General features: G+C 31.3%; 12 protein-coding genes and 8 long non-coding RNA genes across 43 annotated transcripts; 13 read left to right on the forward strand and 7 right to left on the reverse strand.

The window, feature by feature from the left end:
• Positions 1 to 114796: 114796 nt before the first annotated feature.
• LOC129001443 (hemicentin-2-like) lies at positions 114797 to 682865 on the reverse strand. 13 transcript variants are annotated; one of them, XM_054428717.1, is made up of 27 exons: positions 682770 to 682865; positions 542724 to 542750; positions 191428 to 191605; positions 176475 to 176629; positions 167595 to 167771; positions 163812 to 163970; positions 160951 to 161114; positions 156601 to 156633; positions 154937 to 155087; positions 153123 to 153234; positions 140367 to 140572; positions 139591 to 139673; positions 137742 to 137973; positions 135455 to 135721; positions 134022 to 134238; positions 133173 to 133312; positions 132233 to 132490; positions 131271 to 131528; positions 130587 to 130622; positions 128295 to 128435; positions 127424 to 127457; positions 122703 to 122983; positions 121839 to 121910; positions 120916 to 121052; positions 119057 to 119563; positions 117470 to 117779; positions 115891 to 116028 (listed from the first exon to the last, which is right to left on the reverse strand). In XM_054428717.1, exons 1-26 carry the CDS (start codon positions 682825 to 682827, stop codon positions 117471 to 117473), a joined length of 4392 nt encoding a protein of 1463 aa, XP_054284692.1. In that variant the 5' UTR covers positions 682828 to 682865; the 3' UTR covers positions 115891 to 116028; position 117470. The 13 variants fall into 13 exon arrangements, 9 of the variants coding, with proteins under 9 accessions (XP_054284695.1, XP_054284692.1, XP_054284688.1 ...); XM_054428713.1 differs by lacking the exons at positions 542724 to 542750; positions 682770 to 682865 and adding exons at positions 245517 to 245540; positions 525374 to 525613; XM_054428714.1 differs by lacking the exons at positions 542724 to 542750; positions 682770 to 682865 and adding an exon at positions 525374 to 525613.
• A 61963-nt stretch (positions 682866 to 744828) lies between these two features.
• Positions 744829 to 940839, forward strand: LOC129001848 (uncharacterized). Of its 3 annotated transcripts, none has more exons than XM_054429302.1 (8): positions 744829 to 745040; positions 926494 to 926755; positions 927488 to 927594; positions 934272 to 934389; positions 935676 to 935857; positions 937141 to 937206; positions 938740 to 938829; positions 939247 to 940838. In XM_054429302.1, exons 1-7 carry the CDS (start codon positions 744965 to 744967, stop codon positions 938820 to 938822), a joined length of 894 nt encoding a protein of 297 aa, XP_054285277.1. In that variant the 5' UTR covers positions 744829 to 744964; the 3' UTR covers positions 938823 to 938829; positions 939247 to 940838. The 3 variants fall into 3 exon arrangements, with proteins under 3 accessions (XP_054285277.1, XP_054285279.1, XP_054285278.1); XM_054429303.1 differs by lacking the exon at positions 744829 to 745040 and adding an exon at positions 835456 to 835587; XM_054429304.1 differs by lacking the exon at positions 937141 to 937206 and having other exon boundaries at positions 939247 to 940839.
• A 24349-nt stretch (positions 940840 to 965188) lies between these two features.
• Positions 965189 to 969332, reverse strand: LOC129000665 (uncharacterized). The gene is made up of 5 exons (XM_054427627.1): positions 969156 to 969332; positions 968694 to 968766; positions 967138 to 967211; positions 966032 to 966224; positions 965189 to 965298 (listed from the first exon to the last, which is right to left on the reverse strand). Exons 1-5 carry the CDS (start codon positions 969276 to 969278, stop codon positions 965189 to 965191), a joined length of 573 nt encoding a protein of 190 aa, XP_054283602.1. The 5' UTR covers positions 969279 to 969332.
• Positions 969333 to 970935: 1603 nt separating this feature from the next.
• Positions 970936 to 972199, forward strand: LOC128999675 (uncharacterized). Its single transcript, XR_008491317.1, has 3 exons — positions 970936 to 970992; positions 971650 to 971718; positions 972100 to 972199. It is a non-coding gene; the product is annotated as an uncharacterized LOC128999675 (long non-coding RNA).
• A 247-nt stretch (positions 972200 to 972446) lies between these two features.
• On the forward strand, positions 972447 to 973661 carry LOC128999796 (uncharacterized). The gene is made up of 3 exons (XR_008491321.1): positions 972447 to 972540; positions 972925 to 973021; positions 973588 to 973661. It is a non-coding gene; the product is annotated as an uncharacterized LOC128999796 (long non-coding RNA).
• Positions 973662 to 977354: 3693 nt separating this feature from the next.
• LOC128999372 (uncharacterized) lies at positions 977355 to 982434 on the forward strand. Of its 2 annotated transcripts, none has more exons than XR_008491284.1 (5): positions 977355 to 977454; positions 978455 to 978545; positions 979764 to 979834; positions 981712 to 981844; positions 982323 to 982434. It is a non-coding gene; the product is annotated as an uncharacterized LOC128999372 (long non-coding RNA). The 2 variants fall into 2 exon arrangements; XR_008491285.1 differs by having other exon boundaries at positions 977355 to 977450.
• Positions 982435 to 985337: 2903 nt separating this feature from the next.
• LOC128999619 (uncharacterized) lies at positions 985338 to 988044 on the forward strand. The gene is made up of 3 exons (XR_008491310.1): positions 985338 to 985410; positions 987309 to 987444; positions 987898 to 988044. It is a non-coding gene; the product is annotated as an uncharacterized LOC128999619 (long non-coding RNA).
• Positions 988045 to 996236: 8192 nt separating this feature from the next.
• Positions 996237 to 997648, forward strand: LOC128999744 (uncharacterized). The gene is made up of 3 exons (XR_008491319.1): positions 996237 to 996325; positions 996886 to 996988; positions 997575 to 997648. It is a non-coding gene; the product is annotated as an uncharacterized LOC128999744 (long non-coding RNA).
• Positions 997649 to 999544: 1896 nt separating this feature from the next.
• On the forward strand, positions 999545 to 1005702 carry LOC129001880 (uncharacterized). The gene is made up of 6 exons (XM_054429336.1): positions 999545 to 999626; positions 1000339 to 1000433; positions 1001925 to 1002033; positions 1002981 to 1003054; positions 1003560 to 1003686; positions 1005450 to 1005702. The coding sequence occupies exons 2-6, from the start codon at positions 1000359 to 1000361 to the stop codon at positions 1005683 to 1005685; spliced, it is 621 nt and encodes a 206-aa protein (XP_054285311.1). The 5' UTR covers positions 999545 to 999626; positions 1000339 to 1000358; the 3' UTR covers positions 1005686 to 1005702.
• Positions 1005703 to 1009493: 3791 nt separating this feature from the next.
• On the reverse strand, positions 1009494 to 1016529 carry LOC129000666 (uncharacterized). Its single transcript, XM_054427628.1, has 6 exons — positions 1016444 to 1016529; positions 1016010 to 1016107; positions 1013367 to 1013454; positions 1012496 to 1012569; positions 1011381 to 1011510; positions 1009494 to 1009747 (listed from the first exon to the last, which is right to left on the reverse strand). Exons 2-6 carry the CDS (start codon positions 1016085 to 1016087, stop codon positions 1009494 to 1009496), a joined length of 624 nt encoding a protein of 207 aa, XP_054283603.1. The 5' UTR covers positions 1016088 to 1016107; positions 1016444 to 1016529.
• Positions 1016530 to 1024984: 8455 nt separating this feature from the next.
• On the reverse strand, positions 1024985 to 1027711 carry LOC129001289 (uncharacterized). Its single transcript, XM_054428539.1, has 2 exons — positions 1027589 to 1027711; positions 1024985 to 1025364 (listed from the first exon to the last, which is right to left on the reverse strand). The coding sequence occupies exons 1-2, from the start codon at positions 1027677 to 1027679 to the stop codon at positions 1024985 to 1024987; spliced, it is 471 nt and encodes a 156-aa protein (XP_054284514.1). The 5' UTR covers positions 1027680 to 1027711.
• Positions 1027712 to 1028217: 506 nt separating this feature from the next.
• Positions 1028218 to 1032300, reverse strand: LOC129001291 (uncharacterized). Its single transcript, XR_008491407.1, has 4 exons — positions 1032219 to 1032300; positions 1031321 to 1031401; positions 1029719 to 1029827; positions 1028218 to 1028291 (listed from the first exon to the last, which is right to left on the reverse strand). It is a non-coding gene; the product is annotated as an uncharacterized LOC129001291 (long non-coding RNA).
• Positions 1032301 to 1035110: 2810 nt separating this feature from the next.
• LOC129001292 (uncharacterized) lies at positions 1035111 to 1037613 on the forward strand. Its single transcript, XR_008491408.1, has 3 exons — positions 1035111 to 1035192; positions 1036007 to 1036087; positions 1037516 to 1037613. It is a non-coding gene; the product is annotated as an uncharacterized LOC129001292 (long non-coding RNA).
• Positions 1037614 to 1039311: 1698 nt separating this feature from the next.
• LOC129001290 (uncharacterized) lies at positions 1039312 to 1041100 on the forward strand. The gene is made up of 2 exons (XM_054428540.1): positions 1039312 to 1039434; positions 1040745 to 1041100. The coding sequence occupies exons 1-2, from the start codon at positions 1039344 to 1039346 to the stop codon at positions 1041020 to 1041022; spliced, it is 369 nt and encodes a 122-aa protein (XP_054284515.1). The 5' UTR covers positions 1039312 to 1039343; the 3' UTR covers positions 1041023 to 1041100.
• A 2016-nt stretch (positions 1041101 to 1043116) lies between these two features.
• LOC129001288 (uncharacterized) lies at positions 1043117 to 1047238 on the reverse strand. Its single transcript, XM_054428538.1, has 6 exons — positions 1047151 to 1047238; positions 1046721 to 1046818; positions 1045565 to 1045652; positions 1044590 to 1044663; positions 1043780 to 1043909; positions 1043117 to 1043455 (listed from the first exon to the last, which is right to left on the reverse strand). Exons 2-6 carry the CDS (start codon positions 1046796 to 1046798, stop codon positions 1043202 to 1043204), a joined length of 624 nt encoding a protein of 207 aa, XP_054284513.1. The 5' UTR covers positions 1046799 to 1046818; positions 1047151 to 1047238; the 3' UTR covers positions 1043117 to 1043201.
• A 394-nt stretch (positions 1047239 to 1047632) lies between these two features.
• On the forward strand, positions 1047633 to 1050139 carry LOC128999612 (uncharacterized). Its single transcript, XR_008491308.1, has 4 exons — positions 1047633 to 1047699; positions 1048398 to 1048485; positions 1049322 to 1049395; positions 1050078 to 1050139. It is a non-coding gene; the product is annotated as an uncharacterized LOC128999612 (long non-coding RNA).
• Positions 1050140 to 1051979: 1840 nt separating this feature from the next.
• Positions 1051980 to 1062005, forward strand: LOC129001440 (uncharacterized). 3 transcript variants are annotated; one of them, XM_054428708.1, is made up of 6 exons: positions 1051980 to 1052088; positions 1053912 to 1054001; positions 1058505 to 1058574; positions 1059087 to 1059172; positions 1060448 to 1060589; positions 1061362 to 1062005. In XM_054428708.1, exons 2-6 carry the CDS (start codon positions 1053927 to 1053929, stop codon positions 1061424 to 1061426), a joined length of 438 nt encoding a protein of 145 aa, XP_054284683.1. In that variant the 5' UTR covers positions 1051980 to 1052088; positions 1053912 to 1053926; the 3' UTR covers positions 1061427 to 1062005. The 3 variants fall into 3 exon arrangements, with proteins under 3 accessions (XP_054284683.1, XP_054284684.1, XP_054284685.1); XM_054428709.1 differs by having other exon boundaries at positions 1052048 to 1052092; XM_054428710.1 differs by having other exon boundaries at positions 1052084 to 1052111.
• Positions 1062006 to 1065437: 3432 nt separating this feature from the next.
• On the forward strand, positions 1065438 to 1071177 carry LOC129001856 (uncharacterized). 2 transcript variants are annotated; one of them, XM_054429312.1, is made up of 6 exons: positions 1065438 to 1065469; positions 1066959 to 1067050; positions 1067868 to 1067937; positions 1069504 to 1069589; positions 1070492 to 1070639; positions 1071047 to 1071177. In XM_054429312.1, exons 2-6 carry the CDS (start codon positions 1066973 to 1066975, stop codon positions 1071103 to 1071105), a joined length of 441 nt encoding a protein of 146 aa, XP_054285287.1. In that variant the 5' UTR covers positions 1065438 to 1065469; positions 1066959 to 1066972; the 3' UTR covers positions 1071106 to 1071177. The 2 variants fall into 2 exon arrangements, with proteins under 2 accessions (XP_054285287.1, XP_054285288.1); XM_054429313.1 differs by lacking the exon at positions 1065438 to 1065469 and adding an exon at positions 1066471 to 1066509.
• A 13646-nt stretch (positions 1071178 to 1084823) lies between these two features.
• LOC129001826 (uncharacterized) lies at positions 1084824 to 1112187 on the reverse strand. Of its 6 annotated transcripts, none has more exons than XM_054429269.1 (7): positions 1107057 to 1107267; positions 1097448 to 1097528; positions 1093066 to 1093233; positions 1091407 to 1091543; positions 1090296 to 1090387; positions 1086663 to 1086764; positions 1084824 to 1085405 (listed from the first exon to the last, which is right to left on the reverse strand). In XM_054429269.1, exons 3-7 carry the CDS (start codon positions 1093213 to 1093215, stop codon positions 1085248 to 1085250), a joined length of 639 nt encoding a protein of 212 aa, XP_054285244.1. In that variant the 5' UTR covers positions 1093216 to 1093233; positions 1097448 to 1097528; positions 1107057 to 1107267; the 3' UTR covers positions 1084824 to 1085247. The 6 variants fall into 6 exon arrangements, with proteins under 6 accessions (XP_054285244.1, XP_054285246.1, XP_054285247.1 ...); XM_054429271.1 differs by having other exon boundaries at positions 1097400 to 1097528; XM_054429272.1 differs by lacking the exon at positions 1107057 to 1107267 and adding an exon at positions 1106141 to 1106172.
• Positions 1087263 to 1089412, forward strand: LOC129001827 (uncharacterized). Its single transcript, XM_054429276.1, has 2 exons — positions 1087263 to 1087365; positions 1089006 to 1089412. The coding sequence occupies exons 1-2, from the start codon at positions 1087336 to 1087338 to the stop codon at positions 1089327 to 1089329; spliced, it is 354 nt and encodes a 117-aa protein (XP_054285251.1). The 5' UTR covers positions 1087263 to 1087335; the 3' UTR covers positions 1089330 to 1089412.
• Positions 1112188 to 1153433: the final 41246 nt, after the last annotated feature.

Below are 1153433 nucleotides of genomic sequence, written 5' to 3' on the forward strand. Positions count from 1 at the left end.
ACAAATATGGGGAGTACAGAAAAAATTATTTTCTCAATTTAATTTTAGCTCAAAAGTTCAGCATGTCGAAAGAAGAAATCGCCAGGCAATTATATGTGAAAGGTCTAATTCTAAACACTGGTAAACACAATAGTCCAATCCACCAAATGTACCCAGACAATGAGGGGGTGAAGGTATTTCAACCGTCACCTCCCAGGATGCCAATCAACAAATGCGTGAGGGCTTCTAGATGGAATCTTTTGTGAATGGCACACAACAATGGTTGTCGCGCCCGCTGAGTAAAGGTGGGGTGAAAATCTTATAATTATCCTGCCCCGGTGTAAGAATGAAATCATTAAATTGAACTAAAAACATGATTCATGCGTAACCCAGGAAAATTAGCACAAAAAAGAGCTGTAGCTCCTGAAAAATCAAAGAAAGCTGGCAATCGTTTAAATCTTCTCTGAAGATCCTAAATAATTAAAATTGCGACGGATTCTGAAGTGAGCTAAGCGTTTGGCAGGCACAAAATTAGGCTGATTTTGCCCATCTTTTTTTTTTAGTTTTTTGCTTATAACTAAAAAAACAGTGCATTCCACAAAAAGGTGTTTAATACTTTTCTAAAGAACATTAAATTCCACATCAAATGACGTTAAAATCATAAAAATCGGTGTAGTCGTTCTGCTACAACAGTTCGTAAAATTTTAGTAATTTTAACATTCTCCTTGTCATCATATTCTTAATGATTACAACGTATTCTGCCAGAAGGCAGCGTATGCTATAGGTTTCGGTTAAAATTACTGACATTTTACGACCTGTTGTAGCAGAATGTCTGAACCGATTTTATTCATTTTAACGACATTTGATGCGGAATTCAATGTTCTTTAGAAAAGTATGCAATCACTTTTTTGTGGGATGTACTGTTTTTGAGTTAGCGAAAAAATAAAAGATGATCAAAATTAGCCTTGTTTTTGCCTCCCATACACTTAGCTCACTTCAGAATCCACCACAAACTCATTTTTAACTTATTTAGGATCTCAAGAGCAGATTAAAACGATTTTCAGCTTTCCCTATATTTTTAGGAGCTACAAGTCTAATTTGCCTGGGCTAATAGGAGTTTTAATAGAGTTACATATTTTTACCGGAAATGTTTCCAAAAAGACAATTATTGTCATAGTAAAAAATACCTCTTGAAAAATACCCTGAAGTGCTCAGGTTTGGCCTGGCTCAATTAATTTAAATATTAAAGGATTTTAAAAATCATTATAATAATAGAATTTGTTTATAACATGGCGTTTATAATTATTAATTACAAAAAAATATAGCCTGCACTTTATCCATCTCGTTTAATGTACTGTGGCTCATTATCATCTTACACATATTAGTATGGGGTACATATAATTTCACAATAAAATCTAGTATGATTAAATAGTATGCATTTTACACCCTAATTTCCTTTTGTCCTTCCAGTTTCTTTCAGTTGTGTTCATGCTCAATATTCCTGTTAAAGAAAATTATCCCAAAATACATTATTGATCCCTTAGAAATACATGGTACAATTAATTAACTAATTAATATAAGTTGTAATCATGAACTTACTCATCAACTTAACTCATGACACGCTGTAATCATCAAGAATAGGATGACTAGGAGAATGATAAAATTACTGAACTTTTAAGAAAATTAAATTAAATTAATTTACTACTATTTAAGATTTAATGTAATATTTGTATAGCTAGAGTCAATTCTCAGTAGAATTTTTGAATCCACACAAGACAAGTAGGCTAGTATACAAAACATTTCCAACAAACACAACATACAATACAACTACACTGAATAAATATGCATACAACACAATAAGTTGGCTAATCTTTTTGCTTTACAAGTTTGAAATTGTAAACAATTTAACAAACGCATAAAGCAAGCTTTAAAGACATTGCAAAATACGTGAGCGCTCGAAAACTTATAAAAACATTGATTGTTGGGATTCTATTGTCGTTCCTTCAACTCAAATGGTATAAACTGCCGGCAATTGTTAACCGATTGTTCGGCTTTTCCCAAACTTTAATCTGCTTCCTTGAAAGTCCACAAAGAACAAGTTTGACTCCTACAATTCAATTGTTGTTTCCGCACTTTTTAACACTTTACCTCAATCTAGGGGACCGTTTAACGTGTATGAATGGTATTCTTAATTTTAATATAATATAAAATATTGTACCTATGAAATTAATTTTTATTTAAACCTAATTTATAAACCTGTATTTAACTTGCATCTTCAAAACATTCACTCTATTAAATACACTTCAGCCTTCATAAATAACAACCAAAGGACTTTCAATTTTTAAAGTAAATAAAAGGACAAACGCTTTAGATGGTAAAAACACGTATTAAGGCGTAATATACAAATTAAGGTGTAACGGGTGATATTTTACTTTTATGGCCATTTTGTAATTCGTTCTGGCTTAAAAATACTTCTCTTCGACTATTTAATATATTTATAGTTAGGTAATACTAAAGGTGACCCAAAAATCGGGTTACTTTTACCACAGGAGAATACTAAATGCAATGAATGCATATAGAACTTTAAATTCCATTCCCATTTAAAGAAACTAACGGCCTGGAGTGTGCTAATGGAAATTACTGATTTTTGTCGAACAAACCTGATTTTAATGACGAATAAATAAAAGGACAAATAATTGTAGAGGGTAACATATTTTATGTTACATAAAATATAACAATGAAAGAGGGTTTAAATACGATGTCACACTTTCGCACACTCTATGCTTAAAAGAATAGGTTAATAAACAAAGTTTTTCACTTGCTTAAGCTGTTTCATACATATAAATATGATGTCTACTTTATAATTAAAAGGTCAATGGTACCTTATTATCCATTATAATCTACAGGACGGGTAAAGGTCTGCAGAGAACCTGCGATATATTACCGGGTTATACATCGATGTATAGCGATTATAATTCGATTTGATATATCGCTTCTAAATCGTATCCCGCTGTAAACATCGAATTGAGTTATGGCCTTATAGTAGTTTACGCAACGACTGCGTAAAGATAGTGTTAACGACACGAGTAGAAAATTTAAGGTACGAGCCTTGGCAAGTGCTTTAAAATTCTACGAGAGTCGTTAACACTATTTACGCGGATTGCGTACACTATTTTACCTACGATAGTGTTTTAATTACTAAAAATCACTACTTATAACTTCTAAGAGAGGCTATGTTTTCGTTTATAACCTCTCATTGCCACTGAGCTTGATGAAACGAATTATTGTGATTGTAACAAACACTAATTGCACCGCTCACCAATTAAATTGGCCTGAACAGCTGATTATTTGAAGTTTTAATCATTACAATTTTAATTCTTCTCTCTCAATCCTTGAACCTCCTTGGTCCGTTACCCGTGTTGTTATGAGTAAAACTATGCTGTTATGTAAGCTTTTCAATTCAAAAAAACTGAACTGAAACGGTCGTTAAAAAAAACGGTCGTTCGTAAAAGTTTTTATTGGAGTTTAATCAATTTAACATTGAATTAAATAGGTTTACGGTCTATTTAAACTTGTATTGATGTTTAATAAGTGAAACAAGCTCATAAATTAGTTATTCAATAAAAAAAGTTTATTTTATGTACGTTAAGAAAAAGAAACAATAACCAAATGTTATTGATAGGCCTATGATTACCACAAAGGGTTTGGAAATGTAAAGTTTAAGCCGTACTGTACAAATTTAGAATAAAACCAAGGATAAGAAAAAGAAACTACTTTATTAATGTTATTTTTTTTATTTGTATCATATGATAAAATTGAATTCTATCTTTGACTATCCAATAGTCAATGATTCGATGCAGTTTTAATATAGAACCGAATTATAATCTATATCTACAGGCTTTATTAACGTTTGGCTTTTCCTCACAGATATTCCTATTGGCTATTCCAGCCTATCAACCACACAACTGAGGGTATTTAGGTTTACGCTGCCTTAACTAGACTTTACCATTAAAGCCTTCAAAGGATTACAACTTCGCAAATCATCTTAACAGATTAGCAATATTGATGCAAGTGATTAACATTGTTATTGAAAGCTGTAAGTAGATTACTGTAGTAGATGTTGATTAAATATTTGACACGAAATAATTCCTGTTCTAAGAATTGGTACCTGAGCTCGAGTAGTTTTGATGAGTAAAATTTTATTGAAGGCTTGGAATTTGAGCATTAAAGGCCGTGTTTTAGTAAAAACTATAGTGGGTATAGATATCGGTAATTGATCAAAGATAAGATATACTTTTAAATTTACCATTTCTTCTTTAACTTTATTTTGTGATGTGAAATAAGTTAATTATTTCTTGTCCAAAGAGTTTGAGTTATTGTTACAAACAAAAACATGCCGTGATGTATACTGTTGCGTTTCATTCCATATCAAAAACTGTTTCTGAACTTTCAAATAATATTAAACGTAACCATAATCATGATTTGACCCATTGTACAGCTTCCGTTTCACGGCAATCTTAAGGAATTTTAGTCTTAAAATTTATTTGCTGACTTAAAAAAATGTCCTTTTCTTTAAACTCAAGTAATCGAAAGGAAACGGCAATGTAGTACATGAATATGTGTAAATATATTACATAAAAAATAAATATTCTGTAATGATTGGTTTTTACCAGCTTCGAAATATTTATTTTACTATCACTTCCTCCTTTAAAATACTATATAAAATAATAAACAATATATGATTATTAAATATACGTTCATAGCTCTAAATGTTTCAACAAATTTTAAGATTATATGGCAATGTGTGATATATACTATTACAAAGATAATGATGACGATTTAGTTGGCTGCCTTCTCTAACATCAACAGACAATCAGCTGTTGAGACCAAACAGGTTGTTAAGAGTTTAAGTGATGAGTCGAACCTCCGATTAGTGGAGCAACTTAAGTGTATCTCAAGTTTACCAATTTAAACTTTGACAAATAAGTGATTTGTCAGTGATTCAATATAGCCTACTGTAACCTATGGATTTGTTATCAGTTTAACACAACTAAGTTTGCTTGTATGCTTAGATACTAGGATTACCAAACCTTAACCTCTTTAACCTGACAGTTGTAGCGTAGTCATCAGAACTATTGTTTTACAAAAAAAGATGGTAATTGCTTTTTTCCACTTTATTTTAACCCTAGTCTTTCAAAACTGGCATATTTATGTCAATTTTATCTGCCTCAAACGGGTTGTAGAATAAAGTTAACACCTTGTAAATAAACGTAAATAAAAGTTATTACTAAATTACTCATTACCACAAAGAATATCAATTACATGGCTCACGGAAGGCTCTGCATAGAATTCAAATAGGGTAAGCAAACATAAAAAAGACTAAAGCACACCTCATTGAAATACTAGTCATTTCACAATTTTCTTCGGAGCCCTTCAATAGTTGTGTTAGAATGTATGTTTGTATATACAGGGAGTCGCTACTGAAAAACTACCAATTTTGTAAAAAACTTGATTTTTTTTATTATTTTTTTATCTTGTTCTATGGATTGTAAGGTTTCAGAAAAACATAACATTTGGTATAATATATATTTTTGTCACTGTGAAAAAAATATTTGAAGTGAAGCCCGCACACCTCTTTTGGGGCATCAACTAGGCCTAGTATAAACCAACGTATAAACTTCAACCGCTGTTTTCCGCGACTTTAAAATTTTGTTTTTTTTATATATAAGCTCTTATAACTTTTTAACTATTACAGCTATATGAATGACATTTTTACCACACATTGTTTATACTATAAATCAACTTTCTGTGCATGGATATTGTTATTGGGTAAATAAAAGTACATGAAAAAAAATTTATAAAAATTTATAACCTATAAATTTTTCAAAAACTTATTTTTGAAGCCATAACTTATAAACTAATTGAGAAAATAACATGAGTATGCACAGAAAGTATGTGCTTTCCTTGCTCTTTAAAATAAGATATCGAACAATAAAATTGGTTCAGTAGTTAAATAGTTATAAGAGATTTAAAAAACCCCATTTTTTTCGCCAAAAAACTTCAAAAACTCCAAAAAGTATGTAAAATTTTTTTTTTACTTTAACGGCAGTAAATCTTTTTCTAAGACTAAATGAACTTAAAAAAAGTATAAATGATAATTTTTAAAAGGATTTTATTAAAAATCACTAGTTTCAGTAGCGACTCCCCTTTATATGCATCTATATATCTCTCTTCCCCAATATGAAACTCAACTTATGACAAATTAGGAATTCTTTTGATCATTCTAATCGGACTAAGTGTGAAAACAGTTTAAGGTACAATTATCGTGTATGTTACTGCTAAAACATTTAAATTAGTATAATTAAAGGAATCGTGGTTAATTTATCGTGCATGTTACAGCTAAAACATTAAAATTTCTATAATTAAAGGAATCGTAGCTAATCACGTTTTCAATAAAATAACAAGAATATGTTGTAGCATTAGCCTCTAATTTCACTATCATCTTATCAAATTCTTAATTCCATTCAATATACCTTTCATTTACATACAGGTATTTGAGGTTTACCAACAAGATGCGACAACAAAATGGCCAGACCCCTAGGAAAGTTTTCTCTCTCCCGTTTTCCAGTCGAACGGTCAAGTCGCTTTGTAACATAAACGACACTCTTAACTTAAATGGAAACTCATTTGTTGTGATCTCAAGTAAAACCGACGTAGTTTAAATTCCGAGCGTTTAGCTAAAGCCTGCAAATAAAATATTGCAACTTTACATTTCGTTGGTTTGAACAGTTACTTGTGCTTGTATAGTTAGTTTGTTTCTATTGTTTGTAACTAATAACATACCCTTCTTGAGAGTTTTCAAGTAGATTATGCTGAAAGATTTTCAATTTCTAATCTCACAACACTTTCATTATCTGGAAAGTGCTATTTTTAGTTGATTTTGTTCTTGTTATGCAGAAGATTATGTTTAGTTATAAGTTAATATGTATTTATGCAGTTTATTTTTGTGTTAATAAAGCACTTTTTCTTTCATTCATTTTATTATCTGGAAGATTGTTGTTGCTCAGTTGTGTATTGTTATGGTAAGTTTAGTCTTAGACTGACACAGTATTCGATTTTATATCCACTTAAAATACATATTGTGTTTTTATAACTATTCAATATGCCATAATTTATTCCATTGAATGACCTACTGCGTGACTAAATACACTACTAAAGTTTTACCTTGAAAAATATGATAAAAAATGAACTTAGGTTTTAACTCCATCCATACTATGGCCTACAAAAGATGTTGAAATATCAGACGAAAACATAATGCATAAACATGGGAGAGGAGTCTATACAATTTACGATATTATTGTAATCATTTTACGTTGAGATTAGTAAAAAAAGACTCTTATTGGAAATAACCTGTTGGTAAAAAAAATCAACACTAGAATTTTCCTAATTGTGAAGGAAAATTACCGCAATAATTTCATAGAGAATTCCCTCTTTACAGTAATTAAAATAGCGGGGAAAGTAATGTATTTTACACATTGAATTAATAAAGTTAATATTTTCCCGTGATTTTTCACCCCAAGAAATTACTCCTATTGTGAAAGTGATAATCTAAAATAATAAACTGCGCAAGAAAAGACAAACAACTCGGCATCTGGCTTCGACAGGTTGGGGGAGAAGAAATAAGAGAAAGACGCCCTCGACTAATTATATAGAGTGAGGAATTTAAAGCCACATCACACTTTACTTACGCCAATAATAAACTTTTATTTATAAGTTTAATGAATTTTATCCTGCCACACAGCTAACGTTCAATAATACAAAAAATATATTAAGAAATAATCAAGGAGGTGTAGTTGAGTTCTGTTTCAAAATTGACTTTGAGTATTGCTGGTTTAAAATGTTATTTAATTTACAACATTTTTTCTTCACTGTAATTCTGTTACAACCCTACCCTGGTGAAGTAAATAGCAGCACAGCTTAAGCATGTCTTGAAGTATTTCACCATGCCATTGAAAAAATCAATTATTTTACAGTAGTCAAAGTGGAATTTAGTTAACTGGAATAAGTTTGAAAACAGCTGATTTCTCACAAACTACTTTGCCCACTGTGTGATTTATTTTTAAGACTTAGTTTTATTTTTATTGAAACATAATTTACAGGGAGTGGCGTAATTGACATTAAAATGGCATAAGTAGATACAAACAAATAACGCTACAGCAATTCATATAAAACTGATCAAACATTATAAAAGTGGAGGATTTTTCGTTTGCGAGTTTTAAAGTTGGCAATGCCATTGTTTGTCCCATTGCGTAGACAACTCAGTCACAAAACATCCTAATTTCAAATTGCTAAGTATGTTTGTCGCTCATATGACATTTTAAAGTTTTTCCAACACAAAAAAACTTAAAAATATGTTGTGCAATTAGTTTAAAAGTGTCTTTAGAATAACATATTTGAATTCGTTCAACATTTTTCTGGTTTAAAAGCCTTTGATCACGATTTGCACAAAACACTATAACTATTTCCACAATAAACATTTTATTGTTACGAAACATATTTAAACAGGGGTCGAACACGAGGAAACTAATAACTCTAACATTTTTTACATACAAATATTTGTAAGATACTTATTTATTTTAAATGAATAAGACAATTGGAGAAGCAAATGTTGAGGAATGGAAAACAAGTAACATTATGTTATGAGATCTATTGAATGGCATTAAAATTCTTTTGAATTGAAAACATGAGGTTTTTTTCGTATTTAAAATACTTTATAGCCTAAAAGTGTTCATTTCTGGATTTATGCAGATACAACGATTAATTTGAATCTCTCTAAGCCTATACGTAACTTAACTGCAACTTAACTAAGTCTATAAATAGACAGGCATGGTTATTTTGACAGATATAGTTTTTTTTTTTTTTTATTATTTGAGCAAGGAACCAATTAAGATCAGAGAAGAAGCCACCAAACTGTAAAAGATTAAAACATATTATGCACGCAGAAACAATTTAATTCTATTGCTTACTTCTAGGAGATATTTAGCTGTTGTGCTACAAAAACTTTAACATTTTACAGGTTAAGTAATTATGTGTAGTAAACATTAAACACGTAAGGTCAAAATAAGTTATCAAAGTCACGTTCAGGTTGAGCCATTGTAAACAGAGGAAATTGGGTGCTTAAGATACCAGAATGCTATTACCACCACTCAGCTATTTAGCCTAACACGTTATATAAATTATAAAGTGCGGAATAATAATACGTAGATTTAATAACTAACAATGTATGGCTCATGATTTAAGCTGAAGAAATAATAAAACTATTAAGTAAACTTCATTTTGAGAGGTTGGCAAAGACAATTTATCTTATATATTAAAAAAACTTGGTTTTTTCCGACTACCCCGACCGATTTTCAGGACTGAAGTCTCAAATTGAAGGTATGCACGCACAGATTTGCCATCAAGCATCGGCATGAATTTATCTATAATCCCACTCAGGTTATACGTAATCGAAATTTGCTCCTCATGCATTTCTTATAAGAGTTAAATTTGGTTTTTCTTTTCCGAGTTCGTTTGGCTCTTCTACCTGCTCGATTTTCATGATTGAGGTCTCAAATTGAAGTAGCACGCAAAGATTTCACATCAAGCATCGGCATATACTTACTTACCTACTGCATTGCTCGAAAAAAAATAATTTGAATAATTTTCGAATTCTTAGATCAATTTAAGATGTATTTTACCAGTTATATAATTATACTAGCTGACCCGGCGAACTTCGTATCGCCTAAGTTATATGTTTCCCCTAAGACAGACCGATGGAAAGAAAGTACCGTTACGTTTAATTTTCAAGATGATCTCGTTCGCATCGCTCAATCACGTCCTGGTTGAAGTTCGTTTGCTACGCTCACTCACCTTTGGGTTGGAGCTCGTTCGCTACGCTCACTCACCTTTAGGTTGGAGCTCGTTCGCTGCGCTCACTTGCCTTCAGGTTAGCTCGTTCGCTACGCTAACTCGCCTCCAGGTTGAAGTTCGTTCGCTACGCTCACTCACCTTTTGGTTGCAAATTAGCTGTTGTCATAAATGTAAAAGAAATAATAGTGCTGCACCCTGTTGGTAATCCTTGTAACTTCAATGCTATTGAACATCATAGAACAGAACCAACTTGTTTAATTGGAACAGCTGTTAAGATTCATTAATTCCATTTCTCATAAGGTTAACATGGGAAACTCCAGAGCCACTGGGGCGGAGCCCTTTTAAGAATTTCGAAACGGGAAATAGTTTACGTCCGATTCGCATACCTACAGAATTTACACACCAAATTTCATAACGATCGGTGAAGTCGTTCCGGAGGAGTTTGCAGACAAACACTGTGACACGAGAATTTTATATATTAGAAGAAGATAATCCTATATATTTTGGTCTAGGAGCTTTCAGTGAAATATCGGCTTTTATTTAAGCGATTAAGATACTGTATTACTTAATAAAAAATCATAAATTAGATTTTTTTTTCTCGGTCGATATTATATTTATTTTAACGCTGCGGAGCACCATGGGTCCTCTAGTTTCCTTAAATAAAAACACTACAGAAAAATCTCATCTACACATTAAAAACTTTTTAAAATCTTTAAAAACTAATCACGCAAATATATTTCAAAATATATTTTGAAGCAAAATCTCAAAGTATACTTGGTTTTGGTGTAAGGATTAACAGAGAACTTAAAATAATAGTTATATACTAATATAGCAACAATATGCTAAATTTAATTATATTTAGAAGTCTTTTAAAAATACAGGGTATTAGACGGATACGAGAATGATTTTGTAAATACATTTTAAATCTCTACAGGAAAATTTTAAAAAGTTTAAGTTTTCTCCAATAAGAATAACAACATTATTAGTATTTTGGTTTTTTATCGTCTTTATATTTTGTTATCATTCTAGAAAAATATTTTAAAATAAACTACGATACAACGGATACAACATTCCAAATCTGAAGATTTACTGGATAAATCAACTCACCGTAAGTTAAAGCGCTCAGTTTATCTTAAGACAGAGATGTTAATTGATGAGCTTGCAAGGGGAAACAAATAAACGCCTCAGTGTCAAAAACTTTGCCAATTTAAAGTTTTTAGACAGAAACACGAACGCGAGTACTCCGTGTCAAATGTAGGGGAAAACGAACTGAATTAGCAGATAATATCGAGTGTTTGGGGAAACCTTGTGACATGTGATTCTGTTTGCATTTATGGAATCTACGACGAATAATGTGAAACTGTTTTCTTGAGTTCGTATCGACTTTGAATAAAAATGGGTGGGATGCAGATATTTAAAACACTTGTTAAAGTTGGGACCGAATAAAAATGAAGAGTTCACTTTTCGGCAGACAAATGACGAATGACAAATTCTTTATTTAACCTGCCCTGAGTTAGACCAAAGGTCCACTCTTCCCCCAGGACAGGAACAACAAATATACAAACAACATATACATATACAGAGTTGTGGACTATGAAAATCTAAAATTTACTTTTAATAAGTGAAAAAATACAAATTATATAACAATACAGAAGTGTAAAAAAGAAATTAACTTACACTTACAAATCAAAACATATTACATTGATAACTGCAGAGTGAATGGTTGTAAAATAACGTTTTATCAGTTATACACTTACTGTTTGCTATAATTAGGAGCTACTTTAGTAGTTTTACCATAAAACAATGTATGTGAACCTATATTGAGAATTAAAATACACATTTTAAACTGAAGGGTCATTTATATATTTATCCAGTCATTTATTGCAAATAATATTGAACACAAGTTTTGAAAGGCAAAATAAAAATATAAAAAATTGTCGTAAGTAAATAAACCGCAAAAACCGTTAAAAGCAATCTCTTGTATATTCTGGATATTCACGAGCAATTTGAATGTTTTCTTAAAACCGAAACATTATTAAACCAAACGCAACCGAAGAATTGGAAAGTAATCTTTATTTGAGTTAGTTTTTTTTTGCCAAATAATACTAAATTATAGTTTACTATTGTGTGGGGATTATGTAAATGATTAATCATAAAAAAACTATTAAATTGTTTGCTTAAATAACTTTTATTTATAATTTATCAATAAATATTTATAAACTTACTACGTAAGTCTAGAGTATTTTATTTAGTCTCCAAAATGACCAAACGTGATTGACTAAGGTAAAAAAGAAATTACCCATGTTTAAGCACACTGATGCTTGGGAGAGTATAAATCAGTTATTCTATTTGAAATTGACTTAATATAGCCTAATATATTATCCGTCATAGAAAAACTACTAATCCACCAACTAAATATTTCTAAAATAATATTACTAAATTTACAAACTTTCAAATAAAATTTTTCAAATTATTTTAAAAACAAATTATATTTATTTATTTATTATTAAGAGCCAGAGAGTTGTTCAGTAGGCATTTTAATCGTACGAATGTGAACATTATAAAGAAAAACGCGTTATACATATATATATGGAAGTTTTGTGAAAATTGTTAAGGTAAAATGTATAGATTCAAAGATAAAATGAAAGGCAATTCAAATAGTAACAACAGTTCCTGAGCACTTTTAGAGATTATACTCACAAAAAACCTTTCTCTGTTGTTTATGGAGCGAGAATTAACTGCTTTAGCTCAGGTTTGATCCAATCAAAGCCGGGAGTTATGAATGAAGGGTACACGATTTTTGCATTATGTCCTCCCATTTGAAATATTTAAAATCAGATTACGTTGATAAGAATGGTGTGAAGTATGCGTATATTTTTTCCACTCTTCCAAAAGGCAAAAATAATAAAATATTTCAAAAAAGTTTATCTTATTTATTTATTACACTGATTATCTACTTGTTATATATTTATTGCACTGTTTTAAACCATAATATCCAAATTTATATAGGTTTTACATACTTCTTGTCCCTCAACCATTTGATGTGCCAAAAATGTTTTTAAGGTCAAACAAATTTAAAATTTAGATATGCTATTTTAACGTGCATCTATTTATAACGTGTAATAAAACATTAGGGCAGTTTTTAAGAAGACAAATATTTTTAAGGGCAGCAAGGAAGCTATTTAGTGGGACACGTACTTTGTAGTTTTGTATTAGAGCAATATTAGAAGTTACAGAAATAAACTTATATGTAAAATAACCAGTATTTTAACATTTACTCTGAAATAAAGCTTATTTCTAGACAAGATTTAAGATTTTTTTCGTCGAGGGGAAACTAGTTCTTGTATATTAAAACACTTTATTAGATGCAGTGACGGTTCTAGGACCCTAGGACCTTGTCATAGGGGAGGGGGCCAGCAGGGGTGTTTTTACATCAACACACAAGAAGGGGGTACGGGTGTCTTCCCTTGAAAAAATCATTATTTTCAAAGCCGTTTGGTGACATTTAAAAGCAACTTTTAATGTCTAGAATTGCGTCCTAAAACCTCCGATACTTTTTATGACGATATGTAAGTTAGCTTTAATTGAATAGTACGTACAGCATGCATCTTAGTGAAATCTTAAACTAGGTTTAAAATGTTTCGATTTAGTTTCTTTTACCTAATTATAAAATACTAAATATTTGTAGCTAAAACAAATGCATATTCTGTTTTTGTAAACTATTTTTTTCAGTTAGTTCTTTTATGGAAACGTTGTACGGTTTATGAATACATCTAATCAATGTTCTATTGACAAACTAAATGGAATGCATCAAGTGTGTTATCAACTTTCGACTCTGCATCTACTTTCATAACCCATTTAACGAAAAAACTAAAAGCTTTCACAATATAGGTTTAAAGTCGTAAACATATAATAATATGAAAAAAATAGCCGTCATGGAAATACCTTGACATACATCGGTAGCTAAACAATTTTTTTTTTCAGTTGGTTGCTTGTGTCTTTTTAAATGTTATTTTCAGACTTCAATTAGTCACTGATATAGTTTTAAATAACATACTTACGATATCCTATTATGATTTTTTCCTAGGACGCTAGGAACGAGCCCGGAATTGTTTTTCACATTACTTTAGGCCTAGGGGTTAAGGCATTATCACTTGGATAAAATACTTTGGTGATTTGGCGGGATTTGAACCCGGGCCCCAGGAACCGGAGTCCCGCGCTCTAAGCACTAGACCAGCTTGCTCCCCACTTTATCAGGACTAATAATAATGTAAGATTGATTTATGGGAAATATTGGAGCTATTTTCAAGTAATTCAACGAAGGAACTGTAACGAGGAGCAGAACACAGTGTCACTTTGATTTACACGTTTGGCAAACTCTTTGGCGAATCCCGCCAACAGCTTCTTCTGACTGACTATTCGTCTGCGTTAAATCGTGTATGAAAGTATTTGTATCAATACATTAGAACGGCAAGCATTAAATCTATTATATTTATGTTTATTATAAACATACATCATTGTATCTAAAAGCTCCCAGTCTCTACAATATCAAATCTCGCAATCGAACAAGAATTTTTAATTACCTCCATATACAGCTTCCTAACACATTAACTAGCGTTTCACATAGTTATTTTTACTTTGAAAGTGAACTTAGACTGTCTAAATAGAATAACAATTTAGTAAAAAAAAATATTATGGTAATATTTTAGTTCCAACGCCAGTTTTTTTCAGGTACTCTTTTTTAGAAAATGCTCAAAACCCTAATATTTATGAGGCTATGTAGGGTACTAAACATGTCTCTTTCAAACTGACGTTAACCCCTGTTTTACTATCACAAGTAGTCTTACTGTAAACAGTAAATTAATTCCTACTTCAACATAATAGAGTTTAACTCTATAGTTATCAATAACAGTAATGAATAAGATAACAAAATATACCCCATTGAGTTCATGCTTTCAAGTTTAACGTATATGAAACAGCCTGTTTTACATCGACTCACATATGATTTCCTCGTTTGCTCACTAGCAGCTGATTGGTTGCCTTGTAGAGTTGCCCTCGTGAGGCCAATTAAAGCAGCCTCTGAATGAACGAGCCTCAATAGCCATGATATTTCCACCTCTCGCATGAACAGTTCTAGAGTGGATCCGATGAAAAGACGAGTTGAAAGCTGTCTAATTAACGCACTGATATACGTTCACTAGTTACAGGTTTTGCATTTATGCGACCGAGAATCGCTAGTTTGCTCGTTGTAGGATTAAAATTTCATTTGTATATTTTATTTTACTTTGCAAATTAGAATTCATTATTTATTAATAGAATTCAATGTATTTAATTTGTTTGATTTCTTACACCAAAGATTACATATGCCTCAGATTTGCTATGAAATGTTATCGTGATCCTAGTATGAAGTGGAACAAAAGAAAGCATTCCAAATACTGCTCTTGGAAATTATATTTAAACAAAAATGACTAATACTTAAAATATATCCAAATTTTATTCAAATGGTCTTAAACTTTGCCAGTTTCATTTGCATAACGAGTTAAAAAGCAGAAAATTCTGCCTAGAGTTTGTCCTGGCGGAGAAAATATTAAAAGATGGTGGTTTTTCAACAGAGGTTTATCAATTTAACTGTTTTTGTAGACTTAAGTTATACGCGCAAATAAATTTTCCATAAAAGCGATAAAGTAATTATTTATGATATTTAACGGAAAGAAATTCCTTGAGAGTACACCGCTGACAGGAAAGGTGCCACATCATATTGAGTGTTTAACATCCTATCTAATTCCTGAAAACTTAATACCTGACTATTAAAAATACTAGAAACCTGGTTTATCATTATGAAGAAATACAATTTGTATTGTCTCGCCCTATGCTTTGCCCGATACAGTCTGGAAACATACGGGAAAATATAGGTAAGATATAAAAGTGACACTATCCACTTTTACACGTAGATCATACCAATAGATGTAGGTCAATACCTCACCTACTTAGTAGGAAAGCTATTTAGTGTTCCTTGCCTGTTGCTTGCCTAGATGGTTAATTTCACCAACCACCGATGTTGGATGGGTAATCTTACAGCTATATTATGCTTAAAAAATCTGAATACACATTTATGAACACGATTCCATATACATACTGTAAGTATTTTGCAAGGCTTAAAAATGTATAGGCCTAATGTGTTACAATCAAATACCTACAACAAATTTTACTGAACAATACGTAATAATAAGCAAGAGACTCTTCAATATTGATATATTTGTGAGTTATCACTCATATTTCTGTAAGCAGCTACTGTCAGAAACAAATAAACCGGGAACGACTCGAGTTGTCCAATTAGGAACTTGTAACAAGGGAGAGAATCCTGATATTGTTGGTTCAGTACAGTTTTATACTTTTACTCATACCAGACAAGCTAAGTAAGAAAAACAAAGTATTCCGCCAAGCATAACAGGCTAAATAGCAGATATGAATTTGTCTATGTAAAGCCAATTATATTGTGCAGGAAGAAGGCATTAATGTTTTATTTTGTTTTATCTATGCAAGAGCCTAGTCCTGAGAACTTAGATGGAGTATGATAAAACATATCAAAGTAATTTTGCTAAATAGTTAAATTATTATTACTATTTTTAGTTGTAAATAGAACTACGTAATCCTAATTAACATGGTAAAAATGTAGAATATACACAGCACCTCATAACTAAGGCATTGTGTTAGTGATTTATTAATTTTCACATTATCCCTAGACCTAGAAGCATATAAATAAAAAGGACAAAAGCAAATATTATCAAATATATAATATGGTTTATAATATAAGAGAAGACAAATTATGGTTAGGGTTGGAAGACATTTTTGCTAGGATGAACTTTTTTGGTTCGGGTTTATGACACTTTGTCACTTACACTTTACTAATCGAGATGATTAAATTCAAATACTACTAGAACTCATTTAAGATTTCCTTTTACTCCTTGTATCCCGACCATAGTCAAATCCAAAAGTTGAGTGTGCCTAAAAATAAATTTATAGGTATAGTACTTATGTGCAAAGCCTTTTTATAATATCATTCTGCAATTTTCAAACAAACAAAATGCCGTGCCCGGATCTTTTGGTGGTCTTTTATTTTCGGTATTTTACATGTTTTATTTGGAAATCCCACAAAAAATCCTTAACAGCAAAAAATATAACATCTCTAAATTATTATCCTATGGTGTAAATGAAAAACATAACATATTAATGACCCAGTGCTCTCTTTTTATTTACGTGCAAGATGAAGCTTTCAAAGAAGTACAAGTAGAATAACTTTAGTATATACAATTTTTCATATGAATATTCGCTCAAATATTTCAACCAAACTTGTCTGTATACTAGATAAGTTAAAGAAACACTTTTAACAAATATAAAAAATACCCCCGCCGTAGCAAACCTGCAGGCTAGGCAAATTTCCATTTACCCGATTCTAACAGTATTTAAATAACAGTATGTTTATCAAGTACCTAGGTTTGATGCTACAGGGAGAGTAATTTAGTAGGATATCAATAGCTTAGTATAAAATAAGTTACAGTATATTGCCAAGTTTGTTCAAAGTATATCCGTAAACAAGCAAACTACAACAGTTTACTTATTCTCCATAAAAATAGCATGGTAATTTTAAATTTAAGATTTTTGAATTTTTTCCATGACCAATAACCGTAAAAAAAACTCTTTAACATACGAAATTATTTGTTTTTTAAGCTCTAAAAATGGTAATAAGAGAAATTGGGAATTTATTTGTTTTGAGGGTCAAAAATACCAATATTTACCCCATAAAACCCCTCGTAAAACCCCGTTCACATAGTCCGATCATGCTGGTTCGCGAACTTATTAAAGTTTCCCTACAAAGACAAATTGCATAAAAGATTACTCAAGTTATCGCGTTCACGGACACAAACAATTGGATTATGAAACTAGATTCAAACGTGTATTTTCATCAATAGTAAAACTAAAATACGACTTATCTGGTGAAATTGTTTTCGCTGTATTAAAAAAAATAATACCCATGGCCCAATAATATATATTCCGAAGAAAATTGGCTTGAACTATTACCATTAATTGCCTGCATGTGGCACAATTATTTGACTAACTCAACATGTATAATGTGGGCCATACTCAGTTCACAAAATTTACAGTAAGTGGTTTTAGTAAAAAAGATGATCGACTTAACTTGAACCTAGTTTTAAAACAGATCGAAAGCTGAGGTTTAGGAAGTCAAAAGTTGTCCGCTGAATAACAAAAATAACATAGGGTTTGAGTGATCAACTATCAACGCTGTTGAGCTGCTCAAAATATGGGTTTTATCTTGTGTTTTGAAGACTTTTTTGCTTTTCACGACTAAGTTTGATTGAAAAGCAAAAGTCTCTGACTGAGCAAAAACGGATAATGTGTAGTTTGGGTCGGGAAATGTCTGTCTAATGAATAATTATTATTGAAAAAGATCTCTAAGTGAAGTAGAACAAAGAAAATTTAAGAGTTTGTATGATGGAAACATTTCACAGAAGTTTAAAATTTGTATATTAGACCTCTCGGCAGATGGCTGCAATTAGTTTTTAGCGAATTTCCCTATAGGGAAGTAGCTATTACCGTAGGTCTCATGGTAAGACTTAGGCCCGGGACCGATTTACTTTTTCATTTTGATGTCCCCAGAGGCCAAAAACACCATTCGTTCAAATTTTTATATATATATATATATATATATGTGTGTGTGTCCGTGAACACGATAACTTGAGTAATTTTTATCCGATTTTGATGAAATTTGGTTTGAAGGTGTAAGGCGGGATAAACTTGAATGAGTTCGCGATCCAGCATGATCGGACCATGGGAACAGGGTTTTATGGGGGGTTTTATGGGGTAAAAATTGGTTTTTCTCACTTTTGACTCTCAAAACACAAAATTTCCCAATTTTTCTCTAAACCTTCTTAAAGAGCTTAAAAAAACAAACAATTCAGTATATCAAAGCGTTTTTGTACGGTTATTGGTTACGGAGAAAACTAAAAAAAATGGTAAATTTAAAATTCCCATGTTATTCTTATGGAGAATATTGTAAAATGTTGTAGTTTGCTTGTTTATGGATATATTTTGATCAGTAAGCTATCAATATTTTACTAAAAACACACTTTATTAGTTTCCTTGTAGCAGCAAACCTAGGTACTCGTTAAACCTAATGTTATTTAAATAGATCAATTGAAAATCAATTCAGCCAAATGGAAATTCGCTTAGACGGCAGGTTTGCTGCGGCGGGGGTATTATACATTTGTTTTGTAAACTGGTTTGCTAAGTGAAAGTATATTTTAATTACTATGAAAATTCACAAAAAATATGTTTTTTTAATCAACCTTAAAAACATTTATTATTAATCAACCTTAAAAACATTTATTATTGAGGTAGGCCTAATATTTTTTCTGTAAATCAATCTACTAAACTTTTAGTACTAGTTCTAAACTACCAAAAGTTTAATCGTTAACCACTTGTACTAACAAACCATATACAAACGTTATCAACTATACGACACATTTTATACGAAAGTTTAGTATTACCATTAATAGTCAAAGGTATTACCACAATCGTGGGTATTACATATTCGTATTGCAATTAAAATGTGACAAGCGTAACTCTTGCACAAACATATGTTCTTAACTGTAATCAGCTGGTGATGTTCACAGACTATCGGCTCGTGTTGTATTTACCGTTCAATTGCAACAGTTAACCACATGAGGTGACAATATGAAAATGTAGATTTTTAAAAGCTGAGATGTAATAGATATCGTTAATTGTAAAATTGTGGTGGACATTATTAAGAGACTATCAACAAAAATCCTTTAAGAAAAATTTCTAAATATAGAGGGTAAACTATTGTAGATCTCATGGTAAGACCTAGTCCCGGGACAGAATTCTTTTTTTTTAGGACCCCAGAGCCCAAGAACACTAGCTGTTCAAATTCACACACACACACACGCACGCACCTATATATTTTTACGAACCTATAAAATTTGAACAAATTATGTTTTTGGCCTCTGAGGACATTAAAACAAAACGTAAATCGGTCCCGCGCCCAGGTCTTATCATGAGACCTACGGTAATAGCTCCTTCCATATAGGGAAATTCCCTAAAAAAAATAAAGTAGTGGTACATTTTGAGTACTTTGAAATATCAAAAGGACATAATACATTTTTAAATTAGGCAATAACCCATTTAATTCATATTTTAAAGTTTACTGACTATGGAATAATATGTACAAAACAACCGTTGTAAATACTTGATAAATATTGTATGTAGATAAAAATACCTACAATAAAACAATACATGCGATGCTTTAAAATAAAAAAAATTACACAACATAATATTTTGTATTAAGATTATCTTATTCTAAATGTAATTCTAAACTCTAAACATAAACACAGAATCGGTCTCGGACTAATCTAGAAACTAAAGATTTGAACCAAAGAATTTACTCACAATCAGGACAAATGAGTCTCCGCTTAGCTAAAGAGAGTCGTTTAGGTTACAAAGAGTCTTGACCTTCCAACTGGAAAACTGGGAAGAAAACCCATCCCGAGAGAAAGGACATCGCTCTAGTCCCTTAGTCTTTAAAATGTTTGTTTCCCTAGGTACAAGCAATTGGTTATAAGCTTTTAAAGACTTAAGCGTACTTTGAACAAAAAGGGGGAGTTTACTTAAAACTTGTGTTAAAATCTTAGAGTAGTTGTGTTGTAAAAGAAAATGGTTTTAAAATAACAGTATAAAGTTATTAATTGTCATTTATAATTTCTCTTTATAAATTCTTGGTCAGCATCGTACGTGCTAATAACGTGAAAAAAAAAACAAAAAAGATATAGTCTTATAACTCTTGTAGTAATATATTTACTCATACTGTTGTTTCACAAGACGGTATATTTACACATTTATAAGATGGTAAGTTGTGGTTGATTTCGATTGGACTCATCATCATGAATCATAATCAGACCCAATGGGCGGGGAAAATAATATTTTTTTTCAATAATAAAAATACTCTTTTATAATTTTTTTTCTTGTTGTGGGCAACATAAAGAAGTAGGGTATGGTATAGGGTTAATGTTGTATGTATTAGATAAAAATGACTGGTAGAATCATCATGGCTAAGCCAATGATGATAATTGATGAGCTTGCAAAGGGAACGCAAATAAACGCTTCAGTTCCAAGAACTTTGCCAATTTAAAGTTGCTCGACAGAAACACCTGCATTGAAACTGTGTGTCAAATGTGGAGGAAAATAAATTGTAACTAAACAGTACAAAGAAGTAGTAAAATGAACTGTAACTGATGAATACAAATCAGGAAAATATACGATAATGAAAGCACGTTTTAAGGAAAATTAACTATACATAGTAGGTAAAAAATTTAGAAAAATGATGTTAGTGATTAATTGAGTTGTGGTAAAAGATAAACTATAACCAATCAGTAAGAAATTTCAAAGAAAATATACTATTTTGAATAAAAACGTAAACACGGGTGTATCAATATACATAACGGTGGCGTCTTTATTTTTTGAGGATTTTTATGAGCACTGTGGTGTTTGTGTGACACCGTTACATAAAGGTATAGTGATGTTATATCTACATAAAATAAAATAAATATGAAAGAAAATCTACAAACCAAACGCTTTAATGGCTAAAGAACAATGCACTCTGTTACCACAACTTTCTCCAAAAATATATTGATAGTGATTCTGGAAGGTCAGAATCATAAATAGTCTGTAATATGTAAAAATAGGAGAATTAATAGCTAAAAGATTACAATATCCAACTAGTCTTTCTGGTTTCTACTTATAATTGATCTAATGATATGTTAATCAATATTAGTGTTGTATATTTACTGCAACTCTTCAGTATGACCATGGAATTCAGAGACAATAATTTTTTTCCAAGCCATAATTGTAATCAATTACTTTCCATATTTTTTACATTGTACAGTCAAGTAAGATAATGAATTTAAAACTGAAAAACATTGGGGGTAATCTAACTTGGAATAAAATTACCAGCATTGATAAATTTGAACGTTCTATTTATAGTGAATACTATGTCAAACCACTTTTATCTTCGTTGTACAACGATGTTATTTACAAATACAAGTTGAATAGTGACGTGGTACAAAGATAGGTAATTTGAGGTTATTTGTACCTTTTGAATGGTCAAGGCTCAATAGCCGTTATCAACGCAGTACACACGAATAGGATTAAATACATCTGTTGCAAAGAGCTGCTGAAAGCTCCATGATAACTGAGCTGTAGCGCTTACTAATCAGCTAAGTAGGGCCTACATTAGCTAGCTGTTAGTATTGGTTTTCTGTAAATAAACACATTGGCTTCTACATATGTAGCCGTAAGGGAATGCTAAAGTAGGTCTGTAGCGCGACAAATACTTAACCATGGCAGTGATGTTGTGGGTTCAATTCCTGGTGATCACAAAATAGTTTTGTTCAATTAAATCTTGTACTGTACCAGCTTACTTATTACTATTTTGAATACGTTCCACGGAGATGCTCGAGACCTATGCGGTTTGGTGAATACAGGAATTAAAAATGTACTATCCTCTTAAAAATAATATATATTTTAAGATATATACACTGTAAATATTGTAAGAAGAGCTTTATTATAGCTAAGTATATAGATTATAGGAATTATCCTTTTGGTTTACAAATTCCTATTTGCAACAAGCAAGACAAACTCTGTAACAGGACGACCATAAACAAATCACAATAAAATAACAATAAAATATTATACTTTAATTACATTTTAAGTTATAGCAAAATATTGTTGTTTGTTGTTATACAATTGTCCTTTACCAAATGATTAAGGCATCAAAATATTCCTTTATATTAACAATCCTGTAAAATGCATTTAGGTTTTAAGTAAGCAGAAAAGGGGATCAAGTGTTTGGTTTTTGTACTCTAAAGGATTCTAGTAAATGGATAAAGAGGATTCAAGCATCAAAACGCTTTTACTGTTCGTTTGAGGATTTACAATCTGTCAGTTTCAATATACATGCTATTATCCAGTCACTATTCTTTACTTTGTTTTGTCACAGAGTTATATTTGTTCCAACCGTGTTTATGTCGTTTAATGGACACTATTACTGAGAATATGTTTTGTTAGCGATGCCATTGGCAGCGAATGAATCATAAACATGTGACAGCGTGTCTTGTAGTCTTCAATAAATACTAGGTCTCAGGACACTATGGCATAACCAAGACACATGCTTGTTTTATTATATCAAAAGACAAAATGTAATATGTTAAAATGAACATGTAAAAAAATATATGTTATACAACAAACATGCAAATGAAATAAATCACCGATGCATTGCAGAATTCTTTAAATGTAGTTACATTCAAAATTTTAATTTAAATAGCACGCATACATTCCGCGTAGGATAAAACATTAGGTAAACACAACTCATGTTAACAATAGATTCATATGGAAATTCGTTTAGTTATAATATATTAGTTAACTATTATTAATATTAGAATATAAAACTTGGTTTGATTCATAGATTTACGTCACAATATGAACCACTGCTGAATGGTTTCATGGAAGTAGTAACATGCAATTATTCCCCCCTTTTAACCCATAATATAAAATTTATAAACATAAAGGTGTTGAATCCTACAGGGAAGGACACAAACGAATAATAAATATTATCTTGAAATGTAAAGTTATAGTTAAACTATAGTTGTAGTTGAAAGATTAAGTATAAACTCAATCTCTTATTTTTAAACACTTTAATTAGTATCACATTAGTTCGTAACTCACCACACAATATACATGAAGAAAAGGTGTAAGATTTCTTAGGTTAAGTTATATCAAAGTTGTCAAGTAAGTTAATACAATAGATTCACAACCTGGCAAGAGCTGAATGTGTGCAACGCTTGGTTGAACATCTGAGAGTGAATTGTACAACAGATTGATGAAATTATTAAACTAACAACTTATTAACTACAAGTTTAGAGTTCAAGTACAAGTAGCACTGTAGTATTACACTTAATATTGCACCAGAAGTGTTTTGGGTGTTGATGTTAGCTTATTAGATGTGCCTTGAGTTTGGGAAGTAGGTCATTGACAGTGGGATTTTATATTTTGGTATTTTACCTGTGAAATGAGAGTGGAAGTACTACATCTCCATATTAAAAGCCTAGACCAATTTTGTATTAACTGTTAGGCGTACAAACAGACGTGCAGGATGCAGATTACAAGGTTAAATTTAGAATCATCACTTTGAAATTATTAAGATAATATGTTACAAGCAAAGTATAAAATGAGGCATAAGTTTCATAAACAGCAATGAATATGAATAGTTTCATATTTTTTTCCCTATATTTAATCACTAGGCATTCTATACAACACCTAAAATGAGCCAGTAAAATTATTAAATACAGCTGATTATAAACTTTGACCAGTAAACTCTATACATACCTGTGGACACTGCAGGCAAAGTAAAATCCGCTTTAAAAAAGTAAAATAAAATACTCTGTTGTAGGACTTTTTTAGACTTTTGTACCATTTTTGCATTATTGTATCTAATATAAAACGAACTAACATCAACTAGCCTAATCTAACTATGTACAAAATATTTCATAATTCTAAAGGACTTTCTTAAACTTTAGATTCTTTTTTTTTAATATAATCTAAAATCAATTAACCAGAACCAAGCATACAATAAATGTATATCGTTAAAATGTTTTTTTAACAAATATCTCCATTTTATACTTAATCTGACACTATACAAGGAATTATACACTACGTTTAATCAAAGTGCATAAAATCCTATCGTAGTTATTTTACTTCATACTTAGCCTAAAATCTTAAAGAATGCCAGCATTATATGCTTTGCTTATGACATGTATATATAGGGCAGTTTTATATAGCTGAATTACTTCCTTTGTATAGATATTACACATTCCATATAATATTTCTGAATAATTACTGCATACCAAACAAAATAAATCAGAAAACAACACTGTCATCCTCTTAACCCTTTAGGGTCCAATGAACGAACCATTGATTTTCAACGCATTCAGAGATCTTTCTTTTCCATTAGCCAAGTGGCAATTAGTAAATGACAAGGGTTGGGTGAACCCAGTATTATCTGTAAGTAGCGTCTGTTATTCTGGTGTATTGTCACACTTTTCAGAATGGATTGGAGTGGGTTTGCAGACAATAGTACATTTTTCAATGTAACCATAATGTTTTCTGAACATAGCATTTATAAACTAAGAATAGTTATGTTGTATGAAGCCAGTAATATTCTCTCACAGGTTGATCAAAATGACAAAATTTGTATTCCAGCTTATAAACGTTATGGACATTTTGAGAATAATCAAATTATCCTCGTTCCTACCTGATAAATACACAGTAGGAAGATCAGAAGGACTATGAGATATATAGGTGTGCATAGGCCTATGGAAAATGATGAAAATATATTTGAATATCAATACCAAGAAACTTGGTTTTAAACAATATGAAAAAAAACATTTAAACTATACAGTAACACACAGAAAAAAATCTTCCATCCTAAAACACGACTGATGTAAAGAGTTGTCTAAACGAAATGTCATTGTGTTCTAAATTCAATCAACGTCAAATCTGTGAGGAAATATTTCCGAGGTAAACGTGGTGTGAACCTTATGTTAAAAGAGGTAAGGAAAATTTGCAACGCCTATTTAATTCAGTGTGATATTTATAGGTACTGTACCTGAAATTGCACTATCGTTATATTGCCTTCACATTTATTACTTATTAAAACTTCTTGTAGACTTAACATCCATTTAAACACTTACCTGATGAGGCCTTAGATTAAAAAATAATTGCTGGTGTAAAAAGAAAATACAAAAAATTGTACTTGGTGTTAACAAATTTATTTGACGAATATAACTTGTTTATTTGATAGGTCTTTGATACAATTTGAAAGTTTTATGAAATTTCCTCAGTATATTTAACCAGTTTAGAAAGTCTCACTCATTTTGGACTAAATTATTAGTATATCGGCTTTTGTGAAAGGCAGAAATAAAATAGGCTAATAAACTTTTCTTGAAATGTGTGCATACATTAGGTAAAATTAAACGAAAATAATACCATCACATGAACTCTAACCATGTTAAAGATTTTGTTAATACAAAACTAGTTAATATTTTATCCTGTGTATTTATAAAGTGATTTACATGATTCTATTCATTTTGAAAAATGTATAGAGCTGCAAAATAATAAAATACGTTTTCGAGTGATTTAACAAAGAAACTGTAACGAGTTACAGACCGTAGTGTCAGTTTGATATACAGGTTTGGCAAAAACGCTGGTGAATCCTGCCAACAGTTCCTTCTTATCGAGTATTCGTCTGAATCAACGTTTGTATAAAAAGACTTATCTCAACGCAACGGCTGTTATCAGATGATTGGCGAAGAGTAATCAATATAGGTGTTATTTTCATTGTAGCGTTGTTGATTAAAAGGAACTTACGATTTCGAAAACTACATTTATGTATTGCAACAAAATGCAATATGTCTTTTGTAATATATTCTTTGAAGTAATATCATAATTACATATCAGCCATTCTGCTTCAAACTTTTGTAAATTACGTATAACCCTCAACAGAATATATTATTGTCATTGTATTTGTTACTGTTGTTGCTTGTTGTTGTTGTTATTATTTTTGTTATCTTTTTTGGCTACAAAATTGTATTCAATGCTAATTATTAAAAAAATGTATCATTGTTAGTCTACATTTGCTCAGGTTTTAGTTTGTTGTTCTTGTTGTCAAGATTTTTCTGTTAAGTAATAATCATACGTCCCATTGCATGTTTGGCTTGACCCTTAGATATTAGTTACATTGAATATTTATTGTAAACATAATTGTAAATTGGTTTGTTTGGACCGTTGGAAGCAAAATAAAATAAAACAACTAAATTGATCATATTGTTCCGACATCATGTAGTCCGATATGCTAAACTTTGCTGTGAATGAACATTGAAAAACAATTAAGGACCTTGAAATATGATTAGTGAAACATTGAGTAAGAAACAAATGACTTTGTATGCTAGACAATGTATGTATGTATTGTATGTATCACTATGGGCCAGCTCAATGTTTGTTCCAAGAAGTAGTAGGCCTATCTATCAAAGATTGTACTAATATTACATTTTTATTTTGCATTGTAATTTTCCACACCAATATGTTAACACGTTATGTAAACAATTATCTAGTTTTAAACAATGTACAAGTACGTTTTCAACCAGTGTTGTATTACTAGAACTTTGGAAAATGAGAAGAAAACAGTAGTAAAAACTGCATATTTTGACAATGAAATTGAAAATTTTAATCTGTATACAGATATGCAGAAACCTAATCTAGGAACGTAATTTAATGCTTTATAATTTGTTTCTTTAAATTTCAATTCAATCTATTTACTGCTTATTTAAACATTAGCGGCATGTTTCAAAATCAAAGGTAACAGTTACAAATAAGTTTTTAATCTGTGACCAGCCATCTAAATTTTTTATGATACTGAAACTAAAATCAAACCTTCCACCAGTTGGGCATTGATTTATTTTTATCTCCCGTCAAAAATACATTCAAAAGACTATATACATTTTCATCAACCATTGATACACATTGGATCTCTTAATTTGCTCGCTGGCAGCTGATTGGGTGCCTTGTAGAGTTGCCCTCGTGAGGCCACTTAAATCAGCCTCTGAATGAACGAGCCTCAATAGTCATGATATTTCCACCTCTCGCATGAACAGCTGATTGTAAATTTATTGAAAACACGTGTTGAAAGCTGTCTAATTATCGCTCTCACATGTTGACTAGTTTCAGGATTTTTAGTTTTTTTTCAGATTAGTGAGCTCTGGTGTGATATAATATTTTTTGTGTGTATTTGTGAATTATAAAAACAATCAATTAAAATAAATCATTTTTGTTGTTTATTTGCATATACAGTATGTATTAATGCTTAGCTTAGTAACCTTGCCACAAATAGTAGGATATTCACGAAATATGTCGTTGTACAATGGTTATTCTTAAAATATATACTCTTTAAAACAGCTTCACACTATAGGTATGGTTGAGATTATTGTAATACAGTTTTTTTTTTTATTCTAACAGACTAACGAAACCTTTATTGATGTAATGAATGTACCTTTTTGAACACAGATCTAAAATAATAAACACTATTTAAAAAGCATCTTTTGTGAAAGTTTATTTCTCGTCATAGACAGTTTTCAAATTTATAAACCATTTTAACGAATTTCCCATATAGGGAATAAGCTATTACAGTAGTACTCATGGTAAGACCATCCTGGGACCGCTTTTTCGTGTTGAGGTCCCTAGAGGCCAAAATCACCAACCGTTCAAATTCATATATATTATATATGTATATATATGTGTGTGTGTACGTTAACACGATAACTGGACCAAAAATGATCTGATTTTGATGAAATTTGGTATAGCTTATAAACCTACGTATTTATTCGAACGAGTTCACGAATTGGCATAATCGGACCATAGAACGGGGGTTTATGGCGGGTTTTATGGGGTTAAAATTGGGTCTTCTCATTTTTGACCCTAAAAACATAAAATTTAGCAATTCCTCTCCAAACCATTTTGTAGAGCTTAAAAACCAAATGATTTAGTATTTTATTGAAGTGTTATTATGCGCCTAATTGTTACGGAGGGAAAAAATTAGTTTAAAATACCCATGTTATTCTTATGGAGAAAAGTAAACTACTGTTGTTTGCTAGTTTATAAGCATATTTTGATCACATTTTGAAAATGCATTTATTTCATACATTTATTAACGCTTCAACAAAAAAACTTACCCTCCCTGTTGCAGTAAACCTAGAGAACTCGTTATAATAATGCTATTTAAATATTGAATAAATGTGATAGTTTAAAGGAGACATTTTAGTGTAGGCCTAAATCCAATTAGGCAAATGGAAATTAGCTTAGTCTGCAGATTTGCTGCCGCGGGGGTATTATAAACCATCAGTATGATTATGAAAAGGTAGCATTTTATGTTTAGCAGTATACCGACATTTTAAATACATTTCTTACATCCAGGTATATCATTTCACTTTCCGTTCATTTCACTAACCATTAAATTACTAAGCCATTATACCTTGCACCACTTCTCAGCTCCAAAACAAACATGAGTTTCTTATTAATAAGCACGTCGAAGGAGAAAGACGCAAGATTTAAACACTGAGTGTTGCTAATGGAATCTTTTGTCCCTTCCCATTCGACGAGTCGCAGGAGCGTAGCAGAAACTTTCAATGGAAGACTTAGCTCAACACCTTGCTCTTAGAGCTTTTCAAACCTGAAATAAATCTGAAGGTCTCTGAAACTACATTTTCCTGTAAGTTAATTGAATGAAAGTAAATAGATATAAAAAACAAATTCCTAATTTTATTTAATACCATTAAGAGAATCAAGGGGTTTAACCGTACATTTATTGTACTATCTTAATTTGGAGTTTATTCACTCGTATTCTAAAGTTTTTACCAAAAATATAATAATCAGTTCCGTCTGTTTAACTTAAAATATGAGATATTACGGTTGACTCATAAATTCAACTTATGGATTTTGTGGCTGACTACGCCACATAGTTTATGGAAAATGAAAATATACCAAATACTTGTGTGGTTGGATTACAAACACTACCTTCCAATTGGAAAACTGGAGGAAAAACTCGTCCTGAGGAAAATAGCAACGTTATCAGAGAGGCGGTTAAGGATTTCTCTGGCGTATTTATGATCTCTAACCGTAAAGATTATAAAAACCATTACCAAGTTTTTGAATAAATAGACTACATCAATTACTTGACAGGTGATAACATCAATATCATCCAATAAAATTAGGTATTACCCCTTGTCTAGAGTAGCTAAAAACTATTGTTACCATCGAAATTCGTTGTTAAACAGATTATTATTAAAATATTACTATTAAAATTCCTAACATTTTTCCGGCTAATATTTACTTTTATGTTGCTTACTATACTGCAATACACGCTTGAAATTATTTTCATGGTATAACAGTAGTCTTCAGTTTATGTTAAGCTTTCATTTAGACTTAAAATTAACGTAGTTACTATTAAGGAATCATTAACTAGGAATTCAATGTAACCCAATGTAACACTGAATCAACAACAAACAATCACTTCTTAAAACTTTTAATTGGTAATCTTGAGGCACACTTGAGATTCCCTAATGCTAGATTAAACTTGCCGAATTCAGATATAACAACTTTAAGGCTTAACATGCCAATTATTGTGTGTTGATCCCTAAAAATGTCACAGTGTAAATTTCAAAACTGCACGTATTGTATGAATAAAATAATGTCACCGAAGGAAGTATGAATAGCTGCTGTATATGTTGGTATTTGGATTGACTATTTACAATATAAAATTAACTGGTTGATTAGTTATAATCATTCAAAATATATACATTTGCTTTGAGTATGAAGTATTTGTGGTATACGTTTTTTTAAATTCACTATTCTCTAATTAATCTAAAATGTCTAAGTTGTTATTTATAAATTAGAGTTTTATTCTTAAATTAATCTTTATAGATTATTTTACGAAAGAAGATTTTAAATACTATAAAGTATATTGGATTTAAAATCTTCATATTTCATGCAAAATCCTATTTAAGATTTTAAACTAAATTCTATAAATAGTAATCTCATTTATTACAAAACTGTTACCAAATTAAGTTTTCGTAAGAATATAGCGTGATTTCAACAAGTTTTTAACAAAATATTTTTTTAATAATTATTAGTTTGTGAGTTGCAGGATCTTTTAATAAATATGTTTAAATATTGAGAATATTTTACTTTGAATAATGATCAGAGTTTTTAATTTTTTAAAATAATAATCATTTCACTATTTGTAAACGCAGGAATAAAAAAAAAACTAAAGATGGCTGAATGCATAGTTTTTCAACGTGAAAAGGGTGCTTTGAAAGAAACAATACAGAGTTTTTAGAAATAAAAACGGTAAAGATTGTCATCTCCAATAAATGAAACAACGAAACAAATCAAAGAGAACCTTTAAAAGCAAACTCTTGTAGCTTTTCAATATTCTCTCGCAATCGGATATTTCTTTATTGATTAAAGAGTAAAATAGGGTTGGCATAGTTAGGCATGAAATTCTTCAAAACAATTAATTGTTTAATTAAGCCCACTGAATTGTTTTTGACGTGATTTCTAATCAATTTTATTGATATTTATAAATATGGTAATACTATATTATATCTTATATCTCATATCTTATATCTTATATCTCATATCGTATATCTCATATCTCATATCTGTTATCTGATATCTGATATCTGATATCTGATATCTCATATCTCATATCTCATATCTCATATCTCATATCTCATATCTCATATCTGATATCTGATATCTGATATCTGATATCTTATATCTTATATCTTATATCTTATATCTTATATCTTATATCTTATATCTTATATCTTATATCTTATATCTTATATCTTATATCTTATATCTTATATCTTATATCTTATAACTTATATCTTATATCTTATATCTTATATCTTATATCTTATATTTTATATCTTATATCTTATATCTTATATCTTAGTGTTCATTCTCACACTTAATTGACTTATCGTTATGAGATAAATTGCTTATTCTCTAAATATTTAATAAATTGAAAGCACATTCAAAATAAAGAGTATCATAAATCTTACATCTAATCTTGTACACATCCCTAATCGGTCAGCTTTAAGATGCAGTACTATTAGATTTGTTTTGAACATCAGGGCTTCATTCCCGAGAGATTGTTGAACAAAACTTAATAGGCAATGCAATTAACCGCACGATAAACATTAAATACTAAATTATTATAGAAATTTTGTACTTTCCCTTCTTGCTGGTTATAGTAACAGTATTTGAAAATACGTATTAAGATAAAAGCTATCCAGTTAAAGAAAGAATAATTCACTCAACCCACAAAAAATTATCAGAATATGAGTTTATTCTGGTGTAAAAACTTATGACAATTCACCTTAAGGTGTTCAACGAAGCGTTGCACACATTCAGCTCTTGCCGAGTTGTGAATCTATTGTATTAACTTACTTGACAACTTTCTTATATCTCAACTTGGCAAATCTTACACTTGTGTCTTCATCACTATTGTTCACTTTACTTAATTGAATTGATAAGACGTATGTATTTTTTATATGTGATATAAATGTTAGATCTAGTTTGTAATTTGGCTGTTAGTGGAAGTGATATAAATATTTATAGTCTTCTTTCATCAAAGAAACGCATTCCCTTAGAGATTTTGACCGATGTAAGATAAAGGCCTTGCCATTGAGTTATTACATAGCATATTGCTATTTGTGACAGTTATGCTATTGCCCGAGGTGGCGGGTTCAAATTTGGCCAATCACCAATGGATTTTATACATGTGATAATGCCACACAACTCTACACTATCCTGAAGTAATGTGTAAAACAGTTTCGGTATTTAACTTAGCGTCCTAGGATATGAAGGTGGGACTTAATAAAATCAAAAATAATTAATAGGAACTGTTATGTTTAGAAAACTTCAATGGGCAGCATTAAACAGGAAACATCTTTTATAACACACTAGACCAGAGATTGCTACAAACCAACTATCTCTTAAAACATTTTTACATCAAAGTCAGTGTATTACCCACTTAATCTTTTGTATTCTTTGAAAAAACAAGTTATACTATGGTTATACTATACTAAAGAAGATGTATATTATCTCTTTAGAACTGAAGACATTTATGAACAAAATTTATCTTTTAATAGAAAAAGAGAAATCTATAACGCCTCAGCAAATTATCAATGGTTCATTAACAATACATAAAATAAAATAAAAACTATCAAATGTTTCACCCAGACCATATATTTTGACAAGACTCTACCAGGAATGCAATAACGTTTTATTGAACTCTCTGTCATTAATCATTTTGTTGTCTGTTTCTTTAAGCCTTATATTGTGAGTTTTCTGGTAATATGCGAATTTTATAAATTCAACTTAAGTTATAAACACTTGGTTGAACTCAGTTGTTAAATAGATCATCTTTGTGCTTACATTTTAAATAGAAATGTTTGATGAAAGTGTTTTGATAACTTTTAAGTAAAAAAAGAACAACTTGAAGTACTTATCAAGTTAAGAAAAAACCCCTTCAGCTTTCAATAACGATTCAAACGGATTTGAATGTTAGAGAAATGCTGAACTTGAGAAATTTGAAAAAATATATTTCCTCATTACTTTTTAGGCTATTTTTCCGTTAAACCGCTTTATACAAAAGCAATACTTTTATAATAATTTTTTTTTCGAATGTATATAATTATTTGAAATATAGGTTTTATTTTAGGGCGCCTAAAATGAGATTTAGTTTTTCCAGATTAGTTTCTTACTTTAAAGATTAAATTGAGAGCTAGCTCCCTATAGAAAAACTGTTTTAGTATTTATTGAGTTAGTGAAAATTTTATGGCAAATAGAACTTGTATGGCTAAAACCGCTTCGTTGTTTCTTATTTGCAGTAAAATTGTGTACGTTCTACAAGTGCATCCAACAAATGCAAAATGTTCTTGCTGAAATAAGTGCATAATCCTTAAGTGTTGTGGGAATATTTGGATTTCTTACAAAACTGTACTTTATTGTTAACAATGGAATAACCCATACAGCTTGTATGCACTTTAACATCTACATATACAGCAAATAAATAAAAAAATATCTAATCAAAATGTTTATATAAGTATAATGATAAGTAAAATAATAATATAATGATATAGACGTAAGTAAAATGTGGCCGATATTTCATAAGTCGTTTTAGTTGTAGTAAGATAAACGAATTATATGGTACTTTGGAGCATGTGAATAAAATGCATGGTTAATAGAATGAGTATAATGTTTCAATAACTTTCAACGATTACTAAAGAAGAACTTCTCATGAAGCACTCATCATGAATTCTAACCGGATTCGTGTAAATAATAATCTTCCACTACTTCGTATAATTCTAGTAGGCGAATGGAACAATAAAAGGGAGGTGGGTAAAAGCAGTGATGTCTTTTTTAAGCCAAATTCCTATCATTAGTTTTCCTCTTAGAAGGTTAGAATCTCTTTGTAACCCAAACGATTCTCTTGAGCTAAAGGGAGACTCGTTTTTCCTAATTAAAAATACTTGAAATCTCTGGTTAAAACAAGTTAACAAGTGTTTAGTTTGTTTCTAGACCCGTTAAAATCCCATAACTTAAACATATTCTCACAAGAGATTTAATGTCTTCCAATCGTTTTAGCTCCAAATTGCTTCTATATCTTAAATTACTAACAGTTAAAGTATAAGATTATGTTATGTAGTTCATAGTAAAATGCATAACAAGAAAAACACTGTTGCTTTAATTAAATCTATTCATTAATAAAAACATAAATACTTACAGAGTGTACTTCAAATTTTCATATAACTAGTGTTGTTTAAAAACTATTTTTTGTTTTTTTAGATTTTATTTATTTTGGCACGGTTTTGATTCTGTACCAAAGAGGAGATAACTGTCCCATAGGGAAAACCCCTTTTGATCAGAAAATATCTGTGAGTTACTTTATATTTGGTCTAATTCAGCTGTTTTTCTGTTTATTTGCAACAGTTACTGATCCGTAGAATATTGAATGATAAGACACAATCGTTAATTACTGAAACGTTGATTATATTATAATTCCTATGAAAAAGTAATTGACATGACTTGTCCGTTGATATAGCAATAAGAATAAACTGTAAAATTTGCAATTCTGTTCGCACATTTTTTTTGCAATTTATACATACAACCAACAAGATCTTAACTATGATTATATTATAAACAAATAGGCTAACAATTCTAATATTTTATAATGATATATTAGGATTAGTAGGCTTTAAGTTTACGTAATCTGTTATGTTACTTGTTCATATTTTACATGATAGGAAATAGTTTATGCACTTAACTTTATAAGCTACTTTAAATGTAGATAAAGCTTTTTCTTTAAACGTCCTATTTCAAATATGACATTTAATTTCCAACTTTTTTAATCTACAAGTAAGCGTGTTGTATTAAAACTGCATTTTACTTTGGTTCAAATAAGTGGAGTTGGTCTCTAAAAGTCCTTGACAATGTCGTATGTGCCCCTGTTAATTTCTGGTTGAGCACTTTGTGTATGATGTTCAGCCTCATTTCCTAATTTTAAGTGAACATCAGCGAACAGATAAGGATTTGGAACTCTTTAAATTCGATAGTTATAAACTGATATCATTTTTCTGCCGAAAGAATCACAAGGGTGGGGGTATAGTTCTCTATGCACATTCTGACATATCTAGCCTTGTTTCTACCATTCCCTGGACTAATGAATACTGTGCCGACCTAGACTGCGAGTTAGTCATGGGTAAACTTGTTATCTTAAATTTTGTGATCCTAATTTTAGGTATCTACAGATCTGGTAACGGGAACTTTGACAACTTCTTTCAGAGATTTGATGCTGTTCTCAATAGAGTTAATGGGCCAAACAAAGGTAACCGTGCAAACATTGTAATTTTGGGTGACTTGAACATTAATTCTCTATGTACAAATAGGCTTTATATGGATTTCAGCGATTTGGTAAAAGTGTATGATTTAGATGATGTTCTTGCAACTGTTCCAACTAGATTAGCACATAACTCGGTTGGTAGTTCAATTGACCATGTTATTACGAATGACAAAAACTTTAAAGCCTATGTTGTTGATGGTGGTATTTCTGACCATTTTGGTCAGGTAATTGATGTATTTGATGACAGCCTATCTCATGTAAATATTAAAAGTAGCATAAGAAGAACTTCTAAAAGAAGTTTCTCTGATAAAAATGTAAATAGCCTAAAAATGTGTCTAGATACCGAAAGTTGGGAAAATGTTTATTCCTCTAATGATGTAAATGTTAAATGGGAAAATTTTGCTGGTACACTGCAGTGGTACCTTGATTGGAACTGTCCAAAAAAATCGGTCAAAGTAAATGTTAAAAATAGTGACAGCAATGGTAACAAGTTGTCCAATAAGGTTAGGTTAAGCAATGAAACTTTGAAATTAAAGGAAGATATGTTATACCAATCATACCTTTTCAAACAAACAGGCAATCTAGCTTTTAAGGATTCTTATAAGCAACTCAAAAACAAGTTTAGACTTGAGGTAAGAAATGAGAAGGCTAGCTTAATAAAATCTAAGATAGACTCCTCTCAGAATGTTTCAAAAAGTGCTTGGGCTCTGGTCAATAATCTCAGGTTGACAAATGTAAGTAAAATGAGTTTGTAAATATTTCTCTGAAAGATGAGGAAAATGTTGTTGTAAATAGCCCTGTATGTGTAAGTAACTTGTTCAATGATTTTTTTGTAAACCCATTTGAGGGTTGTTCTAAAGGCCAAATCACATCTCTGTTGAAACCAAATAGTAGGGATGAGACTCCTATGTGCCCTGTGGTAACCTTGGATGAAACATTGCAGCTGATCAACGGCCTTACTAACAAACTATCTTGTGGATGGGATGACTTTTCTCCAAAGCTTTTGAAAGATTGTAAATATGAACTTGCTCCTATTTTGTGTCATTTGTTACAATATACAGTTGCTAGTGGTATTTTCCCCGATGTTTTAAAACTAACCGTTGTAAAACCATTGCACAAGAAGGGTCCGAAAGATAATGTTTCCAATTATCGGCCCATCTCTTTGACATCCACTTTCAGTAAGGTTGTGGAGAAACTTATGCTTAAGCACCTAAAAAAGTTCACTATTGAACATGACATAATACCTGAATACCAACACGGCTTTAGAGAGAGTAGGAGTACTACCTCGGCTGCTGCAGAATTTGTCCACACTGCCTTGAACAAGTTGGATAGTGGTTGTAAAGTGGCTGGGGTGTGTTTGGATCTCTCTAAAGCCTTTGACAGGGTCAACCATGCAATCCTGGTCAATAGGTTAGTTGAGATTGGCCTCCCTTCTTGGCTGACATTGTTGATTAGCAGCTTTTTAACCAATCGTATTCAGTATACAGAGATTTTTTATGACAATGGTTGGTCATTGGACAATGTCGTGTCAGAACAAAAACATGTTGTTTCAGGAGTCCCACAAGGGTCCATTTTGGGCCCTTATCTGTATAATATCTATGTTAGTAATTTTCCTGCTATCAATAAGGTTGAAATTAGTATGTATGCTGACGACACGTCAGGTGTATGCTGGGCTCAGTCCTTTGATGAACTCAAGCAGGGCATGGCAGAATTTGTACATAAAGCCAGCTCATATTTTGAAAATATTAATTTCAAAGTCAACCTAGATAAGACAGAAATTGTAGTTTTCGGATTGAGTAGTACGGGCATTCCTCTGATAGATTTAGTTAAGGATGATGTGATCTTTGAAAGTAAAGAGTGCTGTAAGTTTTTGGGACTATATATAGATCAGACCTTAACTTTTAAGAATCATATATCTCATGTGAGATCTAGACTTTTAAGTGGAATCAGCCTCCTCAGAAGAATATCTTTTTATTTAGATACGGATACGTTAAAAAGAATTTATTTTGGTGTCATATTTCCTTTCTTGTCTTATGGCCTTATTTTCTGGGGAAGTTCTCCCGACTGTAATTTACATACAATTTTTGTTCTCCAGAAAAGAGCAATCAGACTGATAGCCAAAGTATGGTACAAAAGGTCTTGTAAAGATATTTTTGTTAATTTAAATCTCCTCACTTTGTATGGACTATACATTTATCAATTAATTATGCTTGTGAAAAATGATGTAAATCACACAAATAAAAATAGTCAAATCCACAGGTACGACACGAGACGAAAGGATGATTTTCACCGTGTGAGGAGGAATTTCAACAAAACTGGCCGAAGTCCTTTTGTGATGGGGTCAATTTATTTCAACCTCCTACCAAACAATATAAAGGAATTAGAAGGCACTAAATTCAAAATTGCTCTGAAGAATTGGCTAGTTAAAAAAAGACCGTACTCATCAAAAATTTCAGATCTAACCGATTCGGCATAACAATTTGGAAAACTACATTTTGAGTGATCTAAGTTGAGCCCAGGTTTGTACACTAAGAGGTAATATTGTTTTATATACATTGAAATTGTATTCTTTTTTCTTTTATTTTGACATTGGTGACTTTTGTCTATGCATTGTATATATATGTTTATGGACAATAAATGATTTGATTTGATTTGATTTGATTTGATTTGGTACGATTATGTTCCGATTAAAATATACATAATAAGAGAATTTCTTGTTTCTTAAGCTAATTTTCTAAGGTTCATAAGGTTTTAAAAATTACAAAAGTGAATTTATCGTAGCAAAGTATATATATGTTTGTTCAGTGATACTGCTTGAAAACTGTAGTTTCAGTTAATTATTGCTGAACCTGTGTTGAAAACCGTCACAGCATATTTTACCTCAGCTTCGGACTATAAGTTAAAATATTTTTACCCACCGAGCACATTATGGAAATGAAACTGGCAAAGTTGAAGACTATTTGAATAAGAAATAGCTGTTTTCTAGCACTCTATTTTTCTTTATTAAAAATTATGATTTCCGATGTGACAAAAGATCTTAAACGATTTGGTTCAATAGCCTAATCATTTACTTAGCAATAAATAAGTGTTATTTATTATTGTATTAGTATTCTTTAAGTAAAAAAGCTTTACCTGAAATCCAAACAAAAAAGTGTTAGAAAGAATCGGACGATGGCGTTCAGTATCAAAGTTGTTATCGCTATATAAATCTAAATCCAAACAACTAGCTAAGGTTTGATAGAATACCTTCAGATATCGTTCAACCTATTTACGCTTGAACCAAGAACACATTAACAATAAAACTCTAAAACTAAACGTATATCAGTGCGTTAATTAGACAGCTTTCAACTCGTCTTTTCATCGGATCCACTCTAGAACTGTTCATGCGAGAGGTGGAATTATCATGGCTATTGAGGCTCGTTCATTCCGAGGCTGCTTTAATTGGCCTCACGAGGGCAACTCTACAAGGCAACCAATCAGCTGCTAGTGAGCAAATGAGGCAATCATATGTGAGTCGATGAATAGGGTTGGAAAATACCAAATGTTTCAAATATTTATTGTGACCAATATATGAAGTCTCACGGCATTAGCAGTTAAAATTATAGCAACCTGAAAAAGATGGTCTTAAATAAAAAAATCTAAATCTGAAAAAAAAACAATGAAATCATATTTTAGGGGCAATGCTTTGTCTACCTTCCAATCTAAAATGCCATATAATGTGATGAGGCCCAAACAATGAATTTGCTCATCGTATTTGATGTGTACTGGTTAATAGAGAAAACAGCAATCTGGAAAGCAAAGTTAGGTCATCTGCTATAAGATGATGCTCTAAGAGTTATGAAAATTAGGTCCATTTTTAGTTGGAGCACCTTTAAAAAACGTATCTTTGTTTGTTTTCAAAATCGGCTCAAATGAAGTTCGAGCGAATTTATTTAAATGCAAATAAAATAATTTCCTAGTACAATGCAATATATCTAATTAAAAATGGTTGGTTTAAAAAGAGGCAGAGTCCTTAAACAACAATGTGTAAAGGAAAATGTACTACGGTTCAACCAGGAGAATCCAGAGTTGAAAACACCGAATGAAGTGAACACTCATAAGAGTTGGACATTTATTCATTAAAACTATTATGTGCCGTTAAGTTGAGACCTGCCAAAAAATTCAATAAATCTTTTTTTAGCTTCTTGGTCCAGTTTGTAAAATGTGTATGAGCTAATATCATATTTTTATTGTTTTTAATTGCAACAATAGAGAGATTAACTCAGTCGTGGAAAATAATGGTTCAAATAGTTGAAACATTACTATAGTACAGAAAATAAAACTTTTATAAATGGTCAATTCAGAATTCACTTTATATTTATGTAAAATCAGGGTTTAACAAGTAGAATCTTTTAAAGATACAGAGAAAGGTTGCCTTTTCTGGAAATATTGTTTCGCAAATATGACAGTGATCGAATTGCGAAAAATCCAATTTCCAACTCGAAGATGAAATTTAAAGACCACTCTTTTCTTATCCTGTAATCTTAAAAATGACTATTTTTGACTGTGGTAAAACTATGTTATGTTAAATTAACGATTTCAGTTATGATTAGTGAATTTAAACCATATTAAATATGCAGGATATAAAAATTGTAATTAGGTGAAAATAATATAAATTTAAAACTCGATACTTTTTGATATAATATCTTTTGGACGCTATGATAATTAACCTTGTTTTGTAATTTATGTTTTTATTAAAATACGTAATGCGCGTATTAAACACCATCGTTGTTTCCGAGTCTTTAAATCATTAAATAAATTTCCTATAGCGAATCTTTGAATAAACAAATTTATTAACACGTCAATCCCTCTAAGTTTTTATAGTTATAAATTAATATTCCAACGATGTTTCGTGTGCAATATCAAGATGAACCTCTCAGCAAGAAAAATTATGATGGAAAAGGGTAGAAGGTAAACTACCTTTGTATAACAGAAATTATTGGAATAATATTTGTGACGTTGAAGACATGCCAATTTAAAACGACCCGGTGTATATAATATGGCAAACTAAAAAAAATCATATTTGTTTTTTTTCTTTCCACTCCTACTCAGTACACAGCATTCATTTTAACATAAAAAACCAAAAGTACGAATGGTAAAAATGGTCTGTTTCCTTGTATGGTTGCTCAGCTGATCTAGATCACAACAAATATCGACACTCACCCTATCGCTAAGAATGTGCAATAACCTTTTATCACTCCTTCCATTAATCACATGATGGGTAGAAGCTACCTTGGAATGCTGAAAATAAATCATTGATTTTAGACTGGTAGAATTTCTATACATTCAAGCTGTTTTACAACCTGATTACTCCGTTACATAAAAGACACCCTTGTAATATACCCTACGTTAGTTTTGGAAAGTATACAGTTGATTTTAGGTAAAATAACTCAGACTAATTGAGCCACCAAATACTACCTTTCCTGTTTGATAAATTTTCATTCAATTCAAACTGAAATCACTTATTATAAACTACAGTGTTTTAAAATTCAAAATATACCATCATATTACCATCAACTACAAACAACTGTAAACGTAACTTTAATGGTAGTACTATATTACTAAACGATGTTCTTTTTAAGTTAACGAAGTTGCAACTAGTCCAGATATAGAAAATCTAATTTACTAGCCACATGTAATATGATACTGTACTGTTAAAATGTATACATTTTGTTCTCAAAATATTACAGTGTATACATTTTAGAACTACTACTCCATAAGTTTGCAAGGTCCTGTAGACTATTCATAAAAGTATATGTAATTAATTACATTTAAAACTGATGTATTCTTGGTCATTTAATTGCAATCTATAAAGTATTCTGCTGGTTGGTTTTGCAAACAGGATTGTCATTATATTCACCATCGTTTTTTCAAACTATAAGTAGTTAGAAATTTAGTAGAGATGAAGACACAAGTGTAAGATTTGCCAAGTTGAGTTATATGAAAGTTGTCAAGTAAGTTAATACAATAGATTCACAACTCGGCAAGAGCTGAATGTGTGCAACGCTTGGTTGAACATGTGAAGTTTCATTGAACAACAGAATAAAGAAAATACCACCCTTAGTTTCAAAATACATGTAAGAGAGGATGCGGTATTTTCATCTCAGTTAACTAGTTTATGAAGTGTGCTTTAGGATATAAATATTGAATGTACGTTTTGCGTCATTTAACTGTTTAGTCCCATTTCAGCAATCATAAACTCAAGCACATATTTCTCCATAACTAAAAACACAATATGTCGAGAACATGAACAGGAGAGGATTTTGAAAGTAAAATGATTCGTAAAAAAAATTGGTCATTCACATGATCCTTATCCTGAACATTTGAAAACCAACTATTACTAAACAAATTCAATTTAATGGTAATTTACTAGTCAGATACATTTCAGTGTTGGGTTTGCGTTGAACAAGATTAGGTTTATTAAACATACATAAAAAGAGACCACTTCATTATTTAATTTTTAAATATAACTGACTGATTACAACTTATTGCTTCATGCATGTACTGACCCTTTTGCTATATTAAAATAATTTCCGTTTCCTGACATACTTAAGATATACAGAAAAAATAAAAAAATAAAAATAAAAAATAAGAAAAACTACAAATTAATTTCCTTACGTTCGGTAAAAAAGCAGAACTAGTTTTCTTTTATTACTACTGTATTGCATCCACGTTTTCATTTGTTCTGAAAAACAATTGAACAATTATAAATAAAACAAATTCGTGATGCATTCTCCTTAGCATACATCTATGCATAAACGAAATGATAAACAAGTTTAATTTTAATACTTAGGGAAAATCAAACTAAAATGGTAAATTAAATTAAATGAAAATTCAGGGAAAATTGTGACCTCTTGGTCCTTTTTTACAGTTAACGTCTAAAATAAAATAGCTAATGGAAAAGTTTTAAAGACAAAACCCCTTCTTCAGTTTTTGCTTAACTAAAACAACACAGTATTTTACTTGAATTTCTAAGAAAACATTTGAATTGCACACAAATATTGGAAAGCTACAAGAGTTTGCTTTTAAAGGTTCTCTTTGATTTGTTTCGTTGTGTAATTTATTTGAGATGTCGATCTCAACGAGAACTGTCCTCAACAAAACTCATTTCTAAATTGAAATGTTTTTATGTTGTACTTTTAACCAATTGTCGATCGCTACTTACTAATCTACAAAAGCACTTTGGAAAAAGCTGCGGATTACAACACGTTTACAAAAAAGGCCTAACATTATGTGCATTTAGTTACGTTTGAGGTTAAACATTACATGTTGAAGTTTAGCTTCTTTTGTCAAGTAAAACTGTTTCCTCACTTTTGATGTTATTCCTTTATAAACTTAGTAGTTTTAGTACTTAGTAGAAACTTAGTAGGAGTAGGTTTTAAAGAAAAGTGTAATTTAATTTCTGTTGGAATAATTAATCTACACACACACAGCAACAAGTTCAAGCTTGATAGGGCTTGTGTGGATGTTAAGGAATATGTAAATATGAATAATAACGGTAATGACTTACTCTCCTTGAGACCAGCAGACCCCGAACGGACTAAATTACGCCAAATGATGGATGTGAAAGACTTGTCACAGCCAGATTAATGTATAAAATGTATTTCCTACAAAAGTAAGTTCTTTTTGGTTAAGAGTTATTGCTTTACATAATTATTCCTAAACGAGCACCGAAATTGAAAGAAAATATTCCTAGAGCAACAACGATTCATAATTGTACTGTGTTAAACTACACTGACTTCAGAACAATATGCTTCATTTGTGTACATTCTAAAGCTATTTTTATGTCATGTTATGTTATGTTACCGTTATGATTCAATATGTACAAAATTGATTAAAAAAGTCCCATTAAATCCCATTCTATCATAATTAAAAGGGTCTATATTTATTGTACAAAGCTTTGCAACGTCTAATAAAAGGTTAAATGTTGTCAGATTGTTATTTGTCACGATACACGCTTGTTGAATTAATAAAAAATCTGTTTTTGATTTTGGGAACGTCATTGGAGGATAATTTATTGTTCTCTCCATAGTAGGCCTACATGTATTGGTAAACTTCGAGTTATTCTTTTTTTTAAAGGTTGGTAAATAAAACTTGTGATAGGAAAAATGTTGCTAGCAGTATTACTAAACTTTATTCAAAGAAAACCCTTTATTCGGAAGACATTGTGTAATATACTGCATCCCTATACAGAAGATTATAACAAATTTGACTCTTCAGGCATCTACAAAATAAATTGTAACGATTGTGATCATGTTTACATTGGACAAACTGTAAACTTTATTAAACGTTTCAAAAACCATTTCTCTGCATGGAGAAACAACAAGCCGGAAAGATCAAATGTCGCACAGCACGTTTTACAAAATGGCCACTCATTAGGAGAATGGCAGACAATGTATGTATTTTAAAGAATTGTATGAAAGGAAATGTGATGAACGCTTGGGAATAATTGTTTATTTACAAGGAAAAATTTAAAAATGGAAATAAGCTCATGAACAAGTAAATTTTGACTCCAGTTGTACTTATAGAAACTTACTGGACGGTTCTTCCGCTAACATATATAAGGGACACCATTTTGATTCTTGTCATTAGCATATTCGGTCTGATGATGATTGGAGTGTCCAATCGAAATCGATCACCAGTTACCATCTTTCATATGTATTTGCCGTCTATGAGTCAACAGTATAAGTTTGAAATATTAATCATTGGTTGTAAATGTACCTTTTCATCGATCCAATGTTCGTGTTAGTGTGTACATGTACAATATGACCCTCTATTCCAAACAAAGTATTGGACCTGACAACATTTCGCCTCTAGTGCTAAACATTGTGCACCTGTACTTGCACCTCACTTGGCAGTTTTTTTTCAACAACGTCATGTTTAGAAAGGGAATCTTCCCTGATTCTCTTAAAAAAGACTTTGTTGTCCCCATCTTTAAGTCGGGTGACAGATCTGATGTAAAAAAAAACCTACAGACCTTATTTATTACTTTATTTATTTATTTAATAAATAAATAAAAAAATAAGACCTATTGTCAAACTAACTACACTAGCAAAGGTTTTTGAGAGCGTTCTTCTGGATTTCCTGTACTTCCACATGAAGAAATACATTATCGATGAGCAGCATGGACGTTCTAAAGTTTCCAACCTCCTGGTCTTTCATGAGTTTACTATGTCTTTATATGGTGGCGAGCCACATCAAATCAGGTTGATTGTGCCTACCTGGACTTTTCTAAAGCGTTCGATAAAGTCAACCATCGTCTTCTTGTCACCAAGCTCGCTGGTTATGGAGTCAAGGGGACCCTTCTGAGACTGCTGGAAAGTTACTTCACTGATCGACAGCTAATGGTTAAATGTGATGACAACATATCTCTGCCTTTTCCTGTTTTTCAGGTGTTCCTCAAGGTTCACATTTGCCACCTATTCTCTTCAATATATTTGTTAACGATGTTGGAAAGATTATTCAATGCAATATCCTCATGTTTGCTGACGACTTGAAAATCTATGTGGAGGTTTGATCTGTGCTTGATCAATATATTCTTCAGAGCTCCCTAAATAACACCGGCGACTGGTGCTTGAGTAATGGCATGCTTCTGAATACAGTAAAGTGTCAAATTATGTTGTTCAAACGTGGGACCAGGGTACTTAACTTCGACTACTGTTTAAATCGTATCTCACTACCAAGAGTTGAAAAAGTGAAATATTTGGGCATTATTATGACGCCTAGTCTCAGCCCGTTCCAGCATATAGCCCATATAACGGCTAGGGCTAACTCGCTCTCAGGTTTCATGTACAGATCCACGAGAAACTTCAGGTCACCATATACACAAGTGATTCTATACAAATCATTGGTTCGCCCCATCTTGTAATACGGATCTGTCATATGGTCTCCGTATCAGATTGGTTTCATCCAGATGCTTTCAGAAACACATGATCGCTTCATAAAGATGCTCGGACATAAAGATTTTCGGCTTGGCTTCAGATATTGGGACACACCAATCCGTGAGCTTGAGGCACAGCTACAGATCCAGCCACTACAAATTAGACGTGTGATCGTTGATGCAGTCTTCCTATTCAATCTGATCAATTTCCTCATCGACTGCCCTGAACTTCTATCGAATATTGATCTTGCTTTACCTAGAGGAACACGCCCCAGAAACCCTTTCCAGCGAAGCTCCCAGACGACACTTTTTGCCCACAGCGGCCTGTCCAGATTGCAACGAATGGGGAGTCAAATTGCTGCGCACATGATTTTCTTCGCTGGTACAACTGCTTCTTTCAGAAGACGGGTCGGCGCTGAACTGAGTGGAGTTATGTGAAGGCTTGGTTTGCTTGTTGGTGCCATTAACGGGCCTCAAAAAAAAAAAAAAAAAAAGTTAAAGGAGGGGTTGGTAGGGGAAACGGAGAATGGAAACTTACTGAATATTTTATATGCCCTGCATATGTTCCATTTATTATTTCTGTTATTATTGCCCTGTTATCGTTATTCAACATCTCTTGCTGTTTATTAGCTTTTAGATTTATATTCACTTTTATTCATTATTGTTGTTATTTCATATTTCTTGTTGGTTGTTAATTTACATTTGTATTATCTCTGTTATTCACTGTCTCAAAGTTCCTACTGTCGATTATACAATTATAGTTTTTGGTATCACTAGGTTGACTAAATTCCTTCACCCTTATTATTCATTACCTTTGACTACGTTCCATTTTTCACACCCATTGTTAAGCTTTCTTCTAACTTTTAATTGTCTATTCTTGTTATACATCGCGATTGTCTTGTTTCTCGTAGAACTGTTTTGTTTTCAATTTAAGTTTTATCTGCTTATGTGTTGTTTGCTTATAAGACTGACTTGTCTGTATTATAAATTTATGTAATATTGTAAAAATGGTGTTTACCGTTGAAAATAAATTAAATGAAATGAAATATGTGTATCAAGGACCTTCTTATGAAGTAATCATGACATCCTTTGACGCCTGAGAATGACTTCTCGATGGTTGTACTGTAACTAGTTGTGGCATTGGCAATTTGGATTACTACGAAACAGGTATTTACACCAATTTATATATTTAACGTAATCCAAGGCTTTAATTTACGAGTTTTATTATTTATACTACATTAAATTTTCAATGAAAAACAACAACTGCTTTTCAGAACAACTCTCCTCATCAAGTAATAATAACTTAACTAACAAACAAATATATAGAAACAATAACAAAACAGAAACGAGAAAATCTAAATAACAAATAATCATAAGAGTACAATTAATTAATTTTGGTTCTAAAAGATGGCAAGGCATGTTTGTTGAGGCCAGAGGGGAGGTCGTTGTACAGCTTTGGGCCGAAGTAAGAGAAGCTCCTCCTTCCAAACTCAAGCCTCGCTCTTGGAAAGTGAAGCTGGAGACCTCCATGGCAGGTACTGCGCTGAGAGACCTCCTCCCGGGAAGAGAGCCTCTCAAGAAGGTACTGTGGCTCCTGTACGACAAGAGCCTTGTGCACCATGCAGCACGTCATGATCCTGCAAACAGTGTCTACTGTTGACATTCCTGCTATAGTTCTAAATGGAGAGACATGTTCAAATCTTTTGAGCCCAAAAATGAAACGAATTGCAGAATTTTTAAGTTTTTGCATTAAAATAACAGCATTATCCTCGGGGTTCAATAGATCTATATAAATGCCCCATATTTTAACTAATTCGTTCGTATGTGTTTTACATTCATTAAATCTAAAATGTGTTAGAAAAGTCTCGGGACGTTTGAACAATATAAGCAGTATAAATTGGTATATCATTTATACTCATAAAAGTCAACTTTTGTAATGAAATGTTGTTTAATTTTAATGTTGTCTTTAATAGTGTTTTTCCACAAAACCCCACAAAACAACGGGGAATCTGATAATTGGTTATGACGATTTTAATAAAAATTTAGTATCCTAGTAGTCCTTGGAAATCTAAAAATAATTGTTACAAATCTAATTGCCATAAATATTATTGTTAAAACATTATTACAGATGATGTGATCCCCCATGAAAAGCTATAAAATAATGGAAAATCTAGTCAAAAAAATGTTTGACCTATTTGAAACTTTGTATTTTATTGTTCATTTACCTCTAAAATAAATATTCAAACCACCATTGCTGTAACATTACGGTTCAAAAGTTATAGCTACTTTCATTATTTTCCCCATAAAATACCATAGTTAATTCCACGGCTCATCAATGATAGAGATTTTTGACAAGCTAATGAAGGAAAGCACGTGTAAGATTTTTCATACTATTTATGCTATTTGTATTCATAACCATTGAACTTAAAAATAGGGGGTTCCCCAATTAACTTTGAATTTTCCAGTAAAAATGAAAGCCAGTCTTGCTCATTACGATATGATATAATTCGTTTCTTATCAAACTATTCATAGTTATGTTTCGTCAAGTAACGAAAAATTTATTAACCAAACAACACTATTTAGCCTTACACATATTTGCATAATTGACTATTGTTTAGCTTTAAGTTTATTGTGTGTTAGTAGTTAATAAAAAATATATTATATACTTTTTTATCTACTAGAAATTGTTGAATAGTTTTGACAACTGTTTTCCTCATGCTCCCTCCGTCATGCCAAATTCCGTACCGTAACTATAATGACTAGTGTAATTATCATCCATAACGACGATTAAAAAACCATTAGTTTGCCATCGTATGATCTGTCTTTTACGCAATTTATCAAGTGGCTTTTACGTCATAACCATTATTTTTCAACAATTATCGCAACGTTGAGTGCCTAGTCAGCAGCTTCACAGTCTTTTACCATGATGGCACCAGCTTTGTACACGATTGTCCTACTGGTAAGTAACTATTGGTTATGTCATTTAAATATTTTATTTATTAGCATTTTGTCTGTCATTCTGTCATCTGTCATCTGTCATCTGTCATTCTGTCATCTGTCATAATAATATTAATATTATTAATATTATTGGAGTCACCAATGGATTTTATCTAAGTGATAATGCCGCAACCCCTAGGTCTAGCCTGAAGTAATGTGAAAAACAATCCCAGGCTCGTGCCTAGCGTCCTAGGAAAAAAAATATTATTGGAGTAGGATGGAACATGCCTAACGAAATGTATTGATACTAAACCAATTAACTAGAAGGTTTAAAATTTAAATTTAGAAGTTCAAAATTAGTTAGTTTTTATCCATTTTGACTTGTGAAAGTCGATCGTTACTGTAACAATGTTTATAAATAAACTGAACGTCTTGTACATGTTAAAAGTATCTTGTAAACAGTAAGTGATATGATTATGAGTATTAATTCATTTGTCGTAGTGCATCCTAGCAGCTTAAGTCACTATTGTGACGTACACAGTAACAATGATATTAATTATCTGAAAGTACAAAAACACGTCAAATAACACTTGTAACATAGTATACGCAACGATTGCGTAAAGAAATTTAATTTACGAGCCTTGGCGAGTGCCTTAAAAACTTCTACGAATGTAGTTTAGAATATTTACGCGAGTTGCGTACATTTCATTACCTACGACAGTTCTTTATTTACTAACAATCACTAGCCTACTCATAACTTCTAGTAAAGGCTATGTTTTCGTTTATAACCTCTCATTGCCACTGACAGTGACGCAACGACTACTTAACAATCACTAATTGCACTACTCACTCTTTAACAATTAAATTGGTCTAATCAGCTGATTAGTTAAATTTCGAAGCATTACAATTTTAATTCTTTTCTCTAAATCTATGAACCTCATTGGTCCGTTATCCTTGTTGTTAAGTAAAACAATACTGTAATGTAAGTCAATAAATCAATGATAAGAATGAAACGAGTGCTTTAAGGGAATCTTTTCAATTTTAAGAACTAAACTGAAACGGCTAGTTAAAAAAGTGGTCATATTTACACCTATACTATTTACTCACAAGACACATGGTATACACATAAAATGGCAATTATATTAATACCACCATTCCCATTGTATAATTATTATTATTATATTTGCCATATACCACTTCTATACCGTAGAATGATGCCTTATACAACAGTAGCGTTGTAGAAATTCAGGCTGTTGGACGATTGTATTGTTCAAAGATATTAAAAAAACACCTTGTATGAACAACAGAGTGTAATTAAGCGTTTAATAAAATTAATTATATTAGGCTACATAAAAGGGAAAATAGTTTAAACCTTTAGCTAAAATACATTGTAGAAAAAGAGTAGTCATATTCTCCATCTTCTAGAAATCTAGAACTACATTAGTTTTTACTTGTTAGCCTCTTAAGAGTGTTTCCACACTTTCCATTTTACTATTTTTCCAAATAATTTCTGCATCTTTTTATTTAGAGAGGCATGAACTTAGAAGTGAGGCAAGAACGGTATCAAGTTCTTGCTTTTCATTTTATTAATCTTATCTTCGGTAGTCTACATTGGTTCATATTTTATCCTTAAAACATTTGTATTTTCTATTTGTGTCGATTTTAGATCGTTTGGCATACTGCACAACACTTTATTACAGTAGTTGCTAATTCTTTATCTAGATTACAAAATCACTCTTGGCAAGCTATTTTATAACTCTATCCATCAGATTCTGTGCTTATGCTTCTGATAGGCTACTTCCAACGTCGTCCATGTAATGGTCTGTTATTATGGCTTGACAAGATTCTGGTAGGTACACTTCCGCAGTGAACCTTCGATGTATTATCGGATGAATAACGATAGGTATCGAAACCTGTTCGGTTTTATAATATATCGATTATACAATTTATTTTCTATTAGAATCATCAGTTTAAAAGTTGGTTTGTTTACGTTTTCATTAATATTTAATAAATGTAAGTAACTATAAATAAAACAAAAAAACTTAATTTATTACTCATTGTTGTGGCTTGCCCCTGAACTGGTAAGACAAATATAAAATAATAGTGGTTTAGTTACCTTTACTTTCGTCCCAGTTCAATAAAAAGTTGTAATATCTACAACCATGGTTTCGATGCTAGTTGCGTCATGGTCACGTAGTTAGCAAGTCGAGAAGTATCTTGTCATAGTCGGTCGCTTGGACGTCGTCATATTTACACAAACACGGACACGGACATAAACACACACGTACATTGATTCACTCACTTGAACACATTGATTGATTGATTGAACTCATTGAACACTCACTTTTGAGTGTTCTCCTGCCGGCTCCCGCGACGGTACAAATTAACTGTTCACCACAGGCCTGTGTTCCGTCCATGAGAACATTTTATTTTAATCAATGTACGTGTGTGTTTATGTCCGTGTCCGTGTTTGTGTAAATATGACGACGTCCAAGCGACCGACTATGACAAGATACTTCTCGACTTGCTAACTACGTGACCATGACGCAACTAGCGTCGAAACCATGGTTGTAGATATTACAACTTTTTATTGAACTGGGACGAAAGTAAAGGTAACTAAACCACTTTTATTTTATATTAATTTATTATATGAAAGAAAAAAACAATAACCATAACGTAACAAAGTCAATGCAATTTTCAAAAGTGTTGATATTGTAAGCTCATAGATATCTAAAATAAATTTTTTTTCAATTTTTAATATTAAATATTTAAGGGGTATCGAGGATAAATTTCATAAAAAAATTCGTAATTGTTATTGTTGTTGTTTTAATTTATATCATACAGTACAATTGTATAAAATCATTACGATACTATCGAACCGGATTAAAATCAAACATTTCGATATCGTTATTCGTTCGATATATCGTAGGTTCTCTAGCGTAGTATTTACCAACCATGTTTTTAAGTTTTTTGCAGTATCATCATTATCCTTTAATCTCATCTAACTCATTGTCTCCAATTAAATTTAAATACTTTACTACTTACTCTGGCTGTGATGCTGCAATTAATATAATCTTGTTTTGTTTTGCACTTTTGTATTCAGAGGGTGTAATATTCTAATATTCTAATGTTCTAATAGATGGTTAAATGGAATTCAATTATTTTATTCTATTTAGTTAAATACAATTTTGTGTTGTTGCAGATATTTCCAATTGCTTGCGATCCTGGTGGTAAGTACTTAAACTCAACATTTATTATGTTGTGGTTATACAAATATCAAACGATATACTAAGCAATGGTAAATTGCTTACACATATTCAGCCTTAAATTAAATATTTTAAGTTTTAGCTTTTATCAATACATTATACAAGGTGTCCCGGAACTCTCTACCAATATTTTAGGGCATTGTTCCTGGGTAGTTAACATACCTAAATATCATATTCAAATTGTCCGGAAGTTCTTAATTAAGGTTTCAATGTTTCAATCGATTTGTAATAAAATTGCCATTAAAAAGTCATCCTTGTAAACTCTTTGTTAAATCAACGGTTTTCGAGTTATTTAAGGAACAAAATTTAAAATGGCCACTATTTTGTTTTATGAATTTTAAAATCGTCATATTTTTTGGTAGCTTTGTCTAGTTGTCATAAATGTTTGTGCAAAGTTTCAATTTCGTATGTTTAACCATTCCTTAGAAAAATATTAATAACTTAAAAAAAAATGGCGGCTGTATGAGTAACTAAGGACTTCCGGACAATTTAAATATGTTATTTAGGTATGTTAACTACCCAGGAACAATGCCCTAAAATATTGGTAGAGAGTTCTGGGACACCCTGTATATAAAAAGAACTGTATTTTTCCTAACAAGTATTAGATGTGTGACTGGAAGTTAAAAATACACCACCTTACTTAAACATGTAATACAGCTGCTAGAAGAATGATACAATCTTTTAAATACATACATACATATTATACAAACACACACCCGAAATATGTTGTACAGTAGAAAGAAACATTATAAGTAAAAAAAATATGATGTAGTATTGATACTAAATATTCATATATTAACAATAGCCACATATCTTAATACTGTTTAAAATTTATGTTATATTTCTTTCAGATTATCCAGGCACATTTTTGGTAAAAAACCGCCCGATCACTGTGAGCAGTAATGTGGTATCCATAGACGAGTATACTACCTCAACCAACAAGCTAATATGTTCGCGTTTCGGAGTGACTTTTCATCTACCCATCAATGGAGAATCAGAGGAATTCAAATATGTTTCTTACTTATACAAGTTAGTAAATGGAAAAGAAATTGAATTGGAGGTCTTCGTAAGCAATGACTGTGACGAAACGTCGCGTAACCTGTGTGCAGATGGCGACGATATCAAATTAAAAGTATCTTCTGAGAAGGTGATGCAAATAAGAAACCACAATATGGAGCACAAGAAGGGTCTTTCCTGTGACCCATCGTGGCAGAAAGTGAGGTACGCATACAGAAATAATTCAGACATCGCTTTTACTCATATTTGACAATCTAAACATTCCACTGATTTAACAAATGAATAATGGCTGATATTTAAATACAAATTGTTGAGGATTGAGAAGCAGTTTATGTCAGTTTCGGATACAGTTCAGTATTATGAATGTAGACTGACATTTATATTTAATAACATTATCATGAGTAAGACATATTCATTAAAATGTTAATTATTTCTTCTCAATATCAAATCAAAATTCACCTGTAACAACATGTAGGCAGCAATCTGAACAGGGTGTCCCCGCATGACATTTTAAGTGTTTTATTATAATTTACTAGTATATTTATGCACAAAAGTTTGTTTCTCTAACATACACATCAAATGGATATTGAAGTAGTTGTGTATAAAAATCATTTCCTAAAATTTGTGGAAGACAAATGGCATCATATTGAAATGTTTACCTCTTTTCTTCCTCCAAAAATTATTTGTACCTAAAAATACCAAAATGCCCTTCTCTTGGGCGGCATGTTTAGCCTCGAAACTAACTCTTTTAGGAGCTACAGGATGTAGAATGGACACCGCAAGCAATTTTTACATTTACATTCCTAAACAATCATAAAATACAGGAAGTTTCATAAGAAATATTAAGGTTGGCTGACACATTGGAAAATGGTGGTAATATTATTGAAATTTGAAACCATCCTACAATACATCTTAAAAGGGGGAATGTCCCATAAAAGGCCAACTGTCCTCAAAAAAAAGTTAGCTATTGGCTCACTTTAGGTGAGACACCCTATACATATTCATTAATCTTCCCTCCTATTATCATTCAATCTATTGTTGTTTTACTCAATTAATTGATACTCTACCCAATGTGTTATATGTACTGTTGACGAATGTTTTATTTCTACCATTTATCCTATTATTATATTTCCAACATATTGCAGAAAGATTCCAAAAAATGATACAGACCGTCCCGGAACATCTAAGAAGCGGGGAGGTTCTTCAGCACAAATCATTCCGGGACCAATTCTGGGACCATCTCAGCCCACTGAGCGTAGTAGACCTTTACCAGCAAGAAGTGCAGATCCGCCCGCCACTTCTCAGCCCACTAGGACAAGCAACGTCAAGGCAGTTTTGAACGTTATGGCCTCGAAACGGCAACGAGTAAATCTTAATCCACAGTCGTGAAGGTGCATTTAGTAGCATTAGAAAACATATTAAAAAGGTCATATATACCAAATGATAGCACGAATAAAAATATGTTTCATATAACAGACCTCGTTTGTTTCTCTGCTATGAATGTATAATAACTTTCATGTGATTGTGACTGTTATGACTCAAGTTAAATTACAAGAAATTTTACAATAATTAATAAATGGATTCAGTCCTGATAGTGAAATTATAAAAACACATTCTCTCTAACAAAATGAATTTAGAGTAATAACTCAAAGTGGTTCTTTTCATCGTTCAAATGAAATAGACAAATTAAAGATAAGTTAAAAAAGATAAACAAATTATGAGTTATATCGAAAATGAGTACTGAACGTACCGCCAAAAACTCAATCTACAAAAGAAGAAAGAATTTCAACAAGATTGTTAGGAAATTGAACATTCATAATTAAATGTGGAGATTAGCTCTAAATGTAAAAAAAAAAAAACTAAACCCTGATAACAAGTTGTCTTATAATTAAAATTAGAATGCGGAATCTTATCTTTAAACAATTGAAGAGAAAATAACTCAATCTTAATTTTCAAAATAAATCCACCTCGTATCGTAATAGATTACATTCAAGAATAATCTAATCAAGAATACTGTTTAATGTTTAATAATAGGCCTACTAAAATAGAAACTTACATTGAAAATCGATACAAAACTCTTGTGAACCTTGTCAACGTTTCAAGTCTTTGTATAATGTCAACTTCTAGGTAGCGTTTCTCATACTCGTCGTTGTTAAACTTGTGTAAACTTTCCCATACAAAACATTGACTATTATTATGTATGTAATATAGTTCATACGATGCCGTACTGGTGTCTCTAAGAAATATTCAGACTGGTGTTGCATCAGCACCGCCATTTATGATTTATGATTTTATGACCAAAGGTTAAAGTACTAGCTTAACAATCAAAAGGTCGCTGGTTCGATTCTGTGAAAAGTTAGCTTTTTGCTTGTTTGAAACCTGGCCCAGCTGTTTCTGATCATTGGGCTTTAAATGAATTATCATTACTGATGAAACTCCATTCTACATTCAAATCTGGGAAAATACGCACCTTGGTGGCGATCCATATGTAAAATGATTGATAAGTGATCAAATTTCTTATTACGTTACACTTTTATAAACTGTTATCAAATTAGTTTCCTTGACGCGTATTAATCGGATATGGTATTATATATACGTGGATCTTCAGCGAAAATCATACAAATAAAGCAAATATAACATTTATGAATTGATTCCTGCATGGATTAAAACAATTAAATACGTACCTTTCAATCAATCTTTTTCAAACAAACTGGATGATTGTGACATGGTTGTAATGAACCTTGTCATAAATAGTTTCATTGTTTATATTGCATAATTTATTGAATGTTAAACCTTATTGACTTCTACTTTTATTTAGGGTAAACATTCTTTTGTGAAGCCTTACGCGGAAGCTGCGTTCCTAAAGTGTACTTTCATTAGTTTTCTCTTCATCCTTCTCTACATCTGACATGCAACATTAGTACGTCGGCTTGGCTGTCAAACAACTTTAAATTGGCAAAGTTTTTGACAGTGGCGCGTTTATTTGTTTCCCCTTAAGCCTCGTTCACACGGGGCGAGTTTACACGCTACTCGCCGGCGTGTAAGAAGCCGGCGAGTTGGCGAGTGTGCTTGTATTCGTTCACACGGAGCTTGTCCACTAGCCAACTCGCCGGCGTGTAGAAAGACGCCGGCGAGTCGGCGAGTGCGCTTGTAGTCGTTCACACGATGCTTTTTCCACTCGCTCAGTAGCTGGCTTGAACCAAATCCTCCACCATCTTTGAATAACATGCGCACAAGCACAAGCAACTGTGTTCACACTGGGCTACTTTACACGCCTACTCGCTCAAAAGCTGGCGAGTTGGAGTGTAAAGCCCCGTTCACACGGGGCGAGTTTACAAGCTACACGCCGGCTTTTTTACACACAGCTAGTAAAATAGCTCAGTGTGAACGACGTACTCGCTCAAAAGCTGCTTGTAAAAAAGCTCTGGAAAAAGTTGACGCTGCCGCTACTTTACACGCCAACTCTCCAGCTTTTGAGCGAGTAGGCGTGTAAAGTAGCCCAGTGTGAACACAGTTGCTTGTGCTTGTGCGCTTGTTACTCAAAGATGTTGGAGGATTTGGTTCAAGCCAGCTACTGAGCGAGTGGAAAAAGCATCGTGTGAACGGCTACAAGCGCACTCGCCAACTCGCCGGCGTCTTTCTACACGCCGGCGAGTTGGCTAGTGGACAAGCTCCGTGTGAACGAATACAAGCACACTCGCCAACTCGCCGGCTTCTTACACGCTGGCGAGTAGCTTGTAAACTCGCCCCGTGTGAACGGGGCTTAAAGTAGCGGCAGCGTCAACTTTTTCCAGAGCTTTTTTACAAGCAGCTTTTGAGCGAGTACGTCGTTCACACTGAGCTATTTTACTAGCTGCGTGTAAAAAAGCCGGCGTGTAGCTTGTAAACTCGCCCCGTGTGAACGGGGCTTTACAGAGTCATCAACTAACAGTTGTAGCTGTCAACAGCCTTAAACACACGTAGCTTAAAACACAGCAAACAATCAGTTGATAACTGTACAACAATGAGGTCCTCCCAAAACAATGTGTTTTTACTATTGATTGACATGGATGGGTATTTATTTACTAGCTGTTTAAAGTTGTTTATAAAATTTACACAATCACTGATTATTTTGCAAGAGGTCACTTCAGTTTCGTTTTAACATGCTTAAACTGTAATTAATTGTATTATTATCATGAAACCACATGTAAAACAATGTCAACTAAAATGTAAATGTATTGTGACAGCGAGGATTACTTAGAATCATATTATATTTGATTACAAATACTAAAAGTGGAATTTCCCGGCAAAGTTTCATACGTGCTTTACACATTTGAATGACCATGCCTTCTAGTACACGTACGTAATAATAAAACATTTCAAGACTCAACATTACTTAAATATTATTGCGGTATATGAGTTTATTTTTCACGTAAAATTAATCTGATAATAAACGTTTAATCATCGCAAAAGTTATTAAATAGACACTTTGAAGAAATGTTTTAAGGTTTTGTTTTGAAACATAAATGAATTGAAACAAATTATACTTCCATTAAGTTATAGTGCCATTTAGATACATCATAGCTACTAATTTCCTAGGCAGTAGTTAGTTGCAATACATATTCAACACGTAAGGTCAAAATAAGTTATCAAAGTCACGTTCAGGGTAAGCCATTGTAAAGAGAGGAAATTGGGTGCTTAAGATACCAGAATGCAATGGAGCGAGCTGCAATCAGTGTAAACGTTACCTTGATATGATAAGAAGGAAAATTTCTACCTTGAAATCAGCAGGGTTAATGGTATACGGATACAAAACATTACAAAATACATTTCATAATAATAACCAAAAGTGGCATATTCCGATGTATGTTCAAGTGTTATATACGGGAGGCGAAGCCAAACACAGAAACACCAAATTTCACTTGTATAAGGTGAAGCCAAGGTTAAAATAATTGGAGCAAGTGCCAAAAATCACTTTCAGTAAAATATCTTACATATCTGACATTAAATACAATAAAGCTGACAATAGGTTTTTATACTTTATCACGATGCAAATTTCAAATATGCAACATAACAGGCTTCAATCAAATTGATATATTAAATTGCTCAGTTAAGATCTGTTTAAATAACAAAAATCATACAACTGGGTTATAGCAAACATTCATCTCCTTGGACATACAATTATTTGTAGATATTAAAATCACAGTTGAGCTATTTAATACACATGCATGTTTACATTTCGTTCTGTTTTTTATTTCTAAACAGTAAACGTATCTGATTTACATTACAAAACTAAATTCTTAAGAAACAGTAGTGTGCCCAAATGGAGAACTGATTGAACTGACTGAAAGAGGAGGGAAAACCAGTTGATTGTTTTCCTTTCTCTAGGTTAGAGCGCGGGTAGCAATAATTTCTTTGCTGTCATCAAAAATAGCTACTTTTCTCACGGAGTCTTAGCACAAACAAGACACATAGAATTTATTATTAAGCTATATTTTATACTAGTTAAAACTAAATTACCAAATGGAATTAAAATATTTGAGGACTAGATAAGATTTATTTTTAAAGTTCAACGAGATGTATAGGTCCAGTCCCCGAACCAGATAATTCAAAGCAATTTTTTTCAGATATGAAGATAGATATGAAGCTTCTCCACACAGAAAACCGTCTTGTGTATGCATTAGAAGTAATTATCATTGGATGTAATGTTTACGGGTAACATGAGGAAAATTACAGTACAGTAATTATATTGTGAAATTTTATCAGGGAAACTATAAGAAAACCCATCAATAAAACTATAGATCATCCTGTAGACCTACTAAAGAGGAAACACTAATAGACTAAGTTTGATGGACAATTTTCATCAATTCTCTTGGTCATTGAAAAAATCTGTTTAAAAGCAAAGCTTTTACAATGAGAGGGTGAAGGTATTTCAACCGTCACCTCCCAGGATGCCAATCAACAAATGCGTGAGGGCTTCTAGATGGAATCTTTTGTGAATGGCACACAACAATGGTTGTCACCTCCGCTGGGAAAAAGTGGGGTTAAAATTGTTAATCATTTCCCTAAGGTAATTCTTTAAAAGTGTTTACGAATTGTTCATAGTATTTAAGTCTTCGTAAGATTAAGTTTTCATCGTTAGGTTTTGTCAACAGTGCAGACTAGATACGTAACTCTTGATTTACTTTGCAATACATGTTACAACTATTCTCATTCGTTGAAGGTTAATTATATAACATTTTCCAAACAAAGTAATATGATACTTTACGTTTTCGTAAATAGTTATTTGTGTAACTAGTGAGCAAAGTGGTACTGTACTTTGCTGCACACGAGAGCGGCTCGTGCGGAATGATCTCGAGTGCAGCAAAGGCCATTTGCACTCGTGTTACACATTATATTTTTCCTACAGTCACTATAGAGCATATCAATAATTAATCTTTCAAACACTATACAACACGTTTTTAGGTTCAGCTGGCAACACAATTAGGTGCCCTAGAGAAAGTAGTCACTGGTCCGTATCACTCCGCTATTTTTTCCTCGGCAAGCAATGTGCTCCGCGACTAGAGAAAATAGTTCCGTATGTTTTTGTAATTATCAGTGGTTTCCGCCCCTAAAAAAAATGCTTTAAAGGTATTTTCTTGTTTATTAAGATAGTAGGAACGTTTTAAAAACGTTTAAAAGAAAAGTCCAGAAAGTTCATAACAGAGAACATAAACTATAAACACGAAATGACAGGTTAAATCATAGTTATAATAGTCAATCAGCTCCTCATAGTATTATTTTTCTTTAAGTGTTGCCAACCTATTTCCAAGCGTACACCGGTTACGTGCATAATAGAACCACGCTGTTTTGTGTTGTTTCGTTGGAATCCTGATGTGCGCCAAAGTAAAAAACCGTACGACAAAATATAAATATGCAGCAATTAGCAGCTTTCTGTACTATAAACAGTACAAGGAAGCCAACTTTGTCGGGTGACTAAAGGAAAAATGATGTTAAAGAATAAAATTATGAAAAATATGAAATGTTAACAATACTTTATGGATATTTTGTAAGAATTAAATACATCAATTAAGTGTCATTATTCTTGAGTTAAATATATAGAACCCTAAAGCTATTGCAAACAATGCCTAGTAGGCCCAATACCAGCAATTAAAAGATGTATAACCTTTTTTATAATCAAAACAAAATAAAAATTCATACCTTGATTTAAAACAGTAAAAAAATCTACTAAACTTTTTAAATATTTCTTTAATAACCTTTTTGGTAGTCCAAAACCAAAACAAAAGCATATTAAACTATCAAACATATTTTTAAATATTTTATTTTCTCTGCTCATTTCATAGTAAATGCAAATATTTTTGGATATAGAGCTAGGCAGATTGAGAGAAAACACAAAAAAAATGAAACAATAAAAGTCAATATATTTTATATCAGGTATTTTAAAACAATCAATAAATTGACGTTTTAATAGCAGGAAAGTTTAATTCAAAATTGAGGAAACAGTGAAACATTTTGTTTTACACTTAAATTTTACTGGTTGATCAAAAATATTCATAAGGAACATAAAGGGGATTTGACATATATATCCCCTTTACCGACTGAAAACTAGCAAAACTATCAGCATAGACAAATATGAACACTTTAAGATTTAAATTATTGTATTTTATAGTAAAATGTGATATAAAATATACTTGTAGTAGATAGAATCGGTGCAAGTTTAGCCTTTGGATGTCAACGTGCCAAGATCCTGCATATGATGCAAATATCAGCCTTTACCCTGGGGTAAGGGTTTCAACAAAGGATTTATGGCTTTTTAAAACATGAAGTTGGTTTTCTTTGAGAGTCGATTATAAAGGCAAACCTAGTTTTTCCGTTACTTTTATCCCTTTCTGTTTTCAGATGCATTTTATTTATACTGAGGGTGCAGAAGTAGATAGTGATTATTATATGTATACACGCTATTGCAGAGTGAAACATTTCTGTTGCAATCTTTCTTAGTTCAACAACAACAGAAAATACTCAGGTAATGAAAATCACTTGCATGAAAAATAAATAAAACTTAATGGAACTAATTCTAAGAATGCATAGTAAAAATTAAACTATAAAAAAAGAGATGCCTAGTGTTCGCAAATTTATATTTTAAAAGTTTATTCGTCCATAAAGACGATTCCATATCTCCAAAGTAGTGCAGGTGAATATTTCTTATGAATCATATTGGTTGCTCTTGAAGATATATTTTCAGTTTATTTTAATTTCCAGACATGTTCTCAGTAGTTATTTGACGGAGGTAATGCAATGTAGTAATTTTACGATTTTGTACCATTAATCTAATTTTTATGCCAGATAATTACGTTTTAATACGCCATCAATACTAGGACTTGAACATTTCTAAGTGTTCATCATTCGCAGAGCTCCCGAATCATAAAACCCCAAGGACACGATCAATGAATACTAGAGATTGCCATATTTACATCACATATTCATCGACTCACATATGATTGCCTCATTTGCTCACTAGCAGCTGATTGGTTGCCTTGTAGAGTTGCCCTCGTGAGGCCAATAAAAGCAGCCACTGAATGAACGAGCCTCAATAGTCATGATATTTTCACCTCTCGCATGAACCGTTCTGGACTGAAAAAGAATTTTCTGATTAACACACTCATACGCGATTCTCAGCGTTAGAATTTGCTGGATTTGTAATGTGTGGTTCAACTATGACTATATCTTTATTTACATCATTAATTTAATCTTTTATGAATATCACTTATGAAACCATTTTTTGTCTAGGCTTTTAATGTTAGTTAAACAACAAAAGCCTATTGAGTTTTTATATTTTCAATCATCCACGTTTGAAGTATCGGTGGTTAGCTTTTAGAAATAAAGAAAGTAAGCAAGCCATATGTTTTCAATCATTTGTTTGTTTAAAAATATTTTTTCACTTGTTTCTTTGACAAACGTAACTTATTTCACTTATTGTTTAAATTTTGGTTGATATTGGCTTTAAATGTAAACAGAAACTTTCTTTTTAATTCATAGCCTACGATATTTAAGTTTATCATCGAGTTTCCGTGTCGTATATTTGATTATTTTAAGATAATATTGTCATACAACAGAAGAATTTGACTTCTTCAAATTTTTTTGGTAGGGTTACTCAATTACACCTCGTTTACAGATACATAAGCAATTATGTTACTTTTTCCCTCCTTGAAATATTATAATAAGACAGTATTTATTTACGATAAGTAAAATAATTTTTTTATAAATTGTATCTGGTTGCATTAGGCAACAGACTTGCCCTAGTACATTTTGCCAAGGTGGCCTCACTCGAGAACATGTTAAGAAGTATCATTGTTGGGCTTACCATGACGAACGAGGCCATTAAGGGCATTAGGTAACCCTAGAGGCCGTTTTACTTGTCAATTTTCCAAGTTTTGGCCTCCCACGGGAAGTTGTAGGCCTAAATATTAATAAGGTTCAGAGTCAATGGTGGTATGTTGTAGTTTTACGAAACAGAAGTGATAGACACTAGTTGAAACAATACCTTTAATCAGCAATTTGGCACATTATACATTAAAGAACATATTAATCAGCATCCTAAGCGTTATTAAACTTACTGAAGGTACATGAAATATGACTGGTAACATTTGTTTTAATATATTTACCCTTATACTGTTGACTCATAAGACAGTAGATATATAGAAAAGATGAGGTGGTGATCGATTTCATATGGAAACTATAATCATTATCAGATATGCAAATGCCATCTTTAATATCTATTTACTGTCTTGTGAGTCAACAATATAACGTAAATACATTATTACAAGTTTTATTAGACGTTTTTTTTCTATGTACTTTCAGCATACATTATCAAGGTTTAGTGTATTTAGCACTTTAGGATGGATCGGTTAAGCTCATACACTTTTAATATACTTATAAAACTTAGATCGCTTATATACTTTAAATAAACTCACAAAACTTAAATAAAGTTATAAATAAATATACTTTGATAAAGTTTAAAAAGTGTATGAATTGATTCGGTTGCATAAAAATCAAGGAATTTACATTCACAGTAATTAGAGGCATTTAAATATAAGCTTACCCAAAATATCACAAACATTTATTTTATTATTAGTTTAACCACACAATAGAAATATAAATCAACAATGCTTCTAAGTAAAACGCACAGTACAGCTGGATCTATTGTAATATTCAATAGCCTGGGAACAACAGTGAGTGTAGATGAAATCAACAACGACAAGCAGGTTTTGTTTGAAAATACGCTTTTTGTCGTCCCAATATCATCGATGCAAAACAAAGAGATTACGATTTCAAGTGCTCTACTATGCTGCAGTCATAATTTAGATACATGAACTATCCTGAGAGGGTTTTGTGCAGAGTTGTACAGTGTAATTTTGTAATCTCAAATAGCAATCTATAAAATATGTTTTACTAACACTTTAAATGTTCAAAAGGTTCGAAATTCTTATTGATTCGAATATTCTTATAATAATTTAGGTAAGAATCAATGGTGCGAGAGTTTAGTGGTGGAGAAACTTTTGACACTACTGAGGAAAATTGACAAGCATCTTTGCCGAAGAGGTAGGAACAACAATGAGATTTGCAGAAGCAAAGTAACAATTTGACATCTGCCAAAGACAGTTATGGAGAGAGAAAGCACTTGTTTGATTTTACTGGTGACAATTGGTCCTACTGAATTGAAGAGATTTTCGGCTACTTTACACGTGTCACAAAACTTTCCTCTAAGCTGTTTTTATAATGACTAATTGAACAACTCTGGAATACTATTTAATTATAAATTAATGTATAAATATACGAAGGATTTCAACTTAATAAAACTCAATAAAAATTGACAATGGTATAATCTGGTATGTTACTTTTCTTTACATTTTTGTTTTAGTTTTGTATTAGAGTGATTGAAAAAGTTTAAAGCCCTTTGAATGGCTTAAAATATATCGACATTTTATGTTTAAATATTCTAAACATTTAGGTTCTTTAACTAAGAAGCAATGGCTTTAGTTTCTGAGAAAAATATACGATAAAAGTATGGTCTTAATTGCCAACAGAAAGCTGGTTATACTGTCTTACAATAAAAATAGGTAAGTTAAGGAAGAGAAGTATCAAGAAATGCATAAGGAAGAAGCTATTAAAAGTATTTCTTTGGCCGAGATACTAGAGCTGTTCCGCATCTAACTCACCGCATAGTTATCTCAACTTGTTCAAGTTAGTCAATCTGAGTAAATAGTTCTTGCAGTAGTTTCTTGATGAAGTTTTAACAATACGAATACAAGTTAATAAACTAATGTTAACTAATTTGGCTTTCTTAAGTATTGGTTTGAGGATTTATCCGTAATTTTTGCATGCTAGTTACAAATATTCTACGTGAGATACAAATATGATTTTTAAACTCAAAAATAACAAATATTGAAAAAGTGCAATCGTATGTTTATAAATAAAAGACCATTACAAAATACTTATGGGAAACGACTCTTATTGGAACTGTGATACGAAATATAACAATTGAAAATAATTTTAAATTCTAGTTTACTCAATGACGTCGGGATAGAAAAACGGTGATTTGGACATGAAATAAACATAAGAATTATTAGATTTTTTATTCTACCATAATAATATACTTCGTCATAAAACAAATGTAATATTTGTAATTAAGTGTAATTTCATAAGTGTCATTGTAATTAACGTAACTAAAGTCCTTTATCAGCAAATACCTTTGTAATAAATGCGTACATAAAAGGGATATTAAATACATATTTGAATTGAATTAAAAAATAAACAACCATTAAAGCAACGTATTTGAGGAAAAAGGTGTATTATTTCGTCCCTGTGTTGGGTATTTATTGACTTTTTATTTCTCTCTAAGTTTAATTTCGTAATAAATTAAATTTTAATCTGTTGCAAATACAAATACATTTCAACACTGTTTAAAAATCTGATACTACAAAACAAATAATTGCACTGTTTTTTATGGTATAAGTTTTAAAATATGGATTTTAATTATGTATAACTTTTCATACTCTATAATACAATTTAGAAATATTGAGTCTTTGCAATGTAACCATGTATAAACCCATTTAAAATGCGTTTAATTTTAAATTAACAAGTATTAAGTACGGTGCAGTAAGACGTAAACAACAACATTCAAATAGAAAACTAAAATTTGAACTCAAACTTTATTTAACCGATACATATGTATAAATAATGTACATAATAAATCCTGTATATTACTTTGATTAACATTTTTTTGTGTTCCAAAAAGATTTCGATCGATTGTTGTTTATATGTATATGTTATTATTATTGCAACTCTATTGATAATATCTTGGTACACCATCTTGTCTTTTTTTAAAGAGTTGTACAGTGTTTCATTTGTGGGAATTTTAATGAATACCTTCTCCACGGATACAGAAGAGAATCTGTTAAAAAAAAAAATATTATTATAACGATCTTGCAATATCTAACTGATTACTTTTGCTTCTATAATTTTATATAAATAATTTGTATACATATTAGTGTAAATACACATTAAGTAAAGATGTAACTAGCCATCACATTAAGGCATTTCAAAACATTAGTAGCCATTTTCACCTTCTTAATAAGTAATAAAGAAAATCTGAACAAAAGGTTTGTAGGAACATCGTTTATATTTTCACAAATCCCATTTATCCAAGTAAGCGATGTTTATTTAAGTCTGTGATTTTGAGCTAACCCAATGTCCGACGATAATTGGCAATAGTGGGAAAAGCTGTGCTTTTTGAGGATTTAACTTTTTATAAGTTTTAACTCCACTGATACATGGCTGATCCAAAGCATGTGACCCATTAAATTACCAGGCACTAAACCTTCCGCATTAGTATGACACTAAAATATAACCAGGTAAAGTTCACGCCTTACGGAATATCAGTACCTCACCCAATGAAATCGTTGGACCGTATATTAAATACATTTGTAAACTTTTACCTCACTTTCGACGGACCAGAAAATTAACAATAAGATATAATATTAATATTAATTATTAATATTAGTTGATAGAAAACCATTACAAGCCTCTGAATAAAAGGTTGGGATAGATGTAGAAACATTTATTTAACAATTACCACGTTTTGTTTAACAGAGAACAATATAAATCTGTAATATTGCTTGACTTATATAAAAAAAAACAAGATATTAATGGAAACAGTTTTTTAAAAACATGTATACTTGTAAATTTGTAATAATAAGTGGATAACAACATAAAATAAAATTAATTTTTCACAACAAAACAGTAAATAGTAGTATTTTTTTTTGTTTGAGTTTTTGAAAGATTGCTTACTTAGTTCATATTTCAAATCTCATTTTTCAACTCTGCATTGTGGACGACAGATTGTAAACATTTGCGTCCTCTACAAACCTCTTTGTTGGCTGGGAAACCATTATCTTAATAAGCTTGAGGTAAGGTGGTTGTCTCTAAAGGTGCGTTGTTACGCTTGATATTTGAGAACAATGTCTTACAAAGTGGATTCAGTATTAGAGTACGTTTTATCTATCCAATATCAATTTTCTTTTAATTATAGATTTTTAACTTACCCAAGCGACTGTTCTAGTGGTAGACTGCGTGACTTACTAATCTATGGACTCCAGTCTTAAATCCCACCAAATCACCAATGGATTTTATCCAACTGATAATTTCACAAACCTTAGGTGTTGCCTTAAGTAATGCGAAAAAACGATCCCGGGCTAAAGCCTTACGTCTTTGGACAAACAATTCAACAGTGAGTTTAGAATTTTTAAAATGTTTATTTTAATTAGTAAAAAATACTTCGGTTGTATACATTTTCAAACTAAAAAAAAGCCATACAACTTATTCGCAGTAAAAAATTATAATCTGACGAACTGTGTTTGATAACTAGATACCAGCTGATACGATACACCAGATCAACTAATAAAGATTTTTCACAGTCATGGATTTTATATTTTAAATATATTAAATTACTTAATAAATAAGGTTTCGGTGCTATAAATATAGAGTTATAAATCTTCAAATTATTTTCTACTTTTATAATATTCTTATATAATATCCTATGTGTGTGTTCTTATATAATGTCTAATACATTCTTTTATAATGTGTCTTATATAATGTTATACGTTTATATAACGAGTTTATGGAAATTGCTATTCTAAATTCTTCTATTTGATGAATAAGAAGATTTATGCATTATTATGTTAGGCTTTTTAAAATATTTTTGTATTCATTATTAGCCTTCCTTACTTTGGTAGCTCTATTAACGGTTTTGCTTACTTTGGTAGCTATTAAGGGTTTTGCTTACTTTGGTAGCTGTATTAAGGGTTTTGCATAGTTTTAATAAAATAATCTTTGCTGTTATACCATATTTAACTGCTAGTAAACAGTATAAACACATTAAGCTCAAGTACAGTAAACATTACATCAACGCATTACCCCCAATGTTCATATAACTTTTTAGAGATATGTTACAAAATCCTAACCAAGATTCATTAAACTTTCGTATATTTTTATATCCGTCTTCTGTGAAAAAATAAAAAAAAAAACTTATTACCAATCAAGAGTTTTCTCTAACTAAAAACTAACACAAAGCACACACAGATGTTTATAAGTAGAAACTACCACTTACCTAATTCAAGCAAATTCAGAAAATAACATAATGTTTTACTATTTGTGTACATAGGAAATAGGTCAGTTTGGAAATCGCCGAGGTTGTTACAACTCAATATAGTTTGTGTTATAAACACTTGATCAAGTTACCGTAACATAAACATAAACTTTAGGCAATCTAAAGTTATCAAGGTTCTAGTGATAGTTTAATCTGGCTTATTAGACTATGAAGTCTTAATATTAGTTTAGACTTTGGTCCCTGAGGCCACGGGTTCAAATCCCACTAAATCACCGACAGATTTTATCTAAGTGATAATGTTGCAACCCCTAAATCAAGCCAGAAGAGAAAAACAATCCCGGTCTAGAGAAAAACGTCTTAGTTAAAAACAATTTAATTACAAAAACACTTGCACAGCACCTGTAAATCATAAAAATGCATTAAATATATAAACAACATAATATGTATTAAAATTAAACAGTTGCCTCCTATGTCCCTGTAAAAAAGTTAATAAATAAAGAAAAGTTGCCCAAATAAATAATCATTTCATAAATGGTCTTCGAATCGAGTTTAAACACACTCCAACAATGTACTAAACAAAACTAAGCTCTACTAATAACTACTGTTTAAACATAATCAGATCTCTTGTTTCACAGGATAGAGCTTTTTAATTAAACTACATGAAGGATAAAGGGATCATTCTCCTAGTCTAATAAGAAGCTAGAAAAGAAAACACGACCTTTCACGAACTGGCATTCTAAAGGTCCAATTTAAGTCAAAATTTTAAACATTTTGTTTTTTTAATTTGAAATACCTTGTAAAAATGTGTACATTCGGTGTATTATAGTCATGGTCCCCATTAGTAATAACGTTAAATTAAGGTAATTGATTATTTACCATAGTTATAAAATGGTTTTATAAACACTTACAATTTATTTCAGAATTCAATCTTTTAGGAAGTTATCATGTAACCAAAAACCTCTTATGACCATGTCAATGGTCCTATAAGATTCACTTTAGGTCGCTACTAAAAGTTAATCAATTTGGAGATTTATGGTTTTATACTATATTATACCGTTTAATTTTTTTATGACAAACAATTTGAGTAAGGGTATAACAAATATATTTTAGTTCTAACCTTACAGAACAAAAAAATATATTGAGTGTGGAAAATTAAATAACTCTTTGCAAATATAGCAATTGTTTACACGTGAGAAGCATATTATTTACACATTGTATGAAAATATTTAGGAAAAGAATTTTATTTTCATTAGATTTATTTAAATGTGAACGACTATTACATAGTCTAACAGATTTATAAGGATGACACCGTTATAGAACTAACAACCATTTCATTCTGTATTATTGGTCATAGTTTTGTAAAATTCCAAATGGATTTACAGGCTATATTTAAATTAATAACAGGCATTATTAACAGGCTATATAAACATTTGAAGTTAATATTAAACATATAATAATCAAAATAAGAAAAGAGAAAATGGTAGTCGAAATTTAAGAAATAGTTGTTAGGAAGAGTCACTACATTGATTCTATAGGAGTTATGCTTCGTATGATGCATAAATTGAATTTTATTCTAAGCTTTTTTTATATAAAAATATTAACTTTGTTAGTGTGGCTTTTCCAATGTTGTTGAATACAAATAAAATTTCACGTTTGTTTGAAGCAATTTCCCTGTTATATCTGAATGTATTAGCAATTCAATCTGTTACTGTAATTTAATTATGTATACAAAGATTATTAGCTTGTTAGAAGTTTATTAACTACAGTACTTTAATACAATTTCACAAAACTGGAAGGCGATCTACAAATAGTTTAGTTACAAATACGTATTATTAAACTGTATTATCATTTACAGAGTGCTCTGGATGTTAGTTAATTATCTAACATCACAGAAAGTTAATTCAACACCTGAGGTGTAAAATACAGGTTTATTAGTTTGTAGGTAGGAGGACGTGATTCCTCTCTGACGCGTTAATTAGGCTGTTGAATGATTGAATTCAATCTACTGGTAAATTAATTAAATTTACACTTTTAATTAATCAGGGATGGCCATATGGCTTTTCATAAGTGTTTTTAAACATGTCATTTTCGTTTGAAACGTGAGTTTGGTTTTGTTTTAGTTGGATTACAAAACAATTTTTTCGCAGAAATAAGGGAGTTCTATGATTAGTTAAACATGAAAATATTCCAAATGTTTAAAGTGTTAAATTGCTATTAAAAAATATTGACCTGGTGTAGCAAAAACAATTATTATTTTAATATCTTTTTATATATTATTACCATTTCGTTAATAATTACGGTTTTCGTTTAAATATAAGATCGAACTTATACAACCGCATAACGACACTAATACGTAAAATTCTAACGAAAGTGTTCTTCAATGTACACAATTTCAATAGATATGTTTTAAACCGTTTTACGAATTCCGAGAATTAACTTCTGTAACATTTTTAACAGAAATTAAGTTTATTCTCCAAAGGATAAACCCTACCATTAAAGTATTTGTAAGACCCTAATTAACCTCTTTACTCAAAAGGCATTGACAAAAGATTGACTCATCAAGTGAACTGATCGCTAATTGGGGGTTTCTGTGTCGCTTCCAATTGATTGGAGTTGAAAGTGTCAATTGCGGCCAGAAAATATACCTTAATTATTGGAGTAGCGCTTAGTGGCCCCCTGTGATGAGGTGGATAAAGGTAGATTTTCATTTGATTGCTTATGTCATATTTTTAAGGGACACATAAAAGTGTTTATATTCTAACGGTAATATTTTTATTTATAGGCCTAATATAAGTGTAGACAAAATAATTAAATTATAAGCGATTGAGAAGTTTCCTAACGAAATGACTAATCACATTCTCATATGCTATTGTTTTTCACATTTGCAATCACAAAAGTTACCATTTATTGTTTATCATCATAGTGATTGCCAAACGAATAAGAATGTAACTAATGTGTTGAAGGAATTAAAAGAAATAAATACAGGTTTACCTAATTGAGTTTTACTTGGGCATGGAATTAGGTCTCATTACGTAGTTACGCTATCTTATTGTAAATTAACTTCTACAGTATAGTAGTCTCTACATATCCGCTTTGACAGTTAGAGAATAACTCCAGCAATAGGTAGCGTTAAAACGAATTGGCCTTAGCCATTAGTAACTATTCAAAGAAATACAACTTTTATAGCTACTGTTTTGTATTAACTCTAAAACCTCTCTTAATTCCAATCCTTAATAGGTAAATTAAATTAAAAATACTGTTTTTAAACTAGTTAGCTATAATATTGTATTTGTCTGCATTACTCACCAATTACAAATTTAAATTACAATACAATTAATGAATTAATGAATTATTTTATAAATAGTAATTTGTACAGTAAAAAGCTAAACACTAGGGTAAAGAAATTATTGTTTTTCAAATCGTGATAAGGTAACCCTACCTTTTAGCTTTTATACGATTGGTAAACCTTGTTTACCATTCAAACGAGGTTCAATTAACTTTAAATTGAGAAACCCTATCACCTGTATTTAACAGAGTTTAAAAAAAATCAAAAGTAATGGATATTTCCTTATAATTGCTAAATATATTTAATTTTACTTATAACACAACGGAGTATATTTTTGAGAAACTATTGATTTCAAAAAATATAGTAGGTTATGATACTCGTAGTAATCAATTTTGATTGCTTCAAGTAATGTAATAAAATTACATTCTGTTAAATGAAAAGGACCAATAAAGGCCTTTAAACATTTGTTTTTATTTAAATTGCAGTTATAATGTATGCCTTAGTAATACAGTTAATAAGACTCAATTGAAACTGCCTAACAATTATGAATTAAAAAAATACTTTATTTTAAATTCATAACAGTTAATTAATACAACAGCTGTGAGGATTAGACATATCACGTTATTCAGTCAAAATTAATAGTAAGGAGTATCATAGGCTATAGTTAAATAAACTTAGTTTGGGGTCCAACTCAATTCTAATGATGTTTCCCTGCAAAAGGGTTTACTGAAAACCTAGGACCTTTGAAACGGCTTGGAGACCAATGCTAAAGACCTTTAAATATTAAAAAAAAAATTAAATTAAGATAAAAAAACGTTTTAAAAGTTTAGAGTGGTTTCTAAAATAATTCTTTTTTATAGCCTATAAATAAAATTACTTAAAGACATATTATATTTGTTTGTGTTATTTGAACCTGTATTATCTGTATAGCACTGTGATAAACTTTGCAAATCCTGACTATATGAGGTTTTTATTTCCCTTAATTAAAGCAGAAATTACTTGATAAATTAATTAAATTAGCAAAACTAGATTACTATATATCATAGACTATAACGTAAATATAAATTATCATCAATATGTAGTAATTAAAACGTAAACAAAATCAAAGTATATCGTATATTTAAAAAAAAATATCACTTTTCAATAAAACAAATTATTTTTTGGATATTAATTTTAAAATACAACAATTCTGTGCTTTACTTAGAAACACGTGACGAAAAAGATAATTTCTTCAAGATACTAGCGCGTTATGAGAGATGTAATAATCTTAAACTGTGCTAGTAAAATTTGCATAATGAACTTCTTGAACGGAAAATGTGAACACTTACCAACAGACCTGTCATAGGCTTAGCACATTTTGGGATGATAATAATTAAGGCTACATGGCGTGCTTGTAATAGACTTTTATTTCATTTTTTATGATCCGCACATTACAGTTTTGTTCAAATAAATTTATGTTTTGCGCGGACTAAATAAATGAACTGATGTATAATAAAATCAACGTTTGATCTTGCATACTAGTTTTTTTTAAATCTGAACATACGATTGAAAAGTAGGCCACTCAAAATAGTTGTTAAAGTAATACAATTTCATACTAGTTATATTAAACATTACAAAAGTTTACTGTACCTGTATCTGTGTAGGTAACCTAAATAGATTATTGATATACTCACAAACCATGATATGTACGCATTTTATATGATTTTTTATATGATTACTGCCAAACAATTATTAGAAAATAATTAGATAGAAAACACTGCTGTAAAAACTCGATATGCTCCTGATGTATTGGCTGTACTTTGTTACCTATTTTATCAGAACAATGACCCTGTATCGTACGCAGGATACGGAAATAAACCATAACTTTGACTGTTGTTGGTGCGAAACCAAACAATAAAAGTTTCGGCCTGGCTTCATCTGGTCGTTAGCATAGTTTGAGTAAAAAATCATGAACACTGGCAATGATAGGGTTTTAGTTTATGTTGCACATATAAAACATGATTATACATTCTAAGACTTTATTAAAGAACAAAATTTAAAATTCTAAAATATTATTTTTTTCTGTAAAATTAGAATTTATTTACAATAGAATTACATATTATTTAAGGCCAAGAAATAACCTTTTTTGACCAAGCGCGACTCTTCGTTATCATTATAAAATATATTTAGCCAAACCACTAATGAGAATGATTATTCATTAATTGATTTATTATTACATACAAATTCATTGTATGTATAACAAATTAAAAGGAATTATAATTATTTACATATGGTTCCATAATACAGCTTGAAACATATATGAACTATTTATGTCCAGCATAAACTATGTAGGATCATACAAAAAGTATCGTATTCTTAATGTAGTAATAAAGTGATAATTGAAAACATGTAAAACTAATATACTTAAGTGTATTCTTAATGTAATTCCTGATATTCTAATCCAATTGTTGACATAATAAGTGTATCTATAATTAAAATAAACTAAGACTCAGATATTTTAAAGTACGAACAGCATGGCGTAAATAAAGTGGGTCCCTAATTAGCAAAAGTATAATTAATACTATACATTGAAACATATAGTGAATATTAGAAGCTATAAGCTAAGCTTTATTAAATTGGAACCTTACATTTGGAACTAATCACTTACAGACTTTTTCTAGCTTTTGAGGGGCATGATATTCAGTGTTTATATTTTCCATTACAAAAGTAAAATATGCCAAAGTATTGATACAACACATTAAGGCCTAAAATTGATAGCTAGAGATTATTCATTTCATCTTTCATTAGGGGGGCAAAACAGATTAAAGAATTAAGTTGTTTAAAATAATGTTTGTACAAAAAGGTAAGTACAGAATCTCCGTACTTGAAACTTAAAATCTATATTATAATTATTATTACATACAAATTCATTGTATGTATAACAAATTAAAAGGAATTATAATTATTTACATATGGTTCCATAATACAGCTTGAAACATATATGAACTATTTATGTCCAGCATAAACTATGTAGGATCATACAAAAAGTATCGTATTCTTAATGTAGTAATAAAGTGATAATTGAAAACATGTAAAACTAATATACTTAAGTGTATTCTTAATGTAATTCCTGATATTCTAATCCAATTGTTGACATAATAAGTGTATCTATAATTAAAATAAACTAAGACTCAGATATTTTAAAGTACGAACAGCATGGCGTAAATAAAGTGGGTCCCTAATTAGCAAAAGTATAATTAATACTATACATTGAAACATATAGTGAATATTAGAAGCTATAAGCTAAGCTTTATTAAATTGGAACCTTACATTTGGAACTAATCACTTACAGACTTTTTCTAGCTTTTGAGGGGCATGATATTCAGTGTTTATATTTTCCATTACAAAAGTAAAATATGCCAAAGTATTGATACAACACATTAAGGCCTAAAATTGATAGCTAGAGATTATTCATTTCATCTTTCATTAGGGGGGCAAAACAGATTAAAGAATTAAGTTGTTTAAAATAATGTTTGTACAAAAAGGTAAGTACAGAATCTCCGTACTTGAAACTTAAAATCTATATTATAAACCACAATGCGTCAGTCATTCAATATGCTTCTATTTTTTATGTATTACTTTATTACATATATACAAGCAATTTACGAATGCGTTTTATAATTTTATTTGCCTGTGAGTTTAAATCGAACAATTAATGAGAGTTCATGTTTTATGTATGCCTTATTTGTTTAACGTGTTATTTGTTACCTATTTCTTAGTAAAATGCCTGTATTTTTTATTAGCTACTAGCTGGCCCGACAGACGTCGTCCTGTCCTATTGTGGTTTTATGTCACATGCTCGTTCATTTTCAAGATGAGCTCGTTCGCATGGCTCAATAACGTCCTGGATGAAGTTCGTTCGCTACGCTCACTCACCTTTAGGTTGGAGCTCGTTCGCTGCGCTCACTTGCCTTCAGGTTAGCTCGTTCGCTACGCTAACTTGCCTCCAGGTTGAAGTTCGTTCGCTACGCTCACTCTTCTTTTGGTTGCAAATTAGCTGTTCTCATAATTTAAAAAATATAGTGCTGCACCCTGTTGGTAAACCTATTAACTTTTTAATGCTGTTGAACATCACAGACTCAGATAGTTTAGTTAAACCAGCTGTTAAGATTCTATAATTCCATTTAAATATGAGTACTCATAAGGTTAACTTGGGAAACTCCAGAGCCACTGGGGCGGAGCCCTTTTGACGGATCTGCACCAAACTTCACACAAACCATCCTTGAATAATGCTTAATAATGCCTGAAAGTTTCATTACAATCTGTCGAGCGGTTTTGGAGTCCATAAAGGACAAACATACAAACAAACATGCATTGGATTTTATATATATAGATGGAAACCAGCTATAATCTTTTAATTTTATCTTACAATTATCATTGTAGCTTGCGTAACAAATCATAAACACTAAGTGTGGCAGATGCTTTGTTTGTAACCCTATTACTCCATGATTACACTAAAGTGAACAAACTTTTAAACATGTAAAGAAATGTTTTAAACTTTCATTTTTACTTCGTCTGTAAGTAATACAGCTTTATCTACGACTCCTATGACCATACTATTCTAATTCTCCTTATAACTGTTTCCAGTGATATATGACAACTAAGAAAAATACTACTTTTTTAATGTCAGTAACAACACTTTAACAAAAAACGTCAATACAACACAACGATTTTAACGCGTGAATACAAGTAGAAAATGTTGACGACATAAACTAGTGATTCTTACTTTACTGTGTACTTTACAGTGTAATGATTTGAATACACTTAATGTTAGGTGAAAGTTGTAAGAAAAAGTAAGGAGAGGAGTTTATATTTAACGTTTACCCAGTGGGGTCAAAAGATAACGGTTTAGCAGCGATTTGGTTGATCGTTAAACCTTGTCTTGCCAAATAATACAAAGTACTTTCGCAGTAGTATGCCCAAATGGGTAGTTGAACATATGAATTTGTTTTAAAATATAAATACAGTACTTACATATTCTTTTTGGTATCCTTGAAAAAAAAAAATACAATTAATATGATTCAAAAGACATCCGAGCAATGCATACTATAACATTGTATCGATGAATTAAAGGTCTAAACACAACATTTACAAAATGGTCGATCACGTGACCCATGTTGTTATGGGTAAACTTTTAATGAGGACCGACAAAGACCATTAAAGGTTAACTAGGTGATAAAATCTAGATAACGATTCAATCAAACTTGCCACTTTGAAAGTGCAACTTTCTGAACTGACTATGATAGAGATTTGTTGTCAATAGTGAATTGTTAGTTAAATATTTTTCCAACCTCTTGCGATTAGTTACTCATAATAAAGATACTCAGTCTAATTATTAAAAATATTTTATTAAAAAAGGTAAACAAGGCAAGTCCTAATTTTAATTTATGGTTTTACATTTAATCTTTAGTAGTTCAGTCGTATATTTGAAACACTAAACGAATATTAAATACGAATTATTTTATCTCTCAATTCAGAGGGAGGGCAGTGCTATCGACACATGAATATTCCACTTTAAACAATTATTTTCTCACCATAATTAAAGAAATCAGTTTCCAATTGGTCACAGTGGATAGTGTGAACAAATACCAACAAGTGCTTAATTTTTAGTTCAATAATTTGCAATACATAAAATTTATTACTACACTAACTGTTTATTCCTGCTCTTCAACTCAACTTCATCTTACAATTTCAGAGTGTTTAATTTCTCGAGACACAACTTTTCTCGTTTTAACACGTTGAGCATTGCTGAAATACCAAACGGTTTTCCAATGCCTGAATCGATGACTGGTCTATACTAGTACTTATTTGAAAAGAAGACTTTCAGGGAGTGTTTTTATCAGGTACTTAACCCAACAAAGAATATAAGTTACGTATTGAGTTCAAAACATTTAATATACTTCGTCAGGCAGTGGTTGTTCACCAAATTCAAAGAAACTGTAAGAGTTTTAAAGAACACCCCCTCCTCTTTTATACTGTGTCAAACATAAATTATTGTGGTAAACCCGACTATACGGTAATACATTTCCTTCTATTTGGTAATTCCCTATTTAGGAATCTTTATGGGCCTACCGTTCGGTGCCAAGACTTCCATAGCCAAATTATCAAATCCGTGCGGAATCGTGTTATGCATTAAAACAATCAAATAAGAACCTTTTTAACTAGTTAAACGATGCTCGTAGAAAACGTTTATTGCCAGAGTAGCGTGAACTCCATGAAGTTATGAACTACGCAGAGAAAGTTTTATCGTTAGAAGTGTGATTATAAGTTGTGAGTTTCAAAGTTCATATTTCTTGTACTTACTAATGTACTTCAAACCATTAGAAGCAATAGTATAGTAAATGAGTATATTTTCCAAAACTCTGTACTACAAGTAGTGAAACTTTGCTTGCCCATTCCAGCGTTACTTCTGATATCTATTAATTTCAGGCAAATATTTTCTATAGCAAAACTATCGATCTTTAACATTACAAACCAGTTAAAAAATTCCGTACTGAATGAAGTAGAAAAGGTAATGTTAACAGCCCAGTGGCTACTCCAGTTTCAGATTCCACTCGAGTGTTTTACTAACAATTACATTGATTCCAAGCACATTTGACTAATGCCATTTCATCTGTACGAAGCTATTTCAATAAACAGGTCCAAGACTATTTGCATTTGTTAAATTAACCCCATACATATAGCGTTTTAGACAGCATTGACGTTTATATTGAAAAATACTGTTTCATCTTCCGCGGGAGGTAATTGATTAGGCTAAATATAGAAAATACTCAAAAAATAATGCAAAAGCATAAATAGAAAGACATCTTCTTTTATGAAAATCATTTTGGTAGGAGTCTTACTTAATTTTAAATGTATGCGTTTTAAAAGTTTATTAATTCACTTTCATAAAAATCAGCTTGGTAATATTTTTACATACATGAGGTTAATCCTGTTTAGAATATTATACTAAAATGAAGATTATGAGTCACGTTAATTGTATAGTATTGGAATTCGTAGTATTTTTTTGTATACCTTAGAGACCTAGTATTATAGTTAATAATGTATTAGAATATATTTCAGGTCAAAAAACAGATTAGGTCTAATGGATTTGAAAAAAAATATTACTTTTTATAATCAGGCTAACATATATAGAAATTGATTGCAATTTACTCTAAATAGGGTAACCCAAGTTGCATAATTCTATAAGTTAGTTTGATGAGCCCCTTATCGGTTGATTTGAATAATTTAGTTTCTTAAAGTTGATGGTGATCATATTATGAAAACAGATCAAGGGCCAACAGTAATGCCATTGCCAAGCAGGAATCATATTTGAGATTTTGTATTTAGGTCGGTGGCTAGTTGGTAGCGTCACGGACTTTGGGCCCAAGGCAGCGATGTCGTGGGTTCGGATCCTTGTCACTGCCACTAAAATTTATCAGTACAGTCCACCTTCGTACTGTACCGGCTCACCTCTTGCTTTGCTGGATACGTTCCACGCACAGATCTGTAGTTGGACGGGCAAGTATGCAAGATTAAAAGAGATCGCCAACCTCTTAAAAAAATAAAATAATAATAATTTGCAATTAAAATATTAATCTAATTTAATCTTAAGATTACCCTTCCTGTTAATCACCTTATCAGTTTACCTACAAATAAGTATTTAAACAGTTCCCACTTGATGATGTTGATATAGTAAGCATTGAGTATGTTTGTAACCAGAAGTTTCATAATAACTGTTATACAATAACGATGTGTTATAATAAGCTGACTGCATTTGTTTATCTTTGTTCTCCTCCCTATCAACCACTTAGTAGTTAGATTGTCTTGGACAAACAGTCTTAGAGTAGATTGAGAGCTTAGGTTGGGATTGGGAATGTTTGAAGGGAGAGAAGGAAGAAGATTTAAGTTATCGAGAAAGATGAGGATAAGGCAATCATTTTAAATAGTACGAAAAGCTTGGTCTACCATGCTGTAACAATGAAAAGTATGCATAACTCCTTTTTCACATGTTCGAAAACAGTAAGTGCAACCACAAATTCAGAGATAAAATTGTACAGCATTTATAAATTGTATTGTGTTATTCGGAAACCATATTTTGGGGTTTTTTACAGTCACATCATGGTTTGAAATACTTATGTACGCGTTTGATGTTTTTGTATGTTTAAACACCATACAGTGTTAGTTAAATATTCAATAAAATATAACCATCAAATTAACAATAAATTATTAGTCTTCAAAATAATTTATTTGATAAAGATGAATAATTAATTTACAATATGTCTATAGAAATTTTAATCAAGTATGATTTAGTCTTATTCGACAGTCCAAAGATGACTTCCAAGTATAATTATAATATGTATACATCAAAGTTTCTTGAAGGGTTTGTAGGGAGCCCCTTATAAACTTTTTTGATGCAATAGTTTTGATTTTTTGGGGTTTTATTGTATTGAAATAATATTTGTAATTATATTCTACCATAGTTTTGACGATGCCGTATGGATAATCTTAAACGAAACCCCCTATAATGATACCATTGGCGATATAAAGGGTATAAACCAATACTGCAGAACAGTTCTCCAGGGTCTGGTTACGAAATGTAGCGATTGCCCTGGAACATCTCTCGTATAATATTATCGTTTATGCCCTACATAATACTTTAGGGAAAGAAAGCGTTTATGAAAAGCATAATATTTTTACCACTGTCGTCAATTGAACTTGGTAAATAATAGTTTTTTACCTAGCTTCAAAAGAGTGACTATCTTAATAAGAATGACATGACGTATAATAGTGGTAACCGTTTTCTGTGTTGATAGAGAAGAATTTTGGATGTAAAAATAATTGATACATATTGTAGTATAGCTCTTTATTTTAAGGACAGAATCGTCATAAAATAGATAGTTACAACTATACTTAACACATTTTTTGGGTTCTTTGTAAAATCCAATCACTCACTAGTTTTCTGTTAGAGTCCATTTTGATGTCAAGTGTCATTATCGTTAAATTCAGGTATTAGTAGGTATTATCATAAGTTTAAGATTATACCTTATAGTGACCAGTGATTGCTTATAAATTATCACAATTTTAACATACCCTACAAATACTTTGTTTCATGTTGTAGTACATAAAATAATACAAATTATAGTTTAATGTCTAAATAAGCTAAAAAGATTTTTGGTTATATCCATCTGATAATTTTCACAAACACGTTCAAAGCTCATAAATAACATCAGACTCAATGGCTCATTTTAGTATATCACGGGAATGGAGACTCGAACTTATACAACATATTTTTCTATAGTCTAGTTTAATCAACAACTAATAAGTAACTTCCGTGAACAAAATAAATGTTTTCTCAACAGTTTTGGTAATCTATATGATTACAGGTTAGCCAGTTTCCTCCCTCCGATACACACTTCAGCCCCTACATTGCTGGACCCTGTAATCTGGTTTGTGATTGTTTGACTTGGGGATTTAAATTACCTTCAAAGGGCTTAGGTAGTTCAATTTAGTCGATTATAAGTTCAATATTACGTAGATTTGGTTGTATTTTCCTTATTACGTAGATTTGGTTGTATCTTCCTTAGTAATCATTTCCATTATTGTAATCAATATCAAATTAAAAACTGTAAAATTTGGACTATAATGTACCCATAAACGAATAATTACATATTTTGAAAAGCCAAACCTGAATTCGAATGCAAACTAAGGATGTCCAATTTTATGGCTGTTTTATGTTTGAGAGTTTTCAGTTGGACTTAGTTTTTACTTAGTTATCCTACATTTTTGTATCAATATATGATTTATGTCTTTTATACTAATATTATTTGTTGTTTTTTATTTATACTTTATATTTACATATTTATTTGAGAGAGACGTGACCAGTCTTATGCAAGTTGGAAGTTGTTCAAAGGTGGGTTAAGGCCTGCCTGAGAAGGCCTTGAGAAGGCCTCACTTCTAATATTTTTCAACAACAAAGAACTGCCAAACCCTTAAACCTGCCGACGCCAGATGTCTTAAGGTTTTTTTGGTTTTAATTAAATTTTAATTTTTGTTTCCTTTCATATAAATTTTATTCTAACTTGTTATTTGTTTGAGGTTTTGGTCTTATTTTTATTACACAAGTTTTTACAGGTTTAAGTAGATGTACTATATTTACACTTTCTAGGCCTATACATATTATATAAATGTATGTATGTAGACACATGAAGAAATGAAACTATTATATTATGAAACAACATAATGTTTCTGTGGTAGAATGGAAGTTGGACACTTTTTAGAATCTTCAACTTCTGGCTAAACTGTATGGTTCCAAAACTACTAACGTTTTGTAAATTAATCATACTTTTAGAACTATAAAATCTGATTGAAATTAAACGTAAACTTAACCTAAGACAACATATCTATAATTAACATAGGATTAATCTATTTTAAAGTATAAAATTTATCTTAATCCGTACAAAAATTTAATTTCTTGTTAAACGAATAACAAAAAGGGGGCCCAAGGGGGCCAAGGTGCCCAATTTGTACCTTAGTGATTCTGTTCATAAATTGTAACATGTTGAAAAAAACAAAGAGTATGGAATCATAAAGTAAATCGTTTGGTAATATTTTCCGTTGTTAATAACACCTAATATTTTTTAATACAAAGTTATTTTATAGTTATCATTAACTAACAGCTTATAAAACTAAGATTTTTTAAATTAAAATATTTTATGTATCTGTGCACTATAATGTATAATTTTTGTTTTATACCCTAAGTAAGTGATTATGAAATAATAAAAAGAATCAGTTTTAAATTTAATAAATCGTTTAATGTAATCCTTATTAAAAATTATTCACTACAACAATGGTGGATATGTATTGTTGCATTGGTTGTATTGTTAGTAAAAAATACACGGAACAATCCAGGCTGTAATTGAAGAGTCATTAAAATATGTCTCGGGTGTCAAAAATAACTATGTGGTCCTTAGCGACTTTACAATTTGTTATGCAATATTTTTATTACAACTGTAATTTGCAACGTACGTCAATTTCTTATTCTCGGCCCATTGAAGATATTGAAAACTTAAAAATAGTTACTTAATCAATATTTAAGTTTACATTTATATTCTAGAATAGCTATACGATATAATAAAAAAAATAGCCACATCAGTTTTTCTCTAGGGTATTAATGCAAGTGAATGTGTAATTTAAAATGGACCCAGGTGGTGTCTTCAAAACAATACTTTATCATGCCAAAACCTCTTTCGTAAAAGTAACATATGATGAAGTTATTGATACTAAATAATCATAATATATAAAATATGGATTAAGAATATAATTTTTCTCAAAGCAGAGTCAAACAAGCGTTAAATAACGACTCTTTAAGTGGTCAGATGCAAAGTTAATGTAAAACTATAAACATAAACTACGCCGTTCCAACAATACAGTCTATTATAAGCTGTAGCAGGGAGTTGTAAGTTTCTGTCGTATATAACAGTAGAGTTTAGGCTGGTAACTTAGCACACTAATTACTGTGTACCCTACTGTATAGCCCAATTAAGATATTCTGAGTTAACTATAGACTATTTACCAAGGAGTTTCGTGGTATCCACGTAAAACGTATAGATAATTCCTAATGTATTAACAAACATGAGAAAACGTTTAGCCAATTATATGATATTTATTGTTTGAATTTAAAGCTGTGCTTGTAACTGAAATTACAATAATGTGATTTTAATTAAAATCTTAACTAGAGAAAGAATGTGCTTTTTCTGTTGTAGCTCTTTTAATTCATAGTAAGAAAGTAAATAGTAAAAGTAAAAAAGTTATTCTTATTATTTTGTACATCCTAAATAAGTAAGGCTTCTATACAAGATTTATTACTTTAAGTAATATTACTTTAATATGGTAAACTTAAGAATGTTTTAGTTCATGTATTTTTTTTACTAGGCTCCAACCCGTGATAGTTTTTAACAGTAGCCTACTCCAGGCTAGGCTTAGAAGCTGCTGTGTAATCTCTGAAATAAAAATCTATTAGTGATTTCAACCCGGTGCCTTTGGGTCAGAAGTTTCACACTCTACCACTGGAACAGCTTGCTTCTCGGTGTTTTAATATTTAGAAAAACAATTTTTTTTCAGTGTGGCACATTATCAGTACAAATTATAAATTCTACTTATAGAGTAGAGAAAAACTGGAATCACAAACGTCTTAAAAAGAATTAATTTTTGCCTATAACATCCAATTGATGGCCATTTTTAAGATTTTGTATAACAATTGCCCTGCCGTTACAAAGCCAAATTAATTTGACATGAAATATCGGCGGGTTATTTTCATACCTATGTAAATGGTGGGTGTGATTTTAACGGAACTATTTTAATAAATTCAAGGACTACCAACTCAGTGTTGAACTGATTAGATTAGGGACGCGGGATTCAATTTAGCGATACGCTGAGTCCACTGAACTCTCAACTGACCTTCCTTGACTAACACTGTTTAGTTACTTGGACAAGCCACTCTTAATCTTTTTACATGTTAATTTGGCCTCTCTAAATCAACAATCTCTTATACATTCCTAAACTACAGTCTCCTTAATATGTTTTAAAAAAATTAACAGAGTTATATATTACTTTTTTCACGATATATCATCTATGATCACTGTATGGGTTTTGTTTACCTCTTTAAATAACTTAAACAGAAATATTTAGTACTAGTATGTACATAAAGTGTTGATAATATTGATGAATAGAGAAATTTTCATGATTGTTGTTACTGTTAATGTGTATTGAAACATTTAACATTTTACGGTTGGGTCTCATAGCTCATTGCTCTAAATCCTAATAACAAAAGTTAAGTTCCCTAATAACAATAACAACGTATATAATCCATATACGTATCTAATCTAAAAGATATCCAAATATATCGTATGTATGGTACCCAGAGTTTTTGTATATGTTAATGATTTTATTTTTATAATAGCCTACTGTCTGCAACACCTTCACATGCTATTTAGTTTGTTTATTTTTCCATCTCTTGAGCTATAACTTAAATGTCGTAGATAAAGTTTCAAACCACCACAAACCTCAAGAAAAGGGCAAACGTTTATGGATAACTCTCTATAATTTGGGGTTATGAAGTTTAATGTCGGTTAAGGTTGGGTCTGAAATTAGTAGAATTGATTTTGAGTTAAAATTGTGAAACTGTTCATCTAATCATTACGTTTGTTTCGATCATTTCCTTATGCATAAATACTATTGATATTTAATATTTTTGATGTAATGTATGTTTGCAAGGTATGTTTGATGTTTTTTAATTTTAAATTAATAAATAATATGTATTTAAAAATGTAAGCAAACATATTTTGACGGAATTGAGACATAGATTTGTCAACTAGTGAGACAATTAGTGTTAACAAATTTTGTGAACCGAGAAACATTTTTCGGGCCTCTTTGCAACAATAAATTTAGCCAAGCATACCATAGAGTCCTTGAATAATCTCATACTAATCCAAAAATAGACTATAGTTATACCATGGTCCAGTAAAATATTGATCCCTTCAAGCAATACCGATGTAAAGAGCGGATTTTGTTTCACTAAATATTTTCTAATAATAAAATCTGTTGAGGACTATTTAATTTTTTATACATATGAGTATCCTAGTACCATATTTTATTTATTTTGTGAGAGAAATGTGTTATGCGATTTTTTTAAATTACTGCAGGGGTATAGAATTACTAAGTAAACCTAGGGAGAGAATCAAGATTTAATATTTCAGAGTAGACAGTCTTGTAAATATTGGTTTTCCCCGTGGTTTGTTTTGACAACAAAACCAACATTGCACATTTCAATTGTAACTGATACGTGTGCTTCTGATGACGGTGGGTCAAATGTAGTCAGAATAGTGTGAGAGTAGTCTGTAGCATGAAATTTGCCTTTCTATTTATGAAGAATAAACGAACAATAAAACATTTATATAAATTTAACTTATGCGATCTTTATATTATAGACTAGTTTGTGATTAGGGCCACCATATTTATGTCTGAACACTTAACTATAAACTAAGTACTCAATAAAATAACATTGATAAACGTAGTGACCTCTCATAGTGATGAAATTAGTATGATTATGATTTAAGTGTTAAAACTGTTAAAGCAAATGGCTTGAAGCTATGTGTGATTTTATAATGGAAAATAACTCATTTATCATATTGGGTATGGTTGTAAGATAACTACCAATGTTTTCAGTATTTTGTATTTTAGTATGGTTGTTTGACCCACAATATTAAATGTCATATTAGGTTTTGGATCATACGAATAGGAGGATGCCACGAAAATGTGGATTATTATTTTTCGCTTGGTTTTGTTTGATGAATTATTATTTTAGATGGTCTTAAGTAGGTAAATTTACCATAAAAATATAATACTTCACTTAAGTCAGCACTAACAGAGATAAATTAGGTCTGAAAGTCTGACTAGACCAGTTCACTAATTATTTTACAGGAAACCCTCTTAGTAGGAAATCCAAAGTTTGTTGATTCTACAAGTTAGTTTGGTGTTTGAAGCTGGAGGCCGTCACCCATTGGCCGGTGGATTTACATAATCTAGCAACAAGTTGGTAACAAAAATTAGGAAACGTTTTTCCACGTATTTTTGGGCTATTGATGATTTATTTTGTCCCCAGTTTCTCTATTATGTATTTTTGAGAACAATAACGTATTTATGTTTTCACTTTGAATTTGCCTTCAATGGATGCTTGGAGTTAACAAACTAGAATTAGCCTCAACATGTACTATACTGAATCACTCCTGCTCCATATATTTTGCACACTTTTTAATTTTGTTATTAATATTCCTAGGTTTAACCTATTTTAATCCTTATCAATTTAGAGCAAAACATATCCCATTATCAGCCAGAAAATTGTTTTACGTTTGCTTTTTACGTTGAGCTTAGTTGTGATATCAAAGTTATTTTATTTAAGTTCATGAAGTCCAGTATTATTATAAATTGCTAAGTTATGCTGTATAATTAATAATAACCAGTTCTGAACTAGTTACTTAGTTGATTCTTTAACAGTCTTGTCCACGTTCATAAACTAAAAGGTTTTAAATAAGCTAAACAAATATTTTATAGTCAGAACTAATTGTTTCATATTCAGAATCCACTTTGTTTTACACAGCTTTTGATGTAACATTAAATCACTTATATTATGACAATCTAAAATATATATAAACACATACAATATTTTAGTTGTTGTATTGGCACATGCTGTAAGAGTTTATTAAAAAATTAAAATACTATTTTTATAAAAGTATACATTTACAAAAATATATAAAGATTATCAACACAAATCAATAAAACAAAATTAATTATTGTTTTCAATTTAAAACGCCTTGTAATATTATTTTGTTATCGCTGTACAATACATTACATATATGTACATATCAATATTATTAACCACTGTTCTTCACAAAACTTCCTGAATTTACATTTTAGAAGATCGCTACATGTCAATGAAGGCTGTAGTCAGAAACAACTCTTAAGATCCTTTGTGAGTTATCTGCATTTTGTAAACATATTAAGATAGTGTCTTGAACAGCAGTGTACGAGATATAGTGATGGGAAATATGAAAATTGCCCACTTTACCAGAGCTTTCTTGGGGCTTAAAAATTTTCGACTTTTGGGATTACACAATCCTTCCTTATAATACAGTTTTGTGTTTAGGATTTATAAATGCACTATGATTGAGTAAAACATTTTTTATTAATGTAACATACAACGTAGTGCGTTTAAGAGACTTTTAATCAAGCTGTTCAATGCTTTTTTTATATTACCAATATTTAAAATAAACATATTCGTTCGTGCGTTTGGGTACTAAGCCAATATCATAAACTATGTTTTAAAATTATTGTGTTTTTATTTTTATTCTTTGCATTTACTTTAGGAAGTATTTTCTGTTATTGCAGCCAGATATATTTTAGATGGAGTTTTTACGTTACATAAGTTGAACTTTTGAATAAAATAAAAGCATGACCTATTAGCCAAAACTGTTATTTATTAGTAAGTTCTGGTGCTCGCTCTAAAGAAAAAAAACTATTGAGCTTTCTGTTGTCTTACATTAGGAATAGTGTTAAGTCTAAAAAGTTAAACATTTATACTTATTCCAAGATTAATCCTACGGTAAAAGTTAGTCTTGAAAAACAAAGTAGGCTAAATAGTTGCCGAAAAAAACAAATGCGATTAAAGTAGTAAAAATAATATCATCTTGCTTTATTACCTTACCTCCTTGACCACTCAAAGCTAAGAAGGTTTTTCGCTGCACCAACAAATCACCATTGATACTATCTGATACTACTCATTTTCATACTATTTCTTTGTGTCTCCACTAGTTTAGAGATTTATTATGATGCAAAAAATTAAGCTATGATTTAAATTGCATTAATAAGTTAGTACTGATATTTTTAACCTGAATATTCAAACAAGTTCTTTTACATATGACACATCTTTTGAGTGTGAAACCTATTAGAGTTTTAACGAGGAAAAACATGTAATTGATTACAGTGGTAAGTTAACTGCAACCAACTGAAAATAAGAAAAAAATATATACGAAGTTCTTCCAGTTAGGACCTGAGACGAAACATATTTACTGCTTTCGTCAAATCAATATCTTTACTGTTCTCAAAGAGGACTCAATTTGAAGGAGACTATTTTGACCAAATATCTTGCTTGACTAAACCTTTACAATGTGACCTTTGCATTCAATTTATTGGGTAACAAGACTTTGTTATATAAAGTAGAACCGTAACAAGATTCTTTGAAGAGAATATATCATATACAAAGGGGTTTCAAGAAATTACATTTTTGTATGAGTGGGTTTTAGAGTAACAAAAACACAATGAAAAGCTAAATCTTAACGAGGTTTTTTTCATAATAGAGTTTTTAATTTAAATTTGTTTTCAGTATGACAACATGACATATGTTTGATAATTCTTCATTCATACTAATTTTGAAATAATTATGTCAAATAAGACTTATACTAAAGATATTCACGTTTAATTCATTATAACAACTTAAACAATAATACTAATGAATTTACTATCGTAGTACATTCTTAAAGTTGAAAATATATTTCACCTTGAAAAGATAAGTTTCAAAGAACATTAAATCAGAAAGAGATACTACTACAGCCAGACTTTGTGGCTTGGAAGTTGGTGTATAACTTTCCAAAATACAACCTAAACTTTGGTTTTTAAAATAAATGAATGTGTTAGTCACAGTTGGAATGACTTGAGTTAATAATTTTAAATGTCGACATAGGAAATATTATATCAATGTTAGGTTATAATATTCTAAACCTAAAGATTAATGTTGTCGATAGTTACATACGTATACTGCTTTAAAGTTGATGTTCAAGTTATTTTCTTTGGTTTAGTTCGAATGAAACTGAATCCACCAGACTGATTTATTGGAGCTTTAAAATTTGGTTCTTGAGCGGATCTAGATATTTCACGCATTTAGTTAGCTTCACCTGCATTGTAGCATGTAAACCCAGTGGTGGAACCGGATGTAACTTGAACTGAAAGAAAACATTTATTAATTTATTTTAAAAAAGTAAAAAAAAACTAGTTGCCTTTGATGTTCTCAATGGTAGCCTATGCTGGAGAACAGAAATATATTGATGAATTTATCAAGATTAATTATACACGTCACATACTCTTAAAGGGCGGACTTTTATCCTGTAAGTGCCCGTTAAATGCAACCATTAGCTTTGTGAAAAATTCCATAACTTTGTTTTTCAAACCCAACTTTAAGTTGTAAATGAGTAATAATGAAACTAAATTAAAATAATATTTCTTCATAAATTCATATGATTCTTAAATAAAATGTAACTGTTGCTTTCAAATAACTTCTATTAAAAGTTAGGTAATAACAAACAGTGCATAATTTAAATTTGCGGTTCAAAATTCGGCACTTCAAAGGAAAACCGAGCCTCTTCACCAAAAAGACCGAAACAACAATGAGATTTGCAGACGCAAAGTAACAGTTAGTTTGACATCTGGCAAAGACAGTTGTGGTGAAAGAGAGCACTTGCTGCCTTCTGGTGACAATAGGTAATAAAAATTGAGTTTTTGAATAGTATTATTAGTCAGGCATATCAAACAGCTTTGAAATTGTTGTGTTCTGTCTCAGTTGTGTACTGTTGTAGTACCCAAATATTGCGTAGTAAAAAATGAAATAAAAACCCCTATGAAAAATATTAATAATGAGTAGTGTTGCTTCAACAGAGCTTGTGTTTTCTGTGGACAACGAGTCATATAATAATCATATAGAAATTACAGTATTAGAATGTGTTGATAAACGCTCTTAACCAAATAATATCCAAACTTATTTTAATATTATACTATGTTGTTTTCACGTTTACATCTCTTTTTTATTTCTTGAAATATTTAGGTAAACAATATTTTTAAGGGTTTTTATGTTTTTAAGGTTGTTTTGGTTTAAACATTTACTTAAAAATGAGAAAACCAAAAGCCAAAATTAAAGGGTGAGAAATTCAGACTTGGCAGAATAACTACAAAACTTGGCTAGCGTTACTTTTCTTGACAACAACCCGTATTGCTTTTTGGTTGGTTCTCTAACATCTTTTCGAATTCAAATGTCATATAAATGCTGATCATAAATCATGATATTCATCCTTTACGATACGCGTAGATATTCAATGGGTATGTTCTTGAAAATTCCCCTAAATGCTATAACTGCATTATAGATTTTTGGTTTAACCCCAAAAATATGGTATTACAATCTCGTATTGTGTAGTTTATTATTATCTTTAAGTTTGACGACAGCCATTTTTCAATACGTACAATACAAGGTAGCTGAAAAGTAACTTGAACCTCTAATTACTTTTTGACTTGTGATATTTGAAAACGGTTCGTGGCTACAATAACGTTTGAATAATTTTTAAAGGTAGTGGGGTTATGGGTTGGATCAAAGTTTTTAAATAGGAAGTATAGTAGACTTTGGTATCATCTTAGGTCATAATGAAACAAACAATTGAAATAAAAAATAAAAATAAAATCATACTACTAATTACAATATGGAGCCTGAAAATTCCTTAATAACCCGCCTTAAAATCATATTATTGTGGTCGTATACAAATTATTAGTAGCCTATAAGCAACATCCCTAATAAAATCTGGGAGTTTAAAAAGCAGCACACTTGAGAACCCTAACCCTCTATAATTGCTGTTCAAAAATGAAAATACAAATAGCTGTATCAATTTTTTGTGGAACTTTCTGAGATTTCTCTATTTTATAACTACGTCACCATTTGTGGCACATACCTAGGCACTAGCATTGGACTTGTCGATAGAACGTTTACTATTCACATAATTATAATAAATATTTACTTATTTTAAAATTCTTTTTATGGTTCTAAGAGAATAAAACCCATTACAGAAGTAGTGGTTTTTCCTGTCAGTATTATTGGTCAGAGTTTCTATTCAATGTGCTGTTACATTCACAGGCCATATGCGTCCAGTTAGTAAATCTTAAAAGGAAAGTAGTGTTTGAATTTTATTGAGTTGGAAAAAAATGGAAAACATATTCACTTTTATATCAATAACGTTTAATGCTCATTCTTGGTCAATAATATTAAAAAAATGGTCCTGTATAATTTATTGATTTACATGCAGTAAATTCCGCACCCTGTGGCTGTTCAGGTAATTTAAAGTGATACACATATACAAGTTAAAAACATTTGTTTCTGATCAATGAATTATTTATATTATTATCTCCTCACAGTTGTATTGGTATTTATTTTTATTTTTTTGGTACTTTGTGATCCTAAAATCTTGGTTAGCGTTTAACAAATTGTTAGGTTACATACTAATTAGCATCCTCTTAAAATACTGACACGAATGTAAGGTTTCTCACACTCAGATTGAAAATATAATTATACTCGTGAAATGTAAAATTTAAGTTTATTAGTTGGTAGAATGAAACGTGTTCCCACGCTGATGCTCTAATTAGGCTGGGGAATGTTTTACTTCATTCTACCGGTAAATTAATTTAAACTCTGACTTTTGATTAATCAGGAATGCATATTGTGCTTTGCTACATATATACACATAATTAAACAAAATTTGCAAGTCTGTACACCGTCAAAAACGTGTACAAGATGAGGAAATTTGAGAAATAATTTGTAAAGTTTTGTTAATTAGTAAATACGGATATCATAAAAATAACATGGTTTGTAACAGAAACACATTAGGTAAGAAAAGTTAAAAGCAATTGTTATTAAATCTGGATTTGGAAACCCTACCTCCAGCTTTTATGGGATTAAAACCTGGTTTACCATTCAAGCGAGTTGGGAAAAGCTATCGCCAGTTGTCGAATGAGTTTTACTTATGAACCAATAGGCCTTTTACTTTATATTGTCAAATATTTTGATTCTTGTTAAGCAAATAAATAACAGTTTTAGAAAGCTTCGTTTCAGCAATTATTTATTGAAATTGAATAAATATTTTTAATAACAACTTTACCTTCAGTTTGTAAGTAACTGACGTAGAAATAATCCAGGCCTTAAAATATTGTTTGTATTCTTTTTACATTTACCATTTGCAATTTTTTAAGTATCAATTATAGATAAGAGCAAATAGATTCAACCTGTCCAACAATTTGATATTTTACAATTGTTTTTTAAATTGTATTTACACTAATAATTTATCTATCAAATAACTTGCCTTATCCAAACTAAATCTAAATTTAGTAAGACCTTACATTATAGTTACTTCGTTTTAGGTAAATAAATTTTAAATGATACTCTTCTGATTGCCTGAGGTGATCTAAATACCCTTAGCTTGCTTAGAACTTGCTGAGCAGCTTCTATAGATTTCCAAATTTCTTATTTTGTACATGTATATGATACACTATTTATTCTTATTGAAAACAATTTACAAATATTTTTTACACTATAGTCTTACTCCATGCACTTCAGAGATTCCAACCAGCTTTATAATATTATCTTAAAACAAAACTTTCTTGCTATACTTATGACAAGTTTAAACAACCTATTGCATATTGCTGTTGCCTCTTATCAAGCCAACTGATGGTTGGTATGGAATCACCAATTATAATAAAATTATATTATTTTGTACCATGTTGTTTTTAAAGGCTGATTCTTACACTAAAGAACAAATTCGCCCGAACTAAAGAACACAATCAATAATGTTTTAAATTGTAGAATACTAATTAAATTACAGTTTTTAACAAAATTAAAAAATATTAAACCGTTGGTTTTGGATTTAAACTACAATAATTTACGTGTTGGAAAAAATGCACTTCTTTAGGATGGTAGGTCATTCATGAAAGATATGGTGAATAATCTCCAACTGTGCCGGTAAAATTTGCATAATGAACTTTTGGAGCAGAAAATGTAGACACTTCCCGACAGGCCTCTCATGGGCTAGAAAAAATGTGTGTCATTGTATAATAAAAACATTCACTTTGTGTATTCGTTAGTAGATTTATGATTTGCACAATATTGCAAATAATGTAAGTTAGTTTTAAGAATTGTAGATTTCTGTAGCCTAAGTTATACAAATTAACGATACCATAAATAATTCTATTAGTAAGGAATAATGGATCTACGGAACTTTGAACTATTACAATTCTTTTATTTGTACAGTATTACAAATGCGAATATTATCTCTTAACAAGTAAAGTTTTGTTAACTCTTATCTCTTATATCGTAGAACATTGTATAATACTTATTTACACTAGGGAATTCCCTACAAATATTTGAATCACATTGTTTAGGACAAAGTACTTGTACTTTAAACTAAACATGAATGTAGGATAAATTTATAAAGAAAAGGTAACAACTCGATATGCTCCTGATGTATTATGTCCTTCTACTTTCTATGTCTATGTCTATATATTTTCCACTTTCGTACTCTAAAACTAAAGTTTAACAATTTGTTATCTAAAAATTGCAGACATTTTATTTATAGCTGTAATACACAGTTTTACACAGTTATGGCGTTACAAACTAAACAGAGGCGACTTATAATGAAAACAGCTGATTGTAATAATCAGCAATGTAATATTGCTTCTTTTTATACAATTGTTATAAACACATGATACAATCCTGGATTGTTTACCAACGCCAAAGTTGCAGAATCCTAATAGATTTAATGATATACATACAACACATTACGAAAGGAAAGTAATGGGTTTTTGTACTACTAATTTTGCCTTTACGCATTACAATTTAAAATTGGTTAATAACATACAATGAGCATTAATATTTTAAATTGACTCTTTTATTGCTCCAAAAACGTAAAGAACAAGATTAAACAAATGGCGAGACATTTATTTACTTTATTGGCTATCATAAATGTTTTATGATTCTGAAACTAGATAGGTCTAGTAACACTCGACATATTGTATTGTAAATAACAATACTTTATCAATGATTTATTACTAATATACAACTTGTTTATCAATATGGATCAAATAAGTTTTGGATACGTACGTTTAACGAATAGGTCTTGTAACAACTGGATAATTAACATATACGAGTTTAGACAAACAAACGACTTTGTACTTCCAAACTTGGCCAATTTAAAGATTCTTGAAACTAAGCACAACACTGAAACTGGAATCGTTTGTGATTCAGTCAAGACATCTGTGATCCTTAAATTAGTCCTTAGGTATTTGAGTCTGGCTGTACTCTAATGCTAGCAATTAAAAGGCGATAATCATTTAAAGGAATAAAAAAGGAGCTGAAAACAATTACTGTGAATTTTGACTGCTTTGAAAAGATATTTTTAAGCAATCTTAAAGAATAATTTATTACGGTTCCCAATTTTATTGAAGTAGTATACTCTCTTTTGAAAAAAAAACCTTAACAGTCACAATATAAATCACAAAAAAGAACATGACAATTTTTATAGAAATAAATATTAAAATTTGAAAACTTGTTTTTCTTTCTAAAAATTTAATGTCTCAGCTGCCTAATAAGCTTGAATTAAACTTAAGTAGGGGTAAGCACTGAATCGCCTCTAAGCCAAAACTTGGAGGAAAAGCAAATTTTATAAGTTATATTTTTTCGTTTGTAATCTATTGACTGTAATTTAATAGTTTGATACTATCACTTATCACGTTATATAAGGTAAATTACACAATTTGGGAACAACTTTAACGTAAAATTGAAACATATGTGTTTTATTATGAATTTAAATCATAGATATACAAAATCTTATGATATAATCATTATAACCATTAATTTCATATTTTGATTAAAGGCTGTATAAAAAAATACGGTTGCTAAATTTATAATTTTATTGTACGGATAATATGAAGTCCATTAGTTTATATGAAGTTAATCCGAATAATAAACCGTAGTTAACAAACTAAATACCTCAAACGTACATAGAGCTGCTTTGTTAGTTTCCTCTTATGCTACTTTGATGTCTATAAGAAGCTGGCTTTACTGTGCAAATATAAGGGGATTGTGGACTGTTGATTATATTAGCATTGTCATTCTCAACTTTGTAATTTTAATTGAAAAGCCATTTTAATTTAGATGTCTTATTTTTTCTTTTAAAAGGAACATAAAAGAGAGAAAAATTATCGCATTACTGTGAAAAAGTTTCAATTTGCAGCAACAAACGATACTCTCTAACGTTGCTGCTAAAATTATTTTCAAAATCCAAACAAAAGCATTTAAATTCCTAACATCCTATTTACAGTTTTAAAATGATAACTATATTGCTTAAAAAACAGTTTAACGTAATAACAGTATATCTCATCACTAGGGCCTACAGTGACTCTTTCTGACCCGAGGTCAAGTTTTAGGATCAAGGTGAAGCCGAGGTCATAAAATGAGCGAGGGTTAAAAAGATACTTTTTGCCCGTGTGGCGAACTATATTTTTCGTCATAATGCATTATCAATTAACAAATTATGATTAATGTTTATGTAAAGATACTCTCAAAACCACTACCGCACCTTTTTTCAATTCTGCTAATGCAAATAAGCAGCTGTTTAGAAAATGATTAAATCATTTCTTCTATTAGGATTGTGTTACAGTACACTACACCATCGATATGTCGAGCGATTGACAACAATACGCTAACACCTTACCTTTATATTAATAAAATGTAAATCAATCGATAAATAATTTCGATCGATATGATTGCCACAATTGAAATTTTCAACAACTGATTTTTACTCCCTAGGGACTAAAAATTCTACTTCAGACCCGCAATGCATGCATTAAAACGGCTGTTTTTGCTTTAGTATAACGAAAAATTATTTTATTACAAATAAGAGGGAAAGTTCAATAGCTTCAAATAGAAATAATGAAACATTTAAATACCTATCAATTATGGTGAAAATTTACATATATTGAAATAATATAGAAAAACATTCTTAGTAACATTGGAAACATTATAAAATAGGAACTTAAAATTTTTTAATATTCTGTAGTATATAGATATTTAAAAATGATATTTGTTTTTGTACATCGTTTATGCAAAAACAAAATTTGTGGGTTCAAGTTGCTTAGGTCAAGTAAGCAAATTATTAACTGAGTATAACACTGGAACAAAATCGATTACTATAAACATATTTGCCAACCTAATTATTCACCCAATCAAATAAGTTTGTAGTAAAGGTAAGATACATATTTTGAAAACATGACTCAAACGTTAGGTTAAAAAATAATAGAAGGTATCAACACCGCTATTAAAAAAGTTCAAATATTCTCAGATATGATTTACCTTACTATTCCTAATGGTTTACTATAGAAACAATTTATCTTAATGCATAATTTAGCCATAGTCAATATTTTTACTGAATTTTAAAGTATAAATTACCGGTGTAATTCCTTATACAGGGAATAAAATACCTAAATAGGCTTATATTATTTTGAATTGGTAGATTAACTGTTTTTATTTAACAGCATATACTGTCTTAGACATTGACTACTTTTCTCCTTCTACTACAAGATATTCCCGCCAAATGCGATGTCTCAGGTTCGGCAGGCGAGGGTGGGAAAGTATCAGCTGACTAATCTTTGGAGGGAGATTTAACAGATGGCTGATGTACTTACCTTGTTATCAGCTGTAATACTTATACTGTTGGGGAGCTCAATTATACGTCGAATAACTTGATGTGCCACTGTGTAAGTAACGTGCTTCTGTAATGTTAAATACAATGTATTTCCTTAACGTGTAATTTTAAATGTATACTGTTTAAAATATGCTGTAATTTCTAAAATAAATAAACATACAATCACGAGCAGATGTTATATATCGATCTTATTGCATGTGAAACAGTATTGCAGGGTATTTTGATGTTACAAGGCCACCCTGTAAACATTGTTACTACCTCCCTTATAACAAGGACTGTTAACAATTCTCAAGGGGTGAAGGCTTACCCACTTAAAGTATCTTGTTTTAAGCCAATTACTTAGGCCTCGGGTACGATACGAGCGGCAAGCCGCGAGCGGTAGCCTGAGCGGCACGTAAGCGGCCTGGGTGGCTACGATACAAGCGGCACGTCTATCGTATAAACGTTTATCTTATGACACTTTAAGGAAAATAGCACCTAATATGCTCGAATACAAGTATTATGAAAAGTTATCCTCTTTCTAATTTACTAGTAGTATACTAGAGAATTACGATAAACTTTTTCATACAACATATTTATTGAAGCTAACCATAAGCTAATCACGTCCGGAAAAATGTAAAACGTTAGACGCAGGTTTATTACGTCGTTGTACGGGCAATCAGGCCTGCGATCTGGTAAAATTTTTATGCACTGGACTGATATAACCTTGGAACATTAGGTAATATTTTTTAAGTTCATGTATCTTTAACCTCAATAGAATTTTGTCCGATAAATGTTTTATTAACTTGTTAATGTATAAAACTTGTTGGTGATATGTATATTGTTTAATAAAAAAATATGTTTCTCGAAAATATAATTTTAATCCAAAAGACAGATTAAATGGTTTCTTATGTGCCTTAATTTGATATATACTGCAAAAATTGGACTATTAACATTTTGATGAATATTATTGTAACACACCATAACCATTGGTCCTAAAATCAAAGCTAAAACACATTTTAAAAGACGATACTCAAAATTAATTTAACTACTTATCATTTGAGTTTTAAATTATCTTATTGCCCGCTAGTAAAATAAAAATAAAATATACAATGTATCATGTACATTGTCACATATTGAATTAATATTAAATCGATTATATTGACTGCACAAAATAAAACATAAAACTGTAATTAGCATGTAACTAATCTGATATATTGAATTACCTTACAAAAAGGATTAATAAATAATTGTTTATACCAGTCAGGTCGTAGTGAGCTTAACTAGAATTTCCTAAATGATAAAAGACACAAAGGGAAGTTTTTTCAGGATATTGCTGGATGTGCAGAGGAGTATTAGGCTATTGAGATCTCCCATGAGACATGTAACTACCAAGTAGGTATAACAAGAGGTCTACAGGGCTCTCACAGGACTGTTTAGTGCCTACGTGCCCAATTATACGTCTCTAATAATAGGACTGTAATAATGGTTCATAGAGTCAGTAGAGGTGATCTGTAGGATTATAAACAAATAGTTACTAGAAGCTGTGACGTGCTTTTAATTAATAAGAGAATGCCTAGAAGGCAGCAGATTCTATATTTTTATTTGAAACATAGCCTAATATTCTATCAGATTTTTAGTCTAAGTGATATGATTTCAAAGTTAGTATGATCAGGTAGCTCTTTTGCAATTTCTAACTATCAATAATGGTTAGTTAGCTTTTTTACACAAGTATCTGAGATAATTAAGTTTGAAAAAACCTTTAAAAATAATACTAATGTTATGATATAAAAATATTAAGTTACTTTTTTAATTTTTTACCTTTTTATATTAAATAGCAAAACGTGAGTTGCAAGTCTACCTAAAGAGGGCCAATAAACCTTTTTTCATATATTCTACAAACTCCAAAGACCAGCTGTTGTTCATTCATATTGACCTTCTGAATACAGGAAAATACAGTATATCCTATGAACTAAAGTTTATAAACACACCATTTAAAAATTACAATCACGTGACCCTTGTTGTTATGAGAAAACTTTTAATAAGGACCGACAAAGACCATTAAAGGTTAACTAGGTGATAAAATCGTGATAGCGGTTCAATCAAACTTGGCACTTTAAAGTGCAGATACTGACTACGATAGAGATTTGTAGATAAATGTGAAATTGTAATGTCTGATTATCAAATTAGGTTTCGCCGCATTTGGCAAGTATTTTTTTTTCCAAATATATCGACCATTTTGGGACATTATTTTCTAATTTAGTACTAATGGGATGAGTTCCCTTTAATATAACATGTCCCATTTGCAATGATTGTAGGGATAATAAGCAGAATAGGCAACAATAATCCTATAAAAGCCTTTATAGATATAGTTCTATTTTTCGTGTCAATTGATTTTACAGAAATTATAAGCAAATGGTGTGTAGCGTTAAATATAGCGAATTGACGCAATGATTTCTTTTGAGAGCAATTTGAATAATACACAGATAAAACAAATGTCATTAAACATCAATAAAAAGTAACAAATATAGTCCAAATACATTTAAAAAAATAATTTTTCAGATTTTTTTATTTTATTGTTGGGCATTAGTAATTATACAAAAATAGGTTCATTAAGATGGATTAAAACGTATTTCTACGAGAAATAAAATGTGTATTTATACTTTTAATCGTGCTCATTTATTTATATAATTAATACGTTCAAAATATGAGTACGTACTTCTTATAAATAGACCTTACATTGCAGTAGGTTCAAGCTAATAACCACCAACATAAACTACACAGTTCCAACAATACGGCCTATTATAAGCTGTAGCAAGAAGTTGTAAGTCTCTGTAGTATATAACGGTGTAGACTTTAGGTAAGTTACTTGGTTAACTTATTATTAGATGTTGTAAGGCCATAACTGAGAACTATAACTTATGACGTTTACTACCGATACAGTTATTAGTACGACACAAGTTTCCTTGTTAAATTTCTTGTTTCTAATTGTGTTTTAAAAGGTGTCATAATCATTCGCTAAATTGTGTTGTTTAAATAAATAATTCTATTACTTAGTTTATAAAAGTATTAGGACTATAAGTTTATTACCAACATGTACAGTAAGTGTTGAATAGTTAACAAAAATTGGATGACAAGTATATATTTTACATCCATCTATTGTTATTACTGAATTAAATTAATTATTTAATTAAACGTTGGTATTTTAAAATGAGTAATACACATAGACCAAATGTGTAAAATTAGTAATTATGTAACCCCGATGCAAAAATTTTAGTTTTTCTAGACCTAATGATTTTAATTCCAATCAATAAATGAATTTATAAAAACAATGGATTCGTTTATGATTGGGCTTAAAAGCAACAATTAAAACAATTAAACAATTAAAACAATTAAAAGCGTTTTATGATTAGAACTTAAAGGCGTTTTATTATTTTGTATATTGTAACTAACATCCCGTTTTTATTTGTTATTGAACAGAACTGTAAACCTCATGGCATACTTGAGAGCAGTTGAGTTTACATTATAATAAAAATAACACTTATTATTAATTAAATAATTATAACTAACTGCAACATTTACGGAGTACGCCCAAAGATTACAATAATGCAAGAACACTTGAGACTGGCATTACAAATACCTCCATATTCCAGCTATTGTTGTATTGGATTTAACGACAGAACCTAATATCTAAAAGTGGACAGCCTTGTAAATATTGGGTCTCATCCCTTACCTGGTTTGTTTGAACTACAAAACAAACTTTGCTGACACTTTTGAATAGATTAATTTTCACCTTCAATATTTTGTTGAAATAATTACATTGAATTACAAATATTTTTGAAAAATAATGTGTAGTTTCAACCCTATCTACACACGCTAGAATTTCCATAGACAAATTTGTTTATTTTAGAATAAATATTAGTTGATAAAAGTGTAAAGAAATCAAGAACTAATTTAGTGAGCTGTATAAAGTTGCACCATCTGATCGGAGTCGTACTATCTTTAAGTGTTGCCAAATCATTTTCAAGCGTACACGTATTCCGTGCATTTTAAAAGCACACTGCTTTGTATTGTTTGGTTCGAATACTAGAGTGCAGCAAAGTAAAATTATTGCGGCAAAGTAAGTAAATGCAGCAATTAGCTACTTTGTGTGGTATAATCAGTTAAGGAAGCCTACTTTGTCAGATAACTATGGAATAATTCATGATTAACGAATTTCACTCTCATGTAAAATGTAAATAACTAAAAATTGTCAAAATTTTTCTGTATGTGTTGAGCGTTGTGTCATTATTGTGTACATCTTTCTATTAGGTGAAGATTTTCCAGATTGAAATAGTTCTCTTTGAAATAGTGATATTTTATGAATTTTGTGATAGTTGCACCTTGAACTTAAAGTAGCCCAATCGCCAAGTCATGAAAATATTATATTACTTATAACTATTAGTTATTGCCGGAATTAATCTGCTAGATCATCTCCACCCAGAGATTGAAAAGCTTAAAGCTCATTTATATTGTTGTGAGGTATCTTTGAAATGACCTTCCAATGTTATAACTAATCTAGTTAGTAAATAAGTAACGATTGCAATCATCTTAAGTTAATTATGATAATAAGTGATTTTTTATATCGAATGTTCACAGGTTCCACCATTTAACCTAATTGGACCCTCCGTGAGATTGCCATTTCAGATTGAATCTGATAAAGCACCAAGGTGGTTAACGCTGCGAAAGGTAGAACCGTAGAAAGGTAGATTTTAATTTTAAAAGAGTATAAGCAAAAATATCACTATATTATTATTTTAATTCATAACTAAATATTTCATATGTGACTTTTATATAATTTATATTAATTTTTTAGGTGTTGGCTTCTGGATTACTTAACAATATTGTTCTAGAGGTTAAATACCTTACCGACACCCTGAACCCGCAGCCTAACAGCGTGAGAATAAGTGTTCTTGTATGGCCATACTGTATTATTTATTTGTAAATATGTTTGTGCGTGTCTCGAGTATTTATTTTCAAGACTTTATGACGACCTAGGAGTGACAACACGTCTTTAAGGCTTGACAATGACACCTTGAGTGTCGAAACCGGTCACCATCCAGACGACAGTGGCAACAATAAGGTATTTAACCTCTAGAATAATATAATTATGATTGTTATTTGTTTAATTCCTTCGTATAGTGGAAAGATAGTTTGTTTTTTAAATAGTATAATTAATAAATTTTCTTTTGAACTGTAAAAAAATATAATGGTAGTTTAAATAAATTTTAATGCTGGAGTGATTCTTGTAGTCTTTCTAGGTTTAAGTTAACTCTCTTAGGGAATAACCAGTTATTTTGAGACTAACACAATGAAAAAAATAGAGCACTTCTATATTTTATTAACACCGTTGTTAAAACAGCACAATGTTGTCAAATTCCTACTCAAGTATACTCAAGTATAAAACTAAGGAAAGCTAACCTAGTATATTTATAGTGCTGTAAGCGTTCGGGCTTAAATTGAAGTAATAAAAACAGAAGCTCACCCTCTTGGCACAGATTCTAATTACCACTTTCTCCTCTGCACTTTAGGGTAAGCACTTTTAAAAAACTGAATTAACTGCCTATTGCTTTACGTGTTAATTACTTATCTATAGAGACAGTAATTTATTATTGTTTCTTAAACCGAAAAGATTGTTCTTAGACCAGATTGCCACCCCAACAGAACTGCCTTGCCCTTGGGGATTGTTGTACGAAATTCGATGGGTTATAATAAGCTGACTGCATTTGTTTATCTTTGTTCTCCTTCCTATCGACCACTTAGTAGTTAGATTGTCTTGGACAAACAGTCTTAGAGTAGATTGAGAGCTTAGGTTGGGATTGGGAATGTTTAGAGGGAGAGAGGGAAGAAGATTAAAGTTATCAAGAAAATGATTTGATAATTCTTTGAGAAAATTTGAAAATCTTCTACGACTCATACTGTATGCGTATTGGAAATCTTTATTACATATAGATTACATTTATGTATAACTATGTCTATAAAACATATAATAAATTAGGAGTAACACAAATGTCCCTCATATATTGTTTTAGATAAAAACATATTAATTATATATATCCAAATACATGTTTCAGGTAGTTAAAAAACACTTACAGTTTTTTTTTTTATCCAGAGAGCGTAAATACGAATATGAAATATGAATGGTTTTCAATACTACTACTTGAGTAGATTTATTAATTACCAACTAGTGAATGCGCAAAATAAGTGATCTACTAACAAAACAATAAAAAGTCTAATGTATCGTTTTTCTCTATGTCCTTTATACGTAGTACGCTGAGAACGTATTGTTTTTGTCAAAACTATTGAATTTAAATTAGAGTAGATATAATAGTTTTTGGATAATCCAAAAAAACTAAACTTTTGGTCCAACTTTGATGACATTTAGTATTTTGGTGATAATTAATGGTGGCATTGTTTTATACCAATGCTCAACTGAGTTTTATATATTACTTTAATGTACATAAATAGTATTATGTACTATTGTTCTTTTAACTTTTGTCAGAACTGTACAATTCCAAATGTTGTAAAAATTACGGTTTAAACGTTATTGTAGGTTATGTGATTTTCCCATATAACCTATCAAATAACGGGGAAGTAGGATGTTTATAGTAATAGCTGGACCAATTTTGATTAGAATTTAGTATGGTGCAGTAATTTTAATTCTAAATAAAATGATATAACCCATAGTGTTATAGAAAATTTGGCTCAAAAGCCATCTTTTGTGATTTTTCCCCATCACTCGTATCATAGTCACTCCCACTGCTTACCCATGGTAAGGGTTGTTGACAATCCAATTGAAGCAAAAGTGTTTGAGATGACCGATACTGTTTATTTAAATCTAGTAAAATCTTATTTCACAGACCATAAATAGTAGACATTACTTTAATCATAATTAACCCGTCACAAAGCTGGTATTATGGACTATAACATTGTTTTTCTCAACTAGTAAACAAACTAAGTTGCTATAGGGTTTCCAGATTTTTCTTCCTAGGACGCTTAGAAGGAGTTAAGATTGTTTTCTTCAGGGGTTGCTGCTTTATGTGATTTGCAGAATTTGAAGGCGGGAGCCTAGGGATCCAAGTACCACTAGACCAACTAGTTTTTCGAGATTTCCAATGCCTAAATTAGTTTTGGAGTGCAATAGTTTTTCAATCTTATAGTTATCCTTTATTTCAAGAAATAAAATATAAGAACTATAATATGGTATTGATGATGCATTATAGATAACCTTGAATGAAACCCCCTGTAATGTTACCATTGGCGATATAAAGGGTATAAACCAATACTGCAGAACAGTTCTCCAGGGTCTGGTTACGAAATGTAGCGATTGCCATGGAACATCTCTCGTATAATATTATCGTTTATGTCCTAGTCTACATAATACTTTAGAGTAAGGAAAGCGTTTATGAAAATCTTATTTGAACTCATATTATTAATGAAACTGTGCTGTTGCAGTGTGATTGAAAAGTCCCGGAACGGTGAAATGTTTTTGTTACTATTATAAATATAAACAAAATTGAAATTTGGTATATAAACTACAGCCATAAATGTCTACTCTTGTAAGCTATGATTATTTTCTTATCCCTTAAGGGGGCGGCCCTAGAAAAGTCAAATAAAAATCTTAAATAGCAGTATAGGTCTTAAAGGAACTAATAGTTTTCAACTGTTTTGGTAATCTATATGATTACAGGTTAGCCAGTTTCCTTCCTCCAACACACTTCAGCCTCTACATTGCTGGACCCTGTAATCTGGTTTGTGATTGTTTGACTTGGGGATGTAAATTACCTCCAAAGGGTTTCAAGGCAGCGGTTAGCTTAATTTGGTTGATAATCTATATTGGTAATCCTTTGAGTTAGTTGAATCTGCTTCTTTACTAAATATTATTTTTTTTATTATTTGATGTGATTAATATTTACTCAATATTTTTTTTTTGTAATGTTTAATGTAAACATAAACACAAAGCAAGCATAGGCGTACACCTATACGAACTTTGATGTGTTCAATTTTCAAGTATTTTCATCTCTTGTAGTTTTTTCAAGCTTAATTAGTAGTAAAATCAGAAACCACTTTTTAGTCATTAACAATATAGTCTTGGTCAATGTTGTATTATATTATAGTGTTATAATAAAATATTTTTTCGTTCGATGTGTCTTTGGAACGACACTAGTTAGCACAAAGCATTGTGATGACAAACATACACAACGGAATTGGCTAAAAGGAGCGAATGTCGTCACAAAGGAATTCATGGGCTTTATAGTGGATTGTTTTTATCTAGAATATGAAAGTAATGGATATCAATATGGAAAAACTTATTAGTGGAGAAACTACCTACAGGAAATCAGGAGAGGGCGTCACTGCTAATATTTCCCAACAACAAAGAACTGCCAAACCCTTAGACCTGCCGACGCCAGATGTCGTAAGGTTTGTTTGGTTCTTATTAGATTTGACTTTTTGTTTCTTTTCATTATAATTTCAATCAAACTTGTATTGGTCAGATTAAAAATATTAAAATTCGTATACATTTAAGCTGACGTGTGTAGGATAGAGCTTTTTGACGTTTTCTGATGATTGATAAACTCACTTTAGAAAAGTTGACGTATGACACCACACTTAAACATTGGCTTATCTGTTTGTACGTTGGGTAAAGAAACGGACTTACTTACTTCAATAGTTAATTGCATGTTCTAACAAATAGAATAGTTAATTGTAATCATGAAAACGTTCATTTGGCTACTTAGTCCACAGATTTACTGTAATAAGGGGAAAATATTTTATTACTTGTCAATTGTTTTTATGTTGACTGATTTTAACTAATTGTATCCTTTAGGACACATTTAAACTTTTTTTTTTAATTCGAGAAAACATTCACCCAATTTTACCTAATATATAATATATATTTCTTAAACAAAATACCAACATATTAAAATTAAATAAATATTAAAATAAGTTTTGTCAATCATATACCGTATATTTATAGATTTTTGTACGGATTTGAAAGAGAAAAGCAAATTGACTAACTTTGATTTTAATATTACAAATCATTAAACTATCTAAGAGTATGTATTAAATGTAATTGTAATAACCATATGAGAAATAGTTTTTAAAGAACTAAATAATTGGAATCTGGTGGTAAAAGATTGTTCTCAATATGCAGAATAATCCTTCATTAAAGTTCATAAACAGAACAATGAGGTGTCTCTATGCTATTGTCAGTAAACAATACATGAACAATCCAGGAGGTACATGAACAGTCATTAGGTTATGTGTCAACAATGCATTTCAGTAACTCCCAGCAACATTGCAGTTAGTTTTGTAAAGTTTTGCATTGCAACTGTAGTTTATAATAAACATCCGTTAGTTATTATTTGACCTATTATTAAAATGATTCTATATAAATATACTTAAATAAACATCCACCCTTACAATATATTTTACCTACTATTTTAAAACTACTTTAAAGTAGGTGTTGTAAAATAAAATAGTTTGTAAATAGATAGATTTCTTCAAGTATAGTCAATACAAGTAGTCAAATACTGTACCATTAAGCCACAACATCAACAGCAAAGGTAAGACTAGAAATGTAAACTACACCGTCCATACAGCACATTATCAGTTGTAGTGAGCAGTTCAGAGTTTCTGTCGTAGTAGAGACTAGTAACCTAGCAAAGTAACTATTCCGTATTATATAGCCCTATTAAGATATTCTATGTTTACTATAGAACACGATAGCCAAGAATTATTATTGTCATACTATCCAAAGAGAAATCTACCTCTAAAATCTGAGCACGTTACAAAGCTGAATTCAGCTCATATAGTTTTGAAATTTTCATTAAGATTTAAATATTGAAGGTTTTAGTTGTGTAAAATTTAGGTATCCACAGGCAATTCCAAGGCCAACTAACTGAGTGTTGAACTGATTAGATTAGGGACGCGGGATTGAATTTAGAGATACGCTGAGTCCACTGAACTCTCAACTGGCCTTCCTTGACTAACACTGTTTAGTTACGTGGACAAGCCACTCTTAATCTATTTACATGTAAATCCGTCCTTTAAATTGACAACCCCTTCTACATTCCACAACTACACTCTTCTTCACATGTTTAAACAAATTGACAGAATTGTATAATTTACAATACTATGTTTTATATTTGACACAGTATTTAACTTGTGCATACATTTTAATGGTTTGAGGTATTTACTACCAAATGCTAGTTATTTAACATGTGGGGGAATTTAAGGTGAATTTGATTTTCTTCAAATATATTCGAACCCATATGTCCCTATGGTCATTATGTCATTTTCCAATTTTAGTTTAATTTTTATTTACTGTTTTTCTTGGGACATTTTCCATATGGACCCAATGTCATTATGTCATTTTCTAACTTTAATAACCACACTGTCTGCGTAATCTTTAAAGGCTATTTAATTTTATCCCGCCATATATTTCGATATAAATATGTTCCTTTGGTTGAAAGGAGATTACAGTTTTAAACCACATCAAACCCCAAGAAACGGTCAAACGTTTAGAGAAAAATTCATCTATAAAAGTTGGTTTTCAGGTTTGATATTTAAGTCGGTTGCGCTTTAGTCTGAAATTAGTAAAATTGAGTGAAATAAAAAAAATATCTACTCCAATACTCATGTTAATCTACTTTACATATTAGATACTTAGCACATTTAACGTGATATTCATACATGACTCATACATATTATAAATGTGCTCATATTGTTTTATACATATGTAATAATGATTCCAGTGATCTTTCTTCTAGTGGATCTTTTACTAGATACTGAGTTAGTCATGTGTTGTGTACCCCTTAGAGTTGGTGAAAAATATAGCGGCTTTCGACAGTTTGTATAAAGCTAGGTTATGGTAGTATGACCTACGTAGTATTGGTGCGAAATGTTTTCACCGACTCGTATGGTGAATACTTATTTTTCAGACTTTTGGTATAGTAATATTGTTTTATAAAAGTTGATTCTCTGCAAATTAGGAAAAATCTGGGGTTTCTTCAATAAAATGCTGCGTACACATGCTTTTCAAATGTTACGTACCCGGTAGGATAAAATAATAATTTGTATTAACATTTCATCATGAACTTACGATATAGTCTATGAGCCAATGTACAACTTTAAAGAAAAAATATCACGCAAGCCTACGGAGTTAGTCTTAATATTTCTGAGTGGACGGTCTTGTAAATATTGGGGTTCTCTTCAAGTTTGTTTTGACGACAAAACCAACATTGCTGACACATTTCTATTATCTAATACTAGCTGTTGTACCCGAGCTTTGATATGGGAAGAAAAATCAGTTTCATAATCATTGAAATAGATTTAGAATAAATAGGCCAAATCTATAATCAATAATTAATGCTAAAACATAGTTGTAAAATATATTTCATTTATTTTGATCAGCTGTCTGAAATCGTGAAATAGGCCTTTGGCAGTTCTGATGTGTACATTTAAATATCAACGCTAAAGGAAAACATTGTGATTATTCTCAAGCTTTCTTGGAGACCAATTAATATTTACTCTTGAAAACATCACCTCAAAACTTTGAACATCCAAGGGGCGTAGACCCAGAGGAACTCAGGCCTAAGACATTCCTAGATATGTGGACTATCTTTGTGCTTAATTTTGGCCGTATTGGTTTAGTCTTTAGATGTGACAGCTGCCTAGATAGACAGGCAGACACCACCTTAATTTTATAATAGTATAGAAGTGTGCTCCTGACTACGGTGGGTCAAATTTAGAATAGCTGCAATACATTAATAAGACCAGTCAAATACAGGGGAAAATAGCTTATTTTCTCAACTTGATTAGATTGTTATCATTGATAGTGTGGATTAAAAATACAATATTATTTATAAATACCCAACTATATTAAATAGATTATAATATAATTGCCCAAAAAGAAATCTAAGAAATAAATTCTTTCCACTCAATTCAGTAGTTAAAAATCTTTTTACTTAATCAATTTTGTTACTATACTATGAAAAAAAAAATTAAAATGGTACGCAAATTTTCTTTAATCTTAATTTGATATACTTTTAGACATTTGTTTTTAAATAATTTGACCTGGATAAATCGGGTTATTTGTAATATACATTAGTATACAAAATGAATACACTTTTTTGTGATTTTCCTATATTTAAGCATAAAATAGATATTGAATATGGAAAGTGGCTGCTTCATTGCCCCATTATATATACGAGGGAGATGTTCCAATATCTATATTATTACGAGGGTATTCTCATGAGGGCTGTAGAAACCTTCCTATATAACAAGCAGTCGGAATGTTAGTGTTCTCAGGGGGTACCGGCCTACCTGCTTAAATTGGTCTAGGGGTACCATACATAAAATGACCTTTACATGAATTATGTAATAGGAAACTTTCCTGAAATTGTATTAAAAAAGTTTAAATTGTTAAAAATATGAAATTCTAACTTTTGTTCATTGATTTCATTGTTTGCCGTTGATTTTTTCGTTAAGTGTTATAATTCATATTAAAACGTTTTTGGTAATAAAATGATTTGGAGTCAGCTACTACAAAATAAAATATTAATTAATTGCTACACTAGTTGAAAATATAGTGGATATTGTGTTATGGGATTATATGAAATTTACTTAACAATAATATCTAATACATAATATTTCCTTCTTCCCTTCTGGAAGACGCATTAAAGATTTTGATAAATAAATATATAAACCTGTAAATAAATACAGGGTCTCCATAAAATAATGGCGGGGTTTTAACTGCTTGTAAAATGATTATAAGAAAAAAATAACATTTCATATTGATACCCCCGCATCCGGTAACTCAAACAGTTTTGTTTATATTAATTAAACAGCTGTGTTGATTGTTGTGCTAACCGACCATCTACTAACTCTTCTAAATAAACTTCAAGTTGTATTTTCTTATAAAAATGTTTTCCGGCAAGGAAAGGCTACATGTGTAACTAAGTGAACTAAAGTCGATGACACTAGTATAACGGCCATTTAGGATGTCAAAAACATAGTTTGTAAAAAAACTCGAAATTTAGCTCATCTACAAGAATGAACCAGGGATGCAGTCCCCATAGTAAAAAGATAAATATTGCACGTGTGGGCTGAAATAGATCATCGTCTAAACGTCGGTAGAGCAAGAAATAGTTGTTATGTTTAAGCCTATTAGCTATGTTTACAATCATTTTGATGTCAGGAATTCAATAAAATAACTAGGTTTTTGGTATTTTTCTCATTTTCTTGTAATTTCAAATAATTACGCATACTATTACAAATAATTATCATATTTTAATTTACTAAACAAAATTTACTCAGGAGCTAAATAATATTTGAAGCATTTTGGTTTTGCACTACTACATCGACTAAACTAAAGGTAAGTATAATAACAATTTCGAAGTAAACATAACTAAACCGCACCATTATTTTATGAAAACCCTGTATATAGAATAAATAAGACCTCAAATAATTATCATGGTTTCATATTGGAAAAATATAAAAAGGATAAATGTATTTAAGCTAGATAATGATGAAAAATAACATCTTTAACTAAATAAATAGCTTTATTTAATTGAAATGTTTTGCATGATATCGTAAACTAAAATAATGTGGCTCTCGACAAATCATGTTCGGCAAACACATAAAACGTTGGACACAGGTTTATTGCCACAGTGAACGGCTGAACATGTTCACGATCCGATTCCATTTGTATTCTGGTTTGACATTACTTTGGAACAACAGGCAAAGCTTTGGCATGTGTTCACATGATCGTAAATTAACTAAGCTAAATAAACTCGTATTTGTTATTATTTTAAACTAAATGTTGATGGAAACAAATCGAATATTTCAATAGGTATTACTCGTCGAAGAGCATACCTTATTTTAAACTGGAACTAAAAGAGGTGTGGTCAAAAGTAAATAGTTCAAGAGACGAAAGATAGTTTGAAGAATTTTTTTACGTGATAAGTGAAATGCCTTAGTGAGTTGAGGTTTAATAGAATTACGAATAGGCTAATCTTTAAACCAAATATTTATACATATATATATTTATCTAATTCAATGTGACATTAGTGATAGAAGTTTCAAGCTGAAATATTTTAAAATTATTGGTTTTAAAAACTGCGATGTGCGAGACAATAATTTAAATCCAAAGGTTAGATGTAAAAATCTATTGAAATAAGGATACCAAATTCAAACACAAAATTTGTTACATTAAAATGTCCTACTTAGGTTTAACATACGTTCCTATACTTAGTTTATTAGAAAAAAATCCATCTAAATAATTATTAAATGTTCCAACGTTACACAAAAAAACAAAGTTCGGCTATAATTTTTGTAATTTTACAATGGAGAAAGGGGTTGATGGTTTAATTGACCTTTCTTCTTAGCTTGTGGAGGGACGTTTGGAAGAAGGTCAGACCATAAACTGTATGGGGGAGTTGTGGTGTGACATTTTACTTCAAGATAGTCGTGGTCTCTATTCCCTCAAAGGGGTTAGGCATGGCTTTTTTTAAGTAATACCTTAGCTAGGAATAAAATCAATCCACAGAAAAGTGGTTTTAATTTTTTAACGGTCCAATCACCATCGTTTGGAATTTGGATACCAAAATCCATAAAATATCAAATTAAAATAATAATCTATTACAAATAATTATTATATTTTAATTTACTAAACAAAATTTACTCAGGAGCTAAATAATCTTATTTGAAGCATTTTAGTTTTGCACTACTAAATCGAACAAAATAAAGGTAAGTATAATAACAATTTCGAAGTAGAGACAAAAAATATACTATTTAGATTATAAATTATTTGATATTTTCTCCCTCTCTATTTAAATGAAATACAAATATATAAAATAATAAATAAATGTTGTTCAAAATAAACAGTTATTTTATTAAGATTATAACAGGTTTTATAATTGGTTTTGAAGAGGAAAATTCTACATATTACCCATAAATATTAAAACCCAATACTTTTGGCAGACCGATACGAATAAAAACAAAGAAACATGATAGGTTCACAAATCATGCAATAAAAAAATGGAAAATCGTGTTTTACCAACAAGTATAGGTTATTTCGTATAAAATTACTTCTACGACTTAAAACGTCAGGTAAGAAAGTTATCTTAGAAGTGAGATTAAAGAAAGAAGGAAGTGAACATTTAGGCGTAAGATATTCAAGAAACCTGACTTCCCTGTTTTTATCTCCGTCGTATTTTTTACAGGACATATTTCTTGGCTCTCTTCACATAAAATAAGACCCTATAAATTGTTTTAAGAGGCACGCCTCTAACCCTACTTGACTTATTCAAACAGATTCAAACAAGATAAATTCCTTGAATAATTTAAGCCTGAAAACGATTAGCCGATCTAAATTTCACCCACTATTCTGGAATAGTGAATGTAATGTGGCCATTTTCACAAAATGAGGTTCGCTTAATATTTTATAATTCAACAATACACTACTCAATTTTAATGAAAACTAATTCTGCTAAGTAAATTTGAAGGAATATTAAAAATCCATACGGCGACATTGGCATTTAAACACAAACAGAACTTAGCTAGAAATAATTCCTTTTAAATGTTGAGTATTAAAATAATTATTCTAAAAAACATACTTGCTAGACAGCCAAGGGCAAATTAGTTGATTGATGGATTTTTATCTAGTGAGTTTTAAATACATCGTAAACAGCTAATCAAAAATATTTTTGAAATCCTATGATTTAACAACTTAGTTCTAATACCCCCAAAGATTAATCAACCAGTAATAAATCGTGGAAGTTAATTATTCGCTCGATTTGTATATTACACTCTCTCATAAATTTAAACTATGCACTCCTCGTTCGATACTAATTTTGCATGTGAATACTCAACATACTTGTGGTTGAACAGTGTTCATGTTCCTGTGATTTACAACGAGATAATGGGGGCATGAGAGAACGATAAGTGGAATCATATAGCAACCCCGCTCCCTTCACTTCCTGTTCTCTGCTATAAAGGATCACCTGAAGCAAGACTCAAATAGGTTCTATTCCGCACTATAGTTTACTTTTAGTTGTTATCTTCCTAAAGCGTTCACTCAGTAATTTCCTACCTTTTACTTACTTAACTTGGAAGAATGTGAGCTAGACTAGTGATGGAGCGCAGAACTTCAGTCCCCAATATTTCTGGTAGCTAATCACCACTGTATCTAATCATTGATTATGCTACGACAATCTAGGCATTGTCTGTAAAATGTGGAAAACGGTTCTAGGCAAGAGCTAAGCGTACCAATGTGTGAAGTTAAAAAATATACATTACTTCCTGATATGTATGGGTATTTGGTTATATTACCCACCTGGTGATAAAAAAGGTTGCTGTTTCCACCATAGAAGATTTCAGTGTTGCTTTATAATAGTCGGAAAACGGTGTCAGCTGTCCATCATGACCGTTCTTTCATAAATGGACCTGGATTACGGATCAGCTGATCAGAGTCCAAAACCACAAAAAGCAAAAAATACTCCATTCTAAACTCCTCATTCAATCATATTTGGATGTATTAAATACGCCCAGCTGCATCCTGACCTTAAGTGGTATTAATAGTATATCCATTTTATTTTTTATTTGGTGTGTAGGTTTCTAAGAAAACAGTAATGCACAGGGTTCTTAAACTGTTACTATGAATAACTACGCCTACAGCTACTTTCCACTCGGGAAAGTTTAATAGATTTAATTAATTTAGTATTGGAACCTTTCTTATAGCCATTGGAGGCTATAAGAAATTTTAGTGAAATAAAATATAAATAGACTAACATTTCCAAATTTTTGTTTTATTCTTTCCCAACCTTAAATGTATAAATGTACTTATTCAAATTTACATAGCTTGCAGTAAGTTAGGATTAATATTTATGCTATATTAAATTACACGTTCAATCAGCCACACTAGTATAAACTCTTGAGTATAAACACATTATTTATATCATAAATTTAAGTTTTTTTTATGTTACTGTGTCTAATAGGCAAAGTTTATTATAATAAACTCAGTTTTCAAAATAAATAACACCCAAAGACCTAACCCTATCTCATATTTTTTTTACTGTAGTTCAGCTTTAGATATCAAGCTAGTCAATGTTAACAGTAAAGAATTATTCAATTTGGTTTAATTTTTATTTGAATTGATTAGGGATGTTATAGTTTGATACATTTTAATTAATAGTGTTCGTAAACATCAAACACAAAACTTTTTAAAATTATCTTTCTAAAGCCCTAGTCAATTTTAATCATTATGTTACCACAAAAGGTTATTTTTCTAAAAAAAAAAATAATAACAATGTTGCAAATGTTTGACTTACGATATATGTTTTACCAACGTATTTCTATAAGAATTAAAGAATGCCCTAATGGTCGGATACGTCCTCCTAATGTCTGTGTTGGCAGGACCATTGATGAATCGGTGCAATAATCCGTTGAAGGCGGGGAAACCGTTAATCTGTCTGAAGTGATCTCCCCCCTTCCTCCCGCACAAGTCGTTTGGCCTGGTTGTTATATACAGAGAATGTCTCCTTATCTATGGAACCGGTCTTTTTAAGAAATAGTTAAGTAGACATTAACGTAATATACCAGAACAACAAGTCCTTGGAGCCTAGCTGTGCTAACTAATAAAAACATTACAAAACTAAAAATTAAATCTCGAATCCCACATGACATTAAATATTTTAATTACAATCACTTGTGTATTTAAAAAAAACACACACATTTTGGCATGCTAATAACTCTTCAAATAACTTCTTGATCAGCTTTCCGTTATTAAATTTACGGAAAGTAAATAAAATATATATAAATAAAAGAATGTATTCGCCTATTGGGCCTGATGATGATTGGAGTGTCCAATCGAAATCAATCACCACTTACCATCTTTTTTGTATATTTACCGTCTTGTGAGTAACAGTATAAGCGTAAATATATGTTTTAAGTGTTATAAGACGTATCTTTTATTTACGTAAGAACTCTTCAGTGGCTATTTGAAATTAACACTGCTCTTATGGTGGACTAATCCAATATGGCCGTAAGCTTCCAAGGACCCATTTGGGGAGAATACAGAAACACAAGCAATCTCACAGTACTCTAGATATTTAAATTATAACCACTGGTATTTAAAAAGCTATTTTGGCATTATAAACACTTCAGCAGTTGTTTTAAACTAACCCAAAATGGCCACTAGCCTACAGGGATTTTTAAAAACACGTAGCATGTAGACATTTCCTTAAACCTTCTTTCATCCTTTGACACTTACATTATGACATGGGATGACAGGGTCCTCTGTCGATATATCCTTTCTTTTTGCCATTAAAACTAACCGTCGACACCTGGACAAAATTTTTTTTTAATTTTAAATGGAAAACCCATGTATCGCCTTGTTGTAACTGGAAGACTATAACATAGTAGGCCACCATTCACAATTTTCTACGATAAATTTAGGTAAATTTATTAACTTAAATTTGTTTAAATATTTTTATATTGTTGTAATGCTTTCATATTTTTCGGGGATTAAAGATCAACCTTGATTGCATAACACGTCTAATATTGTTGTTTATAATTTAATGATAATCTGTTACTTATATTACATTAATGAATCTTATATCTGAAACCTAAAGTTGTTTATAGCATATGTATACTTAAAAAATGTATCACAACCCTATTACTAAATTGAAAAACAAACTCATTCCACGTTTACAAATTCGGACTTATGCAAAATCCTTTTCATATAGTTTTCCATTGTAACATGAATAATTATGAAAAGGACTTATGCAAAATCCTTTTCATATAGTTTTCCATTGTAACATGAATAATTATGAAAAAAAAGTGTATGTAACTTTAAAAACTGTTGGTCCAGAAGAGAATTTGTAAGCTTAGAAACTTGTAATGGTTGAAGTATTTACCAAACTAATAATACGATTAAGATCAACAATTTGATGAGTAATCGCACGATGCGTGTGGACTTTGGAATACACATATGTATTTAAAAGTATCCAATACAATGCATACAAGACAGTAAATTTAGTAAACAGGGAAAATAAATAAATAATTTGTTTTCATTATTTTATTCCAACAGTGAAAACGTTCTCTAGCACGTATCCACACTATATCCACTTGGACACGAACTTTTTTACAGCCATCTCATTCAAATATACACATCCAAGTTAACAATGTTTGACCGAGAAAATATCTACCATCTTCGGTCCTAACAATCCCCTCTTTATGTACAAAATACATCACTATATGTTGCTTTTTAAAAAACATTATTTTCATTATATAACACACTGTACATGTATACACACCGATGGACATTAGTACGAACTAGTTACAAAACAGTGTTATTTGTTTTGGGGCGATAGAAAACGAGTTTTTGAATTCGCACTAGTACAACGAAGCACCTCCCCTCTTATCTTACAAGGGTTGTAGTCTTTGGCCACAGTATTTACAAATAGTTAGAGAAGGCTTAGCCCCGAACACTGAGAAAACGTTCCACGAAGAGAGACGAGTCGTGAAGAGCACAAACATTTGAGTACAGCAAACAATCAGATATACATTTCTTCGAGTAGTGGAAAATATGTAATTTTAAAATAAATCTACCACTGTTGAAACTCCTATCAGTAAAAATCACATTGAGAGGATTTATTGTGAATTAAAACTGTAGAACCATTATGCAATTCTTAAAACTAATAAAATATGTTTATACAATAAATATTGGATCATTATTAACGTTCACAGACCTTGGACCTGTCGGAACCTATTTTGAATAAATGACAGTATTAATTCACAGCAAACATTAACCCTAGCAAACATAAACTAATTATTAGTTCGTTAATATTGAGTTTTAAAATTTAAAATGACTAGAAATAAGTTACAAAATGCACTTAATTATCCCTTCCTTAAGCTACTGGAATTTGGAACCCACGACTTTACAAGCTACACCGAAACACTAACACAGACTAACGGTGTAAATTATCGTAAAAAGGCACATTACATGATTCATACAACTAACGAAATGCTTAACGAAACGTAGTGCCTCGATCAAAACGTAAGTTGGCAACGTCGCGCGGGATGTGGCAACGTCGCACGAGATGTGGCAACGTCGCACGAGATGTGGCAACGTCGGAGGGCGTAGTAAATGCGTGGGGGATCACAGTAGTTCCTCGTCGTCGGGCGCCGGCGTATTGCGGCCCTGAACAGCGTATATGCTGGCAGCCTTGTAGTTGATGGGCCCGTAGGACCTGTAGTCCACGTCAGCGTAGTCCAGATCCGAAAACTGGGGACGGAATGGCTGCAACAATAGATGACAATAAGTAGATGTTAATGAGTAGCAAATTCTGTTTCATTTTTAAATAAGAGATATGAGATTTTAGATTATTTTTGAAATCTCTTTTGAACTTAAGAAATCTATACGATGGACGATCATCGTATACAATGCAAGAGGGATTTTCAAAAATAAAAAGATGACAATGAAAGTAGGCCAAAAAAAACGTTAAATAACACTTTTAACAATATATTTACACTTAAACTGTTTACTCACAAGACGGTAATTACATATCAAATACGGTAAGTGGAGATAGATTTCATTCGCCTGTTGGGTCTGATGATGATTGGAATGTCCAATCGAAATCGATTACCACTTAGAATCCTTTATCTGTATTTACCTTCTTGTGAGTAAACACTAACCAGTATCAGGGTAAATTATTATTCCTCATTCAAGACAATTAATATGCAAAGAAAATCAATTAATGTACAAAATAGAAGACACACTAACACACACTTTAGGTTAGATAAAAAACAATCAAATTTAAATTCGACACTCTGCAACTTGAAGACATTTATTTGTTAATAGGATGCAAAATACTATTCTAGTGTATATTTACTTACATGTATATATTTACCTGGTAGTTAAATTTTTATTATCAACCCATTTCACAGATAAATTATGTCACGTGAAATTCAAAGAAGGTTTGTCAATCGCCTTTACATCATATTGCGGGAAGTAAGTGACACATTAACAGCTATTAGTTGCTTCTTTTTACATTAGATATTTTTTTTTCAGAAAATATGTCTTGATAAAACATATTAATAAAATGTCCTGCTAACTAACTGTCCTAAAATGCATAACCAAACATTCTCTTACTTTGCACAACATTGGTTATTCACAATTTACTAACCTAAAAATCAAAAGCTGCGTTGTTTCACAACTCTTCTTAAACTTTATTTACGTGTTTTTCAAACAGTTGAGGGTTAGGATGCTTTGCAGTTATGGTAAATATAACTTATTCACCTGGTAAACCGCTTTCAAAAAATGTAGGTGCAGCTGCTGTGGTTGTCTTCCTGTCAAAGTTTGAATTCAAATAAATACATTTAAAAATTTAAATACTATTAGGAGTCAGTAGCTTTAGCGAATTTCCCTATAGGGAAATATTTTGTTTAAATATCCGTGGTATGTTTTTGTAAATTTTTTAAAGCCAGTAATTGTTTTAGTCTGTGTACCATATACAATTTAGAGATAACCTGAGTTTTATCTAAACTAACTATTGAACAGACAACATCTAAACTATTTAGTAGTAGCCTCTTCATTGTCAATACGTATCTTTATAACTTCATCAGTCATCGCGTCTAGACATCAATTCTGCCCTAGCCTTACATACCACTTAGAGGCGTCGTTTATGAAAAATTTCCACCTTCGTGAAAACTTTAATCAAATTTCCGCGACTAAAACCCACCTCAGACGTCTATCTCCTGACCGACGTCGTGGAACTTGATGACCGCGTACTCAGTGTGAGGTCTTGAGTGGTGGTACACCGGTAGAGGCACATGCTGAGGCAGGTATTGTCGCGGCCGCTGGTGGTTCAGCGCCAGATCTGCGTACACGACCGTACCGTTGTTCAGCATGTACCCCTGGTGGTGGTAATACTCATCGCCAGGGGGTGGCGGCTGCCGCGACCGTTGTTTCTTCAGTGATTGTCTGCCATTTATGGGGTTTAGTAGCCTCTGCCGGTCCATGGGTGAGTTGGTTAGTTGCAGGTGGGGGTTCTACACGGACACAGACTCGTTAGTGTACAAGTAAACACACAAACACACTGCTAGCATTAGTCAAATGTTTCATAAGGGTTTATCAAACTCTGAAGTTTGATAGCATGCAAACTTATCAATTACAATTACTTGTCAATTATAATAATTATTATAATTGTTGCTGTTATGTAATGAAACAAAATGTTTTAGATGTCATGACACTGAAATTATTTACATTGTATTATTTGAAATAAAGCAAAAACAAAACGAAAAATATGGTAGCTATATATACAAGAGAAACATTATTTATGCATCAATGGAAATAAAAAGCATTCAGATTATTTAATTTATGTTCTTTAGTAAAATATGTTTACTACTATGTTTTGTGTACAGGTGTCATAAAACTGTCCTGTTTACTTCTAACACACATACTGCTAATTAGCAATACAGGGTGCCAGGGTCCTAATTAACAAATAGGACATATAACGTGTATTTGAGGAAGTATATGACTTTTATAATATCATTAAAGTTTACTGGTTTTCGTAACACTGAAGTTCTTTGCATGCCATTATATTATGTACAACTTAACTGAGATATCTTAACATTAATTTAATGGTAATTTTTTATTCAATCGGTTTTGAAACTACCATGCTTTTGAGTGTTAAAGGCCCATTGTGTCTACCAATGTATACACTTTAAAGAACTGTCTGTATTTCCACTTAAAGAATTGACGTAACTAGCTGGTAAACCCGTTAAATAACGCTCATATGTAGTAATGATATTTTTAAAATTTTCATCTTAATTTTATCATATAAATATTGAAATAATAGATGTGATAAATCAAACTACAACTAATAATAGTATAAAATAAAGAAATGAGGAAAATAAATAAAATAATAAAAGAAAGTAAAAATCTCAAAACGGGAAAGGGTTAGTTAAGGTCACTCACGTGGCATAAAAACAAGAACTGTGGCTACGAATGTCTGTCAAGCAGCAATTAACATAAAAAAGAAGTTACAAAAGGGCAAAGCACCTACATTGCCACAAGCATTATGTTAAAACAAAAATGTTGAAAATTACAATTAAGTCAAATCAACACGTTTACTTTGTTGAATGTGTAATTATTTAATCTAAAAATAACTTTGTTGGGAAAAAAAGCTTTAGTAGCAGAAAACCCATTCAATAATCCTGATTTAGAGATTTAGTTTTCGAGTTTGATACGACTCGTCAATTTATATATTGTGTATTTCGTCTATTTCCCACGTCCTGCTATTTTTAAGCCCATCACCAAAACTAACCTCTTCGTTGGTGCTGTTTACAGAATCCGTGTTTGAACTGTTGTTCGGCGTAATTGGAATGGGCACATTTTGATAGGTGTGTTTTGGGGTTGAAGATTGTTTTGAAGTGGGACTTGTGGTTTTTCGGGGTGCCGGTGTGGGAGGTACTGGAGTAGAAGTTGCCCGGACAGGGGTGGCAGGGGGTTTGACTCCCTTGGAGTTCGTTTCTCTCTTTTTTGGACTTTCTTTTGCTTCTTTGGCTTCGATGGATTTTGCCTCCGGGGAGCCTTCTTTTATAGGCAGCATTTTCTTCCTATTAGGAGTTCTTAGGGATCGGAATTGTGGCCAGTCTGAGCGGCACCTCTTACAACTCCGAAGTGACCCAAATTTCTTTTCGTCGTTTTCTTTAGCGTTCAAATGGGGCCCGACATGACTCCTTGTCGAGCCATACCCTGATGAACCCCCAAATTGGCTCATAGCACTAGGGGGCCTAGGAGGTGGGTTAGCTTCTGAGCTATCCATATCAGGCTGGGGAAAACAAGGAAATTATAAAAACAAAACACACAAACAAACACAAAATAAACAAAATAAAAAGCTAACAAAACCCAAATCAAAAAATCGCACATAAAACTCATTCAAACGTATATTATTGTGAAGTAAACCTTTAAGTGTGCAAAATAAAAATATTGTTAGGTGTAGTAGGCCCTATGTTACAGTATCGAAAAATTTGTGTTACATAAAATATATACATTTCAGTTCCTATTAATAACAACTAAACTTGTTAAAATACGTAACAGATTGTAATAATATACGTTATGGATAATTGTCCATTAGTTTTTGACCCAAAATGTTTAGGTTTATATATATATTTTTTAGTTACACATTATAGCGTAAAATCTTAAACCAATTAAAGCTTATAAATAAGAAAAAAACTTGTATTAATCATACTAAAAGCAGGCAACTTTTAGTATCGTCAGTTCATGGACGCTTTTTGTTAGTAATTAATTTTGCCACTCAGAAACTTACAGCGAATGACAGACAGCTGTTAGATATATGTTTCATATACAACTTTCGAACGAACCTAAAACGAGGACAAAAGTTAAACAATGGCATGCAGACGACATGGATCTATTATTACGTTACAGAAAGTTAAGAAACTAGTTGTTAAAAAATGTTTACTTATTGTTAGCAATGGTCATTGTTTTGATGTTTTGTGATGATAGTTGTGATTGATGATTCTATTTAAAGCCGAATTTAAATATACTTCTATTATAAATTAATAAATATATATACATATTGTTTATTTATTGATGAAATAAGGAACCTAGAACTAAGGTTATTTGATATTTTAAATTGTGTTTCAACATGAAGATTTTATATAACGAGACCTAATCATTAACAATTGTTATATTTATGGTAATTACATTTATAATCACAGAGTCGATTTTGTAAAACACCTCACAATGAGGTTTGTATAATATTGTTGTACCCTTAACATATTTCATTAACAATATTTCATTAAATTTACCACAACACGTATTTTTATTACTTTTTCTTTCATACAAACGCTTACTTATTTTGTAAAAACGTTAAGGGAAATCATAGTAAATAACTCATGCCTTACATTTATGAAAACAATACCTGTAAAAATTTAAGTTAACGTTTTGTTTCCAAGAACTTTAATGTTTCAGTGTATTTAAAGATGTATATATGTTCAACACTTACATGGATATTCTAATTACTCCACTCGCCTTAAGTTGAAAGTCTTTATTTTCAAACTACTATGTTTAACATGACAAGTATTGTGAAATCTGATAGTTAAGAACAATACGAGGTACAGGGACAATTTGAAATATATTCAAGCTTTTGTAGACAAGTACCTTGTTTGGGGGGTTCTGCATGCCATGGAAGGGAAGGTTTTCATAGAAAGCTTTGTTGTCAGGGTCTGTCTGAAGGAGAGCATCGCTTGGAGACGAGTTGAGATCTGACTTATCTTTGGTAGTTGATGGGTTTGGGCCTGTAACAAACATAGAATAAATCAACAAACTTGACTTTGAGGTATAGTCTGATTATAAAATACATGTCACTTTGATCAAATATGGATTGTAACATAATTAGATAACCATGTTAAGGTTTCAAATCCAAATGGGTATATTAAGGATACATTTTCTATAGTAAACCCAATATTACAAAGAAGCAAAACTCGTATTTTAAGAGAATTGTCTTAACTAGTCGAAAGGTCAGTTCTTGTAGGTACTTGAATTGGTCACTTTCACATACAAAGTCAGAAACCACCAAAAACCATCTTTAAATTTGGTTAAAAGTCCTATGAATAGGGATGCGATTTTTGACATCCTAAATTCAAAAATGTTGTTTATTTTTAAAATCTTTAGAGGTTCCAATCAGTATTTATTAAAAGTACCAATTACGAAACGCATTATTGTTCATTAACTGGTGGTAATTTATGTTTAGCTTTATTTACTCTGAATGAATGAATTTACTATATCATTTTTACAAAAACTGGTTTACTTTGTGTGTAATTCATTCATCTATTTAAACTTTATTGCATTATAAGTCAAAATGGTTTCTAGCCGTACTATTTTGTGATACTATTCGAAAAATTGTCTGTAAAGTTCATTTAGAGAAGAATTCTATTAAGTTTTTAACAAGGTTTAACACTTAACATAAGTGGATCTGTGAAAGATATATACTATAAAGCTTCCGATACAAATGGACTCTTTCAGTAATGGACAAACACTAGAAACCAAGTAAATTTTGCTCAGAAAAGGAAGACAAAAGTTACCTTTGCCCGGTTTTTTTCGTTTTCTGGACGTTCCATGGGTTGCAGTGGGGTCTATCTTCTTAAAGGTGATCACTATTAAATAAAGCACACACACATGCAGGTTACACAAAGTAGAAAACAAATGCAAACGTATTAAATAACAATCCAAGCCAAAAATATGAGGGTTCTAAAAGGTAAAATGGCTACTCACGTACAATGGTGACAAAAATAATGTTAATGTTTATGAATGATGTAGAAACCATTAAAATTACTTCTGACGTAATTACAATATTTCTTTTCACGATTTGTACAACAATGGTGTTAAATTTAAGCTATTGTCCCACAAAATAGGATATTATATATTTCTTTAAATTGTTTTGTCTAGTTGATTTTTTAAACTATTTCATCGTATATTTTTTAAATATTTTCACTATGTGTAAGAATTGTAATTGTATAAAGAGTCAAAGTAATAATAAGCCTACTGTAAAACGGTCAGATTTTATTCTGTAACAAGGTACATATTATTAAATTAAAAGGAATCAACTTAATGCTTTCACTGTATGCTTAATTTATATTATAATTCGATTTCATCATAATTTTTCTCAACAGTTTACTAATCTTTTTCTTATTGTTTTAACGAAAATAAAACTTAAATTTGAAAGAAACTGTAAAATTAATAATTTACTGCATTTTATATCCTTTAAGCAGTTTATTAAAGTAAAGAAAGAGTATCTAATATTCAATTTTAACATTCCAAATGGTAGATCATTTATCGTTGAAATAACCTAAAAATTGATTCAATGTAACCCTAACCTTTAATTTATTACCCTAACCGAGTTCCTTAAAAATGTGAACAGTCGTCCCTTCCTGTTTCCTCTCTCTTACCTCCAGATTCACCGTGGTATATCCCAGGCATTGTATCAGACAGTTTGTTGCGATGATCGCTGAACATGTTTTTGATTCGCTGAGCTCTAGTGTGCTGGTTCTCGCTGACTACGCTAGCCAGACTGGTAGTCCGTCTTTGTCGCTCTCGGTCTTCGCCCCCACCAGCAGGCAGCCGGCCCAGGCTCAGGCTGTGGTTCGTGTTTACATGCACCAACACGCCAGGTCTTAGGGGCCACTTGGGCGGAGTAACTGGGGGAACTGGAGACGTAGTCCCGTCAGGACTGCTCCAGGAGGTGCGAATTTAGTTATTTGGATTTTATAACTCTTTAGAAAATTTAAAAGTGTGAAAAATGAAAAATCTCTCTTATACGGCTTCTCGTATGGTGGTGCGTGCTTGTGCAACGAAAGACAAAAGGACATGCTTATGTACAGACACAGCTAGGAAGGAGACAACTAACGTGCTTCATGCGGCATGGGATTGAGGTATGTACAATTTAATGTGGAAGTTATTCTGTACAGTGGTTAGGTCGGGACTTTTAACATAAGAAGATTATATTATCCACTTCTTGAGATTTGATGGTTTTATTTGCCAATAAGCTTGCTATAAGTTTATGACTGTAAACTGAAGAATATATTTGAAATTCTAGAATAAGATGAAAAAGATTATACCTTAACAGATTAAGATATATGTTTATTTATGTTTACTGTAAAACATCTAGTGTAATCCATATAAAAATTTACTTGGTTTTCTATCACAGACAGCTAAATATATTTTAAGCCATATTTTTGTTACTAAAATATAGTTTTACGTATGCTATTTGTGGATGTTGTTGAAAATTGTAAAATTATCTGCAAATCTTTCAGTATTAATATCATAGATTGTTTACTAATTCCAATTTTTTTATAGTACTTATTTTATTCAACAAAATTTTAATTTATGAATCAGCACCATTCTTATTTAATAATCAATAAGAATTTAATAATTTTATTTCTTAGAGTATACAATTATTTCTTCATGATAACAGTAATTTAACTCTTAACTTTATAATTGTTTAATTAAGTGGTGATCATCACATTACTATTAAATATAGAATAAATACGTTTAGTGGTGTCAAAATATCTATATTTTCTTCCAATAAAATTGTTACAAACTCAAATTCTCAATGAAGGAATAGATAGGACTTCATGCGTTTAGTAAAACTCTACGGGTTAGTCAGCTACTTACTCGAATTCGTAGAGGTTCATAACGAACCTGCCTTGTCTGCTGCAACAATTCACCAATCAACACTAGCTTCTAGCCTAGCCGTAGGCCTAGCCTAGCTGTAGGCCTAGCCTACCTGTAGGCCTAGCCTACCTGTAGGCCTAGCCTAGCCGAAGGCCTAGCCTACCTGTAGGCCTAGCCTAGCTGTAGACTCAGCCTAGCTGTAGGCTCAGTCTAGCTGTAGGCTCAGCCTAGCTGTAGGCTCAGCCTAGCTGTAGGCCTAGCCTAGCTGTAGGCTCAGCCTAGCTGTAGGCTCAGCCTAGCTGTAGGCTCAGCCTAGCTGTAGGCTCAGCCTAGCTGTAGGCTCAGCCTAGCTGTAGGCTCAGCCTAGCTGTAGGCTCAGCCTAGCTGTAGGCTCAGCCTAGCTGTAGGCTCAGCCTAGCTGTAGGCTCAGCCTAGCTGTAGGCTCAGCCTAGCTGTAGGCTCAGCCTAGCTGTAGGCTCAGCCTAGCTGTAGGCCTAGCCTACCTGTAGGCCCAGCCTAGCTGTAGACTCAGCCTAGCTGTAGGCTCAGCCTAGCTGTAGGCTCAGCCTAACTGTAGGCCTAGCCTAGCTGTAGGCTCAGCCAAGCTACTACAAGTGCTTATAAGCGTAACTATGAACCTAGCTTAGAGTCACTACGAGTTAGCCCTATGGAAATGGCGAAGTGTAACTACAGGCACGGCTAAAGCTTACACCGGGATTATAGGCTAGCCTATACAGCTAATACACTATCCTAGCCTAGAGTACTATGAGGCTAACAGAAAAGGTGTGTGTCATTTGTTAAAAAAATATAACGACGCTGTATTGGTTTAGTGGGCTTTTAGTTCAGCACAAAATAAAATAAATTATATAACATGATCGTATAAAGTTGTATTGATTTAAAAATGGTTCAAACATCTAATTGCCCGAACCTAGTACACATTTTAAATTTAGATGTTACGGCTTCTTTCAAATTAAACCTTCTTAAACTTTTAACTGTACTTGAACCCAATTTTACAGTAAGTGTCAGTATTAGTATTATTAGTATATTAGTATTAGTATGTTGTTGGTACATAGCGGCAAAGTGGTATGTGTAATTATTTATCTATTCACAGAAACAGTGAAAGATTTTTTAGTTTTTTTATGTCCGGATTAATTAAATTCTACATAGAAATCATTAACTACAGTATTAACAAGCACTTTGATAACATTTTTATTTTTTATTTGCTTATATCAACATGCATTTTATTTGTACAAGAGTTATGCGTTTTCGATCATTTGTTCTTGTTAGCCAAATGTACGAAAATGCATCACAGTTACCCTATTAATTTTGTAAAAACAATATTTTTTAGTCTTTCCGTTTTCTTTTTATATCATTAGGCCTAATATACATTTTTTTAAGCAACACAAACAAACATATAATTTTCAGGCTGTAAACAATACTAAGAAAACCTATTATATTTTTATATACACCCCTCACAATATTACATATAGAATTAAATATAGTGGCAAAATAAATATGAATAATTTATTGGTGAAAAAACATATTTTTTTCTTTCATAAAAACCATAATAAATTTAAATAAATGGTTTAAGAAACAAGTGCATTAATTTTCTTAAACATAAACATCCTTTGACACACTTAAGCATATTTATAATTGAGTATACATATTTTATCTACATACTATTTACACACAACTTGGAAGGTGATTAGATTTAAGAGTATATTTGACTATTTAGATGTTGTTTATATGATTGAGAATTTCCAGTTTTAATTCATAAAACAATAAGAAAAATAAACTCGTGTTTAGTTTACAATTTTTCTGTGTAAGACGTATGTAGAGATAATCATAGTTGGTATCCAAAATATTAACCTTGTCAGAAGTAGTTTTAATATAAGAAAAATCTTGGCATTTCAAATTAAAATTGTGTTTATATATTTAGTAATGGGACAAATTATTGTATACAACATTTCCGTGTATTATACGTAGTTGCATATTTAAATTCTTACTACAAATTCATTATTAATTATTTAGAATTATAAAAATGCTAAGGTTGTTGATTTTTTTTTTCTATTATAAGTCCCATCTCTATATCTAGACCTTTGTTAATTATATGTTTATATAAATTAGTTTAGTTGTAAACTAATAGTTACAAAACAAAAAAAGCTATAACGGTGCAGCTTAAGAGATTTTTGTCTCAAAACTTTATTTTTGTAAAATGTTTTGCCTAAAAATACAGCTTTAATGAAATCTTTGTTATGGTAAAATAGTAATTAATGATAGTAAACTATCAAATTGTATACTCATAAATATTCTAAGTATCAATTATAAAGGGCCAGGTTGACGAGAAGTTACTGAAAAAAAATGTATTCAGTTTAATAACAGTAAACATAATACAACATTTATATACAATTATATTACATTATACTCCAGTATTCCAAGTTAAAAAAGCTTATTTATGCTTTTATCAGTTACGTGAATTTTCATTTGAAATTATAAACGTGGGATGATGATTCCATAGAAATACTATTATTATTTTTCAGCAGAATCCTTAGCTCTGAAAATGGGGAAGTTATATTTAACTTATCTATATAAATGAATCCAGGTGAAAATTTTTACCTTTATTATTTTGTCGTAATGAAAATAATTACGGTTATATACGTATGGTACAGTTTACAAAAATGATAAATCAGAAGAAAAACCATCAATTTTGTAAAACATTTTCAGGTTCCCCATTAGTTTCCCATGAGGTTTGGAAAAAAAGAACAACACAATTGATCCTAAAAATATTAATATTATTGAAGCTTAAAATATTAATATGAATAATACATTACAAATTTTAAAACATGAACATGTTCGGTGGTAATCATTTACGCACTATAACGGATTATTTTTAATTGGACTAAACTAGTGTGTAATTTGATATTTTATTACATTGTTCCCGATTCTTAGATGATAAAATTGCAAGATTTTATCATAATACTGAATCATTTTACTGACGGTAATTTAACTCATAGTGACGTATTGTTTAAACTTCGTCTTTTTTATTTTTTACCCTGCTTGGAGATGAAAGCAAATAAAAAATGAAAACAGAGGAAAATGAAGATATAGAAAAGTGTGTTCATGCTGTAGGAAAGTTGGTTCATGCGTTGGAGCTGGAAACCTAAGACATAGCCGTTTTACTTCTTAAATAATCCCATTATGGGATATAAATAAGTAACATTGTTGCCAGAATTGAAATTACAATACAATGTTCAAAATATATTGCCTTAGACTATTTTGTACACTTTAAATATGATGAAATTATATTTTAAAAGGAATTTAAAATCTATTCAAAATGAATTATTAAAGATGATGTTACTATTTATTGCATTCAAATTGAATGTGAATTTTCCAATCTAAAAACCTTTACAAAACTTTCATAGCTTGTAAAATTATTTTATCATTTTCACCCACCACCTTTAATTGGGGCTACTCAATAAAACAGATTTACACTTACTTTTGTCTATCTTCCAACTCCACTGGGTTATTATCTATAAATGGGAGGGAAAACGAAACAATTATGTTAGTACCTTTAGTGAGAACGTAGCAGCAAATAAATATAGTGAAAAAGCCATTAGTATGTCTATATGTTATTGTGTAACTAAATGACGTTACATGGAAACAGACAAAAAATATAGGAGGAACTGAAAAATATAAAAATGAATGAAAAGCGTAGTAGTAACCTTCAATTTTACCTCCTGTAACCAAAATTTGCCGAACATATTGTCTTTTCTTCAAGACAGTCAATGTGGTTTGCATAACAGAAACTACACACTCTTAAGAGTCAATTTTATGTTTTATAACAGCACACGGTAAAAGCTAGTATAAGCAACCATGCTTTAAACACAATGAAAATTAGAGTCAAATTAATTGCAATTTAACTACATAAGTACTCAAATGGGGCAAAGCTAACAATTCTAATTCAACGAGGTACACATTTATACTTTTACCTTAAAAACAATACACAAATCTATTGGTAAAAACCACACTTGGAATAAATCAAACCTGTTTGTCCGGCATGTGTATGTTCTTTGGTCCTGGTGAAAGGTATTTCTCGTTCAATTGTGTGTTATCACTGCAATTGTTTGTGGCTCTCTTAAAAATAAACATTTACTAATTTGTAAAGATTTTACTTAAAATTTAGCCTAAACACAAACGTACAGATTTTCAAACTTTTTAAAGAAACTTAAAAAAAAATTTACTACTTAAAAAAATAAACCCACCGTCCTATTTATATTTACGTTTATTCTTTCACAATTAGGTAAATTATTGCTTATCATAAAAAAATTCGACGAGTGATATTTCCGTGCAAGCTTCACTGAACTTACATTTGTCTGCGGCTCGCCTGCGTCTGCAGACTATGATGATGATGACACAAATGATGATCACCACCAGTATGATACCAGCAATCACAGCTAGTAGTATCATCAGATTATCGTTCTCTAACCTGTGCCACCAGCTGATGTTACCTGGAAGAGAACACATCATGAAACACATAATCAAAATTATTTATTCGAAGGGAAAAATGTTATACGGAATACACAATAAAAATCTCCAAAATTGGATGGACACATAGACAAATCCTTTGCGACCACCACAAAATTTCAATATACCATAGGTAATAAAATATGGCATCTTTTAGTTTGTTAACAGTGAATTTGATTAGCTTAACGCAATGTGCCGAAGGTTAGTTAATACTAAGGCGGATTACACACATATGCATCTCGTACGGTGCGACCAGCGACCACGTGGTCGCTGGGTGCGACTAGTATTGTTGTTGCCAGTAGCACTGTGCGAGATGCATGCACGCTGCACGGTCGTGGCATGTGCTAGTAGCAAGATGAGAGAGGTGAGGCTTTTTGGCGCTCAGTTCATTGGAAAATGTCAACGACGTCATCGGTTGATGAAATTCTCTAGGGTGAATAAAATATTGGGTACCCCCTTATTGGCACCAAAATGTTAAAAGTAACCAATACTTGATCAGCTCTTGGAACATGCAGAGAAGTTCCATAAGGTTTACCGCATGAATCCAGACACATTTAAATATAAGATGAAAAAAATTATGAAATATATGGTTATTTTAATCGCAAAATTCAATCAAAGTAGTTGGTAACCTAACGAAAACTAGTTAAAAAGTCATTGGCTAGCTTCTATTGCAATGATAAAGCGATAAAAAACTAGGTACTTTGTAAAATATTTGAATATTAAATTTTAAAAAGCTTCACTATTTTTGTAGAGCTAATGGAAAAAGTGGCCTTATTAATTTTTTACAAACGACATTTCATTTCAAAGAATAATTCTTTGATAATTATGACATCCGAAAGGAAAAATACTTGATAAAGCACATTGAGTTAAAAAAATTGTTCAAAATGTTCCATTCTGGCCTTTCTTACCTCTGAGAGTAAATACTATGTGCACTCCAGTCAGCCTACAAATTCCGACTGAGCCAAACATAACTTAAAGTTATCTTTGGCGTCAATGACGTCATTGCACGCCAGCTGTCAGCTGACATTTCTCTACGTTTATTACGTGTTTCCTATACTGTACGTTACATGTTTACTTGTGAAGATCAGTTTTGTGTAAAACTGCCACTGAGATACTGTATGATTTCCTTTTCAATAGTTTATTGTACAATTTTCTTACTTTTTTTAAAAGTAAAATTAATATTTATCTAAATTATGACTTAATTAAACCATACAATATTTCCCTGTTAAATTTATTAGAGTCCAATTCATGTTGTCTATGGTGTTAAAGTGGACAACTTTGTCATTTGCGTCACATTGTAAGATTACTTAATTAGTTGAACAAATTAAAAATGATTTTTAACGTGCAACCTAAGCGAAAAGTGTGCAGTGTTTTCAAAAACCTAAAATATAGTCGAGATATAAATATGTACTTTTAGTGTTTTTTAAATAAAAATGTTTAAAAGTGTTTTAAGATCTGTCCCTTTAACTTGGTAATACAACTTCGAATCTGTATAATTTTTTTTTTTTATAATGCTTTCTTTTATCCTAGTATAAAGTAAGATTTTACATTTTTACAATTAATCTTTAAAATTTACATCTAACAAAATGCCCATAATAAATTAGTAGACAGAAATACATTTAATCGATAATCTATACTATTATTTGAAAAAAGCCATTCATAAAGGCGAACAAATAATATTGTAACATCTATATATTTCAAAGCAATCATGAAATACGCCATGCGCTGATGAATGAAATTTGAAAATCATGCAAAACGCCCACGAAAATGTATAGTGGAAAAACAGTTAAATATAATCAAGAAAACATTATTCATTAAACTTCACGACGAATAAATGTAGAACAATGTAATTAAGTTGTATATTAAAAAACTGTTTTCAATAATTTACTAAGTGCTACAGCCACTTTCGTAGGTACTACCGTACCACGCAAAAAAATGTGTGCTGTGCAAAAATTACAATTTTGTAAAAAATGGAAAAAGCTGTATGCTAATTACATGCAGAAATATAAATATTCCTCTACCCAATTTCTATCTTAAAACATTTATTGAAAGGTTTCTTTTGGAATTGTAAAATAATGGTTATTATGCTTTAAGATAAAAATGAGTGAGGAATAGAAAATTGAAGAAATGCATACCTGTAGCTCTGAACTTACTACTTTTCTCCTGGTATGCTAGAAGCATTAATTTTCGTAAATTTACTGTGTGATAGAAAATTAATTCAATCATTATTTATCATTATTTCTTGTAGTTATGTCATGTTTTTATCTTTTAATGACGTCAATCAAAATTTCATTCATCCACCATGGCATTTATTTAGTTATCAAACTTATAAATAAAAGGCTTGTTAACCATTCAATTATAGTATTTAAAACTGATTTTAGACTTTTAAACTATTTACGACTACCAAGAGAATAAATACCAAACGTCTCCCTTTTAAATCATCGCGATTTTTAAGATAGCCTAATCTTACCTTTTATCTATAGAATGGTCCTAAATGTACGAAAAAACTCGGAAAATGTTTGCAAAACTAATCAAAATAATCCATGTATTATTCAATTAGTTTTTATAGGTTCAAAAACCTACATTTACACCTAAATTCAGCATCTTTTAAGTTTTACGCGCTTTAATTAAAAGTCATTATCTTTATATATTTTATTTCAAAAGTTTTTATATTGACCGATTCATTAACTAACTATATTAATTTACACAGACAACTGTGTTTTACTCATATTTACACTTTTACACGTTACTTACACTATCTTAATGTTAATAGAGATAAAAATATAAAAAGTGATATGTAAAGTAAGAATTTTACTAACCTGTAACATCTCTTTCGCACGGTATTGATGAACCAACAGAATTATTCGCCACGCACAAGTATGTCCTGAAATTTTCCACTCTAGTTTCAAGCGTTAAAAAACTTTGCAGTCCAACTTTCTCGATGTTGTCTTCTATCGTTTCGTTTTCGTTTTTCACTTTCCATGTGAAGTCCACGTCCGCGGGGTTGGCAGTTGCCGTACATATCAGCACCATCTTGCCACTGACTTCGGTCTGGGTGATGCCACATTCAGGCTTGTCTGCGGGGGCAAAAACTTATTTAACACCGTTTTGATAAGCAATATTTCAAAATGTAGCTGTGATTACTTTAAAAATCATGTTTTTAATTATAAATAATATTGTTGCCAGATAATAAACTAAATAATTTAAACATTTAAAATGTGCGCAAAGTTGGAAAGGAATTAATATGGCTGATTTCACAACACTACCACATTAGCGTACCATTTTAATGGTGTGTAGAAAAAAGTACACCCCATTAGCACTTTTTTTTCATTTTTATACAACAAAAAAGTTTAAAATGCCCTGATATAGAAGTCTTCTGCACTCGGTATAATTTGGATCCTTAAACTTAAGGAAATGTTGGGTCTTTCAACGAAGATTTTTACATTTCTTAAAGAATGTTTTAAGTAACATACTAGTAGTACATTTAAAATAAATAACTTGTGTTTAATTAAAATAAACAGTATGTAGCCAAGCGTTTAATTAACGGAACTAAAGAGGCACACTATATAAAAAAAATGACGATGATGCAGCCAGATTATTGATAACTATCGGACACTCCTGTATTTTTGGTAATTCAAACTAGTTAATTTATAAGCAAACAGTACTAATAAACATTTTACCTATTGAATAGGCCACGAATAGTTATTCAAGTATCCCCAGTATGTTCTTCAGTAAGAGACCCAGAATTAAATACCTTTACGAGGTATCTAAACCTACTTACACAGCACATTGAAGAACGTGGTCTGCGTGTTGCTGCCGTGTTTGTTGTACGCCGTACACACGTAGTTTCCACCCTTGTGCCTCTGCATGGGGAAGTTGAGGATGAGAGCGTTCCCCCTGACCACGTCACTGTCCCCCTCCCTCGACCAGTTGTAGGACGCCTCGGGGAACGCCTTGGCGCTGCAGAGCACTCTGGGAGGGATGTTGTTCTCAGTCACGTTCACAATCTTGTTGGTCACCGTCACGTTTTCTGGAGGATCTGCGGGGAAATAGTTTGTCAAGAGCTTGAAAGTTTCTTTACATTTAAGTTTTTTAGTTTTTTTTAGTATATGTGAACTTGCGCAGAATACATATCGGACACCCTTCATGTCTTCTTCTATATTCGTTGGTATTTCCATTCGTTTTTGGGGAAAAATCAATCGTTAAGATTTCACAACAGTGCAACTAAAGCAGTTTTTAACAAGTTTAACTCATACACACCACAAACGTATTTGGGTCTCCAGATACATACCTTTACATGGATTATGCGGATGTACAACAAAATACAACGAGAGTTGGTATTTCAATTACATTAAGTTCCATTGCTCAGTCCAACTTCAAGAAGTAGTTTAAACGTATTTACAAAAGATTTTTTTGGAAAGACTTTCACGTATTCCACTACCAATAGTATTCGCTCTGAAATACATGTTTGGGTGGTGTATTGAAGCTAAGTACTAATAGAGTGTACCGTATGGTCGGGAACGTCTTAAATCGCATTTTCGTTGACTTATGAAACAGATTTTGGTTGACATATTAGCTATGACATATTAGTATCGCTCTGATTCTGATAACTTGGGATATCATCACGCCTGTTTATACTACTGTATTACAGAACACAATATTAATTTTACTAATAAATTGAACCCTCGCAGTGTATACGAAAATAACATTACAACACTCACACTCTACACCAAACGTTGTTGTGCTGTTGACTCCAGCTCCCACAAGGTTGCCTGAACTGTGACAAGAGTAGTTGGCGTTGTCTGACAACCTGTCTAGTTGCGCCCCAGGCCAGGCCGACATGTTCCAGATCAGCGTTGACCTACAACAAAATATTATGGCAAGATTAGTGTACAATGCCCTAAGGTGTTTAAGGGCATTCATAGCTTAATGACTTGTCAATAAAGCAGCTGTTCAAGTTGATAAAATTTTTAATGTTATTGACTTACAATTTTATAAAATGGTATAAAAACATGCAATTTAACATCGGGCTCATTGGTGAACAATCTAAAAGGCTTTGGTTGGTAGACGAATCATAGTAAAAAGTCGAGGAACAAAAAAAAAAACTTATGAAATATAAAGTCACTGAGCTGATTAGCTAAATATTATTTAATACCTTCTCTCCAGCCCACCCATTCTACTCACACCTTGCCTAATTAATTGTAAATTTTTTCTGAAATAAGTTTCATAGCCTCCTCCAACACAAGGTTGTGGCGAGACAAAAGTGGCAAAGCTGCAGACTTAGGTCATGCTGCAGGATCCATGACGTCACACTAGTGAATGGATTAATTGAGTAATTTATTGCCATTGTCATTCAAAGAAGGTTATGGAAATGTAAAAAAGAACACACGTAGGTTCTATATGACATACTTAGATATTCTACTAGACCTTAAGATTCATTGGTAATCTACCCAATAGGCAAATACATGTAACCTTAAGGATCTGGCCACTTAAGTACCGTGATCTAGCACATGACCTTTCAACTACTATTCTATACTACTACCATAGAATAAATACTACAACCACATTACCTGACAGACTCGAAGATGTTGGCCGTCGGGTTGGACCGTTCCACGACCTCCCGTATGTCATACCGGTTGTTCATGGCTTTGTCGATGGGTCGTCCGTTTTTGGTCCAGCTGATCGTACAGAGGGGGCTACACTCCACTCTACAGGTCAGGTTGATATATTGGTCGTTCCATCGAGCGCCGAAGTACGGGTGAGGTCGCTCAATGAAGTTTGGTGGTGCTGGAATATGATAGAATACATAATGAGATATTGGTTTTAGTCATAGAAATACAGGACATTGCAGCATTATATCAACTTTGCATACATAGAATACAGATCCAATAGGTGCATGTTTTATAATAAAGGTATTTGAAACATCTAGAAGATTGGGTTCTGCAGTTTAATTTTATTCCTGATTATTTCTTCGACTTATATTCAAAACTAAATTAGTAAATTGTAAATGTAGGCTACACTAAACAACTACGACGATTTAGAATTCACCCCCATTTGGTATTGTGTTATATATTATCTAATAGAAAAGGTGAAATATAAAATAAAAAGTAATCAAATCTCTTAAAATCATAATTAAAATAACCATGCATAATATTTACTTATTATTCTGACAAACTTATTGTTATGATATTTATTCTTTATAATATTGCCAAACGGCTTAATCATTTTCAAAATAAACTTATCACACACTTTTATAGAAATTTCTATATTTCGGCATTAGCCTTCTTCGAAGTGCATTTTCATTGACATCTGTAATATATGTGCCTTATAGTTTGTTATAGTGAAGAAGGCTAATGCCGAAATATAGAAATTTCTATAAAAGTGTGTGATAAGTTTATTTTGAAAATGTTATGATATTTACTTATTGTTCTGGATCGAAGTTTCTCGCCGCAACAATAGGCTAGTTATATTTGCCTTAATTGTGAAAGATTGGCCACTTGCACTAACTAATCTTTGCACTTGCTTGTCACTAATCTATAATAGTGACTTATACCATAACACTACTTAGCAATCGTTATATTACAGCTGGGACCAGTTTACTATCGTTATAGGCTGTTATTGAAAAAATTTAAGCTGAGTATTTTCAACTATATGTGGGCAAAATATCAAAGAGAAAACTAATAACAACATTTTTGAAGCTATACTATCCTTAAGTAATCCTTTTCAAAAACAAAAATTTTAATAAGTTGAATTAAACTTGATTTCAAGGATTTACGACATAAGAAATTGCAGCTTTTTACTTATATCAGTTTAGTATGTGGTCCGGAAAAGTCGAGGGTTTAAGGTCCAGTGCTGCCTCTTAAAGTGTAACTATTCCTTACTTTGCTTTTTACGTTTCCCGAGCATGCCTCAAAGGCCTATGTTGAGGACGCCCAAATAAAAGGTCCAAAGAGCCTACGAATCCTTAAAAAGTACAAATCAAATCACATCAAACTGGACTCACCCAAAACTTTGAACGCCACCGTGGCCGGCACACTCTGTCCTCCGTCATTCTCCGCGATGCAGGTGAAGTTGGACTCGGTCTCCAGCGTGACCGGGTCAATGGTCCAGTTGGCAGACGTCACGTCGTGTATGAGATGACCTCCACGTAGCCATCGGTAGATCGGCCCGGGGGGACGACCCTCGTCACGTACACTACACATTAGTGTCACACTGCCCTTCTTCTTCACCTGGTTTGGGGTGTAGACGAGCGACGTGTCCCCTGGTGGGTCTGTGACAGAGTTGGAAGTTAGGTTATGTTTAGGAGGTGTGTGATGGGATTAGTAGTAAATATGAAGGGCATCATTTTACAACCTATATTTATAACTGTTTGTGACGATGTTTTAGGGTAAAAGAAGGAACCATTCCGTTCAGTATTTTTACCATAAACTACCTCCCCAAGGATATACAAGGACTTAAAAAATGCAGAGTCTTCTTCGAGATCCTGTCGCATTAAAGCAAGCCAGTTCAATTCTGAGACCAGCGACGTTTTCCCTTTTTCACCTGCTAATATTCTAGAAAGTCTATTTTATCTATGGGACGATTAACTAACTTTGTATACTATTAAAAAACGCTGTGAAAGAATTTACGCTTTTACCAATTTGCGGTACAAGGTACATATTCAGGTTTTTTCTATATATAGCTCAGAATGCAGTAAATTATAGATGGATAGATGGTTCAACCAATTTGTTTAGATAAAATGTACTCATGGTGAGAGTGGTATAAAATAGTATTTCGAGTTTATGTCACATAACAAAAAACCATTGGGCAGTAAATGATTCAAACTAATATTTAAATGTTTGTCCAACATCTCCTGTATCTGGAACCTAATGGAATTCACATGTTATATATTTTTATAAAAATATAAAACGTCGTTGGCTAGTCTAGAAAGTTTAGAAGTAAAATCTTTAAACGATGTTGTAATGTATACAATTTCTTTTATAGCAACACTAACAATTATTGACACTTAAAACCATCTTTACTAAATATGTATACTGACATTAGACAAGGCTCTGAAATAAGAGATGCTTTCATGTTGATGGTTGAACATAGAAGAACTTTATTCTTACGAATTGTGGTAGGGAGCACAGCCCATAGAGTATCCAAGTTATAACAAACTATAAGGCACATATATTACAGATGTCAATGAAAATGCACTTATTTACTAAGTATATTTACATTTTTAAATGTTCTGTTGTAAGCAAATTTTCCTACAACCTTTTTGTATAAGGTATTTAATTTTTTTTGCGGTTCTGAAAAAAAACTATTTCTTTACATTTAACTCGATTTAATCAAATAAAACATAAAACAGAAAGTCTGTTTTGTACTTAAATGTCCCAATTTAAACTTGTTCAAATAATAATTAATGTCAAACAAAAAAATAATAGAGAATAAGGTTTTAATCATAAAATATTCACGGAACTTTAATAACCTTGAGGTTCTGGACCTGCCCCGGAGGTACAATCTGTAATTTAACTTTTAATTGAAAAAAGATTTACTTTAGATTAGCTCTTGAATAGGCTTTTGCGAATAAACATACTAGAGCAACATTTATTAGGACATCAGGTAATTAAATACAACAATTTGCAACTTAATACGGACTTTGTTTGTATTATAGAACGCGTTTTAAATTATTTAGTAGTGTATAATTTTCAAGACGTGTGTATTACAATTTTCTTTATTTAACCGCCTACTAGGGTATTTCATTAAAACACTTCTTGCTAAAATTAGCAAAAAAAAAATAATTAAATTAGGATTTCAATTTTTTCAAAGTTGTTCTATTGTACTAATAATCTATGACTGTATAGGAAATTTCTAACTCAGTCCTACCTTTTTAGGACAAAATCAAACCAGACTCAAACAAGTATATTAATATAAATAATTTTTTGAAATATTAAAGCCTGACTATATCAGTATCAAAAGATGTAAAATTCTTTTTACAAAAGACCTACCCAACAAAGTGCTTAAGGGGACGCATGTTGAATCATCCGTAAATTTCGACTTAAACCTTTATTGTGTAGTCCAAAATACCATATTGTAGTTGAGTTAAGTTATTTAACATAACGTTAAAATGCATGGTTGATTCGAATACATAACCTAATAATCCTAAAACGGAATTTTGCAGCTACGAGTAAAGGATCGGTAGAAATTCTAGGGCTTGAATGAGAAAAGTCCTCCCCATTACACGGGATTTCACACAATTTCACGCAATAAACTCCTATTTTTTTACAAATCCACATAATCACACTTACAATATACGATGACTGGAGTAGCTGCACTGATGGGTCCCCAGCCCGCTTCGTTCATCCCAGCACACGAGTAGTTGCCATGGAACCTCCTCTCGACCTCCTCCAACAGGAGCTTGCTGGGGTCGATGTCGCAGAGGGTGGCGTTGGAGGCACCACATTCCGGCAACTCTTTGAGTAACTCGCCGTCCAGGTACCATCTCACCGCCAACAGTGTGTCTGGGTACCCAGTGTACACCTGGACAAGAGTTGGAGGTGGGAAGGGCCTAATATTTTTTTATCCTAGAATACTCAAAATTCGTTTTCACATTACTTAAGGCTAGACATAGGGGTGGGGCATTGTTACATAGATAAAATTCATTAGTGATTTGGCGAGATTTGAACCCGGGACCTCAGGTACCGAAGCTCCGCACATCACCACTACATCATCTCGCTCTCTCGGAGGTGAGTATGGAACGTGTGTATAGTTAAATGTCCATTCAAGTGTGAGGAATGAGCGTTAAGGTTTGTGAGACGAAGATACACTATTGTCATTGCTATTAAAACTCTGCTAAAGTATTTAAGAAGCCAATGATTGACAATCAAATAATTTCTTCATAGAATTACTTTTATAGAATTAAAATATTTAAATTGATGGGAAGGTGAAACAATATCTTCTATAAATTATGTAGTTTCCCCATATTGTTGACAAAAAAAACTTAAGTACCCTTAACTTAATCAGGTAGCCAGATTTAAGAAGTATCATAATTTTTGTAGGTTTTTGACATATTCCTTTAAGTCTTAACGTGTTCAACTGTACTAGTCGCTTCCCAAAAATGACATTAATGAAGGCCTAAGAATTTAAATTGAGTAAATACAGTTCATTCATCAGTAATTGTACAAAAAGTCAGGTGAAAAAACGATAAAGCAAAATTAAGGTCTACCCTAGTAAAAACTAAGGGGTTTGAGAGCCATCATTCATAGACACTTTTTTCCCCAAAATCCTTACTTAAAAGTAAACGAATTTTCGTAATTGGGAAACAACAATTCCCTTTGCAAATAAGTCTAGACTTATTTACGAGTCGACCATAATAAACTTCAGTTACAAAGTGTTAAAAACAACTTCATCTTTGTAATCCAACCACTATTCACTATAAACCAAGCGATAAAACCCCCACGTGTATTTACAGCTATAAAGTCTCTCGGCGAAATTAATTGTTCACAATTTTCTCGCGACTAACTAGAAAAGTTCCCGCACAACGAATAAATCCCGACTCGTAATAAAACTAAGCGTGGAAAACTTGCAATTGTTTGTTCAGGAAATAAAGTGAGCATTTAGATAAGGCGGTTAATTAACTCAAGAAAGTATACTTGATCCAACTTGTGTTGCAACTACAATGAGAACAGAAATGTAAACCACCCAACTGGCGTTTTGTGTTTGCTTTTACAGGTGAACTACGACCAAGTATTGAATATTCCCAGGAGTGTGGTTGGATTTAATAAGGAAAGGTTTGGCTCTAGTCTAAAATAATGTATAAAATGATGTTACCGATGTAACAGGTTTACCAGTTGGTAACGTAAAACTCTGTTTTTTTACACTACACATATACTTTTTATGTATAACCGTATGCCTTTTAACAAACCGTTCAAACAGTCTTATGATCCTTAGGCCTTATTCGTCCATCCTTGTAGTCAAAGCTTTGATTCAAATTACTACAATAATTATTTTCTAAATCAGAAAGAAAATGGAAAATGTACCCTACAACAGTAATATGGCACGTGCAGATGTACCTTCACTTTCATGGAGGGTATTTCACAAAGGTGATCCATGAAAGGAGATATATCTAAAAAGGTTTACATTGTAAATAAATCCTACCTGGCATAGTAAGGTGATGTTTTGATGGTCCAGCTCACTTACAGGCGTCGGTGGATTTGTTGTTAGATTTACTATGGGCTTATCTGTAAAACATATATTGTTATTAGAAATTACTCATTTCTCTTATGAAGATCGTGAGTTTATATTACAGCTTTGATCCATCCTCTGACTTTTAAACTGCACGATAGTTAACAATGATTATTGAATACAAAAAAGAGTCAGTTATATTGAGATCAGATTTGATGAATTATAACTAAGAAAAGTTGGCAGTAAACTTATATCACAAACACACTCATACGATGTCTTAGTAACAGTTAACTTGAATAGTAAAAATTATTCGAGTATTGTCTTACGGTTCTAAACAAATTTTAAAAACGTTAACTTTGATTTAATTTATTATTAAGTCTTTTAAATCCTTAACGCATTAAGCTTATAGTTAATGCAGACCTAGTCGCCCAATCTAGGAGAAAGACTCTTTTCAGCCACAAATAGCCTTGTATATTGTAGGAGCTTTTAATGGATTTGGTTTTGGTATATCACGAAGAAAAGGGATCTGCATGAATCAGGGACCCAGTAGGGCTTAGAATTATAAGATTTGAATTGTTTATGTGGTGTGGTGACTATTTTCGCGGATGGTGGAGCTAAAGCGCAACCCAAAAAGTACAACCCAATAAACTGTTGAAACAGTTGGAGACTTAGGAATAATTAAAATATCCAATATTTCTAGGAAGTTTCTTAAATATTTATCTTATAAACACAATTAAAAGTTCACTTACAGTACACTGAGACGTTCGCCTCATTGGAAGATGTCGAAACGCCGACCTCATTCTCCAGCATACAAGTGTAGATACCATGGTGGTTTCTAGTGGCTGTCTTGACCGTCAGCACCGTGCCGTCCAGACCGTCTACGGAGTCTTCGTCAGCACCGGTAGGGGAACGTTCCCCACCCTCCTGGGCTTTGATCACTTCGTTGTTACGTAGCCTGGGAAAGAAATTATTCGTAAAAATCGTGAGTTAAGAAACACTCAATCATCAAGGACGCGATTTAATTGCGCAAACTGACCTAAGTCAGGTAGTCAGGTATTCCTGAATTGCGTCAACTACTCCAGGGAGCCACCCGATACGTTCCTCAACCACGCCAAACAGTGGCCCTCTTTGACTGTATAATTGAGTAGGTTAGATTAGGTTAGGCTAGGCTAGGCAAGGTTAGATTAGGTTAGGATGACACGTAAACAAGGACATTCCTTCTGCCTATAACTCACCCCTACATGGCTTGCTAAGTTTGGCGCAACCAAGGAACATTTTTTAAAACCCTTTCAGGGCTTGGCGTAATTAAGGAGCTCTTTGGCACAATTTATGCACGAAATGATCAATAGTTAAAAAGTTCTTAATACACTACGATGTTAAGATACGAACACGTTTAGGTTTGAAAAATAAAAAACCTGACACTGTATAATTATATTGGTTTTCATAAAAAAAAACTATCTTAGTTTAAATATTAGTTAAATTAATAATGCTTGAATAAATGTGCATTTAATTTAACTAGTGTACATGTTGCTCGAATTCGAGCAATATTAAAGTATTACAGGATTGGCAAACCAATAACAATCATACTTAGCTATCAACATTTAAACAAAAACACACCTATCTTCCCTGTAGCAGCAAACCTAAGTACCAATGTTAAATGTTTACATTCGGGCATAGACAAAAATGATTTGGGCGAGTGACATATTTGATTAATGTTTATGATCCCTACCGTTCCTGTTCTAATAATCATGCAGTATTTAATATGTTTGAACCAGCTGTGTGGAATTGTGAAATCAAAATTAATTTGACAGTAAGTTCTGCTTGTTTACATTTTTAAATTTTGTTGGTTTGTTCTTTGTTACCATGGATACGATCAATAAATATTTCACTCTTAATTTCTGACAACAGCTGGAGTTCCATAACAAAATTTGTTTTCCATGTTAATCTTATGGATAAATACGAAACTTTAAAGGGCCCCAGGGCCTCACTCTCTAATTATTTCCTTAAAAAGAAAGTTTCCTGCACAACTTCACGTTATGCTCTTTCCAATGACACCAAAAACATGTTAATTGGTTCAGTAGTTTCGGAGGAGTAATTGTCACAAAAAACCTGCTTGCGTATTAAATAAGTACTAGTGGTCGTCCTGTGGTCGAAACTCGACCAAAAATAATTAATGTACAGACTTCTCTATTTTCTCCCCACACTGTAAATAACACATGTGATTTGAATTTCTTCCATTTGTTTTGATTTTCTGTTTACATTTTGTTGTTATTTCGTCACCATCATGGCAACCCATATGCTCCATGTTAATTTTTTGAAGTTTTCAAATTAATTTTTTGTGCTTATTTGTTAGCCTATTTTAATATTTAGAGGCATTCTGCACATCTACAGGAAAATATCTTTCCAACAGTATGCGTAGATTTTTTCTGCGATGCACACGACCTGAGAAAAAAGGTTTTAAAGAAACATGCTTGCCTATTAATATATAGATAGATAGATAAACATGTGATCTATGTTCCCTAAACTTTCGGTAACCGCATTATAGTGTTTTACCTAGTGGTAATTTCCGCTCAGATATTACATCCTGAAAAATCGTAATAATTTTTTATTGAAACTAATTCGATTTTTTAATTCCTATGAAGAATCAAAAAATGTTATTTAACACAACAGAAACAGCTCACAGGAATCATAAATTCACTATAGAAAATAGTTCACTCTATTGAGAAAACAGGTGTATATTATAAGAACGCATAGAACCAAGATTATTTATCAATGTATTATATTTTTTGTATTATTATTAAATAATAATTTTTCCACTAATAAACAACAGCCAAAACAATAACACAACAATCTGTGAAACAAATCATCCCACTAATCCAACTAAGATATACAATGCGCACATAGTTTCCCGCCAAAGTTACACCTCCCGCCAAAATCCGATGAGATACCTCGGGGGCGATCAGAAGTGGTCATTAGGCGAGCGGAGTGAACAGGCAGTTCCCGCCCATTGTGGCCACCAATTGATAAAGGGCTGATAAAGCCCTCGCGCCGCCAAATTAGATCTGTAAATTTATACGGCTGCTCCCTTAACTGCGAGAGCACCTGAAAATACGACTCCAATCTCAGCTGAATCACGGCAGAGCCGAACCAACCCTTTGTTCCCTTGTAATTAGGTTTTCTTGGAACAGATTTGTGCTGAGTGAAGAGTGAAGAGTCGGTAAATAGGTTAGGGAGGTGCGGAAAATTGGCGATCGATTGTTTTTATTGCTAATAGTTTATGGCAATGCGTTGGTAGTTTTTTTATGGACGTAAAAAATGTATTGTTGTTTTTAATATTGTAATATAAATTTACAAAAGTCAAAAACAATTGTGAACGGGATAAATCATTGTTTGAGTTGTTCAGTGTATTAAATCACTTTATTTTTAAGATTTAAATGTTCTCTTTTAGTTTCTGCAATGGTAGAGAAAACATTTTGATAGTTTTAGGAGAAAAAATAAAAAGGATACGTCGAAAAATATTTGAAAATAGAAAACTCACAAAAAAATCTACTGATAATGCATTGCTAAAGATTCACTGCTTCATTAAATCCATAAATATTTATAATATTTATGAATAATAAGTTATATGATTATTTTAGTTTTTGCAGTGCTTCCAAAACCTTCAAGTCCAAAATAAATACTATTTGCTTTACGTATAGTAATATAAATAGTTATAAACAAATTATAAATAAAAGTGATATTTTGATATTCAAACTTCGTTCATGATAACAACATGTTATAGTTAACTATCAAATTATTTATTAGCTCTATAATAATATTCACTAGGGTAGTTAGAGTCTTTTACTTTTTACATTACCAACTAAAGATTCTTAAAAAAAAACACAAAAAAACTAAAGCAACTCTCAAGAATAGCAAGCCATTGTATAAGACTCAAGGCCTAATGCATTCCTAACAGTTTCCAATTACCATTAACATTTGATTCGATGTATTTGCCACTCCGTGGAGGTGTCAAATAAATAAAAGAGGGTTTCTATTCCTGACACGTGGGACAAATAACATTCAACAGAAGACTGTCAATGGAAGGATATGTTACAACAATCAAGTTGGTCGTATTACTCATTGAATATTTACCTGTAAATAATATGACATACTGTGTTAAAAGTGTTGTTCGACATGATTTTACTTAATTTTACTGAATTTTATGTCGCAGTAGGTTTTACGTATCAAATTCACTATCGTGTTATAAGGTGTATTTTTCATATGAATGATTTGCTCGTTCATCCAGATGCAAAACAACATTCAGTTGGTTTTAGCTCATATTATGGAATGAAATATGTTTAAAACTTTATAATTCGTATTATATCCGCAGATCAAATGAAAAAAAAGCTCACCAAAAATCACCAGATGTGGCTAAGATAAACAGTTTTTACCATGCTAAAGATAAACATAATATTTAGGTTTATTTTTTAACAGTTATTATATATTTCAACAAATTTGCTAGTATGAAATACAACATTTATAAACACAAATACTGTAATAAATAAGGTTGTTAGTATACGTAAAGCTATTATTATTTTTACTTTTACAGCCTATAGCTGAAACTATTGATTGTCTATTGATTATGTGATATGTGGCTGACCACAATATTTTTTACGAAACATTAGATTATTAATCTTAACACTATTTATTTATAAAAACAAACTTTAGTCATCATAGAGGTTTTTTATGTCACACTACTACATCAAAAAATATATCGATATTTTAAATTGGCATTGAATGGTTTATTCTGGAATGTGCTGTTATTTTATTTGTTATGTTGTTTGGAACTTTTTTGAAACCACCTCCTAAATTGTAAAGTGGCAAATCGATAGTTTTGATAAAGATTTTTTTGTGTGTACAGTATACGTCTGTGCAACATCAGTCTTACAAATGTGCTTTAATAGTGTGTGCTGCAAGGACTTCAACAAAAATAATATACAATGATCTAGTTTAGACTTAAAGCTTGAGTTATTACTGTACATTAAGACAATAATGTTTTGGGTTTTATTAGTTTCAGATTTGAGTTTTTATTCTAATATATTAACAAAGATACTTTGTTTAAAATACGTGTGAATTATAAAAATATAACACTCAATGTATTAACTTACAGTAAACCATATTTAAACCGTAAAACTACAACATACAATATTGCACATAGTTCAAATTAAAACATCAATCAAGTATAAGATTCTTTCACTAACTTCATTACTCCACCCTAAAGGCTCTAATCCCTAAGGCAGTATTCACATTGAAATTATTTACCCAAAAGCAGATTCAAAACACGACCTTTACAAACGTTACATTAAGAGGTTTAAGTATTCAACGAAATAAATTAGGAAGTTCGTTTGGTAAGGAGCTGCTGCAACCCCCCACTTTCCACCCCCAAACTTGTTAAGGGCAGAGCGGTTCCGTAACCTTGTAATTTACAGCACAAGTATTGCCCCTGCCCTAATACCTCCTCATAAATTGTCCTCTCAGCTCGGTACAAGTGCCCGATTCTCCTCTGGTTTATTATAATTTATAATGTTACCAGCCTGCTTTTACAGGTTGTTACTTTTCCTGGACATATTAAACATCATTGGACAAAATTACAAATTTTATTGTGTTCTGTTTGCGATTTTTTTATTAGGTAGAGATTTTTAAATTGTGGTGTAAGGTTGACCCTTGTAAATTAGCGAACCGTAAAACATTAAGATAGATAATGGATCTTGAATCTAGGAAACAGTATTATTTTAAATTTTATGAAAAATGTGTCTTGCATGGTAGCAAAATTATTCAATAATTTATTTAGACTAGAGGTAAAGACGATTTAATGAAAAAAATCTATAAAAATATTTATAAATTCCAAGTTTAAAAATTTATTATTTACACGCTTTATATTTAGTTTCAGTACTAAAATAGATACAGTAGCTATATTTTATTACTGATGTAAATTTACACGCTAGTTATTTAGCTTTGTACTTAGTTGTCAATAAATTTGAAGCTATGGCCTATAAAAACATTACATGTTATCCTACCAGGTATATTGTTTTATATTAACTAAAAGCAGTTGGTAAATGTCTACTTTTATTTAGTTTACCATAAATTAGATTTATAGTTAACTCTGGTTTAACTTTGGATGTTAGAATCAACAAAAACATTTTTTGAATGGATATTCAATATTTTACAAATTACATTGGGTTCTGTAACACAAATGGGTAATTTTAAATATAAAAATATAGACCTGTATTAAAATTATTCGTGTTTTATCCATTAAATGTTTGAGAATACAACGTTCTCCTACAACACACTCACTACGTAGTTCCGACAGTTTTCGCTAGAATGTGTGCCATGCTCTGGGCTAGTGTTACCCCAGGATCTATAATCCCACAGTGCTTCAACCCGATTCTGTGTTTCCAACGCCGAAAGAAACGTTTCTGTTTGTGAGATGAAACTTTGCATTCAGCGCACTCTTGCCAATGTTGTTGTGACATGTGTGCTGACCTCAATCCGGTTGGAAATCAGGTACTTTAGAAAATTAAGGTCACCGCTGATTTTGAGAGCTTTATTTTATAATTGAAGCTTGAAGAATCTACAGCCACTTCTATAAAGTCATATTTATGATTTAAATGTCAGCAATAGTAAAATCATAAAAAGGAAAGGTCATAATCGGTTGAAAAGTATTAAATAATTGTTGAACAGCTGTTTGACTTTTGTAAGAATCGTTTACCAATAGTTATTTGTGTAACTAGTGGTGAAAGTGGCACTTTGCTGCACACGAGAGCAATGTTTACCCACGAGCCGCAGGCGAGTGCGGAATGATCTCGAGTGCAGCAAAGGCCTTTTTCACTCGTGTTACACATTATATTTTTCCTACAGTCACTATAAAGCATATAAATAATTAGTCTTTCAAACACTCTTACAACACGTTTTTAGGTTCAGCTGGCAACACAAATAGGTGCCCTAGAGAAAGTAGTACCCGGTCCGTATCACTCCGCTATTTTTCCTTGGCAAGAAATGTGCTCCGCGTCTTGAGAATATAGTACCGTATGCTTTTGTAATTTGAAGGGGTTTCCGCGCCTAAAAAAAATGCTTTAAAGGTATTTTCTTGTTTATTAAGATCGTAGGAATGTTTTAAAAACGTTTAAAAGAAAAGTCCAGAAAGTTCAGAAATACCGAAACTATAAACACGAAATGACAGGTTAAATCGTAGTTATAATAGTCAATCAGCTGCTCATAGTATTATTATCTTTAAGTGTTGCCAACCTATTTCCAAGCGTACACGGATTACATGCATAATAGAACCACGCTGTTTTGTGTTGTTTCGTTGGAATCCTGATGTGCGGCAAAGTATAAACCGTACGGCAAAGTATAAACCGTACGGCACAGTATAAACCGTACGGCAAAGTATAAACCGTACGGCAAAGTATAAATATGCAGCAATTAGCAGCTTTCTGTACTATAAACAGTACATGGAAGCCAACTTTGTCGGGTGACTGTAGGAAAAAATAGTTTTTTTCACACTATTGTGTTTTACTCCTGTCTTAAGTAGTGATTCTAACAGAATGAAGTATCGGTGGGAGTGACGTATTCAATTTTTTCGTCAATTACGATTGCCTTGGTGTGCATTATATGAGTATAAATATCGATATGTCGAACTATTGACGATAATGCATCAATAAGATACAACCGAATGAAACAATCGATACAAACTTTCAATAGGTGGGAATCGAAGTTTTAAACAGCTGTTTACTGGATAGGGAGTTAAAAAAAACTGTTAACTTCCTAGGAAGAAAAATGGCTACTTTGGGCTCTCAAAACATTTATTAATAACGTTTGTTTTTGCTACAGTATGTCGACAAATTAAATGACAGAAAATACATAATGGACTCGCTAAATTTAATAGTGAAAAATTTATGAAACAATCATTTTCCTGATTCGTAAACAAATGTAATAACAAAACATAAACAATATAAATTTATACACCCACATATGAGATATTCAAACGACGAATGTAAAGTGCAAAATCATGGTTGCGATAAACCTATTGTGTGATTTATGTTCAGGAGAGTGTGGTAAAAGTTGGCAGTTTTGCTATATACGTGACTATGTACACCCTGCCATTCCCCTTTTCCTTCGCTCTCTCTCGCCGGGTCTATTCTTTTCGTCTCATTCCCCAAAGACAATTCTCCTTCTACCCCCTCGACCGCTCTTGGTAACCGAGCCACGCGCTAACTTCTTAAACTTTTGATACATCTGTTTTCTTTTATTCGATTTGTTCCGTAGTTACAAATCATTCTCACCCCAGTTCCAGAGTTTGAAATCCATGTACTTGTTGTCAGCTCAATCCTGGATCCGTTGAGTAGAAAAATATTTCCATTTGAGTATGTGAAGCATATTTGATTTTATGGAAAGATGTGTGTAAAAGATTTCACGTACAATTCAATATTCAGGAATGTCGGTCTGTGATACTTGTTTCTACAACGTAGCTGTCCTAAGCTGTCATACACTTACTAACTACTTACAATTACAACAATGTAAAAAAGACTAAAGACACCTATTGGATCATGACTAGTGGTGAAAGATTGCCCAATAACTGTATAAACACACGAAATGCACAATACAACAAACTAAACAGTAAACTTGGATATGTTTTTGTACTATTTTCTAAATATCACGAACCGGTCCTTATAAATGGTTGATTACTAACAGTACCCAATTTTCAACCCTAATGTATTTTCTATACCTTATTTTGGTGTTTACTTAACCTTATTTTTTAATGAATATGAAAAATTTAAACATAAGTATCCCGTTCCTGATTTTTATAAAAGGCTAACCTGTCTCTAGAAACTATACCTATTATTTTATTGGATTAATTGGGCGTTTTACTATTATTCCGTAGTTTAAAAAGTGTTTACAAAGTTTTTTGTTTACAAAAACTTAGTGAATGTGTGTAATTAATTATATACAGTAAGAATAAACAACCTAATTATTATCTAACAAATCCAGAGGCAGACAAAATCCAGAGCCTTTCATTCCCTCATGTGTAGATCAAATAACTCACAGCCGTTGCGAGATAATGTCAGCTGACCAAACTATTTAGTTTTGCATCTTCAAGATGGCGTCGCAGTTAAGCCTGAAAGCCACTGGTTAGTGATTCCCTTTCCCCCTTTGATTCTCTCACCTCCGCAGTGACTGTGACGCGAATGATAACGTGATTCTGCTCATTGCGAGTTAACGTTTGTGGCGGTCGGAATACGTAATGTGATTGTATATGTGCCATCCTGAAAGTTTGGCTCACAGCTGACGAAATGTTGTTTTATAATCAGTATAAGAAACAAGTATTAAAAGGTGAAAAATAGTATTGTATTTTATTGCAGAAAAACGCATGTTTTTTTTATTTAAAAAATCCATTTTGTTTTGGAATAGTTAAACAGAACGATGTTCAAAGATTGAAAATTTTGTTTCAATGAGACATACAATGAAAGTATATATTTTTTTAATCAGCATGATTTTATTTAAATACATTAGTGATAAGGGAAGTCGAGGTAGGAGGTAAGTACCTGTTAACTCCTTACAGTATTGTATAATATAATTGATGAACATCTCACTATTTGTAAATTAAGATTTAAATAAAATCATACGGCACTTTGTTGAATAGGAACAAAATATTCTTTCTTAAAATTTAGGATAAAAAATAGGATGTTACAAAAAAGGAACTGAAAACCCTGTTTTGTTTTCCGAACACAAACAATAGTTATTTGTGCAACTAGTGAGAAAAGTGAGCAATTGACTCACTCGAGAGAAATCCTTACTCACGAGCCGTAGGCGAGTGAGGAATGGTTTCTCGAGTGAGGCAATTGTACTTTGAACTCTAGTTGCACATTATACTTTTCCTACAGTTACCATAAAACAAATAAATTGGTGAAGAAACATAACCTATTTTTACACAGAAGTGAACTTTTAATATAACATTTAATGTGAAGTGACAAATACAACAGTACAACAGCTGACCAGCTGATTTACAGCCAGTGCTGCCAACGTATTTCGCGCGCTTACGACGTTGCCTGCATGTTACGCGCTCACTATTTCGTGCCTTCACGTTGCAAATCTGGAGTGAGACAAAGTAATTAGAGTGAGACAATGTTAACATTGTCTCACTGATGAGCGAATTGGCCACTTTGCTTTCTCAAATCAGTGAGAGAACATGTACATTGTTAGGTAACTGTAGGAAAAACTATTTGCTCCTTACGTCATTCATTAAATTTAGTACATTCAATATAATATTTCGATCCAATGTCATCTTTTGCCGTAAACAATAATAACAGCCTTGTTTATTCATTACTTTTACTACTATAAATAAATGAAACTTGACTGCTGGCTCCGAAAGTAGCAAAGTAAATGTCCAGTTCTTGCAGTGGAGGAAATGTGCTGAATTAAGGCTCAAACACTCAAGTCTAGGTAGCCCTTAACCCCTCTCATGTAAATAAGGCCTAAAGGAGACAATTTCCTATACCGTCCCCTTGTAACTCTAACACCGTCTTGATAAATCTGACGCTATTTAATAATTTTGGGTTTTAAGAAACACGAACTTAAACAGTGTTGTCTATTATAGCGTTTGTTCGCAGTAAACGTATTTCGAAATTTAATATCGAACTAAACGTTTATCCTTCCTTTCGCTTAAAAACTTTTCATTTATTGTGTCTGTACTTCCTACTGCTTAGGAAAATGTTTCATGGTCCATTTATATGTGCAGAAGCGGTTTTGGACCTTGTGGGGGGACTACTGGGGGGGGGAGTCTACCACACCCCTTAACATAGGAGGAAGGTACGGACTTTTTACCCAGAAAATCTTGTACTTTTAAAACAGTTGATTATCTTTCTAAGACCATTTTCAATGTCTAGAACAGTATCCGAAAATCTCTGTTAGGTTTTTAGGACGAAATGTGTGTTTAAATATATTTATTGCGTCCAATGGGAGGGGGGCGATAGGCCCTGTAGTCCCCCCCCTCTTGGAATTTTCACGTGTGTGTAGTCACTCATGTCCAAGCATAGAACATTATAATAACGCTAGTCTTGTTTATATTTGAAATAAAAATAGGACGTTCGTAAATTGTTCAAAATCACGTTAACATGTCAAGAACTTTGTATATATTGAATATTCAATACTGCTAGATTACTTTAAGCAATTAATAAACACATTATAAATAAGTCTGCCTACTAAAATCTTTCACCTCATCATACCATCTTAAGCTTCCGAAAACTTGAGAAATATCCCAAAATTTATGGAAATGCTTTTTATTTTTATATGTGTAACGAATTTATTTGTCATAGTAATTTATTCCTGAAGCTTGATTCCGTTTTAAGGGTTTAAACTAAAAAATCTGAGATATATTTACCACTGCATTAGTTACTTATAGAAACGTTAAAAGCACCAGTATCTTACACCGCCAACAAATCACTGAAGCTAGGTTAGAACTCATCGCCATCCAGACCACGCCCTCAACTTTTGATACATCTGTTTTCTTTTATTCGATTTCTCCTTACCCGCCATAAATCTAGCTTTCCCGCCAAGGGCGGCGGGATGTGGAAACAACCCCTGTGACAAAACTTAGCCTTTAGGGCAGGGGAGAAATGTTTTAGAAAGGTCGTATTTTTAAATTGCTCAGTTAAACAAATTGAGTTGTTTATAGGCACATAATTTTGAATATCAGTCCAGTCATAGTCCTAAACTGTGTGTCAATATTTAGATTTTGAATTTAATGTGGTACATTGGAGTACTATTTTGGTTCTAGTTTACACAATTAATTGTAACTATTGGCGTGGTAGAATATACCATAACGTTTAGAAATAGGATTCGATTTAAGAATTGGTATGATGAATATTTTTCTTTGCTGTTTTAACTAGTTAATTTGGATGTTGATAACATTCAAAATAATCTATAACTTACAAATTTAAACTAAAATTAAACAAAAAATCTAAAATTGATACTTCTGTTTGTTTCAGACAATCGCATTTAGTTTATAAGTAATAATGGTAGCTAAATGATTGTCATGAAAGAATAGAAAACTTGAACATTCAAATAAACACACATAAACATTCCACTAACATTGGAAACATTCCAATAAAGCACGTATTAAATAAACTGAGCTCGATTATTTTATACTGAAAATTTCTCCCAAAAGTTAAGTTTTTTGGATAGGTTAACGACTCATGTTTATTCGTACATCTAAAATATAATACTTATTTCCCCCCTCCTAAGACTTAATTGGAAATATAAAACCTGGAATAAAAGCTTCAAAAAAGATTTTACAGTGAACACTTTAATAGCAGAAAACACTCTCGGACACCGAACCTTTTACACCGATAGACGAAAACATTTCTGCGTCGCAAACAGCATTAACCCACACTTCCTACGTGGTCGGAACCCAAATGGCCTTTCTTTTTGTAAAATCGCATCCCTGCACGTGACTTTGAGTCCAGTCTAGATAAGTGACTGAACACCCTCGAGTCTATAAAACCTCGTGAACCGACATCTGCGCGTTTTGTTTTGATAAAAATCAAACAGCCTTATCTGACGCCGAGCAATATCAGGCGTTGCGAGCCTTTTACATGCAAATGCGCGGGTATTGAAGTGGTTGCGCCGTTTATCGGGCTTGGGACACGCATAAGGGCGCAATCTTCCCTCCAAAACTCGCGCTCGATGAAAACTCCCGCCGGATGATAACTGAACTGGGCTATAATGCTGTGTGGGGGTTATACGGTGTTAGTGACTTGACATCACGCTTGGATGGTTTGTAACTTTAGTTTGGTTTATGGCAACACAGGTGGATTTTTATAAAATCAAACAGCTGTACTAAATGGATATTTGCTATATAGTTTGGTGCATGTGTTTAATAATTGGTTTAACATTTTTAATTGCTGTTGTTTGGTTGGCGTTAAGTTAAAATATCTGTAATAAATTATCAGAACTTCTACAAATGGCATTGTATTCATGTTTTTTTTTAATTGGGCCTGATTTTTCAACTATAGATTTATTGAACGTTTGCATTACATCCACACAATGGATTAATGTATAACTTACCAATAACTTGATAAAGATTGTGTTGTAACACAATAGAAGGTTGTGTTGCTAGCCTAGTAGTTAGCGTCTCGGACTTCAGTGCGGGAGGGACGGGTTCAATTCCCGGCACATCCACTAATCATTTATTCTCTCGTGACGCTCTCGTGAAAAGCCACTGTCGTAAAAAAAAGATGTCGTTCCGTAGTCCTCAAATACGATAGACGATCGATGTGTAACTAGAAAAAATCTAACTAGAAACTAACTAGAATTTAAATCTCCGTTGAGGACATGTCTATTTCAAATACCACCCAACCCTAAACCCAAGCTAGACTAAACCAAAGCTACAAACTAGACGACTACAACATTGGGTAAAATGGAATTGTGAAAAACATAGGAAACGGGAGAATAATTGGCGATGCACTTACCACTTGATTGAACGAAGTGTGGAGGGGTTGGCTTCATAGTGGCACAGTATGGTTATGTTCATTGACTCGTTCACCGTTATGTTCTCGGGGTATACTGTCACAATGGGGGGATCTGAAACGGGGAACGGGGTATAAATATGAGATATTAAAACACATATCAAGCAGCAAAACTATCTTACTGCCAACGAATTCGAAAATGAATAGCAATGCGATTTAGATGGAAGTTACTTGGAACCACAACTCTACATTCTTCAGTCCTTAAAACAAATACAATTTACCGTGAAGATTTTATATGTCTGGTGTACAGCTTATATTTTATGTTTTCTTACAAAACTAAGTTGTAAAATGTTAAGACATATATATTTTTTTGTAGTATTTCCCAATTAAGTGTATATTTTCCATCATTCATGTTTATTTCCATTATGAATGACGATTTTGGGAAGTTTTAAATACAATATAGTTATGTATCACAAGGAAATTAATAATTCTATTCAATAATTTGCATATTGCAATAATGTTTGTTTCTTGGAATATACACAGTACAAACAAAAGATATCCACCCTTTAATACACATTACATTTTCGGTATAAATGCAAATACAAAACAATATTGCAAAACAGGAATGTAATTATGAAATGGCGCCAGCATTTCACATTGGAAACAGCGAAACAAAAGTAATTATATCCGTATGTTTTCATCAGGCCATATTAAAACAGTATATAAATGTCAACAAATATAAACTACTACCAGTAATTATTCGATATTATATCCCATCGGGCTTAATTGCAAATGTTAATTCATTTGTGATTGTGTAAACGAATTATTGTTAATAAAACAGTAATCGATTATTACTTAGAATATGCTAATAATTTCAGATGTTCCTTGAAACGGAGGGTTTAAAAAATAAATTATCTTAAATGCGGCCTTTACATTTTCTGTTATTTTTAGTACTTCATTAAATTTAATTAAATTTGATTCAAATTAACCTTAAAAGACTTAGAGTAACTGAGCGTATTAGCGTACATTTATTATATTTTAAAATAATGTAATTTAATTTGCGAGTTAAGTTGTGACGAAAACAGTTTCACCAATCAGTATTAGGTATGTTAAATATTTTATACACAATATATTTAACAATTTAAAGGCGTCAAGAATAATTCTTTAAAAAGCTTGAACAAACTGTCACAAACAATGAACTAGAAACAAAGAGCTGTGTCTAAAATCAATTTGAACAATATGCAGTTTTTTTTTTAAGTTTTTATTGAACTAGCAGTATTAGTTTTTCTAAACCACATTGCAGTCGATAGCTTTTCCAACAGCTTTCATCACAATTAGACATAAAATAATACAACGTATTCTCAAAGGCAATTGGAGCCGGGACATGAAGATCTCAAATTGTATCTCGGTGCAATATGCAAGCTGGGAGGATAGTCAGCAATAGCCAATTCTCCGAGTGTTTGTTCGAATATAGGTTGAGTCAGAGAGCTTGCAGGATCAAATCCTAATAGGGGTTTTATCGTTTATGATAATAATAAATGCAACGGCAGATGAGAATATTCTACGTTCGACTTTATTAGAACTCCGTTTGCCCTATTTTAAAAGATGGGATTTAGTTTTATACAGAATTATATTTTATACCACCCGTTTGAAGCAGTGTCATATAATATCTTTTGAATGGGTGTCAAATGGTTTAATCGTTTTGCACCCGTTCGGTTACAAACGTAGAAATAAAACGAAACAAAAATCTTTTGGCCGTAATTCTTACACTACATGTTTACTACAATTAATGAATTTGTTCTTTCTCCAACACTTACACATGACTTCCAGCTTGATGTTGTCCCTCATTGGGACCTCGTTTCTGCTCTCCATAACGTCATTGGTGGCCTCACACGTCAAGGATCCTCCGTTCTCAAACCTCGTGGCTGTGAACGACAAAGAACTCACCGTGTCGAACGTTCCGTCAGTCTGGAGCAAACATGATGAAGTTATGATTAAGTTGGTATGATAGGTAACGGTTGTTATGAAAACATACTCCAGAGCACCAGAGTATGTGTCTTAGTATGAAACTTGCCGCATATTTTTTTGATTAAACATAATTTTTGTCTAGGATTCACCTTTGAGGACCAACTGGCGATGACTTAAGTAGGTTTCTAAGTTTTTATATTACATTTTTTATTTCGCCAAACTTAGCATTTTTATATGTGGAAATATGGTATTTCAACCATTGCTTATTTCTATAGTGTAATAACCTATTAAAAAAATAATGGTTTTTCGGTCAAATCATTTTATGAAATATTCAAACATGTATTTGACATCAACCTGATCTAACGTAACCGGACTTGAAAATTAATTAAAAAAATAACATAATTTGCATTTGGTACAATATATTCGCTAAATTAACAGTCAAATATCAGACCAATGAATTAGAAACTTTTTTGACTTACTGTAGATATATCTAGCTTCAAATATATAGACGTTGAGGTTTTGTTAATGTAGAGTGTTATTTAACATGGTTCAATGAAACAGTTTAAAAAGTTCAATGAGTAAAACCTTTGTGTTTTTAGAGGTTTGTGGGTTGTGAAAAGTAAACTAGCAAATTTAGAGTTTCATTTGTTATGACCTTTTTTATTGAACTAGAATGATGTACTTAAATGAAATGAGATATACGTGTGTGAGCTCAAAAACGAGAAACTCAAAACTAACATAACATGAAGTATGATCAAACTTGTGTTGATCACATCGAAGGAAGTTTTAACTGGAATTGTCCTAGTTTTATTTACATGTGTGTTTGTAGAGTAAACGTGTTTCGTAAAAGAGTCTTAAAACTATGACACTAACATCTTAAATATTAAGTTAATAGTAGTTATATTTTAAATTAAAATTTCTACCTTATGGGCATACAGTTCTGTCCAATAATCAATACCATCGTAGGAACTTTAAGGTTTTGTTATTTTTAACCTAAAAAGCTCTAAATTAGTGATTCATCACCCTTTTCATAAACAAAATATACAGGTGAAGCAATGCTCACTACCGTTCTCAAAATCATTTATTGAGCTTGCATGCGGGTGGCTACATGATTAATTTCCTTTCATGGAAGTTTAATGTGAATAATGTAAAAATAACTCTTTAATACAACCACATTCAGAAGACAACACAGATTTTATTTTATTCAAAGTTTTTTTTATAAATTTGGTTACAATCACTTTTAAAATTCTGTTTTGAAATTAATTTACTGTCTTAGGTAGCGAAGTGGGAAAACCTTTTAATGATTTAAAGGATCATAAAGTACTTTAAGATTTGCAAGAGATTTAGATTGTGTGTGTAGATTAAGATATAAGATAATTCCAGCCTATTCAAAGCTTGTCAACATGGAATTAATGAATCCAAAACAAGATTCGTTTTCCACTTAGGATCAGCCACGTATCGCTCATGTACAACACCAATCAGAAGAACAGCAAACATGTTGAAAGTTACTTACCGTGTTAAAAACTTTGGTTTTAGGCAGTCTCCTCTGTTCCAAAGCAAGCACAAACAACAAAGAAGATGTTAAACAAACAACCTGTTTGTTACCGTAGTTCTAAGAGTAATTATTGATAAGCAGGTGAGACTGTAATTGAATCTAAAACTTTGCAGGCAAATGTGGGACGATGCTGGTTTAAACTAGTTACACTTTTTACATGCGAGGTTTGGATTTTGTTTTCACATGAAGAAAGTTTATCGGTTTGAAATTGTATGGTAACTAAAAGTACTTTAGTTTGCCAAATTGTAGGGTCTTTTAATAAGTTTTGTAAGTACTACATGCATATTCTTCAAAAATCTACATGGTCATTGTAGTTTAAAATACTGTTACATACTTATTTCATTTTTACAATCAATCAAACCATTTATATTATTCATCCAGTGCTTTGCTAAACAACATATTTACACATAAATAGTATGCTTTTATCCTCTAGCTTTCTTTCTATTTAGTACGAATTTGACGAACACATCGTACGTCGTACAGACCGGAGTTTCAATTAAAGTTATGTGGTGAAGAAAATAAGGCTAATAATCTTACAAACATTTCAACATGACGTCTGTTGTTTGAAAAATCCAATAGGCGTTACTCTGCAGCTGGATTGGATCTGTGAAATAAATTACCGTTGCTGCGAGTGGCCTGTGACAATAACGAGTTGCCTGAGGCAATGCGACGCCGGCGCCCCTAGCGGAAATGAGACAAAACGACTTACAGGGTTTTCTCCCCCACTCTTCACCTACGGGGTAGCACTGCAGAGACGTAGATGGGACAATTTACGTATACATGTTTGCAATGTTAGTTTACAAAGACAAATTTGTAAAACAGCGTTTACAAAAGTGCTAAGCTAACTTTTGATTGTTGATGGTTCATTTTTAAATTATTGTTGTAGTTACATTTGTCCTTTTGATGGATGGTTGGGTAGTAAGTGGAATCCCAAATATGTCCACCATAAATTTAATGAAACTGTGTAAAAACTAAATTACTATCTCCTAAATAGTAACTCACTTGTTCGATAGTTGAACTCACTCGCCAATCTAGTTGAAGTTAATTATTCAATATGTATACGTTGTAACGACTAAAATGTTATTGATTCTTTTAATTCAAATCACTACGCAATGAACAAAATCAAAAGTAAAACAAACAGAAAGCAGAATATAAAACGACAACGCGTCACTACTGCAAAGATACTGCACGGTTGACTGAAATAATTCAATTTGCAAGTGTAACAGGAATATCTGGAGCGTTATGCGTTAAGGACTGTTCACACCGGCGTAGCCAGACGTATTAATACTTTTTCGAAATACGTAGCTGACGTAGCTCTTAATGTAATTCATAGAGAGTGTTCACACCGGCGTATTAATACGTGAGCTACGGAAGCTACGGCGCTGCCGCTACGCCGGCTAGCTACGCGTAGCTCGCATAGCCGAATACGCGCATGCGCACAAGCACACCGGGCTGTCACCGCCACCCTCCCTCCACCTTATAATTAATTTATTATTGGTAAATGTTGGACTATAACACAAAAATTCATTATAACTTTTAAAAATCATTAAATCGCATTAATCTATCACATTCAAATTAGACTATAACCATTCTATAATATAACAATCTTATGACAACTGTATATGATCAATATAATAATACTTCATTATACGAGTACCTAATGTCCACAATTTTTTTTTTGTTTATGCTTGCAAATCTCCTTATCAAAAACAATGACTATCTTAATATGGTATAGTATTCACTATTGCTCATATAGTGGGTTGACATTATGAAACATTATAATGAATTATTTCTAGACATAGGCCTACGTCTTACTTACACAATATACTATTTTATTATGAAATTCTTATAGATGAGCAAAATTATTGCATGTTCTCTGGTAATATTTTTTTGTATATTATAATATAGCGCAAATCTTATAGTCTACTATATACGGCCAAAAATTACAGTGAAATATTTTTGTCAACACATAAATCAACCGACTTTTCAGGGTACTACAAAAGCTGCAAGTAAACCGTAGCAATCTTAACAGAAATTCATGAAACAGTAATAAAAATAAACAATAAATTAGCAAATATCAACGAATATAAAATAATATAATAAAATAAACAAACAACTGCCGGCTACGTAGGCGTCAGACGTAGCTGCGGTGTGAACAGTGCACTGGCGACGTATTAATACACCGAATACGTCTGCAGACGTCTGGCTACGCCGGTGTGAACAGGCCTTTACCTTCCAGTCCGTTAGGACGCCGTTCCATTCGCATCCAATGTGGCGGCCAAAATGGCGGGGTGGGGGGCCGTCACTTCCCGCGTAATTGGCCGCGTGCTGTTTTGGCGGCAATATTCGGCAACACGCCAGTGTTTAGGGCCAATTAGCTGCGATTTTGTTTAGGGGTGTGTTAAAGGGTAGTTAACCGGGCGAAAGTTAAATGTGACATACTAACAGCGCTTTTTGTCAAAGCTGGGTATAAACGGTTACAGTCCCGGCGATCGTCAATTAATTAGTAAGGGATTGCCGACATTAACGCTGCCAACCCATTACACAGGGTGTCGCTTAATGAACATCTAAAGTGAGGTGTAGGCTATGGGGTGTGTGGGTTGGCTTGGTGTTTTGTCATTTTACCGCCTAATGTTTTACAAAAACGTGAAAAAGGATCCACCCAAACTTAATTATTCCAACAGATGCTGTAAGATGTTAAGGTACACGGGAACTACAATAAAAGTAAGAGTTTTTTTTTGTAGTTGCATATTTAAAATTAAATGATGCCTCATCAAACATTTTTAAATTATTCTTTAAATGTATTTCGCTCAAAGTGGCCTTTAGTCAAGGTTTATTCATAGTATAGCATAAAAAGTATGCAATACTATTGGAAATTTACAAGTATAAAGTCTTGACGTTGACTAAACCAGTACTTTTGACATGGCAGTGGTTACAAGTAGCCGTAAAATTAGGCCTACTGTATTATTATCTCTGCATGATATTTGTTAGTGTATGTCAATGATCGTATGGTAATTATATGTGATAATTCAAACCATCTTACATCACCAAAACTGAAAGTATTTGTATTGTACAGTTAGGTAGATTAAACATGTTTGGCGATTTAAACACAAACTTCCATAGCCGAAGTTATATATTTAACTTAATAAATACATAATTTCCAGAAAATAACATGTAACCTTACGTCTCTTATTTAGACTTTAGAACCACACAACCCCCGCCTAACAACCAACACCTAATCGTAGAATCAATTTCACATTGTAGATGTGCAAAGCACAAAGACAAGCCCGCAGCAACGTCTCTGTATCTGCGAGAGCGTGTCTCGTTGTAATTGGGCCTATTGAACCTGAATTGAGCTGTATCAAGACTGTCTCAAACTGGTCCAATTCCGACTCCAGTCGCACATCTGAGTTTGCAAACGATATCGTTATTTGTTGCACAATCGCGATCCACTCACTCCACCTCACGTCGTCAAGTCGCTAAACATCGCAATCTCTCGTGATTAATTGTTTAAGCAGACGACGTTTGTCGTTCAAACATTATGTGGTTGGTTCCTTTGGAAATACGAAATAGGGTTTTAATTCGTTTTTAATTTTATAAAAGTATACGTATAATGGTTTGTGCTGATGTCAAGGGTTCAAATCCCTCCAATTATCATAGTTTTTTTATGCGTTCGATACCACCACAGTCAATAGTTCGGAACCCTCCTTTATCCGTCCTTTAACTACTAAGTATAATAGAGAAGCTGGCTACTACTTCGTTTTGATAGTGGTTGGACTGACTAGTTTACGAATGCTCATTTTTGTCAAAGGTAATATATATTTATTTGTATATTGCAAAAAAACATTTGATTTATAATGGTTTCAATATATTAATTCGTACTTTACTTTGATAGCCTTTGGACGTAATGAAACAAAATAACGGATTTCTAAACCGATTAAAAATAAATTAATATGTATAAACCTCGTGACAGAAGGGTTTTTTTGGAATTTTATTTTTGGCAGGAGGCACTCATAGTAGTTAAACAAGTTACATCAGGATAGGCCTGGGTGCGGCATTATCACTTAGACAAAATCTATAGGAGATTTTGATACAATTCGATCCTGGGACTTCAGGGACCAAAGTCCCACGCTCTAATGTTTTGTTGTATTGAAGCGAACTGGTCTAGTACCAGTTTGCTTTAATGCAATAAAACATTATAAACAAAATAAATTTCATTCAAAGCCACAAAAAGCCTCAGTAGGCTTGTCCGCAGCTATTTTCTAATCATATGTATCGCCTCATATTCTATGTATATGTTGTATTTACCTGCATCTGTCGCTCAGTAGAGTTGGCAGGTATTGGGTTCGTGCCGTTGTACCACGTGATGGTAGCCGCTGGTCTCGCCCCCACCACTAGACACTGCAGAAGTACGTTGGTCCCTTGCACCACGTGGTGCTCCACTCCTGACAGGTTCAGTGATAGAGGTCGCACTGCAATATGAATAATCTATAAGTTATATGATTACATTTTGTTATGTTCAAAATCGTCTTCCTAAGTAATAAACTAGGGTACTTTTAAGAAACACTAAGAAACTATTTAAAAAAAGTCTGTATTTGAAAGATTGATCTATGAGGGAAAATTTAAAGGAGGAATTTCTATATAACCACACTATTTTTTATAAAAATTGCATCAAACATCTATAAAAAAAAACTTGCATAACTTGGCAGTAGCCAAGAGGGAAAGAAAATCAAACCTTACATACAACAACCTTACAACCTTACACAACCTTACAATACATAACGAGCTTTTCAATAATGGACCCCAATTAGTTTGTAAAATGATTTTTTTAAATATCTAATGTAAGTATTTGTAAACAACATACATTACGTTAAAAATAAGCCTTCTATACGTTAAAATGGTTCAAATAAATATACCAAGTCTCAATTTTATTATCCGTAATATTTCTACTTGTGTGCTTGAAAATCCTATATTTAGATGAAAGTGACAACAAATCCAATGTTAAAAATGTTTTAATAAGAGTTTATAAATGTAAAATCCACAATGAGTTCCTAGATTGAATTCAATATCTTACAACATGATGTTATTAGCGGGATATTGACACGTTTGGAATATTAGACAGTAAGACATCTTCTCGAAGAACCAAAAGAAACAATTTGGTATGATTTAACTCTAATTCGATAGTAAGTGTAACCTTTTTGAATACTATTTTTGTTGGTAAACTTTTTTAAAAGTATAATTAAATTCCAATCCTAAGGAGTCTACACTTTACTAACTAAAATGCACTGAGGTATAACCAAGGTGATTGCGAGGAAAGTTCGCACTTCTACTTCGCACTTACGCTTGCACTTGTCAATTACGAGGATGTGATTACGGACCGCAAGAACTTGTTCATTACGAACGGTTTAGTTTGTAATCAATTATTCACCGCCGGGTCTCCCTCGCAAAACACACCAGTTTCCCGGGTTTCTTGCAGCCTCCAATTGGAGAACGTACGAGCTGAAGAGTCCTCCAGTGTAATCTGTCGTTAACGAGTCCTAACGACACTGAGATCTTCACATTTACAGAACAAGTCAAATAGAGCGTAATTTTTCATACGCGACCCCAGCGAAAAGTGAAAGCGATTTGTAAAGGATTAATTTTCTGTTGAGAGTTGTTGAAAATGTAATTTGTGTCTAATTTGTGAAAGGATCGCGCAAGGGAGCTGTGTTAATTGGGAGTATTTGTGTAGACATGTGTACTGTTAGAAATTTCGCGTTTGAAACGATAAAGGTTTTGTGTCAAACTCACAGACGTGCTCAAAGGACGTCTTATACGTGGAACGTTACTAATTAATTGTTGACGATACGATAGTATTTGTATTGTTCGATTCTAGGAAATTCATTTGCGTAGTGTGTCAAAGTTGTTAGTTTAGCTAGAACTCGAAACATTTTCATGTGTTCACGTCTGTTGATATTTATTATCTTTCGACACTTTGTCCAGAACCATGGAATGCATAAACAGTAAAATAAATGTGTATAATTGTTTAACCAATTTCAACAATTTAAATATACGAGTAACATGAGGTGGTTAAACATTGACAATAATTTACTGCCCCGAGCATATTTTCAACACTAAAAACATACTCAGCTTTCCCTCCGTTCAGAGCCATGTTAAATTACAACGCACATACATTACATGATGAACTATGACTTGTCATGTAATCTGTTGACATGGAAAACTAATGGACAGAGCTAAACAACATCCCATTTCACAAACCGGAGATTAGGATTCAGCCATTCAATCAAAATTCTATTCAGGTTCAACAGATATGACGAACTAATAGACAAACTTATAGACTATTCACATTTTTATTTTATAAATTACTAATGTCCATTCAAATTTTTACTACCTAATTTAAATTTTAACCCGAAATATTCTGTACGCAAATTGTAACAGTTGGTTAAACTGATACAATATTTTTGGATATGAGTTGGAATTGGTGTTGTTCTTAAATATCCAACTTCTAATATATTGGTCTGTTTACTTAAATTTATCTTTACTTTGTTTACTTTTTTAGTTTATTATTATGTCATGTTAAACTTGAAACATGACATACTATTTTTTACTCCCAATGGTTGAGGATAAAAAAAAATCTATTGCCAATTTTAAAATAAAATATGTTTATAATACACCCATTGGCTACGCATATTTCAATTAATTGACTATCAGTGTTTTGATGACTACTTTAGTCTAAAACCTTTGATTTAGACGGTTATTATTTATTCATTTGTTTGTAAACGCATTCACAATTTTACATGAAAAAAACTTGTGTGTGGCAACTAACTAGTTGAGTACATAAGTAGTGAAAAAATCTAAGAAAGGAAAACAAGTACAGTAGCATGAAAAAAATGAACTTTTAAAAATAATTATTGTTATCACCTAGACGAAAAACACTATTGTGCACCAAATAATAAATTAACTTGCTATGCAGTTTTTATGTTAGATATTTACTAGCTTTTAGAGACGTGTATTAGCATAATTTTTTGTTAAAAAAATATATCTCCTCACTCAAGTCTTGAATTAGAGTTACGAGAGAATAAAGAAGGGACCTAACATTTTTGTGTTGTGTAACTAACATATCTTGTGTGAAAAACTTTAAAATATGATATTTAGCATGTTTAACCTACCGTAGACATCTAGATCCACGTAGGCAACCAAAGGAGATTCTAGTGCGTCGTTCTGGACGCGACACTCGTACCTCGCACCAAGGTCTCCCCTACTAATGGTGATCTTGATCTTCTTACGAGCTACAGTCTGTCCGTTCTGCAGCTCAACCTCTGTGTCCCCTGAAAATAACAAGTTTTATGTAAAAAAGAGTAAGTAATAATTTTTCCACAAAGTAATATTCCACTAAGAGTTGGAAAAATATTAATCAAACACAAACAAAAAGTTCAAACTACAAAAGATTTGTTGTAAGTTTGCCCGTCCACCCCTAGTAGCACAAATATATATTAAATACATATCAATAAATATATTTAAAATCTATTTTATATATCTCAAGTGTGTATTAATGTCAATTTTATATAATATTTAAAATATATTATATACATATAAAATATGTTTTTGAATCTATTAAATATTAAAAAAATATGTTCCAATAATATATTTTAGTGAATAATATTTAAATAAAAAATGTATTTAATATCTCTTCCAAACATCCCATGAGGCCTAAACATAAAAACATAAAATAATGAAGATTTAGTATGAAAAACACAATTATCAGTTGAGTAAATTGATTAAATAGTTAATAAAAACAAATTTTGAAAAAATTACTGGATACAATTTTTTTGACCCGGGTGGGTCTCGAACCTGGGTCCCTCGACTTGTGAGCCTCTTACCTTACCTCTGAGCTACTTGTGACTGTTGATATAATTTGTTTTCAAATGGTGAAAGAGCGGCCGTCAGTTGCAATGGTTGCAATACTTGAAATTTTTTTGATACAACAGTATAATATGATTCTGTTAATCTGTTTTTCCGTAATTCGTTTCTTAAACGGTCGCCAGTTGCTAGCACCCTTTTCTAGCCAATCATTAGAGATTTCTATGATCACATTCATTGTCACATATTGCAATTTAAAAAATAAAACCCATCAACACTTTTTTCTCTTTTGACCCAAATGTAGCTGCCGAACATGTATACTGCCTCTTAACCATATGCGTAATTTTTTCTTTACGTGCATGATAGAGTGACACCATTCAGAGTACGTATTATTATTAACTTAATTTTAACGCTTTCATAAGAGCAATTATCATATAAAAATGCATGTATAAATTGATAGACACTATAAAAAACAAAAAGATGCAAATTATTTATTTGCTAATTATAAAAGATTATAGGCTATAGCCTATATTCTACAAATATATTATTATTTTATTAATAAAAATAAATGACGTGTTTCAAAATGTATTTGTAAATACTTTAAATATATAATATAGTTTCAAAAATATTTTATATATATATTTAAAATATTCTCAACACATAATTTTTTTAAATATTTAATAGGAAAAATATACATATCTAATATTTATATTATAGATTCTATACTTATTTGATCAATATATATTATGAATCTATTTTATATATTCAAAACTTATATTTAATTTATATTTTGCATTGCTTTTTGGTAATATTTTAAATATATATTTGAATATATCCAACTGTTATTAAAGATATATTATTTATATATTCTATTCGAGGTTCTATCAAATACAATTTTAAATATATAAAATATTTATAAAATACATATTTGTGCTACTAGGGATGGGCTCGGGAAATGTGCGAGGAATGTATGCAAAAGCAAGTGGTGAACTGTACTGATAAAAAGTAGTTGTAGGTACATTGCTTCTTGGGCTTAATTCTGTGTCATTAGCGACTGAGCGACCGACTCACCAAAAACTCAAGTAGGCCTAAATATTTCATGTGTGGACCCGATAATGCTGGTTAAGTATCAATCAATCAATTTTAGTATTTTAATTTAGCCTGGTGTACCAATAAAAAGGTTTCTCTCTATTATACTATGATGCTTGAATACGAAGTTTTTGAGTTATTTTACTGTTTTTGTTTGTTGTTCGTTAACAAACTAAACGCGAGGCAAAACAAGGACAGGAATAACAATGGCTGCAGTATTTGATCTTAATCAATTCTGAACTGCCTTTTAAAATTAAATATAAACTTAACAAAACATGATGGATGCTATACACGCGAAACATAAATATATTTTAACTACTTTAAAGAGCTAATGTAGACTTTGAGATAGTTACAGCATCATTATGATGTGTATATAGTTTTAAATTTGATATTTAAGTTCAAAGAAATTATTTAAAGAAATATTTTTTTATATAAAAGGGAGAACCCTTATTTCAGGATAATCTTACAAATTACATCTAACGATTAACTAACTTATTAATTATATATTTTATGCATGTCCTTATCTGAAGACATGTTAGTAAAATAATTTAAAATAAATGTACCAAATTCCAAACCACAACTCATGAACCACACCATTTTTGCGATATCTTTATCCAAACAAATCATGAAGGTATGAAAACTTCTCAAGCACATCAAATAGTAAAATTATGTTTACTCTAAACTCGAAAACTCTTATATCCAGGGTAAAGTGCAGTAAAGCGAGTACTATGATAACTTCACTACACCCCCAGGGTACTATAAACAGTTCGATTCTTCTGCACATTTCTATTGAAAACACCGTAAAGTTGGAGAAGAAGGTCAATCGCAGCTAAGTGTGCCAATTCGCACGGGATATCCGGCGACTCCGCCACTCTTGGGAATCAGCTTTTCCACCAATAACAAACGGCAAAGTCCTGTAATGTTTTTATCTAATTTTGTTTCATCGGCCGAGCGCCGAGGGGCGCATCTCTTTGATGCGCGTTTTGTTTGACCGCGGGATTGGTTTTTTCAAACGACAAAGGAGATTTCGCCGGCATTTTCATCCACCAAAGGTCAGACTGTAACCGCTTTTATCTTAAATACGATGGACTTATGAGAGCGTTTTTAATATTTTCAGGAAACACTTCCCAGTGGACCAGCCCAGGGTCTTTGATCCAATGTTGTCCTAAATTAGGATCAAATTGAGTTAAGGGCTTGACCAGTCAGTTAAACACAAAACAAGTTGTTGTAAGTTTGAATATTGTAAGTATATTATTTAATTTATGTTAGAAACTATAATCTAGTGCATTATACCTAGTTTTCTAATAATATGTTATGTTGTATTAGTTTACATGTTTCAGACAGTTGGTACAAATTTATAACAATGTGTGTTATTTGTATAGTTTTGACTATTTAACCTACATCGGCTAAATTACAGATTTTTTTATGTTCTTTTACCACCAGAAGGTGTAACGTTCTACTAAATAACAACCTTTGATACTCAACAAAATAACAATACAAAAATGAAAATAGGAATTGTGATAATTTGGCAATCGTTTACTTTGATTTCGATTACACATTAGAAGTAATTTTGTTTGAAAAGATCTGCTAGTACAGTAAGTAATAACATAACATAATTGCATCCCACTTTTGTTATTTAAAATGTCCCATACCAAGACTAAAATTAAAATTCGGACCCAATGGTACTGTTATGGAACGATGCAATGAACAGAATATAGTTACACCTTCCTTGTCGATATGATTAATAGAAAATGTGAAATGAAGATTCGGGCCTGGCTGTATGGTATAATTTTTAAACACGACAATATCAGGTCAGTACATAGTAAAATCTGATGAATATATATTTTTTTGAAAATACAGAAGGCAGTTTTCACACTAAGTTTCCAAAGAACATGGTCGTATACGAAACATGTTAAACCCAGTTACGAATCTACAACACAATTATTGTGCATGTGTATGTATGGTATAACCACAACACTATGTATATATCAGTGAATACTCACCATGTATTTGTGATGAGCCATTCCACCACTGGACGCTAGGGGTGGGTTTACCACCCTCCGTTTCACAGATCAGTAGAAGCTCATCGTCCTCACTAAGAGGCCCTACTTTCGTGGCGTTCTTCAGTTCGTTGTCCTTCGCCAACGACGTTCGGAACAGCGTCACCGAGTTGGGTTTGACTAGAAAAGTGTTAAAAAATTATTATCAGGATGGATAATAAGTGATATTTTACGTTGCAATTAGAAACATAATCAACCACATTTGTAGCTATTCAAACACTGTTCCATGCTTCATAAAAAAAACTCATTAGAAAAGAAAAAATTGCAGACTTGAAAATCAACAAATTTGTTTAGAACTATACGTAACTATGTACCTGTGATTAAAACGATCGTTTCAATTTTGCCACTGATTTTGTATGATTTTTTTCGGACATTAGATCCAGTGGATCCAATTCAATGACACTGATTAAGACGGGGCTGGTTTTGTAAAAAGAATAAGAAGAAGTTGTAAGGAGCTTTCGAAAAATATATTTGCAAATAAAATGGGAAAGCGTTGTAATCTCCAGAACAAGTAGGGAAATTAAACATCTTTGATCTAAGCAATACAAAAATTTTTAAATTTCCAGATGGTGAAGATATTAAATAAAACCTTCAAGCAAATAAGATTTAATTTGCTGTATCTAAAATAAACTGTAACATTTTTATATTTTAGATTTATACTTCGATATCTATAAACAGAACAAACTAACGCTGCCGCTAAGTGTTTGACGCTACGTTTGCAGTGTCCGTGTTTGCTGAACGTGATCGTAGCGCTGTAGAGACGCTGCCAGAACGTGCAGCATTTAGTGTCATATCTTCGACATGTCTATAAATATTATATTTCACGTTTTGTTTCCTTCACAGCTCGTTCGTTCAGTAAACCATAAAAGTCGTTTCGTGATTTATCTGTTACGTAGTTATGTACTATGAACGAAATATCATAAACGATTATGTATTTTACGTACAAAGGTAATGTACGTAATTGATAAATGTCGGTTACTAAAAGTTATGAATAAGCCAAAGAAACGCATAGAGTGGTTATTTTTATTTTAAATAATTTCAAAACATCAACAACTCCAATTTACACAATTCCTGTAACAAAGACTCTCTCTCTTAAATTTGGAATTTTTTTCGTGCATTTTGTAATATTTAAAGTTAACAGTATGATAATAATGGGCACATACCGCTTGACGTTTAAGAGTTTCAACTAATTTCTAAGACAGGTTTTGTGATGAGTATAAAATTGTGGATATCATTATTTGTTACCAATTGAGATGGGGACGCCACCTAGTTGCGTATTTAAACCTAAATATTGGTGAAGGTTGAGTTTAGAACATCGATGTCTATTATAGAGATCGATGGTGTAGAATGGTGTGTTATGTTATGACTTGCTTTAGCAATGACTAAGATACATCATCAGGAACATTTATATTATTTAAAGCCCAATTGCGCACATAATCAGGGAGAGTTGGGTATAATTTTTCTTTTTTTACCTTCAAAAAGCTAGGTACTGGCTTTCATCATGGATGGGACCAGCTACCCACCCGTTTGATTGCTATGCGAGCACTATAATAACTCGGCTACCCAGCCAGCTAATAAAAATATTAATTAAATTATAATATTTTATAATTTGTAATAGGCAATGTTGGTTTATGAAAGCTAAATAATATCGCTAAGAGACACCTATTAACGGTTAAGCGTAATATAATAAATTTTTGAATATTATAAATGAGAAAGTTTGGATGGATGGATGTATGGATGTATGGATGTATGTTTGTGACAAGTGAACGCGAAAAATACTGGTCGGATTGGGCTGAAATTTGGCATGATGATAGCTCACATTCCCGATTAACATATAGGCATATTCTTATTTCAAAAATCCTTTCGGGCTCCGCCCCAGTGGCTCTGGAGTTTCCCATGTTAACCTTATGAGAAATGAAATTATTGAATCTTAACAGCTGTTTCAATTAAACAAGTTGGTTCTGTTCTGTGATGTTCAATAGCATTAAAGTTACAAAAATTACCAACAGGGTGCAGCACTATTATTTCTTTTACATTTATGACAACAGCTAATTTGCAACCAAAAGGTGAGTGAGCGTAGCGAACGAACTTCAACCTGGAGGCGAGTTAGCGTAGCGAACGAGCTATCCTGAAGGCAAGTGAGCGCAGCGAACGAGCTCCAACCTAAAGGTGAGTGAGCGTAGCGAACAAATTTCAACCAGGACGTGATTGAGCCATGCGAACGAGATAATCTTGAAAATTAAGAAGTTAAACGGGGCAAAGCCCGCGGGTTACAGCTAGTATTACAATATATGAACAAATGTATTTGGAAAGTGCTGCTGCTGCAGGGGCTCTAGGGACCGTAGGGTGTAAAGTCCCTGAAGCCGTTCTGTCCGCTCAAAATTGATTCACTTCTGATAAATCCCCTGTTTGTTAAATTATCTTTTGATCTTCTGCCCCAACCTGGGGTGTGTTTGGCAAATCCTAACTGAATCATCGAACTGTTTAAAGCCTAAGGGGTGGCTTTTCAATTACTCTAAACGTGTTCGCAATAAAGGACGAAGGCTAAACGGACATCTTAGTTTAATAGTTTAAAGTACATTAAAGGCTAAAACATATTCCGAGAAATATAATGTACTACTGAGGAATGATTACTAACCTAAGCCTAAAGTTCGATTAAATTTGGAACTAGTGACAACAATGAACATATAAAGCAACGTTATCTACAGCGGTCATTCGAATTACTAATATTTCAATAGTCACTTGATGGTCGATTAGTTCTAGGAATAATAACCATATAGCTCAGTTGAATACAACCATTCTGACAGCTACGACTATCAATTGTTTTAACAGACACTAAGGAATACTGCATTTTGTTGATAACTAATAGAGTAAATGCTGATTGTGCATAATGGACAAATATTATTTCTTTGGAAAAATATTTCTGGCGAAACATTCAACAAAAGAATTATATAAACCATAATCTATTTATGCGTGATTGTCTTTTTGGAATCAGTTATTAGGGAGGAACGTAATTTAGATTCGTGTGTTATACATTTGTTTAGTTTGAAAGATATTTTTATTTTATTTTACCAGGCTTTAACGCAGAAATTTGTTTCCACATTACTTCAGGCTATGTCTAGAGTTTGCGGAATTAAAACTTTAATTCCACTAAAACCATCGGTGGTTGGCGGGATTTGAACCCAGGACCCCATGATTAAAAGGACGATGGGTTGACTACGACTTCATTTTTCAACTAATTGTTGTTAGATGGTTGCATACTAGTCGATAAATAATGATTAATAATGTGTTTTTTACAGACATGCGGTAATAATATCTGTGGGTCAACACTTATTGAAGAAAAAGAACATATTGTTATCACTACTCATAAATCTAGTTTACATGTTTAAAATGAACATATAATTAATTAAAGACCCATTTTCACGGTCAAAACAAACCAAATAATTTTCAGCCGTTATTAAAAATAAGTTTTTTACTCAATAGTGTTTTTCAGACGTGAGTTAATTATAATTAATTTTCACATTCAATAGCATTGAATCAATAGTCAAACTTCATTTTAACAATAGTTAACCTGTCATAAACACCTTATTATGTTTACAGTGGTCAGATAGACATCTATTTGTTAACAGTTATTGGATAAATATCTCGATGTTGACAGTCACTAGCTAAACATCTCTTGGGAAAACATTGTCAACAGATAACAAGGCCACAACATCACCGCTGATGCAGCCCCTGTTTCCAAGCAACGTCTCTTGATTTACATTGTATTCTGAATGCGCCCTTTAACACACTTGATCAAATATTCCTACTTTCCTGTATTTACCTGCTAGAGGGCTTGGAAATGTTTGCTCGATCGATTTTTCACTATTGGATTTTCATGTAATGGGATATTTAAACAATGGTAAACTTATAAATAATTAAATTTTGTCTGAAAATTTGCAGCTACAAAAACTACTTATTTAATGAAACACACGTTATTGCTGTCAAATGTTAAAACTTAATTAAGGAGTTGTATATATACGACCGAAAATGCATTTTAACTAACCTCTTATTTGACTTTATGTTGGAGGAATAACATTCTAAATTGGCACATCGAAGAAATGATGGGTACCTTTTTTATGCTTTGTCTGAATCTCAAAATAAAAAAAAAATTCACATCACGCTACGCCATCTTCTGAGTACAGACTGAATTATATTTGCCTTGTTTGAATTTCACTAATTCTAATTAGATTTTTATTATAGTTGAACTTTTACTTTGTGAATATACTAAACTATAAATATTTTGTCGCAAAACACACACCTTAGGACAAAGTCAGTCTACATAGTGTTGAGGTTAAAATTAAAAACTAAAATATTTATTATTTATACTAACACCAATGTATCACGTTCCTTACTCCCCATAACGTTCCCCTTGTTTCCATTACCGTTTGATTTGCGTGGATTTTCTCTCCCCTAGGGTCTACATACCGCTGTACCCATTTAACTTAGTTGTTCCACACGTCGTTCTAGGTATAATTTGACTTTGATTGCACCTCATCCAACGGGAAGGGTGAAGCCCCAGGCTTGGATTACTCAGTTTACAAACAAGACGATCGGACCGAAAGGGGAGTGGAGTGAGCCACTTAAAACAATCTCCCTTAATGTTGTTCCCCGAAAACAATGTTGTGTTTTAATTCCCGCTCCCAAAACAAATGGTTTTGTGATCCGCCTTTATTCGGGAGACGACTCTGATGAAATTGATAATCCCGTAGGGCGTGAAAGTCTTTCTGATGAAGACGACAACGCCTCTTTGATGTTTCTTAAGTAGCGAAATTAATTTAGAGAAATCTTACCCCGCCCTTGTGCAGTGTTTAGTGGGGGAGTTTCTTGTGGATTATGGAACGCTTCGACTAGAGACGGTTGGATTCTCCGATGGCTGCGTAAATATTTTATAACCAATTGTCTCCTCGGGGAAGTTTTCACTAAGAGGATTATTTTTAGAGCCGATACATTCCCTATCAAAAATTGGATTTGACCTAGGATGATAAAATATTTAATGGAGTATATTCACCAAACAAATATATTCACTATGCACCGTGGAATAAGTTATAATTTTCCCTGTTGTGAAATAAAGGGTCCGATTAGTATTATCAAGTGTGTAGGAGTTGTATTCAATATATATCTACAATAACGAGTATATTATGGAGTTATGGTATAATTTTTAATGTAAGTGACATAAAAACAGCTAATTATTGCTGATTCACTCCTTGTCCTAAGGATTGAACAGGGGTTTTCGCTCATGCACAATGTACTAGAAAGCAATAACGAATAATAAAATGTTTGTGCATATTACATTACATTTTGTAGAAACGTAATAGATTACGGTAAAAAAGGATTAAGTTGATAACTATTTAAAAACATAGTAAATACTTATTATTTTAACAATTTGAAAAGCGTCCCTTAGAAATTTATGTTACTGTACATGTTAACTACCTGAAGTGTATAGTAAAAACTGAAAACTCCATTCCAAAAGGGTGGAAGCTCGTGGGCGTTTCCTGAGCCCGAGGGTGAACGGAAAACAAGAAATCATTTTGCGGAGAACCCCGAGATTAGTTTCCGGTAGGAAATAAACGACGGTGTTCTGTTTCGGAAGACATATTTTCTTGACTGTTGGCTGTGAGATTAAAATCATTATCTTCCTAATGCAGTTCCTTCCCAGACCTGGAGGTAAGGATCGTAAACGTAATTCCCAGGCCATCATCACCGCCTGGCAGCGCCTGAGGCAGGCAGTGACAAACCTGATTACCCTCCCCACCAGTAGGAGCGCTAGCTGCTCAGCCAATCAGCGCTGTCTATTACCTCCGTTCTCTAACCGCGTCTTATTTCGATACACACTCTTCTATAAGTTTGCTACCCGTCCTCCATTTTTAGCTTCTTGTAAACCCGAAGGACTTAAAATACCGTTCCCAAATTATCTGTGATAAATTGGGTAAAAATGAATGTAATGTCTTTATTGAAGCAAAAATCACAATATTCTCATTCCCTTGCAAAGCACGAAAAAATCAGCTAGGTCTAGTTTAAAGTATCTTATAGGTCTACATTCTAGGTATTTTGCATTTGAACTAAGTAAAACAATTCAAACAATTATCGAACTACCCCAAAACCTTAAAATTTCTTTTTGTTTTTATAGCATCACAATTTAATGACAACCTCATTTTAGAGATGCATGAAATTATCATGCAATCTAAAATCATGATAGTAACTATAAAACCATCCTCGTTATATGATAAATGTGTCCAACTTTACGCATTCACTTCGTAAATCTAACCAAAATATAAAAAAAAAATATAAGGGTGTCATGTTTATAAAAATAGATATACTTTTTTATCATAGGTCTCCCGTATAAAATTTACAAACAAACTAGGCAAAAATCTAGTAAATGTACACCGTACTTTACGATCAATATATCACTTCGTAAGCCGATTCAAATCCATCATATGAAATGAGACATGCGGCTCTACAGCTGCGATTAAATGTCCGAAGCAGAATTAGTGGTGGCAATAAGAATGCAAATCTGAGTCCCGCCGTCCTGATTTATGCACAGGTAACCCTCTAGATATTACAAACCCAACGCACGGCGATCCTACTTGCTAATATTGTGCACATCTCCCAAATATATCGTCCCCGCCGCCGGTGCATCCCTTCCATTTGGTGATTTGGTAAAATATTTGCAGTGGTCGACCGTAAATAAGTTCGATTCCCAGCCAAGGATTTATTTTCACTGGGGACCCAAGGTGGTTTTCTTCCCAAATATATTGGAATTGGTTTTACGTGGGGAATATATTTGTGCAATTTTCTGTAGAAGATATTCTGTGGTTTTGTCTGGAGAAAAACGATTGGAAGCGTTTTGAAAAGGTTGCAAATAAGGCTTGAAATGTATTTTTTGTGTGTGGAGCTTATTAAATAATTCTCCCAAAGAATTGCCTAAGTCTTATTATTTTCCTCGTTTTGTTATGTTGGGAAGTGGCTGGTATAGTTTTATATAATGGGGATCTGGTTTCCTAGGTTCCAGATTAAAATCTAGCCAATCATCCATAGCCCTTAGAAATGTGGTAATCAGGCGACTTTTTAGGACCTTGCCTGAAGTAATGTGCGAAACGGCCCCGGTTAGTACCTAACGTCCCAAGATGTGAAGGTAAATAATAAAATATCTATAGACTACGTTTGGAATCTATTGAAAAGCCGGATAAAAAGTAAATAAAATATCGTCTTTATAAACGATGAAAGTTCGTTTTAATTTCTCTTATATAAAATGTTTAATTTAGTTTGAATAACAAGACCTCAGAATTCCAAATAATTACTAAGTAGTATTTATAAAACCACGTGCAAAAAACCTACATATATTTTTAGCATATAAAACAGTTATGGGCATCACGAATAAAACTTGTGGAAATATAAATTTTGCATTAAAATGAAATGAAATCAAGTCCAGTTTCATTCAAACACACAAAAATACCACATTTAAAAAGTAAAGTTGACAGGAAAAGTAGGTATAGTCTTTTACAAACAACACACTTAGAATAGTGGTTCACGTCTCGGACCTTGGTGCGGGAGGGACAGGTTCAATTCCTGGCACACCCACATTACGTTCAGTACACACGGTACATTGTCTCGTCGTCAAAAAAATCCCCCTACTGTCATCGTTAGCTGTAGTTATACCTTTTTGACACAGTCGTGAAACAATATAAACAGAACTTGGCACGATTGATACGTTGGCTCTCACAGAAAACACCAGAGGTCAGGAAAATGGAGAATAACCAACCGAGAGTCAAGGGAAGGACAAGTAACAAATCGAGGGCATCAAGCACTATCAGTCAGAAATCCCAGCCCCTACTTCAACAGAATATATTCGCCCATTCCTCACGTCTCTGTATTTGTGAAATAACCGTCTCGCACGAAAGACGTTTTCCTAGAGATTCATTTGATTAGAAAATAATTTCGTCAAATACTGTTCATTTTTGTCGAAGTAAATAAGAAAGGATATGTTTGTGGAAATGTGTAACAATCGTTGTTTTTTTTTTGTCCTAGGACGTTGGCCACGAGTCCGGAATTGTTTTTTCACATTACCTCAGGCTAGACCTACGGGTTGCGGCATTATCACATGGATAACAACCATTGGTGATTGGCAGGATTTGAACCCGGGACCTCTGGAACCGATGTCACACACTCTAACTACTAGACCAGCTCGCTCCCCCATTGTAAATAGTATTGAGATAAGGATAGTAACATTATTGTTATACTAATTAGTTAATACTAGTCTGCATCACCTAGGAACTTAAGTGGACGTGTCTGTAAAATTGGGTCAAACAGATTGATACATGGAATGAATCACTATGCAACAAATAATAAAAAGACAACGATTCCCAGTTTGTAGAACCTGGTATTAAATAACGATGACGTTTCATAAATGAACACTTTACACCTTGTTAAATATGATTACAATACAACTTACAGTATGATAACACAATATAAAATCATATCTAATCCTTTTGTTGGATCATGAAGTTATACAATCTTTTAGGTCTCTAAACCTATCTCTAAACATTTTGAACATAAATTAGTGAAGCAAAAAAATATATTGATAAAAACCAACTTATTATTGAGTTAAATGACGAAACAAAAATATTATTATTTAAACCAGATAAATCAGTTTTACAGAATTACTGAATATGGCATAATTAGGACAAATATTTAATTGTGAATTTAACACTTAAAAGGCGAAAAGTGGATTTTATTCCTTTGAGGAAGTTTTTTACAACTTTACTAAGCTAAACAAGTACTCACTTAGAGTGATGAGGTTGATGAACTGGACGACCTGGCAGCCCTCTCTGACCTCCAGGTAGGTGATCTCGCACTTATAGACAGCCTCGTCTGCGACCTGAAGCTGACGAACCTTCAGGTGACTCACGGTGCTGTTGGGGGTGTACTGGAGCTCCGCCCTGAGGAAAACACACCCGGGTCAGTCGGAGAGTAGAGGTTAAGGTCAGGTCTAAGTCAATTCATTAAGGTCGATGTGGGGTAGGAAAAGGTTAATGTTGTGAAGAGGAGATACGGTTAACAAGTAATACAAAACATTGATAATTTAATGTGCTTCACAGTGTTGACACATTTGAAGGCCTCAAAAAATTTTATACTTCTTAATCACCAAACAGAGTAATCTAAAACAATCAGTTTGAACTACTAGGTGACAGTTCATTATGGTCGATGTGGGGTGGGAGTAAAAGGTTAATGTTGTGAAGAGAAGGTATGCTTAAAAGTAATAAACAACTTTGCTAATTTAATGTGCTTCACCGTGTAGACAGATTCGAATGAAGCCCTCGGAAAATTGTATACTTCTTAATCACCAAACAGGATAATGTAAAACAATCAGTTTGAACTACTAGGTGACCAAATTGTTTTCTGATTGTGACAGACCTTAATTAAGTTTATATAAAAATAAACACAATATAGTAGGCTGATGTCAAATTACTATTACAGAAAGAATTTTAAATGTGGAATATTACCTATGATATACAATATCCGAGAGGAAATAACTAACGTCGAAACCAAAACTAATGTTAATAGTTTTCTAATATTATTTTATATTACTTAATACGAGCATGAATTAAAACAATATAAATAACTGAAAAGGAAAAAATATTGAACTACAATAGAACCAATTACCTTGTTTTAAATACAAAACAGTTGATGGTGTGTATGAAATATGGACCGATAACATATTGTGCATTCATATTGCGTGTTTTGAGATATTATTGCTAAATCCGTAAACGCCTGTTGCTAGTGATATATGTTAAACCCTTTTCCGATAATTCACCTTTACATAAAGCACTTATCAACAATTCATTTCGACAGCTTAACTCTTTTCAAACTTTTTAATATCTTGAATACAGAACATTCTGAGCTTTAATACGTATCTTTAAAATCATCCATAACGTCACAAACAAAGTTTATTCAGCTTATTTCAACATTTAAACACTCCAGAGTAAAAATAAATCGTGTGTCAATAACATCTTACAAAATCTCTCGAACGAAATCCAAAACAACAAAAACCTCACTAAACATTTTCGAATTTTAAATATCCCTAGTATAGAACAGCTGGAGTGTAAGGACCACGCAGTCCCACAGGATAATCCAGGAGGCGGGATCAATCAAGTAGGAAAGCCGGCGCAAGATCTCCCACGGGCCCCTGACACCTTTGATCCAGCATAAACTTCCGTCTGATTTAGCTTCGCACTCAAATATCGCCGTATTTGTGTTTATCTCTGGCGCGAATCGCAGGAAATTCTCCAACCGCTGTTTGGCTTAAGCAAATTTAACCGAGTTGAATACGAATGTACTCCGAATCGTGCTTTACCTCTCCGTTAAATAGTAGGTTTGTGAGTGGTTGTGTTGGGTAATTAAAATATTATTTTAATGGTAATCTATATATAAATCCCAAAGTCTCATTTGAGAAAACTAAAAGTCACACACCCATAAACCATAGACTTAAAATGTTCATCATGACGAGAAAGCTTTCGCAATACCATTATTTCATAAATTGCTCTTTAAGGTCGTAGTTCCTTACTTAAGGGATTTTTTTTATTATGTAACATATCTAGAACTTTTTTTGAACATTATTAGCATTTGAAAGAAACTGCCCACTGCCTAGCCCTCACTATAGTTTTAACTCGACCAATTAAAAAGTTATGGCGCTTTCCCTTCCTTTTTCTTTATATGTCTATGCATCGTCAAACCATAAGACAGATGAACAATAATTAAATCGTAACGTATCATAGCTAACATAGTATTACATTATTATATACATCATCATCGTATATAAATATCATATATATACATACATCATATATATATGTATTATATAAATCATTGTCAGGTGATTCCCTTTTTAAATTCGGATTGCATTGTGAATTACACTGTAGACCTATATTTCCCCCATCAAACACAATATCAAATAAACATGACTATAACTACAGTACCTGCAGTACGATTTTAGTTTAGTATCTCATTCATTACCACTCAACTCAGTCAGCAACGACATTGTAAAGCTAACCGTATCGCTAAATTCGTAAAATTCTAATACGGGGTTAAATGAGGGATGTAATACATTCTCGGTAAAATTACTGACTGCGAGATCTGCAGAAAGAGCGAATTGAGAGTTGAGTGCTCGTTTTAACATATGAATGCGATCCGACCCATTCATGAAAAGCTACTTGTAATAATAATCGGATTTCCGTCCGAGAACTCTCCACTCAAACACTGATTGCGATTCTAAATAACTTCGCTTGTCAGCATTGAACTTGCCTAATGCACGGTGATTTGCTGGGGATGTTCTCAATGGAGTTATATACTGTTGCGTCATAAGGGTCGTTGGGGGCGTTGGAATCGGATGGGTGGATAAAGTCTGTGTTGAGATAAATTTCTTGTTTGACGATAAAAAATCGAATTCATTTTTACCAATCTTATACAAAGTTTAGATATCAAGAAAGCAGCTTCTTAAGTTTTCAATTGTTGATGTTTATATTTTTTGCTAAATTGAGCTCTAAACCAGTTAAGAAAATATTAGGTTAACAATATCAACGATTTCAATTCAATTCTTAACACTTCGATGGTACACGTGTTTACTGCTTGATACGATGTCCATGTAAGTATTTTGTCAACGATTTATTACTCTATAGGCTACTACCTTACTATTTACCAAAGTCCTTGTAAATCTAGGCTACGATCGTGTTCATTTTATCGATATTTGTAGATCAATAAACAAATAAAGCCATTGGCTAATTCCTTGACAAATTAAGTTAGTATAGATATAGATATAGTATAGTTTTAGTTAGTATAGACAACGGAAATTGAAAAAAAAAAAACCTAATACTAGTAGACCTGGAAGTATTTTAGATACGTCTGCACTTGTGTACTCATCACGTTTAAAAGCCCGTTTCAAAGGGTATATATTACATTCATTGTGCCATAGCTTAAACAAACTCCTACCATACTATCGTTACAAAGTAGGAAATACTTGTTAAAAAATATATTGCTCTAGAGTTTATAGTTGAAGATTCCTATTTTAAATTGTTGGAACTAACCTTCATCAATTATACAGTGTGTAAATTAAGTATGGAAACAAATCTGTATTTTTAAAACCGAAATAGATAGAAATATTCTATTTGTGGCAATAATAGTTAACAAAGATTCCGCAATTTTTCACATGAAAAATATTTTTTTACCCCCCTAACAGGGTAGGTGGTAGGGGGTGACTTATTTTTTTCAAATAGCAACCCCTATTGAGTGACCCCTCATTTTGAAGGGTTTGTCAAAAGAAACACAATGACGCAAATCCGAGGTGAATATCTCACTCCTAGCTAACATGGCGGATATTCCAAAATGGGCTTTTTTTTACAAAAATTAAATTTTTCATTACCCACCATTTAGGCTAGGGGTGAAATATCTACCTCGGGTTTGCGTCATTCTTTTTCTTTTAACAAACCCTTCAAAATGAGGGGTCACTCAATAGGGGTTGTTGTTGAAAAAAATAAGTCACTCCCACCCCCTACCCTGTTAAAGGGGTTGAAAAAATATTGTTGATTAAAAAAATTGCGGAACCTATGTCAACAATCAATTCCACAAACAGAATATTTCTATCTATTTCGGTTTTAAAAATACAGATTTCTTTCCATTATTTGTGAAATTGGTGCTTTTCACGTACAATAAATCAAATTTTGGAATATCCGCCATTTGGGCTAGGAGTGAGATATTCACCTCGGATTTGCGTCATTGTGTTTCTTTTGACAAACTCTTCAAAATGAGGGGTCACTCAATAGGGGTTGCTGTTTGAAAAAAATAAGTCACCCCCTACCACCTATCCTGTTAGGGGGGTAAAAAAATATTTTTCATGTGAAAAATTGCGGAATCTTTGTTAACTATTATTGCCACAAATAGAATATTTCTATCTATTTCGGTTTTAAAAATACAGATTTGTTTCCATACTTAATTTACACACTATGTTAATTAACTTGTTAAACGGGATGGCTAGAAAGTAACTAACATCCCCCCTTAGCTTTTTAACCATTTGACATATTTGAAATCTGTTTGTGGCAAATTTCTTAGCATAAAAGGGCTACAATAATTATGGTAAATTTTGAAAATGTTGCCCATAGGAGTAGTGAGGGTAGGGGTAGCTCAAAATTTTCAAATGACAAGTATAGTCGAGTTTGGTATCATTTTACAGGTCTTGACGAAACATAACAATTGTCATAAAGAAAATAGTAACCGGACCATAAACAACAAAATTGCAGCTAAAATTATTAAGACAATAGTTTTTAAAAGTAATTTTGAACTGCCATTTTGTTATTAATGGTCCGATTTCCAATTGCTTTATGTTAATTGTTATGTTTTGTCAAGATCTGTAAAATGATACCAAACTCGACCATACTTGTCATTAAAAAACTTTGAGCCACCCCCTACATCCACTACCCCTAAGGGCAAAATTTTCAAAATTGACCATAATTATTGTAGCCCCTCTAATATCTAAGAAGGTTGCTGCAAACTGATTTCAAATATCTCAAATGGTTGAAAAGTTAAGGGGGGGGGGGGTGTAAGTTACTTTTCAACCACCCTGTATATCAGTTGAACTAATATTTGTTCCAAATACGGTAACATACTAAGCACATTACAGTGTTGCATTCTAGTTTATAGTCTAAGGGTTATGTAGGAACACAAGGCTTTAAGTTGAATAGCTTCCGGCGGCTTGAACAACCGAACAACATAAAGTTTACGGTTGCCCGGTCATAATCGAAGCCACGCCAGTCAGGTGAACGACTTCGGTGTATTTTCATTGAAAACCTTAATAATGGTTATTTTTTTTAGATTGATTCTATGAACTTCAATGTAAGCAGTATAAATTTATGAAATTAAATCAGAATACTCCCTTCTTCAGGCGAACTTAGGACCACATGGCCCTTTCTTACAGTTAACGTATTATTGATTCTTGTAAAATACTTATTGCCTTTCTTAAATCTTCGCTTTGTCTGAAAACCGATTTGGTTTTAAAGTAAACACGAGGCCACACAAATTAGTTATTTACAGTCAAACTGTATAAAACCCAGTAAAAATAAATACATATTTTACAGAAAAAATTTCAACAAACCAAAAAGTCTTTTTATTTATTACCACCATGCATTCAATGTATGTATTTTAAAACATTAAACAGTTTTGCTACATTAAACTTAATTGTTTTAACACCATTCACATACAAATATTCTGATGGTAAATAATAGGTATATAACTGCGCATCCAGTAAACTGCATTAGCCATAGGCTCATTTAGATAAAACGATATATGTGCAGAGGTTTCTAAAATTACTTAATTGGTTTGTTTTAGTTAACAGACTTGTAAACACTACAGCAACACTACAATTATTATTCCACGGAATCTAATGCAGTTGTACTTAACACTGTCAATAACGAAAACTATTTGCACTTCAATAGCTTAGAGGTCTGTAATGCACCTGTATTAATAGGGTAGCTTCCCACAGGAAAACACGTTTTGCACTATCAGAAAATAACACTTGATGGTTCTTGGAAACGTTCAAAACGGCATCGTATACTTTTATTTATTGAAAATTGTTATTCATTGGAAAGTACCTGTTTTTTTTGTTTAGTTTATTAACTGAGTTCTTTTATAATTTGTACCTAAGCCCACTCTCAAATAAATGGTTTGGTTATTATGGATCCTATATTCTTAAAGTGTATACAAATATTTTTTCCTACCAAACAATACCCAAACCATAAGTTTATGAATGGATCGTCTATTTATTTTAAAAGAAACTATATCAAACAACGGTTTACATTACCTTCAAGTTTCTTAAAATCATATTTGTAGCGAATAAAACATACGAGTTTGGTTCTAACCTATCGGTAGTTTATCAGATTAAAGACCTAAAGCTATCTTGAAAGACGAGTCCTCGTTTTAACATATGAATACAGTCGAACTGAATGCGTGAAAGCCCATAGTCAATATTTCCTGAATCGGATTTCCCCAGCCTGGCCCCACCCCTTGAATCAAGTGTATAATACCTGCCTCGTCTGTATAAGTTAAAGTAGCTTTATTCGTGAAAACAAAATTTTAGGTGATTTAAGGATTAAATTGTGTTCTCTACATTGCTCTTTATCGAATTAATACTTAATTCGTTTGTTTATGTACCACGATCAGATTTTCAATGTAACTCATTGGCTAAAAAATGTTCCAAAGAACAAGTTATCCACTGGCAAAATATGTTTGGGTAAAATTAACATTCTCTTCGTGTTACAGGCAGTAAATTATTTACTAAAATTAACGTTGTTTATTAAATTTTTATTAACTTGTAGGTTTTTAGATTACTAACTCCAACATCCATTTGTTTCGTATGGATTGTTAATAAAAAATATTATGAATTTTATTTGGCTTTAAAGAAATTTTGAAGAGAGTTGCTTTAATGCAACAATAATGGTCCTGGACTAAATCAATAAATTAATTAAAATTTTTTCTTCGTTTTACTTTCAATTATTACATAGGATATAATACATTGCAGTAACTCAGGCCGCATACTTTCAAAATGAGTACTTATATATTCCAAACGATGTGCACATTTTCTTAACAAAACAATTTTTGGTTAGAATAAGTCATGTTCTAAATATGTTCATGTTACAAAAGTGTACCGGTAACATTAAATTATTCGTTGTTATTAAACAGTTTGAAAAAAAAACGTTATAAGTTTTAACTACTACTTAATGTTTTAAGCGCAAAAATCTAAAAAATGCTTTCTTTCCAAATCATATGCTACTTGAACCGTCTAACCTTTGCATGAAATAAAAATTAAACCGTGCAAAGTTAAGCCGAATGAAAAAAAGCTTTTGTTAATCTGCATGAACAAGTGCGTATGAATAGCTTGAGTTTGAGCAGAAATTCATTGTTCTTCTCCATTACACATGTTAAAAGCTTTTGCGAACAGCACTTCAGTATGTAAGCTCTTAATCGGCTCAACCCCGTGCAACGTGGGTCAGTAGTGTTCAGTGTTTTCATAGTTCACACAATTCCATAACTGTAGTAAGATTTACTTAAGTATTTCAAAGGTCTAAACAACAACGTTTGGAGAGAGGATACTCTTGGAATATATTTGAGCAAGAACATCTACAAGACGACGTTATTGTTTTTTCCACTTGTTTTACGAGTATATTTGTATTTTTATTGAGTTGTAGTAGTTTACTCAACAATTGCGTAAAGATGGTGTTAACGACACGAGTACAAAATTGAAGGTACGAGCCTTGGCGAATCCCTTAAAAAATTCTACGAGTGACTATTTACGCGAGTTGCATACGCTACTTTTCCTATGACACATACTAAACATTTTTTACTAAAAATTACGTTTCATTTACTTCTAATAGAGGTTTTTTCCATTTCAACTGACAGTGATGCAACGAAACATTGTACCAAACACTAATTGCACAACTCAACAAATAAATTGGCCTGAACAGCTGATTAGTTGAAGTTTACGTCTTCTCTCTCAATTCTTGAACCTCATTGGTCCGTTACCCGTGTTGCTATGAGTAAAACTATGCTGTTATGAAATGCTCAAATCAATGGAGTTAAGGTAACTGAGAGCTAAGACCGTCATATCAATTGGAAGACAACTTTGTGTTTGAATCTTTACGATTTCTTGGAATGGTGGACCTGAAAGACGACAAACATGATTTGTATTTACACCATAATCGACCATATCTTTAATTCGCGAAGCGAAAACACATACTGGGACGCCAACGTGTGTTCCATCATTCCGATTTCTTTCGCCTCTGCAATCGACAGGTAATTAAGTGAGGTGTTGCTTATTTCAACCCCTAATGGAAACCCACCGCAAAACCACCCTTCCGTTATTTTCACGTAATATAACAAACTCCCTCGACTTAATTAAAATTTCAATCCGCATTGTTTGTGTTTTGCCGGTTTTGTAATTAAATCTGGCCAGGGTTTAACACCGCAGATTTTTATTAAATAAATATCGGATACTTGATCGATGGTTTGATTAATGTCTGCTCTCCAGCAGAAGATTAGCTTTTTTAATGAATCGTTGATAATTGAAAAATAATTCTCTTCGAAAAAATGTTTGTGAAGAAAACTTTTTCATCTATACTATAATATGAGTATCGTTTGCTCACAATGATTTCAAAATCGGCTTCCATGATTTACTCCTAATTGTTAGAAATATCTTAGCTTTAGTCTAAAACAAAATCCATGCTAGGCTCTGGTCTGGGAAAATTCGTGTTTTGTTAAAAACGTAAAATTAATATTTTAATATTTTAACATTAGTTTTATGGGCTGTCAAGTAGCTATGGCAGTTTAACTAAAATGTTAAGAATTTTAACATATGCTTGTAACAAATCATCTACAGTATTGTAGAAAATTACAAAATACAGTACAAAGGAAAATGACATTCCTAAGAATAGTACTGAGCAAGAGGATTGATTATATAATTTATTTAAGGAGTATGATTTATTACTACCCAAAGGGATAGTTACTACTGTTTTAAAATTTAAAGTCTTTTCCAGCTAAGCATTATACACTAATATTGAAATAAAAGTCGAGAGGAAAGGCCAAGGACGTTTTGTAGTTTTTTGACGATGCGCCGCCGGAATTGATGCGTTTTTCCACGATCCCGTAATTAGTTGCGATGTTCCCCGATCCCAGTGACTAACACTATAATGGTAAAAATATGTTATGTGTCATGAGTTTTTTTATTGCAGTTTAATGATTGTAGACATTTTCATTATCGATAGCTCGTTTAAATGAACAGGTATGTTAGGTAAATTAAGAATGAGTGAATGTCTACCGAAAACAAATTGACTTTAAAATATTTGTAGGCTTATAGGTTTAATTTTTTAAGCCACTTTAACGAATCAAACATCACGAACAATGCTCGGTCCCCTGGTACGAGCATAAAGTGCTAAATAATATATTGAGATAAAAAAATCACATATTCACATTTACTTACACAAATAACACTAACCTTTCTCACAGCAAGTTAAGAATTTGTATACTGTAATCCAGATTTTTCATTGCATTTGACAAATTTGATTTGTAAAGTTGTTCTCGTACAAATATAGACGTTACATATATTTAAATCGAATTCGTTAAGCAAACATCTTAGAAATTGGGATTCTAATGTTCTTTAGAATTCACAACCAAGTGAAATGTTGGATGAAAATGTTCTTGTTAAAATGAGAGGAATAGCATCAAGACAATTAATTTTAGATGCTATATGAAACTGTGAAATTCTAACAATATTCAAATCTACTATTGAGCAGTTTCAATTTGTACATGCACACACATATCTTATACAAAAACAACACATATTATCTTCTTTCACTGATAAGCGGAGAGTTTTTAAGTGCATAGCTTACTATCAAGAATCTACCTAGTACTTAGACGTGTTCATCTTTGGCCAGACAACGCTACGCATCCAAATATTCAAAATGATACAAGGAATATCAAAATGTACGTAGCACTAAGCAATACAGGTTTAATTTTCCGCCGATATGCAAAATGAATATTTAAGACTGTACCACGTTTTAAGTATACCTTTTCTCTTCCAAAACAAATTTCACTTTGTGATGCACAACAATAACACGACCAAAAATAGCTTCTGTTGAAGAAATTCGAAAACTATTGTTTTGAAAAACAGAAGTGGCGTATATTTAGTCGCAGCGAGTCTGTGATCCGGTGCAGCGCTCGCGTTGAAACTTTTAATAAACACTGTGAGGGTGCAATCAGACTGAAGCGTAGGCACTCAAAATAAAAATGCGAGTTCAACTCCACTCTAGATGGAATTAGTATATGCAATCCGACAAGAGTGGCGAAGTTGGCAAGCACGCTTGTTTAAAACACGTTATTGCGAATGTGCTTCAACTTCTGATCGTATACACGCACTCGATCAACAACATTGTAAAATTCGCGTAACAAAAGTAGGTCATCAAAAATAGTAATTTGTAAAGATTTTAAAATTCATAGTTATAAAACTTGTGTACACTAAAAATCCAAATATTTTTTTGCACGTTTTGTTAAAATATATTTGTACTTAATTGGTGCACTCTTTACATATTTTGTACCCGTTCCAATAATTTTGTATAGCTAAAATACTAGCTTATTTAATGTGCATTCCTATTTTTTCACTATTTTGAACAACCTTGTGGCAATTAAAAGTTGCTGACAATTGAACCTTGTGACAGACAAAAAAAATTCTAAACTGATTTTTATTTTATATAAAACGTATAAGGCGTATAATTGATGATATACTAATTTATGACTTAATCTCTTGTTTCTTATCAATAAAACCTTATATTTATACTAAGTTACCTCCACCATAAAATAGTTTTGATAATTACTTGAGCCTAGTATGATTTGTCAGTTTTGTTAGCTCGCAGGCTTTGGCTACCATTGAACTCTTGAGCCGATTAAAAGCTTACCACTGCAGAGGTAGAGTGACCCTAACATGTGTAATTGTGAAGAACACAACAATCCAGCTTTTTTGGCAAAGCCGCTTTTCTGTTTTCAATTTCAACGTAAACTGTACTTAAGACTTGAAGATCCAAAAGTTGGGCTTTGTTTGTTTGAATGATCTATATTATATTACATTACAATTATCAAGATTTAATTTTTTTTTCAGCAAAGCAAGTAGTGAGCCGGTACAGTACAAAGGTAAACTGTACTGATAAATTTCAGTGGCAGTGACCAAGATCTGAACCCACGACCCGAAGTCCGTGACGCTACCGACTGACCCACCGACTCACCAAATTTAGGCCTATGTGCTTTTTAGGGATTGAACTTTCGTATAAGCTGTCCCCAGGTGTAATATACGTCTTGTTTAAGATGTTATTCATACGAGTATTACAATTTTCTCACCCTTTCTGTAAGAAATATGAAGACATCTGTTTTGTTCATTGGATTGGACTGTATTAAAATAATTGACAGGGTGCTTTCTTCGTCAGATACAGGTTTTGTTTCAGATTTGAAAGCGCAGTACATAAGATTTAAGTTTTGTTGTGATGGAATGTTTTAGTACATTTTTATCTTACATTGTTAATTATTGTTAGTTTAATCAATCTATTCTTGTAAATACTTTTAAGGATAACATAAAAGTTGTTTAAACTATTTGCTTTTTCATTTTTGTTATACACAACTAACAAATGTATCACTGACAATTTTCTCAATTCTATTTTGATTTCTTAGAAAATGTATTTCCTGGAAAGGAAATTAAAAATATCCCATTGCAATATAATTTTGTAAAACCTGCAACACAAAATAAGATTTTGGTTTGAAATATATTCGTCCTGTATACTATGAATAAAACAAACATATTGGAAAATGATATCCTCACTATTACTTACGTAATTGAAAACTGCAAGACTTTTTACAACAAATAAAACCCCCAACCACTTGACTTAATGGGCTGACCATTTATGGTACCATAACACCTGAGCCAATGCAATAAAAGTGACTTGGCGAAGGCTATTGTTTTGCTGTTACATTTTGCAGAGCATTGTCACTTTGTTAATCCATTACGTTGAGTCAAAACCGCAAAGAAACACCTGATTACAGGGTAGTAACAGCTGTTAACCAACACAAGCTATTAAATCAGCTGTTTTAATTGTTTGGTGTGATGTGATAGTCATTGATTTACGCCTCTAAATAATTTATGTAATTTTATATACACTTTATGTTGTATCATTATGGAAAGCATTAATGACAGATGAATTTAGTATTCCTAAATAGAGGAGAATAGAATTTTCACAGCTGGAATAATTTTCCACAATAAAAATTAAATCTTTAAATAGGCAATTTTTTACACATGGACGTAGAATGTACTAAATATGAGTTTTGTAATGTGTTTTACTATTACTTTTGTTCATATTAAATAATCACTAAGTTTGGTTACACTTATTTTATTGGACAATCTGAATTTAGTATAATATTGTTTTTGACCTCAAATATTCATGTTGATAAAAATTTTACTGTGTTCGGTAATATCAGTGACTGTTTGGAAACTTCATATAATATTAAATGTTCTGTATTAATTATGAGTTACGGAGCATGACCATAACAGTCATTTAAACCATGTAAACTGAACATCAACGACAATGGATTACAAATTAATTGTAGTAGTAAGAAATCTTAATGATAGATTATTATTTGACGTCAATTGAAATACGTAAAAGTAATAACAAAATGTCTGTGAATATTTAGTTTTAAGCAATTCCCCCTGTAGTTGGATACTGTAAAACCTCTGTATCCATATTACAGGGGAAAAGGCGACTTCATTTTTTCCCTCGATAAACAAAAACTCTATAAGATTTTTCTTCTGGGGCTTTTAAGGTTATGTCTTTAGAGGTCATGTTTCGTTTCCTAATCTTAAAAGTTGATAGAAAATATAGTAACATAAAAATATGTTATTCAAACACAAGTAGAAATTGTATGCAAAACACCCAAAACAGTATGGGCCTTTTTTGACGCCTTAAAACACCCTTAAACACAATTAACATATTTATATAGGTAAATCTACAAAGGAAAATATTAAAGATAGATTTAATATTACTCGGAGTGTATGACGCAATAATGGTGGCCAGGTGTGCTCCGCCATAACCGCCTTACCATCAACCGGACTGCAGAGCGTTTACAGCAATAGGGGGCTTCCTGCAGGGCTTGTAAAAACGTCTGTTTCAACCCTTTTTATTGCTTCTATAAAGATTTTATATTTTAATGCTACCAAACAACCCCCGTAAATGGAAAATTAGTGTTGCAACTAATAGCCCGATGTATGATTTCGGTTATATGATTTTTCAGTTTTTACGGTTTTAGATAACGGTTGGTGTATTTGGGTTGAAACGACTGTCGTTCACTTTTTGCACTAAAGTTTGGTGTATAAAAAATATGATTTCTGCTTAACAGTTTAATATATACACTATACCTATAACAAAGGTAATCTATTTTAGCGACCTATGTTGCCATCTGTACGTCCGACTTGGTCAGACATAGATTGCCTAAATGTATTAATACATATTGATTACATTTAATGCAATATGTATGAATACTACAGTGTTGTGTGGTACGATTAATGTTTTTATAAAGTGTGAACGAACTACACGTTGTGTAAAATGATTATCATTGAGTTAGTTTTTTTATATACGACATAAGCTTTTAAAAGTATCCATGAACTACAATGAACTAACCAGTTAAGTAATAAAATGCTTAATCTATGAAATTTAACGATTACATTCTTTTGGATAACCTCACACACTGTGGTGATAGTTTTTGGCTGGATCTGAATGAAGAGAGATAAAAAAATTGAGTTAGATAACTTCTTTGCCTTTGTTTTCTTGCTAGTTAATAGTAGCCATTTTTTTTTAGGAAGGACCATTTTAAGAAATTTTTTTAGCCATCCATAATAATTATAAACATCTTGGTTGTGGGTTGATTCTCAAAAACATACTAGATTTTCCCGGATCGAGCTTAGATTACAAGGCAAGTAATATTTATACTACGCACATATTTGTACCATAACATACTATATTTAAAGGTCACCGATTTGGTTATACAAAAATGAAGTCAAGTCGATTTGAACAAATGAAACGTAATGAGTTTTAGTAGGAGGCTCGTTTTAGCCAGCACGAAGCACTTCAAATCCGTGGTAGCGATGTCGTGGGTTAGCGTTCAAGTGATTAATTAATTTTATCAGTGCAATTTACGCTTGTATTCTACCTGATCACCCCTTAATTTACTGTATGCCACGCACAGGTCTGATACTTGTGGATGGTCAATAGCATGTTAAAATAGGGTAGAACCTCAAAGAAATTAACCACGCTATCCTAGAATATTACGCCTTAAGTTGTATTAACCACTAGTAATTTAGGGTAGTCAAAGCTATGTACACTGTACAGTATTGTAAAATCATGCTTGGCCTAGTATCTAAAGTATTGGAATAAACTGTATCAGCAATCTGACTCATACCTTCTCCCATTAGCATGTCAATAACCTTAATCATTGCTAAGTAGTGGGAGTATTAATGATACTTTATAGGGAACAACACAAAAGCTGTAATAACTTTTTAAACGTAATTTTTACAGCAATGAGGACTTGCACTGTTTTGTTTAGAAATATAACCTTAACATAATCATTTTAATCGAAAAAGGGTTTTTTTAATTCAATTTTCTGTTTTTTACGTTTTTGTTGGGGAAAACAATAGAAGTTGCAATAACATTGGAACCGTATCTTAAAAAGCAATAGATGTTATGCCATTTTCTTTCAGAATGTTGGCTTATAACATACTAAAGTTTTATCAAGCTCGTTTGGGCACTTAAAGATAAAATTCGATTTTTCCATTATTTTATGGGTTTGTATGAAACGATCACCATTAAAATAAAAATTAAAAAACAAATGGAAAAAAAACCTACAGATACCATGGATTAGTCCTACGTAGCAAATTCCACCAAAAACAGAAAACAGGAGGTGTGGCCTGTAGCTCTGTACACATCCACACACACGGACGGACATAACTTCGAAAATCACATTTTGGGGTTTTGGGGGGGGGGGGGGGGCAAAACGGATATATCCACTCAAACTCGAAAATTCTGACGAAAACAATACTCTCTCTATATACTATGGTTAGGGGAAGAAAGTAAAATGCATGTTTGATCGAAGGATCAATTGAGTTGAAACTGACCTCTCCGAGTACTCGCCCTCCGCGCGGGCGATGCCGGCCATCTCGCTGAACACATATATCCTGGATGACCCTCTATACCACTTGATGCTGTGGAGGTCACCACATGTCTCCGTGTTGACCGAACATGGCAGTTGTATCGTCTCTCCCACCAGACCTTTCATGTCACGCTGCTTTACGCCTGCAACAACAATAACAACATAAGTACTGCGGTACAACACATTCGCGATAGGTATATTGTTGTTGTGAACAACATTGCATCACAGCTGTCGAATACATGATGGAGAATAAGCACAAAATATACAATCATTAGCAACAATGTTTTGCCAACAAATATCTTGTGACTTACAATTTAAGACACGTCCAAAAATACACATTTGGGTGTATTTAGAAGCCTATTGAGTCTCGGACTCAGTGAGAAAGGACTAGTTCTATCTGCACTTCATTAAAAAGACTCCCAGACTCTTCAGACTCTCGGACATATTCTAATAAATAATTTTTGAATTACAAGACTAATTTTTGACCATTGATATAGCAATAGGCAAAAAAAAAAAATGCAAACATATATCATTTCAGACCCAGACCTTTCTATAATTTTCGCAAAGGCTCGTCATAAAATCATTGACAGACATATAACTCTAAAAAGCATTGGCAAAAATCTAAAATATTTTTGCTTCGGTTTGTTTGATACCTTCTTCATTTCCTTAAGAACTTTGAAAACAATCTGTGATGGTAAATACTTATCCGATTGCTGCTATAGTTTTGTTGCTGAAGCTTTGACTGTCCCTCATAGTGAAATGTTGTACTAGCTATTTCATAATCCCATCTCCAACCAAAAGCATACTTACTAGTGTATGGAGGTGAATGGAAATGGGACCCCTAAACTTGGTTATTTGTTTTAATTACGATAGTTCAAGCTTCAGTTTGACGAAGTTGTGTTTTTTAGCTACAGAATGTACTTATTTTCTCAATGAAACGAGAAAGTGGTTTGTGTTTCTCACCACTGTTAGTGTAGTTAATTTTAACATTCAAACTAAAAAAAAGTTTACTTTTAAGTTAAGCTATACTCGAAGACAAAATTATGTAAAAATTTTAGTTTAAATGACATTTCCTAAAAGAAGGAACTACGAAAATTTTTTTTTTTCAAAAGAAGAAAATATTTCCTTCCATAATATTAGTTAACTTTGATTGACACAGCTGTCAAAATGTTGTGTTTTGTAGATCGTAGTATTAGGTTTACAAAATCATAGGACTGCAGTTACATTTCCGACAGCCATAACTCCGAAATCATAACTCAAACGACCGCAACTCCGAGAGCCATAACTCCAGAGTAGTGTTTGCTATTAAATTTCCGACACAATTCTGACAATAACTACGGAAGTAGTCTTACCAACTTTATCCCGTAAAAACACAAGACAATTCTGCTTACGGGTACTTGCTTTCTACTATACTTCTTGCTTGGGTTCCATTTAAACGTCGAAAAAAAGTCTTAAGTACAATAAAACCTGCCGATTGGTGTGTTTAGTTTATATAGTTGAGGATTTATAGCTTTAAAGTTGGGGCTTTGAAAATATTGCATATGCAAAACATAAGACGGCCATCACAATAAAAGTATGTTTGAACAAGGATCATGTAAATATTGCCTTTAAAAGTCTATTTCCAGCAAAAAAGGATTTGTCTTGAGTTATTTTAACGAATGTAGCATCAAGGAAATGTCTAGTGTATGTTCACATGTTTCTTCCATTATGGAATTTGACAGATTTCAGGGTTGTAAGTACTATAAGGACTCCCGTTTGGTTTATAGCCGAATCCATCTCTTACATTTATATTACTGTACTTAGTTATAATTGTAATTCTGTAGGTGAAGACCACAACAAGACAGGTTGGTGAAGACCTAAACATCTTTCAATGTCCTTTAATGTAAGCGGTGTAAGTAATCCTTCTGACACTTACTGTATTTTAAAGCTGACTGTTAGTGTGTTTGTTTGGGGGATAATAACACATTAACTACTGGTCTCATTGGTCCCATTGAGATTTTTGAGATTTATACCTATTCATATCTCAAAACTTATTTTTGGACTCCGCCCTATTATCTTTGTAGTTTCACACGTTTATCTTATGAATATCCATATTTAGAAAATAATCTTCTAAGAACCTTTACAGCTGTGTAAATTAAACAAATAGGCAAGTTCAGTTTCATGACGTTCAATAGCATTAAAAAGTTACATGGTTTAACAACAGAATGCATCACAGTTATTTCTTTGCTTCTACCTGTTGCAAAGCACTAATAGAGTAAATAATCAAAGAAATAAAAGCGGTTTTTTTGGGATTATAACGACCACACCTAAAATGGTTACCCATAGGTTAGGTATGGTTTGATTAGGTTAGGATAGGTTAGGTTATCTTCTGGTTATATTATCCTAACCTAACCTAATCTATTCCCAACCTAACCTAATCTGTTCCCAACCTAACCTATGGGTAACAAGCTTAGGTGTGCTTAGGGTTTCCTAGGTGTGGTAACCTAACCAAAATTAGGTGTGGATGATATATTACTAAATTACCACAAAAACAAAAACCAAGTTATTTCACCTTTCCCACTTCATCCCTCGACCATTTAAGGTTTACCCACAAGACCTTCCCCAGGTGTGTCAAGAGAGAATAACGCGAACATTGCAACGTGCGGAGGGGAGTAAACTTAGGGGTGAGGTAATGTCACCCTCCATTTGTCTCGGACCTTTCGCCGCTTTCATCGGTTGAAATAACCACATCAGGGGAGGGACAGAGGTTGTTTGGGCCATTATTTATACATCACCCCGCACATTAGTAGCCAGCATACTTAAGTTGTATCAACACCCGCGAACGTGTACGTCTTCAATTGACATTGACGTTTAAATGCCTCTTTTGCGTTTGAAATTAATATTTCCCATAAAACATATCCTTTGTATTTGTTTTAATAGACTAAAAACGTGTACATTTGCACAGAAAAATTTTTTATGATAGTTTGCCAAGCAAAAAGACCTCGTTTGAGAAGTGTTAAGGGAATATTTTTAGTTATGAGTTAATAATCTGCCTACTATACAATGGATGCTTTGTATTTTTCCTTTTTTTTATTTAGATTCCTTTTCTTGTATTGTAATTTTAATAAATAAAGAATCAAAATATGTAATAAAATATTTGGTTGTTTTAATAATTGAAACGGTATGCTATATCTACCACATGCTATGCACATCTACCACAGCCATAATGTTCTACCACTAAACCTCAACCATAGAAAAAGAGTAAAGTTCTCAATATGTACTACAGCTGTTTGTTGCTATTTGGTTTACATTAGCTGTTGCCATAAATGCAAAAAATAATAATGCTGTTTTGTAGTTAATTGGAAATGTGAGCTATCATTATACCAAATTTAAACCCTGTCGGCTTAGTATTTTTCGCGTTTACTTGTCATAATTATCCATCCAACCATCCATTCATCCATACATCCAAACTTTCTCACTTTTAATATTAGTACGATAACAACTGCATGTGACTTTTCGTTACTTTATTTAGTTCGTAAATATGGCTTTTTGTCCCATTAGGGTATTTTTATCAATCATGTTCAACATTTAAGTCAACCCTCAATACTACGATGGTTTTTTAATAAATTCCCATTTTTTTATGAAATCACCGTACATACAGATAGATAGTGTGTGAAATATGTGTATGAATATTTTTAGGTATCAATAATTTAAACCAAACAATTAAACAAGATTCATAAGTTTTGTTCCCTACTTAATAATAGATTTATGGAAGAAAATACCAACATAAAAAAAATGGATGGTTACGTGATATTAGCTTACACGATGATTTTCCCTGTTAAAACTGATAGAGTTTGACTTTATGCGTGTAAACTAGCTGTTCTGAATTACATTCAGATTTAAATCGACCACTTAATTTCCACTTTAATTTTTTTAATACAATAGTTGTAAGATCCGATCTAGCTCTTAGATTATTCATGCTACATTTTGGTGTGTTCAGGATGTAATAACTGGCCCAATAAAAAAGACTAATGTTTTGTATACTAAACATTCGTTTACAAATGAATTAAAATAAAAAAAAAACGAGTCTACTACCACGCGAATAATTTACACCCTTGGTAACTTTTCAGACAACAGCGCTGTTGAGTTTGGTTCAGCAAAGCCTAACGACGTCATCAATGTCCTTTGCAACGAATACAAAGGTAGACTATGACGCCAAAACTACGGAACTACTGACCCTATAGGTAACAATGCTTTGTGCTGGGTAACCAAAGTGCTCTACAAACTCTCTATGTTGCACTCAAAAGCAAAAATAACTTGATGTTCGAATATTGTTTTATGGAAATAACCATGCAATATGACGAGGTATCATAGAGAAAAGTCAGATGAGTTATATGCCTCATTACTATTATATCACAAGATAATCTATGTATCCCACGTTTACAATTAAAACCCAGTTTTGTATTTGAATGTAAAAAGTAAAATAAAACCATCAAAAGGTAAGAACATCTATCTATATAAATAAAATTACATTTTTGTCTGTACATTGCTTAGAATCATGCAGTTTTTGGTTATTTTTACGTTTCATGGCCTAAGAAAGCCAGAACGAGTCTTATCTCAATTTCTGTCTGTATGTCTGTTTGTCTGTTTGTCCATTCTGTGATTCCGTCTGTAACGCCAAAATGTCATTTTCCGTGGCCTACTCCTTGAAAACTAGAGTACAGATCAAGATTCCAATTATTTTTCTTTATTCACAGGATTGGCGAAAGTGTCTTTGGCTATTAAAATATGGCCTAACTACTTTTGAAAAAATATAACGAACCATCAAAAACCTGTTTGTTAGATTTTTGTCAAGTTTTCTCCTAATGTTAGCATTAGGTTAAGGGTATTCTGTGATGAGCTTTATGAGGTTCGAAATAGTTTGGGTGCAGTAAAAACGTATGTATGTATTAAGTACTTTAAGGAACTGTTTACCATATTTGTGCCAATTTGATTTTGAAGTACGGATACTAGTACTGGTTACAAATTTAAAAATCCAACGTTTATTCGCATTTTCCACAACAATATCCCAACAATTACACCCATTCCATTCGAACACCTCAAGGTATCATTGTTCGGGTCGCATGTCGTGTCAACAGCGTCCCCTGAGACAATACTCCGGGATGCATACAGTCGATAGCTCAACCCCAGTCGAAACATAAATCCTACCCTTGAGTTGCGACCCTCCGTGATTTAGCCCCAACCCCTGAGGCAGCTCTCATTAAAAGGTCCCCGTTCGTACTAACCTCGTTTCCTCCGGTTATAGTGCTCATGACATTACACGAAACGGCCGAGTGCTTTACGATTTAGAGCCGTTCAAGTGAATTCTGGAGGGAATGACGTAGATGTGTACTTGAGTGTTTGGGGAACTAGAATAGTGATCTGGAGTTCGATGGTTCGTTCTTAAGACATGTTTTCAATTAGCAGTTGGACTTAGCAGTTGGACTTTTAAAGTGATACTCACTGAAAAATTATAAAGGGAACAATATTATGTTGCTAGTGAAATATTGCACAAAACCAATAAACTCAACTTTTTTACAATCAGCATTCTAAAAAGTGGCATTTAGTTAGGCCATTGGCTTTATGTGGTTGTACCTAAGTCATGTGAGGAGAATGGATATTATCTAAAGGTTTTTACAAATGCACTGATAAAAACACTCCAAACTATGGTCAAAACTGAAAAATACTTGAGCTTTTACCTATATAATTTAATTAGTGATCCCAAAATAAACATAGAATTCAGAAAAGTAGGCCTATTTTATTACATTCAGGCAATAGTTTATCAGTATTTGATTATCGTAACGTGTTTACATGTAAACATAACTAGCTAGTATGTACACAAGTTTTAATTTAGTTACATATTTGCAATGCTTCACCGTATTTGCAATTAAAATCTCAATTGATTTACGATGTTACATGAATTCAAGTTAAATTTAATAATAGCTTTTCATTCACTTTTAATTCACAATAAATCACTCGGTGTACTCTGGTGTATCCAGATAATTTACACAAATCGAAAAGTTTCATATATCATGAATAATTGAGTTGTTTAGTAATTGAAATTGTTTTACCTATGTTTGAGCATTTGTCTTTACTTGGAATTATAATAAACTGAAAGTATTACGAAACTATATTGATATAATCAATGAAACGGTAATTCATTTTGTACTCTTTCATAATTTAATTGACCAGCTGATCTTTTAAATATGTGTGTTTATTTTTTTCGCTCTTTGTTATTGTTTTGATTTGAAACTAAATACAACGTTTGTTTAGTGCTTTCAAGTGAAATATCAAATTATGGCCTAGTGATATTAAATTGAGGTGCTGCAGACATGCCACGAAGAAAACAGTGAAAACTTTGAACATATAGACAATGAAGAAAGTAGATGCAATGATGTGAAAAGATTAAATTTCGACCACTTTTATCTAGACGGGGAAGAATGAGAGTTCTACTTTCAGTGATTTGAATCTTAGCTGTCTTTGCACAACATCACAGCTGTGCTAACCCCTATTACTATCAGAAAATGTGGCCAAACCTAGATTTTAGCAGACCACTTTTGACCTGAATAAGTTAGCACCCAAATGCACAAGGGCATTACACAGGTTGTGTTTTCTTTTTACAGCGAAGCATATTGTATAATTGATTAGCGTGCAGCTTTGGAAGGCAGGAAGATGAGACAGTAAGCCAATATGTGACGGCACTCAGAGTACTTGCAGGTCGATGCCAATTTGGAATATGACTAGACGAACAACAAGGACTGGCAGAAAACCCCTTAGACAGAAAACTGATGTTAAATGCAAGTTAAAAGAAGTGGAAACCACGGCCATTGTTCTTGAAAGAACTGAAAAAAACGTATAACAATAGTCAGATGAAAGACAACCTTTTGATGGTTATAGGTAGCAAAAACAGTCTATCATGAGATAGGTCAGATGAATACATTGCTTCCGATGTGGTGGAAATCAACATAAACCTCAAGATTCCAAGCTGATGGGAAAACATTTCATTCATGTTAAGGCAATAACCACAGTGCTAAAGTCTGAATACCATCGCCGCACGAACAATGCGAGATTAGGAAATAGGCCTACTGGAAATTTAATATATATTTCATCAGGGAGTAACCACAGTGAGCCAGTATCCGCACGAGCAACTGTTACAAACTCTGGCACTCAGAGGGTCAGTGGAAACAAGGTACAGTAATGTTGAATGTAATAATCAATAGTGTTGCAGTGGATATGAGTTGAATGTTAGGTGCAGCCAAATTAGTGATTGGCAAGGAAGTTTGTCAACAAATCGGAACATCAACCCTTGGGAGTACTTCAAACTTGGCTGCCTACACCGGAGTACATATAGAGACGTTGGGTAAGACCATTGTTAGTGTTGAAGTGTGTACTTTTTAATCATTTGATTGAACAGCTGATAACATAAAACAACCAAAGCCCATTTATGGATGATTGTCCGGTATTTCTTGGCAGCCTACGAATCTACGACGTGTGAAGAAGTTGTAAATTTTTACAACCGATTAATTGAATAGACCTAGACAAAAGGAATAGTCTATACAAGGTTTAGTCTTATCCAAAATGTAACTATTCAAAGCTAAATGCCATCTAACAGATATAAAATATTTCAGATTTGTTGAAGGGTTCAAGTAAATTCTATTATATCATGTAGCTTACAAAAATATATATCTAGATTTATAAAAATCAACCTAAAGAACACCACACCAACATGTAACTACGGCTGTTCAGCTATACAAACGTATGAACAAAGGGCGTCATAATATTTTCATAACATGTGCTCGCTTTCAATGCTCAGCCTGGGGAGTTAAATCTGTAAAACAAGTGACAAAGACATCATGTGACTAGCAGGGGTGGTTTGGAGGGGGTGGGGGAAGTAGATGGGGGAGGGGGGCACGCGCTATGTCACTGTCACCTAGGACTTAAAGCCCTTGGGGAGCACGGAGGGAATAAAAGGGTTTCTTTCCATCCCACCTTTCAGATTCGTTCACACGGAAATAACAAATCGAATCAACAACTGAATCTATTGTGTCAGTTTTATAATAGCGCCCATCAGCGATGATTGAACATATGTGATTGTGTAGCATTGTGCAATGCTAGTGAAACTAGTAGGGGCTTGAGATATGGAGCTGTAGTTTGTTCGAATAACGGAGGTGGTCGGGTATGAAGCCTACCTGCGCCCAATGAATTCATTCATGAATGAAATGAAAATCATGAATTCATGATTTTCATGAATTCATGATTTTCATGATTCATGCATTCATTGCATTCATTGAATGCATGAATTTATTTGTTTTAATTGGCCACAGGTAGACCCCATAAAGGACCGCCTTCATTATAAATAAAACCTTAAAGAAGAATTAAATATTGATCTCAAAATGAATTGGAAAATTATAAAACATTCTCTATCATAGAATGGAACAGACAGTTAGCAAATATTCCAGAAGCATTTTCTTTCTTCATATTCCTACGCATTTTTAATAGTTTTTCTATCCACGATTGGAAATCTTCAGGGGTTTGGTTACGTAATTGGCCTAACCATATTCTCACTAACATCATATACCAACTAGCCCATAGCTCTATAGTTAATGACATCTGGTTCCAGATCCGGGAAGCACCGGGCTAGCATTAAAAGCACTTAGCTACACGTACACTTAAAAGTAGATGTTGTGGTTTAAATGGATAAAGTATGTGCAAAACTTCAAAGATCAAGTGTTATAGAACAATGGTTTCTGAAAATTCTACTACATTATGAAAACGCCAAAATAAACCTTATCTAGGACATAATCCAACATATTATTTGGAAAGGAAACATATAAGGTAAAAAATCTAATTAATTGAAACTTAACACATCAAGTGTAATGTAAAACATGTATTTTTCTTGAAAAACTATAAAAGTATATGTAAATGTAGTATGGTTTCAAATTTGGACTGAATGAATGCTTGATTTTAAACCCGAAGCACTTTAATCGACCTTCGCACTTGCCGAAAGCGGAACCGTTTACCTTTAACAGGTCATTGAACAATTTGGGCCTATAGGCAATAGCTGGCTGTATCGTTGGGCTTATTGTGCTCTCAAAGACACTGTCGTAAGCCAAAACTTTTCGGCCTAACTTCCCGCATAAAATATATCACAGTTAGCAAAGGGGCTTTCCACTGCGGGATCGTTTATCTTGTTTAATATTGGAATTTTAAATCGCCCTTCCTCAAGTTTGATTTGCGTTTTACAGTAAATTTTCAGAGACAACGTTTATATGTAGCAAATAGAACGTGTTATGATAGTGGTTTATCCTGTTATGTTGTAAGATGCTATTGTGGACTTTGTAATGTTGTTCTTGATGATGTTTTGGATTGTACAAATATTTGGACTCGTTAACTTAATCGTTGTTCAAAAATGTATTCCTTCCCCTAAGCAATGTGTGTTTGAGGGTTTTAAAACAAACAAACACAATTTTATAAATGCCAATAACACAAATGCAATTTACTCGGTTACTGCTAGAAAGCTGCTCGATAGATAAACTGCTTGATAGTAATTTAATCCACTAACCTGAATCATCTCCAGAACAAACACAAACCACCACAAACAAAAACAACACATACACTGTCAATTGAAACATATTTCATCGACTAAACATTTTAAACTGCAGAATAAATCACGATTGAACGGTTATTGAGAAAACTCGCACACCGATGAAATGTAGTTAATTAGGTTAGGGCTAAACTCACTTCATGTTTACAAACATAACAGCTGTAAATTAAACTAAACACGATTATAATTAAGGAGGCAGAATAACATGTGTTAGTGGACAGCCTTTATGATTCAGTCCGTGGTTTCCGCAACAGATGTTATTGTTTTTGCTTTCGATTTGGCTTTTGGATCAACTGGACGTGATATGTAACAAAATGTATTGTAAGATATACTGTAAGAAATAATAGTAGTCATGCGGTTTTATCGGTGTTTCAGTTTAGACGTTTAGTTCCGAATGCAAATTAATGCAAATTCGGCCTACGATATTTTTCATTAAATTATTAATACTATTTAATGTTTGAATATTTTGCGTTACATTAAGTACAAATATTGAATGTAAACTTTCATATATTTATATTCAATTAATACATGCTTAAAATACCTATGACAGTTTATAGTATATTTGAATTGGATACCAAGAAGCAGAAAATTAGAGAATATTGGTCAATGTAATGCTTTAGCCGGATAGTGCTGAAATTGATTTGAGGATAATGCAATGAGGTATTAGGTTAACAGCTGCATATGGTAGGCTATCATAATGCATCGTATACTATTATAATTAACCATACAGGGATTTCAATTAAATCCACCTCGGGTAAATGGGTTATTGTTACAGACTAGTTATTAATATTGATGCTTTCCAATAGATTACCTATGTACTTTACACATTTCCTTATGAGAGTATCTGCACCGTTAGTTTTTTACACTCATGTTTAGCAAACAGGCTTTGTTAAAAAATTAAATTTCTTTTTTAGTAAAATGTGGGCTCTTCAGTTGTTAAATAGTTATAACTATTTATTGTTTAATAAAAAAATAATATTTTAGTTTGTTTCATCGCCGGGACAAGGTAATCTTATGACCTCAAACTTGGCCACTCTCAGAAAACAGTGGTTTGTTTAGTACTCCTATTGTACCATTAATCTGATTAAATTTTATAGAGTAGTTTTCCAAACTAAGTCATAGTTACATTTTGTACAGTTCCTTACTAACCCATGCACTTTTCAAATTAACCATAGGGCATGTGGTCGGTAGCCAAAGGACTTGTGTCTTAGAGACCTGTCTTTAATTCCGATCGTCATAACTAGTTATGACTATGCTATATGCGTTGACTTTGTAGATCGAAGCACAAATCAGGCTTTTGGTCAATCAATGATTAATTCTTAAACTGTGATGGAAGACTAGGTGCGACGTTCAAGTGGCATATGAGTACAAGGGCGATTGGAATTAGGGTGCGTTCACAAAGAACGCTGGTTACAAGTAACTTACTTTCAGCGCATGTTCCAAGCGCTTGAGAATGCTGTTGTATGTTCACAACAAACGCTTGCATTTCAAGCTCATTGTAGTCTCAGCTCTGGTTGAGACAATATCTTCCTCAAGTGATGAAGAGTTATTTTTGATTGAAAAAGTAGAATTAAAAATTCGTAGAAGGAAAGTAGATGTTCATGCAATTAACCGCGAAAGAGGTAGGTCCGGGGAATACCACCATCTATTTAATCAATTGAAATTGGACAATGTGAGGTATTTTTCTTATATGAGAATGGAGTTAACCACGTTTAATTATATCCTCGAGAAAACTGAAAGTGTTTTAGTGAAGTTTTGGAGGAATTGGCATAAGCAACCTATCCATGTACCAGAACGAATTTTTGACCAATAATAAAACCTAAAAATACTCGAAGGGAGTTTTAAGCACCCTATGTAGCAGATTAATTATAATGCAAATAATATTGTGAGATATATTCAAATGATTTAATTTTCTAGGTAAATAAAGTAAAAGTATACAAGTTTCATCTAAAAAAAAAATCCAATACTTAATTAATATTGAATTAAATGTGTTTGCCTATAATCTTAATACATATATGCTATATTTGTCCTATTGGTTACGTTATTGAACATTCTAGGGAAAAAACCACAATATGTGGGTAATATATTTGTTTGGAAATTGGAAGCTCTAAATACTTGAGCTATCAACTCATCGACACCCATACTGCACTGTTACTACTGTTAGTAGTTTGTAACTGACTGGTTCGGTCAACAAGCGCCGGAAAACAAGTATGAAACGTTCTTGCGTGCTTGTCAGAGCTTGTAACAAGCGCTTGCTAGCCGGCACAAGCTTTGTCTGTGAACGCACACGCTTGATACTATGTTGACTTTTCTCACGCCGGTTCGAGCTTGCAAGCGCTTGCCAACAAGCGCTTGTAACCAGCTTTCTTTGTGAATGCACCCAGATGGTTAGACGTTTCAACTAAAATCATCTGTTTGGCAAGGAGCTCAAATGTCACTGCTTCGATCCTATGCAAATTCAGTAGCTTATTGATAGTTTGAAACCGGACTTAGCTGTTCCTGATCATTGGGCTTTAAATAAAATGATCCTGATGAAACAGCTGATCTTTGTCAGTAACAAAACTGAGTCATCTCACACCATTCTACACTCACCCTTCACTCTTATTTGGGTAAAGATAAGTACATAAATGGCATCTCTATATCAAAGAATTGATAATTAAGGTTTCTGTTACGAAAAGCGAAAAAAAGCAATTACAACTGGGTTCAGTTATGAATCATTAAAAAGCTACTGGCATTTTCATGGTTGAACCAACAAAATTCTTGATACTATTTGAGCGATTTAACCACTTAAAAAGCCACATACGGAAAATATTGCTAGTTAAAAAGGAGATCAATATCTGAATTACAACACTTTTACTTAATCGATTATTATGATAGTAGAACTTAATTTATAAAGTGGTTTTTGTGGTACAACCTAACTTGCTTAATTAATTCTTCACCAATTTTAATAATGGTGTGTCATTTTAAATCTTTTTTATTCTAGGGAAGTATAGGCTACAAATCACTCATTTTTAAGTTTTTTTTGTAAAACCACATTATTATTTCATTATGCAAGTAATTCAAACTTGAAATGGTTTTTTTCCTACAGTCACCCGACAAAGTTGGTTTCCTTGTACTGTTTATAGTACAGAAAGCTGCTGATTGCTGCATATTTATACTTTGTCGTACAGTTTATACTTTGTTGTGCGGTTTATACTTTGGCGCACATCAGGATTCCAACGAAACAACACAAAACAGCGTGGTTGTATTATGCACGTAATCCGTGTACGTTTGGAAATAGGTTGGCAGCACTTAAAGATAATAATACTATGAGCAGCTGATTGACTATTATAACTACGATTTAACCTGTCATTTCGTGTTTATAGTTTCGGTATTTCTGAACTTTCTGGACTTTTCTTTTAAACGTTTTTAAAACATTCCTACGATCTTAATAAACAAGAAAATACCTTTAAAGCATTTTTTTAGGCGCGGAAACCACTTCAAATTACAAAAACATATCGAACTATTTTTTCAAATCACGCACATTGCTTGCCGAGGAAAAAATAGCGGAGTGATACGGACCAGTGACTACTTTCTCTAGGTCACCTATTTGTGTTGCAAGCTGAAGCTAAAAATGTGGCGTATAGTGTTTGAAAGACTAATTATTTATATGCTTTATAGTGACTGTAGGAAAAATATAATGTGTAACACGAGTGAAAAAGGCCTTTGCTGCACCCGAGATCATTCGTAAACATTGCTCTCGTGTGCAGCTTTGCCCACTAGTTACACAAATAACTATTTACGCTATTCGATCATCTGAAACATGTGAATTAAATTAAAAAAAAAAAAAAAAACAATAGTTACTTAAATTCAAATGTTTTGTTTTTACTTCATCCATGACAACCAACAAACTTAGTCTGTGCTTTCTACGATAAATATTCCTGGAGATGAACTAAGAGTATAAGAATAAGAAGTAAGATTTTACTTTAAAGAAGTCTAATCAAGAACATCTCAAAAGTAAGTACCTCTTGGATTCCTTAGCTTTTTTTAGTTCTTTATTTACGACATAGCCTTCGTTTTGACATACCTACCAACCATATTTAAGAATTCTAATGTCAAAAATCACCTCTTATCTTTTCGTTAATACATTTTTTAATGAATGGTTTGTTGTGTAGAATTTGTTATCAGTTTTGATACGGTTCTTTAGCAAGGGTCGTAAAACACTGTGTTGTATTCATAAGAGTATATTTAACTCATTAAGCCATGTAGGTACGTCCTCTCATAAATCCATGCTAAATGAACTCTAATCATGTTGATGAGAAACCTAAGCAGGGTCCAAGATTGGTTGTAGCTCACTTGGGCCTACTATCAAAGCGAAGATGGCTGACTCAGGTCAAACTGTCTTACTAGGCAACAGTCTGTATTCCTTTCAAACTGAAGAAGGAATTTCCCGTAAAGTTACCTTTGCCATGAATTTGCATATGTACACACGAAAACGGAATGCACGTGCAAGACCCCGTTTTTTACACAATTTTTGTGGCTTTGTCAAGGGTGCGGGTTTTCAGTGAAAACTATGTCTGTGTAAAAACAAAGCCCTCAACACAAAAATCTAATATGACCATATTATTACTTCAAACATTGCGTTCAAAGATGTCCTGTAAACATGTAAAAACTCAAATGTCTTATCATTATATCTTAAAAAGGTTAGTTATATACAATGTAATGCCACTTCTATTCCTGAAATAAGGACATGTGCTTAAATCAACACTTACTACGCAGTATTAACTGTATGTTGTATACTTGAATAAGTGGGATTTGAGAAGGATTCATTGCGAATGATTCGCACGGGTATGTAGTTTTTAAAATTCTTAGAGTAAATAGTAAAATTTAATTTTAAATACGTTTTAAAATTTATAAACACGTTTTTTTAGTTAACACACGATTCCATTACGTGTTTTAAGCAGGCGTTTAGAAACACATGAATCCGTTGATCGCCGAGACGGCTTTATGTGGAGTGGGTTTTATTTTTATGTGGCCCCAGATCCAAGGGTAATGTGGCGCAAATCCTGGTCGGAATGGAGCAAATGGCCAGACAGAGCTTGAGTCAGCACTAGTGAGTCATACAGGGGTGTGGAGCCGATTGGATTAAGAGGATGTTATCTGCAATCAGTCTGTGGTTAAGTAATTCAAGAGTCCTTAAGAGTTGCAATCATCAATTCGTACTGAAAATACCTACTCTTGCGTTTTGGTATAGGGAGTTTTGGTAATCTAGGTGTCGTGGATTTTACTTATGACGGATACAAGTATAAATTTTATTTGTCTCAAGAATATAAGGAATAATTTTTATTTTGAAATTTTGAAATAGGTATAACCTATGGTCTCATTATTTAATTTGGCCTATCTTTGATAGAATAAATTGTTGTTGGCTGAATGACAAATATAATAAAGACCCAAAACAAATTTAAAAATATATTTTTAAGAAAATACTACATCTAATATCCTATTCATAGAATTCTAAATTATAATTTGCAGGATAGTAAACGCATAAGCTATAACATATTAATTTTTGTATATTCGTAAACAAAGTTTAGATGTAATAATAATAAAAAAAAAAATACACACACTTTGTGTTTACTTTTATCACGAAAAGTGCTTAACAAGTTTGTGTCCATACTTTGATTTCATTTTACTTACCATAAAATTAATAACTAATTCCTGATTAATATCTTTACACCCTGAGTTGGCTACGAAAAAAATCGAAATGATTTGCCCTTGACCTACAAAAAAATCTAAGAAGTCATCCCTTATAAAATTATTGAGTTCAATTTTCATACCACCAAGTTTATAAACCTCGCAGATATCAAAGAGGTGGAAATTGAATTGTTTCAGGTTCCACGGTATCCACCCCAGTCTAGACAAGTGTTCAGGAGGGCGGAGGAATTTCAAGGGCTATAAACAGAGTACGACCAAGGAGAGTTCCCGCACGCTGTCAATCCCATTGCCGGGATTACTTTATGGTAAAGTGCCATTTCACGCGCGACGGACGGGAAATAATAAAATCTTTCGCATCTCCTTCGAGAGCTAGGGTCGAAATTGTCGGATTTGGAGGTACGTGAACTGCATTCGTGGAGGAATTGTTTTGTGTGGTGTTGCGTGAGATGGTGTTTATGGGATTCCGGAAATACGGGGATTGCCGAGCCGGAAGGGCATTGTACAATTGGAGAGTTAATTGTTGGGTTTTTGATGAACTTGTAGGATTGTTTCTTAAACCTTTCTTATTATACGACCGATGCTTCAACAAGTGTGGTGTGGCCAATGGCATAATAAATGGAAAGTTATATAATTATATATATTTGTATACTAAGATAACTAAACGGAGGGGTTGTAATTAAGTTTTGTCTAGATTTACCGTACAACAGATAGAACAAAATTAAATAAATTTAGTAATGGAACTTTAAGAACGATTGTTTTGGCCAAAAAAGGTTTAGCAATTTTAAACGGAAATTGTTCTGTTTTATGTATCTGCGATCCATAAATTTGGCTATGACTAATTACTTAAGGACTTGATGGAGTTTTTATTCATTATTAAATATATTGATGTTTTAGTTTAAAACAGAAAATTTATCGTATTCCAATAATTTGTAACATGTTATGGAAGATCATTATAAAAACCACGAACTAGATTTTTTATTATGGTATTTATGTAGGTATACTACCATATAAATTGGACAGTTACTATTTACATAGTAATTTTCATAATGTTTTGCTGTCAAAATGTGCTGGCTTTGGTCAGCTGTATACCTTGAATGGAAAAAATATTGTTATACACAAAGAAATGTCATATTTAAACGTGTTTATACATAATTTGGTATTTCATAGACCTAGAGCCAATTACCAATAAAATGGTACTAAAAGAATCAAGTAAAAGTAATTTCTAGAAGTTCATACATGTGGCATAAGCCATCGTAAGACACTCAGGATTACGATTGAGTACTACCTAAGGGAGTATGTTTTATCTATGGTACTACGACTATCCGCAGTATCCTGATAATTAGACCAATTCGTATATACCAAAGACAAAAATGTGGTTCGGATTCCACTATAAACTGTAGATTCCTTAGTTGCCATTAGCTGTATGGGCTATTAATTAACAGCTGTGTCTAAGCATAGACAAATAGTCGGCCTTAGTCACTAACATTGCTACAAGATCGCGCCACTCACCCTACACTCATCTCCATTCATACTTGGATTAAAATACCTACTTTGTATGGTCACCATTTCATTGAAAAGTATTAAAGTATTCGTAAAATAAAATCATGAAAAACACACAAACACACGAAACAACTAAATAAATTAAACTTATAAACTAAATCATAATGAAATTAAACATTTTCAAAACACAATATTAATTTATTCCATTGAAACGAGACAAGTGAACCGAACCAATAACAAATTAATAAAATCCCTAATTGCATAAGTAGCGCTGATACAATAAAACAAATCCGTTAGTAATAATGCCGGATTATATTCTATTCATTAAAATCGGTCTCTGTGGAATGAATGGATGACATAACTAAATATGTCATAACACTATGCTCTGATTACCCCGAATTGCGGGGAATGTGCTGGTGTATATCACCAGCAATTAGCGAGAAATAACAACCCCAAATCTCTTCCCACCCCAACCCCACAACCCCTTCAACACATCCCTTCATTATTTAACAGGTCTACCAACCTAGTTGGATTACCACGTAAATTTACTAGTGGCTTAATGATTGACAGGCTCGTTTATTGTGGTTTGATTGTGCAATTAAAATTTACTTAGCTAGTTAAACGGGTTTTTCTACTAGGAGGGAACCTTAGAATAATTATTGCGTAGTGCAGGGTTTAATAATATAAGTATGCGTAATACAGGGGTAGAAGTATAGGGTTATGTTAGCCTAGTAAAGTTATCAATACCGATACCAAAGGGAATGCCATTTTTGAATTAGTCAAAAGTTCAGCACTGCTTACACTGTTTGGCATAGCCTGCAACAATATTGGTGATCGGCCGAATAAAATCATTGTATCATTGTCAACGTGTAGTATTTAAATAAAGTAACCGAATATCCTGAAGGGAACATCTTCTGGTTATTTGGTAAAAACTATACTACCCTAGAAACTCTAGAAAAATGTTAGGTTGACCCAATTCTAAGCTAAATATTCGAGTTTGTCTATACACATAATTAAACCTAAAAGCTAGCTTGATAAGCTTAAGCCACTTTTTGCCTTTATTTTTTGAACTCTAATTACACGGAACTAACCTTAATTAAACAAAACTTAAGTTTTAAGTATACACAGGTTCACACACAAGGGTTTTTATCTTTTAACGTTTGTGTAGTGTCCACTCGGTCACAGAATTCTCGATTGAATAACTGCACTTTTCTGTAGAAGAATAGGCCTACACGAACAATTTGGAAGTAAGCTACATCGCTCTCGAGAAAAAATATATAGACCAATTAATTTAAAAAAATATTTTTATTGACTACTACCGTTCTAAGCTACCCATTCTTAATTCAACAATTAAACGTACTCAATAAAACTAACCTAGAAAAATTAAGGCTTTTAATGTTGTTTTGAAGGCAACGTTTATAACTCCATAGAAATGCAATCTGCACTTGCTGTGTATTAAATTATAAAAGTTATAACCCGTCTGGGAGGCGGAGTTGACTATAAAATGCAGCTCGATAAACATGTCTAGGCTTTATTGTGCCATGCAGCCATGTGTTGTCGTGCGGGCATGTTGCTACATGTTCCAACGTGCCTGATGCAGTTATATATTGCTTACCCCACCCCCTCCAAACCTAAAATGGAGAAGATGCTGTAATTGCTTGAGGCTATAATGTGTTTAACTTTTGTGTCAGTATTTCTCCAGTTTGATTGTGAGATTAAAATAATAAGGTAAGGTATTTTTTTTTTTAACGGGGGTTGGGAATCTCTCCTGCATCAACACTCCTCCTGCAAAATATTATTACTTGAGTGTAAGATCTTAGTCCAAATACTACGAAATATTGATCTTTTTAATGTGTTCAAGTTTTGAGGAATGAAGTTGATTTAAACGAATATAAATTCGTTTTCATTGAGTATGTTTTATTTTCAGTTATATTTGTGCAGAGTTGTATTCAGACAATTTCTTATGGACATATTGTATAAACAAAAATATAGTAGAAGTCATTTGCCGCTATATAAACGATAAAATGTCAATTAATATTTTGCTCACTAAGGATTACTAGAATTTGAGGCACAACGTAAATAGAACATTTCAAACATGGAGTAATATATGTTTAAGACGATTTGTTTCGTGTAAATACTGAATGTTTGAAATTAAAAGTAAATCTAAATGTATACAAAGTAAAAAAAACCACCTTGTATGCATTAACAAACAACCATTTCCAGTAAGAATCTACATAAATACAAACTTTAAACAAAAGTTTCCCAAAGTTGACTGTCACACTAATTATAATGTTAATTAATTCCTTCTACAGATTGAAGGAGAAATCATTTCGCCGAGATAAATGTATTCAAATGAGTGACAATTTTAGCATTTACATTCCTAATTTGCTGTAGCTCGTTATAAAGTTTGTACTTATTAATATTTCTCTTTTGAAGTGGAAATTATTCCAAGAAGATGTAAATATTACCTTTTCTCGTTTGGAGAATTATAATAGCCCAGCTTTTGTAATATTAGATGGTTAATATTTTTCGTGTTTATAATGTACTAGTTAATTGGTTGATATAATCATGCCTATCATTCCAGCTTGCAATATCATCTGACATATATCACTGTGGACATTTGACGTTTAGAGGGGCATAATCTCACACGGCAAATGCCGTAAACATGTCCGAGACTGCATGACTGACTAATGCCGTAATGCTGCGAACACGACAATAGAACAAGCGTGACAAAGAACATGATCACGATACACTCTGAGATTTAAACGTTTGATAACTCTAACTGAATTTATAATGAATTGCTTTCTTTTTTTACCACTTCTGGTTGATTAGGTAGATTAGTGGACTGTTTATTTTGTGGGAAATTATTTAATACGTAGTATGATCAGACTTATAGACCCCAAGGGGAGTCGTTGGAAATTCAAATGTAAAATAATTAAAAAATATGAAATGAACAAAAAATTTGAATTGATCAATTTAAAATTGTTAGACATAATTTTCACAAATCGAATCACTGTCAATCAACGTTTTATTATGTTAGACAAATGTTCTTCATGATTGAGTTCATATTCAACAAAGTTAAGTTTATTCTCAATTTCGAGTCTAAAACGAAATTTGTTATAGCTCAAATGTTTGCTTTCATCCTAGAAGATTGTATGTGAAAGGGTGTATGTAGAGAAAGTTTAGAGTTGTACCAAATACGAAACCCTATTTCCTAAAATTAATAAGTGCCTTTGCCCAACTGGGTGATTATATATGGTTTAAATATGAATGTAGAATTGAGTAAGATGTATTAAGCTTTGTCACTGACTAAGATCAGTTGTCTCTTAAGCAAGAACCATTTATAAATCCCAATACTCAAGGAAAGCAAATGATATTACTCTCTAACATACAGTAATACCAGTCAAAAGCCTTGTTCTATCTGTTGATATGGTCTACTAACTAATAAAAATATTCTGTTTTAAGTATATCGACCAGATAAACCTGACCCGAATATACCCTCTGGTGAAATGGCCTTGAAACTAATTAATTTTCTTGACTTAAAATCTGTACATTGAATAGAAGTGTACTATGTGAATAGTCAATGTTACTGTAATACAACGATTTTTTTAAACACATTAATTATGTAAAAACTACTTATCTTCAAAATGACTAATTGCATCCTTCTCGAAATATCAACTTCAACTCTTGATCATAAAATTGAAATATTGTTATGTAACTGTCAAATATATTACTCAATAAAATAAAGAACAAAGAATTTTTCAACGATGGACATTATTACAAAATTGATATTGGGAAAGCATCGACACCTAGATGATGAAACTTTGAATGCATTGAACGTCCAAAACTCAGTAATGCAGTTCAACCACAGACATGTGTTCAGAGACGAACTCTACTCGTGTTCAATCAATTGTTCATGTTCATATTCAATGGGGAATGATATTCTCTTTTAGCTAAGTGGAACATTTAATAATCAAAGTGCAACTAACATTGAGAATTATCTGTAACCACAATAGACCATAGGTAGGCATTATTTGGATGGATGGTAGTTCCACTTAGAAAGCTTCAATTCTAATCGTTGTTAATTGCCATAAATACAAAAAAATTGCACAAAATATCCCATTCTTTTAGCTAATGATTGATGAAAACTGCCCCTAAATAATACAATCTGATGATTTGAACTAATTAGTTACCTACCAAAATATAGTTGTGCTAGAGAATATAACAACAGGGCTTCTTTTATCTTAAAAATAACAAAAGTTCTCACAAAATGTAAAATTGTTACCTACAAAATGCAATAATGGCGAAGAGTTTAAAATTCTTCATTAACTGATTTTATTACAAATGATTCTCAAATTTCTTTTTGTCTATGACTATCAATATTTGTTTTGTGTGTGAATGAATGTGTGTTCATGGTTTTTTACCATTTGACGTAGGTAAATTTCAAGTAGAGGTGCAATTATATACCTAGATGCAATTATATACCTAGAGACGATTCTAATATTAAGAAAATATTAATTTTGTATGGCAATTTAAAAGTAACTTTTTATATGAAAAATCTGCCAACGCCGCTGAAAGGGGTGTATCAAATCTCGAAACATCCTAAAAGGTTCAAAGTCAACACCAGTGTGTGGTATGTTTATCTACGTGTGTGTAAGTGTGTGTGTGTGTTTACGTCACGATATGCTCATGGGACGGATATTGAAATGATCACGGAAAACCTCCGTAAAATACTCCCAGCTCTTTACTTGTAATTGGACCAATACATGGCATTCGAGCTTTCAACAAAAGCATTTCCATACTGCTGGGGTTAGGAATTATTGTTTACCTACGCTGGCAACATGCACTGTGTGCATAATGGAAATATTTTTGTATAGCGGTTTTTTTTTGTTATATCGTGAATACGATCCTGTGGTATGTTTGTATGTACTTATATTGGATTGGAATGGGAATTAGATTATTAGGGTTTTAATACTTTTTCTTTTTATCTGACTTGACTTTTCGAACAAACTTATAACATATATTTAAGTGATGCTGAGAGTAATGTGGTATTAAATAATAATTACTGGGATTTTACACAGTAACTAAAAGATTACTGCTTAAAAGTTAACGTTTATACAATGGAAATGTAAAGCGTTCACTCACCTAACGCTGTTTTATGGTAGCCTCTAAAACACTTTTCAAAAGTCCCTTGCTCTTAGAAACGGAACAAAATGTTACAGAGCCGATCAAAAGATTTATAGGCCATAAAACAAACCGAGGCAAAAGCAATCAAGTCATTTCTGGTTTGTACTTTTTACGGCGTTTCCTGTAGTAATGACCCTTTTCATTTGCTACTGATCGCCAAAGATATATAAAACTGGTGCAAATGCATTACTGTAGTTTGTGTATTTGATGTGTTTTGCGCGTTCTAACTCTTAAAAGTATATTTTATGTTTTGACCTAAAGGTGTCTTACTTTATATCTTTGAACGTTTGTATGATGAAAGGAGGTAGGATAACCAAATATATGCGAAACTTAATTAAACGTTACATGTTCAAGGATTCACATCCAACGACATTAATCTAGCAACCGGCAGATACACATATTTGTTTGTTTTATTGGCATATTGTACTATCTTGAATATTAACACACCATAATATTAAGAAATTTTTTAGGGGTCTTTAACATTTGAGTATTGATACAACTAGACATTCCATCCCCATGTTGAAGTTTTCACCATATTCAAAACTGTCGTTTTTTATGTGATCTACAGTCTAGTGCTGATCTAAATTACTAATTTTTAGAATTTTAGACACTAACCCATTCTGTGACTTGTTCACAGGAACGATGATATTTATTAATAAAAAAATATTTCCACAGCCGGTCCATATAGATGGGACTTATACTTCGGTACCCAATAGTAAATTAGAAAGTTTACAATTTTCAAAACAGTTGCTATTATTATTATAAATATCATCACCATTACTAATTATTGAGATGCAGATTACAGCTAGGTGCATATTTTAAACCTAAGATGAGTAAACGATGAGTTTGGGTATTCTAACGAATGGTGTGAGATGTTCTATGTAGCTTTGTCACTAACTAATACCTTTCGATTCATCAGCCAGTACAAATATTATTAATATTCACGCGTAGGGTTTCACGACCGATGTGATTGAAATCAACGGTGATAGCTTTCGTCTTCAACCGCGAAGTCATAGTAAGGGCGAAACGTCTAGCAGTGACTGAGTACCAGCCTAGCCCCTGAAGATGCCACTTCATAGTAAAGGCGAAACGTCTGGCAGTGATAAACAACTAAAACGCGGTTGACGCCGAAAACCATCACCACGAATTTCAATTATTATTAATGGCCCGATTATCTAGAAAGGCTGGGTTTGGTTTTTAACCACCAAAATAAACTAATTATTTTCAAGTTAGAATCAGCAACCACTATAAACACTTAGCTACTAATTGATAATATTTTCATATTAACCATACTATTACTGGTTCATTGCTATATGTAATGAATAAATGCACGTATTTTCAGCCAGGGTCCATTAAATATTATATATAAGTTTCAATCACTAGTGGTTATTAACTAACAGTATTTATCTGTAAAATTAAATAATCTTATCAATTAGTTGCTGCATGCGAATTAAAATTACTCGTTTAATCAATATGAAGATGTTTTGTCGCCCTGCAGCCATTAGCTGTACAATCACAAGTATCAGTTACAAGTTGTTGTCAGCTTCATGTCAGCCGGCAACCATTAATCAGGCGCCGTTATTGATATCGTCGGAGGACAATGTCATAAAACGGCCCAGACCCTGCATACAAATGGCTCTACTCCCCCGAATACAAGTCCAATCATGAACTGATATTACAGTTTCGAGTTCGACTTTGTGTCAGAGAAAAAAACTGTGATGATTAGTCCTTGTAAAATGATAAAATGCTGATGGCAACATCAGCTGTTCTTAGCTAGTAAGAATGTTGTTGCGTCACTCTACTCTGATCAATTAATAATCTTATAATTCAAATAATATAAAATTAGCTAAGTAATAGTTTAAAATAAGGCAGGGGTCTAATAGTATTTAATCATGAAGTAATTCAGCTAATTATTTTTTTTTTATTCGTGAGACGTAAAAAACATATGTTTACCTACGACCGTTTTTTAAAGTAGCAATTTCAGTCCAGTTCTTAGAATTGAAAAGTTTCACTTTACAGCTGTTTACTTTCATATCCGCATAGTTTCATTTCATATCCGCATAGTTTTCTCATATCCACACAGGTAACGGACCAATGAGGTTCAAGTATTGAGAGAAAAGAATTAAAATTGTAATGCTTCGAACGTCAACTAATCAGCTGATCAGCTGATCAGTTGACCAATTTAATTGTTGATCCGACTTGTTCATGTTGATACTCGCGTATTCTTAATTAAGTTGGTGGAAGTCCAAAAATAAATGAAATATTTGCCGAATTGTACCTGATACCATATTATTTATGGTAAGAATGCTGCTAGCGAAAGTAATATTTAACGAAGTTTAACAAACACGTAATTACAGGAACTCAGCTGATTATACAACAAGTCGTTGCATCACTTTCAGTGGCAATGACAATACACGAAAACATAACCTCTCTAAAAAGTTATCAGTAGTTATTGTTAGTAATTAAATCCAGATTGATAGTAATTAAAAAACGGTCGTAGGTAAAGTAGTGTACGCAACTCGCGTTAATAGTCTTTACGACACTCGTAGAAGTTTTTAAGGCACTCGCCAAGGCTCGTGCCTTAAATTTTCTACTCGTGTCGTAAAGACTCACTTAACGCAATCGTTGCGTAAACTACTATTATTATCTACTGCGGATTTTATTTCCTTATTATCCTTTCGACAAAGTTTTCTTAGCCTGGACACGCAAATACTTACTTACTTTGTGCATTATAAAACTAAAATAATTCATATGACTGAATTATAACCAATCAAATTCACGATTAACAATTATACTACAATTAACTACGACAAAACCTATAAAGAAGATGATAATTTTTTTGATAATTACACTTTATTCACATATATAAATACAGGAATACATTATCAGGGTAAGAATAGTATTCCCCCGAATGGACTGCAAGTCCGTGCTCGAGGGAAGAGCTCTTACCAGCAGGAAATAAGTTTTGGTTATCGTCCATAGGTCAAAAAAATGTGCACACTGTTTATAAATAATGTGTACATCTGTACTTAATACGTATCAGGAGCTTTTAATAAATGTATATATATGCTATATAAATATATTGTATACTAGAATTAATTAACAATTAACAATTAACAAGCGGCAAGTTGCGATAAAGGATGTGAGCTATGTAAAACACGTTATTTTTCAAGGAACTATATGCTAGTTGTGGAGTGCGGTATCCAAAGTTATGCCTGTGCCTAGTGTGATAACTGTGTTGTAAGTTAGAAAAAATAATTTCCTTGTTGTTCTTAATGAAAAGTAATAGTGTTTTGATAAACAATTGTCTAATATTTAAAACTGGGAATTCGGAAAAAAGTAAACTTGTTGAATAATGTTTTGGCCTTTTAAGAATAATTTTGATTAAGGTTTTCTGGGTTACGTGAAGAGGAGCCAATGTGGCAGCAGATACACCGCCCCACGCCAGTATGCCATACTGCAGCACAGACTGCACGTATGCATAGTAAACGTATCTGCAGTGATCAACCGTTAACACACGGCTTAGTTGATAAAAGGCGTAGACCAGTTTCCTCAATCTTTGCTTTACATAGATAATATGAGGAGACCATGTCATCCTTTGATCAATGATCACCCCAAGGTACTTGTATTGGTCCACACGATCGACTGTGTCACATCCGCAGGTATTAGACCACAGATCGCCACATGAATGAAGATAGAGTTTTCTAGGGCCAGGGTCACGAGTTCGAGATAAGAAAACTGGCATGCACTTGGTTTTTGATACATTCAATGTCAATGTGTTATGATCCAGCCAATTTTTTATTTTAAGTAAGTCAGATGCAGCTTGATGGTAGACATCATCCCACGTATTACCCGAGGACACTACCGCTGTGTCGTCAGCAAAAAGAAACAATTTACCATTGACTCTTAATTTAGTAATGTTATTGATATATATTAAAAAGAGAAGAGGGCCTAGGTTACTTCCTTGGACGACACCATAGTCAATGTTAGTGATATCACTATTTTCGCCATTGATAGTAACGAACTGTGATCGACCAGTCAAATAGCTGCGGAACCAGTCAAGTGATGGGTTGTCAACGCCTATCAACTGCAGTTTTGTGATTAATTTATGCCTATCAATAGAATCGAATGCTTTTGCCAAGTCTAAAAAGGTTACAAGCACACGTTTTTTATCATCAATTTTTTCATAAATATGTTTTGAGATATTAAATAAGGCATGGGTAGTGCTTACGTTAGCTCTGAACCCAAACTGTGCGTTGTCAATGATATTATTTTCCTCGAGGTATCTATACAACTGTTGCTTGACACATTTTTCAATTATCTTGGATACCGCACTAAGTAAAGAAATAGGTCTGAAATTTGATATCACATTCTTTGGGCCTGATTTATAGATCGGGATTACTTTGGCGATTTTGTAAGGATTTGGAAAAGTATTAGTTGATATACTTAAATTTACAATGTGAAATAAGGGTTGGTGTAAGACGTTTAGATTATGCTTTATCAGTTTAGAGGAAATGTCATCATACCCAGGTGCCGAGTTTCCTCTGATTTTGGTGACCACGTCTAGTAAATCTTGATGGGTAATTGGTTGCAGTGAGAACTGGGAGTTCACAGCAAAATCAGCATCCTCTATTTCGACATAACCAACAGGCTGCAAAGCCCCGGCTAGCTGGGATCCGACGGAAGCAAAGTATTTGTTAAATTTATCACAGATGGAGGGGACAGTGTCGCTGTGTGCGCCAAATGCGCCGACTGGAAATTTGCATTTGGGATCTGCGCGGCCCGCTACTTCGTTCACTATATTCCAAAATTTCTTTGGATCTCCTTGAGCGTCATTGATTTTATTTTTGTAAAAATCGTATTTTGCCTTTTTTAGTGTAGATTTTAATATGTTTCTGTATCTAACATAGCGCGCACGCAGTCTAGTATTAAAGGGGTGTTTATTGGTTAGTCTACTTAATTTGTCCCGATGACGTATTGATTTTAAGAGACCGTTAGTTATCCACGGTTTTATCTTGAACGTTTTAGCGGTAGTGGTAACGGTAGATGAATTACGTTCAACAATGGTAATAAGTATATCATTAAAGATTTTTGCGGCAGAATGGACATCTATTGATGTATAGATTAGATCCCAGTTTTGAACGAGGAGATCTTGCCTAACATGTTCCCAGTTGATTGATTTTTGAGAGTGGTTGTTTACTCTCGGATTTGTTTTGGCGGTACTTTTAATTTCGAGACAAATACTGTAGTGGTCTGTGACTGAGGTCTGTAGGACGGCTGAGTTGGCTGTAAAGTTGGGCGGAAGTTTGACAAAGTAATGATCTATACACGTGTTACTTATTGGCCTTGTTACTTTGTCTATACACTGGATGAATCCTAGGTCACTCAGTATGTCTAAGTAACGGTCTTCCAAAGAATTTAATTGGGGGCTCAAAATGTCACAGTTGATGTCACCTGCAATTATTTTCATGCTAGAACAATTTGTTGAATTTGTTATATAATCATGTAAGCTATCAATAAAAATTTGCAAAGACGAAGCAGGACTGCGATATATGGCAGTTAAGTTGCAATTCACGCCTGCCCACGTAAAAGTCAATGAAAGACTCGTAGCGACACCGCCAATCAATAGCTGGTTACAGGAAGTTGATAATGAATTATCTATGTATATTACTATTCCATCGTTCTGATTCAAGTTGTTGTAGCTTCTAAATATGTTATAGCCATCAATAGCCAACAAATCACTATCATCATTTAACCAAGCTTCAGTCAGAATAATACAATGAAATTTGTTTTTTATACCCTGAAGTGTTAATAGTAGGTCATCTATGTTTTTATTGTAGCTCCTGATATTTTGATGAAAGACTCTAAACTTACAAAACGAGTTACTACTATCTAAATTATCATCAAATAATTTGTGATTCGGATTAACAATTTCTTTACAAATAACGAAGGGAGATTCATCGTAATCTATGTTCATTATCGGACAGAACTATCGCTCTGCCAGCCAGAGGCGCAGCGTGCCGTCAACGGTATTCGTCAAGTACAATGGGGAATGTATTGAATGTTTGCGTCAAGTCAACAAGGACGAAATCTATTGTTGCTATCCAACTATTACATAGCTATACTATGGAATAAATTCCAAACTATTTAGCTATTTTAAATATCAAATCGTGCTGGATTTCAGAAAATTGTTTGGCTATTCGAAATAAAATCATGAACTGAATTCCAGAAAATACATAACCTGTAGATGTACAAACATGACGAGTGGATAGAATGTTACTTGAAGTTATAGCGCTAAATAATCACTGGTTCTGTTCCGATTAATAGTAGTGCATTTTTGGTGGTTCGAGACTGGACCCTACTGTCATTGGGCTTACAACGAATAAATTGTTCAGGCTGAGAAACAGCTGTTCATGCTCCGTGAAAAAAAAAAAAACTCAACATATGATCTCCCTTTCACAACCACGTTTCTTTCATGTTCAGCATAAAATCTGTGCGTCGTTGCCACAAAGAATTAAAATAGTTTTTCATAACAACATTCTGTAAAAACTAACCTACTTTTAAACAAATCAATACTACAATCTTGAGATAAAACTTCTTAGTCTGTCGAATAGCCTAAACAACACTATCTACACATAATTTGTTATCGCTATAACCCTTTGAAGCAAACTATGCACTATGCAGCCCTCAATAGCATATACAACTTATACATAGGATCAAGTATGTAATCAGCGATGCTGCAAAATAACGTATTCACCAAGATAACTCTGCATTGCAGTGTGGTATTTCAATGCAATTGCACTCCGTATTAAATTTTCTGACATGTGGAACATTAATACATCATTAGCCTATCCAGTCAATACCAATATTTCTTTATTTCAAAACAAAAAGAAAGTAATTAAAACTAGTTATTTTGTAATTTCTCCACATGGGTTCCTAAAGTATTTTTTTTATTGTGCTACTTCTTATACTTTGTTGTTTAGTATATTAGCTTTAGTACATCTATATCACAGGTTTTTCTTTGCCGTTTCAATTTAAGTAAATATGATTAGGTTATCCAGCCATTTACCATTTTTAAGTATAACGTGTACTTTTTGCATATGTTTAAAACGATCAGTAGTTATAAATAATTTCCTAATAACCTTCATTTGATAATTATTTAAGGTTACAGGTTTTAAGGTACAATGACTTTGTTCCATTAGAAAAAACTATACAACATAGCCTTACATATTAGGATCAGTGAAAGCATTCGGTGTCACTTCTTAGAAAGACATCTGCTTCACAATTTAAAATTACCATGGAAAAGAATCAAAACTGATTCACAATTCTCGCATAATTTCTCGATGAGCAAAAAACTCCCTTGAAAAAAAAAAAAAAAAAAAAAAAAAAAAAAAACACGACTCTGTTAATCACAAAACAGACGACTCAGTAAGGAAGAAGGGACGTAATAAGTTTAGTAATATAATGAACCAAGAACAGCTCCACGTGTTCCACCAAGTTGCAAATTTTCCCAACGAACCCCAGCACTGTTAATAATGAGCTGCACTTGTAAACTTCTCTTGTAACCTAGAAATGAATTACGAACACATGTTTTCCTCCATTCATATTCAAAGGAAAACTTATTTTTGAAACATATTTGCAATTTTCTCGTCTAGTTAGTTGTACAACAAGTTGTCTTTCTTTACTTCACTGAGTACTTCACTTTCCTTAAGTATTTAATATGAGCAAATATTACAAACTACTGTATCTCCTTGTCTTAAAATTTTACTGAATTTAAAAGCACATTAGTTAATTAATGACGATACTTTCTTAGAGCATTTCAAACAGCTTTCATAATTTATCTGGTTATCACACTTTGAAGCGTCTCAAAGTGAATCGTACCACAATAAGAGGATTTCAGTCCCGCAGAAAGCTGATTATCAACCATCAAGTAGATTATTGGGAGAAAAACAGTTTGGTAATTTTCTTTTAAAAAGGTGATGAATAGCATTTATTGAAATGTTATAAAATGTTCATACTTTTGTTTACATCTCTATAATACATATAAAGTGTACCATTTACAATACAAATCTTTAAAAGTTTTGTGTTAGTTGAATTTTATGTAATACAAGATCATAGTATCATTTGAATACAATTATCAATTGTCGAAATATTGTGAAAGTACTTCTGGAAGATTGAGCTCTCATACTGGATAAAGTGCCTTACATATTTTCCCTAAATAAATAATTCGGTAATTTGCTCTACAATTGTATAAACAAACTTAAAACACAATTTGGTTAATATCCCTAATAGAGTCGACTAAACTATAACTGAATTCACTTTAAGTTGCGCATTGACGATTAAGTGAAAATACTGATGTATAAATGTAAGAAGAAAATAAATTAGCTTACATAACACATTATCATTTAAACAACACAAACTACATTGAAAACTAAAATTTGAGTAATCAATATAGACATACTAACACTAGAATCGTTGAAACAGTGAAATATTTCAAATTAAGCTCCATCGGAACCGTTCATAAATAATAGTTTTTTCGTTATTATATTCCTTCGTTAGTGCAATTCATAAATGACGAGACATGTATGGTTTTAGTGGATATTACATGATACCTAATGAAATTTATCACCGCGTCAAATGTGAGGGGTTGGGTCTATGAACCATAACTGATCGAGTAACAGACTCCTGTTGGATTTCCCTTGAGGATTGATATGTACGATTGTAAATTAACACACACACACACATGCAAACACTCGCATGTACCTGTGACAATGTAGAGTTCCAAAAGGTTAACACTTCTACGTTTTTCAGTAAGTAAAATTTTCTTTCGTTAATTAAAAGGAATTAGTCATGTTTGAAATGTAAAATGCAAAAAAAATCTTAATTTAATGTAAAAAATTATCTGTCAAACTAAATGTGTTTTTTTTTAGTTTGACAATGATGTCGCATTACAAGGAAATTTAATTGTTTGTATACATTTAGTTATTTAAAATATTTCTTCAGGGTTTTTATATCACGTTGCATGATTACACAAATGCAAGAGAGATGGAACCATTTATGTAATATTGTATTTTTAAAATTTACATAACTATATAGTGCAACTATATTATTGACGTAAAACAAAGTAATTTTAATCTATATCATATTAGTATTAGCGCTCGTAAACTAACTAATTTTACTACTTTGACATTTTGGCGCGAATCCATCCCCCCCTTGGGTCGGAGTGGACTTGACCGATAAAGAGATTAGACGAGTTTCCTAAAGTCGCAAAAAATTAATAATCTCATTTCGAGCGTTTTGACAATAGTAGAGAACATTTGAGTTGAATTAACTGGAGTTCTTCCCCAGGGTATCATAATGAGCTCGAAACTTTTCAGTCTGTGTAATTCCCACAGTCACTTACACGAGGAATTCAGCCTGAAAGTTGAAAAGTTTAAGTAGGATGTACTCTGGAGGGGAATTACACTGTTATTGTTTTATTGCATTCTTTGAAACAGCAATTTTCACAAATTTACTTCCATTAAGTTAATAATAGATATGCAATTCAACGTTATGATTTGATATATCACTTTCTTTTTCTTTTCTTTTATATGCTAGTGGAATTTCTCAAGAGATAAAATAAAGTATTTGTGGGTGTTTGCCGGGAATTGAACCCGTCCCTCCCGTACCGAAGCCTGAGACGTTAACTACTAGGCTAGCAACACACCGACTTTCAAATTTTATAGGATTGTTCCATAGGTCCATGTTGGTGAATTTTTACTTAAACAATTTATAATTAGTCAAGAGTTATCTGCATTGCTATCCTAAAACTTTTCTGTTCTTGGTGTATATTTTTTCCAACTATAGAAATCCTATGTTGAGAAGTAATTTCTACATATCATTGGGTCTAAATGTAAAATTAGCATAAAATGGCACCCAAATAATGTTCATATTATGATAATATTTTTCTTTAATTTAGACTAACCTATAGCCATATTCATCTATTAATTGTTTAACATCAATTTTTATTTTAACGATAACCCTTCCAATAAGTGTAAAAAGGCATCCAGGTAAAGCAAATTACACTAACATTTAACCATGAAAGTGGGGTAATTACAATATGGAAACAGTCATAATAAAACTAAACCAAAACTAGGATTTAGAACTAAGAACAATAGTATATTATTCTTTCTAACCTAGGTAATGCTATAACCATTTATTTAAGTCTTACTCTGTCCTAATCTAGGTCAGTTACCTGGATAGGCATTAATATTAACTTCTGTTCTATAGTTTAGTGCACTCCCTGGACTGGCAACAAATACTACTCAGACAGTAAGTCATTAAATTGAATGGAATACAGTGTTTTAAAGTAATAATGGACCTTGGCTGAAATTATATTTAAATGTATAAAGAAAACGTCAATATCAGCGTAAGGATAGAGAATACGAGTTTGTGCAACTATATTTACCATCGATAAATATTACACTTTTGAAGCTAAACCTGATAATGGACTCCAGAGGTATAAAACATTAGTGATGTACCACTAACGAACGATCATTTGATCGAGTAAGGTAACTTAAACCATTTGGCTTCGATGTTAAATGACCAATATTAAAATAACTATCATCCTTTTTTACGTTTCAAGCTAAGTAAAAAAAAGGAAAAAAACAGGAATTGAAAATACATCTTACCATCAATGCATTCTGACCGATCAATATAATGCAAATAAATGAATACACATTTCCATACTACAATGATTAACCAAACTTACCAATTCCATTGTTATGTTTATTGTGACGTCACAGTCTAAGTTAAACCCTGTATAATGATCATGGTGTGGTCGGGAGGGCTTAGTGAGATCGTAAGATACAATAATGGCCCATAGCTGAAGTTATTGGCGACATATAACTCATCTGCTGATGTCTAGATAATCTTGCTAATGCATGTTGATTTATGTTTCGAATGAGCCGGGGATGCATATTAAGTGTTTAACAATTTGATGTTAAGTGGGCTTTATGAAAACTTTCAGATAAAAACTTGTAAATTTATTGAAAATTAAAAAAAATTCAAACTCAGATTAACAGGCTAGATTTAATATACAAACACATAGTTTTACAGTATAAAATAAATTTCACAATAAAACACACAAAAAAAAACTAACCAAGATAGGTATAAAGAAATGGACTCATCATTGCCTGTTAATACGTGTAAATACACCTCAGTAATATTATAGATCCCTAAAGTTGGGTATTTTTAACCATATATGTATTTTACATTTATTATTTGTACTTTGAAATCACTAGTAGTGTAATTGATATTTTTTTACAATATCAGTTATAATAGTTTTTGATACTTTTGAGAATTAAATTGTTCATGACGTAGCGACACACAACCTCACTTTATGCCTACTACAAATGGAAAGATGTGGCAGATGTGGAATTTAATGCAGTGTTATTTAATCCATCAGCTGTTTTGTTTGATAGTTGCGTTTATAGACTAAGTGATAGGAAAAGACTATAGGACTAAAAGATAAACTACAAAAGCTAAAAACATAAAGAGTTGAAACTTTTAAAATTTAATCTGGGGCCTCAATCATATTAGACGATCAATGAATATTTACTACTGTTTGATTACTTACATTTGTCTAAAATTGATGTGGAAGATCAACATTTATTTATTTAACAACAAAAACCTTTCAGATATGTTTAAGCACACTTACTCCATGGAATAGGTTAACTTAGATTACTAGGGTTCAGTCCTTAATTGCATGTCAATTTACAGCATTATGAATAAATTTCCTCTGAAATCATCGTCTGTTCTATAACCTTTTCGTTTTTAGAAATGTACAAGCATTGTGTTTTTTTTATTTAAACTCTTACCATTCCTATCAATGTTTCTATCAGTTCTATCAGATTGATTCTGAAAAAATTGATACAAAATTATCAAAACAACAACGAACAACTTAAGGCGAAACTCCCTTCATAGATATACTCCAAATTGACAAAATTTACAACTTGATATTTGATTACAAGTGACGCCTGCAAATAATTCGTCTTTATATCCGGCAATCAAGGAAAGGCTCTGGGGAAATCCTCAACATCTGTTGTCCGACCAATTATGGTTCATAAAACAGCCTGTACCATCAAACGTAACATGGTACTTTATAATATCCAATTACAAACAATTAGTGAGTTTATTACTCACATATTGTATTTGTTGAATACAATTTACAATTTAAGTTATGAGTTTGTTGATTAGTGTTATAAAACATTGTGCTCGTATTCACTTGTTTAACATTAATAACTTTGACAAGTTTAGTTTTGCATTTCTCTGGAAAACAAAATTAATCAATGTATAATGTCAACGATACTAATTTATTTGCCAAGTTTAGTGTTAACAAATTTACCGTTTTTTGCTTATTTGGACAATTACATTAACTATTTACGTAGTATGGGTGTTACTTACCTATTATTGATGGCAAATCTTGTGCCACATAATGTATATAATGTATATAAAAAATATTTAGTCTTGTGCACTTTAATTTAGATAAAGTAGAATGTCTATTCAAAAATACGGACCGTATAAAAAATGGGAAGAAATATATTACAGTTAAATTATTGACTTGAAGATATATTTCTTATTCGCAAATAAAATGTTCAAAATGTAATATTTCCTAACTAGGCCTAATAAGAATACTGTTTAGCCTGAACAAGGCAAACTTATCTTTGAACCAAGAATATATTTATATTTTTTAAACAGTTTGATACGGTAAAACAAGATATTGTTTAAATAAATCCTTACAAATGCTAGATCATTACCAGACCCCTCGGGTGTTAGTGCTTTACGAAGAATGTAGGTTTAAACACGTCCCTTTGTAGATTTCCTCATTATGTTGTTCCACTTTCTCTCAGTAACTTCCTTCTTAATTATTTCTTTAGTTTTGGAAACACTGAATTACAACAAGTGTACATTTAATCTATTATATAATGCTTTTTACATTGGTTCTGATCATGTTCACATGTTGGTAAAACATTTGTACTTTTAATTATGATTTATTAATTCTTATATAAGTAAGTTTATTAGTTCTTATATAATCTGTTACCATTCACTTTATTTTAAAATTTACGAAGAGTGAATCCTTTTTATAAATTATTTTTCATTAGTCTTCTTAGTAAGTGATAAGGTCATTACGTATTATTGAATACTTTGTGTACTGAAAAAACGTACAAAACTAATTGACTTATAGCCTTTGATTTTATAAAATAAATTTTACCAAAACAATAATCACACCTTACTGAAACTAAGCACTTTGCCAGGTAATATATTCACTGTCCCCTATAAACCTTGTGATTTATATTTATGCTTTACCTAAGTTGTTATTTCCATAAAAAAAATAAATAAAAAATAATAATGTTTGCATAGGTAAGTAGGGAAGTATTAGAAATAATTATTTGTGCAACTAGTGAGCAAGTGAGCAATTGCACTTAGCACTCGAGTTGCACATTATATTTTTCCTACAGTTCCCATAAAACAAATAAATTGGTAAAGAAACGTAGCATATTTTTACACAGAAGTGAACTTTTAATAAGACATTTAATGTGATGACAAGTATACAACAGTACAACAGCTGACCATCTGATTTACAGCCAGTGCTGCCAACGTATTTCGCGCGCATACGACCTTGTCTGCATGTTACGCGCTCACTATTTCGTGCCTTCACGTTGCAAATCTGGAGTGAGACAAAGTAATTAGAGTGATACAATGTTAACATTGTCTCACTGATGAGCGAATTGGCTACTTTGCTTTCTTAAATCAGTGAGAGAACATATACATTGTTAGGTAATTGACAAAAACAAAGTGCTAAGTGCAATTGCTCACTTGCTCACTAGTTGCACAAATAATTATTTCTAATACTTCCCTACTTACCTATGCAAACATTAATTGTTTTTTTTTTTATCATATTATTGTGGGAAAAATACATTATTTAAAATAAAATTTAAGTTTGGAAGTTAAAAAAAAAACAAAAAAAAACACAAGTGTGTGCAAGAATTTTAAGTTTTATTTTTTAGATGGTGTAAAGTTTTTTTTTAAGTTTAGCTGGTGGTCCAAAAGTATTCCAACTATTTCTATCTGTCATACACATTTTGTTAGAAAGCATCGTAATTAGAGGATACCGATAAAAGTAATTATTTTTGATAAAACTTCTCATGCGGCTGTATATTTAAGAAGAATGAGTTTTTTGGGGGGTTTTTTATGTGTTTTAGGTATGCATTTTAATTATAAGCACATGCAGGTGTTTTTTTATAGTTTTCCACCTGGATGTGATAGAAATCATTGAAAAAAGGGGAGTTTTATCATGGATAATAAACATATATTCGTGCAGAATGGAAGTTAAAAATAACGACATCCCCATCCAGGCCGGGTATAAATGTAAAGCGTAAGCTAGAAACTACTTGATCGGAGATACGAGTGTCTGTATGTTTTAGGGCCTCTAAAGCTTTATGGATATGACACACGCACGTGCGTGAAAAACTCATCAATGTGAAGTACTGAATATACTGTGATACCAAAGTTCACTAATGCCATTTAGGCTGTTTGTAGCTACGGATGCCAACATTCGAACTTTATTTGGCTACTGAATTCTGATATTTTTAATAATCAGCCCAATAATAATTTGATGTTACCTTTTCCGTAGTATAATATTTTTTTAACTCATTTGGTTGGTTTACGTTTTTCAATCAATTGCTTCTTTCAATCAACATATTATAACGTATTTGATTTCATTTTACGTACTTTCCCACACCAAGTTTATCGAAATGTCATATTCTTAAGTTACCCAACTCAGAAAGGAGTTTGTTTGGAGGTAAATAAATCTTAAAACAAATATTTAAACCTTTTATATTAATTAAAGTACATGGAGTTTGTGCAGAAATATGATCTAGACACATTTTCTTTTTGATTTCGATTCCCCCAAAATACTATAAATAATAAATGAGTCAACGAACCAGCAAGATCAAGTCATGGTTCAGGGTGTTAGAAAATTTAAAAATATATTTTTTTTTAAATGTTGAAAGTTAAAAATTAAGATGCTCTGTTTTCATTTAAACTATCGTGTAGAGCATTCAAAATAAAATGATTTTCTGAATAATCTGTAATTGTACGATACAATTTTACGGAGAAAAATTTTTACAAGAAACTGTTAACGTACAATTCCTATATTACACTAATGGAGAAAAAATAAACTGTGGCAGTTTGATTGTTTATCGATATATTTTATTATTATTTCATATATTACTAATGCCATAAAAAACCTTTTTCCTGGTTGCCGGAAACCTATCTACTCATTAAATAAAATCTTATTCAAATAGGGAATAAATCTGACAAGTTTGAGGAAATATTTTAGTAAAACTCTTATCACACAAATTGAATTTCACTTAGTCAGCAGGTTTGGTGTGGAGGAGAGATTGACAATTAGAAAGAAAAGTTATTTGTAGAATAGCAGTACACAATCTTCTATACACCGTTTTATTTTAGAAACTAAACGTGTGTTCGACTGTCGATACGAGGCTTCGGAAACTACGAATAGAGTTGGTCTACCACGAAACCACTCTTGTTGTTGCCATAAAAACTTCCGATAGCGCTGAAACCACATTTTCCATTATTGTACACAACAAAATTTTGCACAAATGCGTTTGTCAGCTTAGGCATATCTGTTAACGTCATATTTTAATATTAATAAATATAATGAATGAAATATTTATAAATATATGCAATGAAAAAATATGCACTAAAAAAGTATTTATAATATTCCCGCACGCTTTAGGATCCTTGCAGCATAATACCCACTTTTCAAACTAGTTAAACCAATCCTAGAGTTACAAAACATATAATTTCTATCCAAGCTTTTAAAATCAAATAAAAATGTGAGTAGAACAAAAAGGCCACTTAAGAAGTAATGTAACGCAATTCCTCTCATGGGAACATCTTATTCAAACTTCTGGGATTGCTCGAGTTTAAATTCTTTCTGTAATTGTGGAAATTACGTAGTTGGCGGTGAAAAGTTTTACTCTCATTACGACCCTCTTGAGAGTGGCTTGGATTAACGTAACGATACGCCTATCTTTGTCAGTGCGTTCATTATGCGATTGTTGGCGTAACTTATAATGCCAGCAATTCTTGCTCCTTTATAGTGCGTGTGCACGGAGCGTGAGCAAGCGCTCCAAACATACGGTGAGCATTGTTAGTCATTATGCTCTCTCCTGGATTTTCCGTGGGGTGAAAAATTCAAACTTAACAAAAGAGGGGTTTGTTTAAGTTTGTTAAATTAAAAAGTTTGTTTATATTTGTAGCGTTAATAGTCTTTGTTATCGATGGAATTATAATTATTATACAATTTGATTGAACAATGGTTCTAATAATTAGGAAAATAGTTTTATAGTGGAGCTGATATACAGTGTGTAAATTAAGTCTTGAAACAAATCTGTATTTTAAAAATCGAGATAGATAAAAATATTCTGTTTGTGGCGTTAATTGTTAACAAAGGTTCCGTAATTTTTATATCAAAAATATTTGTTAACCCCTATAACAGGGTAGGAAATGACCCTTTTTTTCAAATAGCAACCCCTATTGAGTGACCCCCTCATTTTGAAGGATTTATCGAAACAAACACAATGACGCAAACCCAAGGTGGGTATCTCACGCCTAGGCAAAATGGCAGATATTACAAGATTTCATTTACTGTTTGTGAAAAAGCACAAAAGTCACAAATATGGAAACAATCTGTATTTTTGAAACCGAAATAGACAGAAATATTGTTTTTGTGGAATTGATTGTTAACATAGTCTCCACAATTTTTTACATCAACAATTTAGAACCCCTTTGACAGGGTTGGGGGTGGGGGTGACATATATCTTTTTATAACAACCCCTATTGAGTGACCCCTAGTTTTGAAGGGTTTGTCAAAAGAAAAACAATGACGCAAACCCGTGGTAATAATTTCACCCCTAGCCTAAATGGTGGGTATTCCAAAATTTGATTTAAATGTAAAAAACACCCATTTTGGAATATCCGTTATTTTGGCTAGTGGTGAGATATCCATTTGCATCATTGTGTTTCTTTTGACAAACCCTTCAAAATAAGGTATCACTCATTAGGGGTTGCTATTTAAAAAAAATAAGTCAACCCCTACCAATTACCCTGAAAAATACTCTTGATGTACAAAATTGTGGAATCTTTTTTAACAATTATTTCCACAAACAGAGTATTTATATGTACTTCGGTTTTAAAAATACAGATTCGTTTCAAGACTTACACACTGTTAACTGCCACAGTTAATTTGTAAAAATAGAATATTTGTAAGTTTTGTTAAGAAAAATATTTTATCTCAATAGATTTTAACAAGAAAATGGAAGACTTTGAAATGTTTGTCTGCTGAGTGTATCAAGCTACACCCTTTTTGTTTTACTTAATGTACTTGGAAAATTTATGTAAAATAGAATATATGAGTAAAAGAAAAATAAGATGGTTCAAATTCAACACCAAACTCATTTCTTTTTTGTGTTCATTTTCATTTTTTTACGTTTTTTCACGGCCTACGAAGAAAAATGAATGCTAAGCGGATTTGGATAAAAGCCTACTATTTTTATATCCTTAGAAACAGACGTATATTTCTAACTTGAAATATTTAAAAATGTGTTATCAGTTAGTGTATTATTTGCTGTATTTTTTCATAGAATAGTGTCAATGTTTATTCTGCTTGATATTACCTAAGCAATAGCCTAATAGCACAAATAACTAATCCGTGAGGTAGTAACAATAAATTAGATTTTAAAATAAATTTTGAAAATCGATGAAATTACAATCAATTATATGGAAACTAGTCCACTACAATAATAATTTAAAATGTTTTTTTTTTATAAAGAAAATTTAAAAGAAGAAAACTATAGTATTTTTTAAACGTCAGTCTATAATACCAAAATAATCTATTGCATTTTATCAAGATAGATTGACGTGCCACGTATATTTATTATTGTTTAGTTTATCCTTAGCTAACAACAGAACATACTATTTGCTATTAATGTGATGTAATATTTCCCTTCATATACTCAGTTTAAGCGTAGGGTTAATTTATGTACGAGAATAGCGTAGTGGATTTCTAAGAGTAGTGGTTGTATGAGTACGAGCAACAAAAGACCGTAATACTCCTCCCCCGCGGCTGTGTATCTCATCAGATACTCCTTTAGAATATAAGGCTTAGGGTTTTTGTAAATTAATGATTCAGAAAAGTGTAAGTGGCATGGATATTCTGAAACGCGTAGATAACGACGAATGTTGTTAATATAAGGAATAATATCAGTTTAATTCTAGCAAAACAATATTTAAGTTACTTTTCGGACGGATATTTTAGTAATTAATAAGATTCTGTACAAAAAACCAGAACACAAGTACGTTAGTTACGTGGGTAGTTAGTTAGTACGTTTCATTAGTATTTCGGTTAACCAAGGTTCAATTGGCAGCAGATTTACATACAAAATATCCTAAACCTTATGCATTTGGCTTTAAGAACTAACTACTTGTACTTGTTCCTGAAAGTTCAAACACTAGACATACTGTTGCCAACATACGAGGTACTACTAGTCTTAGTCGATCCAACAATTTATGTTTGGCTGTCCTCATAACACCACAGCAAGCAACCTAGACCTCACTACACTACACTCTACTTGTACTTAGCACACTAGACCTGTATCATCATATAGAGTACAATGTACAACAGTAGGGTAGTGTCAGGTAACACCTCTAGGCTAATGTGTACCACAACAAACAACCTAGACCTCACTAGACAACACTACATGTACTTAGCACACTGGACCTGTATCATCATATAGAGTACAATGTACAACAGTAGAGTAGTGTCAGGTAACACCTCTAGGCTAATGTGTACCACAACAAACAACCTAGACCTCACTAGACAACACTACATGTACTTAGCACACTGGACCTGTATCATCATATAGAGTACAATGTACAACAGTAGAGTAGTGTCAGGTAACACCTCTAGGCTAATGTGTACCACAACAACCAACCTAGACCTCACTACACAACACTCTACTTGTACTTAGCACACTAGACTTGTATCATCATATAGAGTACACTGTACAACAGTAGGGTAGTGTCAGGTAACACCTCTAGGCTAATGTGTACCACAACAAGCAACCTAGACCTCACTAGACAACACTACATGTACTGAGCACACTAGACTTGTATCATCATACAGAGTACAATGTACAACAGTAGGGTAGTGTCAGGTAACACCTCTAGGCTAATGTGTACCACAACAAGCAACCTAGACCTCACTAGACAACACTACATGTACTTAGCACACTGGACCTGTATCATCATATAGAGTACAATGTACAACAGTAGAGTAGTGTCAGGTAACACCTCTAGGCTAATGTGTACCACAGCAAGCAACCTAGACCTCACTAGACAACACTACATGTACTTAGCACACTGGACCTGTATCATCATATAGAGTACAATGTACAACAGTAGGGTAGTGTCAGGTAACACCTCTAGGCTAATGTGTACCACAGCAAGCAACCTAGACCTCACTAGACAACACTACATGTACTTAGCACACTGGACCTGTATCATCATATAGAGTACAATGTACAACAGTAGAGTAGTGTCAGGTAACACCTCTAGGCTAATGTGTACCACAACAAACAACCTAGACCTCACTAGACAACACTACATGTACTTAGCACACTGGACCTGTATCATCATATAGAGTACAATGTACAACAGTAGAGTAGTGTCAGGTAACACCTCTAGGCTAATGTGTACCACAACAACCAACCTAGACCTCACTACACAACACTCTACTTGTACTTAGCACACTAGACTTGTATCATCATATAGAGTACACTGTACAACAGTAGGGTAGTGTCAGGTAACACCTCTAGGCTAATGTGTACCACAACAAGCAACCTAGACCTCACTAGACAACACTACATGTACTGAGCACACTAGACTTGTATCATCATACAGAGTACAATGTACAACAGTAGGGTAGTGTCAGAAGCAACCTAGACCTCACTAGACAACACTACATGTACTGAGCACTCTAGACTTGTATCATCATACAGAGTACACTGTACAACAGTAGGGTAGTGTCAGAAGCAACCTAGACCTCACTAGACAACACTACATGTACTGAGCACTCTAGACTTGTATCATCATACAGAGTACACTGTACAACAGTAGGGTAGTGTCAGAAGCAACCTAGACCTCACTAGACAACACTACATGTACTGAGCACTCTAGACTTGTATCATCATACAGAGTACACTGTACAACAGTAGGGTAGTGTCAGAAGCAACCTAGACCTCACTAGACAACACTACATGTACTGAGCACTCTAGACTTGTATCATCATACAGAGTACACTGTACAACAGTAGGGTAGTGTCAGAAGCAACCTAGACCTCACTAGACAACACTACATGTACTGAGCACTCTAGACTTGTATCATCATACAGAGTACACTGTACAACAGTAGGGTAGTGTCAGAAGCAACCTAGACCTCACTAGACAACACTACATGTACTGAGCACTCTAGACTTGTATCATCATACAGAGTACAATGTACAACAGTAGGGTAGTGTCAGAAGCAACCTAGACCTCACTAGACAACACTACATGTACTGAGCACTCTAGACTTGTATCATCATACAGAGTACAATGTACAACAGTAGGGTAGTGTCAGAAGCAACCTAGACCTCACTAGACAACACTACATGTACTGAGCACTCTAGACTTGTATCATCATACAGAGTACAATGTACAACAGTAGGGTAGTGTCAGAAGCAACCTAGACCTCACTAGACAACACTACATGTACTGAGCACTCTAGACTTGTATCATCATACAGAGTACACTGTACAACAGTAGGGTAGTGTCAGAAGCAACCTAGACCTCACTAGACAACACTACATGTACTGAGCACTCTAGACTTGTATCATCATACAGAGTACACTGTACAACAGTAGGGTAGTGTCAGAAGCAACCTAGACCTCACTAGACAACACTACATGTACTGAGCACTCTAGACTTGTATCATCATACAGAGTACACTGTACAACAGTAGGGTAGTGTCAGAAGCAACCTAGACCTCACTAGACAACACTACATGTACTGAGCACTCTAGACTTGTATCATCATATAGAGTACAATGCACAACAGTAGGGTAGTGTCAGGTAACACCTCTAGGCTAATGTGTACCACAACAAGCAACCTAGACCTCACTACACAACATTACTTGTAGCACACAATAATTTCTTTTCGTCTACAGTATTAATAAACTCTATGTCACAAATTACCAACTATTTCAACTCCTGATCAAGTATTCCACTATGGTTGTTTCCCACTAAGCTCTAGATCAAAATCTGCGGTTTGAACATTGATATGAAATATATTCATCACACAGCACACGACAGGGGATTTACTTTGGTGTTAATTACACCATCGGTAAGCCTTGGCTTGCTGGCTTCCACTTTTATATTTGAAACTTGCCACGCCAACTCAATCGTTTCATATCAATGATATTTAAATTGTTTGATATCATCTTTGTTAGTTTGTTATTTGATCATTAGTTTGTTATTTGATTGCCTTTTTGCTCTAATCTAAATGTTAAGTTAATGATATTGTCATAATTGGCGTTTTTATTTATTTCTAATCTACATATTGTTTAATTTAATCAAAATAATGCAGAAAGTATTTATGGGTTAAAAATAATTGTTCAATTTATGTTGTTAACTGAGAATCTGTCTTATCCTTATTGACTTGGTATGCAGCGTCAAAAGATTTACACTAATGCATCACTTTTATATAACAAAGTCAACTGAAATATTTTTTCATATAATATCCAGATGCTCATTTATATTGGATTTCAACAATCTAGTTCGTTGGGTATAAAAGTTGTTTTCTCTGTAACTGAAACAATTTTGCTTCACGTCTTACTCTGCTTTAACTTCATTAGTAGGTTAATAGAATGCCATGTAATTACGTTGACATACAAATAATTGGTCTGTTCGTTACTGTACTTACGTAGGAATGTTTAGACACGTATTTTGAATGCCAAAATATAATGATATTACAAATAAAATAGGTACAATTGAATTGTTTAGTTTGACAACAAAGTGTGCGCCTTGTAGAAATATACAAAATTTTAATTCAGCTTTGTTCATAATTCTGTGCTTTCGTAGAGAGGTGTGTTGTATCAAAAAAATATTACAATATTATTTTGATTACACATTTTGCATCTTTTAAATATATTCCACCTTTTTCATACACTTAAACATTACCTGTAATATAGTAATCGATTTCTTTGTAAGTGAAACCTAAATCTCAAATATTACTTATTCTGTTGAAACAATGTTTTTCAAAATTACGTTTTGAAATGTTCTTGCTAATGCTACTCGACATTCAAATGGTTTAAATTGAAGAGTTATGCAAGATTGTTTGATAAAAAACGTATTTGTTCTACTTGTAATATCTGGATGGAATTGTAGTTCACCAGACAATAGTCAATATTGGGAAGCTACAGCATTTTCACGATTAACTCTATATTATAAAACACTATATTGCCCTGAATTAGGTAATTTTCGTGCATATAAATTGTCATCAAACAGTTTAAAGTTGACAAACCTTTGAAAAAACTACCGTGTCGCTTATAAAAATGAGATGCAAAAAATGTTGCCTGTAACATGCCTGTAAAACAACCTCGCGATGAGTAAAGTTTGTTTTACGAAACCAAAACGATCAAACTTAACCATGGTACAAGAACTTGTGGGTACACAAGTCAGTAAATGTTAACATTTGGTCGGGAGACCACAATGTTTATGCTTCACCCAGCTTAATATCAATACCACTTCTGTTTGGTTGGAGCAAATTAAAGCCTTTGAATATTTAAATGTAATTTTAGATATTATTAAATTTGAATATAGAAACTTCTCTGAATTACTTTAACCATTTAATCATAGCACTTAGATGTTTGTGGGTTATTAAAAATACATAATAAATCTAATGTTAATGAATATTTTGAAGTTCATTAATTTGAAATACCCCTTTTTATAGTTAGATGTGAAAAATGTGCTTAATGGTTAAACTACTGGATTTGAGTTTTACAAAACTTATTTTTAAAATGCTAGATATCTTGATCTGAATTACTAAACTATTTATTTTTGGTAACGCTTAGGACGTTTTCAAACAAAAAGTAAAACATTATAAAGGTATTTTTACATCATGTCACAGTTGAAGGTATTTCAATTATAAAGATTTCATTACTGAACATGATGTTTCTGCAGTACTCTCTTATCAATCAAATGTTCTTGCGATATTTTGAGGAATATTAATCCTTCAGGCATAGAAAAAATAATTAAATATAGACCGTCAGCTGTGCTGTGGTTACCATAGGTTGTGGTGCACACCGCTGGGAGCGCCACGTAATTACGGCCTACGCGCTACGTAACTACACGGTGCTCCCAGCGGTGTGCACCACAGCCTATGGTAACTACTGCACGGCTAACAGTCTATATTTCATTCTTTTTGTCTATGCTACAGGTCAGTATCAGAAACACTCGTGACGAGGAGTCGAGAGCATACAAACAAACCAAAGGACGCTGTCATTTAAAATTACAGAAAACTAGTTTTTCAAGAACCTTTTCCGATACCAAGAATTAAAAAAAGGTTACCTACAACAATTCACTGTTTATATTTGTACAATAGATTTCGTATACGATTACACTTTGCTTCTTATTGTGTTTCAGAGTAGTTATTTAAGCTTTTTACCACAATATGAAACAAACACAGTCCATTATATGTTTTTTAATAGTGGTTGTACATCCTAAGATATGTTTGTGTATCACTCTTGGTGTTTTTTTAGAATTTTTTCACCTGAGGAAAGATCAGTTTTCAGATCTTAAAACGTAGTGAGAGCTTTAAAATTGTTTATCAAGATGGAAAATGGCCTCAATAGTGTCATAAAATAAAATTAGTTGAGTAGGGCTGGTTAAGATAACGCAAGTTATATTCAGAAGTAATAGAACTATTATATGGGAATTTACAGTGCAAGAAAAATTTTAAACGTAATAATAGCTTTATTAATTCATGACCAATTAAATTAACGTATTGGCCAACTATGTTTTATTTACAAGTCCTGCGTTTTATAAAATCAAGGGTCGACCGATAAACCTGTTGGGAATAAGGTTCTTAATTTTTGTCTACTTTGATCAACTGTAGGAAAGTAATATGAAATAGTTCAATTACTGAATAACAATTACTTGAATCCTTAAAACTATTTTATATGCATTGTTCAAAGATAATTTTTTGAATGAATGAATGAAACAATACTTTATTTACATGATCTTAGTACAAGTTTTACAAAAACATTTCCATAATATAGACAGGTCCATGATTCACACAGCAGGCTCGCATTTTTCCAACTTGGTCTTATAAGACCGTCAGCCGGGTTGGCAAACACATTGTAAGACAATTTTTTATATTCGCCATACGTCTGATTTTCGGACGTTTTTGCCAATATAGTGTTTTTTTGGTTTTTTTACCCAAAACATGTTATCTAATGTAAAAATATAGCAAATAGATCTGTAAAAAAAGCTTATATAGGTTATACTTTATGATGATTTTAAAAATTGATTCGTTTGATAGAAAAAAGATTGATATGTCCGAAGTAAAATTCAGGTAATATTTTTTCTTCAAGGAACTAAATTTCTGCAATATGCCTATGCCTATTCACTAATTGAGAATTAAACTCTTTTAAATCCTCACCTCATTTATGGGTGATGCTATAACACACAGACTAAATAATATTTCTGCTGTCGCTTGACAATATTACCAGTCAGTAGTACGGACCAACCAAAAAGTAAAAAAAAACATACAAATTTCAAAGTAAACAAAAACAAGAGATATTATTTTAAAACGTAACTTCTATGAATATGCTTGGTTTTATTTTGTTAAAATACTGTATTCATTAAAAACGTCCGTTTAGTGTGTACCCCTCTGGCAGAACGTGTATTAATTTTGCGGTTTACCCACAAAATGTAATTCATACTTGTCAGTCTACCCAGTGGTTGACTGATTTACATTAGACTCGCTGGAATATTTTATTGTTTCGGTTGATTTTAAATTTAAATGAAATATGTCGGTTGAGGTCTGAGTTCATTTTTAATTAATAAAAACCACAGTTTAGAATATTTCTAGGAATAAAAGTCAAAATTGTTGACGGTACGTAATTTGTAAATGTTTTTAAACTTGTGGTATACACAATATGAAAACTATGTGGGAAATAAATACTTTTGTTCTTGATTCAAAATATTAAACTATTTTCCATAAAGTCAATTTCGATGTGTACCCGGTTAAAATGCTTCGAGTGAATTTCCATTTGTCAATATTGATATCTTTTGAATATTTGATTATTTGCTCTTACTAAAAGTCTTCATGCATTATTTAATCTTTGAACTGTTCCAATCGTATATCAAACTTTTTTAAATACCAAAAATATTTTAAGTTTGGAAAATTGAATTTAAATCGAACAGTTTAGCACACTTTAAATACAAATTGGCAGTTGAATTTATCAAGGACTTGTCATAAAAAGTAGAGTATTTTATTGATTTTTTTTTAAGTTAATCAGGTAAATAAGCCAGTGTAATCTATGATGTAATTTAAATCATTTTCCTAACGTAAGGTTCTTCTCGTAATTTATTTCAAACAACACCACATCAACAACACAATCCATATTATTAGCCTCTAAACAATAATTTAGACTTTTGAATGCGTTAAATACTTTTTTCCTAGGACGCTAGGCACGAACCTGAAATTGTTTTTCACATTACTTCAACTAGACCTAGGGGTTGTAGCATTATCACATCGATAAAATCCATTGGTGAATAGGCGGGATTTGAACCCAGGACCTCTGGAAGTGGAGTCCCGTGCTCTAACCACTAGACCAGCTCGCTACCCCACGTTAAATACTTTAATTTTAATCAAAATCGCATTACTACTATAGCTAACAATCTTAGTTTGGATCGTGCATCAAGACACAATTGCATTACGAATTACATTACCGAATATAAATCCTAATCCACGAGGAGTAGGCAACCTGCATATTTCAATGCAAGTTGTAAAACAATTAGGACCACAATGGGCTTAGAGATAGTTGGAGATACTTCATCATAGTGTGCACAAATTCACAAACTTTGCCGACTAAGGGCTCGCAGGATGATCGTGCTTAGTGGCGGCTATGGTATTAGTTTTGGATACAATCTCAGTTCTGATTGAGTTTTGGACCTACATAAAATCTACTGCCCTCCTCCCATTGTCCTAACATGATTAGGGTTATGGACCCTCGTATGGGGTCTTGTGTTGTAGTGCTTTCGTAACAAGGGTCGATGAGATCGTTTGAGAGGGTGTTAGGGGTAGTTTATGTTTATTGGTAATGTTTGAGGTCGGTTTAGTGTATTGTTTAGTTGCAATGTTGTATTTTTAACATTTTATTTTGTAATATTTTTTGCATTCTACGTTATGCTCAACATGTATTTTTCCTGAGTAGCAACTTCTAAACTGCTAAAGTAGAAATGCATAGGAAAATCTTTTGGGGTTCCTTCAAAGAACTGAATAAAAATACAAATCTGATAAACATTTAGTATAATGCAGACAATATCTACTTACGTTAGAGTAATGATACAACATATATTGTGTCTATGTATGTCCTTTTAATAATACGCCATGTCAGTGTGTATAAGCCGTTTAGATTTATTTAAACTTATCATTTTAGTATATAAAATAATATTTTATACGAGTTAATTGGTATATTTCTTTAGTATTAATTGGATATCTGCTGTCAGGTTTTATACACTTTGTGAGACTGGCTGCTTGTTGTATAATTAAATGTATATTTAAAAATATAGCCTACACATATTTGTAAAAAAAAACGCAGTAATTGAAGGTAGGTCCAAATAATGGTTTATTTAAAATTATTTAGATAATTTCGCAAATTATTTCGCATAATTAGTTATATCATAAATAAAAAAAAAAAAAAAAATTATTTATACATAATAAAAAGAACGTGTTTAGCCTACAAACATCTTTATAATATTAAGGTTATAAGTTATCTGATTAATGTTACATTTTATTCAACTGGTTTGTAAATAAAAACACTAAACATGACTTTATTTCACAAAAACATGAAGACCCAGCTTATCCTAGTTTGTAGTTTGGTCATAAATTGAGGGGTTTAGGTCTAGTACCCAATGATGTGAAATATTTATGCTTAAGCATCGATTTAGGCAAGGTTTTGATGGATTCGCTCAAATGGTTGCTAACTAAATTGTAGTACTGTTTCAAAAAGTAACCTGTAATAAGTTTTATTTTATTTTATGTATCAAATAGCAAGTACTAAGTACAAACAAAATTTGTTTCATTCTCATTAAAAAGTTATATAAATATTTTTTTCGTGTGACCCTCGCAATGTAAACAAACATTATTTTACACTTTATTATACAATATGTTTTAGTTTATCATTCATACAAACCGTTCAGCTATTAGTTAGGTGGCTCAGTTGAAAATTGAATGGATAGTAAAAAAATCTCAATATTGATATGTTCTTGTATGTACTATTACTAAGATAAAATAAGATTTACCAAGTTTTTATATTGAGCTAGCAGTTAAGAACCGTAGGGAATATTATTATTAATGTAAAAGCCAAGGAAGCATTATCCATGCATCCATCTCGCTATGGTTGCGAGAAACATTAATGTTGAAGACCGTTTGACCTTTGAAAGCATTTTTAGTCGTTTGTCAATGTCACTAATGTCGGTAAACATAAATTTATTCTTAAAAGGGTTCATACAATTTCCTTCCATGACTCACATATAAGCTACCCAAAATATTTCAGTAGTGTTCATTAATTGAATTGAAAACAATAGTTTTGCAATCAAAGTCACGCTAGTTAGGATTTCCAAAAACTACCACATTCCTTAATAAATGTTAACTCTATACCTATAAACACTGCAATAAATTAATAATTCAAATAATATAATAGTAGCATTAATTTATTTTGCTCTTACCTATGTAACTTGTAAAATTTCTATAATGTTTTGAATATAATTTTTTTATATTATATTTAATCTACTAAATGGTAGCATTACTTTATTTTGCTCTTACCTATGTAACTTGTAAAATTTCTATAATGTTTTGAATATAATTTTCTTATATATTTAATCTACTAAGCTACAAACAGAACACCTAGAATGTTTGTGCATAAACATGTCACTTTCCTTTTTTCAGATTATTTATACTTACTTAGGACCTAAAAGACTGAAGTATTATAAAAAAAAAAAATTGAAATACATTTCTACACTTAACTACAGCGTGTATACAATATTTGTTTTTTCTAAATAATTAATTATTCATTGTTTGACTATTTAAACCTTGATCTAATGGTTACTGTAAAGGACATTTTTACTTTTTTGGTACTGATTCACAAATGATTGAATAATCTATTTGTCACAAGAAATAAACTAACATCCCAAATACAGGTTAGAATAAAGAATACAAAACATATTAGGGCCATAGATAGGCTATATTATTAGGGTTATAACATGGTTATATCAGGCCAAGTATTTTCTGTCAAAGATGTAAATGATTATTATATGAAATGAGACTAGAAAACACGAGGGTTAAGCTTGATTCAACTTTTATTTTAGGAAACACGAATCAACTGCTTTTAAATAATTGTTGTAAATGTCTTACCACGAACTGATATAACCCCAATGATGAAACCAGAAACATGTTACCACAGAAAGAACTGGGCTACATGTTTATAACGGGGCCATACAACAATAAATCACCCGAGCACGACCATCAGAGCCAGATTACAACATTAAGCCCTACTACACAATATAATCAGGGTAGGATGTAAATGTTGCAAATTACATAATAAATCCTGGTTTGTGCTGGGCCCAACATGACCGCCTGACTCAAAAACAACTTGAAACTGTTCAATTTGTACCCAACAATGAAAGATGTCACAAGAGTAACAGATTGCTTCATGTACAGAGTTTTGATTGAGTATTGTCGTGATGTAACTAATGTAAATGTGTTTTAAGCATATATTTTTGGTATTCAATGTTATCATAGTGAATTTGGTTAATGAGTTTTGAAAGTGTTTTAATTTATAAATATATGAAATATACATATTGTCATATAAAATAAAAAAAATATATACCTAATCAGGTAAATATAGAGCCGCTTGGTAATTTCTTGTTGTGAATTTTTAAATCCGTAAGCAATACAGTTACCCGTAAAGCAATAATTATGTCTTTGTTAATCAAATGGTCAGTACAGTATTAAATCAACATATGTTAGAGCTGGTTGTTCATAAATTATAAAATGCGCTCCTGTAATTATTGTTAACATCATAATCATATCATTAACATCACTAGACCCATTAACATCACATGAATCATATTTAAATAAAACGCAAACAATCAAATCAAAAGCAATACACATAGTTTTGGGCTGTGGTAAAGTATGGTTAGCTTCAACTTTTAACAGGCAATACTGCAGTTTAAGTATCGCATTTAATGCTCACTAGTGAACCTGTGCGGCTCGATGCCCCGCAAAATTACATACGAATTTAGAAAACAAATCCATCGTGTTATATATTGGCTCAACGTCAAAAATTAAATACAGTAATAATAAATCCTTAGAAGAGAAGCAGTCTAGCCATTTTCTAGCTGTATGTGTGAATTAATAAGTGTTCAATTATGTAATAGGGTAGTTATTTTAAAAAAAAGTTTTAAACACATTTAACAAAGCTTTTTGTCACATCAAACCAATAGGCCTATGTAGCATATTTTGAGGGTAATAAAATGCTGCTTGAAGAAAACACTTTGAAAAATAAACACTAAAAAAAATATTTTAACCACAAAAGCACTTCCATGAATACTACGATTTTAGTCTTGAAGTTACCTTCAGGAAGATTACCCTCGTCAAAATTTCCCATAATGAATATGTGTAACCTATTAAAAGATGTAGCCTAACTTAAAACAGAAATAATATATTGTTGCTCATGACTGAAATTGGTCTGGGTAAGAACAGTGCTGCTCTTTAATTAAAGTGCTTAAGGCTTGGTGCTTTCATAACTGCAAACTCAAAATACACCCACAAGTAAAAAAGAATCAAGTTATTGGTTGTGTAACCTATTTTTGTGTAACAACATTATTCACATGAAGTAGATGATTTGTTTGATTTGTCGATCAGCTGTTCTGTTTCAAATGGATTAATAATGTCAAAGATTTGTGATTTTAAATACATAAATTATTATAGTAAAGTTTTCTAAATCGTGGTAACTTAATCTCAACTAAATTTTACTACTCCCAGAATTAAAATAAAGTAGTAAGATCCATTATGAGTAAACTTTAAGGTATACAATCCTTGATTGAAATGTAGTATACATTAACAGTCATAATACACAGCAATTATTATGTAGTAGACTTTGACTATGTTCAAGTAACAAACATATGTTTCTGTAAATAAAAATTATCTCCTATGTTATCCTTATGGAGAAATACGAAACTTTAAAGGGCGCCAGGGCCTCACTCTCTTATTATTTCCCTAAAAAGAAAGTTTCCTGCAAAACTTCACGTTACGCTCTTTCCAATGACCCCAAAAACATGTCAATCGGTTCAGTAGTTTCGGAGGAGTAATTGTCACAAAAAACCTGCTTGCGTATTAAATAAGTATAGATGTTATGCATATGTATTTTAATTTTGCCACCATCACGTATTCCTACTAAGGTGTAGGTAACGGTCCCATAACTCAGAATAAGCCGTCGTGCTCTCCCAGCTCAGACTCACATTTACATGTAGTAATGTTAGTTATGGTGCAGTAAAGAAGGAGATTTCAATGTACTTCAGGATTTTGGGTCGCTTTACAGCAAAGCAATGAATTCCAAAGAGCACAAGGTTTAAGATGTAACGCCACAGTTTATTTCGCCTCTTACGTGCCTAGCAAATACACAGGGTGTTTTTGTTTAGTTCTATTGGAACTGTGTGGATGGATTAACTATGAAATTTCAAGAGTTGTATTTTTTTCATGTCCGAATTTTTGGACTATTTTTGCGAGGTTTTCAACATTGATACTGAACACTAGTTTCTGAAGCTGATTTGTATAAATTTTGGCTGTTGATACTTTTTGTTACGGTTAGTAATATAAATAGCTATAAACATATTTGTCGTACAATTTCCTGAATGTTACCATGAAACTGTCCTTCCTATTTTCAGTCCCTTTTGAAATCCTTGGAACTTTATACTCTTCTCAGGATTTTGTACACATTGTTTTGGTAAACGTAGTTGTTAAAAAGAGTTTTAAATTCATATTTAATTACTATTTATAATCCATGGTTCTAAATTTAAAACGTCTGAATACACAATACGACATAACTTCGAACAACTTTACATTATAAGCTAATGGAAAAACTGTACTACTTACCAATCTGGAACAATTTGAAACCCTCTTACCTGGAATTAAAGTTAAATAGAACAATACATTAAAATGTAAGAAGTGTGACATGAAATTGATGCGTGAGACTAAACTTGATTAAAATATGTGAATAAATTTGAAAACATGTAGAATATGGAAGAAAATATGAAGCAAAATATTCAACCAGCACACAAAACGAATATTATATTACTACATCGAGAATACCGATTAGAAAATGATAAAAACATCACTTAAAGCGAATTATTAGAAAAAAGTGAATTGAATGCAACATTACGAATACGGTTATATACAAAAAGCGAAAAGCGAATAAAACAACACTAATAACTATTTAAACTTACCAAAATTGTTAAGATTGTAAAAATTTGCATTATTTAGAAAACTTTATGAAACACATGATAAGAGTGAATAAGCCTGGAAGTGGAAGCAACATTAAAAATGTTTGCGGGGATTCCGGCCAAAGAGGTTTAAAAAATTAAGCCGAAACACACTTCTTACCTTCAAAAATCTCAATCTCGTCTCCTGAAAACATAAAAATTAAGTGAATTTTTTCTCTTATTATACTTTTTACATCAAACAAAAGAATAATATTTGATTATTGTTTCTTTTGCATTTTTCGGTTATTATATCCAAAGATGATTCAGATAAATAAATGCTTTACTTCTTAGTATCTTGGCCTTATAAGAAATAAATCACAATTATAAGAGACAATTAATTATCTATAAGTAACTATCTTGATTATTAATTTCTCGACAAATAAAAATATAGATAAATAAATTCAAGTAAACAAATATAAGTTCTCTTTACCCAATATGTAATAAAGGATATATTGTCTAGATTCGTACTTCTCTTGACTAATTTTATTATTAGCATACACAACAATCAATAACAATTTACCAAGCAATGTTTTCTACGTATTAGCCTGCAATAAAAAAATCATTTGTTCTGAAACAGTGGACTTGTATTACTTTGAAGTCGAGAGGCTTATCAGTAAAGAGAAAGGTGACGGTTTTAACACTTCTCTAGCCGGTGTTGTGCCAGAAGCGACCGTGCCAGAAGCGACCCGTGCCGCTAGCGACCCACCAATTTTCTACCGTGCCGCTAGCGACCCAAGAATTTGGTGCGGGAGGCGAGTAATGAATTAACGCCGATTCAACTTATATTCTTAACAAAAACTAAACAGAATTTCACTGTAAAACCATTAAAACGATTTGCTGTCACATTAAATACATAACAAAATACTCCCGCCGCAGCAGTCCTGCAGACTAAATTTATTCCCACTTGGGGAAGAAAAATAGTTTTTTTTATGTAAATTGTATCGTATAATTCATACGAGTATACATTTACCAACACATATCCATAAATAAAATAAGCAAACTATAACAGTTTGTAGACTCCAGCTAGGTGCATTTATTGTAATAGGCCTATTTTTTTTATTCGTTCGTGTATGTGTGTGTAAAAGTTTATGGACATTAGTAAACAATGATAAGTATTTTTTTCCAACTGCAATGTTTTGACAATGGCCGATACAAGCCGAAACATGTAAACAACCTACTATTTGAGCTGTTTGTCGGATTATAAGGTATGTAACCCTATTTATCACATTTAATATAACAGCTCAGGAGCTAGAATGGAAATGAATTATAACCAAATTACTTAAATTACCAATTACATATATTTTTACGAATGGTGTTTTTGCTCTCTAGGGGCATCAAAACGAAAAATGAAATAGGTCCCGGGTCTAGGTCTTTCAATGAGACCTACGGTAATAGCTTATTCCATATATGGAAAAGAGTATTCTAGCACAACTAAATAAAGAAGATTTTGAGGTTTCTAGTCACGGCAGCTTACAACCCCTGATGTTGTCGACCTGCTATCACAAAAAATGACTAAGACGTCTCTACTAACTCAAAAATAATAGGCCAAATATAAGGCAAGAAAAGGGTAGGAATTTATTGTATATACTGTATATATTTATAATGACGAAGCTATCCATCCAGCTGATGATTTAGCTAAAAAATCCCAAAAAAATTTAAAACGCTTAAGTACAAATTGTGGCTTTTGTTAGGCCTATAATCCCGGTTATGTCACAATTATTGTAGCTTTTGCACCTGCTATATGTTGTGGTAAACGTACGATTTGTATATTTGTAAATAATTTCTTTTGTTAATATTTAAACCATATAGCTTATTTTTATTAATTACTTTTATATTTTTGAACTGTTATGTGTAGGCATTGACTAAGGAAACAAAATTTTTTTCCCTTGTCTGTGGTGTAGGTCAATAAATCTATTGCATTGTTATTAATTATCTGTCATAGGCTATATCATCAAACAGTTTATTGCTCTTAATTCATCTTTATACAAATTTTTTTTTAACTCCAACTGTTATTGTCACAAAAATAAAAAAAAAACTTTGTAGCCAGACTGTTGATTTTTTATTAAGAAAGTCCCTATTTGATTGGCTGTGTTTTCTGAACTGAAATGTGTATTTCCTAAAGATCAAATTCAGTATTTCATTTCAGTTTCGAGATTTGGAAATACAATTACTTATCTATTATGCAGTAAATTTGGGGGAAGGGGAGGAATTATTTATAAATATCGGAGGGCCACTTTAAACGCAATGAAAAAAAAAATTAATTAAATGAAAACAAGCTGTTGTAATTATTCGTATGCTTTGCAACGGACAGGACGTTGAAGAAAGAGTCCAAGTATCTATTTCAAATAATAATCCAAACATAATATGTTAACAATTGTTAACACATCAACTTCATTAAATTCTAAGAAGCTATCTCCAAACAGGCTAGTAGTAAAAATCCAAAGTTTGACGATTCGAATGGTTTCTGCTATTTGAATTTTGTCTGGATTTTATTAGTCCAAGTTGCACTAACTATCCAAATAATAAAACTTTATACCCGGTATTTTGTATACCTTTATTTTTTATTGTAGTTATTATTTATTTTTTTTCTTTCAACCAAATTATTACCAATTAACTGTCATGTCATGTTTTATAAATATCTGTTTTTTTTTTTTCAATTTAGAATATTTATTTACTGATAGAGGAAACTTCTCACGCACGGGCCTATGTGAGAGGGATTTCATAATTAACTACTAGGCCTATGTCAGTATGTTATTACATAACTAAGGCATAATTATTAAATTTGTACTGACAAAGTATTGTAACATAGTATTTTACCTACTGAAATAAACATTATTTTGATTATATTTGACAAACTACCTCCATGTGAAGTTTTATTTAGATCTTTTGAGTGGTTCCCGTGCGATTAAGTAGTATACAAACACACATCCACCATCTCATATTTACATATTTAGATAATAAATTGAAAAATAAAGAAAAGATAAGTTAATTGATTATATTGGCTCTTATAAAATGATAAAAATTCTAGATAAATTGATTGATTAAGTTACCACACATAACTTGAGTCTATGCTAGCAGCTGGGAACTAGAGATGCAAAAACACCTCTTTAGGCGAATATTGGGCTCTTCCAGGTGGTACATATTACTATAACAAGAATAGGATTTGTTTATAAGCCATTAACACCGATTTGAACAAAACATTGTAAAATCCTTTATCAAACAATGGGTCGCTAGTGGCACTCACGCTACTACCAGGGTCGCTTCTGGCACGATTTTGGCTGGGTCGTTTCTGGCACGGTCGCTTCCGGCACGTAATCCTCTAGCCTTATCACCTCTCAGGAAGAGAAAGCAATCCCGTGTTTACAAGGGCATCCGCCATGGTGCAGGACAGATGAGACGTTTGTGGACGTGTTATGCAACTCGTACATCTTTGTACTCGCTCATAAATCACTCTATTGACACGTAGTTTGAGAATAAGAAATATAATGTTTGGAACCTCTGAGATGGATTCATAAAACATTTCTAATGTATTGACTTGAACTGGTCAAATGTTTAACTTTTAGGAAACGTTCTTTGTTGGAAAGGCACAAAAAGATAAAAAAGACAACCTGCATAGGCCTTGGACCTTGTACATGGTGCTTGAAACAGCTCCTTCTGAATAGTAAAAAATAATTATAGCAATTTCCATATGCACTATTATATAATGTATCCTAGGGAAGACGTATACGTGAAGCTTAAATCGGACGGTAAAAATTGTGTGAAAAAATACCTAAGTATATTTACAACGCTTTTTAAATGCTTAAAATTCTATTATATTTATAATTAATGCAAGTAAAGTGTTAAAAAACCAATATTACATTAAAACTGCATATTTCTCTCAAACATTAGGTTTTTAAGCGAACTGGGAAAAATACAGTGGTATGTAGATGATTAAGGTAATTCCTTAAAGGATTCAGAGGTGCAAGCAATGTGTAAAATGTACATCAAAACCAATACATCAATATGTCAATCCATGGATTTCCTACGTTTCCAAACGGTTACCACTTACATATGGCGCAGGCAAACAGTATATTTCTCCCAGGAGCTGGAAACATTTCTGAATCAGTTCTAAACTCGAAGGTATGGCTATAAAGTAACTGCTGAACTTGTGCTGTGAGTCAGTAGCTTGTAAAGTAATGGCAGAACTTGGGACAAGAACACTCCAATACAGCCTCGCTTCGGAGGTGAATTCATCCCACATAGTATTGCATTGAATAGTGAGATGCAGCAAGGCTATAGTTATGATACTATTATTTTGGAGAAGCATACGAAGTCAAAACTTTGAAAAAAAAAATTGCGAACTACATTGCATTTTCACAATTAGGGCCTATTCAAAGGGTGGTTTCGTTTCTTTGCACTTACCTTATAAATAATAGCTGTATTTTTTACTACAAAATTTACTGCCAATTTATTTATTATGGTAACCTATAACTACAATTAAATATGGAACCTATGCTAGAGGATTGTGTATATTATATTGATTTAATATTCCTATTACTAAGCTTGTGAGCACAAATTGGATCGCATGAATAAACTTTTTGGATTTGCGTTCTAGTAAATTGTATTATAATACATAGATTTCCCATCAGAAAAATTTTTTATTATTAAATAGTAAGCTTTCAAATACTAAACAATAGTAAATTTTTTTCCAAAATATGCTTATATCAAAATTGGCCAAATGTTGCTCTGCTCCTGCCATAGATTTAAGTTAGTTGTTAAGTTTTCTGTTAAAATGCACGTTGTTACCACATAGGCTTCTTGTATCCACGTTGTAAATTGGTGATATATTGCTGTTAGAATAAATAAATAAAATTATTAAATTTTTTTAAGAGTATACCTGAACTAATAAACTTTGAAAAACTTACTAAGGGAATACTATGATTTGTTAAATGTTATTAATGGATTTAAAATTTTACGTGATTGTATATTCAATAAGCTACTATAATTTGTTTAAATGATGTATTTTCCCCTTACTTCTTTGCTATTTGAGCCAAATTTTACGAATGGCGAAAGCAAGAACAAATATATATTCGACAGTGGTACGTCGCTCAAACCAAAATTTTAGTATCAAACTTCATGGAGTTCTAACTACGAATTTATTTACATTTGTATCATGTACACAAATTACAGATTAAAATTAAATGTTTAACTCAAATAGAAAAGGTTTTCTTTTTACATACGTTTTATCAGCCACTGGAACGCGATGTTTTTGACACATGTGAAGTTATGTACAGTTAGGAAGCAGTTAAAACGTGTTAGTGGCTTGGAAAATTTAGAAAGATAGTAGACCCGACACAACTGACTAGAAAATGTTTCCCTCAGTGATTTATTTTGCAACCTTTCCTATTGATATAATATACGATGATCGCATATTATTATTTCAATTTTTTTTTATTTGAAATAATAAAATGATTATTATTTGAAAAATTATCATATATATGTGCTTATAAGCAACAATTTATGATAACAATATAAAATGATTAAATAAACTCTACTGTGAGACAAACAAAAACTGTGTTTTAGTTTTGCTAAGCATAACTTACCTATTTCCTGAATTTCTTTTGCAACACGCTAATTTTAAGTAATAATATTATCTTTGATTCCCTAAACGCAATTTTAATTTATCTTGTCCAATTGGAATAATGTTTGCTTTATAAAATCAGCGTGATTGATTATTTTACAATGTTCTATTAAAAAATTCATACCCTAAAGAATAAATTATATAATCGGCCAGTAAAAATGTATACTTCTTACTCAGGTTTATTAATTGTATAAATAAATATTATGTAACATAAAAAAACACGACTTTATATTAAGAAGTTCTGACATTGTAGAATTATTTGTGAAATTTCTCTCAGTCTATGTGAGATTTTATGATTTCAAATTAATTATAAATAAGTAAAAAAAAAAAAATTGATAAACACAATAGGAATCTGTGAATCATTGTACTAATGAGTGAAGTTAATTTTACACTATTATTGCTAAAAAAATACCTTAAATAAATAATCGGTACTCGATGTCAGATTCAGACGTAAGGAGTAGTACTAATATTTGCACGTAAAAAAAAATATTTGACCTTAAAAAAAACCGATGAGGGCAGAGGTATATTACGGAGGTAATTTATCGAATTTATCGGTTTTGATTTAGTTGGCCAGAGATCTGAATGCCCCGGAGACCTTAAGTTTCTCTTTGCTCAGATAAGGCGCACAGACGGTCTCTTGTGATACTTCGAAATTACAATTTATACAACTCGGTTGATAAAAAACAAAACCTGAAGTTGCATTTTCCTTCTCGTATATTTTCTTTGTTTTAATGGCATCACGTAAGAACATTATTAGTTAGTTATGATGTTTTTATATGTATAAATATATGGGAAAATACATTTTTCTAATCTTGTGCAATGAGGATAATCAGAACAAAAAATTTTAAAAAGAAAATACATTTACACTAGAATTTTTTGTGAGTATTTAACAGGTAAAATATTGCTAAAAATTTAATATACAGTTTACTATACGCAAATGTTTTGAATTTAATCCATGGCATAATTAAGGTAGCATATTAACTATTGTCTTGTGAACTAAACTATGTTTTTAATAGTTATTGCAACCATATTTTTTATATGTGGACTATTTTCAAACTAAATAGGACATTCTCCGCTTTAATAAAGAACAAGTATGTAAAATAATATCCATCAAAAGTAATAAAAGGAAGGCAAAATAAAAGGAATTGTTAAAGTATTTTAACTTAGACAAACGTGTTATGATATAAAGTCACGGTTGGGTCGTTGCAGCTCGCAGAACATATAAAATATGTCAATGGCTCGGAAATATTGTAACAGTCAATAAAATGGCGACAATGGCTTTATAGCTTCGTGCTGATGGCAAGAACATGTTCACAGATGTGTGACAAAAATTTTAAATCAATTATGATTGTTTAACAGATATTTTAGCTAATAAAATGACACTGACTCGTATAATGTATTTGTGTTGTGATCTACATCATAAAAAAAAAAAAAACAATAGTAGAACCTAATATTGCTGTAAAATGTTTTTACTTGTTCGTCAATAGATGTAGCAAGAACAAAAACATTATGTGTAGATTTAATTTAACAAATTTTAAATATAAATAAATTTTATGTTCCAGGAATTTTACCCCCGGAAATTTACTACAATGAAAAACCGCCAACGTAATTTTGACGTCACGAGAATCAAACGATCAAATGATTTTATAAATATACATTTAAAGTAATATAAACACGAATTCGTTTAGTCATGACGGTTGCATTAATATATTCTATTGTTTTTCAACTTAATTATTCAAAAGGTATAATACAAATTGTACAATTACAATAAAGACACATGCTCTCAAACCATTCATATAGTACAGTGTAATTGTTACAGCATGACTAATTAAACACTTACTATTATTTTAAGACCTGAACAGTGACACAACTCTATAAACAAGTATGAAAGTTTTAGTACCCGAGACAGTGTGCTCTAGAAAGTCTAAACTCGAGTTGTGTTCTCCATTCTACCCCATGCATCTCCTGGGAGAGGAGCAGAAGTGGAACTACTTTATGGAAAGGTTCCAGGAATCAATACACGTCCCAAAGTATCTAAGTTTGAGTTTTTATTTCGTTTTATACCTGAAAAAGTGCAACTCTGTTATAATTTGCAAAAAGGTTTTGGGTAATTTAAAATTTTTCATAATGGAAATAATATCAGTGGTAATAATTTTTTATGTTGAAATTTGAAACTAATATACAATTTTAGCTTTTATTTTAATGTAAAAAGATGGAGGTTACACAAATAACGATAAATATACAATATTAAGTTGTTGTACTAATCAAACTATAGCTGCCCAGGAGTTGCATTTACTATCAAATAACTAATAATAGCATACAATCGATTTTTACAAAAATATTTGTTTTAATCGCAATTTATATGTGTATAACTTCTATTGTCTTTAATCTTGTCTTCTAATCTTGTATTGTCTCAAAACACTACAAACACGTATAGGCCTACAGATTATTTATTGATAGCCATCGATAAACATAAATTTCGGTTAAATTAAAGTTTGCACATAGACGTTAGTTTTTCAAAAGAATAGCTTTTTTCGCTTGAAACACACTAGTTTTTCCAGAAAACATTTCTTTCAGAACGCCGTGGGCTAAGGCACCATTATTACATTACATGGGTTGTTAGGCAGGCGGCACGCTATTTCATCATTATCTGTCCGATGTTATATTATACTGTTTGCAAGCTATATCTGACTATAATTTTCTCTGAGGTCAATATCACGTATATGATGGATTTAAAAGGTTCATTGTTAGTAACTGTAGTTTTGTAAGCAAGCTCTCTTTTGATGAATCAGATGCTAAAAATCACGTTTGAAAGTAGTAGAAAATCTACTTCAGAAAATTCTTCAACCTTTCAAGATTTGTAAAAATCGTATCTAATAGGTAGTGAGTTTTCTCAGTTTAAGATAAATTTAACCTTCTATAGAGACATTAAATACCATAAAACTAATCGCAAATTGTTTACTGGTCTATACAATCACAAGAAATACCAGCTTGGAGTTTAACACAGTTGTTCCCACTACAGTTAAACTGATACAATTAAAAATGTGGCTTGATCAAAAACATAACCGCTTAGTATCCTCATGGTTACGAAAAATATATGAACATTTACTAATTACCTTTTGACAAAACCAAAACCAACTAAAAACTATCAACCTTTACCCAAACTGTAGGCTACGTAAGAACCAGATAGGGTGAAAATCATGGTTTGAAGACGGAATTCAATTTCTTTTAGTTCAAAAATTTGCGATGGAATATGTTAAAACTAGATAAAGAAAATCGAATGTTAAAATGAAAGGAATAAATTGATACTTTAAACTTTTAACGTTGGCTAATTTCACAGACTTATGTTGTACTTACTGCTGCCGCGTCATACCTTCCACTCTTAAGCGGGGTTCATACCTGGAACAATGAAAATATGTGTTATACTAAAATTAAAGTACATTACGCCAGTGTGTAATATACAATTGTGGTATTGATGTTAAATTGTTGCATTGTTCTCGAGAACATTTTCTGTTTTAAATCAAAGAAATAAAATGTTTGTTTGTTTAACTTGAAAGTGTGGAACTCAAGTAAATATCTTTTAGCAATATATTAGTTTGAATCTTAAACATACAAACGAGAGTAAGAGAATACAAGGAAAAATAAAATAAAATAATTTTTAAATTTTTTTTATATAAAAAAATAGCTTCATGTTTCTAGAATTATTTTTCATTGTAATGGTAAGCGTATAATTAATGTTAATGCAGGTTCACTTGTGCAATTTTTAAACTAGCAATAACTAACTGTTGATATTATTTAACATTTTCCTTCATTAAATTGCAAACAAAATTATATTAAAAAACAAACTGTATAACACTCTAGGTATTACGAACTTTAGACAGTGCAGGTCAAACATTTTGCAAACAAAGTTTTTGTATCACAACCGAAATTCCTTGAAATACTACAATCACTAGAAATATAACTACATATCAATTAGTTTAGAGAACTGCACGTGTCTAAAGTTTAACTTAAAATTGCCCAAACAAGTTATCTGGTATTTAAAGTCCCAAAATAATTGTGTCTGATAAAGATTAGTAATCTGTGAATAATATCCAACATGTGAACCTCAACACAATTATTGCTTTGATTAATGCAATCGACATACACACACACACACACACACTGGTGATTAATGGGTACCCAAATGCGGTTAACAGTAAACTGAAGATGACAGCTTTGATGCACGATTACAATTAGTTAAACCTGATGACCTACACTAATCGTCTAGAAAGATTAATTTATCAAAATTTATTCATACTTTTCCTATTAAAATTATGATGGGATAGCTTTCTCGAGTTTATACTACCAATTTTTGATTGGCTGGTGCTATTGGTAATAACCATCCGTTTACTGTAGAGCGCGTTATTTAGATCAACCGTTTACTTGACTGTTCAATGATTTGAAAAATAATTTCTTTTCCCAGCGTTATTTCTATGTTAAAATTAAAAATCTATGATTCATTCGTGCTGGTATTGTCTTACTTTTTAACAACTCTTTACAGTTTTTACCATCTTAAAATAACTTTAACCTACTGAAATACGTTGGAGATATTTTCAAAATATAAAAATAGGTTATTATTCAGAACAAGACTTCAGTACTTTAATCATGCGTCCAAGTGACATAATGTGTACTACTGAACCCATATCATTAGGATACTTTACCTAAATACTCAACCGACGTGACATTTTCTACCGGTTACAGTGGTAGGTTATACAGTTTTATGGCTTGTTCTATTGCAACGTTACAACTGCTTTGTCTGAGTACAATGAAACCAGTTTTCCTTTATCGGCGAGACATCTATATTGCATTTTTGTGATCCAATAAAACATGGCTTTGTGTTTGGACAGAATGTGAGCTAAGTTTACTGAAACAGGCTTGTTGAAAAAACTGTATATTAAATACTTTTACAGGCCTACCTACTCATGAAACATAAAGTCACGTTTTTACATATAGCATTGTTAACACAATTTATTTGCTCGTAAACAAATATATTATATGTTTGGTCAGTAATTCGTAATATTTTCTTCCTAATGTATAACTCTTTTATGCCATAGAAGTTATGGACAATACAATAGTTTGGCTATTTTAAAAGTTTTGATTTCTATTATATATGTGTATTAGCAAACATATAATTTCCCTATGTAATATTAAAAAAAATAAGTTAAAGCGGATAGTGAGATAAAAGTTAATTTCAAACAATACTATTTTATTACATAGGTTAAAAAAAGTTTTTCACAACTGTACGGTAATTATATCATATTCAATTTACGTGTGATTGTAGAGTTACCGAAGTAGTTATCACTGATAAATGACATACTATGGAAAGCCTTCCACTTTAACTCCTAATTCTATTTAAAATAAATTACCCCCACCACAGTCAAACTAGCCGACTAAGCGAATTTCCATTTGTGTGAGTTGATTTTCAATTAAATCTATATAAATAACATTAGCTTTAACGAGTACCTAGGTTTGCTGCTACAAGGAAACTAATAAAGTGTATTTTTTAGTAAAGTACTAATAGCTTAGTATTAAATAAATAAATTTGAAAAATTTGATCGAAATATATCAATAAACAAACAAATTACAACATTTGACAATATTATCGATAGCAATAATGTGTAAATTTTAAATTTAAAATTTTTTGAAATTTTTTCCGTTATCAATAACAAAAACACTTTTATATACTTATTTATTTGTTGTTTTTATAAGCTGTTTATAGGGTCTAGAAATAAATAGGGAAACTTCGTGTTTTGTGGGTCGAAAATGAAAAAAAAACATTTTTACCACGTAAAACAATGTTTTCCATGGCCCGATCATGCTGTTTCGCGAACTCATTCAAGTTTATCTCGTCTTACACATTTTAACCAAATGTAATCAAAATCTGACAAAAATTACTCAAGTTATCGCGTGCACAACTAAAATATAATAAAAATAATAATATATAAAAATAAAAAATAATAATACAAAAACAATAATAATAATAATAATAATAAAACAATAATTATAATAAAAATAAACAAAAAACATAAAAGTACACACAAAAAAATATAAAAATGTGAACGGATGTTGTTTTTGGCCTGTGGAGACATCAAAATGAAAAAGTAAATTGGTCCCGGGCCTAGGTCTTACCGTACCACCTATGGTAATAAATATTTCCCTATATGGAAATTAGCAAAAAGTAAAAACTTGATCAAGTAACAATAATTATTACATTTTATATTGCCACACAAACATAGGATTCACATCCGCACTGAGGCTTGTGACATAAACAAACATGATTTAGGCTGTTTAGTTTACATAGGTTACTGAACGATGTAGGCAACATGTTGCGACAAAACATCGAGTTTCCATTTTACACCACTTCACTATTGTCTCCCCTAACAATGTTTGCTTCATTGTTTACATTTATGGGGACAACGATGTTCATTATACAACTCCGGTTGAATAGAAATTGAACATCAATAATGTTTTGCAGCTGTATTTTATGTATCCACAGGTATTTCCTGAATAAAAATGAACATATAACTCAATCAACAGCTGTAAAATATAATCAGCCGATTTACAGTATAGGTCTATTTTATGAGTTTTAGTTTATTTCATAGATATTAGGGTTTGTTTCCCTAATATGTTTTGTTAAATTGTTTCTGTTCCTATTTCAATTAAAAATTAATTTGTCTGCTTTTGTTAAACTTGTACCAGTGCAGTGCATCTCCATCATTTGTACAGTATAACATAGACCCAACTTATGTAAGCTATTATGGCCGTGTTACTTTTTGTTACAGATCTTGAGCTCATGAATGTAATAGAATTTTGGAGTATGCCTAACCTAAAAAGTTTGAAATTGAATGGCACCCTTTGTAACCCCTAATAATGTGTGTGTGTTTGTAACTGTTAAGTGGTATATAGTGTAAAATATCTATGAGATATAAAAATATTTCACGAAAAATGTTTTATCTTTACTTAAAATACCATGTAAAAATACTATAGACCAGTATGATTATAATTGAAAGGTCTAGCACAATTTTATTTTTTATCGCTTATTCATATACATTTTATAAACTAATCATCCACTTTTAAACTTCGTTACAAAAATAGCATGCGTATAATAAAATTAGTAAGGCGTAATAATTTTAGATTTGCCATCCAACTAAGCGTTTTCACATAAAAATGTTCTTTAGGATAGCTTCTGTATTGGTCGTATGGAATCTTATGTTAATAAGATATTTAATATATTTGACAATTAATGACAATTAATTGAGGCATTCATGTTTTTTGGTCTTTTAATGGTTTTTCTGTTTAGAAATCATCGTCAAAACTTAATCTTCCTATAGCTGCTTAGAGTTGATTTAAAGCATTAAAGTACAACACTGCGTATTACTCTAATTGACAAATTTTTATCCCCTTTAAACGAAAAAAAGGTTAATATTTAGAATAAAATTGCTCAATGACTCATGTACCTAATCAAAGGTTGAAGCCGTTGGAACTTTAAACCTCAACAGTTTTCAATCTTTCATCAACTATTTCTAATTACTAAGTTTAATAAGAACTTAATGTAGCATATTTTGCAATAATTGCATACCACTGTTATAATTTTTAAATTCTCCTGGAGCATTATTTTACATAAGATTATGCAGCGTCTATATATTTTACGAACGTGAATTGTACTTTATATATTTATTCTTTGATCGTTATGTCAACCATTTTGGGTATTAAAAGTAATGCATGGATGTGATACTACCAAAACAAAATAGTTAAATTAATACGTGCCAAAATTTATAATAAAAGGAATGAATAGTATTCGAGTGAAAAGATCATCTTTATTTTGTATCACGATGAGTGAAACATTATTTCTTTATTAGTTGCATTTGTGATATTCGTCAAGTTGTTCTAAATAATGAAAATTGACAGAGTTAAAATTTTAAATTAGAAAAGATTTTTCTGTCGTAACAAATGATTAAATAGTGTGCTCTTTAACATTTAAACAATTGCTAAACACATTTTAACTGTTCTATTAAGTATCTACAATGAATTTTATTCAGCCATCTTTGAAATTAATGTTTTTGTTTCAGAGTAGAAATTAAATATACAATAACACTTACTAGGTATATGGTTGTATCTTTATTTCTCATATTTCTTCACCTCAGCACTTTCATTCCAAAAGAAATTCATTTGGATCTGTTACATGTATTTTAAATTTGTTCAAAATTAATTAAGGTCTAAGAATAAGCTGAATTGGGAATGTTGACTTTTATAATCATATGAATCTGAAGAAGTTGTTTTAAATCTATGTTTTGATATAGTATTGATTTCTTTTATAGCTACAAACGCCCATATTTACTAAATATTTAAGCTCCGGAATAGTCACGATATTTGCTTATTATATTTGTAAATTTAAATTCATGAAACTAATGCAGAGTGGGTATTAAGCTTCGAAAGATAGATCAAATAATGCTTTTCAAATCGGTTAATATGTTGGTACACTAACTTTTTTATGGTGTTACTAAGATAATAATTTCCATAAAGAACTGAAACTAGCGATCTATTTTTATTAAATAAGTTGAATTGTGTTTATAAATAGTATTTATAAGTATGCCTGTGTAACTGATAAACAATAAAAGCTCTACTGACCATTTAGATTAATGTTAATATACAGCTAACAGCAAAGTTTGAAATCTACAGTCAAATGATATATTGCTTAAACAATATTAAGCACAAATATACACGTGACCATGTTCTTGCCATCAGCACAACGCCATTAAGCCATTGTCGCCGTTTTATTGACTGTTACAGTATTTCCGAGCCATTGACATATTTTATACGTTTTCCACGAGCAGAAATGACCCCACAGTGGACCTTACATCATAAATTGTGAATACGAACCAGGAAAATTATCCGCATGTAGATATAGAAAATACGAATGAAAAAATATTTGTTGCTTTGTTTATGATTTTTAGTTCCAACGCTACACATTTACTGGCATTATGTATATATAGGTTTATAGGTACCGTATTGGTATTTAGGTAATGGCGATAAAAGTAAGAAAACAATGTATAATAGATAAATGGGCCTAAAATCTATAAAGAGTTTATGTGTGCATATTTGACTTTGTCACACAAATAAAAATAAGTATAAAGGTCGTACAGTTTAGCAAATAATTTATTTGATTAAATTTTCGTATTGTTTGAGTACGCGTACATGTAGCTTTATTTTACGAATTTCATGTTTGGCACAAGCAAAGCTAGGAAAAACATGTTTATTTTAGTGTCATTATAGTAAATAAAGTTAACAGACCTATAAAACATTATTTTAAGCCTGAAATGTGTATAACGGACAAAATCTCCCTGCACACTCGCTTGTGGTGGACAGGGTAAAGGGGTAGTTCTCAATGTCAAGGGGGGGGGGTAACGATGGGCGTCGTTTGCTTATCTCTCTGTCCAAACCTGGGGCTAATGTAGAGGCAAATCAGTAGATCTGGCCAAAACTGACCCTGCATGTGTCCTAGTGATAACGGTAGAGTGACACTTTAGGGATACTGTGACATTTGGAACAGTTGAAAGTGAGAGAGAAAATTTTCATATCGCTTCTGACAGTATAGAAAGCATGGATACATTAAAATAAACCAAAAGATTAAAAGGATTTGTTAGCTAAATATATCTGGTTTATTATTTTACTTTAGACTGAAATTCGACCGGGTATTTGTTAGAATATTATTTATTAGAATGTTTTTGATTAACATCAGTTTATAAGAACTTATACCTCTTGTGTTAAAATTTAAGTGTATGCGTGTATTTGATGTGTAAGCGACAAGATATGGTTACCGGCCATGAAGAAAGATAATCTAAAATCATCAACAACGTTGATAAACGTACAATATCTTTTTCTCAGTATGCCTACATACTAAGAAAACCTTCAGACACTTTATTCAGTGTCCAAATGCTAGAAGGTTAACCCATAAATAGATGCTTGGTGTAAATAATAATGCATCGATGAGTAAATTGGTTTACTGTAAGAAACAGAAATATATTGGTTTGCAACTTGTACGTTGATTAGCTATGTATTTCAATAAGCAGGTTGAAGCGTAAAAAATGTGATAAATATATTATAGTAGACTAAATTGTAGATTTTTTGCCAATAAAGAAAATACTCATTATTATTTTTGAACACGTGGATAATCTTTCAGGCAAACCCCAACATGTAGGAGGGTGGTGCAACCAGAGAGCTGCACCCATCCTTGAATTAAAATGGTTTTTGAACTCCTTTAGAAAGTACGTCTAGATGTTTATACGGTATTAAAACGAAGTTTCTATAAAGTTTACCATAATAATGTTATTTTATTTTAGTTGCAGTTAATTTTGACTATGACATTAAATTGTTAACATTTAAAATGTGACCTTAAGAGTTTGCATAAAACGTATGTTTTAATTGTGTAGTTTGATCAACCAAAAGCATTTCAATACACTTAACTTGTTAGACAAACAAGTCCCATGCACTGTAATGCTTTTGCAATGTTGATTCAAGGTATGGCAATATTAGGTGGCAATTAAATGTGTGTGTTGTACCTTGTTTGTTGCATTAGTTAACAATTTAATGGTTATTGCTTTATTCTCAGTAATACTTTTACGAATAGTATTTGACTTAAATATAATTTTACCTATTTAAAGTTTTTTTTTTCTTAAGCTCTAAGTTAAGTAATATTTACTTTGAATTTATCCAAAATCATGTTTATTATAATTTTCTGTGTACTGAAAAATCGACGTTTTCCATTTTTGATAAATATTTCAAATCTTTGATGTCAGTTTATTAATAGAAGGTAGCAAGTATCACAGCTGCCGAGCACTCGTGAAAATGTAACGATAAGTTTGACAGTTCTAACCAACTGTTATTCAGAGTTCCATTAGTAAAGTTTATTGATATGATTAATCATTGGGTTGATTAAGGAGTGATAGCAAAGCAAGAGCATTTATCTCTTCATCATTCTAGGTTGTATAATCTTGTTCTTTTTGTCAGTAGAAAAGTTAATATTTAAATCTTAAGATATTGAGCATACGTGCATACTTTACTTATTGCTTCAAGCTAACACATTCAAAATACTCATATATCGAACGTGTCATAATCCTAAAAGTATATACTTTCACTATAAAGATGTTGTTGACTCTTTATAAGTCTCATTAAACCGAATAAAAATTTCGTTTATCATACTTTCAATAAAGTAGCAGTTTTAAAAATGGCATTCAATAATAAAGTGTTATTTTTATTCTACAATTTACAATATTTTTGAAAAATATTATAAACAAATATTCGCTAAATAATTCATTTATTTTTAGAATAAAAATATTTTTCTGACAAGTAAAAATTAAATCCCCCGATTCCTGTTTTGAGAAAGATTATATTTAAGTTCCGTCTCACAGTACATTGGTAAGGTTTACTTTAGTTCAGTGTTATAAATCGAATATTGATCATAATAACAAACTAAGTATGCACGAGAACAATTGTTATATTAAAATCGTCTGTGATTACATATGGGTTATGTTTGGATAGTTTAGCAACTAATATCTTATCATGCGTATACACATGAATTCAACTTAGGAAATCCCCAAAAAACATGTTACTATCAAGGTAAAATTATTTGTAAAAAACTCCAAACCAAACATTAATATGTACGTGAAATGTTTCAAATATGTTTGGCGATATATTCATATATCGTTAGTAGCTTTTAGCTATATCGACCATGGTGTTTATTCGTTTACCAGATCGATAACCTTAATTATTGAATAAATGAATTTAATTTAATCATGTATTAAATTACCCGTTCACTGATTTAGGCGTTTTGGTAAAGTACTGCAAAGACGCATGAAAGAGACAACAAATATAATCATATTTAGTTAAGGCAAGGTCATATTTATTTATGTATAAGACTATCATATTTCTTTATGGAAGAATTACTGGATTAGACGATCTAATAATTCAGAAAGCATTGTCAGTAACGAAACGATCAAGTCTGATAATTCACTAATGACCAGTTCGTGACGGTCAATTACATTTTGTGATAGCCAAATGCACAATGTATTGCGAGGGAGATGAATGCGTTGATGTGTATGTTCCATTACTCTTTGTCAAGTAACAAATAACGCGCCAACATTGCTATTGTTGTCCCAACTGGCACATCATGTGTATGTTTCTTGGACAATATTTTTATATTTCTTTCCATTCGACCTTTTACAACGGGTAAAACATTTCGCCACAAAGGGCTTCTTATGTCTTTACTGTTTACGTCTTAAACGTGTGTGCAAAACCATGATATAATTTTCAACATTACCAACAATAAAAAAAACTGCTTTTTGACAGCTGAACACCAAAAATTTAAAATTTCATTAGTTTATTTTGTAGAGGAATTTGTAACCACTACATGTGTGCACATCATTAACCTACTAAGCCTTTGTTGTGGTATACTTCCGTATTGTTGTGCTCATGAACGTGATTTTAACGACTCTTCACATCACCAGCAATAAAAAAGATATTTTATTGACGAAAATTCTTTTTAAAATCAAAACGATAGTCCCTTACTTGAACAACATAATTACCGAACAGCGGGTATTTTACACGAGGGATTATTATCCCGAAAACGGGATTTTTAGACCGTGAGCGGGATAAAAATGGGATGTGGAATAACAACGAAATTTTCGTATTTGGCGTCTATTTTTATAAAAAAAATTGAGAGAAAAACTAACTCTAATTGTTTAAACCACGGTAGTAAAATATAATAGCAATGTTTAATCAGCTATTTAAATGCACTATGAATAGAACGAAAAAAAATCATGCGATGTACAACGGGATTTTTCATAATTCAAAACGGGATTAAACGGGAATTCTCAACCCAGTTAGCGGGATTTTTTAATTTGGTCGTGTGGCATTATCTATCTTTATGCAAGCGAATCGGTTAAAACACTTTTTAACATGTGTTTCCCTCATCACAGGAAATTGATAAACCATTACAAATAGTACAGTATCTGCAGTAATCTATTAGCCAACGCCTACTATGCGATCTACAGGAAATGAAGCACAGACTGTTACCATAAATCATGGTTGTATTGGGACAGTCAATCATGCAGATGGGCCTACATGACTGGCGGATATAGACGATCATTACATGACGGCTAGTGGTTATAGGGGAAGTTTGTCTATTATGTACAAGTCACCTGTACGATCAGTTGTGATTATTTGGAAAGCTGATGATGTAGGCGACTGTAACTTAAGCATGATATTTATGCAAATATATGTTAGAAGTATGTTGATGATTGATACAAATCACATACACAGTTCAGAATGTCTATTAACTTTGTAAAGAACGTTACAGTATTATATTTTCGTAACTTTTATTTTATACTTGAATGAATATTTAAAGTAAACACAACACAGAAAAAAGACAAATGATTTGCTTATGCCACTGTTTTAAAAATATCACCATTTATTGATAACACCATTTGAATTACCGTATTGGTCGTATTTATTTAAGCATTTTAGTGTTTTTAAAATATGTCTTACAAATATTTCTTTTCATTGTACGTGTCTATAATGAAAAGTTAAAATAAACTAAAGAGATAAACTTGATTTAAAACATTTCATGAATAGTTTTACTTACTTTTTATAGTGTATATTTACGTAAAAAGTGCAAAACGCACAATGAAATTATTCAAATTAGTACATTTCAATTAAATAGTAGTTGCAATAAAAATATCTGTCAGGAAACCAGCTATATGCTATAAAAATAACATTTATTCAATTAGACGCAATAAAGTGAAGATACAAGGAGCGGCCATGTAAGATAAACATATTTTGTTTAAAAAAGGTTAAATTACCTGATGTCAACCAAATTAATTGTGTTTACAGGAGATCCATTATCCCTAAGGACTGACAATAGTTATCTAATCAACAAAATGCATTTCCTAGAACCATAATTTACAGGTAATTTAACCTTTTTTGATTGTCCATATTTATCAGGAACAACAGCAAACAAAAATTATGTTTCGCATCCCAGTCCTAGCACCGTGTCATAGTTTTGGGTAATGTTGTACACAATTCACCACAGGAAATCGCATATAAATAGTTTTAAAATGTCATGCCAAAAAATAGTAAAAAAAAATGTATACCGATAAACAAAATCCGGTTTCTTCCACATCCAACCAGAATCTTGATGGCCAATCAAGTATTGAAAGCTTGCCTTTCGCATATTGGGAATGTACATAAAATGTGATTAAACTCAAATTTGAAAGACAGAGGAGAGTTGTGTTCAACGGGGAATTCGAGTTTCCCAATCAATTCGTGTCAACAACTGCGATGAGACAATGAGAACTGTCTGCACTTCAAACACAAGTGGTGTATTTTTTATTCAACTAAACAAACCGCTTTTTTACTTTCACTGTTTTATTATTGTAAACAAATGTCTTTGAATGATGGAAATTATTAGTGATTTTCTTTTGAAGAAAATGCAACAGTCATGCAACAAACACAATTTTGTATGTTTTCACAATATTATTTTCACGTCTTTGTTTAACGTATGTAAAGTAATTTGTATTGGCATAATGTCGCAAAAATAATAATGCTAACTATTTTTTTTAGGACGCAGTGGCTCTTTTATGTCAACTTCTAAAATATATCTGTTATTGAACAAATACTTTTTGGTTGTTAATAGGATTTACAGTAAATTATTTTGAATTCAGGATTCTTGAAAATAATTCTCTTCTTACACTTAGCTGGTATACTAGGTTTAAGAATATTAAAATAGTTGAAAAAACACATTAGACAGCTATTTAAAAATAAATATACAAAAGAGAAACCTACAATATTTAAGAGTAAACTACGATACCAATGGCACTCCTTCCACCGAACATTTCATACCTGCAACAAATTATTAGGGTTAGTAAAAAAATACATTCTTACAATATGTCATTAAACACTTTATAATCATAACCACTATTTACCTACTCCAAAATAATCAAAATGTAGCCATTATAAGAAAATATGTACCATATGTTGCATATATTTTACAAAAATCTACCTCATATAGTTTTAAACACTTGCACTATTCATGTATTTGTATGTAACAATTTTAGACTGCAGCTGTATGTGTACAAGCCACTAGATATGCTAGGGGTGAGATTGACAATCCATTGTGAACCGGAAATCCGATGCCCGATGCTGGAGTATATTGATGACATGCGTTCCAGTCGATAAAAAAGGGGTTGACATTTTTTTATAAATTTGGTCTTACAACAAGTACAACAAATCATGATAATAACCTTATAATATACAGTGTAATAACTTAATCATGTATTAACTTCCTTATCAAGAATAAATCACATTATAAATCGTAACACTCTCCCTACTTAATTTTTCTTACAATGTAAGCTAAAATATATTATTAGCTTGTTAGTCTATGAACGAATAAAATCAAATCAAATCATTTTATCGGGCCAAATTAACAATGATACAATTTGCATTAGCCAGATCAATACAAATGTACTGTACTATACATCAATTACTAATTCTAATATTTACAATAGTAATTACAAATAAGAGCTTTCAAAACATTTCAGGAATTCTTGGACGCTATAACAGGTTATACTTAGCAATTTATGTTTTAATTGGTTTATTTTTATTTTGAAAGGCTTGCTTCCAACTTAAGGAATAGTTGGAAATTAACAATGGATTGGAAGGCTGCGGGTTAGGTAAATAATCTAATAGTTTATATTGCTAGATTTTATTATTTAGTTACAATAATTATAACTATAATGTAAATAAGTGATAATTATTTGTATAAATAAATGTAAGTTTTGACTGACAATCTTTTAGCATTATTACTAGAAGTAAAATAAATTCATATTAAAAGATTACGTTGAATAAGGGGACGTAAGATATAAGTAGTCACATATAAAATTAAGTTGTAACAATATAATAAAATAAGATTGACATAGTTTTTCAGTACTTTATTGCAATTAAAACCAACCATGTATTTGTTTTCTAAACATGTACGCTAGCGTTGACACTTTAGTCAGCTGACAGTATGATTAATGTATTTGGAAGAGCTAATGTCGCAACAGTAACAACTTGTAAGCAAGAACATGTTTTATAATAAGCTGCTTGCTTGAATATATATTTTCAGAAAAGGTTCAAATATTTAATTCCAACTTATTTCACGTAAAAAGATCATTGTATAAAAATGTATTTACATTAAAATATAATTTCTAACCATTTATTCAACTAAAGATAACGATTTAAAACTAAGTTTTAACATATCGTCAATTGTTTGTTATACAACATTTCAAAATAGTGTCTGTAGCTTTTTGTATGAAAAATTACCGTTTCTAATATGAAGTGCAAAATGCCTTAGGAAAACCTTCTATGCTAAGTAAAATGTGAAAAATGGCCTCGCTTCTCAACAAAAGAGAAGGCATCAATGAGGTATGTTCTTGAAATGATGGCGATAATGTCTTTTAAGATTACAGGCGAATAAATGTTTTCCACGAAGCCAGAATGGGAGTTGAAATGATGCTCTTAGCCTGCACGATTAATATATTTTGAGGGAAATCGTAATATCAAACATGGACTTGAAATATTGGGTGATAAGAAGTGATTTTTTCCTCGAAATCCTTGGACATCCATTCGAGAGTACAATCTTGTATCAGATCCTGTAAAGAATCACTAATTTGTATTTATTTTTGTTTTAAATTATGATGAATTAATAATTAGGAATTAGGTAAATATATTCGCCAAGTTATATTTCAATTCCATATCTGAGTTAAGAACCTCCACATCTGAGTCTTACTATTACACTAAAGTGATTTAACTATTTTTTATTTAAGCCTTATTAATGTCGCTTATGGTAAAACCTAGGAAAAAATTGAAATTACTAGTCGAAGAATATAGGCCTAAAACAGAATGTATTTTGCTACTTTGTAACCCATGAATCAATATTTAAAATGTTGTTAACTGAAATGGAACTTTGTTTAATATTTCAGACTGACAGGAATATTTTAAAGTTATTTACCTTTAAGTTATATTAAACCGTTTCTAATTGGCTATGATTGTACAGCTCTATAGTGTAAGAAACGTATTCATAAGCAAAAACATAATTAACTGAATCAAGTCACATGTTGTATACAACATTGACAACAACAACTATACAAAACAACTAACAAACGACAACATCAGTTGCTTCACTATGATTCAGTATTGATGTAGAGTTCAGTTGCTTCTGATAAATATTTACTATTGCTCTTAAATAAACAGTTGATCAGCGAATGTGGTGTTTGTCAAGCCAGCTCGTTTGTAAAGACCCGTGGCATTTGTTGGTGAATTAACTATATAGGCCACATCGATGCTACATGTGAAGGTCTCATTCATATTTTTATAATTGATTAGTTACAGTCAACGGTTATATGACCATTTATATATTAATTATTGTAAAATGTAAACCTCTTAATAAAACTAATTTCCTTAGTTGGGACATGGTATAAAATAAAATATAAAATTATTAAAACATATATTATTTAAGCTTTTTTTAGATCGTTGCTATTAATTTTTATCACGAAATATTTTTATTGTATAAGTAATTATAAACATTTAAAGACAAATATGAATTATAAATTTTTAAAGGTTTAACATATAAGGAATTAAAAAGTATAGACTTTAAATATACATAATAATATAAACTTAATTTTAAGAATCATCGTAAGATATTTTACTCTATATAAATTAATTATTATTTAATGTTTTAACTAGTTATCAACATCTACAGTACAAACGCCAAAATGTAATTCATATCTCCCGTTGAAGTTATCATTTTGCATTTTTTTTCCAGAATACAAAAACTTGTTTCACAAACCGTAAACAATACATCCGACCAAATTCTTCAAAAACATAGACAGATATACTCAGGGCAAATGTGTTCTGACAACAAAATAGTGTTGTTGACACATTGTTCGTTATCCAAGAGGAATGAAACGTAAACATGAATCCAAATTGCATCCACGTTATCAATTCATTAAAGGGAATTACTAAGATAATGGAGTTTTATGACTAATTGTAATTGTTGTATTCGTTTGAAATTATCCTAATATTAAATTATCCTAAAGTAATTAATACGTCGATAACATTATATGTGGTATAACTATGCATTAATTAATAACTAGGGAAACCCCACAATAGCTTTCTTCAACCTCATATTTTGGTTTTCCCTAAGATTTAAATATGACCCTAATAAACACTTATTGTAATTCAAGCAAATTTTGCTTTTCCCAAATTATATTCATCTTTAAAAATGTCAGTAACATTTATTAAAAGTTTGTAATGACTAGCAAATCCAGTAAATCTGTTATACAACGTTGGATCTTATATTGCTGAATATTTTATATTTCTTGTTGTACTTTTAGAAACCTGGCCTAAGATTGCTTCATTGATTGTAGGTTCGTTGAAGTTTAAATACATCCAGGTTATTGACTTTTAATTTGTAAATCTAAGATTAACAATATCCATACTTATAACGTAAAATATTATTATTAAAATATTATAGAATAACCATACTTAAAGTGCATTCTGTAATCTGACTAAGGTTACTTTAGGGGTTCCATGTTGGCAGTGACATTAAAGTGACATTTTCTAAAGACAATGGGAAACTTGGACGCTTTAAAGTGATAACATACGTTTCACGATATTTTAGGTAAAAGGTTTAATGATTTAGTTTTCAAAAGTATGATTTGCCTTAAAGTTATAAAATATGATAGGCCTGTGATTTGTAAAATTATTTTTTTAGTATGAGATAAATTTTGGTATTCGTACGTCCATAATTTATTTATTTACATTGCAAAGTTGTGTTTAAGTAACGAAACTGCAATAGTAAATAATAATTATACAATCGTCTGCGATCTCTCAAGATTAGACTACTTATTAAAATGGAAATATTTTTAGATATGTGGATTTTTCATTTTTACAGTTAACATGACTACTTTTTAAATGACGTTAAACTTATTATAGATTTTGTTAATAACTAACGGTTACAACTTAAAGGAAAATAACAGTAATACATAATTATAAGTATTGTTGATGATGCTTTAAATTTACAAGTTTTTCCATTTCAAGAAATGTAAAATGTACTATATATAAAACACACATTTTCACAGTCGGTTTAATTTTGTTTAATGTCATCATTAGGGTTAGAAAGACGAGTATGACATTTTATAGAATCCTTTATAAAATAAACTTGTTTTGTTTAATGGTTTGATAATACATGTCTGATGTGTTATTAAAATGTCTAGAACAGTGTGTGAAGTAATAATGAACTACTTTGATTAAAGAAAATCTTAATATTTTACATGTACAGTATTGTTATAATGGACTAGCAGAGTACCCGTCCTTCGTACGGGGTTGGAATATAAGTATAAAATGCTTATTACAGTTATACTCAAGCTTTGCGTTTGCAATAAGGGAGGACACAGTTTTATAAAATTTGCTTTTTTAAATTTACAGTATTCTATAGTATTACACATCTACCATAGCCATAATGTTCTACCGCTTCACCTAAACAATAGAGAAAAATAAATTATCAACAATTCGCAAAATATCACAAATTATTCATGAAATGAAAAACATAAACATAACTTTAAACACTTCTACTTTGACAGTTCTCATTGCGAATCAGTTTTTTGTTGCTGCTTAGTTCAAATTAGCTGTTATCATAAATGCAAAAAAAATATAGTGCTGCACCCTGTTGGTTAATCTTATAACTTTTTAATGCTTTCCATATCATAGAACCAACTTTTTTAGTTGAAACAGCTGACTAAATTCTTTAATTCCCTTTAAATATGAATACTCATAAGGTTAACATGGGGAATTACAGAGCCACTGGGGCGGAGCTCGAAAGGATTTTTGAGATAAGAATATACCTATATGTTAATCGGGAATGTAAGCTATCATCATGCTAAATTTCAGCCCAATCCGTCCAGTGGTTTATGCGTGATTGAACTTCAAACAAACAAACAAACAAACACACAAACTTTCACATTTATAATATTAGTAAGATTCATACGTTACGTTTCGGCAGTAAGAACTTAAATTAAAATATTAAAAACATATTACAGTACTCCTAACTACATATTGTCATTATCTTACTCCAATAACCAAACGTAACTTACAAGGAATATTATATTTTACTTCAATTTTATGTAGGACTGTATTTATTATCGAAAACTCTTGACACAGAGTATTTTTATTCTCCATGAAGAGAAAATAATGAATGAACGCAGCTGTTCAGAGAGACAAAGATAGACTGTATACGATGTAATGGTCTCCTCAGAGTTTTAAAACTCCTGCTTGATGTCTTCCTGAACTTTATACATCTTCAGCTCAGAAATACGGCTCTTCGCGGTCATTAACAAAAAGTCTTCCAGATACTTAGGATAAATTTTTTTTCTCTGAAACATTGGTATATTTGGGGATGTATTTCAATTACAAGTTGTGTGTCTTAAATGTTTACAATTACTTAGTTTGGTAACGTGTCATTGTGGTATTTGAATAACAATTTGAATGTATCCACATATATATATATATATTATATTTTATAAAGGTTATCAAAGCTTCTATATACCAATTTGTTATTTTAAAGATTTACACTAAAGGATTAGGTGTTTTCAACACCGTGTGTCGTTATTAATAATTATTATGATTAATCAGAATGGTTTTTATAAAATTCAGAATTATGTTTAAAATATTGCTATAAAAATATTAGTTCAAACGGTATACTATAAAGTACCGTATTTGGTCAAACATACCACAAAATGATAGAAAATTAATCGTCGTTAAAACTAAACTTGAATAAAACATTCGAACACTAAGTTTTCCGGTAAAAGAAACAAAAAGATAAAATTTATGTTACATAGTTGAGCTTATTTGTAATATATAAATAAGACGATAAGTCGAAAGATTTTGTTAACAGCTGGCAGGGATTAAGTTGACTAAATGAAATAGGAGTTCATCATCTATGTAAAATAAGCTTAGTTTCTCAAATAGGAAATCCTGTATAGCTTCGACAAATAATAAAAATTACATTAAAAATATTGTATGAGCTTATACAGATAATTGTTCAACAATACTAAATTCTCTTACAGGTATACATACATGTTGTACAAGATTTGATCAGAGAAATACACAATTGTCTTTAAAAAAATTACGCGTTCTCTTTATAAAGTTTTTAGCTCAGAGTTATATGATTTTCAATTACTCACTGTTTAAAAACCAAAGTTATTAAATAACCAAGTTTTTATTTCCAAATAATTAACCTTTTTGTTAAGAACGTCTTTTGTCGTGAACGGCAACGCGTCAAGCATGTCTTGGCACAATGATTAATGTTGCTATTAGGGCTAATGTCTTCGGAGGTGCAGCACGCTTAGACTAGAGAAACTTTGAAACTCTTGTCAAATTAATTTTAAACCTGTTTCTAATGACTTGTTTGTTACTTAGCAAACTTTGTGGGTACTTAGCACAAACGGTGCAAAACATGAGAAATTTCCGTGGCATGAGTTTACCACCACGATTTGTAAAGGAAGTTGTTATAGAAAGTCTGTATTGTATGTTAAATTGATGTTGCAGAGTTGTGGTTATTAGTCAATTGCGTAATTTATGCTCGATTATCAAATATGAAAAATTTGTGTGTCTAAGAGTATTTTTCAGTGGTGGCCATATTGGATTTTAGTTCCATGAGAACAATGTTAAATTTGACAGAACATACCATCATTTGAAGCACCATGCAGGTGTTATTTATAAAGATATAGTTTTAGAAATTTATAATTAGGTTTATAACATAAAGTGATAGGGAATGAGGAAATCATATTCTAAATATTTGTTTTTGTTTTTCTTAATAAATTGTTTAATTAAAGGCAAATACAAAACTAAAATCTTCACTCCCTAGAGGACAACTAAACCTTAATTTTAACACCTCAATCATTATTTTATCAAAACAGGTTTTTTAGAAATTCTGTTACAAAGTTAATGTTGCTAAAATGGGACTAAAATCCAATATGGCTACCAATGATGAAGACTCTTAAGTAATTTTACAAAATGATTTTAAGAAAACTTTATAAGTTATATAAGTTTGAAGAATGGGATTCTAGTTACAGTTAATTAACATGCGACTTTGTCATAAGATTTACAAAATAAATATCTCTGAAGAACTTATATTCAGCTGCTTTCAAAAATGATGAATACTTCACATTGATACAAACTCGTGAGAGCTTTATGCAACGAACATGCTTTATGCTAGTCCTGAAGAACAGAGTTTTCTTTATTTACTACTTGTTAACATCATAATTACATCACACTACTCTATTGCGATAGAAAGAGTAAAAAATTAATGAACACCCGTTTTGAAATATATTAACATCAGTGATCCTCCTATATTTAATATTATCCAAAAGTTAAATGATTTTATGGCTAAGCTAAAAAAAACTTTTCCAACTTATAATGTACCATAGTACAAAAGCAGTACGGTAAGTAATAAAACTATACATAACAAGCTAGAAAATTAGTTCATGTTTCAAACAGATACGAGCTTTATACGGAATGTTATATTCTATAAGTAAAACACGAAATGTCGTGTTTGAGGTAAAGGGCAGGTGTTATTTGCATTTTGATTATAGTTCACCTTATATAAGCAAACAAATGGCAATTAGTTTGGTATTTTAGTTTCTTACTTAAATAATTCTATGATATTATCCGATTGTGTTAGGTATTTCGTATAAAGATTTTCTCCAAAGAATAAAAAATAACAACCTATAAAGATGACAAAAATATAAGTGTCTGAATAACAGATCCTAATTATATAAAAAATATTATTGTAGATTTTTATATCGTTATTATTATTATTATTGTACTAGTCACAAACTAATACCAAATATGGACTGATAATGTTCATCTGTAAGATTTAACTCATTTATCATTTATGTTTATTATTCGTTATTTTATGTTATAAATGATACTTTTCAGTATCCAATATTGTTTAAAAATTCGTTATGTTTTATTTTAGCTATATATTAAACATTCAGCCATCATATAGTTGGTTAGTTTTATGGGAATATCAAGCATGCATATTTAATACTTTGATACATGTTTTTTTATTCAACTTTAGTTTGTGTACATTTATTTTACTACTACATATGAATATGTTAATTTAAAAAGTGTCAAGTAAATGTAACTGTGCATAATATACATTTGAGGTTTTACTTTTATTAATAACCGTAAACATGTAAGTGATTACCCTCTTTTAAAAGTGTTTACTAAAGTCCGTCTTAGTGATTGTCACAGCCATAAACTAATATGGTACAGTTACTACAAACCTTGGGACACATAATTAATGACATAATCAACAAGATATGCAGTGACTCTTCAAAAATGTTTTATTTTTTTAAATGTAAGAAAAAGTACATAAATATAGTGTAAGAGAATGTATAGAGTTCAGGAAGACATCAAACAAGAGCTGAAAACTCCTAAGTGGTCCGTTACGTTGTATTCAGTACATCTTTATCTCAATTTCTTGCTTTTCCTCATTTTTAACCCGCTTAAGGACCAGTTAAAAATGTTAGACTTTAATGCATGGAAAATGCAATTTAGAACGAAATGTATTTGTTAAAATATTTATGATTGTAAAGACAAAATATTCTTAAATATCATATTCATAGACATGGATTTTTACTATTACATTTTGTGGTTATTACCAAATTGTTTTAAAATTTTCAATTTTGTGTTTATTTCTAAACAAAAAATATATAATTCACTTTATATGAAGTACAATTTTATTTACTTCATTCTCACCATTTCGTGCGTACTTTTATGAACAAAAAAAAAAAATATTTTTTAAATATAAATTACATTTTTAAATTCTTAATTTACTATACTTTTAAAACCCATTTACTCTTGAGATTTGATATACTTTCTTGAGAGATTTAACAATAAAATTAAAGTAAAATTCAATATTTAATATAAATAAATTGCAGTTGTCATTTGATAGACCCGTGACCTTTGAGCTTAATATTATGGTTTTAAATTCAATTCAATACACATAATATAACCTTTATTGTTAATATTACCTTACCTTAATATTACAGTTTTCACTGTATACTGTAGTTATCAATACGGTATACAGTACAAGCCTAGTCTGCTTCGCTGTAATGTGTTTACATGTTACAGAGCGGAGGCAGCAGCCAATACCATCAATATTTCGGGGAGATGGGTTTCGGACATCCGGGGCAGGAGTAGCTGTCAAACTACACTATGGAATATCCGGACGTTGCCAACTTTGGCGGGAAAAATCATGGAAATGCAACGTAGTTGTACAGTTATATGCTAAAATGGCTTAGTAGTTGAGTGGTTATAGGGTTTGCAAGGTACAAGGTTTTGCCTGGTCAAGTCCATGAAAATGTTACGTAGTAATTAAAACGATAACCTCTACTAAATATAACAAGGAATTAGGTGCAAGTCGCGTTCAATTTTCGGTAAACCTACATAAGTTTTGGAACAAATTATTCCAAAAATCTGTTATTAGTTGACGGACTAAATGAATATAGAGCATACACGTAGGATTGGACATAGTTTTACCTGTAATAATAATATAGCCTACTGGAGCTCGCCCCGTGATCGAAATCTCGACCAAAAGTATGTATTGTGCAAACTCCAGTATTTTAACCCCACGTGGTAAATAAAACATGTGATTGGAATTTATTCCAATTATTTTGATTTTCTGTTTATATTTTGTTGTTATATCATCACCAACCCATAAGGCCCATGTCAATTATTTTAAATTAAAAATTCATTTTTTGTTCTTTTTTTGAGCATATTTTTATTTAAAAAGGGATTCCGCACATCTACAGGTAAATGCATTTTTAACAATATGCGTAGATTTTCCCTGCGATGCACAGGAGTTGAGAAAAATGGTTTTCAATAAACATGCTTGCCTATTACTGATACATAAAATTAGTACCATGTTAAATCTCAATAAAAAAAGTTGAATTTCGATTTTTGACCCAATTAAAATAATACAAAATGCAAATAAAACCTGCACATATAGGAACGATAAACCTTTTTTTTGTACAGCCCGTGTGTAATTCGGTCCAGTAGTATAGTCAGGCTAGCAGTCATAAGTTTTGCAAAAATGTTTTTATTTATAAGAAATCTGTTCAAAAGTAAAAACAATATCCAACAAAATAACAATTTTAAACAAAATTGTTTTTCGCGATGAGCATTTCAGTTATAATCATTTTCTATTAATAAAAAAAATTGAACATATTTAAATAAATTAAAATATATTGTATTTGTTGTGTTGTTTGCACGTCTTTTTTCTAAGGGAACCAATAATAATTATATTTAATTACTACTAATAACACCTAAGCAATTTATCACACGTGTTAATTTTAAAAGATTAATTACTTAGTTCAATAACAGTCGAGTAACAGAATTTTGAAAGTTTGTAAAAACTAAGTTTTACGAGAGTCATTAGCTCTTGAAACTGAAATTCATCATAGTGTCAGCACCACGAACACAACTTCAGCTTGAAATAAACGACTTGAGGTAAAAGTTTCAACGTTTCCCAGCCATATATTCATGTCATCAAAATGTTTTTCTTCTATGTTTGACTGTTGCACTAAAAACCATTAGTTCCATGTTGAATGTATTTATTTTCTTTGTAAATTAGCACTATAAAGAGGTTTATTATATAAACCGGTATATTATTATAACAATATAATGGATGCAGCTGTTCAATTGTATTGCATAGATAAATAGAGTAAAATAAATACAGGGTGTTTTTAAAAGAATGCCGGGATTTTAAACGGTAATTGCTTGGATACTATTCAAGGTAACTAAACGTTTTATACGTCAAATTGAAGCTAAAATAACTAAGTTTTGTAACCCGTGTGGCAAGGGAGAAAACTTTGACTTTGGCATGTGTAAAACAGGTGCGGGGTGATAGGCCGCTATGTGACTTATACGCCTGACGCCAGTCGCCAGTACGACGCTTTTGCGGCGCAACAGAAGGCACAGAATGCAATATGTAATTCGCAGAGTTTGTATCTATTGCTAAATTTAACTAAATATAAATCTACTTGATGATAAAGAAACTTGAAGCTGGTTTAATGAGCTGCCGAAGTGTTTTGAAAGGACATTCACCTGGCCGGCTAAAAACAAGCGATGGCATAGTCAAAGAAATCCGACAATTCTGCTTTAGAAGCCCGAAAAAATCTATTGCCCGACGAAGTCTTCAGTTAAAAAAACCGAGATTGGTCACTTTATGATGTGATATATAAAAGATAGAGTCGTTGTGCAGAAAAAAGATTCAGTTAAGACATCAGACAAACACGCCGATCGCCCTAACCGTACAGACTTAGGCCGGTTTCACGCCAGCCACGAGCCAGTTTTACGCTCATATAAGATTCATGAAAATCTGAATTTTCTTAAATCATTCCGAATTGTATGAAACAATAAGAAAAAACATTATTCTTTTCCGTTTGAAATCCCGGCATTCCTTTAAAAACACCCTGTATTTTCGCAGAAAATATAGTAAGTGTTAAATAAAAAATACTGGGCTGATAATATTGGGCATAAAAAAAATATTCTGACATTCATGAGAGATAAACTAAGCATACATAAAGTAAAGTGCCCCTAAAACTCCAACCGCAAAAAAAAAAAAAAATCTTAAAAACTTTATGTAAAGTCCCATCAAACACATAACGATAAACATTGACAAAGAAGTTCGAAACTCAGATGTTTAGTAGAACAAGTGCTATTTCACTCACAATTACCCAAACAAAGCATCAAGTTTATCCCAAAGCCTGGTTATGAACAGTCCCATCACTCTGGCCTTGAAGTAATCACCCTATATTTCAAGTTCATATTTTGATATTACACTTTCCCGCTAAAACCATTAATCGTGCTGGCTGAAAGCTCGGATCATTTCAACTCCCATTTCAGACTCGTGCAAAACATTTATTCGTCAGTAATCTCCAAAGACATTATCGCCATCGTTACATTGATATATATTCTGTTCCACGATCCACTGTAGCAATTTTGAATGAAAAACATTGTATCAGTAATATTGTTTTGTTGAAATACAATAATTTTGTTGTTGAACAATCAAAATGTTTATGTCAACGACTGAACATGTGAAATTACAATAAACAATTTTTAGGAAAAGGAATCAAAATTTCTCAAACCGTTTCCGGATATAACTATAATTAATTCCCCCCGTTACTTTTTCATCTATTCTAGGTGCTAGCACCTGGCCTGTGCCACACTCAAAATTTTATTTTCATTCCAGTAGAATTTCCTAAAATAAAAATAAAAACTATGTATGCCATCCATTATTTATGACAAAAATGTTTCCTTAACTACTTATCACAAACTATATTTCGTAGTTACTTAGACTTTTCATAGATAGTATCATAGATTAAAAGAAGTAGACAATAGTATTTAGAAACTGAAAATGTTTATGTAAAATACAACAAATCACAAAGCTCCTTGAATAAACTTTAAGGGGTATTTCACTGTCGAACAAGTAAAAAATTGTATATAAAAATACACGCCGTAGGGAGTAAACAAGAATTTTAATCCGAAAACATAACAAACCAAAACAGTTTTTATCATCAGGAAGCTTACGAATATTATGAAGGAAGTGCCTTCCATGTATTACATAAATGGACTTCCGACGACGCACTTCACTGGACGTCAATGTATCTTTTTCTTGAAGAATCTTTTGATATGATGTGACCCTCAATACGTCAGAGTATAAACTAAGCCTCTTAACTATTTTTGAATTCCTTTTAGCTTTCTTACAGATGATTCTAATACTTATTTAAAATAGCGTTTTGTGTAATATTAGTCATTGAATATGAAATGAATGAAATAACTCAACTCGGTGTACTGAAATATTTTTGATTGATTTACTAGACCTTGAGAACTTAGAAAACGACTGAGGAGAAATGGCATAACGTCATACTGATGTATGCGCACAGTACTGACTACAGAGTAGAAAGTAAACCAGTTATTTGGAATTCTTATCATCAGTATCTCAGCAACGTTAACATATTAGTTGGGTAAACAGACGTTTACGGATGTACTTACAGTTCCTTTTATGCTTTTGTTAAAATGAAAAACAAATAGAAACAACTCAAGATGCTACTATCAGTGACTTAAGGATACGGTTATATTAAAGGCCAAAGCTATGTATCATAAATATCAAATATGTAAGAAATAACTAATTTCTAAATCAATTACAATCTACTATTACAAAACCAAAAACAAATCAATCAACTGTAAACAAAAGTATTGAAACACATGAGTTCAACAACATAATAAGAATATATGATTTTAGACAGTAAATATATATTATAGTTCGGCCGCTTAGAAAACGACCTACTAGGAAACGACCTGCGCGCTAATGCTAAACCAATGCTGGAGGAGGTCGCTTTCTAAGCGGCCGAACTATAATACCTATTTTAATTGCTTGTAAACTTACTCTTACATTCCTATGTCAACTATTTGCTCTACCTGTGCTTTGCGACGTTTTCTCGTTGCATTTTCTCATAATTTCCCTATCCTTATTAGCTTTATAAAATGACACTTTGGTACCAGTCTTACAAGGAAATATATGAATGACTTGTCCTATTTTAGCAAAATGTTATACCATTCAACAAATCCTTCCTTCTGAAAGTTGACACAATAATAGTTTATGAAGGTTTACTTTTTTGGTATGGTATTTGAAATAAACTAAATTTATCTTCTTAGTAACTTTAAATCGCGTAGTTTGATGATATCTAAAACTATATCTAGCACACTCATAGACATCTGGGACGTGTGAAACGGCTGGAATAAAACGAGACATAAACCAGAGCTTGACTAAAGTAGCATAAACACAGAGGCATTGCAGCTTTAATGTCTCGCATTCGCTGACATTGCGATGGTAGGACGGATATGACGCATCGCTATGCGCAAATATGCGTATGTTTTATCATCAGCTTATTGTAATGGTTTGTTCGGCAAAGTTCTGTTTTGGCTAATGAAAATAATATTCAAATACACTTTAAACATACGATAAAATAAAGTGTTCAAAAGTAATTATGTGATTTAATATGGAACTACAAATTAAGTGGTTAAAATAATCAGTCATAGGTAAACGTTTTTTATGTGATGTAGTATCTTTGTCCTAAAAACTATAGTTCCTATTAGAAACCGTGTATGACCTTAGTTAGTATGTGTTTATTTTCATTTTAGGTCTAATAATCATTAATAGCATAATAAATGTATATAATGTATATAATAAATAAATTTCCATTACTTAATTTTCAAGCGATTTGAAAACTAGCAATTGAGATTTGTTTGCAATACACTTTTTCAGTATTTTGGTAACAAAATGAAGTTGAAAATTATCGCAAGCTGCCTAACATACATACGTTTTTCAGAAAATATATATTTTTTATAAATCAAGTTAAATGACAATGATTTTCTATAGCTATACTTTAGGCGTATAAGAAAACTACTGTTCCTACAAAACCAAAAAAGTAAGTTTTTCTTACTATGATGTTACACCAACCATTGCAATGCATATTTCACACCAATTCATTAAATCATAAACTAGAAGTTGTCAAATGAATCATCTTGTCAAAAAATAAAGATACCGTATATAATTAATTATTCACTCATATAAATATGGCGGCTGAGTTTTTTACAGAGCACTTGACGAAAGGAAATTGTGCAGCTAGAATGAAGTAATCCCCCCGACTTGTTTATGTTTCATTTCTCTTCGTCAAGCAGAGCCACGTCACGATGTTTTCATCCGGTTGGCATTTTTTTATGAAATTGCCTGCCATAAGGCCACTCAGGAAATAATTATTTTCCTCCAAAAGCATCACCTGGTTTATTTATTATTCCGTTGGTATTTCCAAAGTGTTTATTTTATCACATTGTTTTTCCTTATTTAATAATCATTTATATATATAATATATATTTATATTTTCATATGCCTATGACGTTATTGCATGGTGTTTGAGTGTACGAGTGTCGTTTTATGGTATGCTAGTTTTAAGTTGAACAAGTGGCATTCATTTTAAGTTATTGTTTATGCTATGTATATCAATAATTATACTATATTAAAGGTTTCAAGATGAGTCTCTTTCAGAGATTAAAAAGAGTTTAAAAGGTGAACATTATAAAGCCTCTAGCTATTATTAATGAAGTACATACCTCTCAAATCAATTGATAAAACGAATCCCAACCTACTCATGATAGTTCATCAAGTGTGTCTTTGCTATAAAACGACACGTCATTCAAGCCTTCAAGTAATCACCCCATTTTAGCGAATTTCCCTATAGGGAAGTAGCTATTACCGTAGGTCTCATGGTAACACTTAGGCCCGGGACAGATTTACTTTTTCATTTTGATGTCCCCAGAGGCCAAAAACACCATTCGTTCAAATTTTTATATTAAGTATATATATATATATATATATATGTGTGTGTGTGTGTGTGTCCGTGAACACGATAACTTTAGTAATTTTTATCCGATTTTGATGAAATTTGGTTTAAAGGTGTAAGGCGGGATAAACTTGAATGAGTTCGCGATCCAGCATGATCGGACCATGGCAACAGGGTTTTATGGGGGGTTTTATGGGGTAAAAATTGGTTTTTCTCACTTTTGACCCTCAAAACACAAAATGTCCCAATTTTCCTCTAAACCTTCTTAAAGAGCTTAAAAAAACAAACAATTCAGTGTATCAAAGTGTTTTTGCACGGTTATTGGTTACGGAGAAAACTAAAAAATTGTCAATTTAAAATTCCCATGTTATTCTTATGGAGAATATTGTAAAATGTTGTAGTTTGCTTGTTTATGGATATCTTTTGATCAAACTTGGCAAATATATTCATTTTATACTAAGCAATAATTATTTTACTTAAAACACACACTTTATTAGTTTCCTTGTAGCAGCAAACCTAGGTACTCGTTAAACCTAATGTTATTTAAATGGATCAATTGAAAATCAATTCAGCCAAATGGAAATTCGCTAAGACGGCAGGTTTGCTGCGGCGGGGGTATTTTTATTCGTATTTGATATTACATTTCCCTGATAAAACCATTAATCGCGCACTGGCATGGAGCTCGGATCATTTCAACTCCCATTTCTGACTCGTGCAAAACATTTATTCGTCAGTAATCTCCAAAGACATTATCACTGTCGTTATAAATTTGATGTATCGTCCTTTTGCATTGTATTGAGCTTTAATACATACAAAGGATTTTTTTTTTTAAAAAGGGCAATTACAAGAAAGATATTTTGTGGTTTATCATATTTATTTAAATATTGTTGATCAAATCACATCCTTTATTCAGTTGTATAATTAACTATAATTTATCCTCAACATTGATTTTATATACTCAATGAAATTCCATCTACGTAATATAGCTGGTTTAACCTTAAAATAATTGTTCTTAATTACATACACATTTAAAAAGAAGGAATCCCTTTTATTTGTATGATTTGTAAATATGAATTAAGTGCATTAAAAAAAACAATCTTAAATAAGTTCGTACTAAAAATAACTTTCTTTGTATATCTAAAATAACTAAAAGAATTTTGTAAAACCGGTATCATATACTTAAAATTTTTACAATCAGCTAACAGGAAACACATCGCAGATATGTCTAAGAATATATTTGTCAGGATGATCCGAGACTTCACGATTAATGGTTGTTGTTGGAATCTCTAATATCAAACATGAACATGAAATATTAGCTCGTCACCACTTCAGTCAGCTCATCTCAAAACATATTTTTGTTGCAACACACTTGTTTTCGTGTAAGACTTGTCTATGGCAAGCTGCTTTTATTGATTGAGTTCTTAGTACTGTCTTCCACTTACTTACGTCATATGAATAATGGGATATATAAAGTCCACGTGCTGTATAAAAAGGTTGGTAAAAATAACTGGCAACAGCTAGAACTTTTTAAAGTGCTACTAGTTATTTAGTTTTGGGATATTACCCTATACACCTTATTTTATCCTAAGTGAATCCTTATGTCTATATTTTATACATATTTCCATGATACTGTAACTATGTTTTACTTATCTAAAAAAAATATTACTGTAATCTTTTTATACTGCCCAAAAAACTAAACCCACTCAAACCCGTAGAAAACTGTTTTTCCAACTTGCAGGAAGCTATATCTAATATATCGAAGGAAGCGGGTTACATATATCTCACAAATGGACTCCCACACCGCACTTCACCGAACGTCAATGTATCCTTCCTTTGAATAATCTTTTGACTTGGGGCAACCCCAGGATGTCAATAGCTCTATTGTACCGAATTACAGCGGCTGACCCTCTAAACATACAGTGGGATACATTGGATACAACCACAGACAATCAAGTAACCAATGGAGTAAAGGTGACATATTGTTAAATTACACATGTATTGTATTAAATTTTATTGTGATAAATCCATCGACACATTGGGATATCACCACAGACAATAAAGTGACCCATAGAGTAAAGTTGCCATATTGTAGTATTACACATATATTATATACAATTATGCATTACCACTCACAGAATAGGCTACTTTAGAAATAATTCATCATTGAATCATTATTGTATAAAAACAGATTCATGTTTACAAAATTATCAATCGTTAACTCATACTAAATATTTTGTGACATAAGATCCTAAGAAGCGTTTGTTGACAAAACATTGTTGTAATTTAAAATGTATCTCATCTAGTAGCAGCGAAACATATCTAAGACATTTCCAGGAATTGATTCGTCAAGACGATCCGAGCCTTCACGATTAATGGTTGTTGTTGGAATCCCTAATATCAAACATGAACATGAAATATTAGCTCGTCATCACTTCAGTCAGCTCATCTCACAACATATTTTTGTAGAAAAAACTTGTTTTTAGCTCATATGTGTATTGGAAATCTGGAACTGCTTTTATCGCTCGTTTAATTTACCTAACGACTATTTATGAACAATCCTTTACGAAATTATAACTTAACAATTAGTTTTACTAATAGTGGAACTATAATAAAACAAGATTAATAAATAATACATCAATTAAATGTGTATTACATCAACAACAAAAATATTTTCGAGCTAACATGTTTCTTGGTGAAATGTTGGGAACATTGCAATTCCAGTTATTTTGATAGATTTAATAATCTTTTGTCTTAGTAAATTTTATTTAAAATTTTTTATCTTTATTGTTTTTCGCATACAACGTACATACATAAAGATCCATTTACACAGGACAATTTCCACAAATATTTGAAGATCTCAAAAATGCAATTCCCATTAATTAAGAAGTTGTCACGGATTTATTATCTATGCGAAAAATATAAAAAAGATCGATGTGTGTTTACAAACTCACATAGTAAAATTGTTATTTTAACTCCGTTCTCCATTTTATTTGTAGAAGTTACATCAAATGTATCAAAGGAAGGTTGATCTATAAGAGTATGTTTCACAAACGGACTTCCATCCCCGCACTTTACCGAACGTCAATGTATGCCTCCCTTGAGCAATCTTTGGACTTGTCCGAGATGTCAAGAGTCTATTGAACTGACCAACTTGACCTTCCTATGACATTTATACATGTAAAATACGTTGTTGGTTTGGTACTTACTGACTTATAACATTGGTATGTCTGTTACCATTATTTTATTTATTTTGTGCGTCTTAAACGAAATTGAATGATACCCTTTAGTGTTCAAGATTGTATATTTAAGGTCCCTGTTTATGTTTGTATGTCATAATAAAACGCGTGACAAGAATAATTGTTTTAGAATAATGCAAGACATTTTTATTTACACAGGTAGGACCTTGACCTGGAATGCACCACCACACCACACTTTGTGAAATTGTGATATATTAATAAGCAAATTTTGCAAGTTTTTAACTCATAAATATTTGTATCAGAAGCCAACAGCTTTGCAGTTAAATTAACAGTTTAATGTTCTTGTTATTAGTTTTTACTACAGTATCTTTAAAATAATATCGTATTTGTAATACGATTGTAAATACAACGCGTTCTATATTTCTATTTATTTCTGTTTCAACTATAACGACAGGATTCTTTCTTCTTCTCTAGTTATTATATCCCCCTAAAACTTGGTCAGCACTCTGTTAATTACCACAATTGGGCTTTCAACTTAACTTGATAGTGGGAATCGTCTGTTTTAGCAATACATAATGTATTCGTAAACCTAATAATTTTTCCTATTACAAAAGTAATAACTACTAAACTTAAACTATATAGTTTCTAACATAGATTATCTCTAGCTATATCTCATACGTCCATGGAAATCTGGGACAGGCGAAACGGCTGGAATAAAACGAGACATAAACCAGAGCTTGACTAAAGTAGCATAAACACAGAGGCATTGCAGCTTTAATGTCTCGCATTAGCTGACATTGCGATGGTAGGACGGATATGACGCATCGCTATGCGCAAATATGCGTATGTTTTATCATCGCATTGTTATGGCTTGGCTCTACGGATGTGTATTTGAAAAACGGCATGGAAAAAATGCTCTAAATTGGACATAGTCCCACCTGTATGGAAAAATGGGAAAACATATCTTTATAATGGTTTGTAAATATCGCAACCTTACAGTATCCAGACGATTTTCCAATGTTCATAAGGAGAAAAGCTTAAAAATGGCTTGGTTACTACAATAAATTAGTTATGTACCTGGTTAATAATATTCGGGCACATACAATTGTCGTCTCATACATTGTGGAAAAACACACACTCTTGAAATCGTCAAAACCCTACCTAATCAACAAACGATTTTTAATAGGCTAGTATGATTACGTATGCATCTTATAAAAAATCCACCAAACATTAATGTTATTGATAAGTGGCTTTAATTACGCATCTGTAAAATAAAATTAGGACTAAAGTTCAATCCCAACACTTAATTAAAACCCTATATAAGTGTTGGTTTGTTTACAAAATCTCTTTAAACCTTATATTATATTGCTTACGTCCAAACATTGGTAGTACAACTTTCCTAAACGTAACAATACCTACATATTTTTATAGATTTAACTCATCCACCTTTTCACGTTACCCCTTTTCCACAGGTGCCACCCTTTTCTCTCCCCTAGACAATCAGAGAGATGCATTAGAGGACGAATGCGAATGTGGAGTGCACCATTCGTCAACGTGTTCGTCATTATTCCTGGCCACAATGGAGACAACGAAGGCAATTTTGAAAGTAGGAGCTTACGATTTGAAGAAAAATAATTGACGCTATCCCTATTGTTAGCGGCTAACGTCAGGCCTGAACGGAATGATATATTAAGCGCAATTAAATCGATTTCGCTCGGCGAGAAACAATAAAAGAGTTGATCACGTGGCTCGCGCGTGTTGGGGGAGGTTTAAATGGTGTTTTTAAAGAGGGAGCTCCCCCCCCCTTTCAATTGTACGCCAAGAATTGATAGGGTATTGTATTGTGGATCGCCTCACTCGCACAACACTTGCGCCCTGCTGCTTGGAACCCTTCAGTCTTGGGTGGTGGATGGAAAATTGCCTTTATATTCTAGTAAGAGGTTTACGTGTGGGGTGGGTTGTAGATGATGTTTAATGTAAACTACAGCACTAAACTTTTTTTATATTTTAATTTAATTTAATTTTGTCTGATTTCTATGCTAGTGTCATTTTTACGTTTCGAAAGGGAACGGTCCAAAAAATGATCTTGTTACTATCTAACGTCGACCTTTTTTGTTAGGTAGCATCATTAATTTATAGCTCAATAACAAATGGTATCTGGGTCTGGAAATGACTACACTTGGAATCGAACTAGTAACCTTTAAACACAAAGGTGAGCACCATACCACTCGGCTACCCAAACATACATTAACATTTTATTTAAATCAAGGTTTGTATACCTTAGGTATGGTTGGAAGGGAATAAATACTCAATTCAGCTTTTAATTGTTCAACGTAACCACATAATAGTGCATGTTTTTGTCCTAGGACGCTAGGCACGAGCCTGGGATTGTTTTTGCCCTAGGACGCTAGGAACGAGCCTGGGATTGTTTTTGTTCTAGGACGCTAGGCACGAGCCTGGGATTATTTTTGTCCTAGGACGCTAGGCACGAGCCTGGGATTGTTTTTGTCTTAGGACGCTAGGCACGAGCCTGGGATTGTTTTTGTCCTAGGCCGCTAGGTACTAGCCTGTGATCGTTTTTGTCCTAAGACGCTAGGACGAGCCTGGGATTGTTTTTGTCCTAGGCCGATAGGTACTAGCCTGTGATCGTTTTTGTCCTAGGCCGCTAGGTACTAGCCTATAATCGTTTTTGTCCTAAGACGCTAGGACGAGCCTGGGATTGTTTTTGTCCTAGGCCGCTAGGTACTAGCCTGTGATCGTTTTTGTCCTAAGACGCTAGGATGGGCCTGGGATTGTTTTTTTCATTACTTCAGGCAGGACATAGGGGATGTGGCATTTTCACTAAGATAAAATCCATTGGTGCTTTGGCGGGATTTAACCCGGGACCTCGGGAACCCAAGTAATCCACTCTAACCACTACACCAGCTCGCTCCCAAATGGTACATGATAGGTAATATGATGTTAATACAATCATTAAAACCATGCATCGTGCTTTATTTTTTTTGTCGAACGAATTACGATATATTATATACAAACGCAATGAAACAAACGGTCACCGTCTTGGCAGATCATGACCCAAGTATTTAGTTTATCTTTCAGTAAACAATACAATTCTTCTAAATATTGTTAAAACTTAAACACTGTGGAATCAGTGTTTATACTTACCCGTCTAAATTTACATTTTATACTTGAAATACGCCTAATTACCACACAGGTGATTCAGCACTTGGTTTCTTATAATGGGAAGCAAGAAAGTTGGGAACGACTAAGAACATTAGTCTTGGGGGGAAGATGCAAAATCTTTTACTCTGAAAATAAAATTTTTGAAGAGAATAACTTCGGTTGGAAGTTTATAAGTATCAGGTGGGATATTCAACTTTAAGAGTCTTATAAGTTTAAGAACTTTCATAAAGTGATTTACTTAAGTACGCGAACCTTTTGGGTGGATTTTCTCGCTATGGAAATTAATCATTTTTTTAAGTTACTAGCAAAGATTTTTACTTAAGACACAGCAATTCAATGAAGGGACTGGATATTTTTTGTTACGAAAATAAAATTTTTACTAAGGTGTACTCAAATATTAAGACGCTTTTACGGTTTAATTTAATGTATAGACATTTTGACTTTAAATAAAAAAATGAACCATGAATCATGTTTCTTGACTTTGTATTTCATGCAAAGATCAAATGGCCTTAATGAACAATACTTAATACTTACTTCAATACTTTATTATCATATCTGCGAGGAAAAGTCAAAGGTAACGTTCCAATATTATTATATATAATTATAACTCGTAATATCCTTTTATTGGAAATTCTTTTTGACAATATACCTGTACTCTTTTTCGCGAGAATCCTTTTATTCTTTTGCAAAATATTTAATCAAATGAAACCTTACTCCAAATAAGAAGCCCACCTAAAGGACAAAATACAACGTTCTGTAATAACCCTTGTGAAAATGTCACGTTTATATTGTATAACGAAGTTTTATCAATTGCCATTGTCATTTTAAAAATTGAACTTGATATGTGTAAATTTACTCTAAAGAACTACTACAATTACATGTAAAAATTTTAATTAAATTTGAATGCTAATATTGTGTAATACTTAATAAAATACACAAATCAAATAAATTAAGTATAAAAAACTATATTTAGATTTATTACAGTTTTTAGTTTTGGGAAAAATATTCATGAACCTAGATAACATTTATAAGCACCTAATAAATTTTGATACAGTAAATTTGTAGAATACTTTAGCTAATTAAAATCAACCCACCTTGTTACTTGAAATCTCTGATGCTACATAAAGTTAATTAAAATTAAAAGGAACCACCCAGTTCTAGAGGGGTTAACAAGAGAAACGGGTTTTGTTTAATTAGGTTGTTTACCATGGACAACAGTCTGGCTTCATTTCCAAGTCAAAAGTTACCACAGTGTTAAGATAATTGGAACAACAGTGTGTAACATGTGTGGGATATAATTTTCACGATTTGTAAATAATAACAAGTTGTAAAATTTCTTATGCGTTACCTGAACATATTAGTTATGAAATTGATCGTTCATTACTTTCATAATCTACAGAAGAAAATTCAGCACTTCTTCAATGCTATATTTGAAATACAATTTTCAAATATCAAATAGCTAACAATACATTTTACATAAGCTGTTAGATGTTAGCAAAGTAACAAAATTAAACGTTCGGGGCAAACTCAACTTGCAACACTTTCCTCTTTAGATGTAAAAGAGACGATACAGAAACACTGGAAATTTAAGGAATAAATCTGCATAATGCTGTCCTTTAACAGATTGAAATTTGAACTTAGCCGGAATGAAAATTCAAGGATTAAGTGGATGAAAAGAAGCGAAGAAGTGATGGAATAATCAGAGCGTCACCTTTTCAATGACTTCGTTTCCTTCGTTTGAAATAACATTTATTTTCCTCCCGCCCGGGTGAGCTTATAGATTAAGTATTTTATTGATCTGTATTCGGATAAAAATGTATTTAAGCGTTGTTGTTATTGTCAATTTCAGTTATCGTATTGGTTATAGTATGAAACTAATGTATCGTAGTATAGACAGGCCTCCACAGTTCTATTTTCTAATTTTTGAATCTAAATAAATATCTCCCTGTATGAAACGATGCTTTCTATTATGTATAAGGGTAGTGTGTGAGGCTGTAGTTGCGTATATTTCTTTCAATTTAGAAACATGAACATGGAATTTGTATTCAAACATGAATATAAGATTAAATAATTATTGGTATAACTGATTTCTGAATACCTAAGTAATATTTATCCCGATAAATAAAAATTGTTTCATGCTTTGAGTAACACAAAACAAAAGTGGTTGTTGTACAAACGATAATAAAAAAAATGCATTTGCCACATTAGTTTAGATATACTCATATATTCTAAACATGCTTCGTAAATTTTGTAAACAGCTTATTGAGTTTAAGACCAATGCTCTTATATTATTTGTAAAAAATTTATGGCGTATGACATGATTGTAATATTGATCTTAAACTGTATGTTCCTGTTGCAACCAACCACTCCACCAACTCCACCAACTCTTCCTCTTTAAATAAGGCATGTTATAATTGTATCAAACTCTGATAATGCGTTTTAGTAAATAAACGTGTACGTAAGGTGCCCAAATTAATATGCTAGTTTACTTCAATACACCCGTGAATATTTCTTCTAAATTCAACAGTTCTAAGTTTTAGGGTAAATCTTATTCTTTTTGGGTGTAAACATCCGATTCTAAAAAAAAATACACAGACAAATATAACTCATTAACCGATAAATGAAGACAGATAGCCTTTTCCATTACACTCACAGGTAATATAAAAGTTTAAAGTACTTTGAAATCTTTGGGATGTACGAACTTAGGGCACAACAAGTACTAAAATAAACACACACACCAAACATTAATAAGTTTTAGTGTAACGACACATTTTAGTTGCATGATTGCTGAGCAACGAAGCTGTCTTGAGGGAGGAAACATAGACAGAGGGTAGTATAACAACTACTCCTGATGAAAAATTAAAAATAAATTGAAGTACCCCAAGTATCTAGGAGGCAGTGATGAAGGGGGGGACTGTGGGACAGGGGGAGGGGGGGAGGAAATTCCAGGTGCGAGGATCAATACAGTGGCTACACGTTACAGGCTCTGCACCCTATAACATTAGCTCTACCCTTATTGTCCTGGGAGACTCGTGGTCAAACAAAATATCTTAAACTAATTTTGTTGAAGTAAAATGTAGTTTTGAAAAATTAAGATCATCTTTTAAATTCAAAATATTCGTCTATATCACCGTGGGAGGTGGTGAGATAAGTCTAGCCAAATTGAACCTACAGTTTAAAATTATCTTATTGGGCTCTGTTATTTTTTTTAAGGTCGTTGTCGTAATGTTAATCAATTTTTTTCGATTATCAAATGAGTTTTCTCTTATGAATAATTACCACTCAATGGTGCAAGTATTATGTTTAGTACAAAAATAGTATTACCAAGTATACAGTTGGATCTAACTAAAATTAAATATTAAATAAATAAAAAAATAATAAATGCACAAATTACTGATTATAAATGTTTGCAAAAAATCTTATTTATTAAAAAACCCATATATCAAGCAAAGATACAGAACGACAAATTTTATTAGATCAAAACTTAAATATTTAAATGAGAGTTTATAATTTAATTTGCATATTTTGGTATAAATGTTAGTACTTAAACACAAAATTAAAATTCACTTTTTAACCAACATTTCTTTATTAAATAATTATCTAATAGGATAACGCTAAATCTAAGACAACGTTGAATACGGTAAAACCTTTACACACAAGGCCGATCCTCGACATCGACAGATATGTAAATTTAACCCCACTTTTACACGAAAGAGAGAAATCGTTGATTAAGGCCTTTATTCCTACCACAATCATTCACCCATGGAAATCTCTAAGTAAATGCACAAAGCTCCATTACTTTTAGCAAAGAGAAAAATGACCCACTCAAATACAAAAGACCGGATGTATAATAAATAGGGGCGGTAAATCAGCAATAAATCTCAACGGAGTGAGAGGGCGTTGAATTCAAAGCCAGGGAGAGTTATTATAATTTTATTCACCCCGTTGTCCGCGTCAAGTAGTCGTTGTTTATGCAGCTCCATGCATCAGGAGCTTCCTCAGCATCTAGTGTCTAGGCACAGCTACCCTCGTAGCAAGAGATTCCTCAGCATCTATTGTCTAGACACAGCTACCCCAATGCAAGAGATTCTTCAGTATCTAGTGTCTAGGCAGAGCAAACACTGAAGCAATGGCTTCCTCAGCATTTATTGTCTAGACACAGCTACCCCAATGCAAGAGATTCTTCAGCATCTAGTGTCCAAGCAAAGCAACCCCCGACGCAGGAGAATCTTCAGCATCTATTGTCTGGACACAGCTACCCCAATGCAAGAGATTCTTCAGCATCTAGTGTCTAAGCAAAGCAACCCCCGACGCAGGAGAATCTTCAGCATCTACTGGCTAGGCATATCTACCACCGAAGCAATAGATTTCTCGACATTTAGTCTAGGCAAAGCTACCCCCAAAGCAATTGCTTTCTAAGCATCTGCTATCTAGGGACAGCTACCCCGTAGCAAGAGATTCCTCATCATCTAGTGTCTAAGCAAAGCAACTCCCGACGCAGGAGAATCTTCAGCATCTATTGTCTGGACACAGCTACCCCAATGCAAGAGATTCTTCAGCATCTAGTGTCTAAGCAAAGCAACCCCCGACGCAGGAGAATCTTCAGCATCTATTGACTAGGCATATCTACCACCGAAGAAATAGATTTCTCGACATTTAGTCTGGGCAAAGCTACACCCAAAGCAATTGCTTTCTCAGCATCTGCTACCTAGGGACAGCTACCTCTTAGCAAGAGATTCCTCAACATCTAGGGTCTAGGCATGGATACCCTCATAGCAAGAGATTCCCCAGCATATAGTGTCTAGGCATAGCTATTACCGAAATAATAGCTTCCTTGGTATCTAGTGTCTAGATACAGTTACCCTCGCAGCAAGAGATTCCTCAGCATCTAGAAGCAAGTGTCTAGGCACAGCTACGGATCGGCCAAAACTACTGTTCGCGCGGACAGGTCGCTACTTGCCGAACTAAAACATACGGGCACCGGTTATTGGCAATGCTGGGTGTAGGGGTAATAAGTAGCATGACACAATTTTTTTCACAAAAGTACCCTCGCTAACCCCCTCGCCAATACCCAACCAGATCTTGCCGCGCTCACAGAAACTGTTGCTGAACTTTACCCTCGCAGCAATAGCTTCCCCAGCATCTTGTGTCTAGGCCCAATTACTCCCGTAGCAAGTGATTCCTCAGCATCTATTATAGGCAAAGATACCCTGGAAGTAACAGCTTACTCTGAATCTAGAGATTTCAAGCTGGTCTATTTCAGAGCTTGGGGCTTCGGAGCCCGAGGTCCCAGGTTCAAATCTCGTCAACCAACAATGGATTTTATCTATGTAGTATCTAGACCCTCTAGGACTATAAATTAATGTGTATAACAGTTCCGGGTAGCATGTGAAGGTGGGACAAAAGTATCTGGGCAAATCTAATCTGGTATTAGTAGCTTCCTCTTCATCTAGTATCCAAGCACAACTATCCCATTGCAAGACATTCATTAGCATCTGCTAGGTTAAGCTTGGTAGTAGCAACTTCCCTACATTTGTACTTGTTTAACTCATAGACCAGCAAGTTATCTACATAAATGCATTTATTAGGAAGATAATTATTAACGAAAAAGAACCGGGCTGGGTTTTAATTCGTTGATAGGCTACTAACATTTTACATACATTCAACCTTCCATTAACAACATTTTTTACACCTCATTACCTTTTTCATTATATTTTACATTTTATACGTTATTAAGCTTCAAAATTTATGATAACGCAATGCTATATCAAACATGTGTTTTATTTCCATTTTAAATACTAAGTAGGACACGATTCAAGAAGACTAAAATAACACATATAATTGACCAAATTAAGAGTGTTAGTGAAAAACAAACTATCTAGAAAGGTAAAGTTTAGTCAGGGCATCCGGGTTTCAGCACACATGAACTCTAAAAGCCCAAGAGGTTGTTTGGAGCAAACTAAAAGCCAACACGAACCAATGAATAATAAACTAATTGCTTCGACCAAGCAGCTTCCATCAACACATACTCCTATCAGCCCACTGTCTAACTTTGTATGTTACTATTGCACAAACTATCGTGTTGGCTATTTTTAAAAAGATTATATAATTATACTTATGGTTTTATGTGTTTATAAGCTCTTTAATGCAGCTTAATAATAAATGAGGGGATTTAAAAAGTCGTAAAATTACATGTTCATCACTCTCATTCGAAAATAGCCCATTTCCATACAGATGCGATCATTGAAATCATAAATTTCCATACACCATAAACAAACAGTGATCAGCTGACTTTTCCTGACATAAACATTATTTTAGTTACATTAACATTACTTTCTTTCCACAAACAATACTTTGCCTGACATCAACAAAGTTACCATCAATTTTTTTTAGTTTGAAGAAGTAGTTTTTTTTTTCATGGTGATGAAAAGTATCGTTAAATACTCGTCACGAAAGTTCCATTTCGGGGTGAGATCGTGTTTCACATGCGAGTCGACTAGTAGTGAAATATACTATTACGTTTTTTCATGTCGAGTTAAAAAAAATACCGTCACCTGACAAATCACGTATTAAATTACATTTCAAAGCATCAAGTGACTATTTTCAATAAGAAATCATTCAAGTTTATAATTCATTAGAAAACGAGTGAAGATTTATCATATTGCGCTTTTAGGAAAGAAAAGTTACAAATTTAAAATACTTTCCATGTAAAGATAACCTTTAAAAACGACTTTCAACTTGTCTTTAATTTTGTAACGCAACAAGTAATCGATTCCGTCTATTACGATTTCTATAACCATCGAATGAATCATAAATGATGACCATGAATGATGGTTGAATTATACCATCGATATTTCATATGATGGAAAATAGTGCAACAATAAGCAACAACCGATTAAAACAGTTAATGAAAACTTGAAATACATGTGATTGCTTACAGAGGTGTACAAATGAGTTTACAGCTGGGGTTTACCCCCCGTGGGTAGAAAAATAACTACTTTAGACCTGCAACACACGTATTAAAACGGTAGTTTTATCTGCAGTATGATGAAAATATATCTGTAAGTTGTTAATTTGTCACTAAATGAACATAAGACATAAGAACATGACATAAGACATAAAGGAACAATATATTCTGTATCCCCATCACGACTGGTCCACTTATCCCAGAAAGCATCGAAGCCACAACTGACCTGATGTCAAAGCGACCCAAGAATGCAGTTGTCCTGTTTTCCGGTTTTCTCACAAATTGGACTGAGTCGTCTCGTTTTAACACGGCCAACTAATTGGGTCACCCTCCAATTAACTAGTCTACTAATCTAGGTCTTAAATTAGTTTCCACGATGGCTTTCTTGGTACCTGCAACTCATTAGATATTCTCAGAGGTACTCCAAAAGCGTCTACGAGTTTACAATTATCTCTAGGAGTTCGTACCAAGTTATGTAGAAGAGTATTTTCACAAATAATAAATTGTTGTTTATTATTGTTTTGATGTTTGATTATATGTAACTTTTAATTGTTATTTGAATATGATTGATAGTGTAAAAATGTACAGTGTGTACTTCGTTAAAATATACATTTTTGTTAAATAACACTTCTAAACAAAAATGGATACATAAAATACAAATTTGTTAGGTTTGAAAGTGTACGAGGATAAAAAATTTTAATTGGCGGTATAGTGAAAAAATCTTTGATTTAATAATATTTAAAAGGGTACCGAGTTCAGAAATTTTATTTTTCTAAATCTGAAATTTAGACAGCAAATACGTAATGGTACATTGTTTTGTATACTAATTTAAATATTATAGGCTATTAGACAAAATGTGTATTATATTGGGCAAAATACATATTTTTGTTTTGTGGATGTTTGTGACACCCACATTTATCTTGAAATCATTTATTAGTTTGCATATTTGTAGAATTTTTTTAAGCATAATGATAAATTTAGAAAAAATATTAAAAGGTATTAAATAGTCAAATCATAAAATAAAACTAGCATGATGATCCCAGTCTATCGTTATGGTGAACAATATGATCATAGATAATTAGGAATTGGAAAAGTTCCCAATGTTTTTGCATTTAAACTCTCATTTATGGTTTATAATTCAGCGTTACATTTTAATTTCAGTGTTATCTATATAAAGAAAGAAAAAAAACTTGTTATATTAGCATAGAAAACTGAAGAAAAGCGCAACAGCGTAACATGGTTTCTACGTTCTGTTATAAATCGTCCTAATGAAAATGCTAGCAAAGCTACATGACTCTTTATTATACATAACTGAAATATTTACAACCTTATGTAACACATGCGTTATAGCTTGTAAAGCATCTAAATAGCTAAATAAAATTACATTAATGTCATATTGTTCAAAAGATATTATTGTTTTACCTTTTATTAAAATTAACTTCGTAATTGAATAATTATATTTCAGCAAGTACTTGTCTAAGTATTGGTTTGCCATTATATATTTCTTTCAGATAACATAATCGTAATTGATCTATCTTTTTAGGTTTCACTGATTACTTTTGCTTGAAAATTTATATACTACTAAATAAATCTCCAAAGTAGATATACAAGTTTGCGCAGAGCAGAACCACGGGAGCTGCTTGGGATAATTACACCACTTGGAGGTTTGTTATCTTTGTAACTGAGTTAACTTTACATCTTCTTGAAACTTGGAGCAATTAAGGTGAATTTAATTCTTTGGTAGCGGGTGTGTAGGAATACACTTATATACTTGAAGCAATTAAAACAAGTACGACTGCAGAGGCTCGTAATGATCAATAAGTTCCTCTAGAGAATATAAGTACAAATGTACAATGCAATATTAAAATGTGCGGTTGTTAATAAAACACATTTTAATAAAATATTTGAAAAAAAACCATGCGTTAAATTATATTAAACTATGAGATTTTTATTTTTCATAAGACGTTTAGTTGTAGCCCAGAACAGTTTAACACTTTAATTTAGGCTAGTCCTAACACACAAATTCTGACATAGATGGCTATTAAGGTTGAAAAATTTTTAAGCTAACCCAGTCTTGCCTTAGAATTAAAGTTTTATGCCATGCTCACAATTATTACAAAATGTAATATCCACTTTTTAGTTTTGAACTACTTTATGAACTAGAGACTTTGCACCAAATATCATCTACTTGTATTTTTCCGAGGAACGAGCGCAAGGCTTAATATTTTTTGGGAAAATCTAATAACCCATTAAAAAGTGTAAATATTTGTATCTTAGACTGAGTGGATATAAAACGTAGCCGTTTTGTAAGGATTGTTTGCACTCGTAGGTTGATCCAAAGTCGGGTTCAAGTCATGAATAATAACTCAGTAGGTTGGCTGACGAGTTTTGAATAACACCCTACTAGAAAACTGTATCACGCGAATAGCCTACTTCCTGTATAACATGCATTTATCCCAATATTGTCTTTTTATTTTTTTTTATAGATAAAATGATAACATTTAGCACAGAAAAAATATGCATGTTTTTGTTTATTAAGGTAAATGCTTAACCGTAGTTTTATGGTCATATGATATTTTTTTTTTTTTAAATTGAAGGCTTGTTGAAGAGGTTTGTGGCATGTGTATAGAAAGCTCAAATCTGTGACTTTCTAACACAAAGTAAAATAAAAATTGGTTAAGACCTTATAAAATCTTAATCACTTATGACAGAAAATACAATTGGTCCATGCCAACAACGATTTCCCTATAAAAAATGTAAATTCATTCAAACCAATGTCCAAGAGGTAAATTAAGCAGAAAATATCCGACGATTAATTACAAATCGCACGACATTTCACCTCGCTTGTGATATTTTTCTTTCACCTCAGGTCTGAAACCACAAAAACAACCCCTAGAGTAATGACTGTGTTTAATGATCAAACAATGATTCAGCAAGATTTTCCCTCCAAAGAGTACACAAAAGGTCTAAACAGTCTGAAACAACAATACATTTATCTGGTCTCTGATGTTTGGGGAAAACTTTATTTGTAAACCATTAAAAAGAAATGTAAATGATACAGCCATAATATAGATAATATATCAAATGTATATTTATTTTGTTATAGAAACCTTTCTTCTATCATCAGTGTATACTTCTAATATAAATACTATTAAAATATGTCTAGACTCACCGTAAATAACGATTGCTGTGTCAAACTTTAAAAAAATACCATTTTCATTTTATTTATAGTATAGAACCAAAACATGTGTACATGTGTAGGGAGTAACAATGTTCTATTTTCAAAATATGGCTACAAAAACAGTGTGAAAATACTCAAAATTACAATTAAATGAATATCCTTAACCAACACCTACTACAAACTTGTAATTCCCTACAAAACAGTGTGGAAAAGTTTTAAAAAAAAAGTCTTAAAATCACATCGGTTGGTAAAAGCTCTCTGCATGTATTATTTTCCTAATGGTCTCGTCCTGCCCACTATATTAGTCATACCGTTAATGGAAACTAGTAAAACATTGATTTACCCCTTTGTGCGTCCCTCGTAGACACGGGGCAGAAGGTCATGGTAAGGGGTGCCCCGGGTGTTTGGGAAGGGCTGTTTGAACAGGGGGTGGGTTCCCCTTTCTGTTAAATCACGGTAGGTAACGAGAAAGAAATGATTCAACATTATTTACCCTCGTACACCCCTGGCTAATTTATACCTGTCTTGAACCACCACAGGAGATCAGGGGATACTACCCCGTATGTTTGGGTGACAATCAATGAGGAAAGGGTATGGGAAAGTGTATAGTCATGGTATTTGTAAAGCATTGTTTTACTGATGGTCAAATAAAAATGACCCTGCAAAATACTTCTTCTTATTTAACATCATAATGTTATGAGGGAAACATTAAAATTGATGAAAAATAAGAGTACAAATCTACTAATTGCTTTTTTTTATTTTAGTTTTTAAACAAATATAGAAAATTATTAATTTTATAATAATTTACTATATTATTGGTTTTGTGTGATTTTAATTTGGTTCTTAATGATACATTTCAATGTGTCAAATATTATATGCTAACTTTCCCTGAAAACACAAAAGTACGTCAACAATTACTTTTAATTATATATTTACAGTTATTATGTTTACTCACAAGACCGTAAATATATTTTAAACATGGTAAGTGGTGATTGATTTCGATATGGACACTCCGATCATCATCAGACCCAATAGATGATGCTAACTTTGACATTAGAGCTACAAAATGTAAATATTAATAATTCTTCGGATTTCAAAAGGTACGTAACATTTTAAAAATCAAAATGAATGAGAATTGAGTTTTTGAAAAAAACATTTTTTTTTAATTATATCAATGGTACTAATTACTCTTTTTTATTAGTTTGAAATAAATGAAACTAGTGTACCTGTTGCTCGAATTCGAGCAATTGCAAAGCATTTACAGGCGACTCAAAGATTATGGAAATTTTCACGATCAACACAACAGTTAGATATAATCTTAATCTGTTGTAAATATCTTATCTTTTTTCAAAAAGTTGATCTTGTTTTTTTAGTGTTTTTAGTGTAAAAAAAAACATTATTCTATTTCTTTTACTTGGTTGTGTTCTATGACTTTTTCTATGTTTCCATTGTTTGCGAATCGGTTATTTAAATGATCAAAAAAATGTAGCACAGTGTTAATTCAGTTTTATTTTTAGCCTATATCAAATTGTCCAAGATTTCTCACTTTTTTCCATTGTAATAATACACCAACCCAAGTTTCGTCTACAGATGCAATTTGCCAAAGAATATCACCTACGTACAATCTCCAAGAAGTGGTAAAAAAGGCAGAAACCAACCCATACAATAGATATAAGTTAACTCCATAAGAAATAATTTTAAAAGTTACTGTGATATTAGGATTTTCCACTGATTTGGTAATAGAACATTATATTGCAAAACATGACACGATTCAGAAGAAAATCAATTTTAAAATCAGAAAAATCCATTGCAAATACTGTACTTAATTTTGAAAAATTCAATAAATCACAATTTAAATATTAACAGCTGTTGCATTAAAAAGTAGTGTAGAATTATGCATATTGGTAAACAAACTTGAAGAGGCAACTTTAAAGGCTTCTTGGGCAGAGCCCCAAGAGAATTTACCTCTTTCCTCTTTAGATGGCTCATCTACAGACCAAGACCTTTCTTTAGAGACCCCTACCAAGTTTCTACGCCCAGCCGTTCTCTCAAATTAGCTGTGACAAAAACCCCGTTTTCCTCCATAAGAATAACATGGGATGGGAATTTAAAGGCCACGGGGGCAGAGCCCCAAGGGAATTCACCATGTTTCACTTTTGATGGCTCATCTACAGACCAAAACCTTTCTTTAGACACCTCTACTGAGTTTCTACGCCCAGCCGTTCTCTCAAAATAGCTGTGACAAAGAAAAACTGTTTCAAATTAATATATAGATAAGTAAATAAACTTAATTTATAAATATTAAATCAAATAGTGTTTAAAATAGTCAAATTTATCTTAAGGGACCTTGTTTAGTGAAATAATCATTAACTAGATATAAAGTAGAAAATATAAGACCAATAAAAAAATACAAACAATTTCGTATTCAGTTTTGTTTTTTAACAATGTCACATTCTATTTTTCATGCATTTAAAAAGAGAAATGCAATTCAAATTTATGCTTTCTACTACAAAGATAAAGAAGCGCAAGTCTCTAGCAGCGAGCACCGCTGGTGCTATCTATCGGTTAAATCAACAACCACCAAGCAGTGTAATTAACAACTTGGGGCCCCAGGGAGTAACAAACATGCAAATTCGTGCATAATTGTTGGCGAGAGTTTTAAATTATACAAGAGATTTTCCATATTAAACGTACAATGTGGAGATACTTCTTAAATGGAAGTATTATTTTATACGAATTGTGTACAATTGTGTTGTTTAGCTACACACACTTTTGTTGTGAGTTAAATTATTTTTATGGAAAAATTTTACTATCAAATATTATTTTTAAATGGTTGTGATATAAACCCAAATAAAATATAGCTATGATTTGAGAACTTTTCACAGGGATATAAAAATATTTGTTTTTATTATTACCTCAATGCTATTAGAATTTAGTCTTAATCTCTTAAGTCAGGAATACGAGCCAAGAAGGGATTAAAATTTATTTTTAAACAAGGTAGATCTTTATAGAAACATAACATTCCATTAAAACAAACCTCATCATAAAAATATCATACACTTTCACTAAAATAACGTTAACCACCAATCTTAAAAAATAATAACTTCAATTCAATTTAATAAGATCACTATTATAATCAATTACCATACCAAAATGTATCCTAAAAGTACTCCAACGATCAGTATATAAAAAGAATCGACACATCGATGTCTAAGTTGACTCGAGAAATGTTCGAAAGATGACAACATGAAGCATTGTTTTATTCGGAAACGTCGCTAGTGCACATAAGGGAGCTACTAGGTGGCGGAATGGCAGAGCCATGAATAATAAACTATCGCTGTGAGCCAAGTGGAAACCAAGCCAGGGTCTCACACTGAACCAAGCCACAGAGGTCACGCATAAGACAAAACAAGACGACAGTTTTGTAATCATTGTTCCACTTTTTAAACTTGGTGACATGTACAGGGTGATTGATATAGTGCGCCAGCCGTTTTATTCAAAAACTATAAGAGATATAAAAAAAAGTTAAATGGTAAGTGCCTTGGATTTTTTTTACTTTCTCCCCCTATACCATAGTATATGGAGAAAGTATTGTTTTCGTCAAAATTTTCGAGTTTGAGTTTTGAGTGGATATATTCGTTTTGGGTCCCCCTGGACCCAAAAAAGTGGTTTTCGAAGTGATGTCTGTGTGTGTGTGTGTGTGTGTGTGTGTGTGTGCGTGTGCGTGTGTGTGTGTGTGTGTGTGTGTCTGTGTGTCTGGATGTGTACAGAGCTAGAGACCACACCTGTGGTCCGATTTCGATGAAATTTGGTATGTAGGTTCTAATCCACGGTATCTCCAGGAATTTTTTTTTATTTTTTTGAAATTTTGATTTTTAATGGGGATTTTACCATAAAAACCCATAAAAAAAACGGAAAAATCGAATTTTCGAATGTTGCAGCCCTTTAAACTCTGAACAAAATGGTACAAATCCCATTTCTCTAAAAATTACGGGTCAAAAGTAATGGTAAATTATGTTATTTTCCCATTAAAAACCCATAAAATAACAAAAAAAATGATTTTTGGAAAAAATCCGGTTTTTATTTAACATAGTATGTTATGGTCCTTACAATTTTGATAGTTTTTTCTTTTTTTGAAATTTTGATTTTTTATGGGGATTTTCCCATAAAAACCCATAAAAAAACGGAAAAATCGAATTTTTTCAAAAATGGCCCGAACGATTTTGATAAAAATTTAGTATGTTGCAGCCCTTTAAACTCTGAACAAAATGGTACAAATCCCATTTCTCTAAAAATTACGGGTCAAAAGTAATGGTAAATTATGTTATTTTCCCATTAAAAACCCATAAAATAACAAAAAAAATGATTTTTGGAAAAAATCCGGTTTTTATGTAACATAGTATGTTATGGTCCTTACAATTTTGATAGTTTTTTCTTTTTTTGAAATTTTGATTTTTTATGGGGATTTTCCCATAAAAACCCATAAAAACCCGGAAGAATAGAATTTTCTCCAAAATGGCCTAAACGATTTTGATGAAAATTTAGTATGTTGTAGCCCTTTATATTCTGAACAAAATGGTACAAATCCCATTTCTCTAAAAATTATGGTTCAAAGGTTATGGTAAATTATGTTATTTTCCCAAAAAACCCCATAAAATAACGAAAAATAGGATTTTTGAAAAAAAATCCGGTTTTTATTTAACATAGTATGTTATGGTCCTTAAAAATTTAATAGTTTTTCAATATTTTAGAAATTTTGATTTTTAATGGGGAATTTCCCATAAAACCCCATAAAATAATGGTAAAATAAGATTTTCCCAAAAACGGCCCGAACAATTTTGATAAAAATTTAGTATGTTATAGTCCTTTATATTCTGAACAAAATGGTACAAATCCCATTTCTGTAAAAATTATGGTTCAAAAGTTATTGTAAATTATGTTATTTCCCATAAAAACCCCACAAAATAACGGAAAAATTGGATTTTAACAAAAATGGCCCGAACGATTTTTATAAAATTTAGTATGTTATAGTCCTTTAAATTCTGATCAAAATTGTACTAATCCCATTATTTCCGTATATTTACTCTCACCGCTTACACATGATAAAGGTTGTTGACAAACTTATGGGAGAAAGTATGTGTCAGAATGCTGATACCGTTTATTTTAAATTGTAGTCAAGTTGAAAAAATATTTTAGCCGCCATTTTCCCAATATGGCCGCCAACTTGGATTTTTCTTATGGAACATTCTACGATGTATTCCGGTAGAAAACGTATTTTTAAGACGATTTTATTCTTGCAATTTTTTTCATAAACCTAACAGTTTCAAAGATAATAATAGTTAAATTCTTGACATTTCAGCATGAGAAAGAGTTTCGATAAAGGCCTAAGCAAACAAGCCAGCTGTTTTATTCGAAAACTATTCGAAATTTCACAACTTTAACCATTATTATCCTTAAAACGGTTAGGTTTATGAAAAAAAATCACAAGAATAAAATCGTCTTAAAATTACATTTTCTACCGGAATACATCATAAAATACAGGGTAATCCATAAGAAAAATCAAAGTTGGTGGCCATATTGGAAAAATGGTGGCTAAAATAATTTTTTCGGCTTGACTACAATTTTTGAAATAAAATATCCAAGACAACTTACCATTAAACTATTTTTGATATCTCTTATAGTTTTCGAATAAAACGTCCGGCACACTTATATCAATCACCCTTTATACAGGGTGTTTCCAAAAAGTCTAGAAATATTTGGAGAACTTGTTCCTTGGGGTAAGACAAGTACAAAACACCGTATAAGTATGAGTCAAAAATGCCTAGACTTCTGTATGTCGGTCTGTTTGTGTGTTTTTTGTATTTGTATTTATATCTTGGTCATTTCTTAAGATAGAAATTTCAAAATTGGTTAAAATGTGTGGTTTAAATAGTAAAACAAGATTAAAGAATGTCGTTCCGATATCTCAAGCTGACTCAATATGGCGGCCATTTAAAACCATTAATACAAAATTTAATGAAAACCATAATTATTAAGAATACTTTTATACAATAAAAAAAATTGATAAAAATCAAAAGAGACCTTGTATGTTAAAATCAGATGAGGAGCAACCGAGGTATCAGTTTTTTTTCTACATTTGGTAACGAAATTTAATAATAAACCTAACTTAAGAGTAGTAAGGTAGTCCTAACTTAAGATCAGTATTACGTAACCGAAATGTTGCCACATATAAGTTAATAATATTACTTTAATTTACATTTAGTATACGCGTGGAAATTTTCAAAGGTTTTTACAAGGTTAAGAAATAAATAGTCAAGAAATTCTTGATTGACGCTTTGAGAAGCTGTACATATCAACCTGTGGGGCCAAGGAGACCACGGCTGTTTGAATAATAAAACAGGGTGTTCAAGGTAGGCAGGTCGAGGGTCGAGACAGCCCTAGGGATCTGCTGTGACATACAGCGAGGGAAATACGTGGCTGAGGTGTTTTAGTAGGCACTTAAAGTGCATTGTCAAATATGGAACCTCAGAAAATGTTTATTTATGTTTAATATTGAAAGTATTTAGGAAAATAATCGTAAACAGGTTCTTAACGTACTAGTTCGAATACGTGCGTGGTCGATTCTGCAAAGGCTATCTAAAATAACTTAAAACTTAAGAGTTGTTAGTGTCATGTTTATGGTTCTGGACCTGCAATTCCTTTTTTCAAACTATTCCATCAATGAGGTGACGTTAATTGATAAATAAAGAATCAGGCAACGTTAGACACTAACAACATTAGGATTTAGTGCGTTCCCTCCTAAAGCCCTGAAGGAATGATTTCGATTGGAATAACTATTTATTTGCCAGGGGTGATGTTTAAGGTAAAATAAAAAAAAACATTCTAATTTTTAGAATAGCTGTTGTTAAGTATCAAGGAAAAACTACTGAATGCGTTTGAGAAGGGTCTCTAAAGTTACAGTCATATATTTTTGTTTCAAGAGGAATAAAATAGGTATTCCTCCTGATACCTTATTCATGGAATATATATTGTGTTGCTTCAATTCTAAATCAACAGTCAAAAGGGAAGATAAGGTTTGTAGATAAAATGTCTTGCTTTGAGTAATATTCCAGCGCTACGTTTCCTTATTGAGTGGAATATTTTCCAGTTATGATCTCAAACTGTATGCAACTTCAAATAACTGTTATTATATTAATTTGAAATTGTTTATAAAGTGTATAATTTGAATTCTACCCAATTTTTGCAATATTTATTTTATTTAAATAGTTGCTTATGACAGTTATCAGGAATTTTTCAATCACAGTTGATATACAAGTTAATAAAATATCCTCTAAACACCAATTTAATACAAAGATGTCACACGTATCAAGATATTACCACTCAAGATATCATAATATATGCTTAATAAAATAGTTCGAAAAAAGCTTTATCGATTTTGTAAAACTCACTTACAATACTACAATATACTATTTCTAATCACGAACAAATGATTAAACCACCCTGCAGGTTAAAATCAAACCAAGTATTTTAAGTTCTTAGTGGTAATTTTTTTAAGTCAGGATTTTATACAATATATTTTATAAAAACACTATCTTAAAAACAAAGGTGAAATATGAAATTCTTATTTAATATTGAAAAACGCTAAATATACAGATAGAGATCGATATAGTATAGAGCATGGGTGCTAAGAGGTGTAGACTGCTGGTTAATGGGGTTCGACCCAATTTGATCTAGATCTAATTTATGTCTTATACCTCCTCCACAAGCCGAGAGGTTCAATAGTGTAATTCTGAATCATTGCTAGTTGAACATCTAGGGTTATTACTTAAATAAATTAAAGTCCTAAATAAACTTAATAGTTTAATTTAAAATTGTTAAGGAAGAAGTTGTATGTTTTAGAATCCAAAACTAAATAGATAATAACATGTAAAATATTTATGAAATGTTATTTAATTTCTACTTCCAACGTTAAATTTACAATTCATTTCGTGTCACTGAAGTTAATAATATTGCAGTTAAACATAATAATGTTCAGAAACACTCTCCTAACATAAAACTGAAATTAGTCTAGTGCTGTATAAATGTCACCGTTATTGCACCTAAAGCAATAAACATGAAAAACAATTCTCTTGCAAAATTGAACATAAAGAGCGGAAATTACAAAAAGTAATAAGCGGAATTCTCGTCTTCATATTTCGCAGTCCAGTTTAATAACGGTATAAATTTCACCACTACATTTCCCAACCCAACGATGAGATCATCGTTTAAAGTTATGTGTCCTCTTACAATTACATTATGTTTTAGGCAGTGTTTAAGCCTAAAATTGTAGAGAGTTTCCAAAATGTTTAATTATTTTCTTTTGACAAATTCAATACGATTATAATTTAGTTATAAACCCTTAGTTGCTTGATTTTCTTACTGAAAGTACTAAATAGTTTATACAATTGACTTATTACGAATAGTTTTTACATTTAATGGAAATAATAAGACGGCTTCTTATTTAGAAATTCAAATTGTGCAATAATATAAATAAGTACGTTTAAGACTATATTAAAGATGAAAACCAGTAAAAACATCGAACAAGAACTAGAAGTAATAGTAAGAGTAATTATCCTTTAAAGTAGTAGCTCCATTTGAAACGAAATTTTTTAAGCTGAGTTTTAAAATTTTAATTGCATACTGGATCTAAAAGATGTACAAGCTGCAAGGACCTTTTGAGATACCTCTAAAGTACAAAGTATCGTTGTCCAGGAAACGAAATTAGTAATTTGGTTTGCGGTGCGATTATTGACTTGTTATTTTTGGAGTAAATCATATACAGTAGCTTAATTACTAGGGGTTGTAAGTTATTTACTAATAAATGTTGTATGGTCTACCTCAAATAACTTACCACGTAACTATAAAAGTTACAATAAAGACATAACTATATAAAGTATATAATAAAATAAACGGTTTGTTATTATCTTAATTTTAGTGAGCAAGTTGTGTACCAGGGAACATTATAAAGCGTAAAGTAACAGTGTTTAAATAGTTTTATATTTAAGTTGTTGTTGCCAACATGTTGTAAGCCAACAAGTAAACCATGTAACTTATTACTATATACAATAACACGTCCTCTGGTTAGGATAAAAAATGTTGACCTTTAAGGGGAAAAAACATTTACACTTCTGTTGTTAGCTTATCGTGTTCAGTAAATTAAATGATTTGTAAGTTAAACAGTGAATATATCTTTTCCGAACGGTTGAAATGTAAATATCAACATCGTTCTTGAAAAACATTACTTTTATTCAATTAATTAATTAGTTTGTACAGTATCCCTTTAACGAAAGTATTATTTTGTTTTAAAATTTACCAGTGCTGGTTACGTATTGAAATGTTTACCAATATACCTTTTTATTGACGTAAAAATAAGAAACTTTGTACATATGAGGTCTAATTTCATTCTGGATCCATGATTGTACTTTAAAGGATATATATATATATATATATATATATACATATAATATATATATTATAAACGTATTACCCTGGTCTTGTAAGTAGTAGAGGAATCCAAGTATTTGTTTATTAAAACGTGATTTTAACATTTTATACACATATAATGGCATAGCATTAATAATGTAGCCAACATGTTTACTTTACTTTAGGAAAATGTGTTAAAAAATAATTTCAATTTTGTCTTTATATTTTTACAAGGTAATGTAAAATTCTCCGCGAAATGCTGCAAGCAAATTGCATGTTGGTTGGTTTAGTTTTTAATTTAAAACTAATTGAAGTAAGAGATTTTTTATTTTCTTTGTATGAAGTACAAACACCCGAGGTACATGTAAATTTTATTTGAATTTTTCCGGAATTAAATATTTGGTATTAATGCTTTAATTTAAAGTACAAAGTTATACAAATATTTTATAATAATTATGTTTTACTAATTATAGTTAGTTTTAATGCTAAGTAATATACTGTAAACAGAGAATTTTATGTCCCACATAAATTATTTCCAAACATTTTCAATTTGACATAATTTACACTTTATTTAAGTATGTAAAACACTACATAATAATGGGATACAAAGGGATATGAATAGCCAAAGTGTAATGTTAACGTGTTATTCTTGCTTTTTAAATTGAAACAGATTATCATGGTGTAAACGTAAAAGCGTGTTCTTGGACATTTTCCTTAAACACACTCTATGGCTTGTTTAAAAATGTTCTTGTGGTAAAAATGACTGAGATTTTTTGGTTGTTTTGGCATATTTAAATAACTAATTTGTATTTAAATATTTACTCAATGCTATTACGAAATAGAGGTTTCGGGAACTATTAAAGTAATCCTCTAATTATTATGACATTTTCTAATTAATTTACGGATAAAATAATCCAATACACTTAGTGTTTGAGTAACAAAAAAAAAAAAAAAAAAAAAAACTGGTTAGTGGATACAAAGGTGGGAACACGGGAGTAAGGAAGATGTCTGGTAAGTGTCTATAGAGGATTAGAGGGTACACTATAATAAGTAAGGGTTTTACAAAGGCTAAAATATAAACCATAAATATACTATATTGTGTGTTTCGTCCTTATTTATTTCATTTTTGTAATTCATATATATTTATTACCGTAGTATGTTTTATACAATGAAAAGTCTACACCCAGTTTTTGTGCTATTTATATAAACATTTAATTCTGAAGGGGGTCATACAATGCCCCCCCCCCTGATTTTAGTATGATCATAAGTGTAATTAAAATACAGCAACATCAATTATCTATTTACATTCAGCCAATTGAATGGAAGAGATAACTTCATAACTGTGATATGGATCCTAAAATGTGAGTGATTTAATTAAGGTAAACTATAATTAGGCTCACAAAAACACGTCAAAAGATTTCAATATTTTAATTTCATATTACAGTCATGTGAGTAAGCTTAAAAGGTCAAAGGGTTATACAAATGCGAAAATATTTTCAAATGATTATACTGTTTTAAACAGGTAATATAACAAACTAAATAAACTATTGATTACCTTCACAATATTTAATTGTAGAATATATTTATTTAAAAAATTAAATTTCTATTGCCTTTGATCAAATGTATGTTTTTTTATGGGACAATTTCAATTTATTCCAAGCCATTATACTTTAGTGTTCAATTGTTTGAGTACAATGTGAATTGAATCAGGAGGAACGAAAACATCAAAACATGCTTTGACATTGTTGGTACAAGGTGAAAAATTGACATCCTCTTGGCGGCCACTAAAGGGGTGAATAAAATTACAATAAATTTGAGCGACTGGAACCCCCAGATGTGACGTATTGGAAAACATTCTTGCTCCAGTATTGCCAACGGAAGAAAAAAATAAATAACTTTACCACTACTGTTGTAATGTTAATGTTTTTAGAATATATTATACTGTATACAACATAACACAAATAGATAAGAAATAGTTGTACAACGTTAAACAAACACAAATAAAAGGCCAAAATAAAACCAATTTACAGAGGAAAGTAATATTATTGTTTGTTCAAGTTATCTTTATAAGATTCAAAATTACGTTTTAGGACAAAGTATTCTGAGTAAGTATTTAGTTTTTGGAAAATAGAATTCTTAAGTTTTTTTTGTGATAAATCTTAAATTGGATAATACTGTTTGTTCTACAAAATAGTAATACACTTGATTAAGGTTCTGTAATATTCTTTGACAGTTCACATGCCTTATGGAAAATTCTTTTAAATTACACTGTTTCTGCTAACTCAGTATCTTCAAATGATAACTACCCTTAGGAGAATACCATAATCCCGATCAATTATGATTTCGATATTATAATATCCATTATTGTCATGAAGGTTGTTTACATTATGAATTATTATTCATGGGGCTACTACCAAAACCTACGATTAAACGTAATCCAGTAAACCTCTTTCTTACCATAACATCCACAAAATAGTTACTATTTGCTTCATGAAAAATTATTAAAAAACAAAAAAGAAAGAATTATCTTTTTAAAAGTTGCAATCAAAGAAACGATTGAAAAGCTGTTTACTCTAAAAATGTTTTGACACAAGACCTGTGGCTTAAGCTGTTTTCCCTCTTCAAAGGAGAGCTAATTGACAGTAATGAAGTAGAAGGCTAATAATCCTCAAAGGAGTGTTGAGTCCTGGATGCATCATTGACTTGTCGTTTGATGTCACCGACAATGACGTCGCCTTGACGTTCGGCGTGAGAGGCTCCTTATGACACCCTCTTAATCGTTACAAATAAAAGGTTGTGTTTGATCCAAGAAGATGGAATTTTACAATAACATTCGAAGGAATTATAGTTTTTGTGGAATATATTGATAAAAGAGTTAGGGATAAATTATTGGTTTTCTTAGAACGTGTGGACAGTTCTTTATGCACGTTTTATGATTAATGTTATCAATTATGTAAAATTGACTTTTGTCGTAGTATCAAAGTTTTGTGGATTAATAAATACCGTTATTACTGTGCTGACATAATATTGGGGACTAAAATATCTTCAATACGAATAATCTTGGCCCCAAGGTATGGTATGAAGAGCGTAGAGACTTTTGCAACATAAAATTTCAAAAAATATCCAAAATATTTATTTAAAAGTTATTATTAAATAATAATAAATACACGGATATTCTGTGGCCATTTATATCAAAACTGGAGAGAAAAAAGAGGTTTTATTTTTTTTATAAAAATGAAATTAATTTTCAACAATTTAAGATATTTGTTACACGTAGGTTGTATTATGTTTTAAATATATACCTGTATGACTTTAATTGTTATAATGGCTTCTATAATTTTTGTGAAAAGGGTCAATAACACCCTTAACAGTTAAATGGTAAGATATATTATAAATAATTACCGTTTGTTAAAGAGCATTCAACCTTTAAAAAGTTAAAATGTAGTAGTGTATATGTTAATTTCCTGCAGTTCGTTTCTTAAAGTTGACACATTCGTTCAACGTTAATTAAAAAAATATTATTTTTATTATAAATAAAGTATTTACCAATTAAATAATAAATAATAAAAACTGCTACTCTTCAGGAATAAAAGGAAAAATACTTACTCCCTCTAAAAAAGAATAACATACTTTATACTTTGAAAAACTCCAAAGTAGAAATACTAATTTGTTGCTACACTAGGACTAAAACTAAAATTTCCACCATAACAAATCTTGAATTCAAACTTTACAATTACGGACAAGCCTGGGACCGTTACATGTATCGTGTATAATTAATCAGGGCTTGGATGAGTGTGGGTTGAGTATAGGGGTGGTGGAGGGTTAGGGGGAGGTAAGTGGTACCACACTTGGGGATGATAGGTTGGGGCAGGAGAGGCATGGTTATATCCTCAATGAGCACGAGGCAAGGTGAAACGTCTCTTCGTGGTCTTTTTTTTAATATCCACTCATAAATCTATAGAAAAATATCGTCTTGAATGCTCTAGTGTTAGAAATGTTGAAAATAGTTAACTTTTACTGACTTTCAGTCAACTTCAATTATTTTCGTACAGAGGGATGTAAATCCATACTCATTTGAGTATATTAGTAGTTACAAAAATACGTGCGTGCGTGTTTGAGTAGTGATCTGTATCAGTTTAGCCAATTGTGAAATTTGTTTCTTACTCTACTGGATTGAGTAGAATTAGAAAGAACAGACGATATATAATTTACGATGCACTCAGTAGAGTCTACAAGCGTGCTAACTCCCACTCCTCAATATTACCATTTCGATATTACTATCATTTCAGCATTCTAACTCTTTTTAGTAATACTTCTCAACATTACCATTTCAGCCATTGACATGTTATTACCTATCTATACGATCTATAAATACTCAGGAGGTTTTAAGAACTATATTATTATTTATTGGGAACCAGACCAAAAAGACACAATAAGAACATGTATTGACAAAATGTAATGATCGAAAAATCTATTATAAATCAAGAATAAACTAAAATAATAGGCCTAGTAACAAACTAATTATTCATAAACGTTAGAATGTTTTTCCAGATTAGTGTTTACTAAGTACATTTATATAACTCCTTTCTAGTTATAAAAGTGTAAGTTAAGTTCTTTAAATGATTCTTAAGATTGTTTAAATGTGAGAAGGACAACATCAGTAAACACAGACCCTTACCAATTCAGCTTTGAAGGCTTTTAGCAAAAAACCATTACCTGAAACAGAAAAATATTATTGAAAGCGACATAAAGATTGATTCTGGATACAAATGAAACATGATGCTATTTGAGTTCTACTTCAATTGAGTATAATATGTTCCAGATTGGTCTGCCAGTGGTTCTGTGGGTTTTATTTCGTTCGGGAAATGAAAATGCTTCTCTATTACACAGTATGGATAATTCAACCTGCCGATTAATTTTTAGTTATAATTTAAATGTTTTGCAATTGTTTAGATCTATGGTGTAAATCATGTCTGCAATACTGTACAAACGTATTATTAATTATGAATAAATACTAAACGAACTTTTCAAATCATATTGACTTTCATCGCAAAACAGTTTTGTGTCGTTAAGCAGTTGTGGAAAACTAAAAATGGCAGTTTTCAGGAGAATCTTCATAATTTCCCCATAAGCGAAGTCTTTAAGTGTCACTTAAAAATTTTAAAAAATTTAGGCTATCTTCAAGATATTTAAAAACATAATTATATCAAAAACTTTTTGTTAAATCCTAACTTACTTGAAGAGTCAGAAAAAATGTTCCTTCCAAACAAGACAAAAAAAACACTCTTCACTTTCTATTGTCACACACCCCAAGTGGATGTGCTATAAGCGGAGCAGTTACATACGCCTTGTATAATTAATCATTCCAAAGATGAGAGTTTAGGGTGGTGTGGAGGGTGGGGGGTGACATAAGTGGCTGAACACTTGGGCCTGATGGGATGTTGGCAGCCATATCGAGACAAGATTGTACAGTACAATATACAATATAGTGCAACGGCTGTTATGGAGGGTGATCGTCAAGAAAAGGGTGGTAGAGTTGGGGGTTTTTAAAGGTTGTTAAATTCTGCACTTAACCTTTATTTATTTATTTTTCATTGTGAAAGGTTATCTATGTGCATGTTAATCACACTACCAATGAATCGTATGCATGCGTACTATTAGGGATCTTTAAACAATGTTATTATATTTCTTGTAGGCCGTTAACGTATGTCAAAGAAAAACACTTTGAAATGAACAATTCATGGAAGTTTAGCATTTTACATCCAAATAAAAAGTTATGTTTTATAATAAAAAACCAGTGAGTTTGATTTTTCATCCTTACAAATTTGAAGTTGAACAATATAAGCAATAAAGCTAACATTTTGGTCCCTATGTAAAACATTTTATATCCTTAATGTAGGCTAAAATAGAGAAAATGAATCAACCTTAATCGTACATTTTCTTAACTAAGTATATTGGCATTTATATTTCTATGAGTATTATGTATTGATATAATTAATAATCGTCTATAGTTTATTATTTTCTTTCACTGTCTCAATAAAAGAGTAAATAAATATACTTCAATGAAGACATATTGTACGATTTCCTCAAATGCCAATTCACTACTTAACGGTTTTCCAATTTTTGAGAACTTAACACATGTAAAATTTACGAGAAACTAATTAAAGATTTAGTTTACTTGTGAATCCAACTTAAAGTATTGAAAATGAATGTTTGGCTTTATTAAACTGTCAACAACGTTAATTTGACGAGTTTCTACAAAAATTGTTACTACAATCTTACCTTAGATAGTAATACAAAGTATTTTAAGTAAAAGTATACTAAAAAGTTAACTACATTGCGGAAAAAAATTATACTTAATGAATATAATGTATACTTGTCCATATAGCTCGCATTTCAGTTTACTCAAAATTATAAAATCCAACACATCTATCTATGTACGTTCGAATTATACGAATCAAATGTTATGCAATCCAACCCATGTTCTCGATGCATTGCATCAGTATACATCTGATCCGACTGTATACAGTGCAATACCTGATCAGCTGATATATTGCGGTGCTAAGCTGGATATAACAATTCATGTATTATACCGGCTACCAGCTAAGCAATGCAAACATACTCAGGTGGTTCCATAGTGGTACGTCAGCTTAGGCTCCTGGGTACACACACCCATACAAACACTATTGTAAACTAATGGTGGCAAAGCCTAATGCAATTGATTTATTGTTATGGCTAATATGATGGTGACGTATGCCTAGTAAAAGTTGTAGTTTTATCCGTAGGAACACATATCTTTGACATTTGTGTAAAAAACTAAAAGATGTCTTGAAAGTTTTTGGAACTGCAGTTGGTTTACGTAGTTAAGTGAGTTTACAAAACATTGGAATTGGTAATCTAATGGAATTGGTGTTGCAATACATAGATTTAACATTAATAAATTGGGGGAGCGAGCTGGTCTAGTGGTCAGAGCGTTGCACTTTGGTCCCTGAGATCCCGGGTTCAAATCCCGCCAGTCACCAATGTATTGATCTGAGTGATAATGTGCAATCCCTATGTCTAGCCTGAAGTAATGTGGAAAACAATCCCGGGCCTGTGCCTAACGTCCTAGGACAAAGTGTTCTGAATTATTAAAAAGTTCTTTCTAGCGCAATTGCAATTATTTATTGATATACATAATATAACGTTATGTAACCCTATTGATGACCTTCATTAAGATACAAAGACTCGATGCTTTAGCTTTAAAGCGTTTTACACATTACTTCAGTTTAGGCATAGATTGTCATTGCTTTATCTAGTACAGCTATTGCTGATTAGCAGGATACAAACTCAGGACCTTAAGGAGCGAAGGCCCGTACTCTACCACTAGACAAACACCCCCCCCATTTTGTACCCCTTATCAACACTATAGTTTCCATTAGATCCAGTGTTCAAGAAACGTGTTGGCGTAATGTGTTTAATGAGTTTTTATTTCATCCCTTATGATGATAAAATATTGATTAGAACATACTTATTTCTTTCATAGAACATTTGCAAGCATCTTAATATTTATAAATATTTCTCAAACTTGCAAACGTAATTTTACCATATTTTTGTATTTAAATTAAACGAAAGCTAAAAAAAATATTGGAATAACTTTTATTATTTTAAACATCGCAGGATCAACCAATAGGATTAACTAATCAACATAAAAACCAACATTTAATAATAAATGATCTATTAGAGCCTAAACAGGATATTTTTACTTTTGGCTTTTGTTTTTAACCCTCCAAAAGTTGGTGTAGCATGTTGCAGTGCGTCCTATGAAGGCCTGCGTCATCATGTAATCCCCTATAAGCGGTTTAGCCAAATGGATGCATCCATGATTGGTAATCCCTTTATGATGGAATTCCTGCCTTCAGAACGACGGCAAATGTACACTAATGGACAGGATGCGATGGTGGCCACACACATTAGGTGTATTCCTTTGCCGAAATAATGCGTGGTCTTGAGTCGAACTAGGGAATATATTAGATTTACGTTTAAAAGATAATTTTATTGTTATAAGACAATGTTTTTTCAATTGATTACTTAACGTAAAAAAAACACTTTTTATCGTAGATTGCATTTAATTCTGATTACAAACACCCCTCACTACGTTATTAGAGTAATTGCAGTAGTTTGTGGGAGAGCTGGGCTAAATCTCTACTATCTAACGTCAGACTTTTGTTAGAAAGCATAATTGGTAGTAAAAAAATGATAAATATCGTCTGGGACCCTTAACTAACTCACTTCTTGAAGCAGTAGCAACTACCCGTAGATACACATAACCCATTTACTCTGATTTTGGCTATAGACATTGTCTGTTTTTCCTGAAGCTGGACTTGGTAGCTACCTATAGATTGATGGGATTATTGAACTAAATATTTGCACTATTACACTTATCGCAGCTATAAATATAAGGAAATGTTTCTTCTGGTACTGAAAGTGCTAATATAGTTCGATTGAATCCTTGCAAACATTTAATTTTTTTACTTTTTCTGTAGAAAGAGGTGCAGGAAAACTAATCTAATGATACTAAACTTGTTAAAATGACCTATGAATGTTCATATAAAATTTTAGAAACTTTTTTATATTTTAACTGTACGTTCAAGAAAGTGCGCAAATTACCACTGAACGTTGAATGATTATAATAGAATCTATTTAAAATACATAAGGACTTAGAAATGGGTGAAGTTATCAAGTTTTTTTACCCTATGACTGTATATATTGATGGATTTTTTTCATGTTAAGTCGATTCACAAATTAAGAGAAACAATGTAATGTAACATGATGTGCGTAGGTTTTTCTTGGCAGCGCTCATCAGCCGCTGGTTTTATTAAATCTTGTTGATATATTGCTGCCCATTCGCTGCAGGCGTCTCGTGTCATTTCATGTTTAGCTTCAGATTTGCATATTAATGTCGGAACTTGCTATGAACAAACCGCTGGTACCTTAGGAGGGTGCATATGGAAAATTGAGTTTACTAATTAAGTATTGTTCATAAATTGAGTAAAACATTTAATTTTGCACACAAAGTGTAAACGATACAAAATTATGATAAAGTTTACATAACAAGATAAATATTTTTTGTAAATTTATACAAAAAAACTAAACGTTGGACTTAAAATGTTACCAACCACTCATAATAGTAACTGTTAAACTCGTTATTTTCAGATGCTTAGATTTTATAAGATAAAATGTCGAGTCAATAAAATTAAAGGACAAATATTGCTCATCATTATATTCTCTGAAAATCTAAAATCAAATCCTCTTTTTGTATAAAATATAACAAATCTAACGTTTGAAAACTACATCTGTAAAAAATCCGGAAATGCAAAAACAATGTATATGCGACTTAATTTGACCTGTTACATTATATGCTCTAAAAATGCTTAACACTTTGATATATGTATATTCACTATCATAAAATATGTATACTTTTTTACCTTATCGATGCACGATTAAAAAGTTGTAAAATTTATTCAGTAATAAACAAGAGATCAATCATTATCAGGTAATGATTACAAATATTGTTGACGTGTATGCGCAATATGAAACAGGTCACAATTTGTAACATTCACTGAAATGAATAGGACGAACGTTTCAGTAGTTTTTTTTTATTTGTAGAGGAAAGAAAAGCGAAAATTAAATAAGATTATTTCAAGCCACAAACAAGTTGTGATTTACAACTTTTTCAACTTGTGTAATTTCAAAGAGTAATTCATTTCCTCTCAATAGCCCTTAAAGAGGAGAATAGAACAAGAGGTTAAGAGCCGTTAAATTCTTTGCGAAAGAAAACTCGCTTACAATTAAAGGTTCTGTGGCTTTGGCCATTGTTCGGTTTTTAACTTGAGAAATTCGTCTCACAGTTGAAAACTTTGCCCTTCTATCATTAAAGTGTGTGTGTTATGTTTAGATTTGACTACGGACAATATTTGGAAATAATGTCCCCTTACTTTGAGATAGCCTGCTGCCAAAGGTGACAAATCAGTTGTAAGTTATATCAAATAAGTACCTTAATTATGAAAATAGATTATTGTAGTTGGGTTTTTTAGATTTTATGTAGAAAATATGTAAAACATTATTATGTTCGAGTTAATTAAACAATGTTACAGGCAAACTTAGCACAAACTCTCAGTTAACACTGTTGTAAAACAATAAACTAAATAATAAAGAACCAAATAATTGACTCACACAATATAAAACGACATGAACTAAGTATAAAATTGGGTTTTCAGTTTAGCTTAAAACTATCTGTACTTAAATCTTACTGTATTGGGCTCTATGGCTACATGTATTTGTCTACTGGTATAGAAATTAAGTTATAGAAAAGATTCCAAAGACTTTTAACCTGAAATGTATCAGAGCACGAAATAAATTTATACCAAATTCAAACTTCCTTTTGAGATTATAAACCAGAAAGGTACCATTTGGTTATAGGCAACAATAGTTAGGAAGAAAAAATGGAGTATTCGGTCAAATTACTCTTTCTAAAAAAGGATTTTACTTCTGCTATTAATGCAACACTACCTTCAAATAATTTATCTTAAGTAATTGTTATTAGCCACTAGACGAATAAATTTATCGTTTAATACCGTAAAAACTCCACTGTTGTACTATATTAAGCAATTATAACAATTCCGGACTTTTATCAACGAGGACAGAGCTAATCTAATATAAACAGTCAGCATTAAACAACAAGCTAGATAGTTAAATACCATTAGCACAATTACTTTTATGATCTACGTATCTGCAAGAAACAACACTTTTATGGAATTAAATGTAATTTATAGCCCATGAAACCCTTTGTTAGTGTTATTAGTTTACGTTTTAGAATTTCTTTACAATTACGTTATTATGCTTACCAAAATACTCAGTTTTTGGTCAAATAATTTGAATGAGTATTATTCTCACAAAAATACGAGAATTCGTTTTGAGCTTACATGCGTAAGTTACATACCCAGATGAGGAACAGTGTGAGTTTTACACACACTAAAGCCCCTATAAAGTCCACCAGGTCCAAGTCCTTTTTTTTATATATATTTTTTTAACTGGCACAATCAAACAATACATTGAAGGCTAAATAAACATTTCAATAAATGGGTTGCCGTAATATTTGTTTTGAGAAGCATGTATGGTTGTCCGACTAGATATTCTCACTGTAAAGTAATGAATGTTCATTCATTGTTTGGAGAATGAATTTTACAGATCTCATTACAGCAAAAATATTCGATATATTCTTTATGGAGATTAAGTGAGCATGTTGTTGGATACAGTAGTAATATTTAACTTATAAAACAATTATTTATAGCAAAAAAATACCCACAATTCCCTCATTTCAGACAGAATGATTTGCGTTTTAAGATAAGTTGGATTTAAAATTATATTATTGAAGCGTTTTGTTCAATGACGGACAAAAAACAAATCTATTTTTTCTCTAGCTCCCCGTTAGTGCATGGATAACAAACCCTATGGATACGCGCCATGATTAAACATTCATACAATCAGGTAATGCCTGTGGCGTATAGATCCATATGCAGAGGGTTGTATAATCAAATATGCATCCATTTGGTTCAACTGCTTACGCAGGGATATGTAACGTATATGATTCGCACTGGACGAGTGTTGGGGACTGAATATTTACTTTGCTACGTAACATGCATATTTGCATACAATGGACATATTAGCCATAATGATATTTAAGTATTTGGTTAAGTAAGAAAATTGAATAACATTTTGTTTGTACTTTATATGACAGGGTTTAAAAAAAAAACTATACTATTTTAAAAGAAAATATTCAAAGTTTCTTCTAAAACGTATGTGTCTGGAAGTGATCGAATGCGTTACGCCCACACTGAAATCTGAGACGCTATCTGATGATAGTTTAAGTGTCCATTTTAAATAAATCACCACTTTCCAAATTTATATGTATTTACTGTCTTGTTTCAATAATCCCAGTAAAAATGTAAAAATGTGAATTTTAAGTGTTATTTTTATTATCTTTTCGTAAATTTAATAAAGTTTTACACTGTTTATCAAGAATTTGCTTCGTAAAAAAATTTAAAAGATATTATGTGAGACATAGCTTACTAGTTTAAACCGTTCATGAATTGGAAAGGAATGTATAATTTTTTTCAAAAATAATCTGATATAAACTAAAGTTACTATACTCTGAAACATACAAATTTGATTTAGTATCTACAAAAATCCATAAATGTTGGTAAAGATTACTTGAAACGATTTAAAATGTAATATGCCTCTAGATATGAAGTTGCAACATTAAATATTTTAAATATTAATATTTTATTTGAATTAAAGTAGTTTCATTGAACACTGAACATTTATTGAATACAAAAAATTATAAATTGATAAATAACGAAGTCCAAAAGTAAAAAGTAAAGACAAAGAGAAATCCTTTTAAATTATGTCTCACCAATTCGTTACTGTTTTGTGACCGTTTTGAACGTTTACCACATCCCTTTGAAAGCCTCTAAGTCAATCAATAACATTTTAATTGGCTTATAAAATAGAGGAGGGGTAAGAATCCTTGTTCTTCAAACGATCTACAGGCAGCACAAACAAGGCTTTGTTTCAAGACGTTTGCTTTGTAGAGTATAAATACGGAGATTTTAAATTAACAAAGAAATGCTTTTGATCAATCAATAGGTAGATAGCTTAAGTAAATAAATAAAAATTAGAAATAAAATATTAGTATTTAATATATTGTGAAATATATATATATAAAGATAATTAAACAGATTAACCTTCAGTTAAAGTAATGTGTATCTTTTTTTAAAGGGCTGAATAACCAATATAATAAAAATTTGGATATATATTAGGAGTATTGTACTTTAATTAAACCTTAAGTAAAAATTTTAATATAGTGTCTTAACTTACACGTAGTAGTAACTGCATGCTCTCAATTACATGTCGTAAAAAATAACCAATGCTAACATATATCCAATAAATAAATTTATTATTTTAAATATAACAAATAATTACTAAAGTTAAATCACATCGGAAATCATTTTTAGCCAAAAAATTATCAGTAACAAAACCAATAGTCCAGGACTAATTATTTGTTATAGTATTTACTTTAATATAACCTCTATATGTACACTATCATTGTTATGGCCATACTAAAGCTAAGTATGTGTAATTAAAAATACTTGGTACAATCGACAAATACGAGGATACACAATTTAATTTTTTTATATTTGCTCTTTAAGCACTATTCTTATTTTACTACGTGTTTTTTATCAAGTTGCACTTGGATAAACTCGAAAGCATATATGAAAGCATACATGAAAGCATACATGAAAGCAAACATGAGAGCATACAGAGACTGATCTTAGACAACCAAATGGTAATACTGATGCAAGACAGACATTGGTGCAACTGTATTGTGTGTATTGATATGACTGAGCATTTGTGTCACAAACATAAGCTTTGTGTACAAAGCAAATGATCGACTGACCTATGACACATGGACAACAAATAAATGAAAACCTTATAGGTTATGTTTTGCATTAATTCTGTTTGTTTGTTATTTTTTTATGTCCCACCTTCACATCCTACGACGTTAAGTATGAATCTAAAAAGGTGTTAGGAATGCCCGGAACTGTTTTACAAATTACTTTGGGCTTGTCCCAGAGGGTTGCGGCATTATCACATGGGTAGAAAATATTGGTGATTGGAGGTATTAGAACCCAGGACCTTAGGCTATGAAGCCCCGTGCTCTTCTTCTAGACCAGCTCGCTGCCCATTTATTTTCAGTTTAGCATGATAGTATTTCTTAGTAAGTTATTCATAAGAATCTTAACATGTAAAGTTTGAGATTGTAAACATTATATTGTGATTTATGTTCAGTTTAACTGGTAGTCTGGATTAAGTCCAAAAGTGATTGACTAAAATATATAATAGGGACTCAAATGCAAATGTCACGTATTGACACGTTTCGATAACTGTGATATGTATATATAAGGTTACTTTTAATGTTGATTTAATTCATGTTTACTTAACACTGCTCCTTCAACAACAATGACAAATAAATATTGGTATAGGCTTTCAAGTGACAATATTTGTTGGAAAAACTAAACTTAATGTAAAATGTTTCTACTATACAATACCTATGATTTCTGGGTAGGATTAAATGCCATGATTTAACGGTCGGTGTTCTGACGGAGGAAACTTTCGTCGTATTCTAGTCTCAGGCACAGAGATGTCTCCATCTCATGCATTTGTAATGTGGTTCTACTTCGCTCAGAGATACGTTCAACAACATTACTACGGAAAACATTGCTTTCATTGGTGAACTTTGATATAACGCAATTATTGTCATTTCTCCTTTCTGATGTAGCTACGTCAGAGGCATTTTTAATAAAATAAACAATTTTAATGAGAACCTAAACAGCTTTTTGGCATAAGTCAGAAATTTATGTTTCCGTCGCACTTAAGTCCGGAATACTTACTAAACGCCTAATTTTACAGAAAAACTTTAAATGTAACTTTTACCATATGAATACATTAGATTGGGTAATATCTATCAAATATAGTGGGAAAGTTAAAATAATTTTCACGATGGGTGCAGTTTATTTTAAATAGACATAAACCAAATTCTGAAAAAAAAAACAGCAAGTATATGCTTATAGTTTTAAAACATCAGGCTTTTCGAAACAGGTCAAATAATAGCACAATATAAAATCCATAACCTTAATGAAAATCTATGAATGTAGATAAATATTTATTATAAACATGGGTGATTTCGTTATAAACGAGTTTACAAAAATGTTCATATTTATTGGACAATAAGCTTCAATCATAAAAATCAGTAGTCTTCCTCCATCAATAATAGATCAGATGAAACAGATATGCAATAATCTTTTAACTTTGTAACAATATTTTTTTTACATTGAAAACTAATAATAAACATTTTATCCTTATGATATCGAAGACTAGTCTAAAACATGTAACAAAGGAGGAATTTCCACGAATAAATGTTATTCAATAGTGTTTTGGATCAAACAACAGTGATGAAAAACGGGTTGTGCTATTTTATACAAAAATGTTAACAAGTTATAGTAGAATGGGGGATATTATCCACAGTACCATTAGAACTAAGGTGACTTTAAAAGACCAGCTGAAATATCAAAATAAAAATCTCTAAATTCGTTATTCTATTTCCTGGCATACTTGAGGAGCATGTTTATAACGAAACAATATATATCCAAGTTGGCATTGTTTTGGTAGCAGAAACTGTGATGGTTGAGCCCCAAGTAGCGCGTCGCAGACAACGTCTCATGGGGAGGAAATCCGGAGCGACAGCGGCAAAACACTCCAACTGTGGTTACCCCCCCCCCCTCCAACTCCACAATCCTTCATCTTCGATTCACCCTTACCGTTACGTTATGAACTCTTACAATGAAAGTCGTGCGTATTTGAGTATATTGTGACAATATTTCGCAATGAATAAGTCATAGTTATGTTTTTATTTACAGCATCGGCCTTAATAAGTTGATTTTAAATTAGACAAGGCTTTTGATATTGTAAACCAAAATGTTAAACACTAATATTTATTGAATTATGTTCTTATGTAATATTAAGAAAACTTAACTTTATGCAAAATTATTATAATTACAAAAATGCATTTGATTTTTATATTTCTCATAACTTATCTTTCCTATATGAGAACCATAATAGCCATATGCCAAAGGGATTTGTTCATTTGGTAGGCAAGTTAAATATCAGTACGATCTTTTACATTAGGTCAGTAAATGTGTATAAAAGAGTGTGATCCAAACATAAAATTGTTTATGTGTGATTTGGATCAGGCTCGTACAAAAAATATATACAATTACTAGCTGACCCGGCGAACTTCGTATCGCCAAAGTTATAGGTTTCCCCTAAGACAGACCGATGGAAAGAAAATACCGTTACGTTTAATTTTCAAGATGATCTCGTTCGCATCGCTCAATCACATCCTGGTTGAAGTTCGTTCGCTACGCTCACTCACCTTTGGGTTGGAGCTCGTTCGCTACGCTCACTCACCTTTAGGTTGGAGCTCGTTCGCTGCGCTCACTTGCGTTCAGGTTATCTCGTTCGCTACGCTAACTCGCCTCCAGGTTGAAGTTCGTTCGCTACGCTCACTCACCTTTGGGTTGGAGCTCGTTCGCTACGCTCACTAACCTTTAGGTTGGAGCTCGTTCGCTGCGCTCACTTGCCTTCAGGTTAGCTCGTTCGCTACGCTAACTCGCCTCCAGGTTGAAGTTCGTTCGCTACGCTCACTCACCTTTTGGTTGCAAATTAGCTGTTGTCATAAATGTAAAAGAAATAATAGTGCTGCACCCTGTTGGTAATCCTTGTAACTTTAATGCTATTGAACATCATAGAACAGAACCAACTTGTTTAATTGAAACAGCTGTTAAGATTCATTAATTCCATTTCTCATAAGGTTAACATGGGAAACTCCAGAGCCACTGGGGCGGAGCCCTTTTAAGAATTTCGAAACGGGAAATAGTTTACGTCCGATTCGCATACCTACAGAATTTACACACCAAATTTCATAACGATCGGTGAAGTCGTTCCGGAGGAGTTTGCAGACAAACACTGTGACACGAGAATTTTATATATTAGAAGAGATAACATTTTATTTTTAATGGTAGGATATGCGAATTTTGGTTTTATGTATAAAAAAGGAATTTAATGTAGTTCAGTTCAAGTTGCATTAGTGAATTGGACTATAAATAATTCAAATGGACTCTTTGTATCTAATAGCACATATTATAGGAATTAATCCATGTGTTATAGATTATTTTATTTTAGCAAATATCCTATATACGAAAGACCTAATTAATTTTTGGGTTTGATGTCTTCACCTAAAGCTATTGAAAATGGGAAGCAAATCTGACATGTTTGGAGAAGTAAAAACTTAATAAGGATATAAATTTGTTTAGTCTGAAGATTTGCTGTGTAGGGAGTGGCATGTATTACTTAAAGGTTTTCTAAAACAAACTATATTGGTATGCTAACATGACGAGTTCATTTATATTTCAAGATTGAACATTGGACAACTAAAAAAGAATGTCAATATCAAGAAAAAAACCTCTTTTTTTAAACTGAAATCCAAAAAGTGGCCTAATTTAAACTAAATAAACTAGTGTTTAAGGTTAACAGTAGTTGTAGGGCCTTTATAGTTAAATCATAAAATGTTGTCATTTGTATAATGCAACAAACATGATCAAATCCATTACTTGCTGGCAGAGTATACCAACTGGAATGCAGATTGAAATGCTGTGATACTAATCTCACATTCATACAATCAAGCTATGCCTGCAGCCAATCCCGTATGCAGAAGGGCTAATCAAGAATGATACTTCTAGTTAATTAATTTCAGCTGCATTTTAGACTAGCATATTCTCTTTAGTATTCCACTATCAGCAATAACTAACAGCAATAACATAATCACAATTACAAAGACTAAAAGTATAACTAATTTTAAAACGCTGATTCTATACGTTGAGTGGTTTTTTGTTTGCACCGTTTTATGAACAGTTTTATTTATACCAATGGTGATTCTATTTTTCTTGTCATATAACAAATATTCTTTTCAATACTAATATAAAATAACAGTGTAATGAAAACAACGAAAATTATACTGTAATCATTGTGTTTATTATATACAACAAGTTTGTAGAAGAACACAAAAAAATGGGGTTAAAATTTTCTTACTAATTATATTTTTTAAATTTGTTTTATTTTTAAACCGGAATGAATATTTCGCTTTTTACATTACTTTTCATAATTTTGTTTATGAAAAGTAAAGAATACAAACAACGATCTATGAAGGGTAAAAAAAAAAATATTTAAATATTAGCATTCTTGCACCATAGCATTTATAAAGTTTATATAATACAAAGTTATCATTGTGAAAATGCTAAAAATATATTTGCAGAGCGTCATTGCAAAACTCATTTCTTACCGTAGATGAATAACTATGTATTAGAATTTTAATAAAAATATATATGGCCTTACTGCAATCACCTATGACGCTCTTTCTAGAATATCCTAAAGGGGATTACCTAAAAATAATTATTAGTAATATAACGTTTAGTAGGTATACTAAACAACATTTAACAAGTTACATGTTATCAATAAAATGTATAATAATTCTTAATAATAATGACAGACTCATACATATAGTACACCATATTTTATGTATTGACTTGATATTTTATTAGGTGCCAATAGGGAAAAAATCTACAAAGCCGCCATAAGGTATTTTTTTACAACTCTAAGAAAACAATAACTGTTGGTAAGTAAAACAGGATTAATTATATAATTAGCATTAAGAGTAAAAAAAAGGCATTTTAAAATATTCTGTATGCGTTCACTAAGAGATCAATTTATAGAACAGTACTGTATTAGAATTGGGTATGAATGTCTGAACCGATGTTATGCGTCTTACAGCTACGTACTCAATACAATGGTACGATGTACACCATCCCTAATTGTTGCCATGGACCACAATTGATTGGTCAGTTCCTAACTGGTCCTAATTGAATACCAATTTATACTATTGATACCACAGAACAGTCTAAATAGCATCAGTATAAATATATATTGTGTTTATAACGATCGTGTGTTTTATTCTACATAACAATTATACTAATAGAGAAATAGGATTCAAGCTGTATCCTTAAAACAGGTTTTAATTTTGTTGCCATGACGATTCCTCTCATCCGGCCGAAATAAAGTGTTTTAAAATTATTTAAACAAACTTAAATGTTACACATAACAACTAAGTAGATAGTAAGTTGAACTTTTTAAATGTAGCAACTCTAAATTTGTATTTTCATGTAAAACAAATATAATTAGACAACAAATTGTACATTTTCAATAACCAATAGTACCTTAAAATGTTGCTCAACAAATTATATTATCAATGCATTTATTTTTTACATAGCTAAAATGATGAAACCAGAAAGTAAAAATGACAATTATTAATGCATGTGTTTTAAAAGGGTGATGTAGCCAGGGATTTTTATTGAAACAAAACCTCATTTTTAAAGTGATGCATATGGATAATAAATCCATCAGCAGGAGGTCCCTCGACGTATGGCGGGGATGCGTTGCATTGGCGCAGATAACCGTTTTATCTATTACACTGAAAACATTTCAAACAGTAATGCGTGTTATTGATGACTGGACGATTTTTATTCTAACTCAATCAAAATTTCAAATGCTCTCTGAAAAAGAACAATTCCGATTTTTCCATTTTGTTACCGATTTTACTGTAGTGAAATGCATTTGCATTTGGTGTGGATACATATTTAACAAGTTAAATGAGTGATTGTATATTTATGAGTCGGTAAATAATTTGAATGGATGAATTGTGAAATTATATTTAATCTAAATATATACGTTTAGCTTATAATTTATATTTCTGAATTAACTTCGAAATCACACATTTGAAATAAAAAATTTTAACGACAAACTTAAACGCCTAAAACATTAGCAAGTATTCATCCTAAAAATAACAGTAATGTGAAAGGACCATAACATGATTCGTCTTAAAAATAAACCTTAGGAATTCAAACAGACGTATGTTATAAAAATAAAAAAAATATTAATTCTCAAGTATTAAATATATTTTTTTTAGTATTTTCAATTAGTTTAAATATTCAGATGTCTAAAATAATTACATACATGCATTAATCAATTTTAAAAGATTTGAAATCAGATTATGGCTGACCTACTATGCAACACTATACTTCAGTTGCTTCTATTTTACAACAGAAAATAAAGTTTTCAAGACATTTTTGAGATTAATATATCTCCTTAATCTTAGTACGCCTACTCTTATAGTGGTGTTAAGCAAAACAGATTTTGTACTTTCTGTATTTTATAATTTACTATCATATAAAATAATTAAAAAATATAGTGTTATTTTAAAATCTCACTTAAGACTCCTTAGCTCAATCCGAATAAGCTTGACATTTACAATAACAGATCATTGTCTATTTAACGTCAATTGTAAAGTATCCTATTTATTTTGCTTATTCCTCTTAAGCTTAGTAGCAGCCTTTGACTCTTGCCCTATCATCAATTTTGCTTACCAGTTCAACGTATCTGTTGTTGTCACTGAGTGACAGCAGGTAGTTAAACGTCAGTAATTACATTTGCACCCTCCTTTCTTAATCTGCTAATTATTCAAGATGGCGTAATCTAAATAATTTTCAACGTCAGTTCAACCAATTAAGATGCTTTATTAGATGCTATATTTGGACTTGCGTTTTATGTTTTTTAATCTTCCTAATATTTTCTTGAACATTTACGCCGACAAAAATGTTCTGCATTACTAATAATCTCTTATCAGTTGATACTTTTCTTAACTAATGGTACGTAATCATCTGTATATTTATAATTTTGTTATACGTTTTTTTACAATATGTGAATTTTGATGATACATGATTTTTAAGAAACTTCATTATCAGAATTGTACGTGTTATAAAATTACCAAAGATCTCAAAAAATACGTCAAATAACACTTGTAATAATATATTAACACTTAAACTGTTTACTGGTAATACGGTGAATACATATAAAAGACGGTAATTGGTGATCGATTTCGATTGGAAACTCCAATCATCATCAGACATTCGCCTATCGGGTTTGATGATGATTGGAACGTCCAATTCAAATTTAAAACCAATTGCAGGTATAATTTCGAACAATAGTAGTACTATTCACTATTTAGTCACTTATAAGGTGTGTTGGTGTCAAATTGTTATTTCACCTACCTAACACCACTTAATGTTTATGATAATGGAATTCCACCCAGCGTTCCACCTTTATCGAGTGGCAGGTCTCTTATCAGTACAGTTTGTGAGCTTGCTTTAGTCGAAAGGGTTCACTAAAGTTACATGTAACACTTGCAAGTCCTTTCAATTAGGTATTTTAAAAGGATATTTTCGTGGTTAGGTTAGGTTGGGAAATATCTATAAAGGAGAGTGGGTATCTTATAATGTTATTAGAGGGAGTTATTTGTTTATTTTGTTTACTTTTCCAAGCATTTGAGTTTAATAATTCTTCCAATACTTATACAACCACTTTAATTAATTATAATTAATACATATAATGCAATGTATATGAGTGGACCTTTATGTGTAGGTTTTTAATAACGAATTCATATATTTAACAATATTTCGCAAAGTTATACATTAGCCTATGATGTGGAAATGATTATTCCTAAGGGTTAAAAACAATATAAACCCACTGACAAAAATTGTATGTCCTCTTTACGTCAAAACTAATTCAAGCTTATACATCGCAGAAGGGATGGTTCACCCCTACTAGGGGTAGCAATCTGACATATCAATTAATCATCCTGTAGTCATAACAGAACAGCTGATATTAATACAGACAACCGGATTATGTAAATGCCATACCCAGTACAACTGTGGGAGAATTATGGTCTGCCAACATGCGAACCTGATTGTTCAGGGAGTTATGTATGAAAATAATACGTTACGAACGTAATGTCGTGCCTTGTTGTATTTATAAAACACGACTATCAATGGCAAATACTACGTTGAAATGGAATGTTGAATCAGTATTATTTTTATCTGACTGTGTCCATGTTTTATGTTCACGCTGATGTATCGTTATGGTTTCTATTGTATTTATTTTACGAGTAATGGTTGTCAATGTTTTACTTTCACAATAACGTGGTGCAAGTTTAAAACTTGTTCTGTTAAAATTGTGTTTGATTATTGTATTTTAATTTTGACTATTAATACAACCAGACATACCATTTCCTCGCAAAAGATGTCGCCAGATTTGTAATCAAATTCGTCGTAGTTCATGTTAGCCACCAACAGATTGTGATATGAATGAATGAATAAACTAATTTACTTATTTAATGAGGCTAACAATTACGACCATATGGTCCTTTCTTACAGTTAACATCGTGAATCTAATTATAAACTAAAGAATGATTTTCTTAACAGAACTTTTTGTTTTTAATTCCAAACAAAATTATCACTATAAACTTTATAAAGTAACGGAATATTAATCCCTATACATACGCATTCACTCACACAAATTCACTCACTGCTACACTTAGGCATTGAAACTAATATTAATACTCTGTGCTGATCTTAATTACTTATTGCTGTCGAATACACGATGTTTTTTACCAAGTCAAGCTGTTGGAATAACTTAGTATGAGGTATAGCAAATTTTATGACCCATCAATATGTCAGCAATGAAAAACAAGAGATGAAATATATTTTTAGACACTAGCGCATTCTTTGACTGGCTCACACAACTACATTTGTTTTAAGTGAAAAATTAGCAACTGCTGGTCCATAGATGGAATGTCTACTTCTTTATCCAATAGGCAATGATTTTACACAAATAAATATAAGACTTAAGAGACAGCTATCGTGCATAACCTGCATAACTGCAATTTTTCGTTCCACAATTAAGACTACCAGGTATGTAAGTCCGCCTTTCCACATTTCTTGATAAATTACATGTTTTACTTTGTACATAAATACTTTACGATACCCGTATATATTTCTTAATTATAAATACTACTGTACATGTTTGGTTGAAATGATTTATATTTCACAGGTAAATGCAATCAAAGTTTTTCAATAATCACGAAAGGAAGGGGTAATATGCTAAAGATATTCCAGCAATTTCAGCGACGTAAGAGGAAATGGCCCCATGTGGCACTGCTCCCCTCGTTCATACCAGGGATGTCACAGCGGAAGGGGCTTAGCCTGCAAGTGGGCAAAACATTCCATGAAATTATTGCCGAGAAACAATTATCCCTTCCCCACCGTTGGATCCGGTTATTACAGAATTTAACGTAAACATTATGCACTAGATTGTAGTTTCATACATATTATTGATGATATTATTCAACAAGTATTAAATTTATTCTATATCGGCTACTACGCTCCATTCGAAATCGAAAACCAATTACAGGTATAATTTCGAACAACAGTAAGTAATATTCACTATTTGAAATTTGAATTTTTTACTATAACGTCCACAATTTATACACACTTAGCTAAAGACTGTATAATGTACTAAAGACTGTTTATGTACATAAATAAAACTCTAAATATATTTAATAGTTTTGCTAAACATTTGGTTAACATTTTTGAACGACTGTAAATAATTTTATGCATAGTTAAGTTTAAACAATGATTAGTGTTTATCAATATTAAATATTTTGTAAGCGACCAGAGTATTTAAAATACTTAATTGGTAACGTATCTTGGTTCTCAGATTGAATTTACTGCGAAATATATTTCTAATACAATAATAGTTATAATTAATAGTTAATATATTAGGTTAAGTAAATAAATATATTTGTTATAAGTTTAATCTTTAAATACCTCTAAACAGAATCTTTGAATTCCATATTAAATATTTTAGCGTTTAATATTATTGAAGACTTATGTGGGTGACGCTAATACAGAAGAAACATACCTAAATATCATATTTAAATTGTCCGGAAGTCCTTAGTTACTCAGACAGCCGCCATTTTGTATATAACTCAATCAGAAATATAGTATGTATATAACTCAATCAGAAAAATAGTACGTATGAAATATAAAAAAAGCTAATATAATTCGTATCAGTGATACATTTTAAAACAACAACAGGCAATAGATGAACTATTATCAACTTTATTTTAACATTCAATACTCTTTTATACATATTAGGGTTATATTTTACTGCCTATTTTAAAATGTAAGTGTCGTTGACAAATAGACGGTCCCATATGGGATACCACTGGTGTTAATGTGGGCCTGTCGGTGTCTTGGGGAGGCAGCTTAACTTGATAAGTGAGCAAAACACATTCCTTAAGGGTCCCAACCACAAAAACCTCCCCTTCTCTAACTTCTTTCGAAGACAACGGTGTCTCAGAAAATCCTAGTTTAGTTGATCTTGTGGAAATAAAAATTTTATTTATTCAGATGTATTTACAAGTGTATATTTCAAAAAGACATTTTTAGGTAATTGTTTACCCAGTTTGTACGTTTAGAGATATTTTACTATATTATTTTGTAATGTAAAATACATCGATAATTATTTGAAATGTTTTTTTTTTAGGTGACTCATGGTATATGAGAAAAATATGTACTTCCGAGCGTGCTGCTGATGTATATAATACGCCATATATTATAGCTAAGCTAGGTACTGATCTCAAAGGTTTATGTTTTGTGTATGAAAAATGTATTGTAATCTATTTGGGTATGAAATAAAATGTTATCGTATGATCCTAACATTTTGTTTGAAAATTGTATCCATACGCTATAGTAATGTGCATTATATGAGCCGTATTATGGATTAACGTATTTTGAATTTTAATCTATTATAGAAAGATAAACTCTTTTAGATTATCATTACCATACTTGGATAGTTTGTACAATAATATCGCTTGAGAGAGTGTAAAAGAAATAGTTTTAGGAAGTAGCACAAAAGATACATAAATAATTAGCAAACTTTAAAGGTTTTAACACTTTTTGTGTGTTGTGACATACACAGAAAATTTAGTTTTAGCCTAAAACCTTTATTGCTAAAAAAATAACTACTGCTGAAAATATTTTTAGAAGAATGACTTGTAGTTCTACTCGTATATACAGGTATACTCCCAAACCATTTTCTCAAGTTTAAGTACCAAAAATAAACATACGCCTCAAATCCAGGGAGCTTAAGCCATAAGTACTGTTTCTAGGGATCCAACCGACAAACACCAGTTCCAACATGGGTTTAAGTTCCAATTTCACTAAGTGTTGGATGTTCTGCCGCAGCGTGAAGTCATTTTAGCTTAGTCTGTGTTGTGGTATGAACTTGCCAACCCGACTCAAACTTTGCTGTCAATTAAATTACTATTCTCTAGTTATTAAAAAAATATCAACGTTGGTTCAATGTATAACTGACTAGTTTGACAAAAGTGGCTGAACACGATTCCGTTTTCATGTACAGACGATTAATATTTGTTATATTACTAAGTATTTTAGATTTAAGTTTTACATGTTCATTGTTTATTGCCTCTTACGTGTGTTTCAAAATACTCAAGTGTTGTGAGAATTTTGAAAACTGTCATTAAGTATCTGAAATATGCATATACAATGACTGTAGGACCGGCAAATATATGAATACTAAATCACCATTGAATGGAAATAAAATTATTTATATTACATATCATACATCAAAATAACATTGTGAATATGGAAGTAACACGTGTTGTTTTTGTATAAGCGTTTTTAAGTGTTACCTGTTATAATATTGTGTATTATTATGTGAGGTGTTTATGTCGGGTAGGGCACCTATCGTAAACTTACCTCCGATTTGCTCGGACAGCTCGAGTAGTCCAGGGTCTCGCTGACAATCCTCGTCGCTCGCTTCCCACTTCTGGATCTTCGTAGATGTTAATGTCGCGCCGATCTGCTAGTACACAAGTACACACTGTGTACCTCGGCACGTCGACGCACCGTACACGAGTTGCTATTGAGGAATACACTAACTATAGTTACTCCTATAACTTGGTGTCAGCACAGCGACGCGCTGACAAGGCCAAGTCTAAGCTAACTACTAGGGCTGATAGATAAATAGGCGACGATTAGGAAATAAAATAAATAACCAGCTCCTAGGCTTAACGAAAGATCTCACTTCTCGAAATAAAACTAAAAATAATCTTCTCGGAATTAAAAGAAAACGACGCTAACTCGCGATAAGTAAATAATGAAATAAAACAAAACGTAGAAGGCACCTAGGCCAATTCTTCTTGGCTTTAAGGAAAATAAATAAAAACTCCTGATTACAATAAAACAAAACCACTTTGGATGACTAAAAGTCGGCGTATGTGACTGCGACACTACACTCGCAGCGTCGGTCGATAAACTACGTTATTCTATAATAAACTACGATAAACATCCTAGAATAGCCTAATAAATAACGCAATTTCCCTCGCCAAAGTGGATACGGGGATGAATACAACGTATACGCTAGCTATATACAGTGTACTTACGTAACACGACACTTCCAGATTTGCATCCGGGTTACTCTCGCCTTCGTCCGGATACCTTATTATTTGGTTCGCTCGCACGGCCTAAGGAGGGTTGGTTGGTGTGCGCGAACCTAACGCTCGACGCCGACTAGCGTCTAGATACTCAGAGCAACAGACGTGGTGGGGAGCGGTGAGGAAACGATGACGCCATTACTTAGTGCAAGCATTTACCGTGGGTAGCTCGAACGGTGACGTCATCGCTTACTTCAAGCTTTCACCACTGGTAGCGCTTCAAGTTCGTCTGTCGTCTGCTCCTGCTTTACCTAATAAGTTAACTGCGCATAAAGAAAAGAACGGACCTAAAGAGTGGTTTACTTTTGTAATTGTATTGTCCTTTTATCAATATCATCATTCAAATTCTAACTAAAACTGATGTTAGATCCGTCAAATGGATTTTCCAACGCCAAGGTGAGTTAACGCAACAGATTTTTCATTGAATTCTAGTTTATTGCTTTGCAGCTGGATTTTTAAACTTGTAACTTATCTACCACCGAGGTTGTTTATGTAAAAGATTCCTAAACTAATGATTAGAACACCAATAATAAAGAAACCAAATGCACAGTTAGTTTAGGTAAATGTTGCATATCATTCTGTATTCTGTATTTTGTTTCAGAATTTTCACCGTTACCGTTTGTCCTGGAATATAATAATATTGACCAGCCTAGATGTTACTGTTAATAAATAAAACTCACAAATAAATGACGAAATGACTCAAGCAAAAGTGGTTTATTTTTGTAATTTTACTATTTCATCAATATCATTCAAATTATAACTGAAACTGATGTTAGATGGATTTTCCAATGCCAAGGTAAGTTAAAGCAACCGGGTTTTTCATTAGGCAGAGCATACACGTCCGGTAACCCGACGTGGATTAGACGTCCGGCAATTACTGTCATAACCTAACCTAACCAACCAAACTTGCTGATAATGAAAAAATCGAATTAAGGTTAAATTCTTTCTCTATAAAAAAAATTATAAATGCCAAAAATTCTAATAAAAGATGTACAGTTAAGAAGAAATGGTATTCAATGCAAAATCTTCGACAAATAGTTAAAGTCACTAATGGGATTTGAACCCTGGACCTCTTGCATATCAGCCGAGCACCATATCCACTACACCACGACCACCGATGGCTGATCATTGTATTGTTGTGGTAAAGGCGTTCCAGGCTACCGCAACCCCATGACGTCATTGCCGGACGCCTTATCCACGTCCGGTTACCGGACGCGTATCCTCTATGTTTTCATTATGTTAAGTTTATTGCTTCCAGTTGGACCTTTTAACTTCTAACCAACCAAACTGCAGTATGTGAGTAACTTATGTAGGACGTAAACTAAAGTGCAGCCTATTATTGACTAGCCTAGATTTATTGTTACTAAATTAAATTCATAACTTAAAACTTTATCTTACATTTTATCAGAGCCAAAGATTGTAGGCCTATCAGCTTTTATAACTTAAGTTGAAAACTTTGACAAGAGCCTTCTAACTTAAACGTTAGCATTTCACTAAGTTATTAACATGAATTCTAGAGTCTGAGATAATTTGTAAAATTTAAATACTTAAATATAGATAACTTAGGCCTATTTGGCCTTAAATAGGCCTAACAAGGGATAAGTGTAGGCCTACGAGTCTCATAACTTTACTGATCCTCTGTTGCTGAAGATTAGGTTTATGTTTTTATCCTTCTATCACGTTTCTATAACTTAGCAGAAGATAAACTGTATTTTTTGTCATTTGGTCTTCTTTGTCATAAGTCTATGATGTTGTAATCGTATAGGCCTACAGTACCGTACATGATGAGCGTTAGGAGTAAGATACAATTTCTTAACTGGGCTATGCTAATATTGATTTGGAAACTGTCGTTTAGTAACTTAATCATTATTTTTAACAAGGCCTAAGTTATGAATTATAAAATTAAACTGTCATATAACCTAACCTAAACTTGCTGATAACTTAGGCCTACCCGGTGATGAAAAAAATTTAATGAAGGTTTACTAATCAAATCATTAGTTTCATTCGATATTAGTGTAGCCCAGTTAAGAAACTGTCACGTTTTAAATGTCATTGGAGCCTAGTTATAACAATTGTTAGCCTATGTCAAAAATTAATCAGTAGACACTTTAATGTCTGCCTAACTAAGGGAAACCTAATTAAATGTTGTTAGCCGACTGTCCCTACTGTAATTAATTTTTTAGATTATGAGTTATTGGTAAACTTAGGAATGGTGCTTTTGTATTATACGGAGGCCAATTATTTCACAGTGCAATGTGGCGGTTTTGTTAGGTTGGGTTAACTTATCATATGTCTATAGGACTTTCCTCGTTTTGTTATGTAATCGAACAATACCAGATGAGTAGGCCTAACAAAAATTATAAGTTACACCAACATAACATAACCGCCACAGAGCGCTGTATAAGGGTAGCCTTCGTACAATACAGAAGTACTGTACCTTAAGATTCATACCGACCACTTCTAAGTAGGTAAAATGAAAACTCACTTAATATGCATATTCTGTAGTTACACGAATGGAAATTTAACATTTAAATAACAGACTTACATGACTTTTAGTTAGGTTAGGTTAGGCCTGAAGCATTGCATTACAGTTAAGGTTATAACCGTAAACCTAATATGAAGAGATATCAATAATGAATCAATAGGTTGATTCATTTTCTAGGCTAATATATTAACAAATACAGTAGTGGCTTTATCAAACTGAAATATTAATTGAACCTTGTGTAGAAAACATTAAACATTAGGCTCATGTTATGGCGTGACTAAATCAGTATGATGATACCGGTAGCGCAATGTTTGTGCATTCGTCCTTTTTAGTTTTTTTTAATCACTTAATAACGGAAGCTCGTACTAAAGCTCATACCAAAATGGCCTTGTACATTGACAGTCGATGATTTGTCATTGCGCTGCCGTATGTAATGTTGGCCGTACCCCCATAAAATTTCCCGCCTTACAGTTCACACTGAAGTAGTGTGGCAGTTTGAAGTACAACATTTAAAAGCGCTTCACTATCTTCCATAATTACTCTACTTGATTAAGTATGAACGTTGAAATGCCAGAAAATGTATTTGATCTTTTTCAATTCTAGTAATTGGCCACCACAATTAGATTATCACTATGTATTAAAAAGAAATATTTTTAATAATTCTTACAATTATTTAAAAGCCAATTTTGCACCAATATGCTTCCTGCGCCCTCAGCAGGGGCCTCTGCAAACAATACCTTGCTACGTCTCTGTTTGCAACAAAACATGTAAGCTACTGCAATCCAAGCAATCTTTATCATTGGACTATTTGACGGAGGTACGTAAAAACCTACTAGGCCTATTGTCTAATATAACATTCCAGGGGCTAAAAACATGAAGTTTGACTAAAAATATACATCTCAAGTCATAGCGTGAAAGACATAATTTACTAACTCCGATGTTCAATAAAATATTCCTTTACCTCATATTATATAATTATAAATGCAATAATTTTATGAAATTTGTTTCAGATGAGCGCAGCAACATCCACTTTTAAATGTCAGTTCTGCGATAAAGAATTTAAGACCAAATATAACTGGCAAAGACACTTAAAAACTGTACATAAAAGGAACTCGGCCGGGGACCTTTTACAGGATTTGAAAGAAAAAAGATTTGTTTGTGCAATCTGTGACAAAAGCTATGTTGAGAAAAGAAATTTAGATCATCATATAAACAGTGTACATTTGCTCTCTGAGGTCAAACGACAAAAGAAATTCAAATGCTCCTCATGCACTTTTCAAACTGCTTATCAAATCAATTTAAAGCGCCACTTTTCAAGAAAACACGAAAACCAGTTGATCCAACCTACAACGTCACGGAAGTATGAATGTCAAGAATGTACAGCCAGCTTTTCTCACAAGAAAAATCTTAATTATCATAAAAGAAAGTTCCACAGTAATGACATACCATTTTTTTATATTAAAAGAAAATGCCCTGCATGTCCTTACATTTCCACACAGAAATCAAAAAAAGAGATCCACGAGCATTTTGAAAAAATTCACAATGTCCCGATTCGAACTAGAAGACATAAGTTTAACTCTATTGAAGAGTTCAATATTTGGAAAATTGACCTAGAAAAGGCTTCCACGGCATCATATGTGAAACGTTTTTCTAATGAAACTGTAGCCTATTACCAGTGCCACAGATGTGGCTACCACAGATCACGAGGTCATACAAAACGACACATCAAATTGTCAGGATCGTGCAAAATAAATGGATACTGTCCATCAAATTTGACTGTCAGAATCAAGAAAAATGAAGTCCTCGTACACCATGTCTCATCACATTTTGGACATAGGAATGAGCTGAGACACATCAGACTATCTCGTGAAGAGAGAAGGTCAATAGCCCTTCAATTAGCCAACAAAAAACCACATGAAGAAATCTTAAAATCTATCAGAGGATCAATATCAGATTTTGAACTACAAAGAATTCATCTAACAAACAAAAAAGATATCATAAACATAGAAAGCAGCTTCAATCTGCATTCAGATTCTATAAAACACCCTTTTGATCCTGTTAGCATTGCAGCTTGGGTCCAAGAACTGACCAACTCAAGTTATATTTCAAGAATTAAATATAAAGCTCAGGGTGAAGAAAGCGAAGACTTCCCATATCTCTCAAAAGATGATTTTCTTTTAATATTCATGACAAAAACCCAACATGCAATGCTAAAAAAATTTGGCCAGCACACTGTTTGTATTGATGGCACTCATGGGCTCAATAATTATGACTTTCAATTGTTTACCCTTCTAACTTTGGATGAAACCAGGGAAGGTTTCCCAGTAGCGTTCATGTTTACAAACAAAAGCGATAAAGAAGTGATGAAATTGTTTTTCAACGAAATAAAATCTGAAGTGGGGCAAATTGACACAAATGCTTTTATGTCGGACATGGATGAAACTTTTTACACGGCATGGAGAGAAGTCATGTGTCCCGCAAAACACAGGCTATTTTGTACATGGCATGTGTTAAGAGCCTGGCGTAAGCAGATCGTGCAAAAAGTGAAAAATACGGAAAAGCGAAAATATGTAGAAGGACTTTTACAAACCTTGATTTATGAATTAGATCTTAACACTTTTGAAAAAATCCTTCCAAAAACAATGGAAGTTTTAAAAAGCGATGTCGATCTTTTAGATTTTTCTAATTATTTCGAAAAGGAGTACGTTGCTAATGAAAGATTTAAGTATTGGGCGTACTGCTACAGATTGCATGTTGGAATCAATACCAACATGTCAATTGAGAACTTCAACAAAGTTCTTAAATATTGTTATTTAAGGGGTAAGAAAATACGCAGACTTGATAAAACTCTCTGTGCAATCTTAAATCTGCTGAAAGATAAAGTTTTTGACCTCATAATAAAGCTGAACAGAGGGAAACTAGTAAGGAAATTGCAATTGCTTAGGAAAAACCATAAACGAAGTCTGACGATCCCTAAGGAAAAGATAGTGAATGTTGGATGCAACAAATGGCAAGTTTGTTCTTCAGAACAGACTGAAATGTATTCAGTGACACGTATAAAAATGTGTAATACATGTCAGCTGTTATGTGACCATTGTGATTCTTGTTTTCACGAGTTTGTTTGTTCATGTCCTGACAGTTGTATCAAAAATAATATGTGTAAGCATATCCATGCTGTGGCATGCACATTACCGAAAGAAAGAGAAAACACCAATTATGATTGTGGTAACATGGAAATTAATTTTGATTTTGTCGAAGAGGAGAGCAACTTGTTGGAAGAAGTAAGCCAACCAGTCGAGCCTAACTTATCTCTTGAAAACATCAAGAAGAAAATTGCAGATGAAGTCGAAAATATCACAAGAAGAGTGACAAACATGGATCAAGGGATCTACATTTTGCAAGAGTTGAAGAAAATGTCTACCACAGTTGATGCTATGAATTTACCTTCAACTTCCACATCAACTCTAAAGGTATCTCATAATAGTCCTTAATTTTCTAAAGGCTGCAAATTTTTAAACAAGCTTTGATACATGTTAGTACTGCATATTTATGTAAAGGGTAAGAATTTGAAATGTCCATGATTCAGTTAGGTAAAAATAACAGGTGCACAAATTTTGTTTAAACTTTAAATCTGGGATAAATATTCTGAAATATTAAGTTACCTGAAAAGGTAGGCTACCTTCAAATTGTAAATACTCATACCTCAGAAGATTCTTTACTGCTTAGATTATTAAAGTTTACCTCATGGGTTAATACGTAAAAAGGTATTTATTTACCCTCATAATGCAAATGGATTATTTATGTTGACTTATTCAATTTTCCAAAATGGTATATTGCTTCACTGATCGATACGTTATAGCTAATAATTAATAAACCAACTATTTCAACTGGGCCTAAATGGTAATTCCATTCACTATTCAATGCTTTCAACCCTACACGAAGAACGGGTTTAGCAAATAATTAGTAACGTAACTGACCTAACGAAAGTAATAATCTGATTGTCTTACTTTGCAGATCACCAGCTCTGTGTCACCAGCAAATGCCAATATCATCCAACAAAGGAGATTTACTTCCACTAAGAAAGTGAACAGAAAATCTCAAAAGTTCAATAACAAGAAGATATCCAAGAGGAAGAGAGATGAAATAGCATTTAATCTGCTTCATTAATTCTTCATTTTGCACCGACACTGTTACTATAGAGATTGTTATTTTTTATATACGTTAACTACAAGAGGACGTTTCTCTGGAGGACCAAAACCCCCCACCACTGCGCCCTGTGGGAAAGCGGAATTTAACCCACCAGTAGCACAGACTTTTTCAAATATGTAGGCCTACATCTTTTGTTAGAATTTGAGGCATAGGCTATTTATAATTTTATTTTATGAACAGAACTATTTTTAATTTACTAGTAAACCTTCATTAGATTTTTTTCTTATATCTCTTTTAAATTATCAGCATCTTTTCCGCGTTCCCGCTTCCGCGCCTAGGATAACTCAGCTTAAGGGGACACATTATAAAGCAATTTTTATTAGGGTGGATTATATTGAACTTTAGCCATAAACAATAGCTTACATTACACTAAAATGTTAGTTAGGTGCATTTTAAGACAAAAATTAATCTCTTGACACTTAATAAATCCTCATCTTATGTACACAAAAGGTACTAAAGTATATGTACAATGCTGAATTATATTGATAGATTAGCCTATAAAGCAAGTGTAGGCTTTGGCATTTGTCAATTTGCAACATTTATCGACAGGTGACACGCTACATGCTGATCCAATCTTTAACCAACTTAATTGCAATTCATAACCCTATCAAATGAATTTGCTAAACTTAGCTTAGTTTTAAAGCGTCAGGTTGTATCTATGCCATATAACATTGTAAACAATAACATAATTGGCTTCCTTTGTAAAAGCCATGAATAATTCTAGTATGTTAAAAAATAAGGTTTCCGAGGGAGCCGCAATTGTTTTGAGTTTTATCTTCATTTAAGAGGAAGCCATTAGATTCAAACCAAATAGAGGCTTGTTAAAGATTGTTTAAGGTTGGGATTAATATTAAAACATGTTGTGTCATCTGCATACAAATAAGTTTTACTTGTTAGAAAAACATGTTTTTTTAATTAGAAGTGTATGCATCATATCTGTTGCAGACATGAATCTTAGTTCAATGGGCGGGGCTTAGGCTTTGTACCTGTGACATGCACATTTTCGGTTGGTTGAAAGTTATTAGAGAGTTTTTATTATAACGATATCGTTAATTAATAAGGTTTATGTGGTCACATCAACTTATAGAACCGTACAAATAATTTTTATAATATACTAATTCATTCATATTTCTCAGAAGTGTTCGCATTAACAATTGCAGACATGAATGTTGGTCCAGTGGGCGGGGCTTAATCTTTATAACGGGAATATTCATATTTTGGGTTAGTTTAAAGTAATGAGACAGTTTTTATTGTAATCATTTTGGTAATTACAAAGGGTTATAGGGTCGCTTCCATTTTTAAAAGCGCTCACGGTATGGTATTTCATCACTTTGCACAGCTGTGAGTCTATAACAAACAGTTTGAATCAATACCATGTTAGGCTCATTACATGGGACATTTTTAGAGATATTGGCTTGTTAGAATTGTATTTTGTTATGTTTTTTATTAAGATATATGTGGTCGCATCCATTTTTAGAAGCGCTCACGGCATTACATTTAGCTTCGCATTGCTGCAAATTCACTACAAATGTTTGAATCAGGTCTGAATGAAATGAATCTTAGACCAGAGGGCAGGTCTTAAGTTCAATACATAGGAAATGAACATTTGCAATTAACATAGACCTATTGACCTATTAAAAATGTAATTATTATGTTGTTTATATAAAGGTATATGTGGTCACAACCATTTAGTTAGAAAAACATTACAACTAAAAACAAATTGTACCTTACTTTCAACAATAGGCAGAGGCTAAGTCTTGTACATACATGTAATATAAAACATATAAATAAAATGTTGTTTAAGTATTAACTACATTCATTATTTACCCCTAAAACCTACTTCTTTTGGGTTGTGAAGGGCTGTGTGCGAAAAGATATAGGCCTATTTAAGTTGTTCGTGATCTCGACTTTACTGATTTTTCTATCAGTCTAAAAGAATTGGACTGTAAATATTCTATAATTTAATTATATTCATGGATTAAAACTTTATTTTCTGAAGGAGGTATAAGCTCATCATGGTCAATATAGGATAGCTGTATGTTATAAAAGGTGATATGACAAACACTAAACTTGGCTACGGTTGGTAAACCAGTTGGCCTACAGATATCATAGAATTCATTTCAACATTTAACTAGGACTTATTTACATCAAAATTTGAGCAGTTGCAGATTTAATAGAATCTATTTTGATTATCTAATCTTAAATAGTTTTAAATACATTTTTAATTTTGAATCAACAGCTTGGGCATACCGGTACTGTGAGAGGACAAATCTGTGAAGGGTTGGTTAATCATGAGTTCTTCAACCTAATAACTTCAATTACTAAAAATAGTTAATCGTAAGATAAATCTGAGAATTAAGACGCTAGTAATTATTTAAAAATAGCCTGCCATTAAGTTATTTGACAGCTATAATATGTTATTATTTCTATAATTATGATTCCTTATAAGATAAGACTACTGTACGCATTGAAAACAAGGTTTGACCGAAAAACTGCAATGGTGCTGATTTATTAATGGCAAAATTTAATATCCAACTCCCAAACAAAAATTTGCCTGAGATGACATCAACAATCATTCTTTAGTTTATTCCAACCAATCCTAAAAGTCAATTTGCTATTTTCATTTGGTTTACCAAACTCGGGACTCGCCACATGACAGGGCTAGCAGACAGCCTAGCTTGACAGCTAGAGCTTTCGCTAAGAGCGCTATCCACGGTGAAGGTTTGTATTAAGTAATGACGTCATCGTTTCCCCACCACTCCCCACTCCGACTGTTGCTCCGGTGAGCCGACTCGTTGCTCTGAGTATCTAGACGCTAGTTCGACGCCGACTGTCCTAAGAACTGTCCACTGTCCACCGGTCTCGGCTTCTCCCCACCACGTCTACGGCAGCGCCCCGAAGTCGCGGCGGCCAAGGCACGAACTAGGAGACATGACCAGCAGTGGACATGTCTGACATTGTTGTCAAGCGCGCTCAAGCCTTCGCGGCCTTTAAATAATTAAAACGAACCCCCCAATAAAATGTGACCATTACACCCCCTTTTCACTTTGGCGACAAAAAAAAAACAAACAAAAAAAAAGGTACCTGCCTACAGGTATCTTCGATCGTACAAACACTTCTTCTAGTGGGCGAGGCGACAAACCTTCCCCGCACCCAACGCTCGGCCCTTCTTCTCTGGCGGGGAGAACGCTCTCCTCTCAACCCTACGTAAAAGAGAAGTGTTGGCCTGATCGTCAAAGTTAGATTTCAATCTACGATTTGGCTGAGTTGTATCGCACAACCTCAGGAAACTGTTCCTACGCTTGACATGGATATCACTCGGCGACGGTCGATTATCCTTTCTACTTGCAACGAACATTTGGCGCTCGTTTTTAAGAACACCCATCCTCCTTCTCCAATCGCGAATATCACCGTCCGTATCCTTCCAGCCGTTCAACCGAAATAGCTTGCCGCTACGAATAATGTATTTATCGAAACTCCCGGGACTAACATTCACCTTGGTCCAAAGTTTATCGTACCATCTGTCGGTGCCACCAGATTGTTTATTCAACCTTTCTGGATCACTCCCTGGTGTTTTAGCGTCCGAGTTAACGCATACTTGAAGGGGACACACCGCTGTCTCGATGGAGGTATACTCGGCGACACCTTCGGCCTGTCGCGATAACGCACCAGCCACATTGTTGGCGGTACCTGTCTGGTACTGAGCCTCAACACCGTGCCGTTCGTTCACTCCGTCAGCCGCGTCCGGTCTCGTATTCTCTACCTCCAAGTGGTATGTGACCAAGTTCAGTCGGTCTAAACTATCGATCCCGAGAACTATGTCACTGGTAAGCGTGGGAAGATACAGAGCATGAAACTCTTCCATTCGTCCTTTCAATAGACCTTTGAAGTGATAGTACTTGTCCGACTTCGAATAACTACCGTTGGCGAGTCTCACTACCATAGGAGTCAAAACAGACATAATTCCAGACTGTTCCAAGTGACGTGCCACCGCCGTGCCGATCAACGTGACTACGGCACCTGTATCTATTAGCGCGGCGAACTCTCGCCCTGCTATCGTCACTGATACGTGCGGTCGTCTGTCGTTGGTCTGAATCTGAGCGTTGTCGGTTTCCGGGAATTTCTTAATTTTCTCTAACCAAGCGCACCAGTCCGGGGAGGTCTTCGTAGAAGGCACTACTGAGGATTCAGTTGACCTCATTTGGTAATTTTCTCGACACCGACAATCATGGGTTCGGATACCCACCTTTTTACAATAGAAACACTTTAGAGTTCTTGGCATACGGCAGTCACGAAACATGTGGCCTTTCTTGTCACAGTTCCAACATGTGAGATATGATTTTTCTCTCATGTTATTCGGCCATCGCGGAACTGCATTGTTTTCTCGGGGTGAACCTCCGCGCTCACGCTCCGAGTTACGTCGTGGTTTTGTAGATGACGAAGTCCTCGTAAAATTACCCGTCCGGGGGTTCGGAGAGTGTTCTCGTGACCTACGTGGTCTTGCCTCTGACCGGAAGCCTACGCGCTTCTCGGTTAATCGTCCCGTCACGCCGTTTGATGACTGACACTCGCCAATCGTCGAAACTCCGAAATGATCTCCTGATTTATTATCGCGTCCTCGTCTCGGGTGATAAGCCGTTTCGGGGACCAACGCTGCCGACGGAGGTGGAGGGGGACGGAAAAGAGATTTTCCCTAAAATAGCTCTCAACGTGTTCCGCTTGTCTGAGCATTTCGTCGACCGAGAAAAAATCGTGTCTCCTCATCGTCAACTTATATTCGGGTCTCATATTCGTATACAAAATATTCAATTGTTCGTGGAGACTGAGGGTTCCCTTGCGTCGCATGAGAGTAGTTAAAGCCACAACAAAGTTTCTAAAAGCTTCGTTGTCACCTTGAGTACGACGCCGAATTTCTTCGTCTAGATTTCGCTGGTATCCCGGTGGTAGGAATTGTAGTTCGAAACTCGATCTAAATGACTCATAATTATGCCAGGAGTCTTTATAGTTTCGATACCACAACAGTGCATTACTATGTAGTAGCTCGGGGAGTGCTCGTATAATATCGTTCTTATTTATTTCGTAGGCCTCCATAAGCTCTTCCAGGCGTTCCAAGAAAGAAACGGGGTCTTTAGAGCCGTCAAAACGAACGTTCCACTTTCGAACTAGATTACACAACGCCGAGACGTCAACGCCAAACTTACGAATTACGTTCGAATTTTCGTGACACGAAGGCAAACCACTACTGAATCCGTGATTCACGCTTGCCTGTGTAGCAATACCTAGTTGTTCGCTCGCGAACCCACCGTACGGTCGCTGACCGGTACCGGGCACCGTAGTTCGATGAATCGAATCTGTAGAGTGGGAGGTGTCGAACGCATAGTTGACACATGGTCTGGTTAGTGTACTATACACTAACCCCTCGGAATTTGTAAAACGATCTGATTGTGTTATATTGACTGGATAATTACTAGCCTGATTGTCGGCCTGATTGTTATCAGCGCGCATTGTTAGGCTTGATAACGAGCGACAAACGTCCTCAAAGTTGGTTCCTGGAGGCAAACCAACTATCTCCCGTACTCTGTCAAGTTCCGCACTTCGTATGTCACTGGCACCTGGTCGCGAGTCGACATATCCCGTGTCGTACCGGTGTGGAAGTGCAGTCGCACCGTCCACGCTATCATTCACGTCCTTACCATACACTGCTCGGGGAATGCCATGTTTCCAAAATTTACAAAAAGATTTTCGAAGTTCCTCGACTGTCCCCATATTCGGCAAACCGTATCGACTCATTTCGTAACGAAGTTCATCCTTGGTTAACGTGTGAATCCACCCAATTCGCGGGTCATCCTCTGAGGGACTCTTAGACGTCAACGTACGATCAGTCGTAGTAAGTAAATTTAAAGTCGTTGGTACCATTAACTGTGTCGTCGTTGTACCTACTTGAGGCTGAGTAGCCTCTGCGGTCGTAGCCTCTGCGGTCGTAGCGGGAAAACTTAAAGTCGATGGCACAGTTGGTTGTGAAATAGTTTGCGCTACTTGAGCTTGTAAAGACCCGGCAGTTGTAGTCGTCGTAGTCGAGGTCGATTCAGTCACCGCTCTGACCGTTTTAGGCGTAGTTTTCGCGCTAACACTCGATCCTACCATTTTCGCTTTTTCTTATATTCCAAAGAAAAAACCACTACGATATCGATTTTACCGTTCGGGCGCCAATACGTGAAGCACGTATGAATATTACGATAATAACGAAACTTTCAATGTCCCTGTTCGGGCGCCACTTTGTGAGGTGTTTATGTCGGGTAGGGCACCTATCGTAAACTTACCTCCGATTTGCTCGGACAGCTCGAGTAGTCCAGGGTCTCGCTGACAATCCTCGTCGCTCGCTTCCCACTTCTGGATCTTCGTAGATGTTAATGTCGCGCCGATCTGCTAGTACACAAGTACACACTGTGTACCTCGGCACGTCGACGCACCGTACACGAGTTGCTATTGAGGAATACACTAACTATAGTTACTCCTATAACTTGGTGTCAGCACAGCGACGCGCTGACAAGGCCAAGTCTAAGCTAACTACTAGGGCTGATAGATAAATAGGCGACGATTAGGAAATAAAATAAATAACCAGCTCCTAGGCTTAACGAAAGATCTCACTTCTCGAAATAAAACTAAAAATAATCTTCTCGGAATTAAAAGAAAACGACGCTAACTCGCGATAAGTAAATAATGAAATAAAACAAAACGTAGAAGGCACCTAGGCCAATTCTTCTTGGCTTTAAGGAAAATAAATAAAAACTCCTGATTACAATAAAACAAAACCACTTTGGATGACTAAAAGTCGGCGTATGTGACTGCGACACTACACTCGCAGCGTCGGTCGATAAACTACGTTATTCTATAATAAACTACGATAAACATCCTAGAATAGCCTAATAAATAACGCAATTTCCCTCGCCAAAGTGGATACGGGGATGAATACAACGTATACGCTAGCTATATACAGTGTACTTACGTAACACGACACTTCCAGATTTGCATCCGGGTTACTCTCGCCTTCGTCCGGATACCTTATTATTTGGTTCGCTCGCACGGCCTAAGGAGGGTTGGTTGGTGTGCGCGAACCTAACGCTCGACGCCGACTGTCCTAAGAACTGTCCACTGTCCACCGGTCTCGGCTTCTCCCCACCACGTCTACGGCAGCGCCCCGAAGTCGCGGCGGCCAAGGCACGAACTAGGAGACATGACCAGCAGTGGACATGTCTGACATTGTTGTCAAGCGCGCTCAAGCCTTCGCGGCCTTTAAATAATTAAAACGAACCCCCCAATAAAATGTGACCATTACAAGGCAGAGAGAAAAAACAAACACAAAAAACTGTGAATTCACCCCCAATGAAAATGTAAAATTAATCTATTACACAGAGATATCAGATGTACTATTTTAATGCAGAAGGACTGAATGAGTGATTCTAATGCATGGGGTGTTCATGTTATCAGTACTAAAGCGTTGCTGGATTCAACTGATAAGAAATCTAAGGCGTTGGTACGAATACATTACCATACCTTAACGCAAGTGTACCGGCATGGCAACCTGGCTATGTATAGGCCACTACGAGAGTGATTAGTTTTATCTTAAATGAAGATCCTTACTTTTTAGATAATGTGGATAGAGTAATGTATTTAGACAATAATAATATTTGAAATATATTTGTGAGGTACTGTAAATATTTAATCAAAATAACCAAAAGAAATAAGTGAAAACATTTGGTTTCAGTTTCTTGACAGTTATTTTTAGTTAGTGTGATTGAATGAAATCAGTTTTTTACCAAATGGAATTCTTGACGTCTAATTAAATTTATATTAGAATGAAATAATTTCCAAATTAAGGAAAAGCGTCCAAAATTCATCAAGTTTTAAGGATGCCAAAGATCAAACATGTATTTTTCACAAAACAAGCAAGAATCCAACTCCTTTGCTACTAATTGACACACAATTTAAGATCATGTATGTATTTATACTATCAATGGGTAAATAATAGATATAAACTAATTACGACGCATTTTAAGTTGTAAATAAACAATCGTTTTTATTTAACACAATAGTTAGAGTACTTCATAATGTGGCAACGTAGTTCTAAGAAAGTAAATAGTTTTTATTTATTTGTTTAGAAAGAATAAACTCATTATTTCATATTTATAAATAACTGAAATATTTATGTTAAGTAGCTTTAGGAACAGTCCAAAGGTTGTATATTTTATTAAATTCTTTGACACATCGTCACACTATTGGTTATATAACTCATTGGTTATAGTTACCAGTTATCACATATTCAATAACATCTATTAAGTGTGGTTAGTTCAGATGAAAAAATACCTTAAGATTCACTCTCATATATTACATATTTTATATCTAAGAAACAATGTGACAAAAGGGAAAAATGCGCACAAAACCAATGAAAACAATTTTAAATATGTGTACCGGTTCTTCGATATTCAAGAAACTATTACAACATGTTTAACGGTGATCTAAAAATATTCTACTTGGGGTGCAAGCTGTAGCGTGAAGTACATTATCATGTGCCTGAACTGGAACGGCCCAAATTGACACACTGAAATACTTGAGAATAACATGCGACTTGAGGGGTCACGCCACTTTTATTCTCTTTACGTGTTTTATATACTGAAAATACAAACCTATAAGCCAAGTAGTAATTTTTTTATAATGGAAATAATACATTGTTTCAGAAAATACATTGACCAGGTATATTTACCGGTTGAATATACACTAAGAGGTTTTAGTCTTAAATTTGGGGCATTTAAAATTATTAATGTAATCAGAAATATTTTATATGTGATTAGATTTTTCAAATTCACAAAAGACAGTTTCCAAATATATTATAACCTGCACTGTTCTGGTTTTCAGTCGTAATAAAAAGAATATCCATACTTTGTCGCTCAGCTTATTGTTAAAAGTTATACATTGCGTAATGCAATATAATTTATTTTGGTGATGTAGAGACTCTTCACTATGACTTGAATTACAAAGAATATTACTTTCCTTGATTTTAAATACATTTTAAGATTCATATAAAAACATCAGGGGGATTTTTACATAAGGCATAACATGTGTCTACGTTTTCCCGTGCATGAGGCGCAACACAACAATCTATAGTCAACGTAAAATAATTTATTTACAATTTTATTTTAAGTATTTTTCTCCTTTTTATAAACAATGATTAGTGTTTAAACTTGTTTACCGTCAGAAGAGTTTTTAATATGTAATTTAAATGTTAATTTAAAACATATAAGTAGTTTCAACAACATTTAGCTGCCAGATTTATTATAGTTAAAACTAATGAGATGACCAGTAAAGACAACTTTAAATTGATATATGATGAACAAAAGATAACGAAATGAAAGCTATTATGGTTTAAAAAATATGCTCTATAGGAGACACAGTTACATAATAATGTTTTAAGGAATTTAATACCTCTAAAGAGAGATAGTCTATTATTCGTATAACACTCTAAAACCAATTAGGTAAATCTGGTCTAATGCTAATACAGTAAATTTACGCCCAGTACAGTAATGCAAGCACTTTAGCGACTGAACTAGATATACATATAACATATAGATAATAATAACATATCTGTGTTGTAGTAGTTCTTGTTTTCAAATGAATAAGTTGAAGTATATTGTTGTATAATACACAAATGCTTTAAAATTTTATCTGTCCAAGTAACATTACCTTTAACTGGAAGGTTTTTATTAGTTTTTGACTATAAGTTTGTAAAAACTGTTTTATATAAGTTTGTAAATATAAGTTTACTAAAAACTATCGAACAAACATCGACTTAAGTTGGTCATAATAAACGTATAATGGCCAAATCAATAAAAAAACTCAACCTGAACACACGGTTTTAAATATTAAAAATATTCTAACGAATCTTCAGTAGGGACTGTAAATAAGCATATACAGGCTCTTAGATTTAGAGCTTAAGTTAGTTTTGTGGGTTTAAATATATACTTTTTGATATTCATTATTACATCTTAAACTCTGAATTCAATGCAAATCTTTGATTAAATACCTACGTTTGTCTTAGTATATTTTAATACTTTGACACACGCAAAAAATAATATACTTTATATGCATATTCTAACGATATTTGAAATGAAAAAATAACAAATTTAGTTATTTGTACTAATGAATAAATTTTTTACTAAGCTACAATCGAACCCTTCAAGAGAAAGAAAGAAGAGATAAAATAAGAGTTTTAGGCAAGATAAGAAAAAGCTAAAGGCATACAGATTACCATATCTGAAATGTGCGAAGAGTTCCCCTTCGGCAGGTAACGCACACTTTTACACATGTAAGTGAAGATTTATTTTATGTGAACATTCTTTCTCGCATAGAAAGAGTTGTCGTGTCGTCAGTTGCTTCTAATGACAGGAGTACGTGCATTTACAAAAAGATTAGTTAAAGTTAGTTAAATATTTTGGCCAAGATAACGCTAGTTTTAAGTTTTAAAGGTTAGTTTTTTATCTTCACAGTCAAGTACACGGGTATAAGACTAAATCATACAATAACTATCAAATAAATAGTTAAAATTTAAGAAACCAAACATACTACAAGGTAATACAAAAATAGTATTTCAACAAAATAGTGTTATGTATCTCGTATCTATTAACGTCCTTTGCTTTGTTAGTAGAAAACGTTCCGTTAGTCCCAAAATCCGAAAGATTGTTTTTATTAATACTTTAAAAATACTTTAGGAAAAAAAGCAAAAAAAAAAACAAATTTTTTATTAATGTTAAATATGTTATTTGAAATTTTTGTGGAGACAGAATATTGAAAATTTGTTTTTTACAACTTTTTCATACTAAATAAAAAATTTAAACAAGGCATTAAGTTGTGATGAACAAACATTTTTCACTTGACTACATGCATTAACAAATTGTTTATTTGTTTTATAATAAATCAATAAAGTTAAATAACGCTGAGTATGATAACTGGGTTACCCTTTCCAACGAACATAGTTTTTAAGTTAATTTTACTCTTTACCAACAACGAGCCTAAAACAAAGTGACTTTAAACCACGACAATATGATCTCAATTTGTTTCCAAAATAATAATACCAATATTGTCAAAAATCATTCAAAAGGTATTAGCCTAGGTATACGCCTACTTTAAAATAAAGTTATTTTTAAAGTAGGATGAAATGTTTTATACAAATTTATACAGTGATTTTTTTACCATCACTGATAACTTCTATGGAAAAAACGTGAAACCTGCAACCAGTGGTTAGGGGACGATCTGAGCTTGATAATGGATGCAGCCAGGTTATCAATAATGCATAACAAGCACAATGACTGTATGACTGCTGCGCTCATATTACAGGTATTGTTCGTGTTAGTAAATTAAATACCTGCACACAGCATGAAGCGTCGCTTTGAATATTGTCGGTGGAATATTTATATCAGCGTACGGTAAATAAAAATAAACAATTACGTGGTGCAAAAATAGGTAAATTACATCAGGCTTGCTTACATAGTTGTATAAAATAAGATTGTTATGTATTTTTCACTATCCTAACAACAAATATATTTTTCGTGTATTTCAAAATGCACATGCTCTTTGTTGAAGTAACGCAATCAATGAAAGCCTATTGTAAAAAAACCATACAGTCTTCATGCTATAATTATAATTTAACAATAATGTATGACTAAGGACACTTAATGAAAGAGCTGATTTAACGAGTATTTTATAGTATAGCCTTTTGGGAAATCTGGATACTATTTTAGTCTAAAGGTTTACAACATGAAATAACAACATACAGTGTGATTGACAAGTTTTGGAATGGTGTAGTATTTATTTACCATTATAGATCAAGTCCAGACCTGGCATATCAGCAATAATCATACATGTCTACTCTTTTAAGCTATTACAACTTTTGTATCCCTTAAGGGAGGCAGCGCGAGAGGAGTCAGACGCCATTCTTAAAAAGCAGCAAAGGTCAAGTTTGAAATCAAGTTAAAGGTCTTAGTTAGTAAAACACATTTCCGTAAACCTCAAACAGACAAAAGAGTCAAAAATAGCATGAGTTCAAAAATTCATTGAATTTGCAATGCCATTTACGCTACCTTTTCAGCGGAGCGACAGCTAGAAATCGGAAGAAACGCATATACTCAAGCATGGGTCGATAATGCATATTCAATTAAATGTAATTATTATTATAATACAATGCCACAAATGTGAGCTGATAAGAACTACTAAGTAAAAAATGGCAGTCATTCAAAGATTGAAAATAGCAGATGCAAGAAATACTGAAACGGCTGTCATTTTTTACTTGGATGTCCGTTCGAGTTTGGGTTTGCAGCAATGTGTTTTAGTAACCAAGACTTTTAATTTGATACCAAACTTGACATATCCTGCTCTTTAAGAATTTTGTCTGACTCCTCTTGGGCCCCTATAAGGGATACAAAATTATAATAGCTTAAAACAGTAGACATTTATGCTTATTATTGATATACCAACAATCATTACTTTATCTATAATTGTAAACAATTTATTACACCGTTCCGGAACTTTTCAACCACACTGTATAAAAATAACACTTGTTGACTCGTATATAAGCATATTATGTTAAAACATCACATACGTGTCATACGTTGTTACGTAAACAAAAATTATCATGTTTGTCGAGACTGGCATAATATTGTTATTGGCGAGGCGACTGAAGTATGCTTGTGCATTGTAGACAAGTCGACAAGCAAATTGACACAGCACTGTAAACGTAGCGACACGCTAAGATGGAACACCACGACATCCTGTCTTGGAAACACTTCAACTTGTAGCAAGAGATCAGTTCAATCACTTAAATATTATCCATATACCACCTTAGTATATTACAATATTACAATACAGGGTGTCCCGGAACCTTCCACCCATATCTTATGGCTTTGTTCCTGAGTAAGAAATATATCTGAATATCATATTTAAATTGTCCGAAAGTCCTTAGTTACGTATACGGCCGCCAGTTAGATTTTTTACCTCTTATTTTTTTAAGGACACGAAATTGAAACTTTGCACAAACATTTATAACAACTAAGCAAAGCTAAAGAAAATTATAAAAGTTTTTCAAATTCATAAAAAAATTGTGGCTATTTAAAATTGTGTTATTTAAATAGCTCAAATAGGTACCATTGATTTTACAAAAATTGTAAATGGCCACCATTTTATTTTTCAAGAACTTCCCGAAAATTATAATATGGTATTTAGATTTTTTTCTTACTCAGGAACAATGCCCTAAATGGTAGAGACATATGGGAAACCCTGTACAACTCTTTTGTATTTTTTTTGTGCCAATGAGTCCCACTCTTCCGAATATAATACTATATTACATCAGATCAGATGTTTTAGAAGCCGATGTACCAGAATGCGTATTTTAGAGTAAAAGTATTTTTTCTACTTTTTATATTTGAGAGTTTTCAAAAGTGTGTCCATATAAATAGAGGTTTGTATAACCGAGAGAACCTTTTTAATGACTAAAATAAGTGGGGTTTTCGCTTGTCCATTCATTAAAGAGCTCAAGAATTAAGTACAGCTAGGTTAGTTGGATTTAGTTTTGAGCTATGTCAGCTACTGACTTATGAATAAACTAGACACCTTTTGTTTTCTCGGAGCTATACAAACAACTAGATTGCATAATGACTCATTTTAAAATAATTCTATCTCAACTTTGAACAGAGCAATGTATCATATAGGTACTTAAGAAGATGGGTTTCAATATTTTTTTAGTCTTTGATTGGGACTTATGATGGACTAATGCCACTGGTAATCACAGTAATTACCTAATATATTTGCCATTTTGTAAATCTTCTAGTGCAAGTACTAACATACCAAACAGAAAAGGTTTTGGAAAAAATATTTGTTAAATTATTAGAAAAACACTAGTTGAAAACTATTTTATCTGAGTCAGTTTTTAATTGTTTGCAATGTTGGAACTCGGCTACGTTTGATTCAATTCCGTGACACGGATTATATTTATAGCTGTCGTATAACTTCATAGATGAAAAGTAAGTTATTATTTAATTAGAGAGCATTAATAATATTGAAATAATAATATTATTGAATAATATAATATCATTGAAATAATATGGCTTATCGGAATTTTTTCAATGGTAAATTAATAGTTTATTTAAATGGATCTATTATTATTTCTAGTTATAACAATGGTAATAATGATCATGTTCTCGCTAAGCTGCATAAAATATAATACAGAGAGACGTTTTCCTCAAAGTTTTGATAAAGTAATATGTACAAATATGTACAAGAACATATACATTACGATAAATTAGAAAAAAAGGATTTTTTAAATTATTTTGATGTCTTCAGAAATGGCCTTTAAATGGTTTACGAAAATATTTGTAGTGTTAACAACAAAGTCAAAATTTCATTAGGTTATTGATATGGAATAATCGTTTACACTTTATTAACATGTCTTCATTATAAATTGAAAAGAAAAAATAATAGAAACTTTAAAAATTATTTGAACACCCCGAAAAATTCATTATGTGCTAATTACCTAAAAGTGCATAAATCCTTCCTACTTATACCAGCAGATATTACAGCATGTCTCCAAATTACTCATAAGTTCTGAAAGTCTGAAACAACAATAAAGTCAGCCCTGTCGCCATTTCCTCCAATAAGTCTGCCGTAATGGAAGTTTCAATCTTGCTAAGTGTTGGCCAAATACTTTCCACCCTTGCATTGGCAGTGGAAGTCTTCGTTATTAGTCTCCCACTTCCTGACGGTTAACTTTCCCTGCTTACTCATGATTAATATATCGATTGTTAGATAAAAAAAAAAAAAAAAAACTATACAAAAAGTATCAAGACATATGTTACGATATAGGTACGAATAAACAAGCCTTATGCACCTGTATTTGTCATTAAGTCATAAACTAACTATGATTAAACAATTTTAGGTATTTAAATTGAGCCTTTTATATAAGTATTAGATAATGATTAAACACAAAAGCTTCTTACAAGTATCGATAAGTAACAAGTTAATAAAAAACATTTTAACCACAAAGAACAAACTATATATAGTCTATAACGTTTTATTTCTAAATTATCCTCAACAATTTATGCTTAACCAACTCAAAGGCAAACATTTTATTTTTCAAAGGGTAACAAAATATGTTTTCATTTATCAAATGTTTGCTTGCTTTAATTTGGTATCGTTAAACTTGAGAAAAACATTTATATTGATATGTATGTGGCAATCAAAGGGATTTCCTAGTTATTGCCAATTTCTGTTTTATCGTGTGATTATTCAAATAGACTGTAAATCTTTGAAAGTTTTAAAGAAACAAATTAAGAGAACCTAAGACAGCCAAGAAATTTTCTGAAAACAACGTATAACGTATAACGTAGGTGACCTTAAGCTACCTAGTTGTTAGGTAAACCGTAATAGGCTTATCCTATTCAGTAAAAAAATAAAGTCATTTGTTCCCCTGAGAGATACGAAAAGAACTCAATGTAGTGAATCGGATATTCCAAGCGATGAACTGTATGGCCTGCTCGTCTCAATGGTATAGTATCTGTGGCTTGGTGGTATACATGTGGTTCTAACCAATGTACGAAACCACAGATACGTATTTGGGTTCTAAAACAGGTTATGGCCTTTTTTATCTTACCCACTAGTATTCTAGTAAATATTTAATGCAACCCATCATATTTCATTTGATTCGATCTACCGGAATTACAAGACGATTACAGTTGTTCTTATCATAAGTTGTTCAATTGTTTACAATGAAATAAAAAAAAATAATATTGAATATAAACCGCACTAATATATTATACATACCAATTTAAATTTTAAATGGAATTTACTTCATGTACACTACTTAGGCACCATTATAACATATTTGAATAAATGAACCTAATAAATACAGTAGTATTAACGAAGAGATAAGTAAATTAATAAACAAATCAAGGAAACGATAGTTTCTAGCTACGGAATGACTATAGGTTGAAAATTCTTCATATTTCTTTCTTTTGTAAAAACATGGTCCTGCTTTTAAAAGTTTAAAGTGGTGTATCTATGGTGCTACGACTATATAGTGCTGAATATATTGTTTAGATGGTTTAATGTATAAACTTATTTTCCAAAGGAATTCAGTCCATGCGGCATATAGGTCAACAAGTATACTAAATTAATTGTAATTATGTGAAAATACACGGTTGTATTGATTACATACATAAATTAGCTAAATAAAGCCTTAGGTCAGTACTCGATGGGACAATATTACATTTTAGTAAACTAATTATTCATTTATATTTCCATGTAGAATCGTCAAGCTATCAAACATATTTTCATCGATTTCGGATTGATAATATCGCATTATTGATAAAAGAAAACCAGAACAAATACAGACATCCTTTCTAGTTAAATTATTAATCCCTATGAACCTCGTCTAAAGCCTTGACATTGGTTCCAGTCAACCTATTAAAGTCAAACCTCTATATGACGCAATTTAAGGACAGGAGAAAATTCGTACTATCGAGGTATTCTTAACAAAGGAGCTCGTTTTAGCGAGGTTTATTACTGCCTTTTAACCGTCAACAATACAAGTATATCATCTAATATGTATTTTAAATATCTTATTCAAGATTTAGAGAGTGATAATATCCAAACTTAAACCGTAAAACACCTTTTAGTAAACAATCAATGAAACAAACAATTTAATTACACTCTAAAAATAATAGCAGTCGGTACGTAACAACGTATTCAAAAACCATAACAGTAAACACAGATTCAACAAACGGTTCGTGCGGATTTGAAGTTTGAATTGGGTAAAGTAGTATAAACAAGTGCGTTAGCTCTTCTTCACTTTAAGGGCTAACAAGGGCAAGGAAATTGCGGTGGGTCGGTGGAGTTGGGCAAACAAAACTGAGAACTGCGGGTCACAGCGCAGTCCACTTTCCCTTTGTTTATGAGGAACAATTTCCGTAATGAAACATTCTAGCGACTTAAGCAAATTGTTCTTGCAAAATACCAACATTCACAACCATTTACACTTAGGGAAATAGAGTGATTAGGGTGGAAAAGTAATAAGAGGATTTGTGTTTTTGTTTTAAATGAGCTAAGGTTTTGTAAATGTAACATTTTGAAAAGTTAAGTATTGGAGATGCGATGGTTTCTTAAATATTATTTTTCAATTATCAGTTATTAGGATGGGGAGGCCACTTATTTCAACCCAAAAGGAAGAGTGGTGATAGAGAGTGTAATGATCTATGAAGCTTTGTTACTGACTAAAATCAGCTTTTTAATTAGTCAGGATCATTTTAAAGCCTAATGGAACAGCTGGGTCCAGTTTTGAAACATCGAAAAGGTACTGACTTTTTTTAGAATCGATCTGACAACATTTCGATTGTTAGGTGAGCACTACTTATCTTCCCATTGTTTGCAAGGTAAATTATGTTCTTGAGAAATATATATTGCTGGTATATGATTATAGTATATCTCCAAGTTTCAATCTTGTTCACTTGTATGTTGCTAGTAAATATGTGTGATTAACAATGTCAAATGTTTCATAATATACAAGTCGAATAGCTTTGTACAATTATATAGTCTTCATTTGTTTGCACCATAGTCAATGGGAGCCCAAAGGCTAATATGGATTTGCTTAAAATGTATTTTTGATTTTATTATTATTAATATTTTTTTTCATTATTTTGTAAATATTTAGTTATTCCTTACAACAAATGAATAAAATATATATTACAAATAATAAAAATGCCCAAGGGTATTCAATATAACTTACTCTATTACCCAATGGGTAATCATGTTTACATGGCATGGAATCAAGTAACTGAGGGTATAGTTAACAAAAGTTGGGAAATAGTTAATTGTTTTCAAAATAATACACTTTCTAAGATATTGCGTGTACAACTGCTGCTAAAAAAGTTAAACTAATTACGTAAACACCCCCACATGTTTACGTACAGTAATTGGACTTTTTGCAAACTTCATAATAGTCTTTGTAATTTGTATATTTAAATAAATATCCTAATCCTATACTGAAGAGCAAAATAAATAACTGTCTTAATTAATATTTTGCCTCAACACTGAAAACAAGATGATATTGCTTCCAAGATTATCATGTTTACTTGAAAAATGGGATCTCTTCTCTCTGGAGATGTTTACAGGACAGATTTATTGAGGCTCATGATTCAATTAAAATAAAATACAGCTAATTACTTCTCAGAGACGTTCGTTAATTCCAGCAAGAAACTCTACTTTCAGAGAGGAGATTTAAAACGGGACAAGCGTCTTGCACAACAACACTTCTGCAACTTTTAATTGATCATTTAAATAACAAGCTGTGAATAATCCCCTACACTATGCGATATAATGAAGGAGAATATAGACGAATAATAAGAGTAGAAAAAGTTTAATGATATAGATATTGTATGTTGCATTTTTATTGGTTTCTGATTAGAGGATTTCACACACGATTCTTTTGAATCGAAAAGTGGAGATTTTGTTAGGAGGTAATTTTTATCGTAGTGCACAAACATGTGTTAAGTAAATGGATATGTTTAAAAGCATGTTTAAAAATAAGATATCACTTTAATTCTCCAAAACTCCAATCATAATTTACAAACAAATTTAAACTTAGTTTCGACAGTTATTTGTCATATTATTAGGCTGAAATCCATCAACACTAAATATAGATACAGAAAATCAATCAAATATGAGAGTTTTTATTGTGCCAAATCTGAATTTTCATCATGGATCGGTTAAGAAATTCTAAATTAAATAACCTTGACTAAACTTAAAGTATTTTGGAAAACATAATATTGTCATTCAGTACAGATATGTGATAAACACTCTTCCAGACGTAGCTATTAAAGGCAACAATCTAAACAGCCCTCAAAGAATAATTATAAGTTAATCAATAACACACACTAAAATATCTACAAAGTGTATATGCTTATTCGAATTTGTCGCTGATGTTCTAAGACATAGAAACGCCATAGAAACAAGGAGACACAGTAGGTTCTAGTTGACCGGATTACCGAGGGGATCAACCGCAAACCGGATGTTCTGTAACAGTATCGGATAACGATGTGATCTTATATCCGGTAGCCGAGTCTTTGGAGAAACATTCCTTCAACATACCGGTACTGCATTGTTATAAGTGTCCTTGCTTGGATGGTAAGCATCGTCGAGCTAAAAACTCTTTTAATAGTCCAGTGCAATTAGACAAAAAATGACCTTGACCCGGACAAAATTGATAACAGGCTGAAAATTGGTGGAAACGTTCAGAACAATGTCCTGAGTGGCCCACACAAAGTCCCAAGAAATCCCAGTTGGGGAACGGCTGCCATCTTGAAAAAACTGCCGCCATCTTGGAAAATTAGATTTTTTACTGTATTTTTTGAAGTAATAGTCCGGAAGGCAATATTTATGTCTCAAATTAAGCGTTTTGAACTCATGTATGAGGGTAGTATATAATTAAAGAGTTTAATACGTTCTAAGCATAAATATTATTTATATTAACCTAAAAATATATCTATAAAAATCATATAAATTTACAAAATATTTAAAAAATGAAGCTTTTTCTCTTTTGTTCTTAGTGGACTTGTTAAAGACATTAACCCTTTGATATTTCTTGCAATTCACTATGTTTAGTCTTTGGAATTGGTTAAATAAGGGGTGAATAAAAAGTCATGACCCCCCCCCTCTAATAATTTTCTAAGTAAATATACAGAAATATCCTTTTGGTGTTGTTGAAACCGTAGTAGGAAATTTCATTTGATGGTCTTGAAATTTTTGAGTGTCCCCCCAAAAAAAAGGAGATTTTGAGGACAACTCAAAAATTTTAAAGTATATCCTATTCAAGTGACACCTCATCTTGAAGTGTTTACAAAAACTTAAAGAATGGTAAAAACCAGAGTTCGCTATATCTTCTATATCCAAAATGGTAGCCCGTCAAAAGTTTAATGACGATATTAAATGGGAACTTACTACACATTAATTTTCTTGTGTAGTAAAAAGTAATTCCCCCCCCCCTCTAATTTGTTCCTAAGTAAATATTACAGAGTAATCCTTTTAGTGGTGATGCAACCTTAGCAGGAAGTTTCATTTTATGATTTTAAAATATTTGAGTACTCTCCTCCGTCCAAAATGGTAGCCACTATTACAATTACGAACCAATATTACCATTGATGTTCCATAACGTTTGACGGGCTACCATTTTTAATAAAGATAAATTGGAAACTCTGGTTTTCACTATTCATAAAGTTTTTGTAATCACATTAAAATGAGATGTCACTTGAAGGGGGTTTACGTTTAAATTTTTGAGTTTCCCCCAAAATCCCCCCTTTTTGGGGAATATTTAAAAATTTCAAAATCATAAAATAATACTCCCTGCTAAGATTGGACGACCACCCAAAAGGACATCTCTGTATATTAACTTAGAAAATATTAGAGAGGGGGGTATTGACTTTTTATTCACATAGATGCTTTAATTTGCTATTTATTTATTTATTTATTCCAACAGCAAGATCACTAATTTACAATGTGGATTCAAGAAGCCTAAGTAGTAACAACATGCATTTTAACAGAAAACTTAACTAACTTATATCTATGGCAGGAGCAGAGCAACATCGGTAACAGGAAATATAATCTTGCCTAGAAAAGCAACAATTTAACAATGAAGTTAAAAATAAATTATGAAAAAGCAATTAATAATTTCGTTTGTTCTGATCTGAAAAATAGAATCATCTAGTTGCTATAATTGATTACCATTATATTTTAATATTGCATATAAACTTACAATGTAACTACTCGCTGTTAAATAATATTGACGGTGATGTAATCTTCTTTGTAACTAGCGCGGTTGGCACATCCGTGTCCAGTGCAGTATCCATGTATCGTGGTACAATTAAGACCATAAGGTTCCATAAGTTGTACTGTATCCAAGAATCCATTTCAACATGGACTTGGTTTGTGCGTATTTTAACCAAATATGAGTGAAGGATGAGTGTAGGATGAGTGGCGAGATCTTGTAGTCTTGTCTCAGTTGGTAGTTAATGAACCATATGGTGTCAGCAAGACAAGCATCTACAACTATTTTTTGTTCGGAAAGGGCTGTACTGACATCTCCCAACACTACTAAATATGTCACAGGCTTAGGCGGACGTTGGTAAGGTGTCACTGGCTGAAAGCCATGAGATAGAAGGACACTTTTTGCTTTTGGGATGTATAGGGATTTTGGGATGCTTTTGCTGATCGTGGTACAGGAGCACTTGCATTGACACATTTCGGCTGGTGTTATGCACTCAATGCCACCCATGGCGTGAAGAGTACCATGTCCATAAAGTGTTTTAACGTTGTAATCCACGTTGTCGAAAACATAATGAACGTAAGCTCCGTCATCTATTGAAGGTGATACATTATCAGCTATCGAAGTCTCATAATTGACGACAATCTTGTATGTCGAGCAAACTCCGAGCTACGATAGAATGTCTAACAGCAACTTCGAGCCATACCGTCTGTGAAGGCCGAGCAGCAGGGGTGATATGAAAGATCGTGGTCGAGCTGCAGTAATAATTGCATGAGCTGTATTAATTGTCTCCTTTTCAAAACTTTATCATAGTTAAATGGATATTATATTTACATTTAACCAATTACAAAGACTAAGCATTGTGGGGTGCAAGAAATTGCAATAGGATTAAGGGCTTAAACAAGTACATTACGAAAAAAGAGAAAAAAGCTTATTTTGTATATTTATATCAATTATTTTAGATGGGGACGCCACTATGTGCGTATTTTAACCAAATATGACTGAAGGATGAGTGTAGGATGAGTGGCAAGATCTTGTAGTCTTGTTAGTGTCTAAGGCCGACATGTTCCTTAGACACAGATGTTAATTAGTAGCCCACGCAGCTAATGGCAACTAAGGGGCATACAGTTTATGGAATCCGAACTACATTATAGTACTGCGGCGGATAGTCATAGTACTCACTAGTGCGGACGTTAATCCACACCAGGGAGCATCCCATCCACCTTGCATGCCTATAAATATCCACAATTCGTATAAATAATGGGACATAATCGTATCTAAATCATTATTATAGATATTTTTAGGTTAATATAAATAAAACTAATGCTTAGAACATAATAAACTCTTTAATTATATATTACCCTCATACATGAGCCCAAAACGTTTAATTTGAGACATAAATAATGCCTTTCGGACAATTACTTCAAAAGATACAGCAAGAAATCTAAATTTCCAAGATGGCGGCAGTTTTTTCAAGATGGCGGCCGTTCCCCAACTGGGATTTCTTGGGACTTTGTGTGGGCCACTCAGGACATTGTTTTGAACATTTCCACCAATTTTCAGCCTGTTATCAATTTTGTCCGGGTCATAACCTAATTGCACTGGACTATAAGAGCGCTTTCAACAATGTTAGTGTAGAATTCAATTACAATTCTTTGGAATACACATAATTCAATTAATATCTTATATATCCCAGAGAAATACGATCTTAGTAGGAATTTAATGTTGGAGAAATATAATGTTGTGCAATTCGTATTATTCACATGTTTTGGATGCATCACCTTAAAAAGTATTTAGGAATGTTTATAATTTCCACCAAAACACCAAATTATGTAGCATAATTTGAACACACCTGCTTTCATTTATTGATGAAGAGTATGATAATACGTTACCTATAGATGATATGCAAGACCCATGGTGTTACTCAAACTGACCTGAAACAGAAAGAAAGACAAAGTTAATTACGATTTCAATCTGGAATCATCAGTTACACTTTATGAAACTTAATTTAAATTAATGCGCACTTTAACAACCAAACGTTTATGGAGTTTTGCAGTGGTTTTAGTGTGGATTTAACCTTACCAAAGAGGGAAATAATTACATAGTTTGTTAAACACGATAGCGGCAACATAAAAGTGGAGCAAGAAACTTGGGGAATAACACGCAACCTAAGTGACGAATGTATAAATAAACTGTTATTTTCGTTGTGTATGAATCGGAAACTTAGTTGGTTGCACGATTGATTTGGGATCTATGGAAGTGATGTTGTGTGTTCAAATACTAGTAACTGTGACTAAATTTACGGGCACAGTTAATTTCAAGTACAGTACTAGCTAACCCCTTGCTATGCTAGATACGTTCCACGGACAAAAAAAGAGGCCACCAACCTTATAAAAAACAACAAACGTAAATAATAACGCAATAGTTTTTAAAAGCTTTATTTCACTTACTCATAAACTGTTTGAAATGTGTTCGTAAGCCTGTCTAGTAAAAAGCTGGGTTTCTGAGGTCCCGGGTTGAAATCTCGCCTATCATCAATTGATTATAATATTTTATAATGCCGCAACCCTCAAATCCTAGCCTGGAGTAATTTGTTTATCGGTTACATTTCGTCCAGCATCCTTAGATAAGAAGGTGGATCACAAGAAACCGAATTTCAAAATAATTCAAAACGTTCATAACGTATGTACTTTAAGACTGATTTTCCCTTAACGTGTTATAAAACGTTTTATTTCTAAGCGGTACCTACTACACATTTAGACTACCGATTACTCGTATCCTGGCGTCCTATCCTTGTCAATTACATAACAACACAATCATCCACTTAAAGTGATGAAATCACTACACTACATCGCGGCTCTGCTAAGTCAATCTATTCAAGTGTTACTGTCACAGACATTGTTACAAAAGAGATCTTCATCGAGGAAATGTTTACACTCTAATCTTATTCTGGTTACTTTATGAGGTAACAGCTTAAATTTTGTATTAAAAAAGATATGTCTGCCCCTTAGTTTTGTCCTGTATTACAATGAACATATTTGAGATGAAAATTAATAAAATATAATTTGGTAATGTACGAGAATAAATAGAATGAGGTAAAATAATCGTACAAGATTTAAATGCTAGTTATTCACAACATTTAACCATTTAGTTTCCACTAGTAAAAAAGGATAGTGATGGTTATTTTAGCAGGAGATGAAGGAGCCATCAAAAATATTATATTTTAGTGATTTATATTGATATACCTACCGGTACATCATTTTGTGTTAAATAGTTGATAAAAACCGATATATTATTTTTGTTGTTGATCAAATATCATTTTCAGTTTTTACATAAAGATATAACCGCTTTATATATATTTATAAAATGTGTGAACTTAATCAATGAATTGGTTAATTATTTTAAATCACATACAAAAACTATTTTGAAAACCCTTAACAATATTTATGACAACGTTAATAGGTTTTTGTCGATATAATATATATAATTGTTCTTAATACAGTGTATAAAACTTATTTTCATACTAAATACCAATAACAACAATATAGATAAAAAATATAAAGTCAGATTGGCAACCTAATTTTGTAAAGGCTTGAGTGGGACTACTTTGTGTGAATAGTTTACTGATAGAAAACATTTCGACTCGTCCTGCATCATATTTGACAACAATGAGGTTTTTGCAACAATTTGCTCGGGTCAGACGCTACTATTGCGGTAGCGTGTGTATAATATTCTGTTATTCTGTTTAGCGGTATCTTTCGCCGTTACAAATCACAGTGGTACAAAATGAACCCTACAATTGCTCGTGCATTACACATTTTATATTCCTTCTCTTTCGTCCAGAGCACAAATGTGGTCTATAAATGGGGTTTAAGCAGTTGAAGTACTTTTTTATGCTTCTTGATACTGTAATTGTTCTTAAATATGTTTAGATGATAGCATAAATTAAACTGAAAATCTTAATTTGTCGCCTTATTGGGATGCAATATCTCCTTAATAACATATAAAAATGTAACAAGTTCATTTCCGTAACTACACAGTTAACTGTAGTTTTATAACAGGTTATTCGATTTAAGTTGTGTGTAATAGCTAATTAGCATAACATAACTAAAAGCCCTGAAGTACCCCGAACGTTCTTTACGTACAAAGACTAAAAATAATCATAAAAATTATCGTATTATGAAGGATGTTTAAAAAAAACAATTATTAGGCAGGATATCACTAGATGAATTTAATGAGAAAAAAGTATACAATTATGTATAATAAGTGTTACATGTACAACAAAAAAATTTGTAATAAAGTATTCTTAATTAAATTAAGCTAAAAACTATTTATTTTTTTTACATTATTCATTTTAGCATAAATAAAAGTTATAAAAAAAATGTAAAATGCTTATGTTTATAAGTTAAATGTGTAAAGTTCTAGCTTAGCAACACTATTTCTAACATCTGTCATTATGAATAAGGTTTTTTTCGCGTTTTGAGTAATGACATAGAAAAAGAAATCTTCTGGCTTCCACTGATAAGCAAAGCTATCACTCCAACGCTGGATGTATCGTTGCAATCATTGGCTAATATATTGGCACACTCTGCTGATATATTGGTCAACAAATCATTTGGTTTATCCCGGATCAAATAAGGCAAAAAGTGTCAGCTGGTGTGGAACTTTTAGCTTAGTTTCACAATTTCGTTCTAAAAAATATCTGTGTGTAAAGCCAATGTGTATTTCAATCAATTAGTGTTAGTGATTTTAAAAGTAACCCAAATAAGTAAAACTTTTAAAAATAAATTACTATCGCCTGGTCCTTTAAAAAGGCATTTCATTATGACAAAAACTTACTTTTCACCTGATCTGTTTTTATAGTCCTTAGTAAATTGAATAATGTCACACTGTTGGTTTGTGCAACAAAGATGATAATGAATAGTCAGATATAGGTGAACATAAGTTTAATAATTATAGTTATAAATTGTAAAAAAGCTCCATTAATATATAAAACACGTGACGGTGTGATAGTGAATAATAGCTTTACAGTTCTGGTTTTCTAACGAACAAAAACTTTCAAAGAAAGACATTGTTCAACGAATTTATTAAAGTTCATTGTACTCTACTTAATAAAAAAGCAAACAACAATTAAAAACCCAAAATTCCAATAAAAAAACTTACACAAGACATAAAATAACTCCACCGTAAGTCTAAAAACCCCAATATTAAGTAGCCATATAAACATATATTGCACAATCGCTGACCAAAAGTTTGTTTTACCATAAAATTCTTAACACAAACGTACAGAATTTTATATCTATTGATTTGCAAGTTTATTAGTAAATCCACGAATGAATCACATTTTCTACAAAGATTTTCAAGCACAATTTAGATCAGCCCACCTACAGAGCACTTTGAAAATAAAACGCATATATTTTATCAATCACAAGTCAATTTCACGCACATTTCCAATATCGCAATCGAAAGGGACTTGCACATCCAATAAAAACGGCAATGAAGCTCAATAGAGTGACGGGAACCTCAATCAGCATGAACAAAGGCCAAAGCCGACGTGTAGTGTCTGATTGTAGGTGTCTGTGTGACGTCACATTGGAAAATCAACCGAATTGTACTCTCTGACGAGAAATATAATGATAAATCAACGATACATCAAAGTGCAATTATTTAGAGACTAAATTTATCTTCATACGTTTGCCTAAAGCTTAGTCTTTAATGGTACTTAATTAACTACTTTCTTAATTAGTAATTTATGTTAAGTAGAATTACAACAAATTGGTGTCAGCAAAAATACAAATACTTTCAATCTAACTTGTAAAAAGACCTCATAAAGGGCAAGCAGTTGGAGGAACTATGCTATTTTATAGGTTAAATTCACCAAAAAAGCAATAACTTTTGAAACCTAACTTTTACAGAATTGGGGGATATACTAATAAAGTTTAAAGTACCACATACTATTTTTTTTTAATTATAAATCACCATTATAGCTAACATAAAAAATGAAAAATACGCTAATGAGTAAAGAAATTTAAAATGTTATAATGAAAAACACAAAAAAATTTTACCTAGCATAGATGAAAAATCTTGATTAAATAACGAAGATTGACATTCATATAGCTCTAAGATATTCCATATAGAATATTCCCATGAATTTTTGTTCGAACGATAGCTAATGCTGCATATTCATATATTCTCATTAAGATGACGGACACAGTCTCTTTGACGGGAAATGAAATTCGCTGCGAGGGATGAGGTTATCAAAATTGATGGATCCCAAAGTCATCTAGAAACAAAAATTAGCTCTGACTTTGATTATTTATTGGATATCTAAATTACAGTCCTGATATTTGATTACTAGTAAAATAAAATTGTATTAATTTCTCTTATTATTATGGTACACCTTAGCCTTCATTCCTAAAAACAAAATAATAACAACTTTAATAGAGGTTACGAACATTTTAGATGCTTTATTCCACCCTCATGTATTTGTAAAATACCGCTTAAGATAACGTCCAAAATCTGTTCTGTTTTGTCGTAATATAAATGTTTGGTAGTTTAATAGGTGGAGGTGTTTTACTAACGATGAACGTATTAACAAAGTACAGTAGATGTTTCCTAATTTGAATATGTAAATAAACCTTGCCCGCTATAACTGTTCATGTGCTTCAACATTTATTAAAATTATAAATAAAATAATAACTACTTTGATATTTCTGTTATTGTAAAATTCGTTAGAAATGAACTTTAAAAACATATAATGAATACAAAAAACTGTAAATGTACTCAAATTAACTAATCTAGTAATTAAATAAAAACAAAACATTATCATTCTGAGTGATAGATATAGGAGTCTAAAACCATAGTTAAAAAAATAAATAACAGTTTAGCCCTGCATAGTGCTTATTCAAGAACTACATTATTGATAAAAGCACCTTAGATTTATTTATATTTTATAGAGATATAATAATATTTAGCCATAGTATAAAACATATTTCTTAGGAATTTCTTCCGCTTAAAGCAAACATTAAAACGTCTTGTTTCAGGCTAATTAGCTACATTCTATTCTAATTGGATCACAAGTCAAGCTAAGCGCACTCCTTTGAAAGTAATTCCTCAGAGAATAACGTAGGTCTGAAGAAATAATTACCAAATAACTTTGTGCTAAACAGCTGGGAGATATTACTGAAGATCTGGGGTGTTATTTATTATTACACTTATTATTAAACAAAAGCTTAAAAAGTAGATTAATCTTAACGAATGAAGTACTGCATAATTAGCATTGACTGGCTGAATAGCCGAATTGTTATGTACTTGGGTGACAAAACAAAAGGTAACCGGATCGACCCTGAGATAAGTCAGTAGCTTTTTGATGGTTCGAAACTGGACCCTGCTTTCCTGATCCCTGATCTCCTGGGCTGTAATACATAATCCTGGCTATTGAAACAGCCATCGCAAATAATTAAACATGTATATTAGGTCTTATTTAATAACATTTCCAGTGTATATAATCTTATTATATATTAAGAAAACAATAGACAAAATAGATAAGTCAAAGTTCAATATGTCAAAACGTTTTCAAACGCTGAGAAATCAATATCAAAGTTTCAAATTATCCCATTAGGTATGAAAATAAAATTCAAATAAAACGGTTGAAACTCATATCTACGCAAAATATTACTTAAATGTTAAACAAATACAAATAAATCAAATTTTAACAATGCAATATTAACATAAAAACCAAGCCCAACATTAAAACATGTAAAAAGTGTTACGAAAAAGATTGAATCTTCTGCTAAAAACGTACAATTAAATTCAGTTTTACCATTCACTTCCCAAGTCTTGCAGTTTTGTTTTTGAGTAGTAATAATAAGGAATAATACAAACAATAACGTGATCACAATTTTTTGAAGTGTAAATTTCCATCTCGAGAGAGACCAAGTTAACTGGTGGCAAGTTAACCGTTCCGTTCCTCAGAGACAAGATTATAACCGCTACATCATCCGAGTGACTTATCTGGAACACCGTGGAGCTGTGTTCTAGGAGGGGGGGGGGGTTGAAGGGGGGTACTTGGTGACGTTCTGAGATACTGTTGGTACTTGGCTAAACTACACTAGTAACTCATTAGGCATTACTTGTACTGTTAAACAATTTTGATATTGCTGTTTCTTTTATAACCTAGCATAATAAAATGCATTTCTTATTTAAATAGAGCTATTCATTTTATTCTCTGTGGAAATTATAGAGGTATGAGAAACTATTACAAAGAAAGTATTATTTGAAAAGGAGGAATTAGTACAAAAGGCAAAAGCACTCGCTTTATGATCACGGAATGAGTGAGCTCAAATGATAGCAATACAATATGATTCAACAACTATTCTACCAATTGCTGTACATATTTTTTATCGTCCTAAAATAATTCAATAATGAGTGAATAAATAATTGGAAAAGACAGTAATACAATTCAATTAAAGAATACATATTTTCACAATAGATTTTCAGTTTTTTATACAAAATTTAAATAAACCAAATTTATTTAAACACGTAAATTTTGTAAAAAATGTTTTTGCAAGTTAAAAATTTTACCCTTGGTAGTTACGATAAATTAAAAAAAGTACAACTAAGCAGTATAAAGGTAATTATGGACGTTTATATAGTTAGGGTCCTAAAGGTACTTTTGGACGTTAATATTCTTAGGGACGTAAATCTACTTTTGAATGGAAAGATACTTTTGGACGTAAATGTACTTATGGATGTAAACTCTCCCTTATGACAAATTGTGGCTTTATTTTTTGACCCATTTAAACCCACTTGAAGTGAATGTAAGAGTTATTAAAACATTTATCCTATTAGACATTTCTTCACTTTGAGATTTTCGGCGCAATCATTACCCTAATTCGATATTGGGTATAAATAACTACAACGGGCTAGCTCAAAGTGTGTCTATGGTACTAATAAATACCACCAAAAGCATGATACTGTTAATAAGACTCGAAGCACGTGTTGAGCTAAAATTGGAGTCTATTTCAACAGGACAGTATGCAGATGCTACGGTGAGTGGTTGGCAATATGAAAACTGTCAATATACCTCCTCTCAACATTCCAAACTCCTAACCCCCTCCCCCCCTTGCAACCAATGACCCGGGGGAAATGTACTTAAGTAGAGTCCCTTGCTAAGTCAGAGGGTACATTTGTAAAATAACGTATCCTAAAGTGATATAACTTTGAGTTAGATAGTTTATTAAGCTATCTAAGTAACCCACCACCACATTTCTGTATAGTCAAACTATTTAAGGAAACAATAGAAAATAGTGTTAAGGCAAACACACATTCAAGGTAGAAAAATATTCCAGACAAAAAGTGTTAAACCTAACATACAATTATGTTATTTCTTAAACTCTTCGTGTCAGCAGGTAATTTTAAAATATATTTAGCAACTGATTTGTTCATGTAAGCCTTGAATATGTCTGCTATCACATTTATTGAGTTCGCATTTCATCAAACCACGGACAAAAGACATCAAAAACCATTGTTCCGATTCTGATCCCTTTAGTTCTGATTCTAACTCGATTTCCCTTGAGGGGGATTTCACATTCATCATCCACCTTCTATGACTAAATAACTTCAGAGCCTTTGACAGGTTTTATCCCGTCATTTGAAATAGTTTTACAGAAAATTTTAAATTACTGGTTTCATTACAAAGGGCAATTTAAATTTCAAAACATATTTTTAGGCTGTATTTAAAATACTTTTTCAAAAAGGTTTAGCCTCCGGGTACCTGTAAACTGTATTATACTTATAATGGTTTTCGACACCTGCATATAGTGACCCTTTGATGTTTTGGCGACTAGTTTCGGTTCTTCTAAACAAGCAGGCCTCAAGGTGACAAAACGCATAAAAGGGATTACTATATGCAGTTATTGTAAAGCGTTATAAGTAAAATCTGTATAGTACGTATTTAATAGAAACGCTCAATGACTCAAGACTAATAGGTCATTACAGTTCTAGTAAAATTGAAGTGTCATTAAGTGCCTGTGACACTGCAAATAAAATAATTCCTATGTGCTCTTTCCTATTTAGTTTTGGGTAAAATGTTGGTTGGAAAAAAAGATTTTATGGTTGTTAGTTTTAATAATGATAATGTAGAGCAAGAACTTTTAACCTATCTACATTAAAAGTTCAGCTGTGTATGTTTTGTAAAACAGGGTGTGTAAGATTCAATAGTGCGTAGGCAAAAACAATAAGATGAAGTAATCCAATGTATAAATATATTTATTTTCCCATTAATCTTACTGTTTATTAACCAACAATTGAGTTGAAAACATAAAACACAAAATGTATACAAATTTTGTTTTATAAACTATAAGTGTTGAATGTTCATAAGTGTTAGAAGTACTTTTTATGCTAAAATAAAAAAAAAACAACAACATCTAGTTGTGAATAACATCCGGAAAACAAGTGACTGTGCTAACAAATACAAAAACATTACCCACAAGTTAATATAACGACTAAAAGTAATGTCAAATAAACACCACATTGTTCACATAGATAACCTATACCACAACGCTTATTGACGAATACGTCAATTTGTCTTAACCATGCTGGATTTCAATTAATATACGTGTAATCTATTAAATATTCATATATTCTAATTTCGACGCGGAGCCAGCACAAGGCTGACAGGGGAATCAAATTTGTGGGGTTCTAAAATTGATGGTATTGCATGGTAGTGGACGAGTGGAAAAATAAAATCACTCTTGAGCTTTGTGATAAAACTGGGCCTGTATAAGAGAACATTTTTACAAAAAAGTTATAATAAGTAAAGGTTAACTTATTGGGACAACGGAACTTTTTCGTTAAATTTTTATTGTGTTTATTTACGTCACAAACATCTTTTTACAGTATACACAACTTCATCATTTGAAAGGATAATTGTTAAAATGTGTATTTAAAAAATAAATAAATATAGTATATTATTAATTATGTTTTACTCAGCAAACTACATACAGTATATATTTGTTATACATATATTTTATGTATGATTACTAGAATAATCAATTCTAAAAGAAAAATTGAAAGTTATATTCCATATAGAATGAAAATGAAATGCACAATGAAAAGCAGTAGGCTTACATTCGCCTTCTAGTAAATTAGTACAATTAAATTATAAGTGGTTGAATAGTATTACTAATACAACTTCTTAAAAAAATGACAGCATTTAATATATAAATGAAAAATCATTGTTTAAAAGTTGGGGTAAGCAATTTCTTTAATCTTACATTCCTTCGTATGTCTTTATACATTATAATGTATGTAGTTTAGAGATGGTAAATACAAGATTTTAATTTAGCAACTAAAATCCTTAAATATATTAAAAGATTTTAAATCAAGGCTATACAATTTTATATTGACCATTAATAATTATGTTTTAGTTTGTCAAAAAGATATACACCTAAATAGTGTTTATTTTAACAACTGCTCTTCTTTTGTCTAAAACCATTCAATCCTTGCAAACATATAGGAACAAAAGTGTATTGTTCGTGAAACAGATATCAGAAGTTCAGATTTCAAACTTGATTTCCCTCAGGCAAAAACGTATCGTAAGTTGATTATCTGAATTTCCATGTTACGGGGACACGCGGAAGTTAATAAAAAAATCGTGAGTAGAACAAATCTATATTTAAAACGTTGTGCCATGTTTTCTATTATGTCCTTTTAGACATTTTCATTTATTTTTGTTCAATTTATTTTCATTAATTGTTTTATTATTATTTTCGTTTAGTTAAAACACAATTAGTAAATTATATCACTATCCGTTTTAATACAAATTCAAAACATTTAACTAAAATGACATTTCTAGTTTTGTTTTATGAGAGTTTTTAAGCGAAAATATGTGATGAATATAATAAGTATAGGCTATAACCCGAAAAGTATGACTAAAATAGAAAATATCTTCTTTGATTATTAGCATTGCAAACATACTAAGACAAAAAGCAATTATCCATTATATCGGTAAGAGGTTCCTGAAAATATAAAAAAATATAAGTTGCATTACTTATAGTTTATAATTGAATAACGCATAAGCGAAGATTTTTCATAGCTTCATTACTTTTCAAGAATAATTTTTAACGTTACATTCTTGATATAAAGAAACAAAAAACGTGTTATAACTTCTAACTTGTCAAACCAGTAAATTTGAAAGTGTACTGAAATACCGTCAGATAAAACTCATCCAATATGCATCAATAAATAAACAATCAAGTTTTAATATATGTAAAAGTGGTCAATGCTGATAGCTATGTTTGCATAATATTCAACTTTATCTAATAATTAATATATTGTTTACGGTTGAGATCATATATCTGTTCATCTCCAGAGTAAATATAATTAATCAGTTCTCCATGTCACTAAAACGAGTTAATCAACAATATTTTTATTTCAGCATGGATATTTTGTATACGATTCTTATTGAGAGTATGACTGTAGAATCAAATAATAAGCTAATAAAGTGTATTTATATATAATTAGTTATACATTGTTGTCCAAAATCAATTACGTATACTTTGTTTATTTCTATTGAAGATCTTTACAACTGAATTACTTCACCCAACCGTTTATAAAATATCACTCAAATATATTTTTTAAAGATAATAGAACGGGCCAGAGAACGCAAAAGGGTTACTTTCCCGTAATCAAAGTTGAATGTAAAACTAGGCTTAATAGTGTATTTGGTGTTTAACTCTTTTACATAAACATCCTTCTAAAATCACTTTCTGTATTGTGCAATACAATATCAATTCAGTACCGTTATACACTAAAAATTACCTTAGAAACACATCCACCTTATCCGTAAACACTATATCATTTTCCCTTGGTTACAAAATAGTCAATAAACCGTTTTAAGCTTCCTCTAGATAATAAATAACTTACTTAAGTCAACATGAGGAAAGAATTTACCAATAAATCTTCTTACAATTTAAATTTGAACATGCTTTGGAATTTCTTAAGTGGGTATATGATAAAAATCTTACATTAAATATTTTACTGGATATTCTAAAATAAAACCTATAAAACATCCCTCTTAGTGGTTAGAACCAACATTCTCTGCGTTGTTAATATTTATTAATCATTAGGTAGAGGAATTTTATGTTTGGGTATCGTAAGAATGTTGCATTCTTTATAAGGTGAGGTTCAGTGGTGTATAATTATGTTGATATCGACTTCTTGTTATAATAGGCTACTCTAGATTGAAATACCAAAGTAGTAGTCATTTTGGGGGTTCTAGGACAGAGGAGGGAGGAGTGTAGACCACGTGGGTTGAGGTAGGTAACCTCACTTTGCCTAACCTAACCTAACCTTACAGGCAGAGACTGATCCTCTGATTTGGACGACTTTACAGAAACGACAACAGCTTTTGAATCTCATTTTATATAGGACCACCAATAGGTTCTCAACTGCACAAAAATGGCGCCGATTGCATCATTCGGTGCTCATGTTTTCACTAGAGGATTTGTATGAAGATGCAGTATTTCGATCTCAATGTATACTGACACGCCATTTGAAACTCACGTTCTAGGACAGAGGAGGGAGGAGTGTAGACCACGTGGGTTGAGGTAGGTCGGGAAGGGAGGTGTGTCCATGACGTCACATGTAAACAGAGGATGATCTTACAGACAGAGACTGATCCTCTGATTTGGATGACAATTTTTTTTGTGTAGATATAAAGAATGTTAAATCAGTTCTCATTTGGCATACTTGTCGTACAATAGGATCTCACGGCTGAGATCGAAAACGACAATAGCTTTTGAATCTCATTTTATATAGGACCACCAATAGGTTCTCAACTGCACAAAAATGACGCCGATTGCAACGTTAAATCAGTTCTCATTTGGTATACTTGTCGTATAATAGGATCTCACGGTTGAGATCGAAAACGACAACAGCTTTTGAATCTCATTTTATATAGGACCACCAATAGGTTCTCAACTGTACAAAAATGGCGTCGATTGCATCATTCGGTGCTCATGTTTTCACTAGAGGATTTGCATGAAGATGCAGTATTTCGATCTCAATGTATACTGACACGCCATTTGAAACTCATTGTTTTCATGTTGATTTTTACGTGTCTTCTGAGTTGAGTCGTTCCGTGTTTAGTGACGTCACTTGTCTTGGGATCATGTGATCATGGAATGTTCTAGAAACATTACCATAAAAGGAAATGCCACGTGATAGGTCACGTGATCATCTTGGAACGTTCGAGAACATTACCATATATGGTCATGTGTTTCGACGATTGTGCAACAGCCCGCGCGGTCTTGCGTCAGTCTTCTCTGAGAGGTGGTTGTGAGAGGTGCTATTTTTCGAGTCTTTGAAATGGTGTAGTGCGTGAAAAGTAAGTTTTCAACCATTTATAAGTGTGACGAGGATTTGCGGTGATGGCTAGTGTCAGTGCTACGAAGCGATCGTTTCCTAGTGACAACGAGAGTGATGACGACAGCCTTCCTACACCACCGAAGCGTCGTTGGTTCCAACGTTATAAAGACGATATTGAGGAACAACAAGGTGCTAGGGAAGAACACCGCTTGGATGTTGCCTCGGTCTCTGACGGAGAACATCATGTGTCACCGGTTGTTCAAAGTGCTACCAAGCGGTCGTTTCCTACTGACAACGACAGCGATAACGAGACCCGTCCTACATCACCGAAGCGTCGTCGAGCCCAACATAGTGAGTTGGATATTTCGGAACAACTACAAGGTGCTAGTGAGATGATGGACATTCAAGAGCAGGAAGAAGATGTTTCGGATGTCGTGCAGGTTCTACCTGTCAGGAGAGCCGATACAAAAACATTAAAGTTCTGTGATGTATGTCACCTCAGTATTACTAGGAAAAACTGGGCCCGTCATACTGGGAGTGGAGCTCACCAAGCGGCGTGGATACAAAAACAGCAACTAAACCGACCATCCGTCATAGTTCAGCCATCCATCATAGTTCGGCCATCCATCATAGTGCAAGTCCCACGTAAGCCTCCGCCACCACCTAATCTTGAAATCATCCAATCTAAAACGGCGTTCAGAGGTCGAATGAAGACGTTTGAGATCAATAATGTCAAAGTAAATGGTTACAAAAGTGTTGAAACTTTTATCGAAGATTCCAAAAAACTTATAATTGAAAAGGTTCGTGATGAGGGAACTTCATTGAAAATCCAACTTATCCTTAAGGCAAAGTTCGCTAAAGGGATTACGGAAAAAGTCGAATCTGATTTTGAATTCAAAACGAAAAACATCATCATTTACGAAGATTCTAATCTATCAGATTTGTTAAATGAGGCAAAACAAAAACTATTGACTGAGATGGAAAGTTTTAATCACAAAGGCTCCAATTGGAACATGAAAACGATTGAATGTCTTTTTTTACATATCAACCGACTTAAGCCTTTGAAAGGGTCTAGTTACATAGCCCTGCCAGAAAAAATTCGCTTGAAACGTGCTGTTGTAAACATAAAAAACAATGATCAGCGTTGTTTCATGTGGTGTTGTCTAGCAGCACTCCACCCTTCAAACGTACACCCGGAGCGGATCGACAGCTACACTGCTTACGTAGATGGATTTCTCAAGTTATTTGATGGGATAGATTTTCCAGTCAAACTGACTGATGTAAAAAAAATTGAAAAGCGTGCAGGATTATCGATCAATGTATACGGTCTTGAAGAAAATAGTGATGTTTTTCCCTTGTGTGTAACAGATGAAGAAAAGCCCGTGCATGTAGACCTATTGTTGGTTAAAGATGGAACGAACTCACACTACTGTCTAATCAAAAACCTATCTCGTTTAGTTCGCAGTCAAGCTACAAAACATAAAGGAAAATGCTATATATGCAGACGTTGTCTTCAGCACTTTCATAACGAAGACAATTTGAAGACACATATGGAGGACTGCTCTAGACATGATGCTCTAAAAATAAAGCTCCCTACCGCTGGAAAAAATGACAAAATAAGATTTACAGAACACAATAAATCAATGAAAGTTCCTTATGTCATTTATGCCGATCTGGAGAGCATGCTCCTCCCGATTTCTACTTGTGAACCATCGGGAGTTGATGAAAACGGTGCTAAGAGATCGTACACATACAGCTATCAGAAACACGAAGCTATAAGTTTCTGTTACTATATCTCTGGCAGTGAAAAGCCTCCAACGACATATTTCGGGGAAGATGCTGGACGAAAGTTTGTCGAGGCGTTGAAAAAGGAGGCCGTAGAGATAAAACAAATCTACGAAAAGATCATTCCAATGACACCATTGGAGGAAGAAGAGATACGTAGACATAAAGAAGCGGTAACCTGTCACATCTGTCAGGAACCTCTCAATGAAACCGACAAAGTGAGGGATCACGACCACCTCACCGGTTTGTATCGAGGCCCTGCCCATTCCAAATGTAACTTATTGTTTACTAAACCCAAATTTATTCCTGTTTTCTTGCACAACCTTTCTGGCTACGACATACATCAGTTCATCAAAGAAATAGGACGACAAGGTGAGAAACTCAAAGTGATTCCCCAAAATGATGAGCGATATATATCATTCACCGTTCAAGTTAGGGGAGGGTTGGAACTGAGATTCTTGGACTCTTTTAAGTTTTTAAGTGCAAGTTTAGACCAACTGATTAACAATTTAACTACAGATCAGTTGGAGCATACAAAGAGATTTGTCAGATCATCACAGATAGAGTTGGTAACAAGAAAAGGAGTTTATCCCTATGACTTTATGGATAACATAACAAAATATGATATGACAACTCTGCCGGAACTTCATGATTTCAAAAACAAATTAAATAAGTGTGATGTATCAGAATCAGATTATGAGCATGCTCAAAAGGTTTGGAATGAGTTCAACATCAAAGATATGAGAGAGTACACATTGTTTTACAACAAGATTGACGTCCTCCAGTTGGCAGACGTTATGGACAACTTCAGGCACGTTTGCCTTCAAACATATAGTCTCGATCCAGCGTGGTACTTCACAGCTCCCGGATTAGCCTGGTCGGCGATGCTGAAACTCACTGATGTAGAGCTCCAGTTACTAACCGACCTCGATATGATTCTAATGGTTGAAAAAGGAATTCGTGGAGGTGTTTCGCAGTGTTGCTTGAGACAAGCTCGAGCCAACAACAAGTACACGAGTCAAGGCTTCGATGAGAACAAAGAACCTAGCTACCTGGTGTACTTAGATGCGAATAACCTATATGCTTGGGCTATGTCGCAGGCAATGCCATTCGGTGACTTTAGATGGCGAAAAGATACTGAAATAAATGTTTTAGACATCAGTGATGACGCGGCCACCGGCTACATTCTCGAAGTTGACCTCGAGTATCCTGAAGAAATTCATGACCACCATGCAGACTTTCCACTGGCACCTCACAAAATGATTCCACCTGGGTCAAAAATACCCAAACTAGTCACCACTTTGTACGACCGATCTAGATACGTTGTACACTACAGAAATTTAAAACAGTATCTCAACCTCGGAATGAAACTAAAAAATATACATCGGGTTCTTGAGTTTTCTCAAAAACCGTGGATGAAACCATACATTGATTTAAACACTAACATGAGGACCAAAGCAAAAAATAAATTCGAAATTGACTTCTACAAGCTTATGAATAACGCGGTATTTGGGAAAACTATGGAAAACCTTCGGAATAGAGTGGACGTTCGTCTGGTAACCGACGAACGACAGGCGGATAAATTCATTGCCAAACCTACATTCAAGAGTAGGAAAATATTTACGGACCATCTTGCAGCTGTGCACATGACCAAAACATCACTTCTTTTCAACAAACCGATTTACGTGGGGGCGGCTATTCTAGATGTGTCGAAAACCCTTATATACCGTTTCCACTATCAAGTGATGAAGAGCAGATATGGTGATCGGATCATACTCGCCTATACTGATACCGACTCACTGATTTACATCATATATACAGAAGACTGGTACATGGACATGAAAGAAATGATTGACGAGTTCGACACGAGTGCATATCAAAGCTCCAACCCTTTTGGTATGCCTCGAGTAAACAAAAAGGTTCTCGGAAAAATGAAAGATGAGCTGGAAGGTCTGATCATGGTTGAATACGTTGGTCTGAAGTCAAAAATGTATGCCACTGACGTAGAGGAAGGTTTGAATTGTATAAAAACATCTAAAAAGGCTAAAGGAATCAAGAAATCAGTGGTGGAAAATGAAATCACAATAGATGACTATCGCAGATGTTTGAAGACTCTCGAAGATGTGTACAGACAAATCAACAGCATCCGAAGCCACCTGCACGATGTTTATAGTACGACACAATTCAAGAAATCACTTTCGCCAAAGGACGACAAACGGTGTGTTCTTCGAGACGGAATAAGGACGCTACCCTGGGGCCATAGAAGAATTCCTACTGAATGTACATAAAAATGTAAAAAAACTATTCCTGTAAAATATATTTTTTTCGTGTTTTACACTGTTGTTATTTATTGCCCTGGTGTGCACAAGGTTTTTTGTAGCTCTTTCTCATAAAAAGATCCAATTATTTCTTCACCACTTTTATCTTTGATTCTATAGGTTATTGGAAAGGTGTCTTGCACTTTGGATATGGTAAATATCTCTCTAGTCCAATTGCGACTGTATTTATCGGCACACGTATCTTTTTTTGCCACAATCCTCACTCTGTCTCCTACTTGAAATTTTATTTTTCTAGGTGTATGAGGAATATTGGAGAACCTCTCAAGCAATCTAGGTACGTCCGCCTTAGTAACCTCTGCAGGTTTCATACAAATTGTACGATGGACACTATTGTTGTACTGATGTAACAAGTCTTGAACTATGTCTAACCACCGAAAATAATTTCGAGTCTCGAATATAACCTTCATTTTTTCATTCAACGTACGATTGAACCTCTCAACGATTGCACTCTTTTCCTCATTTTCAGTATGATACATTTTTATGTTGTACGATTGCAAAACTGACTTAAAATCACGGTTAAGAAATTCTTTGCCCTTATCGGTGTGTAACAGTCTGGGAGCGGTGTGACCGTTGACGTCAATTGCTCGCTTCAATATGAGCATAAACGATTCCGCTACTTCTGCACCCCGTTTGGTCATCAACGGCTCTGACCAGGCGAATTTTGAAAAGGTATCAATCACATTCAACATATAATTATAGCCATCATTCTCACTGGCATACTTTCTCATGACAACCAGATCTGCGGCCCACAGATCGTCTATACCTAGGGTAACAATACGTCGTCGAGGAAAGTGCTTGATCACTGGTCTATGTACTTCCTTGGCGGCCATACTGGGCTTAGGAACTTTGACGAAGGCGCCTTTACGCTGACCGCAAATATTGCATGTCGTATTTAAACGCCATTTGTTGTTAACGGTTTTGACATACTCCCCACTGTCTTGAGACGTGGTTTTCCTTTTGCATTTCATACAGTAGATTTCCATTGGCTCTTATATAAGTGGGAAAGACTTAAAAATGAGTGAACTGCACAGACACAGAATTCACTTGTCCGACGGTCAGAAGCGTAAGCTACGCATCGCGTTTAAGAAGCGTAGAACTGCTATAATTGGTTTAACTAATGATAGCCTCTCACGTGGAGCGGATCATATACTGCTTAACGAAGCACAACACAAGGCTATTGAAAAAGCTATCCGGAACAAAACCGGTCTACGTCTGGCTGTGAGCTACGATCAGCTTTTGAAAAACAAAGAGGGTGGTCTTTTGAAAGAGATGTTGGAAATGGTTGAATCAAAGGTGCCATATGGAAAACGTTTCATATCTCCATTGATACGACATCAGGTGGCACCGATTCTCAAGAACCGATTCGTGCCGTGGTTGAAAAACCTGATCGATAACGAGCTAGATTCAATAATTGAAAAAGACCCCAAGGGAGCCGGCCTTAAGCGATGCATCAACAACAAGCTGGACTCTCTTTTAAAAAACCCGTAAGATCGTTTGAACCTATGTCACTGGGAGAAATAGAGCTTTATGCTAACCAATTAGGCATCCGTGGCTTTCGAGGAGTGTTTATGAGACAGATATTACCCGAAGCCCCTATGGAGTTTGAATGTGGAATCTTGAATCTGGGTAATATCGATTCTTCTGGAACCCATTGGACTTGTTATGTTAAAGACAAAAACAAAAAGTTCTATTTCGATTCGTTTGGAAACGCACCCCCACCACTAGAACTAATAGACTATTTAGGTTCAAACGATCTCTTCTATAATGACATTGCTGTTCAAGAGTATAATGATCCACCTATCTGTGGTCATTTGTGTTTGGAGGTTTTACGACGAAACTCTAGTGATGAGCCTTGGGATGATATCATAAGAGCTATACGGGATGATAAATACGTATGGAGTTGGTGGTGGCAGCGGAAGATTCATGTTCAATAGATTCGGGGACGAGGTGGACTACCAAAGCTCAATTCGTCAACAAATCGAATCACAAACAAAGTCTGAAATTAGGGATCTTGTCAAATCAGGTCTTTCGGAAATGAAGAAAATGATGAGAACACCTAACGACGATTCGAGCCATGTAGCATTAAACACTAGACTTGGTAAAATAGAATCTACGATGAACATCAAGGATAATTTCATTGGTTTTAAAAGCAAACGTTTGGTTAGCGTCTCCAATGCAATTGATAAACATGATGTTGTAAACAAATATCAATTAGATACTGTAAAATCAACGGTGGATAGACTAACAAAAACATTCGATGTTTCGAACCCTGAGGTGGTGAATTTAAACGGACATCGAAGAATAGGAAAAGTCAGCAGATCAAAAGATCTTTATGACGTGATCGTAAGGAAAGAACTAAACGAGTTAAATGAAAAACTGATTATATTCCAGACAAACCTTAACACGATATTGGGTAATATACACGATGACATTATAAATTTAAAGAGACCACAAAATGGTAATGATATAAGTGACAAAGATGCCGCTAGTGAAAATCCGGGGCAAAGGATGCCAAATGACATTCCATCCAGAGCACCCTATCCGCCTCAGTGATGGTAGCAAGTGCCGACTAGCTCTAGTTAGCTTTATGTCGGAGAACTACATAAACAACGTGTTAGAACCGGGTAACATATATTTTTGGGACAGCGATATTCATCTGATCCCGACGCCATTTACGATCTCAAAGGGATATTGGACTATTGAAAAACTAAATGAAAAAATCAACGAATATATTACTGCACTGAAACTTAACGTACCTACCAACCAATTTTCAATCAAAAGGGAAAATGATCGTATTGCAATAACAAGTCCATTGAAATTTTATCTCGACGAAAAGGCGGCTTCATTCCTCGGATTCTCAAGTCCTGGAGAGAAACCATTAACCGAGCAGGAATCGTTTTGCGATGCCAATACGCTTCTGGTTGCGCCAAACGCACCCAATTTCAGGGCTGTAGACGCCATAGAGGTACACTGCAACATCGTAGAGCACAGTTACATCAACCACGATGAGAACAGACACAAACATGTGGAAGCAGAACTGTTGTACACGTTCTTCCTGAATGTAGCACATGGCTACAAGATATATGAAGTGCCAACGGAGAAGTTGTACGTTCCTCTGAGGAATGGCTTACAAACGATCAACCGAATCGACATCACTCTCCGAGATCAAAACAATCGCTTGCTTCAAAACGAAAACGTTGAATGTGTAATAGTTTTAGATTTATATAAGTCCTAAAATGGATATCAATGTTTACTGCATCGAAGAAGGATCCATAAATAATCTATTACCACACCCATTAAGATGTCTTATAGTCGGTTCATCAGGGTGTGGAAAAACAAACCTATTGCTCAATTTTATCTATAACGTTAAGGGTGTAAAGTTCAAAAACCTTTATGTGTTCAGCCGATCCATTGATCAGCCAGCATACACACAGCTACGTAAACACTATGAAAAAGTAGAGCACGCACTCGGCACAACTATTGCATACTTTTACTCAAACTGCAGTGACTTGATACCTCTAGACGAATGTAAGTCCAATTCTTTGGTGGTGTTTGACGATTGTCTTTTAGAAGAACAAACAAAAATAAAAGACTATTTCATACGAGGGCGTCATAAACAGATATCTTGCATTTATTTAAGTCAGAGCTACGGACGGGTAGACATGCAAGTAATAAGGAATAACGTTAATCTTTTGTGCATATTCACACAAAACAAACACTATACACAAAAGATATACAACGACTTCGTTGGATCCGATATGATATACCAAGAGTTTGTAGGCATGTGTAAAAAGTGTTGGGCGGAACCTCACGGTTTTATGTCAATAGACACTTCTAAAAAAACGCATCTAGGTAAATATAGATGTATGTTTAAGGAAACGCTACATCCCTAATAAAAACATTTATGCATCAAATACGTGTATTTTGTTACATTAACGATATTTTATACGTAAGAGCGTATTTACACTAAATGATAGTGTTTATGCTAAAAAACGATATTTCAAATTAAAGAGCGTTTCTGTGTTAAATAAACGTTATATTTTTATCGAAAGCGTTTCTACACTAAATAAACGTTATATTTATGTAAAGAGCGTTTCTACAATCAATAAACGTTTCACATGTACATGTTGGAATAACGATGTGAATCTTACGTCGTGTTTATGTGTTACTAAGTGCACAATGGATACAAAAGAAGCTAAGCGACTTGAGACTCTAGAAAAGAATCTCGTCAAAAAATTTCGGACAGCGGAACAGGAGGAAAAGAAAGAACGAGCTAAGAAACTGGAGGAGATTACAAACTCCCATCCCAATACACATGCAATACAAGACATCACAAAACCCCCAACACGAGTAACAAGTAAAACGCGAGATGAACCTCTGACAGTTGAAAAAGCTAGACAGCTGGAGCAACTGCAAACCACTCTGCAAAACCAGTTTGGAGAAATACATGTTAGGGAAATGGAGGAACAACGTGTAAGGGAGAAAAAGTACGAGGCTATCACCAAAGCGATTAAAGAGAAAAAAGAAAAGGATGAGGTACTGGAGAAAAAAACAAAAGAAATGCTGAAAAAACAAAAATACAACCAGCTAATGAAACGCAACTTTAGACCATCAGTCTCTAGTACACCAGACCGAGTTGGTTATATCGGTTCCACTCAATACGATGATGATGAAGATGAAAAAATGGAAGTAGTTGCAGATAAATCAATAAAACAGTTGATGGATACCAAGGTCGTTAATCTTGGAGTGGTCGGGGCTAAATATCTACCACGAGCTAGTGACTCTCAATTCGGTATTTATTTCGATGAGATAGATGAGCAACTAAAAATCGGTTCTGAACCGATTGGGTTTGATTATGATGACATTATTGTAAACAACAAACGATTTAAAGGTACTGAAGGACTTTGGAAACTTTTAACGAAGAAAGGGTTTGTGCAGTCTAATGAATACACATCAAACGATTGGCAGACATATAAAGATATGCTTTTGATGACAAACTCTATCTTCCAGAAAAATGACCCTACTACACGACGTCCAAAATCTAGTTCAGGACAAAAATGGCGGAAAATGATAAAACCTATTTGGGACGAAGTTATCAAACCGACCGATCCGATTGAACAAGATATGGACAGGGATGTATTGACAGGATCCGGTTTAAAACGCTACCATGACGGTCCGGTTGAATATCGCTACATCAAAGACCTCAACGAGCTCATCAACCGTCTGAATTTTATTTACGCAGAGGAGGTTGCAGGCAACAACAACTTTCACAACGAAAAACTATCTGTTGTTAAATTCATATCCGACCGTATGCAAGAACTGATTGACCAACCGAACGGGGTCAAATACGTAGTACGATGTTTGTCAGCCTTGCCTGAACGCGCGATAGAAGGCTCGGGATTGTTGAACGACATCATCAACAAATTACCTGTAGAACTACACGCCCCGCGTAACTGGAAATTCGATACGTACAACTTCTGCGGTCCAGGCACGAAGCTCGCTGAACGATTAGGTCGTGGTGACAAGGGTGTGAACCCTTTAGACGATGCGTGTAAACAGCACATATGGTACAGAGACCACCGGAAGCCCGAAGACAGATGGGTCGCAGATAAAGCGTTACAGAAAGCGGCGTGGGATAGAGTGACGTCTGGCGACGCGGACCTTAACGAGAGGAGCGTAGCCCTCGCGACCACGGGTGCGATGTGGTTGAAACGTAAACTAGGGATGGGTTTAGGTACATCCGCGTGTTCATATCCCTGTAGGAAAAAAATGGGTATATATAAGTGAACAGCATGGACAACGCTTGGCGAATCTTGTCCCGCGAACCGAAGGCACCGAACGGTGTACTCACCGACGAGCTCGTTATGAAGTTCGATAGGTACCTCAACTGGGACCTGTTGTCAGTTCACTATGATTTCTCCATCGATATGCTACGTATTTACTTTCATCGTGTTGACTGGGGTCCTATTCTGAAGAGGCAAAAATTCAGTGAGAGCTTCCTTCGTGAGATGGCACCAAACTTTGAGCATGCGTGGTTTGCTGTCAGCAAGCACCAAATACTTTCCGAGTCGTTCATACACGACTACGCAAACAAAGTCGATTGGGAATACATTAAAAAATTCCAGATCGTTTCGCAACAGTTTTTGGATGATCACAAAGCTTACATGGAAGAGGAGTTCGATGAGTAAGTCTATATATAACATGTAGTTAAAAAAATAAATAAAAATAATTAGCTTATACTTTTTTTTCTTGTGTGTTATTAAGTTATTGTAGACAATGGAAGCACTGTATGAACGTTTCTCCACCGGAGTGGTGAAAAGCGAGTACCGAGCTGTTATGCCGATATCCGAGTTGAATTTCAACACACCAAACAATTACACAATCTTCAAACTCGATCACGGAGACACGTTTTACGACTCGGCAATTCAATATCACATCTGCGGCGAGGTAGTAAAAAAATCCGATGGTAAAGCATATGATGCGACTGCCACTATAGCCCTTATTGACAATTTCATACCATACCTATTTACAAGAATCGAACTGAAAAAACACAACACAACAATCGATGTGGTCGATCATCCGGGAATTACAAGCACTATCAAAAGTATTCTAAACTATCCTCAATCGATGAAACCCGCTTTGCAAAACTGTGGGTTCGCATCAAGATACTCGCTTGGTGGTGGCAAGTTCGAAGCAATTGGAACCTTAGCGCATCTCGGGTTAGGGTTCTTTGACCACATGCGATACCCCATGTACAAAGGTGGATTCGAGATTGTATTCACAAGAGCTGAAGATAACGATGCTCTATACCATTGGAAAGGAACCGGTACCGCAGCTACCGAACCTGAGGATGGCAAAGTGAAAATCACTTCCTTCGTTCTCAGAGTTCCCATAGTGGAATATACGTCAACTAGCAAAATCCAACTAATCGATGGTCTAACAAAACTTAGTGAAAAAGACGAGTTGGTCTACAACTATTATCAGTGGCAATGTATTGACAAAAAGGGTGTGTTCGGATCTACGTACACATTCGACATTACAAACGTTTATAGAAACGTATACAACCCTAGATTCGTAATCATGTGCTTTCAAACTAACCGCACGAATGATCAGAAAAAGAACCCAGCGCAATTTGACAGCGAAAATATAAAAAACTTTGCAGTTAAAATAAATGGTCAACGTTACCCTCAAGAACTACAAAACACTGCAATCCTCGAGGGACGTTGGAGAGTGATTTACGAGCAATTCATGAGATATCGTAAGGTGAATTTCGATGACAGCTCAATGATCATTGACCCAAGCGAGTTTATTTCACACTACCCACTGTGTGTTGTCGACACACATCTTCATCCGATGAATACAGACCGTTCTAGAAGTGACATTCAAATAGAATTCGATTTCACAAACGCAATCGCATCACCATCGGCCGATTCAGGCACTACCGCATATGTCATCGTAGTCTCTGAAAACGCGTTTGCCTACGACATATCAAGGAACATAATCAAGGTAATGTAACTGCGCATTTATATAAGTGAGAGACATGGCACAATTGGTAGATTTACTTAACGCGTGCCAAGCACCCAAATACACTAAAATCGAAGAGCTGCGACATGAGCATCCCTACAGAATAGTGGAGTTGCAGCGAGTCGTGACGAGATACGGTCCCTCGGTAACTGCTACTGTCGAAGAAGACCCTTGTGGCAATCTAAGAAAATTGTATCCTTCATGCAGGTACAACAACGTTTTGACAGACGTCATGATTAGAAACTACAACAACGGTGTCAATGAAAAACTTGCTTTGATACCCAAAAGCCATGGTCAGATCGAGTTTACAACTATAAACTAATATAACAGAAATAAAATACGCAAAATAACTGAAAAACACAAAAAAATATTTTTTCGCCTCCAAAGGATTGGCGTGGTCGGAACCACGTGCTAAGTCACTCAGAAGACACATAAAAATCAACATGAAAACAATGAGTTTCAAATGGCGTGTCAGTATACATTGAGATCGAAATACTACATCTTCATACAAATCCTCTAGTGAAAACATGAGCACCGAATGATGCAATCGACACCATTTTTGTGCAGTTGAGAACCTATTGGTGGTCCTATATAAAATGAGATTCAAAAGCTGTTGTCGTTTTCGATCTCAGCCGTGAGATCCTATTATACGACAAGTATACCAAATGAGAACTGATTTAACGTTGCAATCGGCGTCATTTTTGTGCAGTTGAGAACCTATTGGTGGTCCTATATAAAATGAGATTCAAAAGCTATTGTCGTTTTCGATCTCAGCCGTGAGATCCTATTGTACGACAAGTATACCAAATGAGAACTGATTTAACGTTCTTTATATCTACACACAAAAAAAATTTTCATCCAAATCAGAGGATCAGTCTCTGTCTGTAAGATCATCCTCTGTTTACATGTGACGTCATGGACACACCTCCCTTCCCGACCTACCTCAACCCACGTGGTCTACACTCCTCCCTCCTCTGTCCTAGAACGTGAGTTTCAAATGGCGTGTCAGTATACATTGAGATCGAAATACTGCATCTTCATACAAATCCTCTAGTGAAAACATGAGCACCGAATGATGCAATCGGCGCCATTTTTGTGCAGTTGAGAACCTATTGGTGGTCCTATATAAAATGAGATTCAAAAGCTGTTGTCGTTTCTGTAAAGTCGTCCAAATCAGAGGATCAGTCTCTGCCTGTAAGGTTAGGTTAGGTTAGGCAAAGTGAGGTTACCTACCTCAACCCACGTGGTCTACACTCCTCCCTCCTCTGTCCTAGAACCCCCAAAATGACTACTACTTACCAAAGTCTAAAGGCTGTTAGAAGAATATAAATATTTATAAAATATTTTTAGTATCAAATGCAATTTTAAAATAATTGCTTGAAATAGACATATTATTTATTTTACTATCCATTTATAAGCCGTTTAAACGGATGAGCAGACTGATTATTCCACAATGAAAAGCATTCAGTCGATTATATGAAGATAAAAATAACTCGCTTTATAGTTATTTAATAGTAAATAAAACGCTTTAAGCGATTAATGAAACAATTTACAAACACAAATCAGCGAAATATTTCTATCAATTGCACCTAGGTCAATTCGAAAGGGATTTCTTTACAGTTAAGCTATAACAGACAGTAACAATAACCAGTTGAGGTAGGAAGAAGTCAACATTAGCTTGCTTCTTATAAACGAGGATTTAAGTGATGTATTGGTACAAGAGTCTACAGAGAATTCAGCAGAGTTTTTCCCTTAGTGGTAAATGAACGATAGGTCCAACTGAAGTAGAAATAGCACTCGCTTAAGTTTTCTGGATTTTATCTTTTTTACAACTTTTTTTTTTATTTTAGTAAAAAAACCTCCACAAAAAACAACTGACTGTTTAAAGAAGACAGTCAAGCACCTTGTTGGCGTATGTTTACATTTGTGAGGTTAAGTAAGTTGTTTGCTCAATCGTTAGCGCGACTTAAGCCCTAAGCTGTGATGTCGTGGGTTCGGATTATGGTACTTGCCACTAAATTTTATTAGTACAGTTCACCATTGTAATTTACAGGTTCATCCCTTGATTAGCTGGACACGATAAATAAGGCCTGAGGCCGTTGTGGAAGGGAAAATGCAAGGTTAACATATGCCACCAACAACCTTATAAAATAAATGCCAAATAGGCGAATTAATTATAAAAGATTGTGCAATCGTCCAGGCTCGAACTAGCAATGCCTTGCTTTATATATTCTCATTTATCCATCGATAATAACTATATAAGTAACATGTTACAATAATCTACGTTAAGTTATATGGCATCAACATGTAACATGTAAGATGCCATCTATCAAGATGACATTTTAGAATAATGCACATTTCAACCATACAGCTCTGCAATAAGTCTTTAATACGCGATACTACTCCAAGGATTACATTGTGGATCTAAGGATTATACTGAAGTCATTCCGTTTCAGACGTAGAGTTGAGGATTTTTTAAATTTAGTTTACATGAAATATTGGCAAAATTACTTTAGAAATTTTGTTGTACCATGATAATACACACTTTTACAATTCGTTTATTACATTATTTAGTATATTTTAATTGATTTCTTAAAAGGCACCGTAGTTCAACATTTTTATAGAACAGTTAACTGAAATAAAGTTATTTATTGAGCAGATTCATAAATGTAATTAAAACTCAAGAACAAGAATGACATAAATAGGCTATATTAAAAAAATATTAATGAAGGAATATTTTTAATGGATTGGTAAAATTGCAATACAACAATTTGTTACAGTATGATTATAACGCACTACAGAATAACAAAAAGACATAAACATGATATAATTTTGCAAAGGTCAAAAGAAAATGCATATAGAGGTCTTTTTAAACACTTGTCACTATCGTACGCCGTTGAGTAACTCCAAGGTCATAAATGCTAGCCTATATAAAGACACAAAAAAATCGTTAATGAACAACATGTGTAAAAAACAATCAGCCTATTCGCTCCACTCAGACACATCATATATATTAAATACATTTCCACATCATATCTAAAATCATTTCAATACTTGTAAGTGCGACTATACTGTTACTTTTTTACTTCTTCGATATAATTAAGGACATTTGCAGTTTGTGTTTTGGCACTGAAGTACTTTGGTAATGTATTGGGAGGAGACGACGGCGGTTAATCAACGTAGACACAATGTAGGTTTTGTTGCTAATTGATTAGCTTCCTGCTATCTGCCTGTCTAGCTTTGAATCCTGTAATTATGATTACCCTGATGGATTATAATTGTGAAATGTTTAAGTTAAATTATTTTAAACTTAGTAGATTTAATCATTGGTTTATAACAGACTTTGCTTTATACACAAGGGGAATAAAAATACGGTATGGCAATTTAACATTAATATTTTCCCCAAAATACTTTTATATTTTACAAAAGTACAGTTTTCTATGTAGAGAAGGAAATGTTTGCCTTAAGTCTTTTGTAACCAAAAGTATAATTCCTCCATTCCATGTAAGAGCTCTTGATTTTCCTGACTTCTATCTACATTCAGCCCACGATTGTTGAACGTCATTTTCTTATTCATGTGGAGATTTTACGATTTTCCTCAAATATTCGGTCGTAATTTCTGTTTATTTATGGTTTTGTGTATTCATAACAGCTTTTGGCTAACCCAATTATCATACAAACACTTACAAACCAATTTGACCACAACGTAATGCAATTTGTTTTGAAACATTTTAAAAAGTTTTGCGAAATAAAATAGTTGTAAATAGAAGGGATGAATATTTTATTACTAGTATCACTGGTGTTATACTGCCACAATGGCATAATATAGAGTGTGTATGTAAATAAATGAATCAAGGCCTAATAGATAATTTCAATAAATACATATCAAAACAATAAAATTATATGTTTAATAACCATAAAAAAAATTAATTTATTAATTTTATACGATTATAGAAAAATTACTGTCAGGGAATAGTGTATTGAACAAATTATAAACATTACGACCATCAACTTGTCAATTTAAAATATATTTATTTCATTTTCCATTATTACATTATCATGTTTTTTTTTTCAAAAAATTCCATTCCTGGACGAAATATGAGTCCTCCGTGTTGCGTTTCCAAACATGTATAAAGGTTATGAAAAATAAGAAAAATTTAGATGATTTAGATTTATATTTTAGATGCTTCATTAAATAAAAATATTCAGTTATTTAATTCTGCAATGTCTTAAATTCTAGAGAATGTTTGTAAGAACATAATGGGCTGTATTAAAATTGTTATTTTTTTACGATAACACTCTCAAATTTAATGGCTAAGTATACACAACAGTAATTTATAAAAAGGTTCAAGAAATGCACAGTCATGTTTTGGCACAGCTTTAGTATTAATCTGTAACTCATTAGGCAGGTCACGTGACTCGGAATTTGTTAATTAAACCTCACCTGTGACAAGACTGAGTTAATGAGAACAAGCACGAACATACCGCTTGATCAACATAATACAGAATGGAAATTATGGAATAGTTTATAATACAAAACAAGAGGAGTTTTTTTTTTTTTTTTTTTATTTAAAATAGTTTTTTTACAGTAAGGAAATTAAATAGATAAAAATATAATTTGAAATGTTTATTGAGAGTTACGAGTAGTGACTAATAATATTTAAAGTATGTCGATTGTAGAGTATTCAATATAAAATATTTCACCTAACACAATTAGGTATAAAAGTGGGCTATTTAAAATCCCTCTTCATTGAATGCTTTATGTCTTATTTGTATCAAACACCTTTTTGAAACATAATTTGTCCCTCCTCTGGATTTAGGCTTTCAAAGGTATCGATTTGAATAACAAGTATACAATTATTGTAATGCTTTAATGTGTGTAATGTTCTTGTTATTGGTAAAGGAAATATTTATTTCAATAATACCATTATTTTACCTTCCAAAGCTTATCTGTGAAATTTCATTTTCAATTACAAAACGACTATGGTGATTGTACAAAAGGTTTTAGTACTAAAGTCTGAGCAATAAAGAAACTCATAAACTGACTTAATAATGATTCAAAAAGTATTAATGGTAAAAATCATATTAAAGTTTAGCTTTAATCGTAAATTTATTGGTATATACAAAGCTATTATTATAACTTAAGTATATGACTTTAAATCAATGAATGTAACTACTACAGTGATACTTAAATAAATCATATTGTAGTTTTATCATTTTATTTGGATACGATACCCTAGACGAACCATCTTAAAAAGTATATATGTAAATATTTAATACAAGATTTAATTTTTCCTAATCATAGTTTAATTTATGATAATTTAAAATGTTTAAAATTTGATCAGATTTAGTCTTTAAATCAAGGTTAAGTTAATAATTAAAATAATCTCAAACATTATTATACTCTTAGGATTCGATATTTTATATGTATTGAATGCTATATACTATCTGAAATATGTTTTAAATTGTAAATATACTGTCCACATCTCTTATGAAGAACATATAATGTGTAAGAAAACACAATTACAAATGCCACACAATGGATACTATCAATAGCTATAATCTCCATACAAATGTTAAAATTATACTTTTGGTTAGTAAAACGACATTCTATTCCATGAAGCACCTGCTGGAATGGCTTCCAACTGAATACATGCTTTGTTGTTTTAGGCTCAAATTAAATAAAAAGAAAAGGTAATGCTGGTAATCGTAAATAAAAAAAAAAAACATAAAATACATTAGTGATTTAAAAAAAAAAGAATTGCACTAGCTATCATTATGAATGTCTCAATAGTTTATTGTCACGAAAATTAACACAATAATTTCTATAACATAGAAATAGAAAATAGGTCCTAAAAAAAGAAAGCACATTGGCTGCAGTTAAATGAAATACATTTTGAATATCGTATTTTACAATATTTTATTGTTTTTTATATATTAATAACGTAACCTTCACATAACATGTCTTTCACTTTTTAAAAAGCTTATAGGATAATTTGTAATATAAACGAAGAAACACGGGTATTGTCGAATATACAGGTTACATAACTTTATTCTTACTTTTCAGAATAGCTTGAACCAAATCATGACTTTGTTTCTCAAAATTGAAAGTATTATTTAAAATCTTAAATCTGTCGAATATTCAGTTAATCAAAGTTTCGATTTCCTAGTTAAAAAGTCGCCAGATTAAAGTTTGCTTCCAAAGAGTAAAGTTTTTGCCTCAATAAAACTTGACCTCTTTTCTAAAAACCTTACAAAATATATTTTAATTTGCTTTAGATGACTGTTATTAGAACATATTTTACCCCTTGAATACCTAAAGAGGGATACCTTGAGGAGAATCTTAAGACCTCATATGACTTCCTTAATGAAAAATATTATGAATGAGTATAAGAGTAACAAATTAGTTTACCATCTTATTTAACAATACATCCAAATGTCTTTGTCTGCATAGTAATAAAGCTGTATGACCTTAAAATGTAATAAGAGAAAACTATTGCAACCATGTAAGTGGAAGAACACTTTTCAAATGAAATCCTACATTATTTTAGAAAAAATAAACTGAATTCCTTGTGAAACAAAGAAACAATATGTCTGTATTTATGTCGAGTAACGTACTTACATATATTTTTAGCTATTGGAGACGATAAACCAGTTCCATTTAATTACCTGTAACAAACATAATAGAAGTCAAAAAAATTTCCTCTAGTAATTGATTTCTAAATTATTGGGATGGATGAATAATTTAAAGATAACTAAACTGTTGACACTGTATCATCTTTTCCAAAGCAATAAAATGTACATATTTAAGACATTGCAATTTGAGTTATATATTGATGATAGGAGTTTGTTATGCAATTGTTGTAAAGTTTACCTACAACCATAAACTTTTACAATTAGTATCATAGTAAAAAATCTGGACTTAAATTTTACATACAATAAATTAAACTTCTCATAAATTGCTAGGACTTTGAGAATGATAGGTCTTTGTCACGTTTACGGACGACCAGTTCGATTGGTTGCTGTCACAAGGTCGAAAAATCTGTTTAAGTTTTGTCAACATAAAAAAGCTATTTAAAACACCTTCATCAACTTCCTTCTAAAAATCAAAGGCATTTGTTTTAGCCATCGATGTATATAACACAAGTTGTGTTATATACTTCGAAGGTTTTAGCATATCTGATAGTTTTGGACTTTTTTTATTTTAAAGATTATATTTTCCTATAGTGATGTTCCTATTAATGATTAATTATCTCCCTTTTCGCGTATTTTCAGTTGGTGATTCAACATAAACTCATCGTATTGGCTTACATTGACATGAAGCTAGTGACAGGGAATAATAATGATGCACAAAGATAAATAGTAACAATTTACGAAAATGTCTGATTCATACAGTCGACATAAGTTGGTAATGTATATTATATTATTATTTAAGTATATTATTGGCACAGATAAATTATATATGTTCATATTATAAAAAAATAAATATACATTGTTAAAAATAAATCCTCCAGTGTAAAAAATGCGTGAACATTAAAACGTCTTGTTTCAGGCTAATTAGCTACAATCTATTTTAATTGGATCACAAGCCCGGCTAAGCTCACTTCTTTGAAAGCAATTCCTTCGGGGAAAGGCGCGGAGTTTGTCGAAATCGTCCGTAAATAAATTATTAGTAAGCCCTTGTAATATTTAATATCTTAGATGCTTATTTTTAAATTACCCTAGTAAAAAAAGTTAATTAGAGGATTCAAAATAGATTGAACTTGTAAGTATTTTATACCTCCATGGAGTTATTAATATCATACAGCTTAAAGACGGTATAAATAAATACCCCCGCCGCAGCAAACCTGCCGACTAAGCGAATTTCCATTTGTATGAATTGATTTTCAGTTAAATATATTTTAATAACATTAGGTATAACGAGTACCTAGGTTTGCTGCTACAAGGAAACTAATAAAGTGTGTTTTTGAGTAAAATATTGATAGCTTAGTACAAAATAAATAAATTTGCCAAGTTTGATCAAAATATATCCATAAACAAGCAAACTACAACATTTGACAATATTCTCCATAAGAATAACATGTGAATTTTAAATTTAAAATTTTTTTAATTTTCTCCGTTACTAATAATCGAACAAAAATACTTTTATATACTAAATTATTTGTTTTTTTAAGCTCTTTAAAAAGGTCTAAAGAGAAATCGGGAAATTTTGTGTTTTGAGGGTCAAAAGTGAGAAAAACCAATTTTTACCCCATAAAACCCCCCGTAAAGCCCCGTTCCCATGGTCCGATCGTGCTGGTTCGCGAACTCATTCAAGATTATCCCGCTTTACACCTTTAAACCAAATTTCATCAAAATCGGACAAAAATTACTCAAGTTATCGCGTTCACGGACGTATATATAATATATATATATATATACATATATAAACATTTGAACGAATGGTGTTTTTGGCCTCTGTGGACATCGAAATGAAAAAGTAAATCGGTCCCGGGTCTAGGTCTTACCGTGCCACCTACGGTAATAGCTACTTCCCTATAGGGAAATTCGCTAAAAAATATTAATATACATTCATCATTGATTACTCTGTACGTAATTTTACAAAGTAACATAAATTAGAGCTTGAAGTCGTCACTGTGCGTGATTCAATTAATTTGATATTACGGACGATTAAACATAAAAAAATTACAAAATAAATGTTAGCAAAAACCATCTTCTTTATTCCATTCAACAAAAAACACACTAAACTATTATCTGTTATTGACAAAACAATTTAAAAACATATGACTGTTTATTTATAATAATAAGGAAACAGTCTTTTGGCAAACAATAGGACATATCTATTGAGGGGTTTTCTCTATAGATCATTAATCATCGTACGTCAATCTAAGGTACGACAATGCACACTGGTTAACCTAACTATCTCGCTTCTTATTAGTACATTTCATAATAACTATGTACTATCACCATTCTAAAGAAATAATTTTGTATTTAAGTAGAAACAAGATTTAACAGTGTTGAGTTTCAGAAAACTTCTAACAACATAACATTTACCAAACTTCAAAATAGGAAAACAATATTCACATCGTATTTTTTTTACTAAATGGTCTTGCAATACTCATGACAGAGTTGATGTAACTATTTGTGCGTGTGTTTGCATTTGAGCACTAAAAACAACTGCATACATGTTATGTTTGACCAGTATTAAGCACATAGACACATTGTCAATAGAGATTATTCTAATTACCCGTCACCTGCTCATAGCAGTCCTGTGGCCGAGCTAGTACTGACAGTAACACTATAATTGCAACAGTAATTACATTAACTATTAGATTAAATGGTTGCTTCAATGGATTACAATTATTGTTTTGATTGTATAACTACTTATTGAAAATGTATCAAATCAAATCAAATTATCCTTTATTCATGTTGTACACAATATACATGAATAGTGTCAATTCAATAACTGTGACAAAACAAATATCTTAAAAAATACCTTATAAGAGTCAGTGGAAAAATTATTTACCTTGTAACAGCATTTATTGCATAAAACTTAAATAACTGTTTTTAAACGATTTAAAGGAAGCTGTAGATTTAATCGAATCAGGCAGGCTATTATAAAAATTAACACCAGAATAGTGTGGATAAAATTCTAAAGTTAAAGATTTGGGTTTAGAGTATAAAATGTAGCTTTTGTGTCGGGTATTATAATTATGATTGACCAAATTGACAGAAAATTTAGACATATTTTGTTTCATTAGACATAAATTATAGGTGTACAGACTGGGAAACGTAAGAATATTGTTGCTTTTAAATGTATTTTTACGAAAAATTATAGCTTTAACAGAATAAACTGTTCCAATTATTATTTTTTGCAATTTAAAAACTTTTTTCTTTTTGTCGGAATTTCCCCCAAAAATTATTCCGTAATGAAGAATATGATAAGCATATCCATAGTATACCATCATACAAGTCGATCCTGCAACTGATCTAGAAAGATTGAGTGACTAAATATGCTTTATTTAACTTTTTGATGTCGTCTGTTATAAGTAGGTTTTCCAGGTAAATTGATGATCTACTGTTATTCCTAAATATTTGGTGTAGTCAGCAAGGTTGCAAGAGAGAGGGGTAATTTTTGCGAAAAATTGTTATCAAGATTTTTTTCACTAAAAGTTCACTAAAAGAGACTTGGATTGATTAAGTAAAAGTTCATTAGCTTGTTTTATAAGTTGTGGAAACATGATTTATCTGGATGGGTGAAGATAGTATCGTCAGCAAACAGAATCAATTTTGAATTAGGGTCATGGGCAAGTCATTGACATAAACCAAGAAGAGTAAGGGTCCAAGTATGGACCCTTGAGGTACACCATCTGTGATTAATCTATAATCAGACTTAATCCCCAGTGACTGCAAATTTATACACTGTTTTCTGTTGGATATGTATGTTTTTATTTGATTCTAGATTACATTTAGATTTCTTCTTTGAATATCGAAATTATATTTTCTTTGAACAATGTTTTGTTTACTTGTATAGTAAATCATTATTTAAAAGCGTAAAAGTAAGAACGACTATTTGTACTAATCGTGTCTTTTAATAACCACAACCAACCAATACATGTACGCATAATGAGTAGCGTTATTTGTAAATGTTGGACAATTAGACACATTTTTATGTTTGTATAGTTATGTTATACTATTAATTTGTGTTTGTGCTATAGTTGTCAGTTATTTCAATATCAAGTTTCGGATTGGTATTCTAAAAACATCAGTCCCAGATATTTAAAAATTAATAAATGATGGATTGGAAGTAGGTGGATTAGATGACTAAGTATTTGTGGGGTTAAAAACTTTCTAATTATATATATCATTTTCTCATACATTTTTAACTCTAAACTTACCTCACCCCCCTCCCTTTTACCAATGACTTGAGGGAAACGTACTTAAGTAGAGTCCCTTGCCGAGTCAGCAGATGAATTTGTACAAATATACATACAGGGTGGTCGCGAATAAGCGTTAAACTTTTTATTGGGTATAATAGGAGCATAAATGGAACTCGTAAACGTGGTTTAAAAAAATATATCTCATACACACCCCCAGAGATGACATGTTTTAAGTTTTTTGAAAAAAATTGACATAAATGCAAAAATGTTGCATTTTTCGGGTTAATCTAAAACTTTCAGCAACAATTAACTGTACCATCGCGTTCTCCACAAAATTTTGAATAAAAATACATGTATTTCAACTTGCCAAAATTTGCATAGCTACTTATTAAATTGAATAGAAATAAAATTTTGTGTTTTTCAAAAATTTTAAAAAAATACGTAAACATAAAACTTTTTTTAAAAAAGGTTTTAACGAGCAGCAAACACTTTTAAAAACTGCTCCATGATCTAAGCTTTCAAACAATACCATAAATCGTAATATTTGATCCCGATAAATGTCCGCTTTTCAAGTTTGAATGGCATAAAACACAGGTATAATAATGTTTTTTAGAATAATTAAAATAGCACCATTTAAACGGATTTTGAAATCAATTTTTTGGCAATCTTTTTTCAAGCTGGATGAATTAACTCAGTTATAAGGCTAATCTTATACCAATTCAAGTAAGATATGTACCTATGATATGAAATTAAAAATTAATAATAATTCATTTCGTAGTAGAGAAATTAGTTTTATTATAGCCATGATATGAAAAAAAAAGACTTATTCGTTTTCTCTTATTTACATTACTGCATACTTCACTAAAACGACAAGGCTGTACCCTACAACCTAAAAAAAACACGATACAGATATTTGATAAACTTCAACTTAATAAATAAAAGTAGCCTTAAAATATGTTAAAATGAAAATATTACAGTAGTTGGGGATTAAATTGAACACATGAGACAAATAATTTAGTTTCAGGTAATACAAATGTTCAACATTTTGGATAGATTGTACAGACATTTCATCAAATTTTAATAAAAAACACAACTAGCCCTAAAATATGGTAAAATTAAAAGATTAAATAATGGATTAAAATAAACAGTAAGAGAATAGCTTCACTTCAACTTCCCTACTTGGATCGGACGAGGAGGCACTGTTTCTTGTGCCCCCAGTACACTCTCGCCGAGGCAAGGCGAGCGTTGGCGAGTGCGAGAGTGTACTCGGTGCGCTCGTCTTGTCTTGCCTTGACTCGGGTCGCCTCGCCTCGCCTTGCCTCGTGCTCGCCGGCGCTCCATCTGGAGTCGGTTTTTTGACACGAGTCAAAGGACCCGAGACTGAGCGAGTGGCGAGCGCGAGGCACCCCAGTTCACTCTCGCCTTGTCTCGTGTTTAGTTTAGCTGTGCGTTGTTAGTTTGTGGGTGCATTTTGTGTTAAAGTAAACATGGATTGGTCAAATAACACAGTTCTTGACTTTTTAGAAGCCTACCATGGTGAGTCGTTATTGTGGGACCCAACACACGTACACCACAAGGACAAACGTAAACTAACAGATGCTTGGTGCCGTTAGAGCGTAAAACTCAACCGTCCAGTAACCGAATTGAAGAAAAAGTACGCGTAAACATAATTAAAATAAGCATATACAAAAAACAAGGTTAATGTTGCTACTTCCACATCGAAGTTTGCCTCCATTTCGACTGCGAGACAAAGCGAGAGTGTGCACAGTTACCTCGCATAAGCTCTCGCCCGAATAACTCGGCGAGCGCCTCGGCGAACGTCTCGGCGAGAGTGTACTGGGGGCATTGGCCTGCCAGATCTCCGGATCTTAACCCAATGGATTTTTTGTTTGGGGGTTTATGAAATCGGTCGTCTATGCAACCCCTGTAAAACACTGAAGAAGAACTGATCATGATCATTGGAGCAGCAGAAGTGGTCAGGGGAAAGATGAGCCATAGCGTAACTGTTCAATCTATGAGAAAGAGAGCCAGAGCCTGTATTAGACAGAATGGCCATAATTTCGAAAATGTTCTTAAGTGAATGCCGACCTCTCTTGTTTCAAATGTCCACACAATTTTTCACGTCTCCGAGAGATTTGAACATGAATATTTTCCCCAAAATCAATTGTGTCTTTCATAGCTTTTTGTTTATTTTAATCCATTATTTAACTTTTTAATTTTACCATATTTTAGGGCTAACTGTGTTTTTTATTAAAATTTGATTAAATGTCTGTACAATCTATCCAAAATGTTGAACATTTTGTATTACCTGAAACTAAATTATTTGTCTCATGTGTTAAATTTAATCCCCAACTACTGTAATATTTTCATTTTAACATATTTTAAGGCTACTTTTATTTATTAAGTTGAAGTTTATCAAATATCTGTATCGTGTTTTTTTTTAGGTTGTAGGGTACAGCCTTGTCGTTTTAGTGAAGTATGCAGTAGTTTAAATAAGAGAAAACTACTAATTCTTTTTTGTTTCATATCATGGCTATAATACAACTAATTTCTCTACTACGAAATGAATTATTATTAATTTTTAATTTCATATCATAGGTACATATCTTACTTGAATTGGTATAAGATTAGCCTTATAGCTGAGTTAATTCATCCAGTTTGAAAAAAGATTGCCAAAAAATTGATTTCAAAATCCGTTTAATTGGTGCTATTTTAATTAATCTAAAAAACATTATTACGACGCGACAGTAGTAAAAATGTTTTTGGTTAACTGTGTTTTACGCCATTCAAACTTGAATAGCGGACATTTATCGGGATCAAATATTACGATTTATGGTATTGTTTGAAAGCTTAGATCATGGAGCAGTTTTTAAAAGTGTTTGCTGCTCGTTAAAACCTTTTTTAAAAAATGTTTTATGTTTACGTATTTTTTAAAATTTTTTTGAAAAACACAACATTTTATTTCTATTCAATTTAATAAGTAGCTATGCAGATTTTGGAAAGTTGAAATACATGTATTTTTATTCAAAGTTTTGTGGAGAACGCGATGGTACAGTTAATTGTTGCTGAAAGTTTTAGATTAACCCGAAAAATGCAACATTTTTGCATTTATGTCAATTTTTTTCAAAAAACTTAAAACATGTCGTCTCTGGGGGTGTGTATGAGATATATTTTTTTAAGCCACGTTTACGAGTTCCATTTATGCTCCTATTATACCCAATAAAAAGTTTAACGCTTATTCGCGACCACCCTGTATATAAAAGTGGCATTGGCTTAGAACTCTTGAATATTGTGAATATAAAATATGTTTAAAGGTAACTCAGCAAGACTAGCAACTGGATTTTAGATATACCATTAACAAATAACTGTTCGAAAATGCACTTAGAATTTATAAGGTCGATTTATGGGACAATACATCTCTACGTACTGCTATTATCTTCCAATGGACTTACAATACTGACTCTAGATGTATTCTGATACTTATTTTTTTCGCGGAAATCTTATAAGATGTTTATTTATAAGCTTTGAACGACAAGGTTATTCAACAACGATACAAAAATACCATACGGAACTGTCTATATTAAAATATGTATTTAACAAATAAACCATGTATCATATACAATGTGTTTTGTTTCGTTAATTAGTTTTATTAAATTAAAAGTACTTAAAAAAAACCTTGTTTTGTCATTGTGTATCACAGAACTCTTATTTTGGGTTGCGCGTTGCGTATGTATGCTCATTCTTCATTCTGATTCCAACACAGTTAAAATGATCCGAACTTATTCATTATCTTTGGCATACGACTCGAGATACAGTTTCTTAAACTTAAGAAATCGAGATAACTCTTCTTTGAGATGCAAAACCTTTCACGTATCGTTTTGTCATGTACTCATATTACATTTACTTAAAATATATTTCTCCTTTTTTCTATAAGCTAATTTAATGTTTAACTACTTTAAAGTAGTCTTTATACTGTCTTTCAAGATTACAAAACAAAAAGTCTTACCAGGTGGCAAAAGTAATTTTAATCCTGGTATGTTTTTTACATAATCTATTGTGTGTTTATCACAGGCTGCTACAAGAGTTTAAACTGCAAAAAACAAGATTTATATTTTAACTTTTGATTTTGGTTTACAAATGACGGGGACAGTTAGGCTATTATCAATGGGGTTGACAGCTCCAGTTGAATTTGACAGCTACACCCCAGGGCTTTGGACTACTCATGCATTTGTCTTGTCACCAATCTTACTGTGAAATGTGACTCCGAAACTGAATCATAATATTAAATTGTTTACGACTTTAACCATAAGTATATGTTTGTTTAATCATAAAGAGAATATTTAGCACTAATACTATGTATAACCGTGAAGATAATATACCAGAAGAAGTTAAATTTATGTTCAGTAACATAACAATGAAATGCTCCTTTCGGTAATATACAAACGATACTTAAAAGAACCACAAAGGTATTTAACATTAGTATTATTGTAAATATTAGAGGGTTAATAAATGGAAATTAATTACCGGTGATCAAATTGAAGAAAAAGCATGGCCATTATAAAATAAATGATGTATTGTTTACAATTATGCTCTCATTTCCATTTATCCAAAATTAAATTTATAAATGAACTGTGATTAAATTACGGCAATGATCTATATGCATTGCTTTTCAACTATTATCAATTATTAAATTTAAACTTTTGGTATTAAATTTGTGTTAAAATAAAAATATATCTGCAATTTCCTACAACAACCATTATTTAGGAAAAATAATGTTTTCAAAATACACGCTGAAGAAAGTGAACTTTTTTTTCAAAAGTGATATACTGAAGAAAATTTAATTTTACTGTAGTAAATTTTATACTTCCCAAACAATGAATTTGTGTTTTCGCACGAATGTTGATCTAGCTAGTTATATTAACTTAGTTTTAGTCAAATCAGCATAGGTCATAGTTGCAGACTCTACAACACAGATCACAACTGAGTTCATTACTGAGTGTGTTTCAGTAATGATAAACATTTGAGCAAACGTTTTGATATTTGACCCCATGGAATAACATAGTATAGATTTACGTTAATATATATATATTTTATCAGTACTAATATTGAGTTAACTGTATACAAACTTATGACCAGTGTTTTATGCAATACCAGTCTCTACAGTACTACCAGGTAGTGAGCAGGACTTCAGACCCCAAGTCGCAGCTTAAAATCTTCCCAATCACCAAAGGATCTGAGGGATAATGGCGTGACCCTCTAGACCGAGCCTAAAGCAAATTCGTGTAACGATTCCTAAAACCTAGTGTCTAGAGATGTTAGGACTTTAAAAATATATTTAAAATCCCATAGGGCAGTTTTGACCTTCCTGTTGAAAATCACTTTGTTAACTGTAATTCATTCTGACATTTATTTCGTATTTATAGAATAATTTAAAATTAAATTATAAAATAATTTAAAAGCACTTGACACGACAAAAACAAGGCATAATGTTTTGTTTCGTTTTTGAACTATATAAAATACAAACAATGAAGAGTCTTGGGGAAAAGAAGTAAACTTTAACTTGCTTCCTTGAAACGAGGATTTAAGTGATGTATTGGTGTAAGACAGTCCATGGGGAGTTCTGCAGAGTTTTTCCTTCAGTTGTAAATGAACGATAGGTCCAACTGGAGTAGAAATAGGTTTACCGAACGTGTGCTCCATCTTAGTGGAGTGTCCTTTCAATATCCTTAAATTTATCTTATGGTAACACCTTAGAAATTTTGCAATGAGTGGTAATTTTACTATTTTTTTAGAAATTGTTTCCATTTGTGATTTAAATAACCCTATAAATGAATATATTATTATATCTATAGGTTGATTAAGTATGAATTTGCATCATTGCAGGTAGTACAGTTTTAAAATAGGTTTCTTATTCTTTTACCAATATCCAATATGAATACTAGCAGTCTTGTGAAATCTTATCGTCCCGTTCAATCAAATCAAATTTGTTCTTGAAAGTAAATTTGTGCCATGCCATTATAAAACCGTACTACATATTATTAAACGGGATGTAACATAAAATTCATATTTTCTACTTTACAGTGGGTTTAATCATATTTACATTCCAATTATGTATTAATTCCGTATAAGAAAATTACTATCTATATCTATCTGATGGACATTTTACCTGTGCATAGTTTCTTATTAGATTAAATATTAAATAATTGTACAGAACTCATGAAAGGTATCTTATTAACATATAAACAACTACTGTCCCATAAAACGTAATTTAAAATTTAAATGTTAGTTCTCAGTAAATTATTAAAATAAGTAAAATATCAGCATTTACGTAATGTTGACCTGTCACGATCAAGATAACCAATGATTGGTTTGATATTTGAATTTGGTAGTTATTTTTTCTCAAAATAGAAACTATAATATTTTTCAATCATTAAATATAATTAAGGACATTTACAGTTTGTGTTTTGGCACTGAAGTACTTTGGTAATGTATTGGGAGGAGACGACGGCGGTTAATCAACGTAGACACAATGTAGGTTTTGTTGCTAATTGATTAGCTTCCTGCTATCTGCCTCTCTAGCTTTGAATTCCGTAATTACGATTAGTCTACTGGATTACAAATGTAGTCTGTATTTACTTTTTGGTAATTAGCATTTATTTTACCCATTTTATTATATTAGTTTTATATTAGACATACTAAAGATACTAATTCAGCAAGTGCTGATAAAAACGTATTTGCTTTCCAAATAGATTGGATTCAAACAACTCCAACCATATAACTCTACACGTTATCTCTTAGATTTTCTATACACTAAGAGAATTGTTAGATATTTATTCAATGCATTAAATTCTTTTAACGAATAAACCCAACTATTGACATGAAATTGATATCCGATTCTGGGAAGAACCTAACAAAGACTGTTGATTGTATTGTTCATAACTGTAGCCACTCAACGAATTACCGGGCAAATATGCCTTCGTAACCAGTATTTAGCTCATTGCACCGTTAACGTTTATATCAGCTTGAAACAGACATTGCTTATTTTGTTTTAACATTTTATATTATTTCTCAATTTAATTCAACCCTATAAACAATCATTTCATAGCGTTAAGTAGACTAGTAGCTCCAAATAATTATGCACATACCACTTATACAGAATTGATAATTATTCATATAGATACAGGTTTTTTTAGGGAGGGGGTTCTATATAAACTAAATGGTTCGTATTAAAAACTAGACATAAGGTCAGAACAGCAACACCTTACTGGAAATACTTCTAAATAAAACCATGCCATTATCGAAGAAAGTTTCGGCCACTTTGCAAAGGCCTTCTTCAGAGTAATAACGGACCACTTCTATTCAGTACTTAACACTATCAAGCTACTTAGTCAGTAGTAGTCCTCCATTGGTGCTTTGAAGATGAAAACGATGCCAAATTATGATTCAACGTTATTCCAAGTATTCTATTATTACTAGGTTTATTTCAAAATTCACAACTTTTATCATTAACCTGGCTCGATTTGGAAACAAAATAATGCAATAGGGAAAACAATTTGTATTTAACTAAACAATTACAAAGTACAAATAGTTAATATGTTCCTAATTTGAGGAACAGTTTATTTTTTGCTAATATATGTTCTATAACGGTATAAAATATGAACAAGTATTTTAATGGAAAATCTGTAGGCTTTCTGCGCCACAATAAAGGATGATATATGAGCCGAGAGCTCGCCAGGAAATGAATTTCTGATATATCATTCCCTACATGATAAATAATGGCTTTACGATAAAAAAAAATATTTTCAATAACAATGATGTTGGCAACAACAGTTTCCTATACAGTTTACAGTATAGTGAAGTAATGTAAGCAAGCCTGTGCATCAAAATAAAGCATGCTATTTTAAAATAATTATACAAAACGATAAATTTATATATTTCAAATACACTCTGATTAAGAATGAATTCAAAATGTTTATTAAACTGTTCATTTTGAGAATACGGTATGATGTACCTAAACCAATTATTTCTACCATGTAAATATTTTACAGTATTATAGACAACTATTCACAGATGGACAACTTATATTAACAAAGCAATGCTCTTCATGTAAAAGGAGGGTAAGTTTACTTAAAGACTTTTGTAACCAAAAGTATAATTCCTCCATTCCACGTAAGAGCCCTTGATTTTACTGAGTTTCATCTACATTCAGCCCACGTACGTTGAACGTCATTTTCTTATTCATGTGGGGAATCTGCAATGTTCTGCAAATCTTTGGTCGTAGTTTATGTTTATTTATGCTTTCATATTTATATTGTAAACTTATGTAGTTTCTCGATGTATGTTTTAGTTGATATCCAGAAGTTTATGACAACTACTATTTTCTTGAAAATGAAAGGAAATCTTAGAATTACTTATTATTAATACAAACTAAATTTGGAAAATATTTTTTACGCGTTAGGATTGCGAAGTTAAGTGTTTATTTATGTTTAAAGCCTTTTACTAATATACTAAAAAAATTTAATTTGAAGTTTATAAATTTAGCTTGAACTTGACTCAATGTCAAACATTTTAGTACATTTTATACAAAGTTTTGTTAATATTTTTATTTACAGGTTCAAAAAATATTGCGATGCAAATTATACAGATATTTGTTAAATATTCCAATTTTTACAACTTATGTTTTTCTTATGACGCTAGGTACGAGCCAGGAATTGTTTTTCACATTACTTTAGACTAGACCTAGGGGCTGTGGAATTATCACATGGATAAAATACATTGGTGATTTGGTGGGATTTGAACCCGGGAACCCTGGAACCGAAGTCCCGCGCTCTAATCACTAGACTAAACCAACTTGCTACCCAACAACTCATGTTTTTGAGTTTCACACTCAATTTATCTGGTTATCCAAAGACCAATAAGATGCATTCAGAAAATCAGTTTATGTTCTTAACACGTTTCACATGTTGGAGATGTGTGCCAGATTTTTACGCGTGTTTGAAGTGATTCCAATAAAAACTCTTATGAAATAAAACATGTGTTGAAAAGGAGTCTATATTTGAAACACTTCAAAGACCTGCTTGTGAATGTCTGAAGTTTGTTAGGTATACTTATTTCTTCACCATACAAACGTTCGGTTTATCACTTATAACGTGTAGTGTATTGTATACAGATTTAATTTATTTTATTAGTTTTATTCACATTGTAAATAATATATAAAAATAGTGTTAGCCTATAAGGTTATCGACAAGCATGCATGGGATAGTATTGAAAGAAATGCTATTTGGTATAATAAGTTGGGAAAATTTCAGGGTTCGTAAAAGCAGGTAGTTGAATTTAAGTAACTACAAAAAAAATTAGAAAACAAAATCTAAAGATGTCACATATAAAAAATAATTCAAATATTATATTGTAAAAAGATGCTAAATAAGCAATGAATTATTTCTGGGAAATAAGGCAATTTTGTTTGTTCGTTTGTAACTTTTAAGTAAACAGTCAATAATTTAACTATACCACACTCTTTTACGTAGACCCAATTAGAACTTGGATTCGACGCCACTAAAAACTTTGGGAACAGCGCTGTAAAATAAATTAAGAATTTGCCTTTTGGAATTAATGTACAGTATGGGCCTATTATATCCATGAACAAACGATATCAACATATCTAAACATATCCTTTACGATTTATTGATCGCAATATTTTGAGAACATAATATCATAAACACATCCCTAGTAATTATAGGCTTAAGCGATTGTAATTTATTTATGGAGTTGTACGGTAATGCCATTTATGCACAGAACTATTTACTTGACCTTAAGTTTCATTCCCCTAACTTTGTTATTGTTGAAGTTGCCAAAATGAAGTTTACTTCAGGAGGCTAAAGTTTCTTTCAATAAAACTTTGGGACATCTTATTCAGTAAAGACATTTCAAATAAGCCCAAAGATCAATCGCAGGAAAGTCACTCTTTTTCTATGTGAATCTTTTATTGTCAATTCATTATCATTTTTGATAAACAAAGCTGATTAATAATACAAACCAAAATATTAATAAAAGAATTTAACAGATTGATTTTCGTCTCACAAAGTTACAAAGATAATGGTTGTAAAAAAAGAAGAATATAACATAATAGTCAAAACTCTATACTCTATTTCAAAGCTAACCTTTCAATATAACCTTTCAAACTGCAGTGAATAGACCTATTTCTCATATAGGCGTTTTTTTTTTTTTTAAAGGCAATTTTAAAATCATTATCTAAGAACGAGTATGTTTGGTGCATAAGTCGAGCTTGAATAGTGCTTTTGTGAGAAAGTTATTTTATTCACCTTACAAAATACAAAGTCTATAATTCATAGTTTTGTGATGCTATAAGTAATTGACTAATCTAATAAAATACGTATACATTTAAATTTTTTTTGTTTTTAATGCTTACAGTTTCTCCTGATGCATCTTTTGACTGATTATAAATGCGAATAGAGAAGAAAAACTACTACTATGAATATGCAACAAAAATAATTTAGCGAAAAAAATCTACATCCATCTTATCTGAAATACTTTTATTTCGAAACAGAATTTTATATTAGGAAAAGATTTAAGCCTCACATGATGAAAGTCTTGATACATAATCACGACAAGTCAATTAGGAATGAAGCCTTGGAGTTATTGAGTTAAAGGATCAGCCTTGTTAACAAAGACACATCACAAAGACGTGATATTCTCATGGGATATCAGTTACTAAGAAGCAGTATTAAGAGTCTAGCCTTAAAAGGAATGCCTTTGGCTAATAACTTGCAACGCGATGTACATAGCCTAACATAACTCAAAATCAGAATCAGAAAATCTGTATTGCTTCATATTGATTTAAAAAGCTTGTCCACAGAGTAAACTAAGAATAACTTAGACCAACTAACTTACACACTTGTGAATTATTTAACTATGAAACAATTCATCCCTAGGTCAAAGACCTGTTTGGGATCTTCTATTACGTACATATACATATAAACAGCTCAAAAGATGGGATCACCGACAATAAATGTTACACTCTAAAGCAACTCTAAAAAGAATATTACTATGCTGTTATTATTGCAAATATCTTATCAACACCTTTTAGGTACAAAGTGTTATTTACTCCAAATATTTCGCGATCAAAATGTACATCTACGAAAAAAGCTAACTTGTTTATGTAATATTAACATGTATCCGCTCTTGTGTTATACAGGCATTTAACTACTATTAATAATAACTTTTTCGTAATAGATACATTTATGTAGACAATTGGTACGTATATTAATAATCAGACGGCAATATACAATTTATTTAAAAACATTTTATGAGGATGGGATATTGCTAATAAGTCCTTCCTTTCTCAAGTATAAAATACCCCCGCCGCAGCAAACCTGCCAACTAAGCGAATTTCCATTTGTCTGAATTGATTTTCAGTTAAATATATTTTAATAACATTAGGTTTAACGAGTTGCTACAAGGAAACTAATAAAGTGTGTTTTTGAGTAAAATATTGATAGCTTAGTACAAAATAAATAAATTTGCCAAGTTTGATCAAAATATATTCATAAACAAGCAAACTACAACATTTGACAATATTCTCCATAAGAATAACATGGGAATTTTAAATTTACAATTTTTTAATTTTCTCCGTTACTAATAATCGAACAAAAATACTTTTATATACTAAATTATTTGTTTTTTTAAGCTCTTTAAAAAGGTCTAAAGAGAAATTGGGAAATTTTGTGTTTTGAGGGTCAAAGGTGAGAAAAACCAATTTTTACCCCATAAACCCCCCGTAAAGCCCCGTTCCCATGGTCCGATCGTGCTGGTTCGCGAACTCATTCAAGTTTATCCCGCTTTACACCTTTAAACCAAATGTCATCAAAATCGGACAAAAATTACTCAAGTTATCGCGTTCACGGACGTATATATATATATATAAGTCTATATATATATATATATATATATATATACATATATAAAAATTTAAACGAATAGTGTTTTTGGTCTCTGGGGACATCAAAATGAAAAAGTAAATCGGTCCCGGGTCTAGGTCTTACCGTGCCACCTACGGTAATAGCTACTTCCCTATAGGGAAATTCGCTAAAAACTTGCCTTCTCAATGGTTTCTAATTTGATCTTCAAAAAAAAAAAAAAAAAAAAAAAAAAACATAAAACGATTATGAAAACTACGTCAGTCAAAAGATACTTTGAATGTTAACATTACACATAAAAAACCCATAAATTAACGGAAAAATCGGATTTTCCAAAAATGGCCCGAACGATTTTGATGAAAATTTAGTATGTTATAGTCCTTTAAATTCTTAACAAAATTTTACAAATCCCATTTCCGTATATTTACTCTCACCGCTTACAAATGATAAAGGTTGTTGACAAACTTATGGGAGAAAGTATGTGTCAGAATGCTAATACCGTTTATTTAACTAATGTAAGCTACATGTTCGAGTTATGGGTAGCCTACACATGATTTTTAACAACGTTATTATAATTCCTGGAAGGACGAGAAAGCTGAATACAATTTTTAAAGCTGATAACACTAAATAAAATGTGTTAGTGTACTTACTATTAAATACATATTGGTTGCCATTTATTTATTTTTCATGATGTAGGTAGTTTTATACAGTAAACCGCTAACTGTTCCATAGTAGAATAAGTTATTATTCCAACACTGTACACTCCACCAGATCCGTCATCCCCCTCGATATTGTAAAAGTTTCCAGAATTACTTTCCTAGATTGGGTTTTAATACAGGTTCTTTGACTTTGAGGGGTTTACTTTACTCCAACTTTAGAAAACGAATTATGGAAACTTTCGGAGCAAACAAATAAGTTATCAATTTGGCGTATTTTTCAATGAAATGATTTTTTTCATAGAACGTTTAGTTTACCTGTTACTTATCACAAGTAAACTCAGTAAAAATTATCAAATGTTTTGCTAATTTTGTATTGCGTTTTAGATGTAAACGTTACGCTTAGCACACTAGCATTTTGTATGACCACAAAATTGTTCAAAAATGTTCCTCATAAGTACCATTAGTCGCTAATTTATGTTTTAGTATATATTTTTTAATTCGTTTCTAGCGTAAAGAGAGTTGCATTTAATCTTAATACCTTAAAAAAATCTTCGGAATAAAATAATAAAATAAGAAAAATAAATCTTTAGCGTATTGGCTGCCAAGAAATTTCCTGCCAGGTAATAGAGTAAAAGGAAAAGTTATTTTAGCGATAATAGACTCCAGATTATCGAATTATTACTTTGTAAAAAATTAAGTGTACATAAAGGCCTGGATCTACCATCTAAAAATTTTGAACACTATGCCTGGAATGGCTAGGGAGAATTTTACACGCCTGAAAATCAATTTTTTACCGAATAAATAAATAATGATAACGCGAAATATCCACACCGTAGACATCTTTTTAAAGATTTTTTTTAAACAGCGACATACTGTCCTATCTTGCTTCACATGGAGTGGGTGGAGTTTTAGGAAGGCAAAATGTCAAGTTGACAAAAGACAAGTTCGATTTGTCGCTGTCATGAGGTCGAACCATCCGTTTAAGTTGTGTCACTGGGACAAACTATCTGAAACACAATCATAAACTTTGTTCTGGACCATACTTACATAACCGTTTCTGTCTCTTGGCTGCTGAATTATTTTGCTAGTAAAATTAGTTTAATATGTCGAAATGGTTTAAAATATTTGAATTTCAGATGTATCACTACTAGAACTGTGAAGGGGTAAAAAAATCATCATGTAGCAATAAAAACATGTTGAAAATGGTGCTTTTCTTGAAAATGTATTAATGAGTAAGTTATTGTTTACTAATTTAATGCAGATTGCATATCTGTTACAAGTACAAAGGCATTCTTAACAAACCTCTACTACAAAATTCCACCTCATTAGGCGAGTCACGTGGCTTGGAATTTGTTAATTAAACATTTCCTGGGACAAGATTAAGTTTATAAGAACAAGCACAAACATTCTGGAATAATATGTTAGGTACCAGACATCAATTTGTAGCATAAATAAAGCTTGGTGTTACTTGATTGTAAATTAGTTTAGGCTTTTTTATGATGAAATTTCAATGAGTAATATTATTCGTAATAATATCAACAAGAAAGTAATTATTTTGGAATAACGAAGCCAATTTAAAATGTTTTTATATAAATATAAACTTGTGATGAATTTATCTCATTTATTTTTATGTACATCGTTTTTTCACTACTAATTTTCCATAATAATACAATATTATATGTTTATTGGTATCACAGACTTAATCGACTATTCATATCGAGTATTTATAAACTTCTTATTTTTCTTTATTTCAAATGAAAGTGTTTATACGGTATAGATTTGAGCACGATGGGGTTGTGTAACTTCCAATTTTATACAGTCGTGGTATAAAATAATGAATTAATTTTCTTTACTATGAAATAAATATATTCTTGAGTGTGGCAGATTGCGTGAAAATATTATAATAATATATATGGTTCTTACCGGTCAATCGGTCGTCAGTTGTCAAGCCGTGCACGCGCTCTAAATGTTTTCGCGTTTCGTGTTTTCGTATGTCCGTCCTGTTTTGATATGTGTAATATTTATTCAACCCCTGACGCAATGCAAATGAAGACTTTTCGTGTTAAATGTGACAAGACTATAGTTTAATGTACCCTTACGCACCTGACGATGGAGTTTTCTCCGAAACGGCCGTAGTGGAATATCACTTCTGATTGCGTAGACGTTAAGAACCATACTATTATAATATGAAATAATATATTATAAAAACATTTTCTCAGCCATTTGCCTTCATCTTAGTAAAATTTATCTCAATATCAGCTCTATACAGTAGGTCAAAAAACGATGTATAAATGTTAACATTATTACAGGTCTTATGAACATAGCCTGTAATGCAATTTCCTCACGAATAAAAGACAGATAAACCAAAGTTATTGGGAATTGAAATGTTAGATTGATAAATTTTAAAATAATACTAGAGAATTCCAAAGCGGGTTGTAAGTCACGAATACCTGTGACTTATCACGTAGGTCGTAGCTGGAATTGTAATTACTAAGTTACAAGTCACGTTATTCGCCTAACCAGATGTAGATTGCTGTAAACATTTGTTTCAATGGATTGCGTTTTACGCTTCTGAAATTAAATACGTGAGCGTGTATGGTTATGATTGTTTTACACTCAAGCCTACCACCAAGTAGCCTTAAAAGCCTTTATCAAAGCTGTAGAGTTGTATTTTATATAATATCTAAACAATTGGATAGTTTTCTGCATTTGAAAGTAGACTACATAATAACGGGTTTTCACAAAGAAAATATTTACCTAGGTTATAGTTTATCAAGTATAACTAAATTGTATTTAAAATAAAATCCAAATAGTAATCAACCCTTTTTATTATATTCTGTTTGCGTAACTTTAGTATAACGGAATTTGAAAAGTATATAAAAATATATAGTTTTCATTTCAGCAGACTATCAAATAGTTCTGATTGACACGTTCATGAAGTGGAATAGTTTTAAAACTAAGGTTACAAACACATTATATTTAATAAGTCAAACGCCTCTTTGCTCGTCTATTTATACCATAGTTTGCGAAGTAAATTAGTTTTGTCTTTGAATTTCGCGACTTCCAGAACATTCCATCCAGTTAGTTGTCATATTAATTTTTTTTTTGCCCAAACGTTAGTGAGTGTAAAATATTTTATTGTTGTCAATTTAAAATTTTATTTAGATTTACTCGCATGTAAACTTAGAATTGCTAACTATATATTATTAATTTCATATTCTACACAGCAGCCAAAATGAAAACAGTGCATCAATGCGCACATCTGCACGATCCTCTAGTTCGTGTATATTTGAAGTTTTATTCCCAACAAAAAACGAAACAGTGTATGCAACAAAATAAAAGACTAAAAATACAACAGACAGCATTCACTTAGTTGTTGATACCCAGCAAACAATAGCATACTGCATCAGCTGTTATAACGAGCTGTGTGCAGTTTATACATGCAGTTGCATCGTTTCTCTATTGCTCGTCAGAACATTCGAGCATTGATTGCTCATTAATTCCTGCTGCAAGTGTTCTTTTTTCCTGTAGCTTGGTCTTTCCCTAATGATTTTTTCACGTTTCATAGATACATTACCAAATATACAAGGAAACTGAGATATGAGAAGTTAGTTTTTGTACCGATTTATTTGAAATTTAATTTTTATGTCTAATTATAATATTTGTTAGTCGTAAGATTTTTACTCTGTAAAAGTATATAACATATCGATATTATTACAAGAACCAATTTAAGAATGGACTAGAAAGTTATTTAATTATTTAACAGTATAATTAGAACCAGTTACGTTATACGCCATCGTGAATTTGTTTGTTCTTAAACACTTTTGGATACCAATTGTTGAAGTATTATATAACCTTGAAATGGTACTACATATTACAAAGGGTAATGGTAATGGTATTACATAGGGGTTTATTTATCTTATCAATTATGACAAAAAAGGTGTTAAAACATTGGTCGTAGTAACAATAAATGTTGCACTGGGACGAAATTTAAGGTAAATAGACAACTACATATCAATTCAATTATCAATAATATAAAATAGAGACGCCACTATTTGCGTATTTTAACCCAAATATGATGAAAGGATGAGTGTAGGATGAGTGGCGCGATCTTGTAGTCTTGTTAGTGACTAAGGCCGACATGTTCCTTAGACACAGCTGTTAATTAATAGCCCATACAGCTAATGGCAACTAAGGAACCTACAGTTTATAGTGAAATCCGAACCCCATTTTTTCCTTGTAATTTACGAATTGGTCTAATTATCAGGATAGTAGTGCGGATAGTCGTAGTACTCACTAGTGTGAACGTTAATCTACGCCAGGGAGCATCGCATCCACAGTGCATCCCTATAAATATCCACAATCCGTGACCTCCTAGGAGCTGTATACACATTTTTAACTACTAAAGTAACTAAATATATTAAAAATACCAAAGAAAATACTTTAGATTTATCAATACTGTATACTGTTGTAACCTAAATACCACCCATCCCATTAAAGTCAAAGTGATCAAGTGTCTCATACTTTTTCTCGTACTAAAACGTGCATTTGCAAATAAGCGTAAACTTTTAAAATTTATTAAAACCATTTGGACAATCATTTATCATTTGGGTATTAAGTTAAATTTATATAAATTTAGTTGAAAACATAAAAAGATATAATTGTTACTCCGCAACAAAACAAGTTTTTCTTGAAAGTCTGTAATTATTTGTGAAACTTACTTATCAAATAAAATTGTTTAACCTCTAAACTTAAAAGTGTAATAAGTAAGAACCTAATAAATCAAATAACATTTCATGCCAAAGTTGCGGTTTTATTATAAACTAAAAGTGACTTAAACCACCCTTCATTATTGGGCAGTAAAGTCCTCAAAACATGGCGTGCATCTAGTTCCACCTTGTTATGGAAATTATAGCTTACACTATCACTAACGGTCACGACTCGTTCCTTTTGTGGTTAATTATCAAACGTCCATAAAGTATAACTACGTAACCATCATCAGCATGAAAATCATTTTAAAGCACTAATCGTTTGGTAGTAGTTATACTGTACTAACTAACCACAACACGCTTATGCTACATAATCTTTTGCAGGATAAATACAAGTGTATATTTTACAAAAAAATTGTTGGATCACTGACATATGATGAGGTGAATAGGTTCAACAGAAATCTTAAAAGAAAAACTAAACATTTTTGTTTAATCTTTTAATTGCTTTCAATCTATTTAACACCCATAATCAAAATTTGTATAGACAAATAAAAGTATCTCCTTATATGAGTTAAAAGTCATACAAATCCAGCTTTAAAGCACCTTATAAAGTAAATGCTATACAGTACAAGCCAATTATATCCATAACTTGGCCAACTTAGCTTAATATGGCTAAAAATTTGACGTTATCACGGTAAACCCCTTATTGAGTTCAAGCTTATTACGTATGTCACATGACTTGAGAGCTTAATGGAAGCTTACATGTAAATTTATAAGACGAATCACGAACATACCAATATAATTAACAATGAGATAACCATTAAACAATAAAATAGCTAGTAGTAGGCAAAATGTTGATTTTTAATCGAATACTTTGATAATATGTGAGATTTGTATTCGTTCCCTGCGTGAACATATCATTCCGATACAATCAAGTACATTACCTTCATTGCTGCTGAGTAAACATAGTAAAGAAACAATAAAACATAATTTAGTTGTAAGAATAAAGTATATATTAAACTCGTTCCTAACGCTACGTAGGGAACGTACACCGAATACACGTAGAGTTCCAGATTCTACACATTTCTACCTTGAGAACAACACACTAAGGGTTAAATACATTTGTATACCAATTTATGTTGTAAAGTATATAAAGTAAAAGATTTATGAACTTTCATATTCGAATTTAAATTTTAATTTGACTTCTTAAATACAATAGAAAATATAGTTCATAGTCTTAAGGTGGTGTGTGGTAGGCAGTTATCTTAAAAAGAGTATTATTAGGCATTTTGGACATCACAACCACGGATTAGCACGTAAAGTAGTCTTACTTACATAAAATGTTGCTTTTTCTTTTTAATTTTATTGCTTCTTTACCTGAAACATTTACAAATGATGTCAATTCAATTACAAATCAATCTGTATCTCTTATAAATGCAAAAAAGTAGAAGTGGGAAAGACTGTATTTAGTATTTATTAAACCCATACATATAAGCAGGTAAAACTAATAGTACAGGGTGCGGTAAAAAACCCGATCTATTTTCTTCAGCTAACTGTTCAGCGACAGGCCGTCTGAGCGTGGTGGGAGTAGGCTCGTTGGATAGCCTACACAATGCTATTTCTTTAAGTCATAGAGTAGTGGTTGTATGAGCTATGTGCGGTTGTTATCTAGTAGTTTTTAAAAAGTAGTAAATCAGTCATTGCAACTCAGTGGCAGTTCCGTGCTTTTATTCTATTAGGTCGACATGGAGAGGTTCCGCCGTGATTATCTGTATGGATAGCACATAGCTCAAGGCAACCACTGCTCTATGACTAAAAAAATGGCATTGTGTAGGCTTTCCAACGAGTATACTCCCACCACTCTCAGACGACCTGTTGCTGAACTCAGTGCTCTGCAGAAAATGGATCGGTTTTTTGCCGCACCCTGTATAATAGGCTGAAATTTTCACTACTACCAGTACTGCTACTACTACTACTGTTTGAAGTAAATTATAATTTTACGCTTTGACAATAATTTTCTGTTTCTTTATATGCAAACCAACATATGATAAGATTGTGGTAAAACTTAAAAATACAGTTTTTGACCAAATATTTTAGTGAGAACAAAGAATTTGTATTTTAACACATGAAATTAGTTTTGAGAAAAACATTAAAAAAAGAAATTTACCTAATTTAAAGATAAGAATTATTTTTATAAGTTCAATGCCATGCTTTTGTTGTTTTGTTTTACTCTGTTTTGCATTCTTGTCCTGAAATTACAGCTAGGATTGAAGTAGGTCTATATTTAGCCAAAGTAGTTATATTTGCTTGACAAAACAGATATTTACATTTGGTTGGAAAGGGGCAAATTGAATTCATATAAGATCGATATAGTTTATTTACATAGAAACTCCAAAGTCTTTCTTTACGTTAGGCAAAGAAACGTTATTTCCTCAAGCACCTAACAGAGGTGTTACCAAGAAAGGTTTAATTTTAAGAGATTGCATAAGTAGAAAGTTTCGTTGACAAATAATATTACATCCAAACAAATATTTGCTACTGAGATTTTCATATCAACATTCGTAGACTAGAAACATTATTATCATTAACATATTATCACGTTATATTTATTAAATTCTTAGTTATTTTATTTACATTATATAAATACTTTATTTCTGTTGGGTTTGTTGAGCATATAAAACCAATTAAAATTTTTCACTTTTTGAGAATATAGCTAAATAAAACAGATTTAGGAACAATATGGGCTTGGATAATTGAATTAAAAACCAAACTGAAATTTTCCAAAATCAAAAATAGCTATAATGGAAACTATGCTATAGAACAGTTGTGATAAATATATTGATACCACTGATTTTTTTTTATTGTAGGCTTGTATATATTTTACAGCCAAATAAAACTGAACTAAACTGTATTATTTGTAATTCAATATTTTTTTTTAGTTTTGTTTATGCTTTTAGTTTACATGTGTTAAGTTTATTGTTCCATACGGCATACGAACTGTAACTTTTAGAATTCCTGAAACTCTAATACCGTATCGTCTAGATATAAGATGACATGGAAAATTAAATCCCGTGATATCTGACAGGGCGATAGGTTCTGTATAGCAAAGTACTTCCCTTACATTGGCAAGATAAGATATGTCAAAACATGTCAGAGTCAGGCATCTGTAGATCAAGACGAGAAGATGCAGCTATATAGACATTCATATAAAATCAATTCTGTACCACCAGGATAACTGGAATTACTATTTGGAAAATCGAAAAGTTTAATCAGACTACAATCATAATACAGTTTTAATCTTATGATTTTAACCCCAAAAACCAACTTTCGTCTACAAAATGCCAAGCACATAAGAGTGTATGATATCAGGAAAAAGGAATGTAAAGTGAGAATTTTAACTTTTATCTAGCTAAAGGATCATTGATTTTTTTAACGACTGGTTTAGTCATTTAAAAGCTAAATTTAGTTCCTTACCTCATGTTGACATTTTATCTGCATTCTGGAAACAAATCGCGGGGACCGTTTTGGTTTTTTGTGGGATAGAAGGTAAAGAACTTATTTCTGTCAACAAACGTAGCCTTTGAATAGTTTTCAGTTAGAAATCGAGAGGATTTAATTTTCATATGAGATGATAGGGGTCTATATAATTAGGTAATCATATTTCTTTGTGGTGCATCTGAAGGGAAACTATCTGGTTTTACTATCAGAACAAGAAGCATAATAAGAGTACGCTTTTGGTTGACTTTTATTGTACTTCTTGCCATTTTCTTACCAAGCCCATGCTTGTTGGCTCAGCAAGTGAAATCAGTTAAGTACCGGATTGTATCAACTATGGTGAGCGAATTATGCGACATTCAAACAAATTAAAATGTGTTTAATCGATTGACAATAAGTTCTCAATGTATAAATATAAAAAAAAATAAATCTCAGTGTTATGATTTAAATAAAATCCTGGTTCAACAATAATGGTAAATAATATAATTGTTCTTGAAATTCCGTCAAAGATATACAGCGTAACTAGATATTTCATCATTATTCCTTTAGCGGTTAACCCGATATCATGTTTTCTTTAAAAAAATATGCCTTCAGATTTTTGCTTATAATAGGCTACCTAAAATTTAATCTCCTTTGTTAACCGTTAGTAACCTGTCAGCCATTCATAACTGCTAATTCCTTCATGTAGTACTTATCAACTTGATCATCTTTTAAATATTCGCTTGAGCTAATAGAAACTATATCCCCACACGTTTTTCAGAAACGCAAGATTTGTCCATTATTAAACGCTGGAATTATTTAGGATAATAAGTAAAATATAGTCTGTTAAAGTTTTTAATTATTTTGTTTTGTATTTATTCATGTAACTTATTCCAAGTATTTTTTTTTTAAATTGGTTAATTAGATTAGATAATATTAAATTAAACTGCTGCCTTAATTTTTTTATTTCTTATTATTTTTTTATATTTTTTTTCTTGCTATTACCTTCTGCTGTCTTTAATTTTTGAGGTAGAAAACGTGGCTGTTTCCAGCATACATAGCTCTCTCCAAGTATAACCAAAGAAGAACAACATTGAGTAGAAAGTTTTTACTCTTCGTACATCTAAGTCTCCTCCAATATAATTCATAGGAACCTTAATAAACTATATAAACATTGAGAAATCGCGAGGGTCTTAAACTAACTTGAGGTAGTTAAAACTGTTGTTGTACCAGTCCCGAGAAGGTTTACCTCAACATATCCATCTCCTTCAGACACGATATTGTAAAAGTTCACAGAATTACTTTCCCAGATTGGGTTTCGCACAAGTTGTTTGACTTCGTAAAGATTTTCCTTCGGCTGATTCCAACAGAAGTTTTCGTCACGGTGATTTTATTCTATAAGATTCCATATTTTGGAAATTGAAATATTATTTGTTGTGGATGGAGTTTATTAAGTAGGTAATTGCTTTGTCTTAAGTTAATATGAAATTAACAAGTTTTTTTTTTATTTTTGTTGTTGCCAAAACCAATATATGCATGTGTAAATTACTTTTTATATTAAAACTAGTTTGTACAAAATACATTTCGATAGTCCTTCTTGGTATTCCATTAAAACGTATTTTATTACTAAATTTGTAGTTTTTATTACTTAAAAATATAAAAATCTAAATAGTATTGGAAATACATTAAATAACAACTAATTAAACAACAGTTGTATTATGTTATTATTACAAAAAAAAAAATTATATAAAATCCAGTACAGTAGGGAAAATATATTGAACTCTTTGTTTTAAAATTCAAACGTATGGTTATTTGTATTATTAAAAATCAACAAAGAAGTCTTTTTAAAGTATACCAAAAAATAGTACCGGCTAATAATGGAATCCAAAGGAAAAACTGATTACAACATAGGATTGACCTCTATAAAAGATGTAGAGACCTACTTTTAAACAAACTGTTTATATATATGTTACACTCAATCTCCGAATTCGGACAATGTCCGAAATTTCTACCCACTCCGCGATGTGGATAGTTTGAAATACCCACGTCGCGAAGTGAGCATTTTATTTCGGACATTGACCGAAACGAAATGCCCAGACCGCGTTGTGGGTAAACTGATTTACTCAAACGCCGAAGTCTAAACCTTCTTCGGCGGTTGAGTAAATCCAAAATACCCACAACGCGATGTGAGCAAAAGTGATTGCCCACGTCGGGTTGTGGGTATTTCTATTTTGCGCAAACGCCGAATAGCCTGAATATGACCTGAATATGAACTACCGTGTACAAAAAAATCTACATGAAATCCACAATCACTAGGTAGGCCTAAAATAAATAAAATTTATGTTTGTGATTATTATTTAATGTACAAATATCATTTTAGAAAATACAAGAAAACTGCAAATTACCGAATAAGAAGAAAAAAACTGAAATTATGTTTTTCCGCTTTACAAAAATAGGAGTAACCTTAAATCGCCGATCATAACACAGTTCTTGTTACATATTACTTTTACTTATTGGCACAAGAGGTGCTGCCATGACATTTAGAATGCATTTTACGTTTAACTTAATACATTTACATGATTTACTCAAACAGTTCTTCTTGCAACCACATCTTATAAAAACCTTGTTTTGATCCGGATGACATCATCGCTTCTTTTCGTACGTTAACTTGGTCATCGGGTACATCCTCGGGGCAAGGAAATTTATTTAGCGCCACCTGGAATAGGTTTTTCGCAAACTGTTCGTCCAGAATTCCATGTCTTGTGCCAAGAGTGTAGTAATCATTTGTCTTATTTACAACTGCCATTACATTTCTAGGGGCTAGTCGTCCCCGGTCAACAGTAAAGAAAACACAATGCAGGTACAGGTCCGTCCATCCTAATCGCAAATAGTGCAAATAGTGGGGGTAACATGTCTAAACGTAAATTCGGCATTTGCACAAACTAAGAATACCCACAACCCGACGTGGGCAATCCCTCTTGCTCACATCGCGTTGTGGGTATTTTTGATTCGCTCAATCGCCGAAGAACGTTATGACTTTGGCATTTGAGTATATCAATTTACCCACATCGCGGTCTGGGCATTTCACTTCGGCCAATGACCGAATAAAATGCTCACTCCGCGACGTGGGTATTTCACACTATCCACATCGCGGAGTGGGTAGAAATTTCGGACATTGTCCGAATTCGGGGATTGAGTGTAACATATACATGGTGTCCTGCAACCATATGAACGAACGTTGTCACGTTATTCAGAATGTCAAAAGAAACCAAAAAAGTTTGTACATGTGCCCGATCTCATTTCGTTTTCGGTACGTCTCTATATGACGTTTACAAAAAGCATTCATAACTCCTTACCTGTTAAAGATATAGCGTAGAAATTCTGTAAACATATGTATCTTATTGACAACTTTTCTTGTGCAAAATATTATCAAAAATATCTAGAGTGTAAAATAAATGTTGTTTTTTAAAATATTTGATGCCAAATTCCACGAAAACCGTTAATTTTACAAAATATTTGCATGGCATGTAAAAGGTGGTAAATTTTATGCAGATTACAACGATATCTTATAAAGCTTGTTTCGGAGAAGGAATAACTGATAAATTGATTTTTTTTTTTGCCTTTAGTTTTCTCCATTGAAACAATGGTAAATTGCTAAATAACTACTTTTTAACATTTCTTTGTGGACCAAACTGTAGATATGGTTAAAAAGATAAATTTCTCAGTTATTCTATGTTAAAACTAAGCTTATAAGATATAGTTGTTATCTGCATAAGATTTACAAGCTGTTATATGTCCTGCAAATATTTTCTAAAAACTGTTTTCGTGGAATGTAGAATCAAATAAAAAAAACACAATTTTTAAAGGGTTCAGGAGTTTTTTATTCACACTTTGTGTTGCTTTCTAAGACGAAACTTTTTAAAGAATTTCAACACTAGCTTTAACAGTTAATGAGTTATGAATGTTTTTGTAAAATCTTATACCGATAGACCGAAAACGGAATGGGATAGGACAAATGTTATGGTACATTTTTTGTTTCTTTTCACATGCTAAATAACGTGACACAGTTTGTTCATATGGTTGCAAGCCACCCTGTATACCCGAAAACTAAATTGCAACAAAACCAAGAACACTTTTTATTCAATTAATTGAAAGAAAATGTACACAAATGCATTATTTGATATAGCAACGTTTAGTTAAAACTTTCAGACCCGTTTTAATTTCGGTACATTATATAGAATCCATTAGATATTTTAATTGTGCATAGATTCAGCTGAAAGCATGATATTTTTCTTGCTTTTCCTTGTTATGACGGGACCGAAATCGTTCGTTCAACTTTAATAACCTGCCAGAGATCCAATGATCCAATAACATGGATGATCTCAAGTCAAGTGAAGAACTTTTCAGTATATGACGTTCCACAGACGTACGATAGGATGTTTTGTAGTTCTTGATACCTTACAATATTATATTTTACCTGATAATATGTATTTATGTTACTTGTATTTGTTATGGTATAACTACCAAAATTTTTTTGTTTTGAATATACACTACAGTTCAGAAATACTTTGGATCCATAAGGCCTTGTGTTGTGTCAAATAAGATATAATAGACGATTTATTAACATTTATTTGCAAAATAAACATAAAAGTTATCATAATTAATGCCTTAATTAATCAGGCATTTCTCAGTACATACTGCTTTATAGAAGACGCTTTATGGCCTTAGTACCTGGGGACCGAGCTTTGCTCGGGGATATCATTCCCCACACTCTGCGATGCTAAACTTTATTCTTCCTACGCTACTTCCTACGTCGTGGACCTCTAAAAGTTATATAACAAATATATGATAAACAAAATAATAACCACAGAACCTAATAAGCATCTAAGATGATTATTTTCATTTTCAAACTGAAAACATCAGTTTTAAAATTATTTACGATAATAATTTTTTTTAATTTATCGTACACTGTATACTTTTAGCATATGTTACATGCTACGCATATTTCATCCACGTATTTATTGATTTTTTTTTGTATTTGTTTATGAACTAACACGTTTATCCTTATAAATTATGAGGATTGTTTGTTTACACTTCGTTTGGTTAATTAAACATAATTTCAAATGTGAGTTTTCCTACAGTAAAACAAATTGTCATACAAGTTTTAACAAGCCTTGAACAGTCCTATAACATTATGACATGAATAATTTGACGTCCATACTATATTAATTGAAATTGTGGAATACCCAAAATCATCCAGGTACTCCTGATCTTACCAGATTATCTTGCTAAATGAAAATGTAAATATTAAAATAACTTCAAACGCCACTGTCTGCTGAGACTAGGATATTATGAATTCACAAAAACAAGCTCCATGTTGAACTACAAGGGTAGACATGTCCTTTACACTACACCTTTGCATTAACATTGCTCCAGGCCTGATTTTGTTCAACATGTTACCTTCTGAGCAACAATGTAGTCCCAGGTTTAACCAACACTTGCATAATAAACTTGTTTAAAGTTCAATGTTAAGGATCGAATCACGTGAAGATTATCTTCCAGTTAAGTTTCTCCTGTGGTATATTTTTGCTTTTGGAAGAATCAGAAGAAAATTTATCATTTCAACTGTGTGGTAACACTCAAACATGATCCTTTTTGATTAGGATCAATAATTGATGTTTTTGAGTCATTGGTAGTACAAGAAGATATTTTAGTCAAAAAAGTTCTATTTGAGATAATAATAATTAGTACTAAGGATTTATTTCGTGGTTTCAACTGTACTAACGGTACTAAAATAAGTGCGAGGATCATCATCTTTATGAGGAAAGTATTTTCCTCTTTTAGTTTTTAAGCAGCTGGAGATCAACGAACCATGTCCATAGACAAAAAAAAAATAAATAAAGACCATCAGCCGTGCTGTTGTTACTACGGTTACCATAGGTTCTGGCACACACCGCTGGGAGCACGTGTAGTTACGTAGCGCGTACGCCGTAACTACATGGCGCTCCAAACAGTGTGCGCCAGAACCTATGGTAACCGCAGCACGGATGACGGTCTGTATTTGATTCTTTTTGTCAATGCTATGTCTCACTATTTTTATAGTGCACCTTCATATTACTTTTAAATTGAGGCATAGGAAAACAGTCTAGAGAATATTTTAATGTATTACCAATATGAAATTAAACACACTCCTTGATATCGTCTGAAATTTCAGTTTGGTAAGATCACTGTCAGTCAATCAGAATAAATTGTAGGAATAGAATGAGTGAGGGACTAATGATGTCTCAAACATCCCCTCTCTCTCTCACTCTATCTCTCTCATTTACCCCCCCCCCCCCAACAACCAAACCCCCTCAGTCCTACGAGGTATTGAATTGAATATAAATGAACTGTTTATATTGTCATTGAAAGCGGAATGAATAATTTCACCGACACTAATATTGCGGATGGCAAAATCATCGGTATAATTACCCCACTGGAATTGCACAGAGAATAGTTTGTATTCTATTGTTCTAGGTATCTATGGTATAAAATATTTTGTTATATTAAGCAAATTGTGTAATTGTAAATAATAATAATGTCCTTAATTGTTTCGTGAGATTGGTTACTAATTAAATCGGAATTTTTTATTATTATTGGTTGATAATTACATGCTATGTACATGCTAGTAAATTAAGCGATGGATTATTTCGAACAAATCACATAAAACCTACTAAACCGTTTACAAGGCACAATGAAAAGGCGTTTATGTATTTTGTAATTTTATTCAACAGTGATTAATGCGTAAAAATATATTTTATGTATTATTGTCAAATAAAAATATTAAAACATGTTGAAATGAATGACCTTTTGAATGTTGTGTTGGACGTTTTTTAAAATTGAAATAACTGGTTTTTTGATATTTTTTACTAGTAGGGCAACAAATGTGCAAAGTATACAGTATATGATAAAATATGTATTCTTTAAATTTTTATTTTTGGCTCGACTTTTATGGATATAGTTGGGGTATTGTTTTGTAAAATAACTTAATCAAAATGTTAAATGAAGCGCAGATAATCGAGATAAATAGTCGAGGACCTTAGAGAAATTTAAAAATTAATTATCTAGCCATTTTGTTGTTAGTTTAACAATTAATTATCAAGCCATTTTCTTGTTAGTTTCTAAAATTATCCCATGAAACAAAAAAAAAACTAAACTATTATGAGCTTTGGTTAAGTATGAGAATGTCAATTGTTGGCATTACTGAATTGATCGTGGATATATAAATGTAAAAGGAACCTCTTAAAACGTAATGAAAAAGATTTTAATCAATTCAATACCCAATATGATTTCTAAAATAAAATAGATGTTCAGTAGAATATATATTGTATATATTTCAATATTTCCAAGTGTGATGTGTAATGGAATACTTGAATTGGACGCTGAGGGCGCCAGCAATAACATGGCTGCATTCCAAAAAGTCAATATCCCAAGACATCTTACTCCTCAGTATATTGGTATCCTTTCTACGTTTCAATAAATTTTCTTGTATTGGAAATTTCTATTTGTTAAAACCCCTTCCAACTCAGTAACAGTATTTATTACCAACGTATACAATTATAACATATTTTGATTACATGACGATTAATGCATTTTTTATTTGTAATTTTTTAAATGGGCTTACAATGGTCAGCCCAATCTGCAATAATTTTAAGTCAATCTTTTAGGCAGCTGATTGGTTACAATGTTTTAAATTTAAAGTTTTTGCTGGTTTGATTTTGAGCAAGATTGGTTCTGGACACATATGTAATTTTTGAGTTTGTCAAGTAATTATGGTACGTAACGAAAAGTACACTTAAGAAAAAAGTAGACAAGGCCATAGTTTAAGCCATAACTTCACAAATAAATCTAAAGACGCAGAGAAAAACACTGCACAGGACACTTAGGAAAGCCAATGGCTAATTAGAAATATATTCCTGCAAGCTGAAAAGATCTCAAACGAGTTATGTGTGTTTTATCAGTCCTAGATCACACGTTACCAAGTCAAAGAAAATTATATTGTCCTCTATAAATTCGTATACAAAACGAAACAACGCGTTAGTTAACAACTGAACAAAATTGATCCCGGATCCAGATAACATTGGTAACTGTGCTAAAACCAGAGGATTTATCTAAAAACATGGAGATTCTATTTAAAAACAATTTAATTGTGTAAAAAACATTTGACAAAATCACTTTTTTATATCACTATAAACTAAATAAACTAAATACAACCTATAGTAAAATTAAAATATCACATAACTAAAATATCACTTTGTTAAATATCACATACACCACTGTTAAGTATTAAGATATAACAAAAAGCATAATATAGTAACAAAACCGCTACTAAACAAATAATTCAACAGTTAATGACAATTTCGGTAAATGTTCCATGTTAAAAAATGATTAAACAGTTCACACATATAATTAACACACAAATGAGCTCTATAAGTGAGCTGTCTTGTGTGTCAAGTGAGATGTTCCAAGTATCAGTGCCTTTGATGGTGGTTTCCATACCAGCACCACTTCCCCTCATTTGGGTGTCTGTAGCGGTTACGACCCTTCAAAGTACAGCCTCAAAGCCTATTACTTCTACATTTACGACATATTAAGAGATGTTAATATGTAAATGCATATATTACTGCGTGAAACAATGGGTTTTGTTGATTTTATACAATAACATTTATATTGACTTAATAAAATTTAATAAGTGTTGACAGTTGTAATACATGTGTGAATAATTAAAAACATTGGCAACTCAATTGAGAATCTGAAACTCAAGCTTTGCTTTTTTAACTTTTCTGAAAAATTCATTGGTTAAGTAATCATCTTCTTAAAATTAAAAGTGAAGAGCATTGTACGAACAAAACTAAAAAATACCTCGTCTTGCAGTTCAAATAGTGTAGCAAAACATATGTAGTGGACTAAACACAACATTTGAACTGCAAGACGAGGTATGTTTTAGTTTATTCTATCAAGGATAATGATTCCAAGGTTCAGATATTTCTTCTAGAAATTTTCTAGAACGCACCAGATTTTCTTATAAACCTCTGAAAAGAATGGAATAAGAGTAAATAAATATTTATTGAAACCCTACAGTCATGTGAATTTTGCAAACAGCAAGATTTATAGTAATTCTCTACAGTTTTTTGAAAAAAAAAAAAATAAACATCCATAATGTTTTTTTTTTAGAAATATTTTAAATGCAGATGAGAAAAACTATTGGCTCATACGAAATTTGAGACAATAAAAGATAATAAATATGTTTAAGGGTTTATAATAAATATAAATAAAATTCAAATTATGTTTGTAATAATGCGTCACCAACAGTGTCAGACGTAGAAGTATTTAACTCAAGTGAGAGTCGACGCATATGTGTTGTGTATTGCAAATGTTTTAGAGACAAAGTTTCCTTTTAATTAAATGCCAAGTTGTAAATCCGATTAAATGAAAGCGTTTGTCAGAAATACCTCACCCCAACGCGACATTCAAACACAATTTTGACATTTAAATATTATTTCCTTGAGTAGTTTGATTTTAAATATGTAATGACGACATAATTGTTTTCTATTAACATTTATATACAACACAAAATAGGGAAATTTTATAAACATTATCAATGACTATATTTGATGTTCAATTATTTTTTTGTATACAGTATTTAAGTTTACTGCATTCATTGCAACATTACTATGAATAATATATTTCCAAAATGATACCTGACAACTTATTCATATTATAAAATACAGTTTACGTCAAAAATAGTATTATAAGTTGATTAAAATATAAGAACTGTTATAATAGCCCTTATCGAAAATGAAGTTTCTTAATAAAACGAACCTTTATTTGAGTTTGTAAGTATATGACAAAATGAGCTTGATATTTTCTCGATAAAATATATAATTTTATTTCAACTGTATACATACAAATAGAACTGTGCCATTACGAAAGATTCTATTTGACATCTTAAGGTATAATTTTCATAGGAAAAATTTTAGGGTAAAAAAATTTTTGTTTAATAAACTTCTTTTGTTTAATTTTTTGTGGTTTAGAGGTAAAATTATAAATAAATAAACTGAAACCCAGTTTGAATTATTAATATTCCTTCTAAATCCGACTGACCTATCCACATATGCAATTTTTTTTATTAATTATCGCAATTTTTTGTGATACAAAGGTATAACTAATAATATCAGGTTTATTACAATATAGTTATTTTATAGCATTGTAAGAAATCTAAAAAAAATTTAATACAATTTAAAATTTTTATACCATATGACAATTGTTATATTATATGATGCTTTTGATTAATAAGAAACTATTCTGTTATTTATATGATGGTGTATTCACAGTAAAGATACAATACCTCGGTTCTTTAAAATGTTGGACTAAACGATAATTTTAAAATACTAGGTAATTACTATTGTAAACTTTAAACCTCGATACGACTGCAGCACGAAGGAAAGTCTAAGAGGTCTTTTAACGAACAGAGATCCTGCTTCATCTAAAGCGTTGTTCGGATCTCAATCGTTGACAGAATAACAACTAACTAGCAGATCTTCTGCTGTAAAGACTAGTAAGCTGATCAAAAAAATTATAGGTATTATTTTGTAAAGCTTTAAAATGAGTGATATTAACAAATTTAAAAAGTCATCAAACGCTGGGAGAATCAATACAAATGGTTTCTTTAAGTTACTATTGGCTTGTATTGCCCTGAACTACTTTTAAAAATATAGATACAAGTAGTTTGTTTATTTTAAAACAAAATATTTTTTAATACTTCTATAAAACTTCTTTATCGGTTTAAAGTAACAGAAATGCTAACACATTGAATACGAGTTTTAATGTGAAGTCCATTTGAAAACTTTACAGAAATTTATTTATTATTTAATACAATTTCACTGTAAAAGTCTTATAAAACATAGACTATTTCATAGCTTTTCGGTCTTAAAAGAAAAACTTGAAATTAATTTGTTTTTACAACAAATGGTTAGATCAATCAGTGATTCAATGGTGAATCTAATTCAAAGTACGATTATTAAGGAACGCGGCAGCGTTCCGCCCCGCCAAGTCCCCCAGCGGTACACAGCTGCTGCAGTGTATATATACATGACGTGACAAAGTGGCTTTTTTACTCGTCTATAGCTCTGAAGAAACAAAAGCTATTAAAATAATTGTTCATCCACTGGATAGGGGCAATCATTCTTGGCAAAATAAAAAAAATAATTTAAAAAAAGGTTGTGTTTGAGCCAAGAAAAACTAGTTTGAAAATTCACAAATTTTCCGTGTTCTCCTTCTTCTCCTTAAATGTTGACGGACCTACAGCCCAAACCACTGGCTCAATTTTAATGTTTTTTATGTTGTTTGAAAGCCCTTAGCGTGTAGATGTGCCTTTTGAGGGTCACAAGTCGGTGCGTTGACCCATAAACCCTTGGCAAGCCCTCAAAGTACGATTTTGGCCCATTTAAATAACATGGGATTAAAATCAAAACAAAAGAAGGATCAGCTGCGATTAAATCTCAATTAATTTAAAATGTTAGAGAAATTCATAGGATCAGCTGAAAAATTATTTTAAAACTTTTATAAAGTATTTTTTTCAGGTATACCGAATGATTTGAGCTACTTACTATATAAAATTACTTAGAGCAGTGATATTCCCCGATACTTTCCATTGAAAAATGCAGTGTAGACCTACCGATGGTACACTGGTACAGCAGCTCGTCATTTTTAACAGTTTAATACTACTTATCAAAACATATGAAACCTAGGAACTTGAAACTTAGTACTAGTACTAAGGTTAGTTTTAACATTGTTTCTTCATAATATTGCCAAAATTTATTTAACTAAATAAGGTTAGTTTTATGTTTTGATACACTAAAACAAATAAAACAATCGGGAAAATCCGTCTACGTATGTTAAACAAGCAAAAAAGTGAATGTAAAAAGTGATATGTAAATTTAGGATAAAAATGAGTTTTTCAATATTTGTTTTGCCTTATGCTATTTCTAACAAACCTAATCTGTTTGATTACATTTTTACTTCTCTAATAAGGGCTCAATTTACACTAGTCTTTAGATATACGGGTTTAATTATCGGAACACTTATGTAACACCAATGCATTTTATGTGTAGTTGTGCCCTGGTCTATATATAAGAGAAAAGAGGATTTTTATTTTAACTGTTAATTTTCTACAAAAATAAATACAATCTAACAAAAAACCACTAAGTGGTAACACTTCCCCCGCCAAGTCAGCAACCCAAAAAAGACAATAAATCACCACTTTTCCGCCAAGTAAAACAATGTAATGTATGTAAGTTTGGCCACTTGGCGGCTGACTTTTGCTTGATCACTTTAAAAAATACCATAAAATTAGTTTCATTGAGCAAGTATCTCTCCCAATAGTACATTGCTAGATGAGAGCTTATTTTACAAAATTTGACCTTATTTGTGTCACATTTCATAAAATCATAATAGTGATGGTTTTATATTTACTGATTACCTCGAAATTATTATACTTAGTTGGACTAATTAATTAGAGAAGTTGATTTGTGAAATTATCCACCAACGTAACTTTAATGAAAAAAAAACAAGCAAAAGTCTGCCGCCAAGTTGCCAAACTTACATACATTACATTGTTTTACTTGGCGGAAAAGTGGTGATTTATTGTCTTTTTTGGGTTGCTGACTTGGCGGGGGAAGTGTTACCACTTAGTGGTTTTTTGTTAGATATATTATTTTCACTTGCTGAACTGCTTAGCAACAATTTTTATGTTTATTATTTCGTTAAATTTTATAACTTAATCTTCAACCCAACTTCATGTATTCTTACACAAAAATGCGAATACACTTTACGTTGAATGATAATCAACGTAAAGACGTTGCACTTATAATTCAAAAACAATTATGAAGTATTTTTAGTAGATTGTAAAAAATATTTTATCCCCAAAACTATTTTAAAATACTGGTATATCTTACACAATGTAAAAGCCATGATTTTATTCTGGAAGGTAAAAGATTTTTTAACAAATCTCGCAAGTAAACGAGCAGGAACGACAATGTTCAGGATGGGCTGCGGGTACAGCGGTGCGACAGTTTCTGCGACATGGGTACAGATCTAATCAACTCCAATATCCCATTAACTGATTGTCTTAGATAATTGTCGAACTTACATGACCCAATTAAACAAAATTCTTTTCGTTTGATTCATTTTATTTAGTTTATAACTGGTCGTTTTTGTCAATTAGATTAAAGAAAAATTTATTAGTAAAAAAATAAGTATTATAAATATTTATAAAGCTTATGTGTAGTAATTTATGTTTATTTTTTGTGTTATCAAAGAGAGAATATAAGGGAATAAAGTCGACAAATACTTTAAATTACTGATCAAGATAACGATAACTTTTCCCTAACAAAATATTACCATAGTGATTGTGAAAATATTTTCTGTATTAAGTACATACGTACTGATTTCAAAAAGTCCACAACAGCTAATTTTAATACACAATTTAATGTAAAAATAAATTTTCATTTTAAATACTTAGTAAATATAAAAAACTAACAATACAAATTTTGTGCTAACAGATTTATTTCAAAGCACTACACGACAATTGTTTGATTTTAAAAATACCCAAATCATAACATATTAGATATTGCATCGTAAATATAACATAAGTAATTTTAAACAACTTAAATACACATTTACATCAACTAAATTCTTAGGTATCATGCTTTTCAATACAACTTAACGAAGTACAGTATTGTTTTATCCAGCACCCACCCTTAAATTGTCAAATGCACTAAAGTCCAGCATTATTAACTTATCATACAACTAATTTATACCGGATATATCACCTACTTTTTAACAACTTAAGTAAATCAAATTAAAACTCAGGTTTAGCGGGACATCGTTGACTGGACAGCGGCTTAATTGTAATTGGATTCTATCACTCTAATACCAATTAAGGGAGCTTGATTTAATTTGTCTAGTGATTGGCTTAACACACCTAAATAGTAATATTGCCCATCATGGTTAAATCCAGACTTCACCTTATTCCAATATAATATAACGGATACACATTGTATCATCAACGATTTATTCACCGATCAAAGAGGATCAAGTTTTACTAGAGAAGTAATCAAATTAATTTTTGATTGCCAAAAGTAACTCTACAACACTTTAATAAGGTTAAAATTTATGTTTTTAGGTTAATAGCGAAGGACCAATTTCCACATTTCGTTATAACATTATATTTGTATTATTTTGTTCTAAACGTAATCATCAACAGTCTAATTTATATTGTTACAATAATAATATTTCAACCATACTATATAAAAAAAAAATGTAAAAATCTAGCTGAAAACCTATGTTATACTGCAATCAAGCTAAAAAAAGCTTAATAGGAGTTCAAAAGTTAAAAAAATATAAGCTCAGTAATACCATTTACCATTATCATATAAAAAGTATACAGGGTGGATGAAAAGTAAATTTCACCCCCCTTAACTTTTCAACCATTAGAGATATTTGAAATATGTTTGTGGCAACGTTCTTAACTATGAGGGGCTACAATTATTATGGTCAATTTAGAAAATTTTGCCCTTAGGGGTAGTGGGGGTAGGGGGTAGCGCCATTTTGTTATTAGTGGGCCGAAACTAATACTAATACCAACTAATACCAAACTCGACTATACTTGTCATTTGACAATTTTGAGCTACCCCCTAAAATTGTCAAATGACAAGTATAGTCGAGTTTGGTATTAGTTGGTATTAGTATTAGTTTGGGCCCACTAATAACAAAATGGCGCTACCCCCTACCCCCACTACCCCTAAGGGCAAAATTTTCAAAATTGACCATAAAAATTGCAGCTTCTCATAGTTAAGAAGGTTGCAACAAACAGATTTCAAATATCTCTAATGGTTAAAGAGTTAAGTGGGGTGCAAGTTACTTTTCAGCCACCCTGTATATGTCTTCAACCTTCCATAAAATTAAACTATTTAATGACATATGGTAATGATCTGTATATGAATAATGTTTTATGCGTTTATTATTATTCGATACTACGTTACTTAAAATATTACACTTTTTACAATCAATATTCTTATCAGTAACAATATTATCACAAGACAATGATACAATTTATAATGACTAGTCTGCAAATAATGGCTAGCTTTCATTTTAAAGACAAAATACAGACTAAATGAAAAGGATTTAAATGAAACAGATGTTTATGCAAAAGGAGCAAGTTTAAATATGAGCGCTACAGAAATGGGCTTAAATTAATATCGCTTCGTACACATTTCTCGTCGAGACAACGTTTTGTGCTTAAGTCTTGTAAGTTGAATACATTTCACATGGTAATTTTATTCCATAGTTAAAATTTATGAGTTTCGTGTTTTTTAATACAAACATGCTCAATATTTTGCCCAAACATATTCAATGGAATTTTCGTATCTAGAATTGTAGGTAATGCAAAGCCATACGTTTTACAATTTATATTATCCTACAAACCATTTAATAAAAATCATAGAATTAAAAGTAAAAACGTTCAAATACAGGTTAATTTGTACATAGTGAGACAAATTTGTTTGGTTTAAGTACAAAGTAAATGAAGTGTGATAAGTCATATAAGAGGTTGCAAGTCAAAAATTTGGCTTTCCAAAGAATCATTTTAAGTTTTCCAAAAATTACCATGTTTTTAAACTTAATACAGCAATTTCTCAATTCTTTAAAAGATTTGAGTGGATAATGTCTTTTTTTCTACAAACACTTTTGTATATGAATAATAGGAAACAATAGAGGATCAATAGTAAAAACTACATTGTAAATAGATCTAAAGATAAACATTTAGGTGTTTGATAAAAATAAAAAAAAGTTGGTCTATGTATTTTTCTACACCCTGTATACAAGAAGGTGGCCAAATATTTTAAATACTGCGCCATTTTATAAGCTTTCCAACCATATGCTACACAACTGAAATTTGGGTCTGCTTATGTACGCTTAAGTGGTTTGAAGACTACAAAACATGTTTTTTTTTTACATTTAAAACATAAAAAGTCAGCATGTATAAGCGAAATTTGTATTTTTTTCAGTTTGAACAGTAAAAACAGTAAAAAGGTCCCCTGTCTTGGTCACACTGAGTACCAACCACCCTGTATATGGAATATTATAACAAGTAATAAACCCTATGTAAAGCTCTGCATTTTGATTTCTTAGTCTAGGTAAGTGCTTTGAACCATAGTCAGTGGTTTCTATACCAGCACCTGCTTTACGAGTAGGGTACAACAGTTTGTGGTGGTTTTGACATTACAGAGACGCTACAATCAAACAAGTTTAACTATGAATCAAAGGTGAGAAGTATTCTACGGTAATGAAAGTATCGTCAATACATTTAAATAGAACAGTAAAACTGTAAATATAACTAAAAATGTGTTTGGACTTACTTTATATTACACAAATTAAGAATAAATGAGTCGTTATTGTAAAAGGTAAAAGATACAATTCGAAAAAAAAACTTTAATTATTGCTTGAATATTCTGAGTGCATTTAAAACTGAACACCCACCCTATAAGAGAGTTATAACAATATAATACAATATTTCAATTTTGAGAGCCTTTAAATAATCCGTTGCATTACAATATAATAAATATAAAAACGGTACTGCAAGGTACTCTTCTCTAAGCGTTAATGAGTACTTAACTGTATTGAAACTAAAAAATACATGTTTACTTTGGAAATAATTATGTCCACTTATTTGAACACCCTTTATTGCGTAAAAAATGTAAGTGCTCTTCTAATATTCTGCTGTAATGTGCACTTCTGCTTGAGATATCCGTAATAAAATTCTAATTAAGAGAAACATGGAAGTTGTGTATTATTCCAGCTTCAAGAACGAATGATTAATAAACTAGTTTACCTTGTGGTTGCCAGATTCATGAAATGTGTAGATATCTTGCTCGATGTACATTTCGCTACATGTGTAGCATCGTCAGGAGCACAGTTTGTCACATAAGGCTATTTAGTGTTTGTGTGAAATAGCCTTATGTGACAAACTGTGCTCCTGACGACGCTACACATGTAGCGAAATGTACATCGAGCAAGATATCTACACATTTCAAGAATCTGGCAACCACAAGGTAAACTAGTTTTTAAACTTGGAAGCTTTTCTCAAAATAAATGTTGTTATAAAATTGTATACGATAATAAGTAATGTAAGTAATTATAAAGAAGAGGTGACAAAATTGAAATTGAGGGATCATTCATTTCTGTGTGAGGCACGATAGCTTATGATTAACTTAGTCAAAACAAAGAATACTAACGTATTTAGGAGCCACATAATCTGTTAATAATCAACATGTACATGGAAAATCTAATAACGAAAACATTTTTACCAAACACAAGGTTACCCTAAAACTGTTATGTAAATTACTAAACCAAAACCGTGCTTATATATTCTGGTTCAAGACGAAGCACAATATTTGGATGAAAGTAAGAGTTTTAATGAAATGTCATGCTGAAATCCGTTTAAATGAGAGTGTTTGTCAAAACAATTTCTACAGTTGGAGTTACAGTTTGCAACATTTCAATTTCGCAGATTGCACGATGATGTGAGAATGTGACTGTGATTTGTCATTTAAATATCTCAAGTAGATTTAAGCATCATCATTAATATTACATTATTATTACATGTCGTTTTTTTTACGCAAACCAAATAATTTCAAATTTAGGGAGACACTTTTTAGCAAAAAATCTGCTTATATGTTGTAGCTTTTAGTATTCCAGTTTATTTTTTTACTTCGTTTCTCATCAGCTAATAAGTATTGTTACTTAGATATCTATGAGATTTAGAATGTATTTCAAATAAGACTAAACTTGGTATTTTTGCAAGCTTGGATACGGTATGTATATAGTGTGTGTCTAGATTCTTTTTGTTTCCTACAGACCTGATTTCAATTACACATGTAAAGCTAGTTTCAAACCTATTTTGGCAAACAACAATGTATTTACTTTTAACGTACAACACGAAACCACCATGTTAAATCTTATTAGCAACAAGTGCCCAAAACACTAATACCAATGGCTATTTATGCAACAATGCATATTATCTGACTACGAGTAAAGTAAAGAACACAGAAATACCAATATATGTGATTGTATTGTAGTTACCAACATGGTTTTTTGATCATGTAATTTTGGTAGAGTACAAAATATGAATAATGCTTATATATCCTTAAAAATGTTTCTATTATAAAGTAACATATAATCGCAAATTATTGTTTTCTGAATAACTTAAATTTCAAGGCAATGTTTATACTTTTATCATTCAAAATACATTCTATCTTGTATTTCATTCAATCGTCTGTTGTAAAAAAAAGCTACACCATTTTATTCAAAGCCCTGATTCACAAGTGTTGGACATAAGAGTTGGAGTTGGTATATTTCTATTGTTGACCAAATACAGTATGTCCAAAATTAACAGTGCTGCAACAGACTCAATATGTGTTCAGTAGTGTTTATTTTTGCGCATACTGTATACATCTTTTTCCACATACTAGTGGACGGTTTTATCAGAAAAATAATGTACATTGTTTAATAGAGATCTTTAAGGCAAATCGTTAACTTATTATTAATTTGTCGAATACATCTACATTTGAACTAACCCATTCAAATTAGAACATTTTATGATAACCTTAAATAAATAAATGTTGTTTTTCAGCATTATTAATTATGATCGCTATACTTAAATTCATATTGTGTCCCATAGAGTATTTTTAAACCAGAAGGATTCTACTTACCTCCATCTGTAATAAACATTGCCAACGCTAAAATCGTCTAACTTAACGCCCATTTACCTGAAACATAAGAGTGCTTTAAGTGTGTAAAATATACACGTTAATTTTACAGAGTATCCCACAAAGAGGTTGAAACGTTTATTTTATATTTTTAGCTCGTTCCTAGACCAAACATTTTGAAACCTTACTCAATAATTTATAAAGTAGGTTTTAAAAATATTCTGTAAAAATTTCAGCTCCCCCTCCCTAACCCTTGTAAAAACAAAATAGTGGCATATTGTACATTTTTTATTAGCTAATTATATTAAATTCAGGTATAAAAATATTTTTTGACTTTTTAACTTGCAATGGATCACGGTTTAAATAATTTTGGACTTTATTTTTTGTTTTTAATTAGGCTAGCCTATGTACTAGTTTCCTGATAAAAAAGGCTTATTTCCCTAGAATATGACAATAACAATATTTTGCATAACCAAATAAACCGTTTCAAATGTTTTAAAGGTATAATTTTCAATATGCTACAATTTTGTTTTTATAAGTAGCTGAAATTTTTCCAGAATATGTTCAAAATATATTTTATTAATTGTGTAAAGCTTTAATATATTAGTTGCATTAATGGACAAGTAATGTAAAATCAAACGTTTAACCTCTTCATGGCACACCCTGTATATATCTTTGTTCAATACATAATTTATGAATAATTCAAAATAATCGTTCGTTATTAATCAATTCAATTAATACACTCGAGGACATACATAACCAACTAATGTAGGATTGTAAATATTGTCTAAGTTGAAAGGCCTATTCTTAAATTATATCCATGAAACCATATATTAAAAATTTTAATAAAATGTTTGTTATACCATTTAAGATAACAATATGAATAAGAACATTTATGCGACACCAATCTTTAGTTTAAAAAGCTGAACAACGTAACTTAATTATAATAGAGAAGGCCTTTTGACATTTCAATATCAAAAAGTAATTAAACTGTAACCAATATACATACATATCACATTCTGTATTGAATATTCCAAACAATTAATCCAGTAATGTTAGTTGGATAATTGAATGTCGTGATTTTATAATACCCGCTTAATTAGTTCTAATCCACAACAACCTCGTTGTCAGTGTCAAGCCTTACATATTCCGATGTATTAGTTTCCTTCAATTAGGGTGTTAATATGGATGACAAATTTACGATAATTTAGACACATTTGTGACAGGTGAATTGGAAATCGCTTCGTCAAACTTGTGTTATCAATACGAACTATAACTTTGTACTAAAGACAGAGTTCAGATAACACGTTTTTTTGTGATTATACATTGCGGTGTATCTGAACATTTTAAAGTAATAGATGAATTTTTATATGTTTGCATCTGTCTATAGTATTTCATAATTTTAAAACAAACCTAAGAGTTGTACGGTGTAAAGGATTTATGTGACTGTAATATTGTGTTAATGTAAATGTGCTGTTTCTATCATAAGGATTTCTTTCTGATACACCGATAACACTATTATGACCATAAGGAATGCTAATTCACTGTTTCTATAATTTGAAATAATGTTATAATTTTACTATTGGAATATTCGGGGAGAGAGGTGGTCTAGTGGTTAGAGCGCGGGCCTTTGGTCCTGGGTTCAAATTCCGCCAAATCTCCAATGAATTTTATCTAAGTGATAAACCCTAACCGCTAGTCTAGCCTAAAGTAGTTAATTTGAAAAAAATAATCATGGGCTCGTGCCTAGCGTCCAGGACAAAAAAAAAAAAAAAACTTTAAATATTTAAGGTGAGATAAAATACATACATGGTGTTTCAAAACTCACACCCAAAACTCCATAGGTATGTTCCTTTGGTCAAAACAAACAAATATATCACATAAACGTATGCTCTCTGTCACTTTGTTTTACGTCTGTCAGTGAGTATGTATTTTTTGCATAACTTGCCTCAACGTTGGAACCACTTGAGGTGCCAACTTCAAACTTGGTACGCAATTGAAGACTAATAAGAGCTATTTTCTTATTTTAGAGATATTTTATTGCAAAGCATCAAGTTTCTAATTTGTATAATTTCGAAATGGCTGCCTTTTTAATTTTTCAAAGGCCAATAACTCAAAAAGCATACGATTTATAAAAGAAAGCTACAACTGGCAAAAAGGATAGAAATGTAATTCACTTTACATAAATGTCAAATCTTTTAGGGTCATACCAAAAATAACGGAGCAAATTTCATTTTTATAAAGGCAATACCTGATAATTTATTGAATTTGTCCAAATGTGTAGTTTTACCTTCAGAAAATATTAATTTTTTAATTTTTATTCTAGAGTGTTTGTTCAAAAGGGGTGAAAATTTTCAACAATATTGTTAAACTGAAATGACATTTAAAAACAAATATTTATTCACACATCCATCCATAATTGATTCTTATGATGAACTAATGTAATCCAACTATACAATAAAATTATATTTGGATTATATTTCGAAACACCTGTTGATACGCAGCTAAAAGCTTACTTCAGCGTAAAATTGCGTGTTGGCATACAAGAAGGAAAGATGTGCCAAGACGCTTGCATGATGATCCAAAGCGGCAAAAATATACAACTTATTTATTTGTAAACTTGCATTATTTTCTAGGAAATATTTACATATATATTTTATCACAATGAATCCTCTTCACCATGGAACAATTGGAAGAATAAAACTATGTATAATTTGTTATTAGCTGTGAAAAGTGATGTATGATTTATTTCATTATATATATTAAAAACAATAATAATACGATGATTTAGTTGGTAATATAACTAAGAAAAGAATTTACATAAATATATAGAAACAGATTGTTTTTATGGTTTTATTTTTCCACGATAAGAATAAGGCCTATTACAAATTCATCGATACTATGCTCTAACCATACTTATATTATATATGTATTTAAATGTAAATATTTACAATTTTTAACCACATCCTCTGTCTAATATTAATATGCTGGGTTTCAGACGATAATATTTTACAAATTATTTTCAAGTACCCTTAATCTCATCTAATGATTCTTTAAAGCCAACGAAATTTTTATTGAGCTTAATAATTGAATAAAATGGAGGATTTATTAACTAAAAAAAATTGATAGAATGAAAAAGCGTGGTATGTATTAAAATATTTACACGAATATCTACTTACAAATAACCTGATCCAATTTTAAAATACTTATTACTTAATACGATTAAGTATACAAAAATACTTATAACAATGGGAAAATGGAGTAATTAATGAAAAAGGCACTAAGTAATGAGGTAAAGGTACAAAGTAATGGGAAAATGCACTAAGTAATGAGAGAAACTATTCACGCCAAGAGTCAGTAACCACTCTCCAGCCTGGCTTAGGTCCAGAGGTATTTTTAGCGATACTAAGACCAAAGTACATTGGCACACTACAGCCATAGAGTGTTACAAAATAGCAGACATATAAATCTTCGGTTTGGTCAAATCAAACTGTTTATGTGAGGTTTGTTGCTTTAGTAATGTTAATTTAATGGCGTTAACAGCAAGATGTATACAAGTTCTTAAATTCATATTGAAGATATGTTGTTGACAAATGTTTAAATTTTGTTGTAATTTGTGGTGATGTAGGTCTAGTATTTAAAATCGAATCTTATGTAAAAAAAATCCTTATCATATTAAGCACTTTAAAGATGTAAAAAATCTTGCTAATTATAAGCCAGTAATAAGCCCAATGGTTATACAATTCAGATAATTTTTCTACATCAATTTTAAATTATTCTACACAATTGACAAAGCTTATTGAAATGCATTGCGTGAAATAAAAAAGTACAAAGATAAAATTTTACTGTTAAATATCTACAGATAAGATGTGCTTACCCCCATATCTACTACTTTTACAGGCCAATATCATTCATGTTATTGCTCATTGAGTACAGTAGAAACTAACATTTGCATACCTTAAACATAATTAATTGCCGATTTCGCAGTCACATTAGTTTGTGAGAGGTACACATGTGCTTTTCAGTCTTCAAATTGAAAGCTCCTCTCACCAAATCCTCTTTGATGTGTGGAAATTGGAGCACAACCACGAGAGAACCCTTGAACAATAAACCTGAACGTGACACTTCATTTCCTCTTCTTCTTTTTCATTTTGTTCACACCGAATGTTTGCCCAGCCTAAGTCGTTTTTACATACATTTTGTCTGTGTTAACAGGTGTCAATGCACGTATTTTTAAATTGTTTGTAAAGTTGTTAATATATTTTTAACCCTTGAAAAATAAACCTGAACGTGACACTTCATTTCCTCTTCTTCTTTTTGACTATGGTCCCACTGAATGTTTGCCCAGCCTAAGTCGTGTTTACATACCATTTGTGTTAACAGGTGATAATGCTATAGTGCCTTTACTTTTTTGTTAACTTAAACGTTTTGGCCAAAACAATAAACCTGAAAGTGACATTTTATTTCCTCTATTTCTTTTAAATCACATTTTAGCCCAGCTTAGGTTGTTTGTTGTTGTGTGTTGTGTTAGGTTCTCTGTGTTAACGTAATTCATGCAATAGTTATATTTTGTGTCGAAGTGTTAACAAGGCATTTATTTCCTTTAAAATTTTTTTAGTTGTTAAAAACAAATGATTTTATCCAATCATAAGCCTAAGCTGCTTTTACATACCCTTAATTAACGTTAGATTCATGAAATGATAGCATAATGTTTTTTTTGTGTAGATACTGACCCTGTGATTAAAATAAACTGAATGTGACAATTCATTTCTACTATTTCTTTATTTCATTTTGTTCACAACAAACAATTACCAGCCTAAGTTAATTTGAAGTCACCAACCATACTCTGATTTGTTCACCGTTTTTGTGTCGTTTTATGGGTTTTGTCAATATTATTTAATTATAAATATTTATTGCCACGTAAAAGTTAGAGAATGAAAAATGTAGATTTATTTCTAAAAAACCATCCTTTTTTCAGAGGCTAGGGACCTTTTACCTTAATCTCACTCGACTACACGAGACTTTAAGCCTGTATTAAAAATCAACCTAGGATAGAAATAATTATGAGATGGCAGAGCGAAAGAGTAAACATTAAGTAAACCTAAGAAATTAAAACAGTTACTGTGCCGTGTATATAAATTTTGTCACGGCTTGATTTCTTTGTCACATATCTGTTTAATCTGTCATACGGCTATTTGAAAATTGCAATGTTCACAGCTATGTTTACCTTATATTAAAAAATAAAAATTGAAATCAAAACCGTAAAAGATCCAATTTAAATGCTTAAAACATACTTAAATATGCCATACGTAAAAATACGTCTGTTTTTTTATTCTAAATATTTTAGACTCAGAGAGACAGTTAATTTCAAAATTTCTACTCTATTCAAATATTTGTAAAGGTAGAAACAAGAAAATTGAAGAGCTTAGCGAGTTTGCTGTGTGAAGATAATAAACATCACAAACAACGTGAAATGCTGGAACGTTCCTCATGCTTCTTTACTTCCTTGTTTCCGCCGTGCATCTTGTTTTACGGTTCCATTTCTTAATTACATTTTGCAAGTTGAAGCAGTTGTATGCTGGTAAAATAACTTGACAAAGTACTTTTGGCATAGGATAAATATATTTTTATACAATGAACAAAAGTTATGAAGAAAAACAAGTTTTATTTACCATAAGTTTAATTCTAAATATATATTTTAACGAGTTAAAGTTATCAGACAAATACAACTTGTATGTTAAAAACATTTTAATATAACAAATTTTAAATTAAACGAAAAAACCAGTATAATTTTAGGTACCTAATGCACAATTCCAAAAAATTAATTAATTATTAGATAACCTTTGTATACAATCTAATTAACTATACAGCCCGATGTGTAACTCACTCACTCAATGGGGATACAAATTCTAGACCACTTCTAGATGAGCTAGAGATCTGAAATTTGGCACACTTGTAGGTCTTGGGCCCAAACCCACCGGAAAATCCTAAAAAGTTGCATTTTTTATCATTAACCCCCCCGTAATCTCGAATTTCCCCCCCTTGTTATTCTTATGGGAAATAACATTGAAAATTCCCGACTTTGGTATGGTCATATGAATCGTTTAGAAACGTGCTAGAGACTTCAAATTTGCGTAGTATTGTAGTAAGAGACCTTACATTACCGGTGGAATATGCAAAAGTGCCATTTTCAAATTTTAACCCACCCAAAAATCCAAAATGGCGGACCTCTGAAAACGAAAAAACACTTTTTTTTCAACCGGATGTAGCTCGAAAACGGTAAGAGCTAGAAAAGATTTGAAAGTATATCCAGGAACAGGAATTAAATTTTATACAAAACCCTCTTGAGCGTTTTCCAAAAATCGCACTCCTTCAGCTTCAAAAAACGCCCTACTTTCAAAATTTGGTAAATTTTTATTACATTTTTACCGGTTTTCGCCATGTTTTCATTCTTAAATAATTTATTTTTTCAAAAATTATTATTGCTTTGTATTCTCCTTACTTTACTTTAAATTTTACTCATTACATGTTTTTTCGTAACTTTACTCCTTGACCCCCAAAACTTAATTTTAATCTCAAAATTTGAAGGTTTTTTGCCACTTTTACGAGCCCCGTGTTATTCTTATGGAGAATAACATTGAAAGTGGTCGACTTTGGTGTGCTCATCTGAACCGTTTAGAAACGTGCTAGAGACTTGAAACTTGGTATTATTGTTGTAGGGGATCTTATATTAACGGTGAAATTTGCAAAAGTCCCATTTTCAAATTTTAACCCCGCCAAAAATCCAAAATGGCGGACCTCTGAAAACGATAAAACACGTTTTTTTCAAACGGATTTAGCTCGAAAACAGTAAGAGCTAGAAAAGATTTGAAAGTATATCCAGGAACAGGAATTAAGTTTTATACAAAACCCTATTAGGCGTTTTCCAAAATCTCACTCCTTCAGCTTCAAAAAACGCCCTACTTTCAAAATTTGGTAAATTTTTATTAAATTTTTACCGGTTTTCGCCATGTTTTCATACTTAAATATTTTTTTTTCAAAAATTATTATTGCTTTGTATTCTCCTTACTTTACTTTAAATTTTACTCATTACATGTTTTTTGGTAACTTTACTCCTTGACCCCCAAAACTTAATTTTAATCTCAAAATTTGAAGGTTTTTTGCCACTTTTACAAGCCCCATGTTATTCTTATGGAGAATAACATTGAAAGTGGTCGACTTTGGTGTGCTCATCTGAACCGTTTAGAAACGTGCTAGAGACTTGAAACTTGGTATTATTGTTGTAGGGGATCTTATATTAACGGTGAAATTTGCAAAAGTCCCATTTTCAAATTTTAACCCCGCCAAAAATCCAAAATGGCGGACCTCTGAAAACGATAAAACACGTTTTTTTCAAACGGATTTAGCTCGAAAACACTAAGAGCTAGAAAAGATTTGAAAGAATATTCAGGAACAGGAATTAAATTTTCTACAAAACCCTCCTAAGTGTTTTCCGAAAATCGCACTCTTTCGGGTTCAAAAAACTCCCTACTTTCAAAATTTGGTAAATTTCTTTCAACTTTTTACCGGTTTTCGCTATTTTTTCATACTTAAATCATTCCTTTTTGCAAATATTATTATTGCTTTGTATTCTCCTTACTTTAGTTAAAATTTTACACTGCACGTGTTTTTTCGTAACTTTACTCCTTAACCCCCAAAACTTAGGTTTAATGTCAACATTTGAAAGTTTTTACGAGCCCCATGTTATTCTTATGGAGAAAACATTTACCCCATAAAAACCAAAAAACCACCATAAGTCCCCGTTCCCATGGTCCGTTCATGCTATAGATTTACTCTGGTTTACTTAAGGTTTTATCCCCCTATCGTATTTACAATCCCCCCCCCCCCCAAATATTAAATCTCCCCAATGTTATTCTTACAGGTGCATAAGTCTAAATCACGTTTACACATTTCTAGATTAACTGGATATCTGAAATTTTGCATGATTGTAGATCTTGCGCCCTTTCCGAAAAGTGACATTTTACAAATATAACTCCCTCCACCACGAAATATAGAATCCCCCCCCCAATGTTATTCCTACAAGTGCATCGGTTTAAATTAATTTTACCCACTTCTAGAATAGCTAAAGATCTGAAATTTGGCTCAATTGCAGGTCTTGCGCCATGGCACATTTCTATTTACCCCCTACCAAAAAAGGGGGCCTGGGGGCGGAGCCCCCAGCGAGCCAAAGGCGAGTTACTGGTATACAATGTAAAAAAATCATAGGCCAAACGTATACGATTACTTATCCTAAACTGTCTATAGTTTAGAAACCTTAAGTTTAAAATTAGCATTGTGAAAAAAGGAAAGAATCATCACTTCCAATCATCAACACAATTGAGGACAGAATAAACTCATAAAAATACATATAGAAATCCTAATCCTTTTCTATTTCAATAATTTAACTCAAAATGCTATTGATAGAATGCATCACAAATCAGAAAAATATTTGCAAAGAAGTTTAACGATTCCACATCGAATCCGTATAAGACAGTCCATTACAGACTAAATAATAAAAAAAATTAGATACACAGTCACACAGTACAGAAGAGTCTTTTGCTCTGTCACAAAGACAGACAATCTATGTTTAAAAATGTTTTAAACGGCAAAGAAGCAATAAATAGTGTGTCATGAGCAAGAGCATATATTGTCGAAGGTAGACTCGCGAACGGGGTTTCAATTTCCACACATCAAAGTGAAGGGAGAATAAAGCTTCCAATTTACACTGCACCAACCACAGGCAAGATTAACTTCTGCAAATGCAGCGACGGTTTTAATATGTATTAATGAAGATAGGGCCGTTGTGATGTATTAGTTCTTCGAAAGGGATTATGTTTGACATGTCAAAATACATAATAATTTTATTAGAAACTATTTTACCTCTATTAATTATTGTAAATTGATATCCAAACTTCAGGGTAGTAATACAAGGTTTTTCAAACCAATGTCTCAATATTTGCTTGGTTTCGATAAAAATAATTTTCAATTACAGTTAATAAAAAAAATATATATATATATACATTTGATTGAAAAACTTGTTTAACACTGAGTGACTTATATTTCATATTTTAGTTTATCTTAAAATTTATTTATAGTCTACCTTATTTTAGTGATCTTGCATCAATGAAAATCCGTAATTCCTACCCCTTTGGAGCAAGTTGGAAATGAAACTCCGTACAAGACTGCAGACGATGCGTTTGCGCAACTTTTCTCACTTTTAATTATAAAGTTTCGTACAAGAAAACTACAGCACCTGAGTCCGCTCTTTTTTCTTTTTAACTTAATGACATTTGCAAAGGTTTTGGGAAACTTTCTGTGAACTATATATCGTATTTATAATGCTAATTATTATTACATTTAAATCAATGAAAATTATAAATTTATCGTAGGTACACCCAGTTTGAAAACATTAAAGACATATAAAAGTAGGAAATTATATTGTAAATGCCAAAAATTAAAAATATCGTTAAACGAGATTGGAGCTTGGTAGAGTGTCGTTTGAAGATAGCTTAAGGTTAATCTAAATTATGTAAAGTTGAGTTAAAGCACAGAGAGGTTATAGTAGTATGTTTTCTGTGGTTAAAGCTAAATTGCTTATGAAAACAATACCAAGATATGCTTTACTCTCAAAAAATGCTTTACATTCAATAAAGTTTGTTATATTTGATACTTGCAGTTAATCAATTAGATACGTACAGGAGTGGTACACATAATATTAAATTCGGTACAATGTTCGAAATAACTCACTTACATACTCTTGACGTTTTCTTTTAATCATTGCGAGAACGAGATTTTTCGTTAAGGACCAGAGAACCTCATTAGGAACTAAATAGTTGCAGGAAACATTACAAAGGAGAAACCCCATCCGGAAATAATGAGGTCAAGAATGCAGTAACAAACCTGTACATATTCCCATCCCACAAGACTCGTTCCCAACGTATCAGGTGTCAAGGCTACACTATACGTATCAGTCATTCAGCCTGCAGCCGATAGAAATACGCAGTAAAAGTACAATAGAAAAACCAAACAGTGAGCAATCGTATTACATTACAGAAGGAAAATTAAACTTAACGTAAAATGAAAAAAAGACTTTCAAGAGTTTAGTGGGTGATTATTACGAGAAATATGTAGACGGAGTCTTCTCCTTCAATTGTAGACAGCAACAAAATAATTCCTAACATGGCAGTTAAAGATATACAAAACTACGATGAGTAAAACAATTTGAAGCAGTTAACTAAGCGAAAAAAAGTTTCTGACAACAATATTTTCTTCATAGTACGACTACTATTGCTCCAATAAACGTTCTAAGATTCGTTAATTTGAAATTTTTAAACTGCACAGTTCACATTATCAAGCATTTTTATTTTGTTATACTAATAAAAAAAATAATTTACTACAAATTAAACTGAATAAACATTTATTCTGTTAAAACGGTTGGTCTCTATGAATCTAGGTAAATAAAAAATATATTTTTATTCAACCTTACTAAAACTTCTTAAATTAATTAATTTAAATGTAATTAACAGTAAAGTATCGTTGACACAACATTAAGTGCCTTTGACTGGCCATTGAGACTACTTGAATATTGTTTAAAGGACAAAGTAATTAAATTGCTCTAGATTTTAAATAGATAGCGCTATTCATGACTTTTTGTATAAACAGTATTTCCCTTCCATTAGCACCCTTTCAATGGTGAAATTAGATTTTTCGTTCGATTTAAAATCTTTTATTACTATTTTTTATGTTTTTATCAGAGTGATCATGCTGATTTATCTAAACATTTGAAAACTAATCCATGAAATTGTAGTGGCAACACCCATATTCAAGTCACAAAACATAAATTTTATGAGGAAACTTGTTAATATTAGAATATTTTTTTTAAATACAATTCATAGTAGAGGTATTTAATGTTTGCAAACAGTAGAACACTATACAAATTGCGTTATAATATAGGAGCTGCCATGCCAATAACATTTTTAAATACAAGGTAAGACCTTAACAAAATATAATAACATACAATATATAATAATAAATAACAAAATATAATACAAGTACCTAAACAAAGTAAGTCTTCGTCGTTAATCATCTTGATTTAAGTTATCTAACTTTAAAGTAATATTCTGCATATTTAATATTGTTATACAAACCATCACTAGATCCTACAATAAGACTACATTGAATATACTACCCTCTGATAATCGTCTTTTTACAATGGAAAACCCAAACGAAACTTATCATGAATCATTTATGGATGAAGTGGAATGATATATTTCTTTACAACCAAGGTACTGAAAATGCTATCACAGAAAGAGAGAGAAAAACAAGCCATTAATCCCTTAATGGTCCGTTTCTTGGGAACTAATCCAGGCCCTAAGAGCCTACCTTTCTTTTGCGGAGTAACTACATTTCCGAGAAATTGGAGGAAAGATCCTGTCTTAACTCATCGGTAATACTTTTTTCCTCATTTCTACAATTTTATTGAAGTTTGTTGAAGCGTTTTTGTTAAAATAGTAATCGCTGAGCAAAAGGATAAGTTTTGTCAATATTATTTTTATTTCTTATATACCATTGCATATTAGTGGCCACATAAAGGATTTCAGGGTGTTTTCAGCTATTCACACTTAGCTGCTTAGGAATTGTTTTTCCTTACTCAAATGATGTTAATGATATCTAATTAATTTGTTGTAGTTTATTGTGCAGTATTTTTCATAACTTATCAGTAATACTATTTATTTATTGTCATTTTCTTGAGATTTCAATTTAACTATTAGTGGATTTCAATAATTTTATTTATGCATATTAATTGTCAATGCACGTTAGGACACTCAAAGCACTGTGTTGATTGCTGATTGAACTTATCTTTATATAAATTAACTAAAAATATTTTTCATAATATGTTGGTGCAGACAAGCCTTGTATGGTTTTTGCACCTATTTGATAATATGCATGTATCCATAATAAAGTTACACTTATATTTGTTCAATAAATAAGTTGATTGATTTATCTATAGCATTGACGACAAACAAATACATCCTCACTTGCAAGAAGAGCTGAAACCTATGCACTTGAAAAACATTCCATAGTTAAATACTTTTATAACGTTAAAACATGATTTTCAACTTAACTAAGAAGGGAGCTAAATAGCTACATATTCCATGGTAAAGGCTTGGTAGGCCTATAGTTTTTTTCTCTTCATACTTTTGAAATAATATTTTTAAATTCTAGAAGTGGGCTATCATATGCTTAAAAAAGTAATAGTTTAATCTTCCAGACATATTTGATTTCGACAATGATGGATTTTTCCCTACACACTTTGGGAGCTGAAGGGTTGACTCCGCCGCGCTCTCATTTCATGCGTTGTTGAATTTGATGAAATTTCCACTGGGCGGTATCACAAATTAAATCCTCTTTGCATTAGTTTTATTCAATTGGAAAATAAATATTACAATTTGGTTTACACTTAAATTCAGATTAAGGTAATTTTTTGTTATACAAGAACTGTATAAACCACAATAATTCAACTTTTCAGAAGAATTTTACAAAATATAAAATGCTATCGTAGAAAACCCGTATACAGCTCAGAAAAACGTACACCACAAATATTTCTATAATGATTAATTTTCATTCAATGGTCAGATAGTTCTTTACTAAAAATCCCTAACTGATATGATAATGTTTCATATAGGGCTAGCTTTTTAACCTGGAAACGTTTTTACATATTAATTTAGGCTATACTTAAATGTTAATTGTTACATAGGTAAAATATATGCGATTTGTGATATTTAAACCCGAAACCTCGGGAACCAACACAGTGCGCTCTACCAATACTTGCTCGCTTACTTAATTTTATAGGTCATGGTTAATAAAATACACTTCATTACTATTTGCTAATTGAAAATTTAACCATCATGGTTTTGTAAGTACACTATTTTTAATTTAACAAGAAAAATTGAACAACCACATTTTCTAAAGCAGGACCTTGGCGAAGTGTTGCGAAACTTGGCAACGTTGCTGTAATCGTTACATTTAGCACTAATTACTATGTCTGACAGATAACTTACAGTTTCTTTGCTGTAATTTTTTTATAATTATTCACAATATTGTGGTTTGTAATAAAATAACCTAATTCTTTTAATAATTATATTTTTATTATTTATCCTACACAATTTTTGCACAAATGAGTGATTGTGTAAGTAAATTTATAATGCAAACTAAGCATGGTGCATTTTCCCATACAAGGGATTCTCCATAAAAACAATGTATTACGGGAAATAAAGTGTTCACAGTTGCAGAAAAATGTGTGGACACTATCTATATGGTGTGTTTTTTTTTTCTGAAGAAGTGCATAACCTTAGTGTATAGAGTAGGGTGATTATTAGATGTTTTGAAACAAAATTATAATTATTAAACATCACCACTTTCATTTTACATTTACGGATTAAATTTTTCCCACAAACTACTTGGTAACAATGATAAGTGTTTTCTTTTCATGAAATGTTACATAAATGTTATAATGTATACTGTATGTACTAACAAATTCACGACGATAATCACGTCTAAAAATCTATAGTCTTGATAGAGTACATAGTTTAAAACATTAATGTGACCAAGCACGACGTGGCAACGTCGCATAATAGTGATGGGTCCCATTTATGGCAGATTACACCACTAAAAGCTGGCTTTGCCTACTTGAATGCGACACTTCTTCTGCATTGCTGCCACATGTCCACAGTGACCTTTTAACAATCTTGGAAGGGATTACATTATTCAATTATGAATATTTCTTAAGTTTAACTAGTGAGCAATATTATTATTACAGTATGGCCATTCATATGTAGGTCTACTGTAAATATATAGCTTCATCTAATATAACCTATAATACAGTTTATATTTATCTTTATTTTTTTGTAGATTAAAATACGTCGTGTACTAAATAAGTCATGTAATGTATCGTACTTTTGAAATGATAGCCTATACTTATTTTGTTTTTCGTCTATGTTAGTGGAAATTACGGTTCTCAACAAACGAAGCCCTCAATTGACTCTAAAATTAGTTTTAGTAATAGATGTAAAATTAACCTTACTTGATATTTAAATTAATAGGTAAAATAGACACTTAGGTTAGTTATTGAGTCGGTGGCTCAGTCGGTAGCTCCACCGACTTACGGCCTAGGGTAGATATGTCGTGGGTTTCGATCTTGGTACATAACATTTCTTTTAATACATACAATTCACCAATATGTATTCCACCGTCTCGTCTCTTGCTTAGCTGGAAAAGTTCTACGTATACCTTTGTGGCCCATGTGCAAACACAAGGTAAAAAATGTTGCCAACCTCTATACGGAAAAACAGTATACATCGCATTAGGGACTTAGGTATCGAGATCCAATTTTGCCATTTAATATATCTTATCAAATGCCGCAAAAAAGATTCTTTCGTAAAAAAACATAAATTGATACTTACAAATGTTATTATGTAATAAGTTCCAAACTTACTGTCATAGAACTAGCTCAAGGGATGTTCTTAAAGATAAAAAGTAATAGATGAAAATTTAATGACCTCTTCTACCACCACTACTGAGTAAGGTTCCGTAGTTTCCTCCTTGCTTCATGGAAGGCCTTTGTCATTGCTCAAGTAGCATTTACAAGTATCGTGCAGTACATTGGACTGAGGGTGACGTCATCGCACACCGCTAAGGGTGTTACCCTTATCTTGGGGGGGGGGTAACAATTAGTGAATAGAGAACTACAAGTTCAGGAAAAGTATTTTAAAAAATCAGAGAAATAGGTCTCCAACTGTATTAATATAGCTTCCTATGTTCAGTCGTGCTCCAATTATTCTACCAAATATAGTAATGTTTGAAGTTATTCCCAAGAAAAACTATACTTTTCACGATAGTGTTTCACAACCACTTAGTAATTTTTTACTTAAATACCAGTGATACATGTACATGGAAAGAGATGGATAATACCCAGAATACATTATCTTTGGGATATCATCCCGTAGCTTACTTAACTGTTAACCCTATACTGCATTCACATTAAAGCTATAACATTATGGGTTGTATAATACACTCAAGTTTAAAGATAGATACAATTTCTTACTAAATTTAAAACATTTTTAAATTAATTTACAGATAAATCAGTTATGACATGAATACATATTGTTGGCGCACAATATTACAACAAATTTTGATTTAACATGTACTTATTGCCTTTTAATGTTGTAATAACAAAAACATACTTAGTGTATAATATATGTAATATATACACACTAATGTATGTTTTTACATACATTATATATAATATAGTGCATAGTGTATCATGTAAAAAAATCTCTAGGGTATTTAATATTGTGAGTTTATAAGGAATTGAGCACACCCTTTTAATGCTATTTAGATAATCAAACAAGACCACAAATATAACCTAGTTTTATTTCCATAATTTAAATAAGATGAATGAAGCTTTCAAATAGAAACATTTTCTAATCTGATTAAGTCCAAGCAAAATGAAATAACACTATAACAGCACTTTACTTTATGAAATCATCTCAGTCAATTTGAAGAGTGCAGCTAGCTAGTAATCTCCGTAATGAATATTTTTCTTAGATTTGTTTGAAAATACATCAAAGTTAATTTAATTTAGTTGCAATGCTCGTTTTCTCACAATGAATTTAATTGTATTGTATTGTGAATCGTAATGAATGAAATTAGAATATAGCAATTTTGTTAGAAAAAAAAACTAAATTAAACGAGTGTAACAATGTTATTTTAAGATGTAAACTATATCTTTGTATTTATGTAGCCCCCAGGTTATGGAAATATTGCATGATCGAAAAAGTTTAGTATATAGGTTAAACATTAAACATAATATGTTTTTTCCATAACGAAAGAGTTTTGCTGCCTCTAATATATTGCATATGCATGTCCACATGGACTTTTGTACTGTCACGTACTTATGATGCCAAGCTAGGGTTGAGCCGGTACAGTACAAGGGTAAACTGTACAGAAAAAAGTTGTACCAGAATCTGAACCCACAACATCAATGCCTTGGATCCAAAATCTGTGGCGCTACCGACTGAGCCACCAACCGGCTAAAAAAAATTTGCAGAAACAATATACAGAAGCAAACACATAAAAAAAAACTTTCAAAATCATTTATCATTCGACTGTTGTTACCGTAAAATAAAGAGTAGTGTAAAAAATTCTGAACATCGATTTTGCTAACTTTTTAAACTTAATAAGAAATCTTAAACAAATCTCTACCGAGTTAAAAAAAAAATATGTATACAATCAGAACAAAACTCTCAAAGAATTATTTTGTACATAAAACACAAAATAATTTTACTTTTTAAACAATAAACATGTCAATTTACTTTGTCTACAAATTAAATGCCTTAAGCTTATTTATTCATTTAACTATCAAAATAAGTAAAAAGAAGAGACTGCATTGCGGAAATAAAGCAAACGAAGGCAGTAAGAGAAAGCGTTTATTACAAGATACTCTCTTTATCCTCCTAATGGAAAATTTTTCAGCCTTAAACATAATAACAGTGGTCTTGAAAAGGATTTAGAGCAGTCTGTTTTGTTCTTTTGAGGTTTACTAGCCTTCTAGCTAGTTAAACCCTTGCTAATTGCAACTACAAAATTATGGCTGATCCTTAAAAGATCTAGTCTTTAAACACACATAATCTTCTATATTTCAAGCATCTATTTAAACTCAAATATAATGAAAAGCATTTAGGTAAAAGATGTATCTATGTTTTGATTTTGTTAAAATGTTACTATTGTTGTTTTCATAACACCAAAAATAAATGCTGAAAGTAACTCATGCACGTGCTAAGTTTTACATTATTCATAGAAATGATGTATTAAATACTTTGATGGTAAACCATTTATTGTACCTCGTACAAAACCATATATATATTTAAATCTATCACAGATAAAAAGGTTGAATTTAGATTAAGCAGAGTCTAAAACTACTTATCTTCTTAGTGAGAGTTTTAAAGCAGAATTCCTATTACGTAGTCTATCTACGTCATCTAGTAGAAGCAATTACTTTGCCCCAACCACACATACACTCCCATTACATAGGAGATACGTAGGTATAGTTAGGCTGGAGGGGGCTATATCGTTAGACGGACTTGATTAAGCATTTGCGGTCCGTTGGTTAGGGGAAGATTTAGAAGAGCGGTGATCTCACCATCTCACCAAGCAAATGACGTTGCCCGGAGCTTTCATCCCTTTGCTCTAGGGTAAAAATATTGACTCAACATGCAAATTGTAGGGAAAAGTTAAATAAAGTCAATATTTACTTTAATAGTTACTACTGAGTAAGATATGCAGTAGTGAATAGATTTAAGTATGCAGTTATTGTAGTACAAAATACATTTACATTTACAGTGCAATTGGATTTTGTGTGCTTTGAAATTTCAGTGATTATTTATGTGGGCCATTTTATTCTTGATTAAAACTGCTATAGTTGTGAAAATTTATTTTAAAAATCCAAGTGTCATTAGATTTAGGTTTGAATTGCTTTTAATATCGTGTATAATTTTCATTTAGAAGCTCGTCTCTTTGTAGTTCAACATTGAAAGCAACAAAAGTGGAATTTTAAAGTTTATAAAATACAAAAACTATGTAATTAATAATATTTAATAAAAAAGACTTTAATGTTACGAAGTTTAATATCACTAATACTTAGCCTTCAGTTATTATTTATTTTCAAATATTTACGGAATGAGGAATTACGGCAGGTAATCGAAAATACTTTACTGAATATTAACGACTTATTTAGGTATGTACACTTGTATAGTTGAGTCCGGCATAGACCCTTACGCATTTGTATGACAACCTGTATATTTACATGGAATACTTTGCAGTAAATAAGCTACAATACATAAGCTTACAATATATTTAAAAGATCAATAACTGTTATGAACATAGTTAGTTTTCTAAATAGGATATTTCAAACACAACTAAATGTAAAACCACAATCCACGTTATGCTATTGGTTCTGAATTCGTTGGTAAAATACCTACTAACACAAACAATAAACACACTATCACAACTCTCACCATTGTTTGAGGTTCCTAAGACTTCAGGAATACCCACCTGAAACAAAAGTTCCATTTTAGAACAGTATCGTAATAGTGTGTAGTTTTTTTTTAGGTATTTACAAGAAATGTTCTAATTGAGGTGCAGTTTGTTATTGTTGTATTATCATAATATAAGACAATCAACAAAATACCAAAGAATAATGGGGCCATATTGGGTATAAGACACAGTTTAGTAAAATAATACCTTCTTAAAATCCACAACACAAGTGTAAAAAGAATTTTCCTTGGGTCTGAATTTCAAGTAATAATCACGCTCTGTGATAATTTTAAACTGTCATTTCAAGCAACAAAAAAATATTAAAAGAAACATTGAGTATTATGTCGGACAACAAAGAGTTTTGATTAAAATCTCAAATTGTATGCCTTTCAAACCTTTCTGATTCGATTTTAAACACATCTTTTCAACGCCCTAAACACATTTGAACAAATGAGATGAAAACTGATTGAAGATACGTCTGGAAGTTCTTTAATAAAAATGCATTTGCTGATTATTTCTACTTAAAAGGGAACTCCTCTCGCAGATTGGAATAATCTGCTATTTCAGTGAAAGAATATTAAAACGTTTTTAAAGCAGGTGTTCCCGCTCCGGTCTTAGATTAGAACCAGTAAAGCGGCATTAGAGAATTAAACCCTCTGGATTCGCGATGGTCGACTCGTTGTGTAAAAGTCTCTAGATTATTTTCATCTTTCATGACTACATCAATTGCTCGTTCTTTGAATGAAATTCACTTAAAATGTATTAACTATCTGGAATTATACAAAATAATCCATGCACATGTTTTTGTATGTATTCTGACGTTTATATAGGTTTGCTCAAATTGAAGTTGTTTCAAAACAATTCAATTGCAAGAAAATAAAATTTCCCTTTTTGTTTAAAAAAAGGCTAAACAAAAATTAGTTTACAGTTCTTCCGCTTAAATTAAAATGTTAGTTTACTTTTTAGGTAAAAACAACATTTTTTAAGATTTCAGATCCGTTTCAGTTTGTCTTATAGAACTAGTTAAGTAACGGTGTAAAAATAAGCAATTCGGTTAGGGGTTTAACATTACCTAATGTGTTACAAAAAGCAGGGCAGCAGCCGTGACTAATAGAGAACAGTGTGGAAGCATTGCACGATTTGGCAACAGCGCAGTGCCCATTACATTTACGGCACTAATTATGGCAGTTATGGCTAACTTGCCTACTTTGTTACGGCACCTTACTGACATTGTTGCCAGTTTTATCTCCATGGGCCACTATGGCTTTAAGGAAAAACAAACAAATGTTTAATTGTTGTATATTTTAAGTTATTTTATATGTATTTTGATATAACAAAGGTAAAATCGGGTTAATATATAAACATGGGTTTTGTATATTAAAGGTCTTTTTATAGGTTTAAAAAGTGCAGGATATTAGATATGGATTTAATGCTCAATTACTTTAACAAAGAAAGACACTCCAACGTAAAATAAGTGATAAACGTATTTATGTTAAACTCTACAATTTAGAAGAAAAATCAACGTTGTAGATTGTTAATTTTGATAGATGAAATATAAATTAGGGATTCCTAAGTCAGAAAATATATATATAAACAATTTATTTAACATAGATTGGTCAAAAGTTGTATTAATGTGGTAAATAAATTTTCTGTACTCTAAATACTTGTTAGAAAAATCTTCCTGTGTTTAATATGATACGATGATAAAGTGTTTTTCTATAACATGAAGAAACATTGAAAATGGTCACTGTATAATTTAATATTACCATTAAACATTTAAATGAGTGGCTTGTTTAATTTACTACCACATAAAAGTACCTCTTAGTACCTCTATATTTCCAATAATTTAAGCTATGTTTGATCAACAAACTAAGTTGTACAAAGGTTAATATAGTATTTGTAAATTATTCACGTAAAATATGCTAATGCTCTTTTTATAAGTTTGAAATAAGCCTGTGCAAGGAGTATAAGCGATATGTTATGGCCATAATTGAACTATAATAAAAAACATAGAGTAACTCTCATAGGAAATTATATCGGTTGAGATGACAGATAGATTTAATTACTGAGCCATGTCAGCAGAGCATCAAATATGAGCTCAGTTTATTGGGTTCAGTGTTTTGAAAGATTATGAGATTCAATCCGTATATAAATAGAGGATTATTGTTGTAGTCTATTAATTAATGCAGGGCTGATTCGCCTGCAGGTAGCGCTATACTATTATTATTTAGGTGAAATATAATGCATTTGCCGAGGGAACAGTTAGTTATATTTAAACTACAATGTGTTCATAAGGTAATACGTTTTTTTCAAAAACAATTTTTTGTACTATTGATGTTTGAAATATAATTGTCTATTATGACTTAAGCATCAGCAAAAATTTTTGATAAATTATATCAAAATGTGTATACATGTAATCAATAACCATAATAAACTATTTAAGTACTATAACATCGATAAGAATTTATATATAACACTTTTAACAAGCACATGGAACTAACAAATGAATATATGGAGTTACAAAAGTATACTGTAAGCTAAGCAAATGGCATACAATATAGCACTCTATTTATATCCCAAAACAATAATATACTTTTTATAATGTCCCGAATACGAAATGGCACCCAGTTATTAAATTATAGTACATTATGATAATTGCAATGGATTTTTAACAATAATATTTTTTCAAATTAAAAACCACAGATTTGAGTGCCATAGACACATTATGGCTTTTGAGTAGGGTTTAGTTTCACAATACTGCCTGAACTTCTTTAATATTTTACTACTTCTATAGCGACAGTGACCTTCTTGTCACGCTTTGCCTTTCATAAAAAAAACTTTCGTGTACCTTCCTGAAATCAACCACCTTTTAGCGAATTTCCCATATAGGGAATAAGCTATTACCGTAGTACTCATGGTAAGACCTGGACGCGGGACCGATTTTTTTTTCGTTTTGAGGTCCCTAGAGGCCAAAAACACCATCCGTTCAAATTCATATATATATATATATATATATATATATATATATATATGTGTGTGTGTGTGTGTGTGTGTGTGTGTGTGTGTGTGTGTGTGTGTCCGTCAGCACGATAACTCGAGCAAAAATGATCCGATTTTGATGAAATTTGGTACAAACGTGTAAACGTACGTTTAGTCGAACGAGTTCGCGATCCAGCATGATCGGACCATGGGAACGGGGGTTTCCGGGGGGTTTTATGGGGTAAAAATAGGTTTTTCCCATTTTTGACCCAAAAAACATAAAATTTAGCAATTTCTTTCCAAACCATTTTCTAGAGCTTAAAAAAACAAATCATTTAGTATATTGAAGCGTTATTATGCGCCTAATGGTTACGGAGAAAATTCCAAAAAAAAATTGTAAATTTAAAATTCCCATGTTATTCTTATGGAGAATAATTAAACTGTTGTAGTTTGCTTGTTTGTGAACATATTTTGATCAAATTTGGAAAATGTTTTTATTTCTTACTAAATATTCACATTTTACAAAAAAAAAAAAAAAAAAAAAACAGTTTTACCCTCCCTGATGCAGCAAACCTAAGTACTTGTTAAACTAATTCTATTTAAATCAAGAATAAATGTTATATTTTTAAGTAGACATTTCAGTGTAAATCCAATCAGTCAAATGGAAATTCGCTTAGTCTGCAGGTTTGCTGCGGCGGGGGTATTTTAATTTCATCGTTCTTTTTTTACTAAATCTAGTTTTTTTCTACTACCAGTGTGGATAAAACTCAATTTACTATAGAAACACCATCTAATATTTTTTTTTATTATGAGATTATTTAACATGTTTTAAGTGTACAGGTTTTGGGTAAATGATTTAATGATTAAAACGAGTATCATTAAAACACGCTGATTGCTGTATCTTATTTCAGCAGAACACTTGTAACTGAACTACTCTCAGGGTGTCTGGATCAAGTGGGGAAGTAATTGCAGCATTGAGATTTACTCAGAAGTGGTTGGGGCAAATTTACAACCCCTAAAACTCGTTTTGCCCTCCAAGAAGAAATATAGAGGATTTTAAACTATGCAACACGGTGTTTACAATTTAATAAACAGAAAATAAATATTTAACATCGAATTTTAACGTTTTTACACGACATAACGGTGTGAACGATATTGTTAAGTATTGTCGTGCCATAGTGTGAATAACAATGGGCCCTACATTACAAAAATCTATTTAAAAAATCTATTCAAATTGGGATGTGTGACAATAATCTTCACAAAGAACTTTATAAATGAAATAGAGTGTTTTAAAATTATAATTGGACGACTATTGGAAAAAAAAAACTACCGTGACAACCAATGAGGTATTTTATATAATGCTCCATCACATAGACATTAATAATATCTTCTGTGTTTGTGGCTGTTGACTTGTTTTTAGCTCTATTTTGAGATAGGATATAGGCTACAGTGTGTTCAAAATGTCCCAGGACCGTTAATTTTTAATATTTTTTACCAATTTAAATATAGAACAGAATAAATGGGCATACCTGTGGAAAAAATCCAGTTTTATAATTAACTGTAGTTTTTTACCAATTAAGGGGAATGGTGTATTACGAGTAAGTGGAAAATCTTGATCTTTGGATGGATTTAACTTTTAAAAGTCTAGTTGCGGTATAATATTTTACTAATTTTAAGACCTTTAATTCAACATCCATATAAGCCTTTGCTTGTATTTAAAATTGTCTACTTACTCTTCTGAGGTAGTTTCTTTTATGAGATAGAAATAATAGTTCAGAAAAGTGGTTTTAAAGAAAATAATAGGTATAACAATTTTTGTTTTAGCGAGTAAAATATAGAAAATCATTCAGGGACATTTTAACACAGTGTATATTTGATTGAATCAATTTTTAAACTAATTTAGGAAATCTCAAACTAATAAAATACTACTCTCTGCATCATTACCAAACAAACTCAATAAATTCTTTATTTCAATAAAAATATTATTGCATAGAGTTACTCCAACCAAGTTCAGTAAATTTCTCATTTATTTAAATGGAAGGTAAAATATAAATGATGAGAGTAAACATTGCGCTAGCTCCAACACAGCCTACTTCCTACAATTATCATAAATATGTAAGTAGTACTTGTATATAAATTCTGATGCATATATTGTGCAATACTAAAATAGAATTCATAGACATTATTGTAGATTGATATAGAAGATGGATTTCATTACAGAGCATGTCAGGGCGATGTCAAAAATTAGTTCTGTTTATTGAATCCACTGTTGTAAAATATTATGGATTGAATTTCCATATAAATTGAGGATTATTGTTGCTGCAAGTTAATTAACATGGCACTAATTTAACAACAGGTTGGACGAGATATGTATTGCAATGATGTGATTTATAAGTTCCACACGTAATAAGTTGTATGTTTAGCATTTTTGTAAATATATTATTAACACATTCCTTTTTATACTAGCATTAATAATCATAATGCACGATACGGTACGCCTGAATCATTTGAAGATATTAAAGTAAAAACTTCTTGGTCTCTTTAAATACAGAATGGAGATTAATAGTTCATCCACTGTTGTTCTATCAAGTACTAGTTTTCCAACTTTTAATTTCTTTTGTGAGGCAAAATATTTGTTTAGTCCACTACTCATCCAAATTACACAATGTTAGATTAGGGTTTGCCCGAAGTGTTTTATGTATAAATGTTTATGTGTAAATTTACAATAAGCGTTTTTTGGGAGTTTTGAGATTGTGTCTTTTGATTCTACTGTAAAATGGATACGGAGGTGGTATTCCCGGGGTAGCGGATTTTTATCCCCCTGGAATTTAACCCACTGGGCAAACGTGACGTCACAAACCAGGGGGTAAAATTCCGGCCGCGAACTTTTGAGTTTCGCGACATCAGCTCGATGGATTAAACGCGGAATTAAACATATATTTTCACGGTTGTGAGTTTAATCAGAACACATCAAATTATAAAAACCTAGAATGTACGGCCCGGATTTTTACCCCCGGAATTTTACCCCCCGGATTTTTACCCCCGGAATTTTACCCCCCGGATTTTTACCCCCGGAATTTTACCCCCTGGCCAGATATAAATGAGTGAGGATGATTTATTATCGTCATTCATTTTTAATTTAATGGTAAACATTTTATTATTAAGTAGCCTATCTTAATTTATATGTAACATTAACTAATCGATTTAACTAATCGAACAGGGTTTTAATATTAATTTTGAGATTCGAGTGTCAGGATTCGATCTTTGAAGCCAACTGTTGGTTAATATGATCAAAATAAAACAGCGAATTCTGTTTACTTAGTTGAGATTATAAAATAAATAAATAAAGATAGGCTACTAAATAATGAAATGTTTACAATTAATTAAAAACAGAAATAAGAAAATCAATCATTCAATTTCTAAAATCAGCCAGGGGGTAAAATTCTGGGGGTAAAATTCCGGGGGGTAAAATTCCGGAGGTAAAATTCCGGGGGTAAAAATCCGGCCCGTACATCTTCAGTTGCCTAAACGCTAGTTATATGGACAGAGGGTAAAATTCCGGTTTTTATCGCTAATCTAATTAATCACGCTCTGACTATTTTCATTAGACTTCCAAATCCGCGGGGGTAAAATTCCGGCCGCGAACAAACTTTTGGCCACTCAGGTTACTACGTCATAGTGACGTCAGCTTTGCCCAGTGGGTAAAATTCCAGGGGGATAAAATTCCGGCGACCCGTATTCCCTGTAATTTAGTGTATTTAACATAGAACTACTAGTTTAGTGATTTACGAGTATTAAAACGTACATGTACGGATTTGAAATAAAATATTGTATATTTAATTGTATATGTATATATGTAGATATATATATATATGTATATGTATATGTATTTGTATATTACAAAACAAAGTTAAGTATTGCATATTATATAGTATACTTGTAATAAAATAAACGGTGCAATATAAAAAAGAATAATAATTAAATTGCTTCATCTGAAGTATAAATACCATTGTTATTTTCGCCTCCAATTATTATTTCTCGCGGAAATAACCATAAACAGTACGGTGGCTTAAACCTTGTTATAACTGCTCAAAAGTGCGAGCCAGTGTTGCAATTATTTGAACTCTCGAGCCAGAGTCGTCGAGAGGCACTCTGGAGGCGTCAGTTTCAGTAATCAAGACGTTTTTAATGATAAACAAATCATTAGACTCCACTCTTTCCACCGTGGAAAATATCCAAGTACTTGTATTTGCTGCACACCATGGCAGTGGAAAATAATTGATGATTTTTTATGCGTGTATTTTACTAATGATGGGATAGTTAGTGGAAAGCTGTAAGGTATTATCTAATAAACATACAAATACTCCTAATATCGTGTTATGAAAATTTTTAGCTTTTTGCAAACTTGTTTAATGTACTGGTTTCAGAACTGGTTCTAATAAGTGATCTCTTAAGAGGAATGGTAGAAGTGTAATTTTAATAATTTAACATACTATATTATATTTTATCGTATTAAAGGCACATCTTTTATTATTTGCCTACTAGCAATAAGCTGTGTGGTTTTATTTATCAATAAAACCCTGACATAACTTATCATAATATGTTGGTTTCACCTAATCACGAAACATCATAAATAGAAAACAAACAAGAAGTTTTAATTTATAAGTAGAAATATTTTTGTAAAAAAAAAATTAAAGATTTGGTTCGATCTCACTTGTAGGCTATACCATTTTGTCGATACAGTTTTTCCTCCAAAAAGACTGATTAAGTCCTCATTTAATCTTTGGAAAAATGTTACATAAAAGAAATAATAATAAAACAACAATGAAGTAAGTTATTTGTCCAAGAATAAAAGTAGCCGTACGAACTGTAAACTTTCCATCGTATGGACACTTAATGATTAAAAGTTTAAAGAGATAATGATGTTTCACATGTATTATTAAATACAATTGTATTATGTTCTCTCTACTCCATTTAGTCAGAGTTCACAAGTGCAGTGCTCTGTGACTGGCGTGTGCATATTTGTCTAATGGACAAGGAACTACGGTCGGGTGACGCGCGTGAGAGGCCGTCTGAGAGAATCTAGCTTGGGATACTACTGTCCTTCCATGTTTAGGTGACTAAGAGACCTCCATCCTTCCATGTTTAGGTGGCATAGAGAATCCTGTACTTCCATGTTTAGGTGACTAAGAGACGACTGGCCTTCCATGTTTAGGTGATTAAGAGACTTCCATCCTTTCATGTTAGGTGGCTTAGATAATCCTGCCCTTCCATGTTTAGGTAATTAAGAGACGACTGGCCTTCCATGATTAAGTGACTAATAGAATACTGTACTTCCATGTTAAGGTTACTAAGAGACTACTGTCCTTCCATGTTTAAAGGACTTAGAGACTACTGCACTTCCATATATAGGTGACTATGAGACTAATATCCTTCCATGTTTAGGTGACTTAGAGACTACTGTCCTTCCATGATTAAGTGACTAATAGAATACTGTACTTCCATGTTTAGGTGACTTAGAGACTACTGTCCTTCCATGATTAAGTGACTAATAGAATGCTGTACTTCCATGTTTAGGTGACTTAGAGACTACTGTCCTTCCATGATTAAGTGACTAATAGAATACTGTACTTCCATGTTTAGGTGACTAAGAGACTACTGTCCTTCCATGATTAAGTGACTAATAGAATACTGTACTTCCATGTTTAGGTGACTAAGAGACTACTGTCCTTTCTTGTTTAGGTGGCTAAGAGAATCCTGTCCTTACATGTTTAGGTGACTAAGAGACGACTGTCTTTTCATGTTTAGGTGACTAGGAGACTACTGTCTTTCCATGTATATCTGACTAATAGGCTACTAACTTTCCATTTTTATGCGGCTAAGAGATATCTGTTCTTCCATGTGTAGCCGACTAAGAGAATACTATCTATCCAATTTTAGGTGACTTAAAGACTACCATCCTTCCAAGTTTAGGCAATTAATGGAATACTTTCCTTCCAAGTTTAGATGATGAACACTATCCTTTCAAGTTTTGATGCCGAAAACATGGATTTCAATTCCTCAGCCAGTGTTCATTCTTCTTACTGATTGCGGGTAACTTTCTAATCCCTCCTAGCACTAAAGTCCAGGCTAACATCTCGTGTCAGCCTAATGGAAAGCTTTGTCCTGACTTCCTCCAACGTAACGCTAACTGTTTACTTCCGCTCAAATACAAACTTAGGTGCGAGCTCTAACCTGTGTTATTATATGTTATCTACATACAAACAAAACTTGATGCATATATAACATATGATAGATTGGAGAACATTAAATTGTACATGTTTGCAAGGTTTGTTAGGTAGAACACTTAAAACTAATTGAGCTTAAACTTGGTTTCATAAAAGCAAAACAATAAATTCACGATACGTTCATGAAATATAAATTATTTTCGTTTCAATCTGGAAAAAAATGGGGTGATTCAGTTGGTCAAGCAATAATCACTTATTGAACAGGATTAGGAGATGAAAAGGAGATTTACTCCTGTAAAGAAATAGAATGAAAGTGATAAGACGTAAAAAAAGATTTCCTATTTACGTATTTTAACCTGACTAACTTAATTTTTAAGGTTAAGGTCTTTATCCTCCTTTTTAAAAATGACAAACAAATTGTAAATTTGAGTAACTTAAAATACATATTTTAGTGGTTTTCAAATTGTTTTATGGCTAGATTGATTTAGGTACGTATATTGCAAAATGCAGTATAAAGTTTCACTAAGTTTCACTACGTAATTCAATTTAATGAATATTCGGTCGTTTTACTTAGTTTTCATACTTGACTCAGCATTGTTTTATTTAAAATATTAAGACAAATAGCAAAATCAAAGAGCCTTTATTTACTATTTGCTTTGATTGTATTTTTATTTTTAGTTTATGGTGACAGTCTGAATATATATCAGGATTGTATCCATGACCTAAACTAAAGAATGCTCAAGAAACCCATAAGGAATCAGTACAAAACTATAAATAAAACACTAAAACTTGTTATCCTATCAATACTAATTATTGCAAACTAAAGTAACAATTTGGACACGATAAGCACTGCATATAATATAAGGTATTTACAATTTTGACAGATGACCTAAGCCAAAGAATCCATTATCGGATTAAACCCCTGACATCGAGTTGTTGTAAGCCTTCCCACATTTTCTGCTCCCTCCGCAATGCAGTGTCACATGAGTTGGATTTTGTTTGATCTTGTCGACGAAATTGTAAATCACACTAAGTAATATTCCTCTGAAATTGAAAGCCAGCCAACTCGACATGTACGTCATAAAAATATTATAAAGTACATCATATGGTTGTATATTTATATCTTGAACTTACACAGGTGTAAAATTACTTTTCAAAGATTTGTTCATTAAAAGCACACTTTTTGCAGGACTATTGTTGTGACAGATTTATTGAGAGAGTTAAATATATTATGATAAATAAAAAAGGTAACTCCGATTTTACTGTTCATAATTATGACAGTTACGATAATAATTTCAGTTGGTATGATTTCATTATGAACTGAAGTGTTGCAATATAAAAAATAAACCATCTTTGTTTTAAGCCATAAAAAAATATTACTGCAGAGTTCTTAGCATTCATTTTGAACTTTGTTCTGAAATGTTACTGTAATAATTTGTACTTTTCTACGTCTCTTGTGTTCAAAACTACACATCTTTTCTGAAGGTGAATGAACTTCTTCTGTTTTCAAGACTTAATAATTTAACCTAAAACGGGAGGAGTTTATCCACCTCCAGAAACGTTACAAATCAAGAAATTTTAAAATAGCCCCATTAATAATCGTAAATATTACCGTCTTTGACGGTTTTATAATGATCTGAATTTGCAAAGTTTTAATACCATCTGCTACTCACAAGTCATGTATAATTTCCCAAACTTTTCCACCTTAAACATTTATTGCCACAAACGTAAACAGGGTTAATTATTACATTAAAACAAACATATGACGTAATATAATGAAAATAAGCTTCATCAAAAATTTTCAGTCAAACTATTCACATCAAAGAGTGAATCATACTTTTAAAAGCTACAAGATCATAAAGTCACTGTATTTAATCAGTGATCAAAGGGCTGTTCGAGCGTGTTGAGAGCGATAGACATGTTTTTCCATCAATATTGGTCTATCGTATAACTGGTCTGTATCAAGCTAAATGGTCCAATAAGTGACTGATGTTGGGTTGATAAACATTTGCACACTGTGCATGAAGCTAGCCGGGATATTAGGATCCGATTCGTTTCCTGCACCAGTACCAAAAGTTTACTTTCATATTTTATTTACTTGAAATGGGAAATATGAAAAATAATTACGCTTAAAATAAATTAGTATATATAAAGTGTTATTTCTTATTAGGAAAAAGATTTATCATTTAAAATACATGAAAAAAGCTGCGTAGCAATATGGATAGAAGGTTTTAAATTATCAGAATATTAAAGCCATGTATGGGAAATTGTTAAACAAATAAATAAGAAAGTTTTAAACGATTTAAAATTACAACCACTAATTAGATTAGATTTAAAATAATAATCAGCTTTTACTACGAAAGACAGTTAATATCCGTAGTATGACAGTTTAGAGACATATGTAATGATTTGGTAAACTATTTATTAATGTGGAACTGTAACACAAATTTATTAGTTGAGAGGTTAAAAATAATTTGAAACCAGATACAAGAATATTCATACGGTTTGTTATGATTGTAGGGATTTCATAATTATTTTATGTTTTTTGGCTCCCAGGCTAAAAAAGTATCATAATGTAAATTCGAGGTAGATATTTTAAAATATTAAATTAAAATAAAATGAGGAATGATTGCCACAACAAAGCATTTGTCCAAAACAAACCTTGGGTTAATTTAATTATGAAAATCATACAGTACCACCTTAGTTTAGACAATGGAGTAGAAACTTAAATGTCCCTCATTAAAAATATAGCTTTATCTGTACATTATTACGCCTGATATTTATAAAACATATAACAATAATTTGCTCTTACCTTTATTCAAAATTCTACTTCAACCAAATATAGAGCTGGGTAGTAAAAGATTATAAGAATGTGGATGAGGCAAACCCTCTAAAAATCACATGAAAGTACAAATATTTTGAATCTTCTCTAAAGCAAACAAAGATTCTCCGCTTACGCTGGATATTCGGGCCAACTGGTCCCTTCAAATGTGAACATTTATGCTGACCTAAATGCAAAACTGCTGGTTTCGTCGAATAGGATGAAAAATACAAACACAAGAGGTCTGTGTTAGCGAATTCTCGTTACAGCAGAGTATAACAGTTGATAAGTTATGGAAACAGTATTGGAAAACCTTTTGCGATTTTTGTGATGATGAGAATTAAATAAATTATTACAACATCGTATAGTATTAGACCTTATGGAAGTAGAATTGATATTTTTTCAATTTGATCAGTTAAATGAATTACAACTAAACAAAATTTAGTTTTTATAGCTTTGTAATTCTTTTACCTATAAATAAGAAAGTAATGTCAGTCACATCATGGTCATTTTAAAGTTATTAGTAATTTATCTTATTACCAAGATAAGTACCAGATAAGATAAGCACCAATGCCTTAATGATCTCCAACATAAATATTTACAAGTCAGAATTAACTGTGCAGAGAAATATATAAGTATGTATAAAAAGTTTTGAGTTAGCTTACCGCAAAACTATCAGGTACGCTTTAAGGACCAATATTATTATATACCTCCTTCTTAAAAAAATAATATTAAATTTTTCTACTAAAAACTTGATAAATTAAAAAATTATAATTCCAATAATTTGTGCATGCTTAAGATTAAAAAAAATAAAGGTAACTCATTTTAATTACCATTTTAATTAACATTTCAAATAAAGTTTAAATTTATAAAGTGTATTTCACCTACTTTATTCACACATTTTCACATGACTGCATAATACTGCCCCCACATTTATGTAAGTTTTAGTTTACTGACAAATTATTTGTGTATACCTACAAATATAATACAATATTTAAATTATCCAGTACGATTTACATAGTAGGCGCATCCAGTGAATAAATAAGTACGCCTTTCAAAGGATCCTTTTACTCGCCGTTTTAAGCCAATTTAGCTCGGCTCATCTTCTTCCAACTACGCGTTTTATCGCGGAATAAAACCATCAGAAACGCAGTTAAGAATCTTGAATCAACGCTGATTAAAAACTAATTTCACAGAATTCAATCATACCCTTAGATAATAAATTGGAATAAGTTGGTAGATTAGTGTGATCCAACCAAAATTTGAGTGTTTAATAATTATACATTTGATACTATTTTATTCGTATTTTTTCGTGGTTAATATATCCTTTAATGTTAACTGAAAATATAATTACTTAAGCTTAGGTACTTTAAATAAGTGGATTCAATATTAATTTTTTTCATTACATGACTCAATGATATTTATTCCCATTTGAGCTCTATGAATAGTCAAATATTTCGTGTTTGCAAGAGATAAATGCCACTTCTGGCGTTATTAAAGGTATATAAATAATCCTGTCACTTACCCTAGCTTTAAATTCTAATTAAATATTTTGGCATATATAAACGGGTTTTACGTTCATTACCGAGCAAGAAACGTTTTAAAACTTGTTGTTTATTATTTTAGAAAGAAAAATATTAAATTATCCATACTTTTTTAAAACACTACTTTTCTAAAATCAAGTTAGTGTGTGAACCTCGAGGTACATATGAATACACACATTTAAAATTGTCAATTAAACACGAATAATATAATTTATCATTAATGCAAAAAAAACTTGTATACGGAAATAAAAAATATCATTTTATAAACGTATACGAAGTATGCTATTTAAGTTACAGTTCACTTTGTAAAAGAGTTATAAAACAATGAACTGTTCTGAAATGTATCAAACAAAAGCATAATATCGAGTTAATATAACGCTGTTTCGCAGTATTTGTCAATTAAGCTGTCATCCGATGGACAGTTAAACATTTTATCGTTCATCAAATAACAATGAAGTTTTAATTAAAATATTCGTTTGATTATTATTAACAATTTAAAGCTTGTAATGATATTTTTAAGTATTCATTCTATTGCCGGACATGTATAATAATCAAAGAATTAGAATTTTTGGAAATGATTTGTAACTTTAAAAGTACGTATTTGTAAAACTTTCAATGTGTTACAACAAAATATAAGACAACAAAAGTTAAATAGTAGTGAAAATCAATCAAATAAATACAACTAAAAATTGTTGTGGGTGTATTTTTAAAAATCAAAATGTTACTAATTACATTGAATATTATTTTAGGTTTCACAAAAATAATAACCTGCCAAAATAAGTTACAATTTTTTCGTTTAGAGATCAATTATCACTACTGAAGTTAGAATCTAATATTTTCAGTTAAGCGAAATAAACATGAGGCCAACACTAACTTCACTAGCTTTCACAAATATTTTGAGCAATTGTCCGCGTAAACAACGAAGTTATTTACACACTCATTTAATTAAAAGCAAATGAAACGATATTAGTGTCATATTGTGGGATGACCGGTGAATAATTGGATTGAAATCCATTATATCCACGGAGGCATGTTTATTTCTGAAATGGAATTTACATTTCATTGACCTTAAAAAGGGTTTGATTAGCGAACGTAGTAATAGCTTTATGTTTGCGAATTTAAGTGATAAATATTTGTTACGCTTCGCACATTACTGTTATATTGGTATGCGGTTTTATTCGATTTATTTTTTTATTTCCAAACAATTGGAATATAATGTTTTGTCACTGACCTGTGTTGATTTACCAATTTTGTCAGAGCGTATTTGAACAATAAAACAAATTGAACCTCTATAAAAATAATTTTAGCCAATTAGATTTTTAAAAGCTTATATCATTTCGATCAAAGTCATGGACAATGTTCTTTATGTTATAGTTTGTGACATAATTAAACGAAATAAAGGTTAATAAATGATTGATAGCTCTTTAAATTTTAAATTGTATTTTATTGCAGTAATCATTGATACCACATTTCGAAAATCCTATTTATATAATTATTCAATTATTTCAGGTAATATTTTTCACATACTTTGATTAAGAATTTTGGGGACCTTCAGAAAATGCTGCAATATATTTCAGATAATTTCTCTTTGCAAAGTCGTGCAAAAACGTAAATTATTTCATTTTCTTCTGCTTACAAATGTAATTGACAGTTACACTATTTTAATGACCCACTCATTGCAGTATTGGTCAAAGGGAACTTAAACTTCAATCCTAATAAAGAATAATGTTTTACCACTATGGAAATTTCATTTTAAATTAATTCCAACTACTAACGCGAAGATCCCTTTAGATGCACGATGAGACTATAACCATGGCGGAACTTCATTATTGCTTCACCGGTATAGCGGAAGCTATAAGACTGGAGGTACCAAGGGAGCAAGTCTACGACCTTGTGGAACATCCAAGATTATCCGGTGTTCCCCAGACAATGGCGAGGAACGGTGGAGAGGACCGACTCTACAACACGGTACACTGCAGGTATCCGCCACTAACGGGAACATCCGTGTGAAGCTGGTGCTGTTTGCTCCATGTTTAGCTGTGCAGATAATACTGTTTGGTTCTGGTTTGGTTGCGTAAAATGTTCTTTATTATAGTACTGTTGGGGAGCAAGCTTGTTTAGTGGTAGAGTGGGACTTCGACCCGTAAGGCCCCAGGTACGAATCCTGCACAATCACTAATGGATTTAATCCAAGTGATAAAGTCGCTATCCCTACGTTTAGCCTGAACTGAAGTGATTAAAGATGAATTTTAACCAGGCAATGTTGAAAAGTTCTTGAATATGGATGGTGAACTTCTTTTGTTATGTTAACGTATCAATACATAAGTGTGTAGGCCCTACACTGTACAGGATTATACGAAGTAGACATTTTACTTAGCTTGTTTTGTAAATGACTACCTTAAATGGTTAGTTACGATTATGAAAGTCATACAAATTGTTGAGATGACATAAATATTTTTTAACCACACGTACAAACAACATGATTGATTACACTGTAAAGCTATAAGGCTTCAATAGAAGTTTTATTTCTTGAAAACTGTTAAGTCTATCCTTTGTTAAAATATTATTGAATCTCAAATATATCTTGAGCTCCTTTTTAACGCTTTGAACTGCCAAAATATACAGGATTGGGTGCCGCTGGTACTAAATACAATGCAAATATAACATTAAGAATTTACAAATATTTAAATATAACAATATTTAAGAGGAAACACGGTTATTACTTCGTAGTTTTCCCGTAAGTTCTTCTTCTTATAGTTATCCCACTTTTACAGATTTGCATTTGTACTTTAACTGCCATACAGTTAAACAAGAAAAATATGCATAACACAATAAGAATCAGTTTAGTGAGTCGGTGGCTCAGTCGGTAGCGTCGCGGACTTCGGGCCCAAGGCAGCGATGTCGTGGGTTCGGATCCTGGTCACTGCCGATAACATTTTATCAGTACAGTTCACCTTTGTACTGTACCGGCTCACTCCTTGCTTTGCTGTAAACGATCCACGCACGGGCGCTTAGTCTATGTGGACGGGCAAATGCAAGGTTAAAAGAGGCCGCCAACCTCTTAAAAAAAAAAAAAAAAAAAATCATAGTAATAAGGCATAAAAAAATTAAGTTCTATAGTTGTTAAGTATACTTGTATTTTGGATTAATACAGATAACTGTTAGGTATAAATAATTTCTAAAGTTTATTTCAATGCGAAATTCGTTTCTCAAGTCTTAATGAATTGTGAAACTTTGAGTGTGCGAAATTCCATGATGTGTTGGGTTCTAAGTAACACTAAGCAGACTCGGGAACAACAAAGTGCCTTTGAAGGAACGATTGACGTTACTTTAGTTAAGCCATTCTTTCCTTAACAAGCTTATAACTTTAAATCAAGCCCTGCGGAGCCTAGCAAGGCGATGTTTGGCATTGGAATTGTGTGATATAGGTTCTAATAGCTGCCTAGTGTATTTTCACAGGAGCATTTTGTTTTACGAAACATCGTAATTATTGTCGTAAAAATGATTTATATTGTTTTATGGGTCAGTCTTCGTTGTTCTTTAGGATGTAATATCAAATGTTAGTTACAATATGTTTTCATTATTCGAAAATAATATTCTAGTAATAAAAGTGAAATCTTAAAAAGGATGTATTGATTAACTTTTAAAGGAAATAATATGCTCAATTGGTACTTAAAAAGGGTTAAAGGATTACACTTGTTTACCACTACTTCATAATTTAAAATTACATTTTATAATGTTGATACGAATGAAATAGCCTAGTTATTATTTCAATACACTACACTAACGCATCGTAAATTCCAAAAAAAAACCCTTAATTGAATTATTCTTACTCCCTCCAAACATTGTCTAAGATATAATATTTTGTTATTTTGTTTACAAATAAAAAAATATTAATACCTATGTTTCAATTATTATTAGTATAATAATAATAATTATTATTATTATTAAAGAAGATGGGTCTTACACCTGAAGATAAGTATTTGTGTACCACCTCACCAAAAATAAAATTATGATTTAGTGAGTACAATGAAGATGTCGTACTTTTAATCCTGGTGATTTTAGTAACCTCTATATGAAATGTAATAATTAGAAACACACAATAACTAAATCTTGACTCTTGGTTTTATTAAACCAAGGACAAAAACATGCTATGAGCTTCATTTAATAAAAAAATCAAATAAATATAAAAACTGATAGCAATCTTATGTTCAATCTAAGGTTCAAGAAGGGGTTACTGTAATAAAACTATTTTCTTATACCCGATAGCTGAAATTATCCCATACCCTTTTCCTACAATGCTTACACATTTTTTATTTGGATTTTTGAAATAAATGTGTATTATTTTAATACATTACATAAAGATAAATGCCATCTCTTTCCTGTAAGTATAAATATCAAAGTGTAATTTTCCACGAATGGCTTTGTTTTACAACAAAGTAGCGTTTTGTTTGATACTGTTCTCGGGATACCCGAGGACAATTTAATTATAAAGTTTAGCAGCAAAGTGGGTCCCCTAAGCTGTGGTAAAACAACATTACCTACTAGGTCGCCTTGATGCGATTCATAACCAAGGGACACTGTCATCGTTGAAATAAAATAATAGCATTATTTTTATATTTTAAAAGGTTTGGGATATTGGTTTAGCATTTTATGTCGAACTAGATTGATTCCACACATGAAATTAAATAAAATATAAATATAAGCAAGCTGTTTGCAAAAACCACTAAAAACACTAGTCAATTCGATGTCAAACACTCTTTTCAGCTATACAATATAAAGTATTTTTTTTCCAAATGCAAAACAAATGATTACGTTTATTATTTAAGCTTGAGGGTTAATTTAACGACATAGGGGTATTTTTAAAGACTAGGATTAGCTGGTTATAGCCAGGGAAACCTTGACGATGACCATTTGGTAGAGTCTCAACTCATCTAATGGCCATTAACATTTTTAGTGATTTAAACATTAAGTTTGTATTTACGAGCACTAAAACGACTCTGCATTTATGTCTTCTTGTCGCACAAAGCTAACTACTTAGAATATGTTTGATCATAGTTTTTAATGGAACATGCAAATTCCAGTAAGCACTATAATTATTACTTCAACCTCATGGTGCTGCAAACTACATTATTATCTTGTTGAGGCATAACACAATAAAGATTGTGAGGTTTTATAAAGTAATAAAATTGGCAGGCTCCAGTCCATTAAGTTTTGTCACAATCATTCAGGTTTGGTATAGTGGTTGCGGAATTATGACTTAGATAAAATCCATTTGTGATTGTGGGGATTCGAACCCAAAACCTATGGGACCGAAGTCCCACGCTCAACCCCTAGGTCAGCACGCTCCCACACTCAATGAGGTGTAAGTAGTAAATTTGATTGTGAAACATTTTTCCTATAGGATTCAGTTTTAGCCAAACTTAATAGCCTCAGATGTATGATATGCTCTTAAGCCAGGGGTTACCTGCCCTACCAAATCTGAAGTCTTAGCTTTCTACAAAATATGAAATATTTTACACTTCCAAGGTGAAGAAATCCTGTCCTAGTGGATTATGTGCATTTCGGCACGAACGCCAGCGTCAGATTCGTATAAGAACTAATCTACTTTGAAAAGGTGTGTCGAAGTCTAACAAAAACATAAAACACTAATCGACCACTATTTAACATTGTTTTTCTTTTTTATTTGCGACGCATGCACGGGCAGGATACGGAGGCTCGTAATTTAGTTTTGCGGATCTGACGATGGCTTTCGTGCCAAAATGCACATAATACAAAAGGACAAACTTAGATTTTAAACACATTCGCTTCTACGTTACTTTTTTAAATAACATGTTTTCACAAAGCTATTACCACAGATTTATTTTGTTTAATCGACAGTTAATTGTCACAGAATGATCAAAACAAACACAAATTAAATAAAAAGTGTAAGTTTTGGAAAATCTGAATAAAATTCTAATCGTGGATACTTAATATACTTATTTCATACTTAAATTCGTCCTTTTCGTCAAATACATACATTAATAGGTTTACAGATACCAAATAGTAATGACGGATGTTGAGCAGCAAGGGGCTTATTACCTAATATTGACAGATCAATGTTACGCAGCTCAAGGCAAGCAAACATGGTATATGACCGGAGTTGGACCAATTAGGGTTGTCTCTGACTTTGATCTTTTCTCTGACGTGGCACCAATAATGTATTAAGACACTTTTGTAAGTAATTTAAACGTGGCGTGATTTTATTGGGGAAAGTGTCATGTTTTATTTTAAAGTTTTTTTTTTTTTGAATGTATTGAATTTGAGAATAAGAGTCTTTTTGGATATTGGTCTTGGTTTGGAAATGTATTTTTTTTTTTTTGCTACTGTTACCGGATATTGTAAATTATTGAAAATAAAACACTTTGTAGAAATTGACTTTAAGGATTGATTGATAACAACTATTAAGTGACAGAATGTTTAAAATTAAGTCAAGACAAAACAAAAAACTAAACACTTTCTAAACAGTATGATTTTTATAAAGGGTGCAAATTAAATAGACGGATTATTTCGAGCTTAAAACTTGTGAATGTTCACAAAGAACTAAATATCATTTGCATAATAAAGGTTATTCAAAGCATAAGTAAGTAGACCTGTCAAAGGGTCGGTTTCCACGCTATTTTAAACAAATTCGCTTCTGCTTTACCTCTTCTAAAAAAACACATTTTCACAAAGTAAACACCAAAAACTGTAGACATTTCTTACTAAAAATATCGTAGAGTGTAATTTAGATCAAAACTTTAAAATCTCAATAAAAAAACATTTAATAATTGGTTTATTAATATTGTAGGCCTAGTATGAACACTTTTCATATATATATATATTTCATAAATATTTACGCGTATTTTATCATTAAACATCTTAGTTTTACCATAAAAACTATCCAGTAAACATTGTACACAAAACGTAGGCAAACAATAATGGTTGGGGAGATATGTTTTGCCAGATGGCCCCATGCTGTACAGTCTTTGCTGACTTTGAAAGCAAAACAGTTTCATACCACGCTATTTACAACCAATCACAAATTCAGTTGAACTAGTGTACCTGTTGCTCGAATTCGAGCAATTGCGAAGCATTACAGGCGACTCACGAAGATTATGGAAATACTCACGATCTACACAACAGTTAGATATAATCAAAATCTTTTGTAAATATCTTATCTTTTCTCAAAAAGCTGATCTTGTTTTTTAGTGTTTCTACAAATATTTCCCTCTCATAGCCGCATTAGGTTGTCTATAATAACGATTATAAATGATTATAAGCATAACGATTATAAATTTCTTTTCTTCTACTTTGTTGTGTTCTATGACTTTTTCTATGTTTCCATTGTTTGTAAATCGGTTATTTCAATGATTGCTCAAGAAATGTAGCATATTGTTGATTCAGTTTTATTTTTAGCCTATATCAAATTGTCCAGGATTTCTCGCTTTTTTCCATTGTAATAATTTTACCAACCCAAGTTTCGTCTACAGATGCAATACGCCAATGAATATTACCTACGTACAATCTCCAAGAAGTGGTAAAAAAAGGCAGAAACCAAGCCATACAATAGATATAAGTTAACTCCTTAAGAAATAATTTTAAGAGTTAACTTACTGTGATATTAGGATTTTCCACTGATTTGGTAATAGAACATTATATTGCAAAACATGACACGGTGCAGAATAAAATTGATTTTAAAATCAGAAAAACCCATTGCAAATACTGTACTTCATTTTGACAAATTCAATAGGCTAAATCACAATTTAAATATTAACAGCTGTTTCATTAAAAAGTAGTGAAGAATTATGCATATGGTAAACAAATTTGAAGAGGCAACTTTAAAGGCTTCTGGGGCAGAGCACCAAGGGAATTTACCTCGTTCCTATTTTGATGGCTCATCTATAGACCAAGACCTTTCTTTAGAGACCCCTACCAAGTTTCTACGCCCAGCCGTTCTCTCAAATTAGCTGGGACAAAAACCCAGTTTTTCCTCCACAAGAATAACATGGGATGGGAATTCAAAGGCCACTGGGGCAGAGCCCCAAGGGAATTTACCACGTTTCTCTTTTGATGGCTCATCTACAGACCAAGACCTTTCTTTAGACACCTCTACCGAGTTTCTACGCCCAGCCGTTCTCTCAATTTAGCTATGACAAAGAAAAACAGTTTCAAATTAATATATAGATTATATGAGTCTGCCTAATGCCATGTCCAATTGATAGGCCAGTGATTATAATCTTTTTGTGTAAAGTGTGTTTATTTTTATTCTGATGACACATCAAGTGAATCCTTTTGTTAGCCTGACGATGGTGGAGCTATATATATATAACCGCCAAAACATATGTTGCACTTTCGATACTACATGTCAAGGATTTTCTGATTAGGTACGTTTAGCCATTACTGTATTTGAATATATAACTCTGAAGTTTTATTTATTATTTAAAATATTGTGTGGAAAAATGAAATAATATTGAGTTATAAAAGGAAGCTGTGTCACAATATAAAAACTACTTCACTTAAAATAATCTGTCATCGACCCATTTAGTTAAGTTAAATTTCAACATTAGCTGAATTAGATTATCTTAAATACAAATCAAGTGATGTTCAAAATATGAACAAGCCTAAACTCTCAATAGAAAAAAAAAACATTGTACGGTCTAAAAACTGGAAAAAGTTTTAAATATATTAAATTAGGTAAAATTATATTATATATTGTGCACTTAATTAATGAATAAGTCGGTTAAGCTACACACCTTCAATATATTGCATTGGTTTGTGTTTATTTTGAAGAGAAACATCCCATTAGTTAGGTTCTATAATACGCACGACAGTTAATAAACGGTATCTATGTTATATAAATTGACAAACGTAATACTGAACGATGAATATATAAAAATTGCGAACAAAACCACTCAACGTATAACGTTTTGTATAGATTTAATATTCAATCAGAAACTTGTAGCCTGAAGCACTCTTGGTATTATTAAACATTTTTGCTGAGCTTAAATGAAATCCAACCTTTGAGTAAAATCATTTAAATATATGTCCGTAGGAAAAATGAAAAACAATGCAATATTATACTAAAAAAATACTATAATAATGTTATTTAAATTTATCAACTACATATGAAACCCAACATAATATGGTAAGGCTAACTTGCCCAATAAAAAAAAAAATCTAATTGGGAAAATATATTTATACAGTCAAAGCTGGAATAAGTGACAACTAGATTATAGTTTTAAATGAAACTCTACAATATAATGAAATATCTTTGCGCATATATTGTCTATATTTTTTCTTTTGTAGAAATTGAACTTAACGTCAAAAATTAGATACGGATCAAAACAGTACATAACCATTCGAAGAAATTCTAACTGAAATTAAAAAAAAATATTTAACACGTTTTGATTACACTATACATATAGAAATATGCATTATACACATGTGCAAAATAATATAAATAAAGCACCCTGTATATAATGCATATTTTTATATGTATAATGCTTTGTAATGCTTTGTTTTAATGATATATATATATATATATATATGTATTAAGTCACATAAATAAATACTAGAAATACCGTATATGGCTATTGCACAGTCAGTTTACCTACTGTATTAAATTAAATACAACAAATAATAATGTTAAAACATATCCATTTTCTTATTTGGGAGCGTAATGATGATTTAGTAAAATTTGCTTTAAATCCCGGTAATCGAAGTACACAGGGATATTTATCAATTCAAGCGTTAAATTGAATTCCTGAAGTCGTTTAACAGGTCGCTCAGTACAAACATGGGCTTAGCACCTGCGAACTTTACTCTTGCTCTGATAGTAGTGTAAGTGTATTCTAAAAGTCTTCATTAAACTATGTATCCCTTAAAAGGTATTCGTAGATATGTTGGTAGTTTAATTATACTAAACTGACTTAAGTATAAATTTTTTTATTATTATAGCTGGAAAAATAACAATGCCATTTTTGGCGAAAATAATTTTCTAACTAAACTTTGCATTGATCCGCTGTTTTTATTCAAGAAAAGACTTTCAAAAAGTGGCTAAAATTACCAACAGTATGTGTTAACTTAGTATACAAACCTAAAACCCTGTTTATTGATCAGTATTGTCAGGAATAAATGATCCCCTTTATAATGCTTTTTAAAGGGCATAACAATAAATAATTATTCTTGGACAGAATATTTGCTACGTTTCAAATTTGAGTAAATCACTGTATCGATAGTCAACAGTTGAATGACGAATCATAGTCCTTATTAGCTCAGTAATATAAATGTGGTTTTGTGAATGAATATGTGTTAGTTGTTACACCATTAAACTATTTAGTCAACGTTTCATCCAATTATGATCAGTATTTAGTTCCGTTAGCTAACCTCCATAATTGATATTGTACAAACACAATAATAATGGTACTATATGCAAGAATAAATCATTAGCTGTATTGTTATAAGTACACCATTCGTTCTTCATGTGGCAAGCCCTTCATGATTTAACATTAAATCCATATACGGATAATAGCAATAATAGTGTTACAAAACGATTCCAATATCACGATATATTGCATCGCAACATTTCTATAACAAACTAATTATTTTCCAAACAAAAATGTAGTGGTGAAAAAATACATTTGATCTACTCAAATGTTTTATTGCTTTCAATAGCCACCTAAATATAGAAACAATTAACCTCTAGAGTTCTCAAGCTTTAATTTGCAGTGAATCACAAATGACAATTTCATTACTGACGTGAGCGAATCAAAAAGTAATTTGGATTGAACAACCGGCCACTCATTGTCAAGTATCACATTTGTTGGATTTTATTGGTCCTTTATTGTACTTAATTTAGGACTTTGATGATCCTTTTATTAGACAAAAATTTTAAATGTGTCAAAGTTAAACTATTTTTTTGTAATGAATGTTATACGTTCTGCTCTTTGCTAGACACTATTTCAATGAAGGTAAACAACTAAAAGGTACCAATATATATGTATAATAAGATTGTTAAAAAGCTTTTGAGATAAAATTCAAGCAATACTAAACAGTGAAAAGTAATATATTATTTGGATGAATCAGTTAAATGTGAGTCGTTTTTAAATATTTTTGACAACAGATTTTATTTTGTTTAGTTGATTACGGAGTTACAGATAGATATGTATAATAATCACACAAATACCCTCTGAGGGATGTTATTTTACCATTACCAAAGGTATTATTATTATTCACTAGGTGTTTACGTGTTTGTTTATATGTACTATACAAATAATAATACGAGACAAGAAGTCGTCCAGTGGTCGAAAATTGACAAAAAAATGTGTAATGTAGAGATTTCTCTATTTTCACCCCACGCTGTATATATAACATGTGATTGGAATTTATTCGATTTGTTTTTATTTTCTGATTATTTCGTTGTTATTACGTCACAAGCACGGCAACCCCCATTAGGGCCATGTTATTTTTAATTTTTTTTGCTTATTTTTGAGCATATTTCAATTTATTAAGGGATTCTGTATATCCACAGGAAAATATCTTTCTAATCGTGTGCGTAAATTTTCCCTGCGATGCACACGAGGTGAGAAAACAGATTTTCTAGAAACAAAGACAATATCAATGCAGGTTTAAATAAACATGATTTGAATCAAATTTGTAATTCAATCTTTGCCCAGCTATGTGACAAATTCATTCAGAGGTATCAATAACCTTCTAGACCTACACAAAACAAGATTTACACACAAAATTCAAATCACTCAATACGGTGGCAAAATAAAATGAAATTATCTCACAGTCATACACGAAAACAAATACACTTGTGTTTTACCGATACAATGAAAAAGAACAAATCAAATGTCTGAAAGAAGGCTTTTGATGGCTGTGAAATACGACGCCGTTAGAGAGACGTGTGTAAAAACCGTTTCACAACAAAAGAACCAATTCCACAGTGGCAGTTGTTTGCCAGACACCTGATACTGCTCGACATGAGAACTATAATGTCCGTTACTGATGTCCACCAATGTCTCTCTAATATTTACTCATCTCCAGAGAAAATGGAGGGTAGCTTTTCAATTTTATTTACAATGACTCCCTTAATGAAATTAATCTATAGTTCATCTCTGATTTTTGTGTGTGTTATATTTATGTGTTTTTAACATCATACCATGCATTTGTCCAGTTTTCATGCTGTTATTTTTTACAACACCAAAGTCTTGCAAGTTTGTTTTAACGAATTAAGAGTTAAGATTTTAATTTACCCTTAGAAAATAGTTATTTGTGCAACTAGTGAGAAAAGTGAGCAATTGACTCACTCGAGAGAAATCCTTACTCACGAGCCGTAGACGAGTGAGGAATGGTTTCTCGAGTGAGGCAATTGTACTATGAACTCGAGTTGCACATTATACTTTTCCTACAGTTACCATAAAACAAATAAATTTGTGAAGAAACATAACCTATTTTTACACAGAAGAGAAATTTTAATATAACATTTAATGTGAAGTGACAAATACAACAGTACAACAGCTGACCAGCTGGTTTACAGCCAGTTCTGCCAACGTATTTCGCGCGCATACGACGTTGCCTGCATGTTACGCGCTCACTATTTCGTGCCTTCACGTTGCAAATCTGGAGTGAGACAAAGTAATTAGAGTGAGACAATGTTAACATTGTCTCACTGATGAGCGAATTGGCCACTTTGCTTTCTCAAATCAGTGAGAGAACATGTACATTGTTAGGTAACTGTAGGAAAAATCTATTTTTAAAATACATTGCCGAACATATTTACACTTTTATTGACATCAACGTATTTATAAAATATTTGTAGACACAAAATATATTTAAACTGGTCACATAATATATTTCACTATTATATAACGAACATTTGGTTGTTTATTTTTGTTGAATTTATATTATAAACGTAATAATTCGTTGACATAGTAACGTTTTGTAACGTTCATGATTGTCTGTAGTAAGTAATAATTCGTTGACAGTCCATCAACCGTTCCAGTGACTATTATATTTAAGGACAATTTTGGCGGGAATATAAGTTATAAACAGATAACGTTTTGATAAACATGCCATACTTATACAACATAAAACGCATATTGTTTCTCTATGCTGATGAAAAATAGTTTGGGTAATAAGCTACAACGCACTATTAAATATTTTTTAGGTATAATTTTGTCATGTTGCTTTTTAACCACCCACACAATACAAAAATGTTACCATTTTATGCAATTATAACAGCCCTGTTATGTTTTTTTTTCAAGTGGAGCTTTAAGAATTTAGAATAAAATAAACACTGTTGAGTTTTTATTGATTTTAATTAAATCGACTTTGATTAAAAGTAGCTAGTACTTACTTAGCGATAAGAAAACTCGTTTTAAGAAAAGTCAGTGAATGTTTCTAAATTCTTCAAGAACAATGGGAGAGTACAAAGATACTATCTCGGCAGAATGACGACAGCGCCGGCAACAAAATCTAAAAATAACAAAGACTGTAATCCACTCTACAGTCTAACGGCCTATTTAGTTTCGAGTGAAATGAAATGCGTTTCTTAGTTTCATCAGCTTAAAGCAGTGCATTTTAATTCAACCGGTTGAAATTTATATTAACTCTATTTAACTGGGAAATGCTTTGATTTCCCTTTACATGTGGAATTAATATTATAGAAATAGTAAACTAGTTTGTTCGGGTTTTTGTATTTAAGCTTATATCAAAATTATTTAGGCCTATGAATAATAATATTAATTAACTTTTTATGTGACCATGTTCAAATATATAGCCTATATACTGCTGTATAACAGAATATCAATCAATATTAAATTTTATTTCTCTATGTCCTTACAAACTCCAAAAATCCCACAAAGAAAATCTAACTGTCCTCAAATAAAAAAGTAACAACTGGAAAAATATGTTGTATATTTTCCTGAAATAAGAGATTTAATATTTTCACACGCTATAAAAGTATATTAGAATTCGTTTTGCACAACACTGTACAAAATTGAATGATACAGGCTTATTAAACTGTAATTTTAAGAGTTTTATTTTTATATATGACAGCCATGAATGTATTTTGATAGAATTTAAACAAAACTTCTAAGGTTACCGATCCGTCATCAGGATGTAATTTGTATTTTAAATCAAAAGGTAACTTTACCTAGTTAACTCTTACTGTACAACTTTTTTCCAGACGCTAAGAGATACGATTTAGTATATAAACTATTCTCCTGGAATAGTATGATATATATGTTCGAGACGGTGTATCTACGAGTCTAAAACGAATCAATATCGAGTTTAAACTTCAAATCCCACTGATAGAAAGAGGGAAACCAACAGAGGCGTATGACTACTGTGAAATGACACATTTGAGAGGGTCGACCTTGACCGGAAGAGAGCAGAAGAAGAAGATCAGTTCCGGTGGCGACACAAAGCGGCTGTCAGTGAGGATCTGTGATCGGAAGCTGTGACGAGCAGATCCCTTCGCTTTCTTTTGGTGGGATTCGAGATCTCCTCGTCTTCTCACTGGTAAGAGTAGGCAATTATCCCGAATTGTTGGATTGATGGTTTTCTTGTACTTTCCTCGTGTCAATAAAGGCTCAATTCACTGATTCTTTGTAAATAATTTGAGACGGGTATAAACCTTATCAGATTGAAAGGGTTTGTTATATTTAAACATTTGGAATTATTCTTAATTTATATAAATTTCCAATAATTTTATTCTATATCACTTCACATAAATTATTAAACAAACACCGTTTTATGTTGTAATACAATGAATCCATTTCATTGACTTATAAATTCTGGAGAATTGTCATTAACATAGAAAACTAAAGTGTATACTTGGTTGTGACAACTTAAAAATAATAAAACATTACAGGTCTTCCTCATTTGTGAATTATGTATTAGAAATAGTTACCATTTGGAGTGTTCAATGTGACCCAGTTATAGTTTTTATAGTAAAAAGTCTAGTGGGACAGAAATAATAAAATATCTGAACACTGTGTCGTCTGTTTAAAAGGATTGAATCCTTACTATAATTAAGTATTTTGAGTAGCGTAATGTCATACTGCTAAAAATTGTATTGCGACTGTTACTGTGATATTTGTATGTAAACATTAATATTATATAGTGTAAATGTATTAAAAATATACTGATGATTTGTAAAGAATACGAGACTGGAATAAACCTTATCACCGTGAAAGGTTTTTTTTATATTTACACATTAGGAATTGCTTTTTATTTATTTATATGCATTTATAAATATTTTATTCAATAGCACAACACAGAAATGATAAAAGAAACACAGCTTTATGTTGTTATACAAGTAATATATATCTTGAACTTATCGATTCTATAGAATTGTCATTAATGTAGAAAACTAAATTGTATACTTGGTTTTGACAACTTTAAAATAATAAAATACCCCCGCCGCAGCATACCTGCCGACTAAGCGAATTTCCATTTGTCTGAATTGATTTTCAGTTAAATATATTTTAATAACATTAGGTTTAACGAGTACCTAGGTTTGCTGCTACAAGGAAACTAATAAAGTGTGTTTTGAGTAAGATATTGATAGCTTAGTACAAAATAAATAAATTTGCCAAGTTTTATCAAAATATATTCATAAACAAGCAAACTAAAACATTTGACAATATTCTCCATAAGAATAACATATGAATTTTAAATTTACAGTTTTTTTAATTTTCTCCGTTACTAATAATCAAACAAAAATTCTTTTATATACTAAATTATTTGTGTTTTTTAAGCTCTTTAAAAAGGTCTAAAGATAAATTGGGAAATTTTGTGGGTCAAAAGTGAGAAAAACCAATTTTTACCCCATAAAACCCCCCGTAAAGCCCCGTTCCCATGGTCCGATCGTGCTGGTTCGCGAACTCATTCAAGTTTGTCCCGCTTTACACCTTTAAACCAAATTTCATCAAAATCGGACAAAAATTACTCAAGTTATCGCGTTCACGGACGTATACTGTATATATATATAAGTCTATATATATATAAATATATAAATATATACATATATAGATATATAAAAATTTGAACGAATAGTGTTTTTGGCCTCTGGGGACATCAAAATGAAAAAGTAAATCGGTCCCGGGTCTAGGTCTTACCGTGCCACCTACGGTAATAGCTACTTCCCTATAGGGAAATTCGCTAAAAATGACAAGTCTTCCTCATTTGTGAATCACTTATTGGAAATAGTTACTATTTAATTATGTAGTGTGCAGTTATAATTATAACCAGTCTTGAGAGATTGAAAAAATAAAATATATGAACATTGCGTCATCCATTTAAAAGCAGTGAAATCCTTATTATAATTAGGTATTTTGAGTAGCGTAATCTTATACTGCTAAAAACTGCATTGCAACTGCTATTTTAGTATTTATATGTAAAGAATAATTTTACATAGGTAGTCTAAATGTATTAAAAAAATAAACTTACGTGGGACGTTGATGGATAAAATAAATCTCTTTTAAAACCAGGCGATGTATTACCTGAAAATCACAATAAAAGATATTACCATCTTACACTTCAGAGAAAACATAGCTTTTATTATCAGCTCACATGCATCATAAAATATCAGATTTGTTAAAATATTATGTTTCCTAATATATTTTTTCCACCTTTCAATGGAAAAGATAAATATTATGAAAAGCGACATTCTTAAGCATTTCCTGCATTCTCTAAACATATTCTTAAGCATACTATTGATAGAGAATGTATTTGAAAATTATATCCATCAGCTTTTGAACTTATCGAGCCCCTTCATTTAACTTAAAACCCAAAAATAACAGTAAAATAAAAGAGTAATAATGGTAATATGTAGATTTTTTTTAAGTTCTACATGAAAAACTCGGAATTTACAGTGAGAAACATTTTGTTCAGCTAACATTTTCTCTAATACAATAAGAGGTTAACAGTGCAGTAAAAAGAAGCGATGAAGAAAAGTTTTGGGCGTGCTGTGAATTGATTTGTTACTTTTGTTTTGGGTATTGGCCGCCCGCAAAAAGAAACTTTGAAATAAGTCTTTACCTTAAAAACAAACGTGATTTGTTACCGAGTGTTTCTGACTTTACTGTTAGTAAATCCAATATACAGTATGATTGTTCTTATTACACACTAACATTGTTTGTCGTTGTTATGCGAAAAATAATATTTTTTTTTAGTTAAACGTGTTAGTATTGAGTATAATTTCTGATATACGTTGTAAATGTTCTATTTGCACATCACTTTTATATTTAAAGTAATATTTTTCATTGTTATTAGTGATTATGTAAATATTAATGTTAGGAATAAATATGTTCAAAATCAAATATTCTGAAGACATGTTTCAAATTTATATTTTGTAAATACTGTAGTAATTATTGCACATCCTGTATATATACAACAACATATAACCTTCATCTCTCTCTTTTACCTTAACACTTACACAGCAGTTTGACTTAGAGGGTTTCCCCCCATAAATTACTTTGACAACTTCCTAATATTCTTATACTGCAGTGTCAGTATATAAAACAACCCATGCACGAACATTATATTTTATATTTTCCCCAGTTTTATATATAACTGACCGCGACAGCCAAACATATGTAGAGCTAGACATTCTATTTGTAGAAGACGACAACACCGGCGCGTCACGGTTATTTCCACCGACGCGACTATTCCGAAAAAATCGTGTCTGCTGCAAACCGACTCTTAGCTATGCACATAGAATTCGTTAAAAATTCCATTTTGTCAGCACAAAAAGAAACAATGTGATATTGTTAAGTCAGTTTTGACAGTATATTTTTAAATGTTAAATATTGAGTACTCAGGAAATAATTCGAATAATAACAATGTCGTAACTAACATAGCCTACGTCCGTTTTTTAAACTCGCCTTTTCATTTCAATTCAGGGAATAAAAAAAATCACTTTAAAGTGTTTTTAACTTACTTAACGGCATTGTTTTGTTACTTTACAATGAGGGAAAGAAAAAATTTTATTACTTCCAACATCAACTTATCAGCTTTTAAGGCCAATTGAATTGATTATACAATGAGTGAGTGGCTGGGACAGTGAGTCGCTGCATCAGAATGGAAATGAAAGGCTATGAACGAAAACATGTTATGCATATTATTATTATAAAGTACAGTACCTCTCTTAGACGTTAAGAGTACGAGTAGTGATTGTTAATTTAAAAAACGGTCGTAGTAGGTAAAGTAGTGTAGGAAACTCGCATAATTAACCCTTAAGACATTTGTAGAAGTATTAAAGGCACCCATCAAGGCTCGTAGCTTCCTTAAACTTTCTAATCGGGTCATAAAGACTATTCTGAATTAGTTACTTAATGTTTAAAACCTTGTCAGATTTTCTGAGATTTTTTTACTTAGAGGACATTCAATTGTTAAGTTGTATCGGGTTATAACCTATCGACTTTTAATTTTAGCCAGACAAACCAGTCATAAGCAGGCCCATTCCAAGGATGAGGAAGGATCAAATATATCCAAAGAAGAACTACTTTTCATAATCAGTCGTGGATTGCACCTGATGTCGTTCAGTGCAACAGAGCAAAAAGTCTATGATAAATTCCTCCTAGTATCGTAGCTAAGGATAACTATATTGGAAATACAAATATTGCCTTTTAAGTTATTACAGTGTTCTTTAGTGTAATACGTATTTTTATACTATTACATAATATAAAACTCAACACAGTTAAACACAACGGAGTATTTTTGTAAGCGTTCTAAAAATGCAATACACGTCAGGAGTGGGAGTCATGTTTGTACTGTTGGCAATGCGATGCGATCTCAATGGCGTTGTTTGTAAATAACATGGCTAAACTCTCCGTTAAGACGAAGTAGTTTGCAATACTGTCACTTGAATGTAATCAAATTGTGTTAACTCTCACAAAGACATCGAGCAAGTATACATTGGGTTAATACTGTAGAATGGCTACTTGAACTTTATTTTTGTATTTTAGGTGTGTGGTATTGGTAAAAACTCAGTTTGCTGAAAATTGAATGTAATATTTTAACAATAATCGAAAAATGGATTAATCTGCTTGTGGATTTTTATACAACTTTTATTTACCTGTTACTTTTAAATGCTTTTGGGTTATGTTCCTTTGCACTGTTCTTTTTATTAGTTGATTGGCAAAATGATTTAAACGATATGAAATAATTTATGAAATTGAAATACAAGTAACCATAATGTTTCCTAATGGTACTTAATGATTGAATGTCGACAAAAATTCCAAAACAAACATTTAACAAAATTAAAGTGTTTGCTATCATTAGTAAAATTAATTTCATGCCAAAAATTCAAATTCTCAACAATGCGACGTAGGTACTGAAATAACATTGTTTGAGTGAAAGCACTATAAAATGTACTTATTTTGTATCAGAACGTAAAGAAAAATAAAACTTTCCATTAAAAACCATGTTTTATAAACTAGCTTATAAAAAACCACCTTCTTTACAAAAAAAAACTTATTAAAGGAATTTAAATGAGGGTATGAGTGTTACTTTCTAGGAAAATAGTCGTTATACTTTACAGTGGATTAAACACTTTTGTTGTTTTAGATTTTGTTGCCGGCATTGTCTACTTCTGCATGGATAACATCTTTGTTTTCAGCCATTGTTCCTATGAGAATCATGTTTTTATACTCTTTTGTGTAGACTAGATCTTACAGTTAATAAGCTTTACAAAATATGTTATTTCAAAACCCAATCATAATAAGTCAGATTCTTTGTTAGCTTGTAAACAAAAGGTAATACAATATCCCTTCAAGATCGTATAACATTTTCGATAAAATACTTGTATACAATATAATTTTTTTTTTGTTTATAGAGAATTTTTTTCTTGAATTAAAAGAATAATAAGGAGGTATATAGAGTTTTTTTTCATCCTTAACAAATCGAAAATTGGTTGTAACATAGTTAGTTGTTTTGTTTTAACTTAAAAAATGAAAGCCATGCGTAAAATAAATAAGGTAACGCACTTTATTCAACCACCTAATACAAAATTGGAAGTAAAGATCCTTTATTTAGGATTTAAATCAACTAAAACAGTTTGAGAGTACCTATTCATCAGATAAAATACCCCAATTACATTAGGTAATGCATACTGAACGCTGCTTCGTAGAACAATGCTTGTTTGCTATCGGAATGTAGGCACCAAACAATGACTATGCAGCCTAGTGTATAACAGCCTGTGTATCAGCAGTGTAACATGACCTGTGTTCACTGGGTTAAAATGATTAGTAACCTACCGAGAGTAACTGAATACAGTTAACTGACTGGGTTAAACGAGTCGTGCTTGATTCAAATGTAATTGATTTTTGTTGGTACTTTTTCATCGGGTCTTGTTCAAACAGTTTTTCATCAATTGGATAAAGTAAATGATCAAATTTGAGTAACTTTTACCATAAGACAGGTTTTTGTTATTTTTTCATAAATCTTTTTGATCAATTATTGGTTTATGTTTAGAGTGAACTTAACCTGGGGAACTTAAATACTTCTGAGTCAATCCTACTTAAAAAATAGGTATATTAGGAACGTTTGTTAAAAAATTTTGTTAACATAAAACGAAATTTGTTTGAATATCTTAATGAAATCCTATATACCCTAAGTGGTGTGATTTTTTTATGTATAACTATGAACATCTTCAAATTGCCTTTTAGGTACGATGTTTTAAATTTTTGTTTTTTTTTAAGTATCAACTTATAATTATCAAATGATTTTTAACCATCGTAAGTAATTTTTCTCTGTATCTATGTGTATATCAAATATACAAGCCGATAATTGTCTTTAATTGCAAATTGACACTGGAAATTTAAATACACCTTCACTGTTTCGTAGAATTTCGTTATGTATTTACAATCACATGGTTAAATTAAAGTTAAGGCTCAATTTGCAGAAGCTCAGCTTTCAAACAAATATTAAAACTGATTCCAACATTTATATAATTACAGCATTCTAGATTTATTATTTGAAGTATATATGCACCTCATTTTCTTTACAATGTACCAATGTACCAAATTAAACAATTAAACAATATTTACCAACCATTGTCCAATTTAATACAAATCTTTTTAAAGTAATCTTTACAATGGTTTGATTACTTTTAAACCTCTAACATACATTATCATCTTTTACTGATTTCAAATCCAAAAATATATCTTCCAGAGTGTTTTTTTTTTTGTAAATCTATATGCATTATGCAATACAAGATTTTCTTGGTATTGATTAAAATAGCTTCCAGTCACTTCATAATAAAATATGAATATAAAAGAAACAACAGTAAACTGTTCACAAATATTCTTAAAAACCTGTTAAGATCAGTAAGCAAAATCCTAAAGAAGAAAAATATAACTATTGTTACTAAATATATTTCCATTGAGCCATAAAAAAAATTTACTTGAAATGTTAAGTTTGTTCTATAAACAATAATAGATTTACACTAATGAAGCTTACAAACGTTGCATAAGCCTATAACCAAGTTAATACGAAACGACTAAACTTAGAATATTGTCAAAGATTCCCTAGCAAGCACTTTGTTGTTCCCTAAGTGCGAAACTAAATCTGCTTTGAAGATGTTCATAATGCTTTAGCCTTTACCTTATACAGCTTAAAGTTTTGCATTCCAGAACTAGTTAGTTTAATTTAGATAATATTTAAGCTTAATTTTTAGTAATTTTCAACTTGGTTCCTTCAAAGTAAGAAGAAATGTATTCACATTTCTTACAGGCTGGATAGCTAAGTGATCTTCCATCAACCAAAAGGTCATTAGTTCGACCATGAGAAAAGTCAGTAGCTTTTTGATGGCTCGAAACTGGACCCAGCTCTCCCTGATTGTTAAGCTTTAAAAATTATCCTGGCTGATGAAACAGCTGATCACTGGGTTTTAAGTAGATTATCCCGACGAAACAGCTGATCTTAGTAAGTAACAAAGCTGCATAGATCATCTTACAACATTCTACACTCATACTTTACTCATATTTGGGTTAAAATATGCACTTGGGGCATCCCCATTTCATGAATTACAATGATAATTAGCCATAATTGATATTTATGGTAGGAACAAGAAATTACAACCTTGCCTACACCAGTAAAACATCCAAAAGTAATTAGAATCTTGCATTTCATGTTTACCGTTGTCTAAATACAGCTTACCTTAATGTTAAAATCACACAAAATTAATAAATTGTAATTACTCAAGGTAAATCAACGTTTAATATAAAAAATAAGCATATCAAAAGTAACCATTTTTTATTGAACCCAATATAAAATTTTGATTGAAATCCTTCAACGCTAAAAATAAGCTTAAAATCCAGTTTGATTAATTCTTAACCGTTTAGGACTTGCAGCAACATTGCATACGGAAATGAACATAACATTTTACTTTTATGGTTAAATGTCTAAAAATTTTTTACTAAAAAGCTAGTTTCAAAGAGCGATGTTATAAAGAAGGAAACGTAGAGTGGTCAAAGATAGTTAGATGGATGGACGCGTAAACTCCTGTCACAAGAAATACACGAAGTGACAACAAGAAAGACAACATCATATAGTCTAGCCAGCGAGTTTTCGTCAGCTGTGTTTTGTCTGACAATTTATGTTTAGTAAACCAATTACGAAGCTGGATTCTACTAATCACCATTAGATATTTTTTTATGTAAAAGTGGAATACTTTACATTAAAATTGCAGGAAACCTACTTCAAATTGCATGTCTACATCATAAAATATATCCTATGATAAGGGAAATCTATTTTATTGGGAAGAGTTCGTTCTAATATATAATATAATATTATATAATATAGGTATTATTATATACCGGTAATACAATAAATAAAATATATAATAAATAATAGTTGGCGATGAAGAGTATACTATGTAAGAATGCTTTACGTTTGACTATTTAGCTTTGTGTAGAATATTTTTCTCCATATAGCGTTTTTTCAACTTGTGTAATGCCACTTCATATATTATAAGAGAACACTTTGACTTATAAACTAGCTTGTTATAGCAAGTATTCGGACATGCTATACGTTGAATTTCCTTAAACAATTAACATTCAAATCCATGAATGGATGTATTTTGTACACTACGTTTTGCAGGTAACTATTAAAATAAAATGTTAAAGAAACTTAAAAACAATATTACGAATAAATAACATTTGTATCATGTGACATGTGTAGCATCGTTAACTTATATTTGTCAAATATACCGCTATTATTTTCTGACATATTCCATATCTCTTTTAACTGAATGTGTATGTTTATTTAAGGAAACTCTTTCGTAATATATGATGAAACATCCGTTCCACGTATTTCTAGCCTGTTTATAACACAGAAGAAATAGATGGATGGGTGTTGAACTTCTTTTGGCAAAACTTGCGTTTCGGTTGCAATTGTTTCAAAACACTTTTGTTATCAGTAAACAGTGGCCAACACTTTAAATTTAATTCAATTTTAAGAAATTTCCTACCAAGAGATTTAAGAGATTCACAATTGAAGAAAATTCTTGCAAGGGATTATAGCACGTGTACACTTAGTCAAAAATAGCAAAATAATAATGTCAAAAAATAAAAAAAGTAATAAAGAAATAAGAGATTACGATAAATAGTTTATTAAAATTATATTTAATAATATTTTAAGATAGTAAGTAAAACGGTGCACATCTATACCTATAATACACAACATACAAAGTAAAGGTTTATCAATATTACAAAAATAAATAAGCCGTTTATTCTATGGATAAAAATAAAGATGGTTTGTAACTGTATGATTCATTTTTTTTTTTTAAACAATGTGATGTTTCAACAGTATCTGAACGAGTATTCAATTTGAATGTTTTCCCTTTAACTTTTCCAAACTTAAATAATGAACAAAGTTTCGCGCGGACATCGTCAGGTAAAGTTTTTAGCCTGAAGTTAGTTTTCTGTTTCGCATTGCGTTGTGTTCTTTGTTCCTAAACTGAAAAAAGTTCAAATGACAACAAATAATAAATATAAAATTAAAGTTTATGATGAAAAATTGATTTATTCTAAATATAAAATATAGTTTATATAATTACCTTTCTTTTATTTAACATCCAGCAAACACATTATAAAAATTACCCTATTAACATTTTCTTTTATTACTATTTGCAAGACAAACTTTTAAAATTGACTATTTAAAATACCGAGCTGAGGTATCATGTTATGTCAACCAATTAATAGCCACATGAAATGTAAGATAGCATTAATACATTAACTATGTTTATACATGGATGCACATTTTATGCAATGGTAACAAAAATCAAATTTGGGTACTTTCCTGTTAAAGGGAACATTCATTATTATCGATGATTTTTTCGATATATCGATATTTTTATTTTCCGATCCATTACAAATTGACAACATCTAACTGATCTTGTTTAGGCTAAAATAGTCTATTATATAGATTAAGAAATCAAACTGTTCTAAGCTAACCTAACATAACTAAACAAACTTGCTGGACCATTTGGGTTTGATAATAGAAAAGGCAAGTTAAACACGGAATTTTTAAATGTTATAGCAAGTTTGGTTAGTTATGTTAGGTTATTTTTTTGTACAGTTTCGTTTCATTATTGTTTGTTGATAGTGAACAATATTTATCGCGTAGTTGTCAGCTGATATGTTTCAATTTGTTAATATCGATATATCGAGAAAAAATCATCGATAGTAATGAATGTTCCCTTTAACAGGAAAGTACCCAAATTTGATATGCAATTGTGTAGAGGAAAATCAAGTAAGGGAATCTTCTTTACGTACTCTACCGTAAGGAATACCACGTCTCTTACAAAATACGAAAGGAAATGTTTTAGATTTGATTGTTTACACAATTTCCCTGACTTGATTAAAATATTAGGCCACCTACATTTTAAATAACTATTTCGGGTGGTTTTAGTGGACATAGATGGTAACTCATATACTGATAGCTTGTGTTAGATAATATATCAATACAAAAAAACTTGTTTGAAGTTTAACAAATGTGCAAGTAAATTGTTGTATGACATAGAGAGTTGTAGAAGAGTTGTATTTACATCCAAAGCTACGAACTCCCTTAGACACATGCAATCTACTAATTGTAAAAGTTGATATTGAACCATAATTTTATATAACAGTTTATATAAATATACTTACACACATTTAAAGAGTCTTATACTAACAAAACACTGTACGAACTCTATTAAGAGCATTCCGTATTCATTTATTTGTGCAACAGTGCTGACTCTGTTCAGATTAGCCGTTTCAAAGGACACACGTCTACTCTCGCAGTTACTGTACAAAGGAAGCTTTGATGTAGAGCTTAGAATACTTAGCCGGAGTTGGTCAACTTTCAACAATGAGACCCGGGTTGGATTATGCCTACATGCCAACAACTGTATAATCTCTGTTCTGCCCCATTCCTACGTTATATCCGACAGAATGCTTCGTGATATAGAAGATTATTTGGTTAAACTCGAATCCAATAAACAATATATGTCCAGGAAAGTTGGATTGTATAGGCTAATTTACCGTAGTACTTTCTACAATAATGTATTCTAAATGAACTGCAGAAAGGGTTTCTGAATAATTTCCCTTCATCATTTCTGTAATATTACGGGAATAAAATCTGGGAACATAGGTTTGCATATACATTAACATAAATGTAGGCCTATTGTGAATACATTTTCAAATATTTTCGTAAAATGTATTTGCTTATCTGTTACAGTTCTTAACTGATTTAAGACTCAAGGAAAACTCTTTTTGATATAAGCTCTTTGTTCACCTACGTCATTTTATTAAAATAAAATCAATAAAATATTAAAAAAAAACTTTAAGAAATCTATTTGTGTGTTTTTTGACACAATGTTTGCTATATTACAACTCTAATTATAGTTATGTGTGGAATAATATGCGTCATATATGCAATTACAAAAGAAGATTATGATTATCAATAATCATTTTGTAAAATTTTAGGAATGTAAGTCAATAAGTTTTATGTTTTAACCCAGTCCAAATCGGAAAATATTAAAATAATTATCGTATAAGTAATTTCACTAGGATTATAAAAGGGACTGATGAAGCCTTATTAACGTGCATAACTAATAATTTAATACACAATTATTCTTTCGAAATCTTTTCAAATGTATCAACAATAAATACAAAACTTTAAAATCACAGTATTGCAATGAACAAGCATTTAACGTAGATTTGCTTTAAATTCAAGGAAACTATTGTTGATTGCTACATTCAGAAACTTGGTAGAAATATTTACACTGAAGTTCCACGCAACTTCCGTTGGCCTCAGTTTTAAGTCGTTGGTGGTGGAACATTTCATAATTGTATAGTTTGTAAACAAAGTCGCTTCTAGACGTTTACAAAGTGAAGTTTGTTACTTCAACGGTTGAATGTGTATTTGAAACATAAATACAGTGCTTGTTTGAGCAACTTTATGTAAAGATCAACTGTTGGTCAGACTTACGATAAAGATAGTGCAAAATCAAAATATTTAATTGTAAATACTATGAAAAATATTATTGATTTGATTAACAATAAATTCAATTAAAATAAGGCAGATTGTTATATGGAGAATCTTGGTATTATAAAAATAACATTACTTGGACTTGGAAAAAAAACAAACTGGGTTAAATTTGCTAAACTGTTAACATAATAAAAGCCTCGCATATTGGGTGAAAATCCGGTTTGGACTTTTAGGAATTGCCTATTTGAATGCATGCCAACAAAAGGAAAATCCCTGGTATTTGAATATGATACTTTAATATAATGAAATACTTGAAATATATGTACTGCCATTTCGTTTCATATTATTATCTTAACGATAACCGTTTTATGTACTTGTTAAACAAGAAATTAAGTTTTATTTTTTTTTTCTTAACGATCGGATGCGGGGCCATGGGAAGATCTGTAATACATTGAGCGTGTTTGGAAAAGCAAGAAGAAGTCGAGTTCCATTAGGTTTTATATAAAATATCTATTTCACATTTTTTACTGTGTTTTTAATTTCCATTTCTTATGGTATATTATGTTGAACACAACTAAACTAAAATGAACTTACCTATTCAGAAATAAGATCATAATGGATCTAATATCAACAGAAAGATTGTATGTATCTAATATCAAAGAAACATATAAATCAGTAAACATTGCAACGAGAAACAACACTAATAATTTCAATGCTAAAACAACAAAAGTCAAAAGGAAAATTGAATAAGGTAATTAATTGAATTCAAAGTATACTTTGCAGAAACACTGTTGATATTTACGGTACAACTAGCAGAGAGTTTCATCGCTGTTTAACTTACAAACCATTTTCATTAACTTAAAACCAGCAACTACGAGTTAAAGTTATCTATCATAAGGAAATTATAATTAAAATAATGTAAGGCTTAAATTTTATAATTAATTACCAAACATCGTAACATACCATTAAGATACAGCATGTAGGTGTAAATAGCTAATATTAAATTTACTCCTGATGTTAAATATTGCAAAAAGTGACTTATCCAATTTAATTATGACCTATAGACACATAACTAAGACAACAAGACGAAAATACTTAAAGAACCCCGTATTTATACCTATGGATGTTTCGTATACAATATAAATTATTACCAAATGAAATGGGGTGCCACTTAGGTATGTATTTTAATTAAAATATCAACGAAGGATGAATGTAGAATTAAGTCGCATGCATAATGTAGCTTTGTTACAAACTAGGCAAGCTAATTTATTAACTAAACTAATTTATTAAAAGTCCTCTGAAAAAGAAAATCTTTAACCAGTTTAGAACCATCAAAAGCTTCCAACGTGTTCAGGATCAAACTGGAAAACTTTTGAGTTGCAGGTAAGCACTATAACTAGTCAGCTGACTAGTTTGTACGAAAAAAAAAATTTAAATATAAGATTGTTCCAAATAAGGAACCGTTTTCAGTGTATTTCTGTCAAGCTTTTATCCAAGAGAAATGGCAAGAAAGGCAATAAGTGAAGTACCTATTAGTGCATTATATAGATTGTCTTACCATCATTATAATATTTTCGCTTCTTTTTCAAACAAAACATCATATTAGTTAAATCTTACTCGATAGTAAGGTTTACAGTAGACAAAAGTAAATTACATTGATAAATAATACATTATTGGTTTAATTGGAGAATATTTTTTATCTAGCTTTAATTACACATTCCGTTAAATATATTTAATGCCAACACAGCCCTCATTTATATAATTAATCCTTGAATTTTTATGTTTATGTATTGTTCTCTCTTTATAATAAAGAAAAATAATAATATACTGACTTCTTTATCAATTAATATGTGAAACCAATTGTAACAACACCCAAATAATTTGTTCTGTTTCTTAACTTTTATATTATTTATTTAACACAACAAGCTGGAGATGTAGAGAAATGTCTGCATGAAAACAAATACAATTATTTATGCACGGGTTGTAATCTTCTCAGTAGGGCTGGCCAAAGCCGATTAAGTATTGCACAACCTGTCTACCGCTGTTCGTCAAGATGATAGCGACAAGTTTACCTTAGGATACCTAGAATATATGTATCAAAAATATTTGTTCTGTGTGGCAAGTTGTAGTTAAACACAATGTATTATTTATTTCTTGGTTATCATGATAAAAAAAAATCAAGACAATTTATATTTTTGTATATGTATTTTTTTATATTTTTTTAAGCAAGACAATTTGTATGAAAATAATTTAAATGATAAGCATAACTAATTAATTATTTGTTGAAATGTTATACCATGGAAGAATATTAAACGGTAGAAAATATATGAATGAACCTAATCAATTCATTGAAGAAATGTGCTTTAATTCTTCACTTGTTAAGAAAAACGTATTACAATTGTATAGTTTGATGAATATGGATAACTCATATTATAAAAAAAATCTAAATTAATTCGAAAGTTTATCGGTACAATGGATGTTACAGAGTATGAAGTGACTTTTTACATAATGCTATACAGTATAGAATATTTGTATGGCCAATTATCTAATCAAAATAAACCAAAATATATTAACAATTACACATAATAGTTACCATAATTAACTAATAATGTTACACAATTATTAGGTGTATTATGTAACCATATAATCGAAATCTGTTAACAATTATATGTGTGAGATATTTATAGTACTAAAAATATTAAGAATTTGATCAATAAATTTGTAAGTTATCAAACTTGGCAAGACCGCAAAAGCAAATTGTGTCATTTTTACGTTCAGGGATTTTTTTTTTAAACTATTATGGCATATGGTTATAGGGATAGTAACTATCAGGTTTAAATAATTAGTATGTAGTAACCATATTAGTGTATCATAGCCTACTCAAGCATCACATATGCTGTTATACATACCAGTCTCAAGATTGTGCAATCTGATATTCCTTACCTGAAAAAATAGGTATATTATACTTTAAAATGTACTACAATTCTTTAAATTAACGTTAGTGCTATTGAAATGTGAAACATTGTCAAACTATTTACGGTATTTCAGAAAATATTTCAGTAACCGTGATACAGATTTACGTACTAATGTATGGATTTTTTTCTTGTTTATACAATATATATTGTAAAATTAGTTGCTATTGAAAAGAGTTTATGTTAGTTCAGCAACAATAATACAAAATGTAATCAACACTAAGCGGAATATACAAAACTAAAGGATATTAAAAATATACAATTCAATATATAATACACAGCATACAGTCGTAATATTGCAAAATAATATTGCACAATGAAAACCACATGTTGCTATTATTTTTTTTTTTTAAGAGGTTGGCGGCCTCTTTTAACCTTGCATTTGCCCGTCCACATAGACTAAGCGCCCGTGCGTGGATCGTTTACAGCGAAGCAAGGAGTGAGCCGGTACAGTACAAAGGTGAACTGTAATGATAAAATGTTATCGGCAGTGACCAGGATCTGAACCCACGACATCGCTGCCTTGGGCCTAAAGTCCGCGACGCTACTGACTGAGCCACCGACTCACTAAATGTAAGAATTAAAATTGTAGGATATAATAGCACCCATTCCCTTATCATAAATATCCCTTAAATATATGTGACTTCCAATTTTGGTGGTTAAAAACATACAACATATACTACGTTCTCCTTCATTTCTGTTTCTTAGGCTAAAACACGTTGAAAGGTAAATACTCTGGCGTTTTAATTATTGTAATTTTTGAATTGTATTATGTGGGTATTTTAATAATACAAGGTAAGACTTATATATTACATCAAGAAATATTCCTAAACATTTTAAAATGAGAAGGGTTAAAATATAAACAATCCAGATTTCCGCTGGCCTCCGAAGGGAGAAACGCTGAACACGTTATTCAAAAGAGGGGTGTAATCTGGCAGATTTGACACTTTTATTTGAACTGAGAGAAATGTTTCCATTCAAAACTGAAAATGTCGAGGGTTTATTTGAAAAGGGATTGGTCTGACATTCGTTTTTGTTAACGTAATAATTCATTAGAAATTGCAATATTCAAGATATTACAATTTTACTGTACAAGGGCTCCAGTACTTTTTCGTTAGTACTGATGAGTATGTGTTCAAAGATAGATATACTATACTTTAATACTTTATACTTTAGTACTTTCTTATTAAATGGCGACCATACAAAGTAGGTATTTTAAGCCAAGTATGAATGGAGATGAGTGTGGGATGAGTGGCGTGATCTTGTAGTCTTGTTAGTGACTATCTAAAACTAATATCCGTAATGCACGATCGGTTTATTTTTGCTAATAATCAAGGGACATGTACTAGACAAAATACACATTATCAAAAAGTGTTACATTAAAATTACAATAAAAACTATACACATTTCTTATTTAAGTAACGACACTCATCAATAGGTACATTTTTATCACCGTATTATTAAAAGTTCTAGCAAATCCAACAAAAACATTAACAATGCAGTGTGATTTTTCAAAACCTATCTAATCAAATAATAGTTCAAAAACACTTCAAACATTTAATAAATATTGTAAATATCCATATTGCATGATTGGCGTATTTAATATGTACATTTTTATTAAAGGGAAGGATCAGAATAAAAGTAATAATAATTTATCATTTATCTGTATACAAGTATATTTAATCTGTTTATAAATTTCGTTGCGGTGTTTGTTTCATATTGATTGTTTCGTTAACTATAGCCGTTTCAAAATGGGGGCCATCTAAAATCGTTTACATCAAATTACATGAAAACCACCTGTTAATGATAGATAGTATGATTGATTAGATTTTACAAAATAAAAGAGATTAAAAACAATTGATGGTTTATTAACATGGTTGAGAACAAAACTGATAAAAAGTAAACAAGTAAGTAAATAGATCATAACAATTAATAAAACATATGATTATATCCTCAAATGGAGAGAGCATACAGCAGCAGAGTATACATAGAGTACTTCTAACACCACCAGAGTTACAAAAAAAACACTAGGATAACAAAATTTAGGAAATTTAATGCCAAATCAAATGACACCTAGATCTTAAGGATCGAACAACAAACAGCTGAGTTATTAACATTTTAAATAATTAATCATTTCTTTAATGGCTTTTAATTGTTAATGTTTATTTTTTAAATAATCTGATCCTTTCTAAATTGTTACAGCAAAGTAAAACAGCTGGTTTGCCCTAACAGCAACAGCTGAGTTATTAATTATTTTTTAAATGATTAACAATGATAATTTAGTAACAATTTAGAAAGGATCAGATGATTTAAAAAACAAACATTAACAATTTAAAGCCAGAAATGAAATGTTGTATGCTTGTGTATTACATTGACATTTACAAATATGTCAAATTTAAAGCTTGTACCTCAATTCAAACTCGAGTTATAAGGTTATTTATAAAAAACACATACAGACAGACAGCCAGAAAACGAGGCTCCGGCGACCCATGTTTATAATGTAAAATATTCTTGTATTTACCCAAGGAACAATCCTGTGAATTTTTCGAGAGAGTTCACAAACACCCTGTAGATTCCAAGTTAATATGTTGAGGTATAAAAATGAGTTTGAGAAATTAAATTTTGTTTGCATTATTATATAAATATTAACTTCAATTATGTGTCATACAAAATGTATGAAAGGTGTAGAGTTCCTTTAATGTAGTTTCGGGATAATTTACAACATACACACGAACAGAGAATACCCGGGTAGCCAAAAACAACATAAACTAGGAACAAAGGACTCGATGTACAATGCCACCACTTTCATCCCTGCTCCAGATAAAACATATTTTAATGTTGTTTTAGCTAATAAAACTCGTGTTTTGGCTGTATATGATTGTATCCTGTTTGTTTGGAATTGTGTCTAAGAATATACTAAAAATGAAGCTTATTGATTATATTTTGTATCTCTCCATAGTTGTATACATATATAACATACTGTACAAAGAATTAAGTGTAGCTTAGGTTAAATCTTAGGAAAGGTCTGCTTAAGAACGTACAATTCACACAATTGATTTGAATTTAAAAAAATACGATTCGCATTGGTAATTGTTGTATGCTGTCAATCTTGCCGATTTTTCTTGATGATTTTTTTCTAGGACGCTAGGCACGAGCCTGGGATTGTTTTTCACATTACTTTAGGCTAGAACTAGGGGTTGCGGCATTATCACTTAGATAAAATCCATTGGTGACTTGGCAGGATTTGAACCCGGGACCTCAAGGACTGAAGTCCCGCACTCCAACCACTACACCAGCTCGCTCCCCCGATTATATGATTAATAATAATGCTAATACTAGAATAACCAAAAATTAATATAAAGACAAATTCAAACAACATCTGTGTATGACAGTGTATCCCAGTACGCCTTAGATACACCTCTTATTGGTTTGATTAGTCGTTGATATAAGTATGTATTACTTCATTATTATTAACAGTGTAAGAATAAATACAACATATGGTGCTTATAAATTTAAAAAAGTTAAGTTAAAATATTTTATGAAATTATTTCTGGTTGGCTATCACGTTTCAAGTTTCATATTCAAGTTCTCTTTCTGTTAGGGCATTTTTAGAATAGTTTCAGGTGTTTCTAAAAATAAAATAAAATAACTATGAAGTAAGAACTCTTTAAATGATTTAAAGTTTGTTTATCTATCAAACCCTTGTCTTCAGGAGTTGTTAACGGATAAAAAAGACACAAACGACATTAAGGAAAACCCACTGACTTGATAAAGGCTGTCAGGTGCTTTGATTAGAGACCAAGTATTTTAAACGAACCACCTCAAAGACAAAACAGGGGGAAGCAGATGTTGTTAGTTAATTAAATGACTTTCCAATAAAGCTTTAAAGTTCAAGTACGATGGACTCTTGGATTACTTTGTCTTCAACGAAAAACTTATAAACATAAACTCTTAAATGAGGAATTAACATCTTCATATTGTTAACTTTTTTAAAGGGGGTTAGCACTAATCTCATTTTTTCTCACATCTTATTTTTTATACATATAGATTTTTTGTGTTTCGTGATTGGTTATAGTCTGCATTTTTTATCCTGACTTGAAAGTACAGTGCATATACTTGACTGCTACTTCCTGTAGTGTATTCCAACTTACTTTGTGTATTGTTAGTTGTAATGCGTTAGTTAAGTTTTTTTCACTTGAGGATGGGATCAGATTTCAGATTCCGAAACTTTGTGTATTGTATTTTACCATTGTGATAGACAATGTCCGCAATCAACGCTTGCGAGTCATAAACAATATTAACTAACCATCACCGATAATGAACTTCAAACAAAAAAAGATTAAAGATTTTATTTTACTAGAGGGTAATAATATCGTAAGACAAGCAATCAATAGTTTTAAATAAGCTGTCTCGTTTGTAACAATAGTTGAAATATTCCTTTAAGTACATAAAGCAAATATTTAACTATAAAATTCTTCAACTTAGATATAAAAGGTTAACATTTTCTCCCTAAACTTTAAGAATGATAAACCTATTAGGGGGATGTTTGTTAAATTCGATACTTAAAATCCATCTCATATCACATTACCATTACTGCAGCACTCAGACCCTGACAACCCCGAGGTCTTAAGCTCAGTAAGGGAAGCTAGGACAAGACCCACGGTTTAAGACCTAAGCAGCTTACCCGGGCCTGAAGGGGCGGGAGATTACAACAGCTGGTGCATAAATAATAGCATCTGTGTTCGCACAAAGAACAGCCTGATTGAGTTGTACGACTGTTAATTTTTTATGACCTTGAATTTACAATGCAAGTTGAAAGGACAAGTACCTTAATGGCATTAACTGTTCGTTAGTTATGGTGTATTAATTATGGGGGGTTTCATTGTTGGGGTTAGTCATTGTAATGTGCGGGGAGTTTTTGTTTATGATTTATCAAGTCATTAGTGTTTTCTTATTTTATTTTATTTATTTAATCTAGGATAAAAGGAGTGAGTTAGTAAAATTATTCATATAAATATTTGTGGTAAATATTGGATGGATTCTGTTTTTATTATATTACTGAAAAGATTTGTTTGTATGTGTACTTAAAAAATAGTTGTATTAAAAGAATAATCACTTTAAACGGTAACGGTGGAAGGTCATTGAACTTCATGAGTTAATAAAAGTGGTATTAAACAATATTTTAACAAAAGGTTATCATACAAATTAATTAAAAGAGTAATAATAGCTTAAGAGTACTTATTATATACAGCTAACGATTGTATTTTACCTAATTACTAATTAAAAAAACTAAATCAAAATCAATACAAAGAATAAAGCAATATAGTTTCCTGAGCTCATCCACAATCGTTAAGGGTTTTGAAATACTTCGAGAAATTTTTGCTGAACTCGTTATATTATAAAGGGGAAATAGGTCTTGATTGTTCAAGAGAAGTTAGCCGTAATCAGGGACTTGCCTTTCCCCGCTTGTACGGGTCATCGTAATTTACTTGCTCTTGTCCGACATTTATCCGGCTTTTTATTCGGCAGATTAAATTAAAATACGACTTTTTACTTCGTTAAGTTGGCTCTCCTTTTTGCTGACTCGTATCTTTGTTCAGATTTTAGCAAAAGATTGTTCTCTACTTTTATAATGCATTTTTTTTATAATGTATACTATGTACCTGTTATACGTACTATGTATACTATCGTATTTATATTTTGGCAATTTCACCATAACTGGTATTCATTGTTTGTTGTAAAACGTGGAAAAAAATAGAGTGTAGTCTTTCTTTTAAATTAATTATGATGAATCATATTATACTGTATTTTGACTTTTTATATGTATATTTAAAATAGAGAAAGAAATATTTAACCAGTTTTTGAGTGAAGGGTAGAAATAACTAAGATTTTGTGAAATAATCTGGAACTGTTGTGTAACTTACAAGCTATATTCTCATAGTTTGATAACTCATATTGTGTTTTCCCAAAAGAAACTTTTCTTGAAAAATATTACCTACTATATTTTTCTTTGACGACGGTTAATATTGTGGGAGTATTCGATAATTGGAAGTAGAAAACTCCACATAAAAACCAAAAATTCTGTAAGTAGGTTTATATTGGACTTATTATAAAACCAATGTAAATGATAGTTACCTAATTCTATAAACAAATTAAGCAGTTCTTCAAAATAAAAACGTAAAGGGAATACAGAGCCCACCGTATGTTTATGTAAACATTTTTACTTAGTCTAATCACAATAACGAACAGATTTGACATGTCAATTATCAATTTTATTTCTAAGCTTGTACGTTAGTAGTACCTTATGAGATTCTAAAAAAAAACACATAGCACAATAAGAGATGGAGTTAGTATTTCCTACGGCTCTAGAGTAATACAATTAATGATGCCTCGTTAGGTTCCTTTGTAGCCCAGAGGACGTCGGGAATTTTGAAGTGCTTTTCCTGAGAGCGTCTAAGTTATTTTCCAAAGTAGCGTTTAATCCCGAGGAGGTTTAATAACCTTTTACACTTAAAACGAAGTAATTCTCAGCTTTTTGTGTCAAAAGATAAGTTAAGATTATGTGACTTAAGGCAAAGTTATTCATATACGTGAATGTATTCATTTTCATATGTTAAATAATAGTCCTTAGAAATAATGAATTATGTGCGACCTTGACAGATACTGTGAATCGTTCATATGGAAAAGTTTGTTGTTTCAAATCTTTTCAAAACTGATTTAAAACTAAATACTAGTACGTTATTAGTACAATTTCAAAACTTTGTGATGATTTTATTATTATACACCTATCCTCCTTGATGACTCCCGCATAATTGATTCATCTGTGTCTAAAACAACGTGTTCTAATGTTTTTGTGCGTTGTGTGCAATTAATCTTTATCACATGGGCGAAGGGTTTTTCTTATCACATAGAAGAAGCCGAAATAACTACTAAGATTATAAACGAATTTAAATATGAAGTCAATAGCCACTCATTTAGTCTTGGAAATTGTGGAAGGATATTCTGTAGGTCATGAAAGAAACGCCAAGCTTACTACTTGAAGCAGGTTATATAACTAACACCTCAATATTTGCTTTGACTACACATAAAAAACCTTGACACCCAACATTTCTCCAGTGGGCCATCGCAATTAAGTACAACGACAGCTGGAATTACCTCTTCTGGAACGTCGGATTCCCGTCCCACATAAACACAATGGGAGACACCACGGCGCGGGAGCGTCTGCAGGAAATGAAGGCAATTACTAGTAGGTGATTCTTGAAGCGTTAAAGTCACCTGGTATGACCATCAGACCTCAAACCTCACTAGCTAGCGGATCTGAGCATCTCGTGTAGCGTCGCAACGCTCTACTGTATTGGGAACATTCAGTTTGTAGTAGCATTCCTAAGAGGGCGAATCTTGCAAGAGATTTTCACAGGGAAGATATAATGTAACATACCTTGTGCCTCTCCATTACTTAGTGGATATGAGTATACTGTACAGCTTACAATAGTTGTACTATCTGGGATATTTAGCTTGTGGGCAGACCTATAGAACTGGATCATATGAGAAAATTCCAACTTGTTTATTATTTAGGGCCACGCTCTGGAATTCAAGCAAAATGTATTAGTGATGGTTAAGGAACTTTTTTTGCATCCTGTAAAGGTAAAAAGTTATCTGGTAGACAATGGAGGAACGACAAGATGTTAAATTCATCCAGTACATACAAAATGTATTTCAATAGTAAATATACTACACATTGATAATTTATTATTTTTAAATTTATCATTTTAGTGTCATTGAGTTACTTAATGTTCAAGAGATTCCTAACTGTTTACACGCTAAGCCGAAACAGCTTCATTTTCATCTAGTATCACAAACTAATACATTAGACTACAAAAAAGGAACCATTAAACATGTAATAACTCACATGTATAAATCGGCCCACATATTCCAGGTACAAGCACTTATAACACACCATCCAGAGATTGAGGACATTCAATATTAAACCCAGAATAAAGAGATTCCCACGCCCACAGCTTATACCTGGAAGCCTTCCTGTGCTATTACAATCCACGGTCCTAATTGGCCATCAGATCAAGTGGCGGTGGGAATGCCCGGTCATGACTACAAATGACTAATGCTACAGCAGGTGTTTGGCGGGTGGGAGCTACTTGTACTGGTCAGTTACCCGCCAAACCTTCGTAACAGCTGACGCCAGCAGAACAGCTGGAGCGGTTGTTAAATCAGCTGATTCAGGTCCCAGTATTGATCGAATGTTGCAACAGTGAGGCCTGACAATGTAAGAAGTTTTATTGTTAGAGAATGAAGATTTCTACTTTTTCGTATTGATTGAAATAATAAATTGGTGGTACAAACTAGAACTGAGTTGTGTTATCAGAACAAAGTACACATTACTGTCCTATATAAAAATTACTGATTCTGTACTGGTTGAAAAAACTTAATCATGTATGTATTTAAAAGGTTAAATGAGTTTTTTTTTTTATTTAAAATAAAAATAACTAAAACAGTTTATGCACAATCAAAATACTCTAGTCATAAATATGCTATCTTACAATTACAATAGTTTAATGTTTTCATTAAATTTTTCAATACATTTTAAGCAAGAGCGTGTTACAAAGTTAAATTTAAATAATCCCAGACAAGAATAAAATAACGAAAAATGATCAACAAGGTTTGCTGCTACAACGAACCTTCTAATCTTCCGTGAAGTTTAGCAGGCCTCTTACATAATGAACTAAATGCATTTTATTAGTCTGAGTAAAAAAAATAATCTCCCAAAGAATAACTTCGGGAACAGCTTAGAGCCGGTAGCATTTTCAATATGTTGGTTATGAATACACACTTTAGTTAGTTAAGTTTTGAACATATTTACTTTTGTAACGATTAATATAATTCAATTGAATAGTATTGTGGTTTAAAATTGCTAAAAGAAATCGGTTCGCTTAAATTGCTGCGTAAATTTGTAATTGACATGATGAGCTTCAAATTTATAATAAACTATTGAAAAGACATTTCACAAAATTATAATTAGTTACTTTCTTATGTACAAATATGGAAATCAAAACATATTTTTTATGTTTAATACATAATAAATAATAAAATAATAAATCAAATGTTTTTGTCATACAATTAAACTTCATTACGTTTAATCGTCATTCAATCTTAATACTCTAGTGTCTTAGTCAACATCAATACTGTACCACAGCCCGAATACTCTACATGCCTAACATACACCAGTACAATCCGTGCATCAGTATGTGCAATTAATTAGATGACGTAATCATAATTAGAATCGAGACTATTACAACATCAGCTGACTATAATCAGCTGATTAAGTCATCTGTCTCTATCTTAGGCATTGCAATATTGCATATGTATGCAGGTCGAATTGTATATGTTTTTTGACATATTTTCCGCAAACTATTGCATTCATTGTATGATGTTGATGGGAAAATTAATTGGGAGCCTCCGCTGTTGCTTAGTATGGGATGAGAGAAGGTTCAAATTTCACCGTGGTTACACCTGCATCTAACGTGGTAGGGTGGAAGATGTAATGAATCCTTAGATGGGTATCAAATGCCGTCACATGTTCCATCCATCCTCAATAATGACGTAGACGGGCGTGTTTTTGGCTTGTAGTCTGCTTAGCTTTGTGAGGCAAGGAAGAAGAAGATCAATGGTGATCTTATGGGTATTTGTCTGCTTATAATGTCTAGATAAATAAAATAAATTTACGTAACCATCAAGACAAGAATAAATTACTTTTTAATTGTGGTGATAGTTAAATTTACTCATTGTTGTGGCTTGACTATGTACAATGACATATAAATGACATATATATACAAATACATATAACAATTTCGTGACAATGACAAATATAATATTAGTGGTTAATTTTTCTTTATTTACGTCCCAGTTTAAAAATAGCTGTACTGTCTTCAACTATTTTTGAACTAGTACGAAAATAAAGGTAAATAAACCACTATTTTTATATTAAAATTAAATGGTTTAGTAGAAAACTTAAATCATTAAAAAACATGGAAGATGCTTAAAGAGAGGCAAATTTGTTTAATTGGAAAAACTAGTCACACGCAAAAATGTAGGCTACTAAGATTTTTAGCTCTAAGTACCTAGCACAAATGTTTAATATTGAACCCATTATTTTGGTAACAGAAGAGAAAACTGTAAAACATAAAATCTATTTCTCAAACACACACACTACAATAAATAAAACATGAAACCAATCAACGTATATGTACATGAAACGCATATTTCTAAAGCATTATGTAAACAGTTATAACATATAAATGAGTTTCCCAGATGTGAAGCCTAGGAAATGTTTCTAAACGAGATTATTTGGCCTGTATTAGCATTACAATACTCATTGAGCATTTATAAAAAATCTGGAGTAATAAAACGGCCAACAAAACTATTTATACCAAATATTAATTGAGTAGGCCTAGTAAAATACAAACGTATAATAAATGTGAAATATATATGTTGCTAGCATGGGATAGCGTGGGCGTATGTTGCCTTACATATATTTGTCTACGATAAATGTTCTATTTGCAAAATAACATCGGAAAGACATTAAAATATCAAAAACTCAATGTCTATTTAGTCGTAGGCCTACTCAATGCAGACAATGCCGGCATTCCTAGGGCTTGGCCTGGGGGTCGCGTCAGTACGCAGGGCGAGCCGGGAGCGGTTAGAAGTGATACGGTTCACAGATTTAGGCGGTCCCGCGCCGGAAGGAAGAGCAGGTGTTTAAAACCGCGGACGCCGGGCCAGAGCCGGTTTGTGAACTGGATTAACGCCTTATATACGGGTCGTCACAAATATTGAATGTTTACTGATCACATTGTCGTGTCTCAGGAGTAGTGTAAGAACTTCTAGTGAGTTTTTTGTTGAATCTGTTTTGGAGATTTGTTTCATTTTTCGAAAACTATGCAATTTAAGGATTGATTGCTTACGTTGTTCCGAAAGAGTGCAAATCAACTAGATGTATTTACAAACAACCACTAAACATAAAATATTAATTCAATGGAAACTGAAGTACAACATAGTGTATAGTTTAATCGTACCAAAATTCAGATTTAAGGGCAAAATCTTATTGATTTTAGTATGTGGCATAATTTGAATATGATTTGTATATGGATGGTTGAATATTATTACGAATAACCTCGCCTAGCTTAAATATAGTGTAAACTTAGACAAGACCCCACATGGTACTTTGAAATTACAACTATCACAAGCTGGTATTCATACTATTGTATTACAAAAACTCTGTTTCTTTAACTATGTTTACCTGGAATAACTCAAATCATAAAAACACTTGGAAGAACACCTTGTTAGTTATCATTACCCGAAACATCATAACAATTGCTGTGAATAAATCCCTATGTGAAAAGTGTTGCGATAGAATATTTCTGAAAACACTATGATCGCACACTCTGTAGAGATTAAAATGATAAAAAATATTACCGGTCTTACAATTTAAGACTCTCATCCACCTATCTTCGACCTGATATATTTTGGAGCCCCAAACGCTAGCAAATATGCTTCCAGTTTATATTAAGGGGAACGCAAATATAGAGAGGAATAAAACAAAAGCATTTTCCATGTTTAAACATATTATATATGACCCAATCATTTTATAATGTTCCAAAGTATGCATCCTCTTACACAGGGTTCATTATGAAACACTGTTGACTTTTTATTAATATTTAATTAGATGTTTACAAGCTGCTATACCCGTGCTTTGCAACGGGAAGAAAATGTGACCTAGAGAGCTATTAAAGTGGTGCTGATGTGTGTTTTAAAATACAGCAACTCTAAGATTTAGTTTGAAAATATAAACTGATTTAAAAGCGTAAACCTACTTACTTTCAAACCCCTAATTTTAATGTTAATAGATCCATAAAAATATGACAACATACCTTAGTGTAGCAATAGCATCAATTGCTTCATATTGATGCTTCATAAATGACATGTTTTACCATAATTCTTCAATTTTAGTCAAGCCTCTTTACATGTAGCATACTACATAAATTAAGAAATGAAACTTTGAGCAATACTTAACAAAACACAAAACGTATACAACCTCACTTTAAAACCAAACATTTTACCTCCTTAATCTTTATAAAGCGCCACAAACATCTTTATCGAGTAAATAAACAAACACCAGTTCATTGTACTGACCAGCTGTTTCATTAACTAAATTAAATTAAATCATTTAAACATTGTAAGCATGCCAGGCGTAGCCCTTTGCAAATCATCCTGTGGGGAAGAGCCCTTAGGAAATTCGTCAATATCAATACTTTTCGGCAAATCTACACACTCTAAGCTTCATTTTGATGTGCCATAAGCCTATATTTTTATTTGGTAAATGACCTTAACCGTTTACATAAAACTTGATTGTATCACTTTAATAATATAATAGATTTGTATGCATACTCTCATTCTTAACGTTTATTTTTGTTACTTTACATGTAAATACTCCTAACTTTTTCCGTAATTAATGTATTAATATGAACCGACTGAGTCTGGCACCTTAGAGATTAGACGCAAGTTCACTTTCGCTGCAATTAAAAAATTACTTCAATCCTCCATACCATAAAAAAAAAACTCTATATATAGTAACTCATTTACCTAATAATTAAAATGACCTATAAAAACGCTAAGAAATCTTTACGTAATAGATGTAAATAACGCGAAACCAGCGGGTACTTAACACTAGTTAGAAGGGGAGTTACTCCAAGTGAATATCTCGGTAACGTACGTTGAATTGGTTGATTCCAAATATTTTGAAAGGCTGAACCACGCCGCGTCTGTTCACGGTACGGCTCCCACTGTAATTGAAAGTATAGAAACAGAAACTGGAAATGGTGTAGAAACGCTTTGATGTAAGGCAATCGAAAAATTCCAATACGACAAACAACTTATCATCCACAGGCGTCTGTACAGACCGCGCCTTTGAAGCCTCGTGTTTGGCTCAAGGTTTATAAATATTGAGCTTTTCAATCATTGTAAGTGTAAGCGTTCAGGTATTGTTGAATCTAAAAATGTTATCTGATGTTTCGCGAACTGAAGACTATTATTTTGGTAAGTTTTCAAACAGTGTGTTAAACATTAGTTAGGGGTATGTGTTGTACCGTAATCTGTGAAACATGTTAAGAATTAAATGTCAGAGACCAGCGATAGCAATTTTAGCTATTGCTCAAGGAGAAGATGGTCGGGTGGCCTTGATAACTCTGGATTTATTACACAGTTTGGCTGTGTTTGATTGAAATAAAATAATTTTTTTCAGCTGTCATACTGTTGTCCTGTTCATTTAAATAATTTTAAGCTTCATAGGACGGAATTAATAACATCGTAAAACAAATTTCATTCAAATATAGTTTATCGTGTCATCTGATGTACAATTCTAGTGAAGAGCGTGTTTTAGAGGAGTAGACGAAATAAAGTTGTATTTTATTACGAATAAAAAGCTATCTAATACAAAAATGTTATTCGTAATTTTAAAACTAAGCTCTAAACCCTAAATAATATAAAAAGCTGTAATCCACACGAAGAAAATAATTGGACACTGTTTTATAGGTATTGTATATAACATCCCGAGTGTTCTATCGCGTAATTAGTTTTCATAATTTTTTTGTATTACCTAAACATATTATAAATAAGTGTTTAATTTATTTTTATCAAATAAACTCAACTTGTACCTCTTTTGATAAATTTGCCTCGAACACGTTCGTCTCCACAATCCATATAATAAAATGCATCACTCACATTCACGTAATACGATTTGACGGATAAAAATATTTATCAAAGTTCCACCAAGGTTGAAATGTTGGGACCTGTTGATGTATTGGAAATATCCATAAAAAGCCTTTCTATTGTAAATGATGCAGAAAGCCTTTGAAGTCAACATTCCAATGTTACAGAAAAGCTTTTGCTGAAATTCCTTTCCTTTTAGTTGGTTTGATATAAATACTATGTAGCCTGACTCAAAAGTAAGGAGAAATAGTATACCTATTACTCATGATAGTAATAGCTACCAATGCGACTATAAAGGCCACTATTCTTCAACATGCTTCTTTAGAAGATTAGTACAACTATTGGCATCGATCAAGTACAATTGTTTACGCATTATAAATGATAATACATTCTTACTCACATATTGTGTCAGTTTTGTATTTTAATTGTACAAACATATGACGAACATTTTAATATATTCTTGTCTAAATAATTTTAGTATTGCTGCAACAAAGTGTGTTCACCCCAAGAAGAAAATGCCCCAATAGTCACATAGTTCAGGTAATTGGTGGTTGAGTCCTTTCTAGGGCCGGCATTGTTGTTGGTTGTTGTCTGGACATTCTAAATTTTAATTCACCTAGCCAAAAATGTTGTATGTTATGGATTCTAAGTAGATACTCTTAAGGATAAACATATAAATACATTGCTTTAAGACTGAAAGAAAAACTGACAAGGGTATATTCGTAAATAATAGAGATTACTTCAAAAGGTCCTTAAGTGATATACTTTAACATGTAAACAAATAATAAACGGTACAGAAACGGAGTTGGAAACATCTGGACACGATTGGTCGTGAACATGAACAATTTTAAATCTTTCCTCTCAAATTCAAAGTTACCGAAAACCACTGTCTGAATATTTTAGCCTTAAAGCCTTACCACTGAAAATGCAAATCCGGGATTCGCGAATGAATGCTAATTAAGAAATAAAGCCACTTCCAAGTGAATTCCCGAAGGAATACTGCTTTTACAGGGACCAAATAACAGCGGGCAAAAAATATGGTTGGGAATTTCAACACACGAAGAAGAAATTGAATTTCCACATATTTGCATTCCATTTTACAACCGTCACGGACTAATTTTCTCGATAATAGTATTTCTGGTTTGAGTCTGTTGGTGAATAGGGCAGAGCAAAATTTAGGTTGCTAGATTAAGGCTAATAATCCTCCAGCTACATATCGTAAGTAGTTTACAAGTACTTTATTTATTTTTAATTGTTGTATGACCTCTATTCTTTTTAAATTTCATGCTAGGCTCTGTATTAAAACATGTTGACACATTACTTAAGCTAAACCTACAAGAGCCCTGTATTTTCACTTTGACTAAATAGATGGGTGATCGGGGAGATTTGAACCCAGGACACCAGGGATCAATAGCCTGCACTTTACCAAGAAACTCGCAACGCACAGGTAGGTGATTTATACTTAAAAAACGGATATTTTATTGACACTACATAGTAAGTCCACACGTGTCTACTAGTTCATATTTTATATTAAACAGATTACTCAGGGATTTTTTTTTTAATCAGAGAAATCTAACCTCAATAACTGTTCCCTGCTAAAGTAAAGAGATTATCATAAAACAAATAAAGCCCCTTGAACTACAAGCAGTCTTTTCTCTTTAAAATAATAAAAGCTTCTTAAATATTTTATCTCAAAAAAGTTTAATTGTAACTGTATAAATGTTTAATATTATAACACGACAATACCTTAGATTTTAAAAACCCCTCTATGTGTGTTAGTTTCTAGCGAGACATACGACAAGTAGATAATACTAATAAATTATTTTTTAGTGCATTTAGTGCTTATACACTGAAGGAATCAGCGTGTCTCCCCTGGTTGTTAATGTTACTCTATTGGCATTGTTCTTTTCGTAGATTTTTTTAGGGAACAGTCGATCATAGAAATAGAAATATTGTTTACATTTCCAACAGTCAATTATGAGGTCGAGAGCTTCAAGAGTATCGTCCCGGATACAGGGACAGCCATATGTTATGCGATATGAGGTCGGGTACAAAAATAGTCCGCCTCGCCTTGCGGGAGGGTCTAACACATTGGTGATCCGGCTTGAGTGCTCGTGCCTTGTTAGAAGTAAAATTATAATCAATAATTATTATCTACAATTATTCGTGGTTTAAAGTGTTTTAATATCGTGGCTTTCCATAAAACTCACTAGGTCGAAGCTCCTTACTTTTTGGGATGTTTTTCGTATATGTAAAATATTAATACAACCGAATATACGTATTACACATAACATAAATGAAGCCAGAATAAATAAGGACATATTCCTGTGAAAACATTTTCTACTTAGGGCGTATTATTATGTTTTAAAACTAAGATATTGGGCGTCGGGGTACAACTGTTTACAGGTATTGAGAAGACAAATAAAACTATGTTTACTTCTGTGTTTTTACTTTATCAAACTCCCAATCCCACCAATATAAGTATATACTAAAGTATATTCAAATGCTTTGTTTGATTTTCCTCAACCAAAATACTCACTACGTGAGTTATATAGCATGGCTACAAACACGCAGTTTTATTGGTGGATTTAGTTAATCCATTGATAATGAAAACCACGTCTGTTCTATAATCAGTATTTACAAAGGACTATATTTGTCATAATATTTGACAATTTCTCATTGTAAAGCACGTTTACGGATACTAGATGAATTAATGCGTAAGAATGACAGTCTTGCAACGTACATATTAAAAATCTTAACCCAAAATCCTCAACAGCAAACATATTTTACAAAATTCCTTGACCGAATCATTCTAGTTTATAAAAGAAAAACTAGTAGAGTATCCGTCCTTAGTACGGGGTTGGCGTATAAGTATGACATGCATATTGCAGTTATACTCATGCTCTGCTTTTGCGATGGGGGAGCACGGTTTGAAATGATTTGGTTCTTCAAATTTGCGGTATGCTATAGTATAACACATCTACCATAGCCATAATGTTCTACCACTGAATCTAAACAATAGAAAATTGTAAATTATCAAACATTCGCACTACATCACAAATTATTAATTAAATTAAAAACATAACTGTTCACAATCCTACTTTAATAGTTTTCATTGTGTATCACAGTTTTTTTTGCTGCTTGGTTTAAATTAGCTGTTGTCATAAATTAAAAAAAAGGTTAATAGCGCTACACCCTCTTGGTAAACCTTGCAACTTTAAACGATTTATCAAGTTAGTTTTATCAAAGAAATTCAAAAAATTACTAAAGTTGTCATAAATAAAAAAAAGGTTAAAAGCGCTGCACCCTGTTGGTAAATCTTGTAACTTTAAAAGTTCGTTTTATCAAAAAATTATAACAAATTACCAAAGTTTACAAACTAAAATGTATGCTGATTAATGAAAACGTAATATAGTGTTATGATTTGCAATGATATCAACTTATACATACTACCATTAAGTAGTATTCCAAGAACAGTAATTTGAGATTTATGATTTGACACTGCATATATACCAACACGGAATATTACATATTAATTAAACGATAATACCAATATCTGTCTAGCATACATAACTATGTTAATTTAATGTAAAATCAATATCATAATTATCGAATATTAAATAAATGTTATGTCTAACACATAACATTTATTTCGTATTGAATAACTATGATATTATTTTGTTCGTGTAAATTTTGGGGAAATATGCGATTATTAAAAGATTAACAACGGTGCTTACTTCTTTTATTTTAGTAATGGTATAACACAAAATGTCTCTGTTATTTTAAAAAACCACTTGAGGAATTACATTATTAATACCACAAAAAGTGTGACTATTTTTTTTTTGCAAATAAAATTCAACTACAATTACCACATGTTTGCATACGAATGGAAGCATAAATATTCGCATAATAATACGATTGAAATATTTCTACCTCAGTTCCCAAAAGAGTTTGGCGAACATTTAGTTGATGAAAGGTCTGGTTAACCGAAAAAACGTTTGAGGTTACCGGGATAAACACTGGCATTTCATCCATAATGCTTCTTGAAGCTTACATTTTTATATTCCGACCACTCTGGCGATTAAACATTTTTTACGTACCCTGAGGGACGAAACAGGAAAAGAGAAATATGTTTGGAATATTAGTTGAACAACTAGGTATATAATTTAAAATACCTGATAAGTTGTAATATAAAATTTGAATGATTTAACTGTGGGCCTATTATGTTATCGTGTTTTAATAGATCATATAACTACAACAATAAATTTTCTAAAGAATTGGTTGAAAATAATTGATTTTTTTAAAGATTAATGCGTAAATAATGTACAAATCACGTGAAAAATAAATCATGTTATGAAAAGTGATGCAAGGACTTTGACCATTCACCGAAGTGGTATAAAGGCATGAAATAATATATTTTATGAAGGATATTTTAATTCGGATACCAGGACAGATATTATAGCTTTAACCCCAGTACACAAACTCTATCCTATCTTAGGGATCGCCCCTCCATCAATCCGACGTGATGTCGCTGCCGAACGCAGAAAGGACTAAGCAAGAGACAGACCCTCGTCACCCATTACACGGCCACCAACCTGCAGAGCGACGGCTTCGGTCCAGAAAGAGGTTTTTATCACGGGCACGAGTCCTGGATGGATCACTCTCAAGCAATCGGGTGGCAAGGTGGGAGGCCACGTTGACTAACCCGCTCATACCAGCCAGGGAGGAACTGGCTCCTGGTGGAGGCCTGCATTACTCAGTGTGGAAGACCCTAAATCGAATTAGGGTCGAGGTACCAAAATGCAAGACAAACATGCAGTCTCTTACCAGACGAAGAAAACATCTTGTGTGCGTGTGGTGCTGTTCAGGATCCTAGTCATCTGCTGATCTGCCCACGCCTAGACCAGTCTTGCACATTAGATGATCTTTTACATGCGAATGACAAAGCCATATCCGTAGCTTTTTTTGAAAAGCGAAGTCTGATTTCCGGACACGGAAAGTAAGTAAGTATAGCTTTATGGACGTGATGTAAGTACTTGACAAGCCTCATAAGTAATTAGTACTAAGTAAGTATAAAGTACTATTTGCCATATACTTAGCAAAGTATTAAATAGTATATTCAAATAGAATATGGTCCAAAGTACCTCTTGCAGAGTTTTGGACCTCGAAGACCCTCAAAAACTATTTCAGTTCTTTGTAAAGCTTTATGTGAATTAAAACATGTTATATACCTTGAAGCAATATTACCTTACAATGTCTTGTTAAAAAAATAAGAAAAACTGAAAAGGTTATTAACAACAGTACCTTTTATAAATGACTAAAATATCATCCATATTCCAAGTCCATATTCCAATACTGACAACGGTTTATTTTAATATTTATTTCAACATTGACTGTAAAATTTCACTTATATAACGGCTAAAACGTTTCACGTAAGAAAGTTTGTGCTACAAAACTCCCGGTTGCGTTTCAGAATAATTCCCAACAAAGCTTATCATGTCTAACTATATAGCACAAATCATACGGTTTAGAACCTGCTATAACGATTCAAGTTACAAGGGTGGCGATTGGCACTCTGGCATGGAATACAGAAGAGCACGAGACGAAAACAATTACAACCCCTGTGCATGCAACGCCTGCATGATACACGTAGGGGTTTATCCGGGGATGGCAAGTACATCCAAATATGTTGCAGAAACGAGGGAAATGAGAAAATGAGACATCCCCTGACATTTACATGACAAGGAACATGAGAAATGAAATGTTTCGCTGCATCTACCTAGAGAGGCAGATGTCATATTGCTGCATAACTTGGAGAAGTTGGAAAGATAAAAGATAAATTGGCAGGGGAAAAGTGTAGGGATGGTGTACTATTTATTGTCACAAGAGTAGAATAGACAACTCAATTCGTAATAGGTAATGATTTCATATATAAATGTCACAGATTTTATAAGTAGGCCCTAAACAATTTTAAAATTCGACAACAAGGCTTTTCTGGGGATTATCAATTAAAATTGCAATTTTTATTTTGACTTTTGCCAGGGTCTGCAATAACATACAATTAAGGGTAGTATGAAATCAAAGGTACTTGAACATTACTCTTGTTATCAAGGTCCATATACCTACAATGGCGTAAATATTGGTTAACAAATTTGAAAATAATTATATATTATAACGAAAGTATGTTTTGCTATCAGGTAGAATCTACTTTGTAGTATAGGGACCCTTATAAAGAAACCTAACAATGTCATCCAATTTCTAAGAAATACCCTAACGATGTGCAACAAGGGATGCTTGTATTACAAATTTAACTCAATACAGTTTTCATATAAACATGTTTGAAATGCTTAGTATTACGTTTATATTATGTTAACAATAAAATAAACTGAATCACTTACAGGGTGCACTATAACCTATTTAGTCCTTTAACATTATCTATAAACATTTTCAGTCAAAAAGTGCATTTTACAATATTTCACCTTTTTAAGATTTTATCAAAAAAAAACCAATCCATATTGTTTGAAAGTTCAGCCAGCCCTTGAACTAACTACTAGTGCTTTCTTTGTAATACAAAATGGGGCAACTGATTTACATATTGTTAACACGTTTCCCAGCTTAACCGACCGACAAAAACATGGATTTGACAGACAACAGCGTCTCCCTGTAATCCTATTAGTAGCTCTGGTCAACCGATCGGTTAAAAACACATAGGATTTGCAACTAAATGTTTTACGTGCCATTGGATAAAATGTTTAAAACGTACATTGTATTTAAATATTCATCCGTGAATCGCACAATCGTGAATTTGTTGGTGAACCGTACAAATCGATTGGTTATTGAAGGGTAATAAAAATTGTATTTAGAGTGAAATTTGTAAGTAAATAGTTAAGCGTTGAATATATTTTTAGCTTCTGCATCACTACGTTTTATACTTTGTAGTTTTACTACGAAAAAAATTAAATATTAGTACACAAATTTTCAAATCCCAAAAATATGTAGAATAAACGGTAATGCATAATACAGTCTCTATTTGGAGGTTAATTTTTTTTTAAGTTAGCTTCTAACAACAACAGTTTTGCCTGACAAAGTATTAGAGTTACTAGGACCCTAGGATTAGTAAACATGCGCATTTTGACTAAACAGGGAAATCCTTAAAATATCATATTCAAGATATAAATTGTAGCTAACCGTAAGATATTTGTTAACTTGACGAGGTAGGGTGTTACTAAACCTACTACATTGAACGTATTTTGTACCAAAATCTATACTTATTTAATACGCAAGCAGGGTTTTTGTGACATATACTCCTCGGAAACTACTGAACCGATTGACATGTTTTTGGTGTCATTGGAAAGAGCGTAACGTGAAGTTTTGCAGGAAACTTTATTTTTAGGGAAATAATTAGAGAGTGAGGCCCTGGGGCTCTTTAAAGTTTCATATTTCTCCATAAGATTAACATAGGAAACAAAAATTGTTATGAAACTCCAGCTGTTGTCAGAAATTAAAAGAGGGAAGAAGAACATATGTTAATAGTAAACAGTCAATAAGTTTGCTAATTTAACAGTTTGCTACAAACATTTACTGACTTGGTTAAAATTAAATAATTACTATTTGAATTTGTGTTGGCGTAAATATTACAATGGAAAATACCGAGAGAGCCTGGATAAATTGATATAATCTGTTATCTACATCTTGAGTATTTCCATAATCTTTGAGTCGAATCTTTTAAAGTCATAAGAAATTATGCCTGTTATTCATTTTAAAATAACGCCTGTAATACTCAGCAATTGCTCGAATTCGAGCAACAGGGACACTAGTACCTCAATAATTAGGCGAATACGGTGTAATACAATAACCCACAAATAATACTTAAAACACATATAAAGAAATATATTATTTATGTCCTTTATAAAATGCTAATGGAAGATTTTCAAAAAAATCTTGATTCACCTTACTATTACTTACTAACATTGCCATTAAACATTATCATAAAATCTTTACTATATGAGGCGAATTTAAATATACACAACTCCTAACACACTACAAACTACTCAATAAAAAAAATAAAAACCGGTAATTCGTGTAGAATGAAAACGTATAAATTAGGATTACTGCCAAGCCCGTGTTAACGTCCAGATAAATCAAACACCCTGATACAACAGAATATTACTTCTTTATTTCAGGGTTGAAAATATTACATTGATTCACGGCCGTTTGTTAACCGGATAGCCGCCGGCCCGGTTGGGCAAACAGTTTTATATATTGTTTACATGTTTGTTGGATTATTCCCTCGACAAACTCAAATGTTTGTTCGACGCTGCCCCTGTAATCTGGTTACACGATAATCCAGCTGTCCCATTAGTACCAAACATGTGTGGCAAAAGTCGTATAGAATGCGGATTTGTGTAATTTGTTAGTTAAATATAACATTTAAAGATTGTTTCATATGCATAGAAATTAATTAGTGCATTTTAATTAATTCACTTAAAGTAAAAGTAGTTTGGTACGAGATAATATAATGTTTTATAAATTCTTGGACTTCAAATTTGCTTTGTATATGAATTGTTGTTCATAATTTATGTAAGTATACGTGAAAAAGTATATGTATGAGTAAATGTTATAGTATTTCAATAGGCCTATGCTGTACTTTTGATAATTGAGAACACAAAACGTACCCTACTATGATAATATGAAAAGTGGGCTAGTGCAGTAGCAGAGACTTCAGTCTTTTCGGTCTAGGAGTTAAAAACCAGCCGATTACTCACTTAATTTAGCTATATAATAATGCTGCTGTTCTATGGTTTTAAATATAATTAATGGTCAAGACAGTTACGGGTTTTTTCCTGGTATTCTCATATTTTATAAGGCAAGGAATAATTCTAAAAGAACCTTTTAATATGAAGTGTGGCCTATTTGAAAAAAACCCTACCCTGTAAACAAAACGTCTAAACGCGTAAATGGTGTACCTGTTGAAATAAATAAATAGTTGTGCCAAGTAAAATTGTAAAGCAAAAAATAACAGCTGGTGACTGAACTCCTCGAAGCCTACAAAGTTGACGACCTAGTCACATTTCAACGATGCCTGTCATACAATCCCCACACTAGGGGTGGAGATACCAACCGTGAAACAGTAATTAGATATCCCCCATCTATCGAACAGAAAAGAATCGATCCATCGAATCGGTGAACAATCGACTCCCGCTGCGTTAATAGGCGTTTCCGCAGCCTCCAGTGAACTTACACTTCAAACAATAAAAACTGTGAAGCGAGAAAAATCCAGCTGGAGCTTCTTTGTGTGTGTTTAGTGGAAAAGTTGTGTTAAATAGCTGTGAAGTCGGTGATGGTAAAAAGATAAGAGGACGACGAGGAAGCGGCGTAATATTAGTTAGTAACATTTTTTTTTATCACAACTTCTCAATATTTTTTTGAGAAATTTCCAGTCTTGTCTTATTGTGTGGATTTCCAAAATTTTAGGAATACCAAATTTCACCAGTTAATGTATAAATGAACAATGCGGGAGGGTTCTACGACCAAGAACTCGCTTTTGTTTAACACGATGAAAATGTTACCCTACATTAAAATGGAATGAGTAAGTGTATGTAGTACCAATCTTGTTTAAGCAGAAATTGAGATTTATGTTTTCATTCCTAATGAAGTTTTAAACACACACACCTAGATAAATTATTAATTTAATAGAGTAAACGAACGTCAAGTTGAACGTATTACTCAAATATAATCTCATACTCAAATATAATCACACTATACCTTCAACATTATTATACCTACTAATATTTTAATTAACTATTCCGTTTAGTGTATTGTTATCACATAATTTATTGGATGATAGCTAATAAAACTATTTCTATCTGAACAACATAAAATAAAAAAAAGTTGCAAAAACGTAACGAAATTCCAACAACGTCGGTACTCCTTATAATGGAAACGTTCCTTTATTCACAAACCCTGTGAAAATATTAATATCAATAATTCAACTTTAAACTTAGCAAAGAATTCCCTGGATTCCTAGAAAAGTAATGGGCAGTTTTAACATCAAAGTAAAAACATAAAAAATTTTCTGCCTGCTCATAAACAAAATTAGGCATTCAAAGAACTCTTCCGATTTCAAGTCTTAATTAGCAAAGTTCCTGTTAATTGGCTTATACAAGTTGAAAAGCTTTTCAAATCTTACGTCAAAACGCTTAATTACCAACTTTCATAAGTTGCTAAGGTTAAGTTGCACCTATGAGCTTTCTGTTTGGATTTGACATAAATAGACTTCCCAACGCTGCATGGAAAATCTGCAAATTAGTAGCAAACGTTCTGCTGAGCAGCGCTTGGGAGACTATAAGTTAACTAAATTGGGCTCGTGTTAATAGCGTTAAGCCGATTAACAAGCTCATTACAATGAGTAATGTTAAAAGTAATGAAAAATATACTAGAGAGTCACTATAATGTTTTTTTAAACTTTTTATTATATGCATTTTTTAAAGAATCTTTTCGTAAAAAACGTTAATGTTAAATATACACCAATAATTAGTTTAAGTTTTTATTACTTTGCACACTAAAAAATCAGAAATACATCAAGGGTAGTAGGGAATAAGTATAATATTTGTATACATCAATAAATGTTACTATTTAAGTATAGGCCTAGTGCAAAATGTATGGTTCTAACGATACCAGATGCAAAACATCTTTCATGTTTGATGACATTTGGTTCAACACATATGGCTGAGCGCATGTGGTTATTGACACCAACGATCTAATAACAAAGTCTAAATAAAAAAAAAAAAACTTTTGGATGATGGTACAACATCCGCGTGCTATTAGTAAAATATATACTAAAGCTTCTATTTGGCCAGTTAACTTTCATACTGTACAGATTACACACATTTTACATTTAAATCTCTGGTTCGGTTAGCAATATTTTGGCATCGTTAAGTATACTGCATAGCCTTAGGAATGGGAATATGTTAGAGCATTTAGTCCCAATGTTGAATCAACTCAATGTAACTCTACCTAATTAAAATTGGTTATTTTCGCGATTTTATGAACAATTTTACAACAATTTCCACATCACTCGATTCTTGATCATGGATACCTCATGTCAATGTCAGCATTCCACTCTTTTTGATAAGTTCAAACGACAATAAATCCGACACCTTTTCAATTTCCCTTTTTCAATTGGCTCACAGCTGATAATTAATTATGTTGTATTGTTGTTTCGTGGATTGTTTCTTTAGTGCTTTTATTATTTTACTCTTTTCCAATTAGCAGCTTACGATGAATTTCTTCATATTTTCTTGGCAAAGCCATAACAGGTCAATAGATAACATAATTTTACAATAAAAAACTACTGTGGTCAATTTCAAACAGAGTAAGTTGATCAGACAGTGGTTCTCAATCGGTTTACTGATATTTTAAATTTAGGCGCCGAAACAGCGGGACGTGTCGATGGAACTCGCCCAGAACGAAAATAAATCCGACAACGCTTTCATTATGGACGTTGTGTCACTGGTAAAAACAGAATTTTGAAATCACAGCTCTTTGAAGCTGGAAATTTGTCACGGGCCAGAATCAACTAGGTTCACAGGATGTGACTAGGATTAAACTTGAAACGTATTATGTGTCATTCGTATAGGGTTCTGAATATATCCACATTTTGTTCTTCCACAATCCTATGTACTGGGATACAATTATAAGACCTTTTGAGAAAAACACACTTGTAGTTGAAACCAAATTTTCTACTGCGTTTGGAAATACAAAGGGAAAAATAGTACGATCCTCAAGAAAAAAAAAACGTTTATGTGACTTAAGAGGTGTTATCATCCTTCAAACAGCACAATGCAATAGCATTTATCATAATGTACATCTGCAACAACAAGCACAGAAGTCCGGATAGTATAACAAGTTGCAATAATTTGCATGGTTCATAACCAAGTCTTATAATATAATACGCCCTTCAACGAATTAACGAAACACTATAAACATCTAATGGTGTATTGATCCGAAGTAAACAAACCAAGCGTATGACGTTTACATTGGGACCACTTTGTTTACATATATTTTCTTGTATACGTTTTTTAACAATTCCATGCTTTATGAAATAAATTTGTTTTATCATATTATATATTGCTCTGTAAACGCTCTGAATTTTGTTTTAATCATGTTTCTATTGAATATTTGCCCGTTTATTTTGTTCTCAACTTTGGGAATGTTATATGTTTCGGTTTCAAAATACATAAATAATTAAAAACTCAGTGTCAGTGAAAAACTTCACTACTTATTGATACACGTTAGCTAACTGATTCATTTTTATAAACGATTGGGTGAGTAAATAATAACGTAAATAGTTTTTCTTCAATTATGTTTCATGGCTTGTCCATGTATGAGTTTTATTTAAATGAATTAATTACATTTAAAAATTAAAAACATGGTTTTATGAGCAATAAACAGTAATGAAAAAATTCATCACTTACTAACATGTACCTTTTTCCCCATGACGATATATACCTATATAGATATACTTAGTTTGGTATTGTCCTTTTACTACTTGTGATACATAACAGCCCAATTTAAGTTTATATATAGAGTAAAATGTACTGATACAGAAACATATTCGTACATGATAAATAAAACATTAGTGGTCGTGAATCTTTCTCATTCCAATTGTCATAAGATTTATTTGTATACGTCCATTTGCATTGAAATACAATACCTTGATTTTGATAAGGGAGTAGGTGTTCTGGCGCTATGACATATCTCGTATGGGACAACAGATCGTCCTGGCCTGTCCAACCCGCAGACGCACATAATATCCTGGTTAAACACACAAGCACCACCGAGAGCACACAACTACACATGGTACACATACGAGTATGTCGCCGCAGCACGATAGACACAACCTCTCGCTACGGTGTCGTTCACATGACTGACCGAGTGTTGGCCCGAGCGCGACACTAGCGCTGGCGTGGCCGGTCTTGGAACTACAGCACCTCTAGCGCTCGTGTGGCAGGTAGCGGAACTTGTGACGCAGGCGCGTCTCGACGCTGTGAGGCTGTCGTGTCCCGGACATGCGGCAAGCTCTCAATAATTGTGTCACGTTTTTGAATTGACACTACTTTTGTTGACGCATTAATACAAAAGCTGGTAGTATTTTACTAATCCATCGGTTAGATGTGGTTTTTTTTTAGAATTTTGTTTACGTAAACATAAACGTTTTTAATTATGCTCTATTTAAATTTAGTATAAGTCAATTAATATTGTGACTATATGAATAAAAAGCATGGCTTTAAAAAAAACTAACACAGATAGTTTGAAACCGTCTTTCAAACTACATTTGGTATTTGCTATCAAAAACTTGTCTAACTTTGAAAACCTGCATTTCAACCTTTTCATTTTCAACTAATGGCTTAATCAAACTGTGCACTGAGCTAGACATACAATTGCTGATTGGTTAACTGGATAAGTTATTAATGATCTTGATGTATATCTAGATATGAATTTTGATTGGCAACGAAGGAAGATGGATAGTAAAAACAATGATTGCTGTTCATAGGATGTAACAAAATGCAAGTTTTCAAAACACTAATTACGGTTACAATTACAAAACGGGTAAAATCAAGCCATTCGTATCGTTACTAGTTAATTATGTTATTTATTTAAATAAGTATTTTTATTGCAAATAAAACAGAAATCTAATTAAGCTGAATAGTAGACATATAAAACGACATACAGCAAAAACGTGCACGTTAAAATTGATTTATGATGTACTGGAAAATTTTAAATGCATGTCTTACTGCTTCTAGCTCAGAACATGACCTATAATGTTCGCCAAGAATGAGGATATAGTAAGCCAACGTTATAAATATTAGATTTCCTCGCTGAACTCCAGCGAATCCATAAACATAATAAAAGGTTGAGCATAAACTAGCTTGAGCATTAGCAGGAAAGCACGTATGTTTTTATGTTCAGAAATGGTAGTTAAGATAAAGAATTTTTGTTTATATCTTTGTTAAAAGTTATGTAATCTACAATGTGATGTAGGGTACAAATAACTATAAAACATATCCATTCAACATTCAGTTGATTAAACAAATACCTAAAAGATTTATCCATGATTTATCGAAATTTAAAATATCACATACGTTCCTTAATGTTCTCTCTTAATTATGTTGGATTATTATGAGGTTAGTTAACTATAAGCAACTTGAGTATTGTGGGGAAACATTCAGGACAAAATGAAGGATAGATAAGTTTATTTACAGTATAAACACACTATCATTCTTGTTGGTATTTATAATTGTCTTTACATATCTCAAACTTTCTTCAAAATATTTGGCTCTGGTATTTTATATTTTGCTGGATATTTTTCATGGTAAATTAACAAGATAAAACAAATATTTACCTATAATATATGAATGTGTCGCTGTGACTTAAACAATCAGGTTATTAATCTTTTTCTGTTTGATTCACTAACTGCAGCTTTGGTCATAAATCATGGAGCTACAAATAAGTAGTCTGTTCACATCTATCGACATGGTAAGTATAAAAAAATATATTACTAAGAATTAAACAATTGTATACGTTATTGCGTTTTGAACTTGTTCTTTTGCAACGAGCTAAAGCATGGACATGCGATTGCCTATTCCTACCCTTGGAGTGTTTGTTTTAAATTTACAGGTACAAAGGGCAGACTATTTGTGGACAGTTGATTGAACATGGAAGCCTTTGTACAATGACTGAACCCGTAAACATGCTGATATCTCCTGTTTACATTATCTGAAATTTGTCCACAAAAGCTAACAAGAATCCGTAACCACAAGTTAGGAAATTTGTCTTGTAATATTTCAAAATTGTTTGAAAACATTGTAGGAACAAAAAGTTTATTGTATAAACAGTTCCTTAATTACAAGTTTGTTTTTAGAATAAAGTGTTTTTTTTTTATGTAAGTACCAAAATCCGTTTCATCGCGCGTCGGAATTAAGTTACACATTCAAAACAAAACAGCTGATCTGTAATAAGGAAATACATTTTCTGGGTGAAAAGGATAGTCCTACGTAAAAGTTATATTTTTTAATATATTAAGTAAGTAATATAAAGTATTAAACTTGTAACTGATAAAAATTTAACTGAATTGACCACTGTCAACACTAGCTAACAAAGAGAATTTTGATAACACTCATCCGAATCATAGTGATTGTCCAATAAATTTAGTGCAAGATGATTTGGATGGTTTCCCAATTTAATAATGTATCTTTCATTAGATTTTGTAATTTATTCTTTGACTGTTCGAATTCTAACATTATGTTAGTACCAAACCAAGGTGCGTTGACGAAAATACGTAGCAATTTTGATTGGTAACGTTGAATAATTTCAATGTTTGAGGTACTAAGAATAGAAATAAACATCGAAACTGGGTTGTAATTGTAAATGTCAAGCTATATTAGTCAAAAATGGTGTGGACTTAAGAAAATATAAAGATAAAGCACCCATGTATTACTTGTATGGTTGGGAAATTTAACCACCTGGCTTTACAATAACGATTATTGGTATAAGTGACTATTGTTTTCTATGTGAATCAAATAAGTTTTATACATAGAATAACTGAACAAATGTATACTTTGCTATACATTTTGTCCCATTTAATTGCCCCAAAATAAGCATGTTATAAACTTCCAAAATGATATACTTACTTTTTCACCCACACATTAACTGTCTATAAAGTGAGGCAAGAAAACTAACGAACAAGTTTGTTACTTGTACAAGATGCAGCACGTGGAACAGATTGTATAAAAAAAGAATTAAAGTTTAATCTGATGTTTAGGAACACGAAGGGTGTGACAATCACTTCTGAAACGTTAGATATTTTTTTCAAATTGAAGAACTTCTCTTTTCATAGTACACAGATGAATAGGAAATTGTATTTTTAGAATATTGTTTAAATGATAGGTATGGTTACGATATTTATGTTTACAATGTTGACTATTCTAAATCAAAACTATCTGCATAAAATAATATTGTCAGCTGGGATACGTATCGAAGTAGTCAAACTATACAGTTTTATACAGATGTTAAAAACAAATTAACTATAGGCTAATCAATATTTATTGTACGATTGTTAAAAATTTTATTGTTTCACAGAATAACCAGATGCATGCATTTAATTTCTTCGTTAACGTTTTTCGACTAATAAGCAGATCTCAATACTAAACATAAAGACCACAATCTAGAAAAGTTCAATATATTAGCTTGTTTTTGACTGTCAAAAACAGCTAAATAAATAAATAGTCTTAATATTTATAGAAGACATATTAACTCTAAATGGTATTCATTCTAACATAATTCCATGAATATAAACAAAAAGTTCAATAAATGTGGTGGTCATATTAATAATGAAAATCCTGTAAATTCTTCCATGATAATAACATTTTAAACGCAGTAAATAATATATAAGTTACAAATTAATTATAATTGTAACTAAACTAATAATCAAAACTATTCCATTAATAACAGTAATTTAAATCTTCGTAATTACTGCTATATGATGTGAAATTTGTATCCTGCATTAACAAAAACTTAATAGATGTATTTGCCAAAGACGTAACAATTTATTACGAAATAAACACCAATTTATTATGCACAGTATTTAAAACATTTAACCATGTCCTATAACGGAATTCACTTTGCGATTTGGAAAACACTTTAGAAAACATATCAATATCAAACTTCACCTACAAGCTGCTGCAGTTCATAATGCTCTAGGTTGCATGCTACAAAGTAATTCACGTGTGTAAAAGTTGTACATTGTGGGGAATGGTGTAATGCGTTACAACCATTATATGTACTTTTTCTATTTAGTGTCGAGGGGAGGAAGGAAATATTTTCTTGAGAATATAAACAAACATTCTTTTCCCACAAAATGTATTTAAACATTTTCTTAGTAGCTAGACTCAATTTAATACGTTTACAATGAAATATCAATGTTAAGAAAAGTACATTTTTTTAATAAAATTATTAAATAATCTCTAAATAGTTTTGTACCAATATTTTGATCCAACCAATCAAGGGAAAATCCATCGCCAATAAGGATTATTCATTTTGTGATGGTGATAATGAACTTATAATATTTTGCAATATTCGCGCTCGAAAAAATAATGCAATATGATGTTTTTCATGGATGTAAATATCTATTCGATAAAAATTAGATATGCAGCCTAAAATAGGATCATTTCCAAAACTTGATAGATTACATTTATATATTTTTTTTATTACATATATAATAAAAAGGTGAGAAACTTTATTGTTTAACCTTTAAAAGACATATCATAGGAATGATATAAACAACGAGGAATAGCCTTAAAATAATGTAAAACAGTTTTGAAAACTATTTGGTAAAGCAGTTGGTAAAATTTAAATATACTTTTTCTTGGCAAACTACAGTTTAAATGTAATGTAATACTAAACTTTAGGGTTCAAAAGGCTAATAAATATAAATATAATATATAAATAAAAAAATAATAATATATACAAAACATAATATATAAAAAATAAAAATAAATATTTATATATATAAATATATTAATAAATATAATATTTTATTAAAAAAAAATAATTTTGAACGCTTTACGATTTTACGTGTCATTCTTGCGCAATTAAAAATCCTTGCGTAAGGTAGACACGCAAAATCGTGATACTTTTTATTTTTTTTTTTTATGAAAAATATCATAAATATGGCCTTTTTAAAATTAAAATTTGGCATTACATTAGATTTATTTGCCAATATCTCCAATATAAGTTATTATACAGTTAAAATGTCCAAAAAGCCATTCAAAATCACCTTTTCAATATGTTTTACCATTTTTTAGCAAAGTGGTTTTAATAATTGCCTGAATGTCCAATTGAATATAAATCACGAAAAGTGTTGGTATGTTCCATTTAAGGTTTTCGACAGTAATTCCTCATTATTTTTTTTTATAATAATAATTGTTGTAAGATTACAGTAAGAATAAATTTAGCTAGATATACTGCCTTTCTTAAAATTGTCAAATCAATGTTTATGAAACGAATATTTCCCACCTGCTATAACAGCATTTGTTCATAACCAGATATTGTCCATTAAAGATCCTCACTAACACGAATATTTAAATCAAGTAAATATTAAACACTAAGTACCCCATATTATAGCGTAGCATCTTTGGTCCACAATCCTCCCAAGAATATACGTTACCGCTAAGATTAAATTATTTCCCATTTATTCCCCCTGGTATAAACGCTGTATAAACTGCTGGGCTGAGAAACTCATTAAAATATCTGGCCCTCATCACATTAACGAGACTCTTTATGAGGTGAGGCAAAATATCTTACAACGACAACGGACAACTTTGTAATTATCTTGTAACTCCACGTGGAAGTGTTCTTGTTAAATAATACTAACATTATTAGGTCATATAAAAATAAATATCTCTGATTAAAATACATTATCACGGCAAAACTCTAAGCAAAATCACTCTATAACTAGTATAACTAGAATAACTAGTATTGCATCTATTAAAACCTTCAAGTCGAGTATATTTTGAAAGTGACAAAAATCCTACCACTACCACTTGTCTGAAATAATTTAATTGTATTTATAAGGAGCATTGATTGATTTTTACCAATTACAAGGTGTTTGGCTTAAACTTTTATATTCTACATATTCACGTTCATTCATAAAGTAGAATTTAAATCAACTTATTACAGTCATATCGTACATTTACTAGGAACATAAAAAACAAAACAATATAACTTTTTAATCTTATAGATCTGTTACACCATACTATATTGATGTTACTAGGATAGGAACGGTACAAATATACCTGATAAATAATATATTATAAGATTATACCTGTTTACGTCTCTTGTAGGTAATGGAATTTACGTAAGATTCTTGCTTTCATTTTGTGTCCATGCATAAGAGACTGAATCGCAGCAAATGCCTTAAAAAAAAAATCATAATATACAGTTACGCATTTCAAACAGTTATTGAACTTCAGGAAACAGCTGTTCGATATCCTGTACACAACATCATTTATACATATTCGATATATTCGAGTAAAAATCAATGTTGGCATCGAAACATAAATTCACACCACCATCACCTAGGGTGGAAAGTTTACTTAGGTCTGTGTTTGTGCGAGGTGTGAAAATGAAAGGGTGTCCATTGGAGTGTGTAAAGGGACTCCCATCAGGCTTTCTGCTCTGCATGCGGCACACGTTAAAGACCTGAATAAGCTATGCAGCAAAGAAATAGCAAACTACGCAAATATAGGCCTATCAATTACATCCATACTTTTGAAACATTTTGATTTCAATTTGTTTATTACCAGTTAAAGGGACCAGTTACTCAATTTGGTATAGGATGTTCTTTTCCTGAAAGAATCTAATATTTATATTTATAAATCATACATGTTACGGATATCACTGTACATTTTTGACAAAAAAAAAACTACACTAGCCCCTTGATCGGAATATCTTAAATTTATAGGTGGCTTAAAGATTCCAATTTAAAGTAATGAAAGCTTTGAGAAAATTAAACTCATGATCAATGCTCTAAGTACAAAAATAATATATATATTTCTTATATTTACGAAATAATCCTACAGTAAAACACGTTAGTGTTTTCAATATTTGATGTAGACAAGCAGTGGGAGTGGATAGGACTTAGTCAAAACATATACAGAGTCTAATATAATTATATTGTCATTAATAAACAAACCCTTAATTACGATACTTTCAAACAATCACCAAACTTGTATCTATATTTGGATCGAAGTTCTATCCTCCCCGCAATCAATATTGCAACTCAAGTCAGCTCTCCCCTAGTTTGTCCTTAACTCTGTTGTATAATTCAGTTAGTCAATTAAGTATTGGCATCACCAACTCAGCCTCAGTCCTCAGAATCCGATATATACAGTACTGCGACTAAAACTGTCTTATTACTTAATAAAATTTCAATACAAGCATAACCCTTTTAAGAAGCGGAAGAATTGTTTTTGTAAACACTTTCATGTTTAAGTTTTGAGTGGATGTATCCGTTTTTTGCCCCCTGAACCCAAAAAAAGAGGTTTTCGAAGAGTGGTGTCTGTCCGTTTGTGTGTGTCTGTCTGTATTTGGGGATGTGTACAGAGCTACATACCACACATGTTGTCGAATTTTGATGCAATTGTGTATGTAGGTACTGTTTCATAGTTTCTTCAGGTGTTTATTTAGTTTTAAAACTTTTATTTTCAATAGGTAGTGATTTCCCATAAAAAAAAACAAAAAAATAACGGAAAAATAAGATTTTTTCTAAAATAGCTCCGAACGATTTTAATGAAAATTTAGTATGTCGTAGCCCTTTAAATCCAAAAGGAAGTTGTAAAGATCCATTCCTGTAAAAATTACGGCTCAAAAGTTATTGTAACCTATGTTGTTTTACCATAAAAACCAAATAAAATAAGAGAAAATCTGAGTTTTGAAAAAGTCAGTTTTGATTGAAATTAGTAGGTGGTAGTCCTAAAAACTCTTATCAGCATAGAGCAAACCCCATTGCTGTAAAAATTACGGTTCAAATGTTATTGTAACCTATGTTATAAAAACAAAATTAAAACCCGGTTCTGATTGAAATTTGTCTGTTATTGTTCAAAAAAAAATAAAAATAGTGCTACCCCCCTTTTACCCTAAATGCAATTTAACTTTTGTGACTTTACCTAGTTTTACGTAGTTACCAACTTGAATTTTAAAAGATCAAAAAATATATTCAATTAACATTCAGGCATTTCTTACTACGATGCCGACTTCGCAGTTCAATTCATTTACTTGACCAAGGCAAACGAAGTTTGTATTGAGACGCAATAGAATTTATAGTAACTTTGACTGTAAGAAACTTATACAAACTTTGGACAAATAAATTATGCAAAAGTTAAACCACTTTAAGTTTGTTTTCTATTTTTCAATAGTTTTTATTATTTTATATATTGACAATTATTGTCTTGCAACAGCTGATTATTTTAGCAGTATCTGCGCATCTATTTTGTTTACATTGTTTATTGAAATACTACAAATAATAAAGGGTTTACATATATAATTTATTATTTTGTGCACGTTCCACTTTAACTTTATTCTTGGTTGTAATTTATATGAATATTTTTTAGTATTGTAATTTAAACATACCTAATTTTATAAATGAAAAGATAATAAGATAATAATAGAAGATAATAAAGATGAAGATAATAATATAATGAAAAAATAAAGCAGTTAAGAAGCGTTGCCAACTTGTACAAAATATATTAAATTTAACCAATTAAACAATTTCTTACGATACTATTAAAGTACTGCATGAGAAATATACATATATTTGAGGGTCATCTTAAATCTTCCATCTATTCCAACGTGATTCCTAATCAATTAATATGTTTGTTTATACTCTACATTCATACGAATCCTCTTACATTAAAATGCATAGCATAGCTTATGTTTGCTATGGCACATTTTATAAGAGGACTATTACATGGTTTATAACGTCATAAACAACAAACTTTATAGATCACATAAAGTTACGAGCATGAAGGTGTTCTAGTTGTTATAGAAGATGCTTGCTTCCATTATAATGGTTTTGCATTTAAGTACGTATAATTCTTATACATCAAAGTTTAAGTACAAAAGAAGGAAATCAACGTACGTCTACATTTGTGATTACCGAAAAGAGCTTTCTGAATTATTTAGGAAAATTAATCAAGTCAAATAGACAGTTTCAGTTTAAAAGCTTTAAAAGTAAAAAATTCTGATCAAAAATGGATATGTTTAAACGAAATTTAATACAAAATTCAAGTTTAACTAGTTATGCATTGAGACGTTGTTTGAACTGTTAAAGATTTTTAACTACGTGTTTTTGAGAATGAAAGTAATTTAGAGTTTACTATATGATTATCTTAAAAAAAAAAAAATTACAATAACACACAATACTTATGTGGCACAATTTGTTACAAGCTTTATCGGAATATAGCTGTTGTTATTTTTTTATAATGCATCTATAAAGGTTGGTTGGTCTTGAGTGTTACGAAAATGTTTCTTTCGTAAGTACAAGGTAAATAGAGTGTGATGATGCATATGAGGTTCCAAGTTTAAAATTGGCTTTCCAAAGCATTTTTTACATGCATCATTACACCTTATCTACTTTGTTCTTACACAAAAAAGTTGTTGTGACACTGATGACCAGCCACCCTGTATATTTAATTCAGTGAGTCAACCGGACCCTAAGAAATACAATTTTTATATTACATCTTTAATATACAAGCTGATGTAAACTTTCGTACTTTTACGTTTGAATTTTGTGTTATGTTTTTAGATAGGTATGTCAATGCAGTATTGAAATGTATCGTGCTAGGGGAAGACTATGATTATATGGCTATGTGTGTGTATTAAATTTCGATTTGAATACATACCTAAAAGTGGAAATTCCTTATATGATCTTCTAGTGCACACTGTAAAACAGTAATATGATATACATACACAATGTATTCTAATATGTTGAAGACACTCGAATCGGTTGATTGAGATGTTATAGGAAGAAAAAAACTGAACTATGAAACACAGTATATATCTCCCCTAAAGTACCTTTACCTTTAGTATATACCTTTACCTGTACTTAGCATAAACCTCTAATGTATTTTCACCAGTTACACTGAATTAAGTAGTTACGCCTTTACCATAACGCATGTAAAATACTCAAGAGCGGTCACACATAAGGCAAACATCGTGTATCGCAGACCCCTTCCTCGCATGGACGCACACCCTTTCATTTTCTCACACTTTGTACAAATACAAACCCAAACAGACATTTCATATGACGGCGTCTCAGAAATATTCCGATGCCTTATAAGTGAATACTAACATCATAATTTTAACTGATGATTGAATATGTAATTTTAAAACGAAAAACTAACATTTCACCAAATATATCAAGATTTATTATTTATTTAATTTTTAGTTAGGAGTACATCTAAATAATTAAATTTATGACATTTACTAAATTTTTGTTTCACTGTTTTTCCACAGCTCTACATAAAAATGTAATATACATTGACTTTAGGCCTACTTTATGAGGACTTTTTAACTTAGGTTAATATGAATACTATTGAAATGCCAATTTATGTACTAGATAAACTGTATTAGATTTTCTATTCTGTATTCTTCTGGCGGCCTAAAAGAGTCTTATGGTATCTGCTTGAAAAAAGTAATAACGCATGGTAACGTTAATTCAATATCCACCTTGAAGTATCAGTCCGTTTAATGTAGTTTATTTAATAAGCCTAATATGGCTCATAATTATACTTCTTGATTTTTACAGATTAAATCCTAATGACTATTTAAAAAAATTGTAATATCATAATATCAGCTACCATTTTGTCTTTGGCAAGACTCAAGTAATACAAAAGTAAAAATTTTTGAAAAATAAGATTTAAAATGTTATGTGAATTCCAGCGATGTTATAATTTTTATTTAAATTGAGAATTAGCAATCCTTAAAAATATTTGATTAAATAAACCCTACATCAAATATATGGCATTTATACCTAGGATTAAATATATTAATAGCAGAATGTACGCCTAAGCCCAATGATAAAAAGTGTTGCCAATATTTTTTAGTTCATAGTTTCCTCATGTGTATTGTTTTATAATGATTCATTATCAATATTATTTTTATTATTATTAAGAAAACAAGTTACACGATGAATTTCCAAAACAGAATGGACCCCTCGAAAAAATTCTGTGTTTTATATTTATAAATTACATAAATAATGAATGATTGTATCTGAAATTATTGATGGTTGTTTCATAAAAGTGTATTATCATATTCATCGTACATCATTACCAGGATTAGGCTGTAGGGATTTGGCCAGCTGATGTATATGAACTTTGGTCTGGTGATAAGCTTCTTATCAGTCGGCCAGTAACACATGGTTCTGTTAATGGACTATATACACAACTTGACGATGTATATAGTAAATGTTTTGGTTTATATATTTTTTAACAATAATTAGAACAATGCTATAAGCTAAGAATGTTTTAGCCTATTATTTTTATTAATTTATGGAGATATATTTAATGAATTTCATTTTAGGAATATGAGTATAGAAGTGTGAAAATTATATGTTTTATATCATTTCAGCTTTGTAATTTGTGTTTCTTTCTATAGAAAATCCGTTCTTTTACATTTAATGGCGTTTTACACACAGATACCTTCAACAGGTCTTAATAATCTATATTTATTATATTTATATCTTAACTAAATTTCGTCTATTTTTAAATAATCTCGTTCCTAAGAGTCACTATTAAAAAATATTAAAGTAAAAGAAAAATCACACGATAGCTTTAAAGAGACGATACTTTGTCGATTGCAAATACAAAAAAAATATTAGCATTAATTATAAGATCACTTTATATTACCTTATATTTTTGTGGAACTTTAAAGTAGGACGTAATGAATTTCGAAAGAAATATTTTGCTATAATTTGTGACGTTGGAGATAGTATAAATTAGCCAACAAAAAAAGAAATTTAAAGCTTTTCCTTTATGTTATACTCATTACAAAAACCATTTAAAAAATATATAAAAATTTAAACTCCTACACTATTTATAAAAACAATAAATGTCTTAAAAATAATAAGGTAAACTGCTTAGTCTAAAATATGTCATAGAAATCACCAGGGATTGAATTACTATTTAGTTAATCAATCTTAGATAAATGTTTTGAATAAAGCGTTGAATAATCAATTTCCAGCACTTTTAATTACTATTAAAAACACTGTACTGCGTAAGTTAAAATATCAATCGTAATACTTAATCGTTAACTTATTTGGCACCTATTTGCTTTGAAAATTTAAACAGCCACTGTAATGCACGCATATAACACGTTACACTCAAATGTTTAAAGGGTCAACCACTTTACAAAGGACAGCCTGATCAATCCTCCCACCTCAAATAGTGCTCTTTGTCCCTCGCGTACACAAACTCTGTCTCTTTATTTAGCTGATTCACGTTCAGGTTACGTACCTTAAATAATATACCTTAGGTTTACTTACATTAATTACATACACCGTAGATTTATTAATTGAATATCACTTGTAATTTTATATTGTATGAACTATGTAAATATGTATCTTAAATCTGTAAAAATTCTTATTTTTAATCACGAACATTTATACGGTACATTTTATTGAGCTTCTTAAAACGCTATAGACCATAAAATATTATAGCAATATTTAACGTATTTGTTTTTATTTTCAGTTGTACTATTATCTTTTTAAATTAGGTTTGAAAAACAATTAGTGATGTCAAAATCATTTTAAAGGTTTTTTAAAGGCTATCTTTGAGGTTACATTTTTAAAGATTTCAACAATAGTAATTTTCAATAAAATTTTATCTTTATTTAAATTGAAAATCGTCAGTTTAAGTAAATTTCAATTCAATTCATCCATTTCAACTCTTGATACACTTTTTTAGTGATATGTTCTTAATAATAATTAAATTTAAGTATGCTTTGTTGTAATGATAATAGTTTTTAATCAGTTTCCTTAAATTAAACTAAATAAATAAACAAGTATTGGCGAACTTTTTTCTTTTTCATTATTACTCAGACATAGATTAAAAACTTTTTGAATTGAAATACGACCTAGTATTGGCTTAAACTATTATTTATTTTTGACTGCAAACGCCATTTTTAAAATACTTTTACATTGTGATACTTGCGATAAGGTACATTTTTTTCATTCCGTTAATATATTGTGCAGATACATACAGTTTTTTTTTTTTTTTTTTTTTTTGTCCTAGGACGCTAGGCACGAGCCTGGGATTGTTTTTCACATTACTTCAGGCTAGACCTAGGGGTTGCGGCATTATCACTTAGATAAAATCCATTGGTGACTTGGCGGGGATCGAACCCGGGACCTCTCGGACCGAAGTCCCGCGCTCTAGCCACTACGCCAGCTCGCTCCCCCAGCAGATACATACAGTGAGACATGCAAAAATGAATTTTCAACGAATATAACGTGTGGTTACAATAACAGTGAAGAGCAATAGTTGGTAACTAGGTAAAAAATGGGTTGTTTTACCCTTATTACATTTATTTTAGTATTCTCCATGAATTCATAATGGTAACAAATTGATATGTACAAAAAGAATAAACTAAAAATGGTAAAATTATCTTCTAAAAATAGAAAAAGTACATTAAACTTGTGAGTTGTTCAACAATTTAGTCCCATCAAGCAAGTAATTTTCCTCAATATTACTTCATATTGAGATTCTCTCTCGATTCTTTGTGAAATAATGGAATGCCATAAAGGTAACAGGAAATGTTTCCCGGAAATATTTTCAAGCATAACTTGTTATTTTCAAATAAACAGCTATATTGACTCCAAAGGTATCACTAAATACATATTATGCGATACATTCGCGATTGGGTGAAAACCAAAAAGAAATTTGTAAGATTAGTGAGAGAGTAATTAAATAATTGGCTATTGCTTGGTTATCATAAAAAAAATTATTTCTGTTTCATATTCGATCCAGCAGCCTTTTGATGGTATGTGAGAACTACAACTACGCAGCTATTTGGTATCTGGAAACTTGACCATGTTATCTAGATAGCATTAATGAGCTACACGTAAAAAGTAATCTCCTGTGAATTCTTCTTTGTCCCCAACTTCGTTCCATACAGGCGTGTGTTATCGGGATGAATGAGCTGGAAAGGTATCTCGAATAGCCCACACTCCACAGTTCCATACCGTACGTCATAATAATGACTACGTCAGCTTATCACAAGCTACTAAGGGTGGTGAATGAGTTATCCAGTAATCTTCATCACCAATTCCGCACCATTTAACACTCTCGGATATCTCCCGTGTTGATTCTTCTTTCCAACATGATAAGGGTCGTATATTATGTCTGCGAATGAAATTTAGCATTAAAGGTACTGTATTGTTGTATAACAAATAGCCTTTAGTATCCGTTTGATTATAAAGTCAATAGTCTATTAATGTTCAAAACATAAATTTCTCGTTTTAATTTGATTTTCAAATATAAATTATAAAACATGCTATTTTTAATTGAAAATTGCCTTAGTTTTTTGTTGACTAGAGATTAGTTATATTTCTGATATTCCACTTTAAGGAAGTCTGGGATAAAACTTTATCTATTCATAAAGGCTCTGGATTATGAAGCACTAAAGTTGTTTATGACAATATAAATCTAGGCTGTGTAGAACACAAGAGACCTGAAAAAAAAATGTAAAATAAATTTTGATGCGGTACTGCGTGTGTACATTTCTAAAAGGAAATGTCTTAAATGAAGAATAAAATATGTAATAAATAAAATAATATAATAAAATTAAAGATACGCGTAACTGCATACTAAAAAGCAAAGTGGACTTTTTGCTCTTTAAACAATAAAATACCCTACTTAATAAAACATTTTTTTTTTATCCTGTAAAATAAAACTTTAACAAGAAGTCAAATTATTTTCGCATTATTTTTTGCCAATGAAAAGCAACGAAGAACGAAACGGTTGATTTCTGTGACAGTGTAATTCACCTGATTATTACAGGCATTTTCCTTTACCAGTGAAAAGTATTTTCATTTTGATTTGACACCGGAGATATTCAATACAGTATACATTCCAAATTTTTCGTCCAAACTATCACTAGTCCGCTGCAGTGGATTATTTAGGATCTAGCTTAGGTCAAGTCCCATCCTTAAGGACTTAAAATGATCCATTCACCATTGTTTCTCCAACAGTTAACACGTAAATAGCACATACGACAATACTTAAACACACCATATGATAAAAAACTAGGTATACATTAATAGTAAAAAAAAACTGTTAATGGGATCGTTCCACGACGGACGGTAACCTTGCACTGAAACTCACTTCAAAAAAGGGAACAGATACGAAAGACAACACATAAGGAGGATAATGATTCAGTCCACCATATCGTTTAGTCAAGAAAATACAGATGCATTCGAACTTACGGATTTGTTTGCTAAAGTTCTAAAAAGCAATTAAAACAAATAAATGCTATTTCACATGCACCTCAAATGCAACAATCTTGTCAAATTTTAGTTCCTTGCGTGTAATACCTTTTTCAAACTTGAACGATTATTGTGTAAGCAAGTGGTATTTGGCTTAAAATTTGTATTGACTAGACCAGTCATTTTGATTTATTTGAGTGATGACTACTAAAACCAGAACAAGCAATATAAAAATATACGCGATTATATAGATTAAGAATGAATTGGTGAGGTGGCTAAGTACCGGGGGGATGGGATATTACGATTTAATCCTTTTCAACCTGATGACTCCAGTATGATTTTATTGAAACCTTTTATTGAAATACTGAATATGTGAGCACTACTGTAAGTACTTGTTAAGTATTCTATAATTGATTTTTATTTTAGTCTGTCACCAACATATGTTTTTGAGGTTTAAAATTTTTTACTAGGCCTACATGTGATTATTGTTGTTTTTAATATAATTGTTCAAAATGGTCAAGAAATGCATCTAAGTTTTGTCCTCAGACTTTTTTACTTTTATTTAGTGGTGATTTTCTCTAGATTATGTAAGTATATCTTAAAAGTTATAAAGGAATGTCCCTTCAACACCATTAAACTCAAGACTAGAATCAGGATTAGAAAGATATAACTATTCAAGGTAAATCTCTATCCTTTTCCATTATACATCAAGCCTAAAACTATTCTCTCCTTTTTAAATTTCCCTAATCATTTTTAGCACTTGTTTAACATTTAAATTCCTAGTTAGAATATTTCACAATAAACGTTGGTTTAGTTTCAATATAGATTATATAAAAGTGAAAGTATGAAACAAATTATTACAACAATTCATCTTCCACGTGGAGTTACAAGATAATTACAAAGTTGTCCGTTGTCGTTGTAAGATATTTTGCCTCACCTTATAAAGAGCCTCGTTAATGCGATGGGCCAGAAATTTTAATGAGTTTCTCGGCCCAGCTGTTTATACAGCGTTTATACCAGGGTGATTAAGCCAAACCTTAATTGTGAACTAAACGTTTAAGTTTTTTAATAGGAAATCTCCTTAAATGTTTTATGTAAGATAGTTAATTACAATTAAAAAAATATTGAAATAGATAATAATTAGTCTTGTTCTCAATACTTAAGGGAACCAAATAAGATACTCACTGTACGTGAAAATTAAGACAATGTAAAGTATAAATATATTAATTGAATTTTAACCAAACATAAATAAATAAGTAATTATCATATTGAAATAAGTTTAACAATGCAATAAAATAATATTGAGTTAAATAAATAAAGAAATCAGTATAGTAATAATATCGGCTTTGGATATTAAGCCTTTACACGACGAGATCTAAAATCTGATAAATTACAAAGTATGCGTAGTAAAATTTCACAAATACTCCTTATTCAAATAAAACGGCGTATAATACCTAAATATTTACATTGATAGCTATTAACCTTACTATTTCTGTTGTTTACACTCGATATGCAGCTTCATTTATTTAAGCTAAACATTTTGCTAAATGTATAGTTCAAACAAAGATTATAACTACATTGTATTTATTATAAATATTCATCATAATTTACACTAAATTATTTTTTTAAGTCTTAGATATAGCAATAAATTTACTAATATGGATTACCACAATTGATATGCAGATAAACATTTTATTTTCTCTAAAAAACACATAGTGTACAAACTTATCGTCCCTAGAAGTTACATATGTCCGTACAATACCTCTAAATTTGAAATATATGGACTATAGTTCTAATTTAACTTTAAAAGGTACCGGTATTTTAAAATTAATTTCCTTAAATTTTGAAATAATAGGATACACTTTACACTACATATTTATAATTTTTTTTCAACTTTTTATTATTATTGATGTGTTGTAGTATCTCTATGTACAATGCTCAGAATTAAAAATATACATGGGCTATAAACCTAATTCAACATTTAAAAGGAATTTAAATATTAACTTCTTAACTTTAGAACACTTACCTGGTTTTACAGTGAAGCGCCATAGCCCTGAAACAAAATGACACAGGATTAAAATTATCGAACAATATTTCAATATCATTGATTCCAATATTTAATTCTTAGAACAGTCAAATTCGTTTTCATTCTGAACACAAAAAAACATTTTTACTAAACATAGGTTACAATAACTGTATATAAATGACCAATCATAGTAATACAATAATTGTGTGACCAAAATGATGTTTTTTAAACCATTTTACTTTGTATGAAAAAAAACTAAATATAATAATTAAGTATTGCAAGGGTTTTCAGATAAATATGAAATAACGTAATTCTAAAATAATCCTTATAACCTACACATTCTATGTCAAATAGATTTTTTAAATCTTGTAACTTTAAGCAAATAAAATGAAAAAAAAATAACTAAAGAAATTACAAGTATGTTTTTGAACACACCAATCGATTATTTATGCATTATTTTTTATTGGTCCAGCCAGTCTATTATAAAGCTGCCAAACCTTAAATTTTCTATTCTTAAAGTGGAATTTTATAAACCATATGTGCTTGTAACAGCATTTGGGCTTGTTTTGAATCATATTCTAATTTGACATTCCATCTAAAGATTCTTAAGATAGGTATTTAGTGTCTTATTTAGTGTCTTACATAACTAGAATACGGTATACTAAAAACTAGGCTATCTGTAGTTAAACCAAAGATATTGTTTGTAAAGAAAAAAAATGAATTTCAAGTCGTGTATTTTTATATGTTGTAAGCCTATAACCGTAACATACATGTAACTATATTTTCTATAATTTACATTTTCTTTTTTACCGTTAATAACTTGATTCCCCTACAGCTTGATTTTAATTTAAACACTTACATTTATAATCCGAATTAAAATTGTTATTATTAGTAATATTTCACAAGAGTTTTTTTTTCAAACGATTGAGAATCTGTTAAGGGATTAACAGGAGATTTCCATCAGGCAACATTATAGGAAGGGAACCTGGTGATATTTTATAATCTGTGACGATTTTCCATCCGACTGAGTGATCCGGTTGCTATTGGCAACCAGAGAGATGAACCAAGATATAAGAGAGGTCGCTCATTTTATCTGTCATCAGTAATTCCATCTCTTCTTCCTACTTGAAAATATATCTTGGATTATTAACTATTTTTGAACTGCATTTCGTAATTTTAGAGGCTTAAAAAGGTAAAGGTCAGTAGCGTTAGGCAAACATTAACGTTAATACAGTATAAATTGACTTTTATAAACACTTTAAATATTTATTGATATTACTATAATTGACTAAAGTGCATGCCAGATTTATTTATTAAATATCAATTCGATCAAAATCTATGCTTTGCATAAAGTTTAGTAGTCTGAAACAGATGAACACTGACATATGCAGGATTTAATTGTGGATGTAATAATATGATATACATTGCTATATAACTCAAATTCAAATATACAGTATTTATTTCTGATAATACAGATTGGCCTTGACAAGTTTGTAAAACTTTTCGGCAAGGTAAAATTGGTATACGAAAAGTAACCCACAAACTTGACGTTTTTCTATTTTTGTTTGAAGTACAAAAATTAATTAAACACTACACCAATCAAACAGACAATATAAATAGCTTATTAACCTCTATTATATGGTTCCGAAAAAGTCCAAAAAAAAACAGTATAATTTGTATAGCTACTGCTGATAAATTGATGAATTGCTTACCTTAAATGCTAAACCTAAGTATAATTTTTGAAGCGACAATTAATTTTATTAAACCATAATAGGTATGTGTAGCTTAAAATTACAATTAATCACTTCTAAGCCCTGTTCAACAAATTCTGTGTCATATCTAACAGTAATAGCAAACTGCATAATCGTTGTAAAAGCGTTAAACCATAATGAAAAATTGTGACTAAATATATATTAAAATAACAAAAATTACCAATAAAACGTAAAATTCTGTATTATATATCATTTTAATAACACCTTCAACCATAAAGAATTGAAACCAAACTACACCACTGTTCCCTACTTGAAACAGAAACAGTTGTTGAAATGCTGGAAGGTGTAATAAAAAATGAAGATGTAATGTAAGTTAGTTTAAACAGTGTTGTAGGGGAAAGGTAAATCAGCAGTGATAAGACAATTTACAGTGTTTTCCTGGCGTCTTTCCACGTAGTAGAAAGTTCCTCATGGCTTTATATGAGATAAATTCCTCAGAGTCTAATAAAAGATTCTATTAAAATTACTAGTATTGCATCTTATTCTTATTCTTATTATTATTGCACTTATTCTTCATGTTTTTAACCGTCATATCGAGAAGAAAAACGAAAATCTAGTTCTGGAAAGTTAATATAGTTGACAACAATTACTGTATGTACCACTCATTGTAAAAACCAGTTTCTAACTTCTTGAGTTGAAACGATTGTTTATATACATGGATGGACGCCACCGAATAACCTAAATAAGAAAGTAAATTTACCGACTTACTATTTTTCTTAGAGTAAGTTTAGGACTACAGTTAAAATTTATAATACTATCCCTGAGCTAAATGAGTCATAAACGTTAACCCATCACCAATGGACACAATGAGTCTTCTGCGACGGAAGTTGTTTAATTTATTATTACTGGTTGAGAAACGTGTATAAGTTTGATTTAATTATATCAAATAATCATGTAATTACAAGATTAAACCAAAACTAAATATGATAATTAAATGGACTTGTGGTTTATTCTGTTCAAAAATACAGTATAGGTAATTTATATGTTATAAAAAATAAATAAACTTCAAACAGAACCATGTTGTTTTTGTTTGTTGTCTATAAACAATGATGTTGAAAAAAAAGGGGACTTCATGTCACCTTTGATCATATCATGTTCATTGGAAACGATATTAAAAACGTGAAAGAGATGGAAATGCTGTTATTATCATCAGAAATGACAATGAATTTGCAGTTACGTTTGTATTTTATTCATGTATATGTTATAGCAACAGATTCATTGCCGACGACTATTTTCGGATTCCTCATAGGACCTGTATTTTGAGATACTACAGTACGATATTATTCTTTGTTCGGTCTACATTAATATTGGAATTTAAAGAAAAAAAACAAGCGTCACAAATAATATATCAAGTACTGTATTATAAAATCCGTTTTGGAGAGTAATTTATTTTCAGCCTTACCATTTTTAATATAATTGAACAAAAATATGTCTCACAACCACATGTGTGTGTGTAGCTTTGAATATTTTGAGTTTGTGCGTCCTTGATAGAAAAAATAGTCTAAAACTAACTCTACGGTGATAGAAATGTTAATTAATTATTGTATCCAAAGTTTATACAAAATATTCATACAAAAAACATTTAACAGAAGTAAACGATGAAACATAAAAATTAATACAATTTAATTATATAAACGTTAAGCCTAGAACAGTAACACGCGATAGAAAGAGGTAATTTATAGAGTTTGGACATCACTTGGAAGTCAAAGAACATGTTGACGACACCCCAAGGACACGTTAGAGGATGATTCACTCTTCTCTGAATCTCCAGCTTTCTTATAAGCTATAAACATGTTGGAGTATAATACTATCCTGGCTTATTGCAATAGAATTAGCAGTCTACAATTAGATTTTGGATTTAAATCAGATCCTTTGATGCCCATTTTTTGTAGTAAAGCTGTGTAATCTATGTCATTCTGCAATCGGTTATAAAATATAGTGTGCTTGACAAAATATTTAAGAAGTAATAGATGTTTAAGAAACTCAACTACGAGATACCTTAAAAAATAAATTAACACATCATTATGAATATTTTGAACGAATTAATTTATAAAATTTTGACGATTTAATAATCAGGGACGTAAAATTAATATTTTGATGAAAACATCAATTTTGACACACAAAAAATGTGTTTACGTTAAAGTAATGGCAAAAATTTTTTGAAATTAACAAATTTGCTTTGTAATAGCAGCTCAAGCACTAAGTGGTTGTTACAGTAAAACTTCAACTCCTACATTGAAACAGCTAACTTAACATTGTATTGTGAATACCCATCGCAATACAGCTGCAAATATGGTTACAGAATTGTGAAGGAACAAAATCTGAACGTAATTAATGATTGTAGAATTTTCTAAAACAAAAACAGTTATAGTAATATGTTACAAGGTAGCAAATTGAAAACACAATTATTTATTTTTAGTTAAACGTATATAATATTATAGAATAAACATATCTGTATACATTTAAATCTTTATTGCAATAAAACACTGGTTAATATGTTAAGACAAAAGAGCTTAGAACAGAACTCGTACAAACTTACAGTAATAAATAAAAGCTGTTTAAGAAACTGTATACAATATAATGTTATCAAATGTTTTATTGAATGGCAGTTTTTAGTCATCCTTAAAAACATTACTAATCGTAAACAGCAGTTGAACCACTTGTAACAATTTCACCAAAGTACCTTCATATTAGGTTGAAGGATGTCATGCAAGTTTAAAAGGCCTGGGATACATTCCTTTCTTGTTTCAAAGTGGCAATTTTTCTGTGGGTTGAACCGAACAGGTGGCATAATGCGTTATAAATAATGCAGCATATTGATCAGTCTGTGGCAATGCCATTGCGGGAGCCGACACCTATTCCTGCTATCCAGATGGTTTTAAACTCGTTTTTTTATTTGTATTGTCTGAGATGTTGTTACTATTAAAATTTCGTGAGGTAGTTATTAGAGTAAAAATGAATTTAAAGAGGTAAAATATTCTGTGATGTGGACCAAGAATACTCGTATACTGGCTGAGTCAAACTGTGTGATTTTTATGGTATAGCCTCTGGATCACTGATTTTTACAATAAAAGGTTTAAATTACCTGTAACCGTCAAGTAATCCTGGTTTGTAGATGGTTGACTACAGCTGTTTAATGTTAATATTAACACATCTTCAGGTCAAATCGTTGCATTGAATAAGTGGAATTATTCATTGCTATGGAATAAATCAATGCAACAATTTGACCTGAAGATGTGTTAATATTAACATGAAACAGCTGTAGTCAACCAACTAAAAACCAGGACCACTTGACGGATACAGGTAATTTAAACCTTTTTTTGCAAACTGTGTGGTTTTTTTCAAAATAAAACTCTACCAGGAAACAAAGTAAAATTCCAATAGATTTTTTATTAAAACTAGAATAAAATAATAATATAACCATAAAAAATTATTTGGCACATTTTCATTCTCTGTAAAATTATATCCTATAAGTTACCACCCTAGACATATTATACTATAAGAAATTTTAGGTACTATAGTTTATTTGGGGCTAAAGTAATAAAATATGTATTACTAAAGAGGTTATAGTTCATCTTTCTAATCATACAGTATAATATTTTAAACGATCAGTAATTTTCTTTTTTAACGCTCGAAATGCTTTTAATAGTTTGAAATGCCAAACAAAACTGTCAGATAATAAAAGTAAAACAAATACTAAATATATTTAGATGAATTAAGGGTTGATGGTAAAAAAATCTTTAATCTTTAAATAATATAAATGCATAACCCTGTAACGTTTTCTTGCCTTGGAATTCAACAGGTTCAACGTGTGCGTTATCGTCAATCCGTCAATCTCTCTAATCCATCACTGACAAGGTTCATTTGAAACAGTGATTTTGTGCCCCTATATAGTCATATTTCACCCTTTATAAATGCATAACTATAAAAGCTAACAAGCAATATATAATTTTATGTGCACAATCGTTCATTTAAACGTGTTGCATTTCTCTAGTAGGCTTTAAAGCTTACATTCTCATATAAAAATTATGTTCGCTTAAGAAAAATCAAGTATAAATATAGCAACGTGTAGCAATCTGTTTAAATGATTAAATTATCCAATTTATTCAAGTGATTCGTTTTAGCGCCCCGTTTACTACATCTGCAATATTTTTCATTGTTACTTGTATTTTTCAAATTGGTAACAAATATTAAATAATCAAAAACATGGCGTCGATGTTAATTTGATCAGAGACAACAATTTTTAAAATCCAATTTTATAAAATAAATATTAGTTCAAACACTTAAAAACCTAATCAATTGTTTTATCTAATAAATTTTGAAGTCTAAGACTAAAATCTTTAGGTACTATAAACATTTGCAAAAAAAAAAAAAAAAAAAAAATAGCTGCATTTGTTTTATTGGAGATGTTTCATGTAGAAAGCAGGATTATTTCAGTGTTTATATCCAAGTAATTTATATCGTGTCATCTTAATGCTTAGGAAAGGTTATATAAGATTGTGATAGATTCAAATAATACGGAATTTTGAAAGGGTGTTTAGACTGCAGAGAGGAGCCCTCAGACTCATTGCAAATTGAAGTCGAAATGAAAGAGAGTCGTGTATGCTTGCTTTTAGGCAGCTTGGAATCTTGATCCTACCTTTATATTTTGGAGACTGTTGATTATTGCCGTTTCCGACACTTACAAGTTCAAGGCAATGCTATTCACAACTATGGGACAAGACCAAAGGAAGATTTTCGCACTGTCCAACACCGCACTGCTGCGTTAGCGAAAATTCCTTCTCAAGGAGGTGTCGGGTTCCTTAAAGTTCTTCCTAGGAGCCTAAAAAGCCTGGAGGATTCATATTTGTTTACGAATCTTGTTTTCTACGAGTTGGTTGAGATAAAAAAGCTGAATTAAATAACAATGTTTCTTCCCCAGGAGTTTAGTTAATTTTCACTCATCCTTTTACTAAATTATTGCCGTTATTACTTTTTTATAAGAATTTATCAATTTTTATTAGCTAGTAGGTTATTTTTTTCATTGTTCATAAATACAGGGTGATTGATATAAGTGTGCCAGCCGTGTTATTCGAAAACTATAAGAGGTATCCAAAAGAGTTAAATCGTAAGTGCCTTGGATTTTTTATGTAAAAAAATGTAGTCAAGTCAAAAAAATTATTTTAGCCGCCATTTTTCCAATATGGCCGCCAACTTGGATTTTTCTTAAGGATCACCCTGTATTTTATGATGTATTCTGGTAGAAAATGTAATTTTAAGACGATTTTATTCTTGAGATTGTTTTCATAAACCTAACCGTTTCAAAGATAATAATGGTTAAGGTTTTGAAATTTCTGCATGAGACAGAGTTTCGATAAGGGCCTAAGCAAGCATGCCAGCTGTTTTATTCGAAAACCATTCAAAATTTCACAACTTAAACCATTATTATCTTTGAAACGGTTAGGTTTATGAAAAAGATCACAAGAATAAAATCGTCTTAAAATTACATTTTCTACCAGAATACATCATAAAATACAGGGTGTTCCATAAGGAAAAAAATGGCGGCCATATTGGAAAATTTCGGCTAAAATAATTTTTCCGACTTTACTAAAATTTTTTTAATAAAACGTCCAAGGCACTTACCATTTAACTTTTGTTGATATCTCTTATGGTTTTCGAATAAAACGGCTGGCACACTTATATCAATCACCCTGTATATATTTATAGATTGGCCAAAATTCCTATTTATAAATTGGCTAAAGCTCCGACCACAGTTTCTACAGCGATTATATCGTATTTTATTTATTACAGTATTTTATAATCGTAATACAGACAATATTATTATTATTATATAAAAGTTGAATTTACCAGAAATACACGTAACACTTAATATATAAAACAATTATTTTCTGTAGAAAACAAATAATCATACCATTCTGAGATTGCCTGCGGAAATAAACATTGGCTATAAAACCAATACAGAAAAAAAACATAATTCGTTATTTTAGTTCGATTTCAGTTATTATAACTAACATATTATTCTATTTATTCAATTAAACATACATAGAATTCACTAGACTTTTAAAAATATAACATAATACAAAAGGCAAATATCCCTTAGGGGAACACAGTTTAGTTAAATGCAAACCTTAAATTTGCTACTCTATTTCTATTACATAAAATCTTATCTATATTTCACCACATTGGTAAAATGATGTTGTATTAAGTTATGCTGCCTGAAATTTAATCGCACTAAAATACCAAAATATGTTTAATAAATATTAGTAATAACTCCGAAATTATAGTATCGTAGGTCACGTATACATATTTAAATATTACTTGGATGTTATATTAACATGTATGCAGCCATTATGGCCTACTGCACAGCCATATCTGGAATATACCGTCCTCATCAATATACACGTAGACGATAACGGCTAAGTCCTGTAGAATGATTTATTGTCTTTCTAGATATTATCTTGCATTACATTGCCAGGCAATAAGCTGTAGGCCTACTCAAAGTGTTGGTATGAATAAAAAGTTGTATATTTTTTACCCTCACTTCATTTAAATAAAAAAAATACATTTTCCGTCGCAAACGGCATTTTATACGTTAAAAAATGCATAGACTATATGATTATATTTACAGCTTGTAGTGATTTTGATTAAATTTGTTCCGGTTAAAAGCTGTTATAGTTTTTAGTTACGGTAATAAAGATTGGTTATTTCATGGACAGGAAAGGCATTACGTAATTTATCGTAAACATTGATCTTAATTTGTTAGAATAGAAAATATTTTATAAAGTAAGGAATATTTAAAATATGTATGTAAGTTTATAAGGCCATTTTACTTTTCATAGGTGCAGGTTTTAGTCAGGTTTTACGTTTGAATTAATAATAAATGTTTTAAAATGAATATCAGCTGAATCAATTTATGTTTAAAATAAATATAGAATATATATGTATAGGGATTATATAAATGTGTTGTGCAAGACATAGCATAGATTCTTTTATTAGAAAATAAACATTTAATTTATAAAGATGTAAAAAAATAAAATTATAAATCATACTTAGCCTATATATGCAAATATGGATATCCACAATAAAGAGAAAATGTTTCATTTGCTAGACTTGGTTTTGAGTAAAATAATAATTTAACAAATTTAACATTCTAATGGAAATAGTTTTTAGCTTGAACAATGTTAGGTAGAGGAAAAACCCTGCAAGAAGATAAAACTGAAGATTTACTCGGTCATCTATAACCGTTACATGTGCATATTTATACAGTCAAACATTTTGAACATCACACGCTTCAGTTTTATTTGTCATAATCACAAAGTTTGCATAAAGTAAATTTCACGTTTTCCCAAATTATTCACCGATTCCAAATATGTTTACTTTGAATAGTACCATAAGTATTTCTTATTTAATAACATGTTTAGCAATATTTATTTAAATTATTTATTTTTATATTTTTTTATTTTTTTTAAAGAGGTTGGCGGACTATTTTAACATTGCATTTGCCCGTCCACATAGACTATAGATCTGTGCGTGGAACGTATCCAGCAAAGCAATGGGTGACCCGGTACAGTACAAAGGTGAAATTTACTGATAAAAGTTAGTGGCAGTGACCAGGATCCGAACCCACGACACTAAGGCCTTGGGCCCGAAGTCCGCGACGCTACCAACTGAACCACCGACTTACCAGCATTGATTAATAAGTTTAATACGTCTGTTTTATCTAATTAAAATTGGTTTTTTTTTTCAAACAAAACCTCAAATCCCAGTATTATGCCTACAAAAAAAAAAAACAGTTAATTATTATTATTTTCCATGAAAAATGTCTAACAAACATACAACAACACGCCTACAATGTATAATTGTATAATGTTTACATTATTTGCTATCAAAAACCTAGTAGCCTAGCATTATTTAAGTATTGTGTTGAAGTTAGAAATAACGTAACATATCAAGATAAGAGGACGAACTAAAATGCGTTTAGGTTAAAATTAATATAATCATTATCTCATTGTATTTGTCCATTTGTTAAGTTAAATGTTTTACATTGGACTCAATTTGCTCCTTTAGTAGTTAAAATGCTACATTTCATTACAAACGCTTCATTTTTCAAAACCTCACAAAAATAGTTTAAAATTAAAAAAAAAAATTAATGTTAAGTATTTGGGTAAATACAAATAAGGTCCAGTTTATATATATATAGAAATATATAGTCCTATATATAGAAAAAAAAATAAAAATAAGCTTCCCCCAAGAGTTTAAGATGATTAACGGTTGACAATCATCCCCCAGAGCTACATGAGTCATATACGTCACACCATCATCACTGACCACATGAGTCCTTTGCGATGGGCGTCGGTTATTTAATGGCACTGGTAAAAAGAATGTTGTGTTATAGTTTATTTAAATGTTTCCTTGGTGTAACTGTACACAAAGTTAAGGTCAAAAACCTATATTTAAAATCTACTTTGTGCTGTGACCTGTATGCCATTGAGTTTATAATGTTGCCTTTGAATTCAAAATTATTTAGTTAATAGTTTTTTGTTTTGCGATTACATAGTAGGTGATAGTTTGTATTTCATAATGTATTGAAAGTACGTGAATTCACATTTACTGAAAATAAATTATAGTTCGCAACTAGAGATAATCAATAGATAACATCCTGTTGAAACTTTATAATCTGTGTTATGAGTATAACAAACTATTACTACAATGGGTAGGCGAACTAGTTCAAATCCCACTCTGAGACTATTAATCAAATTCGAGTGAAGACGATCTCCCAGGTTATACCCTACGTGCTCATATTGACAATAATTTCGTGGAGCTCTCAGAGTTTGGATAAAATCCTTGACATAAAAATATCTTACATTTTAAGAAATAAACTGAAATCTTATAAATTAAAACATAGGACAAGGGTTATTCTCAAATTTTTAATCAACAACCAAACACGTTTTCATTATTTTTCTGTTGAGAGATAATGTTAAGAGGAAAGGAATGACAAAGTCATAATTTTTTCCATGGGGTTCTGTTTTACAAAAGTTTAATTTTTGTTGAAAAAGGCCACGCAGCCAACGATAAGATTTTATGTTTGTTTCATGGCATTATAATTTAGAGCAACGAACGGCTGGATTTACTTATTTCTGTTATGCTCAATTTTTTAAGCTTTTCATAAAATATAAATCAGTGGAATATTTTTTTATGATGGTGCCAAACGTAGTGTTTTTCCTAACAGATTTTTGCGTTTAATGGAAATGTGTCATTCCTCAAATTATTTATAACTAATTCACATTTGTTATAAAATTAAGTCATGTGAATATAGGTTTATGCTACGACAATATAAACTCATGTTCTGGAAATGTTTCTCTGTCAGGCTATAGTTAGGTTTTACACGTTATAACTACTTTACATGTTGATAGTTAGTTTTCATTTTTAAATGTGTCAAAACAAAAAAATTAAAAGCTCACCGAACCTTTTAAGTTTGTATTAAATAATTAGTTGTCTTTGTGCACACACTAATAAAATGCATTACCAATCATCGTCAAACAAATTCATATCGCTTTTTCACTAAACAATCATGTTAAACAAAGGCTATCTCTGGGTCACCTTTGATCATTATATGTTCATTCACAAACGATATTGAAACGGTCAACAACTAGAGCACGAATAATAAATCGAGTTTTATAGGATAAATTTATTAAAGATTACATGCTACGCTTATAATGTACCAGTAAATCCAAGTAGTGTAGTGTTAATTTGATCTATAACCTATTTGTACCCTGTTTAAATTGCTATCAAATACACAAATATTACAATAAGCACTAATACTTTTACTAAGCATAGAACACTGTTATTACCAGTAAATTATATATATTTTTTACGGAGTAATTCGTTACATACAGAATTTTGGGTGGGAGATTACAAGATGATGTAAAAATAAATATACAGAAAGCTTTACAAAATTTTATATTAAACTATATCGTTGTTTTTGTAAATAAGGAAATCGTTTGTAAATGTGAGTCGGTGGCTCAGTTGGTAGCTTCACGGACTTCGGGTCCAAAAAATATATACAAATTTTGTTACTAAGCCATCATATTAGCACTGTCAATGTCCTAAATATTGTAAACAATTTCAGACTTTACATGTTTTATCTACTCAATTATAAGAATTTTCAGACAAATTTTATTTGGTAAGACTTAATAAAACTATTGAAAATAGATAACGGCAACCATTGATCAATATTGAAACTGTATAATAAATATTGCTATTGATCATTGCTCATAGTCTAAACAATGGCAGGATTCCTAAACACGGGCAACCGAGCGTTTTCTACTTTCTTTGCCATAACCAATAATATTGAACAAAGAGACGTCTCCATTCCCTTACTTTGATCATGTCGGGCTCGTGCGTCTTCAATATTGAAATGAAACAAAGGACCCACCCTGCGCAAGCCACCGTACAATGATAATTTGGTTGGGAGTTGCACTGACGTTTTTACATTATACCTGGGGATCTCAAAACAGTGATTAAATGCATTGAAACATACTTTGCATTAGATGTAATACGTTTTCAGGATATCAATATTACTATGTTAAGGTTACTATACTACAAACCTTTTATTCGTAAAACTAAAAACATTAAAAAAATAAAATTTAAAAGTAATTTTAGGTGAGGTAAAGGTGCAAATCGATCGTGCATTAGTGCAGTTAGTGCAATTAATTCGTGTTTTGACTTAAGAATTGTTTATAGTTTGTTTGATAAATAAATGTGATATTTCGTTCCATTGCAGACAAATTAAGATCAATCAAAGGGTTCAAAAACACCAGTGCCAATTTTAACTTAAAAATTATGTTTCCCGTGATATATTGTACAATTTTTAGGTATTGTAGTAAGGCAGGAATTTCTAAGCTAATATTTACCAATCCAGTAATAAACAAAGATAACTAAATTCAAACATAAGACATAATGAAGTCAGTTCTATAAAACAACAGTTTTGACATATACAATGAAACTAGGTGATTGACTACCCTTAGAGCTCTTTGAAGTCAAAACTTGTTAGTGACATTACAGTCACTTTAGGGGTAGGTCATGTAATATTTTTTTACAATTTGCCCTTTAACGTATTTAGAAAAAAAAAATTATAGTATATGTGGTTTACAGGATCTTGATTTCATAAAAGTTTTATGTTTAATTAATCATGTTTTTTATGACTAAACATCATTATATGCTTAATGGTTTACTCTAATAATTCACAATATTTAAGAATATAAACCCAATTTCCCAAATAAAAAAGAATAATCAGAAAATGTAATTTAATCAATTTAGAAATTGAAAAAAATTTCACAGACAGATTTTCAACGTGATTGACAATTTCAAGTTGGTGGTAACAGTAGAGAAATGCTATTGTAACCATAATAAGAAATATTAGAGATTTTTTAAAATATATTTTGTTAATTATTTAACACCTAGTGAGTTTATATTTTCTGTGTGATTGACGTGGTATTATAAAACAACCAATTACATAGCTTTGCTTACATTGAGATGGCCATTGTGGTCGGTAAGGCAGACGATATTGAACTATGCGGTTCTACTGGTGCAAGTGGTTAAGTCCATTAATGGATACTAGTGTCCCTGTTGCTCGAATTCGAGCAATTGCTAAGTATTACCATTGACTATACACCTCTACTCAGTACCTCTCAGTATACACCTCTCAGTAGAGGTGTATAGTCAATGGTATTACAGTCGTTGTTTTAAAACAAATTTCAACCCAGTCAGCAAATGTTTGTAGCAAACTGTTGTTTACAATTATTAACATGCTCTTCTTCTCACATTTGATTTCTGACAACAGCTGGAGTTTCATAACAATTTTTGTTTCCAATGTTAATCTTATGGAGAAATACGAAACTTTAAAGGGCTCCAGGGCCTCACTCACTCATTATTTCCCTAAAAAGAAAGTTTCCTGCACAACTTCACGTTACGCTCTTTCCAATGACACCAAAAACATGACAATCGGTTCAGTAGTTTCGGAGGAGTAAATGTCACAAAAAATCTGCTTGCGTATTAAATAAGTATAGATACTAACCTAGATTACAATACAGCTATAAAACTTAATTTTAAAATGAGTTGTATTTTCAAAAATTAAATGGAGAAGTACACTAAATAAACAAATATATTATCCAGCAACAGTACTCCTATATATACTACAATTACAATAAAATTTCTTCAGACGGCTAGAATTAAAACTAGTCTATACTGTAGAAAATTAGTAATGAGTTCAACCAACCAACTTGTTCCTACAGTCCTTCAATATAAAATAAATGGCCATATAGTTATTCCATAATCTCAAGGTTCATATACATTCTCTTTGAATCATCAATGATGTCCGTCTAGAAATTATTAATCTATGTCCAGCTGTGTTAGTTACGATCGGTAAGCATCTGTCTCAATGGGGGATCTTTGTGGCTGCTGAGTATCCTGTCAAAAATGGTCTGTTGTACATTATATTCAAGCTCAAGATAAGGCAATGATATTCGTATTTTAAATTATTGAAATAGGGCGTTATTTATTAAGTAAAATGTACTGTAAGTAATTATACAAACTAAAAACATTAATTTAATAACTAAATAACGATTATTACAGAAGGAAACCAACGCAAACGTGACACTAAAACAAATATTTTGTATTATTTTCTATTAAAATTTACCACTTATTTAAACTCAGTGCAGTAAAAAGAAACTATAGAGATATAAGTCTTTGTAAATATTTTGTCCAATGTTATTACACTACTTACTATTATAATATGCTCTATTAAGTTATCCTAACAGAACCGTTCGATAAGTAAGATCACATAAAATGCTTTAAAACACTGAGAATTTTTTATTATATGAAATATTGTACAAATAACTTGATTATTGATATTTAATGAATGATACTATATTGATATTGATAATGCCTTCAACCTTAAAGAAGGATGCCTTTTTTTAAATATAATTTGACTAAATCATTACAACTTTTGCATCTTTACTCCTTTTTTCAATTACCTTAATTCTAAGTATTGTTTATACAAATAACACTGTCAAAAATATATCCACACAACATGCCAGTTTTCTAAGAAAAAGAACTTAGGTATATCCTTATAAACACGTCTGATCAAGAAATATATCTCACCTGGCAACCATACAACATTTTTAACCATTTCCACCGTTTATAGCAGCAAAGTCGATGATTAAGAGAGCTTGAAATCTCCAAAGGAAGATCTCGACCGGAACAATTTGTTCTTGGTTGTAAAATGATTTATTATTTGAGGCATTGCTAACCAAACTGTTTATTTCCTTTTTTAATTATTGTAAAAGATTAAAGAGATTATTATATTACTTAATACGCCTAATAGTCAAGGACTTCTTGGTTCAGTGTACAGTATTTAAACCGTTAAAGTTATTTAATACCTTTTTAGGATCAAATCTTAAAACTTATGACTACGAAGTGAGTACATCAATTTCTCAACTCCATAGATGATTTGAGATTTGTTCTTAGTAAATTTATTTTAAAACAAATATATTGTTAAAGCTAATCTTAACTTTTAAATTTCTAATTCCGTTATCAGTTGTAAAATCAGCATATATGGTAAACAAAGCCTCATATAGCCAGTTAATATTATAACATAAACCATCATTTACATCATTATTGGATTTAAAATCAAACGTTTAAAATATATGAGGTACTATGAACAAAAATACAATTATTTGCAACGATTTTATTTTCCTAACAATACAGGTATTAAATAATAAAAGTAATAAAGTAAATAATAAAGGTAAAACGGAAGAAGGTTTTTAAATACTTTTGCTTGAAGTCACAAAGTTCTGAAAGTAATTGAAAATCCATGTTTACGTAAGGATACGCAATTCCTTACTTTTTAACACTTCATCACGTTTATCTTTTTTTAATATAAAGATAACAGTATTCTAAATAGATCGAAATTAATAAATAGATGACTTAAATAGTAAAGTTATGTAAAATGAATAAATTTCATAGGGAAATTTACAATCAATTAACTGACGAAAAGAAAAAAATCATATAATGTCATTGTGGATGTTAGTAATAAACAACAACTACATTAATAATAATAATAATGATAATAATTTACAACTCACTCAATTCAAAAGCTCAAATCTTAAGTTAAATGAATCTAGCGAGTGAAAATAACGTACATTTTCTATGCGACTAACAATTTCATTGTCAATGGTAACCGAAAATATCCAAGTTTGTTTTGTAGCCATCACCACGAATATTAAAGACTGATATTGATTCACGATCTCATTTGTCCAATCAATAGTAAGTTGATATATAGTGTGAGTGACGTGGTAATAGAGCTCAACCAATCACACAGGATCGCTTACAATGAGATGGTCATTGTGGTCAGATAAGTGACCAATATTGAACGATGCGGCTCTACTGGGGCAAGTGGTTTATGTCCATTAACGGATTTAATGTGCATTTTAATAGAGAAATTTCTTTGTCAAATTTCAAATAGCAAAGATAAAATACACATTAAAAAGATATTTACACCCCAGTAACAGTAATGATACATTCAATTACAATATAAGTTATAGTGCATCCAAAATAGATTTTTTCGATGAGAAACTTAGTATGGTCGAAAACAATTTTTTTTCAAGGTCTTAAAACCTTTAAGGGGGTTCTACACCCTTGAAGTTCAAAATTTGACAACATTTTTTTTTTACATAATTAAATTCTTTGTTTTTTTCTGAACAAGAAAATATATGGTTTTATGTATTTATTATTTATTTTCACGGCGAAAAAAAAAATTATTCGGACAGTACAACTTTTTTGAGCGTCGCGCTGGGTTCTGGTAAATTTGATATGTATTTTTTAATTTTTATATCATACATTTTTATTTATATACATTTATTGTATTGCTTATTTTAGTAATAATGACAAATCATTATTATTATATTCTATGTACATATATATTATTATATATTATATTCTTATAATATATATATGATATATATAATATATATATATATAATATAGAATATATTATTATATTCTATATCAAATAGAGAATCCATTCCCTGGATGAAAGTAGGCTATAGTAAAGTATTATGATATACTACTGTATTTGCCAAATGTGAAATCAAATGCATTCTAATCTAGCAACGTAGCTTACACTTCGACGGCTGTTTGCCGCAAGTTAGAAATTTCCATGTTTTCAAAGACATAAATTGATAAATCTCAAAAACGAATTCACCTAGGATACTGAAATTTTCAGAGGTTGTTCTGTATACTATTACCTAAAATCTCGTGCAGTTTTAAACAAATACATTTTATATTAATTGTAAAAAATATTTTTTATGTTTTAGAAATTTATGAAATTTTGCTAAAAATTTGTTTTTTTCCTTACATGTTCAAATTTGACCTTAGCCAAATGGGCATGCGTGAATTTTTAGCTAAAGATGTGGCCTACAATTCAAGACTACAATCATTAAAATAGCATAAGTATTTTCAAAGATATATCAGTTTGAAATAAATATTATTTACCACGTACCACAACAGTATGTATGTATTTTTTTTACTATTTTCCTTTAAGTTACATCAAAACAAAACCTAAAATAAAAAAATTAGATTGATAAATCAATAAAATCAAAAAATTAAGGTTAAGGGTGTAGAACCCCCTTAAGAAAAAAATAAATATATATTCTAATTGTCTGACAAGGGTAACGTCTATGTCTACTCTCCTTAAGTTATCAATATTGTAAGTCAAATACAAATTACTAATCTGTATCCAACTGCGCCCATCTCCTTCTCAGTAGGCGATCTTGGTGACTGTTGGATATTCCGTCAAATAGTTTGGTATGTATTCAATATCATGATAAAGCAGTACTCATTGTACTCTTGATTGAAACAATAACCGACTTTGTTTATCGCATATTTGTTGCAAATTCGACCTTTAGAAATCATGGTTATACAAGTCCTAAATTCATCTTAGGCATGGCGTCAATACCAATAATTTTATGTAACTCCATTTTATCATGAGTTTATGAATATACAATACATAAAACTCGTATGTTTTCAATCATTATGTTATCTGGATTCTATTATAGAAGAAACATTGGTCTACTAGATTCCAAATAATGATGAACCTTTGGGCCCGAAATTATTTTCGGATCAAAAAAACAGGATTGCTAAGGTAAAGGCCTTATAATATCAATTAATTCGTATGTTTTATTGGTTAAACGTTGGCCATCTTACGTATATTACTCCCAGCTACAGCATTTCATTTCTAAACGGGACTGGGCCTAGAAGTTGGATGAGGTATTAATATCAAGAATATTAAAAGAAAATCTAGTAATTGGACAACCACCAACCACGTTAAAGTATAAAGCTCTATAATAGAATTGATATATTTTAGTGCTAACGGCTAAGTCCATATCTCTTGTACAAATACTACCAACCAGATGGATAATTCTGTTTAAACTATCTTAAAGCTAAATTAATTTTATGTTACCTAAGTTATACTAGTTTTGCAATTAGTCTTTTATAATTTTAGCAATATTTGAAACATATTTCACCCCCATAACAAGTTTTTCCATTTCTATATGAACCAAAATCATATTACATCAAAGACAAAATATAATCAAAAATACATTATACCTGAAAATGATAAACCTTTAAAATCATTCTTCCGCCGTTTAAACCAACAAAGTTGATGATTAAGAGAGCTTGACATTTTCAAAGGAGGATTTCGACCGGAACAATTTGTTGTGGGTTTTAAAGGATTCATTATTTGAGACATTTCCGAGTGAAAAGTTTATTTTCCTTTTTAATTGTTGTTTTTACAACTTTTACCACAAGCCTACAAACTAAAATGTATTGTTACAATTAATCATTTTTGCTGGTTTTACTTGTGTTTTAAGTAAGTTAATGATGCCCTTCATTGAGGAAAGCAGAGTTAAGCACTAACAAATTATAGAATTACGCGTTTACAAAATGTCTAATCAGCCATACTGAAAATTATAATTTAAAGAATGAGTAAAAAAACTGCAATTATTGAGGTTGTGCCTATAGAAATACTTCGCCTACTGTATTTGTAAGATACTTTTAATATGTCATATAATTTACTTATTTTATATATTCTGGAGAACAAGAAGTTTAGTACCTTTATGCCATACAAGCTTGTGCATAGATTTGACCGTCACATATTTTTAAAGTTAAAATGATTTTTGATCAAAGATAGTGTTTTTAGTAATTGATTAATATTAAATCATTTTTTTTTTATAATCAAGCGCCTAAATAAAGGAAATTGAATATATTTCCGCATCTGTTTGAAAAATAAATTCACAATTTAATATGTAACAATCAAAATAACAGTAACATTAAACACATGCATCTCCAAGAAAATCTAAGGTGAATTCCAAATTGAATGTGACTGAAATTGATATGAGGCTGAATAGGTAGAACACCTGCAGCGAGATTGGCTTATTTCCATATTCTAGTTGAGTGAAAAAATAGCATATACTGTATTTATATATATATATATATATATATATATATATATATATATTAATTTTCACATCATAATTTTCATACAGCAACTGATATAATAAGAATTTGTAATTGAAGTGAAAACTAGCAGGTGTTTAACCTTAGGACCTGAAGTTTATATGAACTTTACAAATCCGTTCCATAGTGTATTAGTATTATATAGTATGCTATAGGATATCCTTATATCCTTAGCTGCCGATCAAATCCTAATTGTATTACAACAAATCTAAATCTACGTTCGATCTAAGTTCGAGACATACACTCTAAAAAATAAAAAGAAGCAAGAAAAAAATTAAAATCACATCAGTCTTTTTACAATTTCAACCTCCATAAGTCTGTATTAAAATACAAAAAAGGAGCTACTTCAGGGAAGATAAATCAAATATAATAAATGAATAATTAAAATAATTTAACCAACAACCTGCTACAAAAATGGTCAGTGAAACCTCATATTTAGTTAAAAGCCCTAAAGTTTTTTAATAGTTTCTTTTCAATGAATATTTTTATAGAATAAAAAAATCAAGTATCGTTCGTCCATCTCCCCCCAACTCCTCATTTTCTTGAGCATAAGCCTTGCCAATGTTCAACTTATGTAGCGGATGACACTTTCTTATAAGCAAACTACTTAAATTATAAAAGTCAAAAATAGACTAATATAACGGGGTTTCACAAATTTGTTTTATTTTAACTAAACATTGGTGGTTTTTATATATGAGAAAGTCTAACGCTGTACTAAACCATAAGTGACAACCGCATTATTTTTATTAAAACGAACTTAAACAGAATTATAACCGACTAAACTTATCTTGATATACAAAATTGAATAACTTGAGTTATAAAGAATATGTATTATTTATAGTAATTCACAAAATACGGGAATACTCTTATAATAAATATTATGCTCTAAACAAAAATATCATTTAGAAAATAAATTATCTCAATGAGCATTAATTATACCGCAAATTACAAATTCACTTGAATATGTTTCACTTGAAACTGATTTTTGAAACTGTTGAAACTGTTTTTGCTTAGCTTACTGTATCATTTTTAGACTTTAGCTCCAATTTTTTTACATCTCTTTAGGCTGAGCCTTATCACTTATACCAAATTAATTTTTAATAAGCAGAATTTAACACAAGGGAGAAAACATCTTTGTACTTTACTGTTTATTTATAACTCATTTAAATACAAATATACGAAGCCAGTCTTCTAAGCTGTCCTTAACAGATTGCAGAGAACGGTTTGACATACAGAGATGAAACAAAACTCTTCCCTACTAAGTCATACCCAAGGAACAACGTAAAAAATGTTTTTACCATTTTTTTAATACAGAGTATTCGAGAAACTAAGGGTGATGGGATCGAATCTCAGAGTTTCCAAATGTAAACATATTTCATGTTATGCATCATTTTAAAGCTCTAGACTAGACGAACAATTTAGTTAAAACGGAACTCATTTATCTTTGTCCGTTTCAAAATGGCGGCCATTTTTACAGAAAATATTTATATTTACAGAATACTCTGTATCTTGAAAACCACTAAATTTATTTTCGTTATTTTTAAACAATTTTAATCCCCGTGCGTTCAGCTTTAATTTGATATACGACACGTCAACATTTTAAAACTTAATATTTTGTCAATAATTTTATTTTTTTTATGTTGTTAGCCTTGTAGATGGAAAATGTTTAATGGTAACATAATATATCAAATTGCGTATCATTTTGAAGGTTTTGCAAAAACAAACAACTTTAATTTTACACCCACCGTCTATATTTTATAGTTTTCTAGAAATTAACCAAATACTCCGATTGTCCATATAAAACCAATGTTAAAAGTGCAGTACACGAGATTAGTTGATACAGATACACTATTCCTATGGTACTGAACGTCATATGGGTTTTATATGGACAATTTGAGTTGTTGGTTAATTACTAAAAAACTTTCTTGGGCTATCATTTTTATGAAAGACATTTACCATTTAAAACACTTCATAGGATTAAATTGTAATTTTGAAATGTAATTGTTTGTAGAAAGCCTATATTTGTGTTATATTTAATATGGATAAGGTTTCAGTTATAAGAGAAATCAGAGCGACCGTGTCAAGATTGTTCTGTAGAGATAATATCATTATAGAGTATTGCAATATCCAAAATTAGGGCACAATCTGAAGATCGTGCTATGTCGTGTTTTGCACAAGAACAAATTTAAGATGAAAATAATCTTAATCATTTCTGAAATGTTTTATGCTAAATAATGTTTTTTTATCATTTTAATTTTTTGCTAATGCTAGAAGTACAGTTACACGTCCACTCTCAACCCTAACCCTAACATTGGATAGGAACTATTACGGTACAGTTTTATCATTTACCACTATGAGTTGTAAGAAAAAAATGTGTATGAGAAATTTGATTATTAATTAAATTGATTTTTACTGAGCATTTTATGCAGGATAATGTGAAATCTAAAATCTTACAAGTATTCAGATTGGATGGTTAACATAATGTTAAACATAATCTTCATTTTGTGTTTTGCCTTCTGGATTAATTCTCAAATAATATTACAAGAGGTTAGATTACCTTATGTTGATGTGCATACGTAAGGATTACTTTAACGTAAATGAGGTTATTTGACCGAAAAAGCTCAGAAAAAATATTATAAGAATAAAGTAGCCAACATTGTAATGTAGTTTATGTACTTCTAATGTTATAATACATTATAAGTACATAAAAAAAATATTTTGCTTGTAATTTTTATTTTTTAGATGCTTATTTCATGTTTTAGTCAACAAACTATACCGCAAATAAATCCACGCAAGTAAATTAACACTGAATCAAACTAGTTACGATTCCGACAAAACACTTCAAGTTGAGTTTTCTTTGTCATCACACATCTATGAGTCATTGCCTTGTGTCTCAATTATATTTTAATTTTTGCAGTAGACAGTGATTAATTACCAAACAATGCACAAATTAAAATAGTAATCGTCAAATACGTACGCAGCATGAAGGGTTTAAAATTATTTCTATTAGTTTTGTACATTTACAGTAAAAACTAAGTAATTTTAAAAGATTTGTTGAGATTTACTTTATTGATCTCACTTGCTCAAACCTCAACATGGAGTTGGTCAAGTCTAGTGGTAGAGTTTAAAAAATAAGAAGTTTAAACGTATAAAATACTCTTTCCCAAGAGGCTAAGATGATTTACAGTTGACAATCCTCCCCCAGAGCTACATGAGTCATATACGTCACACCATCATCACTGACCACATGAGCCCTTTGCGCTGGACGTCGGTTATTTAATGGCACTGGTAAAAAGAATGTTGTGTTATAGTTTATTTAAATGTTTCCTTGGTGTAACTCTACACAAATTTTAGGTTAAAAACTTATATTTGAAATCTACTTAGTGCTGTGACCTGCATGCCATTGAGTTTATAATGTTGCCTTTGAATTCAAAATTATTTAGTAAATAGTTTTATGTTTTGCGATTACATAGTAGGTGATAGTTTGTATTTCACAATGTATTGAAAGTACGAGAATTCATATTTACTGTAGTTCATAACTAGAGATAATCAATAGATAACATCCTGTTGAAACTCTATAATCTGTGTTATGAATATAACAGACAAACTATTACTACAATAGGAAAGGTAAACTAGTTCAAATCCCACTCTGAGACTATTAATCAAGTTCGAGTGAAGACGATCTCCAAGGTTATATCCTACGTGCAGATATTGACAATGAATTCGTGGAGCTCTCTAAGTTTGGATAAAATCTTTGGCATTAATATCTTGCATTTTGTATTGTAGAAATAAACTGAAATCCTATACATTAAAACCTAGGGGTAGGGTTATGCAAAAATTCAGTACCAACAATCTAAAGGATTATTCTTCTATTGAAATAATAGTTATTTGTGTAACTAGTGGTGAAAGTGGCACTTTGCTGCACACGAGAGCAATGTTTACGCACGAGCCGCAGGCGAGTGTGGAATGATCTCGAGTGCAGCAAAGGCCTTTTTCACTCGTGTTACACATTATATTTTTCCTACAGTCACTATAAAGCATATAAATAATTAGTCTTTCAAACACTATACAACGCGTTTTTAGGTTCAGCTGGCAACACAAATGGTGCCCTAGAGAAAGTAGTACCCGCGGTCCGTATCACTCCGCTATTTTTCCTCGGCAAGAAATGTGCTCCGCGTTTTGAGAATATAGTTCCGTATGTTTTTGTAATTTGAAGTGGTTTCCGCGCCTAAAAAAAATGCTTTAAAGGTATTTTCTTGTTTATTAAGATCGTAGGAATGTTTTAAAAACGTTTAAAAGAAAAGTCCAGAAAGTTCAGAAATACCGAAACTATAAACACGAAATGACAGGTTAAATCGTAGTTATAATAGTCAATCAGCTGCTCATAGTATTATTATCTTTAAGTGTTGCCAACCTATTTCTAAGCGTACACGGATTACGTGCATAATAGAACCACGCTGTTTTGTGTTGTTTCGTTGGAATCCTGATGTGCGGCAAAGTATAAACCGTACGGCAAAGTATAAATATGCAGCAATTAGCAGCTTTCTGTACTATAAACAGTACATGGAAGCCAACTTTGTCGGGTGACTGTAGGAAAAGATAATATTGAGAGGAAGAAAATGACAAAGCCATAACATTTATTATGGTGTTCTGTTTTACAAAAATTTAATCTCAGTTTTGAAAAAGCCATTAGGCCAACGCTAAGATTTTCTTTTGGTTTCAGAGCAATATAATTTAAAGTAACGAACAGCTGGTTTTATTTCTGCCAACGACCACTAAACTGGCAATGTGTAAGCTGTTTACAATATTTTTATCGTAAAAATTTTATGATTTTCCTTAAGAGGTTTGTGTTTTTAGAAAATGTGCAATTTTAAAAAAAATACACAAAACTATTAATTTAATTAGGTTTTGTCATAAATTTAATTTGTGTAATATACTCGAAAAAATATGATTTGTGGATTTTTAGTCAGGTTCACGAAATGTTTCTCCGGTAAGCTATCGTTTGATTTTACACGTTATAACTACTTTACATGTTGACAGTTAGTTTTATGTTTAAATGTGTCAAAACAAAAACAATTAAAAGCTCACAGAACCTATTCACTTTGTATAAAATAATTAGTTGTCTTTGTGCATACAGTAATAAAATATATTACCAATCATTGTAAAACAAATTCATATTGCTTTCTCTCTAAACAATCATGTTAAACAAAGGCTAACTCTGGGTCACCTTTGATCATAACATGTTCATTTACAGATGATATTCGGAGGGCCAAAATGAGAGAGCACGAATAACAAATCGAGTTTTACAGGAAAATTTATTAAAGATTCCATGCTACGCTTATAATGTACCAGTAAGTTATATACATTTTTACGGAATAATTCGTTACATACAGTATTTTGAGCGAGACATTACAAGATGATTTACAAATAAATATACAGAAAGCTTTACCAAATCTTTACTTTAACCTATCGTTGTTTTGTAATTAGGGAAATCGTTTGTGAGTGTGAGTCGGTGGCTCAGTTGGTAGCGTCACGGACTTCGGGCCCCAAAAATATATACAAATTTGGTTAATAAGCCATCATGTTAGCACTGTCAATATCCTAAATATTGTAAAAAAATTCAGAATTTACATGTTTTACCTACTCAATAATAAGAATTTTTAGACAAATTTTATTTTGTAAGACCTAATAAAACCACTGGAAATATAAAAACGACAACCATTGTTCAATATTGAAACTGTATAATAAATATTGCTGTTGATCATTGCTCATAGCTTAAACAATGGACGGATTCCTAAACACAGGCAACCGAGCGTTTTCTACTTTCTTTGCCATAACCAATAATATTGAACAAAGAGACGTCTCCATTCCCTTACTTTGATCATGTCGGGCTCGTGCGTCTTCAATATTGAAATGAAACAAAGGACCCACCCTGCGCAAGCCACCGTACAATGATAATTTGGTTGGGAGATGCACTGACGTTTTGATATTACACCTGGGGTTCTCAAAACAACAGTGATGAAATGCATCTAAACATACTTTGCAGTGGGTGCAATACGTTTGCAAGATATCAATATTACTATGTTAAGTTTACTAGACTACAAACCTTTTATTCGTAAAACTAAACAAATACTAAAAATAAAACAATTAAATGTCATATTAGGTGTAAAGGTGTAAATAGATCGTGCATTAGTGCAATTCGTGTTTTGACTTAAGAACTTTTTATAGGTTGTTTGATAAAGAAATTCAGTATTTTGTTTCATTTCAGACGAATTCAGATCAATCAAAGGGGTCAAAAGGACCAATGCCAATATTAACTAAACAATTATGTTGTTTTAAGTATTGTAGTGAAGTAGGAATTTCAAAGCTAATATTTACCAATTGAGTAATAAACGCCAATAACTTAATTTAAACGTATGACATATTGAAGTTAGTTCTATAAAACAACAGTTGTTACCTATACAATGAAAAGAGGTGATTGACTACCCTTAGAGCTCTTTGAAGTCAACGAATTTGTTAGTGACACTACAGTCACTTTAGGGGTGGGTTATGTACTAATTTTTTACTATTGTGCCCTTTAACGTAATTAAAGTTAATTATTTAACACCTAGTGGGTTTATATTTTCTGTGTGATTGACGTGGTATTATAACACAACCAATTACATAGCTTTGCTTACATTGAGATGGCCATTGTGGTCAGTAAAGCAGACGATATTGAACTATGTGGTTCTACTGGTGCAATTGGTTAAGTCCATTAATGGATATACTGGTAACCTAGATTACAATACAGCTATAAAATTTAATTTTAAAATTAGTTATATTTTTCAAAAAGTAAATGAAAAAGTACACTAAATAAACAAAAATATTCTCCAGCAACAGTAGTCCTACAAAGACAACAATAACAATAACATTTCTTGAGTCACAAATCTATAAATTAAACTAGTCTATACTGTAGAAATATAGCAGAGTTCAACCCACCAACTTGTTCTTACCGTCCTTCAATTTTATGTCAATAGTCATCTAGTTATTCCATCATCTCGAGATTCATTCTCTTTGAGTCATCAATGTCGTCCGTCTAGAAATTATTAATCTATGTCCAGCTGTGTTAGCTACGATCAGTAAGCAACTGTCTCAGAGGGTGATCTTTGTGGCTGCTGAGTATGCTGTCAAATGGTCTGTTGTGCAATATATTCAAGCTCAAGATAAGGCAATGATAATTCGTATTCTAAATTATTAAAATAGAGCGTTATTTATTAAGTAAGATGTACTGTAAGTAATTATACAAAGTATAAACATTAATTTAAAAACTAAATAACATTTATTCCAGAAAAAAAATTACGCAAACGCGGCACTAAAACGCATATTTTTTATATTCTTTTTAACTTTACCATTCCTTTAAACTCAGGGCAGTAAGCAGAACTATAGTGATACAAGTTTGTCGAAATTCAGTCCTCTGTAATTACATTAATTACTATTAATGTATGGTCTATTAAATTATCCTAACAGGGTGGTTCGATAGGTAGGATCACATAAAATGCTTTGAAACACTGAGAATTTTATATTTTATGAAACATTGTACAAATAACTTGATTATTGATATTAAATGAATGATACTATATTGATATTGATAATGCCTTCAATCTTAAAGAAGGACGTCTTTAAATATAATTTGACCAAAACATTATAACTTTTTTATTTTTACTCCTTTTTAAAACTACCATTATTCCAAATATCGTTCATACAAATAACACAGTCAAATATATATCCACACACACCGCCAGCTTCTAAAAAAAAAAAAAAAAAACATTCTTATAAACACAGCTGATAAAAAAATATCTCACCTGGTAACCATACAGCATTTTAAACCATTTCCCCCTTGTTTATAGCCGAAAAGTAAACGATTAAGAGAGCTTGAAATCTCCAAAGGAAGATCTCGACCGGAACAATTTGTTCTTGGTTGTAAAATGATTTATTATTTGAGGCATTTCCAACCAAACAGTTTATTTCCCTTTTTAATTGCTGTAAAAAGATTAAAGAGATGATCGCATTATTTATTACGCCTAATATTCAAGGACTTCTTGGTTCAGTGTAGAATATTTGAACTGTTAAACATATTTAATACTTTCTCAGGATCGAATCTTAAAACTTATGACTACGAAGTGAGTACATCAATTTCTCAACTACATAGATGATTTGAGATTCTTTCTTTGTAAATTTATTTTAAAACAAATATATTGTCAAAGCTAATCTTAACTTTTAAATTTCGAGTTCCGTTAATAGTTTTAAAATTAGCATATATGGTAAAACAAAGCCTCATATAACCAGTTAATATCATAACATAAACCATCATTTACATCATTATTGGATTTGAAATCAAACGTTTAAAATAAATGAGGTACTATGAAAAATACAATTATTTGCAACGATTTTAATTTACTAACAATACATATATTAAATAACAAAAGTAATAAAGTTAATAATAAAGGTAAAACGGAAGAAGGTTTTTAAATACTTTTGCTTGAAGTCACAAAGTTCTTGAAAGTAATTGAAAATCCGTGTTTACGTTAGGATACGCAAATCCTTACTTTTTAACACTTCATCACGTTTATATTTTTTTATATAAAGATAATAGTATTCTAAATAGATCTAAATAGATAAACAGATGACTTAAAAAGTTGAGTTATGGTAAAATGAATAAATTTAATTGTAAATGTTACAATTAATTAACTGATGAAAAGAAAATAATCATATAATGTCATTGTATTGTCATTCTGGATGTCAGTAATAAACAACAACTTGATTAATAATAATAATAACAATCATTTACAGCTCTTTCAATTAAAAAGCTCTAATCTTAAGTGAAATAAAATTAAGCTTGTTTTTGTGGCCATCAACAGGACTATTAAATAATGTTGTTGATTCACGATTTTATTTGTCCAATCAATAGTAAGTTAATAGTGTGAGTGACGTGGTAATAGAGCTCAACCAATCACACATGATCGCTTACAATGAGATGGTCATTGTGGTCAGATAAGTGACCAATATTGAGCGATGCGGCTCTACTGGGGCAAGTGGTTTATGTCCATTAACGGATTTAATGTGCATTTGAATAGAGAAATTTCTGTGTCAAATTTAAAATACCAAAGAGTAAAACATATTAAACAACTATTTACACTCCAGCAAAAATAACGATACATAGAATACAATTAAAAATTAGTTATTGTGCATCCAAATTTGATTTTTTTCTCTAAAAAACGTAGTACGGTCAAGAACTAATTAGTTTTTGAAGGTCTTAAAACCTTTAGGAATGAAATAAATATATACTCTAATCGTCTGGCGAAGGTAACGTCTATGTCTATTCTACCTAAGTTAAATATTGTAAGTCAAATACAAATTACTAATCTGTGTCCAGCTGCGTCCATCTCCTTCTCAGTAGGCGATCTTGGAGACTGTTGGATATTCTGTCAAATAGTTTGGTATGTATTCAATATCAAGATAAAGCAGTTGTATAATCGTATTCTTGATTGAAACAATAACAGACCTTGTTTATTGCATATTTGTTGCAAATTCGACCAAGCAAGTAGACAGTTAGAACTCACAGTTATATAAGACGTAAATTTATCATAGGCAAACGTTTTATGTAAATTCATTTTAATATGAGTCAGTATTATGAATATGCAATACACAAAACTCGTATGTTTTGTTGGAGTTGGCCATCTCACGTATAATACCCCCTGATACAGCATTTCCTTTCCAAACGGCTGTCATAGGACTTGGCCTAGAAGTTGGATAAGAGTATTTTTATAAAGAATAGGGGAAAAATCTAAGGCGTAAATGGACAAATGCGTAAAAATATAATGACCTATAAAATTAAAATATATTTTTGTCATCACCCAAATAAAGCCCTAATAATTATACAAATTCTTTAAACAAACCAGGTGAAGAATTCAGTCCTTCTTAATGCTAAAACAATTTTAGGTTATACTAGTTTCGCAATCAGTCTTCCATCATGTAAGCAACACAACAAGCTGTTCCGTTTCGATATAAACCAAAATCATATTACAATTTAGACAAATATAATCGAAAATACATTATACCTGAAAATGATAAACCTTAAAATCATTCTTCCGCCGTTTAAACCAACAAAGTTGATGATTAAGAGAGCTTGACGTTTTCAAAGAAGGATCTCGACCGGAACAATTTGTTGTGGGTTTTAAAGGATTCATTATTTGATACATTTCCAAGTAAAAAATTTATTTTCCTTTTCAATTGTTGTTTTTAAAACTTTTACCACAAGACTACAAACTAAAATGTATTGTTACAATTAATCAGTTTTGCTAGTTTTACTTATGTGTTAAGTAAGTTGGTGATGTCCTTCATTGAGGATAGCAGAGTTAAGCACTAACAAATAATATCATTACTTTTCTATTTTAAAAGTTTGTGTTTACAAAATGTTTAATCAGGCAAAATGAAAATTATAATTTAAAGAATGAGTAAATAAAAAAAAAATTGAGGTTTTGTCTTTAGGATTACTTCGCCTACTGTATTTGTAAGATACTTTTAATATTTCATATACAATTTACATATTTTATATATTCTGGAGAACAACAAGTTTAGTACTTTATGCTATACAAGCACGTACATAGATTAGACCGTCATATATTTTTTAAGTTAAAATGATTTTTTATCAAAGACTCTTTACCCTAAACTATAAATAGCGTTTTTAGTAATTGATTATTATTAAATCTTTTTTTTTATAATCAAGCGCCTAAATAAAGGAAATTGAATATATTTCCGCAGCTGTTCAATCAAAATAACAGTAACATTAAACACATGCATCTCCAAGAAAATCCAAGGTGAATTCTGAATTGAATGTGACTGAAATTGATATGAGGCTGAATAGGTAGAACACCTGCAGCGAGATTGGCTTATTTCCATATTCTAGTTGTGTAAAAGAAAACTACATATACTGTATTTATACATAAAAATGTTCACATCATAATTTTTTCATCACTCCGTAACGAAAGTAACTATTTTCGATAACAGCTGACATCAATGAAAGTAGCCGTTTCCCAAGCTCTAATTTAGGGCGAGGAAAAATCGATCAGCTGATTTTCCCTCGCTCTAAATTTACTTTCGTCGCTCTCAATTAGTTCTCCATTTATTCACTACGCGCGCTAGTGTTTTGTTACAGTTTAATTTAATGATTTGAATCAGCTGTTTTTATTGTTTGACAATCTAAATGTAAACATAAACAGGCATAAGCTTGTTTTGCTGTGTTTTTAGCTTAGTGCGTATTTAAAAGCGGCCAAAATATGTCTATTATTTCGGACGATTTATCGAAGAAAGCTTTAGAGATAACCAAAAACCTCCTTCCAGAGAAATCGAGAGAGAGGTATAATGAGGAGTTCAGGAAGTTTATGGACTGGTGCCAAGGACACAATATTTTACCAAAGAATGTAAGTGACGAAGTTTTATTAGTATATTTATCTGAGAAATCTAAAAGCATGAAACCAACAACGTTGTGGAGTAAATTTTCTATGATAAAGAGTGGTTTGAAATTAAAAGAAAATGTGGATGTATCAAAATTTAACAAATCTCTAGCATTTCTTAAACGTCAATCAGTGGGTTATCAACCTACAAAAGCTAAGGTTTTTACTGAAGACGAAATTCAAAGATTCATGGTTAACGCTCCTGACAATGAATGGCTATTGAGCAAAGTCATCCTAACGCTGGGTATTTATGGAGCTTGTCGAAACCACGATCTTATAAATTTAAAAGTAGAAGATATTACAGACAATGGCAGTTTTTTTGTCGTGTTTCTCAACGATGGCAAAACACACATTAAACGCAGTTTTACCATAACCAATGACAACTGTCCATATAGACCATGTGATTTGATTCGCAAATATTTGTTATTGCGCCCCAGACAAATGAAAAGTAACCGATTTTTAATTGGTTACAGGAAGGGTAAATGCGTGGGACAAAATGTAGGGGGTCACACAATCAGTTCAATCCCAAAAAAGGTAGCAGAATACCTTAAATTAGACGAACCGGAGCGCTATACTGGACACGCCCTCAGGCGTACCTCAGCCACCATGCTAGTTGAGGGAGGAGGGGATTTACTTGCCCTTAAATCACACGGAGGTTGGAAATCCTCTAATGTCGCAGAGAGTTACATAGAAAATTCCATTGGAAGAAAATTACAACTGTCAAGAAAACTGTTTAAAAATCCGCATGCAATGAGTTCAACAGCTGCTGAGAATACAAACAGAAATGTTGTAGAAAAAACACATTCAGGAAGCCAAATAGATTTTTTTGACATTGATCATGTGTTTAACAACTCAGAAGATGAAGAATGTCCTCAGAGAAAAGTAAGAAAAGTTGATGAAACAAACACGACCACTACAAACGTTTCAACGATTCAAGAACTTCAGAAAAAACTTTTAAACGAAGGAGTGAATGTCTCCAACAATGAAAACTGTACAATAAACATAACCATAAACTTCTAATTTTTTGATTGTTAAGTAGGTTCCCTTTAGATTTTTTTATGTTTAAAAAAAGATTAATCGAGAAATATACAAAGGTTTCCTTTTAGAAGATTTTATTTTGATGTTTAAAATAAATAATTTAGAAATAAACTAGTTGTAATATTACTGAGGTCTGTTATTCTGTGTTTGTGTATTTTTGCGTCGTGATGAAAAGTATCGTTCATAACTCGTACCGAAAGTTATTTTCCGGCTCTTGCTCCATTATTCCCGTCCTCGGCTTCGCCTCGTACGTGAAAATAGCTCTCACATACTCGGCTTCGCCTCGCATGTGAAATTGGATTTTCCTGTGTTCGGCTTCGCCTCACACAAAAACTTGAGCGCGCTCCGGAAAATGCCACTTTCGGTCCTAGTAATGAAATATACTATTATACGCCAAATGATATAATTAGAATTAGTAATTGAAGTGAAAACTAGCAGATGTTTAACCTCAGGACCTGAAATTCATTTTTTAACTTTATAAATCCGTTCCATAATTTATATAGTTAACTATAGGATATCCTTATATCCTTAGCTGCCGATTAAATCCTAATTTTTTACTACAACAAAACTAAATCTATTTGATCTAAGTTTGAGACTTACACTCTAAAAAATAATGAGAAGAAAAAAAAAATTAAAATAACATCAGGGCTTTTTACAATTTCAATCCCCATAAGGCAGTATTAAAATACAAAATTTAAAGGAGCTACTTTAGGTAAGATAAATCAAATACAATAAATGTGAATTTAAAATAATTTAACCAACATGCTGCAACTAAAATGTTCAGTGAAACCTCATTTTTAGTTGAAAGCCCTAAAGTTTTTTAATAGTTTTTTTTATATTCTTTTCAAGAGATGTTTTTATAGAATAAAAAAAACTGTAAAGTCTCGTTCATCCATCTCATCCAAACTCCCCATTTTTTTTTTAGCATAAGCCTTGCCAATGTTCAACTTATATAGCGGAAGGCACTTTCTTATAAGCAAACTACTTAAGTTCTAAAAGTCAAAAATAGACTAATGTAACGGGGTTTCACAAATTTGCTTTATTTTAACTAAACATTGGTTGGTTTTATTTATGAGAAAGAGTAACGCCGTACTAAACCATAAGTGACAACCGCATTATTTGTATTAAAACTAACTTGAACAGCATTATAACCAATTAAACTTATCTTGATATACAGAATTGAATAATTTAGTAATAAAGAATACGAATTATTTATAATAATTTACATAGAACGGGAATCCTCGCACATTACAAATATACTACTAAGCTCTTAAAAAATGTCATTTAGGTTATAAATGTTTGTATCGGGATTAAATTGTACCATACTCAGACAAATTCGATTAAAAAATTTTGTATTTGTAAACCGTAGTGTAAATTTTCTCGGGCTTTGCTTAGTATCGTTTTTAGCAAACTCTTTAGGCTAAGCCTTATCACTTAGACAAAACTCATTTTTTGATAAGCAAGATTTTACACCAGGGTGAAAACATTTCCATACTTTCCTGTATATTTGAAACTTATTAAATACAAATATATTTGTCGGGCCATCATTTATAAAGGAACATTTGCCATTTAAAACACTTCATAGGATTTAATTGTGATTTTTAAATGTAATTGTTTTAGTAAGCCTATGTTTGTGTTATATTTAATATAGATAAGGTTTCAGTTAAAAGAGAAATCAGAGCGACCGTGTCAAGATTGTTCTGTAGAGATAATTTCATTATAGAGTATTGCAATATCCAAAAGTAGGGCACAATCTGAAGATCGTGCTATGCCGTGTTTTGCACAAGAACAAATTTAAGATGAAAATAATCTTAATAATTTCTGAAATGTTTTACGCTAAATAATGTTTTTTATCATTTTAATTTTTTGCTAATGCTAGAAGTACAGTTACACGTCCACTCTCAACCCAAACCCTAACATTGGATAGGAACTATTACGGTACAGTTTTATCATTTACCACTATGAGTTGTAAGAAAAAAATGTGTATGAGAAATTTGATTATTAATTAAATTGATTTTTACTGAGCATTTTATGCAGGATAATGTGAAATCTAAAATCTTACAAGTATTCAGATTGGATGGTTAACATAATGTTAAACATAATCTTCATTTTGTGTTTTGCCTTCTGGATTAATTCTCAAATAATATTACAAGAGGTTAGATTACCTTATGATGATGTGCATACGTAAGGACTACTTTAACGTAAATGAGGTTATTTGACCGAAAAAGCTCAGAAAAAATATTATAAGAATAAGTAGCCAACATTGTAATGTAGTTTATGTACTTCTAATGTTATAATACATTATAAGTACATGAAAAAAAATATTTTGCTTGTAATTTTTATTTCTTAGATGCTTATTTAATGTTTTAGTCAACAAACTATGCCGCAAATAAATCCACGCAAGTAAATTAACACTGAATCAAACTAGTTACGATTCCGACAAAACACTTCAAGTTGAGTTTTCTTTGTCATCACACATCTATGAGTTATTGCCTTGTGTCTCAATTATATTTTAATTTTTGCAGTAGACAGTGATTAATTACCAAACAATGCAAAAATTAAAATAGTAATCGTCAAATACGTACGCAGCATGAAGTGTTTAAAAATATTTCTATTAGTTTTGTACATTTACAGTAAAAATCAAGTTAATTTAAAAGATTTGTTGAGATTTACTTTATTGATCTCACTTGCTCAAACCTCAACATGGAGTTGGTCAAGTCTAGTGGTAGAGTTTAAAAAATGAGAAGTTTAAACCTATAAAATACTCTTTCCCAAGAGGCTAAGATGATTTACAGTTGACAATCCTCCCCCAGAGCTACATGAGTCATGTACGTCACACCATCATCACTGACCACATGAGTCCTTTGCGATGGACGTCGGTTGTTTAATGGCACTGGTAAAAATAATGTTGTGTTATAGTTTAATTAAATGTTTCCTTGGTGTAACTGTACACAAATTTTAGGTTAAAAACGTATATTTGAAATCTACTTAGTGCTGTGACCTGCATGCCATTGAGTTTATAATGTTGCCTTTGAATTCAAAATTATTTAGTAAATAGTTTTATGTTTTGCGATTACATAGTAGGTGATAGTTTGTATTTCACAATGTATTGAAAGTACGAGAATTCATATTTACTGTAGTTCATAACTAGAGATAATCAATAGATAACATCCTGTTGAAACTTTTTAATCTGTGTTATGAGTATAACAAACAATCTATCACTACAATAGGAAAGGTAAACTAGTTCAAATCCCACTCTGAGACTATTAATCAAATTCGAGTGAAGACGATCTCCCAGGTTATATCCTATGTGCTGATATTGACAATGAATTCGTGGAGCTCTCTAAGTTTGGATAACATTTTTGGCATTAATATCTTGCATTTTGTATTGTAGAAATAAACTGAAATCCTATACATTAAAACTTAGGGGTAGGGTTATGCAAAAATTCTGTACCAACAACCTAAAGGACTTTTATTATTCTTCTGTTGGAATAAAGATAATATTGAGAGGGACGGAATGTAAAAGTCAAAATACCTAATGTGGGGTTCTGTTTTTACAAAAAATAATTTTAGTTTTGAAAATGCCTTGGAGCCAACTCTTAGATTTTCAGTTTGTTTCATAGCAATAAAATTTAGAGTAACAAACAGCTGGATTTCTTTCTGCCTGTTATAGTCAATGTTTTAAGCTGTTTACATAATAATAATCGGTGGAATTTCTTTTATAATAGTGCCAAACAAAGTGGTTTTCTTAACAGATTTGCGTCAAAAAATTATGTGTAATTTCTACAAAATGATCAATATTTAATGCAGATATGTCGTAAATTTAATTTGTGTTGACATAGATTTATGTTACGAGGATTTTTTACAAATGCTTAGGAAATGTTTCTCCGGTAAGCTATCGTTTGGTTTTACACGTTATAACTACTTTACATGTTGATAGTTTAGTTTTCATATTTAAATGTGTCAAAACAAAAACAATTAAAAGCTCACAGAGCCTATTCACTTTGTATAAAATAATTTGTTGTCTTTGTACATACAGTAATAAAATACATACATAAATAAAATACATACATACATACATACATACATACATAATAAATAAATACATTACCAGTCATCGTCAAACAAATTCATATTGCTTTTTCACTAAACAATCATGTCAAACAAAGACTATCACTGGGTCACTTTTGATCATAACATGTTCATTCCCAAACGATATTGAAACGGTCAACAACTAGAACACGAATAATAAATCGAAATAATAATAATAATAATAATAATAAATCGAGTTTTACAGGATAAATTTATTAAAGATTACATGCTACGCTTATAATGTACCAGTAAATCCAAGTAGTATAGTGTTAATTTGATCTATAACCTATTTGTACCCTGTTTAAATTGCTATCAAATACACAAATATTACAATAAGCACTAATACTTTTACTAAGCATAGAACACTGTTATTACCAGTAAATTATATACATATTTACGAAATAATACGTTACATACAGTATTTTGAGCGAGAGAATACAAGATGATGTACAAATAAATATACAGAAATCTTTACAAAATATTTACCTTAACCTATCGTTGTTTTGTAATTAGGGAAATCGTTTGTGAGTGTGAGTCGGTGGCTCAGTTGGTAGCGTCACGGACTTCGGGCCCAAAAAATATATACAAATTTAGTTAATAAGCCATCATATTAGTACTGTGAATATCCTAAATAATGTAAACAAATTCAGAATTTACAAGTTATATCCACTCAATAATAAGAGTTTTCAGGCAAATTGTATTTGTTAAGACTATATAAAACCATTGAAAATAGAAAAAGGCAACCATTGTTCAATATTGAAACTGCATAATAAATATTGCTATTGACCACTGCTCATAGTTTAAACAATGGACGGAATCCTAAACACAGGCAACCGAGCGTTTTCTACTTTCTTTGCCATAACCAATAATATTGAACAAAGAGACGTCTCCATTCCCTTACTTTGATCATGTCGGGCTCGTGCGTCTTCAATATTGAAATGAAACAAAGGACCCACCCTGCGCAAGCCGCCGTACAATGATAATTTGGTTGGGAGATGCACTGACGTTTTGATATTACACCTGGGGTTCTCAAAACATTAGTGATGGAATGCATCTATACATACTCTGTAGTTGATGCAATACTATTTTAAGATATCAAATTTCAAATTATTATATTAAGGTTACTATACTACACACTTTTTATTCATAAAAACAAAAAAACATACAAAAAAATACAATCTAAAAGTCATACTAGGTGACGTAAAGGTGAAAATATATCGTGCATTAGTGCAATTAATTCCTGTTTTGACTTTTTTATAGGTTTTTTAATAAAGAAATGCTGAATTTCGTTCCCTTTCAGACCAATTCAGATCAATCAAAGGGGACAAAAGAGCCAATGCTAATATTAACTTTAAAATTATTTCCGTAATATATTGCAAATTTTTAAGGTATTGTAGTGAAGAAGGAATTTCAAAGCTAATATTTACCAATTGAGTAAAGAACAACAATAACTCAATTTAAACGTTTGACATATTGAAATCAGTTCTATGAAATATTAGTTTTGACCACACACAACAGTTCTAGGTGTTGAAAAGAGGTAAATTGACTATCCTTAGACTCTGATTTGAAGTCAAAGAACTTGTTAACGACACTCTGTGGTCACTTTAAGGTGGGTTATATACTCCTTTTTAACTCTAATGCCATCTAAAGTATTACAAAATGTCTAAAATGAAATTGATTCTGTAGAGTTTGTGTGGTTTACAGTATCTAGATTTCATACAAGTTCCAGCAAGGTTAGTCATGTAATTTATGACTAAACACTCTTATATGCTTATTGATTTACACGAATTGTTCATCATATTTAAGAATATAAACAATCTCCAAATTAATAAGAATAAAAAGAAAATCTAACTAAAATCAATCTACCAAATGAAGAAAAGATCACTGATTGATTTTCCATACCACTGACAATTTCAAGTTGTTGGGAACAGTAGAGAAAAGCTATTGTAACCATAATAAGGAATATTACAGACGTTTGTAATTCTGGGGGAGAGAGGAGTTACCGTGTCTGGGGGCCAGATATTGGTAATTATTTAGCACCTAGTAAGTTTATATTTACTGTATGATTGACGCGGTATTAAAACACAACCAATTACATAGCCTTGCTTACATTGAGATGGCCATTGTGGTCAGTAAAGCAGACGATATTGAACTCCTACTGGTGCAAGTGGTTAAGTCCATTAATGGATATACTCGTAACCTAGATTTTAATACGGCTATACAATTTAATTTTAAAATTAGTTATTTCCAAAAAGGAAATGGGAAAATCCACTAAATAAACAAATATATTCGCCAGCAACAGTAGTCCTAAAAAGACTACAATAACAATAACATTTCTTGAGTCAAAAATCTAGAAATTAAACTAGTCTATACTGTAGAAAAATAGCAAAGAGTTCAACCAAGCAACTTGTTCTTACCGTCTTTCAATTTTATGCCAATAGTCATCTAGCTATTCCATCATCTCGAAATTCATATATATTCTCTTTCAGTCATCAATGATGTCCGTCTAGAAATTATAATCTATGTCCAGCTGTGTTAGTTACGATCGGTAAGCATCTGTCTCAATGGGGGATCTTTGTGGCTGCTGAGTATGCTGTCAAATGGTCTGTTGTGCAATATATTCAAGCTCAAGATAAGGCAATGATAATTCGTATTCTAAATTATTAAAATAGAGCGTTATTTATTAAGTAAGATGTACTGTAAGTAATTATACAAAGTATAAACATTAATTTAAAAACTAAATAACATTTATTCCAGTAAAGAAATTACGCAAACGCGGCACTAAAACGCATATTTTTTATATTCTTTTTAACTTTACCATTCCTTTAAACTCAGGGCAGTAAGCAGAACTATAGTGATACAAGTTTGTAGAAATTCAGTCCTCTGTAGTTACATTAATTACTATTAATGTATGGTCTATTAAATTATCCTAACAGGGTGGTTCAATAGGTAGAATTACATAAAGGGTTTAAAATGCTGAGAATTGTGTATTATATGAAATATTGTACAAATAACTTGATTATTGATATTTTATGAATAATACTTAGGTACATATTGATGATGCTTACAATCTTAAAGAAGAATGTCTTTTTAAATATAATTTGACTAAAACATAACTTTTTAACTGTTATCCTTTTTTTATCTACCTTAATAACAAATATCGTTTATAAAAATAACACTGTCAAAAATATATCCACACAACATGCCAGTTTTCTAAAAAAAAGGAACTTAGGTTTATCCTTATAAACACAACTGATCAAAAATATATCTCACCTGGTATACAGCATTTTAAACCATTTCCACCGATTATAGCAGTAAAGTCGATGATTAAGAGAGCTTGAAATCTCCAAAGGAAGATCTCGACCGGAACAATTTGTTCTTGGTTGCAAAATGATTTATTATTTGAGACATTTCCAACCAAACAGTTTATTTTCATTTTTAATTGCTGTAAAACGATTAAAGTGGTTATCACATTACTTAATACGCCTAATAGTCAAGGACTGCTCGGTTCAGTGTGTAGTATTTAAACCGTCAAACATATTTACTATTTTCTCATGATCGAATCTTAAAACTTATGACTATGAAGTGAGTACTGTACATTAATTTTTCAGCTACCTAGATAATTTGAGATTCCTTCTTACTAAATATATTTGAAAACAAATATCAAAGCTAATATTAACTTTCAATTTTTGAGTTTTGTTATCAGTTTTTAGATTAGCAAATATGGTAATACAAAAAACTTTTTGTTTACTTAGGATGCGGAATTCCTTATTTTTAACACTTCATCTTATTTATATTTTTTGAATAATAAGATAACAGTATTCTAAATCGATTCTAGAATCATTAAATATATTTTAATACTTTCCAATTGTATTATTGTTGTTGTAATTTATTTTTGTTTTGACTTAAATAGTAGAGATATGTTAAATGAAGAAATTTATTCGTAAATTTTAGAATAACTGATGAAAATAATGATCATATGATATCATTGTATAATCATTATGCATGTTAGTCATAAATAACAACAGAAATCAAACTTTTAAAATATATGAGGTACTATGAACAAAAATACAATTATTTGCAACGATTTTAATTTACTAACAATACAGGTATTAAATAATCAAAGTAAATAATAAAGGTAAAACGGAAGACAGTTTTTAAATACTTTTGCTTGAAGTCACAAAGTTCTTGAAAGTAACTGAAAATCCATGTTTACGTTAGGATACGCAATTCCTTACTTTTTAACACTTCATCACGGTTATCTTTTTTTAATATACGGATAAAAGTATTCTAAATAGATCTAAATAGATAAACAGATGACTTTAATAATTGAGTTATGGTAAAATGGATAAATTTAATTATAAATTTTACAATTAATTAGCTGATGAAAAGAAAATAATCATATAATGTTTTTGTATAGTCATTGTGGATGTTAGTAATAAACAACAACTACATTAATAATAATAATGATAATAATTTACAACTCACTCAATTCAAAAGCTCAAATCTTAAGTGAAATGAATCTAGTGAGTGAAATTAACGTATATTTTCCATGCGACTGACAATGCCATTGTCAATGATAAATACCCCCGCCGCAGCAAACCTGCAGACTAAGCGAATTTCCATTAACCTGATTGGATTTACACTAAAATGCCTCCATAAAAATAGCACATTTATTTCCTATATATAGAATTAGTTTAACGAGTACTTAGGTTTGCTGCAACAGGGAGGGTAAACAAGATTTTTTTTTATAAAATGATAATAGTTTAGTAAGAAATAAAAGTATTTTCCAAAATCGATCAAAATATGTTCATAAAGAAGCAAACTACAACAGTTGACTTATTCTCCATAAGAATAACATGGGAATTTTAAAATAACAATTTTTTTGAATTTTCTCCGTAACAATTAGGCGCATAATAACGCTTCAATATACTAAATTATTTGTTTTTTTAAGCTCTACAAAATTGTTTCAAAATAAATTGTGAAATTTCGTTTTTTATGGTCAAAAATGGGAAAAACCTATTTTTGCCCCATAAAACCCCCCATAAACCCCCGTTCCCATAGTCCGATCATGCTGGTTCGCGAACTCATTCAAGTTTATCCCACCTTACACCTTCAAACCAAATTTTATCAGAATCGGACAAAAATTACTCAAGTTATCGTGCGGATGGACACATATATATATATATATATATATATATATATATATATATATATATATCTATATATAGATATATAAAAATTTGAACGAATGGTGTTTTTGGCCTCTAGGGACATCAAAATGAAAAAGTAAATCGGTCCCGGGCTTAGGTCTTACCATGAGACCTACGGTAATAGCTACTTCCCTATAGGGAAATTCGCTAAAAAAGCAATCTTGATATTGTAGCCATCACCACGAGTATTAAAGAATGATATTGATTCACGATCTCATTTGTCCAATCAATAGTAAGTTGATATATATAGTGTGAGTGACGTGGTAATAGAGCTCAACCAATCACACACGATCGCTTACAATGAGATGGTCATAGTGGTCAGATAAGTGACCAATATTGAGCGATGCGGCTCTACTGGGGCAAGTGGTTTATGTCAATTAACGGATTTAATGTGCATTTGAATAGATAAATTTCTTTGTCAAATTTCAAATAGCAAAGAGTAAAACATATTAAACAACTATTTACACTCCAGAAAAAAATAATGATACATAGAATACAAATACAATATTAGTTATTGTGCATCCAAATTAGATTTTTACTCTAAAAATGTAGTACGGTCAAAAATTAATTATTTTATGAAGGTCTTACAACCTTTAAGAATGAAATAAATATATGTATATTCTAATTGTCTGACAAAGGTAACATCTATGTCCATTCTCCTTAGATTATCAATATTGTAAGTCAAATACAAATTACTAATCCGTGTCCAGCTGCTTCCATCTCCTTCTCAGTAGGCGATCTTGGAGACTGTTGCATATTCTGTTAAATAACTTGTTAGGTATTCAATATCAAGATAAAGCAGTTGTATCATTGTACTCTTCATAGAAACAATAACGGACTTTATTTATTGCATATTTGTTGCTAATTCGACCAAGCAAGTAGACCTTTAGAACTCATGACTAAGATGTAAATTCGTCATTAGCAGGCATGGCATCAAAACTAAAAGTTTTATGTAATTTGATTTTAACATGAGTTTATGAATAAGTAATACACAAAACTCGTATGTTTTGTTGGAGTTGGCCATCTCACGTGTAATACCCCCAGCTACAGCATTTCCTTTCTAAACGGCTCTCATGGAACTAGGCCTTGAAGTTGGATAAGAGTATTTTTATAAAGAATAGGGGAAACATCTAAGGCGTAAATGGACAAATGCATAAAAATAAAATGCCCTATAAAATTAAAATATATTTTTGTCATCACAAAAATAAAGCCCTGATAATTGTACACATTCTTTAAACAAACCAGGTGAAGAATTCAGTCCTTCTTAATGTTAAAACAATTTTAAGTTATACTAGTTTCGCAATCAGTCTTTCATCATTTTAGCAATATTTCAAACATATTTCACTCCCAAAACAAGCGTTCCATTTTGATATGAACCAAAATCATATTACAATTTAGACAAATATAATCGAAAATACATTATACCTGAAAATTATAAACCTTTAAAATCATTCTTCCGCCGTTTAAACCAACGAAGTTGATGATTAAGAGAGCTTGACATTTTCAAAGGAGGATTTCGACCGGAACAATTTGTTGTGGGTTTTAAAGGATTCATTATTTAAGACATTTCCGAGTAAAAATATATTTTCCTTTTCAATTGTTGTTTTTAAAACTTTTACCACAAGACTACAAACTAAAATGTATTGTTACAATTAATCAGTTTTGCTAGTTATACTTATGTGTTAAGTAAGTTGGTGATGCCCTTCATTGAGGAAAGCAGAGTTAATCACTAACAAATTATAGAATGCTATACAAGCACGTACATAGATTTGACCGTCACATATTTTCGAAGTTAAACTTACTCTTTACCCCTATATCGATTAATATAAAATAATATTTTTCTTATGATTACGTAAATAGGTTACTTATAAACATATTTTGTATACAAATGCATGTCTTTTTTAAAAAAAGTCTAAAGTTTACTATACGATTTTAATAAACCATTGTAGATTTGTCATGGTAGCATTAGTGCTACCATGACAAATCTACCTTAATATTTAGATTAGATCATAATCATCAAAATTAGACAATGAGTAGTGCAATATGTTGCATAGATTTTTAGTTATATCACTTTGAAATGTTGTCTAAAAACGTGAAAACCCCAGTTATTATTCACTTTTGCCTGTATGTGACCAATTTTTGGCCGTTTATTAATTTTCTATTTTTTCATAGCCAACAAATAGAAAATTACTACACTCTAGAAAACATTGTTAAGCCATTTTTATTGTATATTTTTAAAAAAGTATTTTTTAGTGTTGAATCCGCTTAATAAAGGGAATTAAAAAAAATCTGCGGTTGTTTGAGAAAAAATAAACTCTGTTAAATATGTAAGAATCAAAATAACATTAACATTAAACACATGCATCTCCAAGAAAATCCAAGGTGAATTCTAAATTGAATGTGACTGAAATTGATATGAGGCTGAATAGGTAGAACACCTGCAGCGAGATTGGCTTATTTCCATATTCTAGTTGTGTAAAAGAAAATTACATATACTGTATTTATATATATATATAAATTTTCACATCATAATTTTCATACACCAAATGATATAATTAGAATTAGTAATTGAAGTGAAAATATCAGGTGTTTAACCTCAGGACCTGAAATTTATATGAACTTTATAAATCCGTTCCATAGTTTATATCCTTAACTATAGCATATCCTTATATCCTTATGTCCTTAGCTGCCGATCAAATCCTAATTGTACTACAACAAAACTAAATCTACGTTCGATCTAAGTTCAAGACTTACACTCTAAAAATAACGACAAGCAACAATAAAATTAAAATCACATCAGGGCTTTTACAATTTCAACTCCCATAAGTCTGTATTAAATTACAAAAAATAAAAGAAGCTAATTTAGGTAAGATAAATCAAATACAATAAATGTGAAATTAAAATAATTTAATCAACATGCTGCAACTAAAATGTTCAGTGAAACCTCATATTTAGTTAAAAGTCCTAATGTTTTTAAATGTTTTTTTTTTATTATTTTCAAGGGATATTTTTATAGAATAAAAATATGTCCAGTCTCATTCATCCATCTCCCTTGAATTCCCCCTTTTCTTGAGCATAAGACTTGCCAATGGTCAACTTTTATAGCGGAAGACACTTTCTTATAAGCAAACTACTTAAATCCTAAATGTCAAAAATAGACTTATGTAATGGGGTTTCACAAATTTGATTTAGTTTACTAAACATTGGTTGTTTTTATATATGAAAAAGAGTACACTGTACTAAACCATAAGTGACATCCGCATTATTTGTATTCAAACTAACTTAATCAGGGTTATAACCAATTAAACTTATCTTGATATACAGAATTAAATAGTTTAGTAATAAAGAATTCGAATTACTTATAATAAATCACATAATGCGGGAATACTCGCACGTTACGAATATTAAGCTCTGAACAAATGTCATGTAGGTCCTAAATGATTGCAATGGGATTAAATTGTACCACACACAGACAAATTCAATTTAAACATTTTGTATTTGTAAACCGTACTGTATATTTTCTCGGGCTTTGCTCAGTATCGTTTTTAGCAAACTCTTTAGGCTAAGCCTTATCACTTAGACAAAGCTTATTTTTAATTAGCAGGATTTGAATTCTGGTGAAACATTTATTCAAGCTTTTCTGTTTATTTAAAACTTATTAAATACAAATATATTTGCTGAGCTATCATTTATTAGGGAAATTTTCCATTTAAAACCCTTCATAGGATGTAATTGTAATTTTAAATGTTATTGATTTTAGTAAGCCTATGTTTGTGTTATATTTAATATAGATAAGGTTTCAGTTATAAGAGAAATCAGAGCGACCGTGTCAAGATTGTTCTGTAGAGATAATATCATTATATAGAGTATTGCAATATCCAAAAGTAGGGCACAAGATCGTGCTATGTCGTGTTTTGCACAAGAGCAAAATTAAGATGAAAATAAATTTCAATCATTTCTGAAATTGTTTATACTAAATAATGTTTTTAAGATTTTATTTATAAAGCAAGAAATGCAATCACACGTCCACTTTCAACCCAAACCCTATGCTTTACCTTTAACTATTACAGTTTTATCATATACCACGATGAGTTAAAAAAAAATAATTTGCAAGAAAAACTGATCATTAATTAAATGGTTATTTACTGAACATTGCATGGAGGATAATGTAAAATCTAAAATATCACAGGTATTCAGATTGGATGGTAAACATAATGTTATCTTCATTTTGTGTTTTGCCTTTCGGATTACTTTTTATATTATATTACAAGAGGTTATAGGAGGGGGGGGGTAATATTACAAGAGGGCCTTATTTCCGTCAAAGAAATTCTTATATGCATACATAAAGAAAATTTTTATGGGAATGGGGTACTTAAAAAAAATCACAAAAACATAATAAGTATAAGTAGCCTGTATTGTAAAGTAATGTAGGCTATGTACTTATAATGTTATAATACATTATAAGTACAAGAAGAACAAAAAAATAGTTTGCTCGTAATGTTTATTTCTTAGATACTTATTTCAAATTTTAGCCCACAAACCATACCACAAATAAAAATCAAGCTAGTAAATTAACACTGAGTCAAACGAGATAAGATTCCGACAAAACGCCTAAAAGTTGAATCTCCGTTGTTATCGAAATCTATGAGTTCTTGTCTTGTCGTCTCAATTTTATTTCAATGTTAGCAGTAGAAATTGATTTATTACAAAATCATGCAAAAATAAAAATAGTTGTTTTTATAAGGTATGTTAACAAGCAAGTTCATTTATAAGGTATTTTGACATTTGCTTCATTGATCCAACTTGCTCAAACCTCAACCTGGAGTTGGTCAAGTCTAGTGGTAGAGTTAAAAATTATGAGAAGTTTAAACCTATAAAATACTCTTTCCCAAGAGCCTAAGATGATTTACAGTTGACTATCATCCCCCAGAGCTACATGAGTCATATACGTCACACGTCATCACTGACCATATGAGTCCTCTGTGGCGGACGTCAGTTAATTACTGTCACTGTTAAAAAAAATTTTTATGTTATAGTTCATTTTAAAGGTGTCCTTTGTGTAACTGTAGACACAATTAAGGTTAAAAATTATATTATTAGTGCTGTGCCCCATATGACATTGAGTTTATAAGGTTGCCTTTGAATTCAAAATTATTTAGATAATAGTGATTTGTTTTGCCATTACATAGTAGGTGATAGTTTGTATTCCAAAATATTTTGAAAGTACTTGAATCCACATTCACAAAAATAAACTATAATTAGTAACTAGAGATAATTAATAGATAACATCCTGTTTAAACTTTATAATCTGTGTTATGAGTATAACAGACAAACTATAAAGGTAAACTAGTTCAAATCCCACTCTGGGACTATTAATCAAATTCGAGTGAAGACGATCTCCCAGGTTATATCCTACGTGCTGATATTGACAATGATTTCGTGGAGCTCTCAGAGTTTGGATAAAATCCTTGACATAAAAATATCTTACATTTTAAGAAATAAACTGAAATCTTATAAATTAAAACATAGGACAAGGGTTATTCTCAAATTTTTAATCAACAACCAAACACGTTTTCATTATTTTTCTGTTGAGAGATAATGTTATGAGGAAAGGAATGACAAAGTCATAATTTTTTCCATGGGGTTCTGTTTTACAAAAGTTTAATTTTTGTTGAAAAAGGCCACGCAGCCAACGATAAGATTTTATGTTTGTTTCATGGCATTATAATTTAGAGCAACGAACGGCTGGATTTACTTATTTCTGTTATGATCAATTTTTTAAGCTTTTCATAAAATATAAATCAGTGGAATATTTTTTTATGATGGTGCCAAACGTAGTGTTTTTCCTAACAAATTTGTGTTTAATGGAAATGTGTCATTCCTCAAAATTATTTATAACTAATTCACATTTGTTATAAAATTAATTCGTGTGAATATAGGTTTATGCTACGACAATATAAACTCATGTTCTGGAAATGTTTCTCTGTCAGGCTATAGTTAGGTTTTACACGTTATAACTACTTTACATGTTGATAGTTAGTTTTCATTTTTAAATGTGTCAAAACAAAAAAATTGAAAGCTCACCGAGCCTTTTAAGTTTGTATTAAATAATTAGTTGTCTTTGTGCACACACTAATAAAATGCATTACCAATCATCGTCAAACAAATTCATATTGCTTTTTCACTAAACAATCATGTTAAACAAAGGCTATCTCTCGGTCACCTTTGATCATTATATGTTCATTCACAAACGATATTGAAACGGTCAACAACTAGAGCACGAATAATAAATCGAGTTTTACAGGATAAATTTACTAATTATTACATGTTACGCTTCTAATGTACCTGTAAATATAAGTAGTGAAGTGTTAATTTTATCTATAGCCTATTTATACCTTGTTTAAATTGCTATCAAATACACAAATATTACAATATGCACTTATACTTTTTTTAAGCATGGAACACTGTTATTACCAGTAAATTATATACATTTTTATGGAATAATTCGTTACATACAGTATTTTGAGCGAGAGAATACAAGATGATGTACAAATAAATATACAGAAAGCTTTACAAAATATTTACCTTGACCTATCGTTGTTTTGTAATTAGGGAAATCGTTTGTGAGTGTGAGTCGGTGGCTCAGTTGGTAGCGTCACGGACTTCGGGCCCAAAAGTTATATTCAAATTTAGTTAATAAGCCATCATATTAGCACTGTCAATATCCTAAATATTGTTAAAAAATTCAGAATTTACATGTTTCACCTACTCAATAATAAGAATTTTCAGACAAATTATATTTGCTAAGACTTAATAAAACCATTGAAAATATAAAACGGCAACCATTGATCAATATTGAAACTATATAATAAATATTGTTATTGACCACTGCTCATAGTTTAAACAATGGACGGAATCCTAAACACAGGCAACCGAGCGTTTTCTACTTTCTTTGCCATAACCAATAATATTGAACAAAGAGACGTCTCCATTCCCTTACTTTGATCATGTCGGGCTCGTGCGTCTTCAATATTGAAATGAAACAAAGGACCCACCCTGCGCAAGCCGCCGTACAATGATAATTTGGTTGGGAGATGCACTGACGTTTTGATATTACACCTGGGGTTCCCAAAACATTAGTGATGTAATGCATCTATACATACTTTGCAGTGGATCCAATAAGTTTGCAAGGTATCAATATTACTATATAAAGGTTACTATACTACACACCGTTTATTCGTAAAAACAAAAAAAAAACATACAAAAAAATGCAATCTAAAAGTCATATTAGGTGAGGTAAAGGTGAAAATAGATCGTGCATTAGTGCAATTAATTCGTGTTTTGACTTTTTTATAGGTTGTTTAATAAAGAAATGCTGAATTTCGTTCCCTTTCAGACCAATTCAGATCAATCAAAGGGGACAAAAGAGCCAATGCTAATATTAACTTTAAAATTATTTCCGTAATATATTGCAAATTTTTTAGGTATTGTAGTGAAGAAGGATTTTCAAAGCTAATATTTACCAATTGAGTAAAGAACAACAATAACTCAATTTAAACGTTTGACATATTGAAATCAGTTCTATGAAATATTAGTTTTGACCACACACAACAGTTCTAGGTGTTGAAAAGAGGTAAATTGACTATCCTTAGACTCTGATTTGAAGTCAAAGAACTTGTTAACGACACTCTGTGGTCACTTTAGGGTGGGTTATATACTCCTTTTTAACTCTAATGCCATCTTAAGTATTACAAAATGTCTAAAAAGAAATTGATTCTGTAGAGTTTGTGTGGTTTACAGTATCTAGATTTCATACAAGTTCCAGCATGGTTAGTCATGTAATTTATGACTAAACACTCTTATATGCTTATTGATTTACACGAATTGTTAATCATATTTAAGAATATAAACAATCTCCAAATTAATAAGAATAAAAAGAAAATCTAACTAAAATCAATCTACCAAATGAAGAAAAGATCACTGATTGATTTTCCATACCACTGACAATTTCAAGTTGTTGGAAACAGTAGAGAAAAGCTATTGTAACCATAATAAGGAATATTACAGATGTTTGTAATATATTGGTAATTATTTAGCACCTAGTAAGTTTATATTAATTTACTGTATGATTGACGCGGTATTAAAACACAACCAATTACATAGCCTTGCTTACATTGAGATGGCCATTGTGGTCAGTAAAGCAGACGATATTGAACTATGTGGTTCTACTGGTGCAATTGGTTAAGTCCATTAATGGATATACTGGTAACCTAGATTACAATACAGCTATAAAATTTAATTTTAAAATTAGTTATATTTTTCAAAAAGTAAATGAAAAAGTACACTAAATAAACAAATATATTCTCCAGCAACAGTAGTCCTACAAAGACAACAATAACAATAACATTTCTTGAGTCACAAATCTATAAATTAAACTAGTATATACTGTAGAAATATAGCAGAGATCAACCCACCAACTTGTTCTTACCGTCCTTCAATTTTATGTCAATAGTCATCTAGTTATTCCATCATCTCGAGATTCATTCTCTTTGAGTCATCAATGTCGTCCGTCTAGAAATTATTAATCTATGTCCAGCTGTGTTAGCTACGATCAGTAAGCAACTGTCTCAGAGGGTGATCTTTGTGGCTGCTGAGTATGCTGTCAAATGGTCTGTTGTGCAATATATTCAAGCTCAAGATAAGGCAATGATAATTCGTATTCTAAATTATTAAAATATAGCGTTATTTATTAAGTAAGATGTACTGTAATTAAGTATACAATTTAAAAACATTAATTTAATAACTAAATAACGTTTATTACAGAAGAAAACCAACGAAAACGTGACACTAAAACAAATGCTTTGTATTATTTTCTATTAAAATTTACCACTTATTAAAACTCAGTGCAGTAAAAAAAAAAACTATAGTGATATAAGTCTTTGTAAATATTTTGTCCAATGTTATTACACTACTTACTATTATAATAGGCTCTATTACATTATCCTAACAGGACGGATCGATAGGTAGGATCACATAAAGGGTTTGAAACACTGAGAATTTTATATAATATGAAATATTGTACAAATAACTTGATTATTGACATTTTATGGATAATACTTAGGTGCATATTGATGATGAATAAAATCTTAAAGAAGAATGTCTTTTTAAATATAATTTGACTAAAACATAAATTTTTCACTTTTATTCTTTTTTTATCTACCTTAATACCAAATATCGTTCATACAAATAACACTGTTAACAATATATCCACACAAAATGACAGTGTATTTTTTTTAAACGAGAAAAACGTATATCATTATAAACACAACTGATCAAAAAATATATCTCACCTAGTAACCATACAACATTTTAAACCATTTCTACCGTTTATAGCAGCAAAGTCGATGATTAAGAGAGCTTGAAATCTCCAAAGGAGGATCTCGACCGAAACAATTTGTTCTTGGTTGTAAAATGATTTTTGATTTGAGACATTTCCAACCAAACAGTTTATTTCAATTTTTAATTGCTGTAAAAAGATTAAAGATATTATTGTATTACTTAATACGTCTAATATTCAAGGACTTCTTGGTTCAGTGTGGAATATTTGAACCGTTAAACATATTTAATACTTTCTCATGATCCAATATTAAAACTTATGACTATGAAGTGAGTACTGTACATTAATTTTTCAGCTACCTAGATAATTTGAGATTCCTTCTTAGTAAATATATTTGAAAACAAATATCAAAGCTAATGTTATCTTTCAATTTTTGAGTTTCGTTATCAGTTTGTAGATTAGCAAATGTGGTAATACAAAAACTTTTTGTTTACTTAGGTTGCGGAATTCCTTATTTTTAACACTTCATCTTATTTGTCTTTTTTTTATAATAAGATAACAGTATTCTAAATCAATTCTAGAATCATAAAATATCTATTAATACTTTACAATTGTATTATTGTTGTTATAATTTATTATTGTTTTTACTTAAAACAGTAGAGATATGTTAAGTGAATAAATTTATTCGTAAATTTTAGAATAACTGATGAAAAAAATTATCGTAAGATATCATTGTATAGTCATTATGCATGTTAGTCATAAATAACAACTACATTAAAAATAATAATAATAAGTTACAGCTCTATAAAATAAACAGCTCAAATCTTAAGTGAAATGAATCTAGCGAGTGAAAATAACTTACATTTTCTATGCGACTAACAGTTTTATTGTCAATGGTAACCGAAAAAATCCAAGCTTGGTTTTGTAGCCATCACCACGAATATTAAAGAATGATATTGATTCACGATCTCATTTGTCCAATCAATAGTAAGTTGATATATAGTGTGAGTGACGTGGTAATAGAGCTCAACCAATCACACAGGATCGCTTACAATGAGATGGTCATTGTGGCCAGATAAGTGACCAATATTGAGCGATGCGGCTCTACTAGGGCAAGTGGTTTATGTCCATTAACGGATTTAATGTGCATTTGAATAGAGAAATGTCTGTGTCAAATTTCAAATAGCAAAGATAAAAAAAAATATTAAAAAACGATTTACAGTAACAGTAACGATACATAGAATACTAATACAATATTAGTGACTGTGCATCCAATTTTAATTTTTACTCTAAAAAATGTAGTACGGTCAAAAACTAATTATTTTTTGAAGGTCTTAAACCTGAATGAAATAAATATATACTCTAATCGTCTGACAAAGGTAACATGTATGTACATTCTCCTTAAGTTATCAATATTGTAAGTCAAATACAAATTACTAATCTGTATCCAACTGCGTCCATCTCCTTCTCAGTAGGCGATCTTGGTGACTGTTGGATATTCCGTAAAATAGTTTGGTATGTATTCAATATCAAAATAAAGCAGTTGTGTCATTGTTTAAATACAACAATAACGTACTTTATTTATTGTATATTTGTTGCAAATTCGACCAAGCAAGTAGACCTTTAGAACTCATGGTTATACAAAACGTAAATTAATCATAGGCATGGCGTCAAAAGAAATAATTTTATTTTAATATGAGCGTATGAATATACAATACATAAAACTCGTATGTTTTCAATCATTATGCCATCTGGATTCTATTATAGAAAAAAAAAACATTTATACTAGATTCCAAATGATGATGGACCTATGGGCCAAAATTATTTTCGGATTAATAAAACAGGATTGATTAGTTTAGGCCTTATAATATAAATTAATTCATATGTGTTAATGGTTAAACGTTGGCCTTCTCACATATAATACTCCCAGCTACAGTATTTCCTTTCTAAACGGGACTGGGCATAGACGTTGGAAAAGGTATTATCATAAACAATAGTAAAAAAATCAAATTAATGGACAACCACCTACCGTGTAGAAATATAAAGCTCTATAGAATTAAAATATTTTAGTGCTATCTGCTAAATAAGGCTCCATAACTTGTACAAATACTACCAATTAAGGTTGAGAATTCTGTTTTAACTAGCTTACAGCTAAAATAATTTTAAGTTATTTAAGTTATACTAGTTTAACAATTAATCTTTTGTCATGTTAGCAACAGTTCAAACATATTTCACCCCCACAACAAGCTGTTCCATTTCGATATAAACCAAAACCATATTACAATTTAGACAAATATAATCAAAAATAGATTATACCCAAACGATAAACCTTTAAAATCATTCTTCCGCCGTTTAAACCAACAAAGTTGATGATTAAGAGAGCTTGACATTTTCAAAGGAGGATTTCGACCGGAACAATTTGTTGTGGGTTTTAAAGGATTCACTATTTGATACATTTCCGAGGAATAAGTTTTTTTTCTTTTTTAATTGTTGTTTTTTAAAACTTTTACCACAAGACTACAAACTGAAATGTATTGTTACAATTAATCAGTTTTGCTAGTTTTACTTATGTGTTAAGTAAGTTGGTGATGTCCTTTATCGAGGAAAGCAGCTTAGAAACACTAATAAATTATAAAGATACTTGTCTACTTTGAATGTTTGCGTTTACAAAATGTTTAATCAGGCATACTGAAAATTATAATTTAAAGAATGATAAACAAACTGCATTTATTGAGGTTGTGCCTTTAGGATTACTTTGCCTACTGTATTTGTAAGATACTTTTAATATTTCATATACACTTTACATATTTTATATATTCTAGAAACAACAAGTTTAGTACTTTATGCTATACAAGCACGTACATAGATTTGACCGTCGCATATTTTTGAAATTAAAATGATTTTTTATCAAAGACTCTTTACCCTAAACTATAAATAGCGTTTTTAGTAACTGATTATTATTAAATACTTTTTTTTTATTATCAAGCGCCTACATAAAGGAAATCGAATATATTTCCGCAGATGTTAAAAAAATAACTACACCATTTAATATGTAACAATCAAAATAACAGTAACATTAAACATTTGCATCTCCAAGAAAATCCAAGGTGAATTCTAAATTGAATGTGACTGAAATTGATATTAGGCTGAATAGGTAGAACACCTGCAGTGAGATTGGCTTATTTCCATATCCTAGTTGTGTAAAAGAAAATTCCATATACTGTATTTATATATATAAATTTTCACATCATAACTTTCATACACAAATGATATAATTAGAATTAGTAATTGAAGTTAAAACTAGCAGGTGTTTAACCTCAGGACCTGAGGTTCATTTGAACTTATAAATCCTTTCTATAGTTCATATCCTTAACTATAGGATATCCTTATATCCTTAGCTGCCGATCAAATCCTAATTGTATTACAACAAAACTAAATCTAAGTTCGATCTAAGTTCGAGACTTACATTCTAAAAAATAACGAGATGCAACAACAAAATTAAAATACCAATTACTTCAAGGCTTTTCAAACTTTCAACCCCCATAAGTGTGTATTAAATTACAAAAAGGAAACGAGCTACTTTAGGGAAGTAAATCAAATATCGAAAATGTGAAATTAAAATAATTTAACCAACAACCTGCTACTAAAATGTTCAGTGAAACCTCATATTTAGTAGCCCTACAGTTTTTAAATAGTTGTTTTTAAATTCTTTTCAATGGCTATTTTTATAGAAAAAAAATGTTTCCAGTCTTGTTCATCCATTTCCCTCAAATTCCCCATTTTCTTGAGCACAAGCCTTGAAATGGTCAACTTATATAGCGGAAGACACTTTCTTATAAGCAAACGTATTAAATTTTAAAAGTAAAAAAATAGACTAATGTAATGGAGTTCCACAAATTTGCTTTATCTTAACTAAACATGTGTGGTTTTTATATATGAAAAAGAGTAACGCTCTAATAAACCGTAAGTGAGAACCACATTATTTGTATTAAAACTAACTTAAATAGCATTATAACCGATTCAACTTATGAACTTGATATACATAATTAAATAATTTAGTAATAAAGATAATACATATCACAAAATACAGGAATACTCGCACATTACGAATATTAAGCTCTGGACAAATGTCATTTCGGTCCTAAATTATTGTAATGGGATTAAATTGTACCACACACAGACAAATTCGATAAAAAACATTTTGTATTTGTAAACCGTACTGTATATTTTCTCGGGCTTTGCTCAGTATCGTTTTTAGCAAACTCTTAGGCTAACCCTTATCACTTAGACAAAGCTTATTTTTAATTAGCAGGATTTGAACTCTGTAAAAAAGTATTTAAGCGTTTCTGTTTATTTAAAACTTATTAAATACAAATATATTTGCTAGGCTATCACTTATTAGGAACATTTTTCATTTTAAACACCTTATAGGATTTAATTGTAATTTTTGAATGTATTTGTTTTTGTAAGCCTATATTTGTGTTATATTTAAAATAGATAAGGTGTCAGTTATAAGAGAAATCAGAGCGACCGTGTAAAGATTGTTCTGTAGAGATGATATCATTATATAGAGTATTGCAATATCCAAAAGTAGGGCACAATCTGAAGATCGTGCTATGTCGTGTTTTGTTTTTTGCACAAAAACAAAATGAAGATGAAAATAAATTTTAATCATTTCTGAAATGTTTTATGCTAAATAATGTTTTTTTTTCATTTTAATTTTTTGCTAATGATAGAAGTACAGTTACACGTCCACTCTCAACCCAAACCCTATGATTTACCTTAAACTATTACAGTTTTATCATTTACCACTATGAGATTTAAAACAAAATTGCACGAAAACTTATTATTAATTAAATTGAATTTTTACTGAACATTGCGTGGAGAATAATGTAAAATCTAAAATCTCACAGGTATTCAGATTAGATGGTAAACATAATGTTATCTTCATTTTGTTTTTTTGTCTTTCGGATTACTTTTCAAATCATATTACAAGAGGTTAATATTACAGACCAGAAGTTAATATTATAATATCATAGAGGGGGGTTAATATTACAAGAGGGCCATATTTCCGTCTAAGAAATTCTTATGTGCATACATAAGTATAATTTTGATGGGAATGGGTAACTTTACCGAAAAAAACTCACAAAAACATTATAAGTATAAGTAGCTTGTATTGTAAGGTAATGTAGGCTATGTACTTATAATGTTATAATACATTATAAGTACAAGAAGAACAAAAAAATATTTTGCTCGTAATTTTTATTTCTTAGACACTTATTTCAAATTATAGACCACAAACTATACCGCAAATACAAATCAGGCTAGTAAATTAACACTGAGTCAAACGAGATAAGATTCCATCAAAACACTTAAAGTTGAGTTTCCTTTTTCATCACACGTCGAGGAATTCTTGTCTTGTCATCTCAATTTTATTTCAATTTTAGCAGTAGAAATTTATTTATTACAAAATCATGCAAAAATAAAAATAGCAGTTTTTTATAAGGTATTTTAACAAGTAATGTAATTTATAAGGTATGTTGAAATTTGCTTCATTGATCCAACTTGCTCAAACCTCAACCTGGAGTTGGTCAAGCGTAGTGGTAGAGTTAAAAATTATGAGAAGTTTAAACCTATAAATTACTCTTTCCCAAGAGCCTAAGATGATTTACAGTTGACAATCATCCCCCAGGGCTACATGAGTCATATACGTCACACGTCATCACTGACCATATTAGTCCTCTGTGGTGGACGTCGGTTAATTACTGTCACTGGTAAAACGAATGTTGTGTTATAATTTATTTTAAGGTGTCCTTGGTTTAACTGTACCCAAAATTAATAAATAAAACTTAAATTAGAAATTTACTTAGTGCTATGCCCCGAATGCAATTGAGTTATATAATGTTGCCTTTGAATTCAAAATTATTTAGTTAATAGTGATTTGTTATGCCATTACATAGTAGGTGATAGTTTGTATTCCAAAATATTTTGAAAGTACTTGAATCCACATTCACAAAAATAAACTATAATTAGTAACTATAGATAATCAATCAATAACATCCTGTTGAAACTTTATAATCTGTGTTATGAGTATAACAAACAAACTATCACTATAATTGGATAGGTGAACTAGTTCAAATCCCACTCTGAGACTATTAATTAAATTCGAGTGAAGACGATCTCCCAGGTTATACCCTACGTGCTCATATTGACAATAATTTCATGGAGCTCTCAGAGTTTGGATAAAATCCTTGACATAAAAATATCTTACATTTTAAGAAATAAACTGAAATCTTATAAATTAAAACATAGGACAAGGGTTATTCTCAAATTTTTAATCAACAACCAAACACGTTTTCATTATTTTTCTGTTGAGAGATAATGTTAAGAGGAAAGGAATGACAAAGTCATAATTTTTTCCATGGGGTTCTGTTTTCCAAAAGTTTAATTTTTGTTGAAAAAGGCCACGCAGCCAACGATAAGATTTTATGTTTGTTTCATGGCATTATAATTTAGAGCAACGAACGGCTGGATTTACTTATTTCTGTTGTGGTCAATTTTTTAAGCTTTTCATAAAATATAAATCAGTGAAAAATTTTTTTATGATGGTGCCAAACGTAGTGTTTTTCCTAACAGATTTGCGTTTAATGGAAATGTGTCATTCCTCAAAATTATTTATAACTAATTCACATTTGTTATAAAATTAATTCGTGTGAATATAGGTTTATGCTACGACAATATAAACTCATGTTCTGGAAATGTTTCTCTGGCAGGCTATAGTTAGGTTTTACACGTTATAACTACTTTACATGTTGATAGTTAGTTTTCATTTTTAAATGTGTCAAAACAAAAAAATTAAAAGCTCACCGAGTCTTTTAAGTTTGTATTAAATAATTAGTTGTCTTTGTGCACACACTAATAAAATGCATTACCAATCATCGTCAAACAAATTCATATCGCTTTTTCACTAAACAATCATGGTAAACAAAGGCTATCTCTGGGTCACCTTTGATCATAACATGTTCATTCCCAAACGATATTGAAACGGTCAACAACTAGAGCACGAATAATAAATCGAGTTTTACAGGATAAATTTATTAAAGATTACATGCTACGCTTATAATGTACCTGTAAATATAAGTAGTGAAGTGTTAATTTTATCTATAGCCTATTTATACCTTGTTTAAATTGCTATCAAATACACAAATATTACAATATGCACTTATACTTTTTTTAAGCATAGAACACTGTAATTACCAGTAAATTATATACATTTTTATGGAATAATACGTTACATACAGTATTTTGAGCGAGAGAATACAAGATGATGTACAAATAAATATACAGAAAGCTTTACAAAATATTTACTTTAACCTATCGTTGTTTTGTAATTAGGGAAATCGTTTGTGAGTGTGAGTCGGTGGCTCAGTTGGTAGCGTCACGGACTTCGGGCCCCAAAAATATATACAAATTTGGTTAATAAGCCATCATGTTAGCACTGTCAATATCCTAAATATTGTTAAAAAATTCAGAATTTACATGTTTCACCTACTCAATAATAAGAATTTTCAGACAAATTATATTTGGTAAGACTTAATAAAACCATTGAAAATATAAAACGGCAACCATTGATCAATATTGAAACTATATAATAAATATTGTTATTTAACATTGTCATAGTTTAAACAATGGACGGACTCCTAAACACAGGCAACCGAGCGTTTTCTACTTTCTTTGCCATAACCAATAATATTGAACAAAGAGACGTCTCCATTCCCTTACTTTGATCATGTCGGGCTCGTGCGTCTTCAATATTGAAATGAAACAAAGGACCCACCCTGCGCAAGCCGCCGTACAATGATAATTTGGTTGGGAGATGCACTGACGTTTTGATATTACACCTGGGGTTCTCCAAACAACAGTGATGAAATGCATCTAAACATACTTTGCAGTGGGTGCAATACGTTTGCAAGATATCAATATTACTATGTTAAGTTTACTAGACTACAAACCTTTTATTCGTAAAACTAAACAAATACAAAAAATAAAACAATTAAATGTCATATTAGGTGTAAAGGTGTAAATAGATCGTGCATTAGTGCAATTCGTGTTTTGACTTTTAATAGGTTGTTTGATAAAGAAATTCAGTATTTTGTTTCATTTCAGACGAATTCAGATCAATCAAAGGGGTCAAAAGGACCAATGCCAATATTAACTAAAAAATTATGTTGTTTTAAGTATTGTAGTGAAGTAGGAATTTCAAAGCTAATATTTACCAATTGAGTAATAAACGCCAATAACTTAATTTAAACGTATGACATATTGAAGTTAGTTCTATAAAACAACAGTTGTTACCTATACAATGAAAAGAGGTGATTGACTACCCTTAGAGCTCTTTGAAGTCAAAGAACTTGTTAGTGACACTACAGTCACTTTAGGGGTGGGTTATGTACTAATTTTTTACTATTGTGCCCTTTAACGTAATTAAAGTTAATAATTTAACACCTAGTGAGTTTATATTTTCTGTGTGATTGACGTGGTATTATAACACAACCAATTACATAGCTTTGCTTACATTGAGATGGCCATTGTGGTCAGTAAAGCAGACGATATTGAACTATGTGGTTCTACTGGTGCAATTGGTTAAGTCCATTAATGGATAAACTGGTAACCTAGATTACAATACAGCTATAAAATTTAATTTTAAAATTAGTTATATTTTTCAAAAAGTAAATGAAAAAGTACACTAAATAAACAAATATATTCTCCAGCAACAGTAGTCCTAAAAAGACTACAATAACAATAACATTTCTTGAGTCAAAAATCTAGAAATTAAACTAGTCTATACTGTAGAAAAATAGCAAAGAGTTCAACCAAGCAACTTGTTCTTACCATCCTTCAATTTTATGCCAATAGTCATCAAGTTATTCCATCATCTCGAGATTCATTCTCTTCGAGTCATCAATGATGTCCGTCTAGAAATTATTAATCTATGTCCAGCTGTGTTAGTTACGATCGGTAAGCATCTGTCTCAGTGGGTGATCTTTGTGGCTGCTGAGTATCCTGTCAAATGGTCTGTTGTGCATTATAATCAAGCTCACGATAAGGCAATGATTTGGTTTTTTTTGCAAAGGTTTTTTAAATTATTAAACTTAAATGGGTGTTATTTGTTAAGTTAGATGTACTGTAAGTAATTCAACAAAGTAAAAACATTAAAGTTATAACTAAATAACATTTATTTCAGGACAAAAATTACGCAAACGTCACAATAAAACAAACATTTTTTATTATTTTCTTTTTAAATTTACCATTCATTTTACCTCTGTGCAGTAAACAGAACGAACTATACAAGTGATATAAGTTTGTAAAAATTCGGTCCACTGTAATTACATTACTTGCTATTAAAATATGGTCAATTAAATTCTCCTAACAGGATGGTTCAATAGGTAGGATCACATAAAGGGTTTGAAACGCTGAGAATTGTGTATTATATGAAATATTGTACAAATAACTTGATTATTGATATTTTATGAATACTTAGGTGCATATTGATGATGAATAAAATCTTAAAGAAGAATGTATTTTTAAATATAATTTGACTAAAACATAACTTTTTAACTTTTATTCTTTTTTATCTACCTTAATACCTAATATCGTTCATACAAATAACACGGTCAACAACATATCCACACAAAATGACAGTGTTTTTTTTTTCAAACGAGAAAAACGTATATCCCTATAAACACAACTGATCAAAAAATATATCTCACCTGGTATACAACATTTTAAACCATTACCACCGTTTATAGCTGCAAAGTCGATGATTAAGAGAGCTTGAAATCTCCAAAGGAAGATCTCGACCGGAACAATTTGTTCTTGGTTGTAAAATAATTTATTATTTGAGACATTTCCAACCGAACAGTTTATTTCCCTTTTTAATTGCTGTAAAAAATTAAAGATATTATTGCATTTCTTAATACGCCTAATATTCAAGGACTTCTTGGTTCAGTGTGGAATATTTGAACCGTTAAACATATTTAATACTTTCTCATGATCGAATATTAAAACTTATGACTATGAAGTGAGTACTGTACATTAGTTTTTCAGCTACCTAGATAATTTGAGATTCCTTCTTAGTAAATATATTTGAAAACAAATATCAAAGCTAATGTTATCTTTCAATTTTTGAGTTTCGTTATCAGTTTGTAGATTAGCAAATGTGGTAATACAAAAAGTTTTTGTTTACTTAGGTTGCGGAATTCCTTATTTTTAACACTTCATCTTATTTATCTTTTTTTGAATAATAAGATAACAGTATTCTAAATCAATTCTAGAATCATAAAATATCTATTAATACTTTACAATTGTATTATTGTTGTTATAATTTATTATTGTTTTTACTTAAAACAGTAGAGATATGTTAAGTGAATAAATTTATTCGTAAATTTTAGAATAACTGATGAAAAAAATTATCGTATGATATCATTGTATAGTCATTATGCATGTTAGTCATAAATAACAACTACATTAAAAATAATAATATTAATTTACAGCTCTATAAAATAAACAGCTCAAATCTTAAGTGAAATGAATCTAACGAGTGAAAATAACTTACATTTTCTATGCGACTAACAATTTCATTGTCAATGGTAACCGAAAAAATCCAAGCTTGGTTTTGTAGCCATCACCACGAATATTAAAGAATGATATTGATTCACGATCTCATTTGTCCAATCAATAGTAAGTTGATATATAGTGTGAGTGACGTGGTAATAGAGCTCAACCAATCACACAGGATCGCTTACAATGAGATGGTCATTGTGGCCAGATAAGTGACCAATATTGAACGATGCGGCTCTACTAGGGCAAGTGGTTTATGTCCATTAACGGATTTAATGTGCATTTGAATAGAGATATCTCTTTGAAAAAATTCAAATAGCAAAGAGTAAAAACATATAAACATTTTTTTACACTCAAGTAACAGTAACGATACATAGAGTACAAATTAAAATAATAGTTATTTGCATCCAAATTAGATTTTTACTCTAAAAAATGTAGTGCGGTAAAAAAATAATTATTTTATGAAGGTCTTAAAACCTTTAAGAATAAAATAAATATATATTCAAATTGTCTAACAAGGGTAACTCCTATGTCTACTCTCCGTTATCAATATTGTAAGTCAAATAAAAATTACTAATCTGTGTCCAGCTGTGTCCATCTCCTTCTCAGTAGGCGATCTTGGAGACTGTTGGATATTCTATCAAATAGTTTAGTATGTATTCAATATCAAAATAAAGCAGTTGTGTCATTGTATATACAACAATAACCTACTTTATTTATTGTATATTTGTTGCAAATTTGACCAAGCAAGTGGACCTTTAGAAATCACGGTTATAAAAAGATGTAAATTCATCATAGGCATGACGTCAACACCAACAATTGTATGTAATTTGAGTTTAACATGAGTTTATAAATATGAAATACACAAAACTCATATGTTTTGTTGGTAAACAGTTGTCCATCTCACCTATAATACTCTCAGCTACAGCATTTCCTTTCTAAACGGCTCTAATGGGACTGGGCCTGGAAGTTGGATAAGAGTATTTTTATAAAGGATATGGGATACATCTAAGGCGTAAATGGACAAATGCGTAAAAATATAATGTCCTATAAAATTAAAATATATTTTTGTCATCACCCAAATAAAGCCCTGATAATGATACAAATTCTTTAAACAAACCAGGTGAAGAATTCAATCCTTCTTAATGCTAACACAATTTTAAGTTATTTAAGTTATACTAGTTTAGCAATTCGTTATTCATCATGTAAGCAATACTTCAAACATATTTCACCCCCACAACAAGCTGGTCCATTTTGAAATAAACCAAAATCATATTTCAATTTAGACAAATATAATCAAAAATACATTATACCTGAAAATGATAAACCTTTAAAATCATTCTTCCGCCGTTTAAACCAACAAAGTTGATGATTAAGAGAGCTTGACATTTTCAAAGGAGGATTTCGACCGGAATAATTTGTTGTGGGTTTTAAAGGATTCATTATTTGAGACATTTCCGAGTAAAAAGTTTATTTTCCTTTTTAATTGTTGTTTTTAAAACTTTAACCACAAGACTACAAACTAAAATGTATTGGTACAATTAATCAGTTTTGCTAGTTTTGCTCAATGGTGATGCCCTTCATTGAGGAAAGCAGAGTTAAGCACTAACAAATTATAGAATTAATTTTCTACTTTGAAGGTTTGCGTTTACAAAATGTTTAATAAGGCATACTAAAAATTATAATTTAAAGAATGATAAACAAACTGCATTTATTGAGATTGTGCCTTTAGGATTACTTTGCCTACTGTATTTATAAGATACTTTTAATATTTCATATACACTTTACATATTTTATACTAGCTGTAACCCGCGGGCTTTGCCCCGTTTAACTTCTTAATTTTCAAGATTATCTCGTTCGCATGGCTCAATCACGTCCTGGTTGAAGTTTGTTTGCTACGCTCACTCACCTTTAGGTTGGAGCTCGTTCGCTACGCTCACTCACCTTTAGGTTGGAGCTCGTTCGCTGCGCTCACTTGCCTTCAGGTTAGCTCGTTAGCTACGCTAACTCGCCTCCAGGTTGAAGTTCGTTCGCTACGCTCACTCACCTTTTGGTTGCAAATTAGCTGTTGTCATAAATGTAAAAGAAATAATAGTGCTGCACCCTGTTGGTAATCCTTGTAACTTTAATGCTATTATGAACATCATAGAACAGAACCAACTTGTTTAATTGAAATAGCTGTTAAGATTCAATAATTCCATTTCTCATAAGGTTAACATGGGAAACTCCAGAGCCACTGGGGCGGAGCCCGAGAGGATTTTTGACATAACAATATGCCTATATGTTAATCGGGAATGTGAGCTATCATCATGCCAAATTTCAGCCCAATCCGACCAGTATTTTTCGCGTTCACTTGTCACAAACATACATCCATACATCCATACATCCATACATCTAAACTTTCTCATTTATAATATTAGTAGGATATTCTGGAGAAAAACAAGTTAAGTACATTTATGCTGTACAAGCACGTACATAGAATTGACCGTCACATATTTTCGAAGTTAAACTTTATTTCTATCATAGACTTTTTACCCCAAACTCATACCTTAAGCTTATATACAATAGCGTTTTCAGTAATTGATTAATATAAAATGATATTTTTCTTATGATTAGGTAAATAGGTTACTTATAAACATAATTTTATATACAAATACATGTCTTTTTTAAAAACAGTCTAAGGTTTACTATAAGATTTTTTATAAACCACTAATGCTATCATGACAAATCTACCTAAATATTTAGATTAGATCATAATCATGAAAATTAGACCATGAGTAGTGCAATATGTTGCATAGTTTCTCAGTTATATCACTTTGAAATGTTGTCTAAAAACGTAAAAACCCCAGTTTTTATTCACTGTTGCCTGTATGTGACAAATTTTTGGCCGTTTATTATTTTTGTATTTTTCTTCGCCTACTACACTCTAGGAAAAATTGTTAAGCCATTTTTATTGTATAATAAACAAAAAGTATTTTTTTATTGTTGAATCCGCTTAATAAAGGAAATTTAAAAAAAATCTGCAGTTGTTTGAAAAAAACTACTTTGTTAAATATGTAAGAATCAAAATAACAGTAACATTAAACACATGCATCTCCAAGAAAATCCAAGGTGAATTCTAAATTGAATGTGACTGAAATTGATATGAGGCTGAATAGGTAGAACACCTGCAGCGAGATTGGCTTATTTCCATATTATAGTTGAGTGAAAGAAAATTACATATACCGTATTTATATATATAAATTTTCACATCATAATTTTCATACACCAAATTATATAATTAGAATTAGTAATTAAAGGGAAAACTAGCAGGTGTTTAACCTCAGGACCTGAGGTTCATTTGAACTTTATAAATCCGTTCCACGGTTTTTATCCTTAACTATAGGATATCCTTATATCCTTAGCTGCCGATCAAATCCTAATTGTATTACAACAAAACTAAATCTACGTTCGATCTAAGTTCGAGACTTACACTCTAAAAAATAACGACAAGCAACAAAAAAATTAAAATCACATCAGGGCTTTTTACAATGTCAACCCCCATAAGTCTGTATTAAAATACAAAAATTAAAGGAGCTACTTCAGGGAAGATAAATCAAATATAATAAATGTGAAATTTAAATAATTTAACCAACAACCTGCTACTAAATGTTTAGTGAAACCTCATATTTAGTTAAAAAAATCCCTAACGTTTTTAAATGATTTTTTAAAATTCTTTTCAAGGGATATTTTTTAGAATAAAAAAATCCAGTCTCGTTCATCCTTCTCCCCCAAACTCCCCATTTTCTTGAGCTTAAGCCTTGCTAATTGTCAACTGATACAGCGGAAGACACTTTCTTATAAGCAAACTACTTAAATTGTAAAAGTCAATAATAGACTAATGTAATGGGGTTTCACAAATTTGCTTTATTTTAACTAAACATTGGTGGTTTTTATATATGAGAAAGTGTAACCCTGTACTAAACCGTAAGTGACAACCGCATTATTTGTATTAAAACTAACTTGAACAGCATTATAACCAACTAAACTTATCTTGATATACAAAATTGAATAACTTGAGTTCTAAAGAATATGTATTATTCATAGTAATTCACAAAATACGTAAATACTCTTATAATAAATATTATGCTCTAAAAAAAAATATCATTTAGAAAATAAATTATCTTAATGAGATTTAATTGTACCGCAAATTACAAATTCACTTGAATCTGTTTCACTTGAAACTGATTTTTGAAACAGTTAAAACTGTTTTTGCTTAGCTTACTGTATCTTTTTTAGGCTTTAGCTCAAATTTTTTTTACATCTCTTTAGGCTGAACCTTATCACTTAGACAAAATTAATTTTTAATAAGCAGGATTTAACACAAGGGAGAAAACATCTTTATACTTTACTGATTATTTATAACTTATTTAAATACAAATATACTAAGTGACTCTTCTAAGCTGTCCTTAACAGATTGCAGAGAACGGCTTGACATACAGAGATGAAACAAAACACCCAAGAAACAACGTAAAAATGTTTTTACCATTTTTTTAAATACAGAGTATTCGAGAAACTAAGGGTCATGGGATCGAATCTCAGAGTTTACAAATGTAAACATATTTCATGTTATGCATCACTTTAAAGCTCTAGACTAGACGAACAATTTATTTAAAACGGAACTCATTTATCTTTGTCCGTTTCAAAATGGCGGCCATTTGTACAGAAAATATTGATATTTACAGAATACTCTGTATCTTGAAAACCACTAAACTTATTTTCGTTATTTTTAAACAATTTTAATCCCTGTGCGTTCAGCTTTAATTTGATATACGACACGTCAACATTTTAAAAATTAATATTTTGTCAATAATTTCATTTTTTTATGTTGTTAGCCTTGTAGATGGAAAATGTTTAATGGTAACATAATATATCAAATTGCGTATCATTTTGAAGGTTTTGCAAAAACAAACAACTTTAATTTTACACCCACCGTCTATATTTTATAGTTTTTTAGAAATTAACCAAATACTCCGATTGTCCATATAAAACCAATGTTAAAAGTGCAGTACACGAGATTAGTTGATACAGATACACTATTCCTATGGTACCGAACGTCATATGGGTTTTATATGGACAATTTGAGTTGTTGGTTAATTACTAAAAAACTTTCTTTGGCTATCATTTTTATGAAAGACATTTACCATTTAAAACACTTCATAGGATTAAATTGTAATTTTTAAATGTAATTGTTTGTAGAAAGCCTATGTTTGTGTTATATTTAATATAGATAAGGTTTCAGTTATAAGAGAAATCAGAGAGACCGTGTCAAGATTGTTCTGTAGAGATAATCTCATTATATAGAGTATTGCAATATCCAAAAGTAGGGCAAAATCTGAAGATCGTGCTATGTCGTGTTTTGCACAAGAACAAAATTAAGATGAAAATAAATTTTAATCATTTCTGAAATTTTTTTACTAAATAAGGCTCATCATTTTGTTTCTAAAGCACACACAGTAGCACTTTAAACCCAACCCCTAACATTTTAATCTAAAAAATTGCAGTTTTATTATTTACGACTACGAGTTTAAAGAAAATAATTTGCAAGAAAAACTGGTTATTAATTAAATAGATTTTACTGAACATTGCATGGAGGATAATGTAAAATTTCAAATCTCACAGGTATTTAGATTGGATGTTAAACATAATGTTATCTTCATTTTGTGTTTTGCCTTTCGGATTACTTTTCAAATCATATTACAAGAGGTTATAGGGAGGGGGGGGGATATATTACAAGAGGGTTGTGTCCTGATTGCGAACAGTCCAGATTGCGAACAAGGGTAAAATCGTCCAGACTGCGAACACCTCAAAAATGCTGTGGACTACCTGAACATGAGTCGTCCAGACTGCGAACAAATTTTTGGGAATCTGTAAAGATGGTTTAGTCGCTGTTGTTGAACGTGAGTTTTAATTGCTCGTTTAGTTGGGAATGTGATTGAATGATTGATGTTGTAATCTGTAATGCATATACATGTTATTTCGGATGTAAGTTGTATGTAAGTATGGTATTTATTTTAGTTGCTATTTAAATTGCTCGTTGACGATGGTTTTTTAGGTAATGATTGAGTTTGGAGGAATGTGATATTGGCAAATGCATGATATTTCGGCTAATTATGTTAAACTATAGTCAGTTTCTCTTATATTAATATGTGAGGCTATTTTTGTGAACAAAACTCCTCCGTTATTTCTAGACCGATTTTAACGTTCGAGGTGTCAAATAATTCGTCTTAATTTGTAGTATTGCATTAAGGTTTTAGGACTTTAAAAAACTCTTACCATTAAGGGCACGAGACGCTATCAAAGGTCGCATCTTCCCCATAAGAATTACATTGAAAACAAATTTTAAAACAAAAACAACTGTATATAAAAAGAAACTCACTAGCTTTTTGGGAGTAAATATTGATGTTTGTAATATTTATGAGGTAATTGACAAATCTAAACTGTCAATCAGTTTTGTTGGAAGAAGAGACAATTTCTTGAGTTTAAAGGAGAAATGTTGAAAACAGGAGGAGAAGAAAATTAATAGGAAATCTTATACGAATAAGAAGAGGAGAGGAGAGGCCTGGTCTCACAGTAAGGAATCCAGGTACACACTCACTTGGGGAGAATCATTTTTGTCAGTTATGCTAAGCAACTTAAAAACATGAAGAATATACAACAGATGTTGTCACAGTGATAAAGTAAACCTACCTAAAGTCCGATCAAATAAATACATGCAAGAAATGTTTACTGGTTAAAAGCTGTAAGTCGGGAAAAATTTGTAGAAAACACTAAAAAATAAGGCCGGGTCCAAAAAATGCTAAAATACAAGAAGCTTTTATTATTTCAAAGAGCTATTAAATAGCGTGAGTATTACAATTAGTCACATAAGCATTTAGTCGGATATTTTAAACTCATCGAAAATTATTACTGTTATTACTGTAGTTTTAAAACAACTTCTGTACCTATAATACCGGCACTTGACAGTTGCTCGATTTCGAGCAACAGGTACCCTAGTTCATATGAAATGATTGTTTTATTTCTTTTACTCTGAGATTGTTTAGTAGTTGCTTGTTCAAGTCAAACATATTATAATTAATTTTAAATAAACAGCCACTTTAAATACCTATTATCAGAACGAATTTGTGAGTCTGGAAGAATCTGTCTGTTAATAAGGGGCTTTACCTATAATTATACTACGTCTCATAAATATATGTGTCTTCAAGAACATTCATCCTTTCCATTATGTATATTACCAGTCTTAAGTTGTGATTTAGGCTAAATAATTCTGTTAAGGGTTTCTATGAAAGGGTTGACAACCCCAACCACTCAAAATGTGTTCACAATCAGGAATCCTCCCCACCACACGGACGGCCCCCTCCACTTCGTAGACCCAAACATGTTCGCAGTCTGGACTGTTCGCTATCAGGAGGACACCCCTTATTTCCGTCGAAGAAATTCTTAAGTGCATGCATAAGGATAATTTTGATGGGAATGGGTAACTTTACCGAAAAAACTCACAAAAACATTATAAGTATAATTAGCTTGTATTTTAAAATAATGTAGGCTATATACTTATAATGTTATAATACATTATAAGTACAAGAAGAACAAAAAATATTTTGCTCGTAATTTTTTTTTCTTAGACACATATTTTAAATTTTTGACCACAAACTATACCGCAAATAAAAATCAGGCTAGTAAATTAACACTGAGTCAAACGAGATAAGATTCCGACCAAACACTCAAAGTTGAGTCTCCGTTGTTATCACACATCTATGAGTTCTTGTCTTGTCGTTTCAATTTAATTTTAATTTTAGCAGTAGAAATTCATTTATTACAAAATCATGCAAAAATAAAAATAGTAGTTTTTTATAAGGTATGTTAACAAGTAAGTTAATTTATAATGTATGTTGAAATTTGCTTCATTGATCCAACTTGCTCAAACCTCAACCTGGAGTTGGTCAAGTCTAGTGGTAGAGTAAAAAAAAAGATAAGTTTAAACCTATAAAATATTCTTTCCCAAGAGCCTAAGATGATTTACAGTTGACAATCATCCCCCAGAGCTACATGAGTCATACACGTCATCACTGACCATATGAGTCCTCTGCGACGGGCGGTGGTTAATTACTGTCACTGGTATAGATTTATGTTATATTCTAACTTAAGGTACCCATATTTTACGGCTGAATTGTCAAAAACTTACTGAGCGTCCAAAGAAAATTTATCTTTTTACCATCAAGTCCCAATCGAAGACTGTATCAAATTTGGCTTGATAGTGTGATAATTTTTGAGTCGGTGGCTCAGTCGGTAGCGTAACGGACTTAAGACCCAAGTCAGCGATGTCGTGTGTTTGGATCTTCGTCACAGCCGTAACACTTTAGCAGTACTGTTCCACCCCATACTTTGTCGGATACGTTCCATACAAGGGCAGTTAGTCTATGTGGGCGGGAAAATGCAAGGTTTCAGGTAGACACCAACCTAAAAAAACCGGTTACAAAAAAAAAAAATCACTATTGAATCATGTTTTATGTGAACCATCTTGAAAATGTTTGCAGCATTATCGTTAACAGATCAGACAGTGTTGTAAGACGAGCTTTATTCATTTTATTCTTATACGGTCATTTATATTAGCCAATTATTATTATGTTTTCGTAAAAAATGTGTGTTTAAATTCGTGTCTCGTTTGTGTGTTTTGAAGACAACCTCCTAAGATGAAAAACCACGTCTAAGGCTAGAAAAATGATTGGAGAACTACGATGGCAACAAGGTATTTACCCTGTAGAATAGAATTGTTAAGTGATCTGGAAGGCAACGCCTCTAAAATTAAATTATGTTGTTATTTGAAAAGAATTAATTATGCTAAAAGATCTGGATCATAAACTTTAATGCAGAACTTGACCATAAATAGTTTTGCAATTTTTCATGAGAATACATGAAAAATATAAAAATTTTGTATCTACAGTATAATTTACATTTACATTTTTTTATGTTTCTTATAATAGCAGCAAAGAAAAATAGGCGACGGTTTGAAATAACCAAAACTCTCTTGCATTATTAAGATGCAATTTTTTGCAATACTGCGTACATTAAAAGAGTTTTACTTTGAAAGGTGCTTGTTATACTCGTTCGAATCCCCTCTGAGACTATTAATCAAATTCTATCGACGACAAACTCCCAGGTTATATGCTACGTGCTGATAGCGACAACGTAGTTCTGGAGCTCTCCTAGTAGAAATTCATAACTACTCCATATTCAATGCCTGCCATAAGTTGGACTATAATTTGTTCATATTCATTCAATAGTTATAAAAAGAAATTAGTGACAGTTCAGATTATGATTTTAGCTAACAATATCAATGCCCAACATTATAAACTGTGCATTCGAAAATAATGAAATTAAATAAGACATTAATTACATTTTATTTTACTTGTATGTAATTTCTTGGGTTTTCTAACAAAAACAATATATAACAATATTCAAAATCGAAACTACTATGGTTATTGAATGGCCGTTTAAAATTTAACGCACTTGGAATTACGTGAAAAGGTTTATTATCTCAACTCATCACAGTAAATAAAACAGTGCTTCTTATATTATAGATATAAGAGCGAAAAAAATACTAATAAAACCAATAAATATTACGTAAGCATGCGAAATAAAAATATTAACTATTTTTCATCGAAAAAATCACTATTATCTCTGTGCTTCTATACACCTTAATGTTTGAACAAAGTTTGACCATAGGTCACCTTTAATCATTATCTTGTTTATTTACAAACTTCTGTATATTGAAAAATATCTATTTATTGAATTATATAACTGCATACTTATTTATTAATTTAAAAATTAAGTATCGTAATCATTTTTTGTCTTTGGCCGTTGGAATGTAAATAAAATAAAATAAAGTAAAGGCAGGATACTTTACTATTTTCAGAGTTAAAACTGATTTATATAAAAAAAACCACAGTCACAATTATTCTGTAATGAAATAACGTTTGTTTTTATCGTAGGCTATCAGGTGGTTGCTAAATTTGTGAGCACTGCTTTATTTCCAAAATAATCATAATAATTGATTTTACTTAGTTTACTTAATCATACAACTGTAAAATTAGTCGGTTAAAGTTTTATTTAAGTTGTATTACTGTATACATAGGCTTACTCCATGTCAACTACTATAGAATAGTGATTTCACTTCATATAAGAAGTATGTTTACCTTGAGAAAGTTAGAACTGAGACAATTAATTTAAACAAATTTTACACGCAATATATAATTTTCATAACCAAAAATCTATTAGAAATAAATTATTTAACACGATTCTTCTATGTTGAACGGTACAACAAATATTAGTATGCCTATCGCTATAATGACTTCAAAAAACAAAGGGATTCATAGAATCGTTTCTGTTTACAATCAAACTTTTCATTTTCATTGCTATAACCAATAATGTAGAACAAAGGGACGTCTCCATACCTTTACTTTGATCATTTAGGTTCATGCGTCTTCGATATCGAGGAAAAACAAAAGATAACCCTTCGCCAGCTCCCTTACAGTGATAATTTACTTGGAAATGCACCCTGTGTTTATTATTTTCCTCCCTGTCCTCACATAAACAATAATGTGTTCAAAAGAATACATATTGCCACGACGAACGAGTTTTATCAATATAAATATGTCGTATTCGATTGAGGTAACAGAACGAATTTTGTTTAACATATAAAATTTCAGTTGAGTATCACATGTTAGGTAAAAGAACCTTAAAAGTTTTGCCCATCATCGTGAATCTCAGTTTTAATTTTTTGAACCATTGAATTCCATACAGTAACTTGATGGAAGTAGTTATGTATAGTATTCCATTTACTTTTTGTGTTAACTTAAATCGTAAATATATCTAATCATATTTTAATAATGTTTTAATAAAAACTCACTTGTAAAAAGTTACAAGTTAACGAGTTTCCTCCCTTGATTTTTTTTTTAATATTAGTCTTGACTGTTAGGCCTTTTCAATTATGAAATAAACTAAAACTTTTTTAACGGCTAAGGATTGTATACAGAAAATATTATTACAATTGCCTGTTTTACTAACACCAAACGCCTTTAATATATTCAAATTCTAATGGTAAGAATTGGTATGAACACATATTAATCAGATACGAAGCAAGATATACCATACAAAATACTTTAGGTACTATTTTTCAACTTTTTAAAACATACGTTACAATAATATTCTTATACAGAGGAAACCCGTCAAAAAAATGTATAAGCATTAAATCTATGGAAAAGTACTTGTAATAATAAATACTGGTTATAAAATAAACTTTCAAATTATGTTTGACTGGTTATTTTTTAATTGGGTCAAATCTGGTGTAACTTATTTTGTAAAATATAGCCTGCTTTACATAGTATCCATTTTGCAATAAGACATATTTAAATTGTATTTTGATCTATGAGAGGGTTGTTTAAACTAACGATGTTCTTGGAAACACAGTTTTGACTTATCCAATCGGAAGAGTTAATTTATAGACCAGAGACTCCCTCTGGAAGTCAAAGAACTTGTTAACGACACTCTAGGGTCACGTTAAAGGTTGCTGATTTACTCTCTTTTACTCTTATGCTCTTATATATATTTCTTTAGCTTTAAATATATGGTCCTAATGATCTTATAAAATATCAATTATGGGAGCATTATTTTAAATGTATGATAAGTAACGCAAATTAATTAATGCTGATTAAAATACGTTTTCAAATAAATTATTACAACAAATAACTCACAAAGTATTTTACAAACAACTAGGACACGTTAAAAAAGAGGGTAAAAACTGTAACTGAAATGAATCTAGCGAGTGAAGATAAGGTCACTGGCCATTTTCCATGCGACTTGACGATTTTGTTGCCAATGGTAACCGGATGAGCAAGCTGTCTTTTGTAGCCGGCAAGACGAATATTAAAGGATTTGGTGGTTTTATCTGTTCTAACTAATGCATGTGGACGGTTGCAACGTTTTAGTACTAAAATGGTCGTGGGAGTAAGGACTTTGCTTTTCAAAACTACCCATGTGTGTAGGAAATTAGTTGGTTTTATTATCTATATAACTATTTGGCAACAAGTTTATGCTTATAAATCCTAAACAGATTTGAACTATATATACAAAAAAAACTAAATCTTTGTAAAGTCAATTTCCAATTTGAACTTAATATTGGCTGTATGTTCATTATGGAAAACATAATCATTAGAAAAAAAACTCTTCAAGTTAAATGTATCTAATATTTGAGACATCAGTAATGTATCATCACATTCCGATTAATGTTGTATTAGAGCTTATGGTCGCTTACAATTAGATGGCCATTGTGGTCAAATAAGTGACTGATATTGATTGGTTACTACTAGCTCTACTACTATTGGACACTACTAGCTCAACTACTATTGGACACTACTAGCTCTACTACTATTGGACACTACTAGCTCAACTACTATTGGACACTACTAGCTCAACTACTATTGGACACTACTAGCTCTACTACTATTGGTCACTACTAGCTCTACTACTATTGGTCACTACTAGCTCTACTACTATTGGTCACTACTAGCTCTACTACTATTGGTCACTACTAGCTCAACTACTATTGGACACTACTAGCTCAACTACTATTGGACACTACTAGCTCTACTACTATTGGTCACTACTAGCTATACTACTATTGGTCACTACTAGCTTAACTACTATTGGACACTACTAGCTCTACTACTATCGGTCACTACTAGCTCAACTACTATTGTACACTACTAGCTCTACTACTATTGGTCACTACTAGCTCAACTACTATTGGTCTCTACCTGCTCAACTACTATTGGTTACTACTAGCTCAACTACTATTGGTCACTACTAGCTCAACTACTATTGATCGCTACTAGCTCCACTACTATTGGACACTACTAGCTCAACTACTAATGGTCACTACTAGCTCCACTACTATTGGACACTACTAGCTTAACTACTATTGCACGCTACTGTTGTAACAGCTTTATATCCATTAATGGATGTAACCAAGATTTTAATGTTGGAAAACATTAATTAGTACGTAAAATAAAAAACAAATTATAAAATGGTGAAACTGCGCTTAAAAACAAGGCGATAAGCCTATTTATATGATTACAAAAGTGTATATATTCGATTTAGTAAAATAATATAAAATAATTATGAAGTTAAACCGACGATTACTCTTAGAATGTTATTGTTCTTTATGGAAATAAGATTCAACACCAACAAACCCTTTCTTATTATCCAACGTTCTTAAAAAGTCTATACATGTAATATATCTTCTATGAAGATTTCCAAACTACCCTTGATTCATTAAATGCAGGCCAGTACACATAAAAAATACAGCCTGCTGGTAAAATAAATCTAAATTGGCAAACCAAATAATAATAGTGTTTTAAAGTGCTTAAATTTACAATTATATAGAAGTTGATTCAACCAATCTGAATTGTAATTTTAATTATTTTAAAACGGTTTCTTTGAAATCGAATATTCTGATTCTAAATGCAACTATAAAACGGGTTCATATTTTTTAATATAACTTTTTGTGCTGGAAAACGTATTTTTCAACAAATCTTGTCATGTTTTCATTTTTCAATAAATCAGAATCAGAATCATAATGTTTTATTGTCATAATATTACAAAAAAATACAGGACAAAAGTCACTACAACAAAACAGGTAAAATCAGACGCATTTAAATTAAGATTCAGAAGGTAGAAACTATTTACATTTTAAAAACGAAGAAACACTGTAAAATTTCTTATCAACTAAATATTCCTTCAGACAATGCCTTTTTAGCGAATTTCCCTATAGGGAAGTAGCTATTACCGTAGGTGGCACGGTAAGACCTAGACCCGGGACCGATTTACTTTTTCATTTTGATGTCCCCAGAGGCCAAAAACACCATTCATTCAAATTTTTATATATGTATATATATATATATATAGACTTATATATATATATAGATATATATATATATACGTCCGTGAACGCGATAACTTGAGTTTTTTTGTCCGATTTTGATGAAACTTGGTTTAAGGGTGTAAAGCGGGATAAACTTGAATGAGTTCGCGAACCAGCACGATCGGACCATGGGAACGGGGCTTTACGGGGGGTTTTATGGGGTAAAAATTGGTTTTTCTCACTTTTGACCCTCAAAACACAAAATTTCCCGATTTATCTTTAGACCTTTTTAAAGAGCTTAAAAAAACAAGTAATTTAGTATATAAAAGTATTTTTGTTCGATTATTAGTAACGGAGAAAATTAAAAAAAATTAAAATTTAAAATTCCCATGTTATTCTTATAGAGAATATTGTCAAATGTTGTAGTTTGCTTGTTTATGGATATATTTTCATCAAACTTGGCAAATTGATTTATTTTGTATAAGCTATCAATATTTTACTCAAAAAAACACTTTATTAATTTCCTTAATAATGTCATAATGCAACAAAGTAAATATGTGGTAAAAGCATACAAGGTAGTATAAAGTAAGTGTACAAAATGTAAATTACTAGAGAAAAATAATGACTAGAACAATATTAAAATCTATGTTCCAACACTAAAAACTAACAGTAACGTTTCCAGCATATATTGAAAAAATCATCAACTTTATAAAGACATTCATCAATGAGTACATTTTTTTTTGTCACAAAGATATGTAAGAAACACTTCAACATCATATGAACATATTCAGTATCATTAATGGTGTTTATCATTTAAAACAACATAAACATTGTCTGTTCGATTGTAACACGAAAAGTAAAAAAGTGTCACAATAAATATGTGCACGAAAAATAAATGAATGCGGTCCAAAAAGTCCGCGAAAAAAAGTTTTTCAACGTTTAAACCAACAAAGTTTATGATTAAGAGAGCTTGAAATCTCCAAAGGAGGACCTCGACCGGAACAATTTGTTGTCAGTTCTAAAAGGATTCATTATTTGAGACATTTTCGAACAAACAAATTACTTATCATAATAAATTTAGTTTTACAATGTTTAACCATCCATGTTTTTAAGTCTAAAGAAGATTACATAGTTCTCATGCCCCCAATAAACACGCACGTTTAAGGCGGTACACGTAAAAATAATTGTCTTCTAAAGATGGTTTTTTATTTACCGTTTACTGTTTGTATTTTTCAGAATTTAGCTTAATATTTTTCACATATTTATCTTTAAAAACACAAGCCTATATTTTTTTTATAGAAACTGATACAAATATATTATTGTGTTAGCTTTTTTCAAAAGTCACGTATGTTTATGTAGTAAATTAAATGAAAACTCGTACCACACTTAACATAGCTGCATTCTAGGAAAAAAAGAAACTTAAAATTGGCATTAAGATATGGACATTTAGATATTTTTTTAAAGTTGGCAACTAGTTTTATAGGAACTTGTTAAATTTTAAAATATCTCTTAAAGAGAATACGTTTTGAGCCTTATTTCATTAGGTCAGAATTGTTATTTTGCTATATAAAAATATTGAATATACATGAAAATTATTTTGAAACATATAAATATTTTTTAATTAATTTGTTTGGTTCTGACTAAAATATTAAGCAAATATTTTGAAAACCATGCATGATATTGTTGACCTTAATGAAAATAAAACGTAAAATATACGCAATAAAAATGTTTTAACTCACGTTTTTATGTCACTTTATGTTCTACACGCATACACCATACCATGTGGTCAATTAAGTAACCGTTATTGAGCGATGCGGCTTCGTTGAGGTAAGTACTCCATGTCCATTAATAGATAGTACTTTACCACAGATAAGAGCTATACATTGGGGTTAGCAGACTTATAGTTCAATGAGGTGAAGTATATTTATTATCACTATAAATCGATCTAAAAAGTATGAGTATAGTGAGTGTATTGAAATTGTAGTGGGTACTTTTACAAATATAAAAATTTGAAAATAAATTTCAAAGCAATCAATTAAAAAATCGATTTAAATTAAGAACGATCATAAAAACGTAAAATAAGTTGCCCACATTTTTTTTTGTTTCGTCTACTAAACTGATATAAACTTCTATTTTACGAATAAGAAACAGTGGTAAATGCTGTTATCAAGATACGACTTGCTTATACAATGGAGAAGAGATAATAATAAATTAGCAGATTTATTTACACTGTTTTGATTTACAGGACCGTAAACAAAATTTATAGAGAAAAGTCATCTTATTAAAAGTTTATTGTTATCTTTTAATTTTCAGTTAACAAACTAAATAATATTGTCAAGATTTCCAATATTATAGCTTAGTACAAAATGGTAGATCTTAAATAGTACTAAACCTTAAGTTGCTGCAACTTATTCTTTTAGTAGTTATCTATAACTGTAATAAGTATGGTCTGTGGAGATAATGGCAGTATATAGACTGGAGTTTTGCAATCACTGGATGTAGGGCACAGTCCGAAGGCTTTGCAATATGTCAGTTCTTGTTCAAACTGCAGGATAAAATAAAATTGAATATTCTTAAGTTTTTTTTTTATTGGATGATTATTATTTAGGCTAGATAATAGCATATTATTTAGGTAATATTCATTCGGAATAAAAAATATATTAACGCGATTTAAGAAATATATGTTAATGTTACAACAACTAATTCATTGTAATTCGATTGTTCATTTATATAAGAATATAGATAATATAATAATATAATCCGGAATATTTTTTATTATTTATTATATTATTATTTATATTATTATATATTATTATATATTATTATTTATTATTTATTATATATATATAATATATAATAATATATTATTATTATATAATAATATAATAATATAGCCGGGTTGTTGGCGGCTTGTGTGAATGGACTTTTTGGGTTTAAATTTAATTTAATTTAATTTAATTTCAACATTTTTATAATATGGTACCTTAGATTATTTAATTTTACTTATAAAGTGGATAGTTAGATTAAAGTGGATTTATGTTTTTAGAGGTTAAGTGGTAGAGAGGACTTGCTAGTCCTAACTTCGCCTCTTAAATAAAGACATTTTTCATTTCATTTCATCTAGACCTCCCATTTAATGTTAAAACAAATGGCCCCTGTATTGACATATAGTTCAAATCCATTAGTTTGAGGGTGATGTTGTTGACGATACGTTCTATTGGTATTTTTGTTATTTCCTTAGTATCGGAGGACAAATAAAAATTAAATATAAATATATGATCCAAATAATGTTAAGGTTAGTAAATTAACTGTAAAAAACGAATCACCCACAACCACTCAGGAAATACCGAACATTTACTGTCCGCAATGAATAATATTTTTACAGGGTGTTGTTAAAAAAAAAAAAATCGTCGAGCGAAACGACTAACCGAACTAATATTGTTGATGAACATCGTAAATAAATAAAATTTATTTTATTTATTCATTTGTTTGCCTGAATGAATAAATAAATAAATAAATAAATACATATTACAATGGATCAGATAATGTACGTAACTACATATATAACACGGTAGTTTTATATTTGATTTATAAACAGCATGTCTATAATACTAATTATAGAACATGCTTGTTTCCTTATAGTGTATTATCATTTCTATTGTTATTCATTACGACCCATCATTAAATTTTATAGAGTGGATCTTCTTGAATGTTCTGAAACGCATATAAACATGAAGCCAACACCAGATCTCGCATGAGGCTTTATCAAGGATAATATATGATTGTCGAGAGCTGGTGATTTCCGACACCTGGTGTGTGTAAACGGTGATTACTCCTACAAATGGATACTGTTGACGATAAGCGAAAATTTTACAAATGTACGTCGTCAGGGATTTAGTGCAGATATAGTGATTTCCTGTTTAAAATGGAGGGTTTTATGTGTTTTCATTTGGTATCTTGTAAACAACTAACATACTGTAATGTTATAGTACTCATAGCCTTACTGTATAACAAATACAAAAGGTATTTAATATCAATTCTAGGTTAGACAAGAAAACTTTCTAAAATGTACTGTAAATATTATAATAATAAAAATAAGTATATACTACATAAGTTGGTAGCAAATATTCTTTCGAAGCCAATGAAGATGTCAACAGCATATTTTTATGGTTAATTCCTAGAATTAATTGTATCAATGAACTATAGGTAGGCATCCTTATAGGATATAAGTTTAATAATTAACCAAGAGATACATGAAACGTAATTACCCCAAACGCTACCAGGTGTTTAGAATCACACGTTCTTAGTAACTATAAATCATACCTTACTGCGTGTGCTCGTGAGTCTAATGTTATAGCTGGTCCTCATAGTTTTACACTGCCTTTTTTGGCATTCCTACTCTATACAGAATGTTTCAAAATGTAGCCCACATAATTATAACTAACATGAGACACGTTTTAACAGAACCAGCTCATTATGATGGTACCCCATTACAATGCATTGTTCACGATTTCTATTGTTGTTGATAATTCATTGTAAATAAGACGTTCGTGTTTTTCACATGCTGAAATAGACTTTTCACCACACTATAATGTTTTTGGCTGTATTACATACGTTAATTGGTGGCTGAAAGTTACTTTTTGCAGGTCATGCCAGCTGTCATCGTAATTTGGGGACCGAGCAGGTTTTTACAGGCCGGGGCCGCAAAATCGGCTGTCCACTTACTTACTTAAAACATGAATGCATTTTAAATACACAATCAAAATCCATAGCATTGCAATAGAATTGTGTTATTGTCACCGTTGCCTAGAAACTATTTATTTTTATTTTTGCTGATTCCTCATTTCTTCACACAACCTTAAAGTTGTAGTTGTGTTGACTATCAGTGTGCATTATTATAGTGGTGAATAGTGGTAATAGGGTAAAGTGTGGTGAAAAATAGGGTTCGTACCACGGACCGAAATGGTTTTGTAGCTCTCGATCGATTTAAGTTCTCGACTTCGTCTCGAACTTAAAAACTATCTCGAGCCGGCAAAACCTCATTTTCGGCCCTAGGTACGAAATATACTATTACGAAAATGCTAAGTATAAAACCCCATAGTACCCTAGTTACAATGTCACTAAAAAATTAGATAAAAATGCAACAATGCATATCAGCTGATTGGCAATCAAACAAAGAACACCAACATGTGAGCTTGTTCGGACAGTAAATAGTGTCGTAATTTGGGTTGCGTAAATAATCTGTAGTAATAAAATATATATATATATATATTATGTAATGCCTTTGATTTTATTCTTTAAGTGTGCATTTCTGTCTAATTGGAGTTTTATTGGTGAGGGTTATAATGCAGGAGTTGCAATTATCTAGGAATTATTTTTGACTAATTTTGTAATTTAATGACATTTTTAACATTTTATACGAATAAACAGCATTACATTGCTCACTATTTTAATTAAAATATATATACTTACACCTAAGAAGCTGTAATTCAAAATATCCTTAAAAAAGACATATGAAAAGAAATGAACTCAGATTACATGTCTTTCATACGAGAAAATTGGTCCACGTGTTTCAACCTCATTTCTCTAACTATTTACAGAAGTATGATGAAGGTGGTTTGGATCGTATTGAGTTCTTTAGAAACATACTTCATCTCTTCGTACAACCTTTCGCATACCCTACGTAACGACTTTCATTAAGTATGCACATACTTTTAAGGGTTATGTTTACTTTGAATCAGGAGTTGAAGTCCTTATTGTTCCATTAAGCAATATAATCGTGAAGTAAATTTTGTATTTTAAGGTGTACCACGTGTTGATGACACTTAAATGTTCTCATTAATAATCTATTAAGTTATCTCAACTTTATAACAAGTACAGGAACTGTCGTGTTTTAACGTGAATTCGTTTTATCATTGCGTTAATAAAATATTATTTAAAAGAGATATTTGCTATGACAGGACCATCATTACACGATTACTGTGGTGGGTATACTACACAGACTGAATGTATTGACATCTATCCACAATCAGATTGTTTTTTTTTCGCGAGTAGTGTTTCTTAAAAAGTAAAAGTAAATGTTATTTTAGTTTTTGAGTTTCAACGATAAATAGAAACAAAAAGGCCTCATAAATTATTTTTCATGAACATGAAAGTCTCACATTCAAAAACCTTTAGTTATATTTAATATAAATCAGAACCTTGATTTAAGTTTGAAATATTACTAATCCTACCAAACGAAGAACACAGGTAGCTTACAAGTCCTTCTGGAACATATCCAGGTCTGTCTCTAAACCTTGATTTACTGGGTACCTTAAACCATGTAGGTTACTATATTCCTGGGACTTCTACATTTAATAAAATGAGAGTTTAGCAGTTTAAATATGTGCAGACCGTTAGAGTTTCCCTGGAATTTCCAGTCATTCCATTGAGGATGAAGAAGTGATTTCTTATTTTTTGTGCTACTTTTTAGAAAAAAATGTTAAAAGAATTAACAAAATGGTTGAAAATGGAAAAAAATTGTTTTATCAGTGTTTTAAAGTGACTCAATTTACGTTACTTTAAGATTTGTTTACTTATACTATTGATTTTCTTGGATATATTATGTATGAGGGCCCCTAGATCCGACATTAATCTGTAAGGGGAAAAGGTAAAGGAAAACTTCAAACATCCGGAGCGAGGGACGTCCAAGGCATGTTTTTGGAAAACTTCAAACATCCGGGACGTCCAAGGCATGTTTTAGCGAATTTCCCTATAGGGAAGTAGCTATTACCGTAGGTCTCATGGTAAGACTTAGGCCCGGGACCGATTTACTTTTTCATTTTGATGTCCCCAGAGGCCAAAAACACCATTCGTTCAAATTTTTATATATGTATATATATATATATATATATATATATATATGTGTGTGTGTGTGTGTCCGTGAACACGATAACTTGAGTAATTTTTATCCGATTTTGATTAAATTTGGTTTGAAGGTGTAAGGCGGGATAAACTTGAATAAGTTCGCGATCCAGCATGATCGGACCATGGGAACAGGGTTTTATGGGGGGTTTTATGGGGTAAAAATTGGTTTTTCTCACTTTTGACCCTCAAAACACAAAATTTCCCAATTTTTCTCTAATTCTTCTTAAAGAGCTTAAAAAAACAAACAATTCAGTATATCAAAGTGTTTTTGTACAGTTATTGGTTACGGAGAAAACTAAAAAAATTGTAAATTTAAAATTCCCATGTTATTCTTATGGAGAATATTGTAAAATGTTGTAGTTTGCTTGTTTATGGATATCTTTTGATCAAACTTGGCAAATATATTCATTTTATACTAAGCAATAATTATTTTACTTAAAACACACACTTTATTAGTTTCCTTGTAGCAGCAAACCTAGGTACTCGTTAAACCTAATTTTATTTAAATAGATCAATTGAAAATCAATTCAGCCAAATGGAAATTCGCTTAGACGGCAGGTTAGCTGTGGCGGGGGTATTTATCGTTTTCGCAGGTGTGAAGAAGATCTTAAGTAATCATGGGGCTTTAAGATGAAAAAATAGTAATTAATTAAATTTAAAATTATAATTAGTTTACTAATGATGCAATTATTTTTCTATTCAACAAATAAAATCAATATAATATTCTTTAAATGACACAGAAACAGCATTAGCACAATTACTTTCTTACCATTAATTGTTACCACTATTTAAAGAACAATTAAAGAAATTTCTCATAAATTATAACTAATTTTAACTGAATTAAACCTAGTGAGTGGTTATAAGGCCACTGGCTATTATCCATGCGAAAGTAAAATTTATTGTTTTAAATATTCATAAATGTATTATTGGTATTAATGAAAATTGATTAAGTAATATTCGTGCCAATGCCATATACAAGTAATGCGATATTTACAAATATTTTCATTTATAAAGGTAGTATGTGAAATGAAATGATTGTACTATATAATGTCTAGATATATATTAATGAAATTGTAATGTTTGTTTGTTTCCTTGTCAGTTAGCCACAAATTGCAGCATATCTAGTTCCGCCACGGGGAGGCCGGGAAACGTTGGAACCAATTACAAGTATTTATATGGTTTATATGATTCTCTCGAGACCTGCTGTCGAGAGAATCATAGGTCATGGTACACTCCAAAGTGGTCGACAAAGATTTGACGGCCACATCTAAGCGATCAACGCAAATAGGGTACAAACCCGTTGCACACATGCTAGATTTCCTCAACGGAAACCTGATTTTCTCCAATATAAAAATTCCTAGACAGTTCCTTGGGGTACAGGTACCTGCCAACAACGCGATACTCACGGCGAGATTTCTTATACAAGCAATCGCCCGGCCGTGAGTATGTTATCGATGGCAGGTGTACTGAAACCACCGCAGAAAATTAGCCAGAAGAGGGTACAGGTAAAACAGACACCAAACACTGCTATTCTCTGACGATGCTATAACGCAAGAATAGTCCATACATAGTTGTTGTATTAATAGTCAAAGATACTATCTAATCGAACAGAGTGATAGCAAAAAAAGTTAAACTTAAACATATGTAGCCAAATTTGGTAACAAAAATTAGAGCGAGAACTAACTGATTATACTGCATTGCCTACTTACGTGTACTGCTAGACCAAAGATCAGCCAATTAATTCTTTTACGGGTCTTAGTTTTTTAAATGTCACTTTAAGTAGTTTCCCATCAATTTTGGGAGTATTAACATAATATGTCCGAAAATCACGTAGAAAATCCAAGAAATTTACCAATTGTTTCAAGTAGGGTGTTTTTTGGGGGTGAAGTGGTTTGATTTTTGGAAAAAAGCCAAGAGAATATTGTAGAAAATTTATTTCCTGACCATGAAAATTCTTTCAAATCTTTGCTAGCTCTAACCGTTTTTGAGTTATAGTCGGAGAAAAAACCTGTTTTTTTATTTTTAGATGTCCACCATTTTGGATTTTTGGTGTGGTTAATATTTTTAAATATTAGTTATACGAATTTTTACGATAATTCAAGACCACTATCTATATCCTTGCCAAACTGAAAGTCTCTATCACGTTTCTAAATGGTTCAGATGAGATTACAAAAATCGGCTACTTTCTAGCTTATTCTCCATAATAATCCCAAAGATGGATCTTTACCGGGACATTATGTTGTTGCTTTTAATGAGATTCATTGTTTGAGACGATAAAAAACAGGAAAAATTGATATCGAATTTAATGGAATTAGCGGAATTACTCTATTTGTCATTGTTTTAAAAATTTAACTGTCTACATTTATAAAATAAAAACTATTAAATATTTCAGTATTTCGTCTCTTTACAGCTGAAATATTTATCATAATAAGTTCTACCTAAGCATCTTAATTTTAAATAGCACTAATTTATAAAAGAAACTTATTGCACATTTTTCTAAAATTTTAAAATCTGAATATTCTAGACTTTTTCGAATCATTAACTTTTGTAAGAAACGGTTATTCATAGAAAAAATTATGATTGTAGTTCTAAAAGGGTACTAAAGCTATTACTTAAAATGTACGCCGATAGCTATGACTAGAATTTTATGCTCGTATCATTTAGTTGTAGGATTATGTATTTAGGGAATTTAAATATCAATTTGCATGCACCTTACAGAATTATGACCACGATTGATGATCCAATACGGGTTTTAACTATTTTGGAACTATTTTAAGATGACTGTCTCCATCTGTTTCATTGAATATATTAAGCAAGTAAGTTAAAATACACCGATATTCGTGTGCAGTAGTTGCAACTTAACAGAGGGGACTGCGATGATATTGCTAGATGTAACTTCATCATCAATATGGACACGTAGACGATAACGGCCAAGTCCTCCTGTTTGATTTATAGTCTTCCTGGATATTACCTTGCATTACATTACAAGGTATTTTGAGTCATAATATCTCCAGGAACATAGGATAAATCTTTAATAACCGTGTTGTCTACTGTAAAATATAATATGTGTTAACATTATTGATGATCCCCTCTAATATTAGAATATTTAGTAAACTAAATTTGTAGTAATCTGTACAAATGAAAATAATCAATATAAAAGTTTAAAAGAAAAGAGAGGGTATAAAAAAAATCTTGAGTAATATAAAAGAGAGGGTTGACAAATTTGATAAGGGTGAAGACAAAGATATGTTTGGTTTAGATATTGCCTTACTTGTGTTATATTTTAGGCGGTTATTTTATTCTGAGATTAAATCTGCTAGAGTCATTTTTACTTACAATTAACTAAAAAAAAAAAAACACACACACACACTTACTTACTCAGATAAAAAATCCAACGAACGCATTCACAATCACTGAATATTGTCGTTGTTTTATGTAAATTAACATTCTATAAAAACAAAAGTTGATTTTAAATAATGCATGTGTTTTTACACACCCTGTACTAGATATAGGAAAATATTTATGGTTTAAGCAAAACAATTACAGAGCTTTAAAATAAAAAAAATCCTTAATTAAACTTCTACCAGGCAAATGATGTTCAAAAAAATAAAAAGGATTTTTTTTTTTAATTACACTAATAAGTGTGTAGTTTAAGAGAAAGGAAATATTATCAATCTAATTTGCAACTTAGGCCATTATTGACACAAACTCTGTTCGATGGAGAATAAACATGTTGAAGTACACTAAGATAACATTAAACGAGTGATTCATACAATCGTATAAAAGTGTTACTCGCACATATTCATGAACACAAGTGTTTGGTAAATAATCTTGTAGTCTAGTTTGTATATTTAAGTTTTAAGGTAGCTTAACTATAATTTGAAACTTTATTACTTCCCTTCTGATTGGGACAAAGGTGTTAAATGGATGATAACATGAATATAAATAACTAATTTTAAGCACACCATCTCGTTGGATTAGGAAGTTAAATATAAACCTTGTTAATTATTCGTAACGATAGTTTATATATTACATTTTACGAATAGCTATTAAGTGACACGTTTTGGTAAACATTTTATATTTCTTTAGCAGAGTAACACATGAGTTAATGTCCAAAGAAAATGCTGCTGATCAAGAGAGCTTGAAATCTGCAAAGGAGGATTTCGACCGGAACGATTGGTTAGTTTTCCTTTAATTCTTCCATCACGACATGTCTGACCAAGCAGAATTAATTCTCAAACAAATAAATTTTATTCCGAATTTCAAGGGACACGCGTTCGAAACAACATTCTGTCTACTCTAAGTGTTGTTAAAGCAATTTCATGGAATATGTTCTATAACTGAACAAATAAAGTCAGTAAAACAACGACATAAACATACTATTTTTCATTCAATATTGTCAGAATCTGAATGTAATGAAAATTAGAAAACTGGTATAATATGAATAATATATATAGTTATTTTGCAATAATTTTGTTAACTAAAAGATCTTTTCTTAGATTTACAAAATTAACTTCAAAAAGTACCACTTGTGCCACTTATCAAGTGGCATCCCCCCTGGAATATACCTAACTCATTATCAATATAGGCACGTAGATGATAAGGGCCAAGTCCTCTGGTTTGATTTACCGTCTTCCTGGATATTGGTCTTCAATGATCGTTTCATATTGGTTTGTAGATTTTCGTAATCAGTTTACTTTTTACATTTCGTGTTTCTTTCGAATGAATGTTTTTATGGTTTGTATTCACAAAGATTTAAATAATTTCACTTACCTTGATCAAACAAAATTACTAACGGTAACGTATAATTTTAGTAAATTACGTACGATAAATGGTTTTTATGATATTAATTACATCTATATTATATTTTAGGAATTTATTAATTTTTACTTACTACTACATGGTTAATTGTGAGGGTTTTAATTTGTAGTTTCCATCTTTGGCTGGGTACGTGTATTAATCTCGTTACGTTCTAGGTACTTTGTCAGCTGACGTCAGAATCAGTACAAAAAAAATCATGTAATTTTATTTAAATATTTTGTCATAAACAAGCAGTGAGATATTTAATTAAAAATTCATATTAAACATGTTATAGTTTAACTTAATAGAAAAATCGATTTACATCACCTTAAGGCTCGGTGTCTTTTCTTTATTCTCGTTTGTTGATTAAAAGATTAAGGCTTTTATTTTAAAATTTATTTATAGTAAAACTTTAGAGAGATACAAACGATAAGCTAGAAAAGGTGTAACCAAAAAATATAAATTATACATACACGGAAATCGGTGGTTAGATCTTACTCAATCGCATTACAAAATAATAATCCCACTTTCCTACATGAGTAATGGTGATAGCGCTAGGAGCATAAGATTTTAGCACCGACATGAAAGTAATTTAATTTGGTGACCAATGCTAAATCCTTCCTAGCTGTCTTGCAAGGCGAAAAGAGCTTAAAGAGTTTTCAAATAACCTACAAATAGTACTCAGTCCCGTTCTTCTTTCGTAGCCAAATCCCTCAATTTTCTTGAGCCCAATGGTCAAGCCCTTTCCTAGCGTCTAAAATATTTATTTAGAAAAATCTATAATTGTATTTATCATTATATTTGAATACAAGAGCTTGGTCGTAATCAAAACGTCGTTTACATTAAAAAACAAATTGTTACATGAGGTCTAGAAATACAGGATTTATAGGCCACTCAATGTTTTACTAGCAATCTACATTACAGTTATGGCCAATTGACCAATATTGAACGATTTGGCTTTGTTGAGGTAAGTATTTTTTGTAGGAAGTAACTCTCCTCAGAAAAGTGTTTTAATAATGATTTTACTAATCATATAAAATTAAGTTCAATAAAACTAATCGTATAAATTAGCATGGAAGTAAATTAGTTATTGTTATTATCATACAACCTATTGGGGTTTTATCTGTTTAGGTCTGATAGTAATGAAATAAAGGGCCAATTAATATCATTCCATAGACATTCCACTTATGTGAACCAAATATGCCATTGGCATTGGATACTGCAAGTATATATCTGATTTAGGAGAAACAGATGTACCATTGACTTTAGAAAAATATTGGATTAATATGCTGGCTCCACTCAATTTTGCAAGCAGACAACTGCATTGTGCACCTAAATTGATGGATAAGAGTTAAATTCAGTTTTATTAAACATTATTTTCTCATTTCTGTGTGTAGTTTTCCTTTCCATTTTTCTCACTTTTATCCTATTCATTTCCATATAATTTTAAACCAATTTTCATCATTAAGTTAACAGAAAGCCACATCAGAGACGATGCTGTAAAAACACTTCTCAAACAATGTAATTTCCGTTCTCTTGACATATCTTCGAAGACTTTTGTGTTTTGTTGTCTAAATCAGATTTAGCAACTAACACGCTATTGGGAATTTAATTAGACATAAATTTACACAAAGGTAATGTGGCAACACAAGACCTGGACAGCTACGTCCATTGATTTAAGTAGACTTTAAACAACTAAAATGGTAAAAATACCACATATTGGTTGTATTTGGAGTAGAACACCTTCAACTGTGGATAAATGAGTCAATCTAAGCACAGGTGTTCTTAGCTGGCTTGAGCTCACTGTATCTTGGATTGCACGTATCCTTGTCTTAAATGTGTATCACTCAACGTCACTCGGGGTTTGGCAAACTCACATCTTTATTAAACCAAATAGTTTTTAATATGACAAAATTTGCATGGAAAATAACCAATACTTAAATATTTATAAAACCTTACTTCAATGATAAAAAACTTTTTACAGTGAAAAAGGTGAGACAAATTTAAAAATACATTTAGTTTTACATTGATAACATTTGAACAGTATTCTTACCTAAAAGTATAAAGGCTTATCCAGTATTTGATTACTATTTTTAATATTTTGAAAAGGGGTGCCTAAATGCGTTGCTGGCTGTAACTAGCCGTAATGCCACCAGGTGTTTAGAATCACACGTTCTTAGTAACTATAAATCATGCCTTACTGCGTGTGCTCGTGAGTCTAATGTTATAGCTCGTGCTCTTATCTCTAGATTGCCTCTTTCCGCCACAAGCTCATAATCACCTTATGTTATCTAGAATGCTTTCACTTTTTAATTTTTATGTGTGGAACTAGGTATTTTGAAATATTTTAATTTTAAACTATTGATAACTGCTAAATATATTTCCTATTATAAGTATTTAATTGCATAATGACTACACCGTGTGTAGTCAAAACTAAAATAATGTTAAAATTTTTGTAATGTCACTAGGTAAGATACAATCAAGCAATATTAATCATTGACCTATACACATATCTATGCTCTGTAAACAAGGAAACATTCAAGATTTTAAAGAGTGTTTCCGTACAGGATATTATATCATTTTTAAGCAAAAAAATTTCTTATTGTGGATTTTTTTTTAATTTTAGTTTTTCTTGTCATTTAGTTGATATGAAATTAGGTGAAGCAAAATGTTTAGTAAAATATTGGGTTTATGTCGTTCCATTTGTGAGAACAGCTTTTCTCAGTAGGTTGCAAAGATAATCTCACTTCAAATTTAGTATCGTCCTGCTTTAAACTAAATTAGTTAGCTTTAAATTAGCATCAAAGAATTGAACTACATCAATTGAATTTATTACTTGTGATGGTCCAAAACTTAACGAAAAAGTAAAGATTACTACCAACCAATGTTCAACTTCCTTTTCCATTTCAATTAAAAAACTTACATTACAATGCAAAACATTGACTAAACAAACATATTGGTATATTTCCTTTTGTTAATCTTAGCATGTACTACTTTTCTTATCAAATATATGGTTTTAGCATTTTGGCCAAACTAAAGTGTTTAACGAACAATTATTAAATGCATTGTACATCACATTATTTATAAAAATATTAATTTTATAAAGTAAAACTGTGTTTAAACATTCTCTTAATATAAGAGTACTGGTAAGGTAAAAGTCCTCCTGGAATATGTCCATAACTGTCTCTGAATCTTGATGTACAACCCATCGTGGTTACTATGTAGGTTAGGGAATTACAAAACCTTATTATATCATTAGTATGAAAAGTAAAATGATAAATCATCCGCAAAAATATTAAATTCAATTAGGAGTATTTTCATTCTTAAAAGGGATAATATTTTTTAAACTTAACCCAAGTATTATGGTGTTGAATAGTGTTAGAATAAAGAGTGTATGTTTTTAAATAATCATAAAATATAATATAACAATTTTAACTCATTTATCCACTATTGGTTCACTTGGATTGGGCGAAGTATATGTGCATAAAAACAAACAAACTATAGTTTACTATAGTATTACTTTCAAAACTAAAATTAGAGTCGAGTAAAATGTAAATAATCCACTGTTTGTTTTACACTCATTAAACCACTATAATTTCACGAAACATATTTACTGAGACGTAATGATTTAACAACTGACAACTTGTGTCATTAGTTAAGAAAATTTGTGAAAATAGTTTTTCCTCACACGGATAAGACTTCTATTCAATTCATTAGTGGAAGGTAGAGATTGTCACGATACATCAGACTTAACTAGACTTAGACTGTCAACCAATAAATCTGGAGGATACATGATGTCACTGAAACAATATTTGTACAGCAGAGAAGACAATATCAAAGTTTTTAAATCGTAAATAGCTATACGCAATTATGTGATAATTTCCTCTTGATTAAACATGTTGCTTATGTTTTAGATTAGAATAATTTGTTATTTAATACGGTTTAAAGGTATTTACTAGGCCTACTGCGGTTTTCTAGTATTATGGATAAATTTATGTAATAATATGGGTACACTTAATCAATCAATTTGAGCATATACTGATTATGCTTTCCCTTCTAATGGGGTTGAAAAAGATTACCAGAAATTCTATTACAGGATTAACAGAAAAAAGAAAGGACATGGATGGGTCTCTCCTCAGCTAGCATTGCCTACTTAGTCGACTTATGAGAAATCATAAGACTTTTTAAAATGAGTGACAAAATTAATTCTTGTGGGCAAATTAAAAACAAAACTATATCATGTCGGATTGCTATAACACTTAAATTCCATCTTGCGTCTTTAGGCCAATTCATTTAAACAACGTCCATCAAATCGATCAGAATCATAATTTTTTTCTGTAACATTAAATTTTTGTTTCTTTATTTGATGATTTTTCTTCATGATATTACCTTTAAACAAAATCTACCTAACCAATTTAAACGAAAAAAAATATTAGCAAAACCCTGAATGAATGAGGAAAAACCGTAGCTTAAATGAACCTAGCGAGTACAGATAAGGTAACTGGTTATTTTATATGTGACTTGACAAAGTTGGTTACCACTGGTGGCCAAATAAACAAACATCCTATTGTAGCCATGAAATACTTGATTTGATTTTATTTTTTCTTATTTTTCTTATTAAAAAGGTATAAAATCCATGTAGCGAATTGTATCACAGTTTATATAGATGGATTAAATATTAAAGCTATATGACAGACCTAATATTTACTGAGGACGATGTTGTACATTATTTTACAAAATGGTTGTGAAATATAAAACTTATAGATGTATATTGAAACATCCTCTTAATGATTTATGTGATTAAAATTGTTTCTCCAAAGTGTGACTATTGTGGCATTAGAGTTCAAAAAATCCCACACGATCACTTACAATGAGATGGTCATTGTGGTCAAATAAGTGACCAATATTGAGCGGCCTACTACTAGAGTGGTTCTCATGGTGCAAGTGGTTTATGTCCAAACAATTTAAGTATTTATTTCTTCGTACTCAATAAAGTGAAACATTTCTTTGTTGAAATACAAAACACAATTTAAGTTTGAATATTATTCATACATTTCCTATTAAATTTGAATTTCATAGGGTTTGATCAGTGGATTAGGCTGGCTGCCACCTGCCGTTTCATTTTTAATAAACCATAAACAAATTACTTTAACTACAATTTTATGTTTTCCCTCAATATATTCGCTTAAACAAAGGTGACTGCAAAGCCATTTCACAAGATGCACCTTCCTCATCATCAATATGGACACGTAGACGATAACGGCCAAGTCCTTTAGTTTGATTTACCGACTTCCTGGATATTACAATGCATTACATTACAAGGTATTTTGAGTCATAAGTCTCCAGGAACATGGAATTAACCTATAATCAACGTATTAGACAATGCTGAAAGAAAAGTTTGGTTAAAATCGTACATCATTGTATATCAAATTTTACAAGTATTTATAGCTATTTACCTTACAAGTGTAGTAAGAGCGTTTTTACATCACGCAGGTGAAGGTTGTGCAACGAGCGGAAGCGAGTGATGTAAACACGCTCTTGCGTAACGAGTAACGTACAAGATTTTACCTGACCCGACAATATACAGGAGGTTACGAACAATATTAATCATTATCCATTTCATTCATCTTCTAACAGTAACGTTCATTTACAAACAAAAGCTAGGTTAGGGAAATTCTTCAAAACATAACAATAAAATTCAAGAGCACAGCTGATTTCTAGCGTTGAACGTCGTTGGCTCCATAGAGGTATATTTTTTAAGTTAATCTCTCAATGTTATTTAAATGGGTTTCATTACATCACCGAGTGAGATTTTGATACTTTACATCACTCGAGAAGTAAGAAAGTTGTATACATCACGCTTGGGATAGGGAAGTTTAACATGGCGGGTTAGGTAAAAGTACTAACTACATGTATTGCATATTGACCTGTAAAATTTTAAAATTATATTTTTCAGAGTCAAAAAGTTGTAAAGAGTATATACACAATATCACAACTTATTTCATGGTAAATTAAACGAGTGTTTCAATATAATGCCTAACAATATACCACTTTTCACTTATATCTCAGTATCACCCTAGGAATATACCTTACTCATTATCAATATAGGCACGTAGACGATAAGGGGCAAGCCCTCTAGTTTGATATATTGTCTTCCCGGTTATTGGTCTTCTTGGGGTTTAAACATACATCCAATATTTAGCTAAAAACTTCATGAATCTTATTTTCCAGTTTATAAATCCAGATAAAGCCTGATAGAAATTTGTAAGTAACCTTTACCTACTAATATCTTTTATTGGAGAATATTTAGATCATTTGTGAACTGTCTATGATATACAAGTAATTTTGCCTAGGTAAGGTAAGAAATAACTAACTAATTTGATATTTTCTGTAAAGTAGGACTGGTATATAAATATGTATTTCTGTTATCCAAACATATACTGTGTTATTTAAGGTCATTGCTTTACTTTCGTCTAACAACATTATACTGTACAGTTCTGTTTGGGATTTATAATCGTGATTTTTCTTCTTTAGATGGATATTCACTTTCTATATGTTTAAGGTACTATAAACCCTAGAGATGGGATCATATTAAAACAATTTCATGGTCAACAAAAAGACTTGGTCTTTAATCCAATCTTCATAGAAAATGTAGTCAATTATCTCTTAATTATGATTAATTCTGAATTCCCAAAAAATAAAACAAGTTAAAAAAGTTGTATAATTTTCAGTTATAAATGTCTTAGTATAACAGTTGTAAAACAATTAGATTTTTAAAGCAAAACTATTTATTGTATACAAAAAAATTTGTTAAAATAATAAAATGCAATATTGTCATGTATTTTTAAATTGTTTTTACAAACATGCAATTTTAGTAAATCCTTGTTTACTTACTCGAATTTCAGTGGGTATTGCTTTACCTGAAATATAAATATACATCAGAACTCAAAGAAATGATATTATAATATCGGGAAAAGAAATGAAAGCTTGCATGGTACTTACAACTCTTATATCCTAATTATTACCTTTGTTGGAACTTATAAAGACATATCTAAAGTAAAAGAAGAAACTGATGGTAAAAATCCATATACAAAACTAATAAAGAAAAATACATACGGGGAAACCAAAGAAAAATCTTTGATCAGCACAACAAAAAGAGCCTATTTACGTGCATTGTAACTAACTTATCTCAAAGACCATAGTGAATAGGATGTGACACAAAATAAGAAGAAACACAGGCGAATTACCTGCAGCAAAATTGGATCATTTATATTTTTAATTTGTATGAAAAATATGCCCTATCTCTCATGTGGAATGCGTTATTTTAGTATAACGGAGGAGGTTTAATATATAAAAACTAGTTTTCCGCGTGGGTAGTAAAAATATAGGTAAATTTAGCACATTTTTCCTTACTACTAAGATCCACCACGATAAATCTAACTATTCAATTTTAATATCTTAACATTTGTTTAATTATTATGTAAGAGCAATTTCTAATTGAAATTCTACCAGTCAAAACCAAAATTTAATTCTAAGTGTCCGCCCAAACAAACTAAGAACATCAATAGTAACCAACCGTAAGAAAATAAATAATTTGAATCACCAGGCTTTTTATATTTTATTTATTATTCTATATACTTTCAAATCTAAACTTTCTCTGTTATTATCCCTGCCTACACAGCTTGTTGCAAATAGTTTTTGTAATGTATGCATTACATTCGTAATAATAATTAATATAGGTCATTATAAAACTAAAATCAATAAATCCATAACTTTTACTTTTTTAGCCGTAATGTTTTTTGTTTTTTTTTAGATAAAAACACATATATATCGCTACACCTAGTTTTTTATTTATTTTAAACTCCTATGTTAAATTCTATGTTAAAGTAATGTATATTTTATTAAGTTTAGCCTTCGGTTTTTATTATGATTTGTAGATTATGTGTTGTTTTTTTTTACCCTAAGCCAATTACTTGACCAATTATCTTGGGATTTCCCCTAATGCATAAAATGTCCAATTGTTATATTGCTATTTAAAAATATAGCTTAAATAAAAACATTATTTTATTTGATGGATAAAGAATTAACTTTCAATAGCGTTTTAAGCATAATACATTTTTAGGCCACTCTATCCAAATAATGTAGTCAATCTAGTGACCGATAATGAGCGGTGTGGCTTCGTTGAGGTAAGTACTCCATGTCCATTAATAGTACTTTACTTTAGAGGAGAGCCATACTGTATATCAGATTCCAATAAAATTATAAATCGGTTACTTAAAGTAGGTAATAAAATAAAACAAATTATCTCATATAGTATTCTATATGAATTTATATACTAATAACATGACCCCTTAGTTATGTTTCTTTTTTAATTTGAATAACAACAGTATAAATAACTCTTGTCAAATAATGACCAACTAAACTACATTTTGATTTTATGTCGATTAAATCTCCTAGTTTTATTATTGTAAACTGGGACGGATGGCGTCGTCCTGTAATCCAGCTACTAGGAGGATACGAATCGTGGATATTTATAGGCATGCACTGTGGATGCGAAACTCCCTGGTGTGGATTAACGCCCGCACGAGTGAGTACTACGACTATCCGCAGTACTATCAAGAAAGTTTGACAAATTCGTATATACCAAGGCAAAAATGTGGTTTGGATTCCACTATAAACTGTAGGTCCCTTAGTTTCCATTAGCTGTATGGGCCATTAGTCAACACTTGTGTCTAATGAATAAGTCGGCCTTAGTCCCTAACAAGAGTAAAAGATCGCACCACTCATCCTACACTCGTATCCATTCAAAAATGGCTTAAAATACCCTCTTTGTATAGTCGCAGGTTCATTGAAAAGTATTAAAGTATTAGCATTTAATATTCATAATTATTCGTACAACCACTTTTGCGACAAAAAATATTCCACTACGATGGTATCGTTAGTTTTTGTGGCCGGGATTTAAAAGGAAATTCTGTAGGCCTCTTTGATCGCCAAATTGACTAATGTGTTCTCGTGACGCTCAGTGGATTGACTGGAATTTGAATTTTTGTTTTAAAGTTGATTCGGTTGTGTATAAAAATGTTCTACTCTTTATGCAAAGCTGAATTTAAAAAATATAAAACATGTGTCGGTTGTATTTAAAGTACAATGTCTACAACTGGGGATAAATGAGTCAATTCAAGCACAGGTGTTCGTAGCCATTCTGAGCTCACTGTACCTTGAATCACACATATCCATGTCTCGTTGTCTCAAATGTGTATCACTCAAGCACAGTCGGGGTGGCTGGAAAACTGGCTTTATGAATTACTTTTGGAAACAGTCTAAATATACCGGTATTATTCTAACATAGTAACACCATCTTTTAAACTGGTATTCTCAAAATCCACCAGCCAATAGTCTGTTCATGATATTTAAAGGATGCATTAACATAAAAAACTGAACAACTGATTGTGATAACTTAAAATGTATATTCAATTACTGTATTTATGTTGAGGTTTATAACCTATAGAAATACATTTTATCTTTATCATACCAAAATGTTTGCTATCAATGAATATTTCAGGTAAATTACAGTATGCGTTGCTAATTTTATTTACAGAAATTAATTTGTGTCAATAAAGAATTAGTGTTAATTTTTAATTTGAATTACTTTTATATAAAAACAATTCAATAATACCTGACTTTAAGACACTTCTCATGAATAATCATAAGTAAATCATTGTGATAAATACTGTAATATATCATAAGACATGTAATATAATGCAATTTATTTTATAGTAGGTTATGATTATATGCAGTGAATAAAATGTGTTTATATATAATAATAAATATATTGTAAAATAAAGATTAAGAACATCAATATTGCAAAATATTTCCACATTCTCCTTGTAACAAAAGAAACCACTTAAATGCATGGACAAATAATATTTTAGTAAAAGGTTGAGTATAAGTGTTTAAATTAAAATATAGTAGTAGTCTGCAGATAGTTTTAGTGACAGCATAGTCTTATACATCCTCCTAAATTTACTGGTTTACAGTTTAATTCAAGTTAAAGTGTGGTACTAGATAATTCTGATGTATTGAGTGATTTAAAACTTAAACCTGTGATTCCACCAAGCTGGAAGTTGTTTTAAAAGTTGTTTGTAGGTTAATTACTTTCTAGCAACATAAAACAGCATAACATAAAATAAAAAAACTAAAAAAAAACATAAAATACAATTTTTTTAGCCAAGGTTCCTCAATACATTGACTTTGAACCCTACAAAATGAACCAACATAACGATGACCTGCGTACTGTTTTCGTTGCATTATATTTTACTTAGGACTACCGTGAAGCAAGTCGTAATACAACTTATTTGTTCGACTAATTTTTAACATTATTTAGTGCTTGATCAAAACCATTATTGATGTAGTGTTTTATTTCTATTTTTAATTCAGTTTGGAAATAATAAAGGTACACCTGCCATTCTTTCTTGCTGTCTAATAACCTATGTTCAAAAAATTTTCACGTAAACAGTATTCTAGGTTATTTACCAAAAGGAATGTACACAAATAAAAGTGCTCCTATCTCCTGTAAAAATCATTCTCCAATTTTACTTACTATCTTTTTTAAATTAAACCATATGTTTCTCAACGGAAAACATGTCAATTTAAGTTGATATCAACCTCTATTACTTTACGGTACATTATATATTAACAATGTGAGCTCGAACTATATCGGCATCACTCGGCTGCAATTGCATGAGGCTTTATCACATAATTTACGACGGTAGGGAGCTGGTGATTTCCTACACCTGGTGTGTGTAATCGGTGATTACACCTACAAATGATACTGATTACGAAAAGTGGGAATCGTTAATTACAAAGTGAAGATACACAGTAAAATTAGAAATATATATAGCATTTTTGGCTAAAGAAGTACCATTGGAAACATTAAAATAAACATTCATACTCAGCCCCCTTGAAATATTTTTCATGTATATGTAATGTTATGTTTATAGCATAACTCAACATTCTTTGCTTAATATTTTCCCTAAATAGTTAACATAAACCTAACGCAAATCGCGAATAGAAATAACTATAAAGTTAAACACGCAATCCATAAAAGAAGTCTCTATGTGTATTTCTGTGTGATTTAATCTACTTTATAACTACAATTCAAAAATACAGTTAAGAGTTGAACTTAACTTATTTTTATTAAATGATTGCATGCATTTTTATACTACTGTTCATTGTTATACTATTCTCATTTTGAGGAGTGAACTGGTCTAGTGGTTAGAGCCCGTGACGTTAGTTCCAGAGGTCCCGGGTTCAAGTCCCGCCAAATCACGAATGGATTTTATCAATGTGATAATGCCGCAACCCCTAGGTCTAGCCTGAAGTAATGTGACAAACAATGTAAGTACCATTTTTAAATTAATTGATTGACTAACCATAACAAGATAGTAACTAATATTTATTAGGACCGTAGATAGTCATAAAATTAGTCTGAAACATTATATAATTAAGGTACATTATCATAAGGTGTATGGGCATTATAATATTAATTATTGATCCATTTATATAATCTTTATTGTATGAAGGGGTATTTCATGAGACGAAAGAACGGATTTTCCTATTTAGTTGTATTCAATGATATTGCAATTCTTAGGGAGATAACTTTATTACTGCGTTTTGTTTATTAATGATTTAACTAAAGCAAGATAAAGGAGTACGATTTATACTTACTCTACTATACCTAGTAGGCTTAATTTATCGAAAAATATTATGGAAATTTAGTTTTGGTTGAAAATATCCATTTTGGCCCCTGATGCAAAAGAGTATTATAGAAACGATATTTTGTAAATTTTTCTGTATGTATGGATGTAGGCTAAGTATGAGCTACAGACTACGGCCTGTGGCTCAAATTTAATAACATTTTGTTGTGTAGGTACTAATTTAAGGTATTTCCCCAGTTTTTATATTCTTCACATATACATTATTTTCATAAAATCCGCTTCAACAATTTTCGTTGCATTTTAGTGTGTTATGGTTCTTTTATTTATGAAAAAACGGCCCAAACCCAAAATACGGGTTCAAACATTATTGCAATTTTGCTAAATATTCAGTAAAACATTATTATGTTGGACAAGGACACAGTTTGTTTTAGCTTTGTTCCCTACACCTTCATAACTCAACGGCCACTAAGTTAAATAAATATACTCATACTAAACATGAAATAAACTCATCATCTCTTTGAATGAGACAAATTAAAAGGAACGAACCCAGATTACATGTCTTTCATACGAGAAAATTGGTCCACGAGTTTCAACCTCATTTCAGTAACTATATAAAGAAGCATGATGAAGGTGGTTTGGAACGAATTATGTTCCATACACTATTTTAAAATATATCTTACTATATTGTATAATATTTAATGGTACGTTTTACCGAAATTCAGTGCATCATAATTTATATATCCAGTATAGTAAGTTGTCACTGATCAACTCTTTTGTAAGAAATAGTGTTTGTGTTGAATTAAGACTTATGTTATATGATGAAAAGAAGGAAAATATAGTTATAAATGTAGCCATAAGAGTTTTATATATATATATATATATATATATATATATATATATTCAGTAAACTTTTCATACTATTATAAGTGTACTGCCACTTTAATGAGTTATAAGATAGAAACTTACAGACTTGGAAATGTCCTTAATGGTTTTATATTTGGAATTTGAATTAACTTAATTTTCTTTTTTATTGAGGCACTACATGTTGCTGTGTGTGTACGTTATCCTAAACTACTAACTGTTTCGCGTACTTTCATTTTGAGGTGTGTATCAATCGAGTAATGTATGAGTATATTTCATCACTAGGAGTTAAAGCGGCTTTTTCACAAAAAAAAATCGAATTCTAATTCAGAACAATCAATTTGTGGTCACATTCCTTAAAATTATTTAACTAACATGCAAGCTCCCCTCAGTGCCTTTTGCTAGCAGACAACTGCATTGTACACTTTGTAAACCTTTTTGACTAGAGTTACAGTGTTTTAAGGTCAACTGTGTTCTTCCACTATTAAAGGGAACACAGGTAGCACACAAGTCCTTCTGGAATATAGCCAGATCTGTCTTTGAACCCTGATATACCGCTTACCTTGAAAACACATAGGTTATTCTGAAACCCTCCACCTAATACAAAATGTGAGATTAAAAGTAAAATACATCCTGCACCTTGAAAACCATTGCATTAGAAGACAAGTTGTGTTTCATAAAGACGTTTTATAGCACGAGTAATAATTATTGTTTATTATTTATAGAATTTAAATATGAATTAAATTTGAACTTTTCTAATCTTAGGTGTAAACTAATATACTTAAAGCTATTTATAATTCATATATACATGTAATCATAGGCAATGAAATATATAATTAGGTATTACAGTCACATGAATAAGTGAGAGTTTTGAAAGTACAAGAAAACAAAAAATTGTCAATGTTGAAATTTTTATTTATGAATATGAAATTTTAGTTTAGGAAACTCAAAAGCAATTTTAAATCAAGTAAGAATTTTAATATTAAGTAATAAAACTACACTACATCTAACGGTTGTATCACTTATTAAAGGAATCGGTGAAAACTTTTCCGTACTATAACAAACTTTGAGTTAATTCATTAGTGGAAGGTAGAGATTGTCACGATGTGTCAGACTTAACTAGACTTAGACTGTCAACCAGTAAATCTGGAGGATACATGATGTCACAGAAACAATATTTGTACAGCAGAGAAAACTTTATCATATCATTTCTACTGCGAATAACTGTTTAACATATTGAGATAGGTTCGGATCAATAAAGTTTTTTTTTAAGTGTTAGTTTTTGTGATATTTTACCTAAATAAAATATATTTAATATAATAAAGTATTAATAGGGGTTCAGAACGTTACTAAACATAGTTTTAAAATTCTAATATTCCTTTATACGTTATAAAAAACTATAATAAAATGGTTATTTTTGGTGGATTATTTTGTTGACTGTTTTCAGGGTTTTTTCAGTTTTTTAGTAGTATTCAGCATCCTTATAATTTCCTTTAAAAAAGTGGTAAACCCTGTCAAAGAAAAGTTGCCAATGCCGGCTTCAAAGTTGACAGGCTTCTTTGAAAGCCACTGGTTTAACTGATATAAAATGTTTATTTAAAAGCCACCATCTCTTTGAAGATACCAAGAATGACTTATTCATTGACCGCTGCACTTTGAGAGTTTCCCAAGTATTTTTAGAGCTGCATTTGGTTTATTTATGTATATTAATTTTTTGTTGTCACAATTTTCAATGAAAGCTCCATTCCCAAATATCAACAAATCTTTGATTGAGCTATTGTAGTTTTGTTAGAGTCCCAATCAAAATAAAGTTAAATAAAATCATCATAGCTAATAAAATTACACTGTAACTGTTTCAAAAAAACTTTGACTTAAAAAAAAATATATAACAGAATACAAATGATTTCCATCAAGTTTCAAATATAAACCTACAAAATATTGTCAAAATACTAACAGGAAAAGAGAACGATTTCATAACACAAGCATAACATCCGTCAAATACAATTTGAGGCTATTAGCCATAGAATCATCACATCGCGATTGGGTGCATTCAAGTCACAAATTGGGTCTGATTCGGTTTTAATTTGCTCCGAGCTCTGTACTACTCTGCTCAGCGGGGAACTGATATAGCTACTTGTGAGAGCAGGCGTTCTTTAATGTTATGGACGTATTTGTGATATGATTCTAGGTATGTGTTGCATTCTAATGTGTACTAGATTTACCACATATTTTTAGAGCTGTTAGTTTAACAAACAACTATTTTACTATGAATATTTTTATTTATGTTACAGGTAGACTTTTTATGAATGATATACATATAAAAAAACTATTAAAAAGTAGTTACGAATTATTATTACCATCATTGATACACAAATCATTAATTTAATTAACTGTTTGCATCTTATAATTTGTTTGATACCTCATAAATACTCATAAATACTTTTTAAAGGAAATAATTACATTCTGCAAATGTTTTTATACATTTTTACCAATGAATCAATATGCATTAATTGATTATTTAATAAAAAAGATTAAATTGAGTAACAATTATTGCGTTGTCCAAGATATTGATAAGACTAACTACTAAAAATATAACAACAAACTTGAAATATTTAAAATTGAAATACTGGTTGAAAACAAATTTACTCTTTAAACACAAGAACTTGGCTTATTCATAACAGTGGGGGGAGAGTTTCAATTTATTTGGGTGCTAAGGCATTGTTTGCAAAATTTATACTTTTAAATATGATAACGTTAAAATTATAAAAGGTTGAAAAGGAGTAAAATCTTTGCAAGACCGTACTCAGTTGAGTTATGATAATTTAAATGTACCATTAGTAAAAAAAAATATTTCTGAAATCTGTCAATGTTCACTCGAAATCCAAGAAAAGGCATTTCTGTATTTAATAATGGAACTTTTACCCTTAAAACTCACAAGAATGTTTATCCACCATAAATGCATTATACATTAAGGATTTACTATTGGTAGGGTAGTTTTGCAGTTTGGGTATTTATTTAACTTTGATTTGGTTGAAAATACAGTACAGTACTACACAATTGGTTTGTAAATTGCATGTGAATAAAAAAAAACTTAATTAATTGATCTGAATCAAAAATAAAGTTGTGGCTTCTTATTAGTATTTTATGTTATTACATACATATAATATATTTCTATAAATTCTTATTGTATAAACAAAAATGACTTATAATTAGCTTTTGCAGCATAGGAAATCCTTTAATGACTTGTATAGAAGTTACAATTTTCATATTACAAAACTAGAAATCGAAACAGTTTGAAGTCATTACCTCTTGTTTCATTTCAACATGATTGGGGGCATTCAACTCACAAATTGCCTCTGATTTGGTTTTAATTTGCTACTCACTCTAGCAATACTGGATACAGTGGAGAGTTGATGTTTATACTAATTAAATATTTTTGTTATCAGGTGTTGAGGGTAAAATCAACCCCAAAAATACATCCTTCTACGAGGACACATGCAATCCAATATAAATTTAAATATTGTTTGGATACCGGGTAAACAAATGTTCAATTGTTATCATATTTTTTGTTTCTTAAACTTTTGTTGTCTTACAAGTCAATTTGTATGCAAGTTTTTCAACAAGTAATTGCAAGTAATTCACAAAAAATTATTAACAACTATATATGCGTAACCGTTATAGTTGCAAACATTAAGCGGACATAATTTGGATTTTTGAAACGACTGAACAATTGCTTTAGACCGTAGAATTTTGTTAGGTCTATAACAAGTTCCAGTAAAAAATTACAAAAAAAAACTACCAATCACGCTTGGCTGCGCCTCACATGTAAAATATGATTGCGTACAAACAAACAGCCACTTTCACCCCGTGGGATGAAATATACTATTTCTGACATGAGATATAGGGTACTATAAGATGGTAATCTTAGCTCTATCTGAAGGAGATTTTGAAGCGCAGTACCTGCCTTGAAAGGCTCCAGCTTTACTTTCCAAGAGACTTGATCTTTGAAGGAGAAGCTTCTCGTACTTCAGCTAAAATCTATTTGAATACATACCATTGGCAGTTTTGTACGTTTTATAGGGAACGGTCAAAACACTGGTCTTGTTAATATCGAACATCAACCTTTTTTTTTTAATAGTATCATAAATTCATATTTCAATGAGAAATGCCTTCTTGGTCTTGACATAGTCGAACCAGTGACATTCAGATTTGATGGCGTGCACTACAAACACTTAACTACCTAGAAAATATATTTTTACTAAAAAGTTTTCACACGATAACGAGAATGGCATATGTTGCAATGTGTGAATAAAGGCAAAGTTTCCAGTGACGTTTCAGATATAATAAGTTTATTTCTTGTGTTGTCTCAATGTGTCAGGATATTGTTATCAACCTGTGCAACATCATATATATTGTAGTGACAAACAGATTGTCTATCTCCCGATGGCGACCATGTTGTCAACGTGATCGACAGTTGACAAGGATTCTCCATTCAGAAAGTGGACATTTAGACAGTCTCTGTCAATTCAAAAATTTGATATATGAAACTATTGAATTATATGCAAAATTTACATTGTTTACTGGCAATAAATGAATCTATATTCTACAATTTTATGTTATAAATAATAGTAATGAATAAATTCAAACATGTATACACTTTTAACTGCAAACCCAATTTAACTAGGATACTGTTTTAAAGTTGTCTTCCATTTTAGTCATGATCCAGGTATAGTAAAATACCCGTTAAAAGTATATTTTGTATGTCATCTCTTAATAAAATGCATGTCAAAAATGCCTTTAAAGGAGTACAATATGTATAGCGCCTGTGTTTGGGGTATATTTTTATTTTCGATCAACTCAAATACCAACAATGCATACAGTTAGGAAAGGATTCGGTCTTTGTGCTTTGTACAAACAATACCAATAGCATAAAATCGTCAAATATATTTATATATTAAATAAAATACATCTCGTATACTTTAAACAACATTTAAAACAGTATAAACGTACATTTCAGGCTATATTTTCTCACATTTGTAGTTTATTTATAGAAAAACAACACAAAGAACTACTGTGAGTTTTATTCAGAATAAATTCGGTTGTAAAATAAAACTAGTTTGATTTGAACAGTTTGGAGAGTCTGCAAGTTGAAAAATCAAATAACATAAACTCCCCTTCACCCAGTCACTGAAACTCCCTGTAAATCAGTTAATCCATCCATCCGATTGGCATATTTAGATCTTGATATGGGCTCAGCGGGAGTGAATGGTATTTCTCCACTGATTAGCCATGTCTCTCGCCCTTCCAATCATCTAATGTTCGCTTACCCTCTAATGTTTCGGAAGAAATAAGATAAATTTGGTTGTAATTTCATCTCTTAATAGCTTACAAAAATGATTAATCAAGAATCGGTCTTAGTACAGGTTATCTAAGTTAGGTTTTTTAATCTGAAATATTTATAACTATACGAAATGTACTTTTTGTATTTGTAAGTATGACCAAATATCATAGAACAATAATATTATTGTTTAACATTGCGACCCCAACTACAAATAAACATAAGGTACTAGATATGGTACAATTAATTTTCAACGCTGCTTGGAATTACTGTTATCATTCTTTGTGACACTTTTCTTACTTTATAAAACCCATTTTTAAACACCTTATCCACTTTGCTCACTGATTGCATGGAAATTAAAGTTTTTTCCCCTGTAGAACATTACTAAAATATAATTTCCATCTAAATATAAGCTCCATACTGTAATTACTGACATTATACACTAATTTGTGTTAAACTGCAAAATCAAAATAACCAAAAGCAATCGTAGTCGCAAAGAAAATGTCAAAAGTGAAAGTTTCTGAATTTGACAGGTGACTTTGAAGGCAACTTGTTTGATGTTAAAGGAAAAGTAATATTTATTCCCCCGTGGTTTACCAAACTCCTTACTCAAAGTGAATCGATATTTCGTATTTATACAAAAATTGCATTTTTACCCTTTCTATGAGGTGTTTGTAACCTCCAACCTTTGTCAATGGAACACATCACGCAGTGATGACTAATATATTCATATATTCTATAATAATTTTAAGAAGCACTAAGCATACAGGGTGATTGATATAAGAGTGCCAGCCGTTTTATTTGAAAACTATATGAGATATCAAAAAAGGTTTAAATGTAAGTGCCTTGGATTTTTTATTTCAAAAATTGGAGTCAAGTCAAAAAAAATATTTTAGCCGTCATTTTTACAATATGGCCGCCAACTTAGATTTTTATTATGGAACACCCTGTACTTTATGATGTATTCTGGTAAAAAAGGTAATTTTAAGACGATTTTATTCTAGTAATTTCTTTTCATATACCTAACCGTTTCAAAGATAATAAATGTTAAAGTTTTGAAATTTCTCCATAAAAGAGTTTAGATAAAGGCCTAAGCAAGCATGCCAACTGTTTTATTCGAAAACCATTCAAAATTTTACAACTTAAAACCATTATTATCTTTGAAACGGTTAGGTTTATGAAAAAATTACAAGAATAAAATCGTCTTAAATTTACATTTTCTACCATAATATATCATAAAATACAGAGTGTTCTATAAGAAAAATCAAAGTTGGCGGCCATATTGGAAAAATGGTGGCTAAAATAATTGTTTAGACTTAACTAAACAATTTTAAATAAAAAGTCCAAGGCACGTACCATTTAACTTTTTTTGATATCTCTTATGGTTTTCGAATAAAACGGCTGGCACACTTATATCAATCACCCTGTATAGTTTAGTAAGTACAATAACCACTTAATATGTTTTGTGATAAACATTTTTAAATCAGCTCCTGCATAAATAAAAACTATAAATACACAAATTTGCTTTGTGTTTAGATTGAGGGCAGGGAACCTCGTTTAGCTATTTGTTTACGAAAAACTAAAAATTATATAGGTACGAATTGCTTTATGAGTTGTACTTAAAAAGTTACCTTCATATTTCCTGTAGACTTAGAGGATAATGTAATTTTTCGCTAATTTAACTATAACTATTGACGTTAACTATCGAATTAAAAAAAAAACTATAGAACTAAGGTAAATTAAAGTAAAAAATTAAACTTGTTTTATTTGAAATGTTTTCAGAAACATAGGTCCACTAGAAATTGATATCAGCTGCAGAATGTGATAAGTTTCCAAAATACATAGGTAATAAAATTTTGATGTAAACATTCTGTAACTGTAAAGTGGATGTACATTGAATTTCGTTTTTCCATTTCCATTCCATTGTTCTTTTATCGTGGCACAATGTTCAATGCATTATTTAACGTAAATGTTAATAATAGTCTTTAATGCTTTACTAGTATCGTGCCTAGAGCCAGGGGGTGTTTTAATATTATTTTCATTTATCAGTTTTGCCATATCAAAACCATATAAAAAAGTTAAGGAACATTCACTACATGATATTTCTAACCTAATGAAAATGTTATGTTCTAAAATAGAGTAACATGTTTTTGTTAAAAGGTTTACACGAATAAATGCACGTAAATAAGACAAGAAAGAGGTTTAACAGAGCAACATATGGACTGTGATGACATGTTACCCTTGGGGAAGCCCAGTGTAGGTTTTATGTAATAGAATTTGTTAACCTCTTTACTCATGTAGTATTCATAATACTTTACTTCGGCTTAGTACGTAGGATCTTTTAGAACCCCCTCCATATTAAAATTAATTATATTATTATTACTATATACCATAAGAAATTCTACTACTTAACATATAATAAACTTGTAATAAAACATAAATTATGATTTATTTGGTTACTGTTTCATAAAAACACCTCATTGAGTGTGTCTTTTCCCAATAAAACCTAATCAGGCCAAAGACGTTATACACCAAATAAATCACTCCAAGACATACGACGTTGGAAGAAGTCCAACTGGAGGTGTTAGTCAGTTCTCGAATCCAGAAAATATAACCCGCGCTGCAAACCACTAATGACATCAAAAGCTTATACAATCCTGGTTACTTCCAAAGTTTTTGTGAACTAAACACTAAACGTTATTGCGTATTAAATTACATTTTTGATAATATTTATTTGTACTTAAATGATTATTTACTTGGAGGTTTATTTAGTCTTTTAGTTCTAAACCTGGTCCTTCCTGTCGTTAATTTCTACTAATTATTAGAAGTTATTCCATAGTTTCATTCTTCACAATACCTGGGGTCAAAGAGGACAATATTTTATGTACCAGTGTTGTTATTGTATTATTTTGCTGTTTAACTTTAAAAGTTTATTTGTTGCTGGTAGTATGATAAAAAGTATCATAGGCGGCTTACCCAGTTAGGCCTAAGTGTTCACATAAAATTGCTCACTGGACAACACTCGTACAGAAACTATAGCGTTTTTTGTAGTATTATTTAAACATTTTGTTTTGGTTAAGAATAATAGTCTTTATATTACACAATGAGATGAACTTTCAAGTTATAAGAGGCCAGGTGATTCTTTCTTTAGTTGAAACTATAGGTTTCTACACATCGTTTTGTTATCAATTATTCTAAGTCTAAAGCTTCAACAATGGTTCACCTTTGGTTTTAAAATATTTTGATTGATCATTATTTAGAAATTCAATGTATTACAAATAATTTAGAATATATTTAGGATAGTGTTGATTGTCAAATTCCCAAGTCTTGGTTAAAAAACATACTTGTATGTAGTAAAAAAAGGGTCTCTATTGTTGTTAGACGTTAAGGCACCATAAACATCAATGTGCTTCTAAATGTAGTGATGTTATCGGTTCTTTCAAATTAATTACTGTTAGTAAAGGGTGTAAAGGAGGAGAAATAACAGGGCAGAGGTGGTGGACGGTGTTATCTTGGTCTAATGTCTTTCGTCACGAACCAGCTTCTTTGTAACGTAGATATTTTGTCATAAATGTTTAAATCTTGTAAACAAATTAGGTTTTTAAAATTATTATCGAAATTCTTTCGAATTTTTATTATTCGTATATTTTATCCCTAGGACAAAGTATTTATCTAATATAAAAAAAATAACAAAAAACTTATAAAATTTACATACTCATTTAATGTGTTTTTCAAAACTGTACCTTGAGGATTATAGCATTTTAAAATTAAAGTGGTTTAAATACCTGTAATGTCAACAATCCCAAGTGGTTGTGTAACAACTAGTTTCGGCTCATAACGGAGCCATCTTTAGGTTTTCAAGGACATTATCACTTCTTCCGAAGGTCGTCAAAGTTCACAAATAATTTACATACTTAAAAACATTAAAAAAACATTGTTCACAGAGGCTAACCGATACAGAGATAAAATTACCTTTTACCATAGATATGTAGATGACACAATAGTTCTCTTTAACGGAAGCAGGCAGTTGACCCTATTAAATACAGATTTGTGCTGCATCCATAAAAAAATCCAATTAACTCTAGAAGAGGAGAAAAACAGCTTTATCAACAAAATTACCACTTTGAATTTAAAATCTATAGAAAACTGACGTGCACTGACCAAACCATTAATTCAGAGTCACACCATCCATATTCTCAAAAGATGGCTTCATACATCAGTTTTGTACACAGATTATTGACAGTACCACTGAACGCAAAATATTATGCAGAGGAATTAAATAAAATCAAATACATAGCTGTAAAAAATGGATTCAAAAGTAATATAGTAGGTAGACTGGTAGCTAACCATCTGAATAAAGATAAAACAAAGCAAAAGAGTCTAACACATTATTATTGGCTGACTTTGGAACTCAACTAAGTTACAAATTTAAAAATATTATGACCAAGAACAACATCACAGTGGCATTTAAATCGGTTAACAAACTTGGCTCTAAGTTAAAGGGACGTCCGCTCATATCTACTTCAAACTACGATAATACAGGTGTTTACCAAATTAATTGCAGCGATTTTGATAGTTATTACATAGGCCAGACATCACGCTATTTTGCAAAACGTTTTAAGGAACACATCTTCAAGAAAACCACGTCCACACGATCTTCAACCTTTGCAGAACATTTAATCACAAACAACCATAGCTATTCCAACATCAATGATAACATGACTGTTCTACATTTTAAATAAAAACAAATTTCAGATCAACACGCTAGAAGAATTCGAAATTTATAAGGCAGTCAAATCAGATAAACAAAACGTGCTAAACGATAAGCTTTCATTTGCTTCTAACTTTATTTACAACACTACAATAGAAATAATGGAAAGGGAGAGGGAGAAGAATGATACCCACAAACAATCTGTTATTGATAAGACGCACCGACCATAGTGCCCGGTAGTCTAGACGTAAACTCCCGCCGGTCACGTCGTTAAAGCTAGGCCTAGGCATGCGTGTTACGCGTTTTTAAATGTTTTTATGTATGTAATTATTTGTGAACTTTGACGACCTTCGTAAGAGAGGTAATGTCCTTGAAAAACCTGAAGATGGCTCCGTTATGAGCCGAAACTAGTTGTTACACAACCACTTGGGATTGTCGACATTACAGGTATTTAAACCACTTTAATTTGTATCTCGATAATCCGGAGGCTATCCATAAGAAAAATGAAAATAGAATTTTAAAGAGTAACAAAAACCCTGATTAGAATATAATGTAAATAACCATTTGAATATCCATTAAAAGAATGAATAGATGGGAATATTCTTTTTACCTAATATATTTTCAGGCTCCATTTTTACTCTTTTTTATACGATATTGTATCGGATTAAGTGATTTTTCGCATTTAAAAAAATAAAGTAAGAGCTCTGAAATTTATTTTAATGAAAACACACAACTTGTAACATCCGCAGGTAATATAATCTCAGGTATAATAAGCTATGACCCATTATCGTACAGTTTTATATGTCTTTCTAAAATACAGATTTTTCACTAAATACGATTTTGTTTACCCGTGAATATATTTTTACAATCATTGGAAATAAAATAATAGAGTTTAAATAATGATACAAACCACCTTAATAAAATTGTACTATTTACAACCAAAATCATTAATATAAAAATACAGGTAACGTTGAAACAAACAAAAAACTATTGTGAAAAATTAAAACAATTACTGATCAAAATGTTGTCACTATCGTAAATGATTGCGTATGCACATGCATAGGCATAATGTATGATTTAAAATGTATTTAGTATTATGAAGTAGCACATAATAGTCTGGTCAAAAAAATCATCGACTTTAAGCGGCGAAATATTTGAAAATCTATTGTATTCAGAACAATGACATATGCAATTTAATAATAAGGCTATCATGTCAATGGATTATTTGAATTGCACAATTCTATCAATATAGTTTGGATATAGATAGATAATCTGTGTAACAAGTTCACTGATGACTTCTTTTAGGAAATTGAAAACCTTAATAACAATAGGGTTCTGTATTGTACGCTTTTTTTTAACACAAACGTATTTATTGTATAAGCCAGCAAAAAGGGCTGTTACAGTATTACAAATGTACATATGATATGGATTTTAATCATCATTTGATCCAACACGTAGTTCATTTAAATGAAAGAGAATTATAGTGAGTTGTTAATTAAAAAATCCGGTGTAAATGTGCAATTAGCAAAATAAATGTTTTAGCGATAAATTGAAAAAAAAACTGTATAATAAAAACTTTATAAATGTAATACCGTTTTTTCATTATATTATTATATTATACTGAAATAGTTATTCTAATGAGAAAAACTGTATAATAAAAACTGTATAAATTTAATACAGTTTTTTCATTATATTATTTATTATATTATACTGATATTCATTATATTATACTGAAATAGTTATTCTAATGAGAATAACTATTTCAGTTGTAAAAGACAATGTATTACAGTGGAAAAACGACGGAGGATCTGATAGTGAAATCACCTCAATTCTAACGAGGCTTTAACTTTAGGTAGCAAATATACAGTGTGTAAATTAAGTATTGAAACAAATTTGTATTTTTAAAACCTAAATAGATAGAAATGTTCTGTTTGTAGCAATAATTGTTAACAAAGGTTCCGCAATTTTTTACATCAAAAATATAGTTTAACCCCCCTAACAGGGTAGTAAGTAGGGGGTTACTCATTTTTTTTTCAAATAGCAACCTCTATTGAGTGACCTCTCATTTTGAAGGATTTGTCAAAAGGAACACAATGAAGCAAACCCGAGGTGGATATCTCACCCCTAGCCAAAACGGCAGGCATTCCAAAATTTTATTACTGGATGTAAAAAAGCATCAATTTCACAAATAATGGAAAGAAATCTGTATTTTTAAAACCGAAATAGATAGAAATATTCTGTTTGTGGAACTGATTGTTAACATTGGTTCCGCAACTTTTTACATCAACAATATTTTTTCAACCCCTTTAACAGGGTAGGGTGTGAGAGTGGCTTATTTTTTTCATTAACAACCCCTATTGAGTGACCCCTCATTTTCAAGGGTTTGTTAAAAGAAAAACAATGACGCAAACCCGAGGTTGATATTTCACCCCTAGCCTAAATGGCGGGTATTCCAACATTTAATTTTGTAAAAAAGCACCCATTTTGGAATATCCGCCATTTTGGCTAGGGTGAGATATTCACCTCGTATTTGCGTCATTGTGTTTCTTTTGACAAACCTTTCAAAATGAGGGGCCACTCAATAGGGGTTGCTGTTTGAAAAAAAAGTCACCCCCTACCCACTACCCCGTTAGGGGGGTTAAAAAATATTTTTGATGTAAAAAATTGCGGAACCTTTATTATCAATTATTGCCACAAACAGAATATTTCTATCTATTTCGGTTTTAAAAGTACAGATTTGTTTCATTACTTACACTGTATTATCTGATACATATGTGAGATATTCTAATGACACTATCAATGAGATTGAATCTGAACGAAATTTAAATGTATATCATTGTTGACCTATACGGGTCAATATTTAGCTATATGATTAGTATGCTTAAAGTCTAAATCCATCATTTGTATGGGTAATGATCAACACTTGAGGATTATATATCAAAGTATTTGATAAATACGGTTCTTTCCAGAATCATCACATGTTCTAAAAACACTCGTGCTTATGTTTCTAAAAATTCAAAGTTTTGTCTAACTAATTTATTTTTTATGCATGGAAGCGGTGAAGTTGAAATTGAGTATGGCTATTATCAAAACTGCAAGGATATTAAGACTATTTAGTGTCAATAATTACGACTGTTTGTTTCCGATTAAATTCCATTATTGATAACGTCTATACACCATCAGCATATCACCTTATGTCATCACTGATACGTTTCTTATCGTTCAGTAGTAACATTTATAATCTGAGAATAGTTCAAACTGTGCGTGAACGTTGGCTGTGTGTCACAATTTGATGTGAGATTATTTCAAAATAAATAATGGACTCGTCCAGAACTGAAATATTGAGTGATGAAGAATAGTCTTGAATTAATATCGTGCCTTATTATAGTTTGCAAAAATCTGTACATTTTAGAATCAGTGACTTTGGGTGTTTCAGGTTTAATAATTGATAAAACAAAGTATACAGGCTATGGAACATATATTGCCAATATGACGGCAAACTCAAAGCTTCCAAAATACGCTAAAGTGGATATAAAAATGAAACAAAGAGTACTAGCTCACTTCTTTCAAGTCGAGGGGGTGAATAAAAGCGAAATAGCCAGAAGACTTAAACTTCGTTTTCACGAGCAAACCATCGATCTAAACGAAAAAGAAACATTAAAACAACTTGAGAAGAGACGAAATTTGCATTATAACGTGGTAGAACGGATAATAATTCAGTTTTTGGACGCAGAAAAAGTTCGACCCGCAGAAATATTTAAACGGCTTAGAAAAGTTAGTGACCACGGACAGCACTGGTGCAACGTCTACAGATGGGTGTACAAATTCCGCAAAGGAAGGACTGATGTGGCAAATATACCGTGTTTAAAGACGATGAAGCCAATTTCAAAGTTGTCAAGAAAAAGTGCCAACCTAACAAACAAGCTTACTCCGTCTAAGTGCGCTAAAATTAGCCCAAGATTGAAATACAGTGTACTAATAGAGTTTCTAAGGTCGCAAAACACTAGTGAGTGTGAAATAGAGGAGAGACTTACTAAATACTTTGGAAATAAAACTTTAGAGTCCGTAAAGGAAAGATATTTAAGTGACAGACATATTGTATGCAACGTACATCCTAGCGTACGAGAAAGGATTATCATACAGTTGTTGAATTTAGAGGGTATGAGACCATCGGATATATTTAGGAAGTTGAAGAAAATTGGAATGATGAAAGGTAGAAATAAGTGTTACGTGTATCGTTGGGTAGCCAGGTTCAAAGAGGGGAGGTCGGATGTGGAAAATAAACATTGGACAATGTTGAGAAAAAATAAATAAACCCAACGGTGACTCTTATTAACTTAATAGTGAATTTTGTATTTAACACAAAAGTAAATCTTCGCATTTATAACTAAAATCTTCCAGACCAACAAGGTGAATGTTGTGTAAGTAAATTTTGAGTTTAACTGAACTAGAAATCTTTTTCGTAACAACTATCTAATATAAGAGAACAGCCCTTCTAGTACCTTTGTTAACTTATTTTCAGCCACTCTTACGAAAATAGATTCTTAAATGAATCACCATGGTATGTAATACACTTCAGTACATAGAATTTTAAAATCATCTATGCTGGTCCTCGTTACATTCGTCCAGTATTGTCCATCAAAATATCAAATTAAAACTAATTTAAAGCCAATTTGTTAGTTGAATGCACACAATCATGTTATTATCCAGCTAGTGGAAGTGACCATCTACTTTTACAAGCTATTTCTGTTTCGTAGACTACAATTTTTATATTGGAAGCAAACGATATTTTATAAGTTTATACTTTCGAATTAATATTAATTGAGATGTTGAAGGTTTATGTTTTTATTAGGTCAATGGCTTGTTTTTATAATTTTCGTAAGAATATAGTTAAATGTTATGATACATAAGCTATGGATAGGTCCATTGGTTATGTGTAGAAACATTTAATTATTTTTTTGGCCCAGTAATATATTATTAAACTTCCTCAAAAATAAACGATGACTGTAAATGTGGGTAAAACCTAGGTTAATTATTTTAAGTATTAATAATACCTAGGTACTATAGATATACCTAGGTGTTATTAATACTTAGGTGTTATTACCTAGGTTCTTAAAGATGTACCAGTATATAATTCCTAAAAATACAAATTTAAGGAATGTTTAAATTATTTTATTTGTATATTGCCAAACACCACATATAGTCCTCTAAAAAAAAAAAACACAGAAGGAACAATTGTGTAGTACAATTTTTGTGTTATTATGCAGCACATTGTTTTCCAGATTACTTCAAACCAACGATTAATACATCAAGATTCGTTCATCTTGCTTTGATAGTTTAAAAGCAAAAAAAAAACTTATGACCATTTACTTTTTCTAGACAGCACCAAGCTCTTGTATTGTTGTTTTTTAATGCGAACGTTGTTAAAATATTCATTGGATTTCAAGGATACAAATTAAATTTAATTTAATGTAATAAATATTTTAAATCTTTGGATGAACATAACTTGAAGCCTTGAAGGTGTATAAAAAGTGTTATTTATTTCAAAACATTTTTTCCTCCATCTTTTTTTTAAACTGACTTCATTCCAGACAATGTCCTTATCCGCCTTATATAACCAAATTATTTTCAATACCAGCTAGGTTAAATGAGTAGACACTATTCCTTTAATGTGTGGAATCAGTTAGTTTAAATATTATTAGTTTTATACAAAACTGTAATTTTCAACCATGAATAAGTTCCACGATACCTAATTTTCTTTCCCAATAAGATCAACTAGCTGGAAATTTTAAAAGTTTTGTTGCATTATGAGTTAGGCTATTATGTAAATATGAGGTAAACAACAAATATTTTTCATTTGTCTTAGAAGTCGCAATACTCAATTCTACAAACTTTTAAGCACACGACATATATGGAGAATACTGTCTGTGTTGGAAGCAAATTATACTGGCCATACCAATTTTCACACTGGGTGTCCTACCCGTGACGACATTAGAGCGTGCTACCCCCCACAGGCGAAATAATTACTGTTGGGCATTGCGTGTAATTTCGAACAAATGGGACCGTAATTCTTAATGTACCCTCTATAAAAAGGCTTACCTATCCAAAATACGAGCATGTAAGCAATACTAAAATAATGCTTTGAGTTCCATTTACTTCCATAAACTTCATATTTATTTAAAAGATGAACTTCAAATCAAGAGGTTTACTTTTTTATGAGTACAAGATTTAATGCTTGTCAAGTCAATTATTGTATAAAATAATCATACTACTGATATTTTTTTATAGTTTCATTGTTCCTTTGCATGGTTTGACACTAGGATGTCGATTATTTGATTTATTTGAAGATGAAAACGGCATTGTAAAAGGTAATGTGCAGCAATATTCTTGCCTTATCAGTAATACGAATTTCAGATAAAACATTATTTTCTTTGAAATATTCAATTTATTACCACAACATGAATATATTTTATAACACCATCGTTCATACGTAATGCTATATATTTGCCTAAAAACTCAATATGGGATTCGCCATAATAATTAAGATGATGATTATCGTTATGTTATATACATTTTTCCCATCCTAATATCATATTCAAAATATCACCTGGATGGCCAATAATAAAAAAAAAACTTCATAGGACAAATCTGCACAGAAAATATTCTATTTCCTTCATTATTATTCTATAATATTTAGTTTTGTTGCGAAAAACTATCACCACTAAACCAATGTCAGTCAAGATGGTTAAATCAAAGAATCATGCGAAGATGATCAAAATAGAACTATATATATTCTGAGGTAACTATCAGCTACTTTTTGTCTGTTTTAATCCCATGACTAAACGTGCAACAATAGACGAACAACGAGTTAATCTAACTACATTGCCGATTGGTAAAGCTTAATTCGTATTTATAGCTTTAATTCTTACTGGAGCTCATACATTTTGAATGTGGAGTTATGGTCCAAAAACATACATAGCTCACAACGAACTGACCGTTTAATCAACGTCGGAGGCCATAAATATGACATGTAAAAGTGATAGACATGTTATGAGCACAAGGTCGATTCTCAACTGTAAACAAATTATAGGCCTAAGGGTGATTTAAAACACGTGATTGTGTTTTCATTTAATGATTAATTCGAAATTGTAATTTTTGTATTGGCATTGAAACCTAAGCTGTAGTGATTTACTTGTTATGTAAAAAATGTGTATAATTTTTTTCCTTTGGTGTATGAAAAATAAATATTATCTTTAATTGAATAGATTTTTCTCCAGGACTGATTCACTCACATCAGCTAAGAAACTAACAGGTCAGTCACATCAGTCGCGTCACAGTCAAAGAATTATTCTCTAATGGTTTTTCTTTTGTTCTATATACACTCATCTACCACAGTCAGTTGCTCTGCCGGCATCCGTCAGTCAATTTCAAATTTCTTTTCACCCATATTTTTGGATTGCTTGGACACTTAACGTTGACGGTCGTAAAATGCATGTGTTTGCCATTTATAAAACAGTAGTTTTGCCATTTGAATAATTGTGTTTATATTTTGATTACTGACAACTTCATAACATTTCACAAAGAGTCATCAAGACGGACGGTAAAAACCCCTGTCCATAACCTCACTGTTAATAATGTGACGGAAGAGAGACTTTATACACTGTCGGACAGTCGACTACTGTACAACGAAGAACTGTAACAGAACGGTGACTGGACTGATGTGTGTGAATCGACCGGGGATTCGGAATGCGGATGCGTGACGTCACGAAATCTGCCAACTAACCAATATGGGAGCCGTTTTCGAGGCTGGAAAACAGCAAGTTCGGTCAGTTATTAGTTAGGTTAGATTAGCTTAGAACTGTTTGACAACAAAACTTGAATGGCCGTGACTGGAAAACTGCCCCCCCCCAATCTCTGACGTCAAAATGACCTATGTACTATAATAATATTCAAGTGCAATAAGCTAATTCAATTTATTTCATTACTCATTTAACAATACCTACATAAACTTAGACGTCCATTCTTACTGGAAATGCTCGTTTTGGAGGTTGTAAAACAAATCAAAAAACCTATTACAAATGAGAAATAAATCTCTAATATTTTACTATCTAGATGTAAATAGTATACGAAGCCAACCAAGGTGTAGACCATAACCAGCGAAGTTGTATCATCCCTTCTGGAATATACCAGGGAAGGACGAATGAACATTAGTTGATTGGAAGGGCGAGAGACATGGCTAATCAGTAGTGAAATACCATTCACTCCCGCTGAGCCCATATCAAGATCTAAATATGCCAATCGGATGGTTGAATTAGCCGATTGGGAATATCAGTAACTGAGTGTAGAGGAGTTTTCAGTTATTGATTTGTACTGTTAGCAGGCATGTCTAAGCTTTAATCTAAACATATCTGTATTCAACCTATTTCTGTCTATCGACTTTTTTTTATTAATAAAAGAGTGAACGGTCACTAGGTAATTCACTATTGTAAAACGTACCACGTGTCTGTAGTTTTAGAGAGTTTCATGATGTTTTCAATCTTTTGCACTAGCAATTAATGAAATGTCCCTGTATCTTTAGTCTTAGGAATGTAAAAAAGTTCCTGCTAAATAAATACATTACATTTTATTGTTTGGGGGTTATAATAACAGAAGAGGGTTGAATTGATAATGTATTGGTATATCAATGGTTAAAAAAAGACTTTTGATAGGTATAACTATTTACACCGAGTTTAATATTTTAAATTGGTAAAATATTTATATTTTATAGTAGATTTTATACACATGTGTATTGTGTATATTGTAAACTAACAATAGAAATTTAATATATAAAGACATAGTATTGGCATCTCAAAAGCATGCTAAAAAAGATTTATATTGTTTTGTGTTGGCACATTGTTTATTATATAAAATCTACTCATAGTAGTCAAACATTTCCCTGTTTCGAACTTAAACATCCTTTGAAATATACCATTGCTTCTTTCAAATTAATTACCGTTAGTAAAGGGTGTAAAGGAGGAGAAATAACAGGGCAGAGGCGGTGGACGGTATTATCTTGGTCTAATGTCTTTCGTCACGAACCAGCTTGTGCTTCTTTGTTCAAAGTGGAGATTAATGGTATTATGCCTCAACGTATTAAAAAATATACAAATATATACTATTCGTGGTCCAAGTTTCACTGATTTTAGAAGCTCGGTTATTACGTTTGAGAGTTAATAGCAAAAATGCAAAAATGATCGAAACAGTCCACCAATTGTTGAAAATACAACTGTAAATCTCAGTTAGTGGAATTTGCAAAATAAACTGTATACAAAAACACTTGTACATACAGAAAATATAGAGGGCCAGGTGCATAAAGAAATATTGAGTCTAAGTCCAATAAACTTTAAATGTTAGAGAAATATATTGGAACATTGTAAGAAGAACAAACACAAAAATAACATTAAACTGTAAAATTGACTCACAACAGAAAAACAATAAATAACTAACCAATCAGCTTATATTAAAATATTGGAAAATAGAATATTATTAATTGACACTAGATTGAATATATATCAACAGGGGAATTGCAGTTTGTTTCTTAACACCACTTAGGTTGTAATGTACAGCTCTTTAATTTCACTTCAACTAGTTGCTAATTGCTACATATCTTCCTCATTAACTAAAGATTTAAGTTTAGATTGAGCATTTTCAAATGTGATTTTCTGTTTATATTTTGTTGTTATTTTCGTCACCAACATGGCAACCCATGAGACCCATGTTATTAAATTTGTCAATTTAAAATTCATTTTTTGTGCTTATTTTTAAGCCTTTTTTAGTTAATAAAGGTATTCTCTTCATCTACAGAATAATATCTTTCATTTGGTACCAACCACGTGTAATTCGGTCCAGTAGTATGGTCCGGCTAACTGTCATAAGTTTTGCAAAAGTTCTGTATATGATTTCGGCTCAATTTGAATTTAGCAGTTTAATTAAAAATGATGCTTACATAAGTTTATTTTACAGCAAAAAGCTTATTGACAACAATGTTTCCTATTGTAAGAGGTAAGGTAAAGTGGGCGAAGGTAACAAACGATGAATCTGATAGGGAAAACACCTCAATTGTAACGAGGCTTCACCTGAAACTGGCAAAGATCCTCCCTGATAGACTAATATATTCTGATAGCAGAATCGATGAGATTCTTTCAGGTGGAAAATTGTGTTAAATTTGTATTGTGTAACAATGATTTTTTAACAACACTTTTACTCGTCATTATATGAATTAATCTGGAAAAATTCTTTAAAAAGTTGTAACTCGTAACTATATACAGAATGTAATGTACTATCTAATAAAAACCCCTTTACATTTTCTTTTTTGGAAAAAATATTAAGATGTAATTTTTAATATTTTACAATATAACCAATATTTTTATTTTGTAACACCTTATAATTTTATTTATTAGTTTATATCCTTCCAATCTGATATTACAGTAGACTTTTACAAACAAACCAGACAACATTTTTAAGTTTTAATATTATTACTATTAACAACTTGTAATAACAACGAGGTGAACATTTCTTCAAATACTATAATGAAAGGTCTATCTAAAAGAACTGCCATCAAAACCAGGGTACTTAAATAAAACATGAAGTGTAAACTTAAAGCTGCTTGCCAAATATACTTGTTATTTAGTTGGTTATTTATGATTTAAATAATTAGGATACAAATTTGATTTATGATTTATTTTAAAAAGGTAAATTTTTTAATCCAATTTTTGGGTTACCAACACAAATTGTTAAAATAAGTGTACAAAATGTATAAAAGGCTTCTAACTCATTATAAAACAAATTAGATGTGTAACATTGGATTATTAACAAAATAATAAATTACTAGATTCGGTTCAAAAACAGTTTAAATGCATGTGATAGCAAAACCTTAAGTCCTACTAAAATGCAAATTTAACAAATAAATTTTGGTTCAATATGGTTGAGGCAAATGGTTTTAAAAGATTTTCATTGATATCTCATATTTTTCACTCATTATCTAATATTTTCATTCGTTCACGAAATTACATTGCTATGGAGCTAATCATACTGACCATACCAATTTTCACACAGGATGTCGTACCCGTGACGACATTAGAGCACGCTTCCCCCTACAGGCAAAATAATTACTGTTGGACATTGCGTGTAATTTGGAACAAATGGGACCTTCATTCTTAATTTCTCCACATTGAAAACATTTATTACATGTATGTTGGTATGGAAAACACAACGCTAAAACTAATTCCACTTACCTATCTGACATCAATACGTTACAATGAATCAACAGATTTTATATAAAATACAATAAATAGATATGTATCAACCTTTATTAATGTAAAATCAATGTAATTGTTGAATTGCGTATTTTTTACATATGCCTTTCATTACGACTAAGCTTCAACAAAATATATATATTGTTTATGTTACTCTAAAGTGCTGTAGGGTGTTAAACTATATTGTATTAACCATTTGTATAAGATTATGTCAACGATTTTAAATGGTATTTTTCATTAATGCCTTGAAGACAAAAAGAAATATTTTCTAACAATTTAATACAAACATTTAAGTCTCTGTACATAAACACTAAAATATGAAACTGACTTAAACACAGTTTGGCATTTTGATAACTTTTGGGTATAAATCAAACTTCAAATAAATCTACTTCAAAGGTCTACAAGTGGGTTTCAAAGAGCATTTCAACTTTATAATGGAAATGTTTGACGTAAAATTTCGCAGGTAAAAACCAACGCCTATTTTCTATTTTATTGCGTAAAATGTTCCTTATGTATTAACTTACAGAATTTAATGCATATATTTAGTTGTTAATTATACTATAAAATTTTTGACGTTAGATAGTAGCACGTTCCCTTAAAAAAAAAAAACAATGCTAATGACATCAATACACAAATTACAAATTTATTCTATAAGAAAAGTCAATAAACGGGCTATTTCTGGCCTTTAAGTACTGCCCTGTGTAAACGCCACTATCTGCCCTGTAATTTACTCTCTTTCTTTACGCTGCTTCTAATCGCACATTCAACTGAACAAAGTAAAAACGTGTGTATTGACAGTATTGACATTTTCAATCGACAGTATTGAGTTTTTAAGCATAATAAAAGTTACAATACGATTTATAGAAGTTACTGAGAAAAAGTCACGTGACTCTATCATTTTTTCTTCTTTTTCTTTCTGTCCCACTAACACACATCCTAGGACACTAGTTCTAGCCCGTACCAGTTGTACACATTATTTCAAGTCCTAGATCGTTGCTACATTATCATGGATTAAATCCAGTGGTCATTATCGGGATTTGATCCCGGGACCTCGGACAATGAAGCCCCGCACTCTACCACTAGTCCATCTCGCTCCCCTCTCGAACCGTATCTAATGATAAGCACAACCCACAAGTAACAATGTGCATAGCCTCCCCATCGATCATTTAAATTTTACATACAACATGTATGAAGAAAAAGTTAATACTACAAAAATTTAACTCATAAACCTTAACATATTCTAACTTTTTAGTAAAAAACGCCATGACTATTAACAATTTGAAGAAACATCAATGAAAAGCCGATATTTCCTCTAACTTAGCAAACATTTCAATTCAAAAAGATAACAATTTTGACGTAATTTAAAAGAGTTCGTTATACTAAAAGATTTTAAATGCCTGTTTGTATCTGTTCTGCAATATTTTCTGTGTCAGTTTTGCATACAAATTTAAACCAACACATTCTTCAGACATTGCGACAAATTAAACACATTTACAATAGACGCATACGCTGAATTTACTGATTGTAAGGAATTCCACAGAATAGTGAGATCTTAACTTGTTTGTCAGTTCTTAATCCATTCAAGACAAGAAAACAATACCTGAATACCTAAAATATCGGCATTTAGCGTATCAAACCTTATCTGACACAATCTCTGGTTGAATTTAAGGCCTTGTTAGGAAACCAGGTGTTGAGCTATCAGATCTTCCGTTTATCTTCCTACTTTGGTTTAAGGATTCTGTCTCTAACTATCTTGTCTACTATTTGCATTGTTAATATTGTTTTAGCGTTTAGTAAGACGTTTTTGCAAACATATCAACTAACACTACAATAATAACTATTAAATTTAATTATAAAATGTAAACCACAATGTCTGCAAGCCTTAATTTTTTACCACTGTAAAGTAGGACTACAGCTGGTTTTATGAAGTATCTGCATGTGAAAATAGTGAGTGTAAGAGGTTTTAAAAGCCAATTCATCTACCATAAAGCTAATAACGATCCGGAACTTTTAAGAAAACCATAAGCCACTCACCTATCAACCACATAATTTAATAACATTTTTTGATGTGGAAATTTCCAAAAATATATGTTCTTCGATACACCCTCTCCTAAGAGCATGTACCTCAATAAAAGGTTTGAATTTGGTTACATTTAAAATTTTAAAGATAGTCAGCTTTTAGATTGTGTTTATTGTTTATGATTTTTCTGTTCGTCTTTTCCCATGGACAATATTAAGTTATTAGTTTTAACTGTACAACAAAGTTCAATGTATATACAAAAGAGATGTTCAATAAATTAAGCAACTAAGCAATTAAGTACTGTGGATGTTTTTTATGTTTAATCCATGGTAATTGTGTGTATACGGATTTTTATAGTAGATTTAAAGACCTACATTTTCTTAAGTACTCTTGCCCAGTGGTGAAGGCCAAACTGCAAAACTGCTGGTGAAAATAATATCAAAAGTACGATCTACAACTAAATATATTTTAAACTTACACCCATACGTCACAGTAACAAATTGTGTTTAGCAACAAATCGTTTGCAAATTTAACACCTGCTCTCTGTGCAATTGCCGTTCGCAGGTAAAGGGGTGACAACTAAACTGTTGTTAATAAAGACAAACAGTTAACAGCACTCGCAGGTGCTGCTGATTGTTGTGATTAGGGCAAATAATCCTTCCACTATTCGTTGTTTATGGTCTTATTTATTACAAACGAAATTTAACAACCTTTTTGCGTAAAAAGAGGAATTGAATTTACAAACATTTAAAAAACTATTAAAAATTTAGTTTAAAAAAATAGAACGCATTAAAGATGATGTTTCAATATTAAATTAAAAGGTTGAAACCTTTCGGATTTTAACTTTCCTACTAATTACACCATATCTATAAGTAACAACTGTGACAGAAATGATATCACTAATACTATATTAAGATGACTTAGATGCATACTATGGCAACTTCTGCAGTATCATGAAACATTTTTAAAATAACATTACTTATGATAATCATAGCAAATATATCGCAAAAAAAACTAAATTAATACAAATAATTTCTTTGGTTTGCCCTCACAGGTGTGTATATTTTATACCTTAACAGGCAAGAAAATTATTACTACATCGTACTAGATTTATGTAAAGAATATTTGTAAATAATGTTATTGTATAGAAATTTCATAATGAGTAACAAGTGCTTTAAGTAAATATACAACTTAATTTATACAGTATAATGTTAATGCGACTTTTAAAGATAAAACAACAATTTTTTTTCTTTTATTTTAAATAAAAAAATAATATTTTTTCTTGGGATAAGCTATTATAAATGATGTCCCCTTTTTATTTGGGAATTCGTAGCCTAAAGACTAGCTATAATCGACAACTAAATAATTAATAAAAAATCTAAGAGTAACATTATAAATAAACGATAAATTAATTAATTTATAGCCAGGCATAATGAATGTTTATAGGTATGTATTTAATAAACACTAAATAAAAAAAAATAATACATTGATGAAATAAGAATGGTATTGTATCTGTAAACGAATTAGTTTTATTATTTTTTATAACTTTACCTGATATTAATAAATTAGGTTATATATTTGTAATATGATGTGATTGATTTTTACTAGGAATTATATTATTTATTTAAGTTTTACCTAGGCTACAAAAAATATTGGTAACGGAATTAACAATATGACCTCAATGGTATAGCCTTGTTTAAAAGAAATAACAATAATATACATATTCTGGAAAAGGTTTGATTTATAATCTATAGGCTTAAATTCTTATATTTGCTTACCCGAAAAACAACTTTATAAATATGATTTTTATGGTAATACAATTAGTCACCATAAAACAATTCAACTACAAATTATTACTTCTGAGGTCTATTTATGTTAAGACAAATTTTTTCTAGGCTTACGAAATATCTTTAAGGAGTTCCCTCAAAGTTATTTCCATATACGACTACAGACACCAGCAATTTTATTAAAAATTGCAATAACCTTTATGATCAATAGTTGTGAAACTTAACTAATAACTCTCTTGGTAATGTGTGGTTTCGGAATCCAAATTGGGCTTTTTTACTTAAAACAAGCTACTGTAACGGTCGTATTCCTATTGGTATACCTACCGCTACTTTGGGTGACGTAGCTCAGGAATGAAACTCAGCACTCGCTTACAAAACCCAACTTTATTAATTACTCAAAACAACACAAAGAACACAAAGCTAAACTAACAAACAAAAAGGTAGAGTAGACTGGAACTGTATAAATTAGTTAGTAGCTTAACCCCCAATTTGGAAAAGACTCTAAACCCCAATTTTGAAAACCTTTTACATTGTCTTACCTGGACCCAAGGCCAAGGGCCTTGGGCTCCAGCTTCCCCCGCAGGACCCCGTCCTCTGGTGCACCACACAAACCACTCCACACAAAACTGACCCCTTGATCAAGTGCACTGGCCTACTTAAAGCAACAGCTTTCAGTAGGTCAGCACAACAAGTTATTGTTTAACAACACTACCAGCCTACTCACACAACATTGCCAAACACTTCCTCTTTACAATATTTGACCCCTTCCATTACACTACTCAAAAGAAAAAAATCCATCTATGTAAGTTCCCATGGTATTGTTGGTTGATGCCCATCGTCAAAACAAGAGATTAAACGGATTTGAAGGTGGGGTGTTGGGTGCCCGCGCAGAGGTCTAATTATTTATGACGCCAATATTCGATCAAATCACTATTAAGATTACATTTTTTCAAATGCTACGACAAACATCCGATGGTAATCCAGTGATTTAATTTTATACTTTGAACTGAATTAAAAACTTGATTCATCTTCTATAATCCTTTAAGGAAAATAGTCATCCACTTAAAAAGATATGTAGCCAGATCAAAGAATTACTGCAAAGTTGTAATTCCTACAAACTCCTACAAAAAAACCGAATGTGAACAGATTAGTATAAAATATATGATGATAGTGAAAGTTTTCCATGATTACGTGATAATTTAATAGTTCATATTTAAAAAAAATAGTTTGTTTTAGTTTTCATTTACGTGTATAATGTTTGAAGGGTTCATCCACACACAAAAACCTAATAATACACAGTTTAAAAATACCATCGTGTAGGGATAATATTCAGTAAATTTTATATTTAAAACCATACCAAGGTGGCTGAAGGACGAAAGTTTTTATCTTCGTCCATTATTGAGGAAAACGATCTATTTTTAAAGGAAGTGCACTTTATTTCAAATAAATTTATTTTGAAATTAGTATATATATTTCCCTACATTACAGTGGCATGGTTTTTTCCCTTAGATGTCCTTCCAATAAAGACATTCTAAATTGGATCCTTTGTGTCACAACAAAGAATCTAAGAACACGATTGCATTACTAAGAATACTTGTTGTAAACATATTTTTCTTATGATTCTTATTGACTGTCACCCTTTTATTATAAAGTAATTTACATTTAATGAAGTAAGGGCAATAGCTATAATCTATAAACAGTGTATATTTATTTAATATATATACTATGAACAATAAGACTCACTACAAACATTTGTTGAAGCCGGTTTGAAAATTGCACGGAAATCGTGTTTTTACGGATATTTAACCATTCTAAATGTCTGCATAATTTAAAAACGTTGTCTAAGAAAAAATATCTGACTCTTAGTAGATTATATTTTACAAAACCTAATTTATTGCGATTAAATTACAATTGCTCTCAATACAGTGGTGACACATATGACATACATCATGCTATATAAACAATGCTGAGGCTAAGACACACAATGCTAGTCATATATTATGATCGGGTAATGGACTTGACTAACAGATTAATCTCACATTAAATATCACTTCTATCAAATATAATGCCAAGGGAATAGTTTAAGATTGGCCGTTACATCTGAATATGAGTCTTTTAAAAACAAATTTACATGGTAGCATCTAAGGGTAAGGATTATCTTATGAATGTATGACAACAGTACAATACAAATTTTCATCTACATACAATACGATTATACTATTGTAAAATTGTATTTAACCCTAATCATATGCTGACAATCGTAGTTTGAAATAGCAAATATAGTATATGATAATTGATGCTATCTACTCTTTTATGGCACAATAATTGCTCTATTTGAGAGTTATAGTAAAGAATCACCTGCATTAGTGTATGTCTATGTTCAAGATTTATGTCAGTAAAGATAATTTACAATCAACACTAAGATAAATGTTAAAAAAACACAATTATAAAAAAAGTTTTATATGATGGCAATTCATTGAAAACACCCTTTACATTTCAAGCACTAAACGAATAGCTCTATATAGATGTCTCCTGGTCTATTTTATTGCTCTACAGCTTTAAGTGGATGATAAACATTATATCTAATTGCTTGTTAATGTTAACATTGAAAGAGTGAGCTATCTAAAAGTGGAGTGTGGTAGTTCGGTCCCTGAGGTCACTGAGTTGAAATCCTGCGCATTCCATGGATTTTAATAAAATGCATAATGCCACGACCTTTCAGGCATAGCATGAAGTTACAGAAATACGGTTCTGGACCGGAGCATATTATACAGGGTGTAAAAAAGAACCAAAAGTTTTATCAGCATGGAATTAAAAGATATGTTAGGCCATTTACAAAGAAATATCTTAAATCTAAGAATATAATTGTTGTTGAACAACACGGTAAATTTCCTGGTAAATCTGCTAGGGAAAAGTATAACAACTGCTTTAAACATCAAACAAGCTTGTATCAAAGCTTTGTAAACTTTTAAATATATCCTTCCTCAGGATTATATTGATATCAAACAGTGAAACAGTGGTGGTTTTCCTCCTACCTCCAATAATATTGTATACGAATAAAGAGTATGATAGTAATTTATTAACACAGTGTTAAAGTCCAATAAAGTCAAGCAAATAAATAATAAACTGCAAATCATACAATCATCAACGGTCTCAAAATACATAGTAGGTAGTTAGTCTAATAGTATACATTTCATGTACAAAAGTAAAAAAATTCTAAAGTCCAGTACAAGTGCCAGTTATAAAAAATCATACTTGAATACAATATTTTTGATCTGTATTTATTATTTTATAGTTTAAATATAATTGATACATGTGTTCCAAATATACAAATCCTAATTAAAGAATTTTTTTGGTATTTAAGTAAATTAGAGCTATATGGTCATTATTTTACATTTGATAAATTATGTTCAGTCATATCTGAATTACTTAACTAATAATTCAGTTAATTTGTGTTTTTACCAGGAAAGTTTTGGGGTAGTTTTGATTTTTTCCATTTCTTATGTATTTTGGGGTGCTGAATCCGAATCTGAGGTTTGCCAACAATAATGCATCGAAACGTTTGCCAGAACCTGCCTCATTACAACCCTCTGAGTGAGGATAATTTAAACGGCAACAGTTCGTGTAACTTTTCTGTACACTAAATAAACTGTCAACGGTTCAGTAACACAAAATTAATCAATTTCAACACTTTGTATTTATATAAGACCTTTGCCTGGGCATATACAATGAATATATGTCATTGACAGAATAATTGGAGAAATTTAAAAACTAACACAAAATGTTCCAATGTTAAAATAGCTCTGGAGCCTAAACGGTTCATCGGAGGTTATCACATTAGGGGTACATTTTGTAGCAAATTTTGTGTACTTTAATTTTTATAATATAGACTAATAACAAAAAGTTGATAGTTTGTGAGTTATAAGCTAAATATTACAAAAAATATCATTTTTTCCATATCTTTCTCATTTTTGTCAATGTTGCGTCAAGAATTTTTGTTGACAAACCTCAGATTCGGATTCAGCACCCCAAAATACATAAGAAATGGAAAAAATCAAAACTACCCCAAAACTTTCTCGCTATGAGTAAATTTAAATACAAATTTACTGGATTATAAGCAAACTTGCTTAGCGAATAAAACCTACATTAGCAACAAAATATTCAACAAGGTAATCAAGCAACGTTGTCTTACTCGTTCAATTACATGGCATAACCATTCGTTGTAGTGAGCTATAAATCGAAAAATTACGTACGATTTTCTCAAAACTTTCTCTTATACAAGAAGCACCCAGCTATCTCGTGACGTAAGACATTAGTCCAAGATGACGCCGTCTACCGCCTCCGTCCTGTAATTTTCCCTCCGTTCCTCTCTTTACTAACGCTAATTAATTAAACACGGTTTTTAAGAACAGTATTTTACGTAGTCATTCAAGCGCAGTAGATATTTATCTTAATATCTGTTAGTACAAGTTCTTTAATGTCAAAGGATTATGAGGGACTACAATTTTATTCTGTCTCTATTAATAATTTTTTGCAAATGGTTTGTATATTTTAATTTACACTATTAACAATTGGAAAGATAAATAGGCAAAACATTTTCCACCCTCTTATTATGGGTAGATTTTTAAATTCAATGCTCACCATCTATCGAGTTCTTTGAATTTCATTTTAATTACAATCTGAAAGAAAGTTGTGAAATTTTACAATGCATAGCAAATGTACATATTACGAACAGTTTGCAAGTACTCTTTTTATAGTGCACAAAAATATTTTGTTATTGTTTATTTTTGATTATTTAAAATATTGCCTACTCTAGTGTTAAAATGGCTCTTTAAACGTATTTATTGCCGGTAAAATTTTCAAGTCACTATGACATTCTACTTCCACCTAACTAACCATAATCTATAATTTCCTGATTTTTCTTTTTTAAGTTTTTATATACTATATTTATTTTTCTAAGACTTGGTTGTTGTTTTTTTGTACGTTTACGGTATTTTGTATCGTATTTAGTCTGCAAAACTTTCCATTGTAGACAAATCTAAATTATCCATTACTTATTTGACAACTAACCTTATTATAATCACCTTAGAAGTTGGGGGAAAAGGAATAAATAATATCTTCAACCACTTTAACTAGAAGAGTTCTGTTTAAACATTTAAAGCCAACGTTCAGCTCAAACAAATTGAGGAAAAAGATACGTTTAACTAAAAAAAGATACGTTTAACTAAAATTATTATAGTAGGATCTATAGTATAGTAAAAATTGAGCTCTTTGTCAACTTTTTGTAAAAATGTTGTTACGATATGACGTTAAAATACGTTAAGCTATTATATAGCACTATGTTTAGAAAACTTTAAAGACAGTAAGACTTTATTCTAGTCAACCCTATTTTATATTTATTATGTGTTATTTATAATGAAATGTTATAAGAAAATAGTTACACACCTCCTTAGTTTAAATTATATTTTTTTTTTACTATTGCGTACATTTTTTAACAAAAATTAAATCTAAGAATTGTAATTCTCATCATAATAATGTTCGATAGCCTAGTGATGATCATTGTAATTTAATGAATTTTATTTAGAATTTTATTGTTATTTGCCAAAACCTTAGGTAAAATGGAAGTAACAATGTAAGAGCTTTATCAGTGTTCCGTCTTGTGCAATTCCTCCTTAAACCTGATAAGAAAATTTATAGCTCTCCTACGCACGAAATGTTAAGTTCGATACCTTTAAATTCGTACACTCTGAATTGCCTAACGTATTTTGTATAGGTAGATAAAGTGCTATAAATTTGTACTACAATAAAAAGTTTTATGAAAGTAACGACTGTCTGATAAATATATAATTGTATTAAATCTGTAATTTAATTAAGATTGCTATGCTAATTAATTATTGAGTGGTTCACGACTTTAGGTATTTAAAGTATGGTTTCGCTACGTAAACAATATAACTTTTTTTTGTAAAAAAACGTATACATTCATTTGTCCTATTTTAAAGACTATACAATACTGATCAGTTATGCGGTACATAATTAGGACCTCAGTTTTTAATAGGGGCGATTTTTAGATAAATTATGTAACAAACGATACAAATGTAATTTTTCGCTTGTTACAATGGTAAAAATGTAGGAACTCAATCGAACAGAAATGTTTCACATGTTTAACTTGATTTAATAAAATAAACTGTTTGGCTTCTGAATATTATTGAACATTTAAACTTTGTAAGCAGATTACAATGTTTTTTGAGTGGTGTTCAATTTTAGTTGACATATATTTTCATTGCTTGTGCTAAGCTATAGCCTGTATAAACTGAATCCTAAATACAGAAAAACCTTAGATAATTTGAAGTCTTTAAATGTCATTCAGTATGGTTATCTTACCTATCTTGTTTTATTTTGAACTTGTGATATTGGTTTGAGCCAGAACATACTGGGAAACAACAAAAATGTGTAACAAATGCTTATTGGTTGAAATAGAAAATAAAAACATAAAATCATCGCTGTTTCTATTTTCTTTATTTTAATAATTTATAAATATACAAACAAAGTTTTACGAATATTTGTAATCATAAATTTGCTAAATTGTAACTATAAATATTACAAGATCCATATTACTTAGTCTGCTTTAAATCAATGTTTCTACAATTACCTTATCGTTAAACCTTTTGAGTTGGAGGTTAATGTATCAGTGCTAATTATCAAGTTTAATCTCATAGCACCACTCGCGGTATTGAGAGATTATCGGGTTGACAATCCGAATAGTTAGGTTATGTTATAAAAGAGTAGCAATCAATAATACTCGTTTACTTGGTTTTATCTATATATATATAAAATCCAATGTATGTTTGGTTGTATGTATGAATGTTTGTTTGTCCTTTATGGACTCCGAAACCGCTCGACAGATTGTAATGAAACTTTCAGGCATCATTAAGCATTATTCAAGGATGGTTTGTGTGAGGTTTGGTGCAGATCCGTCAAAAGGGCTCCGCCCCAGTGGCTCTGGAGTTTCCCATGTTAACCTTATGATTACTCATATTTAAATGGAATTAAAGAAACTTAACAGCTGGTTCAACTAAGCAATTTGATTTTGTGATGTTCAATAGCATTAAAAAGTTACTGAGTTTTCCAACAGGGTGCAGCACGATTATTTTTTTTTTATTTATGACAACAGCTAATTTGCAACCAAAAGGTGAGTGAGCGCAGCTAACGAACTTCAACCAGGATCTTGAAAATGAACAAGCATTTGACATAAAACCACATTAGGACAGGACGACGTCTGTTGGGCCAGCTAGTTGTCTATAAAACAAATTGAAGAAATCGGACAACGGCTTTATACATTTTCTACAAAAGTAGTATTAGATTAGACAAATTTGAAATCGCTTAGAGTTCGTTCTAGATAAAGGTTAATAACTCTAGGTTTCTTAATCAATAATAATACGAAGACTGTTAAACTAATGTATACCTAAATGTAAGTTTATATTTGGAACTTCAACCCAAAAAATGCTCGTTCGGGAACATTTGGCATTATCCTCCAAGACATTTCCTTTTCTCTTTTCTAAATGTCTAACCAACTATTGTTTGAAGAGTAAGGTAAAATAACTAGGGATCTTGAATTTTGCGTGAAGACATTTGTGTAAATTAATACGAGATTTATAATGATAATTTCTACGTGTATGTGAAAGATTTAAACCCTTATTGTACCTAAATATTTAGCGCGAACCCGAGTAAAAGGGTAATTGGGGTTATCAAAACCTTTTTTAATATGCAGACTAATTAGCCTTCTTTGAGACTAACAAAATATTTAAGTCTTAAAAGAGGGAGGAGGGTTAAGTATTCAGAACTAACAGACGGTTAACCTTATAATGTCTTGTACCCGTCTTTGTATAGTTATATTTCAAATCATAATTATTATCTGTTTATATATCTACATCCATGATATATACCTGTTTATACATTTAAATTCTGTTTTTACTTCGTAACATTTCAATGTGTAACACGTTTAGGTCTTTAGTTAAATATGAATAATAATATTACAGCTTTCAAGAAAAAATAAAATACTACTGCGTTTGAAATAGCCATATTTCGTACCTAGGGCCAAAAATGAGGTTTTGCTGTTTCGAGATATTTTTTTAGTCCGAGAACTTAAAATGATCGGGAGCTGCAAAACCATTTCAGTCCCTGGTACGAACGATATTTTTCAACACACTCTATCCTATTATTAATATTCACCACAATAATAATGCACACTGCTAGTCAACACAACTAAAAATTTAAGGTTATGTAAAAAAATAATTTGAGGAATCAGCAAAAATTATAATAGATTGTTGCTAGGCAGTGGTAAAAATAAAACAATTCTATTGAAATGCTATATTACTGATTGTGTATTTAATAAGCATTCATGTTTTAAGAAAGTAAATAGGCAGCTGATTTTGCGGCTCTAGGGACGTAAACACATACTCGGTCGCCAAATGACGACGACAGCTGGCATGGCCAGCAAAACGTAACTTTCATCCACCAATTGACGCATGTAAAACCGCTAAAGACATCATAGTGTGGTGAAAACAAATAAATTGACGTGAAGTTAATTTCAAAGTATTTAAATGTTTTATAATTTAATACGCATATGTGTAATTTAAGTAGCCTATTGTTATTATTTATTCTTTAAAACTATCCTAGTTTTTAATTCATATCCATATTATTAGTAACATAATACTACTTCTAACCATCTAGATATAAAACTCTTCTTATATAGTGAATTCGTTTAAAACGCGTTTTCAATTGGTAACCATGCTGAATCGCAATATGTTTTAATTTTGTGTATTTTAAAATAAATAAATAAATATCCCTAAATTACGAGGAATTATTTAATACTTGTATACGTTAGTAGGATACAATGCCACTAACCGGATCTCCAATATACATTGTACAACCGAGTCAAAGTGGCAACCGTTCGACATTTTCCTTAATCTGCCATTTTGAATCTTAAAAACGGCTGCCATTTTTTACTCAATTGTTCTTTTGAGGTCAAATTTACGGCATTGTATTCTACCAACAAAGACCTTCAATTACATGTACATGTCTACCTAAGCCAACATTTAAGAATCTCTGCTTACTCCTGGTGGACCGGACCCCATTTGAGGTGGAGAGTTAATGAACTCATGAAAAAAAAAACAAGATATTTAGTTTCAACAAGGATGTACGGGGTTTAAAAGTTCTAACTATACCGTTTCAAAAAAGTAGGGAGTAAGGGACATTGAACTCACTTTTTATACGTTGTGGTTGTGTCAATTGTTATTCTAGCTGGTTAAATGAGTAGATTAAAAGAACATTACCAGCAAATGAAGATTCTGAGCTTGACACGCCATATAATCTGTTTCCCACAGGCCCAGACCAGATGCAGTCATTTGTCTTACACGTTTACGCTCAAAACCAAGTATCATTATTGAAGGATCCGTTCTCTTGCCAGTTAAGTCCATCCAAAGCATTCAATTATTTTCTTTTTCTTATAAACATTGTACAACCATGCAAACAATGAAGAAAATTACAAAAGTAATTTAACGTAAATTAAATTCTACGTTGTGTAATGAAAATGAAATAAATTAATTTTACTTACTATTGAGGGGAAACAATGGTGGGATTTTTCCAAGCCCTATTCAATTTATATTTAACCATACAATTTAAAATGGCGTATTATACATGCCTAGCAATACGTAGTTCAAGGGGGTATTTAAAATTACATAAAAATTGTAATCCCAATACCGATGCCCCTATACCTTATAACATACACATTTAGTATCTTAAAAATATTAGTTTTTTGAAAGATACACTACAAAGAAGATAATATAGCAGAATAAGATAGTTTGAATATATTTTAGAATGTGTACACGTTTTGTATGTATTGTCAGTGACAACAGATATTTTCTACTGTTCAGAAAGAGTTTAGTAATATGTTAAAAGAAATTTTATAATTCACTAAAAATCTTAAATAACCTTTTGACGAAAATTGCTGGAGGAAAACATCTTTCGCTGGCTTGTTGGCTAAATCCAAGTAACCTAATATTTATAGCTACTTAAGCGAGGAAAGAGAATACATTATTTTGTCAACTGCTACTTTTTAAGATGAAGGATATTTTATGGCTTGTGTTTAATTTTTAACGAGTTAACTAAAGTGTAATTTGTAAGATATAAAAACATTTTAAATGCTAGACGATACAATTAGTTGTTTGTTTTTTATAAAAAAAAATGACACTACATTACGATATAATGGAATCGGATATTTGTGTATATTTTATATATGTTATACGCCCTAAAATATTATTTAGCCTACATTTTAAATGTATACACTTCTTTTAATAAACCAAACAAACAAATTATTATGATACATATATATAAGGAAATACATTTTTTATGTATACATAATATTTTATAACTTGGAAATGAAGTTTTATTTTAAGCCTTAACATGTGTATGTATTTGCCATCGGATGAAAAAACATGTATGAATAAATTTTTTTTCCTTTTAAGTTATAGCCTAGTAAATCATTTATGATGTTAAATTGACAATTTTACTGACTCTATATATATATATTTACCCAATTTTCTCTATATTCATTTGCAATTGAACTCGTAGTTTCAATTTATAATTTTTTACTGATTCTATTTTCGAAAAACTTTAAGACACTTTTAGCAAAATTTGTTAAAATTATTTACCGTTAGATAAAAAAAAGTTATACTATACCATTACTGATGGTAAAGTATATTTTATTTCGAATGTGTTGTTTAATAAGATATGTATTTCTATTATATGGTATTTTTATACTGAGTAAATCTACATTCTATTTTAAATATGGTTTTACGCTGAGAAAGGTGACATTTTCAATCCAATCCTATCCAGCCTGTATACAGCCAACATCCATCTTATGTAGCTAATGTTTTTCGTTTTGCAGTTATATTGTTTCTGCGGAGAAATTATAACAAACAACGAAGCACTATATATCTCAATCCAGGTAGTTTGCTTCATGTGTAAAGGTTCCATTTGTATGTTATTTTCCATTTGAGTAGTATGATGCCTAATCTGAAATTGTAGGTAGTTTTCATTAGTGTTGAGGTTGAGCAAGAGTACTCGTAGTACTTGGAATATCTCAGATCTCTTGCCCTTAAGATAAACCTCCTTAAGATAAAAGGTTTTTGTGCTCTTAGGAAACAGCGTATTTTTCCTCTCATTGTAGAATCTACATAGTAGAAAACTCCAGTGACCTACATACAACTGCATTGTCCCGTTGTCATAATATTATGATGTTTTTATGTCTCGTATAAAGAGTCTTACTTACAGTTGCTTACAGTTCAGTTTATTGCGTAATAGAAGAAGGTTATAACATTGACTATAACAGAAAATATTCTGTGTATAGTAAATGGTTATAAATAGCACTTGTTTAGTGTTAAAAACCATTTTGTATTTGGGTTTCGTGCAGTATTTATCCATCCAATATAAGACGTAATGGGTATTAGTCCCCACAGTTTTGGAGCTCATATGAGGACCCCGGAGGTTCATGGTATAAGGTCCCGTTTACCATCACTACGAACAAAGTTAACCCATTCCCCTTATAATGTTTAATCCTCATCATTGGATAACATGTTCACAGAAGAAATAGTTTGCAGAAGCTAAAATGAAGTTGTAAACGTTTGAAACTACTGTATCCAATAGTCAGTGGTTGTATACACTTCCTCAATATTTGCTAGAATATTATTGAATCTATCCTATTTTATTCAGTCAATAAATAAATTAGGTACAATAATAATAAGCTACACTAAACAAATCGTTACGTTAATAAACTGCAAATATATAACGATAAAATTGTTTTTGACTATAGTCTTAGATTATCTCTTTGCAGTAGGTACATCCAAAAGTGTTGTGTAATAATATAATAGATGAAACTCAAAAGGTGTTGTCAGTGGTGAAGAACGCCTAAAAAAATAAACAAGGAAATATATAGTGAAAACGTAGATTTCTCTAAGAGATAAAAACTACTACAGAGAAGTACACAGGACAGATTTTTAATGTAGGCTATATTTTTCATTACTATACGGGACATGCAAATTCGAATTGTGACGAATTGACCAGGCAGATCCATCTATCGGGAACTCCGCGAACTTATGTACTGCATTACCGACCTCCGCATGGATCCTAAAACTCACACAATAGAATAAAATAAAATTTGCTGCTATAATATCCATGGTAATGTTAAAAAGGTCGTTTTGAGTAGTTTTAAAACTGTTAATACTTTGTTAGTTATCAACCAATTTTTATTGTTTTTATCGATGTATACCTATTTTATTGTAGTGTACAGTTAACATTAATGCATTTAATATACTTAAACATTTTTGAAAGGGAAAACACAAGTTTTTTACTATGATTTGCTCTGAAATGATACTTACTATAATGCCAGGGCTAACTAAGTTCAAAATGAACATAAGTTATATATTATATAATAAATAGGCCTAATATTTAAATAGAAATAACAGTCAATGCACAATAAAATTAGTTTAGGTTTATCACAATACGAATTATTAAAAAAATTATGAACCGAAAATATAATCATCACGATATATTTTTTCAAAATACTTTTAATTATTATGTATAAACAGGTTTGCCATCAAGTCAATTTATTTTAAAAATTGTAATTACACTTTGTGATGGTAATCGTTAAAACTGCAACAGTTTTAAAAATTTGTCCTATTGTTTTTGAAAGAATAAATCGTATAGAAAATGGGTTTTTACGGTTTTCACTACATTATATTTTCGTAGATTAACTAAAGTTCTTTATAGCCTTTTGCTCATTTTATTGGAAATTACCTTTGAAATACGTTTAACCCGGTAGCTCACAAACTTCTTGGCTTATGTTTAGCATTTTATGACAAGCCACAAACGCTTTTAAGGACAGAAAGTTCAATCTTTACTTCAAAAATATTTTAAAAGTTTTTGGATATGCCGGGAATCGATCATGTCCCTCTCCTGTTGAGGTCTGAGACACTAACCTAATAGGCTAACTACTAAATAGTGGCCATATAATTCAGCCGTATCAGTCAACCATATCCCGTTAAGACTTCAAACTAACTCTTTATAAATGGCAATTTTAAAATATAGAAGCAATGACCTGTAAATTAGATTGTTTACTTAGTAAGTCAAAGGTACACTTCTCATTTCAACACTATATTCTCCTGTTTAGTATTTTTTTGTTCAGGAAAATTATTTCTTTCTTCTTTTTAAAATCATTTGTATAATGTGTTACCGGGGATGTAATCGTTGTAGTGATAATCAAACAACACATAGAGCACATAAATTGATAAAGCACAACAGACCATAGAAAATAATCAACAACCGTTAAAACAGTGACAATGCTGCAATATCGAACATGAATGTAACACAGCTGTGAATGTATTGCTGGCAGTATCGTTCATACAGTATAAACTAATCTGGCAACGTAGATTTAGCACATTACGCTCCAAGCGAGCGCTTAATGTGTTTATAGCTGAATATAATGAACTACCTCATGTCGCGATTGCCTTAAATACTGTATGACACTGGGTAATGCTATTGCATTTAGCATGGAGATTAATTGCAACGGCAACATTTTACAATCAAGTGTGTGCAGATATTTCATACATCAATGTGACCTGTTAACATGGATCGTTTTAACCTGGGTTCTACAACTTTGAGACTCGTGGATTTTAGTGAGTAAATGTTCATATTTGCAAATCTAACTAGAACTTTGTTTAAATTAGTTGGACATTATGTGAAGCTAAGGAACAATATACGAGTATGAATACATTGTACCTAATTCCAAACTAGGTATTTTAAAAAGATATTTCCTTTCCATGTTTGCAACATTATGTCAGCTTAGTTGTCGATTAGACTTTATGTGTGCGCTAACAATGAAAATCCCCAGTTGCAGCAACCCTGGAGCACTTAGTCCATGGTTTCACTGACAGTTCACCAAACAGGTTCAAAATAAAACCAATATTACACCAGCATACCATGTGGAATAAGAGCGCAGGACTTTGGTGCCTGAGGTATTGGGTTAGAATCCCACAAATTCGCCAATGGATTTGATGTAAGTGATAATGCCACAACCCCTAGGTCTGGCCTGAAGTAATATGAAATACAATCCCGGGCTAGTGTATACGTTCTGGGACAAAAAAGCCTAAAATTCAACTTGTGACAGATAGCGAATAGTTCATTATCCATAGGAGATAACGAAGAACTACAATAATTGTTATGGGAGAAAAACGAAGTGCATTAGGAAATTATACCAATTAAAAGCGTTAACTACGTTGAATATATGATGTAAAAAAGTATGAGTAAGAAAACTCAAAAAGGATTCTTCAGGTTCAATTTTACCCTTCTCCCTCCCTTAAGTAAAATGTTCTCATGGTTGTCATGGGCTAATTTATCGATTAATCAAGTATACCCTGCTGAAAAAGGTACCAAATTTAAAAATAGTTAGATCATATAGGCAACAATTTTTGAACAGCATTGGTATACAAACTTTTTTGGGACCCTAAAGCAATGTACAGCTGTAACAAATCTATAAAATAGCAGCAGCTCTTAAGACTAGGAGTCTAAATAGATATATGTATTAGATAAACTTAGTATCTACTTAGTTAGATATTTGTCGGTAAATATTAGTAGGTAGCTACTTTCAAAAAATACGTCTGCTGAATACTAATTTGAACTATTTGCTTGGTTGTTAAAGCATATAAATTGCTACAATTTTACGTTTGTCGAGTAAGGAACTCAAATATTCAATTAATAGTAACGTAAAATAGAACTTTAAGAGCTAGAATGCAGATATATTTACTTATTACAATCATTTTAAGGACCTAAGTAGATGAGATTATAGTAGTACTTTTTCAAGGGGTTTATTTGCAATGTAAGCATTTCCATCACACATGGGGATTAAACGTATATTTTAATGGTTTATAGAAATTCACTATCAAGTAATATTGATTTATTAAATGATGCTGAATTTTCTTACATTTTGCAAACATTAAACACGTATTTATAATTTTTCAAATAAACAGAAGCCTCTACTACTCGATAAGTTGAAGAGCGGCTAAACTGGAATGTCAATATTCAATATTGGAGTGTTTCAAATGGCCACTACAATGAGGTGATACCGAGTACATACCCTGAAGCTTTATTTTATTGAGTGGGGTAAATACGAATAATGAGACATCGAGAAATTAATATAAGGCATATTTTATACACTATTTATTTGTAGTAAAATCTAAGGTATGATAATCGTTATTTTACTTACATTTAACCATAAAATGTATTCTCAGAGTAATATTTTGATTCAAGTTTTTACGTTCGTCCAAATGTTTACTATATTAAATCCATATTAAGTTTATATTTACAGTATCACCATCAATAAAAATAATTCAATTCTTTTGTTGGAAATCAAGAATTTATACATTAAAATTATATGATTTTCAAATTTTACACTTAAAATTACCTTGCGTCCCAAGGATGAGAAGTAATCCGATCAGGATCCTGAAGGTCATTGATAACATCCTTACTGATCCTGCCGATAGGGGAATCGCCGGGATAGATTAACCATGTCCTTGTCACCGAAGGTAGCACGGTAAGTCATTGCGAACTCACGCAATGTGAAGTGATCTTGCAAAGTAGTTAGTGGTCTCACGCAACGCATACACGTAAAGATAATATGGACTGTTGTAGACGATGGAGACTGTACCAACGTCGCGCACAGACTGTCTGCTGAGCGCTAGATGTATCTGCGCGTAGACAACTCTGCTGATTCCGACAATCTCCACAGGATGCGCTGGTATCACCGTGCTGAGCATTATTGTTGGTTACTGACAGTGCTGATGATATTTGTTGTATATTAATTTCATGTTGATATTTTAATGTATTTAAATAAAGGGTTAGCTGTGCTTTTCTTTCGGGTGTTATTATAACAAATATTTATTGGGTTGAAAAAGTAAAAGCTATTTTTGTTAACTGATATAGGTTGTGCTGACCTACATTTAATTAATCTTTTTTAGTGGTAAGTTTCTATTTTGCATGTTGTTCATTTTGATTAGGTCCCTGTTATTTATTTATTTCATTTTCACATATAAATTAGTATGTTTTACAGTATACAGTAACTTTTAAATTTTTTCCTTTAACAGTTTTTGAATGATACATATACTTTTATGAGGGCTAGTCTTTACATATTTGTTTGTAATCTGGATCTCTTGAATTTGAATTGATTTGCAATATTTTGAGTTGTATTCTATTGCACATTTCTTCCGCATGACAATACTTATTGAATTGGTAAGTGGTTAATAATCAAATCTGAATCTGAATATAATTTTTTATCTGATAAAAATAAAGCATATGCCAACAAAAATACATTTTAATAATATTGTATGTTGTTACTTTAAGCAATAAATTCATTATGAATGTAGTAATGTAGTAGTAATGTCAGTTTTATGCTTTAAGTCCTGGAGTTGTAGCTTTTAATTCCTGGAATATTCAGTTAATAATTTCTAATAACCTTAGGACATTCCAATCGCCAAATGAAATTCAGTTGAGTCGGTAGCGTCGTGGACCTCGGGCCCAAGACAGCGATGTCGTGGGTTCGGATCCTACTCACTGCCGCAAACATTTTTACCTACGACCGTTTTTTAAAGTAGCCATTTCAGTCCAGTTCTTAGAATTAAAAAGTTTCACTTTACAGCTGTTTACTTTCATATCCGCATAGTTTCATTTCATATCCGCATAGTTTTCTCATATCCACACAGGTAACGGACCAATGAGGTTCAAGTATTGAGAGAAAAGAATTAAAATTGTAATGCTTCAAACGTCAACTAATCAGCTGATCAGCTGATCAGTTGACCAATTTAATTGTTGATCCGACTTGTTCATGTTGATACTCGCGTATTCTTAATTAAGTTGTTGGAAGTCCAAAAATAAATGAAATATTTGCCGAATTGTACCTGATACAATATTATATATGGTAAGAATGCTGCTAGCAATGTAATATTTAACGAAGTTTAACAAACACGTAATTACAGGAAATCAGCTGATTATACAACAAGTCGTTGCATCACTTTCAGTGGCAATGACAATACACGAAAACATAACCTCTCTAAAAAGTTATCATTAGTGATTGTTAGTAATTAAATCCAGATTGATAGTAATTAAAAAACGGTCGTAGGTAAAGTAGTGTACGCAACTCGCGTTAATAGTCTTTACGACACTCGTAGAAGTTTTTAAGGCACTCGCCAAGGCTCGTGCCTTAAATTTTCTACTCGTGTCGTAAAGACTCACTTAACGCAATCGTTGCGTAAACTACTATATCAGTACAGTTCTTCTTCGTACTGTATCTGTCACCCCTTGCTTTGCTGGATACGTTTTACGCACGTGCAGTTAGTCTATGTGGAAGAGCAAATGCAAGGTTAAAAGAGGCCGTCAACCAAAAATAAAATCAAGCTGTACGTCAATTAAGGTAAACTAAACATCCTATAGTAGAGAATAGTAGATAATAAAATATATACGTAATTTGTCTCAGATTTGAACGGGAGCTCAATGTAGCCTTAACCTATTGACAGTCCTCAAAGTCAAATACAATATAACGTCATTAAACTAATTCTTACCATGTTAAATTATAAATAACAACTATTTTCACCTACAACTCGGGCCTTTGATATTGCTACAAAGAAACTACAACAAACGTGGCCATTATTGATTGACCAGTAGAAAATAGCATGGAATTTTGGGATAGGTCAAATAATACAGGCAGTTTGGTAAAATTTAATAAGCAATGATATTTTCATCAATTTTGTGGAATTTTCACACACAAGATTGGTGAGACAGAACACTGCGTTAGAAGCAATTCCTTTAAACAGTACTTGATAGTGTTAATCATAAATTCTATAATTGCTAAGATACAACTGTTCACTGATTCAGTTGATTCTAGTGGTATTTCAGATTTTAGATAAGTAATACGTCAAAGATCATGTGCTGAAAATATAACAGACGGATTCGTGTATACTAGCATACTTCTGCTGACAAGGATTCGTGACTACCACGCGCCATATTAGGAAGGCACTACAATCATCAATATCGCTATCGACTTCCCCTAACATGCAATCTACTTGAATTATCTGCAAACATCTTCAACTAGTAAGATCCATCATTGTTATAACTGTTTGCACTACATTTGATCTTTTAGCTACTTTTAGTTTGAAAAGGAGGAAGCCTAAATCACTGATGTAGAAATTACACCTCTTATTAATAGGTAGTTCAAAGCTGTATAATCCTATAGGATCGTAATTTTGAAATAGATTTTTACTAGTAACAATCTGTGGATTTTATTATGTAGCAAAATTTCGTAAAATAAGTCTACAGATTGAAATGCATAGAGAAAAACTACTCTTGTGTGAAGTTAAAAAAAGGAAGTTTGTAATCGAAAAAGTTCATTAATGGAAAAATCTCCTAAAATTGGAAGCAGGGAAAAATAGTTTGTACACAGAGCATAACCGTTTTAAAGTATTCGTTGATCATAGTAAGTTTTTGTACTTATCAAAACTCAAGGAATATGTATAATCGTACGGAATTACTATTTAAGGATTCTACTTAATTTGTATTTAACATGTAAAATTCGATAATTAAACGTTTGAGACCTGTAAACAGAAAACAGAGCCATTTAAATTTTCACTAACCATCATATATAAATGTTAAAGTTAACTTGTAAATTAATTAAAATGGAAATATCAAAAACACGTAAATACATACATGATTTTCTTTACAAAAGTATTTACTCGTAATACGGTCAAAACTGGAGGTCTACCTATAGGAATAGGACGTTATTGCCAATGTAAGAAAAGCTTATTTCAGAAATACAAAAATTGACAAGGGTTTTTGTAGCTTATCTGAATTTACGTTTATTCCCTGTGATAACAATGTTTTTGTTTTTTGTTGGCATGGTTTCAAATAGTTTTACAAGTTTTCAGGCTACATGGAGGAAAACATGTTATTATAAAAATATATTAATTTCGTGGGGAACATACATAATAGAATTCTACGAAAATTGCGTGCAGCTAGTTTAAACAATATTAATATACCTGTGCACCATAACCTGAAATAACCTGCGACATAACCTGAGTTTAAGCAGCCCCTGACATAGAAGAATAATGGTAAAATCTAAGACACAAAATATTCTAAATAGTTAAAGAAATGTGTAAATTAGATTAAGTCTGCTTTATGTATAAGCATTCGGTGATCACGAGAGATGGTTATTTCGCACATTCAGTAGAAAACTTACTTTTTAATATTACCAACCGAAACAATGTGTGAGCAGCAAGCTACCATAAAACCACATAGACATCTCTTAACTTTGTCATAACAATGTACTTTGACTGTGTTGGGTACGAAAGGGAATCACTCATGCAACGATGAAAATCACGGATGTGTGAGCTGAGCAGAATTTTTCCTTGTTAAAATGCTATACAGTCTAAGGTTGTAATTTGTAAGTATTTCATTGAAAAAATAAAACAGCATTAACAATTTTGTAGAAATAAAAGAAAACACTTTAAATAATTTCAAATAAGCGTTGGGGACCAATGTTTATTTTATTTCCAATATAGTGTGGTAGACATACATATTAACTACAAAAAGAAATACATTGTTGTAAGATGTTTTAATTTACATAAAATAACTTCAAACAGTTCACAATATAGATTTTGATAATTCACCAGGTATTTTATTGACAATCATCATAACAATTTTAAAAAGCTAAGAAAAAAATTCATAATATGAATTATTAAATTAGGTAACTGATAATTGTATTCCCATTATTTCATAGCATAATACAATATATTCTAAGCAACTTGAGTTAAGTTACATGAAAGCTTGCTAGACAAAATTAATACTAGATGAAAAAGTCATTCCTCGTTGTAATATTATTTGCTGTATAGAACAGTGACATATATAAACAGTTACATGCTATTTTAAGAAAAACTAAACTTTTTATATATTTTACCATGGAATTTTTTTTTCTATTTCAATGCACCAAAACATCAGATTATTTTAGTAAAAACATTATTATATTAATTGGAATATTTATATCTATATTTCATGCACAATATAATTCTATGTACTAAACAATGTATGTACCTGTATATACCTGTGGTAACAATATACATTCGTTTATACCCTTAGGGAAATTGTAAACGTAAATTAACACTTATCACTTTAAATTTGTAAAAATGTAACTTTTTATACAGTTACTCAACAATATACATGTCCTCTCACTGATTTGAGAAAGCAAAGTGGCCAATTCGCTCATCACATGTTAACATTGTCTCACTCTAATAGCTTTGCTCACTCCAGATTTGCAACGTGAAGACACGTTTCTTTACCAATTTATTTGTTTTATGGTTACTGTAGGAAAAATATAATATGCAACTCGAGTGCAAAGTGCAATCGCCTCACTCGAGAAACCATTCCTCACTTGCCTACGGCTCGTGAGTATTTCTCCCGAGTGAGGCAATTGCTCACTTCGCTCACTAGATGCACAAATAACTATTTCCTTAACTTTAACAAACAGTGTTTTGTTTGAAGTAAATTACCTTTCCAGTAGGAAATCCACAATCGTATTCTAGGGTCTGATGTAGTTATCGTATTACAATGACCCCCTTAATAAAGTCCTTTGGTCAGACACTTGCGGAAACGTGAAGATTATTACAGGCACGCTATTCACTCATCTACATAGACCCAGTAATCCATTCTTCGATGAGGGGGATGTATTACTGCCTTGCGTCGTAACAACCCTTACATAACACTTTTGTTCAGTCTGTAATATATTCACCTTAATAGCTTTTATTCTATAAAGATGTAATGTATATTAATCAATTTTCCAAATGTTGTTGAGAATTACTGTACCAATGATAATCAATTTTCCAAATGTTGTTGAGAATTACTGTACCAATGATAATAAGTATACAGATCATCCCGATGTCACTTTCGGTTTAGTAGCACATTTAATATCCCATACATTATTCATGTATAAAATACTAAGAAGGAAATCGTACAGGGTGATTCTAAATTATTGTTACTTTTTTGAAACTCTATAGATTAAAAACTATACGACCTATCATCACAGGGTGAGAGCCAATATTGAAAAAGGAGATTAGGATAAAGAAAAAAGGTGTCAAGTTTTGTTTGACACCTTTTTTTGTTAAATATAGTTGCAAAATTAGCCTCTAGAAACATTTTTAGATTTTAACTACGATTTTAAATTAATTACACACTTTTAACTCTGTGAATCTTAAAACTTCATACTGTATGTTGAATTGTCTAAAGTTAAAATTATACAACTAAGGGTCAATTAGTTCTCTAATTTACCACTCAGTTATTTTTGGTTATCATTATTGTAATCTGCGAGGAACATAACTTCGAAAGAGCAAAGAGCGTTAAGTTTTTTGAATTTCATCGATTTTAGTAGAAGTGTGTAATTAATTTAAAGTCATAGTCAAACTTTAAAATGTCTGTAGAGGCAAATTTTGCAACTATGTTTACCAAAGTGGTGACAAACAATTTTCATCTCATGATGAGAGGTTGTATGTTATTTAATTTTTGTAGTTTCAAAAGTTTAGGATTAATAATAACCCTGTATTTGTTGGCACGAAACCTGAGTATATTTATGAGCTATTTTAGATGTTAATAAAAAGCGTACTAAGGCTGGTATTCATAGACGGGACGTCTATTATAAAATGCAATGTCAACGATTATTCAAATAAGACTACTAAGTAGTCTTAATAAAGAAATCTGAATATCAATTGACTGACAGTCTAAACGTTTTTGGGACAACTTGACAGTTTTCGCCACAACAATAAAGTATAACTTAAGTCTTCCATTATAGACACATTAATCGTATAATGATCATGAGATTTATCTAAACAACCGCTGTAAAATTGGAGAGATTATTTGTTAATAAAAAAATTTCACTCGATGAAGTGGATTTTAACAAGAGGTGTTTTAGCTTTTAGTTTTTTTTCAGATCATAAATGTCTTTTGATCGCATTTTTTATATTTATTCAAAACAAATGATCATTTGCTTGTACATTGAGGATATAAAACTATATTTAGTTATAGTTTATTTTATTCTTTACACATATTAGTGTACATATATAGATACAATCATAGATAAAAGGAGTAGGCATAAGTAAACAAGTCTAATCCTTTTTTTCTATGTTAAAATTTATATAAGGTTATAGGTGACCACAATATATACACAATATTATAATCTAAAATCTAAAATCATTTAAACTAATGAAGTGTAAAGTTATCTTTATGTCGCAGCCTTATTTATATACAGAACTCAGAAGGTGCAAATTTGAATACATTACCTCAATTTACATATGATAAACAGCTTATACCAAGTAGAGTTTGTTACGTGTTGAATTCGCACGCAAAACAACAATAACGCACAACAGCTTGTAATCTTTGCCCCAGCGGGTTGTAATCCTGGCACAAAATTAGGTGTAAATTATGTTTAAACACGAACTAAACATATACGATTTGATATAATGATGATCTCATAAGTACACCAGCAAAAACTCCTAAATACCATATAGATTAGCAGTATGGTGAATGCACTTTTAAATCATACGTTTTACGAAAAACTAACAATTTGTGTAGTACATTTTTTGATTAACAACCCACAAAGCAAAACAATAAAACCTTTCCTGCTATTTTTTTTATGGTTAGTTTGTTAACGTAGCCTTAATAAACAGTCAAATAGAAGGCAAGAAAGCTCAACCAACAATCCCTACATTGACAAGGGTATTGCAGCTTATCAGAACTCATGGTTGGGTTCATGCGATAACACCTACGTGTGTTTTGTTTGTAATGTTATTGAAGCTCACTAGAGTCTCCTCTAGAATTTATATGTAAGTATATTTTTACATAACATTGTACAAAGCTTGTTGCAAATTAAAAAACAATTCTGACCAACAATATCAGTAAGCATATAGAAATTATAGTTAAAACCTGTGATTAAAAAAAAAATCTAGAAGTGTAAAAATATGATGTTTAGGAAGCGATTAAAAAGTTTTGTCAGAAATTAATTTTAATTGCTGCAATACTTGATTAGGTATTCTAGGTTTCTAATAGGCCTTATGTATTTTTACTAATGTTTTTCCATTCTCGATCCATGATATACTTCTGAATATGTTAAATGGATTATGTAAAGGGTTCATCCTACGTGGCTTTGGTCAAGTATCTCAACCAGTAATACTGTACACAATAATTAGGTCATCATAATAATATAATGCTATTGTGAATTCACCAATTAAACTGCATAGTTTGCAATGTGATCTTAACAAGCCAAAAATAACTTGTTTTATACTTAAAAGAAAGTTCACAAATTTTTATTCTGTGTCATACTTTGTAGGCCTAAATTTGGTACGAAAACTTAAGTAAAACTAACTTTCATATAAAAATAGATATGATCATACAAATTATTATCATTATTATCATTATATTATAGTAATGTAAAAATACAAATTAGGTACATACATACTCTTAATTTACAAATAAAAGAACGTGGGGTAGTAACTAATGTGTTTTTTTTCCCTATAAAATCAAAGAGCGACATTAATTATATAAACATTATATAAACATTAAGGGCGATAAGACTTTAACACATTTTAAGTTATCTATCTGGGTCAAATAATTAAAAAGAAATGTTCGGAACACGTTTAAATAGACATTGCGATTTCTAGAACAATTTTTCAGATCTTAATCCAGAGGTTGATTTAATTCCGGCGACATAGTTATTTTGAAATCATCGGAGTAGGTAACCCAATTCTGGTTCTACTTTACTTTGATAAAGATAGAGTGAATCATCATTAGTGGTTTTTATAGAATAAATCTGCTAATTATTCATAAGCCACCTGATTAAAGACTCTGAAAACTAGTTTTAACATTTCGTTTAAGGATTTTTGTGAATATGTTTTTCATGTCAAATATGAGGAAATTTATCTCGTCATGCTATCCAACTTGTTCCAGAGATCAGTTGAATTACCTACATGTTGTTTCTTTAAGGTGATATTGTCAGGTTGACAAAGGAGTTCATTTAGTTGTTAACTAATTGTAATTCTTTTTCTCTGAGGTAACACTTATTTTTTTTTCCTTTATAGAGCATACAGCTTACGGCAGGATTCTATTAAATACAACAGTGTATAGACAATTTCCTATTGCCCTAGTTCACTAGTATTTCACCAAAATAACCATTAGTTTTTGCATACTGACCAGTATAACCAGATTGTATTGAAAAGCAGGAAGGCAAACGTGTAAACAAGGAGGCTTACGTTGTCGTACCTTCTTAGGCTTATCCTTGTTCAAGGATTTGCTAGCCTTTATTTCCTTTATTCAGAATAAGGCTACCTTCAACCATTGTTTCTATTTAAAATTGAGTAAGGCCAACGTTACTGTGCACATTTATATGGGCTTTTTATCGAAAAAAAAATCTTCAAACAAAGGAATTTTTCCATCATATTTAAGTAAAAAATTACAAAGAATCTGAATTTTTTTATGTCACTAAATATAGTACGTTTACAAAATTAACAACATTTTAGAGATATTTAAATTTGTTATTAGATAAAGCAATCCTGCAATAATTAAAATTAAGATACAAGTATCGAAAAGATAATGTGTTTTAAGTTTCCATTTGGATATTTTAAGGTAAAATAAAATGTGAAAATTAACATAATCATACCACCTCTATCAAACAACTGCTAATTTACACACAAACCTCAACCAGGCAATAAGTAAAATAATACAGGCAGTTTGGTAAAATGTAATATAAGCATGATATTTTCATCAATTTTGTGGAATTTTCACACACAAGATTGGTGAGACAGAACACTGCATTAGAAGCAATTCCTTTAAACAGTACTTGATAGTGTTAATCATAAATTCTATAATTGCTAAGATACAACTGTTCACTGATTCAGTTGATTCTAGTGGTATTTCAGATTTTAGATAAGTAATACGTCAAAGAACATGTGCTGAAAATATAACAGACAGATTCGTGTATACTAGCATACTTCTGCTGACAAGGATTCGTGACTACCACGCGCCATATTAGGAAGGCACTACAATCATCAATATCGCTATCGACTTCCCCTAACATGCAATCTACTTGAATTATCTGCAAACATCTTCAACTAGTAAGATCCATCATTGTTATAACTGTTTGCGCTACATTTGATCTTTTAGCTACTTTTAGTTTGAAAAGGAGGAAGCTTAGATCACTGATGTAGAAATTACACCTCTTATTGATAGGTAGTTCAAAGCTGTATAATCCTATAGGATCGTTATTTTGAAATAGATTTTTACTAGTAACATTCTGTGGATTTTATTATGTAGCAAAATTTGGTAAACTAAGTCTACAGATTGAAATGCATAGAGAAAAACTACTCTTGTGCGAAGTTACAAAAAGTAAGTTTTAAATCGAAAAAGAGCATGAATGGAATAATTGCCTAAAAATAGACGCAGGGAAAAATAGTTTTTTATATAAAGCATAAATCGTTTTGAAGTGTTCAATGATCTTACATAAACGCGAGATTTTCGTTTTTATCAAAACTTTAGGAATAGGTCTACGTATAATTGTACAGAATTACTACTAAAGAATTCTACATAATATTTATTCAACATGTAGAATTTAAAAAATAAACTTTTGAGACCTGTAAACAGAAAACGGAGCCATTTAAATTTTCGCTAACTATAATATATACATGTTAAAGTTAGCTTGTAGATTACTTAAAATGAAAAATCAAAAACACTTAAATATATACAAGATTTTCTTTACAAAAGTATTTACTCGTAATTCGGTCAAAACTGAAGGTCTACCTATAGGGATAGGACGTTATTGCCAATGTAAGAAAAGCTTATTTCAGAAATACCAACATTGACAAGGGTTTTTGTAGCTTATCTGAATTTACGTTTATTCCCTGTGATAACACAGTTTTTGTTTTTTGTTGGCATGGTTTCAAAGAGGTTTACAAGTTTACCTTTAGGCTACATGGAGGAACCCATGTTATTATAAAAATATATTGATTTCATGGGGAACATACAAAATAGAATTTTACAAAAATTGCGTGCAGGTAGTTTAAACAATATAACATATATGGTGCACCATAACCTGAAATAACCTGAGTGTGAGCAGCCCCTAACATAGAAGAAGAATGGTTCACTCAAAGACACAAAATATTCTACATAGTTAAAGAAATGTGTAATTTAGATCTACTCTATGTATAAGCAATCGGTGATCACGAGAGATGGTTATTTCGCACATTCAGTAGAAAACTTACTTTAATATTACCAACCGAAACAATGTGTGAGCAGCAGGCTATCATGAAACCACATAGACATCTCTTAACTTTGTCATAACAATGTACTTTGACTGTGTTGGGTACGAAAGGGAATCACTCATGAAACAATGAAAATCACTGGAGCTGAGCAGAAATCTGTTTCCTTGTTGTACACAAAGTTGTAACAAAATGCTATACAAAGTTTGCACTTTGTAAGTATTTTATTGAAAATAGAAAACAAATATTAAGAATTAAGTAGAAATAAAAAAAACCGTTATATAATTTCAAATGAAATTTGGGGACCAAATGTTTATTTGATTTATTTACAATATAGTGCGGTAATATGTATACATATAATTATTCTATATGTACTACTATTATACACTATTATACTATTATATACTAGTACACTATTATAAGTTTTATATTATTTAAAACAGTGCACAATTTATAGATTTTAATTTATCACCAGGTATTTGTTAACAATCATCATACAATTTTAAATCCCTAAGAAAACAAATTAATAATATTAATTATTAAGCTAGGTGACTGATAATTGTATTCCCATGATTTCATAGCATAATATAATATAAGTAGCTTGAGTTATGTTAATAAAGCTTGATAGGTACTATTAATATTAGATAAAAAAGTCATCCCGTGTTGAAATATTCTTTGCCGTATAGAACAATGAAATAAACAGATACAGGATATTTTTAGATACTTTTATTTAAATGAAAATGTTATTAGATTGTACCATGGAATGTTTTTTAATTTAAATTTCAATGTGCCAACATATCAATTTATTTTACTAAATACATTATTATATTAATTGGATATGGGAGCGTTTCATAAACTCCAAATTTCACAAACTCCAACGCTTAAAATATTAAATAAACAGAGCGGTTCATAACCTCCAAATTTCATAAGCTCCAAATTTATAACATTCAAATAATCACTGTTTCACAATGTCCAAATTTCACAAACTCCAACGTTTAAATATTAAATAAACAGAGCGGTTCATAATGTCCAAATTTCATAACCTCCAACGGTACAGTCTGGGCCAGAAGTCTCTCTAGTGGTTGCCACAGTCAGATAGCAGGCACCGTTCGCCAGCGCTCAACTACTGATTATAAGTACATTTTAATGATTGAAGAACACTCAGATGTGTGACTCAAATATGTGTTAGCACACAATGTGCAAATCAAATTTACATTTTAGCGAATTTCCCCTATAGGGAATAAGCTATTACCGTAGTATTCATGGTAAGACCTGGTCCCGGGACCGATTTACTTTTTCGTTTTGAGGTCCCTAGAGACAAAAAACACCATCAGTTATATATATATATTTATATGTGTGTCCTAAAGCGCGATAACTCGAGCAAAAATCATCCGAATTTGATGAAATTTGGTACAAACGTGTAAACCTACGTTTATTCGAACGAGTTCGCGAACCAGCATGATCGGACTATGAGAACTCTTAAGAATATATACTTATACTCTTAAGAAAGCAATTACGGAGCAACAATGATACTTCGTGTTACACCGCTACAACAGTAGAACGTGTAGCGCCTACATACCGAACCACGGCAACCTCTGCAGCGACTTCTGGCAGAGACTGTACCGTTGGAGCTTATGAAACTTGGAGGTTATGAACCGCTCTGTTTATTTGATATTTAAACGTTGGAGTTTGTGAAATTTGGACATTGTGAATCGGTGATTATTTGAAAGTTATAGTTTTGGAGTTTATGAAATTTGGAGGTTATGAAACGCACTGTTTATTTAATATTTTAGACGTTGGAGTTTTTGAAATTTGGACATTATGAACCTCACCCTTGGATATATGTATTTAATCTATGTTGCACACACTATATAACTTCTAAGTACTGACCAATGTATATGTGAATATGGTGAAAAATACAGTAGTTTTGACCTTAAAGGAAATTGAAACTGTAAACGTAAATTAACACTTATCACATAACATTTTTATAAATGTAGTTTTTTTCTTAACTTTATCAAAGTTTTTTTTTGTTGAAGTATATTACCTCTCCAGAAGGAAATCCACAATCGTATTGTAGGGTCTGATGTAGTTATCGTATTACAATGACCCCTTTAATAAAGTCCTTTGGTCAGACACTTGAGGAAACGTGAAGATTATTACAGGCACGCTATTCACTCATCTACATAGACCCAGTAATCCATTCTTCGACGATGGGGATGTACTACTGTCTTGCGTTGTAACAACCCTTACATCAAACTTTTTTTAGTCCGTAATATATTCACCTTAATAGCTTTTATTCTATAAAGATGTAATGTATATTAATCAATTGTCCAAATGTTGTTGAGAATTACTGTACCAATGATAATACTTATTATAAGAATTACTGTATACTTATACAGCTCATCCCGATGTCACTTTCGGTTTAGTAGCACATTTAATATCCCATACATTATTCATGTATAAAATACTAAGAAGGAAATCGTACAGGGTGATTCTAAATTATTGTTACTTTTTTGAAACTCTTTAAATTAAAAACTATACGACCTATCATCACAGGGTGAGAGCCAATATTGAAAGAGGAGATTAGGATAAAGAAAAAAGGTGTCAAGTTTTGTTTGACACCTTTTTTGTTAAATACAGGGTGAGTTTTAATTGTCCCCCCCCTAACTTTTTTCTACATTTTTTCAAATATCAATCCCAGACCACTTCCAAACATTGTTGGGTAGTAAGTACTTCATTTTGACAAGGTGGTCATTTCCGGCCGCCATCTTGGATCCGCCATATTGGATGCAAATTTTTTTTTTCAAATGTAAAGGTGGGGTTGTGACCCATTATTTCGAACTACATTTTTGCCTTGATTACAATGCCGCAAACCGTTTTTAAAAATCTTTATTCATTATAAAGTTATGAGGGCTTTTTAAAACTTTATTTTTAGCCCATTTTAACATTGTGCATGTACAAACAAAGACCGTAATCTCAAAATAGTGCTAGATAAAGATAAGTATACACTACCAGTAATTGTCGACCTATTTTCACTTGGTTATGACTGATGTATTTTTTTCGGCCGCCATCTTGGATCCACCATTTTGAAATGTGATAAATTATTTTAAATATGAAGAGGGTGTTGTGACCTATCATTTTGAACTACTTTTTTAAGCTAAACTCAATGCCGCAATCTATTTTTTGTTATCAAGTTTTATTTATGAAATATTGCAATTTTGTTGTTAAAAATGTCAATATTTCAAAATAAAAAAATGAAAATGAAAAACAGATCATGGAATTAAGTTCTGCTTAAAAAAGTAGTTCGAAATGATGGGTCACAACACCCCCTTCATATTTAAAGTAATTTATCACATTTCAAAATGGCGGATCCAAGATGGCGGCCGAAAAAAATACATCAGTCATAACCAAGTGAAAATAGGTCGACAATGACTGGTAGTGTATACTTATCTTTATCTAGCACTATTTTGAGATTACGGTCTTTGTTTGTACATGCACAATGTTAAAATGGGCTAAAAATAAAGTTTAAAAAAGCCCTCATAACTTTATAATGAATAAAGATTTTTAAAAACGGTTTGCGGCATTGTAATCAGGGTAAAAATGTAGTTCGGAATAATGGGTCACAACCCCACCTTTACATTTGAAAAAAAAAATTTGCATCCAATATGGCGGATCCAAGATGGCGGCCGGAAATGACCACCTTGTCAAAATGAAGTACTTACTACCCAACAATGTTTGGAAGTGGTCTGGGATTGATATTTGAAAAAATGTAGAAAAAAGTTGGGGGGGGGACAATTAAAACTCACCCTGTATAGTTGCAAAATTAGCCTCTAGAAACATTTTTAGATTTTAACGACGATTTTAAATTAATTACACACTTTTAACTCTGTGAATCTTAAAACTTCATACTGTATGTTGAATTGTCTAAAGTTAAAATTATACAACTAAGGGTCAATTAGTTCTCTAATTTACCGCTCAGTTATTTTTGGTTATCATTATTGTAATCTGCGAGGAACATAACTTCGAAAGAGCAAAGAGCGTTAAGTTTTTTGAATTTCATCGATTTTAGTAGAAGTGTGTAATTAATTTAAAGTCATAGTCAAACTTTAAAATGTCTGTAGAGGCAAATTTTGCAACTATGTTTACTAAAGTGGTGACAAACAATTTTCATCTCATGATGAGAGGTTGTATGTTATTTAATTTATGTAGTTTCAAAAGTTTAGGATTAATAATAACCCTGTATTTGTTGGCACGAAACCTGAGTAGATTTATGAGCTATTTTAGATGTTAATAAAAAGCGTACTAAGGCTGGTATTCATAGACGGGACGTCTATTATAAAATGCAATGTCAACGATTATTCAAATAAGACTACTAAGTAGTCTTAATAAAGAAATCTGAATATCAATTGACTGACAGTCTAAACGTTTTTGGGACAACTTGACAGTTTTCGCCACAACAATAAAGTATAACTTAAGTCTTCCATTATAGACACATTAATCGTATAATGATCATGAGATTTATCTAAACAACCGCTGTAAAATTGGAGAGATTATTTGTTAATAAAAAAATTTCACTCGATGAAGTGGATTTTAACAAGAGGTGTTTTAGCTTTTAGTTTGTTTTTTTTTCAGATCATAAATGTCTTTTGATTGCATTTTTTATATTTATTCAAAACAAATGATCATTTGCTTGTACATTGAGGATATAAAACTATATTTAGTTATAGTTTATTTTATTCTTTACACATATTAGTGTACATATATAGATAAAATCATAGATAAAAGGAGTAGGCATAAGTAAACAAGTCTAATCCTTTTTTTCTATGTTAAAATTTATATAAGGTTATAGGTGACCACAATATATACACAATATTATAATCTAAAATCTAAAATCATTTAAACTAATGAAGTGTAAAGTTATCTTTATGTCGCTGCCTTATTTATATACAGAACTCAGAAGGTGCAAATTTGAATACATTACCTCAATTTACATATGATAAACAGCTTATACCAAGTAGAGTATGTTACGTGTTGAATTCGCACGCAAAACAACAATAACGCACAACAGCTTGTAAACTTTTTATTCATGTTGAAGCCTTCCGGAATTGGTAATCAATTATAACAGGTTACGTACCTTGACGTCCACAATTCCTTAGTCGGTATTCGTTGACTATAGTTTCGACTACTGCGTAGTCATTATCAAAACGGAACGTTAAAATATTACATTCGTTGAATGTCGTCAGATCTTAAATACATTGAACACACAAACAAACATAACACGAACACGGTAGACATTTAACATAATTTGCCGGCCGGCACACGTCACTGAACTGGTCGACGACGACTGACTATTTACCCCACTCCATTTCGTTTATCAGCTGTGCCTCCAGGACTCGTGTTGCCAACATAATTGTTACCAAAGTGATCTAAGACTGTGTTGAATAATTTGTTTGAACCATAATTAAGTTTTTCATTGAGCATGTTGTACGGGTCGGATTTAGTGGCTTTGTATATTTCAAACTCTTCGAGGGTGTCTAGCATGAAGCCTTTCTTACAAACATGTAGAATTTCTGCATTATCATTAAAACTACTAACAGTATGGTTTGAATTTAATAAATGTTCAGCGAACTTGGATTTTTGTTCTGTTTGTTTTGGTTTAGGTAAATGTTCAGAAAAGCGTTTCTTAAATGATCTGCCGGTCTGACCTATGTAATAGTTTGGACAGTCAGAACATTTAATTTTATAAGTACCAGTTGCTAATTCCTTAGGTTTACTGTTGTTCGGCAACCTTTTATTTAGTTTCGCCCCAAGTTTGTTAGACGTTCTATAGGCCAGAGTTAAGCCGTGAGGGTTCAATTCTTTCTTTAGTGTGTATTGTAGGCTATTGCTGTATTCCACAGAGACAAAACGTTTATTAACTGTTGTAGTATTACTAGGAGAGGGTTTTCGGTTTTGTTTATTAATTATCCTATCAACGATGGAACTTCTATAACCATTTGCGACAGCGATATATTTGATTATATTTATTTCCTTTTGGTAATCCTCGTCAGATAGTGGCATAGATAGTAGACGATGAACCATACTGTTATAAGCAGCCATTTTGTGGGTTTCAGGGTGGTATGAAGTATAGTGGATAGTATGGTCGGTTGCTGTAGGCTTTCTGTAAATATTGTAGTGGAGTTTGCCAGAGTTTTTGGTAATAGTTGTATCTAAAAAATTAATACTATTGTTTTCTTCAATTTCCAGAGTAAATTTGAGGTTTTTTGTTATGTTGTTCAAATAATTTTTAAGGAGTTCCAACTGTCTTTTGTTTCCAGCGAAGATTAAAAAAGTGCCGTCAACATATCGGAAGTAGGCTTTTATCTTCGGGGCATACTTGTTCTTATCAGAGAAAATGTGGGTGTTCTCGATGTGGTTCAGATAAACCTCTGATAATATGCTTGACAAAGGTGACCCCATAGCTAAGCCATTAGTTTGTTTGTAGTATTTGCCGTCAAAATGGAAATAGTTCTGTTCTAAGACCAGTTCTAGTAGAGAGATTAATTCATTAATTTGGTCAGATGTTAAGTTAGGATTCAGTGACAGATTTTCTTTAATTACATTCAATGTCGTATTTACAGGCACATTAGTAAACAAATTAACGATGTCGAAAGATGCCATCATCATATGGTTGTCAATTTGGAGTTCTTTGGTATTTTCTACAAATTCAATGCTATTTTTAATACTATGGGTATTATTTACAACTAAATGCTGTCTCAATAATTTATCTAGTTTTTTAGCCAATTTATAAGATGGAGCTGGCATAAAATTGACTAGTGGTCTAATTGGCATTCCTTCTTTGTGAACTTTTGGGAGTCCCTTGAGTGAGGGGGCATGTGGGTTCATCATTTTTAATGAATTTGCCTCATTTTTGGTTAAAATATGCTGACACTTATTCAGCCTGGTTTTTAATAAATTGTGAAATTTCATTGTTGGGTCAGTATCGATTTGTTCGATATTATTTTCGGAAATAAAAGTATTTACTTTTTCTTTGTAATCAGTCGATTTTAAAACTACTAGGGACTGACCTTTGTCGGCTTTTGTGATAAGGCAGTCGTTACTAGACAGCTTGTCATTTATGTCATTTAAGATTTTGCTTTCTTTTTTATGCAAATGGCTATACTTATAGTTAGGTTTATGTACAAGATTACTCTTTATTTTTCTATTTACATTATGTCTAATAACAGATCTTTCTTCATGGTTAACGACACATTTTATAGCGGTTTCGGCATTCATAATTTCGGAGAAAACATTGTTTTTACCAAGTTTAGATAGATTGTACTTGGACCCTTTGTTAAGCAAGTTAATTTCATCTTGATTAAAATTAATATCAGTTTGGTTGACAATTCTAGGGAAGAATTTATGAGTGGTTTGAAAGTTTTCTGTAGGATCCTGTTGTTTAAGGAGTAAGCTTAGTTTTTTATCTTGGGTATTCTTTTTAGCGAATGTCTTCTTGTTGATCTGACTTTCTACAACTCCGAATACTTTATCAATTTCTGATGGGTGTAAACAATTTGCTAATTTTAAGTGTTTTTGGAGGACGAGTTTGTTTAACATGTCTTTCTTGGCATATAGGCTTTTAATTTCCTGCTTGATCCACGTTGTTTCGGCGATGGATTTAGCTCGTTTAGCTGCAAAACTTCTATTTTTAATTTTTACTTGTACATAGTTGGGGACGATTTGGTGTTGTAGACATGTCTTATTGAATGTTATGTTATGAATGGTGTTCAATAGTTTCAATTTAACGTTCTTATATTCAAAGGCAGATTTTGCTTGACTAGCGTTCAATTTATTCATGTTGAAGCCTTCCGGAATTGGTAATCAATTATAACAGGTTACGTACCTTGACGTCCACAATTCCTTAGTCGGTATTCGTTGACTATAGTTTCGACTACTGCGTAGTCATTATCAAAACGGAACGTTAAAATATTACATTCGTTGAATGTCGTCAGATCTTAAATACATTGAACACACAAACAAACATAACACGAACACGGTAGACATTTAACATAATTTGCCGGCCGGCACACGTCACTGAACTGGTCGACGACGACTGACTATTTACCCCACTCCATTTCGTTTATCAGCTGTGCCTCCAGGACTCGTGTTGCCAACATAATTGTTACCAAAGTGATCTAAGACTGTGTTGAATAATTTGTTTGAACCATAATTAAGTTTTTCATTGAGCATGTTGTACGGGTCGGATTTAGTGGCTTTGTATATTTCAAACTCTTCGAGGGTGTCTAGCATGAAGCCTTTCTTACAAACATGTAGAATTTCTGCATTATCATTAAAACTACTAACAGTATGGTTTGAATTTAATAAATGTTCAGCGAACTTGGATTTTTGTTCTGTTTGTTTTGGTTTAGGTAAATGTTCAGAAAAGCGTTTCTTAAATGATCTGCCGGTCTGACCTATGTAATAGTTTGGACAGTCAGAACATTTAATTTTATAAGTACCAGTTGCTAATTCCTTAGGTTTACTGTTGTTCTTATGAATGCCGAAACCGCTATAAAATGTGTCGTTAACCATGAAGAAAGATCTGTTATTAGACATAATGTAAATAGAAAAATAAAGAGTAATCTTGTACATAAACCTAACTATAAGTATAGCCATTTGCATAAAAAAGAAAGCAAAATCTTAAATGACATAAATGACAAGCTGTCTAGTAACGACTGCCTTATCACAAAAGCCGACAAAGGTCAGTCCCTAGTAGTTTTAAAATCGACTGATTACAAAGAAAAAGTAAATACTTTTATTTCCGAAAATAATATCGAACAAATCGATACTGACCCAACAATGAAATTTCACAATTTATTAAAAACCAGGCTGAATAAGTGTCAGCATATTTTAACCAAAAATGAGGCAAATTCATTAAAAATGATGAACCCACATGCCCCCTCACTCAAGGGACTCCCAAAAGTTCACAAAGAAGGAATGCCAATTAGACCACTAGTCAATTTTATGCCAGCTCCATCTTATAAATTGGCTAAAAAACTAGATAAATTATTGAGACAGCATTTAGTTGTAAATAATACCCATAGTATTAAAAATAGCATTGAATTTGTAGAAAATACCAAAGAACTCCAAATTGACAACCATATGATGATGGCATCTTTCGACATCGTTAATTTGTTTACTAATGTGCCTGTAAATACGACATTGAATGTAATTAAAGAAAATCTGTCACTGAATCCTAACTTAACATCTGACCAAATTAATGAATTAATCTCTCTACTAGAACTGGTCTTAGAACAGAACTATTTCCATTTTGAGGGCAAATACTACAAACAAACTAATGGCTTAGCTATGGGGTCACCTTTGTCAAGCATATTATCAGAGGTTTATCTGAACCACATCGAGAACACCCACATTTTCTCTGATAAGAACAAGTATGCCCCGAAGATAAAAGCCTACTTCCGATATGTTGACGACACTTTTTTAATCTTCGCTGGAAACAAAAGACAGTTGGAACTCCTTAAAAATTATTTGAACAACATAACAAAAAACCTCAAATTTACTCTGGAAATTGAAGAAAACAATAGTATTAATTTTTTAGATACAACTATTACCAAAAACTCTGGCAAACTCCACTACAATATTTACAGAAAGCCTACAGCAACCGACCATACTATCCACTATACTTCATACCACCCTGAAACCCACAAAATGGCTGCTTATAACAGTATGGTTCATCGTCTACTATCTATGCCACTATCTGACGAGGATTACCAAAAGGAAATAAATATAATCAAATATATCGCTGTCGCAAATGGTTATAGAAGTTCCATCGTTGATAGGATAATTAATAAACAAAACCGAAAACCCTCTCCTAGTAATACTACAACAGTTAATAAACGTTTTGTCTCTGTGGAATACAGCAATAGCCTACAATACACACTAAAGAAAGAATTGAACCCTCACGGCTTAACTCTGGCCTATAGAACGTCTAACAAACTTGGGGCGAAACTAAATAAAAGGTTGCCGAACAACAGTAAACCTAAGGAATTAGCAACTGGTACTTATAAAATTAAATGTTCTGACTGTCCAAACTATTACATAGGTCAGACCGGCAGATCATTTAAGAAACGCTTTTCTGAACATTTACCTAAACCAAAACAAACAGAACAAAAATCCAAGTTCGCTGAACATTTATTAAATTCAAACCATACTGTTAGTAGTTTTAATGATAATGCAGAAATTCTACATGTTTGTAAGAAAGGCTTCATGCTAGACACCCTCGAAGAGTTTGAAATATACAAAGCCACTAAATCCGACCCGTACAACATGCTCAATGAAAAACTTAATTATGGTTCAAACAAATTATTCAACACAGTCTTAGATCACTTTGGTAACAATTATGTTGGCAACACGAGTCCTGGAGGCACAGCTGATAAACGAAATGGAGTGGGGTAAATAGTCAGTCGTCGTCGACCAGTTCAGTGACGTGTGCCGGCCGGCAAATTATGTTAAATGTCTACCATGTTCGTGTTATGTTTGTTTGTGTGTTCAATGTATTTAAGATCTGACGACATTCAACGAATGTAATATTTTAACGTTCCGTTTTGATAATGACTACGCAGTAGTCGAAACTATAGTCAACGAATACCGACTAAGGAATTGTGGACGTCAAGGTACGTAACCTGTTATAATTGTAAACTTTGCCCCAGCGGGTTGTAATCCTGGCACAAAATTAGGTGTAAATTATGTTTAAACACGAACTAAACATATCCGATTTGATATATTGATGATCTCATAAGTACACCAGCAAAAGCTCTGACCAAATAGATTAGCAGTATGGTAAATACATTTTTAAATCATACGTTTTACGAAAAACTAACAATTTGTGTAGTACATTTTTTGATTAACAACCCACAAAGCAAAACAATAAAACCTTTCCTGCTATTTTTTTTATGGTTAGTTTGTTAACGTAGCCTTAATAAACAGTCGAAGAGAAGGCAAGAAAGCTCAACCAACAATCCCTACATTGACAAGGGTATTGCAGCTTATCAGAACTCATGGTTGGGTTCATGCGATAACACCTACGTGTGTTTTGCTTGTAATGTTATTGAAGCTCGCTCGAGTCTCCTCTAGAATTTATATGTAAGTATATTTTTACATAACATTGTACAAAGCTTGTTGCAAATTACAAAACAACTGACCAACAATATGTGTAAGCTTATATAAATTATTGTTAAAATGTAAGATTTTTGTAAAACTACAAGTGTAAAAATATTACATTAGGAAAGTGATTATGAAGTTTTGTCTTTAAAATTAATTTTAATTGCTGCAATATTTGAGTACTTTAGGTTCCTAGTAGGCTTAATGTATTTTTACGAATGTTTATACTTCAGTGCTTGATGCATAATATATTTCTGAATATGTTAAATGGATTATGTATAGAGCTCGTCCTAAATGGCTTTGGTCAAGTATCTCAACCAGTAATACTGCACATACTAATTAGGTCATCATAATAATATAATGCTATTGCGAATGCACCAATTAAACTGCATAGTTTGCAATGTGATCTTAACAAGCCAAAAATAACTTGTTTTATACTTAAAAGAAAGTTCACAAATTTTTATTCCGTATCATACTTTGTAGGCCTAAATTTGGTATGAAAACTTAAGTAAAACTAACTTTCATATAAAAATAGATATGATCATACAAATTATTATCATTATATTATAGTAATGTAAAAATACAAATTAGGTATATACATACTCTTAATTTACAAATAAAAGAACGTGGGGTAGTAACTAATGTGTTTTTTTTTCCTATAAAATCAAAGAGCCTTAAACATTAAGGGCGATAAGACTTTAACACATTTTAAGTTATCTATCTGGGTCAAATAATTTAAAAGAAATGTTCGGAACACGTTTAAATAGACATTGCGATTTCTAGAACAATTTTTCAGATCTTAATCCAGAGGTTGAGTTAATTCCGGCGACATAGTTATTTTGAAATCATCGGAGTAACCCAATTCTGGTTCTACTTTACTTTGATAAAGATAGAGTGAATCGTCATTAGTGGTTTTTATAGAATAAATCTGCTAATTATTCATAAGCCACCTGATTAAAGACTCTAAAAACTAGTTGTAACATTTCGTTTAAGGATTTTTGTGAATATGTTTTCCATGTCAAATATGAGGAAATTTATCTCGTCATGTTATCCAACTTGTTCCAGAGATCAGTTGAATTACCTACATGCTGTTTCTTTAAGGTGACATTTTTAGGTTGACAAAGCAGTTCATTTAGTTGTTAACTAATTGTAATTCTTTTTCTCTGAGGTATCACTTATTTTTTACCTTTATAGAGCATACAGCTTACGACAGGATTCTATTAAATACAACAATGTATAGACAATTTCCCATCGTCTTAGTTCACCAGTATTTCACCAAAATCACCATTTGTTTCTGCATACTGACCAGTATAACCAGATTGTATTGAAAAGCAGGAAGGCAAACGTGTAAACAAGGAGGCTTACGTTGTCGTACCTTCTTAGGCTTATCCTTGTCCAAGGATTTGCTAGCCTACATTTCCTTTATTCAGAATAAGCCTACCTTCAACCATTGTTTCTATTTAACATTGAATAAGGCCAATGTGACTGTGCTCATTTATATGGGCTTTTTTATCGATACAAACAAAGAATTTTTTCCATCAAATTTAGGTAAGATATTACCTACAAAGAATTAAACAAATATTTATTTAAGGTCACTAAATGTAGTAAGTTTACAGCGTGTGCGAACGGAGAATTATAACATTTAAGAAATATTTTAGTTTGATATTGAATAAAGCAATACTGCATTAATTAAAATTGAGATAAAAGTAACGAAAAGCTAATGTGTTATTAGTTTTCAATTATATATTTCAAGGTCAAGTAAAATAAATGATGTGTGTAATTAACATAATCATACCACCTCTATCAAATAACTACTAATTTACTCGCAAACCTCAACCCATTCCCCAAGACCACGTAAAAGTTTAATGAACGGTCCTACCACATTAACAACTTCCATACTGCAATTACAAATCTACCAAAAGTAGGATTATTTTTGTATTGTGAATAGTTTTAATTAATTAAACAGTTATCCTCAGTACATCACAAATATCTCTATGACACTATTTTTTTCAATAGTTAACGATAAACAAGAAAAGATATGAGATACAGGAAAGTTGTATAAGTGTAATGGTGCTAGGTTAGGTTCAAACAAAGTTTTTATCGATACAAAAAGTTAAAAATAGTACTATAATTAAAGTAAAGATGATTTTTTGTGAAATTGTGAACTAATTCTTTTTAACGTTATATTTTGAAAGTATGGATTTAGTAATTAAACAAATTACACAGGTTTGTTGTCAATGAATCTATTTGTGAGTAGGGTACCTATTTCAAATTATAGTAACTGTTTCCAAAAAGAATATGTAAATCAAAACATTTAAAATCTTATACTTATTATATGCTTAAGATGGGGTATTTTAAGCTGCATTACCTAAATATTTACATTAAGTCTTATGTACGAAAAGTGATATAAATGTAACAATATTATAACATATGTATTGAAGCAATATATATGTATTAAATAAAGTCCTGTTAAAATATAATTTGCCTCTTTTTCATAAGTTGGACATTTCGAGGATTGATGAATTAACACTAAAAATGCTACCTATTGCAACGTATGTTTAATTTATACAATGTCTATTATGTAGCTTACAATGCCGCAACCCCTAGGTCTAGTCTGAAGTAATGTGGAAAACAATCCCAGGCTCGTGCCTAGCGTCCTAGAAAAAAAAAAATGTAGCTTATAAATTTCTGTAAAACAATATGAAATCAAAATTATATTGTAAATATTAATAGTGTCACAATATTGCCAACAGTAAATTTCTGTTCAACAGCTTTTTAATCGGGTTTGTAATCTTGGCATTATAATGGCAACAAATTAATATACCTAGCGTGTTGAAATGACCAAACAAACTAATTGAACCAAGTTAAGCATGCCAAGATGTAGTTAGCGTCGTAGGCCCGAATTCTACCTGAAATAAGTCCTAAACATGGTGTGTTTAAAAAAACTTTCCCGTAATTGTGTATACAAATTACTAGTTATTCCAAACAACTACTTCATAAAGTCCACAAAAAATACGTAATGAAAGTATTTACAGACAAGACTGGTTATCCTTTGAATTCTCTATGAAAAATGCAAACAGGCTTAGGGTCTATAAGTAAAAACATCGCTATATTAAGGGTAAATCTTTTCTTGATTTCGAACCTTAGACCAATCTAAACAAAAACAAAAGACAAATATTTAACATACCTTCTAGTTACTAAAATGTATTGAAAATAATATATAATATAAAACATCCATATACAAATGATGATAATGAAAAGTATTATTCACTTATTTTTAAGGAACTATCATCAGGCAGATCCCTTGAGTTTCTTCCTGTTGAATTTAAAAAAGGGGGTTTTCTAATAATCCATAAAATGAATTATATGAAGTGTTCTTTTTGTAACAAAATTACTCAAATAAATCATCATAAAAGTAAAACATACCACAATGTGTGACCTACATCCTGATGTTGGTTTTCAACCGTCTATCATTCACACTCTTATTACATTATTGATTACCATTCTTACCTCACATAAAATCTTTATTGTACAATAGTGATACAATAGCAGTTTTACAATATAGAGATAAAAAATTAATTACCTACTGAGTGATTTAGTTCGCAAACTCATGTACATTGACGAATAAAGTTTCTCTTCTGGTTGTTTGTCTACAGAGTATCTTCGTGATACAAACCCTCTATCAATTTTACAAAGATGTGTCAAAACTTTGTAGTTAGTACTTTTAATCTCTGCCATCACGAATGACTACCAGTAAAGTTGTTAGTTTAACAAGGTAATAGCTGTTAATGATGCATTGTATAAAATAATTAATAAGCAATATGCATTTCAATTCAGAAAAAGTAGTGAAAAGATAGTTGGAGTGGTCAGTAAATATATGCTAAGGACGATAAAACGCTATGAATGTGTATTAGACGTACCTTTATGTAGCTTTTAAAAACTATTTAAAACATTTACAGCTAAAATACTACGATTTGTCATACACATATATAAATTACGCACACAAAACCTAACCTTTTAAAGTATATCATTCAACCGTGGAATTAAAATAACTATTATTTTAACATTATCAAGTTCCAATGATTTTACAAATCTTCTTATTGTCAAAAACAATAATTACTAAGAAGTTCTACTTTAAAGTATTAGTATTAACAGTTTTTACCACATATAATTTACTTTGGTGAAAACTAAATTTGGTTTCGAAAATGCATACCGAGTACTTCATAACAATCTTATTTTCAGAAGAAAATTTAGACTGTGATTTTAACCTGAGGTAACAACTTACAAGATCACTTTAGTGGTATAAAAATAAATATTTTTTGTTCAATAAGAGTTCTTTTGATTTTGTTTACATTGATCTGGATGCTTATAAGCAGTTATTATTTGGTAACATTCGAGTTGAAACACTTAAGACCATGAGCTGTGTCAAATCTTTTAATCAACAAAATTATACATTTTAGTTGTTACTGCAAATGTGTTAATGAATAGACGATTCTTTATCATATAGTAAAAAGAGGTAAATCATAGGTTGTTTTACAACGAAAATAACGACAAACATTAATTAGTATTAAAATGTAACTATTGATTTATTTTTGCCATTAGTATGTAATACAATATATCCAACCATGTGCAAATGCGAATTTTTGATAGTGAAATTGTGACAAAATCGCTTATTTAAAACAGGAAGATAATAATAAATTCCTCCTGTTAACTTTGCACCTATTTTTATTGCCAAACAGGGCATAATTTGAATTGCTAATATCTGGTCGGGGTAAGCCCACCCTTCCATCACTTTATAGACTGTAGATTCTTTCTCCAGTAATCCTCCAGTTACTTAGTAAATATCCTCCTTACTCTCTTTTTATTGAAAATATACCACTAACTAAAAACTACACTTAAAGAGTTGCAAAACGTATTCATTTGAAACTAAGCTGAGTTTACAAGCATCACCTTGCATAGATATTTTCAAGTTGATTTTTTTTTAACTTGGAAATCTTTATTCAAGTGACCTGTAGCCTTGAACTTATAGTTTTATACAATTAAGAAAGAGTATGGGGACGTTCGATGTTTTTCGGAAGTTAGTTTAACTTGTCCTCAATAAATAACTTATTAAGAAAGCGCTCAGCGAATGGTTTCTGTGTTCCCTTTTATAGTTGTATGGCGTTATTTTCCTCCGTTATTCATTCATTAGCTTTCAACATATTGTTTTATTTATATTAATATTTTGATCAGATAAAATACATGTAAGAAATACACGATTGTTTGGTTGAATCTCTACAATTCAGCTATTCAACTTTCCAATGCAGGTGGAATAACGAATAAATAGTGTGTGAAATATATGCAATATATGTCATGCGGGTGTGAAATAATAAATAAATCAAAGCTGTGTAAAAAAACAATTACAGTTTATTAAAACTCAATGAAATAGCTACAAGGTATTTATATGGCTAAACCATTCTTTCTTGTGGAATATGATATTCCTTAATGATGTCCAGTGAAATTCAATCTCTTCTTTTTAGGGGCCCGCCATCACTCGGTTGCAGCCACTAGGTTTCCAGACTTAACGCCTTGTGATATCTGGCTGTAGGGCTACTTAATGTGCAAGGTATTCCCATCGAAACCCTAACCTATTGCAGATCTGAAGAACAACATGTATTATAAAATTGCCGCAATACTAATGTCCATGATACGACGGGTGATGGAGATTCCAAAAAGGATTTAAGACATGCTTGGTAGTCGGTGGACGTCATATGATGGATGTCATTTTCCATAATAAAAAAACGGGTTAGCTAAGTAAATATTTCTTTGAGTTATATTAGAGTGTTAGTGCATACCCACAAAACAAACATTGCACAGATTTCACAAATTATTAATTTTGTATGCCACATCCATTAGACAAGTTGAATAGTTTGAACAACTTATATTTACAAAAGATACTCTAGTATTAATTAAGGAACCATTCAACGAAAAAAAAAACATCTTTATAACCCATATTTATTCCTATAAAACCACCTAGATTTTGTGAACCAAGTATAATATAGTGGACTGCAGTGTTGTATATGCAAACTGTTGTACAGTACACTTCAACCATAGGTCTACTCTATTACTTCAGTAAACATAAACGTCAGCGGTTGCTCAGAATAGCAGTGATTTTCACGCACCAACCCCTCCCCCCCCATTACTCCCTAGAGATGTTGTTCAACTTAACACATCATGGCCGGTTTACAAGAAGTAAATAACGTTCAATTTAAAACAGTATTGTTATATTTAACCTCATGTGTTCATCATGTATTTTTTCTCATAAAAGTCTTTTTGGCTGTTCACCAATACAGAAAAGGTGCTCCCAAAATGTCGGATCATATTTCATTTTCTTATAAAATCAACCTTCATTAAAAAGTAGACTCAAATTTGAGGATTGATTATTATTGATTATTATTGTCAAGTCATAACATTTGATGGGTTACTAGTCCAGGCCTCTAGGACATCTGTAATTTATGGATGAAATATAATTAAAGGTTATATTTACAAAAAAAAATATTTTATGCTTTTGGTATTGATCAAACCAAAGTCGTAAGAATATAGCAGTAGGCTACAAGAAACAAAATGCAAAACTTGACTTAAATATAATATGAACAAAACGTTTGTATACATTGATTACTTAGTTGCAACAATTCAAATTCTTTACCGCCAATATAAGTAAAAGCAGGTACAGCCTGCATCATTCCTTTCACATTATTATAACTGTGTTTTGATTGGACTTAGCCTCAATAGGGCGGGGTTTGCTTACTTTAACCATGGTAATGTGCAAGGTTCATCAATTTTACAACGCACTTGATGCTAATGTACATTGAATTAAATTTACATTGTACTTACAGTTGAGCTTGGTGAAAGTAAAAATTTTCACTTAATTATTTTATGGGTTTCAAATAAATAAAACTGTAAGAACTACCCAATGTTCTAAGGGTGAAAGTACTCTATTTAGGTTAAACAGTGCATATCATGGGATAATAATTGTTATACATTTTAAAACTAGGTCAACACAATAATTTATACTGTGATATCATAATTGTTCATTAATTGGAATGGCACTCTAGTATTGGTATGGAGTTTATTGAAAGAAAACTAAAATTAGGCTTGAGTGTGAATTTTTAAATTTCCACTTACAAAAATCTATTCCACTCAATTAACTTTAGGCAAACATGTAAGCTTTATAATTCATTTTTTGTATACTCATGTATTTGGTGTATTGTCCTATTTTATTTTTGCAAACTTATTTTGAATATAAGATATATGCAGTATTATAAGTTATAGGTTTACGAGTTATAAGTGTGTTATAAGCTTTAACTTGTACACTAATTTATAGCGTTCGGAGTATTGAAATATGAAACCAACTAGTGCTGAAACTACTAGGCTTTTGAAGCTAAATATTTTGACGTATAATTTGTAAACATCACCCTAAGTTTCCAATACGAAGGTGCAGAATATATACCAACACCAGAGCGACTTAATACACCAGAGTCGGTAAATAATATTAGTTACAAGGAATATGTAAATAGTGTAATATATTTATATTATGTAACCATTGATTGTACACCATAACTCATATAGACACGACACGTTTAAATAAATCTAAATAGTAATTTTTGTACCTTAAACTGTCCTATATTATAATAAAGATATAGTATCCGCCTAAAATGATATCAAAAACGGTTTGAACGAATTTAACTTTATTTAAATACCTTATTTTTGGCCTAGATAGCATATTTTATTGCCATCACGAAAGCCTTTATTGTTTTTGGCTAGTTTCCAGATATTGTTTATAAATCAACATAGAATCAATAACTGAACGATTGACTTAGAAATCAATATAGGGGCTGTTTACGTGTTTCATTTTTTTCTTATATCATCCAAGTCATTGAAATTTTTTTAAGATTTTTGACGGGAGTAGCATGAACCCTAACTATTTTAATACCTTACAAAGTCTTTCCAATAAATACTAAATGTGAGTCAAAATAAATTATTTAAATACAAAATGAGTTAGCCTTTTTTACAGAATTTTTCCAATAGCTAGTTTTTGTTAACGTAGCCTTAATAAACAGTCAAATGGGAGGCAAGAAAGCTCAACCAACAATCCCTACATTGACAAGGGTATTGCAGCTTATCAGAACTCATGGTTGGGTTCATGCGATAACACCTACGTGTGTTTTGTTTGTAATGTTATTGAAGCTCGCTCGAGTCTCCTCTTGAATTTAAATCAAACCCTAAATAGTGTTCTATAAATCACTTCCTAGAACAATGTTGTAAATCAGTAACAAAATAAACTGAAAAACAACATATTTTTTAAACTGTTTTGTGAAATCTAGGAATATCAAGATATAGAGAACCATCACACAGATTTGAGTGTTATATTTAATGTAAGCTATGTAATCCCCCAAAAACTTAATGATTCATGAATAACATAAGGAAAAAATCCTTACCGTACACTGTATGGTTCAGCCACATTTTGTGTATCCATGTGTGTAAAATCTAAACATTTTAAAACGGATTATAGAAATCGTTTTATTATGTCAACGGCTTATAAATAATATTTCACTTAATAATGTAGACTAATTAGATCAAGTTATCATTGTGTTGGTCATATGTCTTAGAAATTGTACGTTTTACCAATGCCTGAATTTTTTTTTTTTTTTGAAGCCCACAAGCTGATTAATACAATGCCTGACATCTTGAACTCAACATGTCAAATCCAATATTGTAGACTATTTTAGCAGTTTACTACACATTTACTGTATAATATAACTGGATGCTGTTCCTGTGTGATGATATTCGTGTGTGAAATTATTCTTTGTGTGCAATTACTCCTATAACGTGCAACCTCTTTTATCAAATAACTGATAATTTACACGCAAACCTTTATCAATTCACTAGCAAAGACAACATTCAAGTTTAATGAACTGTCCTTTACAACTTCCTGAAGTGAACTTTACATGAACCATGTCTGGAATTATTTATTACGTTTACATCCTTTTAATGGCTTAAAATAGCCAAAATAATACTAATTTTCCTAGAAAATCTCAAAATAAAAATCATATTACTAGTTTAAAATTTAATTTATATTAAATTATTACGGATATTAATATAAAAACTGCATTTAAATTAAAAAATTTTTTATTTATATAATACTGTATAAGATAAAGCTCATTCTTTTTAAAGTTGCATATAAAATATTTAACAATGAAAGGAAAGTATTACAATCACTGAAAAGTAATTCCTTTTGTGTTATTAAGTAATTAAAGTTTAAAACATGGTTGTAAACAAAAATGTGTTTTACAGCAATATCAGCTTAACACATACATTAGATAACACATTATGTATAACATATATAAATATACTATGCTATAAATACCTATAGCTTTAGTGTGAGTTAAATTCTAACAACTCTAACCAATGCAAAGCAATTTACATACATAATTGTAGTCTATCAATCAGTTTATAGGTAATAGAGCAAGAGCCCATGACTGCCAGACTTTCGTCATTTTATAAAAGCTGAAAGTTTCTCAGCAAATGCTCCCAGTTCAGTTAAGAATGATCGGCAACTATGACATTTGGATTTTAGTTACTTTGGCAACAAAAAGGTAACAAAGGTCTGAAATTTGCAAATAACCATCGTTATAGTATAAAGCTTGGTTCTTTCATATTTTCTTCAGAGGAATGTTAGAAATCATTTCCCCCATTGCCAGACACTTTGTGCGGTTTAAACCCTCTGCCAGACACCCTTAAAAACTAGGTATGACGAAGATTAATTTTCGTCATTTTATAACAGCTGAAATTGATATATGTTATTTGGGGAGCTATCAAAAGACGTTTTCTCAAAAGCCAGACACTTTCGTTGGTAAATTCATCTAGCCAGACACTTTAAAGTCTGCCGTAATAAGCTTAACTGTTACCTGCAAACAGTAAATTCAGTTCCAGTTTGGAACAGGTTTCTGTGCCAAATGTAAACGGTGAAATTATACAACTTATTTCTAATCGTAATTGTTAATTTATATCATAGTATAAAAGCTGAATTTGATGTATGTTACTTGGGAAGAAGAGACATTTTCTCAAGAGCCAGACACTTTCGTTGGTTATTTCATCTGGCCAGACACTTTAAAAGTCTGTTGTAATATAATAGGTGGTTGTGGGCTTAACTGCTACATACGAACAGTGACTTCTGTTACAGTTTGGAATAGTTTTGTGTGCCCAATGGTTTTAGAACATAATTACATATTTTCAAAACACTGCAGGAATAAACAAACATTTAAATGCAAATATAACATATGTTTACATCAAACATATGGTTTTGTATAAAAACAGACTGTAAGGAAGAAAGTAAGTAATTTAACCGTTTACATTTGGCACAGAAACCTGTTCCAAACTGGAACTGAATTCACTGTTTGCAGGTAACAGTTAAGCTTATTACGGCAGACTTTAAAGTGTCTGGCTAGATGAATTTACCAACGAAAGTGTCTGGCTTTTGAGAAAACGTCTTTTGATAGCTCCCCAAATAACATATATCAATCTCAGCTTTTATAAAATGAAGAAAATTAATCTTCGTCATACCTAGTTTTTAAGGGTGTCTGGCAGAGGGTTTAAACCGCACAAAGGGTCTGGCAATGGGGGAAATGATTTCTAACATTCCTCTGAAGAAAATATGAAAGAACCAAGCTTTATACTATAACGATGGTTATTTGCAAATTTCAGACCTTTGTTACCTTTTTGTTGCCAAAGTAACTAAAATCCAAATGTCATAGTTGCCGATCATTCTTAACCGAACTGGGAGCATTTACTGAGAAACTTTCAGCTTTTATAAAATGACGAAGGTCTGGCAGTCATGGGCTCTTGGGCTATAAATTCCCAAACAATTAAAAATTTAAGTATAACGGACTATGAAGAGGATGAAAGATTTCATAATCTTAATCATAATAAAAGTTATATTCAATAACTAGTTTTGTCAACTTTGTTATCTTGACATAATAACGTTCCATAGCGTGTTATAATGTCTAAACAAACTCAATTAACCTGAAGTTAAACATGCCAGGATGTAGTTAGCGATGTAGGCCTGATATTCTACTTTAATAATATTCCGTTGTTGTTTAGAAAAAAAACTGGTTTTTCAGTACAACCCTGTAAGAATGTTTATAAAAAAATATATAAAAATACGTAAATAAATATAAACAGGCAAGACTGTTTATGATTTCAATACCCTATGAAAATGTAAATAGACTAATAAGTAAGAAAATCAGAGTAAAAAGGGTACTGGCATTCTCTCTAAATAGATTTTAATGACATAATGTCGGTAACAAAGAATACAAACCACGTAACTCCTGAAATGCACGTCATTGTGTTCGGATAAGTACTTATGGGGACAAATAACCTTTTCCTACAGTCACCTGACAAAGTGGGCTTCCTTGAACTGATTATAGTACATACAGTTGCTCATTGCTGCATTTACCTACTTTTATCGCAATCTTTTTTTGCCGCACGAGTGCAAAGTGCCCTTTTTGCACTCGAGCACACCAGTTACAACTATAGTTTTGAATGTTATTAACCGTCCAGTTACGATTACTGATGATTTTTCCTTTCTTTTAGGTAGAACAGGATTGAAATACAGTTTGAACGAAAAAAGCCGTATGAAGGGTATTAAAATGAGTTATTAATTTACAAACCTACTATTTAAATTTAACTAAACCGAAGTATTATCAATCATTTAAGGACATAGTAGCGTTTGTAAATAATTTAAGTTGTAAGAAAATGTCCAAAATACGGGAGATGCTTTTGTACCTACGAAAAAATACATCAATATTGTAAACGATGAAAAAGTCCATATAAATTGGTTTACCATCGATGTTTTCTCCGCCGTCCTCGTAGACTCGTAGACTCGTAGGGAATCGTCAATTTCTTGTGAAAGTGTATGTGTGTGAGAGTGTACTTGAGCATTGCTTTCCTATTTCTTGTTTAGGTTATATTTGTGTTCGATAATAATGCCAGTTAATTTATAATATGGTCGTTTAATTAGGTATTGTTTGAGTTGTTTTTTAAAAGTTTTATTTTCACTTATTTCTTTGAGTTGTTTTGGCAAGAGATTAAACATTTTGATCCTTATGTTGTTTGGAGTTTTGCTGGTTTTGTTTAGCCTATGGTACCCTAAGTCTAGGTTTGTTTTGTTACTGATGTTGTAGTTGTGACATTGTATTCTGAGTTGGTGAGAATTTGATTTGATTGAGGTAATAGTTTTAAAAAGGTAAAGGGAGATTACAGTTAGGATTCGGCTTTCGATAAAAAGAGGTTTGCAGTGGGCTTGTGGTTCATCTTGATAGATTTGTTCTATTATTCGAATTGCTTTCTTCTGTAAGGTTTTTATTTTCTCGATGTGGATTTCATTTGCAGAGCCCCAGGCTATAATGCCATATCTGATATGTGATGAAAAAATTGCATGATAAGCAGTTATATTGATTTCTTTGTTTGTTAGGCTTCTAATTCTTCTTAATGCATATACAACTTGTGACAACTTTCCACCTACTTTTAAAAGGTGATCATGCCATGTTAGGTTTTTGTCCAATATTATCCCATACAACTTAGTGTTAGTTTGTGAGTTTTCATCTACAGTTGAAATTTCATTGTTATGGTTTGTAGGTTTGAAGTTGATTACTATTGGTTTCTGTTTATTTATTGTTAAGATTATTTCGTTGCAAGTAGCTGTTTAGATTTGCAGGTTTACAATAAATGTCTTTGGTAAATAGTACTAGTCACTTATTGACCAGGTGATTTAGTTCACAAACTCATGTATATTGATGAACAAAGTTTCTCGTCTAGTTGTGTGTCTACAAAGTCTCTTCGTGACAAATCTTATGTCAATTTTACTAAGTAAATGTCAGAACTTTTAGCTAGTAAGAACTTGTATAGTATCTGGCAACATAAGAGTCTACTAGCTAAGTTCTTGGTTTGTCACGGCAATTCGTGTTGTAAACTTAATATATTTTTTTATTATTAACATGATGCATCTTATTAAAATATTACTCTATAAAATGTGGTGGTTTTTAGTAGTTAATACAAAACGGTTACACAAGAAAGAGGTAAAATACTAAAATATTCCCTAAAATATAGATAAAATATATTGAAGATTTAGATTAGATTATATAATGAGACATATATTTGTTATTCAGCATATCAATATAATTATTTGCTAAAGGTAAACGTAGTCTTTAACCAATTTACTAACTTCCAAAATGCAAAATAACTAATGCTACATTTGTTTCTAAAAAATGTCTAATTATGAATATACAGTACACATTGTATGATAAATAAATATACCTATATAGTTTAATTGTTTGAAAAACGTAGCCTTTGAGATTTTAATAAAGATAATCGGGCGTTGATACAAGTCATTTATCTTAAGACGTTTATCTTAATCTGAATATATATATATATATATATATATATATATATATATATATATATATCCAGATACAAATCACCTACTTTTATAACGCTGTACCGAAATTAAAAACGAAGACCAATTTTAAATTTGAAACTTAATACTACCTATCTAATAGGTAAGATTGGCGAGCTCTTAGTGTGTGTCACAGAAAAGCGAGGAAGCAAAATTTCACATGTAAACTAGGTCTAATAAAGAGGTAGCGTGAAGAAAACGTAGCTTGTTTTCTATTGATAAATCTGATATAAGTTGTCATCTTATATGTTGTCTGTAAAACAACTAAATTGACTTAGTAAATTGCCCTATTTCAAATTGACTACCTTCCACAAGATACTTAACCGAAAATAAAATATTGACCAAGTTTTAGTTGTGATTAAATTAAGTACCGGTAGGCCTATTCTGAACATCTTTATTTTTTATTGTTTTTACTTGGCATGTGGTTGAATTTCTGATGCCATAATAAAGTTAAACAACACTGAATAAGCTTAAACTGGATATTTGTGTGTCATGGTAGCCTAAAAGATTGAAATGACACATTCAATCCCCATTTAGTCCGTAGAATTTTGGAGGGATTTTGATTACCTTGGCTCTAAATACGTAATTTCATATTCTCTGTCACGATTGTGACAGAAATTATATTTTAGTTTCATAGGTTATAAGGAAATATAATTGAATGTGAATACAAATCCTGGAAAACTAGAAGAAACCGGTTTTCTTCGATGCCAGCATTGATAACTGCAAACGCGCAGTCTGGTGGCAAGTGTTCGAGACTAGGCTTAGGGTAGCGATGAATCATAGTTTGGAAGAGAACCACGTTGTTTCAATCTCATTTTGCGTAGTCGTGGCCGACAGTCAACTTGTTCCCTCGATTTGGAGGTATGTAATGCAAATAATTAACCAATTTATGTTTTAAGGTTATTCCAGGAAAAATCAGTACAACTTCAATTTGTAAATATATAGCTAAGTCTTTTGTAAACCAATTAATAATTTTTACTAAAATTTTGATAGACATGAAGATGAAGATTGGCTCAGGTTTCAACGAGTGTTAAAAAATTGTTTTAGCTTTGTATCTTAAAAGGGTTAAATTTAAAGAGCATTCTGTCAATCTAAATGAGTTTTTATAACTATCACTAACCGTTTAGAGAGAATATTACGATTAAATTTGATTTTTTTAAGGTAAAATTAGGTTGGTTTCAGAGTCATGTTCTAGTTGAAACGACAGGATTTTAATATTGTTTAAGTTTGGGGTAGTTATTAAGGATTTGTCTAAACAGTTATTTATTTCGACATGGAAGAAGGATATGTTTAATTGAGGTTAATTTGTGTTTTATTAAAATGTCACAGTAAACTGATTTAGTAATTCGTTAAAGAATAAAGATGTATTAGACACATGTTTGAGACAGCTGATTTAAATTTTTTTTGTGGTCAATTTTATTATTATGTAAATTCAGTAAGAGGTAATATGTTTAGATATTTTATATTTTGTACTTACAAATGATTTTTTTTGGGGTTATTTCAAATGGTTATCAATGAGAACAGAATGAGAATTATTGGTATTCTATGTTTAAATTTATTGTGAAGAAACTAGATTTCAGAAACAATTTGTGGGAAATTAACTTTGCTGGATAGATGTGTGAAAGTATGTGTAACTAGACTAAAATAAAGATAATAAAGAAGAGATCCATAGTACGAATTTGGAACATGTCCTAGGGTTCAAGTCCAGAGTTAAACATCGTCAGAGAGTACAGCATCGCCTCTCTGTTGTCTGGAGGAGTCTGGACCAGTATCACCTTCTTGGAGGCCTAACAACCGTCTGGGGACAATCTGTTTGCAAACCATGGACGTCTTCTCACCAGTAGACTGTCTCCGGCTCAGATCATCTCACTGAAGCTCCACCAAAGATTGAAGACAGCGTTCGTGAAGTGATGAGTACCCTTCACCATGTTACACATCAATATTTTCAAATTTTATGATTAGGCCTATATTTGAGTTGTAAAGTAGGAAAGAATGGACATTGGAGAGGACAAGAAGTTTTTAGGGGATTTTTATATAAGGTTTGATCGATCAAAGAAAGGGGAGGGCAAAATAAAAAGGGGGGGGGTGTTAGTAATGATTGTAATGTTTATTTGGTGAAGCGAAGATATTAATTTTTGTTCATTTTCTAAGGTCAATATCATTCTAAACAATTGTTAGTTTTGAGAGTTTATTTCATTATATTGGATTTTTACTGGAATAATACGACTTCTTATTTCAGCATGCCCTTCTTGCCTCCTTTCACAGCACGCTATACTTGGTTTTCAATTTAAGACACTTAGGTGTGTCAGATGCACCACTCTGCTAATCAAGTTCGTGTTTGTGAGAGGTGGAGAGGGAAGCATGATGAAATAGAGATTTTAAAGTTTTTGAGTTAAGTAAATAAATCATGGGTTTCAATGTTGATCTGCTCCACAAGGATGAGCTGTTGTACGAGTTGCAATGGCGGGGTTTCCCTGTTACTGTAAATAATACTGTAACTGTCTTGAGAAAACAACTCAGGAAGGCTTTGAAGGATAATGTACCGACGAAATGGGAAAATTTAACTGTGTTAAGGGTAACAATAGAACTAGACAATTGTCGAGAGAAGGTTGAAGAATTTCGAGAATTACTCGCGAGTGTTGAAGAGATTAAGGAGGCGGTCGGTATTCATAGGTTGAAAGAGCGAGTCAGTCATTTGAGGCGACGTTTGGGTAATTTGCTCGAAAAACACAAAAAAAAGGAAAACACAATAGTTTGGCTTTAGTGAAAATCTACGTGTTAATTAAATTTTTATCAAATTGTTGGTATTAAAATAAAATGGTTTACACAAAGCTAAAAACTGAACTCTACCCAGCTATTTAAATTCGGTACTTTCCTGTTAAAGGGAACATTCATTATTATCGATGATTTTTCTCGATATATCAATATTATAGAATTGAAACCTATCAGCTGACAACTACGATAAATAAATATTGTTTAATTTCAACAAACAATAAACTTAATTAAAAATATATATATATTAAAATGAGACTGTTCTAAACTAACCTAACAACACTAACCAAACTTGCTGAAACATTTAAAATTCCGTTTAATATTCTCCACTTGCCTTTTCTGTTATCAAACGGAATTTTTAAATGGTACAGCAAGTTTGGTTGGTTATAATAGGTTAGCTTGGAATAGTTTCATTTCTTTATCCATATAATAGTCTATCTTTAGCCTTTGAACAAGAATAGCTGTCAATTTGTAATGGATCGTAAAGAAAAACAAAAATATCGAAACATCGAGAAAAAAATCATCGATAATATTGAATGTTACCTTTAACAGGAAAGTACCTCAAATTCTTTCAATTTCGTCCCTATTTACATTTAAGGTTCTACGTACCATGCACATTCAAAGGCAAAATTTGCGACAACTCTAAAAAATATTCAATAACATTTGACAAATAACCATTTCAAATACAATATGATACATATTATTTTTGGCATTTTTTAAACTAAGACACTGTTAAAAAGAACAAGACAAAAGGTGTGATAGGTATCTTTAACTACCAGTAAGAATACCTTCTTAAACTGAAAAATTGCTTCTGTGATGTACTAAAGCAAAAAAGTTATTAGCTGTACCTTTAAATATATCATACTTTTTTATAATAATGTATTGTATTAAACATATTGTGAATATAATGAGGTACTCGTATTGATTAAAATTTAAGTAACATACTTTATTGTATTTATATTTTTTCAGCATTGTCCCTCAGTGACCGGTAGTGTGTTTTTTTTAGAACCTTAACACTCTTGAATTATCATAAATATTAGATTTATCATCAATTACTACAGACTCCTAATATTTAATTAGTAAGCAATATTAATAAAATCATCAAGTATAGTCAACTTTCAAATCATATCACAGATATTGATGAAACTAAGGAATTGGTATAAATAGAATAGAAATCGGGTCACTATTATCAACATGGCTGCGAAAAAAAAATTAAACACTGGTTATAAAAAATTTTCAGCTGCCATCTTGATAATAGTGTTTGGTTCCATAAAGTATTTGAAAATGATATGAAAGTTGGCTAAATTTCCTATTTGAAAATGTTGAGTTCGTTTTATCTGAAAATGTTTCCACAAACTGATTTAAAATATTTTAAATAGGCCTAGTTAAGGGGGGTGCAAGTTATTTTCTGGCGACTCTCGTGGTTGGAATAATTTTAATCGGTTTAGAGTGCCATCTTGTTGTTAGTGGTCCGATTTTTGTTTTCTTCATACTAAATTTTTAGTTTTGTCAAGACCTCAAAATGATACCAAAGTTGACTATACTTCCCAAAAAATTAGCTAATTCCAATCCCCACTACCCGTTACGAAAAAATTTCCAAAATTGCCTAATTACGCATTTGTATAGCATAAATTTTAGTTACAATTCTCTTTTAATAATTGATTGAGTGAACGGGGACATTCTATGTCTTTCGGAAGCAATTCCGTCGTGGCTTCAATAAAGAATAACTTTGTAAGAACAGCGCTCAGCAAATGGTTTCTGTTTCCCTTTTATCGTTTTATGACGTCATCTTTCCCTTTTGTTCATTTTATGAGTTTCAACATAATGCTTTGTTTATATTGGCAGATTGTTCGGATAAAAAAGTGAAAATGTACATGCTTTGTTTTCTTTCCTAATTTGTTTTTAAGTTTTTTTACGAGTTATGTTGGATATTTCATAAATAATACGTTGGTCTACTTTAACCCCCCCTGTTTCCCGCTTGTCACTATTAATACCCCTTTTCACGGCAAATGAAATCCTTCAGCTCACCTAGAAATAGTAAGCTGTTAAGGGCTTCAACGTGGGGCAACATTAAGATTTTACTTTTGTTGTTATGAAAACTGGCATTAAAAAGGTTATTTTCTGTTCAATGCAGCTGGCACTTTCTGGAAAAATATGTATAATGAACAGGTGTAATTTGCATGCTCTGAGATGTATATAAAAATAAAGAAACCTACTTTGGGCTTAATATTAGCTCATCACGAAACAGTTTGTCTTGTTGTCATGAAGTCTTAGAATAATTTATTTCGTACAGCATTATTCTCATTTCTTTTGCGTTTGTTGTGTCTAGAAAAAATATCATAACTACTAATAATTAAAAAAGTACGGAAAACCAAATTGTTTTGTAAAACGGGTTAAGGGGGGCAGGGGGGCATTTGCCACCCCCCCCCCCTGGATCCTGGGCTAGAGAATGATGAATAAAGTGGTAAAATGTATAATAATTTCATACTTTCCGTTACCATTTCGTGCACTATAAACCGGTGTGGAAATTGAAATGTTAATTATTTAATTATTTTTATTATTTTTTCAATTATTTTAATTATTAAACTTTAATTTAATTTAATTTTAATTATTTTTAATTGCAATTAAAACTCTTTCACCCTTATATACAAATACATTTGGCTTATAAATCAATTTATTAGACGTTTACCTTCTTAATCTCACTCTATTCAGTATTTATATTATATAAACAAACATTTAGTGTTACTATTTATTATGTATTACAAGATTGCAGGTTTCATTAGTTATACTCATGATGAACTTTTATTCTATCTGATCTATGGTGTGTCTCAGTAGCCTGCGGTGGTTAGAAAAACCATCAATCTAATTATTTGATCAATGCGTTCTCATTTATCAAAGCAGGATTTTTAAGCATTATATCACTATTCACTTATATAAGCAAGAAAGTATTAGTGATTGTTATTCAGTAAGCTTTATAGAAAAATATATTTTATTAATATGTAGAGCCTACTGAACAATATTGAATTTAAAATATCTTCTTGTTACATAACTTAGTGAAATAATGTGTTTTAAACTTTGACCGACCTTTCCCATTTCGTTTCATTAAGTTCAATGTTTTATTACATTTTACCATTCTAATTCGCCTATTCTAATTCTGTCTATAATAATTACTTCAATTTCATTCCTGTTAGTCGTATTTTTCATTGTACTGTATTCGTCATTTGCTAAAATACTAATTACATTTATGAACATTTAGTATATTTGATTAGCTAAACAAGGTAAGGTATTTTGTTTAAAAGCAACGACAGTGTAGCTTTAAAGAATAATTCTTTAATTTAATTTAATTAAATAAAGAATAATTCTTATAAGGAAATCGCTCAGTACATAGTCTCTATTTAGCTGTTTATATGTTTTTATTGCCCTTGTTTCTTTTAGGAGTTTTTGTTTAAAGTAGGGAATTTCATTTTTGTTGCCTGCGATCCTAAATATCTTAAAGCCTACAGAAAAGAAAACAAATCACCACCATATTTTACTATCCTTTAATATTCCTATACATAAAATAACAAAAACTTTCATAAAATCACTTCAAAAGCCAAAAAAGATACATTAAAATCAATGTCTATCGTAAGTTTGAAAATAAAACCAAAATAGATGATTTCTATTCATAGTTTTTACAACCAACTCATGTCACACCACGTAAAATATAAAAATTAGGAAAAATCCTAGATTAAAAATGGAGTTAAGTACTTAGATTTTGTGATTCGATTTCGTTATTCCCTAGTTAACCGTTGACTCCATAACTTCTTTCTGTCTGGAGTACCAATTATCATTCAAAAAATTTTTTACAAAACATTCAAGACATGTACGTTAAAAACTAAAGATCACCTATTCTCTGCAAAACAAACTGGTTATCTACACATAGCAAATTAACATACATTTGCAAAAGTTTACAAACAAGTTTTTACACGGATCCTTGTAAATGGAATTTAATGTCCATGAAACATAATGCAATGTATATTCATGCCCAGCTTATTGAAATTGTAAACAAGCTTATTATACCCAACTTAAACACGACAGGATGTATTTAGGTTGTAGACATGTCAGTCAACTTGCAGGGGATACTTGGTAATAAAGGGGTGGATGGGAAGGGTTGTTGCGTGTAAATTACTACCTATTCTGAGCAACCGCTGGCGTTTATGTTTACTGAAGTAATAGTATAGGTCTTGGTGTAAACTATTAATATCCTCACTGTAGTAATTTACGATTAAATTTTTTTTTTTGTATATGTAAGTTTATATCTTTAGTAAAATATATTCAGTGTTGACAGTATGCGTGTACTTACCACTTTATTTTGTACAAATTGTACAACAAATACTGTTAAATGTAATTAAGTATTAATTTTCTTAAGAATCACTTGTGCTTCATTGACCAATTATTAGTTATAGAGAAAAAACTAATAAATGATTTGCCGTGCTATAGCTTAAGATCCCCAATTGTTTTTGTTATGGTTTATTTTAGAAGAGAAAAAACTCTAAATGCATGTTTTATTATTAAATTGATGAGATCCTTTCTTAAATAATACATAACCCTATACGCAAACCTTACTACATAAGCTATCTAAAAACAGATAGTAAAGAAGTACTGAGTCATTTTAACATTTAAATAATTTTGTTTTTACTCAGTGAACTTTTATCAGAATATCCAGTATACTAAAATATCGTTCATAACAGATTTCTTAATTTGTCTTCGAAAAGGACGAACTAATTTAGTATGTGTTTTTGTTTATACATTCTGAAGTAATCTACAACTTTTTGAGATTGCGGGGATAAGCCCTTTGTAAACGTTGTGTATCATTTTTTATCTGACCCCTTGTGTGAACCACTAGTGAAATATATATTTCACACAAGTACAACCAAGCAACTTTTAGTTGATTACCAGTATCAAAAACTAAATTAATTAATTACAAACTGTTTTTTCCTACCCAGCAACGTTTATTCATCATTGTCTATACGTTTCCAGGTGTGTTGTTTGTGTAAAAATCTAATACAATGTTGTTAATATTTCTTGTTAAACAATATGCAGTAAGATAGGTCAAGGCTAATGTTTTTTATCACAGCTAAATAAAGTGCAACAGGGCACAGTATCCCTAAGGTCATACAGTGGCATGATTACCACGTATTACAATAGGGAGGTCTGAAAAGATATCTTTATTGTTGTGTTTGCATCATAAAGCACGCAAGCTTCCAAGCCTCCTACACGGTATAATCTTGCAGTTATTATTAGACGTTGAATTTTAACAATACACAAATTGTATTATGTTGAGATAACGATGACGTATAAGGATTTCTATTTATCACTTGCGCTACTATGTCGTTAGTCAAATATTGGCAAAAAAAAAGGGAATACAGATAAAAGTTGTGAAAGACACTTTACTTTTAGAAGTTACTGTAATGGGTTATCAGTCGATTTCTTAAGAGTTTGCATTGCTTTTGTAGCTCTCTGCCATTGAGGGGCTTATTAAAAACCGATGTTAAATCCTTACATTTGTAGAATAAGATATACTATAGTTATTTTCCTACAGTTACCTAACAATGTACATGTTGTCTCACTGATTTGAGAAAGCAAAGTGGCCAATTCGCTCATCAGTGAGACAATGTTAACATTGTCTCACTTTAATTACTTTGTCTCACTCCAGATTTGCAACGTGGAGGCACGAAATAGTGAGCGCGTAACATGCAGGCAACGTCGTATACGCGCGAAATACGTTGGCAGCACTGGCTGTAAATCAGCTGGTCAGCTGTTGTCACTTCACATTAAATGTTATATTAAAAGTTCACTTCTGTGTAAAAATAGGTTATGTTTCTTCACCAATTTATTTGTTTTATGGTAAGTGTAGGAAAAGTATAATGTGCAACTCGAGTTCAAAGTACAATTGCCTCACTCGAAAAAACCATTCCTCACTCGCCTACGGCTCGTGAGTAAGGATTTCTCTCGAGTGAGTCAATTGCTCACTTTTCTCACTAGTTGCACAAATAACTATTGTGCAACTAGTGAGAAAAGTGAGCAATTGACTATTTCGTGCCTTCACGTTGCAAATCTGGAGTGAGACAAAGTAATTAGAGTGAGACAATGTTAACATTGTCTCACTGATGAGAGAATTGGACACTTTGCTTTCTCAAATCAGTGAGAGAACATGTACATTTTTAGGTAACTGTAGAAAAAGTATTTAATCAAATGTTTGTCACAATATATGTTATGATACATGTATGTGTTCACATTCAAAAGTTTAATATGAAATATGAATGTATGTATAACAAACATATTTTTAGTCGATCCAAACAACGCTGCAAATACAGATTAAAATACATGAAACGTCACTATAACAGCGTGGCTTCATTCAATTAAAAACAAAATAAATGGATGTTTTGTTAAAGTTGTATAACTTTAGTAGTATAAAAATCCATAATTCTTAACAATCTATATAATCCTAAGCGTATGTTTATAGAGATTGTTAAGAATAATGATTTTTAAATACTCGATATGATTAATAGCTTGTTAATTTCATGTATAGAGTCAGACCGAACCATGATCTATGAAAAAGTAAATAAAAAAACAAAGAGAACAATTCCAATAAAATGTACATAAGCAAAATGTGGAAAAGGATATTTTTGAATATGAAGAATATGAGAATATAAGAATGAATATAAGAATATGTGAATATAAGAATATGAATGGCATGTAAAGAAATTCTAATCCAGCTTTACAACCCGATATTTTAACTTTAAACATTTTAAACCCTATTGACAGTCTTTTATGTGGTTGGAGGTTACAATGACTATCGAATGTCCGATTGTTTTAGGGACAGCATGTTTCGTGACAAACCCAAGTAAGGTTAACAAGTCAAACTGAACTCGGTTTCTTGCGTATTTTTTTATATGCATAACACCACAAAAATATATAGTACAGCACCTAAACCTTTTATGAATATTAATGTAAAACAAAAAGAGTTAAAATACTAGAACATTAGCTAAGAACAAAATATTCATAAATGTAAAGCTTTTTACAAATGTAGTGACTGAACTAAAAAAAATTCTTATTAGGTGATGAAAATAACAAAGCTCTAATTCCTGTTAAAACCTAAACAATTTCCTTGTGTACTTTAATTGTCTATAAAACCCGCAACACACAATAAAAAAATGTTTACAGGATGTAGTTGCAAAAATATCGATGTAGTATAAGAAGATGAATTACTAATACATTTATCTAAAGGAATGTATCTTTAAACAAATCGATCGGTTTTATAAACCCAATAAGCTCACTACGAAAATCAAATCTGACATTATTTTAGTCTTCTGGTCTAGATTTGTTACATTTAAAACATCAAATTTTATTGTTTTATAAATATATTAAAACACATACCAAAAACTCTACATTGCGTGACGAAGAGATTACTCCGCTTGCAGTCTCATGTTTTGTCAGAGACTTAAGTCAAGACTTAATTACGCAAATAGTTTGACATCTACTTTGTAAAGCCGACACTGAATTTTCCATTAAGAAGAAAAAGCTACAAAGACGCATAACTAAGTAAAAAAAACGTAATTTCTTTATATACATGATTTTGCACGAATACTAGTATATTACATGGCACAGAAATTTATCCTCTATAAACTATTATAAACATTGCTAATCTGTGTGTGTCTATAAGTATACGTTTTTTTAGAGTTACCTTTCCTTTAAAGCAAATAACGATCATAAGATTATAACTATAATAATTATTATTTTATATTCACGTAACTTCAAATAAAATCATTTCACTAAGAAATTATACACAAATCTATTTTTATATACGAAACTAAAGTTTTGTAAGGAAAATGCCAACATAAATAAGATTGTTAAGCTCTTTATTATCCCATTTATTATCCGCCCTTAAGCACCCTAATATATTATGAGGGTCGGCCAGTTTAACATGATTTAACTACATTCCCAGAGTTTTGTCTTGTTAGAAATCACAAAATATACATCTTTATTTAGGGGTAGTTTTAAATAATCGATATTAACAAAAAGTTTTTTTTTACATAAATCTTCGATACACTCAAATTATTCAAATACTATTTGTTTGAATTGAAACATACATACCTTTGCAGGTGTTTCAACATTATAATTTCTTTAATATTGCCAATAAATCACATAATAGGCATAAACAAATCTTTAATCAGTCTTTGTTTTTTAATAGTTAACCTATTAAAAATTAAGTATTAAAGTATTAAAGTATTAAGTAGTATTATTTAAGTTAAGTAGGTACACAGGCCTATGACTAAAAGTCTATTTAAGAGTTAAACTTAAAATGTTTTGCGTGATTTATTCGGAAAGTTTATCTATACTATTATATAAAAATCTTATGGTGTCTGTCTGTATGTGTATTACTAATAGGTGCAAAAACTACTGAACTAACTGGGCTTAAATTTTACAAAAATATAGTTACCATACCAAGGACCATTATAGGACTATTCACATTTCGATACTGACCGTAGGCTTTGCCCCTTTGGTTTTAAAAGTTCTTAGGTGAACATTTTAAAAGTAAATATTGATTGGTCTACATGGCTGTGATGAGAACACTAACAATGTTTGTTTACATTTGCTTTGACATTTAAATATAAACAAGAAGAACTGCTAAACTGCACATTTCACAATTTTAGACAGCTGATACAAAGAAATAATATTTTCCATAAATATAAGGTAGGTTTATTTTGATCTAACATTTTATCATGGATTATTTATTCTATTATTTATTCTAAAACTAAGTCAATGATTATAGAAAAAAAAGATTTTATAACCGTTGCTGTATCGGCTCTGCTTTGGATTTTTTAAAGCGTCTTAAGGTAATAATCTTAAGTGAAAATAATGTTATTGATATGTTTTCATGGAAACAGTATAAAAATTACAATGTATAGATGTTTTGTATGAATTTGGAGGCTACTTTAAATGAATTCAAACTGCTTCACTATAAGATTAACTATAATTTGCACATCACATTGTTTTTATATGTATATTTAGGTAAATTAAGTTATTGTGTTTTGCTTTTGCTAAACCTATGCTTAAATTAAACTAAAGAATACCATCAATAACTAAATTGTCTTTGATTTTTGTTTTCTAAAATCTGTTGTATATGTGCAATAATACAAAATACTCTTATTTTATCTTAACATAGCTTTCAGTTCAAAATTTACTTTGTTTGATAAATTTATTGTTTGTGTTTTGCCACACCACTGATTAAATTAAACCAAGGAAAATATCATAAAACTAAGCAGTACCAAGGACTAACCAACACAAGGGAGTATGTTTTATCTATGGCAGTACACAGTGTTCTTTTGTTTCTAAAATCAATGAAATATCTGTTACTATGTTTTCCTAATGGTAAGTGTGAAAATGTTAAGGCAATGGACGATGGAACTGATTAAAAGAACTGGTTTGTATATTAAGTTGTTTGTTGATATTTTTGTATAGTAGAATCAGAGATGCAATGAAAAATATTCTGTATTTGCTATTACATTTTTTAGTCCTTGATGCTTTGATAATCATATTAGTTTTGTCTGCTGTCTTTAATGCAAAATTATTTACTTATTAGTATTTAGTATGAGTATTAGTATTATTATTAGTATTAGCATTTATTTATTTATTAGTACCTATGGATATAGTTTCTTTAATATTTCAAAAGACTGTATTGATAAGGCACAGCAATATTTCTAAAGTTTATAACAGCTGACTTAGTTTTGCTAATGATTTATTGTGAGTGAAAAAAACTGAAGATGAAAGGATTTGTGATTTAATATAAAGAAGAGTTTAATATAAAGATATTTAAATTTAATAATTATTATTTTTGCAACTTCAAAATTGAAATTAAAAATGTCAATAATAAATTAAAAGATGTGTAATTAAGGGAGATGAAGGTAAATCTGGTAAATCATGTTCAAGTTTTACTCGAAGATTTGGTCAGTTTTTCTCATATCAGCCTCCACAAGATTTAAAATTAATCAAAACCAAAATGGTGGTATCCACTACTTACCAGATTTAAAAGTCATAACTTAAACGTTTCTATTAAGGCTATAAAAGTTGAATCTTGTTTCTAAAAGCGTTGGCGGATCTGTACCTAACTATTATATGCAAGAGATAATGATTAAAATGTTTCTATTTTGTGTCCCCTTCCCGTTGCAAAGCACGGGTACAACAGCTAGTAACTTCTAAATAGTTTAAGCTAGAAATTTTTAGATGCTTGTAACTAATTACAATACAATAATGTTAATCAAATATAACCATTAAAACAACCATTGGGTACAAAATGTAACGGCATGAAAGGAGATTAAGAAACAACATTTAGAAATATTTTGGGAGTTTTGGGAGTTTTTTTTACAGATTTTCTTTCAAAGCAATGGTTTTCATAGAGGTTTTTTTTTCCTATTGGGTTCTGAGTTTTGTAGGAATACTATAGTACGTTTTATTTACCTCCGATATTTTATAATATTAATTTTATTGAGTTTTATATCTTGGTGTCTATCTACGACAGTGGTATTTTTTTTATCAATGGTCAAAACTAGTAGTTTTTTCCTAAAGTGAACCTTTGTTTGATAGCGTCTTTACTTGATAGCCCAACACATTTAGGTCTAGTAACGATCTAACTTGGATTTGAATCAAAGACCTTCAGATTTAAAGGCAAACACTTCAACCATTCAGTCACCCCAGCAAATATTTAAAAAGTGCAAATATATTATGTTTATAATAGATATCAGATGATTAATAATGTGGCTAAGCAGCCTGCGGTGGTTAGATGAGTCATTAATCTGAATTCTGGTCTATTATACACACCATTTATCATATTAGCCATCGCATGTACAGTCCTGGAGGTAATCTTTAATCAATCAACTCCCAAAAAATGTTATGTAAACAGAAATTGTAGTAGACAATTACTTTTCTCAATCACATACATACACAAGGTTCTTTTATACTCTTACATTGATAAATGTTATAAAATACTTTTTTCCCTCTTACGTATTGTTTAGGGATATTATATAAATCTGTGGAACAAGTAAAAATTTATTACTAGACATACAATTGTGGTTATTTTCTTTGCAATTAGCAAACCACATCCCTGAAATATATATATATATATATTTTTTTTTTTTATATTAAAAACAAAATTATTAATAATCTGTTAGGTAATACGGAAAATAAACTTAAACTAATAATGGATTTTTAAAGGTTTTCTTATTGTATTTTTGGAATCATTGTGGTAATTTAATATACTTCATTATTTAATAAGGACGACCAAATGTTTAAACAGTTTTTAGTTATGGTGCTATTTATATTTATTTTTACTTACCATCAGGAACATATTTATCTTAGGAAAACTAAATATTCAAAATGCTGTAAGCTGTTTGTTTTTTTATCATTTTATTATTTTTTATGACATCTTATATGTTTTGTAAGCTTATAGGTTAGGACGAATCTTAACGTTTTAGTTGCTTTGGCTTGGTTTGAGTGAAAATATTATTATGTTTTAGGTATACACTCAACTGAGATCGGAACCATATCACTTGTACCGATAATATAAAAAAACTGAACAACAGTTAATAAAAAAAATGATCTTAGTAAGCATTAGAATAAATTTGGGATAGCCAAAATAAAGATTGTGTAAAAATGTTTACTACCTTCCATCGTTTAAAATAAATTTTACATTCAACATAGTATGTTGTTTGGTTTTGTGATAAAATAAAAATGGCTTATTCTTTATATTATTTTTTTATAAAAAGTTGTTAAAATTTGCCGTTGTCCTTAAAATAGTATTTTTTGTTTAAGCCATAGTACAAGAAAAAAAATGCAAGAGTATAAATCCAATTTATTTATGGAATATTGTACAATATTTAAGAGGGTGCACGTTTACATGAACATAGGTTGCCGGAAGACTTATAACATAAATGGATATTTTATCACAATTTTATAAAGATCAATTTAATTTCGTTACCCACGCATATATTTTTTTAAATTGAAAGACAAATTTAACAATTGAGTACATTTTTAGTACTTATTCCACTCCACAAGTTTCAACCCTTTTATTGACTAAATATCACAATAATCTATATACAAAAACTGTTATTTTGTGCAGAAGCTAAACTAGCGAGGCCGTAATAAAGAAGAACTTTGCAAGAATGTCGCTCAGAAAATTGCCTCCGGTTTCCCTGTTATAAGTTTATAGCACAATACTTTAATGTTATATTTTTATGATGTTTATAACGCTCTGTTCGTGCTTATTATGAAAACAATTATAACCAAACTTACGTCCTGATGGTTATTTGACAAATGTTGACATAAAAATCTTTTAAGTCTAATAAAATTGTTTTACGAACGGCATATTTCCTTATATTCGTCATGTATAATTCCATTATGTAACAAGAATACTTATTAAATATTGCTAACAATAATTTGAGAAACCAATAATTTCTATATTTAATCTCTACAACTACTGAATTTTAATAATCAAGTGAATTTTACCTATGCAAACATTTAGGTAATTCACTTTCCCAGAGATAATTTAACGTCTTATATCGTACATCACAAAACTATTCAGACTTACTATCAGTGGATGTATTTTCAAATAGTATTGTTTCAATTGAAATGGTGTAAAGAAAACATAGTTTTTATAAAATTGCTAACTGTTTTCAGTAAGGCCCTAGGGGTTAAATCCCATTATTCCCAGATGAAGTTACGCTGTGTGTTAAATGTCTCTACAAAACAACATTTTAAGTAAAGGGAACTTTCTTTGTATTTGAATTTCTGTCATATACATTCCGATACAAATGTAATTACATATTAAATCATGAATCTAGTAATAACAGCCATTTAAAGTCAAATAGTATTTCAATTTAAGAAAAACTACCTGAGAATCCTATATACTGTACACATAAGAGGAGAGAAAAAGGCATTTAAGTTAAGAACCGCTATTAAAAAAAAAAAATGTTTCTCCGTTGATGGAGGTGGATGGTGGAATGTTTGCGTGTAAATTACTATTTATTCTGAGCATCCAATAACATTAATTTTTACTATAAATAAAATAGTACTATAAAGTAATATTTTAGACTTAAAGATAGCGTAAACAACGGGTTTCTGGACACTGTTTCTTAATTTATTATATTATAACGAAATTATTTTATACAATTAGAGTCCAAACGTTAAATCGTTTTTTAACTTTGAAGGATTGATTCTGAAAAGTGCTATAGGCATGGATATGGTACTAATTGCAGTCATGAAATAAAATTAATTATAGGCCTACAATAATTGAGTTGTTATATGTTAAGTGCCGTACAAGGGTATAGCTTGTTAAGACAAATCACTCTTTATTCTATGATGATCCCAAACAGTTTGACATTAAAAGTTGCTTCATTAAAAGTAAAAAGTGACAGTAAATATCACTACATAAATACATACGAGTGTAAGGTAACTCTTCACAATCCTTATAAATAAACTCATATCAGCATTTAATAGACTCTGCAAAACCATAAAGTTAAAAAGTCAAACTACCTTAAATAATGAGATTCACTACTTTTTGGTAGCATGCCTAACGTCAAAAATAAACTAATACAAATTTACCACTTTGTGTGAGGATGGTGACACAATTAGACATAGATTTTTACTTTTGTCAATATTTCTTGCGTTTATCAATATTAATCGTTTATAAAATACGTATAGGTGGTTATAGAAGCTTCCCACAATACTAAAATGTCTACAAGCTATTATTATAAAGCTCATAGTCTCACGGCAAAATCATCAACAAATTGCTTTGATTTCATAGAATTTTAATTTTTGCTTGAAAAAGAGATTAAGATAAACTTATGTTTGTTGTCGTAAAATACAAATATTTTACAAAGGCTATATTTCGCAAACATTTTCTAGATTGTTAATGTTAATAGTATGGTGTCAGAGTCAATATAAGGTATTTTAGAACCAATTAAAACTAATGTTAAAACAATGTCGTGGTTCCCACATATTACATTAGTGGAGTCTACATCGACATCTTCATAGTATTTGCATCATAAAGCACGCAAGCTTCTACGATTTCTTAACCTATTTTGGCTTTCTTTTTGAAATAGGTTTTGTGAATTCAAAATAGCTTTTACTAGATTAATAGATAAATACAACGTCGTTTGGAAGTAACTAATAGCGAATTGATTTATTTTGGCTTAAAACCTTTATGTTATTATTTTTTTTGACTTTTTTACTTTGAGCTTAGTTAGAAAAGGACTTTGCGTTCTATGGGTTTTGGGCTAAAGAAAGCGTTGGTGTTTGGATCCTGGTAACTACCACTACTACTTATCAGTGCATGATAACCTTTTACTGTACCAGCTATCAGTGCATGATAACCTTTTACTGTACCAGCTAACCAAATTCTTTGCTGGATATGTTCCACGCACAGGCTTCTGTGGCCCATGTGGACGGGCAAAAGCGAGTTGAAAGAGGCCGCCAACCTCTTCAGAAAAAAAGTCGAAATCTAAGAAAATATCGATGACTGCAACTGTCCTAATATACAGCAGCAGAAAATATTGAATATTGATAGTTACCTAAGAAATGAACTTTAGGAAGTTGCACTTTTTCTGCAAAGGTACTACAAATGCGCCATCTTATCGCGTGACAAAATACAAACACAACTAGTGTTAGGGAAGACAAAACTTCCCCAACTAAACAGTTTGACATTCAGTTTGTAAAACTGACACCAAGTTTGTATCACGAAGGTGCAGTAGACACACCACCTCCAGAGAAACTTGATTCATTAATATACATGAGTTTGTGTGTTTAATACCGAGTTCAATCAATTAAATATACGTTTTAAACTATGTTGAGAATCCTAATTGAACGTTACTATGGGTTGTTTGAAATATTAATTTTGGATATTATTACAAAAGATATTGGTTGACAACCTTGCCACTGGGCAAGGGATATTATCATAAGCATATATATATATACCGGCGATGTTTTCTGATACGGTGACTAACTATTAGTAATGAAAAACATTTATTGTAAACAAGTTACATTTTACGAATACAATTTTGGACTGGGAATAAAAAACGAACACAAATTATATGCACATTATACCATCTACTTTACTTGAAATTACTTGGTTATCTGATATAAATAGAAAACCTACAAATAAATATAGTCACTCATCCTACACTCATCTCCATTCATAGTTGGCTTAAAATACCTACTTTGTATGGTCGCCATTTCAACGAAAAGTATCAAAGTATTAATATTGTTTACTGTATGTAGATATATATTCAATTGGACATTAACAATATTTCTTTTTGACTTAGTAACCAATGCTTTTTATTTAAGAAACAAATAAGACAAATAATAATAAATTTAAAATACAATTCATACAAATTATGGCTGTATTTTTTTAAATCAAAGGTAACATATTAAAAGAATGAAAAAAGCTATTTATTACCCGAAGCTCTAAGCCAAGGCGGTATATTCCAGAGGCTTCAGTGATCTTAAATTGCCTTATTTAGTACGTCTTGAAACAAAAGCTTTGTATTTATAGTTTTTCAGTGTTATCAATTGATACCACTAATCCATAATATACTTCTTTTTCATCGTGCCTCCTATTATTTTTCAATTCAAAAATAATATTAATGCTTTTTGTGTCTGAAAATGTAATCTCAAAACACTCCTCTAATAACGTCAACAAAATACTAACATACATACTACATACACTATCTACAGATTACCTAAGTTAAGGATGATATAAGGAAGACTCTTATAGCCTTTGTTTGTCATTTTACTCAATCTTAAGGCTAAAAAAGGAAGTATGATGAGACATAAGCAATCGTTAACAGTGGTATAATCCGTATAGTAATTCGACAATTTGCCTATGAAACGTTAGTTTATTTTTTAATTATGGTTGAAGACTGTCCATAATATTGGAAAACACCTCAAATTGTTATATAAGAACACAAAGTCACAAAGTTATAATTAAAAATATTTTTTTTCTTCATACCTCATCATGGGTTACAAATATATGACTGTGGAATATATCTACTACCACAAAAGTAAATTTTACTTCAAAAGAAAACAATCTTGGCTGAACATTACAATATTTACAGTAATTACTACAACTTTCACCGAAAGTATTATGGCATTATTATAGCTTAAACCTTTTGACAACCCATTATACCCAACTTAAACACGACAGGAAGTATTTAGGTTGTAGATATGTCAGTCAACTTGCAGGAGATTACTTTGTAATAAAGGGGTGGTTGTGAGAGGTTGTTGCGTGTAAATTACTACCTATTCTGAGCAACCGCTGGCGTTTATGTTTACTGAAGTAATAGTATAGGTCTGCAGATCATGAGTAAGTGCACATTACCTTAGATCGTTCAGACATTATGAGAGTTATCGTAATTCTAGTAAAACATATCCTACTGATTTTAACTGACTTGATTAATACTGTATATACAGTAAAAGCTTTTCAGACGTTTGGACCATCCTTCAAATAGAAAAAATAACTTTAATTTTATTAGGATCAAAACCATGCAAGACAAACGGTAATAAACTAAGTGAGCGCTTTGGATGTAGGTTAACTAGGCCTAGTTTCTATCAAGTACAACAAATGTTCTTAGCCTTGTTTGTGAAAATAATATGAGGTTATTAGTAGGGTTTCAGGCCCTACGCCTGTAAAAGCCCCACACCAGAGGCTGTCCACCTGTATCTTTATAGTAGTTTACACAACGATTCAGTAAAGATAAAGTTAACGACACGAGTAGAAAATTTAAGGTACGAGCTTTGGCGAGTGACTTAAAAACTTCTACAAGTGTCGTTAACACTATTTACAAGAGTTGCGTACACTACTTTACCTACGACGATGTTTTAATTACTAAAAATTACTACTCATAGCTTCTAAGAGAGGTTATGATTTCGTTTATAACCTCTCATTGCCACTGACAGTGATGCAACGAAACATTGTACCAAACACTAATCGCACCACTCAACAATTAAATTGGCCTGAACAGCTGATTATTTAAAAATTTGAATCGCGTTACAATGTTACTTCTTCTCTCTCAAGCCTTGACCCTCGTTAGTTCGTGACCCATGTTGTTATGAGTAAAACTTTGCTGTTATGAAGTTAAACAATGTTGCAATGTGAAACCTTTCAATTCTATGAACTGAAGTGAAATGGCTACTTTAAAAAAACGGTAGTAGTTAAAACGTATTTTCTTGCCTTACCCTCTTACAAAACCAAGTGATGGTTTGTAAATTCTATATCAAGTAGTATAGGTTGATATATTTTGGGAATGGGGTTATTCTACTAGACTTACTTGGGTCTTTAGTTCCCAGAGTAAGGGGTTTAGATCCTCCCATTCTCTATTTGCATTAGTCATGTACCTAAGTACATAACGCGGGTAGCGATCTGTTGTAGTGGTTAGAGCTCGGGACTTCGGTTAAAATCATACCAAATCACCAAAAGGTTTTATCCAAGTGATAGTACCGCGACCTCTAGAACCTCTAGCTGAAGTAATGTGAAAAAAGTCCCGGGTTCGTCCCTAGCATCCTGTAACAAAAATAACATAATGTGCAAAACCGTTCCATAATAAAGACTAGCATTTTGAATGTAAATAAACAATCACCTGCAATAAACAGTGCACTTAAATAGATTATAGCTATCATATTGATTGTGTCAAAGGCCTCTCAGCCCTTCAATATAGTAAAGTAAAAGCCATGTCGTGAGCTGAACGTATTATGTTAGCGAAGTCCGGAGTGAGATCTTTATAGGAACATTTGCATCATAAAGCACGCAAGCTATTCTCATTTACGCTTTTCAAATGAATATGTATCATTTAAGATTTCTTTAAATCACTTCTCTTAAAATATAATATTTTCTTTAGAATGTTGCCTATACTAGTGTGCAGACAATCATTAAAATTTATTTTTGATTTTTTCTGCAGTCTACGTAGCTATAAAAAGGTTTCTACCGTTTACTGTTATAGTCAGTGTGTTTAAGCTGCCAATTATACCAATGACATTTGAATTACAATACGCTAATGCCTTACTGACATAGAACTTCGTTAATTTATAGACATGAACTTAATATACAACGGAGATTTCAGCGTGTGGTTTTACGATTTCTTCATATCTTCCTTATATTGGTTTTATTATTGGTATTTTATGAGATTGTACATTATACAACATCTTTAACAGAAGTTAGGCTTTTGAATAAATAAAATGTAAAACAAAATAGCATTATTTGAGGTCGTAGAATTCATAATATTTCTAACAATAACCTATATAAATCATAGTTTAAGGCAATGTTTGGGTTATTTTAAAGTAAGATCACACAAGACAACTGTAATTTTCATGAATCGGTGAAAAAATATGATGATCAAAGACTTTTATAATAAAAAATAGTATTCTTTATAAATATAAAATAATATCTATAATTTTTATACACTAAATAATATCCTTTCCATAAACCAAAGGAAATTATATTATTTTACAAATATATCAATTTTACTTATTGCACAAATACACCATAAATACAAATAATAAAGACGAATACAAATACTATCTTTATAAAACTCATATGATTGTATTTTAGAGTAATATTTATTAAGGAAAGCATGTTATGTAAATAAGAATGTTTAGCATTTTATTATGCCATTAACTATCCGACCTTAGCGCCCTAATATATTATAAGGGTCGGACCAGTTTAACATAATTAACTTAACTCTTGCTTCTTTCTGACTATGTGTTTATTTTTTTTACCGTTAAATATAGTTCAATAGATGATATATCCTATAATCCAAAGGCTTTCCTGGGACAAGTTGCGCATTGATTATCAAATACAACTTTTATAAAATAAATATTTACTATATACTGAAATGGGCACATTTAGAGGTTTTATTTAAAAAAATATACTTTCAATAAAACATAGTTATAATTAATTAAGTACTAAGTAGTAAGTTAATTGAAATAAGTGCAAAATTAAATTCAACTAATTTAACTATACAACAGGTTCAACAAGATTTACCATATTTGAGTTTCAACTTATTATTCCGTCTCTGTCTTCGTTCTAAAACAATTAAATTTAAGCTTTGTCGAAACTGTATGATTACAAATATGTAACAAACTATACTGTAGTCACTGAACTAATTGGAATATTATTTGATAAAAAGGTGTTTCCACGTTATTTATCTCACAGATCCCTTGTGTTGTAGGATGAGTACGGCCAACAAGGCCTCAACAAGATTGGTATTTTTAATCTGGTTGGTCAACATTAGGTAATCAATACTCCCTTTATTGGTAAATATTGAGCGTAGTAAATAGAGTTTCGTAAACATTATCTTTGTAAATATATCCTCAATGTTGAAACAGTACATATTTCACACTTTAAACACTAGTTTTGAAATTTTATCAGCTGTGCTTGGAAATATGGAAAACATTTTCATATTGTTATATCTGCCGATAGTAAACGGTTATTTTGTAACACTCTGCAAGTAAAATAATGATAGAAAATATCTATAGGTTTTACCACGTTTTAATACATACATACATACTAACTAAACCCTAAACAGGAAACCTGTACAATTTAAGTTTTTTACTGGAAATTATCACTATATTTTAATTAACTAATTTGAACACTCCATTGCCTAAGCAAAAGAACCTTTTATTATTTTGAACCTTTAGTAAGTATAATATTTTATTCGTTTAAGAACTTTATTTTCGCCATAGATAGAGCAAAGAGAATAGTTGTTATGAAATACCAAACTAATTGAAGTAACTCCTATTAGATGCCAATGATTCAAAACCAAACTTTATAAACAGATACTCTTTACTCTAACTAATAACCCCTGGATTTCTCGTATTTGAGATAAAAAAAAAATGTAATATAAAATACAATTAGTATTGAAACCCCCAATAAGAAAATATAATTATTTATTCTAAATAATTGTTTAACTGCAAAAATATTACCAAAGATAATGACATTTTCAATTCAAAGAAACTGTTTGTAACAAAATGCTATTATTATATAAACCCTTTAAATATAAAAGAGAAAAACACACATAGCTATAAACATAGAAAAAGGGAAAACAGAGGCAATTTCCTAAACTTCCTCCTTGTACACGATATACTTTATTGGGGGCCTTGCAAATATTGCTTCCGGACAAAATACAGAGTTCTAACGTCTTAATAATTTATATTTATAGCTTAAATATTTAACATTGCTATATATTTTATTTTTCCAAACTTAAAGATTAAATAATTATCTTAATAGTAACATCTTATTATTCGATTTGTACAAATATAACTTACTTCATATTTTTATATCTTGCAATTAATTAATAAAATTCAATTTGAGGTCTATGGGTTAGTTGTATCACAATGCCTTGTACCATGATTGCAATATTATAGTGAACAAGTAAACTCCATGTTGTTCAAATACGTTTGATAAAAATAATTATAATGAATTTGAGAATTTTTTAAATGAAATATTTATTTTCATTAACTAGCCAGTTTTTAATGTTGCAATATGCGTTGCTTCATATGCTAATGGAGACCTTTTATAGTTAAAAACTTAAAATCTGGCACTATTTAAAACGAATGATATCATATAGGCCAACACCAATTAGTTGTAATGTTATTTCCGTATAAAGCAACAGCTGGTTGATATATTTTGCAAATGTGTTACTAAATATATATATTTTTTCTGGATATCTGAGTGTTATACTGATCATATTCAAATCTCAACGTAGCTGGATCCATTCTAAGCGTCATCTTATCCAGACCCAAAAGTCTTTTGTCATTAGGCTATTAAGATTATGTTTAATTAAAGGAAAATATTAATGTATAGTTAGGCTATAATCATGCTATATAGCATAAGGTCCAAAGTTAGATAATTCATGAGCAGGTTTTGAATTCCTCTGTAACAACAATTTTATAAATGTCAAAGGCTTAAGGGGTAGTTATGTACAAAATAAAATTAAACAAAGATCAAATACCTTGCAAGACCTAGTAAAAATGTTATTTCGTTAAGTATATGAACCATTGTATATATTTGCCAGTTTTTCATTTGAGAAAACAGTTTCTATACCTAAAATATATTTTTTTACTAGACAAGTTTTTTCTAATTATATTCTGAAATGAAAGTAAACCTTAGATACCTATATTCTTCTAATAATTTTGTAATATATTAAATTCTTTTAATTATTTTGTAGAATGAAAGCAAACCTTTAGAATTCAATAATTTAAATAAATCTATGCTGTATATGGTAAATCAGTAAGTTTCTTTACATCAATACATTTTCCAATTTAAAAACGAATAACGGGAAAACTTGTCTTTTTAGCAACGTTTTAGGGGTTTTCGTCAAATGAACACCCTTTACTAGATAAAATTAGCAATGCTAATATGAGGTCGGTGTTGACCCTACATATCTCACAGAATTAAGTAAGTCATTTATTAGATTATTTACGTTTTATGAAAACTCTTAATCTTTTAGTGTTTTAAATTAAATTTAACTGTAAACTTTCTTTATTTATAATAAATACTTTTATTTGATATGTTGCAAAGCTGTACTCATAAAACAACAAAATTCCAGTACCGGTGAACAAGAAAAAATAAATTTACCATAATATGAGTAAAAATATCAGCCCATAAACAGCCTAATCAAAGGGACTTAGCACATCCTACAATAGCTTTGAAAAATGCAAAACTCTTTTATACGTGCGCACATTGCAGATTCGGTAGAAAAAAGATTTTTCGTAGATTTGTTTACTCAATAATGCTGGAAATTCACTAGCAAACATATTATCCATTATATCTAATTGCAGCCTTACTTACACACATAAAGAATATTACCATCCTATTACAAATAACTATTAAAATCATCGCAATTAATTAGGTCATAGTAAAAATACATTAGGCCTAGTCGAAATTTTTTTTGTTAATTCTGGTGCTATTTTATTTTTAACTGTTATTTTAAATCAGCAAACAAAAGAGGTTAGGCGACATGCAATAAAATAAAATTTTTGAGATTATTGTAGCAGAGTTATTGCAAATATTGCAAGTTCTTATTCAATATTGAAATCGATGTACCAAGGCACAATGCATACATTTCATACCAGAATATATGGAGTGTTTTAAGTCGATACATTTTACTGTTTACTTTGTGTAATATTTAAACTTCTCATCATGTTTGGCTTGATAGGTTGATATTTTTTCAAAGTCTTTATTCGTGCATTGATCTTTAAGGTTTTGTTTGTATAGGTTATAGTTTTCAGTTATTTAAACATTACAACATATAAGTTTGTTTACAAAGTACATAACCCATCACTAGTTCCACTTAGTCTATTATAATTACCTAGACAAATTCAGATCCTAATTTATATATAGTTGTATAATTATGCAATAAACACAGAATTTATACACAACGTTTGTACTATAACATGTTGCAAATATTGATTGAAATATTTTTAAAGTTTAATAATAACAAAAAAAAAAAAGATCATGTAGCGTATCTTACGTAAGATCTACTTTATAGCTAATGTATTTAATCGTACGATCTTATGTAAACATGAGCACCCGAGACTCTCTAAATAAGCCAAGGTTGCATGCGTTGTTATAGTAAAGCAGAGCTTATCTTAATTGTATATTCAATCACCAGCTTTCGCCGACAATCTTATGTTTAGATACGAGAATAATAACCTAGATTTTATTGAAATCTATCAGACCAAACAACGTGCAAATATTAGGGTGGATATTGATTATTATAAGTAATACACTTTATGACTAGTTGTAAAAAAAATTAAATTGGAACAATATATTTACAGATTTTTGTAGAGAGCATTGCAGTATTTTTTTATGTTAACGTAGGGAGTGGTTTATACACAGGTATATTATGAAATGTAAAGAAGTATAGTATACAAGGGGTTTTATATCAGAGCATTTTGGAAATTGTTAAATATTTTTTGGGGGAGGAACGACTCAAACCCTAATCCTAGCAGTGTTTAACGGGAACCATAATTAGAAAACTTATTATAGTTCGGTTAGAAATTTTATCTGGGTTAGGGTTAGTAGACACAGCATCGCTCGCTATTGAACCAGTGCCCATCACGTATAAAGGGCCGCATTATAACCACACGTCTTCCCAAATCCATACTTTGCATTAAAGAAAATATTATTAATTTTAAATGTTTACAAAACAAATTAATGACCGTTCATTGTTTGCAAAAGTTATATAACTACTACACTTATTCAAGCAAAAATTTACATCGGTTCATGAAATTCACAAATATAAGGAACTTTAAATAATTAAATATTGAGATAAAGTTACATTGTAAGAAAAACTGGATTAATATTTTAATCAATATTTTTAATTGGAAGGTACCTAAAATGAAATATGTTTGTATAATATTTTGTGTTAACTGAGCTAGTTTGTCGTACTATTACAAAGTGGAACGTCTTGCGATTAAAGTACGCAGGTTTTGCCTTCGTTTATTTATTTATAAATTGTAAAATACTATTAATAAACAGCCTTCCTCTTGATAAACACATAAACGGTAAACCCTAAACCCACGTCATCTCAAAGGATAACGATAACAAAAGATGAAAAAAGCGAGTTGCACTTGACACCCAAGCTCTGACAATCAATGCTAGTTCCCGGTTTCTCTACCGTGAGCGCCACCGTAGCGCTAGACGACGATATGCTCAGTATGCGTCTGACCGTCGAACAGACCGTATGTTAGAGGTTAGGTGGTCAACGTTCTCTAACACGCGTTTAGGAATTGCGTTTACGTGGTGGTACTGCGTGAAAAAGGATTGTTCGCATATTTAGGATATCCGTGGATTCTTTCAGCGGATCTATTATGGAAGTTTCGAGGAGAACTATTTGGATCGCCCCGAACCTAGTTGCAGCGCTATTTCTGGCCCTCGTTTTAAGTGGTGAGCGACTGTTTTGTTCTGTAAACAGTATTTTGTTTAGGTTATTATGCCTCATTTTGAGGATAAATGTTTGGTGTTAAGGTTGATTTATCAATTTTTAAGCCTTGAGTGTATGACTCAGCAATGGTAAATTGTGGTATTAAAATATTTACTGCAATATCGTTTCAAAGATGTCGATATAAGTGGAAATAATTAGCTTTAATAATGACGTACGTAATACAATAACTTGTGCTCACATGAGATGTATAACTTAAAAAGTATACAACTCTGAGAGAAATTGATATTTACGTTGCAGGTTAAGGTTGTCTTAGAGAAACTTGATGCTCTACTTATGCCAGTTCTTGAAGTATATTAGATAAATACTTTTTATCACAAACATATACATTGATAGCTTACTATTAAATCCATAACATCAAGGAAACATAGTTACAACACTAGCTTACGACACACGATCTTAAAATCTAAATCATGTCTCTACTAAATGAATAAATACTATACTAAATGCATATATTAAAATATTTCAAAATCCGATTGAAATTATTATTTCCAACAAAAAACATTAAAATAAACATGAGTTTAATTCTGCTGTGTTTATATTACAATGAAAAAATCACTATTTAATATATTGATTTTAGGCTTAGCAAATTTTAAAAGCAAGGATAAATCCCATGTTTAAATATTATCCTGATTAACCGGAACGCATTAGCATTTTCATTTTATGTCATACACGACCCCTTAATATAATTAATGAGATTCCCGCATGCCTGAATACTGATACCCTCATTAACAAACCACTTTCATTTTTATAGTATTAATTGCAATTTAGGAAATAATAACAAATATTGGTTATATATTCATTCAACAATTAGTGATAGTGATATTTTCAGTCAAAACCCTTTATTCAAATGAACAATATCACAAAGAATTAATTTTTTAGTATTATTGTTTTGTATCAATGTGTGTTTCTACATACAGCTTTTTCAAATGACACCGACACCGTCAATAACATTTATAATTGTACTACCATATACACAAGTTTTTAAAGAGTAACAAGAAAAACTAGTTCATTAATAAATCCACAAATTAAATTCACAAATAAAACCAGGACACAATAATTTTATAAGTAAACAACGCATATTGCGATCAAATAATATTTAATCCGCTGCTGCTATAATTGCTCAGTGTTTAGAAATAATGTGTCAGATGCACACACTAAGCCCGTGTTCATCCAGGCTTTAATTTTTATTAAAGCTTAAAGCGTATCAGGTGCACGTTTTATCAGCAGCTGAAAGTGGGTCATCGGAAGCGCATGCGCCCCCGACGGTCGCCGCCATTGAATTTATTTTGACTTTGAGGTTAACGGAGAGTGCCCCATTAACAATTCACCACGTGTTAATGTTTACAAGACTTTCAAAGGATTTCATTTGCACCGCATTTCTCAATTTTCCATCTCAAACCTTACTAAAATATTCTCGATTTCGCTTCGATGTGAATTTATGAGATTAGTATTTACAACTTATATACTATTAAGTAGTTTATTTTTTTATTTACAAGTACAAATAAGTTTATTTAGTAAAATATGTTTAATGTACAATTAATTGTGAACATGACATTGTGCATGACATTCTGAGGTCCAGATGAAATATTACCTTGTTCAGGAAACCACCTTTGACAGCGGCAGAGAGGGTAAAATGAAAAGTCCCACTTCCCTTTACCATTCTATGAATTTTGCATCACTTTCCTGGTGAGTTTGTAAACAGTTGACGAGGGAATAGATGCGGCTCTTTCATCTTTTGTAAACATCTGTAGCTTTACAAGGTAAAAAGACTTTCGCATGCTACTTTCAAGCAAGATAATATGATAATATATTACCAGATCGTATTGTGGCATGAGTAAAATATCGTAAATGCGCTCATCATACCTTTAAAACACAAAAGGATCTCCTGAAATTTTCTTATACATACGAAACACGGTAAATTAAATAAAAAAAAAAAAAAATTATTAGGTGTTTAAACTTCGAAAATGACAAACTAAATACAATATACAGTGGCTTAACATATGGCATTAAGAGATACATTTAGCATTTAAACATAAAACCATGCAGTGGAAACATTCTATGTAGGTCACAAGATATACGCAGTAGTAGCCTTAGTTTTGTATTAGTGGCATGAGGTGTTTGTAGATATTAGTGGCCATAATAAAAAAAAATATAATTGTACAATACGTGTTTTGCTCCTAAGGTATAACATCTATTAAAATATGTTAAGTTTAACATGTCTCCATAAAGTAGTTTATACGTAATTCAAGAAATACATAGATTATTATGGACAGATCGAGTTATGTTATGAGGCATAACAGTTCCATAGTGATCAGGTTTCTTTAACGATTAAAATACAATTCAAATCACATCATAGGTTTATATGAAAAACAATAAAATAGTAATCCTGCAAATATTTTTTTAATAGCCTTTTCAATTCAGTTCTTAGAGTTAAAAAAGATTCACTTTACAGCATTGTTTTTTTACTTTGAAGTACAAGTTTGGAACAATGCGATACGATATTTCAATATTTCTTTATTTCTATTCTTCTTCATTTCTTTCTTTATTTCTTTGAGGTTCATAATTGGGAGAAGAGAAGTAGAATTGTAATACTGTACATCAAACCTACACCTTTTCAGTTGTTAAGACCGATTTAATTTTTTAAACAATGATTGAGTGGCTGGCATTATAAGTCCTTGCCTCAAAATCATTGTCAAAGAGAGGTTATAAATGAAAACATAACCTCTCATAGAAGTTATGAGTAGTGAATTTAGTAATTTTGAAATGGTCGTAGGTAAAGTAGTGTACACAACTCACGTAGTTAGCCTTTATGACACTCTTAGGAGGTTTAAAGGCACTCGCCAAGGTTCGTACTAAAATTTTCTGTTCGTGCCTTAAATGCTATCCTAACGCGATTGCTGCTATGGTACGCAAACTATTATTCTTATATTCAAAAATGTTCAGTTTTCTTTTGGCTTTATATTTTAGCTTTAAATTATATTTATGATTGTTTTTGTGGAATACAAGTTTGCATATCAAAAACAGTATGGTTTTATCACACAGCAGTAATAATCATATAACAAAAAGATAATCAATTATTAAAATTATTCTTTGTTAAATTTACTTTTCTATACATAAATTTGTATGTAGTTCAAAATCCGTCACTAGACATATTCATTTTTATCATTCTATGTATCTTGATATGTAAAATTAGTTTATTAACGGCGCATGTATTCGCAACGTTATAGAAACACTGTCTGAACAAAGGGAAACACTACGTTGGCCTTTTTTAAGGACGAAATGACTCATAACGGTATAGGAAAACAATAGCGTCCGGGTTATTTCCAATCATTTTAGACATATATTCCTGACGAAAAAACTTGCTCGGTAAACTTCAAAACTATTTTTGCAGAACGTTTAAAGTAGACGTTCGCTTCTTTACTGGGTCAGTGGCCTGGTTTGTCAGTGGACAGTGGCTGGTAATAGACAGGTATCAATAGATTGTCGCATTAGTTCTGCACCTGCGCACTCTAGTTAGCAGGCTAAGAGACATGCGCGGGACAGCTAGGCAAGTGTCATGCGCACGACCACAGACCAATTCTACGCTCTTTCTTCTCCTTAACGTGTAAAATGAAATCCTATCAGTTTAAATTGAGAACGTGATTTAGATTGATTATTATGTGACGTTTGAAAAAAGTACTTATGAAAAAATATTTTTGTTTTTATTATCAAGGGTGTTGCTTTCTAAACTATATGAACGGTACTTACATAAACTGAACGGCTGCGTAGAGGTTACATTTACCAACATACCAACACATTAAGCGTTGTAACTTTGCTATTGCATAGTTTCTTTAAATTTGAGGATAGTATTACGGAATCTGAAATGTGTTTTTAGCAAAGAAAATGTATAAATATGTTTCTTTAAGAACTACCTTTTAAAATAACCGTCCTTTGTATAATAGCTTTCACAGTTGTTAGACGTGTTAATATGGGTATTATTTTTGCAATACGAATTTCTTGGTGAGAATTTAAAAAAGGTTGAAAACAGCTTAGATGTACTTTAAATTATTCTTTTCAATCTTCCTATTTGATAGGCATTACCTAAAAGAGATGTTGTAAACCTTACTTCAGGTTTAACTGAATTGATTTCACATAAAGTCAGAAATAGATACTGAGCATCAATTATTGGATTTTAGAACCCGGTCCTCAAAGGAAATACAATCAGTAGCGGTTGTTATAACGTATGTACTTGCGGATGTACTTCAAATGAAGCGTGGTTTGATTACCCGCTGAGCTATATGTATATTATTTTTTAATTAAAATAACAACCGTAAAATGTTTAATTTAAATAACAAATCAACTACCACAGGTAAATGTTATCTACAGATTTACAAATCGAATAAATCTTAAAATGTAAAGCCTGAAACCGTTGTATTATGAGAAAGTTTCTTGTAGATCATAGCGTACGAGTTTTGGAAGACGACTTTATCTTTAATTCCGGACAAATTATGCATTGAGATACCGCTAAGGAAATCCCAATAACTATTGTATTTAAACCCTCGTGACCTTTTCAAGTGATACGTTCAGAAATTCAACCCAAAAATTAACCGTATATCTGGAATTTATTTTTAGAACTTTTAACGAAGTGCCCTCATCTTGTCTGATCACTACTAAGCATTTACGTTTCGTAAAAAAAGTAAGAACTGTATTTTTAATCCTATTGTCTTAGAAGAAATACATATTCTGTTTTTGTGCTATCCAGTAATAATTATTATTTTGCCTACATAACCAGAAAGCATGGAGATATAAATAGTTTGGCAATCTAGCAGGGTTTATGCTGTTTATGTGTATCATGTGTCTGCTTATATATAATTCATTTTTAATGTTGAATATATTTTAACAAAAGAAAAAAACTTATTTAGCTCAAATGTAACGTTAAAATGGTTTAATTATATGTTATGATTAAGGATAGTTTGCTCAACACCCTGTCATATTTGCGTTTAATATTTAGCAGCGTTTGATTCACAAATACTAGTGATTTTGTAAAGAAAAATAGTTGGCTGATAAATACTGCCAAGAGTTACGTATATTTTTGTCAGTGGCTATATAACCTACTTTGAGACTTATCGCTATACTTTTCTGCCTTTAAGTATAAAAATACGTTCTACACTTCAATGTATATAGAACCTTATACTAACCTTAAAAAATATTATTTTTTAATATAATTTAAAACAACTGTTATTGACCAAAAACACTACTTTCTTACCTATAAAAGATGTGTGCAGCTAAACAGATTTGAAAAGATATAATGATACTTAAAATATATTGTTTTTAATTAAAATAATTTAGTGACATATTAAACTATTAGTGACATATATAATGCTTTTTTTTACAATATTAGAATATCAATGTATAAACCTCCACCAATTTCTACCCTACAAATTAGGCAGCATAATTTTGTGATTCTAATTGTATGTAATTCTTTGGCTAAAAAAAGTGTATATCAAAATGATAATTTTTAGCGAATGGATTGAAAGGAGAACAAAGAGGTAAATACTTAATATACGTTGTTATAATTTCACAAAAGTTATGACCCATATACCACCAACAATCATATTTATTTTCACAATTCACGTTTACTTTTTTAGCTTATCATATTTTTTACCCTCCGTCTAAAATATTATTTAAATTGTGTCTATTACATACAGACACAACAGTTTAAAGAATAATATAAACATGAACCCCAAATCAATATTCTAAATATTTTTTCTCACAAATATACAATTTCCTAAGAAAAATATTTAGTTACTATTATAACAGCTGTTGTATTAACGGTTGCAACTGTTTTAACAAAGCAGAGTCGTTCAGCGCGGCATCCTCAGTTAGTGAAACCTCTTCTCGATTACAGCATTACGCAGCGGGGGCCAAGCGTTTTTTGGGGCCGTTGGGTGCCAAATCTTACCACCTGGGAGGCCACATGGCAGGAAGTGTCATGGGGGAGGTGGAGGGGGAGTAAATCCGATCTGACAGATTACAAGAGCAATCTGTTCTTGCATCATCTGACACCACGTTATTAGTGGGTTAGATTACTTACGTATGTGGTAATAGAAGGCCTCCTGTTAAACCAACGTCTATATTACAATAGGTGAGGTTATGTTAGGTTGGGCTAGGTTCATTGTTTTTTTACACACAGGTATAGAGTATGATAGTTTTAGATTGTACTTTTGACTATTCACTAAAAAGTTCTACTTATTTCTCACCTTAAATAGAACAGATGCGTTTGACTATTACTTCTACAAGTGCTTAGTACGGAAAGTATAACGAAAAATATTTTAATATGTGCTTTTAACAATATATGTAAAACAAATGCACCAATAAAAAGTACCCCACAATTGTCAAAACCATAAATCGATTATCCTGCTACTATAAAACATATTTAATATTGTTATTCATATGCATGATGCCAAACAATAAAGAATAATATGCCTATAGTTAAGAAACAACATATTTTCCTTGACTATTACATAAACTTCTAAGTTTGCGTTATAGGGTGTAACACATTATTTAGAATACATCCTATCCAATGTTATGAACACTTTTAAAAGATTTTAGGTAAAGTTGTTGGTGAGACTTGATTACTTTAAAAGTGGAAGATAGGATAGGTAAGTTGCATGTAATAAATGCAGATTTTTTTGCGAGAAAAAGGTGTAATTATTTATATACTCATAAATGATATACTTAAAGATAAAAAAAAACATATTATTGATGTTATGTCGACTTACAAATTGGTACATCACCATTCTGTCATCAATTCAATCATTCTGTGGTTTACGTGACAATTGGATTTTTAAATTAAATTATTCTTTTTTTGTTATAACCAACCATTTTGTCTCTCCATTACCTGAATACCGTCCTGAACCATAGTTTTTTATAATCTGCTGCTGAATGGATGAGTAAACCCCGTTTTATTCAAAATAATAAAACTTTTGCAGCTTAATTATTCATGTTATTAAGTGGAAAACTATTTGAATGAACGTTTAAATATCCTAACTAAGTTTAGGAAACAAAATTGCGATGAAATAATATTGCGGGAATTTTCCTTTGTTGTAGGTTAAAATTTAATAATTAAAAACTGACATGGTTTGTAGTAGTATTTACATGGATTCTAGCTAAGTTGAATTACATAACTTTGGGTACAATTTTATTATGCTTCGTTTACACAAGTAGCCGTACATGTTTACTACCAATATTTATTGTACAGATAAATATAACTCTTGTATTATGTATCAATTCATTTCATAACTCTGAAAGCTAGAATGAAAGAAGTCATTATTCCTCAATCAAGCAAGAACGCCTAAGGGAATTCGATTAGGCACAGTGATAGATCCTACTCGGCTCAGGCTAAAGTCATGTTTGTGTTTCAAGCTTTTGACCTAAAGCTTTGATCCATACTTTTAAGGCTTCTACTACTGTTCAAGTTTATGCGATTATTTATAGATATGTCCAAAGAACCGGTATGCAAACTAATAATTTTTGGTGTTCAATTACTATCCTCTACCAAACGCTTTACCTTAACACGGGTTAAATTAAATTATCTGCGTAGAAATAAATTAAGTAGAAATTGTAGAGAGATTCAACAATAATTTACACAAATTCGTTTTACTGTGGAAAATCGTCAATGTCCCCCAGTAATCTGCAAAACTATACATTTGTGTGACTAAAACCTACAATTAAATAGCTCTAACGGTGTAACTAATCCTTTGTAGCCAATAGTAACTTTAGTAATTTTACTTTGCAATATTTCTCAATTAGTTAAACATGTTATAGTAAACTTGCATGATTTATTTAAATCAGTGCCTTAAATTGTTATCTATAAAGTATTATTCTTACATGATTGCAATAAATCGATTTCAAAGATAATATAAAATAAAGCATAAACGAAACAACTATGAAATATTGGGATACTATTCATATTTGGATTACAGTTAGTGCAGTAAATAGTTCTTGATTTGATGGATTAAGTAATCGCAAACGAAAGAAAGCTTAACTGATTGTCTGGTTCTGGTTTCAATTACTGAACAAACTTGATTAAATTGAAACCGACTATTTTGTTAGACTCAATCTGAAGTACACGGGGAAAGGTATTTTTATAGAAAATAAAATAATACATTAATTGTTTTCACAAGTTGAATATAACCACAATGTATTCTTTAAATCGATCTTTTCGAGTTGATAAAATTCGTATTTAATCGAAGTTAAAATATGTATTAACCATCGATCTTTCATTGAAACTTATATAACAAAAATAATTTAATAATTAACAAATTGTAAGTGTGTTTAAAATTTGTTTGATAAAAATATAGGTATGTATAGTTAAACGTATATTTAAAAGTGATAATTTTTGTGTGAAACAAATAAGCTAATGAGTTTTCATTACGCTTTAAGGATGTACAGCCTACAGATATCTTATAAATTTGTTGTTGTTTAAGTGATTTCTCATTTACGCCATTTTTAAATTACGGAATGATATGTAGGTTTTATTTTATAATTTATAACTTATATTTTTATTAAATAACAAAAATAATTGTAATAAGTGTATTGTATTTACGGTAACCTTAAGAAAGCCTGAACAGACACCTAACTAAAATAACAGTCTTTTTAGGAAATGTTCACAGAAAATCGCTTTATGTTAAATCTTATCTTACTAATATTATAAATCTGAAAGTTTGTGAGTTTGTGTGTATGTTTGTGTGTGTGTTTGTGTGTGTGTTGCTCAATCACGCATAAACTACTGGACGGATTGGGCTTAAATTTGGCATGATGATAGCTCACATTCCCGATTAACATTAAAGCATATTCTTATCTCAAAAACCCTTTCGGGCTCCGCCCCAGTGGCTCTGTAGTTCCCCATGTTAATCTTATGATTTTTCATATTTAAAAGGAATTAATGAATCTTAACAGCTGTTTCAATTAAACAAGTTGGTTCTGTTCTATGATGTTCAATAGCATAAAAGTTAAAAGGATTACCAACAGGGTGCAGCACTATTAATTTTTTTAAATATATGACAACAGCTAATTTCCAACCAAAAGATGAGTGAGCGTAGCGAACGAACTTCAACCTGGAGGCGAGTTAGCGTAGCGAACGAGCTAACCTGAAGGCAAGTGAGCGTAGCGAACGAGCTTCAACCTAAAGGTGAGTGAGCGTAGCGAACGAACTTCAACCAGGACGAGAATGAGCCATGCGAATACTTATGAAGTTAAACGGGGCGAAGCCCGCGGGTACAGCTAGTTTATAATAAAAGCCAATTAAATATTGAATAAAACAAGATATGCTCATTTCCATATTTAAAAGGTTTTATTGCTCATTTCAATACAATAAACTATCAACGTTTACTATATATTAATTAGTAATGTTATTAAAGTTCAATTTGAACCACTACATAAATTAATTAAAATATTAAGACATATGAAACGGAAAAATTATAATTACACATTTTAGCAAAGCAAAATAATATCAAGGGGATTGTTACAAAATGGAAAAGCATGCCATCGTATTTGGTGGTCAAATACAATTTATTTGGTGAAGGTGCATAAACTGTTTCTACAAAATCAAATAACTGTCAAATGACAGTGTAATTACAGATATGTTAAATATCCAGTGCAAAGTCAACCATAACGATTAAATTATCACAATTTTCTATCTGATTTAGGATCAAACGCCATACTCTCAGAAATTTCAATTTAATTAGATTTATCATCTATACATCATATACGAGTGGAATGTCCCTAACAACGCTGCTTTGAATAAGCAATGAGTGACCAATGCATCAATTATTTCATCTTCAATATTGTCACCACTGACCAATGATTAAAATCCACTATGTTGAGGGGTCATCTATCTGAACTGATATGAGTTGATCATGTATTTTATTTTTCGTTTGCGTCTGTCCTTGTTGTGTATAAATAATTTAAATTTGTAAAAAAGTTAGAGGTGCAGTATAAGTATTTTAAAACGTTTGTTTATGACTCTCCAAGCAACTTATTTGTATAGGCATTTCAGTAGAGTGACTTTCACTATTTAAGACTGGTTTAATTTAATTACAATTTGAACTTAAAATACATTTGACAAATTTAAATGCGATCAGGAAACGTTTTCCTTATACAAATCCCTTTGTAGCTTTTATTTAAGTATATTTTTAGTTACATGCACATCATTTCTATGACATACGTAAATAAATATATCTCTAGTTTTAATCATTAGTTTTAAATGAAAAAAATATGAAGAGTTAACTATCATAGATATTCACAGTTGTCTGGCTATGGTTGCTATTTTATTAAAGAAATCAAAAATTTTTCTCGTCTGTATATCTGGTTTAAACTGGCAGTTACACGATATTTTACTTTAATAAATAAATATTTCGTGTAAAGCTTTACTTATCATTTGTATGTAGCATATTTACTAAATTACGTGAAACATTGCAACCTTTCATATTCAAAATTGTTTATTTTTTAAATATTTTTTTACAAAATGTTTGATTTTAGAAAATTTGTAAAAAAAAGTGTTACTACCAATCCTTAGTTGGCTCTAAATTGTTTCCGGTTTTATTAAACATCTATTTTGTCTTTTAATTTATGTCATATGTTGTCAATGGTAACTAATTACGTATGGCTAAAGTTAAATTTGATGCCGTCCTACTGATTTAATTACACTAGTTAATAAATGAATCAATCAATAATCGAGATGAGGACACGACCTTGATGTTTATTTTAACCTAAAGAGTGAAGAATTAGTGTAGAATGGTGTGAGAAGATCTGTGTATCTTTGTTACTGAGAAATATCAACTGTTTCATTAGCCAGAATCATTTATTTAAAGCCGACAGCTGGGTCCAGTTTCGAACCATCAAAAATCTGCTGACTTCTCTCAGGAACGAACCGGTAACCTTTTGTTTGTCACTTGACCATCATAACTACTCGGCTACCCAGTGGATTCAATTACATTAAATTCAATTAGTTAAACTGTGCCACGTAAAAACTACCGAGTTGGTGCCACGATAATGGCATATTGCTGGATTAGCATATTGGTGGATTCCGTCGGCAGTTATCGATTCTAAAGGCTACGTTGGTTAATCTATGTGCCTTTTAAAGTGATATACGTATCATATGTTTTCGACAAGGCACTACAATTTAATGTTTGTGCTGTAATTCAGTATATTTTCAGTTTACTTAAAATAGTTATAGGTTTAATAATTATCGGTTGATATTTAGCATGTGTATATCGTTATTAAAATAATGAGTTTTTTCTTGCACTTTCTTTTTCAGAGATTTTTCGGAAAGACTAAAAATTATAACTTTAATTTTATAGATTAAGCTTACACACGAGAGTAGCCTCAACTTGTTGTATGGTTCAGGTTTCAATTACGGAAGAAAATTAATTACATTGAAACCAACTATTTTGCCATTCCCTGAATCAAGTTTACTCTGCAAAAGTATTTTTTATTATGACATATAATTCCCAATAGAGCGTTGTTTATTATGAGTTAAACAAAGTAATTTTTCATCAGCCACCTGTATAAGAAAACTATTACTTGTAGTATTATTAACAAAAAAATATATATTTTATACCAACCACCTGCTATAAAACGACCAAACGTAATGCATATCTATAGTAGTTTTCCTTTATCAGAAAGAATACAAAATAATATTTTTACATCGTTAGTTTTCTACATTCTTACTGTTTCAAAATTAGAACTAATAGTTTAATTTGCCATTTTTACAAACTACTGAAAAATACCTTTAGATATGGGTAACTTAAGGTATAAAAAACGTGGCGACTTTTACTAGCAGGTTTTTTATCAGGCAAAAATAAAAAATGACAAGAACATCCTAGCAATCATTTTGTTTAGCATTCTTTTGGACAATTACATATAGGTTATACTTTTTTAAATGAATTTGGTGGCTTTTTGTTTTTTAATTCAAACTACTTTTTATTCGAATTACTTTTAATTCGTGTTTGGATTATGTGGTATAGTACACGTTCTCGTTACTAAGCACGGGTACAGCAGCTAGTTTCTTATAACTTTTGGTAGTTGCTTTTTAACTATGTAATACAATCAATGATTTCATATTTGTTTTAAATCGTCGGTTACACAATATTTTGAAACTTTTAGAACTATTTATTTGCCTCTTTTCAACGTTTACTGAATTTTTACTCTTAAAAACTATAGTGTTACATTAAAATCATTGTACTCTGTATTTTCATTGTTTTTTATTCAGAGAAGATTTTACTCACATTTGAGACTGATGTTTTTTTGTTTTATAGTCGTTATGCAATACGTAAATTAATCACATACCTATGTTATCTTCTAAAGTTTATATATTGTCCATACCAACTAACTGCGTATGGCTAAAGTTAAATGTAATGCCATCAAACTGATTTTATTACACTAGTAAATTCAGTTACTGTAAACTCAATGAGTTGAACTGTGCCACGGCTAAACTACTATGTTGGTGTCAGGATAATGGCATATTGCTTGATTTGCATATTGGGGAATTCCATCAGCAGTTATCGTTTCTAAAGGCTTTACTGATAATTTATCCTGATTTCAAACTATATAGTTATCACATGTTATCAATTAGGTGCTAAATTGTTTTCGTTTAAATATGGATTTTAAATGTTATGCTTACGTCAAGATTGTACGAGGTTAATATCATTGTAGGTGTTGGAAATAGTTTCAAGCTGCTTTATGATTACAAATAAAATTCTATTCAAAAATATGGACCCAGTATCGGGACTTAGTATCTCAAAATGTATAAATCGGAAAATTTCAAAGTTTTATTTACGCTGATTACAAATGCTCAATGTGTCCCTCCTGTGCTCCACGGCAAACGTCTAAATCTAAGCGATAGCCGAACACGTCCCACATAAAACAGCATCTCTTGTGTCATAAATTTTTTGAAATGTCTAAACCATCGGGTTATGTTTTTCTAGTTGGTGGTTGATTAACGAAATCGAAGCGAAAAACCGGCTGTGCTGTAATGTAGTTTCGGTTTTTGTCAACTCTGTCACACAGAAAATTTTATGTTGCATGGGAAACATTTTTACAATACATTTTTAGACCGTTTACAGAACAATGGTCCAACAACTTTTGGAATTTCCTCTTTTTAATGGTGTAATGTTAATGTCTATCTGACTTATACTTTTTGAAATACAAAGTCATGAATTTGGGTCGATATATCCAGTACAAAATCAACCATAAAAAAAACTATTATAAACTTCTATCCGATTTAGGATCAAACACCATACTCTCAGAACTTTCAATTTAATTAGATTTATCATCTATACATCATGTACGAGTGGAATGTCCCTAACAACGCTGCTTTGAATAAGCAATGAGTGACTAATGCATCAATTATTTCATTTTCAATATTGTCACCACTGACCAATGATTAAAATCCACTATGTTGAGGGGTCATCTATTTGAACTGATATGAGTTGATCATGTATTTTATTTTTCGTTTGCGTCTGTCTTTGTTGTGTATAAATAATTTAAATTTGTAAAAAAGTTTGGTACAGTATACATTTTTTATAACGTTTGTTTACGACTCTTCAGGCGACTTATTTGTAGAGGCATTTCAGTAGAGTGACTTTCATCAATTAAAACTTGCTTAGTTTAATTCCAATTTGAACTTAAAATAGTTTTTGACAAATTTAAATGAGATCAGGAAACATTTTCCTGATAAAAATGATTTTTTGCTTTTATTTGAGATGAATTATCGTTACATACACAATTTTTCAACGGTATAAGTGAATTTAGCACATCCCTAGTTTAAATCATAAGTTGTTAATGAAGACATAGAAAATTTTAAAATGTTTATCAAATAAAATGTTACTAATAATACTCAATTTGCCCTAAAACAATGAGGCCCGGTTTTCTCTTCTTCATTATCTTCTTATGTCATATATTGTCAATGGAAACTAATTAAACATAGCCAAAGTTAAATTTTATTCCGTGCAACTGATTTAATTAAACTAGTAAATCAATTAATCAATCAATAATCGGTATGAGGACACGACCTTGGTTTTTATTTTAACCTAAAGAGTGAAGAATAAGTGTAGAATGGTGTGGGATAATCGTTTAGCTTTGTTACTGAGAATGATCAGCTGTTTCATTAGCTAGGAAAATTTATTTGAAGCCGACAGCTGGGTCCAGTTTCTAACTATAAAAAAAGCTAGGCCTACTGACTTTTCACAGGATCGAACCGGTGACCTTTTGTTTGTCACTTGACCATCATAACCACTCGGCTACCCAGTGGATTCAACTACTGTAAATTCAATTAGTTGAACTGTGTCCCGTCCAAACTACCGAGTTGGTGTCATGATAATGGCATATTGCTTGATTAGCATATTGGCGGATTCCGTCGGCAGTTATCGATTCTAAAGGCTACATTGGTGAATCTATGTACCTTTTAAAGTGTTCTAAGTATTATATGTTTTCAACAAGGCACTACATTGTAGTGTTTGTGTTTTAAATCAGTATATTTACAGTTTACTTTAGATAGTTATAGGTTAAATAATTATCTGTTGATATTTAGTATGTCATATAGTAATTAAAATAAAAGTTTCTTCTTGTGCTTTCTCTCTCAAACATTTTACGGAAAGTTTAAAAATTATAACTTTAAAGCTTTCGTAAAATAACGCACGCCAATAAATGTACTATAATAATTATACTAATGTTAATGTTCATATTATATTTGGAAAAATATTAGATTTCCCAAACAAAAAAATATAGAATATCGCAGAAAAACACAAACTTTGTAACACAATTATAAATAGTATTTTAACGATTAGCTTAGGATGATTAAAGTACTAAAGGTTAATACCGTAGAGACGGATAGTAGACATAGTATAAAGTGGACGTCAAAAAGTTTCATTATTCACCATATTGAGTCAAGTATAATAAGTGCTAGGTAAAATATTTTTCCCTTTTTTGTTTTGCATGAGTAATGTTGAAAACTCATCTTCAGCAATCCCACTTGAATTCATGTAATGATAAAAAAGCTATTTTTTGCTCTCTGTATTTTTCTTTGTCATTTGTTGTTGCATAATTATATTATTATCATTATGCAACGATGCAACGCTTATGCAACGTGTGGTATAAGCGTAACCTCGTAGTATTTTTGTATATTTGTTTATTGGGGATTATGTAGGAGAGAACATTATATTATCCTGTTGGTATTTACTCCATTTGATCTGAAGCTTTGATTTGCACTTTTACAGTTTCCATTTTCAGCTGATGTCACTAATTAAAATGATTAATTAATTACAAATTGTTGTTCATTTTAATAGTTAGACATCCGGTTATGTTTACTTTTTGTATGATAACCATTTGAAATTGTTTTTTATCAATATAAATCCTATGTTTACTAGAGCACGAATAAATGTAAAAGCAACTATTTGGGAAATACGTTAAACTATAAAATAATAATAATTTATTTATCATATAAAATATTTACGCGTAACACTAACAGCTGACTTAACATTTTGCAGTTAGAGCTACAAAGAAATGTTGTTGTTATTTTCTTCAACTGTTTCTTTTAACTTATTGTTAAACACGGTATAAAATATTGTCAATTATTATACAAATAATGTTTTAAAATAATTTTATTCAAAAATATTAGCAATAGTTAAATATCTAAATAGAAAATATTAATGTTTATGACAAAAATATACTATTTATCAAATAGTGTATATGTTTAGTATTATAATAAAATATTGAATTTAAACTACATCTTAAAGATAATATTAAATAAACTAATGCTAAATTATTAAAAGTGAAGATAGTTGCAGCATAGATTAATTGGATTTTTAAAGATTTTATAAAGTAATTACAAACGGAAGTAAGCTTAACTGATTGTAGGCCTATGGTTCTGGTTTCAAATAAGGTAGAACCTTGAGTAAATTGAAACCAACTATTTTGCCATTCCCTGAATCAAGTTTTCGTTGTAAAAGTATTTTTTTATTCTGAAATATAATTCCCAATAGAGCGTTGTTTATTATGAGTTATATAAAGTAATTTTTCAGCAGCCACCTGTATAAAAACTATTACTTGTAGTATTATTAAAAAAATATATATATCTTATACCAACCACCTGCTATAAAACTATCAAACGTAATGCTTATCGATAGTAGTTTTCCTTTATCAGAAAGAATACAAAACTATATTTTACAACGTTAATTTTCCACACTCTTCCTGTTTAGAAACTAGTACAAGTAGTTAAATTTGCCATTTTTACAAACTACTGAAAAATACCTTTACATATAGGTAACTAAAGTTATAAAAAACGTGGTGACTTTTACCAGCAGGTTTATTTATCAGGCAAAAAATAAAAAATGCCAAGAACATCCTAGCAATCATTTGTTTAGCATTCTTTTGGACAATTACATATAGGTTATACTTTTTTTTGAATTTGGTGGCTTTTTTTAGTTCAAACTACTTTTTATTCGAATAACTTTTAATTCGTGTTTGGATTATGTGTTATAGTACACGTTCTCGTTACTAAGCACGGGTACAGCAGCTAGTTTCTTATAACATTTGGTAGTTCCTGTTTTAACAATGCAATAAAATTCTGTCAATAATTTCATATTTGTTTTAAATCGTCGGTTACACAGTATTTTTAAACTTTTAGAACTTTTTATTTGCCTCTGGTCGACGTTTACTGAATTTTTGCTATTAAACTATAGCGTTACATTGAAATCATTTTACTGTGTATTTTCGTCATTTTTTATTCAGTGAAGATTTTACTCACGTTTGAGACTGATGTTTTTTGTTTTATAGTCGTTATGCAATACGTAAATTAATCACGTACCAATGTTATCTTCTAAAGTTTATAATATATTGTCCATACCAACCAACTGCGTATGGCTGAAGTTAAATGTAATGCCATAAAACTGATTTTATTACACATAGTAAATTAGTTACTGTAAACTCAATTAGTTGAACTGTGCCACGGCCAAACTACTAGGTTGGTGTCAGGATAATGGCATATTGCTTGATTTGCATATTGGGGAATTCCATCAGCAGTTATCGTTTCTAAAGGCTTTACTGATAATTTATCTTGATTTAAAAGATATATAGTTATCACATGTTATCAATTAGGTGCTAAATTTTCTTCGTCTAAATATGGATTTTAAATATTATGCTTACGTCAAGATTGTTCGAGGTTAGTATCATGGTATTCCAAAATAAGGACCCAGTTTTGACACTTAGTATCTCAAAAAGTATAAATCAGTAAGTTTCCAACTTTTTTCTACACTGATTATAAATGCCCAATGTGTCCCTCCAAAGCTCCATGGCAAACAACTAAATCTAAGAGATAGCTGAACTCATCCCACACACCAGACAACATCTCTTGTGTCATAAATTTATTGAAATGTCTAAACCAATGAGTTATGTTTTTCTAGTTGGTGGTTGATTAACGAAATTGAAGCGAAAAACCGGCTGTGCTGTAATAGAGACTCAGTTTTTACCAACTCTGCCACACAGAAAATCTTATGTTGTATGGTAGGCATCTTACTAACAGCAGATGGCAAAAGAAAATTCTGACCATTGTTACGGTAACATTTTCGACTGTTAACAGAACGATAGTCAAAAAAGTTTGAAGTTTCGTCTTCAGAATGCTGTATAGTTTATGTCTATCTGATTTATACTTGTACTTTTTCTGATTTAAAAAAAGTCATGAAGTAGGGTCTATATTTTGGAAAAGTCCTGTAGTTTGATAGGATCCCGAAGTTATTCTAAACATTGGAAACAAGTAAAACCTAACTTGTAATTTCATTTAACTACTTTGAAAACCCCGTCTTTATTAAAAGTACATTTCGGCCCACAAAAAAATATAATTCGATTCCCCATAACAAACAACTGAGGGTCTTTCATTTTTCATAAATAAACATTTCATACTTATTTACAAATTATTTATTTTTGCAGGAAAATGCAATAATCTTCATATTTTGCTATCGTAGAATGTTTGAATAATAATGACAAATGTTATAAGAAATAGTTTTTAGCAGTCCGCGAAATGGAAAGGGATATAACAATTAAAGCAAACTTTTTACCAGATTGAGTCAAGTAGAATACGCAGAGAGTGGAATATTTCCACGCTACCTATTTTGTCTGTTTAGTGTTGAAAACTTCTCTTCAGAGATTCCACTTGAAATCTAGTAATGAGATAAACAAATATTGCATTGAACCAGCGTATTTTCTAGATTTGTTGTATTGCAAAATGGCCAAGCTTGTCTAACTAAAACTTATAATTTATCTTTGTAATTTGTATGTTATGTAGACATTTCAAAAGCAGGAATATGACAGTTTTTATGTACAATTGAAAATATTCTTCAATGTAAAACAAAAATACAGCAATTTCATAAACTGTCCACTCTATAAATGTATCACTTAAAGAAATTCTTAAATGTTATCTTAGGACTTATTGTTATACTAAAGCTCATTATATTTTATAAATATAATTGATAAGCAAGGTCTAAAGTTTATATTTTTCCATAATTTTGTAAAGAATAAACTTTGTAATGAGGAGCCTTTCCAATAAACAAGGTTCCCCTTTGGCACAGAAAATTAAAACAGTGTAAGGAATTAATCATACCTGTTTGTTTATATTAACTTGTTCATTCTCGTAATTCATCTAGTAAATTATCCAGTCCTCTTGTCACACATCCTTTTACTGCCACAACAAAATCTTGCATTGTAAATAGCATTAATACTATATAAAAACAGTAGAACGTGTGATGATATGCAAGTTCGTACTAACAAATAATAAAAAAAAGGAAACCTGATATTGAAATCCAATACAGCCACACAACAGTTATAAACACGTAAGCTTTCAAAATTTTAAATAAGTAATAAAAATAAACGTTATAATGGTGAAAATCATAACCTAAACAATTCCAACAATAAGTAAGATGGATGGGAATGCAATACGTGTTTTCAGTATAAATAATATTATGTTATTCTCCTTCATTTTCTGTCAAAGCGTTTGACATGAAATTTTTATATCACGTCAGTTCCGATATTTATTTCCATCGTCTTAGTTATCTACAGTGTGCATTTTACATAATACGTATTCATTACATAACTTTAAACGTAAATAAAATATCCACTCCACGTGGTGGTCAATATTGGTTTTCATCCATCTGTTTACCTGTGGGTTGAAGGAAAAATAACAAGTATTCGGAATTTGCTAGCTTATATGTATACAGGTTAAAAGTAATAATTTCTAAATAGCTCTATTGTAATTCTTTGTGATATAAATTAGTATAGCATGTTAATTTCAAACGTAACATGCAGTTCATTCATCATTAGCTTTAATTGTTTAAAATCAAGTCTATTTGGCGTTACAAACAGAATTTTCCTTATGGCCTTGTATAAGATGTTGTATATCCTTATACTGCTAAAATCTTATGCTAAAAAGGTTAAAAATCATCACTTTTACTAACTCACCCAGAACTACTGGTATTAAAGTAATATTTTCATGGCTTTTTAAAATAGAATAACAAATATATTTAAACCTTTAAAAATATTACTTTAGTTGATTTACGAGATAATAAGGCCTAAAAATATAAAGACTGTCCCAAAAGTCCCGGACCGTTGGAATATTTGTTAAACGAAAACAGATAAATCAATGAGATTTGGTACATCAACACCACACCTAAAAATCTACTTTTTTAAGGAAATATCAATTTTCTGTCACATCATGGGGACGTCCCGCAAGGAGTCAGAAGGAAATCTTAAATAGAAGCATAGGTTGTCATGTACATCAAATTAAAGGTCTTTCCTAGCAGAATATAATGCCGCAAATTTGAACTCAAACGGACAACCAAGTCAAGAATGACAGTGGTTCAAAGATTCATTTAATTTGCATTTGGCACAGCCCTAGGAATCGGAAAAAAATTGTTAACGTAAGCATAGGTCGATATGCACATCAAATTAAAGGTCTTCACTAGTAGATTACAATGCCGTAAATTCAAGCTCAAAAGAACGCGTGAGTAAAAAATGGCAGTCGTTCAAAGATTCGAAATGGCAGGTTCAAGAAATCTTTATACGGCTGCCATTCTTAGCCAGGCGTTCTTTTGAGCTTGAATTTACGGCACTGTAATCTACTAGTAAAGGTCTTTAATTCGATGTGCATGTCAACCTATGCTTCTATTTAAGATTTCCTTCTGACTCCTTGCGGGACGTCCCCATGATATGACAGAAAATTGATAGTTCCTAAAAAAGTAGATTTTAAAGTGTGGCGTTGATGTGCAAAATCTTATTGATTTATCTGTTGTCGTTTAGAAAATATTAAACCGGTCCGGGACTTTTGGGACAGTCTGTATAAGTTTAGTAATTATTTCATATTTGACTAATAGATACCATGATACTCTTAAGGCAAATCTGTGACTTTTATATCAATCAGTATGTGTATATTGCCTATTAAAGAACTTATTCTAAATAACTAACTTTTAGTGTGTAAATAAAAGGCTTACGTTATATGTTCTCGATAAAACTGTAAACTTATCGTAAAACTAAACATTAAAAGAGCTCGGTCGTAGACGAAGTTCAACTTTTAAGGGGTTTCACACTCAGTTATTAGTTTGGTAGATAAATATAGAGGTTATAAAGCCGCAGATCCGAACTTTAAATGCCTCTGAGGATACAGTTTGCCAACAAACCAAGTGCCCCCGGAGGAAATCATAACTTTATACTTTAATATCGGTTATAATCTAGCTTATCTTAAAACTTTAGTTCCCGTTTAATGAAATAGGTAAAACAAACATCGCACGGTTCAAAAAGTTGTTTTAGAAAATGTTATATTAAAACCAAAAGTAATTACTGAGTTTTGTACTTTTCCCAAAGTACAGTATAAGATAAGTAATTAATTTGGTAGCATTTTATTAAATCTTAGCATTAAGGAAATATAGTATGGCCAAAGTAACGCAATTTTTTTGGATTTGTAGAATACATAGATTGTATTATATTTCAGGTATAGTTTAACAGGCTTTGCTCGAAACTTGTTCCACGATAACATAATGGGGATAGGAAATTAAGTACCTGTAGTACAATTTTTATATCTTAAACAAGTAATATCAATTTAGGTTCTATCGTATTACCATACAATTGATGAAAATACATTTAACTAGCTAAAACAAGAAGTTTCAGAAAAAAATAAACATAATATTATAAATAATTCCTCATTGGCTCCTTCGAAGGTAAATAGGCTCTTCCCCGACTATAAGTATTGTGTCAGCAAGTACAAAATGGGGTTAACATGTTTACTACTCGTATCTACGGTAAACAACATGGTACTACTTACTTCTGGTTTCTTAAACATATTTTTACTATTTTGTTTGTTAGGCCTAACATCACGAACAATACATTTCAACTTAGTGCTAATACTTGATAGTAGGTATTTTCCCCCCTCCCATTAAGTAAAGCATACAATTCGACATACTCATTTTTTTGGGATAATGGAATTGTTTATGTATGGTATTTTTGCTACTCCAACGCACTTAAAAAGAGCTTAGAAAATAAAATTCGTTATAATATTATTTTTTACATTTTTAAAAATATTCTATAACCTTGACATTAAACTAACAGTTCTAAATGATAAATAATCCAAATAATACTTTATGTCTAAAAAAAATTTTTGGTAACATATTAGTTACTGACTTATCAGAAAATGATATAACTAAGTACTTTTACTAAGTACACTGTAGGTGTTTACATGGTGCTTCATTAGTCCAGTACATTAACGTAGCCACTAGATTAGTACCTAACAACTCTACTTGCATTAGCCAGATTACTGTATGTTTCCAGGATATGGGATGATTTAAACTGTTATTATCTATTCTCAAACGAATGCCCATGGTGGTCAACACCCTATTGACAATTATCTAGACATTCGACACTGGCATCAAAAACTATCTTGTACTAATATTTTCTCCACAAGGAAACTAATTAAAATTTTTCATTTACATTCATGTGAACCAACATTTTATTTTATTCTTACAGAAAACCCGAATAAAAACGGGTCATCTTTTAGTTGCTTAATGAATTGACGAATTAGAAGAGATAAGATAGGAAGTCAGTAAAACATCATTATTGTTATTATTTTATTTAATAAAAGGGCACATTTTATGATTTAAGTAAGTAAACGAAGGATTTTAATGTATTTCTACGATGGAATTAATTTTTTTTCATACAAAAGATTTTAAATGAACGCCTAAGTGAACATCGCTTTTAAATACATGTAAGTCAAACGAGTTTCAAAATGTACTGTTGTAGAAACAAATTGCTAATTTGATGGATTTTTATAGTTGGATCCAGGTCATTATAATTTTAATAACTATCTTTTGTATCTGAATTTTACATACATATAACTGCAAGAATTGCGGTTATTTAATATAAAAATATCATTAAAGCGTCCATAACAACTTCACATGATCGTTAATGGTAAACAAGTAGTGGAATTTGAAATAACAAAACTCAATAACAACTACATAATGTATGCATACTACTTCATTTCAGTCATTTATAGTTGTTGGATAAAAAATAAACTAAATATCGAAATAAGTACATTTTCTCTTTCACTTAGAATTCTAGGGACCACTTTGCCAATAGCTCATTGAACTGTACAGCTGACGAAAAGACAAAATGTAATAAGCTAGGAGGGATTTTATTGATCAAACCTCAAGTTTATCTACATAAAGTCCTTCCTTTGTGTTATATTTTGCAGATGTATATCTAAAGGGATTTTAAACTTATTTTCTGTAGTCTGCATAAAAAGATATATTAGCTTTAACTGAGGTAACAATTATCAGACAAATATAACTCAACTTTGATCTATGCTTATTGTCCAGATGTTGTCAGATGTTATTGTGATGTTCGTTCAGTAATACAACTATTTATATGTACATTTAAAAATAGAACGACTCTACACAAAATTGTTCACTTATTATTTACATATATTATTCATTACATTGTAAAAAAATCTAGCTTCAGAAACAATATTGCGTCTGAATTTAATCAGCGATGGTTAGATATATTCAAAAGTTTCACCACTAATAGATTAGTTGAATGAACAGTTTTAGTGTTCATCAATTCCTAATGAACATGTGCATGTATGTCAACACTCGATGGTCATTAATTAAAACTGATTACTGAGAATCCATCATGGCAACTGATGAGTTTACTTTGAAGATTTATATATGCAATCACTGAGCTATGAACAATAGCTTTTGTATATTCGGTTTAACATTGCATTTTAATTATATTTATTTGTTGAACGCCTTTTAGCATACTTCTCGATCAAAATCGTTGGTTCAAAAATGTAATCATTATTTCCGTAATGTTACGTAAAATTGATTTAGCAGACATTGAATATTTTATTTTGTTGATTCAGACAAGTCCCATGGAACCTAAACGTTTGTGTCAGGTAACGCTGTGTTTGTGTAATAAATAACACAATAAATAAATAAAAAAAACCTTTTTACTAGCAAATATAGAAAACCCAGAGTCTCAAGTTATCAGTGTTATAATGTGGCATATTTTGAGGTAATCATAATGAGAGAAAATTTAACTTAGTTGGCACTCTCATTTTGAACTATAGTAAACACTTTTCTAACAGTTAATTTAATAATACAAGCGAATTAACAATGTTTATATTGGTTTAAACGTAATTTTTCTGGATGCAACAATAACGCTGCTTTTTTATACACTGTTGATATTAACTGGCTATTCTAAAAATAATCATAATATTATGCATTATATTTTGTAAAAAATCTGTAAGCTGCTCTGTTTCAAATTTTAATATTGGTGTTTTTAAAATAAATTCTGTTGTTACTTGTATAAAAAAAAATGCTTTTTTCAGTGTGTAAAGCAGTTATAAAGTTGAATTTCTTATGACTAAGTTGTCTCAGCTTTATTTTGGAGTTAAAGTTATTAAAACATCAAATTAATTAAAATATAAAAACATTAACGGTTTATATTGCTATTTTATATTAAAATACAAATCTGATATAGTTTTATCTTTTATACAGTATAGATTATATTATAGTAAAAAAGAAATGATAATAATATTAGTTCTAGTTAAAACAGTCTTATTAAAACCGTTATATCAAATAAATATTATTGTTTAAAAACACATCATTTACCTTGTGACTTTAATGTATAGGAAGATATTTTATCATGCCAGCAGAATATTAGTGATAGTCATTATCTCAATGTCCAGCTCAGTCCGTCCATTAGTAGTACTGATGTTATTAGCAGATCTCACCAGGCTTATCTTAATGGAGGCTTGTTGTTTAAGAGAATTATCTATATTGTCAACTGTCCTCTTGAGATTATCTGGCCACTCTTTATCGTTGTAATCTTTAACTTGTTATTTGATATAAATACTTCTTTTATTTATTGTTGGAATAAATAACACATATCATATTTTAAATCTATATGGTAGTTTTAACAAAATCGGTTTCACAAATTTTCTTTAAAAGAGTTTGGATTACATTTCGTTGAATTATATGCTAGCTATATAATAATAATGCAATTGTAATTACTTAAATATTTAGAACTAAATCATTGTTAGTTTAAAGTCATGTGTCCTTGTGCAATTTAAAGTAACACAAAATGTTTAAAGATGCAAAGTTTAACCCGCATATTGAAAACTTAGCTGAGCCTCCTACGTAGCTGTGTTTGAAACTGTTGGGTTAATTAGCCATTTTGAAAATAATTAATTATCTTTCACTTATCAAAAAAATTATTTAATTTTATCACAAAATAAAAATATTATTTAACCTTTGAGCTGCGAGGTAGTCACGCTAAAACGAATGCTTTTGGGTACAAGCAATTGCTCTCCATCCTTAAGAGTAAGATGTTAAATACCTTATCCTAGAACATTATTTTGTTTTTGCAAATTAATTGAATGATTCCGGCTTTCTCACACAGTGACGAGATTCAACTGTTTTCTAAAACGTTTGCAATTTGTTATAAATTGAAAGTAAAATATCTATTAATCGTTTAACTGTATTTTCTTATAAAAAGCTAGCCTAAAATATTACATCATATGAAAATTACTTACACTAAATTATTAACACTTTGTCAACGTTTACGTTCATATGAGTATGTGTAGTCTCAATAGGTAAAAATAGAGTTCACAAAATCACAAGTAGAAAGTATCAAAGATCCGATCGAGGTTACTGCTTTTGGACAAAGTTACCTGAAGATTGCTTTTCCAATGGTGTTTCCAGATTGAAGTTTTATTTTAAGGATAACTCTGATACGTGATAAGAACCTTGAACATATGTAGCACTAGGAAACCTGATCGTTTTGTGAATAGCTTTAAATAAACTGTTCTACGACCCTTCTTCGTTATTAAATGAATATGTTTTTTTATCCCTGACATTTAACTGCAGTTTTATGGGTTTTAATACCACACACATATCTCTTTACTAATGTATGCACTTTAATTGTGAATATGTTACATTTTTGACAAAAGTAACGTAAAAAAGATTGGTTGACGTTTTTAGTTGTGCATTAAGATTAGGTTAAATCTATATTGTAAACCAACTAGCTATTAACAAAAAGGTATATACATTTATATGCATGAAAGAATACATTAGACCTACACTGTTTTATTATGAATAAGTAAAATTAAAAATTGTATAAACACATAACGTTTTAAAGGCTATTTAATGTATGTACATTTTTCACACAAAGCATTATTAATGGATACAAAAATATAGCCCGGTGTTCCATTAGGAGGAATTGAGATAATATTGGGTCAGTTATAATAGTAGATAACACTGTGCTAACAACAAGAGTCCATTAAGATTAGGACGAGATCAGCTAATGACGTTAGTCTAGTAATGGACCAATGTGGAGGTCATTATAGATCTACTGGATATTGGAGAATAGAGTTACTGTAATTTATGCTGAAACGCGTTGTATAAAACTGATTTTAAAAATTTAAAACCTCTCTGTTTGCTTTTTGTAAGGTTTATAAAGTACATTAAAGTACCAATAAAAATTCAGATTAATAAGTTGATTTCAATTCGTTAAAAACATAAAAATAACTTAGATAACTTTTAAATATACTTACATTATATTTAATACATTTGAACATGAAACACACATAAATTATGACATGAAGTGTCTGAAACGTAAATGACAAAACTATATTTCAATATAGTCTTGAAATTGTCAACCTACAGTAAACTATAGTGGTTTCTACACCGTAAAACTTATAAAGCAATAATTCCATAAACGTTATAATTTCTTTAAAAAATAAATAAGGTATTTAATTACTTTCTATTCTAATAAATAAGAAGGTCATGCTAGTTGTTTTAAGTCAAAGAACTTTCTTAAATTAAAGTGTTCATAAATGTTTACCAATATGCCCTTGAAGAATATGGATTTATATTTCATCATACGAACCTTTAACACAACAGGAGTTTACTTAATGAACGAATCCCGTTTTCTTTTTTCACGCATAGACAAGTTAAATGGGGAGTTATTTCTTAGACAATGCGTACAATGTTTCTGTGTTTACTTATTAAATATTATTTTGTATTAGATGCTGTATAATATCGGCTTACAGCATAAGACAATTTGGACAATGTACCTGGCAGTCATAATGGAAAATAAACAATATTTGCGAAGTAGATTTTTCGTAAATACACAGAAATCGAAATTTACTCTTTGTAAATCGTGATTACTTTAAAGTTTTCTGTTGTACATTGAAATTATTATATTTTCGTAATAAGTTAGGAGGCTTGGTTGTCATGAGAAACTACTCTCAACCAGTTTTCATTCCCTAATGACACATTTATATGGCTAGTATGTCTCCGATCGCACAATTTAGTAAGCTACAAGGAAAGCCCATTCTGGTAAACGAACCACGCCTACGCATTCAAGAAAGCTGTTTAGATAGAACGTCACTATCTGATAAAGTTTCGGGTGGCCAAAAAGAATCCCCTTTACAATGAAAGTAAATAGAATAAGAAAGAACATGCCTCGTGTAATATTACTTTGTTAAAATATTCTGTCTTTACCATTAAATTAAAAAAACTATAGTCTTTGCTATATGTGTTTGTATTCTAGTAATTTGCGAACAATTCACATAATACTCGTACTTAAGAATTTTCACGTTTCTTTCCTATTACTACAGTTAAATAGGAAACGTATTTCCAATTAATGGACACTATGCAAATGTATCTTGGCAAAACCTGTTTTACAAATGCACTGTAATAAAAATTACATGTTAATTCTAATTGCTTCAATCATTAACTAACTTAGTGCTGCTTTGCGATGTTCTTCTAATAAATTATTGTGTTCATATATTTATCGTAATCAAATACTTTGTTTTCCGAAATTTTTATTTTTATTTTTAAACAATAATAATGGGTATGATATTTTTGAACTTAAAATTTTAGTTTTAAATTGCATAGACTATTGGAAACATATGCTTGTTTTGTAATGTGATTTGTAAGCTGTTGAGAAAAACTGTATTCTAAATATGTTATTAAAGCAGGATTATTTGATGATAATACAAACCATGAGATACTCCAACCAAGACCTACAATCAGCGTCGAGACTGTCAAGCTGACTTAGCGCGTGAATATCCGCTTACTAATATCTGCAAATCACAAACCACCGCTTGTTAAGATCTGACGTCATCTTGCGATCTACTATTTATTTTAACTGTTTCTTTTGACTGTCCTATTGACATTTGATTGAAATAATAGTATTATATAACCGGTCGAGAGCTATCCATACATGTCCATTAATTTCTTACACACTAACTTGTGTCCCTATAAATATTACTTACATTTAATTTATTTAGTTTTATAAATATTTTAAAACTCAAGTGTTCCTAAATGATAATTTACTAAATTTATTAAAGTGATACTTACTATATACAGAATACGTATTATTAGGAAAACGTACCAAAATAAATATAATTGGCGTTAACATCATTACTGAAAAGTGGAAACCATTAAAACTTGAAAATATTTTTAAAACACTTAAAAATGTATTTTTGTTCCTTTTCAGTAGACATCAATATAGATTGATAAAATAAAAATCAACTTAAAATGTTTTATATAATGTATGTATATCTTAACTCATTTTTTAAATTTGAAATAAAGCTAAAATATAAAAACTACATATATTTCTAGTTTTTTTTTGCCCTTACAATGGCAACATTGGCCTCAACGTATTCAATGTAATATTCAGTACGATACATCACCCGGAATGACCGCCTCTTATCCTTGGGTTGTTACACAGGATCTCTTATATAAATAAATAAATATGTAAATATATATGTTTTATAATACTTTATTTTTAACTTTACATGCAACTTTTTTGTTTTTTAATGAGGTGACTCTGTAAAAAATTAAAATAATCATAATTTTCGATATCTGCCTTTAATTTGAAGTAGCTAATCTTATATATATCGATACAATGTTAGCGTTATGTTAAAGACCTAATAGTTTGGTCTAATTGGGCCAACCTATTAATTACTATAACTTAATCAAATTCTAGGTATAGTTGTTTAAGTACGATTAGATGAGAGGTTGTGCCTATCTGACAATGTTTGGTATAACACGTAACTACAAGTTGTCCCTTCTAGATAAGCTAAATGGACGATCCACATTGAATGTATTACATCAATACTAACATGTTGGTCAGATGAGAACACCTCCACTGGTAAACATTCATGAATCGTGCCCTAAGTAGTTATCATAGGTTTTGATTTTGGATTATCGATTAGGCCTTAAACGTTCTTAATATTTCCAATTCTCACTCAACTGCCAATGAGTAGAGTCCCTTAAGAACACCAAATTAGTTGTTGTATTTTCAACTCTCACTCTCATACAACTTTCACAATAAATGCAAAAGAGCTGTTGCCCATATTATTATTAAAATAAAACCCAATAGAACTATGAATAGGTCTAGTTGAGTAAAATTTGAACTAAGTACAGTTTTGATTACGAAATTCGATAAAAATGTTTAGATAAATATGCTCACTAAAATAGTTGATCAAATTTGAGGAATTTCAATCCAAGTGATTTTTATTTTCTTGTATTGTGGTATTGTAGAATTAATTTACATAAAAATCCCTATCCTTGTGTCGTAAATTTTATATTTAAGACTTAGCCTACAAATTACAAATGGGTCTATACGCATTACCTCGACAAACCTATTTGCGTGAAAGGTTCAGCGGGATCGATATGTTCCAATCATGTTGAGCCTCGATGTAAAAAGGGCCTCTCATTTCACCCTACAAGGCCCTATCATTGTAAAACTGAAAATCGCTAGTATTTGGTTGTTTTAACGTTGGCTTATTACATTTTTTGTGGAAAAAAATCATAGTAAACTGTACGTTTGTACAAGTAAACATTGAGTTATAGTAGTGTTTATCTCTTTTTTCTTATTGGATTATTGTTAAGAGGGTTGAAAATATAATTGTATGAACAACAAAACAAACATACATTATTTTCAAAGCTCCAGGTGTATTTGATTTTTACATTAACAAAAACCGCGTGGACCAAAGTGGATTGATTGTGTATCTTGTTTTAGGATTTTTAAATTTGTTGTGTTTTAGCTAATTTTGAGTCTTGTGTATTGACTAAACATTCAGGAAGATAAATCTATGATATTTGATGATTTGATTAGCTGATGGATATTGGTTACAAATGGACTGAAACCCACCAGACTGGATCAAGAGAATGTGTTTGACACAGTAATAGGCTTTAGACTGGACTAAAATGTAGGACTAGATATTATATAGTAGGTTTAAATCTATTATTATTAAGCAAGCACGTTACTTTAAAACCTTTTTCTCAGCTCGGGTGCATGGCAGGGATTATCTACGCATACTGTTAGACAGATATTTTCCTGTCGATGTGGAGAATCTCTTTATATAATAAAAAAGACTAAAAAATAAGCACAAAAATGAATTTAAAATTTAAAAAAATGTACATTGCCTATCAACATGAAAATCATGAAATAACAACGAAATATAACCAGAAAATCTAAACAAATGAAAATGATTCACTTCACATGTTTTATTTACACCGTGGGGTGAAAATAGAGAAGTCTGCACATTACATTTTTTCGGTCGAGCTTTCGACAACTGGACTAGAGGTCGTATAGATTAAATTACAAATAATAAATTGACAAGTGAAATAATTAATAATGTAAATAGTGTGATGGATAATGAATTTTGGATAATAACATTTTTGAATGGTATTTTGAGGCAAGGTTTGTAGATTGTTGTCACACTTGATAACACATAAAGCTGTGATATATGTATTCGAACTAAAAGCTGTTAATAAATTGAGGTATCCCTAACACGTATTTACAATAAATTTCAATTGTATGTATTTCGTATTTGTTGGTATTCTTTTTAGTATAAATAAAATATGGTATGTTGATATCAAAACAATAGTAATATAAAATGAATCGGGATTAACATAAATTCGCATATGATGAAAACTCACTTAATCCGTAATCCCTTGATTTATTGAATTTAATAATTACAGATAAAAGAAGGCTTAACTGATTGTCTGGTTCTGGTTTCAATTACAGAACAACTTGATTAACTTGAAGCGTAATATTGTGGCTTTGGCTGTAACGGATGAAAGCACTTTTATGAAATAATAAACTTACGATTTAATTGGTAATAATTGGTTTTCTTTATTTAACTCAGGTTTTTGACATAACTCAATAAACACAGTAATACATACAAAATTAACAAATAAATAACCATCCGTAGTAAGTAATTATGATGGATCCAACATTTTACTCTTACTATATTTTCATCCCAGAACTATAATTCGTCGTTATGAATATAAGATAATATTTTTTATTAAATTTAATTATAATATTATACAATATATTCTGAGAACTTGCAGTTTAAATAGGTTCATCGTATAATTAATCATGTACCAGAAGTGGAATGTCCACCTACACGGCTGGTTTGAATAAATGATGAGTAACCAATGCATCAATTATTTCATCATTCATGTTATAACCACGAACATGATCAGAGTCTAATATATTTCTGTGGAAAGTCGAATGTATTTATGTACCCAAATTATATTAAATTGATAAGTTATTTCTAAAGTTTCCACTTTTTATTTACTCATAGTTTTTTTAATAAAATATGATAAACTATAATTCATAAATCTTTTAAGTATGCTATTTTATATCGAAACTAAGACTGGTACTAATGAAAAATTTTTATAAGATATTACAAAATCATTTAAAAATGCTTTAAATACTTAAAAATGTGGGTCTCTAAATTAAATGTTAAAATAATAAAACTTACCTAACATGCAAAATTATAGAGGCAAATCCCAATCTTACTTATTGCTTATTTTAATGAAAATCTCCTGAGTATTTACATTAAACTGAGTGGCAGAATCAAACCTAATAACTTTATCGCACTCTTCAGTATCAAAAATTCAATGATCATAATGTAAGCTATAATGAAAATCAAAGGATTAACTCAGGGAAAAGAAAAAAGAAAACAAACTAAACATAAAAAAAAACAATACTCACAGTTAATGCATCTCAAATATTTTAAATAATATAATTAAATAGATTAACTTAGATTCACCAATTAATTTAATTATTTATCTGTTATACATTATGAAAATTTTTAAAATCAAATTAATGATTATACAAATTATTGTTATGTAGTGCTTTAGGTAACATATAGTTTGTAATTAAAACAAGGTAGCAACACTATTGATTAGTTGTGATCATATTATTGACTGTTACGTGCAAACTAAACACGATTTTTAAATAATTTCCTTGTCATTTATATATTTCACTTTACTTTTAGGATATAGTTAATGAAACAATCTGCATATACATATTTAATTATATGTGTAAGAGAAACACTTTTCAAACATGTTTTTTTTTTTACATTTTTCATACATAAATAAAACTGACTTGATTCAGCAAGAGTGGATCGGTTGAATAGAGTATTTCAGTTGTCTTCAATTTCTAATGAACATGTTCATGTTTGTCAACATTCTATGGCCATTAATCAAAACTGATTAGTGTGCATTCACTACTCCAATTTATGTAGCTGATGTTGTTCTGACTAACATGTAATCACTATTTTAGGAACAATAGCTTTTGAAACTTTAGTTGAAAATTATATTTACTTGGTTTCATTGATGAAGGGTATTAGTTTTTTAAGAAAATATATTGTGTAAATTTAATAAACCATTTTTGGATATCGTTTAAAATTAATTTCATTAGGCTGCAGTTTAAAAAATATTATTTGTAATTTCCTTTTAACATTTTTGATCAAACTATTCAAATAACCTCTTAATTATTTTATTGAATACATTTCATTATAATCTAACATAACCAATATTTTAAGAATTCAATAGTAGTATATTAATCCACATTGTAATTTAGTTGATAAAAACACAAAAACTATTGACGTAATATCACTAGCAAATTATCGAATCAAACCACCCAGCCACTTACATGTTTATATTTGCCAAGAATATTTAATTTAATTTTTATATATTATTTTAAATTTAATCTTTAATAACAATATTACAAATCGTAATACTGCTTTCAAATTACAACATCCAAAAACTGAGTATAAACTATCATAAAATAACATATTTAATTTTTGAATCATTAATATCACTTGACCAAGTGTTTTGGTTTGTTTTGAAAACGTCAGAAGGAATAGATTTCAGATCAAATTTAAATTAACTATACCTTAAAGTAACGTTTAAATGTTTTCCGACCATTAGCGAACAACTAGATTTATTTACCATCCTTTTTTAAATAAATATAATGGCTTACCGTTAGGATGATGGACTGTAGTACTTACCTCTTTGTAATAGTTTGATTACAACATGTAAATATTAAATGAGTGGTTAGTTAGAAATAGATAAATTGAATACTAAAATAAGATACTAGTTTTATCATCGATTAGTAGAAATGTTTTATTATGTGAACGAAAGAAAAAAATAAAATTCGATCGGGTTTATAGGTTTTGAAATGCTAGCATTTAACCGATCTACATATTATCGAAAAATAAATTATTTCCAATGAATTAAATCTCGAATTAGTATTCAAGAAGTCCTTCTAATATGCCTACTTAATAAGAGATTACCAGTTCAAAGGATTTAAACCCTACTTTTACTTTCGCGTTTGACTTAGCCGACACGCAATTTTGTAGAATTGTATAAGGTTTTTTTTTGTAATTTGTTTGAATTGTCAATCAAACACAACCACAACCAACAATAAGGGTGGAAAGTCACTCTTTTCGGCCCAAGCTCAAGATTCTTTGATGAAACCAAGTTTGGAAATAGCGAGCGAGGGTTATAAAACACATTATGCCCGTGTTATAAAATACAGTTTCGTCATATTGCATGATTATTCAACAAACAAAGTGATTAACCACAAATACTTTTCATAAAGAGGTAACCTCACAAAAAAAACCTCCAATTAGTCTTAAATGTTTGCTAATGCAAATAGCAGCTGTTTAGAAAGTAATTCAATCATTTCATCTATTTAAATGTGTTAGTGTACACTATCCTATTGACATGCCCAACTATTGAACAGAATTAACTGTTAATCTAGAGTCAATTAAATAAATCAATACATTATTTCTAAACATAACATTAACTACAATAAAAGTTTATAGCAGCTGAACTTTACTCCCTAAAGAGTAAAAGAGGTACGACGACTATTGACGAAAAACATGGTACTTTATTATACCTTAAAAATAATAAGTCTTAAATGGTTTTTTTTGTTAAAAATAATATTGACATATTTTAATTTGAGTATAGCCTGAGTAACGGTAAGGTAAGGCTACATTAAGTTGTTCTTATAACTAGCAGTATAATATAATCAGTAACAAGTGGTATTATCTCAATGTCCAGCTCAGCCAGTCCATTAGTAGTACAGATGTTATTAGCAGATCTCACCAGGCTTATCTTAATGGAGTCTTGTTGTTTAAGAGAATTATCTATATTGTCAACTGTCCTCTTGAGATTATTTGGCCACTCTTAGACCATCTAAATGACTCATTACATACAATTCTTAAATCCAGACATAACAAACTAACCCTAAAATTATAGCCGTTAGACCAATAGTTTATTTATAAATAAAGGCTTGCAGTTCAAAGGTAATATAGTTATTTTAGTGGTTATTTATAAATAGCTTTAAAACGGGAGTAGACTTTTAACTTAAAGCTATCAAACTCCTACAGTAAAAAAAAAAATATCAATAAAAATATTAATATTATATTAATTATATCTCCTTACCTAAACAACTATTTTGCATTAAATTGAATTAAGTGTTAAAAATCATAGATATCACAAAATCACAAGTAGAAAGTATCAAAGATCCGATCGAGGTTACTGCTTTTGGACAAAGTTACCTGAAGATTGCTTTTCCAACGGTGTTTCCAGATTGAAGTTTTATTTTGAAGATAACTCTGATACGTGATAAGAAACTTGAACATATGTAGCAATAGGTAGGCGATCTTCATGGAATAAACTTAGATAAAATAATGTGTAAAAGGAATTCATTTATTCATATTTTACAACATATGCTAAAACTACCTATTTGTTTTACGCTAAGCTTCCAAAATTACACTATTTACTTAAAACAAATAATAAAAAATATTTAAAAAAACAGTAGTTGTATTATATCCAACCGACACACACACACTTTAAGTTAATATATTTTTTCAACGCTATTCCCTATGATTAAAAAATATTCAGTTGTATTAGTTTAATATGTTTACATTTTGTAAGTAAATTTTTTTATTATTTTGTTCACTTAAGATTTCATCTCTGTCACTATTCCAACGCCTCCGTATAAAGTGATAGAAACAAATTGATAGATTTTTATCTAAAACTGCACTTATGAAATAATTTTTTGTGATAAGAAAATAATGGATTGAGGATATAAGATAAACGAAGACACATCAATTTAGCATTAGGATAAGCCCAAGTATCACAGGGCCAGTTATCATTGTAGATAACACAATGATAGGTCGATAAAGATTAGGCCGAGAAGCTAATGACGTCGGCCCTGCAAATGGACTTCTTTGTAGATCTACTGGATATTTAGATAAAGGCTATTGATAATCGCTTGCACTAGATAAGAAATGGTAGAACCGGGTCGGTAAGTACAGTCATTACTTTGGTTACTATATTTTTTGCAAAAACTAAATCTAAAGGATATCAATTTATCAAAAACAAAAAAAACACTTAAATTAGTGATGAATAGAAATTGATAGTTTTTTTTTATTAACTAAACAACTAGAAATAAATTTAGATACCCACACAAGAAACGTAGTTCAAAAGATTTTTTTGAAAGTAGAGCTTAAAAGCATAGTGACAAAACAGTAAGTTATATAAAAACTAGCTGTAACCCACGGGCTTCACCCCATTTCACTTCATAAGTTAAAACTATTGACTGGTTAAGTTAAGCTGAAATAAACAAAACAGAATACAGTAATGCAAACAGATAATAACACCTGATTTTAATAAAGTACAAATTGAACGAATAACATACAAATAAGTACAGCTGAGGTATTTTTAACATTAAGTATATTGAAAGTTCCCTTTGGAAAGCAATTACGACCTTATAGGGAAATTCATGGAAATAATTTATTTAAATAATGGATAGTTTTTCGCAAGGTTTCTCGTCATGACGAACATTTATGTATATGGTTTATGGGGGTGTGACTTGTAGTTATCTAAAAAGTGCATGGGTACTTTGGGATTTATATATGGATTAATAACGTGCTGTTCTATAACAATAATCCCTGTAAGAACTCTATCTACGACTATAAGCTTTTACCATAAGCGTATTAGGCTTTGATATTTGTCATACTACAGATTGTAAACATATTATTGGGTTATTAACTATATGAAACAATTCCGACTGTACAAAAACTTGAAAGGTCTATAACACCTTAAATAGTCAATAAATCAGATTGTAAAACAAGAAATGTTAAAGGTTATATACAGGTACAAAAGGAGGAGAATATTTATGTTCGAATCATAAGTAAATTTAATTTAACAATATTATGATATAAATATATTTTTTAGTTTTGTAACAAATTATATTTTTTAAGGCTTCAAGAGAAAATAACTTTCCAGGAAAGACTCAATGGGGATAAGTGAGTTTACAGTGTTTAGAGTTTGCCATTAAGGTGGTTAAAGTTGGTGGCTTAGACCATTAGTGACTGATAAATACTATTAGTCTCTCTAAGTGCACTTAGAAGGTGTTATAGAATATGGTGAAATCATATTAGGGTAAATTGCGAACTTATCATGATAATATTCTTAACTAGCTGAGTACCCGTCCTTCGTACGGGGTTGGTATACAATGCTTATTGTAGTAAAATACTCGTGCTTTGCATTTGCAATGAGAAAGAAAATTGTGTTTACTATAATCTACGGTATACTATGGTATATAGAACATCTACCATAGCCATAATGTTCTACCACTTCACCTAAAAAAGTTGTCACACTCAGGTTTTTGTTGCTGCTTGGTTCAAATTAGCTGTTGTCATAAATGTATAAAGAAGTAATGGTGCTGCACCCTGTTGGTAAACCGTATAACCTTTTAATGCTATTAAATATCATAGAAACAAATTGTGTAGTTGAAACAGCTGGCAAAATTATTTAATTCCTTTTAAATATGAATACTCATAAGGTTAACATGCGAAATTCTAAAGCCGCTGGGGCGAAGCCCGAAAGTATTTTTGAGGTAATAATATGTCTATATGTTAATCGGGAATGTGAGCTACCAAATTTTAACACAATCCGACCAGTAGTTAATGCGTGATTGAACTTTAAACAAACAAACAAATAAATAATAAACAAACAAACACACAAACTTTCACATTTATAATATTAGTATGATTACCATATGATAGTACATTAGTTTATTCTACTCCTAATCACGTGTTAATTTCTGCTGGTAAAAAAAACTAGAAAATCACACGTGATGATAATAGTATTTTATTGACTTATTATTTAGGTTTTACAGGTTTTTCATATGTATAAGGTTATCCATCCTTGAATTGTAAATTGAATTATAATTTATTTTCAATTTAATGTCTACTTGATTTAGAATGGACGTCCCTAAGTTAATCACGCTGATGTTTCCAATCGCATCATTTAGGAAAATACAAGGAAAGGCCATTCTAGTAAATGAACCACACCTACGCATTCAGGATAGTATTAAGATAGAAGCTCACTATCCGATAAAATAGAACACTCTCACACTTCCAATTACGAAATGAGAAAAATATTATATCAGTAGTAGCAAATCAGGCTTCTATTACAATTGCAATTAAAGTAACAAAAAAAGGTCATAGTGGTAATATGTTCACTGTATTTTTACAAGTATTTAATTTTACATTATTTTTAATATTTGAACACTGCACAACTTATACAATGAAAACAAAAAAATATGTATAGGTTAACTACTTATTTTAAAATGTTTTAGGGCAATGTTTGCTTTTACTTATACATAACGACAATTAATAGTCTACTAGTATCAAGTATCAATATTAGTTATTTTAAAGTGGATAATGGAATAATTAGATAAATTTAAAATTTTTAAATTTATATACATATTACATATATGTAAAATATAAAACATAAAAAAATGTAGCTAAAAAAATACTAAATGAAAATTTAAACTTTATATGCCATTTTGTAATGGTGTCTTCTTTAATAACGTTTACGTTTGACCTTCGCTCCCTAATTAAATTCTTAGTGTTGGATTTGAAAATATACTTCATACAATACCAAGCAGCAAATTTATTTTTTTCAAACCAACTCTTACTACGAACCATATTTGTTGAGAACACCAACCTAAGATATTATATCCAGCTTACCGTAATCAGCGAGTCGAGATTGTCAAGCTGACTTAAGCGCGTGAATATCCGCTTACTAATATCTGCAAATCACAAACCACCGCTTGTTAAGGATCTGACGTCGTCTTGCTGTACACTGCTTCTCTACACCGATTCCGTTTGTGATTCTTTGGTAATTAATATGAGTTGGATTATAATCTTTTATTTGACAATTTAATTTGTACTAATCAATATCTACTTGCCTACTTAGTCTCTATGAATTCATAAAATTGTTGATAAAAAAAATATTAGTATACTGGTTCTGTGAATGTATGTTTATTTTTTTTTCAGATCCTGTAAACGTTGTCCTTTAAATATTTATTTACCAATAATAAGTTTAATGAATAACATATTTTAAAGACAATGAAACGAATCTGTAGTTAACCCAAGATCAATCTTACTACAAATTCAAACTTAGTGAATAATTTGCTCTGCTTCTAATGTATGCTGAATGAAAAAGTTTCCTGAAAAAAATAGATTTGACATTAGCCTCTTAAAAAAACAAAAGTGTAATGTATACATAACCCAATCCCAATCCATAGCACCACTGGAAACTAAAAAAATTTCTTGTAGATTTACGGAAAGTAAATAAAAGAAACGTCTTATGACACTTAAAACATATATTTACGCTTATACTGTTACTCACAAGACGGTAAATATACAAAAAAGATGGTAAGTGGTTCTTTTAGATGGTCATAATTTTGGAAGAAGAATAGAGAGACATGCCTTCTGTTGTTAGTTAATTTTCATTTCATAAATAACCTAAAATTAAATATCGAGGCAATGATTATTAGTTTTCTGGCAACTAAGACAGTTTTAAATATATATTTTGCGACCCTGAACAAGAATGTTAAAAGTCAAAATCTATGTATTATGTCATAAACAAATGTACAAAGGCAAAGTCATTACATTATAGTAGCTGTTACGTTGTTTTCAGTTTTAATTTAGCTTAATTCACACTTATATCTTTTATTAACATGAAAGATTATCGGCAGGATGTCGAATTGCTTACAGTAAAATTGTGTTTATTTTACAAAAACGTTTGTTACTCGTAAGGGTTTCTGTGCCTAAAATATCCTAATTTATTAGAATAGGCCAGGCTACAGTCTTACTCATTAGTTTAAATCAAGGAATTTTGAAGGTGAGCAGATGTTTAAAGCCCTAAAATGTTGTATGAAAAATGTATAAGTCATCGTTGTTAGTTTATTTCAAAGACTTGATGTCTTTGAGTATTAACATTAGCTTACTAATTACTAGTGCTCCGAAATATTTTTTTAGGAAATATTTTTTACTTATACCTTTGTTAAAAACTACATTTCCACGCAAAAATAAATTAATTATTACTTATTTTTACATTAAGTGTTTTACCACTACAATGGCAACATTGGGCTCAACGTATTCAATGTAATATTCAGTACGATACATCACCCGGAATGACCGCCTCTTATCCTTGGACTGTTACTGGATCTCTCATATTGTTACAGTTGTTTTTTACTTCATTTTTTGGGTATTCCCTCTTATGTGTTTTTCCTTTAAAAAGTCTTGCGTTAAATTGTAAACTAACGTTAAAATATGTGTATAGTTCGAAAGACATATCTTGTAAAAATTTCTAACATGTAGTGTATAATATACCTTAGTATTAAGTTTCATTTATTTATTAGAAATCTATTAACCCTTTATCTGGCATTTGTCAATTTGTTGACGTTAGAAATTGAAGTGTGACCTGGCAGCGTAAAACAATTGACGTTTAGGACATGGTGTGTTTCAACTTAATTTTTCGACCGGTAAACTCTTTTAAATTGCAATAAAACTTATAATTGTAAAGATGAGGTTCTCAGGATTAATTTGCATATTTAAAAACATTATATTTCAATACAGTTCAGTTTTTTTGATATTTCATTATGGAAGTTTAAAACCTTTATCCTTGACAATATTCAGAATGCTTAGAGAAAAATTATCTGGTAATACAATTTTTTTTATTTGTGTTGTCTTAGGACGCTAGGCACGAGCACGGGATTCTTTTTGACGATGATTCAGGCTACACCTAGGGGTTGCGGCATTATCATTTAGATAAAACTTATTGGTAATTTGGCGGGATTTGAACCCGGGACCTCTGGTACCGTAGTCCCGTGCTCTAACCACTAGATCAGCTCGCTCCCCCTGGTTATACCATTAGTGATCTTAAAGATGTAGGATTTCACTTTTAGTTAATATAATCAACGTTATAACCCTATTTAGATATTCTTAATTTTTAAGTAAATTATTAAGTATTTGTAAGCTGTAATTTTCTACAGTATTAAATTTATCGAATGAATTTAACGGGCTTGGGTCGTTTTATTCAAACAACCTTTAGAATCGGGAACTTTCAATTGGTCCAAGAGCAGCTGTAAACACTTTTATGTCGTTCATTAAAGATTTAACGACGCCTTGCTTACGTGAGTTAGGATTTAGGTGACTTTTATGTCGAAAGGAAATAAATTCCGAGTTCGACGCGTAAGGCATATGCTATTGAAAACCATACAATAAACTAGAAATCCAACCCTCTCGTCCCCTCTTTCGTAAACTATTTTATTGTGGTGATTATGGTAGCAGTGTAAACTTTTGTGTCTTAAACATTAAAAAAATTCGATTTTGTATTGAGCTATTTTTTATTGATATAAAACACTACTAATGTACATTACTAATGTTTCTAAATGTACGTTCATAATAGTGACATTAGAATGCCGACTACCTAACAAAACTCAGTTGGAAGAAGCCTGAAGAATTTGCTGGTGTAACATATTTAGGTGTTAAAATTTTAACAATTTGTATACAGAGTTTATTTCAAAAATTATGTTTTGTCAAACTAATATTAGACTGTTAACATATCACTAGGTATTTTCTCAGACTAGTATAGTGGACCAACAAGAGATTACAGGTTACAGCTTGCAGTATTATTTTGAACGACAAGCAGATACAAGCTGTCTATTCCATGATAAGCCATATGGACAATCTCCGTTGATGTATTGCATCAATACCAATTTGTTTGTCATTGGAGATTCTGCCATTTGTATACATCCATGTGTTGTTGCCTTAGTAACTAAATATTTGTCATGTATTTGAACTTTTATTGCTGCAAGCTATTTCAATTTGTATTAAAACTAAAAACACAAAACGCAATACATCCATATTAGTTGCATTTGTCTTTTCACAAAGTCGAAGACTGAATACAAATAGTGAATTTAGATCAAAGCACTGTAATACTCATACAATTTTTCTAACATTTTATTGTAAAAATAACTATTTTACAAAACAATATTTTTTGACAACTGATCAATCAATTTACATTTGCTTAAGGGATTAGTTCGATGGTTTTAAAAGCCCAAACCTATCGAGAATACTTTATGGCTACCCTTTTAAAAAACTATTAAATCATCGGTATTTTTTTGACAAAGTTTGTTTACATCTAAGCACAGTTGGACATTAGAACATTGGAATTTGTATCTAATTCTGATCGTTGCCTTTGAGCTTAATGTAGAATGCCTAAATTGCAGGAAATTCGCACAAAACTAAATAATCAATGTCTCAATAATAAACACCAGGCATATAAAGCTAAACTCTTCAAACCCTCAAATAATATGATAATTTACCCAGATTACAGTACAATAAGATGTTTACGTACTCATTTTTTCTAATTTTGGCTGATTTATAAAGAATACAGAAGACAACCTACAATCATGATAATAAACTAATTTAACTAAGCAGTTTTTAAAAAAAAAAACAGATACTTATACAGTGTCACTGATCTGTACAATTTTAAAATATATATTTCTGTCGCGTAAATACTAGATTTTCTAAACGTGGATATTGTATAAATAATTTTCCAACCAAGAAATTTCAATAGTGAGAAAATAGAGATACCCTGTGGTCGTAATAAGCCTTATTACTTTGAAAGAGATTTTCTTCAGCTTATTTAAGATCGCAGACTCATTAATTATCATTCATGAAAGGAACCTTTAAGTTCAAAGACCACGGTAAGAGATAGAAGTTTGTAAGATTTCAAAGTAACTATTACTTGAAACATGAATACGCTGGTCAAAGTTTTATTAAATATGAAGCTTATGTAGAAACAGTTTCTCGTAACGTTTTATGGAATTAGTGTTTGGTCGGAAACGATTCAAAAAACGCATACGTAAATTAGTAATATCTGTAGTATTTTTAATGACTAAATATAATCTGTTAAAATTATTTTGCTTCCTTTGAATGTATGCTTCATTCTTTAACCATTGGAAGTTTTAAATAGGGACTGACAGATGAATAGTCTTGCGTGTATGGATTAGAGTATGTTACTTTAAAGGACAGAATAAATTCGTGTTTAAATCGCCTCTTTTCAGAAAGGTTGATTTGTCTGCAAAAGAACACATTATATAGCTTACTGATTTATATAATTTGTTTTAACGGAACCATTTTACAGCACTGAATAATAAACTTTTGATATTAATTTTAATGTTATTTCATCAAGCTAATATGGTACACTAATCATTAAGTTGTATTTCTTACCATGGTGACTGAACATAAATTCAGCCGATTTACATGTGTAAAATATGCCAAGATATGTCAAAAGGTCATAAATAAATATATGAAATACAATCAATCATTACAAAATTACAGCTTGAGCAGATGTTTTGATTGATCATGAAAATAATTACCGGTTTACGATTGACTAGCACAAAGATAATATCGGCTTTGCGTGATTCCTAGTCCAGTCAAGTCAGCTTTTTGCTACGAATTACATGTAAAAAAAATACATTATATCTGTTACGTATCAAAAAAAAAAAAAAAAAAAAAAAAAAAAAAAAAAAAAAACTATCTATAACTGTTTACCGTAGAATGGGAAATTACTACAATTGGTTCAACAGTAACCGCTTAAAGTCATCTTAACCTAAGTAATAAAATTATACTTTGTAAGCTAAGTATATAAATATGGTAAAGAAACCCATTATAATTTTTAAAAAATGTGATTTTACAAAGATATTCTCGCAAAGGCCTTGTAGGGTCAAATGAGAAACCCTGTTTTACATCGGGGCTCAACATGATTGGAACATATCGATCCTGTTGAACCTTTCACGCAAATAGGTTTGTCGAGGTAATACGTAGAGACCCTCTTGTAATTTGGACAGTCCACAATATAAATTTTAAAAAAGTAACGGTTTTACGACAATTATTTATTGCGTTACGATTTAAGATATACTTTAATTTGTAGTATTTAATTAGTCTCGTATATTTTTTTAAAGCCCAGCCCGTTTTATCAGAAGTATCCATCAAAAAGTCTAATTTCTTGAAATTTTATCATGAAATTGAATCATAAAATCTATACTGTTGTCTATGTCATGATTTCATATGTTTCATTTTATAAGTGATCGAATAGAAGACATACTATATACCTACGTACTGTTTTTTGCTGTTCCTTTTGCGTAGTTTTAACATACAACTACAATAAAAAACAGTTGTTTCACGTAGTATCACAGTAGTCACTGATTTAGTATTTAAGAATTACGGTTCTTTGCATTACTGCACGCTGTTAAAATTAAAAAAATTTTCTCACTATCTCTATAGGAATTTAACTGGGAAAATCTGCTGTTTATTCAAGGGATTATTTAAAGTAGTTCAACAAATATTTTCTGTTCTGTCCACTTTAAACAAAACCTTCAACACAGCGTTCTGTTACCAATCTGTAGCACTCTGATAACAGGAAATTAGGCTTTCAAAGGATCGATCAACTGACAATGTTTGTCGAACTTTGATGGATGTCTCTGGAATCTGACGTCTTTGCAAAGTCCTGATGGTAAAATCTATGTTACAATTATAACTTAGGATAAGTTAACAAAAGTAGTACCAGCGTAGTACCTTATGGACTTAAAATAGTTTTTTATAGTTGTAATTACTGTAATTACATCAATTAATACTATTAATACCATCCCCTAAATTAAATGGGACCTTAAAGTTAAACCTGGTTAAACTCAAATTACATCTATTTGATATAGGAAAATTAGTTTTTTTTTATTTACACAAAAACTAAAATAGATACGAAGTAAGTGTAAACTACAAAGTTGTTGAGGATTAAAAAATATAAAATTATTTGCCACTTGACATATTTTACTATTTACAAATTTTTAACAATGGGCATTTTCAAATTTTCTAAAATCATTTTATTTTATTTTATTATTTTGGAAAACCGTCACTCTTAGCATATCACAGTAAATCTAATGACATAAAGAGTAAGAAAATTCCACCGGAGAAGGGCCAAGATCATTGGTATAAGAAACACGGAGTACTAAAAAAAATTTAAATACTGCCACCATTTTGAAACGAAAAAGATTATTAATTTCCGTTTTCGGCAAAGTGTTTGTCTATTAAATGCCTTTAAAATAGTGTATATAACATGACATATGTTTACATTTGAAAATTCCGAGATTCGAACTAGTAACCATCAGTTTTTGGCACATCCTGTATCGGAAAAATATTTTTACGTCATTCCTTGAGGTTGATTTAGTTGAAAATAATTTTATTTCATCCTTGGAGGTTAATCCGTTGTTCCGTAATCAATTTGAGACACCTCTCGTGGGACACCCTGTAGTGTATATGGTCAATATGTACAACTAAGCCAATAAAATATTAAATATATGAAAATTATTAAGCCAAAAAAAATACAAATGATTTATAACTTATTTTATATTAAGTACTCCATTATGTAATCCGTATTTGGTTTCAATAAAGGTCTGTTCGTAAATTAAGATGTATATTGAATATATTCTTAGCAATAATTTGACTAACAGGGAATTAAAATAAATTCAACCGTTCTGCAAAGTTGATCGTAGAAAGAAAAGACAATGTTGGTGTACAATAATTTCCTATAAAGCATTTGAACAAGTTCAAGAGATATCCTGTTTGACAATAAAACTTTGGTCCCAGCGGGAGGCAACTGATTAAGCAGCCAAAATCTTTCCCCCTCTTGAATTGTGACAAAATATCCGTACACGTTTATTTTTGTCTTGTATATCTAACTTTAAATTTAAATTATTTAAACTTTTAGTCTATACATTTTTTTTAAAGATTGGCTCGTCTACATAGTGCTCTGGTCCCTTATAATAAATAAACTATCAATAAATAACACCAGTCAATTTTTACACTTATAGATTTCCTCTACTAAAAAGCTTCAGATGTATGACAAAACCTTAAGTCTCTTCGTCTACAGATAAATCTATAACAGCAGATGTTTGAATATATTTTTAGGTTCACTCTTACTTTAGTTGAAAGGTTGCACTGTGTCCATATGACGACGCAATACGTACAAACATTTCAATTTATTTGTACAAACAGTATTCATTCCAGCCTCAATAGCTAAAATGCCACTTCAGACTTTCTAAAATCTCAGGTATGAAAAAAAAACTAATTTCGGAACGGAAAGTTTAGCCACTATAAAGAAATCCTAAAGTCAAACAACAGGTTTACGAAACCAAAAATATATAGGAAAAGTTTCTAAATGCATTCTAGTCCCGATATGCAATGTACTTATTAATCAACTGGATATTTATAAGAATATATAAATTATATTCCATGTCACCCTCACTCTAAACATTCCCAAATTCCTCGCAGTCAACTATCAGCTGATGAAGGACGCATGTCACGTCTTGTCTATATTAGTCCTTCGGTCCTTGGTGTCCTTCCTCAGTCTCTCTGGAGGTAATATTACCAAGTGACATCATTACTTTACTGTATTATAACTTACAACTTTGTACTCCTGCCAATTTCTTTACTAGATAAAATAATTATTTATATTTTCTAATTTAGAATCATAAAAGTTGTTTTTACTGCCCGTGTCGGTGACTATAAAATTTAATTATTTTCTCACCGCGAAGATGGTTTAAAATCGATTGCAAAATTGTGTTTTAATGAGGACCTTTTTCCGTAATTCACTACCACTAGTGGAATGTGGTTAGGTTAGGTCAGGTTTTTCTAACTCTATACTAACCTAACCTAACCTAACCAAAATTTAATTCACTACCACTTCTATTGCTAAAAATCTATTGCTATAAACTATTAGTGGTGAGTTAACGGAAAAAGTCCTAAAATAATTGTAATATTTACTATTTTTTTTTTTTTATTTGTATTGTTATCGATCGTAGAACATCCAATTTAATTTTTTATTATGTGTTAAAATGTGTTTTTGTAGATTACATCGCTGATATACAGTATATATGTTGATATATCGCCAGTTATCACTTATCGTACTCAAAGAAAGTTTTCGGAACCTTTTTTATATATTTACTGCGTAGTATTGTCCAGAAGTAAGAGAAACTTTGACCTCGGAGACACCATAGAAACTATTTTATCGCTACATATCAGCTTGTCGATTGAAACATTTGACACTTCAGGTATGATTTGAGGTATATTTTAGTATCAGAACCGAAAGGTTTTTAAACACTATCACATAATATTTTGTTTATTGAATCGGATATTTAGTGCAGTTAGAAGCGAGACTAGAAAACAAATGTATTCGTGGGAATCATCACATAAATAACACGTATTTCATGTTTTTATACGACTTTGAATTATAGAAAAAATAAAGCCGTTTAAAAATATGTTTGTATTAATAACCTTCATCCATTTTAATAATACACTAACATAAGGTATTAGATGCTTAAACAAATGGCGAACAGTTAGAAAATCTCCGGAAACATAGCATTATTCTACTTGCTTGCAAACACGGAGATAAACATATTTTTATTTCATCTACTAGGACATCATAATAATTTAAATTAATTATATTATATAATTTAAAAATTGAATCATATGTTTTAACTGACCTAAGTTTGAAGGTTAGTTAAATTATCCCTACATCGAAACGCAACTAATAATACTTATTTTTCAGGTACGTATGACAAAACAAGTTCTGAGAAACGTCAGGTAGAAGACGAAGATGGGATCAGAGTAAGACAAATTTTGTTATTTAATCTTAGAACTCTTCGAAATACCTAGTTAACATTTTAACCATATCCATATATCAAGCCCAAAGTACCCATGAACTTTTGAAAAAACTACAAGTCACACCCCCATAAACCATATTCTTAAATGTTCGTCATGACGAGAAACCTTGCGCAAAACTATCCATTATTTCATAATTGCCCTTTAAGGTCATAATTGCTTTCTAAAGGGAACTTTCCATGTACCTAATATTAAAAATAACTCAGCTGTACTTATTTGTATGTTATTTTTTCAATTTATTGCCTTATTCAAATCTGGTGTGATTATTTGTTTGTATAACTGTATTATGTTTTCTTTGTTTTAGCTTAATTCAACCTATCAATAGTTTATTTAACACTTATGAAGTCAAACTGGGTGAAGCCCGGGGGTTGCAGCTAGTTTTTTTATATTTATGGATTCATTGCTTTTGAAGAAATATATGTAAATTAAATATATCTTGTTTTAGCTATCAATAATTGATGGATTACATTTCCATTACTACGTTTGCGAAATAAATTAATTCATTTAGTTAAAATTGTAAGCCAATTACACAACGATTTTAGACTTTTATTAAACTCTGTGAATAAAGTATATTAGAGACTTAGCAAGAATAAAAAAAAACTTTTTAAATCTATACTTATTCCCTCGCAAATATGGCCAAAACACTTGGATATTAGTTTTTTACACAATATTGTAGTATGTACATACTAAATCAATAGGAAAAAATAAATGCTTAAAGAATCAAAACACAATGAATGTTGGCTACATTGTAAATGTATAAGAGTATTTAAATCAACCACAAAACCAACCCTTGAATGGCAGGAAACCCTACAACGCTTTGTCACCACTTCAAAGAAAAGTTAACAGCGATTGTTGTTAATCACAAAACATTGTTAGGCTTTCATTATAAAGCTTGTACCCTTAAACTTTGACTTTACCGACTGACAAAAGCTTAACCAAGAATAAATGTTTCAGGTCAAGCTTTACGTGTACAATAAATTAAAATATATTGCTGTTAGTCTTGATTGCCAGTGTGTATGTAGTTCAAAATGTGATTTAGGTTGTTCATTAGTTTTATATTTATTTCAGTGCATAATAATATTGCTATACATATTAAACTTTGGATTTCTCCAAGCAGGTCCTTAATCCATTTTCTTAGGTCAGGACAAGTACAACCAAGTGCTAATATATGCATGGTGTTAGGGCGTATTACGTGTATATAACATTGTATCCTCCTTGAGGATATATTATGGTAGGCAGCTAAATCCTACGTGAGGCGACAAGATGATTTAATAAACTGATAAAGCGCATTATCAATACATCATTATAGAGATTTTTCCCTACACTAATCAAACATAACCCAACTAGATGATAAAAGATCTTGAAAATGTTCTTCTCGTTCTAAGATATTTTGTCTAGCAACCAGCTATGTTAAGTAAACTCAAAAAATTCTCTCGACACATTCGTTTTAATTAACAAAGGTTGCATATATATTTTTTTGGTTCCTACTATATGTATTTTTTCAATATTTTAAGACGAACAAGACTTAAATAAGTTACAATTACATTAAACGTTTCTTGTTCGGTTGGCGTTACCTATATAATCTAGTGTTATAATAACAAACAAATTTTTATTGCATGATACGAATATTCATGTCAAATGTAAATTATTACCCTACTATGATTCAACATAACGTTTATTAAGAATTAATACTAAACATTCTGGAAAACTTTTAATTTGTGAATGTCAAAAAAAACACATTTTAAGTCACAGTTTTAAACATTCAATATTACTTAAAACCAGCTCTTTAAAATTTTTTATACAGTTTTTTCCAAGAAGTATAACATTTTGTAATAGTTTGTTTATGGAAAATAGAGTCAGAGGCTAATGCAAGAGAAACATTGTCAGCACAGCTGTTAGAAAAAATACAAAACTTTTTCTTTATTTCTGATCTGTACGTATACTAAATATTATTATTATCTAATTTATTTATTGCAAAAACGTTTAGATAGTCGTCGTGATAATCGCCAGATACCCAAGACATTGTTTTACAAACGTCGTCAACATCGCATCAGCAACATCCATCAAAGCCTCTTGACAAAGCAATTTGGGAAGATCAGCGACGGCTCAATATCAAATCTGAGTGTTGGACTCGTACACTTTTTGCTTATAACTTTCTGTGTAGATATATAATATTATATTGTTAAAATCAAATTGTGTAGAGGCTGAGACACCTTGAATGATTACAGAATACCGTGCCCTAGTAGCACAAATATATATTAAATACATATGCATAAATATATTTAAAATCTATTTTATATATCTCAAGTGTGTATTAATGTCAATTTTATATAATATTTAAAATATATTAAATATATAAAAAATATGTTTTTGAATCTATTAAATATTTAAATAATATGTTCCAATAATATATTTTAGTGAATAATATATAAATAAAAAATGTATTTAATATCTCTTCCAAACATCCCATGGGGCCTAAACATAAAAACACAAAATAATAAAGATTTAGTATGAAAAACACAATTATCAGTTGAGTAAATTGATTAAATGGTTCATAAAAACAAGTTTTGAAAAAATTACTGGATAAAATTTTTTTAGCCCCGGTGGGTCTCGAGCCTGGGTCCTTCAACTTATGAGCCTCCTACCTTACCTCTGAGCTACATGTGACTGTTGTATTCCTTAGTTTTCAAATGGTGAAAGAGTGGCCCTCAGTTGCAATGGTTGCAATACTTGAAATATTTTTGATACTACAGTATAATATGATTCTGTTTTGGCATCAAGTAGTTGAGTTGAATAGTGCTGTAGTGAATAGTGAGTAGTCTCCACGAATACAAATACAGTAAACTACAAAAAATTAATTTAAATACTATGACAAATATTATGTAATTTATGGCATATGTAAATCAAATAATTATTTTTAGAACGTCATATACAACCGTAATTAGTCTCTTAAAAGGTCGCCAGTTACTAGCACCCTTTTCTAGCCAATCATTCGAGATTTCTATGATCACATTCATTGTCACATATTGCAATTAAAAAAATAAAACCCATCAACACTTTTTTTCGTTTGACCCAAATGTAGTTGTCGAACATGTATACTGCCTCTTAACTATATGCTATTTTTTTCTTTACGTGTATGATAGAGTGACACCATTCAGAGTACATATTATTATTAACTTAATTTTAACGCTTTCACAATAGCAATTATCAAACAAAAAATGCATGTATAAATTGATAGACACTATAAAAAACAAAAAGATGCAAATTATTTATTTGCTAATTATAAAAGATTATAGGCTATATATTCTACAAATATAATATTATTTTATTAATAAAAATATCTGACGTGTTTCAAAATATATTTATAAATAATCTAAATATATAATATAGTTTCAAAAATATTTTATATATATATTTAAAATATTCTCAACACATAATTTTTTTAAATATTTAATAGGAAAAATATACATATAAAATATGTATATTATAGATTCTATACTTGTTTTATCAATATATATTATGAATCTATTTTATATATTCAAAACTTATATTTAATTTATATTTTGCATTGCTTTTTGGTAATATTTTAAATATATATTTGAATATATCAAACTATTATTAAAGATATATCATATATATTTTTTATTAGAGGTTCTATCAAATACAACTTTAAATATATAAAATATTTATAAAATACATATTTGTGCTACTAGGGTGGGTTAATACGATATCACTGTCTTTACTTAAATAGGCTAAGAATCAAGTGCAATGTTGCTACTTAACCTCAGTTTCCCTATATGATACATTTTAAAATATACTAGAGGTCATACAGTGGTCAAAAACAACACCTAAAATATGCGATGTCCATATTTCTATATTTTCACCCCAGTCTTCAAATAAAACATGTGATTCGAATTTATTCAATTTGTTTAGTTTTTCTGTTTATATTTCGTTGTTATTTCGCAACCAGCATGGCCCCACAGGCCTATTGTATGTTTTTTTTTTGTATTGTAAGTTCTTTTATTGTGCTTATTTTTGAGCCTATTTTAATATATAAAGTAATTCTGCACATCTTCAGGAAAATATATTTCTAACACTATGCTTACATTTTCCCTGCGATGCACATGAACAGAGAAACAAGGTTTTCAATTAACATACTTGCCTATTAATCTATAGATTGTAGTTTCAACTCTAATAAAGACATTACATAATTAAATTATTAACATTAACTGTCCTATTTTGTAGATTTTGATTTATAATAATAAAAGTATTCTCTTACCTTATACAGAATCTTTACCTCACCTTCTCACCAAGTAGCAGAATAATTTTATTAAAAATATTTTATTATTTGTTTATTATAATTGCTTTTATTAAGAGTGGAATCTTTTATTGCCTTGCATTTGATGTCATACGATAACTTATTTTTTCTTATTTTAATCGTCTAAAATAATTATACTCCTCATCAACATGAACCGTTTAAATGTTGTAGCTATACACAATGTGTTACTTCGAAACATAGAAAACTACTTTAAATTTTAAAAGGATACTTTTCCGTAATGTTTTTTATGCAACCAGATGGATTGAACGCCCGAGATGGAATTATTGACTGAGTCTCACAAGTTAAGCATTACTCACACGTCCAAACAGTATTGGCCAAGGGATTTGTGGCCTGCTTCGAGTAGGAGATGGGATTATACTCAAGATACATCAATCTATTAACTTCAACACATGTTTGATTTAAATCTACTTTGTCTTCATGGTGATTATTGCATTGTGATAAAATATTTGTTTTATACTTTTTTTCAAATTGCAAATAGTGTTCTGTAATTCTTTGGGTTTCTTTTACTGTAACTTGTCTGTGTAAAATGCAGAACAAACATCAATAGTAGTTCTAAAACGATAATTTAACAGTTATCAGTATTATGTTCTAAAACAGTGAAGAGTTCAAGGGAATCTGTTAATTAATCAATTGCTCCTAGTAATATAATTAGAAATGGAAATTGTATTAGCTTTAGAAAGAACGTTTATTTTTTAAATACGACGTAACACAAGGTTTTGGGTAGTTTATTTTTCCTAACCTCTTATAGGTTCTAACAGTTTACATATCGATTATTTAATAACAATAATTGCCATTAAATTCCCATTCAAAAGTAATCTAATGGTCTGTGGTTTATTTTTAACGTCATTATATTTTCACTAATAGTTATATGGATATACTGACTGTTTAGAAGCGATGGTATACAGTTGTTTTTTTATTCGTTTATTATAAGAAACGATGTTGGTGTCCTGCTATGGACCTGTGCGTGGAACTTGAAGCAAAGCAAGGGGTGAGCCAAAACAGTAAAGGGTACTGTACTGATAAGAAGTAGTGGCAGTGACCACGATCCAAACCCACGACATCGCTTGGCTTGGGCCCGAAGTCGCCACCGACCCACCTAACTGTTATTAAAGTAACCTTCTTCAACAATGTCCCTATGGAAGTTGAAAATAAAATACAGTAATCATCCTGGTTTCCCACAAACACTAATGTTACCTTAAAGCTCAACAAGAGCCTGGTTTGGCAAAAAACGCGTGTGTAAATATTAGTGTTACATTTAAAACTACATATCCACCCAGCAAAACCCGACTCCTTACCGCTACAATGCCAACATTGGGCTCAACGTATTCAATGTAATATTCAGTACGATACATCACCCGGAATGACCACCTCTTATCCTTGGATTGTAACAGGGGCCTTAGTAAATAAATATTACTTGTAACTATTGGAGCTTATTTTTTAACTTTATTATTCCAATTTCATTTTATGGCTGTTTTCTCGTCCCTCAGCAGAACCTTGTGTATAAATGCCAACCACAACTATTGACTAAACCCAATTTAAAAACATGAACAAATGTTTCTTTCTTACTTTTAGTACCTTAGTATTGTCTTTCAACAGTTTGTAATAAATATACCTTAATAGTTTAGTTAAACCTTAATTAGTTCATACTAAAATGGAATCTAATTTATTTTAAGCATTTTCCTTGGATGAACAATATCGACTTATAAACAATACTTACACACACAGTCTTGCAATACTAATTTAAATGTGCATTTCCTATATTCTATTTTACTCATAAAACTGTCTATTGAATCAACATTCAATGCCTTAGGTCGTTTTGTCAAACCGACTTTTAAAATCCAGAATTTCCAATCGGTCCAGGAGTTGCTTTAAACAATTTCATGTCGTCCATTAAAAGAATAAACGACACCTTCCTTACGTGAGTTTGGGTAAAGAGGACTTTTACGACGGTAGGGTAATAAACACTGAATTCCACGCGAAGCCTAAGTTATTAGCTGGAAAAAAAAACATATGTAAAACTAGACATCCTCTAATTTATAAACCATTTAACTTAGAGTAGATATTATATAAGTGATTTTCATTTGAAATTTTATTTTCAGTTTAGATCTGTGTATAGCTAAATCTTGTTTACAACCATTAAAGATTTGCCTACAGTTAGCATATTAGAATCATGAACGTGCCACGGAGACATTCTAAACTACTGATTCAAAAAAATTCGTACTAGCATTCTAGTAAACTATAAATGATATGCATTAATTAAATAAAAGATTCGTTGGACCATATCCAGTTATTGTTTGCATCTCTTTTATTGTGTCTATTTTATACATAAAACATGTGTTGTTAACTTAGTCTGTAGATATATCCATATCCACAAGAGTGAGTGCACTTCGTATAGTTTAATCTGTCAAACATGACAAATGTAAACACAAAATCATATGCAGAAAAAAAATTAATTACCTTCAAGAGCGACGGAAAAACAATACAGTGGTGATCTAGACGTAATTCGGCGAAACCTCAAAACGCTTTTAAGGTAAAATCTCCCGTGTCCATAAAGTAGGAATTTACCATTCATACAATTCCATTCCCTTCAGACATATAACAAAACTCTTGTCGAACAATCTCGACTGATCGAGCCATTGAACGCCCAATTTCCTGTTATCTGATTGTAACGGATAGGTGACGTATCGTGCCGTTCAACAGTTTGGAAATTATAGGAGTTTCAGTTCAATTTAAAAGGGATTTTCACATGTGTCTTATTTCAATTAATCTGCTAAATTTTGCATTTTATATTCGATTTAACTATTTTGTATATTTCAGAAGCTTGAATGCAGCTTTTAAAAAGCAAAATCACGAAACAAGAAAATACATTTAAACTGTATATATAGAAACTTTTAAAACTGTTTGTAATGTCTATTGCCAACTTGTATCTCAGTGAACCGAAAAAAGTGTTCAATAAAATATGTCTTATTTAAAATATCAAAACAATTTCACTCTTTTAATAATGCTTTGTTAGGAAACGTTCCTAAAAGCATTAGGTGGAAATTCCTTATATGCGTATTGTATTTGAAGAGGGCTGTCCAAATTACAACAGGGTATCTACGTATTACCTCGACAAACCTATTTGCGTGAAAGGTTCAGCTGGATCGATATGTTCCAATCATGTTGAGCCCCGATGTAAAAAGGGCCTCTCATTTTACCCTACAAAGCCTTTGAGAGAATAACGTTGCAAACCACAAAAAAATTTTAAAAAATTGTGTATTATTCGCCGTACTATAGGCCTATACATTTATCATTTATGCATCAATTGTTTTTTTTTTCATTTGTAGTTGAATTTAAGAAAGAATTGCCACACACCTTATTTGTTAAGACGGCTTTAAAATATGCTATATGTTTGAATCCAATTTGAGTAAAACAAGAGTTCTTTAATCTATATTTCACCAGGTTTAGGTATTGTTTCTAAATACAAAAGCCAACTACAGTTAATAAATTAAAATTTAGGTTTATTTCATTCATGTTTAATTGACTTTTATATTCTTTGACAGGTATATAGACTTATAATCGGGCTATGACCTGCATAGTAAGACACCTTATAAATAAATCCACCTGAACACGAATATCGTATGGATAATTTACGATGTAATATTTCAAAAATGGTAAAATAGTCATACCCAGTAGCCATAGGGCTTATTACTTGTGGAGGAGATTTTTCTCGGCTACTCTAAGAAGCAGACTCATTAACTTTCATTTTTGAAAGGAAGCTTTGATCTCAAAGACCACGGTAAAGGAGGAAGCTCGTCTCTTTTTAAGTAACAAACTTTTACAGCATGAACATACAGGTTGAGTCTGAACAGTTTTAGTTTTATTTATTGCATAAACAATAGATACAGTGTAGAGTATACACGCACATAAACAACGTGTAAATAATTAAAGGGATCCTAAAATTTACCGGTTAATGGCAATGACAAATCCTTAATTAGATTTAAATTATTTTAAGGATATATTTTTGGCCTAAAAAGGTGAAGCTGATTCTGAGTCAAACGATGTTGGTCTATTGACATGAAGGTGTGTACCTGGTACTAGACTAATGCCAAATCTAGGTGAACTGTTAACAATTTTGGAAAGTAAGGAAATAATATTTTTTATAACTGTCAAAATAGGATCTAACTAAGACACTTTCTAATAAAGAAGCTAAGGCCCAACAAAATAATGAAAGAAAAATTTTATTTATGCAAACAATATAAGGCATTTTTTAATCATTAAATCTGTCCTGCAAAGACAAATATCCTCTTTAATATGATAGCCAAAAAATATACATATTAAAAAAAAACATTACAATAAAAGACGTTTCTAAAAATCTCAAGATTTTATTGTTTTCTTACACATGTACTTATTTTTCAATAAGGATCTTCTTTTAAACAACTTCATATGCCCTGAGTTCTGTCTTTGGGATACGTTCCTGGATTATGGCTGCAGTTGACTTATGTAATTACAATAATAAATTATTGTACTTACATTAAAAAACGTGCACGCTTTTTGGAGTTCATGAGGTAGTGATACGTGGAAATAGAGCACTTAGAGAAGTATTTATTCTAAGTGGAGAGCAACTGTTGACGGCGTTTGACAACACCATTAACGCCGATCGATGCATTAGCTCATGCTTAAGGACATTAATAGTTTTCAACGTATGTCGTATACCTCTCTAATCCTTGTTCTAGCCAATAATAGAGTAAATACTTCGTCGCTTATTAATTAATTAATTACTAATTAATAATAATTAATCCATATAAATACAATTTGAAATTAATAATTAATTAATTATTTGGTGTAATTATTTCGTCATCAACTTTTGATTTTAAAAATATTTTTTATACTTTTCCACCGAAGGGAACTATTTATTTAGAAAAACTTAGTTTTGTTTGAGATTTTATAAGATTTTTTATATTTTTTTATGGATAGGGTTTGATATAATTTTACTAATTACTATTTAACGGTGAAATAGTGATTGAAGTTCAAACAAGTTAGTGTTTATAGTGATTAATACTTATGGGAAGCGAGCGTTGTTCATGGGTACTTTGGGTTTTATATATGGATATGTTTGCTCGTGTGACTGGATGCGATATTTTTGTAAGTGAATAAACATAATATTCTAAACAAAGCTGGCGTGACCTGTCCAGTAAATATGAAAAGCATTAAAATTGGTGAGAACTATCTTTATTCTGCTAGTTTATCGTATAATTATTTTTATGATCAATTACAACATCTACTAGGAGCTTTTTAACATTGATTTACATTTTAGTTTTATATTAAATTTGTGTTAAACATATCAAATTAGTTCAACAAATATCTCCTGTTCTGTCCACTTTAAACAAAAAAGTACAACACAGCGTTCTGTTACCAATCTGTAGCTCTCTGATAACAGGAAATTAGGCTTTCAAAGGATCGATCAACTGACAATGTTTGTCGAACTTTGATGGATGTCTGTGAAATCTGACGTCTTCGCAAAGTCCTGATGGTAAAATCTATGTTACAATCGTAGTTATCAATAATTTAACACTTTTGTGGGTTAAAATAGTGGATTCAAGTTTTCTCGGTACAATTAAAACATTCAACCGTCTAAAATATTACCAATGCAAATAGATAAAGGTAAATAATGAAGTACAATTAATTGATTGAGCAAATCTCCAGTTTACTGAGATACTGTTTTGGGAAAGAATTTATATTTTATAGTAAAATAATAGCTTCAAGTTAAGAACTGCCGGTTTACTAAAATATAGACACTATGAAATTGATGCTTGACTAGATCCAGTCAATGTGGAGGTATTACATTGTTTTTGTATGTATATTTTTTAAGGTTATTTTCAAGCAGTGTTCTTTTTACGGAAAATAGTACGGCCGCTGGAAAAAAATGTATTCAAAATTGTGTGAACTTGCCAAGAATCGAGCCCTTTCCTTCCGCAACTACGTTTGAGCGGACCAGACCAGGATGGCCACAAATTCACTTTAAATCTCATGTTTATCCTTCGAGTTAACACATTAGAAACATTTCAATTAATATATATTGAAGTAATAATTTATTCCGTAAGGTATTCCTGACGGTTATAACCGTACGTGGGCGTTTTCCTTATTAGACACTCTTTTAGCAATACACAAAAGAAGATCGTATAAAAGATTTTTTATAAATTTACGTCTTACAACAAAATCGTAATATTTTTCTATAGATTATTCGTCGGGAGAGGTTCGTGAAAATCTAATTATTCCAATCAAGCAAGCACCAAAGGACAACATTTATGTTTTTCATGTTTTTACACCGTGACGTTTATTAGCATGCGTTATCTATTTGCCTCAAAGTTCAAACATAGAAAAATAAAAATATAAAAATTATTTTAACATTTAAACAACTTGTGAATATTATATGTATACATAAATATGCAAAAGTTACATTTAACTTGTTCGTAGGATAAATAGCACGATCGAGCGTGCAACAATTTGTTTTAAAGGATTCGTACAAGCTCAAGAGATATCCTGTTTGACAATAAAACTTTGGTCCCAGTGGTAAGAAACTGATTAAACAGCCAAAATCTTTGCCCACTCTTCCTTTGTAACAAAATATTTGTACACGTGTTATGATATAAAAATGTTATGTTGTAAATCAAATAGACGGTGTCAACAATTTGTTTTGTTTCCAATGGACAATTACCAAATAATATAGGAAGTTATTTGTAACAACTAATCAAATTCCATTTAAGGCACTTTTTAAACCGCCTGAAATTTTAGGTCTGAAAACCTGAATTCACTCAAGAATGTTCAGACCGTTGTGGAAAATTCTACTGTCAGGATGAAAACTTCTTTAAAATGTAACATGAAATTTTACAAACAAAATATAATAAAATCAATATAAAGTAATATTTACAGTTTGATAAAAATACAGAATCCTTTAATCAAATAGTTATATATTATTAACAGCTTACGAATGCTCTCCCATGTGACCCTAATCATTCCAAAATTCCTCGCAGTCAACTAACAGCTGATGAAGGACGCATGTCACGTCTTGTCTATATTAGTCCTGCGGTCCTCGGTGTCCTTCCTTAGTCTCTCTGGAGGTAATATTACCAAGTGGCATTATTACTTTACTGTATTATAACTTACGACATTCTACTCCTGCAAATTTCTTTACTACATAAAATAAGTAGCATCTAAAAAGTAATCATACGAGTTGGGCTCGTCGTGCGTGCTAATAATGATAAAATAAAAGGCAATTAATTATTCCATGACGAATATTGACACTGTTAGTTTTTTTTTCAAAAGTATTGATTTTACAATAATTAAAACTATTGGGTATGCATGTAAGTTACTGTACATTGTGGGTAATAGCTATAGAATTTGATTGGTTACATCGGATACTATCACACAAAATCTAAAGCTAAGGTATAAAAACCCTGTTTTTACGATATAATTAAATTAATATATTATTACAAGTTTCATTTAATCCTAAATAATGGCTTTAATATGACGGAACATGTTATTCAATTGTTATTCATATAGCAAAACATGTAGTTCTTTGTACTCCTTATAGAATATAACACAGACCAGAAGGTTTTTATTGTAAGAGAAATATTAGAGTATGAAGTCAATGATTACTCCACTAATCGACCAGATAATAAAAACTATTGGCTTCATAGATGTATGTTGTGGTTTTTTTTTTACTATTCAGAATTAATATTTTAAATTTTATACTATAATTTAAAAAATGGTCCTTCTTCTTGCTATTTAAAAGTAAGATGAATTACAAAACACAGTCCATATACAATAGTTTTTATTTGTTTTATTTTGTGCCTACGTTATCAAAAAAAAACTCAAAGCGTGTAGTCTCTATGTGATAAAATGCAGTCTGCAGGAGTTCTGTTGTTTAGAAATGGTTAAAATCAACGTAAAATCTTCAGAAACCCATTTTTATACAGTAATATTGCAATATATGTGACCACTAGAAAACTATCAAAAAACATTACTTGATTAACAATGTTTATAGGCATGATTTGTGGATGCAATACTTTCTTGTGTGGATTAAAGTCCGCACTAGTGAGTACTACGACTACCAACAATGTTATCCTGATTATTTTACCAATTGGTAATTTCAAGGAAAAACTGGGGTTCGGATTCCACTATAAACTGTAGGTCCCTTAGGTGCCATTGGTTGTATAGGGCTGTAATTGACAGTTCTGTTTAAGGAACATGTCGACCTTAGTCAGTAACAGTACTTTAGATTACGACCATCGTCTCCGTTCATACTTGGGTTTAAGTATCTACACCGTTCATATGGTCGCCATTTCAATTCAAAAGTATAACAATGGGAACTCTCCCATTTTAAGACGTATAAAATTAGGTCTACTTGTTTTTAAGGTGTAAATCATTTGATCTTTTACTATGATAGCGTATTAATTTCAATAAATAATTTGTTTTTGATTATTAAAAGGATAATTTTATATTTTAATAGTAAAATATGTTTGGACAAATTGTCTCACAGTAAAACTAAAATGAATGTTTTTTTCAGGTACGTATAAGAGAAATCAAAATAAGTTCTGATACAACACCAGGAATAAGAAACATGTGGTAAGGCCATCGATCTATATTAAAATAGAAATCCTTGGGTAAGGCATACTTTTTAATAAGACTTTTATAAATACTATTATTTTATGTGTATCAATCATTTTGCAATATTTATACATTAACATAATCATTAATATTGTATTTATTTTATAAATATTAATTTATATCACGTTTATAACTATATTTTCAAGATTAATTTAGTGTACAAATATACACAATAACTAAAAGAATGTCATAAATTGCATACACCTATTTAACACATGAAATTACTACATTGGAATTTTTGCTCTGTGATACATTAAACCCTATTTTTGAAATCATACTACTTTCCATAGTCTAGTAAAGCCGAACTGAAAGGGTTGCTCGCAATACTAAGAACTCATTTAAATAGATTTCAATAATAAAGAGAGTTTTAAATAAAACACCACGAATAAATAACCATTGTGTAGATTTGCAGGAACATTCAAACCAGCCACAAAACCATTCCCCGAAGCAGGAAACCCTACAATACTTTGTCACCACTTCAAAGAAAAGTTGGAAGCGATTGTTGTTAATCACAAAACATTGTTAGGGTTTCATTATAAAGCGGACTTTAAGCTTACACTTTGCCTTTTGACAAAAGATTATTTCAGATTTGATATTTCAATACATGTTCATTTACGTACAATGCCTGTTCACATACAATTAATTTGAAAAAAATATCTCAAATAATATCGTTCTCGTAATGAATATAATTTGGGTTTTCTTGGCTTTTACATTTAATTCAGTTTGTAGTGGTTTTTTACTTATAAACTGTCTTTTGATAATCGTAAAAGTTTTGGCGTACAAATTCGAAGGTTAGCGAGGTAAAATTGTATCTAGGGCTAGTATTAGTAGGAAGTGACACGTTAAAATATAATCTTTAACAATGTATCAAGGCACAAAAGATATGGCTGCTACTACATCGAACATGACCCGACCTGACGTTTTAATAGCGATGTCTAATAGAATGCGTGTTAAACAAATGTGTACAGATCAAATTGCTGCTCTTCACTAGACTAAAAAGGCATTTAAGGTCAAAATTCCTTTTCGTTGTAAATCATTTATTTATTTTCCCTTAAAACCAATTCCACCAAGTAAAGGTAAAGTAAAGCTTCTTAGTGCAATATTAGCTCGCTACAAAATTAACAAAATGTAGGTGTGAATTTTAATAAACAGTAAGTGGGCTTCCTAATTTGTAACCAATAGGCCTATGCATCTAGCACATTTCATTGGTGTAAAAAAAAGTAAAACAAAACACACCCTGTGCTTTTCACCCTGTCGTGTATTATAAAGCAAAAGAGTGGTTAGACCCTTTATTTTCCGCACTTTTCTCACTACACGTAATTAGATGTTTCTCAGTAGGGTTTTAACGAGTAAAAAAAGTTCTGGATAAAAAAAGACCTAGTAGATGAGACGCACTATGGAACTACAAGATTCATAAACTTATAATACCGTTATAAATTGATAAAAATGGAAATGTAATTTTTGCGGATTGCAATGTTCATACTGCTTAATTAAACAAAATGCCTATAACTCGTCCAATATGTGTTACGAAGTAGATTGCCCAATTACAATGCGATTTCAATGTGTAACATTGTTGTTCAACTAGTGTCAATGCGTATAATGGGTTAATGGTAGTGACAAACTAATTTCAACGTTAATAAGCCTAAACATTGTGATAATCAACAAATTCCCAAGACGTTGTTTTTCCCACGTCGTCAACATCGCATCAGCAACATCCATCAAAGTCTCTTGACAAAGCAATTTGGGAAGATCAGCGACGGCTCAATATCAAATCTGAGTGTCGTACTTATACACTTTTGCTTATTACTACTAGTGTTTATATAGTCAATGGTACTTCCTATATAAATTCACTAAATATAATTTAATAATCCATATTATAGATTTCAAATACGATAATAAGTCGAAAATGATAGTAAATTTTTACCTTTGGTTTAGCCATAATCTTTATTTTATTTTTTATTAAAAAAATAATTAATTATATAAATTTTTTTGACGATATTTTAAAAAAGTTTTAGTTCCCTACTTCAAGTTATTAAACATTTATTAAATATATTTATATTGAAATATGGACTGTACCACATATTGATTGATTCCTAACTATTTTTTTTGTTCTATTATATATTTTTTTAAACATTTTACAGACTCTATAACTAAAAAAAATTTTATATAAACCAATTTATGAGATACAACAATATTCAGGGCAACCAGATAGATCGAACGCTAGAGAAGGAATTATTGACTGAGTCTCTGAAGTTAAGCATTAGTCACACGTCAAAACAATATTGGCCGAGGGAAATGAGGTTATACACAATATACAACAAAGCTATGAGCTTCTACACTATTTTTATTAACATTTATTTTGTCTTCAATGGATTCAATGGATTTCCATGATAATAATTCTTTGCACACTCAAGATGATATTTGATTCTGAATACTAACCACTTCTTTAAAAATTTAGGATTTTATTGTATAACTGTTTTTAACGGTGAAACAGTAAGTTAAAATAATCTCATTATAACAAAAAGCACTTACTTGACCGGAGAATTTAGTTCAATTTTCAAAAATAAATTTATATTCAAATAAACTGGCCTACCACAGGTATCATTAATGGGGGATAAATTTTGGGTTGTGATTGTTTATCGTTCGTCGGGCTTGTAACTATTTCTTTTGATTTAGTTTGATTATGTTTTATCAAGAAATCAATTATTTACAATCAAATAAATTATTTATTTAATAACATGTATTTTTAAATTGAAATTAACAAAATTGTACACCAAAAATAAATTGGCAGAAAATTTTCAGTTCTATTTGGTGAATTGCAATCCTAAATATAAAAAGCTAATAAAGAACCCTGTATTAGAAAATTAAAGATTTTTATTATTTGTTTTTAAAGGTTTTAACGATAAACGAAGGACGGGCATTTTATTTTAATGAATCCTAAAGACAGAATCCATCCACCCGTGCCATTATGCCTGAAGGTGTCAAATGGTGTGAATGGTAATGGTGCTGAAATCTCCCCTTCCACCCTCTCATCACAACACTACTCGCCAAAATAATGAGACCAGGACAGGATTGTTTTAAAAATAATGTTCTTTGTAGCTTAGACACACTAACACTGCTTATTTTAGCTTATTTAGCAGTTAATAATATAAAATTTAGTATTTTAGGATTTAATAAACGTGTATTGTTAATGATTTTCCAACTATTATTTACTTTGATACAAAATATTTTAATTCAATTTTGTTAATTCATTGGATTATTTATTACTCTGTGATTTAATTTGTCTTTGTTACGGTAAAATTGTTGACAATTAATAATTCATATTAATCAAGTTTTATAATTTAAATAATATGTAACTTATGTTCACAAAACAACATACCTTAGGTTAGCTTCTTTACTAAAATATATACTTCATGTTCATAGCTCCAAAATCATAAAGAATTACTTCATAGGACCCAAATATGCTCATATAAACTTTTTTTGTAAAAAAAAACTACAGATAAAAATATAAACTTAAAATTCGAAAAATGCGTTACACACAGTAATTGTTCGTATTAACGGTGTAATATTAATCTTCGGATAATATTGATGATTGATAACCAACTGCAATCAATTCTCAGCAAAAGCGTGTAAACAAACAAAGTTTAGGAAAACATCCTCATAAATAATTCAGCAACTTAAAATCTGTCTTCGGTTGAAATGGAAATGTAAACCTTTAGCAGAGTTGTAAGTTCGCACTCTATCTTTGCAGATTCCTTCCTCTGATGTTTTAAAAAGGTCAAGAATAAAATGTACTAGTGGTTAAGTATAAATAATCGTAACGATGTAATAACATAGGTTAATAGTATCCACTTCTATTGGAACGTGGAGATAAAGTTTTTGTTGCTATTTAGACACTTAATTTCTTACCATTCACAGCAATATAATATAGAATAGAATATTTCTAAAGCCATTGTTTCACTTCTCCACCTTTGCGCAATTGTATGTATCTTTAATGCTTTTACAGTTAACAACTTGGGGTAGAAATATATGTTATCTTTACTGTTATTATTATCAAAATAGGGTTCAAATCTATAGCTTTTTAAGAGATTTGATGTTTCATAAAAGAGACTAGAAATTTTTGTTCACATTAACATAGTATACGCTTATTGTTTATTTAATTTAACGATTAAAAATTTTTGTCTGCGTTCCCGTGTAGTGAAAAACAAACGTATTTCATAGATAACTTTTTATTTTCATTGGTGGAACTATCGTCTTAAATACATTTTGATTCTGGATTAAAATATTTTACCCTACGCAATGGAGTACTAAAAGCCGATCAGATGAGATTCGCTTGTTTTTACAAACGTCGTCAACATCGCATCAGCAACATCCATCAAAGTCTCTTGACAAAGCAATTTGGGAAGATCAGCGACGGCTCAATATCAAATCTGAGTGTCGGACTCGCCATCATTTTGTTTTAAAAGACCCTTACTTTTACTACTAAATAATTTATTATTGTATTATCACTACAATGTAGGGCTGGTGTTGAATTAGTTGAAAACCTGTAAAATAAATTACATTATATGTTACTCGAGATTAGTTTATTTTATTTTATCAAGTTTCTAAATGAAAAAAAAAAACAATTTCAATTACAATTCTATTGCAATGTATTTAATATTATTTTATTACGATTTACAGTGTATGATATTTAAAGGAATGATTACCACATCAACACACATGTACAGTTGGATTGTGGCTTATTATTATTCTTTTTAATATTTTAATGACGTATGTCAGGATACTTATCTTTTGTTTGAAAACCAAACATAAAAATAATACCATTAAACGTACCCTACGAGTGATTCAATTAATCACTATATGTTTCCTTTTTTCAGGTAATTTAATAACACGTACGATGCTGATAAGGAGTTATTAATTGATCGCTCTAAACATATCTTCAGCACCTGAATGTGGCTAACGCAACATAAATGCAGGCCTGTGAAAGACAGTATACCAATATTTAAGGCACTCTTCTTACACAACAGAGTCTGTTCAAAGTTGTTTATGGGTGTAAAACAGTATAAATCTTCTGTAATTGATGACATATACAAAATATTTTATGGTATAAAATACAGTAATGGAGTATTCATTTGTTCAATACCTTCACACCGACTAAACCAATAAGGATTACAAAAATGAAGGATATAAGGTAGGATGGAGTGAACACGTTTTTGTGAGATGGAATTATTGAGTTCTGAGGTCAAACATTTCCGTCACGTCTGGACAATATTGGCCTGGGGATTGCCAGCCGACCTCTTAAACAAAAGGTAACAAAACCAGTATTACGTGAAAAAGAAAACTAAAAGTGTATTTATTTATACGTAAACACAATTGATTATGACATTCTGATGGTAAATGTATTCACACGTAAGTTGTCAGCACAATTAAAATTATTTTCCCACATAAATTCATGAATTGTTGTGTTATGGTTATTTGTAGGTTATCATTTGAGTTATTTCATTAGAAGAAGAATAGGTAAGATATGGACATTTATTTTTGAAACAATTCGTATATGTACTTATACATATAAGTGCTCATTACATTTATTTTGAAGATAAATGTAGTTTTTATTCATATTTAAATAATACAAAAATTGTAGCGGACGATCAAAAAACTTAAATCTTTAGAATTTATAATTTTATCATAGTTTTTTGCTGCAGTTTGGAAATCGATTCTTGAATCACAATGAGACTGCATCAGTAAAGAACATGGTTCTAAGGTCAAAGGGTGATTTTTGTTTAATCTTTAAATAGTGCTCATATTATAAATATCACCATTTTGAAGTTAAATTGAAAAATGTATTAAATATTATTTTCATAGTAAAAATTTTATAATATATACTACATAAAAATGTTATCATCATTCAGATGTAAATGTTTTGTGGAAACGTAATAAAAGTTTCAACATGTATCAAGAAATGCGTTCAAGATGTATTGCTTATAAATTTTCCTTTACATTACAAAAATATATATTCCAAATTTTATAAGTAATTTATAATATATCAAAATATCGAAATATACGTATCTTTGTTTATATTACCTTAAAAATAGATAAAGTAATAATCTATAGCTCCACTTTACTCCCTGGATAACGTGCATCGCCCCAGGCTAATATTGGCTAGACGTGATGGAAATATCGGACATCAAATTATATTTAGTAAACATGCTTGGAAATTGAATTTTCGTTTTAATAAATGCGTAAAAGATTAGAAAATAAAATAAGATATCTATGTTGAGCAGACATAGGAAAGTTTTGGTAATATTGTTTGTAAAAAGATTATTCACGTAATTTAACAAGACTTGCAAGAGACTGTTATATGCGAAGCAAACTTTATACTTGACGAGATCTTATGGTTAAAAATTGACTTATATACTGCATATTTTTTAATTTAGGCCTTTATTTATCACTGTTTACCTACATTTCAGCAGATTCTATAGTGGGTGTCAATCCCAAATTTGTTGAGAACGTTCCTCATGAATTGTTTTTCGTCGATTTGTTGTATGATCGGAATGGTATGATCACAAAATGAATCTGTTACTCGTATCAAATCATATTTCTGCTACTAAAACGTATTTATTTTAAATGAAGCATAGGTACTCTAGCACTTAGTTGGTTCCACTCACAGAGCAAAGTCTGTGGTTCCACTAACTAAACGGACTGAGTTCAGATTGTCAGTATGAATGAATATTTTTTTTCTTTCAGTGGCATTTTAATAAAACATTTGCTAATAGTAGATATTATTGTTCTTTCAGCAGTCAGAGGGTATTGCTATCACAACAATAGTCTTGAAGAAAGTAACCATTAATAGTGGTCATTTGCTTAAAAGTTATTGTGGTTTTCTCGTGTTACGCTGATTCAGGCTAAATATTACTAACTATTGAATAATTCAGACATTTGTATTTCCTTCAGACATACAACAAAACTCTTGTCGAACAATCTCGACTGATCGAGCCATTGAACGCCCAATTTCCTGTTATCTGATTGTAACGGATAGGTGACGTATCGTGCCGTTCAACAGTTTGGAAACTATAGGAGTTTCAATTCAATTCAAAGGAATTTTCTCATTTTTACATGTGTCTTATTTCAATTATCCTGCTAGATTATGCATGTATAATTTATTTTCGACTTAACTATCATTAGTAGACATATTGCAGACGCTTAAATGCAGCTTTTAAAGGCAAAATAACAAAAATAAAAGGAAAATAAATTTAAAATGTATATGTACAAATTTGAAAAGTTGTCTGTAATGTATATTGTCAAACTAACACTTGTATCTTGGTTAACCGAAAAAAAGTGTACAAAAAAAAATTTTTGTATTCAAAATAAAAAGAAAATGTTTTTCTTTTAAAAATGTATCTAAAGTTTGGACACTTGATGTTCTAGTATCCTTTGTCAATATACATTCCTAAAAACATGAGTTGCCAATTCCTTAATATATTTGAAGACGACTGTCCAAATTACAAGATGGTCTCTACGTAATACATCGACAAACCTATTTGCGTGAAAGGTTCAGCGGGATCGATATGTTCCAATCATGTTGAGCCTCGATGTAAAAAGGGCCTCTCATTTTACCCTACAAGGCCTTTGAGAGAATAACGTTGCAAACCAAATGTTATAAATAGTTTATCATTTGCCGTACTATATACATTTATGCATCATTTAATTTTTTTTTATTTGTATTTGAATTAAGGTGAACCTTATGTTGTTACAGGATTAGGCCCTATCATAAGCTTTTTGTTATTTTTTAAGATGGTTTTAAAATATTGCATGTGTTTAAATCCAACTAGAGTACAGCATGAGTTCTTTAATCTATATTTCACCAGGTAGGGGTATTTTTTTCTAAATACAAAAGTCAACAACAGTTAATAAAATAAAGTTGAAGTTTTTCTTATTTATGTGTAATTAACTTTTTTACTATTTGACGGGTATATAGACTTAAAATCGGGATATGACCTGCATAGTAAGAAAACATTCGTCTAGATAATTTGCGATGTAATATTTCAAAAGTGGTAAAATAATAGACATACCCAATAGCCGTAATAAGCCTTATTACTTGTGGGGAGATTTTGCTCGGCTACTCTAAGAAGCAGACTCATTAACTTTCATTTTTGAAAGGAAGCTTTGATCTCAAAGACCACGGTGAAGGAGGAAGCTCGTCTATTTTTAAGTAACAAACTTTTACAGCATGAACATGCAAGACAAGTCTGAACAGTTTTAGTTTTATTTATTGCATAAACAATAGATACAGTGTAGAGTATACACGCACATAAACAACGTTTAAATAATTAAAGGGATCCTAAAATTTACCGGTTAATGGCAATGACAAATCCTTTATTAGATTTAAATCATTTTAAGGATATATTTTTGGCCTAAAAAGGTGAAGCTGATTCTGAGTCAAACGATGTTGGTTTATTGACATGAAGGTGAGTACCTGGTACTAGACTAATGCCAAATCTAGGTGAACTGTTAACAATTTTGGAAAGTAAGGAAACAATATTTTTTATAACTGTTAAAATAGGATCTAACTAAGACACTTTCTAATAAAGAAGCTAAGGCCCAACAAAATAATGAAAGAAAAATTTTATTTATGCAAACAATATAAGGCATTTTTCAATCATTAAATCTGGGCCTGCAAAGACAAATATCCTCTTTAATATGATAGCAAAAAAATATACATATTAAAAAAAAACATTACAATAAAAGACGAGTCTAAAATCTCAAGGTGTTATTGTTTTCTTACGCATGTATGCATTTTTCAATAAGGATCTTCTTTTAAACAACCTCATATGCCTGAGTTCTGTCTTTGGAGGGATACGTTCCTGGATTATGGCTGCAGTTGACTTATGTAATTACAATAATAAATTATTGTTCTTACATTAAAAACGTGCACGCTTTTTGGAGTACATGAGGTAGTGATGGGATGAAGTAGATCACTTAGAGAAGTATTTATTCTAAGTGAAGAGCAACTGTTGACGACGTTTGACAACACCATTAACGCTGATCGATGCATTAGCTCATGCTTAAGAAAATAATAGTTTTCAACGTATAACTCTCTAATCCTTGTTCTAGCCAATAATGGTGTAAATATTTCGTCACTTATTAATTAATTAATTACTAATTAATAAAATTATCTATATAAATAAAATTAGTAATTAATAATTAATTAATTATTTGGTGTAATTATTTCGTCATCAACTTTTGATTTTAGAAATATTTTTTATACTTTTCCACCGAAGGAAACTATTTATTTAGAAAAACTTAGTTTTGTTTGAGATTTTATAAGATTTTTTATATTTTTTTATGGATAGGGTTTGATATAATTTTACTAATTAAAATTTAACGGTGAAATAGTGATTGAAGTTAAAACAAGTTAGTGTTTATAGTGATTAATACTTATGGGAAGCGAGCGTTGTTCATGGGTACTTTGGGTTTTATATATGGATATGTTTGCTCGTGTGACTGGATGCGATATTTTTGTAAGTGAATAAACATAATATTCTAAACAAAGCTGGCGTGACCTGTCCAGTAAATATGAAAAACATTAAAATTGGTGAGAACTATCTTTATTCTGCTAGTTTATCGTATAATTATTTTTATGACCAATTACAACTTCTCCTAGAGCTATTTATTCTTGATTTGCATTTTAGTTTTACATTCAATTGGTGGCAAACATATCAAAGTAGTTTAACAAATATTTCCTGTTCTGTCCCTTTTAAACAAAACCTTCAACACAGCGTTCCGTTACCAATCTGTAGCACTCTGATAACAGGAAATTAGGCTTTCAAAGGATCGATCAACTGACAATGTTTGTCGAACTTTGATGGATGTCTCTGGAGTCTGACGTCTTTGCAAAGTCCTGATGGTAAAATCTACGTTACAATCGTAGTTATCAATAATTTAACACTTTTGTGGGTTAAAATAGTGGATTCAAGTTTTCTCGGTACAATTAAAACATTCAACCGTCTAAAATATTACCAATGCAAATAGATAAAGGTAAATAATGAAGTACAATTAATTCATTGAGCAAATCTCCAGTTTACTGAGATACTGTTTTGGGAAAGAATTTATATTTTATAGTAAAATAATAGCTTCAAGTTAAGAACTGCCGGTTTACAAAAATATAGACACTATGAAATTGATGCTTGACTAGATCCAGTCAATGTGGAAGTATTACATTGTTTTTGTATGTATATTTTTTAAGGTTATTTTCAAGCAGTGTTCTTTTTACGGCAAATAGTACGGCCGCTGGGAAAATATGTATTCAAAATTGTGTGAACTTGCCAAGAATCGAGCCCTTTCCTTCCGCAACTAAGTTTGAGCGGACCAGACCAGGATGGCCACAAATTCACTTTAAATCTCATGTTTATCCTTCGAGTTAACACATTAGAAACATTTCAATTGATATATATTGAAGTAATAATTTATTTCGTAAGGTATTCCTGACGGTTATAACCGTACGTGGGCGTTTTCCTTATTAGACACTCTTTTAGCAATACACAAAAGAAGATCGTATAAAAGATTTTTTATAAATTTACGTCTTACAACAAAATCGTAATATTTTTCTATAGATTATTCGTCGGGAGAGGTTCGTGAAAATCTAATTATTCCAATCAAGCAAGCACCAAAGGAAAACATTTATGTTTTTCATGTTTTTATACCGTGACATTTTTTAGCATGCGTAATCTATTGGCCTCAAAGTTCAAACATAGAAAAAAATCTAATATAAAAATTATTTTAACATTTAAACAACTTGTGAATATTATATGTATACATAAATATGCAACAGTTACATTTAATTTGTTCGTAGGATAAATGGGATGATCGAGCGTGCAACAATTTGTCTTAAATGATTCGTACAAGTTCAAGGGATATCCTGTTTGACAATAAAACTTTGGTCCCAGCGGGGGGAAACTGATTAAACAGCCAAAATCTTTGCCCACTCTTCCTTTGTAACAAAATATTTGTACACGTGTTATGATATAAAAATGTTATGTTATACATCAAGTAGAAGGTTTCAACAGTTCTTTTTTTTCAAATAGACAGTTACCAAATAATATAGGAAGTAATTTGTAACAACTAAGCAAATGCCATGACACTTTTCCATTTAAGGCACTTTTTAAACCGCCTGAAATCTCAGGTCTGAAAATCTGAATTCGAACACGAATGTTCAGACCATTGTGGCTACTGTCAGGATAAAAACTTCTTTAAAATGTAACATGAAGTTTTACAAACAAAATATAATAAAATCAATATATAGTCATAATTACAGTTAATATACATAAGAATGCATCAACCAAATACTTATATGTTATTAAGAGTTGACGAATGCTCTTCCATGTGACCCTAAACATTCCCAAATTTCTCGCAGTCAACTAACAGCTGATGAAGGACGCGTGTCACGTCTTGTCTATATTAGTCCTGCGGTCCTCGGTGTCCTGCCTTAGTCTCTCTGGAGGTAATATTACCAAGTGGCATTATTACTTTACTGTATTATAACTTACGACTTTCTACTCCTGCCAATTTCTTTACTAGATAAAATAAGTAGCATCTAAAAAGTAATCATACGAGTTGTGCTCGTCGTGCGTGCTAATAATGATGAAATTAAAGGCAATTACCTATTTTGAAACAAATATTGACACTGAGTGTTTTTTGTAGTATTGATTTGATAATGTTTAAAACTACGTTGTATGATATCAATCAATAGTTATCTTCATCGGTAGTGTAGAGATCCAATCTCTAAGTATCGTATAACATTTATACCGGAGGTGGATTTTAATCCAGAAATAGAACACACCTTTTTGATATAAATTACTAGATTTTTTAATTAAAAATGTGGACATTTTGTATGTACTAGATTCGTTGCTATACTTCCACTATAAACCTATTTTTTACACAATATCAATTCCTTTTCATAGTGTAGTAGGCCAGGCTCCAAAGGTTGGCACAACACTAAGAACTCATTTGAATAGATTTCAATAATAAGGAAAGTTTTAAAAAACACTCCACGAATAAATAACCATTGTGTAGATTTGCAGGAACATTCAAACCAGCCACAAAACCATTCCCCGAAGCAGGAAACCCTACAATACTTTGTCACCACTTCAAAGAAAAGTTGAAAGCGATTGTTGTTAATCACAAAACATTGTTAGGGTTTCATTATAAAGCTGACTTTAAGCTTACACTTTGTTTTTGACAATATATTATTTCAGATTTAATATTTCAATACATGCCTGACTTATTCACATACAATTAATTAGAAAAAAAAACAGTACATCTTAAATAATATCTTTCTCGTAATGAATATAATTTAGATTTTCTGGGGTCTTACATTTAAATCGGTTTGTAGTGATTTTTTTTACTTATAAACAGCCTTTGTGATAGTCGTACATACTCGAAAGTTGGTAATGTAAAATTGTATCTAGGGCTAGTATTAGTAGGGAGTGACACGTTTAAATATAACCTTAAACAATGTGTCAGGGCACATGAAGATATGTCAGCTATTACATCGAACATGACCACACCAGACGTTTTAATAGCTGATGCCTAATAGAATGCGTGTTACATAATTGTGTACCTATCGAATTGCTGCCCTAAATTAGACTAAAAAGGCATTTAATGGCCAAATACCTTGTAGTTCTTGAAATATTTATTTATTTTCATTAAAAACCAACTCCACTTTTTAAAGTCAACAAGGCCTCTTAGTTTAATATTTGCTTGCTACAAAATTAACTAAAATTAGGGGTGATTTTAAATAAACTATTAGTTGGCTTCTTTATTTGTAAACGATGGACCAACGCAACTAACAAATTTAATTTGTGTAACCTCAAGTAAACTAATCACACCCAGTGGTTTTCACCCTTGAGTATTAAAAAGCAAAGGATTGTTAGACCCTTTAAAATCAGCAATTTTCTTACCACACGTAGTTAGAAACGTAGTTTTCAGTGGTATTTTAACGAGTAAAAACAGTTCTAGATTAAAAATAAGACCATTGGACGAAACGCACTGTAAAAACTACAAGATGCATAAACATAAAAATACTATTATAAATTGATAAACATGGAAATGTAATTTTTGCGATTTGCTATGTTCATACTGCTTAATTAAACGAAATGCCTATAACTCGCCCAATATGTGTTACGAAGTAGATTGCCCAATTACAATGCGATTTCAATGTGTAACATTGTTGTTCAACTAGTGTCAATGCGTATAATGGGTTAATGATAGTGTCAAACTAATTGCAACGTTAATAAGCCTAGACATTTGTGATAATCAACAAATTTCCAAGACGTTGTTTTCCCCACGTCGTCAACATCGCATCAGCAACATCCATCAAAGTCTTTTGACAAAGCAATTTGGGAAGATCAGCGACGGCTCAATATCAAATCTAAGTGTTGGACTCATACACTTTTACTTATTACTTCTAGTGTTTATATAGTCAATGGTACTTCCTATGTAAATACACTAAATATAATTTAATAATCTATTTTATAGATATCAAATACGGTAATAAGTCGAAAATGTTAGTAAATTCTAACTTTTGGTGCAGCCATAATCTTTATTTTTTTATTAAAAGAATAATTAATAATATACATTTTTGGCGATATTTTTAAAAACCTTTTAGTTCCCTACTTTAAGTCATTAAACATTTATTATATATATTTATATTGAAATATGGACTGTACCACATATTGATGGATTCCTAACTACTTTTTGTTCCATTATATTTTTATAAAAACCTTTAACGGACTCTATAAATAAAAAAAAGTTATACAAACCAATTTGTGAGATCCAACAATATTCATGGCAACCAGATGGATCGGACGCTATTGACTGAGTCTCTGAAGTTAAGCATTAGTCACACGTCCAAACAATATTGGACAAGGGAAAATGAGGTTATACACAAGATACAACATATCTATAATGAACTTCTACACAATTTTTATTTGAACTTATTTTGTCTTCAATGGATTCAATGAATTTCCATAAAAGATAATTCTTTGCACACTCAAGATGATATTTTATTCTGAATACTAACCACTACTTAAAAAAGTTTGAATTTTGTTGTATAACTGTTTTTAACTGTGAAACAGTAAATTAAAACCAATCTCATTTTAACAACAAAAAAGCCTTACTTGACCAGGGGATTAGGTTGTGATTGTTTATCGTTTGTCGGGCTTGTAACTATTTCTTTTGTTAAGTTTGATCATGTTTTATCAAGAAATCAACTATTTTAATTGTACTCTAAATAAATTCGTTATTTATTTATTTAATAACATGTATTTTTTAAACGAAATTAGGAAAAAAATTACAAACAAAATAAATTGACAGCAAATTTTCCGTCCTATTTGGTGAATTACAATCCTAAATTTAAAAAGCCGATAAAGGACTCCGTGTAAAAAACTAAAAACAATTAATTTGTCTTTAAAGGTTTTAACGATAAACGAGGGACAGCCATTTTCTTTTAATGAATCCTAAAGACTGAATCCATCCACCCGTGCCATTATGGCTGAAGGTGTCAAATGGTGTGAACGGTAATGGTGCTGAAATCACCCCTTCCATCCTCTCGTCACAACACTACTCGCCAAAATAATGAGACCAGGACAGGATTGTTTTAAAAATAATGTACTGTGAAGCTTAGACACACTAACACTGCTTATTTTGGCTCATTGAGCAGTCAATAATAAAGGATTGAGTTTATATTAGGATTTGATAAACATGCATCGTAAAAGGGTTTTCCATATTTGAATACAAAATATTTTGAATTTAATTTAGTTAATTTATTGGATTATTTATCACTCTGTGATTTCATTTGTCTTTGATAGGGTAAAATAGTTGACAATTAATAATTCATATTTATCACGTTTATCTCTTCATAGAAACCCAAATGTGCTCATATAATTTTTTTTTGTAAAAAAAAACACGGATAAAAAATCTAAACTTAAAACTCTAAAAATGCGTTACACACAGTCATTGTTCTTGTTAACGGTGTAATACTAATCTTCGGTTAAAATTGATAATTGATAACTAACCAACTGTAACAAATTCTCGGTGGAAGCGTGAAAACAAACAAAGTTTAGGAAAACATCCTCATAAATAATTCAGCAACTTAAAATCTGTCTTCGGTTGAAATGGAAATGTAAACCTTTGGCAGAGTTGTAAGTTCGCACTCTATCTTTGCAGATTCCTTCTTCTGGTGTTTTTTTTTCTGGTGTTTTAAAAAGGTATAGAATAAAATGTACCATAGGTTAAGTATAAATAATCGTAATGACATGTTATTACAACATGGTTTGTAGTATCAACTTCTATTGGAACTTGGGGATAAATGTTTTGTTGCTATCTAGATACTTTTTATCACTCACAGAAATATTGGGAATAGCATATTTCTAATACCTACTCAAAGCAAATGGTTCACTTCTCCATCGCGCTACTCTAAATATTTTTAATGCTTTTAAAGTTAACACCTTGATGTAGAAATATATTTTATCTTTACTGTTATTATTATCGAAATAGGGTACAAATCTATAGGTTTTGAAGATATATAATGTTTTATAACAGAAACTTTAGTTTTTTTTTTAATTAACATAGTATACGCTTATTGTTTATTTAATTTAACGATTGTTTGTTTGTCTGAGTTCCCATGTAGTGTGTATAAAAACGAACCTATTGAAAAACTTAATTTTCATTAGTGGAACTATCGTATTGCACGCATTTTGATTCTGTATTAAAATATTTTACCCTACGCAATGGAGTACTAAAAGCCGATCAGATGAGATTTGCTTGTTTTTACAAACGTCGTCAACATCGCATCAGCAACATCCATCAAAGCCTCTTGACAAAGCAATTTGGGAAGATCAGCAACGGCTCAATATCAGATCTGAGTGTCGGACTCGCCATCATTTTGCTTTAAAAGACCCTTAAACGTATAACTAAATGTTTGTTTTTACTATTAAAACATGTATTATTATATTATTACTACAAAGTAGGGCTGCTGTTGAATTGGTTAAAATATTTGACTTAAGATTAATTTTGCTTCCTTTAATCAAGTTTCTAAACAGAAAAAAACAATTTCAATCACTATTCTATTGCAATGTATTTAATATTATTTTAATACGATTTACGGTGTATGATATTTAAAGGAATGCTTATCACATCGAAACATATGTACAGTTGGATTGTGGATAATTATTTTTTTTTTATTTTAATGACGTAAGTCAGGATACTTACCTTTTGTTTAAAAACCAAACATTAAAATAATACCATTAAACGTACCCAACGAGTGATTCAATTGATCGCTATATGTTTCCTTTTTTCAGGTAATTTAATAACACGTACGATGCTGATCAAGAAGTTAGGTACTTTCCTGTTAAAGGGAACATTCATTATTATCGATGATTTTCAATCGATAAATCGATATTAACGAATTGAAACATATCAGCTGAGAACTACGATAAATAAATATTGTTCAGAATAAAAAAACAATTGAAATGAAACTGTTCCAAACCAACCTAACAAAACTAACCAAACTTGCTGTAACATTTAAAAATTTCCGTTTAATATTCCCCACATGCCTTTTCTGTAATCAAACGGAATTTTAAAAATGGTACAGCAAGTTTGGTTGGTTATGTTAGGTTACCTTAGAACAGTTCCATAATAGACAAGATTTTAGCCTGAACAAGATCAATTGTCAATTTGTAATGGATCGTAAAGGGAAACAAAAATATCGATATATCGATTAAAAATCATCGATAATAATGAATGTCCCCTTTAACAGGAAAGTACCAGAAGTTATTAATTGATCGCTCTTAATATATCTTCAACACCTGAATGTGGTTTAACGCAACATAAATGCATGAGCGCCAAAGACGGTATACCAATATAGAAGGCGCTCCTTAAGCACAACAAAGTGTGTTCAAAGTTGTTTATGGGTATAAAACAGTATAAATCTTCTGTAGTCGATGTCATATACACATTATTTTATTGTATAAAATACTGTAATGGAGTCTTAATTTGTTCAATACACTTGCATCGAATGAACCAATAAGGATTACAAATATGAAGGATATAAGGCAGGATGGAGTGAACACGTTTTTGTGAGATGGAATTATTGAGTTCTGAGGTCAAACATTTCCGTCACGTCTGGACAATATTGGCCTGGGGATTGCCAGCCGACCTCTTAAACAAAAGGTAACAAAACCAGTAGGGTATTTCGTGAAAGGTAAACTAAAATGTATTTATTTATCCGTAAACGCAGTTCATTCTGACATTCTGATCGCAAATGTATTTAAATGCAAGTTATCAGCACAGTTAAATTATTTTCCCACATAAGCTCATAATTAATTTTCTTATTTGAATTTGGTTTATTTCAGATTATTATTTGAGTTGTTTTATTAGATGGAGAATAGGTAAGGTAAAGACATGTAATTTGTCTATCCATTCGTATATGTATTCATTCAAATAGGTGCTCACTAAATTTGTTTTGAAGATAAAAGTTGGTTTCTTTAGATATTCAAATAATGCAAAAATTGTAGTGGACGATTAACATCCTTTACTTAATTTGGAAGTTTTAATTTCATCTTAGTTTTTTGCAGCAGATTAAAAATGGATTCTTGAATCACAAAGAGATTTCAGAGAACATTTCAAAGTATTGAAATATATGTATCTTTATTTATATTACCTTAAAAATAGATGAAGTAATAATCTATAGCTTAACTTTACTCCCTGGATAACCTGCATCGCCCCAGGCTAATATTGGCTAGACGTGATGGAAATATCGGACATCAAATTCTATTTAGTAAACATGTTTAGAAACTGAATTTTCGTTTTCATAAATGCGTAAAAGATTAGACAATGAAATAATATATAAATGTATGAGCAAATATAGGAAAGCTTTGGCAATATTGTTCGTAAAAACATCAGTGTGTTAGGTAAGAATACTTTTAAATAAAAATAAATGTATTGTCAGACACATTAAACGCTGTAAAGACTCACAATTAAATAATAAAATTACTTTTAAACTCAATTTTTTTCTTGCGATTACTAAAAACGGTCTCAAAGTTTTAGCTTAAACGAAGAAAAACATGTTATTAAATCCATTTTCCCAATATTGTTTTATTTATGATTACTTGTGTTGCATCTAAATGTTTCCTTTTTTATCTACCTAATCATGATGATTCAATATAGTTATATAATCGTGATAAAAGAAAGGAACCCTAGTAAAAGACTGTAACAATATTCCCTACCAATTGTGTTATTAGGTTCGAGGATCAGTTAAGAAGTTGATGATTTTTTAGAAATCCTATTTAAGTAAAAGTTACTTGTAGAAACGAATAAATTTGTGTATGTGTTAAAACCCTCCTCATATTAAATACGTTATATAATTTAAATTTAGCAATGATACACTCAAAAAAGTTAACCCAAAAAAATATAGCATTAACTATACAAGTTATAGATAATCGTTTTATACAAGATTATGTTTTAACGAATTTGTAGAAACCCCTTGTTTTCCAAGGGAGGAATTGAGTCAGTTATAAAGTATAATTCCAAGATTGGTGGCTGTGATCTCATTTCGTTTTATAGAGGTTCCATAAAAGGCGTTCGTTTGGAAATATACTTTAGTCAATTGGAATACTCTTGTTCAATTACATTTTATAACTTGTAGAAGTAATTGTTGTAGAACGTTTGTAAAACTATTCTCTTGTTATTTAGGGTGGACATCATTCGCTTTATTTTGGACATTGGAAAATAACTTTTGATATACGAATGGGAAATTCCGCTGTGCAACTGGGCGACTTAAATATTACTATATTTCATTTTTATTTTTGTATTTTCAAATTTTTTTTCCTAGGACGCTAGGCAGGAGCCTAGGATTGATTTACAAATGACTTCAGGCTAGACCTATAGTTGTTGTGGCATCACTGAGATAAAATACATTGGTGAATTGGCAGGATTTGAACCCGTGACTTTAGTAACCGAATTCCGTTGCTCTACAACTAGTCCAGCTCGCTCCCCCTCTGTAAAATGTTATTCGCTCTCTTACCTGTAATAGTTGATGTGACATGATAAGTGCTATAGTTGATTTATAATTTTAATTTGGCTTAGTTGAACAACGGAATGATAAAAAAAATAGTGCAAATTTATGGAACAAGGATTTAGTATTTTTCAATTTTTGACGTCGAAAACAGAAACTGGGTCAGTTGTAGTTTAACCAATGTCACTCGGTCTGTGGCTCAAATCAACAGCGTTTATTCATACTAAAGCTGACCGAACTGTTAAAAAATTGGATATCTACAAAAAGTAAAAGGTGTATTATTCTGCAAGAGATTATGTTCTAGTCAGGCTGAGGTTCTACAGTTGCGGTCGTATGTTAAGCTCTGGTGGACTTTTACGCTCTGGTTGTGGAATGCTAATATCATGTATCTCAGTAACCGGAACACCTTGGAGGGGCACGTTGGTTTGAATTGCTTCAAAAAGTTAAATAATCTTTATTCGGGCTTGTAATGGGTCCTATATCAAGAAAGCTAGAGCCTTTGTTAAAAAGAAGGTAAAACAAAGTAACAATTATAGTCAATGCTGGCTCTAGTTTTTACAAAGCTATACATAATCTTACACTTTTCTATTCTCAAAATGCATTCATAGTTAGCTCGATGTGGTTGGTGAGAGTTGCGTTGTGATGGTAATAATGATAGTATTACAACAAAAGTATATTACACGATATTAATGTGGCAATTTAACAAACTGTATCAAACCTGGTGTTAGTTTAAATTCTTGTTGGATTAAAAGCTAAAATTCACTTTTAGCTGTTTTAGAAGCGTAAAAACTAGAATACAATACGTAATTCATAAGAGCGTATTAGGCATAACTTCAAACATTATCGAGGTGTACACACTTTAATTACGTCATCAATACTAATATTTAGTCTGGGTGATGAGATTCGAAACCACGGTTTCTTCGTCAAACCAATTGGTTCATAAAATCATTAGAGCACAATGAATATACAAATATTGAACATATATAGCACACACGAATAATATTAAAATAAAATTATGCGCAGCCGGCCGTATAGACTCGATGCAACTACCAAACAATACAAAATTTCTGTATAATTACTTAACACGTCCATTATTTAATTATTACCATCCTGCAGCTACTGTAGATCATATAAAGCCTCCCAATACGATAAAATATACACAATACTTAATAAATATTGCTATAACACCGGTATGACCAAAACTATCTAGTTGTTCTCAAGTACAAAGGAGTTGCCAATCCGATAAACTCGAAACAACCATCATACATTTACGAAATGAAATGTTTTCAATTCGAGAGGAAAGTACTTTTCTAACAAAACACAAACCATGAAAAATCTCCATTCCCACCAAAGACAGATTTAGGTTGGTGAATGATTTATGAGAGTGTTTTACCAGCAATATTTTTCATACTTTTTACACATTCCTGTTTTAAGCATTTAATGTTATTTCTGTTTCATTTATTGCAAACTTAGCAACAATATTATACTAGAATTAAAATTTAACTTTGAAGTCTTTATAAAGCCTACGTATTTTTCATTTGAAGTAAATATCACATGAGATTATAATTTATTACAATTTAAAATTATTGAGTATTTTTTATGAATAAACTGGCAATTTTTACGAATAAGAATAATATTTTTAGTGAGATTAGTTTTGTAAAGAAAAAAATCAGGTACTGATATGCGGTAATGAACAGTGAAAAACATCTATTTTGACCGTTGTGTTATAATATTAATGTCACTAAATCAACAATTTATTTTATATTTTCTTATTATAACTATTATTTTTCAATTTTTAATGAGCAGAAGATAAATATAAATACTAAGGGGCTTGATATATATTGGAACTAGTTATTATTAGTAGTTAACTTAAAAAAATCATGTTTTACCACATTTGAGAAATATTAATTTTGCTTTTATTACAAAGTTCTAATGACTGATCTCCTTTCGCTGCCAAACATCTGAAAATTTCTATTTTTACAAATGATACTATTATTTTAAAACATTAATAACATGTGATTTATTAAGTCAAAACTAATGATTTAACTTTTTTTTCAATTCTTTATTCGTCAAACATATAAACTAAACCTAAATTCTTTATTCGCCAGCAGATAAAAAGATGGGACAAAAGTCGTAGTAGGCTATGCTTATTTTAATAATACTTTATTATGATTAAATTAACAAAGCAAATTCGTACCGTTTTGTTTTAAAGTAAGATATGGAAAGTAACATGATGCGGGATGAAAAAGCTAAAGGAAACTATTCTACACATATAAAATTATTAATTAATATAAATGCTCTATTTTGACAGTTAAAGTGGCACGTTTTCAGGGATGTTCGTATATATTTTTTCTAAGTTAAGATTATTATCGTGAGAGAAAAAGAGAGAAAGAGAGAATAAAAAGGAATTGGAGTTTGAGGGTTGTAAATGATCGAAGGCTGTAACTTGAGAAGATTTCGCGTAGCCTCATAAAAATGTTATCCGAAGTGTTTCACTGGATTGGAGAAATATTTCTTTCTCTTGGGCAGTCCATCTAAGTCTTAATTAAATGTGTTTCTCGACGTGTTGTTACTGTTACAAGTCGTAGTAAACCGTTTTTATGGTTTATTTATGTAGTTTGAATTGTTTTATGAATTAAAATAGATTAGGGGTTCGTGTCATAACTGTATGTACACGTATTTATTCTTACGCATTGTATGTACACTCATGTGTTTTTATTCAGTACATTATTGAAAAAAAATTGCATAAGAGCGAAAAGTGTCATTATCGTAATGCAAAATAATATTTAACTATTTTATCAAATACAACAGTAAAGTTAAAAGGACAAAAAATTACAAGTCATCTCTACTGACTGACTGTAAAGAGACGGTAAAATCAAAAGAACTCCGTAAAAATAAAAACAATTGTTCATAATCACAACCAAACGGATGCATTCACGATACAAAATATGTTTTAAAATAGTAAATTCATCAATCTGTAATTGTGTACTACATGACGATCATATTTGTTTTCAAATACGATTATGCTGAGAATTAACATACAGGACTGTCATTGTAATTTTGTCTATTTGATAGTATGAATGTTGGTGTTCGATATAAAACTGTTATGCTTAGCGTGTAAAATGGTTACGAAACAACCATGTTTTCTCAATACAAATCTTTAATAAAAACTTCTTAATGTATAGAGGTTGGGTGAGTTATCAAATTTAAAATTTTGAAAGCATATAATTTGATTAAGTTATTTACTACTCCGTACATAACTAAACACATTTCGTTGGTATTAGATATACGTGAATGGTTATAGATACAGATTAAATCATTATTCGTATTGAAGTATTATTGCAACCATTGTCGGAGTAAAAACCCAACTCCATACCTTGGGAACAAACTAGTGGGTAAAGCTATAGCACCTATCATGAAACAAACGCCATAAACAATAGGTAAAGGCCGGCACTGGCCAGTTCACCTTTTCTATCGATTGCTTTAGAGACGCCACTCCACTGGCCAACAGAAATACACCATCATTCAATGTTTCTCTGTAACAAACTTACCCTCAAAACTTCACATTTCTGAATGTTTGATGCTGGATGTTTGATTGTGTTATACTTAGCTTAATGTTATACTACACCACTCCTTGTATATTAAGGACAAACAACATTATCGATTTGCATTATATTATTATATTATTAGAAAAAATGTAATATGAGTTTGCATTTACATATCACCAAGCTTTTTCCGAACAAGATTGACTTTCTTTTTTCGTAGTTCACAATAAAAATGCATAAGAAGGCAAAAAGTTCATATGTTTTAGTAAGTGTATTGGTAACCCAATAGTTAATTCAAACAGAGTAACCTAGTTTAGTCCGGACAAATTCGGATCTAAGTCTATCAAAGTTATAAAACCCTTTATTGAATGAAAAAATGTATGTATTGAGAGGCAAGGGAACTAAAAACAGGCAACCAAAACACTTTACAAAAATATTTTCTCGAATAGTGAATTATAAAACTACTACAGTAAACTCTGCGACAAGACTTTTGCATTCACATAGGGGCATTTCTTAATTATATGCACGAATTTTTTCGAAAGACATGAGTTAGAAAGTCCTCAATGATAACTTATTGATTAATAACATTTTGTTGCATGACACTTATAGCTCACCAGATGGTAGATTCCCTTTTGAAACATACCCTTGAGCTTGAAGTATTGATAACTACGTTTACAAAATGGGTTTTAAATCACGTTACGGTCAATTCATAGGGAACGCTAAGTGTTTTGGTATAGTTAAAAATGAGTACAGGTCCAACACCTTTATTCTACAAATCTAAAAAAAATTAATCAATTATTAATACTAGTACTAAATTACAGAACACATTCCATACACTAACGGACGTATTCCTGCTGAGAAGCGATGATCTAATAGGGAAATGAGAGGAACAATGAAACGTGGGAGGGGATGAGAAAGAGGGAGAATGGAGCGTGGGGGGGACCGAGACAAAATAGGATGTTTAGCCATCTTCACGGTCGGTTAGGAAGTACGGTGATTATCACTTGGTTTTTGTCCCTCCGTCACCTTGTCCCTTGTAAAAACCTCAAGTTCGGTGGGTTCATATGGCTCAACACCTGTGCTCCTGTATGGAAAGCTTGCTAAAGAGGTGTATTGGGTTCAGTCTTACAAGATGAAATCAGTAAAATATAGAGTAAATAATAAGTTTAACTGATCACGAATTTGTTGTATAACTGTTGACATACTGTTAGTTATATTCAGTAAAAATTACCACACGATAACTAAATATAAGATAAATTATTCAGAAAAAATATAACACATGTATTTTTTTAAAGACGTGACACATTTTTAAACGTTACTTAGGCAAAGTAATGCTTTTCCTCTATAATTAGAGATATCTGTAGAGAAAAAAGTTATTCATCATAATATTTAATCATATAAATAGTCACTTTCGTGATACATTTGGTGTAAGTACCATTTAAAATACTAACTTTGTAGGTTAAACGTATCAACGTACCGTAGAAATTTTGTATACTGATGTTCTCCATATACATTTAAGAAATTTGAATTTTGTATAGGAATAAGGATATATGGGTATATGTGATCAAGGCTTATGGATGTATTTTTATACCAAGACCTTAATTAAGGATCGGTACTGTATCCGCAAAATTCACTTATTCTCTTAGAACATTAGCAAAATATTTCGCTAATGGTTTAACAATTTGTACAAAATCCTTCCATTAGAATGAACTAATTACAAACTGCAATGCAAATATGATTAATAAACAATAAAAACATCTGGAAAGTCTCTATCTAAAGTACTATTTTACAGTCAATAGTATTATCCTGATAGTGCTAATCCAAATTATAAGTCCAAAGATGTTTTACATAGGTTTTAAAAATCCTACCACATAACACTACTGTAAATAGATAATCGTACATTTTCAACAAACACTTCGATTCACCTGCAAAACAGTCAACCTAATCCTACAACGATTAATAATCCACTTCACCTAGACCAAAAACAGTTACGCAAGACGAAAAACAGCTACGCAAATTGTTTCTACATGCGTATAAAATCGGCGACGGATAGTTTTCCTCATGCATGATTGACCACGCAGCCTCTGCATGCAGACGACACGCTTGTTATGCTTATAACGGAGCCCTGGATTACTACAATACACCACAATGGACGATCGCACTGCCCTGGATATCGGTTATTCAAATATCTTCAGAGCAAAAACACCATAACAGGATTGCGGGACACGATAACCAGCAAGGTTCGGACGAATTTTGCATCTCTACTTTTTACGCTGGATATGAGCTTGATACTTTTAGTTGGGTATGTTTAATATATTGGAATGTTCACGTTGATTCCTGGTCCTAACACTTCTAATAGCAGTTTATTTGTTTGATAACTATTGAAATATAGCTTGTGATTGGTCTTCACACAAAGAGAGCTTAAATGAACTGTGTTTTAAAATCCAAGCTCTTGAAACGAAAAAAAAATTGTTAATCGTTTTCTCTACTCGAAGTGACACACAGAAAAGGTTTTGTACTCTGACTTTGCAATACAACGTTTATGTTATTTCTTAGTGTTTGTTTGAGATTCATACTAAATCTATACCTAACAAACATGGGTCTTGGACACATTATTAGGTACCAAGTACCTACTATAACATAAAGTAATTGATTATAACCAGTCATTACATAAACTAAAAACCTTAACGATTTCCACGCCATTGTTCAAATTAAACTAATAGGATATACAAAGAAACCAAGTTTAACAATAACATTGTATGTGGCAATAACAACTATCTTAATCAACACTAAAAGGTCCGACGATTTTAGTACTTTGTGTGGTACCATTCTCATATTAAAAAATCCTAAATCACAGTGTTCAAAGTCTAAATTTACTACGCAAGAACAAATCTTAAAATAATAAACTTGTACAATGGTTTGCTTAACCTGCTTATCAATACAACAAGGTATCGTATAGTTAGTACAACAACACTGTTGGACATGGCTGCGTATTAATTCATGCTTTGGCTGAATATTTGAAATGTGGCCGGAATAGATTGGCCCATAATCATTGATGAGTTCTGATTTCCATGCTTTGATTATTTCAAACAGTTGGTGTGATACAAAAGTTTGTTAACGTAATTGAGTTGGTATTACTGAACGAATATGCGGTTCCTAACACAAAAATGGAATGTAAGAATCGATATAAAGTGTTCTTACACCAGCTACCAGGGATTTAGTGATTGTATTATATACGTTAAAATACAACTATTTCAAATACACAGATAATTATGTAAAAAATTAATTACAAATATATATTCTAATAAGTAAATCTTTTCCATGTTGAGGGTATAAGCCTTAATTATTAAATATAAGACACTTGAAGGTAATTATGCGTTTAATGGCCTGAATTTTAAATCCGTAATTTATTATTATTCGTTATATTTTAAGGGTGGATTTAAAGGAGTTTTGTGAATACATGCATTTTATAGGGAATAAGATTTATAACGATAAGAATTGTTTTTTTAGTATTACCTAACCTTGTGGCTTATGTGGATGTGGCAGCGTGTTAGGCGAGAGTTTTGTTGTTTTGCATGTCAAGTTATCAGATCTCCTTCTTGCCTTGCGAGTATTACAATAAGCTATACGTTTGGATCATTATTACAAGATTTAAAAACAAATTAATGTTACATCCTCAAACCATCAAAACACAACATGATTGTCCAATAAAGAACCGGGCTTTAAATTTTGTAAAAGAACGTAATAACAACCCAGTTACTTTAAGTATAACATGTTTATTTGGCTAACTTATGCAACGTAAGACTATTTTTCTATTGAACAATTGTCTCTTAATTTGTATTGTACGAATTAAAGTAATCTAATGTATATTGTGAAATACAATCAGATTATTTTACCAATGTTTAAGACTATATCCACAACAAATTAAAGACATGAAGATGGTAGTGTACTCATTATTATAACATTTCATTGGCAACATTTAATCGAGTTTTTTTCAGTGGTTATGATAAATCCTTTGTATCTGATGCTATATTCATAAACGGTATGATTGCAGATATTTAAATGAAAACACAGTTCATATTCTGTATTATTTCGTACAATTAAATTTTTCTTTACTTGACAAATAGACGAAAACAAATAAATATATTTGTTCAGTGACACATAAAAGGTGATTTGCATTGTATATGGTCTGTCATGTTTAAACCTTTAATTGTTTGAAAAAAAAAATTTGTTTGATTTAAAATATAAAAAAAATAATTGGTTGTTTGTTAAATTTTTTACGTTGCTGTACGCAAATGCCTCAAAAGGTTGGCATGGTATGGAATGCAGTGAGGTAAGCCGTGTTGGTACAGTTAAGACAATTGATAGAGTTTAAGATGTGGCACTGATAAGAAAAAACATGATTTAATCCTTGTAGTCCTAAGCTGAACCATCGAGCTATAAAATATATTTATTTCAATCGATTATAAAAGGTAAAATAAAAAAGCGCCACTGTAAAATTAATTACATTTAAGGATTCCGTTTAAAATCTAACTTATATTTTTATTTCATTTCCAATAATAATAGAATACGAATGGAATTTATCATGAAATAGAATACCTTTCGTTAACGGCAGGTTCAGCTTGTAATACGACTAACCGACGCATAATCTATAATCTAAAGATTTCACGCTTACACGCACACCACGACAATCTTATTGTTTTAGTTCCCATAAAGGGACCTTTGTGTGGAACGCATCTCTTAGTGATACCACCCGCATTTGCCTCCTACCTAGGTATTATCCAGCTGTCTGGTATCATTTATAATGCACCTAGTGAGACAAGATAATGGAATTTAATGTGTACAGCTCCCTAAACTCCCCATTGTCTTAGCATGGTAAAAATAGTGTCTAGGTAATTTTATTAATTAGACTGAGGTTTTTATGTTAAAGTATCCCTTAAACTGTTTACAATATGTGAAACTACAAGCCTGACTCTGAAAAAAATAATTTAATTTGGTAAAAAGATTGTGTTTTTCAAGTGCACTAAAATAAGTTGCGTGTCTCTACATACATTACGCAACATTATTTTTTCGTTTCAGTTAAACAAATAAATGAATCTCTGGAGTATCTAGAAGGGTTTAAATAACTAAGTAAAGGCCAGAGAAATCATTTAATGAAATTTAACTCCTATAATGAATAATTAATCAACATAATGATTGAACAACGAACACTTTCTATACATTCGGATTATTTATTAAATTGTCGAATTTATAATGCCGACTATTTTGACACACATAACATTTGATATTTTACCAATCATACAATGGCATTGCATATATTAAAATAATGTTATTGTTGAAAGAGAATTAAAATCAACGTACTACAGTAACTACGGTCAAGATTATTTTTAATGAAAGCTCACTAATCATTTAAGTCTATGAGCACTATGATTTTTTAATACATAAGTAAATAGAACTTAGTAAAACCTAGGGGAATATTTCACGAAATGTTTGCACCTGCAAGTTTAAAAGTTCGCTAGGCATGCTTACCTAAAATACCTTTGATGCTTAAAAAAACTAGAGTAGAAGATTCTAAAAAGTATTGCTGGTGTTAACATGTTGAGATTTTGTAAAAAAAAAAAAATGTAGAATAAAAAATTACTTTATAACAAAGCTGTGTTGTGGTTTGACACAATCTGAACTGTTTATCAGATCTGTTTCCTGCAGACATGTAGGGAAATCCCTACCTTCATGTATGCTCCAAAGATAACATTGTTTAGCACTGAAGAACTTGTATATTTTAAACACATGAAACCATTTTATTTTTTATTAAAATATAACTAAAGAATATTGGAGTGTTTTGTGTAGTTTATAGGTTCAGGATTAGTATTAGGAAAACAATTATTTTCGTCGAATAAGACGAAAATTTGATTACAAATAGTTTCAAATTATTAATCATTATAAAAATATTATTATCAAAAGTTAAGTCTAATGCAGTATAAGGTAATAACATGAATCTGAACACCAATAATTACAGAATCTAAATATCAATTAGGAAGTGAAAGTGATTTCATTGGTCCATTAGTTTGATCGAAATCTGGGACGCGTTTGCTTAAAGTAAGTTCCTACAAACAAAGGCACTTAGGAAGAGAAACAGTTTAACCGTCAGTTTTGTTGTTACAAACTTCCATTTCAAGTTATTACTTTGCCAAATCGATGATTTATATATTGATTTTACCAGGTTTGTATCCAAGTTACATTGATACATGTTAACCAAACTATCGTACTATATTACCATACACCTGTTAATTTTATTTTATTTTTTTATTTTATTTTATTTCAACGGACATTCCATTTTGTTTGGTGTGGTACTAAAGAATACGTTGTACAGTTCAAGATGACTAATATTAAATAACAACTGTAAACTTTTGACACTTAGACACAGGCAACAAAAACAATAATATAGTAATTAACAACAATAACTAATAGCAAAAACAATAACAAAAACGATCGTATTATATATATAATGTCACAAATGTCACATAAGATCATATAGTACATAGTAGATTTGTATTTCCACCTATCAATTTGACCTTTTGGTTGAAAAACACTAATTAATAATTAGAGTACACCCTTTTAATTGTACATTTATAAGAAAAATACAAAGTGCAAATATGTTAAAGTGCATCTGCTAGTTAAAAAATTATTTAACAAAGATTATACTTGAATTTAAAAATTCAAATTTCAATCCAAACCATTTATCTGTTTGAGCTAATCATGAATATTATATATTTCGAATTACAGATTTGAGGTTGTATGAAAATACATAGATTTGTACAATACTTTAACATCAACAAGAACTAAAAGTTGCATTTCTCTGCCATGCGAAATGTATCCACACGTAAAATAATATCACGTTTGATTAACGATTACTCAAAAATCAAATGTTCCATATAAATCGTTAAAACCCCTAATTTATTTTTATTATGACACCCATCTTCTATAAAACCATGATTATTACCATAATTTAGTGTTATTTTAATATTACAATGTCATAAAAGTATAACACTTATTACCTACCTATTTCAGTACATTACAGACTATCAATCAATCAATGTTCTATCAATGATTATATTACGATGATTTTAATCAATCATTGGCCATACAATGACGGAAGAGTCATATTACAAGTTAGGCAATTTGGCTAAAGAGGTACATTTGTATAATTGACGACAGAATGTAACGGGTTCAACAATGTTTGCGGACTGGTTCAACCAAGCTGTCTCGTTGAGTGACAAAGTGACAGTTGCATAAATCCCTCTTGATTATATTGGATGTATATTAACCGTATCATAGTCCAAATGCTAACTGTTTAACTTGTTAACTAAAATATAATAAAAAGCATGGTGGTTTATTCATGCACGCATTAGTGTGCCAGCTAGATGAAAGTTCGCAAATTTAAAAGGCTTATTTGTTTTTAAATACCATTACGACAACCTTATAAGAATGTACACCATTACACACTTTAAATGATATTCCTCTTTCGTTATCGTAGTCAAAAACTCTTTCCTGCCACCAAACATACAAAATGTCCTGTTCTCAAATCTTGACCATTGAAGATGCTACCATCTCATTACTAGACCGGTAACATGGTTGGGCGGCCGGGCGGAACCCCGCAAACGCGTGCCTAAAAAGTGCAGGAAATGTAGACGACATATGGGCAGGTACCGGCCGAGCCAACGGACGCGATCAGCTGTTTTGAATATCATCCGTTCCGGTTCCGCCGTACCTCTAGGTGTCGGTTGTCAGTTGTAGCGCGACAAGCGAAGCGAGCGGACGTGTCTGGCTGTGACGTTTGTGTGCGTGATGGCGAAGTGTTGTGTGTGGTTTTGTGGACTGCTACTTGTCTTTGTGGATCTTATATCAGGTATTGGCAAATGTATTTTTTTTGTAATAATTATAAAAAAATTTTTCCCCAGTATAAAGCTTGTAGGTGTTTTTGAGACTTTTGGGTAGTTTAAAGAACAAGTGTCTTTCTTTTTGTTACTTCATGACAATTTGTATCCAAACAGAGCTTGACAATTAAAAACTGGTGAATAGGGCTGAAATAGTGTTTATGCACTGTGATAACATTTATTTCATTCATGATAATCTGTATCGACAGCATCCACCATTAGGCAAAAAACATCCTTCAGTTACCAACTTGTATAAGGTTGTTTGTGGAGTTTATTTATTTAAAGACGAGAGTTTACTTAAGAGGTACCTGTAGTTTTTTTATTCAGTTTGTAACTGACCTACTGGCCATTAACGAACATCTAAAAATATCTATGAAGTTTCTTAATCGTAGACTCGTACATTTAAACTTACCTTCTTTATTTTTATATTTTATCTAGGTGTGATGAGCATAATTGATTAAGTTTAACATTAGACATCAATTGAAGTAGTTTTTGAAGAACCCCTTCTACTCCTTAGTGTGTTCCTAGTTTTAATTACCTGTCACATTAAGTCTCGGGTAAAGAGGTTTGATTAGTCCATGACGAAATATCCAATTTGAGATTATAGAGCCCACCCTAAATTCAAAATGTAATAAACACTACAACTGACCATTTGAAAATGGAAAACATTGTTCTAACAGATGAAGACAACAAAACATTTCTCCCTTCGCTTGAGGCTCGTGAGAGTTGTCAAGACTTTGGCTATAAAAGTTGGCAAGCTCCTCCAATTACCCAATCTTCAGTTATAAATCTGTCGCTTCTCAACTCCCGACAACCTGACCCGCTGCCAGCCCCAACAAGCTTGTAGTCTTTGTGTCGATCACGACAACCTTGTTTGAATCTTGTGTTTCAACAAAGAACTAATTGTATTCAGCACGGCCGGGTTGTAGCTTTAAACCTTACACTAGCGTATCTGCTATCAATGCTTCCTTTATGCTGATGGGGAATATAAGGTGATCTCCAAACCTAATTAAGTCAAAGAGGACTTCATATATCAAATGTATAAATTTGTTGGTGATTAGTAGGACTATAACCCGGATACCACGTATGGAAAACATACGGTTGTAAAATTGTCTGAACCCAACAACAACAATCCTAAATGAAATGAGTGCAATTTGGTGATTTGTTGCTAAGATAAATAGACAGCTTGCATTAAATTCATAAACTGCCAAAGAAATTAAAAAACGTGGTAATATTTAATAAATACTACATACAATAGTAACTCTACTGGTAGTTGTCAGTTAGCATCACATTATAGACATTGTAGGCTATTGCGAATAGTTGGTTGGTATAGTAACCAAAAGGTAGAGTGGAGATGTAAACACTAAAAAAACTTCTTCAATTTTGGTATACTGAAAAACATGTTTAAATGGTTTACACCAAAGGTGTACAAAGCCTATAGCCAGAACCTACTAATAAAAAAATATAATTTTTACACTTTTGTCAAAGACTTTGAAACATTCTACAATTTGTACCCCTAAAAATTGGACTTTAGGTTAACATAAAACAAGAAGGTTCAGTGGTTCCAGAGCATGGTCATAAAACAAAGGGTTTCTCCCGATATGAGTTTTTTATTTGGCTATTCATTCATCTTTAACTAAATTAATAAAATTTACTCTAATAACAAAATACTTCGCTTTAAGAATTTTAAATGTTCTGAAAATTTTGAACTTGGAGAACATAAGTGCAGCATCGCGGTGCCTTTGTGTTTAGACTGACGATAATTAGCACATACGAGTTGGGGGGACCCCACCCCTCAGCTCTTCACTTACTACAAGACTTTGAAGTTCCGATCTAACAAAGGCCACTTCACAACTTCTTCTTTTCTCAGCACTGACACACTCTCGGCGGCACTTACTTTGTGTTTCCTCCCAGCTTGGTTATAAGTGAAGTATTACCATCACACCACATTAAAGGAAAGGATACTAACTAGTATGTGCCAATGGAAATTAAAAATTTCTCCAAATGTATTGTATCAAGAATTTTAAATAACAACTCTCCCTGTAAAATTGCTGCATGTGTTGTTTTGATCAGAAGGTGTTCCATTCAATAGGCTTTTTCTTGCTTATACGTATACAGTAGGTTTTTTTTCTACAGTAGTGGGGATCGTAACATCGCTACCAAAGGTATAGCAATGAATGACTCTTATCGACTTATAAATTTAAGTAGTAATATCTTTCAAATACTTTAGTTTTATCAGTACCTAAACATAAGTATATTTTCGGAGCACTACCTCCAGGAGGAAAAACCATAGTTGGATCTACAGATTTATCGAGGTAAACTTTTTATAATTATCATACCACACTACTTTGTAATTGAAATACAATAGTGACGGTTGGGATTTGAACTCATTGCCCAAAAAACAAAACAAGTCACGACCATAAAATCCCACCGATCATAAGCACATCGATCTTAAGCATATTGTAATTAATTATTGGTAAAACGCTAGTGTTTGCTAATTATAAACATTGTTATCTGCTCTGGTTTGAACAGAGGGAATAAACTGTGGTCGCCAGATTACCTTAATGAAAAACTAATCGCTCCCAAATCTCTCTGGTTTATGTCACGAATAATTAATAGTAACTAAACAAAGCTTTCATAACGGATCTGCCAACTACTAGTTTCGAGAAAATTGAATTCCAAGTATTGATTGTTATCAACGTGAGTTTGCTATCACTGCTGAATTGTTGTCAATAGTTGGGACGTTTACATAAAGTTTGGTTATACAGTATCGCTTACACTTTTATGCGTCGAATTAGAATTAAGCTTTGTGTCTAGGTCCAGCCTGAATTAAGCAAACTAGAAATACAATACAAAAAAAGAAATAAATCTACATTTTATCTTCTCAATTAAGCTGCAAAATGAAACCAACTGTAGTTAGTTGGATCTTATAAAATAATAGGAAATACCTTACTTATAACAGACGGGAGCTAAGATTAAGATGATTTAATAGAAATATTTCCCAGTAACATAAAACTAAATGTATCAAGGAGCCAGAATCAAAGTCGAACCAATTACCTGAGTTTAGCTCAAAAGAGACTGTAACACACAGAATCAAGTTGAGAAACTCCAATCAGACCAATTAAGTTTTGTCTGCAGCCTTAGCTGTAAATTTCATCATGGCTTTCTGAAATCTTAGAGACAATTAATTCGACGTTTTCTTCAGACAATTAATTTATTTGTAGGCTAAATAATTTTACGACAGACACTTGATAATCGTATATAGTGTGTTTATTTATGGAGATAAGTTTGATGATAACAACAATTTATCTTTAACAGAACAAAACTGAAAAAAAAATGTTACACTCACATGACTGAATACTGTATTAGCAATGTTAAATAATCTTTTCAAGATAAACCTTTTACTGGGCATATTTTTAATTAAACCTTGTCACTATTACTTTCTTGACTATATTTACAACACATTGATAAAACTGCAATTTGACTATAATTGGTTTACTCGCATTCATATCTAGTATGAAACCAAACTACTATCCTTATAGGGCCAATTTATATTTTTTATGTTAATTTTCATGTTAGTATTTATCGATTCAATAAAAGTTAATATTGTAAACTAATGTAAATCCTTATTTTTTGAGGGTGTCTTTAGGCTATACGATCCTTCCTAACGAACCTCTGGTCAAGAAATATTCCCTAAGTAAACATCAAAGGCTAGAATATTGTAATCAAATGGAAAAATTCATCAGGTTTAATTTTCTCCTCTACAAACTTAGAAAGTATTTACGTCTGAGCGAACAAGCCCTCAGATTGCATCAAGTTAAATTTAACTAATTAGCTTCGCAAATACCAGACTTCTCGATGAGTTGATACAATTTTAAACTTTTGCCCCTGAAACGTTTTTAAATGGCTTAGGAAATAGTTGTTGAAAAATATTTTAGCTACGTTTAATATTTACGTTTATTAGCTAACCAAACAATATTCCTAACCTAAGTTTAAAGCCGAAAATGATTATATAAATGCAATACTTGATTTATACATAACCTTAAATATTAGTGCGTTATAAAACGTTTATCATAAACCTATCAATTAAATTTCAAAAAAATACCATGGTGCAAATTTGAAAATAGGAAATTACTGATAATTGAGTGTTCAACATAGCTATTATTAAATATGATTTATTTTTGTAGATGAATAATTTTATTTTTTTACGAATCTTTACTATTTACTATGTTTTAACACTAATACCTAACATTTAACAAAAGTTATTTTCGATAAAATAAATAAATTTCAAAGCCTCGATAAATTTGTCCCAACAGAAAGTTTTTCAATGATTAATTTTATCGCAATTTCTATAGAATTGTTGTATTAAATCTTTGCCCTGGTGAATTGCATCCAGAGCTCCAAATGATATTGGTTAAAGTACTGGAAACTCCAATTATTATAATTATGCTCTGTCTGCAGGATGAACAGGATATTGAAATTGAATCCTGATAGTTTTCCGGGAAAAACTGTTCCTCTGTTAAAATATTCAAAATACCTTACGAATACATGTACAGACTAAAATGTAAAATAATATTGTATTACATGGATAAAGAATAACTTTTTAAAGAACTTTTTTTTAAAGAAACTTTTTTTAAAGAATAACTTTTTTAAGGTAAAGTGAAATGTTGATCCTGGCATTACAATAATATGTTATACAGTTATTATGTTATTTCTAGAACATTTAAATTTTTTTTGTTTTTCTTGTATTTTATCATCTTTTAAAGTCTAATCGTAATGGATATTGCACAGTCCAAATTTGGCTATTATCCATTTCCAATGTGAGTTCAACATTTTATTATGCGTTCTTATTTGTGTGGGGTTTCCTATATGTTTGTAGTTTTGTGATTTTTTTTTTATTCAGGAATATATTTTTTTATTAAATGCATACAAGATTTTGCTTTTAAAATTTTAGTCAAACAGTTTTATCGGGACTAAAACTAAAACTACCATCTTAAACTAACCATAAAACTAACTCATTTGCCTTGGGGTACAACTAAATAACAATTTTACATTGTACAACATGAAAATAGTAATTTCTTAGGTTTTTGTCACCACGGATCTAGATCTAAATATAGATTTACAAAGTTTTCTGTAATTTCTGTAGTAAGTTTGACTATGGTGCAAAGTTTGCTTGAACAACTTTAGACCAGAAGGAATGCAAACTAAGATTGCAGCAAGTTAAATTGGCTCTGATTCAATATGTAAATGTGAAAGACAATAAGATGTGTGGTTAATCAAAGTTCTGTTATTACTTTTAATGTGTAATTAGAATTCTTTAAGGCAAATACTGAGTAAAATATATTTCTTAAGCCACTATCCAAAAATTAAAAAATATATTTTTTTTTTATTATTTTGTTTTATTACTAGGGTAGACAACTCAAAATATCAATGTTGTGTAGACCCCTTACAACAAACTATACAATTAAATATAAGAAAAAATATATCGTTACTTACATACTTATAAACAAATGCAAATTTACTACTAAATCACAAAATGTACTCTTTATAGTAATCACTTAAAACATTAAATTTTACCTTTATTCAATTTCAAAAATATATGACCCTTTCTTTAAAAAGCCTACTCGATTTGTTATACTACTTAAAAAGGCTAATAGAATTTACAGACAATAACAACAGAACTTACGTTAGTCAGAAATAAGCAAAGGGCATAGTAACAAACAGCTGATAGGAGTACTAACCTTTCTCCAAGAACAATCAATTCTGCATGGTAACCGTTTTCTAAAGTCGCGCTAAATAAAAATATGAGATCATAATTTGTCTTTAAGTTATCCTTTTGACTACAAACTAATCTACTACTAATATTGTGTCTATTCATATGTATCCGTCCGCCTAACCAAAAAGCTTGAATCATAAATTATTCCTTCAACCTGAATCAATACCCATAGAGCTCAGCCAGCTTAAGTGTTGTAAGAAACTTGTCTTACCGAAACGCGGTTTTCACTGTCCCATCAAATAATCCTGTGGCTGTGCATATTAAACTAGTGCCTTCCCGAATAACGTGGCACTCCTCCGAAATGCATCACAGAAAAAAATTCTCTAAATAATGTTCCTTCAAAGCACTGAGAAGCCGAATATTGTGACCAGAAAGTACGAAAACTTAAAGAATGGTGAAAACTAGAGGTCGCTATCTCTTCTCTATCCAAAATGGTAGCCCGTCAAATTTTGTAGAAAATCAATGGTAAAACTGGTTCGTAATTGTAATATTGGCTACCATTTTGGATAAAGAAGAGATAGCGAACTCTGGTTTTCACCATTCTTTAAGTTTTTGTAAACTCTTCAAAATGATGTGTCACTTGATGGGGGTTTACTTTGAAAATATTTTAGTTGCCCCCCAAATCCCCCCTTTTCCCGGACACTAAAAAATTTTAAATGTAAACCCCCATTTTTTGATACTTTGTTTTAAAGTGTTTACAAAAACTTAAAGAATGGTGATAACTAGAGGTCGCTATCTCTTTTCTAACCAAAATGGTAGCTAATATTACTATTACGAACCAATTTTACCATTGATTTTCTACAACATTTGACGGGCTACCATTTTGGATAGAGAAGAGATAGCGACCTCCAATTTTCACCATTCTTTAAGTTTTTGTAAACACTTCAAAATGAGGTGTCACTTGAAGGGGGTTTACATTTAAAATATTTGAGTTACCCCCCAAATCCCCCCTTTTGGGGGGGGGGCACTCAAAAATTTCAAAATCATAAAATGAAACTTCCTGCTGCGATTGAACGACCACCAAAAGTATATCTCTGTATATGGGAAAAATATTAAAGAGGGGGGGGTCTTGACTTTCACCCTGTATAGTAAATATATTAAGATTGTTTTAGATTCTTGGTTTGTATAGGTAACATTTATTTACTGTTGTTAATTTATATAACTGGCCTATATAATTGTGGTGAGACGTTGCATTGGAAATCCAAAGTGTCTCATGAAACACTTTTTACTCTTTTAACACACAATTACCTTCTATTATTTGCGTTTGATATTTCAAATTTACTTAAAAAAGTTAACCCGTCATATATTTGATACCTCTGCATGCGGCTAACATAATTGTAGTCTTACCACACCCTTACGTCATAACGGAACACCCGCCAGAGTACTTTACAGCACCATTGTTTCACTCCCTGGTTATCGCGGTCAGGGAGAGGAGACTAGGATCGGACGTCCGACGGTCCGTGAGCCACGGGGTGGTCATGGTACGACGGCCGGGTCGGAAATGCCCGTAGAAATTCATCAGTTACACTCCAAGAGCCAAGCGAGTACTAGCTCATTACTTGGCTTCCTTTATGGATAATCTACAAACTGGATTTAAAGTTTACTCATATTGTGTTATAAAATAGTTTTACCAGTACGGTAGTTTTAATAATTTCATCACGATCATGTATTTTTTTATGTTTTAGTTTGGTTTCTTCAGTACACAAACCTGCTATGGATGTTTCAAATTCTCTTTATTTATACCTTAGTAAAAGAGTAACTTGCTTTACTGGTAGAGCTGTATGTCAAATTCGTTTTATATGGACTCTAGGTTATTGTATTCCTAGTTTATTCGGTTTGCAACCATGATCCAGAAAATAATTAATTAACTTATTTGTGGAACTAATATTTTTTATGTAACTGGAACTAATAATCGCTTACCAGTAATCGTAATACTATAACGTATGGGCCAAGGTTCCTTTAACAAATAGGATTGGCTAGAATAAAAAGTTTGACAATTTTATATAAATATTTCAAGAGACAAATGAATATAATAACTTACACTTTATTTGATTTGTGTATACCTAAAATTGAATTATTTCCCAAATAGGTGCTTCTCATACTTATTCTTGGAATAAAATATTTTGTTTGCTGTATCAGAGTTTCCTGTTATCACTCTGTAGTGCAAAGTCCACTGTCTGCGCAAAAATCAGTGTCAGCTTTTTCGCTACTGCTTATCGTCAGTTGGCGCCAGTCGCGACAGTTGCGACAGCAATATACTAGCAATCGAATGAATCATCATACCTGCTGAAACCAGTCATACTTACACAGGAGTTGTGTTTGTATTGCTTCCAAAAATATCTTTGCTTGCTCTAAAGCTTTGACTTTTTCATGAGAACTCCATGAGAAGATCAGTACTTTCAATTATTAATTCACCAATAAGTAGATAGTAAAGTAAAATCGATCGGATATGTTTTCAAAGCAGTTTTACAAATAAAATATGTTTATATATATAATACAATGAGGGCAACTTTAGGAGGCTACATAGCATTATTGACTAATTCAAATTAATGCCTAAATTACCACTTACAAACAAAAACTGGAAAAAGATAAATAAAAATTAAAAGGTGTAGCTTCTGATGGCACCATGTTAGTGTCGGAGTACTATATTGTAAACATACGGTAGGAAATATGTAGTCAGATTTTGTCTTTAACTTCTTATTATTTTAATTTAAATAGAAGGCAAGTAAAAAAAAAGAAATGTTCACAGTTTTGATATTTACAGCAACCAATCTTTTCGAGTACAAAATTAAAAGTAAGTTTATGATAAGTTTTCTGCAAATAGGGAGTATAGTCAGTTAAAATCTTTAAAGTAGCTATATTAATGCGATAATCAAAAGCGATTTCTGTATGTACATTTTCCTAAAAACACAAAGCAATAATACCTTATTCTGTTTTAGCCTCTACAGATCAGTACATAAAGTTTTGTAAAAAAAAAATAGCAAAATAATATTTTTCGGCGTTAACTAAAGTAAAACCAATATAAGTTTAAAGTAATACGTCCAAACCAAGGATAGTTTACTTATGGACCTTTCAAAAGACGAGGAACTACTGGAGAACTCACATTAAACTTTATAATCTCATAAAGGATTGACAATAAAGTAATTTAAACTTCTACGCCTTACAGCGATTGCAAGAGTTCTATTTGTTTGAAAACAACGGTAAGAAGGAAGTTTGCTAAAATCGTAAGAGCAGGAGCGGCTGTATAAAGTTCCCTCAACTCACAGCTTAACTGGCCTGATTGGTTGACTGAAACTGAAAAAATAACCTTATTATAATTTTATGAAAAAAATTTTTTGCATACAAAATTAAACATTTGTACCATTTTAGTGCAACATTTTACAATATGTTACTGTTATTTATGTTGCTTTGGTTTATTTCTTACCAAGTGTGTTTATTGTGCCTTTGGTGAGTAACGCGTGAGTTCAAAACCAGGAAAATAAAAATGAACTTTGAATTTTAATAGATTTTACCCAAACCCTTATTGACTGATAAAAGAACAAAATACATTTTGACTGAGCAAATGTGATTACATTTTTTTATGTCGTTGATAGTATATTACGGCTCAAGTGTGGTTTGCCTAGTATTTAGCATTCAATGTAATGATTAATAGTTCGGTTATGGTTTTTTATTTAATTGAAATGTTAAATAATAACCTATAAAGCGATGACAATTTGTATATTGGATAAACACATGATTAAAGCCTAAAACTGTTTTGCGCAAGCCATACGAAAACACCTATTCAAAGGTCTGGGGCTTACGTTCCTGACTACATATTATAGACATACTCTTATCTCAAAGATCCTTTTGGGCTCCACCCCAGTGGCTCTGGAGATTCTCATGTTAAGCTTATCATTATTTATATTTAAAATGAAGCATTTTGCCAGCTTTTTTAATTACACAAGATGGTGCTATGATATTCAATATCATTAAAAAGATATAAGATTTACCAACAGGGTGAAGTACTATTAATTATTACTTTCTCCCCCTATATAGTATACGGAGAAAGTATATTTGGAAATGTTTAGTTTTTGTCAAATTTTTGAGTTTGAGCTTTGAGTGGATATGTCCGTTTTGGGTCCTTTTGGACCCAAAAAAGTGATTTTCGAAGTTCTGTGTGTGTGTGTGTGGATGTGTACAGAGCTACAGACTAGAACTGTGGCCCGATATTGATTATTCGTTTTATGCACGTGCTAATATTTAGTATCTCCAAGCTTTTTTTTATGTTTATTTGTAATGGTGACTTTCCCATAAAAACCCATAATACAACGGGAAAATCAGATTTTCTCAAAAATTGCCTGAACGATTTTGATACAAATTTTGTACGTTTTAGCCCCTTTTAATTCTAAAGAAAATTTTACAACTCCCATTCCTGTAAAATATTTTATTTCCTCATAAAAACCCATGAAAGAATAGAAAACAGTTTTTTTATGAAAAAACCTAATCTGATTGAAAATCTTCGTTATTGTCCTTACAATTCTAAGTAAAATTGTACAACCCCTCATTCCTGTAAAATTGAGGTTCAAAAGTTAATGCATCTTTTGTGATATTGCCTTTTAAATATCATAGTTAGCTACATTCATCGCTTACCCATGATAGAGGCTGTTGACAAGCTAATGGGAGAAGGTATGTGTCAGATTGCTGATACCGTTTATTTTGTTTAGGTGAAGTGAAGAGCATAATGGCTATAGTATATGTGTTATACTATAGCATAGCCTGCCGTATATTAAAAGGGCCAAATTTCCTCAAACCGTGTGTTCTCTCGTTGCAAACGCAAAGCACGAGTATAACTTCTACTGTATAAACATTTTACACTTATACGCCAACCCCGTACGAAGGACGCTAGTAATTCTGCTAGTAATTCAAATATTTTAAATTCTCTCCTAATACGTAACATGATGTGAAAAATTTAATATTCCTTGGTTTATAGATATATTTTGTTAACAAAAACGTATACTACAGTGAAATTATTATTTTTGTCATCAAGACTAATAAATGGATAATATGATATATACCTTTTTGTCTGTCTTAAGTTTTTTTTTATTTATCTGAGGTGACCAGCAAGGATCCATATTCAAAGCCACATCAAATTCGTTGGTCAATGAATACGACTAAAGTCTTTGTTGATATATAAACACATGTCGACACATAAAGTTCAAAATTTAACATACAAATTTAAGTTTCGTCTTGTCCACTGTGCATTCTACGTCAGTTTGTCGTTCTATTAAATGTAGCCCGCCTACCTAAATATTTGTTTAAGTTTTCTTGTTAAATTGTGAACTTTATGTGACGAAATAAGTTCATATATCAACAAAAACTTCAATTGGATTCATTGTCCAACGAATTTGGTGTGGGTTTGAAAATGGGTCCTTGTACGCTAAACTAGTCACCCAAGACTAATTGAAAAACTGAAAAGGACAAAAAGGTAAGTAACCTATCATATTATAAAATCAGTAAATTACATCAAACATCGTAGAATGTTTATGCAGAAAAGTCATAAAATAGGTATATCATGTAAATGAAAAGTATTGCTAACAACCTAGAAACCTACGCTAAAGCGACCCGCACGTGAGCAAGTTGCAAAGTTCAGATCCAGTTGTAAGAAGCCATAGACTCAAACTTATGTTGGCTCATATCAAAGTAAGTACAGCTCAGATGATGAGCTCACTAGCAGCACCACTGAGTTGTGAAGAGCTCATTGTCGAATATGGACATCAAAGCACCAGCACTATGGGGGGGGGGGGATACTAGTGGTATTGAGAGAGAGGGGGGGGTTTTCACAAGTCTTTGTTTGATATCCAGCGCATCCCTTTGATTTTTCTTTCGAAACTTTCCTAACCTGCAGAACAAGAACTGTTAACAAGCCAAAACGCTTCTGTAAATTAGTTTCAACGCTGATGTTTTCAATGAAACATCTCAGGACGCTTCATGGTTCACTAACGGACTATTGCTTGAATAAAACTTTGTAAGTATATTTATATAATGTTTGTTCATTATTAATATAAAGTAATTTCATACGATTCCATAAAGTGGGATACGAAAAAACTACAGTGTGCGATTGTAGAAATATAGACTGTGAGATTACTGTAAGATTAAGCGAGGGTATAAGCTGATGTGATGTAAATCACCTTCCGCACCAAAACTTGGCAACCATTCATATCTAATTTGGCAAATCAATGTGAGTCTAGTGAATGCAATTTGTGACGAATGATAAATAGCTTAATTTTTTGGAGGTAGATTAAATAATTTTAAATGTCAAAGCTTGATTTCAAAAGTGTTCAACAGCTATAAGTAAATATAAAAAAGTAACAATAGTTTATTTAATATCGTCTATAAATGAAAGTTTTGTTAATTTGTAAAAAAAAGAATTGTGGCTAATTAAAATGTATTATAATACTGTATTTCGAATGTTTAAAATCCTTAACTATGTCATATAACTTATATCATAAGAACAATATATTTATTATATTCCCACACACTTATATGATTTCTATTAAAAAAATGTACATATGATTTTTATAAATAGCTGTAATCATGTAGCATCCAACTCAGCATCTAAGATTCACAAAGCTGTTGATGGGCAAAAGCAACTGTTAGTCATGGTAAAGTAAACACTATAGTATCCAGGCAGATCACTTAATGTAGGGACTAAGTGCGGCTCCTCTGCTAAGTAAAGAAATCTAACTAACATCCAAACAGAATATCTTCAGTTATAAGTTTGTGTAGTAGGCTAAAGAGTTCAAGACCAACCGGCAAAGTTTTAGTTTTTAGTGTCATTTTCTTGCAAGAAAACGTTGTGTAAACTAGTGAACTGGGGTAGTTAAAAATTGTTAAAAGTTCCAATATATTCTTAAATGAGTTTGTTTGTTAAACTTTATAAACTATTATCAAAACCACTATTAAAAAAGTTACCAACTTAGCAAACGATCAAATAGTTAAATATAAAAGTTGATATATTCTTTTTAGAATATTGCTTTAAGTCACTTGATTAAGTGAGGATAAAAGTTTAGCTAAAACTTATAGGTGCCATAAGTACATTAGCAATATTTTCTATAGCACTCTTAGGAATAGTTTTATTTATTCAATATTAAAATTTCACCTCTTACTAATTTGACATATTCAAACAAATTATAATAGGTTTTTATCATGTTTGATGCTTTCACGCGTATATAATCATTGATACTTTTATTGTACACAACCAAGTTTGATGCAACAATCGAACATGTTGACTACAATAATATGAACAAACTACGTGATCATTGTATAAAATGACTATTGACTCCGTTTAAAAAAAATCAACAATTAAACAAAACAACAGCAAACCTTGCATAAGGTGAGCCGTAAGGCCATATAGATATTTCTACACGATAAAGGTGGTCATATAAGAATCAAATATCTGGCCGACTAGCCAATATTAACCATACCGGTCATGTGCATTTAATTCCTTCAATGGATCAAAGAATCCTTACAACGGGTTTTTAACTAGAAGGTCTATCTAAAACGATTTACAAACATGACATTAATAGTGAATAGATTTCTTTGTACCTAACAAACGATGTAAATTATATTTTATTAACAAAAAAAATCGTGTATAAAGTAGGCTAAATAAAAAATGTACCATATTAATTGAGACATCAGGTTATATTATTAACTGCATGCATAAAACTAATGAAAATTGTATGTCTAAGGATTATTCGTAAAAAGTCAAATTTTATTTTATTCATGTTAGTATAAAGAAAATCATATAAATGTAGGGTTTGAATAATTTTGAGTGCTCCGAAATATTAATGCAAAAACCCAGCTTTAATTTAAAGTTTTGTATTATGCATGCTCAACAGACGTACAGATACTATAAGAAATAAATTATTCATAACCTTGTTGCTTGTTGAATTTAAACCTTATTTCATTTCTCCCAACTCAACCTGGGGGAAGGACCTTGCTTATTTAAAATCTGAAATATATTTAGTCTATAAAACTCTACCTACCTTATGAATATCTCAAATCTTTTAGTCCTTTATTCATAACAAAATATTCTAAAATTACGTTTACAGTAGTACACTAATGTAGGAAATAACGCAAGATCCATTATTTGAATGTAAATCTTGGAAAATAAATAATATTTTTCTTTTAGGTTACTTACACGTAGCGTTATTTTACTAAATGCATATCGTTTGAAATCATCAAATAACGCTTTTTGTTTTTCTGATTTATCACGAACGGTGTGAATAGTTGCTTTAAGCCTGATTGCCTTAATACTGTGAGGGATTTAAAAAGAATAATCAAAAATTACTTTCGCAACACAAAATATTAACATGTTCAACCAGTTCTTGAAGCTTCATCTTTATATCGTCTCGTACAAACAAAGTTTGGTTGTACTGTATTTGTCATGATTAATCAATTACAGAATTGATGGAAACAATATTGAATACAGTAAACATGTTACGTTACAATTCTGTACTAAGATTAATAAAAGAAATCCCAACCACTAATTATAAAAAAAATAGTAAGTTACTGGATCATAACTGCGGGTATCCCCATGGTTACAAAGTGATCATCAAAGTGATCGTTGAAGCACACAAGTAGACTTCCCATCCCATTGTAAATTTTGAAACGTGTTTTTCGTGTCTAGTCTTGTAGACAGTCCGGTGACACTGATCGATAGTGTCGACAAGGTTTTGTTTCTATAATTTTAGGGTTAATTTGATGATTTGTGCCTGACTAATCCAAATATATAAAAGGCAAAGCCCTCACTGACTCACTCACACTTTCACTCACTCACTCACTCATCACTAATTCTCCCACTTCCCATTTACCTAGGAGGTATTAACCAACCTAAAGGTAAGTGAGCGTAGCGTACGAACTCCAACTAGGACGTAATTGAGCCATGCGAATTCTTATGAAGTTAAACGGTACAGCTAGTTGGTTATATAGCTAGGAGACGAGTTATTGTTTACTATTAAATAGTTTTATTTTTTTATCCAAAGTTGTTTATGACTGAAATAACCATAAATTGTTAACAAAACACGACCGCTACAGTATACCGTGCAGAACTGGCGATACAATTGGCTTCAGCTGGTCCATAAGGATGAGAAATCTACTAAGTGAGTATGTTTATCCATGGTAGAAGGTTGGATATAGTAGGTGATACACATCACTCGGGGACCAGGTTATACAGAATGACAGAGTCGGTAGTTAACTAGGTTTTAAAATATTTTCTGATGGATTAAGTGCTTGATAGGAAACACGAAGAAGTATTATAAACAACTAACTCAGATCGAGCACTAATTACTCAGTTGAATGATTTCTTTCGTGAGTAACAGATTGAAAATTCTTGGTTGACTAGACATCATTATAAGACTTTACAAGCATCTTCAAGTATTTATTTTGTAATATTAAAATATATTTTTTACCTTTGTATTGAATTTTTATGTCTAGTAGTGTATTTGTGTAAAATAAATAAAAGGTTTTAAGAGTACTGTACCTAAAAGTTTTTACGTTATTAAAATATGTTTGTAATCACCGAAAATATAGTGATCAATTAACAATGGTACTGTCAAATTTATTATTAAGGTACTTTTAAACTATTTACATGTTAATAGTTGTGATTAATATAGGAAACCAGTGTTCCTAGGTAAAATAACTTGGTTTTTACTTTTCTACCAACGTGAAGGGTCAAAGTACGGACCAGAATTTGTACAAACAAGAGTTGGAACTATAGCGTGTAAGTTCTAAATACTTGAACAACCTACATACTTAATTTAAATAAGCAATCATTATTAGCTTATGGTATAAGCTTTTCACGTTTTGCATGGTCATTATACAGGGTGACCCGGAACTCTCTACCAATATTTTAGGGCGTTGATCCTGGGTATGAAACGTACCTAAATATCATATTTAAATTGTCCGGAAGTCCTTAGTTACTCACACAGCCGCCATTTTGTGTTTTTCAGTCATTAATTTTTTCCGAAAGAATGGTTAAACATACGAAATGGAAACGTTGCACAAACATTTATGACAACTAGACAAAGCTACAAAAAAGTATGACGATTTTTCAAATTAATAAAACAAAATGGCGGTCATTTAAAATTTTCTTTCTTAAGTAACTCAAAAACCATTGGTTTTACAAAAATTTTAAATGGCCGCCATTTTGTTTGAACTGAAAAACACAAAATGGCGGCTGTGTGAGTAACTAAGGACTTCCGGACAGTTTAAATATGATATTTAGTTATGTTTCTTACCCAGGAGCAATGCCCTAAAATATTGGTAGAGAGTTCCGGGACACCCTGTATACATTTTTGAAGAAAAAATGATAATATTTACATCATAGGTCATCCCCCGTAGTTTATTGTGACGTCTTATTAGCTCAGCCGTTGACTGTAGTATTATGTGAAAAAGGCTTATTCTAACAGCATAACTCTCATCGTAAACTGTTGAAGTTTATAAACGAATATTTATTTACAATAGTAGTGCTATAATAGTTAAACACTTCAGTCATTCTGTAAAACTGATAGTGTGCTGTATTTATTTGTGTTGGTAAATTTTAAAATCATCATCAGAGTAGTACAAAATGTATAGAATTGAAATATATATCTCATTGACTTCGCCTACCTTGCCAACATGTCTAAAAGCTCTCAACGTATTTCATTCCTTTGGATGCATTGTGATATTCATATTGCCCAGACCATTAATGGCAACTCAGTAAAGGTTATTGGGTGTAGGGTCGTTTAATAACATGAATGGACAACGTGATTCAATAATGTATTGAATTTTATCATAAATATTATTTTATGGTTCATTTGATCTTATTATGTTGGTTTTAAGCATCAAGTAAAAACAGCTGCTTAGAAATACTAAACGCAAAACAGAGTTTACTTGATCTTGCATAAAAGTATACAAATAATGTCCGTTACATTTATTAAACAAAGATATGTAATAATTTCAAAGAGAAAACATTTAAAATATTTAATTTATAACATTTTGTGTAGACCATATCTTAATCGATTTTGTAGGATGGGTGATTTACTAAAATAAAATATTGAAATATTCACAATGTGTAATTTATATAGACCATTTTATAGGTAAGTACATAAATTGTTGTCCGATGTCCTATTACAGGGAATACAATTTAACCTATACTAGTAGATAAAGTAAGCCAGTAAGCCATCAAAGAGTGTGAAGCACTATATATTTTCCACTTTTTATCTTACAGGAATAAAACCATGAATATTATTAATTTATGACATTGTAAAAATTTCATAAACGTTTCTTCTCTAAATAAAAATGTGTATATAAACGAATCCAGAAATTAAAACTCGTTTCGTCTAAAAAGTATATGTAAATTCACTGCACATCTCATGATACACCATTACTATAGTTTAGATGGATATTTATAATTGTTATAATTTATATGGATATATGGATATTTATAATTTAGAGACGACTTTATAAAATTGTATTTGTGTATATTGTTTCTCTTTCAATAAAAAATATGATTTACATTTTTTAGCCAAATAAAAATTAACCATATAAAGTGGAAAATCTGAAAAATTGTCATAATAAAAAACATTTTACTCAATATAAAATCAATTCCCTGTCAAAGACAGCAGGTACTGGTAGCCGTAGCATTCAAGCCGTAGTTTGCCAAACCCACCCCTACCCTCTACATTGTCACCCTTACATTCTAATCACTGGTGCCACCTGCAGTGGTACAATGGCTAATGTGTTACATGTGTTATGTAACATGTCAACCAACCATTCCCATACAATACACAGTCTAGCTGTCTGGTTTACACTATTAAATCTCTATGCTTGTTAAGATTTTGCAATTTTGATTAATAATATTTAAAACAATTATTTGTTAACAATTATTATCTATATGGACCTAATTTAGGTCGGCAAAAAAGTTAAATTTAATTTTCCCCTGCCGAACCCCTTTATACTGGAAAAAAGGTTGTTGTTGTTAAATTAAAGTTGAATGATTTACATAAGAAATTATGTTATGAATTTACAACAAATAAGTGTATTTTCGTTAAGATCTTTCGGGTCAATTGATTGACCCAATTGACCAATTAGACTAAATAAAGCTGCTTGTATTGGCTTTATCTAAAAATAATTCTCAAGACTGTGAATAAAATATTATAGACATAGATGTCCTATTGAATACAAAGCAACTTTAGTGAATTAGGGATATTCCCTAAATTTATAACCTTTCAGTTTTCAGCCTAAAAACTAAAAAAAAACCATTTCGTCTTTATAAAATATTGTAATAGTGATCTTCTTCAATCCTGGAGATTACTCGGTCCATCTTGAACAACTATATACAGATCACGAATTTCCTTGGACAACCCATAAAGAAGTATAATTTTAGATACAACATTTGATCTTGCATAGAAACGTAGATTGCACTTTGACCTGCTCTTAAAGTATTCAATTGGAGTCAAAACCGTAAACCAAGAACAATAATTACCTAAACAATAACTAAAAAACCGCCAATTGTTAAAAAATCACGTAATTATATTGTTTACCAGATAATTTACAAAGTGTTTTACTAGATATCAAAACACGTCAGATTGAGATAGTATAACGATTAGATGCAATCACAAAATGTAAGTTGATCTATATCTCAAACTTAGTTATGTAGGTTGAAGTGTGATGAAGCACACAATATAATATAACTACGTAATTAAGACGGAGTTGTTGACAACTAAATAGCACTTGATGCAAAGTTTGTCTGTGTAACATGGTTATATGTACCAATGACAGCCTGATTATGCATATAATTAATTTAACAAAGTTCCGCCCGACATAAATTTATAATTTTATCTTTAACAGATGTTTAATTAATGTTTTATTTTCCTACTCATTAAAATTATCTTTAGTAAATATTGACGTCGTAATTTATATTCAGTACAGTATTGATTATAATCCAATATTGATTATAATCCAGTATTTATATTGACAACATCAGTTAAGCCGATGAACATATTGACACAACATTTAATCAACATAACATTATTTAAAAGGTTTAAAAGATTATTTTAATTATTTATTATTTTAAAGTAATACTCTAGCTTAGCTGATGAAAAAAAATTAAAATATTACGAAGCTTACACTTAACTGCTCTGTTACAGGTATGAAACTGTTTTCCTGTTTATAGCACTATGAGTAAGTGTAATAAACTATTCATATATATATTTGTAGTAGCATGCAAATAATTTATTTGTGTTTCGAATACAATATGGGGTTATATTGATATGTTCAATAAATATAACAAACACAACAAAATTCTTTAGTTGATACCATATGGTATCATCTAAAGAATTTTGTTGTGTTTGTGCTCCTTGCAAGAATACCTAGAGGGTAGAATAGTATCAAATAAATAAATAATGAATTTTCCTACATATGTATTTTCGTATGTAATACACTTTTTCAGAATATGTACCTACTCTCCAATTAATATTATGTGTTGCTTTATTATTGTTTTTGTTATTATTGATGTGTATTGTATTACAATTATGTATTATTTAACATACTTATTATATTCTAGAACATTGTTTTAAGATGAACACACTTTGTAGCATCGTATTTTCATGCATACGTCTTTTTACAGATCTAATTTGTTTATTATTTTAATATCATATAGTATAATAAGTGTAACTTACGTTATCATTATTAACGGTTTAGATCATCTTATTCAAGATAAATCGCTAATTATTGTAGTTAAACGTGTATATTTTCGGACAAGTTCAGTTTATGCCCTAATGAAATTATCAGTAAATAATTTTCTTATCTACTCTAGCCTTGAATGTATAGTCATGCATCTCAATTTCATATCTGTTTATTACGTGCAGTCTTAAAGTATAAAGCCCTGTGCAAAGCGAAAAGATAAATATTTATTAAAGTATAATTTGTATTTTAAAGTATGTATTTTAAAAAATCCTTTTATTGTTTTTAAAATATTAAAATTTTATCAGATGTACATATATTCTTTAGTCAAACAATGAGTCAATAATTTTGCCGAGTTGATAACGTAGTAAGACATAAGACAAGACACCTTTATGGTTTCCCATGTCAATAACATACAGACATGATTTAGTATTGTCAGGTTTAGAGGTTATGTAACAGGAACCAACCTTAAGGTGATAAATCATCCCCTACACAACATCTTGGCAAACATTCATATCCAATATGGGACACCAATCGGGTTGCAACGTAATTTATCGATACCAGGAAGATTGTTCTATAATGGTTCTGTAAATAGTTTTTTATATAGTGTCAATACCTTGATTAATGTTACCTTAATAATTGCACTTTTTATTTTATTAGGAAACATATATTTCCAATGGTTAAGTAGTAGAGCACCTCCTATTCCGGGAAAAATCTGTCGGTTACATTTAAAAACTTGTATAGCACATATATTTCCAATATTTTAACCATTCTCCAATACAGTGATTACTAGAATACTAGTTCCATAAACATAATATTTTTCAATAACGTGTAGTACAATTTATAAGAAATGTTATATGTTGTTTGTGTCACATTATTATAAATTTGATAAATGTTTTGTTTGTCTAAAACCTGGCTTAATTGTGGCTAAACTTTTTTTTAATATCCGATGTGCACATTATTTATTTAGTTATATTTTATTTTATGTTTTTAGTTGATTTACATATTATTAAAAATAACTCAATAACAGTAAAACAATACATCTACAGATGTATAGTGTTTTGTACCAAAAGGGCAGTACTTCACTAGCTATACATTTATATCCTAAATCAACAGTACATTCCTAAATAAAAAGTATTGATATCAAGCATAAAACTACCCTTAAAAGCAAATCGCACGTGAGCAAGTTGCAAAGTTCAGTTCCAGTTGTAAGAAGCCATAGACTCAAACTTATGCTGGCTTATCAAAGTAAGTGCAGCTCAGTTGATGAGCTCACTAGTGGCACCACTGAGTTGTGAAGAGCTCATTGTCGAATATGGACATTAAAGCACCAGCACCCAGGGGGGGGGGGTTACTAGTGGTAGTAGGAGGGGTATATTCAGTAGGCTTTGTTTTTGATCTCCATCGCAACCTTTAGATTTTGCTTACAAAACTCAGCACCTGCAGAACTACAACTTCTAACTTGCTTAACGCTTATCTTCTGTAAATTATTTTCGACGCTTAAGAGTTTTTTTTTCTAAGGATAATCACTAGGAAAAACTTTTTACGACAATGTTCATAATTTCTTTTAATTTCTTTTAGAAATGAAATAATTTTTCCAAGTTTTTAAAGTACACTGGAAAAATAATATATTTACAGAGAATATCATTATTAAAATCAAGATTTTGATACAACGTCAAAATAAATATTAAAAGGAACAAGGTGATGTGATGTAAATCACCATCTACACCAAACCTTGGCAACCATTCATATTCAATGTGTTAACCCGATTTCAGCTGGTGTATGCATTTGACCAGAGATTATAAAATAGCTTCATATTAGGGTGTATATAAATTCAATTGAAATGTAAAGCATGATTTAAAAATGTTTTTAAACTCTAAAAAAATATAACACATCATTAGTTACTTTGTTTTTTAACGAACACAGTAACATGAATCATCAACCAAAAACTTAATGCATTGCATTTGGAAAAGTATAATACTTTAATCTTTCAAAAAGCCGGTACATGCTATGTCAGTTATTAGATTAAATATTTACCGTACCATTAAAGACTTTTATTAATCTCTTCAGTAATAGGTGAGTAGGAGATTAACGTAGATGGCTGTGTTTTCGTAGAATCCATCTCAGCATCTAAGATGCATTTTGAAAAGTATGTACTTTAATGTTTTACAAACCTGATTACGACGTGTTAGTTATTGGACTAAATATTTATCTCACCACTAAAGACTTTTAATGATCTCTTCATTAATAGGTGAGTAGAAGGTTAATCTAGAATACTGTTTCTGTGAGATATCCATCTTAGCATCTAAGATTCACAAAGCTGTTCACACTTGATGGACAAAAGCAAACTGTTAGTGATGGCACGGTAGACACTATGCTATCCAGACAGAACACTTAATGTAGGGACTAAGTGCGTCTCCTCTGCCAAGTGTAGAAATCTAACTAACGTCCGATCAAAACGTTTTCGGTGATGAGCTTTTTTGCTAGGGATTTGAGAAGTTTTAAGACCGAATAAGTTTCGTTAATCTGGTAAAAATAATAACAGTACCAGAGAAATATGTGACAATTACTAAACACTATTCGTAAAGTACCGATATTTTTGTGAATTGAGAAAAGGTTTCGTTTATAACAAAATATTGTAAAAAAATTCTTTCAATTCAAAAATTACACCAGAAAAACACTTTTCGTTTTTCTATATTCATTAAAAAAATAAAAATTCTAAAATTTATTAAATAAACTTAAAATTTTTGTATTTTAATAAAGAAATTTCTAAATCAATCCCTTGAATATAGACATTTGAAAATAAGTTTAAATTGAGTTAAATTGTTGAAAGCATATAAATTACTAAAAATATAACAGTTATTTTGACTGTATAAAACAGGAAAGTAATAAAATGACATAGATTGACTAAAATATATTTATAATAGGTATTTTTACTGGAAAATTACAATTAACCCCTAAAACCAAACGACACTATTGAAAACTTTGCAATATAAGATGAACAATAAGGTTTTATGGGCATTGCTCCACCGTAAAGGTGGTCATATAGGAATCAAATGTATGCTCGGGTAGCCAATATTAACCACACTGGTTATACGTATTTTTACTCTACAGGGATCAAAAATACTTACAATATTGTTGTAACTTTTTCTAAATCAGTGTTCAAACGTTACGTATATATGTGCAATTTTTTATTCAGAACATAATTTGACATAGTATAAATTTTTATTTACTTGCAATTATTTTTATAAATTTAACCTGTAAGAAAATCGTTGGATACTAAATTATTTCAGAAATCAGGTTTAAATAAAATAAGTCAAAATCATGAAAAGGTCATGTAAAAATTTGTTTGTATATGATACAAGAATCTTCATTCATATTTCAGTATTTACAAGCATACAAATTTAGGGTTTGAAAGATTTAAAAAGTGTAGTACTTTAAAAAACAAAACCTCAACTTCAGTTTAAAGTTGTACATTATATATTTTAAACAGACGTACAGACTCTAGAGGAAATAAATTATTCATAACCTTGTTGCTTGTTGAATTTAAACATTACTTTATTTTTCCAACGTGAATTGGGAGAAGGACCTTATTTATTTTAGATTCAAAAATACAGTTGGTCTTTGCAACTTATATCTTATATCTCATATATATATCTTTAATATTTCAAATCTGTTATCCTTAACAAAGAACAAAGAACAAATCCTGTTATTATTGATTGACTTCCTTATTGATTTATTTTAAAACTAAATGTAGTTTTTGACTGAAGCTAATTAATTACACTACTCGTTTGGGCACAGCATTCAGTGTTGTTTTTGTTTCCCAAAATATTAAATAATAATGATACAAACGAATCTAAAAATACTTAAATACTCAATATAATTGTAGCCGTTGAAAAGTAACTATTCTGAAACCGTGAACTATTTTAAATACTAGGTAGGTAACAATTAATGCCCAAAAGGTTTTCTGGCAATTTTTAAATCAAATAGTTAAAAAAATCACTGGAGCAGCTTTTGAAATGCTGCATAACCAAACCTAAGGAAAGTGGTATAGAAGGGATAAATTAACGTTGAAATTTGATTCAAGGCTTCAGGCTTAAAAAGGCTTTGGGAACGTCCAGAAAAATATTTTTCTCTTAAAGATCTTAACACGGCATTCATCTTTATGTTTTGGTGATTACTTACTATTTCTAGTATCGTCAATATAAACACACGATTACATACTGCTGTAGGCCTATTACAAAATGGATTCCAGTAGATTTACTTCATTACGCATTTTTATTCATGGAGGAAAAGTTGTATTAGCACGTTAACGTAGAGAAACTAGTTAATGTAAATAGAAATTGTTTTATGTGTCGGTAACATCTCTTATTAATTCATCAGAATAAAATGTTATTTTCAATTTTGCATTGATAATTAGATTTAACTTTAGAAAAGTATTATAAGCAACTCAGTACGAACACTAATTACTCAGTTGAATGGTTTCTTTCATGAGTAACAGATTGTAAACTCTTGGTTGACTAGACATCTTTATAAGACTTTACAGGCATTTTCAAGTATTTTTAAGTAATATTATAAAATGAATTAGCTGTTTTATTAATTAATCTATTATTTAACTATGTAATGTATTGCTGGGAAGTGAGCTGGTCTGATTTTAGAGCTCAGGACTTAGGACCTCGATGTTTCGGGTTTAAATCCCAAGAATCACCAATGGATTTTATCAAAGTAATAATGCCTTGATCCCTTTTTAATCCAGCCTGAAGCAATGTGAAAACAATTCCCGACTAAAACCTAGAGAAAAATCATAAACACTACTTATAAGTTTAGAAACCTTGTTTGTAGGTAAAATAAGTTTATTTTTAATTTTTTACCCGACTGTAATTTCCCAGTAAAAGCCAGAAAATCTACAAAAAAGTAGTTTTTTTCTGTTTAGCTCGTTCAATAGCGTCGGAATTCTAAATCATCTTTTTCGGCAGGTTCTCTTATATTTCACGTTTTAGAAGGTCATTATTTTTATTTTTGATTAAACATTCAAAATATTTTCACAGATTTTATGACGGTGACAGTTTAACATAGGATTAGTCCTAATTATACCTTGTGTCAAACAAAAACGATTTTGCATTACCTTAATAAGTTTTTGATTAGAATTTTATGTAAATACATGTATAATTAATTTTAATTGTACTGTAATGGTGAAGCATAGCAACGTCAGAATTGATAACCAATCCATCCAGCTAAACTCAAAGCCTTAGAAATGAGTGATTGGAGAATTTTCAATTCATCATCATTGCTGCATATTTATATAAAAAGATTTAATTATCTATATATCTTTGCGTGTCCAAAAGTGATCTTTGTATTTATCTTCAATGTGCTATTGTTATTGAGCAAACAATTATTGGCAACTCAATAATGGTTATTAGACGTAGAGTCGTCTAATAACACGATGTTAATTGTTGTAGTTCAATGGAAATGTGATGCAGTCAAGCATTTAATTTGATCACACAATAGTGTATGGTTCATATGATCTTATTGCGTCGTTTGTACCATTCTATAACAGCTTCACATTATACAAACACTTAACCTATACAAACTAAACTTAATCTTGTATAAAAAATGCGTTACGTTTATTAAATCTATAATGAACATTATACGTATCCCTAATAATAATTTAAAACAGATTTTTTTTTCAAACCATATTTTTTTATTATTGTTTTATTTAAAATATCCTAACTATATTTAGGATAGATAATTTACTGAACAAAAGATTATTTTTTAAATGTTGTAAAACTAATCACTTGGAATCTAATATTTCCAAACTATAGCATAATTCACTAATCAGTTGCTTCACCGTTAACAATTTATTGAATTATTTTATAAAATACTACTCATTATTTTAAGTAGTATTTTATAAAGTTAGTTGGCAAAATAGGTTATGCAACATGTTTTCGACTGTTTGTTTTAAAGGAATAATGAAAACCCCTATGCTATTTTTAAAAATATTATCAGTTTTCAAAAAATTTCCATTTCAGTTAAAAACTTTTAATCAACAACAAAGATTTACTTTTTAGTACCTAAAAAATCTACAGCTAAAAAGTTATGATTATAATTATAATATAAATCGTATGATACATCATGAAAAATGCCTATTCAATTGGTATATTTTTAATAATATTTCAATCCTCTTCGATCAGTACAAACTATATTTGCTATGTTAAAAAAAACGTCAAAGAATCGATAATTACAAATTAAAATTGCGTTAAAATACTAAATCAAACCCAAAATAAAATCAATTGACTGTAAAAGACAGCAGGTACTGGTTGCCGTAGCATTCAGCCGTAGTTTGCCAAACCCACCCCTACCCTCTACTACTGTCACCCTTACACTCTAATCACTGGTCACACCTGCAGTGGTACAATGGCTAATGTGTTACAGGTGTTATGTGACATGTCAACCAACCATTCTAATACAATGCATAGACCAGCTGTCTGGTTGAACGCTAACCAAACTCTTTAATTGTTAGAGCTAAATATTTTAGATTAAACCTTACATAATTACATTGAGTAAGTATTATTTACTTTTGTATACTACATCTAGAATGGCAAAATCAATACGTTTTAATTTAGTTATCACAAAACGCCTTTTTTTTGGAGATAACCTATTTTCAAAACGCAATGCACATTTCTTGCAACTATCACTTTGGTAACAAGTTCTGTAATGTTTGTTGAACAGATATTGCCTTCTTAGGCGACAGTACATTTTAAAACGGTATCCTATGCTCTAATACAAGCTATGTCTGCCTGTAATATATATATTATGTCCAATATAAACTAATATTAGGGGATAGTATACATTAAAGGATATCCTATTACTAGCTGTAATTCCAACCGTCTCTAGTTTTTGTTCTTTAAATTAAAATATCACTGGTTCCCATTGTGAAGTAATAGTGTCATCCGATAAAAAGTGTACATCAATGGGCACAAAACTCAGTATTTATATTTGCCTACTCAAAAACAAAAACCTTTTTAATATTATGATTAAATGCTCCACAAATCATAAATAAGACTAAATCTCAAACTTAGATATGTATGTGGAAGTTCAAACCAAGCACACAATCTCATTTAACTACGTAATTAAGGCGGAATTGTCGACAACTAAATAGTACTTGCTGCAAAGTTTGACTGTGTAACAGGGTTGTCTGTCTTAATGACAGCCTGATTATGCACATAAGTAGTTTTCCTCCATCCCAACTTGACATCATCATTTTATCTTTGATAAATATTGAAGATCACCGTTTATTAAAGATAAATAAAAAAAAAATTGGTTGAGACCTGTAAAACCTATAAAATAAATATAGTACAAGGAATCCTGTGCCTTAAACAAACACTATTTTTCAATGGTTTGATGTTTTAACCTTTGGGGAGATTAAATTCATTGAAGCGTATTGGGCTCTGTAGTCTGTAGTATTGGGCAGGTAAAAAAAGACATAGTTCGAGATTTAAGTTCTAATCTCTGATTTAAATAAAGTTACTTTTGGTGCTTATTTATACAACTTACTTGTATTATTTAACTGTAGGCCTACTTCGCCACTCTTATGTAAGTCTCCTCAATTAGGTTGTTGCGACAGGCATTTAGATCTTAAAACATTAGGAAAATTATCAAAGCAAAACACAAAACATAATTTTCAATTTATATTTACAATTTAAAACGTTAATGACTTGTATCATTGCTAGTATAATTAAAGCACTAGAAATCATCAGAATTTGTTAAAAATCTATCTTTTATCGTGATGTCAAAAGGGTCACAAGTAAGGTCAAATAAAGTAAAGGCAGCAAAGGAATTACGGAAAGTTTAAAACTTACAGACTAACAATGATTTACACATAAACAGTAAGACGAAAATGTTATTTAGTACACTACTTATTATAATTTGTAAGACAAACAACATGATGGTTGCTCATACTAATGAAATACAGACAAAACAAGTTTCGTCATGCGTGTGTGTGTGGGGGGGAGGGGGTGAGGTTATGTAACAGGAACTAACCCTTAGGTGATAAATCATCCCCTACACAACATCTTGGCAAACATTCATATCCAATATGGGACACCAATAGGGTTGCAATGTAATTTATCGATACCAGGAAGATTGCTGTATAATGGTTCGTTGAATAATTTGTAGTAGAGCGTCTCCATACCATGATCAGTGTAATTTCGATAGTGCAGTGTTTAACTCTGCATAGCAAATATTTTCTAATGGCTTAGTTCTCTTTTCTGCTACACTTAATTGTTTTAAGGATTTTAGATCAACAAGTAAAAAACCTAATTTTTATTTTTATAGTTTTATTGACAAATAGTTTTTTTCATAAATTAATTGTATTAATTAATTGGTATATGTACTGAACTATATATTCAGTTTTTTTTATTTGGTAAAATAATATAAATACATAACCTTTTTGACATAATTTTTATTATGTAGTGGTTCTGTACTTACACCTTGCTACAATTAAGGTAATGGCTTCATTTCAGGGAATAAAAATAACATGCAAATTGTGTTTCTGTTATATTTTGTCAAACTGTGCTATTGGCTTGGGAAAGGTAATTATTTTGAAATTAAAATGAATAAAAAAATGTATCTACAAGTATTTAACATTTGTAGCCAAAGCAATTTTGTACAGCTCCTCCTAGGTAAAATTTTGTTATAAAATATAAAGGTTTCCGTACTGTTGTAAATAAGAAGAGAATTAGCCTAAGTTATTATTTGAACAATGTAGAGTAGAAGGACAATTAGTGACCTTTGGAACCTGGGTTTGGAGATAAGCCCCCTCCCCTACGAGAGCAAGACGATGCTTCAGTTCGAGCTGAGATCCAGGTATGACAAGACGAGTTATAATCTGTTCCGGTCTAGGCTATGTTAGTTTGTTAAATCAATTAGTAAACTCAAGTATTTAAATATATGTTTTCCGGGGTAAAACAAGTGGCGACGAGGTGTTTTTTCGAAATCCGTTCGCGTTTTTATCAATATTGAAGCTTAAAAGTGCGTTTTTACACTTTGCCAGAAGTTGCAATTTCGTGCAGGAAAAGTGCGTAGCGTGTGTGGGAACAGTTCCAAAGTAACAGTTACCGTTCCGAAATAATAGGTTCTACAGCGTCACCAATTTCGGCAGTCACGGTTCCAAAACCTGTTCCAAACCGAGTGCAACTGTTCCAAATTTAGCAGTTACTAGTAACAGTGACCGCTTGCCCGCTTTCGTTCGTCATCCATCAAGTGATGACTCATCATGAAGACAGTTTTTAACCTGCAAGTTGCAAGAATCTTGTCATTTTCATGTCACGGAAGGAAAGTTTGGGAATTGTGAAGATAAATGATTTTTGAGTTTAAAATCAGTTTAAAGTGTGCAGATAATTGTTTCTACAATGAGTAAACAACTGATAGGTAAAGTCAGTGAGTTTAATGAAGAACTGGAGACCTTTGAAAATTATTCTGAAAGGCTAAGCAATTTTTTCACGATAAATAAAATAAAAGATGAGGAGAAATTGTCATATTTCATATCAATCATGGGGCCAAGGCTCTATACTACGCTTAAAGACCTACTTCATCCAAAGAAGGTAGGTGAGGTAGAGTACAAGGGGGCAATGGAAGTTTTGGAGTCACATTTCCTGCCTAAGATTAACACGACTTATGAGCGATTTCTGTTCAATAAAAGGTCACAAAAGGAGGGAGAGTCAATATCAGACTATTGTATGCAGTTAAAGAAACTTGCTGCTTCTTGTAAGTTTGATAAATTTCTTGATGAGGCACTCAGAGATAGGTTTCTTTGCGGCCTAAAATCGGCAGCTATCCAAAGTAAACTTTTGGCAGAGGGGGATTCCCTAACCTTCTCTAAGGCAATGGATATTGCATTGGTTATTGAAAATGCAGATCGTAATGTTAGATCTCTCCACCCTGAAAGAAATGTAGGTGAAATCAATTTTGTTAAGCCTACCCCGGGCATAAATCGAAAGGGGCAGGGAGCATTTAAGCCTAGGCCTAAGGGTATGTTTCAGCAAAAATGTTACCGTTGCGGTAAGACACATGACTCCAAAAACTGTCCTTATGTTGAATTCACATGTTTCAATTGTCAGAGAAAGGGTCATCTTTCTAATATGTGTCAATCAAGTAAGCATTCTAGGCCTAACAACAAATATGGTAAGCCTAGTAATAAATTTCACAGTAGGCCTATGGGCCGTGTAAATATATGTGAATCTGGCAGCGAGGAAGATGAATCACCCGCTGGCCAGCCAGACTTGGATTATGAATTAGGCCTTCATACAATAACAGGTTACGTACCTTGACGTCCACAATTCCTTAGTCGGTATTCGTTGACTATAGTTTCGACTACTGCGTAGTCATTATCAAAACGGAACGTTAAATATTACATTCGTTGAATGTCGTCAAATCTTAATACATCGAACACATAAAACAAACATAACACGAACACGGTAGACATTTAACATAATTGGCCGGCCGGCACACGAGCCAAATTGAGAAGGAAGCACTGGCTATCATCTTCGCAGTGAAGAAATTCCACAACTTCTTGTATGGTAGAAAATTCACCCTTGTGACTGACCACAGGCCACTCACTTTTCTCTTAGGTCCAACAAAAGGGATACCGACTCTGGCTGCAGCACGGATACAACGATGGGCTCTAACACTTGCGGCTTACGACTACAATATTCGCTACAAAAGAGGGGAAGAAATTTCGAATGCCGATGCACTGTCGCGGCTACCATGTGAGACATCTGAGGAGGAAGGTGAAATTTCATTCTTTTCAGCTTCATACCGACTACCAATCACTTCCAAGGAAATTGCAACAGCAACTAAATTTGACCCAGTTTTGTCGAAAGTATTGGATTTTACTTCTAACGGTTGGCCTAATTTTGTAAATGATGAAACCGTAAAATTATACGCCAATAAAAGTTCTCAGCTGTCTGTGGAAAAAGGTTGCCTATTGTGGGGAAGCAGAGTGGTAATACCACCCACCCATCGTAAAGAAATCTTGATTTTACTTCACTCTGAGCACCCGGGAGAGTCTAGGATGAAATCTTTAGCCCGTAGCTTTGTTTTCTGGCCTGGAATGGACTCGGAGATCGAGAACATGGTCAAGAGTTGTTCAGTTTGTCAAAGCACTCGCAAGTCTGCTCCTCTGGCCCCACTACAACCCTGGGCGTGGCCCAAACACAACTGGCAGAGACTACATCTCGACTTTGCCTCATTCGAAGGAAAGGAGTTCCTAATCTTGGTTGATGGTCACTCCAAATGGATTGAAGTCTTTTACATGCCAACTACAACAGCTAGGCAAACCATAGAAAAACTGAGGCATTGTTTTGCAACGTTTGGCTTACCAACTACTATTGTAACTGATGGTGGTCCCCAATTTACATCCCAAGAATTTAATGAATTTTTAAGTTCTAATGGAATCCATCATGTCTTGTCTCCGCCTTATCACCCAGCCTCAAATGGACTCGCCGAAAGGTTGCCTATTGTGGGGAAGCAGAGTGGTAATACCACCCACCCATCGTAAAGAAATCTTGATTTTACTTCACTCTGAGCACCCGGGAGAGTCTAGGATGAAATCTTTAGCCCGTAGCTTTGTTTTCTGGCCTGGAATGGACTCGGAGATCGAGAACATGGTCAAGAGTTGTTCAGTTTGTCAAAGCACTCGCAAGTCTGCTCCTCTGGCCCCACTACAACCCTGGGCGTGGCCCAAACACAACTGGCAGAGACTACATCTCGACTTTGCCTCATTCGAAGGAAAGGAGTTCCTAATCTTGGTTGATGGTCACTCCAAATGGATTGAAGTCTTTTACATGCCAACTACAACAGCTAGGCAAACCATAGAAAAACTGAGGCATTGTTTTGCAACGTTTGGCTTACCAACTACTTTTGTAACTGATGGTGGTCCCCAATTTACATCCCAAGAATTTAATGAATTTTTAAGTTCTAATGGAATCCATCATGTCTTGTCTCCGCCTTATCACCCAGCCTCAAATGGACTCGCCGAAAGAGCAGTCCAGACAGTGAAACATGCTCTTCACAGGCAATTGCTGCATGATGCGAAATACAACCAATCCCGGTCGCTTCAGCATCGAATAGACTCATTTTTGTTCTCATACAGGAATACCCCACACACCATAACCAATTTGACCCCTTCAGAGGCTGTGTTTAAATTCAAGCCCAGAACTCAACTTAGCTTGCTGAAACCTCATTTAGCAGACCAAATGCTGAACAAGCAAGAAAGTATTGTCAAGAGTGCCAATGCTCATCGTGGAAAGCAACGAACATTCACACTTCAAGACAAGGTTTACGTAAAAACAGTACGTAACGAGAAGATCAATTGGCAGCCTGGCGTTATCACCAAAGTAATAAGTCCAGTAACATATTTGGTCAAAGTCGACAACCGAAGTAGATTTGTACATGCCGACCACCTGAGGGTAAATCTTTCGGAAGGGGAAGATGGTGACAGCGATAGTGATATCTTGGTACAATTTCCGAGAGAACTTTACCAGAGCCCGGCGGAACATCGAATATTGCCAGCCAAACAGCAAGGGTCACCAGCGAAACCAAAATCACCAAATCAAGGAACCCGCACATCACCTATGGCAAAACCAATAGTATCGCCCAACGGCACAAATCAAGGAAGCCCAGCCACACTCCGTCGCTCTAACAGGACCATTAGAGCGCCTCGGAGATTGGAGATGTAAGAAGACGCAAGAAGATGTATCTCCCCCAATGTTGTGTACATAAGTTTTAAAAAGGAATTTTATTTGGTTGGGAGGAGATGTTGTAAATAAGAAGAGAATTAGCCTAAGTTATTATTTGAACAATGTAGAGTAGAAGGACAATTAGTGACCTTTGGAACCTGGGTTTGGAGATAAGCCCCCTCCCCTACGAGAGCAAGACGATGCTTCAGTTCGAGCTGAGATCCAGGTATGACAAGACGAGTTATAATCTGTTCCGGTCTAGGCTATGTTAGTTTGTTAAATCAATTAGTAAACTTAAGTATTTAAATATATGTTTTCCGGGGTAAAACACGTACTTTTAAGTAAAAGGCCCTTTTGGTGTTTTCATAATATAAGTTGATATTTGTAGCTTAAAATCCAACAGAATCTTTAAAATGTGATTTTTTACGGATATTAGTTTAGGTGTCACAAAATAAATAAGGTACTAACGTATTATAACGACCACACTTAATAATTATAACATTATCCATGTTCGTTAGGTTATTTTAGGTTAAGACGATTTTGTTATTTAAACTAATAAAAATCTTATTTGGAAATTGATTAATCGGTGTGGTTGGCATAATACGTAAGTTAAGTACCGTAATCAAATGATAGAGCGGTAATATAAAGTATCTGAAAGATTAAACTAAATTAGTAAATTAATAAGACTGATAAATTAATTAATCCAGTTATAACATTATTCTCTTTTTATCTTTGCTTGAAAAGGAAATTCAATTTTCCACTTGGAGGTTTCCTTTGAATACGTAATCAAAGGTTTCCTTATTTTTTCGTTTTACTGAACACAATATTTTCTTAACAGTGTTTCCATAATGTTTGAATGGTAAAGAAAAAAAATATTATCCTTCTTTTTAAAGGATACATTTAAGCACGTATAGGCCTACCTGATTTAATGTAATTATTTGGTAAATCTCATAACACGAAAAGTATATTTAAAGGTAGACAACTTTTCTTAAAAGAGAACTAAAAACATCACTTAAAAAAATTCTTTTGATAATTTTTTTTTATGGACAGTGAGTATTTATCAATTCAATTCAATAGTAGGCATATACTAACATATCCAATACTTTTACCTAACAAAATTTATTTTGTGTGATTCGACAAGTATATGAGAGTTGCAAGTGCCAATTTTATTCTATAAAGTTCCGATGTAATAAATAATTAAATGGCTCATTGGCCAGTTTTCTGGAAAATATATAATATTCTTTAGCCAGTAGTATTTTTTCTATACTTTTGCCAAAACACGCAGTACACTTAGATTTACTCTAATTTCCTGCATAATCCTGAGTTTATTTTAGTTAAAAATAATATAGAGAATATTTCATACTATTAAGTATAAGATCATTTTATAAATATAAGTAATCGAGTAAAGTTGTTAATGGTGAAATCATACTAAACTTAATTTTAATAAAAACTGGGATTCTAGTAACTCGGTAAATATAATGAAACTTATTTGATTCTCCAAAGTTATTAGTATCTCTTTCACCAATACCTAAAAGGATATCAAGTGTTTTTATAATACATTAAAGAAGTTATAATAAAATTTTAACAGTTAAACGGCCAAAATTTTAAATAAAATTAAAAAGAAAAACTATATATAATATAATTATAGTAATACTGGAGTCTTCAAGTTGGCTTTCCTCTGAACACTAAAATGTAAATTACTTTATTTTGTATACGGCTCGACATTATGCATGACAAACAGAGGACATCGTCTAGAGAAAATAAATAATTCAAAGTCTCCATCTTGTTTGGACTCGGTGTAATAAAACCTTCGTATTTGCCTTTTTATCTTAAACAAAATTTAAAATATCATAAAACCAGTTAATACTTTTAAATAAGTTTTCGTTATTATATGCAAAAAAGTGAGAAAATGACTGTTTTATTTATTTCTTTTTGTGATTTTTAAATGTGTACTAAGTTCTCATTTCAAACTGCAATTGGAACGAATAACTACAATTCTATAGATTACACACGTAGAAAAAAAACAAATGAAGCTACGTAGTACGAGGAAAAATTTATTATACTCTCAAGTAATTTCGTGTCAATAGTTTAAAGTTGGCTTTATCTGTTATACTTTATCCACATCATATAGCATTTATAGGCTAATTGCCGTCTTTGAATAAACTGCAAATATATTAGCGAGAGTATATTTCCCACCAAATATACAAACCTATTACGAAAAGTAAATAAAGATACGTCTTATAACACTTAAAACATATATTTACGCTTATACTGTTACTCACAAGACGGTAAATATACAAAAGATGGTAAATGGTGATCGATTTCGATTGGACACTCCAATCATCATCAGACCCAATAGGCGAATGAATAACACGTGCAATGCTGATCAAGAAGTTATTTACAAACCTATTAACAAAATATGCTGTTTACATTTCAAGAACCCTTTTGATGTTTTATTTGTATTACATATTTCAAACTGTTTTTAGTTGTTTTCTCTTACATTCAAACTTAAGCAAATAGTTGCCCAATAAAATATTTTATAAAAGGAAAATAGCAAGACATTTATTCACCATCACAACGAGGCACAGCGAATGAATTTATCCGATATCAATTTAGATCGAGATTACAAACATATTATTGGAGGTAGTTTAAGGTCGCAATCCTTCACAATAGATTAAATGAGCTGCATTCTATAACGAAACTCAATATATTCTACATTTCTACGTAGGTCTGAGGTTAATATATTTATAAAATCTGTTCTTAATTAAACAAAATATGAATATATCAAGATAATGTTTAAAGAACAGTATTGTTGCATTCATGTGTATTGGAGCTTTCTAAATCTTATTTTAATAAATATTATGCTCCAAATATTTTTATGAGAATCGGTTTCCTAATAGTATAGCAACACCTTTGTCACGTCGATATAGCATAACGTCATAATACAGTATTATGAGTTTCGTAAATCTAACTTTAAATTCCTTAGACAGGCACTTGTCAAGTAATTAAGCCTTTTGTTGTTTTAATTTATGTCCTATAGTCAATATTGTCTCCCACTGCATCAGAAATCTGTTTTTAAAATCAATTCTGCTGCATGCAAAATAAAAAAATCTATCTCAAAATTTTCGAAAGAATAATGTTTATAATAACTTAAGTCTGGTAATATACCTCATGGTCATTAGTCAAAAGTTTAGTGACCATTGGTTTTATTACAGCAATTTGCCAAAAATATACATTATCTGCACCTCAAAATATTTACGAGTTCTTAGTATTATTTACGTGAGTTAAAACACCCCTAGTTATAATTGAAACATTGGCCATAAAAATGTTCTTTGTAACAAAAATACTTTATTCTAAGTTACTTACACTTTGTGTAGTCCATAAAGCCCTAGTTGAGGTCAAAGTGCCAGGCGGAAGGTGTTTTGAGGTGATTTATTTTGGGTTGGGGCAGACCCGCCCCCTAGCGTGCGAACAGTGAATGTCTTTGTTGGGGGTTTACATCTCAGAATAGTAGTATCTCACTTTAAACTGTTTTATATTAAGATTAGTCACGCTTTATTTATTGTATGTTGTGTATTCACGATTCGTGGTAGTAAGTTTACATTCCTAACGGATTATTGTGAATATTTCCCACAATAATTAGCTAAAAAAGTGTTTAGGATGTTTTAGGATCTGAGATCTGATCTAGTCTTCGGTTAGAAAATATTTAGAACAAAAAAATAGTTCACCAACCCAGTGTAAAAACTTTAGTAATGTAAAAACTAAAATCAACCATCCTTTAATAAACAAATAATAGTAACATTATGACAGAACGACGTGCATAACAGGAGTTATGATAGTATATGTTATGTTACAAGTAACAAAAGAAAATTATCAGAACACAATAAACACGTATTTGAGAGAAGGTGGTTCAAGCGAAACTCCCGAATATTCTGATCTATTAAAGATTAATTTAAACTACAATAAGTAAAGTCTTGTATACAGTTTCATTATTTAACCATTTTTGGCATGATGGTCTTTTAGATAGTAGTTTACCTATAAAATATTATTTTTTACTCGATAGCTCATTAGATGTAGAGTAGTGCATGCATTGTCTACATGATAACCTTAATATGTCTTTCATTATCTTGTTAATTTTAAAGTAGAACACAATACATTTTAATAGAATTATGTACATGGCGTAATAAGTATAACTCCTGATACAAATTAACCCTGACACATTATTGGTAGATGGGATTGGACTTTGTTCCAACAAACCATCTAGAACTAAGTAGGTTTATTTAAATTTCCATTCGTCCTAGAATGCGATTCCAAAAGCAATATAAATAAGTTTTATTCTAAAATGATGACTTGCTCTTCCGTAAATATTAAAACTTAGAAGAAATTAATGCATTTTAAGATTAATAAGTGAATATTAATTTAATTACATTAGAAATGTTTTTATAATTTTAACAGGTATGTATTTTTTACTTTATCATTGTGTATAGTATTTAAGTTAACAATCTAAAAATTATTTCAAAGACGTTAAAGAAATAATTTATATTCAGTTATTTCAGTTTATATTTAAATAATGTATTTAATAACCATAAACTTAAAACGCATATGTGCATCATAATAAAAAATAAACTACGACATTAAAGTCGTAAAACTTTAGAGTTTGCTATCGTCAGTTAAATGTTTAAATAATTTTGCCAACTTTCAGCTTTCAAATCAAACGTTTACTAGTGAATATCGTAAAAAGTTAACAAAATACTTTCATTCAAATATTTCAAAATAATATGTTGTCATGAACCTATAAAATACAACTTGTTCCTTAGCCTAATACATTGAAAATAGTAAAAAATGTTCTTTCTCTAAGATCATAGAGGAAATAACATAGTCAAATCAAACATTACATTTTCCCCTTATTTTTTTACTATGTGCTTTGAAACAAGAACATTAACTTATGAGAAGGATACAGGAAGTGTGCATTTCCCTTATTTCCTGTCTGTACGAATGTGTTTTCTCTGGCTCATGCTTGCACTTTCATATAAAAAATATATTTATTTGCATGTAATATGGTTTATACACATGCATTAGATAAGTTTTTATGTTTTTATGGGTTTTTATGCATTTTAGATACAATTAGTGTTTTAAAGAAAAAAATACTTTATTTCTTCATTTAACAACACAAACTTATAATTATTGAATCAGTACTTCATAACTGAAAACAAAATAAATAAATAACTGTGTACAAATTTAATTCAATTTAGTCTGTGTTTTAATATTATATGGTATCTGTAGCACAGTTACATAGTAAAACATGTTAAACATATTTTTAAAGACTGATGAAACCAAAGCTTGACTAAAGCATTATAACAGCCAAGCTAATCAGCTTGAATAAAAACAGAGCCGTATTCAATCAAGATAGTGACAGCAGCAATACTTGGTTTATCGGATTCGAATGAACGTTGTGGAATCTAAATGCAAATGAAGATCATGTATAAGTACGCTAAAAGCTTTACAGAGTTTTGCGTCTGGATTTTATAAATGTAAATTGAAAATTTAAAAGTCTTGCATGCATCAAAAACACATGGTTTATTTGTATTTTCTTCACTTGATGCTATTACTGTATTGTGTGTTGCTCTTTCTAAAATTTGTATTTCGTTAAGCCCTTTTCGTGTAATTGTATTATCCATCCAATGATTTCAATCATGAACTCTACATGAAACGCTTAATCAGGTGAAGTATGTCTACATTCATCGCCTAATTAACGCAACCTAACTTTGCAAGTTGTATTAGTTCCTTAACAATCCTATCTTAATTACAGAGTTGTGTGTTAAGTTGTGTCTCTCAAACTTTGAAGTTTCAAAGTAGATTGAATGTAATTGATTAATTGTTAATGAAAACGGGTTGTTTTCCAATCTGACTCAGTATCTTGAGTTGCCTACAATGTATGAAACCTGTAAAAATATTGATTTTCGTTGTCCAACTATAGACCTACGTGTATATGTCTTAGACACTAGCCTATAATCATGAGACCAGTATTTTTTTGCATTTGTAAATTTCTTTTAAGCACGTTACAAAATTTGTAAAAATAATCCTGTTCTATTTTCAAGCCTCATAATACATATTTTCTGGTTGTCTCAATATATGAATCTAACTTGTGTCTAATAATCTGTTTCAATGACAACATTATCATTAAGTAAAAAACGAATATTGCTACTTAGGAAATTATAGTATTTTTATTAATATCTTTGAAATTTTAAAGACAAATTTGTTGACTGTGATTTAAAAGGCTGGAGTGAAACATACAAGCTATTTCAACAAATATATCTATTTAACAAATCTTGGGACTTTTGGTGGATTGTTTTACAAATATTACTTCAAGTTTTTGTGTGTTCTCCTGAAAAAGGATTGAAGAATAATAATTTATTTATCGAAGTTTATGGATATTAGGTTTTTTCTTATTTTACAAGCTGGATACATAAGTTATCTTTGAGGTATGTATATATCTAAATTAACACCATAAGTTTACTATTAACACATACTACACAGTTCCAGTATTTAAAGACGCAGTTGACAATTGTTTTTCACAACATCTCAACTGTCTTTCTACTACATTATCTCCGATATAAATTTAAAGCAAATTAGTTTATAAGGATAAAAGATCCCTTTTAACTAGTATATAATTTACCTAGGTAGGCAGTATAATACACTTTTTGTATATAAATTTTGGGAAACATATTATTTATCTTTGTCATAATATTTTTAACGAGGTTTTAACAATCATTACTTCTAGAGGTAAAAATAATAATATAAAACCGAAACGAGACGGAACATCTCCTCATCTCAATAGTCCCATTAGGGGTTCAATCAATTCTGAATGATATTGGATGACATTCAACCTTGGGTTATGAGATCCAGTTAATGCTTAATAAACTTTATCATCTTGCCTACCCTGTAATAAAATTAAAAATGAGAACCATGAGTAATATTTGTGAGTATTAGTGGAGTATTATTGAGTAGTATAGTTAGGTTTTCTTGGTAAGATTATCCTTAAGTTATACTTTATTGGAATGTAAAATATATATTTCTAAATCATTAGATTTTTTAGTGGTTGTATGAAGTAGGCAAAACATACAGTAAATTTTTTTGTTAAAAAGAACAAAATATGTTTCTATGTTATCTTCGTATATGTTTATGCTTTATTTGTATACATAAATACATTAAGAACATAAGTACCTTTTTTTATACAAATCACGACATGTTTCGTGTGTAATGAAAATTTTAAGTGGGTATACCTAATTACATATACCGTATTCTTATATTATAAAAGAACTAAACAATTCTGTAGTTCGCATGGACTAGATGATAGTTTACTTTAACATGTATTGTGTTAGCCTCATCTACAAAATAAAAAGAATTCTCAACTTTGCTTGTACTCACGGAGGAGATTTGTACTTACAGCTGTAGTTGAATGTCAGGCCAAACTTTTACTATGTATAATCAAACATTAGGCTACCCAAGAAGATGGTGTAATAGATAAGAAATTCTTCATCAATGAGTCGTCTGCACATGTGGAACTAGCAGTTAAGTCGGAATTTTAGTTTTAACTTGTATTTAAGAAAGAAAATTTTTAATGGCCGCCATTTTAAATTGGTTCAACTTATAAACCTGATACTTTGTGCAAAGATTATAGTCTTACTTGTCACTACTTACCTACCAAGTTTCAAGTTAATCGTTTAAGGAATTCGAAAGTTATGGATTCATTTGTGAAAATCGCACACAGATGGACAGCCGGACAACGAGGCTCCGGCAACCCATGTTTATAATGTAAAATATTCTTGTATTAACCCAAGGAACAATCCTATGAATTTTTTCGAGAGAGTTCACAAACTCCCTGAATGTTACCTTGAACTAAAACTATTCAAATTATATTTTCTTGTCAATTTTGTTCCAATATACCAACTAGAACTAGGTAGGTTCATTTGTATAATACCATTTGTCCTAGACTGCGATTCCAAAAGCAATACGAATCCGTTTTATTATAACTAGGACTTTTTTCCATGAATATCAAAGCCTAAAATAAATTAGTTCAGATTGTCAATTAAAACTATTATTAAAATGTTCAAATACCAGAAAATTGAGAATTGTGTTTCAAATACTATTGTCATTGTTACTGTTTCAGCAAATATGCAATTTTATTCAGCAATGAAGAATTTTATTTCAAAAAATATCAAAAATACACGAAAAACATAATAATAATATAGTTCACGGTTATGAGTTGTTTAACTTTTCAAAGTAAATTGTAGCTGACTAAATAATCTAAAAATGCTTTCAAAGATATTAAGGAATCTATATAAAATCGGGTTTTTTTGTTTATATTCTATTATATTATGTATTTTATAAACGTGATTGTAAATTGCATTACGGTATCATTATAAAAAAAAAAAAAAAACTACGATATAAAAATTGTAAATTAAGTGTTTTGTATGGTCAGTTAAATTTCTAAGTAATTCTGACAACTTTCAGCTTTGGACTTTGATCAGCAGGGCACAGTGACTCTTTTTGATACGAGGTCAAGTTTTAAGAGTGAGGGTTAAAAAAATTGCCCATGTGGTAGACTATATTTTTTGTCATATTGCAAAATCCAAAAAAAGATAGAAAACTAAATAATTTATATTTAAAGCTAACCTCTAAAAACGACTCCCAGTTTGTTTTCAATTCTGCTGATATCAATATGCAGCTTTTAAATAAGCGATTCAATCATTTAGTCTATTATGATTTTGTTACAGTAAATTATACTATCGATGTGTCGAGCGATCGACAACAATAGGCGAACACCTTACCTATTAAATCAATTGATAAATACTTTCGACAATACGATTGCCAAAATCGAAATTTACTACTGTTTACAACAGCAGATTTTTACTTCTTACAGACTAAAATTATGTTTACTCCCTAGAGAATAAAAATGCCACTTTAGACACATGCATTAAAACGGCTGTTTCTGCACTATGATGAAAACAGATATTTACTAGTGAACTCTCTTAAAAAATGTAACAGCGATTTGTAATTTAATATTTAAAAATAATATGTTGTTATTAACTTTTGAAATATAACTCAATCAATAGCCTAATACACAACAAATAGTGCAAATTAACGTTCTCCTTGATTATTGGGGCAATAACATAGTCATTACATTTTCCCCAATATTTTTTTTACTGTGTGCTTTAAAACAAGAACACTAACTTATGAGAAGGATACAGGAAGTGTGCATTTCCCTTATTTCCTGTCTGTACGAATGTGTTTTCTCTGGCTAATGCTTGCACTTTCATATAAAAAATATATTTATTTGCATGTAATATGGTTTATATACATGCAGTAGATAGGGGATTTTATGCATTTGGATACAGTTAGTGTTTTAAAGAAAAAAAGACTATATTTCTACATTTAACAACACAAACTTATAATTATTGAATCAGTACTTCATAGCTGAAAACAAAAGAAATAAATAACTTTGAACTAATGTAATTATGTAAAGGCCGTGTTTTAATATTACATGCTATCTGTAGCACAGTTACATAGTAAAACATATTAAACATATTTCTAAAGATTGATGAAACCAAATTTGACTTAAGCATTATAACAGCCAAACTAATCCGCTTGAATAAAATCTGAGCCGTATTCAATCAAGATAGTGACAGCAGCAATACTTGGTTTATCGGATTCGAACGAACGTTGTGGAATCTAAATGCAAATGAAGATCATGTATAAGTACACTAAGAGCTTTCCAGAGCTTTGCGTCTGGATTTTGTAAATGTAAATTGAAAATTTAAAAGTCTTCCATGCATCAAAAACACATGGTTTATTTGCATTTTCTTCACTTTATGCTATTACTGTATTGTGCGTTGCTCTTTCTAAAATTTTTATTTTGTTAAGCCCTTTTCGTGTAATTGTATTATCCATCCAATGATTTCAATCATGAACTCTACATGAAACGCTTAATCAGGTGAAGTATGTCTACATTCATCGCCTAATTAACGCAACCTAACTTTGCAAGTTGTATTAGTTCCTTAACAATCCTATCTTAATTACAGAGTTGTGTGTTAAGTTGTGTCTCTCAAATTTTGAAGTTTCAAAGTAGATTGAATGTAATTGATTAATTGTTAATGAAAACGGGTTGTTTTCCAATCTGACTCAGTATCCTGAGTTGCTTTCAATGTATGAAACCTGTAAAAATTTTGAGTTTCGTTGTCTAACTATACGCGGATATATCTAGGACACTGGCCTATAAAAAATCAGACCACAATGTTTTGCATTTGTAAATTTCTTTTAAGCACGTTACAAAATTTGTGAAAATAATCCTGTTCTATTTTCAAGCCTCATAATACATATTTTCTCGTTGTCTCAATATATGAATCTAACTTTTGTATAATAATCTGTTTCAATGACAACATTATCATTAAGTAGAAAACAAATGTTGCTACTTAGGAAATTATAGTATTTTTATTAATATCTTTGAAATTTTAAAGACATATGTATCGGTTAGACCGTGCACCACTCCAAGTGTTAACTGTGATTAGTGTGGCTGGAGTGAAACATACAAGCTATTTCAACAAATCTTTCTATTTAACAAATCTTTAGACTTTTGGTGGATTTTTTTTTACAAATATTACTTCAAGTTTTCGTTTGTTTTTCCTCATAAAAGGATTGACGAATAGAAATTTTTTTTATCAAAGTTTATGGATTTTAGATTTTTTCTTATTTTACAAGCTGGATAAGTTATCTTTGAGGTATGTATAGAGCTAAATTAACACCATAAGTTTACTATTAACACATACTACACAGTTCCAGTCTTTAAAGACGCAGTTGACAATAATTGTTTTTCACAAAATCTCAACTGTATTTGTACTACATTATCTCCGATATAAATTTAAAGCAAGTTAGTTTATAAGGATAAAAGATCCCTTTTAACTAGTATTTAATTTACCTAGGTAGGCAGTATAATAGACTTTTTGTACATAAATTTGGTAAAATATTATTTGTCTTTGTCATAATATTTTAACGAGGTTTTAACAATCACTTCTAGAGGTAAAAATAATAATATAAAACCGAAACGAGACGGAACATCTCCTCATCTCAATAGTCCCATTAGGGGTTCAATCAATTCTGAATGATATTGGATGACATTCAACCTTGGGTTATGAGATCCAGTTAATGCTTAATAAACTTTATCATCTTGCCTACCCTTCAAGAAAATTAAAAAATGAGAACCCTGAGTAATATTAGTATGTATTAGTGGAGTATTATTGAGTAGTAGACTAGAGTTTTCTTAGTAAGATTTCCCTTAAGTTATACTTAATTGGAATGTAAAGTATATATTACTAAATCATTAGGTTTTTAGTGGTTGTATGTATTAGGCAAAACATGCCGTATTTTTTTTTTTTTTTTTTAAGAACAAAATATGTTTCTATGTTTATCTTTGTATAGGTTTTTGTACAATTTGTATATAAATACATTAAGAACATAAGTAGGCCTACCTATTTTAGTTTTTTATTTAATACAAATCACGAAATATTTTGTCTGTAATTAAAATTGTTAAGTGGGTATACCTAATTACATATACCGTATTCTTTTATTATAAAAGAACTGAACAATTCTATAGATCGCATGGCCTAGATGATAGTTTACTATATCATGGTTGTATTGTGTAAGCCTCATCTACCAAATATAAATTTTCTCTACTTTGCCTAGTACTCACAGAGGAGATTTGTACTCACAGCTGTAGTTGAATTTCGGGCCAAAATGTTATTATGTGTAAACAAACATTACCCAATAAGATGGCCCTGACGTAATAGATAAGAAATTCTTCATCAATGAGTCGTCTCCACATGTGGAACTAGCAGTTAAGTCGGAATTTTAGTTTTAACTTGTGTATCGGTTTATTTTTTAATAAAACATAAAAATCATAGGCTTATGATATTTATGATTTTACAAAAATAAACTAGAGCCTTATTATGCTCCAGAACAATACTAACACTGACCTATTATTATTCACAACCTTTACTGTTAATGTTATTGTTCTTTAAGTATTGATATAACTTTTTATTGATCAAACTAAGTACCCTTAAGTAGGCCTATCTATTACTAAAATATTTAAATACGTTTATTAAAACTGTTCTTAAAAACAAAGTTTAATTCCCAGCTCTATGGGATAATTCATATACCAAGCCTCGAAAAATGATCCTTCCACCAATACTGAACCAGTATTTGATTTCGATTTAGACTGACATGGCCTAACTTTACAACATTTCATTTGGATTGTCCATTTTTCAAACTTTATTGAAACTCAAATGTTTCTGCCCTGCCTTGGTTCAATTTAATATCCACCTTTAATATCTATCTGTAAGGCAACTTTTCAATTACAAGGATTTATTGAATAAAACTTCATTAGAAAGTAATATTCTTTATATACCTTTACAATTATATTTTGCATAATTTATAACTTTTGGACCTAAAAGTGTGTTCATTAGGTTTTTTTTATTATTTTATTGTATCAAAACTAAAATATTTGTGTCATTAAGCATAAATCACATGTAAATCTACAACAAATGGAACTTGTTGGATATTGGATTTGAATAACTATAGACGGAAACACTTTTGAAGACTGGAGGATAGGAATGAATAACCATCAGGATTTTTTAAACATCAATCCGTTTGCTACAAATCAATCATGATACCTGACAGTATTCGAATTTTTGTTTAATAGGCAATACAACATTTATAAAACCTTTTCACATGAAGAAAACTGTTAAAATTTATTTTGATCAAAGATTCCCGGAGAAAGAGATGTTTGAATCTAGCCAATGAATGTAGTTGTAGAATACAAAAAAAATACCATTTTTTAGTGAATTTTGGCTGTAAAATATTATACTTACACAATTAAAGCCACGTTGTTTTCAGAATATATTGTTGTATTTGAAGATTTTCTTTCCTCCAGATGTGATTGATATAACCGACCTGGTTTCCTGCAATAACTGGCCTCTAGATTGCACTCACATCGTTGGCCAAAAGCGGGAATTTTAGATTGGTTTAATCGATCAGAAGATCAAAGGAGAAAGTTGCTTTGCTGGAGAAAAGTTTTCCAGGGCTCTGGTTGTTCGGTATTGGTATTTCAAAGTTACATCGCGTTTTTACAGCTAATTACTGTTATAAAATAGTCTTAGGTTTGCTGAAGTGATTCGTATTACAATTATAATTTTAAATAATACGAGTACGTAGTAAATGATAATTTGAAATGTTCTTCAAAATACGTTAAACAACAAGAACCACAAAAATTTGTCTAAAGACTCTTAGCGTACACTGTCGAGTCCAGTGGACGAAACCTTAATACATATTTAGTTTCAGACATAAATTTTACATAACTAACCTAAATACAATGACACCTAATTACGAATTATTATTTACTCTTATATAGGTAACTTATGATATCTAAATACAACCACCCAACGCTTTTCTGATGCAAACTGCAAAACGTATATTAAACTACATAAAAAACGGTTTATTTTAACAGAAAGTTTTTTAAAGACGGATATAGGTGGTTTAGTCACCTAAACCAAAAATAGATTCGACTACTATGGATACAAGTGAACCAAACTGCTATAAGTGGTGGGATTAGAGACCGGGTCACTTCCCCCGACCAAACAAGTGGCATAGCTAATATATATTCTATAACAAGTAGTCTCATACATCGTTAAATTGTTTTAACAGTATTAAGAAAATCAACCAAAGGGTTCTTTTTTACTTTCACCCAACACTGAAAAAATACTTATATTAGTGCTAAATAAAATGAATAAAACTTATGACAAGTACTTACAGTTGTATAAGTCGGTCAAAACATTTATATTGATGTTTAAAGGGCCTAATTAAAATGTTAACAACGTTTGAAACTCGTTTGAAATGTTTCTTCATGACATCTACAAAGAGGAGTGGTGTCTCTAATTAAAGTAAGAGCTATTCCCTGGACAGCTCCTTCTGTCGTTTCTATGTAGTATTTTTCAATTAAATATGTATTTTCATCTGGTAATAGATATTTACAAAAGAATGTACACAAACCCAGTGTATAAACTTCAGTGATGTGAAAACTAAAATCAACCATCCATCAATAAACACATAATGATAACATTAGGACCAAATGACATGCATAACAGGAGTTATATGATAGTATAATGTTAAGTTACAAGTAACAAAAGAAAATTATCAGAACACAACAAACACATCTTTGAGATAAGGTGGTTCAAGCGAAACTCCCGGAAATTCTGATCTATTAAAGATTAATGTAGACTACAAAAAGTAAGTTCTCATGAATTGTCTAAATAATAACCTTAATATGTCTTTCATTATCTTTTTAATATCAAAATAGAACACAATACATTTAAATAGAATTATGTTCTTGGCTTAATAAGTATAACTCCTGAAACAAATTAACCCTGACACATTATTGGTAGATGGGATATAAAATAATAGTAAGATGTGTAAGGTATTCTTCGTTTGGACACGATGCATGTTACCTTGAACTTAAACTATTCATATGATATTTCCTCGTAAACTTTGTTCCAATACACCACCTAGAACTGAGTAGGTTTATTTATAATTTTATTCGTCCTAGAATGCGATTCCAAAAGCAATATAAATAAGTTTTATTTTAAAACTAGCTGGCCTGACAGACGTCGTCCTGTCCTAATGTAGTTTTATGTCAAATGCTCGTTCATTTTCAAGATGAGCTCGTTCGCATGGCTCAATCACGTCCTGGTTGAAGTTCGTTCGCTACGCTCACTCACCTTTAGGTTGGGGCTCGTTCGCTGCGCTCACTCGTCTTCAGGTTAGCTCGTTCGCAACGCTAACTCGCCTCCAGGTTGAAGTTCGTTCGCTACGCTCACTCACCTTTTGATTGCAAATTAGCTGTTGTCATAAATTTAACAAAATTATAGTGCTCCACCCGGTTGGTAAACCTATTTACTTTTTAATGCTATTGAACATCTCAGAATCAAATTGTTTAGTCGAACCAGCTGTTAAGATTCTTTAATTCCATTTAAATATGAGTTCTCATAAGGTTAACTTGGGAAACTCCAGAGCCACTGGGGCGGAGCCCTTTTGACGGATCTGCACCAAACTTCACACAAACCATCCTTGAATGATGCTTAATAATGCCTGAAAGTTTCATTACAGTCTGTCGAGCGGTTTCGGAGTCCATAAAGGACAAACAAACAGACATACATACATACATACATACATACAAACATACATTGGATTTTATATATATAGATGAGGACTTGCTCTTTCGTGAATATTAAAACTTAAAAGAAATTAATTCTGGATATACATTTTAAGATTATAAGTGAATATTAATTTCATTACATGTGAAAATTTTTGTAATATTTACAGGTATGTATTTTTTACCTTATCATTGTACATTGTACCTTATATCATATAGTATTTGAGTTAACAATCTAAAAATTATTTCAAAGACGTTAAAGAAATAATTTATATTCAGTTATTTCAGTTTATATTCAAATAATGTATTTAATAACCGTAAACTTAAAACGCATATGTGCATCATAATAAAAAATAAACTACGACATTAAAGTCGTAAAACTTAAGAGTTTGCTATCGTCGGTTAAATGTTTAAATAATTCTGCCAACTTTCAGCTTTCAAATCAAACGTTTACTAGTGAATATCGTAAAAAGTTAACAAAATACTTTCATTCAAATATTTCAAAATAATATGTTGTCATAAACCTTTAAAATACAACTTAATCCATAGCCTAATACATTGAAAATAATAAAATTGAACTTTCTCTATGATCACCAAGGAAATAACATAGTCAATTCAAACATCCCCTTATTTTTTCACACTGTGCTTTGAAACAAGAACACTAACTTATGAGAAGGATACAGGAAGTGTGCATTTCCCTTATTTCCTGTCTGTACGAATGTGTTTTCTCTGGCTCAAGCTTGCACTTTAATAAAAAAAATATATTTATTTGTATGTAATATAGTTTATACACATGCATTATATATACCGTATATATACCTATATACCGTATATTTTAAATTTGGGGTCTAATGTTTTTTTATGTATATTACATACAGTTAGTGTCATAAATGTAAATTGACTATAATTCTACGTTGAACAACATTAAAAACTAATATTGAATGTCATTATATTGAATTTTAGCCTCCTGATCACAGTTAAATACTAAATAATGGTGTAAATACCTGCATTCATGTGATCAATTTGTTGTATCATCTTTTGTTTTTAGCCCTAAATGTTTGTTTTTATGTTCGTGTACGTGTGCGTGTTAAATGTATTTATTTATCATGAATTGACGACCTTCAAATGAAGCGAGAATACATCTGTACTGGCCCGACGATGACTCCTTTGTGAGTCGAAACCGGTTCCGATTTAGCAACAAATTGATCACATGAATGCAGGTATTTACACCGTTATTTAGTAAAATTGAATGGTTACTTTATAAATTAAAACAAAATAAAATCCTGAATACGATTTAGAAAATTTTGTCTGTGTTTTAATATGACATGTTATCTGTAGCACAGTTACAGAGTAAAACATATTAAACATATTTCTAAAGACTGATGAAACCAAATTTGACTAAAGCATTATAAGAGCCAAACTAATCCGCTTGAATAAAAACAGAGCCGTATTCAATCAAGATAGTGACAGCAGCAATACTTGGTTTATCGGATTCGAGTGAACGTTGTGGAATCTAAATGCAAATGAAGATCATGTATAAGTACGCTAAAAGCATTCCAGAGTTTTGCGTCTGGATTTTATAAATGTAAATTGAAATTTTGAAAGTCTTGCATTTATCAAAAACACATGGTTTATTTGTATTTTCTTCACTTGACGCTATTACTGTATTGTGTGTTGCTCTTTCTAAAATTTTTATTTCGTTAAGCCCTTTTCGTGTAATTGTATTATCCGTCTAATGATTTCAATCATGAACTCTACATGAAACGCTTAATCAGGTGAAGTATGTCTACATTCATCGCCTAATTAACGCAACCTAACTTTGCAAGTTGTATTAGTTCCTTAACAATCCTATCTTAATTACAGAGTTGTGTGTTAAGTTGTATCTCTCAAACTTTGAAGTTTCAAAGTAGATTGAATGTAATTTAATGTAGATTGATTCATTTTTAATGAAAACGGGTAGTTTTCCAATCTGACTCAGTATGCTGAGTTGCTTACAATGTATGCAACCTGTAAAAATATTGATTTTCGTTGTCCAACTATAGACCTACGTGTATATGTCTAGGACACTAGCCTATAATCATGAGACCAGTATTTTTTTTAATTTCTTTTAAGCACGTTAAAAAATTTGTGAAAATAATCCTGTTCTATTTTCAAACCTCATAATACATATTTTATCGTTGTCTCAATATATGAATCTAACTTTTGTATAATAATCTGTTTCAATGACAAAATTATCATTAAGTAGAAAACGAATGTTGCTACCTAGGAAATTATAGTATTTTTATTAATATCTTTAAAATTTTAAAGACATATGCATCAGTTAGACCGTGCACCACTCCATTTGTTGACTGTGATTAGTATGGAAGGAGTGAAACATACAAGCTATTTCAACAAATCATTCTACTTAACAAATCTTTAGACTTTTGGTGGATTGTTTTACAAATATTACTTCAAGTTTTCGTGTGTTCTCCTCATAAAAGGATTGACGAATAGCAATTTTTTTTATGAAAGTTTATGGATTTTAGGATTTTTTCTTATTTTACAAGCTGGATAAGTTATCTTTGAGGTATGTATAGAGCTAAATCAACACCATAAGTTTACTATACTACACAGTTTCAGTCTTTAAAGACACAGTTGACAATTGTTTTTCACAAAATCTCAACTGTCTTTCTACTACATTATCTCCGATATAAATTTAAAGCAAATTAGTTTATAAGGATAAAATATCCCTTTTAACTAGTACTTAATTTACCTAGGTAGGCAGTATAATTGACTTTTTGTATATACATTTTGGGAAACACATTATTTGTCTTTGTCATAATATTTTAACGAGGTTTTAACAATCACTTCTAGAGGTAAAAATAATAATATAAAACCGAAACGAGACGGAACATCTCCTCGTCTCAACAGTCCCATTAGGGGTTCAATCAATTCTGAATGATATTGGATGACATTCAACCTTGGGTTATGAGATCCAGTTAATGCTTAATAAACTTTATCATCTTGCCTACCCAGCAATAAAATGAAAAATGAGAACCATGAGTAATATTAGTGAATATTAGTGGAGTATTATTGAGTAGTATAGTTACGTTTTCTTGGTAAGATTTTCCTTAAGTTATACTGTATTGGAATGTAAAATATATATTTCTAAATCATTAGATTTTTAAGTGGTTGTATGTAGTAGGCGAAACATACCGCAATTTTTGTTTAGTAAAAAAGAACAACATATGTTCCTATGTTATCTTCGAATATGTTTATGCTTGCACTTACATATAAAAAATATATTAATGGTTTATACACATGCATTAGATAAGGGTTTTTATGCACTTTAGATACAATTAGTGTTTTAAAGAAAAAAATACTATATTTCTACATTTAACAACACAAACTTATAATTATTGAATAAGTACTACATAACTGAAAACAAAAGAAATAAATAACTTTGTACAAATGTAAATAAGTTTAGTCTGTGTTTAAATATAACATGGTATCTGTAGCACAGTTACATAGTAAAACATTTTAAACATATTTTTAGAGACTGATGAAACCAAAACATGACTAAAGCATTATAACAGCCAAACTAATCAGCTTGAATAAAAACAGAGCCGTATTCAATCAAGATAGTGACAGCAGCAATACTTGGTTTATCGGATTCGAATGAACGTTGTGGAATCTAAATGCAAATGAAGATCATGTATAAGTACACTAAAATCTTTTCAGAGTTTTGCATCTGGATTTTATAAATGTAAATTGAAAATTTAAAAGTCTTCCATGCATCAAAAACACATGGTTTATTTGCATTTTCTTCACTTGATGCTATTACTGTATTGTGTGTTGCTCTTTCTAAAATTTGTATTTCGTTAAGCCCTTTTTGTGTAATTGTATTATCCATCCAATTATTTCAATCATGAACTCTACATGAAACGCTTAATCAGGTGAAGTATGTCTACATTCATTGCCTTATTAACGCAACCTAACTTTGCAAGTTGTATTAGTTCCTTAACAATCCTATCTTAATTACTGAGTTGTGTGTTAAGTTGTGTCTCTCTAACTTTGAAGTTTCAAAGTAGATTGAATGTAATTGATTAATTGTTAATGAAAACGGGTAGTTTTCCAATCTGACACAGAATTTTGAGTTACTTACAATGTATGAAACCTGTAAAAATATTGATTTTCGTTTTCCAACTATAGACCTACGTGTATATGTCTAGGACACTAGCCTATAATCATGAGACCACCATTTTTTGCATTTGTAAATTTCTTTTAAGCACGTTACAAAATTTGTGAAAATAATCCTGTTCTATTTCCAAACCTCATAATACATATTTTCTCGTTGTCTCAATATATGAATCTAACTTTTGTCTAATAATCTGTTCCAATGAAAACATTATCATTAAGTAGAAAACGAATGTTGCTACTTAGGAAATTATAGTATTTTTATTAATATCTTTGAAATTTTAAAGACGAATTTCTTGACTGTGATTTAAAAGGCTGGAGTGAAACATACAAGCTATTTCAACAAATATTTCTATTTAACAAATCTTTGGACTTTTGGTGGATTGTTTTACAATTTATTATTACTTTAAGTTTTCGTGTGTTCTCCCGAAAAAGAATTGAGGAATACAAATTGTTTTATCAAAGTTTATGGATTTTAGGATTTTTTTTCAAGCTGGATACATAAGTTATCTATGAGGTATGTATAGAGCTAAATTAACACCATAAGTTTACTATTAACACATACTACACAGTTCCAGTCTTTAAAGACGCAGTTGACAATTGTTTTTCACAAAATCTCAACTGTCTTTCTACTACATTATCTCCGATATAAATTTAAAGCAAATTAGTTTATAAGGATAAAAGATCCCTTTCAACTAGTATTTAATTTACCTAGGTAGGCAGTATAATTGACTTTTTGTATATAAATTTGTGAAACATATTATTTGTCTTTGTCATAATATTTTTAACGAGGTTTTAACAATCATTACTTTTAGAGGTAAAAATAATAATATAAAACCGAAACGAGACGGAACATCTCCTCATCTCAATAGTCCCATTAGGGGTTCAATCAATTCTGAATGATATTGGATGACATTCAACCTTGGGTTATGAGATCCAGTTAATGCTTAATAAACTTTATCATCTTGCCTACCCTGCAATAAAATGAAAAATGAGAACCATGAGTAATATTAGTGAATATTAGTGGAGTATTATTGAGTATTATTGTTAGGTTTTCTTGGTAAGATTTTCCTTAAGTTATACTGTATTGGAATGTAAAATATATATTTCTAAATCATTAGATTTTAAGTGGTTGTATGTAGTAGGCAAAACATACGGTACATTTTTTTTTGTTAAAGAGAACAAAATATGTTCCTATGTTATCTTCGTATATGTTTATGCTTTATTTGTATACATAAATACATTAAGAACATAAGTAACTATTTTAATTTTTTATTTAATACAAATCACGATTAGTACCTTTTTTTATACAAATCACGACATGTTTCGTGTGTAATGAAATTGTTAAGTGGGTATACCTAATTACATATACTGTATTCTTATACTATATAAGAACTAAACAATTCTGTAGATCGCATTGACTAGATGATAGTTTACTATATCATGATTGTATTGTGTAAGCCTCATCTACCAAATCAAAATTTTCTCAACTTTGCCTATTACTCATGAAGGATAAGTGTAGCTACAGCTGTAGTTGAATTTCAGGCCAAAATGTTATTATGTGTAAACAAACATTACCAAATAAGATGGCCGCGACGTAATAGATAAGTAATTCTTCATCTATGAGTCATCTGCACATGTTGAATTAGCAGTTAAGTTGAAATTTTAGTTTTAAATTGAGTATGGGTTTATTTTTTAATAAAACACAACAATCACAGGTTTATGGTTTATGTTTTTACATAAATAAACTAGAGCCTTATTATGCTCCAGAATAATACTAACACTAACCTATTATTTGGGATTATCAACCCTTACTATTAATATTATTATTCTTTATGTATTGATATAACTTCTTATTGGTCAAACTAAGTACCCTTAAGTAGGCCTATCTATTACTAAAATATTTAAATACGTTTATTAAAACGGTTCTTAAAAACAAAGTTTAATTCCCAGCTCTATGGGATAATTCATATACCAAGCCTCGAAAAATGATCCTTCCACCAATACTGAACCAGTACTGTATTTGATTTCGATTTAGACTGACAAGGCCTAACTTTACAACATTTCATTTGGATTGTCCATTTTTCAAACTTTATTAAAACTCAAATGTTTTTGCCCTGCCTTGGTTCAATTTAATATCCACCTTTTATATCTATCTGTAAGGCAACTTTTCAATTACAATGATTTATTGAATAAAACTTCATTAGAAAGTAATATTCTTTACATACCTTTACAATTATATGTTGCATAATTTATAACTTTTGGACCTAAAAGTGTGTTCATTAAGTTTTTTTTATTATTTTATTGTTTCAAAACTAAAATATTTGTGTCATTAAGCATAAATCACATGTAAATCTACAACACATGGAACTTGTTGGATATTGGATTTGAATAACTATAGACGGAAACACTTTTGAAGACTGGAGGATAGGAATGAATAACCATCAGGATTTTTTAAACATCAATCCGTTTGCTACAAATCAATCATGATACCTGACAGTATTCGAATTTTTGTTTAATAGGCAATAAAACATTTATAAAACCTTTTCACATGAAGAAAACTGTTAAAATTTATTTTTAACAAAGATTCCCGGAGAAAGAGATGTTTGAATCTAGCCAATGAATGTAGTTGTAGAAAAAAAAATACCATTATATAATGAATTTTGGCTGTAAAATATTATACTTATACAATTAAAGCCACGTTGTTTTCAGAATATATTGTTGTATTTGAAGATTTTATTTCCTCCAGATGTGATTGATATAACCGACCTGGTTCCTGCAATAACTGGCCTCTAGATTGCACTCACATCGTTGGCCAAAAGCGGGAATTTTAGATTGGTTTAATCGATCAGAAGATCAAAGGAGAAAGTTGCTTTGCTGGAGAAAAGTTTTCCAGGGCTCTGGTTGTTTGGTATTGGTATTTCAAAGTTACATCGCGTTTTTACAGCTAATTACTGTTATAAAATAGTCTTAGGTTTGCTGAAGTGATTCGTATTACAATTATAATTTTAAATAATACGAGTACGTAGTAAATGATAATTTGAAATGTTCTTCAAAATACGTTAAACAACAAGAACCACAAACATTTTTCTAAAGAAGACTCTTAGCGTACACTGTCGAGTCCAGTGGACGAAACCATACTATATTTAGTTTCAGACATAAATCTTACATAACTAACCTAAATACAATGACACCCAATTACGAATTATTATTTACTCTTATATAGGTAACTTATGATATCTAAATACAACCTTCGAATGCAATTCTGATGCAAACTGCAACACGTATATTAAACTACATATAAAAAATCGGTTTATTTCATCAGAAAGTTTTTTAAAGACGGATATAGGTGGTTTAGTCACCTAAACCATAAATAGATTCGACTACTATAGATACAAGTGAACCAAACGGCTATAAGTGGTGGGATTAGAGACCGGGTCACCTCCCCCGACCAAACAAGTGGCATAGCTAATATATATTATATAACAAGTAGTCTCATACATCGTTAAATTGTTTTAACGGTTAAAATCAACCAAAGGGTTCATTTTACTTTCACCCAACACAGAAAAAATACTTATATTGGTGCTAAATAAAATGAATAAAACTTATGACAAGTACTTACTATCAGTTGTATAAGCCGGCCAAAACATTTATATTGATGTTTAAAGGGCCTAATTAAAATGCTAACAACGTTTGAAACTCGTTTGAAATGTTTCTCCATGACATCTACAAAGAGGAGTGGTGTCTCTAATTAAAGTAAGAGCTATTCACAAGACAGCTCCTTCTGTCGTTTCTATGTAGTATTTTTCAATTAAATATGTATTTTTATCTGGTAATAGATATTTTTTTGATAGCATAGGTTCCAGTAACAAGTTTGCAATTATTAACAATATGTTAATTTCATATAATGCAATCTAATTACAGGCACAGAAAAAGATTTTTTTTTTTCATAAGTTGAATATTTTGCAATATGCATTCCTAAAAAGCTAATTTAGAATGTTATTTGTTTCAGGTACGCTGTTTTAAGTGATAAGAAAAAAGCGTAAGTTTTTTAATTATATTCTTAAGTGGGAACTTGTCCTGTATATGTTGGGTTACAACTTTTGAACAGGCAATACCACACATCCTATTACAGAATTTTTTTTGCTCTCCCAAATGTTTATTTGAGAGCTTTCATCAATAGACCCCTTATTTAAATAGTATTCTCAATAAAGTGACCAGCGGCCTAGTGATATTTTTTTTACAAAATAACAGGGCATTAATTGCATAAAACAATTGAAATTTACATTGACAAAATAATTTAGTATTGTACACAACATTTTATTGAAAACAAAATTATACCAAATTACGATTTTGTTACTAGCAGTACAGTTCGTCGGAAGAAATTACCGAAAATTATGAAGTCTTAAACCATTTGAACCACTTCAATGTTTAAGATCTGTACATAACACATATTATGCTTGTTATACGTATTGCATAAACACTGGTGTTATAAAACAATTGAACTTTGCTTTTCATTCTGTACACTTTAGAAGAACAATATCTAAGAGGAGAGATACATGAGAAACTGTCCTTTCAGTGGTCAAACGACAAAATAAGCCTTTCGGGCTGATCCCTTTAGTGGACCTACGTAAAGGATTCTTTAGGTTGTGATTTAGTAACCTCTTGATTTATAAATATAACAGTCGATAGCTTTGGTTTTTAACTGGTACCTATACAGTTTTGGTATGAGTATATATTGTATTCGAAGTAAATAAATAACTTCGTACCTTTATTAAAAATATATATTATTTTGTAGTAAATATTGTTAATGCCAATGGAAATATGCCCCAAAATTATTATTTTTCTGAAAATTAATTTTATTGAAAGCTTCAACTAATCTGTTGTATATATATATATATATATATATATATATGTGTGTTTATATATATATATATAACATCCACAAGCTCAGAAGAAACAATTAATTTATAAGTGTAGTTATTGTATTATGCTATGTTTTACTCGTGCAAAATGTATCTATTATAATTGGCTATTTTCAATGAAGATGTCACCATGCTTTTAGATGGACGATGTTGTCATATTATGTTTTTGGCGATTCATTTAAAATGTGTAGATAAACTGAAAAGAATAAATAAACATCGAAACGTTTGATAAATTTACAAATTTAATAAAAACAATTGTAATATTTACAATCAATAATATTGTATAGAAAGGTCATCGGTTATTACAGTTCAATAGGAGGATACGTTTGCAGGTATACTAAGAGAAATACTACACCACAAAAGTCTATGTGTATTGTAAATTATAGTCTTTGCGATGGTAGAGTCTGGTGTATGAGTTCATCACTTCACCCTGATCCAATGTTTGATCAATGTCTTGTAAGATAAACATTGAACATTGACTAAACGTTTACCGTTCACAAATGTTTTAATTAAATCAGAAAACTAAGTTTCTCTCAAAAGTAGTAAACTTAAATACAATATATTATTTTTAGTTAAAGAGTTTCTTAGATATCACTATTACACAAATTAAGAATCATATAACACAGTGTAACTATAAATAAAATTCATGTGATAGGGCCTACACATACTAAATATTCCACGACAGGGGTTTTTATTTGGGATTATTTTAGCTAAATACTTCATATAAATAAATATTTGTAGCAATAGTTTATTGTTTTCAATATTAACTAAGAAATTTTACAAGCAAATTGTCGTGATCCATTATTATTACAATCAACATTCCAACGAAAACCATTAATACTGATATGTAATTAGGAGACGCATTATATCATTGTTAAATCATTGATGCATTAGATTAGATTAGAATGATCATTGTTGAATCATTGGATTTAAGTGATGGTGTTTATTATCGAAGACAGCTCTTAATAGAGTGTGTATTACTTGAAACGTGTTAATGTTTTATATCCAACTGCAAGCTTTAATTGGTTTTTGTGTGGCCTTTACTAAAACCTATTAATTTAAGAAGTAATGAAAATAAATAAAAACATTGGATTGATATATTAATAATAAATGTATTTTTTATCTAAATTAGACTTTGCGGATTCAAACAGAGCAAATCATAACGAGTTGTAGAAATACAATTGCATTTCATTACCCTTTAAGAGCATTACGTTTCAATTTAAAAAGCTAGCTTTAGTTTTCCAAGAAACCACCATTCAAGGATGGAAATTGAAAAAGAATGAAAGTTTGTAACGGGTTGAAGCAAATTTGTTGATGATTACGTAAATATAAAAAAGGAAATTACACAGTAAATTACATTAATGAATTCAATTCCTCTATTCTGAGGTTTTTCCATTAAATAATAACACTGCTTTTAATTTCCTAAGCACAAATATTTACTTTAGAGTAGCACTTTTCGCGAGTTATCTTTCTGCTTTTATTTTAAAGATTTAAATTTTACAGTCCAAACAAATAGTATAATGTAATAAGTTCCTAATTTATATATTTATATTTTGTTCAACAACAGTATATATGTATGTATTAAACACTAGGCTCTTAATGGTTTTTACTATAATATATTTTAATACAATTTAGTATAAATTCGACTAAAAGTATATTTTTTATCCGTTCTTTAATTCCAATATTATAAGTTTGATCTTGATATCTTCCTAAGCAATGCTTTGTCAAAAAAACTATGTTAGGCTTTGGACAAGTCTAAAGACGCTCTATACAACCAGTTATAGTACTATTTACATTGATGGGAAAAGCATTTTATGATCATTTTATACAGTTGCCTCATAAGAAAAACTCTCTTAATAGATCTCAAATTCATTTCAGCAAATAAATGTAAACATGATTTCATTTTTGTAATAATTAAAATCCTAAATATCACTTTTGCGTTTTATCTCATCTTATGAGTTTTTGACTTATACAGGGTATGAGGCTAATATCTCATAAGAAAGAATACTTTGCACAGCTCACTGAAATATAAGGCTATTAATCAACCAAATTTCTTGGTACATACATCATTCAAGTATCATTTCAGTCTGTGGTTACATCATTGTTAACCCTTATAAATTTGTAAGCTCATATATGTTTTATTTTCTCTTTAGAATTAAATACCATTTTTATAGGTTTATTTTATGTAATTTAAATATGGATTTCTAAAAAAATACAAAATTAAATCATCAAATTATTCATAGATAACCCGTTATCTGTGATTTCTAAACTGTGTTTATTATTTTGAAAGTCTAGTGGTCAACTTCAACCTAACCGTAAAATCTACCGATTATGAAACGGTATATGTAGTATTGTCCATCCATACATGTGGGATATAGCAGGACTTTAATACAGACATGGTCAGTTATCGTGGATGGGTTTTCACTCACTCCCAGTTTCCGGCATGCTGGCATATCTACCACCGCCATCTACCATCCCATATATCAGTCTGAAGGGAGGTGGTTTGGGAGGGGGCGTTTGTTTGTTGCTTTTGCGGAAGCGTTCTATAATGTCCATTTGTGTTTTTGCTATTGTTTTTAGTTAATTCCCCATACAGGGAAAAATTATAAGATATACATTCATGATTAGTATAGTATAACTCCGAAAACCTCTAAACGAAAAAGTAAACAGGTACCAAATCTAGGATGAGATCTTTGGCGATAGCTTATGCCCTATATAAAAATCTGTATGGAATTTATATACTGTATTATACTTGTCCATGAACGCGGAAACCTGAATAACTTCAGTCCGATTTTGATTAAATTTGCTATGAACTCGTCCCGACTGGATACACTTGAATGAGTTAGCAAACCAGCAAAATTGGACTATGGGCCGGATTTTTATGGTGTAAAATTATTTGTTTCCCATTTTTTCATTCTGTGTATGCTTTATTTATACGGCAACACAGTCGGGTGCATTTTAATTTGAATATTTAAGTGTGAAATACTTCTTCAATACTAAAATTTGCTTATTTCCTACTGACTACAGCAAGCTTTACTAATAGTACACTGATTGCTTTTTTTCTTTTTTCAGTGAGAAAACAAATTTATTTTCAAATGTTAATTAGCATATAACATGACTTCCTGTCTAAAAATATAAACAATGAACTATTTTGATCACGTGTTTAAGTTTGGACGAAGTCAAGTCATTCATAAATAGAATTATGCAACCCACCGATTATCTTATCTAGATACGTTTCCTGTGTACGTGTGGCAAAGTCGTCTATCGCAGACACATCTGGTGCTAATGAACTGCGCTCGTGCCAGGATATACGCGTGCGTGCACGTGGCCTCAGTCAGGCATAACTAACAACCGTCTAGCCGAGCAGGCGTATCAATACAAGCTGGCAATGCCAGGGATGTTCTTTGTGCTAGGCTAGGTCAGGTTACTTCTGATAAAGTAGGCCTAAAGCTCATTGAAAATTGGGATCCAATAATGCATATTGTATACATTAACGATTTGTAAGGGGAAGCAGACATAAAATTCAGAATCAGAATTTTTTTTCATAGCTTTTACCTTCCGCAAAGATTTGTGGCGGCTGAGGGATTAGGACGGTCGGGTGGTGTCCCAGCCTCAAAACATTTCTGGGTTTTGACCATGAGTCATCCACTAAGCTTAATGCATATTGGGAAGAATTTTTGTATTTCACCTAACATGTGAATATAACGAAGAGATTGAGACATGAATGAGTTACTTTCAAGTTAAACAATGATGTTCTGTAAATCATATCCTAAAATTGGATATTTTGTTATTTTAATTTTTAGTACATACAGACAATGTCTTAAAATGTGTTTTTGGACAAAAATAACTACGAAGTTAGTAAGCAAATATAATTGAATACAATTTGAATATTAGCCTACTGCAGATTGTAGATTAGAAACCCAGAGTAGACAGAATAAAGAGTAGTGGCTAATATTTATTCTGTGATACTTACTATTAAAATGCTACTTGAAATCGTTTTATTACAGTTCGGGTAAAGATAGCAATTGGTAAAATTTCAGCACTAAAGAAGTATTTCATACTAAAGTGTTCAAATTTAAAACCTTTAAATTCAATCCTAACTCCTGAGATTTGCATATTGCAATACTCACGTTGATGAAAATGTAAATAACTCCTGATAGATTAAATTTGTATCGGTCAGAGTTATACAAAAAATTATTGTTTAGGTACCATAACTTAAAACTTTTATCCAAGAGAAAAAAACGGAGTACCATACTTCATTTCATAAAAATTAGTGGTATATTGAAATGCATTTGAAATGTATTAGAAGTGTAGTTTTGCCGAATTCTTCACAGCGAAGATTAGTTTGTTGCTAGAACTATCTAATCCGGTAACAATAAACTACGTTGTGACAAAAAAAAATTGAAAAAACCTTAATCTATACATGATATGAAACAATATTTGGGAAATTGGATAACGAATAAGGCCTTCCTTGATCATAAATGAACAAATCTGAAAGGTAACTCACAACACGATATAATTGGCATTTACCTAAAGCCTAAAACTCCTCTCAAACCTCCTTTACAAAATCCTTAGGAACTACGTGTACTTCAGGTACATGTACTACATGTACTGGTTGTACATTGATCTAATATGAATCAACGAGTAAACCTTCTTCTCTTGTTTTTAAAATAAAAGTAGAAAAAGCACAGTAAAATTGTAAACAAAATGGGAACATTGAAACATCTGCAAACATGGGACAGAATAAATGCAAATGAAGAGAGAAGTGTCAATATCAAGCCTAATATTGACGCCAATGAAACAACTCCACTGTAATGCTACTCGGGACAAGGACCATTCACAACAGGTTACATGTTCACCGAAATTGTTTTGTTGGTGTAAAATGTTTATTTAATGAAGTGAAATAGTTGAGTTACATACCATAGGATTGTAATAAACTACTGGAATTATGCCCTTATGATGGCTTTTGTTTATTCTTTAACAATATTAATGGATAACCTGACCACAAGTTGGCAAATGATAGAAGATTATTAGTCAAACGTTCCTTAAATAAAATTCTCATAACGAAAATTGCGTTAAGTTTACGGAATAATTGAACTATCATAATCGCTTCTTTTTTTGTATATTTATTGTTGCGGGGTGAATGTAAGTTTATTTATATAACCTAATGAAAAGTATTTCTACGAGTTAAAAGCCCTAGCAAAATCTCTTCATGTTTTCAAACTCTGTCTAAGTCTGATGGTAGCTTACGGAGGATTATTAACCTTCCAAAAACTGCCGTTGATAAATTGTAAGGGGGTAAAGAAGGGACAACCGAAAGGTTGACAACCTGTAAATATAACCGATAGGTTGATAAACCGTAATGACAACCGATAGGTTGATAAACCGTAAAGACAACCGATAGGTTGATAAACCGTAAAGACAACCGATAGGTTGATAAACCGTAAAGACAACCGATAGGTTGATTAACCGTAAAGACAACCGATAGGTTGATAAACCGTAAAGACAACCGATAGGTTGATAAACCGTAAAGACAACCGATAGGTTGATTAACCGTAAAGACAACCGATAGGTTGATAAACCGTAAAGACAACCGATAGGTTGATAAACTGTAAGGACAACCGATAGGTTGATAAACCGTAAAGACAAACGATAGGTTGATAAACCGTAAAGACAAACGATAGGTTGATAAACCGTAAAGACAACCGATAGGTTGATAAACCGTAAAGACAACCGATAGGTTGATTAACCGTAAAGACAACCGATAGGTTGATAAACCGTAAAGACAACCGATAGGTTGATAAACCGTAAAGACAACCGATAGGTTAATAAACCGTAAAGATAACCGAAAGGTTGATATACCGCAAAGACAACCGAAAGTTTTGTAGGTAACCATTAAGAAGACATACATCAGTGAGATTAATGTTTATATCGAGAAGTGTTTCCTTTTTTAATTTTAAAGACAGAAATAGCATTACACTTAGCAACATCAATAGCTAGTGTCGTATCCAAACTATGCGGTAAATATTTTATAAGTTTTTTCTATCAAAATTTGTCTTCTACCAGTTTTCTAGTTTCAACGATCTCGCTGTTGCTGAGATCATGGTCTAGAAGCAGACTTGAAGCTATCAAGTCTAAAAATACAATGCCCCACCTCGCGGCACTGACGCGGTCAGTTATTCCGAGCTCCCTCGCTTGTGGTGATCTGGTTCAATAATCCTACATGTTGACAAAGCGTTCTTTGTAAATATAAACCTGAATACACATCTGTCAAACGACTACAATAGGTCAGTTGAAAGCGACTACATTTATTTGGCTTAAAGCAAAACTTTTTGTTAGATACACGCATCCAAGAAAATGCCCTAGCTGCATTTCTTTACTAAATAATTCATTTTACCAAGCAGTGGTTAAAAGTTATTTATTTTCCAACCAGATTTGGTTTCTGTTTCAATATAGAGTAAATAAAGAATTTTCATCACCAATAGGATGGTCAATGGCCTTTTTGAAGCAGTAGAACGAAAATCTAAATGGATTCTTGAAAACATAGATTCTTTTTCTAAATTATTCCGTAGGCAGGTCATTCTTTCAGTATGTACAAAAAAGAATGAAAGTTGAATGGCAAGATTATGTCAACAATGTTACTGAATCAAAGCAATCTTCATATATTTGAATTTCCTTACTCAAACATTTTTTAACGTCAATTTAGTTGAACTACATTTAAGCTGATTTTAAGTAATGTGCAACCATTGTTTCATAAACTGTTGTAGCTAAAGAAACAGCTTTGCTTATCAACAGTAACAAAGTAAGGAAAAAATAGTTTGATCAATTTACTGCTATATGTTACTCATACTTAATTCTGTTCACTAAAGTATGTTGATAAGACAAGATGTAAATTTTACTAGTTAGGAAAATCCTCACTCTGGTTATAAACAAAAAAATTCCATCGTGGTTATATAATTGAAAAATTGTATCTTCTACAAGTCTCTACTTTTAATTAAGAACAATCTAAACAATAGAACACAAGCGAAACCAAAACGCTACCTCTAAACAATTATTAGATTTTGAAACCTCACGCAACTTGAAGCCGAAGGTGATGTTTAGAAAAGCGTACATTTGAGTTTGTGTGGGTTGCATGTTGACAACCACAACTGTAATTGACTTAGGTCAAATGTCTGTAATACAAAATAGTTACTTGTGACTGCCTTTGTTGCGACATGACAGGTCACGAAGCTTTGAGCAGCTTGTACAATGATACGGTTAATATTTGATTACAAGATAAGTACGATAAGTAAGGTTGATAGTTTATTGAACTGATACTAAATTATGTTCACAGTTCCTTTTTGTAAGCCCCATCCTTCACAATTTTAAGACGATTAAGGTTTACACATTGATTCAGGATAGGATTAAAAGTTTGTGATTTTCATATAGCTGACTATATACAGTAAGAAGTCTAAATGACTACTGAGGTCGTGATGTTTGGAATTTGAACCCAGCACCTCAGGGACCGAAGTCTCGTGCTCTATCAGTATATCTACTCTTGTAACCAGAATTTAATATCAATAGTATGTATATTACATCCCAGCGAACTTTTAACGTAAAGTTAAAAAAATAACAAAATTATATTACAACAAAACAGATAACATTTTGACATGTGTTGTAAAATCCTCTTCATTAGAACTCAACTCTATTTTAACATTCGAGCAATTTATAAAACTATGCATATTTGATTGTGTAATACTGCAGTGCGTAGAGTCACTATTCATAATTAAGTATAAAAGTAAACATTAAAAATGTATTAAAAACAAAGTTACGGTTTTGTGATGTCTCTGATTCCTACATACAGTAATTAACCTATTTTGATATGTGTTGTTTGTATTTATATTCCAGATAGCTTTATAAAACTCAGAAAATGTATTGTTTGTAAATGCTATAACAAAACACCACTAACCTAGACTTTTAAATAATAGAATCTATCGTTTTAAAGTAATGATATCATTATTTTGCAACAACTGTGATTTTTATTTCTAACAAGTAACTTCTTGATCAGCATCGTACGTGTCATTAAATTACCTGAAAACAAAAAGATATACGTATAATAGCACCAGTAAAATTAACTAATTTACTAGTGTTATTAGAATTATATCTTTTTGTTTTTCTAAATAAGTTATACATTTAGTTAAATTTGAGATGATCAAAACCTTCTGTTTGGGAATAATACAGCTTTCAAAAGTTAATATACAACAAATATATTAGTATAGTAAAATTTTACAAATCAACTTTTTACGATTAATTAATTTTTTTGAAAATGGAGACAAGAGATTACTAGTTTCAATCTTAAACTGAACGAATATTGAAACTACTGTACTTCCTTTGTTTAGTGTTATGCTTTATGGTCGTCTGGCGAAAACAGTCTAACAAAGTCCTTGATCTGATCAACATTAGCCAGGCTCTTAAGGATGAACTACTTAAGATATAAATCGAGCTTCCATTGGGGCTGAACTAAAGGAAAGCTCCAGTTTCTTTACTGAACTACATTAACCTGTAGTTCCTGCCGTTTTACATTAGGTGTTTGGTAAATTTAACTAAACAAAATGTCTATTCTTAAACTAACTCTTTAACTGACTGAACTAGATTGAAAAAAACACTATGAAAGACTAAAAATTGTTACACTTACGTTGTTTTATGACTAAGCGGTATTATTATTTTAAGTGATAGGGCCTACACTTCTTTCAACGAGCTTAGTACCGAAAATCACGATTTCATTTGGTAGAAAGATTGCTTGGAATGGAACCTTACCTAAATTATAAACGCCAGGAATATATATGTTTGTTATCATTGTCGTACAAGCATTTTATTTTTGTAAAAGATAGACACTTTTACAAAATAAAACCCTCTTTTTAAGCTTTTGTGGTTTAGGATCACTGAACAGTGTGTGTTTTACAGGAAAGATGTAAACAAGCATTTTAATATTACTTTTAATACATCTTTTACCCCACTTACAACGTCTTTACTATTGCATTGGTCTCTAATATTCGTGAAATGTTTCATCTACCACTCTCCTACATTGTAAGAACTATTATATACCTTAAGCAAAACTAAGCATTTGAGGACTTACCGTTTATTTCCTCTTCTTTCTTGTTTAGCCACTATGTTTCAAATTCACAAAGTTATAGAGTTACAGATCAATCATAAATTTGCGTGTTTTTTATAATGGTTTTTATCAAGTGTGTAATTATATTATTTCAAGCAAATTCCTGCTAACATTAACCTTTGTTGTACGTTTTAAATCAATACCAAAAATGTTTGCCAAAACGAGAGGTTTGGCAGTAGGAAGTTAGCGAATCCAAGCCCGGCTGGAAACAATGCCTCATTACAGCCTAACACATCGGCACTACAATGAATTATCAATTCAATTCTCCAAAGACCTTGTTACTTTCGTAACAAGCTACTCAGGTGTAACATTGCAGAGTAGAAACATGAATAATACATTTTATCTCCTTTCAATCCCACCCAGCTCTTCATTTACCACTGATTAGGACATTCTTTAGTTTCAAATAGGCTCAGGTTTTGCTAAAGAATAGCTTTGTATAATATAAGTCAAATTATTTCTCTTTCAGAAAGAATATTATTTTAATATTTGTAATATGTGTAAAACATTTAACAATGGTTGAATTGTTTGAGTATTGTAACAATGTATTTTCATCCTAAACATTGTTTTTATTTTCTACACAATTTAATAAATACGAATATTCCTATATTTTTGTAGACTTCTAGCATTAAAATGATAATGTAAAAACTCCTCAAACTCAATCACAAACACACTTATTCTGTAGTAGTATCTTCTGTAGTTTCATAGGAGTGTAGATACATCACAGAGAAGTAAGATACAAAGATCTTACTTCTCTGTAGATACGTATAATATTAACCGTTTAGGTACATTGTTTAAGGTAATAATTTTTAATACTGAGCTCATTTGCATGTATTACAAATGGCTATGCTAATTTATCATAAAAAGTTACAAACTCAACATTAAAAGAAGGAATTCAAAAAGGTTTTTTAATAATTAAAAACAGATCAACACATTTAGGGCTACAATCTAGTTACTTCGTATAACAATTAATTTATTTAGATTAATGACGATGGAAAACATAAATACATGTAATTATAACCAATAAAATCATAAAATCAACCTACATACTTTTTTGATGAAACAGCATTGTTGCATTAAATACCTACATATAGCTCAGTATTAATTAAGAATATGGTATACGTGTAATAAACTCCACTCAATAACAGTAATAAGTAACACAACACAATCATAATGTTGTGTAAAACGCACGCTTTGATACTCTGTTTACAAATCGATTGCAATGAAGCTCAAAATTAGTGAAGTGTCAGGAGCAGTGGTACATTGCGTGCAATTGACTGTTATTATTGTCGGAACTTTATTGCCTCGTCCATGCAAGCTTGGCAAGCAAAAGCCTCTATGGCTGTCTGTGAATAATTTAAACGCTTATAGGGATATAATATTGAATTGTTTGTTGAAATTGCATATTAATATTCATCGTTGTTATGTGATACCTCTAAAGGGTGCATCTATTACTATATGTAAAATTATATCGTGTAAATAGTAAAATAATAAATCTAATAAAGAGTTATTTTAATAAAATGTGATCTGATGATTTGACGAAAGGATTTTTTGCATTTTAATGCCACTATACACTATGTATAATTCTGATAGTGGGCAGCTTAGGTATCCATATGGTTTAAATCCATAAAATTATAGAATAAATCCACGTTTATCGATTTAAAAGTAATATGAATAAAAATATAATAATTTTATATCACTTGGATATCAAGATAGCGTCGCTGTCCTAAAACAGACATGAAAGGTGGTTAAACATCGTTATAGGTGACAAGGTGATGTATATTAATAGAATTGTAATCTTTAACTAAAACAAATGTCTTAAATGTAAGCCTAAATTATCTAAACCGGTAATATTGTTCATGGCACATGTTGTAGCATTGTGTCTATGCTCCAGAAGATAAATAGAAGAAGTTCAAAATCGCAACCACGTATATCTGAATGACATTGCTTTAAATTGAATTGTTTCTTTATTTTTGAATCCCAAAAGTAACTAAAAAACGAATACTCCCTTAATATTGATTAAACATTGCAAACTCCTTGTGGTCAGGAGGCGTTTAGTGATGCTTTTACATGTACGCCTATTGTTATATGTGTTCGCTTCGTAGTACTTTCTTTGAAATATGAATTTACAACCCAAATAACTAAATTTTTCAAGAAAACTAGACTTATTTTCAAAGCTTCTGAATGGCAGAGTGCTTATTTTTTCAGGTAAAATTCAGCAAAACATGATCGTTGAATGACAAATATGACAGCTTTGAATTAATCCCAATGGTCAAGGGGATCTCTGTGCAATTTCAAGCGATAAAAAACCAACTTTTCTCAGTATTGAACCGGCATCCTTCAGATTAGCGTGACATGCAACTTAAAACAACAAACTCACCGTTATTGCGATTTGGTTAAGCATTTGATTACAATTTGTATCCCCTACTACAAAACGTCACTCACCTATAACAGTTGTAACACCGGAAGAGAGTGACACGTATTACATGTAAGGTGACCAATTACAGTGTCCATATCCCGTGACACATCCAATCAAACGACCATCTGTGATGTTTGACACATAACTCCTGGTACGGTGTTTTGTTGCACAGTCGGTGTCAGGGTGCCGTTAGCCTGTCAAACTTAAAATGGCTTGAAACTGACTTCAGCTATGAATAGTCTTGCTTTCAGTAAATTGTTTTTTTGCAAGATTTCAAAGAATTTCATTATTTTATGTTATGGCATTCGAGAATTGCTATCAAAGCTTTTCAGGCTATTTTTTTCTTTAACTACCAGCCAACCTGAATAATTTTTATTTTTTCATAAAATAAGCACAAATCTGCTTTGAAGTCTCAATAAATGAGTAAGTGAGTTACGTATGGTGTATGGAGTAAGCTAGTTACGTGAATTACACATGTACTTTTAGCCCCTGTGTCGACTCCTATTGAATTTTAAGCCACAAAAAGAGACCTGACTATGTAAACAAAATTTGCAATAACCGAGTTATCTTACTTAACCACAACACTCAAACAATATATTTCGATTACTAATTTGGCAGCCAAAACCATTCATCTTAACATGCAATCATATTTTAATCATTTCAAAACACTAATAGAAATCTTAAATAAAAGAAGCAATTAAAACATTATAAATTCAGTTCTAGTTTCAGATTACTGGATATGATTGGATTTGATAAGTGCTTAGTTTATCACTGTCATATTGATTGAACAGTCATATTATTTCAAAATCCTTTCACTACCTACTATGTTTTACAAAAGAATTAAACAAAAAATGATGACCTAACGTTATCACTCTTATTACACTTAGTAGATCGTGTAAATGTATATTTTTGGCTTTACTTTATAATATTGATAATGCTATTTGAAATATTAGAAATCACCTTAAACCAACTGCATGGAATCTGCCTGTCACACACAAGTACTGGTAGGCTTGGCACGGATTCCGTTTTATGGGTAGCCTGTTGCTAAGTGCTATCTTAAACGATCAGATAGAATCCTCCTTACAATATTTTTGGAATTTTATTTCGTAAATTCGCTATAACGGATGGATTAAATTATTTCCAGGATTATTTACAATCACACGGGTAATAGCGTCGTTATTATTATGTTTATATAGTTTCATTAGTTCCCCTTTCCTGTACTGTAACAATAAACGAATTGCGAATTTATACATTTCACTAGCAATGATTTTTAATCTATATACATGTCTAAGTTGAGAATATTTATATGGAAAGAACAGTACCTATGAACACTGTAAAGTAATTCATTAGGCTGTTCTTGTGAGATTTAGCTGAAACCTTTCAGAAAATTTACTGCATTAAGAGTTATTCACCCTATCATATTTTTAGAGTTAGTTTCAGAGTATGATTTTGCGTATCGTATTGTTAAAAAATTTAAAGTTCTCCTAAAATAGGTTTATCGCATATTAAAGCGATACGTTAGGCTGTTAAATAATTTACCTAAAAGAGACAATGAATTCAGATTTATGTACATAATTTTATGAACAATATATGCCTTAAAATTTTATCAAAAGAAATATTAATTTAATTTTGCGTTGTATTGATGTTTAACCATGATTGCGTTAGGCAGCAAGTCAACTTTATACATTTATGCAGGACTCCGACCGGAGCCTTTACTATTCAGATTGGGGCTTTGACCTCAACTGCCCGCTGAATACTAAAGGTGTTTATCGAATAAAACACATTTGCAAAAGTCAACATAAGTGTTTATGTTAAATTTGGTCTAAATGCAATTTAGGTTCCTAAATTTTACATTTTACGTGTTCTGGAAGTTCAAATAAGCATTAGTTAGTTTTTTATTCTATAGCTATGCAATATAGTTTGTTTTATTATAAAGATGGGGTTTTCTATTTGTTTTCTACTTAATCATTGTAATATGAACAGAAAACCATGTATTTTACATCCTTAATTTAAAACTTTTCAACGTGATTTTGTATCTTGTATGTCTTCATATTTTTAAGATTTTGGGATATGTATCGATATTGATTTAATCGATAAGAGGGTTTAAAACTGAAAAATGTTTTCATTTCTTTCAATTTTAAAGCAACATTAACCATTGTCAAATTGTTTTCAAACTATTGTAAAAGAGTTGGACAATATAACTTTTGATTTTTTATTCTCACTATACTTTAGATTTTTTTATTCCCACTATACTTTTGAATTTTTACTACGATTACTTTTGTGACTATTGTTTCGTTACATGTCTAAATAACCCTTAGTTCCTAGTTTAAGGTTGTCAATTAAAGTCTTCAAAGATTTTAATTAGTTTCCATATTACGTATGTTATAAAACATTATTTACTAAAGAGTAAGTGATGATGTCGCAGGGATATTTTAAACTGAACATGATGAATCACACCGCCTAGCCTTTTACAACGTCATAAAGTTTCCCTTGTAATAATTTCTTAGGTTTTGTGGACTGCGGCCTTTAGGTCTGCCTTTATTGGTACTTTAGGTCAGTAACCGAGACTTCATGACTTTAACATTAAAATTAAGGTTTTGTTATTTTTCCTTCTTTTATAGTGGAAGACCTGTTAAATTTTGAGGCAAAAAAAAGTTAAACAACAAATATTGTTAGTTTAACCTTTTAAACATTTTACACTGTTGATGGCTAAAAAAGTTTATTTTAATGATCATAATGTATAGAAACATACTACTAGTGGACGTAGATTCAAACATAATCGATTTGTATACACGTAGTTTTAAGAACATGTATTGAATCTGAATATATTTATGGTGTGTCAATGCAATTTTACTACATATTCATTATACAAGACATCTTTTGATCAAATTAATTTTTGTCTATTTAAATAATGTGAAGTGCCGTGAAAATATAAAACTGGTTACATAATACATAACCCATTTTACCATGCCTTAGAAATTTATTATATACATTTTATTTACTTAAATTATTTTCAATCAATTCTATATAAGCTCTTTGTACTCATTTTGTCAGTATATTTGATAATTGACTCTAACGGAATCTGTACGGTCAGCAGAACCATTTTCGATTTTCAATTAGCATATCCAAGCGTTTATGCAGGGACACGGCCCCGAAACCATTAATTTTCCATTTTGCTGAATTAGCCTTACTTTGATTAACAATTAACATGTTTTGTACATTTCCTTCTGCATGCAAATAAATTTCCTTTATACATTTTTGGAAGAACAGTTTATAGCAATTAACATTTATTTTTGAACTGTTTTAGATTGTTTACAAGCTGAGATGATTTTGCTTGAATTACAAATAGTATGTTATTTAATTGTTATGGCGGTTTGTGCTTTCAATATCTTTACCACTGTACATTGAGTACACATGTTACTCTTTTTGTAAGTGAATTACAAACAAATAACACAGCCAAATGAGTATTTCATGTAGCATAATTTTGTAGTGATATTTTATCATCGTTATGATTGAATTGAACTTATTTATTACAACTTGTCCAGAAATGAATAATGACGTTTGCTAAATTAGACACACGAACAAATTTAATAAAACAAAAATGTTAATTTTGTAGAACTAGTCCCGACCAATTGCAACCGATGCAAAAACATTTGATATGCAAAACTAAAGCACAATTTTACCAGTGTCAACAAAACACAAAATTCTTGGTTGAATGATAATCCCCGTTATTTTTCTCCTGAAAGCAGCTGCATGTTATCTCTTGTTTTTGAGGCATTAGCAGACGTAAAAGCGGTTTTTCGCAGAACGGATAGTGTTCGCTGGCGGTGATATGCAAAGTACCTCCGGGCTTCCGGTGATAACGCTCACTCACTTCCGGTTCGATAACAGACGACAACCGTTGGAAACGTCTGTCTGAAAATGTGAGTCAAGAGTTCGCAGTTTACAGTCGTTCTATATACGTTGTTTTGACAAAATTAGTAAATGTTATTACAATATTATTAGAATTAATTATATTTTGTGTAAAATATGTTTAAATATACAGGGTTTTAAAGCTTTTTTATAAACACCCTGTAATAGTAAAACACAAGTTTATTTAAGTACTGATTGTTTATTTAATTGGGGTTTGTTATAAAAATAAGTATAAACTATGAACATGTGAATCTTAAAACTAGACACAACCCTTGCATATTACTTAAAGAATTTATTTTGAAGGACAAACCCCTCTGAACCGTGAATTTTTTTGTGTTTACGCTTATTATTTTTCACGTTTTACCACACCCTGGTCTTGTTTTTATCCGCCCTTGGCCGTTTTATTAGATAACATCTTTGATTTATAGCCAATGACAAATATTCTGTGGCTACAGTGTAAATCGGTGTCATTTTGTGTTTTCCGAATATTCTGTTAAATGTCCAACCAACGTTATCGTTATGTCTTCTTTTGGGACTTCAACAAATAACTAACATTTTCTACATACTACAGTATTGCTCATGGAATGTTTGGTTATGTTTTTTTTTTATTTAGCTTTTAATTATTTTACTGCTATTGTACGGATAAATAGGTCCTGTTTCTGAAATAATTCATAATGCCATACGAAATAAATATGAACCATATACCATATATTAATTTTTGAATGTCATCCTATTCCTTCTGCTATTTGATATTAAAAAAAATACTTCAATTAAATATTCTCTAAGATTAACTTACTCAATGGTCCTTTACTTGTTGGTTGGTAACCAATTAATATAATTTTTTTTCAATATTGTAGAATATATCGCAGACATCATGGATTGTACGAGGAAGAGAGTGTGTTTTTAGAAAATCACCCTCCGCCCAACATGTTTAGTATTCTGCAGCTCGCCATCTGATACATTGTGGCCCCCACACTCTCAATCTCTAGTATTTACTCGCAAAATGGAAGGTTTATATGTTTCTTTACCTTCTCAAAAGGTAGATTTATATTCTTTGTTATAAAAAGTTTATTTTCTCCAATAACATCACTTTAATGATTCATTATATTATTTTACATTGTACATAGGTTAATGTATTTATCGTTTGATAAATATATTTAGTTTTTTGTTAAGGACTAGTAAAGACATTCCGTCAGTACATAGTTTGATAGCAATGAGTAAACCCTTTTAAAAGCAAATCGGAATAATATAAGCTTGATTTATTTGTATAAATTGTATTATTTGGTGAATTTTGTAAGATAAATTGTGTCTTTTTAAATTCGATCGTGTATGGTGGGAAAATAATACATCAAGTCACGAATTGTAAGCGTACTGTTTAGTCGTATTAAATATATAATATACTTTCCTTAACCAAATAATAGAAGAAATCCCATTTTAATAATGTATATGATTGTACTTGCGTTTGTAAAAAAAAATATAACAAATTATCTAGACTTATGTAACAAAAAGTTACTGTTGAAAGCATAGATAATAAAATAAATAAATAAATTCAAAGTTTTAATTACACTTAATTGGACATCACAACTTGTTATTAAAGTTCAATCTGTTAATTTTGCATATTGTGTTGGTAAAGTTATATTGTTTTGTGCACCTCTGAAATCTGTACATATATAAAATATATATTAATTTGGGTATTATTAACCAATAATTGTTGCTTCTTTCTTGTAAAAAAAAAAAACACATTGAAACTGACGTATAAGTAACCTTGTTTAGTGAAAATGTATGACAATTTTATTTATTCTTCATTCTTTAAGTCTTAAATCTTATGAGTTCAATAGATTGTTTATTCTACAAACGTGATTGAACGTGTTTCAAGGTGATAAGAGAAAACAGTTACCCATTGTGAGAGCATTTGGGTGAACCATTGTTAAGGTCTATTGTGTGACTTAAATCTCTTACGTGAATGTGCTTGGCAAGGTAATAGAAACAATAATAAAACAATAGTCTTGAATATGTTTTAGTACTACCCTTAGAAGTCAATTAACTGCTGTTTCCAAAATGGCATACCTTACCTGAGTTAGGCCGTATAATTTGAGCAATAAAGTACAAATCTAATATTTCCTAAGCTATAAAAAGAAACTCTTTAAAGTTAATTAGCTTTCAGAGCGAGTTTTTCTTTGATTTGTTATTTTAAAAACTATTACATAATTAAAACTAATTATTATCATAACATACTTTGATGTTATGTCATTTTGTAATAACATCTTCGTAATGGTTGTATGAATAAATATAACGAATTGTAGGTTCACACTTTAAAATGTTGTTTATAGTAAAAACCTTGTAAATATTTTAATCTGAGTGTACATTTAAAATGATAATCATATGTAAATAAAAAAAAATCTTCATTTATTCCTGATTGAATACAACTATATTGTTTAAAAAACTAACTGAAGACAAATAATTAAACCTCTGTTTTTACCAAACGCAATATTTTCTCGAGTTATAAACCAACCAAGCAATAACAGCTTTAAGATTGCTCGACGCAATCTTCAACACCCCGTAGAGCTTCAGAATATCATGAACATAAACGCCAAATGATGTCCATAAAGTGAAAACGTCTGCCAAATTCACTGGCTTTTACAGTTTACAAACGATTGTGCTGTCAAACAACTTTGAGAATAACCTCCTTAAGTTGTGTTTTAAAGATAAAACACAAAAGTCAAACTTGTATCATTAAAAAAAAAATGTTTGTTACTTAAAAGAATACTAATTGTGTTTAATTTGAATTACTATTAGTGTTTTATTCGTAAAATTAATTCGCTTGTTTCAGGTAAGAATATATCATGTTTACACAAGCTATGAAGAGTAAGTAAGGAAAAATTCTCCAAAAATATACTTCGTTAAAAATTCCATAAAGTGTTATTAATTGTATGGCTTAATTGTGTCGTAATAAATTGTACATATGTAAATGAATTAGGTATATGATTTGGTTAGTATGCTATTATATTTTTGATTCTGACTATGATTTGTTTAAAGGGAGTTCACTAACATATTTACCGACTTACATGACAACAGCTAAATATAAACTTCATTCATATGCCTAAATTGAAAACGCAAGCTTTATTTTATTGTAATACTAGTTCGACTCTTAATATATTTTCAAAGATATTTACTGCTTATTGACACTACACAATCAAGGTAAATTAAATTTTTTAAGATCAATTTATAATTATTATAAATATTAATATACTTACATAGGAACAATATAATATCGAACTATGTTATTAGAGGTAGAAACTGTACACAGCTTCAAATCTTTCATCCTTCACATCATTCTGTTTGCGACCTCTTAGCAGTTTAATAGTTGACTGATTTTTAAACGTCATGGGTGTCTTTGGTGTTAAATTATTTATAAGAAGGAATTTATTTTCATTGTAGAGGTTTACACATTGAATGCAAGTAATATTTAGTAAATATTAATTATTAGGTTTTAGAGCCCACATCCGTTAGAAAATAAACAACATAATCTTAGGACAAATCTAAATTATATCATTTAACTGTGAGACCTTTTTGACAAGAATGTTTTACGTCACGTTTAATAAGGTATAATTTACAGTTTTTTATGAATAGCATGATACGAATAAATACTCATAACTATTAATTACACTACCTTCTTAGAAGACATGATTTGCAAGGGCAGTTATTTTTCATTGTTATACATCAAAATGGACTTTGTGAATCTTATATTTCTCTTGTTTATAAATTTATATCACTATATCGATAACGAGAAGCTACGTCCAGCTATTTCAACCCAAATGGTAACTGGAGATGAAATAAAGTTTCTGCTACAGCCTTATAGTATTGATTAAGGTCAGATGTTTGATATTTATTTTCTGATTTATCAAACAGCTTAAATTCAAATACACTAAAATTATAATAAAGTAAAATCATACTGTTATCATTTCATATTTCTTTGAAACACAACTAAAAACAGTATTACCTCTTATACTTTATTCAAACAAAAGTGTCTTAAATTTGTCTCGAAAGACCACTTTGTGGTTGCAATATTGATATCTGGGGAATACTTTACAAATAGCCGGTAGGAGCTGGGAGATTATCTTGGCTTGGATCTCAACCTAAAATCCTTTTAGGTGGGACGATTTATTTCCTTAAAAAACGTAATAATGCATGCAACTTAAAGATTATATAATTTAGTAAAACTATTTTGTTTCGATTAATCCTATATATTGTGCTACAAATGTGAAAGTTTCAAGAGAACAATGAATCAGATGATCCGTTTGGAGCCACAAGTGTGAAGGGTGATAAGAGGCTATTGTTGTGAGTTCGCTCCATTCTCATGAGTAAAACAATAACTAGAGGAATTAGTATCAGTCAGAGACCATTGTAACTTCTGTGATCGGGTGAGCTTCAAAAGTAACTAAACAATAGCATTGAAAATCGTAGAGCTAAATAACATTGATGCATTATTAATTGGGAGTAGGTTATTCAAAATACACAACGAGGTAGGGTCTTTAGTGTAACCGTGTTTTATTTGAATTTATTTGTGAAACATTATCTTTCCAAGAGTATAACAAAACCAGGCTTAATAGTAAGAGTTGGTTTTGTTTTTTACCTATAGTAAATTTAGATTATCAAATAAGGTGCCTATTTAATTCCTTGATGACTTTAAATTTGTTTTGTTGTTATACATCCAAAGTAGTAAAATAAGTAATAAAAATTTGTTATAATTACATATTTGTAAATTCCAATCAAATGATCATGTAAACCATTACTAGTGGCATATCAACCGAACTTCTTTAAGTATACAAGAATTATAATCCGTAAAAAATTAGGTTTTATAACAAAAAAAGTTTATATTTCTAGACATTGGAAATTTTTAAGGGAATATAAACCTTAACCTACGTATAACTACAACCAGTTAAGACAAAGAGGTATTTAAAGGAAATTTTCCCATTTACAGCTACATTAAATGTAGGAAATTGCGCTTTGAAGTTATCTTTACGATTGCAGCCCTCTCTTAACTTCAGATGTCTGACTCAATAAAGCAAATGAATGACTAATGTAAAGTAATGCAGTACAATAAACGTTTATACCTATAGCTTACATAAGTTTTCTATCAATGTTTTGGAATGTGGTGTATAATCAATGTGCATGTTAGTATAGAAGACTATTTTCTACATTTCTTTTTTGTACGACAAAGGCTACGTTTTACGATTGTTTTTATGTTTAATATGTACACTTTTACCTTAAAAAATAAATACGCTTCTTACGGATACAACTTGTCATTTCTTATTTTTGATATGTTTGTATTATAATCAGCTAAAATTTATGTATTATATAAATATTTAACTAGATAACACGATATGCCTGCAATTTGCGTATATTATATATCAGAATGTTTTTTGCAACTATATTGTTACTCGGTAAGAGTTAAAAATAAATAATAACCAATGTAGGTACTTTGGAGGAAGTAAATTTCAACAACTATGTAATGTAAAAAATATTAATAAAATAGTTTAGATACCTTAATATAAATTTAACTCCTTGATCAGCATCGTAAGTGTTAAACTAACTGAAAGTACAAAAATACTTATAATCTATATAATTAATACGCTACATGAAACTTTGTCGGTTGAACTCCTCCGCCATTTCTTAACCGATTTTATCCATTGACGTCTCATTGGAAAGAGCGTGTCGCGTAGATTTGCAAACTGGCCTTACATTTTTGAAAAAGTCTTTTGGGCTCTGCCCCAGTGGCTATTAAAGTTCCTATGTTATCCTTATGGAGAATATAATTGTTTACATTTTGATCAGCTGTATAATTTAATTGTTGATATTTATTTTTCAATTCAATGAAACGCACTGAGTACATTTATTTACTATTTGAGTTTGTGTAAACATAACCCCCAAGACGGATCGTGTTAGTATGGTTGTATCTTAAATTTATGTATTTATCGTTGTTTTGTGTCGCTTTGACGGATCGAGTTACCATGATTGTAACTGAAATTTGTGCATTTATCGTTGTTTTTTGTAGCTATAATTTGTTTATTTGTTGTTTTTTTCTTTTAAATGTCTCCGACGCGACGACAACGAAACATAGACAAGAGGCGTACCCAATCGTGACAACGACCGCACCTACCGAACAGTGGCGCGTAATAGGCTTAACCATAGATAAATCATACTCCTCAAGAATACATACAAGAAAACATACTCCAATGCGCCCTAACACTACCCCAAAACGACTTTTCGTTCTCAATTGGCCCTCTATCAATGACATGTGTTGCCTGTACAGCGAGGCATTTTGAGAAGGATAAAACCGGTCGGAATGCTTTAGGTTTATCAATAACGAAGATAAACATGGTCTGAGTTACACACCGGCAATCTTTGAGTTGACTCTTTCAAACTCATTGTAAAAATTACTGTTATTCGTTTTGAAATAGCTCCTGTAATACTTTGCAATTGCTCGAATTCGAGCAACATGTAAACTAGTAACACTTATAATAATATATTTACACTTATACTGTTTAATCATAAGACTTTAAAAACATAAAAGATGGTAAGTGTTGATCGATTTCGATTGGACATTCCAATCATCATCAGATGATCAGATTTACCTATTGGGTCTGATGACGATTGGAGAGTTCAATTGAAATCAATCACGACTTACCATTTTTTATATGTAGGCCTATTTACCGTCTTGTGAGGAAACAGTATGAGTGTAAATATATTATTATAAGGGCTATTTGACGTATCTTTGTTGTGCTTTTAATTAATATCACATGTTAATGGACCTTTCACCTAAATATGTTATCTAGTTTAAAAGAAGTATAGATAATTTATATATATTAAGTTCTGTGAGAACATAAATGAACCGATTTTTATTTTACACTATCAAATAGTCAGAACAACGAGAGTTTACTTCGTAATTACTCAATTCCCAAACGACAAAGTCACTATTAATTTTCAGTTCCTATGGGATGGTATAGCTATCGGTGTCTGTAAATTAATATCCTTGATCACAGTTTAGTACAACATAGATTTGATTATGTCTTTAGAGATTACCCAATTTTACATTATATCAAAATCATGACCCTGTTTTACCACTGAAATATTCGTACAGAAAACATACAGTGGTATTTCTTGACTACTTAGTTATTCAGGAATTAGATATAAAATATCTAATATCTAAGGGGGGAAATAACTATAAACTGACATCCGTATTTTCTTACATACTATTTTGCTACATACAAAAATACAGCTGGCACACATTATCAATTTCAAGCATTTTCCTAGCCTTTGAACTCGGCACTCAATATACCCTGCACCAGCTGCAGTCCCGCACCCCGCTACGACATAGAGTAATAGCCCGTGGACTTTTTCCAGACAGTAGTGAATTCTAAAGATTTTCAGTTGTCACTGCATCTTATGAGTTGAGTCTATATTGGTCTATCTTGAGTTCAAATACTCAAGACTCTGAAGTTTTAATCTCAGTAATTTATCTTTACAATGGAGATAATTTATTTAGCTAAACGAGTTTCTTTGTAATTCGTGAATTTCAAACCGAACAATTATTGTTTGTGTGAGGACAAACAAGTAGTTTAAGTAAATAGGAGGGGGAAAATGACTTAACAAGAGGCAAACTTGTTAGGACTATTAAAAACTGCTGTGTATTAAAACGCAGGGTTTAAAAGCCTTTCACAGCATTCATAGTTCTACAACTACTAACCTAATCTGGATTTTAAAATCTCAAAATAAAACTCTTTATTTGTGGAGCAGCATAGAACCCTTTCTTTCTTAATCAAACTACTTACTAGTATTTAACATAGAGGAAATGGTAAATTGAAGCATCTAGGCTTCAAGTCTTCATGTAACCTGCTGCATGTTATTTTCAACTTGTATAAAATTATATTTTAAAGACCTCACACATGAAAAAAAGAAAAAATCACATAAATCATGTAGTCATGTTTTATAAATTATATCACGAATACCATTGATATTGTGAATTGCATTTTGATAAAATCTGTTATTGGTACTCTTACATATCCTTAATATTATTAGAGATAATCGTATATTTATATTTATGGATAAACATAAATTATCATTGACGTATTCATAGATTGTTTAATGGTCCCTAACTCTTTTCCAAAGCAGACAAATTGCTCATTCCACCATTCAATGTATGCGTATGGAGGCATACCGTATTGATCACATGTGATCTGAAATGCCGCACATACGTTGGATGACAATTGGATACAGATAACATATCCTTTCTGGCTCGATCATGCATGTGTCGTGATTCATGTTATATTTATAATAAAATACTTCCAATTGTATACAGTACTAGTATATGTTTAAAGGACTTGTCTAAGATTAAAGAAAGATTGCAAATATGCCAAATCTAAGACACAAACCACTGTATTAGTGACAACATAAGAGTAGTAAATAAGAGTGATGGCGGAATAATAAATGGCATATACAATAAAATCAATACTCCATGAGGTTTTAAAGTAAAAACAAATATGACATACATCTGACAATACTTTTATTCTCATATAATAATTTGAGTTGAATACATTTTAATATACTATTGCATAGTAAAATAGCATATCCACGAATAACAAATAAATATAATAGAATATAAAATGATATTGAATGTTATAACAGTTTTATCTGTAAATACTAAAAAACCAACAAAGATTAAACAAAACAGTGATGCTAACTGAGTAATGTTTTTAAAAGTTAAAAGAGTCGCTTTCGAGCTAAAACAACACCAAGCATGTTTTTTTTTTACATAAATGCCAAATTGAAAAATATATCCAAGAGTTACTAAACTAGTTTTCTATACTTATAAAGGGCAAAGCCCTCACTGACTCACTGACACACTCACTCACTCATCACTAATTCTCCCACTTCCCATTTACCTAGGAGGCTGAAATTTGGTACATTGATTCTTTAGGCATTAAATAGGAAAACTAAGTTGTTTTTATTCTGATCGGACTCTCGAGCTCCGCCCCAGTGGCTCTGGAGTTTCCCATTATAACCTTATGATTTTTCATATTTAAAAGGAATTAATGAATCTTAACATCTATTTCAATTAAATAAGTTGGTTCTGTTCTATGATGTTCAATAGCATTTAAGTTACAAGGATTACAAACAGGGTGCAGCATTATTATTTATTTTAATTTATGACAACAGCTAATTTGCAACCAAAAGGTGAGTGAGCGTAGCGAACGAACTTCAACCTGGAGACGAGTTAGCGTAGCGAACGAGCTCCAACCTAAAGGTGAGTGAGCGTAGCGAACGAACTTCAACCAGGACGTGATTGAGCCATGCGAACGAGATCATCTTGAAAATTAAGAAGTTAAACGGGGCAAAGCCCGCGGGTACAGCTAGTGTTTTATAACAGCACAGGTTCAATTTGGGAAGAAGAATTCTCAATTAGTATGTAAAAATCTATTTCTGTAGTAGAAGAACAGTGGCTGACAATCCAATGCAACTGATATTTTTACAAATACAAGAGCACCTATGTTAATATGTGTAGTAAATGTGTATGAATATACTCGTTCCAACTGGTTAATGGTTCTATGAATTGTAAACAAATTGAGCATGGCCATCCCTCTTTTATCATACAGCATAAACATAGAAACCTTTTTTACACAGTATTTTACGGATGTGATTTTGAGATTTAAATAAATCTCAATAACATTAATTAGGGATTTACTTTTTACAGACATTCTCGTTCAATTGTATTGATTTACTTTTTTCTGGTTAGATGTATATAGCATAGTGTTCACTGAAAGTTTTTTTCCTAAAAAAGATATATTTATTTATCATATTGTTGTGAGGTTAAATACTACGGTATAAATAATTTCATTTGCAAGGTGGCATTCGAATATTTATTGTATACTATGCATATGAACAAATTTCGTGTTATAAATTCATGATTCTTTATAATTGAGTTTCTTACCTGTTCAACAGAATAAGTAGATACGATATTTTCTTCTTTATAAAAGTTTAATTTTAAGTCTCTTTGTAATTTTCTGAGAATATATTCACATAGGATATTTTAGAGACTATTTTTCCTGTCTTTTGGGCAACTATATATACCTTTGAATACCTCACTACTATGTTTTGTGAAGCTTGATATCCGGGTAATACTTAAACCAAACAAAGGTAAAACAAAACAAAGTGACACTAGGAGCTCTGTGACAACGGATTACCTGAGTTGTGTGAGGATTTGTATCCGAGATGAAGAGGATTGTCATGTCATTGTGATGCTGTTTGAGGAAAACATTCTTTATACATATCTAAATAGCTTTCATAATAACTAAATATATAAAATGAAACGATTTGTCCTTTATTCCATTCATATGTATTTTAATATTGTTGGTTTTCAACGAATAAGATTATTTAAAATTCATATAGTTTTAAAATCAGAGACAGTATATTATGTTTCGCTAGTTCAATAAGGAGTTTCAAATAGATGCTTACTTATGAGTTAACAAACACGTATTTTCAACAATAAATCTTTTTGCTGTTGTTGCGTCTATTTTTATTTTAATACAAATCATGGTCCTATGGAATAATACTATGATTAAAAGCCCCAATATATCAAGTTGATCCATTTCCTTAAAGAGTCTAAATTTATTTACAATATCAATTTTACAAATGAAAAAAGCTGTTCTTGCTGCAAACCTATTTGATTTGGGCCTTCTAAACTGTCAAATTGTAAAAAGTAACATTGCAGTGGAGTGATAACAAATGGTTTTTCGTGGTTATAAGCAATACAATATGCGCTTATATATACAGTATTGATTAATTGTTTTTTGTTATTTAATTGCAATATGATGAGAATACTATATAATACATACTTTGATTAAATAAATTAGTATAAGGTATTGAAAAGCACCTTGTTTTACAAGCTTGTTTTCAATTGATTTAGTGTTTGTATTTAGATTTTTCTTGATACAACAAATGCAAAGACAACCCGGCTTACTCGCTTACAGTTTAATTTCCGGCAGGGAATGTTTTGACCATAAAGCAAACGCTTTTGCAGATTCGTTTGAGTTCCCCTCAAAGCTTCAGCTAAACAAGAATGCACGTCCTTAAGGTAAGCCTGGTTCGCAACGAGGGAAAAAATAGATACGTGAAAGTGTTTTATATTAATAAAGTACACGACATAATAGATTAGGTTAAAATTCATGTCCATCATTGTTGGTAAACTTAAAAGGAGGGGTTCAGATTTATCTTTCTAAATGAAACGTTGTAAATTATATTGAAATTACATGTAATAACTTGGTAAATTAAATATTTCTTCAATTAGGCATACATAAATGTCAACTGGCTCATTAAAAACACCAAATACATTTATCCATTATTGCTAGCTTATCAATCTATTTAGCCTATATCAGCCAATATAGCACAATAATATATTATATGATATACGAATTTGTGTTCTATTTTGTTCCTATTTTTGTCTGTACATATATAGGCAGAATATAGAAAAAAGGTAACTTAAGTAAAAATAACGCATACATTATATCCAAAATGAATCATAGTAGTAAACAATTAACTACACAGCTGGACCACGTATATAATATTGTTAATATTCCTGTTATACTTCATGATAATCAATATTTATTGATTGCTATATATTTAAGACTCTAAACGCAAATAGTAAAACGATAAAAGATAAATAATGTTTCCTAAATAATTGTAGTTATTGTGGAAAATTTTTTTACTAATACTACCTTCATTGTTAATTTGAAGGCCAGTTTTGAAATCCTCATTACATTTATAATTACGGTTAATAATACTATATAAACATTCTGGATTTTATGGTATTCTAATTAAGTTTCGTCAAAAACTTAAAACCTTTCACCTTAAAACATTTAACCAATTTTTACACTTTTACCTTTACCTTTTAACCTTACCTTACATTTAAAACCTTTAACGAAGACGAAAGTTCAATTTACATTTGAAATTATATACCTAGGTCGCAAAAATCCACTGAAGGTATAAAATAAAAAAACATTCTCATTTAATCAGCTTTCAAATGATACATGACAAGTTTTAATAACATTTCATATTTAAATGTATCCGTATGTACGTTATTTTGGACATTTTTACAAACGTTATTCATTATGGAAATAAATCATTGGTTTACAAAGGCCTACTCATGTTTTAGATATATAAATAAGATTCCTGTCAGAGATTAGGTAGTATTTAAGCTAACGCCATTTACGTTAACGTATGTTGAAACGCGTATATATTGTATTGACACGTTACGTAGCTTTGTTCATCCACCTGTCTTTACCATACGGATCATCCTAAGAGTGTTCTGTTACAATAACACTTTCTCTCTTACATTTACACTTTATACAGGTTAGCTAGAAAATAAAGTCACATTTACATTTCATACAATTGTATTTTTCATTAGTATTACATTTAGTGTACGAAGATTTGTATGTGTTTTTATGCGAAAACAATTATCAATCGTTAAAAATGTCTGGAAAAAATATTATTTGTTCTTTGATTATACGATTAGGTTATTGTGTCTGTTTTTGTATTTAGACTTTTTATATTTAGATTTTCGTATTCAGACTGTTATGTATTTAGATCGATCATTGTAGTTAATTGAATTTTTACTAGACTACAGTAATGTGATCTTTATATCTTATTTTGCTTCCAGAGAGAGCAGTTCGAAGCTCTTTGTAGAAAGGCAGTTAATTTTTCAAATGAAAAAGTGCTACCTTAGTTTGACTTCAGTCGTTTATATGGACAATTAGCTTAGGTGATTAGGCTCTAAGAATGCATTTAATCCTTAATAATTGTAACCATACGAAAAATAAATGGTCATGTTAGTCCCTAGTGAAGTCACAACTTCAGCTGGTTCATAATAAAACTTAAAAGTATAACATTAAATCACTCTACATCAACAACAAACATTTCATTAGGACTTTCAACGAATTGAAGCTAACAGATGACGTTTATATTTAGTTGTTTAAAAGTAAACTTCAGAGAGGCGCGTACGTTTTGTTTACGACGCTCAGACGGAAACAAGGAAATTAACTTCTTAGTTTCAGCGAAGGCTGCCTCCTCATTTATATTTCGTTAGGAAATGAAAAAAAAACAATTAAGTATTCGAATTAAATACAAATTTGTAGTTTTGCTAACTAGGACCTGAAACCGTTCTTTTTACTATAATAATGTTTCCAACCATGTATTTTACCTATTGCACTAGGTAAATTGTATGGCTTTCCAAATATTTAACTTTTATTTTAAAATTATAAAAGTCCCATTGCGTGAAAAAATACTCTTACTCGTCTTAATAATGTTTATTGACAATTTATTTTATAATCGTTTAAAATAACAATGTGGTGTGAAATTCAGATATGTTTTTAGCCAAGTAGATATCCTCCCAGACACTTTGCTGTAAGAGGGATAGGTTCAATCCCCAACATATCTAAAACAATTGAGGGGTTCAATCCAATAACCTTGGAATTGTTTGGGATTGTTCGGAACGAAATTAAAAACTTGTAACCACTGAAAATCAAACAATTTGAATTACATAGGTTTTCAACGACATTTTATCTTGTATGCGTCTACAAAATAATAACTTTGTAGGAAAAGTCCTGACACAAGAGATTGAAAAGTTAGATTGTGCCTCCTTCGCACCTGTCGATAGCAACAATCCTTCTCCAAGTCTTCGCTTTTGTTGTGAACACAATTTCACACCATTAATTGTAGAGTAGATAGTTTAAGTGGTCATAACACTTTGAATTATTAATCTACATTCGTTTTGGATAAATTTGAGCTTTAACTTGTATTATTTTGGTTTTAATCAACTGACTTATGGATCAAATTAAGGAAGTTAGGCTAATTAGAAGAATAGGTGTAGAGGGGGTGGGTCGATGTACGTTGAAGAGTGGGAACTTTTTTTTTTCAAGTATATGTTGTATGCCCTCTTAATTTTAAGTTATTTATGGTATTGCTTACGTTAGTTAAATGACTTTTTTTATTCATTTTCAAAATTATGAAGTAATATGTTGTTGCTCTTTGAAGGTTTTTTCGATTAGTTTTCCAGGGGTTAACTTTATTTTGTTTCCTATGGAAAAGTTTTTACCTATTGTGGAACCATTTATGTATTTAAGTAATTAAGTGTATTTTTCTTTGAAATATTAGTGTATTTACTTACGTTCAGTGTAAATTCTTCGATATTCTAGAATAGTTAACAAAAAGAGTGTAAGGTTGATTAATAATGTATGCCACATCATATTATTTACCCTATACAAGAGTAAACCTTTAGGCCTACCCTTTGTTAAATGATTTTCATTCAGAATAAGATTGTTGAGTTAAAATCAATTGGCTCTTTATATGATAATTGATTAAAATATTATTGATATCTCATGTGTAAAAGAAAAAAAATATATTTGCAATTTGTTTAATATGTAAATACGTTTAATGTTTTGAGAGTGGTGCCTATTTGGTTGGACTGAAAGTAAAATTTATTCTATACCTCAAGCTTCAAACACATTGAATACCAATAATATTTTCAGCATATACACAATTATAGCTATACATAACATAGAATCCTATTATAGTAGTAAAAAAGTGTTATGTCTATATGCAAATACGATCATAAGGACAGTTATTCTTTACCTTAAAAATGTCCAGCGTACCTTATGACTTTAAATTTAAGTGGGATTAGTCAAGTTTTAATTTTACTAAAGGACGTTGAACTGTATTTCTATTTTTAAATGGTCAAAATTTAGCTTTTTTATCATACATCACATTAATATAAGTATCTTTGTTGTTACCACTGAAGGTGGGAATATCACTGGACCTTGTACTTATTTTATGCCGAGTATATTTTTATAAGTGTATAATGGGTGGTAGATGTTGTGTAGATGTGTGTAGATATGGTACACCCTTTTTAACTGACTACAAAGAACTATTATCGACTTATTCATTTTTAGTCCAATAATCACGGAGAACTATGTTTGCCTCAACCCAATAATTATTTGCTGACTCAACCGGTGAACCATAATCAGTAATTAGTTGAACAACTCGGCTATCTATTAAAAATAACTGATAAATTTAGCGAATCAACGCAAAGCACGTGTAACTTTTATAAATTATAGAAGCTTCAGAGACAAGGTTTGAAAAGTTGGATGGATTCCCTCCGAACCTGTCGATAGCAACAATCGTTCACTTCCAGACTCCTTCTTTTGTTACACAATTTATATTAAGCATTCGTTGGCAAGGTTTTATTCAAATATCTCTGGTGTTGTAGTATTTCCCAGTTGGAAGAATAAAGGTTCGATTCACCTACTTTCATTGAAGAATAATTATTATTTTGTAAGTTTGTTTGTTGATATTGTTAAAACAGCTAGTAACGTAAAATAAATATATATTTAATTTGTGGCTTTAATAGTTTTGCTATAACAATTTTGAACTGACAGTAAAACTGTTATTTGTTATTCTGAAAATTCACAACCTTGACCATTATTTTAGACAATTTCTACGACAAAGTTTCCGTTCAGGAGCTTTAAAATTGTTTTCAGGTTTTTGAAAACATTACTTTTGTAAATTGTTACTTGCACTAGTATAAATTTGTACCTAATAGAAGACTCTATGCAATTTTTTCATTACTTTATAGTCTATATGCATGTGGTTTGTGGCTAAAGTCTCCATAAGTATGTGTTTTGGTACCAAAAAATGTCTTTTTCTAATAAAATAAAATTTCTACATAAATATAATTTCTTCAACATTTTAGGAACACCTTTTGTGTGACTAAGCAAACGAAAAACAAGTTTCAATATTTTACCGAGTAATTAATAATTTTAAGTGGCTTGTGTGATAAAATAATTGAACCGGGAGTATGCAATATCGATCCGATTAATGATATTGACAATTTGCCCAAGCCACCGTACAACCTGACATTTGTACCCATGTGGCCGAACAAGCCCAGGCAGTGTTTGCTATGTAACCCATTCCACAAACAAACAACTCGTATCGTTCGGAATTTTCTCTCTATGTTTTTAATCGAGGGGATGTACATATTTGCGTTATAAATATAGAACGATGACGGATTCTTGAAAGATGGCACTAGTTTGGAAGCGTGTATACATATTAAGTATTCGAATAAACAATCTTTGACAATCTGAAAATATATATAGGTAGGATGTAACATGGTTGTAGTAACAGACAAAAACTAAATTTTCTATTCATGGGGTTAAAAATGGTAATTATAACGTAATATTGTGATAAGTAAGGATAAAAGTTATTCAACTAATAATACTATACACCTATGTTAAGGTTCCTATAATGTGTTTGGATTGGTACATTTTATTTCAAGAATGTGTTTCCCATCAACGGATCATTTATTATATTGCTTTAATGTTCTTTCAGTAGTTGCTATTTTATAATTATGAATTTTTTATTTATGTAGCTATTACGTGCAGTTTTAAAATTGTTCAAAAAATATTTGAGAATATTGTGTCGTTATTAGCTAAAATCTAATAAAACAAACCCAAACTTTTAAAATCAATACTAACTTTTTATGGGTAATTTGGTATATGTAGTCAATGAACGAACCATAAGGTGTCATATTGAACGAAATTTAAGGTTGCTTTCATTTCACAACGCGGTTCACATTCGGTTTTAAACTGGAAACTGCAATAATCCCTTTAATGCGAATATATGGGTGCCGTTTCTCTAACGCGACAAGTCAGAAAGCTCAGGTGTTAGAAAGCATGTGCAATATTTTCTGTTTACTCTTATTTATGGATAAAAACTGTGTAAGGCTTTTCCATTTATTGGGACCGTTTTGTGCTGTACTAATGCAGGCTGAACTGTTTTATTTGGATTGTCAAGCTCGTTTCACGATTACGTAGATTTATCTCATTAATTTTCTTACTCGGATTATTACAATATTAGACACTATTGTGTCATATCCTGAACCTTCCAACATTGCAGATACATGTATATGTCCTAATATTCACTTTCATTAATTATCCTGTAGACAAAACCTCTCTTGTAGGTGGCAATGTTTTAAACATTTACATTTAAGTATTTCGACTCAGCACAGCACACAGCTGGGTTATCCAGTTCTCATTTGAACCTGGATAGCACCATAGACAAAAAGGATTATATATAGACCGTCAGCTGTGCTGCGGTAACCATAGGTTCTGGTGCACACCACTGGGAGTACCATGTAGTTACGGCCTACGCTCTACGTACTACCCGTTGGTCCCAGCGGTGTACGCCAGAGCATATGATAACTATGGTAACAACAGCACAGCTGACAGTCTATATTTAATACTTTTTGTCTATGATAACACTGATCTATAATCCCGTTGCGGACGCACCCTCGCTCGTAGGTGGCAATGTTTGATGATCGCAAGTGTTGTGGTGTATCGATTGCACCATGTGGCAAGCAGCTGACGAGCGGCCGAGGTTTGAGGAAGCAGGAAGAAGCCTTTCAGACCACGAGCTCTGCGGTCGTGTGGTCGATCCCAATGTGGTTTGTGGTTCAGATTGGTACCTGAATACTATATTTTACAAGTAAATATACTTCTGTAGGTTTTCTTTACCTATGCTACAAAAAAACTTGTGATTTATTGTGGCCTTGAATTTAAATGAGTAGATGCTTTAAATACTGTTTGAAATTTTTTTGTAAACTATACTCATATAGGATAAAATTACGTGTACTTTACAACTCGTCGTTCATTTGTAATTAATTTTAAAAATGAATAATTTTGAAATACTAATTTGTAATAGATATTTTAAAATATGAATTGACTAAAGAAAAGATCCAACTAGGATTGCTTGAAAGACCATTTTACTGCCTGCAAACCATCAACAAACACTATTATCCCAAGTACACCGATAGAATCGTTTCTAAACCCTGGAGTACTTGTATCTGCCATAACAATACTACAAGATTGTCCAGGCAGTTACACAGGTTTGGAAATTGTTACCCATATCTGATCGTCTTGCTATGCATACTGCATTGTGGGTCATCGCAGACCATTTCCTGGGTTCCCTATTTATATAACGGTCGCCCCAGCAGTCCATTTCACATGTTCCTCTGTCTATATCGTGTCACGGTCATGGAATGGAGGAATCATACACCGTATCGGAAATGAACAATTTTATTCCTCGCCATTGTATGTGATCGTTAATCTGGTCATCTTCCGTGAACTTCCTGTAAGCCTTGCGATAACGTTTTCTTCTTTCAGAGATGTTTCAGAGATTCCTTTACAGCATTTGTTTGATATTCGTTTTTAAAAAAGGGCTTGGTAGATAAAAATGTAACTTAAGAATTTATTGTATTTTTTATCGAATCTTCTGCTTGTGTCACCGGTTAAATTTGCGTTTATAGTTACTGTAAAGAAATTTATTAGTGTAACATCAAAGCTTGAAATTGGCATTGTTATCTTTTTATAATAACATAATTTTGTTTTAAATACCGATCCAACGATGCAAATCGTTTTACTATAGAATTATGATTACGATTGAACTATTTAATCCAGGGTCCAAAATCGTTAATTGTAATTATTTAATCACACAGTACTTATCAACCTTGCATGTTCTACCCCTCAATGTATCTAGGAAAGGTCACTTTTAGTGTTATAATTTCTTTTTATGAATGGCACAGCGTAGAACTAAAAAAAATACAAATTTAACATGTATACGGTAGTGTAAACAATCTGAAATTCTTATTATTGACAAAATACGGAGTTGAAAAAATTTCCAATTTATCTAGAGGACTATAACATTTCTCAACTCTTCTAGGTGGAGAAGGAGTGAAGATCAGACACCTGAAGATTCCAGATGTGGTCCTGAACGGGACGGAGCAGCCAGTGATCCTGGACTGCGACTATGTCCTGGATGTACCAGCAACCACGTCAGGCCTGGTGGTGAAGTGGTTCTTCAACAACCATCCAGCGCCTGTGTACCAGTGGATCTTCAACAAGAAGCCGCAGGATCTTGGGGTCCTTAAGGGCAAAGTCAACCTGAACTACAAAGCGACCAATGAGGAGTCAACAATGTACAGGTATGTCGAGCTGATTATATGAAAAATAGTCGTGTTAAAGAAGAGGTATTTTATAACTTTACTTCTTGGTTGTCAAGGTGAATAGACACCCAACACTGCAAAGTAAAACTAAATAGGCCCTATAACAAAATTTAGACATCATAACTTTCTAGAAACAGTTATGCACAATAATATTTTTAAAATATTTTAGTTGTCGAGTATTTATTTGATGTATTTTAAGGTACCTTTGTTATATGTGTACTGTAAATTTACTCGTTCACATAGACCTTAAGCTTGTACGTGAAACAATGCTATCCTAGGGAAAAGTGACACGAAATATCACTATATTGTTAAAGCAACAATGGTATGTGAATGAACAATATCACTTCTTTAGCCACGTAATAAAAGTAACCCTTTGATTTCCAGAGTAAGACATACAAAATCCTTATGTACATTTTTGGTACTTTTATAATGTCATCATCAAATGTATATGAAACAAGAACTGCATTATAAAAAAATATATATTTTGTTCAGTGTGGTTGGTTTAAACGATTTTTTAAGTTAAATATACCTTTAATGAATAATTTCTAGCTGTAGGAAACAGCATACAAGCTTGAAAAATGTTAATATAGACAATTATAACCACCAGAATACTATTAAATGTTTAAACTAGTCTAAATGGCTCATGGTATATTTCTTATCATTCTCATATTCACGGGATGTATAAATTTGTGTTTTTGTTTTAATTTACAGAGCAATTGAAATCATAACACCAACAACTGAGTTGTCAGGAGAATACAAGTGCCTTGTGTCTACCTTCGATAAAGAGGACTCAAGATCAAAGAAGATGATTGTCTATGGTGAGTTTGTAAACTAGTCAATTTTAACAACATAAAACACCAGAAATATTGATTAATATATACAGTGTGATTTAAAAGTCCCTTAAGAGATAAAAAGTACTAATAGCTTAAAAGAGTAGACATTTATGAGCCTGGGATTGTTTTTCACATTACTTCAGGCTAGACCCAGGCGTTGTGACATTATCACTTAGATAAAATCCACTGGTGACTTGGTGGGGATCGAACCCGGGACATCAGGGACTGAAGTCCCGCGGTCTAACCACTACGCCAGCTCGCCCCCTTAACGGATAAAAAAATGATAATAGCTTAAAAGAGTAGACATTTATAGTTAAAATTGATATACCAAGTCTCATTACTTGATCTATAATGGTAAAAAAAATATATTCCACCGTTCCGGGACTTTTTAATCACACTGTATTATAGAACTGCATTAACACAGGAATTATTTATAATAATATCAGTTGAAGAAAATCTACAACAGGTTTCTTAACCAAAATTTAAGTAAAATTTATTTTTTAGTCTTTTTAGGAATACAACATTCTAAATTGTAGACCTTGGTAGAATGCTATGTAATTGTATGATGATATATTGCATTAACACAATCTTTGGTATTATTGCTTGCCTATTTTGATTACTAATTTATAAAATTCATTTATATTATTTAATTAACTGATCCAGGTCAGAGACCATCTTCAAATCTCTGACTGTAATACCTGAAAATAATTACCACCGGATAAAAAACTATTCCATAATTTTCGTTATACAAATAACAACGTCACGCTGAAGTACAATGACTCACTGACACATTGGTATTTTCACAGGTAAATTCCTAAACTGGACGGCATTTTAAAGCGATAAAGCCACAAATATTTATAGCGGTATCAGTGTCTGGGTGGGAACAGATATTTTTTATGCTACACTGGTTATTCTGTCCCCTCGGGCATCGTTTGTGAAGCTCCGACACGTTCATATTTCGCGGTTTAGGAACGGCCGTGTTCAAAACGCAGCTAAAAACAATTTGTACAAGTTTTTTACATGATCGTTAATTGAAATGTAGTCAAACTTGTTTCCACACCGTTCCCTTGAGATACGTGCGTGAACGTATGTTTTAGCCATGGTTACATTATCCAATAATATTTCATAGTAATGTAATTGATTGTGGGGGTATCCGATTGGTTATATTCCTCGCCTTAAAATTTAAGGTCGCTTGTACGATTTGAGGTGAGTTATTTGAGTTCGTCAAAACCCAGATACCATTTTGTCTTTGGGCTAAGGAATTGATTATGCTATCCAACAAAAGTGTTGTCGTTAGCTAGTAATAATACCAGGGTTTTGACCGTTCCCTTATAAATACAAAACATAAAACATTTCTCTGACGTAGACACACAAATAAACAAATGCATGGGCTATAAGTAGTATAATTACAAAGTCGTTCACTTAGCTTAACCAGGTGTTGCACTAATCCGTTTTCACAGAAGGTTAGAACGCGGGACTTTGGTTCCAGGGTCCCGGGTTCAAATCCCGCCAAATCACCATCCATGTGATGATGCCGCAACACCTAGATCTATCCTCAAGTAATGCGAAAAACAATTCCGGGCTCGTGCCTAGCGTCCTAGGGCAATAAAATCCGTTTGCTTAACTTGGATTAACAATATAAAACCTATGTTATGTGTGCAAAATACCTAGAACTTCATTTCAGTGAGATTTTTTGTCAGTTTAAAATTGGTCTTTAGCGATGAGACCTATATGTCGGAATGATTTAAGCCAATCAGGATGAAACAATTTAAATTTTCTAGAAAATAAAATAAAATAGGTCTTAGTATTGTAAAGACCATTTTCAGTACTCATCAATTTCCCGCATTAAAATTCATACATTTAGCTCTCTCTTCGTAGCTTTAAATTGTGTTTTAATCAATAATCAAAATGTATATTTTACTTTTCATACAATAGCTACTACCATAAAGAAGTAAATGATTGCTGCAAAAGGCAAACCATAACCTACCAAATGAAAGGTAGTCGCCATTGCTTAGCCACTAAACCCTATTAACAGGTGTTACATGCCCGGAGTGTTTGGGGGTTTTACATCCCTCCATTTTCAACCACCGACTATTCAACCTGCTGAGTACCACTTAATGCCCACATTCCTCCAATAGTTTTGTTGTTTAAGTGCATCAAAGAGAATTAAAGTTGAACAGCCATGCTTGAACATTTGTTTTAATGAATTCATTTTGAAATTTTAAAACCAGTTACTCGTCAATTACATGTTACTTTGACAGCAATTTTCTCAAACGCTCTGTATACTATTGTATAAATTGGTTTATCAAATTGGAAAGTCAATTTGAACGACTTACAAAGATTTTACTGATTTTATAAACAGAGATTTTCGTAAACACTTAAGGAGAACTAATGATGGTATTTCATTTATATTTATTTGTTATGGTATTTCAGTTTCGTTTATAATCCGAGTGAGAATTTTTTTGTTTAATTTAAAATATTTTTTCACCACACTATGATGTTTTTGGCTGTATTACATACGTTAATTGGTGGCTGAAAGTTACGTTTTGCTGGCCATGCCAGCTGTCGCCAATTTGGGGACCAAGCAGGTTTTTACAGGCCGGGGCCGCAAAACCAGCTGTCCACTTACTTACTTAGAACATGAATGCGTTTTAAATACACAATTAAAATCCATAGCATTGCAATATAGAATTGTGTTATTGTCACTGTTGCCTAGCAACTATTTATTTATATTTTTGCTGATTCCACAAATTATTTCTTAACCTTAAAGTTGTAGTTGTGTTGACTATCCGTGTGCATTATTATAGTGGTGAATAGTGGTAATAGGGTATAGTGTGGTGAAAAATAGCGTTCGTACCACGGACCGAAATGGTTTAGCAGCTCTCGATCGATTTAAGTTCTCGACTTCGTCTCGAACTTAAAAACTATCTCGAGCCGACAAAACCTCATTTTCGGCCCTTGGTACGAAATATACTATTACATTGATTCTACTCAACTGAATAAAGCCATATCAAAGCTATGCTAAAATGCTCAAATGTAAAGCATGTTCAATAAAACAAATGCAATATCCTCTTAATATCTCACTTATCATGATTTATTATTAATATTACTTTAGCATTTTATATTTATTAATGTTAACCTATAACACACTTACAGACTTTTTCTTAGCTATATTGTATGCACGATGTGTAAATAGAAAACGATAGTAAATCAATGTACATGTTCAACAACACAACAAACCCTAACAGCGTACTACATTGTCCATAGCTTTTACCCTGATCGCCTGTATCACCAAGACTTGTATAAAAAATGCTACATTAGTATGTTGAATGACTGCTTGCAGATAAGAGTTTCTATCAATCCCCGAAATACAGTTCATAAGCTTCGAAGTAAACTGCATATAATACGTAATTAGTTTTCAATAAATATTCGGTACAACACCAAGACTTGTATAACAAAGTACAGTATAACATTACCCTGGGTAATGTCTACTTGTAGACAGGAGTTTGTATTAATCTTCAAAACATAAACCCTACTATGTAGGTGGTACACTTCATAGTGTGTTCAATGTAACGGTTTGTCATTGAATAATCAGAACACCACCAAAACTTGTATAACAAAGGACTACATTAGTCCGGTTAATGGTTACTTGTAGTGAGGAATTTCTATTAATCTCTTAACTACAACAATCCATACACCTGGTGGTATACTACACAGTACATTGTGTGTAAAGGTTTGTAAACAATTAATCAGCTCATTACCAAACCATGTAGAACACAGTGTTGTAAACGATATGTATACTTGTATAGAGGGATTTGTATCAATCTCCAAAATGCAATCTCTGGCCATGGTGGTAAACCCCAAGGTGCAGTGCATCTAATGGGGTTTCAGTAAATAACTAATAAGTATATTGACGAATCTTAGGTAACTCAGTGTAATATTAGCCAACCACAGGTTCTACGTACCTCCGTGGAATAGTACAACGACTATTTAGCTTATATTTTTCATTTTAAATATAAGCCTTCCATAAAACCTACAGTTATCATTATAAAGACATTTTAAATAATAATATAATATCTTTACCTTGACGCTTCACTATACGACCAATTAAATCCCCATTTCAATCAAGAATAACCAATCATGACCTGTTTAACACTCTTATTTTCCTACAACACCCTACATAAAAAGTATTAAAACAATCGTAATGGAATACAAGACACCGAAACGTAATTCACTCTCAAACGTACAATGTTATCACAACACATTTCTCCGAATGCAAAATGAGGAACGATAAAAAGTTATGGTTAGTGAAAAGTTAGATTCTAGATGGTTGGAATTCGGAGCTGGGAAATGGTATGGAAAACAGCCAACTAGCTTAGACTGCTTAAACTCCATTAGACAGAATGTGGTTCCGCTAACTGTAATTACAATTTATACGACTCCTAAACAAACTTCTTGAGTACCCCGACTCTGCTGTATCTTTTCCTCTTCAGTTTCCATGCATATTTTGTATGTAGCTGGAAATTGAAGTAAAATAGTGCCGTTTAAAGTAATCATGTAATGTAATCATTGCTGGTTCAACTGATGAGTCAGCTGTTTTTTGTTTGTTTGAATTCAAAACCAGCTGTGCTTGATCAGGCTTTAAATAAATATAGCAGGATAAAAATGAAACAGCTGGTCAGCGACAAATCCATCATATTTCGTCCTTCGCTCATCTTCATTTCAAATACACAATCTTGTGAGTCAGCGTCTATATATTTACCAATACATTTCTGTATGATTTCCGCTTATACATACCTATTAATTATGATGTATCCTTAGCCATGCAGCTATTTTAAATCCCCTGAAATATACATGTTTTAAAAACTAAGGCAATATTGATATACATACAGTAAGTATGGTACAGACTATTTTTACCCCAATCTCTAAATAAAACATGGGATTCTTTTCGTTTGTTTTGATTTTCTGTTTATATTTCATTGTTATTTTGTCACCAGCATGGCAACTCATCAAATCCATGATAATAAAAAAATATTTATTTTTTGTGTCTATTTTAATTTATAAAAATAGGTATCCCGCACATTTACTGACAAATATCTTTCTAACAGTATGCGTGGATTTCAGCTCTGACGCACACGAGCTGAGAAAAAAGGTTTTAAAGAAACATGCTTGCCTATTAATATATAGATGGAAGTATTGTTGGTTTAAACATAGTTAATTAATGAAAACCTATTTTTGAAATTTAGATTTTTCATGATTGTTTTGCTTTTATTCCCAAACAGTTAAGAGCAAAAAACTACGATCTTAAATTGTATCTGAAAGGTTAAACAATATGTTTTGAAATTAAGTAATTAATATTATTTACAAGCTTTTATAACAATGGGTAATACACTAATGAAAATTAAGATCTATGAAACTGAATTCCTCCAACATACTTTTTAATAAAAGTGGTAATCTAGACAGCAGTAGCAGGCATCTGAAATGTTTCGTAGAGTGAGAAGTAATCGACTTCAACTGTGTTGCGAGCCTCTAATGCTTCTAGAATGGCTATTTCTCGTTCTCAAGCAAAGCCACTTTTGATTACATCTATACTGAGACGAATGAGATATTAAGTATCTTTCTGTCCAGAAGATAATTCTCAAGTGTTCTATCTCCGGCCGTTAACAATGTTCTTTTGATGAGGTTACGGTGGCGATACAGTTTCCTCACTATTTTACAGAATTTTTAATTGATATTATGTTTAATGATATATTTGTAACTGTTTGAGAAGGGTACTTTAGTGTATAGTTGCAATTAAAATCGTTTCCTTTACTTTACACCAACATCAATTGGATCTAATAGAGATCTAATATATATATATACAGAGTGTTGAAAAATTCTTAACACATCCAAAAAGATTAAAATGCTTAATATTAAATGTTGCAACTTCAAAATATCATTCTATGATGACTTTTCAAGAAATCTAAGTTTTGCCCCCTCCCCCTTTTAGAGTAGACAGGGGGTAACTCAAAATTTTTAAAAGTAAGGACCCGTGTTGTGACCCCTCATTTTAAAGGTCTTGTTAAAAGAAAACGTACGGTGTGATTGAAAACTGTTTACCACCAACCTGTACATACTGGCGGCCTAAAACACTTATAATATGGATCTGGAATAAAAAAACCAACACCTTCCATTATAAATAATAGTATAATGATAAGTTTTGAAGTTGCAAAATGTTTTCTTAAGCCGTTTCATTTATTTTTGGGTGTGTTAAGCCTTTTTAACATCCTTTATATATTTATTAATTTATTTGGTTTTCAAAAACGTGAAATATATTTTGGTTTAACAATACATATAGGTTTCAGAGGAATATTGAACATACCAAATTAATAAATAAGAAAACACATAAGGTAAAATCCCTACTAATAAAGTCATAAAATCCTTCCTTATTTGGTGTAATTTATATATTTGTTGGGGAAATTCATCAAGAATGTTTTAGGAAAATATCATCTCATCTAATGGCCTTCAGCAATCATAATTGATTACATAGCAAATTTACGTAATGTATTAAATATTGTTCAAAAACCTCTCATTTTATACTTCTACAATATAATGTTAAACAGCATCATTCGAACTTACCTTAAGTTAGTTCATAAGATTATAAACTACATTTTTGTCTTTAGTGCCTGAGAAGAGTCTCGACATGACGCAAGAGAAACCTAGGGATGATCGAGTGACTATAAACTGCACAGCTGAGGGAGTCTTCCCTGAACCTAATATGACCATTCAGGCGCTGGACAGGTACATAGTCACATAGAGAAATAATAAATATGAATATTTACTGACTTTGGTCAACAGTAATATTGGAATAAGCAGGCGTAGTCAGGTATAATAAACATTCACGTCCTAAAATAATCTTGAATATACATTTCTAGCCTTAAGATTTCTTTAGAGGCTGCGGCCATATTGGATTATTTCCAAACAACTGCTAGAGAGTTATTTATCATCCCTAAATATTTGTTCGGATACCAAAGTCATATTGATATAAATATCTAGGGCACTGTGGGATTAAACTTTTTCTTTGTAGTTGTTTTATGAGTTAGAACTTCTAGGCCCCAAGGGCTCTTAAAGTAATTACTTAAAGTAAAACGATGCATTAAATAATTGTTATACCTATGAGGACAAAATCATAGCAATAATATGTATTCTTAACATTCATTTTAGAATGTAAATAGTTTATCATTCTAAAATGAATTTTAAAGTTTAATTATCTTTTCATTAAAATTGTGAATGTTCTAAACTATTGATTTTTGACCAACCAATTTTAAAATAAAAGTCAATTATTGTACGACGTGGTTTTAAGTTGTATACAGTATTATTAGCAAAATCCCTTATGTTACGCATATCAATACTCATAATAAACATTAGTATTATTTACTAAGTATGCATTACATAATAAACATGTTTATAGTTACAAAGTAGCTTTAAAAATAGCACTGAAAGTTTTACTTTAAATCAAGCATCATAGTTAAATTTACTGAAACACAATTACAGCAATGGATTTTTTTTTTTTAAGAAACATAGGTCTAACACATTTTGATTTATAAAAAAGTTTAAAGATATGCAGTAGTGGCATCAAACACTTTTCTATCCAACCTTATGCTGTGTTAAACTTCATATATTTGACAACCCCTTTGATAATTTTTATTCATAGTTAAAACTAGACTTAGCTGCCACTACTCAAAAAGCTTCAAATATATTCCTCCTAAAGTGGGTAACATGTACATCCACCTATGTATATTCGAGATTTATTAACATGGCAAATTAAACCGGTAGGGTGTAATCCTAAAAACATGCATAGGCATACATCATTGTTTAAAATTTAGGCATGTATTGTCACGAGTTAAATTTCAAATTTTAACACCACCAAATTGGAATTTTGCCCTACGTAATACATAAAATCCCACTTTGTATCATTTACAGAAAATCCTGCATATTATAAGTTCAGAGATTTTCTTCTGTACTGAGACAGGTTCAACAATGGTAATTATTATTTTCCCAAATAAACAATAACATTTGTTTTCCAGCACCAGTAACATTGGGTTCTCGACGGTAACAACAAAGAAGCAGAACAATAGTAACCTTTATGACATTAAAGGTTCCCTGACAGTAGACGACGTGGACCTCAACTCACCAACTACTTTTATGTGTGAACTAAGTATACCAGACGCCAAATACTCCAATATGAGAAAACTGGTATACTTTCCAGGTAAGGGATTCTTTTATCAAATATACAAATAGCTACGGAAAGTTAAATTAAGAAGACTACACTTTCCATTGTTAGAAAATCTTTCAACATGTTAAGATATCTTTTACTTTTGTAAAATATTTTCAAATTAACTAAAAGATTGTAAACTTCATCAACTGTAATAAATATTGTTTATCTGCAGTGTTTTCTAGAGCTTTCTGTTTTATGCTTAGCTGGATACGTGACATACTCACTTTATCTAGCTTATTTTGTAACAGTTTCTAATGCTGCTTCAAAATGCAGTGTGTGTGTTTGTGTGTTAAAGCAACTAAGCTGACTGCCTTATAGTTGCGCCATAAACACATCAATACATTGTAATCTTTATTATACACTAGTTCCTAAGTCTATGTTCAAGTACTATTGAAAATTCTTTAAAACTATATGTTTTTTAATTTTATTGTTTCAAAATTGAATAACCAATCAAAACTCAACCTATGATATTCTCTTCAAAAAAACAACAACGAATAATTTATATGATGACAACCACAACAATTAATCTTAAAACTTAAGGATTATATTGGTATGTTTTTCCTTTTACAAATTAAAAATATTTTGTGTCAAATTACTCGTCCTATGTATAATCTTTAATATAGAGCAAAATGTATTAAGAACCTTAATTTGTCCAACGTCAATAAGTTAACATTTTACTCTTGATCAAAACAATATATACAATCAAATTATCACAGTTCCTACCCTCGAACTTGAAGTTTAGAGTTAATCTATACGTCACTTTAGACCCAAAAAAATACTAATTACACACAACTGGTGACTAGTTATCAACCAGAATATGACTGGCCGTGATAAAAATACATGGATTGTCGAGTATTATTATCGTTGGTGAAGCTAGAGCATTATTCCTTTGAACTGAAATGAATCTTCAGGTACTAATCAAAATAGCATCACACGCGAAAGAAAATACATCAAGTCGATAGTTTCATGACACATAGTTATATATTTGTTTTTTATTGAAACTCTTCGTTATGCAATTTAAATTATGGCATCAGTCATATTATCATACCCTAAAGAAAACAGTAAACTACTTTACCTATGTAAACAAACTACTTTACCTATGTAAACGGCCAAAATTAATTCATTTCAAAATGCACTCTTTTATTTATGCACACGTTTTAATAATGATTGGTTAAAATTTGTATCACCTGTTACTAATGTATCTTTGTTAGACTTCAACTATCGTTTTCCTATTAGCAAACACTGGTGACGACAATTTTTAATTGTTGTTATAGGGCCCCCCACCACGCAGTCTACCCCAATCCACCCAGATTTTGGGGAAACCCAGCCGACTTCTGGGGGTAAGCTGGTGGAGGGATAGCACGTTCTGTTCCCCCTTAGCACAAATCCCCCCCTCCCCCCCACGCCAACAGAAACCATAACAATAGTTAAACCACTGCTTTGTCTTTATTCCTTCAATGTGCTTGTACAATTGCTGTGAGCACCTGCTTCTACTGTCTCTTTGTCATTGGCATGGTTTTTATGTTTATTTTTATTGTTTGTGCTAGTGAAGATGTGGCAACTGCTTTAAAACCTTAACATTTATGTTTCTAGGAGAGAAAAAATGTGGAATTTAAATTTTTTTTTTATATTTGTGTGTCTTTCAAGCGGAACGAAACGGACTTTGCATATGTTAATTAGTGAATTGATAAAATACTACCACATTGAGCATTTAAAGCTTTTCATATAGCTTAAAAACATTGCTATTAACTTAGCACTTAGGTGAAAAATCACGCAGCAATTTTACTTTTATTTTGATTGCTAATGTTCCTTCTAAGCTTTTAATGGCTAACCTTTATTGTACATTTCATCACATTTACATGTGTTCAATAAAAGCATCATAAAATAATGAGATTTTACTCTTAGGAGAACCTATTTATTTATTAGCTACAACTTTTTGCAATAATGTTAAGCAACTAACGTTTTGATAAAGTTTGGTATAAATTAATACATTTAATATATGAAGTTGATTTTGTAAAATTCTTAAATCTTAACAGTTTGAGTATGTGGCCTAATTTCATAACATCGGGATGTTGTAAAATATCCCATCTTTTTTGTATACTTTGAATGATACAAGAGTTGATAAATAAACTTTTTTCCTATACTTTCACGATATGATAAAAGTAAATACAACTAAAAATTCATGTCAGTTGCTTTGAAATATTTCCACTAGTTTGCGTTTGTACGAAAAGTTAGACCATGTTTATGAATAGTTGAAAACTAATTGGTGAAAAACTTATTTTTCCGTACGTCTGGTTAAGCAACTTATAGTTATTTGTGCAACTAGTGAGAAAAGTGAGCAATTGACTCACGAGCCGTAGGCGAGTGAGGAATGGTTTCTCGAGTGAGGCAATTGTACTTTGAACTCGAGTTGCACATTATACTTTTCCTACAGTTACCATAAAACAAATAAATTTGTGAAGAAACATAACCTATTTTTACACAGAAGTGAACTTTTAATATAACATTTAATGTGAAGTGACAAATACAACAGTACAACAGCTGACCAGCTGATTTACAGCCAGTGCTGCCAACGTATTTCGCGCGCATACGACATGGCCTGCATGTTACGCGCTCACTATTTCGTGCCCTCACGTTGCAAATCTGGAGTGAGACAAAGTAATTAGAGTGAGACAATGTTAACATTGTCTCACTGATGAGCGAATTGGCCACTTTGCTTTCTCAAATCAGTGAGAGAACATGTACATTGTTAGTTAACTGTAGGAAAAGTAATATTTATGGTTTTATCAGGGATATATATATTTTTTACTACGCTCACCAGTAGTTTTTTTACCAATGCTGTAAGTTTATTTTTCTTTGTTTTGATGTTTTAGCAAGTAGCAGTTCTACCTTACCTTCATTTTGGTCTGTGATCCTATTGTCCATCATTGCAGCCGTCTCGAGTATACAGCTATGAGAATGAGGTGATTCGCAAATTATGATTAGTATAATTTAATATCTTGTAAAGATTTTTATTATTGCCATGAAAATACAATAAATATATCACTATATATCTGGATGTACTCTCTTGTTACTCTAATATAACTTTTTTCTGGATAAATATACATACATTTCCATTAAAAGTTTCTAATATAGTTAAAACATAAATTTGCATACATTTTACATAAATTTTTTGAGGTAATTTTTCTAGTAGATTCAAATGAGGCTTCGAGAAAATGTAGAATCCCGAACACTAGTGTTTTAAATAAAGTTTAAATGTCTATTGACCTTTATTAATTCCTCTTTGAGATCATTAACCTAGTTTTTGAACTCTATAACGGCCAATACATTTATTTATGATGAAAATAAAACGAAAAATTCTATTTTGATTTTTATTTAAGGTACATGGTGATGCTGTTGGCTTCCAAAGTATCCAGCTTTGTGGTGACAATATCCGTTGAGTCCGAGGTTTCACATTCAGGACAACAAGGGTCTCGTCTTAAAGCTTGTGTGTGTTGATTTTGAGTTTTACCTAATCTGTTTTGTTACGTTACATTTATATTGTGATCGTTTTGTTACTAAAATTTATACGTCTGTAAAGTTTTCTCAATATTTTAAATTGTGAAGCAAAGTTAAATTACAAAGTAATTTGCTAGATTTCATTATATTTACATGATAAACAGTTTTAAATAGTGCCATGATTTAAAAAACAAAATAAATAACAATTTTACGAATTTGTCACAATTTTTTTTTGTTTAAAAATATTATTGAGTTGATAAATTTAGTTTTTTTTCTAGTATCCTATAGGTTCCTTTTAATACCCTATGAACACAATGAACTAACTATTATAAACAAACTGTTATATAAAAAAGGCCCCAAGAGCACTTAAAATTAATTATTAATCATTAGCCTGGTTTAAAAAAAAATGGATTTTCCCTTCTAACAATCTAATCATACTATACATTTTGCATATTTATTTTAATGCATCAAGAATATCTCTAAATGCATGAGAAAACTTTACAGACTCATGTTCTGTTACCTTATCTTGTACAAAGATTAACATGTATATAGTTACTACTCTTATCTATGTGTATTATGTTTCAATGTAATTTAGCCGTTGACTGTTGAATTTGTACAGGGTACTTAAAGTAGTTATACCCTTATCGACCATGTATTTTATAGTAAAAATATAGGAACTTATTGGTTGAAATAAAATTTAATGTTGATCATTTCAGTTTTATTTTTATATGGATGAAACCGTTTTAATAGAGAAACACGTTAACATGTTTTAAAAATTGAAATCTATTTAATTATTTGCCCCAAAATATATTTTTCCAAGATTTAATAAAATGCATATTGTTTGTTTAAACGTAACTAAAACCCTTGACACAGGATATTTTATCTTAGTTTAAAATGTTATATATATTCTAGTGCATATTCTAGTCTTGTTAAATTTAAAATAAAATCTCTTGACCAAAGATACTTTATTTATTGAGGTATATATAATTTCTTACACAAATTATTCTGTGTCACCAAAGATATTGACTAGTTTTTGATGCAAGTGTTTGTGTATATATATAAAATATATTGTGTTGTATATTGAGAATATATAAACTCGTTTAAAAAAATATTAAAATAAAAAGGTTTTCTTTAAAAGTTGAAAATTTTCAATGATTTTTATCAATCGCTTGGTTTTGAATTCCCCAAAACATGTCTAGAAATAGTTATAATTTTAATATTTATAAGACTTTTTTATGGTCGTAAAATTCGAAAGAGAGAATTCCTTTTAATATAAAGTGTAATATACTGTACGTTTGGAATAAATTGTAAAGTGTAAAGGTAGGAAATGTTATGTGTACAATAAAACATACATTTTTACAGCTTGTGCCTTATGTTCTAATACCTACTTTGTCATGAAATTGAGAAAACGTACTGCAAAAAAAGAAATATATATATATGAACGCATATGACTTTTGTCTTACAAGATAACTATTTTAACTTCCTAGTATTAGTGAAAAGCGTATAATATTTTAATAAATTACAGTTTTAATTGTTATTATAAATATCAGTTTGACTGTCAAACTGCAATACTTTGTATTTTCCTATGAATTAATATTTTCGGATGTAAACCAGTTTTTAAAGTCATATATGAATTCAATATAAATGTATTATTTAATAAACAAATTACTTTTTATTGGGAAAAAATACTTTGATTCACTCTGTGCTGTATGACTACCGAAGGGTTATATAAAACAAAGTTTTTGTCATTTGTACTACTTAAATATGTGAATATATTTTAAAATTTCTAATACGTCTAACCTAAATATCAACATTCTTTCAATTTACTTCACAGCCATCATGCCTGGTTAAACATAATTAAAACATACGTCTCACAAACATGTGTTAAATTGCGAACTGAATCTTCGCAAGTTCTCTTAATGAAGTTCACAAAACCGTCAAGTTTGTAGCAAAAGTCGCTTTAATTACTTTCTAGAAAGCCAGGTAAACCGCAGAGAAACGTAACTTGGAAATGTGACTTGTTATGATGTTTGTAACGTAGAAGATTAAAGCTACATGTAAACACGTGTTCCGTTTCTGAATTCTATGTTGCCTTTCCGAATATTGCTTTACATGTTTACCTTAGTGGCACTTGGTGTAGAAATAAGTCTTAACCAACCAAGAGTATAAAATAACATAAGGTGACTTTTACAGTACTTTGTTTATTTAGCTTGATATTATAGGTTTAATGAAACACATGCACATTTATATGCTGTAAAAAATAATAGAGTAAATTTTTGAAGTATATAATGGAAAACAATTTACATAAATAAACTATGTGTGACCGTATGATTATTGAATTATGTGAACTATTTATTTCCTAAAGTATAATATTTCAACATAGAAATAGAGTTACTTTGTCAACCTACTTATGCTGCTGCTTGGTAATTTTAAAAATCAATACCTTAATTTGTTGATTATTATTATAGTCTTTGGTAAAGTTTTCATTTCATTGCATTGTTTTGAAATTTTTTTAATGGAGTAAGGACATCATATAGGTTATACAGTACAAGCTATAACTAAATTTCTGTTATTTTTATGGAAAAGTAAAAACATGACTGTGTAGGATAAGAATATTTAAAAATTACATTTCAAGAACAGAATAACCAAAAATAATACATCAATTTTACATTGCCCAGAGATTTGATTGAATACTCCTGATCAAATACAGATAAAAATAACTTAAGAATGAAAAAGATATCGTAACTATAAAATAGTTTGTCTTATAATTATATAAATGCTATTTAAAAACAATAACTTTTAAAAGGCAACAGTTTTTAGGAAATTTTTTTGTTTATATTTTATATGAAATTATTTATATTCTTCTTTTAAAGTTTTAAGTCTCCAACATCAATAATACAATATATAAGGCTATTAAACAAAGAAATTGTTAATAGTATGCTATTATTACTAATGTTAAAATAACAAACCTTTGACATAAAGTAAAAAATAATTAGAAATCCGCTAGAGATATTTTTTTATTTCTGCAAAAATATATTCCAATTGCAAAGTGGATTATATTTCGATAGCAATAAAGGAAATTCTTTTATCGAACTGATTGCCAAACCTCAATGGTATTCTCTTTGAACGTGGAATTGAGTGAGCTTAACGAATATTCCTCTTTCACGAGTTCATTACTCTTGAAAGGTTTCATTATTGTATCGTAGAATTCTGTCATTACATTGAATAGTTTTATATTTCAAGCTCTGCAATTTTATGACATGTCCAATAATTCACTGGCTAAAGAAAGCTACGTATCGACTTACAACTGGTTTGTTGTACATTGTCCAAAATATAATTTGGCAAAACCAATAATGACATCAACCTTGAATGAGCTGCCCCCTCCACATCCAACATGTCAGCTCCCAGGATGTACTGCGCACTGCGCTGTAGTCGCTCCACATCCAACATGTTAGCTCCTAGGATGTACTGCGCACTGCGCTGTAGTCGTCACGCTGTACGCATGTGCAGTACAGACCACAGCGCGTGGCAGGTCACGCTTGGTCACGTGTGTGACCGTTACGCTACCGCCTCCACCTTGGCATGAAGCTTCCTCTAAATGTAACGTCTCTTCAGGCCTTTGAAACATTATGACTCGACTCGATAAAGTTATATCTAATTGTAGAAGATTTTAGAACATATTAGGATTTTACCTTTTTTTACAAATCAGAATTTTACAAGATTATTGTATGGATTTTTTTAAAGAGGGTCCCCAGTGTTAAAATACTTCTCTAATGCAAATAAGTTATGTTAGGTTGAATTAGGCTAGGTTTGACTAGATGATTTTAGATTAGGTCATGTCAAATGGGGTTTGGAGGATGTGTGCCCAGCTAACACTACACCTGTGGTTAAATTTGTATAAATTTTTTATAAATGTAAAAACTATGATCTCTCTAGTAATATCTTTCAGTTTTGGTTTGTAATGGGGATTTTTTACTTAAGCCCCATTAGGATAACTGGAAAATCAGATTTTTTATAAAAACGACTACAGCGTCTTTTATTGAACCTTAGTAGGTCATGATCCTTTGAACTTTAAACAAAGTGGTACAACCCCTAATGCTGTAAGGATTATGTATAAAGATTATTTTTTTTTATCGTCCGCATAAAATTACATAGTTACATGTACTTCACTCACTTTTACTCATCATTGCTGTTGCAAAGCTTATGAAAGAAAGTATGCGTTAGTTTGCTTCAACAGATTTTAGGATCAATTAAATACTTTAATATTCAACATTCTTTGTGATAGGTAAAACCAAAACCAACGTGGTACGATTGACAATTTGGAGACAATAGTAAGGAATCATTTGTAACTAATAACAAAAAGTCTTTAAATCCAACCGAAAAAATACAAAATTGTATTTTACAATTAAAGTTATGCGACCTAAACGTCACATCAGTTTGATGGTAGTCCAAGTAGACGCTTCTATTTTTCACAAATTGATTTAATATTGATTTACAATTATTGTGGAAATCAGTCAAAGAGTAATGACCTTGATTACAATCAATGCAAAACAGAGTCAATGTTCAATGAACAGAAGAAAAACAAAACAAGCAGAGGCCGTAGCGATTAACTCCGTTCTGGTTCAAAAGGTGCTCTTTCGCCCGTGAGTGACTTTCTTTTGGATACAAGGTCATCAAGTATTTACTTTTACTCAAATGTTATTGATGGACCTCTTTAACTTATTTGTTTAAACAACACATTCACACGAACCAATAATAATTCATAATTTTAACTAAACTCAAACAATCAAAAGGCCATAAAATTGTTTCTGCTAGCTCAAATTTCAAGCGTATTTTTGTAACAAACAGCAAAAAAGGATTATGGCAGATAGAATTGACAGATTTAATTGGTTTTTTTTTACCTCGATTGTTATACGTTTCTGTTTGCATTCCTTGCTTCAATAGGGTTGTACAACACTTTTTATTTTTTATAAATATGTATTTTGGACATTTTTTATGTAAACACAATTTGAACCTTTTCCGTTACTTTACTACCACTAGTTTTTAAAGCAATAGGTTATTAGCAATAAAAGTGGTAGTGAATTAAACTTTGATTAGGCTAGGTTATGTCAGTATAGAGTTAGAAAACCCTAACATAACCTAACCACATTCCAATAGTGGTAGTGTATTAACGGAAAAGGTCACATTATTGAAATTTGACAATATGATAGTAATAAATTTGAGATCAAATCATATGGAGAGTAAGTTCGTTTACAATAAACAATATTCCATGTTATAAATTTGTATAAAAAAAATCTTAATATTTATACGAGCATATTAACGAAAGTGTCAAAATAATAGGCTACATTTGTGTTTTTGCTTCAAGTTTGGTTAAAACTTCGAAACACCACTGACTATAAATCACCTAAGGGTATAAGGTGTGCCGTTGGTTTCTTGTTATCCTCCATTTGCTGGCCTTCATTTATTTCCATTTGTTTTTCCACGATTGGAAGAAAAACAAGCTCACCTTCATGTCCAGTGTGTTACGAATAACTATGTCTCTGTGATTGATTATTTATATTTAATGAAGGCAAACATATTCAATCAGTTGCTTACACGCAAAATTGAGTTATATTTTTATGTATATAGAGCAATTGATTAAATTAAATATTTTTATTTTTATTGAGTACTAGATTAAACTCTACATATTTATACCTATATGAAGTAATGTATCACATTTTACACATTAGTATGTATAGTAGAGCATTTAATTGAGGACCTATCATTATTATTGAGATGATTGATATTTAAATTAATAAATATGTTTTGTAATATTTTGTAACATTATAAACGTGATATTTTAGGCATTGAATAGATAGGAATGACTGACTGTAATGTCCTCAGTACAATTGTATATGATTTATTCTTGACTTATGTACTGAAAGCTTAAGATTCAACCTCAAACCACAGACTATAGAATAATTGTTTGCTCTATATTCTGTGTCCCAACCCATTGCACACAGTTTATCTATTTTTAGGTACTCCCAAGATTCTTTTTGTATCACTTAGACTTAACCCCGGGATTGATCTATGTAGATTTCTTTCAGTCTGTAACAAAATAAATAACATTTTTTGAGTATCACCAAAAGCTTTCTAAAAAAGTAAAGTTGTTTTGAGCGTTCACCATTGATGGATTCTTTAGCAAACAGAACGCTATTAGAATGTCTATTCAAAAAAAAGGTATATCGAGCTTGCCCTATGTTTTCAATAAGTGCAACTTGACAAAATAAATAAAGGTTACTGTTATTAAAATTGTATTTAAAAAATATCAACAAGTCTCATTGTGTTTTCTTTTATCAGCATCCGGGTAGCCATAGATGTACAGCAATGCGTGGTACAAACTGTAGGCAAGTAGGAGCGTGTACAGTTCCACAACTGAATGAACAAAATGCAATAAATAATAAAACTTTATGCACTACCAACTTACGTTCTACTATACGTCATTAATAACAAAAACATTATTACAACGTTGCAAGGGTGGTTACGTTTTTTCACCACATATACCAGTATAATCTTAAGAGTGCCAAACTTCTATTATCTGTTTACATTATCTAAAGGTTTGTAAGTAGTATAATGGAAAACTAATAAGAATTTATCTAACTTTAAGAAATAAATCAAAGGAAATTCAAAGGTATCTTTTCAATATTGCATAGGCCACCCTCCAGTCTTCATTGTTAAACTTTCTTTCTCATTATTAATATCAATGTATTCAAATGGCTTTGCCTTGATTACTGAATGAGCTTTTCTAACATGATTATACATTATCTTTATAAAAAGACTCTAAGTGGTTGCGTAAATGATTTAAATAAAATTACCTGTTTGAAACACAATAAAAAATTTCAGCTTAGCCTTCCTGGTGTCTGTTGCTTTTTCATTATCAATTTCAGCATTACCATACTTGGAGTTCATAATATAATGGAACCACAGCAAGAAAAATGGAAACCAAAGTAGCTCCAACGAGATGAATTTGCAGACCAAGTGATACCATCCCTGTAAAATAATACCGAACAGGTTCTATAAGAAATTATATTTAAATTAATGGAATAACCAACAAATCTATACGTTAGTACTCTGCATGTTTTAATGATAAGCAGTAATTTGGCCACTATACAGAACAAAACCGTTAAAATTCCGTGGCTTGTAAATTTATATTCCTGATAGCTACATTCTTTTTCAAAAATGTATATACATGAAAACTTTTGTATATTGGCAAATATTATGTTTTCATATCAAATCAAATCAAATCAAATCAATCAATCTTTATTCCGAGACAACAATGTACAAAAATCATACAATGCTGTATAGGCTGCGTCAATATGTAAATTAATAAAACATTTCAATGGTCAAAACAATTGTCAAAATATTCATCTAAGTCATAAAAACAGTATTTCAATAACAAATTCTTAACAGCTATTTTAAATTTATCTAATGGTAACTCTTGAATATAATATGGTAGATGATTGAATAACTTAATCGAGGAATATTTAGAGCTTTTTTGAGTAATACTATAAGTACAGTAATAATTTCTTAGTTTAGCACAGTTTCTGGTCTTATAACTATGGACATCACAGTGGGAAGACAAAGTGTTTAAGTTCTTTTTACAATACATAAGACAGTGAAAAAAACTATACAGTTTGCATTTTATGAAAATGGTTATTCTACATCTTGAAAATATTTTTTGAGGTCGAATTCATTTAGGACTACCTACAATTTTGTTTAATAAAAATAACTTCACGTACCATACGCTATATAATAGAAATATTATTCTTCCTAACATACATTTACGGACAATAAAAAAAAATATAGTCAATAGTTATTTGTGTAACTAGTAGGCGAAGTGGCACTTAGCTGCACACGAAAGAAATGTTTACGCACGAGCCGTAGGCGAGTGTGGACAGTTTCTCAAGTGCAACAAAGGCAATTTTCACTCGTGTTACACAAATTGTTGTAAAATGTGGTAGAATAAGGCAGAAGCTAGTAGGTTTGCCCCATTAGAAAAATCTTAATATTTCAGCTATTTCTTATTCCATCATTTTGAACTTGGTGTCGTTTGATAGGGAATTAAAAATGCTAAATAAAAGTGTTCCAAACGTGTTTTCATAAAATTAGCCGTTTTTGAGTAATTTAAGCATAACAATTAAAATGGCCGCCACTTTTTAAATTTTAAGATTAATCAAGATCATATTTTTATAACATTGGTCTGTTCTACCCCAGACTCCATACCAAGTTTTACAAAGATAGGTTGGAAAACTTAAAAAATAAAAATGTTTATGTAATAAACGGTATCAGTATTCTGACACATACTTTCTCCCATAAGTTTGTCAACAACCTTTATCATGTGTAAGCGGTGAGAGTACGGAAATGGGATTTGTAAAATTTTCTTCAGAATTTAAAGGACTATAACATACTAAATTTTTATCAAAATCGTTCGAGCCAATTTTGGGAAAATCTTTTTTTCCGTTATTTTATGGGGTTTTTATGGGAAAATAACATAATTTACAATAACTTTTGAACCGTAATTTTTACAGAGATGGGATTTGTACCATTTTGTTCAGAATATAAAGAACTATAACACTAAATTTTTATAAAAACCTTTTGGGCCATTTTTGGAAAAATCCTATTTTTCCGTTATTTTATGGGGTTTCATGGGAAAATCCCCATTAAAAATAAAAATTTCAAAAAAATGAAAAAAAACTATCAAAATTGTAAGGACCATAACATACTATGTTAAATCGAAACCGGATTTTTGTCTAAAATCTTATTTTTCGTTATTTTTTGGGGTTCTTATGGGAAAATAACATAATTTACCATAACTTTTGAACCGTAATTTTTACAGAAATGGGATTTGTACCATTTTGTTCAGAATTTAAAGGGCTACAACATACTAAATCTTTATCAAAATCGTTCGGGCCATTTTTGAGAAAATCCGATTTTTCCGGTATTTTATGGGTTTTTATGGGAAAATCCCCATTAAAAATCAAAATTTCAAAAAAATGAAAAAAACGCCTGGAGATACCATGGATTAGAACCTACATACCAAATTTCATCGAAATCGGACCTCAGGTGTAGTCTCTAGCTCTGTACACATCCAGACACACAGACACACAGACACACAGACACACAGACACACAGACACACACACACACACACACACAGACATCACTTCGAAAACCACTTTTTTGGGTCCAGAGGGACCCAAAACAAATATATCCACTCAAAACTCAAACTCGAAAATTTTGACGAAAACAATACTTTCTCCATATACTATGGTATAGGGGGAGAAAGTAAAAATACAAAATGACAGATAACTGGTTAACGAAGCGGGTTTGGAAAAAATTTTGAGCCATTTCCCGGGAATTGGCTGTTTACTTACGGGACAACCTGTATATAAATGTGAGATTAAATAAAATTTTAAAAAATATATACAAAATGGCTGGAAACTAGTACATTTGGATTTTTAAAATCAATATTCGATTCTCATAAAATATTTCAAAACACCTCGGTTATTTCTAACACTTACACAATACGCTCCACAGATGAGAAACACAGGTAATACACATCCAAGAGCAGCTGTGAAGAAAGACACATGAGAAACTGAAAACAATTGAAAAAGGTTTTAACAGTGACTTTGTTTTTGCTCCTACTCATTAAAACTAATCAAAAAGCTTAGATTTTCACAAACACTACCCTCACCTTTAACTGGTATCTTTAGAAAACCGACTTATAATATTACTTTAAAAAAGGTTTCAGCTTTTAGTCTAAATAACTTACTGTATTTTACGACTAGCTACAATGTTGAATGGATCAACAACCTTTTGTTTTCATATGTAAATACAAATAAAAAATGTAATCAATTATCACTATGTAATATGATTACCTAATACGAATATTATGCATGCGACACGATAATTGTTTTACTCATTACGATAATTAAACGATTCAATACAATTATTGTGTTACTTACCACGAGGATCACTGAAAAAGTCCCAGTCTTCTAAATCCATGACGTAATAGACCACACCAACCCAAGCTAATCGTGTTAGCTAAAACAAATGTTACAAATTATAAAAATGAACACCTAACCATACGCCAAACAGAACCTTCTAATAAAGGAATTCAGCAGTGTTAAGGATTTTAGTTATACCAGTATTAAAAAAGCAGTATCTATATAAAGCCACACAAAACCTATTAACCGCATACTTGAATGAAAGATCTTAAAATGAAACTCTTTTTAAAAAATCAGTTTTTATAAACTCTTCTAATGGCAAGAATCTCAAATGAAGGGCTAAAATTTAAACAAACCTTGAAATATTGAAGGTATATAACCTAATGAAATGTATAACGTAATTCAAGTATATAAAAATTAGGTCAGTATATAAAAAGTTGTTTTATTCCCAAGCGCTTTGGGAATAAAACACTACGTTTCCATCGTCAGGCAAAAAAATCTTGTTCATTTGTTTACTTATTAGTCCAGTATTGTTTTAAAAACACAGCAATTAATGTTGCTGAAAAATGTCGTATATATAGTAAGTGAGACAGGAACCATAGAGTTTGGACGGAGCCTTGTGTGTTCCAATTAGGAAGAAAGCGCATCCTGTAGATTATTTCTCCTTGTGATATGGACATTGAACAAATTAATTTATATCAAGAACTTAATCATCCAACAGTTTGCATTGGACGGGGCAGTAAAGAATCGCCATATCTTCCCGTTCTTTTCCCGTGGTGAGGCGCAGATTAACTTTTCGCGTGATTTTAGTAGTCAGAGGTCCACAGAGTTAGACAGGAGAAATCAGTCAACTTAACTATAGATCTAAGCTAAAAGAAGTTTTATTGATTACTGTACCTACTTGTAACTCCGGATCCTAACTAAGGAACAGCTTGTCTTAGTCAATAACAGGCCAATATTAAACACATAACTCGTCTCAATATCATCGTCAATTAATTCATATTTGGCTTAGGTATCCCTGATGACTTCTATCCTTACTTAGGCATTGGAAGTAATTCATTTATTGTTTATGAACTCAAATATATTGGCCAATGAAAAAGTTCTTAAACTCTTTGTTTTGTTTCTCCATTTTTCCAAGCTCTTTCATCAAAGCCTGTACTTAAAGAAACTATCAAATCATATTTCAAACGATTTCATTAATTAAATTACCAAAAATAACAAAGTATAAAATCATACCAATATTAAAATGGCCAGCAGAATGCATCCTAAGTCAAGGTAGCAGAAGAAGAAACAGGTGCTCGGAAGGAAATATCTGATGATGCAAAAACAGTCGTGACAACAAAAATAGCGACAATAGCAACGGATACAGCAACAGATACACATCTTTTAAAGGTATTTGTTGACAGTTGTTTACAGTTAATTTAAAAATTATGACGACAAATTTTTAGAAATATCGTACCAATGGAAATCATAGAAACGTATTCAGATTAATTGTTGGTGATTACCTAAATTTCTTTACTTATTACATAACAGCTTGTAGGCCTAGGATTATTTGTTGCGTTTCATCACCTAAACCAATTAATATTTTACACATTAAGTATTCAACTAGTTATTATAGAGATCATTTTGTGATATTGTCACATTAGAATGTATTGCCAGGGAAGTTAAGCCAATTTCGGAAGTAAATCAGAACGATTTCTCAGTTTTGACATTTATGAGGATTTCATGAAATATCTGAAAGCAATAAACTATCTGAGTATCACAAGAAAAAACTTAACAAATTGTAATCCTAAAGCTTGACAAAGCTTCTTATCTACCATAACCAAACACTTTCAATCGTTTTTGGGTCAACCTTTGCCTCTTTCTGACCAGCATGTTATCCTATTTTATTTCTTGTATTCCAATAAAGAATCATACCAATAACTTATGTGTGTTCATGGATGCGTTCATTTTTTAAACTTATAAAAATAATCAACGCAGTTTGTTCAAATTTGTTATTTATCACTGGTACTAATGTTGAAATTGTAATTGGTATATGTCTTTCATGTATCTAGTTTTTTATCATTATTAATTCGTATATTTACTGTAATTATTCATGTTAATACTCTATTGAAATTGTTATTTTTTGTACTACTACTAATTGGTAAATAATATATGTATATATATAATTTTCAATGCATTCTGCTTTGGAATCTAAGATTGTTAAGTATCGTCAGAAAATAGGCGAATGTGTAATTTTTTTATTACCGTCCACTTTTCTACAGAACTGCATAGAATACTACAGTATTTACATCGTAAAGCTATATTATTTTAAATTTTTACAAAATATCTATGTGAATTATGTCTATATAAATTAATATCTATATGAATTATGTTGAAATTTGTAAATGAATGATTATTAGTGACCCACTGACCAATTAAAAAGCTTGTTATAAAATATTTTTACCGCAATTGATTCCTTGTAACGAATCTCGTCAGTTCCTTGCAAAGCTGTATTTGTAATTTATTCATTGACTCAGGGCCCTGTACATGTACAAAGTATGTTTATCAAAAATGATATTTAGTTTTTAGACATTTACAAATCATGCTTACATGTAATCTGGTAAGTCTTTTTAATTACATTCTTTCTAAATACTTTGCACATAAATGTAGGTAGTTATGTAATTAGATAAACCATAATTTGTATCGCACATGTAATGGCAGTCAGTAATAGTTACTAAACAGAAATAAATGTTGAACAATATATAACTGTAATTTAATGAGACGCAAAATCATTGCCTTACATTTTCTTAATATTTGAATTAAGAAAGAGCATTGCAAAGAAAGGAGATAGAAGCAATATTTTAGGACTTGCCAGCACCCATATCAGCTGTTTCCTAAAATCGGGTTGTCATAGTGGACTATCTTTTTTACTAGCCTTAGTACAAAGTCTACTTTTTATGATTCGCGGACCGAGGAGCGCACAATACTTGCTCTAATGGGAGGTCATAAATAAAATCCGTAGGGGTAGGACCAAGGAGCGCAGAGGTACCTTGCGCGCCTCGGTCCTACCCATGCAAGGAACTAATCCCCTAATTATACGGATTAAAAGAGACAATGGCTGGGTCAACCCTGCAAGTAAATCCCATTAGTCGTGCCTCATTGAAACTTTAAAATGAAAATGTAAGGAGTAATTTTGAAACTATAAATATGTTAACAGAGACAATGCAAGATACTGTATTATGCATTCGAAGTAGTTATCTTAAAAACAGTTGGTTTTTGTCCTACGTTAATAAGCCCATTTTCAATGCAGACAAACTGCATATTTTTCTAAGTGCAGTTTAATAAAAATTAAATATTTATCACTAAATAGTACGGAACTAAATTTGCATTATTCTATTATAATTAAAATCATATTAGATTATTCGAGACAGCTAAACTTTCTCTCTGCGTTTCAGAACTATCAAATGTTTACATTATTTTGTTTTGCAGGTATAGTTTATGCAATTTTGAAATAGCTATTTAGGAGCAACGCATACCATTCTTGAAACTAATTCTTAAGAACAACATTATATTATGTTGTGCATTTCCGGATTAGGTGGGTGAGCCTACTGCTGAAAGTGATATTTGCCAAATGACAATGTGCCTGGGCTAAATTTACTTAAAAAAGTAGTGTTGTTTACATAGGCTTTGTTTAAATTTAAAAATACTTTTTGAATAAGAATTACTTAGGTTTTTCTGAAAGTATATAGTTAGAATTATCTGAAAATAAATCGATTATTTTGTTTAGTTTACTTTTTTAACTGTTGTATTGCCGACAAAAAAGTGTATCTAATGAAAACATTTACTCCTCAAGATCCTATAATTATTCCCAACTGTTTAGACAAGCACAAATTTGTTTAATCAGAATTTACTTGGCTATTTCCAAAGTAATGGTTTAAGCTTCGTTTAAGTGGATTTCATAACCTCCGGATTACCAATAAATATAAACATAATTACTCTATTTTAATGCTAAATTCAAATAACAATAACCGGCACATACTCTGAAAGGAATTCTAAAAAAAGAGTAAACTACAAAAATTAAAACTTGTCTTTATTCAAGTAGTGTTACCAGTTACAAAGTAAATTATCTATTATAAAAAAATAAACTTTTGAGTCTAGAATCAAATAAGAGATAATAAGTAATGAGTAACTTACAATCAGTGACGTGGGTTTTTTTTTTAATTTCTTGCTGTACATCTAATAAGGTGACCAATTTTACAAATTCGTTACCGGTGCAGATTCCTAAAGAAAGTTCTATTCTTGGTTAATGTTAACGGTGCAATTGGTACATTTTCTAACTAATGTCACAGATTCGTGGGTAAAAATACTTCATTGGGGCAAATAAATCCTAATCAGAGTGCACCATTAGTCAGCATCCACAATGTAATATACTGTGATTTTTCTTTAAATTAACAATAACTGTTTCATCTAAATAAGGCTAACTGATTATTTCAGGGCAAAATAATCAAACTTATTCATCCAGCGAGAAAAAAGTTATTTTTGAAAAACATCAAACCGTAGGCCTACAGTTTAAACATTTTTTGGCCTATACAAACATTAGTAACAATGAATTATGTTGTTTGACGTTGTGACATGTTGCTATTTAGACATTGTGATGACAATGTTATATTATACATCATTTGTGTCATTTAACAAACGTTTTACATGGTGACAACATAAACGCCAAATATAGATGATAATTCGAAAACTAAAAGAAAGTACTGTAATACAAATTGAGTTTAAATTAGGAAGATGATTTGGAATTGCAATAACTTTAAAATTATATGGAATTTGATTCGTGCTACCATATAAAGTGTTGGCTAAGTAACTTTAAAAAATTGTTCCTTTGTAAAATCTTGTTTTTGTAATATTATGTTATCACTGTTGGCATTAAAAAGTAAAGCTTACCTCCTAAGAAATGTGAAATGAATTGAGAATGACCCGTATTGTATTTTTGGAAAAAATATATGGGATTCGAAATAGTACAAAATTGTCCACATAAAAAGTCATCATTTTGACACAAATACAATATACATAGTAAAATTCTGACACCGATCCTTGCTCTCGAGTCTGAGAAACTGCAAAGTATATCAACTATATACTGTATTGGTACGTATGTTTTGTATTACCTTTTCTTTTTATCAATCAATGGAAAAATAAAGTACTTCAATGGATATGCGCAATTTTACATATCATAAAGAAGAGATGGTTTCTGTCTGTTGAATTTACCTATAAAACTAAGATGAAAAATTCAGGTCGTTTTTATCAATGGCGGGTACACGTTGAAAGCATTTAATTGTATTCATGGATTTAAATTAGCTAAGGATTTTACAAACCATTCCTGCATAAAAATTAGTATATTTCATAGCGAGGGGTCCCATTGCAAATTTGCACATTTTAATAGGGTTCAACACCTTTTCTAAGGTAAAACTAACGGTGATATACCCCTTTCTTTTCAAAGATTATGTTTGTTTAAAGCAGTTATTAAAAGTGAATAAACTTACTAATTACAATAATTTCCATTCATTGATTTTAGATCCACACCATGAAGACTAAAGTCACCTACCTTAATCAAGTCGCAATTATTAAAAAAATAGCCTATTTAAAATCCATTTTTATAAAATAAAAAAAATCTAAATGTGGTTTAACATTCAACTGAAGGATCAGGTTTAATATTGCAATTTAAATTCGAAAGTGAAAGTGTACGGCCTGGTAATTTGTTGATACATTAGTTTGGTAATAAGTTGCACTAGAAAAATATACCTGAATCAATGGTGTAGTCAGTGAGGCGCGACTAATGGAATTTACTCACAGGGTCGACTCAAGCATCGTCTTGTTCAACCCTCGTAAGTAGGGGATTAGTTCCTTGCACGGGTAGGACCAAGGAGCGCAAGCACCTCTGCGCTCCTTGGTCCTACCCCGACGAATTCTTCGGCCGAGGGGTTGACAGTTTTACGACTTGCGCTCCTCTGTCCGTTTCCCACTTTTTATGGCTCCCGGGATCGAATCCTCAAAAGGACCAGTGAATTTTTATTTATCAATTATGTTACGTGTAATTGTGTATTTTTGATGGATGAATAAAGCAGTATTAGACATACTATATGAACATTATACTTATATTAGCCGGACCATAATTATTACTTTTAATTTAGCGGTAATTAATTAGCTTATTCGGAATGACATAAAGCAACAGCTATATTTATTTTCAGTAAAAAAACTTCAAGATTTGTGTGTGTATAATTAATAAAATTATCCCTCATCGTGTTACCAAGGCAGTAAAAGGCTTGATAGCATTTTCTTCAAATGTACCTTAGCCTTCTAATATACCTTTAAAGCGGTAGTTCTTACTGTCTATTATGCCTGAAACAAATAATTACAAATTTTTTATCGATCGATTCTATCGACCTTTCAGTACTATTTTAATTGGTATTTTCAATCGTATTTGTGTTACTAGATGTGTCTTGAATTTTTTAGTTTGACAAGTACAATATAGTTATGGTTACATGTAATGATAACTTTCGAAAAATATTATTACTTATTAACTCAATTTCCAAACAAGTATGAGGTATAATTTGTATATGAATTGGCCAGTTGTACTATTTAAAAACTTGGCGGAGAACATGGTCTTGTGGTAGAGCATGGGTCTTCAGTCCTAGAGGTCCTGGGATCGAATCCTCAAAAGGAACAGTGAATTTTTATTTATCAATTATGTTACGTGATAGTCACGCAACCCTCCAAGTATAAATGTGTAAAATCGGCTATAGACTAATAATCGTAGCAATCCACATTCTAACTTATTAGGTTAACGTACTCTTTCACACGAAGGAAAACAAGCTTAATCAAATAAAGAATCCATTTCCTTTCATTTAATGTGAACCACTGCGAAATGTCTCGTATTTGTAAGAAAGTTGTAAAGAATATTTTATTGAGTATTGCAACATTAATTGTGATATTTGATAAAATTACTTAGTAAGGATATTTGGTGTAAATAACTTAAATCAATACTAGGTAAAATCCAACTTTAAACTATTTGGAAGTTGGGAGGAATAATTGGTATGGAAAATAACTTAGCAAACTTGGTATAGTTAAATGGTAAGGATACTCGGTAAGAATTTTTGAAAAGGATACTTCTGTTCGGATGTAAATTCTGTAAAATAATTTTTAAAAACATTTTTATTTGAACTATACATCCAGTAAGCTCATATTAATAATAGAGTAACATAAATAAGTTTTTTTTTTTTTTATTATTATCAGAAATTGAACATTGTATGGTAATATTTACAACGTATTTGTGTGAATAAATAAACAATGATCAGGTTCAAAAATAAATAATCGAATTCAAAGAATATAACTTAAATATATTTTTGTTGGTAAAGTATAAACTTATTTACTTAAAAGAACGCAAAACTGCAAAACCACGGCCTAATCAGGGTTTAATTCATTTAAGACTTTCCAAAGTGCATTACAGCCTGTCTACTTACAGTTTTTAACTATAAATCTTGCCTAAGCCTCAGTGGTTCATTAGGGCACTTAATTGATTTTGTTTATTAAGTTTCGTGCTTCATCAAAATACAGGAATAACGACGTTCGCCCTTCCTTACGGCAAGTTTTAACAGTTTTGAGGTAAAAGCTATTAAATAAATGGTGCTAATGAACTCATAGAAATTCAATATAGGCATATACATTTTTATTATATACGTTGTGTACTCCTTAAAGGTCTGGGTGTTTTTTCTATGTCTTATGAATGTTTAACTCGAAAGATGTGCTAAATGAAAGTATAATAATAATTCTTATATGAAATTTAAAATTAAATATAAGTAGCCGTTAATTAAGTTAGCCTTAGTTTCTTTCATTATCTCGTTAATATTTGCCAAAAATGCATTATACGTTGTTATAATGTTTTTTATTGTTATATATTGTTATGTATTTATTAAAGCCTTATTATATGATATAATAATCAGTTACCGATAAAATGTTTGTGTTATTATTAGGATAAAAAATATTGTGTTGGTATATAATCCGTTTATAGCTTAAAAATTATTGTTTAAATATTTTTATTTTGTGTTTGAGCTTAGAACTTAATAATATAAAAAAATAAAATAAATTATAACAAAAAAAATAAATTAAAAAATAATATTAAAAATTAATATAAAAATATTATTATAAGTTAAATTATTTGCTTAACGCTATTGTCTTTAACTCATAGTATAACTTCGCTGTACTCAATAATGGGCCTACTTGATTTTACGTGTTTTAGTTGTCCAAGAAAGCTATAAACTTGTACACGAGGTTATAAAGTAATTAATAAATACCCATGATGTTACATCTATGACATTTCAATAGTGTATAATTGTATCTGAATATACATACATTCCTTATAAGGCACTCCAATTTAAAATATTTCAAATTAGCTATAAGGCGTCCGTCTCTATTAAAATAATTCCAAGTCAAAAAAATACTACCATAAATAGTTCACCTTAAAAAAATGAAATTTATAATACTTAAGCTATACGATGGAATATTTTAGAAGAGTTGGTTCTCATTAACTATTTCATCAATTATTGCTGTAGAGAGTCCAACGTTTGGTTCTGTTTTGTTTGTTACTTAACGCAGATAAATAAATCTTCCTCACTCAATGAGGTGTCTGGTACTTGTTCTCGTATTGCACTCCATTTTCTTTGACCCATTTGTTTTCTTGTTCTTCACAACAAGATAAATCTAAATTTTAAAAGTAAAAAATACAGGACATGTATTTCAGGCTTTTACGATTTGACTTTCATATTTTTTTATATTTAATATAAGTTATTTTGAAGAATTATAAAATTTTTCAGGCGATGGTTTTTTTTTAGGATTTGTTTTTGGGTAGTGTGATGTTTAACGAAAATATACCCAATTTCAATGAAAATTGTATACATAAAGGTTAGGTGGCATTTCTAAGCTTGAATGGTAACTGGATTAATATATGCTTAATCCTATGCAAATCCTACGGATTTATTATTTGATATATTCACTAATACTTTCCAATAACAGTCATAGGAGGGTAAATATGTCTTACTGACTTTTATTGAATGAAATACCCCAAATTTATAAAAGACAATTCGTAAGGGTAAGAAAACATGAAATTATATCTGACACAACTTATACCTATTGACAAAATATCTTGAGCAATAGATCAACTAAATGAACTAAAGTTAAAATTGTTTGTGTGTTTTAAAAATCAAACAGAACGTTTATCATATTTTATATTATAAACATGGTTGTCGTACGATTTATCTATTATGTTTTATGTTATTGGTTTGTAAGCATTGTATTAGAAACTATTGAAATAATTTTTTATTTAGTCTGCAAATGAACAAAAGGTTTTTAAGTAAATCATAACATATGGTTTATTGTTTTTATAATGTTTTCTTTACTTGTTGTAATGTATTCACTTTGTGATTTTGTCAGTGAAAATACAAGGAATTATTTTTGTTAAAAGCAGAGTTTTATTTAAAGAGAAGTAGTTCACAAAGACAATGGTTATGGGCCCAGACACACTTTATCTTATGATGTATTAAATTTGTTTGTAAAGAAAATGGATATTACTAAGATAAATATTTCACCTTTGGAAAGCAAGAAGAATTGGACTGCATGGAAGTACAAAATAAAGGCATTGTTAAGAACTGTACCTAATGCATTGGAAGTTGTTGAAGGTGAAATCACCAAGCCCCTAATCGTACCGCCTGAAGCATCGGTAGCGGTAAAACGAAAATATGAAGAAGATTTAGCTCAATATAACAAGTTAGATGGTACAGCTCTGATTATCATAACAACCAACTTAAGTGATACTAACCTAGAAAAGGTTTTACGATACCAAACAGCAAGAGAGGTATGGGCTGAACTTCATAAGATTTTTGAAGGGAGGTCAGAAGACAAAATATATGATCTTGGTCTGCAGTTCTTTCAGTATAAGAAATTTGAAAGTGATGATATATCTACTCATCTGAGTAAATTAAAACAGATATGGTTTGATATGCAAAAAGAACTTATGAATGAACATATCACTGCTTTGCCTGAATTTTTGCTCATCTGTAAGGTTTTAGGGACTTTGCCCGATAATTATTTTAATTTTAAATCCAGTTGGGTTTTGCTGTCCAAGCAAGAAAAGAACATTGAAAACTTAACGGAGCAGTTGTGTGCCTTTGAGAGAACTTTAAAAGAAAAAGAAGATACTGAAGTGGAAGCTTTGGTATCAAGAGGATATCATAAGAAGAATGACAAAAAAGAAACCCCTGCCGTGGAAACTTTGGGTTCAAGAGGATACCAAAGAAAAGCCGATGGCAGCAGGAAATTGATCTGTTATAACTGCAATGAAATTGGACACATAGCAAGACATTGTAGAAAACAAGAAAAGAGGATGGATGGTAAGTCAACAGAAGTTTCAAACTTTGATACAGTCGAAGATGATCAATGTCTTTTGCTCTCAGAAAAATCTTTGAATCATTCGAAAAACTGTGAAGATTGGTTTGTTGACAATGGTGCAACTAATCATGTTACGAACATGGGGCACAGTTTCCAAAGGTTTGAAAAGTTTACAGAGCCTCATGGTATTCTTGGTGCTGGAGGACAAGTATTAGAGGCAATTGGTAAGGGTGACATAGCTTGTGAGTCAACCATCATGGGAGTTACAAGAAATTTTACACTGACGAATGTTTGGTACGTACCAAATGTTAGGAAAAACCTTTTTTCAGTGTTGTCTGCTCATGATAAAAACTCTAATAGCTTTTTTGAGTCCAACAAAAATCGATGTAAATTCTATGTAAATGGACAAGAGATTGTGAGAGGTTACCGGGAGATGCATGGTGGACTATTTAAATTGAACTTAAAATTGAAACGTGTTTGTAATGAGGTATATACTGTAGACACGAATAAATCCAACTTGCTTCAGTTGTATCATGAAAGATTTGGGCATCAGAACAAGAAACATGTTAGTGAAGTAATTCAGCAAAATTTAGGTGTCTCGGTTGGATTGGACGATAGGATTTGTCAAGGATGTATGAATGGGAAATTGCATAGACTGCCTTTCGGGGAAAGACATCGTTCCAGCGTACCTGGATAAATCATACATTCTGATGTGTGTGGTCCTTTCCAAGTTCCATCATATCAAGGTTCGAAGTATTTTGTTTTGTTCAAAGACGATTTTTCACGATTTAGGTATATCTATTGTATTAAAGAAAAATCTGATGTTGCCTATCAAAAGATTTTTGGCCGAAGTTGAAGCTGCAGGGCATGTTGTTAAGCAATTTTCTTGTGACAATGGAGGTGAATTTAAGAATAAGGATGTGAGTAACATATTTCATCAAAAAGGTATAAGACAAGTATTCACGATGCCTTACACACCACAACAAAATGGTTCAAGTGAACGGGACAACAGGACAATAGTAGAAATGGCTAGATGTATGTTCCACTCACAACATGAAGCTATGCCTCAAAATCTGTGGGCAGAGTTAGTCACAACAGCTGTTTACATTCTGAATAGAACGGGTCCAACAACGATAAAAGGGATGACACCATATGAATTATGGTATGGGAAGAAGCCAAACATTAATCAGTTGAGAATAGTTGGTTGCAAATGTTTTGTACATGTACCGAAAGAGAACAGAAGGAAGATGGACTCAAAAGCTGTGGAAGGAGTTCTAATTGGGTTTGAAGATAATGGCTACAGGATTTGGGGTAAAAATGAAAAGCTTATAAGATCAAGAGATGTGGTTTTTGAAGAGATTCCTTTAATCACTCGTGGTATTGATAATTGTTCCAATCAAGAAAGGAACTCATGTGACAAAAGTTCTCAGACTGAAGAGATTAAAGACATTGACAGCTCAACTTCTCAGATCAAGCAGAAGTCGGATCAGTCTTTTGAGGAAGAAAATGAGTTACCGCAAAAAGATTATTCTATTAATCTAAGGGACAGGAGTACTATCAAACAACCACCAAAACTGTCTGATTATGTAGCACTAGCAGAGGTAATGTGCTCGGATCATATTACTCCAAAATCATTCACAGAAGCAATTACAAGTTCTGATGCTTCTGATTGGAAAAGTGCTATGCAAGATGAAATCGACTCGTTGAAAGAAAGAGATGTCTGGGAATTGACAAACTTACCCGAAGGAAAATCGGTGTTGCCGTGTAAATGGGTATATAAGATAAAATTACATGCAGATGGTTCGGTGGATCGGTTCAAAGCCAGACTTGTAGCTAAAGGATTTAACCAAAAGGAAGGTGAAGATTTTAATGAAATTTTTAGTCCAGTAGCTAGAATGGGGACAGTGAGATCAGTGTTAAGCATTGCAGCAAACGAGAACATGTTTATAAAACAATTTGATGTCACAACTGCATTTCTTTATGGTGATTTGGAAGAAGAAATTTACATAAAACAGCCAGAGGGTTTTGAAGATGGGTCTGGTCAATACTGTAAGTTGAAGAAAAGTTTATATGGGTTGAAACAAGCGTCACGTTGTTGGAATGAAAAATTTAGCAACTGTCTAAAAGAAAATGGTTTTAATAGTAGCACAGAAGATCCATGCCTTTTTCTTAAGAATGGGAGTGAAGGAAAAGTCATAGTTATTTTATATGTTGATGATGGTTTAGTAGCTGCTACCTCGGAATGTGAAATAGATGTTTTTTTCGAAATGGTAGGTAAGGAATTCAAGATCAAAACCATGAATGCTTCACACTTCTTGGGACTTGAAATTTTGAAGGAACAAGATGGTTGAATTACTCTTAGTCAAGCAGGCTACACAAAGAGACTGTTAGAGAAATTCAACATGTACGATTATAACCCTGGAAAGACTCCAATTGGTTTGGAAAACTTACAGATAGGAAAAGAAGTTGAACTAAAGGCAGAGGCAACAAAGGCTCCTTATAGGCAAGCTGTTGGAGCATTAATGTATTTATGTTGTGGAACTAGACCTAATATAGCATTTGCTATTTCATATGTTTCAAGATTCTTGGACTGTCATACTTCTGAACACTGGGATATGGTGAAACAAATTATGCGCTATTTAAAAGGTACAATGGACTATAGAATAAAATATGACAAGCAGCCTGAGAATCAAAAGTTAACCATTTATAGTGATGCCGATTTTGCAGGTGATATGGCAACTAGAAGCTCAACTACAGGTGTAATCAGCTTCTATGCGGGAGGACCAGTCACTTGGCTGAGTCAAAAACAATCATCCATTGCCATATCAACAACAGAGGCAGAGATAGTTGCAGCTAGTGAAGCAACTAGAGAAGCAGTATGGCTTTATAGAATATTCAAAAGTTTGACAACCATGAATGAGAAGCCCATTATTTATGTTGATAATGAGGCAGCTGTTCGTTTATCGAAAAATCCTGAGTTTCATAAAAGAACAAAGCACATTGAAGTGAGGCATTTTTTTGTTCGTGAGAAAGTACTTGATGGAACTATAAAAGTTACAAGAGTATCGTCAGAGAATCAAATAGCTGACATACTAACGAAACCTCTGAAACCTGGACGTTTTAAAATACTGTGTAGTAAGATTGGTGTTTTTTTTTTGTGATTTTCAGCCTAAACAAAAAGGGGGAATATTGAAATAATTTTTTATTTAGTCTGCAAATGAACAAAAGGTTTTTAAGTAAATCATAACATATGGTTTATTGTTTTTATAATGTTTTCTTTACTTGTTGTAATGTATTCACTTTGTGATTTTGTCAGTGAAAATACAAGGAATTATTTTTGTTAAAAGCAGAGTTTTATTTAAAGAGAAGTAGTTCACAAAGACAATAGAAACTGATTAATTACATCAAACAAACTGTCAATTTTAACACTTTCATTACATAAAATACTAGCAATAATCATCATTGAATAAGGCATTCTGTTTTATATCATTAATTTTATTAGGAAACACGTATAATTTAAAGTTAAGTACCCTTTGAATAATCTTAACAGTTAATATCTTAAAAGATGTTCTTAATAGGTTTTATAACAAATAGAATAATGCCGATGTGCATTGAAATGTATTGATTATAGAATAACACAGAGTATATTTGCAAAAAAATCAAACCAGTACAGTACATTATATACCATTTGTTGCATGAGTAAGTTATTTAGCGTAATTTAAACACCTAACAATATTATATTACGATGACATAAGTCTCATAAGACGACATTATATCCCTAATCTGCAACTTAGCCAAAATGTTTTTATATAAGTAAAGAACAAAAAGATTCCAAGGTAGATTATTATCATTATTATTATTATTATTATTTGTTGTCAAGAGAGCCGAAGCCCCCTGACTGCTTACCCGGTACCTATCCTTCAGGACATACCCGGGCCCCATGATGTAGGCCGAAGCTTACGCATCAACCTTTAGCACATCATGGGCGGATGACTTAAGGTCATCAGGCTCGCCGGCTGCCAAAGCAGACCCTTCGGAAAGAGGGTTGCCCCTCAATCCTAACCAGGGATTCCGGCTGCTTGTTTAAGCGTCACTCCACCTGGGTTCCACTAGGTCGGAACCTAGAGGTCCATAGTAGAGCGCCCCGACGCATTTAGTGCAAGCAACACTCGGGACCTATCTAATCCCTGACAGGCAGAACCCGCCATCAATAGCCAGGAGGAAGGGGACCATCAGCACGCTGACGGGGGGAACCCCAACCTCCCATTTACACCGCTGCCCGATCGAGGCCTTACCCATTGCTGGGAAACCAGAGATAACCAGAGCGATAGATCCCCAGATACCCCTGGCGGGCTCGGACCCAGCACCCGATCTACTTCGTTTGCCCGTCAGACCCAACATCACTGCCAGGCCATCAGGGTTTCCCAAAAGGAGGCAGGTATAGAAGTGGGACCCACCCGGATGAACCTATCCACCAGAGGTGGCGACACCCTTGACTCAATTGAGGTTCCGGGAAGAACCCCCCACACTCAAGATAACCATACCGTCCGTGCTCAGAGACAGGGATAGGTTTGCATAAGTACCTACAAACCGTTGCCCTCACACTGCGGAAAGTTACGTTGCCCTTGAGTGTCCCCGTGAGCTGCGGGTACTTGCCCGTTTTCACCTCCAGGAAAGGTTACTTCCAAAGTCGAGGATTTGCCCACTGAATGCTGGTCGCACACAACAAGCAGGCCGAAGCCCAAAGAACCACAGACACAGGTAGGTTAGAGATTATGATGTACTTCCATCTCTCCTAGAGCTAAACACCCCTCCATCCTGGATAAAGGAATGTCACTGGGACCCGATGCCCAGTCGACCATGTCTGTGGCCAACTTGAAAATGCCGATACCAACACGGAGCATTTACCTCCCCTCTGGGGGCTAGGTATTTCACCTCCCAGGACGAGGCTACTTCCAAAGTCGAGGATATGCCTCACAAAATGTCAGTCGAACACAACAGGTAGGACTCAGTCACAACCACAGTTACAGGTAGATGAGGAGAGGCGGAATTAACGGCGTCACTGAGAGCTAAACACCCCCCCCCCCCCACCCTGAATGGAGGGAATGTCACTGGAGGCTCCCCCTAAGGGGCTGGCGCTTACCAGTCGTCCATAACTGTGGTCTACCTGAAGTGCCGGGTCTGACACCGGGCAGTTACCTCCCCTCTGGGAGAGCTAGGGTCCGCGTGGTCGCCCAGGCCACGAACCCACGCAAGCGTGAGCCCCCTGCGGTTAACCCCCCAAGGTAGATTATGAAGAATCATCATCCATTTTATATTGACCAAAATAGTTAAACACAACTCAACCCCCTTCGAGATTTGACGTAGTTTTACGTTGGCCGTGCTGATATATTTAACCTCCACAATTCAAGTGTTTTTCAAGAGGCAATTACGACGTAAGGAGGCCCATAATCATCTGGGTTGCCGTATATACAGAGAAGAGCATCGTACAAACTGCAGGATAATATTAGTAGGTAAACTTCAAGCACTGAAACAAATTCAAGAGTTTACATTATTTTCTTTACGTACTAATTAATTATTAGCACTTACTAGTCTTACCTGGTGAGATAGGGATGCCCCCTAGGGGCGTATTTTAACCCAAATAAGAGTGAAGGATTGTACAATGAATGGAGATGCCTTGTGTAGCTTTGTTACTATCTGTCAGCTGTTTTATTATCCAGGAAAATTTATAAAAGGTTAATATTATTATTACTCGTATAACATGAACATGTTGATAAGGATTCATATTTGACAATTAATGTACGCCTTATTACATTTGTTATTTGTACTGTTATTTTTAATATTATTTTTTTTATTTTTTGTTTTTTATCACCTTAAATGGTAGATTAAGTTTCCAAACCCACCAATTGTTATTGAGTACCAGCTCAATAACAAAACTTGTCAGCTAAAAACTTACGTTTAGTTGCAATCAGCTTGCTTGTAAATTTGGATTTTTATTTTTATTTTTTGATATATAAGCCTTTTGGTTAAACTCGAAGGATAAATTAATGAGCAAATCGTAATACATAGTGGAACGTTCAAACTGCAGATTTTTAGTAAAATAAACTTTTGTGGTATACCAATCTAAATAAAATATCTTCCAATTTATTATAGAATTCTTATTCTATAATAAGAAATATTTTCTTATTTATTAGATATTTCAGATTGGAAATATCTTCCAATCTGTTATTTCTAACATATATTAGGTATCTGTTTCTCACCTGTTAAAAATATTAGGACATAGGAAAGACCCCACAGTATAAAGTCCTCGAAGATATACAAAGCTACTGTTAACATCCAACCGATGTCATCTTCACCGGCGTCTGAGTTGAAAAGGAAGTAGAACCACAATAGAAAACCAGGATACCAAAGACATTCCATGCACACGAACACATACACTAATTGATAGCATCCCTGTAAAAGTAATGAAATTGAATTTCAGCTTAAGTTTACTGTTTTGTTGTATTTTTTATGTATGTACCAAATAGTAGGTTAGTTTAGTAGGTACTAAATAAAAAAAATGCCAAGTTAACAGCAACAATATGAGTTATTTGTTTCGGCTTTGTACAATGATTTATTTATAATTTTTAATTCAATGTGTATATTATCATACACTTCCCAATATACCCGTGACATACAACCATAGGATTATACTATGGTTAAAAATTACGTTTTTAATCGGTTGTAAAATTAGAAAACCTTTTTCATATTTTAAGAACCATACAGTAACTGTGCTCATAGTATAAAAATAAATCTTTCAATCCAAGTAAAAATTAGGAAGCTTTAAAACGGTGTCCTTAAAAGCAGCGCTGATTTTTATTAACAAATTAACTTGTTAAGTTATTATTACAAGTTCTAGTTAAATCTAGAAAGGATTATTGTAGATATTTTCAATCGCAATTGTAAAATACAATTCAAAACGTTTCAGGACCTGAAATCTGAAACTATCATGTATGGTACGATATGCTTACTATTCACGCTTGATTAGCTAGTTAAAGGGAACTTATAACCCTACTTATGTTTGGAGTCAAAATATCCGAATGAATCCTACAATATCTGTGGTGTATTGAATCCATTCCTACCAAATTTCAGTATCAATTAGTCCAGTATTACTTGACACAGAGACATTCGCCAAACTCCATACTACTCCATTCATAAAGTCGGTAGGCCTTAGAATAAGAATTTCTTCAGATCAGCAGTAATTGGCATACATTAAAGTGTTATTGTATAGCATTAATACTAGATTTAATTCTTTAAAACGTATTTTAAATTTCGTAATAAAAGAATAAATAATTTTATTTATAAAATTAAAAAATAATTTACTTACACAAATCGCACCAACGAGAAGAAATATGGTGCTGGCACAACCGACCATTACCACCATCACAGATATGTGTGCCACTAAAGAAATAAAAATGTTTAAACTTCTATAACTTTTAATAAAGAAACACTATCTTTGCCTTTTTTATCTATAGCACGCTAAAATTGAAAGTTTTACAATTACTTATAACAATATATGTTATTCATACATAACAATATCTTTAGAAACTGAACTTATTCAGTGGCTGTAGTAAGGAAAATAGAAAATAATGATTTAGTAATGTTAATGTTTTTTGTGCTTCAGATAGTATTAGTATATTATATACTGGTATAGTATAGTAGATAAGATGTAGTATTTTATACTATTTCATGGCGGAACATTCTACCCCTGTTTTGTGTATGTCTATATTGATAGTAAACTAATAACTTTTAAGGACGTATCTAACCTGGGACCAATTACCATCATATATCCTGTATATTAGAGAGTGTTTCTAGGTAAAAATGATTACCTCGTTTTTATAGGTGAGTTAGGTGCTTTTGTACTAAAAATCAGGTTTTAACTGTGGATCAATGCCAAATACCTTGAAAACCACAACTATTATTCGAAATTCATAAAATTATTTCCTATCTATGAAATCGAATTTCTGATAAAACACATTTGTCATAAGCCTTATATTCAACTAGTTATTTTAAAATAAACCATATTCGTCAGGTATTTAGGTTAAATAGTTGATGTTATTCAATAAATGGTTCGCCCCGTCTAAGGGGTATAACAATTTCTCCCTCTATACATTCTATATGAAGTATTGTTATAGTAAAAATGCTTTGGTTTTAGTTTTGGGTAAAAATACGCAATTGCCCCCACAACCCCTCTTGAAACCAAAAAAAGTAATGTATGAGTGTGCGTTGGTCTGTGAGTAGACCGAACCCTTAGTTGATACCGTGTTCTAGTACATAACATTTTATCTGAATTGGACCATAGTTATGTACTAACACACGGTATCACCGGGCGATATAACTTTTGGTTTTAAAAAATAATATCCACATAAAACCTAAAAATTACAGAAAATCGTAGTTTTAGAAAAACGCCTTCAACACAGCTTCGATTTTAATCAAAATGTACGACGATATAGTTATTATAAAATATATGATTTCCCTTACAAAAACCAATAAAATTACCGAAAAATCTGAATTTTGAAAAAAATCCACCCACTAATTGGGTATTAGATTTTATTAACATTTATTACTTGGTTTAGTCCTCTTAACTAAAAACTAAATGGTACAACTCACATATCTAGTAATACTATGGCTCAAAATCTATTGCAAATTTGTGATTTCCCCTTTACAGTATAATAGTTACTCCCACCACTTGTTTCCTGATATAATTAATTTGATTTTAAGACAAGTGGACTTTTAGTATGAGTTAGATAAAAAAAACTTACAAACACTCATACTAAAAATAAATTAGTGATTGACAGGAATAGCTCCGGGTCTTCTACAACCCCAAACTCTTTGCAAACCATAATTATTTTAAATTCCACTATTAAAGTGATTAAAACTTACGGTTAGGCTTGCCGATGACGTCGAAGTTTCCTACTTCCAAAACAAAGTTTATACAAATAGCTATCCGCAGTAGCTGAAATAAGTAAAGGTTCACTTTTTAGCTGTATACAACATTTTTACAAATCGTATGACACCCATTCCACATAAATAAAAAAATGTTTACATATGTATTTTATTTAAACAGGTTTTAAAATTAACCTGCTTCATGTATATTTACTATTCTGAAGAATAGGTTCTTTCAGAAACAAATTTAAACACTAAAGATATTTCCAATATGAGCTTGTTGTATATAATTACTGCCTTTTCAGAAATTAAATTTTTTTTTTACGTTTAACAGTTTTTTTCTTTAAATTAAACATTTTGCTTCAGACAAATGGTTTGCTTTTTCTGTTGTCACATAGTAAAATGATTGTTTATAATGTTTATTTATTAATTGAAATACTATACATTTCCAAGTCTTACCAACACTACTAAGCCCAGGAATATACATCCACAATCTAAGTAACAGCAGCAACAGCACGTGTTTGGTAGTAAATAGCGATATTCGCAACACAGGAGCGTCCTCAGACATAAAAACAAACACATGATCAACACCTTACATATTAATTTACTTGATACAGTAATTTTGTAAAATATAAAATAAACGATATAATTTAGTAGGGTTCGTTCAATTGCGGTTGCTAAGTATTAACAATATGCGGAAACTATTTAAAAATAAACAACGTAATTCAAATTGTATAGCCAGATATTTTCTATTGTTTGACAGCGTTCATCAAATCAATGCACTTAATGCAAATAAAGGGTATTCAACATAAAAATTTAACTAAGGAAACATCTCATTTGTGATTCCTTTGTTACTTATAAGCTATAAAAATACTTTATAAGAAACCCTATAAACTGAAAATCATAAAAAAAAGATTTATATTTCAGAAAACAATGTTTATTGTTCCTTTTTAAAGTAATTCATATAAACATGATCATCATAGGATTATTTTTACTTGCTTCTATTCACAATCTAGCCTAACATCGCTTTGATAAATATTTTAGGATCTATTAAACTAAGAAAATTTAATACGTTACCAAACACTTAGCTTAAAATATTAATATTGTACAAAGGCATCTTCATAAATATATAAACTATATGGCAAACTACGTCAGATCTTTCGTTAAACCTTGTGCGACTTAAGAGGCTGATGGTTAACACATTTTGGTAAATACGTGCTAAAGGCAAGATTTAAGTTAAAACAGTTTCTCACGACATTTGTGTATCTACAGATACTCTTATATAATTTATAATTTTCTTTATCTCCTAGTTTATCTGATGTACGACTTTAAATGATACGTTTCATTCAAGAGATTGGTCAGGTTTACCGAAAATAATAACCTGCAGAGACAGCGGACAAAGGTATAAGTACCACGCACTAAATGAATACTTCTCTCTTGACAAAAAAAAGTTGCAACAATATAGAAAAGCTGTGTACTAAGGATATCTAGATCACGTTTACTGATCTACAAAAAGATACCTTAGATAACGCATTTAATATTTGTTTATGTTCTCTTAAATCAATCATTTTTACTTTATTTACGTGTTATGATTAACTTATTTACTGTAATTTTTTGTTGAAAATGTATTTAAAAGAACGTTAAAGGGGTAAATGGGCCTCTGTGGTTAAAATATAAGGAGCTCAGTCGTGTTAGGGATTACACTCTGTAAGCGTTAAGCCTCTTACGGACATGAAACTGAATTATTATGTTACTTTTTAATACAGACTAGGCTTGTTAAATTTATATTTTTTTCTAAACCAAACATTCACTATCGTAAAATTATAAGGGTTTGTAAGTAGGTTAATAACAGTATTGTTCATCTAACCGTCAGATGACTATTGTTTTCAAATATTGATTGTTTTAAGTATATTTTTAACAACAAAGAGTATTCTTTACATATTTTTTAATTTTAAATATACAACGTTAAGCTGGTTAAAGTATGAATGAAAAAGTACGGGAACTATTGTTATTACTTGTACTTGTGATTTTATTTAGGTATTGAATATTGTTTATTCTTTGGGTATCAAAGTAATCCAAATAAAAAACTGACCAGAAAAGATTCCTTAAAATACTCGTAGATTTTACTTTGTATCTTTAAGTTTTTTAAACGTGCTTTTGAAATATCTATAAGGAAGAGGACTATAACAAATAAAAAAGCTTATTTCTATTACGTTGCTAGGTAAATTCAGAGCAAAATTGTTAACGTTAGTAGGCTACAGATCAATCGAAGGAACACCATTGCAATTAAACCAGGGTAAGCAGGATTTCTCTTCAGGATGAATGTGACGGCTGATTAAGCTAACTATGGTTTTCGGAACATTGAATAATCGTTTTGGTACTATGAGTTTAACGTAACTCAAGACATTATAACCCAGTCAGGTGACATAGTAATCAAATGGTTACCAGTTCAATCCTGGGAAACCTCTAAATCGTTTTAATTTTTCGAAATCAGACCCAGCTGCCCTCGGTCGTATGGTTTTGATATGAGTCTGGTATAGAACCAGCTGATCTCATTCATTTTTCGATAACCGTTCAAACACATTAATTTCAAAATATGCACAATGGAATGAGCGAAATATCTATAGATCTAATCAAATTATATTCTCATAAAGGAATAATTGAGGAATATTTCTTACCATTATTCCATTATTAAATTTGTTATTACTGAAAAGATACACGTCTTTTGATGTTTTTTTATTATTTATTTTATAAAATTTCAAAATATAATGCAATGCTATGAAAAAAAGGTCACTAAATGAAAAACAATGGCTGGACTTATAGTATTTTTGTATTTTTTCAAACATAGTTACCACATAAAAAACTACAACGTCAACTATGTTTTTTATTGTTTTAAAATTATTTGAGATCATAAGATTTGTGTTATTTAGTCATAAATATAATTTGTTTCTAGATATTGGGTATGGAACTTACAAAGGCCAAGATGTTTTCCATCGCCAGCAGAGAAAATATGGAAAAAACGGTATAAACTAATTTTTTATACCTATAGTAGTTAATTTTTCATTGTAAATATTTAATTTAATGTTAAATTATTTACTGCTCAGTTCAACAACAAACTCGTACAACATTTCTTCCAAGGAGTAGGCTATAAATCAAACTATTTAACTGAAGCTCGCCGTTTTTCATTATTTTTATTGCTTTTTTTACTATAAGTGTGCTAGACTTTAAATGAAGTTGATTAAATGGACATTTATAAACAATCACTTTAAAGACTGGATCAGTTGAACATATTAGCTGGATTAAGACGTTTATCAATACGGATCTTGGTTTAAGTATTGTTTAAAATTCATGTGTTATCCTAAATATAAATTAAATTTTTGATTTGTTATACGTTTTTTAATAGGTAGTTGCAAGTTCCACTTCCGTACAAGAACTTCAAACTCAAGAAGTCAAGCCCGATTTGTCCAACCCAAAAGACCTACTTATACTGGATGAACACTTAAGGTTAGCTTTTAAGTGGTTTTATAGTATTTAGCTTAAACTTAATATTCCAAAATCATTTTCCCATAATTATAAATTTTTTCATGTATGAAGCATTCTGAAGTAGAAACTAACTGTGAAACTTATGTTAAATAAAGGTTTGGGATTTTATATAGGAATTACCAGTCAGAGATAGAACCATTTCCTCATTTATTTATTGATATTTTCTTAAAACCTACTAGTAAGTCTCTAATAAATAGATGATTTCAGGAAAAAGTCCAGTGCTATACCGAAGATGTGCAAAAGATTTTGTAGATGTTTCACCTTGGCTTTTGGTTCCTACATTGTAGGCTGCGTTACTGTGGTAAGGAAATCCGTTCTTTTATTCTCTAGAATGTGTGTGGATTGAACCATAAAAGCGAGTATAGTTTTAAAGAAGCAATTAAATTATAATTTTTGTTTATGAATTGTCATAATACGATCAAGTGACGTGGCTGGTCTAGATAGTGGCTATATGAGTGGAGTTGAACAACTGCTTGAAGGTAGCGTTTCGAATCCCACAAATCAAAAACTATTTTAAACTACTTAAAATACTTAACCAGAAGGTCTTAAACCAATTTTAAAATTTCAGATTATCTATCTACGGAGTGCTTTTCCCACATACGGTAATAGCTCCTTTCCTGTTAGGAAAATTTTGCTAAAAACTGTTCGTAAGATTATTATTATTAGTGAATTTGATTATTCACAGGGAAGTAGTGTCGTCGGAGCTGTTCATATGTTTGAAGAGTTGACTACGATTACTGATACTTGGATGGAATCTACAAGCGAAGGGGTTTTTGATTTCAGTAAGCTTCTTACAATTTTACAAAAAGTAGACTTTTTTATCAATTGAATACATCTACTCATCTCTGTAATATAGTGTACATACAAATCCAAAGCAAAAAGAAAGAAACAAACAGACAATATGAAAGAAAGACTTTAGCAAAGAATATTTTACTATTATTTTAGAAATTTGACCTTCACTATAGATGGATATAAATTTCAATGGGATACTCTGATAGGGTATTTTATTTTGTAATAATCATAATATGGAAATAACTTAATATTTTAGTTGGATTTTATGTATTTAATTGTCTATACATTGCAATTTTGTTGAAATATGTTTTGAGCTTGTGCTTTATAAAATACTTATTATTTTATGTGAGGATATTAAACCTTCCATTGATACTTGCTACTTGACCGTTGACTCATGCCAAACCTATGTTGTAAATTGACGAGTATTACTAAGATACGTGAAAAGTCTGTAACCATTAGTCTGTAAGGCTTTAGAGCATGAATGTTTTATGGTTTGTAGTTTGTTTCTTTATTCTACAATTGTTGTGTACTATTTGTTTTGTTGTATTTGTTTCAGTGACTCTTGTAGCATTGTGTTTACATACAGTACTGTGTGTTATTGGGATTGTCATTTTATACGGTTTGATTAACGTAAGTCAGTGTTTTTCTCATATTTTTTTACTTAGGTAACATTAAAAACAAATATATATTTTTGATCAGCTTTGTATTCTGTACTGAACTGTGATAAAATACTGTTCTGGATTAGTGTCTTTACTTGAAAGTTGTTGATTTTCCATTTATGAAAAGTTCCATTTATGAAAAAAAAACACCATTCTAGACTTAATTAAGTTTTTTCTAATTTGTAGCGTTAATTTTCCATTTATGAAAAGTGGCTAAAATAAATAAGCTCAATGTATATTTTTAACTGAATGAATAATTCACTGGTTTCATCGTTCCACAAAACAAGTAGTTTTTGTTAAAAAAAATCCGACGGTTAGAAACTACAACGCTGCAACCATTGAGTTATGTCAGTTATATAACACAATGTATAACATAAATTATGCGTAAAATATTATTTGGCACATGAATTGATGAAGTCAGAAAGCAATTTGCGAAAGCAAAAAAAAAACAATGCAAATTTTCATGAAACTTTTAAATTGAAAATCTTTGAGGTTCATGTCGTACAATTATCTACAATCACTTAAAAGACTGGATCAGTTGTACATTTTAGCTGGATTAAGACAGCTTTCTTTAGTCCTTAGAATAGCCACAGTGAAGAGAAATAGTCCAAAAACATTGAATTTAAAACTAATTTTTGTTTTGTTTTAGAATAAAATAAAATTAGTTAAATATGCATCGTTGGCTCTTCTGGTAGCGTCCATCTTTCGTCTAGTGGTCGCAATTGTCAGACTTATCGTCAGCCAAGACATTGAAGCTTTTTTGTTTTTCTTCGTAAATGGGTGTAAGTTGTTTTTGTATATATTTTTTCTATAAGTGCAACTAATTAAATGGTCATGAATTAAACGAAAAACTAAATAAAAAACATCAAATGACAATTTTGCAGTCTTAAAATGAAGAATCTTTTAATTGTGCTTTCTATAATTAAGCCAAACCAAACAAACCTCATCTCTGTTTGATGTGCCAAAATATGCTTAGTTGCCAACAAAATTATTTGGACTGAAGGTTTTTGAGTATGTAAGACTAACTGGTCAAACAGTTTTAAAAGGATTTAATGACTCATTTTGGATCAAGCTCAAGCTCAATTAGAACGAGATAATCTAGATAATTTAGGTAATTGAGATAATTTAGTGAGTCGGTGGCTCAGTCGGTAGCGTCGCGGACTTCGGGCCCAAGGCAGCGATGTCGTGGGTTCGGATCCTGGTCACTGCCGATAACATTTTATCAGTACAGTTCACCTTTGTACTGTACTGGCTCACTCCTTGCTTTGCTGTTAACGATCCACGCACGGGCAGATGCAAGGTTAAAAGAGGCCGCCAACCCCTTAAAAAAAAAAAAAAAAAAAAATCTGCCTGAATGAAAAATACACGTTTAGTCCGTTTATTAATTTATTTGTAAAAAGCCTACATGATTAACAATATGTTTCTTCATTCTGGCATTTAATTTGCATAATACGAACAGTATGTCGATGTTATTTAGATGTCATATATTAATACACCCACATGATTGTTGATTTAAAACTAAAATTCTATAAATGATTTTTTGTTTGAATGTGGATTTGGCGTATACTTATAGTGAAATATAAGATGACACCTTAATAAAGATGACAAGCTTCGTTTAGGTACAGAAATGACAAATGTCTTTAGGTTAAATGCATTTATTTCAAATGTACACAGAGCAACGTGTGTGTCTGTATATGTCTAAGAAAGGTGAGCACGATTCATTGAGTAGAATGAAAGAAATTGACGAAATCGTACACATGCCTAAAGTTGTATGAAGCAATTTCTGACATATTCTTATATATTTTAGTTTTTAAGTTGTCTCCACTGGTATACAAACCTTTGTATCTTATACAACATGTAACATCCTTACAGCGTTCTACCTTTATGGATTCGTTGTCATTTGGAGCTTTGCAGTCGATGAGGAGGAGAGCCAAAGGTTAAATATTCTGGCAAACTACGAAATAGCTCAAATTGCTCAGAGATTTGGACATCGGTCGTCTATATGTGCTCCAAACAATTAGGAAACCCCAAAATGTAAATCTTTTGAAGGAATGAAATAAATTATTTGGTTTAAAACTACTTAGAGAGGTATTTCATGTTTAGATGGTATATTTATTTGTTGTAGTACGCTATAGTGATACATTCGGAAGTAGTACAGCAGTCGGGCACTTGGTCAGTAGTGCAAGACTGTGGATACTATTTCCTCAGTTATACAGTATAACCTCAATGAAAACAAAATAACTCCTTCATTGATTCCTGTAGTAGTTTAGAATAAATTAGTACCGTCCATATTTGTGCTTTAGTGGTTCACCCCTTGCTTTGCTCGATTCGTTCAACACACATACCTTTGAGGTTCAAATAGAATAAGTTTTGGAAACGAAGTCTAAAATATTTTTTGAAAAAAGCTCATTACTTGAAATCTTGGAAATTATACCAAAGTATAGAATTTGAGAGTAGTTAACTTGTATGATTACGTATGTCAAAGGCATTGGCATTTTGGACTAAAGAACAATAAACATTTTGAAGGAAAAGCAGTCCAAAATTCTAAATTTTACGCTTTATCAGCAATTGAGTCAGTCCCTTTTACAATCGAGGTCTCAGATATTAACCACTGGGCTACTGGCGCTTCGCTTGTGGTTTTACAGTGCATTTAAAAACTATGAATTAAGTTCATTAAGCCAAGCTTAACACAACATGTTGACAAACGATGATGATACAATTAACTTTACTTTAATAAAGCACAATCCTCAAAAATTTAATTATTTTACCTAGTTTTTTTTTTTAGTCTAGTAAAACTGCTTATAACATAAAAACATTTAATATTGGTCTAAGAGTTTAAATAAATTTAGATGAGAGCTATAAAATGTATTTATTGTTTAATGTTTTCTTATTTTGAAACCTTGTACAACTTATTTGAACGGATTTAGGCCTACATGGTACATTGTGCAAGAAATATTAACTTTGTGCTTAAAATTGTTCGCCAAAAACACAATGAAGGATCCAAACTAGTAAAACAGTTGCTATGAAACAAGTTAGCTTTGAATTATAAATCAACAGTGTTTTTTTTTTTTCAGGAAACAATAAGGTACGTAATTAATGAAATAATGTTTTAGTGAGTTTATTCCTTCAAAACAAATAAATAAAAATAATATATTCTCTATTAACTACGTTGCCACGTAATGCAGTGCTCGGGTAAATGACTGACGCCGCCAGAATAAATTTAAAATAATGTTAAAATAGTGCAACGATTGTTTCAAAAGAGGCATATATTGCAAGATCATATAGTCTTATATATTCCTAGAAATGTCATATATGCTACTTTTTACACTAACATCAATCAAACCACCTCCATAGTGTTTATAGTTATAAGCTAAAAGCGAAAAATAACGATTATGTGATATAAACTGATGCCATAAAGGGATTGGCATACTTTTTTAATATCCTGGAACAGCTACCCATAGTAATAGTTAATATAAAGAAATCATAATGTACATCGAATGCAACCAAGTTTAAGGTATGGTTCTAGAAAACTAAATATTGCTACGTCATACTAATAAATGTATATGAAGGTAAGTTGTTACTATAGTAAAATACCTACTAAAATAAATAGAATGAATCATAATTTGTGTTGTGTTTTTGTCTATTTTTTTCAGTTTATAACATGGGATGTTGCTGCAGAGTTTGCCTAAAATGTGGACATTTATTTTGTGGATGTATTCCATTACGATTTGCATCGTTCATTTCGTGTTTTTGTTTATTCGTGGGTAATATGTTTGCAGTTTATTAGTTTAAGTATCCACTAAAATTAAAATCTAAATCATTTTTATTTTATTTTATTTTTATTGAAAACTTATTATTACAATATGAAGGTTGTACCAACTCATATCAAAATAGTCTTTTAAAAGTAACTAGTGTACCTGTTGCTCGAATTCGAGAAATAGCTATTTTAAAACGAATAAAACAGTCATAATTTATTGTGGCTTTAAAAGATTCGACTCGAAGGTTATGGAAATACTTAAGATGTACATTACAGATCGATATAATCAACATTTCTTGTTAATATCTTATCATTTTTCAAAAGCTGATCTTGTTTTTAGTGTTTTCTACAAATAGCCTTACTCATAGCCGCATTAGGTTGTCCATAATAACGATTTTAAATTATAAAAAAAAAAAACATTTATATCTCTTTTTCTTGGTGGTATTTTTTGACTTTCCTATGTTTCCATAGTTTGCAAATTGGCTCTTTCAATGATTACTAAGAAATGCAGGACAGTGTTAATTCAATTTTCTTTTTAGCATATCAAATTATCCAGGCTCTCTCGCTTTTTTTCCATTGTAATATTTACGCTAACCCAAATTCAAATAGTAAGTTAAATATTTCATTTCAACCAAGTCTGTAAATGTTTGTAGCAAACTGTTAAATTAGCAAACTTATTGACTGCTTACAATTAATATATGTTCTTTTTCTCACTTTTAACTGACAACAGCTGGAGTTTCATAACAATGTTTATTTCCCATGTTAATCGTATGGAGAAATACGAAACTTTAAAGGGCCCCAGGGCCTCACTCTCTAATAATTTCTATAAAAAGAAAGTTTCCCGCACAACTTCACGTTACGCTCTTTCCAATGACACTAAAAACATGTCAATCGGTTCAGTAGTTTCGGAGGAGTAATTGTCACAAAAAACCTGCTTGCGTATTAAATAAGTATATAGATTGAAGGAAATGTTATGAAGGAAATAGCTTGGAAATGTTCTTTTTTAGGTGACTTCCTGTTGTGAAACTATGGGAGAGCTCTACCTTATCAAGCCTATGTTAGAAGGACAGAATAATGATCATCTTAATGTATATTTATGTAAGCAGTTCTTTGTTAATATTATTCAATTAAATTTTTTTTTAAGATTACATAGGTTATGTTTGAGTAGTTTTCAGCTTAGTGCTTATTCATAGGAATCGTTAATGAACCAATTTCGCTTAAAATTTTTGAAAACTGTTTGTAGTGATATATGGTTTGAAATTAGCTCAACATGAATGCTATGTATAAGCTTGCTTTGAAATTGCGGTTATTGAATACTGTTATTTTGTTATACAGGGTGACAAAAAAGTCTGGAAACGGCTTGATATATTTTTAACTAAATTCGTTAGAAAATTCAAACATTTAACATCAACTTATATGTATGAAAACTACTCTTTGCAAGCATTACGATTTTTTTTACATCACCAGGGGACGACCCATGAGGAGTAGGTACATAATCTTTAATGTAAGCATAGGTTGATATGCACATCATTTTAAACAGTTAGTCAATTGGAGTTTATTGCCGGAAACCGCGTCTCAAAAGGTTCATCCGTTACAAAATGGCGGTTGTTCAAAGTTCTTGTGGAATATACCTGCACAGGCCTTAGTATTGGTAAATACTCGTATTAAACATCAGCTTGAGAGCTGAAATTGTGTTTTAAAGTCAACTAGCTCATATACTAAGTTAATTCAATCTTCAAAACTAATTTAACCGAGTTTCAGATTTCCCGGCTAATGTTGACTATGGGTATTTACCAATACTAAGGCCTGTGCAGGTATTTTCCGCAAGAACTTTGGACTGCCACCATTTTGTAACGAATGAACTTTTTTTGACGCGGTTTCTGGCAATGAAATCCACTTGACTAGACCTTTAAAATGATGTCCATATTAACCTTTGCTTACATTAAAGATTACGTACCTACTCCTCATGGGCCATTCCCTGGTGATGTTAAAAAAATCGTAATGCTTGCAAAAAGTAGTTTTCATACATATAAGTTGATGTTAAATGTTTGAGTTTTCTAAAGAATTTAGTTAAAAAGATATCAAGCCGTTTCCAGACTTTTTTTTCATCCTGTATATACTGTCCTAATGCATATTTTAAACATATTAGTGTTTATATATTCATTGCATATACCTTACATTAATTTTGTAATTAGATATTTTAACATAACTAACTAAATTACGTTGAATCAGTGATTTATACAAGTTTTCATGTTGAGCTTATAATATTATACATTGTCTGTTCGATCATTCATATTTTTAATCTGTTTTTTCCAGTCATGTCTGCAAAGGTTATTCAATTGTGTATCGTCTCTTTAGAAATGGTAATGACATTTGCAGTTTGGAAGGTAAGTGAGTATCATCACAATATACATTAATTAATTTCGTTGATCCGTTTGGTTAATGTAAAACATTACACAATTTATTGAAACAATATGTAAAAAATAGTATATATTTATTTGTATATAGTATATAGCATAAAGCATTATGTATACAGGGTGAATTTTAAATGAGTTCCCCCCCTACTTTTTTCTACATTTCTCATGATATCATCTCCGGAACACGTCAGATCATTGTTGAGTAGTAAGTACTTCATTTTGACTGGGTATAAATTTTTGGCCGCCATCTTGGATCTGCCATATTGGATACAAAGTTTTTTTTTCAAATGTAAAGGTAGGGTTGTGACCCTTTATTTCAAACTAGAATTTTACGCTGATTACAATGCCGCAATTAGTTTTTAAAAATCTTAATCCGTTCTAAAGTTATGAGGACTTTTTATAACTTTATTTTTAGCGCATTTTAACATTGTGCATTTACAAACTAAGACCATAATCCCAAAATAGTGCTAGATAAAGATAAGTATACACCACCATTCATTGTCAACATATTTTCACTGGGTTATGACGCATGTAGTTTTTTCAGCCGCCATCTTGGATCCGCCATTTTGAAATGAGATCAATTTATTTAAATATGAAGGTGGTGTTGTGACCCATCATTTTGAGCTACTTTTTTATGCTGAACTCAATGCCGCAATCCGTTTTTCATTTGCATCTTTGGTTTTTGAAATATTGAAATTTTAAATAAGAGTATTTTAATATTTCATCAAGACAGCTTGATAACCAAAAACGGATTGCGGTATTGAGTCCAGTATAAAAAAGTAGTTCAAAATGATAGGTCGCAACACCACCTTCATATTTAAATAAATTGATCTCATTTCAAAATGGCGGATCCAAGATGGCGGCTGAAAAAACTACATCCGTCATAACCAAGTGAAATTATGTCGACAATGAATGGTGGTGTATACTTATCTTTATCTAGCACTATTTTGAGATTATGGTCTTAGTTTGTAAATGCACAATGTTAAAATGCGCTAAAAATAAAGTTATAAAAAGTCCTCATAACTTTAGAACGGATCAAGATTTTTAAAAACTAATTGCGGCATTGTAATCAGCGTAAAATTCTAGTTTGAAATAAAGGGTCACAACCCTACCTTTACATTTGAAAGAAAAATTTGGTATCCAATATGGTGGATCCAAGATGGCGGCCAAAAATGTATACCCAGTCAAAATGAAGTTCTTACTACTCAACAATGATCTGACGTGGTCCGGAGATGATATCTTTAGAAATGTAGAAAAAAGTAGGGGGGGAACTCATTTAAAATTCACCCTGTATAGTATGCAATTTAGTAGGTAGGATATTCTAAAAGTAAAAAGTGTACGGATTCCTCAACATTATGTCATTAAAAACATTTAAAGATCGGTTTTCATGTGTAACAGTTTGACAGTTATTTAAAACATATATTTTTAACTGCGTTTGCCAAATTTCTTTAACGAAATCATAGGCATATCACACTAACTAATTCCACTTAATTCTTTCAGTATCAAAAATATTATTTAAAACCTTTTACAAGCTTCTTAAATAAATGGTTACAAGAATTACTGAGAAATACGAATATCATTTGTCAGTCAACTTGCAATTAATTATAAAATTATCCATCCGTTCATCATCATTGGAATTTAAAAATTTATGTTACTGATTCCAAATAGTTAAAATAACTAAATAATTATATTAAATAATGTTTCGCCACAAGGTGTATTCCCTTTCTCTCATCGTGCATTAAAATTAGATTAAAATATGCACAGGTTACAAACCATGTTAAAGTTGTATAGTGATAATTAATTTGTACTACAGTATTGCATTTATCTAAAAAGTCAGTGTGTTTTAGGAATATGCCCAGATATTGCAATCTGCTACAGTACTTTATGCAGTTTTTAAGGGGATTAAGCTCCTACTATCTCTCATTGAATCGATTTCCGAGGGAGGAGGGTACTCATTTATAGTTACAAGTTGTGCCTCAGGTATGATTATATTGCTTAAATATTTTAAATGCACAGGTTAGTAAAATATATTTTCTATCGTTTATTTCAACTTAATAATAAAAATACTTTTTTTAGTAAGTCAGTTTGAATCGAGGTAATAAATTATAAATTTTTGTATATATTAGGGAAATACAAATCAACCGTATAACTGGTGTAATTATTGCATGGATACGAGGAAAATACTTAAAAATATTATAAATTAAAATACTTAGCACTCTTTAAAAGCTAACGCGTATAACACGGTTAAGTAGCCTAAACTAATTTTTATATTCCATTATTTCATCAACTTTGGTTGAGGCAATGTTTTTATTTTTTTTTATGAGAGAAAAGGATTTTCATTCACAAAATTCTAGTATTATTTCGCTTATATCTTTTGATTGCCACTCAAATATAATTAATACATGTTCTCAATAAATTGTATTACATTTTCATGTGCAAACCTCTTTTAACATTCCAGCTGTAATAGTTCTCTTGCCTATTATATGGAATTACCAGAGGCGACTCAAAGAGAACAGGTCTGAGACAACTGCTGAAGGAACTGGCACAGCTGAAAATCAGGGGGACAAAAGTTCAACTACGAAGAACAAAATTAGTTCAGAAATTAAAGTTTAGTAAATAAATTAATTTTACTTTTGATTTTTAACTATTCAATTCCATTTTGAGTTAATGCAAAAACAGATATTATGTTTGTCAGATGTTAGTCACAAATTCAGGAAAGAAAAGTGATCTCTAAATGTTTCAGGTATCAATATTCAATTCTACTAAGTCATGGCCATATCAAATGTGATCGCCTATAAGAAATATTATTTTTACGGTTACTGCAGACATTTTCTTTAGAGAATGGTAGAATTATCGGTTTTCACTAGGCTTAAGGAAGTGTTCTCCTATCCATCGTTGGTCTAGGTTTTTGTAATAATCTCGTATTTTATTAGGTACTTTAGGGATTAAATTCTAGATTCACCAATAATGGTTGCAAATTTAATTGGTAATCCTTCAAAACACATAGATCTATTTAAACAAAACTTACTGTAGAGAAAAAAGTTTTTTATTTTCTTACATACATTTCGTAACCAAGGTAGTATTAACAAATTATTTGTGTAGTAAAACATGTACTGTTATCCTCTTTCTGTTTACAAGACCCTTTAAAAATAACAACATCGTTAAAGTGATGTTCAAAAAATGCTGCTTTTGTGTGTCATTGAAGAAAGGAAGTTATTTTATTGGTGTATATGCTGTGGTAAGAGTTGGTTTTGTTTTGTATTCCTTAAACAATAAAAAATTGTATAAGCTAAGGACAATATAAAGGTATATGTATATATAAACCTAAAAATGTCATATTACTTTACCCTGTTGGATTTTCCCAATAGCTTTTTTCGATGATATAACTGACCTGCTTTATGTGAAGGTGTATAAGAAAAAGCTCAACCACCAATTACCATGGTTAAGAGTACATACATTTATAATACTTAATTTTCTCTATCGATATAAAAATGATCTTCAAATGCAGGACTGAGTGTAGGAATAATGAGTCCTTGTAAAATGTTATCTTTTTTTATAGTATAAATGTACAATGAGTTCTCTTTATGATTTACAAACATTTCGTTTGCCACAAAATTTCAAACAATGTATTCAAGTTCCATTTGATAGATAGTTTAGAAAAGCTTATTCTAAAATACAGTATGTATTAAATGTTCATTCATACAGCATCTAAATTATTTAAAACGCAACGAAGAATTATCAATTAAATACATATTTAACTATTTAATTGAAAATTTTACCTTTAATAACTACTGATTCGTAATACTTCATCTTCTAAAAATGTGTTGCCCTAAAATAATAATTAATTCGTATGAATTTGTGAAAACACAATTGAATTGGAGGGATTTATAAATGTCTACTTTTTAACGTACTCTATAGTCAAAATGCCCGTATCCATTATTTTTACCATTCTTTACGTATAAAATAGCAATTAAGTAAGTTAACGATTTTGAAACAACATATTACTTACTCTACTTTCATCATACACAATTAGTTTTTTTTAATGCCTTACCTTTGAAACCTCTAGCACACATCAGTTGTACGTCGTGGTGGGGTCGTGTACATAGTTGGGGTCGTGGTGGGTCAATTAGGTAAATTCTATCGTTGAATAACAGGATTTGAATCCGGGGCTTAGGAAACGAAATCTAGCACTCAAACACTAGACTATGTTTCCTCCTGTACATTTGGTTTTGTTGACTGTTTCCTTTGCCAAAGACTTTTTAAATTAATTTGTTATAGATTTATATTAGGCCTACGTATCGGATTCGTTTAATAAATTTTTATCTAGCAGTCTTCCAGTTAGTAAACAATATTAAATTAGAATTCAATTAAAGAATTTATAATTTTTTCAGTTGGCTAGCCTTGCTACTATGCAATATTTAATATACGAGGCTGAGAATTTTACACATGAGGAAAATGAACCTGAAGAAAACCTTCATCAAACACTTCAAAGAAAACAATGTAAGTAAGAAACGTGTGATTATGTATTGGTTAAATCAAAGCTTGATGGGACAAGCTTCGGGGCATATCAGCTATACAGGGTGTCCCCAAACAATCTACTTACCGTTTAAGGTATCATTCCTAGGCCAATTACGAATTAAAATAGCACGTTGTAAAATAACACATATTTAAGATTTTTAAATATATTTATAGATAACGAGTTAAACGAAACTATAGTACGGTTTATAAATAAGTTAAAGGAGGAATTTTAATGTTACTTGATACAAAAATACTTTACCTGACCTGCTCATTGGATATGTAAAAATATAACGAGCTGAATATTCTAGCCAACTATCAGATATGCTATGGAAAACACATTGGTTGATAGGCTACTCTGAATCTTAAAAATTGTTTTTTTTACCCATATTTAAAAATTGTTTTTTTTTTATTTTGGCATCGAAAATCTTGTAAGAAGATTGTCTAAATAAAAAATTACCGCAGCAGTTTTGTTTACCTATGTAGTTTTATTTGATGTCAGTTTACAAACTTTAAACTGCCACCTTTTTTACTATACATTATGTAAAAAAAAGGTTAACACTATTTATTAAAATAAGTCTTTGCGTTATTAATCTATATATGAACTTTGGTAAAAAAAAATCCTAATCTAAATATACATTTTCTTTTGAAAAATCGTGGATTTGAGTATGACAAATTTTGAATGTGATATTTTAGTTTGAGTTTGGTCCAGGAATTATACTTCAAAATGTTATTTGAGAGTTCGGGAACAACCTATTAAAATTACTAAGAGCTACTTTTCTAGGCAGACTATAATACTTATTTACTTTATGGTTCGTTAATCACATTGTTTGCAGTTTTTTTGATTACCCTAAGTAAAACATAGAAATGCCCGTTTTACGTGTCAACTAATTAGTTATAAAATTTATTATTAAAATAATTGTGTATTACATGTAATAAATGAAACAATGGTTTCAGTTTTCGTCATCCTTATGGCCTGTCAAGTTTTTAAGATCTGTGCTGGAATAACTATTTTGTTGGCTGTTTGTAAGGTTAGTATGTTTAGTACTTTGAAACGTTTAAGACAAACCTGTCGAAAGTGTTTTAAAAAGGAAAGAACATAATCCAAATCTCCTTAGATCTTATTAAAACCAAAAGTCAAAAAAGTTAACTTTTTATTTGGCTGTTGCCTTTTGTTCCTGAAGTTACAACATATTCAACATATATTTACAACATATATTTGTTCTTCTAGTTTCTAGGGTACATTTTGCCACATTGAGGCATCTTAAAAGGAATAATTAAATGAATAATAGTGCCTCACAAACGTATAAACACTGAAGATTATGTTTTTATATTAAATTATAGTAACTCCTCAATGAGGAAATGTACCTTGGTACATAGAAGAACGACAACTTCAGGTACAAAAAGTAACAACCAATAAAAAAAGGTAACATTATTAAACAAAAGTGTAACATTATAAAAAAGTAACATTATAAAAGCTCTTAAAAGTATGTAACAGTATATAATTTTAAAAGTCAATGTATTAACAGTTTTTTATACATTATCTTGGATTTTAAGTTCCGACTGCTATCAACCATGGTAGCTTAAACACATAGATTGGGTTTCAAGTGATTTTTATTTACAATAAAAGTCTTTCGTAGTATGCATTGTTGTATATGTATTCATATGTACCTTTGTTATATTATTTAACAAAATAATATGTTTTGTTATGTATTAAACAAAACTTAAAATATTAAAAACCAACCCAATAATGCCGAAAAAATTGAAAAATAAATGCCACCCATAAATTTAATTCATAATCATTATTTGCATTAAAGTATTCATAATAAGCAAAACCATAGATTGCAGTTGTATAAACTCAAGAGTGTACACATTTAACCATATGCATGAAAAAACGTAGGAAATTTTATAATATTTTTTAATATTTCACATCGTTTAAGATGTGCTTAGTCTTCATGATAAGTAATAATTGTCTAAGCAATTGCCATGTAGTTTCTAAAAAGTCCAATTTCCCATGAGAAACTAATATAACACCATAATGGGTGTACATTTAGAATATTTTAAAGAATAAAGCTCTTGTACAGGGTGGACCAAAAAACAGGGACAATTTTAAAATGTTATTACTCAGCTGTTATAAAGGCTGGAAAGTTTATTGATGCGGCAAAAAAAAGTTTATTTGATGCCATTTAGTAGTTACTATGGATCATCAATGGTTACCGCAACATCGTGCCTTTGTCATAGAGACTTTTTTTAAGAATAATTCGACTTTCATTTCTACTCAACGTCAATTTCGTGTTCACCTCAACTTTGGCCGTAATGGTGCAGTCCCAAACCGAATAAACTACTCAAAGATGGGTAAACAATGTCCTAAACACGGCTTTTGTACTCAAAATTAAACCTATGCAAATTTAAATTTCAATGCAATATTTTGCAAACGGTTGGCTTTGGACGCTCGACGCAGGACACTCGCGTGAACCATTTCAATGTTTTCCGGCGTTCGAACAGTCCGAGGTATCTTACTAGGTTTGACTTTGAGTGAAGAAGACGTGTTCTAGAAATTACTTACCCAACTTTAAATAGATTTTCGCTTTGGGGTTGCACCATTACGGCCAATGTTGAAGTGAAAACGAAATTGACGTTGAGTAGAAATGAAAGTCAAATTATTCTTTAAAAAAGTCTCTATGACAAAGGCACGATGTTGCGGTAACCATTGATGATCCATAGTAACTATACACTAAATGGCATCAAATAAACTTTCTTTTGTCGCATCAATGAACTCTCCAGCCTTTATAACAGCTGAGTAATAACAGTTTAAAATTGTCCCTGTTTCTTTGGTCCACCCTTATTATTAAATAATTTTTTAATTGCATATAAGGTTTTTCAATATTTGACGATAAAATAACCATTTTAATAGTAAAACTTTTGACAGGAAAAGCCAAAAGTGTTAATAGTGGCAGCTGTTTCATTCTTTTCGGTTTTCGTCCATGCACTTATTGTAGAATTCATAAAGTTGGCTGCCACAGGTAATGGGACTAAAGGGTTGATTTCAGCTGCGCTCACAATATGTAAGTATCCGATTTTGCTTTCTAGTGTTAAGATAATTTTGTAATGTTTGACAATTTGGCAAAATAAACAAAATAGCAATATTATTTTCTTACTCTCCCAACTTAGCATTGGTTATTTTGTATAGATGGAATGATAATGAAATAGTTAAATATAAATATACTCTAATGTATTAAACAGTTGTAAAATATAACAGTATAAAGTAATATTTTATTTTATTAAATATTTATTCCACGAAAGAAATAAAGTAAGACTAAAATAATACTAGTTCTTACAAATACAAAAGTATCAGTCTTATTGTACTGTTGTACAAAAAAATACAGAAATTATGCAATCATCAAATATTAAATCGACAACAAACAAGTAAAAAGAGTTTTTACTACGCAATAATTCAGGTTATTTATGTACAAAGCATGTTATACTAGCGTGGATTTTTTAAAATTTATTTATTTCAGTTTTGATTCTCTATTTCACTTTGATTCTCTGGAGTCACGCTCAAGAACTAATAAAAGAAGAAGAATGGGAATATTATCATGACGAATCAGACGACCAGGATCCTTAAGGATATCAGTAAACTATTTACATATTTACGTTAAAGCAACAACACCATAAACGAATGTTGCACTTAATAAATTTTTTTTTATTGCAAAAACTATACTATTACTGTAAACTGTTATATGAAATTACCAACACCAACTGACGAAAAACAAGTCTGAAATAAATATAACATGCAATGATCATACAAATGTGGACGTCTGTATAAGAAATGTTGTTTTCAAGGTAAGTGTGGACTTCTTTCCTGGAGAATTATAAAGCTATCAGATCCTTCGTTGGGTGGGATTTCCGTACTAGTCCTGTAATTTGTTAGGTGTTTTGAGAACAAATTATTGTTTCGGAAATGCCATGCGAATGATTGTTGCCAACGATGAGTTACACTGTAATTGGTAATCTCAAAATAAAAGAAACCTACTATGTTCAAGAAAAAACTTCAAACAAAGAATAATAAGTAGATGATAATGGATTAATTTCAACATTTTATACCGTAACCTAGGAAGTGCTTAAAAATTATTTGTGCTGTACAACTTAACGTGGTCTTCTAATGAACAGGATGCATTAACACTACATACAGTATACTCTGAAACTATGTTCCTATTATGTTGTTTTTGTGTGTCATTGAGAACAGGAAGTTTTCTCATCGGTTTATATGCTGTGGTAAGAGTGGGCAAATTAAATTAGATATTTAATAATTTTTATTTTAAAATTTTACAAAATCTTATGGTTTTATATTTTCAAACGACGGTTTAGGTATATGAAAATCTTGACTATAGGCCTACCTAAGAGAGTATTGTGTAAAAGCTGTAAACAAATCGTAAAGCTACTGTTGAGGATTGTATACAGGGTGATTGGTGACAGTGTGACACAATTTTTTTAGTGTAAGTAAAAAGTAAATGCAGTATGATGATGCATATAAAATGTTCCAAGTCTAAAAATTAGCTTCCCTAAGAGTTATTTTATATTTTTCAAAATATAACCATGCTTTTAAACTTAATACAGCTATTATTTCTCAATTACCTGTAAATGGATTTGAGTAGATACTGTAATTTTCGAGTTCTACATTACATTTTGAATAAGAATAATACAAAATGACAGAGGATCAGTTGCAAAAACTTCATTATAAATAGATTCAAAGACAAAAATTAAGATGTTTGATAAACATTTGAAAAACATTGGTCAATTGCATTTGTTCACACCCTGTATACAAGAAAGTTTCGGAATATGTTAAAAACTGCGGCATTTTATAAGCTTTCCAACCATATGCTACAGCATTGAGCTTTATGTCTGCTTATGTACGCTTTATTGGTTTGAAGACTACAAAGCATGGTGTCTTTAACATTTAAAACATAGAAAGTCGGCATGTATTAAGCAAAAGTTTTATTTTTGTTTCAGCTTGAACAGTAAAACAGTAAATAAGTTCCCTGTTTTCTAGCATACAAACCACAAAAACAAACAAAAGAATATCTAAACCTCAATAGTGTAGCATATGGTTGGAAAGCTTATAAGATGGTGCAGTTTTAAACATATTCCGACACTTTCTTGTATACAGGGTGTAAAAAATGCAATGGACCATTGTTTTTTTTTTATTATTTCTATCAAACATCTTAATTTTTATCTTTGAATCTATTTACAATGGAGTTTTTACAACTGATCATCTGTCATTTCGTGTTATTCTTACTCTTTTGTGTTACTCTTATTCAAAATTTAATGTAGAACACGAAAATGACATTATCTACTCAAATCCATTTACAGGTGATTGAGAAATCGCTGTATTAAGTTTAGGAGTAACGGAAATAAATACATACAAAAGTATGTTCATGTTAAACCATATACAGGGTGAGTTTTCATTCCCCCCCCAACTTTTTTCTACAATTTTTCAAATATCAATCCCAGACCACATCCAAACATTGTTGGGTAGTAAGTACTTCATTTTGACAAGGTGGTCATTTCCGGCGGCCATCTTGGATCCGCCATATTGGATGCAAATTTTTTTTTCAAAAGTAAAGGTGGGGTTGTGACCCATTATTTCGAACTAGATTTTTACCCTGATTACAATGCCGCAAACCGTTTTTAAAATCTTAATTTATTCTAAAGTTATGGGGGCTTTTTAAAAATTTATTTTTAGCCCATTTCGACATTGTGCATTTACAAACTAAGACCATAATCTCAAAATAGTGCTAGATAAAGATATGTATACACTTCCAGTAATCGTCAACATATTTTCACTTGGTTATGACTGATGTATTTTTTCGGCCGCCATCTTGGATCCACCATTTTGAAATGTGATAAATTATTTTAAATATGAAGGGGGTGTTGTGACCCATCATTTTGAATTACGTTTTTATGCTAAACTCAATGACGCAATCCATTTTTTGTTATGAAGTTTTATTTATGAAATATTGCAATTTTTTTATGTCAATATTTCAAAATCAAAAATGAAAATGAAAAACGGATCATGGAATTAAGTTCAGCTTAAAAAAGTAGTTCGAAATGATGGGTCACAACACCCCCTTCATATTTAAAATAATTATCACATTTCAAAATGGCGGCTCCAAGATGGCGGCCGAAAAAAATACATCAGTCATAACCAAGTGAAAATAGGTCGACAATTACTGGTAGTGTATACTTATCTTTATCTAGCACTATTTTGAGATTATGGTCTTAGTTTGTAAATGCACAATGTTAAAATGGGCTAAAAATAAAGTTTTAAAAAGCCCTCATAACTTTAGAATGAATCAAGATTTTTTTAACGGTTTGCGGCATTGTGATCAAGGTAAAAATCTAGTTCGAAATAATGGGTCACAACCTCACCTTTACCTTTGAAAAAAAATTTTGCATCCAATATGGCGGATCCAAGATGGCGGCCGGAAATGACCACCTTGTCAAAATGAAGTACTTACTACCCAACAATGTTTGGAAGTGGTCTGGGATTGATATTTGAAAAAATGTAGAAAAAAGTTGGGGGGGGGGGGGTGCAATTAAAACTCACCCTGTATGGTTATAGTTGAAGCTGTTCAACTGGATCAAGGTATATGGAGTTGACTTGTCTTTTATTTTTTAGATTAAAATATATTTATCATATATTGTAGAAAATTGCCAACATATTTTTGTATTATCAAATTGTTCAAAAGTATGAACAAGAGGTCATTAGACTTTGATTTCGTTCAGTGATTCTTTTTCATCTTTCAGGGTGGAGCCCACCCTTAAAGTATTCAATATATTATGTCAATTTAATTACCTCTTATTTAAAAAAAATCATAGACAGTCTGATTACATGTGCAGCTTTCTTCCTCGTCTGATGACAGAAAAGTGACGAGAAAAATTTAGGTTGAGCTTCATGCGAGTTTGTGACTGCATTAAATAATTATAAGTTATGTTAGATTAGGCAAGGTTTAGGTTAGGATGAACCGAGTTATTTAATTTATGTTACTTCTGTCTACTTCACACAATTAATCAAAAAAGTTGGTTAAAAACATAAATAGCAATAATAAAATATAAGCATTTTTTTCATTGAATATGATTCTAAGTTTAATATTGAGCGTGTCTTTACAAGGAAGAATGTGCAAGTTTTAGTTTTTCAAACATGTTATTTACTCTGCCTTGAATATATAGGATTTACATTTTTTATCTTCTTTAGGATGCTGGGCTCTAGGCTGGCACCGTTTTACACATTATTCTGGCTAACTTAAATTTGTTGTGGCATTATCACTTAGTATAATCTATTCGTACCAGAACCCTGCATTCTACTAGAATAGCTCGCCTACTGTACATTCTGTTTGATGTTTGCGTCAACTGGAAACCTTCCCCCCACTGAAGCTTTTAATTAATTAATTTTAATTGTATAACAGCGTTTCAATCGTTGTAGTTGATATTTTCCCATGATCTTCTAGTCAGCTAACAACTTTACATAATAATTTCATAAGAAATCCACTTTCAGATATCTAGCATTATTACTCTTGGGTATTTAATATATGAGGCTCAGTATTTGAGAAAGGAGGAAAATGAAGATGAAGAAAACGTGAAACAAAAACGCCATGTAAAACAATGTAAGTATATAATGTGTACACCTGGGTTTCAAGCAAGGTTGGTACATTCTGGGCTTATCAGCTATATAGGGTCTTCCCGAACACACTACTTATCATGGACCATTCAATTATCATTCAAAAAATTAAGGTACCATTCATGGACTAAAGACAAATTGAAATATCATGTTTAAAATTTACAAAACGATATCCTTTATACTGTATAATTACAGCTGATTTTCAATATAAACTATTTTTTATTGATAAACATAAAAACTAATTGGTATTAATAATGTAATACGATATACTCAGAAAAACTTTTCATGATTGGTTTCAAAATCGTGGCTGTTTATTTTTTTTATTTAAATAACAAAACCTACATCTATTGAGAGGTTCTTAAATGAGGGAGAAAAGGGGGTTTAAAGATGCTTTATGTAAACAATTTGCGCTCATTGCATAACAAGCAAATACAACAGCTGATTGTTTTAGCTAAATAGGAGGGATGTTACCCAATGTCCACAGGTATTGGTTGATACAGTGTGTCCTAAAAATGAATGGTCCCTTTTATAAAAAAATTATTAAATTAGTATCGATAAAAGTTAAACAAAATTGTCTAAATTAGTCACTGCTACTGTATTTTTGTTTAACTATGTAGTATGTATCTTTTTCAAACTTTAAATGTTTTAAAAATTACCTACCTTATGTTTTCAACTAAAAAATATGAAAATATTTTGTTTCTCAAAAAAGTTCTTCACGTTAGTAATCTATCTACAAATTTGTATTTAAGTAAGACTATTGTTATCTAAATAAAAGCTTTTTGTTAAATAATGGTGGCTGTACGTATGGGTAACTTTTGAGTTCTAGAAGTTTTTAACATGATATTTGAATGAGACCTTAATATATCGTATGAGAAGTTTTGGACACCCTCTATCTTAAAATTAACTAGCTTAGGCATGTTTAAGCTTTAGACTTCATCACGACCACATTATCTTTACTGTTGATGTTCACAATGATTAAACTATTTTGTGCAATTATTTCAACACTTATATATTTTTGGTATGTTAACAAAGTTCGTTATAATTTAGAACAGTTTAAAAAAAATTAAGTTTAGTTTAAAAAAAATACTCTGCAAGATGTTTTGTATTAAAGTAGGCCTATTTGCCGAAAATTTACACTACAAATTTTACTTGTTTTAAAAGATGATTGAATTTTTTAATTATTTGGAAATAAGGTACTATTTTGACTGTTGGTTATCGAGACCAATTTGTAAATGCAATGGTCTCCAAACAAAAACTATGGTTTTAATCTACTGCTAGTTTTAAACTAAAAAAAAATGTATAATAACATATCACTTTTATAAACAAACATAGTAAGCGGGCAATAACTACAACACTGTAACATTACTAAATTGAGTTAAAACTGAAAATTGAGTAAGTATAGTCTTAAAATGTATTAATAAAAGTTGTTTGATATTTATTAAATAAAATAATTCTTTCAGTTCTTGTCATCCTTGTGGTATGTCAAGTTTTGAAAATCATTGCTGGGCTGGTTATTTTGATATCTGTTTGGAAGGTAAGTATGATTAATAACTTGCAACCTTAAAACAAACCTATGCTTACAAAGGGCTTCAAGGATTAAACTTTATCCTAAACTACAAAACGATTTATTATAACAAACATTTGACATATTTCCAGTAATTCGTCCATTATCTTTAATTTAAATTTCAAAACGTTATTTACTATGGTAGCCTGAACACTTTAAAACGGTTTAAACTGATTTACTATCCACTAATTAAATTTGTTCCAAAAACACATTGATTTATGCACCAAGGGATGCTTGAACCATTTTATTTGATAGATGTGTTAAACAAAATCGAACACTTAATGCTAATTCAAGAAGTGAAGAGGTATGTGACAAATAGTACCAATAAATCGAACTTATAAGCATTACTTGCATAAAGTCTTAATTATGAGGAAACTATAGATTGATGTAGGACGATGGTTGAGTGTACGTATTAAAAAAAATATATACACAGAAAAACTTAGAGAAAAAGGTATCAAATTTTTATATACAAAGTATCGCTAAATTAATCCGAATCAAAAGTGATCGATCTTCATGTTAAATAATAATTGCATCAGCTATATCCAAGCTATTTTGTCAAAACCCAATCCCAACATTTTTGTTTGAGAATATATATTACTTAGTGAGCATTTTTACAAGTTAACTGTAACGTATTTATTTTTAAATATATGTCTTTTCTATATTTGGTTTGATTTTTAACTCCAGATTTTACTCACAATCACCATTTAATAGTGAAATGTTTGACAGGAATTGCCCAGACTGTTAATAGCTGCAGCTGTTACATTGTTTTCTGTTTTCGTCTTTCAAATTATTGTTGAACTCATAAGGTTTGCCGCCTCCGGTATTGGATCTCAGGGGTTGATTTCAGCTGTTGTCTCGTTTTGTAAGTATATTGATCTTGCCCTCTTCAAAATAAGATAATGTGACTTTTTCACCAATATTCCCTTTAAAACTATTTTCTCTCTTTCATTCATTAAAACTCTATTTAATTAACATGATCATTATTTACATAATATTAATACTATATATTTAAATAGAAAAACATTTTCAAGCCTTATTTAAAAGATTTTTAAAACCTAACAATGCAAATCAAATGCTGTGTTCAAGATATTCCATGATATAAATTAATATTTAAACTTCAACAGTTTTCACAAATACAAAAGGTTACTACAAATGATAGAAGTTGTAGTTTTGTACAAGGGTTTATAATTCATCATAGATGGATTTTAAGTGAACATTAAATTCACAGAAGAGTTTGTTTGATGTTTTATCCAACATTGCCGGATTCTAGCCCGGGATTGTTTTTTTTCACATTGCTTCAGGCTAGGAATTTGGGTTGCGGTATTATCACTTATACAGGGTGTCCATAAAAAACGTTTCAGGACTTTGGGGAATGAATTCTCATACTAAAAGGAAGAAAAATGTTTTTCTGAAGGTATGTTCGAAAATGCATATTTACCCAGTTATCCACCATTTTGTTTTTTATACAAAAATATTTTTATCTGTGAAGTAAAATTTAAGGGTTCCACGACTAACTTTGCCTTATTTTTGCACAAAAAACTTTATATTTCAGTTACCTTTTTTCCGATCTGTTTGATCTTGGTATCGTTACAGGATTTTGGGGAATGAATTCTCATACTAAAAGGAAGAAAAAAGTTTTTGAAGGTATGTCCAAAAATGCATATTTACCCAGCTATCCGCCATTTTGTTTTTATACAAAAATATTTTTATCTGTGAAGTAAAAATTAAGGGTTCCACGACTAACTTTGCCTTATTTTTACACAAAAAACTTTATATTTCAGTTACCTTTTTTCCGATCTGTTTGATCTTGGTATCGTTTGATAGGGAATTAAAAATGCTACAGAAAAATATTCTTAACATTTTTTTTTTCATAGAATTAGCCGTTTTTGAGTTATTTAAGTTAGAAAAATTCAAACAGCTGCCATTTTAAAATTTACAATTGGAACAACTTTATCATGTTTTTCTATTATAGGTCTTGTGTATGTTAATCATGAATAATCAATCATCAACTATAATCATCAAACGAAAAACTTCACATATAAAAATATTTTTGTATAAAAAACAAAATGGTGGATAACTGGATAAATATGCATTTTCGGACATACCTTCAGATAAACTGTATTCTTCCTTTTAGTATGAGGATTCATTTCCCAAAGTTCTGAAAAGTTTTTTATGGACACCCTGTATAACATAAATGGGTTATTAGCGGAATTTGAAGCCGCAACCTCTAACACTAGATTGGATCATTCCTCATAGTCATAGAACGGAGATAAATGTTTATTTATTTTTAGATGTTTAACTAATATTTCAAGTTCAAGTTTATTTCAGTTTTGGTTCTCTATTTCACTTCAATTCTCTGGAGCTACGCTCAACAACTGCTAGAAGAAGAAGAAGAAGAGTTTGATTATTATGACGATGAATGGGACGACCAGGATCCTTACGGATATCGATAATTTATTGACATGTTTACCTTACTCCAACAACACCATAATAGAATGATGCAATAAATAAATATATTTTAATTACAACAAACTATATCATAGCTGTTAAAATGTTTGAAATAACATTGAAGCTTGTTGCTATGTGCTGAGTTGAATCTTTCTTTGTAAATTTTTAAAAATTTAAAATGGTTTTTGCACTTTCAAAATGCCTGTTTTGTATAAATCTGCGCTTGGCCAGTACTCTAATAGGTGTTGCAGGCTCTGTAAGTAACAATGTCATAAAAAAATTTTATTTTGTGAGACATTTGATTACACCAGACTAATATATTACAATCTTGACATGTACATGATTGGAAGAATGAATATGATGGATTATGTCATTATAATTTTCAAGCATTATGATAATAACAGCATCACCTTTTCATTGTTTAATCATGAGTTGGACAATGGGTACAATGAGTGTTTTGAAAATTCGAAGTTATTGGATAGCAAATTGTTGTTTCTACCTTTTAAAATTTAGTATATAAAAAAACATTTACCAAACTGGGTTTCACGATAAATGTATATTTTATGTGTGCTTACTTTCGGTTTATAAAAACAGTTTACACCAAGAGGAGATTTTTTTAGTAAATATTTGTAAATAAATATACATTTTCTTGTGAATCAGTTTTAGTTGTATTCCGGGTTTACCAAAATGTTTGCTAAGATCACATGTAATGTTAGCATAATGATTATGTTGCGTTTCCGTGATTCATTGGGAGTAAAACTATATGAAAACAAGACGACTTAATAATAATCTTCTATTGTGCAAAATCCTTTACAGATTGTATCCGTAGTTTGGTTGGCATATCTCGTAGTAACCTACAATAATGAGTTGGAAGGAGATTTCATATTGACGGGTAGAGAATTGAGGTACCACCGGTCATGTAAGTTTACTATTAATATATGGAAATGTAATAACATTGAATGCTTAAACACATTATTATATATTTAAACTTATCTTCCGTTTGATTGTACTTGTCGTTTATGTATAGCAATTTTTTTATCATTAATCAACTCAAATGATAAAACTAGCACATAAACAAACTTCAATATAGGATTCATCAAGATTACAGTAATATGATTTACCATAAACGATATTGCCTATTTGAAAAAAGAATAGCAAAAAATTCCATAAGAAGAAAGAAAATGTTGAAAAGATAAATTTCTCTCGAAATAATATTTTAAAGGTTTCCCATAATTGTATACTGGTTTACAATACTTCAAGTGTGTGTGTATTTTTTTTTTTAGCTAGACATACCTTTGCGCACATCTAGCTTAAGGTAAAAAGAGAAAAATGCTATAGGAACTATTTATGATGAACTAAGAAAAATTATTTATTTTTAATTGCTCACTTTAATCAGAGAGTTGATTCTTTTGTATCATAGTTATCTACAAGTAACTGGTATTCAGATTTTTATATGATTGTATAACCTTTGTATATACAAATAATATAATTAAATCTTTATGTAGGGTTTAGGTTTCTGGTGCTGTTTGGAATTTTAGAAGCCTTGATATCTGTTGTGGTGTTAGTGGGAGTTTTGAGGGTATGTGCCTTTTTATTATCTTTTTTTATAACTTTATAATTTTAATGCTTTACTATTATGTAGAAAGATTATGAAAAAAGGTTAACAGGTTAAACTTTTAACCATAGGCTGCTATGTGTAAGAACTACTGTAAGTAAATGTCACTATAGGAAAGACGTTATTGCCGTTGTTGAGACCTAGACTTTTGGCCGATATACCTTTTTCATTTTTATGTTTACATAGGCCAACAATACTGTTCGTTTGATTGTTTATACATAGATTTTTAAGTTTACAATTAAACATCAGCTTGAAAACAAATCATTTTGTTTATTGAAGCGTTTTGCTACCGTTATAAGTTATGAAAAAAATAAACTTTTCATTTAAATTCCCCATGTTATTCTTGAAAAAACAGAAAACTGCATTACTTTGCTTGCTTATGGGTTTATGAGTTAAAAATATTAGCAAAAATTATTTATTTCGCCCCATACTATTAACATTTGGCCAGAAACACGTATTACCTTCCCCGTAGCAACAAACCATAGTACTCGTCATATTGTGATTTAAAAGGAGAATATGTATATATATATGTCTTTTTATAGAAATATTTGGGTACAAATCCAGTCAGAAAACTGAATTATGCAGGTTGGCATAAGTACAATTTCAATAATTTTAATGTATCGGCAAATTATGTTAAATTTAGTAAGTTAGTAATTAATTAAGTGTAATATAATGTAGTTGTAGGTTTGGTCTTTTCAATCGCTTTTTTATAGTAAGATGACTTGGAAACGATATGTTCCAGAAAGCTGCTCACTACTTCTTCACGGCGGCAACGTGTTTTCTGGTGCTCGCTATTTTTAAATGGGTTGAAGTAATTGTCAGATATTTCGTTGTGAATGAGAATAAATACGATTTAGCTATTTACTCAATTGTTATATGTAAGTATATATTCATATAAATTAAGATCCTACAAATAAAGATACGAAGAGTAAATAACATTTCGTCAATTAACACTTGAAACATATAAGAGGTGGCAATAGTGATTGACTTCGATTGGACACTACAATCAACGACTCTATGGGTGAATCAACACCGTAAAATCAGTGACTGATTAAACAGCTATTAAAAAAGAACAATGTACGACGTACGTGTTGACATTCAAACTTTCAAAAGTTCAGTAAAATATCTATAATCCTACATTCAAGCTTGCTTTCTAGTTAGTATTTACTTTTATAACACTAGTTTTAGTTGTTCTCGCATATAATTTTCAAGAGGAAATTTTGCGTGTTTATTGTATGTATAATATTTTATTTCAGTGATCACAATATACTTCTCGCTCGTGCTATGGTCCTATGGTGCTGAACTCCGAGACAAAGAAGAGTTGGAAAAACGGAATGCAAAAGTTTAAGATGAACTGAAACCTAATGTTTGTGTGTGTACTGTAAACCTTTGTCTATATTTAAATGTATTTGTGAATGGATTCATCTTATTTTATTATGTAAAGAGGTACATGTTAAACTTAGTGTTAAAGTTAAAAAAGGTGTATTTCTGTTCAAAAGGTCTATGATACGTTCGTAATTTGTATGAGCACAATTTTGTAGATTATTTTAGGAGATCTGACACATAGATAATCCGTGGAATTAGTGATTACCAGGCAATATTGAAAATCAAATATTTATTTTAGGCAGCAGATATATTATAGTTATGTTATAGATATTTTCATCAATATAAAACAACGGGTTTTGTGGTGTTGTTGGAAAATGAAAAGAAAACGTTGAAAATAACCCAAATAGAAGTTTAGACAGTTTTACCAAAAATTAAATAAATTTATTGATCAATGTAATAAAAAGTTTATAAAGCTTTTTAACACTGAAACAATTCTATAACCGTTGCTTAGCGCTAAGTAACAACATTTTTAAACTAAAATTTATCTAATAGTGTTTTAAATTCTAGTGGTAAATCATTCGTCTTGTAAGGGAGAAGAAAATTAAATACACATCAGGTAAACATAATTCAACAATAATCTAATTTTTAAGAGTGAGGACTTTTATTTCATCAATAATTCAAACTTACTGGTTTGTAGTAGATAAACATAAAAATATGTGGACGAGATTGGACATATTGAATTCATTTCACAAACGCTAAAGAATAGTTTCAAAGAGATAGTTGATATGTATATTATTTAAAAAATAAACAGAATAGAATACATTAGAACCTTACTATACATCATAAAACCCAAGACGTTGATATCAACTATGTGAGATGGTAATGTAGTTAGTTTTTGATTTTATGCGAAAATTACTTTGTAAAGAGTAAAACATAGATATGTTATTTGTAATAACAAAACTACCATTGTACAATACCAGTTATGAATGTCAAGGATGCTTTCTGTTTGTAGTTAATAGCGATTGCTTTCATAACCTATTGTTTTCTATAATGCAAAAGTACATGTCATGCATTCAACAAAATATATGGTATGGCCCAACATAATATCAAATGTTAGAAAAAAAATACTAAAATATAAGTCAAACATATCCATTCATAGATTCGTATAAATAACAATGATTTAGCTAACAGAAAGAAAAAAGTAGGTCCTGTTACAAATAGAATTTTTTACTACGTAAGTATATATTTTTAATGTTCAAGTAACACTGGGGTATCAAGTGTAGTCTTGAAGAGAAATAAAAAAATTAAAACTAATTCTAACTTTTCAGCTGACTTCTAACTTTATTTGATGGCTTTGCTAAGAAAATTCTGTTTCTTTCTTCCACTGTGGCTCGGCTGTTATTTGTTTGCAGTTTTTCAAATCGTAAGTTAATATAAATAGTTTTTTTAAATGTAGATATATTGGTCAATTGAAATTCTAGTATCATATTTCATTCATCATTTAAGTAAATATTAATATTTTATTTTCTACCGCGGTTAGACATATTAATGCTTATCGTCCTCAATCGAATTAGCAAAAGCTAACCCGGATTTTAAGTAATTTGTGAGTGTATACTTCTACAGAGTTTCACTTTTAACTATACAAGCTAAGACCCCCGTTTAAGTGTGCAATCAGTGGACGTGCCCCATCCTAATTAATTAATTAGTCACTCTCTCCTTATAGATTGCACGTATATGTATCATTGTTGTTAGTATTTTCTGTTTAAACGAGCTGTCAACAAAAACTTAAAGTTATGACAATATTTCCATTTATAATTCAAGCAAAGTTTAAGCGGTTAAACATTTATTGTAAACAAAAAGCTGCCAAGATGAATTAAAACATGTAAACATTGTTAGTTGCCTATTCTTTTCCCAAAAAGTCGAACAGGAAAATAAATAATTTTGCATAACCTTTCTTTTGAAGGCTCGAGGGCAGAGCCTCAATTTGCTTAAATCATTGGTTATAGAATTTAATTATTTCTTATAATCAATGGCAAAATTACAGAATAATAAACTAACCTTAAAGTTCTATAGAATATTTTTACATTTCAATCGTAATATTTTTATTTTTTTTATATAGTTAAAATAATTACATTGTAATAAAACAAACTAAAAATGATAAAGAAAGCTCTAAAAAATAACATCTAGCATGATGTTTACGATGTATAATTTAATAGTCTTTCATCCTCTTACCAAATAAATGAACGTATCAATGAGTATAGCATTACACACAGTATAAATAAGTTAATCCTATGCATGTCATTATTATCCAAATTCTGAATTTGTGTCAGAAACGCCTATGTTTCCAGCAATACCAAAGCTAGTGTAGAATGTTAGTGTCTGCTGCTAGACAGTTCAAAATGTAAACTTATTTTCTAAAAAACCGAATTCGTAAACTAAAATTATGGCTTCAACATTCTCTAGTTCTCAAAATTATCTTTCTTTTAACACAAAAATCATGAATATCCAAGTGGTTGATTCTGAATCGTGAAATAAATAAACCCTATCACGTTTTCATATATATGATTTTAAATTATTACAAACTTTGTTGTTTTTACTTTTGTAAATTTTACGTTATTGGTAGTTTTCTAGAGGCTAACTGGAAGAATGGACCATGATAAGAGGTCTTAATTTTGCCTCAATAAAGAAGAGTTTTCAATTGATTTACAGAACACTGGATCTCTTCAGAAATATTTTAGGCCAACTTCTAGTTAAACTAAATTATCAACCATAGTAATAAAAACTACATGTACTTATTAATTGGTTTGGAACAGAACATACTTCAACCCAATATTAACTGTATTCATGAATAATATCTTATATTTCCAACATAAAGAACTTATTTCTTATTAACTTATATCATTGGTTATTTAAGGCAAGCAATTTATGGAGGATTCACAAATGCAAAGAGATATTAGATCAATTGGGACCGGAGGAAAATGAAGACGACGAAAACATTGAACAGAGGACCAGAGTACTAATAAGTATGAAACCAAAATACTGTATTTACATATAATTAGTAGTATATTTGGCTGACTTTAAAGGTTATTTTACGTTAAATTACCACAAGAACGATTTTTGTCTTTCCACGATCATTCAGCATACGTTTAACAAACACTTTAGTAAAATATACTGTGTGAAGAAGACGTACTTTTGGATTTTCCCTGTTATGTATTCCTCAATTAAGTGTCGTTTTTATCATTGAGGGACAAAATGACTGATTGATATTTCTCACTTATATGTCCTCTTTAACAATATTTAGACAAGAAGAATGTTTGAGAAGGTACATATTGCAATTGGAACCTTATTTCAGCCCTTTAGAAAACGGTGTAGGGTTTTTAAATGTATCAACCTCCTTTATTGGATAGTACTATAAGTATATGAGGTTTTATTCTAATTTCTTGCTTGAATATTTTCTTTTTCATAGGAAAAACAAACAAATTATCTCGTCTCTAAAACAAGGTATATTTTATTGAATTGTTTCTTGACTGTATACAAACATCACACTCCAGTTTGAAATTCGTCACAATTTTGTTTTAGAAATGTTTCCAAGTGTCCCACGAACAAACGAGAAACAATTGGCAAACATACAGTAAATTATGTTTCTCTGAAACATTTTAACAGTGACAGAGATTTTTTAATTGATAGCTAAAAACGGAGCCGTACGCGGGTTACTGCTTCGGTTTTAGCCAGTCCGTTCGCGTCCAACCATAACCTAATAGATAAAATTAATATTCTGATTCAAGCAACAGAATTCTAAAGCCATTGTAATAAACCCGATCCTCTACTTCATCTAATATAATCTAGATGCTAATAGTGAAGTGGGAAAATGAATTGGAGCTTATAAGGTGGTGAATTCACAAAAACACCTTTTTTATGATACGAGCAACATGTTTCCAACTAAAATCAATAATTTAAAAATGGTTTTCAGTTAATATACTCCGTGTTGTTTCGGATGCAGTTGCCATTGTGGTCTCTATTGGAGTTATTTACGCTACGATTAAGGTAAAAACTGTATATTTTTTACATTTTTTAATCTAGACGTATTTTTATAAGTAAATTCTGCTAAATTACTGTTCACTATTTATTATTTGGATCTATACAAGACTACAACTTCTCAACGAGCATTATATGCAAAATAAAAAAAATATTGTGTGTATTGCGAATTTCACAAGTGACCGAAATTGAAGCATCAAAAACTTTTAACTTTTTCTGTTCCCAAACAATAAAATAAGAAAAAATACATAGATTTTTTGAAATTTTTATTCACGTGAATTGATTGCAATAAATCCTAGTAGGAAACACATTTGAGGTGGTCAATACTTCTAAGAATTTACATCATCTTAAAATGATGAGTGGATATTTAACTATTTTATTTTAGTTTTGCTACATTGTACACTAGAGTAGGATTTTCATGTAACTGAAAGTTATTTAGTGTATTTCGCATTATTCTAAACTGCATTACAGTTCTATATTTTCCAACTCTACCAAACCTTTAATGTTTGTTTAGAAAGTCTCCATAGTTCTAAAGGTAGCTGGAGTGTTTGTGGCCATACTACATTCCTTTCAGTTTATCGTCTATGGATTACCATATAGTGGGGAGAGGTGGCCATGGTTCTATGAACTACTACTTTTAGGTAAGTATGATTACCATAAGAAAATGAACTACTTGATTAATTTGATTAAGAATGCAACCAGCCATAATAATAAGTATATAACTAACCGTTGTTGAACCATTTGACATAAGTTAGTAAAATTGGCAGTTTAGTAAAATATTGTAACAGGTCTAGTTTGATTTACTCTTTGCCTTGTCTTATGAACCGTTAGGGGGAGCGGGAATGGCCTATCTCGCCAATGTTAAATTTCTTCATCTTTAGGTACAATTTCTTAAAAAGGTTAAAAGCTATGACCTTCAAAGGTGTAGGCTATAGTTATCAAACCTTTATGTGTAAACAGACCCAATTTCAGAATGTTCCATTAAGTATTACCTTATAAACTGTTTTTATATGACACAAAAAGTTTACAAAAGTCATATTTTTTTTTCTTGAAAACTAGCAATTTTACAGTAATGCAAATGGGTCTAAATATTACTTATAACCCAACAGTTATGTATAAAAAAATGCAAGCCTATAGGTTAATTAGTTCCAGAGATATGTGTATTGTGTACCTTTATTATAATTAAGTTAAACTTTCGGAAAAAGTGGGGGGAAAGGGTAGGGTACAACCCTGTATCACCTACCGCAAGCAATATTTATCATAAATTAGGCCTTTCTATATTGAGGATCATAACGCTGCCTCTTCGTCCACTTTCTGTATGAGCATTCTTTTTTCTTCTAGCTACTCTAGCCTCCTTCGTGATACTTGCAGCTGCTTTGTCACTTTTCTACAACATTTTCCAATGTCATGAGTAGCCTATACTATAGTTCGGCCGCTTAGAAAACGACCTTCTCCACCATTGGTTTAGCATCAGCGCGCAGGTCGTTTTCTAAGCGGCCGAACTATACCTCCCGTTTTGAAATAACACGGACTCAAAACTAGCTGTCGCGATATTTTATATATATTTTTTTCAAAGTGCTTACATCAGCAATACATATATTAATGCTATAAAATATATATAATGCAAAAAATTTTGTAAATAGAAATAATCGGTCTGGCTCCGACTAAAGGGTTTTTTATTAGACTAATCATTAGACTAAAAGTGTCAATACTTAAGATTTAAAACTAACACTGTACAGCATTTATGTCATTACCCTTAGGAAATGAACCGTAGTTATTTGCTTTGCGTAGCACTGTAACGTTTCGTATGTCAAATATAGCGATAAGAGAGTCTATAGTTTATTAACCCTAAAACATCGACACACAATCAGTTATTTCCACTGTAATAGAACTCAATGTTTGAGACAGATTTACTCTTGGGTGCATTTACTATAGCAATACATAATTAAAATATAATTGTATACTGAAGAAGTTCATATTAGAATGCCTGTATAGTTATTAATTGTCATTGACTAAAATTAGCTGGTTAGGACTATTTACTAAAGACACAATAATCATCTAAGCCAGTTGTTAATTATTACCACCAATGAGAGAATATCAACATCTATACAGTTAAAAAAGAAAATCTTACGTTAACTCAAGGGATATTCTGAACAGCTAATTAAAGTTGGCTTTGCCTCAATTTATTTCTCATCATAAATTTATACCTTTCAAGCAGGTATTCTACTTAAATTCATACTTTCGTACATCAATGGGATGTATTGTGTAGCCTTAGGAGAGTATGGTCTTCCTGCCAACCTGTTACAGGAGTCAATTATGAAGCGTCGACCTTGTACAATACTATCTTAATCTTGTGTCTTAATTTGCGAATTGTACATTTCATAACGACTACTTCTCATTGCAGTAATCCTCCTGTACTTCGCCGCAGTATGGTACAGCTATGGGGAATTCATTGAGACCAACCAACAGGTAACGCACCCTCTTGGGGGTGGAAATGAAAACACGACACCGATGAACCAGCCTGAGGGAGGAAGAAATCCTGGCCAAGGTCCTTCAACAATTCCCTCAGCACCTCCTTTAAACACCCCTCTGCTGCCTTCGAACACACAAATGCCTACGCCGAACCAGACTTCTGTGTAGTCTAACAAGAACTAGTAAAGCAGTTTAATCTGTGAGTTTTATTAACAATTAAAAGTTGAAAGCATTTTGAAAGAGAGTTTTTTTCTAAGGGAGAGGAGGGAAAATGCTTTTACGCACACAGGTAGCCGTCCTGTAGTGTGAGACTCCTGAAACTATCACAAACTACTCACTAAAAAACCCCCTCTACTCTGTTGGACACAGACCTGGAATTGTTTGTCACATTACTTCAAGTCAGGCCAACATGTGACCTAAGTCCTCAAGGCTCGCACTGTTTTTGGTATTTAGATACTTTATAACCTACACCGCATCCTGGTCAAGGTTGAGCTTCTTGTCGCGGAGAATACCCTGGATGTAAAGTGAAACACAGGTCCAATTGTCCTCACCCTTCGTCATCATCGGTATGACCGTGTCCACTGACAGCACTCCTACTAACTGTTGAACCTTCAGGCGGGGCCTTTCCCAACGCTGGCAGTGGGAAAAGGTATGTTCCACGTCATCGGGAATGCCTGGGCAGTATATGCAATCGGGTGACACGGTTTTGCCCATCCTAAACAGGTACGACCGGAAAAAACCGGGACCCGTCAAAAATTGGGTGAGGTAGAAGTCCACCTCTCCGCACCGCCGATTAACCCAAGGTTGGACTTGCTGTATCAGTCGCCTGGTCCAGCGTCCCCGAGTCTCCTGTTCCCAGCTCTCCTGCCACAGCTGTTTAGGTGCGGATGCGTTCCTCTGTTCGTGCCTGGTCCTCCCCACGGCGCTGATAAATTGCTTTTCTCTCCGCCGCCAAAAGTTTGACGTGGATGACTCCAGCAACCACCAGGACGGCGGGTTCGGACACTGTTCGGTAGGCGGATGCAACTCTTAGTGCTGCCTGACGCTGCACTCGTTCGAGCCGCATCCTTTATACCTCCTTATTGAGAGCGTCTGCCCACACCTCAGCACCATACAAGAGTACGGACTAGACAGAAGACATTAACAGCCCTCTACGGCTGGACCGAGGACCTCCGATATTGGCCATCAACCGGCTAAGAGAGAAGACCACCCTAGCGGCCTTGTCCGCCGTACGGAAAATCTGTTCCCGCCAGCAAAGCTTGATGTCCACCATAACCCCAAGTTACTTGGCAGAACGAACAGTTTGAACCTCGACGGCTCTCACCCTCAACGGCGGCACGATGGTGTCAATCCGTTTTTTGTCAAAATCACGATCTCGGTTTTGCTCAGAGCAAGCGAGAGACCGTGGTCTGCCATCCATGCGTTTATGGTACGCATAACTCGGTTTAGCTTTAGCTGAGCCAGCTGAACGCTACGTGCAGCTATCAAAGCTGCAACGTCGTCTGCGTACCCAACCAAAACAGTTTCCTCAGGCATTTCAGACCTCAAAAGGCTGTCATAAGCGAGGTTCCAGAGGTCTGGGCCGAGTATGGAACCCTGGGCAGCACCAGAAGTGACACTCATCGTCCGCGGGCCCTCCGCAGTGTCATACGTGAGGAGGTGAAACCGGAGATAATCCTCTATGATGCACATGAGATATGCCGGAACGTGGAAGGTGTTCTCCAGAGCATCCAGCATATCGCACCACCTCGCGGAATTAAACGCATATCGAGCGTTACGAGTAGCACAACCCTACGAAAGTAGTGGTTAAAGTCTTTAGCTCTCATCACGGCTTGCTTCACCCCCTCAACAGCGTCAACCGTAGATCGCCCCATCCTGAATCCATACTGGCGAGGGGACAGGTCCCCCACAGCGACCACGGCTGAATTCAGTCGGGAACGGATCAACTTCTCGAGGACTTTGCCAGCCGTATCCAACATACACAGAGGTCTGTAAGAGGATGGCAGATCTGGGTCTCCCTTCCCCTTCCCAACAAGCACAAGCCTAGCAGTTTTCCAGCACGACGGGAAAACTTCTTCGACTAGGCAAGCGTTACATGCGCAAAAGGATCAAAGGGTTGATAGTCAAAACCTTCTTGAGGACTTCGCCGGGTACCCCATCGGGTCCAGTAGCCTTATTGTTCTTCAGGGATAGGACGGCCGCCTCCATATCTCCAAAACTGAAAAGTGGTACGTCAATTACCCTTCAGAAATCCCTCAGTGGGCGCAACGTGTGAGCCGGGAAAAGGGACTCGACTATCCTCTCCATTGTGGCCCCATTCATGACGAAAGGTGAAGAGCGGGTGCCAAGTTTCTTGGTTACAAGTTTGGTTACCACGGATTGGAATCGACATCGTCCCTTAATGTCTCCCAGCAACTGCGTTTACTCCGGTTGATGGCTCGACGAAGAGACCTGCTAGCCACTCTGTAAGCATCCGACTTACGACGTCTGTCTACAGGCTCTCTGGCCCTGGTAGCAAGTCTTCTGGCTCTCAATGCTGACCGACGCAATTCCGCAATCTCGGCAGTCCACCAGTACACAGGTCGCTTATTGCACGGGGATCTCCTGCGAGGCATAGACTCATTGCAAGCCTAAACGATCAGTCCCATCATGGATGTAACTACCGCCTCTCAATGAGCCATGTCAGATGCGGGAGGAACCACCGGGGTTTCTCGTAAGATGGCTTTATTTCATTTTGCCACGTCCATTTTTTTTTTTAGTTCCATCGAACGGGCACTTGACGAAACGAAGCTACTCGTCCCTGATGACGAGGACTCTCCAGGCTCTGATCCTTGGCAAATGGGACTCAGATGCAAGGGTAATGTCTGGGATCGTTCCCCGCATCCCAGGGCGCCGGAAAGTTGGCGTGTTGCCCTCGTTGACGACAACGAGTCCGGATCTGGCAGCAAAGTCAATTTAAGAGAGTATGGTGTGAACATATTTAGAGGTTACGCAAAAAATGATTATTCTTAGTCCTACATTTAGTATATATGTAGGTTTGGTGGCTTAGTAGAGTTGGGTTTGAAATTCGTTGGTGGAAAGCATTCACGATAAGGTACCTAGAAAAGGTAAATGGCCTATCTGATCACCAACATTGCGTAGTATATGAACTCGTTTCGTAGTAGACATAGTCTGCTTCCTTCAATAGTTCCGACGCAGGTCCGCCCAACAGTAGAGTAATGAAAACCCACCAGCTGTTGAAGGCGTCACTATATGACCGTGGTTATGGTAGTTACTACTTTAAAAATTAAAATCAACATCTAAAAACTGTCATTTCCCATAGGTGCTTGTGGATTTTAAAGCTTGCTATTGAGATAAACAAAATGTCGAGCTATATATTCCCAAAATAAACTATTTCCCAGTGTTAGCTAAAACCCTCACGATATGTCATGGTGTTGTCTACAAATTCCTAACAAATTTTACCATAATTCTTTTTGTATAGCTTATGATGTGAAAAATTAAATTTCTTTGAACAACTGATCATGAATTGGAACACTTGAGGAAGGTGACTTCCATCTAACTACTAATTCTTTCTATATCTAGTTTTATAGTAGACTAAATTACCTTTGGTACAGTAATAGTGACGCTTATCATCAAAATTGCATGTATTTCTACTATACGCCAGTCTTGAATGAGGACGAATTTTATTGCATTTTAGCGATATCTTCATTAAAATTTAATCTTCTACTTTCAGAAAATCTGGATCATTTAAAATATTTTACTTGAATAATGTCAAGTAATAAAAATACAACTGTGTGTCCTTTAATGGTGTAACGTTTAAAATCAATGTTCTTAAAACTTTGAATAAGCCCATTTTCACGAAATTTATTGTACTTTATTTATAGTTTACTGTGAAAAAAATAAACAATAATAGTACAAAACATTTCGGTCGATATATTTTCAATTTTTAATATCTTATGACATTTGTAATTTAATTTTAATTCCCTGGAGTTGGCTGAGAGGAGCCTGCTTGATTTAGTTGACTTTCCTTTCTTTTTTCTTCTTTAATATCGGTTCTATATTTCATAAGAGCTGCCCTCATAGGGTCGGGAACCCCTTGTTCTTTAGCTTGGTCCCTTTGTCGTTCAAGTGCAGACCTCATTGGTTCATCCAAAGTTGTCAAAAACTGCGTCTCTTCCTTTCTCTCTAGGTAATAACTGAACACAACGATTGCGAAGTAGAGGTTCACCACTGAAAATGTCGTTGAGCCACATTAGGTTCAGAGAATATATCACTAGGCCTACTTTTCATTGGTTTATTAAAAAAGATATATTCGTCTATTTTAGTGAGTATATTTTCTTAAGTGCAAACTAGTTTAGAAAATACTAACAAATAAAAATGTTATTTCGCAATGCATAGTGTTTGGAAATTTAAAGAATCATCCATTATAACGAATTAATTATGACTTAGGCTACCCGAATTAGTGATTTTGCTAAGCTCACTTTTTTAAGCTTCCCTTTTGCAAATGTGTGCTTTAAACACTAAATATCCAAAACAAATATATTCAACTAGGCGAAACCCGTCGAAATCGACGGATACTTTCAAGGCTTACGCTATTTCATCTAACTGCGATAAATTGAGTGAAATTATACAAATTTAGAGCATTTAGCATTGTTTAAAGAGTAATAAGTGTAAAAACAATAATGATATTAATTGCGTTAGTTACCAAATATGGTTGATCATTCAACGGATAAGATATTTCCCATACTTTGGAAGAACCTTTAAATAGAATTAAAACCGTATTGGTGGATCTTTTTTATTAGTTAAAAACTTCCCCGATTTCATCAGTGTAATAAAGATTAATCTATGATTTTATTTGAGAGAAAATATCTGCTTGTTGAGGAGACACGTTCTAACGTGTAAGGGAGGTCCATCCGTCACAGTGTAAGTTTGATTTTTCCTTCGTCACGTCGCATCAGTTCATATCGTAATTCTGTGCCAATAAATTACCCTCTAGTATAGTTTTGAGAAATCGGATGTGGGGTTAATGTTAAAGCTAAAAGACACTTCTGCACTTGCATTATTTTGTATTGTATTACACAATCGAAGATTTTTCCAATGATTGAAAACATGTATGACAATAATCTCACGAACCTCTGATGATCAGTCTAGAATAATATGATAAAATATAGCCAAAAGTGGTGAAAAGGCAGACACCCGTACAATAGATATAAGATAGTTCAGTAAGAAATAATTATTGTTAAATAAGAGTTACTGTGGTAAAAGGATTTCCACTGATTACGTAATGGAACGTTATATTGCAAAATATGACATGATACAGAAGAAAATCAATTTTAAAATCAGAAAATAACATTGCGAATACTTCTTTTGGACAATTCAGTAACTCCCAATAAATGTGTGTTGTTTAAAATACAATTCAAAAATTAACAGCTGTTTCATTAAAAAGTATTATCCACATGGACAAAATGTAAACAAATCTGTGGAGGGATCTTTAAGGGCTTCTGGGGCAGAGCCCTAACGGGATTCACTTAGTTTTTCTTTTGGTAACTCATCTAGAGACCAAGACCTTTCTTTGGACACCTCTACCAAGTTTCTACGCCCAGTCGTTCTCTCAAATTAATGGAGACAAAGTTTCCAATTAAATATTTAGATTCCCCATGTTAATCTTATGGGAGAAAATCCAACTTTGATGGAAGATCCTGCCCAAACTAATAAAGATTTCAAAAAACGAAAAAGACTTTGCAAAACTACAGATCAGGGCCATTCATTTGACACTCTAATCATCAAAATCGGTCCAAAAATGAGGGAGGAGTTCTGTTTACAAAAATCGGCTTAGCGTATTATATATATAGATATTACTTACATTCATAAATCGTCAGGGTGATAAAATATACCGCTTGATCAATGTATAACATATAACCAGAAACCCCGAGAAGACTGACTGCATACAGGAACAACAATACCGAAGACCCAAGTAACATTTGCAGCACATCCTGTAAAAAACAATCAGTAAATGCCGTGCTCATAATACTGTAAAGACGAAAAAGTTAGTTATTTTCGCGTCACTTCAGGGTACGAAAACCTACTAATCTTATTGGACTTTTAAGGGTAGATCATAGACCCAGTCAGCAAATGTCCATGTTTTTATGTCCATGCCGTTAAAATCCCCTTGGGTTACGTCTCTTGGACGTGTAACAAATTTGAGTTGATACAGGTATATCTGAAAGAAAGAAAAAAACTATTTTGACATTGGTTGACAACTACTTTGTTAATATTTTAATACTGTTTTTATGTTCTATAAAAGGATTTTAATATAAATTATTTTTTCAATACCGGTAGTTATAGTTTTTGTGGAACTCTTTTAATATTTAATTTACATAATGTTTTCTTCTGTTCTTAGGCCTTACTTTTTATTCTTATTTAATAATAGGATTAAAGCATCTGGTGTTAAATATTCCACACAACATATATTTTTTGTAAGAAAATAATATATACCTATTAAATTAAATTAGAAACTTTTGAGGTGAATAGTACAATAAAACCTTTTTTATGCTATAACTTACCAACCTTGCAAAACAAAAGCAAGTCGAGTTTCTAATTGTTTAGCTTTTCACTTGAATCACTTAAAGTAAGTACAGTTAGTGCGTTAGAACTCACTTAACTTTTAGAGTGTTTACATTTTTATTTTTTTCAAATACCTCTTTTAGTAAAATTTTCTTTAGCATGCTCTTCATTTCAGATAATATTTCATCTTAATTAAAGGTGTCACCAAATAAAATCTAGATTTTATAATATTGCTAGGTAAAACTTTATAAACAAATGAAGAATCGGATTAATGCAGCAGCACGAACGACTGTAAAGACATTTTGGACGTGCATAAGCATTGCAGATTATTATATCCATACAAAATCCGTAGATATTTAGTGGTTTCTAGAGCTATATTTGTTTACATTACTCATAATTTGCTGTACTATTTACCTTGTAGACGCCGACCAATAGGATGATTGCAATGATGTAACTGCAAACAGATCCAGCCAAAGAGATTGCAGAAACTAAAACATATTTACAAAGCTCATTTTCTCACTATTGTTTGGAAGAATATTATAAGGAATGAAATAAAGCTATAAAATACATAATAATAAATTTCTTATTCTAAGAGAATAGTTCTAAATCTCCTAGGATAAAATACGACATCTAATGAAACTTTGAGCATCATTAATTAATTACAGTACATTAAAGCACCAATAGTAAATTGCAGGTGTAAAAAGTAAAGTTGTTTGTTTTATCTCTGATCAAAAGAGTGCATTGATTCATTTGATAAGTTTATGAAAAGAAAGTTTATGGGTTTTCTCCTATTGAGCCGCACCAAGTTTAAAAAGGTAATTTCACTTGTATTTATTATTCAAAATCTCCCTATTAATTCTCTGTTAACTTATGTTCGTACTATTGATGAAAAAGTTTGTTATTTTACACTGAAATAAATAGAAATAGGCCTAATGAGTCAATGATAACACATTTCCGTACTATATTTTAATGAAGAATTTTATATTTTATATTGAAAATAAATACTAATAGGCCTATTTATTTAGGTCCTATTTATTATTTGGGAAAATGCTGTCCTGATCTCTTAAAAAAACATTCTGCAACAATCTTCTATAAAAGCATTGTTTTTGTATTTTCCATTATTTTTCTAACTTCCTAATACCTAAGGTACAAAAATTTTCCTATCAAGTTTAAATCATCAGTTACAGTTCTGTTTATCAACGGCTCTAAAACCTAAGCTGAAGCAGTACAAAATGTTTTACTATTATTAATAGAGAAAATTATTGTTTTTTGCAGTTATACTCACCTAGCTCAAGAAAATGTGCAACACCTTCGTCCGGCTCATATAGTTGTTGCTGAGTGAAATGCCGACCCAAATATAATGTCGCAGATATCTAAATTAACAATGGTATTAGTTTTTTTTGTTTTTTTTTTTCAAATGAAAGACACATTTCTCTTCTAATTAATATTATTAAAAGTCATATTGGTGGGTTTTAATAGGTTTTATTTTTATTTAATTGAACAACGAAAAGCTAATTGAAAGCAAATAATGTAGTAATAAAGGGAAATGGGTTATTTATTTATTTAAATAACTTTTCGAACAATTGTTTTAAAAATATAAACTAAAAAATTCCAAACAACAAAAAAGCACAACAACGAAAGTATTATTTCCTTAATTCTCAACCAATTTTATTCACATCATTGTTGATATTTCTTTTTTAAATTCTCAACTCTATTACAGTAGGCAAAGACTCGCTACTGCTATGGAAAGAATGTTCAAAAAGAAACTAAAGGCAGCGATTTAGGACTATGATATTAGGAAGATTAATCGTTGGGTTGACTAATTTTTTGTATGCCGTTATGAATGAAATAATTATTAATAGTGGAAGAATATTAGGAAAATCGACCTAACAAATTCGGACTAAGTGGAAACTTTGCACAGTTGTTAAGTAAGCCTAAATAAATAAAATATCAAAAGTCCCCATATATCCCGGCTGTGCTTCAGCCGCCATCTTGGAAAATGGCGGTTAATTTTCACTTTTTTGACAATATTTCACAAACTATTGGTATTAAAGAATTTTCGTAAATTCATAAGTTGAAGAACGTCTAAAAGTACATCTTTTTTATATCTGAAGGTTTGCTCTATCTGTAACGGTTATTGAGATAAATAATAAAAGTTAATATTAAATTTAGAATTCCCATGCTTTTCTTATGGAGGAAAATAAAATTGTTTGCTTATTTATAGATATATTTTGATCAAACTTGGCAAATTTATTTATTTTATAACAAGCTATTAATATTTAACATAAATACTCACTTTAGTACCCTTCTTATGGCAGTAAACCTAGTACTTACTAAATTTAAAGTTATTAAAATAGGGAATTTACATTTTTAGGTAGTAAATATCCAGTCAAGCAAATGTATATTCATTTCTTAATCATATTAACAATATTTTTTTCTTATTAGTATTATGATTTAAAGCCCACTTACTATCTTGGCACTACTATGTAACTACTCAAAACTTATTAGTACATATTTCTTTACTCCCGGTATAATTTTTTGTCGGTAAATATTAGGAAATTGAACCTTAAAATCCGGACTAAATTGAAATTTTGCACAGTTAAGCACAGTAGCCTAGTTGATGAAAATGGCAAAGGTCCCCACAAATTTCGGCTGTGCCTCAGCCGCATTTAGTCCGGATTTTAAGGTTTAATTTCCTAATATTCACCGACAAAATAATTATACCGGGAGTAATAAGTAGGCCTACCATGTAAGTAGTTACATAGTAGTTAAAATATATTGAGTGGGCTTTAAACTTTAATACCAATAAGGGAAAACTATTGTTAATAGGTCAAAAATAAATTTCCATTTGCCTGACTGGATCATTACTAAAATACTTCCTAAAAATGTAAGATAGATTCTCTATTTAAATACGGTAATTTAAATTTAACGAGTACTGAGTTGACTGCTATGGGAAGAGTAATAAAGCGTGTATTTATGTTAAATATCATAAGCTTAGTATGAAATAATTAAATTTGCCAAATTTGATCAAAGTATATCCATAAATAAGCAAACTGCAACAATTTTATTTTCCTCTATAATAATAACATGGGAATTTTAAATTCAATACTAACTTTTATTATTTATCTCAATAACCGTTAGAGATAGAGCAAACCTTCAAATATAAAAAAGATGTATTTTTAGACGTTCTTTAACTTATGTATTTACGAAAATTCTCTAATACCAATAGTTTGTGAAGTATTGTCAAAACAGTGAAAATTGGCCGCCATTTTCCAAGATGGCGGCTGAAGCACAGCCAGGATTTATGGGGACTTTTGATATTTTATATATTTAGGCTTACTAAACAACTGTTCAAAGTTTCCACTTAGTCCGAATTTGTTAGGTCGAATGGCTTGTATATCCCTAAAATTCTTGGACTATAAAGGTTGTGATTTTATGAATTAATATTTTTGTGGAAACTACTGTGAAACTGAAGTGTCTCATTTTAAAAAGAAACTAACTTTTAACGAATACTAATAATATGCCAGTTTCGTCCACTTCTCTTACATGCCTCGTTACACCACCTGTTATTTATGGGAATAACCCCTTTTTTAAAGATGTTTCTCGTTTTAATGAAGTTGCCGAAAACAAAACTCTATTAGGCATAATAGAATTTAAGTACCGGTAAACTACCTCTTTCAGCGTATTAGAATATACAACTACGTAGTTATCAATAAATACTTTGCTGGCACAGTTTTACGTTTTAAAGGTCTTTGTTTCTCTTATTTTTACCCCAATTGACCTAGCCGTCAATTTATGTAAGGTGTTTTTTTTTACAACTGTAAAAACAACAAAGAGTACCAGAAACACAAATTTTCATTACATTTTTGTCATTAAAATATAATTAACGTATTTACGTTACGGTAATCAGTTTGAGTAGTTTACTTACGATTAGAAAACCACCAATCACTTTGCAGCCTGATCGAAGAGGAGTCGTGTAGCAAAACTGGGTTAAAACTAGCTCCATTGTTTATAAAAGGTACAAACCTGAAAAATAAATTGCATTGATAAATAATTGTAAAAGGTTTAAAGACAGAAAAAAACTATTTTATTACCATACGACAGCAATCAGCTGTTTGAGACAAAACTTAAGGAGTTTTCCGACTCACTGGTACCAACCGCAGCGATGTCGGATCCGTAGTTTTCGACAAATTGATGTTCAAAGTCGATCACTTCTTTTATGTTCACCCTGTATTAATTTTAATGTGAAACGGCCGTTTGTGATTGATAAGTAAATCATTAATAACTTGCCCATATGGATGTATAAATACCTAAAAAGGTTTGGAAACACAGCAGACCCCTTAAGATGATGTCAAAGCTTACCTGATGTACACAACCTACTATATTATAATTTATATTTGAGAGTACTGTGATTTAAAATATAGTTCAAACAATTTGACACTAACTTGTTCTGTATCTTAGCAACACTGCTTCAACAAAAAAGTTTACTCATTGATTAGCTTATGTGCTTCTACTTTAGAAAAAGTAATTTAAATATCATCCGATAAACAAAACATTTTATAGCATCTTATAAAATGCAGTTATAAGTAACTTTATACTTTCAAATTGGATTTTTTTATTTAGTTACATTAATACTTTAGGTAATAAAGCTTTCAACTTCCTTCGTGAATATATACTTTACACAATTTCTTATTAAAGGTAGGCTTTTGAAGCCAATTTATTCCTTGTAAAGAATTTAATATCTAAACACTCTCACTTGCCGAAGAGGAAAAAACCTAAAAAGGGATTGAAGATAGTAAGACCTTGCTTATATAAATATATACATGACATCAACAACTATGCGTTGATATATATCGACACTACAATAAGTTGTAGCACTATTCTCATTCATTGACTTCAAATATACGAAGGGGTTTTTAAGCAAGCGAACGTTTAATTGTGCATCTTCATATAAAATCATATGGTTACAGTATTTTTAAACTTGCCTCAGCAAAATTAAACACTTTAGAAGGCCTTGTCTGATATTATTGATTGATGTGTCTGCAGCATATCTGAAGAACCATACTGTTTTCTTTCGTGTCCTCTTCTTAATGCAAAGCGTGGATATGCTACTTATCTATATAAATAAAAGGCAAAGCCCTCACTGACTGACTGACTCACTCACTCAATCACTCATTACTAATTCTCCCACTTTCCATGTACCTAGGAGGCTGAAATTTGGTACACCGATTTTTTGGGCATTAAATAAGAAAACTAAGCGGTTTTTATTCTGATCGGGCTCTTGGGCTCCGCCCCAGTGGCTCTGGAGTTTCCCATGTTAACCTTATGATTTTTCATATTTAAAAGGAATTAATGAATCTTAACAGCTATTTCAATGGACCAGAGAGCTATTTTTATAGACCAGCTTACTTGTCTATTGTTAACATAAACTATTCCCTACTATTCAGACCACCTCCCAACTCCTTGAAGACCTTCAACAGAAAGATATACAAGCCTTTGCCTTGTTAAAGTAAATTGTAATACTTATGAGATAAGCTTGATTTCATTGTATTCAGTGATTCGAAAATAAAATCCATGCAATGCCTGCGTATAAAAGTAAATTGTTTGTAATAAGTAGTATAATTATTTATCAAAGCAATTTAGTTTTCAGGTTTGTACCGTTTCTAAATAATGAAGCCAGTTTTAACCCAGTTTTGCTGCACGACTCCTCTTTAGATCAGGCTGCAAAGTGATTGGTGGTTTTCTAATCGTAAGTAAACTACTCAAACTGATTACCTAAATACGTTTACTCTACTAATTACTATTATTAAAAGTCATATTGGTGGATTTTAATAGGTTTTTGTTTTAATTTAATCCAACAACAAAAATCTAATTGAAAGCTGATAATCTAGTAATAAGAAATGTGTCTTTCATTTTAAAACAAACTAATACAATTATTAATTTAGATATCTGCTACATTATATTTGGGCCGAGATTTCACTCAGCAACAACCAAATGAGTCAGACGAAGGTGTTGCACATTTTCTTAAGCTAGGTGAGTATAACTGTAAAAATCTATAATTTTATTCATTAATAACAGTATAACTTCTTATACTGCTCTAGCTTAGGTTTTAGAGCCGTTGATAAACAGAACTGTAAAGATGATTTAAACGTGATAGGAGAATTTTTGTACTTTAGGTATTAGGAAGTTATAAAATAATGGAAAATGCAAAAACAATGAGCTTTTATAGAAGATTGTCTCAGAATGTTTTTTAAGAGATCAGAACAGCATTTTTTTTAAATAATGAATAGGACCTAAATTAATAGGCCTATTAGTATTTATTTTCAATATTAAATATAAAATTCTTTATTAATATATAGTACGAAAATGTATCCAAAAAAGGTTTTATTGGACTATTCACCTCAAAAGTTTCCAATATAATTTAATATATATATTTATTTTTGTAGGTTAAGTTGTGTGGAATATTTAACACTACTTGCTTTAATCCTATTCTTCAACAAGGATGAATAGTTAGGTCTGAGAACGGAAAAGAAGATTACGTAAGTTATATGTAAAGAGAGTTCGACATAAACTATAACTATAGAAAAAAATTATATATTATATTAAAATCATTTTCTAGAATATTAAAACAATATTGAATTGTTAACAAAGTAGTCGTCTACCAATGTCAACATAGTTTTTTTCTGCTAGATATACTTTTATCAGCTCAAATTTGTTATACATCCAAGAGACATAGCCCAATGGAATTTTAACGGCATGGACATAAAAAACATGGACATGTGCTGGCTGGGTCTATGATCTACCTTTAAAAGTCCAATAAGATCAGTAGGTTTACGTGCCCAGAAATGACACACACCAAATTGTTCATCTTTGCAGTGTAATGGACCACCACGACTTTTACTGGTTGTTTTTTACAGGATGTGCTGCAAATGTTACTTGGATCTTCGGTATTGTCATTCCTGTATGTAGTCAGTCTTCTCGCAGTTGCTGGTTATACAGTGTGATTGAAAAGTCCCGGAACGGTTTAATATTTTAAAAAATAATGCAGATAGAGCTAAAATACTTGGTACAAAGTTACGGGGTATAAATTATATTTTAACACATATTCAGTGTTTCAATAACTCTTCAGGGGGACGTCCCACAAGGAGTCAGAAGAAAATCTTAAATAGAAGCATAGGTCAATATGCACATCAAATTAAAGGTCTTTTTTAAGTCTTTTAATAGGTCTTAATAAGTCTTTTTTAGGTCTTATATACGGTCTTTTTTTGAAGAATACAATCCCGCAAATCGCACTTCAAAAGGTTGATCATGCGCAAAATGACAGTTGTTCAAAGATTAATTTAATTTACATTGCTATTATACGCTTTCTCCTCAGGGGACACAGCCCTAGAATCGGAAGAAAATTGTTAACGTAAGAATAGGTCGATATGCACATCAAATTAAAGGTCTTCACTTTTAGATTACGATGCCGTAAATTCAAGCTCAAAAGAATGCCTGAGTAAAAAATGGCAGACGTTCAAAGATTCAAAATGGCGGATTCAAGAAATCTTTGAACATCTGCCATTTTGCGCAGGATCAACCTTTTGAAGTGCGGTTTGCGGCATTGTATTTTACTAAAAATACCTTTAATTTGATGTGCATATTGACCTATGCTTCTATTTAAGATTTTCTTCCGACTCCTTGTGGGCCGTACCCCTGAAGAGTTATTGAATCACTGAATATGTGTTAAAATAGAATTTTATACCCCGTAACTTTGTACCAAGTATTTTAGCTCTATCTGCATTATTTTTTAAAATATTAAACCGTTCCGGGACTTTTCAATCACACTGTATGTTACACATTGGTCAAGCGGTATATTTTATCACCCTGACGATTTATGAGTGTGAGTAATATTGGATATATTTGTTTTTAATAATATTTTTATGATATTTAGCGTTTAAAGCACACATTTGCAAAAGGGAAGCTTAAAAAGCGAGCTTAGCAAAATCACTAATTCGGGTAGCCTAATCTATACAGGGTGTCCCGGAACTCTCTACCAAAATTTTAGAGCATTGTTCCTGAGTTAGAAACATACGTAAATACCATATTTAAATTGTCAGGAAGTTCTTATTTACTTACACAGCCACCATTTTGTTTTTTCCACTAATTAATTTGCTTCTAAAGAACGGTTTAACATACGAAATTCAAACTTTGCACAAACATTTATGACAACGAAGCAAAGCTAGAAAAAAATTAAGAAAATTTTCAAAATTCATAAAACAAAATGGCGGCCATTTAAAGTGTTGTTTCTTAAAAACCTCAAAACCCGTTGATTTTACAAAAATTTTAAATGACTGCCATTTTGTTTTACGGATTTGGAAAATGTTCATAATTTGTTTCTAGCTTTGCTTAGTTGTCATCAATGTTTGGGCCAAGTTTCATTTTCGTATGTTAAACCGTTCTTTAGAAAAAAAATTAGTAAGTGAAAAAAACAAAATGGCGGCTGTGTAAGTAAATAAGTACTTCCGGACAATTTAAATATGGTATTTACATAGGTTTCTAACTCAGGAACAATGCTCTAAAATTTTGGTAGAGAGTTCCGGGACACCCTGTAGTCATAATTAATACGTTATCATGGAAGATTCTTTAAATTTCTAAATACTATGCATTGCGAAATAAAATTTTTATTTGTTAGTATTTTCTAAACTAGTTTGCACTTTGGAAAATATACTTACTAAAAATAGACGAATACACATTTTTTTAATATAACCAAAGTAGGCCTAGTGATATATTCTCTGAACCTAATATCTCAACATTTTCAGTGGTGAACTTTTACTTCGCAATCGTTGTGTTCAGTTATTACCTAGAGAGAAAGGAAGAGACGCAGTTTTTGACTTCTTTGGATGAACCAATGAGGTCTGCACTTGAACGACAAAGGGGCCACGCTAAAGAACAAGGGGTTCCCGACCCTATGAAAGCAGCTCTTATGAAATATAGAACCGATATTAAAGAAGAAAAAAGAAAGGAGAGTCAACCAAATCAAGCAGGCTCCTCTCAGCCAACTCCAAGGAATTAAATTATAATAAACTAATTTAAACAAACACAGTAACACATACAGTAATTATACAAGTTTGTAGTTATTTGAACAGTAATTTATACAAATCTTATAAGATATTAAAAATTGAAACTCAATCGACGAAAATGTGTTGTACCTTTAATGTTTTATTTTTATTTTGTCAGTAAACTGTAAATAAAGTACAATCGATTTAGTGAAAATAGGCTAATACAAAGTGAGCCGTGACTACTTTCCACCATCGAATGCCACCACTCGTATGCAATGGTGAAATTGTTTCTTGTATAGTTTGTGTTTCGCCATGTTACTGTTCCAACGACCATCAATGACGTTTTTCTGCGTCACGCTTTTTTCCTTACTCCTGTCCCGGAATTGTCATTGGTCCCGTGACGACAGACACGTTTGCCACGTAGAAAATTTTCAGAAATAGATTATCTTTGTCCATCTACTCTTATGCTTTCTTTTTTGCTAAGAAGTTTAGTTTTTTTTTTCTGACGGGATTTTCTTCTGCGTCGTAATGGAGTAAATTAAGATCGCCAAGCGTGCTTGGTGGGGCCCAGGAGGTGGACCATCAACCTGTGGCGGGAAACCTTTTCAACTTGGGGCCAATCCTTTAGACTCTGGGACGCCCCCCCCCCCCTCTCTGCCTGGTTTCATCGCACCTCCAGCTGAGTGACTGAAATGCCCTAGTTACCGTCGTACCGTAAGTTCCTGTTTTGTTATTTTTATATTTTTATAGATAAAGTTTTTAATGAAAATTAGACTATTTAACGTTAACGTTTTTTTTCAATGCATAGAGTTTATTTATTGTTATTTTTTCAAATTTTTTATTCAATAGCCTTTCTATTGATATAATTTTTTTAATGCGCCCCTAAAAGGTTAATTTTCACCAAGTTAAAAATGCATTTATTAAAAAGAAATATATATATATATTTATTGTTGTAATTTGTTAATATTAAAATTTGTTTAAAGGTAAAATTTAGTCAAATAATTTTTTTTGAAATCAAACTATTTTGAATAAATAAGGAAATACTTGTAAGTTGAAATTCAGTTAAAGTTTTGAGAGTAATTTACATGTATTGTTGTTAATGTTTGTTGTTATTTAAATTGTTTTTACAGCTCGTTTCTCTCAAATGGCACGTTGTTCTTGAACCTTCCTGACATATGACTATAAAGTCAGTCATATGGTTCTTAATTATTATTATGTTGTTTTTTGTAAACAATGTTTCAGTAAACAAACTTACTTGTAGCTCATTAAATAGAATTCTTCTATAAAGATTTCGTTTTATTTTAAAACAAGAAACATGGTACCGAAACGAAGAACCAGAAATAAGAATAAAGAAAGACAATGTTCTCCATTCAGAGAGGTTAATACAGACAACATTGATTATGATAATGATGAGATGAATAATCAAGACTTACTAATGAACATAAAACCACCAAAGCCACTGTTAGTTACCAGTGGTAGTGAAATGACAAAGAAGTGGAATTTATGGCGGAAACAATTTCAGTGGTATAAGTTACTACTGCTGTCAATTTAAAGAAGAGGACATTAGAGAAACAGATAGCTACTTTTATGACAATACTTGGAGAAGATGGAATTGAACTCTTTGAGTCTTTTGATATTGATGAAAAATCTACTAGCTTGGGTGATATAATTGCAAAATTTGATTCGTATTTTGAAAAGAAATCAAATGTCATATACGAACGGTTTATCTTCAACAATCTAAATCAGGGTAAAGGAGAAACTTTTAATGATTTTTTAACTAAAGCATCTAACCAAGCAAATAAATGCTCGTACGGAACAATGAAGGATAGCTTATTACGAGACAGGCTAGTTTGCGGAATTAATCATGACAATACTCGCCAAAAACTATTTCATGAAGAAAATTTGACACTTGAAAAGACAATAAACATCTGTAAGACTTCTGAAGAAGTAGAATTTCAGCTATCTACAATGTCTGAAAAGAAATGCTGCAACGTTTATGCAGTTAAAGGAAAAGAAACGTTAAGCAAAACACAAGAGGATAACACCTTCACTTGCAGTCGGTGCGGATATTGCCATGGCCCTCGAGCTTGTCCTGCTTACCAAAAGAAGTGCTCTAACTGTGGTATCCTTGGCCACTTCTCTAAGGTATGCCGCTCAAAAACAAATAATCGAGTGAAATCATTAAAAACTGAGGACTCCGATGAACATGGTGAAGTATATTCGATTCAACACTCAGACCAGGTAACATTAATTAGTTCCTTATCTAACGAAATAAAACTAAATCTTTATAGAAGAATTCTATTTAATGAGCTACAAGTAAGTTTGTTTACTGAAACATTGTTTACAAAAAACAACATAATAATAATTAAGAACCATATGACTTTATAGTCATATGTAATCTCCCTTCTTCACTTATAAGTCAAGTCTTTTGGGAGGTTTTATTCTTCGCGATGACTTTCTACTATATACGTCTTTAACTCCTATCGAAGGAACTCTTGGTTTTTGAAGAAACGATTTTATGACGTTGAAAACCCGGCAGGAGCAAGTACAGTGAAGGGAAGTAAAGCTGGAAATGGAGTTAAAGACGTATATAGTAGAAAGTCATCGCGAAGAATAAATCCTCCTAAAAGACTTGACTTATAAGTGAAGAAGGGAGATGACATATGACTATAAGGTCATATGGTTCTTAATTATTATTATGTTGTTTTTTGTAAACAATGTTTCAGTAAACAAACTTACTTGTAGCTCATTAAATAGAATTCTTCTATAAAGATTTAGTTTTATTTAAAAACAAGAAACACTTCCTCCACGGTTTTTCCTGTTGTAAAGTTTTGTGAGCCGCTCCTCGGGCCTACACATGGATTCACGCTTCCAAGTCGTTAGCCTGGGTGTGGGTACGAGGCCGTGGTTCAAAAGTCATAAAAACATCGATTTTAAACGTTAAACCATTAAAGAACCACAACAGTTGTATTTTAGTTACTTGACATTATTCAAGTAAAATATTAAAAATGATCCAGATTATCTGAAAGTAGAAACATGAATTTTAATGAAGATATCGCTAAAATGCAATAAAATTCGTCCTCATTCAAGACTGGCGTATAGTAGAAATACATGCAATTTTGATGATAAGCGTCACTATTACTGTACCAAAGGTAATTTAGTCTACTATGACACAAGATATAGAAAGAATTAGTAGTTAGATGGAAGTCACCTTCCTCAAGTGTTCCAGTTAATGATCAGTTTTGTTCAAAGAAATTTAATTTGCACATCATAAGCTATACTGAAAAATCTGTGGTAATATTTTTTAAGATTTTGTAGACAACACCATGTCATATCGTGAGGGTTTTAGCTAACACTGGGAAATAGTTTATTTTGGGAATATATTGCTCGAAGTTTTGTTTATCTCAATAGCAAGCTTTAAAACCCACAAGCACCTATGGGAACTGACAGTTTTTAGTTGTTGATTTTAATTTTTAGAGTAGTAACTACCATAACCACGGTCACATAGCGACGCCTTCAACAGCTGGTGGGTTTGCATTACTCTACTGTTGTGTGGACCTGCGTTGGAACTATTGAAGGAAGCAGACTATGTCTACTACGAAACGAGTTCCTATACTACGCAATGTTGAACAAGGTGATCAGATTGGCCCGTTACCTTTTCTAGGTACCTTAACTTGAATGCTTTCCACCTAGGAATTTCAAACCCAACTTTACTAAGCCACCAAACCTATACATAAATGTAGGCCAAAGGGTATTTTTTTTTTCGTAACCTCTAAACATGTTGACACCAAACTCTCTCAAAATGCTTACAACTTTGAGTTGTAAATAAAACTAACAGAATAAAAAATATACAACTGCTTTACTAATTTTTATCGGACCACTTAGAAGTCTTGTACGGCGTAGGCATTTGTGTGTTTGTTGGATTATCACTATCTATTTGCGTTGAAGCTTGGGGCCTTCCCAATGACTGAGCGCTGCGAGGCCCAGGTATCACATAAGGTGCCTGAGGGGTGTTCAAAGGAGGTGCAGAGGGCATCGTTGAAGGACCCTGGAAAGGATATCTTCCTCCGTTTGGCTGGTTCATCGGTGACATTTGATGGTTTTCATTTCCACCCCCAAGAGGGTACGTTACCTGTTGGTTGGTCTGGCTGTCGTAGACAGTGATAAAGTTTAAATCGTTCGCAATATCCTCAATGAATTCCCCATAGCTGTACCATACTGCGGCGAAGTACAGGAGGATAACTGCAATGAGAAGTAGTCGTTATGAAATGTACAATTCGTTAAACAAATTAAGACACAAGATTAAGACAGTGTTTGTACAGGATAATTGACTCCTGCTAAAAGGTAGGCAGGAAGACGCTACACTCCTAAGGCTACACAATACATCCCATTGATTTACAAAAGTATGAATTTAAGTATAATACCTACTTGAAAAATATAAATGTATGATGAGACAGAAATTAAGGCAAAGACAACTTTGATTAGTTCTTCAGAATATCCCTTGCGTTACCAAAAGATTTTTTTTTTCACTGTAAAATATGTAGATATTCTCTTATTGGTCGTAATAATTAACTACTGGCTTAGATGATTATTGTGTCTTTAGTAATTAATAGTCCTAAATTCATTACCAGCTGATTTAAGTCAATTAAAATAATTACTATAGCCTACAGACATCTTCACATATTTAGTCTAATATTATATTTGTATTATGTTTAGCTACTAAATCCACTCAAAGGTAAATTTCACTCAAACATTGAATTTGATTAAATAGGTAATAACTAATTGTGTCTAGGTGTTTTAGGATTAATAAACTACATGTACATATATACAGGGTGACAAAAAAGTCTGGAAACGGTTTAATATCTTTTTAACTAAATCCAATAGAAAATTCAAACCTTTCGCATCAACTTACATGTCTGAAAACTACTTTTTCCAAGCATTGTAATTTGTTTACCTCTACCAGGGGACGACCCATGAGGAGTAGGTACATAATCTTTAATGTAAGCATAGGTTGATATGCACACCATTTTAAAGGGTTAGTCAAGTGGAGTTCATTGCCGGAAACCGCTTCCAAAAAGGTTCATCCGTTACAAAATGGCAGCTGTCCAAAGTTCTTGTGAAATATACCTGCACAGGCCTTAGTATGGGCAAATACTAGTATTAAACATTAGCTTGAGAGCTTAAACTGTATTTTAAAGTCAACTAGCTCATAGACTAATAGTATTCAATCATCAAAACAAATTTAACCGGGTTTCAGATTTCCCTGCTAATGTTGACTATGAGTATTTACCAATACTAAGGCCTCTGCTGGTATATTCCGCAAGAACTTTGAACTGCCGTCATTTTGTAACGGGTGAACCTTTTTTGAAGCGGTTTCCGGTAATGAACTCCACTTAACCAGACCTTTAAAATGATGTGCATATCAACCTATGCTTACATTAAAGATTATGGACCTACTCCTCGTGGGCCGTCCCCTGGTGAAGGTCAAATAATGACAATGGTTGCAAAAAGTAGTTTTCATACATATAAGTTGATGTGAAAGGTTTGAATTTTCTAACGAATTTAGTTAAAAAGATATTAAACCGTTTCCAGACTTTTTTGTCACCCTGTATATATATATAATCCAATGTATGTTTGTTTGTATGTATGTTTGTTTGTTTGTCCTTTATGGACTCCGAAACCGCTCTACAGATTGAAATAAAACTTTCAGGGATTATTAAGGATAATTCAAGGATGGTTTGTGTGAATTTTGGTGCAGATCCCTCAAAAGGGCTCCGCCCCAGTAGCTCTTGAGTTTCCCTTGTTAACCTTATGAGTACTCATATTTAAATGGAATTAAAGAATCTTAACAGCTGGCTCAACTAAACAATTTGATTCTGTGATGTTCAATAGCATTAAAAAGTCAATAGGTTTATCAACAGGGTGCAGCACTATATTTTTTTTTAAATTTATGACAACAGTTAATTTTTTACCAAAAGGTGAGTGAGAGTAGCGAACGAACTTCGAACCGGAGGCGAGTTAGCTTAACAAACGAGCTAAACCTAAAGGTGAGTGAGCGTAGCGAATGGACATTAACCAGGACGTGATTGAGCCATGCGAACGAGCTCATCTTGAAAATGAACGAGCATTTGACATAAAACCACATTAGGACAGGACGACGTCTGTCGGGCCAGCTAGTACACAATATTTGACTCAAGAATCATCACAGTGCTACACAATGCTTACTGTTGGATTCATAATTTTAAAGAAAAAATGCTGTACAGTGTTAGTTTTGAATTTTAGTCTTTAACTGTCTATAAATAAAACAAAGAGTAAATCAACCTGTTACAATAATATACTAAAATGCCAATAAGGTAATTACGTATGTCAATTGGTTGAACAACGTTTAACTCTATGCTTATTATTATGTCTAGTTGCATTCTTAACCAAATAAATCAGGTTATAATCTTAAGTTAATCGTACTTACCTAAGGATATTATTTCAGGAAACCATTGATGCCTGACCCCACTAAATACTAATCCATAAGCGATAAACTGCAAGGAATGTAGGATGGCCATAAACACTCCAACTACCTTGAGAACTATTGCGATTTTCTAAACAAACATAAAAGGTTTGGTAGAGTTGGAAAAGATTTAGATCTTTAATGCTGTTTAGAATTTATGAGAACTAAACTAAATAAATCTTAGTTACATGACAATCCTACGCAGGTCTACAATGTAGCAAAACTAAAATCGAATAGCTAAATATCCACCCATCATTTTAAGATGATGTAAATTCTAAGAAGTAATGACCACCTCAAACGTGTTTCTAATAGGATGATGGCAATCAGTTCACGTAAATTTAAATTTTTAAAAATCAATACATTTTTCGTATTTTATTGTTGGGGAACAGAAAAAGTTTCTAGTTTTTAAGTTCAATTTTGGTCACTTGTGAAATTCGTAAAAGGCATAATATTTTTCCATTTTCCATAAAATTACTTATTTAGTAACTGCGGTCTTGTATAGACCTAAATAATAAATAGTGAACAGTAATTTAGAAGAATTTACTTATACAAATATGTCTAGATTTAAAAATAAAAAAATATACAGCTTTTACCTTGGTCGTAGCGTAAATAACTCCAATAGAGACCATAATGACAACTACAGCCACAAGAGCACGCAATATATAAACTGAAAACGATTAGTATATTATTGATTTTAGTTTGGAAACATGTTGCTCATATCATAAAAAAAGTTTTTGAGAATTCACCCCTTCATAAGTTCCAATTCATTTCCTTGATTTCGCTATTAGCATCTAGATTATATTAGATGAAGTAGAGGATCGGTTTTATTACAATGGCCTTAGAATTCTGTTGATTTGCTTGAATCAGAATATTCATTTTAATTATTATGTTTTGATTGGACATGAACGGACTGGCTAACACCGAAGCAGTAACACGCGTACTGCTCCGATCCCAGCTTTCAATAACAAAAATCACCGTCACGGTAAAATCTTTCACAGAAACATCATTAACTGTATGTTTATTAAATGTTTCTCATTTGTTCGTGGGACACTTGGAAACATTTTAAAAACGAAATTGTGACGAATTTCAAACTGGAGTGTGATGTTTGTACATAGTTGAGAAACAATTCAATAAAATATCACTGGTTTCTAGAGACGCGATAATTTATTTTATTTATTTTTATTTTATTTTATTTCATTCCAACGGCAGAACCATTATACATTTCAATACAAGAAAGATGGCTAGGTACTATTTACATGCTAAAAAAAATAATGGATACTGAGTGCTAACAAATACATAACATAACAAGCAAATAAATAGTAGTATAACAAACGATGCAACAACAACAACAACAACACTGTGGCTAATTAATAAACTATTGACATACCACAAAGAAGAATTTCTAGAAAGCTATCAGGCACACATGGAAGTTCCTTACTAGATAGTATAAATAAATATAACAAACAATTTGTTTGTTTTTCCTATGAAAGACAAAATATACAAGCAAGAAATTAGAATAAAACCTCATATACTTATACTACTATCCAATAAAGGACGTTGATACATTTAAAAATCCTACACCGTGTTAAAAGGGCTGAAATTAGGTTCCAATTGCAATATGTACTTTCTCAAACATTCTTCTTGTCTATATCTTGTAAAAGAGGACATATAAGTGATAAATATCAATCAATCATTTTGTCCCTCAATGATAAAAACGCATTAATTGAGGAATACATAACAGGCAAAAGCCAAAAGTACGTTTACTTCACCCAGTATCTTTATAAAGTATAAATATGTGAACTGCATGTCTATTCTGGTTTGAACATCAAAAAACGAGTTTCGATAAAAACGTCAAATGTGTGGGTGTGGAAAAGGCTTAGGAATTCCCAGAAATTCGAAAGGTTAAAAACACTTTTATAGTTAAGTTGAACTATTAATTTGGCCAATGCTAACTTCTAAAGTGGTTGTTAAACGTATGCTGAATGATCGTGTAAAGACAAAAATCTTTCATGTGGTAATTTAACGTAAAATAACGTTAAAAGTCAGCCAAATATACTACTAATTATATGCAAATACAGTATTTTGGTTTCATACGTGTTAGTACTCTGCTCTTCTGCTCCTTGTTTTCGTCGTCTTCATTTTCCTCTGGTCCCAATAGATCGAATGTCTCTTTGCATTCGAAAAGCTCGAAAACATTGTTTGCCTTAAATAAACAATGATGTAAGTTAATAAGAAATAAGTTATTTATGTTGGAAATATAAGATATTATTCATGAATACAGTTAATATTGGGGTGAAGTACGTTGTGTTCAACACCAATTAATAAGTACATGTAGTTTTTATTACTATGGTTGATAATTTAGTTTAACTAGAAGTTGGCCTATATATTTCTGAAGAGATCCATTGTTCAGTAAATCAATTGAAAACTCTTCTTTTTTGATGCATATTTAAGACCTCTTATCATGGTCCATTCTTCCAGTTAACCTCTAGAAAACTACCAATAACGTAAAATTTACAAATAAAGCAACAAAGTTTGTAATAATTTAAAATCATATAATGAAAACGTGACAGTTTTTATTTATTTCACGATTCAGAATCAACCACTTGGATTTTCATGATTTTTGTGTTGGAAGAAAGATAATTTTGAGAACTAGAGAATGTCGAAGCCATAATTTTAGTTTACAAATTCAGTTTCTTATAAAATAACTTTAAATTTTAAAAAGTATAGCAGCCGACGCTAACTTTCTACACTTTTGGCATTAATTTGCTTAACGTTACAGCTGTAAACATAAGCGTGTCTGACACAAATTCAGATTTTGGATAATAATTACATGCAAAGGATTGACTTATTTATACTGTGTGTAATGCTGTACTCTTTGATACATTCATTTATTTGCTAAGAATATGACAGATTATTAAAATATAAATCGTAAAAATCAAGCTGGATGTTATCATTAGTTTTTTAGAGCAGTCTTTAAAAATTTTAGTTTGTTTTAGTGCAATATAAATCTTTTAACTAAAAAAAATTTAAATAAAAATATTTCGATTAAAATAGAAAAATATTTTATATAACTATCAGGTTAGTTTATTATTCTGTAATTTTGCCATTGATCATAGGAAATAAGTGAGATTCTATAACCACTGATTTATACAAATTGAGGCTCTGCCCTCGAGTCTTCAAAAGAAAGATGCAACATTATTTTTCCGTTCAACTTTTTGGGGAAAGAATAGGAAAATAACAATGTTTACATGTTTTAATTCATCTTGGCAGCTTTTTGTTTAAAATAACTGTTTAACTGATTTTAAACATTGCTTGAATTATAAATGGAATTATTATTGTCATAACTTTAAGTTCAAGTTGACAGCTCGTTTAAACAGAAAATACTAACAACAATGATACATATACCTGCAATCTATTGGGAGAGAGTGACTAAATAATTAATTAGGCTGGGGCATGTCCGCTGATTGCACACTTTAATGGGGGTCTTAACTTGTATAGTTAAAAGCGAAACTCTGTAGAAGTATACACTCACAAATTACTTAAAATCTGGGTTAGCTTTTGCTAATTCGTTTTAAGACAATTAGTAAAATGAAATATTAATATTTACTAAAATAATTAATCAAATATGAATAAACACACTAGAATTTCAATTGACCAATAATTATACATACAAAAAAGCTATTTATTTTAACTTACAATATGCAAAACTGCAATTATATAACAGCCGAGCCTCAGTGAAAGACAGAAACAGCAAGTTCTTAGCAAAGCCATCAAATGCTGAAAAGTTAGAATCAGTTTTAATTTTAATATTTAATTTCTCTTGAAGACTACATTCGAAACCCCAGTGTTATTTGAACATTAAAAATATATCCTCTCGTAATAATAAATTATATTTGTAACAGGGCCTACTTTTTTCTTTCTGTTAGCTAAATCATTGTTTTTATTCGAATGTATGAATGGATATGTTTGACTTATATTTTAGTAAAATTCTTTGTAACATTTGAAATTATGTTGTGGCATAATGTATTATTTTGTTGAGTGCATCTTACAAAACCGTTAAGTAATAAAACATAATATGTTACTTTAATTCATGTTGGGCCATAACAGATATTTTGTAATGTATGTCATGTCACGATACTGTTGCATGATACGAAACAATAGGTTATCAAAGAAATAACTATTAACTACAAAAAGAAAGCATCCTTGACATTTATAACTGGTATTGTAAAGTGGTGGTATTATTTTTACAAATAACATATCGACGTTTTACTATTTATAAAGCAATTTTTTGCATTCAATCAAAAAATAAACTACGTTACCTTGTTAATATCTTCTCACATAGTTGATATCAACGTCTTGGGTTTTATAGTGCCATGTAAGGTTCTAATATACTTTATTACGGTTATATTTTGAAAATAATATGCACTGCGACTAACTCTTTAAAAGTAGCCTTTAGCGTTGTGGAATGAAATCAATATGTCCAATCCTGTCCATTTATTTTTATATTTATCTACTACAACCCAGTAAGTTTGAAATATTGATCAAATAAAAGTCATCACTCTTAAAAATTAGATTATTGTTGGATTGAGTTTACCTGATATGTATTTAATTTTCTTCTCCGTTAAATGACGAATGATTTACCACAAATATTTAAAACACTATTAGATAAATTTTAGTTTAAAACTGTAGTTACTAAGCAACGGCCACCAAGTCGTTTCAGTGTTAAAAAGCTTTTATACAACTTTTGTTACATTGATCAATTAATTTATTAAATTTTTGGTAAAACTGTCTGATTTTCTAAATGGGTTATTTTAAATATTTTCTTATCCATTACCAAGAAAAAACAAATACTATGGTTTTGTGTTGTTGCACGACTAGGCCAATCTGCTCAAATAAACATTTGATTTGCATATTAGATGGTAACTGTGCTGTGTGCTGTTTGATAATTTTATTATTGTAATCTTGTTACTTATTTAATGTTTACATTGAATGTATTATTGTTTTCAGCTTGATTATTTACTTTTGGGGTATTGGCTACTAAAGTATCTATGTTTAACTGTGGTGTGAGTTTTACCTTTCACTACATGGTGTCAGGTTAAATAAACTTTTGTGGAGAAAGGCAAACACAGGAACCTAAGGATGGCTGAAGCAGTGAGTAGTACAGTTAGTATAGTTATATACCAACTTGTCACACCATAACCTTTCAATTTCAGGGAACCTTCTGAATGGCCTAGATGGATAAGAAAATTTGAGAGGTTTAGATTAGCTTCAGGATTAGACAGTAAGAGTGGGGAAAATCAAGTTAATATGCTTTTATACTGTCTAGGAGATGACGGAGAAGACCTTTTAACATCTTTCGGGTTAAAAGATGAAGAATTACAGAGTTATGACACTGTCAATGGTAGATTTGAGTCTTACTTAGGTTTCAAAATCAACATTGTATATGAGAGAGCTAAATTTCTAAAAAGACGTCAGTCGGAGGGGAAACCTGTTGATTATATTTTATAAATAGTTTACACAAACTAGCAGAGCGATGTAAACTTGGGGAATTAAAATATGAACTTATTAGAGATATGATAGTAATTGGGGTAAATGATGACAATCTTTCTCAAAATTTACAGTTGGATGACAAATTAACTTTAAGTACAGCAATTTTGAAAGCATGACAAGCAGAGAGTTTAAAACAACAACAAAAAGTAGTGAGAGAATCGCCGGAAATGGAGTTTGTCAATAAGGGAAATAATCAATCCACTAAACATCGGTTTAAGGAGAGTTCTTACAATAAAAGTCAAGATCAAAGCAGTTCAAAGAAAGGTAAAGAGACATATTATAGATGTGCACAGACCTATGGAAAATGATGAAAATAGATTTGATTGTCAAGGCCAAGGAACTGAAACTGATACTAGACATAATTACAATAGTAATGAAAATAACAGACCTAAAAGAAGTGTAAAACCACCTCAAAGATATAGCGACTCAGACTTTTATAAATAATTGAAAAAAAAGGAAAGAGAAGATGTGCTGTGTGCTGTTTGATACTTTTATAATTGTGATCATATGTTACTTATGTTTACATTGAATGTATTATTGTTTTCAGCTTGATTATTACTTTTAGGATCTTGGCTAATAAAGTATCTATGTTTAACTGTGGTGTGAGTTTTACCTTTCACTACAGTAACCACTAATTATACAGATGATATGCATGTTGACTTAGGTTAGGTTAGGTTAGGTTAGGTTACGTTAGGTTAGGTTGGGTTTAGGTTGGTTTTAGGTTGGTTATGAAATAAAGATATTATTTCATACTAGGACTGAACAGAACAAGAAAAAAAACAGAAGAGAGTTACAGCATTATCACTTAGATAAAGTCCATTTGCGATTGGTGGAAATTTCACCCGTGACATCAGGGACGAAAGGACCACACTTAACTACTATAACAGGACTTAACTACTATAAATCTGTACTACTGTTTTAAACTCTCTTTTTTTGTCATGCTTTCAAAATTGGTGTACTTAAAGTTAATTTGTCATCCAACTGTATATTTTGAGAAAGGTTGTCATCATTTACCCCAATTACTATCATATCTCCAATAAGTTAATCTTTTAATTCCCCAAGTTTACATCGCTCTGCTAGTTTGTGTAAACTATTTATAAAATATAATCAACAGGTCGCCCCTCCGACTGACGTCTTTTTAGAAATTTAGCTCTCTCATATACAATGTTGATTTTGAAACCTAAGTAAGACTCAAATTTACCCTTGACAGTGTCATAACTCTGTAATTCTTCATCTTTTAACCCGAAAGATGTTATAAGGTCTTCTCCTTCATCTCCTAGACAGTATAAAAGCATATTAACTTGATTTTCCCCACTCGTACTGTCTAATCCTGAAGCTAATCTAAACCTCTCAAATTTTCTTTTCCATCTAGGCCATTCAGAAGGTTCCCTGAAATTGTAAGGTTATGGTGTGATAAGTTGGTATTAAACTGTACTAACTGTACTACTCAATGCTTCAGCCATTCTTAGGTTCCTGTGTTTCCCTTTCTCCACAAAAGTTTATTTAACCTGACACCATGTAGTGAAAGGTAAAACTCACACCACAGTTTAACATAGATACTTTATCAGCCAAGACCCCAAAAGTAAATAATCAAGCTGAAAAAAATAATACATCCAATGTAAACATTAAATAAGTAACATGATCACAATTATAAAGGTATCAAACAGCACACAGCACAGTTACCATCTAATATGCAAATCAAATGTTTATTTGAGCAGATAGACCTAGTCGTGCAACAACACAAAACCATAGTATTTGTGGTTTTTGTTGGTAATGGAAAAAGAAAATTTTGAAAATAACCCATTTAGAAAATCATACAGTTTAAACAAAAATTCAATAAATTTATTGATAAATGTAGCAAATAGTGTATAAAAGCTTTTTAACACTGAAACGACTTGGTGGCCGTTGCTTAGTGCTAAGTAACTACAGTTTTAAACTAAAATTTATCTAATAGTGTTTTAAATTTTTGTTGTAAATCATTCGTCATTTAACGGAGAAGAAAATTAAATACATATCAGGTAAACTCAATCCAACAATAATCTAATTTTTAAGAGTGATGACTTTTATTTGACCAATATTTCAAACTTACTGGGTTGTAGTAGATAAAAAAATATGTGGACGGGATTGGACATATTGATTTTGTTTAACAAACGCTAAAATCTAGTTTTAAAGAGATAGTTGCAATGTATATTATTTTCAAATTAAGACCTTAATTAAATCTATTAGAACCTTAAATGACACCATAGAACCCAAGACGTTGATTCCATCTATGTTAGATGGTATTACAAGGGAATGTAGTTAGTTTTTTTATATTTAATTCAACAAATAGCTTTCTAAAAAGTGAAACATCGTTATGTTATTTACAATGATAAAACTACCATTTTAAAATACCAGTTATAAATGTCAAGGGTGCGTTCTATTGTAGTTATAGTTATTTCTTTGAAAACCTATTGTTTTGTATGCAACAGTATCGTACATGACATACATTACAAAATATCTGTTATGGCCCAACATGAATTAAAGTAACATATTATATTATAATACTTAACGGTTTTGAAATATAACATGCACTCAACAAAATAATATGGTATGGCACATCATAATTTCAAATGTTAAAAAAAGTGTTACTAAAATATAAGTCAAACATATCCATTCATAGATTCGAATAAAAACAATGATTTAGCTAACAGAAAGAAAAATGTAGGCCCTGCTACAAATATAATTTATTATTACGAGAGGATATATTTTTAATGTTCAAATAACACTGGGGTTTCGAATGTAGTCTTCAAGAGAAATTAAATATTAAAATTAAAACTGATTCTAACTTTTCAGCATTTGATGGCTTTGCTAAGAACTTGCTGTTTCTGTCTTTCACTGAGGCTCGGCTGTTATATAATTGCAGTTTTGCATATTGTAAGTTAAAATAAATAGCTTTTTTGTATGTATAATTATTGGTCAATTGAAATTCTAGTGTGTTTATTCATATTTGATTAATTATTTTAGTAAATATTAATATTTCATTTTACTAATTGTCTTAAAACGAATTAGCAAAAGCTAACCCAGATTTTAAGTAATTTGTGAGTGTATACTTCTACAGAGTTTCGCTTTTAACTATACAAGTTAAGACCCCCATTAAAGTGTGCAATCAGCGGACATGCCCCAGCCTAATTAATTATTTAGTCACTCTCTCCCTATAGATTACACGTATTTGTATCATTGTTGTTAATACTTTCAGTTTAAACGAGCTGTTGGCCCGTCCTACGTACTGGAGTTGAGTAGTCAACTAAAACTAAAAGTTATGACAATATTTCTCTTTCTAATTCAAGCAAAGTTTAAGCCGTGAAACATTTATTGTAAACAAAAAGCAGCCAAAATTAAGTAAACATTGTTATTTTCCTATTCCTTCCCAAAAAGTCTAACAGAAAAATAATGTTGCATCTTTCTTTTGAAGACTCGGTGGCAGAGCCTCTATTTGTATAAATCAGTGGTTATAGAATCTTACTTATTTCCTATAATCAATGGCAAAATTACAGAATAATAAACTAACCTGATACTTCTATAGAATATTTTTATATTTTAATCGTAATTTTTTTTTTTGTTAGTTAAAAGAATTATATTACACTAAAACAAACAAACAATTTTCAAGACTGCTCTAAAAAATAAATGATAACATCTAGCATGATTTTTACGATGTATATTTTAATAGTCTGTCATCCTCTTACCAAATAAATGAATGTATCAATGAGTATACCGTTACACACAGTATAAACAAGTCAATCCTTTGCATGTAATTATTATCCAAATTCTGAATTTGTGACAGACACGCTTATGTTTACAGCTGTAACGTTAAGCAAATTAATACCAAAAGCTAGTGTAGAATGTTAGAGTCGGCTGCTTTTTAAAATTTTAACTTATTTTCTAAAAAAAAAACTGAATTCTGGTTGATTCTAAATCGTAAAATAAAAAAGCCCTGTCACGTTTTTATATATATGGTTTTAAATTATTACAAACTTTGTTGCTTTATTTGTAAATTTTACGTTATTGGTAGTTTTCTAGAGGTTAACTGGAAGAATGGACCATGATAAGAGGTCTTAATTATGCATCAATAAAGAAGAGTTTTCAATTGATTTACTGAACAATGGATCTCTTCAGAAATATTTTAGGCCATCTTGTATTAAAACTAAATTATAAACAATAGTAATAAAAACTATATGTCGAACTTATTAATTTGTTTTGCACACAACGTACTTCACTCCAATATTAACTGTATTCATGAATAATATCTTATATTTCCAACATAAAAACTAATTTCTTATTAACTTACATCATTGTTTATTTAAGGTAACCTATGTTTTCGAGCTTTTCAACTGCAAAGAGATATTCGATCTATTGGGACCGGAAGAAAATGAAGACGACGAAAACATAGAGCAGAAGAGCAGAGTACTAACACGTATGAAACCAAAATACTGTAATTTGGCTGACTTTTAAGGTTCTTTTACGTTAAATTGTCACAAGAACGATTGTTGTCTTTACACGATCATTCAGCATACGTTTAACAACCACTTTAGAAGTTAGCATTGGCCAAATTAATAGTTCAACTTAACTATAAATGTGTTTTCAACCTTTCGAATTTCTGGGAATTTCTAAGCCTGTTCCACTCCCAAGCATTTGACATTTTATCGAAACTCGTTTTTTTACGTTCAAACCAGAATAGACATGTAGTTCACATATTTATGCTTTATAAAGAAACTGGGTGAAGACCTACTTTTGGTTTTTCCCTGTTATGTATTCCTCAATGAAGTGTCGTTTTTATCATTGAGGGACAAAATGATTGATTGATATTTCTCAATTATATGTCCTCTTTTACAAGATATAGACAAGAAGAATGTTTGAGAAAGTACATATTGCAATTGGAACCTAATTTCAGCTCTTTTAAACACGGTGTAGGATTTTTTTAATGTATCAACGTCCTTTATTGGATAGTAGTATAAGTATATGAGGTTTTATTCTAATTTCTTCTTGTATATTTTCTCTTTCATAGGAAAAACAATCAAATTATCGCGTCTCTAGATACAAGTGATATTTTATTGAATTGTTTCTCGACTGTATACAAACATATCACACTCCAGTTTGAAATGTGTCACAATTTTTTTTTAAATGTGTCCAAGTGTCCCACGAACAAATGAGAAACAATTGGCAAACGGACAGTAAATGATGTTCCTGCGAAAGATTTTACCGTGACGGTGATTTATGTTATTGGAAGCTGGGATCGGAGCAGTGACGCGTGTTACTGCTTCGATGTTAGCCAGTCCGTCCACGTCCAATCAAAACATAATAATTAAAATGAATATTCTGATTCAAGCAAATCAATAGAATTCTAAAGCAATTGTAATAAAACCGATCTTCTACTTCATCTAATATAATCTAGATGCTAATAGTGAATTCAAGGAAATGAATTGGAACTTATGAGGGGGTGAATGCAATAAAAAACTTCATTTTATGATATGAGCAACATGTTTCCAACTAAAATCAATAATATACTAATTGTTTTCAGTTTATATATTCCGTGCTCTTGTGGCTGTAGTTGTAATTACGGTCTCTATTGGAGCAATTTACGCTACGACTAAGGTAAAAGCTGTATATTTTTTCATTTTTTAATCTAGACATATTTTTATAAGTAAATTCTGCTAAATTACTGTTCACGATTTATTATTTAGGTCTATACAAGACCGCAGTTACTAAATGAGTAATTTTATGCAAAATGGAAAAATATTATGCCTTTTACGAATTTCACAAGTGACCAAAATTGAAGCATCAAAAACTAGAATCTTTTTCTGTTCCCAAACAATAAAATACGACAAATGTATTAATGTTTAAAAATTTAAATTTACTTGAACTGATTGCCATGATCCTATTATGAAACACATTTGAGGTGATCATTACTTCTTATAATTTACATCATCTTAAAATGATGGGTGGATATTTAACTATTCGATTTTAGTTTTGCTACATTGTAGACCTGCGTAGGATTGTCATGTAACTAAGATTTATTTAGTGTAGTTCTCATAAATTCTAAACAGCATTAAAGTTCTATATCTTTTCCAACTCTACCAAACCTTTTATGTTTGTTTAGAAAATCGCAATAGTTCTCAAGGTAGTTGGAGTGTTTATGGCCATACTACATTCCTTGCAGTTTATCGCCTATGGATTAGTATTTAGTGGGGCCAGGCATCAATGGTTTCCTGAAATAATAACCTTAGGTAAGTACGATTAACTTAAGATTATAACCTGATTTATTGTATTAAGAATGCAACCAGACATAATAATAAGCATAGAGTTCAACGTTGTTCAACCGTTTGACATAAGTAATTACCTTATCGGCATTTTAGTAAAATATTGTAACAGGTTGATTTACTCTTTGCTTTTATTTATAGACAGTTAAAGACTAAAATTCTAAACAAACACTGTACAGCATTTATTTCTTTACCATGATGAATCCAACAGTAAGTATTGTGAAGCACTGTGATGATTATTAAGTCAAATATAGTGTATATGTAGTTTATTAATCCTAAAACATCTAGAAACAATCAGTTATTACCTATTTAATCAAATTCAATGTTTGAGTGAAATAGTTTGAGTAAAAGTTTGAGTAAAAAATAATAATACTGCTGCACCCTGTTGATAAACCTATTGACTTTTAAATGCTATTGAACATCACAGAATCAAATTGTTTAGTTGAGCCAGCTGTTAAGATTCTTTAATTCCATTTAAATATGAGTACTCATAAGGTTAACATGGGAAACTCAAGAGCCACTGGGGCGGAGCCCTTTTGACGGATCTGCGCCAAACTTCACAAAAACCACCCTTGAATAATGCTTAATAATGCCTGAAAGTTTTATTACAATCTGTCGAGCGGTTTCGGAGTCCATAAAGGACAAACAAACAAACATACATACAAACAAACATACATTGGATTTTATATATATATCCTATATATGTAGTTTATTAATCCTAAAACATCTAGACACAATCAGTTATTACCTATTTAATCAAATTCAATGTTTGAGTGATATTTACCTTTGAGTGGATTTAGTAGCTAAACATAATTAAAATATAATATTAGACTAAAGATGTGAAGATGTCTGTAGGCTATAGTAATTATTTGAATTGACATAAATCAGCTGGTAATGTAGTTAGGACTATTAATTACTAAAGACACAATAATCATCCAAGCCAGTAGTTAATTATTACGACCAATAAGAGAATATCTACAGATTTTACAGTGAGAAAAAAAATCTTGTGGTAACGCAAGGGATATTCTGAAGAACTAATCAAAGTTGTCTTTGCCTTAATTTCTGTCTCATCATAAATTTATAGTTTTCAAGTAGGTATTCTACTTAAATTCATACTTTTGTAAATCAATGGGATGTATTGTGTAGCCTTAGGAGTGTAGCGTCTTCCTGCCAACCTTTTAGCAGGAGTCAATTATCCTGTACAAACACTGTCTTAATCTTGGGTCTTAATTTGTTTAACGAATTGTACATTTCATAACGACTACTTCTCATTGCAGTAATCCTCCTGTACTTCGCCGCAGTATGGTACAGCTACGGGGAATTCATTGAGGATATTGCGAACAATTTAAACTTGATCACTGTCCACAATAGCCAAACCAACCAACAGGTAACGTACCCTCTTGGGGGTGGAAATGAAAACAATCAAATGTCACCTATGAACCAGCCTAACGGAGGAAGAAATCCTGGCCAGGGTCCTTCAACACTTCCCTCTGCACCTCCTTTAAACACCCCTCAGGCACCTTATGTGATACCTGGGCCTGGCAGCGCTCAGTAGTTGGGAAGGCCCCAAGCTTCAACGCAAGTAGATATAGATTATCCAACCAACACACAAATGCCTACGCCGTACAAAACTTCTTTGTGGTCTAATAAAAACTAGTAAAGTAGTTGTATATATTTTATAATCTGTGAGTTTTATTTTTTAATTCTACCACGCAAAGTTGTAAGCATTTTGAGAGAGTTTGGTGTGTTATAGAGGTTACGCAAAAACAAATGTATCCTTAGGCCTACATTTATGTACTGTATAATGTAGGTTTGGTGGCTTAGTAAAGTATAGTTTGATATTCCTAGGTGGAAAGCATTCAAGATAAGGTACCTAGATAAGGTAACGGGCCAATCTGATCACCTTGTTCAACATTGTGTAGTACAGGAACTCGTTTCGTAGTAGACATAGCCTGAGTCCTTCACTAGTACCAACGCAGGTCCGCACAACAGTAGAGTAATGCAAACCCACCAGCTGTTGAAGGCGTCGCTATGTGACCGTGGTTATGGTAGTTACTATAGTATATATACTATATACTATATAGTCCTCGCCACCCTATTTTGAGGCAGCCCAAGGCCGCACGCCGTATATCTAGTGTGGCTTTGGGCTGCCTCAAGTTAGGGTGGCAAAAACCTACTTTAAAAATTAAAAGCAACAACTAAAAGCTGTCAGTTACCATAGGTGCTTGTGGATTTCAAAGCTTGCTTTTGAGATAAACAAAATTCCGAGCAATACTTTTCGAAAATAAACTATTTCCCAGTGTGAGCTAAAACCATGACATGACATGGTCTAGTCTACAAAATCATTTTACCATAGTTTTTTTTTTAATATAGCTTATGATGTACAAATTAAATTTATTCAAACAACTGATCATTAATTGGAAGGTGACTTCCATCTAACTACTAATTCTTTCTATATCTAGTTTTATAGCAGACTAAATTACCTTTGGTACAGTAACAGTTACGCTTAACATCCAAATTTAATGTATTTCTACACAAAACTTTACAACAGGAAAACCCATTGAGGAAGGTTCAAGAACAACGCGCCATTTGAGAGAAACGAGCTGTAATAACAATTTAAATAACAACAAACATTAACAACAATAAATGTAAATTACTCTCAAAACTTAAACTGAATTTCAAATTACCCATCTAGCCAACTAACATACAAGCATTTCTTTAATTATTCAAAATAGACTGATTTCAAAACAATAATTTGGATAAATTTTACCTTTAAACAAATTGTAATATTAACAAATTACAACAATAAATATATATATTTCTTTTCAATAAATGAATTTTTAACTTGGTGAAAATTTATCTTTTAGGGGCCCTATTAAAAAAATTAATATTAATATAAAGGCTATTGAATTTAAAATTTGAAAAAATAAAAATAAATAAACTGTATACATTGAAAAAACGTTAACGTTAAATAGTTTATTTTTCGTTAATTAATTAATGTATAAAAATATAAAAATAACAAAACAGGAACTTGCGGTACGACGGTAACTAGGGCATTTTAGTCACTCAGCTGGAGGTGCGATGAAACCAGGCAGAGAGGGTCCCAGGGTGATGTCCCAGGGTCCAAAGGATTGCCCCAAGTTGAAAAGGTTTCCGCCACAGGTTGATGGTCCACCTCCTGGGCCCCATCAAGCACGCTTGGCGCTCTTAATTTACTCCATTACGACGCAGAAGAAAATCCAGTCAGAAAAAAAAACTAAACTTCCTAGCAAAAAAAGAAAGCATAAGAGTAGATGGACAAAGATAATCAATCTCTGAAAATTTTCTACGTGGCAAACGTGTCTGTCGTCACGGGACCAATGACAATTCCGGGACAGGAGTAAGAAAAAAGCGTGACGCAGAAAAACGTTACTGAGGGTCGTTGGAACAGTAACATGGCAAAACACAAACTATACAAGAAACAATTTCACCATTGAATATGAGTGGTGGCATTCGATGGTGGAAAGTAGTCACGGCTCACTTTGTATTAGCCTATTTTCACTAAATCGATTGTACTTTATTTACAGTTTACTGACAAAATAAAAATAAAACATTAAAGGTACAACACATTTTGGTTGATTGAGTTTCAATTTTTAATATCTTACAAGATTTGTATAAATTACTGTACACATAACTACAAACATGTATAATTACTGTATGTGTTACTGTGTTTGTATAAATTAGTTTGTTATGATTTAATTCCTTGGAGTTGGCTGAGAGGAGCCTGCTTGATTTGGTTGACTTTCCTTTCTTTTTTCTTCTTTAATATCGGTTCTATATTTCATAAGAGCTGCTCTCATAGGGTCGGGAACCCCTTGTTCTTTAGCTTGGCCCCTTTGTCGTTCAAGTGCAGACCTCATTGGTTCATCCAAAGTTGTCAAAAACTGCGTCTCTTCCTTTCTCTCTAGGTAATAACTGAACACAACGATTGCGAAGTAAAGGTTCACCACTGAAAATGTTGTTGAGCCACATTAGGTTCAGAGAATATATCACTAGGCCTACTTTGGTTATAGTGAAAAAATGTGTATTCGTCTATTTTTATTAAGTGTATTTTCTAAAATGCATACGGGTTTAGAAAATACTAACAAATAAAATTTCAGTTAGCAATGCATACTATTTGAAAATTTAAATAATTTTCCATCAATTAATTATGACTGTTGATTAGGCAACCTGAATCAGTGATTTTGCCAACCTCAATTTTTTAAGCTTCCCTTTTGCGAATGTGTGCTTTAAACGCTAAATATCTAAAACAAATATATTCAATATTACTTACATTCATAAATCGTCAGAGCGATAAAATATATCGCATGACTAATGTATAACATATAACCACCAACCGCGAGAAGACTGACTGCATACAGGAACAACAATACCGAAGACCCAAGTAACATTTGCAGCACATCCTGTAAAAAATAATCGGTAAATGTCGTGGTGATCCATTATGATGCAAAGATGAAAAATTTTGTGTGTGTCATTCCGGGCACGTAGACCTACTGATAAAATAAGACTTTTAAGGGTAGATCATAGACCCAGCCAGCACATGTCCATGTTTTTATGTCCATGTCGTTAAAATTCCCTCGGGCTACGTCTCTTGGATGTATAACAGTTTTGAGTTGATTAAGGTATATCTAGCAGAAAAAAAAGTAAGTTGACATTCGCAGACAACTACGTTGTTAACAATTCAAAATTGTTTTAATATTCTAGAAAATGATTTTCATGTATATTATTTTTTTCTGTAGTTATAGTTTATGTCGAACTTTTTTTACATATCATTTACGTAATCTTCCCTTCCGTTGGTAGACCTAAATATTCATCCTTGTTGAAGAATAGGATTAAAGCAAGTAGTGTTAAATATTCCACACAACTTAACTTAAAAAAAATTGATTTTATATATTAAATTAAATTGGAAACTTGTGTGCGCTAAATAGAACAATGAAACCGGTTTTATCCTGTAACCTACCAACCCTGCAAAATAAAAGTAGAGTTTCTAATTAATTGTTTAGCTTTTCAAAGTAATGACTTGAAGGAATTACAGTTAGTGCATTAGAACTCACGAATCATATTTAGGGTGTTTACTATTTACCTTGTAAACTCCGACCAATAGGATAATTGCAATGATGTAACTGCATACAGATCCAGCCACAGAGATTGTGGAAACTAAAACAGATTATAAAGTTCTTGTTTTACCATGTCTTAAAAGATAATGACAAGGAATTAAATAAAGCTATACTAATTCATTATTATAATTGGCTAACCTTTTTTTTCAAGAGAATAGGTCTAAAAAGCCTGCCAAAATAAAATGCGACATCTAATGTGCGACATGTTAGTGTGTAAAATAAAGTTTGACAGTTTTTTTTTAACTGATAAAAAAGTGCATTGTATATTCTTTAAATGTATTATCAAAAATGCACTCAGGTTTATTCTAATGTACCACAAAGTTTAAAATGATAATTTCCCTAAAGTTTTTTTTATCTAATCAAAAAAGTGCATTGTATATTCTTTAAGTTTATAATAAGACATGCAATGGGGTTTCTTCTATTGTACCACAATGTTGAAAAAGGTAATTTCCCTACAGTTTTTTAACCTTTCGATTAACCCAATGGTAACTCATGTTCGTACTATATAAAAAAAATATAGTAAAAATAAATATAAAGGAATGTCAAGGTAGCTTAAGTCTATGATAACTAATTTTTGTGCTATATTTTAATGAAGAATTTGATATTTAATAATGAAGATACTAATGGGCCTATTTATTTAGGTCATATTTATTAAGTACCGTATTTCTTTTAATTCTATAATAATTCGTCCAACTCTAATCTGATGTCCTGATCTATTAATTTTAACGAATATTCTGAGACATGCTACTATAAAAGCTGATTATATATGTTTTCCATTATTTTTTAAACTTGTTAATACATAAGGAACGAACATTCTGCCACCACCGTATCAACCATCTTCACAGTTCCGTATACCGACGGCTCTAAAACCTAAGCTAGAGCAGTATAAGAAGTTTTACTATTATTAATGGAGAAAATTATTTTTTTGCAGTTATACTCACCTAGTTTAAGAAATTGTGCAACTCTTTCGTCTGACTCAATTGGTTGATGCTGAGATAAATGCCGGCCCAAATATAATGTCGCAGATATCTAAATTAACAATGATATATATTTTTTTTACCAAAGACACATTTCTCTACTAATTACTATTATTAAAACCCACCAATATAAGTTTTAATAGGTTTTTTTTTTATTTAATTCAACAACGAAACCCCAATAGAAAGCAAATAATCTAGTAATTAAGGGAAATTGGTAATTTATTTATATAATGCAGTGTGTGTACAATATATACAAAGTAAGGAATTCATTTCATATAACTTTGCAAACAATAGTATCAAAAAGGAGATTTCAAAACTTAAGGTCTATTAAAAATTAACAGCAACGAAAGTATTATATTTATAAACTCCCAACCCTTTTTATTCACACTATTGTTCATGTTTTGACACCATCTTTTTACACTCCACCCCGTTTAACAGTCAAAGACTCGCTACTGCTATAGAAAGAGTTTTCAAAAAGAAACTGAAGCAGCGATTTAGGATCATAATATTTGGATGATTATTCATCGGGTTGACAAAATCTTTTGTATATATTGCTTATGAATGAAATAATGAGGAAAGGTTGTGTTTTTATGAATGTGTTTTTTTTTTTTTTTTTTTTTTTTTTTTGGAACTGTGAATCTGAAGTGTCTCATTTTGTAAATAAAATAAATTTTAACAAATACGAATAATATGCAAGTTTCATCCACTCATTAAACAAACACTCCTCTTACATGCATCGTTGCACCATCTGTTATTTCAAATAGCCCCCTTTATAAAAAGATTCTTCTTATTTTAATGGAGTTACCAAAAACTGCACTCTATTAGGCATAATAGAGTTTAAGTACAGTGCCGGTAAACTAGCCTTTACCTCGTATTAGAATATACTACTTCGTAATTATCAATAAATACTTTGCTGGCACAGTTTTACGATTTATAAAGGTCTTTGTTTCTCTTATTTTCCCCCAGTTGACCAAGCCGTCAATTTATGTTAGGTGTTATTTTTTATTTTTTTTTACTGTAAATACAGCAAAGAGTACCAGAAACTCTATTTTCATTACAATTTGGTCAGTTAAATATAATTATAACGTATTTAGGTAATCAGTTTGAGTCGTTTACTTACGATTAGAAAAGCACCAATCACTTTGCAGCCTGATCTAAGAGGAGTTGTGCAGCAGAACTGGGTTAAAACTGGCTTCATTATTTATAAACTGTACAAACCTGAAAAAATTTCATTGATAAATAATTATAAAGGGTTTAAAGGCAGAAAAAACTATTTTATTACTATACGACAGCAATCAGCTGTTTGAGACAAAACTTAAGGAGTTTTCCGACTCACTGGTACCAACCGCAGCGATGTCGGATCCGTAGTTTCCGACAAATTGATGTTCAAAGTTGTTCACTTCTTTTATGTTCACCCTATATTAATTTTAATGTGAAACGGCCGTTTGTGATTGATGAGTAAATCATTAATAACTTGCCCATATGGATGTATAAATACCTAAAAAGGTTTAGAAACACTGCAGACCCCTTAAGATGATGTCGAAGCTTACCTGATGAAGACAACCTACTAGGTATATAATTTATATTGAAGAGTACTGAGATTTAAAATATAGTTCAAACAATTTAACACTAACTTTTACTGAATCTTAGCAACACTGCTTCAACAAAAAAGTTTTGATTTATTAATTGAAAATTTCAAATAAATACATAAAGGTAAGAAGTGGCTGTGATAAGAAACACTATTACGATAATAAATTACTTTGACAATATTCAGTAGTTGTTAAGCCATAATATAATATAACAATAAATGTGTCAATAGCACATATTGCAAGATTAGTAGATACGTTTAAAGATTAAACGTTGAGTATGTACCTATTCTGTTATAATCTAAGCTCTATAAATTGTCTTTAATGGTAAATGGTATGTTTTTACTGCAATAATGCAGATTATTTTGATTTGTATCTCAAAGTGTTTAAAATGTATTATATTTACATATTATTACTGTCCAGATGTGTATGCTTCCCCAGTGCGAGCCAACTTGCTGTGGTGGTTCCTATTCCCTCTTCGCCACTAGTGTGTCTTTATGTATTTGCATCATTGTAAGTTAACTTTACTTTAAAGTTGTATTATTGACAAAAATAACAAACTAGCAATTTGATAAGAATAAAATACTATTAGTTAAGCTTTGAAAAAAAAAACTGAAAGTAGCCAATAGGTACTATCATAATATTACATGTGAAGGAATTTATTTAGAAGATTATTATAATGTTGGTAAAGTTCATCATTAATCATTTTAATAGCTAGAAGATTTAAATACTAAAAAAACAATACTTATTAATTTAATCCTTATAACAACCAAAATAAACGTTTTCATGGCCAAAGTATAATCGAGTAATACTTACGTTTCAGTTGTCAGTTGTGGATTTAATATTTTATATCACTCCGTGTGGTTTATAAACTGAAAACCCCCCAATAGCTTAGTGACTTTGAAAACTATATAAAACCCCGTTTTTACATCCTGGCTATAATCAACACAAACAGTGTAAACAGTGATTGTGATATTTTGTACAATTCACACATTACCTAACAATTTATCATAACAATCCTAGCAATGAGTTATGTTTTCATATTTCACATACTATAATTAAACTGCTTACTAACAAAGAGTGGTAGACCAATATTTGTTTACTCGTTTGCTTGGTAAAATTTATGTAAATCTAGAAGGTATAACATACGTACAACTTTCTAATATTGTATTCAACATTACATTCTTGTATTTTATAAATCATACTTTCAGGTCCTGAATTCGTTTAAAATTATAGCCTCAGGTATACAAGTATTACTAAATCGTGACCTTGAAATATGGAATGAGACCTATACTATTGGTAAGTATAGTGTATAACTATAGTGTAGTGTTTACTCATTGATTAGCTTATGTACTTCTACTTTAGAAAAAAGTCATTTAAAAATCATCTGATACACAAAACATTTTTATAGCATCTTTTAAAACACAATTATAAGTAACTTTATACTTTCAAATTCAATTTTTATTATATATAGTTAAATTTATACTTCATGAAATAAACCTTTAAACTTTATTTATTAACATAATAATACTTTAAACAATTTCTTATTAAAGGTAGGCTTTGGAAGCCATTTTATTCCTTGTTATTCAAGGAATTTAATATCTCAAGACTTAACTCACTTGGCGAAGAGGGTTGAGCAACAAAAATGATTTGGAATACTAATTTTATTTTATTATATTTACATGCTTCAATACACTTTAAACACCATTTACATTGAAGCACAAATGTGCAGTAATCTAGAACCTGCTTATATAAATATACATGACTACACCAACTAACTATTCATTTATATATAAATAAAAAAAACTGATTCTTCACGCTTTTCGTGTTAAATTTTCTTATTTCACAATAAAACTTATTTCCTCATAAAATGTTTTTAATATGTTTCTAATTAATGTCAGTAACCAATGGGTGGTAAGTTTAAAAGCTAGTACAGTGCACAGTAAAAATTCTATTTCTTATTATGTTTTGTTGAAACAGCTTGAATTATTTTGAATTTTATCTTTGTTGTTGTTGTCAAGTTCTGAAATAATATGAGGAACACAAACATATTACATACAAGAACACAGGCGGCAACAACAACAAAGATAAATCTAATAGGATTTCATATTTCAGTTTAAGATTTTCTGTTTCAGTTTTCTTCGCTGACAATTTGACAAGTTGTCTCTTTATTTTGGTTTGTGTCTTGATCATTGTAAAATCCTGGAGGGTAAGAAGTTTTTATTTATTCGCCTTCTTATATACATATAAATGTGTAATGATTCTTCTGGTTGGGCTAGCCGTGAGGTTATAGTGATTTCAATCACCAGTCAACCAGTTCAATTTTGAAAAATGTCAGTATATTTTTAATGGTTCGAAACTAGGGCCAGCTGTTCCTGATCGTCGGGCTTTAAATATGTTCCTGACTAATGAAACAGCTGATCTTACATACGACAAAGCTACAAAAATCATCTCTCTCCATTCTACACTCATCCTTGACTAATAATATTTTAAACTGTTTTTTTTTGTAGTCTAGATGACATCTGTATCTCAATGATTGATAAATTGATTGATTAAAATTTCGGTTTATGAGAAATATTAGATATTTTTGCTATTAATTATAAAGAAATTTGATGCTAAAGACAGGTAATTTATGCTTATGGTAAAAAATAAAATGATTATAAAATAGAATGCAATTTCTTTTACATTTTAATTTGTAAGTGAATCAAAAAGGAATTATTAACTTTACGGGGAAATTAACAAATATATACACACAAAAACACAGATTTTGGTTTGAATTAATCTAATACCAAAATACTTCTGCAAACTTATTAATTTAGATAAGATACATAAGAATCACACAAAAAAATTTTATTAGAATTAAAATTGTGTTAATTATTATTTTATTTCAGGGATGTCAATTCATGTTAAAGGGAACGATATCTCTATTTTCAATATTGACGTTATGTCGCATGGTTTTCACTGTTTTACTTTTCACCATGCATGAAGCACTGACAGAAGATATGACAGCTGAATGGTTTCGTTTCATTGGTGATTTAAATTCAATAGGTAAAATATTGTATCAATAGGTATTCACAGTAGGTCTACCTTAATATTAAACTTCGCTCTTAATACAACGTAATATCAAATTCCGAACTCGATGTTTGTGTGAAAACAATTAATTACTTTTTGTTAATGGCAAATTTTACGAATGGGTTTAAACTATGATTGGCTAAAGTTTGCTTTAACATCTTATATTCACTGTTAATTTTTTTTCAATAGTTTTGACAGAAACGACTAACACGTTAAAAGGTAGACATTACTCCTAACAGGTATGCTTATCAGTTTTTGAAAATTACCATTTTATTAACTCCAGTTTTTTATTACCAAATTGAGTAAGAAAAACGTAGGTAGTAAATCTACAACATTTATGAGAACAGAGATATAGTTTTGGATTATGAGGGGTACTTCCCAAAAAATCATGAATGACTTATTTTGAATTTTACTATTCCTTATTTGTCTTATTTACAGTTGTTTTCGTGTTCGCTTCAGTGATATTTTGCAAATACACTCAAGAGATACGAAGGTTTCAACTACGAAACTCGTCAATTGAAAGTTCTGAGGACGAAGATATAGTTGTCTGAAATAAAACATTAACTGCAACACCATATTTAACTTTTTTTTTGTTTGTTGTTTTATAACCGTACTGTTTGACATGTTTATAATGTTAATTCAGAAAAGTGTGTATGAGATTAACTGTATTGTACTAAGAAACGTTTATAGCTTGTACTTTATTACACTGTACAAATATTAAGCTTGTGAAATAATAGTATTTCACAACCAGAGATCCCTATCTTCAAGCTATAAAGAAAGTCAATAATAATAATTAGTTTGACAGCGATTATTATATTTGAAATTTGGACAATGTATTGATCTAACCATCAATTACGCTATAACAAATGCAATCATGAAAACACATTGGACAATACTATTTTAGTTTAACTTGCTACATATTACATACAATTTACTTTTATACGCAAGCATTGCATGGATTTTTTTTTGAACCACTGAATACAATGGAATCAAGCTTAACTCATAAGTACTAAAATTTACTTTAACATGGCAATAGTTTTTATATCTTTCTGTGGAAGGTCCACAAGGAGTCGGAAGTTGATCTGAAAATGAGGGAATAGTTTCTGTTAACACGAGAAAAGTGGGCTGGTCTAGTGGTAAAGTGTGGTCCTTCCGTCTCTGATGTCACGGGTGAAATTCCCACCAATCACCAATAGATTTTATCCAAGTGATAATGCTGCAACCCTCTAGTCCTAGAAAAATATGTTAAACGAACCCTAGATAGAGCCTAGGGTCCTATAATAGAGGTAGGACGCAACAAAATCTATGAAGAGAGTGCCACATATCTGATCAAATGTTGTTTATCCTAGACAAAATGACGGTTTAAAATTACGAACTTGAACTGTTGAACAAAGATAAGTTGACATTCCTTGTAATTTTAGGCTATTCAGTTTGAATTATTCATTACTTAACGAATGAGTTTGGCTCTTACTAGTTTACATTTAAATATTTCCTTATTGGTTGCAATTCTAGACTTGACATTCGTTTTATATTATACATTCAGGTAAATGTTATTAGTAGAAAATACATAATATTAGGTAAACCAATTACCTATTATATATTCAGTGCAATCAATCAAACTCTAACACCACGATTCACCTACAACTAGCTATGGCTAGCTTTGACGTTCATATCAGAAAGTCAACAGTGTCGCAATTATAGCTTTCAAAGATAATGACACCGGCTGATGAGTGCTAGTGCCTGATAATGCTCAGCTGACACTTACTTTCAGTGTTAGCAGGAACGTAGTGAGTGAAAGACGTGATACTAGGGATTTAATTCTTCAACCAAGTAGGTATAAATAAGTAATTCACGTAAGTCTGTTAAGTAGGCTGCTATTTTGTAAAATACATGAGGTAGACCTTTTCTGTTATTTTAAATTGCAATTAGGAATGTATGTTCAAATGTTATAAATGTATAATGTTATATATATTCACTTATAAAAGTCAAATATCTCTCACAGAATCAAAGATTACTATGTCTGAAAAACTACAAGTCCCAAAAACTAAGGAGTTGGCATTGAGGTTCCAATAAACCTCTAGATTTGCAATAAAAAGCGTTTTCATGAAATGCCATCAGGGCTCTGCCCCAGTGGCCTATAAAGTTCCCATGTTATACTTATGGAAGAAACTGTTTTCATATGAACACATGAATACTTTAGAAAGTGCACAGATAATTAAGAGAACAGCCGGTTATACTTTTTTAAATGAAATGGTAATATTTACATTATTTTTGTGGCTTAACATAGTATATTACGTTATTAGTCCCGAAAATTAGTGTTTACCGGACGTATGAGCATCACTATCAGTGGCAACGAGAGGTTATAAAGTAAAATATAACCTCTTTTTTAAGTTATGAGTACTGATTGTTAGTAAAACTGTGTTTATGTAGATAAAATAGAGTAAGCATCTCGGGTAAATAGTCTTAACGACACTCGTCATAGTTTTTAAAGCACTCGCCAAAGCTTGAATCTTAAATTTCTATGTCATAAAGATTACGCGATCTTTGCGTAAAAAGCTATTACGGTAACCCGGGGAACCCGTATGGTGTCGAACTAAAATGTATTAAAATTTCTTCTGTTGTTAGTGTATTCAGTTGATAAACATATCAGTATAAAGTAAGTAATAGAAATGTGTGCTGTTAAGTTGAAATTTACTGTTAAAAGAATAGATTTTTAATACTAGACCCCTATGCATTGGTTGTATGGATTATATTTTCACTTTTTGTCATTATGTTTTATAAATATTACTGCAGCAAAGCCTTTTGAAGCTTCTTCTATGGAACCAACGCTTTGTATTTCTAGCGTTTTGTTTTGTAAATATTTTCCGCAAATACATTGTCTGTTGCATAATGACCTATTTTAGTTAGGAAACTGCTATCTTACTAGCCTATGAAATACCGATTTAGACGGCAAATTACTTATTTTAGTAACTAATGGTTTGTTTACCTTGACTCAACCCTGAGTTTGTAGTTTCATACTCGTAAATTCCAGTAACTTTCCTTCAAGTTTGATTGATTCTAAGTTTCCCGTTTGATTGACAAAGTTACCAAATTTAAGAGCTCCATGGGTCTTGTATATAATATTAAAAATGAGGGTGTCCAATTAATTTCACCAACACCAGAGGTTGAATTACACAGTTTTTAAAACTGCACAAAGTCTTAGCCCTAATCAAATTTTTTAGTCTAATTTTTTAGAACTCAGATTATAACTCATTCTACCCAAAATACTTATACAGCACTTCTGATAAGTGGAAGACTAAAAGTAATGTAAATATAATCAAAAAGATTAGTTCGTTTTCCATTTGGAACTAAATATAAAATTAGCTTAGCATTTCCAATACCTTTTATTAAGAATATTCAATTAGTTCAGTGTGTGGATTTTGTACAAGATCATTACTGTTAACCTAATTATACGTAGAAGGTGGTCCAACAGTTATATGTATAACCAATTTTTTCGGTTACTGTATAACGTTTATCAGTGAAAAACTGTTGACAATATTTTTTATGTTGCTTAAATTTTCACAGAGCTCATTGATATGTTTGTGTTGTTGTTGTATGAGGTTTTTGGGGTTCATTGATACATCTGTAATAAACTATGTTTTCTAATGTTACAGTAATCATATTCTAAAATGGTAACAACGTCGAACTGCTGTTTCTGCTTCTCAGTACGGACAGGGACTCTGATCATAGGATGGTTTCATACGGTAATATTTTTAAATATTTATGAAATATCTTACACAACTAAATTTACGTAAAGCTTTTTGTGTATAAATATCCATTATAGTTGTTGATCATTTTTCTCTTAGTACTAATGTTACTAAAAAAAAATTAATACTAAAATACCACTGAATTACGTACGAGGTTTTTTTCCACAGACAACTTTCTTTTGTCAACATATTACTACGAACATCTTAAATATCTAAATTATGTACTCATGATTGCATCATTAAGCTAACGAAATCATTTGATAAATTCGTAACAACCGTAATATTGTACATTATATGCATCATATAACTCTACGTAATATATATCAGCATGTTACATCACATAACCAAATACACATAACATAACTGCTGTTTTGCGCAATTGGCACTTTTTCTATTTCCCACCTTCACAATCTAGGACCCTAGCTTCTAGCCCTTTTTACACATTACTTATTGCAATTGACACTAAGTTTGTCGTAAATAACAATTACAAACAAAAGGAATAATTTCCCATGAGCAATTGTTTTTATACAGGTTAGTACATAATTGTTTAATAGCTTATGACCTAAGCATTTGCCGATGCACTTTTTATTGTTTCGATAAAATACACAATCAATTGGACAACACAACTTGGTGTCAATGATTACTTGCCTAACCATACATTACGTACTGTTATTGAGATTCATGGGTGAAAGTCTGACTATAACAATGGATGAAATTTCTGCACCTATTAACCAATTAAAACGAGTGAATTAATTTTCGATTTTAAAAGACTATGTATATTTTTCTTCTTATTAAAACGTTTTTATTAGCTAGCTTTCTTGTCCGGTACAAATTTTGCAATCAATTTTATACTAACTTCCCGATGAGCTAGAGACTTGAAACTTGAAAAATAGCTCACAAATTGAAGACAATGCAATATTATATCATTTGATTTTCATATTTCCCTTGGGCTACGCACCATGGGCTTGTTTTTATTAACTCGCTTTCTTGCAAATTTTGATACTCCCCGATGAGCTAGAGACTTGAAACTTGAAACATAGCTCACAAATGGATGGCAATGCAATATTATATCATTTGATCTTCATATTTCCCTTGGGCTACGCTCAATGGGCTTGTTTTTATTAGCTCACTTTCCTACAAATTTTGATATCAACTTTAAACGAAGTTTCTGGTGAGCTAGAGACTTGAAATGTGAAACATAGCTCACAAATGGATGACAATGCAATATTATATCATTTTAATTTTCATATTTCTCTTGGGCTACGCCCCATGGGCTTCCAAATTTTTCATGTTTACATTTTGAAAGAATGTAAATATATCAATTAATTTAAGTCAGCTGTGAATACCTTAATTTGACGGTTTGAAGAGCAGAGATTAAGAGGTACATGTTATGCTCCCAAGAAATTCCCAAGAAAAATTTTCAAAATAAAGATAATCAATCTGATTACATGTATAATGGTGTTTGTTAATAATGTCTATTGTTATTTATTTAGTATTCTATAAAGTAAACAATAAATTAAATAGATTGATATATTTATAGTTAGTAGGTAGGCCATACATTCAATGTAATACATAATTATATGAAAAGAAACTCAAATAAGCCTTAGATTTTCCACATGCCTCTGTGTTAATCTATCTTCTATACTATTATAAAGAAGAGGTGGTGTCTGTGTGTGTGTTTGTATGAGACAATCTCAAAAACTACTGAACAGACTGGGCCCAAATTGCACACAAATGAAGCTACAGCTCCGAGGATACATATAGAACTATTCCTGCTTTGATATTGTCCTAGGGCTCTGCCCCGTGGGCTTTCAAAAATTTAAGGTGAGAGATTTAAAAGTAAATATTGATTGATGGTATCCATGGTAACAAAGAACAAACCTACATAGTTTAAAAATGTAAACAAGCAGAAAAAGCAGTCATTTGAATTTTTATTTCACAATTCCACACAGCTGGTTCAAAAACTCATTTAAATACTGCATGAATATTAGAACAGAGAGGGTAAGGATAATATTTAAAATAATGATGTCACTAGCCTAAATGTAAACATTATTTAACAACTTAAATGGAGCTGTCAAACCATATGTTAATGTTATTTCATTATAATAGGATTCTTTCAGCTACATCATTTGTTTATGTTTATAATCAATTATACTATGTCTTTTATAATATTTGTGATATGCTGTAATAATATTTTACAGTGAATATTTCATTGTTAAAATAAATTATTCATGGATATAGGAAATAATTAAGATTCTACAATCATTGCCGTATCAACCTAAGCCTTTTTTCTGAGTTTTATGAGAATTACGTTTTAGATTTATTTTTGTGCAATCGGCAATTTAATATTCCTGCTGCAGCAAACCTATAGACTAAGCGAATTTCCATTTGCCTGATTGTCATTTCCCTAAAATATTTTAGAATACACTATTGACAGGTTTGGAGCTATTGTGATAGCTTTTCGTTTACAGTCCAAACCATTAAACAGATTCTTTTATTATACCTTAAAATATATAATTGGTTTCGTATCCTAGTTAGCCTAAATAAGTATTCACAGTATGAGTTAACAAAAAAGTACTGGACCTATTATCAAGTTAAGTAGCCTAATACAGTTCAATTTCGTTTCTAAAATAAATGGTAGGGAATGAAACCATTTTAAATTTTCAAAGAACCAGCATTAACTCTTTTGCATACTGACCCTGTTGTAAGGCACGGGTATAGCTACTAGCGAATACGAATAGTAGCGCTGGTTGCAGTACCGCCAGTCAAATTTTTAAGCGACCGACACTACTAATTGGGACCGACGGGATTGATTTTTTAGTATCTTATATAACTTAGAGTTAATCATGTACTACCACAAAGTCTTCTTTCTACATCAATTACAATTCTATAATACCCTCGCCACAGCACACCTGCAGCCTATTTTTAATTAAATCTAATTCAATAACATTAGGTTTAACGAGTATCTAGGTTATGCTGCTATAGGGAGGGTTACGAAGTGTGATTTTAGGAAAATACTATTAGCTTAGAATAGAATAAATAAATTTTTCAAGTTTGATCAAAATATATCCAAAAGGAATTAAAAAAAATTTTCAGCTGTTTCAACTGCACAAGTTAGTTCTATGATGATATTAAAAAGCATTAAGAGGTTTTAAGGTTTACCTACAGGGTGCAGCACTATTGTTTTTTTTTTTTTTTTTTACATTTATGACAACAGCTAATTTGAATCAACTAGCAACAAAAAGCTGTGGTACATAATGAGACCTTTACTTTTTTCTATGGTTCAGGGGCAGTGGTAGTAGAACAAAAGAACCAAACTTTCTTAAACCATGTCCTCACCCATAATTGCAATAAGCATTTTATACTTATATGCCAACCCCGAACGAAGGACGGGTACTCTGCTAGTCTGATATAGATGCTTGAAATATATTTAACATCCACACACATTAAAAACTAAAAAGTATAAAATAATTTATAAATAAAAAAATCCTTAAAAACAAAACATTTTTAAACGCACTAAAAAGTATAAAATAATTTATAATTATGTGGAGAGTATAAATTACTTTAAGATTTAAAACGAAAAACGTGGGGTGCATGCAACTGATAATAATACATTAGTTCAATAGGTGAAGGTAATTCGGTAATTGCAAATTATCTATTGCATGCACCCCACGTTTTTCGTTTTAAATCTTAAAAGCATTTATACTCTCCACATATTTATAAATTATTTTATACTTTTTAGTGCGTTTAAAAACGTTTTGTTTTAAAAAGTTTTTTATTTATAAATTTTTTTAACTTCATTTTGGTTTGTGGTAATAATCAGTTAGGTTTTGAATTCTTGTAGGGTTTTTTCGTACCCTCCTGTTACCCTAACCACAGCAGGGGTTTTCTATTATACACCACACTAGATTATTTTAGGTTAGGTTAGGTGATTGGTACATTACATGATTTATTTTAGTCTGAAATGTTTTGTTTCAACCTAACCTAACCTAACCTGGTGTGTTTGGTATGAAAAAGGAGTGACGTTTTTATTTCACAAATTTGTTTGTTCCATTAACTACTCACTTTGCAAAACCATGATCATATCTTTAGAGGCATTTTAATTCATTACTAGAACGAGATGTATGAAATATCTTTAGATAGTGTAAAATCACTAATAAAATATAAAAACTCAGGAACATAAAAAAAAAACATTGTATTAAGCTCAGCATCAGAAAAACAACAAAGAACAAAAATTATAAACAAACTTATTTTAAAAGTCAGCTGATTAATTAAATTTACAAGGCGTAAGCCAAGATATTACAGATAGCCTTCTTTGTGTTCCGATAGAATTTTTAAACCAGCAAAAAATCTGGGGTTTGGCTCATCTCTAGTACTTTAAGTACTACATTAAAGTAAGACATGTCAGCTGGCAGGGCATACTATGATTTTAATTTTTGTTTAATTAGGCTACTTATGAATATTATTTTTGTCGTAAAACTTACATGTAAAAGTTTTTAGGTGTTTGGAATTTTAAACGTAGCTGCCAACATTACAACGAGGTCTACAGGACAACAAAGTGAACTAGATTGTAAGTAATTTTATTGATATATTTGAAATAAGTACCACTACTTGACTTTTATCAACATGACTCATAACGTTTAAATGTATGGGTTGTGAGGCGTCAACTATTCTTGATATCGACAATATAATCTGCAAGAGTTGATGACATAATGAGCTATAATTCTTCGGTTGGACAACAAATAGTTTATGACATTTTATTACAGCCATTTGCGTAAACTTTATAGCTCTTGAAATGATTTTATATTATTAAAAAAAAACATATAATTAATGCTTTTATAACAGTTTTGTCGTTATGCACCTAAACCTTCGTTTAGGTTTGTAAATTACTTTATATTTCTGGCAATATCAACGTGTCATTTTGTACAATATGAAGGCAAAACGTGTAATAAATGATTAGGCCTATATTTACAATAATGTCGAGTTAATAACTAAGTTAACAATTAGTTAGAACTAATGTAAGAATTAGTTATGTAATTTTACTAAATATTTGTTATTATTTTACTCATTCTAACTTTTCAGCAACCGCCGATGGTTCCTGGTCCAGCATTATCTATGCGTGCTTGCAAGTATTGGTGGCCGTAGGACTACTTTATGGCGTGTATACGGTAAGAATTGTTTTAGTTATTTATTTGTCATTTTGTCATTTGTTACTCAATACCTGTTTTCGTTAGTTCTGCTGCTCATATAAATAGTGCCACCAAATGCGGACTCTTGAAAAATACACGTTTTACATATAACAGTAAACAAATTCTTGGAATAAATTTCTGACATTTAGCGAGATCGCCAGTGGGACATTCACCTTGAGTAGTTGGTACGACTCCTGTGGAGGGCATATCGGTTCGTAGTGGATGTATAGCTGACGGGCCGTAGTGCAAGTGCAGCATTGGCACTTTTCGTGTGCCTGCAAGTCTATGTTGTCAGTTACTGTCGGTCGTGTACCAGCATTGAAAAATGTCATTTTCTTAACAGTATGTGAATGTGTTTTACTTAAAGAAAAGCCTTCTAGTGAGACCCTTAAATTATTTATTTAAGCTTATAGTTGAAGAGGCGACGAAGAAAAATCAAGTTTATGAGTGGCACAAACGGTCGTTAAAGCCGTGAAAACATTGATGATGACCCTCGTAGTGGACGTCCTTCAACAGCAGTCAATGGCGTAAACATAGAACGAGTACGAACAGTTGTGCGTGAAAATCGGAAATTAACAATCGATGAAATTGCATTTAAGGTACATTTAGCTCATGGAAGTGTTCACAATATCCTTCATGATCATTTGAATATGGATCGAATTTGTTCGTGAATGGTTCCTAACACAACTGTCTCCTAACACAAAGAAACTCGAATTTTAATGGCAAAAAAATACTTTGAAATGGGAGATGCGGATCCATAATTGTTTAATTAAATTGTGAGTGGTGACGAAATATCTACGTCCGTGGTAGAGCCACATTTGTGCCACTCAGTTTGTGATACACGACCGACAGTAACCGACAATGTAGACTTGTAGATACTTACATGAAAAGCGCTTACCAATCGTTACCAATGTTGCACTAAGATCGTCAGCTATACCCCACTACCGGTATGCCCTCCCCAGGAGTAGCATACCCAAAACACAAAAATGTATATATATATATATATATGTATATATATATATATATATATATATGTGTATATGTATATTTATTTATTTATATTTATATATATTTGCATTTATTGCACTATATAAATGTCCTTATATTTATTTTAGACTCCAATCAGACGTATGAAATTATTTTACAAGAAAACGTAAAGTTAAATATGAAGTACATAGAAGTTTAAAACAACCCCAATTTTTTACCTGGGTAAAGTGTTTAAATATTATTTTAATACATCTGAAATATTTGCAGCACCACAGAAAAACTGTATACTTTTACGTCTTTCTACAAGCGGCGTTGATTGCCATTAATATTATCATGGTGATTGTTCTGCTCATCTACGCAGCCTTTAGTAACGTTGCTATGGTGATCAGCTTTAGTATTATCATGTGGCGTGAGTATTAATAACAAAATATTCCTTTCATTCAGTATCGATACTTTAATACTTTTTTAATAGATAGCATCATAGGCATACATATCGATCGTATATTTTTCATCCTAAAAGTAACTCAACATTTAGGAAAATGTAAAGGGAAATGTTATAAGGCTTTGAAATTGTATCGGGTGTTTGATTTAGCATGTTGCGTGAAGGATTCCCAAAATTTTAACGTTTATAAATCTAAAAAAAAATCATGCTTTGGACAAAGATAACGATTTTCAGGACACAGTTTCTCGAACAATCGTAATTAATTATCCATGTTGGCTACCAATATTGTTTTCCAAATAAACTCATTTTGAAATATTAAGCCTTTTGATTAAGCATTTGGTATTAAAATTTTGTTTGTGGATTTATGAAAAATATCTTTGGGGTACTTTCGGTGTATAAGGCTATTCGGTTTTAACGATTTTGTTGAATAATTCCCGAAGCAGTAAAAAATTAACTAAAAAGATGTTAACCTAACAATGGTAAACCATATATATATTTATATATAACAGCTGGTACTCTAGAAATTTAATAAATAACGAACTGTCTATTTTGTTTACAGCATCTTTTGTTTAATCATTTGAATTTTATTTCAAACCTTTATAGCTTACCTTGAATGTAAACAGAATGTTCTGGCTGAATTATTCCTTTTGACTATGCTAACTGCTTAAGTATACGTATAAATTGTATTGTGTAGTAGTTTTAATATGTAGTATAAATTGTTGTTCAAATTTGATTTCAGTTATACAAATATATCTCGTTGTCGTAGTCTACAGCTTCTACAAGGAAATGGAAGATCATATGTGAAACTCAACTGTGACCTTATCGTTGTTGTATACTATGAACAATTTTCCGGAGATCTTTGGTTGAATATTAATCATCAAACTTATACAATTACTGCTTACAATATAAAATCCACAACTTATTGAAACCTAATGAATCAAACGTTTTCCTTTCCACACTGAAACAGAGTGTCAATAAAGTTTTAGTTGGATTATAATTGTCCACCTCTGTAAAAGGTCTGTCTCTCCTGGAATAATGTTTTTGTATATTTTTATAAGCCGATTTTAAATGAACACGACATTTAAGCCACCTCAATAGTAATTTTATTGGTTAAAATCGTTATCAGTATTTAAAATCACACATCAGTACACCCTCAGTGTCTAATACACACCTTTAAGAAACAATTCTAGTATATATGTTTATATTCTTTTATGTTCGGATGAAATATTTTCTGAAAATAACAATAATAACATTTATAACTGTAGTAATCAACTTATAGTTGTATACACAATCGATTTGTTTAGTCTTTTATCATAGCAGCTTGTTTTGTATATAATAAAAGTTGTGTTTTATTTATGATTAAAACACGTCTTGTATTCAAAATACGCCTTGTTAATTCCTTGACTCCAAACCTTACTATATTATAAGGTATTTCCTTGAACCTTATTAGAAATAATAATGAGAAATCACTACTAATAAAAAAAATTAAACATCAAAACAAAAAATTTAACATTATTGGTTGCGATGGTTCAGGTAAAAGAAATAAAAGAAAGGTTTTAATTGGTATAGGCTAGATTATTCCATCGCTTTATCAATTCCAAATGTTTGTTAACAAAATGAATCTTTAGAATAACTTATTAAAATATAGGATTTAGTTTGTAACCTACTAACTATAACAGGTGTCTATGCAGCTGAACATGAGTAATGGTTTAGAAGTAAGTGGTTTAGATTAGATAAGTAGACGGTTGTGCAACATAGGAAATACCAATATTCCTTATCTACCGGTAGATTACCAGTAAAGTACGTAATTCAAAGGTCAACCAAAGTTTTTACCAGAGTTAAAAATAAAAAAAATTCTTTACAAGCCTTTTTATGACTAGTATGGTATTTTGTTATATCTAGATCCATCTAGCTATTCATTTACTTATGCTGTTAATATTACATAGAACAGTTTATAAATGACCAAAATACGGATGGAAAATGCCTTACGTTGAATCTGGACTATTCCAAAACCATTGCTCTAAAAGAATATGTAAAGATATAACAAAGGCATGATAATAATGATAAATAATAATGCAATGCAATAGGCTAACCAAACACACGATACAGTGGGTAGGCTACACTGTACTACCAGTGACTACTACTCTATTGGTCACGAAATCAACGTTTTGTTTCTGTTTTTTTGTCAAATTTACGTACATAGTTTTTTTGCTCGGTATTAAATATACTCTAAATATGATTTTTCCCATTTAACGTAGATAATATCTTCCTCAACTGTAACCGATCGTAAAATGGCCAATGTTTCCATTAGGTTTACAGACCATTTAAGTTTGTCCATAGCTTAAAAAAGAATTATCAATATTTCTTGTAATAAAATATAAACATTTTGTCTATTAGCAATTTCTTTATTTGTAATCAGGTGGACACAAACTACAGAGAAAGAACAGTGAACTAATCGTCGTAAAGCTAAGCCATCTTTTGACAAATCTACCGAAGACTTAATCATACTACACTCCAATACGGTAAACCCCAATTAACCTAAATAAGGAGGGAGAGCTCTTTCGGATAACCTATTTTTTTGGTTAAGCCATAATATGCAAAAAATTGCCTATGTACTACCACGGTGTGTAGAACAAATTGAATTTTAGACAATTTTAGTATAATTTAGTGTTTTATTTCAGCCACAAAAATGTTATAATGGGTTGTTTTAATGGGTTTAATACCTTAAAATTTACAATAAAGTTACTAAAGTATTTTAAAGCACTGTATTATTTTATGAAACCACTTCGGTTAACCTGGGCTTCGGATAACCCGATTTGGTTAACAAGGGTGCTACTTGTTTAAGAAAAAAGTGTTAGTATAAATTATGCTTAGTTTATGGTTTATTAGAAAACAAGTAAACATTCATTTGGATACATCTGATCAATTATTATGATGTTGTTCTAAAACCTGTCTAAATAACTATTAATGGGAATTGGAAATTATTCATTCCCGCTCTAGAGCCACAATGCACTATTTTCAAGCAATAAACAGGAGTTAAGGGTTTTCACCCTATGTCTATGTGATGTGTCTATCTATGTGTCACATTTATGTCACTCTTTTTATATCCTGAAAAATTCTGAAAGTTTGGAAAAAAATGTTAATTTAAGTTCATTAAAGGCGCACGCCTGAAAGTTTTCATCCCCCAACATATCTTCACGAAAATGCATTAACATGAACATACGTTGTGCCGCATACAATATTAGTGTATATATTATAACAAAACACTATTAAATTCTTCCTGAAGATGTCACACATCTTGGTGAAATATTTTAGAGAAAAAAACTCTGTATACACAACGGCTACACAACTAAAGTAAAAAATTCGTCATATCTTGTCACTTAACTCAGTTAACTTTTTCAGTCCCAAAAACAGCTATAAAGCAGTTAGTTAAGCAAATAACTAACTAAAAACTCTACGTTAATTATTATAACCAATCTTAGAAAAAATAACATTTAAACATTTCAATCTAAAATATAATAGATATAAGATTCCAATTTGACGATTCACAATCACCAATTTACATATTTATCACATATGTACTATTACCAAAAATTGAAAGAGGAAATAACCTACCTACCACTCTTACATAATAATTCACTTAAATTGACCGTTTTCAAATATTTATTACAGTTGTTCTTCACTGTCCAAAACGTCCCTGACTGAAATAATCTCCATCGATAGTTATCAATCATGGTGAACAGGTGGAACCAATGAAATCATCACGTAACGATCGTTTCAAACAATTTATGTTGTCCGTGACACGAGTCGCTCAACTGCACGTGATTCAATAAAAAATGTCACAACGAATTGGCCTTTCGTGTTACGTTACACGGTACTAAGCTTTATAAAGAAATTTGTATTGACAAAAATATGTTTCTAAAATAGTTTTGAGGAAAAAATTACTATGGTGAAGCACGATGGACGAAAAGACATTATAAAATGTAAAAAAAATATTTCTCTTTGAAAGATTTTTTACACGGACATTTAAACAAAAAAAAGTACAAAAGTTTCATTTAAAAAACGTTGAGTTATTTGCATGGATAAAAAGGTGTTGGTAGCTTCTCATCAAGGGCTTAAATATAACCCTATATTAGGGTTAGGGCTTATTATGTTTAATCTACTGGGTTAAACATAAGATTTGGAGTTGAGTTTAAATTTTAATATCCCTCTTAGGCCTGGTATAACTAGTGAATTACCGTACTAAATGATTCATAATAACATAAAGTCGACTGATATTTTGTCTCTCGATGCTTGTCAAAAATAGAATTAATGTCATGACTATTAATGGTAAGCTAAGAACTAGGGTTCTTAGATGATCTAGACCTCATCTTTAATGTTAGGCCTGGATCTGAGTATGTTTTATGCCTAGTTTAAACACAATTTTTGGCCGTTGTTTGCAACTTGTGTCATAAAAAGGCCTAAAACTGGGAATAAACCATACTACTAGCAATCTCTTCAGCTGGTAACTTAATAACTCCTTAAGAAACTCCTTTATTTTCACGCATTATATAATAATCACTATAATATAATAGTGATCGCAATGATATAATAATCACTACTACGGATTGTTAAAGGTTTTCTACATATTTTAAAGATGTAATCTGCCATCAAGTATACCGTGCTACTACATTGATTTATCCACATGTGAGGAGATGAGTTTTGCTTTTGCACGTTGGGAAAGCCAGGTTGAGTACTAAATGTTATCTGACGCCCATGCCTCTCCTAGACTTGTTTGAGAGACTGAATCACCACAGATAGCGCCAGTTGTTCGAAAGATACTGCAGTGACAGGTGTGTCGAGTCTGTGTGAGTAATATTGCTAAACACACCAGCTGTTGAATATATTCCTAGAATATTACGTTTATTAGAATATACTAGGATTATATTTGCTTGTCCTTGAAACACGTTAAACCTTTCTTTTATGAATTTCATGTTTTATTTGCTATAAAGTGACGTACTTTTAACAAAGAATAGGTTTCTCGTCTGGGTATACATTTTACAGTTTTGAAAGGGGGGGGGGGTTATAAAATCCCGTATTGTTTTACACAACCTTTGTGTTTAAATATGTGTTAATGTGTTGAGGGTAGAGAATAGTGTTAATTAGGGGGTAAAAACCAAATACAGGGTGTTTTTAAAAGAATGCCAGGATTTCAAACGGTCGTTGTTCGTTAACTATTCAAGATACATAATTAAACGATTTAAACGTCAAATTTAAGGCAAAGAATAAAGTTTTTTTCTCATTCTTTCATACAATTCGGAATGATTGATTAAAATTCAAATTTTATCTTATATGAGCGTAAAATTGGCAAAGTCTGTACGCGTAGGGCGTTTGGCAGGTTTAGCTGATGTCTTAACTGAATCTTTTTCGGCACAAAGACTATATTTTATTGAATTGTCGGATTTCTTTGACTATGTCATCGCTTGTTTTTAGCCGGCCAGGTGAATGTCTTTTCAAAACACTTCGGTGCCACGAAACTCATCAAGCCAGCTTCAACTTTCTTTATCATCAAGTAGATTAAAATTTAGTTAAATTTAGCAATGGATATAAACTCTGCGAACTACAGATTACAATCTTTGCCTTCTGTTGCGCCGTAAATGTCGTACTGGCGACTGGCATCAGGCGTATGAGTCACAATAGCGGCCCGTACCTGTTTTACGCATACCAAGGTCAAAGTTTCCTCCCTTGCTACACAGGAAACAAAACTTAGTTATTTTAGCTTCAATTTGACGTATAAAACGTTTAGTTACCTCGAATAGTATTTAATCAATTACCATTTAAAATCTCGGCATTCTTTTAAAAACACCCTGTATATTAGTTCCTAACACAACCTAAGTAATCCAAACAGGTCAGTGAAAAAGGTAGCCTGAATAGCTCAGATATTGTAGAATTGTATAGCCTAGAAATGTAATACTGTTATCAATTTTCGTTAGGGGTTTTTGTGCCCAGATTACTGATATTAAAATTGGATAGGGATATTATTAATGTTATCCAATGTAGTATTAATCCCATTTGTGTTGGGTAAACCATTTATAATTGTAAATTATACAGTAGCCGTATACCTAATCGATTAATAAGGTAAGACAAATCAACTATTTAATGTGAAATTAGTTGTATACCATTTAATAGTGGGTTTTCTAACAAGTTTTTCACCAATAAAAAAGTTCTCACTTAGCTTTTTTTATGATTGTGATATTCAATGTTATAATTCACAGGCAAGTACATCAGCAAACCTTTTGACTTATAATGGACGTATGAGTTTTAATGGACAGCTCTTACTAGTAAATTATTTTGCAGGAAATAATATTAAAATGGTAACTACTTTGAACAACTGTTGTTTCTGTGCCTCACTTCGGACAGGAACAATCATAATTGGATGGCTGTATGAGGTAAACAATACAATTTAATAACAAACCCTTAATTCTTAATTTTGAAACAAATCTAAAAAGTAAAATAGTTGAACTGTCTTAAGGCATGTAAATAAGGATTACAATTGTAATAAGTTTCACATCATACTACACAGAAACAGGTACTTTTCCAACCGTATTGATAGGCTGGAAAGTTGCCATTTACACATCATGGAAAAGTAATGTTATGTACCGTGCTTTTCCAACTCATATTTTAATTGTTGTCAAATTTCTTTCTAGAAGGCCCTAATCGTATCAATGGCAATCTTTTCATGACGGTAAAACTACAATTCTCATATTCACTGTTGCATTAAAACAAAGGCCACTTGATCATTTTAAATGTTAAATGTTAGTTTTATGACAAATAAAAACCCCTTACAAAAGTAACAGGGATTGACAACACATACATACTACAATGACGTTAAACACTATAACGATTCAATTTTAAAATAATCCCAATCTTGCAACTACTATGTTTAGTATGTTCAGTTCCATTGAATACATTATCTCCTCTGAAATCCTTAGATTTTAAGTCCTCCCAAGAGAAAGTATTGACAGATTAAGGTGCAATAGTGTATAAAACAGTTCCTTATCCATGGATTTACTTTGATTCCTATAAAATCGAGTGTTTATGAAGACTCTTATTAGCATTGACTATTTTAGACTGAAGTAGACATCCCATCTGTATGGACCAGCTGTCTACATTAGCTAATAATGTTGTTTTTCAAATCTTATTTGCGTATAAAATTGCTCAAAAACATATAAGAAAAATAACTTGATAATTTGATGTCCTCTCTAGGTCTACTTTATGGTAGCTTTAGCTACAAACATTACTGTAAGATTCGGTGGGCAGGCGAGCACAATTAATGGTAAGTATAACTATTGTATTAGGTAGGCCCAAATCATATAAATTTATATTTTAGATGGATCCTATATCTCTTAATATACTAGCAATATGAGAAATGAGTCTCGTAGGGATAAAAGCTAAGCCAATTTTGTTGAAACTAGTGAATAACAATAGAATGACCTAGCTAGCAACCTCTCTTCTCCAATAACTCGTATATACCAATAACACATTTATTTTGAACTGCAATTTAAGATTATAACTTTGATTTACAAGTCAATAATGTGATAAAATTCTTTGAATTGGGTCTACGAAAATGGTGTGCCTGTAAATTATCAAAAGATTGAGAGCATTTGTTTTCAAACCAAATTAATTGTTATTTTTCTTCTTTTAATTATATGTTCAATATTTTTCCTAGCAATAACTACAGCTATTGATATTCATAGTTATTAAACGCAGAATAGTGATTAGATTTCAAAAATACCGTAGAGAAGAGTATTTTATATTGCGTTTTGATAAAGTAAATAAACCGGATTATACTTAAAATTATATTAGGCTGTGAGAGCTAGAATATAATCGAAAAAGGTGGTTACTTAATACTTACTTAATGGTTACTTTCTTCTTGTCTTTACTCGTAAAACAATAGAACTATTAGAGAGAGCAGTTATATGCAGTTAACGTTCGATCAAAAAAGTAGATAACCTAAAATATGAAGTAAAATTAATGAAATACGATTATTTATCCAAATTTACATTACATGATGAGAAATAAAACAGAACACGAGATTATAACTAGTACACAATTTGTAGGATCAACTTTGCCGTGCTTGGGGGATATACCTACACTACATGGGCAGGTGCATGTGCGTAGGCCAGGTTGTTCAAAGACGTTTAATCAAAGACAGGAGACATTTTGAGGGCAAGGGGCCGATGGGTCAAGGATTGTTTAGTCAAAGTCAAGTGTAGTTAGGTCTGATCAAAGTCTTGACCTTTTCTGATTGTCTGCTGTAAGACGAGCTCTGACTTTTTAATTTATGAATTCAGGATAAACAATTGCGGTTAAGAACCTGTTGCATGTTGAATTTTTAAATTAAATTTCGATAGAGAATCTGAGCAACATAAAAACTGTTTTTAGTAAGAAACGATTGACACAGATGAGGGACATATATTCCAACATTGTGTGAGTATCTTGTGTAGTGCTGATGTGTGTTAATGGTATTAAGGTAATCTTTTATAGATCCTAAACAAGTGTTTAATATCATATGCATCTATCCTATTCTTTAATGTATAGTTTAATGTAGTCAATGTAGTGTGTAGTCTGTTCTATACTATGTTTTCGAAATATATATATGTAGGACTAGATGTGTGTAACACTTTTCTTAAAATTTATGTGATCATTAAAACCTTGTTAAATTACATTAGTAGGTTATTATAACATGGATCTAATTTTGAAGTATCAATTTTCGTAAATTGAATGAATTGCTTACTACTTCCGAATATTCATTTATTAGTGTTCAACATAGTTTAAAACACACCAAGTTTCCAAATTTTACGTTGAACCTCCAATATATTATCTTAATTTGTATTTTCAGAAACAGCAAACGGTTCTTGGTTAATAATTTTAACTAGTGCAATTCAAATGGGAATTGCCATCGTCCTATTGTATGGTGTTTATGCGGTAAGTACAACATATAAAAACTCTTTTATGTCTGTGTTTAATCTTTATTTCGAGATAATAACCCAAACACATTTGTATTTATATTCAATTATTATCGTCATAACTTACCAAAGTATACTGAAAAATTCCATGACTGTAAATAACAGACCAGTGCGCACATTTTGATGGATTGTTTCAAGACTTAAACAAACTGACTGACATTTGATCATATTTATACATCCTTAAGGCATAAAACATTTTGCAAAATATAAATTAAATAAGCAAATTTGCAAGCTCGTTTGTTACTGGTTCTGCTTGATTTTATTATTTTCGAACAGGCGACAACCAAGATACAAACATTTTATAAATATCTTATATTTTTCTGGAATTTGTTCTGCCTGAAGTTCAATAATTGGTAATATGAACTATATTTCATACAAAAGACTCCCGATTAATTTATACCTATACGATGTTAGAGGCTATACGCTTGATGCACTATTCAACTGTTTTTCATACAAACATAACTAGTGATCAGTAAGATAATAATACTAAATTTACTACAGTGTTATTTTAGAAATTTATTGATACATTTTTAGTTTTTAACTACTTATTCAAAAATTAATTTACCTTTTGTTTATTTTGTACTATACTGATTATTAAAAAAAAGCAATACTTGTCACTTATTTATACGTACCTTGTTCGTAGTAAAACATGTCAATAATGAATATTATTTTAAGTGCTGAATTCAGTTTTTTTAGGTTCAGTAGAAATTTGTTTTTTGCTGCACAAGAGTAAATTTTTTATCTGAAGTCAAAAACCACTTTGGTATTAGTCTCTGCTACTATGGACATTTATCGGATAATTTAAGTTCCAAAGTAGAAACTAAACTCGTTTTGAAACTAAAAGAGTTTGACCTTTTTCAGAACCATAAGCGGTCTGTCCACTCATTCGTATGGTGTGAATCGTTTTTCATTGCTGTCAACATCATCACACTCCTGTTCAACATCATATCATTGGGTCTTACTTTGGTGGACGCATTATATGTGATCTTGGTCGCATCAATAGTTTTTCGTAAGTAAAGTATAACAATAAAATTATGTTACTAAACTTTTATGGGTTATACACCTTAAAATAAAACGTAATGTTTGCCTGATTTTGAAATACACATAAATGTTGATATTTAGGATTTAGTCAAGGTTACTTTTTAAATGTTAAAACAGAGAAATAAAATACTTTATTAACAATGAAAAGCTTAAAGTCAACGAATTATTTACATGACAGTTCAGTCTATTTTTTCACCTAATAGGTTACTTTTCAACTAATCTATTTTACTTTTCTGTTTTTATAAAATTCTTTAGTTAAATTTCCAAAATAATATTTGGCTCAACAGATTATTTTATATACGTTAACTATGACTTTCAATTCTTTATATGTGTGAAACCGTTTAAAAGTTTTGTATAACATTTTATTTTTTTCAGTGATACAGATCTACTCTGTGTTCGTGGTTTACAGTTTCTACAAGGAAACGTACGGGTAGAATGAAGGGACCCGGATCACCACTTCCTATATTATTCTCATGTATGTATTTATTAAATTTAGTTTTGATCAATTGTTTGACATATTTGTTATAACCTCATTGAAACTTTCGTTTGCTCATTTAGGAGAAGCGAAAACCATCAATACGTTCTCCTTGTCCACACAAGCTCATGACAAATACAACATTTCCTTGCACACATTCGTGCATTTCCTTATTCTATATTATTTAGAAACTACAGGAACATTAAAAAAAACAATGCAAATTGTGGATCATACTTAGTATACCACGATAGCATATTGATTTTACAGTCGGGTCTTTTTCAGAAGAAAACCGCCACTATTTAAACTGTGTAAAACCCACAGTTTAGGTAAGGTTATGTTAATTGGTTGGTTGGTTTAGGTTAGTTTATAATAATGCCATGACATTATAAAATATTTGTTTATAACGAGGTGCTCTCCCTTAATGTTATACGCTGCCTGCTGACAGTCGTAAAGAAGAATTGCTTCACCTAATCGTAAAACAACGCCTATTTTCATTTAAAACGCTGTTTAAATGGTATAATAGTTTTGTGATTTTTGAGTTTTTGTGATTATTTTTTGTTTTTTGTAAATAATAAAAAACCGCCGAATGACAAAAATAATAGATTACTAACCTGTCGTCAATCAATCCTAATTTGTCGGATGACTAGTATTGGGGCAGTCTGATTTTGTCATAGGCCGGCCTCGCTCGTTTTTATATTTTTTGAATCTACATGTTTCTTTGTGTGTTTGCATGTGAAGTAATTTTAACAACGGAAAGTGCAAGAAGATTATGATTGACAATGGACGAGAAAAATATTCGAAAATAGGGTTTAACCCCGAAACAAGCCATTCACGACAAATTTGGATTCATTGACGACAGGTTAGCAACCTATTATTTTTTTCAATTGACGGTTTTTTTTCATTTACTGAACAGAAATAATCACAAAGCTCAAAAATTACAAAACCATTAAGCCATTGAAATAGTGGTGACCCTCTTCTGTTAAAGACCCTTATAGTCTTTTGATAATGGTTTTTCACAATATTAAACATTGTTTTAAGATTAGGTGAAGCAATTCTTCTCTACAACGGTCAGTAGGCAGCGTATAACATTAAGGGAGAGCACCTCGTTATAAACAAAGATTTTATAATGTCATGGCATTATTATCAAGACATACTCAATGTGATCCAGTAAAATTTATATTGGTTGTCCTATAGCTTTTATGGGGCTATTTCCAGGGGTTGGTATAATTAATTAGTGACGCAGTAATGATATCAACGCATTAAACAAATCACAGTGAACTCTATAAAATGGCCTTAAAACAGATAGGCATTGAGTTTATCAAAAGAATAGTTGAAAGTTGGTTTTAAATATAACTAATTTGTTAAAAATATATAAGTGGACAAAATGACGCATATTAGTTCAGAAAATAGATACAAACACATTACTGTATAAACATCTGTAAGCCAAATAAAGTAGGATAACTAGTTGTTCCCTGGCATTTGTCTACGAAGTAAACAAGAAGCTAAATAATTTTGAAACATTTTTGCTTTGTTCACGGTTTCAATTTAAAATGAGGTATTTAATATGTGTACTTCATTTTTTATTCTTCAACCATACGCATGAGGAATATTGTGATATGCATGGATCATTCACTAATAAACGGCTGTTTAGCGTCAACTGATGCAGAAAACAGCTGATTAATAAAGGGTAGCAACTCCCATTTGTTGTAAAACAATGTTTTGTATGCTTTGTGGTATTACGGAAGTTACTACAATATACACAAACTATTACTACTTGGTTATTTATTATATGATTGTGGTAAATAATGTGTAGTTGAATTTCTCTTTTATCTGCGTAATTTTTACATATATTAAACATGTTTTGTAGCTATAATAGCTTTCAAGGCATTTTATAATACAATTTTTAAATAACAGCAGTTTTTAAATTGGTTTAGTTACAGCAACAACATTTTAAACACTTTTTCCGCCTATTAAGGTACACATTTATAATAAATTCAAGTTTATATCATAAAAAAACTACTTGAGTTTATAAGTTATTTTATCAAAGACACACACAGACCGATAGACGGAAAACTAGTCACAGTCATGTTTATTTTGTGAAAAAGCATTTGTCTAGAACAATGTTATATAAAATGTTCCAGAGAGTTCTGTGGCCCCTTGTAACCTTGATGTGTGTTATTGTGACCTGTGTTTATTGATTCTTAAATTTCATAGAGTTTACAACCCCACTTTTATTGGTAACACCTTGTGTAATGGACCTGCTGCCGTGGCACTATTAAATCTGTTCATTAAGGCACTAACAGAAATGCTAACAGGGTCAACGGCTGTTAAACATTTTATCGCCACCTCCATACCTTTTACCAAATGGTGTATGTTTTACAAGATAATTTATTTATAAGGCTAATATTCTCTAATATTAAATATTTGTGTGACTCTATAAGTAAATGTTTAACCAAATTTACAAGTATTTAACCAAATACAGCTATTTTGAAGTTACATCATTTACGAATATTTAAAGTTCCAACACCGTCCAAATATGACCCTATGTCCATAGAGCTTTTTAAGTCGATACATTAAACTAAATTTTCTATCTTTCCATCTATACGATTATACAATTGAGGTGGTGTCTGTCTGTCTTAGCAGCTGTCATGACTAAAATACTAAACCGATACCGCTAAAATTGAGCACAAAGATGGTCCACATATCTAGCTAAGAATGACTTAGGCTTGCTTATTCACTTCCATGAGTTCCTCTCGGACTACACCCCTTGAATGTAATGTATACCCTTGCGTTTACATGTCAATGCAGTTATTATTTATCACTTATCACAATTATTTATCACACTATTCATCACACAATGGTGCTACTCACAATTGTTGAGTACATATTCGAGTTGGAGCTTTTAGAAGAGAATATTGATCGGTCTCCTACACAACATAAAACAGATTGACATTTACTTCCTTTATAAGTTGGTATATTAAAAAGGGTATTACCTATACATTTGATCTACTGAACCTAAGATGGTTCAAATCCAATTAAATAGGTCCACTGCGGTATCTAAAATCAATTATAGATGGCTAACTATCCTTGTAGAGTTTTAAATTACCTCATTATTCTCACTAATAACTTAAGCCCATTAAAAATCACGTTACAACAAACTAGAACAAAACTTAAAACCATTTTTTTGACATACGATTGCCTTAACCATGGTTTTAACATTTTTAGGACGTGTCAACTGCTTTAAAACTTACAAAATATAATTACTGCACACTAATTTTCACTTTGAAACTGTAACAAAGATAACATCTGCAGGTGGGTCACGTTTTTACACGCAAAAGCTGCAAGACGATGGAAATCTTGTTAATGGTAATGCTAAAGGTCCAAGACATCAGTGAACAATTTGTATGCAGTGTTGACGCTGCTAACCTTCCACCCACTTGCTCCAAACTTAAGCTAACTAGCTGGTGTCTACTCTTAACAGGGTGTTTCTTTCGTCTCGTTAATTATATTTATCACTTACGAATTACTATTTTCCTAATTCCTATATACACTATTTTTGATTGGGACTTTTCGTATTTTTAAGGTTTATTACCAAATGTTTATTCATCTTACATACTGAAAGGAATAGCACAAGCGGAAGTTTTTAGCCAACAAGCTAGTCAACTTTTAGCTGAATGATAGGCCTAATGGCCAAATTAACATAATGTTTTATTGGTATAAAAAGAATAAAAATTTTCTGTTGTACCTATTACGTTTTTAGTCAACCCAAATTCTTCAAAATGTAGTACATTATTCATATTAAAAAAGGTTCACACTGACACCATGTTCAACTCTAATAATTTAAAGCATCACAATTCGTTAAAAAACAAATGAATACCGACTCGAAGATATTACACGGTTTTAGAAAACTTGTAGGTTTATCATAATTATTACACACTAGCTAAAAGCAGTCATAATATTTATTTTTTATCAGGTTTGTACTTCGGTTCATAATATATACTTTCCGTTTATATACTCTTTACGTACACTCTGTCTCTATACTCTTTTTATAACTTACAAACTTCTAAAACCAAAAAGAACTATTTGTAAACCACCCTTACTTACCCTTGGTCATTTGGTATTATAACCAAAAATAAAAGCACACAATGCTAAATTTACCAAACCAATTAGAGAGTGGAGTATTACTAAACATTGAACAAACTAAAATAAGCTTCAGATTCATACAGATGGGTCAAGAAACATCCACAGGAACTTTCAGTTGGCCTACTAAAACTAACAAGTCACCTTATATATCACATAAATATATTTTCCTTCAATTATTGCAATGATCGTTGTAAATTGTTTGCATACGTATTAGCCTCGTAAAAGCTCATTGAACTCTCAAAACAGATTCGCATAAATCACATTTAAAGTATATATTTCATAGAAATAAGCTTATAAATATGTAATTTAAAGTATCTTTTTATTCTTTACTCTTTGTAAATGTCCACAGTTCTAAGGCCGAATATAAATAGAAAATGGAAGACGAATCCTGTGCACGATGGAGGTTTACGTTTCTCACATGTTCAACCTACTTTTATTGGATCCAGTTTCTCTTTGGCTGTAAGCGATTGTTTGTCTTGGGATACGGATGACGTTGAGGACAAACCCCAACCCGAATACAAACTGAAAACTTCTCCATTTCTTAACAGTGTGAACACTACGCCATACATCAGTTTAGTCTTAAACATGTTGGAACTTATTTGGAGTTCAATTAATTTTTCGGTGCGTCAATTTACCGTAAGGTTTTAGTCTTATATAACACTGTATCTCAAGATCAAATTACGTCACTTAAGAATTCAAAGTATGGATGTGTTTATTATGTTGTTATCTAGTAAAAAAGGGTTTGTTTTTTCACAAAGTTTTCTTTAAACTTACGTTAACTTTCTGACTTGCTTCAAGAGTTGAAAAGAAATCATTCACAAATTTAAACGTATTAAATAGATAAAAATATATTTATGAAAGTGTTTCTCTGGTACACTAGCTTTTCATAAACAATTTTTTACTATGCTAAAATGTGTACTACTTATTTCACCGTTGTAAGATTGATTGATAACAGGGACCACATCTATAAGATATGTTACTTGGCCCTGTTGTCTGTTGTTAAACATTTACTTTTGGCCTGTTTTTTTTTTTTTTTTAGTTTTCCTCTGTATGTATTGGTAAATGGAAAAATGTTTAGGACATCGAGTAGACAATTTAAATTGAGGATCCGAAGTATAAAAAGCTCTTCTTCCAAAGTTCTTGGGACACTTCCTGGAGGTAAAGCCTTCCATGACGTGTTCTGCATTGGGAAATCTCATTGCGAAGAGAAATCCTCTCACATTAATAGTCGGGTTTGCTAAGAGACAACATGCTCTGACTCATACAGCGCGTCAATGACCTGCAAATAGTTTCTACAGAAAGGATGTTAGCTAGTTCTCGATGGATAGTAAATACATTACCAAATCATTTCAAATGGAAAAATAAAGCTTACAGCCTAGTTCTGCAGATTTTACAACCATCACCGTCTTAAAGCTTAAAAAAAAATAAAAATAATGCTACATGAAGTGAAGCAGTAGTAAAATACTGACAGTACAGGTTGAATTTGTCAAACCTTATGCAACAAGCTTCTGAACCTGTAAGTACAGACTTCTTAGACTCCCTAAGGCTCAAAGGTGATCTTGAACATTTATACCACCACAATAATTTTCTAACAGTATTTTACATACTACCAAGAGTATTTTGCTTGTCACATACTATCAGATTCTGGCGAGCAATAGAGACTGACATTCTGAGATCTTTCAAGGTCTGCACAAGGTTCACAAGTGCTGTATACACAACAGTGCACTTATTTAGGTTTAGTGTGAACCCATTCACAAATTACCACTTGGTCCTATATTATTCAACTTACGGATGAATTCGTCAATTTCTTCTTGTGCGAGATTAGGCTCAAATTACAAGTGCAACTAAGAATCATCTACGTCAAAATGTTTTTACGCAGCCAGGGAGATAACATTGCGTGTTAAGTATGTAGATAAAATAATCCAAGCAACTCTCTTGATTCCCCACTTCTAAGTTCGCTTTAGTCGGTCCATCGTTTTTATCTCATCAAATAAGAGTAAATCTAGATTTTAATTCCAAAAAGGTGTTTTTACAATCTGTATGTCGTGATCCATTGAGTCTAATACCTTTTAATATCAGTATTCACCAAAAATCTAAAATATTTTACCCTTCAATGCGAGGTCTATTAGAGTTTGCAATATTCCTCATATGTTAATCACTGGGAACCAACCACTTTTAGAAGAGTTTGGGGACTTCAAATGCTTTAAGGTTCGTAGTCTTGAGCCCAAACCTTAGGGAGAATTCCGAAAACTTACACTTAGTATGCGGATTCAAATCCTGTCAAAACCTGCCTATCAAAATATTTAAAATTTTCTAACAATGTAAAACGTGAGACATCAGTATTTCTTTTGTCTTCCTACAGTCATGTTATCTGATACATTAAGATACAGTTTATTAACTTTTCCACAATCATATTAAATGGAAAGTTCATCAATAACGCAGGTTCTTTTTTCTTCAGCCAATCTGTATGGTCTGTCAAAGTGGCTGAAGTTGCTGTCACCATGGTTGGTTCTTTTATCAATTACACTGTATTCGCTTCACGTAAGAGTTGGTGGAAATATTTGGAATCTCTATCAGTTAGACATTAGGCTTAACGTTGGTGTTGCCGACACATATCACAAGGGGTACTTCAAGTGCCAGATCAACAAACATTAAGTGAATACACACTGAAACAGAACAGGCAGGCACAGCATACGTTATGTTATGTAGCCTAATATTAGGTGGCAATAGGTAATAGTAGTAGTATAAGAATATCCCTATAGACTGTTTTGACGTTTTAAACTTCCCCTTCACTCAAAAATATATAATGCCTACACTATTTTTTTAGTCTTTTCAAAATGGACGTATATTTTAATCCCCAAGTTGAGCTGTAAATATTTATATCATTGAAGGATATAACATTCTAGTACCACAGTCTGAATCCAAAATATCTCTACTGAAATCAATCAAAAATGTTAACAGGCAATCGTAAGGTTTGGGATCACAACACCTTTAAAACCTGCCATTCTAACTAATCAACTGTGTTGAAAACATAATGTGATTCTGGTTTCAGAACTTTGCTGATTCTAGTCATAAAGGAGTTAGCAGATTCTCAACCGTCTCATAAGGCGAAGTTTGGAGCATTATGGCTGGGTTGAAAGCTGTAATCGTTTTACCTGTTACATTTATCTCAAGATATGTTACTAAATGGTTTAAACTGGCTTTAAGTTTCTCTACATATTTCAATATAACATTTTGACTCTAAAGATAGTCTTATATTACTAATTTGTTTTAAAATCAGAAATCTATGAGTGTATAAAAACTACAAACCAGTTTTAAGCTAAACTTAAATTGTAGAGATTGATAGAAATACACCTAGGCAAAGATGTGATATTCTGAAAAGACTAACTAGTAAATACTCCACGCTATTCAACCAAAAAAACTCCTGTTTTGTAAGTTTTTTAAATGTGTTATAGCTGCTAATCGATTAATTGAACCACCCCAATTGAACATTGGCCACATACTTATCATACAGAAGACCTCTTGAAAAAGTTAATATAGTTAGGGTACGTGCAATGAACTAAACTAAAAATGATTAAAACATTTTCAAAATAAAGTACATTTAAAATGGAAGAGTGGATTTTATATATTTTGATTGTATCCATCAGTCAGCGAAGTATGAGTTATATATCTTGGATTAGATGTTCTCAGACTTCTAATTAAGTCCGAGAACGTCACATTTTCTCTATGTTTATATATCTTACACCCAAAACACAAAACCAACTTTTATGATCCTTCTCCGCTATTCATAAATTAATATGCACCGACGTACTTTGTTAAGCCCTTCGTTACACTTGAAATTTGTTCCACATTTCTCAAAACCTAAAACGCAAAATTATTTTCTTCAAGAGTCGTTATTTATCACGAGATTGTGATGAAAATAAACACAATGTTGTGCTACAAACAGTTAACTGCAAACAGTCCGATGCGATAGTTAAACTTTATTTTTTTGCAGAATCATCCTATGTCACTTCAATCAAACATGGTCAATTAATACGTCCCAAGAAATAAACATACAAAATCTGCTCAAGTGTAGCCCTTATTTTACTGAGTAGCATAAGGTGAGTTGCTGAGCTAAGCTCACAATCAAAAGGTTGCCAGTTCGATCATGGAACATTATGAGACATCCTTTCTGGTTTGAAACAACTATTGTCCTTACCTAAAAAATATCTGGTTTTAGTAAGTTAAAACCTATAAAAGTTACTTCCCCAATGCTTTACTTATATATTTTTAACTAATATTTCGGCTAAAATACACTCAATCAAATTCCTAACTCTTTTTGTAATTATCTTTACTTATCTTACTACTTATCTTACTACTATCTTACTACTTATCTTACTAATTATCTTATAATTTGGTTACTACTGAATATATTTGTTAGTGAGCATCAAGTAACGAAAGATGTTATAGATAGGTTCTAGGTATAATCATTGACAATAAATCTACTCAACGGTACAAGTTTCACAGTAGTCGAGTACTATTCTGATTATTTTAATCTATGAGTGAACAAAAGCTGACAGCTGATATGGCAACAATACCAATCAAGTGTATTGTTTGTTGTGGTCATAATGGAGCTTCTTCAAGATCTTGTTTAGGTTAAGAATCATTAATCGTGTTTATTTGTATTCATAAATTAATGGATTGTTTATATTTTCAAACACACTAGAAGGACCAGTTCACATGGTTTGGGCGTTATATAAAATGTTCTACGATGGATAATTATCGTTTGCGAAACTAAAATTTAGAGGTAATTTTTTTTCAGGTTAATCTAATATTTAATAATGTGGACAATTTGTGCCTCAGCCTTGTCTGTTTGAATTAAACCAGGCGATGACAGGATACCGACTAAAGAACCAACGTACTTTTACCTTATACAGGGTAGATTTTAGAGATTTAGATTCACATAAATTTTACTATCACACATGTGGTCTTCGTACACATTTTGTAAAAATAAATCCTTTGATTTGTTACATAAGATCAATTATATTGTTGAAACCCCATATTTTGTTTACAGTAGGCTACATAGCAGTAGCCTGCAATGTTGTACGACTACACCAATATAGTTACGCATAGCAATAACTTTCAGTTTATTGAAGGCGTACAGTATTCATATGTCAAAGTAGGTTTTGAATCGGTACGGATGTCAATAAAGTCTCAAGGTGTTTTTTTTTATCTGAGTAAGACCAGAGCAGGATATATAATTACCACCACTGACTATTTGTGGTTTTTTATTGACAAAATAATAGTTAGATCTAGGTAACAACGCAGGCAGTCGTTTTCTTTCATATAGTTTGTAAATAATTAAATTTAAATGTTAAAAATCACCAAACGAAAACCTATTTATATCATTAATAAAGATATAAGATTTATTCAATACATGTTACAATGAAAATAGGAAATTGTGTCTAATTAAACGGTAAATTCAAGGAATTATATTTATAAAGTCTGCATATTTAACAAAAGCTGTATTTTGAACAATCTACTGTATTAAATACATTAGTGCTAAATTTTTTTTCAAAATTTACCTGAATTCAACATTATTTTTAAGACATATATTAGAAATTCACTCTGTTTTTATATTGTATATGCTGGTATCATATGTATAATTAGTTCTATTTTCGGTTTATGGAAAACATTTATTGTGTTTTAAGAAAGTCGATACATTGTGTAAACTAATGTTAGAGGTAAACATTCAATAAAAACAAAGCCCTTCTTCTTCGTTTATATCCTAAAGGAAAGTTTATCCGAGAAAGAAACCTAGAACCAAAGACAAATAGATATTGCTTCGAGAAGATATGTTACTGTTTAACAAAAACAAGAGGGTGAAAACAGCCAACTTGAGCTGCAAATATGACCCTGTATGCATCATTTGGCGAGTTTTATACTTGTTTTGAGCTTTCATAAATTTATTAACAAGTATTGCACTTAAAAAGGCGCTGATAACGATGAGAAGAACCATTTAAACTTTAGTACTCCTAAGAACTCAACTTCTCTATGGACCTTTGAAGGTGAATAACACAAAATATGGAACATAAAACATGTTAGATCAAATAACTACACATATATGTTAGTTATTATAAATGTAGAATAGCTATGGTACTGCAAATAATGATCATGTGAGTCAAGGCCGATTACAGTAATAACGTTCACAATGCCAATGTCTGGCTAAGGTCAATTATTCTGCAATTGACTGGAGGGGGACGCAGAATTGTACACATCAGAGAGAGAAATATAATATATTGGTACATAAAAAATAATGATTTTGGCTATAAACTTCAAAGTAACTTAGATCTACCATGAGATAGGACTCTCTAAAGTAAGCCTGATTATTGGAGCGGTTGTACCATTAGATTTATTTATTGTCCTTACATGCACTTTTCATATTGCATATTATAGATTAATTATGTATATTCATGCCATCGGTCTTCAGATCTGACGTTTCCTGGTTTAGTCCAGTGTGAAGTCGTACCAAGATTACATTTGACACTAAAGAACTATTATCGATGCTCTTGTCAGGGTGTGTATCTTTATCTTGAAAAAAATAAAAAATATTCCTGATGGCGTAGGAAATAAAAATAATTGCAACAATTGGAAATAAAAATACCAGTGGGACAAAGAAGTTCCTAAAACGTCCATCAGACCATTTGGTTAATTCCTTAGAAGAAAATCATTGCTCCCTGACAAAGTTATTATCACTAAATAATTAATTAAGAGCCAGATTTCGTTTTGAATGTCAATAAAATCTTAAATAACTTTAACTGGGCAGAAAAAAAATCACCTTCATAAGACTTTAAGACCAAACAACCTATAAGTCACGAAACGCAGGCTTTCAAAAACTATTGGTGTTCCATTGCTAAGTTTGAAATATTTTCAAATCTTAGCAAAGACATATTTTTTAGAATAGTGAAAGTTTGGGGGTATTTTTCTTTTTTACTTTAGACGGACTATTTATCGCCCTTGAAAATCAGTGGTGTAAGAAAAAGGAATTTTAAATAAAAATAGCATTCTTTTATTGACTAGTAGTATAGGCCTACTGAAGTTGCAAGGCACAATGCGAATGCGAGAGCAGTTAGTGACAACGAACAACTCACATGGTAAAAATTAAATACTCTGAATTACATCTCCCTACATACACCTGATACAACATTCTTTCATGCCTACTGTGACAGAGGTGGCACAATAGTCTTTCTATGTAGTTTTGAAACATTACTGAATTTATTTTCATTGTTAATCATAAAATACGTTTACTTCAAAAGTATAAATTTAGGGTACCTTCATAGTATAAGGTATAAGCTCAGGTAACCATGGCACTGTTTTGTGTATTATTTGCAAGCAGTCAGGTCCCAATGCTAACAGGTTTAGTATGCAAATATGTCAAAGGGAAAATGAAATCTTGATAAACTCTTGCTTTTAATCGAACTCTTGACAACACAGGTCTTAATATAATCTCTGTATAGGAATAATGTACAAAATATACGTGTCTGTAAGTCATAAGACGAATAATCCCATGAATGAAAATTGTTATTACTTGAGTTTCTCTCATTTTCTGCATACGAATCAAGCGACATCAGTTTCAAATACGTATATTTTCAAGAAGGACGAAATTTCCCTCAATCAATTATGTTCACGTTTATTTTCTCCCCTAAAGTTTATTGAGAATGTATTGTTTTTGTCAACGTTGTTTTTTTTTTTATTGAGATTTCGGTTTAAATATCAGTTTTCGGTCCCTCTAAACCGTGATTTTCGAAGTTGTATATGTATGAGTAAGTGGGTGTGTACAGTGTAGGCTTACAGAGGTAACTGTTGTCCAATTTTTTATTTATTCTTTTGTTGCAATTTTGGTGATTTTTCCCATACTATCACAGTTACGCAACCATACTCATGATATTACAAGCTAATGCAACAAAGTATGTATTAGATTTCTGATACCGTTATTTTCATTATTTCATAAATGTTCAGTAGATATGACGAATAAAGTAATCCGAGTTCACTACACACAAATTTAGAACCATACAAAATTTTTCTCAGCCTGTGAAAGGGCAGGTGCCTTAAAATTATAATTATAAAATTTTAAGAAAATATTAAAGGGCAAGTTATTTTAAGCTTACCACTTTTCAGCCAAGTCAGTAAAACTAACGCTTAGCATAAACCCATGTAACTGTGTCTAAATAAATTTCGTATTACAGTTATATATTAAATAATAAAAAAAAATTGTTTTACTTATCTAAATCTAAAACTCTCTAAACTTATCTAAAACTAAAGTTCTATCAATACTTGAACATTATTCATTGATGGAAATTTGGTAATTCTTGAAAATATACATATTATCGTGCTTAAATATCGATTATTTTGATACAGAAATACTGGTTTGAAAGATAACCTCAAAAACAAGATGCATTACATTTATATAAGCAGATCTAATTTTATATATTATTTAAATAAGACTGAACAACGTTAACCTCAAAAATCCGCTTCGTTAAGTTGTCTCTGCTCGTGAAACCACACAACAAGTTATCTCGGTTGCAGAACACGTACACGTTCCTACTGTAACACAGTCGAGTGTGTTAGTTTGTGTTTACAATTGGTGTTTAGCTTCTTGTTAGAAGGTAATAGACAATTTGTATGCTGCAAGCCAGCTCATATGAACACTGTCTGATCTTACAGACAGAATCTGTAGCAAAGCTTAGGCCTTGTATTGGTTGGGCTGTGTTACCTCAGTTTCCTTTTGAATTTGCATTGGTTTTATTCATAGATTTATTTGCTTTTTTTTGATAGTGCAATGGGTTGGGGTATTTTTCGTTATATATAGAAGTAGGACACAAAAGTATTTTTTTTTTTTATAAAGTATTAAGTATTGAATGTATGTGCAAATGCATTGTTGAAAGAAGTTGCAGGAGTTAAAATGCAGTACTTAAAAATACAATGCATATGGCTACTTTATTAAAATTTCATATAGAGGTTTTAAATTATGTAAATTAAAGTAATTGTGTTTGTATATACTCATGATAAAATCTTACTAGATTTATTTTATACCTTAAAAGTCTCTGTAGGAATTTAAAGCTAGTTTCAATAATAACAATCATAAACAAATAATTATGTTATGTTAGTATGCAGCATCATAAAGCTTTATTTACACCATCCCAAAACTAAAACACTTAAAAAACAAAGATAAATTATAAATAAACACAACCAATTCGCTTGAAGGCGTCCCTAGTGGAGTTAGAGCAAAAATTTAGTGACAAAATTCATAAAAACTTATATGAACGTTGTTTTTTTTATCGTTTATACGCTTCAATTGGTTGTATTAGTTGTATTGGTTGTATTGTATTCCCAAACATCACAAACAGAAGATGCTTTATTTCAAACTATAATATTTATCAATGTTCATCCCATTAGAGAATGGTATATACAACATTAAATTACCCTTACTCTTTTTATAAATATTTTTATACCCAAGGTGGAATTTTCACAGGTAAAAATAAGGGAAATGAAATGTACAAAAGACTGTTTAGTTTATTATGAAACATTTGTCTCGTCACAGCCAGGCTCTTGGAAGGTCATATAACAAAGAACATTCCTTGAAACAGTGTAAAATGAGCCTCATTATTTGTCATATCTAGTTTCTAAATGTTAGTTACACAACAATTCTGTTTGAATTAGTTAAGTGTTGTAAATTTACTGCCTATGATGAAATATTTTATTTTTATTTTAATACATCTTTTACAAATAAATGACAGAGTTTATTTTATATGATTCATTTATTTAAAATTTACATATAAAAATAAAATAATCCTATGCTTTTCAACTTTCAATAGAGACCTTGCAAAGTTTTGTTTTTAATGTCAACATTCAATATCATAGAATTGTCTTAATGAGTTTTATACATCTTAAGGTAATTGATTTATAACCCTTTGATCTCTCAGATGGCTTCTTTTTCACAATTTACTTGGTCCACTTTCTTGAATTCCTTGGGGTCTAATGATTTATAATTTCCTAAAACTCTACTAGTTTTCTGGTAGTACTCCTCCTCTTCTTCCGGTGTCAAATTCTTCTTTCGGCTCATTAACCAGCTGCAATCTAGACAAAATTAACCAAAACATATTGAAATGGTCTGTTTTTATGTAAACAAATCGGTGTTTATGTCAGACAAGCAAATGGTAAACTATATTATATGGCAGTTTGTGGCAGGTAAACAAAGTCTAGTAAGAGTAATATAAAGTAGGCACAAGTTACAATAAAACATGTATATCAATCATTTGATGACTCAAGTAATGAAATCTCAACACTATCTCCATACTGGTAATATACAAAAACACATTTTAAGGTAAATTACGAATATTTTGAGCAAATGCGGGTTGTGTCTAGTAATTTTACACTGCAAAACCACAGTACCGGTAAACCATGATACCACGATTATAAAACAAAATGATAAATTTGACTTTTTATGATACCAGACCCTCTCCGAGTTATCATACTTCATAATATATAAATGTGTTTTTACAAATATTTATTATTTACTATTGTAAGTGCAGCAAAACATACGTTAAACATCATCAATTATTCATTGATTTATCTTATTTTATTTTTTGAGAAACAATTCATATAGAATTCATCACGAAAGTAAAAGGTTTGAAAAACAAACGTGGGGTAAAAATTAGTAAACAAGTTCATTTCAGGGTTAAAAAATTCATTGGTGGCTTAGGAAGATACCCATCTATTTAACATACTAACATCTTAGCATACGTCCTAACTAACATGATTCTAACATAAGTTAATCTTAGGCTCTACAGAAGTTGGCTGACCTCCCAATCAGTAAGCCTTCGTTATGTTTCCTGGTAAGTGAGACAATGTCTAGGCCCACACCTCTCACCCATCAATTAGCCTCAATACTAACGGTAAACCACGATAACAATACCGGTACACCCTATACTGTGAAGTAGTAAAGCATAGTAGTTCGATACTACCAGGTTCCAATGTTTAATTCTCGTGTATAGTTTTCAGCTATATTCGATGTCTTACACATTTCTTAATCTTTTAAAAATGAGAACTGTATTTTGTTTCATCACTAATAATGTCTTAAGGGTGTAAAACAACGATACAATCCAGTATAGTTATTGAAGTTTAGCATTTATTTTTTTCACTAAAAATACGTTTCTGAACATTGTACGCTCAAGAAACAGTATCTTTATGTCATCATGCGAAGACTAGTTGCCATCCTTTATCGGTTTTCAAAATATAATACCACCTATGAGATGATATTGAGCACTGTATTACATTGTATGATAGATTGGTTCTATTGCTGTTTGGGTATAATTTTCCCAGAGTTTATCTTACCGTAATGAAGAATGCCGAAAATGCTTCCGCATCCATGCACCACCGAGTAGTTGATCCTGTCGGTGTCCAATACGGTGTAAGCACCCTCCACTTCTCCCCAGACTGGAAAGGAAGAAATAAATAATATTATAAAATATTTGTTTCATGAAGTAGCTTTATTGTACTTTCCAATGACAAAAAGTCTTAAAATTCGGTTTTAAAGAACGGCAGGAAAAGGGATGTAACATTGGAAACCTTTTCTTAAGTTTAAAGAAGATTGAACATATTCTTCACCACAACACGATGTTTTTAGCCGCTTTACAAACGTTAAATGGTGGCTGAAAGCTACGTATTTTTATCCACTCGACCTCTCCTCCAACTAAAAACATGATTTCGAGCCGGCAAAACTATATTTTCGGCCCTAGGTACGAAATATACTATTTCATTTTATATTTCTACTATGAAATCGAACCCAGCATTTTGAAAACTTGTTTGGCTACCTAAACTATTTGACAAGGATTTCGCTTGGTTTGAAAATTCTCTTCACTTAGTTAAAAGAATATTCGGAAATATTTTAAACAAGAGAGAATTCGATGAATTGTTGAACAGTGCATACCTACTGGTATTAATTGTCCATAATTACTCTAACTATATTGGTTTAGGCTGCCATTTCATTTGTACCTTTCACAATACCATGAAGTCCTCGTTTGCAATAGTTTTCTTGGTAAGTATAGTAATATAATCATGAAATTATAAAAATGTTTTTAAATAAATTTGTCGAAGGAATAAAGATTAACCAGCTTTTCAGCTTATTTTATTTGGAGAAGATGTTGAAAACACTTAAATTATTATATTTATTACATTATTTAGGTTTTTTAAGCATTTGACAATAATAAACGATTGTAAATGTTTGATGATTTTAATAGTTGTAAAGCCAGCAAGCACTATATAAATACGATGCCAAATGTATTAGTGGTATTAAAAAACAAGGTGTAAAACATAATGTCATTACATATTTGTGCAGTTTTTCTTTAAACTTAGTAAGAAATTCATGTATACTTGTACTATTTTCTGTCTAAATGCATAATTAATCCAACATACTTTATTTTGGGTTTCCATTTTAGTGTACATTTTATCTTGGCCCTAGTCAGAGTTCAATATTGTTTGTAAAAAATAAAAGGAAATGTTTTCATAATTTTTCCCGAAGATAACAGATTTTGTTTATTGAGAAACCCGTCAAAGATAAGCTGCCTAATAGCTGAGCTAGAAAATTTCTAAATTGAAAATCGAAATAACAACTTCTTTTACTAGCTATTCAGCACTATTAGCTAATATCTATTTAGCTATTAACTTTTACTTGCTATTCGTATCATTATATGGTTAGCTTGGATCAATGACTAAAGAAAGTCACCATAACGTTAAGCCACCAGCCCCAATATCGAATTGGAAATTCTTAAATAGATAAATTTGAGAGTACATTTCTCCCTCAAAAAACGAGGTTTTTTGGAGGGGTTTTCTTGCAGGGTCTCTCTTGCAAGGATTTTTCTTGCAGGGTTTTCTTGCAGGGGTTTTTAGCAGGGTTTTTCTTGCAGGGATTTTCTTGCAGGGTTTTTCTTACTAGTTGTCTTATTGCAGTTTTCATGTAATACTGAACTTTGTATCTCATGTTAGCTGGCATTTACGGTTCTTTTCTGACAAAGACCCTACGCTATCATTGACCTGGCTAGATATACAGCTCATTCCCTATTCAATAATCATTCTTCATTTAGTTTGGGTTGAAAGAACCCATATTTTTATCTTTATCAAAAATATTACAGTATATAAATATAGCAAAAGGGTGTTTAATGATTTAAATTTGGACCCAGCCGTCATCGCCCATTGGACCTGTATATACGTGCGAAACAATCACTATAATATTTATCTTGAATAATCTTTTTTATCAGTATTTGCATTTGAATGTCCCTTACACGACCTTCTTCGAAAATAATGATCAAATGCAACAGAGGAGTTTGTTTCCAAGCAGGTTGACTATTCTAGTCTTTACATCCCTAGATGCTAGGCTCTGCTCCAGGATTGTTTTTCACATCAATTCAGGCTAGTTTTTAAGGTTATAGCTTAGACAAAATCCATTTGTAATTGGTGGGATTCAAACCCGGAACCTCAAAGACTAAATTTTTGTACACTACCACTAGGACTAACTCACTCCCACTGATCATTAATTAAACCTGGCTAAATTAACAGATGTTACCAACAAATCTACACAAGGCGCATCGACTATTCTAAAAACATCCTTCACATTTATAAATCCTTGGACACTACCTATTTTCAACTGTGATACAATGTTACAACAGTTTTGTTTTTTAGGGGTTGGCTGCTATCGCCTCAGTCAGTGCATTGGAAAACGGACCTCGATGGAAGTTCCCCAAGTTCATCTGTTCTTTGACCTGGGGTTTGAACGTGTACAATCCCGTCCACTACGTCGTTCCACAGTTTCTCTTCAATTTTGGATGGAACAAAATCTATTGCCCTCTCTACCTCAAGCCGATGATGAGAAGGTGTGACAAAGTAGGTCTCTTCGTCGTCGATCAAGTGAAACACACTAAAACGTACACTTTGCAAATGAAAAAATCAGGAGACGAATCCACTAAACTAAGTTGTCTTGATAAAGCGCCCCCGCAGAAACCCTAGGATGGACCTCAGCATTGAGGATTCAGGATTGTAATATCTTCTTGATTGTTTCATAATGTCACTGGTAAATACCTTTAAAATGACCAGTTCAAATGTTTTACTACCTTTTCCCAATACACTACATACTATTCAGTCATAAGAATCGTTTTTCACAATTCATTACACACTATTTAAAATATAGTTATTATAAGGCTCAAAGAGGTTTAGATTTTTTAAAGTTAACAGCATGTAGTGTTGGTTATAAATCTATTGGGTAAATAGTATGGGCATGAGTTTCGATACATTTATTATTTTAGTAAGTATTGTTTGGATTCTAAATACTCTCTACTGTACAGCAAACGGCAACTGTTGTGAACGTCACAGTTTTATCACCATTTCTAAATAATTAATTGATCGTCAAAAAAGAAACACCTACTTAGAACGCCTAATTATGGTTGGTATCAATGACATTTTAATTACGGTACCATTCGCAGGAGTGCCAGATCGTAACCTTTAATAACACCTTAAAAGTAAAAATTGATTAAGTAGTACGATTGGAAAAGGGGTGTAACAGAGGAAGCCCGTATTGTATACATATTAAATACATACAATATTAAATAGTCAACGGTCTTCCTTAATCTAAATTATAGACTTCCACGGTCACGGCGGATTGACAAATCTAGGTCTTTGGGTGATGGTTGTAAGCGTCTTCGTTGTTGAAAGAGTAAAACTAGAGGCCACCGTTTCAGATGCGTAGCAGCTATCCATCTTCGGAGTTAACAACTATTTAACCACTAATGAGTTGAATAGTACTACCTACTGCAGTATTGAATTGAATACTTCGCCCCAAAGATGGATAACTGCTACACACCCGAAACGTTGGCCTCTAGTTTTTCTCAACAACGTGGTCATTACCCGTAGACCTAGATTTGACAACGGTCATCCCTGTCTAAACTTACAGTATCAGCATATTAAAGGTATACTTACTGGGAATTGTGAATTTCACTTTAAACTTGCCCTCATTTTTGGTTACGTTCGCTGGTGCTGCGTTGGCGTCTAATCTTTCCCACTTGTTGTTACTGCAAAACATAAGTGAAATTATTCAACTGATACATCAAACAGCACAGTGATCACCAATGGTTCGTGTGACGGCTAATATCACAGTGTTGGTCCTCAAAAATATCATAAGCAATTCATGCATGTCTTTTAGAGTAAAATTAGAACAAATAAGTGAGTGGTTCAAGTGTTCATATTTAAATGTTAACCGTTATGAGGGTTGACAATATGATTTACAGGACCTAAAATATTTTAGGAAGTGTTTTGCTCACCCAGTAATTTTTCCATAGGAATCTATGAGTTTTAGTGTTATTGGGAATATGCCTATTTTGTGAACAAGTCTCAACTTGGTGCAATAAAACTAAACCTTAAATAACTAGAACAATGCATGCTGATCGGCAATGAAGTAAAGAAAACAGGGATAACATCATATGAACTGGTTTTGTTGTTCAAAAGTGTCTCACGGTCGTTGTAACTGATTGGGGTACGTTAAAAAACACCCTGTATTTAAGGAATTTCCAAAAAAATGTCATGTTTTGACATTTTCCTGACACCTAGACGAATAGTCAGTGAACTAACAATAATAATCCTTATTAATTAATGAACTGTCTTTATCAGAATACATTAACTTAACAATATAAATATTTCCCAATTCCTTTTTTGTATCAAGAACTAGGTTACCTAAATTATCACACAGCCCTCTATTATAATGAGTGACACTGCGTATTTTTACGAGTTAACACATCAACGTTTACTTGAAATTCCAAAGAAACATTTTGGTTTAAATATTTATAACTATTTAAAATTTAAATGCAATGAATGTTATAAAACTAAACCTGCCATAAAAAGATATACAATCTAAGCAATCTATGATTTGTGGTTACAGTAGAAAATACAAGTTCTACGCACCTTATAGATAGCTATACCTTTAATGCACGCAAATCAAGGTTTTCCAAGAAACAACGATGCAAAAATAACATACAAGTCATATTTCCTACACAGAATTTAAAATCCATAATGTATAATGATATTCAATACTTACTCCTCGTTGAACTGGCCAGTCTGCACCAAAATGTTATTGTTCAGGGGGATGTATTTGTAGTTAGCAGCCATACATCTGCCCTTTCCTTGTAGTATTTCAGTATCGTAGCTGGATTGGACGTACCATTTACCAAGGAACTAACACATAAAAAAAATAAAAAAATAATTTGAATTGAAATTCCATCTTTTAAGTGGTAAATGTACTTTCTTAAATATCAACATTTATTAATAATTTTTCTTGTAAATTCTAGTTCAATAATGTAGGAACTACCAAATTTTAGTGGTTTATTTTAAGATAAAATTAACAATAACTAGAGTATGACAGTAAGAAAACACAATGCACGATAAAATCACTTGTCATTTAAAGACCAAACAGATTACTAACCCATTAAGAGGTGTTTAGGTACAAAACCCTAATGGAACTTCTTCTCCCATCTACTCTTAATAATAGCTAGATAGCTATTTTATGACTTCTGAAAATAGATGTTCCCATTTTTATACATTTGTTCCACTTTATCTCTCTCTATTAGCCTACTTATTTTGAGACAAAATATGTTTAAGTAATCTCAGGAGACTTTATTTTTCTTTAAAGCTCGCACATTATGAAATATATTTATTGTGATTTTAAATCGACGCTGAACAAAATAAATGTTATTAAAGTTTAGTAGTACAGATTTGTATTCGAGTGGAATAGCTTTTCATATCTTTTTATATTCATGGTTTATTGTTTTCCATAACTTCTCTACCCCACTGGTATTAGAGTAGTATTAGTAGGAAAGCCAGCCTTTAAATCTTCAGTTATTCAAGAAAATGTATGTATTACATGAAAACAAACTATATGAAACACCAGCTTATCACATCAATTTTGCTTTTTAACTGTTTTAACGGGTAGATAACGCTATTGATTTTTGGCTTCCATGGTAAATATTTCTTCTGCGTGAACCAGTTGTAGCTAAATCGTTATTCTATTATAACCTATTTAGTGTGACAACTCAAAGAGTTTGCTACTGGCAAAATATATTTCATTACTTCATTAACGACTCTTTGATAATTAATTGATATGATTATGCCACAAATACTACTAGAATAGGCCCAGTGCTGATCAAAACGTAAACAAATGATGTTACTCGTCAAAACGGAAAATTTATTTAACATTGCTTAAATGGAACTGTCTAAATCACATGTTAATGCTATTAGTATAGGATTTGGGCATGCAACATCATTTGTTTATGTTTATGATCCATACCGGTTCTGTTCAAGTATTCGTGGATTATGCTATGGTTTTAATTACGTTGATGGCACAGAGTTGTAATCTTACTTGAGTGAACTAGGTTAATTGAATATTAAGGTATTCAAAACTAAGCAGTTTTAACAGAAATTCCAATCTGTCAGTAGTGTTTAACAATTAGTATTCAACAATGATCATGTTCCTCTCATAATTGCCACAAACTTTGCCACAGATGGGAGTGGCATTGCTATTGTTCAATTTGGTCCATTAACTGCTTGCTCCATTGCTCCATTTCTTATACAACTTTTTGACAAATTCAACTATGGGTATTCACTATAGCTGTGAAAAGCATTGTTGGGATAAACCAACACTGAGCTCTTAAATCGCTTCGAATGGCGAATAAAGACGTTGTAGTCAATAATTGCAGCTTACCGAATCAATATCAGAAAGGAAGTTCTGCTGCGCTGCTAGGTCAGGACATCCTCCAAGTTTGGGCAGTTGGAAGGCAAAGGTAAGCATTTGTGTTGCTGAAGAAATAATCAGAAAGGTCAAAAACCTCAACGGATCCCATCGACTCAGCATTGTGTAACTCAGCAAATTCTGGAATCAATATAGGAAAATCTCAATGAAATATCCTAAACTAATGTATTTCAAATTTAGTACGTTTTTTATAACATTTTAAAATTTTTTGTAAACAATAAATAATGTTATGGCCATCTTAATATCTGTTGGGGTTGTTGTATGGCCACGACAAGTAATTGACAGGTGGTTAAAAGGAAACTCTTTATGGTCAAAACATTTTGACTCCCCTCTCTCTCTCCTAGAATTGAGTTCCTCTAAAAGCGAGATAAATAAATCAACAAAGTAAAACGGTTTCATATTACGTACACTAAAAGAACAGTTTAAACTTCCGGCCAACAGTAAAGGATGAAAATTTTCCAAAAAAAACCGTAATTTACGTTATGTATATTATTTTTACGCATACATGGAAAATAATAAGCCCAATTTATATAAGTGCAAATTAAATACGTATTTAGTATTGTTTACTATTAAATAAATTAAAACTTTACAGAACGGGACACATGTGATGTTTTGTGTTTGCTAGCTGCCTTGTTCATACCCATCCTTTACTACCCAAAAACTTAATCTATTGGGTTTAAAATCGGTTCTGATTTCTTTTGTTCCTGTTTTTTAAATGCTATGTTAACATCGGTTGTAGCCATAATTGTTCATTGAAAAACCAAATTTTTCTAGACGTTTTGGTAACTGAAAAACTATTGTTCGTATTTAAGTGTAAAATAATTTAGAAATTTAGAAGTTAAAAAAAACAGGTGACTTTACAGCAGCTACAAAACGTCAGTTACGTTTGGCTACATGTGTATGACACATAAAAGACTGTGTGTGTGTTTATGTGTGCAAGAAGTGCTTAACAATTTCTAAATTATAACCTTTATTCAAGTTTAAATTTCCCTTTGTAGGTTTCAACGTTACTGACAAGAAATGTATCAGGTGCCAGGGCTTAACTTGCACCACAAACCTCTAAAAGGGAATCTTTGCTTGTAGGTAGTAAGAGGAAAATCGATGAAAAGCAAAAACACTGACAAAATTACAGATTTCTAACAGATGAGAACGACAACAATGAAAACAATTCATGAATTGAACCTAAAAAATATGTAGTTACATTTTATAATTGCAGTAATTAGGGTGTTATTACTTCATTTTGAATAATAACATCGTAAAAGGAATAGTCAATGCAAGTCATGCTTGCGTGTCACTTCATATCCTCAACAGGAAAAGGTTATTTATGCTTTAGTGTAGTTTACTACTACCGTCACATTTTTACTATGCTTTACAAGAAGTACTTTTATATGTCAATTATCCACGTAAAGAAATAGGTTAGTAATAATATTCAATATAATTATATACCTTCTTCATTTAAACACACCGTTTAAATAAACTTAAATTTCTTCCTAAATTATTTTAGTCATATTTCTTTTCAAAAGAAAGCTATCAATAGTATATTTCATCACTAGGGCCTAAAATGAATCCCCTCATCCTACACTCATCTCTATTCCATTCATATTTGGCTTAAAATACTTACATTCGTATGGTCGTCATTTCAAAGTAAAGTATTAAAGTGATCCTAATAATACGAACAAAGTGAGTATTAATAGAAGATAAGATACATCAAAACACATGAATAGAAACAAAGCAATTAAGTACCTCTCTATGTTAAAGCATTGTTCGTTGCTCTTTATTGATACATATCAACCTAGTTTGCAATATCTAAGTAGGATGGAGACATCTTTGTTCGCTGCAAGACGCATCTAGGTTACTCAATATTGCAAACCAGTTTGAATGTAGTTTTAGTTATCTAAGTACCAATAATACTCAAACCTCAAACTCCATTGTTGCTGCATCAGACGTAATCTTTGAAATATTTTAAATTTATGTTATTCTGAATGTTTGAATACTGCAGGTTTATCTTTTGCATAACGGAAACAATACATTACTCAATACACAAAACACTTCAAGCTATGCAGTCGCAACTATCTTGGTTTTGTGAAACTATTTTGTTATTGTATGAAGTGTTATCTTAAGACAATTTATGTAGTTGTAGATAATGTTGTTTGAGTTTAGTTTTACGTTTATCGAGAGTACTATTTTACTCAAACTTCTTTTATCATTTTAATCTTCAAGTCATAAGTAAACTATTTATTCTTGTATAAAGTAAGATATTAGTATTCATGCTGCTTGATATATTTGTTTTATATGAGTTTTGTCTTCTGTATAAAATCAAGAATACGAAAAAAGCTGCGTTTGCTGCAAGTCCGAAATGAATTGAATGAGTATTTTAATTTTAAAATGTATGACTCAAGCCTACTTATAAGTTTATGCCATGGTATATTGTTTATTATAGTAGTCTTGCTTTCTGTTCATTGGGAAATTAATGACTTAATGCAAAAAACTAATAATTGGGATACGTCGGATCCTTAATCATAAATTTGTATTTGTTTTAGTCTTATTTCATACTATATATATTGCATAATATTCTTATCAGTATTACTGTTCTATGACTCTGGAAACTAATTTGAATTGCACTAGCAATGTCAGCAACCTATGGATGTATTCGTATTACATCCAAAGTTCCTGCACTGTATGTTTTATTTAGCATTTATAACTACAGTGTGTGGGATTTTTTTACGGATTCATTCATAAGTAATAAAAATCCCTTTTGGTAATTGCCTATTGAATTTTAAAGTATTTAATGCTGAAAACCCCGAATTACTGCTTTTATCCCCTTCATTAAAATACACCATCCTGACTAGGAGGTGATTATTGGTAATATAATATCGGAAAATATCAAGTAAATAAACTACATATTTTAAAATTAAGTTACCCTGCATTCCACAGTCCTCCATTATTATCAATGTGGACTTTGATTTGCTTTATTTTCTTAAACAATGAATCATTCTTTTGGGACTTTCCATGTTGGTAAGTTACCATGTGACTTGATTGAAAAACAATTTATTTCCTAGACCAATAGATTTTTTTAAAGCTGTCTTCAAATAAAAAAGAGATGAGTAAGTAGCTATTCGCAAACAAGAAGTCACCTGTAGCCTGCTTTGGTGTGAATATGTTAATCAATAAATTTCCATTTTTGAAGTTTATTGATAGGATGGTTTTAGTTTGGAAACTGCAGCTCCAGACACTCAGCAACAAAAATCTACCATTTCATGTTAAGGCTCAATAATAGGCTTATTAAAAGTGTAATAGTAGCCTATATTCATCACTAGGACCGAAAGTACCATTTTCCGATACGCGCTCAAGTTTTAGGTGTGATGCAAAGCCGAACGCAGGAAAACAAATTTAACGTGCAAGGCAAAGCTGAGTATGTTAGAGCTATTTTTACGTACGAGGCGAAGCCGAAGACGGGAATAATGGAGCAAGTGTCGGAAAATAGCTTTCGGTACGAGCTTTTCATCACGAAAAATCGTCACGCAAAAATACACATATACAGAATAAAATATTTCAGTAGAGTTAAAACAGTTTTAGACAACTCTTTATAATTGAAAATACTCTTCACAACGTACATATGGTTTCATAATTGTATATTTTGTAGATAAAATTATTAATAAATACTTCGTCGCTTACTTTAATTGACTTAGCATTTTGTAATTTGTACTAGTTACTAAAATCTCTGTATTCCTATTCTCATATTTAACGTGATTTATCTGGTGAAAGGTTATTAGTTACCACTGAAGCTGTTTTCATCAAATCATCAGTAGTTAGACACAACTTACTTTGAGCAATTTCATTCACACACTATGCTAAAAACACGACAAAACAAACTAATGCCTGTTTCTGTATACTGTAGATTTAGATTGTGCAACAATAAAAACAGCTTATTTAAATCATTAATACAAACCTAACAAATGAATAAATGGAGAATTAATTGAGAGTGAGAGAAAGTAAATGTAGACTGAGCGAAAATCAGCTGATCGTTTTTCCCTCGCTCTATTATAGAGTTTGGGAAACAACAACTTTCTTTTATATCAGCTGTTACAGAAAATAGTTACTTTTGATAAGGAGTGATGAAATATATATATATTCGACCGAAACGATTCGAAATACATTTAAAACTGTATGCCTGCAGATTTATCTATTTATATTTATTTGTCAAAATAGTTTTACTAAATTTCATATTTAAAACTACATATGATTGCCTAGACAAATAAGTGCCAAATTATCTTAACGTAATTTACCTTGAACTCCTAAAGCTATGGAAGTAATATTTTACTTGCAACACTCACTGTTCTTGGCGTTGAAGCTTACAGACTATTGAGCAATATTGTCGTAGAAACTGACTAACACTTGAACAAATATTCTCCTCCCTAGAAAAGAGTGAGAGACATGATAGATAACCCACGTATACAACACAGCTGATAAACTGCCTAAACAAAAACTAAGCATATTTGGTCTTGCGGTTGGTCAACATTATTATATCTAAATGTAAATAGGTTGGTTAGGGGGTTAATTAGTCCAAAATACTTCAGTCCTTATGGAAATCTTCCATCATTATCTTGTTAAATTGATGTTGGAATTTATGGAAACCCCTACGATTTTCATAATTTACCAATAAATTCGAGTTGAGTCCGTTTATGTAAGCCTCACAAATAAAGGTTATATGATCGTGCTAGTCACTTTTGATCACCGAAATGAGTGATTAGAGGTGTAACGTTAAACCCGTTGCATTCACTAATAAATCATTTTTATCGTCACGTCAAAATTAAAAATTGATTTCGAAGCTTCGAGTAGTGCAAGTTTTTTTTTGCCCCCTTAAAGTATTTATAAATTCCTTAATTGAATAGAACTCTAATTATTTTACTTATTTTTACTGTTTTTACAATACTTATTTTAGACTTAAGTTTTCCTGAAGCTCCGATCACTTTGAGGCTTTAAGAATTGTAGGTAAAAGCAATGTAAACAAACAGCTATACGACACAGTTGTTTCGTGATATTTATTATATAATGTTTTAGGATGTAGATGACGAACAACATATTTGTCAATCACTTAAATACAAAAAAGAATTATAGAAAAACGACTATACCATGGTATAACTGTGAGCTATAGCTAAGAGCAATATACTTAATATTTTTTACCAATTTAAATTAGGGAGCAAAAATTTTGAAGGAAATGGTGCATATTTAACAAAACATAAGAATATTTATGAACAAAATGTCCATTACAGTACTTCCTATTAATTGCAACAATTGTACCTGCACTATCCGGGTCTCTTAGGGTGTGCCCTAAAAAGTTAGTTCCATAAAAAAAATTGCTAAATTGATAGATTTCTCACATTTGTAGAGCCTTGTTGCGCACAAAATTGTCCATCAACTGTTTCAAAGCTTCTGAGACTGAGCTAGTTAAACAAATAAAAATAGTTTTTGTCAGTTGTAGTGATTATTAAAGTTCCAACGTTGTAAAGGGCAATTATTAATTGTTGTATAAATTACAGTATGTAGCTAATAATAACTAAAAATCACCAATATGTTTGATTAATTTTCTTACTTTTTCAGTCCATCATATTTAAAGAAGTGGATATAATCTAAAATATGGTATAAGATATAGGTTATAGTCACAGTATAAAATAAGGTTATCATCTCATTATCAAGTCAAAGCATGCCAGAGATTGGTTATCACCATACAATTTGTATGTAATCTATATGATAATCACCAATAACAATGTAAGGAGATATATCTACAAGCTCAATAGGGTTACGTTACATTGTGGCATTCCTGTTAGTCCTATGCTATAACTAGGACTAACTAGGTATAACTATTCTATTGTTGCTTACGACAGGATAATGGAACATGGTTCGATTCGTGCGATTAAAGATTGAATGGGTCAAAGGGGAATAATTATTTAGAATGAGTAAATTAGACAACAGTTTTTTGTAAGGTGTTTTGGTAGGTAATGAAATATTTGTTTCGTCATTCTTTAGAACAAGGGAAATTGTTTCCCTACTTTTGAGGCTACTAGATCTAGTCAAGTAAATACTTATAGTTAGTGATCTTATTTTTATATCTCAAAAGATATCAATAAACTTAATTTTACCCTCAAGAGCTTGATTTGGAGCAATCGAATAAATTATTAATCGTAATTTGTACTATAAATTTCATTACCACTTACATCACCTATTTTATTATATTCAGTTAAAGGCAAACAGCCTTTTAGTTGGATACTGATTCATGAACTGCTAACTTTTTATAAAAACTTTTACATCATGCAAAGTAACAGGTTTACAACATACACAAAACTCAAAAATACGTAAAAGGAAATCTGGTGACTTGACAGTGTGAATAAACATACTAAAGTTGCTTGACATATGTGACAAAGCATTTTGTAACGGTACATGTCAATCAACGCAGAATATGACGGTTAAAAAACTAATATACTAGGTTTACTAAACATATTTTTAACCTCAGCTAAAAAGATTTTGTTTACTCGTTTTCAACAGGTGATTCTGATTAAAGTAATTTATAATAAACTGAAACCCACAGTATTTCATTAAAATATATTTATACTATCCGTTTAGCATAACAACCTAATTATTTTTAAGAGTTTGATTACAATTATTGCTGTTAACCAGGAATATACAAGACAGATCCTTTTTTTAAATTATTATTCATGAAACATTAAGAGGTTCATTGACCATAATGAGAAATCATCTATATGGCAAACATCAAAATTAATCAGTCTTATAGCTGTATAATCCTTCGATATTTTATGTGTACTATTTTTCTGTGTCATTGGCAACCTTATTTTTTAAGGCAGAGGTATTTATTTTTATAAATAAATTCTTTTCTCTAAATTTCTGATTTATCAATGTATTGATGCTAACCAAAAAACTGATTAAGGAAAAACTTTATTTCTTTAACATCGTTGGATTAAATAGTGTTAAATTAATATTCTTACCAAAATCAAACGTAGTACTTTAGTATATAAAACATAATTAGTAATTTGGTATTTCTAGTTTATTTTTTCATTAAATGCCAAATTATTTCCGACCATAACATAAATAGGCACTAGTGTCAGCAAAATTAATTTATTTTAAATAACACAATTATTCAGTTACAGTTTCCACCAAAACAGATGTATAAAATCTACATCTATAAAATATTATACTGGTTATTATTTCCTAACTTTGGGATGATTACAGTTTTTCAGCTGTGGTAAATATATCTATAACCAAAGATATTTAATACAATAAATGCAAAATAAACTAACAACCTTAGTTGAGAAAGATGCTTTTAGGTTCATCACTTCCGTCTAAGTTTGTTGTTTTCACAACAATGAAGGAGGTCAGTCAAGTCAACAATGGTCTTATTGATCCCAAATACCAGCTACAATGGGTTAATGAAAACGGCCTTTGTTTTGGGTATCTTCTTATCAAGCTCAATCAAAATGGAAGGAGGAAAATGCTGTGGGCTAATTAATATTTGTCCCCTTGACCGACTTCGTTGAACCATGAGCAACCGACATAGTTGAACCTTGTAGCGATCCTCTTCGGCGGTACGGTGTTTCCTTGTGACATTGGTTGTTCAATATATGTATCTATATAATTTTTACGATTGGTATTAAGCATACATGCGTTTCTACAAAGAAAACTAATATTTTACGATTTTCATCAAAAGGAACGGTTTTATGGAAAATAAACTTTTTACGGGTCTGGTAATTAAAAAATACTACTGTCTATAAACTATGCTAGACCCACGGAAAGCGAAAGGTTCGAATCCCTTTAGGCTTAACAAGCGTTAAGAATGTATTTTGATCTAGTTGAAACTTATGTTACCATAATTGTAACTGGTTACGTTAAGTCCGTTCATTTGAATATACAAATAAATTAAACTTAAGCCAAATTGAATAATCAAAATTTGCCAATTCTTTCAGGATTTCTATCGTATTACATACATAATTTCTTAACAATATTTTTCAGTGGACAATTTAAATATACAACATGAAATAAACAACCAAATTTGAGGTACAGCTTACAAAGAAAACAGGCATCCCTCTAATTTCCAACCGCTTATTTAAAGGAGACAACGCTTTACTCAAAACATATTATATTTTTTCCTGTTATAACTTTGTGTCCTTAAACTAAACTAAACTAGAATTTAAAGAGTTTCTATTAGTTTTGACGTGAAAAATCAGGGTCAATTACAGTATTATGTCCTAACAATACCAGGTCGACACGTCACAAACTCAAGGTCGAACTTGTTAGCTCCTGAAGAAGGCTTTCCACAGTCTTGACCTTGACCATGTAATCTGTAGCTACTAGTGACGTAGAAGGCTCGTCCTTCTGGGAACAAGAGCATCATTTCTTCACGAGGAAACCAGATGTGAAATAGTTTAAATTAAATATAATCATGAGACGAACCCACTTGTTTGTTTACGAAATAATTTAGTTACAGCTCATTTTTTCTGGTTGTGTATTTTAGTTGGGGTTTCTAAAATTATTTTGAAACTCAAACCAATTTAAATTTTGCCAGCTTTAAAGTGTTTTCCATTTTGGAGCGCTTGATTTAAGACCCACTGGATTAGATGCATTAAAAAAAATTAAAGCCTTTTTTACACCACGGAAAAATTGTTTTTAATCATGTTTTGCCGTGTACATTATCTGCAATACTCTCTTTCATAAACTTTGATAGTAATTTATATTGATCATTGTGACCGCACCATAGTTTGCTAGTTTGTTTATTTTTACTTTTCGGTACGTAAACCATTCGTAATTTATTTAACCTGATAGTTAAATAAATTGGTAACAAGTATTCGTGTATAGTAGCAAAAAGAAGATTAGTGACATTTAGGGAGCAAGCTTTCAAATGTAAACAAATTTCACTATGTTAATTTACAACCTATTCAGTATCTCAGTAACTCATTCAGCCATTAATCTTGGAACTCCAAATTATCTAGCCAACAAGTTTGAATTTTTGCGTGAAAGAGGCGCAGGGAATACTCGCTCTGGCTCGTCCACGCTGCGTATTCCTCATCATATGACGACTATTTATAACAAATCTTTTGTAGTAATTGCATGCCGCCTTTGGAACTCTGTACCTTATCCCATTAAATCCTTAGAAAGTCGATCCCGACTGACGGTGGCGCTGAAAGAATATTACCTTAACCGGATGGCCGTGGCGTGGCGGGATGGCGTGCATTAGGCCTGGGTGCAGCAGTGGGTGTATGTGTGTGTGATTGTGTGTTAGGGAAATACATTTATGTAATGTTGTTACACCTATTTGTTTATTTCAATCATTATTATTTTATTTTGTTAATGTTTATCAGTATTGTTAGTTTTTTTGAGGTTAACTGTAAGAAAGGACCTTGAGGTCCTAATTTCGCCTCAATAAAGAAGGATTTTCATTTCATTTCATTCAGCTTGACGAATTCCGCATTATAATAAAACATTTATTTCATCACAAAAGACAAAGTTTGAGTGTGCAAACCCAACTCGTTTTTAAGTTAAATTTGATCTTTGTAAGATGAAATTGTATCTTTTGACGTGTAAGATAATTTTTATGAAAATATTTTTGTTGAAATATATAACTTAAACCATAAATTATATATTACGTCTCGTCCTATTTTACTTATTTTCATTTTCTCCCAATCAAATTTATGTTGATGAAAATCCCTCTCAATCCGAAGTTACTGACTGGTAAAAAAACCTAAATGAGTTCAAAGGTTGGTATAAACAAAAGTTCGTCTGACGTTCAGGAATTTATTCGGGCAATGAACATAAGTGGGCAGACATTCTCAGACAAGAGCCTGACCTAAATTAAAACTTCCAGACGGATTCTTGCTGTGATAATTTGTTCGCCGAGCCGACACAAGTCTCAGAGTAAAATATAAATTGAGTGTAATACTTTTAAATCATTTGCAAAAATTTTCTTTAATTTTTACGTTTCTAACATAGAGTTTGATTTGTGGTTAGGCTTATTACAAAGTATAGGATGGAATTAATTTATATGATGAAAAGGTCATGTTAAGAAGTTGTGTTTAGTAGATGTACAACTATCGTTGGTGTAAAAAGTTTGAATTTTTTTTCGAGTACAATATAGTTGTAAGTATTGCTGAGAATTGAAAGAAAACGTTAGAATAAGTTTTTACTTACATATTTGTGTTATAGTGTATTTCTGTAATGCTATAATATTTATTAAATTCACTAGAGTTTGTTTTGGTCGCAAAAACACATTTTAACTGCAAGCGTTACTTTATTCTACTATTGAAGCAAACACGTTTTGTAACCAAATAAAAATAACAACTAAAAACTGAAGACACAATTCAACAAAAAATAAACTTATTTTCCCTATAAACTAAATGAATCTTATAAAGGGGTCAGTAAAATCAATATTGTATAGTCAACAGCACAAAGCCTTGGAAAACCACCGAAGCAAGTTTCACCTTGAAACACTAAAAAACTTCAAACCACTAACTACTGAGATAAATAACTCTTCTGCAAGGACTTTCAGACTCGATTGAAATAATCCTTTTTTTTATTTTCCACCATGAAACACCTCTATTTTGTATACAAACCAATATGTTTATGTTTTGTATACAGTTACAAAAAAACAGAATTAATACATTTATCACTAAATTAGGCATAATAAAGTTGACAAGTAATGTTTTTTTATGCTTGTAACATGAAGTTTTTGTTAAAGCCATTTGAACGAGAAGCAGACAGTAGATCAGGAGAAAGCAGCGTTCCTAAATCGAGAAACCGTTTGTCTGTGTGTCTCCTTATCTCACGTTTTGTTTTTCTAACAGGAAAGGTTTACTGTTTGTTCTTCTTTCTATTTGCCAACGTGGGGAAATTCTGCGGGGTATTCCTATTTTAGTTTTTACAAAACTACAGGAGAAGTTCGGAAAAGATGTCTACGGTACGTTAAGTAGCTAGTATGCTAGTACGTTAAGTTAGTCATAGGTATTATATTTTGAATGATAAGTTATATTTTGAAAGTTACTCAAAACCCCTACATAATTTGAAGGACATTTTTATTGCTGAATTTGTTAGGTCAATAGCTCAAACACTATTCGGAGTACAAGTACACAACTTGTACAGAACATGTATACGCATGGAGATTAGAAAAGATAATGTATGGCTCAAAACTAAAAACAAATGACTTCGCCGGCATGACTGTGAAATAACACTCATAACATCTGTGTTATGGACGTTTTCGACAGTTCTATTTGTGTATAAATACAACAATGTTTACATTTTGTGCCAGTGACGACATTTATTTATGTTCAAATTTTATATTTTTATTTGCATTAAAAAGAAATATTAGAATGAAATTACGATGAAAGAAATGTGTAGGAAGTACTTAAAATACGTCTAATAACACTTGGAATATATTTTTACACTTATACTGTTGACTCAAAAGACGGTAATACAAAAATATATCGTAATTGGTGATTCAGTGGATAATGTAAAGTAAGTGGATATAAAATCTACACATGCATTCAAATTAAGTTATGTTGTTTGACATAGCTAAGTCGATTCACAGGTTTAAACTATACGGGTTTATATATTTAACATATGACTCTAATACTTAACATATGCAATTTTACCGTTGATAAAGTACAGCAGTAATACAAGTTGCCCTTAACAATCAGTCTAACATTTCACGTCAACAATGGACGATCAACAATTACAAATCCACACAACAATGACGGCTACTGAGAATGACAAACACCTGGCTGACGCTTGTGCTGACGTTGACCCACATATATCACGTGGTATATCAGACTCAGCATTTTGCTGATGCAAGACATTTATATCAGAGGTCAAATGCTGAAGCACTACAACAATGCGGAAGCTATGAATCAAATAGACAAACTACACGTTTGTACTTCAGGTATGATAGAGCAGTATTGGTGTGTTTGAGTTGGAGAAATAAATTTGTAATGTTTCTTGTGTATAAACATATAATTCGCTTAAACATATATACAGTTTTAAATATACAGAACGGAGTATGGACCTTGAGTTAAAAACGTTTTCAAGATGCTGCAATGGTCATTTTTTCTGTTGCCATCGAAATAACAGTTCACCTAGTAGGCTATTACCAAAGTGATGTTGAAGAAACCACTCCCCCCCTTTTAAAAATTTAACCCTTTAATAGGCCTATCATTTTCCTATCGTCACCACGAATCAAGAAGAAATCTCAAAATTGTTGACTTCAAAGCCCTAGTTAAGGTTGATTATTACGTAATCTATTTAAAAAGCGAAGGTTGGGTTTAAACTGGAAAAATATAGTCTATGCATTTTGCTATATAATTGTAGAAAATGTATAACCAAAGTAGGGATATTAACGGATTATGACTATCTATGTACACAACAGTCCTTTTGAAAATTACAATTACAGAAAAGTGCACATCAATTTCAATTAGTTTTGACGAGTTGAATCTGATTGATATGAAACTTGATTGGTCACCTAAACTATTGCTAAATTGTAAAACGGTTTAATATAAAGTGTCATTTGAAAAATTTTCCCATTTATTAATACTAGTCTAGATTTAAATATACACACAGAGCTATTATTTGATTGATACTCATTATTTTCGGTGAAGCGTTAGATTTATGACTAATGTATTTAACGTAATATGTTATCTTAGGATATAAAACATTGCAAGACATACTATCAGAATGACGTTTAAACTAAAAATAATATTTTACGGTTTTCTACTGCACACAAATTTAACTGTTCAATGATTTGACTTTAAAACATAACCTCAATCACGTTGAACATTACCAATCTGTTGTACTTTTCATAAGTTTTAAATAATACAGTAATTTATCTAAAGAAAATTTATCAAACCTTACTTGTGTCATATAATCTACTAATCATCCCTGCATTATCACTGAGCAGGAAATTCCGTAAAAATAAAAAACATGGTGTAGTACTAACCTAACCACAAAAATCATGAAGATACAATCGAAAACATACCTCTCACAGTCAACGTCGTAAGACATAAACTTAACTACAAGTCAGCTGTTCTCAAGACTCAGCTGTCTGACTAATGATTACAGCTGATTGTTGACTTGGCCTTGACTATAGTTGGTGTTTAATGCAGCTAAGGTTAACAACTGAAACCGAGTTCGTTAACTTGCGTGAATCGAGTTTTTCTTAGGAGAATAATGCAATGTATTTTTTCCGGCATTATTTTTTATTTTGATCATTAGTAGTTTTAAGTTTCTTATAATAGGAAAAAGTTTATTTTGTTTTACTACTTGAAATAAAAAACCTGAACACTATCGATCAATGAAAATAATAAATGGTATATAACTGAAAAAATAAATGTTTTGAGTCATCTTTCTGATGTTGTTTGGTAAAACCTTGCAATGAAATTTTACATGTTCTACAACCAACTCTTCTCAAACGCTTAATAATTTTGCTATGTAGGCCTGTGGAACATATGGAAATGGAGGTAATGTGGTGTTTATTCGTAAACCTTTACTTCATTTTTAATTGTTTGAAACATTGAAAAAATATTAAAAAGTTTACAGATATTCCGTAATTTACGTTGTTGAACATTATATTGTATTTACGTTATTGTGACAATATTACGTGTGCATTTAGTACAAGCTCCAGTAATTGATGTAGGCCTTATTCTTAAAATTATCAAAGTTCTTAAACAAACGTTACTATTAATTATTGTTCTTTTTTTCTGAAGCAGCAAATGACTAACAAGAGATGATACAAACGTACCTTACTCTATATTCATTCAAATGTACGTGAAATACATAGTTTATTTACCGACGAAACTTTAGAAGCATAACCTCTTTGCCTTCTTTTACAATAGTATTGACAAACTATTTAAGTTTCATAATAAAACCTACTAATGATGTAAAAAAAAACTTACCGTAATTATCTCAGGAAACGATTACCAAGTTGGAGCGTAGCAAATGGGATCAAACTGTAAAATTACTGATTAACACAAAAACCACACATATTTAAATTTAAATTATTGTTCAGTAAACGCACTAGAATGTAAGTTCCATTGAAATCCTGTTCCCACACCCAACAACACACTTCAAACCAAACCGGCTCCCTGCTCTACTCCCAGCTAACTGGGGGACTGACTATTAAAGTACATGAGTGTCCGGTCTACAACAGTAGTCCTGCATGCTACGTCACGTGACAGCATTGTCAGCTGTTCATTAGACCGTGTCCTGGATCCTGTATTGCTGTGTGTTCCACATTCAGGCAGCTAATGAGTCACTGGTCTACAACAGTAGTCCTGCATGCTACGTCACGTGACAGCATTGTCAGCTGTTCATTAGACCGTGTCCTGGATCCTGTATTGCTGTGTGTTCCACATTCAGGCAGCTAATGAGTCACTGGTCTACAACAGTAGTCCTGCATGCTACGTCACGTGACAGCATTGTCAGCTGTTCATTAGACCGTGTCCTGGATCCTGTATTGCTGTGTGTTCCACATTCAGGCAGCTAATGAGTCACTGGTCTACAACAGTAGTCCTGCATGCTACGTCACGTGACAGCATTGTCAGCTGATCATTAGACCGTGTCCTGGATCCTGTATTGCTGTGTGTTCCACATTCAGGTAGCTAAATGAGTCACTGGTCTACAACAGTAGTCCTGCATGCTACGTCACGTGACAGCATTGTCAGCTGTTCATTAGACCGTGTGCTGGATCCTGTATTGCTGTGTGTTCTACATTAAGGTAGCTAAATGAGTCACTGGTCTACAACAGTAGTCCTGCATGCTACGTCACGTGACAGCATTGTCAGCTGTTCATTAGACCGTGTCCTGGATCCTGTATTGCTGTGTGTTCTACATTCAGGCAGCTAAATGAGTCACTGGTCTACAACAGTAGTCCTGCATGCTACGTCACGTGACAGCATTGTCAGCTGTTCATTAGACCGTGTCCTGGATCCTGTATTGCTGTGTGTTCTACATTCAGGTAGCTAAATGAGTCACTGGTCTACAACAGTAGTCCTGCATGCTACGTCACGTGACAGCATTGTCAGCTGATCATTAGACCGTGTCCTGGATCCTGTATTGCTGTGTGTTCCACATTCAGGCAGCTAATGTGTCACTGGTCTACAACAGTAGTCCTGCATGCTACGTCACGTGACAGCATTGTCAGCTGTTCATTAGACCGTGTCCTGGATCCTGTATTGCTGTGTGTTCCACATTCAGGCAGCTAATGAGTCACTGGTCTACAACAGTAGTCCTGCATGCTACGTCACGTGACAGCATTGTCAGCTGTTCATTAGACTGTGTCCTGGATCCTGTATTGCTGTGTGTTCTACATTCAGGCAGCTAATGAGTCACTGGTCTACAACAGTAGTCCTGCATGCTACGTCACGTGATTGCATTGTCAGCTGTTCATTAGACCGTGTCCTGGATCCTGTATTGCTGTGTGTTCCACATTCAGGCAGCTAATGAGTCACTGGTCTACAACAGTAGTCCTGCATGCTACGTCACGTGACAGCATTGTCAGCTGTTCATTAGACCGTGTCCTGGATCCTGTATTGCTGTGTGTTCTACATTCAGGTAGCTAAATGAGTCACTGGTCTACAACAGTAGTCCTGCATGCTACGTCACGTGACAGCATTGTCAGCTGTTCATTAGACCGTGTCCTGGATCCTGTATTGCTGTGTGTTCCACATTCAGGTAGCTAAATGTGTCACTGGTATACAACAGAGGTCCTGCATTCTAATGTATAATAACACAATTAAACTCTACCAGAATAAATAAATGTATTATTAAAACACCTTGATAAGTTAACTGGTAATTTTTTTTTATTATACTCAAAACACCTATCGACCACACCTAATAACTATAATCTAAACTAACCTAACCTAAGGATAGTTAGGTTAGGTTAGGAAGATTTTGTTATTTAAACAGATTAAAATCTTACTTGACAGTCGATTTATCGGTTTGGTCGGTATAATACCAAAGTACCTAACTTATTTTTGCTTACTTTTTTTCCATTGCAACTACATGATACTAATATAAAAAAATATTACTAAACTTATGTGAGGTTTTAAGTAATTTCTTTCCAACTTAGCATTTTTCTCTCTTCTACATTGTACACACACACACGTTTCCTCCAGTGCAAAACTGAAGCAGACTGTAAACTTAAATTGCAATATCCTCAAGGATGCAGACAAACATCAAGTTATATATTACCAGAGCCATGTTATATACACAACCTACGAAGTGCTGAGTTCTCTACGTGTCGGTAAACATATTTGCCCCTGTTACGGCTGAGGGATCATACAGACGTTGCAATAACCCACTGGTTCACATGTAGTAATAGACTTGAATGCTTTAGTTTTGAGGTATTAAATCTGCTAACAAACATGTGTCTAATTGTGTTTATCTAATACAATGTATTTACATATTTTAAAACGTTTTTATTTGCTCCTTTTCTTGTCCGGTACAAATTTTGCAATCAATTTTAAACCAACTTCCCGATGAGCTTGAGGCTTGAAACTTGAAACATAGCTCACAAATGGATGACAATGCAATATTATATCATTTAATTTTCATATTTCCCTTGGGCTACGCCCCATGGGCTTAAAAATTCTTCGTGGTTACATTTTGAAAGAATGTAAATATATAAATTAATTTAAGTCAGCTGTAAATACTTAAATTTGACAGTTCAAAGAGCAGAGGTTAAGAGGTACAGGTTCTGCTCCCGAGATATTCTAAAAATATAAAACTAGTATTTCAAAGTAAAGATGAAACAACTGATTACAGATAATAAGGTTTGGGTTATGTAAACAGGCCATATAAAACAGATTTAACATATTTACACATTAAAGACTAAAAATAAAAAATAATTTTTAAATGTAAATAATTTTTAAAATGCCACATTTTTAAACGCACTAAAAAGCATAAAATAATTTGTAAATATGTTGAGAGAATAAATACTTGTAAGAATTAAAACGAAAAACGTGGGGCGCATGCAATAGATCATAATAGTTCAATAGGTGAAGTTAATTGTAAATTAGCATGCGTCCCACAATTTTCATTTTAAATCTTACAAGTATTTATTCTCTCAACATATTTATAAATTATTTTGTACTTTTTAGTGCGTTTAAAAACGTGGCATTTAAAAAAAAGTATTTTTATTTATAAATTATTTAAATTTCTAAAACTAACGGTTAGCGTTGTAGATTGTTTTTCTAATGTTTTAAAATGGTGCCCTCGAAGTTTGTAAGAACATAGAACCAGGTTTTAGGTTACTAATGTTATATATTATTATATTAAAAGGAAAGTCTAGAAAGTTCAGAAATACCTTATGATTCTCTTGTTTACATTTTTATTGTAAACAAAAAAACTGTCATGGCTACTTTAGTCCCATAAGCCTAATGTTAAATATTGAAAATTTTAAGTTCGTTTTAAATTGCATTAGCATTATCTAATTGAAATTTGTTTGTCTAAAAACCATCTCACTATTAGTTTAAGTAATTTTGTTAAGTTTGGCTGAAATGCGTTCAGCCGTTATTGAGTGATGTTTCTCTATTTGTTGCATTGAAGTTGATCCCAAAGCCTTCAGCCCCTTTTTAACCATACGTAATTACGGATATGATTCCTAGAGGAAGAATTACGTTATTCCCGTGTTCAATGTATCGGCAGTTGGACTTTAAATGGTTAAGACATATCAATATTTAAGTTGTATCGTATCCGACTATAGTTCCATAAATACATCACTTTTTAGGAGAAAGATTTAATGTAAAAGTATGGAAAAGTCTGTAAACACAAAAAACCCAATCAAGTATATGCATCAAAAATATAGTTGTCTGAGCATTATTTAACAAGCCAACTTCAACTGTATTTAGTTTTTCTCTATGTCTAAACTCTTTTCAAAGTGTTGTATTAGTGAGTAAACAAAAATCATACTAGTATGCCTATAGGTACTACGGAATTAGAACACATCTGTATAAAAAAACTGCATTAACATGTATCCCTGAACTTTATTCTTTTTTAGAATAATACATGTTTTGTTTTGATGTTTTGGTACTTTTCATGGTTATAGCCTGGAATAGTGTTCCACATTAAGGATGACCTAGAGTGGGTCACGGATTAAATCGATTCTTGATTGACGGGATTTGAACCCGGTATCTATGGGACCGAAGGCTCCCGCTCAACCGCACTAGGCTAGCTCCATCCCATCAATGTTATAATATTAAATTATTATATTACTATACAAATTAATTAAGACTCTCAATAAAAATTTTTACTGATTTCTAAAAAAATTAATTCTTTACTTGTTTATTTTTGGACACATCGTGTATTTCAGTGACCATTCAAAACTGTTGTATATTTACTTTGAATCTACCACAGTATTAAAAGACTTGCAAGAAAATCACGCTACAGATTTGGGGAACCCCTGTATCTCTAAATGCGAAATAGAAGAATTCCGACGCTTTCAAAACACACAATAGACCCTGTTTTGAAATAATCCGAGATTTCCTTCCATTACTTATGATTAGTCAGCACTTTTATAGCTCTCTCCTATATACATCCCACGATACTAAATATGTGTACAACTATTGCTTATTAACTTAAAGATGTTGAGATACTCAGCACTTAAATCAGTGGAAAATAACCGGTGGTATCATCATTATAAATAAAATGTATTGTGAGCAACCTGGTTCAATTTCAGATCGCAAGGGTTCGTACCTGAGGTCCCGGATTCTAATCTCACAAATGATTAATACTTTTTAGCTAAGTAATAACTCCGCGATCCTGTGACCCTAGCATATGCGAAAACAATTACAATATGTTCACTTGTTTTAAATTTACACTTAAAATGCATGATTACTATAATATTTACACTTACCAAGTTATCAATGATATTCCAACTGGTTAAGATAAAGTTAGCACCATACACAATTCACTGTAATCACAAATAAATGGCACTTATTTTCCTACATTTTAAATTCAAAAAACCTTTTTAGAAATACTAAAACAATAGATAACCTCCTTGATAAACGTTTCGGGCACACACTTGCTAGGAGGACGGGAAGGCACTGAAAGCTATGCAGCGTTAAGTCACGGACGGGTGAAAGTTCCTGAAAGACCTTATGCAACCTACTTCCTAGCCTTCTACCGTTCAGTACTGCAATTGGGGGGAGAGCTGGTCTAGTGATAGAGCGCGGGGCTTCGATCCCCGAGTCCCTGGTTCAAGTCCCGCCAATCACTAATGGATTCTATTTATGTGATAATTCCGTGACCCTCATAAGACAATACTATCGGTAAAATAGTTCCGGGCTTGAGCATAGTATCCGAGGATGTGAACGTAGGACATTGAAAAAGTATTACTTCATGTACAGTTATAGTTTCTTTTACAGGCTTGAGTTAAGATTTTGGCACATAATTTTAGTTCACCATATTTATCAGAGAAATAAAAAAAAAACTTTGGAAACGATACTAATACTGGTAAAGCATGAGTTTGGTAGGGCTGCTTATGTGACATTAAAATTAAATACGATGTATGACAAAATGATCATACATTTTAATACAAACGTGATTTTGCCATGGCTGTTTTGTCATCAAATATTTTCTAGGGAAAACACCATAATGTGTTTAGTTCTGAAAACATAAATACAGTATTAAAATCAGACTATGTATTATCCAGTATTATATTCTGTCTCACGATCATGGATAAAAATTAAGTTTTTATTTCCCAAAATTACTTCACTTTTCGATAATTTTAATTCTTCGAAAACTGTATTTTATTATATTTGTATATTATTGATATTTTTGTTCACAACAGTAGTATAGATTACTGAAAGCTTTCAAATTTTAAGAATTTCTTTTTGGATTGCAAGGGTTTATAAAACTTGAAGTAACCTGAATTCAATCTTCTGGCAACGAAGTCCGAACAGCTAATCGAGGCAAGCAACATAACAAACTACCATAAAACACAAATATTATTCTTTGTTTGAAGTTAATTGTTGGTGATGGTGAGTTAATGTTGTTCAAAGGTATCAAAGGTATGATCAAAGGTAATGTTGAGGATCTGGAATCTGATCCCGTCCTCAGGTAAAAAAAAACTTAACTAACACATTACAACTACTAACAATACACAAACGCCCAACCTAAGTTGGAATACACTACAGAGGGTAGCAGTCAAAAACTATTATACCAACACAACACAACATACATTCTTTATCGCCTTATAGTCCCGGTCTTGTTTGACTGCATTAATACTTTTTTTATATATATAAGAGTAACGCCTTCATCTTTGCAACACTTTACTCTTGATTGTTACGTTGACTAGTAGCGTTGGAGCATGACAGGCGTCGGATATTGTTCAACAATACGTTCTAGGTCTTATTTTACTATATCATCAAACATATCCGAACGACTCAATAAATTATGGAGATTTGTATAAGTGTTCACATTCAAACATTTGATCGTTTTTTCCTTTAATTCTAATTTTGAACGGTTGTCAGTTTCAATTTAGTATTTGAGACAGTTATTTTTACATTGTTATAATATGTTAACCAGCAAATTTGATTAGGCAGAACTGAACCCGGCGTCAACACAGAGAAGTTAAACGACCTTTCTTCTCTGTGGCGTCAACTACGGATTTGTTTGAAATCAAATATATATTTATTTGATGCGCTATTTCCGGGGACATCACATTTTAATTTAGTAACAACCCTAATGAATTAAGTTAATTCACAAATCTCTCTCAATATGTAGTAAAGTAATAACACTTGTATTTTATAAAACACAAAAACTAAAAATTTACTCTTCTTTTATTTCATCTTGTACCTTTTTTCCGTATTAATTATTATTAATGAACGGAAACAAATATTTCCCTAACAATAGCTGTAATTAATACTTTGAACGAAGTTGCCAACAACCAAGTGGGACCTAATGTGTGGTTAAAATCCAATAGTGATATGTAATGTTATTAATATTGAAATGGTGATCACATTTTCCCTCACTGATTAGTAAAATATAAGTTTCCTAAAGTTTCGGGAATCAGGAATCGGACCACGTCTTCAGGTGGGAAAGAACCGGGAATATTTTTAGATAATGTGACTACATTCCAGGTTTTTTCTGGTTTGTGTACTTATCTTAATGTGCTCTACCATATATTAAACATGAGTATGTTTAATAGGTTCTACCTACTTCCTATCTAAGCCATCATCACCTGGGTAAGATTCCATATTCCAAATTACATTTTTAAGATTGATTCCAGGAGATGTTATCATTTTAATATGTAAAATTATAAATTCTTAGCAAACTATGTTTAAACAATTACCTTTACACAAGTACTTAATTATACGCGAATATCAAGAAAGCAAATGCAACTATGTTGTGGTCCCGATATTGTTTGGCTACATTTGGCTAATTCTGTAGTCTGTACCACCTTCAAGTTTGTCGCCACTTTATACATGACAGTTCTGTTGCTAAGAAGCGTTGAAAAATAGAAGGCGTCGCATAATGTTTGAAACCGAGCAAGTATGCTTTTTTTTCTAGAGCACTGTATACATCACCTTGACAATTTTTTTTTTAATTTTTTTTATAAGCATACTATTATTGTTTTATTTCATAAATATTTCAACATTTCCAGCAATAATTTTTAAGGTTTTTATGGAGCATTATAACTAGTATTTTAATTAATTAAGGAGTATTTTGAGATGTTTTAAATACAATCATGACACGATTATTTAGCCCTAGTCAACACACACCTAACTATTTAAGGATCAGTTTAAAGAGATTATTGAGAGCCAAACTTCATCTTCCTTTGTAATATTTGGGATGAGCGTTTCCACCAACTAACGCGAAATTCATTCTCAATGTGGCACGGTTTTCCATGGCTCATTCTTCATAACACAACTGGGTAAAGGATAAGCGTAAACACCCAAGACTAAATCAGTATTAAAACCTCTACATGAAGGCTTAAAAATGTTAATGACGTTATCCCTTCGAAGTTTATATTTTCTATTTTAACATACAATGATATGTTCATCGATGGTTGATTCTGGATTAATTTTGAACCATACATTTTCCTGACATTTAGTGTTAGGTGTATACAAAAGACGTCCTTTGACCAAAACCGTTGGGCCAAAACCAAAATCAGGGTTTAGACCGTTATATTTTACTTCAAAGCCCATTTCTAGGCATGCTTCTGTTAGGATTTTTGTGAAAGGATAGTTTTAATATAGCTATATATCCTATAACTAATTATTTAAAAGTTATTGATAGTTTTAAGGAAGAAAGTATTCTAAATTATAAGAATACAACCTGACATTTTGTATCATAAGCTATAACACTAATACCGACATTTTATGCTTTAATATTCCGATTGTTAACAGACTGTCTCACTGAAAAATTTCAATCGTAGGGACATATTTAAGTCCTATTATTTTAGGGGAATCGGTAGCTCAGGAGGAAGCACAACGGACTTCAGGCACAAGGCAGTGATCTCGTGGCATATATTTAAGGAGTAGACATGTCTGGGGGAGCGAGCTGGTCTAGTGGTTAGAGCGCGGGACTTTGGTTCAATAGGTCCTGGGTTCAAATCCGCCAAATCACCAATGGATTTTATCAATGTGATAATGCCGCAACCTCTAGGTCTAGCCTGAAGTAATGTAAAAAACAATTCCTGGCTCGTGCCTAGCGTCCTAGGATAAAAAAACTCCATTAATCTATGGTCGTGGGCTCAGATTCTGGCACCTACCCACTACTGTTTTTCAGTAGACATCACCCTTGTACTTTACCGGCTCAACCCTTGCTTTGCAGGATACGTTCGACGAACAGCTAGTTTAATTTTTTCTATCTATCTAATTGAAACAGTTGAAAAGTAATTGTTACAAACATTAAGTGTTAGAGCATATTTTACGTAAGACAACTAACATTTATAAACGTGAAAAATCTCGATTCACCTAAATTTGACACAGTTTGTTATCATTTGACAATATCAGAACATTATTACACTAAAAGGCTTTCAACAGTCGGTTGGCTTCGCAAAGAGCATCTCTATTGAGCAATCATAACTCTAGCACTACAACGCATATCGATATTCGAAACTTTAATTGTGTCTCTGAACATAAATGCTTTCTTTAAGAGCATACAATTGCTTGAACTATATATCTCTATAGTAAGTTATTTTTAAATAGTAGAATTGTATGAAATATTATAGTCTTTGTCTTCATATTTCTTGAAATTATACTTTAAACACATACTGGTAAGTAATAATTTATAACTAGGCTTGGATTCTTTGTAAACCCAAAGATATATTTTGATATAACATTTTACTTTGTATATTCTTAATCCTTGGTGGACCGGGAAAATGTGAGTAAATGGTCCATGAAAGTTGGGATAGTTTCATCAATATATATAGGCAGCAAACTATTTTATATCAGCTGAATTCACTTTTACTCATGCATTTATAATCCTATTTCTAAAAATACCTCAAAACCCAATTAACCATGATACATTATTAAATATTTTAGAACTTTGATCATTGTATTTCCATTTAATGTATGTACCTATGTTTTACAGTTAGGTATAATGTAAATATACCGGAACATATATGTAGGAGTTTAAAATCACATGTAATAAAAAAATATTCAAAGACAGAATTTCAATGACAGTACTGTATGTTATATAACAACGCAGAGTAAGTCATTACCGGTAGTTCTAGCTAAACAAATGTTTGTAGTTTGTGGTCATTTCAAAAAAATTGAAACAGGCAAGTTTAAATGTAAACAAATTTATTTCGTCCAAATACCACGAAACAGCTTCAATTTGTACAACAGATTTAGACACTTTATAGATACGTGTTGTATTTTGTATCTACAGTATTTTCTAAACAAAAACTCTGTCGTTTAGTTTATTTGGCTTACAATAATTGAAACAACAGTCATCGTACGGCCATGAATAATTGAACAGTATTTTTAAAGGACATATAATAATATACAAACTCTCTGGAAACCTTTAATTTGTTCCTTAGGTCAAAACAATGAAAAAACACCATATAAACATGGGTCCGACATTCCTCGTATCTGTCTGTATAGGATTTTTTCCAAATATATCCATAACTTTTTAACACCTAAGGCTCTTGATTTTAAACTTAATACATAGGTAGTGATAGACAGGACTAATATTTGCGCAAATTATCTAGTTTATATAGTTTATTTGTGTAGTAAACGTATATTTGTGGCCCTAAGTATTGTTTGACTTCGTTCATCTTTCTTATACTTATTTAATACGCAAGCAGATTGTTTGTGACAATTACTCCTCCGAAACTACTGAACCGATTGACATGTTTTTGGTGTCATTGGAAAGAGCGTAACGTGAAGTTGTGCAGGAAACTTTTTTTATAGGGAAATAATTAGAGAGTGAGGCCCTGGGGCCCTTTAAAGTTTTGTATTTCTCCATAAGATTAACATGGGAAACAAACATTGTTATGAAACTCCAGCTGTTGTCAGAAATGCTGTTCTGCTATTTAATTTAATTTGTTTACAAGGAGAATTGTTTCTTAGTGCCATGTGGTCAATGAGTTATACTTTTTCATATATTTTAAATTATATACACTATATAAAATGATGGTACTGTAATACATTAAGAGATATTCATTTAAATAATCAATAGGTACGATTGAGCCTTTGCCTATATGTTTCCTGGTAAGTGTGTTGTAACTGTTCCTTATAGTATATTATAGTATCTTAAAGTAAAACCAAATTATTCTTTTCTGCATTCTCACCCCGTAGCGAAGCACGGGCAGAGCAACTAGTTATTTCTACATGTGTCCAGACTGTAACGCCTTCAGGTTTGCTGTTACTTACGCTTAGCAGTTGTGCTACCAAGTAGCGTTTAAAAATAGAGGGCGTTCCATAATGTTTGAAACTGAGAATGTGAATAAATGTTGTATAGTTAATAATGTATGCTTCCTTCAAAGAGCCATTTTTTTAATTTTATTTATTTCTATATACAGGGTGTTGAAAATGTCTGGAACCAACATTATATCTCGTGAGTGGTTAAAGAAAAACAACTGATATTTTGTGTACGGATATACTATGGTTTTACCTATCTTTTGGTGCCTTATGAAAATTTTTACCACTTATAGGGAACGTCCTGTGGAGGATGCAGTAAAAAGTTTTAATGGAAGCCTATGGTAAATGATACATCATTTTAAAGGCCATTATTTTCTGAGTAAGGAGCCACAAGTTTCATCTCAAAAGGACCACCCTAGCAAAAATGGCGACTGTTTGAAATTTTAAAAACCACTTATAGGGAACGTTCTGTGGAGGATGCAGTAAAAAGTTTTAATTGAAGCCTATGGTAAATGATACATCATTTTAAAGGCAATTTTTTTCTGAGTAAGGAGCCACAAGTTTCATCTCAAAAGGACCACCCTAGCGAAAATGGCGACTGTTTGAAATTTAAAAATTCCGTTCCCTATAAGTGGTTTTTTAAATTTCAAACAGTCACCATTTTTGCTAGGGTGGTCCTTTTGAGATGAAACTTGTGGCTCCTTACTCAGAAAAAAATTGCCATAAAATGATGTATCATTTACCATAGGCTTCAATTAAAACTTTTTACTGCATCCTCCACAGAACGTTCCCTATAAGTGGTTTTTAAAATTTCAAACAGTCGCCATTTTTGCTAGGGTGGTCCTTTTGAGATGAAACTTGTGGCTCCTTACTCAGAAAAAAATGGCCTTTAAAATGATGTATCATTTACAATAGGCTTCCATTAAAACTTTTTACTGCATCCTCCACAGGACGTTCCCTATAAGTGGTAAAAATTTTCATAAGGCACCAAAAGATAGGTAAAACCATAGTATATCCGTACACAAAATATCAGTTGTTTTTCTTTAACCACTCACGAGATATAATGTTGGTTCCAGACATTTTCAACACCCTGTACAATAAGGCCTATATAAATGTTTTTTAATTTAATAAAATTTATGAATTTTTGTTAAATGGAAGTTCGTATTTAAACTACCTTTGAGAGCATTTAACTTACACAAGATGCAGGAATAGGAACATTTTATATATTTCATTCCATAATTAGCTTAACATTTTACAAATATAATAAGTGTAATATTATTCATAACATTAATATTATTAGGTTGTATAATCTGTATTCCTCAATAAAATAGATCGAGACATAAAGTTTGCTGTTGTATTTTTACTATAAGATAGTAAAAAACGTTTTCAAACTGTATTTCGGTTGTATAGATAAAAGTATTTTATTTGTTTTCGATAGCTAACGTACTATGTTGAATAAATATCCACCATAATACGCGAAACACGTTTTAAAATATTTGCTTCATTATACAGTTTTGATGGCATAGATCATTCTTCATATGAGTTTTTAATTCAAAGAGAACACTGAATTCTCATTGAAAGAGTCACTTTTTTGTATATACTTGCTAACAATATAGTTATGCCATTAAGGTTCAGTTTTAAAACTTTTGTTCTATGACATCTACGCTAAGTAAAAGTACTATACAAATGTTTAAACATGGGTTACTAGGAAATCCTAACGCAAGACGCAAAGGAAATAAATATTTAAAACGCAAAACAAAACAGTAAGCTTTATTGACTAAGGTTAACATCACAATAGTAACAAAACTACAAACTATAATTTATTCTAGGTTCTTTACAAGTGTAATTATGGCAACATAACTTTATAGTGTAAATCCAATCAACAATTGAAAAGCTCCTATACATATAATGTATACAATGTTAGGAATGGGGGTAAGCATTTGATTAATTTTAATTAAAATATCTAAAATATAGTTGTTTGGGGCTGCCAAAACGTTTTTGTGTCTATATCCTATCTAGTTAAATTAATAATGTATTACGAATGCCCTAAATTTTAGTTACAGTGGGTTTTTCATTTCCTGGTCCAGTATTTAATTTAGACGAAAAATCAACCTCCATATTTAAGATAAGCATGAAACATACGTGTAAGATTTATATAAGAAATAAAAAAAACTACCTAATAGGCTATTCATATTATTTACATAGTGTTTAAAAACTACAGTTAGTTGAGCAGAACATAAAGACAATAATTACGATCACTAATGCTTTCTTCAAAAACAACTTTCAACAACAGTACATATTTTAGATCTTTGGGAAAATTATCTAACTCTAAATCTTTTTGGCCAAAATATTTTACAAAGGAAGATTTTTTAATCTGCCTAGTATTATTTTTTGATATAAGTAATTTCAAGGATTTATTTGATTTCACCAATTAAAAAAAAATACATAAATATTTACCTTAGGCACTAATCGTTATTTACAAAATATTACATGAAATGCTTATGTACATCTGTGTATTGTGACTTAGTGTTTCTGCTCGGCTGGTCCATAGGTTGTTTTGGGATCTTCGTCGACTTGCACTGAAGGTATTAGGGGTGGTTTAAACCCTCCGTATTCGATACAGAGTTTCCTTGGTTGGCCTCTAGATTTCCCATGGGGTGATTTGAAGTAGGTAGTGACGTGGTAGGAGGGCGGAGGATACTGAGAGTTAAACACAGGCTGACTAGGCCTGAAAGCTGGGGAGGACTTTCCATATTTCGCGTGCGGGAACTCTCTATGCAGTAGACGTCCTCCGGTAGACTTCCTATAGATGTACACCGGACGGTAATCCTTGACAGGAACTGGAACGACATGTGGGTACGGTACCAGATGAGGCACAGGCACCCCTACTGGATGCGGTACCGCGTAGGGAACCGGTACCGGGTGTGGGTAAGCAACAGGTCTGTCAACAGCAACCAGCTTCGTCACGGCGTACGGCACAGGTTGAGGAACAGGTACCGGCTTCTCAACAGCTACAACTTTGGTGTACTCCACAGGGACTGGGTGTGGAACGGGAACGTGCTTCTCAACAACTCTTGTCACCTCGACTGGAACTGGTTGGGGAACGGGGACGTGTTTTTCGACAATTTGAGTTTGAGGAACAGGTACCGGATGGGGAACAGGTACGGGCTTTTCGACTACTTTTGTGTACTCCACTGGGTATGGATGAGGGATGTGGATGGGTTTTTCAATTTCTACGTATTTTGTTTTCTCTATATACTGAGGAACGGGGACCTCTTTAATCAGGATGTTCGCGTTGTGATGCACTTCGTTGCTAGCTTCTTCGGCGTATTTGTCCTGATGACGTTCATTTCCGTTTTCATGTTGAATTGGCTGTTCTTCGTTGTAGTTTTCCTGAGTCAAAGCTGCACTTTCTGCTCCATGACTGGTGGATAAATACTGAACATGCTGGTTATCAGGGTGTACTCCTTGAGCAGAATTAACTGCATTTAATTGTGATGCGTATTCCTGAGATGCTTGGTTAGAAGATTCGTAACCGCTCGTTACTGAGTATGGCGTTGGTGATAGTGACTGAGAATGTTCAACTCCATTCAAATTCTCATTTGAAGAAACCTGTGAATTATATTTTGATTCGTCTGAATTATGTTGAGAGTATGAGCTTGCCACACCAACACCTGCAGATTCGTGGTTTACATATGAAGAGTATCCTACTTGTTCTTGTGAATTATAGCTATCTTGACCTTTATATTCCTGAGCATACGCTTGTCCATTCCCACCTGAACCATGGCTTAAGCCCTCTTGACCATAATTATAGCCAGCTGTAGTGTACTGTGCTCCTGGAGAGGTTGTACCCTGATAATTCCCATATGTTGGACTTTGACTACCATACCGGTTTACGTAAGGGTTATACCTTTGTAGGTAAACATAGTAAAGTCTGTTAGGTACATACACAGGTTGGTTGTATGCAGGGGTGTTTACTGAGTAGCTTGGATTATTTTGGGCTTCTTGTTGCACATGACTGTTGGCCAACCGGTGATATGCATATGCTACTTGTTGCAAGAAGTTTTGGTTGTACTGATTCTGGTTGTATGCTACAGGCACTTGTCTATCTCCTGATTCTTGATTATGGTACACTTGTTGTTGTTGGTAACTTGCACCATTATGTTCTTGTGCCTGGTAATCTGTCTGTCCGGTGTGCACATTTGCAACTACATCCCCTGGGTTTTGTAGTTGTGAATACTCCTCATTTGAATACTTTTTGTAATCTCCGTCTGTAACCTCTGCTGCAGATTCCGTGTGATAGTCTTCCTTAACACCTTCAAACCCAGTTTGTGATGTGTGACCCTTCGTTTCATAGGTATACTCCTGGGATGATTCTTCGTTAGGATGAATTTCGAAGGGGATTGATTTTTGGATGTCGACTGTGGTTTTGTAGTGAGCCTCCTCCCTTACTTCTTGTTTTTCAATTACTGGTTCATTCGATTCGTCTTCTTTGACCGGCTTTTCGTCACAATCCTCCTCGTCGTGGCCATTCGATATTGACACTCCTGCTCTAATAGGGGCTAGAATGTTACCAGATGAAGTAAGCAATGCTGGGTGCACTCTAGGTGTGACGAGCACCGGTTCTGGTGTTGGTGCCGGAGTCGACTGATAATCATAACCAACAGACGAGAGAGAGTTTGAAGTAACCTCTGGTCGGTGTGTGCTGTAGTCAGAATCAACTCTTCCCTCTCTATGGTAGAGTTTACCTATCTTTCCTGAGCGATACCTCTCAGTCGACGAGGCTACGTTTGAGTGGAATATAGCAAGAGTAGATGGATTCAAACCAGTGTCACTAACGACAATGGGTTTAAACGACTTGGGAGGACTAGGAGTAGTAGACACATATTCCTGCCGTATTTCATTATCTTCATAGTGGCTCTCACCTTCACCGACAAGAACTGCAGATATCCTTGTGTTGGGAGAATAGTCTCTCACTCCTGGCAGCCCCTGGGTTAATCCTGTGTTAGTCACATCTATAGCGGAGTTCGTGTCTGCAAGATATGAGGTCACTTGATGATCGGAATGTTCACTCGCAACAGTCGACGACTCGTGATATCCTTGAGACGAAACTGTTGAACTAGAATAGCTAAGCCCTGAAGAACTTGGAGATGGTGTGGAATACCCCGCTGATCCTGACGCAGTTTCATAGCTTTGACTTTGTGACTGGTATTTGCTTTCTGAATTTCCAAACCCTGAACTGGGAACAGGGTAGTTTTCAGTTGAGGAATATCCAGAATATTGTGAACCAGATATTGATGCTTGTTTCTGCGATTCGAAATTGCCTCTGTCAAATCCTTCCCGATTAGACTCGTACTGGGTACTTGAAACTCCAGAGTATGCTGCTTGAGCCGGAGATACCGTTGATACTTCCACTCCCCCTGATACATGCTGCGCAGACACTGAAGGGGTGCTTTGATAGATCTGTGAGCTCGGAGTCACAGAGTAATGTTCGCTAGGAGGTGCAGACGTGGTTGAGTAAGACTCTGCTTCTAGAGAGTTGTGGACCGGCTCATCTGAAGGCCCGGGTATCAGCCCGGAACTTCCCTGGACCAACACCTGAGGTCCTCCAGCGACTATGGAGTTGGCGACTTTGGTCTTTAGTATCTCCAGTGGAGGAGCCTGAAACAACATCACTATTGTCAACATGAACCTTAGATGAATATATTGTACTAGTGGCCTGTAGGGGCCATAGCCCCTAATTTAGACTACAATAAAAAAACATAGGCCTAATTTATATAAAAAGACAAATAATCGAAATATTTTTTTAAAATTATAAATTTTATGTTACTTAAAATTAATTAACTGTGTTTCTTGTTTTATATCTTGGGTTTCCTTTCCTTAGAGTCGTATATTAGTTGCTTCTGATGTGTCAATGAAATACAATTGTAAAATAATGATTAAATCAATAACGCAACATATTAAAAAATGGAAACGTGCACTGCACACGGTTTGGCCTGAGCCCGGAGAACGACGAATCAGAGCTGAAATCATACAGCCAAACATTGCACATCTTTTCTAGTTTAAAATTGATGATTGTTTTGTAATCTTACGAATTCTGTTATAGTTTCCATTTTGAGAACCAAATGTAAAGGTTAAAATTATTATTAATTATTATGAAGGCAACTCCCCATTTCGCGTTAGTAAGTTAGAAATATATCCATGAATTTGTCCCTGAATTTTAAAACAGTAAGGCCCATCTCCCGGGATCTCTTTTTGTGTAGCGGAAAGCGACGCAAAAGCCATTGCACTGTTGTATTGCCTTATGTTTTTTATGAAGCTCGAATCATGTAAAAACAGTTCTTTTGGTTCGTCATTTACTTGTGGTTGTGGCATGTCCATTGTGGCAACATGCGTTGAAATGTCCATTTGTGGCCTCCTCTGCGAAGTGAAATGCGCCACAACGCATGCAAGTGCTTTAAGAGGACCTAGATTGTGAGAAACAACACTCAACTCATTTTACAGCGTTCTTCTAAAGACAGGTTGTAAAACAGCTTCTGGATTTCTTTTACAGCTAGGCCCTACATGACATTCTCTTTTTGCATTTCTTAAGTCTGTTGAATTCCTGGACACTCTTCCACGTCTTGCAGGTCTTCCCCTACCCTGTCTAGTTACTTCACTCAACACAATTCATTTTAAAACATTATTTACCAACATTTACTTTCGAAATAAATGTAAACATTGCAAGTAAATAAGTAACAGCTGATAGAATGCAGAAGTTTTTCATTCCCCATGCATTTCTTATGGTGGATATTTTACGTTATATCTCGTTTTCTGACAACTTTATGGGAATTCTGCTATTTTTCCCGAGTCCCTGGGGTCAACCCTTTAATTTAAGACCCCTCCCACTTTTCTGCGACTTACCAGACGTCCACAATTTTCTGGTAAAATTTAGTCTTACAGAATTATATATATAGATGTTTTACGAGCTTAACCCTCTTCAGTATAGGGATGTCCATTAGTGTGAATGTCCTAATCACATTCGCTGTTAAAGAATTTTAAAGTGTACAATCGACCTAAGCTTTACATATTCTATCACGTAGTTGTTATTTTATTTTTCAAACATCAATCAAAGCTTAAGTATATTTTTCTAAGACAATATATCATTGGATTTTAAATCATTTCAATGACTGAAAATAATATCACAGCATGCTACTGTTGACAGCATTTTGTTGTATGTCGCAATACTAACTTTTCATATGCCCGACCCTCCAATCCCTAAGGCGCTCGGTACTAGTTAGGAACTTATTTACACATCAAACCAGTTCTAGTGGGTCGCGGGATTATCAACGGGATAAAAACTAATGGTGATTGGCAGAGTTTGAACCCAGGACCTCGGGCTCCGAAGCCCCGAGCTTTACCGTTAGACCAGCTCTCTCCAACACAATACTATGGTTTAGAATAGTAATTTTTCTATTCTTCCACAACTAGCCTTGTACAACTGAAAAGCTTAAAGTCTTTCAAATTGCTATATATGTCAGTCAGTAAAAAGAATTCAAGTTATAATCCTAGTGTAAACCTTCCACTCCATATAAGATATGCATAAGCATAGTTAGGGTCACTTACATTTCTTAAGATCCTTATCCAATTACGTTGCTTATTCACACTATTACATCGTTTTACTCACAACTCCGTACTGTCTGGAGAGAGCAGCCACTGCCTTCTCTCCTAGAGCGAACTGTGTAGACATGGACGACGTTCCAGAGGAAGTCTTGTACGCCACCAGAGGGTGGAAGCCCCAGTCATCGGCGAAGTAATCCACCTGGAAACATGTGGCAGTTACTAGTGGAAACATATGTGGAAACCAATTACTAAGCGAGACACTGTGATTTGTGTAGGAGAATTTCTCTCAATGCAAAGTTGTTTTACTATTAATACATACTCAAAATAAAATTTGTTTAATGTATATATAAATAATCAAAATAAAAATTTGCCTGCTAATAGCATAGACATACATCATGCAGTGATCAAATAACAGTGAAATAACGCTACGGAAAAGTAATATGGGTATTTGTAAATTACTTTACATCACATTACCCGTTTGTTTGAGTTTACAAAGTACCTACAAAAGATCCTTAGAAATGTATCGATATTAAAAATTCAATAACCGATAGAAACATACGCTTTACACAGTCTATACAGGTAATGAGTTTTATTGTGTCTTAACTGAATAAATTGTAAAATGGAATTAAAAATCATATATCTAAACAATGTGCACCTCAGTATCCCAGCAGCTGTAAAAGTTTGGTTAACCTAACCAAACCGGAAAGTCTCACAGGTTAAAGTCAATGACGTAGACTTAGGCAACCTGTACATTGAACCTCTTCAACTCTATTAGCTACCACAGAGAAGTAAAAACCCCTGAAATACATGGCAACAATTTAAATAACTATTCGCCAAGAATAAATCCCTGCATTTAAGATTGACGTGTCTCATGTGACAATAAAACTTTTTAAAGCTACAGTGAAATTTGAACTGAATTTTAAATTAATCGTTTAAAAGCTATTAGCTGTAGGTTTTCGAGGTGTTTTATGATATTGGTAAAAACTCAGTTTGATAAATTGATCGCCTACCTTCTGCTCGTTGTTGGGAAGGTTGACGTAGTATTTCCCGAGTGCAAATTCTCCATCCCTTGTCTCCAAATGACCTTGGGAACCGCCATAACCGTCCTTGAGGTCGTAACCAAACTCGTACTTTGGTGGATGCTGAAACATATTAAAACTATAGTAATTTATTGTATTTTATATAGTATAATAAATAACATATAATTAACGATTGAGATTTTGACACTCCATACAGTTGAACGACCGGTATACTCTGGAAAATATTTTTTGGGAATTAAAAACAAATCATCGTAAAATCATTTTGTTACACTCCTATTGCAGGTGAACACGGGGTTTTATAAACTGGAGCATATATTCTTAAAAAATCCAAGTTCTCCCTTAAAGTAAGCTTATGTGACAAATATAGCCGTAATTCTGTTGAAAAATTGTAAAACTGTAAAAACTGCTATAGCAGTGTAAAATTGTTGTTGATTAAGTCACAAGAACTAAGGTGTTTTCATAATTTACGCATAAAAATGCGTTTAAGATTCCAACCTCAATTTGAAACATCTGGATCCCGAATCACAATAAAAAATATTTTATTTGCTCCTATATTTGAATTAACTGTAATACAAATATTTAAAAACTAGTGAACAGGTAGTAGAATGAATGCCACAAGTAATGACCCTTATTTGGTGTAGGTATGAAAAGATATAAATTAGTAGTCAATCTATAAAGATCCAGTTAGTTGTGTTTATTTAATCTTTGATTACTCAGACGGTAAATGATTTTTATTTATGGTTTTATAAAATAAGATAAGACATTTAAGAGACAAGACATATTTCACAATATAGCCAACATTCTTGCAATTAGATTGTGTAAAGTTGCATCAATTTCAGAATATCGAATGCCTATTTCCATTAGTGCCAGTGACTAGGTGCACTAGTTTCTAGTCTAGTGCTGCCAAAACATATCACGGAGGAAGTCAATAACACTTAGCCAAAATTACAGAGGTTGTTGTTATTAGACCAATACTTAGAGTAATGTTATTGAGGGAAATTCTTATTGTTATTATTGAAAATTTTTAGGTAGGTTAGGGGGTAGCAAAACTCTATCTCTATATAATCTTCCGAAATGCTAAGACTTTTGGAAAATTTATAATTATATACACTATATTTTATTCATCGACTGTTTAAGTAAATATTTCTTGTATAAAGAATTTATTTTCACTACATTCGACGAAATCACAACATACAACTTGCTATTGAAGTAATAAAATAATATTACTAGCAACTAAATAATAATTAGGTAGAAACCTTAATGATAAAAAGGAGAGTTTATTCAACAAAACTACCGGTAGAGGTTTCTCCAATGAATAGCCCTATAAGAAACTTGCATAAATTAAATCTAAATATATTAAGCAACAAACAGCATTGATATAAAAGCGTATCTAGCAGACAAAACAGAGAGGTTTGAGGAAGGAGAGAGGGAAGAGGGAGGGAAACAGACAGAGAGGTTGTTCAGGGAAGCAATTTAGTGCCGCTTTTTTATCCTGCTTTGTTTTGGACAAAGCGATTTTGAAGGCTTTTTATTATCCGTGCTCTTTCATGATTTGACTTCAAAGAAATATTTACTTTTATCATTCCAATTTAACTTTGATGTTCAATTGTAATTGTGTTAGTTGAATTATATGCTTGTTACTTAAGAAAATAGAATTAAATTGAAAATAACAATACACCTAACGATAGCCAAAGTTTTTCTTAATTCAGATTTTTCTTTTAGCTATAATTTATCTGTATTGTAGAATTGGATCGCTTTAATTTTTTAGCTACAAGTAACATATAACATTTTGATTCAGACGATTCCAATCTTTTTAAGTAGCTACTAAGTGGTAAATGTAATTGAAGTTAGTTTGGAATAATTGACTCAGAAGACAAACCAGTCACCTCTAATTATGCTTTCGAATTTCACAATTCACATGATTCAACTAATCCACGAAGATTGCACATCAATAATGCACTCTTTCTTTAACCCCTTGTATACTCTTTGAAAATACTTCCACATACAAAGCTGATATTCTCGGTCATATTGAGTGAATATCAATAATAGAAAAAGGATTAGAAGAAATCGATAACATTTGACACTATCGCCAACAGAAAGAAGAATACATATTGAACAGACAGCTTTTGCAACCCCTCACGTTCTTGTAAAACTAAATCCCTTCAAAAAAGTGATGCTTTTTTCTAAATCTTTTAAAAAACATATACTGCTCGTGTAGTCCTATCAAATTAAATAAAACATGAAACGAAATGTGCTTTGTTGTACAATACACATTTTGTATTCATAATTAAAGCAATGTTTACTTCATAAAACAATGGTTAAATCTAATATCAAATATGTCTGTTTATTGTTATCATTATGCGATTAGGACGCCACCCTAGGTGCGTATTTTAACCCAAATATGAGTAAAGGATGAGTGTGGAATGTTGTGAGATGATCTGTGTAGCTTTGTTATTGGCTAAAATCAGCTGTATTATCGGTTAGGATAATTTTGTTAAACACCAATAATCAGGAACAGCTAGGTTTAGTTTCGAACCGTCAAAAGCTACTGATTTTCTCAGGATCGAACCGGTGACCTTTTGCTTTTCAAGCGAACACTATAACCAATCAGCATCTCAAACACTTGGTTCAAAGTAGAGTTGAAATAAAAGAAAGATTGCAATATTATTCGTGTGATTATCTGAAGCCACTGAAGTACATACCGTTACGGTGTAGGTTACTGGAGAAAGTAAGAAGGGACTACAGTAATAAGATATTGCAGGCAGCTGATATCGAACTAGCAACGCCTGGTTTATCAGCTCTTACAAGATAACCATTTTCTTATGCTTACAGTTCAAATTGCAGGTAACCAATCCTCCACATAGGTACTTTCATAAGGCTACTTCGTCGAATCCTGCTTAAAGTCTATTCGTGCAAAGTATTCTTTTGTGACAAATTTCGAACTGTAGCTAAGTCGCAAGAAATTCCAAAACAAATACATACAGTCAGCAGTTTAAGGTTTACTAACTGCTTATCATAGCACTTAAGCTGCTCTTTAGATAGGATGTATCACAATCCTCTCATTAGTTTTCTTTCACCTCTTTTTAAAGTACCAGAAAATCTTTTTTGGGATGTTCACATTGCTATTTATTTAGATACTTATCACTGTGAAGACAAAAATTAGAGATATCAAAACTACAACTCATGTTGTTATAATAAATTAAAATCAAGTTAATACCAGTTAAGGCAACGAACCTATAAACTGCATGACAAAAAGGCTTGTAATGTCTTCAGGATGATATTCCACTAGACTCTAGTGTCCTAGGACACTTTCTAGACAGTAAAACTGTTAATTTGAGCAACTTTCGCCAGTGTTCTCTGTTAATGTGGGAGACCAGATTGTGCTGCAGATGGATGTGTTAGGTTTACTGGGTGTACTATATTGTAGTAATCAGGTATGCTGGTTGTACTATACTGTAGTAATCAGGTTTACTGGTTGTACTATACTGTGGTAATCAGGTATGCTGGTTGTACTATACTGTAGTAATAAGATTAACTGGTTGTACTATACTGTAGTAATAAGATTTACTGGTTGGTCTATACTGTGGTAATTAGGTATGCTGGTTGTATTATTCTGTAGTAATCAGGTTTACAGGTTGTACCATATTAATTCATGTGCTTCATTGGTTAAATTTTATTTAGTGGTTGTTTTGATATTGAGAAAAAATGGCTTCCTTTTTAAGATTCCTAAAAATAAATCGTTTTCCATGAATGGTTTGTTTTAACAGTTCCTTTCAAATTAATGACAAACAATATTTGTCCATACCATAGTAGGCTAATTGATTTAATTTTATATAAAATTTATTTTCCTGGTTTATTATTAAATGATAAAACAAGCTATATGGAATATCTTATCTCGTTAGACCTATATTTGCCTTTAATGAATGGACTAAAATTACAAAGGCTTTTAAAGTTTCCAAACGTCAAATGTACATAAAATTCATCAAATCTAGTCATCGTGTTTCGGTATTTTAGGATAAAAATTCCTGGTTTCAATCTTTTTGCACTATTATATGTTAAACGTTTCATGTTTCTTGTTATATTTGCATTTATAACCAATTGTAATTACATCAAACTTCTCTTTGTTTTGAGTACAGTGTCCTTTATTAAATTTAAGTAATACTTATCAAATTTTAATATTTTAGTTTTTTTATGGTACTTAAACTGGTAATAAAATTCCCCTGACCCTCCATTAAGACCCTGAATAGTGTCCTATGGTGACTTACGTTTGACTAATGAACATCAATGTTTTATAAGATTAATTAAAAATATGAACAGTCTTCAACAACTTAAATAAATCTTAATTATGAAAACATTTAGACCGTAATTCTTAGTAACCTATGCAAAAGTAACATTGTTGACACCTAACACCCATGAGCCATTTATGCAGGGTTGAGCCAGCTTAGAGTCCATTTTTACCAATCATCTGACAGTCGACCGAATTGATTGGATTACACTAGTTTGGACTGTGGCTTGGATGGCTTCCCTCTGCTATTGGATGGAGATTGGATTAGTTTGTATAGACTTGGGATTAAGCCTGACACAGCGTGCTGCATGCTTAATTGAATATTCTCATCTATTTAGAGTGTCGTTTTGTTATCAAGTGGAAATTTAGTTTAATCATCGTTTAAAGATGTTTCATGGTGGAAAATACCGTTTTATTTGTTTGACACTTTTAGTGGAAGATTGAATTTTGATCACTTATGATTTATTTAAGCTAGATATAAAATTATACCTGGAATTTATGTTCAAGCCATGGAGGTTACAAATCAATGGAGTTTTAAAAATAAAAAATGAAGGCCTCTCTGTATCGACGTTTTTGTATACTACCTGTACGAGTTAACACTACATGTTAAAGGTGTGTAACGGTTACCAAAAAGTCTGAACTATCCCTGAACAATTGCCTTTTGTCAAAAATGTTAAATAATGAAAATACAGAAGACGAAAACTATTATTACTTTTCACCATTGTTGATCGGTAAAAATCTGTGTATGCCGGGACTCACGATGATTTCTTCTTCTTCTAGCCTTCTAGATTTTTCTTGAATGGTTTTTAAAGGTTCCCACTTCGATGCGGAAAAGGGTGAGTTTGGTTCCCGGGACATCCACAACACATTTGGGTTTTGACATACCTAAAATCGTCATTTGACTACATATACTATTCAATGTCTTTCTTGTAAAATTTTAACTGGCGTTGACATCAAGAAAAGAATAAACAAATATGGTGAACTATATAGAATTTCAATATCTTGCGTATAAAATAATAAGGTGTGTGATTTGCTAATTTAGAAAGAGTACATACTGTTAAGTTAAAAATAAATGTTATGGCTTACTAGGGGTTATTCCAAAAAATTTCCTCAGGAGTCATCAGGATACAATGAGTTAACAATACTGTTAAAAATATATATCGTCAAGAAGATTGGAAGAGTTACTTAATACACCTGCACACTTTCCCTTTGTGAAAATGATAGGTCAGTTTTATAGGTACGTTAAATCTTCAAGTTGCGTAAACTTTGCTCTATAGAAAGCAAAAGGGGCTACTTTCGCCCGACTTCAGCGCCTCTACTGGTCAAAACAAGTCTTCATCCAGATTATAGAGCTGGGCTGGGTTGATACCACGGTACAGGAGATTAGAGGCCTCACTCTTGGTAAGGCTGCTCCCTTTCATTAAGTCTTGAAACCTCTTCTTAGAGCGTATACGTTTCCTTGAATACATATTAGAAACATTATTCCACTGGGATTCATTCATTCGAATTCAAACCTGTTTTGCTTTTGTGTATTCAAGGCTTCTTTATAGTAAAAAATAACCATGAGGTAAGCATTGATATATTAAGTTTTTAGTTTATTTATTTGGTATTTAATTGGTTATGTATTTAGTTCATGTTACGTTTATGATGTTTTAAAGCAAACAATTTTGACGAAGTGTCTAATTCTTTATATACAAGATATAGAATATATTGCTTCCTTGAGCAAATTGGGATTGATCATGGGTAATTCTAAAATGTGCAAATTGTTGCAACTAGTTACATATACGCATTAAAAAAAAAAACATTACTTTGAATAAAATGTAATTTTTAACTGGTAGTTAGTAAATGAGGCATTGTCCTTTTTCAGTTTCAAACGAATAAAGCAGGAATATTAACATTCATTAAAAATAATTTTTAATCCAGTTGTCTAATAGTCTAGGAACTGTATGTTACTCCCAGTAAATTAATTTGAATAATCATGGTGCCTTGTAAATATGGTGCCTTATTTTTTGGGATAACGTTAAATTTACATCACCATAATGAAAGAAAAACACTCAGTTAAAAATTATTAAAAGTATCCAATTTAAAATGCATAATTATAAATTGTCTAGGAAGTCAAATGTTCATGGAGCCCTTCAAATCCACAGGTCCTTGGTTGTATTCCAAGCGCGATAGACTCTAGAGTTGGATGTAATTTGTTGGGTTATCTTCGAAATATGATATCCAAGAGCTTCGTTAGAAAGTAACAAGTGTAAAATATGGCGGTCTAAAAGATTACCTTTCAAAAACGCCTTTTCACCATGAAAAAAATATTTTAATGCTAAAAGTGAATTCAAAATGAAATGTTAAAAAACTGTTCGTTCAACGTTCTTTTGAACCCTTTCTAAAATGAATTCACGCCCCATAATACAGGTGTAGGCCAGATCGTAGAAACAGAAGCAAAGAGAGGGCTAGAGAGGAATTGCTCTCAAGAGGGGACAGACAAGACTCTCCTGTTCTGAAAGTGGATACAGACGTGCAAGGCCGCCATATTGGAAGACAATGGTCATCGTACGTGAGGAATCCGTGAACGTGTCTTCAATGTCTTCATTTCAAACCTGAACATTCTCCTCATTGTGCCTTTTGTTACAGATGGAGAAGATTCGATTTAAAATTGAAATAATACTCAGCACAGTGGATTAAGTTCACATTATGCTAAGATGGACGTTTCTTTTCTATAGGATTACTAAGTATAATAGTTACTTTTTTTTAGGTCAAATTAATTGTGTTTATTTCACAAAAGAGCATACGAATAAATACACCATTTAATTAAAATGTGATTATACTTTAATTTCTCGAGAAAAGAATTTACATCTTAGCTCGTATGAAGGTTGAAGCAAAATTCATCAAGATTAAGGCAAATTTTATGAAAACTATAAATCAAAAAGTTGTTATACCTCTCGGATATTAATCAGAATAGAGTATTTTCGATTCTAGGAAAAAATATTTGGTTGGCTAAAAAATAAGTACAGATATCTCAAAGATTTTCTCATAATTGATCATAAGCAAGGCTGCGAATGGAAAGTTTGCTAAAGTAGAAAAACAGGCTAAGGAGCAAAAAGGTTTGGACGGTAACTAAGCTACCCAAAGCATCTCGACCGATTTATTGAAAGTAAATAAGAATCAAATGGTTGTAAATGTACAAAAGCACAGAATCTATACTTATCCAAATTTTTCTTCATGTAAATCTTACTGTATTAAAATAACACCACGAGGTAAATCCGTCACCGTCTTCAGTGCACTTAGATGTGGTAATTCACCTTGTGCTCAAGTAGAAGCAAATTTATAACTTTTATTAATGATAAACACCTGGCACTGACCGCATTTTCCAGCGATGATCTAACATTAGGTAACCGAGCAGTCTAGTAAGATATGGTCTAGTCCAACTCTGACCCTGATAACTTACGGTTGGATGGCGCCTTTGACGATTCGGGTTAATTGGTCCAGGTGGTCCAGGTGGTCTCCCTTCTCCCGGGGAAAACTTGTGTATGCATATGTGTGTGTGCGTGTGTGTGTGTGTGTGCGTTTGTTTATGACAGGTCCCAGGTCATCCAATCCATTTCGCTTTCACGCTCGTATCTGGATACATGTGACTACGAGCCTCACACGCATTTAAATACGGCGGTTTCACTTTCGCTTTTGCCTTAATTTACACAATTAATCAGCCTCTGGGAAGTTTCTGGTGTTTATAATAACCTTCGGAGACTGAATTATGATCGGGAGATAAGGCACGACAGCTACTGCCGAAAACGGGGGGGTTTCTAATTGGTTCCTTCGTCCGCTAACCAGAGGTCACAGTATGCAGGAGATTATTCTTGTAATATGTTTATAAACATTGATTGACATGTAACACTGGAATTTTTGGTTGTTGCATTTTAATACACAAGACCTTTTCAAAATATAGGGTATTTGATAGCAATTTCTATAGTGTGGGAACTTGAGGTGTTAAACCTAAATGTAATAGGGGTTTTGGAAGATGAAGGTTATCGATACACATATTGGCAAAAATTGTATAAACCTTGTTTCATGCATTTATACATGTTTATACAATTTTTGCCAATAATTTGTATAACGGATCTGTGTACGATCTAAAACTTTCATTCTATGATTTTTTTCACTTTCATTGGATCAATTATTGCATTTATTTTTACTTTTTTAATATGATTTAAATTGCCTTAAGTAATTACTTACTATGAAGACACAGTACCCGTCCTTCGCACGGGCTTTGCATATGGGCCTAAGTATAAAACGCTTGTTGCAGTAGTTATACTCTTGATTTGCTTTTGTGATGGGAGAGGACACATTTTTAAGAAAATTTGGTTCTTTAATTTAGGGCATACAGTATAGGACATCAGGAAGAAAACAAACGTGTTGCTAAGGCTAAACGCTGTGTCTAATGTTTACTAACAATATCGTAAGAAAACAACTTATAGATGAAAGTCAATTATTGACATACGGTCACCAATTTACAGTTCTTTTAGTTAGAAATAAAAACCCCTAAATAAATATAGCATAACTAAAAGGATTAACATGTTAACATTTCAGAATTTTTACACGATGAATGACCGATCTACTTGATAGCATAGATTTAAACGTATTCTGGAACAGAGAGAAAAGACCTATAACAGGAAGGAAGCAGAAAATATGTAACAGTTTTCCTCAACAACACTTTACTGGCAACACCATATTTCCTAGGATTTATAAAACATACTTATAAATTCATCATTCTAATGGATCAGCTAAAGACAATATTTTGAACGGCATCGATCCGTATGTGAGAATGGTTATGTAGTTTGCCATTTGTTTCATGATACTATTACGAAGTTTTAATTAGTTTACCTTAATTACAAAGTAAACTCATTGTTATACCTCTAATGTTATAGACTTACTGTAAATTAAAGGCCATTCAATCAATTCTAGAATATGAGAGAGACAATTAGTGAACATTAGTACACTAAAATATCACGAACGTAAAAAGAATCTCCAGCTTTTACAATAGGATGAAAGGTGGGCTTGTACAAATCAAAGTCAGCTGTTCAAGCTTGGCAGTTGAAGCTTATCTTCCAGGCTACAGGCCTGTGAGAAAGAGTTTTCAGGTGTTTTCCATCGTGTTAAAGTGTTGTCAACTACTAAGTCGGTCATGTTATTTATTATAATATTGGCTTTCAAGACTTTTATTACAGATGTTCTATCGTCAACGATCCAAACAAAGGTCAACGTGAGTTTCTATTGAGTTTACTTCTCAACATTCCTGATAAAAACAGTAGCTTTTTCATAATTAAAAACTGGACACAACAATCCGTGATCATCAAAATTTCATTAAATGTTTTTCAATTCTACTTTTCATTCCACTCTAAATTCACCATTCATACATGTTCAGTTTAACTCTCACACACAACACTGTCTTCGTAAAGGACCACGTGCGTATTAGTTACTTTCTTGCACTTATGACAGGTTGTCAATGCAGTATGGTAATTGTCAGGGTGCGTTGTTAGTTACTTCCTTGTTTCCTGCCGCCGTCACACTACTCATATACACACGTTACGTCACTGATATAGTTTCACGCAAGAAAATTGCATGATTTTCACCACCCATTCACCACTATTGTAGACTCATACGTGTGCAAGTACTTCCAATGTACATCTCAAAGTTAAGACTAGCTATAGCAATTTAATTTGTATACTTAAACGTGCATTTTAGACAAACTATGTTCTTATAAACAATAAATTGCTAATAACACTAAACAATGGAGGAAACAATGCAAAATATACAACAGCTGATCAGTAACGATGCAAATAAGCATAGCTGTTTAGGGCAATTTAATTGTTGAGTGGTGCTTTTAGTGTTTGGTACAATGTTTCGTTACATCACTGTCCGTGGTGGTGAGCATTTTATCATACAAAAACGCCGTGTACTATCGGTTCAATATCGAAATACTAAGTATCAATATTATTTCTTATCAAATGGGTTCGATTTAATCGATTGATGGTTGAATGAATGTAATGGACATTACACCATTACCGCAACAATACACGGTGCTGCCATCGATGTTCGTGGTGTAGTTAGTAGTTAGAGTAATGGGCTGATAACCAAGAGGCAAGTTACCTGGTTCGAATCCTACCGGTGGCACTAACTTGTCAAAGATTTTGCTTAGAATGCGATTACTTCTTAACTTTACATCTTTCGCTAGAATTTGAGGCATTTATAATTTTATTTTATGAACAGAACTATATTTTAGATTAGTAAACCTTCAGTTTATTTTTATCTTGTATATTTTTTATATCATCAGCAAGTTTGGATAGAGGTATGACAGTTTAATTTTATAATAGAATGTTATAATTTCGTCTATAGTAAACCTTAATTCGATTTTTTCATTATCAGCAAGATTGGTTGATTAGGTTAGGTTATGACCATTTAATTTTATAATAGAATGCTTTCATTTCGTCCGTATCTCAATAAGCCTCTAAAAGGATCTGTTACAAACGACAACTACTATCGCATCGATAGTAGATGATGTCGCGATTCGATAGAGTAACGAAGGATTAACGATAGTTGCTAAATCACATGGCGTTTTTAGACGAAAAAGTGCTCACCTTCAGTGGCAATGAGAGGTTATAAAGGAAAACATAACCTCTATTGGAAGTTATGAGTAGTGATTTTTAATAATTAAAACACTGTCGTAGGTAAAGTGGTGTACGCAACTCGCGTAAATAGTGTTAACGACACTCGTAGAAGTTTTTAAGGCACTCGCCAAGGCTCGTACCTTAGATTTTCTACTCGTGTCGTTAACACTATCTTTACGCAATCTTTGCGTAAACTACTATACCATATTATATGTAACCTACCAAATTTTAGCATTATCCAACAAAACCATTCAAGTCTTCCACCTACTCCTTATAAAGAAAGCAAAACTTACTAATCCTCCCGCTCGCTCCAAAACATCAATCACACCATCTTAGCACATTTGACAGCGTATTTATCAGCTTACCCAATAAAGGACTCGCGCCAGTTGTACATCCTGAAAGGCGTGATGGAGGAACCATTTGGCAAACAGCAACGTTAATGCTATTTGATCAACCGTTACAATGCACGTGACAATGCAACGGTTGCAACGGTCCACTAGGAGTTTCTCCTTGGAACCATTATGCCTTCTGTCGCTAAACGCTGACGCGGAAATACTATGATCGTTATGTTCCGGATCCGTCATATCATGAGTCAGGTTTATCTTCAGTATGGCAGGGTGGCATAGAGCTCGTCCAGTAATCAGAGAATGCTGGTTCGATTCCCTATGATATAGTTACAGTTATAACCACCACTTTGTACAGTATTACTGTTTAAAGATTGGATATCGCATAGTATTAGAATAGATGTTTTCATGAAGATTAGAACTGAAAAAGTAAGGATCATAAACATAAACAAATTATATAACTAACTGAAAGTCAACATTGTTTAACAATACTTACTGTCCAAACCATATGTTAATGCTATTAGTAGTAGGACTGTTACTTACTAATTCCTTTAAATTTCCACCTGTGGTCTAGAGGCAGGTAGTAGGACAGGTCAATTTGGAAACAATAATAATTAAAAAATAACTTATAACTATATTCAAGGTCAAATAGGGATTTAGTGAAATTATGTTTATGATACATATGATACATACTATTTCTTGTCCAATATTCGTGTGTATTTTCTATCAGCATAATATTTCGAAGACGTCAAAGACAAAACTAAAAGGTATTTATAGTGTTTAGCCAATACACGAAATAGTACCCTTTAGCAAAGCAATAAATTTAGTTTCGTAAAGTTACAACATTCGTTGTCAAACTAACGATCTATCTGTGAGAAATTCGAAGAATTCAAATATTATTTACATTTAGGTTCACCCTAGCTGGTTTGTATATCTTGTTGCGTTTACTGGAAAGACAAACTTGGTAAACAACATAAAGTTGAGCAATTCTGTTATGAAACTAAAATGTTGTATTTAGGTTGAAATTTCTTATTACTGACACTGCAAAGATATCTTTTAGCATTAATGAATATATTTATTTTATTAATTTTTCATTTGTTATTAAATTTACCTGCTGTTTTCAAATTTACTTTTACCTCTACTGTAAATCCGCCCTAAGAAGTGTGTCCTATTCCGGGCCTAGATGAGGAGTGTTGGTATCAGAAAATGTAAACATTTTGTCTTAATTAATCAATTTACTATCTGTGTTATTATTTTGGGTAAAAACATTTATCTTAAATAGAAGATAACGTGAACAATTATTAACTTCTTGCGATTGCTTGGTTTATGGAATAGTATGTACGTTAAAATAATTGGTAATCAAAAATAAAGATTGTTTGCTTACGACTTTGATTTGGCATATTATTTTTCTGTGTGGTTCATTGTTTTCTTCATTTTCGAAACGAATCTGCACTCCTCAAAATATATCTTGGAATAATGAATATGATTTGTATTAAGTTAACCAAACATAAAAGTTTTAGCGAATTTCCCTATAGGGAAGTAGCTATTACCGTAGGTGGCACGGTAAGACCTAGACCCGGGACCGATTTACTTTTTCATTTTGATGTCCCCAGAGGCCAAAAACACCATTCGTTCAAATTTTTATATATGTATATATATATAGACTTATATATATATATGTATATATATATATATATATATATATATACGTCCGTGAACGCGATAACTTGAGTAATTTTTGTCCGATTTTGATGAAATTTGGTTTAAAGGTGTAAAGCGGGATAAACTTGAATGAGTTCGCGAACCAGCACGATCGGACCATGGGAACGGGGCTTTACGGGGGGTTTTATGGGGTAAAAATTGGTTTTTCTCACTTTTGACCCTCAAAACACAAAATTTCCCGATTTCTCTTTAGACCTTTTTAAAGAGCTTAAAAAAACAAATTTTTTAGTATATAAAAGTATTTTTGTTCGATTATTAGTAACGGAGAAAATTAAAAAAATTGTAAATTTAAAATTCCCATGTTATTCTTATGGAGAATATAGTCAAATGTTGTAGTTTGCTTGTTTATGGATTTATTTTGATCAAACTTGGCAAATTTATTTATTTTGTACTAAGCTATAAATATTTTACTCAAATACACACTTTATTAGTTTCCTTGTAGCAGCAAACCTAGGTACTCGTTAAACCTTATGTTATTAAAATATATTTAACTGAAAATCAATTCAGACAATTGGAAATTCGCTTAGTCGGCAGGTTTGCTGCGGCGGGGGTATTTATTATTATCATCAAATAAAGAAGTACACATGGTAGTTGTATAACCACTTAGTAGAACGTGATATCAAATAGGTATCATCAAATTCAAAATATAATTCTTAAAATATTTAAGTATAATACAACATGCATCACACGTAATATAAACGAAATGCAAATTTTATTACAATTTAATGCCTTCCACACATCAGCATTCACTTTCATTCTGCATTGCGTCACTTGAGAAGATTTCTACCAAATTTACAGGGTGTGTAGAAACGGGAATACAATCACGTATTATTTCCAAACCACGCCTACTTTCGATTACGAAGTTTCGATTGTGAGATACAAATTCGTAAAAACTAAACGAGTGTTAAGTGAGGTCTACAAAACATTTAGGTATTCAAGGTTGCCAAATTTATACAATTATTATGTGACCTTTTGGAGAAATACTTGTTAATGTTAAGTTATCTAGGTATTTCATAATTCTTAATCTAGGATTTAACCTTGTCTTCATTATACTGAGTAGATTACTTGCACTCTATTTACTTTACTCTATTTAAGTGGGAAATTACACTAAATAACAATAACGAAAATCATTCAATATTTGTTTGGAAAATTGTATAAAACAGTTTGGTATGATAAAATGAATAAGATCAGAAAATAGCTTTGATTGGAAAATAGTTCTAAGGTTTCAAAGAAAATAAGTAAAAATAATTAATGTCTTCTTAAAGCCTATGCCGATTTCCAGACCATGTAATTAGTAATTTAAGGATTACATGTCAAAGTATTCTGATGAATGAAATAATTTCTGGAGTTTTATAAACCACAAATTATTTATTTAAGGTTTCTACATGAGCAATAGAATTCGGATGGATATTATTGTATTTTCTTTTTTTAATGGTGTTTATTTGCAAATTTTAATAGGTATGTTCGATAGATTTGTGTAAAATAGAAGAATTTCAGAACTAATTTTATGTAAGTTAGTATTATAAAATTTCAATAAAAGAATATTTGTGACGAGTAAGGGATATTTTAACATAAATTAAAAGAAGAACATTTTATTATACCTATGCATAAAAAATCTTGTTGCATTGAGTAAAGCAGTTGTTACAACTTACTATTCAGTTTAAATAACGTACTAGTAAGGCGATAATCTTAGAATCCCAACCGTTTAAAATATAATAAAAGAAGATATTTTAACGTTAGGACTTCTTATCTATTTATATTTATATTTTACTGGATTAATATTGAAATCATCACTTAAGTATCCAACAAAAGCTCTGAGAATTAACAAGCGTGGACAAATATTCTTGGATATGATTTTTACTTCATTTCGTTTTAGTCACAGTTATTTAAGAAAATCTCATAAAATTTGGAAAATAGATACGTAAGTAACTACATAAGTTGGTAACTGGTGATCGATTTCGATTCACCGATCTCAAAAAAAATATTTGGATATTAGAATAAGTAGAGTGTCCGATTGCCATATTTTTTTACTCCATCAGTACACCGTTTATGTATTTTCTATCATACTAGCAGTCTTTCACAAACTACCTGTAAATGAAGGAAATCGGTATAGTATAGTATATTCTGAATATTTTCCATTGGATTCAAAGTATAAACACACCAGATATAGGGAGGTCATACATCACAGAAGGGCAAATAGAGAACCATAAACCACTGTATGAGATTCATGACTTCCTGGATTCAAATCACTTTAGTGAATCTGGGCTTTACATTTACATCAGGACACTATGGACGATATGCATATTGAATATTTACTCCATGTTCTGTAGAATAACAAGGTTGAGGCGGGTTGTCGTAGGGCTTAAATAATCCGCTCTTCGAAGAAAGACTAAGAAAATGTATATTTTTTTGTTCAAACAGGTCCATAGTGAAAGGATATCTACCCATGGATCGATGCATGGCAAAAAACTATTCCTAAATGTAATAGTTGATACTACGAGGAACCCAAATCCCTTAGTAGGGGGGGTTCTACCTGCATTCCCTTCCTAATGAAAATTTCTTTTTAACGAGGGACCGACTAAGAGATTAATTTTTTTATGGGGCTTACAAAGACAAAAACGCATTTTTCACCTCTTGATGTGAATTTATCATTTTATATCTAAAAAGTAATTTATATTTGATTTATTCATATTGCATAAAGTATATATGCACTCGTTAATATAACTTAACGACGATAGTACATTACTGTAAGTACAGTAATATTTTAATTTTCTTAATTATTAGAAATATAGTAAGTATAGATAATGGTATTAAAATTTTAAATGATACAATATCTAATGTATACAAATGATTCAGAAAAACTGCACCAGGGAAAACTAGTATTTGTGTAATACAGAAAAGAGTTGTTTTACAGATGAAGGAAGATACATGAATTCATTCCTCTCTAACTGTACAGAGTAATTCTATACAGCAATAAAAACAATCATTTTCTACGTAAGTTGAGATTTGTTTGAATGGATTGATTCCATTTATATGGTTTGTTAAAAGCAATTTGCTTGAAGGTAAAACAAAACAATGGCACAGACCCTGGTATTTTTTACTAATAATTAAAGTTGATCTTTTGCATTACAGAATCCTTAATTTATAGCCAAATGACGAATGGTATATGGGTCTAGAGACGAAATTGCTTGCATTGAACCAGCAGCCTTCAGCTTTGAAGGCAAGCACTATAACCATGTTATCATTGCAAATTTTAAATAATATGTGAGATAACCTTAAGTAACCATGTCACTAACGTTTTTAACACTTTTAGTTCGTCAAAATTGTTGTTTAAACACATTGGTATAGTTTCGAACGAGCAAAACCCCTCTTGTTCCTGATTGGACCAATAATTTCCCCAGTTATCCAATATAAAATCCATCTGTGACCACAACGCCCATGTAAACTATCCAGGGAAGCCAGAAAGTGTCAGAATACTTTCCCTGGCGGAAGTGACACTTGACACTCGATATAACTGACGCTGGTCCGACCTGTTATTAGGTCGAAAGTTCGCCACAACGAACCATTTCACCTCCCTCAGTCACCACACGAAATATGACGCTTTGTGTCATTTAAATAGAAATTAAAACGGACGAGCTTGCGTTACGAATGTAGTATAAGGTGTTATTTGTCATGCTAAAAACTGTCGTGGCGTAGTGAAATTGGAGGTTATAATTTTATAAATGATGGAAGTAAGCATTGTTAGATACAGGCTTTTTTCATTTACCTTTGTCTCAGTTTCTAGAACATAGATCGCACTAATTTTTCACTCCTCATATTTTAGTAATTGACAAGCGTAGAATGTAGCATTTATAATTTACATTGCTACTAATGTTACGAAAATTGAATAATTTTTCTCCCACCAAAAGAACATTGGATTGTGAATTTTAAATAAATTAACATTTGTACAAACAGGGTTTTTAAGGGAATCAAAAAACTTGATGAATTCTTAGAAAGTTACAACCAAACAATAATCTAAAACTAATAACGTTAAATAGATTTTTAAGGTTCATTTTACATAAAAATAGTTATTTAATACGGGAGATACACGAGGATCTATTGTATTTTCTTAAGTCATTATCAATTTTCATACTTTAAGGTAAAAGTAGCATATATCCAAGACTATGAAGGCTCATTGAAAATCGGACAACTTAATCAGTTGTCTATGTATTGTATTCTGTAAATATAAACAACCCTTACACATCTCATAGGCTACATTTATTCATCATCACTGTCATTTATTTATTGCTTTCACACATCAAATGCATATAGTGCGTATCTCATACATGTAATATGTAATGTAACTTCAACATTACCCAACACAAGACACACTGGGTGAGCTAACAGACACAGTATTAGTTTAACGGCTGGTTAGGTTAGGTTCGCGTGCAACACGCTAGGCTACTGTTACAGTCTCTAGTTGAGTGGTTGAGGAGTCTGCCGCTTGGAGCGTGCAATGTCACGCTTACATGGGAATAGCTCTTTAGTATATAACTTGGGTAATAGTTCTCATCTATCACTTCTGTAAAGCGAAATTCGTTTTTTTAGTGTTTGCATTTTTGTTTATGTATACAGTATTTAGTTTTAATTATTGTTTGAAGTTATTCTGTATACCTTTTTTTGACTAGGAAACGCTTAGGAATAAAAAAAAATTGATTTGTTTCTTAACATTCACTCTGAATAGATACAAAAATTGTAAAATGATTTTAAGGAATTCTTTTTATGTAATATTTTGTATTGGTTCTTTATTACAATCAACACATAATAAAGACAAAAGACAGAAGTAAAAATGTATGCATTATTAGGCTGTTTATGATAAACACTTAGTTTAAAAATTAATCTGAAACGAAATTTTTTTTTCGAAATTGAACTTTATTATTTAAAATGTCTTTTCATGACAATTATGTATGAATAATTTCAATTTGTTAAAAAAAATATTCCTTATTAACGAGAGAAATTTTCTAAACGTTTTAGATATTTTGACGTACCAATTTTTTATGTTTCTCCGTAGTGAGCTGTTGTTATTCTGAGTAAATCTATATAGTATAAATAAATAATACTGGAACGGTATCATTTAATCGTACTATTATTACATGTGTCTGTACAAAGACAATCACTAAACATTACGATAAAATAAAAATAAAAACATCGAGTATTTTGGTAACTACCACCTCTACGTACATTACCTCACTACTAGTACTGCATTAAATATATAATATCTATTGTATAAATCAGCCTTTGAAAATATTGGGCGAAATTGCATATTTTTAAATACAAAATACTAAAGAGGTTACTATAGGACCCAAAAATATCACTTACCGCATCTGTTTCGGGCTGCTTTACATATCCGGGGGGAGGGGTGGCGTCTGCGTATATTTGTAAGCATGCGCACACCGCGCATACCTGCGAACAATTAAAATTAAAGTCAGTTATTATTTTTGTAACAAATTATTTACTTTCCATAAAATGTTTAGTAGGCTATGTGAAATATGTTAAACTAACAATTAAAATAGTATACAACGGCTTAATTAAATTAATTAAATCTGTTGTAGTTTTTAACATTTTGGTAAAAAAGATTAGGCACTGTTTGATTACATGAAGGTTTTGCACCTTAATGTAGTTTAATCAAATTAAGTTGTAAAATAAATTAAGTTCATTGAAAATATGACTCAATTAAAAAAAATAAATAACTATATCGATGAGTTAAAGAATATAAAAAATAAATAGTTTACGATTGTTACAGAATTTACAGGTTTTGTCACAGAACAACAAGCAAATATTTTTATTTTAAATTTGGGATACCACGAAATTAGCGTTTCAATTCCAAAAAGTGAATTCCATATTTAAAACCAAAAACCATCCAACATCCCCTGTATCCTTCATCCTGTATATTTTTCATATACATTTTATATAACGTCAAAACAAAGGGAAAATTGAAACGCTTCGTGGAAAACGTTACAAAAGGTAATACGACGTTGTTTTGATTGATGTAACGCTATACCTGCATTGGGCATTTATCATAACCAAATATTCCTTACTCCCTCCCTATTATTCCTCTTAAATTTGTAATTGTTTTATATAATTTATTTGAGCGTAGGCGTAAATGTATAAACTTATTTTTTTCAGTATTTAAAATAAATAGGTTTAAAAGAAACGACGATATTTTATCCCTACAGTAGTATAAAATGTTGAAACGTTTATCTTTGACTGTTGTTTTTGTTTTAAAAATATATTTACTGTCAAATTGTTTGTAAGGAATCTATTGGCCATATCTCTATAAGGCCAATAAAACGCAATTCAATGAAATATTTTTGTGTAGCTCTATAGGATATTGGACGCTACTTCCTCATATTAAGAATGAATCAAATCTCAAAATACAAATAAAACTCGTGAATCCAAAGAATATACGCAAAACGAGATAAATTATAAATTAAATGCAGTAGAAAACCTTATTTATATTACAGCCAAAAATTTCTATTAAATTTCAGGCTTATTACACAAAACACAATTTTTTGGAAACCAAAAACAACCGGTAAACAACCACAACATCATCTGTAGCGGGAACTCTCATTTAAAAGAGAAATGGCCTTATTGCTTTCTCACAAATGCCATTAAAAGAGCAGCGAGCGCGCGCAGTGAAAGTGACCTTGGACGCGTGGCCAAGGTCAGGGAAGGTCAGTCAAGGTCACAAGGTGACTCTGAGTGTCCGCTGGAGCGCGGTCGCAGCTGACCACTGGGGAAAGTCATCTGTTATCTTAGATTGCGCAGCAAGCCCGCCAAATTGGTGAGAGCAGAGCGGAAGTTTGTAGTTTATATCCCCCGGACTCCCTTGTGGCAGTCAACCGTTTAATACTTCCTATTCGTAAAATTCCGAATCCTTAATGGCTAATTTGACGTACATTTTTTTGTTTCTCTATTAAATGTGTATTAGCAACCATTTCTTAATTAATCAATTTAAATCAGCAGCGATAACAAATTACAATTATGAAGAAGACACATACAGGGTGAATCAGACCACCCGTGCGCAACGGTTTGGCTCAACAAGCGTTGAAAAACCTACCCTTTTTATTGAAAATCCGCCATTTAAAATCTTTTTGTAGTTTAAAATTTTAAAATGTCACTTTAGGCACTTTTCTTTCAATGTTTGGATCATTAAAAGTACAAATATATGTCCAAAAAGTAATTTTAAAAACGAAAAACACGTCGAAAATCCAAGACACCTTACAAATTTTAGAAGTAGGGTGTTTTTTGATGGCGAAGGAGTGCGATTAAAAAAAAAAAAACTGCTGTTAGAGTCTACTATAAAATGTTTTTCCTGACCATGAAAATTCTTTAAATCACTGATTGCTCTTACCGTTTTTGAGCTATAGCCGTTTAAAACAAACGTGTTTTTTCCCCAAAAAATGGATATTTAAGGAAATCTTTCGGTGGGTTGTAATCTGATTTTTTGGGACTTTCTGTGTTGTTTGGGACCGAGATAGACCCTTACAAAAAACTTCATATCCTAGACGTGTATAAACATTAGTATACCTGATCAGCGAGTCAGTTAGTTGCACATGAGACTGTTTATCTCGTTAAAGTATTATATGTGCATTGTGCACTGGTGGTCTAATTCACCCTGTATAGGAAGAAAGTTGACTACGTTTGTCGATTTAAAAGACACAAGTTAAAAATTTGTGAGAACTAGAAAATTTAAAAGTTTATCTTTTTAGTAGTTTTACATACAATTTACCGTTTTTGTTTGCATTTTTTCTTATGAATATGCATTTCACATATAACCGGGTTTTTTTTAAGTCTGTGTTTTACTTTTCACTTTTTTTGATAGTCGATTTCTAAAATACTCTTTGTTATTTTATTTTTTTGTAGTACATAAAAAGGAAAGTGACATAGCTAAGTTTACCAGTTTAGTTGTTTAATACCTTTATGTATCTATAAGCATAATCTTGTATCACCGTTCCAATGTTCTGGCTTGAAACAACACATGTGACAGTAAAAAACGTAACATCTGTTGCATTAAAGGTAATCTCTCTAACGTTGGGTTAGTTAAAATTTTAAATGCCGGGTTTCTTAGTCTTAGATAGGCCGTATTTTTTAGTAAAAAAAAATGAAAAAAACATTCCAATGAATCAAGAATAAGTAGTTTCAACATGCAAATGAAATGTTTACCGTATACACAAAATGTGTGCCACTAAAAGGGCGAATTATACTTTAGTTTAGGAGACCCAATGTTACTGAGTGGACCACAATTCTTCTGTAATAAATTATTCTCCAAATGTTGGTCTATCTGTCTCTCTTATCTTACATTCTTCTCTTGTAGTTATAGATGAGTGATGTTTATTTTATTATTTTGTTAATCGAAATTGATAACTTTCTAATTGGTCTATTGAAGATACAGTTAGATTTAATCTTCTTTACAAAGTTTAATGCGTTTTATGTTAACTATGATTGTAGATTTCAATGTTTCGTAATTTCATACATTAGCCTAATAACCTAATAAAAAACATTATAAGGTAACCATAAAAAAATCAACCCATTGACTATTTTCCTGAATTTTTGTGCTACTTACTCTTGTACGCTATGAGTTAATGATGATAATTTTCTTAAACATTGTGCTATTATAATAAAATTTGGATCAAACGTGTTAAACTAGAATGATTATATTTGCAATAATTCGCGAATAATTCGAATAATTTTTGAATATATCGAATTATACGTAGGGATTTTATAAGTAGGTAACTTGTACCCAAAGAAGCTTCTTCATAAAGATACGAAGAACTTTAATACACTACATGGGTGACGGTGACGATTATGAACAAACATATTTTAAATTTGTTAACCAGACTTAAACACAACCTGGTAAAGTTCTGTCACAAAAGTTCTATAAACCTGCACTGGAGTTTCAAAGAGAATTTAAACAATAGTTAATATCAAAAGAGAATACTTAAAAAGGAAGTAGAAGCTTAAATACCAACCTATTGTTACTCGCCCAAAGGAATAAGAGACATCAGAATATGTTATGAATGTGTTGAAAGACAATCCTTGACTTTTTGAATACTCAACGCTTTGAATTAAACAGCATAAGTCAACACAGTAATGTGTTAATGTCTAACGAAAAGACAACATTTTGACAGTACTTTGGTGGTACTAAAACTTAACGATTCAATAATAATAATTCTTTAAAAACTACAAAATCACTTAAAAATGTATTTTATGTGGATTACGTTTTGACCTTCTTATAAGCCAGGTAATCTTTTCTCGTGCATTAAAATAGCTAGTAACATTGAATTTTTAAACACATATCTTCAGATTACAGGACTAGGTTATATGTTTCAAGTAAATATTGGTAATTTGTAAAACAACTCATCGTGTTTTTGTCCTGATAATGATTCTAGTGTTTCATGCCTAAATGCAGTGTATGGAAATGGTGGATAAAATGTTATTATCATAGTACATCGACAAATTTATAATTTAAAAAAGAGATTTGATTAGCAAAAATAAAATTTAAAAACGAAAAGTTGAACTGGTTAATTGGTAATACAGTTATAATACCCCCGCCGCAGCAAACCTGCCGTCTAAGCGAATTTCCATTTGGCCGAATTGATTTTCAATTGATCTATTTAAATAACATTAGGTTTAACGAGTACCTAGGTTTGCTGCTACAAGGAAACTAATAAAGTAGTGTGTTTTTAGTAAAATATTGATAGCTTACTATAAAATAAATAAATTTGCCAAGTTTGATCAAAATATATCCATAAACAAGCAAACTACAACATTTTACAATATTCTCCATAAGAATAACATGGGAATTTTAAATTTACCATTTTTTTAGTTTTCTCCGTAACCAATAACCGTACAAAAACACTTTGATATACTGAATTGTTTGTTTTTTTAAGCTCTTTAAGAAGGTTTAGAGAAAAATTGGGAAATTTTGTGTTTTGAGGGTAAAAGGTGAGAAAACCCAATTTTTACCCCATAAAACCCCCCATAAAACCCTGTTCCCATGGTCCGATCATGCTGGATCGCGAACTCATTCAAGTTTATCCCGCCTTACACCTTCAAACCAAATTTCATCAAAATCGGATAAAAATTACTCAAGTTATCGTGTTCACGGACACATATATATATATATAAATCTATATATATATATATACCTATATATATATATATATATATACATATATAAAAATTTGAACGAATGGTGTTTTTGGCCTCTGGGGACATTAAAATGAAAAAGTAAATCGGTCCCGGGCCTAAGTCTTACCATGAGACCTACGGTAATAGCTACTTCCCTATAGGGAAATTCGCTAAAAGGAATATAATTTTTGAAGCTTAACTAATACAATTTGTAAACATGAATGAATCCTTTCAATTTTAAATATTACAGTTTCTTAAGTAACAACAAGATCATTTCTGATTTAGGTTCATTGTTTAATGGAATTTCTTCTATGACTATAATAACTTTATAGCTTAATAACTTTTATAACTTTAGGTATGACGAGCCACGTGTTTAACATTAGTTAAATATTTAAAATCGAGTTCATCTTTCTGCTCTCTTGTCTAAACTTGAATATTTTAAAATTGATCTGGACATACTTTTCAATACTTTTACATAATACAGTCATTGGTACATTAATGTTAAATATAATGTAAAATATTACTCTGACTTAATAAAAGCACAGATTAGTGTTCTTATGTATTGCAACAGAGTATGAATCTAAAGTTAAGTAATTGATTAAATATCAGCAAAATAAAAAGCGTACCCCTAAGTTTTATAAAGTATTGTATATTTCATTTTAAAGCTATCAACATGCTGTGCTGCATGTAAAAACACTTTGGAAAGTGTAAACGAATGGACGTGCGATGTAATAATAAAATTTCCTAACTATTCCAATGGAAATAAACTGATATAATAATTTTGAAATCTAAAAATGGAAACACAGTATAGTCAAGAGCTCAAAGAGTATTTCAGACCGGGGATGTACAGCCTCTTTATTCAGAGAGGAATTTCTAAAAGTTGTATTTCTGATCTCATTAATAGTTTGTTCACACAAAAAAAAACATACATTTGATTTTGAACAATGATAAGCTGATTATTGGTTTATGTCACTTTGTTCAGGCTACACTACTTATTTTTTTCTAAAGTTGAAAGACAATTTTTATGCTCTGACTTTTATTACCATCATATTTGCATTGAACGTTGGTTGTATAAATATATACTATCACACATTTATATTTACTCCATGTGTTTATGTATATCAAATACCTCAATGACCATCACAGGTAAGTACATTTAAGGAACCGGATATTACAAAGGCACAGAATCTTTCTCTTTCCGCTTCTTTACCGTGGCAGACGGAAAACATTTGAGCTAAAAGCTTAATTAATTATTCAAAATTGCAGCCATTACTGTAGGTGAGAAGTGGATCTCTTACAGGAAGTTTATAACAAGTTCACGGATCAAGGGAGTTGTATTATACAGGATTTCTCATGGTCTGTCGAGTTTAAATTTACGACCTTCTCAATGTTTGTTGATATAAATATAACTAGGCATGCTAATTACCTAAGGTATTCAACAATGTTGTTAAAAAAATATTACATTCTCATGATACGTTTCGGGTGAATAGTTCTAACTCTGGATGCATTTTAAATGCATACTTTAACACCAGTTTACTAGCGTTACACTAATTTGACAGTATTTTAATGTCATAATTAGTTTAGTACTAGGTATAAAACTTTTATTTGTTTTTCTGTGTGAAATTTATTGTTAGGTAACATGTCTTTTCTAGCCATCATACGAATTGTATTCTAGAGTAACAAATCTTCTTATCATTTTAATTATCAAAATATCCTTAATTCATTTTTTTTGTTCTTTGGTGGGAGTCATTTATTATGTATACTAATAATACATGAATAAACATAATCCATCTAGTATATATATACTGTCAGAGTTTGAGTTCACGTTATAATATCCATCATAAAAGATATAAAGTATAAATTGTCCGTAATTGTTACTCAATCTTATAATTAGGCCTAATCTAATCATACGATTTGTGTGAGTTATGAAAAATAAAAAGAATTCTTTACACAACAACAGCAAACCATCACTAACAATGCATCTCAATTATAGAACAAACGTAGAGCTAAATGCCACCAATCCCAAACATAAACAACAAGATTAAGCAAAACTATCAAAAACGTTCAACTGAATTTTGTTCAAATACGTCATTAAACAACTGTTCTAGAAGTAGATTAAACTTGCGTACAAATGTTGTATTTTTAATTTCACAATTGTGAAGGAATTAATTAATTTAAATTTTTTTCATGGTCTTTTCCTACGCAAAGTATTTTGACTACATCATGTTTTGAAATTTGAGAAAACTCATCCCGTTTTGAAGTGACTTACTAGTGACTTTTATTAAACTCACCTGCACCCACCTAGTTCTATAGGATAGTATCCATAGTCACCAAAAGTGCTATTTTTAGTTAAATTTGTTCTTTCTTGTTATGCAGAAGATTATGTTTAGTTATAAGTTGATATGTATTTGTACAGTTTATTTTTTTGTGAATAAAGCCTTTTTTCATTTCATTTTTCATTTTCATTTCATAGTCACCAAAATGTACATAGGTTGTATAGGTAAATGTAGAGTAAATGTTAGTAACTTGAAAATGGGAAGAGTTTCTCAACCACCCGAAACGGAGTGTTTTGAAAACAATTAGAGTAAGAAAAGTCCTAAAACTGAAATTAAAACTTCAAAGAATCTCCAAGAGGTCAATAGTTCAGGCTAGGTTGTATGATAGACGTATGATGGTATGATGGTATGATGGTATGATGTCGGTTGTGGAGACAACAATGGCATTTACCGGTCCACGGAGCGGAACGACGCTGCTTGGGGGTTACGGATGCAAGAGGTATAATTTGTTCCAATCTGAACACATTGTAGAATACTACCTTCCGGAATAAGAGTACACCACGTATGCGTAAATTATGTTTACTTCCAGTTATGGTATAGCTTGGTACTATCTTATACCAACAACTACATCTCGATGGTCGGTACCTTAGGTTAGGTTAGTAAGTTTACTAGTATTTTTTTACAACCTTACCTGACATAACCTATCCTAACCTAACCTACCTTCCTGAATAACCTAGAGTATATCACGTATGTGTGTATTATGTCTACTTAAAGCAAGGAGATAAAGCTTGATTTTTTAACTTATACCAACTACACCTTGATGACCTTAGACTAGGTTAGGTTAGTAGGTTTATTAGTATTTTTGTGCACAACCTAACCTAACCTAAGGTGTTGTCGGTATGGCAGAAAAGTCTCACGGTCTAAAAATTAACTCTTCCCCTTAATAGCCTAGTGTGTTTATGTTTAGTAGAGAACACTGTTAAATTTGCTATTTATAGGTAGCTGTAGTAAATATTATTCACTTTTACAGTACATTATGTGCAAGTTTTTGGATTGTAAGATGTTAGGAAGAAAAATTATTTTACCAATGCTATAAATAAATAAAAGATTAAAATACCTACAGGACAATACTTTGAACCACAAGGTAACAATCAGGTATATAACCTTTTATTTATTTGTCAATCAATTAGTCCGGAAACACCACAGCAAATAATAATGCTATAATTTTTTAAAGAACCGTACGAAATTTATCTAATGAAGACTTCTAATAGTTGAAAACCCCCAACGAAGAATGTGTTGACAATAAGCTAAAGTTTAAGTGAGTTATTCGTTATTTAAGAGGTGTATTGTTCGTAT

This window comes from Macrosteles quadrilineatus, unplaced genomic scaffold, assembly GCF_028750875.1.
Source record: "Macrosteles quadrilineatus isolate MER2022 unplaced genomic scaffold, UCM_ALF_1.0 Scaffold_8__2_contigs__length_117827958, whole genome shotgun sequence".
NCBI lineage: Eukaryota > Metazoa > Arthropoda > Insecta > Hemiptera > Cicadellidae > Macrosteles > Macrosteles quadrilineatus.

Bases quoted from the DNA above. Each gene is read 5' to 3' on its own strand.
- LOC129001443 (XM_054428713.1), bottom strand. From the start codon at position 525,527: ATGTGTACCATGTGTAGTTGTGTGCTCTCGGTGGTGCTTGTGTGTTTA. The intron at 156,634-160,950 runs GTAAATACAACA...GCTTTGGAACAG, and splicing joins CTACTGAGCGACAGATGCAG to AGGAGACTGCCTAAAACCAA. The intron at 133,313-134,021 runs GTAATGTGGTTG...ATTTTGTTGTAG, and splicing joins AACATCTTCGAGTCTGTCAG to GTCAACGCTGATCTGGAACA.
- LOC129001848 (XM_054429302.1), top strand. From the start codon at position 744,965: ATGGAAGTTTCGAGGAGAACTATTTGGATCGCCCCGAACCTAGTTGCA. The intron at 935,858-937,140 runs GTAAGGGATTCT...TTGTTGTTATAG, and splicing joins AAAACTGGTATACTTTCCAG to GGCCCCCCACCACGCAGTCT. The intron at 937,207-938,739 runs GTAAGCTGGTGG...TTGATGTTTTAG, and splicing joins AACCCAGCCGACTTCTGGGG to CAAGTAGCAGTTCTACCTTA.
- LOC129000665 (XM_054427627.1), bottom strand. From the start codon at position 969,278: ATGTGTTTGTTTTTATGTCTGAGGACGCTCCTGTGTTGCGAATATCGC. The intron at 968,767-969,155 runs GTAAGACTTGGA...TACTTATTTCAG, and splicing joins TCCTGGGCTTAGTAGTGTTG to CTACTGCGGATAGCTATTTG. The intron at 966,225-967,137 runs GTAAGTAAATTA...TTACTTTTACAG, and splicing joins TTCTCGTTGGTGCGATTTGT to GGATGCTATCAATTAGTGTA.
- LOC129001880 (XM_054429336.1), top strand. From the start codon at position 1,000,359: ATGGCTTTGCTAAGAAAATTCTGTTTCTTTCTTCCACTGTGGCTCGGC. The intron at 1,000,434-1,001,924 runs GTAAGTTAATAT...TGGTTATTTAAG, and splicing joins TGTTTGCAGTTTTTCAAATC to GCAAGCAATTTATGGAGGAT. The intron at 1,003,687-1,005,449 runs GTAAGTATGATT...TTCTCATTGCAG, and splicing joins CTATGAACTACTACTTTTAG to TAATCCTCCTGTACTTCGCC.
- LOC129000666 (XM_054427628.1), bottom strand. From the start codon at position 1,016,087: ATGGAGCTAGTTTTAACCCAGTTTTGCTACACGACTCCTCTTCGATCA. The intron at 1,013,455-1,016,009 runs GTAAGTAAACTA...TTGTTAATTTAG, and splicing joins TGATTGGTGGTTTTCTAATC to ATATCTGCGACATTATATTT. The intron at 1,011,511-1,012,495 runs GTAAATAGTACA...TGTTTTTTACAG, and splicing joins TATTGGTCGGCGTCTACAAG to GATGTGCTGCAAATGTTACT.
- LOC129001289 (XM_054428539.1), bottom strand. From the start codon at position 1,027,679: ATGGCCATCCTACATTCCTTGCAGTTTATCGCTTATGGATTAGTATTT. The intron at 1,025,365-1,027,588 runs GTAAGTACGATT...TTCTCATTGCAG, and splicing joins TCCTGAAATAATATCCTTAG to TTATCCTCCTGTACTTCGCC.
- LOC129001290 (XM_054428540.1), top strand. From the start codon at position 1,039,344: ATGGCCATACTACATTCCTTGCAGTTTATCGCCTATGGATTAGTATTT. The intron at 1,039,435-1,040,744 runs GTAAGTACGATT...TTCTCATTGCAG, and splicing joins TCCTGAAATAATAACCTTAG to TAATCCTCCTGTACTTCGCC.
- LOC129001288 (XM_054428538.1), bottom strand. From the start codon at position 1,046,798: ATGAAGCCAGTTTTAACCCAGTTCTGCTGCACAACTCCTCTTAGATCA. The intron at 1,045,653-1,046,720 runs GTAAGTAAACGA...TTGTTAATTTAG, and splicing joins TGATTGGTGCTTTTCTAATC to ATATCTGCGACATTATATTT. The intron at 1,044,664-1,045,564 runs GTGAGTATAACT...AATCTGTTTTAG, and splicing joins TGCACAATTTCTTAAACTAG to TTTCCACAATCTCTGTGGCT.
- LOC129001440 (XM_054428708.1), top strand. From the start codon at position 1,053,927: ATGGTAACAACGTCGAACTGCTGTTTCTGCTTCTCAGTACGGACAGGG. The intron at 1,054,002-1,058,504 runs GTAATATTTTTA...AAAAGTTTTTAG, and splicing joins TCATAGGATGGTTTCATACG to GTGTTTGGAATTTTAAACGT. The intron at 1,060,590-1,061,361 runs GTGAGTATTAAT...ATTTGATTTCAG, and splicing joins CTTTAGTATTATCATGTGGC to TTATACAAATATATCTCGTT.
- LOC129001856 (XM_054429312.1), top strand. From the start codon at position 1,066,973: ATGGTAACTACTTTGAACAACTGTTGTTTCTGTGCCTCACTTCGGACA. The intron at 1,067,051-1,067,867 runs GTAAACAATACA...TGTCCTCTCTAG, and splicing joins TAATTGGATGGCTGTATGAG to GTCTACTTTATGGTAGCTTT. The intron at 1,070,640-1,071,046 runs GTAAGTAAAGTA...TATTTTTTTCAG, and splicing joins GGTCGCATCAATAGTTTTTC to TGATACAGATCTACTCTGTG.
- LOC129001827 (XM_054429276.1), top strand. From the start codon at position 1,087,336: ATGAAGTCCTCGTTTGCAATAGTTTTCTTG. The intron at 1,087,366-1,089,005 runs GTAAGTATAGTA...TTTGTTTTTTAG, and splicing joins CGTTTGCAATAGTTTTCTTG to GGGTTGGCTGCTATCGCCTC.
- LOC129001826 (XM_054429274.1), bottom strand. From the start codon at position 1,093,215: ATGCTGAGTCGATGGGATCCGTTGAGGTTTTTGACCTTTCTGATTATT. The intron at 1,090,388-1,091,406 runs GTAAGTATTGAA...TATGTTTTGCAG, and splicing joins ACTGGCCAGTTCAACGAGGA to TAACAACAAGTGGGAAAGAT. The intron at 1,086,765-1,090,295 runs GTAAGTATACCT...CTTCCTTTCCAG, and splicing joins AGTGAAATTCACAATTCCCA to TCTGGGGAGAAGTGGAGGGT.